General features: G+C 42.9%; 20 protein-coding genes and 2 long non-coding RNA genes across 42 annotated transcripts; 10 read left to right on the top strand and 12 right to left on the bottom strand.

Moving 5' to 3' along the window:
• The first annotated feature begins 4,301 nt into the window (after nucleotides 1-4,301).
• On the top strand, nucleotides 4,302-70,208 carry WWC1 (WW and C2 domain containing 1). Of its 4 annotated transcripts, XM_053956569.1 has the most exons (23): nucleotides 4,302-4,439; nucleotides 34,795-34,904; nucleotides 39,265-39,468; nucleotides 41,114-41,190; nucleotides 42,099-42,178; nucleotides 43,084-43,213; nucleotides 43,541-43,687; nucleotides 44,705-44,778; nucleotides 49,889-50,131; nucleotides 51,574-51,663; nucleotides 53,940-54,478; nucleotides 58,532-58,640; nucleotides 60,347-60,427; nucleotides 61,310-61,396; nucleotides 62,119-62,311; nucleotides 63,117-63,269; nucleotides 63,760-63,860; nucleotides 64,620-64,767; nucleotides 65,432-65,596; nucleotides 66,958-67,050; nucleotides 67,897-68,127; nucleotides 68,850-68,971; nucleotides 69,464-70,208. In XM_053956569.1, the coding sequence occupies exons 1-23, from the start codon at nucleotides 4,321-4,323 to the stop codon at nucleotides 69,528-69,530; spliced, it is 3,363 nt and encodes a 1,120-aa protein (XP_053812544.1). In that variant the 5' UTR covers nucleotides 4,302-4,320; the 3' UTR covers nucleotides 69,531-70,208. The 4 variants fall into 4 exon arrangements, with proteins under 4 accessions (XP_053812544.1, XP_053812543.1, XP_053812545.1 ...); XM_053956568.1 differs by lacking the exons at nucleotides 68,850-68,971; nucleotides 69,464-70,208 and having other exon boundaries at nucleotides 67,897-68,842; XM_053956570.1 differs by lacking the exons at nucleotides 4,302-4,439; nucleotides 68,850-68,971; nucleotides 69,464-70,208 and adding an exon at nucleotides 14,409-14,494 and having other exon boundaries at nucleotides 67,897-68,842.
• A 638-nt stretch (nucleotides 70,209-70,846) lies between these two features.
• On the top strand, nucleotides 70,847-86,744 carry RARS1 (arginyl-tRNA synthetase 1). Of its 3 annotated transcripts, XM_053956336.1 has the most exons (16): nucleotides 70,858-70,916; nucleotides 72,366-72,465; nucleotides 75,313-75,447; nucleotides 75,950-76,138; nucleotides 79,317-79,428; nucleotides 80,425-80,525; nucleotides 80,949-81,070; nucleotides 81,392-81,512; nucleotides 81,789-81,918; nucleotides 82,246-82,350; nucleotides 83,206-83,384; nucleotides 83,712-83,821; nucleotides 84,440-84,545; nucleotides 85,258-85,430; nucleotides 86,019-86,266; nucleotides 86,597-86,744. In XM_053956336.1, the coding sequence occupies exons 4-16, from the start codon at nucleotides 75,986-75,988 to the stop codon at nucleotides 86,704-86,706; spliced, it is 1,770 nt and encodes a 589-aa protein (XP_053812311.1). In that variant the 5' UTR covers nucleotides 70,858-70,916; nucleotides 72,366-72,465; nucleotides 75,313-75,447; nucleotides 75,950-75,985; the 3' UTR covers nucleotides 86,707-86,744. The 3 variants fall into 3 exon arrangements, with proteins under 3 accessions (XP_053812309.1, XP_053812311.1, XP_053812310.1); XM_053956334.1 differs by lacking the exon at nucleotides 72,366-72,465 and having other exon boundaries at nucleotides 70,847-70,916; XM_053956335.1 differs by lacking the exon at nucleotides 70,858-70,916 and having other exon boundaries at nucleotides 71,349-72,465.
• On the bottom strand, nucleotides 86,626-132,396 carry LOC128795522 (rho GTPase-activating protein 7-like). The gene is made up of 12 exons (XM_053956332.1): nucleotides 132,338-132,396; nucleotides 101,345-101,416; nucleotides 99,786-99,867; nucleotides 98,367-98,430; nucleotides 95,820-97,171; nucleotides 95,307-95,477; nucleotides 94,466-94,625; nucleotides 92,950-93,148; nucleotides 91,049-91,268; nucleotides 89,266-89,380; nucleotides 87,013-87,091; nucleotides 86,626-86,713 (listed from the first exon to the last, which is right to left on the bottom strand). The coding sequence occupies exons 1-11, from the start codon at nucleotides 132,342-132,344 to the stop codon at nucleotides 87,053-87,055; spliced, it is 2,481 nt and encodes an 826-aa protein (XP_053812307.1). The 5' UTR covers nucleotides 132,345-132,396; the 3' UTR covers nucleotides 86,626-86,713; nucleotides 87,013-87,052.
• Nucleotides 132,397-147,537: 15,141 nt separating this feature from the next.
• On the bottom strand, nucleotides 147,538-170,138 carry PANK3 (pantothenate kinase 3). 3 transcript variants are annotated; one of them, XM_053956602.1, is made up of 7 exons: nucleotides 170,012-170,138; nucleotides 160,804-161,156; nucleotides 159,713-159,966; nucleotides 159,429-159,605; nucleotides 157,368-157,491; nucleotides 155,104-155,229; nucleotides 147,538-153,778 (listed from the first exon to the last, which is right to left on the bottom strand). In XM_053956602.1, the coding sequence occupies exons 1-7, from the start codon at nucleotides 170,037-170,039 to the stop codon at nucleotides 153,728-153,730; spliced, it is 1,113 nt and encodes a 370-aa protein (XP_053812577.1). In that variant the 5' UTR covers nucleotides 170,040-170,138; the 3' UTR covers nucleotides 147,538-153,727. The 3 variants fall into 3 exon arrangements, with proteins under 3 accessions (XP_053812577.1, XP_053812574.1, XP_053812576.1); XM_053956599.1 differs by lacking the exon at nucleotides 170,012-170,138 and adding an exon at nucleotides 169,908-169,950; XM_053956601.1 differs by lacking the exon at nucleotides 170,012-170,138 and adding an exon at nucleotides 169,759-169,860.
• Nucleotides 170,139-177,190: 7,052 nt separating this feature from the next.
• SLIT3 (slit guidance ligand 3) lies at nucleotides 177,191-649,414 on the bottom strand. 2 transcript variants are annotated; one of them, XM_053956603.1, is made up of 36 exons: nucleotides 649,228-649,414; nucleotides 627,806-627,877; nucleotides 625,192-625,263; nucleotides 605,307-605,378; nucleotides 411,671-411,742; nucleotides 386,544-386,615; nucleotides 365,733-365,804; nucleotides 361,257-361,420; nucleotides 346,534-346,675; nucleotides 332,467-332,538; nucleotides 327,185-327,256; nucleotides 318,034-318,105; nucleotides 305,997-306,140; nucleotides 303,289-303,452; nucleotides 289,798-289,948; nucleotides 288,591-288,665; nucleotides 280,746-280,889; nucleotides 278,178-278,321; nucleotides 273,080-273,243; nucleotides 270,817-270,949; nucleotides 261,988-262,056; nucleotides 260,857-260,928; nucleotides 260,604-260,675; nucleotides 255,225-255,296; nucleotides 250,627-250,790; nucleotides 246,763-246,887; nucleotides 231,149-231,246; nucleotides 224,969-225,108; nucleotides 213,061-213,154; nucleotides 208,132-208,269; nucleotides 203,721-203,961; nucleotides 202,141-202,271; nucleotides 187,412-187,566; nucleotides 184,960-185,245; nucleotides 182,630-182,838; nucleotides 177,191-180,509 (listed from the first exon to the last, which is right to left on the bottom strand). In XM_053956603.1, exons 1-36 carry the CDS (start codon nucleotides 649,410-649,412, stop codon nucleotides 180,268-180,270), a joined length of 4,566 nt encoding a protein of 1,521 aa, XP_053812578.1. In that variant the 5' UTR covers nucleotides 649,413-649,414; the 3' UTR covers nucleotides 177,191-180,267. The 2 variants fall into 2 exon arrangements, with proteins under 2 accessions (XP_053812578.1, XP_053812579.1); XM_053956604.1 differs by having other exon boundaries at nucleotides 177,191-180,506.
• A 55,837-nt stretch (nucleotides 649,415-705,251) lies between these two features.
• SPDL1 (spindle apparatus coiled-coil protein 1) lies at nucleotides 705,252-725,667 on the top strand. 5 transcript variants are annotated; one of them, XM_053956827.1, is made up of 14 exons: nucleotides 705,252-705,276; nucleotides 705,601-705,674; nucleotides 706,828-706,889; nucleotides 708,615-708,797; nucleotides 710,847-711,023; nucleotides 711,326-711,520; nucleotides 711,823-711,972; nucleotides 712,586-712,684; nucleotides 713,472-713,582; nucleotides 715,999-716,139; nucleotides 717,665-717,774; nucleotides 718,346-718,533; nucleotides 719,661-720,263; nucleotides 724,841-724,929. In XM_053956827.1, exons 4-13 carry the CDS (start codon nucleotides 708,639-708,641, stop codon nucleotides 720,221-720,223), a joined length of 1,893 nt encoding a protein of 630 aa, XP_053812802.1. In that variant the 5' UTR covers nucleotides 705,252-705,276; nucleotides 705,601-705,674; nucleotides 706,828-706,889; nucleotides 708,615-708,638; the 3' UTR covers nucleotides 720,224-720,263; nucleotides 724,841-724,929. The 5 variants fall into 5 exon arrangements, with proteins under 5 accessions (XP_053812802.1, XP_053812804.1, XP_053812803.1 ...); XM_053956829.1 differs by lacking the exon at nucleotides 705,252-705,276 and having other exon boundaries at nucleotides 705,326-705,674; nucleotides 719,661-720,006; nucleotides 724,841-725,667; XM_053956828.1 differs by lacking the exons at nucleotides 705,252-705,276; nucleotides 705,601-705,674 and adding an exon at nucleotides 705,326-705,564.
• A 3,759-nt stretch (nucleotides 725,668-729,426) lies between these two features.
• DOCK2 (dedicator of cytokinesis 2) lies at nucleotides 729,427-884,748 on the top strand. The gene is made up of 53 exons (XM_053956912.1): nucleotides 729,427-729,675; nucleotides 733,693-734,011; nucleotides 737,127-737,210; nucleotides 739,940-739,980; nucleotides 741,601-741,656; nucleotides 741,801-741,897; nucleotides 742,962-743,110; nucleotides 744,755-744,890; nucleotides 746,210-746,367; nucleotides 746,972-747,053; nucleotides 747,571-747,706; nucleotides 748,233-748,308; nucleotides 749,262-749,338; nucleotides 749,661-749,786; nucleotides 750,629-750,753; nucleotides 753,168-753,266; nucleotides 754,663-754,735; nucleotides 754,811-754,914; nucleotides 757,104-757,287; nucleotides 757,390-757,487; nucleotides 758,449-758,538; nucleotides 758,777-758,877; nucleotides 761,317-761,451; nucleotides 763,687-763,795; nucleotides 770,154-770,224; nucleotides 770,507-770,613; nucleotides 784,593-784,741; nucleotides 791,259-791,351; nucleotides 826,528-826,626; nucleotides 827,688-827,782; nucleotides 840,901-840,979; nucleotides 849,300-849,400; nucleotides 849,499-849,557; nucleotides 850,822-850,970; nucleotides 856,217-856,302; nucleotides 859,216-859,372; nucleotides 860,547-860,587; nucleotides 861,915-862,005; nucleotides 863,056-863,175; nucleotides 864,769-864,858; nucleotides 866,066-866,170; nucleotides 866,977-867,118; nucleotides 868,778-868,859; nucleotides 871,084-871,168; nucleotides 872,683-872,769; nucleotides 873,088-873,264; nucleotides 873,780-873,863; nucleotides 875,808-875,945; nucleotides 877,436-877,563; nucleotides 879,085-879,265; nucleotides 880,560-880,680; nucleotides 881,681-881,823; nucleotides 883,965-884,748. The coding sequence occupies exons 1-53, from the start codon at nucleotides 729,427-729,429 to the stop codon at nucleotides 884,037-884,039; spliced, it is 6,039 nt and encodes a 2,012-aa protein (XP_053812887.1). The 3' UTR covers nucleotides 884,040-884,748.
• Nucleotides 796,408-805,900, bottom strand: INSYN2B (inhibitory synaptic factor family member 2B). Its single transcript, XM_053956598.1, has 3 exons — nucleotides 804,570-805,900; nucleotides 801,702-801,776; nucleotides 796,408-798,251 (listed from the first exon to the last, which is right to left on the bottom strand). Exons 1-3 carry the CDS (start codon nucleotides 805,883-805,885, stop codon nucleotides 798,065-798,067), a joined length of 1,578 nt encoding a protein of 525 aa, XP_053812573.1. The 5' UTR covers nucleotides 805,886-805,900; the 3' UTR covers nucleotides 796,408-798,064.
• LOC128795630 (uncharacterized) lies at nucleotides 817,940-825,438 on the bottom strand. Its single transcript, XR_008433599.1, has 3 exons — nucleotides 825,310-825,438; nucleotides 818,167-818,280; nucleotides 817,940-818,087 (listed from the first exon to the last, which is right to left on the bottom strand). It is a non-coding gene; the product is annotated as an uncharacterized LOC128795630 (long non-coding RNA).
• A 10,117-nt stretch (nucleotides 884,749-894,865) lies between the features above and the next one.
• On the top strand, nucleotides 894,866-897,892 carry FOXI1 (forkhead box I1). The gene is made up of 2 exons (XM_053956701.1): nucleotides 894,866-895,439; nucleotides 896,481-897,892. The coding sequence occupies exons 1-2, from the start codon at nucleotides 894,866-894,868 to the stop codon at nucleotides 897,032-897,034; spliced, it is 1,128 nt and encodes a 375-aa protein (XP_053812676.1). The 3' UTR covers nucleotides 897,035-897,892.
• A 16,116-nt stretch (nucleotides 897,893-914,008) lies between these two features.
• On the top strand, nucleotides 914,009-967,394 carry LOC128795706 (uncharacterized). Of its 6 annotated transcripts, none has more exons than XR_008433619.1 (8): nucleotides 914,009-914,086; nucleotides 926,469-926,523; nucleotides 926,594-926,667; nucleotides 950,539-950,603; nucleotides 964,384-964,495; nucleotides 965,020-965,114; nucleotides 965,918-966,005; nucleotides 966,434-967,394. It is a non-coding gene; the product is annotated as an uncharacterized LOC128795706 (long non-coding RNA). The 6 variants fall into 6 exon arrangements; XR_008433618.1 differs by lacking the exon at nucleotides 914,009-914,086 and adding an exon at nucleotides 914,523-914,642; XR_008433616.1 differs by lacking the exon at nucleotides 914,009-914,086 and adding exons at nucleotides 914,523-914,642; nucleotides 962,841-963,038 and having other exon boundaries at nucleotides 926,469-926,667.
• A 1,262-nt stretch (nucleotides 967,395-968,656) lies between these two features.
• LCP2 (lymphocyte cytosolic protein 2) lies at nucleotides 968,657-995,195 on the bottom strand. The gene is made up of 21 exons (XM_053957026.1): nucleotides 994,924-995,195; nucleotides 992,459-992,521; nucleotides 989,864-989,910; nucleotides 984,475-984,540; nucleotides 983,583-983,614; nucleotides 982,497-982,531; nucleotides 981,056-981,260; nucleotides 980,216-980,328; nucleotides 979,277-979,346; nucleotides 978,984-979,067; nucleotides 978,192-978,217; nucleotides 978,083-978,102; nucleotides 977,873-977,977; nucleotides 976,940-976,970; nucleotides 976,273-976,285; nucleotides 975,142-975,262; nucleotides 972,752-972,801; nucleotides 971,799-971,902; nucleotides 970,921-971,004; nucleotides 969,799-969,954; nucleotides 968,657-969,067 (listed from the first exon to the last, which is right to left on the bottom strand). The coding sequence occupies exons 1-21, from the start codon at nucleotides 994,999-995,001 to the stop codon at nucleotides 968,945-968,947; spliced, it is 1,626 nt and encodes a 541-aa protein (XP_053813001.1). The 5' UTR covers nucleotides 995,002-995,195; the 3' UTR covers nucleotides 968,657-968,944.
• A 7,580-nt stretch (nucleotides 995,196-1,002,775) lies between these two features.
• DND1 (DND microRNA-mediated repression inhibitor 1) lies at nucleotides 1,002,776-1,008,527 on the top strand. Its single transcript, XM_053956676.1, has 5 exons — nucleotides 1,002,776-1,002,819; nucleotides 1,006,129-1,006,246; nucleotides 1,006,325-1,006,786; nucleotides 1,007,355-1,007,738; nucleotides 1,007,971-1,008,527. The coding sequence occupies exons 1-5, from the start codon at nucleotides 1,002,808-1,002,810 to the stop codon at nucleotides 1,007,985-1,007,987; spliced, it is 993 nt and encodes a 330-aa protein (XP_053812651.1). The 5' UTR covers nucleotides 1,002,776-1,002,807; the 3' UTR covers nucleotides 1,007,988-1,008,527.
• Nucleotides 1,008,528-1,010,096: 1,569 nt separating this feature from the next.
• Nucleotides 1,010,097-1,012,508, bottom strand: WDR55 (WD repeat domain 55). The gene is made up of 8 exons (XM_053956330.1): nucleotides 1,012,450-1,012,508; nucleotides 1,012,230-1,012,381; nucleotides 1,012,016-1,012,116; nucleotides 1,011,862-1,011,949; nucleotides 1,011,534-1,011,713; nucleotides 1,011,319-1,011,418; nucleotides 1,011,048-1,011,217; nucleotides 1,010,097-1,010,712 (listed from the first exon to the last, which is right to left on the bottom strand). Exons 1-8 carry the CDS (start codon nucleotides 1,012,501-1,012,503, stop codon nucleotides 1,010,382-1,010,384), a joined length of 1,176 nt encoding a protein of 391 aa, XP_053812305.1. The 5' UTR covers nucleotides 1,012,504-1,012,508; the 3' UTR covers nucleotides 1,010,097-1,010,381.
• Nucleotides 1,012,509-1,013,260: 752 nt separating this feature from the next.
• Nucleotides 1,013,261-1,021,407, bottom strand: IK (IK cytokine). The gene is made up of 20 exons (XM_053956327.1): nucleotides 1,021,305-1,021,407; nucleotides 1,020,581-1,020,647; nucleotides 1,020,279-1,020,371; nucleotides 1,019,816-1,019,875; nucleotides 1,019,138-1,019,305; nucleotides 1,018,941-1,019,055; nucleotides 1,018,673-1,018,743; nucleotides 1,018,519-1,018,565; nucleotides 1,018,131-1,018,294; nucleotides 1,017,910-1,018,018; nucleotides 1,017,460-1,017,499; nucleotides 1,016,856-1,017,081; nucleotides 1,016,597-1,016,615; nucleotides 1,016,055-1,016,132; nucleotides 1,015,724-1,015,805; nucleotides 1,015,147-1,015,204; nucleotides 1,014,683-1,014,771; nucleotides 1,014,261-1,014,369; nucleotides 1,013,658-1,013,692; nucleotides 1,013,261-1,013,496 (listed from the first exon to the last, which is right to left on the bottom strand). Exons 1-20 carry the CDS (start codon nucleotides 1,021,318-1,021,320, stop codon nucleotides 1,013,469-1,013,471), a joined length of 1,674 nt encoding a protein of 557 aa, XP_053812302.1. The 5' UTR covers nucleotides 1,021,321-1,021,407; the 3' UTR covers nucleotides 1,013,261-1,013,468.
• Nucleotides 1,021,408-1,021,472: 65 nt separating this feature from the next.
• NDUFA2 (NADH:ubiquinone oxidoreductase subunit A2) lies at nucleotides 1,021,473-1,023,098 on the top strand. The gene is made up of 3 exons (XM_053956331.1): nucleotides 1,021,473-1,021,613; nucleotides 1,021,720-1,021,826; nucleotides 1,022,902-1,023,098. The coding sequence occupies exons 1-3, from the start codon at nucleotides 1,021,510-1,021,512 to the stop codon at nucleotides 1,022,991-1,022,993; spliced, it is 303 nt and encodes a 100-aa protein (XP_053812306.1). The 5' UTR covers nucleotides 1,021,473-1,021,509; the 3' UTR covers nucleotides 1,022,994-1,023,098.
• TMCO6 (transmembrane and coiled-coil domains 6) lies at nucleotides 1,023,021-1,030,268 on the bottom strand. 2 transcript variants are annotated; one of them, XM_053956328.1, is made up of 12 exons: nucleotides 1,030,190-1,030,268; nucleotides 1,029,148-1,029,272; nucleotides 1,028,800-1,028,909; nucleotides 1,028,506-1,028,689; nucleotides 1,027,521-1,027,625; nucleotides 1,026,914-1,026,999; nucleotides 1,026,268-1,026,384; nucleotides 1,025,504-1,025,615; nucleotides 1,025,244-1,025,415; nucleotides 1,025,063-1,025,157; nucleotides 1,024,121-1,024,288; nucleotides 1,023,021-1,023,512 (listed from the first exon to the last, which is right to left on the bottom strand). In XM_053956328.1, exons 1-12 carry the CDS (start codon nucleotides 1,030,266-1,030,268, stop codon nucleotides 1,023,354-1,023,356), a joined length of 1,512 nt encoding a protein of 503 aa, XP_053812303.1. In that variant the 3' UTR covers nucleotides 1,023,021-1,023,353. The 2 variants fall into 2 exon arrangements, with proteins under 2 accessions (XP_053812303.1, XP_053812304.1); XM_053956329.1 differs by having other exon boundaries at nucleotides 1,025,244-1,025,307.
• Nucleotides 1,030,269-1,032,531: 2,263 nt separating this feature from the next.
• LOC128795680 (monocyte differentiation antigen CD14-like) lies at nucleotides 1,032,532-1,035,642 on the top strand. 2 transcript variants are annotated; one of them, XM_053956675.1, is made up of 2 exons: nucleotides 1,032,532-1,032,760; nucleotides 1,033,593-1,035,642. In XM_053956675.1, exon 2 carries the CDS (start codon nucleotides 1,033,610-1,033,612, stop codon nucleotides 1,034,963-1,034,965), a length of 1,356 nt encoding a protein of 451 aa, XP_053812650.1. In that variant the 5' UTR covers nucleotides 1,032,532-1,032,760; nucleotides 1,033,593-1,033,609; the 3' UTR covers nucleotides 1,034,966-1,035,642. The 2 variants fall into 2 exon arrangements, with proteins under 2 accessions (XP_053812650.1, XP_053812649.1); XM_053956674.1 differs by having other exon boundaries at nucleotides 1,032,532-1,032,879.
• Nucleotides 1,035,643-1,043,000: 7,358 nt separating this feature from the next.
• Nucleotides 1,043,001-1,044,830, bottom strand: LOC128795859 (probable UDP-sugar transporter protein SLC35A4). The gene has a single exon (XM_053956940.1). The coding sequence runs from the start codon at nucleotides 1,044,822-1,044,824 to the stop codon at nucleotides 1,043,874-1,043,876; it is 951 nt and encodes a 316-aa protein (XP_053812915.1). The 5' UTR covers nucleotides 1,044,825-1,044,830; the 3' UTR covers nucleotides 1,043,001-1,043,873.
• Nucleotides 1,044,831-1,044,901: 71 nt separating this feature from the next.
• On the bottom strand, nucleotides 1,044,902-1,045,990 carry SLC35A4 (solute carrier family 35 member A4). Its single transcript, XM_053956941.1, has 3 exons — nucleotides 1,045,935-1,045,990; nucleotides 1,045,732-1,045,830; nucleotides 1,044,902-1,045,560 (listed from the first exon to the last, which is right to left on the bottom strand). Exons 1-3 carry the CDS (start codon nucleotides 1,045,947-1,045,949, stop codon nucleotides 1,045,363-1,045,365), a joined length of 312 nt encoding a protein of 103 aa, XP_053812916.1. The 5' UTR covers nucleotides 1,045,950-1,045,990; the 3' UTR covers nucleotides 1,044,902-1,045,362.
• Nucleotides 1,045,991-1,052,478: 6,488 nt separating this feature from the next.
• STING1 (stimulator of interferon response cGAMP interactor 1) lies at nucleotides 1,052,479-1,058,611 on the bottom strand. Its single transcript, XM_053956679.1, has 6 exons — nucleotides 1,058,293-1,058,611; nucleotides 1,057,558-1,057,735; nucleotides 1,056,602-1,056,710; nucleotides 1,056,206-1,056,444; nucleotides 1,054,267-1,054,453; nucleotides 1,052,479-1,052,926 (listed from the first exon to the last, which is right to left on the bottom strand). The coding sequence occupies exons 1-6, from the start codon at nucleotides 1,058,535-1,058,537 to the stop codon at nucleotides 1,052,733-1,052,735; spliced, it is 1,152 nt and encodes a 383-aa protein (XP_053812654.1). The 5' UTR covers nucleotides 1,058,538-1,058,611; the 3' UTR covers nucleotides 1,052,479-1,052,732.
• Nucleotides 1,058,612-1,066,461: 7,850 nt separating this feature from the next.
• On the top strand, nucleotides 1,066,462-1,091,773 carry UBE2D2 (ubiquitin conjugating enzyme E2 D2). Of its 2 annotated transcripts, none has more exons than XM_053956203.1 (7): nucleotides 1,066,462-1,066,995; nucleotides 1,075,654-1,075,717; nucleotides 1,079,291-1,079,322; nucleotides 1,079,414-1,079,491; nucleotides 1,079,575-1,079,680; nucleotides 1,089,238-1,089,331; nucleotides 1,090,887-1,091,773. In XM_053956203.1, the coding sequence occupies exons 1-7, from the start codon at nucleotides 1,066,972-1,066,974 to the stop codon at nucleotides 1,090,930-1,090,932; spliced, it is 444 nt and encodes a 147-aa protein (XP_053812178.1). In that variant the 5' UTR covers nucleotides 1,066,462-1,066,971; the 3' UTR covers nucleotides 1,090,933-1,091,773. The 2 variants fall into 2 exon arrangements, with proteins under 2 accessions (XP_053812178.1, XP_053812179.1); XM_053956204.1 differs by lacking the exon at nucleotides 1,066,462-1,066,995 and adding an exon at nucleotides 1,067,638-1,067,744.
• The last annotated feature ends 29,169 nt before the right edge of the window (nucleotides 1,091,774-1,120,942 follow it).

The raw sequence follows: 1,120,942 nt of genomic DNA, 5'->3' as shown, positions 1-1,120,942 counted from the left end.
AATTTATTCCCTCGCTGCAGGCTTGTTTGCTGAAAGATAAAGATCTTTGATGCAGGTGTACAAAGTGCCAAGGATAGGGAAGGCAGCACAGAGTAAACTCGTAGCCAAGTGACGTGTTTGTGGCAGGAATCACAAGAGCTGTCAAAGGTGTCCTGCAATGTATCCTGTCCCTCCGAGGCAGAGCTCAGCTGACAGAGGGTTTCCTGCCCTGCAAACGATGCTGGCAAGGATGCTGCCCTGTTAGAGCCAGCCTTGCCCATGGCAGGGGATGGCCTGAACATTTGCAGGTGTAAATACTGACCCGTGGCTCGGTAGAGCCCTGACTCAGGAGTGGCTGACAGGCAGTCTGTCTGTCCCACAGACTGCAGCAGCTCACCCCGGGTCATAAGAGCCCTGTGTAATGGCCTCACCGCTGAGGACTTGACCACCTTAAAGGCCTTTTCCAGCCTCAATGAATCTGTGTGATTCTATTGCATCTTGTTTCATGAACAAACTAGTCAGAAACTTCTTATGACCCACTTTCAAGAAGACAAAATCCAGCCAGCAGGCTCCCTGGTGTACTGAAAACCCAGCTGCTGCACGGCTCCTATTTAATGACCAGTATTTAATGTCACCTTGCTGTAGGAAGCTGTGACCCCCCCCCCCCCCCCATCCCTCACATCCCTCCTTGGCCACACTGCCCTGTGTGGGACAGCCCTGTGCCACACGTTCCCTGTGCCCTGAACACAGGGACACGGGGACACAGGGACACAGGGACAGATGCCTCATCTGGAACGAGGGGTGCTGGGACCAGTGGGACACCAGGCATGGCACAGCCAGCACCTGCCAGAGCAGCAGGATGGCTTTGTGTATGTCAGATGCCTTTTCTTTTTATTTAAGGCCTCCAGCAATGGGTCTTTTAAGGAGTAGTTTGAAAGAAAACAATGAAGTGGCTTTGCCGGTGTTTACAGAAAATCCCTTTCATGCTGGTACTGAAAGTACAGCAGGTTGTGTGCGTTCTTCCCTGCCTCCTGGGCACCTCTGCTCTTCCTGCTGGGCTGGAAACAGCTTCTGAAAGCAGGAAGGCTTCAGGTTACTTCCACAATGAAATGTTCCATTGCTCCAAACCCGTTTTTTGACCATTCTAAAAAAATAAAGGTCCATTTGGAAAGGGAAAAATATTGACATACAGTTTGGGGGTGGGCAGGATAAGGAAGGGGCTTTCTAGAACAATAAGGGAGCTCTCCACAGAAATGATACTGTGTTTCAAGTTGAAATATACTGGAGGGTTTAAATAAAATGTAGCATTTTGGCTAAATGTAATTGCTTCCTGGTAATTGAATTTAAACCCATTTCCCCTCCTATTTCAGTTCAGATATCTGAAGGTGTTAGCTAAGAGACCAATACTGTGCCTCAGCCACTTTTCACCTTTGAGTTTTTGTTATTTGCACTCAATTAAGAATAGAGCTTCAGGTGTAAAGTACAAAATTAGAGACTTTTGAATGTATTAGGAAAAAAGCAACCCGAGTATCAAGCAGCCAGCTCCTCTAAAACAGAGACCAGGGGCAGATAAAGGCAGCTCTTGTTACTGAGCAGTTTGTAACCAGCCTGTTGTGGACTCTGGTGGGATTGGGGGGTGCAGCACATGAAGTCGTGCTGGAGATGTTGACCCCAGGGCAAAAAAAAATCGTTTTCTGCAGACTTTGTTCTCTGCTCCGCTCTTCCTTTTCACATAGCTAAGAGCTTACCTACAAACCAAACCTCCCTCTTCTTTGCTCATAAGAAAACAATCACCTGTTTGTTTATTGTTTTACAGTTCAAACAGACTCTGATAACGCTGAATTCCTTTGTTGTGAATGTAAGTGGTAAAAGGGAGTACGTTACCATATGCACATTCCTGATTACATTTATAAATTCATATGGTTCAATGACAGGTTAGGGTTTTTTCTGAGTTAATAAATAAAGAGGAGTGGACAAATAAAATCTTTTGACTTGAGTCAGAACTACCTGCAAATATTTTCTGAGGTATTTATTTCAAAAGCAATTATGTTTAAAAAAAATACACAATTACTTTCTTCCTGAATAGAGTTGATGACATCTGTAAAAGAAAGGGTATTCGGTCAGCTTCTTTACATACAGCCTTTTGCTATATGCTCTAAATATGCTCTGAAATTTTGAAAAAAAGCTTTAAAGTAAACATGCCTTTTGGAAGTGTCTCTGTGCTGGAACATAAGACCACAAATACAGGACCATGAAAATACATAATAATTTATTATCACTTTGCTGTTTACGTCTCTTGTAATATTTAAAAGCATTGGTTGCTGCTGATTTTTTTCCTATTGCCACATTTCCCCTTTTTAAATGTCTTGAGCACATTGCTGAGCGCTTTACAAAGAGAGAAACACCATTATCCACAAAATTAAAAGCAGAAAAGAGAAACAAACAGCCACAGTGAGTAGCCCAGTGCCGCACAGAAATGCAGTGCCCTCCGCTGGGCGGGCCCAGGGCTGCCGGCGCTGCTGGTGTCTGCTGGCTGGAGTGGCACTGCTCCCAGTGCTCCCAGTGCTCCCAGTGCTCCCTACTGAAAGAAACCACAAGCCCTGCTTAGAGTTGTGGACAGAAACAGTGTTTATTCATTTAGTCTTCACTTGTTATTAATTTAAAACCCATGTGTATAGTGCTGTTCATAAAAGCAACTTATTTAGTAGCCCACATCAAATCTGGCTTCAGATAAAATGGGGTTAAACCAGGCTATTTTCCAAATGCCTCACTTTCAGTTTTACTTGTCTTCATTTTCTTCCCTGCTCAACCACTTCATCGGCCAACTGCTACCACATTCTGTTTCGGCCTCCAGAGAATTAGCAGTTCTGACTCCCAGCAGGCTGTCAGAAAGCCTGATAGAATAAAATCCCATAGAATCTCGTACAAAAGTGAGATGTTATTTCTAATAGTCTTTTTCACTTTTACTTTTCCTCTCCAGCCTTTCGAGGCTCCCCTCTTCCCATCCTCCAGTTTCCTTTTCCACCCCTGTGCTTGGCAGGGATCCCTGCTCCATTCTGCTGTTTCAATAGCTGCAGCTCTACAAAACCTCTCGCTTTCCCCCTGCCCTCGACAGTAGGAAGCCGGCGGTGGCTGGTGCTCGCCAGGAAAGTGCCACCTCACACAGAGCTCCCCTCACGCCACGCTGGGCACGTCACCCACCTCAGCTCACGGCCCCATCGCATGCCACCGCATGAGCTCCTACTGTGATGTTTTGTCATGGGCTGTCTGTTCAAGCCGAAATGACTGAAGTGTGGGGAGAGAAGGCTGCGGAGGGCATGTCCTCATAGCTGCTTCCATGCTGCACGGCAGCTGTGCCAGAGCCACGCTCAGGTATCGGCTGCGGCTGCTCAGGAAGGGTCCGTGCCCGCGGGATGGGCACCATCACCCTCCCTGCGGCGTGTGGCTGTACCGGGGGCTGTCTGTGCCACCCTAACTACTTTTATAACCCGGCTTCCCCATGGTCCGAATGTACCCAGGTTCCAGCTGCCACGACTTTTCCCTCTGGAGCCCACAGAAAGTCACCCCCGTCACCCCCGTGGGCTGCTCCGGTGGCTCCTGGCTCCCCGCCAGCCCCTGCGGGGAGCCCACCGCGGCTGAGCCGGGCCACCCGCGGGCAGTGCACCCGGGGCAGGGACACCTCCTGCGCTCGTCCGTGCGATGCCAGCACCGGCACACCTCGGCCGTGTCCTCCGGGGCACCGAGCATCCCCGACCCGCTCCCTGCCACCCGCGCTGTGTCCTCGGCGCTTCAGCGCTTCTGGCGGCTGTTCCCGGCCCCGGCCCGGTGCCCCGAGCCCCAAGGCTGGCACCTTCCCGGGCCCCGCGCCCCGCCGCCGCGGGGCGCTCGGGGACGCGCAGGAGCGCGCCCGGGGCCGGAGCGTGGCCGTGGGTGTGACCGAGGGGCGTGGCCGTGGGTGTGGACAAGCAGTGGGTGTGACCGGGGCGGGTGCGGGGCGTGATCAGGGCGTGGCCGTGGGCGTGGCCGGGGCGGGGGCGGTGCCGCCGGACTCGCGGGGCGGCCGCCGGCGGAGCAGGAAATGGAGGCGTGAGCGGGTGGAGCGGCCGGGGCTCCGCGCCCAGCGCTGACCGCGGGCTCGCCGCCGCCGCCCTCCCGCACCGCCCCGGCCCGCCCCCGCCGCGGGGCCGGCATGTGAGGCTGCCCGGCGGCGGCGCCTCCCTGCGCGGCTGGGCCGGCGCGGCCCCCGCACCGCTGCGCGCCGCCCGCGGGAGGGGAGCCCCGGCGCGGCCCCCGGAGCGCAGCGCGGCGGTGCATGGGGCGGCGCGGCCGGCGGTGCGGACCATGCCGCGGAAGGAGCTGCCGCTGCCCGAGGGCTGGGAGGAGGCGCGGGACTACGACGGGAAGGTGTATTACATCGACCACGGCAGCCGCACCACCAGCTGGGTCGACCCCCGCGACAGGTGGGCGGCGGGCGGGGTCCCCGCGGTGTGCGCGCAGAGCCCGGCGCGGCTCCCCGTGAGCCCGGCCGGCCCCTGCCGCCGTCCCGCGGCTCCGCTCGGGCTCCGCGGCTCGGCAGGGCAGGGCGGGACGGTGGTGGCGTTACCTGCGGGCCTGGCCGGGCAGCGGCGCCTGCCCGCTGCACGGGAGCGGGGGGATGGAGGGGGCTCAGCGAGTTGTGTCGCTGCCGTTCGGGTCTCTGTCCCCGGCCGGCCCCAGCCGCGCTGCGGAGCCGCAGCGCACGCTGCGATCGGCGCGGCCATGCGGCCCTTGCGGGCTGGGGGCACGCCAGGGGAGCAGCGGTGGCTCCGTGCGGTGGCTCGGGACAAGGTGGGGTCGCGGAGGTTTCGGCGGGCCCTGTTCTGCATCGTGGCCCACCTCTGCGAGCTGCTACGTGGCCTCTTCGAGCTTGGCCGTCGCGGAGGTCACTGACTTCAGGGTGTGTCTGTTCGCCCCTCTTTGCCGCCTTCTTCCCTGCGGTATCCCCTTGCTCCTGCTTGCTGTGAGGAGTTCTTTTCCTGCAGCACTCGCTTAGAAAAGTAAGATAAACAGAAAACAGGGTGCTGCTCGATACCGAGGTCATTTCCAAGCAACACTCTGTCCCAGCATGTTGTAGTTCCATGCTTGAGGCGATCATGGTGAGCCAGAGCACGGGAGCTTGGACGTGCAGGAAGCTCAACTACTCAATCACCACTGAAATGTGAAGTTTTTAAATTTCTCGTTTAATACTTTGTTAGCTGAAGTTCCCAGAAACAGGAACTCAAAAATCCATCCTAGCGAGTTGTAAATTCCAACAATGTGAACTATGCAGTTTGTTGTTGATAAATTTCACACACTTCCCCATCTGACAGTGAGCATTTTCCTTGTTGTGGGGCAGAAAGGGCAATCGATTTCTGAGTCTGCGTTCCTTTCTTCCCCTTGCTCCAACGATCAGTTCCCTGAAGGGGCTTTCATTCTTGGTGGGATGTCAGGACTTTGCCTTCGCTCTGTTTACTTAGATGGGTTTTTTGTTAAGCATGGAAGTGAATGATTGTCCAGTTTTACAAGATTTCAAGGAGTGTTCTGCATTCCAGGAATAATCCTTGTGTGTACTGTACACAAATGTAACCTGCTGCCAGCCAGGGCTTTGGAACTCGTCTTGGGGTTCAGTTTTAGGAATGTGGCGGAGAAGGGCCAGTAACAGAGTTGTTCCAAGGTGTTTCTTTAACCTTCATAAAAGTCAATGGAAGCTTAAATTAGAAATGCTTTCCTGGCATCCTTATTTTGTTCAGAGAATGAAGATGAGTGAGAAATATAATAGGCCTAATGCAGGCTTATAAAAATTCCTGTGTGTCCTTGGCTAGTGATTCAGGAATGACAGAAATGACTAAATGGGTGCCTTATTTAGCCATGGGTACTGAGCTGTCGCAGAATCATTACCTGCTCACCACTGCTAGAGGAGAATAATCAAACACATTCTGATAACTCTTATCACATGACACTTGTTGTGCACATAGAAATACACCTGAATACACGTGGCCCTGACGAGCTTTGCATCTGAGTCATCTTCCAGTAGTGCTACCAAGGAAACTGCCCCTGAAAATCCACAAGGTTCTGAAGAATCTGCTGGTCCACAGTAGAACAACTATGTGGCACAACACTTACACATCATCTGGTGGACCATGAGCTTTTATGAGCTGAAATTGTTTTCTGCCATACAGGAAAGAAGTTTCTCTTCCAAGTAATTACCACTGCCTGTGAAACCCAGTTGATGGGGGATTTCTCATCAGGTCATAAGATGCCTGTTCCCTGTAGGGGAGTGAACTTGGATTTACACACTGAGCATTGAACTTTATCACTGTATTTTAAAGTTTAAATGACTGAAAGCTTAGCCTTTTACAAGTCATATTTAAAATTGCTGCATCTGATACATGGGTTTGTGAATTTGCTACAGTGCTCTGTGTGCTGTGCTTATACATTCTGTCTGTAACCCAGCAGAAAGCAATAGATAGTGGGTAACATGGCTGTAGAAATGCAAGTTTGAGGAATGTGGAGGAAGATGTGTGTGTTAGGGCTCACTCTGAACCCAGTGTCAGCAGGGACCTTTGTAAACCTGATCAGCGAGTAGCAACTGGCAGTGAAAGATAGAACACAGATCTTTAAACCTTCCCTAAATCCTTCATTCTAGCTTAATTTAGTGGAAATAAACATGAGCAGGGATACTATCTACCTTCAGGGCATGGGCCATGCCGTTGTTTAGTGCCAGCAGGCTTGCAGTCCTGCTGAGGTTGGTTTAACAGGCTGCCAGGGAAGCAGACCTGGCTGTGGGCACATGGGGGTCTCCAGCAGGGATGGGGAGGCAGGGGGTGAAAGCTGGGACCTCAGCTGGCCCTGGGCTGTGAAATCAGAAGGTGGGCTGGTGCTTTTCCAGTTCTTGACTCCAGTGCTGCTGATGGGCTGTTAGACTTTGCCAGGAGGAGGTCCCTGGCACCTGGTGGCATCTCACTGTCCTGCAGAGCTGACCCGAGTGATGCTCAGGTGCCTGGAGCCTTGGTTGAAGCAGCTGCATGTCAGAGCACTTTTACCTTGTACCTTTTAAGACTCAGGGTGGTCCTGAGAAACCTGTGGATGTTGGAACATTTTGGGAAATCATCTAAGATTAAATAATCTGAAGAATTTTGTGATTTAACTGTTGCTGTCCCTGTGGTGTGGTTTAACAGAAAAGAAACAAGGTACTTTGCATTACAGGAATTTCAGGTTAAAAAGCTCTAAGGTAATTCTTCTGAACAGGTGGGGAAAAAACCAAAATCCTGCTGTGTTTTCCCATTTGTAAGAGGAAGCTCACATACTGTCTTGTTTGGTAGATCTGTTGGAAATTAGATAATTCGGGAATTGAATACAGTGTGACAGGAGATCAAACCTTATTGAGCTGGAGGAGAAAATTTGTCATTCCTGGTTTTAAAACTAAGCACGGCCTTTCAGGTCTGCACCAGTACATACCAGTTGGTAAACCATGCCAGAGAGCTGTCTCAGTTGCTTTCTTAACACAGAGGGTGCATCTGCTTTGGAAGCTGCTGTGCTGGTGGCCAAACAGAAAATACCAGTGGTGTCTCAAAACTTCAGCACCAGCTGCTGCCTGCTCTTAGCATCAGCATGAGCAGCACTTGAACAACAAAGTGCCCTGAGTGAGATTTCAGCTTTCATCAGAAGTGAGAATTAGAGATGGGAATCTCTGTTCCAGTGCTGTGCTGTCCTTGGGCTCTTTTCACCAGGTTTAGGGGAACTTCTACTCTCCTATAGGCTGTTTTGTAAGAGGATAAATTTTTTAACCTCTCCTTGCCTTTCAACACAGAAGCTTCAGGATGAACTGAAAATTTGGCCATGCCTGATAATCCATCCCACTCTTGAATATTTGTGTTGTACTCTCCTACTGGCCTGGTGGTGTAAGCAGGTTTTTCTGGGTTATTTTAGATGGAGCTGACTGAACTTCTCATTTCACTTCTATCACTGGACTCCTGTTGAGAATAAAAGCTATTGAAATAGGAGCAATTGTAGCTTAAATTTGGTGAAATTACTAAACAGCATCAGATATTTTGGGAGGCAGCAGTGCCTTAGTTGATGGCCCTTCATTGCTTGAAGGCTCTTGTTGCTGTAAAGGGTTGGGAGATGTTCATTAAGTAAAAGCCCAGATTCTGCATTTGCTACCTAAATTCCCTTCCTACTCCACATGGAGGTTTTTCCAGTATGAACCTCCAAAGCAGAGCGTTGGTGAAGAGATCTGGCAAGGCTGAGGGCCAGTGCATGTGGTGTCACATGTCTTGAGTATTTAAAATAGTTAGGGCCACCTATTTACTCAGGAAGATTCAGCTTTGCTGAGCCTGAGGATTTCAGAGCAGAAAAGCCAGGCATATAAGATGGAGAGCACCATCATCTAGCCATGCCCTTCTAGGCTTTATGAGAAGTGCTGCAGGGTATTGTCTCCTCTGCATTATTCTGTTCTTTAAGCTTTTCATCCCAGTCTGCTCTGCACACTTGGTCTACAAACTGCCTTTATTAAAGGTTTAGAAATATGAGCGTTGTGCTGAAAATTCGCATGTAACTGTCTACTCCTTGGATTACTTGCTGAAATGTGAAATAACTTTAATGACTGGAATAAAGCTGCTATAGCTAACTTAAGTGTGAGAATCCTTCAAAATAAAAGGGCTGGAAGAAGGGAGAGCAATGAAAGGCAGCAGGAACAAAAGATGTTATGCTCTTCTGTAGATGAAAATCAGTAAGCATAAGGAGATGAGAGAAAAATTCTCCAAAATAGAAGAACCAGGGGAGAGAAATGCTCTTTCATCAGTGCCAACAGCGTAGGTCATGCAGCTGAAGGCTGCTAGTTTGATGCCTGTTGTTGCCTTTGTTTGCTGATATCTAGCTAAGCACCCTGTCATATATATGTGAATCTGCTGCTTTCTCCTGTTTGCATTCCCCAAAATAGCTGACAGCTTTGTAAGGAACAGGCAGCTTAGTGTGTGCCCATAGAAACTGCTGATGACCATTTTCCACGAGTGCAGAAGGGAGTGACCAAAGTGCAGTCTTCAAAGTCATCCAAATGCCACCTCTCGGAACAGGTGTCCTAATGTGTAGGATTTGTGCTGTTCTCACTTTTTTTCCAAAATGATTGGTCTAAGTAGGTGCTAATACATAAGGAGACAAGGATAGCAAGTAAGATTACTGTGACACTTGAAATTATTTTAATTTATTAATATTGAGTGTCCTCCAAGATGAGTTAGCTCAGGATGCACCTGTAGGTTGGAAAAGTGGGTTGGAGCTGAAATCCATCACACTGCTTCAGTTATAAAAGATCAGACTTTATTATTTTGTCAGGGGTTTGGGTTGATTTTTTCCCCCCCCCCTGGACTCCCCAGACAAGCCTGGATGTTTTGAAGACTGCAGGGGCTGCCTCCAGAGCCAGTGTGCATCCTCAGTTGTGTAAGCTCACCTCACACTGGGGAGGGAACTGAAAACAACAGGTGTGCTGCTTTTAACAAGGGCATCGCTGCTAAAGGTGAGGTATGCACACGTGTCTAGAGACAGAGGATGTTGGCAGTGGCTTCAGAATGACAAAAAGCATTATTTTATCCTGCTTCCCTATGGAACATGAAAAAAAAAAAGAAATGAGACTTTGTTCAGCTCAGCAGCTTTTTAATGAATCTTGGGGAATTCTGAGTCTTAAAGGATCAGAAATGCTTTTGAAGAAATCTCTGTAAATCACATTGTTTGGAAATATGTAGGCTGAGCTTCATCTTCTGCTCTGGCAAGGTCATCTTGCTCACAAGTTCACTCCTTTACTTTTGCCTCAAAAACTGACAGCGTGTTAAGTTAGAAGTTGCCACTGACTGGAAACTTATTTGGCAATGGAATGAATAATTCCATCCCTATGTAGGTCATATATTTTCATACCAGGGTAGTTATCTTCATCTCCATCCAGTGGAATGGCAGGAAATTGGCTAGTAAATTCCAGAAGGTGTGGGTATGACAGGGGAGAGGTGGCTGCAGTGTTGGGCAGCTGCTTGGTGCTGTTGTTTTTTGGGGCACCTTAAGCTGCTGCTTCTGCCAGGGTAAAATTCTGTATCAGTGCAGGGAGTGAGGTCCAGAAGCTGATCTGGCTGAAAAATGTAATTTTGCAATCTGGGTTCATTTACAGAAACAGTTGATCCAGGTTGTGTATGCTTGTGCAGAGCTGGGGCTGAGCTGGGAGGCTTGGAGGAGTGGGAGTGGGGCTGGATCTGGTGGCAACCCGGGAATGCTGCTGAGGGTGCAGTTGTGAAACTGTCCCCAGGCACTTGACCTGGTCAGGCTCTCTGCCAGCCCAGTTCTGGATGTGTTCCCAGGTGCTTAGCTCTGCCCCATGATTTCTGATTGAGTTTTACAGGAAGAATGGATTTTTACATGCTGGAGCCCTTGTGAAACTAGCAATAAGGCAGAGCATCTCCTAAAGATGTTCTTCACAGGGCAGCTTCATAGGTAGCACAGTTATGGGAAGATGAGTTTGCAGCAAAATTTTCCATATTTGAATCTGATTTAAATTTCTCTAGACTGTGCCAGAAAATTTATTAGAAGAATGGGAAGATTTGTCCAAAGGAGTTTAACGAAATCACTTGTACACAAAGAAGTGATGTTTGCTAGGTGGCTCAGAGGGGTCCTGTCACTGACCCACCACTCCACCTTTTGGGACTGGCTCTAATCTCAGCTCTGGAGGAGTCTGTTAGGAAATGATTGCAGTTGTGTGCTCCTGGAGGTGGCTGCAGGCTGCCAAGGCTGTCCTTGCTCTGTGCTCAGCATTCCGAGCAGCGTCACCGCCCCAGAGCGCGTTCCTGCGCGCGTCACGGACCCTGCTGAGCTCACCTCTGACAGCAGGGAGATGTCCTGGGCTGGGCTTGGCGCTCGGTTCTGTCCTGTGGGACACCTTCGAGCCTTTCTCAGAGAGAGGGAGAGCTGCTTCCCATACAGCTGCCTTGGGAAAGCCTTGCTGGTCTCCCTGTGCCAGGGCTGGCTGAACCTGGTGGCCTTGAGTGCTGTACCAGCAGGGCAAGTGTTAGCTGGAATAATTAATCAATAAAGAGGGGTGGCAGCAGCTTGGCAGAGTCAGGTGGAGGCATGTAGACTAGTGCTACTGCATGCACCTGTAGGAGAGCTATGCAGATTGACCACTTCCTTGGAGAGAAATACTTTTCATGCTGGCTGCTTGCCATTTGTGAGACCTGTTTAGTAAGGTTACGTGCTTTGCTTGTGGTAATGAGGACTTGGCTTTATTTGAGCAGTTTAAGCTCAGTTCTTGTTCACAGAGCCTAAGGTTACTGTTCCCTCCTCCCTTTAAAGCTACATGCATAGATAATTGGCTGAACAAACAGTGGGCAAAACTGCTCCCTGCAGAAAAATAACTGCTTTTCACTGCCACTCATTCAGTGAAGTGGCATCTGGAAGACTCTCCAGATAGTCACAGGAGGTTTGGTGTGTAACAGGAAGATGCAAAGAAGCCAAATGCTACAGCTGTCAGTGTTCTCTGTGCTCTTGGATGGGTTCTCCTGGCTTGGTTTGCTCTCAGTTTGTGCTGATACTGACGGCTTCCACCCCAGCCACAATGTTCTGCAGCATAAGTACCCAACACATTTAAAAAACAGATGAACTGCTTTCTCAATCTCACGGAGGTGCTGTAGGGATTAATTAGTTCTGACAAAGTGCTTTCTGGCTGAGATGTCAAACTGACGTTTCAGGACTAATGGTATTGTTTAGTGAAACTGTTTGGTTCTCCTCAAATGCCTAATTACTATTTTAGAAGAATGTACTCTGTGGAGGGAAGCTTTATTGATTTAAAGCACGCAATAAACAGTATTGCTTTCAAGAGGCAGTCATTCATATCTGCTCTGTGCAGAGCTGAGATGTAAGGTGGTCACAGAGCTACTTTGAACTGAAATGTAAGTGAAACTATTGCTTAAATGACCCTGCAACAGCTTGCAGATTTCTCATATGTGACTTTCAAGTGCCTTAATAGCCTTGTACTCAGAACAAGGGCAGTCCCCTGCCAAGGAGAGGGCTCTCTGCTATTTCATCCTTCACAACCCTACCCCACAGGGAGGATGGCCTGCAGAGGAACAGCAGTGGGTAAAATAACCTTCTGGACCCTTCAAGCAGCACAGGGAGATGTAGGTAACCCCAGAAGTGCTCTGTGAAACTGTGCTGTGGTTAATTTAGTGGTTAATTTCGCTTGTGCTCAGCACAGCTTTGGATGCCATGAGCCAGCTGAGCCTCTGCAGCCACTAGAAGCCATGCTGGTGGCACAGCTGCACAGGCTGTCCCCGTGGCCATCAGGTGCATAAATCCCATGGGACATCTTCCAAGGGGCTCAGGCACGTTGGCACCATGGCTTGGCAGCAGAAACCTGTCACACCACAGCACCTGGCCCCTGAGTGAAGAGGAGGAGTCATCTTCTGACATCTTCATCCTGGACACTGGCTCCATTGTTGGACTGTTTGAAACATTGAGGATCTATTTGAGCTGCTTATGCAAATTATCTCAAAGGGGATTTGGGTGGGGATGATAATGGAAGGTATTTGGCTGTCATGTGTGATGCAGCTCTTTGAATTATCCAGCTTGTTTCCTGTGAGATATCTCAGGCTGATGGCCTGTCTTGGAATGGTGCTGGGTATTTTTAGAAAAAATAGTAAGACTTATGTAAATTCTGATGACCTGCACTATAGCTAATTCCAGGTGAGCTTTTCATATTGAATTTTTTTTTTTTTTAATAAATATTCTTAGCATGAATAACATTGTAGAGTTTTTGGCATGGTTCAACTTGAAATTAAATCATTACTTTGAATGGGCTTTTTTGTTGGGACATGAATGTGGTGATGCTCAGGTGTGTTTGATTAGTGGTGTGTTAACCCTGAAGAGATTAAGGAGGTTAAACTCTCCCATTCAGTATATTATTCAACATTTCTCAACATCTGGTCTCTCTCCACTTCAGCTGTCAGTTGACCCACTTGTTTAGATTTTTCTGAAATTCCTGAAAGTCATCTCCACATCCAGCTAACCTAAACAGCTTGTCAGCCAGCAAGGCAGTAAGCCAGGTTGGCTATTTTTACTTTTCTTAGGTCACACCACAAGGTCTAATTATCAGAGTTAACACAAGTTATTACCTTGATGGGACTGTTTAATTCATGTGTGGACACATACATAGAAGGCTTTAGGCTGTTTAACAGCTAGTTCTCAAAAAGTTTTCCAGTATTCTAGACATGGGCAGATTTGTCTGGCAAAGAGATCAGTGAGCGTTACTCTCTTATTTTAATCTGTATGTGGAGGGAAGGGAAATGCCATGGCTTCTGCCATGTCCCGTGGTTTTCTGTGGCACTAAAGCTTTGTAAGATATCTTAGACTTCTTAACTTTTCCATGTTTTGCATTTTAAATTTGGATGTGAAAACTTAGCTGAGTTGGTCTATAATTCTGAATAAAGGTAGATATATTGTCATCTATCTGTTAATTATTCAATGACTGCTGTGTGGCAGCCCTGGTGAGTTTCTCATACAACTGGCTTACTAATAATTCAGTTTAGAAGGTATCTGCCATCACCTACCTGATGCTAATGAAAGCTTAACCTGCGTGTGAATACTTTCTTAATGCACATCTCACTTGCTTCTCTTCTATTCCTTGGGCAGTACTCCTCACTTTATTTTTAAGATTTCTTTTCAGGAAAAGATTGTGTGGATGGAAGGGGAGAGGTGCATGGCAGGAGCTTGGCGTGGTCATTTGCAAAAGGGTTGCATGAATAAAAATCTTAGTTTGCAAAGACAAATTTGCAACTGAACTGGTCACACGTAGTCTTCCACTCAGGCTTGTTTTCACACATCTTTTGTAAATGCCACTCTTATCCCTAAAGCAAATGTTCTGTGTTGAATTTTCTCATCTTTATTCTCTATTTGTCCAGTAGTCTGTAGCTAATACCCCAGAGTGTTTCCTGGTTTCTTTTCTATCTGCTTCCCAGATGCAGGCTCCTGCAGTTTGGGGTGGTACCTCTGACAAGTTGTGCTGCATCTTCAGTAGCCTGGCTGGGCTGGGAGTCCCTTCCAGTGCAGTCCCTGGGGTTTGGCTCAGGTGCTGTGATGGTTCTTCCTGGCAGGAAGAGATCCCTCGAAGGGTGGAGGAGCACATGACTGCAGCTGAGCATGCTGCAGTTCACTGCCAGGTTTAGACCTGCCTCTTTGGGGCTGGGAGGGTTTGTTCTTGTGTCAGACCCTGTCCCATCGTGTCCCTGGCTGCTGCCACAGCCCCAGGCAGCAAGGTGGGGCCTGGAGGCTGCTCTGGTTTTCTCACCAGAGCCAGGTGGCACCAGGTCCTTGAAAGAAGGTGGCACTGGGTGCAGTTAGCTCCTGGGTGTTGGGGTTTTGCTGTGTGTAGTAACAAGAATGAGAACAGCCCAAGGGGTACTCACACCCATAAACCTTCTGCTTGGAAATCTGCTTGTGGCACTCGCTTCTGATGGAGTGTGGCACATTGGTAAGTGTTCCTTTGCAGTCACATTTAATACTGAGCAGATTTGCAGTGAAATAACCAAAGTTTAATAATTTTAACAAAGCTCTTTAAAGGCTTTATTGTTTAAATTACTTGTCTGGAGTAGTTGGGCAGTTGTGTGGCACCAACTCTGAATGACAGTACTGCCTCTTACCTGTTTTTGTTGAAGACAGGCTGGAATGCTGCTTTGGTCCAGCTGCTTTGTGACCAGCCTAGATGCCTGTTCAGAGGTGTAGGGAATAATGGGGTTATGTCAGTATGAATTAGGGATCTCACAACGACAGTTTTATTATTTATATTGCATTCTCAGTATTTGTTAGTTTAGTCCCCCCTAGCTAGTGGCTTTGCAGTCAAAGGCAAGCTGTTGACCTGTCATTTTATACCTCTGTGTTTCCAGCTCTGGTGCACTCCTTTTTCCAGTGATTGTTGCTTCAACTTTTTCTCTCCCAAGCCATACAACACTGCTGCTTATTTCCCTTATGGCCATGTTTACAGGGTCTTTAAAGCCTTTCATAAGTAAGCACTTTGCCTGATGGGAGAAGAAGGTTTGTGGAGTTTAAAAAAAGAAAAAGGCAAGAAATACGCTGTAGGTAATAGATTCCAAAAATGCAAATTTGTTTAAGCAACTTCTTAAAAAGAAGGGAGGGAGGAAGGAATTGAAGATTAAAACCTGTGTTTATATACATGTAGAAGCTGGAGGCAAAGCAATCCATTCATAAATATACAATAGGATTTATGTCATGGTGAGAAGTGCTACATGCATATTCATGTGTAATTTGCAAATCCTTTGGTGATTAAATACTTTACTCTGAACTCAAGAACTAAATAACCTTCTTGTTGAAATGAGATGTCCAAAGGCTCTAATGGTGCTCCAGTGGAGGGGAAAGGCTGGGTGGTGTAATAGATCCGATACTTTAATTTTGACTCTATTAAAAGATTTTTGGTGTGCTTTGGGCATTATTTTATTAGTAAAAGCAGGAAGTTTTGAACAAAGTATGAAGCAGAGAATTGCAAGAAATATTGTAAAGCTTGTCATACTAAGAAAAGCAAATAGGTTTAAGAACTTACTAGGATGTTTTTCTCAACTTATTTTAATGTCACATACCTTTATCAAACTTTCATATCCCACAGGTAAGCAAAAAGTCAAACTAGTAACAGCTTGGAGTGCCGCTGTCTTAAATAAGTAGTTTTGTGCAAGTGGAAGTGAATTGCCTTGAAAGAATGTAGCCTCAGTTCTTCACTAGGAGATGGATATGAATACACTATTGCCAATCCTTTAGGTTTTCAAACCTCTTTAAGGACTGTAGATGAAGTACACCCTTTCTAACATCAAGAACAGGGAAAAGCACTGCTATGGAGTAGCTGTTTCCTGCACCTGGTGGTGTTGCATGCAGGCGGTGAGTGCTGCGTTCCTGGGCAGGGTGTGGTGATGCAACTGGTTTGTCTTGCCCGTCATTCGTCACACAAGGATTCTCTGAAATGGGACAGCAGCTGCCAGGCATCCTGCCGAGAAAACACAGCTCAGCCTGTGCCTCCAGCATCTGTGATAAGATGGGGTTGGGACTTGTGCGATTCTGTGCTCTGTGCCTGCCCTCACCTTCCTTGGGATCCTGTCACAGCTGGAAGTGGCAGCCCTGTGTCCCCTCCACAGCCACCAGCTGCTCTGCTTGTGCAGCAGAGTGGTGGCCCTGGGCCTCTGTCTGTGCTGGTGTTTCTGTACTGCTGTGGGCAATCACTAACAAACCAGAGCTCTTCTCAGTTCCTAAAACTGGACCTAAGCCTGGTCAGTTCCATCTAGGTAATTTCCCTGTATACCCTTTGGGAAAGCTGTGGTTTATTCTTGTATCTGGACTACCACAAAGTGTTCCTGATGGCTTGTTTTGGAATTGCTTCTTTTTTGGCTTATTTTGGAATTGGTCCTTTTTGTAGCTTTATGAGCTCTTTATCCTTTGTGCATAGTTTTGTGTTGGGAGACTATAAAGTACATTGATGCTGGATGGGAAAAGCCAGCAGAGCTCTTGCGCTCTTTCTTCATCACTGAGGTTAGTCCCTCTTTGAAAGTTGTGTTGTCTGATTTGGTTTTCCTGCTCTGCTCTGTAGCAGCTCACCTGTGGGATGCTTTGATTGAGCTGAACAAGAAGACAGAGCAGTGCACTCAACTCACTAAGGACTGTAAATGCATTTTTCTGGCTGGCACAGGTGTAGCAAATTGCCCTTTTAGTCCTGTTTACTTGTTTTTCTCATTCAGTCACAGGTAGTTTGTGCTCCTTGGTGATGAGAGAAGAGCCCTGGATCCCCTGCTGCTGTCTTGTGCTGTGATCAGGGGGCATGTGGCAGAGACACTTTCCCTTCTGTGCCTGGGGGCTCTGCTGTACAAAGCTATGCTTCAGCTGATTTGAAATAATGTTTCCAGGTAACTGTGAAAAGCTGCTGCTTTTACAATGGGCACTGAGAATTTGTATCATCTGCCATGTCGGAGCAGCAGTGTGTCTAAGCTGGTGCCTGGTCACATACCGGTGTGAAGATTCAGCACTGAGTCCTTGAACTATATGAATTGGTGTAGTTCTGGAAGAAGCACAAAATTGATCTAGATAAACCCTGTTCTCCTTAAGCTGATTCCTGAGTTAGTGATTTCTTAGCTTTATAGGGTAGGCACTTCACCCATCAAACAGTTCAGATGCACACAGGGGAACAGCTGGTATGTGAGGTGTGGTGTTTCTGATTACTGTGACCAGATAATATGCCAGTATTTTTTATTATATGTTGATGAGGAAAGCTAGGAGAGGTAAAGTTATTAACAAATCCCATGTTTTAAAAGAGTGCTGTACAGGTAGAGGCTGGATGGGAGGGGAATTTGATTTCCCCCCTGTTTTAGTAACTCTAAGTGGTTCTGATTGATCTGAGAAGGGTGTAGCAAACCATTGCTTACAGTACTGGAACCACTTACAATTTTGGTGGTGGAAGAAGTAAAAATGTTTGCCCTAGAGGTTGGTTCTGGCTGTGGGCCTGAGCACAGGCCCCACTGGCAGGGCTGGAGCTGAGGAGGCACTGAGCCATCCTGCTCTGGGAGGTGGCCATTCCTTTAGCCCGGGTGCCCATCTGACTCCTCACTGATTTTGCTGGCATGCAGAAAACTGCTCCCTCTCTTTTTGGGCACAGTTTCTACTGCTGCAGTAAGTTGGAACAGCCCGAGGATTATCTGGCAGCAGTGACAGGTTGAGGTGGGAGTGACCTTCCTGCCAAGCATGGTTCCCCTGGAAGTCACAGCTCACTCCTGAGCTGCTGTCAGTGCAGTTGTGCTGTGCTTGCCTGGCACCACGGGTGGTGAGTGTGGGTTCAGCCAGGCAGCTGTGCCACTTGTAGTTTGTCTTTCAAAGCAGACAGCTTAAATATCAGATTGACGCTTTCTCAGCGCTGCGCCGTGGGCTGTAATTCCATCTGCTGCGACACGGTGAAGGTGACACCTGAAAAGGTATGTGCTGCTTTCTGGATGTCCTCCCTGTACCTTCTGCATGCAGAACTGGAGGCACCATTTTACCTGCTTCTTGGCCTTGCTCACCGTGTGGTTGCTTGGGAGGCTAGCAAAACACTCAGTATTTTCTCTGAAGTGCTGCTAGAATTTCAGTGTTGTATTTTCATTCATCCTGATCACTGCAGTTTCTGCAGTATCACCAGCCTTTGTCTTCACTGCTTTGGAACAGTAGAAGCATCTGCTTATGCCATTGATTTGGCAATTATTAGAAGGACACTGAACAAAGGATATTATTAGTGGAAAGCAGGAATGTTTAAACACCTCTGCCCATAAGGTCTGTGTTTTTAATAGTTCTGCAGATTCATCACTGATTTTGGAACTTGATAGCAAGTTGGCTCTCTGGATCAGTCTGTAGATTAGATTAAAGTTACTAGACAAGGGCAGCAGGAGTACTTTGTTCATCAGAGAATTTCATCTTGATCTTTGCAGGTGAGCTGAACTGTGGATAATGATTTATTTAGCTGAGCTGGTGGGAGTAAGTTAATATGCATGCTGTGAATTCTGCATTGGTGCTGTAGATCAGCATTTGGGTAGAAATGAATAAAAAGACTAACACAAAAAAAATTGCTGAAAAAAACACCTACTGGCATGGGAGTTGCATTTCATTCAGGTGCTGCTGGTGAAGTAGTAGTGAGTTAAGCAGCAAATTTCAAACCTGTAAGCTCTCATCATGGCTTGCTTAATAGCAGGTGTACAGTACTGTAAGGCACCGTGTCAGATCCATTAAACACAGCTTTGACCTAAGGATGAAAATGAATAGCTGAGATATTTTAGGTAATTGCCTTGAGCAACAGTGATGGTTGTATTGGAGCAGCTTCAGTGGGTTATAAACAAGCTTCAGCTGAGGCCAGATCAAGCAACTGATGGTTTGCAGAGTGTCTGGTGTGGTTTGCCTGGAGAGCAGCACACATAGTGCGTGCAGGCTCTACTCCTGAATTCCTCCTTTTCTGTACCCACAGAGGAGTGGGTGTTCAGATAACACTTTCACCTCCCCAGCTGCTTTAGTTTTACCTCAAGTGTCTTGCAACAAATACTGCTTTAAACTGAGGGAGACTGACTCATTCAGATGCTTCTTATCCCTTGGTGTATATAAAGGCTACAAAACCTGATAGTGATGGAGAAAAAGTGTTACTGAGGGATCTTGGCAAGAAATACTACTTTACACTGTCTGAAAAAAAAAAAAAAAAAACAACAGCTTTTTCCTTTTTTCATTTGGATGGAAGAAGAGAAAGCACAACTGAGGTAAGCTGGACAGGATTGTCTTTTAAAGTGTCATTTATAAAAAAATTTGAATTATCCATAGAGAAGACTGGTTTTGAGGTAGCTTGTTTTTCAGAACCTTGCTTTCTAAATTCAGGGGAAGGTACTAGTGACCTGGGGTATTCCAGACCTCACAAGAAGATCTCAGGAGTGAACTCTCTTGTGCCTTAAAGCACCTGCAGATCCTGCAACGTGTTTTGCTAGGCTGCTTTACAAAGAGGGCTTATTTTTGTGAGGAGAGCATAGGTGTGTAGCTCACCATCTTCTGTTCTTGACTACATCCCCTGAAAACTGAGTGAAAGAAAATACCTTGTTAGAGATCAACAGGATCTGGGGCTTGATATGGCACAATACAAAGAAATGTGATTTTCTACTGTGCCAGGTTTGTGTGGCCTCTACTAGATCTTAAGAGCTTATTTTGACCAACTTGTATTTTCTGAGACAAAGCTGAAACTCTTACAGATTTGTGCCTTCTGCTGCTTCCCTCGACTTGCAGGGAAGAAAAACATGTGAAAACGGAGGTGGTTTGGCTTGACTTCTTGCAAAACTCCAAAATAATATTTGATGCATTCTGCACCAAATGCTTAAAATCCTATTTTGGAGTTCACATTAAATAATAGGCAATTAAAAATGGAAAATCCAGTGCCAAATACATCCTTTTGAAAGTATAGCATAAGCTGTAGGTATGTGATTGCTTAGGATAGGGCTGTCCATAGGATGTAGCTGTGCTATGTGGATGAAGCCAGCTGGAGTGGTTGGAGCATGTTATGTCAGATATTTAGAGATTTGGGAAGCTGAATTGAAATCCTCAGCAGAAGAAATTCAAGAATTGCCAGAAACATAGTATAATCAATGAAAAACATAGCTGTGGCTCTCAGTTTTTGCATTAAAAGCCCCTGGATGGTTTGGCCACGTGCAGCGTGGAGGGGAGCCCTGGTCTGAGCCGCAGACCTGGGGCTGCTGTCGCTTCTCCTGGGTGCTCTGGGCAGAGCTGCTGCCTTGCAGAGCAAAACTGGGCACCAGTAAATGAACTGGTGATGGCTGAAGGAGCAGACATCTCCGGTGTGCTGCTGCAGCATGCTCTGTCTGGCAAACACCTAGGACAGGGCTCTCCATCTGGCGTGGGCTCGGCCCTGCAGGAGTCCTGCTGCCATAGGAACCGCGACCCGCCCGACCCTTCTGCCGGGATAACCCCGCCGTGGGCTCCGGTGTGGAGCTTTGTCCTCACAAAGAGGCCAAAGCAGCACATCACCTGCGCTGCTGCCGTGTCCTCCCCTCTTAACAGCTTCAGAATACAGCTTCAGCAGTCTGCTGCAGTCTGCTGCCGGATGCTCAGAGTGACAAAAGAGGGTTAAGGATTTTTTTAGCCATCTTTGGGGAAGCGGTATGTGCAGCTGAGGGTCACAGCAGCCAGTGCGAGCCTCGCGGGGCTCAGCTTTGTATGCGCTGGCCTGCGAGCTGCAGACATTCCAGATACTTGTGTTCGTTTTGGCTGTATCCAGGCACGCACTCACAAAGAGCAAGATGCGTGCAGTGAAGTATAAATCCCGTCCTCTAATGACTCAAAGCACTGTTGTGCGCGCATACATGCTTAACAGATTGTATAATTAGCTGGCTTTGTAAGCTGGCAGCATGTATGACTCTCCAGTAGCCCCCTAAAAATCCTGTGTGGTGTAGGGAGAGTATGCGGGTCCCTGAGCTGCTTGTATCCATGCAGTGCTGACTGCTGGGCACAAGAGAGGGGGCTGCATCCCCTGTGCCCGGAGGAGAAGGGCTTCCCAGGCCCAGTGCCACCACCCCTGCCTGCCCCGAGCCCTGGGCTGGCAGCAGCTCTTCCTTTCCCCCTTGGCTGCCGATGCTGGGCTGGTTTGGCTGGCTGCTCTGGGCACAGGGGCTGTCCTAAGGCAGTGCCCTTGAAGCCAGGCTCAGCAGATGGTGCAGCCCAGCTCGCCAGTGCGCGCAGCCTGCGAGCCACGGGCGCTGGGTGAGGCGCTGGCCCGCACTGGAGCCGGGTTTATTCGCAGCGTTCAGCTGAGGAGCGGTAATCGCGGAGCTCCCCCGGCCCTGCAGCACGGGCACAGAGGTGTTGCTGGGCCCGGGAGCACGGCGGGACAAGGCTGGGCTGCGTGCCGCAGGAACGCCACAGGTTGTGCCGGTGTCCGGGAGACGCCGAGGGTGGGAGCAGCGCCGGGGCCCGGGGCTGCGTGCTTGGGGTTTCACTGGAGCCGGGGAGCAGCCGGCAGCAGGGGAGCGAACGTGACCTTGAAAATCCTTATCGAGATGAAAAGGTGCAGCGAGGGAGCGAATTCCCAGCGCTGCCGGCCGGGCCGGCAGCGAGCGCGGCGCCGGGAGATGCCGTCCCGCGGCCCCGCTGGCCCCCGAGGGCTGCCGTGGGCTCAGGCGGCGTGAGTCGAAGGGATCGCTTCTGCAGTTGGCTGTTTCCATGCCTTTATAAGTAATAATGAGTCTGGAGGCGGTAGCGAGGCGAGCTCTGGCAGCTGGAGAAGATGGGCCACTGGAGAGGACCAGGTTTAATTATGATTCCGTGGCAGGTGGAGCTCTCTGTGAGTTTGGTGCTCAGAAATCTGGAGAGCCGCCAGACAGTTCATCCCAACCTGCAAGGGGGGCTGTGGTTTTCCCCAGTGCTGCTTCTGTTGCTGACTCTCCTCTGTCCCTGGCGTGCTGTGGACTGCTGAGTCCCCCTAACCCAGCTGGGGGTGCCCTGCTCAGAATGCTCGGGGTGCTGCTCTGCTCGGTTCCTGAGCAGAAACACCTCGGGGGAGGGCTTGGACGGTGTAGAACTGCTGGCCTGGGAAGAGGAGCAAGGAAAAGCTGTGTAGAGAGAGGTGGGAGAGATGCTTTTTACAGGAGCAACAAACCCTTAGCCTGGCTCAGTTGCTGATGTCTTTGTGCTGTGGATCCAACACAATTCTCCCTCTCTCCCCTGCACTAGCACAGGTACTTGAACAGTCACATGCTAATTCAGGTTAAATAACTAAATCTCCTAGAAACTGATCCTTTTCTAAGATGCTTTTTGGGTGCTTCTGATCCTGAAGCATGTCCCAGGAAAGTGACACTGTACAGATAAAGCAACCCTTGTTGTGTAAAAAAGTAATCAACACTTCCTTCTATGAATATGTACTGTAAAATGGAAAATGCTGCATTCCTGAAGAAATGTAAGTATTGTTACAGCTTGACTGTGGCACTTCTGTTGCTGAGGCTGCACTGCAGCTTTGGAAGCAGATACTTAAAATTCATTGGTTTGTGGTGGGTTTTTTTTTTCCTCTTGACAAGGATAGAATAAAACCTCTTTCTCCATGGCTATAGGAACATACCCTTGTGTGTTTTTTGTTGGAGGAATTCAGGCATTTACTGATGTCTTCGATAATTCCTTTCTAAATGCTTTGCTTAGAGCATTTGCATAAAACCTTATCTCACACAAGTTCAGGTTTTTTTCAGTTTTAGAGGATCTAGGAATTTGGATGTGTACCAATGACCTTGGGACATTTGTTTTTAGGTCCTGTGGAATGGGGTGGCCTCAGCCCAAGGGACAAGGGGAGGTGAAACTTGCCCCTGCTGACGGGGGCAGTCCCATTGCTGTAGTACATGAAGACTTGTTTCCCTGTTGAATAGCTGAGGGGTGACATGAGCAGTCATGCCACCACCTCTGATGCTCCTGTAGAAACAGGACTTGGTCGTGCTGAGTGGCAGAGTTGTCAGGGTTGGTGTAGGCTGGTGTGTGCTGTATCCAGTGAGATTACAGAGGATGTGCTGCATGTCCAGAGCCTGCTTCTGAACAAAGCACAGGATGGTGTGAGCACACCTTTTCTGTCAAAGCTGGTGGCCTTGCTGGCCAGCTTTTTCTTATTGCTTTGAGTTTCATGCCATGCCTTCAGTTTTTGTTTGCCATGGTACTTAGGACAGATCTGGCATCTCTGGCCTTCTTCTTTGGGGTTATCTGGCTGGTAAAGCTGGCATGAAATGCAACCTGTTAGTTGGGATTCACCTCTTCACCTTGGGATTTTGTACTGTGGAGCAGCTATGATGGTGGTAGTGACACAGGTGTCTCTGCTGTCAGACAAGCCAGGAGCTTGACTGAGGTCCATACCTACTGCATATGTGTGGGAAAAGTGGGAATGCAGAGACAGCAAAAAGACACAAACAATCTCTGGGTTTAGCCACCTTTACCAGGGCATATTGGAAAGAGGAAGATTTGTTCCTTTGGAAGGAAGGAGGTTCCTGTGCTCTTGGTCATAAACTGAAGTAAAATAGTAACTAAATATTAATAATGAGACTATGTAAGGTGTGTCTCTGCCACATACCTGGAGCATGAAGTGTGAGCAGTGGTGATAAAGTGATATGTATGCTGAGCCTCTGCTTAGAGGAAAGAAATGCTGTCTGTTTTGAACTGAGGAATAACTGAAAAACCAAATCCTCACCTGGCTTGTGCCATTTCTGAGCTGGCAGAAGGACTCTTAAGTGGGCTTAAAACTACCCAGGATAGATGGGAAAGGGGAATGCAAGAGAGCAAGAGGCATTATAACTTCCATATTAACACAAATTTGATCTGTTGGCAAAATATATTCATGGTGGATCATTAAAAATAAACGATGTTTGTGAGAATAAATCAATCAAACTCACTTGGTGATGCAAATCTCACTTTTGCTGTCCTCAGATGCATGAGCAGCCTTCAATAGTTGTTGATTTGTAACGACTCCCGTGCAACGTGTGAAGTACTGAGCTATGTTTAGTGCTTTGTACAGTTCTGCCTATAAACAGTTCGGCATGTTTTTTTTGTTTTTTTTTTTTTTTTGGCTTAACTACATGGTAAATCAAGGCTTTGTTGCTTTTGATGAAAAAGACACTAAACCTCTTAATTTTATATTCTTACCTTCTAACTCTAAATCTCCTAAAGTTTTACTTTCACGAGGTTGTTCTGGAAATTGTTCTTATTCTGACATTTCTGTTCATTTTTACACAGTATGGCTTTTCAGGATCTGAGAACACATTGCCTCAACACTTACAGCAACAGTAGTAGACTGTAAAGCTCATACTGTGAATTCCAAGTGCTGCATTCATGGGCTGAGACTGTGCAACCTGGGCTTTCTCCTCTTTGGATCAAAAGTGAGCTGCCATGCTTTCCAAAGGCTGTCCTCGGTGCTAACTCACAAGGCAGAATCTGTTGAAATAGTTTTGGTTTGGCACTCTTGAAGGAATGGCATGGATTGCAGTCTGCAGGGCTATGCTTATGCTTGGGTGAGTATTCTGTATCTGGAATCCACAGCTGCTTTGCAAGCAGAAGGATTTTTGTTCTCCTGTGTTCTCCACTGCTCTGACATCATCTCAACCAGGCATCTGCTCTGATTCTTGCAGGCAGGCAGAATATTCCTGTCCATGCCTGGTACTGCTGAGTTTACAATGGCATTGAAGGGGCCCTGTGAGCGCCCTGAGGCCCCTTGGGGGTTCATGTGGCTTGGTAGTTTCCTCTGTGTAGAAGGGTTCTGCTCTATCTGGCCAGATTTCCAGGGTGGCAGGCTGATGTCAGATCAGAGCTGTGCAGTAATGTTTTCAGAACTGGGCACTGCAGAAGAGCTGGGTGCCTGCAGCTGATCTGGCTTTGGGCAAGGAGCAGAAGATGCTCTGGTGATGCCCTGCTGCTTGCCTAGGGGTTCTGCAAGGGGTGCAGAGAGCCTGCCAGTGTTGCTGTTGGGGATTGGGACTATCAGATAGCTCTATAACTCAGAACATTTATAATGCAAAAATAGCAAGCAGGCAGCCCTACCAAAGCTGCTGTAAGGATGAGCAATTAGCCCAGTGCTAGCAGGAGGTGAACCAGGGAGCAGCATGCCAACCATGTGCATGTAAAACAAACTCCTGTGCTTCCCTTGTCCTTTCTAAATGGGGTTTCATACTAGCAATGCTTGTTTCCTACACTGGGGAGATTAGATGAGTCCAGTGATGCCACTCTAGGATTGTCTGTCTTCCCACTTTATGTGTCATGTGAACAAAGGGCACAGGAGCTGACAGGAGCAGGTTGCAGGAGGCATTTGCTGTTCACAGAGCATGCTGGTGATTAGTACAGCACCATGCTTTGCTTCTGAAAGAATTCAGGTTTGTAAGCACTGTACATGAAGTGTAAATTCAGTGCCTGATGAAGGCCAGTTGTGGAGTGAATCCCAAACCTCTTCCCCATCATTCCTGCCTGGATGGTCAGCCCAGTGCTCACTGCACTGCACGTGGTCCTGAATGCTGAGGTAGGGCAATTATTCCATACTTGCCTCCTTGCTGAGATCTCAAATATTTATCTTTTTCTGACAGTAGCTATTGGTTCCCTGCGCTAGGAGCTGTATTGTGGGGGGAGTTTGTCCTGTACACCTCCTTATCTTAAGGCATCTTGCCAATATAAACTGCTGCCACCCACACTAGGCAGCCTTTCAGGGAAGCAGGAATGCAGGCTGTAAGAGCAGAGACAGAGCCTTCCAGTTCATAATCTCCTAAATATGTCTGGGAACTAGTCTGACTACTCTGGATGCTTGGTAGTCAATTTACCCCATACTCTGAAGTGACCAGTCCCCTTATTCAAGAACAGTTGAACTTCCAAGTGAAGAGAAAGCTGACTTAGTTTTAGTTAATCTGCTAAGGCTGTGTTTGTGGCAAGGCTACTTTTTGTCCTAGAATAACTGAAAGCAAACTTAAAAACCAGTGTCAGCGATTTAGAATTAAAGATGTTTGAATTACTTGCATGGTTCAATTCCAACTCTTGCATGCTTTTAATTCAGTAGTGTTGTACTGTTCTCATCAAGTTGTACCTTAACACTTTTGTATCTTTTCTGCTTAATTGGTTCAGGAAAGCATGCGGGATATAGAGGCTGGCAGGCAAGTTAATGTTGTGAGAAGCCTCATCTCCCATTTCTTGACTTTTTAACCTTGAACTATCCCAGGAATTTTTGCATTTGAGTGATTAAGAAGGTATGGCTGACCTCCTGCTTGCAGAACCGGTTTGTTAATCACTGGGAATGATCTAAAATCTGCAAGTGGTTTTTGATAGCCTTCACCTTGAAAATAACTTCGTTGTTCTTTGCTTCCAGAGGTAAATGATCTGAACTGAAAAGACATACACAGGCAAACAGACTGTCAGTGTGTGCAAAGTAGAGCTTGTAAACCTGCAGGCCTTTTCAGAAGTAGATAGAAAAGCAAGCAGCTGACTGTACTGGTGTTCTAGGCATACTTGTTGTGCCTGGTGGGGTCATAAACCATAAACCAGATTGATGCTTCTGTGAATCTGTTTGACTAATAGAAATGTATAAATGCATTTGTGTTCAGAATGCCTGACTTTCAGGTGTCTTTGGTGTCTCCTGACCTCTTTTATGGAGAATCTACTCGGGCAGTATGTGACTAATTTCTGTATAAAGGAAGAATTTAAATGTTACCTGCACATGTGAAAGCAGTAGAGGGTCTAATTGGCAAATTACACACAACTCAAGATCACCTTAACAAGGTACAGAGGTTACCCTCATGGCCTGGACAGAAAACATCACTGAGTTCTTGAATGTCAATAAAAATGTATAAAATTATGATAGCTTGGAAAATAAGCTCTGGGGATAGATGTTGGACTTGCTTATCCTAGAGGTGGCCCAATGGAGGAGGAAATACAGGGGCCAGGAGGAAATACAAGGGCAAAGGGGTCTTCAGGAGGCTGAGAAGATGCTCAATAACCATGCAATGGAAACAACCACTTCTGAAAAGCAAACAGCTCTGCAGTTTGAGTTGCTTGAGGAGATGTGTTGTTTATTTTAAGTCATTTCTCTTGGTAATATTTATGTTGTAGTTTAAGCAAATTTGCTTGGTTTACACTAACAGCTTTAAATATGCTTTTTTCTTCTCAGAGTTGACCTCATTTTACTGTAAGAGTATAATTCTGTTCCCAGTTATCCTTTATCACAGCAAGATCAGGACCACACACTGGCAGTCTCTGAAATGACTTGAGGTAACCAGAAGTTTAAGGTGACTGGGCCTTTGTGTGGGTTTTGGCATAATGTCTCCTAAACTTTGAAATGTTGTATTTGATCTCTTGTAACTGTACTCTCCTTGGAGTATAGTTACGAAGCTTCTCAAATCTGTGATCACTTCTTAAAAGCTTCTCCTTGTTAACCTGGCAAGCACATTCATGTTCATGGTTCCCCTCTGCTAATGGTGGTCCTGAATGGGGCCTTTCTGCTCCTCTGGGTGTAGAAGTCCCCCCGTCCAGCTCCTCTGCAGTTGGTGAGGTTTTGGTGCCACTGAGGTGTGACTTGGCCTGGAGCTCCCTGCTGTGTCCCTGCTGAGGATGCTGCTGTTGGGGATGAGCTGTTCACTGCTGTGTCCCTGCTGAGGATGCTGCTGTTGGGGATGAGCTGTTCCCATTGCCTGTTTCCTAAACTGCTGTTGGAGTGGGAATCCAAGGGAGCATTTCATCGTGCACAGGTGTGTGGAGATGGGGTGAGAAAAGCTTTGCCAGCAAGATCATAAAACATTCACTGCCACACCTGCAGCCTCCAAAGGCAATCCTCCCTGCAGTGAGAGAAGATGCTCCCAGGGAAAATAGTTACTATAGTGACAAATGGCCCTGGTGTGTGTGAGGGCTGGATCACCAAGCTGAGTAATAAATGTGTAGGTGTCTATTTTTAAAAGCTTTTGTGAGGAGGAGATTGCAGACAAATTTTCTAGGACTACAGCAAAGTGCTAGGTTTTTCTTTGCTGAAGTTTAAAAATAATCATCGTCTGTCTTGAGAATGAGATGACCTCATTAAAAACAAAGAAGCTTGTATGTCATCGTGTGGAGCCTCCTGGCAGTGATTCTTGCAGCAGCCTTCTGAGTTCCAGTAGCAGCTCTGCTGGAAGTTTGAGTTCCTCAAAACTCTTGTGTGCACAGCAAGCCCAGTGTCACAGCTGGAGCTGAGGTGCCTTTAGCTCATTCTCTATGTCTGTGTAGCACATCCTCGCACATAATGAGCAGTGACTTTTATTCAAACCAGAAATGAAGAAATGCTATGTAAAAATACATAAATAAACAGAAGGCATTGAAAATAAAACCTGACTCCAAGCTTCTCCTGCAAAATGCTGGGTTGAAAAGCTGTTTGGTTTTGTAAGGGAAATGGTATGAGTGGAAGTATCTGCCACAACTCATAATTGTGTCCTCTGGCTTGACTTCTTGCCCAAGGGCTTGTCTTCCTGACACACTTGCTGTGTACCTGTGAGTGCAGGAGGGAAGGGGAGAGCTCAGCAGAGCTGATAGGGTGTTTGTCAGGGTTTGGTGGCTCATGCTGTAGCTGTAAGAGGAGCTGACATGATGGTCCTGAGTGATCCAGGTGCTGCCTTTGTTCCTGGTGCAGTGAGCTGCTGCTGTGGGTACAGCAAACTGCAGGAAATCCCCTGGGCTGTCCTCTCACCCATAGAGTCATGAAGGATTTCATACGAGGCCATGTGATCTGTCCTGAACTGATTACAGTAAGGCTCTCCTGTTTGAATGGCTTTACTTTGTTAGGGGCTCTGAGGAGCCCTGCAAACACGGGGATTAAGTGGGTTTATGCACGCTGTGAGCCTGGCCCTGTGCTCTTGGTTTATAAACCTTCCCTTCTCGGTGGCCCAAGCACGGTGTTTGCTAAGTGCACATCCACCTGTGTGCACTTACATCCTCATGGCTGTGAGCCTCACCAGGAGCTGCTCGTGGTTTGCTGCTGGAGGCCCCCCGTCGATACCAAAATGCAGTCATTACAAAAATAGCATTTCCTGGTTTAGGCAGTTCAGAATTGATTTCTGTTACCACTGCAGTATTAACTCCAGATTTGTAAGTGGCACAGGTCACCCGTCTCCAGCTCCCGCTAGGAACCTCTGTACAGCCATGTTTAACAAACCTTCTGCCAATCAAAAACTGGTTATACAAGGATTATTTGCCTTCAGTTTCCCATGTAATGAGGTTTTTGATTGACAACAGTGGAGCTCAAGAATATAGAAAGGCTTTCTGAATCTAAGATGAGCAGGTTTTCATTTAATACTGTTTGCACATGATAACATTGGCTTCCAGTTTTATCTGTGGTAGAAACTGAAGGTGATAAAAAATAAGAAATATAGAAACCCTTCTCATTTTAAAATAATGTGACTTAGGGAATAGAGGTAGGAAGCTAACTTTGTATTTCGTGCTGTGGGATTGGGATTTGGACATCATTTGCTGTACAAATAGTCGAGCTACTGTGGGCAAACATTTTGCAAGGATGGAAGTATCTCGGGATGTTCACCATGGCTGGTGGTGAGCAGTGGCTTTACCCTTATACTGCCTCTGCCTGAAGACTGTCAGATGCTCTCGGATTAGGAAGTTGGGTGATGCTGTTCTTTTACCTGGATTTGTTTCTGAACAGCGACCTTGACCTGCTGTGTGTGGTGGTTGCTGTGGGTACCTGTTTTTCAGGTGTCCTAATGAGGAATTGCACTTGTTCAAGTGAATTTGAATTTCTTGAATGAAATGAAATATAAAAATTACATCCTGGAAGCTAAGAAAATATCATGGAAAGGGATAAATGTAGGTTAATATGTCTTTTTCAAAATACTAATTATTCCTAATAATGACCCCAATTAAAAAATATCTATGGGGCAATGGCAGTCACATGTATGATGGATGTGGGATACAGGTGAGTTCCTATGAGGTGAACATATGGGTTACTTTTGGGTGAGCTAGAAGGCCAGAGGCTATGATTTACCAGTATCTTCTCTAGCTCAGGCTAGTTTCTCTTGTAGAGCTCCTACACCAAGCTCAGCCTCCAGCTTAGATGCAGATGAAGCACTTGAGGAGTAGTTCATATCTAACCAGTGTCTGATGGGTGTCGGAGCAAAGGGAGCACGGCTGGGAGATGCAAACAAACTCCTGTCCCAAAGTGTCACCTCTTTTAACTAGGCCAGTTTGGGTTTCATAAAAAATGCTATATGTACAGACCTTAATTTTGCCCCTTGGTTCCCTCTTTGTGGCTGGAGATCAGAAGTCACAGAGTCAGGATTTTCTGAACTTTTGAGTGCATTGCTTTCGTGTGAAAACTGGGTGAATGCAGCTGAAGGTTTCCCTAAGGAAGGAGGGTAAGGAATGCACAAACCACTTCTGGTTTCCTTCCTTAGTTACAGGCACGGTGGTGAAAGGGGAGCATTTTTTGTGCATTGCTGCTTTGAGTCCAGCTACAGGGAGAACCTATTGTGTGCTAATGTGGTTTGCCTGAGCTGATGAGGTTTTTTCAAGGCAGCTAGGAAGCTTTGTGAATTGAAAAGGAGAGGTTTCAAAGGAATATTCCTGCAGATGTGTCCTAGCTTCAACTTCCCACATGCGGAGGAGCAGTCCTGTTTTATGCAGCGGTAAGGCACTAACTAAATCATGTCCTGCTGTGAGAAAGAAGCTTCTCCTTTTGCTCTTTAATCCGTCATTGTGGGTATGCTCGGGGAAACACTGCATTTTTGGATCCCTTCTGGAAAATTGCTTTATTTTAGTCTTCATAACAACCCCTAAAATCATACCTTAAAACAAGGAAATAATCTCTTTTTTCTTTTTATGCTGTATCCAGAGTCTTGCTACACAACATATTACATGTCTTTCATCTAATTGTACCATTGCTCCTTTGATTTGTGACAGTTTTTCCCACAACAGCTAGGGAAAGGAGCTTAGAAAAGTAAGTAATATGGTTATGAAGGTGCAGTTACTTGGGGAAATAGCTGTTTCGTCTATAATAAGTGGAATTACACTCTTAGTTATAGAACTAATTACTGTTCTGTTTGCTGGTTGAATGACAGATTTCTCCTCTGTACAAATGGGATAGTTGGAAGCTTTGGGTAGCCAGGAAGGAGGGCATTAGTCTGTGCTTGGTAATGGGTGCTCCTTGTGAGATATGCTGAAAATATCAGTCTCAAAAGTGAAATAATTGTCTGTTTCTGAGCCCTAGTAACTGGCAAGTCTCCAGCTGGCTTGTGTCATTGCTATAGCAGACTGATCCTGCTTTGCCTTTTTTTTTTTTTTTTTTTTTTCCTTTTTCCAAAACTCTAACTGAAAGAACTGGCTGGATGTAGTTCATGCATTGCATTTCATATGGAAAATAGGAATAAGCATCCTTCAGTTGCTTGGTCCTGGCTTCCTATTCAGTCTGACAGTTTCTGAGCACTTTTATAAGGAATTCAGCTGCTTCTAACAAAATAAGACTGGACAAAAGCTGAACAGAAGCTTTATAATTTTGGTGTTATCCTTTGGAGCACCAAAGTTGGCACTACAGTGCCATTCCCTGATGAAAGTATTCCAAAGACCTAGGGCTGATAGTGCAGCTCCACACTGGTTTTTTTGGGTTTTTTTTGTGGGTTTTTTTTTGGTTTTTTTTTTTTTTTTTTTTTTTTTTTTTGTTTTTTTTTTTTTTTTTTTTTTTTTGGTTTTTTTTGTTTTTTTACCAAGACATGGTTTAATATTAATGTTAAATGGGATTCCTGAGCAGAATTCTGCAAGAAACTCCACTCAGTGTGTAACACAAATTAATTTACGGAGGTGTGTTTTATGTCTGCAGCACACCCTCACCTAATGTACTCTAAGTATGGCTTTAATTACTGCTCTGTGTTGAGGGATTCTTGCTTGGATCGCTCACCAAAAATGTTGAGCAGTGTAGCTGGGACATGGGAGATGCACGGCTCCTGGTTTAATCACTCTGCAGGGCTGGATGGAGCTGGTGTGCAGTGCCAGGGACTGCAGACACAGGGTGGAATTGCACCTCTTCTTCCAGAGCTCTCTGCAGAAGCGGCAGAGCAGCAATCATGCCACCAATTCCCAGCAGTATTTAGAGTGTTACTAACCAAATGATGCACTGGAGAAGAGCCCTGGGACTTCCCGTGCCTTGCAGCCCCACCTCAATTCTGGGGGTGGTTGTGGGCACCACAGTATAAACAAAGACATGAAACCATTAGAGAGTGTCCAGGGGATGGTGAAGGGTCTGGAGGGGGAAGCTGCTTGAGGAGTGGCTGAGAGCACTTGGTTTGCTCAGCATGGAGAAGAGGAGACTGAGGGGAGACCTCATTGTGGTCTGCAACTTCCTCGTGAGGGGAAGCAGAGGGACAGGTACCATGAGCATGGCAGGACTTGAGGAAACAGCACGAGGCTGAGCCTGGAGGTTTACGCTGGATAGAGGTGGAAGTTTTTTCAGCCAGAGTGTGCTGGGCACTGCCCAGGCTCCCCAGGGAATGGTTATGGCCCCGAGGCTCCCAGAGCTCCAGGAGTGCTTGGACAATGCTCTCAGGGATGCACAGGGGGGATTGTTGGTGTGTCTGTGCAGGGACAGGGGCTGGACTGGGTGATCCCTGTGGGTCCCTTCCAGCTCAGCATATTCCATGGTTCTGTGATCCCAGCATGACTGTGCCCCTCTCAGGGATGGGGGCAGCTCCATCTAGTTCAGCATGTAGCACTGTGCCCTCCCTCTTCCCTACCTGTGCTGCTCCCACATGAACCACAACAGTTAAATAAAAGCAGATGCTGTTTTCAGAGAGGGGGAAAGTGTTAACCCTGGTGTTTAACTTAACATTGCCAACACGTTTCCTACAGCACTTTCATCTCTGTTATCTCCAGAGAGTGGCTTGTATCTGACCTTGCTCTGCATTTTTACCCTTGTGCATCTTTGATTTGATCAACTCAGAGCAGCACATATTGGGTACTCAGGCTGAGGAAACAGCTTGATCCACAGGGAAGAACATGGGATAAGGGATAGCAATCACAAGCATTGAGATTCTATTTTGTTTTCAGGTAATCTCTGTTTTCTATACAAACACACTTTTGCTACACAGTCTAGATTAAGAACTGTAAAAATAAACCCTTCAGTGAAAGTTTATTGAGAAAATTTCACAGTTCCATGTTGTGAAGCTCTGAGTTCTTTAAATTAAGAGCAGAGCAGCAGAGCTTTAAATTAAATTGAAATTTTCTGAGAGAATAGTGATTGAATCTCTGCTTTATGTGGCAAAGGCAGTGCGTTGAAAGGGAAATGCAACAGCAGGTAAATTAGAGGTGTTAGTGGCTTACATGGCTTTTACAAAAATGTTCCCACCCCATTCTTACTGCATACCAGACTTATAGGTCATATTTAGGGGGAATTACATTAGTTGTTAAATGTTGATTTTATGTTGAAGGCTTATATATAAAAGTTGAAGGCTATATCTTCTGGTTGAAGGCTTTTTTCCTAAAATTCCTCTTAACCATGAGTGACTGTAAGACGTTAATATGGGAGTACCAGCTGGTTCTCAGTGCCTCCAGATGATGCTCAGAGCTTAGTAAAACACTTTGTCTGTCCCCTCCTTAACTACCTTTGGGGAGGGAGGACTTGCTGGGAAGCTGTCCAGCCTCTTGCAGTGGGTTGCAGAGCTGCTCTGTGTCCCCCTTTGGCTCCCTGTGATGTGCTGCTGGCGTGTGGCAGTCGGGTGCAGCTCTGTAGGTGCTTGCTGACCCCTTGCTCTCAGTGTGTGCCTGCCTGGAGGGACTGTGGTGTTGTGCAGTGTGTCCTGTGCTTCCTGCCTCAAGGCTTCTCTGGGAAGGCAGACTCAGCCCCCTTCCATCCATCCATCCATACACACACCATGCAGAGCACTGGGCTTGTGTGATGGATCTCTGGGCCTCTGGCATATTGTGCTTTTGGCAGCTGGGGATGTGAGGCACCTGCAGGATTAATTCCTCCTGGCTTCTGCCTCCCTGCAGTGCTGTTTGGTTTGTAGTTTTGTTGGTGCAAGCTGAACCTCATTAACTCCGAGTCAAAGGGAGGAAAGGGATGTGGTGTTGGTGATTAAAATCTGTGTGGCCACTCAAGGAGTGGGTACTCTCAGCTTTGTGTTTAGCCATACAAGCCTTCAGAGTGTTGCTGGCTGTGGTCTGTAATAGAAAAACTCATCAGAGCAGTGCTGTGGAAATACTTCCTTGTTTGGACGGAGTGGGTTACATGTTTTCTGATACTGAGAAACTAATCTTGTTTGTCATTAATGAAACAGAGCATATTGCAATGCAAATGAGAGAAGTTGCATGACAAGTGGTCCCACAGCCCTCAGCACTTGCTATTGATTGTTCAGTCTTACTTATTCATGCTATGCAAATTGCATTTCTCATCTTGCTCCTTCTTGTCTACATATTTTTGGTACAGGACTTGCCTGCAAACAGTCTTGTTCTTTCACTGGAGAGGCAGGAATTGTTTCTGGCAAAGTTCTTAATGTTCCTTTGTCAAGCGAGTACTGGCTGAGCCAGGCAAGGCTGCGGAGCTGTGGCAGAATGAATTTATCTTGCTCTAACTTCAGATGGAGAAAGGGAAGAGTTACTGGTGTATTATTTGATAAGAACAAAGGCTTTAAAATAGTTTTCAGTTCTCTTTGGTTTTGATACTGAAGCCCTTGTGGCATTTGTTTTCTGGTCAGCTGTTTGGAACAAGGCATGTGGCAGTGTTCTTTTATTAATGCTAAATATTATTTTGCATTTCAGGTATACTAAACCACTGACCTTTGCTGACTGCATCAGTGATGAGTTGCCCTTAGGATGGGAAGAAGCTTATGACCCTCAGGTCGGAGTCTATTACATAGACCACAACACCAGTAAGTGACATGCTACTGTGTTTTTGCAGAGCAATTTGTGCCTCTGTTAAAGTATACTAAACACAAAACCACAGAGTTGCTAACAGCATGTTTTAGAGTTGATGAGATCTGCAGCTCGTGGAATCAAATCCTCTCCTTCTCCATCATACAAAGTACTTCCCTCTCTAAGCAGGAATTTGAGACCTTTTGAGTTGCAATCTTCTAGTTGGCAGCCACATTGAAGCCAATACTATGGACACACCTCTGTCAGATTCGGTTCTGCTGAGGACTCCCAACTGGGTAGCAGTGATCTGGAGTTTGTTCTTAGCCTGGAATTTGTCCCTGTGGCAAGACCATCAGAAACAGTGCAAAGGTCTTGTGTTGACTCCCCTGGCAGGGATGAACTGAATGAGCACGAGCTCCCTTGGCTGCAGGAGCTCACATTTTAGAAAACGACATTATTTTTTTTAAATAAAGATGTGGAAGTCTGGTGCATTTTTTCCCCCCCTTGGGTATTTTCATCTTCACACCTTTCCCTTTTTCAAAACTGCCACAATTTCACCTGGCCTGAGACGGCACCCTCCAAGCTTTAGCAACTTCTTTTAGGTGTTAAAAATGCAGAATGAAAAAAGCCTATTCCCAAAAGGCCTAGCTGACCCCCACAATACAAAGATTGTAAGTTTCCAAATGTAAAGGTGACACAAATATTTTTATTTAGAACTTATGTAAATCCTGTGATTTTCGGATGACATGTCTTTAAACAGCTTCATCCTAAGTATTTTTCTGTGAGGTAGGGTATGTTGATTTTTCTTTTTATTGGAAAGGGTAGGCAAGTCTACAGGATCACACAAAGGAGATCTGCAGGGGAGAGGAGTGGACAAACTTTGCTTTAGAAGGTACTGAGTTGCAAGGCACAAATTTGGATCTCCTACAGGTCTGTAAGACCAGGTCTGGTGTCCATTTCACAATCTAGGAATGGGAAAATAGCCTTGACCTGAAGCTGTGGGACATGGAAACCTGTTGGACCCCTGAAGTATTTAAGTTAGCAGAAACTCCATCATTCTTAAGTTTGAGGTTGGACTCAGTGATCCTGAAGGCCTTTTCCAGCCTGAGTGGTTGAATGCAGTTGGGACAAACCAAACATGGTTTTATTTATACATTTGAGTTGGTGCAGGGTGAACATGCAAAGGTCTGGTTGCAGGTCTGGGGCAGTTACCCCTGGTCTGTGCCTCTCACAGGCACCACAGGATTCAGGGGCAGGCAGAGAATCCTTCCAACTGTGCTGACACCTGCTTAATAACAGTGCCTTTCAAAAAGTTCCACTTCTGTGGGATGTCAGAGGCCTCAATATTGAAATGAGAATTTCAACTGAAAAGTTAAAAAGAAGAGGAACAAACTCATGACATGTTTCTTGTGCCAGCTCTAATCCAGATCACGACAGAGCAGAGCACATCCATTTACCTTAACCTAATCAAGCAGCTCATCTTTGTGGTGTATGTTGAAGTGTCCTCTGGAGAGTGTCCAAAACCTTCTTCCTCTCCAAGGTCTCTGGCAGGTTCCCTGGCAGGAAGGAACTGCTGAGGGTGGGAAGGGAATGGAGCCATGTCGGGTCTTGCTCCTACTGCACAAGTATTTGACACTAATTATCAGAAACGAGCCCAAGGATAGACTTAAATGAACTCTAAAGGCAGGAGCCATTAAAAGAAGCAAGATGGAGAACAATTGTAACCACCTCTCTGAGGGAAAATAAATATAATTAAATTGAATTGAGTACCCAGAATATTCCTAATACACTATTAATAGCCTTGAGTGTGCCTCTCTGGGAGAACTTTGGAGTGTGATTTGCACAAAGGAATGATGCTGATGCAAGCATCATAAACCTACATTCCTCCGACATGAAGCAAGCAGATTTATTTATGACAAGCTCAACATTGAGTTAGGAATTCATGAGACAACAAATGATGTAATAGCCTGCATTTCTATAGTTCTTTCATCTCACTTCTGAATGTATTTTGCATTTCTCAGTAGCTCAGTGAAAGCCCTTGGCCAACACTTTCATTGATTGGTTTTGCATGTTTGAAAACGAAAGCTCAGAGCTGCAATCAAGGGGTAACAGTTAGTGCTTTGATTACTGAAAAGGTTGAGGTGAATATTTAGAATAAATCTGGACACAAAGCATTTCAATACCTCAGTGTGTGAGCCATCCTCTCTGTGAGCTGTCTGCTGAGCATTCCCTGGGTCAGATTGTGGATGGGCTTGGAGCACTGGCAGTGCTTCACCACCTCACAGAGGTGTTCAGGATTGGAGGCTTTTGCAGGCTTCCTCCTCATTGCTTATAACAGAGGAATTTTCCTGCAGCAGCTTCCACCACCCTTCTTGGGATTACAGGAAGAATGGGCTGCTAGTCTAAGGAAAAACTGGAATTAACTGGGCTTGAAGACTTACGTTGAGGTAGACTTAAAATCAAGTGTCCTGCATAAACTTCAAGAGCCATGGGTACTTTGCCAACATACTTTTTATGCTGGAAATTAGAGAGCCCTAAGTCACAGTTGCTGGTGGCTGTGCAGTCGTGTCCAGGGAAGCTCATGTCTGGGAATGTGGGGGCAGCTCCCTGGATAACAGCAGACTTTCCCCTTCTGGTTCAACTGTGGAGAAAAGGCAGTTACTTCATCTGGGTGTGGGTGATGGTTATCTGGAAAATGGGATTTGAGGGCAAGAATTGAGGCAGGAGCATGGGGATGTCAGAGTCTTACAGATTCTGTGTCCTCTGTGGCTTTCTTTTGCTCCCTCTAAGAGCACAGTGCTATCCATGAGGGCACCTACAGCTGGTACAAGCAGCTGCTTTTCCTCATATTATTTTGGGGCAGTTTTTTAGGTCCAGGCCTAGCTTTAATATTAGATCAGCTGAAATATTGCTTCTGCTTGCAGGACCTGTAAAGGACTCAATTGAAATGCTTCTACAACCTATACTGGGGTTTTTTGATGCATTTTGTGGCTTCTCCAAGTTTTGCCATGTAATTTGAATCTCCATGGGTTCCTTTGGGTCTTGAGGTATTGTTAGAAACAGCTTACTGCTGGAGTAGCTGATTAATTTTCTCCTCAGCATGATCATGAACAGCTTGTGAAAAGGATTGAGTGTCATCCCTTGGGTAAACCCCTTTATTTCTAGTTCTGCTGCTAAGAATATTGTCTAACTTCTCTTCCCCACATCCTGTGTACTGCAGTGCTGGTCTTATGCCTGACTCGCTTAAGAGCTGCTCATACCTTCCACTCTGGCAGCTTTTACTAAATATTTAAAGAGGCTCTTCAGATATGCAGATTAGATTCCCACTGATAGTTTCAAGCAAGTCCTTTCCATTAATTATTCATTATGTGGTAACTAGGCATCCTTATTCAAGCATGTTAGTTTAGACAGTTCAGAGCACTCGGTCAACTAAATATTGGAACCTGCTCCAAACAAGAACATGTAATAGCCTTGAAATAGAAATGAAAAATGTTTTGGGCATTTCTTCACAAAACAGAGACACACACTGACAATAAATTTACCTCGTTAGTATTAGGAGTAGCTGCATGTCTATGACCTTACTTCTTTTTCATGATTAGAAACCTGGAAAGCAATGTATTGGTTGTGTTGGGGTAACAGAGATAGAAGTGCTGTAACTGCTGCATTCTCTGTTACCCTAAACTCCACCTCCCACATCCTTCAGTCATTTACTGCTGTGCCTGCTTTCCCTAAAGGAGATGTTTACTACTCTCTGAGATTCTGTTCATGTAATGTCATTTAAGATGCTTTCACAAATCTGTGATTTAATCAGACTTTATTTTTACTTACCTCTGGAATCAGAGTGAGCAGGTTTTCTTTCCCCTCTGCAATAAAAGCCACTTGGCAGCCAAAGAGGATGGGCAGAGTTGTAATTGCTTTCATGTTGTCAGGTGCAGTATAATGCAGTTATGTGGCAATGATATTTTCTGAAAGTTTTATCGGTGAAATAGTAGAGGCACTTTAATAGTAATGTTATAAAACAGTTGCAATAAAGATAAGTCTAACAGTCGATGTCAGTGTCTTAGAACTGTGTATGCATATTCTTGGGTGGATGTTTTTAAGAGCCAGAACCAGGGCAGCTTCAGCAGCAGAGGAGTTGGAGAGTTATATGACAGTTTTGTTGTGAATTATTCTATTCAGCATGGCAGAACTCATTGGAATTCATTGTGGGGCAACAGTTACCTTCCTTGGAAAAAAGGAAAATGTCATTATTCAACTTCTTTATTACAGGGATGGGGCAAGAGACTATTCTAAAATGTCATAAACAGTGGAGCTTTTCCAAGTAGCAGAACAAGCCTGCATTCTGTTGATGTTGCTTTCTCCTGTTTTCTCTCCCAGAAACGACTCAGATAGAAGACCCGCGGGTGCAATGGCGCCGGGAGCAGGAGCACATGCTGAAGGATTACCTTGTCCTGGCCCAGGAGGCCATTGCTGCCCAGAAGGAGATCTATCAAGTGAAACAGCAGAGGCTTGAACTGGCCCAGCAGGAGTATCGGCAGCTGCACGATGTTTGGGAGCACAAACTGGGCTCTCAGACCAGCTGTGAGTACTTAGTGAGCTCTTAACCAGCTCTTTCCTCAGCTGTGCACCCTGTAGGACAGTAAAAGGCATGAAGCTGGTCCTTGGATAGAGCACTGGGATGGTGTGCCATGTCACCCTTCATGTTTGATCAGTTTGTTTCAGAAATGGTATCTGCCCAGCACCTGATTGTTATGAAACACTCCTGTGTGTGGCTCAGTCACTGGAGTCACCGTGCAGATTTTCAAATGCTAAAATTGTGTTGTTTGGCTCAGTGTGTAAAAGTTAACTTACATGGTATTTTCCTTGATTGCCCTGTTTAAAGAACAGAAACACGGCAAGAAGGTCCATCTTGGACAGTATTCCCAGGCCCTTTTGTAGTTTTGTATCCCAGGTAGTTGAGTGATGCTCTAGTGGAGCTGAGGGTGTGTATTTTATGCCATGTTCCAAGTCAGCCCTGGTGGATTGCCTCTGTGTGTGTGAAGGACAGCAGTTTGTGCTCCATATTCTGTGTCACAACACATCAATACCAATGTCGCTTCACAATTTGGTGCAGAAATCTTTATAGAATGCTGTATTTCCTCCTTACTGGTACTAGTTAGGAGCTGGAAAATGTCCAGAACAGGATTTATTTCCTGCATGTATTCCAGAATTTTTGTTATAATCCTCAGTATTGGAGATTTTCTGTGTTCTTGCCAGCCAAGAACCTCCCCCGTTTCACTCTTGTGAGTTATATGTGATGATGGAGAATTCCACTGGCTAATCCTGTGCCTGGTGTTAAATTTTTCGAAGTAGTTTCCTGTCAATTGAAGGATTCTTGTTTGATAAGGGTGCTGTCCCTCATCTCTAAAGAATTGGGCTTGCTCTTTTCTTAGGACTCCTCTACCCAGAGCAGTACACTGAGAACATGAGTTACGTGGGTGAGATGGGATCTGTCTTGAAAAATACAACCAAACAGAAATAACTAGAAATGCTTTCCCATGTTTTATAGGGCATAAACTGATGGCTGCAAGGATCAGAGTATCTCCCTTGCCTAGAGCTACCTCTAACAACATTGCACATTGGGGAGCTTCTGTACCTTCTGAGGCAGAAGGGTTTAACTGCTGCTGAGAAGAGAGTTCTGCTCTTAATGGGACATTGATTTAATCTGGTGTGACACAGTGTATGGTTGGTCATGTCCTCAAGGCTCTGAAAAGGCTTGCATCACATTTTTCAGTTTCTTCTCATTCTTTGCTTTTCTTTGTTTGTAAACATTCAGTGGATTGTTTGGTCAATGAGGAAGTCTGAAAAAAAAAAACTAAGTAAACCTTCATGCAATGCCTGTCTCTTCAGTTCTGTTAAATGCCTTTGGAAATGCAGGAAGCCACACTTTTGAATGGAGTGAACATGTTGGGGAGTTTGAGTTAAGTGTGTGAACCTGGAACAAATCCAGACTGGAGATTCAGGACATGCTTTGGCCCCTTCAGTCTGCACTTTTTGTGGAGTACTTGCCTGCACTACTGCCTTTCCCTGTCTTTGAGCAGGATGTGGAAATTGGGTAACAGACCTACACCAGCAATGTGTGGAGGTCTGGGTGTGCAGGAGTGATGGGAGACCTCAGTCTGTGGTGGGCTGGTAAAAGTATAGGGAGGAAGGCAGAGCTGCTAAACTGGCTCTGTATTTGTTCCAGTGCTTTCTGGCTCCTCATCAAGTTCCAAGTATGACCCCGAGATCCTCAAAGCAGAGATTGCTACTACAAAATCCAGGGTGAGTAGTACAAATGTACCTTTGCTTGCCATGAGTAATGTTCAGGTATTTCCAGACCTCGTGGCAAATACTGAAAGGGGATGCCAAAGCAGTTGGGAGAGCTAATGTTGCCATTTAGGAGGTCATTTATCAGAATTTTCTAACGTTGCAGTCTTAGGAATTTGAAACAGGTTTTTTTTTTCCCCTTAGACTTTAGCCTGCCTTGGCAGCTGGCAGTGCAGGATGGCTGTGGGATGTGGAGCTGCATGCTGGCTCCTCCAATGCTGGAGAGCTGGGGTCCTCCCCAGGGACGGGCAGCTGTTTTGTGCAGGGCTTAGTGCAGGCTGTCAGCAGGGGAGGGTGTGCTCTCATGCAGAGCTCAGCTTGGGAGGAAGAAAGGACTAAAGTAAAGTAGGTCAGTGTGGCCTCTGGAGGAATATAAAGCAGCAAGCTGTAGGGTCAGTGGATTTACAGTATGGACTGTCATCCTGCTGGGTTACTTGTGCAGTGGGGCCTTTTCGCTGGGGAGCTTGGAGGGTGGCTTCAGTCGCTGCAGGGTAACTCCTGTCCTGATGCTTAGCAGTTTTCTTAATGACTGGGAAGGTTTTAAACATTTCTGAGCAAAGTTGACATGTGTTTCATTGCTCTCTTTATTGAATTTTTCTCAGCTTTTCCACTTATGTGGCTGGAATTTCCCTTGTGCCCCTTTTTAAGAGGTGTAATGGCAGCTACTGGATAAAGCCCTGGCCAGTGATAAAGTCCTGGTGAGGAGGCAGTCAGGGCTGTTTCCTGCTCTTGAGATGAGCGGAGTGCCTGGAAACTTTGTTTAGAGTACTGTCTACACTGAATAAGTTTTGAATAGAATGGGTAGCACTGTACCTAAATACTCATATAAAATAGCCTTCTAAAAATGTGACACCTTGCTGCAGGTTAATAAACTCAAGAGAGAAGTAGCTCACATGAAGCAAGAGCTCCAGTACAAAGAGCATGGATTTCAAACACTGAAGAAGTAAGTGTGTTCTCAAGATCTTTTTTTTTTTTCAGAACATCTCTGGCTTGCAATGCATCCCCCACTACATTTATAAATAGCTGCCTAAATAACATAAGCTGAAATATGCTGCTGCTGATATCTTTAGGCTGAAAGCAGTACACAACCATGGGGGAGTTCTCTCAAATCAGTGCCTGTGTGGGATTGACCACATTAGAACTGACTTCATGGCAAAAAGGTTTTGAACCAGGATCTCATCAGTTAACTGGTTTTCTGTTCTACTCAGTATTGCTCAGTATGGATGACACTACAGCCTATTGTCTTAATTATAAGAGCCATTGATTTAGGGCACTGAGAAGAAACTGGAGGTGGAGTGGAAGGGGAGGAAAAGTTTCAGGCACTTGCCTTTGTGTGATGAGACATCTTGCATCTTTCAGATAAATATTTATTTTAAGGGTCAACCCTGGTAGAATTCCTTTGAGGAAAGGGAAGGATGAAGTGGTTTGTAATTAGGTTGTGCAAGCAAATACATCTGTGCACGTGAGTCTGTGCCTGGTTTTTGAAAACATGAGTGATAATAAGGTAATTCTCATAGATGGCTAAGCTGATCCTCTCTAGGTTAGGAACAAGGCAGCTAGCAGCAGTCTGCCCTAACACACTGTTTTGGGGGGGTTGTATGCACCTTTGTTCTCCCTTAGGAGTCAAAGAGATGATGATATTGCTGAAATCAGAGTTCTAGCTTAATGTACTGCTGAGTGGAGTAACTTAGGCAATGGGGAGTGGGCTCTTGTTCCTTTTGTTGTCCTTGTTATAGTTTGGAGTGTGTTTTTGTTAAAAATCCATGTCAAGACACATGCATCTAGGATAATTCAATTAAATGGATGTTATTAAGTGTTAGCTTACTGGTTTTTTAAATTTTTATACAGAATTGACATGAAAATGTCTGATACTCAAGGTGGCTACAAACTTGATGAGGCACAAGCCATTTTAAGTGAAATGAAAGCTCTCAAGAAGGCCATCACATCAGGAGAGAAGGAAAAACAAGACCTCATTCAGGTATTGAAACAAGATGACTCATAGTATTTTGTGTCACCATTGCTAGGAGATTGAATTTCTGAGAAGTAATTTAAGTATTTTGTATTTCAGATACATAATTGAGGTTTTTATTAAACTAGTTCTGTGTTGTGGTTGGACCACAGCCTCTGCAGTTCTTCAGATGCTGGAAATGAGAAGTGTAAAATACAGTCCAGCTATGCCTGACCTCGAGTTTGCAGGGTCTGAGTGGGCACAGCAGACATGGTCACATCTGAGTCATGTAGCTGCTGAGGTACTTTGGGCAGAAGTGAGCTCACCTCATGATTTTTTTTTTTTTTGTGGTTTTAGAGCTTAGCCAGGTTAAAAGACAGCTTTGTGAATGACAGAGGATCCCAGTCAGACCTGTGGGCCAGCAGCGTGTCTGTGGAAAGCTCCAGCCCTCTGCTACCCCGGCAGTACCTGGATGTCAGCTCCCAGACAGATGTTTCAGGAAATGTGAGTAATGTGTGAGAAGCCTTGTGCTCGTGGAGACATTCCTCTGAACTGTGTGTAGAGCTACCTCACCGTGAGTTGCCAAGCATGGACAAGTTTCTGTGAAATCTTAACTTCTCCTGGTTTAAACTGCAGTGTGGCTTTGTTTCTGTGTGCAGTGTTAATGTATCACTGAGGGCAACCTGATATTTCCCCACACTGTCTCTATCAGAGCAGCCCAGTAGGAATAAAAGGGAAGGAAGTTTGATTTTGCTTGTAGGTGTAGATTGTGATACAGACACTCCTTTAGCTCTTTATACCAATAAGTTATGAGACAAGAAATATTGAGCAGGTCTGTATGGGCTAAGCTCCAATGAGGACTCTTCCCCTAAGGGTGTTTGGCTTTCACTGGGTTACAAGTGGCAACAGCAGCTTGTGTGCAGATATTTTGATGTCACCAAAGTTGTAGGGCTCATAAACCTTCAGTCCCACACATGCAAGGAGATCAGAAGTGTCAGGTTGGTCCCAGCCTTGGTAAGGACTCAATCAGTGCTGGGGGTACATCTTACTTCTCACAGGACAGCACAGAGCCTCTCCTGTGAGCCTTCACTTAGAGGTTTGCAGCCACTTTCAGTCAGCCACTCATGTTAGTAAAGATCTGCAGATCTGGGTGTGGTGGGATGTCCCTTGTCTTTAAGGCTTTACAGCCAAAGCAAGATGTCATCCAAACCAAAATGCAATGCAGCACTTAAGGATGCAAAGAGCATTTAAGAAGAAGGATATGTATGTTCATAGAAATAGAAGCCCAAGACAGATGGGGTGGATTTTCTCTTCTTTCTAGGCCAGAAAGTGCCTTTGAATCTTGTTGGGGTTTAAGTATTTTAAGAAATAATGAAAAATGTATTTAAGTGCAGCATGGTCCTGTGTTGTGATTGGTTTAACTAGGAAATGACTGGTAACATCAAGTGTCACTTGTAACAGTGTCAAGGAAATATCAAAGGAGGAGTGGTTGCTAAGTTGCTGATTTGGTTTTTGTCTCAGTTTATTGGCAGCAGCAGTAACCAGCTGGCTGAGAAGGTGCGACTGCGGCTGCAGTATGAAGAGGCAAAGAGAAGGTAATTTTTTGGCCCATCGCCCTTTTTGGTGGTCTCACAGCTCATTCTGAGGATAAATTTCACTAGAAGAGGTGCCACCAGACTGAAAGCCAGCATTGCTGCTAAGTAAATGTGGTCATTTTTGAGCCAGTGAGACAGTAGGCTTTTTGGGCCAGTGTTATCTTTCAAGAAATAAATAACCATCCTAGAAATTACTAAGGCGTGACTAATGCATAAAGAATTCAGTCTGGCCACACCTATGGGGACATAAGTGGTTCTGCTACCTGTTGCCAGTGCTTCCCCATTCCTAATAAGGAGACTGTACTGCAAGGCATCTCCTTACCTTATTTGAAATGAATGAATGCTTGCATGCCTAAGTGTGATAAGGGGAAATGTATATTGTGTTAACACCTTACATCAAAATATGGTCAATGCTGCAATTTCAGAGCTTATCTGTAAGAATGTAAGTTTTCACCTTTGCCCTCTGATCTCAAATGAATGAAGAATAGACTAAAAAAAAATCTATCTACTTAACAGGCCAATTTAAGCAAAAGCTTTCCAGGATTTACTTTTTAATAGATAATAGCTAACACAACTGCAGAGTTAAATGAAAAAACACCAAGAATTATTACTTAGACTTTGGCTGGCCTAGTCTTTGTTCAGTGATGTCACCACCATTGCTGGTGGTGACTTTCTTCACTTTTAACTGCTCTAGAGGGACTTTGCAACTCCAGAATAACAAAGTTCAGATGCGTGGTACGATCTGTGCCTGGGATATATGCAAAGAGAAGGCTTTTTCTCCAGCCTCTGGTTAGAAGTAAGAGCCTTAAGGCTGATGTTACTCATAATGCTCTCATTTTGGTGTACTGGAGTGGCCAGTAGGCCATGCTTCTCAGTGGCATAAAATTTGATCTGTGTCTGTGGCAGTTGTCAAAAACTGTGTGCCCAACTGCTTCTGACACAAATTTATATTTCTTTTCGTAGGTGGAGCAATTTTATCAGAGCAGTTTATTTTGCCAGTCCAAGATTTGCCAAAACACCTTGACATTCAGATGATTCAGTGACTTTTAATAGCAACATTAAAAATACCATTCCTTCAGATGCAGTGGTTAATTTGGCATGTTAAAATTGCCTTTTACTTTTAAGCTTTGCTGAGGGCTTCAGTTTAATTCACACTGACTTTACACATTCAGATTGAAGAGGAATACTCTTCCTTTATCCTGTATCTTTTCCAAAGAGTGGAAAGTGAATAGTGACAAACCTGCTCTTTTAATTTGCTCTTTATAAAGAGAGAGAATTTTATACACAACAGAGTGGTTCATTTGAAGTGATGATGAGGGACATACAACACACCTTGCAGTTAAAGAATACTTGCTGCTCATACCCCATGTTTGTCTTAGGTTATCTAAAGGTTTTTCTCAAAGTTTAAAAAACATTCTCATGAGGAAAGATGGATCTAAATGGACATGAATAGTTGATGCTAAAATGGAAAGATCTCCAGCTATCAAAGTACCATGGTTTTGGCACAGTATTTAGTAGGAGCTCCAGAAACAAATACCTTGACTGGTTTAAGGCTGGAACAATACTATGGCTATAGTGACTCACAAGGAACCTTCTGTTCCTGTGAAAATTCTTCCTTGTGATGTTTGAAGTGTTTCCTGTCCCCACAGCAGCATTAAAATGTTCCAAAAACACAATAGAAGACTAAGTACTTTGCCCACGCACGAACTGTGAAGGAGCCAAGTGATGGAAGTACATGTGTTGTATTAGCTCTGCAGTATCTTGAAAGCTAAAATTTAAGGTTTGCAATCAAGATGGTCCCATATTAATTAGTTTAGAACTACTAGATCTGTAAGGGGCTGCTACTTTGAAAGCAGGCTCTGGCAGAAACTGTTTGCTGTGGACCAGACTAAAAGCTCAGATGTGGGTATCTGACTGAACTTGACCACACCAGAGCTGCCAGGACCCAGTTCCCTTCCCCACCATTATGTCCCTGTCACTGCTCAGGCAGACAACAGACCCCTAGAGCAGATAATATAAAACCCAAAAAAAGACACAGGGCAGCTACAGTGACAAACCTTTGGCTTAATTCTATCCAAAACTGTGAATGGTATCGTGTCAAAAAGGTTGTCATTGCTACATCTCAGCAAGGAGAATCTGCTGCAGCATAAATGTAATCAGAGATGCAATTAAATTATGTTGTACAACTTCAGACATGTAGCAGTAACTCAGTTGTGCAGCACTTGCACCCTGCACTGTTCTAATTTCTTCAGCAGTTAACCTTTCAGCTTGGGTTCTGTGTGACTGGTGGTGACTCAGGGATTTTAGAAGTATGTTTTTTTAATCTCCTAAAATGAAATATTTTAATTTCGCATTAAGCAACATTACAACGATGGTGGGTATTTGACTGGTCAGTTTTTAAACCACACCTCCCACTTAGTTTGTGGTTTTTTTCTCAAGAACAGAAGCTTATCTGATACAGGATTATTAATTACTGGTTGTAGATACACATCTTATGCTCCTGTGGAGATGCATGTGCTCTGAACAATCTCTGGAGAGACTAAAAATTTTACGTGCTATGCCTGTGTTGTATAATAATAGAAAGTACTAACTTTCCCTAATTAACAAAAAAGACCCTTGTTATGACAATGAATAAATCGTCTAACTGCCTTTTCTAGGTAGAAAGAGAAGAACTAAATAAAACTTGAGCTTCCTGTTGTGTGTTTATTCAGTCTGGTGTGACCTGAGGCCAGCATTGCAAGCCCAGCCTGGCTCAGCACTGATGCAGTTCAGACTCAGGCAGTGAATGCTGAGGGGCTGGAGTGTTCAGCCAAGTTCAGACCTTCTGCAACATGTTTCTTCTGTGATGGTGCTGTTTTATTGGAAAAATAGAACAATAAACCTCATTTTAACTGAGGATGGGGAAAATAATAATCATGTACCAAAGGTAAAACTGGAGGTTAGTTTAACAAAGCTTTTCAACTCGGAAATGCATAGAGAACAAATTCCAGTGGAAAAGCCATATGCATGCAAATGTATGCCAAAAGTGATCAGATTTATGCCAGCCAATCCTCTTAGACTCATATCCCTTCAAAATGCACTGAGGAATTCTTGGATTATGAATTAATGCCACTTAATTCTTCGTTGGAGCACAGTATTGCACTTAATCAGGCACTCAAAAACAAAACAGCTCTTAAGACGACCTAAAAATAGTTGAGCTGAATATCTATCAATTATGGAACTTTATTAGAGTAAGCAACCTGCTGTGGGAAATGGGTTTACAGAAAGTGATGCTTCTCTTCAGAAGGGTGATCTCATGTCTGTCTGCTGTGGTGGTGAAGGCAGGTCAGTGTCTGTGAGCCTAATCCTTCACAGGCTCTTTTGGGCTCAGGTTCCTCTTGGCCTCTGGAGCTTGGAAGACAAAGCTTTATTCTTCGAGGCCTTTCAGGAGCCTTGTAGCTTGCTGCTGCCCAGATCTGCATCTTACTGCTTACTCCACACACTTTGATTTTGCTGGTTGGCACTGAATTTGCTCTGTGCCTGCCTTCGTGCTGGTTGGCTGGAGGAAGCACACACCATCCTCTGCACTTCTGCAGCATAACCCAAATTCTAGAGAGATGGATCCAGATCAGTACCTGCAACTATTTGCTGTGCCTGATTTAAGTCCAGTAAGTCTGTCACCAGATCACAAAGCCCTTTTCAAAGAGAGAAGCATATTGGACATTCATTTTACATGTCACTTCCATTTCTTATGTATTTGCTAAACCCAGGTGAGGGATTAACCTGAGTTCATCACGTGAAGGGGCACATATGCCTTGCCTCTCTGATGTTCAGTCAGGTGAATTTATTTTTGCAAATATCTTGCAAAATACTTTTTTTTTCTTGTTTGCCTTCTAAGTTTTAAATTTTTTTTTCATCCCAGCCCATTCTGTCCTTCCCATTTCCTGCTTCCCACTTGAATTTTGGATTGTGTGAGTTCAGAAACACAGGTCCATGGTAATTCTAATTCAGATTTATCTGCACTATTGTTTCTCATCAAACTACCATGATCAGCCTTGTCAGGTCTTGAAGAGTTGTAGGTTAGTGAATGCAAAGGATGCAGCTTCCTTTGGGAAGACTGACACTACTGCCCTTGTATCCCGTATCCTGGCCTGCTGCTGGTTTTCTGCTTCTCTCTGTATGTTGCATTGCAAAGCTGATCATTTGTGGACCTAGCTGAGCAGGTCAGATATTTGGGAGATTGGGAACAGACAGCAATTTGGAGTGAGCAGTCTCCTTACCTGCCACAAGCTGTGCTCTCCTCCTCTGTCAGTCAAAACTCTTGCCAAATTCTACTTCTGTATTGCTGTTGCTTTTAGTCATTATCTTCCTCCCTGAGCTGATGTGGCATGGTGCTGAAGGACTGGTGATACAGGCTTTCACCTGAAATCTGGAATGATACCTCTAGTGAAAATAGGCTTTGTTTCTGATGCAAATAAGCAGCTCTGGATTCTGGTAGGATCACATTGCCTCTCCAGCTCCTCACATCCTCAAGTGCAGGTTGCACCAGAAGTAGTGTAGCTCCTTAATGTGTCCAGAGTGCTTGCTGTTGAATCAACAGGTGGATTCTTGCAGTAGCAGCATGGAGCTATGATTCACTTCCTCATTGTAAAGACAAAAGAGTTTTAAGCTTTTGACTAACCACTGATCTTTATCTGAATCGTACATGGGGAGTACACAGTTATTTCCATAAAACTGATTAAAAAGTAGGCAATTATCACATCATACCCTCCACACAGACTACTCTGAGGTCACAGCTGTAATGCATATTAAACACCTATAAGTATATCTGATCACCTTTTCTGACATCCAGAATTTTTGTTGTATTATTCCCTGACTTGTGGACACTGCATATTAGCCAGAAACTTCATTTTCCATTGTGAACAAACGTGAGTTAAAATCCCATTCTGCATGTCCACATCCCAGCACTTGGCACCTTTCTGGTAAGGGGGACATGAGGGTGCTTGTCCTGGAGCTGAGAGCCTTCCTCAGGGCTCTGGAAGGTGTGGTTGGTCGTGGTGCACCTCTGCATGTCTGGAGCAGGAGACCAGGCACTCCTTAGGGAATAACTGCATTTTTTTTTTCCCTGCAGAATAGCAAACCTGAAAATCCAACTGGCTAAGCTTGACAGCGAGGCCTGGCCCGGCGTGCTGGACTCTGAGCGGGATCGTCTGATACTGATTAATGAGAAGGAGGAGCTCTTGAAAGAAATGCGATTTATCAGCCCCAGAAAATGGACTCGAGGAGAGGTGGAGAGACTGGAGACAGAGAGGAGGCGCCTGGAGGAAGACCTTCAGGCTGCTAGAGACACTCAGAGCAAAGCTCTCACTGAGAGGTAGGTTAGTGGGCACAGGGCAGTGCCTTTTTGGACAAGAGGTAACTGGGAGCAAGCACCTGCATCCCCTGGCTGACTGCCCACAGTGAGCCACAGCAGTGCCCTCACATTCCCAGGACACTCTACTCAGAGAGCTTCTGAACTCATCTCCCAAACAACCCATCTGCAAGTCTTGCTGTGCTAGTGGGGAAAGGTTGCTGTTCCTACAATGGATCCTTTATAGGAATGTAAAGAATGCTCAAAATAGCCCAGTGTAGTGTTAGTGTAGTGTAACATTTCTGTATGCAGCCAGCACCTCACAGCAGCTTCTACACTTGCTGTGCAGTCTGGGCCTTGGTAAATGTCAGCAGATGGAATTCTAAATTTCTTAAATTTGCTGTTTGTTCTGAGCATCCTTGTATGTGATTCCTGTAGGATCTGGTATTTGACAGGGCTGTGGGGCTTGCAGGGAATATCCTGTGAATCTAAACTAGCTGAAAAAAATGCCAACTTTCTTCCCTAATTTTACCTGTGTTGCAGGGGAGATCTCAGGGGAATGTACAGTGAGGATGAATACTGCATTAGGCATTGCCTACAGGTGTTTTACAGTCTGGATGCATTAATGAGGATGGCTCAGCAGTGTTTCTGGTTGCTGCAGTCTCTTGAACATATATGGAATAGGCACACTGCATTCATTCTCTCTGGCTCCACATTTTCATTTCTTCTGCATGGTCCAGCTGACACCAATTTTCTGTATAGGCTTTTTGTGGTTTTATCATGCTGGAAAAAATGTAAATGTTTTGGCCATGAGACTTTTACCTGCCTGAAGTATCTGTGGTTTGACAAATGGTTCTGGTCTTGCCATAAGGTGAACACCTCCATGAGTATGATCACATTCTAGAGTGCCAAAGACATAATACATGCATGGGGAAGGATTTTATGTCCAGAGGTCTGTTCAGTTAGGGTGTGAGCACCCACATGCACACGTGTTTGTCTCAAACCAGTTCAGGTGGGAAATAAAGCTGAGATGCTGCTAAAGCCAATAATGTAAAGCTCTAATGAGATGGTTAATAACTAAATCAAGTAACCCTTAATCATCCATAGACTTTAGTGGAAGGAAATGAAGACATTTATACTTTTATTAGCACAGTAACTATAGGAATGCAGTAGTGTATAGTGAGTAAAATCTGCCCAGCTCTTTTGAGGCCTGATCCTAGAAGTATTAACTTCTATGGTACCAGCATTAATTATTTTGTATTGTTGTGAATGTTTTCAGGACTGACTTCTGCATTTTAAAAGTTTCTAAAGTTGGTAAACACTTACACATCTTGACCAAATTCTGTCCTGGGTATTCCTATCAACTTTTGTAGGATTTCACAGAAAAAAAGTAGATTTTTCGTTTACTCCTTATTTAAAACAGTAAATGCTGCTTTAGCTTGTCTCTTTCTTTGATCTTCTCTTAGACTGAAGTTGAACAGCAAAAGAAATCAGCTTGTCCGAGAGCTGGAGGAAACCACACGGTTGGTTGCCATGTTGCACACCCAGCTGAAGAGGTAGGTGACCCTTTCCAGCAGCTGTGGCTGCTTTTGCTGCACATTGTGCCTTTCCCTGCTGACAATTCCAGCTCCCAGCTGAGGGCTGAAAGGCCTTCCAGTCCCAGAAGTGACCTAAGGCCCCTGTGTAGTCAGTGGAAGGAGAAGCCTTAGGATCACAGGTCAGTTTAGATGGGCACTTTTCAACGGGCTGAGCAACCTCCTGGTGGTGCCTCTGTCTCACAGCAGGAGTTTGCACAGTCCCTTCTATTTCAGTAATATTCAGGTGACTAGGGATAGCTGAGATTTATTCACTAAAGTTTGAGTTACTGAAGTATTACATTAATAAAGTGTGTTAAAGACAGCTTAACAGGCAGCAAGAGGAGTGAATCTCACTAATGCAACTTCATGTTAATGGATGAATGATCATATTTCTTTAATTCCAAGTGTGCTCTGGCTTGCAATGTGGACAATATATAGAAATATCCCTGAATCTGTTGTGGTTCATATTGTGCAAAGAATGGCTTCTAGTTCAGGCTTTAGTTTTGGAAGAACACAGGATTGTTATTTCCAGACTAATGCATGACTGCAGGCACTAAGGCCAAATCATTTTGCTAAAATTATACTTTTATTATTCTGATAGCAAGTTTGGTGGGGTTTTTGTTTGGTTGAGGTTTTTTCCTACCAGTGTGTACTGAATTTACTCTGTTTGTAGCTTCTGCTCCACTTGGATTCTGTTTCATTTTGTGAAGATGACACCGAAAAGACTGGAAAGAAATCATAGTGCAAGACTGACATGTAAATAAGCCAGCATGGCGAATAGCTATCTGTGAGGCTTTTATGCAGTGGAAATGCATCATATTTTCATTTCACCTAGCTGATTAGGGATCTTTTGAGGTGACCAAGAAGCATGTGAAACTAATTTCTTCCTAACCGTGTGCCCAGTGTTCTTGGCATGCTCCTTCATAAGAATAAGTGTTTGTTATTAACCCCATAATGCAAAATGTCTGGCATTCAAGGGCATGTACAAAAGGAAGTTGAGCCCAGTTTTTTTGGTAGGGAAAAGATTAATTTAAAACCTCTCCTTTTTCTTAGTAAAGTACACTGAAAAGATGTAAATTCATTAGGCTTCAACAGATGTGTATATACTGCCAATATGCAAAAACATCTATCAGAAGCTTTTTTAAACAAATGTGATGCAGTGCACATCTGTCAGAAGACATTTCCTGCCGAAATTATACTAAATAGAGCATACTTGCCTTTTTCTCATAAGGTCATGGACATAATTATACAAATATAGCTTCCAGCTTTTACCCTATAAATAATAAATAAGGGATTATTAGGCTTATTAATACCTCACTGTTTTTCAGTGGGGCAACTTAAGGCACTTATACATATTCAGAAATTTTTCAATAGCTAATCCCTATCTGAAGTGAGGATCAATAATGACCAAAGTCTTCAATATGCAGAGCAGGAGTCTTGGTTTAATGGAATTTCTAGAGATGGTACATGTTGTAGTCACTACTGGAATACTTGCTGGGTCTCCTGAGCAGAATGCTGTGCTGTGGTGTCTGGACTTTCTCATCTGAACAGACTTCTATTCAGCACCTGCTTAAAATTAATTTTGTTGTCAGTTATGTTCTGCACCTAGAACTCTAGGGATAAATAAGGCGTGTGAATTGATTTCACAGCCCAGCCCCCAGTTTTTCCCTTGCTCTCTTGGCCCTGGATTCCATGTAGCAGTCTTTCACATGGATGAATCCTGCCAGCTTTCTGGGAACTGCTGGCTGTTGTGATCTCTGAGGGCCAGTTCCAGGCAGCTGTGATATTGCCTTTTGGCTGCAGGTCCAAGATTGAGGCAAATGGAAGGAAATTTCCATATGGTCAGACAGTTCATTGCAATAACTTCATCTTCTTGCATGGGCCTTGCTGGTTTTTGCAGTCTGCTTTGGAGATTAACAGGAGCCATAGATACTTTCCAGAGAGATGTGGGAGGAGGGGGATGGCACTAATTTTAATTGGTTTGAAACTGTTCATTAGAGTTGTTTTGGCTAAATAAGGACTCTCAGGAGTCTGATATGGTGAGTAGAAAAATGTGTATGATTGATAGTGTTTTGCTGAGCAGTGACCCACCGTTTCTGCTGTGTAGACTGTGGTTCTGGATTGCTCTGGGGACTAATGCGTGTGGCCTGAGCTAACAAAGCAGCACCCTGTGGGCTTAGAGATGTGGTGACATTGCAGTGTTTTCATGAGAAATCAGCATACAGTGTCATGGTTTTCTGACTTGTTTCCTTCAGTCTCTCCACCAGCATGCTTTCCCTCTCCTCGAGCAGCAGCCCTGGTTCTCTTGCATCTAGCAGAGGATCTCTTGCCACCTCCAGCCAGGATTCGTCCACCTCAGCCAGTTTCACTGATCTCTACTTTGAGCACCTGGAGCAGTTGGAGCAGTTGGACTCGGAATATCAAAACAAGCTTGACTTGTTCTTAGAAGGAGCCACTGGGTTTAGGCCATCAGGCTGTATCACCACTATTCATGAGAATGAAGTAGCAAAAACTCAAAAAGCAGATACCACGAGTCGCATGCAGGCTCTGAGGTCCTTGTCTGGTACTCCCAAATCCATGACATCACTGTCCCCAAGGTCATCTCTCTCCTCTCCATCCCCACCTTGCTCTCCACTGGTGATAGACCCACTCCTAACTGGTGATGCCTTTTCAAGCCATATGGATTTCGATGATGCAGAGATAAGTGCAAATCTGTCAGAACTCACCCTAAACACTGGGAGTGGCAACTGTAGACTGGAAGAGCCTCGAGCAGGAGATAAACATCTAGGTCAAGGTATGGTAAGAAAAGATTTGCATGCACTGCATGTGTTTATATTTAATGTAGTTCATAAAGCATTGAGAAGCAAGCGTTTCAGAAGCTGTCTGTCATCTTGTTATCTTTATGTTAAAAAATGTTTTCAGCTCTGTGTTCTGTCTTGTTTGGGAGGGAGGGTTGGTATTTTAATTTGTACACAAAAATACTGATCTAATGAGTCTTGCAGGAGACTGATTTAGGTGTGTTTTTATTGTACACAGATGCGTGTGTACACAAATCACAGGGATTTCATGTGCAAATATGGATTGTCATGGTGGGATTCCTGGTTTGATTTGGCACTAAACTATTCAGAATGTCATGTATTGTTTTGGGTCTGGGAGACACACAGTGCCATATTGATACAAAGTTTTTGACTAAGCTTTTGAGGAGGTCTGGGAAAGCCATTTAGCTAAATAGTTAACAAATTATAGTAATAATAATCCTTCCTCACCACCTCAGTATGCATAAAATCCTGCTCTGGTTCCCAGTAAATCAGTGGCAATGAATTTATTAATTTCAGCTGAGCAGACTTGTCAAGGCTGTGCTTCAATTCTGCTGTTTTGGTCTCTTAGCAACAAAAACGTGTTTCGATTGTAAGCATGATAAAATAAGACATTTAGAGACAGTGGATGTTCTCATATATGCATATGGCTTGTTGGTGGGTGGGAAGGGTTCATCCTTTTTTGGAAAGGATGGGCTGAAGCGGATGGAAAGCAGTTGGCACAGCCAGGGCACAGTGCTAGGGCCTGTCTGAAGCCCTTGTGACTGTAGTTGGGTTAAATCCAATGAGTGAAAGGACTGGGTTTGTAGCTGCAGTGAGGAAGAGCTTTAAAGGCAATATAAACTTGCAAGCTACTCCTGTGAACCAGCAGTACAGTTTGTTTCTGCTTTTTGTGGATTATTGAACAGCCTGTGTGAATAAAGGGAACTAGTACCATGTTATCACCGCCTTCTGCATTGAGAAGGCTGACACTATTTAAAACACAATAAAAAACACAAGTGCAAGTCTTCCCCTTTGAGCTACCATTTTCCTACAAGCGAGAGGTATTATGCATTTGAGTAGGAAACACTAATTATGCTTATTAGAACTGGATGCTGATTAGTTTTAACCTTTTTAGCTCTTCAAGATTTGCCAAGGCTGTTAAAGTGAAAGCTCAGGTGTTAAGCAGATTAAGTGATTACTGCTGTTAGCCAGTCAGCAGACAAAATAATCACCATAAGTAGTTTATTTCAGGGCAATAATGAGATGAGATTCTACTCCTCAGGCATTTTGGGGGTGGGGGCTCAGTGTAGCACCCGAAATGCAGGGGCTGGCTCTGGGGTGGTCAGTCCTGGGCAAAGCACGCTCACGTGTCCTGGAAGCAGAGCTGGACACTATAGCTGAGGGCTTTGCTGCTGCCTTCTGGTAGAGCAGAACCTCCTCTGCTTTGAAACTGAAATAAGGTTGTCTTTCTCACCTGAAGAACACCTGAGCGATTTAGGGGAAACTAATAGCAAAACCTGGAATCTGGCAGAGTCCAGCATTCTCTGATTAAATGGTCTGGATGTGAGGACAGTGCATGGCATGGCTCTTCAAGGCCCATTGCAGGAAGAGAAGAGCAAACTTCAAATTCTTGATGTGAGTGAAAAAAAAAAGGTGAAACACCACAGGTAATGTTATCCACCTGCTTGGAAAAACGGAGGAGAGTTGAGTCAGTTCTGAACTCCTCCTTAAACTTTGTTATTAGTGTGCTATCTCTTCAGAGACTTAAGGCTAAAAGCTGAAAGTCCAAATCTTGTGCTAATTAGCTGCATGAAAGGGCTGAGCTTTCCAAGTCTTTTGCAAAACCAGTAAGGAAAGGGGTGGCTGGAATTGTTGTCAGGGGACCGTTCATCTTTATTCAGCTTTACACTGTAGCACTCTGCTGCACAGAGGTCACTGCTGTGCGCTTTCTGTATTCACCCCCTTGGCCCTGAGGTGCTGGGGGGAGGTGGTCAAGAATGAGGCTTTCTGTGTTGGAATGACTCCATGGCATTGGGAACTGAGGGAGAAAGAGAGGTTTGGTGTGTGGAGGCCAACCTGCAGTGCCTTTCCCAGTGAGCCAGTCCCATGTAAAGGGATTCCCAGAGCAGCATTTGGTGTGCAAAACTCAAAGAATCAGATTTAGGAAGCCAGCCAGTGGGGAAGAAGTTATTTTCCTATTAAAACCATGGACTAGGAGGTATGAAGGAGAATTGAGGAAAGAAGTTTTGGCCCTGTCTATGTACCTCTAGCACAGCCTATGATCCACAGCACTGCAGGAGCCTGGTCCTGGCACGTGGCAGGAGGGAGGATGGATTAAACTGGGAATGCCAGTGTTAAATGGATCCATTTGTTTCAGTTAATGACTGATACATTGTGTTACAGGTGCTAACCTCTATTCACAGGGATTGGCCTATGGGGAAAAGGTCTGGACGTTCTATTTCTGTCCACTGGTTCCATGAGAGTAACAAGATGAGAAATGCCATTTGGTGGTAGTGTCAAAAAAAAAATCTGTGGATAAATGAGCCCGAAATGGCACAGGTGTCTCAAGGGACTGGGGTTACCTGTAGCACCCTCTACTGTTGGCTTACAAGTCCTTATGTCTTTACAAGTCCTTATGGTATTCCAAAAGCCTTGCACACTTTTCCACCAGTTTATTCAAAGATGGATTAAATTCATTAAGTAGCTTTGTGAGACTGTGAAGAAAACAACACCAAAAAAAAATCTGCAAAAACAAACTCAAACCCCAGAAAACCAACCAGAACCCAAATTTGCTTTGTAATAAAGAAAATATGCATTGGAAGCCATATATTGGCTTGGGGGCATGTGCTTGTCTAAGTCTATGGGAAAGAAGCACCACTTCTGAAAAAAAGCCCGTTGGAGAGGAGTGTACTGCTCTGCTGCTGTGGGGTTCCAGCTGCTCCCAGGGTGACACATGGCACCTCCTCACTCTTGGAGCAGGGCTTCCTCATCCCTGAGGATGAGAGCCAAGAGCTGGGTATGGCCCAGCACTTGTTAGCCACGTTGGCAGATGGAGTTCTCCAGACTCTTGGCTGCAGCTCCTCTCCACTGAAATGTTCACGTGAAAAGATGCAGAATTTGCAGGTTTCCAGGGAGAATCTTTCCCTGTTTTGAAGCAGAAGAAATTGATGTGAGATAACACCTCTGTGTAAAACTTGCTTCACCTTCTATGGTTTCTCTTCCCTATCTTCTTTTCCTTGTATTCCTGCATATGACTGCTCTTTTAAATCCTATAAATCTCTTTCTCTCCATGTTCAGCTAGTTAACCTGGTCTTTCGGGACCTGCCTTTTCTCCTGTGTACACAAACATTTTGGATTTAGGTGGTGGGTTTTTTTTGCTGTTTCCCTCTTGGTATGAGCAGCTCCACGTGATGGATACCTGGCCAGAGCCTGGTCAGCAGTGCTTGCCCAGCCACTGCTCTCTGGGTGGCTGGGAGCAGAATGATTGCTGCCTGCCTAAGGGTGCCTTGCAGTAGGAGCTGGTTTATTGGTCCATATTTATAAGTTCACTAGAATTTAGAAGTCCTGCTGCATCTGAACGTTGCTCATCATGTCATGGGTACCTCCCTGCCTTTCCAGGGCTTTGGAAGCCTCTCCTGGCATCTCGTGCAATGACCTGTGCCCAGAGAGGTGCCAGGGCAAGCAGCCGTAACACACCCCTGTGTAATCTCAGCCCTCACACTGCTGCAGGGCCCAGGAAATAGATGGGCACTCACTGTGCAATGAAACCCTCTCTCAATTCCACCACACAGTCTATTCCTCCTGTTTTCCTGGGTGTATTTCTTCTTCAGGGTAGTTTGGCACATTACCTCACTTTAAGGCCACCTTTGAGCTCAGTCTGCCCTACCTGTATCCCCTCTGTTTTCAGAAATGTGCTGTCGCTTAACAATACCTGGCAGGGGGAAAAGAATGCAATTCTAGGGGAGGATAAGAAGAAAAGCTGCTGCTTATCCAGACAGTTTGTTTTCATTAACACCTGCTTTTGGTTTTCCTCTGTGCTTTCCCGATAGGTGTAAACACAGCTGGAGGGATGGCGCTGAAGGTGGCAGGTGTGTCAGCTGCAGTGTCTGATGAATCTGTTGCTGGAGACAGCGGCGTGTACGAGGCATCTGTACAAAGGTAGACATCAGATCTCTCTCCAGGACTAATCCAGTGACTCAGCTTTGCATCAGTCAGCTGCAATACTGCTGGTTATGACCTTTGTTTGTAATTCAGTGGCTAAAGTTCTCAATCTCAGCTTTCTTAATACTTCTGAAAAAACTGTGAGCAGGTTGAATTTGATTATCAAAATGACCTATGCTTCCCATAACAGAAGCAGCTGAAAGGAAGCTCACAGAGAGGTGTTTGAACAGCTGGCCTGTTTGTGAAAGTGCTGGTCAGCTGTGGGTGCTGCCTTGGCAGGGGGAAGTGGAGCCATCTGCTAGGTGGAAAGCTCTCTTCTCTCAGTGAGAGGGGACTTTGGGATGTTTAAGGAAGCACCTTGAGCTGCCTGATGGATGTGCACGTGCAGTGATGCAGTTCCCAAGTGCATGGAGCAAGAGCAGGATGTGATGCCCACAAGACTTCTCCCACTAAGGGCACATCTGGGAGTCCCTGCTCTTGCTGGCTTTCTGGATTGTCTGTGGGGGCTTGGTCAGAAAGTTCACTGGAAGAAGGTCACTGGAAGAACTGATCTTATTGGTACCTGCATGTAATCTGGGCTTTCCTACTGTTTTTATTAGCATTGAGGGGAATTATAGGGTCGTTAGTTGCGGAACACAACTGTAGAGGTGGTGAAATATCACTCATCTCAGATTCCCCCTGTTCATTAGTTATCTTCATTAATTCTCTAGATAAATTACTAATTTTTATGTTTACAGCACAATTCACTTTGACAAGGGAGTGCAGTGCTTCAGTAAATTGAGCTCCTGGGCTCAAGCAGTCAGACACTGGGGTGTCCCAGGGCCCCTGTGTCCCTTCAGTGGGGTCGGGAGCTCTGTGGAGAGGGGAGTGGGACAATCACAGAGGGCATCCCATGCACACTCACATGTCTGATGCTGGTGTTTTTTGGGTTATCAGCTTGCCAACCCCTGTGGTGCCTACAGTGTCATTTTGGTGCCTGTCCAAGTGGTGAGGGTGGGATGAGCCACCCTCTGCAGCTGAAATGTAACAAAATGCAAGAGAGTGCTAAGCAGTAATTTGGAAAACACTTAGAAGAGAAGAATGCTAATCCTGTTTTCATGTGCTGCAGCATAGCCTCTTGAGTCAATTAGACAATGAATGTAGTTTTGGGGACTTTCAGTGCATAAAACTTGGGAGGAGGAATACATTGAGAGGGAAATGATGCAGAATAGCTGTTTCCAGCAAAGCCAGTCAGTGTACTCTGTCACTTTTAATGTGCTTAAGAAAGTTTGATTTCTTAAAGAAACAAAGGAATTACTTAAATCTAATAAAAGTTGAGAATTTTTGCTGTCATGATCCAGGACAGGATTGCATTTGTTAAGTCACATTTCTCTTGCTGGGCAGTCAGCCATTTTTACTAAAAACCAGTCAAGGGAACCCTTTAAAAATCCCTCACTGCCTTATTTTTCCAGTCTTTTGTGTGGCTTTTTTTTTCTTTTGGCAGTGAAGAGGGAAGGCATATGACTTTCTGCTGATAAGCACTGTAATACATACCTCTAAGGCTGATTGCTCTTACTTCTTAAATGGGCTTTCTTTTAGCAGCTAATTTTACAAAATCCATATACCAAACCACTGAATGGAAGGGAAAAGATCTTGTATCACCTACATGCAAACACTTCAATAAGAGGCAAATCAAATCCTTAATTGTTGTTGCTTCCTTTCAGACCATGTGTGACAGAAGTGATGGTGTTTGACAGTGATGATACAGAAGCAGTTGGAACAGCCAAAGTGCAAATTGCAATGAGGTATGTGCAACATATTTTATTGGATTTGCCTTCCAGTGGGAAGAATGATAAATGGGATAGTGCTTTCTGTGCTGTTTCCTTCTCGTGTCCTATTAGTATTAACTAACTGATGCCTTTTTTTAGTGTAATTAAGAATTACACTGGACTCCAGGAGGTTCTTGGTTGCCCTCTTTCATTTCAGTGGAAATCAGCTGGTGATACTGTGGTATGAGGGTGCAAACCAGCAATAGGAGCACGGGCAGTGCTGGGCTGGAGAGAGCCTTTGGCTGGATTGCAGAATCCTTAAGGGTGCACCTTGGGTGGGGAAAACTGCTGAGAGTAAGTGGCAGTCACAATCCCTGACCTCATGTGGATCCCACAGTAGTGGGTGAGGTGTAGGAGGGCAGGCAGAGAGATGTCCTCCTTACATGACTTTTTGGAAGTTATGTGGGATTTGAGAAGAAGAAGTAGTACAAAACTCACTTGTCATGGCCATCCAAAGCAAAATATTACTCATTACATCCTCACTGTTGTACTTCAGGTATTTTTACTTTTAACTTTTCCATATTGTAGCCATTAAGGCCTCACAAAAAATTGTAGTTACAATGCAGCAATTTACCTAGTCCCCAGGAAAAGCAGTGTGTGTTATTTGAAATCTACAGTCCATTGTATCTGAATCCTTAAGTTCTGGATGTTCTGGACTGTTCTATATTCTGGATGTTCTGGTAGCAAAACTTGATGTAATAGGAAACTGGTCTTGTTTTAAACTGTGGGCAAGTCATGGTCACATTATAGAGTTGTCTTGCTTGTAATTTTTTTGTATTGTTTGTGTGGAATACTCAGCTACAGAGTCCAAGGCAGAATTCTCTAATAATAATGCTTTTCTGTGTGTTTCTGATTCAGATATGATGACAAAAATAAACAATTTGCAATACTGGTCATCCAGCTGAATAATGTTCCAGCACTGCTGTTACAACAAGATCAAAAAGTGTAAGTGGGTGAAGCAAACACACTTGATATATTTGTGTTGAATCCCAATGAGAATGAAAGTGAGATTGGCTTATGAGTTTTCACACACTTAAAAACTTACCTTTCCAGAGATGTTTTGTGAGGTGACACTTATGAACTAATGAACTTGTAAACTGAAATAAGGTGCAGTTTCTTCCTCAAAGGTCTATATTCACTGGGGAAGGATTTGCCTGGAATTAGCACTGGCTGGTGAGGTTCTTAATTGTAGCAGTGCCTTGAGCACCTGCATCAATTGAAGAGGGAGAGTTTGTCGTGCTGCAGAACTCCTTAGACACCTGCACAGGGTTGGGAAAATGTGCAGCTACTGCTAGACTCATTCCAAGCACAAGGTCTTTAAACTCAGCTGTGTGCTGAATAAGCTGACAAAAATTGGATTCATTTTTGCTGTTCCTACCTACAGAAGGGTGTGAGCAGTGTGACAGGTTGCACAGATGTAAACAACCACGTAAAAGAGGATCCCATGATGTCTGAGTACGAGGTTCAGAAAGATGAAGTCTGTGGCAACTCATGCCACTTCACATCTCTGATGCTGTGACGAGATGTTCCTTTTTTCTCAGTTGACTGCAGCTCCAGAGAATAGGAAAGGACAGCAGTGTCCCCAGTGCTCAGTTGACTTTCACTGGGGGATTTGTGGGAGTGCTGCACGCTGCAGGGCAGTGCTGAGTGCAGTGCTGTTCCCACAGGAACATCCGCGTGGCCGTGCTGCCCTGCTCGGAGAGCACGAGCTGCTTGTTCCGCACCAGGCCGCTGGAAGCTGCAGACAATCTCGTGTACAATGAAGTATTTTGGGTTTCCATCTCCTACCCGGCCTTACGCCAGAAGACTTTAAGAGTCGATGTTTGCACTGTAGATAAGTCTCACCTTGAAGAATGTTTGGTGAGTATCCAGCTCTATTTTAATAACTCTGTGTTTGTTTCCTCTTTTTAATTAGACACGATGTTACACTCTTGAGGTATGGCAATTTCTGTGAAAGCCTTCCTGATAATCTTTAGCTATGTGGTCTCTCCCCCACAGCATTCTTTGCAATGACAATTTCCATCAGGAAAAACAATTATGAGATAAATGTTTTGTTACAGAACTACCTTGTCAGACCACTAGATATTTCTCCTTCATGATCTGATGTCAACCTCTTAACTAGTTTTCTTCCTTTTGGAAACATTTTGATACTGCAATTGAGAACCAATTACTTTGGTTTTGGATACATCAGGTTGTATACTAAATGTAATGTATTAAATGACAAGGCAGATGAAGAGAAATGAATATACAAATATGAATATACAAAATGAATATACAAAGCTAAAACATCTGGGTTTGGGCAGTGATTTTTGTCAGCCTTGCAAATTTTTTGAAAGGCAGCCCATCCTCTCCTGTTCCTTTCTCTTTCTCTTTGAAGGTCTGGCTGTAAATTCTCCCTCCTGCAGGAGCATTGTTTGTACTTCTGGATTCTGGTTACAGTGGAGCTCTAGAGAAACTCTTGCTACTTACATTGGAAGCCCTTGGCAATGCTAAAAATAATTAAACATAAAGCATTACCAGTAGTGTTGAAATGGGATAAACAGGCAGTTTTTGTTGAATTTGTCAAAATTAATCAGCCCTGGATTTTCACTCTGATTTTTTTCTGACTGGTGTAGTAGTTGTTCATTTTAGTATTACACTAAAACTGTGTTTTTGCTCTCAATAGGGTGGAGCACAAATTAGCCTCGCTGAAATATGTAGATCCGGAGAGAAATCAACCCGTTGGTATAACCTCCTTAGTTATAAATATCAGCAGAAGCAAAACAGGAAAAGTAAACAAGGAAACAGCCACTCTGAAGTACCCTGCACTGAAAAAACAGTAAGAACAGCTGCTTAAATTGAACAAATCTCTTCTAAACAGGACTAGCAAGAGGGTTTGTGTGGCTGTTACTATAGAGAAGGCTGCTGTGTTTATATTTACAACTTGAATGTGTTAAGTGCAGCAAAATAATTAACTTGTTGATTCCAGATGTGCCCTTGTTCTGGGCTAAACACTTACTGAAATGTCTGCTCAGGAAGCTGAGGGATGTGTAAGTGATGTGTGAGCTCCAGCCTTCCTGCAGTGCTGCCATGAACTTGCTGGGCAAGTCAAGACAAAGTTTGCACATGCAGGGCACAGAAGGTGCTCAGCCTGGAGCTGCACACCTGCACGTGCTGGGGGAGCTGGGCCAGCTGTGCTCACAGGGCTGCACTGAGCTCTGTGTGCAGTGGGGCTGGGGGCTGCTCTGGGGCTGTTCTCACCACAGAGGCTGGGCACTCTGCAGTCTCTGAGAGTCCTGTCTTCACAAAAAGCCTCTTTCTCTCCTCAGGACTCTGTCTCAGCACTCTTAGAGCAGACAGCCGTTGAACTGGAAGCTGTGGAGAAGAAACTGGAGGAAAGCAGAAGCACTTTAACTAGTGGAGAGAGCTGGTAGGTGCCATCCCACCATCTTCTTCTTGTGGAGTGATCAGAGCATTTGGGTGCAGAGGAAAAAGCAGATTATACTGAACTGTGGGAGGCTTCTTTTGCTGTTTTGGTGAAAAATCCTGTTTCTTCTGTTCTGGAGGCTGTGCTTAGAAAATGAGAACAAAACTGATAAATGTTGAAAATTGTCAGTAGCACTATGCTAATTTTGTTATTTGTACAATCTTCTATGGATGCCCTGAAAACTCCACTCTGTGGTGCAAGGCTTTGCTTGAATTTTAATGTGGCTGTTCTTTATATGGATCAGATTCAGATTTCCTTAGAGAAGTCCAACATTTGAAATAGAAAGCAAGCCTGACCAATGGGATTGATGGAGAAGCCTGCTGTGAGTTCAAGGGAGCTGAAAAGGGTGTTAAAACAATGCTTCAGTTTTGTCCAGTAACACTTTTTAACTAAGATTTAATGGCATCCTGAGAGCTCAAGATGCACTTGCCTTAAACTCAGACCACATGGCTGAACCCTCATCTTGCTTCTTTTGAAGCCAGATTGGGATGAAGTTTTTGGCAGTAATGTGGTCTTCTGGTGCAGCTTCTCTCCTTTCCAAGCCTGTGTTTGTGTATTCTCAGTGGCTGCAGGGCCTGTCAGGTACACCTGGCTGCCCTGGGGATGTGTTTCTGTCCAGCAGCTTACAGGAGGTACCTCCTGCTCCAGCACCAGAATATTGTCCACAACAGGCCAGTTCAATAACAAAGCTGTTCTTTTCAGGCAAGATGAAGAGGTCCCTGACCTGGAAGAACAGGATGAGATCAGTGAAAATGAAGCAGAGGAGGAGGAAGAATTCTGTGCTGGAAAATCGCTGTGGGATACAGAAGAAAGTCTGAATTCCCAGCTGCACACAGAGATAGCAGTGAAGGTACAGTCAAGGGCCTTTTGAACAGAAAGATGATTTAAGCTTCCATTGCTCAGCTGACTGGGTTGTTGCTGAGCTGAGCAAGGCTACAGCAGTTATTTGAAAACTCACCATTGATGATTAAATGTTTATATACCTGAAATCTGTATAAATAACTCTGTGTGACCATTTTGTCCCACAGCACTATTTCATGCCTTCTTTTTGCTGCTCATGAAAACTGTTTTTATTAATGTGACAGTGTTTTTGACCTTGTTTAGGTCTGAATATAGCTGTAGTCAAACAGGGGTGTGCTGTACACAGCTCTCTCTGTGCATCTTTGGATCTTTGCTGCAGATGGCACAACAAGTAAGATAATGGTCTTTAAAATCATACCTGCTCTCTGTGGGATTGCCAGGTCACAGTGATGTGTGGATCCACAGGCAAAGCCCATTGGAATCAATTGTGTTGTACAGCAGTCAGTGGATGCAGAGCCCTTAGGGAGCAATGCAGTTAATGCAGCAGAGCTCCAGGAGTGAAGTGTCAGGGCACGCTGCATGAGAAGGGCTAAAGAATGTCTGGGTTTGAATGCAGCAAGCACAGACATGGCACAGGTGGCTGTCACACAGCCCTGGGGGGTGTCCTGGGCACATGGAAAGCTGGCATTTACACTGCACTGTGTGTCTTGCAGGTGGATAAAGAGACCAACACAGAGAGCCTTGCACAGTCCTCAACTGTAGTTCGTCCAAAAGACAAAAGAGCAGCAAATCCACCCCAAACTCAGTTTGTCAGGGGTAGCACCATCATCCGCTCCAAAACATTTTCCCCAGGACCGCAGAGTCAGTACGTGTGTCGGGTAAGGAGAATGAAACCCTGAGCTTCTAAGTGCTTGTCTTCACTCAGTCTGTATTTCTCACAGAAAGACGAAAGTGCTTTCTTCTCTCCCCCTTTGACTTCAGAAGTTGCTCTGTCCTCACCTCGTGGACAGTATCTTGCCTTGGAACTAACAGCATTAAGCACAAATTTATCAGATATATATGTGCACATATATTTGTGGCACATGCAGCTTGTTGAGATGCTCAAAACTACCTGGAAGGGCTGCTGTAGGGCAGTGATAAATGAGCTGCATATTAAACAGTTTCCTGCTGCTTGAAGTGTTCTGTGCTAACTCAGTTAGCTCTGTCCACCTGACTTCAGATGAGGTGAACATAAATCCTTGATAGAAATGGAAAGGTAAGTACCTGATAATATCAGCAAAAAAGCTGTGGAAACCTGAAAGTCACCAGTGTGCTTTGTGTGAAGGTAACTGAACAGGCCATGTGTTGGGTCAGATATGACTTCCCCTGCTTTGAAATGTTTGTTTACAATTATTTCCTGAAATGAAGGTCAGAATAAACCATAAATATCTTGTCTTTTAAGTGGAATTGGCAAACAAGCAAGCAAGCACTGTCTTTTATGACACATGACCTGTCCCAAGTGGGCAAGCCCTTAATACAGCTGGGCCAGACTTGCTGTGTAGGTTCTCCCTGGTTCAGAAGCAGGTGCTTCCAGAAGAACAAACCTTACTCATTCTGCTGGAGTGGTACAGGTGCTGTGTCCCAGTACATGCAGATCCCAGTGCCTGTTCCCCTCCTTCCTCAGCTTTGAGAAGGGACATGAGAATGGAATAAAATTAAGCCTTGCTTGAGCTGAGCTCTTTGTAAGGGTTTACAGACAACCACAAAACAATGCAGGCTGTTTGTAACATGGCAAGTCTTTCAGTTAAACTTGCCTCTTCCACCACTAGCTTAAAATACAAGTTATAGAAAAATACAGGTTAGAGAAAGCAGAAATCTCTAATAAAATAGTCCCATGTTTTACATATGCTAGGAAAGAGTATTATTTTTTCTACTACTTACAGCTTATTTTTCTGGGCTGTTTTGCCCAGCCTGGTTACTTGCACAGGAGAAGAGCAGTGGGGCAGAGTTCCATATCATAGCCTAACTTAGTGTCTCCTTTGCTCACAGCCTATTCCCAAAAAGGGACAAAGTTCAAGGCCTGTGGCAGGATCTGGCTGTGCCAGTGCATGTTGTGTACTCAGACTGGGGTGACAGCTGTCTGCCTTTCACAAAACTTCACAGTTCTGCTTACAACAACCTCTGGTCTCACTGACAGCATGTGTATGCACTGCTTGTATTTCTTTCATGAAAGATTTGTGTTTTTCACCTTCCTTTTCAGCTGAATCGCAGCGATAGTGACAGTTCCACACTATCCAAAAAGCCCCCCTTCGTTCGGAATGCAATGGAGAGACGAAGTGTCAGAGTGAAACGGGTAAGAACATCACCACTTTTATTTTCCTCTAACACAGACACATGCAAAAATCATAAAACTGTTTTGAAAGAAAAATTTGCAAACATAAATCAGTTGCCACATGCTTTCATTCACAACCTTTTCTTTGTGTGCAAGAAGTCTCTCAAGGATTCTTTGAAATATCAGATTATGACAGGAATGTTTAAGTTAGAACTCAATTAAAACATTTAATTTAGGAAAATGGTTCCTGGTATTTTCCATCTTGTCAGAGAAGCAGCACAAACAGTTTTGCTGTGTTTATTGTTGTGAGAGTCTTAAGTATTTATAATAAATTTGAGGAGCTGGAAAAGAAGATGAGAACAATGTCTCAGATGCTCAGGTGACCCTGCAGTAGTGATGCCATGGCACACAATAAACCCCTGTGCCCATTGTGATGGAATCACTAAAATTCCCCCAGGATACTGACACTGAACTCCTAAGGAGATGGTTTTTTTGGGACAGCTTGTGTTTGAAACTAGCAGAAGGCAATATGTTACTGGAAAAAGGAATCACAGGTTTTTCTGCAGCACTGTGGATTCAGCTGAAGATGAAACATTAAACTTAGGAGGAAGGTGTGCAAGCAAGACTTGTTCGATTTGGAAACGCTGCCAAGGGAGAACTTGAGCAGAAGCACAGAAATGAAAACAGTTATCTGTAAGAATTCTTTGTGGTATCTGTCTCAAGACAGACTGGAAAGCAGGATCAATAGAGATAGTTTGTTTGAAGAAAAGCATTAGAAAGATGGGTCTCACGATGTATTCGGCACTTTCTGGGTGGAGTGGTTGGGACAGTTCTCCTCAGTGTGTTCACACACCCCTTCTCTTCCAGCCTTCAATCAAGTCCTTCGGTACAGAGCGCCTGATCCGCACCTCACTGGACCTGGAGCTGGACCTGCAGGCTTCAAAAACCTGGCACGACCAGCTGGTTCAGGAGATCTCAGTGCTGAGGGAACTGAAGGAACAGCTGGAACAAGCTCAAAGTCAGGGTGAAAAAGAGTTGCCACAGTGGGTGAAGGATGATGAGAGGTTTCGACTGCTGCTGAGGCTTGTGGAGAAACGAGTGAGTCATACCTGCCTTGGGGTTTCGTTCCACTCCGTGGAGAAATGGAGAAATTGTGGAAACGGGGCTTTGGACAGTCAGAAAATGAAGCCTGAGCACTCACTGTTAGTCACTCTTGTGTGCCTCATACGGCTCTATCAAGCTGTTAGTCCTGAGCCCTTGCATTCACCAGCACAGAGATTTGCTGCCCTAGCAGAGGTGTGAATACGAGAAGTCACAAATGCCATCTGTTCTGCCAAGTGTGTCCCCCCAGTCTGCAGGAGGTGTGGTGTGTGGTGGTTGGCACTTACCTTACTCTACATCACACCCTCCCCCGTGCACAGGGCTCCTTCTCAGCTTCTGGGATTTCTCAGCACTTCTGCTGGCAGCAGGCAGAGACCAAGCTATGCTGGCACCAGGTGTAGGAGGCAGTTGGTGTGAGGTGCTCTTGGGGTGCTGTGTGTGCTGATCTTCTGCCTTAAAAGATCTATCAAGAAGACACAAAGGGAGTACTGACAGAAGCCATTTTCTTACCACAGGCTGGAAGGACATCTTACATAAAGCTCTCTCCCTTAGAATGGTTAGTTGTCAAGCTTCAGTTTAGCTTCTGTGGCTTGTGTCTTCCAGAGTCAACAGGTTCCAGACCCCTCAGACCTGCAGCTGAAATACTGCTGTGTTTGGAGGTCAGTTAGGATAAGATAATTCCTCCTGGAAACACAAACAAATCTCCTTTATTCACATAGGTGCAAAACCCAGAACACAAGTGTGAGCTGAAGGCTGATAAAATGATGAGAGCTGCTGCCAAGGATGTCCACAGGCTGCGAGGGCAGAGTCGAAAGGAGCCTCTGGAAGTGCAGTCATTCAGGTAATCATAGGTACAGGGGAGGAAAAATTTACTACCATGATTTTTCTGTGGATGACTGAGATGCTGATGAGGAAGGCTGATCTCTGCAGAAGTAGTTAACTGTTCTGCTTAAATAAGAACTTCTGTATTTTCATATCCAAGTATAAGCTCTGACTCAGGGAAATTAGTTGCAGCACTGCACATGATCAGAGCAACCAGCATTCTCCAAGTCATTCCCCACCTGGCAACAAATTATTTAACACAGAAGGAGCCCTTTGCTTCCCTAAGTAACAGACCCAGAAAAGAAAAAACCCTAAGCCCTACTGAAATGGCTTTTGCTAAGGTCAGTAATGTGGCTTTAACTCATGTCTGATAAGTAAATAAAAGGTGTAGGTTGTGAGAGGATGTGCATCTGCTCCCTGTGGGGACAGCTGGTGGGGTAAATTCTCATGTGGATGATGGACTTTTCTGGCAGGATTTCTGTTGCATTAACAGCTGATCATCTTCTTTCAGAGAGAAAATGGCATTTTTCACACGGCCGAGAATAAACATCCCAACGCTCTCTGCGGACGATGTGTGATCACCATAAAGTATTTGCTTTCTGGACAATTCTACAAATGCAGATTGGCTTTTGAAGTTATTTATGTGGTATTATGAAGGTACCAAGGCATTTGTATATTAGAGCTTTTGTCAGTATGTGGATGTTTCAAAGATTTTTAGGTTAAAGTTACATCATCACAGAAACCAGCATTAAAGTGACAAGATTGTATAGTTTGTATATTTAGGAATGTATTTTTGGGAAATAGAATTTTAAATAAGAACAAATACAGCGTAAGGTGCTGTTATTCTTAAATAATGCTGTTTAGACTTTTTGTACAGCTCTACCTTTTAGAGGTTTTACTGCAATAAAATAAATTTGAAGGAACCTCACCCCTACCTTCTATGATGTTCTGCATCGGACTCTCCTCTGAGTGATGTATTTTGTACCCTGTGGGGAATGCTGGGAGCCAGCTGGGACTCCCAAGTGCTGTGAACGAATTCTCTGTGAGCTGTGAAGCATTTGTGTTTCCTGCCAGGTCATAAAAGTAGGTGTGAAGTTCAGAATACTTGCACTTTTAACGTTTGTACTACAGCTCATGTCTGTAATGGGTCTGTTAAGGTAACGTGGGGAGCCCATTGAAACCACTGCTGTGGGAGGAGGGCTGCAGGTTTAAAGTCCATTTTAGGTTTTTCCAATAAAGTGACCTTTCTGGACAAACCCGCCTTCTTGCTTTTTGTGAGTGAATCTTCTCATCCCCTGGCACCTAAACTGGGATTCTTTTGTGTTGCCAGCTGGAAGCATACACTTTTCACATCTTGTCACAAGAGATGCTGTAATGGACACATTTCATATAATCATGGAATATGCTGAGCTGGAAGGGACACACAAGGATCACCCAGCCCAGGCCCTGTCCCTGCACAGACACCCCAACAATCCCACCCTGGGCATCCCTGGCAGCGCTGTCCAAAGGCTCCTGGAGCTCTGGGCCGTGCCCATTCCCTGCGGAGCCGGGGCAGTGCCAGCACCCTCTGGGGGAAGAGCCTCTCCCTGACCTCCGGCCTAAACCTCCGTGGCACAGCTCCAGCCGCTCCCTCCCTCTGCCCGTTTTGAACCCACCTGCTGGGGCTGGGACACGTTTCAGTGTGCTGGGTGGTGGCACGGCATGCGGGGCTCAGGGAGGGTGCGGGGGTGCTGTCGCCCCTTCCCTTTCCCCACTGCCGCTCCCCTCACGCCGCCCCCGTTCCCAGGGCAGCGCTCCCGGCCCCGCCGTGCCGCCCGCCGCGGTCCTCCCCGCCGCCCGGGGGCGCTGCCGCCGCGGCCGCGCCGCTCCGGCCGCCTTCCGCTTCCCGCGGCGCCAGTCCCGGTTCCGGCCGCCCGAGGATGGAGGCGCGCGTGGCGCAGTCCGCGGCGAGGCTGGCGCGGCAGGTGCGGGGCCGGGCGGGACGGGACGGGACGGGACAGCACAGCTGGGCACGGCACCGCACGGACCGGGACGGCCCCGACCGGGACAGCCGCGGGGCTCCGCGGCGCGCAGGTGGCGGGCGAGCCCCGGGAGCGCTCCCCGGGTACCGAAGCCCGCGCAGTGCCCGGAGCCCCCGGCGGGTCTGCCTGGGAAGGGAAGGCGGAGAGCGGGCAGCGCTGAAGCGTTTCCTGGGCTGCTCCCGTCTCTGCCGGGACTGAGGGCAGCGCTGCCCCGTCTCACACCCTGGGCGTGAGGGCGGGATCGCGGGAGCGTTCCGAAAAAGCTTCCAGAGCAGTGAGCGGAACCGGCCCCGCACGGCCTGGTGTCACCGCCCGATCCCGAGCTGTGGCGTGCTCTGGCCGGGCAGGGATCACCCGGCGGGGCCGCGGCGGCCCGGGAGCCCTGGGCAGCCAGGGAGGGATGCGCTGCCGGCGCGCTGGCCTCCTCGAACAGCTTTGCTGCGGCCACAAGCTGCTTAGGTTTGGGAAAAGACGGTGGCGATCCTTTGCCTTTTCAGTGACGATAATAATAAAAAATAGAACTGCCAGGTCTGTCCTAGTCAGTGACGGGTACTGACAGTAGAGTGCAGAGGCAGCTTTGACTCCTCCAGGGTCACTTCTCATACCTTGCCCATTGTCTCAGGAGCAGCCAGCTGAGAGCTTCTGGACTTTGGCCTTTGGGTTTTTGCCTGCCATACCTGTGTGCTCTTTAGCAACTTTTGGGTGCGTTTCCTGCAGGAAACACAGGCACTGAGATAATAAATCTGGCGCTTGAATCTCTGCACCTCCTTCTTGCCTTTGATTTTCCCTTTCTCCTTTGTTGCTGCTAGGAGAGGAAGGACATCTCAGGTATTCTGGCAAGGTGGCTCTCCCTTTGCTGTCACTGCTATTTCACCTGTAGTCCATAAGCAGATTCCAGGCACTGGAAGCAGAGCAGGAGTGTTCAGCTCCAACTCCAGGAGGCTGCAGGAGGCCATGCAGAATTCCTGAGCCTCACTCTGCCTGTCACTCCCAGGCACATGCTCCCTGTTTCCAGCTGCAGCATGCCCTGGAGCCTGTGGGAATCCAGCCTGCAGGAAAATAACCCAACAAAGAGTGTGTGCTCAGCTGGCTCAGCAGGGCTTGGCAGAGTAGGAGCAGAGATAAAACTGAGCAGGAGGCAAGGAGAGGAAGGAAGAGAGGTGTTCTGCTCCCTTTGCCATGCTCTCTCAGGCCATTTTCTCTCCTGTATGATTTTTCTCTTTTGATGGAGAAAAGTTCTGTCATATTAAAGCCCAGAGACAGAAGCCTGTGCAAGTTTCATGTTACCCACCTGCTCAAGCAGGGTTCTTGGAAGATAGTCTTATGTGCTAAGGGAGAATGTAAGGATGATTGTGGTCCTTTGAAAAAGCTGTAGTTTTTTTGTATTCACAGGTGAGGGGAAGATTTCTAGTACTCAGCTGAGCAAAGAGCCCTTGGAGATGTCAGCATGGCCTCATGTAATTCCCACAGCTCCTCATGAGGTGGTCATCAGGTATGACCCTTTACTGACAAGTTGTGCTAGACAGTACAGGTAGAATAAACCAGGAGGTGACACTTGTGACCTGAACAGCAGATTTTTCCTTCCTTTTCTCAGTCTCACATCTTTTCTATCAGAGGTGTATTGGCATTGTTTCCCTTCCTCACTTGGATGGTACCATGAGAGAGGAGTTGTTACAAGGCTTAGCTGTAGTTTTGTAGAGTAGTTTGTTTTTTAGGAAGAACATAGCATTCATAATAGCCTTTCAATAACATCTAGCAATCGTTGCTAGATTACCACAGGGTCCTGTGGTAACAGGCATTTCTGATGTAAATGTCTGAAGACCTTTTTTCCAGGCTAGCTCATCAACATGGTTATGGGTGTGGGGGTGACAGACTCATAGCATACCTCAGGGACCATCAAGTGGATGGATCATCAAGTCCACCTCCCCACTCCTCACAGGACTACCTGAAACTAAACCATATTGTTAAGAGCATATTCCAGATGCTTCTCAAACCCTAACAGGTTTGGTGCACATCCCAGAAGAGCCTGTTTCAGTGCACCAGCACCCTCCCAGTGAAGAACCTTTCTGGACCAGTCTGAACTTCCCCTGACACAGCTTCGTTTAATTTTCCTGTCACTGGTCACCAGAGAGAGGAGAGTGGTGAGTGGTGTTTCCAGAATATTGCCAGTCTGGAGATGAAAGCTGTTCTCAGCTGTGTGGCTGTCCCAGTCCAGCTGCTGGGATCTCAGCCCCATCAGTTCTGGAACCCAGTGTAAGCATTGCTGAGTTCAGGCTTTTCTGCTGGATCCTTTTGAATGAAAACTTCATTTCATCATTTGTATAAGCTGTTAATGAGCACAATAAAAGGGAGACTGAAATGGCAGCACTGGGGTAGGCAGATGGGCCACCATGGTGAAACTTTTTGCTCTCAGTTTACACTCGAGTAACAACATAAGGACTGCTGCTGGAAATTTCTGAAGATGAGGAGAGACAAATGTGACAGTCTGGGCTTGGTCACATCTGAAATGGGGCCATCCCAAATCCTTCCAGGCGCCAGGGCTGTGAATTTGCTGGTTTGATGCGGTCTTGGGAAAAAAGTAGATGAGCCTTGCTGAACTGTGGCAGTATTTTAGAGGTTTTATCTCCTGGCCAAATCCAAGTGATTACAGTCACCGTGTAAAAGAGCACTTTGGGCTAGATATCTGCCCAGAGGTCAGTGATTCCTGGGCACTGTGGTTCTGGCTTCTGACCATGCACATAGATAAACCTCTTTCCTTGTCCTCACTTGTAGTGTAACAGTATGGAAAGAAGCTCCAGTAGGTTACTGGTCATCTCACCTCCTGTGAGTGTTCCCTTGGGTGGCCAGAGGTGTTTGTGATTATGCAGGAAAATCCAGTTCTATTCCTCTTTGGTAAAGCTTGACAGTGGTACTGAAATATCCCAGTTATAGGTTGGGGGGAATCTTTTAATGCAAGGAGGAATACTTGTGAGCTGCTTGTTGTCTTGGACATGCAGGGATTTTAGTTTCAAAAGCAGAATGTGATTTTCTGGTTCTGGAGAATGTTTGCCTTCAATGCAGAACTCTCCTTGGGGTCTTGGAGACCTGTCCTGAAGCTGGTGACTTCACTAGAGGGAAGATAATTCTGTGTCCACACAGAATTACAGATTATATTGATTAGGGGTTGAAGATATCTTTGCACTTATGTTTAAAGCACATTCTAGGCTTGGGGGGATGAGTTATGTATGTCACTGCTCTGGTGTTTATAGCAATAATGGCACTGAAACTTACAGTGACACAGCTGTGAAAACACAGTGAAATCTCTTGTGCTATTGTAAATGAACCCTTTTTGATAAGGTTTGGTGGCCTACAATAATAGCCTGAGCTGCGTCCTACTGTGGAAGTGCTGGCAGAGGAGAGCCTGGATGAGGGAGCCAAGGGGGTGACAAGCCAGGGTGGGCAGTGCTCACTGCTCCCTCCATAGCAGCACCAAGCCCCTCAAACCTTCAGTAGCCTCCAGGATTCTGTGTCAGCCAGCTTTGTGGCTCAGGGCATGAAGCCTATTATGGGGAGGATAAGAGATGGACAACAGAGATGAAATTTCAGCTATTTGGTTTCTTTAGGGTGTGGGGTAAGAAAGATTCCTGCTCCTTGCAGCAGCTTTGAACCATTTTGCTGCTGACAAATTTATCTGAGTTGGGGCTTTGAAGTCTGGTGGGACACAGGGAAGTGTGTTTGGAACATAGAGGCCCTCCTAAAATTCCCAAGTGCTCCTGAATGCCTTGTGTTATTTTTAAGGGAGATGACATACATTTCCTTCCTGGACAGGGCAGGAAAGGTTGTGTGGCCAGGTGGAAGTGAGTGCACCCTCCAGAAATGCCTCTGTGGAGCAGCACACTACTTCTGGCATTCTTGTCTCTAGGTGGGGTTTGACCTTGCTGGGCTTGTGTAGTAGTCGTGGTTTTCTCCTCTGAAACTGTGGCCTGTGAGATGGTGAAACAGGCTAAAGGAGGCTTTAGAGAATTTTGAGTCAAAACATTTGATATCTTTGTTAAAAAAGCTGGAGAAAGTGCTTATTGGGGAACACCTCATTAGCATGTCCTGTTGTCTTTCTTGTACTTCTGTCTTGATATTAGTGAGACTATTTTCTCACTGCCTTTTTTAAAGAGTGTTTCAGAATCCTTGTTTTTCACACAAGTAGAAACAATCTTCAAATATTAATTGTTTGGAATTATTCAGCTTACATGTCACTGCTGTTACCTTTACAAGGCAAACTAGCACTGTGCCTGAGATCTTGCAGCTCCTGACCTCTAGTCCTCTCTCCAGGAATTACTGTGTGACAGCTCAATTTTCTTTTCAGGAAAACGAGATCAAGTTGTTAACTGCAGAAATTGAGCGTCTGAAGAACTTTGGGTGCTTGGGAGTCTCCCCGAGTTTGGAAGGGCTGCGAGACGAAAACGCAAAACTCAAGTACCGGTTAAACTTCCTTAAGAAGGTAAGGGAATAAAAAATCATTGCTGTACCTTGTGGTTTTTGTTGTCATTAGGACAAGCTAAATAAATGGTGTGAGTTTGTTACAGCTCTGATGTGTGACAGCATGCTTGCTCTGTATTCTGACACCTTAATTGGTGGCACATCAGATATTTCTTGGTTCCTTAAACAGAGACCTGATTTATGGAAGATGTCAGTAGGTCAGTGAGCCCACATGGTTATGTCTGGGGCAGTTTTCAACCAGGTGGCCCAGCTGAGGTTTGTCCCAGGCTCACCAGCACAGGTGTGAGAAGTAATGCAGCCCTGCAGGTCAGGGAAAGGTTTGTGCTGTGAGGTTCTGCAGGAAAATCACGTGATTTTTATGTTGTATACATTGCTCCTGTGCCTGGAGGTGTCAGCCAGATCTGTCAGCTGTGCTTTGCCAGGCAGCCAAGGAGAAAAGTGGGATGTAACAGCTCCTCAGATGTTGTGAATTTAGCCTTCTGGATTTTGGTTTTCTTTTTTAGAGCCTTCAAGAGGAAAGAAGTAAATCAACCAAAAGCATGATTAATATCAACAGCTGTCTCCAGGAGATCTTTGGAGCTGCCATTCAGGCTGCCTACCCAGACTTAGAAAACCCTCCCCTGGTGGTGACACCAAGTCAGCAGCCCAAATTTGGGGACTACCAGTGTAACAGTGCCATGGGCATATCACAGGTAAGTGATGTAAACAATCTCAACAAAGAAGCAAAAATGGGGATGTTTTCTGTTGGAAGCTGAGGGATAGACAGCACAGTGAGACTTGCAGTGTGGAACTTGTTCTGGGCTTGCTGCAAGCATCTGTGCTGAAAATTGAGTGAGTTTGAATGGCATTTTAAGGGAAGCATTGGCCTTTACAGAGCTGGCCTTTAAACCTCTGTTCAGGTGCCTGGTATGAGAGAGTTAATGTGTGCGACACAGAAAAACTGCTCGGTTCGTGGGATCTAAATCAAATCAGGATTTAAGTGCTGCATCGATTTACTAATGATGTGCAATTAACTACCAATTAGTGAGTTGTATGTTTGGAACTGAAAACAGCAAAACAATAAATCATGATTCTGGAGAATTGCAAAATGTTGAGAAACACCTGCATATCTCTAACTGCTCTTTAGTTACAGGAAAGTGTAATATCCCCACACATTTGTGTGCACATACCCCCTTCTCACAGGGCAGGTGACAAAGGGGCATCTCCAGTTTCCCCTCTTGGCTCACACCTCCCATTGCTGTGGGTGCTGTGGTTTCCTCCTGCTCACAGACACACATGGCAGAGCAAAGGGGCTCAGGTGCTGCCCTGTGTGCTCTGTTGGGTTTGGATCCCTGATCCCTATGTCTTAAATCCCAAACTGCTCTCTCTGAGCTCCAGCCAGAAGGCACTGGGCATTGTCAGGCCTGGGCATGCTCAGGACACCTTCTCAGAGCCCAGCCGGGTGTGGATTGCTGCTCAGGCACTGCCCTTCATACTCCTCTGGCTCAGTCCTTTGTTTAACATCTCTTATAAGTTCCCTCGGTACGGGGAGTTTGACCAAGGAGGACCCAAATAGAATCAGAGACACTTTAGCAGTTGCTCAGCCTGCTCAGTGGGCTGGGACTGTGCTGGAGTGAATCCAGGAGGTGTGGGAGAAAGAAGGTGTAGTGTGTTCTAGCTTAGGTGCTGAAGCGCCCTAACTTTCAGTGCATTGATGCCTGTGGGTGACTAAGTAGACACTTTGTAATTACAGATCTTTTATTTGGCAATCTAGACAGAAACAACTCCTTTTTTTACACCTCCTGTTGTCAACTCACTTTTTTTAACCCATTAGATTGGCAGTTTTGACACTGAACTTGCACTGCCACTCGTGGAACTCTGCTGTCCCAGGCTGTCCCCGTGCAATGAGCGTGACTGGGGCAGCAGGGGTACGATACGTGCCAGGCAGCAGGCTCTGGGCTGCAGTGCCAGGCAGAACTGCCCTCCCAGATCCTGTGTCCCCCCTCGGTCTCATTAGCATATTGTCACTGTGCTGCTGCCCTGGGTGACTGCACTGACAGGGATTCAGGGCGCTGCCACTTCTCTGACCGCCGCATTACCCCAATTAAGTCGCGGTTGGGATTCTCGAGCAGTCCAGGCTTCCCAGCACCGACGTGGTTCACATAACGCCGTGTCTGAACAATCCCCTTCCAGCCAGCGTTTCGAGTTCCAGGTTGTCAGCTGTGGTGGTGAACAAGGGTTCCTAGTGCTGGGCTTGGCTGTGGAGTTTGTTCCCTGGGCAGGCAGGCTGTGCACTGGGCTGGAGTTTGGCCGTGCTCACACAGGCAGTGTGTCAGCATGGCAGAGCCAGGGGATGAGAGCAGCAGGCTGGGGACTGTCAGTCTGTTTCAGGGGCTTGGCTGTGGTGCAGGTCTTCCCAGGGTGTCCCCTGGGCAGAGCTGGAACACGGGTCAGGGTCACTGGGACTGCCAGCAGAGTGGGAAGTGCCCTGACTGGGGCAGCACTGGTACGTGCCAGGCAGCAGCCTCTCCCTGCAGGCGCGCTGATGTGGAAAGGACCCTCACAAATGCCTATTGTTTTCCTGGGAGCTCATTAGCATATTAATGCTTGGGATTTCAGCCAGGAGCTCCAACAGGAGTGTGGTGACCATTTCTGGAATGGTTCACATAACACACCTGTAATCTGGTGTAATGTGCCCATAATATGGGTTTGCATTTATTTTTCCTGTAGTTTACACTTTGAATAACACTAAAGCTACTGAGGTTTGCTTTTCTTGCCCCTTTTAAGCCTTTACTATCTTGTAAGAATCCTGTGTATGACAGGTTAAACAGTGAGTGGACTTGTTTTCAGACACATCACAATAATACTGGAAAATCATGTGCTCAGAAACAAATACTTGTGGTAATTCTATACAAGTGTGAATGTAGTGTTTTGCAAGGGATGGGTTGGGCTAGCTTAGAGAATCCTCCTAAAGGATGTTTTTGTAAGATTTGCATAAAGCTATGTGAGAAGATGCTTTGAGAATGGACAGGGAAGTTGTGTAGTTGGACTAGGTGATCTTCAAAGGTCTGTTCCAACTCAAACCACTCTGTTACTATCATTGTATATAAACTTGTGTCCTGTTGAGTTCCTCACAGCGGGCCGCTCATGTCTCCAAGGGAAAAGGAGAGCTACTTTAACAGCATTTTTTCTGATGCTCTTAGAAGAAAATTGAGTAGTGCTGGGATTAGCTTTGTTTGCTTGGGTTGTTGGATTTTATTTATTTATTCACTTATTAATCTATTCACTTATTTATTTATTAAGCTCGAGACTAAGACAGGACTGAAGGCAGTTTGCTTTGGTTGTGTTTAATCATAAATAAACAGACCTGCTCTGAAACCACACTCAGCATCTGCTGGAGGCACAGTTCAGAGCTTCAAATGTGAATGCTGGCAGAGCTGAGGACACCCATGAGACTGATCAACAAGATTGTGAAGCACTGAAGGACTGTGCCAGCTATGTTGATTTTTAAAGGGTTTGTCCCTTTTACTAGCTTAGAAAAATACAAATTTGCCAAACCACTTAGCAGGTTTTGAAAAATAGTCTAGGAGAAAAATAGTCTAGGAGATGTTTCTTTTAGAATATATCTTTTTAAAATGTGTGTATCTTAAAGCATATAGGGACTGCTCTGAGCAGAAGGAGGTGAACATGTTGGGTCCAGTCAGGCTTGTGCTGTGGAGAACTGATCTAATCTGTAAAATTTGCTAGAGATGTTTCTCTTTGTGTGTATCTCTGTATTATGAAGCTGAAGGACCATGAGGGTGTTTCAGTGCTTCAGTATCTGTGCTCTCTGTTTTGCTCTCTGGAATGCTTCAGAGGACTGAATTATACTTGATCTTTCTTGTGTTCCAGATACTGCTCAAAACCAGGGAACAGAAGGTTAGCCCACGAGAAATCGCAGAGAAAATAGTAAAAAATATTCCTGCCAATGAATGCATTGAGAAGGTCGAAATTGCTGGTCCTGGTAAGATAGTTTCATTTTACACACTTTGTATATCTCAAAGCAAAAAAGGGCAGTTATATTTTGAGAGAGAAGCTGAGCTGAGTTCTACTGTTTTGTGCTTTAAAACTGCAGTTTCATGGTGAATTAGCTTCTTCTATCTTGGTGAGCTTTGTAGCATTCAGACTTGAGCAGCAGCAGAAAATCTACTTCTGTATTAGAATTGACAGGTATGATCATGAGCCCTTTAATTAGCAATTTTTCCACTGATCCTTAAGGGAGCAGCTTTTCCTCTTTCAATATTGGTGATGGGAATCAAGCCACAGTCATGAAATCACAGCAAAAATGGACAGCCCTTCTTGCTGTTGCTTGCATGGTGAGGAGACCTTGTCCTCTCAAAACTGAGAAGCTTGAGTAGCATTGAGGTTATTAATTGCTACATTTGTTTTGTCCCAGGGACCCAGGGAAAAATACAAGGGCTCCTATTCCTTAGGCCTTCAGCATAAACACAAAAATCCCATGGCACAGCCCTTTTAGGGCTAGGGCTTGTTCATTGGCTCTGTGAAGCAGGAGAAGTAAGACAGTGGCACACCATAAGCATAAATTATCCCAGATGAAACTATATGTTTTAGGATATTAATTTTTTAAAAAAAGATAAAGCAGGATTTGGTTTTGCATTCTGGAAACCAAATTATTTATTTTCTCAGCAAAAATTGTTTCTATAAATTGATTGTTGAGTGACAATGTACACAAAGGAGTTATGTCAATGGTGTAGCTTGCAGCATCTGACTCCTGCAGTAAGGGCTGTAGTGATGTGAACAGACTCTTCTAATCTGGGAACAGAAACTGTCTTCAAGTGACAACTTTGTTGTCCTGTGACTGAAAAATATTTTGTCAAGCTGACTTCATGTGCTCTTGTGCTTGATGCATGAAAACAGAAATCCAGGGGGGGAGGGAACAAAAAACGGTCTGAGGCACTTCTGCAGCCCCAGCACTCACTGCTGTTTTTTCCCTGCAAAGGTTTTATCAATGTCCACTTGAGAAAGGATTTTGTGTCGAAGCAGCTGAGCAGTTTATTGATCAATGGAGTTCAACCACCAGCTATTGGCAAAAGGAAAAAGGTACAGCAGTAAGCACACAGCCATCTTGGTAAAGGGAAGATGTTCTGGACTGCAGTATCTTTGAAATTCCCCCCTGAAGGGATGTGCTGAAGAGATGTCCATGTCAGCAGCTCAGCAGGCTGTTAGAGCAGAGCATGTGGGATGTGGTATAGGAACCAGGGGCCATGGGGTAGGTCACTTGTACTTGCTGTGGTCTCTGGTGGCTGAGGGACAGGGCTCCCTGGGGGTGGGGCATGCCCAGGTCAGTCTGGGAGTGATCCCTGACCCTCAGCTGGGCTGCAGCAACGCTCGCTCTGATGTTCCTGCTGAGGGTCCGCAGAGGTGATTCTTGTTCCCACTGCTCCCCCTAACAAAACCCAGCTCAAACACACGAGGTGTGGTAATGGCCTTTTATTCATGTGTTCCTTTGGATCTGTGCCCAAGGTGGTGGTGGATTTTTCCTCCCCCAACATTGCAAAGGAGATGCACGTTGGCCACCTGCGCTCTACCATCATCGGGGAGAGCATGTGCCGGCTCTTCGAGTTCGTGGGTTATGATGTTCTGAGGTGAGGCTCAGTGGCTGGGTGTGGTGGGCTTGCTGGGCTGTTTGTACAGTCCCTGTCTCTCTGTTCTGCTCTGTATTGGTCTTCGTTTATAAGCACATAGCAAATAACCCTTTATGGGTAGTAGATACTAAGCTGAACAAATGTAGCAAGGCTAGGAATCAAGGTGGGCAGCAGCTTCAGTGCAGTGAAATTGGGGAGCTTGCCTGGGCTTGGTTTCTGGTATTATGTGTGTTTCTTTTAGAATATATCTTTTTAAAATGTGTGTATCTTAAAGCATATGTTTCAGAGATGATTATTATTGTCCTCTTCAATTGCTCCAAGGTTGAACCATTTAGGAGATTGGGGCACCCAGTTTGGAATGCTCATTGCTCACCTCCAGGACAAATTTCCAGATTACTTAAGTGTCTCTCCTCCCATTGGGGATCTCCAAGCTTTTTACAAGGTATGCGTAGCAAAGCAGATTGAGAAGCTTTACAAATTGCAGCGTGGTTTTGGAGAAATGAAAGAATTAAGTCACTGTTAATAGATTATTGTGATAACCAGCCACGGGGTGATGAATTGTGATATCTGGTATTGAACTGTCTGTATGGGGCATAATCAAAGGCCTTTGTAAGCACACAGCCTTTCTGTCTTGAGATAAGCATACTTGGAGGGCCTTTTAGGAGTGGTGGTCTGTTTCAGGGGAGAAAGCAGTGCTTTTCCATGTGTTTCCCTGCAGGAATCCAAGCAGAGGTTTGACACAGAGGAGGAATTTAAGAAGCGAGCTTACCAATGTGTGGTGCTGCTGCAGAGCAAAAACCCTGACTTCATTAAAGCCTGGAATCTCATCTGTGACGTGTCACGCAGAGGTGACTGCCACATCTGGAATCATGTCTCAGCTGTAGAACATGTGTGGCTTTCCTCACTTTATGTCTGAGCACACCCTTCTGTTTTCCCTTGAAAATCACTGCCACACTGCTAAGAGAAGCTGAAAGCAAAAAGACAGTACAACCAAAGTACTGGGCTGTCTTAAGTGGAGACTTTCAGCTAAGTCTTTTGTCTCCCGAGTCCTAGTCTGATGCCTTGACCAAGAAATGGATAATGCTTTTTTGACCCCTGCTGTACCCACTGTTAAACATGCCACTGGTTCCCACTGTGTGCCTTTAATGTAAGTGTTATGTTCTGTTTCCCTCAAGAATTCCAGAAAATCTACAACTGTTTGGACATCACACTCATAGAGAGAGGGGAATCCTTCTACCATGAGATGATGAAAGACATTGTGAAAGAATTTGAAGATAAAGGTGAGGCTATTGGTGTCGGGTCAGAAGTTCTGTAGCTGTGAGGATGAGCATGGTAGCCTCAATCCTGCTCAGCAGGGCTTAGGGCTGATGCTTTTCAAGTTGCATCTTCCCCACGTTTGCTTTTTTTCTCAGCCACGTTTCCTAATAGGGTATTTTTTGGCTTTTCCTCATTCCAGAAAGCCTGAATCTTTCTTGCTGACATCAAAAGCAGTTTGTCTGTGACATTTGTAGGCAGTAGCACAGGATACTACTGGAATTTATTGTATTCTGAGTAAACAGTCAAGAAGTAATGTATGACAGACTTCCCAGTCTTAGTGTTGTGACTGTATGGGAACTTGGAGAAATCTCTGTGAAGACAGTGGGATTTTTGGATCATGTTGACTTTGAAACTGGCAAGAAGCCAAATGTAGCATAAAAAGTCTCTGGTTTTATGTATTCCTGTCTGGATTTTGCAGTTCCTGAGTCTCACCATCTGAAGTTTTCTGACAGTCTCACCTCAGAAAGACTCTGTGCAGAGTCCTCATCATGCCACTGTATAGTTTGTGTTGCCTTTAATGCCATATTTTGTGATGGGTTTGTGGCTGTACAGGAAGATCTGGATGCAAGTGATGGGAGTTTTTAAATTAGGTCTTTCCTGGTAAGGCCACATTTGTGCAGATCTGCTTAGTTCTGGAAGTGCTGTACAGAATGGGACTTGTCTTGACAAGGGAGTTCTCATGTAGGCCTTTTCATATTTTTTATTATGTGAGTGTGTGGCCTTTTCTTTCTGGTAGCAGCAGGGAAGGGAGGTGTTGCTGCTTGCCCAGAACCTCCCTGGTGTGATTCAGCACAGAATGTTTTTCATTGCTTTGTCAGGATTTGTCCAGGTTGATGATGGCCGGAAGGTCGTGTTCGTCCCGGGTTTCCCTGTCCCGCTGACAATCATGAAATCGGACGGAGGTTACACGTATGACACCTCAGACCTGGCTGCTCTGAAGCACAGGCTGTGTGAAGAGAAGGGGGACATCCTCATCTACGTCGTTGATAGTGGCCAGGTGAGTTCAGCACCCTCTGTTGGTGCTGGTCAGCACAAAGTGTGTGAAGTGATGGATGCAACACAGGTAGAACACCACAGGGTCTTTAGTGTGATTGGTATATTTACTCCTTATCTGAGCAGTGATGGGAATTTGCTAGTTGCTGCTTCTGTAGAGCTGGAAAACTCTTGGAAAGGATGAACTTCTCCAAGGAGAATTTGTCTGTGGAACTGGAAACACTTTAAGTCTTACTGTGAGAGCATCATTGTGACTAGGATAAAGCTATGAAGAAACTGCACCTGGAGGAGTGGATTGACAACCAGTTGTTGGTATTTTATTTTCTTGCAGTCTGTGCATCTCCAAACAGTGTTTGCAGCTGGACAGATGATTGGCTGGTATGATCCCAAAGTCACCAGAGTGGCCCATGCTGCCTTTGGAGTGGTGCTGGGAGAAGACAAGTAAGTGTCTGGGTGTACTTTTTCCTCTATCTGTACCTTGGAGAGAAAGTTTGGATGAATGCAGGAGATTTGCCCTCATTCATTGACAAGTATGTATATGGCACACCAAGAAAACCCCAAAAGAAAGCACTGGTTCCTGTGCTGTTACCTGTAACTGTGTCATTGTGTTCTGTGTCATTGTCCTTGATCCACACAGTCACTTCTGCTGTGGTCACATTCCCTCTCAAGCTTGGCTCCTGCTGCCTGGCATTTGGCAAGGGGCACTTGGATTGGCTGGTGGAAGCTCATGGGAGATGGCAGTGGTAAAGGCCATGATTTTCTTTACTTTCTACCTCCTTCATGGTAGATGAAACAAAAGTTGGGAAAAGTCTGGTACTGGTATTGTGTGCGGCTTAATGTCTGGAACTGGACCGTTCTGACTGTTGAATCCTTCCTGGCCATTCCTGCTGACCCTGCTGTGGGTGCTCTCTTAGTGTTGGAGCTGTCCATGTGATGGCAATTCCTTCAATACAAAAGGATTTGCCATGTGCTTTTTTTCCTAAGCTTGCTGGGCACTAGGCAGAGGGTGGAAGTGCTTTGCCTCTTATGCAGGTGGTCATTTTGGCTGTGTGTTTTCAGGAAGAAGTTCAAAACTCGTTCAGGGGACACAGTGCGTCTCATAGACCTGCTGGAGGAAGGGCTGAAACGAGCCATGGACAAGCTGAAAGACAAGGAACGGGACAAGGTAGTTGTGACAAATTGCTTGTCTTTCCTGAGAACTTCCCAGATGTGTTCACAGACTTAGGGACTCTGCATTGCTTAATGAGATTTCTGTCTGGTTTGCTGCCTGCAGAGAACTGGATTGTGTGGACATGGAATGTGATAGAAGGACCAAACTCTGTCCAAGCACAGTGTGAGGCAGTGGAACTGGGAAGGGTAGCGTAGGGTGAAAGCGAAAAGTCCCTTTTTAAACGGGAACACGAGGAAGCAAGGAAAAAAAAACACTTAGAAAATCTCTAAAGGGCTCACAGGAGTCAGGCACAAAGTGCTCTGCCCTGCTGCCACTGTTCCAGCAGAGAGGGGTTTGTACGTGTTTGGATTGACCAGAATGCTCCGTAAGGGTAGGAGGACCAACGTGTGTTCTGTGTACATGTAAGGAGCAGGAGCAGAGCACATCACACCTGGCAGGTTGTGGGGCACAGAGGTCCTGTGGACTGTCAGAAGAGGGAGTCAGCCCTAACCTGGGCAGGGCTGTGGTGCCAGTGGATTGCAGCAGAAGTGAGGGGTGGCTGTGGGGTTGTCTGGTGCCCTCAAGCAGAGGTGTGTGTGAGCTGAGTACCAGGTGGGTAAATCCCCTCAGCAGCCTGGGCTCTCCTCCTGAGCCCTGCTGAGAGGCCAGGGCTGTCATTTTGCTTCATTCTTCCTCTTGACTGTTGCCTGTTTGGGACTTGCACCAGGTCCTGACGCCAGAAGAGCTGAAAGCTGCCCAGACGTCGGTGGCTTTTGGATGCATTAAATACGCAGATCTGTCCCACAACAGACTCAATGATTACGTGTTCTCCTTTGACAAGATGCTGGATGACCGAGGGAACACAGCTGCCTATCTGCTCTATGCCTTCACACGGATCAGGTGCGTGGGGTGCTGGCAGCTGCAGGAGTTGGTGCTGGTGCTCTCTGCATCTGTCACAAAGGGATGTGTGGGCAAAGGGGTGACAGTCACATCAATGCTGTTGGGGGTGTTTGCTAAGAGAAACCAGCTACACCGGTATGCACCACAGACAAGATTTTATTTGTCACTGCACACTATGTGTCCAGTGCCACGTGAAACAGCTCCTCTGTGTGACATACAGCCCAGGGAGGGAACTGTGGGAGTTCCTGATAAGCAGAGGATTTAAGTGGTTGGAAAAGGATGCATCTGTGTTCCAGCAGCTGCTCAGCTCAGGTATTGCCACACCCCAGTTTTTCTGGCACACTGAGCCCTGGTTTGCTTGGAAGTATCAGCTGTCATTGCTGATGCAGGTGCCTAGAGCCCATCCCTCCCTGATCCTCTGCAGTGCCCTCCTGGATCGAGGGCTGACTGTCCTCTTTGGCCTGGTCACCCAGGACTGGGCAAGGGGGGCCATCAGCCCTGAGCCAGGCCAGGCAGGTGACCAGGCCAGCCCTGGGCAGGCTGGGCAGTGGGACCCTCACAAGCAGACTCTGGTTTGGACCATTCCAGGGCAATTGCTCGCCTGGCCAATATCGATGAGCAGATGCTGCAGAAGGCAGCCAGGGAGGAGGTGCTTGTCCTTGACCATGAAAAGGAGTGGAAATTGGGCAAGTGCATCCTGAGGTTTCCTGAGATCCTGCAGAAGATCCTGGAGGACTTGTTATTGCACACACTCTGTGACTACCTGTATGAGCTGGCCACCACCTTCACCGAGTTCTACGACAGCTGCTACTGCGTTGAGAAGGACAGGCAGACTGGTGAGTGTTGGCCATGGGGTGCTGTGTGTGCCTGTGGCACATCCTGTGGTTACATCCGTCTCCAGGGTGTTACCCTGTGTTGGAAAGGCTGTTGTCACACTCCTGTGTCCATGTGGGAGGATTGACAGAGACTGGCAGAGCCTGTGTTATGACTGAGCAGGAAGGTTGGGAGCAGCCAGGAAGCAGGAGGGGTGGTCAGTCTGCCCGGCTTGGGGAGAGCAGGAAGGATTCCATGTGGCAGTCCAGAGCCTGGTTTTGGGTGGAGGGGCTTCCCCTGCAGAAGCTACTGTTCTGAGCAGCTACTCCAGCTCCTCTGTCTGTGTTTTCCAGGCCAGATAGTGAAGGTGAACATGTGGAGGCTGCTGCTGTGCGAAGCCACTGCCACCGTCATGGCCAAAGGATTCGACATCCTGGGAATTAAGCCTGTGCAGAGGATGTAGCAGTTCCCTGTGGAATGACAATAAAGGGACTAAACAACTGGAGTTGTCTGTCTGTTGAGTGGGATGGTGGTAAGAGAAAAAAAAAAGCAAAGGGGGGAAGAAAAAGGAGAGAAAAGGAGTGTGGCTTCAGCAGCTGCAGATACAGAGGCAGACAAGTGGCTGTGAGCACAGCTCAGAGCAATTCTCAGTGCAGGAGCCAAAGCCCATGAATTCAGAACACCCAAAGGTACGTCCAGGAAACCCTCCACCCACCCACACTCCCAGAGCCAACAATACTCTGATCCATACTCCCTCCATCTACTTTACCTTAGGTGCCAAGTATGAGCAGGTCACCCAGCCTTTGATGTCATCTGTGATGGCGCGGGGAGGCAGGCAGCAGCTTTACCTGGAGGAGCAGGAAGCCCAGGGGAGGAGCAGATCAGTTAAACTACATTCCCTCTGAAGAAAACACAAGGGAAATGCCTTTCCCCTCAGCAGCAATGTTTTGAATCCCTACAGAGTTGCAAACCTCTTTGTGCAGTGCATACCATTCATGGGCAACTACAAGGAGCCACAGCTTGTGCCTTTGCCTTGGGCTTTGCTGGAGGCTCTGGTGTAAGCCTCCTAAGAAAACTTCCAGAGTCCTAAAGCAGCACAAAAATGCTGCTGTGGTACCACATATATATAGATAGATAGATAGATAGATAGATAGATAGATAGATAGATAGATATAGATAAGAGATTGGTATCAGATTCTTGAATGCCCAGAGTGCTGGGGAGGGCTTGGCTCTCACTGCTGGTCAGTGTCCAGCACCTCCTGTGGTGGGCAGCAGCTGGCACTTCAGCAAGTGCAGACCTGTGCAAACGCACTCTCCCGGTGGCTGAGCACTGCCCACAAACCCAGCAGGCCTGGCGCTGGTGCCACAGTGACAGCAGGGCGACAGCCACGTCATGGCACCAGCTGCCCAGGCCGTGTGCTGTGCTCCCTGTCACCCACCTGCACCCACACCCGTGCCATGAAGCTCTCCCTGCTCCTGGGGCTGGGGCAGAGCCTCTCCAGCCAGGCCCCCTCCCGCCCTACCTGGGCCCACGCCGGGCAGGCTGGGCTGGCAGTGGTGACGAGCCGAGTCCTGCTCGCGGGGGCCACGCACGCTCAGCTTCAGTGGCAGAAGCAGCGTCGGCCGCAGTCCAGTGGTGGCCACAGTGACCAGTCCAGGTCTGGGTCCAGAGCAGCAGACCCGGCTGTTCCTCCAGGCACGGGCATGGCAGGGGCTGCCACACTGAGCCGTGGCCTCCAGCAGAAGGGGGACAGCCCTCTCCAGGCAATCCCTGAGTCTCAGCACCCAGTGCCTACCCTGGCAGGGAGGGGGTCACGCCAGCAGGACCCCAGCACCCCAGGGTGAGGGGCTGCCCCACAGCTCAGGGCTGGAGTCAGCAGTGATCATAGCAGGGGTGTGTGGAGCGTCCGTGGGTGCAAGGGTAGCTCAAAGTTCCCATGGGGCTATTCCATGGGGCCATGCAGCCAGGAACAGGGCCAGCTCCGTGCTGCCAGGGCTGACCAGAGGGTACAGGGCAGGCAGTGGTGTCAGGGCACCCCAAGAGGCCTCAGGGCTGGGCAGAGGGGTTCAGGCCACTGCTGGGGAAACAGGGGCCCATGGTTGGGCTGGGGGTGGAGGGGGGCACTTAGGAGCCCTGTCTGGGCTGGAGACTGATGCCATGCAGGGATCAGACCCCTGGGAAGCTCAGCTGTCTTGGGGTGGGGTGTCACTCAGAAGCCAGGCACAGGTTGAGGAATCAGTGCTGGGGGAGCCCTGGGGCAGGGCCATGTGTCAGTGCAGGGGAGCCATGGGGCAGTGTCCCCTGCCCAGACGAGCAGCTGGAGCAGAGGATTAGAAGGTCTGAGCTGAATGTGGACAGCACCCCTGAGGGAAAGGGACCAGGGGTCAAGTGGAACAACAGGGCTGGCAGGGCAGCTGCCCTGTCCCACACTGCTGGAGCTGAGCCAGAGGTGGCAGCCAGGGTCAGCCAAGAGTAAAGATCATCAGACACGTCCACGGCGATGAGGTCCGAGGTGGAGCCAGGAAGGTGAGTCAGCAAGGGAGGTCAGGATCAGGTCCAGGGGCAGCAACCAGGGATAGCCACAGTCTAAGGCTCACTAGGCAAGTCCATAATGACGGGCAAAGGCCGCGGTCAAGCTGGGAAGTCAGTCTGCGGGTCAAGGTCCAGGTTCAGATTACTGGGGTCAGGCACAGGCATGGCTGTTGCTCTGGCCAGGCCCCAGCAACAAAATTTCAACCCACTCTCCAGCAGGGACGGCCAGGGCCTCCCTGCCAGGGCACATGGCAGCCACTGCCCCACAGGTGCTCTCTAAGCTGTCCCAAGCCCATGGAGTGAAGCCCATCACGTTGGGGATGAAGGGGGGAATGGAATGCTCATTTTGTCCTGCATCAGCAGGATTCCCATCTATCACAGGCACAGAGCAGCAGCTGGGCTGGCAGGGACATTGCCCAGCTGCTGCTCCAAGCCAGCCACCTCCCCAGGATGCCCAGAGCTTTTATTTGGTGATAGTGAGTGACGTACCTGGAAGAGCCTGTTGCACTCCGTTATCATGTGGGCCAAGCCCTGCGTTGCTGCCAGGTTCTCGTTCAGCTCCCTCTGGTCTGGCTTCCCCAAGCTGCACTTCCTCTGACTGGATCTAGGAGAGGGGAAGGTGAGAGGAAGGCTGAGGGAGCAAGGTGCTGGGAGCCACACAAAACACTCTGCAGTGAAGGACCTGCACATGCCATGTAGGGCTCATGCAATGTGACCACTGAAGGTCAGTTCCCTCCCAGCATGTCCCAAAGGTGTCCAGGGCACTACTGACCAGTAGTAATGCACACTCAAGAAAGGCAACTCAAGGAATTTATTCCCCAAACACATCATCACACACTTGGCCAAGAACAACAATGACCCCAAGCTTATTTGTGTATAATCTTCAATATCAAGCTCCTTTGATACCTGCAAAGCCCAGGAAGAACCTTTTAAATCCTTTGGCCTAAACCACACCCAACACATTTCAAAAACAGTCCCCTCTTTTAATTCATGCTAGTGGTATTACATCATTAGTCTTGGCTTCTGAAACTTTTATCTATGTACATTCCTGCCAAATGGCTTGAAAATTGGGTAGAAGATAACAGTCCTCAGTGCTGCTCCTCAGAGTCAGACCTGTCAGCTTGAGCCCTTTGAAGTGGGAACCCTGCACCAAGGCATTAATGCACAGTTACAGCAGAGCTAAAGCTTCAAAGCATCCTGGCTTCTGAACACTGACAACAAAGAGAAAACTCCATTGCTATCTTTGGTCCTAACATTTCAGAGCAGCGCTGATGTAAAGCAAAGAGGAACAAGTCCCAGAGTGTAGCTCCTAGGAGCTCAAACAGCACAGCAATCCAGCAGGACCTGCTGCCACCAGTCCATCGCATCCCCAGGTGCCCCCACAGTGGCCCCGTGGCTCCCTTGCCGTGTGCCAGCTCAGCACAGGCATGCCTGAGGCATTTTCTGATGTTTTGTGACATTCAAAAGAAAATCCTCAGTGTTTTCTTTCCCTACCCCTGTGCTATCCAGAGCCTGAAAGATGCCAACAGCACATCTGACAGCCTCTGCTTTGGGACTAGTCCTCCCCTGTAGATCCCCAAGTGAGGTGCTCAGCTCGCTACGCTGTCAGGAGCACCATGCTTGCTGCACATTCAGCTGTGCTCTCCTGCCCTGATCTGTCTGTCCACAGCCCAGGAGCATGAGCAGAGCAAACAGCCCTGCCTCAGGAGGCCAGATAAGGCATGAATGCTCTCAGAGATTATTTGTCTACTTTGGCCCAAGGGCACCTTCCTCACTGCACGTACAAACAGGGGATGTTATGCAACCCAGATACTTTTACTTATTAAGATAAATTTACAGAATCCCCATGGCTTGATTTGGCAGGAACAATCCCCTTATCACCCAGCAGAACCAGTGCCAGTAGCTGCCTCAATCTGCCAGGTATCTGCAGGGCCTCAGGTGGCCAGTGCAGGAGCGCATTTCCAATGGCCAGTGCCACTTTAATGCTAGCAGTGGGGCCACATGCTGGGCTCCTGGGCAACCAGGGGAGTGCAGCAGTGGTGAGGGACACACACAGAGTGGTCAGGAGCACTGCAATGGGGCCTTACCACAGCCCTCTGCACTGCAGGCAGCTCCTGCTGCACCTGAGCAACCAGATTTAAGGCAAACCCCAAGGCACACACAGTCTATTTCCCCCTCAAAATCACACACTGACCCTAGGCCAGCTACAGAAAGCATTGCTCCAGCAAGAGCACTGTGGACAGCAGCACAGCCAGCATCAAGGTGCCAATACCTGGTGGAGGAGGAGGAACTGTCCCGCCTCAGGGTGTTGAGGTGAAATAAAGAAGGCGCTAGACAGACAGCGATGTTGGTTGGGGTCATCTGGTTTTCCTCAACAAAAGCCACCACATCTCGCAGGAAGAACAGGAGGATTTTCAAAGCTTCTCGGTTTTCCTTTGGGAGAAGGAGAATAGCAGCCTGGACAGCCTGAAACTGCTCATCCTTTGGCACGTCTGAAAACATAAACCGTGACAAAAACCACACGTGACTTGCAGAAGGAGCATCCATCAGCAGGGTCCCAGGCAGGGCACTGAGCTTGTAGGTTCATCCATTTCCTTGTCCCAGGCTCACAGCAGACAAGGAAAGGCCATTATCCCATCAAACATGAACCATTTCTCTACTGTCTATAAGTGCATGTTCACACCGAGGGATGCTGCTGCCTGACTTGCAATTTATCTTGAACGCCATGCTAATGAACATACCCTGAACTGAGCTACAATCCAAATAAGGACCTGTCTCCCCATAAAATATTACTCTGCAGTGATACTTTGGAGCTGTTCTACTGTCTTTTCCTTTCAGCTTTAAGTGTGAAGAGAACAGATGCTCTCAGATAACTCAATTCAGACACCAGTGTTTTGCCAACAGATTTTAATTCACACTAACCCCCACTGAGACTGTCTGGCCAAACAGCTCTGGCAGGAAGGTGGGTCTGATTCATCCTGCCACGCATTCCCAGCACAAGGATTTCTCCAATTAATACCACTGCAAAGGGTAGAAGATCACTTCTCCCTCCGTTCAGGTAGAAGCACATACACAGAACACACAAAACACACTCCTTGGTGAAAGCAGCACAATTCTTATCTCTAAAAGAGTAATTGAATCTGTGCACTTGCTCCAGAAGATGGGTGAGTGGGGTGAATAGAATTTGGGCATTTGCTGTTTCTCTCCCAAAACAAGAGACAGGAGGTAGACAGTGGCCAGATTACAATAACTGGAGAAAAACAGTTAAACATCCCTTTGGACATGGGAATTGTAGACGTCCTTACAAAGGAGGATTTCTGAATGCAAGAAAAAAACTTCAAACAAATAAATTGTTTTCAGATGAAATTTTAAAACCCTGGCAGGTGATGAAATAAAACCCATCAGAACTTTCATGAACCTACACTGTACACAGAAGAGCAGCTGCTCATTGACTTAGGTCAATAAAAGCCACATGGGTTAGACTGCAAAACCAGTCCTCTCAGAAAGCTTAAAATTTGTCTTTCAAAACCTTTTCTCAAAAGCAGAAGAAACTTGTCTGTCCCAACAATATTATTAGCTCTACTTCAAGCTCCTTCCCCAGTCCATCTGCTTTTTGAAAGTGAATTCCTTGAGGGCAAAGTACTGGGAATAGAACCTGTTTAAACTGTATTAAATGCAATATTTCAGCTTTGTGTTTCCTTGGTTTTTGGGTTGAGTCTCAAGGACAGTAACAGTGTGAGCACAGGCAGAAAGCTGCTGGCATTTCCCAGCTGTTTCACAGCAGCTGTTCTTGGGCACTTCAATAAAGAAATATATCAATATGTCAGGTCTTCTCACTCAAGGAGCTATGCCATGCCATGCACAAGGGGACCAGGTTATTTCTTAAATTTGCATAAGGAAATGACTGTTTAAAAGCACAGTTTAAGGGGGCTGCTGCAGCATTTCATTACATTCATCCCTCAGGGAAGAGAACTAGCTGGTTCATAGGATGCAGACAGGAAGCTCCCAAGTCCAGAGCCACAATGAACTTGTTATTTCAGAAATGTCCTGCCTGACTTGTCCCCTCTGACTACAGGGGGACTTGGCACTAGTCCTGGTCTGGCCACTGCCTTGTACAGCTGAATATTAAGATATCCAAGGCACTGGAAAATGACAGCATTTTTTGGTACCTACATTGGTAGATGTGGAGGAAGGATTCACAGAGCCTGCTGGTAAATATAGGCTCAGGAAGGTCTCGGAAATATTGTTTGACCATATCTGCCACGTCAAATGCTGACTGCCCTTCATAACAGACATTGTTTGGGTTGGTTTCATTCATTTCTCTTAAAGACAGAATCCTGGATTTAACACCGGATTTTCGGAACAGGCCAACCTGTGGGTAAAATAAATTATTAGAGACAAAGAGAGGAGTCATTGGGAATCAAAATTTTGACAAATAAGTGATCCTTCACCTCCCTTGTAATAGCAAATACTCTATGGCACTGACATTGAGCACCAAAATACTTTTGTATCATTAGAAGCCGCATGGACATTTCTGTGAGGCAAACCATGCCTGATGACCACAGAATCAGCTGTGACATACCAATTTTCATGTTTGTTTGGCTTTTATTTAAGACAAAAGTACTAATTTTGCCTTTTAAAATCACTACCATTGACATATGTCCATTTTCTTGGGCAGACTGTGTTCACACATGGAAACTCTTGAGTTTCAATGTGTGTCCACCAAACACAAACATACATCGAGTGCTGGCTTACACAAACTGACTGTGAGATCCACAAGGCTCCCTGTAACACCTGATACATCTGAAACACCTAATCTTTCCACAGGCTGGCATTTCAGGGAAATTTTGATATTCCTTTTAATATGATTGTCAACTGAGGGAGATTTAGGAGTTTCCCATGAGCTTGACCCCACCAAAGCTTCTGGTGACAGTTTTACTCTGTGCCACTGAGACAGTATTTACACTCTGGTTTATTTATATGAACTGAATGGATACCACAGCCTCAAAATGAAAAACACTTGCACTGTCACTTCACAGAAGTGTCACTTTTGCACTTTGGCGTCATATAACACATCTAGACAATGGCAAAGCAGAGGAAGAAAAGCCCTCTCTTTAACTAATATGTCTCATGTCACAAGTTCTTCATTTCTGCAGCTACGCTATGGAAATACCATATAGAGCACACACTTCTTCTGCCATCTCCACTCAGGGGATAAATATACAGCTGAGCTCCAGAAAAAGTTGTAACAGGTACTGCTGTAATGTTTTCTTTCTGCTTAGTGGTGCATTTCAGCTGAAACAAGACTAATTTTCACATTAGCTCTGGCACTACCAGCAGCCACAGAACAGAGGGAACAATGACATTGTCTGGCAGATTTGCCTCCTTGGGGAGCAGAGACATGACACCTCCCCAGGCAAAGACAGCGTGACTGCCTGCACCAAGAGACATGACTGCAGAGGGTTTCAGTGAGGGAAGGCACAAAAACACAGCACAGGGCTAAAGGTATTCCCAGAGAGAATCAGCGCTGGTATTTCCTCACAGGCCACCTGCTCAGATCTACACCTTTCTGCCTATTCAGAGCCTTAGGGGGAAGAAAGTCCTTCACAAAAGTATGAGAGAGAGTCTGCTTCCCTGGAGCAGATCTGTTCATGGCCCAGAGCTCCTCTGGGCTGCCTCGAGTTCATACCTGGTCAAGAAAGTGGCTTCTCAGATACTCCAGGGCTTGCAGGATGCCATTGGGCAGGGGGTGGCTTGTTCGCTGCACATTCAGAAGTAAAGGAACCCCAAACACATTTTTGTCCTTGTAGTCTGAGGCTTTTGGTTTTTTAATGAACTTTGGTATGGTCCTGGAAATGAAAAGCAATAGATGCAGCTTACTAGGTGTCCAGCACATTGCACCTGCTGCTTTACACTCATCAGAAAGGGCTGAGCTGCACCTTGTCACAACCCCAAATTCTGCCACATACCTGTACACACAGCATCAGAAGGGAGAGAAAATCAGCAAAGGCAATTACAGGGATAAATTCCTCATTTAATTGCCGAAATTAACTTTAATAAAGCACCATCATGGGAAATACATTCCATCCCTTTACAGCACTGCAGGGATTTTCATTCTTTCTATATACCAGCTCCCTATCACAAAATGTATGTAAGTCTGAATTTGTCACTGTCTTAGTTCAAACAGATGCTCAGTGCTGAAGGGCTGGATTCCCAGTCCAGTCGACTCTCACCTCAGGTCCCACAGTCCCTGGGATGGTTCTCTGAAAAAGCTCTGCCATTGGGAAAATTTAAAGAGAAACTATGATGTGCCTTAAAATCAGTAACAGCATGACCAGCAGTGAGGGGCCAAAGCACAGCCCACAGCAGAGGAAATCCTGGAGCCATGGAAATAACCACAAAGCTGCTGGCAATTTAATAGGATGAAATTCTTCATCTTGAACATGTGCAATGTAGACAGACAAGGAAATTCACAGGCTTACATCAACTCCTCTCTTTCCAGCTCAGATTGTTTTCATCAGACAACTTACCAGTTCCAGCCCTGCTTACTGGAAGGGGAATATCTGTCCATTAAAGCTGTGAGTTTCAGCAATGCCAGCTTTTGTGTGCGGGCCAGCTGGGCAGCTGACTGGCCATCAGTCTGGAGGGAAAGGCTTTCCAGGCTCACACACTCTTCCACACACCAGTGCTGCTTCCCGTGCCTATGGGACAAATATTGCTTAACCTTAGGACCATCTCCACCATCCCTGTTTTCTACCTGCATCTGTGAAGCACCCAAGACTCTAAATGACCTGCAGTTAGTTGCACTTAAACAAGGTACTTCCCATGCAGGAGGGCCTCTGGCAATACAAACTGCCTGAGTGCTCATGCAGACTGTGAGTGTCCTACTTTCAGCAGAGGTCAGATATCGGTACCTGTGGAGCAGTACCTGCCACCAGCAGTGCAGACTCTGCTACCTAGGACAGACTTCAGAATACTTTGTTCTGGCAAAGCAGTTATATTTTGAGTGGACAGAATCAAAGGCAAACACAAGGATGGCTGACCTGTTGGTCTTTTTAGAGTCTGCGATGTATGTCAGGTCTGCAGAACCAATCTCCTTGCCCAGGCCACAGCTGCTCTCTCCCTCAGCCTCCCCTGCTGCCTTATCTTCCGAGCCCTCTGTTTCAAGAGAGCTTTCTTTAGGGGAGGGTGGATACAAAGAGGTCAAGTCACTGGCAAAGTCAGAATCCCCATCATCTGAGAACTTCTCTGTCCACTGATCAACCAGCTTTTTGAGACCATTGACATCTGCTATGACACTGTTCAGCTCTGAGAAAACGTCGTCGTCACCGACTTGCGTGGCCTCCAGACTCTCCAGGTCGGCGGTGGGCATGTTGTCATACACACTCAGCCTGTTATCCCTGCCTGACAGGGGACTCCTGGGGCCTTTGGGATCCCTGGAACCGCTTCTGCTCCGGCTCCTCCTGCACCCGTGGAAGCTCCCAGTTCTCCAGTTGACAGAAGAGCTGTCTGGTGGAGACAGGGAGCTATCTGTAAGTACTGTGGGGAAAGTGCCAGGTTTATGGCCTTGCGGTATTTGAAACATCTGGTTCTTCTGTACCGTCATGTCATTTTTTAGGTTTTGCTGGGATAGATCATTCCCCAGCAACAGCCTGCTGGAGTCCATGTGCTCTGCATACGTCCCCCTTCCTTCACAGGGGCTGCCTGGTTTTGTAACAGGGCTTGGAGTGCTCCCTGTGCTGCTGTTTACAGACTGATTGCTGCTGTTGCAGCTCTGGGGAGAAAAGGGAGAATTGTTCTTTGTTCGGATGCCAGAGAGGTCAGAAATATTTACACAGTTCAGCATCTTCATCTTTTCTTCATTAAGTCCTTCCAGAAGAACAGGTTCACTTATTATGGGTTTGGCCTTTGACTGACCACTCCTTAAATTGCAGCTCCTTAAGTGCAGCTTCTCCATTTTCTTTAGAAGGCTCTTCCTCTTTTTAGATGGTGACTTGTCCAAAAGCTTCTCCTCACTGGTGATATTTAAAAATTCACTGGGGGGAGGAGAACAACTAAAAGCAGAGTCCAGTGAGGGTACCTTAACTGAGGAACATCTTGAGGAGCTCGTGCTGCTTTCCACATCTTCAAAAGGTTTTTGGGAGTTAACAATGTCACTGTCAGCACTGCTGGTGCTGTGAATTGAGGACACATCGTGCTTCTCACCATGATCCAGAAAGACACTGTCCTCGTTGTGGATGATCTTCAGTACTGGACTGCCTGGGGTGGGAGCACCAGCACCCTCCTCTGCTGGGAAACCTGCCAGGCTCTCGATGCGAGACCACCGCTGGCTGCACCTCTCATAAGCCCATCTGTCACTTATTGCACAAGGTTCATCATCTTCAGAGTCGTCACTCTTAGAAGGAGAAAGAAAAAAACATAACCAGTTCAAGGGCAAAGTTTGGCAAATTTTAAATTACAAAAACCAGTTTAACATAAAAAGTACACTTAGATTTTCTGCCGACCTCCAAAACCCCCACGACCAACACAGGGAAATGTGACCACTGAAGATCTGCCCTAAGTTAGTTGAAAAACATGCTGACAAATGATGCCCAAGCATGCTGATAAATCTGGGAAGTTGACCACAGGAAAAAGTGACAGATTTGATCTAAGGGTGAAAAATCCTGTTTTGTGGCAAATCCAGGGGTTTTGAAAGATATTTGTATTGGGTTTACACTGCCTTTCCTAAAGTCAACAAATCAAACACTCTCACACTTCCGTGACCAAAACTCATCCATTTTCAGGTAAAGAAGTGTTTAGCTGTGGGACTGTGGCAGCATCAGTATCTGTGGCACCCTTTTGGAGCCCTCAGCCTCCCCTGCCACCTGCACCAGGTGCCCCCTTTGCTGGATTGTCCCCACTCTGAGGGAACACTGCGACAGTGAAACGTGGGAGAGGTGGGAGACACCTGTCTCTTCTCTCTGGGCTCTCTTGCCCCATTCTGCCCCAATGAGAGAGCAGAACTCTCCAAAAGCCAGACATTTTTCCAGAAGATGGCATTATTTTCTCACTAGTCCTGCAGTTAATACACAGTGGTGGCTCAGAGGCTCTGCAGAGCTGGTGCTGCCCAGCCAAGCTTGGCTACCACTCTGATTTAGCTGCAGTGGCAGGGCACAAAGCACAGCTAAAACCTACCCAGCTTCTATTGGCTGAACATTTGGATTGGCCTTTTAATTTCTTTGTTAAGTCAACAGGAGTGAAATTTCACTTTCAGCACTTAAATAAAGTGGGAAACTACTTAGGAAAGCAATGATAGCCATGCTGAGCTGTGGCTTTGGGGCAACTGTTGGACAGTAACATGTGTCAAATCAAATCTTAAAAGTGTTTCAAAGGCCACCCCTAACCTACCTTGCAGTTTCAAACATTACATAGTTGCAATCTCCATCCCTATGTTTTCTCAACATAATATGGAAATAGCAGAGCTTTGTGGGATGGAATAGAAAGGAAAGTTCAGATATTGCTAGTCCTTCATGCACTTTTAAACCCAGGTGTTTGATACAATAGCTAAACACATCTTTAATCAGAACAGGAACTGTATGTTACAGACATACCCGTTTCCTATCACGGCTTATTTCCACTTTCATTGATGCATACTTGTTCAATGTGTTCAACCTTCTAGGGTTTGAGAAAAAACACAGGAGTTTTAAATTTCAACTATTTTATTGCTTGAAAACAAACATGCACCAAACTAGTTGTGATCTATCATGGAGTCTTCATTATTGTTGAAGACTGACGTTCTGTTAAGAGACTCCCACACACTGGCCCCCAAAACCAGCACCAATAACAGCACCATGATGTTCACACTTCCAGTTCTGCCATCTTAAAACTAGAGAAGACAACTATAATCAATAGTTTAATTTTAAAAAATCATATTATTAGCTTTACTGGTTATGAAAAACTTCATATTGATTTAAGATTTTGAAAATAAATGAAATTCTGTGTGGGCTTCTTGAAAAAAAAATAAATCAAGATGTTAACCTGTATCCCTGGAAGGACTGCATTACCTATCATTTTCATTAAAGCTTGTGGCATCAGTAAGGTCCCCAGGTTAGTCAATCAGTTGTCAAACAATAGGTGGCATCAACAGGAGGCACACTGAGAGTCCCCAAGGAGCACTCAGGACAGAAGTGATACCAGGAAACAAAATATACCCAAAGCTCTGTAATATCTGCTGTGCTTTGGAGATGTGTGTGTGAACAACTCTTGGTGCTCTGGTACAGGCAGAGCTGGAGTTCAGGTGACCTGACAGCACAGAAAAGGACCAGAACACCTTGCCAGGAGAGGAACTTTCCAGTGCCCTAAGTGTTAGAAATCATCATTTCTGCTGAAGAATCTCTGCTAAACAATCTCACAACGAGGAGGCTCCGGTAACTGCAGTAGCAATTGAAGCAGGAGCCTCACGCTATCCTGGCACTGTTCCATGGGGAAATTCCACAGGGCCGTGAGTCTGACTTGGCACTGACAACGCAGGTTCACCTGTGTGCTCTGAACACCTGTGGCAAAGCAATAACTTCAAACCAGTACCTTTGCTTCTCACCCAAAAAATACTCAGGAAAACAGAACAGATCTCATGCAGATAACTTTTTCTGTCTATCGGCTGGAACAGAAGTTGGAGGAAACTCCTGCACTCCATTATGCATGATCCTAGAGAGCAGCCTGCCATGCTTGCAGGGAACTGGTTATTTTTAATCAGCTTGCAGCCATTTCACATCACAAAAAAAGATATTTAATGCTCAGTGTAACATCCCTGAGAGGTTGGCTGAAGAGGAAATGCAGACATGTGCTTACTTTACCTTTTAATTCCTAAAACAACCAACTATAGTGACACTAAACTATGTGCTGAAGTGATTTCCTTCAGTCACAGATTTGGTGACTTTGTTCATCTCTGACAAAAGCAGAGGCATGAAAAGATGAGTAACACGTAACTGGGGGGCTGGGGGTACCAAAGATGATTCATGATTAATGTTTACCTGAACAGTGATTCAATCGCATCTCCATCTAAAAATTCATGATCTCTCCTCACAGTTTTTACATCAATGGGAAACTGCATATCTGTGAACAAAGAAGTAGAATCTGAAATCTGAGTTGTAATTGCAAAGACTTTCAATTGTGCAGCTTATTTATCACGGGTGAAATGAAACTACTTCTATAGCTGCACATTCATGCAAACATCCTTCCAGCAAGTGAGGATCTGTTCTTAGGGCAAGAGGGAGAATAAATGTAGGGATCTGCTTGCTGCTGTTATTACAGGTGGACAAGCCCTTCTGCATTTCCAGGAGCTTGCAGCTACCAAGTGCCATAGACAAGAAACACAGAATAACCTTTAGATTTGCTTTGGTTCTCTGCACCTTCTACAGAATAAAGCTGGGATTATCTTACATGAGCCTTTGCCACGGTGAGGTGCAATGCAGCACATGAGATACTCTCTCTGAGCTCTAGGGAGCCTGACACATCATGCTGGGCTGGAAGCTGAACAGTTCAGTGTTTCAGCTCCTGAGATTCAGCCTTGCACATGAGGGAACCACTGCGGTCCATATGTATTTTCTTAGCTTATTTTATAAGCTTTATTTTCCTACCCAGGTCAGGACACAGCATAAAAAGCAAGGTAATGCAGAGAATTCATTTTCCAGAAGCATGGCAATGCCCATTTCCAACAAACAGCCTATAGAATACAATCTGCTGTAGGCAGACAGGAAGCATTTCCAGGTTTCATGGAATACAGCTGTCAAACCCAGCTCTAGGGGCTTGACTTCAAATTTTCAATTTTGCAGTGACCAGGGGAGGTGGGAATGAGAGCGGTTAATGTTGCTCTTCTAATTGTCGTTCTTTGATAAAATCTTTCTTAAAAATTATAAAAAAAAACTTTTGTTACTTTCAATGTTTGTAACAAAAAACATATTTTAAAGAAGAACAGTTTTAAGGTATATTCATAATGTGGCCTGAAAAATTATACAAGTTCTCAACAAATCCATATCTCCTCCCAAGAAATAAGCACTCTTAGTAGTTTTAACAACATGAAAACATGCTGAAATTGCATTTTTGACTGGCTGGCTGCTGCTGAGTATTTCTTTTGAACACTTATGATTGCAAGATGATTTTTTCCAACATTCTTTTTCAAAACACCAATAAAGCAATCTCACTCAGATCACAGGCTGGAGAGCCTCAGAGGAGTTTTGGTTCCAATCAGTAGTTGGAAACTTCACTTCCAGCACTCCAAGAAAAAGAGCCTGAAAAAATTATAAGCAACTAAAAATAACAAAAGCAGAAATTTGACTGAGTTACAGACTAACAATAGGAAAAGAAAACCAGGGAAGATTTGGTTCTATAAAGAATTGTACTGAGTCCCTGCTGAGATGTCCCTTCTGCAAGAAAACACACCAGGTCACTACTTTCCTACAGGTTTGCATGAAGATATAAGAGAATTTGGAAGTGCTTCCATCAGAAGTGTCAGGTTCTGAAATATATTATTTATGTGAACAATTCCACTCAAATTCGGTGTCAGCTGCTTGGCAAGTCTTTGTGATCATACCTTCAAACAGCTGAGCATACTGGGGAAATCCAGCAGCTCTCAGCCAGTCGCAGGCTTCTCTGGCTTCAATTTCTGCAATGAGAACACACAATTGTTCATGGACAGTGCTCACCACAGACAGCGACAAGCTAATTTCACCTGGCACACCCTCTGAGAATCTTGTGTGTTAATGTTTTGTTAGGATATTGCTAAAAAGGAATAAATCCTTGTATCCAATGCACTTACATGCACATAGCTCTGCAACAGTCATTCCACCATAGGAGAGACAAGAAAACACAGGATGGACAGATTTGAACACATCCTGGGGATGTCACACAGGGGGTAAATCAGCTGTCCCTGAGCTGGGGGCAGTGGAGCATCTGCTGCAAGTAGAAATAAGTGACCAGAGCAGGGTGCACGGCACACATCTGTGCCCTCACACGGCACAGCCTGCTCATGCATTCCAGTGCTGAGAGATGGTGATAAGACACAAACAGATCCTATAAATAAACTTAAAATGCTCTCACAACTTTAATAACACTGGACACGGCCTAAGCATTCCCAGAACAAGAGTTCTTAGGAGTACCTGTTGCTAGGGTCTATCAACATTTATTTCCTTGCCAACTACCTACACAACTTGGCAGCCAGCGCAGCACAGCAGATGTCGAGAACTCGCGGCTCACTTTGTGACAACGGTGAAGGCCTGTGGCCAGCACTACTGTAACATTCCCACAGAGGCAGAGCAGAACACAACCTCACAGAATCACACACCAGACTCCTCAAAAACACAGGCAGGTCAGCATGGGTGCATGCCCCCAGGCTCTGATCTCTGCCAGCATCTCTGGGTCTGTGGAAGAGGAGGGGATTCCCAAATACACTTTCTGTAGGTTTGTGTGCACCCCAGCGTGTGTTACACCAGACACCAACCTAAAAGCAAAGACTTCTTCGAAAGGAACATTGTTGAGCTACCTTAAAATCCAGCCTGCTCAGTAGAGAGAAATGTTTTTAAAGCACCTTCAAGAGTAGCATCATAGGCCAGAGGAACGAAGCTGTTCCTTAAAACTATTTTCTTTACACATACACTCACAGATTAGGATTCCAAGGCACTTCACATACATACCTGTTCAAATTCACCGCTTGCTTTGCTCAGACTTCTCAGCTGTAAGTCATCAGTGCAATCAGACACTAACCAAAAATATCACACAACTTCCATGATTTTATTTTTCTGCTTTAAAACTTAAAATTGTTTCCATTATCACTTAATCAAACTGGACAATGCCGTTCTAACAGAGGCTTCCCTGCACAAAACTGTATGGTTTCTTCATCTGAGAATAAAGTGATACCACAGGAAGACCAGGATATTTTTACACAAAACAGATGGATGAAACTCTTTTTTCATACTGCAGAACCGAAACTAATTTCTTCTACAACAGCCTGTATACACTATGCCTATATTTACTGCTATATTTAGTGCTGTAATTTATCATAATCTTTACCACAACACAGCAATAAAGAGACAATAAAAGACAAGCATTGTATTCAGAGAGTAAAAAAGGAAAATAAAAGCTATTTGTAGAAAAGAGCCAGGAGGATGACCAGCCTAACACTAAAAGTTTTCACAAAGTGATTTTCATTTAGAAAACCCCAGTAGACTCACTCAGCCACCTCAGCTGTGGAGAAAGTGTAGCTGTCCTCATTCCAGACCTCAGCCCAGTCAGCCAGAGCCTGTGCACAGCAATCCTGAGCTCAGACAGGGACTGTGTAGGGGCTGAAGCTTCCCCAGGTCCCAACACATTGAAAGCACAACTCCATTTTTAGACCAAACCAAGCCATGAAGAGTGATGCAAAATAGAACAGAAAAATATTTTGCACCGAGTGAGGGTATTTTCAATGAATATGACTGAAAATATACACTTACAGGTTGCCTCTTCCATAGAACAAGGGCAGAGGAGCTGGGGGAATTTTCTTTGCTGACATAAATCTCCAGGCCTTTTAACATACCTTTGCACAGTCACAGGGCATGTTTGGATTAGATATTAGGAAGAAATTCTTCCCTGTGAGGGTGATGAGGCCCTGGCACAGGGTGCCCAGAGAAGCTGTGCTGCCCCATCCCTGGAAATGTTCAAGGCCAGGCTGGACAGGGCTTGGAGTAACCTGGCCTAGACAAGAGGATGACAACTTTTTAACATCTTTTGGGTGCTATCTGCACAACTGAAATAGCAGAGTGGCCTAAATGTGTCACCTCCCTCGCCTGAAATGATTTCATAATTAAGCAGATGGGAAAAAAAAATCCTGCAAAACTTAATATTCCTAGTTTAGAGGCTGCCAGCAACTCTTCCATGCCAAGCCAGCTATTTCCCCATGGGCTATGGGTGGTAGGTTACTACCAGATGTTTATGAGAAACAACACAGAGTACACAGCCTGTGCCACCCTTTGGCTGTTCTGTGCTGAGGACTCAGCCCAGTCCCCAGCAAAGAGCATCCAGTGTGCCCCAGCCCAGCACTCAGGCCAGCCCCTGCACAGCTGCTGCCCCTTCCCCATGCTCCCTCCACCAGCTGGGCTGTGCCACCTCTCCTGCAGCCACCTGGGCTGAGAAGCTGTGTCCCCATCTGAGCACTGTCCTGAGTGCAGACTGCAGGACCCACGCTCCTCAGGTACTTGGAAACCAGATGCTACAGTGTGAATGAAATCCCTATCAGAATGAACAGCACTGTTAAACAGATTGTTTGCAGCAAACAAAAGACATCTGTGCTGAGGTTTGGGCATTGTCTCTGAGATGTTTTCCTGACAAGAAGCACTTTCCTAACAAGGCAACAAGGCAGAGGCAGTAACCAAAGCCAGTGACAGCTGTGTATCAAACAGGCCAGTCAGCCTTACTGTGAGGTGAGCAAACTTCAGCTAAAGAACTGTACTTCAAATTTTAAAATACTCTAAACAGAATGGGAAAAGATCAATTTCTTTCTGAAACCACCAGCACAGTGAACCTTGCTGCCAGGATGCAGTGTGACTTTCAGTTGCTGCCAAAGCAGGAGGCCTCTTCCATTCCCCAACTGTGAGTTCCAGCTCCTCACTAACACCCTGAGCTGGTGCCAGCAGGTCCTGTCAGGCAAACTGGCAGGAAATGAGTCACTTTTGTTTGGCAAGATGAGATTTAAGAAGTTTTAGCTTTCTGAATTGGCTACCACACGCTCTGATAGGTTCCAGTGGCAGGACACAGGCAGTGGTGGGTCCATGCAGGGAGGGCTGTGGGAACATGCAGCTGCCTGCCCAGGCCAGGGAGCTCAGCCTGCTGTGAAACCTTTACCTAAATGTATTGCTTTGCACAGAGGTGTCTCATTGTAGGTCCTTTTCAAAGCAATTTTTAACAGATTTTTAAAACCAATAGTAGATGCTTCTATCTCCACCCAAAATAGTTTTCCAGTTTCAACAGGTAGGAATCACATGTTGATCATTAATTAAAGGGATTTAAATCTGAATGCCTTCCAAAACCATGGCAGGAAGAAGAACAACTGGGGAGGTTTTCTTGCTGTTTGCAGCACTCCTGCCTTAGTTACTGCAGGACCCTCCTTGTCCCCTTTTCTGTAGGATGCAAGTGTGGTGCTTTTGGCAAAGAAAGGATTTCTCAACATGCCCAGCAAACAAGAGAACAGAACAGAGGGTAGGATTGACTCCTCACTTTGACTGCACATTGCACCACTCTGTAACGAAACAGAAAAAAATTCCAAAGGATTTTGCTCTTTCCCAACCTCTGTCATTATACAGAAGACCTTTTTTTTTTCTCTCCAAATGGCAGTAATCCTCCTCAACAGCCACACACAAGCAGGTGCCCAGGGTCCCCACCTCCCAACCTGCCTGATGTGCCACAGCAGGGCCAGCTGTGCCTCACAGGGGAATGCTGCTGCCTCCTCTCATCACTGCCATCCCCCAGCCCCTCCAGAACTGGAGTCAACAGGCCCCGTGCATGCTTGGCAGCCCGTGTCAAACTCTGCCACGCATTCTTCCTCCAGCTCATGACCCTGGGCTGGGAACTGGCAGGTTCTTCACACACTGACTTAGATCCTGTCATTCCTGCTTGTGCTGCCAGTGCTGGAAGTGACAAGGGGTTTTCAGGTTCCATTTGAGCATCAAATGATGAGCTTCCCATCACATCTTTCTGGTTTGTGCATCTTCCTAGGGCTACAAGAATTGATGTAACTTCCCTGTGACTTACAGTTGCTAATAAGGCATTTCATTTTACACACACCCTGTGAAAAATGCATTTTCTGTGCTAGAACTCCGATTTCTGGATGTTCAGAACTGCCTTTTACCTGTGACAGGATTTTTAATAACTGTTTTTATTTACATTATATCCTTTTACTTAAAAAAGAGAGCTGGAACATGATGTCTGCTCCATGCTGAAGGCTCAAACACGATGCTTTCAAAGTAGGGTGTTTGCACTGACCAAGATAAGCAGTCAGGGCCTTGTAAAACTGTCAAACTCTCCAAGAGCTAAGTTGGATCATAAAAAAGTGGAAATGTTTATTCTGTTTTCCCTTGTGCAATGCAAAATATCAAAGCTTAATTGTACTTTACTAACCCACTCAAGAAAGGGGGGGGGGGGGGGGAAGAGATTATAGCTTGGAATTTAGCCAGGATAATTTAGGCTCCATGCAGATAGTGAACAGAAATGTCTGGAAAATGAAAAGGCCAAGATATTTGTCCTTTCATTCCTACTTTACTATCATGCTGGTGTTTTGGAACTGCAGCCAACTCTTCAGTTATCACAGCTGGGAACTGCAATGTATCCCAGAACTTTGTGGCAACCTTAATTGCATCTTTATCCAGCTCCTTGGCATCAGCTCCAAAGCTGATTACCAGGACTCCCAAGCTGATAGTAAGGTCTTTACTCGGGTCCTTTCCATTTTCTTCCCCTGTTGGTTCCTGAGACCCAGACAAGTTTAAAGGCATTTTCTTTGCAGACCACATTAACTGGCTTGTCAGTGCTGGTTGATCTTTTAATTGCTTCTAAGTACGTTAGAGAAAGTAGTGTTTGCTCAAAAGGAGTTTTGAAGGGCTCGAGGAAAGTTGGTACCTAATTCACATCAACTTCAGGAGAAATGAGAGTGTAACTCTCTAATTTCCAATCCACACTGAAAATCCTTATCCAAGTAAGTAGGGTAAGAGAGGGGATTTATCTCCCTGCAATCTAATCCCAGATGTGTTGCTTCACTGTGCTTCAGCCCTGCTGGCTGCAAAGCAGAAACAGTTCCCACATTTCTCTGAGGCAGAGGCTCCTGATGGATGTTTTTTCACAGGACCCTTGTACATGATTGAGAAAAACTTGATGCAAGATTCCTGGGAGGAACTGTAGCAGGGAGGGTACTGCTTGCTGCCACTAGAGCCAATATCAATAAATACATAGCACAGAAGTAACAAACCTCAAAACAAGTGACCGTCTGTGCTCTTTCACTGCATAGCACTAAGTTTTCTTTAATTATACAAAATGCCAATAACACCACAGTGTGTGATACAGGTTCAACCTACATGTAAGGAACTATTTAACCCAACACCAACTGCCCAGTAAGTGGCTGTAACTAAAAGCAGGCTGGATTATTGCCCCTGCTAAGGCTGTGCTGTGCTGAGCCTGCTAAGCCCAGGGCAGTGGACAAGTTTTACTGGGTCACTCTGCCCTGATGGAGCTTGTTGATATTTGAAGATATGTAACAAAGTCAGACAATCTACCTGGAACGTTCCAAGTACATCCAACATGTCAGCAAAAGCAGCCGCTACTGGAAGAGCATGATCCAAAGTGTTGACAGCTGGAGAGCTGCTGTCACATTAACAAAGCAGTGGTGGGAACAGCAGCACCCACCTGGAGCCTCATCCGGGGATGCCATCTGGTACAGCACCCACTGCAGCCTCACCCGGGGATGTCATCAGCACCCACTGGAGCCTCACCTGGGGATGTCATCAGCACCCACTGCAGCCTCACCTGGGGATGTCATCAGCACCCACTGCAGCCTCACCTGGGGATGTCATGTGCCGCAGCCCCGCGCCCCGCCGGCCGCTGCAGCCGCTGGGCTCCGCTCGGCTCCGGTGGCACCGCCCTTCCCCGGCCGAGCCCCGCCCGGCCCCGCTCCGTGCCCCGTGCCGCAGGAGGGCTGTCCCGGGTCCCCGTGCCGCAGGAGGGCTGTCCCGGGTCCCCGCCCGGCCCCGCTCCGTGCCCCGTGCCGCAGGAGGGCTGTCCCGGGTCCCCGCCCGGCCCCGCTCCGTGCCCCGTGCCGCAGGAGGGCTGTCCCGGGTCCCCGTGCCGCAGGAGGGCTGTCCCGGGTCCCCGCCCGGCCCGGGCTGTTCAGAGCCGCTATCCCGCACCCCTGCCCCGCACTCGTCCAGATGAAGGCAAATCGACACCCCCTGGTTCCCTGGCTGGCTTACCTCCTTGTTTTAAAGTTTTGCCAGTCATTCCTCATAGTTTTACAAAATCAGCTGTTTTTTTTTTGGTTTTTTTTTTTTTCCAAATACAGAGAACTGCGCTGGCTCTACCCTGCACAAAAACACCGGACCGACGCAGCATCCCGCAAAGGAGATGTGTGCAGCACATCCTGTGCCCAGCAGCATAGGAGGAACAGAGCAGAGCTGGGATTGGGGATTCATCCCTAAAACCGACCTCTCATCCCTGCTACCCAGCCTCATGATGTTCTGCAGGGTTGTTTTGCAGTCAGGTCCCTTGCCACAGTGGTTTTTATGGATCAGACAGAACCTGGGCTTTATTTTGCTTTTATGGACTTAGTCTGGACTAAAAAGGTCTGAAAAGCTCACGTGCAGTTGAGCAATGAATCTGGATGCTAAAATCATATTAGCATGTTTTTCAACCTCTGCAACAGACTCGACTTCTTTGCGTTTGCTGTAGTTCATTGCTGCTATGATTTGATCTTCTTCTTTTAATGATGCAGTACAAAATCTAATAAAAACCCATGATCAGTCTTTGCAGCCTGAACAAGCATCAACAGGTACAGAGGGGCATGTAGGCTGGTCTCAGAAGAACATACCAAAAGTTTAAAATTACTTCACTAGAAGTTAACTTTAAATTTGTAATAATGTTTTTATCTGCTGGACTGCCAGGCATTACAGTTCAATAGAGCAGATGGAAAGGTGGGATGCTGTGTTAATTTCCAGAGGTTGAAAGATAATTCAGACTCTGTGAACAACTCCAGGAAGCCAGACCAGGCTCTAAATTTCTGTAGAACAACTTCGTGCTGTGTTTAGGCTTTTAGAGTTTGGAGCCTAAAACACAGCAAGGAAAATAGAACTTGAATGAAGTGGATAAGCAAAAATTTTAAAATTAAAATTAGAATTCTTATAGGTGAAGAAATCTTCTTTTTTCCCCAATCTCAATTAGGAACATTATACCCTAATGAAGTTATAATTTATGGGTGTGTTTCATTATCACTAGTTTTCTGTATAACAACCAAGTGCAAAATTTGCACAGGCCTATAATTTATTTTTGTGCAATTGCTTCCTAAATGGACAATTTGTATGGCACGATGAAAAAGATGTTTGGTATTGGCACTGGGTGACACAATACAAAAGAAATTAGGGTAGTGTGATATATGGCATTAGCTATGATTTCCTAAGAAAATGCTTTTTGCCAGACCCACCCAAAGCCATATAAAAAGTACACACCCTGCTCTGATTAAACGTGCAGCTATGTGCTTGGATTAGGGAGACAGAATGTATCATTTAAATCTGGGGATAACATCAGTAGACTGCTCCCATCCCATAGAAATGCTCCAACCAGGGCATGCAGTTTCTTTCTCCTACCCATTTTCCTTTGGGCATTTCCCATGAGATAACCCTAAAATGCTCATTTATCCTCTTTAACAACAAACTACCATCAAGCTCCCTAGAGCTGTGTGGGTTGCCAGCCATGGGAAGGCCCACATAAAATCTCAGGGGTGAACTCCTTCAGTACAACACAGCATTCAGTGAAGAATTTCTGAAGGCTTTCCAGGAAGGAATCACATTCCTCCATTTTGACCATTTTATGTATCCTATAGGATAACAAACCCAGGGAATCCTGGCATCTGCTTCTAACTAGAGGAGGTATAGGAAGCTTACATGCTGGAGTAAAGGGTGTCTGGAGTAAGGATGTCTCAGCTTCAGAAGGGGCATTTGGGTATTTTCACAGCCTGTCAAACCCTCCACATTCAGCTGCCTGGCTGATGACTTGTGGGGCTGCTTCTGGAGGTTCCCAAGCTGGAGGGAAAGACAAGTAAAGGTTTCCTGCTCACCTGGGCTTTTAAGTTCCCAGCTCTCTAGCTCACTAAGGACCACAATAACATCGCTAGAGCTTCAAAGCTTATGCCACTGTTTGGGACTGACACCTGGAAAATTCCCCAAATGGTCCTTGTTTCTTGATTTCCTATTTTCTGGACCCACTTACCCTCGCTGAAGGCTCTCCAGAACTTTTCTGATGGGCTTCCTTCCAAGCCTTGGCCAAACCCCTGACTGCAGTCAGCACATGCAGGGATTCTGCCCACAGCTGCTCCAAACCAGTCACATTCCACCTCGCTCAAATGTGGTGAAAACAATCCTAGAGTGGGTCCTTTTACACAACTCACAAAGTACTGCATGACTAAAATTAATTGTTTTTAGAAATGAGCCTGCTGCTGCTGAATCCCTCACTCATGCTTCACCAAAACTCTGCAGAACCTCAAGTCACCAAAGTTGTTTCAGACAGTCACTGTGCCAAGTAATGGAGTCTCTTCCCATAAAAGCCAAGCTCCCTGCATATTCCTGTCACTGGAATATTTCCCTTACATGTACAAGAGATCACCTCACTTCTTTCTTCTCCTCTCTTCCTTTTACCACCTCCCTCAACACTTTCCATGAATCAAAGCTGAGTGACATTTAATTTCTAACTTTCTCTTGGTAAGATCCCAAAGTAATTGTTTTCTATTCTTTTCTGATGATCTTGAATTAACATAGGAGATCAAGGAACCTAACTGCAGCTGTGACTATACTAGGAGGCATCAAGGAAGATATTTCTATGGAAACAAGTTGTTCAGAGAGAAGCCAGATGATTAATTAACAACTTAGACCAATTGGGAGGAAAAATGCAGAACAAAATACAGTGAGACAGTTAAAAAAGGGGGATGTTAAAGGTGGTGGGGAATAACTGTCAGTTAGAAAGAAGAAAATTAATAAGCTCACTAGGAAGGGATTTAAAATTGAAAATAATTAGATGAAATTAAGGGGGGAAAAATAGGTTAACAAAACCAAAAACTCCCAAGAAGGAACTCCATTGGTTGTGAAATATTTTTCCAGGGGCAAAGACTGAAACTTTATCATCTATGATGAAAGAGAGGTTAGACAAACTGCACATACATGTATTGCAGGGAGAAAGATGTACGAGCAGAAACACTGACTGTGTCACTATTTTTCCTTTCTTGTAAGACAAGAGTAAGGTGAATAAAGTCTTTAACCTTTTTTAAAAAGAGGAAAATAATATTGTTAATTATAGACTCTTGGATATGCTGAAATGCTGTTGAAGTCAAAACTTAAATCCATCACATTTTAGAAGTAGCATCTTGTTACCACTCTGGTCTTCCTGTCAGAAAGCAGCTGTGTGAGAACAGAAGTATGAGAAAATAAGCACATTCAGTGGCCCCCTGAAATTAACAATAGTTTTTTTTCCCTGAAAGTCAAGATACAACGTTTTGGGTCCAAGTCATTCAAAAAGCTCTTGAACTACAGGAAGCCTATTCTCTTGGTTTGTCCCTCTGTAGTCATTCAAAACCATTTAGACCAGGTTTTCCAGGCTTCACCATCAAAATCTTAAAACATGATTAAAAACTTTCAGATGGTTTTCATGTTATTTTCTCCACCTCCCAATGAACTTTGCTTGGCTGCTTTCACTGGGACATTCCAGTGAAACCTGCAGGAAATAAAGCATTATCCCATTTCCAAGCTTGCTTTCACAGAGCTGAACTCTAGAAAATGCTGCTATGTATCCTAACAGGATCAGGTCATCATTAATTCTAATTTTTATATCTTCCTTTCTAAACCCAGCCTTCAATTAAAAGGTCACAACAATACAAAATGGTAGGGAATTACCCACACCCTACCCTCCCTTACCTCTTCTGGAAATCCCTGCAAAATAAAACCCAGGGAGAATTCCCCTTCTAATACCAGATAACAACTGGGATTCAAAGACAAGTACTTTTTAAAATGGAAATGTAAAATGTCCTGGTTATTCCTGTATCCCTGAGAATTCGGTGCCTTTATAAGGCTCTTTACCTGCTCCTATGATAATCACAGCTACTCCATGTTGTTATGAAAGGAAATATTGTGGAATTGTTGCTCCTGGAAAACAACACAATGTTGCCTCAGCCAGCAGGTGTCAATTGATTTGATCTTTCCTCCTTTAAATTCCGATGCCCTAATTTCCATTAAAATTGTGTAATCTGTTTCTCATTAGAGCAGGTCAAATCTCAAGCTGGAATTTAGCTTTTGCCTTCTGTTGTTCAAAGTTAAGCATTTTTTAGAGTGGAAAACACTATGCTATCATGACGAGTTCCAGGGATTTTCTCAGGAACTTTTAGGGTTAGATTAAACAAATGGAAGAATTCTTTCAGAACTATGGAAGATCCTAAAATGTGGGTGAGAGAGAGTGGCAACAAAAACCATAACTTCTTTCATAGATTCACAGAGACCATTTAACATGAAAAAGCTCAGGAGAAATGTAGTGGGTGCATGGAGCTGGAAATCTATGTCCAATATTCATGTCTAGGAACAGAGCATGGAGGAGTTTAAGTAGTGCAGGGAATGGGGTACCCAGAGCAAAATCACAGCTCTGGCCCCCAGCCAGCCAAGAAAAACGAGCAGAGTAAGCACTTTGATTTTCTCAATCACTTAACTACTTCTATCTCAAGAGCCACTTAAAAGCAAAGGTGACATTGAAGGCAGAGCCACTGACACTTCTGAGTGTCAGTCTCTACATGAAAGCTTTAACCTGCAGAGCCTTGGCCAGGGTTCTTGAGGAACAGAGCAAAATCTGTGCTCACAACCAGACCCTCCTGAGGAGGGAAAGCACTTGATCGATAACGCAGCCTTGGAGGTTTCGTTTCAGTTCTTTCTTCCAAAATGTAGTCAATGCTTTGGATAAATATAACTGGATTGAAAGCATACTGCAAAAAAAGTTCAAGTTCAAGTCAAAATCTCACTGCTCAAGCTTAAAAAAACAGTTCTGCCTAGGCTGCAGAAAAAAAAATGTTGCTTGTAATCTCTTACATTTCCTACTCCCAATGTTTTCTCTAAAAGGTTTTGTCATCTCTGTTATTGAAATGCATTTCTAGAATCATAACAGGACTTGGGCTTGGTTTATTTATGCTCCAGCAAGAGCAGGCCCTTCATAGAGGAATGAATAAGTTGCTGAAATGGTCCTGAGGAAGCTTTTAGATTGCACCTGCTTATCTTTGGACCTGAGATATTTGGGAATAGATGACTCTTACCTCTGTGCACCACACAGAAGCACTGTCAGTAATGCTTGGTTTTTTAAATCAAAGTAACATCATTTCAGACGTGACAAAATATTGTTTCAAGCAAAGCAGTCCAGCTAGAATCTGCTACTCTCCAGAGTAAATTTTTGAGACTAATGTTCTGCAGAAGGAAACTCTTGAGGGTTTTCATGTGAGGAACAAATCCAAAAGAGTAAGTTCCTACATAACCAGCACATGTCCCAGACATTAGTGAACACAGTGTCCTGCCTTGGACAGTGGTGGCCATTGCCAAAGACATTATATGATGTGGGAGAGCCAGACAAACACATGGGAGCAAAAAAAAAAACCATCACAAAATGTATGAAGTTCCTCTCTGTATTATGTGTGGAACTGTATGGGAAAGAAAAGTATCTTCTTTCAACTGCTCCCACACATGAAGCCACAGATCTTATCTGGCTTTGATTCACAAAGCCTTGTTTCAAAGCCCTCTGCCCACTGCCTGCTTGTGGTGACCTGGATGGGAGCTGCACGCAGCCCTCACTGCTGCTGCTCAACACGGATATTTTACATGGAGGGAGAAGTTAGGGACAGAAGCAGCTCACCTCTGTCTCAGCACTGAGACACAATCTACAGCCAGTGATGTCCTCTCTCTTCTGGAGGGGTTCTGCAGGCTGGGCACACTTGGGGGACCCTCATTCCTGCTCGGAGTGACTGTCAGTTCAGCAGCACACAGAGAGAACAAACTCACCAGGACATTTTCAGCTGTTTAAATAAATAAACCCAGACTGCCCACTCTATGTCTTATCAGGCATGAATGGGTGATCCATTCTAGAAACGACACTTTGATACTTGAGAAATAAAACCTTTTGCATAAAATAACCATCAGGAATCACTTCTGTGCTGCTGTGTCCCTCTGACACGTGAGCAGGTGTGAAGTTGTTCACAAACCCACACGGAGCTGTTCCTTTCTCCAGCCAGTGCAGTGTGAGCCAAGTGCCTTGGCACAAGCAGGAGCCTTTTCCTGATGCAGCCCCACCATTTTACCAGGGTTTGAGTTTGGTTTGTAGGGAAACAGAGTCACAGAGGAAGATTCCTCAAGAGACTGCAGTGTGCACCATCCCTGGCTGAGAAGGTGATGTGACACAGAGTGATAGACAGCTCAGCCCTTCCCTCTGGAGATCAGAAATTGCTGTGACACTGCTGTGAACCAAGACCGAGTGAAACAGGATCTGTATCCAACCCTGCATCCTCTTTCAGTCATGGCTCTTGAAAAACAGTGGTTTCTTGCCTGGCCAGAAAAGCAGAACACTGCCTTGTGCTTTCCTTTCTTCCTATCTTCATTATATTTCAGCTGTTGAGCAAAGTGGTTGGAAGAGAATTCTTCAAAGGCCCAGTGGATGCTCATTCCAGCACCAAATCAAAGCAGCTGGACAGGTCATTTTTTTTGCCAATCAGCTAAAGCCAGTGCCTCCTAATTTTAGCAGATTGATTTTGCACATGAAAAGACAGTTTCTGTTTCTAACAATATGTGTTAGCAGCTCAGGAAGCAGCAACAGGCAAGTGCCATCTCAGAGCAAAGACTGTCCTGAGGTTATCTGTGCCTGCAGTCAGATCTGGAAATCCCCTGAGAACAGATTTGCTTGTGAGTGTTTTCAAGAACTCCTTGCTTTTGAGCTAAATTGGTGCCAGAGAAATAAAGACATCTGAATGTCAGAGCTAGGGTCCTGAGCTATTACCAGTGGTGTGGTATTGCCATCAGTGTGAGCAATGGGAGGCAAAGGAACATGGGGGGGGGTTATTATCAAAGAGCAATGTATGGTGACTCACATATATTAGAAGCACTAGAATGTTAATTTGGAAATTTTGGCAGTTTATTGGTGAAATTGAATTATAGAATAGTAAAACCTGAAAAGTCATTAGGTTTTTGATAGAATAATCACGAAAAACATGTAACAAATACTGGCTTGAGTGCTGCACAGTTTGGCCACAGTCATGTCCTTGCTTCATTATTTGTAAAGCCATAGTTTTGTCCAGATGAATAATTGGGGACCAAAAGATTTTACCTATGGTTTTGCTCTTTGTTATGAGCAACTAATACCACAGTGACCTTGTCCAGCTTGCATCCCCCCATAAGCTGAAGCTATTTCCAAAGGTATTTGCCAAGTATTAACCAATCCGTTTCCAGGAATGTGACAATAACAGAGAAAGAAAAAGTAAAGGTGGTCAGTTTGAGCCAAATATATCTTTATAGACTATGGACTGATTTTATGATACACTTGATCTTTTCCTGGCTCAAATTTAAAATAATTCCTTGAAATCTTTGAGATCCTTCCAGAAAACACCTCTGTTCTATTTCTGTAGGTTTTTTATATATCCTCATTTCAATGACAAATCCTTAAGCTTTTCAATTGAATCACTAATGTTAGGCCAATGGTAAACTTCTGAAAATGCAATTGTTGTTAGGGAGAAATAACAGCCAAAAGATTTTGATAAATAGCCTCAACAGATTCTATAAATATATGTAGCATTTTCATCTGAAAAGAAGCACAGCTCATATCTGGACCTCAGAGAAACTGAGACTCATTTTAGCTTCTCACTCTGGCACTTTAAATAAGAAGATGTCAAAAGGAACAAGAATAAAGCAACCAATGAGGAGGGGGAAAAACAAAAAGGAAACTGCAGATCAGTATCTGTAAGGCAAAGTGTAAAATTGCAGTAGCAACTTTCAAATCCATTTTCTGAATGTACAAGACATGCTGTCTAGTCAGGGAGCTGCAGAGGAGCTCCCCTTGCAGCTTTTCCATGGATTGTGACAAGAGCCAAGGAACAGGTCAATATTCTGAGTGCTTTAAAAATAATTTCCTTTGCAGCAGCTCTAAAAAGTAGAAGTACCTTGGAAAGATGACAGTGTTGCTTTAATCATGTATCTCATTTTTACAATAGGCCTGGAATTGATGTCAAATCAGTTTAAAGGCAACATAAAAGCAGATTCATATGCTATAGTAGGCTTAGCCTCCTTAATAGACTACTGTGTATCTCAGCAATGCCTGGGAGCTTGTTTTATTCTCTGCATGATAATTGTTTACTGAAAGATGAGAATAAAGTTAACATATAAAACCAGCTTTTAAAATATTTTAGGAGCATATTAGAGCTCTGGAAGTAAATATTTAACATAATGAATAGACAGTGTCCAGCTCTCTTGTCTGTAACAGGAATTGATTTTCCCTCTTTCCAGCACCCACCTGTACTGACCTAAAATGCTGTCTAATAATACTGAGAAGAAACTACTGAAAGAGATCAGCCATGGCTGGATGGAAAATTCACTCCCCCTTCCTAAAATTTAGTTCTCTAAATATACAGATGAGCACCAAGCAGGGGAAACATCTAGAGAGCCTAGCCAGCTCAGAGTGGGATAGGGATGCTGGCAGTTTTCCTGTCCTCCAGGTCCCAGAAGGTATTTCTGTTTCTGCACCCAACTGTCCCAGCTGCCACAAACCAGGGCATGGCCAAACCCAAGGTGGGGCAGCACGTCCTGCCCCAACCATGGACGTGCTGGAAGCCAGAGCACCGAGACAGACTGCGGGCACGGAGCAGCACTGCGCTCCCTGCTCAGGACCCCCATGCACGGGGGCTTCCCAGCAGGCTCTGTGTGCTCTGATGATAAATATGATGATATGTGTGTTATGGGTGCAGCGTGTCTCTCGTCAGAGCCTGAGCTGTGTACATAACTCGTGCTGACCTCTTCCTTCTCCACCGAGGCACTCCTCCGAGCCAGAGATCTGTCGGGCGTCACCAGGCTGCTTATTTGACGCACTATTTTTAAATAACTCACAAATATTTAAACAACATTTCTATCAGCATTACATGTTTAGAAGACATCCAGGAATGTCAAGAGTACCCGGGCTGGCTGGCCCACTTAGAGCACAGCCCTGCAGCAGTGCCGAGCTGTCGAGTGGCCTGCAGCTCACACCAGCCCATGCACAGCCCCTGGCAAGCGGCGCGGAGCTTTCAGCGCCCCGGCAAGAGGGGTCTCGTGAGACAGGCTGGGAATGCACAGTGTGACTGTCTGAGACACCCAGCCTTGGTTGTGGTTTACTTGTGATTGCTTTTTGGGGGATAACAAAGAGCCCAAAGTCACTGCTGAAGACATCAGTATCCAATTTTTGGTCCTTTCATCTCTTGGACATCTCTCAGCCGCTCTCAGATCCTCTCCTGGAGGAGCTGGCAGCATCCATTCTGGCTAACAAAGCTTTGCTGGTTCTGAGAAAGGCTGTGAGCCTCAGGTAGTCTGGAGACTAACTGAGCCAGTGTTCCTGTCACACAGCTGTTTGAAGACAAAAGCCAGTTGGATTTTAGTCCTAATTTAATGCACATTTAGGACACATGTCTGTATCTTCCATAACATCTCCGCTATCAGGTGATGGCCGTAAAGGCATCCACTATCCAGGCAATACTGCAAAGCAATTTGATAATCAATTTCTGCTTTGAAAAAGAAGCAAGGCCAGTAAAGCTTGGTTTTAAGACCTGAAAGCCTTTGCATGGGTTATTTTACCACTATTATATCTGGCTATAACAGACTTTCAAAACTCAACAGAAGAGTATTTCACACATTCTGAATTTGAAGAAGATTGCTGCTAAGATGTTCAAAATAGAAATACTGACACTGAAGCACCCAAACCAATAAAACCTGTTCATAAAAGCACTTCACATCAAAAGACATTGATGTGCTTTAGCTCACTTCAGATTTCAGCAGCACTCAGTCCTTGCCTAAGACTGGAGTAAAGCTTGGTGCCAGTCTACCTGTGATGGGAGGCTACATCCACTCTTACACGTGTCCAGGCACAACACACCCCCTTTATTGAGCCAGTTTTTCCTTGGATGGCTTGGCTGTGTAGATAATTAGAGGACAGGGAGCTGACAGGTCACCACAGCATTGTCTTAAGAGAGGGCTGGCAAGGAGTATGAAGCACATTGCAAATCTTCACCTTCTTCTCAAAGCAGTGGTGGCTAAAGGTGTCTAAGTCAGACTGGTAACAAACACACATGCATTTCCTTTGCTTGCCAAGTATCCCCAACATTACTTGGGAGGAATGTCATAGGCTGGAGCACAGTTCAGTTTGGAAGGAACAAGGTACATATTAGCTACATGGGCAAGGTAGCATGTCAAGTTTGCATTCCCTGTGTAAAAGGCTTTAGAAGGACCAAGGGAAAAAAACACATTTTCCTGTCAATATTAGGATGCCAGCACATGTAAACACCTGTGAGTTGTGCCCTGCAGAAAAGCAATTCCTCAATTTCTGCAAAACATCTTCATCTAATATTCTGCATACTACAAGGCTATCTCAGTAAGATCTAACTCTCCTTTGCAGAGAAGACACCATCCCTATGTCTGTCACTGGCAGAGAAGTAAAAGGATTCCAAACACCCTTCCCAACACATTGCCAATACATAAAAGTAGGAGCCCAGATCTCAGCCAAGGCCAGAGGCTGGATGTGCCCTTTTCTGTGGGTGCAAACCCTCCAAAAATGAATGGGTAGGTGTGTGCTGCAGTTCATGTGTTGCTAAGTTTAGGGACATTTACCTTTGCCTACAAAGCACTGCCACATATTTCTGTGACAGGAGGCTTTGCCTTGTCTCCCCACATTTAAGAATAACTATTGTTGTCAGGTTCCAGCTGGACACAGGAATGCTGTGCAGTTTCTGCTGTGGCATTCAGATAGTCCTTACCTCTGATAATAGAGAGTGAGGGAGTGCCTGGGCTGACAGGACCTGATGGGTTGGTTTCCATCAATATCACTTACTCAACTTCACTATAACTTTTTGCAGTTCTTCTAAAGGAAGCAGTATAGAAAAAAAAAATCATACATGGTGTCTTTGCTCCTCTCCACAAATGTCCCACTTCATCTTTAAGAAATAGAAACAGCAAATGGGAAAGAAAACAAAGAGGAAAGGACACTGCTCTGTTGCAACATCAAGCCAGCGTAAGCAGTGACAGCACCCACATGAAATATTTTACCATTAATGGCTCCAATAGAAATCTTTCTGGATGATCTATGGAAGCTCTGCATCAGAAATAGTCTAAGCTTTGCTCAGCCCCATTTCAAAATCATGGTTCTCTGTTGAGAAGGGAGTTGCCCTCACATGTACCATCAAATTTAGAAATCCATTTAAGTCCTTTTGATGTTATTTGAATGATCACTTCTGAAAGGTTATAAAACAAAATGCAGCTAAGCCATATTTGTTTTTTCTGCAAGGTTTGGAAAGTGTAAACACTTAAATCATCAACAAAGTGCATATCATTCATATTCACCATACCTTTTAAAAGCATACTTAGCATACCGCTGAGAAAGATTACTCTGCTGACAAAAATCAAGTGTCTGGAATAATTTAAAGGAGTGCATTTCACAATCCATCATTCCAGAATAAGAGAACAAGGAACTGCTCAGTTAAATTAAATTGTGAGTTACTCTGGAACAAATTAAAGGAAATTAATCTCTGCACTATGTCTAGTCCAGACGTGTAATTCGGGGCTGATGCTATTAAAAGCCAAATGGTCTAGCTGGGTTTCATAAAGACTGAATAATTTTACAACTAATATTTGTTTGCACTCTTGCACAACATGAGAAGCAGCAGGGTTGTGGCTTGTAAGATGAGCTGGCAGTTTCAGGCCAGTGCTCTTCAAGGACTTTTTGAAGGAGAACAGGTGTGGGAAAGCAGCCTGGGAATGGTGGGACACAAGCAAAGAGGTCAGCAAAGAGAGAGGATGCTCATTGCTCCCACCATGGCGTGTTTGAACAGCAGAGCCTTTCCCTGGACACTCTGGTGGCCACCAGGCTGGATTTGGTCCATGTGGGGCAGCTCAAGGGCTGCGTGTCACACCCTGCCCAGCCCCAGCTGCTTCAGGGGGGCCCTTCTGGGCTGGAAGCGGTTTGCTCTCTGAGAAAAGGATTTTATTTGATAACCCCAGAGCCCACATGCAGACACAGTCCAGCTCAGCAGAACAGATGATCTCCTGAGGAGACTCTAAAAACAGCAGAGTGAATGAAGAAACTTAACAGAAGAGTGTAATAAGTGGTAACAATCCGTTTTAGCTTTGCATGTGTTACCCAAAGCCCACTTCTCTAAGTGTACTTTTAATTCTTTTCCTTTTCTCCCTTTTCCCCCCCAACCTTTAAATAACCATTTACTATCAACTGCCTCCTTCATTTTCACTTTAAATTTTCAGTTTCTTTTCTCCCTGGCTTTGTATAGATATATTTAATCAGAATGTTTCATAGCAGAAAAAAGAGTCGTTTGAAAAACAATGCTCCAATGGGATGAAAACCCCTTTATGACCAGTTATCCTTAAAAAGTAAATTAGAATATTATCCTCATATACCTGACAGCATTCCAGGGAAAGCATGAGCATATTTAATTTACATTAATTGCCCTAACTAGGTCGTTTTTAAGCAGTGGTGGCTGTGGCCAGTGGAGGAGCCAGCTGAGCACTGAGAACCTGAAATGTTTAGTGACCTGGAAGGTTTAATGGCAGAGCAGGACTTCACTCATTGTGAAGCATTTCACAAATCTCAAGGCACAGAACTCCATTTTTCCAGGTGGAGCAGACACTGGAGGGCGAGTGAAGTTGTGTCTTTGGGCTGGAGCTACAAGGAAACCTGCAGGAGAGCCAGCAGTGCTGCTCAGGCTTCTCAGCCTGCAGGCTGAGGTTGTGTAACTCCTCAGAAATGCACGCCTGCAGGCTGGTGTGCTGGGCCAGGCTTGGCTCTGAGCTGAGCAGTCAGCTGTGAGTCAGCTCCACAGCCTCACAGCCACACAGGGGCAGCCACAGCCCGGGACCTGACGCTGGTTCTGGTGCTGCCACCAGCAAACAGGCCAAGTGGATTTCATCCCTGGCAGCACAGCTTGTTCCTCTCTTGTGTCCAGCCTGATGTGGTTACCCCTAGTTTGTAAATCCACACACTAATCAGCCTGGGAGTTTATATCTCCAGAAGTTCTGATTTCTCTGAAGTGCTGTACTTCTCCATAGCAAAAGAGGCATTTTGGTGCCCCAGGTTCTACCTGCACACTCCAGAAGGGACACAATACAGAGCTCTTCCTCTGAAGAGCTCTGCTGAATGGGAGAGGGCAAGGTAACAAGTCAAGTTTGCATTCCCTGTGTAAAAGGCTTTAGAAGGACTAAGAAAAAAGCACATTTTCCTGTCAATATTAGGATGCCAGCACACATAAACACCTGTGAGTTGTGCCCTACAGAAAAGCAATTTCTCACTTTCTGCAAAACATCTTGACCTACTATTTTGCATACTACAAGCCCATCTCAGTAAGATCTAAATCTCTTTTGCAGAGAAGACACCATCCCTATGTCTTTCACTGGCAGAGAAGTGAAAGGACTCCAAACACCCTTCCCAACACGCTGCCACTACAAAGTAGGAGCTCAGATCTCAGCCAAGGCCAGAGGCTGGATGTGCCCTTTTCTGTGGGTCTAAACCTACAGAAGGCAAAGTGAGAGAGGAGATATGCACAAGGTCATACAGCAGGGGAATGAATGGGCAAATCCAAATACAAAAGCCTTTCCAGGACCTCACCCTTCAGGCCAGCCACACGCTGTCTCTTCTGAAATCAGGAAAAATGAGCATGGGAGAGAATTTCCATCATCTCAGTGTGATTAATCCTACTCTGCTGTAACTGCTGAAATACCAACCATTTGTTTTTATACATTTGGCAAAACACCTTTCCCTTTTATTGCCTCGGTCAAATCAGCCCAATTTTTCAGGCTGATTGGGCATTTGGCACCTAAACGGCTCTGCTGCTGCAGGACGGCCGAGCCCTGGCACAGGCAGATTGATAGCACTGAGCCTCAGGTAAGGCTGCTCCATTTTCCTGCAGACTGATTAGTACTGTCTATTCCAGCGATTTAAGTGTTTTTTCAAAGAACACATTTGAAGAGCTGAAATGGATACACACTGTCAGCTCCTGGCAGTTTAAGTGCAAACAGCTGCCCTGAAAGCTCTGTGCAGCACCACAAAGAGATGAGCCTCTATGAAAGCAAGTCAATCAAAGAAGATAAATCTTTGTGTCAGTTCCAATTATTGAGATACTCCAGTTAACACAGGGAATCATAGACATTAGACTGGCTTTAAATGCCCACGTGGTTGAGACTATACCATTGCTCCTGGGAGGCAATTTCACTGTCTGACAGATCAAGAGGCTTTTCTCAGCTAGTTAATTCCAATTAAGTTTTTCCTCTCAATTTCATCCTACTATCCATTATCCTCAGTCAGCTACCCTTCACAATTCCTCTCCTGCCATGCTGCTCCTGCCAACACTTCTGGAAATAGTGACATTATTACAAGTACCTGGTGATGACACCCATGAGGCCTCCCAGTGCCCCCCAGGCCTCGGAGAAAAGATGGTTTCTGTCTTAAAGAGCTTTTTTTCCAGCTTCTACAGCCTTTAAATAAAGCTCTAGACTTTAATTCAGGTATGTCAGTAACCTCCCCTCCTTGTGCTTTGCCTCTTGCCCTCTGATAAACTTTGTTTCTCCTGGCTCCCCTGACTTCAGGTAGCAATCAAAGTGTAAAGGAGATGTGTTTAGATGGTGTAACACTAGGAAAGAGCTTCTGCTGCAGAATTACCTCCTGATATTTTCCTAGAAGTCCACAAAGCATTGGTGTCCTGGAAGGTGTCATGAGAATAGATAACAAAATACAAAAGATTACACTACTGCCTTATGAACTTTATATAAAGCAAAATTACAGGGGATTCCAGTAAATAATTCCTTAACTTCCTCCTCCAAATGGGAATGTCTGTGCCCTTCAAACTGGACGGGATTCACCAGTGTCTTGTCTCTGATATCGAAAGAGGCTGGTCACACAGCACAGCTCCCCTTCCCTCAACCACATTGCTCTCCCTCTCACACACTCAGGAAGACAAATGGAATTAAACAATCTGTAAACATATTCTTCCAGCTCAGGAAGGTCAAGGGGTTTGCAAGTTTATTTCAAGAAACAAGAGGAATTTAGCCCTTTATTGAACACAGCAGCCAGCATCAAAGGATGGCGAGCTCCTCTGAGGAAGCAGGTCCCCTTACCCCAGGGCAGGGCTGCCAGGGGTAAAGTGTGTGCATGGCCAGGTCAGGGCTGGAGCTCCAGCCCAGATTTACACCAGTGTAAAGGAAAGCACTCCCCAGCCCAGTATTTACATTATTCAGGCCAAGGAAAAAATGTAGTGGCAGCTGTGAACAGCCCTGATAGGAGGATCTTCATGCAAGGGTTTAGTTTGTTGTTGCAGCTGACTCTCTGCATCTCCTTTATCTTCTTTTCCCCCCCTCCTTTCAGAGATGGTTGACCTTAAATGCAAAAGGATAACGTGGGTCAGGAGGAGTGTTTATTATGTATGAGTTATTTTCTTTCATGTTAGCAAAATCCTTTTGTAGAAGTTGGCAGAAGTCCCTGTTACAGCTAAATTTTGGACCCATGGGTGATCTGGAATTTAAGATTATTTATGCCTCAGTATAAAAAAAGCAGTGGAAAGGAAGCAAATTCAAAGAAAATAATCAGAGCACAGCTGAGGTCTGTAGCTTTACTTGTTTAAAGCATTCAAGTCTATCACTGCCCTCGTCTTCACTGATGTTGGGTGACTCTTTCAGTGGTTTGAGGCTTGTGTGTGGAAGCTGGAACATTTGTAGGAATTACCCAGCACACTATTTCAGTGTTGTTACACAAGGCAAGGAGCATGAAGCACTTTACAGATTCCCAGAACTGACTTGCACAGCAGAGCTCCTGCGTGCAGGTGTGCTGACATTACCTGCAACTCCTGTTGCACTTGAACTTCTCTGCACTGCAGGTACAGAGAGCAACAGCAAGTGGGGAGCAAATCCTGCTGCTGCTGTCACTCCAGTCCCCTGCCCCCAGCCCATGGCTTTCACTGGGCTGGCTCTGCACGGGTTACCCAAAGCCCACTTCTCGAAGGGTACTTTTACTCCTTTCCTGGGGTGACAGGCAGCCAGACTCTGCAGTCCTCACCCACTCTGGTACCTGGTTCCTCAACAGATCACCCCTGGCTCCAGGGATCTGTTTGCACTGTAAAAAGGAACTGCTGAGTGTGAACCAGAGCTGAAGTTCAGCCCTGGTCTGCCAGCGCTGTCCAGGCTGGGGTCATTGCAGGGAAGATCATTCCTGAAGGGTGGGGCTATAAAGAACATTTTTAGGAAAGGGTTATTTTTGTGAGTTTATTCCCAGAATGGTCCCAGGGTAAATCCATACTGGCTGTTTTTCTAAGTCTCATTTACCCTTAATCAACATTCACAGAAAACTGAGGCAAAAGTTCTTAAAATATTCAGAGAGCAGCTTTGCTTCTTGACCATGCTATTTCACAGCCATCTTCCAGCAAAGGTAAAGAGAAAAGCACAGTGGTTCCTCATAAACATGCACAAGAGAAAACTCTCAAAACCTTGTACCATCAGAGTCAGGGGCCAACCCCAGTGAAGGATAAGCTCTGCCCACACTTCTCCTTTGGCTGCTCATTTTTGCAGCAGACCTCTCTGCAAACAGACACCATTCCTTGATCCCATAGCCCACCCCTCCTGTGCACAGAGCAAGGAAGAAAGCAGCACCCCACAGCCCCTCCAAACTGTGCCCCAGCAGCCAGGGGTAGCTGTTCCTACTCAGCCCGAGGTTGAGAAGACCTGTCTCAGCTTTGAAGAACACATTTGAATGCACAGCAGTTTTCACTTTGAGGCGTCCTCCCCCTCCAGCACAGCAGACATCAAATATGTGCATTTTTAATGCTCTGCCAGCTCTGCAGCCATCGGGTTGGATCAGCAAGGGGAGCTCGCCTGAGTAATCCAGGCGTCTGTGGAATGTCAGAGCCTGCAGGTACAGTTAGGGTGACATTTTCAGAAGTATCTACGTTTCTTAGGCTCTTCAAGCTCCATTGAAACTTGCTTGAGGTGAATTTGAATGGAACACAGGCCCCCAGATCACTTTTGTATTTTAGGTTAGCTTCTATCCTTAAATTTTGTAATAAACACACTGCTTGGAAAGTTGGGAGCAGAGTAGGAGTTTGGATAGCATGGGCATAAATGAACAAAATTCCTTTGACTATAGAAAGTATATTTAATGTGGTGCTCAAGGTCACACAGCAAATCAATGGGCAAAACTGAAGCACAGCCCTGAGGGCATATTACTTGCAATCAGATGCAGGGGTAATTGAGTAATTGCACAGACTCAGAAGCAGCATTACATCAACTTAACATATGGCTAGAAAGGGGCTTGGGGAGCTTCAGTGATTTGCTGAAGGGGAGCCAGAGTCAAGAGCAGGGCTGGCATTAGATTTGAGCAGCTAATATCACACAGGTAACCTGGCACAGGGAAGTCTGCTGCTATTTATACTCCATAAAAATTCTGATTTTAGTGCCTTAGTTGTCAGCATATCCGCTGCTGGAAACATGAGCAGTCCTCCACTTGAAGGACACATCTTGCTGACTGTTGGCACTGTGCTGGGAGACCCTGAGGTGAGAGACACCCAGTGACTTGGCTCTGGCACCTGGCAAGACACTGCTGGGTAGGTGTGTCCTAGTGAGAACCTGCCCCTTGGCTGCTGAGCTTCCCCATGAGCTGCTGGCCCAGCAGCATCTTTACCAGCCCTACCTGGCAACCACTTGCCTCTCATTTCAGCTGTCAAAATTCTATTTATGCTAGTGCAGTGTTTCCTGTTTCCTAATTTGGATGGTTCCCTCAGTCATTTTTCCACTAAAATGCTTAAGCATTTTTTGAAAACATCTAAACAGGAAGAGGCCTGACCTCTCCTCCCTGAACATGGTGTGCTCCCTGCTCCTGGCAGCAGCAGATCACTCCTGGGCCAGCTGCTGTGGTGACTCCAGGACGGGCTGAGGGTGGATCCATACCTTGGGATGCACGTGGGCTCTGCTTGTGTGCACTCATGGCTTGCCTTGAAAGGCTCAGCAGTCTTGGGGTCCCAGGCAAAGCCCTTCCTATTCACACCCTGCTGGCCCCCCAGTCCAGCTCACTGCCTTGCCTGACTGTGCAGAGGGATCCCAGGTTCTGGTCAGCTGGTCATGCCCCGAAAGGGAACAGTGCCCACTGACTCCAGTGCTTTGATGTTGGGCCAGACACTTGAAGCAGACACTGGGCAGCTCCTCCCCTGTGCACTTTCCTTGGCACAGAATGGCCTGAGGGGTTTTCCCACTCGGGGCATCCATCATCACTGCTCCTCACCTGGGAAAATGCAGCCCCTGGGACAGAGCCATCCCCACCCCGGCTTCCAGCCAAGGCCCCAGGGAGGAATTTCTCTTTCCCTGAGCTGGACAAGCTCTACACCCCAGGATTTGGGGCTGTGCTTGCACTCCTTGCCATTGGGAGGCTGGATGAAGCATCCAGGTGCATCCAGCCCAGCCCCACTGCAGGACCCAGGGACACTTTTGGGGTGCTGGGATGGGGGTCCCAGGGCACTGTCCACTGCCAGGCTCTAGCTCCTCTCCTTGGGAGAGCAGTGCTTCCCTCAACAGCCCGGGGGTTTAGACAGACAAACGCCCTGCACATGACTGATGCCGAGTGGGGCAGCTCTGCAGCAGAGCCCAGAAGCAATGAGGAGGTACTTTCCTTACTGCTGGCAGTGCACAGTTCCCTGGCACTGGCACATCCCAGCTCTGGGGCACTGCCTCAGCCCTGGGGACACAGCAGGAGTCTGTGCTGCATTCCCAACCAACAGGGGAGTGGGATAAATGGGAAAAAATTGGTTCTGCCTTCAGGAGGTGGAGAAGCTAATGCACTTCATTTCCAGGAGTATCCACATAGCCCCAGGGAAGGAGAGAAGCAGTGCCAAAGCCTCTGCCAACCCCTCTGGCTGTGGGACAGTGAGGGAACCACCCTGCAGCCCCACTGCTACAGAGCCCACTTGCCCAGGGCTGGGCTAAGAGCCACGCTGCCCGGGGCTCTCCTTGCAGGGGTTTGTTTAGTGGCCAGGCTCCAGATCCAGCTCCTTGCTGGTGCAAATCAAAAGCTGACTCATCTGAGGGTGACAGGACAGAAAAAGAGCGAAAAAACCCAACAAGTGAAAGGAAACTTGGGGCCCTGCACGTGTCTGTGCCCACAGACTGCTCCTGCAGAGCTCTTGGGCAGCTGCCTGCCAGCACACCCTTATCTGCACCCTCCTCCAGAAGCCCTCAGTGTCTGGAAATCACATTCAGCACATGCAGTGGGACATATTTAACATACTCGTGTGGGGCCTTGCAGCAGTTTGGTCATGCTGCAGAATTAATCTGAGATTGGTGATAACTGCAGAAAATTAGATTTATGTTAATTTTTTTAAGGTTGGAGGTTTTTCTCAAAAAGTTGCTGTTCCAAGTCCCAGCTCTATCCTCCAGCAGTGAATCTGTAGTGCCACAGGAAGGAGCACTCTGGGGTGTCTTTGGGGCTTGGGCAGGTGGCCTCACCTGGCACTGGCTGCTCGGAGCAGGAGCCAGGTTGTGGCCACGTTTTCATGGAATGCTGTGAGGCTGCACCACTTCCCCAGAGCTGGAACTGGGCTCCAGCCCCCCAGCACAGCAAACCCTTCTTCTCCCAGCTCTGCTCAAGCACCCTCTGCTGTGTTGGCTGCTGCAGGGGCATGGGAATGACAGTGTGCTCAGGCACCTGGAGCATTTCGGGAGGCTCCTGACACTAAGGCACAGTCACTATCGTGGCTAAGCAAGATTTGTAGATGTTCTGGGAAGAGGGGGGAAGGCAATGCCAGACAAAGGAAAGCAATCCTGTGTTATTGGTCAGGAAGATTCATGTGGTGAACATTAATAATAGCAGCCCGTGGCTTGCAGCAATGGCCCATCCATCTTGTCTGTGGCAGGGAGCACGCACTGCTGGTGCCTGGGCAGCACAGGGGCTGACAGCCAGGGCACCAGCTGCTATTCACATTTCTCCAGGTTCAGTGGTACAGGCAGCAGCTCCCCTCTGCCCACACGGAGCACAGCCCTGCTTCCCCTCACTCAGTGCACGCCTGTGCCCACCCAGCCTCCCTGTGCACAAGGAGCAGCAGGGGAGCTGCTCTCCAGGCTGGACCAGCATCCAGAGCACAACATCCCTGCTCAGGCTGGGCAGAGCTGATCTCGAGATCAGAGAGAGCACAAGGAAAGCATCCCACTGTACATCCCTGGCTGTGTTGTTTGTTTAGCCTTAGATTGGGAAAGCTGTGCTTGATTTTGGTGGCAAATGAAAGCCACAGAGAGAAGCAATCATTAATTCAACAGCTACACTTCACCCAAGAGCTGCCTGGGTGCAGTGGGGGGGGTGGCCTCGCCAGTCTGGGTCTGTACATAAACCACTTCAAACAGGAGGCTTTAAATGCTGTCATTGCTTCAGTCACTCAGCAAACGCTTCACACTTTTATATACTCATAGCCTTTTAATAATATACCAAATTTTTACAGAGCTGTACCAAGTTCAGAAGATGACCTGCCTGTCCCATCACCAGCCTGCCCAAAGCTGACCATGTACATGTTCTACCCCTGCTCAGCACAACACTCAGTGGAAAAACACCCGCAATTAATGCTCCCTGTGCTACCGAGCCAATTAAAGATTCAGCTTGGATGGGAGAGGAAGTGCAGGGTCCAGCATGGTTTCCTGTGTGCCTATAAATATCCTCTGGGATGCTTTAGGCAGAGGTCAGCCCCAGGCAGCTGCACGAGGGCTGGCCTCCTTTGCCTTGTGCTGGTGGAGTGACAAAACTTGTCCCCCCTTAGAGCAAGAGCTTTGGGACACAGAGGGAGCTCCTGCTGCATCACCTGATGTTGATCAGAGTTTGACATTTGCTGCAGTGGGAGCAGGGCCACTGATACCTGCCAGGGCAGGGGTCCCACCAGGGTCACCCCCGTGGGCTGGCACCACGTGAACCTCTCCAGTCACCTGTTGGTGTCTCAGACTTTGCTGAGTGGCACATGAAAGCTAGAAATGTTTCCAAAAAATGCTCTAGAAGACAAGAACAGACAAAAAGATGCTATTTGTGTGCTTTGGTCCAGCAAAGGGACTTTAGGGAGCAGTTTTGCCCTGCCTAGGGTGGGTTGGTTGGGGGTCCCCAGCACAAGTGGCACTCCTGGTCCCTGCAAACCCAAGCACACTGTGACATCTAGTGGCAAGTTACCCAGAGCCCAGGGAAAGCTGTGTCTGACAGGCCTTTCCCACAGCTCCCTGCCAGCCAGCCAGACAGGTTTGCTTTGTCACACACTCTTGAGGTGTCTCTGTGCACCTAAACCTGTATTTCTGTGTGACAGGGAGTGCTGCATGCATGTGTGAGCAGGTGTGAGAGTATGACAGCTCCTTGCTCAGGCCGAGGTGTGCAGGTGACAGGGACCATACTTGGTGTGCAGCTTGGGCCATATGTGACACGGCTTTCAGCCTGTGTCCCCCAGCAGTGACCAGTGCTGGTGTTTGACCAGCTCAGGGGGCATTGCCAACATTTCCCACAAGCCAGGGGCACTCAGATCAGAGAGGTGGAGCAGCAGACAGGGCACCCTGTACCTTCCTGCACATTCACCTTCACCTCCTCCCCGTCCTTTGGCAAGGTTTATTTAATATTTCATCCTTTTTTGCAGACTCAGTTCGATTTTGTGCACCACACATTCCATATTAGCTGAATAATGCTACAGAAATTAAATCAATAGGCTCTTCCTAACAAGTAGAAAGGCCCCATCATGCATGTCTGGGCAGCGTGAGTCAGGGATGTCATCTGATTACTGGGCTGCTTTGTGAAAGAAGGGACAAACAGATACCAAATATGGGGAGTAAAACTGGGGAAAAAGGTCACATTTTGATTAGAGCCTCATTCCTGTGTGAGAGTTTGGAACTGGGCAGGAAAGTGGGAAACATCTGTGTGATGAGCACCAGCCTCTTCACACAAGCCCCCACCACAGACCTGGCTCCCACAAACTCCCTGCTCCTGCAGGACGATGGAAACAACAGCAAAGTCTGCAGTGTCAGAGCCCTGGGGAGCTGAAACCAGGGTGGGCAGCACCAATCCTGCTTCAGGTGCTTCAGGTCTCTGAGCAGGCTGAGACCTACGAGTGGTGGCCAGGCTCCAGTGCCAGAGCATGTCAGGCACCACAGGAAAACCTCCTGAGCCTCCAGCAGGGCCTCTCCTTTGTATCTGCCTTTCATAAAGCTTTGTTTAATGCACAAAATGGATTCTATGTGATTTATTCACCAGAGAAGCCAAGTTCCCTTCCCACACAAGCATTCCTTCCAACAGCTCCAGGTCCTGCCTTTTCCCAGGAGCACTGAGGGAAGCAGGATGAGGTGGAGGAGGGATGGGAACAGCAGGCAGTGTGTGTGCTCAGCCCCCTGCTGCACAAGGCTTGCTGGACCAGTTTTTGGCAGGTGTCAGATTTTTTGGAGAGCCAGATTTTTGGCAGGTGTCAGATAACGTTAACCCTGGAAGTGTGAACCCTGGAAACGGTGAACTTCAGAAGCTGAAACAGCAAATTTATACCAAAAAGAACAGCAACCCACACAAAAACATTCCCAGAAACACCTCCCCATTTCTGAACAGCGCTCTGATCACAGGGCTGGTGCTGGGGACAGGGGGGACCTTGCTGCCAGCCACAAGTGCTGACCCCAGCAGCCCCCAGCACTGCACAGCCCCCTTGGGACTGTGGGACCTGGCTGGCCCTGCTGCCCACCTCAGGCTGGGCTCCATGCCTGGAGCTCTGCCAGCAGCTGTCCCCAGGGAATGAGCCCACAGAGGACGGGTGGATGGTGGCTTCTGCCTGCCCAGTGCCCCGTGGCACAGCAGTCATGGCTAAGGGAGGGTTCTTCCCTGTGGCAGGGCCCTTCCTGACCTCCAGCCAGCACCTCTCTGGTCACTTCCCACAGTGTCATTGCAGCAGCACTCCAGGGCAGAGTGCTCTTATGGTGAATACCTGGCAACACAACCCATTCCTCCTCATGACTCTTAGCTGATGTCAACAACTCATTCATTTCCAAAACACAAGTCATTTTCTACCTTAAAAAGTACACCTCTGCTACTGCCTGGGAGACCTCTGTGAACCAAGAGATGGATGCTCAGCCCTGGCCTGAAATGCAGCAAACTAATTGTGTTTCTCCCCAGTTCTCATGCTTGGCTCATTGCCAGGGTGACGCAGAGCAATGAGAAATAAATTGACTCGAAACTTGGCCAGAGAGCATCAGCAAACAGAGGGTTGAAAACTCGGCTTGATTTATTTTACAGAGAGGCAAAGGACAAGAAATGCAGTGCTATTCCCAGTTGTGGTCCTGGCAAAGGTCCTGCAAGATCCATGTGAGAGCAGAGCTGCTGGTGAGGCTGGGCAGCCTCACCAGGGTCTGTCTGACAGGGGAGCATCACTGGGAAGGGACATGACACTAATTCCCTTTCTGAAAACATTCACTGCAACCCTTGCCTCTCCTGCCCAGAGAATACAAAGTGTTTTACATGAAGCAATAAAGTAAAGGCCACGTTCTGACACACAGACGCTTAATGCCCTCCTACAGAGCTGTCGGAGTTGCTGTAGGATTTTTTTGGCATTGCAAAGCAAGCCTTTGGCAAAGGCAGGAGCTGGGGTTGATGGCCAGAGAAATGCCAGGACTGCCCCAGCATGGGGCACCAGTTCCTGCTGTCGGAGAGCTCCAGCCTTGGCAGAGGGACCTGGGCACAGCAGGAATGGGGCAAGAGAGGCACTGAGGGTTGAGCCAGCTGAGACAAAAACCACCCTAGGGGAGCACAGCTGGGCATGGAGGCCTGGAGCAGCAGCACTGTCCCTCTCCAGCCCCTGCTCGTGCTGGGGGACAGCCACACACTGCTGTGGGCTTAGGCACCCACCCCAAAGGTCCCCTTTCGCCTGCTTTCCTCCCAGAAAACAGATCACTTTTGCTATTGCTTTTCAGGAAAATGCATTATTGCTCAGGGTGACCTCCTCGGATGCTGGAGGCCTGACATGCTGTCCCCACAGAAAGTGTCCCTGCTGCTGCTGTTTTCCCAGCTCTGCCACCCCACTTGGTCCCTATGGGAAAGCCATTCCCTGCCCTGGTTGTGCTCACACCACAGGGATGAGACTCCGTGGGAGCACTGAGGGTCCTGGTGCTCCCTGGGGAGCAGCAGGGCTGGAGCCAGGCTGGTGGCAGCAGGAAGGGCGGCTGCTCCCCTCGAGAGGACAAACCTTTGCCAGGCAGGGACCTTCTGCCACGCTGCCTGTCTCTGGGACAGCTGTGCTGTGCCACTGGATGCCCACTGTGGGACTTGCAGATGCTAAGTGCTAGATCTCAAAATTCCTAGAAACTATTTTTTTTTCTTTAAAATTCTAAATAAAATACCTAATGGAAAAACTTTCTGTTTTCTCTTAAGTGACCCAAATAGAAGCAGCACATCCCAGGCGGGAACAGCCAGACCCACACCTCTGCTGTTCCCTCCCGAGTTCGTGCCTTGTTTTCCGGCTGATTGCATTGTAGTTTGATTGCTGGTTTTAAAACCTTAAAGAAACAGAGTTACCCAGGAAAGAAAACAGACCTCCTCCTACCTTCCATGGGGAGAGGCAACTGCAGCGGGGCACTGTCCTGTGCAGAAGTTACTCCTGTGTCCCTGCAAGCAAGCAAGTCTTGCCTGGGGCAGCTGAGCTCCAGCCCCATCTGCTCGGCTTTAAGCAGGACAGCTGAGATCCCACCCAGGACGGGGTGGAGAATCCTCCCTGGGAAAGAGCAGCTCGGTCACAGCTCCTTGCAGCCGCTCTGCGCATCCCGCCGCGGCTCTGACACGCCGCTTCCTTTCTCTGGCGCTGGGAATTCAGCAGCAGCCTCTCCGGCTGCCATCTCTCAGCAGCACCTGCGGCTGAGCCCGCCGCAGGGATCGTGCCGGGCAGTGCCCGCGTGTGCGAGGCATGGGTCCCACCGGGGAGTACTGGCAGCATAAGCACGGGATGCACACCGTTTGGATCTGTGGCAGGATGGAGGGCAGTGGAGCGCACAGAGGTACTCGAAGCACTGCAGTTACATCAGTGAGAAATCCTCGAGGAACTGGAGCACGGCCCAGCGGAGTGAGCTCAGTGCAAAGCACACTGTGAGTGCTCCACTGCAGACACCGCCCTGACACTGCTCCAGTTCTGCCAGAGGCCACGGGACAAACACGTTAAACCCAGGAGTCCTTTAGGCTGAAACTCTTTGGCACAGCAAAGGTTATTTTTCTCTAAAACAAAGTCTCTGTGGAGCTCATTGTGTCTGGAGCAGAGGCAGCTGAGTGTCCCTGGCAGCGAGCAGCCCCTGGGTGAGGTGGCCGGGCCCTGCACGCCAGGTGAGGTGCATGGAGGGCAGCACCCGCCTTCAGGGCAGCTCACCGAGCGCTGTGTGCCTCGGAGCTGCCTCGGGCTGCGGGCACGTAGAGGCTGCTAGCGCCGCGCTTTAAGGTGTTTATTGCCCAGCACAGGCTTTTTATCCAGCTCTGGATGAGCTCCAGCTTTGTGACTGAACTGCCCAGCACCAGGCAGCTCCCACAGCCCAGCCCTGGTTCCCACTGCCACAGCTCACACAGGGGACACTCCACTTCCATTACCGTGGAGAGATGGAGACGGGGGAAGCAGGTACAGCAGCAGAGACACAGCTGTCATTGCTGCCAGACCAGTGCTGGCCCTGCTCTGTGTTTTCAGCACTCACAGCACACAGGATGCCTGACAGGGCACTGGTGATCATTGCTGACTCGCTCTGTGCCACTCACACCAGCTAACGAGGTTAAGCACTAATGAAGCAAAATATAAGAATATTCCGGGTGTTAATGCCTAAGATACATATGATTCAAACTGAAAATTGCTACCACTCATAAGGCTTCTGGTTGGAATTGGCTTCTGTGACATTCAGACTCAGGTCCTGGTCACTCTGACCAGGGTGTGGTTAGGATAGTCACATCCCTTAACGAGGTACATGGGTGTGGTGAGAACAGAAATTAGCTTTCGATGCCTTCTGAAATGGGATGTGTGAAGGAATAGGCTTTTCTGACTTCCTTTCCCAGAGGATATGGAGACACAAGGCTCACAGGGCACCCTCAGTGAAGGAGCCCAGCAGATGGTGTCACCCCAGCTGACTGGGGTGGCAGTGCCTGGAGAAGCCAGCACTCTGCAGGACTCTGGTCCCTGCATCACAATACCTAGCACAGAAATTGAGTAGAAAAGACAAAAATTCCTCTTCAAAAGAGGAGCACAAAGCCCTGGAGCGTTCCAAGTCACATCTCGCACGCTTGCACACCATGAACACTAATCTGAGGAGACCTGGCACTGCTGGCTCACCCGGGCAGGGCAGCAGGACAGAGGACAGGACAGCAGGACAGGACAGCAGGACAGCAGTGCTGTGGCTGATGTGTTGTCTCTCTTTGCAGCCAGCCCCACTCGTGGCTCTGTGCCTCCATGTGATGCCTGCTCCCCGGAGGCCGCCTGACCCCGGCTTCCTTCCCAGCCTCTCTGAACTGCCGGGCCCTCAGAGGAGCAGCACCACGGTATTTTTAGCCTGTTTACAAAGACAGAGCAGAGATTTGTGTGCAGCTTGCAGCGAGGGAGCACAAGCCATGCAGGCAGCGGGGCAGCTGGCAGCCATCTGGGCAGCAGCGTGGAGGGGGTTGGCCAGGGCAAGGGATGGCTTCAGAGACAGAAAGACAACCAGAAGGAGCACCAGGAAAACACCACCATTTTGCCTTTCCTTTAATTAGCATTACATTTCCTTTAATAAAAAATTAGTACATTTTAAAGCCCTTCTTCTGGGGCTCCTTCAAGTGCTGAGAGTTTCAGCAGCCACCCAGGTGGCAGCCCAGTGCAGAAGCACTACAGGCTCTGCTGCTCCCCTCTGCCATTGCTGGACACCACGTGGCCAGAAGGAATCACAGGGATCCACCAGCTGGATCTATTATGCAATCTCCAATGGAAGCATTATCCACTGTAGCAATTTCTTTCCTGATCTGTGATGTTTGAGGTGAGGACAGCAGTCCAGGAGCAATGGCATCAGTTGCTGTCAGAAAAGCAGCCAACCTTTGCCAGATCCTCCAGGAAGTCACCTGGAGTTGGTGCACACAAATCACATCAGCATTTGGGTGCCCTGTCACCTCAGAGAATCTGTGGCAAAACAAGAAGCAGCTGTGTTACAGCTCCTGCACCTGGTTCAGGGTGGCAAATACCACCCACAGCTCTGTCCCTTCTACTTATAAAAATATGTCCACACTGCTTTCTCACAGCCCAGCTCAAAAGGCTCCCTGATGGTGCTGAGCCCTCTCCACACCATCTGGAGTGAAGAGCTGCAATCTGAGTTCTGGCTGTTGTTTTGCAGAAGAAAGAGACCATCCCCCTGGCAGAAGTTGTGTGACTCAGCTCCTCAGTAATGGCCGTGCCTGACACTCCTCCTGACCAACACATCCTGTACCAACACGTGAAGAAGCCCCCGCTGCTTCCAGTGGATTGTAGTGCTGGTCTGGTGGGATGGGCTCCACAGATGCCAGCAGTGACTGGGTTTGTGCTGCTCTTCAGCCCAGCACAAAAGCCCAGAGGCATGACCAGCACACTCAAATTAAATCTAGGATTTTCAAAGTGGTTTGAGGACCTTGGAGGCACAAAAATCATAGATCTTGTACACAAAAGCAATTCCCAACATCCTGTTCCCCCACAGAGAGTCCCCAGTTAATCTGACAGCCTCTTTGCTCCATCCCAGTTGTGAACTAAAAGGCAACCTCAGCCCAAAGGGTAACTTGGCTCTTGCTTTGACAGAGGAACAGTGATGTTTACAATAACAGTCCAGCCCCTTGGCACCTCTGAAAGGTCTGCTTATAACAAGTGAAGTGGGCTCAGGAAAAAGAGAAATACCTTGACTCATTTTGAGCTCTCTCTCAGGGATGCAGAGAGGGACACCCATCTGGCCAGAATCAAAATGCTGCTACAAAACCTCCTGTCTCCATGAGATGAACACAAGTCCCAGGAGGAAAGATCTGTACTCAGCCCGCCAAGCTGCTTGAAAGAAAAAAAATCTAGAAAGCCATTTTCAGTGACTGGAGCAGTTATTACTCCTGCCCTGGCAGGGATGCTGCCAGATCCCTGCTGGGCACCATGCAGCCGAGAGCAGGAACAGCTCAGGCCCTGTGTGCAGTGCTCACCATGGGGTCCCTGCACAGCCCCTCACCTGCCACCCCCAGCCACCTCCATCCCACGCAGCCCCAGGGTCTGCTCTGCCCACCTCTGCACGTGCTAATGCACAGCTGGAGAGCTCGGGGTGCAAGGCTTGGGGAAAGGTGGCTGGACACAGAGAAGGATTATTTCTGACACCCTCAAAAGCCTTCCTGAAAAACCACGCAGGTTCAAGTTCACAAGTTTCTTTAAGCACAAAAAAAATGAAGGTTTAAAAGTGACTCGGGTCACTTTTGGGCACTGCAGTGTTGGGCACTGCGTGGCTGACTGACACTGTCATGTTTTAAAGTGTCTACAAAACTCCAGATAAACGAAAAGTATAAAATGTAATTCTATATAAATCTGAGTATTTCCAGCTCTGAGTACAAATCACCAGCTCAAAATACCCACATGGTCCCACGAGTGAAAAACCAGCCCGGGCAAGGGCAGCTCTGTGGTGCGACAGAAAATGCAGCAACATTAAAGGAGCGCCAAAAAAGTAAAGGTATTTTCCTTCCTTGATCAAGGCCGTAGCCCCAATGCCTGAATCACACCAGTGTGGGATTGCAGCTGCCCTTGGACTGACCTGCAAGGCGTTTTTCCCTGGCTGTTCTCCAGAAGCTGTCCCAGGCCCAGCTGGTGGAGCCCCCGGGGTGGTCGCTGAGGCATCTCCTGAGCTGGGGCCTCGCCCGCACCGCCATCCTCATCCTCACCACACCCCAACCCTGGCACTGCAGCCACAGGTCAGCACCAAAGCAAATCCATTCTCTCAGCTCCGGCCTCTGAAGCTGGACGGGAGCAGCTCCAGCCCAGGAGAAGCCTGCAGGTCACTCCTGCCCATGGCTGTGGCAGGAGCAGGACAGGAGCCCAGGGCAGCAGGGTCCCAGCACACAGCACAGCCCAGCGAGGCGAGGCTCCCACCTCCTGTAAACACAGCTGTTCCTCAGACAGGGAGGATAAATAAGGAGCTAAGGAGAGAGGCCACGCACATCCCGGGAGCTCTGCACCTCTGCATTCCCAACCCCTGCGTCAGCTGTCTGCACACAGCTCCTAATCACACGGGCTGGCTTTGCTTGGGCTCAGGATTGTTATTTTGGGTCATTTTGAACGGAGCAGCTCGGTCTAGAAGCAGAATAGGATGCTCCTCCTGTGTTAGGGGATTTTACCTGAGTGATCGTTTTGTGCAGAGACCACTCTGTTTGAAAAGGACTTGGATTAAACATTCTCCAAAGAGAAACTCCAATCCAAAGGCACTTCCTTCCTGTGTTGTCCACTCTCTAAGCAGCAATGGGGATATAAAAAATCCTCTGCCACTTACCTGTTCAGTTACATGCCTGGAAATAGTGCCCATACAAGTATGTTCTTCCCAGCACATGCAACCATTAAATTCAGGTTTCCTCCCCATTTGGGGTGTGAGAATAAAACATCTCTACAGTGGAAGTGTGTATGTACAAAAAGCAAATACCTGACTCCTAGCTCTGCACTGGTGAAGCTCCTTGGCAAAACCAGTCCTGAAAAAGAGCAGCAATCAATGGGAGGTGACTTGAATGGGGGTTGCCAGTGGCAGCTGGTGTTACATGTCACACATCCACCACTTCTAGTGCTGGCAGCAGGTTTGGGCCAGCATCTCACAGGAATGGGTTCCAGTGGTGTTTACTGAGGTGAGTTCAGCACACAGGACACTTCCCAAGCTGCTCCAGCACACACATCACTGCCACCCAGCTGCCACTGCCACACACATGTCCCTGCCACACACATGTCCCTGCCACACACATGTCCCTGCCACACTCACCACTACCCCAGCTGGTACATCACCAGCCCCCACAGCTGCATGGATGCTCCTCACCGAGCCCACCCTGCGCCCAGGAGAGGTCTGAGAGCACCCTGGGAGTCCCTAAAGCTGATTCCTTATGTTGGAGACTGATGCTGCAAGCCTGCATCCTGATTAAGACAACTTAATTAACGTCCCCCAGAGGAAGGAAAGCCAAGGCTGACAGGCACAGTGGCTGCTCTGAGCTGTGAGCTGCAGCACTGAGCATCCCCTCCTCAGAGTCCTGGGGGACCAGGACCCCTCCTCAGAGACCTGCAGAGCACACCTGGTAGCTCTCAGCCACACATAATGCATTTGAGACAACAAACTGACATGCAGGACTGTTTTTTTTTTTCGTGTAACACCTGAAGTTAGTATCAGGATGAGGAGAAAGCACTAAGGATATGCTTCCATTACAAATGGAATCATATCCTTATGATTCCATTTGGGTTTGGACAAATGCAATCCCAGCTATCACTGCAGGAGTACCCAGGCCATGCAAGCAGCCATTCCCCACTCCTCCCTGACTTGTCCCTTGGGAAGTGCTCAGGGCAGGAAGCTTGTCCTGCACAGGGTGACACATCCGTGGCCACATCCAGGATGCATCACAGGGAATTACACTTTCACAAGGATGAGACTTAACATGACAAAGGCATTTAGGTTTGAAAAAATTATGTAAATCCCCATTGCTGCTTAATAAATTACACCTGAGCACAATGGAAGAGGCTGTTTTCCACCCAGTGCTCAGTGAGCTGCACGGGGGGACATGGGGACAAGCTGAACCCATAAGGGCAAAGCAGAGCTCCTTGGCAGGGCCATGGCAGCTGGGGACATCACAGCCTTTGGACGTGGCTGCTGCTCAGGGGAAGGGAAAAGCACCATGAGAAGCTGGGATTGAGACAGCAAAGTAACAACATTATTCTAATTTTTGCTCATTTTGGGACACTAAATGCTTAATCCCTTTAGTGTCATGTCCCACTGTAGCTATGCTAACAAAACCCAGAACATTTTGGTTCTAAAAGCAGTGAAATGTATTCTGTGCCTCCTGCAGAGCTCTGCTGCGAGCCTGATCCCAGGGCAGTGCAGTTACCCGTGTGCTGGTGAGAAAAGGGCGCGTGACTTTGAGGAGGCAGCAAGGGGCCAGCAGAGGCACAGTGGCCACGGCTCACCTGCCTCGTCCCACGGCAGCTTTGCTCCAGCCCGTGCTCTCCCTGTGCTGGGGCAGGGCTGGGCACTGGGCACGTGCCACTGCCTGTCCCAGCTGGCACCTTCCATGTGGGGACAGCAAGGATGAGCTTCAGGTCTGGTGTCTCTCCGAGCACAGATTCTCCCTGCTTCATTTCACTTTTAACCTGATGAGCCCCGTGAGTCTGTGGCCATCACCTACAATTTCACGGAGCTATCGCAGCTGTGAAGGAGAAAATCTGTTTCATAAAGCCAAAAAAATCAAGAATGAACAGTCAGGCTGTTCACAGAAAGGAGTTAAAGTACCTCCTGTTGTTTCCCAGACACAGCCCTTAAACATGAGGCGTGCTAAAAATAAAGCTGTGCTAGGAAAAAGCAGCAAAGAGCTCCACATTCCTAGAAGCTTCTCACACTCACATCTCTGCCTTGGGACTCCTGTGAGGCCCGAAACATTTCCCGAAACATCAGGCCATTTCAAGATGAAGCAAACATCCTCCCTCAGCAGATGTGTTTCAGTAATGTTGGCATTTTTAATTATCCAGAATGGTAAAACAACATACTTAAAAAAAAAAAAAAAAAAGAAAAAAGAAAAAAAAGCTTTAGTCATTAGGGTTCCTGCAAAAATAATCTGCATATGTCCATAGCATTAAAGGCCATAAAACAACTGGTTTTATGCACAATTTAGCATTTCCCTTGTGGAGAACTCAAGAGTTTGGGCATCTGGATTTCATCTGCACCTGAAGAGACCGTGGGTGTGATGTTTTAACTGCTGGCTGCAGCTGGTAACCATGTGTTTGGATACTGCCACTCTCTCTCAGGAAGATTTAAAGGAGTGTATGATCATGTGCATACTGTTAAAAAAAGATAAAGAACAACCTTAACAGCTGAGGTTGAACTCGAGTCATTCTTTTGCCCAAAAAGACAACTTTATTAGCCAGCACAGAGGAGTATTTATTCAGAGTAAAATAAAAATGGATGGTTTGAAGATAAGCAGCTTATCAGTGAGCCAAAGGCCTCTGGCAGCACTCACGGCACGCTGTCAGAGCAAGTCCAGGGGTGTCCCACGTTTCTGCCACGCCAGAACCTGCTGAAAGTCGGGAGGAAAAGGCATTTCTGATTTTGCTTTACATGCAAAATTCGGCCACTTCAACTGCTAGAAACCAACATGAGGGATTTCCTTCCCATCTAGTCTAGCAGCTAAAGCCATCACTTCCCAGGAGAGGCCATGCCAAGGGAGAGGTTTCCCTGGCAGAGGGAGGCTGTAACTCGGTCAGATATCCCCAGTGAATGCCCTCTCTCAGAGCAAACCTGCTGTCTGCTGTCCACCACACCAGTCACAGCCCCACAGTGGTAAAAGCAGCCCAGGCCTCTCTCAGCCCAGCCACATTCCTCTGTTACAAATAGCAACACAGAGGTCACTTCTTCCCTGCTCCAAAGGAGCCTTCAACCAAGATTTTAAGATTATTTATACAAGGCAGGACAAACAGCACTGTGTGACTGCAGACAGGTACATTGGCAGTCAGTTTCTTGGGCAAGTCCTCTGTCCCTTGTGAGGGACTGTCTCACAGGGACTGGCACTTCCCATCCTCTGGGCCGGCTCTGGGTGGTGGGACAGGGCTGGGGGACTGCACCCACCCATGTGTCCTGTTCTGGATGCATTGCTCCCCAAAACCACAGAGCAGGGGGTGGCAGGCAGCAGCACAGCGGCTGTGGGAGCTGTGGTACCTCTCACAGGGTGCTGGCAGGGCAGACTGGGGCAGTGCTCACACACAGCCACTGCTCCCCTCGCCTCCCAAGCAGACACAGGCTCCTTGTGGGCAAGGGTGAGAGACCTGCAGGGCTCAGGCAGTGAGAACCGGGGTGCCCAGGGCTGCAGTCACAACCCTGCCAGCTCGGCACCTGTGCAGGGACGAGCTCCCAGCAGGGACCTGCTGTAGCTTTACCCTAAGGAACACACAGCCTGGAGCAGCAGCTGCTGGAAAAATGGAGCCCTGGACAGGCCCAAGCCAGGGCTGATAAAATGAGGGCTGGGCTCAGCCTGTCTGTGTGGGAAGAGTTTGCCAAGGCTCATCTCCCTGCCCCAGGACGAGCTCCCAGAGCTGAGCTGCAGGGAGCAAACACTCAGCTGCTCCTGTAACCCTTCTCCCTGCTTCCTCCTTCCTTTGCTCAGGAAAGTTTACATTACATATTACATTCCAGGAACATGCAGAACCTGGAAATAGTGCAGCTATTTGTAGTTTATACAAAAAAAGAGTGTCATTTAATGCCTTTAAAAATTGTGGAAATCAATGGTGATCCTATAATGGAACACTCTGCAGCCAAGGTACTCATTTATGGACACCTGGTTGCTCATCAATTCTGATTTTTAAATCAGCTTGTTATTCTGACACCCTTAAGCTATGGATTTCCTTTTAAATGATAACTGCCACATAGCCTTGCTTATTTAAAATTTTGGTCTTCCATAATTGTTCTCTGGAACATATGAAACTTCCACACCAGGAGAACAGCAGACAGCCTTCCAATAAGGCTGGGAGCCTGTGCCAGCACAGGGATTTTCACGCTATTTTAAGCATTTACAAGTTGTCTCAAGCCTTAAACGATGAAAACATCAAGTAGTGAGAGTGCACTGAACTCAATATTTTGCTGTTGAGGCAGCCTAGTGGGAACACGCTAGAGCAAACATTTGAATGTAAGCACCAGCTGGAGGCACTTCCTCCAGCTCTGCCACCAGGAGTTAGTGGTGAGAACAGAAGCCCTGGCCGTGAGCAGGAGCTGCTGCCCTAGAAGGAAAGGTATTAGCTCTGGGAGGTGCTGAGGGAACACAGAGCCACATCAATGACAGCAGCGGGGCTGAAGGTGGCAATAGACGACTTAAAAGGACCAGGGTTTGTGGGAACAATTTAGAGGCTGAAGGAAGATTCTGTTAAGCTTCAGTCATTAATGAAAACTTGTTGGAGCAGGTTGACTTCATCACCCTGCCAAGGGCAGGGTTTGTGGGGAGGAGAGGTGCCCAGGGTTACCAAAGCCCAGCACATCTCCCCCTGCTTGATTTACACACATCCTGGCAGGCTCACAAGGCTCACAAGAGCTCCCTGTGTGCGACAGAAGCCCAGGCACAGGGGGCACCCAGAGGTGTTTGGTCCCAGCAGGGCCAGCTGGCCCACGGGCACAGCACACCTGTGTGCTCAGCCTGGCACTGAGAGTGGCTCCGGGCTCCAGCGGGGCCAGATCCGAGTTGAACAGCCCTGGTGAGTACTGGGCCCTGTGTCCTGCCGAGCCCAGAAATGCAGTGCTGCAGGCACTCAGGCTTTGCTGGCTTTCAGGAGCAGCTACAGCCACAAGGATAAACTGATGTAGTGCTCACCAGCCCCACAGCAGCAGTTCTGCCCTTCAGGAATGGCTGGTGACACTCTGGGGGATGCTGTGCCCTGCAGAGCTGCTCCACGAAGGCACGAGGGAGTCACCTGACAAAAAAACCCCAGCACCTTTTTAATAAAAAGGTTTAGTAAAATGAGATTTTAAGAATGAAGGCATGTTTTCCAGTAATCTACACAAATATTATTCATAGCCAAATAGCAGGGAAGAGTCCAGAGCTGAAGGAGTGATTTAATTTTTAAAATAAGATGCACTCAGTTTCCCATGAAATCCTCTGAAAGGAAAATATTCTGCAAAAAAACCCCAACACACTTCAGTGTTCAGAGTCTCAGAACAATACATTTATAAGCATGAACCAGGCTAGAAATTGGCAGCTCAAGAGGATCACATCTCTGAAGACAGAGAAGAAGAGCCAAGCAGCAGGTTGTTAGAGTCTGAAAGAGATACTCCCTTTGAATAAAATTCTGTTGTTGTAGGCGTGGGAGCTGGAGAGGACAGGACAGCAGTCTCGTATTTCTTCAGGGAACACAGGCATCTGAATGAAATAATGAATGATACTCTAAATGAGAATCATATTTCAAACAAACATGTAAGTGACAAGTGTTACTTCAACATGTCTAGTTTTGTATCTGTTGAAAGGGCTGTTAGGAAATCTCTAAAAATGCTGGAATTTTTTTTACTCCAGCAACACTTGCCATCAGCATGAGCTGCAGCAACTGGGAAGGAGGCTCCAAATGTGATGTTTACCTTTGTATTTTGTTGACACACTCTGATTTGAAAAAATATGTTCCCATAATTACAGTGACTAGAGACCAGTGATGCGTTAATTAAATATTGTGAGGAGTGACCCAAAGCCTTGCTGTGCCATCAAATCACTCTGTAACGTGTATTTTAGGTTAAACAGCACGTCCTAGGCACAAGAGGCCACGAAGTGTGAAACCCACCTTTGCCTCTCATGAGCAAACGTGGTGGTGAAGGTAATGTCTGAGCCAGATCCACCTTCAGGAGCAAAGGCTCAGCCTTTCCTCTGGAGCTGTTTCCACTGGGGCTGTGCAGGGCTTGCTGCCAGCAGGAACACGAGCAGCAGCACAGCTCTCCCGTGCTCACACGGCCTGCAGGGCTGCCCCAGCCTGCCCCAAAAGAAACCCAAGGTGTTGCTGGACCAGTACTGAGCAGGGATGTCTGCACCAGCCCTGCAGAGGTGGGAAAGGCTCCCCAGGGTCAGTGCAAGGTGCAGCCCCCCTGTGCCCTCAGCTGCACTGGGCTGCAGGCTGGGGGCACACCCCAGGGATGCTCCAGCCCCCAGTGTCCTTGGAAATGCTCCCAGATCAAGCAGCTGGCCCAGAGTACTGTCTAGCTTGGATAAAAGTTAGCAAATAGATTTGAAAATAACCTTAGTGTGGTCCTGAGACAGGTTCAGTTCTTCACTGGCTTCTGCCTTTCAGCAAAGCCCACCTGGAACAAACCAGAGGTGCAGAATTCAGCATTAATAACAGGTTGTCTCTAAGGTGGGGATCAAGGCAAATTGGGGCTCCCTTGCTCCAGAAAGCCACAACAACTCCTGCACATACAGACAAGGGACATGCAAGTTTTCAGGCAGAGCTCTAGAACTGGGGCTAGAGCTGTGACTCCTTTTGCAAACACATTGCTTGGATTAACACAACCCAACTCCTGCTTATCAAGAAACTTTGAGTATTTTTTTTTTTTGCACAAGATATTTAATAATTCTCCCTGAAAGTTACAGGGACATTTGTGGAGGAGCTCAAAGGGACCTGGTGTGCTGCAGGGACCCCCACAAGCAGGACCTGCAGCTGACCCAGCCTGGATTCAGTTCAGTCAGCATCACACATTTGCAGGCCCATGTCCCCAGTATTGGTCACTACCTGCAAAGGTGATGAAAACTCTAGAAGCAAAAGCAAGAAAACTCTAGGAGATCTGGGGGATTATTAGGAGTCATGGTTAAACAACTCCCCAGTTGTGATGTGAGAGTTTGCTTTCAAAAATGTGTTTTTGGTCAAAGTTTAAATGCCTCTGGTGGTCGGCACATAAAATTAATAATGGAGATGATGGTAAGGAGATGCAGACTTGAAAAAAGGGCACCAAAGTATATCAGTAAGGGTAATTTAGGTCTCACACAAAGCATTCTGGGTTGTAGTGGATCACTGTATATTTTAACACCTATGGTTAGATTTCTTCTAGCAGATGTGCTAAATTAGAAATACGTGTGCCTCTGGATTATCAAGTCCAACCACTGACCCAGCACTGCCAAGCCCATCACTAAACCATGTCCCCAAGTGCCACATCTGTGTGATACAAAACCATATGGGGGGAGCATCCAGTGTCACTGTCCTGGGCTCTACAGGCAAGAGGGGCCTCCCACCCACCCAAACAGATCCCAGATAAAATATGGGGGAAATCATGGCTCTGGGGCAGAGCCTGTCGTGCCTGTACAGCCTTGGGGGGGAAATGAGCACTTATTTTCCTGTCAAGATTAATCTTGGGTTTGTTAGTTGTTACAGAGGAAATGGACACGGAGCTGAAGTGCAGCCACAGCCAGTGAACTGTCACCAATCAGCCTAAAATAAATACCACATTAATGTCTGAGGCTGGAACATGCTGTGGAGTGTTTTGTAACCCTATCTGTGAGCTCAGGGAGCCTCCTGCATACTGCAATGTTTGCCTAAAGCTACTCTCTTGGTCTGGCAGCAGAGCTGTTTGCATTGGCATCTCTGCCCCTCTTCAAGGTCCCAGTGTGAGGGAGAAAAGCAGCTGAAAATGGAGAACTTGAAATCACACCCCTCTTATGAGATCCCCAGAGGTCCCATTCTCACCCTTCAGAGCAAAGAGCAGCAGATTTTGGTGTGAAAGATGCTTATAACATCTCTAACACATTCCTGGTGGGAGCTGGAACACATTTTTTACAACTGCCTTGTAGCAGAACTGAGTATCTGTTTGTCTGAAGGTTTTTTCTCACTCTGTCCTTCTCTATGTTGTCTGTTTTCCTGTGGTAGCAGAATCAAACCCTAATCCTCAAAGGACATGAGAACTTCAGGACCAAAGTGCTTTCCTGTCTCATGCAGGTCTCAGTTTGAGCTGACAAACACCCTGAAAATACCAGGAACAGCTGGGGTGTTTACCCAGAGATAAACAGATTAATTGGGAAAAGCTGAGAGAGCAGCCCCCAGCTGTCAGCAGCACACCTCATGCAAACCATGGCTACAGAGGCTGGAAAGGATCAGCTGGTCCCTTTTATAAGCAAAAGTCATCAGGCTCTTGGAATTCCACACCTTTCCTAATGTTGTCTCAGCCTAAAACTGCATCTCTGGCCCTGCCTGTGGGTCACAAGGGACTTGGGAAAGGCAGTGGTGGAAAGCACTGGTTTCCAGAGGATGGTGACTGTCTTAAGAAGTGGCTGCCATTAAATACCCCAGAAATGGCCAGAAAAGAGATCAGTTCATCAGGTGCTGCACACTTGCAATTCCCCTGGTATCAACTTATAAAGCATGTCAGGGTTTCAGTGGTGGCCTGGGTTGTACTTTCCCCCTCTTATCCTTCTGTGCTCTGCTCCCGGGTGTTTGTGCACACCAGCAGCTCAGCAACGTGCCTTTCTTGAAGGGCAAATCCTTCCCTGAAGTCTCTGCTTAACCAGGGGACAAAGGAGAAAGAGCAGCTGGGTGGAAAGCAGGGAGGGAGGCGTCCAGGGGAGGGTCCAAGGGAGATGCCTTTTCCTCAAAATACTGCTGAAAACCCTTGTGCACCCTACAAGGGAATTTTCCTGGGAAGTTTTATTGTCTGCTAGCAAATGGTATCAGTAACTGTCCACCAACCAGCCAAAGGCTGGGATGTAGAAAGTGCATGAACAGATTTCAGTAGAGGCAGCTCAGTAATTTACATATCTGGACACATCTGGGTCATGAAAGACTCAACCTTTGATCCATTTAACACAGCCCCTGCAGGAAAGTGAGAATACACATCAGTCAGGGAGTGCACAGGCTCTCCAAGCTGACAAGCACCCACAAATCTGTAGATTTTGGTTGACATCTGCCTGCTCCCTCCAGCCTAGGAACAACAGAGCAGAGCCAACCCTGGTACTTCCTGACACTTCTGTACTGTACCCCAAAATGGCACAAAGTGGAAATACTTATTGAACACCTGTAGATAGACAGGCCTTCAGAGCAGGGTGTTCCACTCCAGGATTTAAGGGCAAACTTAATTTTTAATCTGTATTTCTAAAAATAGGAAAGTTACAAGTATTATTAAATTAGAAGTTTGCATTTCTTGAGTCCAACAAAAATTCAAATACAGCCGGCTTGAATAGTCTTGCAGTAAGAGGAAGTCACTTGTTTCATACAAACTTCTTAAAAAAAAAATCAGATCACCAGCTAAGAAGTAAATGAAGCTTGAAGTTAATCCTGTCCCCTCAGCTTGCACACGGGCTGCACCAGAAGGAGTTAAGCACTCCAAGTGAAAAGCAAACCAGCTTCCACAAGAGGCTACTGCAATCTGGACAAATCAGAACCCCCTAAACTTGTAAAGAATTTGTGTTCCCCTAAAAATCATCACTGTGGTGCAGACCTCATTGGAAATACAACACAGAAGGGAATTTTCATTTCTGGCAGTTTAAAGCAAAGAGTGGTGGTTTGGATGGCTAAAATATTTGCAGAGAACCCTGAAGGACCATCACTGACATAACAAGCTTGTCACAAGCTGCACTGCCAGGATGCTGCTGTGGCACACGCTTCCCTGCTCTCAACTTCCTGCCCTGTGGGATCCAGTTAGGACAACCTCAGGATGACAAAATCTGGCATTTCAAAACATAAGCAAAGGGCAATTCCAAGAGAGGAGTAGTTTATATAGTGGTCTGCACTTTGCACATGAAGTGTTTTATTCAGTAAAACATGACACTGAGCTCCCCGTGCACGTGCAGGGAGCAGCAGGTGCTCCCAGGTGGATTTGGAAGGGGAAAGCTTACAATGCCTCCAGAACACTTCACTCTTCAACCCTGCAAACCAGTGTTTCTGAAAAGAGCACCTGAAACCAAGAGCTGTGAATTATCAGCTTATTAGAGGAAGAAAAGAGCACAAAACCACAGCAGTCACATTGCCTTAGTTAAAGATGCTCTGCAACAACCTCCAGAATCAAATGTTGCAGAAATTTACGATGCCAGAGGTAAGGAACACACCCAGAAATCCCTCCCACAAAACCCATAAATGCAGGCCAACAATGAACAATCTCAAATTATTTATTAGGAAAAGACAAAGTACTGTTTCAACATTCGTACAGAACAAATGGCAACAAAACCAGGAAAATAAACTGTAGAAAGTAGGCCCATGACAGAGGAGTTGGTTTATGACAAAGCAAATGAAATCCAAACTTCACTCATGCAAACAAGCAGTAAAGAATTATTTACAGTTTTGATGGGATGAATTACAGCATTGTCTATATTTGGGCCCAAATCAAATTACTCAGTGACATATTAAAGGGATCTAATCTGTACATTCAATAATGAAACTCTATAAAAAGAAAAAATAATTTAAACAATTTACAAGAGCTGTTTAACAGGTGACACAAAGGTATTCATGGTATAATTTATGATGAAAAATTTGTAGCACGTATTTTTACATCACATCTTCAGTGTCTGAACAGTAAACAAGAAAGCAGAGACATACCATGAGTGCAATGTAATAGAATAAGGCAACTAAACCAAATGGCTCTTCAGAGAACTTCCATCATACCAGGGTTTACAAGTTACAAATCTGCCTCTCTGCTTTGCTAATTAAAACAAATACCTGAAGACAGCATTCTGGTGATTATGAGGCCTGCATATGATGAGACAGTAAATAGAAAATTAAATGTTTGTTTGTTAAAATGCCAAAACCCAAGAATGTAAAAGTGCAGGTTATCTAAAGCCCTCTATACCCTAACACAAACACATTAATTTTCATGTTCTAGGTGTACTTTAATGTCTCAAAATACTAATTCATTAGTCTTTCATAATGCACACGCTGAAACTAATATATCTCCTCCCAAAGCTTGTATTTACAATTTCTTAAACTGATTCCAGGAATGTGAATTGTGAAATGTCAGCAATTTATAGCAAATATTAGCAACCAGCACACTATATTCCAGTTCATTTTATAGGTGACACTAATTAGCACATTTAGATTTTAAAATTACTGTAAATGGGTATTTCTGACTTTTCAACAGCTTTCCTAAACACTTTCAGTAGTGGCTGACATTCTTGGAAGTTTTAGCAGAGAACAAATGCCAATTGTGTTCTACTTGACACAATTTGTGCAAACAGCTACAGTAACAAAACAAGATGAAGGGTAACATGGAAATCCAGCTATAAAACCCATCTGTCTCCTAATGTGCCACGGGCCTCACACAAAGCAGCACAGGAAGCCACATCTGCCAATGACTTGCCACATTAACACACACAGTCCACACAGTCAAAAAAAAAAAACCAAACCCAAAAGGGAAACTCAAAATAAGGCCAAAAAGTATTGGCAAATGATAAAATTTAAGTCTGTCAAAAGGACCAGGCCATAAATATTTTATTTACAATTTCTATTTAGAATCTTTATTTTCAACAAATGATTTAGCACCAGCAGGAATATGCAAAGTAGCATTACTGTGTTCCCCAGGCAGAAGTGCTTGAGGCCAAATCTTGCTCATTAGTTTAAGAGAATGATTTACTGAAGTAACTACAGAGTGAGCAGGATTTGACACTCAGTTATGCAAACTGAGATTGCTCAAACATATTCCATTAGCACATTAATAATTACATATTACAGCATCATCTGAGATGTTTTCAAAAGTGTGTTTTTAAGAATACTTAATATGCTTTCCATGGGTGATGTAAATGAAACCAATAAAACAGGCTTATTTGCAGACTTTTGTTAACTTAGAGAATTATTACTTTTACCACAGTTGACAAAATACTGGTGATGTACTTTGGAATACATCAGTAAAACTTTAAAAAACTTCAAACAGGAATTATCCTTCTACACAGTGAAAATGCATTTTTTTTAACCTCCCATGGTCATGTCTGAGGACTAAATTCTCCCATTTTATTCAAAGTGATTGTGAAACCCACCAGCTCTGACTGTGCATTAACAGGAAGTGAAAAAATTACCACACCCAAACAGAAACTGTGTCCCCAGCTCTGCACTGGGACCTACAGGCCTTGCTCAAACACTTCCAACCTGACTCACAGATGTTTGTTCACTTTGTAACCTCAGAAAAGCTGTTACATATTACATGGGTTTTAAGCCTACATAAAAAGATGTAGATAAGAAAAAAAGAAGTGACAAGGGAAAGAATTAGCCCTGTTATAACTAGAACTGACCAGAACTAGCTCAACAGAACCACACTGACCTTCACCTCTGCTCTGAAGTCACTGCTTCCTCAGGATTACAGTGGTATCCAGAATATCCACAATGAAAGTGATATTTAAAGACAGCTTGACAGCAAATTTATTCATTAATGAAAATTATTGACTCAATGTGAAAGACACCATCTAGTCTTTATCTAGCAGAGATCTACTCTAAATAAAAGACCCTTTAATTAGCTTAAAATCCCTTTGCTATTTTGAAATACTTAGAAATGAGAAGTTATTTCAACAGCTCTGGAAGCAGGTGTTTCCTGAAAACCTGTGTTGGGTAGAGACAAAGAGTATTACAGCCCTTAAAGGCACCTTGCTGCTCTACTACCAACTCAAGTGCAAGCAGGAATGTCATGGTACCACTGAAGGAAGGAGCAGATGAGCCATCAGGAGAAGCCAGAGCTTCTGAATATACAGCTGAGGTGAAGCAGGACAATGTGGCAGGTCTCTCTTCTTTCCACCCTGTAACTCTCAATTATGGGCACCTGGTGCTTGAGGGAGTTAAACATCTTCAAAAGGCAGGGCAGACACCTGAACACACTTTGGTAATCTTGAGCAAACTAAGACACAGGGTGCATCACTGCAGCTTCTCTCTGAACTCCTAAATATATCCAGACTTTACTAAAAGAATGAAAAATTGTTTGTATTTAAACCTCTGCCCAGTTCAGTAAAGAACACTGAGGATGTTTTAATTCCAGCCTGTTAAATACTCAAGATGTATTGTAAGAGTTCCCCTTTCATTCAAACTGCAATTACCCAAGTAGACTTAGAAAGGTCAAAGTGGTTATGTTTAATAGCTTGGAATAACTTCACCTAAGATTGAACTTCTCTACCCAGAAATAAACAGTACTTATCTCATTATAAACTTGCATGATTTTTAGGGAGATAATGATACAATAAAACCGTGCATAATACTTGAAAGGACCAAGCTGGATGGATAAGACCAAGAAATGCAAAATCCTTACCCCAAGACTAAAGGCTACAGGGATAGGAAGCCAGAAACCTGATGATTTTTTCCTGGTATCTTTTGCTACACTGGATTAAAGGCGTCATCTCCACAGCCAATAAAATTACCTGCCATTTTCTTGTAAGTAGATTGGTTAGGAAACCTCATGGATAAAGTCCCAGTACCATAAAATTGGCATTATATGAAAAAATTAAAAGGCACTCGCATGGCTGACTGAGCTGCAAATGATTACACATTCAAAATGGGTCTTACATTTTACTTTCAAGAACTATCACACAACTTTCCTCTAGAAAGTGGTTCCACTTGAGAAGACAACAGTAATCCTGAGAAAACCCCAAATTTTCTCTACTGTAGTACATCACACTGTATCAATTCACCCTAAAGCTGCTTCAGCCAATTAGCTCTGAGGAAAAGAAATGGCAAGGGTGAAAGTAAAACCAGGATATATCAGGAAAAAAACAACTTACTTCAGTGACTCACATAAAAGAAACAAGCATTTTCAACCTGTTTATAAGAGAATTTAGAAGAAAAGACATTAAGGCTTATCTTGTAACTGTTTGTGATGCCTATCATTTCTCCTGGTGGTAGAGTCAATCTTTGGAGACTCTAGTAACAAGTTGTAAGCTGACAGAAAATGAGATGAAACCCAAAGATGTGGCAGGACCCCTGGGCTTTACAACTGCTGTGGTTGCTCTTGTAATGAAGTAACAATTGTGCTGATAAAATTAGCAACAGAAAACCAATTTTTTTAGAAGCTCAAGGGAAATAAAACAGAGGTAGGGCATACTTTTTGATTCTCACAGTAGTTTCTATACAGTACAGCTATTCAAGAATTACTCCATTTGCTTATTTTGTAATTCTGTACAGTTTACTTAAAATGTATGTTAGGTCACATCAACTGGTTTCATGAACTATAGGTATTAGGTAATCATCTTCTATATGTGCTTTTGGTAAGATACAAATAGCTTTAACTACTGCTTCAAGAGGACTCTGAGTATCACAAATGAAGTGAAGTAGCAATAAACATGGACTAAAGGAACTGTTTCTAATGGAGCTGTAGTATCTCTCCTAAAGCACCCTTTGCAAGTAAAATATGCAGGTAGTTCGCAAAATTTTCAGCAGGCTGCCAGAACATTCAGAAAATTAAGTTTTTTACACAGTTTTATAACCAAATAAAGATTATTTCTGATAGTCAATCCTAACTCAAAAGGAACAGTTTACAGCATTTATAAAAACATTCTAGAAAAACTGTATTCACTTATTTTCTGAAGTGCTCTGATTTAGCATTAGATCAGCTGAACTGTGAGTGTAATTTTTAGTTGTTTATGTCTATAGTGAAACATCAAAGCAAGCACAATGGAAATGTAGTACAAGTACCAGGAAAAGCAACAATAAATGGAACTGCATTTGTGATTAGCATTGTACTTAATGAGTTGCCTACTCTAAGGTACTGTACTCTTAAAGGACCACAGAAAATTTTAAAAGCAAAAATCTATCATGTTTGTGTTAGTTTGGGGCTTTGAATTTTGAGAAAGAGAAAATAGCACAGGGGTTTCTAACACAAAGGAGATGTATCTGTAAATACAACACAGCCATGCTGTGGAATACTTGAGCAATCAGTTTTAAAAACCTTAAACCCCAAGATATGAACGTGGTTGAGTCTGGCTGCTCCTCATGCACTTAGAGGAAATAAATTTAACAGGAAAATATCACAAAATTGGGTAGCTTTAGTCCACAAAAAGTCATATAGCTACTGACTGTATAATAGTCCTGTAATTTTAAGATCTCATACCCTGGCTTCAGGACTAAAGTTCTTGTAATAATCACAACTGTAAATTCTAAAAGTCTAAAGAAAACCCCAAAAATCAGTTCCAGAGTATGGATTTTATCCCAAGGCCACAATTTAATGAATGGTTCCATATTGCAAGTGCATTAAATATTGGTCCATTCGCTGCTGCAATACAAACTCTGATGCTATCCTCAACTTCCAAAAACAAACTTCCAAATCCAAAAGTAACCTTTCAATTTCAACATCTGCTTGAATTTTGATCAACCCTTACAAAATCAAAGGGAAATCACAATTTCAAATCAGTAGGATGGGGCAAAAATATTTCCAAACCTCTACAGAAATAAGCCAAAGCACCAGAATTATAAGGTCCCATAATTAGTCTATTTTATAAGGATTTCTTAAATTCTCTCAGGCTTTATGGTACGTTTACAAATGATGATTCATGATGGAAGAAAAAAAAAAAAAAAGTAATCCAGCAGGCATTTTGGAAGTCATGCCCTCAAAAAAAAAAAAAAAATTTAAAATCTTCCCTCCAAAACCTGCCTTCTTTTCCAAATCCAATCAAAGACAGAGGAATCTTCCCAAAATACCAGCTGAAGCTTCCAATAAACTAAGGTGAGTATCTTCATGAAACCTTCAAAGTATCAACTGCTTAATCTGCTGCTTTGGCTGATTCTTTGTGTTTCTATTCTTCCCACTGGAAATTAAAGCATTAATATTATTTCCATTACACATAAAAATAAAACAATTACTGTGTTTACTGTGGGAAGAATTGTTTACAGTTTCCTCATCTTGTCAACAGTACCTTGCTGTTTTTTGTTTTCTGTAAGTACACGTAAAACTTGTGCTCATAATAAGAGTATAACTAATGAAAATTATTTTTCAGTCATCAGTTCTATATATAAACTGATGGGCCTAAAGCCTTGGGAATAAACCTGCAATATTTGCATCCTGAGCACTTAAGGGTTTGGCATTCCTTCTTCTGGAATTGCTGGGAAGTTGTTTTCAGAGGCTGTATTGCATATCAGAAGTTCACTACTGGCTACACGTACCAAAGAACATAAATAATAGCCACAAACAGTTCACTTGCCAATGCCCAGCAGAGTGAAACCCCATTCCTTACAACAGCAATACTCAGTAGCTTAATCACTTCTTGAAAAGAGTTACAGAAAATTAACTATTTTCTTCTCCCCTCCCCAGATTTAATTCCCATCGACATAAACAAGTGTCGTTCAGGTGGAAAATAGTTCAGTGTAGTGACATCTGGTATTTCAACTGAAATTTGGGAGCCCCAGCAGAGCACCAACAGCTCCAAAGTATCCCTGTTTAAAAAAAAAAAAAAATCAAGTTTAAGTAGGGTATTAAATTTTGCAGTAATCACATTTTAGTGACAACAATCATCTGATGGATCAGTGCTACAGAAACAACACTATACACTTTTAATATCTAATATTTCACAGTAATTATTTAAGGCTTTGTGAAACAAACATTTTATCCTTCTTATCTACCTTGACTCTAGGAGGTTTCCTGCCAAGCCTCACCATGCACTGCAGGACCTCTAAGCCAGGTTTCAGTGACTCCTAAAGCATAGAAATCAGGTTTGTTTTTTTCTTCCTAGAGAAGCTGCATCTTTTGCTTGCTAAAAAAACTTCAATAGCCATAGCAACATTATTCCTAAAGTAAAAGTGAAAAATTCCTTGAACTATCCACACATCACAGTTTTGGACTGTCTGCCTGCATGCAAAGAACCACGTCCTCCTGTTGAATTATTTTTCCCCTGTGGAGTGAAATCTTCCCTCTCCCTATAACTAAGAAGTATTCAAGTGTTTAGAATATACATTTGAGCAAATGCAAGAGTTTAAAATTTACCCAAGGAAAATCTGAAGAGGGCAGAACTAACAAGGAACCATTCCATTGTTACTGTGGCCATCAGGTCAGACTGTCAGTCTTGGGATAAGCAATAAATGAAGAGTTGTGAAAATCAACTGAAGGGAATAGATGGAATGCTGTAATATTTTCAGACCCAGAAAGTGAGGACAAAAATTCCCAACCCACTGCCCAGAAGCTACAAGTCAGCAACTGTAATTAATACTGATTGCTTGTATTTTAACCAGCACAGGTCAAAGCTCTCAGCACTGCAGACTGATCTGTATGGTAGAAGCTGCCCAAAAGCAGTTTATTCCCACAGCATAAAATCACTACAGCAGCTCTGAGGGGTCTGCTGTGGAATGAAAACAGGCCTTGTCAAAGCAGTCTCGACTTTCAAGACATTGCTCAAGCTCAGCTGAGAACAATGGAAGTGTTTCAAAGGGCCAAGCTTTACATTTCTGCACTCTTTGAAACACAGTACTTACTGTTGTTTGCACCCAAACCCAAGGAAGACTGCTGACCCTTAGCACAGAGTTTAACATTTTCTTGTCCCTCTCCAGAGATCCACAGCATGACCTGAGATACCCCAAAGTGACTGAAGTACTTCCCTGGCAGAAAACTGTTCCCAGAGAACCAATTCAGCAAGACAAACCTCCTCTTATTTCTAATATTTACTGAGCACTTGGTGCCTCAGGATATCACACATGAGAGCTACTCAATAGAGGCATTTCTAATTTATGGTGAAACAGTACACACAGATAAATGAGCCACAACATACCTCATGTTCTAGGAACAAGGCCTTCAGCTGACCTTTTGACCAGTAATCCAGTGCATATGCAAGAAGCTTCATTGACAAAGTATTCACACGCAAGAAGTTGCCAACAAACACAACTCTGTTTATTTTCTAAAAAAAAAATCAAAAGAAAAACAGCAAAGGATTAAGTCTTTTTACTGTTTAACACAGCCTTGAAAAATTAAGCTATGAAAGAGAAGACTGTCTTGAGCAAGGAAAAAACCACAAAAAACCAAACAAGCCACAATTAAAACATGGTTCCAAAATTTAAAACACGGCATACTTGGGGAAAAGGAAAAACGGTGCAACCCTTGAGAATTAAAGGACAAGTAGCATTTGTGTTTCAAATTAAGTGAGCATTTTCAACAATTACACCAAAGAAAGAACCCAGCTAAGAAAGAAATTAAATGAAAGCTACTTCTGTCTGGTAGAGAAGACTCAATGCCTTCATAGCCCTGTACAATGCTGCTTGATCCATATGCAACAAGGCAGCACTGTAAAGAAGCCGAAGGCAGTAAGACATGACAGATGTTCCTTTCATCTTCAGCCCTCAGTATACCTCAGCCTGACATCAGACTAAGAGTACTTGAATACTACAAGTGAGCTGTGAATCTTAATCAAGTCCAATGTAAAAAACTGAAAATCACTTAATATTCCCCATTAACTCAAGTAAATCCAGTACTAAGTGAAAACATTAAACCCTGGCTTAACAACCCAAGAGGAAGAACCAAAGAAAATGTAATTGTGTTAGTCCTTAGCACAGTGCTTTAAAAAGCACTTAATTGCATTAAATAAATTATAATTTCCAAGTTATTACAATAACTAATATGACCTGTAGTCAAATGTCTAATATGCAACTGGTTTTTAACCATCTTGATTAGTCCCCAGTGAAGACAAAGTAGACACATAATTAAGACACAAAAATGTAATTCTGCTCTACTGCAGGAAGTCAAAATAATTACATTTATTTCATCTTTAGACATTAGTTCAAGGTTCTACTTTGTGTATCCCTATTAGCTACTTCTTATGGTTTGTAGTTCTGTGACATAGCTGGAATTAGACCAAAAACTCCTTGGAATAAAGGTAGTTTGTGCAGTTTACAAGTTCTGATTTGTCCTCATTTACTCCCACCCTTAAATATAAATTGCATAATCTGCCTAAGACATGTAGAATGTACTTTCAACTTCACCTTCATTTTAACTCTTTTGTTACTAAGCTTTGCCATAAAGCAGAAAGCCAAAATTAACACTCACGAAATTACCTTCCTTCTCCAAGACAGACATGAGAGAAAGAATGAAACTGAGGGAGAAATTACAATATTAAAACCAGAAAATGTAAGTAATCTGGCTCCTAAGCAAAAGGAGAAGTAACAGGGCTGTTGGTACTTCTGAGACAATCACATGCAACGATTTTAAGTAGAACTCTAAATTCAGTTACCTACAGTCTTCTCCAAGAAAGCTGTTACTAAACCTCATTTTATCCCAAGTTTGTTGAAGGAAGAAATTCCTGCTGCTCAGATTTGCTCTGTGACTAAATCCAGTATTCTTCCACAGCTTCTTGGCTGTCCACACTAATACTGAACACATACTGGTTCTTTTTTGAACTTTGAGAAACAGGAGATAGCAGGAAACCTTCTCTGTATCAACCAGCAAGATGAGAAGTGTCAAAGCAATTTTAAAGTCTCAAGAGCTAGAAAAAATTAACAACAATGTTTATCTAGAAACAAGGCTTTGATCAGAGGATAATTTCAGCTGGGAGAAACTGCTGGAGGCCATCATTATGCACTGCTTAAAGCAGGACTTTCAGCAGCTTAAATGCTGCAGTTGCTCAAGTCACATATTTTGAAACCACCAAGCACAGAGTGCACAGTTTGCCTCTGAGTCCATGTCTCAGGGCTGGATGCATTCCCTGCCTTGGCAGGGGACCTGGACTGCATAACCTCCAGGAGTCCTTTGCAACCCTAACTGTTCTGTGGTTGAAGTACTAGGAATTGCTTCAGATTATTTTGACTGTCTCTGGAGAAGCTGGAACAAGGATATCTTTGCCAAAGGGGAGGATGCCTGATGAGGAGCTTTGTTAAAGAATGGAGCCCGAAGCCTGCAGGTAAGCACAGGATGTTGTGATGAAGGACTTGGAGTCCCTCATTTCATTTGAGAATGTATTAAAAGGTTTAAACTTATACACCATTTTAGCAGTCATTTCATGTGAAGACAGAGCTGTAGATAGATCATTTCCTTGTCAGGCTTTACCTCATTTACTGCACACATCCGGGCAATGGAGCCAATGTTATTGGTGATGGTGACCAGTATGGCTCTAGCAAGATCTTCTTTACTGACAGACTCCCTCTTCTCTTTGTAGATCATATTCCCAAAACTAGAACAGGAGAAATGGCTATGAGTTACAAAGTGATTCATGTGCATTTAAAATAATTCCAGAATGGACTTTTTTATGCTGTAACAAAACCTATGTCTAATGTTTCCTCTTTGAGGAACTTGCTTTTTAAGTATATATTAAATACAGCAATTTGACACTACACCTGTATTTATTCCTTCACAGGAAACAGTTAATTGTTACAATAACAGCCCCCCCCAGCAAATTATTTTTGTTCAGATTGTTGACTTCCATGAAGAACCACCTATAGTAAAACAGCTTTATTCTTCACAGAAGACTACTCTGCAAAATCTAGTCACTGTAAATTAAGTCACTGCTTGATTGGTAAACCCTCCACTTCTCATGTTGCTTCCTCACAAATATCTATCCATTCTTTTATTCTCAAAGTAGAAGAAAACCATGAATTGAACAATTTTATGATGGAACATAACCCTCTGAAACAAAATGAACAGTGACAGAATGCAATTTAGGTTGCACAAATGAAGAGTTCTGGATCAGAAGGGCACTTCCTTCATTGTGCACAGCACAAAAGACAAGAATCCATAGTTAGGTGTGATATTTTACCATCAAGGACTCTGTGCCAGATCTGTTTGGAGAGCAAGAATCCTGATTATTCTAAAATTCAAAAAGCCATTAAAGCTCTTAAGGATCTTAAAAAGCAAATGAGAACAGAAAGTACCAACATAAAGCAAGTTAAAATGTTATTGACTGAAGTGTAAAGTTCACACATATTAAAACCTCTCAGCACATGGGCTCTCAAGAGGCTTGGACTCAGGTGGCTGGAGAGGGAGAACAATTAAGTTGCCATGAATTATGACTCCCTATGGAATAACAGCAAAGATTTAATGAACACTCTGATGTACATAATAGTTTTGCTTGCAGAGTTTATTTTTCTTATTTTTTGTAAGGGTAGGAAGCTGTAATATCATCAATAATATTCCCTAATGGAAATAATGTGTCCAGCTGTGACAAAAGTCCTCTGTTGATGACAATGACATTCTTATAGTGCAAACTGCTTGTGTTCAACAGCCCTCATCAGTGAGAAAAGTAGTTAAAACATTACATCAGGTGTCTGTAATGACAACCACATTTCCAAAAAAAAAAAAAAATTAGGAATTGCTCCACTGTAAGAGCAACACAAAAGCTATCTCCTACTCACTTCCCTTCTAGACAATGGCTCTGCTAAAAGACTCTAGGCAATCAAAAAGAAATTGGTACTTTTTTCCCCTCTCTTGTACTGGTTTTGACTGGGACAAATTAATTTTCTTCCTAGTAGCTGTGTGCTGGTTTTAGCTGGGATGGTTAATTCTCTTCATTGTAGCTACTATGGAGTTGTGTTTTGGATTTGTGCTGGAAACTGTTGATAACACAGGGATGTTTTTGTTATTGCTGAGCAGTCAAGGCCTTTTCTGCTCCTCACTGCAACCCCACCAGTGAGCACAATGGGGGTGCACAAGGATTTGGCGAGGAGACCATTCTGTTCTGTTCCATTTCTGTCCTGTTAAACACTCTTTATCTCAACTCACCAATTTTATTTTTTTCCTCCCAGTTCTCTCCCCCATCTCACTGGAGGGAGTGTCTGAGTGGCTGTGTGGTGTTTAAGTGCCTGCTGGGTTACAGCACACCACCTCTGCACTCTGTTCCTGCTGCTCCTGCAATCACCTCATGTTCCTTCTGACTCACGCAAAGCTGTGCATGAAATACCTCAGGAGGTTTCTTCAATGTTGACCTAGCAGGCACCTGCGCTTGCACATGGCTTTAAACCAGCAGGAAAGCTGAGGATACATACCTTTAGGACAAAAATGTAACTTGACTACAATAAAACCTTGCTAAAAAGCAGTTCTCTCTGCATGAATAGTTTAAGTTTTGTTTTTGAAGCTCCACAAACTAACAAAAGAGCCAAAGAGACTCCTGCTTACCTGGATGCTACAGCCCATCCTGGTAAACCAAATCTTTCATAATCTCCACCATAAATATCCCGAACCAGTTTGTCAGCATGCGTGCTGTCTCCTTTGGATGCCATTTCCAGAGCTTCTTCAAAACTTTCACAGCCTGTCAGCAAACTGCATAACCCAAGAAAGGTCCCTCCACCTAGACTAAGGACAGAGAAAACCAGTTGCTTTCACACAGCATTTCCTCACATGAAAGATCCTTGTGTCATTGCCCCACAGAGTAATAACCCCAACGAAGATTTGTAAATTACCTTGTTCCAGTTACTCTTTTATAGTTGTCTTTGGAATGGACTGATAAAATACTGACTCCTGAACCAATGTTAACAACCAGCAATGGGTATGGATCATCCAGGTTAAAAGGCATCTTTTGGCATCTCTCGGGATCTGAGGCATTTTCAAAATAATAGCACTCTGCCTGGCCATTGAAGCTGACAGAGTCTATGTACAATAAGCCTTTGACAAGGCAGTCAAGCTCATCCAGTTTGTGCAGCTGGAGGTTTCCAATCTGTGTTAAGAAAGAAACAAAGACTGTGGCAACATGTTCTAACGTTGCACAAATGTGCTACAAATTTATGACTATATTTGTAGTCAGTAGTAGTGTATTTGTAGCCCAACTTTAAGAAGCTATCTCACATGACTAATTCAGGAATTTCAACGCCACTATAAAGCCAACGAAGAATTCAGACCTAAATTCTGAATACATAAACTTAAACTAGCAAGTTAACCTGAGTGTAAATCCAGATCTCAGACCTGAATCAGGAAGAGAGACACACTGTAAGTATCTCCTTTGGTAAGCTCAAATACCACTTTTGAGATACTAAGACATTACTCCATTGAAAAATTAACAACATTTTTCATCAATTTAAATCAATAAAAAGGTAAAATATCCTAGAGGCCCCACTGTGTGTCATCTTGGTGGAACTCGTATCTGAAAATCTGTTCAAGGTTTGTTGGATTCCTCCCCCATCTTACAAGTCAAAACAGTAATTTCTAAGATATCAGCATATAAAAAACTCAATGGCATTGTACTAACTAGCCTTGCAAGTTCATTAACACTCCAGGGATCACAGGAAAACCACAGGTCAGAAATTCTGCAGGGCTTAAGGCTCTCTACAGCTCATAGTTCTGCACGTGATATTTAAGCTGCTGTTCTCTCATAAAGCAGAAAGACAATTAACTGGTGCTGTGGATTCTAGGAAAGCTGTAACTCCTCACCATACTTAATACAATTAGTACTAAAAAATATTAGAGCTCTCCAGTTTTTCAAAACACAGGTTATTTTAACCATCAGCAGCAATGCTTTTAGCATCAGCTTCAGGCAGAGGCAAGCCAGGCTACCTACTGTGCGAAAGTCTTCCTCGAACTTGTAGGCGCCACCGCCGGTGGCACAGAGCACCGTGTGTAGTGTTGAGAAGTTTTTATTTCTCCCCATTTGGATAAAGGTAGGCAAATCATGAGTTGGGAACCGAATAAAGTGCAAGTTTCCTCTTCGAGCAAAAATCGTTAAGTCTTTGAGCTCCAGGTGGACATCCCGAATGCCGGTGGATCCGTAGGCGACGTTGGAAGTCAGGTATTTGCGGATGCTCTTCAGGCTTTCCACTTCCTCCTGCTCCTCCTCTGCAGTGATGTCAATAGGTTCAAAATAGGCAAGTTTCACCAACGTTCCCCCAATGTCCATGCCAAACCATGGGAAAGCTGAGAAGATACAAGAATGAGCCATTAGGTTTGTTGAAAAGGAAAAAGCACACATGGAGATAAGACTGGCCCGGGCTGTACTTTTCAACAAGACAGACATTAACAACAAACCTCACAGGAAAAAAGAACTAGTGCTCATTTCAATTACCTGACCTTAAAAGTCTCTCTGGCCTCATGTAAAAATGGAAAAATCTGCAACTCTACACATTTAAATGCTATAAGGTGCTCAGAAAGCTCAACTAAAAACTCCCCAAACTATACCCTATCTTTCAGACCAACTCCTAAACAAAATTTCAGCCATGTTTTTTTTTTATTGAGAACAAAGGATTAAAATAACCTTCACTTCTAAAATAACAGCTCTGATGTAGTTCAGCACAAAGACTGCAGTCACCCTTAAAGAAAACAGGTTACACATTACAGCTGACAACAGGGGCAGCCCAGGTGCTCCTCCTCTAACAGTGCCTCACATAATGTGGTTGTTGAGAGGAAAGCTTTAATTTACTTGCATGCACTTTAAAAACTGACACAGTTAAGATGCCAAATTTCCATCTCTTGAAGTTAAAGTGATAACAAAATGTCCTATTAAAAAGTGCAAGCAAAGAGAAAATTAATATTACTGAATTTAGGTTTCCATTTTTTGGTTTCTTTTCTTTTTTTTGGTACCTTGGCTAGGAAGGGGGAATTTCTGTACTACAAAATAACAACATTAAACCACAAGTGCTTTGCCTTTGTCTCTTATGTGGGTTGACTGCAGTTCCTAAAAGGGATTTTGTCTATGACATGCAGGACCAAAATTTGAATATGCGTGTATCAATAAATATTCCTAACAAAGCGCAGTGAAACAGATACTTAGAAACCCTACAGCAAAGACAACATCTTCAACTGAGAGCTTTCCCACTGTCATTTCCCAGAAACAGTTTAAAAAAGATCCTGGATATCCAGCTGGGAAGCTCATATTCTATTTCCTAGATGACACTATAACTTGCTTGGTTTTGCCTCCTCTTTTTTTTCTTTTTTAGTGTTCCAATTTATCTTTTCAGATGTAATTTATAGCTTACAGAAGCATAAAACTCAGGAACAAAACCAGGAAGATGTTGATATGCTTATCATGAGCAAGATGCAATTACACTGTATTTACATTACCAGTGGGATCTGTGCTTGAGAAGAATGACCTACCAAAATATTGTAATGTATTTAGGCAAGGCTGGCTGTGTGTCAATTCATTTATTGAGTGCTAAAGTCAAGGAGAAAAGAAATTTCAATGATGCCTCAACTTTCAGAAATAGGCATCAAGAGAATATTGTCAGATATTAACAAAAAAACTTTTAATTGGTTATCTTACTTTGAAAAACTAAATTCAAAGGTAAATTCTGTGAGTAGAATCTAGCTTGAAGTGGAAATGAAGAAGTTCTATAAAGCTGGTATCTATTCCATAAAACTGAGGGTTAAGCATAAGACTAAGCATAAAGACACATGTGAATTGAGTTTGTGACTGCATGCCAGCCTTCTTCACCCTGAGACTCTGCACACAAGAAAATTTGTCATCTTACTGTTTGACCACAAGTAGCTGAGGATTTATTAAGTGACCTCACCAAGTTTCAACCTCTTGCCATGAATGGTGTCACAAGAACAAAACTGAAGAAGGGCAGTTGATTCACCCAGCAGACCTGGACATGCCTGTAGGAGTCAACCCAACCCAAGCAGAATTTAACTAGAACAACCCAGCCCAAGCACTACCTGGATTCTTCCTGTTCAGCAGGCCTAGTGAATAACTGGAATCTTGTCCTCCAAAACAGGAAAGAGGGGGGAACAGCTGAAAGTTCATGTGGTGAGTTTAAGGATGATTTGGTGCAAGTCATGCCTGTTTGTCAGAAGATCCACTCCATCCCTTGTTAAATGATCCAAAAAGCTTTTGCAAATACAGCATTAGTCACGCCTCTGTAAGTCTCAAGGTTTATGGATTTTGTACACCATGTAAAAACAAGAACAGCTGAACTGTACGTTTATTCCATAATTTAAATGAGAACACATTTTATGCTGAAAAATGGGATCATGCTGTACAAGATCAGTTTTCTGGGTTAATCTTAGTGATCTTAGCAGCCATTTACAGACTTTGAAACTGAAGAAATAGGCCAGTTTTCACCTGTGACAAACCCCAGGAAGTTTTACATTTTTCTAATGAAAATTTGTCATGATTTGGCTGGCAAGTACATTGCTCAAGTTTCATTTGCAAGGTGGAGGAGTTCTGACAAGCAACTGGGCCCACGTACTGTTAACTTAGTCCTTAGACCAGCAAGAAGGTGTTACACAAGAATTCTTGTGCATGCAAGCCACTCTTAATTGATTGATACGGATTTTATTACAGGTGCAGCCAGGAAAATGAAAGCCATTTTGTTTTCCAAACACAGAAGAGGATCTACATACACACAAATGGCAAGGGCACAAGCAGTTGGGATTGCAAAGATACAAGATTTACCCATGCCTGAGCTGTCCTTAAATAATAGTAATACACTGATTCTACCAAATTTGAATATAACATGGACACAACATGGAAACCTCATGAAACTTCCTCTTACTGCTGCAGGTTTGCTTAGGGTAGATCTTGGCTTAGGAGTCATCATGTCTGGATGCAGGGATACATAAATGACTCTACAAAAGGTATTTTTATACTTATATTTGTGGGTCATGCTTCTCTGAGAGATTTAGGAACAGAATACCAGCAGCAAAACTCTTAGAAAAAAAACAGCCCCAGACATCAGCCTGATCCTTTCCAGCAGTCACATTTACAGAAGCATGTCTGGATGAGGCCAATGCCAATTACACAACCTTTTTTTCAAGCTTACAGGTCTGCAGATACTAGGTTTGAAGACTTGCACAACTGCAACCATCCTTCCACAGCTTCAACCCATAAGGAGAGTCAATTCCTCTGCACTGAAACTGGGCTTTTTTCCACAGCTCTGTGGGGATTAGATAATTAAAAGATTTTTTCAGCTCTTCCTTTTGATTGTTATTCCCAGGAATATTCCACAAAAAGTGATGCACAGCTCAGAGATATTCCTTGCTGAGAATTTAACTGCTATTGACAGAACAAATCCAGGGCCCAACTTTTCAAAGTTCAACTCCTCTCTGCAGTGGTCAGCAACAATTTGAAAAAAAGGAAAAGTAAGAATCCAGCTTTTTATTTAACGAGCCCAACCGCCTTGCATAAACTACATAAAACTATTTCAAAAACACACATTCTGCTTTTAGGAAGTCAGGCCAGGCTCTACTTAAGAATACACAAAATATAGATCTTTACTATCCAAGAAGAGACAGATACTTGAAGTAGAACACTAACTGGGAAGTCAAAACCCATATGGTGTTTAATGTGATACTTCACACCAAATTTAACTATCTTCAGGACACCAAGTGGAGTACCATAACATACAACCTCCTTAATTACAAATCCAGATTTTCTTTCACTCCCCAGCACTGCCAGGAGCCACTGTGGTCTCTACCTAGACACAGCAACCAGAAGCCCTTACAATAAAGCAACAGATTGCTCAGTACATGCTGTGAAGACAGCTCTGAGGGGCAACCTGTTCAGAATTAAAAAAAAAAAAAAACAAAAAAAACACCACAATATAATCTTTAAAAGGATTCCCTAGAGCTGCTTCCTGCAATTAGAAAAGTACTTCCTGCAGGGGACGAGTGCTGTGGTCATGTAATGATGGAGCAGTTCTGCTGAGTAAGAAAACCCATGCTGGTGTGGCTGTTGCTTGTTATTTAAACCTTAATCATCTTTAGAGATACACAGAGAAGCCTCATTCTCTTGTGTCTGCACTTCTCAAGTTTGTGTTGTACAATCACTGGCAGCAGTCTTAAGGTTACTTATATCTTATCATACAAGGTCTTTATATGCCAAATGAAATAATTACAGTACATGTCTTGTTTGTGCCAATGCAAGCACAAAGGCTGAAGTGTTTTCCTTCTCCATGGATTCTTCAGGGGACCTTTGAAGCTTTCCATCCAGGCCATACACTTGTATTCTGATTTTGTACACCTGTTCTGGATCCAAAGCTGCAGAAGTACACACTTAAAGACTTAACTACTCCCCCCTTATTCAGTCAAGCCTAAGATTCCTCAATTTAATGTTCTATTTGTATTTTGTTTTTAAAAACTGAGATTCCTGTCAACCTCTTTCCTATGAATGTAATGACATACTTGAAACACAAACACCTTTGAAATTCTTCATTTTCCCTGTAAGATAAAGTAACACTGGGTCAATCCCGTATAAATTAACAAGAATCAACCTTCAAAGAAGAGTAGCTAACTCCTAATTCAAGCTGGGAGCTTGGCACCATGGGGAAAAAAATAAATTCACAGCTGTCAGTGACAGTAAAGAACAGCCTACCACATTTTGTGTCATCTATGTAAGAAAGCTTATGCATTATTAAGAAATAAGACTGTTGCACTCCAAGTACAAACATGGCTTGGGGAACAATTGCCAAAGGGTGCCAAAGTTCATGATGCTATACAGCCTTAAAATACAACAAAGGAAAATGATCATGAAATCCACGAAAACTTAAACTTACTTCTGCTAGCACTGCAGTAGCTCTTTATGAAAGTAAGCAGCATTATCAGTTCTGATGCCCAAAATGTACCTAATTCAGCTCAGTACGTAGCCTTTGGTACCAAAACTAGCCTTGATCCTATTCTTATCTGAATACTGACAAGGCAAACAACTATTTAAAAGTTATACTGAACTATTCCACAGTTAGTGTCTATAAACACATCAACTAAATGCATTTTGTAGTTTCTCCAAATGCATTTTCTTCTGTACATGTGCATCCATTCTTATACTTCCAGCATTTCCCTAAAACATCAGCATGCAGCAAAGTACAACCTGATGGCAAATTTTAACAGCTAAATCAGCTGGGGGGGGGTGTGGGGGGGTGGGCTAAGGCAGATAATGTGAGCTATGGGACAAGTTAAGAGAAAACACACCAAAGCTTGCTGACCTACTAAATTAAATGGGATCAACCTGAGGGCTGGCCAGCAAAATACCTTTGCTGTGCCCATGAACACCAACCTGCATGGCCAATGAGCCTCTACAGAGCAAAACTGTACCTAAGTGTCCTTAGCCCTTGAGACACTGGAGACTTTCTCTCCTTAACAAGTTCTGTAACAGGCTTGTGGTTCAAATATCCCAAGTCCAGCTGAAAATACGTTTGGGCTGGACAGAATTAAAATGCAAATTAAATGTATCTGACACACCCTGGCACATCCTCCCATTTTCCTTGTGGGAAAACTCCATCACGCTCTGCAAACTCTCCCACTCAGCCACCTCTAATCACGCTCCAGAACAGCCCCGTTCACAGTGGGAGGACAGGTGGTAATGGGCAATTACAGTAACTGCTCTTCATGGGCTTTATCACTTCTACAAATGGGCGCCACATAAAGCTTAATACAAGACAAAATATCACTGCTTTCAGCTTCTCCCTCCTTGCTCATTCTGGTAATTTTGTTGACATTTCAGCAGCGGTGTCTTTGGGGATAGGTGTTATTATGGTGAGATACAGAATGCAGAGGCATAATTTAACACTCAAAGATGCACTGTGTGTAACACTTTTAGTATACACTGTTCTTGGCAGTATTAATCCATTATTAGAAATACATTTTTCAACTGCAATCAAGCGAGAGCCTGTAACATCTGCTATGGGCTAATAATCAGCTTTCAAGGACTAATAAGAAAATGCTAGGATACCAAAAAACTATGAAGCAAATTCCATGGGGAAAAAAAAATTAATCTATTTATACAGGATTCTCCATCAATCCAAATGGATTTTTCATCAATTTTACTACACTAATCCTCCATGTGTCCACAATGATTACATGCCTCCATAGAACACACTGGAGAAAATAAAACTTGAAATTTTCATCTTTCCTTTATACTGATGCAGGATTTTGCAAATCTCTGCAATGTACTTTCATATATTAGCGTGTCTCAATTCACCTCAAGAGAAATGCAAGCATTTGTTCTCAAACCATTTTCAATAAACAATCAAAAGGAACAAACTGCAGAAAGTAACACACACAGTGTATCAAGTACTCGAAGTCTCTGCCTTTCCTTCAGCACTGGGTTACGCTCCAGAGCCAAGAGGAAGGGCTCCAGCTCCCCTGGAGAGCGCAGCATGCTGGCACAGCGCTCTCGCCTTCCCCCGCCAACATGCACAGCTCTCTCGGAATGAGCTCCTGCTCTCTTCCCTTTGGGCAGATAGATCCCACACAGCAGAATTCTGCAACACTTGCTGCTCTCATATTTATCATCTTAACCCACAAATAACCTTTGGAAATTTCCTTGAAAATTGCCAGCCCTTCTTCCCCATGGGCATTTCCTCAGAAGAGCTATCACGCAACTGCTGCTTGGAAGGTTCCTCTTGAGGTCATCTGGTATGACCTCTCTTACACCAGCAGGAAAACTGCCAACACCAGATGAGGTCAGCTACAGCTTTGTCCAGTCAACACTTTGAGGCCTCAGAAGTTTTTCAAGAATCTTCCTAGAATGGAGACTCCACAACCTCTCCAGCTTCCACTGCTACACTGACTTAGTACAAGGTTTTCCTGATGTGAATTTCTCTTATCTTCCTTTAAAACGCTTGACTCCTCTCATCACCTGCAGATGAGATTTAAATGGCCCTTTACTAGCCCCTTTCAAGACAGCCAATCTCAGAAGCCGTGTTCCATAAATTCTGCTGTGCTTCTCACAGTTTTTACTCCATCAAATCAGTGACAGCACTAGTCAGGTGAAGATCTGGAAGGGAGGACCACACAAGAATGTCTAGGCAGTGTACCCAGATCAGGAGCTCTGAACTGGTTTGGTGTTTCCATTTTACCCTCACCTCTCTCATGCCAGCCACTCAATCAGGCCTTTCTTCCTGATGCTAAACATCACAGACAAAAGCACAGGTAGACTAAAGCAATCTGCTCAATTCCACTCTGCAGGTTCTTAAGTAACAATTATCCATTTTTCCCCAGGACCACATCTGGCTCCATCACAGATGATTAGGTACTCACTCGGTCTAAGGAATGTACACTCAGCAATTGTGTTGAAAAGTGTCTACAAGTGTCTTAGCCAAATGATTTTTAAACAGTCTAAAAGTGGTATTGTGAGCCCAACTCAGCTTTCACATCCATGTGAGCATTTAAGCCAAACTGACAGCAGTATTTGGGTACCAGAGACCCTGAACATCAATTTCCATCTTCAGGGCTTCTGTGGACCTGGTCCCCTTCAAACTTTCAGCTGCTCTCTCAGTGTGATTAACCATGAGCAGAAATCTGCAGACTGAGTCTAAAGTTCACTGCCTAAGAAACTCTGTGCTATTATCTTTTAAAAAGCCACCAGCTCCAAAGTGTGTTCAAGAGTCAAGAAGAAATAAACAACTTAGTTTGACACTGTATCCTGCCCCTCCCGCTTATGCAGTTCCAACTGTTTCTAATTCCCATCATGAAACCAACATCAAAGTTCAAATTCAAGAACTGGAAGAGTGTAACTACAACTGCAGCATATTTGAGCAGTTAAAACTTCTTGGTAATATTTGCACTATTATTTACCCATGAGGCTTAAATCCACCACCACAGAAAACAAAGGCTTTGAGGTCCAGCAGAGACAGTCCTGAAATTAGCAGGTTTCTACAGCAGGAGCAGACATAGTCTCCCCATTCCAATTATCAAACCATTATAACATTTTACAGCCAGCTACTGCCGTCTTGATCAGATTTCTTAATATTATACCAAGGGAAAAGAAAGTTGCCTGAACTTTACTCTGCATAAACATCATTACTGGCAATTCAGCAATTTCCACGCACTGGCACTAACAAGAGGTGATGGTTAGCTGTGTTCTACAAGATACGTATTTAGGGTTTCCCCACCAGACCACAGGAAACAACGTACTTTCAAAGCCTTTATAGCTATTTCTAGAGCTATGCTAATACTTCCTGTGTTAAATATGTGTTTGGTGATTTTCTTCTTCTTGGGCTGCTCAAAAAATAAATTTAAAACATCAACTTCCAATATCCTGTCTTAGTTGCATGCTGTTCATTAGCCAGTCATGCTGTATGAACCACACGAGACCTAGAAATCTGGGACTAGCCATCTTTTCTATACAGTAACTCATCCTGAAAGTAAGTCCTTAAGTATGATGGCAAAGAAGAAGATGCTAAACTCAGTGGAGCAAAACCTGCATCCCTTTCAGCTAAGGCACACCTGTATGTGCTTGACAGGTGTGTTGCCTGGCACAGCTGTGCATCTGTTACACCGAGAGCACATCAACTGCATATAGACTAACCATACTCAACCCAAACCTCTCTTTCCAAGAAGTAGCTGTATTCTTAAGACGTTCTGTTTATATTTACCTGAGTCCGAATCACGTTTGCACTCTCCAAAACAAACATGGCACTCCAGAATAACACATAGCAAGAAATATTATTACAGTTGTGATTATTAAAGGGGAGCATTCAGCGCATTTCAATGAAAGAGTTATAGCCAAATATTAGTAAATATTCTAAAATTAATTAGAAGTTGATTAGCCCTTAAAAACCAAAACTGTAGGAACTGCAGCCACCTGCGCAGATGTCCAGCACAGCGGTTAAGTGGTTCATCAAACACAGCGCCCATCCCCAAGAAACTGATTATATCACTTTCTATTCTAGTCCTTCCGACGCCAGCACTGAGGATCACCTGAACCCCGTCACCTCCCTCAGAGGGACGCACAGGAGCGAGACGCGTCTCTGCGGGCATCTCTCGGATCCATGGATGGGCACCGCCCGCCGCGCAGCCCCGCGCCCCCCGCGCCGCCTCCCCGGGCCCGGCCTTACACGGCTTCTTGGCATCCTTGATCTTCATGGCGCTGCGGCGGCGGCCCGGCTCGCTGCCGGCCGGGGCGGGTCTCCTGCCGCTCGCCTGATGGGGCGGGCAGCGGCGGCGGCGGCTCCGCGGGGCCGGGCCTCGCTCTCCTGATGCTCCTCGCCCGCCGGGCGCCCGCCTCCGGGGGAGCGGCGCTGGCCGCGCCCGCCGCTACGCCCGCGGCCCGGGCAGGGGCCGCTCCAGCGGCGGCATCGGCGCTCGGGCTGGGGCGGGGAGACGGGGCGGGGCGGCCGCGCTCCGCTCGCGAGGCGCCGAGCGGACGGAGCCGAGCGGCAGCCGCGGGACGGGCCCCGGGCGGGGGGGGGGCGCGGGGAGGCTCCGCTCGGCCGCTCCGTGCAGGAGCGCGGCCCCGGCGCTGCCCCGCGGAGCCCCGGCGGACACGGGCCGGGCCGGCACAAGATGGCGGCGGCGCCGGAGCCGCGGCCGCGCACACAAAGGGGCCGGGGCGGCTCCGCGCCCGCCCCGCCGCTGCCGCAGCGCTGCCCCCGCCCGCGCGGGGCGCGCCGGGAGCCGCAGTCCGGCCGCGCCTACAGCTCCCGGCGGGCTCCGCGCCGCTCCACAGGGCCCGCCGCCGGCCGCCGCGCTGGGCCGCGGCAGCGGGGCACGGACAGACAGGGGCAGCGGGGCACGGACAGGGGCAGCGGGGCACGGACAGGGGCAGCGGGCACGGACAGGGGCAGCGGGGCACGGACAGGGGCAGCGGGCACAGGCCGCCGTGACACCCTCACCTGCAGGCGGTGTCGGGCCCCGCGGTTCCGGCTCCGCGGGGCTGCGAGAGCCGCACCCGAATGCTGTGTGTCGCTAAGTAAGACGGGCACTTGGAGTTTGCTTTCATTTCCCCTCGCTCGGACTGAAGTGCTCTCACAATTAAGCACCGGAGCGGTTTGGGAAATGACATCTTTCCTGTGCCTGGACTCCAGTGATGGCACCAGTAACTTTATTTCCCTGGAAACTCTTCATTACCTGGTGCAACAGGCTGATGTTTAATCACACAATCAGTTGGAAAACACCTCTGAGATCCTTGAGTCCAGCCTAGGACCGAACACCACCATGTTACCTAGACCAGAGCACCGAGTGCCACGTCCAGTCTTCCCTTAAACACCCGCAGGGACAGTGACTCCACCACCACCTTGGACAGCACATTCCAATATCTAATCCCCCTTTCTGTGAAGAAATTCCTCCTGATAGCAAACCTCCCCTGGCCCAGCCTGAGGCCGTTCCCTCTCCTCCTGTCCCTGTTCCCTGGAGCACAGCCCGACCCCCCCTGGCTGTCTCCTCCTGTCAGGAGTTGTGCAGAGCCACAAGGTCCCCCCTGAGCCTCCTTTTCTCCAGGCTGAGCCCCTTCCCAGCTCCCTCAGCCCCTCCTGGTGCTCCAGACCCATCCCCAGCTCTGTTCCCTTCTCTAAACTCACTCCAGCCCCTCAACATCCTTTCTGAACCGAGGGGCCCAGAGCTGGACACAGCCTGGAGGTGCCCCTGCCCAGTGCCCAGCACAGGGACAATCCCTGCCTGCTCCTGTTGGTCACACTGTTCCTGGCACAGGCCAGCATGTCACTGGGCACTGCCAGTGGCAGGACACGGTGAGGTCTCTCACCGACTGCTCACAACCCTGGGCTTTCCAGCAAGAATTCATAATGGGTTGTTCCCACTTTCTCCTTCTCCTTTGTGATAAAGTGCTGTGTAACTATAGATCAGTTACTGTGACCTAGGATGAACCTAAAAGCTCTGGTCTGGGAGGAGGATTTGGGCATAATCTCTAACTTGGAAGCTGAAGTTTCTTTGTGTCTGGAGTTTAGCCTTGGCAAAAGTCTCTTTTGAAATAACTGTTCACAAACCAAGGAAAGACGAAATGTCTCCTGGGCACGAGGTTTACTCACAAACCTGTTGTGTAAGGACAGGAGCCTCGTCTTTTCACCCTCCATTCCCCCACTGCTTCCTAAACATGTAAAACCTATAATATATTTATTGTTCATATTAATCCAGAATCTTATATTAAAAAGCCAAAATTCTCATCTGGATACCCTTTCCCATTTATCATGTTTCCTTTCTGAAATATCTGTATTTGGCAAACTTACTCTGAAGTCTTCTAAGTGTTCATTTCTCATCCTTTAAAGGAAGTTCAGAGTGTATTAGCAAGGCTGCAGAACTGCTCTCTTTCTGTAAGCTACGTGTAATTGTGGAAATTCCCGTGTGTCACTCTTAAAGTGAGGAAATTTTGGTGTGGTTTTGTGGTTTTTCACTGTGATGTAGTTTACTATTGAAACATTAAACACAAGCATTTACATACATGTTAGAGAATACAAGAATTTAGCTGCTACCTGGAAGTTAACTTGCTCATAAATATACACAATGATTGAAAAAGAGTCTTTAATTTCCTGCCTGTCACCAGACTGTGCAGTGTGGAATGTTCGGTGTAAAATGAGCTATCCGGTGTCTTGCAGACATCTCTGGTGGGGTTGGGGAAAACAGATCTGCAGGGAGATTTTTTATTACCTTAATTCTGAGGCAATTTTTTTTTCCAGCACTGACACTCTGACTGTTTCCTACACACCTTCTAACTCTAGAGGAAATGAAATACCATCCCTGGGAAGTGCTGGTAATAAATATATACATGCAGAAAAATAAGAAAAAACGTAGTGTACAGCCTGACAGCTGTCTGATTCCTGCTGTCTTGAAACAGGCAGAGACCCAGCCTTTCTCTGAGGAAATGAGAACTCTCCCTTTCCAGCAATGCAGATTCACTGACTGCTTTCCCAGCCTTGGACTCTGTCAGGGACAAAAATGCATATTTTGTGCATGGGTTTTAGGAGCAAGTTCTGAATTTTTATGCATTGGATGCCCACTTTAGCTATTGTGCCAAGCAAACCCTCTTAACTCATCTCCCCATGTGAAAAATTTGAATAGATAAAGGCTCTATGATAATGAATGAGCTAAGGGCTGTTGAGTTAAAAACAAGATCAGCAAATTGGAAGTTTCGGTTTCTTCACAATAAGCTGCAGTGTTTTATCTGAATGTTACAGCTAAGACAGAATTTGTGAAATAAAACCCCAAAAAATTAAACTCAGATCAATGCTCAGCTATCTTTAGTCCATCTCAGAGCTGAGGTTTAGATCAAAGTGGAAGTTTAACGCAGGCCTATGAGAGGCTCAGAACCTTCATTAATTTTCAGAGCAATTGATTTTTAAGTTATGAGCCCTTTTAGATTGGAGTTATTTGTATGTCAGTTAACACATTGCTTGGAAAAGCTCCTAAGTAAGAATAAATAAATCTGAAGGTGAATATATGATCAGTTATATAAATACAAATATATTTAAAAAAAAATATATATATACACTTAAACAACTACTGTCCTAAAGTACTATGCAGTATCTTTGGGTAATTAAACCAGATGAGAGGATTCTATATGAATGATATACCTGAAGGAAAGGACTTTAAAAAAATCAGTTATTACTGGGGTGAAATGAAAATTGTTTCATTGCTATATAAGAATCTCATTTATTATTGGTAAGACCAACTTAGTCTGTGTCTTGGCACCGTAAATCATACTTCGGTGTTTATCTCAACATAGTAAATAAGAAAAATATTAAAACACCCCATCCCCCTTCAGTTCACTGAGTGCTTTACCAGGAGAAACTAGGGCAGGTTAAGAGATGCAAAATACGCTGGTGTGTAATTAAGGAAGTGTAAGTTGCTGTATAAGAACTGCCTGTTGTGCCTGCTCTTATCACATGCTAGGTGAAAGCCTGATATTATCTCGTGTGCTGCAAAGTCCCCACCTAAATTACCTTGTGGTATTTGGTTCCTGTAACCTTGCTCTGCAAGAAGTGCCAAAGGCAGGGCTGAGGCTTTTGCCTGTCGAGGTTTAGCCCCAGTCAGCAGTCCAACCCCTCACAGCCACTCCCTCACTCCCCCGTCAGTAGGATTGGGAAGAGAACTGGAAGGGTAAAAGTGAGAGAACTCTTGGAATGAGTTTAATTGGGAAAGTAAAAGGTGTGCATGCAAGAAAAGCAAAGCAAGGAATGAATTCACTGCTTCCCGTGGGTGGGTGGGTGTTCAGCCATCTCCAGAGCTCCATCACATGTGACAGTGACTTGGGAAGATGAACACCGTCACTCCAAACATCCCCCCTTCCTCCAGCAGAGGAGCTGGTTAAATACTGCTGGGGAAAGATTAGCTGGACCACTGAGAATGGCTTGATTCCCTGTCAGTTTTGAGCTATCCCCTGAACACTCATTTACCCAACTTTCCTCCCTTCCACACCTCAGAGGTAGGATGTGCACTTTTCCTCCCCAGATAAGACACAGCCTTGTAAAATATTATTTTTACAGAAAATGAGTGATCCCTGTGCCATGGGGACAAACGTCAGAGACAAGTCAGAGAAGGCCCTGTCATCCCCAGACTACCTTGAGCATCGGTGTACTTTGAAAGCTCAGAAGCCCTGGGAAAGGAGAAGAAGGTCAAGAGATCACACATGAACAAGATACAAAGCTGTTCAAGTCTCACAGCAAGCTCTGTTCCTCGTGCTTGTGAGACTGCAGGGTGCCCCTGCATCACAGGTACGTGAAGCTTCTCATACTAACAGCTACTGCTTGTACTGCCTGCGTGCTCCGTTCCATGCCCCAGGAGTGCCTTGCTGCCTGCAGGGCTCTCGGAGGGTCAAGGTGCTTGGAGGAGCAGCTGTGCTTTCTTCACACACCAGAGGTGTCACAGGCTGTGTGCCTGCCAGCTTGGAGACCCTGCTGGGTAGTGAACTCTGCAGGCACGCGGTGCTTTTACCTCGGTGTGCATGAGCAAACAGCAGCAGAACTGGGGTAGAAACAGCAGAATCAGTTGTTATTCCATAAGGTGCTAGCATGGAAATAATCAACATAACAGCAGCCGTGTGACACTGATGTCACACCTCTGTCCTGGGGCTGCCACAGTGAGTAGGCACAAAGTGTTCCATATGCCAGCACATAGAGCCCTTTTCCTGCTGCCAGGGACGGTGCTGATGAAGTGTTGGAGACCCTCGGGTCTCACATGGTCTCCTGGGGCTCAGCAGAGCTGTCTTTCTGCTGCCAGTTCATGCAGTTTCCTGGGGTATACCCACACTGATCCCATGTCATGTTGTGGGGACAGCAGGGACTCCTGTCATCACAGCTGAACAACACTAAGAGTTTGATGGCTCAGGATCAAGAAGTTATTATTTAAATATAAGTTAACTGAGAAGTTATTATTTAAAACTTCCCAGAAAATCTGTGTATCACATTGTACTCCTGTGATGAGCAGCTGAGAACTGGGCTTGTCTAGTTTGGAGGGAGGGAGGCTGAGGAGTGACTTCATTGCAGTCTGCACTCTCCTTCCTGTGAGGAGACATGGAGAGGAAGTGCTGAGCTTTCCTCCCCAGGATCCAGACAGTAGGCATGGGAAGATTCAGTGCTGGACCAGGGAGGTTTATACAGGACATTAGGGAGTCTATTTTGTGGAAACAGGCTTCCTAGAGAGGCAGTTATACCCCAGGCCTGGCAGTGCTTGAGGCATTTGGGCAGTGCCCTCAACAAGGGGTGGTGACTCTGTCAGCCCTGAGTTGCTCTAATAGCTGTTAAGGGTCCTTTTCCACTGAAATATTCCGTCCAATTCCCATCCCATCGCCATTCCCATCGCCATTCCCATCCCATCCCCTCCGGAGCGGCACGGGCCGCCCTGCGGCGCCACCTGCTGGCGGACCCCGTTCACCTCCGCTGTCCTCAAAGCTGCGGGGCCCATCCTGGAAAACAGCTGAAAAACATCTGGAAAACAGCTGAAAAACATCTGGAAAACAGCTGAAAAACATCCTCAGCGCGCACACAGAACGGTGCCAGGCTGGCACCCAGTGTGACATCTCGCTGGGCCTTAAACCAAGGCATCGGGAGTACGCTGGGCTCGGCAGAGCTGAGCCAGCTCCGCCTGTCCAGCCTGCTGAACCGCAGGGCTGCCTGGTGTGAGCAGGAGCAGAAACTGGGAGGCAACTCCTGGAAGAGATCACAGAGACCAGAAGCGACAGGACCCCAGAGAACAACGCAAACCCCGCAGCCAAGCACCGTGCAAGCAGCAGCTCCATCCAACTATTCCCTGCCGACTAGAAAGCACAAAGATAAAGGAACGTGGGCTAGACGGTTTCCAGCACCGTTTGCCTCATACCACGGCTGGTAAGTGCAAGCAGAAGCACAAACAGGAGCATTGCATCCTCAGGCTGCAGTTCTTGAATGCCTGCTCAGAAACCACCAAGCTGCACAGCCACGAGCACTCCAAATAAACTGTTGAGCAAACCAGAGCAGCCGCTACCCAGACATTTTTGAACACTTCCCTGCTAGCTTTTTTAGTGGGCTCAGCTGGGTTTGCTTTAGGTGAAAATGCTGCCATCTGCTACAATTATGTAATTAACCTTCATAGTTCAGACTTAATGATGCTCATTAAGGTTGAGTGTTTTTATTGGCTAACTGCTGCCACCAGTTTTGCATGGAACTGCAAAGGCAACTCTTAGGAGCCATAGTTTGAAGCATAATTAGCAATATGTGAGTATTGCACAGGGGCATGGGTGAGGGAAGGCAGAGGATTAGGTGGGAGCTTTATTTTATGCTACACTAAGGCTGGAATGCAATCAACAGCAGAAATCTGTTGCTGCTGGGTCATTAATATTAAATAATCATCTACAGCAGTGTGGCAGCAGATTTGGAGTGCATGTGTGTCAGGACATCACAGGATCCCTTCCATCCGTGGCTGGCTGTGTGAATTCCATTTCCTGAGCCCTACTCCCTCCAGCTCCATTCCCAGTATTTCTTCATTTATTCTAACAGTAATTAATTAGTGTGTTTCTGCTGCAGGTCTTTATCAAACAGTTTTAAAAATGTAGCAAATAAAGATTTTAATTAAAGAAAATGTCCAGGATCAAAAACTATGTGGCTTACTTTGCCTGTGCATGTAAGACTCCTAGAATACTAGGCTGTGATGCCATAAAAATTTGTAACTAATGTACATACCACTTTTAACTACAGCTGTTCTTTGACTTTGTCCAAGAGGAATGTCTGTAGTTCCCCCATCGTTTCCTGTGGACACTGAAGGTTGGACTCAATACCTCAAATATACAGAGAAATAATCTGCATGACAAGGTGTTACAATCTTCCATAACCCAACAATTTATTTAAACTTACATCACAATGAGAATCTAATAATAAAATACATCAGTTCACACCAGTCTGCATTGCCATTTTTAAAGGGTAAGCATCTTCACTTTATATTAAAATTTTCTGGAGGTAAAAACTACTGCATTGTACCCACAGTTCTTTAAATCGATTGTAACATTAGGCAGGTTAAAAAGGAATTTTCAGAGCTAATTACACTTCAGGTAACCTCACATTTTTGGCACATCTGAATGCTTTTTTATTTTCTTCTTAAAATAATTCTATAGCAAGTCAAAGAATCATGGACATAAAGCATCACTCTCCAGTGGCAAGTGTTGCCTAAAAGCATACAAAAATTGCATCATTTGGTTACAAAATAGATATTTTCTGAGTCCTTTATCCCGACACGTAACACTGAAGTGCCACGACAGAAAAGGGCCAGGAACAGGGCCAGCCTTGCTGAGTTGTTGCTGGTCCCTTTGCTGCAAGGCTTGGCTTAAGTAAATCCCAGAGTGATGTGTTAACAAGATGTTGATGGCTTTTGCCTTGCCAGGCCTTTGCTTTCAAAGCACCCTGCAGCAGGTGTGAGGCCACCCTGAATGTCACCCTGTTTCTCACAGTGCTGCTGCTCCAGCGACAGAGTGAGCGCAGCCTTGGGCAGGTTCAAGAGGGGCCGTGGTTCTGCAGGCCTTGGCAGTCCAGTGGCTACAAATCTGAGGGCTGGTGAGCCACTGCTAGGCTGGGTTTCCTCTGCCTGACACCACAGCAGCTGCTTCTTTAGAAATTCAAATGTTTTTAAGCAGTTATAAAACATTAATGGTAGTCGTGTGCCTGGCACATATTTGTACAAGTGTTTGCAGTTACTCGCATGAATTTTTAAAAACATGTAGGTTGTGGTTTAGGTGATTTTTGTTGTACATCACAAACCCCAGCTGCAATGAGCTGTTGCTGGTGTATTAAAAATAAAAAGCAGCCCATGGTACTTGCAACCAGGGTTAGTTTTTCCCTGGCTTTTGAGCTGTACTGTATCAGAGTCTGGCACATTAAGTAGTGATTGTTTTATGTTTCACTGATTGCCAGCTCCATGTACTTATATTTATTTTGATGATTTTTTGAGATGCCTGTTAAATTGGTTATGTCCCTTCTGCTCACATTGTTCTGGTCGTACCAGAGAAATATGAATGAACTACTGCAGTTAGGGAGAGACTGACATAGCAGAAGAACAATGAGCATGTTACAGCTTTCTGGCTGTATTCTAGCTAGATGGTCTCTCTGCTTTAGTGGGAAATAAACATTTCTACTTGTCATGTGCATCCTTCCAAAGCCCAAATCAAAGCTGTCCCATTTTCTTGATTCAACTTTCCTACTCATCCTTTGCTGAATCCTCTGATCTGAAAGCCTTTTGGTGAGACCAGTAAGCGTTTCCAGAAGGACTTTATGGCTGCTAGGAAGCATCTCTGACTACCTTCCTTAGAGACAGAGAACTTGAAGAGAGGCTCATAATACTTACTCCATTAGATAAAGAAAGAAATTATACAGGTAATAGAACAGTTGTTGGTGGGGAGGTTTGAAACTTACAGAAAGAGAAAATTCAAGGTATCCATGGTGCTCTTTGCATGTATGTCCTGACCCTGAAAGGCAGCCCTGACAAAAACCCTTCAAAAATCAAACTCACTCCCAGAGTCAACTTTTCCCTCACATCCACAGTGAGAATTCATTCCTGCATTGATTTCCAATTCCTACTCAGCAGTTGCTCTGAACACAGCTCAGGTGAGTGGGGGTCCTTGGGGAGGCACGAGTGCAGGACACAGAGCAGGTGGAGGAGCTTTGGCTGAGCAGGTCAGGCTGCACTGGGCGGAGCTGTGACACCTCTCCCTGCAGGACAGGTCTCAGCTGAATACCTTCACATGGATTTAGTGCAACTTCTGCTCGCTTGGAAAGCCGTGGGGAGGCAGGCAGCTGCTCAGAGCCAGCGTGTGGCTGGGCAGCAGCCACGGCCCAGCTCACACCCCTGGCTCAAGTGACAGTGGCAGTAAAAGCTGATACGTTGCAGGTGCGTTCTGGCACCTGCGGTATTTTCATGCTCTTTACAACCTTTGCAAGTTAAAGTGTCAAGGTGTGATAAACTATGTAGCAGTGCATTCCTTACATTTCATATACAAAAAAAGGGCTCAAGACTGGGAGCAAGAAGGCACAAACTTGGGAAATAACATAGCTGAGGAGTTTACACAAAAGTACTATGTCATTTATTAGGCATCACTTAGCACTTATTTCACATTTTTGCCCCCAAATTACCCAAAGCAACATAAATTTCTCCACTTCCTTTCCCTTTGCACCCTTCTTTTGGATAAAGCTGCCTGTGCTCTATAGATACAGTTGCCGCAGAATATAACATGAACACAGATAAATACAACATACACAGCAAAAATGTATTATAGTATTACAATAGTCAAATAATGTAATTAGCCTCAAGCTACGGCAGTGCCTGTGTGCTCCAGGGAACCAGTTCATGAACAGCAAGCGGGGCCACTGTACAGGAGCAAACCAGCGTCGGCAGTGTTGGGAAGAGAAGGGGCTGAGGAGGCTCTTCGGGTGCCTGGATGCAGTCAGTCACGGGGATCCGCTCACCTGGAACTCCCAGCCAGGGCCTTGGAGCTTTCTTCAGCCCGTATCAGTCTGGCAGTGGGTCCTTGGAACACCTTTACGTCTGTTCATTGTGCATACACATAAAGTCACCCCACATTTCTCCTGTTAGGCTATGTTTTCTTTATATATATAATTTTTTTTTTTTTAACCTTTTAGCTTTTGAAATTTTTTTTCTTACAACTGTTAAAAAAGTTTCATGGTAAAAATAGCTCACTATATGATACATATACCCAAAGTGGTGCGATACTTTATATAATAAAAGATGAAAATAGTCACTTTCCATAATAAAAATAAGTTCTATTTTTTGCTTATTTTACAATATACTTAATAATTCTTTTCTTCTTCTTCACTCTGCAAGTAAATAGGTCCCGTTTAGATAACGCTTCTGAGTCGATTAAAGTGTCGAGAGACCGAAGAATGGCTTATAAGCACTTTGAGCAGCCGCACTCCACGTGTCTCTCCAGTTCTTCCGTGAAGGTGGAGCCATCCACGCACTGGAAGAAGTATTTCCTCCTCTTGCTGCGGAGGGGCACGCAGCACTGCCCGCCGCCGCAGCTGCCGCGGCACTCCAGGCGCGGCACTTTGGAGGCCGTGGCGCACGAGGTGTAGCCCTGCTGCTTACGGACCACTTCTCGAATGATGTCTCCTTGGCAGAGGTTCTCTGCTGGGACAACAGAGGTGGAAAGGAGTCAAAAAATGTGGTAACTATTTTGCTGGATGTTATAGATGCATATTATAATATTATAATGATTGTCGCAAATATTAAGATGGATTTTATATGTGTGGTGTTAAAGTAACTTTGTTATCAAGATATAGTTTTTATTTCTGTTGGTAATTAAGCTCAGTGCAATAGCTGATATAAGTGTGCTTGTGTTAAAATGCCTGCTGGGATGGGATAACACCCACTGAACACAGGATGAGGACACCTGTACAGATCTGCCAACCATCAGCACTCACCGTGCTGAAGGCAGTGTGGGCCAGGGCCCAAACTGGAGGTGATGACAAAAAAGGACTGAAACCACAACCAAGGAATACACATGCTCTAAAAAGGCAGATCCAATGAGGAGATATGCTAAACAATTCTTGGAACATGTAAACTAGTTTGGGGAAAAGTTTACTATGCATAAGGCTCTATGAATATGCAAAAGCCTGATGTAAGGGAAAAGGTATTTAAGGAGTATATCCCAGAGGATAACAGTGTGCTCCTGGCTGAGTGCCAAGATGCACCTGGCTGTAATAACCTCTGCTCTGTGGTCCTTGTCTCCTATTGTCCTTTATTAAACTTTTGAAATGTTCACAGGGGAGTCAATGTGTTTTTCACACTGGATATTCCCCACACATCAGCGAGTGGCCCTGGGTTCATGATGTGATTCAAGACAAACAGATGGCATGAGAAGAACCTTAATCTTTTACTGCTTTGTACCTGCCACCAAAACAGAGTGTGTCTACACAAATGTGCAATATCCGGTGCAAGGCCAAGCAGGCTTGCTGGCTTTGATCAGCAGCCTGGAAGTGTTTTAATGAATGCTGAGTGCTGAGTCCTGCAACACTCCTGTAAAATAAGAATTAGTTTTACCATGTCTGCTTCTCTGGAGCAAAGGTCAGCCTGCTCTGTGTGACACTAGTGCTCTGGGATAGCTGAAAGTGCCTGTGCTGTTCTGCAGTTCCTGTGCAGCAGCCAGATACGTTTTGGTGATGGACATGTGTAAAATTTGGAAAGTCTGTGCTTCATGCACAGGAAAGGGACAACCTAAATAAAAATAATATAATCCAGTTCCTTCCTTCTGGACAAGAACAAAAAAAGGCAGAAAGGATACAGTTAAAACTCAGTGAGTTTTCAGGGAGTCTTTTCAGGTCAGGGCAGAAGAGTTGGGCCTCTGCCCTCGTAGGAAAATCCAGCATGATCTGTGCGATTCCCCTGGAAACCTGCCCAAGGTGAAGGAGGAAAATCTTTCATGCCACTTCAGGTGAGTGGTTCCTCCTTGTAAGACCTCCCTTCCTAGCAGTGCAAATAACTGATCCCTGCTTGCTGAGGGTAAACCTTGCAACAACTTCTTCTTTAAACATCCCACCCAAATCCTGGGAGCAGCAAACCTTGAGGATTCAGGACACAGAGAATAAAACTCTTCGCCCCATGTCCCTGTTTCTCTATGTGACAGCAGCTACCTACTGTTATGTGGTTCTGTTCTCCCTATACTGCTCCGCAGAGGCTGGCTTAGCTTTTTCTTCTATTTGCCATTCCTCCCCATGTCCGAGTGGCAGGGGCAGGGTGTGATATTCACATTCTCTGAACAGAGAGATACATGATCCTCTCTCCCAGGATTTTTCCTGGGAAGCTGTGAGATGCAATGAGAAAGCTCAGAGAAAGAAGAAAACAATTCTTATCTCTAGTCGCTGCCCCTGTTGCTTGGCACATGTGGAATGTGTTATGGAGATTGTTTACTGAAGAGTGATTTGTTAATTGGACACCAGTGATGGTTGTTTGGATTGATTGGCCAGTTGGGTCAAAGCTGTGTCGTGACAGTCTGGAGACATTCACGGGTTTTTCTTTAGTATTATTTTAGTATGATATAGTTCTACTGTAGTATAGTAATATGTAATATAATTTAGCCTAATAGAAGCAATTTATTCAGCCTTCTGCAACATGGGGTCAAAGCATGTTATTCCCCCTTCAAGGGTCACTGCTTCGATAGCAGGGAAGAGAGGAGTAAAGCAGGTGTAAATTAGGTGTAAAGCAGGAATGCAGCAGCACAGCTGCCGGCCCAGGGCTGGGGCCAAGCCTACCTCTGTCACAGAGCTCTCCGCTGAAGCCGGGGTCACATTCACAGTAGGGCTCCCCATGCTCCGAGACCTTGCACTGCCCGTGGCTGCATTTCAAAGTCCTGCAGGGGTTTGAGGAATTGTTCTTCTTGTCGCAGTACGTGCCTGTGTAGCCCTCCGTGCACTTACAGGTGTAAGCAGCACCGGCTGCCGTGCACTTACCATGCAGACACCTGGAGAAACAGAAGCATTTAGATCTGGTCTTTGCTAGATGTGAAAGTTCCTTTTCCCAGAAATGTTTGATTTTGGTATTTCTGCCCATTAAATTCCAGGACACTAATCCAAAACCAGCAGCTCAGTGTCAAACACTCTGGAGAAAACTGTGTGTTTTCAGTGAATACTGGATAACGTTCAGAGAATACATTTAGAATTTGTGAACCTAAGTAGAAAACATCAGGCTCTTCTGTGAGCACAGACCAAGGCTTGGCACCCACACGAGACAGCTCACATTTATAGCATCAGCACGTGGAACTAAGTGCCAACAATCAAGCTGGGTGCCCAGGCTTCCTGAGCAGAGTTACTGTACAAATAATATCAGGTGATGAAAACCAGTGTGATAAATGAAGGTGCTCGTGGCAAAGCTATGCAGAGACTTATCAGCAGGCAGCTGTAGTTGAGGGTTCCCTGGCTCCTGGGGTTTGCAGCGAGCTTTGCCATTTCCAAGGAACACCACAGGGTGGGGTGGTGATCCTGAGCAAGCTCTCTGTCACTTTCCCCACTTCTGGGACAGGGGCAGACTTGAAATGGGCTGAGAACAGCGAGGAAAGCAACTCTCTCCAGCCAAGGAAAAACTGCTCAGGGCTTATAAACCTTTGGCATAACGTAACTTGACATAAGCCCACGTCTCTTTTATTTCTATTTTCTTTCTGGTACTTCAAAATTATTCCCTGTTTATGTTGAATTGTTGTACATTTAATTTTTAAGCTTTGAACTAAAAAGGACAGATTACAAGGGCAGTTTCATTCAGTTCTAGACATGCAAAATACTGTAATGAAAGGAGTCACAGTCTGTATAGAGCAGTATTTTCTGCCCCATGATCCAGAGGTTCGTTACAGGTGCATTTCCTCAGTGAGATTAACCTGTGAGTGTTGGAGCAGACACCTGCCAGCAGGGCTCCACTCTCCCCTGGACAGGGCTTTAGGGAGCCAGCTCCAAAAGGCTGAAGTGATTCAGGAAAGGTGGGACAGTGTGTGAGCATTAAAAATACACACAGCTACTTTCCTTAGCAAGGGACTATGTTCATAATTGCCTCACCCTCCCTGAACTATGAGAGAAACAATCCCTCATCATGTAAACATCTGGAACTGCCTTATTTTTCTCTGTCCAACCACAACAGCTTTGTGTTGACATTGGAAATTCAAGGAAACATTTGGGTCTTCATACCTTTGGTTTGTAAACTGTCAGGTGCTTTTCAACACCTCCAGACTTAAGTACTTTGCAGAATTAGAACCAGAAGCAAGTTTAAAATAGTACCTTTGCCAGGTTAAATTTCTGAGAGGGATTATTCAATACATCAATTTACCTGTCAAAAGTACGTGCTCGTGAGAAGTGCCTTCCAAGAAAGCAACTGAAGGAACTTCTAAAACAAAAGTACTTCCATCTGCTTATGAAACAACACTGAAATATGCAGCCTGCTGCTCTGCACGAGACTGTTTCCTGTGTATTGGCCATAAGAAAGCTATTCATCCCGTGTTTCTGATGGAGATGTGGTTATTGGGCCTTTGAACTGTAAATACTTTACACTCATGCTCCCTTCACATGCAACACCACGCTATCCTTTAAACTTGCACTTTAAAGGGCTGTTTCAAAGTGTAATATTTAAGTCAGCTATTTAGGAAATTTAAAACTGCTCACAATGGAGTGCATAATGGTCTTCAGGGACTAAGTTTGAAGACTAGGCTCAGTGCTGCAGGGAGAAAACCCCTAAGATGTGTACCTCCCCCTGACAGGCAGCTCTGCTCTGGATCCGTGCAGGCTCTCACCTCCTGAGGGTAAGCCATGCCCATTAACAGGAGGTTTTGTATTTTACTGTGTAGAGTCACAGCTGAAGGTATGACCTGCAGCATTAACACCTGAGCTCCTGCAGGACCACGAGCTCCTTTGGCAAGTCAGCAATGTCTGAACAAGAAGTGGAAATTGAAATCTGCCACAGATGCAAACTCGCAACTGTCAGTAACCTCATGTGGGGAGCCAGCACCTCCAAAACCAGTCAGATGTGGTTTTGCAAGATGAAATGTGAAATATGCATTAGCTGTAAAGCTTTCATTCTCCCCTCAGAATCTGTTTGAGCTTACTTGTGGTTAAGACATGGATCTCCAATTTCCTGGTCACACAGAGGGCCCATCCAGCCTGGGTGACATTCACAAATCACACTCGTTTTCTCCAGGGACCGGCAAATCCCGTGCTTGCAGATGTTACAGGATTTGCAGCCAGGGAGGACTCCCAGTGACTGTTGGGGTAAATCCTTGAAATCCTGCAGCTCGTTGTTGATTCTGACGTCGTGAATGCAGCCATGAAAACCATTTGGTGTCTTATCTGCACCCTGGCGCAGGGATGATAATCCAGTAGAGGTTGGGATCCCTTCAGATAAAAGGAAAAGGGGAAGGTTCACTGACACTTACAATGGTAATATATAAATTATAATTGCTAAAGCTTTTTTTGTCACAGCGCCTTAAAATCTTTCAATAATTAATTTGCATAGGACCTTTGTAAGGTAGCACAATCTCACTGTCCTCATTCTGGAAATGGAAAGAAAAAAAACTCACTTGCCCAATCTTCTGTAAGAAGTACATGACCCAAAAAAAAAGAAAAACTATTTTTTTTTTTGCCTGGTGGCTACATGTTCCTATCCTTAGATAATATTCCTTCTCTCTCTCTACAGTTTAATAGCAATTATTCTTCTGAAAGCTTTGAGAATGCCTTCATTTGTCAGCAGGTAGCATCCACCTCTGGGATGCAGCAAGACAGTTTGGCTTTACTGGGTCACAGTGTTAAGAGACGAGTGCTAAGAGTGCATCCCATGGAAAGTAGTGCAGGAGAGCTCTAAAGACAGGGAACAGCACTTCAAGGGCCAGGCCAAGGCTTTGTGGCAAGCACCTCCCATCTTGTTCAAGTGATTGGAAGGCTTCACATGGTTGGATGGTCAGCAGGTTCTTTTGGATGTTTTATGCCTTCCCCACTGATGCCAGCTTGGATGTACAGCTGCATGAGCACAAGCAAGTGCTTCCATTTTCAGCCATGTGAGGCTTCTGAACTTGCTGCCTATAAGTAATGCCACTGTCAAAGGTGGTTATAAAACAAATCCAGCCCCTGTTTAACTCTGTGTTAGGAGGAAAATTGCTAGAACAGGTGATGTGGTTGTGAGATGGACAAAACTGTGAGCACCTGAATGTTCAGGTCTGTGTTAACCTTACTGTAGGTTAGGAACAATTACTCTGGGGTAATTTAGGGCACTACTTTAACTAAACCACCTGCAGAGGAAGGGCAGCTGGCTTCCATGGGAGGTGGCTGCACATGAAGAGGTGGCACATGAAGAACAGGGAGAGTTTAGAAAGAAGCAAGAAGAATTTTAATAGGCAACAGCAAAAGTCTTTCCTGAGGCCGTGGATCCTGGTACCCAACAGTCCTTCATTCCAGACCTCAGGTTTTTCCTGAGAATCTTTAGGTCCTTTGGAGAATTAGTACAGATCCACGATGCTCATCCATTAACAAAACTTTTCCACGGGATTAGTTCCCAAGTTCCCTGTGTATAAATTGCTGCAGGATTGGTATCTTTTGTGCTGTGCTAAAGGGAGAAATTGTGATGGCCTCTGCACCAGTGGATTATCATTGATGCACAATGCTCTTTAATAGCTTGTGACATTCTTAATAGGAGCCAATTATAAAAGTTCAGCTCTGTACAAAGCAAGATTAGCCAGTTTTCTGTTTTACAAGGGCAATATTCAGGGTTCTTTTAGAAAAGTGTTATTAAAGAAAATTATTTAGAAAAGCCTTGACCAGCACCAACTGAATTTGCTAAGTGCTTCTACTACTGGCTTCAATGATCTCATTAGAAAAGGCTCAAAGACTTTCTATTACCATTCTGCTGACTTTTGTATTTGAAATAGGCTGACTAAAAATTCAAGAACTCCGTGTCACTGAGAGAGAGATTTCAACATTCAGTCCAGAATAGAACTAGGGGGGTTCTGGCAAAAACAATCCATTGGGCAGAGACCAGCCTTTGTTCTGTCTCTTGTAACCAGACACCTAATCAGTGGTATAGTCATTACTCTGGGCATTGTTCCTCATCCCATTTGGTCTCCTCTTCCCTCCAGATTCTTTACTTAATGGGAAAAAAATGCTTAACTTGGTCAATTCTAATATCTGTCTAAACTGTGGCTTCAGTTTCCAATGGGAAGATTATTAACCAAGGTGTTCTTAGCTTGTATGTTAATATGTTTTTTAATCACACACCTTTTCCCCCACAATTTTTGGACCTCTATAAAACTTCCAGCAGAAATACTGCTCAGTTATGGTATATTTAAATCTACTGACTATTGATTTGCTTTTCTGCCATGACAATTTGTGATACTCCCACTGATACTTCCACGTCAGCCATCACACCTTGGTGCCAGCCAGTTCTTGGGAGCTGCTGAAATGCAAAGCAGGCTGTTCCTGTGGTGGCTGTGTGAGAGCCCTTTCCATAGGATGGAAGACGATTTGCTTCTGAGAAAACACGCTAAAAAATTCTAGAGCAACTCACAGTACCTCCAATGTAGAGAGGTGTGTTGAAGCTGACAGAAGACTGTTTCTGGAGCTTTCCCAGACTCTTGGGAGCCCCCTTGTCCACCACCAGGTTCAGAGTTTGATTCAGCATCACGAGTTCCACACTATGAAACTGCCCATCATTTACTGTTTCCACACTAAAAAGTAAGAGAAAAAAAAAAAGAATTAGAAGATGAACAAGGAGCAGCCTCTGCTTCTGTGACATCCTGTGTCCCTGTGGTACACCTTGCACAGCACAGCTCTGGGGTGCTCTGGAGGTTGCAGTCAGGGTGTTCTCAGCATTTCCTCCAGCAGGGAGGTACAGACTGACCCTCAGCTGATCCTGAGCAGGCAGTACTGACACATGTGGAATGCTTCGGAGGGCAGCTAATCAGGAGAGCAGCCACTCCAGTTGTTTTTCCCAGGGCAGAAAAGCAAGTGTGTAGCTACATGACACACTGGCTATGGTGACAAAACTACCAAAAAATCCCATTGTGAGCTCTCGGCCACAGCTTGCTGCCCTCTGTCACACTGCTTGGTGCTCATGCTGCAGGCTGGATCACTGAAATAATTTCTTCTTGTATGGGTAGTTTAAACTCAAATTATCTCACAGGGGTCAGGAGATGTTGCAGTTTGGGGTGAGACAGCAGAGGCCTCTGAAACCAGCATCTCCTCACAGCAGAAGTGTCTTGGAACTACATACCAAGGAATAAGGACAGACTGAGGTTCTTAAAGCCAGAGAAGGAATTCAGGAGGTTTTGGCCTATAAATGACCAGTGTGCTTTGTTCAATATCAGACAATCCTACCTGAACACAACGAAAAATGACAAATTGCTGCTCCTTTTTGGGAACCATTAAGGTGTAGATTAAAGCTTGAGGATAAAACAGTAGGAATTGTTGGGTGGTGGGGCAGGGAGCAGGCAGCCATCTGAGCAGACAAGATGGTAAAGTAGTGTGTATTTATTGCTTTGTTTTTAACACTGATTTTTCAGATGCAGGAAGCCTGCAGCAACCTCCTAGTCTACACCTCAAACAATCTTCACCTTCATCTCCTGTTCACTCCCCCAGACATTAAAAGGTGCAGTGGTATCAATCCATTTGCATCACACTATCATTTTTTTATTTCCAGGGCAGCTTCAGCTCTCAAACCTTAATGCTTCATGGTGAAATTCCCTAAAACAACCTGAGGGTTTCATGCACTGCTGCAAGCAGGGAGGGGCAAGGGTGGGATTACCTGCTCTTGAGCAAAGAGGGTTTCAAACCAGGGTGGTAGTTACAGATCTGATGGGGTTTTCCCACTGCTGTAGGTGTAATTAAAAGGCTCAGTATCTGTTCCATGTGCACTCAGATGCACACAGGAACACAATAAGAATGTGATAACAGTAGTGGTTGCTCTGGAATCAGCCTGTGGGCTCTGTGAATTGCCCAAATGCACAGTGTTGCCTGTGAGCACCCTTTCCCAGATTCTTCCCTTCAGGCTGGGGGTGCTGTTATACGTGGATGATGACAGAACACACCAGCTTTGGGCATCCTGAGATACTGCTTGGACAACAGCCTGGATTTGAGATGGCTGCACATGTGGTGCACACCACAGCACAGTGTCAAAGTTTGGGTTTCTGCTCATTCCAGAGGCCCATAAACTCAGCATCCTCTCACACGAAGTTAAAAATTCACAGGTCAGGTTCCTTTCAGGTGATTTGTAAATTTGCAAGGTCAATGTCTCTGAGCTATTTACCCACACTTTCTTCACTGTCAGTAGAGAGGAAGGGACACACTCATCCCTAAGGGTGAATCACCTTTTAGATGTGACCACCTCTCGACCTAGATGACATGCTGCCCATCTTTAGTGCCCAGTCCTGCAGAACTGATGTGGAAGGCTATTGCAGCAAGGAAACAGGACCTCGACCTCACAAACAAATTACATGCCTTGGAGATTACTGGAATTCAGTTGTTGCTGGAAGAAGTTTCATTTTTATCATGTTTTATGGTAGACCTGACATAACCAATTGTACTTGAGCAATGTCAGGCAGCAAGTCAGCACTGCAGGCGTTTCTGGGAATGTGCTGTTTGAGAAGAGCACACTGCTGTTCCAGACTGGAGCTGATGTGCCTCTGCAGTACTGCTCTCCCCACAGGTTTTTGGGATGAATCACACACACACACAGGCCTTCAAAAGTTCATGTAAGGTTACACAGGTCATAAGGTAACAGACAGCAGTGCATGAGCACCTTTACATAAATAAGTGTGTAAAGCCACTCATGAATAATGAGTGGCTTTACATTAATAAGAGATAGTTCTGCCACAGAAAGGTTCCCAGGAAAGCTCTGCTGGCTTAATCACACATTCCTGACCTGCAGGGAAGCACTGGGCTGTGGCTGCTGCCCATGTACAAGATGGTGAGAGGGCCCTGGGGAGAACTCAAGAACCTGGAGCTGATGGTGCAGTTCAAAGTGTTTTAAAGAAAAAACGCGAAGGCTTGACACTGAACGAAAATGCAGATCCAGCTGGTCCAGCAGACACCCTGGACCAGCGCAGTTATACCAGGGCCTGGCAAGGGCAGTGGGTTGTGTGGGCCAGGATGAGAGGCAGAGGATGTGTGCTGGACTCCCTGCCCAAGGGGCTGAGCCTGTGGCCCTGGGAAGGGCAGGCCTGTCCCCACTGCACCCCAGTGCACTGTAGCAGGGCCACACCTCGAGCACAGCACTTTGTGCATTGCCAGCTCAAGTAAGTTTGGAAACAGCTGGTCTGAACTTTGTGTTTGGATACTCAGGAATTCTGCTAAGTGTCTGCTGCGTTACAAGGAGCAGCTGTGCTGCGGCAAGGCCGACTGGGTGATCCCTCTGTGCTCCCTGCTTATCTCAGTGCTCTCTGCAATGCCTGGTCCCAGGGGGGAAGCACTTGGACTTCAGCTGGAAGGTGCGAGTTAAATGGAAATGCACGTATGTAACTGTTAGTCTGTGCAGAAGTGCCAATGAAAGGGAGAAGTGGAGCCAAACCCCAAGGGCTGTGAGAACTGAGCACTGTGGAGGTGGGATGGATGGCTGTAGGACAGGGAGCCCTTCCCCAGCAGGATCAATAGCTGCAGCTAACACACAAACCACATGGTCAGCTGCAGAAGGCCAAGCTATGGCCATTTGTCAGAGGACAACATTATCACATCTGGCAGGACTGGCTCTTCCCAGAGCCAGGATTTCACAGGCATTCATCACCTACTCTCCACAGGGTGTGCTTTTTCCAGATTATGCTTAACTAGCAGGCAAACAAAAATCTGAGTCCTGGGGATGGAAGCAGCCACCCCACATGGTGCTCATGCCTTTCAGCATACCCAGTGCTGGTATTTTTGTTGGAAAGGGAGCGAGAGGGCCCAGTCTGCAGGAATACATGGATAAGTATTACTCCGTTCGGATTCTTTCACTTTTAAACCCGGAATCAAAAATCTTTGCCTGAACTTTGAGAAACAAAGTAACTCATAGCCATCATCCAACACTGCAGTTTTGTAAAGCAGATAAAGTTAGAACAGGCAAAGCACTTGTTTGCTGTTTGAGAAGACACAAAGACATGATAGAAAAGCTGATTGCGGACAGGCAGGATGACAGGAAATCCCCAGCCAGCAGATACTTGTGTGAGAGCACGCACTTACTGCTGCTGCTGATGGAAAGGCACTCAGACGCCTTAGGATTTTGAGGAGACAACCGTGGGGGAGAGACCAGTGGTGAGCGAAAAGCTGCACGAACTCTCCTCAGGGCCTTTAGGAGCCCCGGCAATCGTCGGAGACAGCTGGAGACAGTGGCTTGGCCGGGGATGAAGGGCGGCGGCCGCAGGCGCTGAGCAGCGCACGCTGCTGCGCTCCGCTCTGCACCGGGCCCCTGCCTGACTCCAGAGGGTCCCGTCAAACCTGAGCTGAATTCCCACTGCGCATCAGCCGCTCCTGCAGGGCTCTTCCTTCTGGAACGGCCCGCGGGATGGAGATACCCGCCTCCGGTCCGGATTTATGGGGTTCCTCCGGCCACCCCGCACCGAGCTGCTCGCTCCGAGCGTGGCGGGGTGCAGGCCGGGAACGCGGGGTGAGAGCGAGGAATGCGGGCCGGGAATGCGGGGTGAGAGCGGGGAAAGCGGGATGAGAGCCGGGGACGTGGGATGTAGGCCGGGAATGCGGGATACGGGCCAGGAATGCGGGGTGTGGGCCAGGAATTGAGGGTGAGAGCCGGGAATGCGGGACGAGAGCCGGGAATGCGGGCCGGGAGCGCGGTGCAGCGACGCCGACGGCCAGCAGAGGGCGCCGTGGCACCGTGAGCCGAGCGGGGACGGCCCCGGCTCCGCTCCCGGCCCTGCTCCCGCTCCCGGCCCGGCTCCCGCTCCCGGCCCTGCTCCCGCTCCCGGCCCTGCTCCCACTCCCGGCTCCGCTCCCGGCCCTGCTCCCGCTCCCGGCTCCGCTCCCGGCCCTGCTCCCGGCCCTGCTCCGCTCCCGGCCCGGCTCCCGCTCCCGGCTCCGCTCCCGGCCCTGCTCCCGCTCCCGGCCCTGCTCCTGCTCCCGGCTCCGCTCCCGGCTCCGCTCCCGGCCCTGCTCCGCTCCCGGCCCTGCTCCTGCTCCCGGCTCCGCTCCCGCTCCCGGCCCTGCTCCCGCTCCCGGCTCCGCTCCCGGCCCTGCTCCCGCTCCCGGCCCTGCTCCGCTTCCCAGTCCTTGCTGCGCTCCCGGCCCGGCTCCGGGCCCCGCTCCCTGCTCCGCTCCTCGCTCCGCTCCCAGCTCCCTGCTCCGCTCCTCGCTCCGCTCCCAGCTCCTGGCCCCGCTCCCTGCTCCGCTCCTCGCTCCGCTCCCAGCTCCCGGCCCCGCTCCCTGCGAAACCGAATCAACGAGCACAACGAGGGACACCCGAAAGGTGCGGCAGGAAGAGCCCAAGGGCCGCTGGAGCCGCACCAGCTGCCTTTCCCGAGGTGCTGACAAACCATGTGCCGCTCCTGAGATCTTTCCAAGCCGTTAATACACCCAGGGAATTTTAGCTTCCAGCCGCAGCACTTTGTGCCACCGCCATTGGATATGGTATAGTTTCGTACAAATCCTTGTTGAAAAAAAGGGAGGAATTACGATTAAAGAGTAAACACTTGAAATGTAAGCAAGGATTTCCAGGAATTAAGTAATTGAAATAACAATTAAACTTTTGCTAAAAAGTAAGCAGCAAAAGGAATCGAAAGTTTCCCATTACACAAAATGATTCCTCAGGAGCCAGGCACTGCTGCTCGGGGTTGTGGTCTGCAGCTGGTGAGGACCCACCTGGTCAGGCATTCCCCCCACTGTGCTCAGTTTCTGCAGCATCCCTCCACTCTCTCTTCTCCATCACACTCATCTTTTCACAGCCCACTCTACATGCCTTGCACAGTCCAGCACATTGCTCTCACTGAGGTTACCCTCGCAGAGCTGGACGTGGCATCTGGTCAAATTTGACCAAAAAAAGAGGAAAATGCTGGGATGTGAGGAGAGCTCAGCTTCCAAAGCCCTGGGTCCAGCACCTTCTGTTCCCTTGGAGCTGCCCTCACAGGGAAGGGAGGCCACTAGAGATGGCTCTGTGGAAGAGCTATTAAGATTTCCTGTGGGAGGGAGCTGGCCTCTTCTGCCAGAGCAGCTCCAGCAAGGTGAGCCAGTGGAGCCATTGCACTGGGCACTGCACACAGTGCACATGGCCTCTGCTGGGAGCTCAGACTCCAGAACGCAAAGGAGCGAAGGGAAAGGGATGTGTATTAAACATAAAGCCTCAGGGAATATAGGAAAGAACTGATTTCCACTCTCATTTTTCAGCTATTTCTCTTCTCCCTCCTATATATTTTCTTCCCCCTGTACTCCAGCCCCAAGCACACACAGATGTTTCAAACACTGACTCCCCTTGCTCTAACACCCATGAGAGATTTAGAGCTGAGCCACTATAAATATGCCAGTGAACAGAAATGCATTAAAGGATTAAAGCATTCAATTGGAACTTGTAAAATTTGAGCTTTGGGGTCAGATTTTTTTCACTGTCTAGTAATACACCTTTATTGTAGACAGCAGAGAACAGCAGGGCAGAGGAGTCAAAACCGAAAATAGCTTTATGTATCACAGCAAACCATGTCACTGAGGAGATATATAACCATCAATTATGCAAATGAGAACATTAATTCATTAGCTACAGTCTCCAGATTTTCCTGACCTCTGTCTTAATGGGGACATGCCTCACTTGACACACAAAACAAAGGAAACACAAGGATGGCAAGAGACTGGGGATGAAGGCCATGGGGAACACTGAACTTAGATCATCATTGAGAACATTTAAAGTAGAAGGGAATAAACAAAAATATATGTCCAAAAGATCTTGGACATACAGAAAAGAGGTATCAAAATCAAAAACAAGGTGAGAGCTGCAGGGAACTGTGCTGAGATGTCAGCAGTTTGGGAGCTGTGAAACTCACACTGTGCCAGGCTGACTGCGGGTATCAGCAGTGATGGGTTTTCACCTTTCCAAGCTACACTTACCTCCTACCCTTAGTTCCAGCTATAATCAGTCCTTGGCCTAAAATAGATTTAAACTTCTCCATGGCAACAAAGGCAAAATCATAATTGGAGTGGTGTTTGTGCTACCTCCACAACAACACATCACTTCAAGCACTATCATCTTCAGGAGCTGAATAAAAACCACATGTTGAGAAAAAAGTATGAAAAATGCTAATGAAACACAGGACTAGGGAAATAAGAGGTGAAAGGAATATTAAAGCACTCAAGTTCACTTTCAGCTTGAAATACACGCTTTTGTTATGTTCAATCTTGTGTTACATGACTTGAGTGTTAGGTCTTTTAGGCTGAGAGTACTCGACATTAAGAGTTTTTTCCTTGATACCTCCATTTTAATTTGCTTGGTTTTATACCTTTTCTCCTACTTACAACTTTGTAGACCACCCAAATAAACCATCTTTCTCTTCCTGGTGTTTACAGCCCTTGAACACTGGCAGCTGATTACCGTATCTCCCTTAATGATCGTTTGGCCAGGCTATGCATATCTAATTTCCAGCCATAATTCAATTCCTGCAGCACCCCTGCCAGCAGTCAAAGTCATTGTGTTACAGACCTTCTAAGGGAAAAGCAAGGACCTTTTTTTACACCCCTACAACATGCAATTAACACAATCCTGACCCCTTTCCCTAGATGATTCATAAAAGGGTCAGACACCTAGCCAGGGCAAACATTGCTTGTTTGCAGTGGATTCTCACAGACCTGGGTGAGGTCCCACAGCTCCCTACAGCCCCACTGCTGGGAGCAGAAATTGCTGGGAGCAGGAGCTGCTGTCTCCTGCACTCACACCAGCAGAGCTGGATAACTTATTCTGCTGAGAATCTGTTAAAGTAAGTGCCATGGCAGAAAAAGCAGCTGGAATGCTCTCCTCAAGTCCAAGGCCTCTCCTGAGTGACAGATCAGTGTTGCTCCCTGCCCACCCTCTCCACCAGGATGCCTTGGTTCCTCACTGCACATGGTGGTGTCACGAGCTACCATGTCCTGGTGTCCTCACAGTGACATGCACCAGGCAAAATAACAAACCCACAAAATAAGAGTGAGAAAAAAAAAATAAAAATCAGTCAGAGATTCTGCAGTGTTATTGGGTCGGTGTGAAATCTGGTATCCTTATGAAAATGACACTGTAGAAAGCAGAGGGGAAGGCAGGCCCTGGCACAGCAGCAGGGTGGTGGCAGCCAGAGTGCCACATCCTCCCCAGCACTGCGTGGGTACAGCTGGGTGTCACACACCAGGACAGGCTGTGACACAGCCCCTGGCCCCATCAGGGCTTGGAATAGAGCAGGGTGCATGGGGCCACCTTCTAGAAAAACAGCTCTGTCATTCAGCTGGTTATCAAATCACAGGTTCTGATGGGAAAATCCACCAGGTGCCTTCACAGAGTTGTTACATCAGGCAATACTTCACACCATCTATCCCCTTTCTAGCTCTGGAAAATATGCAGGTATCTGCCTGTTAGCAGCAGGGAGCAGGGCCACTACAGAGTACAATTAACAGGGCATCCTGTCAGATTGACAGAAAATGATGGGTTTTACCTGAAAATGGAGGCTAAACCCCAAGGAAAAAAAAAGTCATGTCTATTTAGAAATTGTTTCCACCTCATCTATAGCAACATACCTATAGGTGGATCCTATCCTTCCACAGAAATGACCAAGCCCATTGTGTTTGACAGCCACCAGAGTAGCTGCCATGCTCTGCCCCCAGCAGTGGGGCATGCTGCTGAGCTGTGGGTCCCATTTCCATACTGGGAGGGAGCATGGAAATAACCATGCACAGACCCCTCCTGCACAGACCCCTCCTGCACCTCCACCACCTCCCTCAGCTCCAGGTCTGTGTGTGCTGCTTCCAACAGAGGCTGCCTCGATTGGATCCAGAGCCAGCTGAGCACTTGGGATAGACGGGGTATGAATCTATCACACATGGCACCCATCTAAACTTTGTGTTACTCATCATGTTCACAAGAAATTTACAGGCAGGAAAAAATAAACATATTAGCTTGCTACATGTTGTTGTAAGGCAAAAAAACCTCACAATTCAAGACATGAGCCAGTCATTAGTGCACAGGAAGTTTATAAAGTCATTTTGACTATGATTAGGTTTATTCCATCACTGTCTATTATGAAAACACTTCAACATTCCTCTGATGCAATCAGTATTAACCAACTTTGGCAAAGTACTACTGGACCAACGACCTATGGTATAGCAGGAAAATGCCTTTAAAACATATTTGCAACCTTTTTCCAGCCTGGCCTCTGCTGACAGGGGATGCCTGAGTGCAGCTTAGACCCACAGCTCCAGATTTTGGCCCCTGAATAAGGTGACCTGGGACTCAGAGAATGTAACTTTTATTTTTGTCATTATCACAGGACAAGTGGCTTTAGATGACCATTCCTAACTGCCCATACCTGGTACACAGACAGGCCAGCACTGGCTCACTTTGTGAAAGGTTTTGCTTTCTTCTGGTGAAAAGCTCACTGAAACACCCTATACATGTGTGAGACATGAAATGTGGGTCTGCAGCTCCTGGGTACTCGGACATTGAACTGAAGAGAATGAGCTGGGTTCTCAGAGGGAGAGATGAGAAACTGTCACTCTTGCAAGAGATACTGGACAGATTTACAAAGAAAAAAATTAATTCAGCTTAACAAGATTTTGCCTGCTAAGTCCTTCAGCAGCCTGAAGGACAAAACTTTACCCTTCCTAAGCTTCAACTCAGCTGGAAAAAGTTTCTGTATTTCTTGAAAGTAAATATTTGATTTTGAACTTAATGATAAAAGTTAAATGATATTTTAAGGTCTTGACCTTACATTTTCACTGTCCTGCTGCAAAAAAATCCGGGAAAAGCTCAGGAAATGCAGTGTTTGTAGCTTGACAAGAACTCACACACTTGCCATTTTTCTCCCATTTAAGTACTCCAGAGCCCCTTATAAAGGTAAAAAAATAACTCAGCTGTCCTTTGCCTTGGCTCATGCAAGATGTACAAGTACATTCAAATTTTACAATTTTTCCTGTGCAGGTCAGAGACTAATGCCAGTTTCTTTCATTATATTTGATACAGAATCCCTATGGGGTACCTGAAAAAATAAGAGTGTGTGATAGAATGAAATGAATTGCAAATATGCCGAATTGTAAAGAGCTCAGTGATGCCTCACAGAAATGACTGAAAAACAGCCTATTTAGAGCCCATCCAGGGTATCAAACAGGCATCCCACCAGGGATGGGCACAGCATGGGCTGCAGACTGTGAAGGTGTTAGGAAGAACAGGAGCAGTCATGCAGTGCACTCTGCAAAGACACTTTTGCCAAAAACTGAGTTTGACAAGCTCTAATAATGATCCTAAGAATAATTAATGTTCTCACTCCTCCAGCACATTCCTCCCCAGAAGGCAGAGAATTAATGGTGAAGCCTCCCAGGCTTTTCTGCAGATAAGCAATTCCAGCTAAAGAGACAATGGCACAAAATCCCTCTCTGTGGAAGGTGTGGATGTTCTTTCACCACCAAGGCAACTGTTCAACTTCAGCACCAGCAGAAATTCGAGTAGATGACCAAAGTCTTTGGGGAGCAGCACATCCATTCAGCAGTGGCACGGCCAGGGACAGTGCTGGACACTGAGTTCCAGCAGCTCCCAGGCTCCAGAGCCACGGGCAGAGCCTGAGGGAGTGGAAGGGCACAGAAGTTTACTGATGCCACCAGCATAGGAACCTTGTGCTGTTCCACAGCCTGGAGGGTCAGGGGAGCAGGAACCTCACCCTCCAGAGACCTGCAGCACATTTCTGAAGCACCTTTTGTATTATTCATGCCTTTCTCTACTTTTTCGTGTGCACAGGGAACCAGATTTAATTTGTCACTTTGCAGTCATCACATCTGAAACAGATACAGTAGGAATGTCAGCTCCTTTATTTCAGGCCTTTTGCTTTAACCACAAGAACATCCAGCTATGCTATGTAAGAGTCAGCCAGACCATGAGAACTGCATGATACAATCTACAAGGAATATTTTTAATGATGTAGCATTTTTGAAAGCAGATTATGCAAGGATACTTTTAAAAAGAATTATAATATAATTTGGGTGTAGTCTCTACAGAAAGACAAATATAATTCATTCTTATCTTTTCCTAACTGCCTCCTTTTTCACTACTGTCAGGAACCTTGCATGAAAACATATGATTTTACGCCGACGACGCCTGCATCTTGCTCTTTACCAGATATAACAGTCTGTATGCAACATGGCAATCTGGGAACTCTGGAGGGAATTACATCAGCAGTTTGTGTCAAAGTTCTGTTTTCCATTTGTATTAGGAAGGATTATTTCAGCATCCAAATCAATATGACTGTATGGCAGCATAAAATCTATCAGAGAAAAGTTTACGAGTAAGGTCTTATCTCTGGCTCAAGGAACAGATGTGGGAAAAAAGACTGAAAATAGGGAGTTCTCCCTATAGAATACAGTAAAGCAGATACCAGTGTCAATGACTGAATGCTGGAGCTATGGAATTAACTGCTCTTCGTTAATTCAAGCTTTTAACAATTGGACTGTGGTAGTAAGTAAAAGCAGAACTTTTCTTACCAGTTGGCATCTTTAAATTAAGGTACAGCATCCATGTAAAATATTTACTTCATTGCAAGAACTCACTGTTGGAGTGGCACCAAGCACTGTCATGGCATGGAAGAGTAACTCTGAGCAGTGCAGAAACCAGGAGGGCAATAAAGAAAAAGATTCCTGTACTCATTTGTCCATTAAATAGAATAAAAGAAACAATAACTTGGAATCCCGTTTCAAAAATGGATCTTCTGTAAGAACTTTACTCTGATGTCCAGGAAACCATTTTTCTGTAGCTCACAAGTGACAGGTTCCAGTAAAAGATTAGTCAGATTTTCTTTTAAAGGGTGAGTTCTGTCATTGCATTATATTTTATCACTGTATTTACTTGTATTTCTCTCTAACTTGATGATAAATGACAGGGAATTTTAGGTAGTCATTTCCACTGGACATGTGCTGACCTTTACCTGACTGGAATGAAAGAGAAGCCCAACGTCAACTTTAACCTTTCTATCCAAACCTACCACAGGGACAAACACATGTTAAGCAAACCTGAATGTACAGCCAGTTATCTTGGGCTTTTCCAGACTGACTTTGTAATGCAGTTCTGGTTCAATCTGCTCAGAGGAGCAACTAAAATACAGGAACAGGTTCCCTCTGGTAGCCAGGGACAACCTGCCTTCTCAGCGGAGTTAAAATGAACATCTCTTTCCTGACAGTCCACTCCTGTGGCACATCCCTGCCCTGCAATCCCCACAGCAGCTCTGCAGCAGAGCCACTCAGAGCTCACAGCAAGCTGAGAGCACCCCCTGTGTCTGGTGCAAACCTCCCCCAGCTTTGGCCCACGGGGCTGGGGCACAGGGAGTGCTTCATCCTTGTGGAATAGGATGGAAAAACACCACCAAGTGTGACTTACTCACTGCTGGCTTCCCAAACAACAGCTTTTATCTTATCCCTACAGGATATTACCTGTATTAGCCAAGTACTTTGCTAATTTTACTGTTTGTAAGTACTATTAATAAATCTTATCATGGAGACTCTGATGAGGAATTACAGATCATGTGGCTTGCCAATGACTTCCCACATCCCATCCTGGGAGTACCTGAGATAGCCAGCAAAACATCTCAGTTACGACCCAGGACCAGGTCAGTGACAGATTTCCTGCAGCTGTAGCTGGCACAGCTCCCACCAGGCAGCATTTTAAGGCCTCCTCCTCTTCTGGCAGACTCTTCTGGGGAAAAACCAAGAGCCAAAGCCCTGCTCATCCAGTCCAAAAAGTGGACTGCTTTGGAGGGGAGCAGAACATAATATTGACTGTGAAAATTAATCTCATAGTCTTTCAACAGAGCTTTGCAAAGGCAAACAGTCCACTTTTGCTGAGATTGAAACTGAAATGAGGCGTCTAAACAAGACAGCAGGGACGAGGCAGTGGGAAGGCAAACTGTTTTACCAGTGGTGAGGTCAGGATGTTACAGGTTCTTCTGGCAACCTTGTTTTTAATCACAAACGAAAACTGGAAGTTGAAGAAAGGAGTTTTCCAAATTCTTCAGGTTGTGATAAAATGCATCACACTGAACTAGCCATTCATTTCATCAAAATGCAGATTAGGAGAAAATGCAAATAAAAGTCCAGATAAACTCTTGGGAACCAGGTCCAGGTATAAGTAGACTTTAATTTCCCTTGAGAAAGCCTCTAAACAATCCAGAAGGTATTAGTGACACAACTTAGAAATGATGGCCAAAGCCTGGATAATGGAAATAATTGAACATTGTCCAAGCTAAAAGGAAATGGGGGATTTTCTGTTATTTGGTGTTTTCCTGTCAAAACTGTGTGCCAAGCTGGAAGTCATGTCTTAGGCCAAACAGAGCTCATGCCTTAGCTAAAAGTCAAACAGAGAGGTCAAACCTGATCCACTTATGCCTTCTACCCTTAAATCCTATGTTTGTAAGGGGACAAGCAGGTTTTCCTGCTCCTTCTTCAGACTTTAAGGAAAACAAGACTTTTAATCTATTTGGAGGCCCTTTCTGACATTCTTTAGCTGCAGTTTTTCTCAATCAACCTAATCTTTTCCCATCGAGCTCCATGCTAATCCCATTTTGCTCCACTCCTTAAACTAATAGAAGATTAGAGTGACATTTCAGAAAGGGCATCGTATTAAGCAGCTTCTTTCCCATCTCAGCAGAGCACGGTGCACAAGATGGAGTGAACGGGCCATTAATCTTATGGTAATGAGGTGTGGGTGTGAATGGAGCCCTCCTCCTTGATCCCTGGGAAGGGCGTGGGGACAAGGAGGACACCGCACCCACCACCCTGGCAGCTCTGCCAGGAGGCACTGGATCCATGGAGTGTTGTTTGTGTGGTGGTGGCAGCAGCTCCTGTCCCCATTCTGCCACGGTGACTTCGGCCAGCAAACATCCACATGGACCTGTCACCCCCCACACATAACTGAGCTTTCCCTCTGTTCTAATTAGCGCCATAAAGCTGTTTATCAACTTCAGCTTTGCTCTAACAGCTGATCAATTAGGATCAGCGGCCACACAGGAGACGTTTTTCACACCTATCCATCCAGCTGGTGAAAACCATGGGCAGACTACTTCCTTCATTCCTACAGGGGACAAGCCAGTGCTCTTCCTGGCAACATGTCTGCATTGGTATTATCCAGTTTGCTTTAATACAATGTTTTCATTTTCTTAAAAATGTCACCATTTCCCTAAAGAAATTCCCTGGGAGGCTCAAGTGTTAGCAAGTGCTGAGAAACTTTCTGAGAAAAGTACGAGGTGGGTGATGCGTGGTGACATCCATGCTGTCCCTTGCTCCAGCAGGATGCTCTTCCCCACAGCGTGAGCTGGGCTGGGAATTGCAGCTCTGCTGCACACACAGTGCCAGGAGTCTGTGCTCAACCCAAAATGCTCTGTGTGGTCACAGCTGCATCTGTGCTCAGAGCAAACTGGAGCAACAGGGCTTGAAAATAACATCCAGGGAGACGGATGCTGAAGGAACCGTGGAGGAAAAGGGCAGCACATCCCTCCTTCCTTCAGAAATGTCTCTGTGCATGGATTTCACTTGTGCATTTGCTTTTCTTTCTTGTGAATAGTGAATAAAATCCTGTGGGTTTCATATCCTCAAAAACCTGAAGGTCTGAAGGTCAAACTATTTTACAATTACCTTTGTAATTTGTTCTTTTTTGTGGTTGTGTAGGTACTACTGATTCAGGCAAGAATTTCCTTAAAAATATTCACCCTGAAGAAGAGTTCAGCCCTCCTCCTTCTATTTGAAGCAGTCTAACCCTGCAGTTGCACATTCACTGTTCTGTCTTGGTACAGTCACATAATGCTAGATATCAACAAAGAAACTGATTAATTGGGACTATTTCAAGGACAAAATTCACCAGAAACTGAAACCTTACAGTAGATTACAAAATGCATTTTTCTACAATTACAGGAGGACCCAGCATCACTGGTATTGCCAATAAATGTCAATTTTTACCCATGCAGCCTCCAGCTAAGTCTTTGTTCTGACTTTCTCATCTAATTACATGCATAAAAGAGATACCTTGAAGTAAAATAAAAGGTTTTTTCTCTGATGCACATTGCTTAGAATAATCCTATCTCTCCTCCACCAGTTTTGGAAGTCAAGTGTCTTGGCAGAGCTTAGCCACTTACCTGTATACTGTGGTGGGTGGGGAGTTCAGGGTGTCATAGATGAGCCTCACGTGTCCTTGGTACAACTCCAGAGCCAAAGGATCATTGTCTCCTTTGTACAGTAAAATGCCATTGTCCTTGTCCGTGGCTACCTGTGAAACATTCATAACCAAGTAAGATTGCTTGAGAATGATTAATAAAAGGAATAAACCTGTATTTAAAAACAAACCAAAATCACACATGCAATTCAAATATACTTTAATACATCATATATATGAGCAGCAATGAGAGCAAGAGCCAGGAGGCACAGGAAGGTTTTGGGTGGGCTCACCCACATAGCTCAACTTCCTATTTCACATGAGAACCAGTTTTCAGCTGTCTTCTGAACTTTAGGCCTGTATCAAAATCCCAGGCTTTCTGTCTGCTGAATAAGCAAAATTTTGTCCAGAGAGGTCATTCAGAGCAGCCTGTTTTAAGAAGCATCATGACACTGAACACCAAGTTGTACAGGATGAAACACAGTGCTGTAGGAAGAATCAGCAGGAAGACACGGAGCACTCCTGAATCATCCCTGGTTGTGTTGCCAGTCTGGGAATCAGAGTGTGGAGAGATTCTGGAGGCAGAATGTGTGCCCACAAAGGTACATTGGTGCCTCAGTTGCTCCTTGAAATTTCAATGATTTTAGAGCAGACAAGTGGCTCAAAAAATTTTCCAGGACTTTGGCCAGCAGCCCCTGTTCCATCAGCATGAGACACATGCATGTTACAGCTTAAATGTCTCTGTGCATGGATTTCACTGGTACATTTGCTTTTCTTTCTTGTGACTAGTGAATTAAACCTGTGGATTTCATATCCTCAAAAGCCCAGTGTCTGAAGTTCAAACTACTCTACAGTTTACCTTTGTCATTTGTGCTTTTTTTGTGGTTGTGTAGGTACTACTGATACAGGCAAGAATTTCCTTAAAAATACTCACCCCATAGAAGAGTTCAGCCCTTCTCTTTCTATTTGAAGCAGTCTAACCCTGCAGTTGCACATTTGTCACTCTTAAGTCACAAATGACACAGAGAGAGAAGGCTAAGTGGCATAAGCACGCTGTCTTTACTGAAACTGCTTCTTTTATACACTGGTCCAATACAGGTGGACTGACTGGTCATTTAATCAATACATTTCACCTGATTAGCCAATTAACAAGACATCCATTTGTAAACAATCTTATGAGAAAAACAAGAAAACAGATATTAGAAAAACACCACCTGCAGGTTGTTGTTAATAATTGGGTATCATTGTTTATCTCCAGCTCCCTAAAGTCTCCAGGGCCAATTCTGGGAAAACTTATCTAGCTGTCTGTCTCTCTGGCCAGGCTGTCACATCCACACACATTCACTGCTCTGTCTGGGTACAGTCACACAATGCTAGATATCAACAAAGAAACTGATTAATTGGGACTATTTCAAGGACAAAATTCAACAGAAACTGAAACTTTACAGTAGATTATAAAACACATTTTTCTACAATTACAGGAGGACCCAGCATCACTGGTATTGCCAATAAATGTCAATTTTTACCCGTGCAGCCTCCAGCTAAGTCTTTACTCTGACCTACCTGGAGGGAGATGTTGGCCTGAGGGCGGATTTTGGCGGAGGGCAGCTCCACGTAGGAGTCCTTGCCCACGAAGTTGACGGTGATGAGCTTCTCGCAGCGCTGTCCCGCGAAGCCGGCCAGGCAGCGGCACACGGGCTCGTGCTGCGCCACGATGCACTGCGCGCCGTGCTGGCACTCGTAGTTGTCACACGGGCTCGTCTGCAGCAGCACCATGGGCGGCGGCGTCTCGCAGAACAGGCCACTGCACAGCAAAGGGAGGGCAAACAGCCTCGGTCACCATGGTTTGCTTGCTTTTATTTCAGGTGCTGCTGATGCCTTGGAGTGGCTGCCTAAAACAGAGGCTGGACAAGATTAAGAGAATAAAAGCAGAAGGCCTTTAATAAAAACCTGCTTTTACTCCTAATCTTGTCTAGCCTCTGTTTTAGGTAGCCACTCCAAGGCATCAGTTTCTGGTGACCCAGGTGGGATGATGGTCACGAGTTTTTCAGGTAATTATCGGTTTGGTCCATTTACATCTCAGGGGTTAATCTTCCAATTACAGCTTCAGGTAATGAAGTCATTTACTCCAAGTTTGCCCCCTGCAAATCACTCTTGTTTACATCTCTCGGGGCCTGAGACAGTGAGGTGTCCTTGAGTTTCAGGCCTAGAGAAAATTGTTTTATCTCAATAAATCTCAGTAGCTGACAGGCTATGGAGTTTTAGAGTTATACACTAAAGCAGTACAGGATCTGAAAAACAGAAAAGCTAAAATCCTAGGGCATCACTGCCATTCTGCTTTGGAGTAGTGGCTCTGAGGTCCAGCCACCATGTGCCTGCTGCCCGATGTGAAAGGAGCACAGCTGAGTGCTGGCAGGGATCCTGAGCTGGATGTGAACAAGCCAGTGCAGATACTGAAGCAGCCTGAACTGCCCTTTGCACTGGTTCTTCAGCTCTTCAAGGCACTGCAGCCTGGCTGAAACAGCTTCCACCCCCACTGTGCCCTGCAGAGGTTCCCAGTGAAGTCTGTGAGCCATTTAAGCCCAAACGTGAGACTTCCCCATCCTACATCTGTGATTTGAGTCTGCTCTGCTCTTGTGAGCAGCAAACAAGGGAATCCCTTTCCAGAGGTACCAGCAGAACAGAGCACTGCTAATCCAGCCTGTGAGCTCCATTCTACCTAATACCCATTGTTTTGTTTTGTCTTCGGCAGCAAGTAGGAAACAGAAGGAAAATCAGTGCATATAATTTTAATTTTTTGGAAGTTAAAAATAATCATCATAAAAAATCCACGTGACCCGCAACAGCCTCCACTAACAGAAAGCAAATGTTGGAAGAAGCCAGAGTGTCTGTGCTTAGTGCTGCTCTGAAAGATTCCCCAAGCTCCTGGTGTGGCTCCTGCACACCCTTGCTTGCTGTGAAACCCCTCTGGTGTGTGGCTTTACCAGGGCAGCTCTCCTGATACTGGCACCTAGAACTTACATTAGTGACAGTGTCTGTCAAGGCCCTTTCCTTTTTAATTTTAAACATTTTTTTTTTAAGTATATATTTAGAAATAATTAATAGAATTGATTTCCCCAGCAGTGGAATGTGGAACACAGCCTGACTTCCATAGCTTGGCCAAGTCCATTCTGCCTGGTACAATCTCATTTATTTAAATAATCGCTGCGAGTTCCTTGCAGCAATCTGTCCCAGTGGAGAACTCGGAAGCATCTGCACCACAGAGGAGCAGTGCTTCCATCAGGCTCTGCAGCTTAATGTGTGCTTCCCCACCAGAGCAGCATTTATCAGGCAGCACTACTGTGAGGCTGATTGCTGGAGGGAAGCTTTGAGAACTCGGGGTTTATTCAGCGGGGCTCATAAATTCTCTAAAATGTTTTCATCTGCAGGGGGCAAATGAGTGCTATTTTGAGAAGAAAACACTGAAAACTTTTCAGGAGGAAAGCATATTCTGAAGTTGGTGAGTGCTAAGGAAAGGTGCTGCACAGAGCACAGCTACACCTGACCAGTGAATGGGAAGTGATGAAATAGGAGAGTGAGTGTGTGCATGGTGGCACTATTGATTTTTGGGGCTGTCATGAGAGCCTCACTGTGCATGAGGCCCTACCTACGCTGTTCAGAATTAGCCAAGTGCCATTTGTTCAGCCGTGCGAGGATGGAAGTTTTAACATCTTTTTAATGTGTGGCTCCAAATGGCTTTGACACACAGCGTAGTGACAACCATAAAATCATTACAGGTCTGTGCTTTTATTACAATAGCATAAGCTCTGGATAATTGGGAGGGCACTCTGCAAACTCACTGCTGGGAAATGATTCCTGATACTTAGCCAAAAAACTTTATTAATCATCATCTTAGGTCTCCTAGATACCTTTGTCAGACCACCCCTTGTGTTGTCTCCTTTTCATCAACACTTGCAGCCTTCAAACACTTGCACAGTTATCTCCTTGCCACACATCACCGTGCCCAAAGCAGCTGTGAGCACAGGGGAGTCTGTAACCCTGAACATCAGAAGGCTGAACTCTGTCAATCACCATATTTGCATTTGTAATCTTAACTGAAAAAAACCCAAACCTCAGAACCCCCTTCAGAGCAGCAGGCCTTTAAACTACAAAAGGCTTGAGTCATGGGAAGAATAATGAGATCATATTTTGTTGGCAGAATTTTAATCCTGAAATCAAACAAGATCAGGGACTGTTCTGCATGGAGAACACATGGGGCTCCATCTTGCTGTCTGCCTTGGCAGAGGGAGTGTAGTAGTGCTCAGTGTGAGGTTTTCCTCCCCAAAGACCCTTGTCTTCCTTGCATCTTGCACAGGAAATTTAGGGTAGTGACATGGACTAGTGGAAAAAAAAGAAAGCAAACAGGAGAACTCAATCCCGGCTGTGCTGTTGACAGGCAGTGGAATTACTTTGCTTGCCCATGGCTGCCTTGGGCTGTGAAGTGCTGTCTCAGCTGGTAGTTGAGTTTTGGAGCTTGCTTCCTCTACTTGGAGGACTGTTAGTGGAATGAGATCCCCTCATTTGAGGAGAGAAGACTGGACTGTTCCAGGCTCTGCTCTTGATGCCCCTGGTGTGAGACCAGACAATCTGGGGCACTGCCTAAATTGCCAGTAGAGCTCTTTGGTACGTGGGAAGGGACCAGACCAACCTCCCACCTACCCCTGCTGCTCCACCCAGCTGTGTCAACTCAGAACATCTCTGACAAACACTGTGACTCTGCTTGCCCAGGAAAAAACCCTCACATTCATCACTGCCTAGTGCTTAGAGGCCTTAAAAAATCAGGGGACCTGCAGCAAAAGTCTCCCAGTCAGTCCCATCTGATGACAGGCTCAAGTTACCCTTGACTCCAGACATGGCTTTGCAATCCCATTTCTCAACTCCAACAATTAGATAACACTGAGGATTTACATCCCACAGTCACGTTAGCCTTATCAGTCACCAATCTGCAAGATCCCTAAGGCCATCAAATGGACTGAAGCAGAGAGTGAAACATGGAGAGAAGGGTATGAATTTGAAATTCAGAGGATATCTGATACTTTGTAAATAACAAGTCTGATTCTGTGGAACCATGGGCTGACATCATGTTATATATCAATGCCTATTCAAGGAAGGCTGTCTGCTTTGCAACAGAAATGTGTGTTGAGAGGGAAGGAAAAAACCCCAAACCAGCAAGGATGAAAGCAAGAAGAATGAAAACAGTTGCAGATACAAAGCAGAGAAGATGATTTATAAGTGTTCATGCAATTTCTGCTTTGTCAAGACTGATCTTTTCAGGTATTCCTTCTTTGTCTCATGTGTGTATTTCAAACACAGAAAAGGTTTAGCTGGAAGGAAGCCAGTATCCAGCCCCAGGCAATGATTAGTGAATCCATTTGGAGGAGCACACTTATCTTTGACAGACAGAGATTTCCAGGAGTCAGATATATTGGCAGCTGTCAGAATGAGAGGCTGGAAATTTACAGCCTGAATTATACTGAGCTCGTCCGAGAGGCACAGAGACACTGCCACAAAATCTTCAGACTCACGTTTTCCTTGCAGCTAGTTGGGAGGGTTCATAAACACAGTTTTATTATCCTTTGCTCACTCTGCACATGTAGGGTTTATCTCCACGTGGGTGTGTTAGGTGGTGTGCTCAGCGTGTTAGCAGGGATGGCTGGGGCAGGCACACTCACACAGCACTGCCCCAAAATTGCTGCTTTCCAAGCAAGAATTGCCAGTTAACTTGTTAAAATCTCCTTTTCAGCAGGGACAGGACTTGAGGCACCCGTTCACAGGGGGATGTCAGATCAGTGCTGGGTTAGAGGCTGATAAGGATATCAGATCGGTGCTGGGTTAGAGGCCGATGAGGGTGTCAGATCAGTGCTGTTAGGGGTGATGAGGATGTCAGATCAGTGCTGTTAGGGGCTGATGAGGATGGGAGGGCTCTGGAGTGTACCTGAAGCCCTGCGGGCACACGCAGGTGTAGCCATTGACCGCGTCCACGCAGGCGGCTCCGTGCCGGCACTTGTGGCCCACGCAGTCGTCATCATCCACTTCACAGTGCTTGCCGCTGTAGCCCGGCAAGCACTCGCATCTGAAAGGCAGGAACATCCCTGTTAATGGCTCCTTTCAGCATTCACCCCGGCAGCTCACACAGGCAGCCCAACACCTGTTGGATTTGGGGTGAGGAGATGTTTGCAATTATTCCTGGCAGCATCAAGCACAGTTCCTGCCATCAGAAAGGCTCAGGTCCCTCCTAGCTGTTCTGCAATCTGCTGAAATGCCAGTCGAGCAAAGCACCACCATCCTACAGCTTCTCCTCAGCCGAGTCTGTGGGAAGGGTGTTCACCCTGCAGACTCCCAATTGTGCTAAAGATGACAATCCCCTCCCTAACCTTACAGACTCAAGGGACAATATTCTGCAAGAGCAGTGCCTGTCATGCCCCAGAGTATAATTTTGCCAATGCCTGCACACTGCTGGGTGTCTGAGCTTGGCTCTGTGCAGCTTCATGGAGCACAGGAAGCGTCCACCTTCCAAACAGAAATAATCTGTAAACAAGCTATAAACCTCAGCAAATTCCAAGATCAAGTTTTGAGACCACCCCCTGCTTTCCATTCATTGGCAAGGCAGAATGATGCTGCTACAATGGAAAGTTGTCTTTGCAGCGTGTCCTTTGCCACGGTGACACTGCACCTTCTGCTGTGGGGTGACACCGTGGGATGGAGCACAGTGGGATGTACCCAAACCTGCAGACACTGCCTGTTGGTTTTATTTTATACAGTTCTCAAGTTTGCTGTACGAAGGCTGCATCAGCATTTCTATTTATAAGTCTTGCAGAAGTTTATAACCTGACAATAGAAAATGCATCCCAAAGTCTCTGACTTGCATCAGACCTTCTGGGATTGCTGAGCAGCCTTTTCTTGAATCTATACTGTAGACAATGTTTAGTCATGAACACTGTTTAGTCCATAAAACACGTTTTAGTCCTCCCAGCTGGATGTTGCACATCTGGAAAACAAAAGGCATGCCACTTCAACCAAATCAGGGGAAGAGCTGCAGAGAATTTCAGCACTAAAAGAGAGGTCTGTGCTCTTGCTAGAGCCTGTGGTTGGACCCAATGTGCTAGTCACCGAGAGCTGGAAGAGGAGAGACATTATAAAGCTGAGGATGGGGCATCAGGAGAGAGACTGCAGCTCCATCAGTCTCTTCAGCTGGCCTACTCCTCCTCCTCCTCCCTGCCAGCAGCCTGGTGGGGTAAATGCAGGAGGAGCACCTTGTGGAAAACCTCTTCAGAGGAACTGGACACACAGGAGTGATGAAACACTTCCACTTCCCAGGCAGCATCATTGTGCTGACTGCTGTTCCCAGTGACAGATGTAGCTCCTGGCTGCTCCCAGGGCTGAGCTGGGTGACACTGCAGGACAGAACAGTGTCCTGTGAGTGCCAATGGCCGGGGAGTGGCTGCAGGGTGACAGCAGCCACCCGCCCAGGCACAGAGAATGTGAGCTCCAGTCTCCCTTTCAGAGCATGGCTTGGCTGGCTAAAGCTGCAGGAAATGGGGCACAGCCTGTTCAGCTCGGCTGTCGATGGGCAGGGGTAGGTGCATGCAGAATCTCCACCCTCCCTGCAGGACAGCCCCCACCACCAGCCTTGGCAGCCACAGGAGGGTCCATGTCCCAGCTCTGCACGTGTGATATTGCTATTTTACACCTTGGTGCCTCGGGGAATACTGTGATTAACATAATGGAGATGACAAATCAGAGCAAAGAGCAAAAAACAAAGTGTTCCTGCCCCAAACCCTAAGAAATGGGCAACGTTTTCTGGCAGCATTGCAGACACACCTGCAAGGAAATAGTGTCAATCAAAAGATTTTGTGAGGGGAACTGGCAGCATTTAATCCTGTTGTTTTTTATTGATCCCTGCAGTCCTAATATAAAGTGATGTAATAATGAACAACGTGCAGTTCCTTATTCAGGGCTGCCATGCATCAATTTTATGATGTGTATTGGCTATCTCAGTAATGACAGAACCACCACTTTTCTCTGCGGGGCTGCATTAAATCAGCATTTCAAGCTGTCAGGTAATAATTCCAAGCTTTAGAATAATAAAGTATATTTATATCATGCTCCAACATCAATACAGTGAATGGAAAAACATGTTCCTTTCTTGAAGTTATTTTTTGGAAGTAATTTCATTGTGTTAAAGGCTGTTTTTTTGTTTTGTTTTCTGGCATACAGAAAGCTACTCTTCTTCTATATAGTAACAGCATACTAAAGATGTGGAGGCTGGAAGGGAGGAAAGCCACCTGCAAATTTAACTCCAAAAGCAAAAAGCTCTGTGCAGCCAAAGACACACTGAAACAGTCCAGGTTTCTTCCAAGCTTGGCTTTAGAAGCATGAAATTCCCTTTGGGTCAGTCTGCTCTGAGCTCTTGGTGCATCACATCTAAGCTGAAGCTACCAAAAAACGCCTGCCTGAAGTCTAGGAGGTGAGAAATTCAGCCCCATGAGTTCTTCATCTGGACTCCTCCTAGAAACACGGGGTCTGTGCCATCAGGGAATGGTGGCATGATAACTCCATCCTTATCCCACAGTCCCACACAGTGCCAGCAAGGGACTGAGTGTCAACCAGTAAAAGTCTGATGCGGTAAAGAAGGTGGCAAAGAATCCTTCATGTTCTGATCCTGGTAAGAGAGTAATTTACACTATTAGATATTTCATTTCCCAGTGACCATCTGACACCTCTACAGTTGAAATCTTGTTTTCTGTTACAGCCTTGTAGTGATGGCAACATTCCCAGTATCACAGAGAGCCTAAAACATCTCCAGTGGTATTTAAATTGTTGGCCTATCTGAGGGGATTTGCATCTGCATGCACTCAGTGTCTGTTGTATTACAGTGAATCACGGCTTCTATCGCAGGGCCAGAATGGAATTTCCCTCCCCACGTCAATAAATAACTTGGCTTCCTATATTTTTTTTCCTGTCTTTGTCATCTTTTCTTCCCTCTGCAGAGCTGCAGACTGACCAGAGCTGAGGGCAGGACAGACTGACCGGTGGGTCCTGCTCACATGCCCAGGGCTCAGAGCCTGCCTCCTGCCATTGACACTCCTGCCTCTGCAGCAGACAGGACAGCCAGGAGCCAGACCCCTCCTGCAGGAGCATTATCCTGCACCATCAGGGGACCAGCTGCAGCACAGGAGCACAGGCTGCTGTTTGCACTGAGCCCCAGCAGCATCCATACATCTCTGCACAGCTGCTGAGGGCTCATTTCTGAATGGTTTGGTGTTGCCAAAGTGTGAAAGAAATAGCAGTGCTTGGACACCTCTATATTCAAGGCTCCTTCACCTCTCAAGTTTGGCTGCTAGAAAGCAAAATGGGACAGAAGGACTAAAGAAAGAAGAGTAGCAGAAAAATACTTAAAAGCAGTTATTTAGCTCCCCTCAAGGGCTAGTGGCCTTACTGTGAAGAACACTTTTCTAGAAAGCATGTGAGAAAAAGTATCCTGTTTACTCAAATTGTTTGGGTGGCAGGAAGGACAATGCTTCCAGTATGGGAAAACCATTCAGAGCCACAGCTGTCTGCACCCCTTCATGCTCTAGAAGAAGGCAATTTGAGTTACAAGCCTTTACCTCATAACGTGATGTAGCTACTGAATTAACCAAAGGTGCTGGATTAACCAAATGATGGATTAACTGGGAATGAAACCTAGAAAGAGCATCAGGGACTATTTATGCACTGGCACACACCTCCTTGTCTAGTGCCTACAGATCAATTCAGGAACCATCCTAATAATTTAATAACTTCACCTTCTTCAAGATTTGGGAACATTTCTGTCTGGAGGTTTTTCACCCAAAAGAAAGGCTTGTGTTGTACTGCCTGACTGTCTAGCAGAGAGTCAGCTGCCCTTGAGATAGCCACCCTCTCTAAGATTTTGGTTCATTTCCTTTTAACTCTCCTGAAATGTCCTGTGTGTCAGTTTACACTGTTCTGACATTGCTTCACAGGACACAGTCTGACCCCAGCTGGAAGTTACCAGGAGGAACAAAGCCTGCTGCCTTCCCTCTCCTGGGCAGAGGACAGAACCCCAGGAGGGAATCAGTGAGCACCCAGGGCTGCACTGTGGCTGTGAAAACAGCCTTAGGGAAGGTGCAGAGAGCAGCTCACTCTGCACTGAACTCTCTTGGATTTGTCTCCAGAGAGCTTTTCCTGAGAAGGTTTTCCCAGAGCTGGACTTTCCAGCTGACTGTCTCTATTTGCTGAATTGCTCTGCAAGTCCCTCTTCAGACAAGCCATGAATGCTGCCCCCGTGCACCTCTCCCAGGTCCCCAGGCCCAAAGCTCCAGGTGCTTTGCTGCCATGCAGGACACGAGGCTTTCTCTCGCCCTGTGACACAGTCAATGTCATTGCCAACAGGAAAATGCAAACACAGACATCTCCAAACCCCAGATGGGCCAAGCAAGGCCAATGGAAATTGGAAAAGCCATCCAGCTCTGGATCTGTTCAGGCTCCAGTTACACTGCTTGAATTTATTAGTGCCCTAAGGAGCACATAAGGGAACTGTCCTTGGTTTGTGATGCAGGATAAGGTACTTTGCAGTGACTGTTCCATAAATTCTCCTATTGCCATGCTCCTATTCTCTCTATTCAGAATTATTCCTCTGCTCTGAGGGTACATCCATTATTTTTAGTAAACCACAGAAAGCTAGAAAAGTATGTATGGATGCATTAAAGTTAAAATAGGGCACAGACTGAAATGTATATAGTCTTGCATTATTTGTGTTAATTTTGGTGATTTTTGCTCCCCACTCATTGCCAGTACAACTCCAGTAAAGGCAATGGATGAGTGTGCCCTCTGTGTAGAGACCAACACACACACACACTCTTACCTGGTTCCTTTGTCCAGGGGAACACATTTGGACTCATGCTGGCAGGGATTTAGATCAGGAACACAGTGGTTAATAACCTCATCACACAGTTCACCTGAGGCAAAGAAAAAGCACAAACGTTGTAACACAGTTTGAACAATCCTGAACACCCATGATGTCCAGGGATGGCCAATCCCCCTAAGTGGAGACAGCTCAGTAGTTCAGCAGGAAGTGACAAAATTGCTTGTTGAGGGCACATGAGACTTCATTAAATCAGCTCCTGTGACCTACAGTGACCACACTGTTTCTATCACATGGATTTGAAAGCCTGGTATAAAAAGCACTGACGTATGAACTGCACTTGGAGACAGACGAGGGATCAAATGGGCACTTCCTGACCCAGAACCTCTTATTTCAAAGCAAGAAAGTGACACAAAAGTGAAGTTGCTCATTAGACCATAACATTTTCACACGGGCACATATTTCAGCCATGGTTAATACACTGCCAAAGAAACTGATTGGACATCATTCTGGGAAAGAACAACAACCCACAAACCCTCCCCCCAAAACCTCTGTGACTCTCCATAATAGGAACCAGCTTTAGGACTGCATGCAATTATAAAACATTCACTATTTATAAGAGAAGTACTAGCTCTATTGTGCTCACAGGAGATGATGTCTTTTCAGAAAAAAATCTACCCCATGTAAGCCCAGCTCAGCTGTTTCTAGGTATGGTGTATAACATGCCATGAACCTCCCTGGATTTGTATAAGTTTTAATAATTAATAGCTGTAGAACATTCAAACCGTGATAGTTTATTTAAATACAATCCTTCTCTGAGTCCTAAATTATTAGGTCACACTTCAGTACCCCAGGATTTGAGATCCAGCCAAAGACCACAGAGATCTTTGCCTTCCCCAGAATCACACAGAAACCTACCCCACACCTCCCAAAGCCTCGCAGGAAAAGCAAAGGTCGGGTAATCTCAACATGGAACCCCCCAAAAGCTCCAGTCCCAAAGCCCCCTGTGCAGCTCTACCAGAGGAACACATCTGCAGGGTTTCAAGGTTACACATATTTTCTATGCCTATACATGGTACACACCATCACATAAGCAACAGGCCATGGGATGGTGGGGAAAAAGGGCAATGTGGGAGGCACTGGTGGGCTGGCATTGTTCTGGAAGGTTTTCATGGAGCTGCAGCTCCACCTGTCCTGGGAGAAATGCCATTTTCAAAAATCCTTACATTTCTCTATACTCTAGTGATTACAGAGAAACACTTGAAAACACAAGCCAAGCAAACCACAAAGATCAAAATTCAGATGGAAAATGCAAATCAGAACCATCCATGTTTTATCAGTTCTGTGATCTGGTGGGCTGGCTGAGAGCACAGTTTTGAGGATGACTCTGGTGCTGATAGGTGTGCTTTGGTAACTCCCCCAGGTGCTACTGCTCTGTCAGGTTATTCCTCCCACGTGTCCAGCCTCCCTCCAGTACAAGATACACAGCTCTTGATAAGACTCCTCCTGTTAGAATGGAAGTATAATATCTATTTGCCAAAACCACTCAATTGTTTTTGCGTGTTTCAAACATGGAATGTGTCCTAGATCTGCTTTTGAGAGCTGACAAGTGTAACTGAGAGCAGGAATACAACCCATGGGAGGGGGCCCTGCCAGCACAAACCCCATCCTCGTGGGCCATACACACCCTCCTGGCTTTGTGGTGGGCTGGGCTTGGCGCTGCCAGGGGAGTCTGGCATGGCAACCTGCAGTTCACTGTTCACAGCAGTCACAGGACAAGCAATTCCCCCTGGAGCCAAGGAATCCCAGGAAGCCACCACTATTAAAGGCTACCAAGTCTTTTCACAGCCCTGGACAAACCCTGTGCAAATATAATGAATGTACCCAGCTCAGGAAAGGGGCAGGTGCCAAAGAAACCAAACACTGTGGATCCATGGGAGCCAGGGAGCAGATGGTTCACTGGGCTTGGGGCTGGCCAGTGTGCTTTGTTGCTCCTCAAAAGCAATGAGAGATGTTCAGTTCTTATAGCTGTGAGCACTGGGGACAGCTATTGACACATTCTGAGGTGGCAGAACTGGGACAGGTCTGTTTACTGCCATCCCCAAATCCACAGGCCACCAACCCTCCCAAAAACTAACCAAGGCACTCCCTCAGACCTGAACATGAGCGGGCCAGACCTTGCTACAAAGCTTGGAGAACTGCCAGTTTGTCATCTTGATATTCCCCATGTCCCTCGTGTGCAATGGATGTTATGTGAAAATAAACATCAGAAAAATGAACTGGCTGGTGACATTAAAAGAGCTCAAATGAGCTAAAGCTGGAAATAATTTTGGAAGACCATCTAATAACTGAAGATAGTGTGGATAGATGCCTTCAACTGTCCTTTCACTAAAAATGGTCAATACATACTTTTGAAGTTTCTATTTTTTCTTTTGTTTTGTTTTGAAGCAAAGGAAACAGCCTTAAAAAATATGAACAGTATCAAAACTCTCAAAGGAAATCATAATTCTTCTTAAAGTATTCTTCTGAACAGTCTTGACAAGTGCTTAGAGATCCAGTAAAAATCTCCCCAAATGTCAAATATTATGACTCATGTGTCACTCTGAAGACACCACTATCAAAATGTAGGAGAATTCTAGGCTAGGTACCAAACACAGCATCCAAAAAAAGGATATTTTTCATGCAAAATTTGGAACATTTAAGGATCCTTCCTGTTATTTTTCCCATCTATCACTCATTAGGGAGCTCACTTGGGAACGCCTTGCAACTAGAGCAGCCTCATCTCAGGAAGAAAATACCTCTTGGTCATTATTTCAGGCTCCACCAATGTTCAGTAGATGCTGCAGAAAGCATGCCAGGGAAATAAAACACTTTTTGAAAAGCAAAACCCAAGGCACCAGCTACACAATGTCTTTCTCATATTTTACTCACTCAGAAAATATCTGGGCCAAAAAATCTGCCCTCAGACCCGAGAGCTCAATATTCATTGGTCACTTTATGTCAGTATCAGAGGAAAAATGTGATCCTTTTTTTTTTTTTTTGGAGTGTCACAGGGCTGCTTCTCTGTGCAGCAATTAAAGGTCTAGTCCAAATTTCTCACTGGATAGTTATGTGAACCTAAAAACAAACCGGACATTCATCTTAGGCCAACTCCTAGCAGCACTGGTTCTCTTTGTGGAGGATATTTGATCATGCTAAAACAAGAGGGAGCTTCAGTGTAATGCTTTCCTGAGTGTAGAAAACCATCCAACCTCCCCATTTTCCTCTCTCCTACATGCTCTCAAATCACAGCTCCAGTTTGGGTACACACGGTTTCTGAAGTGCTTCTATAAAACGGACAGGAAAACCACAGTCACATTTATTTTATAATCAGTTAAACAACTCTTTTAATCCCAAATAATGCTTTTGTTCCATCAAGGCACACTTATTCTCTTTAAACAAAGCTGAAGAGAATAGGTGACGTGCAAGCAGATGCTGGACAGATGAAGAGAGGAGTCTGATATACCACAAAATATTGCAGTATCCAGATTAGAACCAAGTTATAATGACAGGTGGAACTTTAACAGGTGGATCTCCCTTTGCTGCTAACTAATGAAAGAAAAAAAAGAAAAAAGGAAAAAAAATAGAGAGAAAAAGATCCCTGAACAATAGCCAAGGTATTCTGCTCCTTCAAAACCACTTGTCACCTTCACTGACATTGTCTTAAACAAACACAGCTTTTTTTTTTTTGCCTTTTTTTTTCTTTTTTTTTTTTTTTTTTGCCTCTTGCAACATTTTCCTGGCCTTATTTTTCAACAGAATCATGATTTTCATGGGGCTTTCCACAGGGCTCACTGCTTATGAAGAGCTGCCAAGAAACACGCTTAGGCTTCTCTGTAGCCTTCCCCACGTCTCAGAGAGAAGCCAAAACAACAATAGGGCAATAAAGATGACTTTTACACACAGTTTAATAATCATCTATCTTTTTTCCGTTCTGTGCTGTCATGAGAGCTATTTATTTCATGCCCCATTAGACTTTTAAAACCACGATCCAAGCTACACTATTCCTCCCTAATCAGTAAAAGAGGAGCTGGATGCAGTAAAAATATTTTACTTATTTATCTTTAAGTGAAACTGCAGTTCTGAAAAGACAATGTAGAGCACCAATTTGCAACCAATGAGTTCAGTGATTCTTCTTTTGTTCCATGTGTCAGTTGGGTGATACTTTGTTGTAATATACTGACAAAACAACGTAGAAAATATCCCTGTCCTTAATGCAAGAGAAGCTTTGGTAGGGCCTGCAGGACTGGCAGTAAATATGCTGTTGAGAATTTCACAATATTACTTGAGAAAAGGAACGTGCTTATGGTGAAGAAAGGATGGAGAAAGCCTGGCCTGCATCCACAGCATGGAAACTTTTCCAGGCTGCACAGGGTGAGTGCTTAAATAGTGTGTTGCAACATTCTGAACTCTGCCAGGTAAGTCTGAATGGAACTCGTCTCTTTGCTGCTAATAAAAAACACTCTGCTGTTTTTCTCATAGGAGATTACTCATTTTATATCTAATAAATTGTATTGGAAGAAATGTTTGCTGTGTTTTGTTTTCCCCTTCTCTCTGTTCAGTCATTAAAAAGAAGTCAGTGCCAACTGGAAGTTTCAGAACACTGAACCTAGAAGTGGTTGGGTGGAACAGACAGGGTGTTCCTCCAAGGAAGCAATTCAGTAAGGAATGTTGTTGATGTTTGATGAAAATGATTTCAGGCTCATCTAAGAAAATAAAAAAAAAAAAGAATTTTTCACTTCTAAACTATTTCAACTTGCAATGAATAAATGAGAAATTCTGAGAAAATCCTTCAGCAGCAAATGCTATCGTGTTAGATATAAAGACATAAAAGAAATCACCTGAAATGCACTGTAGCAGAGTAAATTCAGCATGATCACTGAAGTTTGCTCTTGCTTGACAAACACTGCCCACAATACTTAGCAGGCAAAGAGTTATTTTATGCTTTTTATCCTGTCTTACTTGTTAAAAACTCCCAAGTTTTCACTTACCACATTTTGATGTGCTAAGTGGGAACCCTTGAGTCGATTCCCACAGTGGCTTGTTTTTCAGATTCAAGGAACAATTCTCCCTAACTTTAAGGTTCAACAAAGGGAGAATGGGTAAAACCAGATCTGGGCAGGGAAATAATGATCCTTTCACTGTTTCAGAATCCTGAGGAGGGAATGTGTTCTATGCACTGCTGAAGTGTGAAAAACCATATTCAACATCCCAAATGCCACACAATACAGTGTGTGAAACATTAACTGAGCCAGACAATTTCCAGTGCCCCTTCAAGGTGGTGACCTGCCTAAAGCACTGTTCCTCAGAACCACAGTGTCTGGAAAAGATCTTCATTTTGCTGGGCACCCTACTTTTTTGAGCTGTGTTTATTCATATGGATGTCTTCCAGTTGTTTGGAATCATTTGAGGATCACTTCAGCTATCCACACACCTGAGATGCCACACATCATCTGAGATGTTCCTCCTGGGCTGGCAGAGAGGGCACTGGACACGCTGTGCATTCCTACTGGTCTGAGCAGGGAATGGGGGCTGGAGCCTGTTAAAAATGCTTTGTCTCCAGCACTCCCTCCTGACTCTGTTCCCTGCTCCAGAACTCCCATGGGATACAGTCCTTCATGGACTCCTCCAATGTGGCTCCTTCCCTCAGGCTGCAGCTCTCCAAGAACTGCTCCAGCCTGGGTCCCTTCCACAGCACACAGTTCTTCAGGAGCTGACTGATTTCCTTGTTTCCCACTGTGTTTCTTGACAGACTGGATTTAATGACTCTCAGATCCCATTTGAGGATGAATTCACTCTGCTCATCCTAAAGGAGAGCAGTAGCTGACATTCCATTTTCTTACAGACATGCTGTGTCCTGATGAACAAGGAGGGATTCTCTGGTATATCTTATTCCACAAACATGACACTTTACATTTTAGAGAGGGGAGTTTGACCAGAGGAGATCCTGGAGCTGAGCACTCCAGCACAGCAGGACGCCCACACGGAGGCTGAAGACAGGCTGCAGCACTGCCAGCTGCTCTGCTATTTCCTCCCAGGAGGGTCAGATAAGAGCCCAATCTGATAGCAATGACATGTGGTTCTCTCTTCATAAAACAGGGCTGGAAATGGGCTTCGGCTCTTGAACAAAGCCCAAACCTTCCAGGTCTTCCAGCACTTCTCATTCCCAGTTACACAACTGGGAAATGTGGGTGCCTTTTTGTGTTTCATGCAGAAAGCAAGTACACTTCACATCTGCCAAGTAATTAAAACTCAGAAGCTTCCATGTAAGGCAGAACTCCTTCAAATAAAAAGGAAGAAAACACACTAAACTCTGACCACAATTTTCTCTGTCTTGAGGAAATTATAGCTGAAGTTCCAAAATTTAAAAGGAGTTGATAGCTAAGTACTTGTTTAAGCCTTCAGCATTTATTAGGCAGCCCAGATCCCCGTGGAACCACAAGGCTGAACCACACCACCTCAAACCTCCTTGTTCCTGTAGCAACAACTCAGGGGGAAAACGCAGCTTCAGTGCCATGATGCCCCTCAGCCTGTGCAGGGGTGGCTCGGGGACAGAGCCACACGGGTGCCACACGGGTGCCACATGGGTGCCACAGCAGCAGCCAAGGGAGGCTCCAGCAGGCAGGGACAGGCACAAGCCCCACACTGCTGCTCTCCCTGGAGCTGTTTGGCTGCAGTGGTGCTGGGCTTTGGCCAGACACAGTTACCACAATGGACACTGCAGGAATCACTAACAGGGAACTGGGCTCGGAAAGAGCTGCAGAACTCTCAGATACCATCTACCACAGGACACCACAAGGTCCCCTAAGGTAAAACAGATCTTAGCCTTCTCTTCCAAACACATCAAACCAGAAATAGTTCCTAGCTTTATGTTATTACTATTTATTTTGAGAGATATTTTTTTACCAGTGATACAAACTGCTTGCAGCTTTTTTCCCAGGGAAACAAACTATTTTAAAATACTTGCTCCTGCCCTCTCTCTGCCATGGGTTACTGTGTGTATTTTAGTAAAGACATATTTTCAGTAGTGGAAGCCACTAATTTTTTTTTTTTTTTTTGGTTTCAGAACAAAGAGGTGAGGGTATTATTGAGGCTTTTTAGAATCTTTGGCAAATAGGAATATATTTCCTGGCTGGTTTTTTTTTTTTTTTTTTTTTTTTTTTTTTTTTTTTTTTTTTTTGTGTGTGTGTGTGTGTGTGTTTGTGTGTGTGTAAGTGCTACATATTTCCACTTTTGCTAAAATCAGACAGGAGGAGGAAAAGTCACAGCAAACAACAAAACCAAATAAACCAGCAGGCAAAGCACCAAAGCATTCAAAGCACCCAGGGCATGTTTGGTGCAGCTCATTTGTTCCTCTGTGCATGTTTGGCACAGAGGGCAGTGAGGCTGAGGACAGGATGTCTCAGGAGGTTCTGTGTCTGAGTCTAGGACTATGAGCAAAGCAGTGATGGGCTGAAGGAGGTCTGTAACAGAAGTGAACAGGAAAAAGGAATGGAAGGGAAAACTCTCTGAATTTTGCCCTACATTCCTGCACCACAAAGCTGAAGGGAAAATACAATGTTTGTATCAATACCTGGGGACAGACCATGCTACAGCCAAAAAGGCAGGGATTAGGAAAATACAAAGAGGGCAAGAACCAGGGTGACTGATGTAATACATATCCTTCTCTTTTGATGTCCCTATGAATGTTTCTTTTTGAAGGGAAGGAGAGCCTACAAAACTGTAAGGAGGAGCTGTAAGCCACCAAAAGTCCAAGCAGGTTGTAAACCAGCCCCAGACTCCTCAGAGCTGGCTGGATTTGGGTACATGATTGTCCTGGAGGAATTACATGTTTATGATTCAGCTTCAAGATTAAAAGAACCATTTGGGCAGAAGAAAAATAAGACATCAGCTGACAATTAAAGCCATCAGGACTCTGCTACACAGCATAAGTATTGGTTTGGTTATTTAAATACAGGTAACAAATATTGAAAATATTGATTTTAAGAATGGTGAGGAAACCTGGTGATGGTAGGTACAGGTTTGAAGCTTTCTTATGGCATTCAGCTGTCTGCCTCCTCTCAGCTTTGTCTTTTTAAACTTGCATTTACTACTTCATGGAATCCATGTGTAATTCTATATTGTTTTAAAGTTAATAGATGGAAAAGAGCTAGGAAGGAGGTTATTGTGTGAGAGTGGGCTGCCTTTTGGTGTGTTTTTTTTTTCTTTTTTTAAATAAAAGTGAAATGGGGCTGGAGTGTGGGAAATTCCTTCCTCAGCAGTCACTTAACAAATTGGCCATTTTTCATCTACTCTGAGTCGGGGGAAAGACTGTCAAAGAATTTTAAAAGAAAACACTGTGAAATCTTATTAATTGAAGAAAGATTTTTGGCCTTCATTTTTCCAACCAATGAAAGCAAAATTCATGCATCATAATTTGGGATATTGTTCCCTAAAAAGGCTATAACAAGTAAAACCAGGCAGACAGCAGATACAGCAGGAAAACACTAAGGTATGGAAAAAACCAAAGGCTGGATACTGTGACTCTGTCAATAGTCAAAATTTTCAACACATTCATTTTTAATTTGTATTTCATTTAGGAACATAAGATTTAGTATCATGATTTAACCATTACTCAATGGGGACCCTAACTATTTCTTACAGAACAACACACAGACACACTCTTGGATCTTCTGCCCTGCATTCAGACTATTTTTTTGTATTACAGCACACATTTGCTCTATAAGTGCAGAGTTTACTGAAATATCACTGCACTGTTTCCAGCATTGTGGTATCCAAGAGCACAGGGGTGATGAGGGATTCAGGCTCCCTGCTTGGCAGGGGAGAAAAGCAGGAATCTGCAGTAACTGAGCTGGGCACCTCTAAGCTCAGGTTACTGCAAACATCCCAGGCTGTCAGTGCAGGAACAGCTCCAGTGCAAGACAGACCACTCCTGACTGAACGTGGGGGTTAACTACAGCTTAGAAATCCCATTTGTACGTAGAACCCACAACTCCTGCATAATTACACTGATAAAAATGGATGGTCTGGATTTGTTCAGCCACAAAACCCGGCCAGTCAACCTTTCAAAGAAATTTCTATTTCCCATACAAGTGTTGGTGAGGAAAAAAAAAGCAAAAAAAAAAAAAAAAAAAAAAAAGCTTACTACTTGTTAACAGCAGAACTAAGGATAATATTTGGGTACAACATAAAGAGATATTACCCACATTTTCTGTCCTGCTAGATGCAGCCTGGCTGTGGATGTTTGTGCCCTTTCAGGCATTGAGAGGTCGTTGTCCCCCAGACTTTCACAGGAAAGTTGCTTCCCTGGACTGCACACCCCTGCCTTTCTTGGCTCAAAGAAAGACATCAAATCCATACACTTGGCAGTGCTGGAGCACACACAGTCTGGTAACACAATATTTAGCACCAGAGAGAGGCAGGTACCTCAAAACACAGTTCTGAGCACAGGAATAAGCACTCCTGACCCCTGCAGTGAGCTGCTTTCTCTCTGAACTCTTGGCCTTCATACTCTGTGCAATACTGAACTCATCTGGGCCTACCTTTTTTTGTTGTTTTTAGTAGATACTGCCATAGTAGTGGCAGATATTCCTTCAGGACAAAAAGGTTCATCTGAAGAGAATATAGCTAGAGATGCCCTGCATATCACAGGAGACTTCAGTCAAACTCTGTGGCCCTCTCTCTCCAGGTCAGACACACAAACCATTTCAAGGTGTGCTTTCATGACCTGCCTCTGTGCTTCCATGGCATTTCTTCCACTTTTGTTCAGTCAGTTGAGCAACTGCACATGATGCCCCATTTCTTATTTGGATTCAACTCCTAAGGACCCTCAAAACAATTCTCAGGTTTGCTTGGCTTGTGTGTACTTTTGTTTGGCTGATGGCTTCAATTCCTGCAGCCATTTTGTGCTGCTCCCTGTCCTGCTCCGAGGCCAGCGCTAGCTCTGAGGGACATTTCAGCCCAGCCAGCTGCACTGCAGTCAGTCCTGCCACGTGGCTGATCAGGTTTGATGAAATATCCCCCTCCAAAATGGAGGTAAAGCAGGTTAAGGCAATTCTGGTATCACAGTTCACCAAACTCTTCCTATTTTAATCAACACAAACTATTGTAACCATTCAGACTCTAATTTAAGCAATACCCCTATTTTTGCAACCTTTTCCACCTATGATTCATATTCTATTTTCTGGAAGTACTTTCTTCTTTTCTTCAAGAATTCTTTTTTTTTTTTTTTTTTCAATTGTAATCAAACTTATTGCCTGCACTATGATAGCACATACTTATTGTGTGGTTGTATATCACCCACAGTGAGCTCTGGTATTTGACAAACTCCTGCTAATCAGCAGAGGCACAGCACAGACAACATTCAGGTAAAAAACCAAACCAAAACAAAACAAAACAAAACAAAACAAAACTAAACAAAAACACCAAAAAAAAACAAAGCCAAAAATTAACAAAACAAAATCCACTGGAAGTTGAGTAACAGTATTTCAAAACTGACTCTGAATATCACATGAGTTCCCTAGCCATTATCCAGATGGCCATTCGAGAAGAAATCCCAATCTAGTTCTTTCCTACCTTTATTGTCTGGAAAAAAAAAATCTACAATAATCCTGTGGAAAGGAAAGTGCATTTGCATATATGCTGGATTCAGTTCCTTACTGGATATGTCTTTTCTTGGCTGGTCAAATCCATTTCCTGTTGTAAATGTAAAGACTCTGCCTCCTTGCACCGAGTTCTGTTAGAAACCACCCAAGAGCAGCTGACATAAACAGTGCACAAGTAAGCACAATGGGCTCAACATCCTACAAGCAAAACTATTTACTCTGCTAAGCTGAATTTTTTTAGGTTTTGGCAGAAATATCATTTTAGAGACCCAATAAATGTACATTTGAGTCATAAGGCTTTTCTCAGCTGAAGATTTACCATGGGCCTCCTTTGTATCAGCCACAAAAGTATTTTAAGAGTTTGGAAATTCTAGAAGCTTTCCTCCTGCCTTACTCAGCCACTCAAGCTTGATCCTCATTAAATCCCCTGACATGTAATATATTCCAGCATACAAGAAGCCCTTCATTGCTTCTCCATGCTCAGGAGGCAATAACCCCATTTCAAAGGCTGGAGCAGGAACTCCTGCAGGTGTTTCCTCACCCTCCATGCTGAGCCAGGAGGGCTGGGCTGTGTGAATGAGTCCATGGAATGCTCCAGAATGCCTTGAGCAAAGCCACTTTTAGATTCCACTTTAGGAGAGTCTCTGCTCTCGCAGAAGGTTTAGGAGGGAATTTATCTGCACTGCAGGACAGCACTGGAGACACTCATCCCATTTCTGACTCCATCACCAAACCCTGTGACCACGGACCCAGCAGCTGCCCCTGCTCCCTGACCTGGCTCACTGAAGACAACACCTGAGCCTGCAGCCTTTGCTCACCCACTTGTGAAATGGAGATCAGGAATTTAGCAGCACATCGTCAGGCTCACTGTATTTAACACACACAGAGCCTTGAGATCTCAGGTGAAAGCCGTGCCCCCTAAGCCAAGGTTTTCCAAGGCTCAGGACAGGTGTAGATCAGGCTCAGCTCAGCACTGAGAATGTGCATGCTGAAGTAGACACTTCTCTGACCCCTTAAATACTGTTTTTTAATGTATTTTACAATGAGGCATCGGTATTTTGACTCAGAAAAGTGGCCATGTTTGTGAGCACATATATTGCAAAATTAGTAGAATTAACATTTTTGCAGGAAGAGATTCAGATGTTTAAAAGGGGACTAGATTTTCAGTTAATTATATGTTCATGCACTAAATAAACATGAATTTGGACCCTTCCCTTCATGCACTTCTCATGGATTCCTGTTCTGTGGTTGTGGCCCTTTCTTACCTGTGTAATTAGGAGGGCAGAGACACACATAGTTGTTGATCCCATCCACACACGTAGAGTTATTCTCACAGTCATTATCTTCACAGTCATCTGGGTTTATTTCACACCTCTCCCCCTCATACCCAAGAAGACAAGAGCAGCTTTGGAGAAAGAAAACAAAAAAAAGGTTAGCATGGATCTAAAGGGACAGGAGGTTTGAGGTATAAAACTGAAATTAAAACATATAAAAGTCAGTTGGAGCTGAATTCACTGCTGCTGTGAGGCATAGAGCAATTTAACCCCAAGTGTTTGGTGAAAGATGCAGTCTGATGGCTCCTGGGCTCACGTAATTATTTACATGAGACAAAAATGATCCTCAGGAGCCAGCCTCTGCCACGCTCCCTTTGCTTGCTTTATTGGTAACTCTGGCCCTTAGCTGAAGTAGGCAACTCCAGGGCAGGAGAGTAAACATTCACCACAATATTCAAATCCTTGGCCTCCCTGTTAATGTTTTTGTGAGAATGTGGACATCTGCCTGCTGAGGACTGCACAATCACAGGACAGCTTGGCAGCTCTTAGATACCTCGGTCTCTTCAAAGAACAGCAGCTTGAGTTGAGTTTACAGACATGAGCATTTTCTCCTCATTACTGCTTTGTCACTTGTCCAAACAAGAAATGTTTGGGAATGATTGCTTTTACAAGTGCTGTAAGATTTCAGTACGTCTGCAGCTCCCTCAACATCTATTTGGAGAAGGGCTGATGATGCCCAGATAATTCAACTAAAACACAGACCATGGCAGAGCTAGTAATGGTTCTGTGAGGATGTGGACACTAGTGAAGAATAATTGCACTAGACATTTTATCTCACAGGAGTGTGATGTATGGTCCCTAGAGGGAAGATAGAAAACTAAATGTCTGAAGAATGGCTTGATTTTTTTTACAATCTCCATTTCCTCTCTACATCTAGGAGCTACAGTTACAAACAGAACCTTTATATTTTAAACTATCTGTAAGTGATGAAGAGGTGGAGACCGGATTTTCCTAAAAGAGAATCTGAAAAAAGGAGTTAAGTGCTCCAGTAATATCAGGGGCTTCTGAGAAGCCAGCAATGATATTTGAAATGTCAGTTTTGAAGAGCCAGCACTGCTGCTCAGTAGTCACAGAAAGGGCTGTTTGCACTCCCAGTCCAAACGACACATTCACTCTGCTGTTCATTTCCTTTCTTATGCAGGCTCTGGTGGCAGAAAAGGAACTGAACAAATAAAAAGCACTACTGATTGATGAGGATGAAAACGAGAAAGCACTACAGCAGTCACACTAATTGCCATCCACAGCTTTTGGAAACCAGGAGCATTTCCAAGGCAGACATAGCTGCAGGGTGCAGGGTGCTCTGACAGACAAAGAGGACCTGAGGTGGTTATCCTGCTTTATGCAGGAGATGGGGAAAGCCCTGGAGATAAAGGAGCTCTTCAGAATCTGTGAAGAAAGCTGCAGGACTTTGCCTTCCCTTCCTCCTGTGTGCCGCAGCCTGAGCGGAGTGCAGAGACTCCCAGGGGAGGGATGGCACAAAGCTCTGCATCCACCCTCCGTGGTCCCAGGCTGGATCATGAGGGCTGGGTTAGATTCCTCATGATGTGAATCTCAGAAAGGAGTAATAAAGAGGAGAAAAAATGGGAAGGGAATGTGTCTTGAGCCACCAGAACAGGAAGATCTCCCAGGTGGGTATAGAAGAGGGACACTGGTCACATTCAAGAGTCACCTTCATTCTGCAGGGACCATCCACAGGTCATGAGGGTTAGAAAACCTTCACCATGAATAACCAAAACCAAACTGCTCCAATAAATCCAATTTAGGACACAATAAATCAATAAGGAATATTTTCTTTTCCTGTCTCAAGCTCATTATTGCTAATAAAACATGTCCTCTTGCTGACCCAGAGCCAGAGGATCACAGGAGGCAGAAAGAAGAGCTGGCACACCATCTTTTGTGGCAATGCAACTGTCAGGAAGGGGGTTAAAGATATCTAATTAAATACAGTGATACATTCATCATGCCTTGATTTTTGATTACAAAACCCCATTTTCAGGGGTTTATAACTCGGTCATAAAAATATGCTCCAGGCTGCAACTTGGAAGACAAGGTCTCAGTTTGGGAACAGAAATTTTTGTCTCCATTTAAAGAAAAGCAACAAGACTGGCTTTGTGCTGGTGATTTTTTTTATGTGAACATAACACTATTTTCCTTCCACAAAAGGATTGGGACAGCTTGGATGTATGCAATTAAAAATGACATTATTAAACACTATCACAGTAATGGTTCACAGTGGAGTTACCATTAGTAACAATTCATTTGGGATTGTTAACATAAATTGCTCAGTATTAGGACACATTCCATACTCAGGGAAATGTCAGAATAATTGATGACATTTGGCTACTGGTCCTTATGTAGTATAGGGAGTCTTTACATTATTGCTTACGTACGATTCTTTATTTTGATTTGCATTCAAATGTACCAGATATGAGGCCTGAAATTAAGAGATAAAACATACAACTTGGGACCTGCATTGAACCACATGTTGAAAGAATTGCAGTTTGGGACTGTTTGTATTCTCCCAGAAAAAGCTTAGAAGAAAAATGAAGTCTGCTGAGTGACTGGAAGGTCATCAAACTTGGGTTCCAGCTGACCGAGGGAGAAAATGAATTCCAGAGACAATGATGAAAACTTTGCAGTGACTCAGTAGTGAAGCAGTGTGAGACAGCATTTCATGTGGATGTTGGAAACAATGGAGCCATGCAGGAAACAACTGTTTCCTAAGTTGCTGTGTTTTAATAAAAGTCCAAATTCCCTATTCCTCCTGTTCAGGGATTGGCATTGTGTTATCCTATAAAGAATTACATAACACCCCATTATCCTCATGAAGTTTCAAGGGAACACAAATGGCAATATTTTGGGGTAAACTTTTGGACCCAAAGCATTTTGTAAGTTCTTTTCAAGCTGGCAATTTTAAAAGTTTACTGTACTAGATTTTTTAAATAAACTCTAATGAAACAATTTAGCATCTGTTTATTAAAATAGATATCCATACAGTATGTCAAGTTTCAAAAAATATTAGCTTTTACATAGATATAGTAAATTCTTTCAGGAATATTACAATTTCATGGTAAAGATGACTTTTATGTCTAGATCCCAATGGAGCAGCCTGAAAGTCTGGAAGTGCAATGTTTTCCCTTGAACTAGACAGAATTAACACTAGGCAGTTAATCAGTTCCAGGATTTTACATTTATGAGGGCACTTACAGTTTGTGGAAAATGCTAAAAAAAGCGATCTGGGAAATGGAGGGGGTTTTATATGGAGAAAAGTTAAAATAACCCAGAGCCTTTGTCTCCCAGCACCGCAGGTTAGCAGAGATCAGCTGTTGCCCGTGTGCAGCAGAGCTGACAGCTCTGCTCCTGCCAAAGGCTCCCTTCCACTGAACCACCAGGACATGTCTCACTGGCCATCTCTTTCATCTGCCTTAATAAGTGACTTTTTGGGCAACCTTTTGTCAAGACAGGCACAGATTAGATTAGAAGGAGCAATTCAAAGGGAAGAAGAACTTCACGTTTCCACTCCTCTGAGCCACACTGTGTCACTTATTCATTCCTCAACACAGAGGTCGCCCCTGCTTGAGGGAAGAGAATATGAAAATGACTCAGGATTGAAAAAGCGCAAGGGTAAAAGAGGATGGAGTAACTGCAGCTGAACCTTTACCCTTGGCTGTCCCACCAGGATCTGCCATTCCAGCAAATCTGAATGCTTCAGGCCCCTGCTGCTGACAGCCCTTGTGGGCACCAGGCACAGCAGGGGCGCTGGGCTGGAATCTCAGTCATAACTAAGAGCTTCCTGTCTTTGGGGGGAACATCACCACCTTAGCATTATTTCAAACGGTAATTTTTTTTGTCTAAGGCCACAGAAACTTGAGAGTTAAACAGCTTGGCATTTCACAGGGAGAGAGCTTTGGCTTAAGTTTCCTTTTTACAAGAGTAAAGATTTGACAAGTTTGGCAGTAGGGCTTGTGTATGAATATATTTCCCTAGGGAAGAGAATATACAGAAGATATAATTTCTTTTACAGGCCACACAACAAAAAAATCCAAGGAGGCCTCTCATGAAAATTTTTCTGACATCCACTTCCTCACAGCACAGAATGCAGGGCAGCGTTTTTCCCATCCTGGTGAACACAATTTATATGCACATAACTCTGACTGCTGCCATCCACTGGAGAGATTTCCCACCAAAAAACCTCAACCCAACCAAGTTCAATCTTGAAATGTTTCTATATCTTCCTTGTCACTGACTGTTCCACCTCCACACCACATTTCCCTAAGCCATGCTAAAGCTCCACAGTCCTGCAGAGCCACAGAGGTTATGGACTGACTGAATAAAGAACAAGGAGAAAATGGAGCAATTCATATGCTGAACATTCAATTTGATGCAGCAGAGTTTTGATGAGATATGGTTTTATGTGTCTTTTATTAGACCAACTGAAACTATATAAATAACTATAAAAAGCAGAATTCTTCCCTAAAAAGCCTCGAGTGTTGTTCAGCAACAAAACCACCCCTGCAGTTTTATAAAGGATCTCAAAAACAATGCTCATTTGGAACTGAGGCAAAGCCTTTGAAATTGTAAAATTCATTCCATTCATGAGAGAAATTCAGAAGTAGCTCTTAATTCAGGTCATTCAAAACTCTTTATCTACTACCACAGAACAAGACAAAAATGCTAAAGAAAAACCCAATCCAAATATATGTTGAAGGCTCTCATTCCAGTATTATGGATATTATAAAATGTTTTACTACTGCATTTTTAGTATCAGCTGTATTTTTGAAAAATGGGTACTGAGTGACAAACTCCAGATATTCTAATGTGGTGCAGTTTTACATTGGCACAGGCTGGAAAAAGCTATGCATGTGAGTGACCAGAAAGGAAAGTGAACTGAAGACCACCAGACCATTAATTCTCTCAAGCAGAAACTGAATGTGAACTTTTACTCCAAAAATTGCTAGGCCTGCTAAAATCTGAATCAAGAGGAGGTAGATCAGATTAGAGAAGTGGTTTCACCAGAACCTATGGAGTCAGTTGAGCAACAGGACCACTTGGACATGCTGTGACCTGCTGAGCCTCCCCCTCTTCTCCCACCACCATGACCCTGCTGTCACATCTTGGCTCAGGAGACTCCACAGGTGCTCCAGCTGAGCCCTGAACTGCCCCTCCTGGAATTGGGGCCATGCCTGCTCCCGTTCTCCATGCTGGAAAACTTCCAGCTGCTGTTCATTACAGAGCCTGGCAGTGTCTCTTCATCCCCATCAACCTGTGCTTGTCCACTGTAACATCACCAGTATCCTGTGTCCTGTGATGTGCTGCATCTGCTTCTGGAAGCAGGGAATTCTTGAGGGTGGGCACAGAGAGAAGCGCTGGGGCATTTCTTCTGTTTGCTGCTTCTTCTTTTGCAAGAAGCAGTATAAATATGGAGGAGCAAACCTATGAAAATTCTAGCAGCTCTTTTTAAAAAAGAAAGCTTCAATCAGCTTGAATGATAGTGAGTGACCAAAGCCTCAAACTTGTATCTTCTTAGCTGTGAAGCAGTGCCTGCAGCAGTGCAGATCTCTCAGCTATCTCATTAAAATTTCTGGACCTCTCTCAGAGTATCCCCACCTATGCTACATCTTTGTTATATGGGCAAACTGAGATCCACAATAACCAGCTGCAGAGGTTATTCTCTTGCAGGCACAATGCTTAAGATGTGGCAATCTCCTCGTGCTTTTTAATTGTTTCTTTAAAGCCTTTTTGTCTGCAAGATTCTTCAGTATGAAAACATTTTGGATCTGGCTGTCAAGCAACAGATGCTCACTTTAGAAATACAAAAACAGCTTAGATGTGAGACTGAAATGCCCCAAGGAAAATTAGGATACAGATAACACAATGCAGAACATAGAGACCACTCAAAAGCTCTTAAATGTATGTTGCATTATGAGGAAAGGAGGCCTTTTTCACAGGAAACGATATGTCACACCAATGAAACCAAAGCAATACTTTAGTATGGCAAATAGAAATGCCACATGCAGCAGTTTCTATAAAGTGGCCATTACAGTTCATTAATGCAAAGCAGAAACGCATTAAATTTTATCATCTCATTTTAAATGAACTTTGTGCTACTACCTGAATCCATCTTTATTTGCCTCCGTGAGGTGGCACGTCCCTCCATTCTGACATGGATTCTGAATGCAGGAATTAATGGGCACACTGCAGTCTTGACCCTATTTGGGAAAATTCAAAAGAAACAATGTTAGAACATCTGAATCAGTGTCTCTTGTTCCTTCACTCTACTTGTGGCACCACTTACACGAGGTATGTGGTCTTCAGACCCATGACATCACCTAATGTTCTTTATTGATGATCAGATTTATTCAAGACTTCAGTGAGAATTTGGCAGGGCAACTGCTTTGTCCCACAGGACTGGTGGGTATCTCAATATCACTTCAGGTTCAAGACTGTAATGAACTTTCACTGGAGTGTTTTAAGGAAACAGCTGGTTTCACCATCATTCTAACACACTTTAATGTTAGTTACAATGAAAAGAACAACTCAGGACCAAAGGTAAGCAGAAGGCCACACACAGTGAGCACAGGCCCACGTGGAGTCAGCACTCACCAAGTGCATTTACCAGGCACTCAGTTAAACCCTGCAACAACACATGCTGCTCGTTACCAGAGTGAGAACCCACAGAGCCCTTTGTGTGCTGAGAGCTGAGTTTGGATTTCTGCACAGAACACACCAAGATTCCATCAATGACTCAGTTCCATTCGTTAAGATTGCCCTAGAACATACCTCAGTTCTGACTGAACCTCACCAGCTCGAGCAACCTCCACTGTACTGACTTTTTACTGACCCTCAAGGCATAAACATATTTCTCTGCTCATTATATTCTGCTGATAAGGAAATGATCTTTGCAAAACTGGCAAATACATTGAAGAGCTTGGTTTTGCTTTTCAGTTACTGACATAGTAGGGTGGAGTAAAGCCACCCAAAAGCCCCAATACTCAAAGGATCTGAGCAATCACAAGAAGTTCAAGAGATCACTCTGCTCTTCCTGCTGAAGATCCTGCTAGCAGTGGACCTCTGCCAGCTTATCTGCTGGAAAGCTGGTAGATTACTTCAGACAAGAGGAGAAAAATGTCTTGGGAGATACAATAATTCAGTCCAGGTAGCTGTTTTTTTTGTCTTAATTTGTCTTTAGAGTGCTTATCTTGAAGTTGGTGCATTTTTAAGCCTAACTGAGGCATAAAAAACCCAAATCAGCTTATGAGTGTGAACTTTAGTTAAGGGTTCAGTTGATCTGGTCTGTCCACTCCTGGTGCTTGGCTCTTCCTCACGTGTCCTATGGGTCAGTCCTCCAAATACCACTGAAATCTTCAGCTCTTTGCAGCAGGCAGGACATGTGGCCATCACGTGAAGAACAGAGAAGTCTTGTGAAGAAGTGAGGCACACTGAGTATCACAGAATCACTAGGCTGGAAAAGACCTCCAGGATCAAACCCAACCTTTGGCTGATCACCACCGTGACACCACTGAGTGCCACACCCAGCTGTTTCTTGAGCACCTTCAGAGACCATCACTCTATCCCCTTCCTAGGCAGCTCATTCCAATGCCTAGCAACCATTTCAGTGAAGAAGTTTTTTCTGATAATCCAGCCTGAACCTTCCCTGGCACAGCTTGAGGCCATTTCCTTGTGTGCCTGGGAGCAGAGCTGACCCCCACCTGGCTGCATCCTCCTGTCAGGGACTTGTGGAGAGTGAGAAGGTCCCCCCTGAGCCTTCTTTTCTCCAGGCTGGGCCCCCAGATCCCTCAGCTACTCCTTGTGACTGTCCAGACCCTCCCCCAGCTCCGTTCCCTTCTCTGGACACACTCCAGCCCCTCAATGTCAGTGATGGTGGCCAGAACTGGACACAGCACTCGAGGTGTGGCCTCACCAGCGCTGAGCACAGGGGGACAATCTATTTCTGGTATAAACCACGTGCCACTGGCCTTCTTGCCCACCTGGGCACGTGGGGTCATGTTCAGTCTCTGGACATCAGCACCTCCTGGTTCTTTCTTGCCCGGCAGCTTTCCAGCCCCTCTGCCTCAGCCTGGAGCTGCAGGGGTTGTTGTGACCCAAGGACAGGCTCTAGCTTGACCTTACTGAGCCTCATACTGTTGGCATTATATACAGTAATATGTATATATATACATAAATTATACTTTTTATATTATAATTTCATCCAACACCACAGAGGAGCTTTGTTAACAAAGCTGTATTTCTTGAGGCTCTGTCTCCAGCATTCCCCAGAGTGAGGAGACGCAGCTTTGCATTTTAAAATTCCTGCAAATACAGGGAAAGGGGGACAGACTTCTCCATGGCTGTATCAGAAGAGAAACACTTCCAAAGGCCAACAGAGAGCCCTGGCCACCCGTGCCTCGCTGTGAGCTCATCCCCCAGCGCAGCAGTGCCGGCAGCGCGCACGGCGCTCACCCAAGGCCTGGCACAGAGGCTTTCTGCTCATCCCTGCTCCGTGTGCCAAGCAGCCTGTCCTTCTCCATTTGAAATCCCGTCCCCAAATGTCTCAGGCAAGAATTGGGAGGGTGCCGAGGGAAGCTCATGCAGGTTTTATTTTGGCACCATGTGGCCCGCAGCGCTGTGCGGATGCGGACCATGAACGGTGACACTGATCCGCTCCCACCCTGCTCCAGCACTGCCCACCTCTCGTCCATCTGTGCCCTGAATCCTGGGTGTTCACCACCTTCTTGTAGTGAAGCTGGAAGCTGTTGGTTTTTATACTTTTTTGATTGTTATATAGATACTTCACTAACATCAGCTACTTCTATTTAATACAAATTCTTCACCCCTGCATCATTAAAATATGAAACCCTTGGCAGCCAAGCGGAGCAAGCAGCAAAGCATCTGTTTTTCTGAAGGTTTTTGTCACAGTTGAACACCATGTAAAACAGGCCCATCACTTCCACTATAATTACTCAGATTAATTTGAATGTTCTTGTAAAAATTTAATAAAGATAAATGTTAAAATGAGAGCGAGGCCCTTTCAGTCTCTTGCACTGGCACATGAAGTTTCGCATGACAAATTCTGCTCTCATTTCTGTACTGAACATGGCTTAATTATTGGCTTCTTGGGCCTCAGGCAGCATGGAAACCCATTAGAATGTACTGCTGAACCAGACAATTGCAACAATGAGTTGCTATATGCCTTTAAGAAAATTAGAGTCTCTCTGACTCAGTTTACTCATTGTAATAAATGAGCAAACAACATTTAATCCTTCTCTGAGGATTATCTTCTCAGAGCTGACTTTATCAATAGCACCTTGCGAGCCCACAAAACAAGTACAACGTCTCTAACAAGGAAGACTTTGGAAGACAAGGAACTCTGAGAGGAGAGAAGCTGCAGAAAATAGTGGTACTAATAAATTTACAGCAAAGCAAGGCCATTTTATTTCTGTATGAGACTGTCACTACCCAGAAGAGCCTAAAGACATTCTAGAAACATCTTTCAAATGAATAACGCAATTCTCCAGTCTCAATTTACTGGAAGACTTCTTACTGGAAAAATGGAATTGCTGTCAAGCATCACTAAAATTAATTTATCTGTGAGTTGGGAAATACTCCTTGAGTTACACTGCCTGGAAATAACTATTGTTACAAAGGAGAATATTGTCTATTTGCTTCAAGACTAAAGAGTCTTTTAATGAGGTCTGAAGCAGAAATAGAGGTGCAGACTTGTTTCAAGGACAGGCAAGAAGATAGGACTGTCTCAGCAATTCACAGAAAGAGGATGAAGGTCCCTCTGTGTGCAATATTTTTCTTCTAGAGCTTTTTTGGGATACAATAAATTTTTGTCTAGTCTGATAGGAAGGCATCAGATCCAAAACACTTTTATATTTTTTCTATCATTTTCTGTAGGAGTGGAAAGGTTTAGGCATTGAAACAGGAAATTTCTGCAAATTATTAAAAGATGTATATCCGACTCCAGTTATCCTTTTAAAGCTGAAGTATCTCAGCTGGTCCAGACTTAATCTGGGCTGCTCCAGCTCCATGTTTCAGTGAGAGAACAGAACTAGTCACCATACCTAGAAAGAATATTTTTTTTTTGTTTGAAATTACCTGTAGTGGGCATTACAGTATCTACAAGCTGTTCCTCAGCACTGCTGTGCCAAATTCCAGCTTTTACAAGGATCCAATACTGGGAACATTATATCATGATCAATAAAACACCCAATAACAAGTAGCAAAACCTAATAAAAACCCTCAGCAGGAAGAACAAGGGATAGTACAGTAAAAAAAGCGCTCATTTACCTTGACACTGTTTTGACCACTGCAATAATTTTTTTCAATTAATTTTCAAGAATCAGTATTGTCTGTGCAGACCCAGAGTTTCATTCATACCCACGTGGCAGAGGTTTGAACTCTGTCTATCCCAATGTGATCCTTCTGTTTTTAACAGCAGTAGGCACTGATAAGGGGTGGCAGCACAGAACTCACCACAGGCAGAAGGTGGAATTCTTCTGGTGTATAAAACCATCACTGCTGACTGCAGGAGAAACACGACCCAGGCAGCAAGGGAGACACCTGCAGACAGGCAGGAATCTAACCAGCCTCACTGGTTTGTGACTAGGGAGACCTCTTTGCAGCTAATTACAGCCCTGTTCAATGACTACAGTGTTTCACAGCATGCTGGAAAAATAAGCTCTACAACAGAAATACCAAAGTTTATTCGACTTGTTAACAACATACAATGTGCTCATAATGAATTTTAGTTAGATGGTATATGTGGAGAACAGATGGTGGCATTCATGTGTTTAGCAAAAAATACTAAATGAAGACAAATATAGTTGATAGAGACTTTAAATTAAGAACCAGGAAATTTTCATAAACAACTTAATTATCAAGGTCTAAATACAGCTAAAGCTTTTAGGGAAAACAGACAAAATTGCATCTACAAAGACACTGTATTGCACACTCTGTCCTTTACATTCCTAATTGTGGGAGTAATGCATCCACATCCAACTGTCAGCCTCACAAACATTTAAACACTTATGGGTTTCCTGGTCAGAAGTTAATAAGAAACCATTACATTAAGGGAAAAGGCTTACTAAATCTTCCACTTCATGACAGGCTGGAAGGAAAATGCAAGGAAAGATAACTGAGAAGAACACTGTGTTCTCTGAGTATACCCAGGAATGTTATTCCAGCCTACAAGTATCTGCCTACAAGTAGCTTTAACATTTTGGCCTCCTAATCCTGGGAAGTGGAGAATAAATGGACACTTGCTGCCACTTTGTTGAGCTGTGCTCTGCTCCCACAGAGTGTGGCAAGGATTTTATCACTTTTCTCAATTATTCTGATCTAGGTTGATGCACACACTTGAAGTGTTGCTACACCTGGATGTGCCAGTGGGACCTGCCCTTAAATTCAGGTCTGCAGGATCCAGCAGCAGAGGGAAGGGTTAAATGTGGTGTGCAACAGTGATTTCCTAATGCTTCATATAAAAAAATGAGATGTGATGGGACAAGAGGTAAGGAGAGGGGGAAGAATCCAGAAGCAGTAGAAGACACAGACACTCAGCACAGAAAGAGAATTCAGTCTGAACTTCTGAATGCAGCTTTTTCCTTTTAGTTTTACTTCTTTCATGCTTAGTAAAGTGAGAACTTTGATCAAAGCTGTGCCATGCAGCTATCCAATAAGGTATAAACTGATGCTAATTTTGACCTAATGGCATTTTTTACCAGTCACTTTTTTCACCACTTGAAACCTTTATCCCTCTGCCAAAAATAGTCAAAACTGAAAGGTAAATTGAAATTTTCCAGGGCATGAAGGGAAGGAGATGTCTCATGAATAAAGTTTTATCACAAAGTTCAATTCCACTAGGAAACTAAGCTGGGAAAAAAGAATTTTTCCCTGTAATAAAAAAAAAGCAGTTTTCCCTGTAATAAACACATTTAGCAGCCATAAATACAAAGGAGAAACAAGAAGAATTTTGCATAATTGACCGAGGAAACACGATACCATAAATTCAGCCTCACAGCCAACACGCTATGTTACAAGTTTGGTAACTTGTAAGAAGGAAAAATTCTCTCAAGTTCTATTCATGGTTGTATATTTCAGAGCCTTTCAAGGCAGGGAAACCCAGTATTTTCTATAATGGGATCATAAAAAGAAGTTTTACATGTACTGCAAGTCTGACAGCAGTTATGGAAGCAAGCAGGGCATCTGGTGCTAACTGCAGCATGAGGGACGTGATGGATCCCTGCAAACACAGCTTTGGGAAGGGAATGGTACCAAATAATTAGAGAGGTTGCAAACTGTGTGAAGAATGGAACTAACTTCAAAATATAAAATTAACTTAAATTCCTTTAAAGGAAGGGCTAAGCAGTACAGCATTGGGAGGGAGTGTTCTTTTACCAGTGAGGCCATTTGAAACTGATTTCCTGCTGGCACTGATCCTCAGATACATGCAGACAGCTGACACCCTGCTATCCACACACAGCAGCGTGAAGCTCTTCAGCAGATCCAGGTGATACTGCTTTCCTTGTTCATGCTCTTTCTGGCCATGGACATAGTGGCTAAGCCTCAGTCTGGAAAAGATGCATCTGATGCTCATTGGCAAGGTCAAACAACCAGAAGAGCTGGCAGGGAATACCTTAGATCCATCTGCTCAGGCATATATACAAATTATTTGGCAAGGCATGGAAAATATCACAGCAATTTTGGATCTGACTGCTTTCAGATTGCCAGGTGGAAGTTGAGAGATTTTCATCATCTGTTGTTCACAAAAATCTCGTGACTCCTCCTGAACACAGACCATGCTACAGAGACCCACACCTCGGGGACGAATCGCCACTCGCACTGGGGATGGATTAATTCTTTCTCTTCAGTCACCCATCCCAATGGGGTAATAAAACTGTGCCTTCTGAGGACTGCTGTTTAGAAGCCAATTAATGTAGCAGGAAAAATCAATTTATTTCATCCACCTCTAGTTTGGAATAAAAGTTTTTTAATATGAATCCGAATTTACCTAGAACAATCTGAATTGTTTTTTCAGTTCAGCCTCTCTGTTTGTACAGGTGTACTTACACTGACACATCCATACTACAACAGAGTTGCCTCCTACTCATTAACATGAGAAATACTATTTGCTAAATGGCTCAGAAAGCAGGTTATGAAAAGAAGAAACCCTGATATTGTTGTTGTGCTGCCCCTCCCATCACTCAGCTGATTTAGCACCCTCTGCAAACTTTCTTAGTGTTACTATCAGAAGTAAAAATACAGACAATATTTAAAAGCCACCATCTTCAGCACTGTATAGTTACGTCCTATGGCAGTCTAGCTTCATATGGCATCTGATTAAACAATAATTGGCCATGGCAGCAGCACTTCTTAGTGACTTCCTTGTCCTTGTTAATAAATCACAATTGTCAATTTATAGCAAATTAGGCAAACTCTGCTCTCTTAAGCCTCATTTTATTTCAATCAGAAAGATTTATGACCCTCCAGGGTATCATACACCTTCCATTACCTCTCCAGCTAGTAATCAAGAATATGCCTGTCAAAGTCAAAGTGCAAGGATTCATCATATTATTTTTTAAAAACTCTGGTTCTTTTCCTGTGAGTATGGAATTTAATTCTCTGTGGACATTTGAGGTTTATTTTGTAATTATATTAATTACCATGCAAATCCTGATTGCCCTTCCAAGCCTCTCCTTACATATGCACTTTGGGTTTCAATGGTCTTTTAAGCTTTTAATCAATGACAGGAGATATGTCATTAATCCATCATGAGTCAATTCACACAGCACATGTCTGAAATGAGTCCAGAGGTGCCAGACTGGATGGGACAGGTGCTCTAGAGCTTCCAAGGTTACAACTGATTGATCCATACCATTGTGTGGACATTTTGGGAGGCGCAGAAGAAAATTAGGGACACTGAAAATAGTTAATTTTGCTGAGGGTTGACTCTATACATAAAATACAACCCAATATATTTGATGTAAATCCAGCACTGAGTATTTCCTATGTAGTCTCTAATTGAACCAGTATTCATGAATGAGAACAGTGTTTTTAGTACCTTCAAAATACTTAAGTGCCTATTTATTTTAAAGTACATTTTGCAGTGACAATAAAACTTTCCCTTTCAGGCTATCCAAAGTCAGTGCCTCTTTTTCAATGTGAACTCTGTAGAGAAAGTTATAAAGACTGGACATTTGTATAGATAACAAAAATACTATCAATATGATTTAAGAAATAGAAATAAAATATAATTGTTGTATTTTAAATTAACAATGCTAATACTTAAGCCACTGAACAGCCTGCCTGGAGAGGAGCACACATTATAAACAGAAACCCAATGAAGCCTAACATGAGGCAGAGATTATGTGATTAAAAAATCTCTCCAAAAAGCTCACTGGGTTTCTGAAATAAATAGAGCTAAGGATGCTGGAAGAGTCCCAGTCCCTTGGAAGAGCCTTCTGCTGGCACATCCCTGTTGTTAGGGATGCAGGCATTTGGTTTGCAACAGCTCTCTGCTGATAGAAGGTCTCACAGTGAAATACATACTATTTCAGCAGAAATATCAGTGTAATCTGTTTTGCTTGTGGAAGATCTGCAAAGCTTCCCCTGCAAGGTTTCCCAGCTCAGAGACACCAGCAATCCTCTGTGAAATAAATCTAACAGTGGGCTGAACTGGCAGGTAACCCAGGCAGGCAGCAGCGACAGAATCAAACATGCACATGAATTTTTCAGATTACTAAACAAGTGAAACATGCCCACTATGTGAGGCAAGAGCACAATATTTATTTCAGAGGTTCTCAGAAGTATGAGAAGGGGACCCCAGGGACCATGGGGGTCAGAGAGTTTTGGGACAACCTTACCTGCAGTGCTTGTGCACTTACCCTAGACACTAATCTAATCCCAATCTAATTCCCAAACGAGTCTGGCATTAGATAATTTCTATTAACAGGAGGGGCTTTACTCTTCTTTTCATCTTAGCCTGCTTATAGAAACTTCACCAATTCCATCATCTCCAAAGGAAAGGAGAAAATAAGGCAATCAACCTCCCAGGTCAATCTCTGTTCATGTTCTTGGACAACAAAAGAAACCCAAAAGCCATTTCATCGAGCACACTCAGCGCCAAGAAAGCCTCAAGGATAACAGATGACAGAAAATCACAAGGAAATTTACAATAAGGATTTTCAGCTGTGGCCAACTACGTCAACTGGTTCAATCATGCAGAAATGGTGGGATGCAGAAAATTAAGATCTGGTTAAACAGAACTTGATTAAGCAGAATTATAGGAACCAGCAATCACCTGAAAGGCAGAAAAACCACAGAGGAAGAAAAAAATTTTATTTAGTGTAACAGGACCAGGCAAGCATAAGAGCAAGAGCCTAAAATTCAGACTAAATGCCAATAAAAACTTCTCCTTTACACTGGGAAAAGAAAGATTGGAAGTCTGGTCACTCACTTAGAACTAGACCAGGAAAACAGTAGTAAAACCACAGTGAGGGGGAATAATCCACGCTGACAAGAGAATGAATGTGTCAGTGCCCACCCGTGGGTGCAGCTCCCCATCCCTGAACTGCTCAGCTCCTTCTGATGCAGCACTGCACAAACACAGGCAATGCCTGAAGCTGCTCAACATCTGCTTTCTTGTTGGCTCCACAAAAATCAGAATACTTCTTCAGAGCTGGCTTTATTGTTAGGAGCCCTCATTAGGGCTTGCCACACTACATGAGTGGGTTTTTACAGGGCCTGTGGTGGGTGTGTTCCTGCCTCGATGCCTTCAGCCAGCAACTGGGGCAGTAATCCCTCCCTAACCCTTTCATTTTATGCTCTTCTACATGTAAATCTCCATTTTCTTTACACCTACTACAACAGAAAGGGAAAAAAGCAGGTAACACAAGTCTGACTGCTGCATGATAAATTTTACAGAATAAGCACGTGGAAGAAAATATTGTGATTTCTGCATTTTTTTTCTGCCCTAGGAGCTTTATATGAAATTATAACCACTTACTTCTTATAATGGTGTTTGCCCTAAAAATCCACATATAAATACAGATCTGCTCATTTTATGTGGCCACCCATTACCTGTCATCCCTAAAGGCTTTCTCTTGTATTTTACTACGAGTGGAAAATGCTTCTTCAACATTCATTAATAGGCATTTTCAGTATGGTTAAAACAATCAAACAAAAATAAAACACCCCAGATCACATGAACACACACTCCAGGAGAATTTATTAGAATGAAAGTTCAAGGCAGAACCACCTCACACAAACAGCATTTTGCTGCACTGATTTCTTCTACACAAAATCTTGGCACTGAGCTGACATTCCAGTGCCTGTCCCCTGACCCTGACACTGGGAGAGAAGAGAGGCCAGGGCAGAGCAACCTGTGGAGGCAGAGTGAGGAGTTTGCTCTCCTGGCTCCTGTGGATGAGGGCAGGCTGCTTAGAGTCCCTTCCAATTTCTTCTCCCTTTGCAGTTCCAGCTTGGGGATTTATTTGTGTGCTGAAGGATGCACATGGGGTGTTGCAATGTATTTGCAAGGGTTAGGCCATAGTGTGCACCAGCCAGCCTGCCTCTGAGTTTGTTATCAAAGCCCCAAGAACTTGTCAAGGCTGTTGAAACATAAATTGTGCTGAATTAAGAAAGAAGAGGCTGAGAAAACGAAAACCAAGACCACAAGAGATGGATAACAGAGGGCTGTGAAACACCTGGACTGTAACCAATCACATACTCTGAGAAATGCAGGCAGAAAAACCAGTGAACAAGACAAAGGCACCAAACAAGAAGTGTGTACTTAGTAGTTTGTAGAATCTATAAATATGTGTGTAATATAAACAATAAACAGCTTCTGCTTAATCCTATTAGTCAGTTGTTCAGGAGTCCTAAGTTCCTCACAGTAATGGGGACCCACGTGTGTGTTAATAGAGCCAAAGAAACAAAAGCACAGAGCTACATCTGCACAGAGGATCAGCCTGACAAACCAGGCATGGACTCTCACACAGCAAAAGCCAAACTCTACACTGGGTTACATCCACTCAACCCCACCCGAGTCAGCATCACTGAGAAACTGCCCCGTTGGAATTGTTTCTGTCTGGCCCCAGGTAGCTACAGGTGAACAAACACCACCACACCCACGCTGAGCTCTGTGCTGAATCCTCCCCAGCTGCCCCTACTGCAGGGCTCTCATGGATTGTGTAAGGCTGCAGAACCTCGCTGTGGTGAAGTGCAAATTTATTTAAATTAATAAAAGTGCAAATTTATTTAAATAAATAAACAGCAAACTTCTCCTGCTCCAAGCACAGGCAGGGCCAGTGCACCCCATGAGCCAGGGGTACAGCCAGGGTAGCACCTGTGGCACGGGGACAGTGCTGAGAAAAGCTCCTGCCAGCCTCGTGCTCAGCACCACAGCTCCTGCTCAGCTGCACTGACCCCCCAGAAGTGCTGGCACAGAATTTTCATCAGTGCACAATATGGGATATGTGTGAATCCCCCATTTCCCAGAGACATGCTGCTCTGGGACCCTCCACTTCTGAACTTGTTTCCAGCGACAAAAACCAGGCATGGGGGGTGGGGAGGGGGAAGAGCCAAATTCCTAGCAGAAATTTGGAGCCAGCTTCCTCACTAAATATCATTCTGGCTTCACTGTAATGCCTCCCACCACAAGAGTCTGGCTGCAAAGAATGCTGTCTCTCCAAAGCCCATGAGCTTTACCCAGGATTTTTCCAATTGTATCTGTCATTCTGGATGATTGGTGAAATTGCTTGAACCCTCAAGACACCGCAGGTCTGCAAGAGAAGTCAGGACACTGGCTGAACTCAACAGGGAGGTGAACAGATTTGGATAAAATTTAGAGCCACAGACATGCATCAGCATCTGGTGCCTGGAGTGTGGGATGTGAGCTGTGCCAATTTTACCTATCTTCACTTTCCATTTCAGACACCTTTCAGTAACAGCAGAACCCAGAGGTGACAAACATCTGCATCCCAGCAGTTCTGGCTGCTTTACCTGAGCAATCAGAGAGGCTGTGGACATTCCTAGGCAGGCACTGCACTTCCTGTTCTGGGTTGGCAATGTTCTTTCATTTCACACAAAACAAAAAATGTATTTTAGACTATTTCCCCAGTTCTACAAGTAATTCTATTTGAAAGAAGGCAAATTATTCTTTATTTGTTGCTACCTCAATTTTAAGAAAAATAAAGTATAAAAGACAAAAATCAGACAAAAAACTCCAAAAGGGCATTTTCAGAATAAAGCAATGACAAAATACACAGAGTGTTGTTTTCACTCACCTTAGTTTTTGGTATAGTTATTCAAATGAAGTTTTTTCCAATGGCTTATTGATTGCAAGTTTGATTAATCTCTTGAATTCCAACACCCATGGACTCAGTTTTGCAATATCAGTGGGAATACTTACAAGCCACACACTCTACAGAATCAATGAACTGGTGGTTCCCATTATCTATTTCCCAGCTGCACTCACACTCACTGCTTTTTGCAGGTGGCCAGTAGCATTTCCAGCAGGAGAAAGCTCCATCTCTCTACTTACAATCAGATTTTACAATCTAAACCACACATATTATTTAAATAATCATTCAAATAATGTTATGGAGAAGAGAAAAAAAAAAAAAAAAAAAACCAACCCACTGGAGAATGACTATGCCTGTGTTTAATATGAAAACATGAGTTTTATAACATGGAGAGCCAACTCCTGCCAGCACTGGTGGTACCCTGGAGCTCCTGCTCCTGCTCTGAGCTGCCAGATGCTGGAAGTGCCATAGCCCACTCCTTGGAGCTTCCTCCCAAAAATACAGCCACAACAGCACTGTGTCAGCCGTGGTTTATCTTCAACAAGCATATTCATCACCCATTTTAAGGAAAGAGCAGCAGCAAAGATCATTATCAGCTCAGCCTTGCCCGTTCCTGAGTGAGCAATCTCTGATTCTGTCCTCATCAAACACCCCTGGGGCCTATGGCCTCGCAGATGAGGTGGTCCATGACTTATCTCACTTTTGAGTTTACCCAAACCATCAAGGGCAGCACTGAAATTGCTAAAAGCCCCACAAAAGATACATTCAATAGCAAAAACATCTCTGTGAGCATGAAAAGTAAGAGATGGAACCGTCACCAGTGTGACAGCGAAAACCAGACCACAAGCTCTGGAGAATGCAGTTAACTGGGAGAATGTCCTGATCCATCAGGCACCACTCTGGCAGCTGGCAACTTAGGTGATTTTCTGCCCTGTGTTTTTCTGAAGACTGGCATGAGCACAGGAACCCAGAAAGCTGCTTGTAATGCCTGCCCCTTCGCAGGGGACATTACGAAGCCGTCGGCTTAAATTTGGAAAAAGGGTGGGTTTTTCACTTTATTGATGCACTCTTCCACAGAGGATTTTTTTAAAATCTACATCAAACAAGAAAAAACAAATGCTGAGAGGGCAGATTTAGGGCAATTTATCAAGGTCTGGCAAATAGCTTCCAGATGGATGGAGCTGTTTGGTGCTGGCTGGTGAGAAGGAAGCAAGGTATTGTTATTGAATTAGCATGAATCTCTGGTGGAGAACTGCATGGTAGATAGAGTGCTCCTTTCATATGGTTTGCATTTGGACCTGTCATATTTCATTTTTATTCAAAAACCTGTGGTAAAGACACACAGTTCTTTTTTTTTTTGCTTATTCAATTTCCACCAATTCTCCCTGAACTGTTAGCCAGTATTTTTAAACCCTGCTCCAAGTGCCATGCCTGGTCTGTTTGCTCTTTGCCATGCTTGGCTGGCAGCTTGGTGCTCACAAGCTCACAGTGGTTTTGGGTTTTGCATTCACACACTGATGTCACCTGAGAAAGTGTGTGAGAGAGGAGGAAAGCTGGATGCTCTGTGAGATGTTTAAACTGAGTCACATCAAGCGTTTAGCAAAACCCCTCCAAGGAAAACGATGCATCCTGGGGTTTAATGCAGACTACAACGTGCTGATAAACTAGAGGATTATTCTGGATTTTTCTTTTTAATAAATCTTCCCTTCATAAACATGTCTTTTAGCAATATAAATGCATCCAGTAACTTTCTATCTAATCTATCCCAGTGAATAAGGGATACTGCAAAAAGCCAAAAGAACAACCAGCAAACAAAAATGTAAGGTCCAAAAAGAGAAGATATGCTCATAACACATTTTTACTTAAAATAACCTGGATACCTGCTCCATGATACATGTCTTACAGAGTAAGGTTTATGCAAAGACTTATGTGTTTGCCTGCTAGTTCTGAAATAATTTACATTTCAAGTTCCCACCTGGAGAACTCAACATAATTTATGTTAAACATCAAATTAAAATGACCATTTTCTTATTAACCTGAGGAGATAAACAGAGTGTTATCAAGTAGTCTCAGGTTTTCAGATTTTTGACAAGATGATCTTCTAAATCCTAGAAAAGTTTCTGGTTGATATGCCACTGAGTAGAAAGACTTCTAATGACAGGAAATTTCCAATGCCTTTTTCAATTATTTAGGAGAACTGTTATTATTCTTGAGTAGGGGCACTGGGGTGAAATAGACGAAATAAGATTTATATTTTCCCTTTCCCAGTGTTTCGTGGATCTGTCAATTACTCTGGGATGGATCCCAGGAAAACAGAGAAGGGAAATGGTGATATCATCAGAACCAATTAACTCCTAAATGTTACCTGAAACGTAACACACAGTCACTTGTGCTTACTTCCCACATATATGTCTGGTTTTGCCCTCCTTTTTTCCCCTATAATTCTTATTACTTTGTGTTTTATGAGAATCTGTTTCAACTGACCAGGACTGTAAGAAATATCCAAAGAGGCAAATAAAATCCCAATCTGGAGGATGCAGCCTATGTTGGCCATAGCACCTGAAACCCCCCAGGCTGTGAACAGATCATATGCCTCATTTATTGCTTATACTTAATCCTTCAGCTACTGACTCCTGAGCTAGATTCCAGCTACATCAGCTCGGAGACAGTGCCCTGGTGTCCTGAAGCTCTCCCAGTGCAGTGTGGACAAGGGGAGTTATCCATCACTGCTGAAGAAACTGCTTTATTCAATGATCCTTTCCCCATTTCCCACTGTGTTATCAGGAAGCCCACAATGACTGGAATCCACAGGATTCATATTTGCAGATCCCTCTGTGGACTTTAGTGCTCTGAATTCAGAGACAGCTGATTTAGGGGTTGTGTCTGATCAGGGATCACTCTTCTGCTCATCAGTCTGTGGCAGGTGGGTGTAAACTAACAGGTGTCAACATTCTGTCACCATGGACCAAACTGGCCCTGAATTGTCATCTGAACTGCCTTCCCTTTGGCTGGGAGCCTAGGAAATGGTGATCTTGTTGCTGGCAGAAAACAAGAAACAAAAAAGGAGGATAAAACCAGCTTGGCATTTTATATGGATATCTACATCCCAGAACCAGAGAATGCCCAGGGCTGGAAGGGACCTCTGGAGGTTGTAGAGCCCAACCACCCTGCTCAAAACAGGGGCAACCAGGGCAAGTTTCTCAGGATGACCTGTGTAGTCACAGCACAAAGCACAGCCATTCCAACTGCACAGGACGAAATGTGTGGCAGGGCACAGCAGAAAATTCACACAACAGCCTGCTTGAGCAAGGAACTTTGGAGCCCAGTGCTTGTAAAATTCACTTCTCACAGCACAATTAAAGAACCACAAGTGATGGGGAACAGCTCCTTGCTCCTCATGTATTTCATTTGGAGTCATACCTTGAAACCAAAAGGGCAAGTGCACTGGTAGAGCTCCACGGGGTCATTGCTGCACGTCCCATTGTTCTTACAGGGGCTGGAGAGGCAGGGGTTGCACTTGGACACAACACTGAGATCCACTGGCTCTGCAGAGGCAAACACAGAGCGTTAGCAGAGAGCTGGGTTGCAGAATTAACACCTCCCATGCACACACAAACACTTTCCCCCAAGCACTGGCACAAATGCACATGCTGCAGGTGCACTGCATGACATGGGATTCCCAGGGATCAGAGAGGCTTTAAGTACTTAAATCAAGTGCTAGGCAAGTCTCAATGATGCTTATATTCTCCTGAAGATGCAAACATATGCTCTGAAAAAAGCATGTTGGGAACCTCCAGGGAGTGGGTTATATATATATATGGCTTTCAGCAATTTTTCCTGTTCTCAGTTCTGGAAATCCTGCAACAGCAACCCCAGGGAACTGTAACCTGACATTTCTATAGCTGATAACAAGAATGAAAGTGCAGATGCAACAACATAAATAAAAACCATGTACAAGACAGATTTAGTTAGGGGCTTATGGGAATATTTAGGTGCAAAGTGCTCTACCATCCTAAATTTTAACATAGTTTGAAACTTATTTTCTTCCCTTTCTGCCCAGAAGAATGATCAACACTGACCTATCTTAGCAAAGTGCAATAAAGCCAAATACGCAAAGATGTAAATGTACACAAGTAAATACACATGGCCATATTTAAAGCATCTAAAAAACCTTGTATTTGTAGCAGAAACCTTCCAGAGAAGTAGTGAAGTGCATAGGTGAGCAGGAAAACAAACACAGACTAAAACAACACTAATTACATTTGGGGTCCCAAATCAATCAGCATTTTATGGTTGAGATTTTACAGAAAGCTAATTTAGTCAGTTATTCACAATTACATTCACAGTTATATTCACAGTTAAAACATGGTGATTTTTTAAATGGCTACATTTCAAGTATTAATAAACTCATTGGCTTTTATATGCAAAAAAAGAAAACCTAGCGCTTTAGTGGCTTAAATTATATCAGGCAGTAAAGACTTTAAAATAATTTTATTTCATTTTCAAGGAAATACCTTTTAAAATAATTTAAAATCGGTCCTGTACTAATCAAAAGTGGGCACAGAGCTTCTGTTACTGAATGATAAATGGTAAGAAGGAGTAAATTGCTAAACATCCTGAATGTGAAGAAAAGAAGCTTAAATTTGATGTTCCAGAGAAGGTGGAGCTTCAGAGTTACTAGAACTAGGGATGAAAAAATCCCTTCCAGCCAGGGATTTGCTTTGAACTGCACGAGTTATAGACCTTCACTGTTTGCTTTGAATGCTTGCAGAGCACCAGCAGGGGTAAGAACATGGCAGAAATGGGGGCTGAAGGGTCTCAGGTGACAGCACTGGGCTGTGTCCTGGTCCTGTAGTGATGGTGGTGCCATCAGGGACTGACTGGAAGTGCACAGGCAGTAATGAGGGAGAAATACACAGGAAGAAAAAATTCCAAAAATTAAATAAAAGACTGTTGTCATCCTATTGTATCTTTGTGTTTATGTCTAACTGCACACCATACATGTTTTTACCCTGGAAGAGGAGATCACACCTGAATTCCTGGCACTGACAGGGGCTGGAATGTGACATAACTGAGTTACATTTGTCTTCATGGTAAAATATGCAAAGAATAAATAAAGGTGGCTCCTCTGAGAGCTCATGAGACAGGCAGCAGTGTTGCTCTTTTAGATTTAGAGGTCAGTAAGCCAGAAGTTGTTCTACTATTTATTTCATAATACGTGTACATTTTCCATTTATTTCTACGGCATAGATCAAAGCTAATCAATGTAGGAGCTAATAAGAACAGTTCCTAGCAGTTAAATAGTTCATTACTTTGCCCTTGTGGATTTGATTTATAAATCCATATAGCAAAATGCCCTCAGCCCAGCACATTCCTTTCCTCTACTGCATAGCTGGGAGGGCAAGTTAATAAAAAGCAGAGCTGAGTTTGCATGACTTGCACATAACACACTTTTATTTCCTTGGCTCTGCTGAGACATAACCTCCTGCTCAGGCACAGGCTAAAAACATATTTTTAACAAGAATGAGTTAAACTACTTTTTGCATTTTTTACTAATGTAAAAGTTCCTGGAGGTCACAGAGGACATCTGAGCACGACCTTCACGCAGCAGCTCGAGGTACCCAGCCCAGTATGGGCCAACTCTTGGTACTGGGACCCAGGGTTTTGGGGGTCAGGGCTCAGCACTCCTTGAAATGGGAACAGGGTGCAGTGAGACTGCCAAATCATGCACTGGTTTTCAAAATATTTGTATTTTCATGAGCAAAGGTGAATTTGTCAAGGGCCTGGAGCTTCTTGAATTTTCCTGCCACTTGTCCAGACCATCAATGGTTTCTGCTTGTGCAAACACCAACTCCAAATCAACACATTTTTTCTCCTTTTCTGTTCAGATAAAGCAAGCTATGGGGACTTTTGGGATATTAGAAAGAACATGAGCTTTCTAGTGGACCAATCTAATATTTACATAGGAACCATACAACTACATCTAATATCCTGGATCACAGATGTACTGATCTCTTGCCTAAGAGCTGCTTGTTTAGTTTAGAGAGAAAATGAGCATAACTCTTGATATATCACAGGTTCAGAATGAAGAAGACATCAGTCTCTTTCTGGTTTAATTTTCAGATCCTGTTTAATATACAAAAGCAATTATTTTCTTTGGTTCACCTCATGGGAACAAGTGCATTATTTGGTATTTTTAGTACTACTTGTACTTCACATTTGAGAAACTACTGTAGTCTCTGGTTTGATAATTATGGTCAGAGTTCTGATAGTTTTGAGACTGACATTTCAAAGTAATTAAATTATAAGGTTACAGTTATTAAAAATATATTTGAAAGGACGTAAAAGTCCACTCAGCCTTGGGAACCAGTGTTTTAGACTCACCCCAACACCATCATTTGTTTGTTCAGCAGTTTAATTCCAGCACCTATAAAATCACCCTGCCAGGCAGCACTGTAAATGGGCATGGCACTCTGAGAGACATAAAAACAGGCTTTATGCCCTCATTTCCATTTCTAAGAGAGGCTACTGATCCATCTTTTCCACTATAAATATATCTCCATCTTCAAGTACTTGCTGGTAAGCTAAGCAAAACTCTGAAACTCTTTTTGTTTGAGAACATACAGATATGTCTTAATCTCCACCACTCACTAATGAGCTACTTAATCCACAAAAAAGTGGATAATCTGAGTGCTCTCTAAAGCAGTACACTTCTGTCATTGAGCACCCCAAATTGTTCAGAGCTGTCCCTCAACCCTCTCCTGAAAGAATGCACATCCTGAATTCAGACATGACACGTTTTCCATAATCTGCAGTTTCTGAATCACCACTGATGGGAACAGTTCACAGTTCTGCAGATGAAAATGTACTTTTTGGTAAATATTTGCTTAAGAATTCTCTGTTTCTCAGTTTTCAAGTAAATGTACATAATAACTACAATGCTCTATGTTTTTATAATACCTCTTATTTTCTCAGTTTTTTGGGGTTAAGTCACAGGCCAAACCAAATTTTTTGTTCCAATAAGTTCTAACAACACCCAGTATGCTAACGTGCCATTACATAACATGGTGTGAGCATCAGGAACACTCACTGCTCTGAGGCTCTCTGCTTTTCCTGCCAGTGGAGCAGCTAACTGCACTTTGGGGAAGAGCACAAGAAAACACAACTTGGAAAGAACGCGACGTTTCGGAAAACAAACCCCAACTGCCCCACAACGCGCAAAACCAAGGCGGTAAGAGCGAAGCTCCGTGGGGAGGACGGGGCAGAGGGTGCCAAGGCTCCTACCTTTGCACTGGAAGTGGTGGGAGGGCGTGGTGAGCAGCAGCCTGTCCACCATGGCTTCGGGGCCGCGGCAGCGGGCGATCCCGGGCTCCTTGTAGCCCGCCTTGACCCACTCGGAGAGCCAGCGCAGGTGGCAGTCGCAGTGCAGGGGGTTGGTGCCCAGAGCACTGCAGAGGTGCAAAACAATTAGCACAGGTTATTTGGCAAAGACAGCAGGCAGCTCTGATCTCACCAAGGCACGCTTCTACGTATTCTACGTTTCTACATTATTGTTTCCCAATGAGGCGAAGATCTGTTGAGTATTCAGGAAGGATTTTAGATTAATCTCCTGCTCTTCTCCCTTCTTCCCATCATTTGTTAGGGAAGTTGTATAAATACCTAAGAAGAAATCCCTTTTTCAAACAATTGTGCTTGAGCAATGTCACCAGACATATTGCTCTCATCAAATTCATCACATTGATTCCCTTTAATTCTCTGTCCTTCCTGGGCGTATTCTAACCCTGAATTGAGTAATTTAGTTTGGATCTGATGACTCACATTAATGACTCCTCACCAGACGAAACACATATGCAGAAGATACCTCAATTTTCCAAACAGCAACCCAGTCTCTGTTAAGTTTATTTATGACTTTGAAAACACATTTGCTGCTTGACCCATCATTTGAGTTAGGTCAAATAGTTGTAGAAGATGCATTTATATAGTGAAATTATAATTCTCACAATTTTTCCTTTATTCATGAACATCTATCCAAATGAAAACCAATCTTTTTACCATAAATTTAGGTGCTACCTTGACTAATTTGTACTTCTCTTTAAGAAAGTATCTTTTCAGGCAATCAGTCAATTACAAACAAAGTTCACACTTCAGAAAAGTCAGTTTGAAGACAACTAATTGTTAAAAATGTGAAGAAATGCATGTTGAAAGCCTATTTTATTTTGCTTAAAGTCAATGTAAGACTTCAGCTGGACAACACCTGAATTGACATGAAAGATAATTAAACTAAATAAAGAATAGCACAAGGAAGCGATATTAAAGAAACCAATGATTCAAATTGATTTTTAGACTTTAACTATTCTGCATATGCTATAAACTATATTTAAGATGGTACTGTAAACTCAAGCTTCTTTCAAATAAAAACATATCAGGCAGGATATTAAGATAGAAACCTCAGTAAATTTGTTGATACATTTCTATTGGAGTGACTAATGAACCCACTGTGCCCTAGACAGATTCATAATGAGAGTTCATGGGTTCAAACCCTGTCTGGGGCTCATTCATCAAAATTAGATGTGTACTGCAGCTCAGCATTAAAAAATACCCATCCACTCCTCCTGTAAATCCATTGCTTACAATGGAAAAAAACTACTGGGTTGACTTTTTGACCCTGGAACTGTGATCAACTGGCTCACTTGTCCAAGGTCAAACAAAATGCAGCAATGAAAGCTGAGAAATTTTTAGTGTTGAGAAACTGCCATATATAAAACGTGAGTGGGAGGACAACAGAAAGCTTGTTACCATGTTAATTAATATTTATAAACTATGTTAGAAATAAAGCTGCTCTATAGTCACTAAAAAGTATTACTAATAATATTGTTGACAACATTAGAAATGTATTCTTCCACACTTCTGTTTGTAGTTTGTGCTTTGTTTGGGGGTTTTTGCCTTTTTTTTTTTTTTTTTGTTTGGTTTGGCTTGGGGTTATTTTTTTGATTTTTTAAAAATTTATTTCTAGGAACTGGAGACAATTCTCATCTTTTCATTCATGAGTTCTAACATACTTTCTCAATTTCTTTGCCTATTATAGCAAAATATTTCCAGAAGGTAAAAATATCTTCTGCTGTAGGGAAATACCACCAGAAGCATTTTCAAAATGTTGGGCAGATATTTCTGTTCAGACACTTATTTTGTTTAGGGGCAACTCTGAATAAAGTCAATTAAAATAACTCTATCCATGACAACGTTGAAAAAAAGAAGAGGGAACAACTTATTTTTATGGGCAGTTGATAAAAATTTGAGTAAAGAGAATTCAGCAGGATTGGATATCTGAGCTGTTTATGGGAAATATGTTGGAAATACCTGCTGTACTCCACAGCATCTGTTCCCGAGGGTTTGTGGAATCCCTGGAGTGCCACAGGGTCAGTTTGTGTGTGGGCAGTGCTTGGGACACTGAATCAGTGAATGGTGAGGACAGCAACTGCAGGAACTGACCTAACTGGGAAGGTCCCAGTTCCATCCCAGCAGATTTTGGGCTTTTTTAAAGTAATATTATACCCAATCCTACAGTAGTACTTATCATTGCCCTGGATTAAAAATGTCAGTAGAGTCATGGCTCAAAAAGACAATTATGTGATTCAACTAAATAAAGTAATAAATATTTTTAAAAAGGCAGTGTACAGCACATACAAACCTACCTCCAAATTCAGTGAGCTAAAGCTGCATAGTTATGATTTTTCCATTACAGTGAGATGATGTTCATGACATAAAGGAAATTTGGTGAAAATGTTCCCGTAGGCTTTAAATAGCTATGGAAAAAGTGATTGGACCACCTAGATTTCACTTTTGTTCTTCCAATTTCAGACCAGCTCAAAACTATTGCAAAAGACTCTGACTAAAATCCGTAATTTTGTCTATGCTGCACAAATATCCCTCTGCAATTCTAAAAGCCAGTTTGATGTCCCCCTTGTCCTGCCACAGGAGGCTTGGGCTGACCATCCTTTCCACACCCTGGTACTCAGCTCTCCCCTGCCACAACACCAATCCCACCCTCAGCCACACCTTGCACAGTTAGGACAAATTTTTGTTCTCCCAAGCCTTAAGAGTTTGACGGGTAGCAAGTCCTTGTATGATTTTCAAACTGACTCCCAAGTTCATGCTTTCTCCTTGAAGATCTGTATATCAGGAGGGGCTCAAAATGCATTTATTTTCAATTATGTATTACTAGGTTTTGAGTAAGCACAGCTTTTTCAGGCATGTGAAGAAAAAAATTCATTGTGGTTGCTAAATTTTCAGGATCCTCTTTAAGAAACTGGAGAGCACAATTGCACAGTAAAATTCAACTGCTCAACTGTGCAAATTACACCCCAGACAGGTCTTATTTATTTTATGGATCCTATTTATTACTGTTCATTTGGGCTTTGTGTATTTTACATTTCTGGCAGCACATACATCTAAACAGAAAGACTGCAGAGATTGTATTGGGCCAAAGGGGATTTTATCACTCCCTAAGGTGAACAGTTTACCCAGGAAAATTGGATCTCCACTTCATTTAATGTAAACCCTGAGGGAAATTCAAACAAATGGAACATGCTATGTTTATTCCTGGAGTTCTGAAGATCCCCCCAGCAGCCAGATTCTCAGTATGGAAAGTGTCACTGCACTTCCAAAAGCAGGTACAGGGCTTCAGCTCAGTCAGAATTTCAATCCCAAACACACAAAAAGACTTGCAAAACTGGGAACAGGAAAACCAGATGTGCAAAACCAATGATACCAAGGTGTAAACTGGAAAGAGAGATTATTTCTCTGCTCAAGTTGCCCAAGTTGCTCTCATGATTTCTGTCCCTACCAATCTGAGATATTTTTCTTTTTTACTGTCCATGGAGGAACAGAGACAGAAAGCTGCCAGGGATGTATCTGCCATCCAGAAAATACTTCAATACAATCTGAATCTGGTGTTCAGGGAAGTGTTCTGGAGAGCATGTTAAATGTTAAAAAGAGACAATAAATATATATAAACCTATGTTAAATGCACACATATCTGCTTGTGTGTACATCAGCATCGGGGCAGAAAACATCTGTATCAGCCTGTGAAACCACTCACTTCACAGAGGGACCAACACATGCTCAGCCCTCTGATTATCTGAGGACAGTAATCAAGAAACCTGCTGCACAAAATTGCTTTTCCTACATCAATTATCTAATAGTGTGAAGTATCACACACTATCTCAGTGAAAAAGCATTTTCTGGTCTCTCAAGTTTAGTTTGGAGCCATTGCAGCTCTTTGTCTGTTCTTTCATCAACTAAACTGCATTTGAAAGTCTCCTGGCCCTCTACCAGTGTAATAGTAATTTCCTCAAAAAGCTGAAATGTCTAATAATTTTTGCAAACTATGGAATGAAACATTAATGCTGTGAAATGACCAATTTCCATGTGATTAAATATATATGTCTGTAGCAGTGATTCATCAACAAGTCCATATACTGACAACATTCCAGCATGCAAAACATATGACACTTATTAAGCAAAGAATTCACATTTGCTTAATATTTGCTCTTTGTGGGAGGTTTCCTGCCTCACTCTTAAACCATAATATGCTCTGCATTTCACATTGACAATGCTGAAAGAAAACCTTAAACACAAAGTCCACAGCAGAGAAAACTGTCACACTTGCTCATTTGGTTCTCCTTAAGAAAATATTTTTATAACTAATAACAACAGGTCCTAGAAATTTTTATTTCCTTTGAACAGATGCACTATGAATATCCAGAGAACATTATGAAAAGTGAGCAGGAAAAACAAAAAAGCTACACAATCCTACCAATATGTGCTGTTTTACAAATCTGAAACCATCAATCCAAGAGATGAAGCCAGGCACAAGTACTTACAGATGGGACAGGGACACCAGGTCATTGAAAGAACCCTCAGGAACGCTGGAAATATCATTTCCATGGAGTGTCCTAGAAGGGGGAGAAGCAGGAAGGTATCAAACCACAGTATTCTGTCTGCCCCCTGCAATTGAAGGAATGGATGCTTAAAAAGGGTATTTAATTTTGATTCTTTGAGAGTTTCTGTGAGTTCCACAACTCATGAACTTCCAGGCTTTATCACTTCTGCCTCTAGGTGTTGGCATTTAAAACAATGATGCAACCAGAACTGTTGGTGAGTGCTGCTGTAAATTAAAAAGGTGACATACCATTTATGCCATTAAAAGTGTATTGATGACAAGTGGACCCTCACATCCAGACCCGTGTTCTCTTACAGAATCCCATTAGCCAGAAGCACAGCAAAAACAGAGCAGGGGAAATAAGAATTGTGACAGTTAAATTAAATATTGACTTCAGAGAGATCGTAGGAGAGCGAGCAAGGGTCCCTGAGGGTAAATACAGCCACACTTTCCCATTCTTACAGTAAAAAACTCTCTGTGCTACCAAGGAAAGCACCTGAAATCAGTTGTTTTAGGACATTATTCACCCTGTGCAAAGAAACTATCATTTTCAGCAGCATTTTCAGGACCCCTGAAAGGAGTGAAAGGGTTCTCCGTGTTTCCAGGACAATTTAAGCACCCACTTTATCTCTTTTCTGAGAAATACATTTGTGTGTGGGTTACACAGGGAAGCATAAATGGCAATTGCTGTCAGTGCTCCAGAGATGGCAGAGGAGGGTGGAAAACAGAATGCTGCTGTGTGGTTTGGAGCAGCTCTTTGCCCTCGAGTAATTTATTTTCTAACTTACCTGGTGATTTGCTGACACAGCAATCACAGCTTTTATTTCTGTGAGTGTACCTATTGTTGAAACATTGGGTTTAAAACAATCCAAATCTCAACCCATGGGAACAGACAACTGCCCTAAGTGAAAAAAGCAGCATCTGTTTTTTGCAACCTTTCTTCCCTAACACCACTTTCAGCTGCACCAGGATGTACACGATGCCCTTCCAACATCCTGAATCTGAAATTTCCCTTTAAGCCTTCCTTGGTTTTGACTATTAATAATAACTTGGCATATATAAGGGTGTATCTCCAAGAAATTAATCTGCACAGGAACAGGAAGGATATGAGCTCCCACACAGTAACTCCAGATAAAACACACGCACTAATTCTGTACAGAATGACCAACTGAGTGAGACAAACCCACAGCTATTAAACAAGGAGTATTTTGTTGGTGTGAAGAGACCCAGTCAACCACTTGTCATTGAAATGGTCAATGAAATGAGCACATTTAAATAAGCAGCTGCTCATAATGAGCTTATTGCTGATCTTTTAAACTGCAAGACAATTCTCTGTAAACAGACATATTAATCTTCGGGTTGTATCAGTCCCATTTATCCTGTGAAGGAGTACATTTTCTCTTCTAGGTGTATTGGAAACATCCAAGAGGAGCTGAAGAATGACATAGCCATTTATCTGTAAGAAGTTAAACCCATCAAATAAAAACTTTAGAAGGATTTGCTTTATTACATGTCCCAAACACTGAGGTGCTTCATGGATGTAAGTGCCTGCATTTTAATAAAAAAATCACGTCAGCAACATCATCACTCCTGCAACTAAAATGAAATGACAAATGCTAAACCCCCCTTAAACTCACATTAATAAATAGAGGCAAGAGAATTCAACAGTGCAACAAAATCTTTCCTCTTGGATCAACATCAGGAACACATTTTTATACCAAAACTCCTTATAAGCAAATGGTCAAATAAAATCTTTCACTTTAGGACAGTTAAAGCACACACACTGATGTGTGTATTCTCCCTCAAAAGCACAACTTCTAGGGATCCTCTTATCCAAACTCCAGTAAACAGCAGGGGTAGGGATTTAAGGTAATGTGGATCTCCTCTGGAGGACAGAGTAACAGAACACTTGAGAATTCTTGAAATCAAAACTTCCTTCTACACAGAATCTCACTAACTTATTCCTTTGTCTTCAGGGAAGGACATTAATTCTACATATCCTTTTGGGCTGGGGTTTCCTGGATGTTTTTCTTTTATGGACCCTTCCCACGTCCTGCCTGCCAGCCCACTGTCCACAGCACTGGGTGCCTGCAGACACAAGGGGGATGTGTTTTTGTGAAGACAGAAACGTGAGCTCTCAGAGCCACATCCCATCAGGGGCAAACACCCAGGGGTGCCAGAGCCTGCAGGAGCCAGCACAGCTCAGATGTCAGGGAAAGCCACAGTGCCACTGCTCCACGCTCACAGCAGCAGAGCTTTTACAAAGTGACTGCAGAAATACAAGGAATCATTCTCTGATGCACAAAAACGAAACCAACCAACCAACCAAATAAAAAAAAAACCAAAAAACCCAAACCAAAACAACAACAACAAAACAAAATAAAAAACCAACATGCTTCTGTTAGGTCAAATCAGTGCAGCATCCAACAGTGAAAGTGTACTGCAAAAACTTTGTGCCCAAAGATTACTGGTGACAGCTTTATCATCATGCATATTAATGTTTGTTTGAGCTTTGAGCTGCAGGAAATATCCATCAGTTTTCAGTAAAACCGGAGTATCTGTTAATAGAATATTCAGTAGGTCATTTTATCCCTCTCCTCCCTAACTATAACATGGACAATTATTTAGTGACCTTAGAGAGTATTTTGATTTTTGGACCTTGCCTCTTAAATAAGTCACATATAAAAATATGTGATTACACAATGATCTTTAAAATCTGTTCAGGTCATTCAGAGAGTTCTAATACTTATAATTTGTCTCAATCTCAGCTTCCTTAATCTGTTTATATTTAGTTTCTAAGAAGACTAGCTTTGGACAAATTAACTGAAAAACAAATCCACAACTTTTCACTGTAATAGCTTTGGCTCAAAAACCTACTTCTGCTTATTATAAAAATTCTCTAGATTTTATGTCCTGTGCTCCCCAGCACCCTTTGCCTGCTGTTATGGATAAACCATGAGATGAAAGACCTGATTGTGTACACACTGATAGATATTGAGGCTTAAACATAAACATGTTGACTCTGCAGTTTTCTTACTTGGGCTTGTGCTGAAAAATCTAAGAAAGGGAGTTTAGAATGAAACATCTGTCAAAGACCAAGTGCATCATACAGCTATGATTATTCTGATTTTCAAAGCACTTATTTACTGCATTTACTATAGAGGCAAAAATACAGAAAATAAAGGAATTTGTAAGATCTTCATGAGAAGGGTCTGCTACCTTCAAAGGCATGCACAGCCAAAAGTAATGACACCCCTGTATTGTTTTTATTAAAAAAAAAAAAGTGAAAATTGTTTTGCTGATGTTTTCTCTTTTAAGTTCCCCTGAGAGCATGGATAATAAAAAACTGACAGTAACAGATTTCCTATTGTCTCTTGGAAACCATTTTCTCTTTGGAGAATTGATTTTTAGTAGCAACAGTGATGACACGTGGCAAAAGTTGTAGCTGATACCAGAGTTTTGTGGGCCATAATAAATCAAATCAATCTGGAGGCTTCCAAATGCAGGGAGCAGAGACAGAGATTCCCATTTCACTGCTCTGTGCAAGGCTGTGGGGGGTTTCTCCCTTGAAGGAGGAAGATACTTTTTGATTAGAAGATCATTTTTAAAAAGCCAAAAAACAACAGTTGTCATTTAAATACTGCCCTCTGTTTCTGCCCATATGTGGCCTGCGAGAACAGAAGTGAAAAGACAAATTGTGGCTCTTGGAAAGAGGGAGGCATGGTTTATCTACACTGTAACTCAGGGTAGAGAGCCCCACACCAGCTTTAATCAAGCTAGCTTGCATATCAGAAGCAGGCCAGAAGACAGCTCCATATGGAATAATTTATTTGGCCATGAAACAGAATATATTAATCTGTGGCTGAATTTCAGGATTCATGTAACAGCTCAAATGTGACCATCCTAGTGTGCTAGAAATCAGGATCCCAAGCCAAACTTAAAACAACAAATCCAAATCACGTATCTTTCTTGTTTTTACTAATGAAAAGTGGGAATCCAAAGCTGTCTTGTAATTTGGGAGGCTGAAACTGAGATATCTGTTTTACCACTGAAACCACAGTGAAAGGTCTCAGCCAGGCAGCTCTGCCTTATTGCTTCCACAGTCCCAGTACTGCCTATGTTGACAGTTTGATTCCACATTTATAGAACCAACACACAACAACCACTGCTCTTTAAATTAACATAAACTTCTGCATCTGAATGTCACTTTATTTTTTTTTAATGGAAAATATCAATGTGAAGTTTCAAAGCACTCAGGACAATCATCAGCTCCTGTCCTGTGCTTTGAGTGTTCAGAGCTCTCTCCCCTTTGGCACACTGAACAAACTCACCACAGACAAGCTATTTAATTTATCCCCTTTGGCCACTGTGCAAGTCACGGTGACCGCTCGTGTCTCTGGGCCATGGGAAGGTGCCTTCTCCACCTTCCTGACAGCTGCACCTGGGGCCAGGTGTCCACAAAACCAACCCAGGTTTGTTTCTGGTAGTGAGAGGCAGTGGATATGAGACAGAAGCAGGAGCCAGTCCTGCAGATGCCTGGGGAAAGCTGGGAGGAGGCTCTTGCTGCGAGGAGCAGGCCCACAGCCCACACTCTGAGACAATGTAAGGATGACTTTCACAAGAGATTGTAAACAAATGGTTTAATCCAGAAAGCTGCTGAAAGCAGCTACACTGGAAAGAAAGGAGAAGTGCAGAAAAGGACCTCCCAAGAAACAAACCACACATGGATCTCTCTGAGAAGGCCCCCAGTCAATATGAGGTGTAATTTTATTCACAACTTAAGGACATTAGAGACAGGCATCTCAGCATTACTGGTGCCCAGCCACTGGCCTGATTTATTCACTGATTTAGTGTGGTTGCTTCTAACTTCCCTTCAGATTTTTTGCATTCTAGCTTGCCTGCATAAATCTGAATCAATAGAAAATATTTTGAAAACGCAAAAGTTTTCCACAAAGACACTTTTGGCGAAGAATCCAGTGGAAACTCACACTCTATGACTAAGTGTATACAGACTAAGAGAAAAGAGTTTTCCTGTGGAGCACCCAGACATCGTTCAGATTCCATGAAGCCTTGTGGAGACCTGTTCTCATGACAGCTCCTGCATGAGAGCTTTCAGAGAAAAGCCACTCCTCCTGCAAATATGTAATCGTGTCTTTAGCACTCACCTGCTCTGGCCTCCACGGGACAAACTGCACCAGAGCTCAAATACATTGACACTAATTATGTGAAAATTCATCACCACCTGCCCATTGCACCCTCCCTGGCCCAGCTGCAGCCTGACAAAGCTGCAGCTCAGCTGCACTGCAGGAGTTGCACTTACAGCACTCGCAGAGAGCGGAGCCCGTTGAAGGCGTGGACGGGGATGCACCGGAGCCTGTTGTAACTCAGGATGCTGCAGAGAGGAGAGCAGAGTCACAACTCTGGGCTGGCTTTGGTTATTTCACAGCTAATTCAACCACAGATAAGCATGGAAAGCCACATGCTTGAGCAACAAGAGATACACTAACTGCTCAACAGCTTAGATGGTGTTGGAAAAGCAATTGAAGCTCTTATCAAAACTTTGGGCTACTTACAGCGTTGATAACTGAGTCATGTTGCTGAAGGTGTGATTGGCCAATACACTGATGCTGTTGTTACTCAAATCACTGAAGAGACACAAGAGAAAATATCATTTGCATGTATGAATTAAGAAAAACGCCTTTTTGAAAAGATTACATAATATCTGCACAGCAAAATGCTTGGAAGCAATTGAAAAGTCACATATTATCAACTGGTGTATTTTCTGACCAACTTTGAATGAGCTCTAAAGGAAAACCATATCAGACTCCTCAAAAAAGCCTCAGACTGAGAAACATTAAGGCGTATTTCCAGCATACAGCATTCAATGAAAAGAACAAATAAATAAATGATACAAGCACTACTGAATATTTACTGTTCCAACTTGCTTTGCAATGTATTCCAGGCAGCCCACTTCCACATGCTTATCATATTGACAGCTACCAGAACAAAATTTCATTTTTCATTTTAAAAAGTCTTTTAGACTCAACCAGAACATTTTGTTTTGCTATTGATCTCCTTTGAAAAACAAAATTAGAGATGTTTCTAAATAAAAAACACTCTTAAACCAAAGGATTCCAGTTTTTCATCCAGGTTGTTTTTGTCTGAGATTGCCGAGCCCATTGGACTGGAGTATCTGCACAGCTGATTCCAACAGCATTTAAAAATTCCTGATAAATAGTTCAGGCAGGAAATTTCACTCCTGTGTATTTCAGGGAGCAATTTACAGAACAAAGTCTAGCTGTGTCTCTATCTGCATGACTGTTCATAGAAGAAACAGCTATGCAAATTGTCATTGCCTTAGCATTATAAATACTGCCTCATCTAGCACAAATTAATGTGTCTCCTCTGCTAATGACCTTTACAGATAAATCTGCCAAGTGAAACTGCAGCAGCCTGCGTGAGAGTTTTGTCCTCTCGGGTTCCTGCAGAGCAAGGGGCTTCTCAGGCACCTCACTCTTTATGAACATTTATTGGCAGCAGTGTCCACTGTGACATTCTTTCCAAATTCAAATTACAGAAGGTTTTGGGGTTTAGTGTTGGTTTTTTTCCCCCCACTCCAAATACCAATTATTTATGTTCCACCAACAACACAGTGCAGAAAGAGTCAGGCAATTTCCCTGACATTGAAACCACGTGTTTCTTACATCAGTGTCAGGTGTCTGAAGGCAGAGAGCCCCTTCGGCACAGCAGGCAGATGGTTTCCTTCCAAGTATCTGAAAAAAGTCAGATTTGACAATTACACAAACACATTAATGAGAACTCACGTCACTCAATCTGCAACATGAATGAGGACAATATATAGTGAGTCACAAATGAAATTATCTTTGATTCATTGCTTTGAAACTCTAACAGCTTTTACTTTATAAATGAGTTACCCCACATGCAAAGCACAACAGCAGCTTATTGATTTACTTTATTTGTTTTAAAACTTGGAAGTGCATGAAGGATCTCTGGCCTACAGCAAACAAAAATGACCATTTGGTTCTTCTGTGACAGCAGCTGAAGAAGGGGAGAAAAATTGCATGTCTTGTGCCCTGAACTTGGAGTTACCTTTCCCAAGTCTCTCCAACAGTGCTGACTGCTCCCTGACCCCGTGAGGGAGGCTTTGTCCTGGGCATGGAAGCTCCTTGTGCAGCCAGAATGGGAAGAGGAGCTGCACTCCCAGATCTCTGTGCTGCAAATGTCCCACTAATTCCAGCATCAACACAAACATCCACAGGTTTGATGGCACATCCACCACAGCAATACACCCTCCTCACCTCTCCTTTTCACAGCACGCTGGTACAGGAGGAAAACTTGGTATAAATTAAAGACCAAAGACCAAGCTCTCTTGGAACAGAGGTTCCTCCTACATGCACTAAATATATTTAACAATGCATCATGTGTTTCCAGTGTGGAAGTTGTTTGAGAAACCACTGAATCTTTCTATGCAGACACAGGCATGGTAGGGCCTTTGGGGATAATCTTAAGTCCTCATACAGGCAAATAGAGCCTCCATTTTGCAGTTTTTCTTCACTTAAGAAACAATCAGTGAGTTACTCAGCAAAACCCCCCAAAAAACACAATTCTTTTAAAAAGCTGTCCTAGAAGAGAACATGGGTACTCCAGTCTGCACAGCTGACTGTGGCAGCAATGGGATATGGGCATTTCCCTGTTTATTACAATAAAATAGAGACAGAGCTGGAGGTTTTTTCCTCAACCTTGGCTTTTAGGTACCCCTGAGAGACACCAAAGTAATAAGGCTCCAATGGAAAGTGACTACTGTGGTACCATGGCACTGTCAAGATGTTTCTCCAGACATCTTCCAGAAGCAACATCTGCCTGGGAAACCAATCCATCCTTCTCAGAGAGCTCCGTGGAGGAGGAATGCATTCCTCCCTCCATAGGTGGGATGAAAGAGAAAATGATATTTCCCTTCCTTTCATGATGCTGCAGGGATATTTCCTGAGGTAGACATGGGGCAATGCAATTGATATGGAATGTTTTGAAACATAATCAAGTGCAGCCAGGAAATGCAGCCCACAGACACCAGAGCACTTAATGTGCTGCCTCTGCTGAAAACAGAATCTGATAATCATGTTAAGAATTTTTATTCCACACATACAATTTCCTTGTCTTTGGCAACAGGCCTCCTTATTCTGCACTTACTATAGCAAAGAGCAATAATAATAGATTATCCTTGGGCTCTATGTTCCCCTCCTACATTAACTGTAACAGCACAGAGATACTCGTGTAAACTAAGTCCAAGAAAATTTTCCCACCAACCTTATTTTTACATCATTCAAAAAATAAACTCTATATAAACCAACAGAATTTCTTACATAATGTATTTTATAGCTGGCATTATTTTCCCTCCTTTTTTTTCAGCTTAATGACCTCTCAACATTTTCTGCTGCTTCAAATCTCTTTTGTGCTGAACTCCATTTGAACTGCTCCAACCAGCCTCACAGTAACCCCTTCTGCCTGTGCACAGGATCCCATCCTGGCAGAGTTACCCTGGAGCATGCACTGGATCCCACCTCACTCCTCACCAGGGTTAGGCTGGACAACGTGGGAATACCAGCTTCTGACCTTATAACCAAAAGAAATTACTTTCTCAATTAAAAAACCCTCCTGAACTAATTAATCTCTCCCTGCCAATGATCATGAGCGCTGAGAGAGTTGCAGAGCCAGCACAGCAGGGCCAGAGTCTCAGCAGCCAGAGGACAGGTTGGTTGTGCCACACTTACACCTCCCATGGATATTCACATTCAGCAAGTGGAAAGCCACTTGCTTAATTTTGGCTACATCTCTTAAATTATTGTGAAAATGGAGTTCCTTGGTAACTTCCCACTATAAATTGGAGATTCTCAGTGTTCAGACATGCATGTCACATTTCTAGCAGGGCAAACTGTGTCTCTTTCCCCCAGTCATGGTCTGCTGTGACTGCAGCAAAGTGCTGGGAGTCTGTGCCTTCCCCTTCACCCCAGAAAATCACAAATCTCAAACCCATGCCAGAGGGCAGGTTAAGGTTCTAGTCTTTATTCCAAATGTAAAATTCTAAGGATTTCTAAAGGAAATCAAAAGCAGGTCATGTATTATGTATTTGGGAGTTATATATGATTTTCCTTTAGGAAAGGAGACCCTTGCAATATGTTGAATTCTTCAGGAACATATTTTCAGGATATTCTCTTGTTGATCTCAATATGAAACAGCCTGCAATTGAAACAAACTAATGGTAGTGAGCCAAAGTTTTTCCCTCCTCTTCTGCTTGCTGGGGCAATCAAAAGTCAAGGGTGCACATTTTAATTCAGTGCTTCATGACTCAGACTAACCCAGACATGCAGACCCCTGGAGTTAAACTCCTACAGAAGATCTGCTTTGAATAGCTCTGGATTCGCTCTGCAGCAATTTGATGGTTATATAAATGTGCTAGCAGAAAACTGCAGTACTCATACCAATGGTACAGTTTCTGAATAAACACAATTTAACTCTGAAAAAGTACTGATAACACACTTTTCATGCATTCATAAGAATAATTCACCACTGCTAAACCTCTCACCCCATTATCCAAAGCGTGGCAGCATTTTCTAAGCTGAAGGCATTCATTCTGAAAGCACATTTAAGCGCAGGGAATTTGAAATAACCAAGGCTTTTAGGGCATAAGAGCTTGCCAATTATCAGGAGGATCTGGGATGCAGGGATTGAGGCAAACAACTGCAGCAGGGGAAGCGCCTCTGGCAGAGCTGGGGGTGCAGGGGCACCCCCTCCCCACCTTGCTGGGCTCAGCAGGATGGATGGGGGCTGCAAGGGGGCTGGAAGCTGGACATAGTGAATAAAAGAATTATTCCTGAGGGCAAATGGGCAGAGACACAAAACTTTGTGTATTTATGAATACATCTATATAAATAAAAAAACAGAGATGAAGCTCCAGATGCTTTGCCAAAAAAAAACCCTCAGAACAGCCATAAAAGAGTCAATGTGGAAGGAAGATTAAATTTTTAATTCTTTCCAGTCTTTAGCCAAAGGAATATGATGCCCATGGCGTCTGGTATGCAAAGAAATTCTGGTATGAATGAAGAAAAATACATGTCTAATTTTAATTCTGGGAATCAAGTTATTAATATACAGAGTCAAGACTGAGTGTCAGTTGCCTTAAAATAGACACTGACTGCTATCCAAAACAACCTCATTTGCTTCCTAAGGTCTTTAGGCTCTCGTTTAAATATCAGATTGGAGGTTTTAGTGTTTACCCTGTGGATGCTGCTGAGAATTCCCCAAGTCTCAATAATGACTTGTAACCAAGAAGCAATTACCAGAGCAAAAATTGAAAAAAAACAAACAAACCAGAAAATCCCAAAATATGTGTTCAGCTCTCAAAGAAAGCCACCACCTTCCTACCTGGCAAAGTTTCTTCTAGAATGTGGCCAGGGGGGCTGGCACTGTGGGACAGGGCCTGCAGCAGCCCCAGGGCTCATCCAGCATCATCCACACACACCATCATTGCACACAAAAAATTTAAAACTATGCATAAAAGATGACAGCTGCTCTTTATTGTCTATTTTTGTCTATTTTTGTACTGAAACCACTTGGATTGGAGGTGATACAGCCAGCCCAAGGTGCCAGAGCATCGTGTAACAACTTGAATCATTTGGAATCCTTTTTGAACTGAGATGTGTATTAAGCCACGAAGCAAGCTCATAGCAATCTGTGCTAAGAGGGGAAACTGGAGAGAGAAACCAGTTCTCAGGCAGTCATTGAAAAGGCACAAAACCTTTCCTCTAGATATTCCACAAAGAATGTTACATTACAAAAAACCAAGATATTTGGCAATTTTATGTGGCTCTAAAATTAAGTTACAATCCAAAATTTTTAATGTCCATACCCAGTATCCTAAAATTTTGAGTCAAATTTCATTTCCTAAAGATGGACTGTGAAAGATGAAACACCCACAAAACAGGAATTTTAAGAGCTTCTTGAGAGGAAAGAAAAATCAAGTGTGGATCTAGGTTCAAATATGGATCTTGAACTTACATAAGCTGTGGCAAATTTGGACTCTGGGTTTTGCTGTACTTGAACATCAGAGCACAACCTCCATGTCTGACACACAGAAATGTGGCTGTGTTTGAGAGAAAGTTCAACTTTAGTCTCTGCTAGTGCTAATGTCACCTTTCTGATATGTACTCAAACTTTACCAGACACTGAACATGTTATTTGATACTATTGATATTATTTACTTTTTCGAAACTATTAGATTTGAAATGCAGATTAAATCCTCTATTTCATGAGGAAATAGAAGGAAATTGAAGAAAGACTACTCTAGAGGTAGTAAATTGAAATTTTATGCTTTGTTTCTTTACATTGCCATTGGGAAAGAAAAGGTTGTAAGGGGAAGAGAAGTGTCCTGAAGGTTTTGTTTTGATTCTCATTACTTTTTCTTTAAGTTACTGTTAATAAATTTCTTTTTATCCCCTTTTAAAGTTTTGAGCCTGCTTTGCCTTTCTCCTAATCCTACCTCACAGCAGAAAATAAGTAAGTGCACTAGTGATTAACCAACAGTGAACTCACCGCACATCTATAACTAAAATATCCTCTACAGAACTCTCCCTTCTCTCAATGGGAGAACCCTCCTCTCAGAAAATGAGCAGGACCACATAAACCTAATTGTTTCTCTCCTTTATTATCAAAGGAAAATTCCCTGATGCCTGTGCTGAGGGTCATTGTGTAAAACAGTGTGAATTGCCAGACAAACAAGAGCATTTGCATTCCCAAGCAGAAGATTTTCAACAAATAGCTCACTCCAGAGTTTCCCTTTGATCAGCAGCAAGATAGGCAAACTGAAAAATGGTGCTAAACTGTTACAGTATTCCACAGCTATCAGAACTGCTTTGGGCATATTTGTAGCATAGATCAGCAGAGCCCAGGTAAAAGCCACTGTTTTTAGTCACAAGTCAAAGGAAATCACAAATGCCTTGGAAACTGGAAAAAAAAAGGGTTGGGATTGGTGGTAAACACCACCAAGTAAATATGAAAACTGATGTGTCTGAACCTACCAGGCAGAACAAGAAACAGCAATGGGAGAGAGAAGGTTTGTGATGAGAGAAAGAGAAATGGCAAAAGTGAGGCAAATCTTAGCCTGCATTAATATAAATGGAAGGAAAAATAATTACTAACAATGATGTATGGGTGCAGGCAGATTTTTCTAACAATCCCACCAGTGCTATCCTATAGCTCAGTGTCATGACAACATTTGGAGTCTAGAGATGACATGATTAGTACATATTTATTCTAAAACACACCACACTCATTATGTTACAGCTTGTGCACACCGTCCACATAATTGCCTCCAATGTTTTTCCCCAGTGCAAAATGTTATTTGCTGTAGGTCCATAAAAGCAGCTGGATGCTGTCAGATAAGACTTTATTAGAAATAGACTATACTTTTGTGAATAAAAGGAAAAAACCTAGTGTTCACACACTGAGGTAATATATAAAAGGAGAAAGAGCATGGGAAATTTAGTTCAAACAGATTTAGGGAAAAAAGCTTAAAACACTAAGCAGCAGCAAGGCTGAGTTCCAAGCTAACTCATTGCCTGAACATTTTACTTCTGAACATCTGGAGCAGAAAACTAAATATGTTCAAAAAACCCAAGGTTTCTCTTCAGGGCAAGCAAACAGTGGGAAAAAATGTAGGCAGTATGTAAATATACAGTGGAGGAATATACAGTGAAGGAATTTGCAAGAAACAACATAATATTTTCCTATTCTCAAGAAGCTGGAAGAAAGCTTGCCCATGATGATGGGATTTTCTGCAGGAAAAGCTGGGAAATAGAAATTTCTTGCATCATCATTCCTCTAAAAAGCACTGGATGATCTTTTCAACTGTGTTCTAGGTGGAAGCCTTCCCTGCCAAGGTAATCCCTGCTCCCAAGGGTGGTACAAACCAAACACAGGGATGTCTCCTATCATTCCAAGCCCTAAATATGAAGGAGATAATGGTTTTCACATGTCTTGTCTAAATATACATTGAAACAGAAACTCAGAATGAACAGTGAAAGGAGTGAGCCTGTGTCTCCTGTCCACCCTGCAATAAAACTTTGCTGGGGATCTTCTTTGCTGAGTGTACAGTGAAATTTGACCCAGAAAGGGTAACAGTTCCCCTATGTGCCTGTGCAAGAGATATGCTTATTTTTGCACAGTGCTATTTAATACCTGTTACAAGGAAAGGATTCCCCTTTTAAGACTATTTTAAGACCTCTAAGAGAATTTAAAGAAATTTATGAGAAGGCTACATTCAGCCACAAGAGAGTGGTTTAAGCAGATACCTGACAGCTCTTTTTCTTAAAGACCACGCTGCACAAAAGCTCTGCAGTTTAATAAAAAGTACTGCAACCAGTGTGCCTGGCAGATGAATACGTCAGCAATGGAAGGTTATAAATGTCAGACTGGTGCATTCATAAAAACTGCACTGAAATGCTCCCGTGCATCCTGTCCCTGCTCAGGCCTCCTGCAGGGAGGGAGCTTGGGACACAGGGACAGGGGGCTCTGCACGTCCTTGGCACCTGAGACTCTGGGCTTGGGCAACTGAACAAGGCAAGTCTCTTTCACCCTGTGCCCAGGAAGCTTTTGGGTTCCCTCTGCCAGGTCCCAGCTGTCCTCAAGATGAGGCAAGAGGCTGGGTTCCACTGGAGATGCTGCTTGTCACAGCAACAGTGGCAATTCTCAAACACAGAACAATAAAAATGGGTAACTTCACACTGGTAACTTGTAACCTGCATGATATAGCAGGTTATGGGCAATATCTCTATCACAATCTGGAGGCAGAAGAAAGGCAAACAAGATTGATTATTTTTTATTTACTTACTTCATTCTTGTCACAGTTTCCACAAACACATGAAATTTCATGCTTCAGTACCTGCAACCCATCTTTTGGTATAGATACAAATAAGGAGCTCAGTTTATGTTGGTTGAGAGGGGAATGAGATCAGGATTGAATTTTGAGACAGCTGGGACAGATTCAAAGGTTATATTTGCAGAATATGAAATATTCAGAGCCAGGCAGTCCATGGCTGTCTGTGTTCTGATGACACATTTCTGGATGGAAAGCAGAAAGCTGAACTAGAGCTTTGCACAGCCAAGAGGCTCCTACTGAAGAAGACAGTCACGTAAACTCCTGTGAATTCAAACTGCTCACTTCCAGGCTATTGCCTCATTTGCCAAGAAATGGTTAAGAAATATAGCAGTTTTTAAGGATGTGAGATTAATTTTACTCTTTTTGTGAAAGCCATGTCATCAGGGTATCAGATAGTATCAGTAAAACTCAATATGCAAAATTTAAACATAAAAATTCCTCAGTGTGGCAGTGGAAATCAAAGTAACATCTGTGATATCTTACTGCTGGCAAGTTACATTTGAATGCAATGAAACCTGAACAAAAGCAGAGCAGAGATGACCTTGCAGACTTTGTAACACTGATGGCAATAGATAAAGGAATCCAGGCCAGGAATTGCCTTTTAATTCAATTCACTATTAACCATGCCCTGGTCAACAGTGTTCCAAGGATGCATTCATTAATGCAAAGTTTCCACGTTGAGTTACCCCAGGCACTTCCAGTACCCTCATTCACCAACAAAGCCTTGTATTTGTCTACAGCACTGGTAAAAACAGTGTGAACCCCATTCTCCCCCCGTGAAGGGAGTAAAAATAATAGTAGGTACTAGAAAATAGCAGAACCAGATTTTAGTTCATTATAAAATTCATCAAACATACCAACCAACTCAACCAATTATTTTCACATAGAAATGTTGATGAGATTGTAACAAGTTTCAGTAATGACTCACCTGGGATAGATCTGAGTAAGGGCCTAAAGGGGAAAAGCTCAGTATTTCTACTGCCAACTGCTTAAGCCAAGCAGTTCCACCAGGATATTTTCTTTCCATGAAAAGAAAATCCACTATAAAGTCCTAGTGAGGCGTAGATGAAAAGACAACTAGAAAGATGGTTCTAAACTAGGATGAATTTACTTTGCAATATAATCTAATTATCTGTTATTTTAGCCATTTCATGAGGTTTGGAGAAAAGAATTCCTTGTTTCCAACACCAGCTTCTTTTTTTTTTTCCTTTTTTAATCTCTTCAGAGGATAATTAGCTCACAGCTGCGTAACTCAGGAACATATTTTCATCATCCCTTCAAACTGCCTGTTGTGAGTTTGGGCTCTCACAGAAGCACTACAGGATTATTTGATACTAATAAATGCATTTGTTCCTACACCCAGAATTAATGGGTACAAGGACAGATAAACTCTGTTCCCATTACAGAGCGATTTATTCAGTCAAGGGACAAATAAGAATAAGAATAATGGTCAGAACATACGAGAAGCACCAGAGCACAGATGACTAAAGTCAAAGGCAAACCCCCCATGGACCCACAAAGCCTCACTACCATGCAGTTTGATGAACTTCTCGAGACAGGGGATAGGTAAAAGGTAACTTACAGCTCAGTCACGTCCTTGGGAATTCCCTTGGGCAGCATCCGCAGCCCTTTGTTGCTGCAGCGAACCACGGAGTCCACACAGGTACACTGGGAAGGACAAGGAGGGGAAAGCAAGCAGCTGCTCTCATCATTACCTGCACAGGGACAGAGGCAGAGCAGGAGGAAATCAGCATTCCAGCCCAAGGCACCCACTCTGAAGATAACTGGTGTGACAAGGACCAGGGAGGGGCACCCTGAACCCAGGGTAACCATCACAGCATTTTACACTAGATCCAACGCTTTGGGTCACCCTGCCCTCATGCAAGTTCTTTAGGAAACATGAACATTTCATAAACTGTATAGAAATATTTAATTTTTTTTTTCCTAAGGAGAATCTACTTTGTAATTCTGCAAATTATAGTGCAATCCAGTATGAATCCCAAATCCTCCTCCCATCCATAATATGCCAGCTGAAATGGAGAACTTGACCAGCACATTGCCCTTTAATTCATCTAGAGAGATGACATTCACTATCTACTCTCCTTTTGGAAGACTTTTTTAAAATTCAGCTTTTAGATGTTTATTTTTTACTTTTCAAAGTCAGCCTGGCACTTTGCTTATGATCTGAATTGTAAAGCCTCATTGTTTTCAACAACGATAACCAGGCAAACAACAAACTGAAGCAGCACACTTCCAACTGCTGGCAAACCATCTGTGCACACTTAAAAATATCAACTTTCTCCAAAAATGGTTTCAAAGGTCCATAAACAGCAGATTAAATCTTGTAATTGAAGAACAATAGGGTTTCTGCAGTAGAAACCAACGCTTTGAAGCTAAGAACATTAAAGCATGGATTTTCCCCAAAAGCAACAGGCTTTGCAAAACATAAGGCACATGCCTGCTGCAGGACCACGATGGATGTGAAAGGAAACACTTAGTGGCACATTCTGGGGATGACAGGAGGGGAAGCACACAACTGTGTGTGAGCACAGGCAGCCCAAGCTGAGACCCAGAGCTCCCAGCCTGCTCTTTCCTTCTAACTGATGCAAGGACTAATTGAGACAGATCTGCCTCTTTCTTCTCCCTGCTGGAAGCACCCATGAGCATTGAGATGAAAGAAAAAGACTGGAAGTCCTGGTTCAAGATAACAGAATTACCCCTGACTGTATGGGTAGGAATCATTTGCATTCAGAGGGTTGGGGAGGCACCATCAGACTACAGAAGAACAGAGATTTTTTTTCTTTTCTTCCCCACTGAGTTTAATGACTGGAAACAAAATTCAAAGTCCTTCATAAACCTGCAGAAAGAGCATGTTTTTTTCAGCATATTTAATTTTCCCCTTGTGTTCTGTGTTTCACACCCTGCCACCACCTACTTTCCATTTGCCTCAACTCCAAGTCACTGCCTGACAGAGAAAGCTCCCAACTGTGGAATGACATTTCGTGCACCAGGATTCTTCTTTCCTCCCAAGTGTGGAATGTCAATCTGTGGACCAGGATTTTGGTTGGTTTGGGGCTTTTTTCTCTCAAATTAAAAGTGAATTATTCTTTTATGACTAAGCTTGGGTCTCTTGAGCTCTGAGCTCCAGAACCTGGGCCTGTTGCCAGATTGCTTGACTAGGACAGGAATTAATTTTTACTCTAAGTAGGGGAAGTTCTATCACTCTTATTGTCTCTTTAGAGGTATGACTAACTGCACCTCCAGCCTCTCTGGTCTCAACAAGCTGCAAGTCAAGTTAGCAGGGCATTCATCAAGCAATATTCTCCTTACTAGTTTCTCTAAAGTCTGCTTGACCAGAAGACAAAAACTACCTGGAGAATGAAAGAAATGCCAGGGTATTTTCTTTTAAACCAACTTAGACTCAACAAAACATGAAGCATCACTGAGTCATTTCAAATAATGTCTAAGGGTTTTTTTTATTTCCCTGTATTCACCTTTTACTGGTGACCCTGAACTGTATCCAAATCTAAGAGACTTTCCAAGCAAGCATGACTCCCACTGACTTCAGAGTATTAACTATGAGCAAGGAAGGCCCAGGGTTACACCAGCATTAGACAAAGCAGAGCACTTATCTACAATAAATTCATTCTTATATTTAGGTGTAGATAGCAGAAATTCAGAAACTGGAAATCAAGAATAAAAATATATCACTGATAGAGAGCAATGATCTTCAGCTCTAGGCCTTTTCCACCACCAAACCAAAATGTTTACTGAGCAGCACTGCTTGCTAGGGAGGAGCCTTCTCAACATTACCACAAGTGCCAAATCAAACTGGATTTCCTTACCATCACAGGTGAAGTCCTGGACATCTACATCTTGGATTGGAATATCCTTTAAGAAAAAGGGTTTCAAGCAGCGTGGATTTCCACTGACAATTCTCTTCTTCCTCAGCCATTTCCCCAGCCAGGCCAAATGGCAGTTACAATTAAAGGAGTTAGCCAGCAGATTACTGAAAGAGAACAAAACATGATTCCATTACACATGAACATACAGAAATAGTAAAATAACTACAGAAAGATGAGGGGCTCCAAGTCCAGGCTGTTTCCTGTGTTCCTGTGAGATCCCTCCTCCATCCTGCAATCTGGGAAGTTCTATGCAGGTTTTATATTAGGGCTGAGATTATAATTAAAATAGACATAGTTATGCATATATAGACATATGTTTATAAACCAAAATACTTAAAATTATAATTTAAACATACTTACATCACTACCAGGGCTGGATTTATCATGGAATTCAACCCAAACTACAGCTCACACCCAAGTCTAAACTCACCTCACAAACTGCACCCACGTGTGCATGATCTCCACCATGACCATGTGCCTGCCCCAGCACTCCCATGCCCTTCCTCTGCCTCTGTCCCAGCCCACACAAACCAGAGCCAGGAGGGAGCCACTGGCAAGCTGAATTTGGGATTCCTGTTGAAACAGCAAGGATAGTGCTATTTATGTACATACGTACATATATAAAGCAGCACTGTCATCTTGAGCCACTTATGAAGATTTCTCAGGTCTGGATACCTGTAGTGAAAAGCATCTGCTCTGCTGCCTTTGTGGGGTCTGCTTCAAATCTTGCTCTAGCTCCTGAAATATCTTCCATGCAGAGCTGCAGCCTTGGCATGGTGCTGTGGTGTGCAGCCACCAAAGCAATCATCTGACACCTCTACGAGGTGGAGGGAGCCTTAACACAGCCTGGCTTAGCAGCTCCTTCCCAACTAAATTTCAGATGAAGGAAAGAGGCTGAGATCCCTGGTAAAAAGGGAGAAAGAGCTGTCTGTGCAATGTACAGAGACAGGGACAATCAACTGCCTCAGTCTGAGGCTGCCTCAAGAAAGAAGAATGAGCTGTCAGGGCCTGTGCATGGAAAATGAAGTATCTAAACTAATATTGATGGAATATTCACATCATGTATGAATGTGTCCAAGAGTCAGTATTTTGGTAGCACAGAAAGAAATACGATAATGAAATTTCTTTAAATCATAGCATATCTTTTAAGACAAGAAATTTGAAGGCAAAAACAGGCACTTCAAGTGCAGGTGTAGTAGCTGAAGTAGTTTCTAAATCTTCATTTTCAAGATGCTTTCACAAACCTAAATAGGCAGTCAAAATCACATTAGGACTTCAGCCAAACAATTCCTTCAGAAAACAATAGTTCTGAAGACAAAAACATGTGGCACAATTGAGGTGGGGCAGTTAGAAAGCAAATCCCAAGCAACTGCTAAATTCTGTAGGTTCTAGGCCAAAATCACACAGCCACAATATGATTTACAGCTGCTCTCAGCACTGCAGCACAGCCTACTTCAATCACTGCTCTGCCCTGCAGCTCTGGGGTTAATCCCATGTGGATTTAACACAGGCTTATGGACATTGTGGAGAAAGGAGAACTGTGGAGAGCAGAAAACTCAGCATAATGTTATAAAAACACTCCACCTGCTTCAAACTAAGATTCAAACGCTGCAGAAAGGTGAGAAAACCAACAGGTTACACAAGAGCTTTCATACAGAAGGTGCAAAAAAGCACTGAAAGCAATACTCTAATTCTAGCTGCTTTCCTTCTGAATTGTTTTCCATTTTCTTTAATCCATAATGGGACCACATGCAGGATGCTTTGTATATTTTCCACACTGATACACTTTGGCATGAGCAGAGTGCCTGAACCAAATGTCTAAACCGCCGACGCCGAGTGAGCCAGCGCTTCAAAGGCCATTTGTTCCACTGATGGAAGAGAGTGAGATCATATTCACAGAACTGCTTCCATGACACAAAACCTCAGAATTAAATCATCTACAACTGGGAACAAACAGCAGGTGTGTATAATCAGGTTTCTGGAAAACCAGCAGCTCTGGAGGTAAAGGACATTTTGTACATCTAGAGAGCATCTTACCAAGACAGATCAAAAACTTTCACAAGCATTCCATCTACAAAATGCTCCATACCAAAAAATAGAAATTATCCCTGTCTAGAGAGGAGAGATTGTTTTGGCTTAATGTAACTATCCACAAAGCCTCCTTTTCTTCTTAGCAAACACAGGTTAACATATGATGTAAATTTTTTGGACTCTTTAGAAGTTGGATTATGCTTTTTCTTAGGAAGTAAGAAAGAAATACATTGTTACAGATAAAATTAACAAATAAACAAATCTCCCATTTAGAAATTCAAATCACTCCAGGCAAAAAAAAGGACAAATTTATCTTGTCAGTAATTCCACACATCCTTCTGCCACTTTAGCAACATCTAGATTTTATCCTTTTCCAACTGCAGAGCAGGGATTTTTAGCTTTAATGCAGTATCAAGTTCACACATGTCCCTACATACATGCTCTTTCCACAGCAAAACTGTGATGCAGCTTTTGATAGAAATGTAAGATGAAGTCTCTCCTTAAACTATCACATGGATAAAGAGATTTCCTACTGGACTTGAAATGGAATTGAAAGTCTGGAAAGGCTAATTATATGTCAAAGCCTTACTGAGGAAACTGACTATTCAAGTGGAGTTCTCAAATCAGAAACAGTAATGTTGGGTAGAAAAATTGATGTGAAAACTCATCATTGATAATCAGAGTTCCTACACATACAACAGTGATTTACCCACTCAGACAGAAATACAGCAATCAAACTTTTAGCAGAGATTTTCTACTACCATTAAATTCAGAAGTGTTTACTCAAGGACATAGACATATTTTAAAAATCAAGGGGAAATAGAAGTCTTGAGGAATGAAATATGCATATCCTACCACAAGTGCCTCTTCAAAATTACAAAGAAGTCATAGAATATTAACTATTTAAATTGATTCTAGTGACCTGTTAGAAAAACATGCTGGAACACATGTGGATGTTTTTGAAATTAGATCGAAAATATATTCTGGAATTCAGGTTCAGTTTATACAAGAATAGCTATATGTCATTCTGGCATTAGCTTCACGCAGGTATTTTAATAATAATCCACAGAAAAGCAGTTCTGCTTGCAAATGTCTGTGCAAGGACTAAAAGACATGACTGAATTCTCCGTGTGAAGAACTGCAAGTGCACTTCAAGTTAAGATGCTACAGTGCCTAGTTTGAACAACAACAAAATAAAAATTGCTATTTTTTCTACAAAATAGATGTTCTTCCTCTATTGAAAATCATTAGATAGGGTATTATTTCCAGAGCTGTCCATGTTTTGAGAATATCAACAAGACTGACTTACAAAGTGTAAGAACAAAAGGAGCAATGTTCTTTAGTGCTGTAAATATGCCAATATAAAAATGGAAATGGAACACTGCATTAATTTTTGTCTCCCATTGATAGATGTAAAAGTAAGGCGTTACAATACCCGATTAGCTCCCCAAGTGTGGGCTGGACAGGGAGAGCAGTCACACCATCTAACTTCAGTGGTTTTTGTCATCCAATAAATCCACCTACAACAGAGTGCTGCCGTGAAATGAGCAAAGCTGAATTCTGCATTTATATGGCAAAAATCACCATGGCCTCAACCCAGGGACTAAAGAAGTCAAAACCACACCTTTTCTGCCTGTAGAGCAAACACAGAATGAAAATGTGTCAAAGAACAAGCTCTTCCACCAAGACACAACTAGGAACCAACAGGATTATAAATCAGTGCCAAAGCAACGCATTCTAATCAGCAGCAGCTTTAATTGCTCTTGCTAGAAAGTGCAACAATCTTTTTCCACAGATGAAAAAAGAAAATGGGCTATTTTCTAACAAAATATGACAAGGACAATTCTATGAAAGCAAGGTAGGGGCTTCTTAGACTGATTCAGAGTCCCTGTACAAAGGGAGCCACGGAGACAAGAGAGAGGAGCAGGCAGGCACTGCCTGCAGCACAGTGACAACAAGCTTCCAGCAAGTGCCACTTGCTTTGACCAGAGATTTGAAAACAGTCAATAAAAATAATCTGCTTGTGTTTCTCTCTTTGTCCATCAATTTCAAGGAGATTCTTGGGACTACACAATGTAAAAGGAAAGAAAATTCTGTGTTCCTTATGCTGCACGGAGCTAATGCCAAAATGATAACTGATTTGCTGATGAAAAGTTGCCACAGCAAAGGGAAAGTGTCAGCAACAAAACAGCTGAGATTCAACACTTCCTTCTTTGCCCAAACATGATGAAGAATGTTTTTCAATCCTGAAATGCAATAGGATTGAGAGTTTATTTTGACTGAACAATTAGGCTGTATTTTCAAGACAGACAATTTCCATTAACAGCAACACCAGGGTCCCCTCTCACAGCTGGGAACAAAAGGCAGACTTTCTTTCCATATTTATCAGTCTGTACTTTATTAAAATGGACACACTAGAAAACCATTTAAAAGTGTTTAAGAAGCATGGGAAATATTTCAAAGAATGACTGAGAAGTGTAAGAGAATTAAAATAAAGCTTAGGTTGGGATTGTCAAATTCACTTTCAGTAAGACTTGACTATTTTGTCTTCTTCAGATGCTCTGAAAATCTAAGAATTAGCTAGTAGACTTCTGATGTTTAACTAATTTAACTGAAATCCAAGAAAGCTGTTCTTACAAAATGAGACTCTACTGGCACTAAAGCAGCTTCAGGGAGCTGAGTGTGTGATAAGCTACAGTCTTTGAATCTGCAGAAATTGTTTTACATGACCTTCTCCTGCACGTTGCACTGGGCTCTGACACAGCAAAACACAGTCATCCTGCCTGAGGCTGGCAACCTCCAAGTGTTTTCAGCCACTCCAGCTGAAACTATTCAATTTTTTTTTTTTAAATCACACCTTGTATCCTCCAAACCTGTGATTTCAGTAGGATAGAGTTTTCTTTGTCTAGATGACATTTTCCATATAAACTGAAATGTTGTCTTTTTTACAAGGAAAGCACAGAAGAACAGCACCATGACACGTTCATCCCATAAAAAGATAACTTACATTGTAGACAAAGAGACCAGTGTGCTGAAGGCTCCAGGGGTGATGGTGCTGATGTGATTGTCATACAGAGACAGGAGCCTCACTGAGCTCAGGCCAGCAAAGGTGTCATTGTTTATACAGCTGATGGAGTTGCTCCTCAGCATCCTACAAGGATCAAAACAGGGAATTAGGAACCACTGGGAAGGGCTGTAATTTCAGGATGGGAGGTGCTTTACCAAGGGCATCAAGAGATGCTTTGGAAATCATTCTGTTTTTACTGATTGCTGAAGTAGAACACAGCTAGAGGAGGGTTAGATTCACATAAACATGGTCTTGTGAATTTAAAATGCATCTCTTCCACTCAACATTAGAGGCTGATGGGAGCTGCACATCGAAAAGCAATATGCAATTAAAATTATTACTAGTGACAAACCTGAAATAAAAACTAAAGGCTCAATTTAATAAATATCTGAGAGTAAGCTGAGATGTATTTCAGAGATCGTTTGAAAAAGACTTCCAGAAGTGTGTGACAATAACAACACTGTCTGCATTACTTCTCATATCCTGGATGTTTTTTTGTAATCCACACTGCAACAGTATGGAAGGAAACCATATCCTCATTAAAAATCAAGGAATATCTTAGGAAAGATTTCCAGAGCTGGCACAGGCTCTGGAATGTCATTATCATCATTAATTGTGAAGACAAAACCCAGTAATCATTCTATAAAATGGTCTTTGCTTGGTGCTTGTACTAGATGAATCAGTGCTGTGTTTTGGAAGATACATCTCTCTGAGTTGTTATGGTAACAATGAACTCAACAATAAAGACCAATTAATCTGAAAGACTGGAGGATCTTGTTTCACTCCATTGCAAAAAAGGCTCATGTGTATTTGTTAGTCTGCATGCCAATCAATATCTGGGTCTGTAAACATCACTGCACTGTTTTGATATTCCTACTTAGGTGAAAAATCATTCAGTAATTAAAAGATCCACAAAATACATGCAGCTCCTGCTGCTGTTGCAGTGAATTGATCCTCCAAACTGAGGAGGGTTAACTCCTGGGTATCAAATTCATGCAATGGAAATTCAGACTCCCTTAGGAGTCTGAATTTAAATCTCAGATTGGTATCTGCTGGCTGGGCATTGAAATGCTACATCAATGCTACCTGAAAATCACCAGGGATAGTTTAGATATGGCTGGGAAAACATTGACAGTGTCATCACAGACATTGCCTGTTTGAGGCTAAACACTGTGCTGCTTTTGCATCACTGGTCTCTGTGCAGTTATCACCAGAGGCACCACGGTCTCTGTAATTTTGGGATTGCAGCTGGGGTGAAACTGTGTCAGGAAAGACCCACAGGGCACAGAGACACACTTTTGCCAGGTCAAGAGCACAAACTCTAAAATGAACAGGTATTAAATGAGAGAACAAGGCCCTTAGTGGCTTAGCAGCAGCAGGAAACATTTCTCCTGCCCTGTATGGAACGTATCAGGCAGCAGAACTGCAAGATGGGATGGATGAATTTGAATGCCAATATATCCTGCACAGAGATTTCTAACATTGCAGAAACATACAGTCTTTTAAAAGCTGGACCATGACCCTGACAAATGCAGCCCCTTTGCAAAAGATTACTATTCTAATGCTGAAAGTCAGTCAATTAATGGCTAGCAATGTATGTCCCTCAAGCCAAACCCTTTGGTTTCATATCAGGGTTCACCACGCACTGTGTGCCCTTCCTGAAAAAAACTTAGACTCACAAATCCTCATATCAAGCTGTGTATATTTAGACTGCTTTATCAGCTGGGGGAAATGTAGGTCAGGTCAGCAGGATAGCTTGAATGTTAAGCATCTTTTTATTAAAAAATGCTGAATTTTGTTTAGGAGCACTGCCACAGGCTGCTTTACAGTATAGAAATTAATTTAATATCTATGGGCAGTATTTTCAAATCCCTTAGTAAAGTGCATACATTAAATTGAAGAACAGATGGCTGTTACTACAAAAAAATTTAATGGAACAGCAAAAGTTCCATATTTGCCATTACAGAACAAAGTCCTTGAAATGAAACTTGAATTTCTTTTTACACTTGAGTAAGGACTGTACTAATTGTTTCATGATACCTTGCAACATAAGTAGTATTTTTGCTAATGAATAAATTGCAGACTTTAATTGTATTTTGATTCCTAGAGTCTATTTCTTGACAGCCCCACCTAGTCAAGTGCTTTCTTTCTACAGCACAGCTCCAATTTGGGTGGAGCAACAGTGGGAGGATGGACAAAGAGACAGCAAACATGTTCCTGAATGTCTTGTTTCCACAGGAAATAACAAAATAATAAAAGCATTAAATGACTGGAAGTGCACAAATTTGACACATGACAGGTTCCCCATCATGTCAGTCCTGTGAAAATCTGTCCATTTTACAGAAGTAGCACATAAATCTCAAACCTGCCCAGGAGTAGAGACAGATTGAAACGCTCAAGGCCCAGCAGTAGCACTGGCTGGGTAATAACAGATATTTTAGCAGGCACTGCTGAACCTGAGCACTCCCACCCTGCTCAGAGGGGAACAAAGGCAGGGCTCTCACTTACAGGGTCTTCAGGCCTGTGAGGCCCCTGAACATCCGTCCATGCACGGATTCCAGCTGGTTCTCTGTCAGGATCAGCTCCTGCACTCCCGAGGCTCCGTCGAACGCGCCCTCCCGGATCTCCTTGATCTTGTTGTTGCTCAGATTTCTGGAAGGACACACCCAGTGACAATAAGAAAATCAGCAGTGTTTTATTCCAAACATCCACTTGGGGGGGGGGGGGGGGAGATGGGAAGAATTTGTTCCTTTTAGTGGTTATTTAGAGAGACCTATCTATTCATTCAGCAAGGAGAAATTCAAAGGTATTCCTACTGTTCTCACAAATAGCCCCCTTGCACTCATCAAAACCACAATTATTTCAGCTATATCAAGATAATTTAAATTAATGCAGCTACCAGCTTTTAATACCTCTTGTAGTTCTTTCTTATCCATGTCTCTGGAAACAGTAAGTGGGAGTTTCCAGCATCTGATTCATGTCCATGAAGTTATGGACAATGCTTGGGTGTGGGTGCTCATCTGGCAAGAGTCAGTTAATGTTACTGCCTCTGAAATGGTGTCACAAATTGAAATATGGACCATTTTTATTCACTGTACCATGTATCTGATACCAACTTTAGTACGTACACTTAAATAAAAAAAACCACTCAAAATGAAACAAGTATCCCTTAATTCTCAATTCACAGCCACTGCAATACACAGCATTATTTTCTAAATATTTACTCTGCCTATAAAGTCTCAAGATGTTTGCTTATAGATCCCTATTAGAAAACTTTGATCTACAAAGTCAAATGAAGTTCTCCTGAAATGCAAAATTAATCTTTTGAATATTTCATATTTGTGAAAACCCCCATGAACAGACAATTTCTGAATGATAAAAGTGCCATCAGAGAGGCATAAAAATAAATGGCATTTAATTATTTAAAACATTTATATAGAAGGTCGTAAGCACATTAAAACTTTGAGCCTGAGTCCTTCAAATATCTCCCATGATGTCCTGTATAGATCATGATGAATAATTCTATTTGTTGAAGTCTATGACAGGAAACATTGGTCTTTGTTTTACTATCTACAACAAAAAGGAGAAAGTACAAGATATATTCTTGCTCCCAAGAAGATGCTAAATTCCAACACCATTACTCATGCAGAATAGCACATTATTCCAGAAATGATCCCAGTACAGACACAGCATGAGTAATAGTTTCAAAATCCAATTCCAGGTGATATAAAACAAATGACAAGGTATCAGATTAACACCTGGGCTACTCTGCTCAGAAGAGCTGGCAATCTTACTGGGATAAAAGTTGACAGAAGACATGGAAAGAGGACAGCTTGGCCTCAGATAGAAATAACGTGGGTCTTGCTCTTTTCAGAAGTCATCACTTAATAAAAAAAAAAAAAAAAAGAGCCTTGGAAATATGTTTCATGTGGGAAACTGGAGTACACTGGTTTATGTCTGCTGAACAACTGTCAGAGAGTGGGCCCTACAGCATGTGGCCCCTCACCTCTTGTGCTTTCTTGTGATCAGAAAGAATAGGAGCACGCCAGCAATCGGCCAAAAATAACATAAAAACATCTAGAAATACTTACAGGCAGATTTCTCTTTCCAGAAGTTTAGTGCTTTGTGCTAACGCTCACATGAAGAGTTTATGTTCAGTGTCAAAGCAAGTCAAGGGAGGATATTCTGACATATGCATTTAATTCTGGGGCTCAGCTATTTCTCTAGTGGAAATGTTTATAGCTCAGCATCTCTTTTGAATGCTGGCATAAATAAATGCTCCCAAAGATGCCCCTCCTGGTAAAGATCATGCCACGATGCATATTTGCACAGAATAAATAAGTAAATATTTGTGGTGGGAAGGGAGGGTGAGTTGCTATAATAGACAAAGACTTTGCAGATTGCAAACTGACCTACATTTGTAGTTATAAAGTTTATTAGTTACTTTTTACCATATAAAAGATATTTAGGTACATGTATTAAAACATGGGGGTAATTCTAATGGTCTATTAGATACTGAAGGCAGGAAAGAGCAAATATTGGAGAAAAAAGCTGGCCACCGTCTGCAAAGGAATTGGCACCTTTATACAGTGCTAACATCAGAATTTTAATTGCTGCCAAAGGACTTCAGCAGATAGGTAACTCTGCTCATTTGAGTTAATAATGCCTGATCTTTTCAGCAAGACAGAATTACTCATAAATATGCCAGCAGTCTCAGAAGAAGCCAATTATAAATTCCTTTCCCATGCAAAAGATTTGAAAATCCAGGATTATGTTGAAATCAAAGTTGCAAGGCAGAGAAAAGAGAAGCTCTGCAGTAATAAATAGGTAAAGATTTTACAGTCCTGCAATCCTGCCTGGAGTATTGTCAAAGCAGATGTTCTGCCAACCTGGATTTTTTTTTTTGTCTTCCTGAATTAGCATTTCCCATATCAGAATGCAACAAAAAAAAGTTTCTTCTTAAAGTCTGAACAGCTAGAATAATAAACATGAGAAATTGCATAGTTTTCAGTCTAGAGTTACCAGGAAAAATAATCAGCTGGTATAAAGCTTAAAAAATGAAAGCACTGTAACCTTTTGCCTGGTCTGCAACTCTGAGACCTCTAACTCCATCCTTCCCAGCTCTAAAAGATTCTTTTATATGTGATCATCACACTTGACAAGGAATTTTTTTATCAGAAAAAGCCTACTGACAGTTTATAGCAAACTCCCACTATAGAAAAGCCCCATCCTCTTGCAACACTGAGCTTCTGCCAGAAATTCTTCTTCAAATTCTGGAAGGCAGTGGAAAAGAAACTGAGTTTTGAGACTCTTATGTCCTCTGTCAGGACCCAAATGGGAGCCAGCCTGACCTCAGTCTGGTAACTCCTGAAGGCTTATTCCATAAGGACTTCCTGATTTACCCTGGTGATAACATTTAATCCTATTTCCAGACTTTTATTTTGGGCAAGAGGTCAAAATAAATTTTCAGAAAGCCTGGGTCTGCTTTATGGGGGGCTGTGAATAGGAAATGAAAGAGATCAAGAAGCTATCAAGGTGACATTGTTCACACAGCTCACTTTTCAGTCACATCTTATTTACTTTATGGCTGAAGTTTATAATAATATTATTTCTGTCGATCTCATAACTTTAAGAGCAAGCTAGATTCTATTCAGACTTAACAGAAGCCTTCACCCTGCTGTACCTGCTGGGGCAATGTCAGCATTCCAGCTCCCCTCTGCTGAGTTACTGACACACCTTCCCATCTGGAAAACCCCTGAGCCAAGCCCAACCACGAGGGATCTGCTTGGTCTCACCTCCAACCCTGCAGTTTTATCACAAAACCAGCCTGCTCTGAGTGGGGTTTCCCTAGAATATTTCTGTCTGCTGGAGATGTGTTTGGAATCCTTAAGCATGTGTCAGGAGGAAAAGCCCAGTGCTGCTGCATTCCTCTCTGGAGGATGCTGAGAGGGTTTTTACAGCCTTTACCAATAGTCTGGCTGGGTTTGATGTGTGAGCTGTCTTCAGGAGCTGCACGGCACTGAAAGTCTTAAATACTCCAGACAGACAGTGAATTGCACCCAGTGACACTCCTGCACTCATCCAGCAGAGCAGACTGATGGCCTCCCTGTAAAAACCACACTGAGCCCAAATGCCACAAAGCACAACACACTCCTCAACCCCATTTCCAGAAAATAAATCTGTTTCTGTGTAACAAGTGACAGATGACTGCATTTGCCATGGCAATATTCATGCTTAGGGGAAGGAACAACAGGTAACAGCTGTTTGCAAGGGCACAAACTACTTCTGCCTCTCCCAGAAACCTGATATCCTGGTTTTGAAACTGACCTCTAGTCCACAAACTTTATCATGATTCAATTTTATTTCACATGCAAAATGTTCAGATCCTGGTCTGACACTCCATACAGCTCAATTTAGCAGAAATACTTACAGTCAAATTAAGCCTCCAAAGGCAATTACATGCTGGAGGTGGGTTGGCAGTACCAGCTATTGGCAAGAAAGCCTGACATTTCTTCTAATAAAGACCATATTATATGTCACTTTGTAACTTTGGCAAGATTTAACTGAATGAACTGTTAGATGACCCTTTCAGGTTTTGAGGTAAACATTTTTCATTACTCTTGTTCTCAAGAGAAGAGATCAGTCCCCTTTCTCCCCAGCAGTGCATGAAGTATGGTAGTTCACCTTTCTGTTTTGAATGTGAGCTCATTGCTGATTTCTTTCCCTAGAGAAACAGCTGCTGGGACCTCAGTGGGAATGGCCACTGAATTCCTGGAGGCACCAGGGGAGTGGGCAAGCTCTAGGGATGGCATCTGGAGGCTACAGCCTCTGCCTGTGGGTCCCATTTCAGCAAGCAAGGGTATCTCTGTGCTCCCTCTGAGTCAGATACCTGGGGGGTTTGGACACGGAACCTGTCATGGCCAGGAGACCCCTCCAGGCTCCCATTGCCATGGGAGTCCCCAGGCACTGGAAGGTTTTTTCTCTAATTAACAACTGAGGTATTGCCAGGGACTGCTGGTGCTCCCAGAGCTCGCTTCATGCTGAATTTGGTAGTTCCTGCAAGAAATTAACTGCTCCCTTCCACAAAAGTCAAAACTTCACCTCCGCGAACAGGGAGGTCTCCCCTCTCCATGCCTGACACGAGACCTTGATGTGTTGAGTGAGAAGATTTCCCACTGGAAGCATAATTCCCTGTGAAAGGCAGCAGATTCCAGCTCCCATGGCTGGAGGGCAGCAGGTCCTGGAGCCTTTTTAGGATACCCCCAAAAGTCCAAGTCCTGGAGCTGCTCCCACTCCTAAAGAGCTCAGAAATGCATCCTTGTATTTCTCCTGCACTCCAGGCAGATTCAAAGTGCTCTTTGCTAACCACTGCAAAATATCAGCAACACAGTCCTTGGAGGCTGAAGTCAGTGGGGTGGGACTTCAGCCCGATGCAAGATCAGGTAAGGCCATACAGTCAAAACACAATGAAAGCAAAACAGAGGTCACTGGAGAACCCTGGAAATTACTTCTGGACTGGATTTGTCCTGTCCAGAAGAATCTACACCAATCTTTTCATTCTACTATAAAAAACATTAAACACAAAGAAAATTAATATTTATGTTATGAAAATCACATTAGGTATCCATATATGTAATTCTGCAGCTAATTATTGAAGTTGATTTTTTTAAAAAGGCACATTCAGATATGTTAACCTTTTAAAAACCAGCAGGGTAGTCTTAGCTATTTCATTCCTAAGTAAAATGTAGCATCACATTGCATTATGTATCTCTGACCTTTAGATTTCTATATCAAGAATTCAATTTTGTTTTGCATTAAAATGTATTAAATCCTAGGCTGACACATCATACAATAAGGTTCAGCTTTGGAGGACTATTTACAGACAAATTACACCACAACAGCTAATTGCATATTAGAGGTGGGGTTGGTGCTACCACCTATTGCAAAGGTGGTCTGACACTTCCCTTTTTTCCCATCATTTTGACTTTTTATGGAATTCTGCTGGAGCTTTACCAGCCACAGTGGAACCATGGCTCTCTGAAATGAAGTTTATTTCCCAAGTTCCTTGGCATGGATCCGTCAGTAGTCCTAAACTCAAGTGAAAGACAACCAGAGGACAAGCATTCAAATACCCTTCAGATATCCATATTACAGATATTCAGATTCATTTTGGAAAAAAAGAGTATTTCAGAGAAAAAATAAAGAAAAAAAATATATTATTTAGGCTAATGCCCTTCCACTGCATAGCTCTGAGCTGTTTTCCTAAGCCTAGGAAAAAATTCAATTTCCAGACAGATTCCTCCACCTGCTGTTTGCCTTTAACACTTAAGCAGACAAGGAATACATGATGAGACAGAGTCAATACTGTCAATCAAATAATAGTTAGGTTTCTTGTCCCCTATACACACTAAAAAATGGGGATTTGATCAATGTTCTTCCTCTCTGATTTAACAGCAGCAGTGCAGACCCTGTGCCTGACACTCCTGCCACACAGAGCTGCTGCTTTAGGACCATGAGCAGCAGCAATCCCATCTGAGGCACTCCCCACATCTCCCTTCTTGCTTGGTGGAGAGGGGCCTTTCATTAGAAGAAGGCTATTATTATTATTATTATTATTATTATTATTATTATTATTATTATGCCTAGTAAAGGTCAAATAATAACTGGAAGGAAAGAGGTGTTTGTTTGCTTGTTTCTTCTTGGTAACCCCTTCTTTTCACAAAATGGAAGAAACAGGAAAAGAAGTTCAATCTGGCTTTCTAGGGATCAGGCCACTGAGTAAAGTTGTGGTTGAAATGTTGGTCTCCCCATATGAAAAAACACTGTTTTCAGAAAATCCCTGTAATTAAAATGAAGAAACTTCTTCAGAGCATCAGGTAGAACAAAAGAAATGAGCTCAGCTACAAGGATTTCCTGAAGAGCCTCTGCTTGGAGGCTGCCACTAAAACCCAGCAAGAGACACTTTGTAGGGTGCAGCTTCTTTTTGCCATGAGTTTGACTGGCTCCTGCACACCTCTGATCTCAGCAGCTACCAAGGACAGATAAAAGAATCTTTTGTTTCACAAGAAACAAACTCTTAAAAATACTCTCACAATGGCTTCATGCTGTATTTGTACCCAAATACAGCCCCTGTCGAGGCATCCCTCCCTCTGATAGATGAGGACAGGAGGGACAGCACTGTACTTCCCTACAGTAAGTTTTAAGTGAAAACAAATTATTCCAATTTTCAAAACATAAATCCTGAAGGTTTGATGAGGACAGATGCTTTCTAGCTTCTGCACACACTTATATAGCATGCATTTTTCATTCCTGTTTACTATCTACTTACACAGGGAACAGAGCACTTAACAATGTCAACATCATTTTCTGAGTGCACTGTAGCTACAAATTATTGATCATTCATAAAACATGAGGCAAATGTTTGTGATTAGTTCCCCAAGCCTGACAGGCTGTACTTACACAAATACAACCCCACCCCAAGCCTGCAGTGCTGCATCTGAAACTCTTGCAGAAATAAAAAGAATCCCACTACAGTTGCCTCCAAAGCCCCTGAGATGTCACAGGATTCAAATGGCCAGGAAGCTCCAGATGGCAGAAACCACGAGAAAAGAATGCAGAACAAATTTCCTGGTTTGGTTGGGTTCCCTAAATTAGCTTGATCCAGACAATAAAACCTTACTAAAAGCAAACAGTTAAATGAGACATTAGCAATGGGTCCATAGGGTTAGAACTTTAAATAACTTCAGAAGGATCCATTTTGAACACTACCAGCAGGTATCTGACATATTATTCTCTTTCCAAAACACTGCTCGTATTAAATATATACAATGCAGTGTGCCAGGACTGTCAGCAGAATTATAGAGCTATATTTGAATGACTGATCTATATGTTTACTAATTTATTCTCCTCTCTAAACCAATAATGATCACCAGAAGCTGCCATTGTCCATATCTCATAATATTATTTTCCTTTGACTATCTGAAACAACCACACCACAGCTGGAAGCACACAATAAATTTGAGAGACAAAACCAAAATGCTAAATGTCATAATCATCTCCAACAATAAGCATACAGTGGAATAAACTCTGGGACATAATTCCTGTCAGTCTCTGTGAGTGAAAGACTAAGAAATGTAGCCTTAAAAACCCACTGAAATGTCAGCCTAGGGGTCTTCATCTGTCAGTGTGGTTTAACTGTGCCTGTCCATCCAACAGGGAACTCCTTCAGTTTCATTAAACTCACATTAAAAAAGTGATTTCTACTACTGCAGTACTAAACTATATAAAACTCATCCCTCCCTCCTTCCTTCCAATCCAAGGTTGCATGTATTCCAACAAGAAACTCAGACTTACATTTTCCTGAGGTTGGGCAATTTCTTGAAGAGTCCAACAGCTTCCAAAACAGAAATATCATTGTCATTCAGACGCCTGAGAGGAACAAAGGAAGAGATATTTAATGCTTCACAGATGTCTGCAGATACATCCCTGTGACATTCAGGGCTGCCACACAGAGAACCATGACCTTTGTTAAGCAAGGCACTCTCTGCCATCTCCCCCAGACTCCTACAGGTAAAAGAGTTTAGCTTTGAAGGAAAAAGGACATAGAAGACTATCTATAGTGAAAGATTAGGATGCCCTAAAGAGTGTCATGCCAGAGGACAGTGTCAGAGCCCCTTCATCTCCCAATGCACGGGATAAGGAATTATTGAGCTACTCTGTTACACACAAACCTGTGCATGACTGAACCTCTGTGGTGCATTCTGCTACATGCAATTGGAGATGTGGTCCATGTAACCACAAGGGCTCTGATTTCAGGTCCTTTCCTATAAAAGTCTGCTGATCTTCAAAATGAATGTGAAGGCCACTGTCTTGGCAGGCTTGGGATGTAAAATTCATTCTTAGATTGCACATAGCTCCATTTTGCTATGTAGAGTCTTTGCTGTGTTTCTGGATATCTCATGCTTTTTCTTGACTTCAGATCAATATTTTTTATGGGGTTTTAAATAAAATAAGTACAATAAATACAACACTAACACGAAAAAAAGAAAATTCTGTTTGAAGGGGCTACTAACACAAGAAAAGAACCAGAATCTTCAGTTGCTAAGCAATAAAAATGTTTTCTCATGTTCAAATGTCTTGAAGTTACATTAGTTCAATAAAACCGGTTCCCCCCAAGTAGCAGGCAATGCTGAGATGGAATGAGCTCCTGTCACAGATCCACTCACATGGTTAAAACCATTTCTTAAATAAAAATGACCAGGTGCAAAGGCAGAGGACTCCAGGGTAGATTGGACAGGAAGGACACAGCTTGGGCCTGGCCAGCATTGAAGGAGGACACAGGGCTGGTGCACGGGGCTGTGGCTTCTTCCTTGCCCCACAGCTGGCATAAATGCTAAGGAAATGAGAGTGGGGTGAAACTCTGAAATAAAATTAACTTTCCCATTTTCACACAGGGATAAAAATAGGAAGTGCCTTTAATTATCTGAGTCCCTTTTACAGCCTTTAAAAATTAGAGGAGCCGACAAGTGCAGTGGAACACCCCTGTCAGGGGCACACTTACAGGTCAGTGGTGTATTCAGGGAGGTGAGTGGGCAGCCGGGTGAGTTTTTGGTTGGAGCAGTCCACGACTGTCCCCTCGCAGCGACACTTCTCGGGGCAGACAAGGTCCATGAAGCACTTCCCAGTGAATTTACTCCTGTAATCCTCTGACCCTGCAATAAAAGGAAAATATATTCCAGCAAACAGTTGTTGATAACTGCAGTGACCAGAGGTACCATGGAATCCATCCTCAGCATTGCCTCCTGTCATCCCCCAACTCCTGAACACATTTCTAATACTTGCCAAGGACTGGTGCTCAGCAATTTTTAAAATTACTCCCAAGACTTGTCCCTGGTTTTTCACTCTCCCCTTAACAGACTAATTCCTTGTCTAACAAGCCTACCTGTTAAGGTATTTTCCAGCAAAGTCACATTTTTTCCCATTTGGAATTTAGTCCAGCAACAAGGAAAAGGCATCTCATGAAAGAATTCAAATGACAAAAGACTTTTAAAGATATCATTTTAAAGTCCCAAATGTTCAGACCTCAGCTATTAGAGCTGTTTTTCAGAGCAATCTTTTATTAGACAACCTTGTCAACTTTCCAACAATTAGATATCTTTATTAACTATGTTAAACAAACAGCAAAGGAAAGTAATAGCAGTTTAAATCATTTTCATTTTAATTAAGGAATGGGTAGAGCATACTTAGTGAGAAGCACTCCCTGATGTACCATTACACCGTGATTGCCAGACCTCTTTGACTGGGTTTTTGACCCATTCTAATGAAATGCTTTTCCAATTAGGCTCAGTGAACTAATCTGTCCTTTTCAGGTTTGGTTTTTCTCGTTTAATAGCAGCAGGTTGGAAACTCGATCTCGGTGTTTCAAGGAACCAGGAGGATTAATAAACGTGCATGTAAGCAAAGTGCTGCCAAACCCCCACCATGCAATTCCTGCCCACTCACTTCGTATTTCATAATGGAAGCACCAGAACCACTGCAGGAGCCCTGTGCAAGGCCCAGGGATTGTAATTACCAAGAAGCATTTTTCAAGTTTTCTGAATTTTTAAAAGTCAATTACAAGGCTTTCTCAGAGAGAGGAGCTGCACAAATGTTTTAAGAACTCAAAAACATCAACAAAAACTTAAACCCGAGCTGAAATTTGCTTATGGAGACTTGATGACATTCATCACCTGCTTCCCCTTCCTGACTGATAAATACACCACTGCCCATTTTATGACCACGTACTATTTTTCTGAGAGAAAAAAGACATTTCCTATATCCACTATTATTTTAATTTATATTATGCATTATCTCCACAGGGTGATGCAGCGAAAACAAGCAATTCTACAGGCAATCTAACACTTTGATCCCACAGCCACACTTTGGTTTAGTTTTGTCATTCCAAGTTGGATTATGGGAACACTGACATACAGCTTTGTACCTTAGTACTTCAGTGGTGCTAAATACTTTGCTGGTTTTCGTGCTTATTATAAATTATACATCTAAAGTGCAGCTTTGCTGACAGCACAGCACTTAAAGTATTAGAACCAGTGGGCATTTTAAAGCATTATAAAAAATACAGTCTAAGATTTCCCCCACACCATTATAATTTAAACACTTATCCTTTTAAAAAAAAATCTAACATTTTATTTCCAGTCCTAGGCATTCCAAGCTGGGTAGTCAGAATGTTTGGTTGTTTATGATTCCTTGGAAACAATACCAAAGACAAACAGTTGTCAGAACCAGAGTTTATTAAAACTGCTACAATTACAGTACACATTGAATAACCCACCAACAATCAGTGATCAGAAAGTGTCTTGGAAATCTCCAACTTAACCCTTGAAGAAGCACTACTAAATTTCCTAGTAGAAGCTTTTGTTGAAAAAAATAATCACAAACAACATGAAGTTACATAAGGCAAATATTTATTAAGTAAAATTTTTACTTATAATACAAGATTCACCTTCCCATGGGAAAAAAGGGATGGGTGAGTGGAATTCTTTATGAAGGAGAAAAAGCAGTGTATAATATTGGAGGGTGAAAAATAAGTGTTTGGTTTTCTCTCAAGCTTTCTGGCTGAACAAATAAAGAATTTTATCACACTTTGACTTGGCACCCACTCTCCTGATGGTGAGGCACACAACTTTCCACACTGTAGCAGCTCTAAGAAGTTGATGCTGCCTGGGCATCTGTCCACAGCTACCACCACTGAAACAGGGAAAGGCCTCTCAGCTCAGCAGGAGAGGAAGGGAGCAAACATCATCCTCACACTCTTTGTTCATTCTCTCTCTCTTTTTTAAAATTATTTTTCTTTTTCTTTTTCTTTCTTTTAAACAAGAGTTACTCAGGTAATCACTGAGTCAAAAGTAATCAACAGCCTGTATGTGCTCAGCAAGTACTCAGCCATCTCTTAGCCTGAGAGACAGCAGGAACCACCTGCCAAAGACTAGATAAAATTTAGTATTTGACCTGAGCCTTGAGATCACTTGGACAGGTGGCTGCTCTATTAAGATATTCCCATCTGGGATAGCAATGTGAAGTGCAGCCATCTGCTTGCAGAGCTGTTTAAGCACATATATCCATTCCTCCTGACTGCCAGGCTCTGGGAGAACACAACAGGACTCAGGAAGCACAGCTCACCACCACAGGCACAGAACACTTCTTTTGCACTATAAAATCATCCGAGGAAAGCCACAGAGAAGAGATGCAGGACAGAACAAGACCCGGGAGTCTCTAGCAATTCCCCAAATGAGGAAGAATTAAAGCTTGCTGTAAAAAAAGTAGTCAAGGCAACAGCAAGGCCTGTGTGTAACTGAGGGCAGTTGTAGTTATTTGATTTGTTAGTTACTCTGATAACATTTTTATTTCACAACCAATGTGACACTACTATCAGGTACTGTGATATCTTATTATCATAAAACAAACACATTGTGGCATTTTACAGAACAGCAGCACTGAGATAAAGAACCATCACATTTCCAAGTGCTCAAACATTTGTTGTGCCTTTCTGATACCCACATGGAGAATCAGGCAACAGAGAGAAATACCTTTTTGTTCTCCTCTTCTTTTAAAGCATTGTTTAGAAAACCTGATTTCAGTTTTCAAAACTTAGCTTTGTCCAAAGGATTTAAAAGGAGCTCTGGAGGATCTGTTCTGCTACAAATCAGGCTGTCTCAAAAGTGACCTGACACCTTCATTCTAGAAAATTATCCAGCTGCCTCAAATTTGGCACCAAAAATATGACCATTGACATCAGCTGGTCTAAAACTTGAATGAAAAACCCAGGAATCTCAAAAGTTCTTCATACAACCACGAGATCACATCTCTCACAGAGAATAAAAAAGAAGTGCATTTTTGGGTCATAATTTCATATTGCTAGTGTTAATTTTTATCAGTTAACTACAGATAAAATCTAAGAATCCTGGATGTCCTTCTTTTGACAGCTCCACAATAGAGATGTGACAAATTTGCAAGACAAGGAATTATTTCAAGGTAAGAAAACTTCTGTATGAGACTCTCAAAGTCCTTTATGAATAGGTGTCATTATCTCTGTGTAGGGGGGGAGTTAGGCAGAAGTATTTTGAAGATCTTGCCTAAGCTGTCAAAGCTAAAATGCCCATTTGGATTTGCTGACTCAACATTGCCCTCTGGAATTATTGGATAGTGGTGTTTCCAAACAGGCCATGTCAGCCATGTCATTTTCAATAGAGGAAAAACAATTCTTTGCAGACTCTTCTGAAGTTTTTTTTTTTTTTTTTTTTTTTTTTTTTTTTTTTTTGCATTATATTTGTTCACAATGCAATGCCAGCACACTAAGAGCAGGTCTGAAGTTACAATGAATGACAGGTGTCTTGTTGCAGAAATGGCATCCAAAGTGCATCTTAAGGATTCACTGGACAGCTCAAACAGACAGATGCAGCTTACACTATGCACAAGGTAAGGAGACAAAAGTGATTTTTAATCTCTGTAGGTACGGCTAGAATCACCCTTGAATATTATCAACCAACAGAATGCCTGACTCCTTCATTGTGAGAGCAATTAAACAGATTAATTACTTAGAAATGGTTATTCTGCATGCAAGCCCTGTGGAAAGTCTGTGCAGACATCACTGTGGCTCCCTGGGAGCCTGGTTAGCAACACTTCACCAGTTCCACCGTGCGGAGAGGGAAAGGGAAAGGGAATCTCTCACCTTTTGATGCTTCTGCCCCAGCAGAAGTATCCAGGCATGCCATGCTGCAGGGAGTATGCAGCCTTCCATGGTGCTTGACAGAACCATGTTCCATTTGTATTGTTCTACCACATGGTTAGATCAAGCACAAAGGAAAACCCCATGGACAGCCAGAGTCAGAGTTAGGCAGCGTCAAAGAGAGAGGAGCGTTCAGAGGAAGCAGCATGGAGAAGCACAAGCTGAAGGTTCACGGAGAGCTGCTCTCCACTCCACCCATGCAAAAAGGTGCTGGATACAAGAGGTCATCCTTTATGCTACTGCAGGAACACCCTGGAGCACAATTGGGGTTAGTGAACACGAACAGAGCCCAGGCGAGTTCAGAGACAGAGCTGACACAACAGAAAACACTACCAGAGGAGTGCCCGCTGCTCCTTCCAGAAAGCACGTGCAGCTCCACCACACTGTGAATGCCCAGTCTACACTGCTTTTTATTACTTACTCTCTCCTGGTGTCTCCTTTCAGTAAAAATACCATTTAGGTTTGCTCAATTTATTTAAATGCAACCATAGAAATACCTCAGCTCATATTAATAACAGCAGATTCTGAGCTGATGGCCAAGCTCTGCCCTTAAATGCTCCCCGAGTGCCCTTTGAGCCTGATTTCAGCTCCCAGAGGCCCTTCATGCTGGTGGCACTTACACTGACAATCTGGAATTGCCACTGCTTTTCTTTTCTTCTTTTTTTGGCTTCCTCTGCACTTCCCAGCAGAGTAGCACACACATGCTACTGCAGACACAGGCAGCATTTTGTTATTCTGTTTCTGAGCATATTTGTTGGGTTTTATACATCATTGGCTGATGGAAGCTGAGCGCTCTCTATTTCCGACATCCTGAATTATTTCAAACAGCTTTGTTCTTGTAACTCGTTCCTGCAACTTTGACATATAAAGCAGAACATCCAGTTCAGGCTTGACTGCTCCCACTGGAATAAAGCTCTCACTGACTCCACTGTCTGCAGAGCTGTGCCAGTGGACAGTGATTCTGAAAGTCACATCTCAAACGCTCTTGCAGGATTCCCAGATGAGAGAGGAAGTGGCTGTCCTCTGCAACTGCTCACAGTGTTTTGCTGGACCTCAGTGAAGGTCAGTGCTTGTGCTTTTAAACACAAATCACTTTCCTTAGTAAGGGGTTTGCAGTGCCCAAAGAACAAAGTCAGCACCAAGCAGATTATTCATTACCTACACGGAGAACAATGCAAGTGCTTGAGCAGAGATGACAGATAATACAGCAGGGGTCTGTGCTTCCCCACTTTGCCATGACCCAGCACTGTTATGCAGAAAAGGCAACACTGAATTACTTGGGAACTTCATGAAATAAGCACAGGGTTAACTGAGCCACCCCACACTGTAGGTTGGGTTCAGCAATGAAAGTAAGGCAATTTCATTTTGCAGTCTAAGAAATAAACTGAAATAAACTGAAGCAGTTTTTTAGGGGTACCTAACACAAATCTTCAATCTCCACAAGCTGCCAAACTAGCCAGAGTCTGAACTGATAAAAACATTAGATTAATTTTCTTCTGTGACTCATGCAATGTGGCACAAAACCACATTAATTTTCTCGCCCGATTAATTCAAAGTATGCATAACCCTGGAATCCACACCTCATTTACTTAGAAATTATATCTATAACTAGCATTCTTGCCAATAATTTTGTATGGCTCCAGTGAAGAAGGATGTAGAATCCTATAGCCTTATTCCTACACTGCTTTAATAAAGCAGAAATTCTGGCCTGGGCTCTTCAAACAAATTAATTCACAGTACTCTGTTAAACAATGACAAGTAACAGTTCATATCTTCAAAATACTTTTATATTATATACTGATTTACAGTATTAAGTGGGATATCTGTAATAAAATCAGTAATTTCAGTGTCAATGAACTCTTTCAGTCCTGCTAGAAACAAATGCAATCTGAGCTCTGCAAACACCTTCCTGAGAAACCCCATGAGAATATTTTGAACAAGTCTCTATTCCTTTGCTGCACTAATTAAACACCACTCACAATAACTGCCTAAACTAATCATCAACTGCAATGAACGAGAGGTACCAGCACACAAAGAAATCTGTCCAAATCCTAATTTATGTCCCTAGAATACAGGAGAGCAGTAACACCAGGAAAGCACACTATTTTATAAATTACATTTAAATAAGTTCCATAGGCCTTTGGATGTACATAAGATCATCCTGCATAAATGTCTGCAAAAAAAAAGTTGAAAAATGAAATACATCTCCAGCTATGTGCCAGCTTCCATGAAAACCCCTCCCTTTAGATTCTTTACACACAAGCAGCATTGTTTGGTTTCTCTTGGTGTTCATTCACTTCTTGTAATGCACGTTCTGTTAATCAGTCATTGAACCTGCAGTTTGTAAAGAATTTATACACAGGTCCCATCAGGCTGCAACACCTCAGGGGACTGCTGCACTCTCAGAATAGTCAGATGAAATATTTGTTGTCCAACTGCAGCACCAACACCCTTGCATTGGTTTCAGCTGATGAGCTCTCTTCATGCCAGCACCTCCTCAGTTATTTTCTGTATCCCACTCAAGTGACCATTACACAAACAAAAAGTGCTGCCTTAGCACCTCTGGTGTTGCTTAGCTTAACCTCAACACGTGGAATGGCAACGTCAGAGGAGAGCAAACTTTGTCCCACTTTAATTTTTGAGGTTAAAATGAATCACTCAGCTTTCTAACATAGTAAAGTAAGAGGACAATTCAGATCTCAAGGGAGGAATCTACACAGCCCTGCACTCTGCCTGCATGGGGAATCCAAGATAACTGTGATATTTGGATGCCTAAGTGGTATAGATGCATCTGTGACTCAGGAATCATCCTCCCTCTTCCCAGTGCCTCTTTACTGTAATTGCAAGTAAGGATGCCGGTGGGTAACAAAGCTGTTCAGATATTTTGCTTTTTTGAAGACTACTTCAACTCAAAAATAAAATGAAGCAGAACCTAAAATAAACTTTCTAACTGAAACACGTCAATTTACTTTCTTATTAAGAACCATACTCTGCCAAACAGACCCACCTGTTTTATGTTAAGCTTATGCTTCCTTGAGTGAAATGGTTTCCATTCTTTCCCCCCACTGCAGAACCAGAACCCTTCACCATCGTGTTCTTCACAGGCTAGTGAAGGCTCAGAGTAACTGACACAAATTTTAACACAAAGATCTGAACTGCTATCAAAGATGTGCAGGAAAGGGAGGACTATAATCAGTATCCAGCATATTGTCAAATTAATTTAACAACAGCAACACTTCCACAGTACAAGGGAACCCAGCTCCATTACTATTAGTCATAGCAGTTGTATTGTGTTCTCTAATGACTTCAGCTTCAGGAAGAATTCATGAAAACCAAAGCCCAAATATACTCAGTTTCAGTGTACCATGAAAAATTCATATTCATAATTACAAATTCATATAGCATTTAATCTGCAGGTGATTTATTGGTGTTAAACAACCTTCCATTCAGATAAGAATAATTCCTATGCACCACAAACATATTCTCAGTTTTGGTATATTCAGAGGGCTTCTGAAGGTAGTTCTGCTGAGTCTTTGTGTCTTTCAGGGGAAAAAAGGGGTACAACACACAGAATTTAACTGAATAAAACCAAAACATACAGAAAAGACCCCAAACTAAACCAAACCAAACCATAGACAGAAATCTGAATGAGTTTCTCAAATCATAACCAATGTTTTTTATTAATTTCCCTCACAGCAGGGCAAAGCCATGGTGAGAAAAGTGCTGGAGCTTAGCCTCAGATGAGATTTCCCACTAACATCAGCAGGTCTGGAGCACACAGGGCAAACCCAGAGGCTCTCAGGGTCTGGGGTTTGCTCAGGAGCTTCTGGAGCCCCACACACCATGGGCAGGATCATCACATCCCAAAAACATGTCCCTTAGCACTGCAACAAGGCAGACAGGAGCAGGTGGGTACCTGTGCTTTCCATCAAACAGATAATGCTAAGGGCAGGAGCAGGAGCCCATGGTCTGTAAATGACTATTTGCTTATTAAAAATGAAAGGAATTTACAAGGTTGTCATTTGAGTGATTGGCAAATTACAGGAACAACTGGAGAGTATTTCAATCAGATAAATGATGTAAGATCTGGGTTAAATTCACCCACCTTTCACGACTTTTAAACACTGGTTGAGGAATAGCAATGCATTGCAGCTTTCAGTCTGAGAGCTCAAAAATCTTAAATAGTGTTTACACATGACTAGGAGCAGAGAAGGGGATAACCCCAGGAGTCCAAGGGACATGAAACGTGTGAACTGTCACAGGAAGGGACACAAAGTCCTGACATGCAGCCTGTGCTCCCCTGACTCCATCCATGGCAGTTTTGAGCTTCTAAAGGTGCAACAATGCAGAGAAGAGAGAAGGAAATTTGAGGTGATTACAAGAAACAGCAAGTCTGTTCCAAAGCAGACAGGCAACCTGAGGAAGGTGAGTGTGTACGAAGACAGAGACTGGAAAAGAACATAAAGAATTAGGAGAAAAGCTGCAATTAGTGAGAAGAGGTTTTATCAAATGCCTTAAAAATTATAAGTGAACAAAAAGCAGCTACATTACCATGTAATAATTGAGAATAACATGAGAGAAATTACATTAGCCCTAGATATGCCATTTTTGGACCCAAATGTACCAAAAAGGCTGCCTCTGCTTTGGGATGGGTTAACAAGAAGTAGTGTCCAAAAAGGAGAGAATAATACTGGCAGATGGTTCATTTTCCTCCTCCTGTTCTCCCCTGTCCTTTTCATTGGATAGCACTGTCTGGAACTGAAGTTGCTAATTAAAGGCATTAGACACAATGTATGCAGGAGGAAGCAATAAGACAGGCTCACTTCAGAGTATTTCAAATAGCAATCTTCTTGATAAAAGTCTTATTTCTAAGAATTAGAAGATAAAGAGCTTTTGTGATATGATGTTTGTAGAAACACATTGCTTTGATCATTATCAGAGATAGTTTGTGTCAGTACAGCAGGTGGAACTTTCATCGCTTTTGAAGTGCACAATATACTGAAAATGCAAACATATCACAGGGAGAAATAGATATACAGCTGAATGCAAAGGCAATTCTTTCCAAAAGCTATTTCATACACAGTGTCACACAGCAATCAAGGAACCTGCCAAGTCTTGAAGTGACAATAAGCTACCACAGAGACAACACAATCTGCTCATAGATTCATTTCCCGTACTCCTAAAGCCCAGTGCTGCCTCAGAAAACAAAACTGCTCTGTAGTGAACATAATCAAATGCTTCTGGGCAGGATATTTGTGTTGATCTTTTTCCCCCTTATTCATATTAAGAATGGGAGCCTCCAGTGACCTAAGGCTGCCAAGTGCCATTGGATCCTTAGGTGGTCAGAGTGAGCAGATGTAGCCAAAAAGAAAATGATCATCAGAATTTCTCTGTTGCCACTGAAAATGACAGTATCTCCCTTTTCTAAACAGAAGAGAGAGAGAGAGAGAATTAGTCACAGTCTGTACTTATGATTTCTCTTTCAAGAAAACATCTCAGATTTTTTAGTCTCAGATTGTATAGCTGTGGGGAGACAGTTGGGCAAGGGGGAGATTTGTTATTATTGTGGTGCACTGCACCAAATGGAAAGCAAAAAAATCACAGAAAATAGTATATATTGCAATCTGAAGTTTAAACATATTTGATGGTATAGTCAAAAGCTTTGCTGGTCTCTCAGCCCTGGGCAAAAATATGTCCTGTTCCCTGCTGTTCCTTCATTTCATGCTATAATGCTTCCAATTCTCCTTTTAAAAAGAATTATGTACATTATCTACCTGTTGCACAGAAGCTCCTTCCTATGGCCACTCATAACCTTTGCAGATGTTGCTCCATTGTCATCAGTAAAAGCTCGAGTCATTAGGTTCTGTGAGGAAATAGTATCTGGGGAAAGTGGCTCAGTTGAAAGAACTGATCAACTGAAAAAAGAAAGGAAGTACTTCAGGCTAGATGCTATTGAACAGGATGGTGGGGATCTGCAATGAAAAGTGAAGGAAAGAGTGTGCAGAATGAAGTTTTGTCTTCACAGTTTCATTTAATTATCAAATACAGCTCTATTTAGCCCATCTGTTTCTGTGTCCTCTTGACATTTCCTTCTTGATGCTCCTCTGCCACTTCAGGCTGATGAAACTTCAAATACCTCAGCTTTTCTCCCCCACTCCTGCTAACCACTCCTCTCTTCTAACCTTAGTGAAAAATCACTTCCCTTTCTTCCCTTAATTTACTGAATGGTCACTTTATTTTTTTTCCTCATAAAAGGTCCTATCTCACAGTCCCCTTTATGATCACAGAATCATGGAATGGTTTGGGTTGTAAGGGACCTTAAAGCCCATCCAGTCCCACCCCCTGCCATGGCCAGGAACACCTTCCACCATCCCAGGGTGCTCCAAGCCCCAGTATCCAAACTGGCCTTGGGCACTGCCAGGGATCCAGGGGCAGGCACAGCTGCTCTGGGCACCCTGTGCCAGGGCCTGCCACCCTCCCAGGGAAGAATTTCTCCCCAGTATCTCATCTAAATCAACCATCTTACAGTTTAAAGCCATTTCCCCTTGTCCTATCACTACGTGCCCTTGTCAAAAGGAATGTGGAAGACACGCAGACCACATCAGGACAACTTCAGAATTTTATGACTTTAAAACTGTTCTTTTCCCTGATGGCAATGTATTAAGCTCTCCAGGCTTAGCTACTCCTGGGTGTGATCCTGACACTGCCTGAGTGCCTCTGCTCCCACAGAGCCCAAACTTTCTGTGCATCCTCATCTCTTCTCAAATGTCAAAGACTGTGTGATGATAAAATCCCTCACATTCCCTGTGTTTTCCCCTCAAAAAACATCTTTCTGACCATTGACATGTACTAGATATATTACACAAATGACATGAAAATACCAGGTTCCTGAAAAAAGTACCCTTTGAGAGAGAGATGCACATTTACAAAAGAATTTAAAATGAAAAATTGTTTTCTCATACACTGAGCAGAAGATGTAAAAACTAGAACAGAGAATCCTGAAGAGAGTGAGGACAGGGACAAGTTACTAAGCCTTGCCATCCCAGCAGGATTGTGTCATCCCTGGATGACACAAAGCACTGCCCAATGCTCTAAATGAAGATTCATACCTCATGGACATTTCTGCACAGAGGCGTGCTGTGTTAGATCCTGGGATGAAACACATTCCTCAAAATGAAAACATGGAAAATTCCTGCTAAATGCCAAGCCTGAAGTAGCCATGATTCAAAGGGACAAGTTGAGCAGAACAGGTGCCAAGGATGTCTGGTCCCTGGATTGATTTACAAGCTAAGATTTTCTAAACCATTAGATGTTCCCTGTCTCATGTGAGCAGACAGCAAGTCGAGTTCAATGTATCTCATCACCATCTGGAAACTCTACAGGCAAGGATCTCTTCTCTATTGAGCTTTTGAACAGCATTAGTTTTCATCCAGCTGAAATCTTTGTTCTGAAGCTGTTCAATCCCTGCTCTCCACCTTCATAAGTCAGGTTTATGCTTTTTCCATGTGGTTTTGATATAGATGTAGAGCTGGAGACCCAGGGAAAAACAGCCTAATGCCTCAAGGAAAGGACCCCCAAGATAAGAACTCACACAAAATATTATTCTCAGCATCACCAGGTACTGAGTTCTGCACTGTACCTTCTTAGCTATGACCTCTCCTAAATGGTGTCAGCTGGTGTTTGCCTTCTCCATTCGCCTGTACCTTTGTTCAAAGCATGCATGCACACACATAACATTAATTCCTCTAGCCCATTAATAAAAGCAGAAGAAAATAACAATGGCAAATTGGGTACAGGTTTATACAGATCTGTTTCTGCAGGCTGCTTTCCTGTGTAAGTTATATTTATGCATTTTCATTTCCAGTTTATTTAAATATGAATATTACTGGCTAATTACATTGTTACTATGATGGACACAATCCAAAAACCTAGATAAAATATGTCATAATTTCAGGCCTGATTATAAATGTTGTGGCTTGAATCACAAGGGATTGAAGACCTTAACAAGCCTGCCCAAGAAAAGCTGACTGCAAATGAAGTTATCTTTATTTTCTTTCCCCCATAAAGGGAAGGTTTAGCTCAGCATGTTGCTCACAGAGATGCACAAAGCACAACGGCTGGTTTTGGGCTGCTGCCACTCAGCTTCATGCTGCATCCCCATCTAGAGCCATTCATCTTTTACCACCAGGAACACAATTAATCATGTTGCTTTTCAGAGGAAAAAAAGAAAAATCATAGTAATTTTCATAGAAAACACCGCAAGGTACTCCATCAATAACAGTCATTTTTCTCCTCAGTACACACTAATAGATTTGCTTACTGAAACCTGCTTGTCTTTACAGTATACAAAAATGTAGTAATCCAAAATAGATATAACCAATATAACCAGTAGGAAAACCACATGAAGGAGTAGTTATCTGCTTAGTTGTGCTGCGAAAGGCAAGAAATATCCTTTTAATGACACCTGAACTATAAATAAAAAATAGATAAGATTAAGAAAAAGCTGTTTATGTTACTTCGGAGGTTAATTTCAGGTAGAAACATTTTTCTATTTCATTCACAACACAAAACGTTTGCCTAAATTATTATGCACCTTTTGATTCAAAGCTTGTTGAAACAAAAAATCTTACCAACTTTGATGGCAATTTTAGAAGTTAGTGTGTGTTACTTATGGATGTAAGGAAAATGAGTGTATGAAAGCACATGAATCGATGCCATTCCCTCACCCCAGATTCACTCCCATCCCAGATCAGAAATGCCCACTGCCAGTTGTATGAAAACCTCTCATACTGTTCTCAGCCTTTTAGGTGTGGGAACTAACTTGAGCTCAGCTCTCATTAGGTCAGTAGAAGCTCTGCTTGAATACAATTGACAATCCTGTCAAAATAGAACATTTCTCACATGGATTCACATATATTGTCATTGTTTTGCTTAAATATTTAATAATTTAGTCTTTTTCTATGATTAAACATCACAAGCTTTTATCTTTTTTTTCTTTTTGTTTTTAAGAGGAGACAGCTATAGACCACCGTGGGTTTTTTTCTTTTTTTTTTCTTTCTTTCTTTTTTTTTTTTTTTTTTTAATTTTAACCCATAAGGTAATTGCCTTTCTGTCGAACTAACCGAATTTCCCCAAATTAAATTTCCAAAGATGCTCTCTAATATCCATTACAGCAAACACTGTCCCGCAGATTCGATTAGTGGGCTCTCTGGACCTGCTTATCCCCGGACGGGGAGCGCAGCAGAGGCTGGATAAATGAATTATTACCTGAGCAGCGGAACTTCTTGCTCTTGATCTGGCTGATGCGTTTGTTGGCAAGGCGACGGGGATTGCTGCAGCGAGCGCCGCTCGTCTCGATCGGATTATCCTGCAGGTAATCAGCCAGCCACTTCAGATGGCAGTCGCACACAAATGGGTTCTGAGCTAAATGTCTGCGAGAAGGATGGCATGTTTAATCAGGAGTGACCTGTGACACCGTGCTCCATCACTGGTTTGTTTTTTTTTTTTTTTTTTTTTTTTTTTTTTTTTTTTTTTTTTTTTCACCAACGCCGAAGCTGAAGAGTGGAGTAATTGAATCGGCTCCTGGAAAAAAAAAAAAAAAAAAAAAAAACAAACCAAAAAACCAAACCAAAAAACCCACCCCAGGCCTGGCGGAAGCCGCACGGAGCTGCACGTGAATGGGAGAACTCCGCGAGCGCTCACATTTCGCAGCTCATTAAGCCTGCAGCAAGTCCTCACACAGAGGAAACAAAAATTAAGACAGCAAAGCCCCCTTTAAAGGACGCAGACCTGCTGCTGTCACCCGAGTCCCACGGTTTCTCCTGAGAGCTTGACATGCTGCCTCTTGAGAGAAATGCACCTTACCTGAAGATCATTTTGTATCCTGGCTTGAAAGAAATTTTATCAGCAAGCTCAAAATGTGAATTAGTAAAGCACCTTGGATCTTTGGGCAAAAAGCAGAAGTGGTCCAGAATCTTTTCACAAGAGTGAAATTAATAGTTACACATGCTCGTCATGTGTAATAGTACTTCCTTTGTATGTATTTTTTCCTGAAGCAAAAGGATTTAATTTAAAGACTGAAATGTTTAGGCAAGGTACAAGTGCACTCTATCCTTCACCAGAATTTGCTCAACTCGTTTCCTATGAAATTGGAAATAGGTATTATAGCATTGATTTTAAGTGGACATTTAGACTTTGGTTACAGAAATCTGCTGGAGAATCTCAGAGAGAAAGTGTTTTTCTGTTGCTGTTCTGATTTATTTTGCTTGACAAAGCTGAGCACTATATCAGAAGAGTTTGCCAGGTCTTTCCCAGAGCCACGTTCTAATCTCACTTCAGCTAACTTGCATCAGTCCCTCTGACCTCCAAGGGAGCAGAACTCAGCTCTCCAATAACTGCTAAAGCAGGTTAAGAAAAGACAGATGTTTCAATTTGGTTTGGACAGAGGTATAAGGTTATAGCCACACAAGAACTCACTCTGTTACTGTTTTCCACTTGTAGAAACTTCTTTTCTGTTTGCAGTTATATTTATGAACTGCCACTGAACAAAATAAATGTAAAATACAACAGGGCAATGGCTGTTCAGGACTGGGGAGAGCACACAGAGCAAAAGGGCCTGAGGGAACTCAAGATTCCTGTTGCAGTAGAGCCATTCCTGCTGTGAAAGGTCCAAAGAACAAAGAATCACATAAAGACACAATTTGGGTCTGGTTTTGCAGTTCTAGAAAAACACAGAAGATGTCAATCACTTGGAGTATTACAAATGGGAGCATGAATCAAAACTTTGTGACAAAGTCTCTTGGTGTGAAGCAACAAAGTCCATTCTAAGCAAGAGCCACCAGGAACACCAGCAAAACCCTATGGAAACCAACGGGAGATGTCCACACCTTAGGGCTATAAACATTAAAAAAGCCTGTTGTTTACCTGACAAACCTTACATACCTCTGTAAAAGAACCCTCTCTGTGGCCCCAGTTAATGTGTGTATGTACACAGCAAGCTGCAGCAGCAGAAAGCATGGTAGAGCTGCAGGGGCAGGACTGGGGCTTGTTGTACATGATTATTCCAATGCCTTAATAGTTTGCAGCAATATATACTGGCCAAATATATGTTGGAAATTCAGGTTGTGTTTGCAGCTGCCTGAGGACGTGGCAGAAATTCTGCTGCAAGAAATCAAGTTCATTTGTATACGATTTAAAACATTTATACAACTAATTCAGCCAATGTATTCCCAGTATATAAATATGCATTTGCATATAAAAATTGCAGTATTATAGTGTGTGTGTGCATAGATACTGCAGTATGTGTATATATATATATATATATATATATAACACCCATACATATTTTAATACTGGAATATGAGGCTGCCAACTCCAGCTCTGAAGGAGTACTATTTACCTTATTATCTTATTACTCACAGCTTTAGGATGAGACCTTCTTCTACAAAATATTGAATCATTTCTGTATTTTTGCTTCTGATGCCTATTCTAATGCCTCCAAATTCAAAATTGTTTAGTGGATTTTCTTAATGGATCAAATAATACAACATATCATTCCCCTTCAGTGGAATGTCAGCTGAAATGTGGTTACAGAAGTCACGAACTGCACAGCAGGACTCAGACCCAGGCAGGAGAGATGCCAACTCATTGGCTCATTAAAAACTGTTAGGCAATGATCCTAATAGAATGTGCTGTTCATATCTTATCCAGAGTCAAATGCACACATTATCTCCCCAACAAACAGCCTGAGCTTCACACAGCTCTGACATTTCTGTCACTAAGGGCAGGCTGTGTCGATCCTGCCCTTGCTGAACTGATGCAACACTTCTTCTTGCTCCTTTTCTCTCAGTGAGGAAAGGAGGGGCTGTAGCACACGGATGTCTCTTCCAAATTGTCTTAATGTCAGATGCAAAGACAGGAAACGTTTTTGGTGAGGAAAGAGAGAGCAGTCACTTATGCTATGCCTGCATACTCACAGAGTCTGGATCGATCGCAGAGGTGCAAAGAGCCCCTTGCTGATGGTCTGCAGTTTGTTGTCATAAAGAGATAACAGTTTGAGATTATGCAGACCTTGGAACGTGTTTACCCTCAGGCAGTTGATCTTGTTGGCATTGAGAAGCCTGAAAACAGAGAAAAGGTTTAGAATTCATTAATCTTTTAATAATCAAATAAAGATAGACTGGACTTTGGGGTTAAATCTAAAAAAATATATTAACCTAGTCACCAAAGCTAAACCACATGTAAAGGCTTCGCTTGCCTGTTTCATTTAAAAGGTGAGAAACTCACAGTGAACAGGAGTGCTCTCATAGCTGGGGAATATACAGACGTATAACAGTGCTAGCCATCTTAAAATACTTACAAGCTAGGGGCTGTGGGGGTTATATGCCTAGCCCTCTCCCAATTTACTCAAACTTCTACACAAATATTTAAGGGAGCCTTCAGCTTAATATACACAGGAATAAAAATTACTCCCCCTCTTGCTATTCCATGTACACACAGCCCACAATGAGAAGAACCCTTATTTTTCAATTTTCTCTACCAGCAGCTGTCTTAAGTCTAACTGAAATTCTGAGAGTTTGAAATAATTTGATAAGGAGTGTAGGGTTAGTGAGTTAGGAGTTATGAGTGCAGTGTAGGTTAATTTGATAACAGAAGATTAAAAAGATGTTTCTCCTGAGAGAAAAAAAAAAGAGGGAAGTGTAAGGTCTGGGCTAAAACCTACTGAAAGGAAACCCAGTTCACACCCAAGGACAGCCAGGTAGGGGCCCAGGCAGCCACAGGAACTGCGTCCTCAGTCCCTGTCCTTAGAGGTTTTCAAAGTGACACCAAATAAAGCCATGAGCAACCTGCCTGACCTGATAAAGTGGCTCTGCTTTAGGCAAGGGCTCCTCAGACTATTGTTATGTGATCACTCAAGGTCCCTTCCAGCCTCTACTGTCCCACAGTTCTATGAATTCCAGTCACACCAGAGACCTGTGCAGCTGTGGAAAAGCAGCACAAAGGCAATTTAAATACTATTTAAAAAAACCCATATTTTACAACTACACAGCAACCAGCTGGTGGGATTGATCAGTTCAGCAAGAAAATCTTGGACAGTGTTTGTGCAAGTTTTCTTAGCTCATCCATCCAGAGTTCTGCCCCATGTAATAAGTATATACAAACCCAACAACAAGCTGCATCTCCTGCTGAGACAATCAAACACAAGAACACTCAATTTGTCACTGTCATCTGCATAGGTGGTATCCTGCACTTAGAAGGGAAATAAGCAGGAAATTACCTATTCTTAGCAAAGTGAAAATCCACATCTTTTGACTACTACCAAGAACTACTGAGAAAAATGGTAAACTGCAAACAGTATATGTTGTTAACTCAGTTCTCTTGAGCACAAAATTCTTCCCTTGTCAATGAATTTAAAGAACTAAATATTGCACCTATGTGGCTCTCTGTGAGGCAGCACACTAATAGGAAAACAGAAGACAAATATGTTTATAGGCAAAAAGGAAAATATATCCTCTATTCCTCAGCGAGCAACTGCATCATTTTAAAGACACCTCTAACAGCACAGGGAGCTTCCATTCTCAACAAACTGCACAGACACCACTAAAGACAGCAGGGCAGCCACTCAGGAAGAAATATAAACTTGCTAGCTGCATGTGATGCTTTTCTTTTCTCCAAAAAATAATTCAGAAGATATTTCCTCTGCCTTTACACTCCTGCAACCTTTGGAACATCACAAGCTCATTGCAGTTCTGTGCTCCCACTGTTGTTTTGGCAGAGCCTCGTTGCTGCAGCCAAAAGTTACAGTGTTTGTGATACGCAGGAGATGAAGGCAGACTTGGGCAGCATGGAGAACTCCAGGAGAGGAGTTTGGAATGCTTTGGAATGAGATGGCTCCAAAGGAGAACTCCCCTTCCCAGCCTGCAGGAAAGTCAGTATCGATTTACCCGAATTTCCTCCTTTATATGTTGTGGAAAATGAAGTTTGACATTAGTTAAGACAAAATCCCATAGAAGGCAATGATGGATAAATGAGGTAACATTTCTGCATGAACTAATAGCTGAAACAATTTTATGAAATCATAAGCAGCACTAGTATGACCCCTCTGGAATCTGTATTTCCATGACACCTAATCCACACTCCTGTTGGCTCCCCCAAAAGTAAAAGGGTAATTTTCCCACTGGGCTACAGGAACAGCTCCTCCTCCTTCACTCCAACAGCAAATGCCATCTCCTCCTGCCTGCTTCCTAGAGCCATTTGTAAAGCACAGCAAAGCAATCTCCTCCTCTCAGATCTCACACATCATGCATTTCTCTTTCCAGCTTGTAGAGTATCTGATCCATAAAGAACGGCTTAACAAGGTAGTAGGAGGCAGAACCAGGTATTGAATGTTGAACAGTATCCCTAGACATGCTCTTAGGCATTACAAATCCTTTGGTTTCTACCCCCTGTCCTTTTGCACTGGTGCCACCCCGATTTTAGGGAATGCACACCAGCTTGGTTTGGCTGCTCCTGTTCCATGACAGAGGCTTGGCACCTGAGCTATCCAGGAACAAAACTGAAAACAAGTATGTACTTCAATTTATTTTGCTAAGTGCTAATTTTTTTTTCCAGTATTATAGTAATGGTTTATGTTGCAAGCAGTACTTGTAACAAGGTATAAAGCAAAAATGAAAACAATCTCAGCAATAAGAGAATTTACAACTGAACTACAATTGTATTTCCACATGTGGGCAACCAGTATGTCTTCCTGGGATGCCTCAGAAGTGCACAGCAGAGCTGCTCTGGGCAGATGCTGTTCCCTCCTGTGCAAAGATCAGGCACAAAGTCTACATTACTGATCCATCCCACTGAAAAAACCCTCTGAGCAAAAGTGACGTGCAACTGCAGTGAATACACTGGATTCAGATTCATTCTCCCATTAGTTTCAACAAAACATGAATAAACCCCATGCTGGAGAATAGAATTTACAATGTGACAAGGTGCCTGGCATGAATTTTTGATGACTATATTCATGGTGATATAATCTGTGACATTTATTTAGAGCCAAACACTGAAAATGAGAGCAACTGATCCTCTCTACAGCCACAAATACAGAGGCACACGCTCTTCTTTAAGCATCAGAGTAATTTGGAACAGAAAAGTGCTTGTGCAGACTGTTTAGAAGTGGGAATTCAGGTCCTAAACAGCTTTTCTGGGGTGACAACACCTATTCTGTGTGTCACAGATAGTCTGCTCAACAGGAATACAGGTGTGGCCATATGAGGTGGATGGTGAGATACATTACTGACTTATTGCTGCTCAGAATCAGTGAGAAACAGGGGGGAGAAAAGAAACTGAGGAAGCAGAATACATCATCCCTAAAAATTTTTCCCTCCTGCTTACTGTGAGTTAGATGATGACTTTTGGCCAGAATCATTCAGATTCATATTCCTTTCAAAACTTTCAGTTATTTTAAAATATCTGCTATGAATATTCCCCTCTGTAAATTTCAGTTCTTTATTTAACCTTTCCTCATTATCCAGCTCCACTAATGGCATCTAATTTTTAATTAAGTACACAAGGCAGGCCTCACATGGAGTTAAAAGTGGTTTTAAGAGGTTTTTTAAACTAACACAAAGGCAGATGACAAAAGCATATTCCAGGAAGCAGAATCTTCCTTGAGCACTGAACCAGGCCATAAAACATACTAAGGGTTCCTTTATTGGACTTACACCAAAAGAAGGAACAACATTAAAAGAGGAGCTCTATTTTAGCAGGAATTACATGGTATTTATTTTTGCAGCAATTCATGGTGAAAGTAAATTCCACTAATTCTCCTATTTTGTTATCAGCTTGATTAGATGATATTTACACAGCCTCCAGATGTGGGGCACCATTCAAAAGGAGGTAAAATATTCAAGTAGAAATAAAACCGCCTGCTACCCAGAGGGATGATGGATTATTAACTCAAGTCTCCATTTCCATCCCTCAGGATATGTCAAAAAACATGAAGAAACCTCTACAAGCCTTGGACCACCACAGAATAAGGGAGAATGGTTAAAAACCTTGTGGTTTGCACCCCATTGAAACAACCAGCTGAGCAGAGCACTATTGCAATTCCATGAACACATTTCCTGAAAAAAATGGATTTGTCCACACACATTGTAATAATAACGTGTTTCAGCTAAGCCCTTGAAAAGAATTTGCACTGAATTGGCTCTGTAATTGTATCAGCTGCCCATAAGCACCATCTGCATAATTAAGATGGTCCCATAATTGAATTATATGCCCAAGCACAGCTTCAAGTGATTAACATTTAAATAACATTCTGAACTCCAAACCCAAAATGACTGAAAAAATTGTTTTTTAAGAGCAAATGGGAATGTTTATATGGCTTTTACCCTTAGCCATATTTGTATTTTTATCTCAGTGAGGTCAAGTAACCAAACTATCAGGAAATAACCACAAAACTTGGAGAATCAACAGCAGCCTGGCAACCTTACACGTGCTGGGGACTGCAGGCTGGCCTCTGGTGCTCCAGGATAGAGCAGGAATCATCCCAAATACATGAATGAGCCTAAAGGAAAGTGTCAGGGAGAAAAGCTGCACCGAGGCACTGAAAAGCTTCTCTTCCTTTTTCACCAGCTTTGTGTTTTGACAGCAACGACAACACGATGAGAATGAAAATGTTTGGCATCCCATGAACTGGCTGGCACATCCCACATGCCAGACTCCACTGGGGAAAATGAGAATTCACCAGAAAAAAACAGATGTAAGAGGCACAGGAGACTTGTAAGGGAGAGGAGAGCTGGGTAACAGTTTTGCCTGGGTAACAGCAGAATACAAATTGAACAGGCATGACCTTTAGAGAATATCAATAGTTGCAGGCTTCACCTACATTCAGAGGCACTATAAGGCAGCAAAAAAAAGAATTCTGAGCAGAAAGCTTTCCTTAGAATAAACAATACCTGCTACAAGAAGTTAAAAAAAAATATCATGTGTTTTTCAGAATTTTCTCCTGAAATTTTTAGGGAATCAAGTGTCATCCTTGATTTAACACACTTTTTCACAGGAGAACAGCTGAAGTGTCAATACAGCAATATCTTGTCAAGCACTTGGCCATCCCAGCAGCCAATAATAAGCAACATCTAAAGACAGAATGGTGCCCCTGCCTAGTTATTGGCAAAATAATTATATTAAGTTTCAGGAACATTTTAAGATGGCCTGGACTGTCAGGGAGCATTTTGATTGTCTCTCGCTGTGTTGAGATATTTAAACATCTACTAAAATTTACATTTTCTAATGTGATGACTGACCACTGAAGAGTCTGTCAGTGCTTCAGTTGATAATAACCAGCATGAAATCATCGTCATGCTTGCTTAACCAGCTTCAAGTGTTTCTCCATGTTCAGGAAACGGATGATGGTGATGACAAATTTATTCACAGTAAATTAAAATGGAAAAGCCACAAGTTGATAATGAGTCAAGAAGGAAGTACAGAGCACAGTCTGACAGTCCTGTTTTGGTGGGAATTTAGAAAGAGATTTCAGAAATTCCTTTTCTGTTCCAAAAGTCTCCAGCTCTGGTTGAACACCACCCACAAAACAATCCTGTGGTACTTTTGTTACTACCTGGAGAATTATAAACAAGTGTTGTCACAGCACCCAGACTTCTGCTACTGGAAATTCAACAGTGTCTAACTTCTGCCTGCAGGTAAGATCACAGCTGATTCGAGATGACCACATGATAATTCAGATGCACAGGGGAACAAACACATTTTCACAGATTTCAGGGCTAGCAGAGTTAGGTTTGTGTGTAATAACAATGAGGAGAGCTGCTGTCAGGAGAGTCCAGCTCGGAGCACTGGCGTCAGAGGGCTGCTGGCTCACACTGACGTAGGGATGAGCAGTTGCTTGGGAAGCTGCATGCAGCCAGGCTACACGAGTGACACAGGAAAGGCAGATGCTGCTGCACTCTTCCATTAGGGCTTGACTGTAATTGTATTTCTGAGTCTGGCAGATGCTGCTTCCTCACTTCTAACAGTGGCTATTGAGTTTAGTAACATTATCACAATAGCAACCTAAATGCAGAAATAGGATGGAAAAAAAGCTTGAGGTAAATGGCTGGAAAGCAACTCTAAAGCTATTAAACAGGTCTGTGCAGACAGCATTCTGACCTGGACTGGAAGGATGAGGGTGGCATAGTCTCTATGCTGTAGCCAGAAATATTCTGAGTAAGCAAGAGGAAAGCTCATATGCCATTTTGCTAAGAATTTAGGCTCACGGATCCCAGAAATGACATAGGTTGCATAGGACCTCCAGGTCATCTGGTCTGAAACCCACTCAAAGCATGACTCATTCATGCACAGTTAATGCAGATCGCCAGATCACAGGGTAATTCAGAATTCCAGGAAGCTCCAGTGGTTTCTTGTCCTGATAGGCTGCCAAAACAGGATGAGCTACAAGGTCAGATTGGGTTACCTTGAGCTTAATCCATTCTGGATAAAGTCTGGTCTTTAAAACCTTGAAGGACAGAGGATGCACAGCTTTCTGGGCAGCCTACTCCAGCCACCTGACATCATTGTGAAAATGTTTTCCCCTTACATCAGTCACAAGGACTCTTTCTTTTACTGCCTGTTGTCTATTCTCCATGGGAAAAATTAAGAACTCCAGAGAATAAGACATTATACATCACTTAAAGCCCAGATCACCATGGGGAAGAGAAGAGACTATTTATTAAAGACTTCTAAATGGAAAACTGTACTTTCTTTATTCTGACATTTCTGTGCTGTTTACATAGCTGGTTAATATATTTATGTATACAACAGTGCAATGTATACAATGCCAAATATTGGAATTGATGTACATTCTGTTGTTTTGAAATACTCTGTATGAGTTTGTACATAACAGAACTCTCTTTGAGATTCTATCAAGCCCCAAAAGTACACAATAAATAATTGGTAGATCCTTCTTCAGTACTGGCATTCAATTTAGAATTACAAATCAACACAAGCACTTCAAACTTGGCAAATCCACCATGAAGATACTTTTCAAGCAACCTCACCAGAAAAGAGCTGGGGATACCAAGTATCTGCCTTATTTATCACAGAAAAAACAGAATAAAAAATCAAATTACCAAAAAAAAAAAAAAAAAAAAAAAAGAATCACTCAAATTAAAATTTGACCATTTGAATTTTGGGAAGGCTGATGATAGAAATTTCTGAAAGTATACACATGCCTTGTCACTTCATAGAAGTCTATTTTAGGGTCAGCTGAAGTTGTAAATATTATACCTAGTTCCAGTTTGAACCCAGGTTAGATGAGTGATAATTTGTCACCACTTTTGACATCACTTTATCTGTCAATATGTCAAAGTCCAGGCACCAATATGATTGTTGGTCCTTTCCAACTGCAGCGTTGAGCTTTCCCTAATGACCAGATATTAGGTGAAGGAGGAGAAGGCTGTCAGTTTCTGGCTTCATTTTTTGAGAGAGAAACACAACAAGCCTCTAATTTTAATATATAGGTACCACAGGAGTAGATCTCCTGATGTTTAGCAACATCAAAACAGAGCCCACTATGGGGATTTTTCTTGCTCAGTAAAACATGGGGATCACAAGCAGAAGATTTAGGATCATCACTCCTGAGCGCTTGTATGATTAGTAACTATGCAAAGTAAATTTCCTCAAGGAAAAGGATTTATTGAAAACTGATACTTGCCAGACATTTGAAAAATGAGACTTCATCCCTCATATTATTCTGCTCTGCAGCCTCTTTAAACAGCAGAGATTTTATGCTAGCTCCTTGCTCCAGGAAGCAGAGCACGGCGACGCGCACGGCGAACGGCTGCGATAAAAGGCTCCCAGAATGTTTGTTTTAATCTGCTTGCAGGGAGGGAAGTGTGCTACTTAGACGTGACAAATGCTGGCTCACAAACTCGGTGCCTGTGGTGATGCCTTGTGAAGGCTGACCTAGAACAGAGACTAGACGGAGCTAAAGAATAAAGTAGGGATTTATTAGGAGACCTCAATGGATCCACCTTGGGCAGCACAACCCAAAAAAATGACCACAAAAAATGGACAAGCAGTCATGGGGTCTCTCACTTTTATAAGTTCTGCTCCATTTGCATATTGGAGTTCATTGTCCAATTCCAGCTCCAGCCCATGCAGTCCCATCCTTCTTGTTTTCTCTCTCCAGCCCACGTTGTTTGTGCTCTTGGGCCCGAGATTTGGATCAGTTGTCCTTGGTCCCCAGCTGGAGAAGGAATTGTTTTGTCTCCCTGCTCTGTGAAGAGAGCTCACCATCCCCTAATATGAAGCCCAGACCCACACACTAAAGCAGCACAGAATCTGGAAAATATAAAAGCTAAAACCTGAGGCATCAGTGGCTGCTGTGGGGTTTATCTGTCCCAGGGCTGGCCCGAGGGAAGGAGCTGCAGGGTCGGGCTGTGCCCCCCCAGCAGAGACTGGCAGCACCTTGGCAAGCTCAGGAGCTCCTGTAAGAGCCTGTCCACATTCCAGGGGAACTGAAGGACAGGTGAGCAGGACGTTTAAATGTCTTCCAGTTTCTAGAAAGCCCAAGCTCAGTTGAAGGTCTTCTGGACTAACCATCCACAGCTAATGGTAACTTCCACCTTAAGCTGAAGCCTTTGCCATTCTTTTGGTATTTAAATGCAAGAAATGAAAACAATTAAATTGATTAATAGCTTGAATTCATCCCCCAATAAAATGAAAGTTTTCATTCACAGTATTGAAAAAAACCCACAAAAGCTAAAAAAACAGTTATCCCTTTCTGGAAAACAACATAGATATCTCAAACCCAAATTGACCTAAAATTCCCAGAAGGCACTTGATACAACCTGCTGAAAAGAAGAAAGTATGAAGATAGGGTACAGTAGCTACAAAGCTTTCTATCATCCTCTCCTCTGGCACCTTCAAACAGGATAAGGAAAACTACATGGTCCAAGAAAAGCTTCTCCACAGAACAGATGTGTAGCTGGACTTGAAGAATGATTTTTGCTGCTCTGTTGGTTACTATTGCATACTTAAGAAACACATAAGATTTGTGAAATCAGCAATTTAACAAAAAATCCAATTGCAATTATTTTTGTGGGTAATTTTAACTATTTAAGGCGGTTACTTATAATGAAAACTTCAGAAACAACATTTTGAATTAAACCCATAGGGTTTAAAAAAAGCCCAACAAAACCACACCCTAATCCCTCAAAAAAAATCCTCCAAACCCTTATTATCTAACCATGCCTAGTTATTTTCTTGCCAAAGATAATATCATACTGGCTTACGACCTCTGCCTTATAGGGCAGAAATGTGGAATGCTGATGCCAGCCAGGTGGTCTAAAACTTGTTCTGAATTCATTTCCCCTACACCAAAGCCAAACAGGACACTTGAAGATGTGGCCATGCCTGAGATGAGAACCCCTCTATCCAGCTCTGGGGTTCCTGACACCAGTGGTACTGTCTGAAGGTGCCAGGCCCTTACAGAGGGCAATTCAGCCAGAATACAGAATAATCCTGGCCTATACTGTGACAGTATATTTAAACTGAAGAACAATTACATGTCTGATAAACTCTGATGAGTTCTATCCAAAACAATTAATAACAATATTATCTGTTCTGAACTTTCATACTGATTATTTTTTCCTTTTAAATAATATATGTTCTTTCTAAATAATAGTTTTTCCTTCTAAACGATACAGGACCCACAAGGACTCCCTTTTTCTCATTGTGTCCTGCTTTATCATAAAGCCAGTACATTTTCTAAACTGCTCCTGCTCCAGCTCAGGAAATCAGACAGGCTACCAGGATACCTTAATCAGAGTGTTCTTATCAGAGTGTCTCCAGACTAATAAGAAGAAATCCAATCTAGTGCCCATGGAACACTAAATTAGATCTAATCATAGGGCACTCTTCCAATTCTTCAACAGCAGGTCTAAGACCAACAAATGCCATTTATTTTTTTTTTTAGTAGCCCTTAAAATACTATAAGCAATCCCAGAACAGCTGCTTCAAAGCCACAATCCAAAAAGCTGCAGACATTTGTTTGCATTTAAAACATGATCATTCAATGCTCTCCTTGCCAAAAGATACTTTACATACAAACACTGGAAAGCTCCCGGGTCATGATATTTTGGGAATCCCAAAACAGGGCAACCTACTTACATTGTCTCAGCTTGAGAATGTTTAAATAGTTGAATCACAACACCTTCCAGTGGTTCCTTGGCACAGATTTTGCTTCCTTAACAACAAGGCATCACTTGAGCCAATTCTGACTAAAAACAATTGTATCTTGTCTTAAATACGCACTTCACTGAAGGCCTGCTCTACATGCACGCTAGGACTGTTCTACAAAGGAGTTAAAAATTGCTTAATGCCTTATGCAGAAGTTCTAGACCCATATTTTTATAGGACATGGCGATCCATGTGTTGAGTGATTTTCTTATTTATATTTTCCTCCTGGGAAGGATTCTATCTGTAAAGTGGCCTGGATTAGACAGAACAAGTCTTGAAGAGTATCACTTCAAAGTTGCAACTGTAAAGTATTTGTGTTGGGGAGGTGTTTAATCTCAGATTTTTTAAAATACATTTTTTTTTCTCAAAGTAGGATGAGTCCCAGTCCCTCTGTACTTTCATAATTATTGTCCTCACACCTGGGAAACCACCCCCAAAATTTCTCTTACTGCCCAGGCACAGAAACACTGAAGTACCAGAAAACTTGTGAGGTTTGGGGCAGGAGAGAGGAAAGGAGCTGCCAGAAAAGGTGCATAGGGTGAGGATAAAGTGATGGGCAGCTCCCCACTGCCCCAGCTCAGGGACCGTCACAGCCAAACCAAAGGGGCTCTTGCTTGCCCTGCTCTGGAACAGGGTGGTCCATGTCTGCAATTAAGGTCTTATGGATAAATTACACATCTGAGTTGTCCTTCACTTAGCAGAGAGAGTCATTTCAGTGACTTCATTTTACTCGTTTGGCTTTGCTCATGAGTGCTGATCTAAATGTAAGCTTACTTTGATATCCCATATAAGGGCAGCAAAGGCTGCAATCACAGTGACACATCCAGTGGCAATGACAATCTTGGGGAAATTCATTGCTGGCTACAAAAGGATTGTCAGAAAGGTTTCAAGTGGCATGTCTAAAAGCTACTCCATATTCTATATTAAATATGATTGACTGTTCGGGGGGGAGGGCTGTATGTGACATAATCCAGAACTGACTCACTTTTGATACCTCACCTTTATTTTCGGAGTGCACCATCCATGATGGTAATGAGAACATTTGGAATACACATTAAACTCACTTCCTGCTGCTCCCTCTACTGACTGGCTGAAGATTCCCTTCCCTTTGAAGAAGTTAGGTTACCAATGTGATCATGGAGACAAGAGTGAGTGAAATTTGCAATTTCACATTTCGCTTAGGAAATCTTTTCTGCTCCATTAATACGTAATAAATATCTCTCTATATATCTTACCCTGATGATGACTGCAAGTTAAATCACACTTGGCATAAAATATTTTAAATAACAATATATTGTAAAATCATTTCTCTTGCAACTAAGCCCCATCTGACACCATAAGAACGTGGAACTGAGCACGAGCTGCAGCAGTCAGAGCTCTCACGTTGCCCTTTCACTTGCCCCAGCAGGTTCTTGCAGCACAGAAGCCCTCAAGGATCCAGACATTGAACCACAAGTGCTAAATGTGTAAAAACAATCAGATGGCATCCCCACCCACGCATCAGCCAGTGACCAAATTTCCTTTCTTGGACTGAGTCTCTCATTTCCTCCCCACACTTAAATCCTCCGTGTCTATTATCCATTATACACACTGTGCTATAAAACTGTTGACACCTTCTTTTTTTAGTTTTTTCAGCCCTCGCCTCCCTCTTGCCTGACACAGAAACAACAGACCAGCACATCCCAGTGAGCTTTCAGTGGAAAAGGTGGTTCTATTAATGCCAAAAGCTGAAAGAACAGTAAATCTAGCTAGTCAGTAAAATAAAGAAGAGGAAGGGATCATACTCACAGCAGCTGCAGAGACACAAGATCATCAAAAAGGCCCTGGGGAATCTCCGTGATCTTGTTTCCATAGAGCACTCTGAAAGATTCAGGAAGACAAAATAAATCTTAAATAAGAGCCCAGTTTAGTGTCCTCCCACATCTCTGCATTATCATCTTTATTGATCATGGTGCACCATGCCCAGGATCTGTGGGCATTTCATTTAACCACTGATCTCATTTTCTTTTCAGAGAGCACATGGCATTAAATGAGTCGTTATGATTCAGGCTTCATCTGGTGTTGGAAGGCATTTTTAATGTAGAAACTGGACATCATCCAAAAACTGTATCTGAAATATTTTTCATTCTGTTAAAGGATTTTTTTCCATCCTTTTAAAAAATATTTTAGCCACTGAAAGGCACATTGTCTGATGCAAAAACCTAGAATTCTGCTCAGTAATACTGAATTTAAAAGCCAGAGAGCACAAGCTGGTTGTCGATAAAATTTCATATAACTGAGTCTCTTAAGATACAGTAATTGGCATGAAATGTGACACAGGCATCATTGGATAAAATATTATGGCTTTACCAGCTGCTGTTACCATTTCAATGAACTAATATAAAGAAATTTATCTCGAACTGGAAATAGACATATATTTCAGGAACTCAAAAATTATTTAGGCATAGCGTAGTTATAAAAATCAGTAAAGCTTTAATAACAAAAATGAGAGTCACTGTGTATATTTAATCAACCATAAATATATGACCTGATAACCACGATTCAGTTTTAACATTAAAAATATGTCATTTTTAATGGAAAAATGCACATATATTATCCTTAGAAATTGAATGAAGGGGAAAGAGAGACAGAAGCACCATTATGCTGAGCTGTGTTACCCAGTGATCAGAGCAAAATCATGTATGACAGGAACACCAGGAATTCAATCACAGCTGAACTATTAGCTCATGTCATTTCTGCAGGTCAGTATCATTTGTAAAAGCCAGAGAGTGGCTGAGGAGCTTATGTGAGTCCTGGTCAAAGGGAAGATGATGAGGCTCCCTCTGACAACATTTTGCCTTACCTAAACATTTCAAACTGGAAAAACAGAATTTATGTAATTTCTATGCTCTACATAGGACATGGCAAATGGCTATAAACCAGCTCATGCCAAAACTCTGCTGCTTATGTGTCACTAAATTTTTTGATTCCCTCACTTTTTAATGTGGAACAATAGGCTGGCAATGAATCAAAAGACCATGTGAGGCTTGGATGTTGGCTGAAATCCTGGCTTGCCCTGCCTGACAATGTTTGAAATATTAGGGAGAGTTGAACATGCTGAAAAACAAACTCTTAGCATGGCAGACCATTTCCAATACCCCCTGGCCTTCCCAGAGCATCACCACTTCAGTTTACTCTTCATCAGTCACTGGGAGTCCATCACCCCTGTGGGAGCCTTCCAGAGCAGCTCATTTCTGAGCCTAAACACAGTAACACCATTTAAATACCAAAACCTGAACTGAAACCAAATTTTTCATTACTTTTGCCATTTAGCAGGAGCTGAAGTGCTACTCAAGGAACTCAGGGTCATCCAGCATTCTATTTTCTCTAAACAAGCATAACAATTTATCTATCTAGTACAGAGTCAGGAGGTGTTTGTAATGTGCTGCTCCCATTAGTGTTTCTTGTGAGTAATGAATGCTTCCAAATTATTCTGATTGTTTCTTAACTTTAGCTTCAAAAGACACAAACAATTTCCTAATTCAATAAAATGTAATGCAATGCATGAAGATTTTTATAATCTGTCCAAAGCTGGACAGAAATGGTGGCTGAAATTGGAAAGGTTTAACAGGATCATTTAGACAGAACATTCAAGTCCCTGGATTTCACTGGGCTCTAAACCAACATGTGAAAGGCTGACTCACAGATTTTTTTCTGCACAAAGATGTGTACACCTGTATTAGGAAGCAGAAGCAAAACCTCTGCAAATAGAATGTTTATAAAAGGTTAAAACATCAATGCCCACAGAACCCAGTATGCTTCCTCTTCACCTTCCAGTCCTTCTGAAAAACCTTTCTTTAGCTTTCTTTAGCTTTAGTGTGTCATCTGTATGCCAAGTTTAGACTGCAAACTCTGGGATGTCAGAGAAATATCTTCCTTAGTTTTGTGAAGGAGCAGGATCATCAGTGCTCATCAATAATGCATAGTGCAACTGCAAAGAGGAATCGAGAAGCTAAGTTTTACAAAATGTCCATGAAAAGTAAAAACATCCCCACTCCAGCCTAAGGGTTATTCTGGCCGTAGAGGTCAAACACTTAGGGAAAGCAAAACCTTAAAGAAATATCAACACTCATGTCCTATGGCACTACTGAATGCAAATATCAAAATAAGACCCTCAGAGCAATTTTTTTTTTCATTTATTTTTAATTTGAGAGTCAGAAGGTCTTAGTGCAGTGTGCTACTGAACTTCAAAACTTGTATGTGTTTATGCATCTTCTTTATTATTTTGAGCAAAATAGATCAAAGTAGCTTATAAAATAAAGCAAAGCTCCAATTTTTAGAAGCCATGAAAATGAAAATAAGCATTTTCCAAACTAATTTGGCTTATGTGCATGTGGCACATTAGCATTCAAACAGATTAGCAGCTAAAGAAAAGTCAGGATGAGAGCTCAGGCACTTGTTTCTAATTCATATTCATGTTCAGCACTGCACGGAGCCAAATGAGCTCATGCCACGTCTGCCTGCCATGCCCGGGCTGCAGACAAACGGGGAGCACAGGGAGCAGCTCTGCACTGCACTGCAGCTCCTGCACCGAGCTCTGCACAGCTCTGCAGCCCTCACTGCCCTTTGCTGCAGGAAAAAGCACAGAAAACCTGCTTTGCTCAGAGTTCTCCATCTCTGTGCCAGCCAGGAGAGCACACTGCCACCGAGGAGCATCACTTGGGTGCCTCCTGCTCTGGTCCAGCTGCTGCTGCCCTGGGCAGAGCTGGGGCCAGCCAGGCTGGCAGCCCCTGCAGCCACAGGGACCCTCCTCTCCTCCTGCCATCCTGCCCACCTCCCTGCTCTGCACCCCAGTGCTCCCACAGCAGCAGCTCTGGGGGAAAAAGAACCAAATGAAAAAACCTGACAGAAATAACCAAACACAAACAAACAAAAAAAACCCCACCCAAACAGTCCAAAAAACCCACAAAACAAAATGAAACAAAAAAAAAAACCCCAAACCACCAATAATAAAAAAACCCCAAAACCAACCAACCAAACACCCTAAAAAAACCCCCACAAAACAAAACTAAACAAAAAACCAACCAACCATGGAAAAAAACCCAAAAAGTCAACAAACCAATAACAACAACAAAACCAACAAACAAACAAACAAACACCCCCCAAAAAACCCACAAACCAAAACTAAATAAAAAACCAACCAACCAACCATGGAAAAAACCCAAAAAGTAAAAAAACCCCAAGAAAACCCAAAAAAACCCAAAACCAAAACTAATAAAAAACTATAAAACCAAACAAAATAAAAAACAAACACTAACTCTAAAAAGCCATATAGCAGGAAACATGACCAATTCAATTCAAGAGCTTCATTTAAATCTCCAGTGCTTTTACCAGCAGAGGTAAGTTTTAGGAGATTTGCCCTTTGGCATTACAAGTTCTAAAAATGGTGTTCACTTGCTTTCCCCACACGTGTTGCAGGACATGCAGATGTCCTGGCTAATGTGCAAGCTTGGCACAGGAACACAACCCTTCTTCTATCCCAAAGCACCTGAAATTTTAGACACAGAGCATTTTTTAAATTAAAAACACACTAACAAAGTTAACATATAATAAAAATAAAATTAGTTCAGTAATTGCTGCCAATAGACAGTGAATCAGTGAATTAGAACATTTATTAGAACACCAAAAAAATTACTAAGATTTTTTTTTTTTTGTGTGTGGGCTCCTGATTCTTCACTGGCTTCTCATCTTTAGGAGAGTAAGTCAGCCACAGGTCTGACAAATACCACAGCACATAAAGCACAAACCCCTGGCAGCACTGCAAGCTTTGGAAATCCCTGGGAGCAGCACCCTAAAGAGTCATTATAGATCTGCAACAAGAAGTTATACAAACATAAAACAGTCACAAATGAGGCATTGTGTTTCTTTAGGCTGATTCTGGCATCATATTTTCATAGTCCCCTAATGATGTATCTATCCCAAGACATATTAGATATTAAATTTCCAATTAAATAATTAATTGTTACTACTAAACTTCAAGTTTTGCTGTTTAACACATGGTATTCTAAAATAAAGATTAAACAGTGGAAACAGTCACTGCCTAGGTTGATCTGCAGTTCTGGGACACACCACACACAAAGAAAGCACAGGAAACACACGTAGCCACAAGTATGTTGGGTGAGAACATAATCAATGATGGACCAAACCTTCAGCAGAAGGGTCTTAAAACATGAAATTTACACTGATTCTTCACAGTCTCTATCCATTCTGACCTCTTGCACCATTTTAAAAAGAGGGAATTTGCACTGACTTTACCAATACATGGCCTTTCAGATGCACTGAAGTTTAATACATCACCTTTGAAGGGTGTGAAACAATAATTGCTGGGTTCTTTATTTTATGTCTCTGCTCCTCAGCTTCCTTACTTGCAAATGTAGTTGCAATTCAGCTGCTTCATTAAGTCAGATCACAGAATACAGAGATTTTTCCCTTGAAGGTGACACAGAGTTTTTTGAGGTATGAAAGCCTAGCACAGAATCCCTTACTTTAGACCATATGGTTTCCAGCTAAGTGTTCCTTTATTTTGGCTGGGCTGAAACATTCTTACTGAAGTGTCAAATTGTGACTTTATGCAATGTCTTTTTCAGTCCTCAGAATGCTTTTAACTTTCCTTCAGACTGTGAAAACAATTCTTGCTAGGGAGAATTATATTTCCCAAGCTACGTACAATGGCACAGGCATAACACGAATTCAGGTTTTCAGAAGAGGATGAATTGATAGGGATAAAAGCAGCAATAAATTTCTAATATCTAAAAGAAACTTAGATTTGTAATTTTTCCCCCTGCACTATTTCATATTTCTTCAGAACAAGCTAAGCTATATAAATCACAGTAGAACTAACCAAAGCTATTTGTTACCTTAAAATAAGTTTGTCAGCTATTGCAATAGACAGTGTTTTATTGCAGATTTCAAATCACCATGAATGACACCCCATACATCATCACCCAGGAGATGATGGTCTAAATGGGATTGCTATGTCAAAACCTAAGCTGTCTCTTGTCTTTGTGCCCAGGCTGATCTAAGCTTTTAAAGTGTTCACTAGCTTAATTCAGTATATGAACAAAACCAAAGGAATTCTCCCTCTGCAATGGTCTAAAACTTACTCATGCAGTTTAACACCCTAAAGGCTTAGACCATTTTGTCATATCTCATAAAATGACCCCAGACAGTCTGGATACAGCCTTCCAAACCTACATTTGTGTGACGTTTACTGACCCCAGCAATTCCATTTATCTTTGATACTATTAACAATAACCAAATGCTGATACAATTCTCTCACTGATACCAGACCGATTATGAGTTGATTAAGTGGAAAACTAATTTACTTTAGAAAGTGTGTGCAGCAATCTTGAAGCATGAAGCTATTCCTATTGTCCCCCATGCTCTGGGCTGTTGTTAACCACTCCAGCTCCTGCAGAGGCCCTGCTAACCACGGAACACAAACACCACGTACTGCAAACAGAGTGTTTCTGAAACTTTTCCCTCAAATTCAGGTGATACATTCCTTTGCAGCCAACCAATTTTGCCACACTTCTTAATGCAGGGGTACAATTTACTCTCGTATGAAGGAACTATTGCATGGCAAGATCAATTCTTCCAGCACAACAAGAAGAAAAGGAAAAGCCAGGAAACTCCAGGAAAAAGAAGGGAGAAGTTCTTAAAGCATAATAATTCCAGTTCCTTATTCTGTAACAACCAGGCAAAAAAGAAGTTATGTGCATCCCCAAATGTTTCTAAGTAGAAATTTCTTGATCCAAGGAGTAATATGAATAGGGAACAAAATCACATTGAAAAACAGGCATAGAAAAAGTAACTTATTTCTTCCTGTGGGGAATGGAGAAGTCTTGAGTACCCTATAGGAACAAACTAGCCTTTTTTTTTTTTTTTTTTTCTAAATGCAGAGAAAACCCAGTGTAGAAATGGATGCTTTCAAGTATAGTCATTTTGTGTCCTGTCTGACTCCCATAGGTGAATTTCTCATTAGAGAAAATATATAGATTTACAATCAAAAACTTATGACCTGCTAGCACATGGAGCACTTAGCACTTTTAAAAGATTTAAGTTTTAGACATTTTAGAGGAAACTGCTTCTGTTATAAACATTCCCATTCCTACCATCTCAACACAAGTACAACAGGCAGAGTACGCTAAGAAGCATTTCTGCCTGGAAACACCAAGCCAAGCTGACTTCAGAAGAAAGCAGAGTAGAACCCACTAAATAGAGGCCTGCATTAGGCAGGCAGACTAACAACGCTGGCTGCCTTCCAGAGGAGCACTCTGGCTCCCCAGACCCATAGGGAGCTCTGTGATTGCATGCAAGCAGGGAGCAGAGGGAGGAGCACAAAATGGGAATAAAACCAGACCAAAAAAGCACAAGGATAATAGGTTGTACAGCAGCACTTCATTTGCTTATTCTCATTTGTGCATTAATACTTTCCCCTCCTTTCTTCTGGTTGGAACTCAGCTAGCTGAAAAGTCCAGCTGCTCCATGCAGAGATTAAACCTGGATGGTGTCTCATTAAAATGTATGCACCAATCACACCTGAGTGAGGTGCAGGAACAGTTAGAGCTGTTCCTTGCATGCAGAGCAGTGCTCCTTCAGGGCAGGCAGCTGAGTGAAAAGTTACTGGGGACTTGGGCACCCAAAAGACTCAGCTGCTAAGAGGAAAACACTGGTAAGCCACTGTCTCACTTCATTCTTGCCTCCTTGTCCTTTCCCCTTTGGCAGTGTCATTGGGAGGGCTGGCAATTCCAAGGAGTCCTCACCCAGGGAAGCTTTCTTCAGAGAAACCCAGATTCTGCTGACCAGCATATCATCTTACCCCATAGAGATATATAGGGCTCAGAAGCTGAAAGAACTACAGGGAGGAACCTGCCAGGTCTGAGTGACAGGTCATGAAAGATGAGGGAACTAACCATGGCTTGTCAACTATAGGGAAAACATTTTTAAGAACTACCTGCAATGAAAAGCAGGGGAAAAACCTTTCAAAAGAAAGTAAAAACACAGCTGACAACTGACCCGAGAGGAGGAGGCTGATAATTTCAAGACTAGAGTTGATACTGTCCTAGAAACAAGGCTGCCAAGGAGAGGAGAAACTGTGTTTTACAGCTTTGTGTGTCTGTGGTGGAGGGAAACTGAGGCAAACACGGAACAAAGGGAAGACTTGGAGGCAGTTCCCTTTCTACAGCCTTTGCTGTGCTGCATCTCATCTCCCTGCCATAATCTACTGGCATTAACTTAAACACTGTTTTACCCACTTGGATATGAACATATTCAAACATCATTTACTTAAAGTATTGCCCTGGATGACTGGGCAGAGAATACACAGTTGTGTCACTTGCTTCTGTCTGCAAGTCAAAACACCATAAACTCCTGCCCAGTTTATATTCTCATTTCCTCTCTGTCCATTCTGTTGTGTTTTGTCCCACACTCCTGAGGCCACCTGGGGATATCTGAATTAACTGTGCTAAAGCTGAATAAATTCTGCCTTGGGAAGTCAAGCCCAGTGGAAATGTCTTGCCCATCCAGCTCACTCCTAGCCAGGAGCTTTGCCAGGACCAGGAAGCTGCAGCACTGCAGCATCAGCAGTGGTTTCATACTAAGCCAAAACTGTAGCCTTCAGTAAATGTCACTCTCTTGCTGAATTGTTTCCAGACAGCAGTGAGGGATTTGACCATTTCCACAGCATGTTGAATAACACCGCCTGAACTATTTAACAAACACCAGCAACACTTAATATATATTTCTGGCATTCTCCCAGCTGGATTCAGGGCACAGAAAAGGGCCAATCCTTCTGCATGCTGGCTCAAAGGTTTACTGCAACATGTAAGTCTAGTACTTAATAACTTTCTGATATTCTTCTAGCCAAAAAATTGTTCAGTTTCTCAGAATTATCCAGTATTCAGAAAATAAATGTATGTCAGCTTCTAGAAATAAGCTACAGTTTTTAAGAACCAAGCTGGGTTATATGAATATTAATGAGATAATTGTTTCCATACTGTTTTTAAAATGAACACAGGTAAATATAATTCTAGTTGTGCTTCCCTCTTCTCTCAACGTGGGGCTTTCTACCACTGGTTTATCCTCAATATGCAGCTTCTGGCCTTCTATTGCTCTTTTTACCCATCAAAAGCTCAACTGTTTTAATAGTGCTGTGGGTACCTAGGCTAAAATACAGCTGCATGTGAATTCAACTTGGTGCTAAATCAGTTTTCTGTGTTCTATAAAGAGAAACAAGTGGTTGTCAAGAGATCCTACCTTCCTTTTATCTCCTGTATGAAATCATATCTTAGTCCCCTTCCAGCTTAATAAAGCAGTAATTACAGCTAAGGTGTATAAACATTTTCGTATGATTAGGTCCTTCCCTAACTAGTTTGAAGAAAAAAAAGACAAACTAAAACCCACCACCACAAAAAAAAACCCTAAAAATTTAAACAAAAACCAATAAAAAAAACCCCACACCACAAAAAATCAAATAAACCAGAAAACTCCAAAGAGAGTGTAATTTCTTTACTGTAGAAAAAAAATCCAGTATCAAAATATTTCCCCAACTCTGCCCTGATTAACAGCACCAGTCATGTCTAAGGTGAGGTTCTGGTGTGCCATGAGGAGTGTGGGAGCATGGAGCAGCCTGCAGGTGCATGGGTACAGAAGATTGAATAATGCTCTGATTTGAAGAAGTGCAGAAGTCAGCAGCCTTATGAGAGACTTGTAGACAATCCTCCTTTCTAAACTTCATTTTTCATTTACAAAATTTTTCATTTACAAAAGATCAGATGCCTCACACAAGCTGGCAGTTGCACACAGAAACATATGTTCCCCCAGACAGCAAATTATCATTTTTATTCCTCTTACATGCAAGCTCTCCCCAAATGCCCATTCAGTTCTATTTTCTACTTACAATGAAATGAGAGATTTCAAGCCTTTGAATGCATCAGGTGCAATGTCAGTTATTTGATTCTTGCTGATGTCTCTGCGAAAAGAAAGAAGGATTAAAAAAAATGTTAGTAAATAGGAATCTAATGAAAATATTTTAGCTGTAGCTTATTGGAAGAACACACTTATATAAAAACAGAAGTAAATGATCATATTATCTCAGAGAAACAATGAACTATGTAATGGCAGAGATAGTTAAATTCCAGGAAGGATGAGAAAACATCAGCCAGTATGACAGGCCACAGCCTCAACAGAGAGCACCCTTCTTAACAAGGGCTTTGATTTTAGGGATGTTAAAAAACGGTTTTTACGAAGAACAACAGTGACATTGATAAAACCACCCCAAAGCCATTAATACAGGAGATGGCACTGAAACCCTCCTCAAGCACGAGGAGCAGCCCGTGACACAGCATAAAGGTGGTCTGAACATGTCGGTGCAGGCATGGAAGGCCAACTTTGTAACAGCAGCAGGGATCGTGCAGAGTGCCCAGCCCCTGATCCCAAAGCAGGGAGCTCAGCCCTGTTCCACTGAGGTCTGGCCTTTAATGGCCTAGAAAAAGCAAGCAGCACAAAATCCACTCAGCACTGATCTGGTTCAGACACTGGAGGAAGCCTTCAAGCATCTGAGTGGGAATTGTGGAGCTCTGAAACCAGCAGCACTGGGGGACCCTCAGTCCACTGCAGACCCTGCCAGGGAGCCCAGCCAGATTCCACCCTTTTGGCTGTGCTGTGAGTGGCACTCAGTATTGCCTGCTGGATTTTTAAAGTAAAGTGTGCTCCTGGTTTGGAAAATACTCTTCAATTTGAATCATAAGCAGCCAAGAACACGACGATAAATACAGACTGTGCCACAGTAACTTTATACAAGGAGCCCAATTTACTACACTGGGCACCCAGGTGCTCAGAGCTGGGTGCCTCATTGTGACTGTCACTGTCATCCAGACTTTCTGTCCATCAGCTCAACCAGGTGCTGAGCTGGGACACAGCCTTCAGCCACCTCACTGCACTCCCTGATAGCTGATATCAGCTTGTGTCAGTAGTATCAAATCTCTTCACTGATAGCTGCAGCAATGCAATATTTCATGTGCATCTTCACTGATATTTCCACTGAGGCACGTGCTATAGATCCAAGTAGACTCTAAATAAAACATCCCTTGAATGAGAACTTACTAATCAGAAAGTAAAGAGTTTATTCATTCTCTACATCTTTCGAGCTACAAATTATGTTGGTTAAAATTTTAATGAGGTCCTCAAACTCTTTTCAAATCTAGCCATGTAAAGTGGGATTTTTTGTTTGGTTTTTTGGTAACTTTTCTAAGGTTTGATTCTTTTTTAAAGCTCACAAAGAATTGCTCTGAAATCTACTGATGTTTTCTGCTACAACATCCTGTCTAGCAGGACAGGACTCGTGTAAAATTTCGGTTTTGCAGCTCAATTTACAGCAGCCAAACTTGTCACCTTGAAAATAGGAAAATTCTTTTTATTTTTATACAGGTTTTTGTGACACTTGCTTAGACTGACTGTTGCTTTTTATCTAGTAAGCAGAAGTACAAAGTGGATCAGTCCTATCTATTTATTGAGGAATGTTAAATATTCAGGAATGTTAAATATTGAGGAATTTAAATCTGCCAAAATCAGGGAAAAGGCAAGTTTGCTGAACAATAGCAAGCATCTGAGAAGGGGGATCTAGTTTTTGAGAGAAGTATTTCAGTGTTTTAGTGAACTGCTCCATCTCAGCATTTCCACCCTTCCTCTCCCCCCGTGTCTGGACGCTAACGAGTGCAGAACTGATGGTGCCTGAACGTGCAGAAATGCCACGCTGGGCCACTCTCTCACTTCATGCAGATGCACTACAATCAGCATTAGAAGATAATTAGACACATTATGTCCTTTCCATTAGAGCCCAAGTTCCACTGCTGTTGGATAAGGAGGTTCCATCTTCTAATTTGACTGAGAGAAAGGGATTCAATTTTGTCCTGGTATTTTTGTTCCCTTTGTTTGGCCTGCTTTGCTGAGATTGTACTATTCTGTCTTTCATTTACATCAAGACAGGGAGAGGCTTTTCTAAGCTGCACAACTAGGACAATTTAGATGACATAAGGCTCATTTTCTTACTTTAGGGTATCTCAGAATCACTCAGGGGAAGTGTGCCTCTTCAACTGGAAATGTAATAAAATTATCAGGATTGCACTCAGGCAGGGATGATATCAGTCACCTCACACTCCCTCCCTGCACCTCTGACAGCATGATAGAAATCTCTGAAAAGGTTGTTGCACACACCTTGGAGGGTGGCTGTGCTCAGTCACCAGTTGGGGACATAAATTGGTTTTGACTTTGCACCAGGGGAGCAAGGATACCCTGCAAGTTGCTGAGTAACACATGACTGTATGGCTTAAATGTCTTCACTGTAAAAGGTTTTGAAACAAAACAGATTTATTTTTAGATGCAGCCAAATGCAAAATAGCATTGGTTGAATACTCTCTTTGTTGACTAACATTATTAAAAACAGATTATTGATTATCTCCAACATATAAAATGGACTGTTCCCATTTGACAAGAGTACTCAGCAAAATCTGTGTCATACACAGTTTAGTTTGTAGAAGCTGCTTAAAAATGTCACAACTCCACAGAGCTACTGGGAAGCCTGTGAAATCTCAATGTGTTTTCTGCTAAAATGTGGTAAAATTAGTCTGACAACATGAAATGCCACTACAAGCATCAGAGCTAGAGAGGTGCAACCACAACCTTCAAAGTTATTCCATGTACTTGGCTCTTACTCTCACTCTACAAACTTGTTAGTTAAAAGCCTCAGAAGAGCAGAGACAGAAAATGTGGGCAATTCTGACTAAGTCCAAGACAAAATAGGTTTCAGCTCCTTTACTGAACCTAATCACCAAAACAACTCTCCCATCCTGGAAGTTGTTGAAGAGATAATTCTAAACAGCAAGATGCAGCTATATGCAAGTATAACACTTGAATTAATATACTTTTTTTGCTATCATCTTGAACTAATAATATTAAGGCATATCAAGATTATGTTGGACAAGTGGATCTAATTTAATAATTAATCTCAGTTATCCAATTAGCTAAGGAAAGGAAACTTCATTATCTTGCAGGAAATACTCAGTAAAGAATTAAAATACAGAAAGTCCAGAGTTGCAAATGAGGACTATTATCACTAACATTCTTGCATATTTTTTCACCAGAAGGAGAAAAATACAATACAATTTACAGGGTTATGCTAATGCTACTTTCTGAATGATATAAAATATTATTATAGTAGTTAATAGTAACAATAACAACAATTATATTAATGTTCTGCATTTGTACCCCCAGTAGGGCATCCATTAATTAAATTGATAATCTTCCTGCTATGGCACTGTTCTTTGAAATCAAAGTGACAGAAATGAAGAAAGGCTAACAAAAGTTCAGTGATACTGAATTTATCCTTCCTCTAAAGGAAAAGAATGGATGATTCTTTGGTTTGAGGATACAATCTTTTCACCAAAGTATATTTTTGCGTTAACAGGACTGGGAATCTTGAAAAGATGGTGTCGATAATCGCTTTAAACACTGAAACAAATGTCCTCAATAAAACTAGGTGTAATAGAACTGTTGCTCAATCCAGGGCCTCGCTGTCCAGCAGGAACTAAACTTTAACAAGGAGATGGGTGGATAAACAAATGGCAAAACATCAGGTTTGTTATGGGACATTCTGCAGCCGAGATACCTGTCCCAGGTTCTCCCACAAGATCCTGTCACGCTAACTGAGCTTTGGCACAGATCATCTGGCACAACAACTTATTATTTCATTATGAGTTCAGATCTCAATGAGTATGCCAATTATACCCCAAAAAGCTGTTAGCACCACTTGCTAATGGAATTCTGCTGTGAAATTCTAACATTAATAATTTCACATAGCAAGTGCTACGTTGGATAGGGCAGCTATCTACATTAAAGAATATTTTTTGGTCAATTCCCATAAAACTACACTTTGCCCATCAATGAAAAATGAAAAGACAGTAAAACATCACAAAAATCTAAAATTAGTCATACCTTAGAAAGAACTATGTAGTGATTTTAATAATAAGGAAGTTACAATTTAGGACACTGAAAAGGGATCCATCATTATTCACTGAAATTACCATCTTACTATCCAATACAGTACTTCTTTAAAAATACATACAGCTATATTGAAAGTGAGACAGAAGAATAGGGACCATCTAAGATTGATGATTTGACCTGTTAAATATTCAGATCCATATTTACAGCTCTTCAGCTCTAGGAACTTGCTAAGCTGGGACTGGAAAACAGCAATTTTGCCCTTAAATCAATGGAATGGTGCAAACTCACTTCAGTTTCCCAAAGCTATCTGATAATCCAGTGTCTACTCTGAAATGAGCTGACAGTGTCTTAATTCCAGCATTGTTCACCTCAGAGAAGAACTGCAAAGGCACTTTTTCAGCAGCATTAGCACTCATCTACAAAGCCTGAATGACTTCTGGAAGTTACTGCTCCAGTGGCAACAGCAATATCTCCATAGTGGTGAAGCAGGGGTAAGCTGCTTTACCATGATTTGTGTCATCATGGAACTGTCATATCATGGCTCACATATCAGTCAAAATTGAATGAAAAACCTGACTGGGGGAATGCCTCGTGTTATCTGCATGACAGCACTGCTACACATCGGGATTATTATGCTTTTTAATCCAAAGAGAAAACACAAGAGGTAATAAAAGAAGAATTGTCTGGGTATCCACTGGTGATTAAGCGACAGAGAAAACAAGCTGCAGCAGGTTTCTTTGTTTTCTTGTAAACAGTCAAACCATTTCAACATCAGCACATCAAAGGCACTACAAAGAACTCCTCACTGCTCTGCAAGAACGCGACTCCTGCCATAACTGGGGTCAGCCACCTGACGTGCTGCCAACAGATGAGAAACGGATGAGAAGAGAAACAGAACTTCAAATCTATTCTGAGGAAGCAGATTTGAAGTCTGAACAGACTAGCAACTAATTAAATCACATCGTTTATAATAGGAAGTGAAATTAAGCTTTATTAAGGATTTCATGCACTGTTAGGCATCCTGAACCAAATTCCATTGTTGCTTACACTCTGAAGAGATGATTTGTGCAATCCCCAGTGATTTCAACATAGAATTGCCAATATGTTTCTAAAATGAAGATACTGCACTCGAAGCTAGAAGATTCATGATTGCTCTTGCATGTTGGTCTTATTAAAACTTACATTCTCTTCAGCTTCTTGTACTGGGTGAAAGCTCCAGGGGGAATGATTTTGATGAGGTTTTGTTCCAAACGTCTGAAAACAAACAAAGCAATATACATGTTAACTACACAGCTATAGGACAGGAATCACGTTAAATATGACATCACATTTTATATAAATATAAAGCAATTTTATAGGGTCTGATGCAAAACATGGTTTTACTTTGAAGTCCACTAGATAGAGAAAATACTGAGAAAACAACTCAGAAAAATAAAATAATCTCTCTGATTGCTAAGCTAGAAGAAATGTCACAAGCTAAGGAAATTGCACTTTTAAGGCTCATGAAATAAATTAAAAATAGTAGGCATATTTTAAAGTTAAGGTAGAAAATACAGACGCTTTCCTAAACTAGTTGTTGTAAATAGAATGTAGCTGTTTAAATGGACAGCTAGGCTGGGCTGTGACAGCTCAGTAAACAGATTAAACACAATCAGACCAATTCAGGAGGAACAACCTGGGAACATGCTAGAAACCAAAGTGAATTCACTGCAAGGTGAATTCAGATTTTTAAGAGGTTGGGGAGCATTTTATGTTATAAGGTTAGAAAAAGAGAACTGCATCTTCCTATTCCAACTACCAAATACTTAAATTTTTCTAAAATATGGTCCAGACTACATAAAAAGTCTGCTGTTTTTATTTCTAAGATTTGGCTGGAAAGAAGTATTCTTTATGAAGTACCATAAATGCATGTATCACTAACATAAAATGTAATCAGCTTTAAGATACTACCTACAGCAACCACTGAGATTAATTTCTGTTCCTTCCCCATAGTAAAGTATTTGTCAGCAAGTTCCCTGAATTCCTGCTAGAAGGAATGACTTCTCCTCAGATGAACTTTAAATATTCATCCCCATTAGAAATGTACAAGTGGATCCTCAAACAACAAAGTCCACTGACCATGGTAGCTAAATTTCTACTGGGTTGGGACTGAGACCAAAATGTGGTTTCACCTTGCTCTTATTTATTATTGAAATGTTGTGTATTTTTTTCCCTGAAGTGTCCTAAAAAGCAACAGTTTAAACAGTAAAAAATCTGTGGTTGAAAGCGGCTTAGAATTGAAATACAAAAACATATTGGAATGATGAACTGAGGCATTCCAGTCACTTCAAGGTACTGCAGCAATGCAGATGGGAGAAAAAAAACTCTAGAACCAGAATGACAATAAAGTGAAATGGGAGAAGAGAGAAGTAAATCAAGGTTTGCAAAGTACTAGGGAATAGTAGAGAGAAAATGTGTAAGCTCCCTATCCCTCTGGTGATCTGTGCTTTCATAAGCAAAAGAAAAAAATCCCCTTGAAAATAAGATAATTTGCCAGCTCATTTATACTCTAAGAAGCTATTTAAGTACAAATATTTTGATATTTGCACAGTCAGCTTGTACAGCCAATGTGCTCGCCCTCTTTTATATCTGTAGCCATCTATTTTTTAAAGGTTGTGATCAGATTTAATTCTATTCCTTGTTTTGTGATTTGAATTAGTGTCTGAGATTTCCCTTCCAGTTGGTCTAAATATAACAACTTCATTTCTGGCAAGTCCACAGTGAAATGCAAATTGCTGTGAGCTCCAGCACGCCACTATTGTTGGGTGTTTGTCACCAGAATTAGCAGCACACACTCTTCCCATAAAGGCTTTTTGTCAGCTTGCCAGTCGGGTGTTTAACTCCTCCCAAGTGTTTCTGTGCAGGCACTTCTAGGAACAAAAGAGGGTCATGCCTGCCCGATTTCCTGGCCCTGGGGATGGAAACTGGGGGCTCAGCCATCCTGCACACCAGGGCAGCATGCAGTCCTTACAGGGAAACCCAAATACAGGGACGGGGGAAATGTGGAGCTCTTTACAAGCAAAATTCCCAGGCAATTTTAGTGACTCAAGGCTGAAAACACAGTTTTCTCCCCCCCCCGAGGGTGAAAAAATATCCAAAATTGGAATAGACACAAGTCCCAGGTAATAAAAAATAAAATTAAAAAAAAGGAAAAGAAATTTCTAGAAAAAGCAGAGAGGAAGAAAGAAACAGGAGTTATTTGAGAGTTGCATTCTGAAGCTACCTAGTGAACTCTTCACCCTTTCCTACAAAATCTGGAGCAGATGGCCTGTACAGAAATAGATGGACACAGCTCCTGTCATCTGCTGCTGTATTTCCATCACAGCACCTGACATTTTTTTATTCCACGAAGCCCTCTGCCAATGAAGGACTAAAGAATGCTCCTAGCAGGTTCTGCTCAGTGCACTCCACCTTGCAGATGGTACCAGAGGAGCACCACGGGCCCTCACCAGGGTGTGTTGGCAGGTGGGCTCCAACTTGGGCACAAACCAGAGCACTAAGTCCAGGGCAGCATTAAATAAGCTTGTGCTTTAACAGAATGAAATACTAACCTGACTTCTGTTTGCTTTTTACATAAATGCATGTTATAGAATGGCAGACCTAGCCTGAGAAACACAATGCAGTTTCACAAGTAAAATAACAGGAAACACCTTGTTTGTATTAATACTTTACTCTTTCACCTCATTTAGCTCATACACGACATGTTGAGTACAACAGACAATTAAAAATCTCAAGAAATTCTAGGTTCTTCCAGGAGAGGTGCTGGCAATTTCAGGGTGATGAAGGCCTAATTAGAAACCATACAATGGGAAACTGCTAGAGATGCCATCTTTGAAATAAAGTGAAAAGCAGTATTCCTACCTAATATTGTCCTTTTTTTTTTCTCCAAAAAGTGAGAGAGTGTAAATTTTACAGGCACATTTTATTTCGGAGAATATTACCTAGGTTACCTAGAACATGGACCTTTGGAAAACTGTGTTTTTTATGGTCTATCTCTATACTGTGGAGTGCTGTCATACACTATAAAACCATCTATGCTAGTGCAAAGCAACATCTGGGAGGTAATTTTTTTGGGGGTATTACCAGAATATACCATAAAATAATTTTACAATACATTTGAGAAATCTGTACAAGACACACAGTCCTAAAAGGCTAAATTTTGATAATTTAAACTACTACCTCCCAGTCCCATTAAAGATTTCTTACAACTCAATAATATTTTTCTTGATTCTCCTGTGGTATTTCATACCCAGATCTATTTAAGAGACTCGCCAAGTGGAATTCACAAAACTGATAAAGTGAATTGGTCCTGTTCAAACTCCCAGTGGTTTTTGCTCCTCCTCTGTTGCCCTTGTGGCTGTGCCATGTTTCCTGCTGCCAGCTGAGTGCTGAGATGAACTGAAGCACATCTCCCCCATCCCCACACACATCAATGCTCTGTCTGCCTCTCCCAGCTTTATTTTAGAGGCTTTGACAACAACGTCAAAGGACAGGAACAATTTCCTTTTTCTTCTCTAATATATCATCAGAGACTGGAAAGTATGAGGGCCCACTGGATTCAGATCCATTTTTTCTTTTAATAACATGATGCTAGACAGGATAAAGTCCTCCTTCTTCTTACTTTTTTAAAAAATGACTTTGCAGCAATGAGAGCAAAAAGTAAACATATCAGAGAAAAAGACAGAACAAAACAAACCCGGGGAAACCATGCAGTTAAAGATGAAAAACTGTCCCAGGGTAAAGAACAAGCACTCAAATTCCCATGCTAATCCATTTCAAAGTTCACTGAGGTGCAAACCTTTTCATCACCTCCTCCTGTGGCGCCTGTATTGCTCACGCCCAGGATGGCAAAACACAAAGGGATAAAAAACTCTGCCTAACAGGGACTTAGCAGAGCCAGCTCACACTCAGGAGTGATGAAGCCATTAGTCTTGAAGAGTGATTCCCCCTGCAGAGTTGGGGAGACAGACATATTAATTTGGGCCTTAACTATTTCTCTTTCATTGAGGGAAAGAAAGAATTTGTTATTTGGGTCTCTAATGGAGCAGTTTGCTAGCAATTTTCCCATTTCAAACACTGTCTCAGCTGCTAATGTGCAATGTTTTGTCAAGCTTACCTACCCATAACATAGACAAATCACTACCTTGGAGAAAAAGAGAGGGAGTGAAGCATCAGTACTGATAATTCTCAGCTGTCAGATGAATGGAGCCTACAAATGAGGCCCCCATGCTCTATTAACAGTGCCAGGAGCTCCTGCCTGAACTGTGCCACCATGCCCTGAGCTGGGCATGGGCAGGCACCGAGGCCCTGCTGGGACACAGAGTGAGAGGATGAGCCACATTGTTCCCTGGTTCTGCTGGGCTGACGTGGCTCAGGCTGCCAGGACCACACAGCCCCGAGCCAAAGCCACCTCCGAGAGAGGAAAACAAACCTGTGGCACCTGGCAGGACACACACAGCCTGTGTGAAGAGTGCTGGGAAGGGCAAAAACCTTGTTTTCCTCCTGGCCTGTAAGCAGGGATTTGCAGGGAACTGTGTGAGGAAAAAAGGAGCATTCACATCCACCGTGGTGACAGAAGCCAGGGATGGGGAGAACCATTTGTATAAGGACGGAGGAAATTTTTAGGGAACACAACAATCAATCCAGGGACTGAAACAACTGCATTATAAAAATCTACTTGGACCATTATTCTACATTTATCTCATAATTTAGGCCCTCATATCTTACCATGCATTTTGGTCTCTGATGAAGAAAAGTTCCACAGGTGTCGTTTCAGTATTCAAGGTGAATAAATTATACTAAATAAATCATCATCATACATGGTCTTCTTACTACAGATGTGAGCTGGATCTGATCCCTGCCCTGGCACTTTTCTTGCCTCTTCATCTGAAACACAAGCTTTATTCCTAGCATGCACAGCAGGTTTGGGTAGCTGCACTGAAGTATTTATCCAGGATGGGAGGTGCCCTGGTTGGGAGAGAAGGGAGGAATCCTGCCCTGAAGTCACAGTCAGGATTGCAGCTCATCCAGCAGCAAAACGTGGAACAGCCACAGTGCCAAAACCTGCAGTCCTGCTGCTTCAGAAAGTGCTCATGGCCTGATATCCCAGGGAACAGCTTTTTGTGTCTCTCACCTCTCAGTCCCCATGTAGAAAACAAAGTGCTTTGAGATGGCAGGACATGGAGAATTTTAGATGTCTGTGTTTACTGCTTGTTCTAACAGTTAAAGCCTCCACCCTGTACCCCAGCCAGACTCTACCACCACTATAAAACCCCTAAACAAAGAGGGTCCTCCCAGACTTTTATACTGCTGCCTTTCATCACAGCACCTGAATGACTTCCAAATAAACTTAATAATAGGCATTATAAATGCCTCTTCTGGAGCCTGCCTTAGGAAATGGAGAGCTGAGAGCCAGTAAAGCATCCACCTGTATTAATACAAGGTCACAACTGGAGTTTCCCTTCATATTCCCTTTGCTGTTGATTTTCAGGGTCTAGCTGTCAAACTCCTGTTGTAGTTCTAGACAGAACTGCTTCCTAACAACTCACCCAAGGGCAGATCTTCAAGAGACAAAATCCTACCAACAGAGAAGTGACTTGTCAACATAAATCTACCTAGGAAGTTACACAGATAATTCTGCTCACCAAAAGACATCTTTCAGAATGAAAACAGATGTTTTGATATGTTCCCTGATATCATGGTGTTATTCTAAAAGCAGTGCTAGTGACATTGGATCTTCTGACACACTGCAGTGAATTTAGTTTCAGCTGTGTAGCTGAGCAGCTGCTCCGGTATCAGCTGGTAACCACTGAATTTGTGATGGCAGCCACATTAGAAATCCATCCCCTCTGTTGTAGCATGTTAATTTTGCATTAAATATAGCACAGACAATCAGGAAACACCACAGAAATCTGCAGACTGGTATTGCACAAAACATCTTTTGACAAAACACCAATGTCTCTCTAACCACATTAACACCAGAATGAAGCATTGTTCTGCCAAACCTCAAAGCTTCTCCATCTACCACTGTGACACTCCACATTTGTGGTGGGAAATTTTGCCTCTTCTCATCACCTTTCATTGGAATGTCCCTGCCAGTCTAATTCATATATTTTCCTTTCTTTATCCCTGGATGAGGGTGCTGAGCTCCCTCCCATGACTGCAGGAATGCTGCTGGGTTGTGCCCAGATGTAAAAGTCCAGGGGAGGTCCCCTGAGCCATCACCTGTGAGGGTGTTCAAGGTTAATCAGAAGCTGTTTTGGGGGCAGAATACAAAACAATGCCTCCCTGCTCTTAGACTAGACAGGTAACTTCCCTTCTCAGCTAAATTTATTGGGTCATGTGGACTTGAGATCAGGGTTAGCAGGAAGAATTTTACCTCTTTGCAGCCTTTGGCTGTGAACACAAATGCAGGAAACACCGTCCTTAGGTTGGGGAGATTTGGGAATTTCCAGGTCCCTGCTGGTAATTCCATACCTTCCTCAAGCAGCACATGAGTTCAGAGTGTTGGTGTTTCTGAGATGCTGTGGTGTAGTGAGCAGCAGAGACACGGATCCCACACCCTGGCACCCAGGGACTATAGTAAAAAAATGGAACCCCAACGGGAAGAAATGATCATGTCTGCTCCAGATCAGAAGGCTGAAGGATAGCTTTATTAAAACTATACTATATTACATTAATATACTATTTTAAAAGATATTATACTATTCTACATACTTACTTCTTACTTACCTAACTACCTCAAACTCGTGACTCTCTGCTGAGAGCCCGAGCCACAGCTGGATCCATTGGTCAGTGACCCCAGACAACCTTCACCAGAATCCAGCCCAGCAATCACTGCAGGTGAACAATCTCCACACCACATTCCATATGGGGAAAACAAAGGAGCAGAGAGAAAGATTGTTTTCTCTCCTTCTCTCTGTGCTTCTCCTGAGAGACAGAATTGTGTCTCTCTGTCCAGAGAATGTGAATGCCACAAGTGACTCCAGCTCAGGGATTTTGTTTCAGAAGGCTCCAAAGAGACCATCCCACATGGTGCACAGAGTTCTGGAATTCACTTCCAGCACAGCACCTGCTCTGAGCCCCACTCAGACCTCTGCTGAGCACTTTTCACTGTTATTTTTTTTTCTTTTTTTTTTTTTTTTTTTTTAGGAGGGTTGTTTTGAGGTTGGTTTTTTTTGTTCTGAAGGGAAACAGAGAGTTTCTCTAGTACCTATGTGAAAGCAATCATTCACCAATGGTTGAACCTGGTAAATATAAACCTGTAGGGTTAGTTTTTAACAAGCCAGACCCAGAATAATTGCTTCACTGAGAAGCTCTGTGAGGTCCCAGAAAGACTAACCCCTAAACACATCACATTGCTGTTTGAGTATTGCTTGAGGAGGTCGGTCCTGACCACCCTCTATTGACTTCCAATTATTTCAAGAAACTCCCAGCCTAGATCTCTTCCCATGTTTTCTCACAATGCTGTAACTAGCTCAGGGATCTGAGGATTTCAAGCTGATTTGCATTTTATTTGTCAAGTTGTAACACAAAACTATTCTTTTAGTGAAGATGGAAGTGAGCTGACAGAAAAAAACCAAAAAGTTATTTTTAATCTCTAATCTAACTTATTGTTAGGAGCTGTGTACATTCTGTACATCTGTTTTTACTGCACATTTACAATACTGACAAGGAAAAGGCAGAACATCAGAAATTAGCAGGAACATTAAGTAGCTTTTTGGTAGTTGAAATTCTGCCACCTGTAATATTTTCTCAACAGATTCTGTTATTTGACAATAGACATTCCTCAAATCCTTTCTTATTTTCATAGTCTTTTTAAGCAAAATAAACAGAACATGTGTTAGCCAAAAGACAATTAGTATTTCATTTGGTAAAGAATTTGATTAGTGTATTTTATGTCAAAATTGTGATTTTATGCTGTTTTATTTTCTGTAATTGCCTTTCCTCTTCATAATCAGCTTTAAGAATCTATATACTCATTATATATTGCAATCTCTTTATTTTGCTTGGCAACACAGGAGCTTTGCAGTGAAATTTGTATTAGATAAAAGATATATGCCTTTTTGGTTCTACCATTCATTTTTATTAATAATTATTAATTTGTGTTCATACTGGACTGAAGTGATATCTCTGGGAAAAAGAGACTACACACACATACACAAACCCCAAAAAACCTAAACCAAACTAAAAACCAAAACAGTCTCAAACCTACAAACCTTTGAAGTTTGCTCCTACACAGCTTGCCTGAATAAATTAACCTGTATATGACTTTTTTTTTTTTTTCTAAAAGAAATCTCTCAATTATAAAAAGCAGTGAAGAAGGTAAAAATTGATATGGCTGAAATGAAAACTACCATGTGTATGAAATCTAGAAATTTGTCAAAACAAACCCACCTTCTTGTGCCTGCAGATGACATTAGTTACACAAATTCAGAAATAAAAGTAAAGATGTAAGAAAGAAATCTGCCTTGATCTTGCAGCAGAAACTCCCTGCTGTTGCTGCTTGTTTCTAAAACTCTGAAATGCAGCTTTCTGTTTTCCTTAATTTGTTTCAGCACAGAAAACCTTTATTACAATTTTCCATACATTTATATTTTCTTCACTGACCATCAACCTAAAATATTTATTATTTATTATTTTTGTATTTTGAAGCCAACAAAAATTTTCTCCATATTTTTGGCCCAACAAAATAAACTTCTGTGGAATGCAAGACACAGTTTGCCTGGTGAGATCCAGAAAATAGTACTCAGGTTAGACATGAGAAGCTGTCCAGAGCCAATTTCCAGCAGTGAATGAAAATCATATTATATGGTTCAACTAGAGGAGCCAACCTGATTCCCCAGCCAGAGAACTTGCCACCAGAGGCAATTATGGAGCATTTACTGCAATGTTAAAAAGTATTGTGCTGGCTTCAGCTGCAGTATTTACTGGAAGCCTGGGAAAATTATTATAATTTTCTTTCAGGAGGAAGAACAATATTAAATGAAAAACTGTCATTCCTTTATCCATGAAGCTTACAGTTTCTACACATTTATATTCTTGATAAGAGAAAAAACTCTTGCCTTCAAAGCCAATTATTAATAAACGTGAAAATGCTGTTGTGTAATTAATTTATAATTTATATAACAAAAAAGTATTCTTATTATAATGCACAGTTAACAGTGCTCAATCTTTCTATAATAGCTTTTCTGACTTATTTTAGTTGGAGGAAAATTAATTTTGAATATACCAGTAACTTAAACACCTAGAAATTGTTCATCACCCTCTTCAAATCACAAAAGCTTCCTAAAGATTCCCAGCTGAAGCCCTAGCTGGCCTGAAATGCACATTCCTGCAGGTACTGAAGAACAGAGAAGGCAATTTCTTCCTGAGACAATTCCTGAAACAACAAACACAGCAAACTTGTCTGCCTACAGGGCTGCAACACTGCCCAGCACAGTGGTACCCTCATGACATTAAATTTGTCAGGAAACCATTCATTAAAGGTAGAACAAGTAGAACATTACATTACAAAGTGATCATCTTGCAGAAAATTAGGTTTGTGTTCATTTTGCCAGAACCAGGAGAAAACCAATGTTACGTTTTTCCTGTGCTTGAATTCTAGAATTTTTCCTAAAAGTAGAAATTCTGCACCAAAATCATGTACTACTTATACCTACAAAAACATCAGCCACCAATTCAGCTACCAAAAGTGAAAATGCTAAACTAAACCCATGTAGAAGAAGTGACTAAAACTAACTTTAGGACAAACCTAGATGCTCATTTCTGATCCAGGTACTTCCTACCCAGCTTTACTCTTGGCTCATTCAATTCTATTTCTCTTAAGCTCAGTAACCTGTACCTGTGGTACAGGTTAAGTGACAGTGGTGAAGCAAAGTTGATGTGAACAGATCTCAGATCTCTTTCAAGATTTAAGGATATACTTTACATTCTGGAGTTTGATTTATATGTCTGCAGATGATTGAGACCTGGCTTTTTTTAGTGCTGCTCAGCACAAAGTGTTCAAAGCACAGCGCCTGTTGACTTTTGCTGCAGCTGTGAGTCCTCAACACTTCTGAATGTCTCAGCTGAGTCAGCCAGAACCTGAGATTACATCACCAGTGACCACCCCAGGAAGGTTTGTGCAACTCACTTGCCCAGAATCAATTAAGTAAAGTAAAACCACTGGCAAGAAGAGACACAACCCAATTCTCTGAACAGCATTCATGAGATTCATGAGATCTTCCCCACTTTACAATTTTCCTGTTTCTGCAACAAGTGAACAGACCCTATCTATATACACAGGCTCCCTCCCTACACATCCCTGATGCATCCCTAGACAGCAAGAAATTAATCCAAGTTTTCAACAGCAGCATGAGACTGTGCTGTTGTTAAAGTGGTATCACCACAAATATACTCAAAAGCTTCAAATGATGACTGCAGCTACAAACATTAACTCTGGCATTTTCTAGCATTTTCTAATTTATTTATTTTTACTTAAAAATACCAACCAACCAACCAAACATTTAATTCAGTGGCCTTGAACCCAAAAGCTGAAATTACTGTTTCTATCACAAGGAAACTCAAGTGTAACAGAAGTATGAATCCCAGACCCCTGTAGTGCTCTCTAACTGGAATAGCAGCAGTGCAAATAGGAGCTCCCTGTGTAATTTAATAGTTAATCTGTGCCTGGATAGTCCCTAATGCACAGGGACAGACACACAAATTGTTGTTGCGTTTCCCAAGTACATGGTGAGGAGGCAGGACGGCTCCCCAAGACAAATGTGCTTTCTGATGGGAAGGGACTCATTGACTCCCCCTTTCCCTGTGTCCCTCTGTCCTGCCCCCACAGCCTGCCCAGCTCCAGTGTCCCAGCCCTCCTGCCACATCCCCACAGTCCACCCTACACAGCTGGTGTCCATTGGCACCAATCTCAGGCCTTATCACCAAATATTCCTCCCTTTCTGCCAGCACTTTGCTCACCCTGTCTCGATTTCCTTTGTTCCCAATTCTTCTCCTCATGTGTTTGGTTGTTTCCTCATTTGAGCTCACCCTTCTTTTCCCATCACTTTCTGTACTGGGCTCAGCTTGTTTACATTCTCTCAAGCATCCCAACCACAATCCAGCCTCTAGCTTTAGCAAATAATTAATTCCTTCTTTTAAGCAATCTGAAGATGCTTCAGAGAAGCAGCACCCAGTGCCAGTGGTTGCTGCTCCAGCGTCTGCCTCCAGGCACAAGCACCCTCTGGCAGCAGGAGAGGGGCTGTGTCCTGCCTTTGGGGGGCTGTGCCCTGCCTGCACCCAGGAAAGTCTTGCACCAACTGTTATCAAACACAAAGGCACAAGTGGTAGCCCCTGCACCACTGTTTTAAGGTGTACAAAATTCTCAGACAAGACCTGCCCAGAATTCACATCCTAAAATATAGCCTTGCTTGCAGTCTTAAATAAAAAATGAGTGCATCAGTCTGGGGCAGATAAACAGCATGAAAACTTCCTTCTGAAGAAGGGGCAGAGGAAGAGTGTTGTGAGGTGGGAAAAGATCAACAGGGGGTTACTGCTACTGTCCATGACTGGGGGGCATCAAACAAATGTGGCAGGCAGCACGTGGAAGTAAATACTGTTTGAAACACCACAGCCAGGGCTGGCAGTGCCCTTATCCCCAGTGCCACATCTGCACGTGCAGGAAAACTGTCCTTTGGCTGATTTATGCCAGGGAATCACTAATGACTGAGAAAGGATCTATCCAGCCCATGTCCTGAGCCCAGAGCAGCCCAAACCATGTGGTTATAGTCTCTGCTATCCCCTGACTCTGCTGGCTCTGTGGGCTGAGCTGTCATTATGTTTGACAGGCACTGGCTGCAAGTTTCTGATCAAGTCTGAGCAGGAAAACAGATTCTTTGGAGGCTTTGTCTCCAAAGGGAGGTCATCCCTCCCTCTCCAGCATCAAGCCCATTCTGCACTCACACCATGTTCCCTATTTACCTTGCAAGCATTTTCTCTCACCCTTTCTAAATAACTGCAACCTCTCCTTTTACAGTAGATGCTGTCCCAATATAGGGAATTACTGTTTTGTTCATGTACCAGCAAACCACCATACCATATGCATTTCAGTATTTCTTTTCATTAAATGCCTCCAGGTGCTTAATGATTTTGTTTTCACCCAAGACAGTCAGGCAAAACTTTTCTGTGCTTATTCTCATGTGCTTCTCTATGACACAAACTGTTCATTTCTCCTCTGAAAAGCAAAACAGAACCACTTTGTAAGCAGAGAATCTTTTGTAACACTCAGCACACAGTCTGTATTCCTCAGCTTCAATTTCTTGTAACTCATTTTTCCTCAGTCAATTTGGCTGCTGCTGTCAGCTCCCAACTGAACAAGAAGCTTTATAAAAAACCAAATTGGATTCTCCACATTCTTGCTACCTATTTTATGAAATTATGAAAAAGCAAGTCTGGGATACAGATTTCTAGCTTTCCTGCATTGCTTACTTAGTAGCAAACATTCTTGCAATGAAGTCCTTCACCTCAAGGAGTAATAGAGTAACACAACAGACTTCTAAGTCATATGGGGGAGAGGGAAAATTAGCATCAAATGATGCTTGTTTGATGTCCCATGACAAGTGAGTTTCCTGGTTTGTGATGGGTTTTCATCAACAAAAACAGTTTTAGGACTTTTTGGCAGCTTTGTCAGAGAAGGTTCTGCCTACCCATGCTAATGAAGAATGGTAGGAAGGCTGAATAAAAGATCTTTAATTAATGCTGAAACAGAGTGAAATGTAGGTCACCTTTAATAACTGTGTCAGAGCAACAGCTGTGTGTTTCAATTCTGTAGAACAGTTTGTAAGTCAAGTGTTCTTACCAGAGCAATTTGGCTTACAAGAAAACACTGAGTTAGGGGGAAATACAAGAACTAGTTGAATTCAATGCTCCCTGGGGCTCTTTGCCCACAGCATTAGAAGGACATGGATCTGCTGGAGCAAGTCCAGAGGAGGCCGCACAGACAGTGAGAAGGCTGGAGCCCCTCTGCTCCTGAGAAAGGCTGGGAGAGCTGGGGGTGTTCAGCCTGGAGAAGAGAAGGCTCTGGGAAAACCTTAAAGCCTTTTCCAGTATCTAAGGGGGCTCCAGGAAAGCTGGAGAGGGACTTTGGACAAGAGCCTGGAGTGACAGGACAAGGGAGAATGGCTTAAAACTGACAGAGGGCAGGGATGGATGGGACACTGGGAAGCAATTCTTCCCTGTGAGGGTGGGGAGGCCCTGGCACAGGCTGCCCAGAGAAGCTGTGGCTGCCCCATCCCTGGAAGCGTCCAAGGCCAGGCTGGATGGAATTTCGAGCAACCTGGGATAGGGGAAGATATCCCTGCCCATGGTAGGTGGTCTTTAGGATTGCTTCCAACCCAGAACACTCCACAATCTTATGAATTTATGCTTTATCATGGTAAATTTTGCTGTGTACCAGGATCTATACAGCAACAAGAAGCTGGATGAGTCCAGTGACCATACAAATATTTGAATTTATACTGTATAGACTGCAAAAGCTAGCTGGATATCAGAAAACTCTGTATGACAAGAACCTAAATAGGAAAAGAATTGATCTGCATTCCCTGTGGAGTAACCACAAGTAAAATGGTTTAATGTAACAGTATTTCAGGACCGCAGTAGTATGAAGCCATGGACACAGAAATAAATGATTCCAATTCCTAAAGGCAAACAAGTCTGTAAAACAAATATCTGATTCCACAACACAAGTCACAAAACTGTTAAAGAACTAGAAATAACAATGTGGAAGACAAGATACAGAAGGTAAAATCAGCAGGGACAATGGGCTCTGATGTTCTAATTCATTATAAATGCATCCTGCCAAGCTAAAAAGATATCCCTCCATCTCATGGGGAAATCACTGACTAGAAATAAGAAAGGTCTGTGAATTTTCATTTACTGACTACAGAACTGCAATTCCGGGTTTGTGAAATGTAAACACAATCTAAACTTAAGGCCTCAAGAACTTTATCTTGCTTTCAGGTAGGACAGCACTAAACTCTTTTAATTTACATTTTAAAATTATTTTAGCCCTTGGATCAAAAGAGCAAATCAAAGAGGATAACTACAATATACCTGACAACTACTTAGAACAGTTTTTAAAACGCGTGCCTTTCTTCCACACAGGAGGACATGAAATGGAATAAAAATGGAGAGACGTGGAAAAGATTTGTGCATTAGACTGGCACTTACATTTCCCAGATGTCCTCGGGGAGGTTGGCTGGGATCTCTGTTAAGCCCCTTCCCCGACAATCCACGACGTTGTTGCTGCAGGTGCAGGCAGAGGGACAGGTGACGGAACTGGCGCTGCACGACGGGGGCTCGGACGGGGAACCTGGGACACCAGGAACACATTAAATGCTTTTAAAAAATGATTGTGAGACTTGAACAACAAAATACTTCAGGCTCTGAGTTTTGCAGATCCTCTGACTATACAAAGTAATCATTTATTTGCAAGTGAATCTAATATTCTACAAATCAACTGTAGAGAAAACAAGGGTTACTGTGTTCTTATTCCTCCTCAGCCTCCACTCTATCAATCTCTTTCCCTCATGAACACTTCCTTGGTCACCTTCATGCTCACCCATATCAATTCATTCAAAGATTTTGAAATTAAGCTTTAGGATCAAGTAGTATTTCCAAAAGTTATCTTTGTCTAGAAGTTTCCATTACACAAACACTTCTTGAGTACTTCTACATATTGAATGAAGACTCTCATCAGAGACAACATCTGTTTTTGAAATGAGGTAACCTGTTATGGTGTGAAGACTGGGAATATAAAGCCTTTTTTTTCAAGAATAGACAATGCAGTTAATGGAAACATAAAAATAATTTAGAAAAACATAAGTTCAAACCTTCAAACTCTTGCTTAAGCTAGACACAAAGACACAAAGCTACACACAGAGCACAAGGTGTAGCACGAGGACATTGCTCTATACAAATTCTAGTCAATTCATTAGATTCAGGCTTAATTAAGTGTCATTACATTTTTTTGAAACTGTAGCAATTATGTCAATTTTACTCAAATGGTTATGATTCCTACATTTAAAGTTTTGATATATGCACACATTTAGCCATAGATAAAATGGGTTTGCTATGCTAATTGAGGTTATCAAGATGTAGCAGTTATTGGTTTATTTATAGTGAGTCATATTTCCAAAGTACATGGAAAACAAGAAGCCTCAAGTATCTTTATGTTGAGATACAGATGGCTAAATGTGAAGGCTTGTGCTGGTAAGAAGTGACAAAAATCATAAAAGATTGGCCTTTTGGGTGGAAAAATAAAAACATCACAGTTTTAAAAAATCAAAACACTGATACATACAAAAATATGGAAAAACTATTCACTGAAGCTGTTCATTCTTGGGTTTTTTTGTCTTTGAAAAGACCCATGATGGATACTTTCACATATTCTAACTACAACTGATAAAAAGATAAAAAAAAGAAAAAATTATTTGTACCAACTCCTAACTCAATCTTCCTTAGGACAATTAAACATTTTAAGAAAAATGCAACATTCCGATAAATTTCCTCACTTGATTTATGCTTCCATACTCTCTTGGTTTAGCTCCTAACTCCGCACAGCAGTGTCAGCTTGTATAGAAAGCTACACATGTCCCTGCTTTCACAGCCTTGTAAACAGCACAGAAAAGTCAATATCCTAAAGAGATTCCAGTGGCATCTCTAAGTGACATTAATTTCAAAGGCAGATACAGTTTGAAAGGACATCAGCCTTAAACTTCTGCAGGTGACTTTACACATGCAGAGGGAGCCCTCCTGGAAAGCAAAACACAATTACTGTGGAATCATTCCTTCCATTAAAAAGGTGTTGAATTCTGATGGGAATTAACTTCAATTTGTCTGAGTTTCCTTAAGTTCAAGCACGCTGTCATCCACTTTAAATATTATTTTGTAACCTGGGATGACAGAACTCCCTTGTATTAAAACACAATGTTGAGTTTTAGGATAAAATCACCATTTCAATTGTGGGCAAAACATTGCCAAATTCAAATACTGGGTTTGAAATGTTTTTATTGGTTGATCACCTGACTTACTGTCGGGACACCAGAAGAAAACTCTGGGTTTCATAGCACTGACTTTTAAACACGGATAAACAAATTAACATTGATGTTAATCAGAGCTCTGAGTGGCTGCATTTTGGCAGTCCAGACCTCAGAGCTCCAATCTAGAAATTTGTGCATGGGCAGGGGTCAAATACATTCTTTATGAGAGTGGGCAAATGTTTCTACCAGGAGATGATCCTAATTATCCCTTCTCTTTGCTAAAATATCCTCTCATTTATAGTTCACTCTCCAACCACCTTGACAGCTGCAGGTAAGGAGTTTTCCATCAACAGTCTTTCATCTCAAGACAGAGACCATTTTAGTGTCACCCTGAAGAGTCATCTGGGCTAAAAAATACTGTAAAAATAATTCAATAATGTAATTAAAATCTAAATCCATATGCATATGGCCCAAAGAAACAAATTCATATTTATCAAGCAACCTGAACTTTGATTTGTTCCAATTTCAAAATCTTATTAATGGCTTAACACAGTCTATACATGTGACCATGCATTTAACACAGTAGTTAAGTGAACTACATAGGAAAAACCAATGTCACTAATTAAACGTGTACATGTATAACAGGCAGGACAAGAAGCTCTCTTGGGTTTGTTTTCTGGCCATAGAAATGCAGGGCACACATACCACCACTGTCAATTTTCAGATTTGCTGCAAAATTAGCAGAAATCTGCACAGCAGCACTGCCAGCTTTGTCTTTCATGGAGTCTAAGGTTTCTGTAGGATTTAATTGTGACTACTTCCAAAAGTAGTTTATATTGCCTCAAAATGCACACAGCCCTCTGTTGTGTTTGTGTAAGAACAAGAGGTTTGTTCTTGGACCTGATCACCTACATCTTACACTTTCTCTTTGTCTGTTACCCTGCGGTACAATAGCCAAAACAAAAGGAAGGATGAGTGAGTTCAAATGAGCTACTGTATGCCTTTAGGGACAGGGAGAAATTATCAAATTAGGAAGAAACTTCAGAGCAATCCTTGTTCTCTGGGAGGTAAAGAGTTGGCAACAAGGTCAAATCTTCCACACAACCGTTACCATCTCCACGTCTGATGTGCTTTCTGAAGAGGCTTTGTAGCAGAGGAAAAACGCATTTTGCACAATTATAACGCCACAACATACCACTGTGGGTTGGAGTAGCAGCAGCACACCCACTTTTTGTTAGGGCACAGCATCACTGAAGCTGATGTACTGCCAGCTGGAGCTCTAGAGCCTGCTGCTGCCACCATGGCATCCAAACCAACAGCAGGAGGGTCAGTGGAGCTCAGCCCAGCACCGCCCAGCTGCGGTGATGCAGCGCTGCAGAGAACTAGGAAAGGCAGGGCATGCGAGGGGGGGTGGATAAAGCAGTCTGAAAAGGGAGAAAAGACTGAAACAAGTCTTTGTGGAACAAAAAGCAGGTAGCAGCACTAGCATCAGAGAATCATTAATGCTGGAAAAGATCTCCAAGAGCACTGAGTCCAGCCATCAACACAGCACTGCCAGGACCACCTCTAAACTAGGTCCCCAAAGCACAACAAGCACATTTCTTTCTTCTTCATAAGCAAAAGTAGGTCTAGACTGTATGTTTCTGAGATTTTTAAGGATAAAATTACTTTGTGTATAAATTGCTATTATCCTGATGAAATGCTTTTGCTTATATTTTTCCTTTGCAAAGAACAAAATACTGTACTGCACGTGCACACCCAACAGGCATCTAGCACATATTCCATCAGCTCTCACACAAAAAATCATCTGTTAAGGTGAATGTTTCTTGAATAACATTAGAAACAGAATTTCAAATCTGACTTGGGTTTAATGGCCCCACTTCAATGAGGATCCATTGTTTGCAGATCTATAGAATTAAAGCACAAAAAATTCCAAGGGAGTTGAATCAGTTTAATGTTTGTATTGTTGTGGGGAAATGTTTAAAAAAAGGCTGGTCAAGAAAACAAGTCTAAGTAGGCTATGGAATATAAAGTTATTAAAATTTGGCTATGACATTCATAGGTTTGCAGACTATAAGCCTACAGATGACCAAGGGTCCTGATACAACACAGCCTCTAAAGAAGGGTATCTGAAACCTAAAAATGAATTTTCCTGTTGCTGCCAGTACTTTTTCAAAAGAAAAGACACAGAAAGGCAGAAATATTTCAAGATTTCTCTTTGTGTCCTTCACAAGTGCAGTAAACTCCTCACAGCGTGGCTGCAGCAAAAGGAAATGGCCACAGACAAATCAGCTGCATTTACATTATTCCCCTTCTGAAGTTGTTTTCACAATCTGTCATCCTGCCATTGCAGATTTTTTATAATACTCAGCAGCCCTAGTTCACCACCACGTTAATTATATTTTTCTCTGAGATAAAAATCATCAACTCAATCATACATTTTGCTAAAAGAAAAACACTAAAAAAATGTGGAAGCCGGGGTAGGAGCATGATTAACAAAAATTACCGTGCTTTTTTTTTTTTTTTTTTTTTTTACCTGATGCAGTGGAATGACAGTGTCAATAATTATGGTAGTTAATATCTGGCACCACCTTAATTTACAGCCTCAGACTATGGGTTAGGGGAAAAGAGGAAAGAGAGGGGAGACCTAAGACCCAGAAGTTTACAGAGAAATCAAATGCTTTTTTCAAGTCAGTCCCTCATTGGCCTCCTTTAAGAGCAGCAAACAGACTAATATTACAATTAGAATAGAATTGTTATGGTGTATAAATGAACAGTTTAAATGTCACAGGCACCTTAAATAAATTTTGCAATTACTAAATAAATGAAATAATCTCATTTGCACTGACACCCAATTACAGCACACTAAGCAGTGTGTTTTATTACCTCCTCACCTCTCCAATCACTTCTGCAGCAGCTCCTTTCCACCAGTAAAATGTTAGTTATTTGTAAAACATGTCAATGGATTTTAAGATAAATCTGACAGGACTTCCTAGTTAAAAACCTGTGCTGACTTTACATCATTTGAAGTATATCAGACACAAAATTATTGATCAATAAACAAAACACTACAAGTATTGCAGATCCATGGATATAGTATGACCTTTTTGGGTGTAATTAAATAACTCATTGGAAGTTCTGACCACGCTGGGATATCTGAAATCAATTCCTACTGCATGAGCCATAGTTTGCACTAGATTGCCAGTGATATGAACTAATTTATTCCACACCACCTAAAGCAGATGCTGCTCCTGATTGATGTCTGCATTCCTGTTTAAAGGGACATTTGAGCACAGAGTCCTGCAGAGAGAGATGGGCAAGGGAACCACAACTGACCATATGCAAAATTAACATTCCTTATTGAGGGCAAATATTCCTCTAATGGACAAAATTTGTACGAATTTGTTTATCCTACACAAATGTGCAGCAAATGGCTTAAGCAAATATTTCCATCTATGGTTGTTCAACAGCTATTTGCTGAGCACAGCTTTAAGATTTATGATTAGTAACTTAAGCCCTAATTGATGTTAATAGCATTGAGTTCATGGTATGCAAAAACTTGCCAGTCATGAATGTTCATTATTTGATTCAAGTCCTCTGCTTTGCTGAATGTTCCCAAAGAGTAAATTTATCTGTTAAAAATTCATGGCACATAAGCACAACAGTTCTGTAAGGCAAAAGTCAACACTAATCAGTTTACAAATAAATATCAAAGAATAAAACTGGAAATATCCAATTACACTGAAAGGAAGGTCTGGCTTAATGAATGAAGCCCACTTTATTCTACAAAATCCTACTTAGTTTCACAATCGATCAGTAAAATAACACTGAAAAAAAAAGAGAAATCTTGAAAATCAGACCTTACTTCACACTGCCTTTCCTAAAAGCACAAATATTGGAATTATTTAATTAACAATAATAGCACGACAATTATGTGGAATAAGAAAAATAAACTAAGAAAAATGAAAAAAAAAGTAGAATAAAGAAGCAGCCTCAACCATAACAACTGAGGTTGAATGGGTGAATTTGTTCTTCTGAAGGATTAAAAAACCAGAACCTGCAAGACAACTGAAGTCGATAAAACTATGACAAAAGTGTTTTTCTCACAGGGAAATTTATTCCACCTAAGCCTTCCAAAGGAGGGGTTGAAAATATCTCTTATGCCCTGTACCCACTCTGAGCCTTTTTTTAAAAGGTCTTTCTCCAACCCTGTCAACACAGGCATGCTCATCTTAAAGCAGGTAGAACTTACCTTTCTAACTACTGCACCACAAGGAAGGCTGCTAGTGTGCATTTGGTTCTCTGGCTTTGGACCCTGCCTGTTCTTCCAAAGACTAAAAAAATTCTAACAGAAGATCTTAAAAGATGTAGTGCTCCTGCAGCTCAAATGGTGCCCGTGCACAGTCATCTCATTAATGCCAACTCCACAATTTGTATCAGCACTCTTGAAGGTGCACATGAAGTGACATTTAAAAATAGGTCCAGAAATAATACAGTGAACTTATAAATATATTCAAGCATAAAAATGAAGAGGAATATAAATTATTTAAGTGAAAGGATGCCACCTGCACAAGGTTAAAAGATAGATAATGGTCATGATCAATTGTGAGCCAGTGAAGAGAGTACAGATCTAAACAGGTGATCCATCGTGGACTGCTCCAGAATGAAGTTTGATAAAGTTATGGAAGGAACAGAAATTGTTTAAGACTACTCAGTCCTTGGACTTTGATTTACTGCTCTTTGAAAAGGAGGTTTAAATACTACATGATTTTGTTTGCTTGCGTGTTTGTTTCTGCCCCCCTATCTTCATCCTGCTGCAGCAAGCACGGGGCTGTCCCTGCCTTGGCACAAAAGCTGCTCTCTTCAGGAGGAGGAGGGGGAGGGTGGGATTCAATGCAGCCAGAGGCATTACAGATTGACACAGCCATTCAGAGATGGCAGACACAGTGGGACATGTCTCCTGATAATGACATCCAAGGGCTCCAGTCTGGTCATGAGCTTCCCCATGGACAGATCTGGAGAGAGGAAATGCTTTTTTCCAGGTCAGTGGGCAAGAACTGAAGAGTGAGTCACCATCCCCTTCCCTGGCTGCCTTGGGATTCCACAGACCAGATTCTTTGGCATTTGGGACATACTAAGGAAGGCAGGGAAAATAAAGACATTTCCTGGGACAGGCTGGGGTTGCTGCCTCTGGTCTTTTGCAAGAGGCCCCTGGTACATTCAAGCACTTTAGGGCGTCTGGAAATTATAGAATGAAATTCTTACAGATCTTCAGAGCTAAACACGTTAGCCTGCCATTCCAAGGGGTAAATTCAACAAGCCAGGAGATCCCTTCAGTTTGGCTACGGGTGTTGGTGCCCAGCTCTGCCAGGGAAGCTGCTGTGGGAAAAGGCCAGGGCAGTTCTGGCTGCTTCCACTGGGCTCCACAGCTGAGCCTGCCCATGCAGCTCCTGGTGCCCCTGTCAGAGTTCACCTGAGAAAGGGCAGAGATGTGCTAGGCAGCAAGGAGTGAGGGAAAGCTGTGAGGAACAGCCCTGGGAGCAGCCAAGCCAGAGAATGAGACAGGGAAGGAGGTGCTGGAACAGATCCTGGTTTCACCTCAGTGCTGTGAGGAGGGGGGGTATGAGCAGCCAACCCACCACAGGTTATATAACATCACTAATTTCACTGTCAATAAAGCAGAAATTCACACAAACCTGGTGGTGACTGTATGCAACTTTGCATCTGCCCACTATTAATTTCTTAATTTTATAATTATTTTATAAGCAGCTCTATGCTTGCCTTCATTATTCTTATTAATTGATAAGTGAGTTGCCAATCACCTACATGAATTAAACAGAAAAAGTCTACAGATTTCATGCACAGGCTCCTCCACATACTCAAAGCCAACCCTGTTCCTCTGTATTTACCACAACTGCTCTCTGTGAAACAGCTCCAAGCACAGCTGTGGTACTGCCATGAAGCATTTTTTTCTTTCTGTACCAAAATACTACCAACATAACTACTCATAAAACAAACCACCAGCTTTGGACATTAACATAAAAGCTAATCATGTTATTATTTTTACAGCAACAGTTCAAAAGCTCAGTGGCTGAATAATTATACCCCAGCCTGCCATCATTAAATAAGCATTAAAGGGCTATACATACTGCTCTGGGGAAAAGAGAGTTCCAGAAAAAAGGGCTAATTATACTGAAAGGTAAGACATCATTTTCGGTAATAAAACTAAATTTACTGTAATTAAAAGCCAATTTTCAGCTTTGGTCTTTAAAGAAATATTAAGTGCTGTAATAAATACATATTTATCCTTCAGATTCACAAGATGGTCCCCCAAATGAAAAACACCATATGTGGCATCTTACATGCTAAGCAAGTCAAGAAGTAAATTCCTACAGTATGAAACATCATCACTGCTAGTGCTAGAGTAAATTTAGATTTGTAATAAGAAACTTCACAGAAACTGAAAACAAACAAACTGATAAACAGTGATTAGTATCTCTCCAAATTTCATATACAATTTCATTTGAGGAGCAACTAACAAATGCACAGTACTGAAATGTTTCTTCAGACTAAATGTTAATGTAAGTTTGTGGTAGCAAATTGTAACAGCAGGTAAAAATTCCATCAGTGTTCCACAAAAATTTCCCAAGATCAAATTTAAACAGCAATTTTTACCAAAAGGCTTTAAAAATCTTTAAATCCTTCCTAGACTCCATTGTAAGAGCACTTACTGGGTCTGTGGATGGTGACAAAAAGCAAGAACAGTGAGAAAAGAGTTGCCACCATCTAAGGTGACTCAAGGGTCACTCTTTGGAAAGGAGTCACAGTTAGATGAAGTGGTTAAGGTCCCTTCTAAAAGCAATAAAACAATGAGGGAGTCCCACAAGGCAGAGAGTGACCATTCAAACACACACACAAAGGTCTCCTCCTCCTCCTCTTCCTCCCAGGTGGCTTATCCAGCTCTTTACAAATGAGGGCCATTGGCAGCTCATCTGCATGAACAGGGATGGGCTACATGGAGAGGAACGCTCCTGAGGAGCCACTGCCCTGCACCAGCAAAACCTACATCCCAGCAAAACCTGCATCCCAGCAAAACCTGCATCCCAGCAAAACCTGCATCCCAGCAAAACCTGCATCCCAGGAAAACCTGCATCCCAGGAAAACCTGCATCCCAGGAAAACCTGCATCCCAGCAAAACCTGCATCCCAGCAAAACCTACATCCCAGCAAAACCTGCATCCCAGCAAAACCTGCATCCCAGCAAAACCTGCATCCCAGCAAAACCTGCATCCCAGCAAAACCTGCATCCCAGGAAAACCTGCATCCCAGCAAAACCTGCATCCCAGCAAAACCTGCATCCCAGCAAAACCTGCATCCCAGCAAAACCTGCATCCCAGCAAAACCTGCATCCCAGCAAAACCGGCATCCCAGGAAAACCTGCATCCCAGCAAAACCTGCATCCCAGCAAAACCTGCATCCCTGCAAAACCTGCATCCCAGGAAAACCTGCATCCCAGCACAACCTGCATTCTCAGGAAAACCTGCATTCTCAGGAAAACCTGCATCCCAGCAAAACCTGCATCCCAGCAAAACCTGCATCCCAGCAAAACCTGCATCCCCAGGAAAACCTGCATCCCAGCACAACCTGCCTTCCCAGGAAAACCTGCATCCCCAGGAAAATCTGCATCCCCAGGAAAACCTGCATCCAAGCAAAACCTACATCCCAGCACAACCTGCATCCCTGCAAAACCTGCAACCCCAGCAAGACTTGCACCCCCAGCAAGACCTGTATCCCCAGCAAAACCTGCATCCCAGCAAGACCTGCATCCCAGCAAACAGTTCCTGCCCCTGTTTAGCTTCCAGGAGCACCAATCCCCCGTGCTGGCAGTGCCTCCTGTGCCACTGCTGCCTGTGCACACACAGACTGCAGGGTGTTTTAACCACGAGCAGATGGGGGGAGTTCCTGTCCCCATGCACTTTTCCTTTGGCATCTCCTGAATGCTCTCATTAAGGTGCTAAGCCTGAGGAGTGCTATTTTTTTAGCTACTTGTTGTTGGTTGTCTCCTCAGCAACATGCTATGAAGTTATCAGGAAATGGAGCAAGACAATCTCCTGAGTTCTGTGGTCTGGCCAGAGTAACAGCTCTGTTTGAAGACTGTTTGACCTCACCCAAACAAATAAATCTGCTTCCTTATTAGGGCTTCCAGTCTGCATGAAGCAGCAGGAAGCTAACATATTTTCCTCTTTATTATACCTCAGCTGCAGTCTTACCTCACGAATCAGAATATCTAGATCTTCAATCAAGATTTGGGTCAATCCAGTGTTTTCTCAAAATCAGTATCAGTTTACTTAGCCAGAAAACACTTGGCTATGGTAATAATTTCTCTTGAGTCAATTTCAGACTGAAATGTAAGTTATTTAGTCCAAATTACACATCCTGATTTTCTTTACATTCTTTGAGACTCTCAGAATGGGAACTAAGGATCAAGAATCAAAGAAAATGGTTTCTAATATAAAAAGATAACAGTGTGTGGATCCACCTTCCTTCTCCTACAATGCATGTTTCATTATTAAAGAAAACTATCTTAGAAAAGTACTAATAATCACATATTTTAGACTTACAAATTTAATCAACTTAGAAATATCAGTCTCTAGTCTAGCCTAAGAAATCTTACCCAATCTTCACACTCCAGTGTAAACACTGTCCACTATCAAACTACTGGCCAAAACGAGAACAAATCTGGCCAGCAGCTGAAATATGTGATAGATCACAGTACAAGACACAATGCTCCTGTTTAGATGCACAGATATTCTCACATATATACTTAGGAAAACCAGGACAATTCATCACTGCAGAAAAAAAATTCCAAATGGGGTCAGTGGCTTCTGCACAGAGTACCCTGAAAAAACCAAGGTGCTGCTGATGACATAACTTCATGAATCCACTGCTTTGTTTGCAAAGCTTTACAGCTGTTGCAGGTGAGAAAACACATAATAACTTGACATAACTGATCAATACATAAGCTAATTTCAACTTCAATAAGCAAGGAGCAGGTAGAAGAAAAATCAAAGAGCCATAATAAAACTTATATGAGAGGAAAATGAAATAAAATTACTATCATGAGGAGGTCAGAGGAGGACAAGAGACAGACAAATAGGCAGAGAAAGAGAGAGAATGTGTTTGAGAGACACAGACAGAGAAGGAGAAGTGAGTCCAACAGTGAAACATCTGAGCATAGGAAGGAAGCTGGGTTTGATCCAGGCAAAGATGAGAAAGCTTTAAGAGGTACTGAGCATAAGCCAGCACCCCCAGATGCTTCTCTGCTACCTAAGGGAGTATAAAAATAAACATCTCTCAAAGACCAGAATGCAGGTAGTGTTTCAACTGACACTGTCTTTGCTTACTGCACTGATTTTTCATCACAGAAGCATGGCAGTGAACGGCAAAGCTATGGTGGAGAGAGGAAAAATACATCATGCTACCTATGTAAAATACACCCTGCCATCCACGTGATTTGTATTTCACATGGATCCCATGATCCATGTGAAATGAACCCCTTATCCATGTGAAATACACTCTACTATCCATGTGAAATACAGCCCTTATCCATGTGAAATACAGCCCTTATCATGTGAAATACACCCTGTTATCCATGTGAAATACAGCCTGCTATCCATGTGAAATACACCCTGCTATCCATGTGAAATACAGCCCTTATCCATGTGAAATACACTCCTTATCCATGTTAAATATACCCCCTATCCATGTGAAATACAGCCCTTCTCCATGTGAAATACACCCCATGATCCATGTGAGATATACCCCTTCTCCATGTGAAATACACCCCACTGCCTTTGTGCAGCACATCAACAAAGAGCTCATCCTCTGGTGCCACAGAATTTCCCCTTCACATCCCACCTTGCAGGAGACTCTCTCACCAAAGGCATCCCAGAGCTCCATAGCCAACTGTGCAGGAGGAAGAGGCTGTTTGGAGATTTCTCCAGGAACAGATGGCCTTGAAGGCAAAGGCCCAGGAAGGCTGCTCTGTCAGGGGTGGCTCTGGAGGAGACATTCTGCTGCAGGGAGGGGACAGCTTGCTGAAGGAGCCAGCCAGAAGGCCCTGGTGGGTGACAGGAGTGCCAGCAGCACGTGGCACTCTCCCCTGATGGTGAGAAGCCATCTAGTCCCAGCCCCACTCTGCCCCTGACCTCTCCCCTTCTCCTCAGTAACACAAACCCAACCAGACACATTTCCAAGCCTCTCTCCAGGCAACTGTGCACTGTTGAATCCTGCACCTTCGCCTCCAGCTCTGAGCCAAATGCTCAAACAAGAGAAACTTGGAGTAGCTTCTCCACTGCTCTCAGGTGACCTACAAACACCATTTGAATCAGCTCTTTTATAATTTGTAACAAGTTGAACAACATTTTTGAAAGACTGACACCCAGGTTACACAGGTATGACTCAGTTTACCTCGACATATCTGCACATAACTCTGGAGAGATTTTGTTCCTAATGCAAACAACATGGTGCAGGACATGTCCACAGGGAAACCAGCAACGTGGGTTTATTTATGGCACTTCTCTATCATTATTTCAGTTCTTCTTTTTCCACTTGTAGCATTCAAAATCTATTTCCAAATAAACATTTCTCATAAAATTATAAAAGATCGCTATTTTTGCATAGGGTTCAAAGAGTGAAGAGGAGTCAGCTTTTCATGTTGTGTTTCTTCTTTACCCAAATTATGAATGTACTCTTTCTCCTCTGAAGCATCCAGCAGCACAAGTTTGAAACTGGAATGCTCTGATGGAGCCCATTTCAAATGAAAGAAAAGCTGAGGGTTTTTTTGCTGCTGTGATATTCCTACTGCCATAAAAACACAAGTGCTTGATATCCTGAACCTAGACTTCAACAGAGCAGTTCACCACTTTGAATTTCAGCTCTTCCCTCCCAGCTCGAGGCTGGTTACAGTAATTCACATCACCTTCTACAAAATTCCATTGCAGAGGAACAGCTTCAGTTCCCTCTTCACCGCCTGTCCTGGTTTGACTTCATGTTCACACATTAACAAATTATGCTGTAAAATCAGGTATAAGAACTGTAATGGGGAGAAGGGAAGATTTATATCCTCTTTAAACTAGCTGTCCATGTAGTTTTTTATCAAACTAGCATGTACTAAGCTGAGTTCTCAGCTAAATCCACCACTAAAATGAGCTCTCCAAATGAACTTCTTTTTCAGTACATTTCATTTCATTTCCCAAATGAGAGTTATAGGATACAGCTGATGGACTGTCTCACTGAAAATTTCTTTCCTTGAATTTTCCTTGATTTTGTATTTTTTACAAAAGCAGGCAGATCTTGAGAGAACGTCTATATCCTCTTGGTCCAACAGGAATCTGTTAAAAACCTTGTCACTTTTGGAAGTCTCAGTCTGCACAGACAACCCCATTTAAATGAGTTCTGTTCACATTTCATTTCTCATTCAGCAATTATTATCTCTTCTCCTGACTTAAACAACTCATTTTCCTCCACTTCACTGTATCATAAATCCAAATAGCTGAACTCATGCTCCATCTGAAACTTCATTTCATGAGAGTAAAAAAAAAAAAAAAAGCTGTGGTTGCCTCTTTGGTAAAATTAGCTTCTGCTAATAGCTTCATTCATTTATCCATTTGTTTTATCCTTCTTCTCCCAGGACTGTTAGATTTCTAAACTTTTTCTTTAGTTAAACTTTTGATGTAACTTATCAGATATTCTGCCTATCATTTCCACTACAGTGTAGAGGCTGCTCAGCACTCTGAAATATCATGTCTCAATGAGCACAATGCACAACTTCATTTTCCACATGCCCATAACACTTCAGCACACCTTTGGGCTGGGCATTAATCAATCATGGTTGAGTGGGGGTCAAACCTTTCTTCTTTCTCTACATGCAACCGTTTCTCTTAGTCACATGTAAGTGGAATGACAGAAAAAAGGCATTCCTAAAACATTTCTGGCAAGAGCAGTTCTACTGTATTTCCATCAGCCAATCCATGTACCCATAGGATAAAGCTTTGGGGCTCACAGGCTGTGAGAGATAAGGAACAAAACAGCACAGGGCTCGCAGTCTATCAAGGTTCAGACTCACATCATCTCCATAACAAGCCCTCTGTGTCACCACTGGGGCTGCAAAACTAACTCCAAACTTATGCCTGGTATCTTTTTTTTTCCATGGCATACACATTGCCATGCTGCTCCTCCACCAGATCCTTCCTTTCAACCCAACTCAGATTGCTTTCTCCACTTTTTGTCTTTTTTTCTTTTGTTCTTTTTCTTTTCATTTTAGAAAAATGTATTTCTATCCCACAAGAACCAAGTGCTGTTCCAGAGGCTTGATGAATAGGCCCAACATACAGACACATGATTTGTGAGTATCATCAGCCCCATTTATCAGCGTGGAAACTTGTACAACAGCAAAGTGCATTGGCTCCCTAAGAATCCCTGTTTCAGTCCCTGGGATAAAATCTGCTCCTCACGTTCTAAAGTCCAATCATTTGTCAACAGACTCAGATTTGCATTTTCTATTTCTTTTCTTTTGTATTCCAGTCAGCTGTAGAGCTCTTCCCTTGAGAAATACCAAATTATCCACATATAATTGATTTCTTATGTTGATATCGTTGGCAATGTTAAAGCAGAAGAAGTAATTTGAGAACTGAAATGTTAACTGGAATCCAATAATTCTCACAAAGCTGAAAAAACCCAACAATTTGATCTCCTCCCATACAGTTTAGCGACAACAAAAACAAACAGGATTGCTGCTGTTTGCATTCAAACGCGACACAGCCATTTTCGACGCTGCTCTGTTTATGGGAACATAAAAATAGAGATAGATAAAGGAGGTATGAGACAGATAAAGGAGGATTGGCAGCATTACCAGAGCAGACAAAGTCCTTCTTCTGCACCTCTGCCACGAGGAAGCCGCGCAGGCCGACGGGCGCCAGGCAGAAGGTGAACTGGCCGATGGTGCGGCGCTGGCGCAGCCAGTCCGACAGCCAGGCCAGGTGGCAGTCACAGTGCAGGAAGTTGGAGTGCAGCCGCCTGCAAAACACACAGCAAACCCACGGTTACTGGGGTTTCCTAAACAAAACCCACAAAGGCAGCCATCAACCGTGAACCTGCCCCGCTCTCTGCTGCCATTTCAGTGGGATCACTCTTAGGTTCTTGTTTACAGATCAGTCAGGGCTTGGCTGTCCTCAATATTACACAAAGGTCAGATAGAAATTTGTGCTATTATTTGTAATGTTTTCAAAAAATTCAGTTCAATGGTGATCCACCTACAGCTGGCCATTCTAGAGACAAAAATATGCAGAATTTAAGATTGCTCCACGTAATCGCTTTGTCTGTGATTTCACATCAGAAAGAACTGCATCAATGTGGTATCTTTGAGTGAATTCAAAGAACGGATTGTCTAAACATGAGGACCAGGCTGAAGAACAGGATGATGAGTGATTCTTCCCTCTTCTCCGTCCTTTGGGGAGAGGTGGAGAGAGAGAACCTCTCCACATTAGCTCCGTGGGTTGGAGCATGGCGCTAATAACACCAAGGTTGTGGGTCTGATCCCTGTATGGGCCATTCACTGAAGACTTGGACTTGATGACTCTTATGGATCCCTTCCAACTCAGAATATTCTGGGAAAAGACAGGCAAAATAAAACTTCAGAGGCTATTGATACCATTTCTGTTCCTGTGTTGCCTGTATAAGTTCATCAATGCTCTTTTTCCTGTAGTAATTTAACAGAAGTATAAAGGATCTAGACAGGAATTATTAGCTCATGAAAGACCCACTCATGGGCAGCACCCTGCCAGGACCATTATCACATCTGCAAAATGATGATGGGTTCAGGGAACAAATCTGGTCATTTAAATAGCTACCAAATTTTAGGTCAAAACCAAAGTCCAGGACATTAATTATTTCATTCCTGTAATGACTCATGCATTTGGAGTGTTGCACCAAATGAAATCATGAACCAGATTAAAAATCCTGTCAGAAATGGTTAGACAAAACATTATTCACTAATATTACAGGCACACAATTGGTGTGCACCAGATTTAGCCTCGTCCATGCTCCAAAGAAATGAAATGTCTGTCTGTGAGCTGTCCTTACAGCACAGCAGCAGCTCAGCTCAGCAGTGGCGCCCAGGCTGACAGTCCCCAGATTTGTATGTCTGGGGTGGACAGCCACAATAAAGGAAAAGAAAAAAAAACCCACAAATCTGGAACTGAGAGTTTATCCTGTAGAGATGGAAAGCACTAATCTCCTGGGAGTACTGTAAAATGTAATTGTTCTACAAGGATGGCTAGAAGATCTTGAGTTTAGCGATAGTGAAGCTCTTTAATTGAAGCTGCAGCAAGTTAGATTTCTAGCAAAATGTTAGGCTATTATGAACCATTAATCTGCCTTTTTTGTTGAAAAACAAATAAATACATAAATATCATCTAGCCAGAAATCATCCTAAGTAAGAATTTATTGTAACTTAAGAGAGTCAGTGTTTTATTTAAGTCCTCAGAGTCTCATCCTTCCCACCACGGCAATCAACAATGATACTCAGGATCACCTTCCTTCTGGAACTGAGCTCATCCCATGCCATTCCCTGCACCCCCTGCATGCAGACATGAGTGAGAAAAGCACTATTTCACAAAAAGGGTTAGGGTTAGGCAGTTCTCCAGGTCTGTGAGCTGTTTTTTTCCCCTCACTAAATTGATTTATCTGGGTTTGGGGGTTCCTGTTTCAGTAGTGCAAACCACCAGCTCTCTGCCTCAGCAGAGCCCTCCTTGTCTTTTGGCATAGCTACTCTAATTGGAAAGGAGATAGTTTACAAACCCTGTCTTAACAAAGCAGCCTATCAGAATATATTTTTGATAATCATATTAATAAATACAGCCTCAAGAAGACTTTTCACAGTACTTCAAAAGCATTATAAACCAATTCCCTGTTAACACAAAAAACACTGAAGTGCGTTCACACATTTTCAGTTTACCCTTAAATAAAAAAAGGAAAAGAAGTAACGTAATTACCTGTCTCAGCAGTAATTCACAGATGCAGAGACAACAGGACACTTACCATTAAGCAAATAGGTAGAGGGAACATGCTTTATCATAAATAAAGCTGTTTCAAGCAAAGGAAAGCAGATCAATAAAAACTAATTCCTGTCACTTCCAATCAAGGCTAAAAATCGATGAAACTTAGGAACAGAAAAAACAGCTAACTAAAAAATCTTAGCACAGAAGAGCTGATTTCAGTAAAGAATTCTTCAAATGCTTCAAAACTTCCTGGCATTTTATCCTTTTTCTTCTTTCCCCTGAGTGCTCATGTTGAAGGTTAATATGCTTTTTATATTTTCTTCTCTGTTCTACAATAGGCAGATTGTTTTGAGAGCCATGAAGAAAAGCTGTTTATTCACAGAACCATCAGAGCACACAGAGCTGCAGCAGTAGCATCCCTAAATATCCTGCTAATGGATCTCACCAGAGTGTAAAAGAGACACAAAGGAAAACACTGTCCACACTGCACTGGGCCTCAGCTGATTGGAAAAAGGGTTTATCCCTACTTAAGGAACATTCAGACCAAGGATTTCCTACAAAAAAACTTCCAAAAAAAAAGCACATCTAAATGTCAGGCTATTTGAGAAGGTGGACAGACATGATAATTTTTTAAGGAAACAGTGAACTCACCAAACTGTGAGGAACGTCATTCATGATCCATTTCCAACAAGAAACTTGAGAGAATATTAACATCTTCCCACAGAGAGTATCTTTATGCAAATTCCTACATTCACCTGCTAGGGGTGCTGTGTATTATTTGGCAGTCTTTGGAGACTGAAACCTGTCATTTGATATTGATGAAACTGACTTTACAGAACATCAGGTGAATGAATACAAATGCAAGTTTGCTAAAGTTGCCCTTTTATCCCTAGACCCAAAATTAAATTTCCAGCAAATCCTTTTAGAGTGTGGCAGCATTCATGTTCTATAAAATGTGTCTCTCAGAATTCAATAGAAAAGCTTCCCTTTATAAATCCTATTTATGAGTTCTTCCTTTTTTTTTTTTTTTTTTTTTTTTTCCCTAATTACAGCAGAGGGGGATTAGTCAGTGTAAGTCTCCAGGGAGTTATATACAAAGGCATCTCTGAAATTAAACTAAAGGGAAGATGGCAAAAGACACTGAAGGCACTGAGCTCTGCTAACAGATGAGACTGGCTAATCTGGAAAAGCCAGGCAAATTTTCTGAATAAGAAAAGGCAAAACTCCAGGAACCTTAGCTCTACACCTTTATCTTCTTTAGCCGTTCTCTTCTAAAAGACAAACATCTCATTTCCATTTAATTACTTACATTAAGGTCTAATAATGTCATCATTTGATGAAGAATGCAAATTTAAGTCAGAGGTTATCTTACAGAGATTGACATAAGAACCATTTTTCTTCACTTCTGTTAATTTATTTAATATGATTTTACACATGCATGCATAGCATCCCTGAAGTATTTTTCCAGTGGCACAAAAAAATTTCAGGCTAGCTACTATTTCCCTTTCTTTGCCTTTAGAATTAAATACATCTTGGATGAGTTTGAGAATCTGGAGGAAAAACAGGAGTGCTTTGTTTAGACATGACTTTTCCTGAAGCTTTGTATTCCCTAAAGGAATTTAAAGAAATAATTTACTTAAGGAAATGGTTTTGGTAGGCTATGGCTAAATTATACAAATGCTTAGTCTAATTTCACAGTCTTTGTATTTTGATCTACTAAAGAGCAGAGCTTTTCCAGTGCAAATGGCATGCAGCTCAAAAACAAATGGATTTGATATAAGAGAAGCTTTTATAAAAAAAAAATCCATCAGAATAAGTGACATTTTGTTTCAGAAAGTATCTGGAAAGATGCTTTTTTCATCTTTTTTAAAAATGCCTTGTTTCAGAAATTAGTATTCTGAATTTGAAAAGAATAAATGGGATTTAAACACAGGATATTAACAAGATTCAATAATTTGATCCATCTGAGCAGTTTTTACGATTTTGCTGATGCTCCAGCTTGAAACACATTTCACATTATGGATTTTCCCATGGGAAAAAAAAAAAGAGAAGCCAATTTATTTTCTGGGTAAATTCAAAATCTTGAATTTACCCAGAAAAAAACTGACTGTTACTTAATGCTGGGCAAATCCAGAACAGTGGCTCTCAGGGCTCTGTGGGCACCAGCCCCCTTCACAACCCTGAGCTCCCCAGGGCTCCCCAGCCCTGCAGCCACCCAGGCTCCTGAGGCAGCCTGAGGGACTGAAATGAGATTATCACAGATGACAAAGAGCCAAAAAGTTGGCTTACAGCATCAGGATTGCATTATAAAATGAGAAAACCCTACTCACAGAGTCCTGATCTTTGGCATGTGATTGAAGCTGGTGACAGGAATGCGGGTGATGTTGTTGTTGTTGAGGGTACTGTTAGGAGAGAAAAAAAAAGAGAGAATAATTGGTTGATCAATTATTTGCACCTCTTCACCAACACACCATTTACAAAAACAACCTGTTAAAATTCTTGGCAAGCAGCAAGGCACACTCCCAGATAGCTGTGACAATTTGTGACATGCCATGAAAGATTCTACTCAGGGAAAGCAACCAACAGCAGCATCAGGATGGCTGGAGGTCACTGTTTGCCACGTCTGGGGAACGAGGGGTACAGAAAATGAGTTTTTATCAACTACTGGAACAGATCCCGACCTGTCTGTTCAACTGCCACTTCGTTTGAAAACCTGGTGCAGCCTGAGTGGGGGGACATCAGACTTGGGCACAGCATTTAAAGGCAATTTGAAGGATTTTGAAGTACTATGACCAAAAGAGAGCTGTTGGCTCTCCCAGGCTTGTTAGCACAGCCCGCTGCCACGGACAGACAGCTCCCATTGCTCCTCAGAAGCACACGGATGGATGGGCTCCCTCTCCTCCCCTTCCTCAGGGAAAAATATATGGGGAGTGGAGCAGCCTGCAATAAAGCATGTCCTGACCCAGGCATGGAAGGATTGCTGCTGCTCTGTCAAAGCAGAGCCTACAGAGAAAATCTGGGCTGCTGGAGGGACCCCCTTAGAGCTTCTCAGGAAGAATGAACTGAGATTACCATCAGCTGTGTGTGCTGCTCCCATTTGTGTAGCTCCTAATTATATCAATGACTCTCCAGCAAATTAGAAGCTATAAAGTTTATCAAGATAGCACAGGAAATGGAAAGCACTTCAACAGGGCCTAATTGCCATGCTGCAAGAGCACCAAATCTGCAAATAGAATAGCCCAGCTTGTCATGAGAGAGGCCAGGGCTGGTGTCACTCAGTGTCCCAGCGTGGCCAGACCTGCCCCTGCCTGTTTAAACATGCAGTGTCCACAGCAGCAGGGCAGGGAGCAACCTCTGCTTTCTACAAGGGGCACAGGATTCCACAGGGTCACTTTGGCAGAAGACAGTGCTTTTGTGTGTTGATGTATGTGCAGAAGAATACATAAATACATACCTGCTGAAGCAGGAACAGCACCTACCTCATCCTTCCCTGAACTACTTAGCTATTGCAATGTCATGTATATAGGACATTTAATCAAAAGCTCTAGAACAGTCTTCCAGGAGTTAACTCTCTTTCTTGGTCATCTGCTAATTCAAAAACCATTTTTACAATTTCTGCCTAGAAATCCCTTGGCAGAGCCATCATCTAAAACATCAGCAGATTACAGCTAATTAGATTTTACCCTATTAAGACTGGGTTTTGGGTACACAGGAAGACACACAGAGACACATTGGCAAAGCCAGGAGGTAGCAGGGTAATGTGGCTCTGCACAGGCACACTCAGGAGCAGGGTGGGAGCAGCTCTGACACTTGCAGCTTGTTTTGGTGCTGCTGCTGTGCTGCATCCTGGCAGGACAGCACCCAAGTAGTCTCTCAGCAGGATCAGAGCTGGTATTCCAGCACAGTGCTGCACCAGATGGATGCACTGGCAGTCTGGAGCCAGCTTGGGGGCTGACATACCCATGACAGCAAACTGCACCAACAGAGCAAAATTACCCTTCCTTTCCAAATCTGTGAGCAGAGAGAGTAATGTCAGTAAAAGCAGAGTTTTGAAAATCTGGAATCTGCATGTGAGATCTGCTGCCAGAGATCTGTATCAGTCAAGTCACACACATTCACACACCAGGCTGATAAGAGCTGTCAGTCTTAGCACATGATAACTTATAGTATAACACGTAGTATTCATTCCAGATCCTCTGGAAAACTTAAAGATATTAAAAATTGGACAAGGAACACACAGCCAAGTATTGGGTGTACAAACCACTGGTTTGTGGATTCAGGTTCTCAATAGGCAAGGACTCAAAGGCAGCCTACTAAAAATGTGAAGGGCAAGATGAAGCTGTCAGCTTCAGCAGGAGAGCTGGAAGTCAGCTCTTGGAGCTGCCAGCCCCTCTGCCAGCTGTGCCTCCCAGCCTGCAGGGCTCTGCTGTGCTGTGGCTGCAGGGCTGGCACCCTGAGCACCAGGGTTAGGGCTGCAAGCTCTGCCTCAGTCCCTGCCAAGGTCACAGCGACAATTCACGTCCCACTGGGGCAGACTGTAGGGTGCAAAATGAACCTCTCTGTCCCACAATGCTAGTGCTCCATTACCTTATTTACCCACTGATGTAACCAAAGTCTTTTGTGGCCAATGAGCCAAAAACAAGCCTGAACAACAATTTCAGAAAGGGAACAAACCCACTGAGAGTGCATGAATATATACATTAACACACCCACCCTTCAGTATCTGTATGTGTTTGCTCTTTACATGTTGGGAAGTTCAAACAGGGCTCAGAAATGGAATTTATAATTGCATCACCATTTTTTTTCCTGTAAACATAAAAATATAATTCTGAGGCAACCCTCTGCCTTGGTTGCCTATTACTTTAAAATGAGTTATGCACTGGGATGGAAGATTTTACGTATGCAGTGATAAATAAAAGCCACATGTGAAGTCAGCTCACAAACATTAAATCACAGACGTAGCTGATGTCTAAATCAGTCACATATGGCACTACAGGAGTCAATGGGGGCCATAGGAATTCAAGAGAGATTTTTCTATTGATTTCTAGAGGATGTGGATTGGATTAAGTAGAGCAGGCTGTGACAGTGAGCTTCCTTCTGCACTGAGGGCAGAGAACCCCTCCCTGTCCCCCAGAGCAAGTCATCTGCATGCAGAAAGGTCACCCGTTACTGACTTGATAATTCAAAAATATTTTACAAGTTCTTAAAATATTTCTATTTAAGAGACTAAGTGTTATTCCAATCACACAGCATTTCTGCTCACAAGATACCAAATGAGAGTGGCTCAGGTTTTGCAAATGTTTGCAAATACTTGCTTATTTTCAAATAAGCAAAGGTTCCCCATAGTTCATTGACAAATATATAACCCTCCTTCTAAGAATCCTAAATCAGTACTGAATTAATATTCCCTTTAAACACAAATTTCAGGGATAACTCTAGCAGACAGCTACTGCACAGATAAATTAGTAGAATACTATTTCATTGATATTTAAATGTTAACCATAATGAAGGCAATAAAACATCTATGATAACAGCAATTATTGCAGAACAGAGGAGGCCAAACACTGCAAAGGGCACTAATTGCCAGTGAACTGTCTGCACTACAGCCCAGCTGGAGCTGCAGGAATTTAACCCTGCTGCTCTGGCTGCACAGCACTCAGCTCCCAGGCAGTGGGGACTCTGCAATGGGAACGTGTTCAGGTAGAGATGTGCTCTAGAGACATCCTGCAAAGCTTTCCATCATTCACATGATTCCTTCCCAGCAATGATTTTTAAGAGATGTGTCCTGGCAGGGTTGAACACACAATACAGCAGCATTTTTAGTACATGAAGGGAAAAAATAAATGACGCTCCAGTTGTCTGCTGGCTGCTCCAAGGTCCTGGCCTCAGACTGATTCACCCAAAATTCAAATCCATAGAAAGAGATTCATAAATACCAGGAAGCTGTGAGAAATAGGAATTCCAGAATCTTCTGACTCCTCCAGCATCATATGGGGACACGTATTCTGCTGAGTGGTCCTCAGCCTCTAAACCTCCCACCTCTTCCAGACCCCAACACATCCCTTGAAAAAGCACTGTCCTCTCATTTAGAAGTCCTCTCCCTGTAAACTATTCACACCCAAAGTGCTGACTCAGGAAACTGGGGTTATGGACAATATTATTTATGCCAGCCAACTCCCCACCTTGGGCTGTGATCCTTGTCACATCTTGCAGGGTAAGCAGAAGCAGACTGCAGCAGCCCTAAGGATCCTCCAAGGACTACTTGGAAGATGCATAACGTGAGATCAGCAGTCCCTGAGGTGGCACATCCTCCACCACTGTGAACTGCCAGAGTCCCACTGACTCCAATTTACAGCCCCAGAGGAGCTGCTCTCCTAACTCACCGCTACAGGCACACGTGGAGCTGCCTTCCTCCTTCTGAAAAATAAAGCTGATTTATAGCCCCTACTAATCAGAATTTTCCTTAAGGAAAGAGTGCTCAGTCTGCAATCCTGTCATGATTTGAAAACAATTACTTATCTCCTTCCTCAAACTTCTGGTGCAAATTTAATTCCATGCAGTTGCATTTTTGTTCTCTTCTGACTTGCTCCAAATTCATGAACACCACTGCAGTTCCCTGACACAGAGCTGGTAATTCCAGCCTGTAAATACATTAAAACCACTAGCCTGCAGAAACGACTGTCATGTCTGTGGTTTTTTCAATAATTATGCATTATCCTTTACACCTTTCTCCACCTTGCATAGGACTGATTAGAAACAGAAAAAAACAATATTCCTAATTCTAGAAGAAATCACAAAACTTTTATGGCGGAAGCCTTGAGAAAAAAAGGAAACTACCTAAATTTTGAATCCTGCTAATAGTACAAGTATTTTATTTTGAAAACTCAGAAACTCTAAGCACCCTTTCAGGTCCCTTGGACAAATGCAGAGAGCAGAAATCCCAGACTGTCAGGTCAATATTCAATCTCAATTCTGTATATCACAGATAACACAAAGATTTTGTTTCCCTTACTTTGAATTCAATTAATATATTTAAGAGCATATAATAAACATCAGAATGCCTGTCAACTTTTTCATCTGGAATCATACTTTCATGACAACATATCCACATGATCTAATCTGATTTAGTACCAAAAGGATCTCTTTTGACAGAAAATGTTACACAACACAACAGAAATATCTGAAACATTAACTATTAAAAAATGACTGTTTTCCAGCCACACTTCAAGTGGGAAAATGCATAGGAGGGTTGTTTTTTTTTGTTTAACACACAACACTGATGACAATACCACCTGCTACATCCCAGCTTAAAAAAAAATCCGGTATCCTAGTTGATCATTGACAAAAGGAAAAAAAAACTATGCAGATGTCCATTTTTCTAAGCACAAGGCATTTTCATAATATGCATCAGTACAGTGCAATAGCCACAGTGATGCTTCCTTCTTGTTCCAGCCTGAATAGATTCAAGTGAAAGGGGCAGGGGAGAACCTGTTGGATGCTGAAGGTGCCCTTTGCCACTTGGCAGTAACAGGGACTGGTTTCCTTCCCATTGCTCATCTGCAGCTGATTAGCAAAACTGCAAATCAAACTGAGACATTTTAATTCAAACTTAATTCAAATTGAGCACTTTTCCCCAAGTCTTAATAAGCATCTCCCATAGTTACTAGAGGCCTGCTCTGCTGGCCATTCAGGTTTTTGATCCACACCAGGCTGCTTTTGTGTCACATTTGGATGACCATGAGACACCATAACATTTGCAAAATTCTCAGTTAGAAAGAAATATTCAGACTCACTTACTGATAGGTAAATGGAGGAAGAGATCTGCAAAGGCACCATCTCCTGTACTAGATTATTGCTGGGTTTGAATGCATTTTATGTTTGAGCAGTGCAGATTTTTGATAGGTTTCTAACAAACAGGATTTGATATCAGGAATCCTACAAACTCCAACCCTTCTTTGGCAGCACAGGCTTCCATGTGTCTGTGGGCTTCACTCTAAGTTAAACAACGATGTTCAGTTCCTTTTGCCACTCAAAACTCTCTCAACATGTTGTGAAAAGGTGGTGCTGGGTTACCTCCCTCTGTGATAAAAGTGGGTTTTGAAAGTGAGACACTGAAATGGAGCAGCAAAGCCAAGGGGAGCAGGCTGGTGGGGCTGAGCTGTGCCAGACCCTGCAGCTCTGGGAGCACTAACAACCAACATTTCCTTCTGTCTCCTCCAATTACCCCCCTGCTCTGTCACAGGGTGCTCCTGGCTGGGTGTGTAATCCCCGTGTTGTGTGTCCATAACACCATGTAATTGGGCCTAATGCAAGATTATTATCCATGTGCATGCAAAGGATAGCTACAAATGGTGTGCCTGCAGCTGGGAACGTTCCCAGGAGTAAATTACTGTCATACTCCCAGATTACTGCCATGGCTCCCAGCTCCTATCCCCAGTGCAACTATACATCCACTAAATGAGACCAGGAAATTCATTCAGACTTAACCAAGGCATCTCCAAGCATAATTAAGCCTCTCGTGCTTTTTGATAATGTTACATCTACTTAGAAGTGGGTGAAGTGAGGCAAAAAAAAAGCTGAACAGCTCTGCCTAAGTTGCCAGTGGAGCTCAGAAGACAACACTACTCTGTGCTTGGCAGTGCCAGAAACATGACTTATCCAAGACCTCAAAGCTTTGGGGGGCATCTGTGTCTGTAGTGTTGGTAAATAAAAGTGAAGGAATCTTTTTTTCCTTCCAGTGTACATGTGGAGTGAAACCGTTAAGCCTGTGCAAGATTAGACATCACCATCAGTATTTATGCACATAAAAGGAGGACCTCAGGATCTGTCTGAAACACAGAGATGAAACATGAATTTGGGAGCTGACCAGCAGTATAATTTAGCACTAACAGTGCCATTACCTTAGACCTCTGTGTTTCACATCGCTTACTTTTAAACTTCCATTCAACTACATAAAACAACTTTGCCCCTGCAAAGGAAAAGGACATCCTATGTTCCTTGTATTCATACAGGGGTTAAGCAAAGCAGTAACAGGTTTAAATTTCAGAAAGAGGGATTTTCATTAGGTATAGAGAAAATGTTTCTTACAATAAGAACAGGAAAAATACAGAAAAGAACTGTTACAGAGTGTGCAGCCATCAGGAGGGAAGCCTGTAATAAAATACTAAATTAATCCCTGTCAGGAATGGCATTGGATGAGCCTGCCCCAGGGAGGGACAGTGGATGACAACTTCTGACCCCCTCCAGCCCTCATATAGCACCCAATAAAACTAACAGCAACAATTCCAAAAAGTGAATCTAAATCTATATTTAGTAATAAACGCAAGACTTGAGTTTCATACACTGCCATAATTAATGTTTGTAATTAACTTTCAGATTGCAGGGCAAAAGGAGCTATATTTCCAATAGCTGTAAAGCTGTATTTTTCACACAGGTCAGGAGGAATTTGCATTGAATTAAATATTTACTGTTTCTTCTGGCCTCTGATGAAAAAGCAAAGTGGCTTTAGCACTCCATCCTTCAGCACTGAGTACAGTCACCCTCGACTTTCAAGGCGTCCAAGGTTTGCTTGTTTGGCAATGCCCAAAACTCAGCTGCATCTCCTCTGAGTTGTGGTGAGCCCCGAGTGCCTCTTGTACTCAATTCCTTGATCTCACCACAGACTGTTTAAGTTAAAGCCCACAACTACCATGTGGGCAGATAATGAAAGCAACTGATGCTGCACTGATTAATCCTTTACTCGGCACTGTTAGGAAACATAATGATCTCACAAGGGGCCTTATTCACTGACATGGAGCAGCAGAGCTCTGAGCTGACACCTCAAATTAGCAGCACAAGCAATAACAGCTGGGGGTTTGTCTCAATATTTGTACCCAACTCTAAAATGAGTTGGCACCAGGAAAGTGCTATTTTTAAACACAACGTTAGCCCAGGCAAATAATGGTCTAAATAGTCTCCAGGTGACACGAAGAAGCCACTGAAATAAAAATAACTGGTTGCCAATTTGTGGTTTCTGTTCCAGTATTAATCTTTTGACAATGTGTTCACAAATGTTCTCATCACAGCAACGTGAGTCACACTGCTGTGAGAGGCTCCAGCATCGTTAACTTGGGAAGCTGACATCAGAAATGTGGATATCTCAAGGATACAGAGCAAAGAAAATCTTTGTTTTAGAAATGTATGGAAAAAATAAAGTAAATAAGCTTAGCATAGAATTATGCACAAAATTGCCAACAGTGTTTACTGCTACAATTGCCTGGTTCTTCCCGTTCTGTGGCTAATTTTAATTTGCATATAACTGTCAGATTTTAACTATGTAAGTTTATTATAAAGGCCAGATGTTTAAGGCAGATTTTTTTTTTCCCCTTGAAGGAGTGAGATTCCTTTTGAAAACATCAGGCTTTAGGGAAATTGAGTTATTATAATAACAGATTATTTGTTTAAAATGCCTGTTTCGTCACCTGGCAAGAACTAGGATACTCACACTTGCCCACAGTGATAACTTTAGGACATATTAACTTAAGTCCTGTAATTACTGCATTAATTCTCCCTGGAGTCTGGCTGTGCCTTGGCTGGAGTCTCTGGGATGGGCAAGCTCAGGAGCTGAGGTTAAGACCACGGGAGAGGGGAAAAAGAAGACTTGCAGCAAGAAAATGTTGGGCAAGTTATCCAGCTAAAGAGATTGGGACTGGGAATCAGTGGAAATGGGCAAGAGACCAGAAATATCAAACATGAGCAAAATTAAGGATTTTGGTATTGTATGGCCAAACCTTTCTGGTGCTACCTTTAGCCATGAATTTATGTTAGATATGCACGTACATATCATTATGCCTGAATTTACTTACTTACACCAACACCCAAATAAATAAAATATTCCAGAACAAGATAAAGCAGAGAACAGGATAAGATAAAATAAAGCATAATAAAGTTTATACAGAGAAAGTAGGTACAAATTTAATTGTGTACTTTGTTAGATGTTAAATCAAGAATGTCATTCATGTGGTCCTACATGAAATGTCTTATTGCTTCCCCTAGAGAAGTTGCTCTTTCTGTGCACTGAAAGACATTGCTATTTTCCCACACAATCAAATCACCTCTATCAGCTGTACAAAATACATGTACCAGTTGCACCTCCCAATTCTTTCTAACATCTATGCCTAGTGAGAGTTGAAAAAGCTTTTTAGAGAAGTTTCAATCAGCTTTTCAATCTTTTACATGGCACTTTAATTCTAGGCAGAAAATACAAATTCCATTCAGCCTGAATTAAAGCATAAAAAAATGGTGCAAAGGCAAGAGAATGCAGGCTGAAATTATTCTGCCACTGCTTTATTTTTGAATGAAGGGTTCTCCAATGTGTTTTTCTTCTAAACTCAAAAATTGCAAATGAAACATTGGCTTTCCTTTTTATTTTTGAATCAAAAAATTTTCTCAGGTCTTTGCCCAAAGGCTACACAATTTTCAGTACACTGTATTGGGAATGCCTGCTGTAGCTCTAAGTCCCAATTACATCCACAATTTTGATTTGGACTAGAAGAAATAAAAGTATTTATGTGAACACTGAGGAAATCTTTTACATCATGAGGGTGGTTTTGATGCTTCTCTATGGTACCAAATTTCAGGGCTGATATTGTTGCCTAAAACCACTGGGAACGACTCCAGTTGTCATAACACCCAGACCAATGTCTGCTGAAGTCAGAGCAAATCCCACTGCTGATTTCAGCAGAGAGTGAATCTAGTCCCTGCAATCCATTTATTTAGGCACAGATTTTTGCAGGAACCACAGAAATAAAAAATATAATTGCATTCCATTTAAATGCCCCCAAATTTTGGTTTGTAGATTCATTTGAAAACCTCTTGTTCAATGAATTAATACAATAAACTTACAATAAAATTATTTCACTTTAATATAAATTAATTGTTAACTAGAGTTGGTTTTGGTGTTTTTTTTTAAGGTTATACAGAGAACTCTCATACCAAACATGGCTCTTGGTGTCCCCCAGCTGCATGCATGTCAGGGATTGTGGTTTATGGATTCTGTGCTGCTCCTGACAGAATCAATGGAAACAGGACTGGGTTCTCAACAGATACAGAGGTCTGAGAGCCTACCAGAATGAATTTATGGAAAAGATAAAAAAGAATCAACAACATGAAGTCAAATTATACAAACCTTGTATTTGTTGCATCAGCTCCTCAGCAAAATAAAACAGTTTCTCAGGTCCCTACCTAAAGAGTTATTTCAGGTTAGTCCTTTCTGAAGCTGAAACAGCTTTATGAACACAATCCAATTCAAACTAACACAGCTCGACTCCAAAATTTGAAAGGACTTTGATCATTTGTTCAGCCTGATGGCTTTTAATGATGGAGATTTCCAAGGTAAAAGGTTTCAGCATTCAGTCAGCTGAGTGTTACTATGTCTTTACAGGACTTCACCAAAAGACATTCTAAAGAAATTGATTAACAGTGGATCAGAAAGGAACGGTATCATTCTTCAAAGCCGTGTTTTAATTTGTCCTTTCCTGAGTACACCGCAGCCATAATGCTACAGCTTTATGGTAAAAAAATTCTATTCTACTCTCTATTCTTACAGCCTTCCCCCAACAATGAACACAGCCCTCCATACTCCTCCTCCGAGTAACACACCATCACAGAAAAGCCATTCTGAGTGGCAGACAGAAATCAGTTGCCTTTTCTGAGGTAAGGAAAGTGACAAAAATGGGCTTTGCATCCACTGTTGGTGCTCTGTGGCCGTGTTCAGTCTCCTTGGGATGGTCACTGTGCCAGCCCATAGCCACCTCAATGCCGCAATGCGGCAGCGCCTGCGGGACTGCGGGAGCCTGCGGGGCCCGCGCTGCCCGCTGGGAACAAAGAGGGACGAGCCACCAACCCCAGAATGACATGGCACTGCTGGCAGTTTAGCCAAGTGTCAGTGCAAAAGGTTCTACCAACACTTTGTAAGAGGAGGCGATGGGAAAGCACAGAGAGGGGGTGGCCAGAATCCCTGGGTGCAATTTTATCCCAACAGCAGAACCAGTAGGTCCTGCAGGCAAAATAATGCCCCTTATTGCTCTGGCCAGATCTCACTGATCGCAGTGCCTCAGCTGCCCTTCAGCTTCCAAGGCCATTGGCATTCCCACTGGGAGAGAGCAGCAGGAAGAGATCTTCCATAGCTCCAGCGAGAGGACAATGGCCATGGTGCGGCACAGAACCGCACAGGCAGTTCCTGGCTATGGACAGCAGAGGAGAGAAAACAAGAAAATCTTTTAAAGAGAGAACACTTCCCCTTATCTGCCAAAATTGCCTCCCCAAAGTGCAAGAGACTGAGAAGGTATTTGTGGAATAATTTGATATTCTAACAGTATGTCATGCCCCTATCTACAATTCATCCATGCTGGAAATTAAAGCTAAAATACAGGCTAGTATAAACCCACATGAATGAAATAGGGAATGTATGATACACACATTCTGTGAATTTAAACTTGCATGTTTGGGCAGTTGTTAAGGAAAAGTTACATTTATAGAGGAAAGAAACGCTTTGAAAAAACAAAGACTACACATAGTTTCTAGACAAGGACAATTACGTTTCTTGGTAAAGCTGGAAAGGGATCTGCTTTCCATCAGGATTTTATTTTAAAAAGGCATTAGTGCTTGTATCACACAAGAAAAAGGTCAATATGTTTAAAAATGTCTATCTTTCCAATTTTTACGTTTCTCCCAAACTCCACCTACCCTTGAGAAGCAGCAATACCTGCTTACATTCATGCAATACGGGTAAGAAACCACAATAACCTGAATAGCAAATACTCACAGCGTTTCATTTGCCTCCAGTCCACAGAGAAAAAGCACAAAATAAAACATACACAGAAAAAATTCGACGCACCCATGATTTGTTCAGGAATATTCTACAACCGCGAGCTGTAGCTAAATTAAAAGGAGTCTATTCTTCTCCACACATAACTGTTTCTCTGCATGCACCCAAAATAAAATATACCTGCCATTGTGGAGCGTCTGTCCTACCCGTTTCGGCTGGAGTGCCTCACCTGGCTGCTAACGCCCTTCCCATGGATGGGAAGACGGGATGTCTCACAGACGGGATGGACCCAACCCTTTTAAGACACCACTGGAATTGCCCAAGGAGCCAGTAGGAAGCGTGGGTGCTGCAGCGTGGGCTCCCCCTCCCCAGAGCCCGCCCAGCCCGCAACCGCCTCCTGCACCAACGGGGGCTTCTGGCGGCCTCCAAAGCGCCGTCGCAGAGATGCTGCATTGCGGCAATTTATCGATCGCAGCGGCCACGTCCCGCGCTGGGAGCCATGAACCAGGGATGTGCCCCACAATCCCTTCTCCAGCAAAGCCCTGCTGCTGTCAGACACAACCCAAGGTTCCAGTGGCGAACAGAGACCTTGCCCAGTCCGTGCTGCTTCACCCTCCAGCACAGCCATCAGCCTGGCTTGCACTGTGTTCTCTTCTCTTTACCTTCAAATAAAGCCCACTCCAAGTGACAGTCTGGTGCTTGCACACCGAGAAGCCTCACCCCACCCAGCACTGGAGAAGACAATTTTAAACAGTTAATGGCACAACTGAACGTCGTTTCCATCAATGGCTTTATGTAGCCATTGATGCTGTTTCAACTGACCCAGCTATTCTCTCTAAAACACTTGAACAACATGGTACATTATAACAAAGACTACTGGATGGCCTTACAGCATTTTTAGATTTGCTTCTAAGGATGTGCAGATGTCCCAAGCATGGCCATCCATCGCTCGTAAAGACTAAAACCAATGCATTCAAATTATTCACCCCAAAATAGAAACACAATGTATGTTTTCTAAACGTAAAGAGATGTAATGCTGCTTCAAAAATATTGAACCAGTTAGCAAGAAATTGCTTCATTTATGATAACTTAATTAACATAGAAATAGTGATTATTTATCTTCAAATGACTTTGACATTATTTTATACTTCTGTCCTAAAAGCAGCTCTTAAATTTTCTTTATTCCTAAGCCCGGGAGTAGATAAGCTACATAAATAAAATCTAATTTATATTAATCTTATTTCTACATTTTAAGTTTTAAAAATTATTTTCTTGATTTAACCTTAATTTTAAAATACTCTCATCATAACATATACACACATATATACCTACATTATACGCATAACCTTTTGAACAGTGAGAAAAAAGACACTATTTGATCTTTAGATCAGAAGCAGGTTTTACCAATGTGTTTTTTTCAGGTACAGATATAGTGATCTACTTCACTTCCAAGTTCCACGCTATCTACATATTACTGTTTTGATCTCTAATTTATTACAGGCACAATATTATTGTCCTAGCTAAAAATATTGGATAATGCCAGTAATAGGTAATGCATAGTACCCTGGTCCCTGCAGCTACAGTTTAAGGTAAAATATCTGACATCTTGCTTCAACTGGGAGCTCAACAATCCTTGTATTCAGAGCTCCCATCACAGTTTTACTGTCTCTTTCCAGGCTTCTGAGCCCTCCCTTGAACAAAGACTGGCTACAGCTCAGAGCCTTTGTCTATGTTGTACTTAGCACGGCAAAGGGACAAAAGCTACGTCTGAGAAAGACAAACCATCTACCCCCTACTGGTCACAAACAGTGCCTTTAGCTGCGCACGGAAAAAAAAGAAGGGAAACAGTTATGTGTTTTGAAATGTTTTTGTATTGATCATTCTTCGCTGTTGTGAGTGAGCCCAGAGGATGCAGGAGTTCCCCCACACACCACCACCTCTGGACCCTGGGAGAAGGGCTGAGGACATCCCAGGATATTTGACAATGATATAACAGGAACCTGTGGTGCACATGCATGCAACCCCCCCCCCCCAACCACAGAGGCTGCATTGGTGCCAACAGAACCACATCCAGCTCCTGGTGCATCATCATCCTGCTGCTTCTGGGAGTCATAGAAACAATGAACTGCAAAGTGCGGCATAAAACGACTGCTCATCCACCTTGAGCTCGTCATGCTCCCTCAGAAGTGTGTCATAGCCTCTGCTTTATCAGCAAGGCATTTAATTCCATCCTAGTCTTCAGCTCAGCTCTTGGTTAAGGTGTTGAGCTGCACATCAGCATGAAATACACAGCTGAGTGTCCTCTGGATTAAGTTGTTCACATTCATTTGACTTTCAACAGTCAAAATGCTTGTTCTACATCTTTTACATTACTGACGAAGAAACTGTATTAGTCAAAGGGGAGGGAGGGCAGGTCACAAGATGAGCAGAGCATGCAAATGAAACAATTAAGATCATGGGAGAGAAGGTGTGCCAGAAATCTCTGTATCACCTGGAGTTTTGACTTTGGAATCTCTCGGAGCAGTGACTGCAGCACCAGGCTTAAATGACACAACCCATAAAACTGGGCTTCCTCAAAAAGCATACTGGTCAGTGATTCATGAAACTAATAATTCTAACCTGCCACTGCTCTTATCTTGGTAAGTTCTGCAGCCTGTATGGCTCCAGGCTATTCTTAAAGGGGAAAAAAACCTCCAACCTAATGGGGCAGGCAAGGAAAATGAGCACAGCATTCGACTACTACATATGCTCTGGGAAGGGAAAAATCCATCTTTCTAAATATGTAACATAATTAGGCATCCGGACCAAGGACTGATAGAAATGTTCATCAATTTGCAAGGACATGCCTGAAATACGGCAGGATTAGCAAAATCATTGATCAATGAATTTATGCAAATATATTCTCCCCATAAAGAGAGCGTTACATTACATCTGTAACAGGCATCAGTGATTTTCAGAGACCCTCTCTTAGCCTCTCTTATTTTGTCTCGGCTGGTCTTTGATATAAAGCCTGTCACCATGGTGCCATCTGGATAGTGTTCCTTTCACCATGCCGTACTTCCAACCTCCCATTTGTAATCTCCTGTATAACAGAGGTTATCTCAGATTTCATTTCCACATCTTGAGCAGGGACACCAGATCTCCCACAGACATGCATCAGCAAATAAAAACATTTCTTATCAAGCAACCACGTATGCACCTCATCTTCCCTCCATCAACTCATCATGCTGATTATGCATCTCCTTTCCCTAGGGCCCACTGGGGGGGCACTCCACTTTCTACAAGTTCACCCGAAAAAAGGCATTTCTGTAGTTAATCTTATCTCTGACTGTGTATGTAACTGAAACCTTGTAGTAACCATAGCCAGCTTCTCTGGGAGCCTTTCTCCTTCTCTTACAGACAGCGATACAGGAGGCAGGAAGAATGGGAAGAAACTAAGGGCCAGTCTAACAAATAACGGAGTGAAGAGAAGGGGAAATTCCCATTTGTCTACTGATACCTCTGTACTCTAGGAACACTATTTCTCTATTGCCAAACCAACTGTTGACTTCCTCTTGCATAACTTGATTGTGAGACAAGCTCAACATAAAAAACTGTAGATACTCCTAGAAATGCCAAACTTCTTGTTTTTCACCTAATTTCACCAAGCAGGTACATGCTGCAATTAACAGCCAATGGCTACTCCCTTCCATTACTTTTTATTACATGTATCATTTTTCCATGTTGACTGATGAAATAGTATAGATTTTAAATTGTTTTTATTAATTTATATACATTTGAGCTAATATACACCCTTGAGTAAAAAAAACAATCCCAAACAAACCAACAAAAAAAACCCGAAAAAAAACATAAATCAAAAACTGCAATCATTTAAATTTCACTGTACTCAAGTATAAGTAAACTAGCCATCTAAAACTAGCACATCATTTGACAAAGAATTCTCATTTTCATTATTGTATTTAGGCATTTTGGTAGCAGTTATAGGAACGTGATTTACAGAGTTCAAATTTGATCCTGATTGCCTCAACCGATCATAATTTGCAGCAAAATAGAGGAGGAAATCACATTTGTGTGGCATTTTCAGGCTTTCATTAAGCAATGACATCTCATATATTTAGAATTATGTCATGACTTTCGCTCCCTGTCTCTCCAGGTTGTGAAAGCAAATAAAAATCTTCTATCTAGTTAAGACATGCCCAGAATAGCATTTTGCAAATAAGTAAAACTGAGTATATAACTGAGCGTTCAGCATACACAGGCAACCCTAGGAACAATTAAATCCTGGCTGTGGCACAAAATATTGATTCATGTTCAGAAAAGTTCTTAAAAGTTTGCTATGACAAAAGGCAGTGTGCATTACAATCACACTCACCCACGACATCTCTATTAGAAATTAAAAAGACTAAACATTTTATGAAGAAATTGTTTATAAGAGGAACATATTGAATCGAAACAAGGACGGCAGGAATAATCCCAATCTTTACCCACTGGTAAAATGCTTGCAATGCCTGGGTGTGGCAGACAATGCACAGAACTGGGGCTGCAGGCCAGGCTGGTGTGACAGAAGGGCTGTGTCCCACCCGACACGGCTCGGGGCCGGGTTGGAACTTGAAAGCATCGACACAGCCCTTACAGCTTTGTGGTTTTGTCATGGAGCAGGAAGAAGAGTGTGGCAGAATTATTCAGAGAGAAAAGGTTCTGCATACAAGACAGAAGAATTTAAATTTCTCTCATAACTTTAAGATTTTTAGAAAGGAAAGGTGGTGCATTTTTATTTACCTTTATTACATTTTACAATCAGAAGAAATTATCTTTTTAATATAATACATTTAGGGCACATTTGGAACTGAAGTCACAAATATTTGGATGACTATACTTGCACTTTTTCGTCATTTACTTGTGGATGAACTCACATGATTTTTCACACTAAGGCACCAGGTGGATCCCTGAGCATGTGCGGCTACAGACTCCACAGCAGTCAGTGCTCATTCATTCCAAAAGCAGGTGGAACTCAGGAGGGAGGATTTTCAGACTCAGCCATATGATATGAAAGACATACAATTAATGTGGCTAACAACAAACAAACCCTCAAATCATTCTGTACTAGCGCTGTACAGCAAAACCCATTTGCCTTCGTTAACAGAATACTACCCACAGACCTCCTAGGATTAGCTCTTGGTATGATAAAATCTTATGCAACAAACAGAATGTGTTCAAGCTCTGGACCCTCTGGCTATCATTATAAAGCAGGAGAAAAACAGCTTTTACAATATAAAAAAAAAAAAAAAAAAGGAAACACTCCACCTAAGTTGTCAACAGTGACTTGTAATTCTTTCTGTGCTGTCCACACAGTACAATTCCCATGCCACTGCACAGTTTTCCCGTTACCCCAGAGAGAGAAAACAATGACAAATAAATTAATGGGCTTTTTGCTAAAGTGAATTCTCTTTCTTACTGAGAAAAATGGTTCAGCCCTCCCAGACTAATGACAATAGTATGCTCAGGCACTCAATATTACCAGTTTATCCAGTTTGAGCTTGTTGAACCATCTTGAAATTAATTTCTTTTATTCATGTGTCCTAAGAGACTGGAGGTGAAATTCTGAACCCTAGACACGTTTTATCTCATATCCTTAATAATTTTGGGCATTTGGAAATAAAACCATGGACTAATTTTTAACCTACAAAGTATATGAACAGCATATTGTCACACCACAAGGAATAGTGGCTGACCATTTTGAAGACTACACTGAGTTTTTGGTTTGGTCTTGAGGGTTTTTTTAATAACCTTGAATCATACTTACAGCTGCAGTAACAGATATTTCTCAATGATACTATTATTGCCAGATATTGCCACAGGACATAAGTAAAAATTAAGCAGAGCAAAGACCTTCTCCTACTAGACAATCCTTAATTAGCAAAGGTTTTCCACCAATTTTCTTCAACTTTTCTGAGCATTTTTATGCCAACAAGTCATAAGACAGTTAATAACTTTTGCCATTCATTTACAAACACATGCCCATTTTGCATTTTATTGCTATTTCAATTGTTGCACACACGTCTTGGAATGCAAGACCAAACCCTTTGAAATAGGTTTTATCATCTTATAAAAAGGGGGACACAGGAATTATGTCAACAAGAAAAATTTCCTATTTTATCAAGAGATAGAAAACAAACCCTTCATGAGAATCTGTTCAGAAAATCAGAAACAAGAATGAAAAAGCCAGCCCCAACGCAGAACTACCAGGACAGGATGTTTAAGTCCATCAGTTCTGCAGGTCATTTCTCAGACATTATTTCAACTTGCTGCATAGGCAAAGACAATCAAGAGAAGGCACCATAGTGCTTTAGACGCAACATTTTTGCATCTTTTAACCCAAAACTCAGAGTCAGCAGTAGTTCTCAGCACCTGCTTTAGGGTCTACGTAGGTCAGGCCATAAAATCAGTGACACATGGGAACAGAGTGGCCCAAACCCAGGAGTGACCAAGAGCGCGATGGCGTTGGCAGACGCATTCTGCGCCCTGGGCTGCTCCCAGCTGCAGCTGAAGTTCACAGCTCTCTGCACCACGCCAAGTTCTCAAGTTAGGCACAAATTTCAGTCTTGTTTTCATCTCTGCCTCTTTGCTATTAGCTGGTATGGGAACACATTTATAACGCAAAAAAGTAAACGAGAAGAGTAAATGAAAGCAACTTGTTGATAAGAAGAAATAAGTCACGCGGGTCACGGCGTGCTCTGTATTTTGAAGGATAACTGCACAAAAATTCCTTCTCTTTCTACTGAAGAGCTACTGAATCACCAAGTCCTTGCAGTCATTTTTTTTGAAGGAGCTCAAGGTGAATGAAACGTGCAATCCAGAAACCAAAGTGTTTCTAAAGAAAGTATTCTTAGTTTATTTTTTGAGCACGGCTCTGCCCCGAGTTATCGACAAAATTTAGAATTCTGTAGACAGGTTGTGTGTGAGGAGAAAAGCACAGAAATGGAAACACTGAATATCAGAAAGGTCACAAGAAATCAGTAAGATAAAGAAGAAATACATTATTTGGTACTCTGGCAAGCTGTTCAAAGAGATAATTAGATTTATTTTTGCAAGAATCATTGAATATTTTCTACATACTGCATTTTATGTTAAAATATATCTCCAAAAAATACACAGTGGGTCTGAAAGGTTGAAATTTGGTTTCATTTGTTAATGTTCTTTGATGGTTCAGATTGCTGCAAATTTTAACATTTATGACTGTTTTGCAACTAAAAATATATTCTCTGGGGCATTTAGCAAATTTATTTTGATAAATTAAATTCTCAGACTTTCTTTGGAAAAACATGGGAAAAAAATTCAGATTATGTTGGAAATATAAAACACGCATTTTGTGACTACAAGAAAAATAAGCTTAGAAATAGATACTGTCAATTTGTTTTCTCATCTTTTAGAATTAATATTGATTATTTTTCCTGTAGTAGTGTGTCTGTGCTGAAAATTAAAAATGCACTAAATAACTGATTATGATCTATTTTATATATCATCATCTCCTCATCTTTTCCACCCATAAATAACTGCCATAGAAGTAACCAATTAAAAACAGAGAGGTAAATAAACTAATTCAGCATTTACTACGTCCTGAGGAGAAGGAATGCATTCCTAGCAACTTCTGCAGAGCCTGCAGAACTCAGTATATTGCAAGAAAGGGCTCCATTTATTGTCCAGCCTATTTAGTGAAAGTTATAGCACAGTCTGCTGTCAGTGGAGGACTGATTCACTCTCTGCAGATACAGACAATCAGTCTATCAAAAGGGGAAAAAAAAGAAAGCCAGTTTTAAAGGAGTTCCATTTTTTTTTTCCTTTCTTCTTTTCTTTCACCACACAGTAGATTTTTCAGTCTGATAGACAAGTAAAATTTTATAGTGGTAACACATTACTTTTCCTGAAAAGTGCTATTACTATAGAATTCAAACAATACTGTTGATAACGTAAGTTCCCAGATAAGAAACTCTGCAGAAACCTTTTGCTAGCTCACTGTGAGCAACACATACGATCTGATACACATCAGGGTCCCAGCCTGGGGGACAGGGGACAGAGGGGCTGTGACAGACACGGCCAGCCCCAGGTCCCTCAGACAGCTGAGCCTGTGCTGGCACAGAAGGCAGAGCTCCTTTGAGCATCAGTCCGAGCTGGATCCAGCCCCTGGGAACAGCCCCGTGCATCACCAGAGCGTTCAGACCCCCGTGGTGTGGCACAGGGCTGCCCATCCAGCCCCGCTGCTCTGCCTCCTCTCAGGAGCCCAGGGCAACGTCGTGACTCTGCTGAGTCTCCAGGTGCCAGCAGTGGCTGAGGCAGGTGCTCGTTTTATCCACCTGCCATTTGCTGTTTCATCCCGTGGAATTTAAGGGCAAGCTCTGCAGCAGCCAGGCAGGCCTTCCCTGAGGTAGGAAGGTGTGCACTGGGTCAGGGCTGCTCTATCATTAACTCACGGTGGAGGAGGAGGGTTTGAATTTTGGAGAGGTCGCGTGTCCTTCCCGCCCCCCTCCATTTCGGCTCAGAATTATGTGCTTTCATGAGTATTGACACTCAGATTTGCAGGATTAACTTTTGGGTGACAGGGAAAGCTTTACAGCACTTCATATTGTGAAAACCTATTCTAGAAAAGGTCTTTAAGTGAACAAGTTACAATTAGTAATAAGCAAATTATCTGCACAGATACCAAGTTCAGGGTAATATTGGATTTACATTACAATGACAGTGCTCTAAATCTAATGCTGCTTCTCTGGTAGAGTCAGCTTTCACTGTCAAAACCTTTTTTCAGTATGTGCTGCAGCTTTAACAGCCTATGTGTAAAGTTTGTGGTACATGAAGAGCACAACGTGGTGTTATTTCAGCCCTCAGAGAAGGATCCTCCCCAAAAGCCAATGACTGCACTGAACAAGCCTGCCAAGCGCCCGTCTCTCCTCCCTCTTACACACCAAACACCTTTGAAACAGCTTTTGTCTAGGGCAGCGGTCACCCATCTCATAACAGTGCTCCCCATGAACCTGTTACCCGTCCTGTGCTCGGCATCAGGGCAGGATGCTGGCTGCGGATCACACACCGGACACACTGGGAATGCTGCTGAACCCATCTGCTCCCGCAGCAGCGAGCGCGGCGATCTCCGCGCTCCTCGCGAGCGCACACGGCGTCTATTGTGGTTCAATTAGCAACACGGCCAGCCCGGGGGAAGGCTGAGATTGCACCTGCTGAGGTGGGCAGCGAGGCTGCGGAGCCCCCAGCCTCGCCAGCACTGCAGCAAGCAGTGCAGTGGGGACAGCCACCCCCCCACCGCCCCGGCACCAAGTCAACTCACAGGATCTCCAGGTCGCGCAGGGCTCGGAAGGCTCCATCTTCGATGCAGCTGATCTGGTTGTTGTCCAGTTGCCTGCAGAAAGGAAGGGAGAGGATGAAGGCTGGCTCGGAGCGCCAGGTTGGGGCTTCCCCGTCAGCGAGGTGTCCCTCCACCCCCTCGCAGCGCCTGCTCAGCTGCCACGCTGCTCGGGGCTGCTCGCGGCTGTCTGACAGCGCTGCACGCTCCCGCACACTGAAGCCTGTCAGGTCTCAGTAAATATTAATTGCGCCTTTTTTTTTTTTTTTTCCCTTTTTTTTTTTTTTTTTTTTTTTAAGGCAGAAGGGAGTAATTTCATTACATTAGGGCATCCAATCCATTATGAGCTTTTACCGTCATGTCACTGAAACAATTTCATTAAGCTAAAGGCCTGTAAATCATTGGAGGTCACTGGGCTGCCCTCCGTGACCTCACAGAATGCCGTTTTTTCTTTTACTGGAAGTTGGAGTCCTCTGTCCTGACAGTACTAAATCTTCAGGCTTTATCTACCCAAGAGCTGTGAGAGTGCATAGGGAATATACCAATTCCAAATTAGACTCAACTAATCTAATTTTATAGTCTTTTTATTATTCTAAGCACCAAATGTCTGTGGTGGTTCGATGCCTCTCTGCATTGTTACTGGTCCCATCTGGTAGCCCTTTCTATTGAAAGATTTCTGACTAAATACAGATTCTGTCTAACTGCATCAGGGAGAGCAATCCAGTGACAAAAAGCATTATACACATGTACACTTAAAACACTATTTTGCTTCAAAACATGTAATTTAATATTTGGGTGGCGGAGTTCTCTCATTTGTCTCCCTGTATGCGCATGATTTAAATGCATTTTGCAATACATGTGGATGCAGCAAGACAACTACATCTGTCTCCTCTGCTTAAAAGAATTAAAGTTGCAATTTAAAATTCAGTGATTACATTTTCTGACATCTGATCCCTTAAATTTTACACTTAAAGAAATAAAATTACATATCTAGTCACATGCAAGTAAAATATCTGCATTTCATGAAAAAATAGATGCAAGCTCCTGACTATCTGTTACTGCCCTTTGCACAGCATAAACTTTAGATTTGATGAGGCAGAGACCTTCTGTACTATATGGGTAAAGTATCTTGAATAAAGATACAAAGATTACACTGTAGTTTCTGCTTTTTATGAAATATATATATATATATATGCAACTCTAGGAAATATATTACACCCATGTATAGTATGGTTGTATAGTTTCACCAACTACTTTCCAATTATTCGCCGTATCTAATTTTTGGTCTAAATAGACATTTGCAGATATTTTCTTATTATCCAACAATAAAGCACAAACAGAACAAATATAATCTTTATGAACCCCTCTAAAGACTGAGTTTGATCTGCTAACATTGAGCATCCTGGACATGTACATCTTTGACAAGCATGGGAAACTTTTCCTTTGTGATGCAGTCTGTATCAATGAACATTGTATTTTTTATGAGTTAAAGTACAGGAAAACCCACTCACACTCTAAGGTCTACTAAAAACCTTAGGAACCATAAAGCCCCAACTAAGGTTTCTCGTAGCATTCGCTAACTTTGGAGAACTTTGTGAATTTGGCAAAACTTCAGCAATATCTCCAATACTGGCAGACACGGGGATGTACAATCCTCCAAAAGGAATTTTTCTGCGTGTAGGAGTTCATGAACAGCATATATACATATCTGGATAAATGTATACATACATATTTATGTTCTCTCTGTTTCTCTGACCATCTGTGAAAGATCCTAAAATCTCTCTGTTTTTGACTGCTGAGAAGACTTGTCCTGATATCCCTGTTTAATTGACAGGAATTTGTTGCTCAAACAGAAGGGATGGTGCTTTTTGAAGAGGAATAAACTTCAAATTAGTTAAATACAGTGCTGTCTGCAGCACTGTAAGTACTTTACATTTAGCTTTATTAAGCAGAAGGTTGGCAGATAGTAACATGATGAGGAGAAAGGAGCCTCAATTTGAGAATCACCTCTCCTTCTATGGGAAGTACTAGATATTGCATTATTTTTATTGAAGTTATACTATGATATTGATTTTTCTGCCAAACACACTAAAATAAGCAAATAAACCCACAGTGTGCTACTCTCAAAGCCTTCTGATTAAAGGGATTCCTTGGTGGGTATTGTATTTTTTAAAAAAAAACTGCTACTCTCTAGATTGATTTTTGTTGAAAAAGTGTAATGACCATTTTAATCATATTTCCACGGGTCCAGTCATGCCACTGCCAACAACCAGGCTTAGCCTGTGTGATCGATGCACAGGATCACAGCAAGGGAAACCTCTCAATGCTCAGAAGACACACACTTAGCAGGACTATCAGTAAATAGGGAACATATTCATTAGTGATACACCCTGATTCTCTGGCCCATAACCAATTCTTCACAGTCTCTGGGGTGAAACTCGCATGTTTAATGTTTGTCACAGAGCTTGTGTCTCCTGGTATCTATCACCCCAACACATTCACATCTGCATTGAAACATGAGAATTTCTTCTCAAAAGGAAGAGAACTGCTAGTTGTCTTAAAATTAGGTTTTAAGGCCCTCTGTCTCCCTATTTATTTCTCTGTGTGTAAAGATGGAAATCCTATTTCTGTGCATCTGTACAGCACCCTGGTGAGCAGTTCAGTCAAGACTAGAAATTTGGGAGTTTAAGTCTAAATGTCTTCCTTCCAAGACAAAGTGATAAGTTTAAAGTTTTGGGGAAAGTTTAAGTGAAGTCTTACAGAAAGCCAAGGTGTTCAGCACATCTTTTTATGCTTATGAAGACAAAACAAACCCCCTGTGATGTGGACTAGCAGCCAGCTCACACACTCAGTGTGGGCAGGCTATGCATGCAGATCCTTGAGGGGCCAAACCCTCAAGACATCCCTAACATTTGTTAAGAAGAGCATCTTACTTGAATAAAATTAACCATATGCAGAGAAGGTAAAATTTCAACTTTAAAAAAGAGAAAAAAAGGAAAAAACCCCAATATTTCAGAACAGGTGAAACCTGCATTTCCCTGAGGAACATTGTGACACTGCTCCCATCTCCCCATCGCTGCATTCTGAACAGAGCACTCAGGCACACTGAGCACAGGTCAGCTACCTGAGACACACCTCACCTGCTCCAGGCTTACAGGTGAATTTTTTAAAATAGTCTTGGGCTGCAGAAGCCTTGGTTCAGATTTAAATGGCACCTCTATTTGTCAGCACTCCTAGCCTTTCTAGAAAATCTTTTCCTCGAGATTACAAATGGGTTGTTTTGCACGTAGTGGTGCAACACTCTGGTGCTAAAAGGTCAGACAAGACAAACTCAGATTTAGGAGGCAGTTTTAAAACTACATGGACAAAATCACTTTTCATACCTGCATTTAGTCTGCCTTTGAAGGAATACAGCATTGGGCTCAGACTTTATTTAAACCTACCAAGTGATTTGACTGCCTCTGACCAGAAAACGTTCTCACAGAGAAATACTGAGCTGCTGAAGGATGAGTGAAACCACAGTAACTGAGCTGTGTGACACTTTCAAATTTTGCTGAGTTACATAGACAGCTAACTTTGATTTGGGCCGAAGTGTTTGGGTTATGTGCTGAATCTCTCATGCATGAGACACAAAGCAGTGAAGCTGAGCAGACCCAGACCCTGGAGCTGCGCTGGGTGACGTTGTCAGAGCAGGTGAGTGAGCTGAGATCCCCGGCTGGGACACCCAGCAGCTCCCCTGGGATGGAATTATCCAGCCTGACCCCGCCCGGAGGCTCCAGGGATCCCAGATCTCCGTGACAGGCAATTAGCAACCAGACAATGCCGAGAGAGAACGACAGCAATAGCACAGAGCTCAGAGAACAGAGCAGAGCACTCAAGCAAGGAAAATATTGAATGAGCAAATGGGATTTAGGTGGAGTGTGACACAGACAAATGCTTATAAACAATCCAAGAATTTATAAAAGTCTTCAGAGGAAGACTTCTTTCATGAGACATCTTTCACGTGGCAGAGCTATAACACATAAAGCCATATGTATTACTGAAATTTGGCTCTAATGTAGACTCAATAACTACTCTCAGATTTTATTGAAAAGCAGGAAAATTATGTGAGTACCTTATACGCAACTGATGGATAAAACTTAAAATTAATGTTTTAAAGGAAAAAAAAAACCAAAAAAACTTAGACACAAATCACCTTTCTAAGAAATAAAAAATAACACTGCATCCTAACAGATTTATATCATAGGAGAATCTATGGCTTGGCTAAAATGCTACTTTAAATGTTTAAAACACTCTTTTCCTGACAGTGTAACTCTGGCTTATCATTTAGACTGGTGCATTATCTATCATAAATAAGAGTTAAATTTCAAATACTATTTAGAAGGAATAGGGTTTTACAAGATTGATATTCTTTTGCCATTTGAAATAATCCTTTAAATATCAAGCCTTGAATGTTTTGCTTACAACAATAAGGAATATTTAATTTTCAAATGCATTTGAGAGATAAAAATCCCTAGCAACAAAGCTGATATAATTTTATCTTGTTACTAGTTTTAAGATTTTTTTTAAACACAGAAATATTCTAAAATATTAAAGAATTTAATTCATGCAGGGTAAAATTTACAAAAACTGAAACAATCTATTTTTTTATTAACATTAAAAAAATTCTGTTTAAAACCATACATTTGTATTACTAGCAAGATTTCTTCACAGCACACCAACTATATAAGAGATTTCAGCTGCAGTTTATAAGAGATTTTTTCTGCAGTTTGCCACACTCACATTCACAAAGAAGAGGCCCTTCAAGCCTCAATGTTTAACAATAATGGACTTTTTAACCAGTGTTTTCTACTTTATTCAGTAAGGGATTTTTTTCCCATTTTCAAACACTACCAAGGCCACTGCAGAGCTCAAGTGCTAATCTATTTTTTAATTATACTGTGACAGTAGTTAAATTACTATAACCTCCTTCTTTATTTTGCCAAAAATCTAGTAAAATATTTAAATAAAAGCCAGCATTAATGACTACTGTAATATATACTGTTCAAATTTCTTTCTCATATTTCACATTTAGCATAGAAAAGCAGTGTAATAATAGTTGCATATTTAAGGTTTACTGTTATAGCTTGTATCTACACTTGCAGATAAAAAATTAGGCAGGTGCTATTTCCTCATTGAGGAAAGACTTGCATTTTTAACCAGATATATCCATGTTAAGGAATTGTATCACCAAAATATTTTAAAAAAATTCAATAGTGATTTCACAGGAAGGCAAATGCACTGTAAATTATTACAGAATAATTTTAGAAAATAATTAATGTTGTTAATTATATCTCCAAAAGAACTCCTGTTTGCACAACATTTCTCCCTTCCATTTCCTTTTTCATTTTGTTTCTAATACAGACTTGCTGGTTCTATGTTGTCCCTTTCCTGTAAGGTCTGCACTCTAGTATTTACATTCTTCCATAACCTGTAAGAATTAGAAATATACTCTATAACATTTATTGCCCACATGTGATTTCAAGAATATTAAATTCTTGAGGAAAGTGACACCAACGCATCCATTTAAAATTTCTCACATACCAAACCAAAGTCCTTATCCTTGTGTTAATTGATGAGGAAGCCCCAATGAATGGGGAAAGATGGTGCTTTGAGGTAATGTTAAATGCAATTAAATTGAAATAATGTAAAGTTCTTTCAAAGCAGCTTTTAATGCATTTTTACCATTTAATTTTTACTCTTTATTTATGCCTCACTAAAATCACTCTATAAGAGCTTGCTTATATTAGAAAACATGAAAGACTGATACAGCTGTTGTGATCAAGCTGCAATCTCACTCTGAGATTTTTACAAGTGTTTCAAAATTCCCAGTTTTTTTTGGTTCCCAAGGATGCAGTTTTGCCAAAAGCTGTGGTTGAGGCTTTGTGCAGAAATAGCTCATCTGCCTGGGATAATTGGGCAGAGTCATATTCTCTGTCTTCAGTTTTCATACCAAACCTGTGCTGCCAGGTTGTTAAATTCAAGGAGGGAGGAATATCTGATTTGAAGGAGAAGAATTGCTTATGAATAATTATTCTGCAGACTATTCAAAATTACTAAGTATTTGCTCTGAGTGTTTGTATTACATTAACTCACAAATCAAAATGCTGCCGTCACAAAATAACCAAAATATCAGCTTAAAGCAAACTTGAGTGACAAACAAACATGGAGACTCCGCCTGCTGCAAGGACAAATACACACAAACACAAGATTTCTTTTCAATATCAGGTGCTTTAGAACATTTTTTTTCTTTTTTTAACTCTCTCTGGTTGCTGATGTAACAAATAGTGCATACCAAGCACAGAAATGGCTGTCTCCATAGCAATTGGGGCAGGTTTTGCTGTTTCCCTAGTTACTCTTGACTGATAACCATCTGTTGTTCTCCTCTGCCATAGCCCCAAAGGGGAAAAGGGGAAGAAAAGAGAAAGATAAAATGGGTGTTTGAGAAAATGAAAGTTACTTACTGTGGTGTTCTTTACAGTTTTAGAAGGTTTGCACTTATTTAAATTTTTATTTATTCTGTTCAGTTGACAAGTGTCAAACACCACACGTAAAGGAAAGTTCTAGTTCAGAATGTTACTAACCAGCGACCTTATTAATAGGAAATCATACCCGGGAATCAGATTAGGAATATTAATAGGAAATAATATCATTAGGGACAGTATTATGAAACTGGAAAATCTGAAAGCGAGGTACCTGCATAGAAAAAACACACAGTTGGTTAAACGAAATAAGAAGTAGACATTTGTCATGTGCAAAGAGCACGGGGAGGAGGAGGTGCAGGTGGCTCCATCCACCCAGCTGCTGCAGGTGGGGTCGGAACTGTGCCTTCCAGCCCTGGCCTCTGCTCATCTGGGCCCCCCGCTCCTCTCGGGTGTTTCTGGCAGGGAGGGGAGGCACAGGCACGGGGAGGCTGCAGGCTCCGGCTGCCCGTGCCCCATCCCGAGCCCAGGACGGCAGCAGCACTGAAGCTCACCCAGAATCTGTGCCCTGTGAGCAAGGCCAGTGCTTGCACAGGCTCAAGCACCATCGTGGCATCACTTCTGTGGAGCTAACAGCGCAGAAGTCGCGCTCATTTCCAAGGCAAAACAAACAAACCCCACAGGCGAGCTGTTACTGCCCATCAGTGCAGCAGCATCACCTGGGATTGAGGTTTTCTCCTCAAAATCATTCCATGCCGTAACAGATTCATTACAGAACCAAAACCTTAAAAAAAAGACCCAAAATGCTCCATCCCTTCTTATTAAAAAGGGTATCTGCTATCAAAGACAGACAATATTTTTTGGAGCTGTTGGCATGGAAAATGGGCTCAGTAGGACAGAGGGCTGCAAGAAACTCTGCAGTGTGACACAACAAGGCAGGGCTGGTGCTCTGCTGTTCCTGGCTGCAGAGCTGGACAGATGTTCTGGACATGGGTGACATCCCTGCTGCCCTGGAGACACCACTGCAGGTTGAGCTGGCAGTGCCCGTGAGCCCAGCCCGTGCCAGCGGCACAGAGCTCACCCTGAGATGGTTTAACAGGGACACATAGCAAAAAGTGTGCTAATTCTGGTGGTGTTCCTTGCTGACACATTTTTATGTTTTAAAACCTACAAAACTCAGGTTTGAGAGGAAAATTAAGGCTCTCCTGCCTTTGAGAATCTTGGACTTGACTGGCAAACATGAAAACGTTGTGGGGCACGGAGGCTGTGGCAGAGGGCGAGTGCAGAGCAGGGAAGGTGAACATGCCCAGGGCAAGGCCCAGAAGTGCCTGGTTTGTTACATGGTTAGGGGGATGACAGAGCAAAAGGAAATCTGGACATTCGATCTCCAGACATCTGTCCCCTCTGAAATCCCACATCACATTAGATTAATGCTATCACCCGCAGTCATACAACGACTTGTGAAATGTTCTTCTAGCTCTCAGGACAAAAATTAGGAGGAAGCAATACCAAACCACTAAATATTGGGAGTACATTGCAGAATGTCTGCCTTGCTGCATAGCTGGCAAGTTTGGGCAAAACAGTTGATTTTTTTGTTTGTTTGTTTGTTTTGTTTTGGTAACTTTTCCTTTTGTAATTAGAAAATTAATACTAAAAACTTGTGGATACTATCCAATTAACAGCTTGCAGTTATAAATGGTAGTTTCTTAGTATAACACACCAATAAGTTTTCAGTCAAAGCCTGTTTTATCAGACTGTTTTAAAAAAAAAACAAAAATGGCCAGTTAAAGCTGGAGAAGGAATCACAGTTCCAAATATCTCCACATTCCATTTTGGACTGAGGGACTTTTCTCAACATGGTTCTACTCAGTTCCTCAACCAACTCCCACAGCCACTGGAGAACAGTTAACAAATCACATACTTCAAAATGCTGCATTAATTTTAAATCACCCTGATAGGGATTTCCAGCACTGACCATGCTTAACACAGGCTCAGAAGCTTTTCTAAAGGCTTCCAAATCAGACCATTTCATCTTTAACACAGCTGTGGGTTCCTATTTTAGTATGAATTAGTTGCATCTCCAGATGAAAAACAGGGTTGGAGGGTGGGCTTCCAGAATTTTGCTGTTTTACCCTTTTTCTTCTATACTGATTAGGCAACAGCAGCTTGCTTTTGAGACATGAAATTTATCCCCTTCTAATCATTTCTGTTGTAAAATCAGCCACTGACAAACTCACTAACAAAAAAATAAGTGTTTTGAATCACTTTAAGACAAGGAACCATTTGGCTTAGCTACAGTTCTGTGTTGTTTACTGATGACCTGCCTGGGTATTATCAGAAATTTTGTTTTTAACACAAAAATGCTTCTAATGACATGCAGCTCCAAATCCTGACTCCTAACTGTTTCTCTGCTTTGCTGGTTGATTTCTCAGGCCAGCTGAGGAAGAGCAGCAGCTACAAGTTCCCCACATAACTACAGCCCTGTGCTGTTTCCCCTCTTACTGATACAAAACAGGGCTGGCAATGGCTGTAAAAACCTTTGAAATTTGTTTTCCAGTGGTTGCTTCAATGTGTATGCAAAGCCCTGATCCTGTGATTTTAAGTCTTTATATTTGTCATTTCTTAGCATCATATCCCATTTTGCAAGTCAGAGCTGTGGCTGACTTGTAATCAGTTCTAGATAAGATTATGGGTGAGTTTAGATGAATTGGTGCTAAGGGTGAGAGAGACACATTGGAATTCAGCCTGAACCTCACAAGCCTTTACAACACGTACATCAAGCTTCATTCTCACTACTGAAGGCAATGAATTCAATTCCCCATCCACAGTCCCAGTGGAATTACTTTTACAGTCTGACTGTATACCTCATTGCCCCAAATTTGCTTGTTCTGAATGATTTCAAACAAATAAGTTAACACAATCATGCTTTGGGTTACAGTATTACCTGCTTATGCGACAAAAACTGTAATTAAGGAGTGAAATCTTGCTGTGTGTTTTTATATGCTGATTTATATTTGTACTAAATTTATAAAAATAGTACTCTGCACTCTTTTCTGAGCACTCCATGAGCTTATATACGTAATTGAGGTAGTTACATATACATGTATTGATATATGAGTAAGCAAATAACACTTCCCTTAGGCTAAGAAGAGTGGCAAAGGTTCCAATAAGCACTAAAATCTGCTATTCTGGCACATGCAAGTCCTGAGCAGGCCAACCTGCAGCTGATTCCTCATTATCTCCATTCCTGAAGTCCTCTCATAGACATGGAGTGCTTGTTGGGCAGTTGGACATGAACTTGAAGACCTGTTCTTCCCTGAGTAGCTGTCCATATCCAAATTGATCACCCTATGACATATTTCTGAAGATGTCACACCAACCCTGCCCCTGTGACTTGTGTTCCCCTCTGCCACCACACTCCTTTGTCCACAGCAGGTCTAGAACACTTCCCAAACTCTGTCAGTGAAACACCTGCACCTAACAAATTAAGGCCTAAAACACTTAAAAAGGACAAACTAGAATAAGAAGTGTTTGGAAAGATAACTAGTTTCTGGAACAAAAAAGAGGAAATCTTTAAGAAAAGTAAAACAAAACCCAAAAATGTTGTAGGAACCAAAATAAGTTAAGTTACTGAATAAATTAAATGGGAATCAAAACCAATGTTCTTCTTGGTTATCTAGGCACTTAGAAATTACATCAATTTTTAAATACTTTGGAAAGTGCTCTGGAATTAACAGCAAACTGGATCACAATTGACAAAAAAAAAGCCATTTTGCTTTACTGTTTTCAAGACAGCCAAATTCACATAATCTGTGCAATGTTTGTCACCCGGGGTAAGGACAGCAATCCATCCTGCAGATTTTTGTTTACAAGCACTTTGGAACAAATGTTCTATTTGAACACCCATATGAACCAGAAGCACCCAATATGTTTGGATGACTACATTCAGTTTTTGTTAGCAGATCTTCAACTTCCCAAACAATGTTTTACCAAATCAATGTGGCACTGCCACACATCCTTCAGAAACATGGCACGGAGCATATGTGACAGCTCTTGTGCATGTTCACCAGGGAGTTTCTTTCCACCTACATGCAACCATAGGTTTGCTTCTTTTAATTCATAAAAACAAATGGCATCTATCTATTTTTGGCATTTATGGGATGGCTGTAGCATTTGAGTCCCTCACCCTTAAACATATTTATTCCTCCTCCCCAGAGCTGTCAGTAATACCATGAGGTTTTTCAAAATTTCATGAACTGAATTAATCTCTTCCAGTTCCACTACCCTACATAATTTCCAAATTAAAATGTTCTTCTCTAGCCTCGGGACAGGTATAGTACTAATACAAAACATGGAGCAATGACATGATAGAAATGAATAAGTTTTGTTGATTGTAGTCTTGTTTTATGTGTTTTACCCCATATCTAATAGATAACTAGTGATGACCTTAATGAAATAATACCCTCAGAAGAACCAACTGCTTTCACATCTGAATGCATGGGCTTTTCCTTTTTTTTAATAAACAAAAACCAGGAGATGTTGCAGTAAGGTACAAAAATGATAAAGAAAAGCTTCATAAAATCAAACCTGCTCCCCCAGAGCAATGCCTGGGAAAGTTTATCTGACTTTCTCTCTGACCAGACTGTCAGCATCCACATGGAGGAGGGAGAGTTTATATCAAAAGGGCTGAACACAGTACAAGGGATAATTCCTGATGTTATTATTGCCACAGAGCACCTTTACAAAGATATAGGTAAAGGATGTATCACAGCACGGGTGTTTTACTGGGCTGCAGTGCCTGAAAGGAAAACTCATCAAATCCCTACTGCTATATCCTCACATAAGCTTAATTCTTGGGGAGGGTTGCGGAGCAGGCTGCAGGTGCTGAGGTCTTCCAGCTTTCCTTGTGGATTGCCAATCTCCTGGAGAGATGAACTGCTGGGCAAGGAAGAACTCGACCCAGGAGCTGAAACCTCACAGTGCAGAAAGCCAGGTACCAAGGCACAGCCATAATCTCCAAAACAACACACATTGCAAGAACAGGAGGACAGGTCACCTCCAAAGGGATTTATTCCATCTTGCAGGAGATTTGAGTGACTTAAAACACTGTACTTTATCTATAAATGCAGGACTTGTAATGAATGTAAGTGTGAAAGAATTATTTCATCAAATACTGATAAAAACAGCATCCTGAGATAACTGCATGCCCAATTTAAAAACAAAAATATGGATAGAAGATGGCTTACTGTTAGACATATGGTTAGTATTATTAAATAATTTTTGGACTTTTGAATCAACAGAAAATATTGTAGAGGCAGGTTTATTTACAGAATTTCCTAGAAGTTACAGACTTCAATATTTTTCTCTGCAAATTTTACTTTTTTTTTTTTTTTTTAAAGAAAAGTATTTCCTTTTGAAATCATTAAATCATTAGGTGCTTCTCTGGGCACCCTGTGCCAAGGCCTTCCTACCCTCACAGGGAAGAATCTCTTCCTAATATCCAACCTAAGCCTGCTCTTTGTCAGTTTAAAGCCATTCCCCATTGTCCTGTCCCTTCATGCCCTTCTAAAACATGCTCTTCATCCCCTGAAGGGCTGAAATAACACTAATGCCAAGCATTTAAATACAATCTTCAAGTAATCCTAGACATTGTGATTTCTTAAATATAAATGCTTACATTCTGAAATGTTCATTCACATTTACTCACTAGTCACTGAATAAGGATTCTACAAACCTTACAAACTTGAAGCCACTATCACAGAATCTTAAAAATTAACTTATCCAGATGAATTTGAAATTTCCTTGCTAGGTGGTGTATAATTTATGGGTATTTTTTCCTGACATTAGTCCATAAATACATTCATAAAGAGACATCTGTTTTTGTCATGACAAAAAGGACGCCACATGCAAGAGAACTTGTACTCCCAGGTAGGACTAGCAGCAAGTTTGGATCACAAGATCCCACCAGTTACCTCACCTGACCCTTTAGACCAAACCTCAAAAACTTAATTCATACTGAGACGTGACAGCACTGAAATAAAACGGCCAGAAAAAAAGCCCTGCCCCAATTTTTTTCCTTTTTGCAATCAAAGCAAAAAACTGTTTTTGTAAGTAGGTAAAGAGGATACCTGAACAATTGGCTTCACAGGACATTTCTCCCATCCTTCTCAGTCACTGTCCTGAGAGCGCTGCTTATTGCCCAACTTATTGTGAAGGGCTGGCTGCTCCCCCTCCCTGCCTGAACATTAACCCTTAATTATGTTTTCAGCTGCTCCTCAGGAAGGGAGAGCACCAAAAAGCAGTGAGAGCTTCAGGCAGAGAGCTAAAAGCCAAACTAAAAATCCACCCCCAACAACAGCCCCCTGCTCAAATGGTTCAGATAATTGTGAGTCCCTCTTACTCAGTGAATTATTTCAGGCAAACCACTTGACCTCTTTGCAGCAGTCATCTTCCCTCTAAGACTGGGTTTAAAAGCAGGATCTAATCAATAGCTGTTGCTGCATATGACCCGAGTTTAAGCATATAAATTAAATACTAAATAAAGTAGGTTCAAGGGTGAAACTCACATACAAGGCTACTGCAGAGTCACACACAAAAAAAAGGGGAAAAAAAAGTCAATCTCATTTCTAAAGCTAATTTTCACACCAGAAAGCTCCATTTCCCACCCCATGCCACAAAATGCCATTTTTTAATGTGTATGAGAGAGCTCTGTTCTGCTGCCCTGAGAGGCAGGCTGGATGCTTTATGCTGGGCTCCTGGAAATGCAGCAAGAACTGCTTATGGGCATCTTAAATCTTAATGTGAATAATTTCCCTTATGATTTCTTTTGCACCACATCACAGTTTTATACAGCCCATTAGCTCTTGAAATGAGTTAAATTCTAGGGTTGGGAGGTTTGGTTTTGGGTTGGGGGTTTTCTGAGGGTTTTTTTGAAAAGTACCACTCTGTATTCTAGCATTAAGGTATCATGACTGCTTTATAGGCAACTTGTGAGTGACAGGATATTGATGCTGAATTTATATAGGGAAATAATATTGATTGTTCATTCATGAAACACTGCTGTTCCTTCAAATAAACAATTCCAAAATCCTTGCTTTCCCTAGTCAAACAAGAGAAAGGAAGAAGAATCCTAAGTGTGAAAATGCACCTTGGACAAGCTGTGTATGCACATTACCACTGTGCTGCTCAATGAGTTGGAAAAATAACTCCAAAAAGAGCTTTAAAAAAACCCACAAAAGACTGGAGCAGAGGTTACTTCCTCATGAAGATGGAATTCTCTCATTTGTTTCTTTGACATTTATGGGACTACCAAAGGGTAAACAAAAGCAAAATTAGATCCCACAGGCCTTTGGTAGGAAAAAAAGAGTGGAAGGGAATGATATTCAGCAGCAGAAATCAGCTGTACAAATGAGACCATCATCTCACAGCCTTTTTCACTGCTGCTGTCTCCAGTCCCCCTCTGTCATTTGGCCTTAAACAAAAGGGGTTTTATTCTTGCCTACCTCAGAGCTATTATACTAAAGCCATTCTCAGATTTGCACCTAGATAATCAACTTTATTTCTATTAATCTCATAACAGATATGTGAGTGCCTGAGAATTCCCTCTGTGCTTCGCTCAGATTTAGATCCTTATTTTATAGAGGAAGAAAACACTGCAGATCCGTGAAAAAACACTGGTGCTTTTTTTGAATAAAATTAAGATCCTCCATAGGATCTTCTTAATATCCATGTAGAATTTACATGACCTGAGCTTCCTTTGAGGAAATTTTCAAGTGATGCAGCAATTGAGCTGTTTAAAAGGACTGTATAACGTCCCTTGCTGTACAAACACAGCGAGCATATGTTCATATAAAAACAATTTGTGATGAAAAAACTCTACACTACAGTAACCATTACAGTTTAATATTTTTCTTTCAAGGCATATCAATTTTGTATTGAGTTGAATTGCAGGTGGCTTTGTTTTTCTACACTTTATCTCATGGAGCCACCCAACTGCAGGATAGAAAGTCATGGAACAGACTGAATCACTGAATGAGAAATGTAATCATTCCCTTCTGGGCTCTAAATGTGGCAAGAAGCTGCACAGGCATGTTTTAAATAGGCAGCTCTGCTCTCACACAGAAAGCTGCAGCTGAGTTGAGGGCTTGGGTCAAGAAAAAAGCTGCAGCTGAGGTAAGAGTTGGGGTCAAAAGCAGGGGGACATCCATCTCATTTTGTGGTCAAGGAAGAGTGGTGCAGGAAATCTGGTCCCCTAATCAATTACTGAAATTAATTTTTGAGCCTAAGTCATTGCCTTCTGGGAAAACAAGGATCCATTTACTTACCTGTTTTGCATAGTGTTTGCATCACTTTTTAAAATGAAGTTAGATTCAAAATAATAATTGTGTTATCTGGGAAAAGTGATGTAGTATTAATTAAGAACTCAAGAACTTTTATTCATACAATCACACAATGGCTTGGGTTGGAAAGGACCTTAAAGATCACCTAGTTCCATCTCCCCTGCCATGGGCAGGGACACCATAAAAAGTACAGCAAATCAGGCACATTGTTCCCTATTCACAAAACCAAGTATCAGAATTTAATCCCAGTGAAATGGAAAAACAACTGGAGACCCCAGAAACCCAGTGTCTCTGCCTTGAAAGCCAAAAAAGCAAGTGGCTCTTCAGAACAGCTTGTGAGCAGGAGATCAGCACTCCTGCAGACCATCTCCTTTGGGAGATCTCCATGGGCAGGGAACTGGGGCTGCCAGGCATTCCCAGCTCAGCCTGGCACTGCCAGGGATCCAGCAGGCTCTGCCCAAACCCACCCCCAAACTCCCTTTCCTCTCCAGTAACAGACATCTGTCCCACTGACCAAAGAGCTGAAGCCAAACACGGGGAGAGAAAAGAAGAGTGAAAAAAAAGACAACTCTAGCTGTGGTTTTAACTTCGTCCAGCTGGGAAGGTCAAGTGGAAAAGGCAAACTTTGTTCTGCTGGTGGACAGTATTTACAACCCCCCTTTCTCCATGGAGTCTGCACTAAAATGATATTGCTGTGCTGTTTTGGCTAGAGACTGCACATGCTGACCCCTCCGTGGCCAGCACAGCACCAGAATAATTTCATACAAAAGGTTTGCATTAAATGTAATGAAGCAAATGACAAAATCAATAAACCTGGAATGGTGTGGCTATCATAAAAATGATGTAAATTCAGAGTTCACTCTGGTTATGAAGCTATTTAGATTCATAATTAAAACCAGTACTATCTCTTTTTTAGAATAAAACTTCCTTTGGACAATCATAGATGAATGCTACAGGAAATCTTCAACAAATGTATTCAAAATTAAGGCATGGCACAAAGACAGCATAAATTACACAAAGATAAACTGTAGGCATAGGTTAGCCTAAACACGTACGTAATAAAGAAAATTTGATTTTCATACTTTTTCAACTGATGTCACATCCCATTTTAATCAAGTTTTATATCAAAAGGACAGTAAGGATACCACATAGCCTGTTTTTAAATCAAGGTATTTTCTGGAGTTTGTTTCTGTCAGAGACACTCTTGTAAGTCTATTAAAACAGAAAAGAGCCAAATCTGCTATTCATTACTCTTCATACAAAGGCAGTGCTGCAGCATGGGTGCTGCATCAAAATGTATCTGTGCTTCATTAGGATAAAAGAATAACGAGCCCAGAAAGCAGCGAGCAGAGCTCAGCGAAATAAGTAAGCAGATAAGTAATCTCTGGAAATAGCAACAGTCACCCTGACTTTTTGTAGCAGATTTCAAACCCCAGATAATGGGTCCCATTCAGGATTAGGGATGTGGTTTTCTTTTATCAAACTCTGGACCTGGAGCTTGTGATCTTGTTTAAAAAATTCCACCAACGTCCCATTTAGGTAAGTGAGTTATATACAATTTAAATCTCCAGACTCCTAGATTTTACCTAATCAAAGAGAAATTGTAAAAGTGACCATCAAGCCTAAGGTTCTGACTCACAAAGACTGGACTTTTTCAGTCTCCTGTGCAAAGGATTCCCATCCCTGTGCCAGCTGTGTCATGTTCCTGATGGGACACAGCACATCCATGTCACTCCTCAAACCCCTCCGATGACCACTAACGGAGCTCATTGCTGATGGCTGCACAAGGAGCCCCTCTCAGGCTGGGGAAGGCAATAAATTATGCAAGACACAAAGCACAGGGAAGATCAGAACAGAATTTGAAGTAGATAGAAAAGATTACTTAGGCCTGTGTGGGATATTTCATCTTTTTTGTCATCAGTATTAGGACTTTCCGTATAAGCAATTAAAGTGCAGGCTTTCAATAATGCTTGAAATGCATTTCCAGAAAAGGAGAAAACAATTGGTATTGATGTTTGTCTTACTTCTACAAGAAATATTAAAAAAATCTGTGGTTTGTCCAAAAATTAATACTAAAACCAATATATACTGCAGTGGATATCCAGGATACAGAAATTGGGTAAATCAAAATTATGAATAACCTTATTACAGAGGTAGTCAGTTCTGATTAGCTCAGTAAAAGGAAAATTTAAAAAGTATTAAATGCCACCAAACATATATCCTCCACTGCTAAATACTATTGGCTTATGTACTTCTATTTTATAAGTAGAACACACTTAAGAGATATTTCAGCTTTTTATTTATCTGACATTTCACTCAGGGGAAAGCAACCTTTATAGTGAGGAAATCTGTTCCTCAGGAGTTATGGTTCAGCTTTTAATAAGTTGTCAGTGACAGATCCCTTGTGGCCAGTTGAGCCCACAACTACAGACATCCATGAAAACAAACACTTCCTGAAATGCAAGTGGACAAGAGAACAGAGCAGACATCCACCCTACTTATTGCAGATGTTTTCATTTAAAAAAATAAAAAAACATAGATCAGCGTCGCATTTTCAATCTGTGCAATCAATCTCACATGAAGTCCAAGTCACAGTTTAGCACATTCAACAGATTGTGCTGTGCTGGTTTGTCCACCTGGTGTTCCATTTATTAGCAAGGGACATGAGAAAGGGGATTACATAAACCCAAATGTGTTTAAAAAATACAAGTAGGGACTGATCACACTACCAAATATGGCACAGGTTTAAACACTTCATGGATTGGTTTTGGGGTTAGCAGTGTTTATCATGTGTGCTGCAGACTTTGCAGGGTGTTAGTCTGCACATGCCTGTTCCATTGCTCCCTGAGGCACATGGGACCATCCAGGCTCTTGGGGAATAAAGCAAGCAGCAGCTCTCTCATTAACAGCTCCTGTCCTAGAACACAGGAATATCCTGCAGGCTGGGACCAAGCCACCAGAGGACCACATGAACCACAGGATCACAGAATCATAGCACAGTTTGGCTGAGAAGGGACTAGAGCTCATCTCATTCCACCCCCTGCCCTGGCAGGGACAACTTCAACTGTCCCAGGCTGCTCCAAGCCCTGTCCAGCCTGGCCTTGGGCACTGCCAGGGATCCAGGGGCAGCCACAGCTGCTCTGGGCACCCTGTGCCAGGGCCTGCCCACCCTCACAGGGAAGAATCTCTTCCTAATATCCAACCTAAGCCTGCTCTCTGTCAGTTTAAAGCCATTCCCCATTGTCCTGTCCCTTCATGCCCTTCTAAACCATCCCCTGAAGGGCTGAAATAACACTAATGCCAAGCATTTACAAAAATACACTACCAAGGCTGAAACTGGCTCACTCACTAGCAAGATCATTGCTGAACTGGTATCTCTCAGCATCAGTGCACATTGCAAAAGTCCTATGAAACTTTCTTCTCAAGAAGGTAATTCTGAATAATGACTATTCCTTATGATGTCAAAAGAGACACACAGAAGTTCCAGGGCTGTAAAAACACTTAAACCCCACAGTATTTTAAGGGAATTCCAATAAACTGCCAGAGAGCACCATTATTCAGCATGGTTACTCAGAAGACACTGCCTCTGGGCAGCATATTCTAGAAAATTGCAGAATTAGCTTTTTATTGCAGACCCCTTGCTCACCCTCAGCCATCCTGCATGAAACTCTTCTGCAAGGGAAGGGACACAAGGACAGGACACAGGTTGGGCAGACCCTGTGCCCAGGATCCTGTGCTCCCACAGACCATCAGGAAGATGCTGATGATGAACACATCATCTCTCCAATGCAGCACAGAGAGGAAAAAGCCTCTGCTGATTCACTGGAGTCAGAGAAAAATCTGTCATTAAAAGAATGCAGTTTCTGAATTAAATTTCAAGTTTTTATCTCCATGTCCCTAACATGGCTTTCCCTTGGTTGTGGCTGCAGCAGTTGTGACATTCCTGATGGATACAGAGCAAGCAGGAAAGCACCTCCAGCTGGGACAAACAACACCACAATTCCTCCCTACACCTTCCTGCCTGCCCAAAGCCAGCCTGCACACCATTTCAGCTTTCTTGATTTTTGCTCTTTTTTTTTTTTTTACTATAAGACAGACATTTAGAAAGATCAGGGCAGGTAGATTTTAGAGGTTAGTGATTCCAAACAGAATAGAATAGAAAAACAGACCAAGGGTTACACCCGGTGACCTCAGGCAGGAAAGCAGCAGAACCACAAGGGAGCCCCTGCAGGGCTGGGCCACGACTCTCAAGAGAACAATGAAGCAACCAGTGTCACCCCCTGTGTCACTTGATGTGCTGGCCCTGTGTGTGTGGCTGAGGATGTCAAGAGGGAAGCACTTGTCTCACAAAATGTCCTCTGCTATGACTCTGAGCGCTTGGTTGGGTCTGCACATCTCACCTTAACCATGGTGCAGGAACATGTGTGTGCATTCCAATCAATCATATCCTTTTAATGAGTTAATTGTGAAATATTTGCTTCTTGCATTTCTTATAAGGGGTAGAACAGATGGCAAAAGCTCAAACTAATGTATTCATAAAATTAACTGACGCTGCAGGTGGTGTTTCTCCATAGAAAGTGGTAAGTTGGTAACTTGTTATTTTATTCTTATAATAATGCTGTGTGACAATGACATTTCTAGGAAAGCAAATGTGATGGCCACAGAGATCTCTCTTGAATTCATTATGGTCACTATCGCAATGAAGACCAATTACAGGAGATAGAAAGGAATACACTGTTGGAATACATTGAGTGCAGTGTGAATTTATGGACAAGGAGGAGGAAAATTATTTACAAATTTATACAGTTGAAGTAATGTGATCTTTTTGTCCCCTAAAGAGTGCAAAAGGCTTGTCTCCAATGAGTATTCAAAATAGCTCTTTCCATGCCTCTGACTTGTTTAGCCAGCTCTTTGTCAAAACAACCTGAAATCTCTTCCTTAATAGAAATGTATCCTTTCCTTTAATTTTCATGTATTCCTATTCAAAATATACTGAGTTTTTAAGGCACACTGAGTTTTTAATGCACATATTGTTCAGTCTATTGGGAGATACAAAAGCAAATACATAACCCAACACATGATAATCGATTCTCCTCTAGGCATTTCTTTGCTTTTATTTGAGGCCAACCACTGGCTTCAGAAGGCTTATTCCAGATTTTACACCAAACAAATGGAAAATCTGGCCAACTGTTTATCTTCCTCCTTTAGTTTTATTTTACTGCAAACAGCAAGAGTAACACTGAGCACTGTACACAAATGTCAAGAAACTATGGCCAGGAATTTCAGAGGGCTCTGGATAATAGCTTCCCTGGAGAACCCAGACTAAAGGAGTTATGTTTTGTAGTGTTACATTTCATTAAGATCTACTGCATATTTATGTATGGCAAATAACTCACAATCACTTGCTTTCTTCCAGTGAAATGCCTACACACAAATCAACCATTATTTCCTTTATTCATTAGTTTATTCATTAGTTAAACTTGACAGGTATGTTTAATTTTTCCTATGGCTGAATGGCAGAAGCTACAAATATACTCTGCAGAGCTGACTGTGATGGTTAAAAAAATTATGTAGGAACATTTTAATATTTTGTGTAGGTGAATGCAAAATACCTCTCAATGTAAAGAGCAAGTTCAGCTTTTTCCAAAACCTGAATGTGCAATTGAGAAGTTTAATTTTTGTAAAAGTCCCGTGGATTGATGCTAATAGTAGATGTATGCAGAAAAAGTAACAGCATCTTCCAGGAAAAGCCATTTAACAAATAAGGAACTGAAACTAATAGGTACAACAACATTTTACAGTAGTCACAGAGCTCTGATTACCGCAGAGGTAATTTAACCACTAGGAAAATAAATGTGTACTGACTTGCAGAAGTGTTAAACATTACATATGTGCTGATGTATTTCTGTACTTTTAAAAACATAAATCTAAATGCTTCATTTCTTCCTCCTCAAGAACCTTTAGGGCTCTCAAGGAGGATATTACCCACTATTTGCTAAGTGGCCCCAGGATTCAGGGAAAGCCTCTTGCAGGTCCAGGGATAGGAGCTATTATCTCAGGTGAGGCTGAGAAGTATTCAGACAGAAATGCAATGAGCCTGCATTATCATGACACATGAACCTGTTCACTTTTTTTTTTTTTTTCTGCATCACAGTGCTACAGAATCTTATAGCCAAAGCTTAGGAGAGATAAAAGGCAGGAGCTGAATATGGATGGAACTGACTCCCAGTGAATCAAGAACAAGAAACTGCAGCAACCCCTGACAGGAAAAGCAGTGTCTGTGTCGTTCTGTGTGGCTCTAGCTCTGAGTGGTGTTCACACAGGGGGGCTGCTTGGTCAGGGTGGCTCCCCCTCTGCCCTACTGCTCTGGCATTCTGCCCTGCACCCACACTGCTCATGGATTCCTGTTTTCCATTCCTTGGCTGGGAGATATTTATAGACTCATTGAATGGTTTGGGTTGGAAAGGATCATAAAGATTGTCCTGTTGCACTCCCTTCCATGGCAGGGACACCTTCCACTATCCCAGGCTGCTCCCAGCCCTGTCCAACGTGGCCTGGAACACCTCCAGGGATCCAGGGACAGCCACAGCTGCTCTGGGCAGCCTGTGCCAGGCCTGCCCACCCTCACAGGGAGGAATTTCTTCCTAACATCAAGCTCTGTATATCCCTGTACTGGGATCCTGGCTGCCCTCAGTGAGGTGAGCTGAGCAACTGCAGGAATGCCTCAGCAGAGAAACACTCCCCTGCATGCCAAGATGTGATAGGAGCAGGGGAAACGTGCAGAAATCCAAGAAGCAGCTCTATATATTTTTATGATGGAAGGCCATGGCTGACAGCGCTGAGTTAGCCCAAAGCTCAATGAGACCCAAACCCATATACTTTAATTCTTGAAATAAATGTGCTTACTTGGGACTAGATTCCTGCAAGAAACATTTCCTGTTCTCTGAGTAATAAGTAACAGAAATTGAATACAGGTGTGCTCTGCAGGCTGGCCCTCTCTTGTCCTTTCCTGTTCAGCTCTTAGGGCCACTGAGCAGAGTTCATGCATCTACTCCACAATATGTTCAAAGTGTCAGGTTTTGCCAAATAAATTCACTACTGGTAATGGACATTATGTGCTCATGAAACTTTCTAAAAGCTGTATAATTATTTCTACATTTCAGTTAGAAATAGACTCACTAATTTATTTGTGTGCAGATTCTTTGATTTTTGTACTCATCCAGCAGAAGACACCTCATATGAAAATAATTAACGCAATGAAATTTCTCCCACTTCAGAGTTTGAAAAACTCCAGTCTCTGCTTTGGCTTTGTCTTGTGCAAAAACAATGGCCTCCCTGACATTTAAAACTCTTCTTTAGCACAGCCCTATTCCAAGCCCATTTTCTTGGGCTCACTGTTCTGCTAAGAGAATGATAAAAGATAGAAAGCTTTTACCATTTAAGAAGAAAGATACAGTGGAAAATATCTTGGATCAATGCTTCTTATTCCCGCCCCCCCCGCCCACCCATCATTTTAGCAAAATTTTAAAATATTTTTTTCCTGTATCAAGCCAGCTCTGCAGCCTGGGTGCTTGGGGGACATCACCAAAGACTCTCCTTGCTTCACATATGCAGCAGCACCTTTGCAAGAAGATTTTTTTTACACCAATCTGCTCCATCTGGACACAGCCCGTGACTCTGTATCCATCACTGCCATGGCCCTGCTGGGACAGGGTAATTCTCACAGGGTTTCCAAATGGCACCCACTGTAATTTATACTGAGCCCTCAGGCTGCATGTTTCAGAGCTGGTGTCCAAAAGGAATTCATGCCCTGGCTCAGTCTATCACACCAACTCTGCATTTTGTCCTGAGGGAAGCTTTTCAAGCTGCTGTTAAAGACAGCATTAATCTGGAGACTTGCATCTGGCCTAGCACTTGCTGTTTCCCTATTATGATATCTCCAGAGGTTTGGGTTTTTTTTTTTTTTTTGCTATGACATTGGGACACTTTTGGAAGAACCTGGAAGAACTTGAGGCCATGTTAAGGGTCAAGCCATGAAAATAAAGACCATTCCATGCCAGCCTTTCCCTATACAAATTCTAAATATAAATTGGAAAGGGCTGGGGAGTATGTGACAATTTGTAGTTTTATTTCTTGCGCCCAAAAGCCTCCAAGATGCCTCACAAACACACTTTATAAAGTGGAAGAACACTGAGAGAGTACAATAAATCTGCCAAGTGATAACCATAGAAACAGCCAAGCCTGCTGCTGTGCCATCAGCACCTTCGTGTGACAGTCACCAGGCAGGTGTTGGCACAGCTCAGCGGCACCCGAGGCACAGGCTCCTTCTCCTGCTCAGGCAGTGAACACCCCTGCTTGCTGCCATGGCCACTGCTGGCACCCAGAAGGGAGAGACCTGGCTGCCAAACACAGGCTGCAAATGGCAATCAGCATGTTTGAGTTCACTGCTTAAAGAGCTTTAACTATTAACTTGGTTCAGCTTGCATCACTCCCTTACAGTTACTGCTGGAGAAATTTTAATGTATTTCCAGCAGCGAGTCGGCTCAAGATTGTGCCATGTTTTCCTCACAATCCACTCATCTGTGTCTGGAAGCAACAGCCCCATGGACCACCCCGAGCACAGGATTTGTACATTTCTTATCAAGAAAGAATGTCTAGATGTGAGTGAAAAGTCTGCTTCTCCTGCTATTTATCTAAATAATCAGTACTTGGGGCTCACAACAGCAATCTGTTAAGAGTACCAAGCTTTGTGCTCCTGCTGAGCTGGAGGCTGGACTAGATGACCACTCCAGAGCAGAATTATTTTATGACTCTCTGATAACTTCAGTGCTCACAGAAGTCAGAAACTGTAGCTAAAGGCAAGTACTTCTGATTGTTTTGCTGTCTTTTACAGCAAAACAATCGATACTGCCTAACTTGACAGATACAAGTTTTTGTTAAAGCTTGAAATCCCAACGTTGATACAGTTCCTGTAAGCACTCCAGCCACTCATCCCTTGGTATCAGCTCCTGGAAAGGACAAACCCTGGACCCTTCTGCACTGAGAGTGGGTGCATAAATCAAAACACCTGTTCTGGTTGTGACAGCTTGTCAGAGGTGACCTAAACCCTGAATGCAAACTCTGTTATTTGAAATGAAGTCAGACAACCAACAGTGAATTACAGCTGGGAAAGTTTGATTTTCTGAAACAAAATACTATCTATTGTTTCTGTAGATCACACAATGCAAGTAAAACTCATGATAACATGATAAAAGGGAAGGGACCCATCAGGATCATCGAGTCCAACTCCTGGCCCTTCTCAGGATGCCCCAGGAATCACATCACGTGCCTGAGAGCATTTCACTGGGGCAAGATCTGAAAACAGAACAAGGCTACGTTGCAAGACTGTTTGTAGAAGAGGGCTTCTTTTCAGATCTCCTTTAGCTGTTTCTTCCAGTCAATTTTAAAAAATCCACACTGTTTATGCAGTGCTTCCAATATTTAACACAGTGGGAATCAGTTTTCAGCTACTGGTGTGGTAACACAGTGCTAATGGCTCTGAAATGCTTCTGAGAGTCACTGCAGGTTGTCCCAGGAAATCCTGAGCCTGCTGAGTCAGGGGCTGTTGTTTCTTTGTTCACTTCACCTCGTGCTGACTCCAGCAAAGCCAAGGGTGGGCTACAGTGTGGGTGTGCACAGAAAATGGATTTCTGTTACATAACGTGTGAGAGCCTCCAACAGCTCTGGAAATACAGAGCTCAAAGGCTTTACACACATTTCAGGCTACCTTACAGCAAAAGGCTAGCAAAAGACTGGCTTCATTAGCACAAAAAACCACAGCCCTGTTTTCTCTCTTAAAAGGCTTTTATAAATTATATTAAATACAAGCTGTCAAAGCCTGAGTAGTTAACTGCTCCCATTATTTTTTTTCATTTTCTGATATTTGTGCTCAACCGCCATGCCTGAGTGCCACAGCTTGTCATACTTACTTCTGACAGAAGTGATGGGACAGAAAACTGAAACTAAGCAAAACACTTCAATTCCATCCCCAAACTCTACCAGTAATTTTTCCTATGCACATCTTGCTCTGGGACAGTCCTGCAGGAAGGGGTGAAGCCTTTGAGTATGTTCTTTTTGCTCAGCTCAAAGCCTCCCCAGGTGTGTCCTCAGGCATGGGGACCAAAGCAGCCGAGGAGTCCCATGAAAAAAAACCTGCAGGGTCCCTTTGGTGCTGCACAGAGCTGAACACAAGGTGCTCAGACTGATAGTAACAGCCAGATGTAACGTGAGGAGAAAGGTTTTCAGCACAAATATTAATGAAGTTGTCACTTACAAGTTCTTCACATCAATGATTCCTCGAAAGGCCTTTCTAGGGATTCCTTTTATCTGGTTTTCACTGAGGTCTCTGAATAAGAGAAGAGAAAAAAAAAACATTGTGTTAACAAAGAGAACACATTTCTCAAATCTGCATCAGCTAATGGAACCTCCACGTGCTTGGAAAAGTAGATGTTGCTGGATTTGTTACACCACACAGTGTTTTCAATTTTGTTTCTCTCCTCTAGAGGTCTGTGGAATGAGCTGAAATGACTCTCCAACCAAAACCACCAGAATTCCTGATACAAATGACAGAACTTCGAGCAAACATCACTCAAATGTGATCGTGATGCTGGCACAATGCCATGATTCACTGTCAGAGTACCTGCAGCCAAATCTCATGCCTTGGAATCGCAACCCTGCAGTGTGAATGTAATTTTCTCAGCATGCTTCTATTTCTTTACAGACAGCAAAAATACTTGGCTACCCCTGCTCAGATTACAATTTCTTATGTGAAGTTAATATTCAGGAAAAACATGACAATCATTCTCTTCTGAGCCTTTTAAATTTACACTGAAAAGATCTTAATCTGTTGCATTAAAATCCCACTGCATTGTGTATCAATGGGAAAAACTGAATTTTTAACCTTGTTTAAAAACCAATAACAAAAAACCTAAGTAACCAACAGCAATTCAAAAAGTCTTTCTAGTACTCAAAGCACGTTAAAAAATGGTTTGATCTGCATTGTGAGGGCAGGTAACATTTTCCTGTTACCCAGCCTGCATTTGGATGCTTTTCCCCTTGATGAACTATAAATAGTTCCAGATTCACAGCCCTCCAGCAGTGCAGTGGAGGTAGGAAGGAGAGCATGAGGAATGGGTGGGAAATGGACATGAAACCAGAAAGCTGGGATGTTTTTATGCTGCGGAAAAACAGCATTTACCCTGATTTTCCTGCAGGTGCTCCATCAGCACAGAGAAGGGGGAGAGGTTGCAGTCTGGTTTAAAGGACAAAGGGTGGGGCAAGACAGGAAGGGAAGAAGAAGAAAGGAAGGCAGAGGAGTGGGAAAGAAAAATGTAAGAAAGAAGCAAATGGAGGAAAGGGAAGGCTCAGTGATGACAAAAGGACAAATAAAGGTGATCCTGCATAGAGCTGTACAGTGCATTGTTTGGGGTGAGAGTGTCCCCAAGGCTCTGCCCCATTTTCAGAAAGAAATTCTAGCTCTGTAATGATGATTAGGAGGGGCTGGCAGCCCTCTGTACTCACCCCCAGACACCCTTTTCTGTAAGTACATTTAGTGTTCAGCAAGCCCTTTCTAGCCTCCACCAAATTGGTTTTATCAAATGAGAGGCCAGAAATCAGAGCCTGTCACAAAAGCCCACATTGACATTGTGGGTCAAGACATGTCACACAGGGCTTTCTTCTGCTTTCCATCAGGCAGATAGAAAAAAAGGGGACTATGTCCTTGTCATGAGACTAATTCAATTTATACCAGTCATGCAGTCTACACCAAATTCTCAAAGAGGCCACAATTGTCCATTCAGACGATCGCAAACAAAAATGTGCTGCTGGATACAAGTCTCTTTTTCAAGTCAGATTAAAATTCTTTGTGACCTTCACAATTTGTTTAACACTGATCCACACTCTGACCCCTCCTTCACCTTCCCTTTATTTTGCCAGCAACAAAATATTAGTTCTTTAAAGACAGACCTTCAACCCAGACAAATGATCAGGGAACTCGGACAGAGAAGAGACAAAGTGCAGAATATTTCAGACCCAGAAGGAGGAAGTCTTAAGCTGTCACTTTGGTGTGACAGTGAGGGACAGCAGAGCTGTGGTAAGAGTGTGACAAAATGGCTTAGCAAGGCAAAAATTAGTAAGATCTGAAAGGAAGACACATGCAAAGCAGAACAAAAAGGGCTTGAAAAAGTGGAATTGTGTGGTCAAATAAAACCACACTTAATCCACCATTCAAGTTGCATTTGTCTGGTTGGTTTGTCATACTGTGCATTTCAAATCATGTAAAAAAGTAAATCAGGTTTGCAAGAGATATTTCATAACACTGTTGTGTTCTACAAGGGCTACTTTATAGATTTCATCTCTGCTTTGTCTTTATGCTCAACTTTTAACCTGCAGCCAGGCAAAACCAGGGGACTGCAGGAAGTTCATCTGTTTTCTATGAAAACCTTCTTGTAAAGTGTATTATTTTTATTCTCTATAAGGCTCTCTTTTCTAGCTAACAAACCTGCCTCTTTCAATCTCCTGGATTGTGGCCTGATTCCATAAATCCCTCCAGTGGGCTGAAGAACTGACAGCCTGTGTGGCATTAGTGTCACAGCATGGAAGAAAAGCCACCAATTTTCTGTTTCTGTAACTGCCTTCTCACAATTACAATCATCCCATTTTGTGATGGTCAAGAGGAGTGCTTCTCTCTGCTTCCTGACATTGCCAGAGTTTTGTTAAGCATCTTTCATAAGCAAGCAAACCTCAACCAGGCTCAGCCTTTGCACTTCACAAAATTTGCTCTGAGGTAGCGGAAGCCTGTAACAAGAAACTTGTTTGCTGAGTTTATCTTCAAGTTCCAGCTTTTTATTCCCTGCTTCTCATGGCAGACATAATGGGAAGCTTATAGCAATAGTATGCAAAATAAATATTAGTTATTAATAGTTACTGTAGAAAACCAGATCAATTATTGTGAGGCCAAAACAAAAACCTAAAAAGCAGATGGGAAATTATGGCAGTATTCAAGAAAAATAAACAGCAAATCTGGAAAAAAAAAAGTGATGATTACTAATAGATTTCCTGTTTCTTAAACAGAAGTTTCAAGCCCCTATTTCTGTAATGGAAGGCAAGTCCAGTGCCTGGGGGGAAATCTGAAAAATTTCAGACTTAGAGAATAATAGACTTCCCAAAACCCTCACCCTAAGAGGCAGTGTTAGAGAGCTGAAATCACTTGACCTGAGGACAAACCAGACTGTGCCAGTCCATCAGCAGCACCCTCCTTGCAAGAGTCCCTCTTGTGCTGGGAGAAAGCACCCAACGCAACCAGAACATGCTCATCTGCATCCTGGTCAAACAGATGTGTTGAGCTAAGCAAACGTTTCTAGATTGAATTGTCCTTCCTGTTTTGATAAATACAGGCAGGTTCTGTGCAGTTTCACCTGGCACACAGCTTTGCAGCAGGGCACAGAGCACACCCAGCTGCAGCCAGCCCCAGCTTGGTGCACTGCAGTGGTGGGGACAGCCTGGACAGGCAGCAGATCCCAGAGGAACTCAAGGAGAACAGCAAACAACCCCCAGAGGAAACAGCATCCTCCTTTCTGAGCTGGGGGAGCGGAGCCACAGAGATGTTAAAGAGCTTGGACTGGCACCTTGCACAGGGGAGAGAGGCAGGAGCTGACAAACCCAGCAGCTGTGGCTCACAGCACATGTTAGCCCAACCCAGACTCCAGCAAGAGCTGGCACAAGCCACTACTTTTCTTAGTCTTTATTTTAATTTAGCTAAAATGCTTTGGACACAGATGAACTCCCTCTGCAAGTCTAATATTGTTTTCCTGATCTTCCAATGTGAATTGCAAGTGCCTCAGTGATAAAAGGATTGGAAAGGGAAAAAAAACCCACCCAAAATGCTGACGTTTCCCGAGTGCCTCTGCAGTCTTTGCCGTAGTGCTGGTTTTAGCTTTCTGCTCTAACGCTGCCTATTGCATCCTAAGTGGAAATTCAACTATCTAACAGAGCAACAGAATACATTAAGACTTTTTATTATTATTATTTTGCCAGTAAGAGAACATAAATCACTTAATTGCAACACAGACCCTACGAACATCCACAGAATGAATCTTCATTTGAACTACAGATCTAAAACATTAAAACAACTACTTAAATACAACTTGCAAAATTACAAAAGTACTAAAAACAACATATATTTTATGAAAACAAAAAAATCAGTAATGATGGCATTATGCTCAGGTTTTCTTCCTTTTCAAACAAAACAAAACAAAAAAAGCCCACCCTTTGAGGATTTACCAGTTGTTTTCCCAACCTTTTTAACACACAGATTTGCAAATTTAAAAAGACTATTTTTTAAAAACTGCTTGAAAAACAGCTTGATTAAGAAGTATTTAATGTGGTTGAACACTAATCTTTAATTATTTCTCTTACTCAAATGGGCTGGTAGATCACCATGCAGCGTTATCCAATAAAGAACTCAGCTTGCCTTTAATGTCTAAAGAGTTTCATACAAAGACTTAAAGAACGGGTCACCCAGAGCAAATTCTTCACAGCCAAACCTGTATCATTCCCAGTATTTTACTGTATGTCAATTCCAGAGTAAAACTCACAGATTTAACCATTAACACATGGAACCAATTATTTACTTAACATGAAGGAAAAATCCAGCCTAACCAACCTGATTCCTTTTTTCAGGAGCATTTCAGCTTATCCACAATTCAATTGCATCTTGGTGTAAGTCAGGGCAGCTCACACACAGCAGCTGGTACAAAACCATACAACAAACACTGGTTCCTTTGAATGGATATGGGACTTGAGTGCAAAAGATTTTTTCCTATGCTCTCTTCTTGCCAGAACAATACTGGAAAGTTAATATTGTTAACCTGCTTGCAAAATAGAACTAATGAAAGATACTACTCCTTATTTTAAGAAAGGGCCAGCTGCCATCAATGCCAAGAAATTAGCTCTGTGCCCAACAGCTTTGCACTGGCTACAGAATGTGCAGCTGAGAGAAATGAGAATTAATCCATCCCTGTTGGTAGCTTGTTTACATTCTTTTACAAGTTAGGATTCCTGGGTTTAAAACATTTCAGTCCAATGCACTAATGAAAATTAAATAAAATAAAATGTTCCTGAGGTTTTTGTGCACTTTTAAAGTTTAATGACTATTAATCCAACTTTTCTTTACAACTGGACTAAAACTAGACTGAACTGCTCCACTAAAGGTCACATACTTAACACAATCTGGTCACTGCAATTTGTCTCATTAGAATTAGTTTTAATTTGTACAACATGTTACACATAAACTCTATCCTGCAATGTTTTACTGAATTAAGTGAAACAATTAAGGAGTTAAAGAATAACAGATGGGGAAAATTAGAGAGCATAATCCAAAGATAATAGGTATCTCTAAGTAACATGTAATAAGAGATAAGCAAGTCAATAAGATAAGCAAGTGAGGAATTATACAAGTCAGCTTTGTCATAGAACAAAAGTTCTAAGATAACTCCTACACTCAGAGAAGAGACAGGGCAGGGGGACCAATGCTATCTAGAGGAAGAGCCTGCAAGAGAAAAGGAGGTAGAAAGACCAAGAAAATCCATAGGGGAAAAAAGGAATTTAATTATATCTGTAAAAATTCCAGCACAGAATATTATGCATTTCATTTACAGCAAGGAACAAAAGGATTTTCCCTGCTCTGCCAAAACTATATGGCAGCTTTTAATTTTTTTTTAATTAAAACTAATATTTAGCATTTTCAACAACTAAATATTATTCTTACCTAGGAGAGAGTGTCCTAGTATTTCCAAAACTGTTCAGTATTAGAGTTTTTTCTGTTCTACAGACAGATTAAAAAATAACTGAGTTAATGGTTAAGGATAATTCAGAAGCTTTGAATCTCATAAATATAGAAGGTAAAGTCAAGATATTTATCATCTTCCAGGTGGGAAATGCATTGCCCAAATCAAGTCCCTCCAAGAGTAATTAGAACAAGCTGTGGCAAGTCTGACACTCATCAGCAGCTGTGTCCTCAGTGCAGGAATGGCTTTTCCCTCTCAGCAGGGTCAGTGTAAAAATGGTATTTACTGTAAAGCAGCACTTGGAGCTCTCTGTCTGTAGGAAAAATGGAAAAGTGTTGTTGCTGATGGGCTACAAGGCAAGAGCTTAACAACAGCAATGTTGTAAAGCATTAGTCTGTGGAAACTTGGCATCACTGCTGATTTTCTAAAAGAAAAAATTCCTTCCTCCTACTAGTACACGAAAAGTAAAGAGGGTGACAAGCATTTGAGTTCTGCAAAACAAGAGCAGGTCCTGCAGATGCTGTGCACCCTGAACAAGGTGTTTTTACTAAATACAATACAGCTGGCTCTCAGTTCATGCTCTGGGAGGCTGTAGAGGAAATGCAGGTTTGGTTTTGTCTTGTTTGTTTTGAGGAGGGAATTTAGCTCAAAAATTCCAATTAAAGCAGTCCTCAGCGCTTTCACACAGTCACGCACTGCTGCACAAGCACTGCTGCTAAGCCTCCAGAAGATAAACACCACGATTTCTCTGCTGATCCAGTTGCTCTGTGAAGTGATAGATGTTAACTCTGTGCTTCTAGGTTTCAGCACTTGCCCAAAGCCCCAGGCACACACACCTTCATTGTGGAGAGCAGGACACTGAGCAGAGCCCGAAGCCTTGGGAGGGGTGCTCACTAAGGAATCAGAGGAAAAAGATCTCAGCAGAAGATGATTATTTTACCATCATCTTCCACCTTCTCCAAGGACAACTGAAAAACCATCTGTTAATAAAGATCCTTCAAGGGATCCAAGCTATGTGGAGTTGTGCAGTTTCATGACTTCTGTCCTGACACAACCACAGGATCACACAGCACATTCTGAAGTCTTTTTACATGTTTAAAAGAACAGAGAATACTCATTTGTGATTACTTAATTCTTCATTAGAGGTTTTTAAAATTCATCGTTGCTTAAAAAAATAAAAAAAAAGAAAATAAAAACCAAACCCCACCTTGTTTCACCAAGACATGGTGCAACATTTGTCTGTTGAGGCACCCAACAAATAGCAAAAAAATCTATCAGAATATCTCTGAGAAGATAAGTAAATATTTTTCCATCATTTTAAATGAACTGTAAAACTAATCAATGCCAATGTCCAATCAAAGGCAACATTTTTCTTTATGACTTTTACAGTTCTATCTCCTCCTGCCATTTCCAAAATGCCGAGCAAATAGCGATCAGACAGCATTTAGGAGACTCTTATTTTAAAACCACCCATCTTGAGACTGATGGTGAGCTTTCATTTTAGAAAGTAGCATCTGTTTTGTCTTTTGGAACATGCACACAAAAGTAAAATCTTTCCTCAAAGTATTTACACTCTGCTTTGGATATGTCAGGGAGTATGAACTGGAAAGTAACATCCAGTGGACTCAGAGGAAACTTTTGAAGAGAAGCAGCTCACTAGAAACAGGATAATTTCTGACTAATAAATGACAAGATGATGTCTTTGTTAGCAGTATTTAATGTAGGGTTTTAGTGCTTTAGAAAATGTACCAATATCATTAATCCTTCCTTTTGATCGAGGAGACAAAGGAGCACAATGAGAGGCATCGAGTGACTCCAGGTGCTCCAGAGGGTGTGGGAAGAGACAGAAAAACCCTTCCCAGTCAGTCCCACAGATCAGGAATTCCACTCTGAGCCGTTCGTCCCCCGAGCTTTCCTGTGTGTGGGGAGGGTGTTCTGCCAGCAGAGACAGCTCTGACACCACTGGAGACAGATCCATTATGCCAGGAAAACCTTTCCTCTGGAATTCTCCAGCACCACTGCACCTCTGACAAAACAAAGGCTCCCAGGGCAATGATGCTCCCACACAAGTCCAAGTCCTCCAACTGCATTGGAAGTGAGATTAGAAGCCAGAGGCACTCATGGATTCAGCAGGAACACCACACACCTCAGAGAGGGGGACTGAAGCCCTGATATCACAAGAAAGGAATGATTCTCCACATAATTTTCTATTTTTGTCAATATTTTCTTGATGCTAAACCAATGTGAATTCAAAAGTTCTCTCACTCCTTATTAATGTTAATACTTTCTGAAATAAAAATGCAGCTATATGGAGGCACCTTTAATTTAAGATAATTTTAAAAAGCACTGGTTTTATACTGTTGACCTGTTTGGGGCTTTATATTTTTGTCTGTTGAACCATACTGGAAAGAAATCCTATGCATTTGCAAATTCTAAACATCAGTAGGCAATATCACCCTCCTCTGATCTCCCCAGAGAGGCAGCAGCCTCCACAGCCCTGCCTGGCCATCAAACAAAACGATATTTGCAGTTTATTGGACATATAGTTTTAAATTATGATGAGTTTTTATTTTAGAAGATAATCATGTGAAATCATAAAGAATAAAACATGCACTGTCTTTGGATAAGTGATCAACATCTGGAACAAGACTCTCTTTTGACTGATCTCTCTTAACCTAACTCTGCCTTTGTTAATGACTAATATTGTTCTACTAAAGTTTTTTTTGCACTTTACTAATATATTAAAAGAAAAAATCCCCTGCCAATTAATATTTTTGTGTACCTAATCACCACATTATAGAATTAAAAGAATAATCACAATACTATTTATTTAATTCAGGCTGTGATCCTGTACTTTAGCTAAGAAAATAAGATTCTTCCTAGGATTAAGTAGCAATTACATCTGTAAAGATCTACTTTTTTACCAAGTTCTCCTGAAAAAGGCCAATTATACATTTTGTTTGTATGACCACTGCAGACATTCCTGTGGCTATGTAAAAAGTAACAAAAATGATAGAGAATCCATGTATAGTAAAACCAACTTGAATTTTCATTCATTCCAGTGAGGTAGAAATGAGTTACAAAGTATTTGAATGCACTGCAGTGAGAAAAACAACATTGTTTATAGCTCAGGCCCAGTTATCTGAGGGCCTTTATTCTGTTCTGTGGTAAAAAGTGCAAGGTGCAAGAGGGGCACACTGGTACTTGAGCTGTAATCAAAGTTCTAAAAATAAATTATAATATTGGACCAGCAATATCTATTCCACTGATACTCAGCAGACTGCAGGAACAGGTACTGAAACCCAAGACAAAAGACAGAGGTGTTCCATGCACCTTTTCCATTTTTTCTAATATTTTAGCTTCTCTTTTTCCTCCCCAGCTTCACCTTTATGTATCTTCCCTGCTAGGGATCATTTAGCCCTGAGAGTCCCAGTGAAACACTGCAGATGGAAGGAGATCCACTTCAGGCTGGTTTGTAGCCATAATTCATTTTTCTGTGTGGATGTGACTTCTGGATTTATTAGACCAAGATGTAAAACCACCAAGTGGTTCACTCAAGTGGGGATATTCATGCATGTGTTGATGTAATAGCAGCTCTCTGTTTTTTGGGAGGATCCACAAACCCAGCAGCTCCTCAAGGACTCCAGAGCAGGTCACCCTGACCATTACAGCTGCATGAAACACACCCTTACAAACCTCATTCTCCTACTTTACCCACACCAAAAAAAGGTGCACAGGAACATAACCAATAATTTCTTCTTTTCAGTGATTATTCACGTAGGTAAAGCACCTTCAAGAATCCCACTCCATGCACAGGAAATTTATCATTCAATAATGCCATGCTTTAGAAAAAGGCATTTCAATGGAATGTAGGTGTTTTAAGGAGAGAAAATAAAACTCAAGTATACTAGTAGAACAAACATGCTAACATGACACAAATCTAAACCAAAATTAGCTTTTAGCTAAAGTGCACATAAAGTGGTGAATTCTTCCAAAAGAGAAGTTAAACTCACAATCATTCTGCTCAGATTACTGAGTGTTTTATTTGACTGTTTCAGTAAATCAACTCCCAAAGACCTAACCTTTATTGAAAAGAGCTAAAATTGAGAAAATTCATGAGAACTAACAGTGTTCCTGAGACTTCATTGCCACTTTCAAACCAGTTACAAGTGGCCTGAACAAGTTACAAGCTGAGTTAATTTCCTTGAATCCACCCAAACACTGTGTAACAAAATCCTCCACATTCCACTTTGCAAACAGACTCATTTTTTAATCCTCAAACACCCAAAAATACTCATAGGGAGACCAGGGTGTGCAGGAATGTTTTGCAGCACCTCTCAAAGGTGTTTATGGTGTTTTTTGAGCTTTATTCCTGAAGCTGACGAGGGAACAAGGGCACTCCAGTGATTCACCAGCAGATGCCTCCTTCCAGAGACCCACACGAGTTCATTTGCATGAAACCACTTCCAGAAATGAACCCGGCTTTCCTCTGACTCCTGTCAAGCACTACTGAATTTCAGATTGACAATGTCAGCACACAAAATTGAATTAAATGTAAAAGAGCTGACCAGGGAAGAGGGAGGAGTGGCTCCTTGCACAACAGACTCCAATATGTCCACGCTTTACTGTTTCATTGTTGAGGCACTCTCAAATCAAAGAACATCAAATTCCAGCGTGATTTGATTTCATCACTGCTGGGAATGATGATGACTTTCTCCAAAGTCCAACACAGTTATGTGAGTCTCCAGGAGAAAATATGCCTGACAGTAAAACTTGACTTATTATCCCCAAAAGTTTTTTTTCAATTTATGACACCTCTTTAGCAAGCTTTTGAAAAAACAATTAGCTAAAGGGGTGTCATGGGTCATATGAAAAAACAGTCCTATCTTATCAGAAAAGGAAATTTAACTTCATTATAAGACTTGGAAAGTTTACATCCTGATATTATTCACATCATTACTTCCAGATGTCATGTGGAAAACCAACAATCAAGAGACAGAAACTAAGAGTCAGTCAAAAAATACACAAAAATATCTTCATCCCAGTTCCATACACAAAGGTTTTTGTTTGGTTCCAGAAAGGAATTCATTGTGGAACCTGTTTTTATCCCAGCTCAGATGCAATCACTCTTCCTTTCTTTGAACATTAAATTTGTGGAAAGACAACTCTAAATACCAGGGAACTGTGGCTAACAGAGAAAGTGCTTTTCTAACTAAACCTATCCCACCCTGTTAAGTTTATACAATTATGATACAGATTATATACAACTATAACACATATGGTTCCAATGCTCTTTCTAGCTTGCTCTCTTTGTTCAGTCTTTCTGAATCACAGAATGATGTAAAGGAAAAAAGGCAAAACAAAAACTAAATGTTAGGGTTGGGATGCATTACCAACACTTTACCAAAGACAATAATGGAACAGAAGTAGTTTTACATATATTAAATATTTCCAACTGTCAGCTGTAACCTACATGTGCTTTGATTAGCAATATTAAAAAAGAGCCTACATTTATTTCTTTATGCATGAAGCATATTTGGAAGTATTAAATACACCATGCATTTGTCTTCTTCAGAAGGTTCTATGTAATTAGAAAAATAAAATCTAAACCAAGTATTTTCAGTTGATGCTGAACTGGAAGACAATTCACTCCAAGACAAAGGAGATTATTCCTTCAGATTGTCCCTAATGCCTGGTAATTAGAAGCATTTTAACCAGGTCAAAATCCCACCTTACAGGACAATGTCAATGTCCTCTTCCTGCAATAGCCCAGAAGTATTACTACTGATTATTTTATTATATTCTGTACATTATTCCATAATCTACCTCCCTGTGGATTTACATTCTGATTTTTGTCACTTCCCATGGCAGTGTGTGTCACACAGAAGTCAGCAAAGAATCACCTCACTGAAATCTTCTGACCTCTGGTTATGGTCAGGGGATGCTCAGCAGTCACTGCAGGCCCAGCAAGGACCAGAGTCCAGCCCCACATGGGAGATTTTAAAAAGGAGAGAAGGCCCAAATGAACATGTTCTAATTCCCTCAGTTGTAACTCAGCCCCTTTAAACCCCAGGAGGAGGGAGTCCCGTGCCCTTGACTAAAGAAGGAATGCAGGAACTGAGGGCTCTGGCACACAACCACTGCCTCTGGACCAGAAATAGCAGTGTTTTTAGCAATGTCATGGTGCCCCTGGCTAAAGAGGTGGAAGCACATTTACACAGAACAAGTTCTAAACTGACAGAACAAATTATTAAAAATGAATTAATATTTTCTTGGCCTTTCAAGTAAATTCTTTGGTTATTAAAGTGAGACATTCATTAAAGCTGCAGGATTAAAAACCACATTTTTCACTTTCTTGTACTGAAACTTTAAAATGTAGATAAAAGTTAGGATGAAGTGGAAGCTGTGCATTGCAACAGTACCTGAGGGAACTTGCTTCCTTCAAAGGCCATCTGCATGTCATAGAAATAGCACCAGTGGCACAGGGACAGCAGAGTTTGCTTATCAGGGCACAATGGTGACGTGAATCTGGGACTGGTGACTGCATCTCCAACAGGGGTAGGATTCCATAGTGGTCAGAGGTCACCCACTCATGTAGAAATCTCTCTCCCAGCTCTGGCTGTGGGGACAGAGCCCATGGGGATGGAAAAGGCTGAAGGACAGCTGTGCCTTGGGCTGAAACATGCAGTGCACCAGAAGTAGACACGCTCACAAGTGGCCAACACATTTTAAAGGTAGTGTTTAAAATGTCCTTGTAGGGCTCCTATGACTCTTCACCATCACTGCTAAACCCTAACATGGCAAGTTTGTCACACGTGCCCCTTCTCTGGCACCACTGGAATAGTTCAGGCAATGGGAGAACCCCCATTTGACTGTGTTCAGTCCTGATCCAGAAGAAAGGATTTCCAACGTGTCTGTTGGAATGAAGTTACAGAAGCCAAACTGACCCAAGGTGTTTTTTTTTTTTTTTTTTTTTTTTTTTTTTTTTTTTTTCTATTTTTTCTCTAACTTGATAAACAAATCCTGCCCAGGATTCCTGCCCTGGGGGTTTCTGTGTATCCAAGACTCCAACACCACGAGCATCTTTGCTAAAGTAGCATAAAATTTCAGAGCACATAGTTAATGTTCAAATGGCAGAGTATATTGATTCTCTGCCCATCCCCTAGTATCTTAAGTTTACCCAGAAGACTATTTTATTTAATTAACTTGGTGCTTTATTAATATAAATATTCCACTATTGATCATAAGAGGAGCTGACGCATGTTTGAGTCAGACATACATCAGATCCATTTAATGGAGCTCCACTTAGAAGAGTAGTTGGCTCTAAATCAAGGTAAATGGCAGCAAGTGCTCCTCTGGGATGACAGGGCTTAGCTGAATCTATAACATTTTTACGGAGCTAGTTTTCTTAAAAGCAGAAAACGTATGGAAATTAGATATGAAAATGGTCTCTTCTTGCACGTATCAATTAAGCATGTCAATACCTTAATTAAATTGCTCAACTTAATGAGATTTATACCAATGAATATCTTTTATAGTTATAATAGCTTTTTTGGCTACTGTTCAAGATGTCAAATAAATTGTGAAAAGAGGATTAAAAAAAGTAGTAATTGACATTCTGAACTGAAGCCAGTATTTTTTCTCCTCATTTTTTCCCTTCATTCATGTGATTTTGGAGAACATATAAATAAAGTAATGAACCCTGTAATAGCTTTGCTTTTAAAAATGTCTTTCTTTTCCAGTTCTAATCCTTCTTATCAAGTTCTCTAAGTAGCACACCATTTGAATTAAGAAGCACTTCAGCCTAAATGATTATAGGGTTTTTCCCCTTTGAGGCTCACTACCATGCCTTTCCTCCAAGCAAAAACAAAGAAAAACTTTTCTCTCCAGACATGCAGTTACTACAAAGACTTCTTGTCAGACTAGGGCAGCACAAATGCCTCGAAGCACAAGGATCTTGCACCACAAGCAATGGGGACTTCCATCCTGGACTGCTTCCAATTTTGTATCCACCTTCTCTGGGGTAAAAAAAAAAACCACTGGATGCTGCATTTCCTGGCATAATTCCTGGCTCCATCCTAAATGTACTCTGCAACCTTGACAAAGCCATCAGCTGTGTCAGTGACACAGTTCTACAGTAAATGACTTGGGCTTTGGTGACCCTTGTGGGTCCCTTCCAGCTCAGGATATTCTCAGACATGGATTTATATGTGAGAAATGCCTGACTTTCAAGTAAAAATGAAATCTTTTCTCAAGTGGGAAGTGTTGCAAAAGTGCCTTTCCTGCAATTGCTGCAAACACCCCCAGCAGGGCTGCAGGTGAGCAGACAACACAAAGCACCTTTTCTCTGCCAAAAACAAACTAAGGAGAAAGTTCTGCTCATGTGTGATTCTCTCTCTCATTGCCTGGTAAAAAATAGAGAAAAACTGAAGGTAACAAAAACCATCCCAGGGAGTTTCAACTGCAAAACCTCTAAGTAAAACAAGAGCATTTGTTACTTCCTCACCTTTCCTCTCAGCTGAACAATCTATTGTATTTTATTTGATAAAAGTAATATCCAGCTCAAGCCTTTGCATAATTTAAATTTCAAGTTCCTATTTAAGTGAAGAGATTCTGCCTGTCAGTACTTCAACAAAGCATTTATCTTAGTTATTCTATGAAATGCACCAGGTTTTGTAAGACCTTTAACTAAACTATAATTAAAACTAAATACAACTTGAGTGTTGTCCTTCAGAACCCAGAAATGGAGCAGCTATGTGCTTTTTCATGTCTTATTTCTGGTCAGGAAGAGACAAACCTTGTGTTTTGACTTTATTTCTTATCCTTATTATATGTTTTCTCTGTAAAGCCAACCTAATTTTTCTCCTTTATCAAAACACTAAATCGATTTCTTTAGCTGAATTCCATGTCAGCATCTGTGACAGTGAAGGATAAACTCCTTGATATAAAGGAGTTTGTTAGGTTAAAAAAAAAAAACAAAAACAAAAACAACCTTAAGAACAACGGCTGAAATGTCAGGAAAGAAGAGGAGGAATATTTTGTACAAGTCTCATCCTAGCTCTCCCCATTATTTTTTACAAATCTCTAAGACATGAACTGATTTTTCACTTAACACAAGCAGTATTTGCTGTATTTATGGCAATGATTTTTATGTACTGAAGTGCTATTATTTAAATAAAATAGAAAGTAATTTCTGATTTGATTCTGGTACCCACTGCTTTCTCCACATAGGTGAACTACAACCAAATGTTTTCTGTTGGAATGGCATCATTTTACATAGAGTGTTTGGTTACACCCTGCAAATTCCAGTGGAGCTTTCCATCCCTTTACTGCAGCAGTGCTAGGCTGGGCTAAAGAAATATCAATCACTAATTCACTACATATTGCTAAATTTCTAACTAATGAATTACACTTCAGGAAAAAACTACCCATTCCATCCAGCTGATGGCCTAAAGAAGAGGTTATAAACTAAAAAAATCAAAACCTTCTCGCTTGGTTTGTCTGCTGTGACCTCTCCACAGCAGAGTCTCTTCGTGACACAGAGTGTGGATGTGGACTCTGTTCTTCTCTCAACATTCAGAACTGCATTTTCCCCTATGAAAATGCAATTAAAAACCAATTAAATTGGTTTGTTACCTCACGGTACATTCTCAGAATATCTCCCCTTTCTCTTTTATGCCTAAATTTCTTTCTCATGGTCATTTGTGAAATTGCAGATGAAAATGTAATATTTTTAATTTAAATAAAAACTATTAAACTTTACTCTTGACATCATTTAACACTAAATATTTTATATAAAAAATTGTTGACAGATGTGACATCTCAATACATCCCTATTAGAGACAGCAGTATCTACATGATAATTTTAAATCTTAGTTTTCCTATGGAACGTCAGAATCCATGAAGCAAAGAAACTGCAACAAACTGCTGGGTTATATGTAATTTCTTAAAAGGCATTTATTTTCCAAGTCTTTCATCCACTGAAAATGAAAAGCAGGACTAGTTTCAGCTCCAGCAATAATGCAAAGCAAAGCTGAACCCCTTACAACTGCTTAAATGTTCCAAGTTTATGAATACTGGGAGAATCTGATTGGTTAAGAGAGAATAAATTTAATTTTTCTTCTTGGTACTCATTCTAAACCAGGTAAAAAACTTTGTTATAAAATGTGCTGTGGTCCTCCTGGAAAAGGATGAACAGAGACATTTATGGATTTAAAGAAAAGAATTTAATTAAAAGACTTTATGCAGAACCAAACCAAAAGTCATTCTTAACAGGGAAGTGATATCAGGCTATTTAAAGCTTTGGCTGATTAGAGCCAATCACTTGAGAAAAAGATTGGTTTTTCCTCAGTGTTAATGAGACTGAAGTTTTGGGTGTCTGATTCCAAATCACAGAAACTACAGAATCAAAGCTGGATCACCCTAATGAGCAGATTTTCTCATTGCTGAAGAAGTTGCTCAGGATTTTTTTCTTTTTAATAAAAAAAAAAAAAAAAAAAGTTACATGATTCTTTTGGCAATTCAAATGGAACCATGAAACTCAGCTTGGATGCTTGGAGAGCTTGGATGCTCTCATATTTTAAGCAGTATCTCAAAGGCAGCATTTTCTGAGAATGACAAGCTGCAGAAAACCCAGTTTTGCTGTAGCATCAGTGTCCTGTAGAAGCATCAGAAAATATTTTCTAGAGAAGCTTCTCCAGACTTTTGGTGCTTTACAGTACTCCAACTTGCAATTGCAGGCATCAGAAATATATTTAAAAACAAAAACAACAAAAACCAACTAAACAAAAAAAACACACAAAAAATCACACACACGCAAAAAAAAAAAAAAAAAAAAAAAACCCAAAAAAAAAACCAAAACACCCACAAAACAAAAAAACAAACAACCAAACAAATAAAAAAAAAGAGGCCAAATTAATCCACCTCTATGTAAACTATCTTCAGAATGAAAATTATGTTCCATTCACAAGAGCCCCCTCGGGTGTCCCTGGGCTCCCAGAGCACCGCTGCTCACACCATGCCCCAACTGCTGCAGTGACCTTCAAATTAGGACCTCAGAATGCAACACTTCCATTTTATAAACAGAAATCACTGGTAATTTACTTTAAACCAAGGCTTGCAACACAAAGAAATAACTGTCCTTCAAATAAATCAGAACTACTGCTTTAATTAGTTGTTGCTTTAAGTTTTACAAGATGAAGAGGTACTTTTCACTTAAATGTCAAATTATTATTAAAAACATATATGTCAAGAGCAAATAATTAGATAATATCTATCTTGTGAATACATTTAAAAGAGAAAAGATGTTTCTTTAAATCTAAGTGTGCAAATTTGCAGAAAATACAGTCATTAATAAACCAATTTTTATCATGTCACGCTAAAACTCACTTAAGTACTGTTCTGTAGGCTAAAAGAGAAAATGTTACAAATATTATCTAAAACTAATAAAATATTTTTAATGTGAAACTAATACGAAATATTTTACTTTTAATGAAGTCAGCTAAGATTAGTAGAGCCAAGGATGCATACAGCCAATGTCTGTTGGATAAGGGATTGATTAATACTAAAAGGAAGCAGCGTGCTCCACCTTCCTGGAAGGTTTGGTGATACAAAAAAAATCAGAGTTTCTCTGTGTGTATAACATGGTAACAACTCTTGCCTTCTTGTGCCAAAGTGAATCCATTCTGCCTCACACCCCAACAGCAGCACAGCACAGCTAAACCTTGGGAACATTTCCTATTTTCCACTTTGAATGGGAACTTTTAGCACTTGATGCAGAGTCAGAAATGCCAGCCCAGAAGTACCCAGCTTGCATTAGAGCATTATAGATCACGCCACCTTCAACATTTTTTGCAACACGCATTAAAGAAGTTACAAAATACTAAACAGATACATCAAGTGGTTACTAGTTTTCTCTTAAGAAACTTGTTTATGAGTAGAAAAGTGTTCTTTAGATGCCTGCAGCAGGCTCAGATTTGAAAAGGTTCAGCTAGCTCCTTCCATGAGAGAAGACATTAAAAAAATTGCACCCAATTTGAAGCAATGCCTTTATAGATGGTTGCGGTGCCACACTCCGGTTCAGCGGGGAAGAAGAGGTCAATATTTGCCTTTTGTCCCTGTCTCCTCACACTTCCTTCCTCGGTGACCCCTCACTAAAGCAGGTGAGCTTGTCCTAAGGCAAGGCTGGCTCCACACTGTGCTCAGGGCACCCAAACCCCACAGAGATGCTGCTCCACAAGATCCCAGCTCTGCCGTGGGACAATCCAGCCCCACTGCCAACTACAGCTGGCTGGGAGCAGAGCCCATCCATCAGGAATGCTCCAAAGCCTCCCCAAAAAAAGAAAAAATGATCCCTCTGACCCAGAAAAAGGTTTTTTTGGTGGCAGCCACTGGAGGACAGACCACGGGTAATGTTTGCTGCTTGGGTGGTGGCAGCTTCTCTTTTCTCTCTGTTGTTTTGAAAGGGAAAATGTGAGTCTGTAGGGGGTTCCAAATTGCTTTTTCAGCTTGGTACAATGACAAAGGTTGGCAAGCCTCATTTCCAAAGGCAAACTTTCTTTTCCCAAGGAAATGTATGATTTTCAGGTGACTTTACATTTAAAAATAAGATTTATCCAATATGACCTTTAAAACCTCCATCCTTCTGCCAACATTGCCACGGCTCAGTGGTCAACTTTTATTGTTTTTATTTTCAACCTATTCTAGTAAGAAAACAATGTACTTTCTAAAGCCTGAATGCCTTCTATCTTTATGGTTTTAATTTGCTGACAATGCCAATTGTTTGGGTCTTCTAGTGATTTATCAAAAATTTGTTATTTCATAAACAACTTGCATAACAAGGATGGAAAGGAGGGCAAGAAAAACCAGTGATTTAAGATGAACTTGATAGAACTATGCAATTTATTAGTATTTTAGGCTAAACAAAATTTTGCTGAGCTATTTTCTCTAGGCAAATAATATCCGAGTGCAGATAGGAGAGACAAACAATTAATAAAAGTCACTCAGATGTGAAACTCATAACTCCATTTGTTCTTCACAATTCAAGAGCAGCTTATAATCTCATACTTAAGTTAGGTACTTCTCTATATCCTTTCAAGGAAGATTAGATTGAAGTATTATCTAGAGAATATTCTTTGAAATATATGCAGTTATATATATTTTTACTAAGCTGATATTAAATAAGTGAAATTTCACATTCTGGGACATTGGAAATATTTGATTATATGAGAAACCAACAAGAACAAAAACATCACAGCCATGCCCTACATAAATACAAAGCCTCTCACGTTAATAATAAATTAATTTTGAATAGGGAAGAAAATCCAGAGAATTAAAAATTATCTCAGGTCAAACCCAACTATGATGAAAAATAAGGAGTGTAATATTCTATTCTCAGTGACCACTACCATAAATTGAATGTCTGCAGCTCAGAATATAATTTTGTTTTTTTTCCTCTTGTGCTTTCATCATATATGAGCCAGCCTGATTATTGCTGATATTGTGTTTAACTTGGGACTTCTCATTATCAGAAACTAAACAATGTCACAGGGATGGGGAAGTCCTAGAATTAGGAAGTTGATTTCACTTCCTTCTGAAGTTCTCTTGGCTCTAACCAGTCTCAAGTCCCACCAAAGAGGAACAAGAACAATGAGAGCCACAAGGATGATTTCCTCAGTCCCATCCCACACAAGCAGACAATATCTGTGTATTCCTCTCTGGTCACCTTTCCTTGCTTCCACCCCTTGCATACTTTGTATTTCAGTTTGAGTTCCTCCTTGGCACCTTTGCTTGAATTCCTGCTCATCGGGGTGGACTGGCTGAGCTTGGAGATGTTGGCCCTGCCTACAGCAGAGGCTTTGAACTACAGGATCTTTAAGTTCCCTTCCAACACAAATCATTCTGTGATTGTTGATCCTTCAACACAACATTTGTGCTTCTGGTACAATGAATGTCACCCACAGCCAGTTAGAAACTCTACAAATAAATGGGGTTTAAAACATTTTCATGTAAGGGCACTCTGGAAATATTTTGTTGTACTTGGTAATACATCTTTCTGACAGCCCTCAACTGAAGTCATATGTGAGTAGGCAAACAGAGTTTGTCCTCATTTCTGTAGAGAATTAGAAACTCTGTCTTCTGTTTTCCAAAGAGAGGAGGCAGAAAAGGGAGAGAAGGGAAGAAGGGAAACTGAAAAAGCACAACTCCAACACATTGTAAACTAAAAATATTCCAAAGCAGCGCCACTGTTTTTAGTGTCACTGCTTCCTTTTATCCTCCTGGAACCAGGAATGCAGGGAGAGCTCCGTGGGACAGCCCAGCCCAGCGTGGAGCTCTCATCTGTGTATATGCATCATTTGCTGTGCTCGGCTCAAGGCATTACTGCTGCCCTTCATTACTGCTAATGGAATCCCAAGGTCAACGACCAGTCATAAATGTCCATTCTAAATAAAATGTATTGAAGACACCCTCCACAATGTCTTTTACAAAAGGATCCTGGTCAGACCAGGAGTGTCAAATACCCAGTTGACCTTTCAAGATAAAAAACATTATCAGCTGCATGGATTTAGATTTTAATCTGTCTCAGTTAAGCACACCCACCGAGATTAGATATTTCCTGTGGGCTGTTCACAGTTTGTGACATGTTTTATCAATATTCATTTTCTCACCCCCCCTGCTCATATTGCTTCTCCCACGTGGTGGTCTCATATCATGCATATGCATGAGGCCTGTGGTGGGAGTACTGGTATTGTAACAGTGCACTAACACTCCTTGGCGTTTTGTTTTAAAAAATATATCTTTTGTATATTTAGTTTGCATGTCTGTCCCTTCTCACACAGAGCAGCTGTAAATCATTAAGGAAAACCCCAAACCCCCCACTGGGCAGGATAAAAATGATAGAATTCACAGATAAAAAAGAAAAAAAACCCCAACAATGTGATAGAGAAAGTAAAAAAAAAACCCAACCTAATCAACCTAAAAACCACAGACAAAAACATGTAGAACTTTCTATGCTCTGATGATAGGATAAAGATACTTCTGATACATTTCAATTGCATAGGGATTTATAACTTCCCTTAAAACATTTGTTATAGTACAGGGATTTACAATTTTCCAAACAAGACTGAAATGCTTTATTTATATTGCAGCTTTGCAGATCTCTTTTTAGTTTGGGTTTTTTTTCCCCTCCAGTTAAGAGGCACTGCTTTTGACAGCAGATGTAATCTTCTAGATGTACTAGAAGATGTAAATAATAAATCCTAAAAATGTTTTGCAAATGCTGTTAAATGTTTCATTGGATGGAAACAGGTTTACAAGAGAGCATAAAAATGTTTTACTTTCACTAAATAAGTTTTACAGGGCAAGTATTACAGTCATACTGTACATGCACCTGTCTGCTTTGATCAAAAGGGTTAATTCTGTAAGGGTTTGTTGGAGCACATTGTTTGTTTCAAAGGAGCTACACTAGCCAGATGCCAAGATGATACAATAAACAGCCATGCCAAATCTAATGAATTAAGAAAAAGAGAATCACATGAAGAAATTTTCACATGAAATCAGGTAATGACAGAAAAGAAAGATGAGGATACATTGAAATAAGTAAGAAAAAGTCTAATATTCAAGTTGTAGAAAGGTTTTGAACATGAAGACTGATATATAACTGCCTTTATATCACATCTATGTGTTTTACTCTGGTAAGTAAAAAATTATTCATTTTAACACAGAAGCACTGGAACTTCAAATAAATCCATACAGTAGTAAATACTGCAGAGAAATGATTCATTTTCTGTTGAGGGATCAGAAAAACTAACAAGATTAATTAAAATTTTATCATACCATTTCTTAGAACAGAATTTTGCATTTAACTACACTGCTGTGTTGTTAGCGCTGCATCAAACAGGCCGTCAGAGGCTTCCTGAAGACAGGCAAGGAAAAAAGCTGCGAAGGGATGTCTGGGCTCATTACAGATGCTAATGCAGTTTAATGACCAATTAGATTTCTTTTTTAAACAAGGTAAAAGCAGTGTAGGAGTCCAGCTGTGCTGCTAACAGAAGCCAAAGGAACTGAAAGGCGCTGGGAGTGTTGTGATGTGCATTATTAACCCAGTGCCAGATAAGCCTCTATCCAGAACAGTATTAATGGCTCAGAAAACTCCCTGCTCTTTCAGCTTAAGCTATCTGAAGCTATTTGCATTTTCAATCCCTTTTCATACAGATTAGTTAGAAGGTGGTAAAACCCCAATAGCCAGTGGAACAATATATCCTGGATATATTGCAGGGAGCAGCACTATGAATTCTTTCAAACACTTTCAGCACAGCCGTGCTTCTCTTCACATGGGAAGAGGTGGCCCTGCTGAATGTCACACCCAGGTGTTCTCCTAGCTTGGGCTGGACCAATTCCAGCTTGCTGGAATCAGCAGCCCTGTTGCTACTGCAGCCAGGCTGAAAGGGACTATTGTAAATGCAGGTGAACCCTGTGGGAAGAAATGATGATGTCTGACTCCAGTTTAGAAGGCTGAATGATTTCTTTATTATAACTATACTACAATACATTAATATACTATTTAAAGGAGATACTAAAAGGACATATCTACTTTTCTAACTACCATATTTAACTCACTCACAACTCGTGACCCTCTCTGAGAGTGCAGCCACAGGTGGGTTGGATTGGCCATCAGGCTCAAACAATCCTCACCAGAATCCAACTAAGCAATCACCCCAGGTAAACAATTCTCCAAGCACATTCCACATGAGAAAACAAGGAGCAGAAATAGAAATTATTTTCTCTTTCTTCTCTCTGTGCTCCTCTATGAAAAAATCCTGAGAGAGAGAAGAATGTGCCTGCCACAGGGGACCACGGCTGGCTCTGCAGTATAAATGACACCACTAACACAGAACCTCCTGCTGCCCCACAAGATGCCTCCAGAGCACCCAAACTCAGTAACAGGAGCCCTCCATGGTGTGTTACAGCATTGTTAGGTGGTGAGAAGAGTATTAAAATGCAGGTCAGGATTGGATCAGCTCGGTAACACTGGCTCCCACATCTTCCCCTTCAGCTGTAACATACCTGCATGTGTGGTCATACATAAATATCCTATTAACTGCTAGATTGCATAGATAAACTTGATATGTTTCAAATGCAATCACAGACCTCATTTGATTAATTAGTGGCAGAAGCTCTAAAACACAGCTACAACACTCAAACACAGAATAGCTACATTTCATGAAGACGCAGCCATTATTTAGGAAAACTAATAGTTCATTGCTAAATTTGTAGCTCTAAGCCTGCACTTGTTATGAGTATTTAAACTCAGAATCACAGAAGCATTTAGATTGGAAAAGACCTCAGAGATCATCAAGTCCAAGCTTTGAGTGATCACCAGTTGACCAGATCATGGCACTAAGTGCCCCATCCAGACAGTTCTTGATCACTTATCACTTGAGAATATTTTTAAAATCAAGAATAGTCATACCACATTATTCTAAGGTTTCAGAATAAATATAACTCCATCTGTGGAAAAAATTCAGCTCTAATATACCAGAACCACTGAGTTATCCAGAATTTAGATTGTGGATGAACCGTACACGCTGTGATCAGGTTTCATGCATATGAAAAATTCAGGTTTTTTTAAGATTTATATCACATTTTATAATACTAAGCAACTAAAATAATATGGAGTAGAAGGATATGTGTGGTTGTAGTGAAAAAAAATGTGTTTCTGTTTGTCTTCTACACTGTAGAGGTACACCCAGAATGCTTTTAAAATGTATATTCATTCTTTAAAGCTTAGAAATAAAATATATTTGCCTGAAGGAAGCTTCTTTTCCACAGAGTGGTTGATTTCCCAGCCTTCAGCATTGTCATAGAAAGCGCTATGAAGTTCAGCAGTGGTTTCACAGTGCTGTAGTTTGAAGAAAGAATCTCTTCTCTGTATTTAAGTGAATGTAGAAATCTCTCATGGAAAGCAGACAGCACCCACCTCAGCATTAATCCTGTGGTGTCTATTGCAAAAACTGTTTTAAAAGCCAATACAAGTCTGTATGAAGTTACTCTGTTAAAGATCATGCAACTAACAAGATTCTATCCTAATAAATTCATGTCACAAATGTCAGCCACTGATTCTGTAAAATGTTACCTGGATTTCTGCAAGGGAGGCAGCCAAACTACCAACACACCATGCAGAAATCACTGCACTGAAATACCTTCTGGATCTGCTGTACCACAACACTGATAAAAAATATATCAGCTGTGGGTTTGATAGCAGACGGAAGAGAATAAAAAGTAAAGTTTTTATTCAGCAGCATGCACAAAGGGAAAAGAAGTTATATTGCCAAGGAGTGGGTGATGTCTAAATTCAATACAGTAATAAAGAGTACTTGTGTAGTAAGCAGGCAAATCCCCAGTAAGTATAACAAATGAATCCTGACACCAGTCCATTTAATACACTCTCTCACACAGCCCTTTATGAATGTTCCTTCCACTAAAGCTCCATTGAGCCAATCTACTTCAATATTACCTTGTACTGAAACCACTGCACTCAGCCCTGTCTCCCAGATAATTCTTAGGAACTGGGCACTTTGTTCATCTGCCTCTTTGCTACCAAGGAATAAACCAGAAAACATTGTTAAAAGGTGATTCTAGAGATATTAAGGTTTCAGCATAATTAAAACTGCACCCTTTAGTGTTCAAGAAGGCTGGCTGGGGTTGTCATGAGGGAAAATACAGACACAGCTTGTAGACCAGTGGTGTTTGAGAAAATGCATTAACCTGCTTTCAAAAAATGAAAGGGTAAAATTCCTAAAATAAATGGCCACTTTTCCCTTGCAAAAGAAGATGTAAGTGTTATATAGCAGCTACCTCACAAAGAACTCTACTGATGTAGAAACAGCCCCCTTGCACAAGCCATGTTCCTTACCCATCCTGTGCCCCACAACCTTTCTGCTCACAGAACGTGGAGAAACCCCTGAATGCAAATGAGATGAATAGAACAAAATGACCTCAGGTTCAAATCCTATAAAATACCTCTAGCTACGTTTTTACAAGCTCTTCTTTGAGATATGTTTAATTAAAATAAAAGCAAGATATATGCTGCTGTGCAGAGCCATTCCGATAACCAGAGTGGCTAAGAAATAACGACATAAAAGTTCCCCTTAAGACAGTTATTTTAGAAAGGCACACAGATTACTGCATCTGCTGCTTGTGGGCCATTTATCATATGCCTACTAATTTTTCCAGTGCTTCAAGCTTGTTTCAGGAGGAGTTTATGGAAAAAAAGAAAGATAAGGCTTTTTCTTTCTAATCTCTGCTTCACTTGGAAACAGTAAAGAAGTATTTTTATGATATCTTTTTGTTCTGAGAAAAATTTAAAAGGAGAAGATCTCAAGGCTGCTGGACTTCAGCTGATGTTCAGTGTGTTTTCAGTTAGAAAATGCACATTTCTTATTTGCTTGTTGTGAGTTTGCCAGAACATGACAAATATTTATTTTTTGCAAAGAATTAGTATGTGCCACATCAGACGTACCGGTCTCTCTCTGCTCTGGATAATCTCCAAAGGCTGTGACAATACAAAGCACATGAGAAAGCAGAAAGATCCTCAGCCTCCTTGTGGTGATAGCAAACCACTTCACTGCCTGGATCCAAAAACATTTCAAGATAGTTTTTTAAATCTTTGTATTGAGAAGAAAATGGAAGAAGATGGATTATGTTACCTACGTAAACCCTTACAGACATGCCATTTTTGTAGACAAAAAGTAAATTGAAAACCAAGTAATTTTCATCTAAACCCTTTAACTTACTGAGATTCTGCTGTGGCTCTGGTTGGTAGGATGGGAAGAGACCAGAGCCACAGTCAGTGCAAAACACCAGATTTTCCTCCAGCAGCGTTTGCAGGCCACAAGGCTCTGCTCCATCTTCTCTCCATGCAGCATATTTTCAAATCCTATCTTTGCCTGACCTTTCCAAATTCTGCATTTACTGGCTGGGAGAGTTTATTCCTTGCTGCCACCAGATTATTGCAGTCTCCTTATCTCCAGCATGCCTTCAGGAACTCAGGCTGCAAATAACAGCCTGCACAAATCCTGCCAGAAGGATTGCTTTAGGAGACTATTATGGATTGCCAGCTCTCAGGCACAGCTTTCCAAAGTGGGGTGAGCCCTGACCACTCCAGCACCTCTCCCAGGGCTGTCAGCACCTTGGGCAGTAGCTCACGTGCAGAGGTCACAGCTGGAGGTGTGACAGCCTCCACAGCAGTGTCCCACATGAGCACAGGGATGTTTGTCCAGAGCACTGACTGCCTTCTACCCCTACAAGAGATCATTGCAAGGGCAAAGGTCTGAGCAGCTCACACAAAGTTCACAACTGCATGGGGACTAACAAACAGCAAAGCCAGCACTGCCCAGTGCCAAATTCAGCATCAAGAATCCTTCCCCTGTGCTCTGTCAAGGCTTCCACCTCCATCTGTGACCGTTCTGACCTCCAGGGATTTGCCAGGAGCACTGCAGCTGGCTGTGGGGCAGGGAAGCAGTGATTGCAGCGTGGTGGAAGGACACAGGGTGAGGTTTGTTCTCCCACCAGCAGCATCACTGCTCACCAGTGCAGTCCCATCAGAAATTAGGACCCACTGGAACAGCCCAGCTGGCTCAGGCAAGCTCTGCCCACTGAAATCAGCCAACACTGCCCTCATTTATACGGGGCAAGGTAATGACACATTCCAGCTCAGCCACTGGACCTGAGTCCTGGCATCTGGAAACCAACACCAAGGTGAAGAGTAAGCAAAGGTCATAGAAAATTGCTACAAAATTGGGATTTATTTTTTTTTACAGAAATCTTAGGTAATCAGCAGCAGTTACACAGCTGGTGTCTGTCTGAATACAGAACAGCCATTCTTGAACTGTCAAGACAAGTTTCCCTCTCTTCATCAAGGCTATGAAGCAATAAAAATGTTTAGAGAAGGGCTCTCAAGGAAAAAGCAACCTAGAGAGCATGAGGCATGAATGACCTCTGATTAGCAGCATGGTGTTAGTGTCTTTGGTCAGAACACGACCTCGATATTTTTCTGCCTAAAATCAGCACTGAAAGGTGAAAAAACAAACAGGTGTAAAGAGAGACTCAAAATACCACCAAGTAACTTTGCACTGGAATCTCAGAGCTGCATAGGCAATCACCAGATAAAGCCACCTCAGCCACAGGAGAGTTTGGAAGGAACTTCTGGAGATCATGCGGATCTCCCTTCTCAAAGCAAGGCCAACTAGAATGGGTTACTCAATTTCCAAATTGCTTAATTTTCTGAACTTCAGTTTGTGCCCATTGCACTGGGCACCACTGAGAGGAGCCTGAGCCTCTCCTCACTACCCCCACCCATCTGAGGTATTCACAGACAGTGACAAAACCTCCCTCAGGACCTGCTGTTCTCCAGGATGAACAGCCCCAGCTCTCAGCTTCTCCTCTAAAGTCAGATCTGCAGTTCCTCCTCTTTGTGGTCCTTTGCTGGACTCTCTCCAGTAAGTCCATGTCTCTTTTTCTTTTTTTTTCTTTTTTTTTTCTTTTTTGAGTTAGGTTCTTAGTAATTTGAAAAGTTTCTTCCACCACTTCTGTTGGAGACAAGTCTTGATCTCCAGCTATGCCAGTGCCCCTACTAAAAAGGCTTTGGAAAATCACTTATCTCCTGCAAAAGTATAAAGCTTATATGCTGTAAATATAAATATACATCTATACATCAATAAAAATACATAATGGCTTTATGACATTAATTATCTAAGAAAAATGATGTCTTCAAAGGTGCCAAGTATTCACACAAGGAAATAATGGCTCCTGACACAGGTTCTCTAATACTGTTGGTCCTCAAGCCTGACAGGTTATTGATATAATTTCCATGTAATTAGCCTTATTAAAGCTTATACTACAATAAAACTGCTCTATAAAGGAACTCCCTGTGTTGATTAGCACTCCAGTTAAAGCCCATTCTTTTGCAGATTTCCTGGTCTGATACAGCCACTGGACTCTGTACAGCCTATATCTTGCAGGAAGACAAGAATCTGCCACAGAGACAGTTTTATGTCAGTTCCTTTTTGCTCCAAGGCACAGCACATGGGTTGGACAGGATGCAGACTATTCCAGCACGAATAAGTTGGGTTTTAAGCACCTTCCATGTGCAATGAGATCTGAGAGGAGCCAGGAATGTATGGAAGAAAATTTTCGATTTAATGGACAATGTGTGTGTACATTATCAGAAATTAAGATACAGAAAGATTTTTCCCAAGGAAAGGAATGCTGTCTCTCTCTCCTACATTTTGACAAATGAGGATCATTAGCTATCAAGAAATCAAGAGAAACCTCTGTTGTTCCAATTATTTTCTTTGCTCCCATGGGTATGACAGCTTCACACAGACCATCTCCAACAGAGCAGTAAGTTTTCCAGTCCCCCAAAGCTAAACATTTCACTATTTCCAAGACCACATGTGAGCTCACTTGCAAATAACTTGTGGCTATTTATGGTTATTGATAATGAATGTAAAGAGCTGAATGACAAAGCCTGGGTCCAAAGACCAGGTGAACACCACTTTTCCTGTCTTTTCCATTTACCCTCTAATTCTTCCTTCTCAAACAGAGAAGCAGCCTTTCAGCCAAAGGAGACTTTCCTTCTGAAAGACAGCTTGGAAAGCGGCAATGAGCATCAGACATTGTCTTCTGTTGGAGTGGGTTCAAAACCTGCCACTCCCTGACAGAACAGGGAGTCCCCAACAGCAACGAGTGGCTCTGCTGGCAGAGCCCTTTGGCCTCGCTGTTGAAGTTGTGCCATTGACAGGAAGAAAATCAAACCTTCCAGAAAGTCAGAAATAGAAAGTGGCCAGTAAAAAGAGTTGCCTGGAGGAAGGAAAAGCTGAGTTGTCAATCCTTGCTGTAAAGCTATTTATACACTTTACCCAGTGACATACATGTGAATGTGATCTCCTGGAGCAGGGAGGAGAGGTGATCTCACAGGCACTGGATTTAGCCCTCATTTTCCCACCACCAGGATAATGATTGCATACAACTGACTCCAGAGATGAATTGTTTCTGATTCATGCCTGTGTGAAGTCAGAGTAAACCACTTAATTAGATTAACAGATCTAATAAGCAGGGAGCTGCATAAAGATCTTAAAGCTCCAGTTTTCCCCCTCAAGGAACTTCCTTCACACATCTACACAAAGAGTTCAGGGGTTTTTTTACCATAATGGCAAACAAAAGATGCACCCAAATTGCCCCAGCAATAACCTTTCTAGAGGTCTTAAAATCCTTTAGCCTCTATATTCAGGGGTAAAAAGTAAAAACACACAGACAATTACATGCATTAAAACATCAGATGGGTTTCATTGTAGGTGAAATACAGTCCATTCCTTTAAATTAAACTAAAATACATTTCCTTCCCCTCCTTTGCCTGCTCCCTCTCCCTCTCATCTGTAGGATGGGGCATGCTGCTTTTTCCTTAAGAAGCACACCAGATTTCCTGTCTTAAACACACTCTATAATTAACAACCAGCAAATAATGAGTACCCAGGATATATAAGTCTATTAGAGTGCTGGCAGTGCTAAAGACTCATGCTGTTTCACTGTGAGCTCCACTTGAAGAGGTGATTTATGGAGGACATTTTTTCATTAAGTAATAGCAAATGGTTTCCACCCTCGCAGTACCCAGCAATCTTCAGGGAACAGCACAGCGATATTGAGTCCCTTTCTGGAGAGGAACATTTCAAGGACTTTGGCTGGAACATAAAATGACAATCATTTACTCAAGGTCAGGAAAAAATAAGGGGAAATACAACCAGAGGTTAAGCATAAGGTGCTTGATTGCATAAGATCTGTCAGTTAGAGAAATAATACAGTTGCTGAGAAACTACCAGGAGCTCTAACTATACCCTTGGAGAAATAAAGAGGGCCATATTGTCACCACGTGTTTCAAAATACCATTACTATTGCTACTTCTGTAGTCATTACCCCTAAACAGCTAAGCTCTTATTCCCCTTAATTACTCTAAATATTTCTACCTCAAGTAAATCATATACAAAGCTCCACTATGTGTCACTATGAAATGACACAGCTCTGAGCACTGCCTGGGTGCCAGCTAATACCACAACAATACTGGTACCTAATCACTTTAATCAACAACTTCCTTCTCTCCTAGGAGTAACTACACGGAAGAACAAAATATAATTACATTGGCACTCCTGCTATAGCACATCCACTTTTTCTGCAGCCCTCCAGTGCTCTTTACTATGAGAAATCCCTGCTAAGAGGGATTTCTTCAGTGTACAGACATGCAAAAATCAAAATATCATAATTATAATACTCTTGTCTTCCAGGCAATTAATGTAACGAATTTAAATGTTATAATAACAGTAAAATAAACTTTGCAATATTCATGGGTATTATTTTTCACACATCATGAATGCTGACACTGAATTCCCAGTGGCAGCAAACCAAAGTACTGACAGAGCTAGGAAAAGTCCACTGGAGCCTTGGCTCTCCAGGATCAAACACTGATTTTCTCAAATGTTTTCTCCCTCTTGTAATAATTAAAAACTATTGCCTACTTTGAAATATCTCAGCTCAGGAGTCCTACTCAATAAACACAGCTAACACAGCCCAATCTTCTGCCATGCCAAGAAGAGATTTTGCTCTGACCTGTTCCCACAAGACAGAAATACCAGGCAAAAAAAAAAAAAAAAAAAAATCACCTCCATACATTAAATTCATTCAACACCTCTTTTGTGTTAAAATGTTTTTTTTCTTTCTGATGAATCATTGCAGTCTTACAGGAATGTATGACAACAGGATAGAAAATCTTAAGTTCCAGTGTAATTCAAGGAGTGAGCTGAACACTGGAAAAATAGTTTATTTCAAACACCCACCTGAGCCTGAAAGAAACTCCCTGCCTGTAATATCCCTGTGCCCTGGAATGAAGGCAGCATGAGGTAACACCAACACACAGAAATACAATTCCATGGCTGCTCCTTGGCCAAGGCACTCCCACAGCGCTCACTGCAAACACAAAGGTACAGATTCACCCCACTCCTGAAAGCACCATCAGCTGGAAAGCACACAATTTCCTCTCGACACACACAGCAGTTGCTATGTGCTCACTTTTCCATTTAAATTGACTTTGTAATAGCCTGAAGATGAGAGGAAAACAAGAACAGAACCCAACAATTTGTTCAGTCATCATGACTTTACTACTTCTCTTAATTCCTTTCCTTTAGTACCTCATGTAATGGGGGAGATTTTGCAAGAACTGCAGCTCCACTTGAGAACAAAAAGCTGTTTTCTCAGAGCTCAAATGAGCATGAATGTTAAGTTGTCATAAAAAAGGGCCTTGCTTTCTGAGCAGTGGAGCCCCACTTCTACTCTCAGGCTGAGAGACGAGTGGCAGTCCCTGGGGACTCTGAGCCCCACAGTGGGCAGGGCTGCCTGGGCAGGATGGATATTGCAATTTGTGGCTGCTCTGATCCCAACAGCTCTTCAGCCAGTTCCATGCTGAGTGTCACCCCTGCCTTCTGGACATGATAACATCACCCCCTCCTGTCACTGCCACAGACAGGGTTTGCAGTTGAGATCCAACAGGCCCCAGTCGTACCAAACACTTAGAGGGTTATTATAAATCTCACGTGGCAAAACATGCTTTCCATAATGCCTCTGTGAAAACCCTCTCAGACTCCTCAGAAAATCTTAATCTGATGCTCTTGAAAACACAAAAACTGCTGTGTGTGCTCCCTTGGGGAAAAAAAAAAAAAAGATTGCAATTGTCTTCTGCTCATTTTCCCACTTGAAAGGAGCCCTGTTTTCAAAAACCTGGTGGATTTTTGAATCCTCCAGGAGCCAGAAGATGTGCTAGGGACTATTTTTATTTCTTGACAGCACTGGGCCTCCTAAGGTCATACACGTTTCAAAGTGCTTTCACACAAGTGCCCTCCCAGAGCAGCATCAACCAGACAAAATCACACTGCAGCAACACACACACACACACACACACACACACACACACAGAGGTAACACAAAACAATGTCTCATAAACAACCCCTCAATTATTAACTAAAACTTCTGCTTAATGCCACCCCACTTCTCTGTCATTTCTTCACTCATTATGCTTTCTAGAAATTTAATTTGTCACAACCTGTACTTTTCCATGCATGGCAAGGGATACATTTTGGCTAACAAGCAATGAATGGACCTTCTACCAGCCCTTCTTCTTGACACTGCAAAAAGCTCACGTTAAGAGACATTTGGCAGCTTGCTAAAGACAAAAAAGATGTATTTTTAAAGACATAAAACCTGCGAAATAAGCAGTTTGCAAACGCAATTCTTACAGTTTTAATACATCAGTTAACATCCTGCCCTTCACAGTAATTTCTGTTATCTAAAATAGTTTGTGCTGCTTAGAAAATCCCTCAAAAAGAAGCAAAAAATAGTAGTTAGTACAGCTACACACATTTATTTTATGGGAATCCATTCAGTACTCCTAATATCCCTTACATGGTACAATGAAAGATACAAGCAAGAGTTCCGAGCCTGCACGCCTTGTCTTGCTCAGAACTGGATTCTATTAATCTTAATTACTTTAATTCGTGACATTTAAGGCTGAAATGTAGATTAGAGTGAAAGCTCAAACGTTTCAGCAGCCCTGTATTGTAATGCTGTCCTTGGCTTTTAAAAAGGAAGGAAGGATTTAGAGAATTCACTTTTAGTCTAAGTTTTCAAATACCCATGAAGCCTGGATTTCATCCTGCCAGAAGAGTCTGCAAGACTCGTTTTACTTACCCAAACAGAGACATTCTGGCTTACAAAAGACAGGGCATTTCAAGATGAACATTTCCATTTAGTATAGCATAAGTACTACTTGTATTATTTAGCATAAATACTGTAACTAGGAGCTGAGTTAGTAAGTGAAATTTGTTAATTTAATTATTAAAAAATGCAGTTCAACTTAAGTCTGGTGGAAAGTATATTTCCATTGAGTTCCAATACACAGGCTGTATTCCAACACCACAGCTTCAGAATTTTCCTAATATTTAGCAATACTTTAAAGGGTAGAAGGGGACACAAAACATCATTTTGAAAGTGCCACATAATTCTTCAGAGCTATCATTCCCTTTCCCTCAACTAATGTTAAAGGTGAAAAGAGCAGAATCATCCATTATTGAGGGCCTGCTTCAGCACTTCTGTAATTTTAAGTACTTTTATGTGACACAAGTGCATGCAGGAAAGTTGGGTTTGTCTCCACTTATGCTGATAAATAAATATTTCAGGTTTTTTCTTGCTTGTTTGACTGGGACATGTATTTAGCCAGTGTGATTTGTTGAGAAATCACTAAACTATATTTGAATATTCCCTTAGGATGTAGCAGGAGACCTGCAGGTCCCTTCAGAGTGGGACACTTGCCCTGGGCAGTAGGACAAGTGATTTAGGGTTTGCTCAGCCAAAGGGATGCTGGATGTGACACTCCCTGCATTAGTGCCCAGCCACTTGGCTTAAAAGGAAGAACTTAGCTGAAAACATCTCCTGAAGTTGAATTCTGAAGGATTTTCAACTGCCTGAGCAACTGTGGTGGCTGCAAAGGCCCTGTGGTGGTTTACTGGCATTTGTTGACACAACTGTACACTGCAAGTGCTGCACCTGATCCAGAGAAGCTCTGCTTCACTGACCAGTATCAGCTTCCCAATGTGAACATCCCCCAGCCAAGAGAGCTGAAAGATTAATGTGACTACAGAGGGCTGATACGTTTAACAGAAAGTCAAGTTTATCATCAAATTATAGAATAATTGCATTATTTAGCAGCTACATGAATGACCCATTCTGCTGCAAGATAACGTGATCTATTCAGTTTTTAGGTATAGTTTCTGAACAAATAAATACACAATGCTACCTAAATCAAGGACTCTGCTCAAGCAAAAGATACTGGAAGTACTAAATTTAATACATCTCAGAAAGAAATCATCAGGTAAATAGACCTTAGTACTATTTGGAAGGGATAGGATTTGTCAGGAAGGGAATCCAGCTCAGCTTGGAGCAACTTTGGGCTGAGATAAATTTCAGAGAAATGGACAGAGAATGATAAGAGGTGCCAGGAGGAGCATGGCAAAGAAAATCAGAAATTCTGTCAGAGAGCCAAGTAAAAACATTGGAAATGACACCATTTCCCGTTGTCTCTTTTTCACTATTCACAGGAGTATTTATCAACCTGAGAAAGATAAGTGCAAGCAGGGAGTTTAGATGCAGCATCAAAAGAAAGCTGTGGATAGAGCACTGAGTGTCCCAGTGACTGATGCAAACACTGCATTTGAGCTACAGGAAACCAAGAGATTGGCCACAGAAAAAGGCTAAAGATAGGAGATTTTCCTCATAACAAAACTGGCTTACAAATGTCATCAAAAAAAAGGTTTTATTACTATAATGGAACTACCTCAATATTCAGCAGGGGCTGGCTACACTTGAATCACCTGCACTGCATTTCCAGGATGCTTAGCCAGAGAGAGAAAATAGATAACGTGAATGTCAGACAATTAGCTGGAGGTACAGGAAAAGATTGGTAAACTTGGAAACATTTGAAAAAGGGACAGCAGAACAAATGGTATCATTCCACACAGTAAGACATGATCTGCAGCCTGGCAACTCCTGCGTTAAAGCCTTGAATTGTAACAGTGAGAAAATCAAATAAATATGAGTATAATAATTTGGTTTATCATCTTAAAATCCACTGTGGCTTGCCCATTAGCTACCAGTGGTCTCATTATTTAGTGGTGTTGCTTTGCTTATTTGTCACGAATAATAGCATTTCTTTTGGTTCATTTCCCCTCTAGGAAGGGACACAATAAACTATTTAATAGTTTATGTCATTCTTTAAAAAACTATTTATAGTTTAAGAACTAAAATCATGGTATTTAATCTATGCTGGATGCTGAAACATTATTCTCATTATGCATAAAGGTCAAAATTATTTGAAATTAAACTTCTTGGCATAAAAAATACAAAGTAATGTCTCAAAGAAGTCTTAGTCTTGACCAAATCTATTACTCTTGATCAAATCTCTCAAGGTTTGTTTGTTAGTTTAATCAAAGTAGAAATGAGCCTTAAAGTACTTTAGGTCTTCTGGGATCTTCAAGCTCTTCAGACATTTCAGGTGCTTCAAAAGCCTCTATTGTGAAGGAAAATTGCCATGAAACAGGTAAACAGACTGGAAATGCCATTGACACCTCACAATCAACACAGTTCCTCTTCCAAAAATAGTCCTAAAGATCTTCATGCAAAACAAAATCATGGAATGACTAAATTCAGTCCTTATGTAGAAAGAAAAAGTTTCATGAAAACTCAGAAACAGCTGAGATATCAAAAGTGTTAAGTAAAATTTTCAGTAATAAGTGGTTATTTGATTAATTTCTTTGATTTCAGCATTTCAAGTTGAAAGTCTTTACTCCTCACAACCATGTTGATTCCATACAAACAGTAGATTGTTAAATTTCCCCTGAACTTCATTTCCTTCTACAACTCTAACTTCCAGTGAGACCTCATTGGGGTGGATTTTTCAGCAGCACAATATGGATCAAACCTTCAGCTGTGCAGGTATTTAATACACCCTATTGAGGCAGATGATTAAAACTTGTACATATCCACCAATTTTATGGCAAAACTGCTTTAAGAACTGCAAAAAGGGAATGATAGAAGTTTTAAACCATGCTTTAAACCTTCCCCATACCCCTGGCCAAGGGTGGGCAGCCTGAGAGGAGCCCCTTACTTTGAAATTGAGGAAAGATAACTATGAAACTACATTATGAATTTAAAGAACAAAAAGAGGAGAAAACAAACCATCAAAGATTTCAAATGCACACAATTATACTCATTTTAGCCAAGTATAAGCTGAAGACAAAGTTCCAGGAAAACAAAAGGTCATTTTGCAGTGGTAAATACTGCAGTGATGTTATACTGGGGACCTGTGAGGCTGAGTGGCACATTAGAAAGGACCTGCTCAAAATTTCAATCCTAAAAAGCCTTTTCCACACATTTCCAGACTGATCACATGCCATAACAACAGCTGCTGTCCAGCTTGTCTATTTAATAGCTTTTTAAATTAAATTTTTTTAAAAGGCTGATTTCTCATGGAAATGGAAGTTCCTCGTGGAGATGGGAAATTTATCCAGAAGTAGAGAGGAAATTAACTGAGAGCTAAGTGTTGAATTTCTGCACCAGTATTCACTAGGGATGACCACCTTTTCCTTGCAGGGTCCTGGATATAAAGGGAATGCAGATTTCCTGATGTTTGGGGGAGCAGGAAACTACAGTGGCTCCAATAAATGAAATCCATCAAGTACATGTTTGAACAAAAGCACTCCTGGAAACACTGCTCCCTTCATAAGCATAAGGCAATACTTTGTGTTTCCCTGCAGAACTGCATTTTCTATTGGCAAAAACGCTGCAGTAGGCATTTAAGAAATTTTTTAAAAGCATTTTCAAAGGGGGTGTTTTTTAAAAAGTTACTTTCTAAGAAGTCAAAGGTGGTATCTGTTCATATTTAAATTACAACTAAGTCAAAATAAATTCAGAAGAATATAAAGACTAAAGGATAGTAAGAGCTCAATCTGCTTCTAATTATGTTTTGTGATATAGCTAAAACTTAATTCACCAGATGATGCAAATCACACTTATAATCAAGGAGCTCCTTTACACAGAAGGATAATCTTTTGCATTTGGCAAAAGATTAAACAAAATTCATTGTCTCTATCAATTATAAAGATTGACAATATAAATATGTGGATCAGTGGACCAATCCAGACACCACAACGAAAATCCTTATAAAAAGGCAGGTGTACCCACATGGATATTTTTATATTTTCATCTAAAAAGAAATCTAAGTATTAATCATGATACAAATTAAGTGATCTCAGCTGATAATTTTTACCCTTCTCCCACTCTAGTGGGTCATTCCAAAGTGTTCTTTTCTAATTTGAAAAGAAAAAAAAAAATCCATTTTTCATTACATTGAGCATACTGAAATTGAAGCAGTGCACAAACAAGGAAAAAAAGGAAAACTATCTTATTTTTATGTCACTAGAGTAAGGTTGTTCCAGAATGCTTTGAAGATTGCTTTGCAATGCTTTTGCAAACCTAAAAAGCATCATTGCTTTGAGAAAGAACTCGTGCTGCACATGGGAGGAATGCAATGTGCACGTGGGCCTGGTGCAGCTCTTCAGGGCTGCAAGATACTGAGAGGAACTGGAAAGAAAAGAACAGCTTTATAAAAAGGTTCTCTAAACTTCAGATCAAACATAAATAAATGACAAATCAGAATGACAAGAAGAGAATGTGGGCCACTGTTCCTTTAAAACAGGATCCAAAAGGAGATGTTCAACTTGTAGCCCATAATTTCAACATGAATATTAACATATGTTTTGAGAAACATAAAAAAAAAGTCGCCAAAACAAATCAAAAATAGCTCCAAAATGACAGATTTTTATCCCTACCTACTAGAATTGGAAAGTTCTTTGTATATAAAAAGCATTTATGCAAGCCTTAAATAACAAGTTTTGCACATATTGTCTGAGGAAAACAATAAAAATCCATCATGTTATAGACAATACTGCTGAAGTCTTAATTTTGCAGCAGCCTGGAAGGGCTCTGAGCATCCTGCCTGGAGCAGTTTGCTGTTGTTCTGAACTGGAAGTTGGACACCAAGGGGAAAAAAAAATCACATTTTTTTCATCTGCAGCCTCACTGCAGATGGAATCACCAAAACCCAGCCAGGCTTATAATCCTAAAGAGCTCAAATACCATTTTAAAATGCTTAATATAATTTGTAGGAAGTTAATACAGCCCTTTAACTTCTCTGCATTACGACTATCCAGTATTTTTGTTAGACAGACTGGAGCCTAAAGGTGTGAATCAAAGGATGCGCTACTCATACTGCAAATTAAATCAGCCCTAAAATTCAACTTGGGAGTTTTAGCAGAAATTAGCTTTTAGAGCAAAGTTTGTGAGTAATCCCAATTAACTTCAAAACATTAACATCACATATGGCCCAGTACAAGCACCCAACCCAGCAGCAGCTAAAATATTGCACAAAATAATGGCAGCATGTTCACATCCTCATGCAAATATTTTAACATCGAGTCGATACTGCCGAAAAGCTGAACTTAGGAAAACTGAGCATAGGAATCATGAAGATGTGATCTTACACTTTAAAATTTAACTTTTTTTTTATGTTGCCTTGGAGAAACAACATACCACCCCTGCCTTAGTTTAACCCTGCACTAATAATGACCACATATGTCCCTCATAAATACTGTATATATTTATATACTATATTTATTTATATTTATGGAATATATTCATATATCAGAAAAACACAGCAACATTTGACAACATACATCATGAAACACAAAGGTGCCATCAGCTTATGTAAAAAATTAACACTACATACAGTAGCAGGGCAAGAAATTATTATCTCTATTATTATTTCTATTTCAAACAGATTCTTTTCAAACAGAAAAGATTCAGTTTTGAGATGAAAAATGCTCATTCTAGGGATATAAAAGTTGAGTACAGGTGTAAAAATACCTGGAAATCTGAGACCTCATGCATATTATTGTTTCTTTGATTCACTCTTCATATCTACCTATGCTAACACTTCTTAATTTCAATGAAGAAAGAATTATACTTCAAGATTTCCCCCCGTGAAGTAAGAGACTTGCAGAACTGAATTACAACCCCCTGAAAACAGAGATTTAATAGAACCATCAAAGACCACAGCTGCACTATTGGATACCCCTCTAATTAATATTACATAATCCATACAACACATGTGATCAATTTCGAGGTCCCAGGCGATTCTTAAATGAATGAATGCAATTTGTAAGCTCTGATCTGTCACTTCCACTTAGAGCAGAAGTGTCTACATTTCATATTACATTGTAATGCATGCTGTAAGCCTGTATCAGAACTCCAATTACTCATATCATGATCAAGTTCCACGGACATAATTAGGAAATGGGGAAGACAGGACCCATAAAACCACGAGATGATAGCAGAGGAAAAGTAGGGAGAGAGGTAGGAAAAAAGTTACCAAAGGGCCAAGTGTAACCAGCTTGGAAAGCCTGCGCTGATTGTCCATTGGCTGGCACTGAGAGGAGGAATTTCCCCAAATCTGCTTTACTTTAGGGTTATTTTGCATGAAGTGGAAAAATGAGCAGCTTAAGCTGTATACTTTAAAGGGAAATTAGGTGCTGAATCTGGGAAAACTTCAACAGAAATCTTTCTGCATGTCTTATTTCCTACGCCTATTCCATTACAGCAGTTAAAAGGAAGTACAGCTTCAATCCCTTAGCAAGTCACCCAGCAAAAAGAAATCTGTACACATTCGGTGCTGATTGCCTTTGATCAGGGAAGGAACTTGCCTTGCTAAAGCACAAGCAAGAGCTGCAGTTTTCGCAGCAAATTCCTTGAATTTCTAGATTTGAACTACTGAACTATAGCCCCGTTTAGAAAGACTGAAAGGTTGCACTCAGTTAAGCTCAAAACCGGTGTCCACAGCAGAAACTGGAATACCGAAATTAAATAGATCGGAATTCTTCCTAATAGATTTAACATGTCATTTAGAAAATGTCGGCAGGAACGGCTCCATTTTAGAAAACTTTTTAATTAAACAACAAAATAAGTGCTGAAGCGCTTTTACTTCAAAAATTTCCAAATAATTATACGGAACGAAATATTTGGAAATGTATAAATTCCACAGGCAAGACAGCTAACAAGCCATTTGTGGTAGTGAATCAAATCCAAACATTTCCACCAAGGAAATCCAAGACAATTAGATTTTTTTCCACAGCCAGGCTTCACATCCAAGTGACACCGTGTGGAATCAAAGCTGGTGACAGCACAGGTCTGGGAAGGAAAGCTCTGGGCTGGCAGCCTCTGCTCCAATGCACCCAAAGCCACCTCCTTCACAGCCATTAATGTTTTTTTTTTCTCCTCACAGAGTATAATACTTACTCCGTAAGATGCTGAAACAATTAATGTAATTTAAAAACATCATCTAGTACTGCCTACGGAATGGCAAATCTTTTCCAGAATGAAAATAAATCAGATTTAATGTTTTAGAGTAAATAAAAGCATGAAAAAAGATACTATAATTACACTCACTAAATATGGCTCCAGATAATTATTATGCCGGCTTTCATTGACATGAAAAAAAAAAAAAAGAAATTAAAGAAGGGAAGAAAACCATTTTAGGAAGGGGAGGGGAAAGCCAGGGCAGTGACGTTAGCAATGTTCCATTATGTCCTTATTTAATTCTATGGCAAAGTTCCCATTGACTTCAATGAGAGTACGATTTGGCAGGAGAGAGACAAGCAGAACGAAATAGTTTCAAAGCAATTTTAATGCACTGTTTCCCTTTCTCAACTCTGACAAACTAATTTCCTTTTTTTTTTTTTCTTTCCCTACTCTTTTCTTTATTGTTGTTGATGCAGTTCTTGTACTCCAATAGAAAAGTAGCTCTTCATCAGCCTTGGAAATGCTGTACATAGAAAATACACGAAGGCCCATCATGCGTGGAAGACGACAATAATCAAACTGGAACTGCATTTAGTGACAGCGTGGTTAGTGTGAGTGAAGTGCAAGGTTGGAAATTGAAATCTGCACAGCCTGACTGGTTAATAACAACCATCTCTCAGTGTTTATACCAATCCAAATCGGAATGAAAGAAACGAGAGACAAAGGAGAAGAAAATGCAAGTGAAAAGCCATGGGACTGGGAAATATTGAACCTGCTGTGAACTTACTGAAGTGATTGTTAATCAGTCTAATGTTTTTTAAGAATAGTTAATTCAGAGAGAAGGCATAGCATCACACAAACTACTACATATGGAATGAACTCCATCATTTCAAATACAGAAATATTTGGGCTATTTTGTGACTCCAGAAAATGCACATCAGCTCCTATGGCAATGCACATGGCAACAAGCAGCAAATACAACGAGAGAAGAGTCAGATAAATGCACTACCCTGAATTATTTATTAGAAAAATCCGTTTCAAGGACGCAGAGGATTTCCACGACGGTGTCACCGATTTTGAACGCTTTGTGTTATTGTGTGTAATGAGTCGCTTCCCCCGCGGCCGTGCGGGGAGCGCCGTGCCCAGCGCCGGCGCCTCGCTCGTTCCGCTGGGCTCTGCTGCACAGCTAATCCTTTCACAATGGCCCTAATCCAGTTAGCGGCCAGCAATGGTGAAATGTCAGCCTAATTGGATAACAGCCTGGCGTTCTGTGATTATTTCATTAGGGCAGCAGGCCCCGCTGGAAGGGACGCCCAGCAGCGCTGCGGGGCCCTCAGCCGCTCCCTGCCCCACTCCCCAGGGCGGCCGCACAGTGACACCAGCGGCCTCTCCCGAATTACAACCATCTTTAGGAAAATATTAATTTGCACTACGGTTTTGGTAACTAGAAATCAAGTAACTTCCAGCTTTGGGGCACTGCAGGATGGATTTGCTCTGGCTCCTCAAGGGCGCTCTGGCCCATCTCCCCTTCCCTCCTTTGTGCCCCCTCAGCCGCAGTGCCAGGTGGGCTGGGAGCACGGTGACAACAAGGCCACCCCAGCGAGTGGCAGCTTGGGGTGGAGACCTGGGGGCACTGGCAGAGTTGCTGACTTCCCCTTTGTGTCCTGCTTCCCTCACATCCCTGCGGAGCCAGGGAAGCACTCAGCCTGCTGAGGACAGGAGAGGGACGGTGCTCCAAGCACGGTCCCACCTCCAGCTCACGTCCTGCGCCATGGCCCCTTGAGCCTCCCACCAGCCCTGTCCGCAGCTCGGCTCTGGGATTGATGGAAAACACCCCTCGAATCAGGCAGAAAATGTACAGTACTCATTCACATGAACAATGAAATAGCCCACAGTATTTCCGTGGCTGTCACCAAACTCTGCCCACACTCTATGAGGACATGCCCTGCTCACATCCCCGTGCCACAGGTACCCCCCAGGGGATGGAGCTGTGGGCCCACAGTGTGGACCAACAGTGACACCTGGGGGAGAGAGAGGCGGGATGAGCGCAGCTCCCTCCTCTCCTCAGGTACCCGGCGAGGCTGAGCCCTCACCTGGAGCCAAAGCCTCACCCACACCTGGCCCTTCCACCTGCACGGAGACGTCACTCAGAGCTTCACCTTTAACCTCTGGCAGTCCACTTACTGCCCCTGGGGCTGAGCCTTGTGTTCAGTCCTGGGGTGACATTGATTTGCTGTGAGGAGCCAGTGCAGTCATCATTTCATACCCAAAACAAGAAAAGCACCCAGGTATTTATGTTCTTATTGATGGTAATAAAAATTTTAAACTTTGTTTACTCCAGGCAGAAGTTTCCTCTCACAAAAACATTTATATTCCCCTAAGAGAAAATAAGAGGCCATGAGAGGGATTATAGTATCATTCAAATAATCATTTTGGGCTAAAAAAACACATTTTAGAAAGAATGAGGATTTTTTAAGGTGCTTTATGTAGATACATATATATTTAAAACTCCCTGTGAAAAACTCTGTAGTTTGTCTTCACTACAGACTGAAACTGAATGATGCACTCAAAAAAAGAATCAATGACCTCCCACGCTTTCTTCTTACCCTCCTCTCAGTCTGCACCAGCTTCACAACTCCCACACTTGACTTCTTGCCTCCCTTCTGAACTACCTGCCTCCCTGACCACAGTGTCACTATTTATTGATTTATTCGTTCTTATCTTCAGGGCAAAGGGCTGGTGGGGGCTCCTGCCTGCATTCAATTACCCACATTTTCCTCTGCTGTGATGGAGGAACCAAAACTCCTTCAGCAGGCTTGGAGGTGGGACTCTCCACAGCCTCCTGTGTGCCCAGGGCTGCTGTGCTGTGGGTGGTGCAGGCTGGGCACCTGTGGGGCAGGAGCAGCTCCTGCAGCCTGGCACAGATTGGAGACAAGAGATTAAACCAGCGCTTCCAGGGAGTCAATGCAGTTCTTCACTCTCTGGGTGGCCCTAATGAGAAAGTTGACTTCTCTGATAATAAAGTCTGCATCTTGCACAACCATTTCAGTGTTCCAAGGAACTGCAGAGGTACCTGTGAGAACACAGTGTCCTCTCAAATGTTCATCCTGAGTTACTACAAATCTGATCAACAAAAATCACAGCGAATTGCTCAGCAGTAAGTTAACCTGATGACAGCAGTTTTCCTCTCTGACTCCATTTGCTGTCCATAGCTCAGAGAAGTGTTTTTTGAGGGGGGTTGCATAAAGCTTTTTCTTGGCTTTCGTTTTGGTGGTTTTTTCTACTTTCAAGTCAGTACCAAACAACTTTTACCACCTTGAAATCTTCTGGAGAATATTTTTGTACAAGCATTTGAGAAAAGTGGCTCATTATAATCCTGTAACAGGTTTTTCTTTTCCTCCAACACCTATTTCCTCTCCCTTATATGACTATTTTGCTGTTTCTTCTTTGCAGAAATACTCTGTTTTGCAACTCCAGATCACTGATTTCTAGACAAACTCATGGGGCTGTCACTGCAGGGCAGCTGATGCTGCATTGACAGCAGAAGGGATTTGAGCAGAGCATCCCCCCAGGACCAACCTGGGCTCCAGGCAGTGCTGCAGCTCTTCCCCCTCGCAGCCACGTGAGCAGAGGGGAGGTGAGAGCCTGAGCACAGGGGATTACAGCACTCAGGGCTTGGTGTGGGATCCAGCAGGAGCAAAAGGGGCACCAAGAGGACACTGCTCATAGACAGATGCTCCACCCAGTTGGAAGTACCTGCCAGGTTGTAGGTTGTGCTCTCAGGGCCATAGCAGCAATGTGCAAAAGCCTTGGTTCCTCCTGAAGAGCATTTTCCTGTTTTAAGACTGCCTCTTCCACATAGTTCAAGTTTGGAAACAGGAACAGAGATGGGTGAGGGATGTCCCAGACAGAATCAGTGATTCTATTGTGCATGAAGCAATAATAGGAAGGAAACTTAAATCACCAATAAGACAATTGACTCTTTCCAAAGCATGACTCAAAAACTTGAATTATTGAAGACATTTCATGCAATTAGTACTGAGGAGACCGAATAAAGAAATCTACTTGAACAAATGGATTGATACACCTGTAGAAACCACAAATTTCAGATCTTATGTGATCTTAGGAAAAGGGTATGCCTCAGAAACGGTGACCATGTGGGTAAAAATCAGTGTCACACTCAAAACCAGCACCTAACACACAGACAAGCAAGCAATGTTGCTGCTCTCTATAGCAGCACTCCTCCTTTACTGCAGGCATGAAATCCTGCTGCAGTCATGCCAGCAGAGCATTGTTTCCTGATGGAAACAATCCTAAGGGTTTGCCTGGGCATTAAGATATTCCCCACTTGAATGCAAATAAGGGATGCAGTCAAAAAATCAGAACAAAAGAAGACAGAAGTATTTATGCTATGATGAGGACTGTGAGACTACGTGAATGAAATGCTCAGTCTGAGTGGAACAACATCTGACAGATAATCTGAAAAACTTTCTGACTAAATAAGGAAAGGACTGAGCAACTCTGTATAATAACTAGGACTGGAAATTCCAAGCACTATTAAAATGTATCCACTCCCTGAGAGCTCAGAGTGTAGTTTTACAAAACAGCTTATTAAAAAATATTTCCTTTAATCATATGTACAAGAGCCCATAAAATGAGAGGAGTGTGGCACAAACTTAGTGATTCAAGACCACAAGCCATAAAAGGTTGTACTTTTTTGCACAGTTACATGCAAAATTTACAGCTCTTAAAACAGCCACGTGACTTTTTAGTCATTCACACTCAGGATGCATTAGGACTGCACTAACTCACTAGGCTGATGTGATCCAGTTATTAAGAAGTCCCAGGAAGCTGGGAACAACTGAAAGTCCTGAAAGTTTTCATCATTATTAATAAATGATCCAAGAGCTCTTGCATTGTTAAAACTAGGAAGAATCATGGGATCAATAGAAAACACCTTAAATATCAAATATTGACTCACTAAGCTCATAACCAGTGAAAATCAAAGCTTTCTGCAGGCATGGATCACTTGTCTGTAGGAATACACAAACTTTGTGGCCTTTTGAAAATTTACATTTGTTATATGGATCTGCATATTAAAAGAAGTTCACAAAGTATAAGAACTCCCAGATCTTATAATTGATGAGAATATAAGGTGTGCCCTTAAAATGGTCACCAAGTTCTCAACAAGTTTTAAGGTGCTCTGGACAGAGTCCTGTGTATCTGGAACAGGAGCAGGAGATTTAATCTCTTGGTCAGGTACACCATGGGAGCCACAAATCCAAAGGAAGCAGATTCCTGGGCAGACCTGTGGCCTCCTGGGTGGCCTTACATCTGTTGTGCCAGCATCAGGGGACACCACAGCTCAGGGAACTGAGATCCAGGAGAGGAGGACAGACAGCACACACACATGTGTGGCTTCAGTGGTGCACAGGGCTTGTCTGAACCCTCAGACTTTGTGATTTAATGGGATCAATTTTCACATGCTTCCACACACTTAGAAATTTAATTGGTTGTGAAATATGCTGAAGAGTTCAAAAGTGTTCTTTGATATAAATAGAACTGTTCATTGTAAAAGATGTTGGCAAGGTTGCATTTTATTTTTACACAAAACATTGGAAATGGTCTCTACCAAATTTCCATGAAGATGGATCACAAGTTTAACAGGATAGAGTGGATGAGGGGAAAACCAGGATTCAGGAGAGGGCAGAGCCTGATAGAGCTGAAGATAAAAAGAGACCTCATTTTTCTTTCCATCCTGAACATTACAGCTGTAACAGCTTTATTACTACAGCTTTATGTATGTTTACATTTTTTGCTGATTGTTGGCATTACAGCCACATCTGGTATCATTTTTCTTAACTTGCCTTATTACCATTTGTAACATGTTTCCCCCCCACTCCCTGAGCCTCTCAAGGATCAATCTTGCCTTGCCATTCCACCTCGTCTTGCCCTCCTACCTCTCCTCTAAGTGTCAGACTTTCTAAGACCTTCTTTAGAGAGGTAATCAGAACATGAAAAAAATCTTTTCACCCCCATTTCTTGTTCTTTTTTTTTTTTTTTTTTATCTTCCTTTTAAATAAGGAAGAATGCAAGGAGCAGGGCTGATTTGCACCCTGCCTGTTTGGCTGTGCTAGCACTGCTCTCATACCCTAATTCCAACTCCCACTCTGATCTGCTGGCCAAACAACATATTTAATTATATCATGCTGGTGGTACCAGGCCCAGAGAGCTGCTCTGCTGGCAGAGTTTTCCTAAACTGACCCTATGGCCAGGATTCAGCTTCCAATAAATCTCAGGCTACACAGTGCAAATTTATCATCTGGGAGACACCCCCTCCTTAATTCAGCACTGAGTTATGGGGGACTATGAAATTTCATATCATCAAAGGAAAACTAGAGCCCCTCCTGTCCTCCTTCCAGGTTCCTAACTTCAAGTAATTAACAACCTGTGACATTTGCACATTTTCACACTAATTGAGAACATACAAAATACATTTTTATCTTAAGCACAGTTCTGAAACATGAAGGATTCCTCCACTGCTGCTATTAATGAAAAACAAAACTCCAGACTTTTTTTAGGGTTAAGGGAATCAAATTTGTCATTACAATTCAGTTACTGAGGAAAAAAAAGCCATCTAATTTAATCAGAAAATATTTGTTTCACAGTAGCATTTATACATGAACCTGAAATAAAAACTCAAGAGAGCAAAATAAAAGTTGCATAACTACCAAAGGAATGATCATTCACAGAGCATGGGGAATGCTCCTAGCAAGACAGCAAAACGTCTAAATTTAGAAAATGTTACTCTTTTGTCATCTTTATAGAAATCTGAAAGATAATTTATTTTTAAAGGAAAAAGATAACTCATTAAAGCCTAAGTAGTAGGGAAAAAATCCCTACTTTTCTCTAGCAAGAGTACAGAAAATGGGAGCATTCTTCCTGGGTGGTTGTGGTGCTCTCCAGAGATCTGTCCCTTTGGGGCGGGTTTGTAACTGTTGGAGAAGATTGGATTTGGTGGTAATGTATGAAATCACAGCAGCAGCACACAAAATCAATATATCCCATCACAAAATGAAGTATCTGTATCAGAGGGGAGCTTTGGAGCTGTGGTAGAGGGGAAGGGCTCCACTGGCAGAAGGAGCCTGTTCCAAAAGCTCCTGGTATGTTCCAAAAGCATTCTGGTACAAAGATGTGCCCCACAGGGAGCAGCTGTTGAGCTCACAGAGCTTTTCAAGGGCCCGACTCCACTGCCAGCCACCCCCACGAGCTGCCCATCACAGAAAATGTACTGTATGGACTGGCAGGACATTAACTAAGAAACAAACCCTAACTGTTATTACATTTTGTTCTAGTTAGCCTCAGTGGCTGAAGAATAAATAACAATTCTAGGGGCAGTGAAAAACACAGGTGTGGTTCTTTACATAAATTTGGAAAAAATGGATATATTTGCAGGAGTTTTGAAGCATGGGGAGAAACTCCACCCAGGGAAGTCACAGCATCTCCTCACATCCAGGTCACACCATGTCTGGATTTTGTTTTTTTCCCTCCACAGTGTGGTAATTCCAATGCAGGAAATTACAAAGGGAGAGATCCTTTCAGCATGGATTTGTTGACGTTTAATCCCATTTGGAGTGCGCTACACGAAGATTTAACTCTGCCACTCTTATTTACTCCTGCCACTTAGAGGCACTCAAGGTCTTTGAAAAGGCACCTCGGAACAGGCAGGTGGGTTTTATTCTGTGGGCTCCCTAAACATCTTCAGCTCTCTGTTTCTTTCCTTGCCCCTTCCACCCAAGCAGCACTGAAATGGGTGCAGGCTCAGCCTGTTGGTCCTGCACTGCTTTGAACCACTTCAACTCTGGCTGTGCTCATTTCCCACTGAGGCATTTTGCCAGGAAATTGAATATTCAGACATCTCTTGGATGGATTCTGGATTTGAGTATAATATGTAGGTTTATGGATAGATATGGAGTACATGCTACATATAACCCATGTTATATCTTGTTAAAATGATTAAAGCCCAAGCAGCAGAAGCCTTGCATGAACAGCTATTTCACAGAGCCTCCAAAAACTTTCAGTGAACAAAAAGTGGTTCTTTCTAGAACAAAACTAATTTAGTTTAAGAGTTTTAAGAGCCTTTTTCTCCAAAATGTATTTTGTCTTTTCTAACTTTTAATAAATGTTGTTTACATGCAGAAATGAGAAATCATTGTGTGTTCTGCAAGAAAGTAATTATTTCAAATTAAGATAAATACATGCATATACCTGTATGCATATAGAGGCTGTATTTTCATTTCTCTTTCTGTCCTGTACCTGTGTAGCTGTAAACCTAGAGACCAATCAATTCTCACAAAATTAATTTTTTTAATAGCACAGAAAATCACCTACGCTGGGAACTCAAGTGCAGAATTTTTCGCCTCTCTTAATACAGGTAGCAAAGCCAGCCATACCACACAGTGCACACTGTAGTCCATTGTAGAAGCTGGAACTGGATTCTAAGACCATATATATGTATAAAATATATATTTATATATATATATATACCACATATATATTTTATATATATATATACATTTGCAAGAAATACATTCCATCTTTCAGGCTTCGAGTTTATGGTTTTCCCATGACAGAAGAGAGTTAATACCTTTTTTTTTTAATTACTATAATTAATTGTGCTTTAGAAAGGTATTGGATCTTCAGAGCCTAAATGACTCTAGAGTTCTAATTAATTTTGTTAGATACTTTAGTCCTCTTTTGTAAATTTCAGCACACAAAAGCGATGTGAATTCTGATTAAACAAGATGTAATTTTTGCGACAGTATAAAGACAAAAGTAACTCAAGGTTTCTGGACAGATAAAATATTATTCATTACTGATTCAGTAATTCAATTAATTGGTTGCAAGGGAGATAATTTGTCAGACATACACAAGGGGCTGTGTCCTCCAAAGCATATCTTCCACTAGCTCCTCTAAAGATAACAAACTTAGGAGCTTTAAAACCTCACAGGAGGGATCTCTTTCCAGCTCACACCCAAGGAAGCCCAGCTGTGCATGGCTGTGTTGAGCTGCTCTGGGTCCCTACAACCTCAACACAACAAGGACCAGGTGCCCCAAACACCTGGCCAAGCCAGCAGCCCCATCACTGGATCACTGAGCACTCAAACACTGACACCCCAGCTCTGCTTCGCTTGAAACTTCAAAAACATCTCAGCTTAAACTGACATGGTTTCAGGAGGCAGAAATGAAGAAAAAAAAGAGTTTGGAAACATCTGAGGAAATAGGAAGACAGGCACTTCCTCCCTCTCCCTTTCTTTTTCTCCCCACAACCAAAACACACTGCACTTTGGAAATTTACATGAGACAATCCAAGGGTTCATAAAGAGAACTGCAGTGAGCTGGTAAAAAACTGTGAACTGCACTGGTAAAGAAAAAAAAAGACTAAAGAGAAGGAGGACAGGAGAGCTCTCTCTCTGAGGTGTTTCATGTCCCCTGCCCCAGCACCACGAGAGCTGGGGAACAGCAGCACTACAGCTGAACACAATCTGTGTGTCACATGGTGAAAATGGGCACGCTTCCACCCACTGCAAACTTTTTGCCCAGTCCTTTGCTGAAGAGGTGTGGGGTTATTTTGGGTTTTAACCTTTTAATGAAAATAAAAATGAAGAGTTACCAAAAAAAAACCCCAACCAAACAAAAACAAAACAAAACCAAACAAACAAACAAACAAAAAACCCACCAAAAATCCCCCCAAACCAAACCAACCCCTGCAAAAGACCCTTTTCATGCAGTCCAGTTAGGAAATCTAGAAAGCTGCTGTGGCTCAGACTAACTGTGCCAACCCTCCAAAAGGCAACAGGTGTTGTAAATAAAAACACTTGGCCCCAGCTCCACATGCCTTGATTATTTATTCTGATTTTCTGAATTAGTGTCTGGAGTTGGACAGATAAAGGACTGGGACAGCAGACCATATAACTGGCTGGTGGCAATGACAGCTGTTACCCATATGCTGACAGAAGGAGGACTTTATTTCTAGCAACTGGGACCAAAAATGTGTTTTTCTGAGAGCACCTAAGGATGGATAGGTGAGCATTAGTGCTCCAGTGAATAAATAGGGAGCTTCTGAGAGTGCCCATGGCAAAAAGAGACCTAGATGTTAAATAAGATACTGCACATGTTTTCATCAGGCATGCAAAGGTTATCTTTTTTTTTTTTTTTTTTTTTAGTTTTTGGGAGGGAATCTTTCCTCTTATCAACTAAATGCTTTAAATATTTTAATATTCATGCACCAAGGGGAATATGAATATTTTCCTGACACAGTCCAAAGCAATCACACAACCTAAATAGCAGGCCAAGTCTGGAAGGCATATTGAGCATGTTCTCTGTCGATGATATCATAAAGGTTCCCACAATGGGAAACACATGGCACCAATTCTTCTCATTCCCCAACCTGTATGCATGAAATTCATTCAGCTCTAATCACTTCAGTGACAGAAATCAAAAGACATCATGACCTAAAATTGAGAAAATAACAAACAGGAGGTGCCTGGATTTCGCACACTAATCCCATGTTTAGATAAAATTGGGGTGCCTGAATTTCCCATACTAACCCTGTATTGAGATGCACATTTTATCAAAAAACCCAGGTGTATTCTCAAGTGATGAATAGCTTTAGTCTGAAATTCAGCTTAGCATTTTGAGTTCACTCCTGATAAAAAATGTAAGGTGTGATTTGGAGTTGTTTATTACCAAGTGTGTCTCAGAAGGGATGACATTAAAGCAAACTCCTTTCTCCAATATAAACATACACATGTTCACTGAAATACTGAAAAATCTGCCAAAAGCATTCTATGAAAGTGCAGTTACCAGATGTAAGTGCTATTGTAGCTGCTGCAGCTCCATGGAAGCACTTCATCATCACACTGAGAAATGCTGCCTCTTCCCTGGGAGCTGCAGTGCTCTCTCCTTTGTCTTGTGCAGGCTGCTCACCCTCAGGAGCCATTCATCCTGTCCTCTGCTGCTCACACTCTGCAGTTCCTCTGTCTCCACATCCATCCCTGCCTGCACATCCACCCCTGCACATCCATTCCTGCCTCCAAGTCCATCTCTGCCTCCACATCCACCCCTGCACATCCATCCCCGCCTCCACATCCACCCCTGCACATCCATCCCTGCCTCCACATCCTTCCCTGCCTGCATATCCACCCCTGCACATCCATCCCTGCACACCCACCCCTGCCTCCAAGTCCATCTCTGCCTCCACCTCCATCCCTGCCTGCACATCCTTCCCTGCCTGCACATCCATCCCTCCCAGAGACCAGGCAACTCTGCTGCCAGGAGGGACCCAGCAGAGATGGAGATGGAGAACCTCGAAATGGCAGAGAATGAATCTCTGACACCAACCTTTCCATACCAAGGGTTTGCTACATCTCAGTTTTTTGGAAAAGCTTGCTCAGAAAAAACCACCAGAGTCTGTGAGATGTAGAATTAAGGAATATGGAGTGGGGGGAATTGTCTGCAGGCAAAACTATGTTTGAAAACTACTTCCATTAATGTGGTCAGAGGATAAAATTCTATCTTCTCTTCCTGCAAAGAGAAACCACTCATCTCTCAGAAAACTTTTAATTTTTTTTTTTGTCTCTGCAAATACCTTTACTTCAGGCAACATTTTTTACTATTTTGACAAGATACTTCCACAGGCATCTTGTCCAAGTTGAGAAGCAAATTCTCAAGACATCTTATTTTTGAGTGAGAAAATAGGGACTGTGCCTTAACAGAGATTTTACTTATTGATTTTCAGAAAGAAATTGCTACATTATTTCCAAGGAAGTCACAATATTGTTATTCCCACTTTATACATGAGATGAACAGAAACACAGACACGTAAAATGAGATATTGAGGAGAAATGCAGTAAAGAATAGACATGAGATAAAACCCAAGAATTCAGACTACTGGTTCTGGTGCTGTCCCCAGAGAACACAGCAACTTCTTACAGAGAGAAGAGAGGAATAAACACCATTGGGGGAGAATAAAGCAAGCCTTCATATTACCCACTGGTATATCAAAACTTTCTTTAGCAAAGAAAAAGAAAAGATACATGAAAGTTTTCCTTGAGATTGAACTACAATTGATTAGAGTGTATAACCTGCTGTCATATGACGTATCAGAGCATGTCATTCTAAATAAAAACTCACTTGATACTTTTAGACAAAATGCAAGTCAAGCACAGAAAAATCGCAGAGCCAAGGTAGCTCAGAACAGTAATTAATTTTTACAAGTGCCATTCCATCTCATCTCCCCATATGTCCCTTCCACAGAGGTCCAGGTGTGCTGAGAACTCAGCCCCTCTTTCCTGAGTGCTGAACAAGCTCTGCAGACACACAGTCTGTCACAAAATAATGGGCTTTTCTTCAGTGACTATCATCATCCTGAAGACTAAATGTATTTTTTCACAGCCACAAAGACTCAGCACAAGAGGGGACTGACAGAACCACCCAGCACAGGGAGCTGAGCTGCAGAGCCAGCAGATTGCAGTGAAAGAGCTGCTGTCTGCAAGAAGTAAAAATCAACCAGGTGATCTCATGAAAACCTTCAGAACATCCTCAGATCACTCAGAAACCTCTGAGATATGTATCAAATTTGGATTTTTTACTGTTTTGAGTGCATGTGCATGGATTCACGTTGCTCCATCTGGCAGACTCCTCTCAAAGGATTTGGAGGAGCAGGAAATTTTGGGTCCAGAGAGGCACAGGGGGATCTCACCTCTGCCTTGAAGTGTTTGGCTCTAGCCAGAGCTGTAAAGATATTTAGATCCAAATGCACACATATAAAACCCCAGCATGTTTTTATATAGATATATTTGAAAAGCTGGCTTTAGAAAAGAAATTAAAAAACTTTTTTCCCCAAAAGCTTGTTTTTTAAAAGAAGTCTAACCCAATATATTTGCTCTTGTTTGCTGTTAAGCAATACACAAGGAAAAGAAGTATACAAGTTCCCTTGAAGTATTTTAACAACCCCTCTTTACCTTCTTCTTCTTTTTTTTTTCTTCTGTGGTTTACATATAGTTTCCCATTAAAAAAAAAAAAAAAAAAAAAAGAAATTACTGTGAGACAAATGCTCCCTTTCCTATCTGGCAGCACAGCAAGAGGAGGCTGTGGTGCTCTCCTGGCTGTGCCCCACGCTGGAAGCTGCAGCTCCATGTGTGTTATCACTATAGTTACAGCATTTATCCCAACAAGGAGCTTCCTCGTGGGCAAATCAGAATGGTGCATAAATAATAAATTCTGGAGACTTCATCTTCTGCAGACACGGTGATTTATGACCTGTTTTCATGCCTTTCACTTTAGAAACTTGGCATGTGGTTTTACATAACCGGAGGTTTTTTCAGGACTCTGTTTAACCCTTGCTTTGGTTGCTCATACCTTACAAATAAAGCATAATTCAGGGCTTTCTACTTTGAGTAATCATAGAAAATTGAGTCAAATATACCCCCTGGACACTAAAAAGCATCTAACAGGAACAAAAAAACACCAGCTCAGAGAATTTTCCTGTTCTACAGCTGAGTTTTATAAGAGGAGGTAGTTCTGACAATATTATCATAATGAGGAAGACCAAGATACTTCTTTAGTTCCTAAATATACAAGAAAGATAAACAGCACACACAACATTTCTCCTTTTAGCAGACAGTTTCACAGAATAAAAAAGGAAGTCCAGCTTGTGGATGTAAACCCAAAACTGCAGGTATCATAGCTGTGACACAGGAGGCATCCAGGGCTTCAGCCAGAACAGCACGAAGTGACCCTGGATGCTCTTCCTGAGCCACCTGGTACCAGTTCCTAATGCACAGAGACAGATCTGCTCCATTTCTCTTTAAAATCTCTTTATGGCATGGCCCTGGTTACCCATTGATCAGGAAAGCATTTAAAAACCCCCTTTTTTATATAATAGCTACTTATCAAAAATTGCCCAGTAATTTTAGCAATTTTAGCCATGTGGAGGTATTGTAGGAAGCTCAATTCTATCTGGCATAAATGTTTCCTTTTTCTAGTTAGAGACAAAACCCAAATAACCCCAAGGCAAGGGTGTTTTTTGAATCATTAATAAAATTATTTTGTTTTCTACTGAATGACCACCCCCCCAAAAAATCCCACCTGAAAAATATTTCAAACAGAAGTAACTGATCAGGTACACAAGATTCTGCTTCCCATATGTGATGCTTAAGAAGACACACAAGTTAAACTTTGAACTCCTCCAATGTCAAGAGTGAAGGTTGCTTGTTACTGATCAAGTTGAGAAGACAAATGTATGGTGTGGAATAAAAATGAGGCTTCTACTTTTTCACAAAACCTTCACTGATCATAAATCACACATTTTAAGGAAAACTACTGAGGTACAAGTCAATACAGTAATTAAAAGACACAAAAGGCATCTCCAAGTTGTTTTCCTGGCACATTTTAAATGTGAGCAGAGTTGTTTTGAAAAATCTCAACCTAAAGCTCTAAAGATGGTCACATTTGTTTATTTCATCCAGCACCATTAAAATTTAGGTGAGGAAGCCACACAAGGAAACACAGTCATAGTTAAAACCTTACATTGGACACCCTTGTGCTAAATGAAACCTTCTGGAGGTTCTGCATGTGCAAGAGGAGGATGGATGTCACGAGCCCTTGTGAAGTCTGACCTACTCCTCATGAAACACAAGGACTTCAAGCACTGGTAGAGATCTGTATCAAAGGCAAAGCAGACCAAAAGTGTTTCTCCAGGTATCTTGGGAAGACATAATTGTCATGATTAAAAAAAAAACAGTTCAGACACAGAAAAGATTCCACAGATGATCTTCTAATCCATAACATCAGAGGAAAATGCAGGGCCAGGATGTAGGAAAGGCTGGTTGAGATGCAAACATCCCTCATGGTATCATGCTGGCAGCTCAGCATATGTTGATACATCTGAGCATTATAGAAAATAATCAGATTTCAATGTCAACATATTCAGTCTAAAATGTTCCAATCAGTCCCAATTCCAGGATGTCTTTCCACAATGCTGGAATGCAACAGAATTAAACCAATGCCTTATTTCCTTAATGGCTTGTCTAGACTTCATTTTGGGTTTACTTAGCATGAGGATGTCACATAATTTACAGTCACCATAATGACTTCCCATGGCAAATTAAAGGGTTGTTTCAAGACATGTTTACGCCTTGACATTCATATTATCTGTTGGGAGCATGCTTGATGAAACTATCTACAGAAAAAGAATCAGAAACAAAGTATTTCTTTAAGGATTCAATTTATGTGTTTCTATGAAAGAATAAATTTGGTCCTTTTAATACTGTGAGTACTGTATAGGCAATAGTTTCCATTCTGTAACCCCTAATATTAAATTAATATTTGTTTAGTAAAATGTCTTAGAGGTGTAAGAATTCTCAAGTTTATAGTTCAAGCCAGCAGTCTAAAGAAAGAGTAGAACTGCAGAATAGTAGTTAGTAAATTACTTAACTAGCACAATTTTAATCCCACGTCTGGCCTATTGCTCTCATGACAGTCATCAGTGGGTGTAACAGAAGGAAAATAAAATTCCAATTGCACACTTTTCAGCATTAACTTTTAAATTAAACCAAGATTTTAAACAGATACTTTCTGTCCTCCTCTTTAATTTGCTGACATCTTTAACAACAACTTGCACTTTCCAAAGCAACAGTAATGATTTTTGAAATACAGTGATGCAGTATTAGATCTGTAAGCTTTAGAGCCACCTGATAGATTAAAATTGTCTCTACCACTATGCTATAGAACATTCCATAAACAATTAACTGCATTTAGCATTGTCATAGATTAAAAATTTAATTTGATGGTAACAATATGCAAGGAGTTAAGAGGCTGAATCAGACAAATGATTATTACAAACAGTAACAGGAGACAAACAAGACAAATTATCTTAAAGTAGTTCACTACATTAGTAAGTGAATGATCATTTACTGATGGCAAAAACCCAACTGCTTACTAATCACAATTCTGTTTGGAACTGCAGCCCATTCCCAGAATGTTTCCAGATAGTTCATCTTCAAAAAAGGAGTACAAAAACACCTTAGTAATATGGACAAGTTCTTCATACATTAAGAAAAATGAGCAGTGTGCTATTCTAGGTGGTTAGACCCAAACATCAAAGCAAAGTCAAGCTGATGGAACTGCAAATCTGGAAGAACCCAGCCACTGAGATGGGCCACAGAGTGAAAGGGCCTGAAGAGATGCAGGACAAGGGGATGCACAAGTCCTGGAATTACACAAGTCCTGGAAGGGGTATCAGAACATGTCAGTGTGACCAACCAGACATCACTGTCAATGCATGGCTTTCCTCCTCCTGGAAACACCATCTGGACATTCCTGGGATAAAATTCTGGCTGACACCTTCAAAAAAGAACTTCTTTAGAGAGAGCTAAAAGCAGCCCCATTAGACTAAGGGGAGGATCAAAGATTGTCTGTAGGAAGGACTAACCTCAGAGATGTCAATGTAACTGGAGGGAAGAAAATACCCTGGAATCACCAGCTGGAAGCATTGTGACTAGGATTTTTAAAAGATGAATGGATATTGATTCCCTCAGAGTCCTGAGGAAACAGTTACTTTCAAAAATTATAGAGGAATTTGAACTGGAAAAAAAAAATCTAGAGCAGAAGCCACAGAAACAGAGATGTAAAACCAGCCTGAGCTGAAGCACCTGGCACCAATAGTGGCCACAGCCAATATCAGAGAGGAGTGGACAAACAGGGCACACATGATCCACCTAAAACACACCTGCCAGCAACAAACACACCAAATGAACACTCCACTGCCATCAACACTGCATTTAATTAGATTTGAGAAGAAAAAGGAATTAACTGAAACAATGTGGAATATTTGGAAAGAATTCCAAAGAGAAAGCTCTCATGAAGACACCTGAATATTCCCGGTTCAAGTCTTTTCCTTGCTCTTACTTCAATTTCTGCAATCCTAAAAACAAGCAGTGAAGATCAGTATGTGTGAAGTACAGCTAAAATTTGCTTTAAAACCCACTAAAAACCTATGAGTTGGAATTATTGTTCATTTAAAAGTGGATTTTGAGTTCATTCATATCCAGTTACTAACTATAGAACCATACCAAAACCAAAGGGAAATGGCAGGAGCCTTGGCTTTGAAGCATCTACGGCAACATGCAACAGCTGAAGCCATGCCAAAGGTGTAACGTTGCTTGGATAATTAATTCTGCTTGCCACACAGCCAAAATGAATTACCATCTATTCAGCCAGTGCAGAATATTTTCCTCTTCCTTTTTTTGCACTGGTACAAATCATAAATTTATTTCCAAAGGGATCCAGATGAAAACCCTCAGCATTTCTGTAGGCAAAATAAACCACGACGTATGTTCTTCTTGGCAAAGCCACCATTCAAGAGGTGCCTGGAGATATTCTATACTGATTATGAGATATTATTGTGAGGTTTTATTATCCTTTTAAACAATAAAACAAGAAAAGAAACCAACATAAAAGCAAGCAGCTCTGTGCCAGATGTAAGAATTTAATGCTATCCATTCCTGACTAGCATTTGGAACATGTGCTTCAAATATGAAACTTTTCTAAGTCTCCCCAGGTGAGCAGTTGATCTTATCTTGCAATTTCTGCCTCTTTTCAAACTGCTAGCAGCTAAATGATCCTAAGAATGTCACAGCTAAATAAAGGGGTTTTTTTTCTTTCTTTAACACCATCTTCCCCAAGTAAACATTACACTCCAAAGAAAAATTTCCTTGCAATATCAACACAGAATTTTAGAAGGCAACAAGGGAGCATGGAACAGTTTGGGATTTTTGCTCCCATCACCTCTTTCATATTTAACAGATCTTTTCTACAGCCTTCTTGCAGTTAGCCTAAAATCTCCACTCACTCTGAAAATCCCAGAATTTAAAAGTACTTTTTGGTCATGTATGGTGAAAAATGTTTTTGAAGGTGCAGTAAATCAGTCAATCCAAAAGATTGCAACCAAGCTCCTCTTCTTCCATAGCCCTGAATACAATTCTTGCACACATCTAGTTCTAAAACTTGTGGTTTGAAATCTCTGAAGGAGACAGTAAAGACCTCCATTGCTCTTATGGTGACTTTAACATAAATAAAATTATATGGAAATTAAAGAAAAAAGAGCATTTCCTGGAAAAGATTTGCAGATCTTATTAGATTCTCTTGACTAAGATCTACCTTGAGGGAACCTTCAAAAGCATCCATAAAAAAAGAAGTTATTTTAGAATCTCAGCTTATCTTTGAAGTGGACATGATAGAGACATAAAAAGGAAGTTAATATCTAGATGAACAAGTAGAAAAATCAGCTATCACTTGTGATAAATAAATTATGAAGATGTTTGTTCTTCTCAGCTGACATCTGTAAAGGCTTAACTGCTAAAAGGAGCATTTAGCTCACTTCAGAGATGGTTGAAGTATCTTGCTACTACATTCTATTTTCCAACTGGTTCTTATTTACAGTAGAATTATTAAATAGTTACTGTAACAGAAAGCAAGTATTTTTGATTGTCTTAACTAAGTGTTTTTCAGTGAAGTGATAACTTGCTTAGATTTTGTACATGAACCTACAATGTCTTTGCCAAGAAAAGACACAAATGGGCCTCCGCCACTTGTCAAGGGCTGTACACAAAAATACATTTGCCTGATTTTCTGTCAATTTAGTTGTTGACAGCTTGCTAAACAAGGAAGAACAACACTACAATAATAGCTGACAGATGCTGTTTCCACTAACTTTCAAATTCCTTAAACCTCTCCAAAATCATATGCAGAAAGCGATTTTGTCTGTCGACGTGTGACTCCAGGCAGAGATGTTCTGATACCACGGCCTAGCAGCTCACATGGAATATCTCTGCATTATCCAAATGCACACAAACCACAAACGACAGGAGACCATTCTGCGGAACTACTTGACTTTCCACTTACAAAACAAACTATTGCAAAGTGGCACCTGTACAAAGTTTCTAAATCTGAATGTCGAATATGAGCTCAGGGTTAAAAGACATTTGAGCCTCTTCCTGGCACCTGGTTATGAGGAAGACTGGGCCATCCCCTTGTCATTCAATGCTGGTTTGAAGTTTGTTCATGGGAGGTTTTTTTGTTGTCTATGGGGTAGAAATATTAGACCAAAGAATAATAGAATATTCTTCTACTGTTGAAGAACACCTAAACTGACCAATAGGTCTAAAACGTTGGTGCTGATTTTGTATAGAATGAAATATCTTGTCTATTTGTTTCAATTTCATAACTGCTCTATGACACAAATAATGCTCTTCATAATTAATGCCATTTGCACGAGCTACTTTGGCAAAAGAAGATTAGTTTGCCTTTAGCAAAGATTTTTTTCACTACTGACATGGAATTGAAACAATGGTTGATTTTTCACTGTTTACTAGGAAGCCATACGTAAGAATGGATCCTAGACTGTCCACACAAGCTCACGGGTTGTCAATGTAATTTCTTTCTAATAAATCACTGGAATTCAGTACAGAGAGATATGATTAATCTTATATCAACTACATAACTGCTGGGTACTCAGTAAATACCAATTCTTGGCATCTTAAACAAAACAAATAGAAAAAAACCAACACACACACATTTTGAACCACATCTTTAACTTTCCTGGTTTGAGATCTTAATACTCTGACAGAGAAAGAGAAGATGCCACACTGACTGAACCAAACATAGGATGGCCAGGGAGCTGAACTGCCCTGAGGAGGCTCTGCTTGGATGCAGCCCATCATTTTCCTGCACCTCACTCACTGACCTGACCTTTCCTTCCATGCTCCCACCACATGTAAAATCTCAGGACTACACAAAACTCACAGACAGGCAATTGTACCCCAGAGTGGTGGTGGTGAAAAATCCTGTAGGAAACACACAGCACTGATGCTCAGGTATTTATTAAAAAATAGCTGATTGGTACATAGATGTTCTCTGCTGGCACATAAATGAGGATGTGGATTAGCAAAAAAAAAAAAAAAAAAAGTAAAAATGTACTGGAAATACGTACAAATCTGACTGTTATTGTTATTCCCCACTGAAAATCACAGTTTGAATATTTTCTCATCCCATCCATTACTAGTTAATTGGCAAACAAAAAAGTCAAATGGGAAATCACAGAAATAGAAATATTTTTCCTTGTTTATTCTTCTCACATTGATACTAGAAGCACATATATCACTGTTTTGCCTTTCCTTTTTGGAATATCCAAGATCCTTCCTTATGGGGAATTGTTAATCACAGCCCAAAGGTAAACAAGGTTTATAGGTAATGCAGTTCCTTTGGGAAGGCAGGAAATAGGGTATTTTATTTGATTTCTGGTATTCAAGGGTGGTGTTCAGGCTACAGCAGAAAATACCTCTGTGCTTTCCTAAACAAGTAGTTAATAAAAAAAGTCTGCAAGACTTCATGCTCTCTAGCTGCTCCCCAGAAGCCTTTTGAAGAGTAACACTTAGCACCTGATCTGCTCCCTGTGGCCCTGCTGATGGCTGATGAGAGACCCTGAAGGATATTGTGGATATTGTGGTCCCCCAGTCACTTCAATCATTGTTTCATTTCCCCAGGCAGTGACTGAACAGCCTGACTGGCGTAGGCAGGCAAAGAGTCATTTTTAAAGATTATATCCTGAGGGTGGGGGAGATTTGGTACTGGTGCCCTAAGAAGTATATGGATTTCAGTCACTGACTTGTTTCACTTCAAATCAGTGAGGAAAGAACAAATAAAATTGCTTTAGGATTGGTTTCTCAGCCCCGGTGCTGACAGCATGTGCTGCCCACAACCAAACACATGAGTTATTCAAAACAACTAGTTTACAGGAGGATTTTTAATTCTTGAGACATTAAACATTTGGGAAATGTTCTGAGAAGACAAAGAGGCAGAGCAGAAGCTAACCTATGTAAAGAAGGCTGATCTAGGGCTGAAAACAGGTTTTCTTATTTACTGGAGGAAACAGGCGTATGAATTACACAAATAATCTATGTCTCTATTTCCTTCTATCCATCTCTTCTGCCTATATTCAGCTATATGAAAAACACACAGTACAGTTTAAATTATTAATTTTCTTTTCAGTTCCCTCTAGCATCAATTTCAGTTCATTGACCTGTATCACTCATTGATTAAACTAATGCATTGTCAATATTATGTATTATTAACTATTTGTGGTCTCTTAAAACATTTCCATGACAACATATCACAATAACATACTCATATTTTTCAGCCTAGAAAATGATTTCTTCCTTTTCATATCATTCTCAGAAAAAGTAAATTAAATGTAAATTGCTCTAGTGCTGTAGCAGTAGACAGATTAGCAACTGATACCCTAATCCTGCTCTCTCCAAATAATTTGCAACTCTCTCAAGCCCTGTATTCCCCCTACCATAGGTATTATTAATCAAAATTTTCTGCCACATTGACATTCACTAGTAAAAAATGTAAAATCTCGGAGGATATAAAATGCTCTCAACTTTCACTAATTCCAAAAGAAAGGCGAGGCATTTCATACACAGACTAAATAAAAGGCTTTTTTTGAGTCACAATAAATATAGAACTGCACTGAAACACTGCCAGGAAAAACTGCAAACTCTGCCCTCCTCACCTAACTCAAATGTCTCGTACCTCCAGGGAAGGGAATTCCTGCCAACACCATAATCTGTGTTTTCTGCAAAGTCATCACTGAATCTAATGTGTAGGACTGCAACAGATTACAGAAGAAATGAGAACATCATTAGCACAGCTATAAAAAAATGGAGAAATTATGTGGGGTGATGCACTCTGGTGAAAACATTAAAATGAACTTGAATAGCTTGAAAAATACAGTTGATGTCTGCAGCTTCACCTACTCTGCCTTTCCTTTCTTGTTTTAAAAAAGCCCCAACATTTTATCCCCCTAAAACAGAGCTTTATGTTAGTTAAACATTGGCGTGGCCTTTAGGAAAAGTGAGCAGGAGCTGAGGATATTTTGATGTATTGAGACAGGGAAGGAAGGACTGGGGCACTGCAGAGCTGGCACTTTCCAGTGCAAACTGTGACCCCTTCACTAAATAAATACTTGTTTGTTTTTTTTTTCTTGTTCTTTCAGGTGTTAATCTAGAAAAACTTAAACTTCTTTGCAACTCTTAAAGAAAAACAATCCATAAGCTGGTGGGGTTTTTAGAAAAGCTTAGCTCATTCATTTTCTGATACCCTTCCTCATGCAGCAACTCTGGCAATGTGAAATGAATGCCATCCTATCTCTCCAAAGTCATCTGATGTTGGGCTGTTTGGAGCTTTGTTTAAAAAAAAAGAGAAAAAAATTAAACAATTTTTTTTTCTTGATTTCCAAGTGTTAAGTCATGACTGAAAAATTTTAATCTCTGAAATGACAGAACAGATCATCTGAGCTTCCAGCAGCTGTGACTATGTAGCTTGGCACCCCACAGCCTTTGGAAAGGCAATACTGGAGCTGCTGGCTCACATGGAATTTTAACAACACAGTCTAAGATGGAAATAACACCTATGACCCCAAAGCCTTCCAGGAAAGCCGGCACACTGAGGGTCTGTGCTGGAGATGAAAGCGTCGCTGCATCCCTGGCTGCATCCCTGGCTGCATCCCTGGCTGCATCCCGGCCAACCTGCGCCATCCCGGCAGGTGCAGCTGTGTTGATCTGGTGCCCTCTGCTGATCAGTGCCTCAGCCCACCAGGAGCCACAGCTGGGCCCCCTCCACAGCCTTTGAGAGCCCAGGGCATGAGCTGCTGTCCTCTGCAAGGGGTCTGCAGGGCCCCGTGGGTGTGGACATGCTGTGCTGCACCCACGGTGGGACAGCGGGGTCAGAGCCCTGGGTGCCACCACTGCTCCTCACCTTCAGATGCTGCTGAGCACAAGCAGATTAAAGCAGCAAGGAGAAAAACCCCTTGTAGATAAGTAAATGAGATGCATATACCTGGTAGATAAAACCAACACCCTGCTCTCCCCTTCCTTTTTCCATCTTCCACCCACCCAGTTCCACTCCTGGGACTGAGCAGCACCAGCCTCCTGCCACTGCTTTGAGGAAGAAGAGCCCTGAGTTTGTCTGGCAGTGCCCCTCTTTCCAGTAAACAGTGTATGCACTTAGCTGTGCTAATGTGGTTTTACAGCAGAAGAAAAATGTTGGGGCTCCTTCCCTGTGAAGAACTGGAAGGAAACTCCCTGCAGGACAGCTCTGCAGGCAGCTGGGGACAGGTGTCAAAGGCAGGGCTCACAGCTCTGGGAGCTGAAATCTGCACTGGTCACTCACAGGCACTGCTGGCACCCAGGCTGTGCATTAAACACAACAAAACCCAAAAGCCATAAACCAACGTATTTTTAAGTTCTTACTCTGCCTGAGTATTCTAATGAGTATTCGATCTCCTGAGGTTAAGAAATCAAAATGCAAACCAATATTTACAGTATTAAATTGGCAACTTCAGAGCTCATGATCTACCATGACTGAGCTCTCATTCTCAAGAACAAGAGGTTCCATTGCAGAAAAGGTTCCTGATTGCCCTGACAAGAAATATTTTTAAAAATATATTTTATTCTATATGTCCAGTTTATCAAATGGAAAAACAAGCCAATTACACTCCACAAATAATAGTTTTGACACTGACACAGTTAAATGTTGAAATTATTTCCTCAAGTGCTTCAAACACTAAAAATTGAATCCATATATCATTCTGGTTGGAGGCTGTGAACGACTCCATGGTCAGAAATTAAAACCTCTCCTTTAAAATTAGGTTATCACAACAAATAATCATATTTATAATTCTTAAGTATTTGTCTTCAGGCACTGTGGAATTTGAATTAACATATGTGCTTCACACAGATTTTAGTCTAAGAATACATGTGCAAAATGAACATCTCTTTTTCTAACTCTCAGATTAGGGATACAACATCTTGGTTGTGGTTAATAAAAATATTCTACGTGAATTTTTTGTCATAGCAGTTAAAAAAGAAACCCAAGTTGTCAAACAGTCTTGACTATTGACAAGTAAAACTATTGAAAAGTAAGATTGGAATACATTTTGGACTTCTGTAACTAGAAGTTTCAATATGCAAGATTACTTTATAACTATCTGGGATTCACAGCAAATATACAATTTTCTATTAGAAATCTCACTCTGAACAAAACACAATATTTACCTACCTACACTGCCAAAAAATATTGACAGTAGGTGGAATTTCACAGATAATGAGTTGCCTTGCTGTGCCAAGGAGAAAAAAACCTTGTAAATAAGTATATGAGATGCTGGTAGATAAAACCAACACCCTGCTCTCCCCTTCCTTTTTGCAGCTCCCACCCACAAGACACCACAGCTCACGAGGGATGTTTGATTCAGACGTAGAAATGACTTCATCAAACCATCCCAACATGACTCCCAGCACTGGGTCATTTGTTTTCTGCAAGATAAATGCCACCCCCTTCCTTCCAGCAAGGGCAGGAGCTCAGCCTCAGCACCCCTGGGACATCAGCAGCTGGAGAAGGGACCAGGCACAGGTCAGGCTCCTTTTGGAGTCAGTGGCCACACACTTCCAATCCATCCATCACACATTTTGGGGAAAGCTGGGCCCAATGTGCCATCATTCAAGTGTAATATGATATTTTCACCACCCAGTTTGTTGAAGAAAGGCTCTGGGATAAATGAAAGGTAAAATCCTTGGAAAAATAAACTCAAGTCTGTAAAATATTAGCTGATGTTTTCATAACTTTTGCAGCAACTATAGTGTCTGATAGATCAAGTGTGACTGTATAAAGCTGCCTGGAGAAGTCAGAGTGACAGAGATAGACACGTTACACCTTTCCCAATAAAGCACAGATATCACATCCTCCAAAGTTGCTGAAAGTAACTACTTTGGTTATAATTTATATTTTATACACTTGAAGGTGAACCACAATGAGAAACTTAATATCCAGGTTTTCAGCTGTGTTATTTCAGGGAAGTTTATTCACTCCTGTAGCTGTGAAGGTATGAAACAAATGGATGTTGTTCCCACATTAAAGCAAATAAAAGCATCTTTTTCATAGCAATGACTGAAATACAGAGTTACAGCTGAAATATTTCTCAGAAAGTTCTCAGAGAGAACTCAGGTTCAGGTTCACTGTTCACTATATATTCACTGCAGAAATAATGTAATATCTACAGCAACTACACTAAGTTATTTGCCATTTTTGTTTACTTATCTCCTTTCTATAATCACATTTTTTTTCACCAAGAGAGTTATTGTCTGCCTGCCTTGCACTGTTGCTATAGCTTCATCTTCTTCCTTCCCTTCCCGAGTTGGTATTTACACTCTGCACTGTTTCCCATGATTACCATAAATGTAGAACACATTTTTAACAAAAATAATATAAATCAAAGAAAAATTCAATTGAGAAAACTAAGATCTTCTGGATGGACAAGAATATTTGCAACAACCAGGTCAGTCTCTCTCTGTATTCAAAATTCACAGTTCCTTCTTCCATCCCAGGTGTCCGGAGAGCTCCTCAGCTTGCAAGGAGCTCAAGGCAGATAACATAAGGGTTGAAGATATTTTTGCATTCAGCCATCATTGTAAACAGAAGTAATTGTGTTCTTTAGTTAATGAAAAGATCCACAAACCATTATTCTATAATTTAAATAGAATTTAACATGGTTTCACATCATGTTCTACTCATTACAACCTGAAAAAGCTGAAGGAACCTCCAAAGAAGCCCAGCTCTAGAGTCATGATCATGCTCAGACTTTAAGATTTATTTCCACCTTTAGACACAGAGATCAAAATGTTAAAACCTCTTCATTTGTAACACACCCAGAATACAGCAAATATAAACTTTGGAATAAAATGCTCATAAAGATATGCAAAATATTTTACCATTCCAGTACTCACAGTTTAGCCCATGAACTCGTATTTCTGGCCAACCTGAAGAATGATTTATTGTAATTTATACAGTTCCACTAACTTAAAAATTCAGAATAGCGCAGCCCAAAAGTGTGTCTTACAGAGAAAAACTGGCACCAGTGACATCTGTCAGATGTCAGATGTCACTGATGACAGATATGACATCTAGCACCAGGCAGCCATCAGCCTTCCCTGGCTTCTCTTCCTCCCTAGGCAGGGGAAAACCAGAAAGCAGAAACCACTTGGCTCTCCTCTCCCACTACAGAATCACTCAAGTCAACTTGATGCTACGACAACATTCTAGATGATTAAAATACACTAAAAACCACAATTTTTTAGCCCTCCATAGTATTTGTAGGGTACATCAAGAATGCTGAGTCACACGCAATTTTTTCCCTCTTAAAATACCCTATGTGCTACCCAGTTAAGTACAGAAGGCCAAGCCAGGGAGCTGAAGGTCTTGCTTGAAGGTCTTAATATTTTAGGCAATTTTGCCTAGCTTCTTTTGTCTTAAAAGAATCTGAGAAAGAAAAAAGAAAAAGGAAACAAAAGACCTGTTTTTTCTACTAGAAATAAGTTTCGTTTTTGTCTGGATAATAAGAATTTATAGTGTTGTTGAAAGGCCCAGGAGACAGTCCTGGAGACTGAAGTAATTTATTTACTCGTAGAACAAGCACAAACCATACGAGCACCTGCCCCAGGAGCCCAGTTAAAATCCTCTTGGACCTGGCCTGGAGAGACACCCTGCAGAGGTGAAACAGGGTGCTTCCCATGCCACTGGGGATATTTGTTTTCCCTTTCTTTATCCATTTTAAATTTTATTTTTATTTATTTAATTTTTTTTTTTAAGAAAGAGACAGAGTGTGTGAAAATTTTTCCATCCAGCAACAGTTCAGAGAATTCATCATAAATGTGATTTGAAATTCTGCCTGCTTTGAATGAAGCATCAGACCCCCTTGAGGTCACTGATGTGGATTAGGTCTTTGTTACTAAGCAAACAGCTAAGCTTGGGACCTTCAAAAAAGTGAGAAAAAAGTAGGATATAAATGCACAGAGAGAGCAAATGCAGAAAGAACAGCCACATTCAGGAGAATAGGAGTTACTGTCTGGATTTATGGAGTGTGATGTACTAATGTGTAAAATGAAGCAGACAATCTAATGACTCAGAGTGCTAAAAAGGAGGGAAAATATAAATCCACAGAACTCACAAGATAGACTTTCAAGATTAATGGGGATAAGCCAAACATTCCAGATGTTCTAGTCCTGGGTTCTTGTCTCTACGCTACAGAAAATCACCTTTCCCAAGGAAAAAACACTATTTGTCTTTCAATCTGCACTTCTGTCCCCATTACCACTCAAGAATAATCAAATCTCATCTATCTGCTTTTCCTTAAAATCAAAATGAAAGAACAAATGTCCTTTGTATAGAAAACATTTTAATAATTGTCTCCAAATACAAAGTACTACAGAGCCATCCATAATATGTAATTTATCAAGATGTAGCAAAACTATTATTTTTCTTCCATAACTGCTGTTTAAATTATACAAAAATACTGGTATCAGTTCTAAAGCTGCCACTGCCACCATTTTTCTTCTGCTGTAAAACCACATTAGCACAGCTAAGTACATACCCTATTTACTGGACAAAATTTACTGTTCTAATTACTGGACCTGTTACAGCTAGTGGAAAATAAGAGTTATTGGGTTTTGCTCTGAAGAGGAAAGCTGTTCAACAACAAGGTAACAGTGGGATACAGGAGAGACCAGGAATCTGAGGAGTCTATAACTTGCTGTTACTATGGAAACCAAAGATTATAACAAAATATTCCCATTTTAATTGCCATCCCTTGAGGACTACCATCCCTAAATTGATCCTATTTTTAAATTCAAGATTTTTAAAATTTACTAATCCTACACCAGCCACAAAAAAGTCACCTAGAAAGTCTCAGAGGAGCCACATTTGTTCACATGTCCCCAGCACTAGGACTGAGTGGGAAGTATCAAGCAGCACACCTCCACTTCAGTTGTTGCAAACCCATCATTCTCTTCACCAAGGGCTGGGCTCCAGCATCTGAATATGCCAAATTCTGAGTTTCAGTGCTCAAAAACAAAGGGCTGTCCTCTGTGTTAATACTAGGAACCCAAGCTCTCAGAAGAACACGCTGGATCAGCTGTATCTATGTTTTCTAAAGCTCCTTTTTGGAAAGGGCTGAATGACACAGGAATGTGCAATCACTCTGCAAGGTGGTCGAGCCCCCACACCTCAGCAGCATTTGCAAAGCAAAAGTGTTCAGAACATGAACTGAGCACAGGACATGGCAACCTGCAAGATTAAAAGGAAAGCAACAACTTCAGCGCTGACTTTCGGGAGTTGCCTGCTTAGACTGGAATTTCTGGAAAGTGTAAAAATAAGTTCTTAATCACTGTCAAGACTACACTTTTACTTTAGACAGAAATCTAAGAACTTTTTTTGCATGGCCTGCACTACCCCTTCTAATTCAGCCTCTAGAATTCTCTATGGCAAATCTGAAATATCTCCCTGTCATGTTTGGTCCTTTTGTAATAGGGAAAAAAACCGCTAAAGTAAAAACTCAGAAGCTGAAGTAAGTTACATGAAAAGGCTTTTTATAGAAAGTCCATGGTAAACAGATTTCTGTAAGGAAGCAGGACCTCAGAAGTGCCTTGAATCTCACAGATACACGGCTGTGGTGAGCAGGGACAGGAGGAGCCTGATGGTGCCAGAGACACCCCTGGCACAGGAGCCCTGAGGGGACACCAGTCCTTAATTTAAATTATTTAAATGGCAGACAAACCTTTAAGGAAAGGGCTTCATTTTTTTTTTTTCCTTTTGTAGTGTGCAGTGGGAAGGCAGCCTTGTTCCTTGTTGTATTTTACTGACTCTTCCTTCATCAGGCAGAGCAAGAAGAGAGATCTCGGCATGACCTGCCACCACATTCCTTGGGAGCAACAGCTTTCAACAGGCCCACGGAGTGATTTATAATCTCAGCATGTTTGGGGGCTGCCCGAGGGTGAGGAGAGCTTTTCCTAACAAATTGCAGAGCACTGAGGGGCCTGGCAAAGCCAGCGTGTCAGGGCAGTGGTGTGGCACCTCCACAGCAGTGGCAGCCACTGGCACAGCAGCAGCAGCAGCCCGTTGGAGGGGGAGCATTGTGATTTTGTAGCTATTTATGCATGTGGTTACCACATTTGAAGCTCAGCTTCCCACACAGCGATCACTCAGTGCTACAGAAAGTCCCACGCCAGCTTTAGGTCTCCCATCCCTGCCTGCCCCAGTGGGATGGAATCTGGTGAGGATGTGGAGCCAAGAATGTGCAAACAGTGTGCCTGACTCTGCTTCCCATCCCTGCTTTCAGCAGAGATGCTGAGAGACAAACAACCGTGCTCTGAATCCAGGCCCATCACAAATATTTTGCAAGTACATCGTTGTTCTCCATTAAAGAAAGCCCCAATTCCATTTTTAAAAACGTGAAAACACAAAATCCTGAATTGTGTTTTTCAGAGGAGCAGTTAAGAAGAAGTTTAATAAGTTAGCTTCCAAATAAAATAAAGAAACCAGCCTTTATTAAATTATATGGAAGGGGGTCAGAGATTAAAAATCCTCTGCCTCTCATTATTAGACTTGAGATGACAGATTCATTCCAGAGCACAGAAGGAAATATATTATCCCAAAACAGGATATGAAGTTCAGTCCCAGTAGATTAGTCTCTGTTAAGTAAATTTATTGTCTGATCTTTTAACTCTCTACCAAACTGCTACCCAAGATTCTCTTCCCAAACAGTACTAAAACCTCTTTTCTTCTGTTCCTTTCCCCCCCCCCCCCCTTTACAGCCCTACCCCCAGAGCTCCCCAAAATCCAACTTCTGGTCTCGTTCCCATCAGGGCTGTCTCTGATGGTGCATGAACCCCACAGAAAAACAAGAAGGGAAGGGAGGAGGAGGGAAAGGACTGACACCCTCTAATAAAACCAGGCTGTGCTCTGGAGTGCTGGGCAGGGGAGAAAAGCAGGATAAATGTTTCCCTTGGTTCAGAGAGCAGCAGCAGCAGGCATGTGGTGCCTCTGCCTGTGTATTTGTGTGTGTGTGTGCCTGGTAACCACTCCATAATTTGGGTACAGGCATTGAGGAAAACCTTCAAAAGAGCCCTGCTCACACTGGTACGTTCTGGGAAGAATTAAATGTACTGTGTGAGGTTAGAAATCACATCAAACAAAGAGCAACTCTATCCTCACTCTGTTTACCACGGCAGAAGCAATCTTCCATACAATGATACATTTCTAATACACTGTTTAGTCTGACTTTAGACTCCATGAAATTATTTACAAAGACAGGGATTCCTAAAAAAATTGGGTAGAAAAAGGCACTTTCCCTCATCCTCCCTTTCATTCCCTTCATTGCATAAAATTTAATTGTATAATTTCATTGCATGAAAGAGCCACATTGTGACAAAGCCAAAATAACAAGAAGTTATTTCTGAGTGCTGCAGTTAGAAATGTTTCTATATGGACTCTATGATGCTTCTGTCACCCAGGAGGACAAATATTTCATAAAGATCACAGGTACAACATGCAATACCCCTTCTGCTTGATTCCCTCTGTTAGACTGCTTGTGTTTTCTTCCTCTAACAGTGAATTATAAAATTATTCCTATCAGGTACTTAAGCTCAGCACTCTGCATGTTTTCATGCAGAAGAGCTGTGATGTGCCATCTTTATGCATGGAAAAACTGCAGACAGCTTGGTCTCACCAACAGAGTGTGCTGTCAGTTCGTTATTAGATTGAGGGCAACACCATTAACAGAGAATTTTTTTTTTATTATTTTATCTGATGATCTATTGCATTACCCTGTTCTATAATAAGATGTTTAAATAGCTATCTCCACTTAAAACAATTGATTTTCACAGCATCTGCTGCAAAATGCTGTTCTTGGCTCCGTCCTGCCTGGCTGATGATGCACAGTGCTGAGCTGCACAACTGTTTCTGTGCAAACCCGGCTCTTATTTACTTTGGGGGTTTCTGTTTCTCTTTAGACTCTGCGTGGGGAAGGCATGGGAATCACAAACAACACATTTGGCAACTCTTCACATCACCGACGCTTAAAACAACCAGTCCCAGCCACAAAAGTATCCTTGTGTAGACTATTTTCTCCTCAAATTGAATAATTCTAAGATGGGTACTTGCTCAACCTGCACCCTACCATTCCAGATCATTGTATTTTCACCATGTACAATATGAATATATCTATTACCGAAATTTATTTCTAAAGCAATCACTGTGGAACAAGTCCAGGATAAAAGATATTCAAGAAAAGAATCCTGCTCTATTTTCTGTATACCTTTGGTTCTGCTTTAATCCAGAACTCCTTTTTAATATTTAAAGAGATCTTGAATAGATTTGATGTTATTGCAGTGACAAAGTGTTCCTCAGATTCATTTTCAGTGAACTCTTAACACCACAGTCCAGCAAAAAAAAAGCTCTGTACTCTTCTCATTGCACTTGAATGCAAACAAGACACACATAAAACAAACCCCGAAGATCTCCAGCCAGAAGCCTGCATAACCCATTATCCTTATATTCCAACTTCCCTTTCCTTGGAAATTCATTCTTCAAGCAGTCACACATTTGTAAGTATAACCAAAAATACATTTGTTTCTATTGATGTAAGGCACTCAGCAAGTGGCTTCCCCCTGGTCTGTGTGTTCACCACAGCTTTGAGAGCAGGCTCCGAGTCATCTGGTGAAAGAGTCAGAGAGGCCACAAAGGAAACTGATCCACCAGACATCTGTACCTTGCTCCCAACGTGACACACAGGAGACACTTACATCTGCACAGAAATATTTATGGGCACGCTCAGAAAAGGCTCTCACACACTGGGAGAGCTCCTGGGTGATCAGCTGAGCTACTGCACCGAGATCCTCTTAGCACAGCTCCAATTGCCTCTGATAAACCTCGTGCCCAGTGGAATAGGCCACACAGGCTCCATCCCAAGAAATTCATGGCTCTATCCAAGGAAATTCATCCAGAGAACTAAAGGAATTGAATACATCCACTGTTAATGTAAACGAGATGACATTAACAGAAATTTAAAGCAAGATACACAACAGGAATTTCTGGGAAAAGCACGCTATGGGCAGGGTCTGTCCCTGTCCAGATGTATCCAACAGCACCACACAGTTTGCCCAGCTAGGAAAAATGTCTGGAATATTTCTTTTTGTCAGTTTAAAGAGGATTTTGTAGATACTCATCTACAAAAATTATAAAAAAGGAAAACGCAAATGAAGACAGCAGTCCTCATGCTTGCCTGACTCCCTCTGCACCTCCCAGAACCAAGTCCCCCAGTCCTATTCCATAGCAGAACCTATGAAACAAATCATCATTTCCATTAAATGCAAGCAAATGAAATTAATCTTGCATTGAATTATAAATATTTGCTGAAACTGATCATTTAATGCAAGGATTCTCCAATTTCCAGGGCAGGAGAACAAACACCGATGCTATTTAAGTAAAAATTCAGATGCACAACATTCTGTATTAAACACTGAACGATCATTCACTCGTGCAGGATAAACAGCGCATGATCACTGATACTTTTATGCTCTATTAAACTCTATTCTCCAATGAGCATTGCACCACGGTTCAGAGGTGGCCAGAAATATTAACATCCAAACTATGGAATGCTTTAGTCTAACCAAGCTGAAAGGTCTCCCTCCCGGGGCTGGCTGCTTTCAAAGGTGATATTGATATCAGCAGTGTCAATGCTATCACTGAACCTCGCTGCTGGAGTAACACCCAGCTCTTGGAGCCATCTGAACATCACTAAAACTCAAATGGTATTTTCTGTACAACTGTTGCTGTCACCCCGAGCAAAAATGAAAACAAGACAAACCCCCACCAACCAAACCAAACCACAAGTCCAATAAGACGTCATTTTAAATCACTAATTCTACTCATTTCTATTTCAAAACTTGATTTTACTGCCTATAGTACCAGACTGCAACATACTGAATAACAAAATATTGTACAAGTGCAATTACGGCAAAAGCATTCAAGGTGACTCATTAACACAGGAATGTGGCCTGAGTATCACAAATTCTCACATCTCTCCATTTAATCCCACTGGAAATGATGAGTGTACAAACAAAGAAAGAAATGTTTCAGTTATTTGCCTGCAGTTATTTGCCTCCCTGCACAATTAATCACAGAATTAGGTACCTGCTGGAATTCCAAGTGGCTGCTGTGACACAAGGAGCGTGGTGTGAGGTTCACAGCCTGCACAGGGTCAGAGATGCCATTCCAGTGCTGTAATTCCAGAGCAATGCTCCTGCCTGTGCATTCCTTACCCTGACTCGTCAGTCAGAGCAGATAACCATCGGGCACTGGACTCATTCTTTAAACAACATCTCCCAAAACAGATGGAGACAGCTTACGGAAAAAGTGAAAGATGGATTGGAAGCCTACTCCAAAAAAAAAGTTATCATCCTACTAGGTTTGGATTAAAAAGTTTTATTTCATAATGAAAGCCAAATGCACTGAGAATGCAAGACAGTAATCCTGCCGGAGAAGGATTGCTTCGGAAATCAGTTTCTGAGTTCAGAAATTAATTGAAACTAATTGAAGTTGTTAGTTCAGAAACTAATTGAAATCTCAGCACATTACAAACCCAGATTCACTGGCCATTTCTGTTTCTCTCCGAATGAAAATGCGTCATTTCAGGAGGGTCACAACAAAGCCAGCAAAGGAAAATGTAAGGAAATCTCTTCATATGATAAAAATGGAGTGACTAATGTGGATGACTCAGTTTAATTGCATGACTTTCAACTAAGTGTATTCACAGGGACAGAAATAACACTAAATTAAAAGGACTATCTGGGAAAAATTATTTTGGATCAGTAAAATGCTTATGCCAGAAAAAATGTCTGGGTTTCCAGAGAAGTATTTTGTTCCCAACTACATCCAAAACCAGCAGAAAGTGGGTTTGTGTCTCCTCCCATTCATCACCCAGGGCCCTACAGCCACTGGGCAATCCAGGATGGAAGGGAAGCCTGGATTGTCCCTTGTGTAAAACAGGGCCAGCTCCAAGGTCAGACGTGGCTGCTTGTGGCTTTATCCTGTGTGCTCTTCAAACCCTCTGAGGATGGAGACTGCACAATCTGGGCACTCTGGGGTCCACAGCTCACCTGCCTAAAGTTTATTCTGGTTTTGTAGTGAAATTCAGAAGCTGATTTTTCACATATCATCTAACAGTATTTATTATGCTACACTACTCACAGAGCTTTACTGTTATCTGTCTTCTGTAGAGGAGAAGAAAAGCAGCTCATATGAGTCTTCAGGTGCCAGATCTGAAGCAATTTGGGATGGAGAACAGTTGGTGTAGCAATAAGAGCTCAATTAGCACTAATTTGGGTCTACTTAACCTCTTTGTATGGTTAAATAGGGAGTAGCAACCCCAGATTTGTTATCTCTGGCCATCCCTGAGCACGTGAAAAAGAAATATCTATCATGTAGCCAAGAGATTTCAGTGCCATCAGGAATGGCAGAAATCCCTGGTGAATTCCAGATCCTTCTCAGTCATTCAGAAAACCACAGAATTCTACACTGAGACCAAGAAGGAGGAAAGGGAAGAAATCACCCTCTGATTCTATGAAATTCAGGAGTATGTGGTTATTGCCATAATATTATACATTTATTTATAATTTTATTTCATGAATATCATATATGTATTTATATATAATAAGTGCAATTAAACTGCATTTCAGTTTTCTTCCAAACTCTTTTGAGATGCTAAAATATCTGATATTATTCGACTGAATTATGAAGCAGCTCTATTTTTCCCTTCTTAATAGCGACCAAAACTTGGAAACACTCACCATTTCAGACTGAATAATTAAAATAATTTGAATGCAGCAACATACTAGAAATCCACAACCATAAACTCACAATCCTCATAGCTATTGCATTTGGCTGTGTGCACTGAAATGTAAAATAATGAAGTTGTGAATGAGATCATAAATTCAGTAACAAGTATAATTGCTAGTCTTACAGAAAACTATTAAAGTGGTAGGTTGATTTTCTTGTCATTGCCATTCTGCATTAAGCAAAAGAAAGAAAAAATAAAATGCAATCAATGTAATGATTTTTGCAACAAGCATCTAATTGATTTTTCTGCCACTACTATAATTTACAAATAGTCCTGTTGTAATTGTTTGGTTTAACTGGATATATCAAACAAGTGTCCTGATAGTGATATTGATTATGACACATTTTAGCCATAGAGAAATTATTTAAAGACAAACAATGAATTCCATAAATGAAACACATCTTACAAAAAAAACCTAACATACACTAATAACGCAATAGGAAAATAATGCCCATTAGTCTATTCTAATTTTTCATGTCACTCTCATCTCACTGAAATTTCAGGGATCATCAGCAGGCAGTACAAATCAAGCAGTTTATAGGTCAGCACACTTTCAGGAAATATACTTTCAGGTTTCAAAAATTATTTTCCTTTTTAATGCGAGCACACATAATCCATGACCCTGCATCCATTTTTTTGCTGTTCCAATAAAAGCCAAATGATTGCACCTTCCTTTCCCTTTCCCTTTCCCTTTCCTTTCCTTTCCTTTCCTTTCCTTTCCTTTCCTTTCCTTTCCTTTCCTTTCCTTTCCTTTCCTTTCCTTTCCTTTCCTTTCCTTTCCTTTCCTTTCCTTTCCTTTCCTTTCCTTTCCTTTCCTTTCCTTTCCTTTCCTTTCCTTTCCTTTCCTTTCCTTTCCTTTCCTTTCCTTTCCTTTCCTTTCCTTTCCTTTCCTTTCCTTTCCTTTCCTTTCCTTTCCTTTCCTTTCCTTTCCTTTCCTTTCCTTCCTTTCCTTCCTTTCCTTTCCTTCCTTTCCTTCCTTCCTTCCTTTCCTTCCTTCCTTTCCTTCCTTCCTTTCCTTCCTTCCTTCCTCCCTTGAGCAGTTTGGACAGCCCTTGCCTGCGCCCAGCTCTGCAGGACCCACGGAGTAGAGATGACAAATACATAAAACCCTGAAAGCTGCCAGTTCCTGGGTTCACTGCTTCCAGTGCAGCACTGTCCCCAGCTGTGCTGCCCTGCTGCACACACCTCCCACAGCCAAGGGACTCCTGAGGGAACTGCGTGGTTCTCCCACCACTGCTGGCCATGCTCTGAAGGAGATCTTTTGTGCCTTGAGCCTGAAAATGAGCAATGCTCATGAACAATGGAAATTCATCAGTGACTGAAATACAGATCTTCAGAGAGACTTGGACCACCACCACATGAAGGAATTATTTTTCTTAACTGACTGAGAATTATTTATTAATTCTGTGCTGAAGCAATGAAATTTTAAGTCTTCACACAGAAAAGTACTGGTGTCTGGTTTCTCTCAATATTTATTTAGTGAGGTTATTGCCACCAATGAAAGCAAAAAAATGATAGATTTCTGTTGGTTTTACCTCCTTTCTCTAGCACCTGGTGGTCTGGGACACAACATGGGCAATGCACCCTCTGATCAGCAGGGATGTCAAATGTTGGGGAACCACCTGTTAATTAGGAGCATTTATCATTTCAGAGCTCCAGATCTCTCCCTGCTGGAGCCCCTCTGGAAGGATAATCAGGCTTGCTCCTGATAACTGCAATGTTCTGCAAGGAAAGGACAGATGGTGTCTTTTCCATCAGAATCACAAGCTGGTGATTATTTAGTTCTGCTCATTCTGGATTTCAAACCCCTCCATTGCTACCTGTCTGCCAGGATCTGAAGACAGCTGAGTCAGGTGCTCACACTGTGGCTGGAGCAGGTGTATACATTCAAGAGAAAGATTTAAACAGACACTTTCGCTCCAAAAATTCTTGAAATAGTGAGAGTGAGGTGTTTATGCTCACATAAGTAAGAAGCTAAAAAACCAGAACCTGGTATTTGATGCTGACCTGTAAAACAACCAAGGAACTGCCTGCAAGTCCAACCAATTTTAATTACATGAGCAGACTTGCTATCGGAGCTGGCCTCAGCCTTGGAGTTATATCATCTATTATGTCAAGAACATCAACATCTTTCTAGTTTCACATTTCTCAACTTTCCAATTCAACCAATAACATGAAAGAACATTGAATTTACCAAACAACCGGGGCAATCCCAAAGAAAAATGATGACTCTGAGCTGCAGGCTAACCTCAGAGATTCAGTTTTGTTTGTTTACCTTCAATGCATCTAAGATGCTTCTCATGATACTTTGCTATAAACAAATAACTTTTCCAATTGCATTATGTTTATATCCAAACCCTGACCCCTTGTAGCCCATGATAATTACAGTGCCCTAGGATCATTACAGAGCTGCAATAATCATAGACTGCATCTTAACTTCTCAAAAGGCTAAGAAATTACCATCCAAGTATGGACCACGTTTGTGGAAAACACTTGAGAGAAAACACATCCAGCTCTAGTCCCACAAGTTGTTTTTTTTAAAAGATCCCTGGGGTTTTGTATCCCAGATCCATTCCTTGAATATATAAATACATAAACACACTGGCAATGGCTGCACACACAGCCAACCCAGGGCAACACTGAGCCAAATGCTGCACCAGCAGCAATGCCACAGAACATGAAATCACTGTCAGAATGACTCTCATGGTTCAAATGACCCTTTTTAAAATTTAATTCTCAACCACATTTTAGTTTTCCTTTGGGAAAAAACATGTAATTTTAAAAACACATTCTTGAAAGAAAGCATTCTGGCAAACCACAGTTTTCCTGACTCAGTTTTGTAAAACCCAAGCATTGAATATCACACCTTTTTTCAGACAGTGAGACAGATATAAAAATGCAAGAAAAGAATAAAAATTGTTTGTGAAAACAGCTCCACTTCTCTCAGGGAAAACCCTTCCAACACATCTGCCAGTCTACTTACATAGGATGAGAATGAAATCTTCAGCTGGTGCAGCAAAAAAACATTTCGTGAGATTACTCTGCACACATAAGATGTCTTCAGAAATTCTTGAACACAGGAAGGTAAACAATTGTCCCTGAACCCACTTTGAGATCCAACCTTTGGTTGCTTTGGCAGCTTCGTGACTGAGAGCAACTGAGACAAAAAGTTCTGAAGTTTACAGCAAGAGCCAAGTGTGCTACAGCCAGTGCTCACTCTAAATGCTATTGAGAAATCCTTGAGAAAACGATATGGATTCTGCAATGTGGAAAACACCTGATAGAAAACACATTCAGCTCTGGTTTCACAAAGGTTTTTTTTAGAAAGAACCCTGGGGTTTTGTATTCCAGGTCTGTTCCTTGATACCCACTGGCAATGGCTCACACAGCCCCAACCAAATTTGTCCAAATTTGGACATTCTAACAAGTTTTACTGACTGTTTCTTCCCAATAAGAACATATAATTTCCCTCTTTTTAGAAAAAAATGCCTCATAAATACAGAGAATTTATTTTGGCAAACATGGAGTTTAACCAAAAGTTTTTCCTTTTGTACAGGAATAACTAACTTGGTTCTTCAATCAGTTCACTGGAAAGTGAGTGTTACTGACGGCCTGCAGCAGTTGACAAGTGAAATACAGTAAACAGGCCCATCAATAGAGGACAATCAATACAATTACATTTTCCCAATATTTTCTTGAAAATGTAACACAGAAAGGAAGGAAATTTTGTTGTTAAGAAGGAGGATTGCTGAAATACTTATTGAACCAACAACTGTTTTTGTTTAGTAAGCTAAATGGCTCTTTCACATATGTTTTAACAAAGTCTAGCTGCATGCTAATTACACCTAGCTGGTTTGCATTACCCAGTTAGCATTTCTTCCATGCACATCAGCAGAGCTGGCCTTTGTTAATTCATAATACTTCACCCACAGATATTAGCGATCACATCAAAAACCCGTATTGAAATTATCTGACATTTACCATTTCACTGCTCACTGAATGTCTGAGTGTCTTCATCCCCTCTGCCTGAGGAACAGCCAACTCAGCAGAGTTTGGACACGCTCACAGCAGCTGCAGTGCTGAGAAGATGCCCTACAGCAACACTCTGGGGTCCCCATTCCCTTTGATAGCAGCATGGCACCACAAGTTATCCCACCAAAGATCAACTTATTGTATTTATATAGTCTTTCCCTTTTCAAGCCAAAGTTAAATGAAGTTGAAGGCAGCATCTACAGGACAACCCGTAGCCACAGCCTTAAAGGATTAGAAGAAGCCATTGTTTTCATGTCAGACATGTTTTTATAATACAGACCCTGTCTGTTCTTGTTATTTCATTTTCATCATCACACCAGCTTTTCAGCAGTCAGCCGACCCTTTCCAACACCACAGTTTTAAAGGCTCATAAACATTATCTTTATTATATTAAGAGAGATTCAAAAATTGTAAAACAGATGTGAAATTGCTGCTGCCAAGAGCCTACACAGTGTGATTCAATAGGATGTGGGTGCTGTAATGTGCTCAAGAAAAGTCATTCTAAAACTCTGAGTTCAACTTGCCGAACAATCATTTTCATCTAGGAAAACAAAAGCTTAAAATAAACTAAGAACTCCCATCTGCACAGGACTAAGAGTGATCCAATGACCTGACTGCAGACCCTGCACAAAGATGCTTCCATTGACAGGATCTGCAAACAAAGGAGCGATGAAAAAACCAGGATGAATTTTTGTCTTTGCTTCTAAGAAAGTTATGTAATGGAACGGCATCTATCAGATGTCCCCCCGTGAGGAGAAAACACACAAAATCCCACCATTCACTGTGTGTAGTAGCTACAAGTTGGCCAAGTTTTCCCTTCACCCCACTGGCAGGCTCGTGGGGGCTAAAATTCCTGCCAGCCATGAGCCCACTGCAGCAGATCAGCTTTCCCCGTGTGCTGCTCACATTTCCTTGCCTCCCTCCCTGGGCTTTGCAGAAGCTCCTTCCTTGGGCTGCTCCTGGAGCATTCGTGGCTTTTTCTGCTCACCATTTGGAGCCAAGTCAATGCTTTTCCCACAACACAGAATTGATCCATGTGGCATCAGGATTTCTTTTTCCATGTCCTCTCAGCAGCCAGTAGCTTTCTGTTTCTAACTTCTCATGCAAAATCCCTATGTGGTGATATCTGCAGGAGTTTTTCTGCACGTGTCTCTTGGAATTAACCACATTCACCTGTAGGTGGTCGGCTTAATTTCTGAAACAGTTGAGAACTTTATATAAAACAAATACAGGGTAGTCTCAAGAAGCAGGCTTTCCCCAGATAAGGAAAAGGTTAGTCTTGGTTATTGGGTTGGGGATTTTTTGTTTTTCTTCAAGACAATCCTGTGCACCTTCTAGTGTATGTTCACAGACAGGAAACAATTTCAGTGGGTGTCCCAGAGGACAGATGGTCTCTGCTCTGTGGAGCACCCTCCAGACACTCTGTGACACCAAAGGCAGCTTTCATTTCTTATTTAAAACCAAAGTAAACAGCAACATAAAATCCCGATATAACAAACTCACTGTGCAAGTAGGGATGTGCCTGAAGCAAAATTTCCTGATTTCCCTGAAAACATGCATTTTGCTCTTTGGACTGAAGCCATCTCTTTTTCTGTTGGCTCTGCCCCCTCAGGGCCATGCACCATTCAGCTGAATAACTGTAAGGTTCTCACTTGCAGGCAAGTAGGAAGGAGTTTAATGAATCACAACATTTTGTTCATATTTTGCTTGGAGGAAGCATTTTCCACATTTTCTCCCTCTTAGTGGAGTTCAGAGAAATTCCACCCAAACTTGGTATAACTGCTTTATTGAGACCAAAAGTTCACTGTCAGATCCCTGGGTTTCCCTACCAACCAAAATGAAAGAGAAAAGGGGGCAGGGAAAATGAATGTTTCTGTGGAGTGAATTAACTAATGAGCTTGCTGAGGCTCACTCAGATTCCTCCAGAGGCCTATGAAGAGCAAGGCTGTGAATGCAGCTCGTGCACATGGACAATCACAGCTCACATGCTCTGGAATGCTCTTTCACCCATTAAAAAATTCCTTTGAAATCCCTCCTCAGTGATTCAGGGTTCCCTGGAACTCCAAATCCCATTGCTCTTCAATGACAAAGAGAGAGATTTGAGGGAGAGAACAGCAGTGAATGACACAGCCCTTGCCAGGTGCTTTTGTCATCTCAAATAAAGGTTGGCAAAGCAGAAATCCAAGCCTGGTTCCTCACAGTTGTTGCTTTGAGTCCTGAATTGCTCCTCCTGGGTTTGGAGAGGGGCAGGGGGAGAGCTGGCATTCTGAGCCCCCCAAATGGCTATTTCAGGTAAACATGGCCAGTGAGGAGCAAAACTCCACTTTGAGTGCTAAACTGGGAACTGGAATTATGGAAATAATTTCACAAAACAGAACAGAACAGAACAGAAACAACAGAATCACTTCAACAGTAAGAGGTCCCTTACTGTGGCTCCAAGGAGTTGGAGAAAAGCCAAATGTGGCACAAATTCACTGAAGAACTGTGCTAACCCTACTGAAACAGAATGGAAAGGGTGCGGAGACATGGATGGCTTAGATAAATACCTTTCCATAAAGAAATGTATTCACTTATTTTACTTCTTTCAAAATTTAATTAAAAGTTCAGAAATGTGGTGCTTTAAACAGAGGAAATTAGCTTGAAGGCATGTTCATTTGTCATATAAAAGGGTCTTTCATTAATCCCTAATTAAATATTTCTCCACACTTAAACCAATTAGACATACAAATAAAAATGAAAACACAAATATTTTCCACAGAAATGCTATATGCAGCAAAGAAAAAAAAAAAAAAAAAAAAAGTGTCCAGTTCTACTTTTCCTTCATTTTTCCTTCACTAATGCCTTTCCATCCAGGCAACAGCTCCTGAATGCCCTGATGAACAATTTACTCCTCATTTCCAAAGGACACTAAAAACAAAGCAAGGAGGTATTTGCTACCTTAGAAATAGCTCTTCTTTCCAAAATTACTGATACACTTTCAGAAAAAGTTCTTACACTGAAGGAAAAGAAAGGACTATGACAAATGTATGTGAAAAAAATATAAAATCAAAGCTCAAGACAGGTGGAACAAAAGCTGCTGATGTTTACACATAATTCCTATATTAATTTTTTTTAAACAGTGAAAATAATGAACCTAAAAGAAGTAGAGAAGCTTCCAGGAAATGTGTAGCACTAGCAATTTTTTAAGCTTTTCTTAATAAAAGCACAGTAAAAGCCAAGTGCATTCAGTAGCAAAATCAGATTAAAATACCAACCCTTCTTTCACATTTTTCCATCTTGTTTTTACCTCAACAGATCAAACAAACTACATGAAAAGCATTATGAAGTTACCCAACAAACAAAATGCATGAGAAAACATGTTACAAAGAAATACATTTTATACTTAGAGAACAGCTTAGCATATGAGTGGGGTAAAGGAAAATTTCTGCAATAAATTTGATGCAAAGAAAATTCACAAGTATAAACCAGTTTCATATTATAAAAGAATGACATGAGCAGACATCTCCAGCATAAGGCTCTTCTCTCAACTTCTTTTCTTGCTTGTGGGTTGGTTTTTTTTTCCCTTTACAAAACTTTCATCTTGAATTTGAAATTCATGACATGGATTTTATTAATTGGCAAAGCAACCTATGGCTGCTGCTCCCCCCATTCTCATGTCAGGGACAACAGAGAAGTGTGCTGGCACAGAGCACTTGGTGTCACAGGGCACTCAAGGGTATCAGGCCTCCTGTGTCACCCTCTCAAATCAGTAAAAAGTCATTATGTTTTATAGGAAAATACAATTTTTGATTCTTTTTTTTTTAAGGAAATATTTTTAATTTAAATGCAAAGCTGAACTCATCAGGAACTGGAAGTGTAAATTTGTTCTGGTTTTAATTGCAAATTATGTTCTTCAGTTCCTTCATCTGTCCATAAAAGAAAATCCATGTTCAGAAACACAGGTTTCCTAGTCTGTCCCTCCTGAAATTTTCCCAACTTCAGAAGGAGTTGCAAACAGCAGAGAAAAGTAAAATTACTACTCCTCTCTGTGCAGGGACACGGGGCAGAGAAGCAGGTACCTGTGAGCAACCAGGACTGGCCATGATTGCATGTATTAACAAGCCAGAATCAACTCAACCTTTTTTTCCAGAAATTGTAGCATTTAAAAACAAAATCACATGTTGCTGTACAGAAAACCAAGCTTTGGTACAGCCCTGTCCTTATTCTGGTCAGCTGAGAAGCCTGACTCTGTTCCAGCTCGTTCTGTGCTCTCAGGCTCTTTTAGAGATGGGCAGAATCTCACACCAGAGGAGATGGCAGGGCAAGCTGGGCTTCCACAGAAATCAAATCAAAACCCATCCACAGCACGACACAAGCAGCATTTCCTCCACCAGGCAGGGGAACAGCAGTTTTATTAAATGATGTGCCAGCCTGCCCAGCTGTCCTGCACACACACCCAGGGCTCCACAGCACCACACCACAGCTGGGGGCATTCTCCTCCTCCTGCACTTCTCTCCCTCCCCACCCTCATTTTTCCTCTATCACATTTTTATTCACTTCCTCGTAGATGTGCAATGTCTCTCATGGGTGGCTCATCTCCAGCTGCTGTCACATCAGCCCCAGCTCACAAGGGAAGGGGAGGAGGCTGAGCTCCCCCAGCCCCTCTGCAGAGTCCTGTTACAGGAAACCTTTCCTGGCACTGCTGGTGCTGGGTGATGCTGACTGACAGCAATGACAGCTCTTGGCAGAGTCTGGCATACATGGGGATGCAACAAGAGCAGAGGGAGACTGGGGAAGCACAGCAGCAATCAGTATTTAGACATGAGTTATCAGATATTTCTATTTCCTGTGTTAGGGAGAATGTAGGAGTGTGTCCTGCAATCTGGCTTTAGCTAGCAGGCACCACCGCTTACTTAAATTTAAATCTTTTGAAAGCTCCTTGAAATGTAACCAGAGATTGAACCAGAGGTTCAAGCCAGACAGAGCTTCTTCTGGATATTTTAAATGATTTCTGGCATTGCTGTGCCATTGGTAGCAACAGCAATCCCAAAAATAGAAGCATCTGAGTAGATACAAGAAGAAAGCAGAAATGTTGCAAAGGATGAAAAAACCCAACAGTAATGGGAGCCTTCCATGGAAACTGGAAAAGATCACACCAGGAGGAGAGCAGAGCCACATCCAAGGATGCTGGATGTTCTAGCTGATGCTGCTACCTGGAACAGAGGCCTGACAAGGTTAAGAGAATAAAGTGGGTATTTATTAAAAGACTTCTACAGATGCACCTTGGGCAGTCAAAAGCCTCCAAGCAGGGCAACACCCAGGGTGGACAATGGTCATGAGTTGTTCAGCCAATTTTAAGTTTGGTTCATTTACATATCAGGGGTTCATCCTCCAATTACAGCTTCAAGTAATGAAGCTCCCCCATTTTGCTCCCCCGAAATTCACTTTTGTTTGTACTTTTTGGGGCCTGAGGCTGTAGGGTGTCCTTGAGTTTCAGGCCTAGAGGGATTATTTCATCTGACCAAAATGTGAAGGCAGTTATGACTTTGTAACACTCCATATGGAATTTAGAGTTATACCCTAAAGCAGTACAGGATTTGAAACATATAAAAGCTCAAATCCTAAGGCATCAGTGTGACCAGCATCATCTGCACAGCTGGGCAGGGAACCCTCAAAGAGAGGAGCAACAGTTCCCCCTGAGCAGAGTGTGGCACCTGGGGAAGTGTCAGCACCAGAGCTGCTCTGCAGCACTGACCACAGCAGCCTCAAATACAGTGGCCTTGCAGGAACAGTAAGAATGTGCCTTAGTGGATTTTTTGTTTAACTTCAGAAGCAGAAACTGCAGGAATGTAAGAAAAAGAGCACCTTGAATTCTCAAAAACGAGTTCAAAGAGGCAGTTGACACACAAAGTCCATAGTGGGCAGCACAGAAACTATTTAAAGACACTGCACTAAAGATTTAAGAAAATATCAGAAACAACTTTCTGATATTTTCTGATATATCTGATATATCTTCTGATATAAGAAGGACCAAGAGAAAGCCACTGCTTTGGTTAATGACACCCCAAGGAAAGAAAGCATTTTACAAAAATCATCAAAAGGTCCAAATGGCGCAGGAAGGACTACATAATCCAACGGGTTAAGTGCAGAAACACAGTTAGGTGGGGGTAAATAAACCCCTCAAAACCAACACTTGCAAAAGAACTCACAAAAATCCTCAATAGTGAAATACTCATTGATCAAAAGCAAGAAGCCTTGCAGAAAGCCTACAGGACCACACCATAATCAAAGCATACGTGTGGCATTCCGAGATAACAACAGAACAAAACCAGGAAAAAAAGATACTTCCATTGTATCCAGGCTCCTCCTGAAGGGAAGGACACCTTGCAAAGGGAAGAAACAGCCTCCACATTGGAATGATGAGGTGTGGCTCTTAATAAAGCCCCAGCAGAGCTAACCAAATACTGGGAGGAGATTCAGAAAAAAACATGACTCAAAAATTCATTCTCACTTGCTGAGAATTGTGTGTCACCTCGCTGTGTCCACACTGCGACTATGGGTACAGACCCAGCAGTACAAGTCCAAGTTCACACACATTATACAAACTGTAAGAAAGCTCAGCCCAGCTCAGACCTTCTCTTCTGGTACAAACAGGGCTCCCATCTGCCATCCTCTGATGCCCTCAGCAGTGCCTTCCCACCACATTTGAAGGCAAATGGGAGGAGGGACATCCACTCAAAGTGATGGCTAAAGAAGGAGATTCACCAAGTCAGCAAGCACGGCAATATTTCATAGAAAGCACATCAAACGCCATGCACAGAAAATGATAGGATTGGCAAAGAATATGATTTGGTAGCCAAGTTCACATTATTTTTTTAATGCCATCCGTGTTCCTCAGTTGCATCTGAAAATCCTGTCCAGGGAGAACATGAAATACAGAAACAGAGGTGAAGTTGAAAGAGTCTGGGAAGAAGAAGCCAAAAATTTTGGTGACAAAATGTTCAGTCAAATAAAGATTTTAAATTCAAGGGAAGGATATTTAGCTTGACCATGCTTGAGATACTTAGAACAACTGGCACTGATGAGAATTAACTGAAAAGAATTTGTTGAATTATATATTTGACTTCAGAAAGAGGTTCTCAAAAAACTTTTAACAATTAGTTAAAAGCTGACTCAATAGATAACTTGCCATACTAAAAAAAAAAAAAACAAAAACCCAAGAAACCAAACTTCCTTTTTACACAGAGAAGTTGACCTCAGTCAACCCAATCCAGCTGGCTACATTTTGACTGACAATATGATTTGAATGACATATTCCTGCAGGTTTTTGTACCCAGAATTGCCAAATTATTCTATTTCCAAAATAACACTAGGAATACTTGAGTTTCACTGCCCAAAATTGAGAAAATGACGGCACAGAAATATTTGTGAGTTTTGGAAGCATTTCCTCTCCTGTATAAACCAGCCTGGCATGTTTTTCCTTCCCTGCAAGTAATTTTTTTCCAAGGCACACATGTAACAGAGGTGACACCATTTCTCTGTGGACACTCTCACAGCAGCCAGCGACTCAGGTGCAAATCAATCAGCAACTCATCTTACAAGCCAGTGTGTACAAAAACCTTAGCACAGGAAAATGCACGACTGCCAAGCAGCCACGAGGCACATGAGAACCATGTGTGCCATTTAGTGCATTCATTCCTCCTTTCTTTTGTAATTTAATTCCCTGAGTTGTGTGGATTGCATCAAAGGAAGTGCCAGAAACCTTACCCACCTTTTAGGCAAAGAACATGGAAAAATAATAACACAAATCTATTTTTTTCTGCAGAAATTATTAAACGCCCAAATCATAATCCAGTATTTTCCACAGATCATCTTGAAACCATTTCATCATTCCAAAAGCAAGAGTGTAATCTTTGTGCCACTTGCAAAGATTTAGGAAATGTTAGGAGAGAACATTTGTTTGATTTCCATTCCACGGAGACTTACACCATCGCTGTGTGTTCAGTGCACACCAATTTGCACATTAACATACAGTGACTACAGAGAAAGCAAGGAAAACTGAAAAGCTGCCTGGATTCTTTTCCTGCTCTCATGTTTTGCTGCTGAGAAAATCACTGGGTCTGGCTTTGGGCCTGGCAGTGATCTGTCAAATTAATCAAAGGAACGACAAAGGTGCTGGAGTTGAGCAACACCAACAGGGGAACCCCTAAGGCCTCCTGCCAGATACAACAGGAGTAAATATGAAGAGTTAATATTTCAGGAATATGCCAAGTTTGCACACAGTTAATAGCCAATACCCTGCCAGCCCCAGCCCTGCCATCTCCATTGCAGTCATCACATCACGTGCCTGGGGCAATTTCTCAGTCAAAAAACCACAGCAGCCTCTAACCACTCCTGGCTTTAACAAAACATCATGAGGACTGGCTCCTTTTTGCACTGAAAAATTCTCTTTTTCTCATTTGTGTCTTTCTTTCACACAATACCTATAACATGCTACTTTGAGCACAGCCTTGGTATTAAGGCTGTCACCAATAAGACTATAATAACCTTTCATTGAGGCCATGTCTATAGAAAATACAATTTTTTACTCAGTAACTGACACAACTGAGGAAAAAACCAAAACTATTTGTGTTCTTCCCAGTGGTATTAAGCCTCCTAGCTGATATTTTTAGCTTTTGCAGTTATAGCACGGGAACACTTAGCTAGGGTAACATTAATATTTGCTTCGAGACATTTAAAAGATATTTTCATTACTTTTCTAGTAGGAATACAAACATCATATGAAACTATGGGACAAAAATATTTAATGTGTTATGCAGCCACTGGTGCAGAAACATGACCAATAATGCAAGAACAGCAAAGATCAATCTCTTTCCATACAACATTTAATCATTCCAGTTTCAGGAAGTGCCCTAATCATAATCCATATAATGCTGTAGAAGTACAAAAGTGAGATGAGAAAGGATGTCTACAAACTAGTTTTACATTTTGGTCTAAAACAGGCTGAGATATCTACCATAAAAACAGTAACCATCAATTAGATTTACCACAAATGTCAAACATATGTTTAAGCCAAACCAAATCCAATCGCAACCGCGTTAAAACTCATGAGCAAACCAGTCCAATTTCATGTAAAACTTCATTCACACAACGTGTGATGCTTGCCTGAAGGAGCTCAGTAAATGAATAAAAACACTTTATAGCAAGTTAATGGGAAGCACAGCAAATTCTCCCAATCCCAGCTTTAAAGACCATCTCCACAGAGGGACTTTAAAACTCCGTGTTTCCTCAGGCAGAAGCTGGGTGTGCTGGTGCTCTGGTGCTGGCAGGGCTTTTGCACTGCTTCATTTGAGAGAAATGCAGGACAGCTCATGAGGAGCAGCACTGTCAATCCAGAACACAAAGTGGGTTTATACTCAGACACGTCGGTGCTGTTAAAGCCACTCACACACCATGGCTGGCAGCCCACGCACAGCCAAATTTTACCTGTGCTTTTACTCTCTGCCACTCGGAGTTTTCTCTGTGCAAAAGTGAAGTATGCAGGTGATGTGTTATTCCAACCTAAAGCTACTGCAAAAATAGTTGACAAAATACATGAGCACTTTACTGAGTTATTTGAGAGAAAAGTTTGGAAGTTGCAAGTCCTCAGCATCAGCTGCTCATCTTTCTTCTTTTAGGAAGCATTAGAAATATTTGGTTTTCATACCATTCCCACTGCAAACCAACTATTTTCTCAGTGCCAGATCCAACATTCCTCACAGCTTTTGAGGATTAAGTCACTTTTACTCTTTATCCCACACATGAAAAAAAAGAAACCAAAATTACCATAGCAAGCCAAAAAATCAATATTTTAGATAAAGCCTTATGAATGATGCACAGAAAAAAACAAAGTGCAAAATAAATTTAAATAATACGTTAAAATTGCGTGTAAGTGTTCTGATAATTGCACATTCATGCTTAGCAAAACATTTCTCCTAGATTCTCTTCCAACCCCATCTTGGAAACAGTCGTGGTCTAAAAATCTCTGAAGTCCCACAAATGGGGACTTGGCTTTGTGTATTGTTTATGAAAGATAATGATAGCTAATTGTTCAACAGCATCAAACACAGAAGTGAACAATAATTAGTTAGAACTCGAAGAAAAGGTCCTATTATTGATTTTATACCACCTTATTCACCAATTTTTTTTTTCAGTCTGGGCACTTGTAAGCATTTGGGTTTTCAAGCTTCTTACATCCATTAGAGAATTAAAGCTTCTCCTCTTCCACATGAAAGCTTTATTCATAGGTAATGCTTTGATTCTAGGAACAAGAATTTTATGAAATTTACTTCAGTGAGATTAGAATTCATATCACTGGATGGCTTTTAGCAATAGTTACCTTTTTGCCCTCTGCAGAGAGAGCTGTGCCTGAAGCTGATGGAGCTGATCCCTGTCCCACAGCCAGAATCGGCAGCAGGATGGATTTGGACCACAGGGATAAGTCCCTCAGCACTTGGGAGCTCCTGGTTGGGTTCTGTCCTTTCTTTCTTCCTTCTGGGGCCAAGAATGGGAGATGAGTTGTCTCTGCTGCATTCCTGGCAAGCTAAGGGGGATCCTGTCTGAAGTCAAGGTATGGGACTGTGATAACATGGTGACATCTGCCTGTATTGTGGGACTGGCCACACCAGGAACTCTGACTCTGCTTTTGTCACCCAGCATCACAGACACTTTCTCTGTTTTTACCCAGACATAGTTACAGCTTCATATTGAACTATGAGACTGTTTCAACCACACACAAACCTATGAGGTTAACATGGGATTCTGCAGTTCTAATGGGTGATTAAAGTGATTATCAGAGTACCAGCTATGTCTTGCAGCTTAACACCTATGGCTTACTATTAAAAAGCTACAATAAATATTAATAAAAGAAAGAAAGAAAAAAAATCCCTCAAAACCCCTGAATTCAGAGGGACCACCTGTTGCTAATAATACTTAAATTCAAATACTTCACTCGGTGTTTTGCTGTTGTTATTCTAAAACCCAAACCCCAGAAGCAAACACAAACTACATTTCACATAAACAGCCTTTGCCAGCTGAAGGCCTCAAGAACAGGCTGCACAGGAGATAATTAAACAGATACTGCCAGAAAGATACTGAAGATAATAGTGCCATGAAAAACCAACCTGGCAGCTGGAAGACACCTCTGCTTCAGCTGGGATAGTGTAAAGGAGCTGATGAGCAAGGTGCACTCCCTGCTGTGACAGTGTGATTGTCACAGATCTACAGCACAGTCCCTGCTCATTTGTGCTCATCACAGCCACTTTGGGGGAAGGCTGACTTACACAGCAAATCACACACAGATTCTTGTTTCTCTTTTATCTGAGGAGGAGAGGCTGCTGGCCTTTCCCACCACCAAACTGAGCAACCTGCTCAGAAATGGGAAAGAAAAACCCCTGTGTTTGACAGAGGAACATGTGGAAGAACAGCTTAAGCCAATTCCTGACCTTTGCCTGCTGTGGGTGAGGGATAACACATTTTCACTGCAACAACTGTCTGATCCATGAGCACACTGCTCAGCTCCAAGCCACTTGTGTGCTGCCAGAGTCAATTCATGTTACACGTGTTGCTCCAGCACTGGGAGAAGACAGGCTTGAAATGTTCCAGATGAAACAAAGCCTTCTTGTACAGAGAAAGTTTGATGTGAGCATCGGGAGAAAGGGAGAAAGCAACACCCTTCCTCATAAATCAGGGAACCTAACTTTTGGAAATTGCCTCTGCTTTAACAGTGATTACCAGCTCCACAGATTTGTTGCCATATGCTCAGTGAGTCACTGATCTCTTGAATAAGGCAAAGGACCTACTGGAAGGAGGAAAAGAAAGGAAGAGGAAATTTAGTCTAATTTTTCTCTCTCTACACTCATATTGAAATCTTTTATTTTTGCTGATGAGACTGAGGCTTCAAATTTAATGACCATTTTTCACTAGGACATCTGAAGAGCACTAAGTCTTCATCATGATTACTGTTGTCAAAGAAATTACCAATAAATGAAAGCGAGATTATCTTCTTCCAAATGTGTTTGCATCTACAAACAATCAGATAAACACAGGCCACTACACTACACTGCATTTACAGGATGGACAAAAACTAACCTACCATCATCTATAAACCTTCAGTCTTCACACCTCAGAAAAAGCTGGGAAAAGCACTCAAACTGCCCTGTCTAGAAGTGTATAAAGAGCCTACCAGGGGGTTGTCTGGCCACAGACCAAGGCACAACATGGAAACCTTGTCCAGTGTTACCAGCACAGCCCAGGTGGCTCAGATGTTTTTACAGGTCAAAGGAGGTAGAAAATAATTATGCAAAAATATAAGGGGCACAGCACAGGGAATAATACTTAGATTCTCAAAAATTGAGACAGAGGAGCAAACCAGCTGATGGAACAGTCTTGGGGCACTGCTACACACAACTGCTCTGTCTGCAGGGGCTGAGTGTGGGCACGAGGACAGGGCAGCCCCCAGCCCAGCCTCACCTGGGCATGGCCAGAGGGGCTTTCCACAGCCTGGGCATGGGCTGGGCAGACATTTCCACACCTTGGGCATGGGCTGGGCAGCCAAAGCTTTTCACAGCCTGGGCATGGGCTGGGCAGACATTTCCACAGCCTGGGCATGGGCTGGGCAGCCAAAACATTGCTGGCCCAAGGTGTTCTACTGCTTGTGAGCCACTGCACACAAAAGCAGCTCCATAAACCAGCACCTGCCCATTAACTCACAGGGAATATTCTGGCATGTAACTGCTTTAATGGTCTAAAAGCAAAGCTGTTGCCTGCCATCGCTGCCATTTCAGACACGCCATTCTGAAGTCATTTATGGCAGTAGATATATTCCTTTCTAGAAACTTCACAGTGCATATCCTCATCTGAGACTGAAAGGTCAGTTTGTTTGCCAGAACTTCTGCATTTAAAAAAAAATAAGAATAATCTCTTTTCCCCCTCAGCAGAAATGCTTTGAGATGACTTAAAAACTGCACAAGGAAGAAAGTGCATTACTCATAAAGTAACTACTATTGCCTGTATGTGTTCTATAGGTGCATCCATCAAAACATCCAGACTCACCTGGCTGTGACAAGTCTTGGAGGATATTTAGAAAAATATTTTCCTGAAGGCACAGGTGCAAATAGCCAAAATGAAAGGCTGCAACCTAAATGTTTAATAAATACAAAGTCACAGAAAAGGAGACTTCATTCACCATATTTTTTCTGTCGATTTGACAAAGGACAATAAATAAAAACTCCTTCCAATATTTAAGTATAAAATGCTGAATCATCCAGAAAATGAGCAGCAATTTGCAGGATAAATTTATAAGTCACACAGATATTCTCATTTTGCATCAAGTAAAGAGAGAGCTGCTTTTGCTAATATGGATTCCTCTCATTATTTCTATTTCCTCTCAGCATTTTCTTTTCCCCATCTCGCTCAATGAAATTTTACATACTGAAAACTTCTAAACTGATTTTTAATCCAAAAGGATATGAATCTTTAAAGTTGATGTGAGATGCAAACTGCTCACCTACTCCCATAAGTGGAAGAAGGAGGAAACAAACACTCACCACTTAGAGAAACAACACTCCTTTAACATTAATTATTTACTATTGGCAGTCTAGGAGCCTTGCAGTGAAAGGTGTTCTTAATTACTGACGAGACAATGAAATATTCTTGCTGACAAGAATAAGATCCAATACTTACCATTAGATAGTTGTGCTGCAATGTTAAAAATAGATGGGGTTTTTTACAGGTTATATATTCTTTGCAGAAGTTTTGGGGGTTTTTTTTGGTTTTTTTTTGGTTTTGCACTTTTCCCCCTCTTTTTTTTCCCTTCTCTATTCTAGATTTTTTAAATTTGCTACTTTGGGGTTTGGGGTTTCTGCTTTGACTGTGCAGTGTCCCTTGTTTGCTCATTGGTCTGAGCCTTGTGAGGGCTCCTGGGGGCTTTAGAGCAGCCCCACAACCACTCCCTGCCCCAGAGCTGTGCACTCTGCTGGGCAGGGCTCACCCCTTCCCAGGGAGGGCAAACTCTGCTCTTCCCTTTCTCTTCCTTACTTAATGAGAGCCCTCTACTCACCACCCCCACACAAGCTGCCCTCCTAATTAATTCCTTTGGCATCACAGTTCTGCCTCTCCGAGCAGATTTCATGCTGAAGAATGAAGCAGTAGCAGCCCTACACCTCATGTAGGCCAGGGGGAACTGAGTTCTTCTCTCCATTTGATGCTTTCTTGATCACATGGACTTAAATCCAGGACATTTATAATTTAGGAAACCTGGAATTTGGGGATGCTACAAAAAGCTTAGTGTTCTACTGTGCAAGGCTGGGGAGTGAACCAGAAAAACAAAGAAACCTCAAAGTCACAAGATCCCTAGAATATCTTTATTTCTTGTTGTTTCTGGAGAAAGTATAACTTGTTGGACTATTTTTGGTTCATCTTTTCCTGTGCCATGGACACCCGCTAAGAGACAACAAGCTCAGTGGGTTGACAAGCCCCTGAGTCCAAATGCTGACACTGATTTATGAGGCAGCAAGCCCTGCAAAGAGTCAGACTGTCCCCTTGTGAATTTTCTCTTAAGCCATGGAAAAATATAATTATAAGGAATATATGTTAGTAGGAAGCTGTGGTCTGATGGTTCAATTACTGCTTTTACTACAGCATGCTACCAGAGCACATCATCATATGTTAAAATTTCAGCTAGAGAATCCAAGTCATGTGACAAGTCTTATTTATACATTCTAATTATGCAATTAATAATCTTGATAGAACTGTTTTAGCAATCACAGCAGACATTTGCTATTTGCACACCAGGGGACCACACAGGGAAATCTGTAATCCTGTAGGAAGCAGAAAACACCTTTCCCCTCTATAAGGAAAATACAGAGATGTGTGCTGAGAGCATCTCGTGTGGTCTGGGCAGGGGGTGGCTGCAGTAAAAACAACTCAGCAGCTTCACATCCCCTGACAGCCAATGGCCACCTGAGCCCCACGGGAAATGCCTGGTGCTCCTCAACAGCTCCGTGTCAGGGCTTCCAGTTACTGCCTAAAAAACATCAATATACAAGAAGGCAAAACCTTCTATTTTTAAATGTTGCTTGAAGCTTGGTTTGAACATCAGATGGGAGAATGCACTGAGCTCAGTAAGCAAAAAGGGCAGTTGTAACTCTACTGCTTATGAAAATCAGCTGCTGACTTATTTGATTGGCAAGCAACCACTTTGTGCCCAGTTGAAAACAAATGTTGACACAGCAATGAAACTTTACCTGTGGATTACACAAATATAACCTCCAGCACAGAAGACATAAAGCTCAAAGTAATCTGACCTTAGCAAAGGTCAGCAGGTAATAACCTCACACTGGAATGAGGAGAGCTGCAGCTGGAAGCCAAGACAGCAACAGGTAACTTTTAAAAGAAGAACCATAGTGAAACCTGAGTATTCTTTTAGTAAAGAGTTCATTATAATTTACATCAGCCACACAAGAGAAAGGTACAGACAGCTGAAAATTCCTTTCTGCAGGTTATTTTTTAGCTAAAAGTATCTGCAAGATGCACTGAACCAAGCAGTGGCACCAGATTCAAATTTGCTTTAGAATATTTTCTCTTGGTATAAAGGTCAGCAGCAGAATAACACAAGGCTGATCCTGGCAGCTGGATTCCCCAGAGGCTTTGCAACTCACAGGTAGCATGGTGCAGTCACCTGTGTGCTTGTGATCCTCAAATCTCCATGTGCTGTACTGATAGAGTCCATCAAAGTATTATTTTACGTACACTGCCAGATTGCACAGGGATATTAAGATAATTCTGTTTAGTGAAATGACATGAAATTATCTAAATAATTATACAGTCTTCCACTGATTCTAAATTGATAGGTCTTGAAATTTCCAACCACTGAAACAATTTGGTTGACCAAAGGACATTCCAGGTAGTAATTTTGCAGCATCCTAATTCAATGTAGAGTCAAAATGAACAGGCAGAGGAGACTGGAGGCAAGTGCCAGTTAATTACTAATTTAAGAAGAGCAAAATCACAAGCAACCACACCAAAATCAAAAAAGCATGTTCATATGTGTAGTGGCAGTAGAAATTGTCCTACTATAGATCCTATATGTCCTACTATAGTTACATTTTATGATTGGAAGTAATTTCAGATGCTATGCAGTTTTAGATACCATATTTTTTTTTTTTTTAAGTGTGTTTCAAGAGGCATAAAGACTGATTAAATGCATATAAGGATCTCAGAGAAAAGAAATACCAGCTTTCCAATAAAAAATAAAAACTAATGAGATCCAATCCAGGCATATTCTGGATTCTGATAAAAAACTTGCTAAAGATATAAAAAGTGTGACTCTATCTGTTTTGATAGATTTCAAAAGCAAGAAAACAGCCATAGAGTAGTAGCAGAGGGGCAAAAAGATGATAAAGATGCAACAGAAATGCCCCTGAGACTTAAGGCCATGGGAGAAATGTGGAAATAATTACACTGGAGTTCAGTAAGTTCCCACTCTGAAGCTTTCCTTTAAATCAGGTGGGAACCAGAGGAAATGTCAGAAATGAAAAGGCAGGGGAAGAGGCTTTACAACACTGATAAAAATCACAGAAAGATCGCCTGCAATAGGTGTCATTCAAAGAGCAGCTCTGACTCAGAATGACAAATACCTTGGCATATTTTTTGTTTTTCACTACCTCAGGATAAGCTTCACATGTTACTCTACCCAGCTGCTTTTAGCTCCTTCAAACGAGCACAACATTTCTGTATTGACAACTACAGAGCTCGAGTGACTTCAGCAGGAAACAACCAGAAGGCAACACAGGCAAAGACAATATTCAGAAGCAATTCAAAGGAGAAAAGGAAATAGACACTTAAAATCTTGGTATTTAATTGAGATTAACATGAATCAGGATTAAGACATATATTGGCTTAATACAGTGAAAACCTGCTGGCGTGGTGTCTATGAAATTCAGTCTTACTACAAAATAAGAAAATGTATTTGAAGTAGCCAGTAAGTCTATTACTCAAGGTGACCTTGCTGTTACAGTGTGTTTTAATTTCTGAAAAGCTTTTTGCAAAGTCCTTCACCAAAGACACTTGCAAAGACTAAGCAGTCACAGGATGGAAGGAAAGGGTCTCTGTGTGCATTAATAATATTAAAAAGTGAGGCACAGAAGCTGGGAATAAATGGGCAGCTTCCCACTGCTGGGGGAACAGGGGCACTGGTGCTGATCAGTGTGTCCATGGAATGAAGGGGCAAGGTTGGTGGATGATTCCACCAGATCTTTTCAATGTTGTAAAAACCAGTTAATTGCTCAGGGCAGCAGGAAGTCTCCTCATACATAGGGACTATGATAAAGTGGAAAGTGCCTTTATCAAAATTGAGAAGCTCAGTGAGACACAACTCCAAACCCAAGATAACAACAAGAAAGCTCAGGAAATATGGAATGCTCTCTGAACAAGGACAGAGCCAGCTGTGGACTTCCAGCTCGGGAAGGCTGGACAGTAGATACATTGAGATTGCACAAAATACTAAGCAGAAAACAAGAACTGCTTCTCACATGTGGAGAATTAGAATACATCAACTGAAATCACCAGTGCATCTAAACTAAGAAAAAAAAAAAAAGATTATAAAGCACATAGTAGAATAAAACTTCTTGCTAGAAGATCCCGTGAAGAAAAAATTAGAAAAAAAAATACTTATTCTCAAAACCAGGATGCAAATATTTGTGGAGAAAAAGAAAATACACAGATGGAAATCAAAACCCAAACCAGACTAAACCAATGAAACTTGCAGCTCCCATTTGTGTGTGTGGAATCCCTTCAGTATCGTGTCTGTGGGTGCCAGCAGAGCCCCAGGCAGGTGTAAACAGAGCTCGTGTGCCCCGTCCTGACACACCAAACACCTCTGGTCTGACCAGTCGCACAGTGCTCAGTGCTCTGTTGGCTCAGGAAAGCTTTACCACACAAATCACCCCTGAGAGCAGTATTTAACAGGATCAATTCAGCAAAACAAAATGAAGTTCAAATCACTTGCTGATTACTGCATACTTTGAATGATAATTGAGGTTAATACTTCAAAGTCAGCACTCAAAACAGATTTTCTAAGTCTGGATAAGTGTGTTTTGAATGGTTTATTCTTTGAAAGAGCTAGTCTTGAGATGCCATAATGGTTTTATTAACAAACCAAAATACATGAAGATTTAACCAAGCTAACAACTTTTCTGTCTATATTTTGTATGTAACTCAAAGTAGGGACAAATGTCTCTGATTTTTCTTACTTGCACATCACCTACACAGTGAATCTACAAGCAGAACTTCAGCAGGAGGAACTTCAAATGCATTTTTTTTTTTTTTTCACAGTGGAATGAATTATCCTAAATATTCTGGAGCTGAATAAAACATAGCTTCAAGGTTGAACTATGAACCAAAGGAGACTCACTTCCAGCTGAAGGTCACATGGGGCAGATGTTGTTACACCTGGGAAGCTCCCATAAATCTCATCATGTGGAAGAAAACTAAAATAAATTATTTTCCAATCACTTTTTATTACAGCAGCGTTCTGATCTCTTGGATCTGAGGTGCAAAGCTATCCATCGTCACTGTAGCTTAAAAATTGCAAATTACACACCAGGACTCCAAGCAGCTGAAGATAAAAAGAGAGACGAAGATGATATTCAGATGGCAAAGGATAATATATCACAAGGGAAAAGCAAGGCAGACCAAAGGCACACGAGGAAGACATTTGAGGGACTTCTGAGGGAACAACACTTGCACAGGTCAGTGGGACAGGAAGGGCTTTAGCACCTCGTGTTCATCAGGAAGCACAAGGGATAATTGAAGGGGCAGATGTGGAGGAGCAAAAGGCTCTGTAGGTGTTTGCAGGGAGCTCAATTCCTTCCCAGTGTAAGGGCAGTGTGGGAGGGGGGGAACTTGTTTAAAAACTCCAAAACTGAGGGCAACTAAGTCTTGTTTCACAAGCTAAGTGGGTGATGGATTGCACCCTCACTTCTCAAGAGGTTCTGCAACTGAAGACAAACAGCTTCTGCACCACACACATCCAGAGACTCCAGCTCCTGTCACAGGAAACAAATTGTCACACCCGAGAGGCAGCAGACTGACAATGACCTTTGCAGCAGCATCCTGAGCTGACACCAGAAAGCCAAACCATGTTCCTCAACCCAAGAAAAGTGCATGATGCAAAATAAACATGGAAATATCGATCCAAACCAGTATTTATTCATATGAATGTAAATAAAAGGCTGAATGTAAGAATGATACACACACATAATCAGGCTTAAGGATATCACAGACACAGCACCCAGTTTTGCTTGCTCTTTTTTTTTAACTTGTTAATGCAGACGGTCTATAAGTCCTGAACATGTACTACACTGCAGGCTCTTTATAGAAGTAGGTAGGTAGCCTTCAAAACAATTTTTAAAATATTTTTAGATATTTGGCTTTTTAATCTGTAGCTGAAGGATATTCTCACATACAGAATCAAAGCTGAACACAGTTTATTATACCTTCCTACAGCTTTCAGGACTCGAGGATAGAGGTCTCTGGTTTCATAATTAAAACCGAAAGATGAACCCTTTCTTTCTGGAGTCTCAAATCCCAGCTCCAATTTCAAACCATTTACCTTGATGTTTATTAAAATCTCAACATGTCCAAAGTATAGAATTACTCAACACTCAGCAGCTGCTTGACCTCTCTCATTTAATCTCCTCCCTAGGTGAATACCCAAATTGAATTAAATGTTTACTAAATACATGACTCAGGGTGGAAACCTAAGCCAGGTCTGAGTCTTCTGCTACGAGGGATGTTGCTGGTGACCAGCAAAGAAGGAATTAGGTTTTCTCTACACCAACAGGCAGTTCTGTGGCAAGAAGTATAAAGCTGCCAAATTTATGGCAGAACAAGCAGAAAGAAAAATACTTCTAAGAAACTTATCAGATTCTCTTGGAATCCATATTTCTATGCTTTGTTATTTTGACTTTATATTAGCACTCTTCAGTGCAGAAACACCTATAACTTCAATAGCAAACATTCCAGAATGTACCAGCATCTTTATTTAGCCTGCTACTATTACAGTGGCTCTGCCCAGCTCCAAGTCTTTGACACAGTTACTCATCCAATTAAATCTCAAGACTTCTGCTACAGCTTCTCTGATTTTCTTTTAACCTTTGAAATGAAGAAATACCAGCTCTGTGAGCTTGTGAATCTTGAGTTCTCCAGCCAATTTGCTTCATTTAATCTAAATCTGCGCCTTAAAACAGAAAACTTCAGAGATGATCTCAGCCATACTTCCTTCCCACACACACAGAACCAACTCATGGAGATGAAAGGAACACAAAGAGTTACTTTCCATTGACAAAGTTCCTATAAAATGTTTGTTACAGAGCAAAATTTAACACAGAAGAGCTTCCTTTTGGTTTAATTCACTTTGCTGTCTGCAGGATCACCTGCTACATGCAGTGTTCAGGAAGGGTTGGGCCATGCTCGTTATCATTTTTTATTTCTTTATTTATCAATGGAAATATGTTACTCCACTCACATTTTTTTTCTCAGAGTGGCACTTGAAATCATAGAAGTGCAAACACTCACAGCTATCCTACCATACCCTTACTCATTCCTCAATTGCTAGTAAAAAGGAACTAATAGCTATGTCAAAAACAGGCAGAGAGTAATCTGATAGTACAGAAGCAGACCAAAATCCTGGCCTACTTGCATCTCCTCTGGCAGGTAACAGTGATCCACATGCTGCCATGTATCAAGTCCTCTATTCTCTGTAGAGGCCAAGAGCTATCCTCAAATAAAAACCATGCTACTACCCAAATTTCACCCTCAAAACCATTTGAATAACTGTTCTGTCCTTTGGTCTTTGACCATTTCCCACTCACGACTACAAAAGCCATACTCACAGCTTTTAGCCAAGTTAACAGGCACAATTCCTTTCCCCAAACCAAAGCACAAGCTGGGTTGTACTCAGGTAGAATAGATCTATTATAAATAAATTTCGTTGATTTATTATAAATAAATTATAAATATATAAATATTAAATTATAGAAATATAATTTTATGTTAGAAAATATATTATAATATAGTTTATATAAATTATATATTAATAATAAATTATAAATATATAAAAAATTTATTATAAATAAATCTACTAAAGGTAGATTTCTTTATAATATTGACAACAGCCATGCCAAAAAAAAAAAATAGAAAATACCAGAATATAATAAAATACATGCACTCTAACTAAATCAAGTTTAACTGAAAGAGGATCACTGACTTCAGAGATCTTATATGACATCACCTCCCAGCCAAATATTAAGCATCCATTTCTTACACAGCACCCCAAAATTCTTTAAGAAAGAAAATTCACATCTCCAGTCAGAGACCTGCTGAGCTCTTCTGTGTTCCTGCTGCAGCACATTATCTATTGATTAAATTTAAATTAACACAGCAATGCCATTTGCCTGACATTTAACTTGCCAAGGAAGTTTCATGCCACATGAATTTTGAAATAAGATTAGGAAGATAATAAATCAAGCTAACAAAAAGTCCAGTAAAACGTGGGCAAGAAGAAAAATCTTGAAATCATTATACAGAAGTGCAGATGTTAAAATGCTTATATTAGATGAGGAAAAGCTAAATACATTGACAATTCTAATAAACAAAGTAGACTTAATAGAAGTCATTTACTGGAAGTATCCAGTATATCAGGCCATCTTTATAATCTAGACCTCAGCTCAGTTATTGAAACTATCCAAACCTGAGTAAAAGGATTTCTCCACTTCAAAATGGGGGAAGGAAGGAGAATTTATGTACTTTTCCCCTAGCTATGCTATTTATTGAACTCCTGTTTCTCTCACTATCAAGCTTCTGGGTGCATGAGCAAGCACAGGCACTGAGCAGAACCCAACTGGCTTCCAGAATTTTTAAACCATGGGGATTCTGGTACAGGGTGCTGCTCTGCCAGCCCTGGCAAGGCTTCTGCTCCTGCTGCCTCACTCTGTCCTGTGACCTTGCAAGGTAGAGAAAACCCCACCCTTTCAGTCTCCCTGCATCTGGAAAACAAAATATTTAAATCTGAGCCAAAGCTGGTCATGAACTTGAAAGAAACCAGGACTATTATATGTAAAGTTGAACAAACACATCTGTATTATTTAAATAACAGCTTCAGTCTTTGAACCACATTGCTAAGTTTGTCAAAATGGTGTAAGAAATAATAAAACACTGAATTTCAGCTGCTTTCATTTCAGAGGACACAGTAATTTAATGCATGGGGAATAACCAGACTCAGAAACTGAGACACCAAACCCCTGTGTATCAATGAGTAATTTATCTTAGCATAAATCACTGCAACAGAAACTCTGTGTTTAATGTGTTACTGTGATACTTAAAGGAAAGCAGTAATCCACAGCAAGAGAATTCAGTAAACTGGGCTGATGGCAAGGTCAGTCCTGCACAGCAGTGCTCACTAAGGAGCTGCAAACACATCTGCTCTCCTCCCAGACTGCATCCAAGGAGTGACTTCTGCAAAACCAGCTCCCTGTCCACCTCAGCAACCCGCAGGGCTGACCCTCAGCCTCTCAGAGGTTAAACCTGGCAAAGCAAAACCTGCTGGCAGTGGGGAGGGACACGGAGCACACCCAGGGGCTGACCAGGAGCAAGGAGCACAGGGCAGGGCACAGCTGCAGCCACACCTCGATGCCATCCTTCCCTGACCCTCAGGCTCCTCGCAGTGCAGGGACAGGGAGCAGCAGGAGCCAGGTGTCCACAGGCACCCAGGCTGCACAGCAAACCCATCCAGACATTGTCTTACCAGAGCAGGAGAGCAGGGCTCACCTGGTGTAAGAGTGAGGCCCAGAGCTCACACCCAGTCCATCACCCCACAGCCACAAAAAGCCTGACAGGAGACTGATTCCTGCACGTGGTTCCAAGCAACACCAGTCAAACAACAATCCACGTTCCACAGCAAAAACAAAATGACCACCAGGTATCTCCCTCCTCTTCTGCAGCCATGGCAAATGTAAGAACACACTGCACCTCGCAAGGCAACATTATCTTAGCTGTCTGCAAAAGACATTAGGTACCAAAGCTGAAATACATCTCCATTTGAAGCAGTGACTAACTAAGCATATGCTAGATTATCCCACAATGCCTAAACCAGAGCAACAGACAGGGAGGCTTTAAACTTGCTAAATCCTCTGCTTTTTTCATCATAAATTATGCTCCAGGACACAGGCTGTTATAAATTGCCATTACCAACAGTCACTTTTCAAGCTGTAACTTTTAAATCTAGCAGAGAACGGGCAAGAAGAAATCTCACATACTTCAAACTAAAGTACACATCCGAGATAAGCCCACAAACCATTGCAGATTTGTACAAGCCTTCTAGCAGTTTTCTGAAGTATGTTTAAGAATAACAAGGCTGAGACTGAAGTGTGAGCCAGAGGAAAAGCAAGCAACACCACTTCAAGTTTCCTTTTCAAGACAAGTAGCAGACACAGTAGTAAAAGGCACGCTGTGAGCTAAGAGATAAACAAGTCCAGCCCAGGTCTGGAGCAGGAGTGCTATCTGAGGTCAGCAGCACTGGGAAGGCCCAGGGCTGCCCAAATGACCCTGGCATTTGTCTAAGGAGGAAGACACACCTTCACCAAAGCCCAGCACACACTTGTCACTGCCAAGGAGCAGAACAGCCCCACGGGCCATGCCTGGCTCTGACTGCAAACACATCATCTGTTACTGGTGACTGCACTAAACAACGCTGGGGATACATTTCCCAAGCTGAAGGACTAACAGGAAAGCTTTACAAAGAAAACAGAGCTTTTAAGACTTGGGCTACTCGCGATATTTAACAGCCCTTCCATCTGGCCTCGCTTCACTTTCCATCCAGGCTCCATTTCCCCCCGAGCACACGTGCAAGCCTGGCCACTGCTCCTCTCCAGGCACACAGAGCAGCCTCCTCCAGCCCCAGCTGGGGCCTGAGGTAGAACTGAACCTAAAAATCCACGTGGAATTAAGGTGAGGTGAACTTATCACCATGGAATGAAGAACATTTTTTGTCACAGGGAACAGGTGACATAACACAGACATAATGTGTACCTTGATCACCCAAGTGAATTTCTACATGAACATCCTTTCTACTTCTGTGATCCTATAGACTGGAGGACTCTGGGGACAACCCCCTGCCCTTGAAAGTACCTGTGGCATAGGAAATAATATTGCTATGTAAAAAACAGCACAGAAATGTTGTCCATCTAAACAGACTGTAGACTGGTCCAAAATGACATCTTAAGTTGAATTTTTTATATTAGGCTGGCCACACACAGATGGATCAGGAACAGACAAAAGTAGAGCAAAGGAAGATAGAATAAAGGCTAAATTAGAATAAAGTCAAAGATTAGAAGAGTGTATGAAGAGCTATCATAAACAAAGTGGTAAAAGATCAGAGTCACAAAGCTAACAACAAAATTTTAACAGAGAGTGGCATGGCACCAAAGTGTTAGCAATCATGAAATAATTACAAAGTAAATTACTTCAACAAATTGCCAAGTGCAAATTAAAAGCTATCAATGCATTAAATCTGTACACACTGTAAATAAGATGTTAGAAATTACTAGCTTTTAATTAAATTTATTCAGTAAATTTAATAAAATTCTACTCCAACAAAATCCCCACCTCTGCAAACAGGGCTGCTGGCTGGAATTCTGCAGCTCTGTTTAGCAGTGCATATCATAACAGATCCAGCACCTTCGCCAAACCCAAGTCAAGCTGCTTTAAAGCAAATAAAACCATTTTCAACTGCAGGAAACCCAGGAAGAGTTAAAAATCACATGCCTCAGTGTTAGACCACCCAGTGTTATACAACGCCCTAGTTTTGGGAAATGCTTGTAAAAAATCCCATCAGTATTAACACAGAGAAGGCAGCAAACAAGTCTTTATGAATTCATTTTGATGGCAACAGATCAGAACTGCTTTTCCCAGGTTTGCATCAAGGCAAGGACATTCCAGCAGCCCATGGCTGGCAAGGGCCATGGGCACCCACCCAGGCTCACACTCTGCCCTTTGCTTGGACTGTGCTTCTATACAACATGAACTTTTTGTTCCAGAAATCTTTAACAACCACAGAATGACCTGCTCCCTCTAAAAAACCATAAAGTCACTTAAAACAGGATCTACTAAAGTTCCCTAAAACGGGATATATTGTATTAAGGATTTTTCCACCTGTGTATCCTCCACAGCTGAGTACAGGGAGAAGACTGGAAATTAAGTGCTGGCCCAGGATGTGAGTTGAGGTGCACAGGTAACGAACCACGATCAAAGATGCCACAGTCCAGCCTCCTGTCCTGCACAGCTCCAGCTGTGGGAATCCTGGAGATGGTCCTGGGGACTGCTCCACGGGCACCATGTCAGGGCAGTGCCACAGAGGATGAGGATGGGGCAGGACATGAGCACTGGGTGCAGAGTCTGAGCAGGCAAAGGGAGGGGAATAACTTGTTCACAAACATGCTTCCTGTTTCTGTAGCAGCCCTGGTGTTTGGAGCTTGTACAATGCAGCAGGAGTTCAATGGTACTTGATAGCCACATCTGGACACATCATTATTGCTATGGCAGATTACAAATACATTTTCCAATCAACACATCAAGAACATGACTGCACTTTATGCTCAAATGCTCCATATGAAAGCATATATTCCAAAACCCAGTGAAAACACAATGGTTAAAATAAAACACCTGAATATTTAGGTTGTTGCATAAGTTCAAACACATACAGTGGATTAAACAGGGAATTCAGAGGCAGTTGGAGATTCCTAGAGGCATATCCAGGTACATCAAAGCTCAACTGCTTGCTATTTACTCATTTCAGCTCCTGTGCTCTGTAGTGTTGGTTTCATGGCACACGTTGGAGCTATTTGCTTTGTAACAGTTCTAATGAACCAGGTTGATTCATCCAGAGTAGGAGGAGAACCCACAGTCAGACTGCTCTGAGACCTGCTGGGTACAGACAGCCACTCCAGAGCAAGTCTTGGTGGCTGATGGCTAAAAACCTCAGTTTCAGGAGTTGTGAATTCACATGAAATTGATGGCTTTCATTTTCATAAAGATTCTAGGAGTGGTTCTATTTTACAAGGAAAAGCTGAAAACTGAACTGTATCATGAAAAACTAAAAGGAATGAGACATAAAGGAAAAACACATTTTATTTTCAGTGCCTGACAAGCCAATTTTATGTCAGTTTGATGAAATGGTAATTTTTCATTTTAAAATGAGTGCTTGTACACGAAGTGCTAGGAGATTCTGCAGCTGTTTTTCCTATTATTCTCCTTGAGATTCAAAATTCAGCTCCCTGCTATTGGAATCCAAAGGCATTTTGGTCATGAGCTCTCTGCTCCATCCACTGTGGCCACAGGCATTCCAGAGGTGGCTGCCCTGTGGCTCAGCACTGGCTCTGGAACACCGAGCACCAGGAGCAGTTCCAGAGCCCTCTCTGGCTCTGAGAGAAGGGAATCTTGCAACACACCAGGCTGGCAAGAGGAGAACTTTCCAAACAAGTGTAACACACGAAGATCTAATCAAGGCATGAAGGATTTAATTTCAAGAGATGCCCCGCAGTAGCCTGGTTGCTGAGAAGCTTTACTGACAGCCAGTGACTCAGAGAGGGGCTTGTTTGTTTTGCATGGAGCCCAAAATCACAGTTTGGTTCTAAACATCTGGAGCTCCACGTTAAGGCTGCTTTCCAGGCACACTGGGAGAGGCAGCACAGAAAACTTGCTGAACAACTGGCTCCCAGTGCAGCACGAGCAAGAACACGCTGGGATTGCTCCTGTAAGGATTTTGGGTTTAAGCTGTGAACTCCTGGAAGCACTGAGGAGTCAGACCTGCCTGACCCCTGCTCCCCTGGACCCTCCTTTGCTTTTGTGTTTTGTCACAGCTAAGTGCAGGGAATTTCTCTCCTCGCCCTGGCAGCTGCTCCACCCCTCACACAGCCATGCCCATCCCATCCCAATTCCCATCCCTTTGCACCACACAGGTGCAAAGCCCAGCTCTTTCCTCTGCCTGCTGCAGCAAGGGAATGAATGGGCAGCAGGGGAATGTCACAGCCTTTGCTTTCTCACAAGTGTTCAGAGCACAATGGCACAATTCTGACTAAAACCACTTTTCCAAACTGCGTTCTAATATTAATATTATAAAAGTAGAAAGTAAAAAGGTAAATATTCAGCATTTGTTTAAATGGCTATCCACATAAGAAGCAACGTTTCCATTATTGTCAGTAGGAATTTTGATTAAAGGAATAAAATACTTAGAGGAGAAAATTTCTAATGATTTCCAATAATTAAATATGTTTCAAAGTCTGAAAGGTATTGGTTGGTTTTAATGGGCAAAAGGCTTTAAAAACTTTAATTTATGACCTTTAATGAAAGTTACTAAATTAAAAAATTACCCTCTCATAATAACAAATACTAATTCTGATGCTGAAAAACATTCATACTTCTAATGTGAAAAGCATATTTTTGAAAATTGTGTGGCACAAGCAGGCCCAAGGGCCACCTGCAAAAATGGAGAACAGACTTTCCCAGTAGTTCCCAGGACCAAACATTGAATTTGGGAGTTTAGTTCCTTCTTAATACCAGTAATTTTAATTTCTATTTATAAATTCAATAGGCAACCATGGAAAAAAAAAAAAATTCTTCCACAAATGCCAGCAGCCATTCCTGACCCAGACAGGTTAGAACACTGAACATGGGGAAGATCTCTCTTCACCACTGCCAAGACTTTCCATAAGAGATCGAGGAGAAAAAATGAAATGCAGACATTTTTTACTATGCATTTAAGACCTCCTGGTCTTTCCAAGTTAAGTGGAGTTTAATATTTTCTCTGGACTGCCAAGTAACTCGTGTGAGAAAACCACATGCACTTTGACATAACAAGCAGCCTCTGCTCGAGATCTCTGCTCCAAGAAAGAATTACACACCTCGCCCACGGGCAGGGTGGTCTGTCACATTAATGCTGCAGCCTTTTTGGCAGGGCAGAGAGCATGGACGAGTGCCTGGCGCACAGATAAAAATAAGTAAAAATAAAAAGAATTCTTCAGCACTTCCAGCACTTCATAGCCCAAGGCTAAAAACATTAAAAAGCTCCTCCCAAAAAAAAACCACCCTCATTTTTCTGTCTGCAAATCCCCCTCTCACCCTGTTGAGTATCTCAAAAACGAAACATCTTTATGAAGCTACATAAACCTGAATGAATGCTGAACTCAAGATATTATTTGTGAATGTAAAGAGAATATGTAAAGCTCTAAAAAAACATCTGGCTGTGGAACATATCCCAAAGTGATGCATGGTGGGATCCTGGCTCAGTTGCCTTGCCCTGGGAGAGGCTCTGTTGGGAAGCTGCTCCCTTTGGTTCTCCTGGAGGCTGTTTGGTGCTGCAGATCCTCTGTGCAGGTGCTGCCAGGTCTCTTGCCTCTGTCCCTGCTGGTAGCACCCAGCTCTGATGGGCACAGACACAGCAATCCCTGCTGTTATAGATACATATAATAATATTGGCTTTTTACAAATATTAAGATGGATTTTATATGTGTGGTGTTAAAGTAACTTTATTATCAAGATATAGTTTTTATTTCTGTTGGTAATTAAGCTCAGTGCAATAGCTGATATAAGTGTGCTTGTGTTAAAATGCCTGCTGGGATGGGATAACACCCACTGAACACAGGATGAGGACACCTGTACAGATCTGCCAACCATCAGCACTCACCGTGCTGAAGGCAGTGTGGGCCAGGGCCCAAACTGGAGGTGATGACAAAAAAGGACTGAAACCACAACCAAGGGATACACATGCTCTAAAAAGGGAGACCCAAGAAGAAGATATTCTAAACAATTTTTGGAACTTGTAAATTAGTTGGGGAAATAGTTTACTATGCATAAGGCTCTATGAATATGCAAAGGGCTGATGTAAGGGAAAAGGTATTTAAGGGGTATCCCTGAGGATAACAGTGTGCTCCTGGCTGAGTGCCAAGATGCACCTGGCTGTAATAACCTCTGCTCTGTGGTCCTTGTCTCCTATTGTCCTTTATTAAACTTTTGAAATGTTCACAGGAGAGTGAACGTGTTTTTGACACCTGCCCTCCACACATCCCAACAAACCCCAGCATCCCGCCCGCTCTGCCGCTGTCCTGCAGCTCTGCCAGCCCCAAGGGCAGGCTGAACTCAGCTTCACACATCTACTTCTTCCCTGGAATAAATGGGTACTAAATAATACTCTGCTTTAAAAAAACCCAGCTTGTTCTCCTAAAGATAAAATTAACACAAAATCTATCAATCCTAAGTGATAACATGATTGAGGATTACAGGGGCTTGGATCCAGCTGGGGCCTACAATGTCAGGCTGCCTCAGAGAGAAATTGCTGTTTACAGACTCTCAATTATAAGTTGTGCAATTTGGATTTAAGGTTGTTTCAACCAAAGTGTGGTTGTTAGTGTGTCTGTATCCCACCACAGAAACCAGGTAAACTCATCCAGGCCTCGGCAGCAAATGACTACAGCTCCTGTGTGGATTCCTCACATGGCACAAGAGCAAAAGTGCTGCTTGTAAAAAAGGCTGGTTTTCTGTAAAACACTGCTTCCAGTTCCTGTCCCCACACTGCTCAGGGAAGGGCAGACATGCACAAAGAGAGAAGGCTGGAAAACAGGTTATTGCATAAGAGAAAACTAAAATATTGTGGCCTGGCTGAGCAACCAGGGTTACATGAATTCAACAGTCTTTTACACTCAAGGCCTGAACAGCAGAGGGTTTAAGATCAGAGCATCTATCCTAAAATCTCTGGGATGATTAAAGGAAAATTACAAGGGGAAAGAGGAGGAGAAATGATTTCAAAGCCCACAGAAGGAAGGAGCACAGTCTAACACCACTGCTCTAGGAGCCACAGTTACACCAGCCCTGCCAAACATTGCTTTTCTCTATCACCTCATGGTGCTCAGCCTCTTGCAATTTTACCTTGCTCTGAACACTCACATTTCCAGTCTCCTGCCATGCATTTACAGGGATGCAATAGTCCACAGCATTACCTAAATGATGAGAAAGTTCTTCACAGAAAACGAAATCTTTTTATACTTTTACACTTCCAGGCAACCAAATCAGAAACTTTGAGCATCTTCCAGTCATTTACATTTCTTCACTCAGACTCAACACTTACTTCGGGCATTTTTCAGTCCAGAGCATATAAATTACATATTCTAATGCATCACTCACAAGTGCTGATTGGAGGAAGAAGCAGCAGTCAATTTCTTTCTGGGATACAAAACAGTTACACTTTTAGCAAGCATCAGTGGTTGTTCACTGGCACTTTTACAAGTAATGGAAATATGTCACATAATATTTTAATTAATCACATTCTTCTTACAGCTAAGATGAAAGCACATTCTACTCTACTGCACACAAACTTCTAGAATTTCCTAAAATATCCTCCAATATCACAGCAGTTAACTTTTATCATCAGCCTTGAGACCTTATTGATCAAATAAAAAAGTTGTACTTTCTATTTCAAATGTTCCATCAGAATTATTCAATTCTGATATAAATCATATATGTATATGCAATTAAGGTTGTTGCATATATACTATTATTATTATATTCATATAGTCATGCAATTATAATAGGACTGGGAGAAAGGAAATTAAAACTTTTATCATCTGTTTCACAAGTGTTTTAAGAATCTTATGGAAATAGCCACAGTTTGTAAGATCCTAATGAGCATTGAAGCTTCCTCAAGTACTCCAGGAAATAAGTAGTCCAAGCGACTGCTCCACACTACTTCATCAGAAAAAAAAACTTCACAGTAAGACTTTCTCCCTTCATATATTTTTTCTAACTCATTCTTTTCAAACCCCAATACCAAGAAGAGATCAGAAGAGAAATCTGCATAAGCTTGGTTATAATTTTATCAGCATTTCCAATGGGAGCCATGCAAATATTCCCATCCATGCAAAGACAGAGCTTGTTGTTCAGCTAAATTCCTGGATATTCTGCATTTAACTTTTTCTGGCAAGGAGCCTCTGCCATGGCCACAAGCTATGAAAATAAGCAGAGCTCCAAAGCCAACAAGCAGGTGTGTGTTTCAGCTGCTGCCTGGCTGTGGTAAACACACACAGCTCACAGCTGGTTTCGTGCTGCTTGTACTTGGGGCATCTCTTACCAATGATCAACATCCTCCAAGGGACAGAGACATTTCAGCTGCTTCTCCACACACTCCTGGAACACGACCCATCGCCATTCACTCCAAATGCCAGGGTTAATATTTAATTTTTCTGTTCTTCTATTTCCTCACGAGAGCGCTATAAAAATGCCTGACCACACAAACCTGCTCGGTGAAAACAGGATTCATGCCACAGAATCCCTTCTGCTGTCTGTTTTTACCAACACTGATGCATTGAAGATCAGTTCTCTGTATTTACAGCAGTATCAATGCATTCTGGCTTTCTCCAAGTGTATGAGTTCAGGGGGATGAGCATCACTGCCTAACCCAAACATGGGAGACAGCAGCAGAGATTCTGCACTCACTTAATTCTCACCATATTTCACAGCATCTAGTTTTAGAAAAGAAAACAGATACAACCCTTCTCCTAGTGTGTGAATACTGTTTTTAAAATCCATTCCTTCTTTTTTTGTGCTTCTAAGAAAACCTCTTCAGATTTAGTTTATGTAATTTCTAAAAATAGGGCAACTGTAACTTTCTGCAATAGAAACAATAATAAAATTATTCTGCAGAGATGAATTATTTGCTCTGCCTAGAATTCCTCCACAGAGACTAAGAATATTATGTTCCTGGTTCACCAGAAAAAAATGACAATAAAATACCCTGAAATCATCTGAAATCATTTATGAGAATGGCTTGCTGAAGCCCCTGTGAAGACAGCAGACATGAAGATGAAATAAATCAGAAGCAAGGAAGCCTCCCTTTTAAAATACAATTTATGAAATAACAACAAAAGCTCGTATCCAAATTCCAGGCTGGGGACATAAGTAGGAATAAAATCGAGTTGTTTAAAGTTGGCCTCTGGCAGTGGCAGTGTAGGTTCAGTGCTGCTGAGAACCCTCAATACTCATTTATGTCAACAGGCATTAGCAGTTCTCAGGGCAGGATTTAGTGCTTTCACTCCTGGCCTCTGCCAGCCAGACATCAAGTGCAGGGTGTTACAGCCCAAGTGCACCTTCAGAAATAACACACTCTGCTCTGATGTGCAGCACTAGAGAGCTTGGCTCTTTGAAAAAACAAAAACAAACAAACAAAGCCCTCTGAAGCATAAATTTGGGCTGTGCACTGTCCTGCCCCAGCTCTGGCAGCGCTGAGCTAAGGCAAGTAGGTGAAAAATCTCCACAACACAAGGCCAAACTGAAAATATTTCCCTAGTGAGGAGGAAAAATAAAAGCTAAAAAGAACTGGGTGGGCTTTCCCAGCTTCAAATGCAGTTGTTTCCCAGATTCTGATGCTCCAAATGCCAGCCAGAACTTGAAACTATTTCTAAGCTCTGTGTCCAGGGCCTTTGTGAGACCTTGCCTAGGTCACCACTACCAAATTTCTTGGCATAACAGAGATCAAAGTGCTTTATGTAATCTGCTTCTGCTCTCTTTGTGCTCCAATGATTTAAGGATGGCAGTCTCAACTGCTATCAAAAATTCCATGCAGTTCAGGGCAACTTTATAGTCTATGAAAGTAAGAAAAACCCCTAAAAAACAAAATCTTGTCTGAAGAGTCTGTAACATAAAAAAAAAAAAAAAAATTAAAATTAATTAAAAAGGAAGAAAAAAAAAATAAACCCTTCAATTCTTGGCTGAAGACCCAAAGGAAGCAATAGTTTTTAATGATGCAAGGGAAAACAAATCTCTTTTTTATGGAAAGTACAACTCCAGGCAACTAAAAAGTGTGAAATCAAATGTCAGTCAAGCAAAAGAGAATGTAGTGCAATGACTTCACTCTTCATTTCATAAAGAAAATGTAAATATAGAGCATTTGATTTCTCAATAGAGATATGTTCTTTTTATTCAAAACTAATTTCTCTTTTAAGCAGGAATTAAAGGTACAATAGCTTATAACTCAATCCTTGGTTATGTTTTGTTTTCTTGAAGCATCATGGGATATTTTGGCATGAGCAGGTTTTTCTTGGTTATTTCCCCAAATTCAAGTTCCTTTCATTATACAGAGTTTTTGTCATTCAAAGTAAATTCAGTTTATTATTGAATAATACTTGGGTTTTTTTACTACCACTTGAAGCACAGTTAAAGAGTACTCAGAAAGAGCAAAAGTTGCAGCTCTGAATTGTTAAAGAACCTGTTCACACAAGACTGGAGAGGGGGCCAGGGGCCACACACTCTAAGGCCCAAGATGGACATTTTAGTCCAAGCAGTCTTGTCACTGTTCATTTTTCTGTCTCTGAGCTCATCCTGAGAGGATGATGAAGCAAAGTTATCCCCACTGCAACATGAAGTACAACAGGAGCTGTTTCTGTACCAAGCAGAGAGCCAAGCAGGATTTGATGTGTGCATGGAGTGTGTACTGCTCACACCCAAACCCCCACGGTGTCAAGAACAGCATCCTCCCAAAAGTGTCACCAGTCAGTTCAGGACCTTTGGTGTCACCCATCCAAGAGCTGTCAGCATCTTCTCCTCTGAGCAGACACTCTTAATAAGTTGTCTGTTCTGTGTTTATCAGATCCTGGATCCCACAAGCTTTGCCCCCTTTGCCTCCCAGACCCCCAACACCATTTTTCAGCAGATCCAGAGGCACAGCAGCTGATCTGAGTGTGGCTGCACCCACACCTGGGAGGCAGAGGGGTTCTCTGGAAAGCTGGAGCCCCTCCTGGATGAGCCCTTGGCACACGGCAGGAGAGGGACAGGGCTGTGCCAGGAGTCCCAGCCTGGTGCATCCCCACAGCTGCCTGCAAAAATATCTTCTGTGACTTCCATCCTCTGGCACTTGTTACTGTTATTGTGGTGTATAAAATCAAATAAATCTCCTGTAAGATCCTAGCAAAGGACTGGAGCTGTTTAGCAGAGCAGGCTGCTGCTCACTGGCCCCACAATCATGCTGCATTATTTGCAGATGGTTTTCTCTGAAAATTAACCACTTTAACAGTGAAAATGCTCGCCAGCAAATTGGTGTCCCAGCTGAATCATTACAAACACACAATTTTGTGATCAGAAGTCAGGTGGTTCTCGAGAGTTAAATGACTTAATTATTCCACTTTATAGAGCAAAAGGTGGGAGACAGCAAAGGACCAGTGGAACAGTTGGTTAATCTGAGTAAAGCCTCGGAAAGGAGCTGGAAAATCCATACATCCCCAAACATGTACAAAGCAAACAAGAAATAGATTACAATGGTTCTCTGACAGCATTTCTATCAGACACAGACACCCAGGAGGAAAAGCAAAGCCCCATCTGCCTCAGCAATGTGTCTCCTTGAGTGGCCAGAACACTTGCCTCAGGTATTGTCCTGCAAGTAAGAAAAATATGGAACTTTCCTGTCTGTGCTAAAGGTTAAATATAAACTACTGTGATTAACAGCCCCTGGCAAAGAGAACAGAACCAGCAAGAAAACATTTAGAAGGTAATAAATAGACATAAAGACCTAGAAATACTTGAACAGCGTATGACCTATTACATCACCTATCAAAGACAGGCAATTGAATACCCAAAGAGAACAGCAAGGTCAACTTAGACACATTTCAGGTGTTGAAAACCCAAAGCAATGCTTTGGCTGTAAGCACAGTCCAAACACACTATTCTAGGGACAATATTAAAAATAATCTTCAGATTTACTAGCCATGGTTTGTGAAATGCTGGAAATTATGGACAGAGTTGATAAGAGTTGACAGAATATTTTGAAGATGACAATTCTATTCCCAGCTGCTTTTTGGTTTTGCAAAGCAAGCTAAAACCTTCAGCAGAAATGATTGCACAATTCCCCCAAAGGCTGTTGGAAAGAACTGGCTTGCCCATATAATACATTCTTCTACAGCTCTTCTGGCCTGAAGCATCTGGACCAAAAGCCCTGTGCTCCTCCAGCAGTGCCAGCACCTCATGAAGAACAAGCACACCATCAGTCATTAACAGTGCTCACATCCTCACCCCAGCCAGGCTCATCCTCACATTGGAATCCAGAGCATAAAACCAGGGAATCCCCACCCCAGCACCATCTTTTGTCTTTGCCTTTAAGCTTAGCTGAGTCTCTAAAGGATCTCACCATACCCGTGCTCACACACCTCTTGGGAGTTTGTCTGAGCAATGTTCTCGGGTTGTTTGCACTGGGCAGCTTCCAGCCAAAGGCTGATCAAATGTATTTGATTTCTCCTGTGGCTGGTGTTTAGCTACCAGAGCCTGGTCCCTCTGCTCACCCTGCCAGTGCCTGGACAGACAGGTGACAGTGACAAAAATGGAACACACTCAGCTCCTCTTATTCCAGTGCTGGGCGCTGGGACAGGTCACCTCTCCCTGAGTTTGAAATCTGCCAGATTCAAAAGAAATGTACAGAACCCAAAGCCTGGTTTTGAGAGAGTTTCTGCATTTTTGGCAGAAATATTCCAACCTGCCTTTCTGCGTATGTGACAGAGTTTCCTAACTAGGCCACTCATTTTAATATGTTTTCACATAACTAACACTAACCAGAAATTATGTAAAGCTCAGCTCTTCTGAATGCATGTAACATCAAAAAATGTGTCAGGTATCTCAACAACAATCTGTTAGGAATAGCAGAATCTATATATAGTTTAATATCTCCTGAGCTCAGATGCATATTAGCAGCCTGTTTTAGCTGTAACTACCACAGCATTTATCATACTGTCATCAAAGTTTGCCCACTCTTTACATATTTGGAATTGTGTCTGTTATCTGATCTGATATTTAGGGAACACTGGATTTTATACACAGTGTACATTTGATCACACTCAACAATTAATGCAAGCTGCTGTGGTATTCCCTATCTCAAAGCTAAAACTCTAAAGAGCAAAATGTTACTCTCAGAAATGAATACTAACTTGGACTGTTTTCACAGGACAACACTGAATAAATCTTGGAGCTGATTTACAGAGACAGCCCTACCACACAGCTCCTATCAAAAACAAGCAAAACATAAGTCTGGTTTGGTCCACACTGTTTACATTAATTTCTAGTTTGCATCACAAAAATAGATGATCTGTAATCGTGGCCTGTCAGCTTGCTTCAACAAAATGAGTATTTCTTTTAGCTTGTGTATACCTCCACCATCTCTGTATATTGCTTTAATAAAACAGTAGTTAATCTGCCTTCTGTCTCAAAATAATACACCCAAATTTCAGTAATGCTTAATTTTAGTATCTATATGGATGATGAATGACTGAAATATTTACAAGTTTCAAAATAAATTCAACTGCAAGAAAAGAAAAATACTTTGTCTGATCCCGTTTGCACTGCCACAGTGAGTGTTTGTGTGGGCAAACACTTTCTGGCCATGCAAGCCTCCTTTGCCTTGGCACTGTCATTTCCTGCACACTGAGACAGGAGATGGATGTTTAGTGCAGAGCATGTCTGGGACTGAGCTCCCAGGGATTTCTTCATCTGTGGTCCAGCTGGAAGAGCACCTCCCCTGCTCCTCCCTCTGCCAGGGAAGAGGTCTCTAAGGGGTGCACAGAGCCTCACAGAAAGGCGTTGGATTAAAAATCTCAAAAGACCCCACAAAACTTATGATCTCAATGTGTTACCTCTTATTAAGGGATAAAAAATGAAAAGTGTGATGGCTCTGCTCATCTTCAGGAATTATCTTACAGAAAAATACATTAAAAAGTAATTGAGATTTCCCCTTTTTGTTCTGTTTTGATATTTAATTCATAGTTGAAAGAGCTGTTTCTCTGAACTTCAGGAAAGAGTAAAAATCTGGTTTATGAAGATGAAAAACAAATACCTACATTTTTACCTTCTCTCACTAAAATCCTCTGAAACAGGCACCACAGTCACATCCCTCATGCAAAACTCAACAGTAACAGAGCAAAGCACAAGGAATCTGTTTCCTTTTATACCAGGAATTATCCTAACAGACCATAAACTAACTTTTTCAAACGGGTACCACCCAACCCTCTCACATCCCATCCCAGGTGGCAGAGAGGAGTACTCAGGCTGGACCTATTGAATTATTGCAAGAAGCACAGGAGAAACGAGTCCCAGTTGAGTTCTCAACCAGAAACCAGCCTGTCCTGTCTCCCACAACAACAAGCCTCTAACAATCTCCCCTCTGGCAGGACTCACTCCAGCACTCCTGTCTGGCACTGGTGACCCCAGCTCTGGCACAGCCCTGCACAGGTGCATCCCACCCTGCTCAGCAGAGGGCCAGGCTCCCTCCCCAGCCCAGGGGGGATGCTCCTCCTGTGGCAGCCTTGTCCCAAGGGCACGTTGCTGGTTTATGGTCATTTGGTGCCCCAGACCCTTCTCTGCCAGGCTGCTCCCCAGCAGGGCATGTCTTGGTGCAGGGCACGGCTCCTCCCCAGGAGCAGGAAGCTGCTGAGCTCCATTAACACCTTGGCCTTTTTCTCTAGGCTGGGGTCCCTCTTAAATGGTAACAAAACCATCTGATGGATCAATAACCCCCTTGAATTTGAATTCTGAATCTGGATGCTAAAGCAAAGTTAGATGAACAAACTAAGGGGAAGTTCTGGATTCACTAAGTTAAAGTGAATCTGTAGTCTGCAGTTCAACATATTTCCCTTCCACACTACCAGAATGTCTTTCACAGAAATCAAAGATTTCCTTAAACTGAAATTCACTCATACAAGCACTCCCACACTACAGTGTAATCACTAGAACAAGATTTTGCTGAGAAGTTTCCCTTCAGGTCTTCCATCTGGGATTTTTGTTTTACACTTTCCAGTTGTCTGCAGAAGGAATATCTGTTATAGACACAGAAGAACTACATCTAGCAACACCCAGTTATTTAATTAGCAGACTTCTGCTTTGCAGGGAATGAGGTTAGTGGTAATCTAGATAGCTGGCTGCAGTCTGCTCTCTGCAGAGCACAGACTATCAGACACATATTCCTATTCCCCAATTAAGCTCCATGAACTACCTACTCCTTTAAAAAACAAGCAACTTAAAATTTTACCCATCCAGTCTTGATTTTCCCTCCCCCTCACTCCTGCTCTGTCGCTAGTATCTGTTAAAGCTGTCAAATATTCCCTTTCCTGATGCTTCCTAACTTCACAAACTCCTACTGCCTCTGATCTCCAGGCACTCCCCTTGCTTTCACAGACATGCATTGCTGTACACAGTTTTTAAGCTCTCCATTTCTGCATGGATGATTTGCAGAAAAGCTTCCCCATTTGCACCTGTGTGCTAAAGGCTCTGCATTTCACCACCTGGAATTTTCCTCCTTACACAAACACCTACCCAAAGCTGCAGTACAGCAACACTGCAGCTCAACCAAAATGCAGGAATGGAGGCTGGGGCAGCCCAAATCCCACTCCACAGCAGAGAATGTCCTATTTAATAAGCCACATTAAAAAATTCTCCTTCAGTTGATCCATTAGTGACAACCAGCTCACCAAATCACAGTTTCCAGCAATGAAGTTTAACATGCAGCAGGAGAAAACCACTCTGCTAGAATGCAGCTGACTTTTCAAAAATACTATTTGCTATGAAGTTCCTTCTCTTTTTTTCACACTGTCTTGTGTGGTTGCATAAAATCTCTCTGCAAAACTGAATCTAACACTCATTCCATCCGCCTGTTAATTAAGGAAAAACAGAAAATGTGGAAAGATTGCATTATGTTAAAGCAGAATGTGCCAGTTGTATAAGAGCCTTTGGAGAATTTCCAACTCTATTGAAACTTCCCTCTTCAGAGGAATGGGGGGGGAAAAGGGGGTCAGGAGAGGCCTAAATTACCTTTCTGATTATGGAAAGGCTTTACACAATTCACATCACACATTGAAAAAAAAATCCTCAGAAGCTGAGCAAAGTTTCACAGGAGCCCGAAGCACTGTGAATTCATGAAAAATGAATTTCATCGTCAAAGCTGAGACCAGGAAGAACTGCTCTACATAACAAAAAAGTTCTTAGCTACATTATTAAATCATTGCTTAAAAGATCAATTTATTTCAAAGGGTTGACTCCCTGCAATACAAGTTATCAAAGACACATGTTCTAAAAAGAGTCTTTATCAAGCACAGTGCCTGCCTGCTGTAGCTGCAACTGTGTTACAAGTGCAATGCTTACAAACATTTTCTGTATTTCTGGTCTTATTTTTATCTAAATGTAGTCATAAGATGTCTGCAAAGCCTGTTATAGACAGAAAATGGCAGCATTGATAATACTGACAAGTGACTTGCCTATTATAATAAAAATTATTATATATTAAAAAATGCTGGTATTTCTTTAAACTTTTGATATAAAGCATTGGATTCCATTTAGTCCCCCTTCGAAGCCAAAAACTGTAACCTGAAGCACACAAAATAAACTTCACATACCCAACAGCTTTAATCAAAATACACTCTTCAAAGGTTTCCCATCGGTTCCAGAAGACCAACACCAAACACAGAGGTAGGGCTGGAAGGCAGAAATCTCTCCTGCCCTTACAGCAACAACTTCTCCCACACAGGGAAGGAAGCCTGTGCTGCATTTGCCACAGGTTCTGCATGGTGCTCGTGTAGGAATGAGAATAATTAAAGACTGAAGCCAATTCCTACCCCAGTTCTCAGAAACCACCTAGAAAAAACCAAAGAATCAGAAGATGCAAGAGATTTGCTTCTCAGTGCCACACTCCTCTCCCTCTCCAACCCTTCCACTTCTAATGTTCTCCTGACAACAGGTCAAATTTTAAAACAATTGAAAAGGGGCTAAATTTAAACAATTATACCCAACTGGAGGAAAAAATAAAGGAGACACACAAGGAGAGGATTATTCCCTCTTCCTCTCCTCTGACTGCACCATGTAAGATTAATGTAGACATTTGGCCTATGGATGTTTATATGTAATCTACATGACCAGGAAATGCAACTTTAATTTATAAGATCATACTGCCTCACAGTATCTACCATGTCTTCTGACTCAGCTTTAAAAGACATCACTCAACAGGATTTATGTCTCTCCAGTATTCTCTGTCCATTTGAAAGCACATCTTGCTACTAAAGCACTCAATGATGGATTGCCCATCACCTCCATGCCCAGTTTCTTTAACATCCCACCACCTGTATTTGCCTCTGCTTAGGAGATGGAATTTTGAGAGACTATTTGTGAAATACTCCGATAGAAATCTTTATGATGAGGTTTTGGATTTATAAATAGCAGAGGACCCCCCTTGGTGCTTTGCTAACTGTGCTATTGCTTCCCAGTAACCATGGGAAACCAGATAAAATCTGAACCCATTCATCAAAACAGAAAATACTCCTCCTGTCAGTTCAGGAGGTTGTGCTTGTAGTATCGAAGCCAGTGAACAGAAGGTCATTTCCTACTGTTACAATGTTACACCATTTATTACATCTGCCCATAGCAAGCCAAAAACAAGCAGAGAAGAAAAACAATCAGCCATCCAAAATAATAACAGTGATCATAAAAGAAAATCTCTTTCTCCTTCTGTTTAGGGAACACTGGCATTTCTGAAACAGAATCACAAGTGTTTGTCATGACAAGCCCTTCACTCTGTGCTGTCTCACAGGCAGTAACTATGAAGTTTCCAATACAATACAATGTGCAATAGTCTGTTTATAAAATAGAGTAGGCTTATCCTCACAGTGGCAGCTCTAGCTTGATAAAATTAGCCTAAGTAATTTAGAGATGTGTGCACAAACCTGTTTCGTTTGGTGATTCAATTTCCTAATAATCAGCTACAAAGGAAATGCCTGGAACGCAGCACTGACAGGAGACTGCAGAGCTTTTACAAAAGGTGGATTTAATTGCAATATAAACCCTCAAATGAGTCTACAAAGACCAGCACACAACAGTGTGTTACCATCTACCCATTTATAAAGACATTTTCTCCTAAGTTTGTGCTAAACATCAGCTCCTGCTCCAAACACGACCAGGCTGTTTCTCCTGGGTCTCTTGTAGCTGCTCGGAATTGGAAAGCTCCAATACAGGCTGCCTTTATTTTAACATCTGCTGTCAAAGTTTGCTAGCCATAATAACTGCAGTCATGCTCCAAGAGGAACAGAGAAAGGGAAAATAGAGGCTCACTCCCCATCCTCAGTTTGCCACCACTAAGGAATCCATTGCTTGGATAAGCTACTACAGACAGGGCAGTGCCTGCTGTTGTGACATACCAGGCATAAGCTAGAAACTAAAATAAACAGGGGGACTATAAAAATTTCCAGTTAAACATACAAAGTGCTGGAATGCATCAAGACCCACATCTTCACTGCTCAGTGGCTGAGGGTAACCAGGGATATTTTCTGCAGGACTGGCTTTCAGCATCCAGGTATTGAGTTGTACTTTCAGGAAGAAGGAATCCTTTTATCTCCCATCACAGTGTTTAATTCACAAAACCTGCTGTAAAAATCATTCAGTGTTAGGCATAAATCTTGTTTCAAGAAAAATTATGTCTTTGTCCAGTATAACTTCAGTTTTTAACTGGAAATAACAAAACTTAAAATTTATGCATGACCACATTTAGTCCAAGTAAACAGTTCACCTTGAATTGACCAGCTTTTGAATCACAGGAGGCCATTCCACAGCCTACCTTCTGCAAGTTTTCGTGTGGAATTGGAGACAAATGTGCTTTTATGTAATAAATTTTTCATTATATATATCAACTTTTTGGAAATACTGGGAGACAGAGCAGAGGAATTAGTCAGCAAGACTCAGCTGGGTGGCTGGTTGTGTAATATGCTCCTAATAATATTCATACAAAAGTTTATATATTTGTATAATGGTTTACTGTATACCTGTTACACACACTAAGTCTGGTCAAGAAGAAAACCAATCCAAGTAAAATCACTGTGTTTGTTGCTATTATTGATGTCATGATGTGATGGGAAGACAAAATCATACCAGCCACAGCCAAAATGCATAAAACCACACCAAGGTAACTGGGCCATTAGTACTTGCTGAATTTTTCTCCCTCATGGTCAAGATTTACCAAAATGCTTCAGTGAAGACTAAAAAAAATCACTTGAAAGCAGTATTTCCATTGACAGATGAGATCCTACAGTAGCAAGCATCATTCATACATGAGTACACTGGAGCTATGCAGTTAGAAAAACAAACAGTGCAGAGCTGTAGTTTATACAAAGAGCTGAGCTTTTAAAGTGTTTAACTAGGAAATAATTAAAACTAGCAATTTTTTCCTCCAGAGGGGAGTATCAGCCTTGTCTGCGGGCTCAGCAGGGTTTTCTCTTTATTTGCTGCTTGTCAGAGTTACAAACTTTCAGTAGGAACTGGACCAGTCCTGGTAATTTAGTAGGAGATAGAGATCTGTGAAGCCAGATGGTAGCTCACATTCTAACAGTTACAAATTGCTAAATTGGCACAGGAAAACCAGACAGTTATCAATTCATTATGATTATTCCAGGTCTCCCATTCCTTCTCTCCTTGATTCTTAACTCTTTAAGCCAACCCAGACAGACATTTTAGGCCAGAGCTGGTAATTTTCATACTCCAGGTAGGGCCAGGTGGAGTGATGAAGGAGAGATGGTTGTTTTAGATAATCTGAACACGTGCTTTTGCCTGGTTTGTGCTCAGGGGAGTATTCAGGGCAGGATTCAGTCCTTTCAGCTACAACTTCACTCTATAAATGTAAACGTTTTATCCATCATAAATCTTAACAACTTAAGAAAGTCTCTATTTCAGTAACCTTTATTTTTCTACTACCCTAAAAATTTCCAGGTTTCAAAAACTGTTCATGTTTCACCATCCAAAGCACAAATACAATAATTGAAGCCGCCACCACCACTAACAAAACCTCCCATTTTTTCTTCTGAGTCACTGCTAGGCTGAAAAACATATTTGCTGAAATTTCACCAAGTTTGATGACCTTTTCCAGCAATCAATAATCAAGATAGAAGGAAAAGGTGGTCTGCTTGACCTTTCAGAAGTGTATCAACTTTATTTGGCCAGCACAGCTTTTAAAAAGCTATTGTAGTTTCCAAGGCTCAGACTTGTTGCCCAGACTGGACGTTTCTGTGCAGTGTCTGCATTAGTCTCTTTAAATGCTCAACTGCACAGGACAAGCTCAGAGGAGGAAATGAATTCACAACAGGAGATCCTCTGGTTGATTAACTTCACCCTCAGTGGTGGATGTCAGTCATGTTAATTGGAATCAATACACAGCAGTTAAGGGGGCACAGGGATAATCAGGCAGGGCAGGGACAGGCCCATCACTTCTTAAAATAAGCTATCTGTTAACAACTTACAGTGGCATGTGACAAACCTTCCCTGCAAAGGAATGCAAGGCATCTCTAAAATTCCAATTTAACACACAAATAAAGTTAATTTGGCAACACTTATCTTGCAATCTAGCAATAAAGGAAACAGTCATTACAAATTAAATCAATGCTAAACTGATCAAAGTAGAAAAATGAGAAATTAGGCTTCCAGGAAAGCTTATAGGAAGTCCTTGATCCAAGTTGTACACAGAATAAAAAGAGAAGCTGTAGTCTCAAAATCCTAACACAGATAATTTTAATTATACCCAGCTGAAATTTTATTGTACACCTAAGGCTGAAATTCAACACACAGTTTTAAAACTAGTAATATGTCAAAAGATGAAAAAGGAATAAAATCTGAAGGTTTTTCCTACTCTTCAGATGAGAAATCACTTGAGAAACCCACTAGAACAGTCACATCCTAAGCATCTCTGGCATCTGCAGTTTAGCACCAGGCTTTCCCAATCCCTCTGCAATCCAGCCTGGTCTGCAGGGCAGACACCTCTCTGCTATGCTGTATGCAGAAAACCCTCTGGAATGCATCCCACCAAGGAATTCCTGTAGAAAAACCCAGTTCTGTCCATCACTCCATTCATTACCCTTCCCTAACACCTCACCTGGCACGGGCACACGGGTGTGACACACCTGATGTGTGACACACCTGATGTGTGACACCCCTGCTGCATCACCTCACACAGCAGGGAACTTGGTTTCACTACAGCAGCAGGACAAGTAACACACAAATACTACACAAAAAGGAACAAATTAACCTTTGTTCAAAGGCCTCTGTATCTTTACTCCTTTAGGGAGTGAAATGAATGCCAGATGTTTCATTGCAACATCTTCATACTCTCAACTACAGAAAATACCTCCAAGACAAGATCAGATTGTTTTACTAGTTATTATAAAGGCATCAAGTCATATTTAACAGATTTATGAAATCTGGAGCCATCTACATATTAGCATTCTCCCCATTAAACTTACCCCAGCCTAACCAATTAAGTGCACAGATTAAGATCACAGGTCTTTCCTCCTCGGACCTACCCATGGACTTTGTGGAATCTGGTTAAGCACTTCAAGGTGGGAGGTTTTTTCTTGGCTTCCTTAGTCATTAGAAAGTGTAACAAGAGTGAAGAAAATAAGGGCATCCTATTTTTTATTGTCACAACCAACTGATCGTCCCTTCTGCAAATACATTTGACAGAGCTGAGCTGTCAAAAGAGAGCTTGAGTGACCAAGAAGCAATGATTACCAGGATTACTTCAAAATTACAGTTCTGCCTCCTGTTTTTCTACCATCTGCCAGTTCTAAAACACCAACTCCTCATCAAGCAGGCCAGTCCTGCTGTTGTAGATGGCAGTGTCATTCCATCCACTCAGATATGATGGGAAAGGGAGACATTCAGTCTGCTAATGCAGGGAAAAGGGCTTTTTCCAGTTACCAAGCTCGAGGCCACATGCACAGTGCAAGGAGACCTTGTTTTAAGGCAATTACAAAGAAAGATGACTGGTTTTACCAAATCTTGGGAACTCTGAAATCATAACTCCCTGGGGTGACACATCCAGGTGTCATCTGTTCCTCTGAAACCATGTGCCAGACCAGCAGAGCTTGTGGAAGACATTCCAAAGAAATACTGGACTATTTAGGGTTATCAAGGCATTTCTGAGGAAGTGATCTTTCATCACCACCTGATGCAAAACTGCTGCTTTTGTCTGCTGCTGTTGTGGTGTCAAGCTTTTATTTAAGCATACTGTTTGCCTAATTTAAGGTGGTTTTCTGAAATTGGTTCTATCTTGAGTCAGAACGTGTACATGGAGTGTGGCAGAGCTCACACAGGTCTGACACCCATCAGGAGTTACACCACATCTTCCTCAGAGAAAGTTCCCAGGCCTCATGTCAAGCTGCTGAGTGCTCTGGCCAGAATAAGCCACTGCATGATCCAGTGAAAGTCCGTGCTACCTCTTGACTTTCAGCTCCTTTGTATATAAAAACACTAAAATTACCACACACAACCAAATACATTTTGAAGTCAATGATCTTCAAAAGAAATGTTGTACTTAATGCATGTCTTATAAAAAAGGATCTGTCCACACAACAGCCATATCTGATTGCAAACCAGGCATTACAGCTTTGTGATTCTTTGGGCGTTTAGTTAATTTTATCCACATCAACTATCTCAACAACAGACAGAATCATCACTTGCCAAGGAAGGACTCAGATGTCAGCCCAAGGGACTTGCCTACACAGGCTATATAACAGCACTGAATGTTCAGGGTATGATATAACAATGCTAACTGGATTTCATCACCTCACTACAGTCTTCGGCTCTCAGCAAACAAAGCAGAGAGCTGGGCACTTCTCACAGTTACTGTTAAGTACTGGTACAGCTGGTATGGTATTTTCACTGGTTCAATGAAGTATAAATGAAGATGCATTGGCTTCAGCAAATGCTTTGCTTTCAGACAAAATTCATATGAGAGAGTTTTAACATTCCCACTACTTATGCTACTCTTTTATTTAATAACTGTTTTCTTCAACTAATGGAAGTGATCTGGCAAGGTACAGCAGCCAGGCTGTGCTTGAAAAGAGCAGCAAAATTATCCTTTCCTCATGTAGAAATCCAATTTATTTTGCTCTGTTTGCCCAACTGAGGTGAAATCTTCAGGCATTTCACTGTAACAGGACCACATGTGAAGCACCCCACTATCCCCTACACCCTCCCTTTATCCCAGGGATAAGCACAGCAAAGCAGACAATCAAGCCCAGCGTGAAATCACCCAGGAGGGCTTGCTGAAATCCCTGCAGCAGCTGGAGGATCCTGGATGGTGCTCTCCATGCTGCTAAGAGTCAAATGCCTTCACTTGAAAACATCTGTCAGCCCCTCTGCTTGCTGGTGGCCACACTTGCCTCTTCCAGCTGCAGAACCCGCTGAAGTCCCATTTACATCCTGGAGCACTCAAATGCAGCCCTCCTGGCTAGCCCAGCCTATTTCCTGATTAATTCTGGCATGCTGAGTGATGCTTGCTCACTTCCAAAGGGCAGCCACTGCAAATACAAGGCAATCCAACTAAATAAACTGGGAAAGCCAACAATATCTGCATGAGTCTCAGTTAAATCACCAGTGTTAGACCTGCAGCAATCCAAGCATCACACCAACCAAAGAAATACATAAAATAATCTTTTTTCAATGGTTTTACATTAATGGTTTCTAACAATATCAATGCAACTAGAAATAGAGAAGAGACCAAGGAAGTAATCTTGACACATCACAGTAGTACAAAAGAGCTGAATGTCAAATTTAATAGCTTCTGAAATAGCAAGTTAGAGGTGTGATGGAAGTCCAGCCAGCTTCTGAAGCAAGGAACTTCTCTTCTAAACCAAATCAAGACTAGGGGAATGTTCTAGGATTTCAGTCCTTAACTTGGAATACTTTCTTAACAGTATGCACAGGTAAAGCCAAAAATGAAACTTAGTATTTGTATGCTATCAGATACTTTTCTATTATTATTTTTACTCGAGCTATTAAAAAGCTACAGCAATTAATTTCTAAAAGAAATATTTGAACTGAAGGGATATTTATCAACTTACAGAAAACAGTAAGGATTTTTGTTCCACCATCCCAAACTGTTTCAATCAAAACCCGTGTCTTGTTTTGCTATGTCAGCTGTATCATACCTAAACTTTTATATCTAAATCTTACAGCTATTTCTATGGTTGGCTTCATTAACTGGAAAGGATTAATAGTAAGCATTTTGCTGTTACTGCAGGTTCAAGTATGAATGTTTTCTGCACACTGAAGAGCAGCTGCTTCTAACTAAACAGTGGAAGTGCTCAGAAACATCTTGGCATGGGACTGAGCCTGCCTGGGTCAGCACCAGGGCCTCGACCACCTGGAGAGATGTGAGGAGATTTGGGGGAAGCAGTGCCAGGGCTCCTTCGGGCTGGAAGGGTGAGAATTAGCTGTCCTTACTGGCTGAAAACATTTAAATTACCTTGGGAACGGTTAAATGCCTCTATAATTGATGGATGAAACCTGTTTCTCCCAAGGCAAGGGGCATTTGCACCTCTGGCCTGTAATTGCATTGATGTTTCCTTCTGGAGGAGCTGAGCCTGTTACTGACATCAGCAATCACACAAAAGCAGTTAACTGAGGAATTCCTAAACTCAAAAAAGAAAAAAAAAAAAAAAAAAGCTCAAACAGCACCAGATTAGACGAGACAGGTTTCCTATTAAGTGAATCCACACAGTATGAGCAGTCACGAAGGTAAAATAAATTAAGTAACGTAAAGTAAAATATTTAAACATTTAGTTAAAAATTGGCAAAGTTATTCAAAGCCATTTCACATCCACACAAAAGACTGTAATCATGACCAAGGGCAGACTCTCCTAGCATACCTGAACGTGGTATTTCCTGGACCGGTCCAGCATCATGTGAGCAAACTGCAAATGGGACTCAGCCCAAGTGCTGCTGCTGTTAAACACTCAGTGCTGCTTCTTCGGGGCTTCCACATTACAGAAGATGGCATTTAATTCAAATTGAGCAACTTGAAAAAGGTAACATCGTGATTGTTCATCCATAAAATAAACATAGGACCAAGGTATGAAGCTGAAAGGAACATGAGCCTTCTCTTCAGAGCAGTTGACTCAGGGCTTACTTGAGAATTTTGGGGTCTTTTTGCAATTTACTTCCTTTAAACACAAACCATATTTTTATTGAACACATGTGATACTCCATTCTTCATTGGAGTCTCTAAATATTATCTTAATAAAAGCAATACAAGTAAACCCAAATACGATTTTTGTATTGCTTCTGAAATTTATAACAAATCATCTGAAGTATGAAGAGCTGCAAATTACAGGATTATCTGGGATTTAAGTGTATACAATTTACATTCTGACAGATTACAGTGAATCAGCATTACAAAGATCACATCCTAAATTGGTTTTTTAAACATTTCTTTTATCTCAGCATTAGTATGTCAGCTATAGGTTTTAGAAACAAAGTTAATCAATCAACACTGAAGTATTGTCGGGATTTCAGGGCTTGTCTGTTGCCTGTTCATTAAATCTCATCCTTCATTCTTCTTTGAGGATTACAAAATTTCTCTGAATTATTTTTGCCTCACCCTATCCTAACTGAAACTAAACAGATACAACATTAAGTGTCAGTCCAGGCTACAACAGGCTCAGCCACACTCCACCAGGACCAGGCTTCCTACACCCCCTGCTCCAGCATTACAAACCAAGATTTAGATTTACAGAAAGGCAACTGCAAGGGGCAGTGGCCTGAAGAGAAAAAACACATTGAGAAATTTGCTCTGACAGGTGTGTAACAGGAGTTAAACAAAGTATTCAGGGAAGAATGAAGTACCTCAAAGTAAAAGTCAAACACGTCTCCAGCAGGGAGTCCAGCAGGAAGGAATGAGGAGGAGCAGCAATGTTCTGCAGGATAAGGTCAGAGAGTGTCTGGTCACCTCTGCAGCCCAGCAGCTCCCAGGCTGGTTTTTCCATGTTCAGCAAGGCTCCAGCACACCCACTGAGCCCTCAGATCCCACAGGGACACAGGGAAGGGATGGGATCAGCCACCCCACCCCACATCCAGAGATGTCCTGTGAGGGCTGGGGGTCTCAAGCAATACCTGGAATGAGGGAGAGAAGCCAACTGCCTGGAAATGCAGACTGGAGAACTGTCAGGCACAAGAGAATCATGTGCATGGGGCAAATCCGGTTCCTACATGCTTTTGGTCTGACAAATCCCAGCTTAGACACTGTTTTATGTCCTGTGGATTAGTAAATCAGACAAATGCTTGCCCTGTGACAATGAGATCGAGTTTGGTTATCTCTAAATATTCTCCAGTCAGCCTGAAACAACATGCACAGGGGTTGTGTCCCCTTTAACATGCACGTTTACCCTGTGAAAAATGGATTGATGGCAAAAATTTATCTAGAGCATCCTAGGAATACTGCTGAAAGGTGTTTAACTCCAGTGCTAGGATTAGAATATCCCTCACAGCCAGGACATGAATGTCATGTAGAAGCTGCCTGGCCCAAACCACAGCAATTAAATTACACTTTGTGCTTAAAGGAGGAACTGAAAGAGAAGAATGGTGCTATCAGGTAACTCACACTCTCATCCAGCCAAAAGCAGCTGCTACTTCCTTTCCTAGATGCAAAGACCTGAAAGAAGGGTAAAAAACCAAAACATTTTTCTGTGTGGGTCAAGTAGTCACAGAATTCCTGCATGCACATCATGATTTTACTTGCTACAGCTCAACTGCAGCATCAACCTTTCATGTCTCTACCTGGTTCTTCATGACAATGTGGAACTAAAGACCAGATTTTACTCACTGTCTACTCTTGTTTTTGTACTCTTCTCCCACCAATTTAACAAGGTAAAAAGCAAGACAGAGCAGGCTCAGCTGGTCACAAAAGCACAATGCTCTGAAACCATAGCAGAGGAAAATGTCCAATTTAGTCAAAGTGTCATTAAAGCAGCACAAAGAGCTGTTTTACCACTTTGAGTCAGCTCGTGACTCTTAAAGCACAGAAATTTGTCTGACAAATATAGAATACATACAAATATAGAATACATACTCTCAAATGACTAGCTAATTTGGCCAACTAAATAGAGATAACACTCAACAGCTGAATTCATGCACATGCCAAATCTTCTAAGAGTGGCACCCACTGCAGAGGTGGCTGTGCACTGGAGAAAACATTAAACCACTGCCATATCTAAGAGCCCATTGACAAAGCAGCCTGTGAAATCCAGTGCTTTTATATCAATCAAGCATTCTAAATCAAACAAGTGTTGGGTTTTCTTGGTGGAGAGGTAGGGGCTATCTTGGTTTTGATTTTGAGGTTTTTTTGTTTTTTTTTTTTTTTTAATGAGCCTACATTTTTATTCAAGCACTTCATATATTTCTCATTCTTTAAAGGTAAAACTACTTATACTCACAGTATATTTGCTTAAGAGTAACAAGAACTTGATTTGGAAATATCACCAGTGTCAGCTGCAACGATGAGGAGACAATGAAACTTTGGAAGGGGCTGAGCCTTACTATTACCTGGAGTTCTTTAAATTCTTGTTCCTACAATCACTTTCCTGGGGCAAGCAGGGAGTGGAATTTCTCATGCTACTGAAGTCTTTCATTATTGATAACTTTAGGGGAACGGTTCTTTCCGCTCCATTTGATGCCCAACCCTATTTCACAGCACCTCAGCCTTCCTCAGCACAACCCCCTTGCAGCCACCCTGGATACACAAAGCGTGCAAGAACTGGTTGGGGCAGGGCACTGCAAGTTCCCTCTGATGTCTTGCCCTCTAAATCTGAATCCCTGTCAGGGTTTAAACCTGTGAAATGCAGTGGGAATTTAAACAATGATTCAGTTATGGGAGCAGGTGCTTGTTCAACTTGCTGAATGTTCATCCTGCTGTTAACAGCTTACACATTTATACTACAGTGCATGAAACAGTCAAGTCCTAGAAAGAGTATAAGGTGTTAACAACCACTACAAAATATTTCTGCAAGGGTACATTTCCTCCATTTCCCATCAACATAAATTCTGACAACAAAACCCAATATTAATCCATGCACTCATTCATCTTCAGCATCTGCTTTTAATTTACACATTAATAGAAGGCTACATTTCATTATTAAGTTTTTCTTATTAGTGATTGAATCAATATTTCTGCCCCTTTGGCAGTGTCAGTTCATTAGTTTCCTGAAGCTGATTAAGTTTATTCTGCTGCTTCAAAAGGAGCCCATATTCTATTTACACAAACAAACAACACAGAACACGCTGCTTCACAGACACTTCATGGCACATCTGCATCTCCTTAAGTGGAATCACTTCTTCATTAGCAGCAGTTCCCCTCTCACAGGCTGAGCCAAGCCTAATCCACAAGGAACCACACCAGCCTGGTGGGTACTCAGCACACTCATGTAACCAAAGACCATTTAATTAATTGGCAAAACCACACCATGCCCATGGCAATGCAATGGTTCTTATTCTGTCACCCCAAATTATTTTTTCTACCCCTTTACTGAAATGAACTTTACACTTATGACTTGGTGCAAATTCTTAGTTACAAAGTCCTTGGAAATACCAAACACCACAAAGTGTGGAGCAAATCCCAAAGAGCAGCGCTTAATAATGTTCATTTGTATTGTCAAAAACCAGTGCAGACATTTTTGCAGCCAGAAAGCAGCTTCTCACTGAGGGGCACACAGAGCCGTGCTGACGTTTTTCATGGACCACGGAAATTTTTAGGTTACCCCTAAAATTCCTCTGCAGTTCTAGGAGTGAGGAAAGAAGCTGAAATACAAACTCATGATGATGGGAACATTTGAATACCTGATCCTTTTGGAAATTATTTGCAGCAAATATACTGTCCTTCTCCCCAGCCAGAGATCAGAGCTCTGACAGCACAAATTACCGTGTGAGCACTCCATAATCCCCTGCACTGCACAGACACTGGGCTTGGCCCAGTCCTCTTCACTGGCTGACTTTTCACAGCAGGAAGCACACACACACACACACACACACAAAGTGCTGCCTCTGCCCAGCCCGGCGTGGAAAACACAACTTGAAATATCTTAATCAGGATGGCTGAATTTTGAGGGGGGAAACTGTATTAGAAGGGCAGGACCAACAGCTGGCATGCAGTCTTGTTTTCCTTTCATCACAAGGCCTGCTATCACGACGTCCCAGGGAAAGTAACCAGAGGCACACTGCAATGCATTGGGAGCACATGTACCACAGAGTGTTGGACTGAGATTATTCACTCACCCCTTGCAAGATGAATTCTCAACTGGCACTCCATTTTCAGGATTTCTGAGAGTTTGGGCTGGTGGGTTTTGGTTTGGGGATTTTTGTTGTTGATGGTTTTTAAAGAACATTAATAGCTGTCTAAATGAAAGTTCAGCTGAATTGATGCAGTTATCAAGCAAATAGTGTAAATGATGAACAATATTCTTTAGTAACTTTGAAAACTGAGAAATATGTGAAAGTCAGTTTACACAAACAACAGCTTCTGTAGCTGCATAAAGGGAGGCAAACAGCTGACAAAAACACATCACTTCTGTGCTTTCAAATAATCTGTTTTGGCAGTGTCACAGCAGAGCACATACATTAGTGATTTCTCATTTGTATCGGCCTCACTGGTGGAGAATCCAAATTAATTTCCCAACTAAAGCAAACCACATGTGTTTTTTACCACTTCCTGGCTTTTGGAAAAGCCCAAGTCCACCTATGATTCCCAGCTTATGAACCAGCTTCACTGTTTCCTTTGGAAGATGACAGGAATCCACTAATGATGTTAATGACTACAGAGTTTTCAAAATTGAGACAATTACTTCTTTCAGTCTCTAAACAGGTAATCAGTTGTGACCAACTTTTCTCAATTTGCTAACAATCAGTAAGTCTTAACTAAACATTTAAAAGCATAAGGACTTCATTTAAAAGTTTAAGTAGAATCAGTATAAAACTTAAATGACACCATCTGTTCTTAGCAGACCACATTCTTTAAGTGTTGGAAGTAGAACAGGGCCATATAGCTCATCAAAAAATAGCAAACTGCATGCTAAAATTAAGATATTTCCTTGAGATTCAACTCCAGAAATATTCTGAGGCACCTTCTTGATTATTATCTGAGGCACCTTCTTAATTATTATCTACTAGAAAAGGGCAACATGTTCATTCATTTAGGGTTTATTACATAAACCACTGAAGGGCATAGGAAAAAAATCCCACTGGGATTATAGAGTGAGAAAAATAACTATAAAAATGATGTACAGTAATAAAAAAACATGCTTTAATTTGTTCTGTAAAGTCAGAAAATGTGTACAACGATTTAAGTGTATGAAAATATAGACAGCGTTTTAATAAGCTACAGAGAAAAGACACAGTAAAAAGTTTTCCTCTGAAAATCAGCACTATTAAATTGGTAACTTGAACATAATTGTAATCAAGTTGCAGAACAAATAAGCATTTTTTTTAAAAATATTGAACAGCTTAAATTATTCTCCATGTTGCTGCAACAAGGGGCAAAGGAGTTTTTCACAAAATGGAGGCACATTACAGCATCAACCACAGCAAGATGGATACACTAAAAATGAAAGTCGGGCCCGTCCGTACTACAACAGCAATACGAAAACATGTGGCCTGTTCTATAACATTACAATTTGGTGTTTTGAAAAATAACCCTGTATAAACCACAGGGCAAATAAACTGCAGTGTGTGTCCCACATGAAGAGTCAGGAGCTGCCTTCCCCTCTGTGATGGTGGAAACTCGCAGGCACACACCACAAACCATTCTGCTTCTACCCCTGAAGATTGCACTCAAATGGAGATGGAAGTTTAAGTTCTAGCAGCAGCTACAGCCTTGTTGTTTGCTCTCCAGTCAGACCAACCCTTTCACTATCCAAAGCACTTGCAGTAGAATACCTGAATTCCTTTTCCTTCAAGTATTTGCTTTCTTATTTACCAACTTTGTTCGAGCATTATTTGAAATCCCAAGCATACTCTGCTAAAAGATTGTTAGAATGGCTGCCAAGCAGGGAAGTTAAACCCATCCTCCCTCACCTGAAATCATCCCAGTCTACACCTGAATTCAAGGAGAATGTGCAGCCCATGAGAACAAGCAATGTCTTTCTCAAAAACACAAACCCCTGTGCTGTTCTTTCCGTGTTTTAGTGAGACTTTCTGAAGCAAGTAAACCCTGTAAATCACAATTTAGAAGACAGGGGTGAGCAAGGTGAAGGTCCAACACTCCCACTGGAGCACCAAAGCATTCCTGGGTAGTTTGGGGTGACAGCAGGGGCAAGGGGCTGCAGGTGCAGCCCAATTCTGGCAGCTCAGGAGACAAGTCACTTTATAAACCTTTGCCCCCACTCTGTCATCTGCACAAATTGTAGAAAAGCATTTTCTACAATGAAAGTTTTCCACAATTTTCTACAGTGAAAGGATCCACACCACATCCCAGTTACAGCAACTGTTCTTTCTGCATAAATGGAGAAGAATCTGCAGACACGTTTGCAACCTAGAAGTGGCTTGGTTTAGATTTATAAACCTGCCTTAACCCACTCCACAGCATTATTGCACTCACATGTGTAAAGCTTTCCAAAAGCACAAAGACACAAAGTAAATTAACAGTACAAATGTTTGTGCTATGATGTGTATTTAATATTACAGTTTTAATACAGACTCAGCCACATCACAGTTTGCACAGCGTTGGGTTTTTCCAAGTTAAGCCTTCTGAGTTTTCACTATATGCTCATGCTGGAAAACCTCCCATACCAAAATTATGGAGAACACAAAATAGACTTGAGTCTATTTTAAATCACTGTCACATCTCTGGTCATAAAGATCTACACACTTAAAATGCACCAAGCCCAGCACTCGATATCCTCATATCCTCAATATCCTAATGACCAGCACACCATATCCACCTGGCAGCACTATCTTGAGGCACATCAGGGAAGCTGGAATAGGCATAACAAGCATCAAATCCCCACCCAACCAGATCTTCTTCAGACTACAAAATGTCAGGAGCAAAGTATTCTCAGAAAACCTGCAGACTCCACAAACTTGGCACCAGTGTGTTTGAGAGCCCAGTCCCAAACCCCAGAGAGCAAGGCTGCATTTCCACACACAGAAAAAGAGCAGGAACAGAGGGGCAGGGAACAGCTCCTCCCTGACTCAGATCACCCCCATTTCCTGCTCTCACAACTCACCTCTGAAGCATCAGTTTACTCCCCACATCAACAAATACCCTCCTTGCAACCTCAGACTTGTCTTTTCCACTGGACAGGAAAGGAGTCTCTCCTTAGTTACTCTGTTTTCTACACAACAGGATAATTCATTACTAGCTCTTAGTAACCACCATATAAGAAAAAACGTTACCTGTTCCACTTTTGAAATATTTTTGATTTATCTTCAGTCCACTATGTAAAAATAAAGTCATTTAACCTCTGCCTGATTTGTCAGTCTGTACCCTACAGGCTTTGGGACTGAAATTCCACCAGGCAGTTTAGTTTGTTGGTTTCCATTCTAGTAAATCTGAAGATACCAACTGCTATTGAAGACTATTATATTCTCATTCAGAAGTGGACAAGAAGCATTTCACACTCATTATATAATTTTCAATGCTGGTACATTTACATTCTTTATAGATGACATTATTGATTTTCCCTTTTGTTTTATAGAAACAAAGACATTTATGTTACCATCACTTCATTTGTAAAAAGGCTGTAAATGAGACACAAGTGAGATGCATTGCCTGGAAACTGCTAATATGAGAATCAAAACATGCTGAAATACCTGAATACAATTATTTAGCTATGATTGTAATTAGCTGTGCTTAAATCATAGTAATGAACTAATGGAGTAGTTCTCATGCAGAGGAAGTCAAAGGAAATCCATTACAAAGCTAATTAAACGACAGTCTTTAAGAAGAATAATGTTTTTTTCTCCCTATTAGGTCACACAAAGTAGTGAACTGTCTGCTTGGAACATTTCTGCCAGCAAGAAATGGCACTCCCCTGTGCCTGTAAATCCACAATAAATTTGCTTTAAGAGAGCCTTTTACTACAACAAGAGACAGGAAAAAAATTTTGTTCTATTTTATGTGTGGACAGAATAAAAATAGGAGGAGTATAATTATTATAAAGACAAAACCCAAAGCACTGGGTCAGTCAGGCAGGAGCCAGCCCTGTCCCTACTCCTGCAGGGCTGCTCTTCCCCCAGCCCCAGTGGCCCCCTCACACCACTCTGCCAGCCTCAAGGAAAATTTCAGGAAAGAAAACAACCTCCAGTTGTTCATAATTTAACCATATTAACTTTACTGAAGCCTATAATGAATTATTTGAGTAATGACTTGTAATTGACCCAACAGATAAAGATTTATGGAAGATTCAACAAGGGAAGTAGAAGCAAATATCTGAGCAAAATTCCACTGCCGTTTTTTTGGATGGGGGTGGGGGAAAGAAGAAGGAAAGAAGGAAAAGATGCCTAGAAGCTCCTCACACATTGGTTACAGCAAGGAGCAGAATGATGAATGTCTGTGCTGTGCTGAAAGGGCACATGACAAGAATATATTGTTCTCACCTGTGGACCTCTACTTTTCTCAGATTTTAATGAATCATAGTCCTTTCAGTCCACTTGCAAGTCTCAGCTCTTTACTCTCTGTACAAGACTAACATTTCTGTTCCCAGCATTTGTAGAACTGCTGTTGACTGAAGAATTTATGACTCAGCCCAGCTGACAGCATGCTGGAAACAGAAGAGATTTAGTCTGTCTTTCTCTACATTCCCAACAACATCTCATTTTTACTCAGGAAATATTCATCATTTTGGAAAATGTTCCCCCTGTTCCTTTAGCTGCAGCATGGCCAAGGAGTCAAAGAATAAAATTGTGCTACACATATAAAAACACACACTTACTGAGAGATTTTATTTAGAACTTTCATTATAACCATAGTCACAGCATGAAAAGTAAGTTCAGTGTGCCATCACCAATGCAAAAATTCAATTTCAGGGTGCAATAAACACTTTACATATCTCTCCTTTAAACTGAGTTTAACAGACACATCTTTCTGCATCTGTCCAAGTCTTGACATCTAATAGGGATTGTTAATGTTTCACCATCCCACTGCACTTGATAAATAAGCAACTGTCAACCCAAAAAACTACCCAGAGGTGTTTCACCACCCTCCAAGGTTAATTAAAGACAAAGAGTAAAGGGTGTAAAGCAAAACTTGGGGTTTTGAAAAGCTTTTCCTTAGTTTCTAATAAACAAAGAATATGGCAACTACTGTATCTTGATGCAACAAAACCATCAAGTTTTTTATTTTAAAACTCTGTACAGAGGTGTACAGTCAATTCTCTGCTTTCCCCAGAAGCCAATCCTCGCTTCCAGGTAAACCCTGTATTCCAGTAGAAAAGCTGCAGCTTTGCAGCCATTTGAAGCATTTCAGGTTTGGTATTTGTTGCCAGTGGTCACCATTTTCATCACACCAAGGGCAGAGACTGCAGGTAAGGTTGGTGTAAGCCAAAGAGATGTTCTACACTGAGCTACTGATGGAAGAAAAGTAAATAATGGCACAGGAGCAATTATAAGTAATAGATTTTTGCCCATGACCACACAGTCAAGCACCAGCAAATCTGTAAACAAGCCACTTTTCCTGAATCCCAGTGCAAAGTCTTGTATGATTAAAGTGGCTTCCTTCTTTCTATTTTAAGACTCATGACTAAAATAATACCTCTTACAGTGATAATGGAAGGTGTAACTACAACCTACAATTTCCTGGTGGGAGCCTAGCATTTTCCATGATAAAACACTGCTTTTATGAGGTTAAAACTTCATTAAACCTAAAATTTTAGGTTCAGACTCTAGAAATTAGGCTTTACACAAAAAAACAATCAGACTGAAAAATTTTAGTCTGAGAAGACAGTACATCCAATTATGATGCAGGTGCTAATGTGCAACTTGAAGTGATTCTTAGAATGTAGCTTTAACTTTCTGAATACAAAATAAGGATTAAATCACCAAATGAGTCATCTTTCCTCTCATCTGGAAACAACACAGTCACTTAATTAAAAGTGTGTGTGGTGGTGGGGGGTCTCCAAGCATTATACTCCTAGTTTTATGGGTTTATATTTTAGAGCTAGAGCCATTTGTTTAATTCTAGCTGAGGTTCTGGGGGCAGGGAGGTGGGGGATGCAATAGAAAGGCCAAGCTCTCAGTAATGGTGATGTTAAAATACTGATATCACTTAGAAAAGGAGATTTCCAAAAACTTTACAGACAGCTAGAATTACTCACAGTCCAAACTGCACTTTGCACTGGCCATGCCAGCTGATCCCTTAGCCAGAGGTGATTTCAATGCCTATTCCTCATCTTGTATCAAGAAATGCTCAGAGGAAAATCTACATGGAGCAGCTTTCAAGTCACAGGCCACTCATACAAAATGTAAGTACTCTCACACTGTGGATTCTCAGGAGATAAAAGTGGTCAGCATTAGATAATTCTACATAAATACTGTTATTTTATAATAATTTTCTACTTTATTTTTATACCCCAAAGGCCCTAATTCAACATTACAGAGGGTAGCAATGCTAACAGCCTTGCATCCTTCTGTAGAAAAACAGGACAAAAAAAACCCTAGAGCACAGGCAAGTGAAAGAAAATCTTTGGCTAAACATACCTGGAAAAAAAAGGAAAACGTGTGATGGTGAAAACCCTTTTCCACAAAAGACTTTCCACAAAAGTGTGCTTGCACTACAGTCATGGCCTAGATTCCCATCAATCATCCTATAACTCATGTTTGACTTTCTCTTGAACCATAAATCCAGAATGGCTCTTTGGTTCCAAAGCCCTGTAACAAAATCTGACAATCCTCCTTTCTGATTTTTCATTTTTAAATAATATTTATAAACACTTCTACCTACCCTAGCTTAAAAACTGATGGATTTTGAATTCCAACCATACTAAATATTTGCCTGTCACCAAAATAAAGCCACTCAAAGACTTTATATGTCAGTTCACACATTAAATGTATAATGTATTTTTATGCTGCTACTGACCCCTTAAATCAATAATCTGAATTTAAGTCGACTGGAATCACTGCTTTGTCTGTTTGACACTTCTGGCATCTGGAATAGCTTTAGAAATTGCAAAATAAACCACAGGGCAAAAACTATCAGAAGCAAGACCATGCTCAAGATGAATATATCACTTAAACACATTTAAAGGCAGGATCAGATATCAGATTTTTTTCCTAACTGAGATTTATCTCCCATTTTCTTTCCAGCATACTTGCAGCAGCACATGAAACTAATTCAAATCAGACAGTCTGATAATTCCACGGCAGTGTTTTTAATTCCTCTTACATAATTAAATTCCAAAAACTGAAATAGAATTATATATTCCATTTTCTATGTCCTAGAATTTCTTAGCACTCCTATGCACCAAAAAGAAATGTGACAGGATATCACTCACTTTTTCCATTGAAAAATTTCTTAGAGAATGAGGAAACTCAAAATTACTGTGTTCTTAATTAATCTTAATATAGACTGTAGAATTAAGTTACATTTTGAAAATACTGATCTCACTCCGAAATAAAGCTCATGTGATCACACAGCCACCTACAACAGCCATCATACTTCCAATTTATAAAATGCTTTTAAACATAGCAAAGCTTTTCCCACTCTGATCAACCAGCACCTCAATCCTCTACATCAACTCTATTCTGTCAGCAGCCTAAATCCCCTACAACATCACTCAGACTGGCCTGTGCTGCACTCAAACTCTGTCACCAGTAGAGCTAACGAAGCTGTCCTCAGGAGCAATCCCAAAAAGCCTTGTCCACAGCCAGGAACTTACCCATGTACAAAGCCATTCCAGAGCTTTTCCAGATATTTAATCACTGAAGCACCTGACTGCACTTTTACTGCAGAACAGTGCTATTTAGGAAAAAAAAAAAAAAAAAGGAAAAAAAATTAAAAAATTAAAAATTACATCTATCAATCTGATATTTCAAGTGAATTTTTTTGAGAACAGTCTCAAAAGTAATTATATATGCCTTCCTAGCATAACTTGGAAACACTTCTTTATACTCAACCTCATAAAACTCTTTTCATGTTACTAAACCTGAATAACTGCTCTGTTCTGAAACCACAGGGTTACAGCTCACTACAAAGCATTTCAGAAACTGAACGGTATGAACTTAAAAATATCCTGACCTTTGTATTCTGTTGAGTTGAAAAATTAGTGCTTTTCTTTTGGACCTCTCCACGTCGCACAGCGTGTTGAAAGGGCCAGTGCTTTGGTCAGGGTAATCAAAGGTGAGCAGCTGCTTCTCTGTGACTGAAATCTCTCCTTTTTCGAGTTCCACCAAACCAAAGCCATGGCTCCAAAGCACATTCCCACCTCCAACACGTGCAAATGAAGGATTATTTCTCAGCTATCCCCACCTGTGCCTGACAAGGGGCTATGTGTGTTTTCTTGAGGTGGTTTTTTGTCCAGGTGCAGGGCAGAACTGGGAGCAGCCAGCAGAAACCAGGATTGCTCGTGTCGCTGGTCTGGGCACGTTCTGGTTCAGCTGGAGCCTTCTGGGGAAAGCCCTGAGCCTTCTGCTGGCAAAGATGGCACAGCAAGACCTCAACCTGGAGCTGGACACGACAAAAATCCTGAAAGAACAATCTAAATCCTTCCCAACACCCCTGTCATAAAGTGGAAATATTCTACTGGAGCTGATGAAGAACAAAGTTTTAAGGACAAGAACAAATTACATGGCATTTGTGGAGAGGCAGGAGGTCACTGACACAACTGCTGAAGAAAAAGATCCATTCAGCCAGGAATGAGTAGTGACAGAAGGAAAATGCCTTGGTCTCAAAGTTAAATGGAGCTCTGGAAATAAGATTCCAGGGTATATTACTGGTTATGCCAGTGGATTTTTGTGTGACCTTTATGACATTTAAGTCCAAGTACTCAGTTCTCCTGATGGATTGCCAAGAAGAGTAGTTTGAAAAGAGTAGAAGGTCACACTGTAGATATGAAACCTGGGCTGTTCTTCACTTCTGTAAACTGAAGGACATTCACCTCCAACATTTTCTGTGTTTCATTCTTGGAAACACCACTGCTGTGAAGTTGTTACGTTTGCTACAACTACTTAGATGTATCAATGAAGTTACTAAACATGCTCCTTGAATATCAAAAGTAACCATGAATTTAAAAAAGAATTTTAAAAATCTGCTTTTAACAGTGAACCTGGATAACATTTGCTATGCTCAGCTTCAGAGGGAGCTTGTGTCACGGTGAAGCATTGGTGATGTGAGTGACAGTGCCACCCTCGCTAACCCATGACACAGCACAGAAAGGTTTCAAATTTCCAGCACAGGGCACAGCAGGCCAGGATCTCCTCCACAGGGCACTGCCAGGATGGCATCACCCAGGGGCATCCCCCCAGCCCCAGGTGAGCAGGACACAAGGGCTACCAGCCCCTCCTGGAGGGAAAACACGGCGAGCTTCACAGGCTGCAGGAGCTGCTTATGGATAGGCTGCACGTCGTAAATTCTTTCACCCTTATGGAAATTCCTAATGCTGTGTGGCCCAGAGAACGAATATGATCCCCTTTCAAAGGCCCTTCTTCAGAGTTTCCAGCTCTGGCTTTTTCCTACCATCTCTCCCTGCTTTCCTGAGCAGAGCTTTGCAGAGCTGCAGGACTTGAGGATGGGGTAGGGGTAAAAAGGGAAGGAGCTCTCCCAGAGCAGTGCATTCCATGCATTGCTGGGGTAATGGTGCTGAAGTTTGTGTTTGGGTTTAATTCCCTTCCGCCCCATTTAAAATATCAATTCTTAGCTATATTCCTGCCGAAAACTTGCAATGTTTCATTGTCAATTCCCTCAACTCCCATTTCTCTGAGCACCAAAGGGAAAAACCCTAACAGGCTGGGTTTAGTCACAGCTTTAACATTTTGTGAATTCCTTCAGCTGTGTAATGCAAACCTAATATTTTATAAACAGCTTGGGAGAGAGTTCTCAGGTAGTAAAAACCACTGAGTGAATTTAGACTTCTTTCTGCCCTCCCACCACCATTTTTTTCTTGTTCTCTCTGTTAGGAGGGTCATTAGTCATTTAAAAGACCTGTTGGTCCATTATTACCTTCAGAACCCATTTGTGCAGCAGAGATGATGCCAAAGTGATTTAAAGAACAAAACCCCAGAGCAGATGAGGAACGTTGAGCACACCCTCACAGATGGAGGCCCCAGATCTGTGTCCTACAAACCCTGTGCCTGATTCCAACCTGTTAAACAGCGGATCTTTTGAAACCTAAGATGCTGCTTCACCAATCTCTGTGTTCTGATTTTTTTTTCCCTTCTAATATGATCTTCTTATGCTCAAAGCAAGGTTGAGGATGTTATATTAGTTCCTCTGAAGACTTAGTAATAGGCTTTGAAAATCTAGGGTGTTAAAAATTTATTCCCTTTTGTGGGGTTTGTGATCCTTGGTAAGTAACAGCATCTTTCCCCTCCATTCATAAATACAAAAGTTAGATTGAACTAACAAACTGTCTCTGAAACATTACAAAGGAATTGTATCAGGAATCAGGTACTAACCAAACAAAAACATAAATAACCCCAAACCTTCATCTGATGTCCATCACCATCTCAAAAGAGTAAAATTGTCTTAAAAATCACCAAAAAGTTTAAGCTTTCAAAACACCACTGCTCTAATAAAGGACTTTTCTTACTTAGATCTTTGAAAATATTAATTTTAAATTAAGTCTGCTGATTTTTTTCTACTAATATATTCAAATGCCACAGATGATACCTCTGCAGCGTTATTAATTTGACCCCTATACTGAGATACAATAGAACCCAAAGATGTGTTTCCCTTTAGGTTAATTACTGTTTGCCACTAAATTGCTTTTGAGCTGAAAAAGTGCTCAGAGGTTAAAAAGGCATTAGAAGGTCACACTTTGCCTTGAAGTTAAAAAGAAAACAAAAAATAACCCCCCACTCATTGTGCTATGAGATGCTCTCACTCCATCCCAGATACCAGACAGTTATCTCAGCCAGGCAGTGAGAAAATAGATATTTTCTTTTGGAGCAAGGTGCAGCAAGACACAAAACATTTCACAGGGTTCAATCTTCACCCTGCTCATGTCCCTCTCACCTGCTGGATGCAGCCAGTGCCCCTTTTCACAGGGCCAGTGCTGTGGGGATTTGCAGCCACCACCACCCACTTGCTCCTTTTCTGACACAAAAATCCCCAGCTCTGTGCTGACTTGCTAATTGCCAGAGGGCAACGGCAGGCAAAGGTTTTACACTCCAACCACAAAGAATTTCAGGCCACATTCAAACAGCAAAGGGTCAGCCAGGTGCTGTCCCATACAAGAAAACAATTTTCTGGTTCTGAACTTTACCTTCTGCTGTCAAATCCTCCCCAGGGATATTGTTTCTTTTTTGACTCATTAAAAAAAATCACCAATGGGAGGCAGAGAAAAGAATACAAGCCAACAGAGCTGTGTTAAAACAATGAGATTATTCTTATCAATACACAATAAATGTAAGCCAGGAACCATAAATTCTTAATAAAAGTTTACTATGTACCCTCAAATTCTTTTACAAAGTCAGCAAGAAACATGCATTAATCAATAAAGACTTTTTTTTTCCTACAGGATATTTCTAAGGTAGGTAAGAAGTTTTCTGGCAGGTCTATTTATTATTTGGAGAATGAGCTTCCTGACAGTGAATAACACATATAAGCTCAAAGCTGACAATAGTAAACAAATATTCTCTACTTGCATCCAAAAAGAATTTAAAGTTCATTTGCACAGGGCAGACTGACCTTCAGTACTGACATTTTCAGTTAAGAGCTGCTGTAAAGCCTGTGCACACATGTGTGTATAGATATAATCATGTGCACAGCCTGTATGTGTGTTTGAGAGTGTATTTCAGTCTGTACAGTCACTCCTGGGCTGTCACTCGGATAGCAGAACAGAATTAGAGAAATTCTAGAGGTGATGGGCTTTGAATGGCAGTCTCCATTGACAGAGACCATGGTGCTCCCTGCTGAGGGACTGTCAGGCAACACTTCCACATACAGAGCTTCATTTGCAGGATTAAAGCACACACATCAGCATCAGAAGGGAAGACTGAATTCTAATATTTCTAGTCTGCTTTGCCCCCACTTTTGCCTGAAGATAAAATGTCTAAGGGGTGTAGGTTCTTCTAATAATATGAGTTTAGCAATGATGTAATAAAGGCAAATTTCACTTTGGAATCGTTGCTAAAACAGAAACCAAAGAGCTTTGGAAGAGGATGCAGATGACACTGCAGTACAAATCACCCATTCAATTTAGGAAAAGCCCTTAATGAGATGGACTGTGGCTGCAGAGGGATGAAGCTCCTGTGCCACATTTGCTGAGGCTGCTGCTGGTGCCAGGAGGGGCTGGGGCTGAGCTCCACATGAGTCTGCATCCCAGGCAAAGCAACCCACAGGAAATTGTCCTTGTGATCTCCTGCTCTTCAAAGCCCCGGGCCCTCCACTCTGTTTACTGGTTCAAAGTTTAATTATCCACCTCCCTGCCCTCCACCCGTGCACAGCAGGGAAGGCAAAACACTGTCAGGATGGCATGGAAATGTCACAGGCTGCTGCAGAACTCAGCTCTGCCTGCTGGAGCCTCCTCCCTCCCGCAGGACCACATTCCTCAGCTGCTCCAAGGATTCTGTGCACCCCTCCAGCCCAGGCACAAACTCCTCAGCTTAAATCCATCAAAACCAGAATGCCAACTGATGATGCAGCAACATGATGTCATGCCAAAAAGAGACATTGTGAGCTTACAATAGTTGTGTCAGGCTAGCAAAAAAAAAAAAAAATAAAAATTGTACAGGTGAATTTGGTGATAGACCACAATACTCTAATAGCACAAATGCATTTTAGTGCATAAAAATATATAAAACTCTTGGAAAAAAAAAACCAAGTACTGTTCTAAAAGATTTTTCAAGGTCTAAGAAAGTCGTGTAATTGAACTGAATGCCACAGATGAGAAATGTGTTCAAATCTGTGGAGAAATTAAAAAGTAGCAGTAAAAGAATTAAATTTAGTAAAAGTTTTAAAAGATATTTCCAATATGAAAATGGTGAAAAAGGTGAAAGAAGAAAGAAACCTACAGATTCAAGCTCCATAAAATTAGTCTATGGAAATGTAATTACTACTTTGATGGCACCACCTCAGATTAATAAAAAATGAAGAGCATTTCCATATCTTATCAGCTGCTATTTTTAGGGGTTTGATCGATCTGTAGACAATTACCCAGAACAAAGATAATGACAAGTCCAAACCAAGCCCATTTTTATGTGGCAATAAACCCAAATTTCCAAGTCAAGACTGACAGAATTATTGCTGAGAGTTCATTCATTGTAAAAGTGCACAAGGGACACCAAGGCTGCTGCAGGAGCTCCTCTCCAGAGATGTTTCCCTCTCCTATACTCATCATCTATCTTTGAGAAAAACCACTTGTAGATGACTGCAGAAATAATTTGCAGAGCTAGGTGTGTAAAACAGCAGAGTTTAATTTAGTGCTGGACCTTGCTACCAAGAGGAAAGCAACTGCTGTCTAGTTGATCTAGTCAAGAGAGGAAATGAAGCCAATTAATTGCAGATCTCTCAGAGGCACTGATGCACCCTCTGGCATCCACCCTCAACCAGATCCCACCTATACAACACTTATGCACACCATCATCCAGGCACAAATGGGTTTTTCAAATATCTACTTGAAGTCTAACACCTAAGTCCCCTATTCAAAGAGCTCAGCCAATTCTTTGCACAAATGACAAACATAAAATGAGTAGAGGAAGAAATTCCATAACAACTGCCTGTGTACCTACCAGGTGACACATCCAGAAAGCCTCTTCTCCCCAAAACCTAGTACAATAAGAAATTTTGGGATACCAAATAAGCTCAAGAGGTGAGGGAAGTGCTCAGCCTGCTGCTCCAAGTGGGCATGGATTTGCATCCTATAGAGGTGAACAGATTGGTTCCCTAAGAGGAAAAGGGAACAAAGCCTTGGGTCACATGCAGCAGCACTCACATGGCTTTTCTTCCAATTTCTCTTTCTGGTGGCTTCCCACGTTAAGATTAGAGACTGTTCAAAGTTCAGGATTTAATTTTAACAGAAGTGATTTCTGATTAGCCAGCACAGTTCTCATTAAACAAAAACATGTAAAAATCACAAACCTCTTTTTTTAATTAGTTTCTAGATGGTATTTTGAAGGTTTATAAATTACATGAGCTCTCAGGAATAATAGAAAAAAATCAAAATAGAGAAAACTCATACTTTTGAATGCAAAGGGAGACAAGCAGGAGTTTTACAAACTGATATCCTAGGAAAGCTGCATTTTCCCTTAAAGAGCACACCTGTGCTACTGCTCTGCTGTGCAAGAGCAATTTGGTGTAGAAAAGGTCAAGAAGCAAGCCTGATGAGCATGCAAACACTGGAGGTAAAGCAGAAAGCAATTTGCCACCTCCAGGGCTGTAGATGTTCTAAATTTATAGCATACTTTGTCATCAATACAGCCTGGAATAAAGACCAGCCACCAGAGTGAGTCAGTGCAGGGAACATTCTTTCCTTACACATTTCTAATTTATAATCTAAACTTGGCACCCTAGAAAAAAAACTTGCTACTGCCCAGGGAAAGCAGAAAAAAAAAAAAAAAAGATTGAAAGATATTATGAAGCATAACTTATGATTTCACTTAATCACCACTGAATTTACACTTGCCAGTGTCTGAGCACATTTACATATTTTTAAGTAACATGTTATAAAGATAACTGCTTTGCAAAAGAACTGCCATTCAACGTCTGGCTACCTTCTCACTGCTTTTTTGGAAAGAGAGAAGTGTTTTACAGCACCACTTTATTTAGTCCAGCTATCAAAAACTGCTATGGAAGTCCTACAATTTAAAACTTGCCAATCTCAAACAGAACCCTGGTATGATTTCAAGAAGCTTAAGAAATTGTGAAATTACAAAAGGAGCATCTGCATTACAGAGCAGTTTTTAAAAAAGAAACAAACTTTATGCAGCAAAAACTCTCTAGAACAATCCATCACCTCGATTAATAATTGAGTAAACCTACTAACATATTGATAGAACAGGAAAACATCAGGGTTATAAAGGGACCAACAGAAGTAACACTTGGGCATGGAACCAGCCACCTGCACTGCACACACATCACCAGCCTGAAATGCAACCCTAGGCTCCACTTCTACCAGGATATTTCTCTTTTGTTCCAATATAAAACCACAGGCTTCTGCCAGCAGGAAGTTCAGAGTCCTTCTGTAGGAATCCCACAGAAACCAGGGAGCCTCATAACCCACAGGCTGTGCCCAGGCTCCTGGTTCATTACTAAAGAGCACATTGCCAAAGAGCTGGTAATTTTTAAGGCTACTATTCCTCAGTTTCATAGCAAATAAATCTTCCTGAACTACACAGCTGTGAAAACAAAAATACATCTGATAAAAGAATGAAATTTTTAGAAGTGTCATTCCTCTCTCACTATCCCACCTACCAAAAACAGACAGGAAGACTTCTGTGATGGACTCAGTGGTTTGGCACTTATTTATGTCTATTTTTCCAGGCAGAAAACCCATCAGGCCCATCTCACTTCTAACAGCAATTCTTTCCAAAGCCAGGCAGCAGTTTGGACAGGGCAGAGTGGCTGCTGGATTTTGCTTTCTTCAGCTGTAACTCTCAGCAGCCAGCTGTGCCCTCCGAGGACACGGACTTCCCCTCCTGCAGGGAACGTGGCTCCAGAGCTGTTTGGGAAGGGAGTGCTCAGGTCACACCCATCAAAACCATTCCATGTCCTCTTTGTTGGCTGGTTGAGCTCTGACAGGTGTGAAGAGGGGAAGAGGGATGAGGGAGGAGGCAGAGCTGAGTTCTGTGAGCCCTGGGCTCAGCCTGGGAGCGGGACACGGCACCGCAGAGGTTCCACGGCGCTCCGGGCTCTGCCTGAGCTGCGACAGCACAGACTCAGAACTTGTCACACATCCTGTTTCTGCAAGACACTCTTCCAAAAATAACACCAGTGCCACTATATAACCTATAGAGCTAACTATATAACCTATATAATTAATTATACAGCTGTGCATGGTGCTTTATTCAGGCATTATACATGATGCCTCCAATTCCCACCATTCATTTTGCAGCCTTTAACCTCCAATTTGTTAAATGACTGTTCTATACTGAAGAGTTTTTTCTGCAGCACCAGACACACTATGAGGGGAAAAATGCACAATATATAAGAGGCTTGTACAATTATTTTCATTTCCAAGAAAACTCAGATAAAATAAATAATTCAAAATATTTATACTAGCTTTAACACTTAAGCTTTAATATTAGCTTATTAGCTTCAGAACTAAATACTGCTAACTAATTTTTATTTATTTGTTCATGCTTCACATCAAGGCCAAGTTGGATGGGCCCCTGAGCAATCTGTTCTAGTAAGTTGCCTCCCTTGTCCATTGCAAAGAGGTTAAACTAGAAAACCTTAAGGTCCCCTCCAACCCAAACCATTCTATGATTCACATAACTTTATTTTTTTTAAAATCATTTTTAAAGCTGAATAGAGCTATACTTTCATTAGTCTTCAAGCATTTATTAAGTCAATTAATTTTGGACTAAGAATATTTTACATCAAGTTTTCATCTCCACAGATAAATACAAACATCTGTTTTCATTGTAATTAGTTCATTTTAAAGGGACAGGATTTGTACTAAGATGTATTTCATAATAAAGTTACCAAAACGTCTGGTCTACAAACGTTTTTGCTATCCTAAATAAACTAGCAATTAAGCAAGTAAGCTGCTGTCTGCAACAACAAATAGCTGCAGTAGGTGCTTTATAAATAAAGTTGCCCAGTGAGGTGATGGAATTCCATCCTTGGAGATGCTCAAAGTCTGTTTGGACACAACTTCAAGCAGGTTGGATTGGATCTCCCTGCCAGCCCCATCTGGTCTATGATTCCCAGTTTCTGGATTTCCTCATATGCTGTTTGCCTCCCCAGTGTAACAATATCATTTTTGCCCCCTGCAAAAGCATTGAGAAAACACACATTTCTTTTCCCTGATTTTATACTCAAAAAGAGCAGTTTTGAAAAGTCAATTCAAACTTTCAATGTACTTGCAATCTGCAAAGGGAGAATGAAGAGAACATTAAGAAGAAGGAAGGAAAAGAAGGATAGAAAGAGCAGAGAACTACTGTTAAAAAAAAAAAAAAAAAACAAAAAAAAAAAAAACCAAAAAACCAACACAAAACCAATTCCAGCTGCTAGGAAACATGATGTGTATCAGAAATTTCTGCTAGCACAACTCTCAGAGTTCTGTTATTCTCGAGCATTCCTCTTCTGTTCCTGCTGGAGAAGCTCCCTGAACTACCATGGCAGTATGTCCCTCAGAAAATTGAGATTTTTTCTGTTAGTAGAACCACACTGGATACATCCAAACAGGATGCTTCATCCTTCCACAAAGCACAGACCCACACAAGAAATGATCCAGTAGTACACTTGGAAAATACTGTGTCTTCTTTTCTTGCTCTTAGCGTATTAAGGCAACGTAAAGCTGGGAGAAAGCAATATTCAATCCTCACTGGTCCTAGCACCGGCTTGATTAAACAAAAAAAACATATAAAAAAACCAAACAAAAAGCCCAAAACAACTTAGAACACCCTACAGATAATTTCCTCCAGAGCGAGGGAATGGAGCTCAGAACCCTGACCCTGCCTAATGCTGTGTAACCCCAAGTGAATATTGCAGTGAACACCCTCGCCACCGCAGCAATGGAAACCCTCTGCAAACTGGGAAAGAGATCCTTGACTGTGGAGGAGACTTGGAACTGCAGCCACTGTTGAATACAATGCAGTCTATGTGTGACATGCAATTCTGTTGTTTAAAATGCTCATTGCAGACACCTGTCCTGCACTGCTTGAAGACAGATGTAGGCAAATCCACAACTCAAATTCTGATCTCTGTTTCCTCAATACGAAAGTGAAGATAAGCATTGGGAAAGATCTTAAAGATTGGCAGTTCAGTTGCCCTTTAATTTATTCCAGTAAAGGTCTTTACATGACTATTAATAACAAAAAAAAAAAAATCACTGACTTAATTTATTTCAGAAGTTTGGCCCTTCAACTTGATTTCAGAACCTACAAGCCAAGAAACTGTTACTTCATTCTAGAAGGATTTAGGTCCAAACCTTTCTTAAATTCCTCTTTAAAGGGAGTATCTCAGCATAGGAAATTCTGTAACTGAATTCTCAGCTGAAGGATACTCTTCAGGAGCAAAAATGGAGTGCTGAATGCTGGGTTGGACAACTCGGGCTCCAGAGTCTTGTGAAGCAAAAGAGAGTAAATGGAAAAAGAACAAACCTCTCTACACCTTTCAATGCTGTATTCTCATGGGGACTTTGGGTTTTCTCACAATAACATATGGGATCTTTTTTCTTCTTCATTCCCTACAAGTTACCTTAAGCATCACTGCCTTAAATGTTTGCTACATTATGAGCATGAAATGCAGTGATTACAGATCATTTCATTTTTTGCATTAGTACCAAGAAAGATGTCAGGAATCTTTCACTGGAAGATATTTTTCACTTCCTACTCTGTACATTTTCTTGCTATGAAATTTTTGGGAGGAAATCCGAGCGTTACCACATCCGGGGATGCATATGTATCTGATGTTGTTTAGAAGAATATAGTATTCATCTCCTGCCAGAGCTAAAGATCTCATGGCATATTTAAGGGAAACATCAAATTGCATTTAAAAAAATGGCTAGAACATAGAGCACGAGTTTATTCCTCCAAATTATACCCTTGTTATGCCAGAAATAGTCTTCTCCTCTAACTACCCTTGCTTGGTGAGTGAGAAGGCAGGGAACAAACGCTGGATGTCTGCAGCCCTTTGTGTACGTGTGGTTTCTGATCACAGGGAGCTGGTTCCCTGCCTGACCACCTGGAACAGAGACTGCAAACAAACCAATGTGTCCCAGATGCACAGAGATGCAAAGCTCTGATTAAGGCTCTGACAGGATGACTGGCTCCTGGCACTCTTGGAAAGAGCAATATGGCAATTCTACAGCCAAACTCTCCCAACTGAGCCCTTAGGGGAGCTCCATCCATCCCAAAATACCACTGCTAAAATAGGCAGAGAGATTATTTCACCAGATTGGGAATCATCTTTGTCCTGTCCAAAGCATCTCTAACAGCTCCAAGAGCATATTTAAGAACTCATGGTACAACAGGCACGATGATGGAAGAACAGGAGGCCTGTAACAGCACCTTGGGGGTGCACTGCACGCACCTGCATCATTCCCTCAGACATTAATGCCAAATACTGAAACAGTCATTTATGAAAATCAGTAATTTATCTTCTCCCTAAACCCAGCTGCATCATTTATCCTTCTTCATTTGTGCAACTCGAGATTCACCATTCCCACATTTCCTATAGCAGTACAACCCACAGGGGTGCAAGGTGTGCAGGGAGGAATTCATAACCAACAGCATAACCAAAGTAGCAGCTCCAAATCCTGAAGGATTTGGAGCTGCTACTTTGGATATGCTGTTGGATATGAACAGTTTCTCAGAACTCACTATAGATGTTTCTAAAAGCACTGTGTTGATGCCTGAGATTGCTCACAGCCATGAGAGCATTGCTTTATTTCCTCAATGAAGACTTCACACAACCGGTGAAATAACCAGAGCACAAAGTTATAAACAGCACAACTGGCCATGGATTACAGCACCAAGTAACAAAGTTTGTGTTTTTATGTTATAAAGCACTGGGAAAAAAAGAGTTCTTACAAAAAACATCTGTCTCCTTCCTTACAATAAACAAAACCCCTTTACAAAAGCCTGAGTTGCACAATGATTACACAAACTGTGGAATCATTTTATCAAAAGCAGGACAACAAAATCCTCAAAGAATTCTCTCTTGCAGGAAAACAAGCATGGAGATTCCAATTTTTTTACATCCCCTGCACAAACTGTTTACTTAAGCCAACACTGACCCCAGCAATGCTCAGCACAAGGGAGGCTGCACTCCATGGGATCTGTCCCCTCCTGCTATCCCAGCATGGGTTTCCAGGGACACACCTCCCTTCCCACACCTGGGACATGCTGACAGACACAGGCTGCATTCTGTGTCCGTGCCTACACTGTGAGATTGCACATTTTTAAATCAGACCTTGGAACAGGAGCAGCCCAGCAGACGCAGTGATGGAGTCAACAATCTCACAGCTGAGTCATGGCAGGAGACAATCTCCAATTTCAATTATCAGGGGAAAGAGCTAATGAAAAATCAAGAGAGTTTTGTTGTCTTTTCCTCCTAGAGCTGAAGAACCACCCCCTAACCCCCATTTTTAAAAAAAAGCCTTTATTTTAACAAACCACACATTTTGGAGTGCCCCACTCCAGTTCACCTTTGTTGCATTCTGCCGAAAGTTTTATTTTGTGGAAGTAAAATGCAATATCCACATTAGTTACAAAAGGATTAAGCTATTGTCTCTGCCTTTTTTTTTTCTTTTTTGAAATATATTTTCACTGGGGAATGAAGAACTAGCCAGTCCACTAGCATGGATTTGAGGTTGGAGTTTGTGGGAGTTTCTTTGGTTAGGCTTTTTAGTGGGGTTTTGTTTGTTCATTTCAACAGGACTAAATAAATGCATTTTGAGCAAGATTTCCATGTATTTGTAAGACTGAATTTCCACACTACTTGATTTACAAGTTTCAGGCTCCAATGAGTCTTAATAATTGTCCTTTTTGTGGTACAGCTGAATTGTTGGAGGACTTAAGTGCCCTGCACACATTCCATTGGGATATGTCTGACATTCAGCATCAGTAAAGATAAAATTCAGGCACTAATGTGTTTCACAGATATTCTCTCATATCACATGGTGCTGTCACCTCACAAAACCATGAGATAAGTCTAAATAAAATGTCCACTCTTTCCAAAGGCAAAAATCCTCCAGCACACAGCTAAAAGAGAAATTACATGCTTGCACCTGAACTTAAAAAATAAAAGGGGAAAAAAGGGGGAAATTATACTCTAAAATTATCCCATATCTCACAAAACTTTCTGCTTCTCCTAAAGCTTGCTCTTTCCAGAAAATTCATTAATTTAACAGATTTTTTTTTTGTCATATGCAGCAATTTTTGTATGTAGATTGCATATATTCATTCTTGTGAAGCAACTCAGAAGACTTATGAAGCAACTCAGCAAGAATGTGCATCAGAATAGCAGTTTATATGCAAGTATCTCAACTGGAAAGACATAAATTGTGTTTAGAAAGTGAAAGACTAGAAAATATTTCCTTCAGGGATCACCCCTGCAGCCGTGCATGTCAAAAGTCCTCATTAACAGCTGGGCGCAGACACCAGAATACCACAGAATAACACAATTTAAATTAAATAACAGTTGTGAAAGAAGAAGAATGTTTATTTCGTAGCTTTTTCAATATTAGATTCATATTTGGCATCCACAAACTCTCTGCATGCTTTCACACATAGAACTGGAGCAGGTATTTGGGACTCCATCCTGTGCGCTGCAGAGCTCAACTCAAGGGGACCTTTCCATTTTCAAAAAAACTTGGCAAGCATGAAACTAAAATATGCTTATTTGATAAGAGGTACTATACCCTGAGGAATTCACACATGTGTGAAATACAGACTGGAGCTGGCTGAACCACAATATTCACTGATGAACCTTCAGCCAAATTTTATTTACCAAGAGCACTGCTTGTTAGATTGCCTTGGCAATGACATTTGGCTAAATAGGATTCTGACACTGAGGGCCAAATTTGACAGCCATTAAATTGCAAAACAAATCAGCTAATAGAAATCAGATAGGATTAGATTTAGCCCAGAGACACTTTTACAAACATTTGATTTCAGTTAGTGATACGTTGGTTTACTCCAGTTAGACACAAATCTCATACCATTTACATAAATTTTCTTCTATAAAAACAGATCTGTCTTTTACGCACTGAAGTTGAAAAGATGCCTTCAACAAGTGGGGGAGTTTTTGGCACAGGTCTCTGCTGAAAAACACATTGGTACAATTTTCTACTGACTAATTAGTGGCATGTCCTATTTGCCTATTGATTTATGGCTTCTGATTAGGCTGGCTAGGGAATGCTTTACAAAGCAGCATCCTCTCTGAAGTTGTTTTATTTTGGGTGAGCCTGCTACCCATTTTCAGATACAGAGGTCCTCTTAAATAGAATGTAAAATGAAGGCTGTCTTAAGTATAAATTTGTGTACAATCGAGTTCTATTACACGCTTTGATTGCACAAATGGAGGTCTTACCCCACAATTTTCCCTGCTCAACACAGACTGCCTATTTTATGTTCCTTATGTGGTTATTATTGCAACCACTGAAATTAAAACAAGACTGCCATACATTCAGGGTAGTATTTTTGGGAGCTTCTTTTCTTCACACACAAACCCATCCTCCTTTCTTTGATAAGTAATCTTTGCAAAATGGCACCACCTGGGTAATGCTTTCCTGTCCACTTCTGCAAATAAACCAGAGTTCCCAGAGATTCCCCTTAAATTCTGATTATTCCAGTCAGGTCTTGGTTATCATTGGATCTTGGGATGAACAAGACAAATCTTAGAGGAGCTCAGAGCACACAAAAACATGTCATTAACACAAGAAGCCAAGAGCATCAGGCATCAAGTGCCATTGAATATATCAATATCTGCAAGCAAACAACTTCTCCCAGTATTAATCATAAAGCCAAATGAGAAGTGCAGAAACATTTAGAAAAGCAAAAAAGCATCCTCTGACTGTATAATCCTCCTGAGGTTTCCAGGCCACAGAATGCAGGATAACAGCATTCCTCCCATACCAATCCCTTGCTTGAAGAAATCAGGCCTGGAATCAGTTTCTGAAACTCATTTAGCAGACCTGTTTTTCCCAAAGCTGAGAGAATAGGCTAAGATTCAAAGAAATCTGCACATGTGAAAAACAATGGATGTTCCTAATTAATCAATCACTCCCCCAAAAAAAGTTTTAATATCTCCCTATTTTAGAAGTAATTTTTAAGCTTTTGTAAATGTTAAAATATGATAATTTCACATGCATAATACTAAAGGAACTTAGAAGTAATTAACTGTTAAAGGGTTTATAGAAGTTTAGCTGGAAAAGAATTATTGTGCATAAATAAAAACAATGTGCATCTCAGAAATCTCAATTCTGGAACATTACATTTTGCCCAAATCCAAGCAATGTGATGATGTCAGTCACAGAGGAAAAGCACAGTGGCCACTCATATTATACCCATATACAGGGGAAGATACATGATAAAATTTCATGTCAGAAGGAAATTTAGAAAAGGATTTAAATATCTTGAAATGAAATTCTGTTTTAATGTAAACAAAACCTGTGTATTTTGAGATCCTCCAAAAATCCCTACGAACCAAAAAATTAAAATACAAGTACATGTAGATGAGAAAAACCTCCAAAAAGCAACACCATTTGAAAGCAAACAACCCTGCAAATAGCACATAGCTGATAGGAATGTCAAAACATGGGCAAGTGGCGATACTGAAGCGTCTATCAACATTCCTTCCTGGAGCAAAAAATGTTGGTGAAATAAAGCCCATTTCACAGGGCACATTTTGCCAAATCTGACAAAAGTGGTCTCGCAGTGCTTGTCCACCCATTCATAGCAGTCATTTTCAGACCTATCTGTAATCTGAGCTGCACTGTTCTCCACATTGCTAAATATTTGCTGCTGGAAAAGATTTTTTTAAAAGTGAAAAGCTGCTTGTCACTTTTGGGAAGAACTCTGATGTGCAGGGCCTGGTGCTGTAATTGTGTGCATTCCAGGAAGGCTGCAGGTCGTGCTTGACTGCAGATGCAATCGTGCAGCATTGCATGCTGGAGCTGCAGATCCACAAACCAACAAATTTACTCATTTGGGGTTAAGGCTGTAAATGAACAAAGCTTTGGTCACCCCAAGCCTCTCCTGATTACTCTGTATGTAATAGTGCCTGCCACTGAGAGGGTACAAACCCACTTCAGGAGAACAAGCTTTAATTTGCCTGGTAGATGTGAGATTTGTTAACTGTGATCTAGCTCAAACTGACATAAATCATGTTTGTTTCTACACAATCATCCACACGTTACTCTTTTCAATCCAGATTGTTCCTTGATGATGCTCTTGCTTCACCTTGGCTCAGGGCTGATCCTTCCATGAAGCTTAGCTAACAGCACTTGCACTTTCATGCATCTCTAATTATCTCCATTTTTTCCCATGTGAAACACGCCATTTAAAGTTTTAGAGAACAGAATAATCTGATATTTTGTTAAATATTAATTCAAATAGACAATACGTTGCCTTGTATCCTAAACATTTTTGACTGTCCCTATGATTTTGTTCCTTAAAATGTACTTTATTTAATTGGCAAGAATCGCTGCAGGCAGTGCCTGAGAAGCTGCTGCTCTTATTTCTTTTTTTGCTCTGCTCTCTCACTACACCTGGGAGCCTCTCTCCCTGCACCTTGCTCAGTTACTCTCTCAGATGGAGCCAAAGTCTCAGGGAACTGCATCTTTTGGCACGAGCTGATCAGTCATCAAATAAACCTGCGGGAAATCTTTCTCCTGCTGCTCAAAGAATGACCCCAAATTTCAAGGATCTAATCTCTGAGCTCCCCTTCCACAGCATGCAGATTTCCATCTGTGCTGTGCACAGGATGACTCCACGAGTTTCATGCACAAAAAAAAAAAAAAAAAAAACCAAAAAAAAACAGAGCTATGTTTTGGAGGGAGTTTTATATCACTAGGTGTCAAACTCCCTGGTAGAAAAGGTGGTGTAACCATGTGAACCCACATGTATTTTCCTTGAAATGTAAAAAACATTTGCCACTGTTTTATTGGTGAGATTGTGATGCAAGCAAAAAGAAACAGGAGAGAAGGATATTCACTGTAACTTGTCAAATCACCCAGAACATATGGGCCTGTGGGCACAGAGCCAACCCTGGAGCCACTCAGGCCACCACATCCAAAGCTTTATGCTGGCTAGCCCAACATGGAGAAACTTACATGCCCCAAAATCAGAGGAAATTCTTCACAGAAGGGTCCACAAAGAGCCTAAATGAAGAACCAATACTAGTTTGGGGCTAATTTCCTGGGGTTTAGCATAAAACATTTTATTCTTACACACTCATTGCTAAACACTGATTTTCTGCAAAACAGCAACATTTTACCTAACATGACAGGAACACTGAAATTCGTCATTCTCCCCCAGTCCCTGTGCTAATGACACATTTATCCTAAACAGGAATTAACCATCTTGTTCTTTTGGACTGGCTTGAAAAAACAAGGCAGTCACATCACACCTCACCAGATCTGAGCTTTCCCACTGGCCCATCACTGATGACATCCACAATGGTGCCTCTCACCACGGCATCTGTGAATACCTTAAATATATCACTAGCAGATCCAAAGAAAGGTGCAATATCTGCAAAAGCAGATGGTGTAATAGGCCTGGCCAGTTGGATAAAAGCCCAGGTTTTCATACCTTAAAATCAATTGAAAGCTTGAGTAAAATGAATCCAACAGCTCTCTGAATACGTCCAGATTTGCACTTCAGCATAGTTTTTGCATGAGCAACCTCTCTTTAAAGAGTCTGGAGCAGTGCTTACCAAGAGAAATGGAGAAAGCATGTTGCCATGTAATGAAAGTAAAACCAGAATCTAGAATACAAACTGATGACTGGTATACAGCATATAAAATTAATGACAAATTGAAAAGAGAGAGACAACGAGGCAAACAGCTTCAAAGGATTCTCCCAAAATGTCTCAGTTATATCCATGGCAGAGAGCATTCATCAAAGGAACTCCCCCATAGAACGCTATTTGTCTTCCTACAACCTGAAATTTGGATTTGTATGTTTTCTTCCACCACTTCACACTCAAAAGCCTCAAAGGAGCATCCAAAGTAAACAGAGACCACATGAGAAAACCTTCATGACCCTAAATGTTATAATGGACTTTAATGTTCACCTTTTGAGCTGTAAGCCTACAGCAGGGGCCCTTAGGGTATATCAGTGCTCCAATATTTCCAGCAGGAAGAGCCTCTCAAAAGCATGAAAGAACTTAACAGAAACTGGATTTTTTTAATGATTTGCCTTAACATTTGCAGTGGGACTGCTATCTACAGTTAGCTATTTCAACAAAAACACCTGCTTGCTCGAGCAAAAAGGAACTCTGAGATGTGTTGATATAAACAGATTAAACCAAAGAGGATTTTAAATCCTTGATTTCTTCAGAAATAAACTTAATCCTCCAGTTCATCAAAAAGACAAAAATGTAAAACTTGTATACTAAAAGGCTGCTACAAAATTTATACAGGAACAGAAATTTGTAGCACCCAGAGGCAAACATTTAACATTCAACAGTCGAAGGGGGAAGTACAGTGTGATTAAATGTTCAACATTACAACTCACTTTCAACACCTATTTACCTACACTCACACCATGGATAAGACCAACCTCATGCCCTGAGGCTTCCTTTGCTCAGCTGCAAGAGAAGTGAGATCTCTTTGCTCCTCTTGAGCCCCAGTTAGAACTAACTAAAAAAAAAATCTTTCCTATTAGTTGAGCTTAATATAATGATTTTTTAATTACTATTATTTCTTCTGAATTATTATAGGTTAGCCACAACACATGGCAGGGTAAGGAGGAGTACAAATCTCTGCTTTGAGACCACATGGGTGACAATGTGGTTTTCCAGCAGAGTAACCGAACTCCATAAAGAGAACGGTCATTGATTCTGAATAATGCTCTCTGCTTGTAAAATAGAACTGGGCTTTTCACTCCAGTTCTTTCTGTAACTGAAGACACATCTAGCTCAAGGAGGGTGTAGCATTTTTGGGCAAGTCTCTCAGGTCCTAGAAACTGGTGCTCTACTGGTCTCTGTCTATTGGGCAACACTCCCCTGTGATGATCAATAAAACATCGAGGAGCTGCAGCAGCTTTGGGTTTAGTGAAGTGGGATCCAGGTGATTTGGAGAGCTTGGAATGTACAGAAATTGAAATAAAGGTGCTTAAACACCACCTCAGGGTCTCAGGCACCATAATACTACAAAGCATTTAGCCACTGAATGCTGTCTCTTGGGAGATTATATTTCTTATGCAAGACTAGATTTATTCTGATTTTTTGGAATCTTCTAGCTGAGCTTTTAAAAAGTCAGCCTGAAACATGTATTCTTTTCTGCACAGAAAGATGTCCTCTGAATCCCATTCCCATATTTTGATACTCCCTTTAGTTGTCAAATACTTCAAACATTTGCAAGCTAAAACCTTGATGTTTTTAAATAGTACCATTTTATTCATCCAAAGTAAAAACCGCTTGAGCAAAAAGTATCACTGCTTGGTTTTGCAGCTAACATTTCTTTAGAACGTCATTTAAACTTAGATTTCCTTCTTCAGTGCAGCATTCTTAAATTTCTGAAACTTAAGGAACCATAAAAAATGTATAATAAGAAGAAAAATACATGTTGCATTCAACAAAAATACTTTGGAAATTGGATATTTGAAAGATACCAAATTAAATTAGCTGATGGTCTCGGTGCTCTAAAGAAAAAGCAAAAGACTTCTTGGAGTGGTGGTAAAAAAGGAGATAGGGAGCCCTGCAGTCTGTTTTTTAACCAATTTGATGTATGTTCACATGCAATTTTCAAACCCAAATACCAAAAAAAAAAAAAAAAAACCCACATTATTTGGTTCACACAAATTATTTCCTAGCAAAAACAAGAACAACAAAAAGATGACATATTACACTGCAAATTTCTGAGCTAATTTAAAATTTAAAAAGGGAAGCAAATACTCAGCTCTGGCCAGACCCTCTCATTAGAGCTCTGTCCCTTCTTTTCTTGCTCCTGCACACTTGGTAATTCCTCTCCATTTCCCCTTTGGTTTCCTTTGCCTCTCCTGGCCTCCTCACCCACCTCTCTCTGCACTCCAGTATTAATAATTTTGTGCCTGCAATCCTTGGCTTTGCCTCTGCCTTGCACCTGCCACTCAGGGCACTGCTGGATATTTACACCTACATCATACTGAGCACTTTTAAATCAGCCCCAAGTCAGGTCAAAATGTTTAACCTACAAATTCTTGATGTTATAACAGCATATATTAAGTATTTCTTTAAAATCCTTCTGCCCAAAGGCAATTTTTTTTTTCAATCAAAGCAACTTTAGTTGGGATTTTCACCTACTGTTGAAAGATTTCTATCAATCTGAACCTAGCTAAATAATCTGTGTTTTTTAAATTAAAGAAGCATCACTGCTAAAGCAGTACCTATAATATTTTCATATTTGTAATCAAGTTCATTGAGAAACCTGTCACAAAGAAAAGAAACCCATATATTGCAAAAATTATTTCTTTTTAATATTTCTTTTTATTTTTTCTTTTATTGTTTCTTTTTTCTTTACTGGAAATGCTAAAGTACAACTTTCTGACAGAACCTTACTTCAATATTAACCTGAGAATTGGGATATTCTGGGCACAGAAGTAATGTCCTACATGATAATAATCACACAAACCTGTGCTATGCCAACTAAGTCAGGGCCCTGCCATAATGTCATTATCTCTGTTGAGTACCACAGCCCCACTGTGAGAAGCTTTTAGCATCTTTCATTCCTTCTTGTAGCATTAATTGACATTTCTGACCTAGAAAGGCTTATGATCCTTTCAAACCAAAACTAAGATTTTGTAACTGTGTGGGTACTTTTCCCTTAAAAGAACAAAGTATAACCATTGCATCTCTACAACAGACTTAACTTTCTGCCTTTCAAGGCACTGAATTGCCACATTTTCAAGATACTGGTTTCCAAGAGTCCTTCCCACTCTACACCAACCTCTGCACCAAGTGCAGGCAGCAGCTCCAGGAAATGTAATTACTGAACAGCCTTGTATATTTTGTAACTTGAACTGGAGAGCTCCATTCTTCTGAATTCCCCCTAATCAGTCTTTAGCACAAGAAAACCTTCTCCTTGGAGCCACCAGAAAAAGAAAAAAAAAAAAAAAAAAGTCCCTTATTAAAAGACCACACAACAGAAAGGAAAGAGGACATAAGTTTTGGGTTTATTTTAAATAAATTGCAGGAATTTGTAATCCCTTCCAGGAGATTCAAAGCAGTTTGGTAAATGTATGCCATTTCTCTGCTAGCCAGTATTTCTGTCATCATTTACCAATTGTTTTGACTTAAAAATTAGTCCATACTTTGTTCCTCAAGCAACAGGCACACCTGGATAACAAAATAAACTGAAGACAACATATTGTCTTTCTAGCAATGTGACCCCAAAAGATATGAAACTGCAGCTTAAATGTATTAATTTTTTGCTAAGAAAGGATTAAGCAGTTAGTCCCTAGGACTGGTAAGAGCATGATAAAGACCCATGTGTGTGACACTTGCAGATGCAGCTGCAGGCACTCAGAGTTTGTCCCTGTTTGCACAATTTATTATTTACACAACTCCACTGCAGGAGTTGTGCAGTCACTGCAAGGCTCAGGTCAACAAACATGCTGTACTCAGACCATGAGCAACTCATAGTAAACCTGCCTGAAAACCCCCACCTAAAAATAAACTTTTTCCCTTGGTCTTGGCACATTTTTGTTCTGCAGAATTCCAGGAAACGTCTCTAACATCAGAAGGGGAGCTGTGAAGGCTTCACACCCACAAGCACCTCAGTGACTTCACAAATTCATCAGTATCCAAACGTGCTCCTTCCATGAGCCTGAAGTTCAATTTACAGTCCAGCTCTCCAGGAACACACAGTGCCATCTTCCCTTTCCAGCTCTCCCCACAATTTAACCCAAGCCATGCCAGCACCACTCTCCCAGCAGCTCTGAAAGCACCACGTGCTCCTGCTGGGTTCCCCTTGCCACAGCACCCCCAGCATGGTCAGGACACACATCCACTGCCTCTGGACACCTCTCCTCACACCCAGCACCCCAAGCACCTCCTGATGTTCTGTGTTCCACAGAAAGTTCATGTTACATGAACTTTAATGAGCAAAGTGAAAAAGGCTTTGTGATCTGCCACCCTGTGCCAGCCAGGGGAGGTCACCGTGCGCGCTCTGAGGAAATCCATCACTCGTGTTACAAATTAAACCTGCCATGCCCAGAATGTTCTCTGCTTTTGCTGTCCCTCTCTGTGCTCCAGGTTATTCTCTAACTTGCTAAAGCCTAATGACAACAGACTTGTGACACAAGTGCTTTCCAGGCTTCTCACTTTTGAGAGTGCAACAGTCCTTCCAAAAAGGTAAAAGATCTTGAGTCTACAAGAAAAAGGCTTGAAGAACACTCTATTTTGTACACTCTAAAGAGCAACATTTAGACATAATATGGTACAGTCTTTTTAAACTACTTTTGGACATGACACAGATTTTTCAGATTTTCACAGTTCTCCATGACATGACACGGATTTTTTTTTTTAATAGGTAATGTTAGATCCCAGAGCACTTCATTTTCTTTGACATTCACAGAAAAAAAAAGAAAAAGCTGTTAATTCTACAGCAGCATTAAAAAAAAATCCCAAAACAAAACCAAGCACAACTCTTGCATTTTGTCTCAAATAACCATAAATAGAATGCTTTTGAACAGAAAAGATTGTGTGCTAAAACCTTCTCTGAAGCAAAAGAACACTGAAAAGGGGCTAAAATGCTTCAGTTTTTCTCCAAATTGCAGGTACTGTTTCCAATATTCTCCAGCAGCTACAGCTCTGCTGTGGAGCATCTTATACTAATGATGTGTTGACTGACATCCAAATAAAGCTGATGATTGTGTAGATGAAGCAATCAAATTGTCACAAACTAACAATCTGGCTTGTTGATTAGACCAACAGCTCGGTCCTCATTCTTCTCTTTCACTCTGCAATGACACCTTGGGACAATACCTGCTCATCCTGGGACAGAGCTATTTTCTCATGAACATCACTTTCAGAATTCCCCAGACATTGCTCCAAAAAACCACATCATCTTTTTTTGCGTGATTACAGGTGAGGGTAGTTTAAAGTCTGCATTAGAGTCCAAGGCATCTCAAAAGCGCAAAACATCACCCAGAAAAACAAAGATAGTTAATTATGATGCCAGAAGGAACTTATCTGACAAGATCATGATCCTACTTTAAAATGATGCCAGGTAGAACCAGAGGACATCATGTGTCACACTGATCTCCAGATACACTTCACAGCTTAAATCTAGCTCCAATATTTAATTGAAAGTTAATTCTGCAAAGGAAAGTGCAACATAATAAAAAAAATGGCTTTTAATTTTCTGAGAGATTTTTCAGAGATTACCACAGGACAAAACTTGTACTGAGCAAAATATATAATGTTTTATGTGCTTAAACTTGACTTTTGGTGATCTGCTTGTATTTTAACATATTTATAGGAAATTACCTTTTTTCTTTCCTATGCTGTGAACCAGTGCAAATGCATTTTACACAGCTGTACCTGCCCTAATTCCACTGCAGGGACACCCTGGAATATTCCTCCTTGGAGTGCTCCTTGCAAGGGCAAATCCAGTCCCAACAGGAGCAATCCTTTGGGAACTGACTGCTCCATTCTGCCACACCAGTCCCTGTTTCCACAGTGGTTTCAGCTGATATATTTACCATTTTGTCCAAATGCTTCATCCAATTTTTCATACCTGAAAATGCAATTTAAAATAAATGGTGTTCTTTGAGGGGGGAAGGGAGTGTTGGTGTGGAATTATTCTCCTTTAATATCTGCTTACAGATCCAGATACATCACAAAAGCTGTTGGAGAGCAGTAGCATTAATAAAAGGCTGGTTTCCATGGAGAACAAAAAAGGTCAAATCATAATTTACTGAAAAGAGTTCAACTCCATGAGTTAAGACTGATACACACTTTTGAAAATAATTTTAAAATGGCACCAATGCCAATTGCTTACATGGTTTATGATCTGCAACTTGAAGGCGACATCTCAGGTAAAAGCTCTCATGAAAATACATTTCTGTTGCAAATGAGAAGTTGATGGGAAGATAAAGCAGGTGAAAGAGCTGCAGGAAAGAGAGCTGCATGTCATGCACTCGTGGGGTGAGGTGTGCGCAGAGAATTTAATTTCTGTAATTAAATGTCAGGCTACATAAAGCAAGAATATAATTAGTTCAGCATAATTTAGTGCCATTCAGATGGAACTGGAGCCTTGTGTACTCACCAAACAATTTGTACTAAAACAACACAAGCTGTTCAAACAAATTGACATTTTTAATTCCTACTCTTAACAGACCTTTATTATCAGTTTCTGAGAGAAGATGTTTATTACGAATACAAAATCTTTCAAAATAGTTTGGAAGGATGAGACTAGAAAATGCCAAAGCCATCTATCACAAAATAATCAAGTCAAACTGACACTGCAATAGTGTGCATTCTCTTGTTAGAATCATCTTAAGAGAGGTAAAACTATAGGAAAAAAAAAGGCAAATAAAATCCTAAACTTGATAAATTAATAATTTAATCAGGTTACCCAAAACCCTCTGCACTGTGAAGAGATCTGGGCACTGAAAAGGAGAAAATATAAGGGAAATCTGCTGATCTTGATATTGTTCAAGATGCCTTCCCTTCTTCCATTGTGGAAACACTCTACACCAAGCCACTCAAGAACTGAACTGTTTTTAATATCCAAGATGAACTTATTTCATACCAACACCTTTAATCAGTGGGAAATACTTCTATAAAGACCCTTACACTCATGAAATACCAATAGTCCTGAATTTAATCCATAACTGAAATCCTTACTCAAGGAAAAAAAAACTTCAAGGGATAAAGATTCAGCCAAAAAACAAACAAACAAAACAAAAAACCACATACCTAAAGAAATTAAAACTTTGTTAACTAATGCAAAATGCAATCCAATGAGCAGTTTTTAACTTTACTCAGGGCATTACTGGATCAGCTTATGTTCCAAAATTGCATTGATGCTGCTTTAAAAAAAAAAAAAAAAAAAAAAAAAATTCCCCATCATCTTCATCCCAGTCAAAGCAAGTAATCATGCATTTTATGCATTTATTGCTAATTATATTTGGAATGTGAATCATGTTGCTCCCTAGCCTTAATCTCATTTAAGAAAAGATTAACCTCTCTTGACTTTTCACCGCAGAATCAACTCTTGAGATTGACAACATGAGAATGGACACAGGACACTCACATCCCTTAAAGGTCACAGCACATTTCCAAGTGCTCTCATACTGCTGCATCAGACTACACAGTCTGTTTACAAGGGAGAATTTCTGCATTTTATGAAGTTCTAATTAGAAAACACTGAAGGGAGTGTCAGAACAGTCCATTTCTGTGCAAGACAGAAAACGTTTTGATTCTGAACACAAATTGCTGCAGCTCCACAGCACTGGAAGCTGCATAAAGACCCTCATAGCTGAACACCTAAGGTAAAACCTGGCCAAAACATTAAAATAACCTGAAACACACCTACAGCAAATGAGCAATGCTGACAGTGAACATGACTTTGCTGGATCAAGCAGAGTACTGTTCCCCTCCAGAATGATATTCCCAAAGGAGTCATTGGAAATTAAGCTTCCTATCTGACCAATACTCAGCCCCATATATATTCACGTAGTTGGAATAACCCACAAAGGTTCTTATGCTTCCCACTTCAAGACTGAGTTCATTTTTATTTTTAAATATCTACATGGGGGAAGGGTGTGAAGGAGTGTTGATAGCTTGAAACTGGTTACACAAGCATACTAATAAAGGGAAGGAATTCTTCCAGCAAACAGCTCATGCACGGATGCCGTAGCCTTGAATTTAGAGGAAACCCACAATCATCAAAGAGGAGTGTTACAGGGAGCCAGAATGTGAGATGGTGCACCACGGGTGACACACTCACTCAGGCATTTCGTATTTGAGGAAGGAACTGGTAAACCATGGCTGTTAAATCCTGCCAGCCGCTTCCTCCTCGCCCAGACACCACTTCCAGGGCAGGACAGAGCTCTGCTCCACCTGCGTCTCACACGGCCACTAAACACCAGGGCTTGGCAGAAATAATTGTAAACCAACCTCCTCCTCAGAGCCGAGCAGAGTGAGGGGATTAAGATGTATCCTTTTGCTCCAAAGTGGCTTTGTGACAACCAGGGCAAGGCGCAGCAAAACACTCAGTGTCAGGTAACCAGTTGTGTTCTGGAGCCTCTCTCTGCCAAATTCTTTCTTAAGCTAATATTGATACTTTAACCACAGCTCGAATTCTCTGACTGAAGTAAATATGCCTTTATAGTGGATTGCTTTTTCTGGACTTTTGCCACTGCAGACATTATCCTTCGTTAATGACAGAAATGGGACTAGCCCTTGTCGAGGAACTGCTTAAGAACACACATTCTGCTTTTTCTTTTTGTGAGCACAGAATATGGAAAGCATTAACTTATTGAACTATACACAGCAAATATGCCTTTAAAAATTAAACATTTTAGCTTCTTTTGGTACATTTAATTCTCATCCCCAGGTAGTTTCTAAAGTATTATTCTCACATGCCCTTGAATTTAGACCTCATTTCATCTCTGCAGAGCTCCCAAGCAGCAGATCTTGTCAGGCAGTGATTTGATTCGTCACACTACAGTGGGTGAGATGGATTATGCCCCTGATCCTGCAGCACCAAGTGAAACGACACGTTTCCTGCACATTATGGAACTATATATCAACACTGAGTACAGCTCTGTGGTGCCTCCATGAACAGTCCCCAGGATTCCTTCAGCCTCTCACTTCTCAACTTGAGCATCTCCATTAAAAATTATTGCAAATAAATCCCAATTAGCTTAACTGTAAATATGAGTATAACATAAAGATTCAGTGTTTGTTTGTGGGGGTTGTTTATGTTTTGTTGCTGGGGTATTTTTATTTAACTATGGCTCTTTTTCCATTAGCAAGAGTCTGTCACCTTTGCTAACTGGACTCAAACCGTGATGCCAATACAATCATTTAATCTCCAATAATTCAATCTAAGAAAACATGCAGATACAATCACTGTTCCTCTGAGGTGACACCCTAACAATGCATCAGCAAAGAAAGTCAGAGATCATGGCTACAATGAGTCCTGGTGATGCCAAACCCATCACCACAGCTGTCAGTAAAACCTCACAGTGCCATTTGTCTGCAGTAGCTGTTATTACATATTAGCATTAAAAAGCCTCCAAGTGAAAAACCGTGTTTCCTTCAGAAACAGCACTAAATACTCCATTCCTAAATTTTTTCAGTAGGTAGAAGTTAAGGAGTCAATTGTTATTTCTTTAAAGATAATTTGTAACAACATGTTTCAACAAATTCTTTTATATGTTTCTATTATTAAAAACTGGTTACCAAATATCAGAAGCAGTTCCCATGAAAGTCACTACAAATGAGCAGAGTCTTGAAGAGCAGACACTAAATTTGCATGGGAGATAAGTTCTTCTTCCAAATCTGCCATGCCTCTAAGACACACAGGGCAACACTGCTCATTTTAATCACTCAATGTTTATATTTTCTCCTCTGGACAGTGTCTTGCTGTGAGTATGTGATACCTGGCAAGAAAATAAGCCATGTAAAACAAATGCAGAGTTTTAGAGAGAGCAGGGAGCTCTCCCCCCTGTCAGCATTTCACTGTCACTGTGTTTGAACAGGTTTGCACAGCTTTAGGTAGCTGGGTTTAAGTTAATTGCTGAAGGGAACCAATGCCCACCTGCACAAAGTTCACAGTGTTCTCAAGATTTACTTGCAAATAGTCACAATCACTGAATTTCTATTCATTTTAAAACTCCATCAACATTCAGACTCCTTATGGAGGATTATACAGCTCCCTGAGGAGGAAGGAGAATAAAGACAAAACTCTGGAATCCATAGCTCTTCTCATAGCTCATAGTTAATTTCCCAGATTTTGCATTGGATGCTTAAAGGACCAACCAATGCACAGATTTTTAGAAGTGTTCTTCAATTGCAGCATCCACAACTATAATAGGGAAAATTAAAAATTCACAAACCGTTAGGAAGATCCATGCAGAAAGTGTCTTCATTAAAAGAGAGTGATGTAGAGATGATTTTCTGTTCTTGGATTTGGGTTTTGATGGAGGTTGTTTTGATTTGTACTGTTTTTCTATTTTTTTTTAATTTATTTTAATCAGAGGTTGCAAAAACAATTGTATAACACAAGTCACCAGCAACTTCTTCCCCTATTTCTGATGACTAAGAGTAGCCTTTTGCAAATCACTATAATTTCAAAAAGAATAGGAATGAAACAAAACACCTCCATGCTCTTTGTACCATACCTTTTATTGCTTTCTACTTTTCCATACATAAGCAGAAGTGAAAAAACCTCAGAGTGTGTTTTTGTTCATTTGGTTAGAATTTAAATTCCAAAGATAGCAAATGACAGCACTGCATTCAGTCCTCTGGGGAAAGAAAATGCAGTTATTGAAGCCACTCATACAGGGCATGCAGAATATCACTCCTCACAGCAGCAGCAAAAAACATGGCAATTTCTTAAATTCAAGTCCTGTCCTGCACATCAGGTGCTGGAACTTCCACTACAGGGGGAAAAGTGCCATTATCCAACCTGCTGTTGTGAGAAAGCACCACCTTTCTGTGTATCCAAACTTGCAAAACCCTGGGATGGATTTCTAGTTCTCACTGCCTCAAAATAATTGGTCTTCATCTAAAGACTGAAATATTGAATTAAATGGCCATTAATAGCATCTGAAAAAAAATATGGTTTTCCCACAAGAGGAACTAAGACCAAATCCTTCATTTTCAGAAAAGTTTAAAGAAAGATTCTATAGAAGACCAAAGTAGGATCAAAGTGTTATCAAATTGTTCTATGTGTGAAAAGAAAAAAAAAAAAAGCCAAAACAAACCATCCAACAATTAGTCTTCAATGGAATCACAAATATATTTACAAACAAGGGCTGAATTCAGACAATGGCCTGTTAAATAGCCTATTTCCTAAATGCAAGAGTTAATCTCCCATTTAGAGGCAGATGCTCATTAGCTCCTTTCCAAGGTGACTTTCCCTCAACCCTAACCCACACATCAGCTCATCTTGGAATTACTGCCAGATTTTGAATTTCACAAGTAACTTACACAAAAGGAAGATTTTTTCATTACAGTTGAACTGACTCTGCAAAATCTTTTGGTATGTCTGAGAACTGATATTATTACTTATTAAACTGAATCCTATAACAATTGTGACTATAGATACAATATATGCAGGTAGCTGCATATAAATGTTGATAAATATTTAGAAATGCAAAAATTTGCTCTGTGCTGTTTGTGACACATATCTGGCTTTACAATTCAGACCTGTCAAATATCACAGACATGGCTTTGGAAACAACACAAACACCAAGCAAAAATGTCAATAAAATGCAGCCTCAATAAATATATAAATAGACAAGTTGCCTGATAACAGTAAATAAAGTTTGCTGGAGCAGTCAGATATTATTGTTGTGTTTATACAAGGAGGTTTTATACATCAATGCTGCAGGTGTCACATCACCCACCAACAAATGAAAATTGAATGCAATCAACTCAAGTGGCTGGTTTCCATTTCAGCTCCTGTAAGGTTATACAGAAAGGCCCCAATCTTCTTAATGGGGCTTGCCTAGCTCAGGGTGTCACATCAGGACAGCAAACAGAAAAGGGAATTTCACTCACCAAAAAAAACCAAATAATAGAAACAGGAAAAAAATAAAAGCCCAGAGGAACCAGCTGCTTTATTACAGCAAATTCTGAAACAAATAGTGATCTTCCAACTTTGCTTATACTGCAAAATTCACTGATAAAACTGTGCTTGCCTGAACACCACCAATTAATGCAAGTCTAAAAGACTCCAAAGAACCTTCACACTTAGAACTGTCAAATACAGAGTTTGTAACTCTGCTGCTGGGAAAGAAACAAACCAAGCACCATTTCCCCTGCCTGCTCTTCATCCTCTCCATGCAGTCAGCTGGTGTGTGCAGGGATCTGGAATCTCCCTGGCAGCACCAGGCACTCACTCCTGCTCAGGGAGTGAGAACTGGGCAATGCCCTTGCCCTGGCCATCCCCTGGGTACCAAACATGCAGCAGGAGCAGCCTCCCAGGGCTGAGAGAGAGGTGGAACTGTGCAAATGGCAGCATCTCCTGCTGACAAGCCAAGCTGCAGTTTACTTGCAATAATTACCCACATTGAAACCAAGAAGCTTCATTTCACTTATGAAGTATTATTTCACAAACTTCTTTCAACTACTTTTCTGTTGACCTAATAAATCTTTAAAAACTAAGATCTGTTGCATCCCCAGTATCTCCAGTCTATATTCTGTTATTTCCTCTGTCTGGAGCAGGGTTTCTGGTGTGCCTGTGCTCTGCAGCTTTGCTCATCTCAGAGGATTTTCTGACCCACTCATGCAGCTGCCCTGTGGGATCAAACAGGTCCCTGCAGTTATTACCTGGGCTTAGGCAGCCAAAATATCAGCTCTGACTTGGTGGGTCTGATGCCTCAGGTTTTAGCTTTTATATGTTTCACATTCTGTGCTGCTTTAGTGTGTGGGTCTGGGCTTCACATCAGGGGATGGTGAGCTCTCTGCACAGAGCAGGGAGACAAAACAATTCCTTCTCCAGCTGGGGACCAAGGACAACTGATCCAAATCTCAGGCCCAAGAGCCCTCCAACATGGGCTGGAGAGAGAAAAACAATCAGGATGGGACTGCACGGGCTAAAGCTGGAATGGGACAATGAACTGCAAGGTGCAAATGGAGCAGAGCTGATCCCAGTGAGAGCCCCCGGGAGCGCTCGTGCATTTTGGGACCATTTTGGTTCATCTTGGCCTGGCTGGGCTCTGGTGCTGCCCAAGGTGGATCCATGGAGGCCTTTTGATAAATCCCTACTTTATTCTTACTCTGTCCAGTCCCTGTTCTAGGGCAGCCTTCCCAAGGCATCAGCTCCAGCCACCCCTTTCCAGCAGCTCTGCCACGACTGAACCCTTGTGATGACTCTCAAAAGCCACAGCCAGGCTTCAGGAGTTCCTGTCCTCCTCCCCTCCTGAGCACGAAGAGGAGGCACAAACACATCCTGTCCTCTGGCACAAAAATAAACATTTACTTTCCAAATAAACACTGCTACTTTATTTGGGAAACTTTTATGAAGTCAAATGGTGACAGAAGTAGCAGCTTTTTTACAGGAAAGGGAGATGCATTAAATGAAAAGCTTTTAAAATTCATTTCGGCAAAATAAACTGACTTTTTCTCCCCCTACTTTATAATCAACAGAAGTGAATTTTTGCACACAAAATACTTATGATTAATCAGACCCTTTTGTCCAAAGGTTACAATTACCATTAGTTTGCTGTGAGCTGCTAAATTAATCGTACTGAAATGAGGCAGTTTTTCAATTAGAAATTGTGGATCTGTAGACTAAAGTAAGGTGGACGTTTACAGGGAAGGTTTTTAACCTACTTTATACTTCAAGAGAATGAAAACTACACAGAATATTTATTCTTCTAAATTCTCAGATAGTTAATATGGACAAATTGAGCAGCTGGCTTCCTGCCTAAATAAATACAAGAAAATTGTTTGGGTTATTTGGCTAACTGGATTTTAAAAAGCCTAGAAGAAAAACACACATAGGTTTCCAAAAGCAACTATTCAGAATATTTACATTACAAGGCTCTGCATCCCTGCTCACCTCTGAGGAATGGTCGTTACCTTACCACCCTTCTCCACCTGAGCCACCCCGGCTTCCACCACTTTACACCAGCTCCCAGCTTTGAACAGCAGCTGCTTTTCTGTACAGCTGAGTTTGTTCCTCACTGAACAGGACAAGCTCAGTGAGCCTCACTGCTCGGCTGGCAGGAGCAGCACGGGCAAGACTTCCCTGCCCCAGGCACCTGCAGAAGTGTTTCCTGACCGTGCTGTACCGTTTGTCTCAACACTTCCCCTTTTAATTGCAGCAGCAAAATCGGCTGACAGCTCTTTACAGGGGGCACATCAGCTAAGGGAGGGTCACTGATAAGGGACACTGACAAAATTCGCTCTTATCTCTCCTTCTGATAATTCTGCAAACAAGGGAGAAGCTGCAGAACTGGGCTTTAAAGTCTGTCTGCCTTTTTAGGATGAGAAAAAAACCCCAAACAGCTGTACACTCCTTTCTATTTAAAGACTGACTGAAGCTTTCTGCATCACAAGTTCACTAATAGCAAAAATCCATTCTGAAGTGAAGCTGATGAGCAGGCCTCCTCCTAAAATGCATAAGTCAGAGATGTAATCTCATCCTTTTAAAGTTTATATTTACTTTTCTATTTCTCTGCACAATCTCTTTTTGCAGCAAGCTAAGAGGGTTATTTTTAACATACAGACTGTATCTAAAAATGCAGTGATTACCTTTTATCAGATGAAATTACAATTTAAAAAATAAATGGGGAAAAATCTAGCAACACTTGTATATATAATCTGTTTGATACAGATCTATAAATAGCCTGTAAATTTCATAAAATAGACAAGGGAAAATAAATTTACATTAAGGTATTTGAAGGAAAATGTTAAGTTTATCTGGCCTTATATTACTTACAAATGAAGCAGCAAAGTGAAATTTGCACACTCCCTAACCCAGAAGAGAGATGCCATGGTAACTACACCTGTGATTTTGCATTTCTATGGTACAGTCATTGTACATTTCATATCAAGAGTCCAAACTAACATCAGAAAACAAATAGTAAATAAATATTACAACCAAGTCAAAGTTAGGCTAAACAACACTCACAATGGAAATAGCAGAGATAACACACACCTACTTGAGAGAACAAATATATTTCTTATTTCTGAAAGACAAACCCTTATGGCTTATGCCTTAACAGGAAGAAGAGGCTCCATGGGAGAACAGCACTTTTTCATCACCTAAATATTTTCCCATTTTCACATTTATATTGGAGAACATTTCCAAAAGCAGCTTAGATTTTAGCCATTAATCAATATTCTAACACTTCTAACACTACAGAAGTAATTCTTCATTTTAGCACTGCAGTTTTAAAAAGATGCTGAATTTAATTTAAATTTCTAAAGCCATAGAGGTTAATGCTTTGATCAGCCTGTTAAAACAAATGCACATCTATTTATGATTTTGAAAAGATCAATGTTTAATGTTCTTGCAAGACTCCAGGAGTACATGCACCTCCAGGAATGCTGACACCTCCAGTCAGTCTCCACTGAGCAGTCACCACCTCAGTCCACACTCAGGTTGTGGAGCTGAAGGAATACCATGCACCACTTCAGAGGAAAATCCTCCCCCTAAACCCTGCAACCACCAACAGGAGCCAGAACTGAGCTGGAGATGCTCCACAGGAACTCCTCATCACCTGCATGGAGTCAGCCCCACAACCCCGCCCAGGCAAGGGAGGCTCTGCACAAAACCCACCTCTCCTCCTCCCTGTCACGCGCCTCCAAACTCCCCATGTGCTCCCCAAGAATTTCCCCCACACTTAACCAGTATTTCAAGTTAACTTATCTCTGATTTTACACCTACTGACAAATATTTTCTCATCTGCCACAACAGTTCTGCTTGGCAGGATTTCCCAGTGCAGACTGAGGAACAGCATCACACGGCTCATTCTCATTTCCCAAACACGCTGGAATGGACAAAGAAAACCGTGAGCTTACAGAGCTCCAATTTCACACAACATTTACTGAGACACAGGACATAGGCTTGTGAGGCAATCTTTGCTAGCAAGAAGTCAAATGAGAAAAAACAAACAAACAAACCAAACAAAGTTACAAGGAATTGACAAACTCAATCATTTTATGCAAAGGTGGCCAAAAGTTTTCCACAGCTTGAAATGAAGATCTTGACTCACTTTGGCTTCACTCAGGAAAAGCAGAGATAGCCAAGATGTGGAGTACATTTTCTGCTTACAAGACATTTACTGAATACAAGTAATAATCTGAATACAAGACTAAAACCATAAGTACACTCCACCACTAGACCCAGCTTAGTTGATATTAATGCTCAACATCAAACAGAAATTAGAATTTACTCCTCAGAAAATGTTCACCTGGATTACACAGTCTGATTCTTTTCCCGTGGCCCAAATATCACTGAGAAAACATTCTTGTGAATTAAACACTACATTCAATTATGTCTCATTGCTACAGAAGCAGCAGATTCTTCTCTGAATCCAACATTCACAGTCCCTACACTCAGGAGATTTTTTTAATCACCAGAGAGAGAGAATTCTGCTCAGAATTTCCTGGGACAGCTTAGAGCCATCTGAGTGCTAAATTCTCCTCCTGATTTGTCTGTCAAAGCCATCCCTAGAATTTTTATGAAACACCTTAGTAAAGCTCCATCTGCTTTGTGGCAAAACAGCAGAATTTCACCAGAAGCACTGTAGCTAAGAACCATTTAGGCTCTAAATCTGCATGTCTACCAGCTCACCTTAATTCAGAATAAAGTCACTGGAAATGCACACGACTGACTTGCAGCTCATGATATAAAAGTCTGGGCAAATGCTTTTAGATACCACCCACACACAGAGCCCAGTTTGTCCATTACCACCATCTCTCCCCCTCTCTGCTGGTTGTTACTTGGAGAGCAGCTCTCACCTGGCACCCTCAGGGACTTTATTTCAGAAGAAATACAGAAAACCTACACAGCAATCCAAATAAGGATGTGAGGTGCAAAGCAAAACCCAGCAACAAATCAGCCCCAAGGAAATCAAGGCAAGGCTGGAAGACCTTGAAGTAGTATTAAAATAAATAAGTGTCTAAAAAGTAAATCTAGTGCATCCTGTTTACAAAAATACAATTCCCTGACTAAGGGGTTGATTTGCCCTGTGAAAATCATCCACTCTCACAATTGCTGAGCTTTTTTTCCATGGTCACTCAACAGCCCTGCTCCACCAGCCTCAGAATGGAAGCTGACTCTGGCCTCTCTTTTTAAAGTCTTTTTTTTCCCTTTATCACTGTTATCCTGCAGGAGAGGGGAGGAATCGCTCTCATTTTGCCACACACTGCTTCTGTTCTCAGAGAATATCCTCAAAGCACCATAAACAAAATATTTCCCAGGATTTGCAGCAACTGCTATTGAAAATTAATTACTTTTATCAAGTTTGATATGGAGGTAGGTCATGAACTGCACCATGCAGCTCTATAGGTTTCCACAACTGATTAAAAACCGTGACTATTTGGGATCAGTTTGCCATAAACCAGTCTGGGGAACAGTGACAGCTCAGAGCTGAGCAATGGGGAGGTGCTGCAGGGTGCAACTACAAATATAGCAAGGTGCATACAGGGGAGAAAGACTGTATTGAAACAGAAGCAGATTTTTCTTATTTTTAAGGGGTACACCATCTGTTTTCTGTAGGTCTAGTTCTGAGCCCAGCAAGGAGCTCTATTAAAGGTGCAATTTATAGTCTCTCTCTGAACCCCAGTCACTCTTTCCCGTTCTCCCTTTAGAAATTTTTCATGATTTTCAAATATTTTCATATCAAATAGCTCCTTGAGCACACCTTTCCCTCCAGCAACTGAACCTCAGCACTCTCAGTACTTGGAAGGCACATTAGTCTGGAAATTTAGCCTGACTTGATTAAGTCAGCAAACAGGAGCAAGATGGATGGTTTGCTATCAGAACAACACAATCTGATCTCTGACAACACAAGCCTTGCCCATCAGGAGCTCAGACAGCTCCTTGCAGATAAGTTTCTGGAACATTGACTTCTACACTTCCAGTATGTTGACTGCCAGGAGGCAGACCACACAGATCACAGTTGGACAGAGCTTTCTAACTGTGCTCAGCTCTGACAGAGACAATAACTTACCATATTTATGCATTTGTGATTTGGTTTGTGCTGTTAAGCTGTTGCCAAACACAAGCCTGCTACACGCATTCCTCCCTAATACCTTCAGAAATCCCAAGAACCAAGTCATCTTCAAAACATGCATGAATACCTCCCATATGGGGATCTTCAAAGACAGAAGATTCCTCACCAGATTCTTTGCACAACTTTCAGCAGTTGTACATTTCCTTTTCGCATCTCGAGCTGATGACAGGGAACAAGATGCCAGTTTTTCCAGGCACAGAAACACACTGCACAGCACTCTCACACCATTCACGCGGTTGTTACAGACCTAACTCTTCTTCCTATGTGAGATCAAAACATTTCACACACAGCACTACATGAAAACAACATAATTAAAAACATACTTCAAAGTGACTGTGTCAATCATTGTGGTATTCGTGTACTCACACTGCAAATCTCTTCTACATATCTGGGCATTTTTAGGCTTTCATCTGGTTTTAAGAATGCTGAAAACTTTGAGAAATTCCTGTATGTTTCCAGGTAGCTCTGTTATGATTGTCCCACAATTCATACTTGTTCCTCCCTCCACTTCATCCCCAAATTTGCCAAGAGCACCAGTAACATTTTGTCACTGGTTGCAGTGGAACACGCCCAGCACTACAGCAGAGCACTGCCTCAGCCTCTGACTCCAGGATTATGTGCCCAGAGGTTCTTGTGGTGACCTCTTAATCCCTGAGCTAAGAGGCTGAGATTTCCTCAGAACCACCTTTGAGGCCCTGCATGTCACTCTGAGCAAACAGAGGCCTCAGCAGAGCCACTGGTGACAGCAAGAACAGAGATGCACTTTGTGCTTATCCATTCCATTTATCCTTTGGGAATGAAACACACCGAAAACCCAAAGTCTCAGGCCAAACCAGACTCAGATGTCACCTCAAGTGAACAGCTTTATTTCTGGGAAAAACCTGCCTATTAATTCTAGACTTGGTTTAGCTACTTCTGAGTGAGGGAATTCTCATTTAGGAAATTGAGGTTTTTTAAGAGAAAACCCATCAACAAGTGCCTACTTGACGGCTGACATTCAACCTAACCTTGCAAAGAAATGTATCAAAATCAACCCTGATTCACTCTGAATACTTTATATATACTACTTACACCTTCCTAGGTTTGGTTTTCTAGGCAGCCCAAATCCATCAGTGTTATCATCATGAAGACTTAGAACGCTGTCCTCCAGCCAAATGCTCCATATAAACTCTCAACTGGTCAGCAAACAGTCCCACATTTACATCTGGGGCCAGGGCAGACACAATTCCAAGCTTCCACAGCAGATATTAAGCTCTGTGCCATGAGTCATGGGTGATGCTTCTGATTCCCACTGCTGCAGAGGAGTGGGGGAAGGACAGCTCTGTGTGGGAAAGAACTCTCCCTCTAGAGAACATTTGGCATAGAAGTCTGCAAAGCTCTGCTCATTTACAGTATTATTCTTGAAACACTAACCTGTACATGTTCTGCATTTACTGAAGAAATGGGTTGGGTGGATTAATTTAAACAATCAGATTAATATAGCAAAATATAATTACTGACATGTAAATTACAGGGACTCGCTTTTAGGGTAAGTTTTCTGTAACTTAAAAGAATGTGGACTTGTATTTACTGAAACCTGAAACGTGTAAGGAAATGAAAAATCAGAAAGATCAACTGGAAATGTCATTAGTATTGTGAGGGAACAAGAAATAAATAAAAGCCCAGTGATCAGAAAATAAACCGAAGTACTATGTAAGGCCTGACTCACAGGCTCTTTGGGAAGAGCTTCACCAGCATTTCTGTCACTTCCAGGTCTGGCACAATCAGCTTTGACCCTTTCAACTGTCCCTGCCCTGGCTGGATCAGGAAACAAGGCTGGAGAACTTCGGGGCTAACCCAGGTCAAAGGACTTGGGGTTTTCTTCTGCCACCCCAGTGGCTTCCTCCTCCCTCTGCTGAACATCCAGAGCAGCGAGTTCCACAAGCAGCCCTGGGCACCCTGGCACCCCGTAACCACAGCCAGCACGAGGGGTCAGGGCAGCACCACTGCCATGGAGACAGAGGCTCCTGGCAGGAGGAACCAGTCTGAGCCCTGGCACCCCCCTGGGTGCTCTGCAGCGAGCACCCACACACCCCACTGTGATCCAGGGAGATCCAGCCTCACCCCACAGGCTGTGGGCTCCCACTGAACCAGGCTGGTACCATCAGCCCCACAGCCTGCTCCTGCAGCCAGTCAGGGGTGCTGGACAAGGGGGGTGAGCACAAGATGAATGGGTTTGCCACCCTCTGGCCAAGAGCTGTTCCAAGGGCCCCGGCCCTGTGGTTTGAGGAGCAACCACTGAAGGACAAAACAAAACACCTCACCTGAGGTGAATGAATAAAGAGGTTTGGCTTGGAAAGCTGCAATGTCCCAGAACCAGGAAACTCCTACTGGAGTGCCCTCACAAATCACACTCAGCAGGTCTGACCAACACAGCAGGTATTTACAACAGTGCCCTACATCGGAAAAATCCAATGAATTTCAGCGTACTGAGAGTACTTGCAGTTGTCCACTTTGCTTTTGGCTCTAATTTGTGTCCTTTCCAAATATACTGTTGTTATTTGTTTAAAAAAGGGAAAAATACTTTTTCATACTCCCTTAATATGCCACATGATATCTTTGCATTTAGGATACAGAAAAATCAGCTTTAAGTCATTTTGGGATCAGTAATATATAAATACCCTTGATGCAGGTACATTTTGTAAGGAGGAAAAGAATCAGTGCAATTTATGATTCTTTTAATCCAAAGAAAAAAATCCCGAAGAAGTGAGTAGCTATTACCTTTTCAGATTTCCTCAACACCTTCAATATTTGAATGCACTTGGTCCAGCCCTTCTCTGTCCTCAGGATGTACATGTCAGCAACATTAAAACGATGGCAAATTTCACACCCAACAAAATCATCTGCTTCTTTGTTAGGCTGTTTTTTTTTTTTTTCCCCCACTTATATTTCCCCTCCTTTTCTTCTTTAAACAAAGTATGGCAACAATTTGATAGCCCAGCAGCGTTTTGCCCTCCTGAACCCTGGCAATGACCCAGAGGATTTGCTCTCTCCTGCTAATCACAAGTCTGGCTGTGGCCATTTCCCATGACATAGCTGAAATTCTCCCAAACTGGCGCTCTCAGCCTCACTACCCAGCCCATACTGAAACCATTTTCTGCCTCCTGGCTGCCAGTCCCTGGAGCCATTCCCTGGCCACCTCTGGGCTTCCAGACCTGCCCACCAGCAGCAGTAGCAGGTGCTCTTATCTGACACACACTTTAAAAGGAAACCAAACTTAAATGTGAAAAATGCTCTCGGCACGTAGTGAAATGGCATTTTTAAATATTTATCTCAAGCTCATAAACTCAAGGCCTGTTTCTGTTCCAGCCTGGCTGCTTTTCCAGGCTCACCATCACACATTCTCTTCAGTGGTTCACAAAAACAGCTCCAATTTATTTTATTCCTTTCTATTAATATCAGGAACCATTTTGTCAGGAGCCATAACTCAATTTCTGATCTGTGTCCTTCTATTATGCCACAAAAATTGGGCATTGTAAGTGTTGAAGAAAATTGCAACAAAATTGCTTAGATCACTCACTCAGATTTCACCATTTCAAGTTCATTGTGTTTAACCAAAAAATTCCATGACTTTTCAAGGCAAGGCACAGCTAAACCCTTTGTGTCCTGTCTCTATACCAAGAGACTATTTAATCACTGATTTACAACTGCTGAAAAAACACCAGTACTTCAGGAACAGGAATGATCACAATGCAGTCTTTTTAGAATTTACTCCTTCTGTAATAACTTCAGACAATTCAAGTAGTGTCTAATTTTCCCAATATTCCCATTAAAACCCTAACCCAGCAATTTTTAATTCTACAAAAGCTTTCATTCAAAAATTCCCAAGTACCTCAAGAGCTGGTTATTTATATAATATGTCAATAATACAACAAGCTGAAGGCAAAGAGTAGCATTACTGTAACACTTTCATGGGCTATATAATAGTCTGCACATTGGTAAATATTTGGGCTGTTGCATTAAAGGCTGTTTTTATTAAGCACTGCACTTCCTCAAAAAACAGTCCCAATGTCCATACTAAGAAATGGTTTCCAAGAGCAACTCAGCAGCAGCACAACATATGCAAGAGCAGGGATGGAAAAAAGTACCTACCAAGAGGGTGAGTAAAATGTATGTGCATGTGGAACAACCAGCACACAAAGATGTTTGGCTACCTACAATAAAATAAATCACCAGCTCTTAACACCAGTGCTGTCTAACAGTAAACTAACCCCCACAAAGTTACTTAATTCAAAATGCCATCCAATCCTCTAGAATCCAAGCTGTTTAAATAATACACTTAATTCAACAACTGAAAATCCAATCAGGACACCAAGTCTTGCCCACCACATTCCAAAATTCCTTGCCCTTATCAGGTAATTTTTTTTGCCTTATTACCTAATAATTAATATTTTCTAACAGGACTTTAAAAAAACAGTTCACATACTGGACTTGTAGTCATAGGAGCAATGTTTTTTCATGCAGGGTTTGTGTTTCCCCAAGTTATTCCCTGACACAATTCGAAATGCTGAGCAGAACAATGTCAGATTTCCAGGAGAGGGATTCTGCACACACCTGAGCGAGTTCAGTGCAAAGAGACACAGTCAGAACCACCAGGAATGCAGGATTTAAATCCCAGCTGCTCTCCTGACTCTCTGTGACTTGGTATATTTAGAACATGGACTCTGCTGTGCAAAGGCAACAACGTAAGACTGTATTTTTTGTATTTTTTTTTTATTTGTCTGACTTTAGTTTTTTTTGGTTGGGTGGGGTTCGTTTCAACAGTCAGCAGAAGTTCAAAAGGACTGCATTTCTTCCCAGGGGTTTATAATGATGGCCTTTGCTGCCAGTTCTGATTTCAGGCAGTTAAGCAATGTGTGCTTGCAGAGCTTCCAGAGCTGCAGGAGATGGGCAGGCCTGGCCCAGCCCAGGGAAAACTCACCCTGGCACTGCAGGATCAGGAGCTGGATCAGGAATCCTCACCCAGCTGCCCTGGCCATGACTTAGCCTGGAAAAACCCAAAGTGCCCAGCAGAATGCCACAAAACCCTCCCCCAGGCTGGCAGATGCCAGCTCTGGCTCCTCTTCTCAGTATGTGCATCACTCTTCTCACTCTTCTGTCCTCTAATATTTTTACAAGTGACATAAATGCTACCAAATTTTTCACACCTACACAAAATTCTGTAAGAAAGAGCCAGAAGTCCCATAAAAAGCCTCTAAATGTGTTTTAGCAAGGGATGATAGTTGACAATAAGCAAAAAATCCCACATTATCCATCCTTTCATTCAAATACTCAGGTGCCTTGGGGTAATCCAAAGGAATAAAAGCACTGCACATCAGCTGTAATTTCTACATTTTCTCTTAGGAATTATAAAATGCATAACCCCATGAAATTTTAATCAGTAATATACTAGTCTCAATAAGCATCATCACTGCATGGTAACAAGTGGGATGTATGGATTCATGAGAAGTTACTGTGTAAAGTGTGTACTCAATTATTTGCAACCCCTTCAGAATAACAAAGTAGAGAATAATTTAATCATTAAGTTATTAAAGATAATTATGCTATCTGGAATTATTTAAGATGCAGGGCTATGAGGTGATGTCTGTCTTCAGTCTGTGAAAACTGGAACCACTAAATAATATTATATGGTTCTAATCAACTCACAAACTGAGTTTGTCTTTTATTACAAAAATAAAATTAAATCAGAAAAGCATTTTAAATATCTCATTTTTCCTTCAAAAATAAACCTTCCTAAAATTGAAGTACTTGTCTCATCCACATAGTTAACAGTTACTTCACCTCTTACCTGTCCCTGACATGGCAGTCTCCACAGCATAAATCATTTCTTTGGCCAGCTAGCTAAGAACTCTAAACTAATTAATCTGCATAACACAAATGTTAGATTTTGGAATTTTTGTTTCAATATTTTGTATACTGATGGCTGCCAGAAAAACTCACAAAAACGTTTTTTGAAAAAAAATAAAACCACTACTTGAAAAAATCCTTCTGATTTACACATTTAAATAGAAGTTTGTAATTCAGTAACTTAATTATGAAATGAGTCGAGTTGAGCCTTCTTGAAGACAATTTTAAGTCCTTCCCTTCAGTGTCAGAGGGAAGTATCACCAGTACCATCATGCAAGAAATAGTGCTGTATTGTCCTTAGCTGGAGCTTCACCACAAGTTGCAAAATCATGAAATGATTGGTTGGGCCCATTTGAATCTTCACACACAAACCCCATTTGTGACATGGGCATAGTGCTGCAGCAGCTCAAAACATGCCTGAAATTCAGCATAACCCAGTGGACATTCAGACAACATTTCCTTTTAGCCATTTTTTTTTTAATAGTTGGGATTTTTCTGTAATTTAAATAGATTGCTGACGTTGTAGAAACATTACCTTAGAGACTGTTTGGAAATAAATTCAAAAATTAAATCAAGATCATCAGATTTAGATGAGAAAGAGAACAAACCTTTTTCTGTAGATGCAATCTGAAACTAAGTTAATAACATTTAAAAGCAAAAGCTACATTTTTAGATAATGGGAGGTTGAGCCCAACGTGCCCTTCTGTCGGATTTTACCACTGGATGTGAACACAGAGAGGCCAGTCCTGAAATCCTTCCTCCTGCAGGAAAACCTGGATCTTCCATCCATGCCAAGTCCACTTTAAACAGGATCTTGGGAAGGAGAACCCCGAGAACAGGAGCCATCTCCACTATACTCCCTTTTTCCTTTTTATATTGTTTTCAAACAGAAACTGTGTTACACCACAGCCTCCCAGATCAGCCACTCTGGTTTTACAGGCTGCTTTTAAGCAAAGCAGAAACAAGACACATTCACAAAAGGGATAAAGAAAAGAAGTTCCTCCCACAGTAAGACGCAAGATGATAAAATACAAAACCACTGAACATCAAGGCACATCCTACCTCTGAAAAGGACACCAAAGTCAATGTTAAAAGTGGATTCAAACAGTACAATTTAGGGTGGGACACAGCTAAAATTTACTTTCATCAGCAGCAGTTCATCAGTTCTGGCTCCTGATGACTTTCCAGGGTTGTGGGAGTTGAAAACCAACATCTCTAACATCCTGATGATGAGCACAGTCTTGCACCTCTCAGGCACAGGATCTTCCAGCACCCACAAAAATCCTGTCTACCACATTTAATCTTTCTTTCTGAATAGAAGAAGGACAAAAAAGAAAAACTCCACAGCCTGGTATCCCATCCACAGCATCTGCCAAACCTTGAACCAGCTAAAAGCTTCCAAGCCCTAGCATTGAATACTGTAAATAACATATTTAACCACAGATTACTTCAGGTTGAAGGGGACCTCTGTGGTCATATGGTTCAACTTTCCACTCAGAACACAGCCATTTAAATGTTGATGAAGTTAATATGCCCCATTCTTTCTTATATTTTATTGTATATATATTCTTAAATTTCTGGCAAGAAAATCAGAAAAATCTCCTTCTGCAGGAGAAAGAAACAAATGGGTCGGCTACCACAATGCTAAATATGAAAACCTTAAAAAGCAGGAACATTAGTGGGGAAAAAAACTCCTATGAACCCAGTGGCTGCTGATCCAAGACAGGCCACTGACTATTTCTACAACTAATCTCCCCAACCTGTGCAGATGAAGTCAGTTGTGGAAATATACTTTAAAAAACACCTCAGTGAAGTATCTAAGCATTGCATAATTTAAGAAGTGCAGTTTAAAGTTACACAGGAGCATTGTCACAGGCTATTCAATACAGCAGCATCCCCTGCAGCCCTCTAGCTCCTGAATATTCACTGAGAGCAGCTAGATCTTGTTTCTTTATGAATATTGGACATTTTCATACATAAAAATTGCTTCTCCTCAGTTTTTAACTCTGGTAATCTTTCAGGTCACCATACATAAGGGAGAGGCCAGGCTGAAAGCCCAAAGAGCAGCTCACTCTGGAATTCTTCCTGCCAATCTGACCCTCAAACACACACACAAGAAATGCCTTAGAAAGTCTCTGCTAACTGAACTCCTTCCTCATTTTCAGGGCAAAACTACAGAGTCAAGCCAGAGTGACAAGTCCTCACTTTTCCATATTTTATGGCATGTTTAATGTGCCCTAAAGGAAGAGGGGAATCCTTTTCCCCTTTTCATTTCATTCTTTAGAAAGCAAGGACTCTCTCAAGTGAATTGAGAGAGGTGAAAAAAACAGACTGGTAATAAAGAAGTCTCAACTTTTAAAGGTATATCATTTACACTTTCCATAAAACTGTATTTATTTACAAACCTTAAGTACAAAGTGAAAAACAGTCTAGCTGATATTTTTGCCAAGTTTGACACCCGACACATGGCCTGTTGTAAGCCACAGCTATCCACAGGCCAGCCCAGCAACTGGCCCTTTGTTCATGTGCTTATTTAAACACAATGAAATGGGTTTACCTCATTAAAGAGGAGTTGGAATAAGCTCCAGCTGCATGAGAGTGAGGTGGTCCTCATTTTTAAAAACCAGCAATGCCATTTGGGAAAAATAGATTAACAGGCAGTGAAGAAAAATAATTCCCTTCAAGCAATTGAAATGCCAGTTTTGAAGATAAAGTAGTGCAAAACTCGAGGCCAGTAAAAAGAAACATTGTTTTCCTTTGAAGTTCACCACCAACTGGGGCAAGTGGCATGTTGCATTCCCCAGGCTTATGGGAAATTTGTTTTCTGTCCTGTCAGGAAAAAAATACCATGGTCCCTCTGGAGCCTGTAATTACTGATGCATGTAAATTACACTTTATCAAAATACTTCACAAATGTTGCCTTGAAAGGCCAAACTGAGCAGCCCACCTGAGCAATGTCCAGAGGCAGGGACACTCTGGACCACAGCTTGTGTTTCCCATCCCGTGGCAGACACCAGAACAGCCTCACTGAGATGCCAGGGATGTGCCATCGTGTCCTCCCAACAAAGGACATGGATTTAGGGGTTTTATTGCAGCCAGCCCAAAGGCAGGGCACTGTCCCTGGGTGGTGTTTTCAGTGCAGTCCTTCCTACAGCAGGAGCAACATGAGGCCTCTGGAGCCAAGGAAGGGAAGGTGTTCAAGAGAAATACCTCCTATAGACCAGCAAGTTCCAGGATCAAATAACACTGCCAAAGCTGCCACTTCTGCAGAAAATGTCCTAGTAAAAAACCTAGCACAACATACCATCAGCTCTGCTCCCAGTGAGGGATTCTAAGGTATGGAGTTAGTCGAGCAGTTACTGGGAAAAAGTAGAGCAGGGTAGTACAGACTCAAGGTGAACAAAGCAAAAATTCCATCCAGTGCTTTGGAAGGTACAGTCACTTTGTGCACATGCTTGTTGTAAAGAAATCAGTTTGGGGCTCAGAGACTGATTGTCCCAGGGCACTCAGCAACCCTCTTCAGTCCCAGAAAGGACAGCGAGGCAGGGCTGGCCCAGGGATGATTATCAGAACTTACAGGCAGTTCTGGTCCTGTGGCTGTGTGGTAGGATGCAGGATTACTCTCACAACAAAAGAAACTAACTGTATAAGCACAATATTTGGTTTCATATCGGATGCTTTTCTTGTCAGCATTTTTCCCCTCACAGTTCACTGAGCACTGATGTTGTACCATGCATGGAAACCATTCAAAACATTAAACTTAACATTCCTTCACAGATCAATAGGAATGGAGTAAATTCATATCAGCTGTTTCCTGAAGAAAACATTTCATAGATGTCTTTAGCAACAGCCCATCAGGGAGTTTAACAGAGCAAAGCAAAAGGCAGGTACTTAATTTCAAATATCCTTCAGTCAATTTTCTCAATAGTATTTGCATTTTCATTGTAGAAAATCTCAATATTCAACAGTGGCAATTGCAGTATATTTGAATAATCTCACTAAGTTCCAAAGTATTATATAAGGGAACATTAAAAATCAGCTCATGGACTTTGTATAACACATGGTGCCATAACCTTTTGTTTTCAGTGTGTTACACTGAGTGAAGAAATAAAAGCAGTTCAAAGGCACACCTTGTACAGCATCCTTGCCTTAGTCATGAGAGCAAGATGATGATAAACTGCCCTTGCCAATCTATTCTCATAGCACTGTAACAGTTAATGACTTGCATGGGTTATTTTAATTTTGTTTCATGAATATTTTCTACCCTTGTAAGTTTTACAGTGAGGTCTGCACTGGGGATGTGGAGCTGTGTCAGGCTCCAGCTCAAATCCCCTGTTCAGCTTCTGACCCTTCTGACAGGCACACACACGCCCCAGGCTACAATCCCACGGCTCTCCCAACTGCAGGGGCTGGAATAAAAATGAAATCCTGGATCATTTATGACTGTATTTCAAAAGCAAACCCAGTGCATTTAAAAGTAACAGCAGCTTTCATTTTTGAGACCTTAAAGTGTCTGAAATACTTTAAACAGGCATGGCCTGTTACCCCTGTGAAACACATGGAAAAGCTCCAGAAAGCCTGGCTTAAGCTTCCCGTTGTACACATTGCAGATTTCAAGAAGAAAACCAAATGATAATTAAAACAAGGAAGTATTTGGCCTTGCATGGTTTTACCTACCAAACCCTTAACTTATGGGGCACTCTGACTGGGAAATAAATCTCTGTAGGTAAATCAGGGTTCTGCTGCCATGAAACAACCAGGAGAGCTGAAGCCAGAAAGCTGCTGATGGGAAACGGCCTTTTCTTTTTAAGGACACTGATGAAAATCAGGACTTCACATGCAGCACTTGTAATTTAACACTCATTAGTATCTCTACACCAATGATCACATCCCCTACTTCTACTATCCACACACACTAAGAGAAATTCTCATTATCTGCAACATATTTCCAAAGTATTTGAAAGGACTTTTACAAGACGATGAATGTAAACTCATCTTTGGCCTCAGGATGACAGTCTATTATGGAGAGCAGCAGAAATATTTACATTATCATTATGATATTTTTCCTGTCGCGTAGATGAGATGTCTGCACTTCAGGTCATCAGTTCAATCTCTTCCTGCATTCGCTTTGTGTGAGGAAACTGCCTCAGTGTGAAAATAATGCCAAATGCATTCTAATCTCCTGTTCACCAGGAAGAAAAGACAGTCATATTCACTCTGCATTGTCTCCTAGTTGCAGTAATGAAAATTTACAAGCGAATTTCCCACTGCTCATTCTAGCCATGGACAAGACTCCAGCAGCTCTGAAGCACTGAACACTCAGGAAAACACTTTTCAGAGAACAGCTGAATGGGAAAGGCAAAAAAACTTCCACATAACAACTAATTGATTCAAAGGAAGTTTGCAAACAAGAAAAGCAATAGCCATATAGCAATACTGAGTGCAATACACCATGATGTGCTGATATTTGCTGACTAGCTCTAATGGCAAGGCCAAAAAAAGCCACATTAACAAAGCAAATGCAGTAAATCTGACCCTGACAAACTTTGAGCTGCACAGAGTACCAGGGTTATCCAGTTTCTGGAAAAGAAACTGCCTATAAACCATCAGGTCAGAATCCTCCAGTAATAATATACCTGTGATATAACCTAATTAATCTCCAGCTGCAAACCCACAGCCACTCAATCCTCTGTCAGGCTTGAAAGCAGCCCATGAGTGCCACAGACAAATCCACCCTGCAGAGGCCACCAGCAGCAGCAGCTCCCTGGCCCTGCCACCACCACAAATCAAGCCCCAGGAACCAGAACCCAGCACTGCAGGGAGCTACAGAACTTGGACTGCTGCTCACAGAAGCAAAAAAAAGCCCAAATTCTGAAGACTAATCTAAACCAGCAAGCCAATAATGCCCACCCACAACTGCCGTGTTTTGAGACATAACAGCTCAGTCATGTGGAAGCCCTGGTAACCAGAAGCTGTCACTGTTTTTCCCCCATTTAAACTCATCACTCTGAAGACAGAAGCTGAAGGCAGTTAATGAGGACACATTTCAGAGCTGGCAGAGCACACACAGCCACCCTCAGAACCCTCGTGTGCAGCTCTCCAGGCGCTGACTGACCGTGGAGCCCCCATCCAGCTGCCCTTGCTGGGGCTCACTCAAAGCAGCAGCACATTCTGCAGAAGTTCAGAAAAGCCTGATTTTGCTAAGCACCTCCAGGGTCTTCTCCAAAAGAATGAACTCTGATGGGAATTAATGTCTAATTGTGAGCACACACTGAAGTTTTCAGTATTCCTTGTTTGATACTAAGAATAAGGCAAATTTTAAGAAGCATCAGAAACAACTTACAAGGGCTCTGTTGATGCAAAGTCATGGACTGGACTTAGTGAGTTCACAAGGCTGCTCTTGGTGTTAGCATTTTGCAGTTCAGGATTGCTTTGAGCAGCCAGTTACAGTATATTAACAGTATTTTTAATGTTCTATCTCCAAGCCATGTGATTTGAAATTTGAATATATCTGAGAGAGCTTTAAAAACCCCAACATTCAGGAAAACGGACACCCAGCAGCATGGCTAAGGCTAGCAAATAATTATCAAATCATTAAATGGCAAATTAATCCCACTAATTTGGAGCCTCCTGATTTCTTGAGCTGAATATCAATGAAAAGATGTCACCCTTCAAGTAGCAAAGGAAAAAACATTGGAAATGTAAGGCAGTAGTTACTCAGCTAGCAAAGTAAAACAACTTATTTCCAAAGCAGACTTGTGCTTAATCTGCATGTGTGGCATTTCTTCTGGAAATGTATAATCCTTTGCCACAAACTCCCTTAAATAGCTTTGTAATAAGATGACCTGATCACAGGAGTTGGCAATAGAACCCTCCTTAGAAGGGAGACGCCACTAAAACCCAGCAGTAATTTTTTCCAAAAAACACCCTTTCTTCCCCAGTCGTGCCTGCTTCCCTTAAGAGGGGAAACAAGACGCTACCATTTCAAATAACCAATTTCACACAGGGGAAAAGGCAACACTGAGGAGGAAGCCTTCTGGCTTTTCAACATGCTTTCCTTTGTTTTCTACTCCCAAAATAATAATAAGTTTAAAAATATTTTATATTTTTAATTCTTCTTCTGCACTAATTTAGACAGACAGAAGATCCTTAGACTCATCAAATAAAATTGGTGTGTACTTGTATTTAAAAAATGGTTAAATACATTATTTACAAGCAGAGCCCAAAAGATATAGAATGACTTCAGCTTGATAAATGGTGTAAATGTCATCCAGCTATCTGCAGCACAAGCCCCTGACCTAATGCACATCTTTCCCAAGCCAGAAGTGCACCCAAGAGACCAGCAAACACTTACTGTAATTATTTACTGTCTTCTGAAAAGAGCTGCTGTGATCTATACACAGTAAAACTACAATTATTGGATGTGGATGAAACCACAAAAACACCCTGTTTCAAGCCCATGCTCTTTTGTCATGGCAACACCCTAACTCAAACTCCTGCAACAATTGAATTGTCAGGATCCTGCTTTAATGGGAAATGATAATGGAACTCTGAGGCAGCAATCTGGGAGAGCTTTCTTTCTAGAAAGAGAACAAACAGAGAAATAAAGAGGACACTAAGAAAATGTATGATCTGGTTGCTTTTCCAAGCACAGCTTCTAATGACACCCACAAGATGAAAGAGGCTGAGTTTGACCAGGAGTTGTGGTTTGGTGGTCTGAGCTGGCTGAGGATGGGGCTGGAGAGGAGGTGTTACAAGTGACACTTCTCAGAGGGCTTCCAGCAGCAAATCCTAGCCATGTGCAACAAGCCCCTGGCTACAATAAACATCTGAGCTACACAGGCATCAGAGGAAAGCAGACACTGAGAAAATCTGACACACACTGCACTTGTCCAGTCCCAGGCAGGAGGCACTGGCTCACCTGGGCACTGCAGCACAGCAGTGTCCCACAGGGAAGGTGAGAACACCTTCATATTTACATCTAACCAGGGCAGCTTCTTAAGTGGAGCACTAACTAAATAGATCCAGCTGCTCCTACCCGGAATTATCCACGGAAACTACTTACACAAAATCAAATCCACGCACTGCACGCACACTGATAGCGTAAGGGAGTGAACAAGTCAATGAAAGAGATGGCAAATAGCAATTTCTAAAAATAAAACACTGCCCTGCTGTGATTTCATTGTCAATAAAGTTGATATCCCCGAGTCAGGTCTGCTTTGCCTGTGACAGACACTGGTCAGGGTTCTCTCTGCTCTCATCCCACCCCCACAAGCCTTTCATTATATTTTCTCTCCCTGCCCAGCTGAGAAGAGCAGTGACAGAGCAGCTTTGGGTACCAGTGTCCCAGCAGGGTCAGCCCAGCACACAACCTCAGCCATTCTGGAAGGCTGCTAAAACTGAATATTGGCCCTTTTTAAGGCTACTCACAGAATTCGTGTGCTGCAAGTACCTACTCACTATTTTACCCATCTACCAATCAACTTTCAAAATATTCCACTAGACAAGAAATAAGCATCCCACTGGTCCAGCTCTGACAAATCTCACAGTGCTGCAAATACTTACACCACCTTAACGAGCAACTCATTACTGAATGGCTGTTCCTGACACTGAGCAAATGCCATTTTATTAAAACAAATAACTTGTCTATAATGTCTCCATGCTACTTAAACCTACTTTAGAAATAACTGTAAGTGAATATGATTAAACACTGGGACACCACGGCTAGAAAATTTAAACACAAAGGTATTGGGCACGCTCAGCCATGGACCCAAATTGTCCCAGTTCAGGATCACAGGGCTCTTCTCCCACACTAAGACACTCATTTTTTGAATAAATCTAGATTCTGATAGTACTCAAAAAGTAAACAAATTCATTTCAGAGTCTAATGAATGCTTCCACTGTCCTGATATGCTGGTGTCAGATTTCAGTATCTAAGTTTCCAGAGCCTGGTTTGCTCAGTCAAGTGACAATTAAGACAGTTCATTAAAAGTAAATAGACCCAACAAATGGTCCATGGCTATAAATTTGGTAGAGGCATTAATTCTCACTGCAAGACTTGAGTTTAGAACCCTTCTAAGAGGTTTTTTTCATGCACACAAAGGAGCTTTACCATGACTACTTAGCAGCTAGCCTGAGGTATAGAGGCTTCAACAATGAAACAAATATATTCTTACATGACAGGGTGTTTGTGGGAAAATGAGCTTGTTTCCCCCTTTTGTTTTCAAAGATAAATAAGTATCTCATGGACCCCTAGAATACTTGTTTTTTAGTGAAAAGCAGATGCACTACAATCATTTTATACACCAGCTTTGTACATAAAGGAAACAGGATTCCAGCAGGCACAAATCTTTGCTTACAACCTTTGTGGATAAATTTCACAAGTTGTTTTGGAAATAAGAAAATAATTGACTTATAATCAAAACCTAGTTTCATAGCTGTTAAATTACATGTTTCATTTTATGATACTTTTTCTGTGCATTTCATCACCTGTATTAAAAATACCTGTTCCTTTATGGATAGATATTAGTAAGTATCTGAAACCATTAAAAAAATATATCTTTCATGCTTTTATTTCTCAATTCATTAAAAATGTCTTTTCCTTGATTCAGTTTTCTCATTAGAAGTGCCTGCATTTTGAATTATTAGATAATTATCCCAGATAAAACAGTTGAGAAGCTTTAAAACCTAGGCAGTGAAGGCAAGAGAGCAATGAAGAGCATTTCCACTAGAGAATCCAATCAAGGGCTCATTCACCATCCAACTTAAACCCCTTATCTAAACCAAAGCAAACAAAATCCATGATTCTCAAAGCCACTCTTTCTAGAAGAAAAGGTTTAAAGCCTTATGAGAAACTCATTTTGTGGGACGCCTCACATTCCATTTAAGGTTTATTTCACTAGATATATTCCTGCTTGTAATATCAACCAGATGTGACAACGAAGCCCAACCAGCCCTGTAAAAGATGCAAGGATATCCTGAAGCTCAGAATTTAGGAGAGGCTTGGAGAAAAAAGCCAAAGGTACCTGGAGGTGAAGTGAGGGTTGAGGTTATAATCTGAGAAGCATGCTGAATTCAATTTCAGTAGCTATAAGAAAGGGGATTGCAGTGGAAATGCATCGTGCATGACCTGGTGACACACACAGGGACATCAGGGACAACAGCACTGCTGTCCCAAGCCAGGTGCACATGGAGCAGCACGAGAACCCCCAGGTTTGTCCTGCAGCTTTTCAAGCACATCACCGACATGGCACCAGGTCCTGCATTCTGGTTGCCAGCAGCAGCAGGGCTGAAGAGATTCTGCTGATACCAGCCTACAGAAACAAAGCTGGTTCCTCCAGTAAAGCCCCAGGTTTCAGCCTGGCTGACAGACACTGAGAAAAGCCTTCAGTTGCTTTTTCAGCCTTTAACCACTCTTGAAACATTAACAGATCTTCCCTGAAACCCTCCAGCACACAAAGTTCCCACATGTTTAAGCAGCTCAGTCACTCCATCTCCACCAAATTGTATTCATGATAATCAATATGCTCAATCTTCACACTCTCACCAAGCTTAGAATGTCATCATTCTATTTAGCTTTATCTTAAAAAAGTTTTGCTCCTACCTTCATTAACAAGCCATGGACTGTTCCATTCACTGCATGCCTGCTGGAGAGGGCAGCTTCAGAATCTCAGAGTTCCCCTCTATTTCCTCCATGGACAAGACTAGGAGCTCTTCAGTCCAATGAATAAACCCAAATCTTACAATTTGGACACACTGCACAGAAATACTTAGTTCTTGACATTTTTGCATTGTTTGAGCTGTACCAAGTTTATACGATTAAAATACTCGAATTTTGGACTTTCTATTTTATGAGGATTATAATTATTAAGAAGAAAATAATGGAGTTTTGTCTGAGTAACTCAGAGTCAAGAGCTGGAAAATATGGCAGCAGAAGTACTATAGCTATACCATGGAAAATTAAAATTAAGACCAGCATTATCTACACGTTTTAATGTTCATTTAAATTCACTGCTCATAAATTCCACAGAATCTACCTCACCCCTGCATCAGCCTGTCTTATAGATTTTTGTTTCACTGCTTTTATGTCCTTTCATCACTTTCTCAGCTCTGCTTTCTTCTGGAGAGGCTGGGTCAGAGCAGCTGCAGGGAGGAATGCAGGCACCACTGCCCATCCACCCAGGCATCGGAGCCAGCTGAGAGCAGAGGGGCACTGCTGGATTCACACAAGTCAGAGCAGAAGCAAGAAACAACAGCTCTGAATCTACCAGCAGTGGGACCAAGACAGTAACATGAAACAATAGAGAGCAACCATATATATGTGTGGGTGTATTTTTACAAATTCTAGTAGGAAGCAAGTTTTTCATTCTTATCCCATGACGGAAAAACACGCAACCAAACTACACTTGGAACTGTAACAGTTCACTTGAGCTAAGATTTATTTGCTTATAATACACACTGTATTTATATAACACTTGTATCTTCAAAAGAAAAAGCGAGTTTCTTCTGACAAACAGTGTTAAAGTGATCTATCTAATGCACTGCTCAACAGTAAGCAAGAGTGAATGAATGTCAGTGAATAAAGACAAATGTTCCGACAGCATCCGTTGGGAGGCATTACAGAACGCAGCATTCAGATTAATCACTCCATTCTATGTAACTTTATTACAACCTTTATATTCTAAAAGCAAAATTATTGCCCTTGCTGTTAAGGGCTATAATGTATCATGATTACATGACCTACTGAAAAACACACTCTGTGGTGCTGAACAGCCTCAGCTACCTTCACTTCAGTTCTTTGTGCGAGGCTCCAGAGGACAGATGAGCACAAGTTATCAACACACACAGCATTCCAGTGAAACCACAAATTACCAGAGAGCTCCTCTCATGACATCCAGGTACAATGAGACCACTCTCAGAGCAATTTTCAACATGTTAAGCTGGAATTTGTAGAGATCCAGGTAAACTCTATAAAAGCTTTTCTCTGGAAAGCATCATCATATCCTTAGACAACCAACCCACGTAAAGCAATTCCTCTAACAAATAAATACAACTGGCCCCTTCCAGAGACCAGATTAAGGTATCTGTAACCATGTCCCAGCTCAAACTTTACACTCAGGTGGAGTTTCAAAATTTCAAAACCATGCAATGAACATTAGGAAATGCAAGCAAATTGTTCAGCTCAAGCAAATCCATTCAGCAGATATATCCTAGTGAATTCAAAAGTAATGACAAAGCTTGCAAAACAAGTCCAACAAAGATTTTTCCAAGCAGATTTTAAAACACATCTATAGCTTATATTTTTTATATATTTTTTTACATCTGCAGAATTATGACATCAACTTGATCAGTTTTTCATGAGCAAGTTTGGACAACACCTAAAGTTCATTAGAGAATTTCTCCAAAATTTCAATACCACTTGTTGCACAGCACTGTTCAGCTTGCCTCTTTTAAACGTAAACCAAGACCCTACTTCTTTAAAGGCATCTGATTCCAAAATTAATCTGCATATCACCATGTGGTTTGTGTTTCCACTGGAAGAAAAATTTACTGCACTGTCTAAATGGTTTGTTTGGTTGCACATTGGTGCATTAAAACAATTATAGAAACTCCACATGAATGGACAATTTTTCAGCCACCCTGTAATAACTTCACAAGTTCACTAACCAAATCACAAGTCTTAGGATCTGATTTTCCATAAACAAACACAAGCATTAAAAGAACAGTTTTATCAAATTTGAAAAAGCCAGTCTGGATCATGAGTTTAGCTTCAGCAGGATCCAGAAAATTATTTCAAACAGTTTTTGACTACTCCTTTAAAAAGGCAGATGACTCATTTTTGATAGTAACTACGCAGGCACCTGCTCATCAATTTTATTTTAATATACTTTAAAAATATATATATTTTGTAAATCATCCAGTTATTGTGCTAACACCACCCTCTTCCTCGTCCCACAAAAAAACAAATAATGCCAAGTCCATGATATCCTTCTCTTGCTGTTGAAGTGGGCCTTGATGGCATCTAGACATTTTATAACACAGTTTTTATATTTCAAAGAAAAAAATTATTTTCTTCTCCATAATTTCTCCTCTTCCTGCCTGACAAGGCAGCAGCTGTAACTTTGCTGGTCTATCCGGCAAAGCCTTGACTAATTTGAAAAGATAATTTTCCAAACTAAAGAATTTGTAGCCACCTCCATTATTTTAAAATAAGTATATGTACCCTCTCTTTGTGGACATCTCGCCTGAACCAGATATGTGAACCTGATACTTCCCCTGGTTTCTGTAGCTCGACAGAGAGAGTTCAAAATAAGTCACCTTGACGTCATCCTGGTGAATATATGAGGAAAACAAAAATTTTGTGGTTTCTCTTCCCTCTGATATTTATGCTCTACCAAATTACAATTACACACAAGCAAACATGACACATCCCCTGAAAAACCCTGACTAACTGGCAGTTTAATATCACAGAAATTAAACCTCTCGCTGCAGTCAAAACACAAACATGTGAATCTGCACAATAAGGAACATAAAATAGAAACACACCACAGAAAAATAAATCAGATTATACTTACAGCCTAGTTAACTTCTGCGTGTTCTGAAAAAGCAGCTCGGGAAGAACTTGCAATTTATTCTTGTTCAGACGCCTAAACAGTTATAATCAGAATAAAAAAAATTGATTAGATTATCTTCCAATTGAAGAAGTTTATTCTATCATGCATAAACACATGAAGCTCCCATTGCATTAAAGCTCATGCTATGAATCTGCCATCGGATGCTTTGTGCATTTTACTCCTACAGGAGCCAAACTGTGTCATTTGTAGAGCACCTGCCCACATCCACAAGGTGGGGAGTCAAGAAAGAGGTACCACAAAGTTTTAATATGGATGAGTACAAAAACATAACTTTTAAATTTTCCTCTGGATGCCTACTGAGAATCATACACTCAGCTCACTGTGCCTCAGGAACAGCTACTGGCAGGAATCTGGATTTTCATTCTTCTTCAAAAAATGTAGGCACAGTAAATTCAGTAACTTGACCAACCAAGATTATTCCCAGATTAGCTATTATTTCTGTAGTATACATAATTTCTTTTTTTAAAGAATTTTCTTGAAACTTCACTTGGAAAACCTGAGCACTGATGTAGAAAATATGAACATATGGGTAACCAGATGACTACATGGTGATTTGAAATAGAATATTAATCCTGAAGATTCTTCCAGGAACATTTTAGAGAACAGATTAGTGTTTATACATTAGTCCCTTTTACTCACTCACTATATGAGTTTTTACTCTGGTGACAACTTGCCAGTTTTTAGAAGACAACCATTCCAAGCTATTCCAGCCCTGTAACTATAAAAAGCATGAGCCTCCTCTCCATGAAATGTATGAGAGCCCTGCAAAATCTGCAAGCACTTCTGCTTGTAAGACAGAGTCCTGTTCTTCAATTCTTTTTCAATGACAAGTCACCTGCTCTCACAGTCCTAATGAATGCTGTTTGCATAATGAGTTGACCTGAGCTAATTACAAACAACCCTACTGCATAAAGGGGGCAGCTGAATTGTTCTGTAAGTTCATATATGAGCCTTTGGGCCCCCTTTGTTCCCAATCCACCTTCCAGGTTAACTTTGATAGCAGATCTATTTTTGCTGAAGTTTTGATCTCCAAAGACACCTGGAACTTCTATAAACCCACTGCTACATAGCACCCCATACCTGCTTTCCAGTTCTCTTGCACGCTGAGTCATTTCACTATCAGAATTCAAGAATTTTTGGAATTGAAAGGCCTTCCTGAGATCAAACTAACATTGTGGGGTTTCATATGGCAGAGTTTTCACATGGCCACCATATGAACGTGTCTTGTGAGACAAAGGGGTGGTGGAGGAGAGGGGAATTTCAACTTCTCTTTCTGACACCTAGAACAGATCAAAGGCTGCATCTGCAGGCTCACAGAGCCTGAGCACTGTGCACTGCACACACCACATGAGAGCCAATATTTGTATCTGCTGAAGCTACTTCCTGCAGCTTCTACCAACTACTCAAAGACATTTTTGAGATAAATGAACAAAACAGCAAATAAACCTTTAAAGAATATGAGAGACGCTAGTTTTGTATCTGAGAAAATATATGGGAGGATTTGAAACCTTACACCCACATGACATTTCACAATTTTGTACCTAAGTAAACAAGCTTATTTAATTCAAGGTTGATGGCAATGTGCTACTTAGCCCTCATCAGAGTCATTACTTCGGTTAATCATGTTTATCTTTTAGAATAACAGGATGAAATATAATAAAAAAAATTACTTATTCAGGGCTTAGCACTCCTCATCCATCCTCCTTCACCAAGGCCACCACTAGTCATTGAGACACTCTGAACAAAATCAACTTATTTATCATCCAAAATGCAAGAGTGCCAGTGAAATGCATCCATTACACACGGTGTCAAATGTTTATTCCTGTGTCTGATTATCATTTCAGATCTCACAATGTACACATCATTATGCACTCTCAACCCAAAGTCATCTGACTCATCTCAAAGCAACATTCCAGGAATGTGTTTTAAGATTATTCTTTTCTCTACATTTCACAAATGCTGAGCTTATGGTTACTGTTCTAAGCCAAATAAATGAATCAAAATCAGATTAAATTTCTAGAACAGGAGGTTTCACACCAACAAGCAGACAAGAAAATAGTTGTAGTAACAAGAAATTGTATTTCCGGGTTAGCAAGCTTCAACCTGAGAAGTGAAACATCTACAACTTGCAGTGACACAAAGAACCTAGAGAGGGAAAAAACCCTAATATCAAGGGTGTTTCTTTAATTTACTATCAAATTAATCCAGAAGATTGAACATCATCTATTATTTCCTATGATTTGTATGGGCCAACACTCTCCTAACTGAGATAGCAAAAGGACCAAGTTCTCAGCTGCCCTTTTTAACCCTCTTAAGCATTTTAATATCTCAACCTGAAGTTCTCTCCATATTGATTTTGTTTCAAACATTATATGAAGTAACATCCACACAAGGACCCTTGTAAAGCTCACACTGTGAGCTGCTCTTCACTAGCACTAAACATTTTGTATGGGTCTAAATGTACTTAATATTCTTTAAATGATATTGTTATAAATTAAATTCTTTTTACATTGCAGCAGAAAGCAAACTGAATTTGTGTATCAAGGCCAAGAACTCAATGCAATTCTGCCTTTGCTTTAACTTATGTAAACTTGACTCTCAAACTCCCCCGGCACTGCTGGTCAGTGCTCCTGCACAGATTCCACCCTCCCGAAGCTTTGGGTGAGCTTTATTTCTGCCCCAAACCAGAGCTTGCAGCTCTCTAATGCCTGGTTATGTTACTAATTGATAATGAAGCAAATTAATGTAACACCAAACACTTGAAGACAAGTGTCTATCCATGTCTTGTTTCAAGCTATGGGACTCTCCAAACCTTCCACCACTTCCTAAGATTTATTTCAAGTTTAAACTTCCGCCAAAACTAATTTTATTCATAGTTTGGTTCTCGGGGGAACTACGGGCATGAACAGGGGGTTGTTCCTGTTGAACATCACCTACTGTATTATAACTTCCACTGCAATACTTACTGAAATATAAGACTAGATCACCTCGTAGAAACTTAGACATACTTGATGTAGGATACATTTAACATGTTCCTATTTATTATGTGCCAGAAAGCCACCAATAGCCTAGGAAAAAATCCCAATTACACCTCTTATTTCTCTTCCTGGGCTGGAGAGAAAGGCCATTAAGAAAGTCCTCAATACATAAGTATCAATGTACCAGACAGGATGTTTTTAAATTCCAAAAAAGGAGACAGAGACATGTTTAAAGATTATTTAATGAAAAAACCAAATGTTCTGAATGGCTATTTATAAGCACTGTTTCCTCTGGTTTAACAAAGAGGTGCCAAACACGGATGAAATGCAGTGGAAGAGCCCCTAACACATCGTTTGACAAGAACTGGAGTTTATCCTCACCTCCCAGTATCAGTTCTAGGACAGAGAGGGAAACTTCCAGTGCAAGGTGAAGCAAAGCTTAGGAATGCCAGCACAGGGATGGAGCTGTGCCTCAGGAGAGGTGCAAAGCAGAGGCTGGGCACACTGAGGGATCTGTAGGGCTGCAGCCCCTCTCCACACCCAGTGATCCTAAGAGAGGAACAGAAATGCCCCCTGCTTGCCTAGACCTGTTATCATCCCATTACTGCATGAATCTACATCCTGTCAGCTGTCCAATTTTAATTACAGCAGTACTTTTGATTTTATAACAAATATCTTGGAAATGGTGAAACCATAGAAGAGGAAAATAGTCTGCAAAAAGTTCACAAACAAAATGAGACAGAATTTTGCAAAATTATTCTGTGGACATTGTTCCTGGATTGTATTTTATTAAAAAATATAGATAGTCCTGACTTTAAATTAGTGACTTAAAATAGAAACAACATCACGTCATACCTGGAAAATGAATTTAAATCCAAGCCAGTTTTGCAGCTCTAACTGGTTACATCATGGAACAATGTCAGGTCAGCTTTGTGAATCTGAACAGTAAACTAGAATTTTTAAAAAATGTCATTATCTAACGAAATCCCTGGGACTGTTTAGACTAGGAATGCCACCTGGGATGCAGCACAAAAAGAAAGCCTTGGAACTGGGCTCTTCCCTCAGGCTGGGAGCACAGCAGCCAGGACATGTGCACACAGCACCATCCAGCACCCAGGTACACCCAGGACCAGGGAGGAACCTGGGGCACAGAGCCAGCCAAGATCTGGTCCACATTATGTCAGCTGGGAGTGCTGGATGGGAATGCAGCTGCTCAGCCTCCAATGTATTCCAGACTGGATGCTTTACAGCTAATAAGACCTGCAAAGTATTCCGGGAATTCGGAGCACTGGGCAGAATGATGCATAATCATCTAATGCCACGAACAGATTAGCTCCAGTGCTGGATCAGAAGCAGCTCTGGATGTGCACAGCATGGAGCCCAGACTAATAAAGCCTCCTGGAAGCTGAAGAACTGTGCAGAGAGGTTCTCCAGGAGTCATATCAGCTCTGGCAATACCTGCATTGAGTCAAATTTATTAACTCTGATTAGACACATGCTGGCTGTGCAGTCAACAATCTCCTCTCACTGCAGCTCCCTCCATCTTCCAGACTCCTTTAACCACTGCCATGCACAGGAAATAGAACTTGGCATGTTCTGTTTTGTTAGTCTGCTCCTCAGGTGCCTAAAAGTGACCCAACAGAGCTGACCAGGCACCAAGTGCACACAAAGTCCTCGATGTGCAAGCCAAGGGTCTCCAGGAGCCCATCCACCACCTCTCAGGAGCCCATCACAGCAGGACTCTGCTCTCTCACGAGGCTCAGAGTCACCCTGGTTCTGCTGGAATGTCTTTAGGGAGCTGTAACAGATAAAAGCTAAAAGCCCATACTCCTGTCTGCAGGAATTGGGTGTAAAAGTCAAATATTGCTACTTCTGAAATTATTATGTATCACTGGCACATTCTTAATAGTGGCTGCTTACTAATTCTTAATATTGGATGTTGACTTCTCATATAAAATGATCACATAAAATGTCTGTACTTCACATCTTTATCCTGTTACAAACTGCATTTTCTTTCTTTGTAACTCAAATGGCCTAAAATGCAGACTTAAAGAATTTGTGACCTTTCTAAGTCCATACATACAATGCTGTCCTCTGGTTTATTGTGTTTTCTTTAGAGCAGCCCCACACAGCATCAAACACACTGTTCCAACACTTCCTCTCACCTCCCAAAAATATTTTGCTCATATATATAAACAAGTGCCAGGTTCTCCCCTTGCTCCCTCAGCCTGCTGCCCACTTGGGGGTTCCTGTGTCCTGAAGGCAAAGGGGGAGAGGGAAACAACCTCGGTGTCAATCACAGAATATCAAGGGCCCTTAAAAAAACAATGGAGAAGTTATTAACTGTGAAATTCCTGCCTTCCTGGCTCCAACCAGGCTAATCATATTCCTTCCTCTGTCTGAAGCTGGGATAGGAGAGAAACTTAACTATTAAGATTCCCCTGATTATTAAAACACAGAGTGAAAAACAACCATTGAAGCCTGGAAAGAAACAATGCTACCAGACTAGGGGAAGACTGAAGATGCTTATCAGGATCATTCTCTGAAACAAATGGAGCTAAATACCTACACTTTCTAATAGTAATTATAATTTTGCTTTATTCCTTTTCTTCTGGATAACTTTTGTGCGAGTAAAAAACCCTCAAAATTGGTAGGAAAATTTTCAATTTGTTCTCAAGGCAGAGGTCATCCTTTCCTGGAGGAGAAACTTTCTGTGGTACTGATTTCAGCTGCATCCCTCACGCTCACACCACTGGAAGGGTCACATCCAATTCTGGTTCTGTTGTCTCACGGAGCTCCAGTCACAATAAGAGCAAAGAGGAGCTAAATTTAATCTCTAGTGAAGGCATGATCAGCAGAGATGGAAAAGAACAAAATGCATATGGAAGCAGAATGAGAACATTGCTCAACTTGCAGCTATTTTAATCTTTTTGCAAGAAGAATCTAAACCAGGTTCTTTGCTACTGCAAGTGAAGGAGAAGACATTCCAACAACCCTGCAATGTTCCACCCCTCACATGCAGAACCTCCCTTCCTTCTCAGGGCTAATATCACTAGAGCAAGGCTTTAGAAGGTTCAGAAGAATGTTCAGAAATTCAATAACCAGGTAAAAAGAACATCCAAAATATCAGACTTATGCATTTCTTATACAATTAGTTTGGATAACATGAAAAAGCTTCAGTGCAATCACAAACCTTCACCTCTCATTCGTTAATATACAAGGTGTACAAGGAGAGGGTCTGAGAAGCAACATTAAGATAGAAATATAATTGCAGGCAGTATTTTGAGACAGAGCATTTTCAGCTTCACACTTTGTTCTCACAGCCTCAGGACAGTTTTACTCTGAGTAAGAAACAAATCAGAGAAAACCCAAAGCCCTTTTTCTGCAAAGTTTCAGTGAGCTGATGCTCACTCACTCCACAAGAAATTTCTTCCTTCAAAGTCCCTTCAAAGAGACACTTGCCTGCTTCCCATGGACTATGGAATCAACATGAAAGCCCAAAGTAAAAGCACTGCAAGTATGATTTATTCAAGCTGGGCAAACTGTGCAGTTTTCCAATGCAATTTGATTTCTCATTATGCCACCGACTAGGTTTGAAAATTTTGAATACCATAACATCAGTTACTTCAGGCAAACTGCAAATATTCAAGGCCTGAGCAGAAATCACCACATTTACATGGCTATGGAGGAAAAAAGCAAAGGATCTGGCTCTGCTAGATAATCTCACAGCTAAAATCTCTTCTGCACATCTTTGTTTTCCATTTACAATATCTTGTAGTATTATACTAATATTAGTGAATACATTCCACTCAGAAGTTTAAGCTGATACACAGGCTCTGACTTAAACCTGACAGTTTTATTATTGTCTCCAAATAGAGCAATTACCTGGTTTTAACCCCCGAAATGTGTGACACCCATTAGCCTCCAAATCCTGTCTGCCTTTCTACAAAGCATTGCCAGCTTTGACCCAGATCAAAGCACTTCATATTTTTCATGAAGTAAGTAGCACTCAGTTCCTTTCCACACAAGTTCAACTTTCAAGTTTAACATCCATATTCACATTGCTGCCTATTAGACAATTCATTCTCCAGCAGAAAAATAAAAATTACAGTGCTTTTAAGTGTTTTTAATGGGTAGCTTTAAAGGAGCAGCCCTGCTACTTCAGCCTTTAATATCCAGAAATTATCCAAGTAACTTTGGGTTCACTCCCCAGCTTGGCCATTTATTTTATTTCACACTCAAAACATCTGGGTCTCCCTTTTGGCACTAAACAAGGTCCCTTTTTCTCCTTTGCTGTCAAGAGCTCTATGGCATGGTCCTTGGAGATGTGGCTTGGGGAACACGAAGTTGAAAGAGTTCCTACAAGTTACTTTAAGGAAGAAGTGGTTACATCACAAGCTTGGGCAGAACCAATAAGCAATAAAAATGACTTAATGTATAAAAGACTCAAACAGAAAGACAGGAGTTACTGAGCTCCAAGGAGTAACTAAGTTTTTCTTTGGAAGCACTGGCTTGGGAAGCAGGAACAGGAGCACAGCCAACTGCCTGCAATGGTTTCACCAGAAAATCCTATTAGAGTCAAGAAATCCGTTGTGATCATTAATGTAACTTCTCCTTTGCTCCGTATCACTTCCTCTTGGTAAGGAAAAACAGTCAAGATGCAGCACCCAGTAAAAAAAGTCAACCTTATCCATTACTTTCTGTCATCACCTCTTTATATTACTGCCCTAGGAAATAAAGCCAGACGATCTATAATGGAATTTCAATAAGGGCACTCAGAGGAAGCCCAGAACAACCATATTACAGGATTATGGTGTGGGATAAATGAACTTCTTCATCCACGTGATGGGTTATTTCAGAAGCTCTTGCAAAAAATTGGGAGAGATACCACTGCAAGCTGCTAAGGGACCATTTTTTGAAGGAAAACTGTTTATAATAGTTACAACTTTGAGATCCCTTATTACAAACTTAGCAGGCTGGGTGGTCCTGGTTCACATTTTCAAAGCTGTCACAAGTAATAACCTTTATTACCAACTTCTCATTAGACTGAGAAAGATTACCTTCCCTCTCTCAGAAGTGCAGAGTACATGTCTCTGCATTTCAGCAGCACAGGAACTGTGGCTCTGTAACACTTCATAGCTTTCAATATCAGAATCCATTTTTTTTTCTTTCTTTCCTAAGTATCTCCTCATATGAAAAAATCTGACATTAGGATGGAGGACAGAACTACAAAGACGGTCTCTGGCTAGGAACAAACTGCTAACACTGGCAAGGGAAGCAGGAGGGACAGGTTTAAATCTCAACTTTTCCCAAAAGCAACATGAAAAAACAAAAACATCCTAATTGCATTCCCGTGATCATCAAAAGCTGCAATCCAATCAATGCCCTAAAGTGATACAGAAACAGACAGAAACCTTAGTACCAACCCAAGTGAAGATGAGAATAAATACTCTTCAGTGTCAGAGTGTTTATTGATGACAACAGCAACAGCAAGAAAATCCTTTAAATCCAGAAGAGGCAAGCAGAGGTGTATGCCCAGTCTCTTAACACAGTAGCAAATTTACAGAACTACTGAGCTACATACATGCAGTACAGTAGCTTATACTTATCTGCACAAGACTTTAATGTACAAAAATTTGTAATTTCTTTTAACTGTCATTCAAAGAAGCCAAAAAAGCTTGATCCATAAACCCTCAAGCAGAGATGGTCTCTGCTGAAGCTGCTTCTCAGTTTCTGAAAAGTTTTTAGAAAGTTCTCCTATGTCAAATTAGAAGAAATTAGGAACTCACACTGTGTAACTTCAAAACACTCATATAAGAATGATAAAAACAGGGTTACTTTTTCATTACTCCACTGACTATTGTGAAAAGAACAGGAACATATTCCAAGGAACATAATCTACTGGAGTGCCCCTAAATGTCCATAACTTTTAATATTTCATCAGTTTTTGTTAAGACAGTAACATAGACATGACTAAACTTTTTTTACACCAGTGAGTAATCTCTCCAGGTCAGGGCTGAAAGCCTATGAAGAAAGGAAAAATAAGTTTTAGCATTCATATCTCCAAGCCATGCTACCCCTGTTGACAAGCCTTGAAAGCTTCTATTATTTCTAGAAGTCAGAAATTGCTGTGAGCAATTAGCAGGAAAACGTCTAAGTACAACTATTATTATAATTTTCAGCAGAAGGAACAGAACCCTGCTCCTGTTTGAATAAGGCAACACCAGCCCTGCTCCCCACACCATCCATATATAGTAAGGAATGCTCAGGGCACTGTGGTGCTCTGTCTCCCAGGGATCTGTGCCAAGCAGAACCAGGGAAAAAGGAAGAGTAGCAGGATCATCTCCTGCTGAAATCAAACTGGATGCTTAAAAAAAGGCTCCAGCCTCCCAAGCCAGCGGAATCGAATAAGGAAATGATGAAGTGGCACAAAGAGCACACTGCACACTTGAGTCCAATGTGACAAGCAAAAAGCCAATACCAGTAAGGTGTTTCCCTGCTCAAAGAGATCAAATAGAAACAGGTCTCAACTGCTCTGTCAGCAGTGGAATTACCTGTCACAACTCAGCCAAAGGACATCATCTCCTGAGGAAGCCACAGAGTAACCAGCCACGAAACCCACCTTGTCTAAAACAGAGTGCCCAGCTTCTGTGATAGTTACTCTGATCCACTTCTGCTTTCCCAGAAGGTTTTCAAATGCAGAGGTCAGCTGTTCTGAGGTGTTTCAGCACCCTGCAGCTCCCATTTCTCTCCTGTGTTCCTAACATACTGCAGAACAGCTATTCCACTCAGAGTCACCAAATACAAGTATGCAAATGTACATGGAGCATCCATAACACCTGCATGAACCCTAAAATCCTTTTTCTGGGGGGATCCTCATACTAGACCACCTTGACACAAGCAGAAAGATCCCGAGAAGATAATATCTCCAAGGAACTGAGAACGTGACACTAACATGAAGTTAGCTATAAGCCAACATGGATTGGTTTGTTCTGTTCCATGTGGAAGGAAGGTGCAGCTTGAGGGGAGCTCCGGTTCAACAGACACAGCTAAAATGGAGTTGTGCCACAGGAAAAGCAAAGTCAAGTCTGTACTGATCTGATCCATGCCAGAGAGACTTCAAGACCTACATATTCATGTATTCTCCAAGAACAAAAGGAGGTTAAGTGCTTTGAATTCATCATCGTTTTGCTCAGGAGCAGGATTATTTAAGAATTGCTGTGCTCCACAGCATGAAATTCAGCCAACACTTATGGTATTTCAAGCAGCATAATCCTCTAATATGAGGAAGCTCAAAGAAGCAAAACCCTTTTGATGAAATTATTTAAGCTAAATAAAGTTCACCCAAATAATTCCAGACCACAGATGCAGCAGTTCTTACCCAACAGTAACACAGACACTTAAGCATTTCCTACAGATCTGGAAGAAATGACTGCTAAATCCTTAAGTGTTTTGCTTAAGCAAATATCCTCATAAATCTTCACCAAGTATAAAAAAAACCTGCTAAAATCAAACAAACAAGCCACAGAAAAGAATAATGTTTAAAAGCTCTGATGTCATGTCCAGTGCTGATCAGCTATTCCAGCTGAATTATGGCTAACTGCAGTGGAAGTGTCCTTATCCCACTTGCTCTGTAACCACTGCTTTCGGGAGCTCAAGAATCCTGTGGCTACAGAACCTCTTGTCTGCATAAATGAGACCCAAATTTGTTTTTCCATGAGTTCTTGTGGGTCAGTGACCTATTACAAAAACGTTTTTGATGAAATCAGGTTCATTTATTTTCATGTTGTTAAAATAAACCTCGCTGTTTTGTGGCCCTGGTCAGAGGTACTAATGCAAACCAAACCCTCTCACTGAAGCATTGCATCCTGCTCCTTGCTACTGCCCCCAGCCTCCCCTGAACTCTTCCTGTGTTTGGACTCCTCCTGTGCTGGCCTATTGACAGAGCTGCTAATGGCTTCCCTTAGAAAAGAGGGGCCAATTTTTAATTTTTTATTTTTTTTAATAATGTTTGCAAAAGAAATAAAAGGTTTGCTCTTGGAGCAGCCATAACCAAGGGCTTGGCTGTCCAGCAATGGCTGAGTAATGTGTAACTATATAATTATGTGCTACAGACAGAGCAAGCCATGAAATTTGATGGTATTAGTGCCCTCTAGGAGCCCACAGGACATAAATACAGTAACTAGGAACTATCATTTTTCCAGTTGCACATACCCTATTAGAAAATATCACCTTTACACATGTTCAAAGAAGAAGTTGTTTCCTAAAACGATTTCATTTTCTGAATAGTCCCCAAAGGGTAAGGAAGTGACAGTTACTGTACAATTTTAAAATTCAACATTTCAACAATAAACACTGAAATAGAGTTCTTGGACAAAACTCATGGACAAGAAGGAGTGGGAGAAATTCACCTTTGAACTAATTTATAACTAACACAGGCTTAACTTTTTTTTTTTTGGTGGTGGTGTTTTTTGGTTGGTTGGTTTTGGGTTTTTTTTTTGTTTGTTTGTTTTGCTAAATAAAGATGGTCCAGTAGAAACCCAAAGCAGCAGATAGTGAAAAAAGCATCAGCTGATCGAGGTTCTCTGGTTCCTTTTTTACCAGGTTTTTCAATTTTACCTCCAGATTGTGTGGACAAGCCCTACCCCTTGCAAGGCACTCATCAATAGGAGAAGGATGAAATTTTTACCATTTCAGAATGTTTGTGCCCCTCACATCAAGCACAATTCCAATAAAAGTGTCTGGGGTGCAGGAACCCACATTATCACACAGCTGACATGTGGAGAAAGTTTTGCCAGGCTGAGTGGGGGATTGATTTCCCCAATACTTCTGCACCTATTTTCAGTCCTGAAACTCCAAGTGCAGCAAATGCAGATTTTTTTTGGCAAATTGACAGATGGCCACAATTTCAACAGGGTCATAGGAAAAGGAAAAGGTAATTTTTAGGTTTTTCTAAATGGATGGTAAGAAATACAAAATATTTTCAAGCACATAACCTGTATTCACACCACACCAGCTCACCTGTGCAGAAAAGATAGATATTTCAATGCTTGCAGTAATGCTTGATTAATTTCAATAAAAGCTAAAGTTATGATTTTTAATATAAGGGAAAAACCCCAACATCAAGATCCAAGCCACAGATGCCTCTCACTTGAGGTACCACCCTGATCAGAGCACAGGACACAGCTGAGCCCTGCTCTTTTCCAAGTACCCAGTGCCCACAGAATGACCAAATCTGCCTCCAAAAAAAAGCCCCAGATAATATTTTTTCATGTTTCAGCTTTTCCTTACACTTCTGTAAGTCATGTTGTTCCCAGTGATGCTTGTAAGAATCAGCTGACCTTTTCACAATGTGGTTTTAACTACTGAAATACTTAGACCAGAACCACAGCCAGCTTTATTAAGACACTGAACAGGACAGTGGCTTTCTGTATGAGCAAAACACAGACTGGGGGCATCTGAAAATGACCCAGGTTTTGCTTCTAGAAGTCATTTCAAGCTTTTTTGTTTTGTTTCACCACAGTCTTACTCCACCAGTGATCTATACTTACACTTGAACCACTCTGTCTCCCCAAAAATAAACAAGTCCTACCTGCAAGCCCCTATTGGCAGGAGAAGGTAAACACTAATTAATCTTGAGATGCTGAGGCATGGACATTACAGGAGTGTCTCTGTGTGAATACAGACCACTTGGTTATTCTGGTGCACATTTATATTACACAATATTCAGTTTTAACCATGAACAGAATTCAGATTATTAGAGTTTAAGTAAAAAAAAAAATCAAATTTTTATTTGGCTTTTCTAAAAAATAACATGAATTCTCTAGCTTCAAGGTTCTAGTTACCTCAGCCCTGTGGCAGATCTTTTGAAGAAAATTCAGTGAGTTGCTAGGAGTAATTACTGACAAAACTGGTGGCTACAGGTATGAAATCAACAAAATTCAAAGAGAAATTCATGTATTTCAGACTATAAAAATGTTAATACAGTCTTAAAGCTTTAGGTTTGCTTCATTTTGGGATGTGCATTTACTGCTCACAGTACATGGAAAATTATTTATCATTCCTGGTTGCTACCATTGTACTACAGCCAAAATAAGGGAACACTTTTTTTCTGGAAAATTAATATAAATGACAGAATACTTTATTCACCATATGAACTGGGATGAACTAGGCCTTATTCAAGTATTTCCTCCCATCCTGAACTGTTGTGAGAATCTTGACTCTATATGGAAATGGATGTACCAGACATCTTGCAACATTCCCTTGCAGAAAAAATGACTTTTTGTACTAATAGCTGGAAATCCCTCTCCTCCCCCAGTTTTATACTGATTGTATCTCTGAAGTGTGGGAACAGCAAAAAGAGAGCTCCTTTAAACAAAAAAAGAACAATCATCATTCCTGCCCATATCTGATACATCACTCACACAACGGACTGACGTTTCTCTCAATTACTGGCACTTAAATAATGTAAGAAAAACACATCTCAGTGAAATCTTCCAGAGCAGCCAGTGCACGGTATTGACAGATAAGGGAAGCATGTGAGCCACATCCTGGGAACATTTATTTTGGCTGTTTGGGCCAAGTGCAGCACATAATGCTGAATCAAAAGCAATTCCCAATTAATGAGCTTCCTCCTTCCTTCCAAGAATTAACAAAGGTGAGCTGTCAGCTCAAGCCAAGGTGAGACTGGAGGCAACACCTGCACTCCTCCCCCGTGGCTGACTGAAGTGCACCACTCACATTCCATCTGCCAATATCTATTTTAGTCTTTTATCCTTTTATTTGTAGCCACACATTGCCCCACATAGATCCACAAGAGCTACTCTGTCCTCACTACTGATTCTGTCCTGTGTGATTCTAAAGGTAAAATATCAAGCACACAGCTCAGCAATCCACCATTTGCATCTTGCATAGCAGTTTCCATCATATCTCAGGAATAAAATTTGTATTTATTATTTTATCTTCTTATTATAATTCACATTCCTCAGGGAAGATGCTGATTTTGCCTGGCTTTTGTTAAGCAAGTCTTATAAAAAACAGGAATTCCTTACTGGTGACTTGCCAGGCCTCCTCTAAGGTCAGATATCCAGTGTGAGCTCCTGCAGGGGTGAAGAGCAGCTGGGAGACCATTAAATTCCTCTGCTCCAGGCATGATAAAACAGCAGGGCTTGCCAAAGCACCTCGGCCCTCTCCAGCACATCCCTGAGACTTAAGAGGTGGTCAGCTAGGTCAGCTGGGGCAGAATTAGATTTGGGAAAGAGAGGCAGTTCAGTTGAAAATCCAGTGAAAATCAGCAAATCTCCATTCCTGGGGCTGACTTACAGCCCAGCCAGCTCCACATCCCATTTCAGCAGTGCCAATGGGCAGCTGCACACAGGGCAAGGGTGGATCATCCCCCTCTGCCAGCCTTCCACCTTTTCCATCTGGGTTTCTCAGCTGGCTGGGGGGTTGGTGTATTCAGTGGAGGTGCCTGTGAAGAGTCTGATTTGTGCACTCTGTAGGAAGGGTTAGTGAACACCCCCAGGGTACAACTGAGAGGGGATCCAGCCTCCCTCCAGAGCAGGATCAAACTGCAACTCTGGGCAATGACACGAGGAAGGAACTGTGAACATGGAAAGCTGCTACATGAGGGTGTTACTGCTGCTCTATTGCTATCAGGGTCAGAAAACAGCAGATGAAGCAGTGATGATGGCATGGCCCACCCTTAAGCAGTAAAAACTGCATTATAGCCTCAAGAAACTGCAGAGCCACACTCCAAATTAACACAATTCTTGAACAAAGTAGTCAGACTCTATCCATGCAACTTAAAACAATTAGTCCCTCCAAATAAATTCATTAATTTACCATGTATTTTTCAGAGATGATGTCTGAAGGGGAAGCCCTGAACAAAACCCAGACTTGAGAGTAAAAACAAATGAAAGGGACTCAAATAATACTATAAAAATTCTGCAGCACCAAGTGCTCCATTCTCCATGACTGTCCCATCAGCATCCAGGAATAAAACCAATAACACCCTGTCAGATACTCCCACCCAAAACATTCTGGCTCCTCATGTTGGACTTCTCACAACGTAAACAGTCACACAGACACTCATTTGAAAAGCAATGCTAAATTTGCTTGAAAATGCAAGGTGAGAGAGATTGCTTGGTTAGATACTGGTTACAAGATCTCCTTTTTTTATGACTGGAATAATTTCTCAGAGGATGTGGGGAAAAATGTTATCAACAATATTAATTAAATATTAACCAATATCAATAAGTATTACTTAAATTTGCAGCGTCAGCCAATGCAACAATGAGCTTTATTTTGCTTAGCTCCCAGGCAGCACAAGAAGTGCTAATCTATCCTTCTAACCAGGGGACCAGAACACACCTCCAGGTGTCACAAACTGAATTTCAGTGTTGTTTATTCTTTGCCAGCTCCCATAAAGAGTGGTTCAATTTACAAGTGGCCTCTGATAGAAACAGTTTTCCTCCATTTACAAAAGATGGCACCACTGACACCCAGACTGTGACCTGGGATTAGACACCACAGGACTGGTTTTCCCCCATGAAGGCAGCTCGTGTGGCAGTGATTCTGCCCAGCAGGGAAGTGCAGCTCACGTTTTGACATATCCCACACCCAGATCCTCAGGAGCCAGGGGGATGCTGCTGTCTTTGGTGTGAAAGCAGAGAAATCCATCGCTCCAGTCTGCAGAGACACCTCCAGCAGCTCCTGGGCAGGCTGGCAGCAAACCTGGTACTAAACCAACCCACCTGTGGTAGCTGGAGCAGCAAGAGGGAAACACACAATGGATAAAACCAATTAAATACCCAGGCACAGCTCCAAAGCCACTTGAGGGTGCCTTATTTCTCCTGCATTTCCAGATAAACACTTTAGGAGCACAGGTTTCCAATGGGATGTGCTACCCACCATGCCACAGGAAAATGGGGACTGAAAACAGTAAAGATTTTTTTTCCTGAAAGGTTACATTTGACCTGTGTGACATCTTCACAGACCCATGTGGCCTCTGGAACGTGTAGTGCTTGCAGCTCCAGCAGGAACACTCAAACTGCACAGCCTTGTGTAAACACCACGGACTGCTCCCTGCTGCCAAGGATTGCCTTTTGTTTGCAGCAGCAAAGAGCTGCCCAGTGCTTTTATTTCTTTCCCTGCTACTCTGAAGCACCTACCAATCTCTCCACGCAGCATGGTAATTGTGGAAGATGCTTTTTGTATTGCATGATTTTTTTAAAGCCTGTCCAATCTCAATTTATGAAATCCAGATTGTGAAGCACCACATAACAATTTATTCTTTTCCTTAGCATCTTTGGTCACTAATAGTGATTTTACAGTGCACTGTGCCAAATAAATACACTTTAATACCTCAACCAAGCATTTGGGAAGCTGCTTACAAAGACTCAATGCACAGTAGCATCACTGCAGTTAAAAATCAAACATAATTTCCATTTTGACCTGTGTCTTCACACACACCAAACCAAAACCATACCAGGGTTAAAATCTGAATTCTAGCTTTTTGCTATTTTCTTAGCGCTAATTATTTTTCCCAACTTTGAGAAGATTTGATTTGGCCACACTTATACATTTCCCCCCCTCCCCTAAACAACAAAAACACAGTTTTAGTGTTTTCAGATGTTGAGATCTTTTATGCTTGCTAAAGACACTAATTTGAGCAGAAAGAAGCAGCCATCAGCCAAAGTCCATTCTTTTGAAGATTACAGAGCTACGTGACAATTTCTGGCAGTTGGCCGTGGAAAAGTCAGGATCTGTTGGTGTCTTATATCCTGCCTCATTTTTCACACAAATGTGTGACATACATCTGGCTCTGGAAGAAATGTCAGTTCATCTTTCAGGCTCACCAATTCGCCTCTTGATCCTCTTGGCACGTGAGATTTCATAATCATTTATCTTAAAATCCTACACTGTGTTAATAGCAAAGCATAAAACTGAAATGCTAAAATCCAAAATAGGGGTCAGCGACCTCACCACTAATCTTTATGTTCTGGAATAAAGTTGTACAACCTTGCTGCAATAAAAGCACTGGAAACATTTTGGCTTTTCCGCTGTGGTGAGTACCACTGCTCTTTCTCAGGATTCTGGATCTTAGGATTCAGCAGAACTTACACTGAACACACTGAATTTTGGGTTAGAGTCCATTTTCCAAGTGCTGAGTACAAACATGCCAAAAAAATAAGTGGTTTCTACCTTCCCCTTCCACAATGCTTCATTTCTCAGCTTTGTGCTGTCTGTCACTTCTAGAGACCTTGCATGATGTTCTTTCTTCAACTGATATGGCCAGATTTTATGGAGCCAATATTCAGTTCTGAAAATGTCCTCCTTTATTTGCATTTTAAGTATTAATGTCCCACCAAAACAAAACAAAAAAAAAATCAGAGTAAATCCAAATAACTGGAGGGCCACCTCCACGGCATATTTGGCAGCAGTGGTGTCAGCTCTAAAGACATTTTATTTCAAGTTTACTTTTACAGGACACGTCAAACAAAGTTTTGCTAATTTGCTCAGATAATAACGATGGAAGTGCTTCAGTGTCTAGACAAGTGAAAATAAAATGAGCTCTAATATTCACCTGAGCCTAAGCCCTTTGGAAGCTTACCATGAGGAGAGGAGTGGAACATACTTCCCCTGTTACTTTGAATGAAAACCTTTACATGTGGTATTTTGCCAGGAATAGAAATTACTCCTGTTCTTTAAAGTTTGACCCAGTACAGCTGCTTTGTTTAAAAATAAGTTAATGATTACTTTTGCATCCACTTCAATAGATCAAAAAAGAACATTATTCCAAAAATCGAAGCAATGTAAGTGATTTTTATTTGTTATTTGAAAGAAATTAAATGGAAAAAAGCCAGGGTTTTTTAAATGCAACCAACATACTTTCTTCATTAACATTTTCCAATGTTTGACAATACTTAATAAAATAGCTTTAATATTACCTAAATTGTTGCAATTTAGCCTTTATGAGTTACGCCAAACTTTCCACAGTCCATTCTCCAAAGCCTACTCATAGCAAAAAAGCCAGATTTATAGTTTTGTCCTAAAAATGATTTAAGCTAAAATACAAAAAAATTTGCAAGTTTCCAGACCTCCCTTTCATACTACATTAATTTAGGAAATATTTTAATGACAGGCAATCCTAAAAGAGAAGCAGAGATGCAGTATGGTGAACAGGCCAAGTTAAGAGTTTGTACAGGGAGGAAAAAAAAAAAAGCTGAGGCTTTCAAACATCACAGACTTAAAGAGACACTATTAAAGGTATCATATTTCCTGCCTTCTGCTTTCACAATATATATTGTTTTCATTTGCTGGCAGAGCAGGCTCTGCAGAAACACACAGATGACACTTGAGTTTTGTTCCTGCTTACCAATAGCCAGCCTTTCTCCTGGAAGTTTTTCAAAACTCTTTCAAAATTTAACTACGTGAATCTTTATCTAAATATAGGTATGAGAAAGATTTATTTATAGATGTATACACATGTATATAAAATGAGCTTAAAACTAGGACTTGGTAGTTAGGATATTGACTCTTCAAGATGATATATAATATGAAAAAAAACTATTTTACAATGTCAGGCTATATTTAATTTTAGAAAATTAAGTTAGGTGGGGTTTTTTGCTGAAATAAATCAGCTATGGCAAAATTCTGCACCTGAAAGTACTTTCTAATTGAATATAAGTGAAAGTCTGTTATAATCAGAATTTAAGACTCATCTCCCTTATTGCCATAGATGGAGCTTTCTGATTCATGACAAAAGTACTGGGTAAATTAATTTTAAATGTTCAGCACACTCATTAAACCACTCAAATCTAATCCTGAGATCATCTGAAACAGCTTTAGTACAGCATTAGCTCAATACTCCAGACTTCTCTTGAATAATTGCTAGTGGGCACTTAACTCTTGAAAGCTGCTTTAGAAAATATCAATGGGAAAATAACAAGTCCTACAAGAAATGCCTTGCAGATAACAGTTACCAATCAAGCATAAAAAGCCTGCATTCCAAACCAGCTTGTGATATTGTTCTGGTCACCTACTTCTAACAAAGAAAAATTTGCCAAGGTATTTCAGTTTTACAACATTTTGTTCTGCTCTCACCATAAACAGACAGAATTAATGATGATGAAAAGGAGCACACCCAACTAGGAGCAGCAATTGGATGCAGAATTAACTTTGTCCTTTTTAATATTTAAATTTATACTCCTGCAGGGCCAGGAGTTTGCTATTCCTGATTGAGACATCTTATATTTACCTTCTCCAAAAAAAAAAAAAAAAAAAAAAAAAGCTTAATTGCTATCAAAAGCAGAGGAAATCTACAATCCATCCTCCACTAAGTTTTCCATGATATCCTGGAATCCACGGCTATCACTGGCGTTATGCTACTTCCGAGGAAATGAAGCAAATCAGAAAACTAAATATAAAGGCAGTTTTAGAAACACTCTGGTTCTCAAAGGAGAAAAATTAAATTTCCATCAGCATAGACATATATAAAAGACAAAAATATACAATAATATGAAATTGTTATTAAAAAAAAATCCTTCTCTCACATACCAATTTTAAGACTTGTCCAGATAATGTCCTTCTGGTAATGTTATTGAGACTCTGGTTTCACTTCCAGTTCTATTTTCTTGGCAGTCACTCTACATTTAATTTCAAGTATTAGCTATCGTGTAATGTAAATTCAGCTGTCTTTAAGAGCATATTTTAATTTAAGTGGGTACTCATCTCTCTCTTTCTTAAAGAAAGTTAATTTTATTATCATTATCTATTGTGGATGACCATTAACAGTGAGGTGGAAAATGTGCAGCTTTTCCATAGGTATAAATACAGATACTTACAGCCGTTCAAGTTGTTTCAGATCCTGAAAAGCTCCACGTTCTATCACACTGATCTGATTTTCTTCCAAGTGTCTGCAATTCCAGAAATACTAATTAATTTTAACAAAATATAAAAGCATCCCCACTTCTCTTCAAACATTATCAAAATGCTTTTCACCTAAGTATCAATACCAGTTTTAATTGGAGATTATTAAAATAATCAGGGCAGAGGAGCACTGTTTCTCTCAGTCACTAACAGGAAATTGATTCCAAATTTTCCTCCTGACCTCCACATTTGGTAAATAGTTTTGTTCCTAAACTTCTGTAACCACATTTTGCTCAGAAAGGTGCTGATCTGGAGGCTGGTGGTTGCATCCCTGGGACATTCCTCATCTTTCTAGGATATTTGTGTGCCATAATTGAGGTAAGTGATTTCTGCAGCCCACAACAGAAGCCCACTCAATGGCAATGTAATTTTTGTCCAGACTCTATCCTGCACTGATTTCAGGCTTGCTCTGGAGCAAATCCTCTGTAAGTGCTCCCAAGGCGTTCCACCCTCAGGAACAGCAGCTGTGACCAAACTCTCTACAGCCCCACTGTAAAAAAAACTGTGCAAAAACACCTGGGACAGGTCCAGCTTTCCACTGGGGCTGATCCTGCTTTTCTCTCCACCTGACACCAACTCTGGGACAAGTTACAAGCAAAGGAGACTGACTTCTCTCTGATTTGCAGTGTGCAGGGGATGACTGCCATTCAGAAATGCCAAAATTTCTGCCACAGCAGAAATGCTGTTGATAGGTGAAGTGGAAGCCAAGGAAGAGACTCCAACAGTTCCATCTGAAGTGACTTTTTCCCTCCCTCCACACACACCCATTCCTGCTTCTGTGAGAGCACTAAACACCTCTGAATATTCTGTGTAAACACCTCTGAACAGTCTGCACCCAGTGAAGAGCAGGGAAAAACTATTCCTGCCTGTTCAAGAGCCACTCCTCTGCCCTCAATCCTCTGAGGATGCTCAGAGCTTTTGACTGGATTGGAGCTGAGGGCACAGACAGCGAGAGAGCATTGCACAGGTAACACCAAGAAGATGAAAATAGAAAACTACAGAACTCCAGCACGTGAACAGGAGAGTCATGCTGCTTAAAGGACAGGGAGGAAAACTGTGTGAGGAAAAGGGAAAGGGATGAAGCTGGAGGGGATGCAAGAAGAAGGAGCACAAAGGGGTATTTTGAATGTGTGGTGTTTGCTTGAGGCTGGAGAATTTTTTTCCTGCTGTACAGGGCTATGAGTCCTCATTCTGATGTGTGCAAACAGGATTAGGCTACCTTTCTAGGAATTTGGGACAGGCTGCAGATTTCTGTATTCCCACTGCACCCCCCAGCAAACAGAGCAGGGAACAAAAAAAGGGGAAAATAGGGGTTTAGTAACAGAATTATGAAGAGAACATAAGAGAAATTAAAGAAAAGTTAAGAAAATCTGAAGGATGTTTTATTCCAGTGACTTCTGTGGCAGACACCACACTACTCAAAGTCTGAGCAAATGAGTTACATAAACCTGGAATGAACACAGGACAAAAGCTCCAAAAAAGCTGTAAAGATGGCAGTTGTACATTTTGGTTATTCCTGAAGGCATAAAAGACTGCAGCAGCATTAGGCAATGTCTGACACCATGAAAACCCAACCAAACTGAAACAACTACTGGCATTAATATAGTATAGAACATGTATTTTAATAGACTCTCAAAATGGTATTGACAGCTGGGATGGGAGCCAAGGAAATCTAAACAACTCCTCTGCCAGAGATGAGAGAAACACCACAAGAACAAAAAGTCTTCCTATAGATTTGAGGTGTTTCCTTAGTATATGACAACTTGTTCATAAGTGTTAAGGTAGCAGGAGCAAAGACTCACCTTTTCCTTAGCAGGACTCAAATATTACTTGAATTATCCCTAAAGAACTGTAACAGTTCAACAGTTGCAGCTTTAAGGGTTTGTTTTAGAAGATACTCAGAGGAAAACTTTTCATCACTAACTCAGTAGTGCTGTTTGAGGTTCATGTAGAGAAAACAAGAAACCGGGAATGACAAAATCTGCAGCCTGATGCTCAAGGCCTGTGAACAGGTATGGTTAAGCTCTTGACAGATACTGAGCTCATGAGACAGCACCACCTGAAATCTTTGTATTTATAACTGTATACTAGACCAAAAAACCTCACCAGTTTCCTTCTGTTCAAGTTCTACAGCTATTCTTGATCAACTTCTGCTTAAGACCATGCAAAATGCTGTTCATGGGATTGTACCTCACAGTGGCCAAAACCTAAAAGCCCTATTTTCTAGTGTCCCAATATAAGTGATTTTTGCATGAGTGACTGCAAGCAGACCAAAATCTTTAGCACATGGCTTATTCAAAGCTAGTAAGAAACAACTGAACAGCTCTGCAACTACAGTCACTTTAGTACAGAACTAAAACATACTGTTACACATGACAAACTGCTCAGGTTGCCTGGTTTAAAAGAATACCAACAACTGAATAATGTACCAAAGTTACTAGAATTTGATCCCTGGAATTAAGGAAATTCTAAGTAGTAGCACCCTAAAATAGTCTTGTTAAAACCCAACAAGTTTTGTGTTATACTCACAAGACACGAAGATTCTTCAGCCCCGTGAAGTCCGTCTTTGTGATTCTTGTGATGTTATTTTTTTCTAGATCCCTGCAGAGAAAAAAGCAAGCAGCATTCAGACACTATAACTGACACCCAAAATTCCATTAGCAGAAAGAGCTGCATCATTGGAGCACCCACCAGCTGCTCAAACTCTCCAAACAAACATTTGCATTAAAATCTCAAAAAGCAAGTCATCGATCCTGATGCATTTTGCCTCCTCCTCTGTGCTGTTCTCACAGAAAAAGTTTCTCCCATTTTTAGTTCTAGTGTCAGTGCTCACTCTATGCTTCTTTCCCCCTCAGACTACTATTCTGTAAGAGGCTGTGTATACCCAAAACCCAACTACAAAAACAACTGAAGTACAAAACAACTGAAACAAGTGTACAGGGCCCCAAAATTATTATTCTAAACCCAAGTGAGTCCAACCTGCTGCAGAAACTTTGGCCACACAGAGCCTGAAAATAGGACAGCTTAGTTCAGTGACTCCTTGTGTGCTCCTACCCAGCTGTCTGGAATACTCACAGGTGCCACAGGACCTGGTTTGCCATTTTCTCCCCTCTAGACCTGCCTTTGCCAAGAACCCCTGAAGTTCTGTCAGTTGAGCACATCCTGTTACTTGGCCTGTTATTTCATGGTTTTCAGTCCTGTCCACACTGCTCTCCCTGACTTAGTGCTATCCAAAAGGGACAAGACAAACAGCTCATCTTCCTTTCTGGTCTTCATGCCATCAAAAATATGGCATGTAAACACAAAATGTATAATATTTTTGGCATAACTTTTTCAAACATTTGGCATCAATCTCTCTATGAGACTAACATACAAGACCTTAACTGGATTGAAGCAGTATGTCGTGCACTAGAGCACAGAAATAAGCGTTTAAGAATATTGGAATCTACTTCTAATGGTTATTGACAGACATCAAAATAATACTAATAAAATCCTTAAGTCATAAAATGGATTATAAACAGATTTTACAAACCATAGCATCATAGTTCATGCATCTTAGCACAAGGCATTTCTGTAATACAAGAAACATTCTCCTGTCTGGAAAGCACAGATAGAAAGTAAGGATAAAGATAAGGAAATTAGGGGGAAAAGGTCCCTGTGTTTCAGCTATATGCACAAGACAGCCTGTACCTCTACTTGACTTATGTCAGCTGTATTGTAAAAAGTTCACTGAAGAAAAGAACCACCAAGCCTGTACAGGGCACTTTCACTGCCTGTACCAGCCATTCTCTTCCATTTGTCTTTATCCTCTTGATTGACTCATGCTTTTCCCCAAGAATACCTTTGAATTACTGCCTACATCCTTCAGATTTTCCAGCCTAATTTCCTCTTCTGCTCTCAGTTCAGTTCTTCTACCCTGGTGCATCATTAACTACTCACTGGTGTGCCAGTGAGCTGATTGCAAGAAACACTGGAAAGAATTACGTCTGGAGTAAGCAACGCGTAAATAGCTGGTGTTTGACTTGCATGTTGTTCCCCATCTGCTTTTCATGGCATTCCATCACAAGCTTTCCCTTTATCTCAGAGAAGCTCTAGCAAAACACAGCATTAAGCTGGTTGGAATCCCCCAGGGCAGAGAGGAGCCAGCCAAGGGACATGGAGCAACACCGTGTCCATGGCCCCGGTTTTTGTGTATTTTGGTAAGACTTGATCCCAGCACAGCTTTACTTGGCTTCAGCAAGTGCATGCAGAACCACCACTCCTGCCATCCACACAGCAACCTCTCCACCACACCCAGTCTGAGACAGCAGTCCCACACACGAGCACAATTCCCCAGGAACACTCAACATTCTTCCCCTGGGGAAATCTGCAGCTCTCTGTTCTGAAAGACTTCAACATTCCTTGATCAACACATATCTTGAGATGGCTTTTTCCTCTACTCCAGCAGATTGGCACAGCCTATCCTGTATGCACATTATCAATCATCCTATTAATCACTTACAAAGTTTAGTGTCTAAGTGAAAGGTTTCCATTTCTGTTATTCCAATTACTTGCACCATGCCCTAACCTTAAGTGAAACATTCCTCACGAAGTTCACTCTGCTCAAACTGTAACTGCAGCCTCTGTCTGTTTTAAAAAACAGTGTTTACCTTCCGAACATTTGCTTTTTTCCAGCATGCTCTGCCTCAAGGCTTATCTGCCATTTGAAGGAAAACAGACTAAAACTGTGATGAACTATGTAAAATTTCCTCCTCCTGTTCACAGTAGGTCTAATGCTGCTGCAAAGCAGCAGATTGCCACAGGTTACCCCATTAGTCAATTAAACTTTGTGACTCTGAAGTTACTGAACTAATGCAGACATTAGTGGTTTACAGCTGGTATTTGTGGGCAACATAATATTTTATGTTTCCTTTATAAAGTTTGGCAGCTGATTATGGGCTCACTAGTGGGTTTCAACTACAAAGAGCTAAACCTTAACATGTAATCTTGGTTGGCTTTCAAACACATCAGTGTTCAAAAGGACTCTTGGAACCAAACAGATTTCTTGGAAAAGAAATCATCTGTGTCTAAGATATGAGGAAAATAATACCATGCAGGCAAATTTATTTATATTTCACTTCAACACGTATCTATGTCCAAATGAAATAATTCTACATAATATTCTTATTGTGCAGAATTCCTGCATTTAGGGTAGTATGTGGGGCCAAGAAGATCTTGAATCCTACTCAACACATCTCTCCCACAGGACCAGCTACTACTCTTGGTCATTTCACATTCAAATAAGATAGTCTAATCAATTAAAAACATGTAAGAAAATTACATTAAGGAATACAGATCTCTTCTGGAGTGTCAGCAGCAAAGCTGATTATCACTCAATTAAAAGAAATCAGAAATGATATCTATACCAGCTTTGGTAAAGCTCTTGACATTAGGTCTGCCTTATCAATTTATTAACTTATTTTAGCATAATTTGTAGGATAAAGCATGCTAAGAACAGTGCACATACAGTGGTAGCTTTAAGAAAACAGACGTGGAAGGAATTATTTCAGTGAGAATAGAAACATGAATTGAACTAGAATGGTACAAGACATCATGAAAGTGAGTTCAGATGAACTATTAAGGGAGCTTTACTCATAAACATGTCCTGCTATGTTCTAATAACAATTTAATTCAACACATATTTTGTAGATGCTGAAGACTGAGTCACACAACATACACACTTATTACAAACAGGGATGCTTGGAGCAACTGGAGCAAATCCTGCTTCATTGCAATAATTCCTCTGAATTGCTTCATCTTTCATTCTTCTCTAAAGACAATCAAGTGAATTTAAGACAGACTTTTCAGTGTCTTAAAGCACCAACATTCCCAGGAGCATGCCAGGAGCACACAGATTTGCTCTGCTACATTATTTAAATTTTGGTTGATAATTATTCTCTTCAGCCACTCAATTCTTCCAAAACATCCGGACGCTGCCTCAGCCCCCACCCTCTCCCTTGGACTGGATGGAGTTCATGACTGGAGAAATAACTCCAATTGTCTCTTCACACTTTGTGCTTCAGCCCTTCCGGGCTCTCCAGCCTTGGCAATCGCAGCCCCTCATCCCGGACAGCTCGGAGCCTCCCTGCCCTCCCTGATGCACAAAATCAGGATTGAGTCCGACACTCCATCACCCCCACATCGAGCAGAGCAGCTCTTACAGCAGAGCCAATAACAACAGCAATCAGATGCTGAAGTCTTGCACAATCTTCAGCTCAGTAATTCTGTAGGTATCTATAAATAAAATACCTTGCACAACGTTCAAATCCTTTTATACATGAGGATGCAAAAATTCAAAGCAACACTACTACATTGCAGCAAGTTCCTATTGTAGTCAGAGGTTATTTTGCTACCATCTGAACCCTCTCTCTCTGTTATAATATCCAACATAATCTGGATTATAAAGTTTGGGCTCTCATCATAGTTGTGAATCTTAAATGTACCCAGGTCAATCCCTAATTTAATTCCTCAGCATCTTCAACACTATGGGTTTGGGGTCCTTTAACCAGCTGCTCATTTCAGAGTTCTGGTTGCCCAGTTGTGCTTCTCCAGGCACACAGAAGCCAAATTGAAGATTACTAAAGCACAACCCAGTTCTCTCTCTACAGCTCTGTAATGGTTTGGTGTTGCAGTTCTGATACATGGGCACACAAAACACACTCATTCGCATGTTCTTATTGCAAATGCTGTGTTTGCCCTAAGACAAGGTTCTATTTTGTGCTTTAAACAAAACTCAATTTTTAATTTTTTTTTTTCTGATCTGAAAAAAATACCAGACTTCAGGCCTAATTCTGTTACCTTTTGGCCAGAAAAGAAATTGTCTAAATTTAGTTCCCTTTAGAAGGAACACAGTTGTTGCATTCGGTTAAAGCCACTTAATATCAATAAGTGCTCAAGAACAACAAATTTTCATCTGTTTCAGAGAACTCTCAGGCAAACAGTGACATTCCTAACAACAAAACTGAAGATCCTTGATGCCCAATAATTTCATGGCAGTAGCTGATTCTGCATTTCAGTGACAAACACAAGTCCTAGATGGGCAGTATTTTGAAAAATATTTATTGTTTAATTAAATATTAATTTGTCTTTAACCTGAGATAACATTACACAGAATGAAAATCCATGGAAAACAAAAATAACCTGCCATCTAAGGAGAAGGAGCACCAGACTTAATTGCAGACCTCAGATATTTCTTCATTTACATCAATAAAGAATTCAATAAGAGCAGTAGGGAAACTGTATTTAAGGAAAAATGAACTGCCATACACTTCAAAAAACAGCTCTTACCCAAGTTAAACAGCACTAGGATTCTTTCCTGTCCAGCTGCTTCCTAAGTAAGGTAAATATTCATTTCTAGTCACAGAACCTCAAACACAAAGTTGAGTTTCTGTTCCTGTTAAGTTTTCAAAGTGGTTACCACACACCAGTTCAAAGCTGCACGCATTTGTGTCACAGCAGGGACAAACAAATCAGCCCAGAACCCAACACTGTGAAAGGAATCTTGATTCAACCAGCACCCCACAATCTACAGGAAAGATGAATTTCTCTGCATCTCATTTTTTGTCTTTTCCAAGAAGGAATGCATAAAATTTGTGTGTCACAGAACAAAGCTTAGGAACTAATAAAAACCTCTCTTGTTCCTCCTAAAAACAGGTCAGGATCCAACACACCATCTAGAATTCCCATCAAAACAAACCTCACCTGGGACACAATTCATGGGACTTCCAAATGTTCATGAAAAACAGAAGAAAAATAATTTTCCAAGAAACTTAAGAGCACCTGTTTTGAAGTGACAGCACACATCCTTTGCTATGATTAATCTGTACCACATTCCAAAGGGTTTATTTTAAATGGCAAGTCAACATTGAAAACATGGGAGCTAAAATCCAAGTGATAATGAATTAATCCAGATTCCTGGAGCTGGGGAACTGGTGTTTCTCATTAGCCCAATTCATCCATGCAACTAAAGCAGCCGTCACCCCTGAGAAACAAGGATTTTCTGTGCCACTGCACTGCTAAAGGACTTTGTCAGCCCAAAGCATCCTGAGTGGCAGCTGAGACATCCCCTGGAAGTTTTTCTGTGCTTTGTTTTCCCCATCCCCAGGTAACACACAGCACCTGAGCTGGAGCAAACTGCACTTTCCACAGCAATGCAGCTTTTCACCCTTGACCTGGCTGTCTCTTGCACTCCAGAAACATAAAGCCATGAGGAAAAACTTCTTGATTTTTAGGAAAGCTATCTGCAGGGCTGGAGGCAAAAAGCTGTTCAGTAAAGCCTCCCCCCTTCTTTAGGATTGCTTAGTTCTTGGTTTGGGAACACGCTAAAACCAGGACCAGGAAAGAGACAAAAATGCACTCCCATGTGTGAACGTACCCACACAGCAGATTCTGGCTGCCCTTTCCAGTCTTCACACACCCAGTGTCTGTTTTATTATTTTAACCATTTTCCAGGATTTCTGCTGTGCAGCTAATTTTCTTTAATGGGTATGAACTGCCACCAGCCTCTTAACCTTAAATGACCATAATTCCCAACAGAAAGCACTTGGCAATTCTCTCTTTTGCCTTCAATCCAAGAACTTCAAAGTTACTGTGATAAACTACTCAATTATAACACTATCCTGAAGCCCTCTGGCAGCACAATCTGCATATCTTCAGATTGAACATATTTTCATCTCAAGTTTTGCAATGCAGGAAATGAATTCCTGCGACTGGGTTTTATGAAATACACAAATTCCACTAGATTCCAAATCACATGGGCAAGTATGAACATCACTTCTAAGGAAAGACAAAAACTTCAAAATCATATTCAGCTGAGGTAATTCCAATTTTTTAAAAAATAGTCCATTTCATCTCTATAAGACTCGAGTTATTTTTTTTCTTCTTATCAGCTGACTTTGCAAAGGAGCATGAGAATTTATTTTTATTTCTACTGAGCTGTAGAAAGACTGGCACTCTCTGAACTTTTCACATCATTTAGTTCAATAGAAGAAAAATATTCAAAGCCCTCCCTCTGAGAGGAAATAAACCCATGCAACAACCACAGGTGGGGTACTGCATGAGCAGGAAGATGCTTTGCAGCAAAGTCTCCTGAAGTCCCACTGTGCCCCAAAACTCCAGCAGTGGCCCTTGGAGCAGCAAAGGCCACCTGAACCACAGACAGAGGGGGCTGAGAATTTGGAAGAATTCACTACTGCCTTGTCCTGTGGGTTTCTGACAGCCCATCTGCACCCTGGGTCAGTGCAGGCTCTCGAGAAGCTGTCTGATGACATTTGAACAGAGGCTGAGACACCTGGGTTTGTTGAACTTAAATTAAAGAAAGGTTAAGGGGAGATCCTACTGCAAACTATAACCAGCAGCTTGGAGAATACAGACCCCCTTCCCTGATCTGCAGTAAGAACAAGCCACAGGTGGAGAAACACTGAGAGAGAAAAAAACAAGCCCTGCTACAACCACCAGTGCTTTCCAAATATTCTGCACAGTTTCAGCAACAAGAACTGCACAGATCCACACAGAAATCCTGGGATCCAGCACTGTGGACATCTTATACAAGAGTAACAATCAACTCACTATTCCACATTTCTGAAGTTTTTGCTGTAGTTGCTGGATACCACGTGTGTGACCCTGGATAGTTTCAGTCCTCAGGAAAATTTAAATAGCAATTAAACAGCCACACAATAGTTGGAGTGTGCAAATCCCATGCTGCAGTCCATCATAGTTTTGTAACACACCTACACGACAGCTTTTAATTCAGAAAAGGTTAGATCCTCTGCTCTGATTAGAGAAGGCTTTCAGGTATGAGTCAGACTGTTTTCTTTCTGTCTGAACAATGAGCAAAACGGACCTTCGAGGTTAAGTGCCCTAATTTTGTGAATAAGCTGTCCATTCTTAAGCCATTATAGTGCTGCTTGGTTAATAACACACATTAAGTGTCCAAATGATCTGGAACTGCTTGCAGACAACACACTTCTGCCATCCTTATAAAAATAAGAAAAAAAAAATATTTGGCAAACTACAGATGTTAAGAAATATCCAGGAGGAAAATCCCTTCACTTTTTGCAGCTTGTGCAGTTCAATTCCAGGCTGAATTCCCTACAGCAGACTGCAGTGGAAGTCATACCAAGGCCCACAGAAAGCAGCATAATGGATTGAGTAATTCAAGTATTCTGCTTCTTCCAAGGAAATACATGTTTGTCTCAGCCTGCAGGAATTCCTGTCTAATTATTAGAGTGCACAGGTTTTATTATCCACAAAAAGGAATGGTTATGCTGACAGCATAATGTTTAACAGTACATTTTACACTCCTGTGTCCTTCACCTCTGTCCCCAGAGTCCTGTACTTGCTCTTGATGTGTTCCAGATCTCCTCTGGCAGTGTCACCTGTGCCCTGGTGAAAGACAGAGACACTGCAGGAAGAATGAGAGGGGTGGAGGCTGTCCTGGCACTTCCTCGTGTGCCAGAGCACAGCTGGGCTAAAGAGGCACCTGGTGATGGAGCTCCAGCACAGGAGGGAGAGCACAGACAGCACCCAGGGGTGCAGGAACACTGCCCAAACCTCAAGTGATGGTCTGAGCAAAGTCAAAGCTCATCTGGAGCTCAAGCTGGCAAGGGTCACCAAGAAAAGCTCCTAGCAGTACATCAGCTATAAAATAATTCACAGAACGACTGAGTTGGAAGAGACCTTCAAGATCATTGAGTCCAACCCATGCCCTAAATCCTCAATTAAAATAATACAACAACAAACAAGATGTGATGGCTCAGTGACAGACTGAGGTGCTCAGAGCCTTCACCAGCACAGCCTCCCATGTTCTTGTGCTCAAGAGGAGAGGAACAGCCAGGAGTGACAGACACCCCTTGAGAGCCCCTGACCTGAGCAAGGCTGCAGGAAGACAGGACACAGCTGCTGGTGCAGAGATCAGGCTGATACAGCCCAGCCCTGACACCTCCAACACAGGCAAGTATCACACCTCTGCCTTGAAAAGGTTAAAAGCACAAAATGGCAAAGTGCAGGCTGCTCAGCAGCAGCCTCAGTTTGGTACTGGAAAAGTCGCTGAAAATACGACATGAGGCAATTTCTGGTTTTCAAAACCCAAATGGACATTTTCTGTCTGAATTCCATGTTCTTTGAGCACAGGCTGAACCAGGAGACATCATGAAGTCCCTCCCAACCTTAGTGATTCCATGATTCTAATTTTCTGCAAAGGCAAAGGGTAAAACAAGTATTTGTTGTCTTTTGTTTCGGGGCGAGTTCAGGGAATGGCAGAAAACTTTAAATATGAAGTATATAAAAAAAATAATACTTTAAAATACAGCTGCTACAGAAACATGGTTTAATATGAAGAAGGCAGGATATGCACATCATAAAGAGGAGCAAGTACAGTTCTGTGTCAGATTAGCTCAAGCATCGTTTTAATTCATACTAAAAAATAAACCCCAGGGTTAACAATTGCACATACAAAAGGTCACTTTTTTACTTCTTTTAAATTCTTGATCTTGTTTAGCCATTCCTACTTAACTCCCCCAACTGGAACTCTTCTTTCATGTCCAGCAGGACCAGCTGGTTACACGGATTTCAGGTGGTCAGACCAGCCCAGTGCTGTTCCAGAGCTCAGACTGCCACAAAGGCACAAATCAGACCACGTCAAGCTTTCTCTGGGCCATATTTTCACTCGGCTTCCACATGGGCAATGTCATCAGGATATCAACACAGATGTGCCTGTGCTTCAGTGTTTGACACTTCAGGACTCATCTGGGCAAAAAGCATTGCTGCAAACTTCAGCAAAACGCACATTGCTTTGATTTTGTACTTCACTGAAGTGTGGTGTGTGACTGAACAGATCACAGTGTTCGGGTGCTCTTCACTAATGCAGACAACCTGATATTTCAGACTTGCAATATTTCACACCTGCTCCTCACTGCTGTAAATTCTTGATAACTTGGAAAGACATTCTACAAACAAATTATTTTAGTGAAGCCTGGCATGAAAATCAAGCCTTGATTTCATCACCCTGCTCACTTTCAGACATGCACAGACTAGAAACCCTTCCCAGATCTTTTCCTGGAAAGGTAAGAGAGATCTCTGTTTATGTTTGGGGTTTTTCTTTTTGTTGCTGTTCAGGGCTTTGGTTTTTTAATGTAAAAAGCATCCAGTTTCACCAACTCTATTCATTCCTAGCACCACCACACTGAGTGTAACATGTCTACAGAGGCCACTGAGGAGCAGAGGAAGCCAAAATGTTGCAATAAAATGCGTAGGACAGTTTTAATATGTAAAATGAATTTTGAAGGAAGGGTTGTATTGACTTGATGTTAGCAACCAGATGTTGCAACCAATTTACAAGCAACTTTCTTCACTCTTGAGTAGACTCCCACCTTCCTTGTCCCCCATCCTCACCCCACTTTTGGATTTTTACTTGCTGCAGTAAAGCTGAATTGATTTCACAGTGTTTGCTAAATGAACACAAAACTCAAGTTTTCCTAAAGCCTTTGCACAGAAATCTGATGTTTCAAGTTACTGAAACTCTTCATGCTTATAAAACCAGTTTGTACTAACCCTGCTGCATACATGAGGGCAGTGGAAGAACCAGCTTGGAAATTATCTATTCTATAAAATGAAATTAATATTAACTGGGATTAACTGGGAACAATCCATTTTCATCTTCTAAAAAACTTCATAAGCAATTAGCTAAAAAACTATCCAAAATGGAAAAAAAATGAATATAAAACCAAAGCCAAACAAACCCCCCAAAATCCATAAAACACTTCTGATTGTTCCTTATCTTCTGCTGCCTTTTCACATGGTATCTATTAAAACTCAAAGCTCCAAAGGATCATTGGGCTGTTTCCTACACTTTCACATTCTTATCTGAGAAACTTATATCCAGATGTGTATTTTCATCTCTCTGAAGAACCAGCCTTTCCCTCAGGGCCTTATTTCTCAGTATCTATTTCCACTTCTGGAAAACAAGTTCTCTTTGCTCAAGAATTTCCCTTCCATCATTTTTTTTTTCACTTCTTTTTTCTGGTCTCCAGCTAACCTCCCTGCTGCATTTATCTAGGCATTTCAGAAATGCACAATTGCTTCCCTGTACCATTGCCTCACAGTGAGCTCTTTTTTGTGCCCAGCTGTATTCTCCAAACCCCACCTCTAACCAGCTCTACCACTTCAAGAGGATGAGACTGCCACTCACCACTCTACAACAATTTCACACAGGCTTGTGACCCAGAGGCTCCCACATTGTTCAGTGATGCTGTAACCACTGCTGCCCTCCCCAAAGAAAGATGTTTCATCCAGGTTTTGCCAAAATCAGCATTTCAAAAAAAAAAAAAAAAAAAAGTTCCTAATATAATTCTTCCCCAGTCTAAACAAAACCATCACACAGACAAAAGACAAAACTGGAGAAAATCCATAAGTTCCCACTAAAGTCCAGGCAAAATGTGCTTCAGGACAAACAGGAAGGCACAAGACACAAACTGCTTTCTGGACTCATCTTCTCCTTGCTGAAATTTCTCAGAGTCATATTTAAACAACACAACTGCTTTAATTAAACATTGCTGTCCCCATAGCTGTGGACAAGCAGTACATACATATGCAGGATTACTTTAATGGGCTGGATGTCCTGTGATCACATCTGTTCTGTGAACTTTTTATGCTACACACTCTATCCTAAACCAGAGAGAATGGGCAAACTGCTGATTGCTGCCTCCTTATTGGGAGAGCAGAAAAATCATTAATGTAAAGTTAAATTATATTCTTACATAGGGAATGTGTAACAATGCAGGATTTATTTGTTCATTCACCTTGGATAAGACAGCACATCCCAAGGAACACAATATAAAATTCTAAGGAAGAGCCTTCCATTTTTGGACAAGCCTTTTGTAATCTTCAAAGGAAAACTGAAGTCAAGAATTTGAATATTTTTTATTTTGGGACAAATTGTGGAAAAAGCTCTTCCAAGTACAGTCAATTTTTTGCATTAGGTTGGTATCTTGTAACATATGACACTGCATTTAGTGCTAACACCCAAAACCCTCTTAGGCAGACAGACAACCAAGTACTACTACAACAACTCAAAAAGCTGCTAAAATATTTGAAGAAGTGCTCAATATTGCCCAGTGCACACCCAGAGAAAATGTCAGAGATGACAATTCAGTAGGACAGTTTTGCTAAACTGCCTTAAAATACTTGGTTTTACTCTGACCTGAGAAAGTGATGAAGGCTCACAGCTCATGATATCATTTGAAACGTTCAGGATTATTTATTTGGTACACCAGTAATAGCTCACAGTCTACTAACATTTGTATTCTGCACCAGTTAATTATCACATCCTTACCTGCCACAGGAGAAAAGGAAAGACCAATGGAAAAAAAAGCCCAAGGACTCAGGAATAGTCCTCTATCTAGCATGCACCTTGCTTCTGCTATCAAATGTTATCTTCCTAATAGTTAAATACTTCTCTTTTGACACATTTCACAAGAAAGTTGATTTCCACACTCTTGCCCTCTATTCTGTTCCTCTCTCTCCCCACAGTGAAATAGCCAACCCTGACAGAATCCAGCTCTTGAAATAAAGTTTGGAGACAGACATTAAAAGCTACATTTGATTGTGCAGTGATTTTGGAGATCAGAACCTCAGCTCCACTAATATGAAATTTATTACCATTTCTGTTATCATGCCTAGAAGCACCCTCACAATAGCTCAAGATTTCTTCATATTGAGCACTGTGTAAAGATTTCCCAAGGGATTTTCTGCAAAGAAAAAAGAGCAAAGGGATGAAGACAAGCAGATGAAACAGAACAGGTGAGTATGGGAGGAACTGTCCTCAATCCAACACAGCCTAACTTGCACTCTGTGTTTTTAACTGATATAATTAAAATTACAGTCAATTTTAAGTTTTGTAAAACAAACTGTTGTTTGTTTGTTTTAACAAGGACTGTTCCTCTCAAGAAACAGCATCAGAATGGAAGGGAAAATAAGAATAAATCTATCAGAAATGGAGTTCAGCACCATCCTCCCCACACTTTCTACAAGGACATTGACAGGCTGTTAAAAATGGGTTACTGAACTCCAAATCATTGACCTCCAGAGCAGTCTGCCCTCCCCTTTCATGGAGCCCTGGCTGAAACAGAATCACCAATCTGTGTCTCTGTAGAAGCAAAGGTGCAGAGAAAACATCCTGAAAAACTCAGGCAGCTCCTGTGTCCTGTGGGTGACTGCTGGGATGCAGACACAGCACAACGTCACCACTGTGTCCCCACAGCACAGAAGAGGGGCAATGAATTCCTAAATACAACATTAATTCCAATTAATTCCCAAATACAACACTGCTGCTCCAAACCACACTGACTGTGGGGCATGGGGCAGCCAGTGAGGCACCAACAGGGACAATGTGTCCCAAAATCCTGCACTCCAAAAGCATTTGAGAGTTCTCATCAGTACCCTGGCACTAATTCCACCAGGCTGATCCCTCTCCAGGCAGCTGAAGCAGGAATAAAGGCAGGCACAGCATCCTGCAGGCAGGAAAAACACAGGACTCTCCTGAGAAGTCCCTTTACCAGAAAGTTAAGAATCATTTCTGCAGCAGTACTGCAGCTGTTGAGGAAAACAGGTAAAATGAACTGCTGGGTAACATCAGCTTGATAATCAATTTAGAAGCAAATTTCAGATAGATTTTGAAGACTGATCAATGGAAAGTCAAGACAAGACCAGCTTTAAAACTGAGTTTTCTGCCTCATTTTAACCATACTCAGTAAACCATACAGTAAACCATGTTTACTGTAAATGCTCCCTTCACCAGTGACAGCAAAGCAGATTTGAAGCAAAGGCTACAGTCTCATTTCTACCTGAGACAAAATTAGGGTCTTAGAAAAAGAAGTAGATCACAAATAGAAAGGTAAAAATCTAATTAAAAGCTCCAGAAATCTATCAATCATAAGATTAAAATCATATATTGCAGCCATCAAACAGATGGTGTAAAAGCAAAATACAAAAATTTATTCTGACAGAGACAACTGACAGACCAGATTCAGTTGCAGAGGGGGGAAAAAAAAGGCTGAAAATAACTGGCAGAGGTAAGAATCTGCCTCTTAAATTCCCTTTTCTGTGGAGATGGCCTTCAACTCAATCTCACATTTACTGAGTACAGAGCACAGACCTGCTCCCTTATCTTTGATGTATTTAATACCATTAGACAAACTGTCAGTTCCTTACAAGGCCATTTGCTAATGGGGAAGAAGCAGTTCTTGCCATTGACAAGATCCATTCAAGATCTTAAATGAAGATATGTCTGTCTAGAAAATACTGAAAGCAGACTTGGAAATAAAGCATTACAGATCTCTGGAGAAAAGACTTGAAAAATACTGACAACAGAGCCTGGGCCATATTGCTACCCAAATATGACTGGAACCCAGCCTTTTCTTATCCTGAATACAACTTACACAACAAACAAAAAAGTAAGATTCATATTGCTTTACACTGGCAAACTGTTGGTGAGCATAAGAGGGATGGGAGTCACCACAGCAGTCCTAGATCAAAATCCACATCGTGCTATGCTAAATCAATGAGAACTTCTGGAAGCTTCCTGTGACCTCAGCAGCAGAAAGGAGCCAAGGACTGTTGGAATCCTGGATGCTGAGAATTTTAAACTTTCTGTGCTGAAAGGCACAGACCCAAAAGAGAACACTGCCTTTGACCTGAGGCTGTGGAGAAGACTAAAAATTGATTAATAGCACTGGGATTATGAGTGTGTAGTTGGTTAGAAGTGTGTAATGTCACAGAGTGGAAAACTTAGAGTTTAGGGTTTTAGAATATAGTAATAAATATTTAAAAAGGATGGAGATTTTAGAGTGGAGACAGGTTTTTATTCGCCTTCTTCCTTCTTCTTCATGGGTTTGGGTGATGTTTTGTGATTGGACAGAAAGGTCCACATTGCAGACTTTGAAGGATCAGTTATTGGGTTAAAAGGGAAAATAATCTAGGTGTTCTTTCTTAATTGGATAGTTTAGTCTTAAAAGACCTTGTAACAAGAGATACTTAACCATTTTGTGCCTTGCTAATGAAAGACTGCAGAACTCATGGCTGTGAAGCTGTTTCACTGATAACAAATAATAAACACCTGAGTCCAGACATGAAACACCGTCTCAAGTGCCTTCAATCCCGACCTCAACAGAGGCAGAAAACAAATACAGAGAAGCCACAAAGGACAGGAGACACACTTCCACCAGCCTGTCCCTCAGACCTCACAAGACAGGGAATAAAACTGACCTCTGTTATAACATTTTCTGAACACCACTGCTCCATCTACACCAGGACAGACAGACTGACAATCCCCTGAAGGAACCTCTGCCCCACGTCCCCTGCACTCAGCCACTCTCCATCGTGTTGCCAACATCATTCTTCTTGAAAAAGCTTTGCCCTTTGAGGTTCACTTTGGCTTTGCTCCCCAAACTTACCTTCCTTCCTCAGCTGAAGTTAGAAGCTTGCTGTGGAGGACAAGCCTCCTGAGGAGGACAAGCATCACTGTTTTGTTCTGCAGGATGGAAAATAAGCCCAACAGGAAAAGAGAAGCCCCTTCAAAGGGCTGTGGGACCACAAATGTGTGAGTGGATTCCTACAGGTGATCCACACTGTGGGAAATCAAGCAACAAAAAACTTTATCAAGGGTTTTGGGAAAATTAAGCTCCAAGTAATTTGGGCTGTTAATTCCTGGGAGGGAATACATCCTGATTTAAGCCTTCTGACTGGTCTCTGCAGTATATAAACTCACTTCTTTACATGCAGTCAGTGAAATTACTCACTGAATATCCTTATTAGATCCAAGTCCTTTTCCCCTATTACCATTACCCCCAAACACCTTGTGAGATTTCTGTGAAAAAATCATTTTTCTCTGTTCTGTGGAAATTGAGGAATAGCCTAAATACTCTTTAAAACACAGACAATAAGTATCAGAAGCCAATGTCCACAGAGGACAAGCTACTTTTGTTTTAAACACGACTGGAAATGTTTGTACCCTGGCAGTGACATTCCAAAAGGTGACAGGTAGTTCTCACTATAAAGGTCAAATGACAGTGCAAAACACAAGGAGTTTTATACAACTAAAGTGCCAATAAAAGAGTATCAGGATTTACTTTTTTTATTGGCCTCACATCCCTACAGGTAAGTTATACCTTTATTATTGCCTACATGCTTCCCCAAACCCATAGAGTGGACAAATTCCAGGGATATAAAAACAATACTCATTTTAGGACTTCCCAAAAGACAGCAGCTGCTCTTTAGAGGGGCAATTTTCCTTTGGCCTAATTCCTTTGCATGAATCAATACTCAGCTGCAAAAGTAAGAATATGAATAAAAGTAAATAGTCTCAAAGAAGCTCATTAAAAAGTTCTGCAGGAAGTAGCCTGGTCTCTTTCATCTCAAAATCTAATCCAAATTTGTGCAAATAAATACAGGCAACATGACAATGGCCACTATTTGCTTCTGCAGCTACCAATTTACAACAGCTAATTCCATCCTCCTTCCTGCTTCCATCACTTCAAAACCACATCACAAATTTAATAGCACCAGACTGACCCTACCCAGGTTTGTGCCAACATCCACTCAAGCACTACTAGTCAGGGTTACATTAGGAAAGGGAATTTTCCCCATAAAATCAGAGAACTCAGCCGAGTTTGCCCAGGATCAGTCCCTCCAAGAGCAAGCTTTCCAAGCCAAAGCCAGGTACATCCACTTGCTGACACATGACCTAGGGAAAAAAATATCTGAGAAATGCTTCATGCAAGGTTTTGGAGACAATTACTACAAACAAATGAGTGGTAATCCCTAGTGGGAAGAACTCTAGAAAAGCAGAATGTCAGTGTAAGAGTCACATAATTATATTTGCATGTGTTTAACATCACCTTCTGCAGGAATATGGAAGCATTCAAGACAGGAGCTTAGATTTAATTTGGAGAATTGAGGAAGTTGAAGACTTATTACAAGCCAGTGCAACTTCAGCAGCTCCATGCACCTAGGCCAAAACCACCATAATAATATATTTGTGTGACAGAAACCCCAGACCACATGAAAACTCAGGAGTAAGCACATGACTAAGCTTCTAAATTGCACCTAAATGTGGACACACTCAATTTAGCTGCTCAAAGCACAGAACAGATTGGTCCTGCAAGCTTTATCAATTTAGCAAGGTAAAGAATCCTTCAAATGAAAGGCAAAACAAAGCAATGACTAACACAGGAGAGCTATCAATTAACAAGAGCCTAAGACACCAAACAAACTCATCAAGAACTCAAACATGGTTAAATTCTCCAAAGAAGCTTTTTATACATATGTAATGTGCTGCTAAGAGACAGGGAGATAACCAGGCATGAATGGGAGGAAAATCACAAAGGCTCATGCTTCACATTCAAACAGGAGGCAGACACTGACCCAGAAGACTTCTGAGCAGCTTCTCAGTGTCACTGGTTCCTTTCAGAGCTGAAGAACTCAACTGTCAGGCAGGTGACTTTGATTTATGCATCATCTCCAACTAAATGTGGCTATCAGCATTATTAAGTGTTATAAAGAGCCACATGTAGGATATTCTACATATATAGAAAACATTTCCACTGAAGGAAAATATATAAATAATCACATCCAAGAACTGAAGCACAGCTAAGGAAAGTCTGATTATGGGAGCTTGATGGAGCAATCCTAAGGAACATTTCAGAAAGGTAAAATATCTGTTAAATATTTGGGATTCTCATGGATGTGTTTACATATCCCTAAATTTTCTTCCTTTATTAGGTCAAAATCAGTTGCCCAGCTAAAATATAAGAATCGCTGTGCCCACTCCAGAAGTTATCTAATAAATTACCAGTTTTTCTCCAAAACACAAAAAAAATCTATCAACTTCTCTTTTTGGTAAGGTGCTAAGTTGTACACAAGTGTGGAAGGGATCAGTAAATACTAACAACAACCACAAGGGCAGCTCTGCCATCCTGCTCAAGGACCCCTGTGGAGCATCACATTCTGCAATATGAGGAAATGTTGTAAATATGGATTATGATGGCTATCCTGAGCATTCCTTCTCCAGAACAAGCACAATTGGAAGTCGCCCCTGGAAGTGACAAGGATTTGCTTCACTACCTATTTTCTCCAGACTGAGTAATTTCATTGTGCAGCAGGACAGTTTTCACCTCTTTTTAGCTCTTCATGAGAGGTGAGCCAAAGCTTTCATCTCAACCACACAATTAGAAGACTATCATAGAACATAATAACAAGGGAAAAACTGCAACACAAACCTAACACTACTTGCTATATTTGCAAAGTCACTATTAAAGATCAGTCTGTGTAAAAATTAAAAATAGAAGTATGGGATTGTTTTATAACTCTGTTTCTGTGATCACGGGATAATCTGTGGATTCCCTTCAAGGTAGAAATCACAGGTACAAACCTACAGACCTTCAAAGTGCTCGGGAAAAAAAAGAAATCAAGCATGCATCTCATTTCTCATGAAGAATCAGTAATCAAAGCTAGTTCATTTAATAGAACTTCTCAATAAGAAATTCTTTTCCCCCTAAAGATATTTCCCATTGTTTCCTTAATGTTATATTTTCAGTTTTCCTGGGTTTCATATTAACACAAATTTGAATAATATTTAACTTGGCTCCATTAGCCCAAACAATCTGTAACATTTGTCCAAACATAACTCTAAAAGAGTTGGTGGCAAAATATTTTAAGTGGTGCCATTAGATCTTTCACTAATTAAAGCAAAAAGTTTCCGACTTGAACAGGTATGTGGAATTTTTAGCTCAGGAGAATGCAGAGAGAAATAAATACTTTTCCAGAGAATAACAGTTTAAAAGGCACTACGTGTGTGGCCATCAAGAAACTTGTTAAAATTATTTTCCAACATATAAACATTTCTCTGAGATTAAAAATATTTTTGTGATTTCAGATACGATCAATTTGGTCTTATTTACATGTTAAACATACTAGTAAGGAGATTACACATCAACCCACTGTTATGTCATAAATAGTTACAGGTTGCTGTGGAGCACAGGGCAAAATGAGATCCTCTGATATATCCTGTGGCTGACTGATGTTTCACCTATGAGCAGAATTTCAACTCAAGAGGAATGGAGTCTCTTTCTCTCTACTGCTTACATCAGAAAGCCCAAGTTGGTGCAATTAGTAGAAATCTAGACTTGAAGGAACTGATACAAGCTTTAAAACAGTTGTAATGGATATGTTGGTGAACACTACAAAAACAGTGAAAGGCTCAAAATGGACTGACAGAAATGAAAACTGAAAACAGTATTTAAAATATGGATTAAAGTGTTACCACATGACCTTCTGTATCCTATTTCCACAAGGTTTCAGCCACTGGATGATCCAACAATACACTATTTATATATGTAAAAAAACCCCAAACAAACCATCCAGCACAGCTACATTTCACATGTATCAGTGGTGGTATCTCTGAGGTTAAATGTTCAAACTGAATATTGTGAAATCGCTACTATTGTTCTTTTGAAAGCTGTTAATCTAAAATTTAAATCTGTAAATAACACCAAAAAGAACAAGACCAAGACAGTGATTATGCTCTCCTTCATTCTTTTTTAACACTTAACCTGCCAAGGCTAAGAGCCTTCTTCTTCTGGCTCAGCTTCCTGCAGCATCAAGGAAAGTTCACATCTCTGTGATGTTCTTTCTCGCAAATGAAACCCAGTAACAACATTAATTCAGCCCTCCTAAAACTCCAGCTACAACAAATTACCATTTATGAAATGGTTCTCAGGTGGCCAACTAACCTTGTGCTTGTGAATCATTTTAGTCTGCAATTTAAAAGTTTAATTCTAGCCTTTAACTCTTTTAACCATTCACACGCCTCACCAGTGAAGCACACAAACCACCCATGTTATCACACATACTTGGCATGCTCCCCTGGCACTGGGTTGCTGTGGGGTTTGTTGTTTCAGATTTGGGTTTGGTTTTTTTTTTTTTTTGGCCCTAAAATGCCAGGTTGCTGCCCACCAATTTTAGAGTGCACAGTTTCAGGCACAGAAGTTAAGGTTTCTATACCACGGACATCTGAAAGCTATTGCTCACGCAGCTGAGGTTAAAAGGAGGGCTGATATGGCCACAAAACATTAAAGGTTGTAGAATAGTGTAGTAAGAAAGCTGCATATTGCTATCATCTAAGAGCTCTCAGCACTATAAAATGCATTCAGAAACAGCCAAGCATTCTATAAAATTTCATTCTGGGACAGAACTTAGCCTTTAGGAGTGCTCTTTGCACACAAACTTTGTTTGCTTAGTAACCTCATCCAGCTTTCTTCCTCGGAGGAAAAACTGCCCGAGAATTTGAAGTTTCCCCAAGTCTATGACCCAGAAGGAAATAAAACAGGAAGTCAGGCCATACAATCTACAGCATTTGCTTACAAGTTCAAAAACATTTTAAGTCAGGGGCTAACCAACAAGAGGCACAGCTGAGTGCGCTCTCCTGGGGTCACCCCGGAGCGCCGCGCGGGGCTCTGTTTAACATCCCCTCGGACGTGTCCCTCTAGCATCCCCCCCGGAGATGTCCCTCTAACACTGCCCCCCTGGAGATGTCCCTCTAACATCCCCGCCGGAGATGTCCCTCTAACATCCCCCCTGGAGATGTCCCTCTAACATCCCCCCTGGAGATGTCCCTCTAACATCCCCCCCCGGAGATGTCCCTCTAACATACCCCCCCGGAGATGTCCCTCTAACATACCCCCTCCAAGATGTCCCTCTAACATCCCCCCCCGGAGATGTCCCTCTAACATCCCCCCTCCAAGATGTCCCTCTAACATCCCCCCCGGAGATGTCCCTCTAACATCCCCCCCTGGAGATGTCCCTCTAACATCCCCCCTCCAAGATGTCCCTCTAACATCCCCCCCCGGAGATGTCCCTCTAACATCCCCCCCGGAGATGTCCCTCTAACATCCCCCCCCGGAGATGTCCCTCTAACATCCCCCCCCGGAGATGTCCCTCTAACATCCCCCCCTGGAGATGTCCCTCTAACATCCCCCCCGGAGATGTCCCTCTAACATCCCCCCTGGAGATGTCCCTCTAACACTCCCCCCTGGACGTGTCCCTCTAACATCCCCCCCGGACGCGTCCCTATCTCGCACGGGGCATTCTCTGAGCTGTGCCATCTGCTATGCATTAAGGCACGTCAGAGACGCCGTCCCCTGCACCGGGCGAGTGCCAGAACTCTATCAGAAAACTCAGCTTTACTTTCAGCTTTCTCCCTAGGAACTCACTGAGCAAGTAAAAACAGTCAGCTCGAAAACTCCCGAGAACTTACAATGCAGGGGATTTGCTATGAACACATTCATTATTCTCCGTGCTCCCCACAGCGTTACGTTGCTATCATAAACCCTGAGGCAGATTAAAAATCGAATACCCAGCTTCCCCGTAGCAGTTAAAAACAGAAATTAGACGCTGTTTAATGTGACTTCTCCATTTGAATTAGTTTATGGAAGCAGTCGGTTTTCCATGGTGATGAAATCACCATGCTGAGAAAGTAAGGAGAAACTGCTACCAGCCGCCAGGTGAAAACATCCAGGTTTCTAATTGCATATTAAATTGGTGTTTGCACTGACAGTGATTACAGCCGGGAGCACTCCAGGTACAGCTCCGAACTCCATTTCAAGCAAGTCACTGCAAAACCCGATCAGGCGGCAGCTAAAAGTTACCGTGAAACTCTGAAACCGATCGTTTGTACAAAGGCACAGCGGCAGGAGCGCTGGAACTCCCGAAAAGCTCCTCCCCTTCCCTCCTGAAAACATTAATCCGTGTTGGATTGCTGAAACTCCTGTTACCGAGTGCTCTGCACTGATAGGCAGGTGTTGGGAAACTCGTCCCAGGTGTTCCTACAAGTGCTCGAGAAGCCCTTAACGGTTTTTACTTACAGTCTCTCCGCATTCCTGGGAATATCCCTCGGCACAGTTTTGAGTCCCAGTCCATGACAATCCACGTTGGAAGCAATACACGTACACTTATGCGGGCATCCTCCAACAGGCATCCAACTCACGGAGCTCCAAAAGCTCAGGATGGTTCCAAGGCACAGAAGCGCGCTTCTCCCACCAGACAACATGGTTCTCGATCGCTTCAGTGGGTATAAAAGTGAGCGCGAGCAGCCGGCCCTTAAAGATGAAATGCCTCTAAGAAAAAAGGGAAAAGAAAACAAGAGGCTCTTAGTACAGCCCAAGGGAACCCACCACTGCCATCATCGCCGGAGCACCAGCAAAGCTTCAAAGGCGCCCGAGAAGGTCACGTTAGGTGGAAGAAGGTGGGGAATTGCCTTTCGGGCTCAGGTTTCTTTCTGTTATCTACGAACGGTACCAGAAGGCAGATAGTTTAACAGAGCTCGAGCCAGATGCGTCCTCAGATGAAAGAGAACCCGGGAGCAGAGGCAAACACACACAAAACATCCATCAGGAGCGGCGGCAACCTCCAAAACAGCCTCCTCCGCTCTGCACCGCCCCACCTGGGCCGGGCAGGTAAACCCGCGGAGGGGACGGCCGGGGCTTCGCAGCGACCCCTCCGCCGCGGGCCCGCCCCCGCCGCGGGCTGTGTCGGGGCTGATGCGTGCCTGAGCCGGGCTGTGCGGGGCCGTGCCGGGCTGTGCGGGGCCGTGCCGGAGCCGTGCCGGGCTGTGCGGGGCTGTGCCGGAGCAGCGCTGCCGAGCGCGGAGCGGGGATGGAGCGGGCGCACCCCCCCCGGCGCGCCATTGGCCGCCGCGCCTGACGTCACCGCCCGCCCGGCCCGGGCCCGCCGCGCCGCGGGTTCGGGACCCGCGGGGACCGGGACAGGGACGGGGATGGGGACAGGGGCAGCGCGGAGCGGGGCCCGCCCGGGGACAGCGCGGAGGGGACTCGGCGGCGCCTCGCAGCCCCTGCTTCCCTTCCCCGCCCGGCGCCGCGGCGGGGGGACGAGGCTCCCGGAGCGGGGGCGAGCCCCCTCTGGCCCCGGTTCGGGTTTCGGGAAGGAATGTGCGGGCTGGAGCACGGGAACGGGCGCGAAGCGGCTCCGCGGTGCCTCTGCGGCCGGGGAGGCTGCGCCGCCTTTTGTTGCCCGCGTTCGCTCTCCCCGAGTACCCCCTGGCGGCGGCTGCTCGGCCGGGGACACCCGGGCTGTGCTCCCCCCGCACACCGCTCCGGGGACACCCGGGCTGTGCTCCCCCCGCACACCGCTCCGGGGACACCCGGGCTGTGCTCCCGCACACCGCCGGGGACACCCGGGCTGTGCTCCCCCCGCACACCGCTCCGGGGACACCCGGGCTGTGCTCCCGCACACCGCCGGGGACACCCGGGCTGTGCTCCCCCCGCACACCGCTCCGGGGACACCCGGGCTGTGCTCCCCCCGCACACCGCTCCGGGGACACCCGGGCTGTGCTCCCCCCGCACACCGGCACCGTCCCTGTCCCGCCCCAGCCCGAGCGCCTCCCGTGCCGGGATTCCGCTGGGGTCACTGCTGAGCTTCGAGCGCCGAAGTTCAGCACCAAAAGTTGAAACTTTGAAAAATTTGCTTAAGACAAAAGCAGGGTCTCTGCACATGGTCATCCTGTTCCGATTTGGTGCGGTTTAAGGCTCAGATATTTTACCCAAAGAGGGCCAAAAAAGGCAGCACACCCCAAAAGTCCTCGAGCGCTGGGAAAATGGCAAGTCCTGCCACAAGGCATTTTTTTAAGGTAAAGTCTTGGCACTTTAGCAGGAAGGGTCTCCCCATAGTGCACCATACACACAGTGACCTCCTGACCAAAATAAAGCTGGTGAATGCACATCATGAACATCCACCTGTTTCAATAAACCATGTTTCTTATTTCACAAACTTCACAATAGTTCAAAAGACAGGTTTATGACTAACTTACTTGGGAACACAGATAATCTGTTCTTTATCTGCATCACAAACTTGTGGTCCATGACTATGGAGTCTAGGCTCTGATCCTGTGGCTAAGGAAGTTTTCTACAAGAATCATGGCAGCATTACCACAAAACCCTCACAGCACTCCAAAGACTTGACATGGTTAAGTTACATTAGGACTCAGGTTCTCAGGTTGTGCCCAAAATGTGCTCTCATCTTTTTTCTAAAAATATTTACTATTTTAAGTGAAGGGCTAGCAGGAAAACCACTGTAAGATATTCACCACAAGCTATGGATATGGCCTTCCAGATCATAAATAACCTGTTCATTTCTGGCAATGTTTTCTTCATGTTTTGATTACTGAAGTTTGGAATTACCTGAGGCATTCCTGCCCTCCCGGATAGCTGTTTTTGCCCAAACCAGTGAAGTGTCCCCCTTCACAGCCAACAAAGCAGCTACTTGTCTACTACCCTCTGTAACAAGCAAAGATTTGGCACTCAAGTGTTTCCCTGTGAAGGCAAATTTGTCAAAGAGCACAAGCAAGACCACAAGTTAACCTTCAGCTCTCCTGGTCTTTGTCTGAAAAAGCAAGAAAGTTGTTTTTCTCATATAAAAGTGAATTATTTGCATTAAAAATTGCACTTGTTTATAGAAACCACCCTAATCAAGCCTTCAGATTGAACCCCTTACATGAGAACCCAAAGCTCAGCGCAGTGGCCCTTATATAGCAGCATCCAGCCCTAGAGGCTTAGGGACAAGTGACACAAGGTTTGAAAATGCCCAGAGGGACTCGGCTGTCACCCCTTGAGCTTTATGCTGCTTCAGAAAAGATTAGAAAACACTATCCCCTCACCCATCCCAAACCCACAGAAACCAAAAGCTTGGGAAGGCGTGCATCACCCTGCCCAGATTCCCAAATTAACCTCTCCTTTCCCGGATCAAAAGGCAGAGGAGAATGAGCTTGACCACTAGCATGAGCAGAAGTAAGGGGCAAAGCCCCAGAGCCCTGTCCAGCCTCAGGGTGCCCAAAGCAGCAGGGATAACAACCAGGAGGCCCGAGGGGTGTCCCTCTCCTCTTCCCTCTCCAGAGGCCAAGGCACAGCCAGCCCCAGGCATGTCACCGACACTCAGCACTATCTATTCTGAGGCCAGCACCCTCCGTCAAGTGTGAGCCTACAAGAGATCAGCTCTTGAACAAGGAACAGCTGGTTCAGACCAGGCAAGACAGAAATTACACTGCTTAGGAAGACAAAGTACTCGCAAAGCTCTGAAGTCTCTTCTGCACAGACTGATGGTGTAATGCCCTTAGCTCATTCTGACACTGAAAATACTTTTGTTGGAACCTGACTTCCCCTGGCAGCCAGGCAACATCATTCCAAGGAAAGGCTCTTTTCCTGTTCCAGTTCACTAGCAATCATCTTCCCAGCTCTGGAGATGGCCCTAAGGAAAGGCACACACCCCTCGCCTCAGGATGGGGGTACAGAAGCAGTTGGATGCTCAGTAAATAAGATTATAAGATTATAGGTAATGCAGACATCGTAGCCTGATGGAATTTTTTTAAACAGTTTATCTGTGATGAATTTCAAATTCTAACAAAACAATATCCCTAAAACCTCTTCAACACTGTCATCCAAAGCAGTTGACAAATTCCATGCTTCAGTGATAATCCCTCACAATAAAATTTCCCTGAAAGACAAGTGAACCTGATTAAATGGCAGAAAAACTGATGATCCAAAAGCCTAGTCTATCCTTGAAACATACTTAATTTTATAAAAGCTAAGAGGCACATTCTCCTGCATTCCAGTTAAAACAGCTCTTAAAGGGAGATGGCCACAGTGGAGCAGGGTGTTAACTCTGTTGGTTTTCCTTCAGACACCTCCTATGGCTCCTGGCTCACAGCAATTGCCACAGGCTGGCAAACAAGTCACTCTTCATTCTCTTTCCAGGGCATTGGCAGAGGTCAGCACAGCAAATGTAACACTAAACTGCACAAATTATTGGATAATTTGAATAAATAAAGTGTTTCTCCCTAATATAAATACAAATTTAGACAAGTTATTTTTAGGAGGCATCTAAAGCTGGACAGCTTTTATCTGTACTATTTCCTCAAGAATTAGACACTACCAACATTTCCATATATGTAAAACCCCTTACAAACAAGATTACTATCAAAGGTGTGCTGTCTGCTCAGCAGGGTTTTAAATCTTGCCTGCTGCTTCTGCAATAAGAAATATACTACAAAGAAACATAGTTTCTCTTAGTAAATAAGTAGTTCACTACCTAGAACATCTTTGAAAAATAATACATAAATATTTGTTTTCAAGTAAGGAAAAAAAGTAGTTTTGCTTTTTTTCCCCTTAGCATGGGATGACATTTACTAAGCAGATGTTCAGACTATATCTATATTCAAGCAGTGCTGCCACCTAAGTACTTCTGTAGCTGCCTTCTCTCGAGAATCCACCATCAACATCACCAGTACCTCCACCTTGCAATGGCACCCCCCACACCAGCCTAGGAAAGCTGAGTTCTGTGAGCAGGCTGGGCAGAACCAGACAGAGCCATCACAGCAGCTGCTTGGGGAGAGGTAAGGGGGGAAAAAACCAAACAAACACCAAAATAGAAATCTGGACAATTTTGAGCTTCCAACACATTCTTCGCGAAACACGCAAGCACAAGTGTTTACGGTTAATTTCAAGATAAATTACATGGTGTGTCTGTCATGCATAACGTCACTGTCCCTTGTTGGGGACTTCCTGGGCAGTTGTGCAGAGGCACACGCTGTGCAGCAAGTGTGGCTTGTCTGAGAAGCACAGGACTCGCTGCACTGGTGCTGTGCATGTGGCATGCACATGTGCAGGACAGCTGATGGCTCCCAAATGCACAATAATCAGTTGTCTAGAGGCCTGATGGGACCTGGTCAGCTGGATGAAGTCCTGAAATCTAAAAGTTTATGGGCAAAAAATTAAGACCCTCTAAAGGAATCCAAGCATGTGGCACTCTGGTTGAAGAACATCACAGAAGCCCGTGCTGCAGGACTACCTGCACAGCAGAGCAGAGCTTCCACCAGCAGCAGCAACCAGGAGGGTGGAGAGGAAGTGATTAATTTTGATCACTTCAAAGGAATCAAGCCTTGAATCTTATCATAAGTCACAAGGCTCTCTGAACAGCTCAAAGAGGAGCTCTCAAGCACATCAGACACATCGCTTAATGCTTCCCCACATGACCAGGCTGATGTGTGCATTTCAAACCCCGCCTAATTTTAAAGCCCCTGATGCAACCACCGGGGCAGCAGTGACATACAGCGAGTTAAATAAAGTCGCCGAGCACATTGCCTAAAAAGGACATAATGCAAACCCTCGGGCACCCTGTCCACGCCGAGGAATTGGAAGTGGATTTTGAGCGGGAGCTGGGAACAGGCTGGGAGCGGTGCGAGATGCCGCTGCCCGGTCCCGCTCGGGGTCGCGGTGCCCTCTCGCGGCCGCGGCGCTGTCCCCGAGCCCTCCCGGCATCGTTCTTCGCGTTAGCCGAGAAAACAGCCACTTGCTTTCTTTGTTAAGGATGAGTTAAGCTAAGCAAACAGCGTCTGCATCTCTGCCTCTGTTTTTAAATATTGTGCCTATTGAAATAAGCACGTACTGCTCTTAAAATACTATAAAATGAAAGCAGTCATCAGATCCAAGACATTACTGAAGGTTACTGCTTCCTCTGAAATAGCAAAGAGATTACAAAGTCCAGCCAAGGAAAGAAGCTTCAAACAGGTTAAAATCTCAGCAACCTGTACATCTTTACTCATAAACCCACTCCCACTGGGAGACGTGGGAAGAGCGAAGGTGACTCCATGCCAGAAGGGCTCTGCCACTTGGTCCCCTGGCACACTGGGATTCACCACATAGGACACACAAAGTGTGGTAACTTTAAACAACAAAGAATTTAAATGGGATTTCTTCCACTTAAAACAGAACTCCCATGCACAGTAATTATGCAGGAGATCATGAATGAAACCTAAACCATCTATTTTCTCTCTTGCTTAGATTCAGAGACTGAATTGCAGTTGTCCTTGAAATTTAGAATTATTTTATTCTGTCAGTTTAATTCTAATAATGGATGGCATTGAATTCACTTGCTCCTTATAGTTTCTAATCTGCTATTGCTTCAGTATTCAAAGTGGGAAGTACCAGAAAGCCAACACTGAGATGGGATCATGCACCTTCACAGCTGCTGAAGATGTTTTAAGTGTGTTAAAGAATTTTAAATTACAGCTTATGAAGTAAACAAAAAGTAGTTCCACTAAAAGCTTAGTAAATTGAATTAAGTTTTTCTGTATTAGATTCATATCCCATACCAGAAACAAGCCTTCCACATGAGATCCCCTCTGCTGCTCACCCTGCCATATATTCCATCAGCTATAGAGCATTAACTATTGAGTTACCTGTCTCATGCACACACAACTTGCTACAGCTTTTTCTGCTTCATGCTCAGCATTTGAGTAAGTGAATGACCAAAAGGAGGAAAAGACAGGAAGCAAAGCCTACTATTATTTGCTTTTACCACAGAAAAGCCTCCTAATAAATGAGCATTTTCTTCTTAAATCTGCAATAAGAAAATAGCTTGCATGTAGCAGGCAATACTCAAGACATTTTGCTCTGTTTACAGGGAGTATGAATAATCCTGCAAGGAAGTACCAAATAAGTTGGAAAATCTAAATAATTTCAGTACTTATGAAACCTATAAAAGGCCAAGGAGGTTACAGCATGGCATCCTTTCAGACTTTTTGATACAGAACATAGCAGGCTTGGCAATGGTTACAGGAGAGACTGGAGAGTCAAAGTGTATAACCCATGACCTTCACTACCACATGAAGGAGAGTTTCCTTAGCTTCAGCTTGTTCTGTCTCAGCTAGAAATTGTCACTAAGCAATTTTGAGAGATTCTGCACCAGAAGACATTTGGGGTTTGTTTTGTTTTTCTCATTCAAGGCATAGTTCATTATTCAAGGCAAGAATTCATTATTCATGGCTGTCTACACCAGCATTTGTTAAAACTCCCAAACAGTTAGAGGGGCAGAAATTGTGGCTAGAAATTTAAATACAGGCTTCTTGCTCCACCACTGAAGTGTGTTAAATGCAGAAGTCTTCAGAGCTGCAGGCCCAGAAGTGAACACTTCTCTTGGACAAGAGCTAACAACTCCAAGCTTTGGATAGAGACTATCAGCTTTATAACCTAAATACTTAAAGTTTTAAATATTAGACTACTTCCTTTGTTTGGAACCCAAATCAGAAAGATAGGGCAAGATGTACCCTAAATGAGGCTTTTTCACACGGAAAAAGTGTTTATTACCTTGCATTGTCTTGGAGGACAAAGCCAAGCTGCAAGTTTTGGCATCTTTGGAGAAAATAAAGTATTCAAAGCTGTTACAAATCACACAAGTATTGTGATTGAATGTTATTAGCACTTGCACTTAGAGCAGTGCCACTGCCACAGTGTGAAATGTTCCATTACCTCACCCTGGATGCTTCACATGACCAATGTGTTGAGCAGAACTGTCTGGTTTTGAAGCATAAGTGCTTTCCTAGAATGTTTGCTTCAAAAGGTGCAGCAAGAGAAGTTAAAATATCATTTAGCATGTGCCGGCATCAGGGGTGTAGGTCTTCACCTACTCACAACAGAGTGGTTTCCTACCATTGACTCAAAGTTCAATAACGTCAGAAGTTAAAAAATGTGTTCATTGCAAAGCTTAGGCAGCTAAATCCCCATTTTGCCAACATACTCACATTAAAAATTCTTCTGAGTACAGAGAGGAAATATCTAGTGCTTAAAGCAGGAACCAGAAAACCTGGATTTTGTTTTTGTGTTACTTAGGGGCTATGACCTTGGCAAGTCAGCCTTCTGGCCCCCATTTAGTAGTTTGTAAAGATTTATAATACACACCAGGTTATAGAGCAGTCTGAGCTTTTCAAAGCATGTTTCAAGAATTATTTTTTCTGTCTAAGTTAAAGTCTACATTAAATATATAGAACTAAAAGTATTTTGTAAATATGCAATGTTTTATTAATGTGAGCATTTTGTGGTCTTTGACAGTAGAAAATTTTTTTTCCCTTATGGATGTCTTTAATGGATATGGTAATTGAAAGCAAAGTACTGTAGAATATTCCAACTTTTCCCTGTAAGTGCTTACATATGTATGCACATTGATCTGGAAGGCTGTAGAACAGTATTTTTAGCAGTACTTTTCAATATCTGCTCTGCATCTTGTATGAAAGGCATGGAACACCAAAGAATGCAGGATCTGAGAGCATTTTATGGAATTTTACACTTCAGAAGATTTGCATATCTAGTTAATACATTTTGTAGATTTCTGCATGTTTGGGCTTTCTAATTTCACACCCCCAACCCCCAGGGGGAAAAAAAGGACAAGAAATTTCCCAATGAAAGCACAACCATCAGGCCAATACTGTGACCAGCCTCACTGCACAGAGCAAAAAGGATTGGGCTGGTCTCTGGGCTGCACAGCCTTCCTCACAGAATTTATTCCAAGGCAATACTTGGAAATAAACTCTGTAATGGTTATTCTAAGGCATTGGAATTGAAGGTTTCAAGTTCAGTCTTGCACTTGCTATAGAAAATTAGTAAAACCCACTGGAATGAGAGCAGTCTGTATCCAATATGGTTCCTAACTGGAAACCAGATGCTGTTGGTTTAATGAGGTTGATGGGCACAAAAAGACTGATCCAAGACTTTGGAGTGTTACTTCCAATCTTGTTTCCACTTTCAGACACAAAAAGACTGATCTGCTTAAACTTTGGAGGTATTAAGAGAGTTTAAACAAGTTTAAAGTACAAATGAAAGCCTTAAATGCTAACATTCCTTGTTAAAAACATCCGCAAATAATGTGTTGGGCCATGAAATAAAACTTCTTCGTGATCATGGTTGTCTTTTCTCAAGAGAAATTGTTTAGAAACTTTGGGATTAAAAGGGCAACTATGCTTCCTTTAAGGAACATACAACATATGGAAAGAAAAGAACAGAATTGGAAATAAAGCTTCTCTTGCTGGTGGCAGCAGTAGGCCTGATTTCAAACACAGTTTAATTTTATGACATCATTCACTGTCACTGTGGAAGAAATAGGAGAAAAATCCTGAAATTATATAACTTTATATGTAACTCTCAGGATTCCATAACCTAATTGCTTTTCTATCATTTTGTCTTCAAGAAGTACTGAAGCATTTTATGATTCACCCTCAACAGCCCTCTCCACAGAGAATACAATTTACAAAAGAAAAGGCCTTATGCTATTAACCTTTTACTTCTTGAAAAAGGACTCTGAATGTCAAAATACCAATTTACCCTATAGTGACTCTAAAACCTGGCTTCATAGCCAGAATGATTTCTAAGCTTGAGGCTTTATGTCTCAGAAACCCACTCTATACCACTAAAATTATTCTAATGCTATTGTAGATTACTATCTCATTATGAATAGTCTAAAAGATTTAACTTTATTATTCTCTTTCTTTAAAATGTCTTTTACTGAAACTTGTACCTTCTTTACTGTCTGTCATGTACAATCATTTACCCTTAGCATGGAGAAAATCAAAATTCACATCATAGATGAAGTTCTTTTCCAAGATGCTGTGCAGAAAACATATTTCACATTTCAATACAACTGCTAAATATCTGGCAACAGCCTTCTTCCTCCATAACCATTGTCAAAGATAGTTATTTACAATTTCCAATCATTATTTTCACTTGCATTGTTAATCTGATTTTTTTTTAACGCCTCTTCTTTCTCATTTTAGCTTGGCCAGTGGAATTTTGGTCACACTCTGCAGGATGCACTGCCCCTGCCTCCCACACCATCCCCAACAGTTCTGCGTTTCAAGGAGCACAGCTCAGCACTGAGCCTTTTGCCCAATCTACAAATGAAACTTGATATAATTTTAGCAAGTAGACTTTTTGAAGGCTTTTGTGGACATCTTCCCATAACTGCCCCCAAAGGCCATCAAATAAAGATCCACTCTTATATTACCCTCCTTACTAAAATTATCTGGAGTTTCAAGCCAGGCTGGGGTGGGACACAGCTCCCAGGTCAGGGCTGTTCATGCTGTGGCAGCTTTGCCTTCATTCTGCACCAAGTGGTGAGCACAAAATACCAGCTGGGCCACTTGGGCTTGGCATTTCTCTCTCTTGAAGTAGATGGAAGAGGGGACAGTAACCAAGAAAGTGACTAAACAAGCATTAAGTAGTTGGAAGATCTGAGGGAACTAAATCCAAAATATATGACCACAAAAAGGAAGCAATCGAGTTATTCTGTTACTGGACATGACAATAAACTAAGAAAGTGGAAAATAATTGCTGTAGGAAGCCTGGATTCCTGGTCACTCTTGATCAGTTTGAATTTAGGATGAACATTTCTCCACCATTTTATTGTCATAAAACTGCTTCCTTGTGCCAAAATGTAAGAAGTAATTCCAGAAGTGGGACAGAATTTGTCTTTTGGAAACAGGCAACCTGGAACAGGTTCAAGTGCATCAAGTGCAAATTTATGTGGTTAGTGGGAATTTTTCTGGCAATCTAATTATTGAAGTAGCATTTTAAGTGTCTAAAACAGCCAGGAGACAGATTTAGAAAATGTCAAACAAAGGCTTTGAAGTTTCAATTGGAAGTCTAAATTGTTCTCTTCTCCATTTCACACAAACAAGACTTTTTTTTTTTTTTGACCCAGCATTTTGAATTGGAAATCTTTCCAGTGTAATTAAGAAGAATAAATACACAGGGACAAAGGGCAACTCCTGGAACAGAAAAGGGTTTGATTTGAGATTTTTTTTTATTAGAACAATATAACCAGTGGGAATATAGTCAAGTATTTTGACTACAGTTAATAACAACACTGCTTACTGACACCTTAAGTCTCTTCTTCAGGACATAAATTTCTGCTGCCCGAGTGTAAAAGGCCAACAACTCTGGCTGGTCCCATGTTGTGGTTCCATTATTCAAACTCAACATTAGCTTCACTTCTCTCTCACATGTCATTTTCCAGTGTTCAGCTAACATCAACTCCTAAAGTTTGTGCAAAATACATCTTGAATTCAAAATTACACTTGAGGCTAGACACATTCAAATCCTAATCCAGTCTGGTGGGTACTGTGGCAGTATCTCTCAATGCAGCTTTTAGGCAAGCCAGCGTTGAGCCATTACCATCACAAACCTTTCTCTAGAGCCTGGCATCAGAATTCCAAACCATCAGCTTTTAGTGATGTCAAATTTACCCTGTCCACATGAGGACAACAGGAAGTGTGCCTTTGTACCTTGTGTATGTTGAGACAGCACTCAGACTGCAAGATTTCCTTCCAGGTGTTCACCTTGATCCTCACTGCTATTCCAAGGTCCTTTGCTGACATTTCAGGAAGGCATTCCCAGCAATGCCAGAGCATCTCTGTGCCCTCAGTCCCCAAATTCTTGGTCAATCTGCTCCTGCAGCTGGGTCACCCCTGCTGCCACTGCCACGCCCTGCTCCCTAAGCTGGGTACTTAAAGCAGGAGATGCAGCCAGGGGAGCAGGGGCTCCGCTCTCCCCAGCTGACCTTGGTCAGTGCCTGCCTGGAACAAGCTGCTCCTGAATTCTGGGCTGGTGCCAATGCCTTGTGTCATCCTCTGTTCCTGTGATTTGATCGATGTGATGAAAAAAGCATTATTGGAGACTGGACTGAGTGGGGAAAAAAGGTTTCTGAAAACTCAAATGAAAGGCGTATTTAGTAACTTTTTAGGGAGATGTATGCTGGTTATAATGCCCTGCTCTACTTCATTTTTTTCCTTAGAAAATATTAAATCTCTCAAAAAAAGCAAAGTATTTCTCTACCAAAGTTACAGAGGGAGGAACACCCAGAGCAAAGGACTTCCCATGTACATTCAGCCCCCCAAACATGAACTAAAACCACGGTATTTGAAATAAAGTTTCATTAAGTTACCTGTGCTGACACCACACACTGATGTCACAAAGCCATTCTTTCAACCTGAACATCAATTTCTCTCAGCTTTTTATCACGATGCACTTGGGAGTTATTTTGTTTGACCTCCAGAACAGGCTTTAGGTGTTATAACATCTGGAATTTCCACATTCACTGCAACCCAGACAGAGAAGTTACTGGAAATGATGAGCCACAATGTAACAGGGAGCCACAGGGAATTTTCAGCATCAATAAGGGTTGCAGCTCTGGACCAATCTGCAATTCTTTCAGTAGGTTCAGGACAGACAGCCATCTGGAGATGCTGCTGAGCTCCAAGACATGAGCAAGGTTGAATTCAATGCAATTAGAGCTGGAATTTTCACCTCTGAAAGAAACTTCTCTGCTGCACAACTAAATAATTACGCTCCTACTGCACAGACCATTTGTCAAGATAAAAAGAGAACATGGAAAACTCAGAAATGAAAAGTCAGCAGTATCTTCTGGATGTACAAAAATTAAAGAGGAACCATCTAAACAGCAAGTGCAAGAGATCATGGCTAAGCTCAGGATGTACCACAGACTCAGAGTTTTCCTTTTACCATCCTGATCATCACCTCCCAAAGAAAGAACTGGAAAAATCCTCCCCTTAAACCTGGGCAACACTACAAAAACTAAATTCATACGCAGTGTTTGAAAACACTGTTGAATTATCTTATTGCTGCCTCAAAAAGCTTTGTGGAAAGAGATCATTACCTGTGCAAAGTAAACTTCTGAAATCACTCATCTAAGTAAGTACTTATTAGAATTGTAGGGATTTTTCTTCCTCAGTCCTTAAGTTCCTTGATTATAAGACCAGGAAAAGATTTGTTCTTCCTGCTGAAGTTTATTACATGTAAAGTCTCATTTAAAACTCTTAAGTACCCTGGTAATAACAGAGCTATTCCAAGAAATGACAGGGGATGTTTTTAGAGAGCAGCAGAGTTACAGAATGCAGACTAAGAAGAAATGCAACCACGATGAAATATGTTAAGCTGTATACTTTGGGTATTACTTGTGTATACAGACACAGAAATACCCAGATTTTGTAGTAGGCCTCTTGACCCATACCATAGAATTATTGCCAAAATCTTTAAGTGTTCTGGATCTGCTTAATGCAAATATTTTGGTTGTAGTTATTGATTACTTCACTCTTTTTTCAGATCTTGGAGACATAGTTTCCTTCAACTTCTTTGAAATTAAGAACTCTAACATCTGAAAGACTACCTTTATTCAGACTGTAAATACTTTCAGGAACAAAAAAATAGTTAATAAAAATTAAAAGAAAGTCTGTGGCTTTCTGAGGCTCTTTATTTTAGTGGCAATTTTTCCCTTTATTTTTTAACTATTACAGTTGTATTTTACTTTGTTAAAGTTCCATTATCATCAATTTGTTACCAGTTCAACATTCAGCTGTCAAATTAAATGCATTGCTACAATTTGCTTTTAGATAATAGATACCTAAACTTTCCTTGAAGATATTCAAAGTGCACTGCATCTAAATTACTGCTTTGGAACTATGTCGACTTGGAAAACTTTAGGATCAAACTAATGAGTACCTGTATGTGCACATTTTTTATCTTTACACACAAAAAGAAGAAATCTTGAACCATTACTCATCTGAAAGTGGTTTCCAAAATTGCATCACAATCACTTAAGGGTTCTACTGAACTGCAGAGGAAGTTAATGCACTAACCAATAAATTCTGCAGAGTTATTTCAGCACCCACCTGGATTAGCTTTTGATGCCTTCCTGGGTGAAAAGTATAATGTGGTTTTCACTACCTATTGTTTAACTACCTCTTAGGTCTATTTTTTCTTCTATATATTCCCTGTAAAAACAAAGCCCTCAGACACAATGTAAAAATAAAACCAATGCATCACCTGTGAGAATAAAAATCAATACCTTAACTAGATCTTTTCACACTTTCCACCAAGTTATTTTCATCCAATACGAGGAGGGAAAACATGCAGAAATTGCAACTTTTTCCTGAATTTATGCACTCACTGCCCTGACAATGATAATTTTCACTACTCTATTGTGTTCAGTACAGAGTGCTTGTGATCAGTGCTCATCACATTAATACAATATAAAAAAAATTAAGATTTTTTTTTTTTACCAAAATATTCACGAAACTATAGAGAGTAAAACAAATCATAGAATTTAGCCTTTAAAGGTTTTTATGGAAGGAATGACAAGGTTCACTAATAGTGAACAACCACCCCTTTTCACAGATCTTTACTGATCTATCACAGGTTATCCACAAGGCTCGCTGAACTTTAGAAAATGGTAATTTTTCAAAGTCCCTTTCAATTCCAGCCTCCAACAGCTACTCTCACCACCACAGAGGGCCCTCCCAGCTCAGGGTTGTTCTTCCCTTTGGAGCATTTTGATGAGCACAAAGTCCAGGAACAAGTTCAGCATTTGATATGCTGCCAACAGCAGCTCTCTGACTACATTTGCTATTTTTTTAGTCTCATGCCACAAACCTTCTTATGACTTGGTTCACTGTAGCTGGCTCTCCATTCTGAATTTAGAAATCCCACGGTTAGTCAGCACCCACCACGGCAGAGCTGTGAGTTTCCAGCCATTGTGAGCACACACCCAAATCTCATCTCCCTGCATGGGGAACCCCTGTGCCCCTGCAGCTCCTCTGCACAGACACCAGCACACTTCAGACCCAAAGCCTTCAGCTGCATGCCATGAATTCAGATTTTACAGATCCACTTCTGCAACAGGATATTTCCAAGAATTAGCTGTAACAGCTCAATGTGCTGCAAGAGAGGTGATGTCCTTTCCACATGTGCCTCAGTATTTCCTACCTCAGGTGCTGGGTAGGATTTGTGCTGCTGTGTGCATCCTCTCTGGAGCTTTAGGCTGCTCCCAGAACAATGCCACAGCTCCACCAGCACCAGCTGTTTGGCTGATGCCTCCTTACCTCACTCCAGCTTCTCCTGGAAGAGCTGCACATGTTACAACAGCACAGAGCTCTTCCACAACCTCACAGGAGTTCATGTTCAGGGTACAACTGCTACAGAAAGATCCTAATTCCTGGTGCACAAACACTATTTAAACCAAAATAATCTGTCCTGATCACAGCTGCACAAGAGCCCAGAAGAGAAGCCTTTTCCCTTCTCACCTGAGCAGCACAGCAGAAAGGTGAGACCCAAGAAGCAGAGATGCCTCAAGGTGAATGAGCAGAAGAGCAACATGCAGGATGACAAATCCTTTAACAGAGATGCAGAAGAACAAATTCAGGGAACACACATCAGTTCCCTGGTCCAACACCCATGGAAAGAAAATCTATCATACAAGGAAAGACCCTCGGAACAGCACAATTCTCACAGTGCAAGAACAAAACAGCCACTGAAAGGCTCAGCTTCAGCACTAAATCCTGCCCCCAGGTAAAATTAATTGAATATCTTACTAGAGACCACATCTTCTGCAATAGGAACTGCACCAAAACCAAATAATGATAATGGCATTCTGAGTGAGAACATTAGTATGGTTAAATATTGCCACAAGGTAACTGCTTTTGGCAGGAAAAAACCCAACCTGTTATGGTAAGGTGATTTCTTTACTCAATTCAAACTAGATCAGATGCATGCTTTGCATTCATTACTCACATACATCTTTCAGCTGAGGATCTGATGTCTTCAGATGTCTTAACCTACCCCATAAGAAAAACTTGCCTGGAGAAGGAACCAGGTATTAGGCTTTCATTTAATGGCATTGAATTTGCAGAATAGATGTTGGAAATTTCAAACTAAAACCAGAACTCTCTTGTGATTATTTTAGTCCACTTTTTCTCCTGTCAAATTAAGACATTTCTATATGAATCCTAAACTAACCAGCTAATCAGAGTTGAGTGTCCTGCTTCTCTGCTCTCCTGGTGTACAAGGCTGTCCCATACTGATTCTGGCCACCAGAAATTGGATCTGTTAATTCCTTGTTACACTCCAGGACCTGGCCAAGGTCTGTCAGCCTATCTTCATGGACTTCCTGACTTGGCAATCTTTACCTCCAATTTCAAATGGGAATTTCTTGTAGTCGTAAGCAAGTATTTGGCATAATAGAAGCATGATTTCTGATAAGAGTTAAATACCTACATGAAATCTCAAACAATTGTTATTAACAATGAACAAACACAGAAAATACTGGGAAATATTCCAGAAACACCCTCACTGGAGTAGACAGAAAATAGTCACTACCAGGATGAATAAGGTGCCCACATTTACTGTGGAGAGGACAGACTTGTCAGAATATTTTGAGTTTCCTTTTGAAGCCAGTTGTTAAAAGTCACTAAGGTATCCAGCCTCACCCCCTAAACCAGCTACTTCCAAACCAGTCAGCAAAAGGAATGTTTAAATAGAAACCATGTTTGTATTGTCTTTGGTTTTGTTATTAAAAAGAAATAAGGAGGGAAAACTTGGCTTATCTTTCACATGTCTTAGCCTTAAACTACTTCCAAAGTCAACGATAACAATCTGAAATAGTAAACATCATACACTTAAGAGATAATGCAGAATTCTCATTTTGGGAAAAAACCCTAGCAATAAAACCTCCTACAGCTATGCTCATACTATTCTCATTTCTTCTTGTTAAAAAATAGTAACTCTTATGTTACTGGAAAAAAGATATTCATTAATGATGCTTTTTAAAAACATACAAGGTAAAACTTTGCTAAGTGTTCCTTAAAAATATCTGCCTTCCTTCCTGCACTGAAAAAGTTTCAGTGTGCTTATCAAATTCCAGGATGAATGATAACACTTTATACAGTCTAAATATTTAATAGAATCACTGGTGGTTTTTATGGAGACACACTGCATATGGAATTGCTTCTTACATGAACTCTAAAAAAGACTCCTAAAGTTATACTTCAAAGTTGAAATACAGTGAAATTTCAACTTCATATTAAAACCAGTTGGATTACTATAGACTGAAAAGCACTGCTCAAGTCCATACTACCACATCCCATTGCAGGATATGCACCAACTTCAATAACGTTCCAACGTTTTGAGATTTAAGGAGATTCTAATCAATTACTAGGATTAATAGCTTTCCCTTTTTTTAGTGTCTAGTAACACCTAAACAAGCAATGAGTGATGGATGTTCCCATCAAAAATGTTTATACAGTAGTCTGGGCATGAGAAATTATCCCAGCAGATTGCAGAGGAAAGTGACAGCAAGAGCTATTGCTTCAAGTGTCATTCAGCTCCTACAAGTGACGTTATAAATCAGTGTCTCCAAGTATTCCCTCTAAGTAGTGCTACTCCAATCATGAAGGAAGCTCCAGAAATGCCAGAGATGGTAGAACAGTGGGGGACTGCAGGTGGTGACAGTGTCCCAGATGTGGCAGTTGAAGGGACACTGAAATCTTCAGTTTCATTTGTTGATCATAGGTATTGTAGTAAGGTAGAAAAATTATAAAGAAAGGCCTCCTAAAATCGAGCCTGATCTGTTTAAATCAATGGCGAGCTTTGTCAAAATTAGCTTTTTGCAAGCTCCCATGTGAAAGCAATCCTGGTGTGAGCAGTTCTTTAGCATAACAATCTATTCCTGGGTGAAAACAACCAGCACCTGTATTAAACTGTTTTTACACCGTTAGATAGAAAAATTAAAACCATCTCTCACAACTTTTCCTGCACGTCCACCCGGGGGGTTTGAGTGACCAGTGAATACAGAATAACAACTTGTTACTAACCAGTAAGTAACTGGCAAGAAAGCTACTGACCAATTGGAGTCACACACAGGTCTGTAAAACTGTATAAAAAAGGAGTTACGTGAATAAAGAAGGGCTTTATTCCCCACCATGAAAAAAATAAAGTCCAATGTGATTTACTCCCATAATAGGCCTTTTTAAAGGCATGATTGAGGCAAGATTAATCTTTTCTGAAAACTTGTTTGTAACTACATATTATGTAGCTAATGTAGCTATCTTTTACATATTATCTATATTATTATCAGAAAAAATTACACTGTTTACACAACTGCTGTAAGCAGGGAAAACAGCAGTGCCCAGCAATGCAGATTTCAGAGCCCTCTGATCCCAACACGACCCTGCAGTTGCTGTTTGGCACTGCACAGGGTGAATATTGCTTTGTGTCTGTGCCTCACTCGGGGCTGGCACGGCCCCATCAGAGCCCCCACTCTGTGCCTGTGGCTGCTTGGAAGGAAGAAGTGAAAAATTGGGCTCTTAGCCAGCAAATCTGAACTCCCTGCTGGCCGAGCACATCCCTGCACACAGAGCGGAGTGCTGGGTGCCACGGGCGGGTAGGGGCACACGGGCAAGGCTGTCCTTGTCACTTGGCTCAAACCATTTTGTTTCCAAACTCGGCTGGTGCAGCTGCCTGGGGCCAGGCTGCCCTCGCTCCACAGCCCATCTGACAGAGCTGCAGGAGGAGCTCTCAGCTGAGGAACTTCCCAGAGTCATGACCAGCCTCGCAGGATGGGTCCTGCTCTCCGTGCTCACTGGGGAGCACGAGTTCCCTCATTTTTGCTGTGGAATGACAGAGACCACACACAGGGAGTGGGGAAACATGGATTGATAACAGGCAGTCAAAAAATCAGACACTGCAGGTAGCATGAGGGATTTGTAGCTCCTCCAAGCACCTCTACTCTCCTTTCTCCACATATTTTGGTCCATGACCCAAAATAATCTGCCACAGGCAGCTGAGCATCTCCTGCACTAAATGTTTACTACGTGTGCAATTGGTAGGTTTTCTTTTTAACTCTTTCAGCATTTACATTTCAATATAACTGGCCAATGTACTCCTGCTTCCATAACCAGGGGATACCTCTAAAACGCTTGTCAGCTTCAGCAGTCAGGGAAAGTAACAAAGTTCTCAGATCATTACATTCCTCTAATTACTGATGGATGTGTTATTGGTACATCTTGGGTAAAGAGAAAGAAAAAAAAAAAAAGTAATTTGTTTCTTTCAAGCTCCCTTTTCTTTCTGAGGAATGCCCAGGAGAGCCAGCTGGCACTCACAAACTCTCACTACTTATTGCAAGACAAATGTTTACTTCCTTTATGAAGTGCTAAAGTAGCACATCACTGACAGTTTAATATCAGGACCAAAAGCAATTTCCTGCACAAATCAAAAAAAGTAACCTTGATTAAAACAATCAAGAACCAATTTTGAGACACTGAGTTATCAGCTGAAACAAGAAAGACTAATATTCAGCTCAAATTTATTTCTTTTCTATGGTAGCATCCTAGATTTCACTGAACAGGAAAATGAAGTTTCTGTTAATTAACTGCTTGGGAGTTTAACTAGTGCACTGCTGCTAAATAACACTCAGTGCTGATTCAGAGGTCAGGGTGGTGGGGTTTTTCTAACATGATGTTGTGAACAATCAATCAGTTTCACATTCTAATAGATGTAGCACTTCCTTGTGTTTTTTAAGCCATGAATACTCATCACCTAGTGCTGCAAAGCTTTCTATTGCCCTATTGTTCACTAATTATGAGAACACTTTTATCTAGTTTTGAGCTCACAAGCTGCTACACCAAGCCTGCTATAGGAAATTTATATTCCATGGGGAGGGGAAAAAAAACACAGAAACAAAATCCATACAACCAAAAGATGACAAACTTTTGTAAGATATGAACAAGAGCAGAGTTCTACCAAGGTATACCCATCTTATCTATGGTCTCTCACAACTGATGCACACACACTACAGCCCATTTCCCCAACTCTGTACCAGAATTAGAAGAAGCTTAGATCCAAAGGTAGCTGTAAAACAGCACAGTTTGAAAATTTATTATCTTGGAAAACACATAAAATCAAAGTCAGCAAAGAAGAAAGCACCCCAAAATATTAAACCCTGAAAGTATTCACACTCACTATTTCTTCTGTGGTTTTTTGACAGTTTAACAGTTTCTGAGAAACTTTGATCCCTTGCCAATTGCTTCCTTTTCCCTGGATCCATGGCAGCTTGCTGCTTCCTTGGTCTTTTCCTAACTTCCTTTACCTTTTTACTTTGAGGCTCATTTTTGGGATATGGAGACCCTCTAAATACATATTTATGCTTCTGTTCTTGCCCTGTAGCAGAAATATTTAGCCATCTTTTCCATAGTAACTCCATTCTTTGATACATTTCACAATTTGAAATATGCTAATAAATGAAACAAAGGCAATTGAAAACATTATACCTTGCATTTGTTATTACCAAGTTGCCACTGCAGCTAAAATTCTTCTTGAGTTTCTATAAATTGATAGAAGCAAAACAAAGTAACTGATTCAGGGTGCTTGTTTGTTCAGGTTTTTTAAATGAAAAACTGAAAAGAAGGCCAGGGCTGCATTAAACTTTTCTCAGGTGATCTTAACCCAGAAATAATTTTGTTCTACTCAACAGAGACTCCTAAGAATCAGGAATTCAGAGCTGGCAGGATTATTTTATGTTTACACTTCTAGTCTATTTCAGATAATTAGAATGTTAGAGGGAAAATCCACCAGGGAGAGTTGAAAGCTTCAAAACAGTTTTTCTTTAAATGGTGATTTATCTGTGCAGACTGAATTACAGCAACTTCACACAAGGTTGGGAGCTGTGGCACTGCCAAAACCAGACAGTAACACAGGGGTGGCAGCAAAATTGAGGGTCAGTGACTGACATGCTGCCAGGCAAACAAAACCCTGAAGCACCCAACAGAGAAACCATGTTGGTCTAAACTGAAAAGAGTGCCCAAAGATAAGGAAACATCCATTCTTCCAAAAGGCATCTTAGCAGGATCACAAGTACAATCTTCTCAGAATTTAGGAGGAAGAGAAGAAAACTCACCTAAATCTTCAAACAGGGAAAAAAAAAGCCAAAAAGGGTGGAATAATTGGATATTATTTACTTGCTATGTAAATAGGTGAACTTTGCTTACACTTGAGGGTGTGGTAATCAGCAACCAATAAATTGATTTTTAAGCACTTCTTCCTGTGGCCTCAGGACATGATCTCAACCAGGCTGAAAATAATTTTAAAGATCTAATTAACTCATTAGCTTGAAGTAAGAAAGAGTCTCCTCCTCATCACAAACAGCTGTAGAAGCCACAACAAAGCGAGTGTGGCTGTTTTTCAGAACTCTAGAAATCCTGTCAGAGGGAAAAGCTGTCAGGGAAGCAGTCTGCTAAACTCAGAATTAATATCACACTCAGAACCCAGTGGTGGCAATTCACCCCTCAGGGGTGGCAGGTAAATTACAGAATACTGGGAGACACCGACTGCACATCCTTTAGTAAGAATATGTGGAATAGAGCTTCAAAACCACAAAAACTCTGCAAACTGCAAAAAATGAGTTTTCTTGCAGTACCATTTCATTCAGAGAGTATTTTTAGAGATAGAGAAATTGTAAGAAGACAGGGGAGAATCTGCTAAGATTCAGCCTGGCCATCACAGTCTACAGGCTACCAAGGCACAAAATATCTTTGAGAAACTCACCTTGGATAGGAATTCCTTTGGATTCTTTATAGAACCTAAAGTCTTCACCCCTGTGCAATTAGGCCAACAGCCCCTGAAACTCCCCTGGGTAGCTCTTGCTCCACTAACACAATATCTTTCTTTAGGAACTCCACATAGATCCAATATTATTCAAGGCAGTAATGATTTTTATTTTCATTCTACCAATTATATGCAATCAATCATATTTATAAGCATGCTGCTGGCAGTATCTGGAATTAATGAAAAGAACAATGCTAAAATGCAAAACTAACCAGACAGTCTGGATGGATATGGTGGATATTTAGAAATGATGAGTCCAGATTCCTGCAAACAATTAATCAGGAACTCGGGCAAAATAAGGGAACAATAGTTAGGGGCAACAGTGGATTACAAACCCCGAGATAATACTCTTGAGAGAGCAGGGAGGGAACCAGCTTATTGCTGGAACACACTCACCCACCCTAACCTGAATATAGTCAAGCCCATGAGAGAAATGAGAACCACTCCAAAGAGGGCAGGAGAACAAGCACCAAAATATGACTTAGATAACACTCACCGAGTGGGAGTGTAGCCTAAGGGGAGGCAAACTTGAGTACACAAAGAGGTAACAGAGATCAACACACCAGTGCTTGGTTCGGGAGAGAGCAGAAGAGCTCCTTCTCTGCCTGGTGCATAATCAGCACTGCACCAGGAGTTACCTTCTGCCACTCCAGTGACAGACTCTTGACTAATGCTAAGAAACATTAGTCTAACATGGGTAGAGAAATACCATTTCCAGAAGTTGCTTATCACTAGGGAACAGCATTTAGGCACACAGTTAACATCTCTGGAAGGGTTTAAGACTAGAAAATCAGAAAAGGGCACAGTATCACATTTTATTATTAAAATTATTATTAGTTTTGAGAACATGACACAAAATCTTAACTTGTAGCTATTATAGATAGATATCTATACACACTACTATTACAACCTTTAGGGTTCTGGTTTGGAGTTTGAGTTCTTTGCTTTGGGTATTTAGATTTTTTTCATCAGTACAGCATAAGGGCAGATTAATTTAATTTAGATTTTTTTTAGTAGCTTATTTCAGTTTGAAAGTTGAAGACCACAAGCTTCAAGAATTTACAGTTATACCTCTATGAATTCATGAGAAAAAGTCTTAATCATTTTTATTTCAACCCTTTATTTAAAATACTGATCTGCCTCACCTGATAACACATTTTTATTTATTGTTCATGCGGTAATAAGTGTTCAATAATTCCTTCTTACTCTGTCTGCATGCAACAGACAGATTATACTATCAAAGAGAAAATGATAAAAAGGGGCCAGTATTTGAAGTGGCCATATATTTTTATGATTTTTTTTTTTTTTGTGTTTGCATTTAAAGGTCACAAAGTCCTACCTAAACTTTGGGAGCCAGGAGGTGGAAGCAGACCTCCCAAGTGGCACTGTACACTTACAGCCCACCAAAAAAGTGGAATAGAAGTTGGATAAAATAAAGTCCAAAACCACAGCTGCCCTATGTAGATTTTACCTATATGTTATACAAACCAGTTTTGTATCTTCCTGGCCCAGCTTCAAAGATATTTTTCATCTTTGGTGGATAACAAAATCTTAGACAAGTAGTTGGTTCTTCTTGGGGTATTGTTAAACACTAGGATTATGGGAGATGAAAAAAACATCTGTTGTCCCTTAAGCAGAGTCTGGTTTTGCCATCAGAAATGTTGAGTTTGGGTATTCTTTAGGAATATTTTACATTGCCATGCTCATCTCACAAAGTTTCTTAGTGACCACTGACATCTGTTATGATCTCAGTGAAGTCTGAGACTGAAGTTTGGTATGGAATTGTGGCTCTCCATTTGTTTGAAGCTTTAAGGCTCAGAACTTGAGGGAATATTTCCAAAGCTTTGTCACTGCCCAGAGCCAAAGTCTCCTCTCCAAAACAAGAGAATGAGTAAAACCTTTGGGTAATAAACACAGTGACACTGATGTATTTTTTAACAACCTAAACACTTCATTTAGCACTGTGTTGGGCCTGACAATGAAATTGCCAGCTACTTATTCACACAGTCCACCAAATCCCAAGATAAAGGCTTCTGTTAATCCTCTGAAACTTCTTCTGTACTACATTTTACAATCCATTCACTACACTAACTTGCCAAATGGCAATAATCTTCCTGGTTTTGAGTATTTCTATCTCAGCTGGAATGACACTCTGCTCATCATGATTCTGAGGAGACTCTCACAAACCACAGCTATCCTGACATGGCAGAATGAAACCATGAACTCCAGCCTTCAAGGGGGGGAAAAAAGCTGGAAAGTGATCCATATCAGAGAAGACATCAAAAAACCCTGCCAATCTCTATAAAATCACTTCAGTGCTTCCATTGTTTATAGAGCTTACATATTTAATATGAAGAATGTATAATTCCACTAGAATCACCACTTTTAATAAATATCTATTAAAATGAAAGTTGAAATTAATAACAATGATGAAGTATTGCAAACTAGTTGTTACTTCTCACATAACAGGTGGTACAAAAAACAAGAATTTTCTTCCCTGTCCCTGTAACTTGGCACACACACACATCAGTTAGAGCTGAGGATGGTTTCAAAGAAACACCTAACCTCCATCCAGGTGAATATTGAGCTCCCAGTTTCCACAGCAGCAGTGTTATATATGAAATAAAGCAGCAAGAGCCATGAAACCTCTGCACAAGATGCTTCAAAGTGCATCTGAAGCTCTTCAAGACAAGCAGCACCTCCCGTGCAGCTCAGGGAGGGATCAGTGTTTGGCAGAGTCCTGCCTTAGACAATGGTTGGAAAGTTAAGTTTTTCTCCTTTGTTTTTCCTTTCCCAAATACAAACTTCATTTGCACCTTCCAGCCAATGAGAGCTTTTCAGTTGTAACATTTTCATTCATTTAACCCTTCAGTGCTTTCCATATGCCCAGGTCTATGTCAAATTAAATTTGATCAAGTGCTGCTTTAACTGTTTCACACTGTTTGACCTCAGCTGAGCCACAGAAATTTGCCATAGTTCAGGTCTTCCAATATCACAACTACATCTCATAAAAGCATTTTTGCTTTCCATTTATCTTAAATGGATTATAACATTGAGTGGTGCAAGCAGTGAACTATTTGACTTAAGGACAATTTAAAAGAGAGATGAAAATTAGATAATGCTCTTTCTGTTGCACAGTGTAAGATTAAATGGTTTGTTACTTTCTACTTCAATAAAGTGAATGATTTAAAATAATGCCACCAACATCAATATTCAGTGGAGTACTAAATTGGCTTTTCAAAATATTGCTCACGTATTTACAAAAATCATAAAAGTTCATAATTCTCCCTGTTCTCTGTTTGCTGTTACATTCCATCCATTAAGTGTCTGAGACATCCATTCCACAGCAAGACAGAGTTGATATCATTCATACACAGACATTTTTCTAAAATAATTCTGGTTCCTGCATAGCCAGTGTGTCAGCTCTCATCAAAGGCATTTACATCACACCACAGAAGAGTTGTCAGACGTGGTTTTTTTGAAAGCTAACAAGGATTTAACTTTCTACATGGGAAATTTTACTTAACTTTATGATACAGAAAGATGAACTCCCTCTGGACACCTTTATACCTTTGCTGATGTGTTTAAAGGTTTAAACCTTGGAGCTGTCACCTGTAGCAGCCACAGCTCCACAGGAATCACAGCATTGCTGGTTCCATTTGTACCTGAAAAATCACAATTCCTGCCCATCAAAAAACACATTTCATACTGTTCTTGACCTGTAAGTTATCTCAAAGTAGTTTCCTAATCTACCTTCACTGTTGCATTTGAGTCACAGCCTCCATGCCTCTGTATTTACTGGCAATATTATATCCTGAAGGGAGAAGCAAAGATGAGCTCCAACCTCAGCATCCCCATGCACAGAGCCTTCAGCTTAAGTTTGTAACAGCACTGATGCCATTTAAATTGCTTCAAGCGTTTGTTCAGTTTGCTCTTATGCTCTGAGATGGATCAAACTTTGATTTAAACATACAAAAATCAAGTAAAGCAAAAGTGTCTTCAATGAACACTAAATCTGCAAAATCACAGCTGTGAGGAACCACAGCACATAAAGAGTTCAGTGAAATCTAGGATCTTCCCAACTTCCATCAATCCAAGTGTTTTGGTGTAGGTGAGAAAGAATGTACCTGGTTACCTCCAGTGTGACTGGTTTAAATACACTTTCCCAGAAAGAACCAAAGAGAAAGTTCAGCTCTCAATGCCCCTGCCCAAATCCTGGTGGTTGTTCAATTCTCTGCAGGCAGTTTGTGTTTGTTTTAGAATCTGCTCAAGTTCGTTTTTCAATTTTCATTTTCAGTACTCTCATACTGTATTTTTCTTTCTGACATTTTTGTTATTTTATTAACTGCAATGCATTAAAGTGACAGACTGCAAGAAAACAAATGGACACTAAGATGAAGCACAGCCAAAATCCTGGAACACTGGTGAGATTGTTGAAGGTGATGAAGGAAGAGAGAATTGCAAATGACTCTTCTGCAGAGGAGCATAGCCAGAGCTCAGTGCAGGAATCCAAGGACACTGCCCAGAGCCATCAGCAGCACACTCCTTGGAGGACCATTTGATCAGATGCTTCCATGGAATGGGAGTTGCCAGCACTGCAATCATCACTAGACTGCATGTGGCAGACAGCTCCTAAATGCTTTCTTCAAATTGACCTGTGTATATTTTGGTCTGAGTGAGAAAATTTCAGGAAAAAAAAATCCATAGACTATATATTAAAATTATCTTTTATATTTTACCCAATTGCTTGAACTCTGAAGCTGCTGGAATTCAGTTTCTTGTTCCTTTCAATATGAAAACTAAGTTTAATAACAGTTCATAAATTATAGTGTTAGAGAGAAGAACGTCCTGTGATAGCATTTTTAAGCTCCAGATCACACCAAATAAACCTTAAAAGGTTCCAGATCAACACCATTTTTCACAGAAATAAAATCTATGGGTTTTTTTAAGACATGAAGACATTGCAAAAGCTAAGCCAAGTTCCTCTGTTAAATGTTGTGCAGAAGCCTAAAAGCAGAGGGGGCAGATGGAGCTGGTGTCCAGGCTGGGAGGGGGTGAGGGCAGGGACAACCTGACCAGGGAAGTGATGAAAGAGCTCAGCTGTGTCTCCTGTCCCTCCCACTGTGATGTTTCAGTTATGTGGGTACAATGGAAGCAGTCAATAAACTCCATTTTAGCTGCAGGGAGCATCAGAAAACCCTGCACTATCATTCTGCACATTGATTCATGTGCAAACAAAAAAGGTGGCACACCTGGGGACACGAGGACATCTAGGAGCCCACTGGGTGCATGGGATAAGTCATGTAAATGTTTTCATTTTTCTGAGTCAAGTTTCTCAACATGAGCTGCAATATTCAACTACTGAAAACAGCAGGAGAGGCTGATAAAGTGCTCAGAACTCACAGCACTGGGGCCAAATGGATCAATGTCTACTTTTTGACTTAATGGGCATTTATTTCATCATGGTCATTCCAAGAACCACTGAAGGAATTTCTGACTTCTGAGAATAAGGCTTCATGTCAACTTTTCAATGTTAAATTATCACAAGTAAATTATTTATTTAGCTCATCATTAACTGCAAAAAGCATAGTTATCCAGTAATATTATGAAATATAATGTCCCCCTAGACTTGCTATGAATTATTTATGGACCCCCATACTAAGGGGGGGAGAAGGGGAGGGCATTAAAATCACAAAGTCCCATGGAGTTACAACCAGCTATGGTTTTTTCCTGTCCATTTAACCTGACCTCTCCAAACTTCCTCAGCCCATACTCAAATTCCAGCAGTTAAAAGCTCCATTTTGATTGTTGTTAGAGAGTTTTACTGTGACATTAAAGCCCTCCTCCTCTCCTGCAGCATTCCTGATCAACAAGCTATAAATGACCATCCTAAGGAGGATTTTAGCAGCTTATACTTGCAGTTCTTAGAATCTGGAAAGAGTTTGGATAAGTAACTTGGGGAGGGGTTAAGGGGACTAAAGGAGGAACCAGTGTCATGATCCATCCCGAGGGTCACATCTGAAGTGTTTATGTGCATTTTGGTTCCCTTTGACTTTCCAGGTGAAAGGATGTGTCTTCCTCCCCCGAAGGCTGTGACTCAGAAAAAAAACACTCAAAATACATTTGACAATTCAGCATATTGACATTCCAACTCCTTGAAAGCTACACACAACCTCTGAAACCTACATCATAAAGACAAAGATAACAACTACTACTGTCATTCTATTTATCTAAAAATAAATCAATTTCTTGTAGAAAGCAATAAGCAATGATAATAACTGAAAAATAAACAAACTTCCTGGAGAACACACCATTTCTGTATTACTGTTTTTTTTCCACACTACTGTTTTTCATCAGCTCATATTCTTATCTGCAGCATCTATCCCAGGGTAACTGATGTTTGCAGGAAAAAAAAACTCTCTATCAGTACTTGCACAGAGGTTCAATACATATAAAGTTTATCTTGGTAACAGCACAGGAGAACATTTTGCTCAGTCAATATCTCGTACAATAATTTGATAACAGGGGCCAAGCCCAAGCTTATTGTGTATCCAAACAAGATAGGCAATAAAAAATGAAGGACACTGGAGCCAGGGACTGTTTTCTAACACTTCAACAAATGAATTCTCAACATCAGTATTCTGGCAGTGCTGCAGTTGATGGATCCACACAAGAGATGACATTATGCTATCTGCAAAACTAACTGGAGTGATAGCTGTTACATATTTTGCAGGGACTAGGACCTCATAGGAAAAAAACTGCAAATAACACTTGAAAAAGCCATGTCATTTGTGCAGTTCTCTGACTCTGAGCTGGCAAACTTCCCAAGCAATGTTAATGGCTAAAGGGCTAATGGAAGGGAAGTGTGATGGGATTCTTGGGGCTCTCCTGTGCAGGAGTTGGACTTTGATGTTCCCAGTGGGTCCCTTCCAACTCAGGATATTCTGTAATGATGCTATTCATTAAAGAGATGGAATATTTTCCTACTACACCATGTATTTTCCTCAGCTGCAGAACAGCAGCCACAAAGGCTGCAGACACTGAAATGTTTTAAGCCCACTGTGTCTGTCTTGTATTTTTATATCAGTGCAAAATGACAGAAGCAGCAGCAAAGAGCATTAGAAGAGATGGCACTTTATTATTCCTGTGAGAGTAAGTGATTTTCACTGCTCCTTTCCCACACATCATGTCATGATTACCCCATTTCCACCACTAAAAGGATTTTTTACCTTTTTTTCCCATCAGGGTTAGGTGGGACAGACTCCTCAAAGTACATTTTAACACTTTGTACAGACTTGCTATGTATTTGATCTATCTTAAATGCTTAATAGAGGTTAAAAAGGTGGGGATTTAAGAAAAAACAATCTCATGCTCAGATCAGTCAACAACCAATTCTCATGTAAAAAGCACCTACCAGAGCCAGTGTGGTGATTTCAAACTCTGTGTCTGTGATATCATCTGTCTAGGTTTTCTTACACTTAATACTTCTGAAAAAAACATGTCTTCTGAACAATTATTCTTATTCTAAAGATGCCTATCAAACCTAAAGTAGAAACCTCATAGCTCTCTTTCCACAGTTAAGCATTAGATGGAGGAATGTAGATAGATGGAGGAATACAGCTCAGCATCAAGGACTTGCAATAGAGCAGCTTTAAAATGAGGCTAAATTAAGGAAAACCTCTAAGTTCTAATTAATTTGGTGACAGCAGCAATTCAAATTGAGTCTTCCATATCAAAACCTGATACCACCCTCTACTAGTTTCATTGGAAACTGATAATTCCCTGGAAATGAATAAGTCAACAGCCAGCACATGGAAGAATTCAGTTCTGGGAATTATCAGCTGCTAAACGTGCCTGGTCAGTTGTTGACCATTTTTAGATCAACTGCCATAAAAAAGCACTCTAGCCATGAGTCATACACAGATTAAAGCAAAAAACAGGTGGATTATCAATTTCTCTCACTATCATCAGTGGATAAGTCTCTGGACTGCTATCTGTTAACAGAGTCTCATAATTACTCTAAGTGATCACCTCCCCTGAAAGCACAACTCAGCCTGTTGCATCTTGCAGTGCAGCTGACTCATCGTGCTCCTACTCAAGGAGAGTCAGTTACAGGAGTGGTAAATCAAATACATTTCTGTTTGCTTTTCATTCGTTTTCAGAGATCTGCATTAATTAAGTTACTGATTATCAGAATGAACAAGACTCCTAAGGGTAAGATTTTACATGAGTCATCTCACTTTCAACTCAGTGAGCCAAAATCTGCAGTGTCTACATATTGTTCCATAGGAAGATAATGGAATCTGGCATCTGATGCCATCCTTCTCTTTACAGTTACATCACACTATTGTATTTCCCTCAACACAGCAGAAATCAAAAAGGGCAATCTTTGTTTATAGTTCCAAACCACTTCTAATAAAGTCTTGAACCAGAAAGCTCTTTTATTTTTGGCAGTGAGAAGTCGTGGGAGGGTGGGGATGGAATGTCACAGTGAAAAGCTTTGCTCAAGGTACATCTACAGGTTGCTTGATCCATCCTTGGGGCCCTTTTCTGCAGCAGCTCTTCCTGTTGATCTCACCTTCTGTGAGATCAACCCTTCCGTGGGTACAATGCCTCCCAGAAGGCAAGGCTCCCTCCCTCACATTCCTTCAGGGCTCCACTCTTGGAGTTGTGTCCTAATTGAGCATTTGGGTTCAGTTTCCTTTAGGGAGAGAGGCACCCTAACAGCAAATACACAAGTGAGTATAAAACTAGGCAGGATCCCAGTTTCCCTCTTGTGCAGGAAAAAGCAGCTCATTTAAATGGGTTTTTTTGGTACATGCACAGGACTTTTTGCAAAGATGAAAATTCCTGGTGCCATAATTCCTATCATGTTCTACAGACACTTTGGAAAGCAAGACAATAATTTCATGAGTTTTTCCCCAGTAAGTTGTAGCTTTTGAAATGAAGTAACCCAAGAAGCCATGCACCTAGATTATCCAAACAGCCTGTTTTTCTTAAACCTGTATCTCTCCAAGAAGCAAAATAGGTGAGAATATTTTAGACAGTCCTCTCAATAGCATGAATGAGCGGTGGCTTAAATGCTATCATCTTAACAGATATGTTGGATAAAAAGCAAAACTCTCCTCCCCTCCCCTCAACTGGCCCCAGGGGAAATGATGAATTCTTCAAATCCCTCAAACCAACGAGGTGAAAAACCCTACTAGACACCTACAGTCAGTAAAAAATGAACTGCAAGGGTCTCATGGCTGATGGTCATGAAGCAGTCACATGCTACTTACCAGCCTCCAAAGAGGCTGACATGCTGCAGCCACACTTGTTGGAATACAAGCTAAAGAACTGTTCAAAGCATTTGAGAACTTTAAATGAACCCTTTGCATAAGGTTTCTTTAATTCCAGCAAGCTAAATCCACATCAGTCACGTCACATTATTGCACAAGGAATGTACAGAGAGGAGCCAGGCTCCTGGGATTTTTTTGGTTTTCATATTTGCAATTAGCACTCTAAGATTCAATTCTTTTACAATCACTTGGTATTCAAAACTGGAAAAGTTGTTTTCACTTGAACTACACATCCTACAGAACACAACAGGGTAAATTCATTTGGCAAACTAAGATTACTACATCTCTCTGGCACCAAGTGACAGCATTACATCTTTCTGTGGAGAAAAGAGACCATCATGGTGAAATGGCTTATCTTTCCTTTGATCTGCTGTGCAGTGTTCTTGTGATAACCCTTATATATCTGTAGCACTTAAACTAGGGGTTATTTCTGTGTTTTCACGTTGTTTGTATTAATGGGAAGTGCATCAGTAAGCCCATCAAGGACTTGGAATAGAATGATAAGGACAAGGAATTGGAATGTCAATGCATTAGGCTCAAAGCTCAAAGCACAGACTTAGGAGTTCATCTGCTCTGACACCCCAAAACTCAGTGCCTTATAACCTGAGGTGAGTGATGGTAAAGTGGCAGCACCTTGTGTTCTAGCCTGTGCCAGAACAGGGCTCCAGAGCTCTGGAGAGAATTCTCCCTGTACTTGAAAGCTGTGAAGCACAAAGCAGCCAAGCCCATTCAGACTGTGGCTCAGGCTGGCTTGCTGTCCATGGGGAGGTGATCTGCCCACTGCTCACCTCCTCCTCCATCGTTTCTCCAGGCACCTGCATGGTCCTGGAGAGCCTCACGTGACCCCAGACCTTTTCTAGAAGTTAGCTCATTTCACATGACCCAACACTCCTACAAGATACTGGTAAGTCTCTAGAAGCCACACACTCAACAGGCCACAAAGCCTGATTTGTAAGCAAATTATTGTGATATAAAGTAACAAACCAAAACCTCTGTCCTCCAGGTATTCCACAAAGCAAAGTGCTGTCTCATGGCTGGACAACACAGGAAAAATGTAATCACAGCCCAAATGAGAACCTTGAATTTTCCCCAATATGTGAGCAACTCGTGTATTAAAGCCTTTCAAAAACACAAACTGGGAAGAGAAACAATCACCTCATCAGTTCAATTTCATATCTTCTGTTTTATTTTAAGGCTTACTAGTAAGGGCTTTCATGTATCTGGGGAACTTCATTTTGTTTAACTTTCCAGTCTTAATGTTTGTTTAATAGATACTATTTGTAAACTTATAGTGTTTCTACATCCAAACTCTATTTGTGTTTGTTTCTCCAGCATTTTTACTCCCTCCTGTGTTTATTTCTCTACTGACACATCAAGGGAGGGCTTACTTTTGGCACACACTCTTGCCAAAACAAATTGTTTTATGTACTATTTCCTTTCATCAGAACTTCAACATATTAACAACTTAGGATATATAAGTCTATATCAGGATTTTAAAAAATGATGGGAGGAAGAACAGGACACATGTTGAGGCAAGAAAGATTAAAGTAAAATATTTCTCCGAATTAAAGCTCTCTTAGTAGCGCAGTTGAAACTACGCCCCAAGTTTTGTTTTGTCATTAGACAAGTTCAGCCCTTGATTAAATCATGTTTATAAGTAATTTGGGATCAATCTTCCTTTCCTGGAAACAATCAACAGAAAGTTAAATACAGAAGACTTTCTCTTTTTGCTGGGGGAGTGAGACAGTAAGGCAGCAGCTGGGTAAAAGTAAAAGTAAATAGAAGAGTAGAACTAAGAATTAGCTATTAACAGTGTCAAATTTGCCTATGAAATGAGAGTAAAACTTATGGCAGTTGAAAGTATATTACATAATTTTGACTTGTTCCAAGTCAAAATCCTCCTCAGAGCCAGTTAAACATGCACATTAATTTAATTTCTATGATTTTCCACATACAGATTTACAGATGTTGGCTGGAATAAAGAAAATAAGCAGAGTAATTCACATTAATAATTGAGACAATATTACATTAAGTAATCTCTACTACCCCATTTAGACCCACACTTGGTAAAAACAGCTTTGATAAAGACTAAGTGTCTAACACATTTTCTTGTGGATCCTGATCTGAGATACTCCTTGATATGTTCAAAATTCTGTTCATAATCAGTAAGTTCTGTAAAGATGACAAACTCTGTGTCACTTAGATTAATTTGAAAGATGTATTTCTTCATTAGCAATGCCATGTCAAATAAGCTGTGACAGCACTGATTTATCACGGGACTCAGGAGATTATCATACTTTCAAAGCAGGCAGAAACTGTCCTCAGAGTTACTTGCCTTCACCTCCAGTAATCCCAAAGGCATTCGCTGGGCACTACGAGCCAGGTGATGTCAAACAGCAGTGGAGAATTGGGGACTTTGTGTGTGACAAGTGGACAGAGCAGCATAAGTACCTGGTACATTACTGACACCTCTAAAAACATGAATTCTTATTTCACCAGTCTACCCTTGGAGACATCATGGCCTTAGACATGCGTGTGCCCAAGACACGCAGCACATCTTTCATTGCTGTGGTGGCAGGCTGGGTCTGGGAGCATCCTGCACCATTCGGAATTTCGGGAGGTGGCAGCCCACTCGGGGCCACAGGTTCATGGACACAAACACTGGCCCTTTTCCCTACAAAACAAAACTCACCAGCCCAGTTTGCTGATATCAGCTTGCAGGAGGTGCTTGGCACTGCCAGGGCAGCCCCAGCTGTAGGTGGTGGCAGGTTGGGTCTGGGAGCATCCTGCACCATTTGGAATTTCAGGAGGCTGTCACAGCACATGTCGCAGCTGAGACAGCCACGGTACACAGAGTATCAGCATGCAATATCAGAAGGCTTTAAGTATTCACCCATACAGAGGAGCACCATATCACATCAGAAGGCTTCAAGCATCTCCCCATATACAGTAACATGTCACTTCAGAAGGCTGCAAGCACCTGTCCTCCTTGTCCTTCAGCCCAACCTTTGATACCCTCCTGCTGATGCAGTGCCCCTGTGTGCCTCTGCTCCCTTTGGTGGTTGCTCAGTGCCCCTGGGCACTCCATGGCTCATTGCTGTCAGTGCTGCTCACCTGCTTCTCACAGCTGTGCCCATGGGGATGAGGCTGGGCCCAGCCCCATCCCAATCACCACAAACTCTGTGCCTGCAGGAGGTGGCAGCCCACTGGGGCCACAAGCCCCTGGACACTAATCCCGGCCCTTTTCCCTATGAAACAAAACTCTCCAGCCCAGTTTGCTGATGTCAGCTTGCAGGAGGTGCTTGGCACTGCCAGGGTGTAGGTGGTGGCAGGTTGGATCTGGGAGCATCCTGTGCCTTTCAGAAATTTAGAGGCAAACTGCCCATGGTAGCACAAAGGAAGGGGATCAGGAGAGCAAAGCCATGACACATTGCCAGCAAAGGCTGGCAAGCATTTAGGCTGCTTAAATACAACTGAAGGGCTTGTTTTCCTTTTGGTAAGCAATAAATGTATGGATTATTACTTTCAGAAGAGTTAGTGGTGATGGGAGCTCTGTTTCTCTCCTTCAAATTTCCATTAGAACCTGTTAGGTGAAACCTGGCCAGTGTCAAAAGTTGTTTCAGGGGCTTGGTACTGGACTCGAATGAAAAAAAAAAAAAAAAACAAAAACCACCACAACAAACCCAAGCAAGTGTTGCATCAGTGAAACCTTGAAAGCAAAGAAATTCTTATGTAAAGTGACAGGAGTCAGTGATAAAAGCACCTAATGTTGGGAAGGCTGGTAGGTTAGAAATGATCCAGATTTAAGAATTTAAACCCACTGTAGAGATATTGAACAGGTGAAAATTGTTACAATCTCTTCACAGGGTTCAATAGCTGCAAAAGAACTGCAGGTTATCTACTGCATAACTTGGAGCAGGGGAGCTGGGAAAAAGTCTTTGAGGGGCTATGGTGTTGTTGAAATTTTTCTAAACAATCTATCTGTAAAGTTGATGACAGCAAAACCTTCCAGGCTTAAAGCAGCTATAACACATGATTATTTTCTCACCCAGTTACCTATTTTAAAGTACTTGCTCCATGCACAAATCCACTCCTGAAACATGGAATACAAACCAGAAATCCTGCTGTGAACAAGCATGATTAAAACCCACTGGTTTTCATGTTTTGTTTTGGGTTTTTTTAAGTTATTGCACTGTGGTACATGCAGTGGTTTTGACACTATGTGTTATACAGCCAGTTTGCAGCAGATATTGAAGAACTCACAATAAATTTTTATTACAGCTCTACAGTAAATAACTTGCTGTGATGTTAATACAACTCATTCTATCCTCTTATATGATCTTTTTGTTTTTATCTTCATTTTTCTCCACCCTACTATGTCTAGCCTAGCTCTCCAGGCTCTATACACCTCCTTAAACCCTTTATGTCACTGCCCTACCCATGGCATTTCTTTTGTGCATGGTCAAGGCTTCAGTCTCATGAAACATAGCCAGTACCTACCAACTCTGATGAAAGGATCATTCCACAGACACACAAAGGCAAATGGCTTCGGACCCCCCACTAACATTAAAGAAAATTGAATGAAGGAAAATTCAGGAGTTGGCAGAGCTAATTACATTTTCATAAGATGGATAAGATCTTAAAGATTCATAAGCATTGGAACACTTCTGTATTATGTGTTTGAGACCTCAGTCACACTTGCTATGATTAAAGAGTTCTGTAAAGAAAACAAAAACAACAAAAAAAAGGAGACAAAACTCACTCAGCCCCCTAAAGGATCAGGAGACATCTGCCAGTCAGGGCATCTGGCATAGAAAAAAACTTTTTCATCTCACCTGGATTTTGATTAAGCAAGATAAAGCTTCAAAAGCATGAGTAGTGCTATCTATTGGGCCTGGTCTTAAAACAAAGCTTTAGATGCAACCCTGTTGTCTCCAGATTGGCTTTTGCCTGCTACACAACAATTGCTCCAGTCCCATGGGAGTCAATGACATTAAAAAATGATCAGAAAGCAAGGACAGACTCTGAAAAATAGAAAATAAGAACTTGAAAACATGTTTAACATTTCTGGCAACAGTTACAGGTGCTCTAACTTCTTGATTTAGGGAGCTGGCAAATAAAAGCTTGTTAAACATGAGAGCAGAACAATACCTGATTTACCAGGTGCTATGACATTTTCATCTAATTTCACACCTCAATGAAAGGAGCCAGTTGTGAAATTTTGCACAGAAGCACAGAATGAGGGTCAAGCATAGTGATATTTGGTGGTGCACCACCTCTAATTACTTAAACAATATGAATGCATATCAAGAATTCCTTTAAAACACAGCTACTGCTTTGCTTTTCCCCACAAATACCCCAGAGGAACAGGGATAAATAACACAGGTGTTGTATTTCCTCCCATTTGTCTGCTCTAAGCCCTTCTCCACAACCACAATGCTTGCAGATGAGCCAGCTACAGATACAGCTGAACATTTTGACTTGGTTTAAACTGTTTGATCAGGTCTTACACCTTAATTTTGCTATGCCAGCTTTTCAGTAACTTAGCACACTACTAAGCATTGCTTTCAGAACCTGGAAGAGGTGATTTTTGCTGGAGGATAGTACCATGACTTCACTGCTGGAAGAAAAGCTTTCATTGTTCAAGTTACTGGCAAAATTTCATAGAGGTGAAGGCAGAAGATAAGCTCTCAGCAGAATTTTCATTCAGGCACACATCCATATCTTTATCTGTCTTTGTCTTAGAAATTGCACTTTGTCTGTGATTCACTTTTCAGATCTTGGAGTTTGGATTACTTGAAAATAATCACTCCATTAAGGATTCAAATATTTGAAAGCTCCTTTCAAAAAGATTTCAGCCCTTTAGGATCAACACCAGATCTGCATCAGACTCAAAATTATACTGGAAATAGCATGGTGAACTGCCAAGAACAGGCATCCAGTCCTCTTGGGTAAAAATCTGGATTGCTGTACCCTGAGAAAAAGTGCTTAATGATTTGAGAATGCACATTCACAATAACTGGTGAATCTAAGTGTACAGGAACAGCTATGCAGAATAATAACCCTGTTTGGCTGTCTTGTGTAGCCATAGCAGGACCAGCCTGGGTAATGGTCTTCTGATTTCGGTAAGTTTGCTCTAGTCCAGGAAATTAGGCTGGTCCTGAAGCAGACACCACTACAGAAAGCAGAGTCAGTGGAACAACACTGGGAGAGTTTTATGTCAGCAGCTACAAAGGATCAACAATTTTCTTTGAGCTCAGAAATTTTAATCTACCAATAAAGAAGAAAATCAACACTTGCAAGTTTTATTCCAGTAACAAAAAGTGACTGAGACACACTAGCTAAGGTCTGCCACAGCTACCCTGGCAAACCATTCACCCTGACTTGGAGATGTCAATCAACCAAATTTAACTATTTATTGAAATACACAGACTTAGTAGAAGAATCAGGCTATAGAAAGAGGCCTGCTCTTCTATCAGTAACAGCCAAACTTCCAGAGGTAATGCAAGACTTAGGATTCACTAATATTCTAATAGCATTATAATTACAAAAGTATTATCCTCCAACAAAACTTCAGGCTAAATTTGATAGCAACAGGGGCTAGATTTCAAGTGTTTCCAGCTGTCAAACTTCAGTGAAATCCCCATCATGAAGTGTGGGAAAGCTGATAGCAGACACAGGATTCTGAATGAACTAAATCTCCTTAATGACAATTCATAAGTTTATTGATTTAATAAAATAGCATATCAGAAAGGAAAATATCAGTACAAAACCAAGCATGTAAAAAATCCTCTGTTTATAATTCTCAGATTCCTTTTTGTTCTGCACAGACAACTGCTTGAGTTCCAGCCCCTCCTCATGCATGAGGGAGCCCATGTGAATTACCTATGCTGTGAGCCTGCCCTTGACTCTTCCATTCTAATCCTTTCTTCCCACTGGGTATTCATTTCCCTTCCTTCCACCACCTATCCCAGGGATCCACCTAAAAGAAGCTGCTTTTCTCTTTGGGGCTTCAGCCATCAAGTTCTTTTGACAAGTGTTTTCCAACTCCTGAAAGAAAATCAGGCTGTGTTCTGTACACGTTTGGCCTACTTCTCTTGCCTAGAATACATTCTTGGGGACTGCAAAAAAGTCACTCAACAGATTGAAAGGCAACATGCACCAGTTTGAGCACTGATACTTCAGCACAGCTGGAATGGCACAGTGCAATTTGGCTTTTTTGAGAGCCCTTCTTTGGATCTGGCTAGAAGAAACATTGAGCAACTCCAGTATGTACAGACAAATTCAACAAGTTCAAGGCTTCCTCTAACTTTGCTTGCTTAACCCATTAATGCAGAACATTCCAAATCATCAGTATCCAAATCAAACAGTCAGTTTTGCAGCATCACCCCAGAGAGCCCAGCACACGTCCTGAAAAACCAGACAGTGACCCAAGGCACAAAACCCTCATAACAGGTTTCAAGCCTGATAATTCCATAAACACATGCTGCAGCAATGAAGTCACCGCTACAGCTGTCCAAAATAGAAATATAACTGTATCCTTCAGAAGGGACCAAATGACAACATCAAGCTCAAGTAACTTAATTCCAAACAGTAAAAACTCACAAACATACAACAATAAAATTCACTTGTTTTATCCAAATTCTAATTCTTTGATTTCCAGCTCAACTCCAGGTGCTTTGTTTAGGTAAATTCATGTGGTATTTCATTGCTTGACCTTGATCATTCAGAACCCTATTTTGCTGCCAGGAGCAGATGCTGGAGAGATCAGGCCCTGGAACCCACTTCTTGTGCATCCAGGATGTAGCAAAGGATCTCACTGCAGCCGAACAGCCAAGTGTTTTGTACAGACAAGGACATGACAGCAGTGCCTTTCCACAGTAAAAATTCAATGTATAGGTAGTGAGGACCATTTAATCACCAACACAAACTCCAGAGTTCACAGCCCACCAGAGAGCCATTAAAGCAATCATTATATTTCCCTTTGAGACTATTCCCAGACACAGAGGTTAGAAAGTTGTAACAAAGCCTAGAAAAGATTACTGGTCAATACCACAAACTGCAGGCCTCTTGATATGTTTCCATCAAGGCTAACTTTAATAGAGCTCTTCCCCTCCAGCTTTATCACAGATATTGCTCCAGTAAACAACCTCAATTTGCAATGTTGCCTTTTCATTGCAAAATTCATCTATATAAGGGATTGGAAAATAAATGTGGCTTCCCTATCCATTACAGAAATTGCAAACACTGCAACAGGTTCTATGTGCATCTGATTAAAGGTGCAATACTTAATAACTAATTGATGCTGTATCTATGTGACAATCATTACAAGTGATTGATTAGATGTGAGCAATATAAATTAGTGCAAGTATTTGCATTTCACTTCTAACAGTTTTGGTGGCCAAAATGGCGAACAAATATAATCAAAACAGGCCAAATCCTTAACACAAAAAGCTATAATTTGTAAGCAACAACTCTATCAGAGGTGTTTAAAAGCTGCATTTGTTTTCCAAGATATTTTTCAACTGGCAAGGGGAGTTACCACAACCTTCTCAGGAATCAATACTGGCAGAGCCAAACAACACATCTAAGTCCTGCTATGGTTTAGAAAGGACAGACAGAAAATGTTAAATGCTGTCAGGATCCCAAAGGTCCCATCCACATACACTAACAGACACTCACTCAGTTAAGCAACTTTTATTGCAATTAACCTTGACATTTAGAAAGTTTAGGTTGTCAGTTCAGGATTTTGGGAATGTCTGCTCTTCATGTGCTGCTTTAGTGGCAACTGTACATCCTCTCTACTCTTGTAAAGCTTAGTTACAAGAATCTCCTGCTTCCCTGAGGAAACTTTAATGAAGTCTTTCATAAAGGCAGCATCCTGCAACAAAAGCTTTTCCAAAAACAGGAGAACTTTTAGCCCTAACTTGACAGGTAAACTTACCTGCCTTTATCAGGAATCTTGGAGCCTACATATTGATAGTCAAAATGGACTTATTCCACACTAAAGAAAAAAAAAAAATCAAGCCTTATCGGGCAAAGTAAATGGAAATTGATCAGTAAATAGAGTGTGAATAAAGTAACTGATTCAAGATTAAACTTCTGCTTGCTTGCTCCCATCATAGTAAAATCAAGATCTCAGTCTGAGGATAAATCCCAAGTCTTGTTGCAAAGTCATGCTCTAGTTGCTCAGATTGATTATGTACATCCAAACAACAAATGATGAGTCGTACAGCATTCAGGAAGATTAATTAGTTACAAGCAGAACTTTTTACCTCCACAGAACTTACCCCAGAAATAGTTTGAGCTGTTTGGTGCCTGAATGTGGCAGACAGCTTTTTTCCTAAATGAAAGAGTATTTTCAGCTGTTAGTGAAGTAGATACAAGAAAAAAATTAAAGTTGAGTTACATTTCAGCTTCAAAAGGAATCAAAGGGCCTTCAGCACAAATGTTGGAGTGCCATCATTTCTCAATGTAAGTACCAGAGAACTTTTCACTGGAAACAAGTTATAATCCATATTCTCCAGGAAAGATCTGTGAATCAGTGAAATCCTTATCTAGCACTATTTGACAATAGCTGTGAGGCAAATTACTAAAGGCAACATTTCCCAGATGAAACAGTCCTCTAATTAGAAATAAAGCACTTTTTTGTTCCTTTTTCAGAAAAGACTGCTGTGAGGCAAAACAATAGCACCATCTGCTAATAATCCAATTAGAGAATTTCAAAGCACCAGCTAAAAAAGCTAGCTGGTAGGGATTTATTCTTCTAAACATATTTCTCAATTACACCACATGGATGTCCACATGCTTTCTAATTACATTCTATTTGGAAGCTGCAAGAGTTCACAGGATCAAGGAGAAATCATATCATAGATAATGCAAAACATGACCTTTTCCCAGTTATACTTGTCTCCCCTTGTGACAGAACTTCAGCACTTTCTCATATTGCCCCATGATAGGTGTTAGTCCAACATGTCTCAGACGTGACTTTTCACAGAACACATCCAGAATGACCCAGGATGTGCCCTCTCCTCCCACTTGGTTTATGGTCAGAATAATCAGCAGATGCCAAAGAAACAGTAACTGTGACTAAACATTCTGAAATGCTGTATTTAGGCAGCAGTTGCTGCCTATCATTCAGGATTATTTGCCCAGAGATGGAAATTCAGCTAACACTGTTTAGGTGGGACAGGTTTACCAATGTCAAACATCTCACTGGCTCTTGGCCTCTTGTTAGCAATAACAAAAAACCCCAACCCCCACAAATATTTGAATAGGTCTTCAGAAGATACTGACAAGTTCAGTAAAATAGCTGAAAATTCCACATAAAATCCAATGTCCAGTTTCTGCTTTTCAGTAAAAACACTACTTCAGCTTTATTGCTGAAGGCAGACAAGAACTTCTTCCAAGCTATAAAGTTTTGAATCTAAAGGTGATTTTATGGCAAGAAGAGATCTGTTAAAAGTAGCATTTGCCAGGAAACACTTCGACAGCAGCTAAGGTGTAAATCATATGTCCACCATAACTGCACTAGGCCCAAATATTTTGTTTTCACTTCCCCATCTCCAGATTAGTTTCCAGACAAAAGCACAAAATATTATCAAAAGTCTGAGTTAACAAGCTTAACCTGGTTTTACTGGGCCTTCAGAGAAAGCAAACTGCTAAACATTGTGCTCATGGCCAATACTTCACTGAGCAGCTCTTGGAGAAACACTGAAGGTTGCACATGCATTATTGTTGCACAAGGACTTTCCAAATGCCCAAATCTGTGAAGACAACAGAAAAACCTTACAGCATCTGTGCTCCTACCCCAAAAACAAACTCATTTCTGTTGTTCAGTAGAAAAAGCTACAATGAAGCCTTTGGGGAGTGATTAATCCCCCAATACTGCCCACTATACATAGTCCATGAAAATACGGATTTCTTCTTCATCCATCTCTAGCACTTCTGCAGTGTGGTGGCACACAGCTTGCTGGTAGATATTAAAAAGTTTAGAATTTTATCACAACTGGTCTCTTGTTGCTTTTTAATCCTCTTGAGTATGTGCAACAAGACCACTCGTGTTTGAACTTACGTGGATTCTCCCAACTCCTTTACAACATCAGCACAAGATCAGTGCAAACCAACAGTGGGCAAGATAAAATGTCAACTGACCCGAGTTTCATCAGCTCCTTGCCTGATAATGTAACTTTACTGACTAACATGCAACAAAAATATTCAGCAATTACACCTAAAGATTCCCGAGTTCCCAATAAATACAAGAATTCAATCACCATCTCAAGCAATCTATTGACCTAATGAGCAACCCCTTTGCCAGTATACAAGGTCATAATGGAATTTCAGGATCAAGAGCCATCTCCATGGCATGTCACCAAGGTCACATTTGATGGACAGCTCTAATTTCTCTTTATAGAATGCAGTTGAAAGAAAAAGATCTTTCAGAGCAGTTCCATTTCAGCTTTATTCATTTTATTTGTTGAGAAAATTAAATGGTGCCACAGCACAACATTTTAATGCAATTCCTCTATTTAGTGATAAGCAAAGAGGTATTCCATGAAATGTGATCTCATAATACTTAATTCAGGATTTGACTGCTGTTTTTCACACTAAGCTATATAAGTAAGGAAAAGCAAAGCACACACAGATTTCTGACAAAAATATACCTCAACTGGAAGTATAACAACAAACAAAAAACACCTGCAGCACAAATCCACAGGGTATTTAATATGTTTCTTCAGCCCTGTTTGCATATTTAATATTGAAAAATAAGTTGTGGGTTTTCTTTTGATGAGGTATGTCAATGCTTGATTAAAAGATCCATTTCCACAAGTGTTTTACTTCCATGTTTAGTAACTAGAGCCACATCCCTTTCTGCAGAATAAACAATCAATCTGAGACAGAAGACAGCTGAGCTGCTGCTTCAGTTGGTGATTATTTCCATGCTGACCAGCAAACACGTGCGCTTTGCCAGTGAAAGGCATTGGAAACATTACTGGTACTGAATGAACCCTTCAAACAGACTGGGATACAACCCCAGCTTCTATTCAGCATCCTTAATTTAACAGCTCTTGAAAAGTAGAAGTTTCATTTCCCACCTTTAGTACCTATGTCCAACAAAGTACTGTACTGAAAACTGGAGCGGACAGACTGTCAGGATAAACTGATGCCTAATACTACAGAATTGCATCAATATAAACATCATGTAGGGCTCCAACAAAATTACTGAAGAGATCTTCAGCCTGTGCATAAGCACATCTACCCATTAACTTTTGGTAACACAACATGCTGGAGTAAAAATATGCAGCAACAAGCTACTAAAAGTATTAACAAGTAGGTTTGCTAATACAGGCTCTGTACCCAGTGTTAGCACAATATTTCCCAACTTGGTGCTAAAGTTAATCCAGACTTATACATGCATTTTGCTCATTCCAGGTTGGTGGAGCCCTGGTTGCTGAGGATTTTACACTTTCTCTGTTGAAAGGCACAGACCCTCAAGAGAATGCTACATTTGACCTGAGGCCACGGAGAAGGCTTCCAAAATTGAATAATAGCACTGGGATTATAGGTGTGGAGTTTGAATAGAAGTGTGTAATATCACATGGTGGAAAATTTAGGGTTTAAGGTTTTAGAATATAGTAATATATACAAGGCTAAGATGGAGGTTTTAGGGTGGTGGCTGGTCCTTCTTCACGGGTTTGGGTGGTATTTTGTAATTGGACAGAAAAGTCCACATTGCGGGATATGAGTGATTAGTTATTGGATTATAAGTAAAAATAATTTAGGTGTCATGTCTTAATTGGATAATTTTTCCTTAAAATACCTTTTACAGATAGATACAGGGCCATTCTGTAGCTTGTTAGTGAAATGCTGTAGAACTCACAGCATGTAAGACTGTGATATAGATAAGAAATATTAAACATCTGAGTCTGAACACAAAATACCATCTCAAGCACTTTCAATCCCAAGTCTGACAGAGGCAGAAAAAGAACAAAGAATTGACACCATATCCCAAACACCTACAAAATGAAGTATATCTTCATTATTCCAAACAGCTGTCTTTTAAGGACTGTTTCAGAGACAGTTTCTGTACCTAAAAAAGTTAAAGATGAATGGTAACTTAAATACGAATTCTCCTCTCATTCATTCGCCACTATAATCTAATTGTTAATCATCTGAATGCCTTTCCCTGACAAGTCTGCTATACTAAATACCTTTTAGGTCCTTCTGCTCTTCTATCCTCAAGAACAAAACCATGTTTCTAATGAAGCTAAAATCCAGCTGCTCTCTGTTTTGTACTTTTTAACTTGCTTTACTCACCTGCAAATCCAGAAGCAAGATGACTACATGCAGAGACAGAGGAGGAGGCAGCTCACAGGACAACACCAGTCCTGTGCTGGATATTAGCAACCCATAATGGGGTTTAAAAAAAAAAATTAAAAAAAAAAAATCAGCAGCCAAGAAATTGTCTGGCAGCCATCTTCCATCAGGATGTGACTGTACTAAAGGCTGAGATCTTCAGGAGTCCTGAGGAGAGGCAGGTGCTCAACATGTAACTGTCTCAAACACTTCATTTGTTTGAAGATGTCAGCCAAGAAGATTAAACTCAATGTGCTCCAATTCATTTTAATTCATATTCTGTTGGAAGGAGCATTAATTGCATAAACTTTTGCCAGTTTTCTGCCTAAAACTTTAGCTCATTTCATTCTACTCCCCTGAAGGAAAAGCAGGAATAAGTAGCTATCATTACAAAGGTGTATAAGGAGTCAGCACAAGTGCTCTCCAATTTAGGAAAACTTGTGGTAAACAACTGACTCAGGGGATCAGTCTTCCTGCTCCACCCAGCACATGAAAAGTTTGCCTAAGGAAAAGCCTTCATTTGGGCTTGCTTCCTCAAACTGGGAAGCAATTGCCAAAACTGCTTCTGCTAAAAATTAAAGAAAAAAAAATACTTTTTATAAGTGACCTAAGATCATGGCAGCTGCTAAATTAAAGGTAGGGTCTAAGTACTGCCTAAGAGCAAGATAATCTATGTTATTCTTCTGGTAGATGGTGTACTGTACTTGTGCAATACAGGAAGACAGAAGTGGGAATCACCTACCCAACACCAACTTCATGGAAGTATTCCAGTGGAAGTGTAGATGTACCCTGTCCTCTCACTGTAGGAAACAAAGCAATGCTCAGCACAGCAGAGATCTGATCACTGTACTCCCAGAGGCATCCATCTCCCACAATTCAAGCCAGCTCTAAGCAGAGTAATTTTTCTAGTTCAGGTTTCTAATACACTGAACTATAGCCAAAATCTTTGCTAACTTTGTATATACAATACAATGTTCATAGATTTTCTTTTATTAAAGTTTCACATTTTGTGCTGAAAATTTTCTGATTTTAAGCTTCATTATGCTTTTCATCAACTGTTTAGCTAAACAGCAGCAGTAGAAAACCTTGAAACCATAAGAATACACTGAATTAAGAGTAAGCACAAGACAGTAAAGTATCATTTAATATTTATATAGATCAGATACGGTTGAATTCAGAAAGCTCAGATTAACCTGTCCATCTTCCAGAATTATGGCAATAGCAGGGAGATATAACTGCAAGTCTAGTGCAAAAGCATCTGAAATAATAAATTAATCTGTAGACCAAGTTTTCGTGTTAGAAATTTCAGTATAAAGAACTCTTATGGAGTGTCTGTTTCTTCAGATTCCCCAAATTTCTTGCAGATACTGAGTATCAATATGTTTCAACTAGTAAACTGGGAGAGCAGAGCAGAGATTCAGATAGGAAATGCATAGTTTCCAAAAGGGCTTTAATATTCAAATGCAGGTTTTGAAAATCTTTTAGTCAAAGCCAAAAAGGGAATAGCATCTAACTAGATAAGGCATTGCAATACTCCAAGATCACAATGTCTACAGAGTGAATTGCTTAACCAAATTAATCTTGTCAACTGTACAGAATCTACCCAAGAGTTAAAATCTTAATGTTAAAATCTGCTAAGTGTGTAAAAACCAGCCTCAGCAGAAGACATTAGGTAATGAGTGTCTGCTGTAATTAATTACAGGACTTGCACACTTTCCCTCCCCCCCCCCCCCCAAGAAGTGATGGGAGTTTTCTGATGAGCAGCTTCCAGGCTAGGCCCTGGAAGCAGCCAAATGAATCATCTCTTCCCCTAAACCTGGCAATTGATGGCTCTTCTTTTACATCAGGGTTTAATTAGTTTTTGCTTTCAAAGCCAGTGCACAGCATTCACTGCCACAGAAACCCAAAGAAGCAATGAAGACTTAAATTCCTAATTTCAGCAGCTGTCACTGCCTGATACAAATAAGTCTTTTTTAGATGTACCTCTTGGAAGCACCCTTACACACCAATGAAGTCACAATATCAGAAGTACCCTGTACTTTTTACATAATAATAACTTTTGGGAATAGCCTTCATGGTAATTCCAAATAAAACCTGTTTTAAGTCTAACTTTTGTCACAAGGCTATGATACTTCATGAAACAACACTTTGTGAGCAAGCAAATCTCTAAAAACAAAAACTAGCTGCAGTTAAAGTTCACAAGAGATGGATACTAAAGGCCCAGCTTACTGTCTGTAAAGATTAAAGCTTTACACCTTTGATTTTGATAACCTTGCCTCCTAATTAATTATGCAAATAATAATGCTTTACATCACTGAATAGACCTCAAGGCAACAGAAAGGCTTTAATTCCTGTCAAAGTCAGCTTTACCAACCAATATTCTTTGTAAGCTAACAGCAAAAAAAGTAACAATTGTTTGTGTTATACAAGAGGTGCTTTTTCTTTCTTTTCCCTCCTGTTTTTCACATATTCTTGCAACTCCAAGGCAGATCAGAAAAGATCAGATTAGTCTGTGAATATATTTTGGAACAAAGTCAATAGCAGATAAGCTATTGTCTGATTACATATGTGAACCCTGAGCACAAAACAAAGCATTACTCAGCTCACATAAAATATTTACATATCACAACTCTCAAAACCTCTGAGCTGCTATTGTTGAAGCCTGAATTCACTTAATCATGAGAATACAAAATCCAAGGGAAAAATTTCTAATAACTTTATGTGGTATATAATTATTTACTGTGAAAAAAAAACTCCCTGCCCTGTATTGTGATTTAGACTCGATTAAATGACTTGTGGGAAATGATACAGCAGTGTAGTAAAGCTTAGAAAGATGTGATAAGAAAAAACACCATTATCTTCATAATCAGTCATTCAATCAGCAAGGAATTATTCCAGTTACACAGAACATGACCCAGTATCATGATTAAAGCTAATCATGGTCAGTGGTACATTAACTTAAGTCACTGAGGAGCTACAGAAAACTCTCACTAAAATTGTTGAAGGGGCAACCAGGCAGGAACAGGAAAGAGCCAACACAATGGCCAAGCCCTTCAGTTGCAGCATGACTGAAAGTTGACTGAGAAATTAAATATATAATTGAATTGATATGAGAAAAGAAACAGTACCAGTTCTGATCCACCCTGCTATATTTTCATAGCAGAGGAGGAAAACATTCTCACAGCACAAGGGACAAACACAGCCTTCAACCTGAGGTCCAAACCACACTGAACTTCAGTTACTTGGGGAAAGCACACCTGTCTCACCATCTTGGACAGATGTGCACTGTGCAGCAAAAAGTGGTACATTCAATGCTGTCTTCATGACTTCAGCAGCATTTAAACTGCAGTAAGACTTCAGCTGGCAATTCTTTTGTATGAACTAACAGGGTTTTTTTTTAATTCATGTCTTTTTTAAAAGAAGCATGATGGAACTTCATTCACATGTGGTCTCTCTGTGAAAAACTTTATTAGAAGAATTTCCCTCTGAAATTACTGAAAACTGAACAGCACAGAGCTACACAAGCAGAACAGTCTTACCCCACACAACCCTGAATGATAAAATACAATAAATTAAAGTCTAAAGGCAAAGCACAAACCTGCCATAAAAACACCTAATCTAAAGAGTTCCCCAAAAACAACAAATACCAAGGTATTAGAAGGGACTACAACTGTAATAACTAAATATCATTAATGTAAATCTCATAATCAGCAGATATAAAAATCCATGCTAATGATAAAATAAAAAGTTTTGATGAGACACTGAAGTCCAGTGGAACCTGTATTGTAATTTTAGATTACTCATAAGAAATGGGGACAGACAAGGCCCAGCTCAGCAGGCAGCCTTCCTGTAGGAATCCATCCCTCTCTCCTACCCAAGTTCCCTGCATTGGACACATCAGATCCTAGAGCAGGTCTCTTATTTTACCAGTGAAAATACCTTGCCTGCTGTTGTTAACCTTAATCCCTAAGCCTTCTTCATAACCCCTTTTAATATAAAGCCATGTCTACAAAAAGTCAAGATCAGTTATTGCTAACATTTATCACAGTATCAAATAAAATCTGACCTTTTCACTTGGATAAGGACAATGTCATCCCATGGCTCATTACTTAAATCAGCAATGTGTTTTAAAATTGCCATTTTCAGAAGTATTTCAGAACTCCTATTACTCATCTAAACATGATAATTTAAACAAAAGCCAGATCCCAGCTGCTCAAATCAGCACACACAATTTAAAACAGATCCTGAGACTACAAAGGCATTCTACATACCACAGGAAAAAAAAACAGGCTTATTGTAATTTTCATATTACTACTCTTTGATATAATCAGTGTGAAAAAATCTGTTAACAATTAAAATATAAAGAGCATTCGACCTCAAATGCCTGACAGAACTTAACTGTGTTCTCATTGCTATGATCATGAATAAGCAATTATTTAATGAAGACATGCATAAGCATCCTAATCTGTAGTTCAGGATTTAGATGCATATTTAGTGTGGGAATACTAATTGCTGCTAAAGATCAAATAGCCAAAAGCTTTTCACCATGCTGGTTACCCTTGGAGAGGCACCTTCAGAGCTCTGTTTCGATCACATGAGAAAGGCTGCAGTGCCTGTCACAGGACTCTTACCACATTTAGGGTTTGCCAAGACTATTTAGAAGTTCAACAAATAGCTTCAAAACATATAAATGTGTGGGTTTTTTTTAATTTGGTACTACTCAAGATAAAAATATAACAAAAGCAATAAGCAAATATTTCAAAAGTTATAAAAACATAATAAAAAAGCCAAAAATAACCTTTTGATAGTGTTATTGCCTAGCTATCCAGAGTAAACATTCATTTCTAAGGAGTATGGGAGAACACAGGTAAATGCCTACATTCTCACTTCATTTTTCTATTACACTCATTTATGCTTGAACTACTCTTTCACCTTACTCATCATTACTGAGAACCTAACAAGAGCTGCTTCCCTTCACACTGAATTAATTAGCAGAAAGTAACACCCCAGCAATTTATCTTAAGCCATTCTATAATGAGGCAGACTCAGTCCACCCAAAATCAGCCCCAAGTGCTGAACAATGTGGTTATTTTGCTGCTCTCCTAATTCTGAGTCAATCCTTAGAAGCAATATTTTAAGACAAGTGTTTTAGTGCTCAGAACCATTCACATTTCTCCTTAATTTAAGGAAACATCTACAAGCCATTACTGCTGAGATGTTCTATGAGAAATTGCTCAAATTCACACTGGCATTTTTTAGCTAATATTGCCCAAGTTAAAACATTAACAAGAATATGTGTGCAACTTAATATTTTAGCAGAATTGGTATAGAATGATAATAGTTTGCTTGCTTTTAAACCTAAAAACTTCAGGTGAATCTACCTAAGTCAGAATAGATTATCCAGGCTGAGTTTGGCTAAAGCATGACTGTAAAGTTTGACACACTGCTTCTCACCAAATGCCACAGTAAGTTCCCTGGCTGGGAAGCTTTTTGGAGCACATATTTTAGGCCATTTAATGGCACAATTTGTCTGTGGAAACAGATTAATTCTATTATTAAGTACCAAAATCATAGACACAAAGCAGTAAATATGGTTCCAGGCCAGCTTCACTGAGGCATTCTGTGAGACCTTGCACTTGAGATGAAATAGTTTTATATTTTGAGATACAGCATGAATATTTAACAATGAAATAAAAGCCAATTGTGTTTAGAATTAAAAATAGGCTCTAAGCTGTTGATCTGCCAGTAAAGCTATTAATTACTATAATTACATAGAAAATCAATCTGGGATTCTCAATGTCAGAATATTTTACTATGCTAAGCAAATAGAAAGAATAAGGAACATATTTAAGTGATTAGACCCTTCTGTTTCATCTCTCCAAATTGCCCCATTTTACTCAATCATGTTCACTTCATTGCTTTTATTTTGCATTCAAAAGTAAGTATAAGGGGAAAACAATTACACTACGAAAAAAATACCCAAACTACCACAAAAAGGCTGGGGGTTGTTTGGTTTTTAACAAACATTTTCCAGAAGCTTTGGAATCTATCTGCTTTGTGGTGAGACTTAACAGGTCAGGTCATTTCAGCCCAGCAGTCCCACAGGGAGACTGGCCAGTCTGTGGGTAAAGATGCAGGGAAGCAGGCAGCTGAAGATAAAACTGGTACCCACAGGCCTGAAAACCATCAAACTCTACATCTGCTACTTCTTTATGGAACCAGATATCAGATACTCTTAACTTATTTAGCTTCTAAAATATCAATTTCTACCCAATTTAGGTGGTCTTATGACTCTTTACAGTCAGAGCAGAACTACTTAGCCCCAAATAGGATCAGCCAAGCTCCCTCAAAAATAAGAAAGCATCCCCCAAGTTTAGGTAATAAAGAATTTAAGTTCACCCTTTAAGGGGAATGGAGTAGGACAAGGTTTGGGGTGAAAAATAAAATCAAGAGTTTTGCTAAAACAAAAAAAAAATATATATTGTTAAAAGCAGTCTTAAAAATGGAGAACCTGGAACAGAGACAAAGTTAAACTACTGCTATTCATTATTCTCTTATCACAGCTTACAATAAATACACTCAAAAACAGAGTAATATTTCAAAAACACAATAGCAGCTAAGTATTCTACACCTTAAGCTTTTAGTTTCTGCAGAGCAACAGACCCCAACCCATGAAAGCATAACTGATTATTTCATGTATTTCTGTATAAGACTGTTTCTAGAGAACATAAATTAAGCTATTAACATGACCCCTACTATGAATAAAACTGGTGTTATAAGCAACATAAGACACAGAAAACCTAAAACATTCTTAGCTCAAACACTTCATAATACCATCTCCTAGTAAAAGCTGACCTCAAAAGCAAAATTCACTTTTCAAGCACTGAATAATTTTGTAGTGAACTACAGCTCCATTAACTTACTACATTTTACTTTTCTTTTTTGCTTTAAGTTCTTCTCTATAGCGAGCCTTTTCAAAATTACTTAATAGATTAAAAAAATCAGTAGAATAAAAGTTTATAAGAACTCCAACACAGTCATACCATTTCACATTTTAAAATGCTGCTTAAGAAAAACTAAACCAAGGTCTGCAGTTTAACATATTTTCACAAAAGAACTATTAAAAAAAAAAAAAATTACCTTGCTTTTCATAGCCACCAACACAGCACACCTAAACTATCACTTTTTTAGGGAAGGCAGGCTCTTTTATAGCAGGCTTGAAATGAGCTCCAGGTGAAAGCTATTGATGGTGAAATAGCTAATGACCTGCAGCTGGCAAAGCTGATTAAACTTTTTACTCAATTTGATTAGAAATTCACAGTGACTGTGCTAAAGTTATCGTCCCCAGTGTAGCTGAAGATCTGGATGAAATTTAATTTAATTAAAACTCAAGACAATCCCTTTGTCCAACTCTTCAGCGCGGGGGTGGGGGGGAAGTGCAGCCATGATAATTAATTTGAGCAGTATATTTGCTCCAAAGGAAGCTATATTGGTTGAGGAGAGAATTTTTCCCGTTGAAATTTGCGGGCTTGGATTCCTCGCGCTGGGCTCCCGGACGGCGCCGGGAAGCGGCAGCGGGAGCCGCAATGGCGCGGCACGACCGCCAGGTGGCGCTGGAGACCGCGGAGCGCCGGCACCGCCTCGGCATTGCCGGGAATAAAAATCTGGAATAAAAACCTGCGGCAAAGGCAGCTCCGGGTGTGAAAGTGAGTGCGTTAGAGAGCTCCGCTACAGGCGGGCACGGAAAAATCCCGCACATAAACTGCAGTAGTAAATAATAAAGGCGTTTCAGAGAACGGTAATTGTTTGGGTTACTTAGAATTGATGGTGCCTATGTGAATATTTTTATATCACAAAATGTGGCTTTTATGTATTCTTTTGATGCTGCTGCCAGAGGAGAGCAGCATTTAAATACTGAATTAGCTACATATCTGTGCAACAAATTGAATGTGAGCTTGTGTCAAAGAAACTCGAAATATAAGAAAAAAGGAAGTGTGGGTTCTGACTGACAACTGTGGTAATATTGGATATCTGCATTTATGCTGGGTGTGAAGTTCAAGTGGCTTTTTGAGATACTGCTAAAAGAAAAGTTAAAATAACTTTGAGTCACCCTACACTCTGGCTTCTATTGCATCTGGATTTAACAACCTTGTTCTGGGATTGACTAATCCCTTAAGTCACCAGATATGAACCAACAAAAAAAATCAACTCCCTGAGGTTATCAGAAAACTTGCAGTGTTATTTTGTTGTTTTTAGCAACATCTTGCAATTGTGACTTTAACCCTGGGTATTTGGAAAATATTAAAGATGCATCAAATTTTACCCTTTCTTTTAAGAATATATTGCATGCTGCAGAAAGTATAACTGGGTTCCTCCATTACATAAACCAGGAAGCTCATTGTGAGGCTCCTGTCCCATTCAAACAAGCAGTAAAAATGCGACCAATCTAAATAAAAATAATGGGAAGGCTTCATGAGGAAGTTACAAACCTGAGAGTTTGGTTTTGTAACTCTCACACCTACTGCATGATCACATGTGGCCACAGAAGGCTATTTAAGGTCAGACTGGTAAGGAAAATGCTAAGATGTGTTTGACTGAGATGACTGAAATAGTGAGATGGAGTGATTTGGGTGAGGTCAGTGTCTAATAGTTTAGAGAGGATTAGAAACAGTCACTGGCCCTCAATCTGTTGCTGTAATTACTGAGCTACTCGAGTTCCTCGCAGAACAACTTGGGTATTATTGGTATTACTGCTTTTGGCATTCTTGGTAATTAATTAAAACATATTCATATTCTGGCTTCTGTTTAATGGAAGGTGAAAGTGTTCCATCTCAAAAAAAAAAAAAAAAAATAGAAAATTTTCATATCCACTTGCTGAAAAATCTGGATAGAGTTGAACTTGGGTTTTTACGAAGCTGCACAACGTGGCTTTAAGTTGTGCAGCTTTAAGTGTTCTTAAATAATGACGAGCAAGAACATGTCAAAACAAAAAAACAAACAAACCACACTCTAATGCTCCAGTAAGTTTTTATTGTGGTGAAGCCTGGGTCAGTTGTGCCAAAGTGAGGGGTAGTAATCAGCACTTCTCACCGGACTCGGTGGGGCATTTGGCATCTCAGGCACAGTTAGTAAAACATTTGTCAGCTCATATGTTACCCTGAGCAATTAGCAGGAAAAGACCAAGAGGGCTTTTTAAACTCATCAGTTTTTATCCAGATAAAAGCAAAAAGCCTCCTCCTCAGAGAAAAAATAACCACCAACACATTTACTTATTGCAATTAATCCCTTATTTAAGTGGAATTCGTGCCTGCTGGTAGAGAAGACTCACAAAACATGGATTTCCATTTTATACAGGGTCAGCAGTGCACAGGTTTAATTAGGAGAGCTGATACAAAATGTCAATAAACCAAAGTATACAAACTCCACACTTAGGAAACATCCACCCTTCAGCAGCTACTGGATTTGTAGAATCTCTAAAGGGCAGTGGAAGTTGCTGAGGTGGGAAGCAGGGGAAAAGTTCCTAACAGTAAATTTATGGTTACAGTAGCAAGCTAGGGACTAAATATAACCTAAGCTGAAAAGAAACATGAAAATGACAGTCCTGTCAAGTAGGACTAAAGTATTTGTTTCCATAAAGCCATATTTCCATAAACTCCTGTCATGGATAAGTAGCACTAAAGTATTTGTTTCCATAAAGCCGTATTTACCACAATCACTGGACACAATAACCTTGTCATTCTATGTTCTTACAGCCTCCTAAAGGGAAATCCAGCTTCAAAGCTAAGGAATCCTGATGTATGTCAGAATTAGATCTTGTAACACCAGGGAATGGTCCTGCAGCACTCTGGCAAGATGGGCACTCCACCTGACAAATTGCTAACAGCTTGTTAGCAACCCATGCCTGTATTTTCTATGCACAAGTTGTAGGTATGGTCTGTAAAACTGTCCTAGTGATTGCCATGTCAGCAAGGGGAAGAGAACAGCTTTGAGGATAATGGTCATTTAAATAATAAATTACCTACTTTGCATCTAAGCTCCTAACTCCGCTTTAAAGCATAAATGGAAATTCTAAGCTGAGGAAAATATTATGGAGTTTGCTAAAATATTTCATGTATTGAACACCAGCTATCATAGATGACTGGAACCAAGGAGGGGGAAGCAGCTATTTTAACTCTTAGAATTTAGCAGGCTACGAGGGTGGAGTAACCAAGCTAATACTTAGAATTTACAAAGTATTTTATTTTTTTCTGAGATGTACTCACTCCCTTTCAGTGGAGTTATATGGATTGGTTAATTAAGTCACTGTTAGCCTTATTTTAAAACAAGGGGGTTTAGCTCTGATATTTGGAGTGGTTAATCACACAGTGAACGCAGCAGAATCAGGATTAGAAGAGGATTGTCTCATTTCCTGTCCCTATTTTAATCAACTTGGTATTCTTGCCTGTCTAGACCATCCTGTATTTAATTTTTAATCCCATTTCTATTGACAAAATCTAGACTCCCATTTTGATAGGAAAGTAGAAGTAGCATAATTTTTTATAGTAGTAGTGTTTTATTGGCTCCCTCTGTCACATTTTAGACTGCTTATTTTCCAAGTCCCTTTTTTCTTAGGACATCTATTTCTGTTCCAGTTTCTCCAAATAGGATTGTTATCCTTGCATCTACTTACAGCCTGTTGCTTGAATTTAACCTTGCGTTACTTGATGTTTCACTAAAGGCAGAATTTGCTATCACATGTTTACATGCAGTGGCTTTTGTTAGGGATGTCACATCAAGTAGAACAGTAAGTATAAAAATATATTAATCCTGCAGAACAGATTAAAAATTTAATAACTTCTTAAAAGGTAAAAATTACTAAGGTTTTCTTCTGGGAAAAAAAAAAAAAAAAAAAAAAAAAAAAAAAAAAAAAACCCGTAGACACTCGTGCTTGGATTTCCAAACAGCCATGGTGAAACACTTCTGCTGAGTGATATCTTTGTGGATATCACTCAGGTCTTCACTGCTTAGGAAATCTGTGAATAGTGGACACTTCAGCAGTCTAAAATCCCTGCTTGGTACGGAAGTGAGAATGAGTAGAAACAAGAGCAAGCTAGAGAGAAAAGCAGAAAGGTTATTGAGAGCTGTGCTACAAGCACTGAATTTGCCGTGCAGCTTGGACGGTAAAGCTGCACAGAAATGAAGGGGAGGCTTGGCTGAGGAAGCAGGAGGCGACATCCCCTCAGGAGGCGACATCCCCTCAGGAGATGACATCCCCTCAGGAGGTGACATCCCCTCAGGAGGCACCATCCCCTCAGGAGGTGACATCTCCTCAGGAGGCGACATCTCCTCAGGAGGTGACATCCCCTCAGGAGGCACCATCCCCTCAGGAGGTGACATCCCCTCAGGAGATGACATCCCCTCAGGAGGTGACATCCCCTCAGGAGGCACCATCCCCTCAGGAGGTGACATCCCCTCAGGACGGAGAGCTGACGGATCGGCGTGACAAACGAGAGGTACAACAGCAAACAGCGGTTTGAACACCCATGAATAGAAAAGCTCTGCAAGTCGTAACCAATGAGTGCTGATGGCCTTGCTGAAATGCACAAACAGCGTAAAGCTCTGCTGATCGGTGAGCCAGCCTTTCGTGTGTTATCACTCAGCTCCCTACTTAGGGCAAACTCGGATAAAACACAGAAATCGCTCTCCTGGGTGTGTCAATTGGCTCCCGCGGTCGGGACAAGGCTGTGGCGTTGTATTTGACACCAATAAACGCGGCGGCCGCGGCCCGGCGGCAGCGCTGACACAGGGTCACGGTGAGCGCCCCGGGAGCGGCGGGCTCCAGCCGCCCTCACGGGGCCCCTCACGGCCCGCCCGGCGCGGGAGGCGGGGCGGGGCGGATCTCGCGAGACTTGGGCGGTGCCGCGGAGCTGAGTTTGAACGGCCGCAACGGCGGGTGCGGGGAGAGGGCAGCGAGTGAGGGGGAGCAGTGAGGGGGAGCAGGGCTTGCTCCGTGCGGGGTTTGCTCCGTGCGGGGCTGCTGCAGTGCCGGCCGCCGTTCCCTGCAGCGGGTGGGCCGTTTGCTGCCCCACGGCCCGCGGAGGAGCGGGGCGAGCCCATTCGGGCCGTACCGGGTGTGGGGGTCAGACCCGGTCTGCAGCGGGTCGGGCCTGGAAGGAGAGGACAGTGGGGACATGGCGCTGGTGACACACAGAGCCTGCCCGGGCTCTGTGCTGGCTGAACGGTGAGGCTGTAGTGTGTCATTTGTTGTTCTCTGTAGTACCGACCCTCCCAGGACGCTGTTTGGGAAAGGTGGTCAGCTCCGGAAATCTTTCAGCCTGAGTGTGCAGCGTGGTAGGTGCAGATATGGACTTGTGTAAGTAACTGGCTGGAATGGTCGTGGGGATGCCTGGGCTGAGGGAGAAAAACCACCCTGGTAATTGTGCTCCTGATCAGAAAAATGCACGGGTGCTTCTGACAGGATCAGAGCACGGGCAGCTGCTACTAGTGGCCCTGGGGAATAGGAGTTTAACCAGAAAAGCTGTGCTAGAGTGGGAGAAAAAAGTTGGCCTGCCAGGAGACTGCCTTTTATCTCCTACCCTGGTACTTTAATTAAGGAGACTTTGAATGGTTCAATAATCGAGGTGTGCAGCTCTCAGCATAGAATCTCTCATTAAATGTTTGAGGATATTTAGCCAAAAGTGAGTAACTCTTGTAACTCAGTAGAATAAATGAGGACAGATGTCTGTTATTTCCCCCCTCCTGCCTACTTACCTTGCTACCCATTCAATTGATCTTAAAACGTTATTTTCAGAGTAATTTACTTAGCCTCATGTATGATATTAAATTGCTGGCAATTATTTCAGTGTACAGCTTCTTGAACAAAACTACCTGGACTTGTTTGGTTCATCCAGAATTGACAAGGAAAAATTGAGGTTGGCTGTGCTCCAAAAGGCATACTTGCTCTTTTCCCTAATAGTCAGCAGGAATGTGTGAATAGGAAAGCTATTTCTCTTTTCCTCCACACTTCAACTGTAAAATTAAGAAAAAACCCATACTTTTTTTTTTTTCTGTTTTCTAGTAAATAATTTATTAGGAGTGCAAAGTTCTTATATGTGAAACTGGAAGGGAACTGCAAAAGAGATTGAAGAAGTAGGAGTGGGTCAAAAATCCCCCCCAAAAAAACCCCTTAAAAATTACAGGTGTGCCAGAAGAGAAAGACCCTGGCTGTAGCCTGTTTACCTGCCCCAGAGGCCAATTGCAAAGCATCCATCCTTTGGCAGCATTGCCTGATCTGACTGTTTCTAAACTGTCTGACAGCTGCCTAACTGAGATTTGAATAAGATTTGCATTTATGTGGGGGTTTAGCTTGTGATCTGCATGTTCATGAGGCAGCCAGCGGGGTTAAGCCTGTTCTGAAAAGGGTCTGCTCTGAAGGGCTGTGCTGTGCTGGCAGCTCACTCATCCAGCCTAGACAACTGTTGCCTTTTTTTTTTTACTTTTAAAGGTCTTCTTTTAAACAAGGAGTTGAAGAATAAGGTCAAGAGATACTTCAATGGGATTCTGGAGGTGAGTTTAAACATGTTATTCATTTAAGTTAGTAATAGGACCTGCCAAATGGCTGTGTTGCCTCTATACTGTTGTCTGACCAGAAAATAAAGCTCTTTTTAAAGTTCTGTTTATGTAAGTGAACAATTCATCCTCTTTACTAATGGAAATGCATGCCAGAAGTTGTTGCCTATGTTCTTGTATTGCTACACCTTGCCTTAAACACTTAATTATTAATTTCTATGTGGTGTCCCTGTATTAGTATAACACTGGTGGTTCTCAATTATTGGTATGCAAAATTCCTGTGTTTCACTGGCTTATTTTAATATAAGTGCAAAACTACTATTTCAGGCATTGCAGTGGTTAGAGGTGAAAACTGAGGTTTCAAAGCCTGGCTGGACAAAGTTTCTTTGTATGTGTTAAACCTGGATAGCAACAAGTGAGGAGAAAATGCAAAAATCAGAATGTGATCATTCTGGTCACATTGGAAAGGAATTGGCACAGTATGGTCACAATTATTTCTGCATGTTAATTAAATTCTTTTCTACTAGGAGAAGCTGGGTAACTCCACAAGGGGTTTTTCATGCTGAATAAAAGTTAGCAAAAAAAAGTGAAGGATGGATATGACAACATTCATAAGGATGATGTATGTGCCAGTAAGAAATGGCAACAAATAAATTGCTTCTGTGAGAACAAAAGCAAGAGTCGGGTCTTCAATACAGAATTACTTTACTTATTACATTACTTATTCTGAAATTATGGAAAAGTTATGGGCCCTGACTTTGAAAAATCTGCACTTTTTTTGTGTGTTTGTCACTTGCTGTTATTTCCTATTTTCTTAGAAAACTCTTGGCATATGTTGTTCAGAAGCCCAAGTTACTTAGCATTTTCTGTCTTAGTAGGATCTTCTTGCACCAGGCTGATTTGGCAGATTTGGGAGCAAGCAGTCATACAAACTTATGGTGTTAATTTGACTTTTATTTTTTAAATATTTGCTTTGTTGGATTTACTTCTACTAATGTTTTTGCAAAATGCATCTTCTGTCTTCCGTTATACTCTACAGTTAGAAATAGATGAATTTGCTGAAATGTGACAAGAAGTTGTCACATTTCAGCAAATTCAACAAGTAAACTAAGTTTTGAAAGACTCCATTAAGCACTTAAATAAATGCAAAGCCCTGTGTTAAACTCCATGTGTTTTAACAGGGCTTCTATTTTTGACTCTTCCCTTCCTTACCTTTTATCTGTTTCTCTATCCCACATAATGTTATTAGGAGTACACTGTCCTGCTAAGGCAGCTGCCTACGCCAGTCTTAAGTGTTATTTGTGTACACAAGAAATGCTGGACTTAGTGGGGCTTGGTTTATAGTACAGAGAAAATAGTGTCAGCCAAGTGCATAGCAGTGTTTTTCTAAGGTTATTTAATTGTCTTGTACTTGGCAAGAGAGCTCTATCCTAAATTAACTCTGGCTGTGATGTATGAAGAAACCAGGCTGGGTGCACAGGAGTGCTTCTGCTGCATGTTAGACCTAATCAAAAATAAGACAGTAACCAAGTTTATGAAAAAATAACTGTTATTTTACTGTTCACAGGTCTGCTTGTGAGCCTTTTTTTTTGTCTTGTATTAATGCAAAAATATATTGTTCTATCCTGATTAAGAAAAGAAATCCAGTAGCTTCTTGCATCTAACTACTCTTATCTGTAAAATATATTTACTGCAATATATTTTTTAACTATTTTTTCGCAGTGTTGAATAGAAAAAGAAAGAAGAATGGAGGCAGAGACCATTTTAAGTCTTAAACAGCAACTCAAGGAAGCAGAGAACGAGCGAAGAAAGGCAGCACAATATGGTTTGCATTTACTGGAGTCCCAAAGTGAGGTTCAAAATCAGCTGGATCAAACACGCAGTGAATTGACTGAGAAAACTGAGGTGATGACTGCCTTTTCTTCTCAAAGCTCAAAACCAGAACTTCATTTTATTTTAACTGTTTTCTGAGAGGCACAGGTGTTTTACATGCCTTCTAGCATCTAGATTAATTTTAATAAACCTCTGAGTAGTTGTAGAGAGGGCTTTTTTCTCAGCTATAAGACACTGAGCATAATTGTATCTAACTAGGAGAGGGTTTCATAGCTAATTATGCATCAAGTGTGCAGTATCATGTAGGACTAATTGCCTTTAATGTAAAATGAGTGCTAAATGCTAAAGTAAATTTCTTTCAGAGCATGTTTTTCCTCTGTTTAGCAATCCATTTGTGTATGCTCTCTCAGTCAGCTTTATATCACTTAAAACCTGTGCAAAGAATGCTAGCAGCAAGACTGTAAAATTTATTTGTTCTCTCGTGAAGTTTTTAAATTTTCCAAATACCCAGGGGTTCTGAACTTTTTAGCACATTTCTTTGCAGCTCAGAAAAAGGAGTAGTATAGTGCTGAATTGTAGAGGTATTATTACAGTTTTCTTTTTAGTAATTGTTGAAGAAAATTTCAGTTGGGAAAATCTCTTCCACTTTTCATAAAGGCTTTAAGGGTCATCTTTGTGTTCAGCCAGCTCGTGTTTCAGATAAATTATTCATCTTCATTTAGTCTCTTTCTGGCTGTGCATCCATCCCTTCTCCTGGGATAGAGCTGAAAGGTTTGATTTGTAGCTGCTGGAGGGTTGCAGCACCCTGCTGTTCTGAATGGACAGAATTTTTTATTCTGGTCAGTTCACCATTAGTAAGTTTTGTGTTAGAGGCAGCTGAAGGCACAAGTTCCAAGGAAGCCAGGGCAGGATCATCCTTTCCTGCTGACCAGCACAGAGGGCAGGTCCTGAGCTGTCAAGCTGCTCCCATAGGTTGTGATCCTGTGTGAGAGGCTGGAGCCACCTTCTGAGCCAGGCTGGTAACTTGGATTCCAGGGGAGGGTTGGAATTGTGGGCCTTCATACAGTAGAATAACATTTTGTGTGGCAGCTGTGCTTACCCAAGAGATTCAGAGTTTTGAATCTCTCTCTGGCTCTCCTCTGTGCTGTTTGAGGCAAGTAATTCAAGGCAGTACTGTGAACACAAGTGTGGGTTCTACCAGCAGGCACAAAAGCCTCTCAGAAAGCTCCGTGTGCTCTTCTGTACCAGTGTGCAGGCAGGCTCTTGCTGGGATTTTGTTGTTCTTGGCTCTGGCCAAGCAGTGCACTCCCAAACCTGTCCTATGGCCAGTCCTTATCTTTGTGTTAAAGCTCCTGCCCTAGGTATTTGAGAGCTAAGCCTGTCCTTGATAAGCTGTGTCTAGGCCACAGAGGTCACTTTGATACCTGACAGCTTTCAGTTTTTTATTTAATTCTGTTTTGTGTCTCGAGACTTAGGTTATTTTGAAAAGGAAAAAAAAATCTGCATGTTTAGATTGATTTGGCTTCCTTATTACCTCTTTTGCTTTCAAGATTCTCTTTTTCTTTTCCTTAATTGCTGGCTGAATGGAAGAGTAAAATGAAGCCATCCTTTGTAATTAGCAAACATGTAATCAAGCATTGATAGAAGCTGTTTAAAAAAAAAATTCTTCAGTCTGGAAGAGTTGATGGGATTTACTATGAAACAGACAATTTAGCTGTGTTAAAACAACTATTGAACTCAGCTGTTCTGCTTGATGGACTGTAGTGATTTTTAACATAATTGGGTTCTGTAGTGGTAGAAAGGACGTATAAACTCTGGCTAAATTTATGACGCTTGCAGAAAAGATACCCACACCTTTCATGTTGGGTGCAAAGAAATAGAGTTTCCATGAAGAGAATATTTCACAATTAAATTATAAACACAACATTCATAAATCACAACACTTTAGAGCAATTATTTTTATTTTTTTTAAAACACGGATAATACAACTCTCTAATTGGCACTCAAACAAAAGACTAAATGAGCTACAAGCATCTTGGTTCGGAGCCTGTGCTTTTTCATAAATGCTTAGGGAACAGTATACAATTACATCTAGATTTATTAGTGTGTCATTTCTTTCAGAAATTTGAACAAGAAAAATACACACTTCAGAGGGAAATTGAACTCAAGAATCGAATGTTGGAAAGTTTGAATTTTGAGTGTGATTCCCTTAAGCAACAGCAAAATGTGCAACTGGATAAGCAGAAAGAACAGCTTGAGAGAGCCTATGGACAAGAAATCAGTGACCTTAAAAACAAGGTTTGATAACTAATATATAGCTAAAAGGTTGTTAATGCCATTTTAGGTACTATTTGTTTAACTTAGAATTGCACTCTTAACTACCAAAAGAAATACTAAATATTTACAATGTATAGTCGCTTGTTTGGTTTTTAAAAAATATCTGTGTAGTCACTTACGAATTACATTGAATTTCAATGCTTATTTTTAAAAGCTACTCTTGTGTTTCCGAGATATTTTCTGTAATTGGAGCAGTCAGAAGTATTGTGCTTTTCAAGAATTTACCATGAAATGATACTAGTTAGTTATGAACTGTTTTTAAGTTGGAGAACCTGAAAGCAGAACTGGATGAAACCCGACTCTCAGAGAAACAACTGAGACAAAAAGTGGAGCATCAGAAGGAAATCATTGCTGCCAAATCAGAAGAACTGCACATGATGTCTGAGCGTGTCCATGAGACCATGTCTTCAGAAATGCTCAACCTGCAGATAGAGCTCACTGAACTCCAGAGCCAGAAGGTGTGTGAGTAGCACTGAGTTTGCAGTGTAGCCTAGTTGAAGATGAAATTCTGCCCTTTTGCTCATTTCATTTTTAGGTGTGCTGTCTGCAGTGCCATGTTAGCATTGGCTTTTATTCAGACAATATGCACAGCAAAAAGTAACAGCTGTAAGAGCTAGGCTTTAATACCCTCTCTTCTTCAGGATAATATTTTATATTAAAACCAATTGCTACTAATAAATGTCTTTGGTTTACTTAGGCCTGCTTGTCTTCCAATTGTTTTAAATATTTTCCATTTCATTCTTGTTTTTTGTTTGATTAGGCCAGTGATGAAGAAAAGCTGAATGAGCTGCAGTGCAGTAAAGAACAGTTAGAGCTTGTGAACAGTAACTTACGTAACCAGCTGGAGCGGCTGCAGGGGGAGAAAGAAGAGAGGGAAAAAGAAGTTGTCTTTTACTGCAATGCATTAGAGGTATTCTCTTAATTTTACTTCACGGTGGTAGATAAACCCTAAATTGCACAAGGTGTGTTGCCAGATTTTTGGTGAAGGAGGAGTTTTGAGGAGTTGTGAGAGAGAGGGGAAAGAGAAGGGCAGTGGTTGGTCATGTCTGGTGGTAAAAGCTCTCTGATGGCCCTGCTTTGTGGCAGCTGTGAAAGGAGAAGCTTTGTATGGCACTGTTCTGCCTCTTGGGGACCTTCTCACAGGTCACTGGCAGAATTCTTTTTATTTCAAGTTCCTGCTGAATGCCTTGGAGAATCTTGATGGGAAGTAGAGCATTTGTCACTGATGAACACAACTGGGAGAGTGATCTGAATATCGTGAATCCAACTGACAAACATCAAAGCTTACCCTTAAAGGCTTTTAGTTGTGCTCTTGTCCTGAAGAACAAGTGAAATATTAAGTGTTTTAGTGAAATGAAATTAATTTGTCTCTTAGTTACTAGAACTGTATGTTCAATGAAGGACTTCAAACAATACAATCTCTGCTAAAGTATAGGAAATTAGAGTTAAAGCTCTCTGATTAAATTTGTGTATGCAGTACAGCAGATGCTTAAATGACCAATATCCTCTTTGCTTTAATCTAGAAAGCTCATGAGGCTAATCAGGAGCTTCGGGTTCAGCTGGATCATGCAGTGCAGCAGTCTTTGGACCCTACCAATAAAGGCAATTCTCTCTTTGCTGAGGTACAACTATGCAACAGATGCCTGAGAAGTATTTTCAGTTTTCTTTCTTATATTGTATTGAAAATATGGGAGTATCTGCACCTGATCTGGCCAGCATATATCTCTAGTCCTCAAATATGACTTCAGTGTTGATCTGACATGTGGAAAACCATTTCATGCTCTCTCTGAAGATAAGGAGTTAGTAAATTTAATGGAATCACTTCAGGTTATCTGACTATCAAGTCAAAAGTTGTGACTGAGGGTTCATGAGGGTTCTGTCTGCAGTTCTTGATTTTGTGTTCGGCTGATAAATCCATCTTTAATGTAGAAGACAGCATGTGAAATAATAACAGTTGCTGATAAAAGCTGCCTTCCTGAAAATGTCTGGATGTTTGAGCTTTTGGGGAGGGTTTTGGAATTAGCTTTTGAGTGAGTGTTAAATGCACAGGGAGCATTATGTTTCATGGTAGCATCCAGGGGATGAGTGAATTTGGGAAACAGTTCAGATTATTTTAAACTGTTCTGTTGCCAGTGGACAAAACTATTCTACAGCAACAGTGGAGCATGTTAAATGTTATTTTATTTTGATATCAGAAGGACAAAAGAAAAATCTGTTGTATTTCACTGGTTGGGCTTCTACCCACTTCTATCACAGGGCAAAGACTGTATTTTCAAGTACTGTTGCTGGAAAAGCAGTGTTTGCAGACTGAACGCCCATTGCTAGGCAGCATGTCCTTAACAAACTCATCATCCCAGTGACAGCAAGTGTTGTGATTTCACAGTAATAATTGTTCACAATGTTCTGTAGGTGGAGGACCGTAGGGCAGAAATGGAACGACAGCTGATCAGTGTGAAAGTAAAATATCAGTCCCTACAAAAACAGCATGCATTCAGTAGAGAACAATTGCAAAGAATGAAGGTAGGATGATTCCTGTAATACTCCAGGGTGTCCTTGGGTCTGATAAGGCACTGCTTTAATGCACAGGCCAGGGGATTTGTTATCTTTAAAATATGGTGCAGTAGTCTGGGGGGAGGGAAATGGGAGGAAAAACAAGTGAGATGATGCTGTGCTGTTTGACTCCTGTGGTCCAACAGCGTCCACTTTACAGCGAAGGCACCATGTTTGCTCACTTTGGCAGTAGTTGTTTAATGGATAAAAGTAAAACACAACTCCTGTCAGTCAAACTAGCATTCAGTTTGTCTTGGTAATTGTTTTTTCTTTTCTTGTCTAATTCTTGTACTACATGAATCAGGTATTTGTAGATTAACTGTGGTTGTCAGGAATGAGCATAAAGAAAAAGATAAGCTTTTACTACCATCACATTGTAGGGGTTTGGGTTTTTCTACCTCCGTGTTGCTTTATTGTCTTTGTCCATATTTTTTCTTGTTGCTTTTCCCTATTTTTGGTGTAAGAATAAATCTAACTTTCATAATTCTTTAAGTTAAACTCCACTGCTACAGGATGGGAGCCTGTTGGTTAATATTGTTGAGGACTAGTTAGCAGAAGCTGATTTACAGGACAATGTCAAGGGGATGCTGCAGAGCTGCCAACTGTTTTCATGTTGGTCTCACGATTTTTCCAATGCTAAAGTGGATCCTTTCATTTTGATTAACTACTTAAGCACTCTCCTCATGCAGATTGAGGAGAGTGCTTACACATCAATGAGTTGCACTGAAGGTTTATATTGCCTCGATTTTATGGAGTAGGTTGAAAATAGTTCAAACGATGGTCTTAAAGGAAAAGAAAACTGATACAGCAAAGATTTGAATGAGGAAAGTCATTGAGTAGGATCAGTTCCTTTGGAAATTTTCTCTTTGTGATATGGGGCAAGTCAGTTATACTGATTGAATGGTGTAAGAAACACAGCTAATACCAAAAGTACCAAAAATGGAGGCAAATTTGTATCCCTATGCTAGTACGTAAAGCTTTTATTTGGAATTCTTTCTAATTTTTTTTCGATAGTATTGGAGATGGGTAGTTTGTTAGAAAAGCTGTTTTGCTGAAGCTGCTGTCTCAGATCCCTGTTAGCATCCTCTCTGTTGTGCTGCACTGAGATGCTGCCAGTTAAAGCTCAGTCTGAGTTTAGCTGATCTCTCCACTCAAAGCTGCTTACCCCACAGGAGAGGTAACTGCTGTTGCATCTTTAGTTGAAGAATCTCACTTTGTGGTAATTACTGGTAAATCCTGAGGATTTGACTCCTGAACAGAATGTACACAGCACTCCTGGGAAGGCTTTCCCACCTCTAGTATGTTTTTCCTAGTCCTTTCCAGTTTCTTCAAGATCCTTGTTAATGTAGATCAGCTGAAATTTGCAATTCTGATAGTTACCAGGAGGCATTTTAAGGGAAAAGGAAAAAAGGTTGGATGTGTGTGTTTGGCAGCTGTGAGGATAGTTTTAGTCAGCCAGTGAGGTGGAGTTTACAATTTTGCCTCCCTTGCATCCTGTAGAAGCTCTGAGGAGATGATTGAATCTTTCATTTGCTCTAATTTGTGCACAGAATCATCAATACCCTTTACCTGACATAAGAGATTCTATAGGGTAAATGTTCTTCTTGCTTTCCTTCTAATCTAATTTTTCACTTAATCCTTTCCCTGTGATTTCTCCCAGTGTTACCTTATCTATACTGACTAGACTGATAAAAATGCCTCAGTTTTTACTAACACCTTATGAAGTCTTTAATTTGTTCTGCTTCTTGTTTTAATGTCTCATGTATCACCTGTAACTGGATGTATTAAGACCCTTGTACTTCAATATTATTAACACCAACAGAAATATTGCTGTAAATGTAAGATTTTTATAACTTCTTTATAATGACAGAGGGTGTTCTTTTGCCTGAAAGGATGTATTCCATTGGAGAAGAGAAAAAGCTGAAATTCTTGGGTTAATATTGTAGAAGGCAAACATGGTGATGTTACATCTGAAAAGCAGAACAGAAAAAATGAGGGGTTAAGCTTGTGGAATTTCCTAAGTGAGTTCTCAAGGTGCATTTCAGCCTGGACTGAGACTGGCTTCTGGCTGGCTTGGTGCTGATGGTGTGGATGTGGAATGTTGTGTGTGTCCTTGGCAGAGTGTTTATGTGCTCCTCAGCCAGTACAGAGATGAGTGGGACACCTCAGGACTGCACTGCTCACTGAGATCTCAGCTGTCCTCATGCCCTGGTGGTGATAATTGCTAGGATTATGTCACAAACACTGAGTTCAAGCATCCAGTGCTCTTCTATGTTCAGGTTTAGAATTACAAGGCTTGAGTGCCCAAACAGTTTTGTGTAAAAGGCTGGGATTTTCAGTCACTAATCCCAGTACTTGTTGTAAATAGTTTTTTCCTCTTTTCCAGCTGCAAATGGCTACACTGCTGCAGCTGAAAGGCTCCCAGGCAGAATTTGATCAGCTGGAACGCTTACAGTCCATGTTAGAGCAAAAGAATGGTGAAATAGAAGATCTTCTTATGAAAGTGAGGCAGCTAGAAAAATTTAAGGTATGTGGTTTTTAATTAAGTAGAAAATTGTAATTGGTAGCTAAAACATGAAAACAAGAAGAATTATGAAAACTATCTGAAGTCCATGCTGGGGTTTGAAAAGGGATCCAAAAGCTGACTCATATCTTTATTTGACCTGAATTGTATTTTGCAGCTGGAGAATATTAGACTCCTCAAGTGCAGAGAAGCAGAAAATTATACCTCAGCCAACACCTGGGTTGAAGAAACAATTTTGTGTCCTATGTGAAGCACCTTCATATCGTTTATAGTTATTTCTAGCATTTAAATTCAGTTACTTGGTCAAAGCTCACTGAGCTGTGACATCCAATTTTTCTCTGGGAAGGTGCAGTCATTTGGCACTTTTACTGTGTGTGCTTAGGCTTTAGCCTTTGGTGTCTCAGCTCTATTGAATTTCTTGGATATTTAGTTTCTTGATGTGTCTTAACTTTGCAGCTGAAGCATGCTCTTTTCTAGCAAAACTGATGTGCTTAATTATCCTTGTAAAGCAGTTTTTTCAGTCCTCTTATGCAACTTGAAAACATCTTGTCAGTATTTTGAAAAGTGAGAAACACACAAGGATTTCTATATGCACCAGTGTAATGGTACTGATGTTTTTGTGTTCCCAGAGTGAAAAACTGAAGCCTTTCTTAATTCTTGCATGTTTCTGGACTCGTTTGGCCCTTTCTTATCAGAGCTTTGGAATGCAAACTGAGGTGTATTTGCTTGTGCAGTAGGACTGTGCTTTCCAGGATAGCCTCCTGTATTCTGTATTTAACCCAATAACCTGGTGTGAAGCCAGGCTTAACCCATTTTAGCAATAATTGAGGCAGCCTGATTATTTTACCAGTTTTGTCATGCTTAAGCTTGATCTGTACGTAATTTCTGTCTCTAGACCATAAATAAGTAGTGTTGGGAAATGGAATGATTGATTCTAATAACCACCAAAAGTATCTGTAGGCAGTGACTGACAGAGGCCTGGGAGGTCTCTGGGACAGGATTAAATCTGAGTACTGCTTGTTCAGGAAAAAAACCCCAAACAAAAACCCTGATGTCACATGATGCTGCATTTATAACATCTTTACTATGAACCAACTTCCTCATCTGAAATATGTAATTGATTTTGAGATTTTGACTGTTGATTAGCATGGCTGGTATTCCTCTGGGGTCCAGCTGCTGAAGCCTAGAAATAAATGCTGAGAAAAATTCCCTGGGGTTAGCTAAATACCCTGTATTTTCAAGTAAAAAGCAAGAAAGTTGTTCTGCAGTGCTGCTTGCAAACCTTCTGGAGTAAACTCACTTTTTGTTTTCCTTTTTTCAGTGGATGAGAGAGAGCTGTCAGTATTAGTGCTATTTGATATTTGTAACAAATGAGAAAGTACTCAGAGCAGCTGAGTTTTATCTTGTCTTTAAATCCCTCTATGATGAGACTTCACCATCACAATGCATAGAAAATGTCTCCTAAGAACTAAGCTAATGTACTTCTGAAAGGTCACTGCTTGACCAGCTGACACTTGTTCTTTGTCAGAGTTTATATGAGAATATGGAGGAGTCCAGACCTGCTAATGGTGCCAAAGGAAGCGATTCTGAAAATGGTTACTATGCAGATTTACTGCAAATTAAACTTGACAACTCAAAGTAAGTGATTCCAGCCTGAAGCCCTGGTTGTGGCAGGGTTATCTTCTAGGTACTTGTTTTTATCCTCCCTTTTTTGTTACTGTTTGTATGCACTGACTGCATGTGCTGATGGGTTTTGTCCCTGTTGCATTTTCTAATGCTGTGGAACCTACCTGACTTCGTTATAGGACTAACTGTTGGGTTTTGTTTTTTTTTTTTTTTTTTTGTAGTTTCATTCATGTTTTAAAAGATAACAGTAGAAATACTGTTTATGATTATTGCTTTCTTCCAGAAATGTTGTTAATACTCCTAATACAGGGCAATTGAGACCTTGAATCAACTGAAAGTTAATCTGTAAGAAAACTGTATGAAAAGTCTTAGTCTTTAGGATGTGTATGTTTATTTCTCTTATAAAAAAAACAAGATAATAACACTTAAAATCTTTTATAGGACAAAAAAGCTTGATTTTTTCCTACTGATATATAAGTACCAATTTAAGGTGAAATTGAGTGCTCAGTTGTTGCTTTACTAAAAGAGAAAAACCCAAACAAATTCAAGTGTAACTGATTTTATAATTTTGCTCCCATCCCAGCAAGGAAACTGAAACACTGAAAAATGAGCTATCCCTGCAGAGAATGAAAGCTTTGTATGAGAGCCAAAGGGTCCTGGAATTTGAAAGGAAGCTCTTCACAAATGAGAGGCATTTGCAAGCTTGTCAGAGTGAGAATATGAACCTGCGGGTTATGCTGGACGAGCTGAAAATGAAATATGAACCTGAAGGTAAATACTTCTTTTCTACCTGGGAAAATACAAATTTCTTTAGATATGGAATGACACTAAACAGGAAGACATTGGTTTAGTTCAACAATTTAATGCTTAAATAGCTGACTTTCTGAAATAACCTGATCCAAAAATCTGCTGAGCTGATAGTAGAAAAGCCCTGCCTTGCTCAACACCTCGCTTGAATATGTGAGCACCGACTGGAGGAGACTAAAGAATGCAGTTTTACAGTTAAAAATGGCAGTGTTCAGGGGCTTTATAGAGCACAAGTAGATAACCAGACTCAAGTGGGTGGGATCAAATCTCAGGTGTTTCCCTAATAGCAGCAATGTCTTTGTAGTGATGAGAAGTCTTGGGTCTCAAGATGTAGGTAGCTGATGGGAGCTTTGGAATAAGGTGCAAGGCATTTACAGGAAAACAGTTCAGTAGCTCAAGTTAATATGGATTAAATTTTGGCTAAAGAGACCCACTTGACAAACAGCTGATACCTGAGTATGTGCAAAGCAAGGGAGCTGTGGAGGAAGAGGATTCTATTTAAACTGAGAGCAAGTTTATATGAGATACTAGGATGAAACTTCCCAGTGAGGGTGGTGAGGCCCTGGCTCAGGCTGCCCAGAGCAGCTGTGCCTGCCCCATCCCTGGCAGTGTCCATGGACAGGTTGGATGAGGCTTGGAGCACCCTGGGATAGTGGAAGGTGTCCCTGCCCATGGCAGGGGCTGGGAATGAGATGGGCTTTAAAGTCCCTTCCAATCCAAACAATTCTGGGATTCCATGAACGGGGAACCAGATAGGAAAGTTGTTTTTGTCCACACCCAAAGGATTTAACTTTAAAATGTTATTTGTGGAAGCTTACCTCAGCAGCCTGCAGTTCAGAGCATTTAATTTAAAGCCTTGGTGAAAAGACAGAGTGGATGAGGAGAAAGATGTCTCTTTGTCAAGCTAACTTCTGTTGGGATGGTCAGATAGAATAAGAAACATTCTTTAAAGGATATAAATTGTTTATTAAGAATTATTCCAAGCTCTTTAGTGAGGTGAAATATTCTTACTTTTATTGTGAGCATGTTGGGGGACAAGTCATCTCCAGCTTCTCTTTTGGACGAAAAGTATATTCCATTTTTTCCTTCAGAATTACTTAAAGGTTCTAAAATTAAAAAGAAGAGGGAGAGAATTCCAGTGAATGCAACTTGTGAATACTTCGACAGCAAAAATACTCCAGTGAAAGAAACTGCTCTCACTCAATTGCCAAGTAAGGAAGGGAAAAAGATGACTGCCAAGAGCCTTGAGCAAAGTGATGCTTCTCCAAAAAGACAGCCTATCCAAGCATCCCCACTACATACAGCTCTCCAGGCAATACGAAACATTGTTGAACCTGAAAGAGAAAGAAAAAGAGTTAAAATTCAAGATGAGAATCATGTCACCTTTACTTCAAATAGCAGAAGTGGAAACAATTCCCCAGCTCCAGCTGTCCCCAGGTCAGTGTCAGCTTCTGTCTCTGCTCCAGGCAGTCAGCACAGACCTGCATCTCTTTTCTTTCGCTGCATGAGCTGTGCTCTCCACTGCTTTATCTATTTCCTCAGTGTTGCATGCAGTGTCATTCCTCAGCTCCGGCTGCCCACGCTCAACCTCTCGCTACCTTTTAGAAGGACTCAAACACTGACTAATAAAAAAGACTCTCGGAACAGTCTCTGAAATAACTTTCCCATTGCTTGAAGACATTTAAGGTGTGCAGGTAGGATGACAGCTCACTTGGTTTGCTCCAGCATCAGAAACTTTGTGTTCTTGGTCCCCTCAAAACTGCCACACGGCTGTGTTACAGCTCAAGGTAATAAAGGCAGCTGGAATCACACTCCAGTTTCATACCTAATTTCAGCCCCCAGCCACTTCCAGATTTAGCTAAAAGCCTAAAAATTATTTAAGTAATTCTTCACCTGAATTGTGTTAACTTTCATTGTACGAGATAATAGAGAATTAATTAGCTGTCTGTGTTGTCAGACAAATGAAATGCATGGTCTGGATGCACAATAGCTGGAAACACAACTGCCAAATTAAGATGAAAAATTTTCCCCTGAACTGAGAATTGAAGTTACTTTATCATCTAGTAAAAAGTAACTGAGAACAGTCATTATGTCCAGCTTTTTTTATCCTGGTGAAAACAATACTGACTTTGATTTTCTACTTTTTCAACTATTGCTTTTGGTATTCTCTTTATACTCTTTGTAAACACATATTCAAGTGATTGCAGGTAGAAAAAAAGTCTAGGCTGGTCCAAAGGTTTAGAGCTCGCAACTTGCTAATAGCTGCTGGAAGAAATAGCCAAAGTTAATGGCATTCAGGGTAATTGGATTGATGCTTTGGCTCTTGGATCAATTCCTCAAGGTTGCATGCATGTAATAAACAGATTTAAAGTAGCCAAATACTGCAGACTTCTTAAACTGTGGAGAGAATATGGCAGAAACAGCAGTTTTAGCAGCTGTGTCAAAATGAGGGATTGTTAGTGAGGAGGGAAGATCAGGAAGGTCAGATGTGGATGAAAGTGGAGAAGAAAGATTGGTATAATTTAGTGATGGTGTTGGGTTTTGACAATGTCCTCTACACGTAAAGGAACGGGCAGAATGTAACCTGATATGAAAAGGTTCACTTCTTCATATTGCTTTGGGAAAAGAAGATATAATGTCTGCTTACAGGAAACTGTTGGAAATAGTTTACGGGAACTGAAGGGGGAAACCTACTGGAGCTGGGGTGAGGAGTGGAAATTATTTATGGAGTTGATGCTGGAAAGCAGAGAGAGTAGAAAAAGTGGAAGAGGAAGATGAAACCATAGTTCAGAGGGAGGTTTCTAATCTTGTACCCTTTGCCGTTGGTTCAAATAAGGAACAAAAGATGAAAAATATTTGAAAAATAAAAACCACAAACACAATTAATTAAGCTGCCACAAAACTCCAGATAAACTGTTAAGCTTTTTTTGGTGATACTGTGAGTCTGTAAAAGGCAAATCCAGGCAGAAAGTTCCGTTTATTTCTGATTGTGTTAATGAGCTACTAAAACCCCAGGTTGTGATACTAAACTAACATTAAGGATTTACTTACCCCTAATCTGCTATGTGTGCTATAAAATAGGAAGTCATATTAAAGTCTGAAAATTTGAGAATCTGGGTTGCTAAACACTGAAAGAATCTCTGGACTGTTCTGTGATGGATGTGGCTGAACCTTGGGCACAGAAAATATTGGGATATCAATCAGGAGTGGGGACCTGGAAAGGGAGAGTTTGTGGGAGGAAAAAATAAGGGTGGATAATTGTCAGTGTTTCGTCTTGTGTTAACTAGAATGTGATGCTGCAGCTGAAAAGGTTGTTGTGGTCTCTGGGGATTGGTTTTGTGCCTGGAATAGTTTTTGTGCAGTAATTATTTGAGCTCTGACATTGGCCTGGAATTGTGGGAGAACAGAGCCACTTTAGCTGTGAAAGGGCTGCAAACTTTGTTTCTAGAAAGTGGGGTTTGAATTTGTCATCTCAGCCCAGGAGGCGATGAGGAAGTGGTCAGAAGTGATCTGGGTGTGCTTGTGGAGGTGACAAACTCCCCTGTGTGAAGAGACTTTCTTGCTGAGGAGATCTAAGCAGGTACAGCTGAATGATCTCAGCCAACACCTGTGTGTGCAGGGCACCTCTGTGTCCTTCCAGAGGGCTGCAGCCAGCACTGCAGTCGCTCATTAGGTGGTGGCACTGATCAGGTTGTGACATGAGTGCTGAGACTACAGATTAAAATATTCAGGTGGTGATTATTACTTCTCAATGCATGCTGGAATTCTGGCAATGCAAAGGTTATGTGCAGTGATCTTTTGTTTGGCCAACTAACTGGTCAATAGACATAAACATTTCTCTATTGAAATGCTTTTCTTCTCTTCTTAAACTGAAATAGCAGACTCTAGCCCTTGCTGCACAGTTTATATTGCATTGAGATTTGAGGCAGTTTGCCTGAGTTTGATCTAAAGAAGAGCTTGGATTTGCTCCCTCAAATTTATTTGCTCCCTTAAATTATTTAGTTGGATTATATACACCAAATCTACTTCACTTGGGCTTTGTCCAATTGCCTGTGGCCATTTGGCTCAGCAGGAGCTCTGGATAAACTAATAATATTCTTTGGGGTTTCAGGCACAGCCCTCAGCCTTGGGAAGTAAAACTCCACCTGATGAAACAAGTTCATCTTCCTTAAACAGGTAGAAGGAGCCTCAGTTATATCTCAGTTTTGGTCTGTAGAGTCAGAGCTTAAATCATGTCATAATTTCACCAGCATTTGCTTGAGGTGTTTAAGCACTGTCTGTTCTTTCTGATCCATTCCCTGTGCTGACACCTGGTGAACCAGGACAGGGCTCTAAGGGTGCTCTCTGAGGGCTGTGGGGTGAACCTCAGTTTGCTGTCAGCTTGCTATCAGCTGCTCCTCCCTCTCTTCCATAGGACAGATGAGAGCACTGGATGGAAAAAGTTAGTGGGTAAAGATGACCGAGGTCATGGGCAAACCAGACTTGGGGAAGATTAAATCCCTGCCAGTTAAAGACAGTGGGGCAGTGAGAAAGAAAAAAAGAAAACTGCTCCAGCCTTTCTTCCCAGGCTCAGCTTCACTCCCTCAGTCCTGGCTTCTGTCTCCCTGAGAGGCACAGGGTGAATGTGATCGCCAGAGCTGTTACATTACAGGCTAAGAGAATTATATAATACCATAAAAGGGCAATATTGTGCATAAATCCACTTGTGCTGCTTTGGGATGTAACTTAAGTGAATGTGGTTTTTATTTGTTCTTTCTGCTCGTTTATAGGGACTCACTTGGCCATTAGAGTAGTGGTTTTGGTGGCCTTGGACAGGGGCTGTTAAAGGCAGAAGAGTAGGAGGGACAAATGAAGGGAATCTGCCATAGGAGCAGGTTCATGAACAGAAATGATCCATCCCCAACTGCAGCTGCTGGGGGAGTGCAAACCACATGATGGCTACTGTGAACACATTTTTTTTCTTCCCTGAATAATTCCTTCGAGCTGTAAGCACATAAGGATTTGTCCAACTCAAAGTGAAGGTGACCATGGACTGAAGGTGCTCAGCCATCAGAGTTACAGATGTGGCCTTAGTGCAAAGCACATGGTGGAGCAAACCCTGATCTAGAGGAGGTGCACAGCAGAGCCTGGTTTTCTTCAGCCTGTTGAGACAGTGCTTATAGGGAATACCATGCACAAGGCCTGCAGTGCATCATACTTTGACAGCAGTCTGAATCTGTAGCTGAATTTCCCCAATTTTTTTTTTGTTACAGCTCCTTTCATAGTCCTCAAGTTCAACTGCACCTTCCTGTATTGCAAATAAGTCTCTAACAACTGAGTAGCAGCTATTTGTGTTGGGGAAAACATCACTGAAAGCAGCTGTCCATGGTGTGGGTGGCTCACTGGGGGCTCCTGTGACCACTAAAAATCCACAAGATCACCAGAGAATTGCTTTAATGTGTGTGCTGATAAATGTGTGTAGAGTTTGTGTTGTTATATAAAGTGATGTTTAATTTGGAACTTCATTTTCCATAATTTCTTTCATTGTGAAAATAATCATGTGTAACAGTCAATGGGCTGTGAGTAATTTGGTTGGGTAAAACATCACTATTCATCAATTGTTCTAATAGCATGTTTGCATGTTCATTAAATTAAAAACAAGATTTAGGCATCTGAGCACAATCTGATGTTTTGATTTCAGAATTATCTTTTTAACAACGAGGCAGTTTTATCCCCATTCATATTCATAGCAGAATTAAAACTAGTCAGTGGACAAATTATATCATTTAGAGGCTGAAAATAAATCTTCCCCCAGCTGAAGATATTCAAGCACTAAGCTGAAGGCCATAGTAGTGTAGAACAAGGCTGAAGCATATTTTAAGGGTAGGTTTTTGGTAGTGTAGAAGCAAGAAGCTTGATTTCATTCCATTTGTATGGTGTTGCTCAGACTTTTCACCTGGAGTTGTGCTTTTGGGGACTGGATCTCCTTTCTGTGCATGACACAGTCACTGGTGTTTCTGAAGGCTGATCTCAGCCACTTCACATCTTCAATAATCTTCCTTACCAAACATTTCAGCAGCTGAGGTGTGGGGGGAGGTTTTTAATGATGAAATGTGATTAGGACTGATAGAAAAATGCTTTGGTTTAGTCTCATTTTCTTCTTAAACTTGCTTGCTCTGTCTCTGTATATGGATGGTTTGCCAGCTGGCTTGTTGATTTTGCCTAAAATTCTTATTTTAGTCCAGGTTTATATTAACTAAGTATATATTTAGAATGGTTGCTTTGCCTGTAGGTTAACAGCTGAATCCAGATTTGAAACTACAGAAGAAGATAAGAGAGAAACTAAAATCTCAACAGAGAAGAAAACACAGAAGAAAAAACATTCCACATTGTACGTATCTTCTAAGGCAAGTTCTGAAACTCAGTGTGCTCAGCAGTAAGTCACTTCTGCAGGGAACCTGGACACTTTGGGGTCCTGCTTCAGCAGGAGCTGCTGAGTGAACCCTGTCTCCCATCAGTGCCCAGGTTGCTCACTTGAATATTGATCTGCCTGCTGTTATGAAGGGTGTGATTGCCTGGCAGAGCTGCACTTTTGATGCCTTCCCTGAGGGCACCTCTTGTGTTCCCTGCACTTGACCTGAGGCGTGGCCTGTTCTCCACTCTTGGCAATTCTCTGAACACATTCATTGCTCTTTCTTTGAAGCACAGGGCTGTTGTGGAGGAGAAGTTCTGGCTAACAGAGGTTTTATTATATGGTAAGACAGACTAGACAGGGTTGATGGAGAACTCAATTAAGTGATGTGCTCCTAAATTTTTTCCAGTTTCCAGATTCAGAATTCTTAATATTTTTCCTCCTAAAGTGTTACTCTTCAACTTTCAGGCTGGCCTTTTTGCAAAAGTGCATGTGAATCACTCCATGTGTTTTGTTGGTCAGTGTTTGAAATTCTATGGATTCTTGTATTTGTACTATTAATTAAAATAAAGGTTTGTTTCTTTCTTTATAAAATGTAGTCTGTATTGTATTTGAAAAGAAACATGTATCCATTTTTTAAATGAAGGTGATGTCTTTTGTAGAACTTGTTTAAAAAAAAGTACCTCAATAAATGATAAGAAAGTGTACTGCAGGTGCTGTGTGTCATGTTTTTAGGGGACAATTCTGTAACTTCCTGAAGTTCATGCAGAATAATTCTGAGGAGACCTTTTAAGCTAGGTATTTGTATGGAAGTTGGATTACTCCATTTGAGTCATGATTTGAGCTCCCTCTGGTGAATGGATTGGCCAGTTTCTAAGTAAAAGACTCAGTAATTAAGGTGAAAGATCTTTAACACTTTTTTTTAAATCCATCATGGAAAAGAAAACATTGGGGAGCAATCTTGCAACCCCCTGGTTTGTTTACAGTTCTGCCAGGTCTGAAGTGGTGCCTGGGATTTTGTTAACTCTGGTGACTTTAGCTCACCAGTCACTTACCTCAACAAAACCTGAATTCTGATCACAGCAGAAGTGACTAAAAAGGTGGGAATGTCTCCATAAATGACCACATCTTCTCCCTTTCCAGGCAGCTCCATCTTGTTATCAGAGCATTTCTGCACAGTTCTGTTTAGGCACAGCCCAGTGGCTGCTACTTCTGTTGAACAAAATAATCAGAAATCTGTGTGTCACACAATCAGATTTTGTCACTTCACTGATGTAAGAGATTTGCTATGTAGCTGAGTTTTTCAGTCTGTTGTTAATGAAGCTACATAAACTGAGAATATCTTCCTGTTAACTTTTACTAAGGTGTTATTACTGACAGCAAATGTATAGCCATGAAATAGTTCTTGCTCTTCTTGACTTCTTACATGTGAACTTAAATTATGTTGAAGAAATCCTGTTTTTTATGCTACAAAATGTTAGAAACAAATCCTTTCTTATGCAAATGATGAAAGTTACATTTGTTTACTGTCATTACTGTGAGACACAAATAGCCTAGAACAACTGAGGTACATGATTGTTCTACTTAGAGGAAAACCTGTGGTAAGTTGACATTGGATAATGTGTTTAAATAGCAGTACTGAGCTGTAGATTGTCTACTAAGACAGTTAATTATATGCTAATTGTATGTTGATTTATGTTATAGTTAACTTTATGTTGAGCTACTGGGCATGTGGCATTTCTAAATTTTTTTCTAGGTTGAAAGAACTAGTTAATTTATGTGACAAACAGAACTGGGATGTCATTTCAACAAACAAATGAAACTAATGAGGATTATCTCATTACTGCTGGGGGCTGCTTTACAGTCTCTGCTGCTGGAGTCCACTTGGAGTGTGCAGCCTTTACCATCTTGTGCAGTGATTTGTGTTTACACATCCTCCTGCAGGAGTGCAGGTGGGGGAATGTGTCTGGGTCCAGGCTTTGGGTTTGCTGGAACACACTTGAGGAACTTGAGAGTTCTTGCTGTATTTTCTTATTTGGTTCTGGTTTGTCTCATCAGTTGCTTTTCTGCAACTGTGCTCACAGATCTTGGCATAAAATAGAATTTAGAGGCAGTGAAATGCAACTTCTGTGTACTGCTCAAATTCTTTATAATGGAAATTAGCTTAGCTAAAAAATGGGTAGTTAGCTACTCATCATCTTACAAGGTCTTGTTTTCTGGAACTGATAGCAATATTGAAGGAAGCAAGAGCTGTCTCTCTTCTGCTTGTCCCCAGCCCCCAAAAGGTAAGTTTTTTCTTGTGAGCTTCCTCTACAGAGTTTCATCTTTCAGGTAAACAAGGAATTTTCTATTTTCATTAAAAAACCTTCTGTCCTGAAAAAGATTTAAGGAAGAAATGGTGAGCTATGTGAGGGTGATGACTCTGCCCACTGTTTTTTGTGGAATATCAATGTGGAAGTAACAGCACAAACAAACATGGAGTAAAAACCTCCACGGGCAAAAGGGTGTAACTGTTGCCCACCTTAATTCCTTAGACCTGTGCTGGGGTTTGTTCTCTGCTGTAAGAACAGGATTTTAGGGTTACTGTGTGTGCTTTGCTCTGATGCACTTTCCTCTTGCAGCTAAGGAAGGATTTGGTTCCCCAGTCCATTCATTAGGAGTTGTAGGCAGGAATTTTTCAGACCCAGCCAGACAAGGTGGGAGCTGAGTGAGATGAAGTGGCTGAAGGGCTACAAAAGCATCATCATGGAAGTCTGCCAGGAGGAAGTTCCAGCAGCTGTGCAGTGCTGAGAGCTGGAGAGGGGAAGGGGATGGCAGTGGGAGGCAGCAATTCCTGTGGGAGTTTTGGCCCTCGAGTTGGCTTTTGGGGTGAGTCCAGAGGGTACAAGAGGAGATGTGAGCTCTGGCCAGAGCCCTGTCCCTTTGTTGTGCTGTGCTCTGCAGAATCACATCAGGCCATCAGAAAAGCGTTGCAAATTGGATCCCAGTTTGCAGATGAAATTTCTTTTTTTTTTTTTTTAGATCATTTACTTTCAAAAGAAAATAGTATTAACTAGGTATATTAGGCATCCATGGAGAAGCAGGTTTGCAAATGAGTCCTAGAAAGGAGCAGTTTTCTTCTGGGCTGTTGCTTTACAGGGGAACACAATAAGGAAGAGCAAGAAAATAAAAAGGCAACCTTTAGGCCAAGTAGTGAATGGGAAAAGGGGATTTGCTGCAACAGGGACTGGGAGGAGTGAGGAAGGTAATTACACTGGTTAGGAAGTTACTGCTCAAAACCCAGAGTAAACTGCAAGATGACATAGTTCAGCCTCAGAATCTGTGTTTGACAGAATAACAATTTAAAGTGGATTTTCCAGGGACAGAAAATACTAGGAACTTTTAGATGAAGCTTGTTGTCTGTAAATGGAAATAATGGGAGCTGCTGGGAATTTAGCCCACTTTAGTAAAGATAACATGACTTTCAATGTTATTTGAGGGGAGAGAAAAGAGCTAAATCCTTTTCTAAGCTAGTATGGTTAAGATTAGACCAATTCAAGCAAATCTGTGGTAAAGGTTAAAGTGATTTTCCTGTAAAAATATATATTAGAATTCCACATGCAAGGAGAGAGACTGGCAGTCTGTGCTCCTCATGATTGCTAGTTCAAATCAAGAAATAAAATGTCATGTGTTATCAAGACCAGAGGAGATGGTTATCAAAAATCAGGAGATGGGTGTAGCACGGCAGTGTTAAACAGTTTGGATAAACAATGATTGCTAAACTGCAGTGGAATATCCAGAGGACAGGACTGTCAGCTGAATCTGTTATACTAAGAAGATCAAACAAACAGTAAATCTTGCAAGGATTTCATTTGAGGGTTTTTAACTCTAGCTATGAGTAAAGCACACACTTTGTGCTTTAAGGTGACGTACTGCCTTCAGTATATTGTCCTTAATCCACGTTCCAAAAGACTTGGCTTGGTCCTTTGCACATCCAAGATGTCCTCACCAAAGCTGGCTCCCACAGCAGCCTGTGTGCAAGCAGGCTGGAAATACACTAAAAATTACTTCTGGCAATTTTATATTGACAATAAGTCTTTAAGAAAGTACTGCTTTGTTTAGAGAAGAGTCTTCTGCTTCTTCCTCCCAACATAAAATGATAGACATTTAAAAGAGTGGGTGTGTTTTGAAATGTGGCTTTGTCTTCACTCCGTTTCTTTTTGGAGAGGCGACATCAAAAGCACAAATCCGAGTTTGAGGGCAGGTTAGAAGAGCAGAGTTTTTAAGATGTAGCATCCTCTGAGGTCAAACCTTTCTGGTCTGGTGTCCTGCACTGACCTAAGCCATGGTCAGGGATGGTCACTGAGCCAAAGTGAAGTCCAGGGGTGGTGCCACAGAGTCCTGGCGTGGGTTTGGTCCTCTTGCGCTTCTGTGTTCACAGCTGACACGGTGCAAGAGAAACACCCAGGCTGGGATTCCCCTCCCCCATGACACGGGCACGGTATCTGAAGTTGAGAAAAGAGGAAGGAAGCTCAGAGAGGCAGCAGATCTCACAGAGCCCTCGCAGCCGCCTGCTCGTCCCAGGGCTGGGGAGCCACGGCGCTTCCGGGGCCTGCCTTGGTCACCCCTCCAGCTCTGCCCCCCAAACCTGGGGCTGCTCGGGGTGGGCATCCCTGCGAGCCGCCCGGATTCACGTGCCATGGCAAGATGGCACAAGACAGAGAAGAGTGGCGTGGGTGAGTAGCTCAGGGAGCTGCCATTTGAGCATTGTTGTTCTGCCTTCTGAGCAGGATGTGGGCAGGTGTTTTCTCTGCTGTGATGGGTTAACACCGTCAGCTCCACCAGCGGGGATTAACTGAAAGGATCAAATTTGTACAAAGTTTAGATCTTTCAAACAGAACAGCATGATGAACACTAGAGTCAGCTTTCCCACTTTGATAGTAATGCAGCTTCTCCCACCTTGGTGTGTTAGAAGCAGATTGAAAAAATAATGTGTTGTATAATGTGCAGTGGCCAGAAGTTATGGGGAACAAATGTAGGGGAAGGGGAATCCTACAGCTGCTTCTGCAAGATTGTCACTTATGGTCAGTGCTACAGAAAAAATCTGTGTCTGAGTTGGTAAGTCATACTTCTTGGAAGGAAAGTAATCTTTAAATGAATGATGTTAACTTGTACGAAGGATGGAATTGCTGTATTAAAAAAGCCTTAAGCAAGTACGAATCAAAGCTAAAGCACTTGAAAGATGCATGCTACTACTTAGTTATTTACCTTCTAAATGCTTCTAAAAGAAATTTTTTATTTTAAGGCAGCCATAGTTTTTTGTGATATGCATTAAAAACCCAACTGGCTTCATAAAATAAAATGTAACACCAAGAAATTAACAAGAGGAAAATAACATGTTGTTCAAGGTCCATGTCCAGCAGTAGCAGAACTGCAAAATGGAAGTAGCCTGTTCTGGTGGCAGTTTACATTAAAAAAAAAGTGTCAATATTTTCTGTTTCAATTTTACAAATAGTAGAAAGCACATAATTTTTGCACTTGTAATAGTCTCTATGGTATTTGAAAGGTACAACAGTAAAAAAAAAAACCACCTTGTGAAATGCAATCTTTCAAAAATTAATGGCAGTCCAGCGATGTTTGTTTTAATGTCCAGAAGAGTACAATTTACTCTAGTGGGTCTCTGGGAAGAGCTGACACTACAGAGCTGCTGCTATTTCCTTTTCCCTCTGCTTGCTCCCCTGCTGCTCTCACTGTGAGCACAGAGTTGGGTGTAAGAGACAATCTGGGCACGCTGTGTGCTGAGAGTGCTCCTGCTTGCTGGCCCCAAGTCCGTGTCCTGGGTTAGAGAAAGGTTTCCCATTAAACACCCTACAAGGCTCCTTATATTTGCATGCAAACATCACAGTTGGAGTGGTGTCTGTGGTTTAGTGTGTCACAAAGCAGAATAAACAGCAATCAAATAGACTTCCCAACAATATTAGAATAGCAATGTAAGTGGGCATACACGTGGCTTATGGTAGGTTTTCTTCAATAAGAGCATTCTGTCCCTGTTTTTGCACAGTTGCTAGAATTTAATAGGTGAGTACAGATTCAACAACCTTTAGCTTATACCCAGAAGTTCCTTTTCTTAGCCAAAATGTTGGCTCACAGTTTATTTTGCTCTATCTTGGAAACCAATGTATTTCATCATATACATGAGTGAAAAAAAATGGGAGATTCTTGCACCCAGAATAATTAAACCAATCAAAAAAAAAAACATGTACACCATCACTGGCTCTCCTGCCCCAGAAATTAAGTAAATTTATATTCTTAGAAATTGTCAGGAAAATAGCGTGGTTGCCAAATTTCAATTAAAAGAAACTCACAGAATAGTGAGGCCTGAACAAGGGCTATTGACAGCTATGGTCACAAATGAAGAGGTTTTTGAATTTACAGTCCTTTGCAAGCATGCCTCCTGTGTCTGAAGGAAATAAGAAAAATGGGCAAACTGAGTCTTCTGAGTCATAAATTCTGTGAAAGTTGATGAGCTTTTGGAATAATACACACTGGAAACTTTTTGAACATATTTTGTCTTCTGTGTTTTTGAAAATCTTTGGGTTTGAGTCTCTGATTATAAACCTCACATTGAATTTTCAAGTCTCTTTTTAGAAGCATGCCTGATGCCTTCAGTTTCTGCTGATGAGCAGAGTTTCAGTTTGAGAATACTGGGTCCATCACGCTTTGGATGAGCATGGTACACTGCTCATCTGGAAGATCTCACCATCCCTTAGTTATGTTAAATTGCATTCTGTTGTGCCCACTTTTGTGTTTTATTTAACTAAAAATGGACTAGTCCAGGTAGCAGGTACTCAGCTTTGTACTAGGAAAATACAATCCTGATTTTACACATGAAAATTGTTCTTAGTCTTGCAGCATTCCCAGCATAAATTTATGTTATTCCTGTGGACAGGATAGGATAGAACAGTTGTGGCAGGCTGGTGGCTTTGAGTGGCAGTTTCCTGATGGGAAGTCTTTGCCATCTGCTCAGACTTTGAGCAAAGTTACAAACTGGTGAAATGCTGGCATTCTAAACTCAAACTTAGGTTGGCATTCTAAACTCAGGAATCAGATTTACTTCTTTTCTGCTGAATCTGAAAATGAATGTTTGTCCTTTTGAAGCAAAATTATGGGGAGGAGTGGATGACTTCTTTGAAGGTGTAGAAAATCACATGCTCAGCCTGAGTACACAGAGGTGAGACTGGTTTGTCTGATTTCATCTGCTGAAATCCTCTGAAATTATTCTACATCTCTGAAATCTGAATAGATTGAGGTGTAAGGGAGCAGAGCTTTGTTCAGGGCAGGTTTCCTCCATGAAATGCACACTCTGAACCCAACAAACTGTTCCAGCTCCTTGGGAAGCAGAAAAAAAAACTGGGGAAATAATATTTTTATCCATGGTCCTTCATGAAAAGGAAAAATCAAGCTAAATACCCTGTTCTTCATTAAGATCTCTAAGAAAAATGGCTGTGCTACAATTTTATCTGAGAAGGTAAAGAGTCAGAGACAATATCTTTAGATGACTGGTTTGGTATGTTAGAGTTTCCTGGTTCTTGTAATCCATCCTGGTTTTATTGTGTTTAAGAAGGAAAATAAGTAGCTCAGGTCAGCTAAAACCTTCACCTGGCCCCATGGGTGAGCCAGGAAGGCAATCTGTATTCAGCTGTTTTCTGAGAGAACAGCTCGTTACCTGAGAACTGCACAGTTACCCTTCGAGCATGATTTGCAATGAATTTAATCAGCTTCTAACAACCTCAGAAGTTGAGGACAAGTTTCTGACCTGTCCAAAAACTGTGGCCATGTTGTGGACATTAAGGCACACCTGCTCTGTGAGATTCTTAGGGGAACATCCTTAACTTGGAATACTGGAACTCATGTTTACCAGGTTTCTTTCCAGAAGTCAAGAAATCCTGTTAGGACTGTATAATATTTTCACTTGGGGTTTATCTGTCTCCTTGCTGAATAATTTCACCCTGTTCTCATTGGAAGAAAATTGCAACTGAACACCAAGAACTGATCTTTTATGGGTGCTTGACTACTCATAAAAGTGGAGCTGCATATTTGAAAAATAAAACAGGCTGCTTGCTGAGCCTATTAATTAGCAATTGTTTGAATATGCAGAACATGTCATGAGTTATTGCATCAAAATCATACTAAATTTTCCTTCTGTCGTGGTAAAGTGAAATTAGGAGATGGTGCAGCAATACTTTAGCTTTTTTTCTTTTCAAGTTCTGTATAAACATGGAAAAGTAGCGACAGAAAGCAACTTGAAACATGGCTTGTTACAGAAAGGTGAGTCTCAAAAAGAAACAATGTAATGCTTGTAATTTTTACAAAGATCAGGACAGGGACTGCATGTGAAGGAAGACAGGCAGCAAAGACACGTAAGACTATTGGGGTAATAAATGGCTTCAGTGTTGCAGGTGTGGGATTTTCCTCGTTGACCATTCCCATTTTGCAGTAGCTTACAGGTTACTCATGGAAATGGCAAGAGTATGGGGCTTAACAGTGAGGAAATGCAGCTTATTGAGGAAGGGGTTCTGTTACCTGGGATATTGTGACTCTTCTAGGGTGTTTTGTTTGTGAAAACTCCCTAATAAGATCCACATTATGCAGGGGCTTTTTTTTTTTTTTTTTTTTTCCTGCTGGCCATTTTCTAATTTGAGGAGGACATGCAATTGAAATTAGGGCAGGTTGACTGTTTTTTGTCTCCACAGCCCTCTGTACAAGAGTGCACTCAATGTTTATCTCGTGAGGAGAATGTGTATCAGACTGCAGTAGATGAGAAGGAGTTCATTGGAAAACAGAGGGATTTCCCTCAGTGTTTCCTGCTGAGATGGACCCTGGTAGATGTCTTTGCCCAAGCTCTGGGTGTGAGGGTGACACAAAACCCCCCAGAAGTGCTGAGGGCCACTGTGTTTGCAGCAGGTTGTGTTGGGCTGGGCAGGAAAGGATCCTCTGGGCACTCCTCATGGACACGATGGGAGCTGCTCCTGCTCCTGAGGGACAATTCAAACCAACCTGGCTTCAGCAGGGGTCAGTTTGGAAGGCTGGCTCTGTCAGCACTCTGAGCTGGCATTTCCACCTGCTCTCTGAGGAATATGGGTGTTGTGGTGTGCTGGCCTTCAGCTCTGCTTCCGAGGGAGCTGAGAACCCCAGGGGTTTGCCCTGGGCTGTTTGTTTGTTTGTTTGTTTGCTGAGTCGTGTGTGTGCCATCAAATCACCACAGAGGTTATGCTGAGCTCTGAAGAGATGGCTTTCCTTCTTTGCTCATTCAGGGGAAAATCTTCCAACTGTGCTGTCAGTGAACTGTAAAGTCCCTATTTAGGAACTCTGACATAAAATTGGAGTTTCTGGGCATTCTCTGTGCCATCCTGGCAGAATCCTGCAGGATCTGTGTGCAGACCCACTGCTGCTGGGGACACCTCAGCCTGGGGCTGGGGGGGCAGCTGCCATCCAAATCTCTCCTCTAATCTTATTGCCACGACTTCAGCAGCTCCTGAGGTCACCAATTGCTGTTAGGATTTGGAGTGAATGCTGGGGCCTTCAAGCAGGTCCCTTTGTGCCTGAAGGATGCTGACTCATGTTGTGTTTCTGGCTGGGATGCAGGATGCCAGGGAGAGGAGAGGTCTTCAGAGTGCTTTGAAAGGCCTTTCATTTCTACTCACTGAAGAGTTCATTTTTAAAAAAGCCAACAACCTATTGTGAATATCCCACCAAAAAAACTTGAATTCCTCCTGCGGTTTTCATATACTGTTTTTGAAGAGAATAATGAGTTAAATGTGTTTGTGCACACAACAACCCTGAGGATCTTGGGATCTTGTAAGAGGGTGGAGGAAAGGAAGCCCTGCTTTTGGCTGGTGGGCTCTGAGGGGACACTCACAAATACATTTCCCAGTTTGTAAGGGAAATGACATCACTTACACCTGACAGAAAACATAATAACTGGAAATAATAGTCAAATTTTTATTCACAGTTAATAATAAAAAAAAAAAAAAAAGCAGGTATGATGATCAATCTGTCTGGTGCTGTAGATAAGACCTGTGGATGTAGTTGCTGATGTTGGATTATTTGTTACATTTTTTGCAAGGTGTTTTGGGATGTGGTTTAGTAGATATGTCTGTATCTCAAAACTTTGTACAGGGATTTTTTATACTCATCCTACCAATCAATCCAAGTTCTAGGGTAAAATATCTCTTGTAAAGTTTCCACTTACTCATTTAGAAATATCTAAGTTGATACAGCCACTTCCTTTGCCAGTTTGTTACTGCACCTTTCAATACACTCAGGGCTATTAATGAAGTTTTAAGAGAGCAAAACTGAAATGCAGTGTAAATATATGACTCAGTCATTTGCATCTATATTTTGAGATAGCTCCAACTAAATAGAGCAGTGCATATTTTGAAATCTAAAATATTTACTGGTCAACAGTAATCTTGATCTCCATGGACTTTTCAGGGAGATGGAATAGGAGCATGGGAATGTCCCCACATCCCCCACCTCCCAAACGCTTCAGGGAAATGCATCTTGAAATGTCATAACAACTTTGCAGGGTTGTTTGCCACCCTCCACTTCTGGAAGAGACCGGTCAGAAAAGAATTACACATGTACTATACCATGTAAACTCAATTTTGTGTTGGGCTAAGGCAGTTCTGAGGAAGTGTTTTCAACATTCTTTAGAATAAATGGCTGAATCTGAGCAGCAGAGTCTCACTTCAAAGTTATATTTCTTTTACTGTTCCCCATATGTTGAATGACTCAAGCCTTGCTCTCCCCTCTCAGGAGAAGGAGCTGCTGAGAACCTCTTTATGTCAACAAAAACAAGAATTTATTCTTGGCTCAGTAAGCCTCCTCAATCTGAAATTCCTTCTAATTTCTGTTCCAGAAATATAACAAATAAAATTATGGCAAAAGAAACAAGACACATAATTTATGGAATACTTGTAAAGTGAAGAGGATGAATCTATTTAGCTCTACACTCCTACTTCAGGCATTTTCCTGGAAGGCAATTTATTTTGGGGCTTTAATAATTTAAGTAAAATAAGTAAAATGTTGAAATGAAATGTATCATTATACATGTTGGACTAGCAAAGATGAATATTCTGCTTTAGAAACCTGGAGAGGGGAGCAAAAGGAATGCAGGGCGATGTTGGAGGTAAACTCTGCCTTCTAGATCAGCTTTCCCTCATCCAAAATCCTTCAGGCTCGGTTGCTGCGTGGGGGCACTGCCAGCAGCCAGGGCAGAGCTCTGCTGCCCAACACCTTTCCTGCTCACCTTCAGCAGCTGTTCCCACCTGCACAGCTCAATTGGGGTTTCAGCTGTTGGTATTTTAGCCAGTTTCCCTCTGTGACTGCAGCTTCAATGATCTCTTCTGCTGTAATGCCCTTGTAGAATTTTTTTAACCAAGCCTGTGAAGAAAAAAGCTTACAGAGGCATGGTTACCATAGGAGCCCACATCCTGTAGCCCTGGAACATAACTGGTGAAGAGCTCATTTTCTTGAGTTCTCTCTGAAATGCTGGTGTTTCTTAACCACATGTAGATAAGTTTCTGATTAGAACACTTTCAAAATCCACTGCTCCTGTGTTCTTTTCAGAGTCATACAGAGAATACAGAAAATTATGAACCTTGGTTCTGTTTCCATGTGAAACACAGTTTCATGTTAAATTAAAGCATCTAAACCCAGGAAAGAATTCAGTAAATTCAGTTTTCATAGGCATCTCTGTGACCTTTCATACCGGTAGCAATAAATTTCTATAAACTGTGTGCTTAAATCCTTGGCCCAGTAGATAAACAATTCCCCAGCACCGTGACTGTTTATCAAAGACCTGCATCTGAGCAGGGCTCCTACATCCTGTGCAGAGCAGTGCTGATCAATAGCTGGTGTCCCCCTGCTTGCTGAGTTTTCTGGGGGGTTCTTTTCTTTGGTTTTTGTTTTCAGCGCTGGCCCTTTTCACCACCTTTCCATTCTCATGAGGAAAGAGATTATTTAATGCTGACAAATGGAGCTTCTTGGTAGAATTATAGCTCTGTTTGTCTAGCCTGGTGTATTGATCCCAGTATCCAAACCTCAATTACCATGTGTGGATTTCAGTTTCACTGTGCTGCGTGATTGTATTGAAAAATATTGTTTTCATCATTTAATTTTCCAGCCATATACAATTTCAAAGGCACAGGGTTACCACAGCTGTCTCTACAGATTGGTGATGTGGTCCATATCCTGGAGTCCTGTGAAGGTAAGTCACATTTTCCATTTCTTTGTGAATAACACAATCCTTTCACCTCACAGCAGTGCCCTGTATTATTACATCAGTAGCTTTCTAATGCCTTTATTTTTTGTGGTGGTGGTGTGTTTTGAGGAAGAACCTAATCTTTTCTGAAGAGCCAAAATTAGACATATTACAATACATGTGGTTTTTTGGGATGCCTTTACCAAATGAGGAAGTCATCAAGGTGAATGAAGAGTTTGTGAAGTTTGTGCCAGCTTGTGATATACCTCAGGGAAGTTGCATTAAATTTGATTTAAGATTTAAAGGAGTACACTTTTAGCCTCTAAACTAAATCTTTGTTGCTAGGAGATATTGAGCAGCCTCATCAGCCTGTTGTATAATGAGGAAAACCAGTGAAAAAAAAATCTGAGTGTCAGGATGATAGAAACAGTTCTGAAAGCCATCCAAAATATTGAACATGTTAAGTAGCAGAAGTCCAAATCAAGTTGTGCATGATGGACAGACAATACCTTCCCGATCCCCCTGATTCTCTATAAATCTGACAGAGCTGCTGATGTTCCCATTAGCATAAAGCAAGGAGAGTGGAGTTATTGTTACTAACTCAGCAGTTAGGTACCTGCAAATGGCACTGCAAGAGTGATTTATTTCCTATTTGACCAGGTCAAGAGTTTTTAAAAAAATTACAAATTGCTTACAGATTTGCAAAATATATTGTAAAATTATCTTCTTCAACCCACTTCTGTTGATAGAACAGTGTATCTTACTAGCTGCAGTTATGTTAAAGAGGCCAATGGCTGCATGGCAGGGTGGCAGAGCCAGCTCAGTGTTGAGACACCTGGTGTGTTGTGGACACAAGGCTGCAAAGACTTTGAGGCTGTTTGAGCCCAGCCTGTTCCACCACACAGAGCTCTAGGTTGTTTTGTCCGGAAACAACAAAGGATTTGAGGGAGGAGCACCTGAAAAACCATCTTTGCAATGTACTGGAGCACAAAACCATAAATGTTTCTCTTCTGTTTGTAAGATTAAATCAATATCTTTAAGCATCAGTGAAAACATTGATGTTACTCAGAAGTCAACAGAGTCACAGTGATTTGTCCTCTCCTAAAAAAATGTAATTCTTTAAGCCTCTATTCTAAACATTTTGGCATAGAACAAAACACACACACACAAACCAGGAACCTCCCCATCCCTGTGCTGTCTGTTAGTTGCAGAAATAGCATTTCAGGCTTTGGATTCCTGGGGTCCATTTGTTGTCAGCCCAGCCTAGTGAGTGGACTGCTGATCTAATGGGGTTATTTTTTATCTAAAAGTCTTTTCTGAATCCCCTGCCCTTGATATGCTCTGTCATGCCTTGCTTAATGAAATATGTTTGTCAATGAAGAAGTGGAATCCTTCTCAGTGTGGGAGTAAAGTTCATTTTTTATCAGATATCTTCAAAAATGTGCTGCCAGCTGCAGCTGGTGAGTAACCAACGGTGACAGGATTCTTCCTGTGCTCCTTTTATGTCCTGTTTTAGTTGGTTTTGCATGCACAGAATTTATGCACAGAACACATATGTGCTGTCACAGCAAATGGGATGATACCCATTTTATGCACTTGGTTGTAAATTGAGACTATGTGTAAATAATTCGGTTTCAGCAGTAAGATGGAATTTTATTGTTGATAAAACACTGAGGAAAAAAAATTACACTGCAGAACAGCCTAACAAAAATCTGTCTTGAGTCTTTCTTTGAGGTCAGCAATCATCCTGTGACTTTTAGCATCGCCTTTCTGACTGTGCTGTTTGGCATCTGGGATTTATTCTTATTATTTTATGCTTTGCTTGCATGGCTGCAATACCTGTGAGATATTTGTGATAGCAAAGAGATCATATCTGCTCATGAAATTACAATTAAAAAATGTCTGCTTTTGGTCATAAATTCTTTCTGTGGATGAAAAATGTAGTATTCAACACAGTTAAACTTTGTTGCTGTGCAGGTGATTTTTCATGATGGGCTGTATGCACAGTGGATGTGACCCCTGACATTATTTAGCAAGATTGAACTTTGCTTTTTATGTTTTTTTGTAGTTTATTGAGACTTAACCCTGGAATAGATGGAACAAAGCCTGAATTAATTTTTAACTTGCCACTGCTGCAGTTCTGCACTCCTGCCTTTCAGAAGGGTTTTCTACCTACAAATGCAGCAGGAGCCCAATAATAGCCCTCAGTGTTCTTGACATTCCAATTTGAATTTACACCAAGAAGCTGCTTATTATGGTTGTGTCCAAAAGCCATAGTTTCTCATGGCACAAAAATGACTTAACCTTATCACATTGAAGGAAAATGGATCTGTAACAACCATGTGCTGCACTGGATTAATACTGGACCTAGAACAGCGAGCTACTCAGGACATGGGGGTCATGGCTAACCCAGATATTTAAGGGTGTGCACTTCTCATTTTGAATATCTTATTCTACTTTTTAATGTGAGCATGGGGGGTTAACTTCTGTGTACAATTATCTGTACTTACTGTGCAAGGCCTGAAAGCAGACAATACAATCATAGCTGATAATATGCAAGTCATGCTTAATACAATCCCTGCTACTCACTTGAAGCTCTGTATGTTTGAAGTAACTATTCATTTTTACAAATACCATGCTAAGTATTTTTTATGTGAAATAAACCCCATTGCTTTATTGTGTGTTTTGTAATGCATGGGTTTTTTGTGATGCCAAGTGATTTTTCTTCCTTTTAGATTGGTACAGGGGTTACCTAGTGAGGTTCAAAGGAGCAGAGGTAAGATCACATTCTCCATTCCCATGGGACTGTTCTGAAGAGGTCAGCCCACAAAGTGGGGTTTTGAAATTTCTGCCCAGATAGTCCTGATGTCTCTGTCCTGATCTTTTCACTCAGCTCTTTCCACTCTTTCCTTTCAAGATGAATAAAATGGTCAGCACTCATCCTGGACAATGTTGGTAAATAGAAGTAAGGGCTGGGAAAAGCAGATCAATGAAGAAGAAATGGCTGTGCCTTCAGGTTAACAACTGTTGAAGCCACCATTTCAATTGAATTTTGACTCAATTTGCTGCTAGATGTGCTTGTTTCTGTACTTTTCCCAAGGACTCTTTAGGTTGCAAACAATATCTATGAGGCTTAAGTTCTCAAATATCTCGAATGTACAAAAATCATATTAGTTTTTTTTTAAGTCAGTATTCTTAGACTTGAAAATGGAAAGCCACAGAGGAAAAGTTTTTACCCTGGGTACGATGACTTCTGAGTTAAGTAGCAAGAAAATTACTTCTTAGATTCAACTGCACTTTTCTAGAAGAAAAGCATTTTTGTTTGTAACTTCTTCTTGGTATAAGATTTTCTAGGGAGCAGCAACACAAATGTATTAAAACACTGCACCTGTGTTCTAATTACTTTGACATTTCTTTTGACTGAAAATGTTAAAACCATTTATTCTTAATAACATTTCTATTTTTATAGATTAAAATTTAGCCTAAAAATAAAAAGGGAAAATATTTACCAGAACTAACGACTTTCTTTCCACTAATTCTTAATTAATTCCTAATATTGCTAAAGGGCTTCAAAATCATTGTGCATAACATGCTTTAAGAAGTATTATTAATTTCATGTACTAAGATATCACTAAATTTACCATTACTGGGACCTTCTTTTACTTTGCTTCTTCACAGGCTTTTTAGAACTTCAATCTTAAAGAAAAAAAAAATGTGGCAGTGATAAGACACGATTGTGTTTTAAGAACCTGTGCTTAAAAGAAAATGGTTATAAAAGCTGCAATCTGATTCAGAGAAAGGCTTTGTAAAGTAGCACATATGTTACTGAATTATTGTGGTACTTGAAGTACCATATGTGAGTTATTGAATAAAGAATCCAGGAGGGATCTAGTTAATTACCAAGGTGAGATTTGCCAGTTCAGGGGAGGATTGTCATGGACAGAGTGACTGTCAAACATTCCTTTAGGATGACTTGAGACATTTCAGCTGTTGTAGAGCAAGGACAGTCACATTAGAACGTTTTGTCTGGTGCCCATTTGTCTTCTACAGAGGTCAGTTAAAATAGATATGAGATGATGCACAGACACAATGTTTCTTTACTGAATTTAAATTGTATTTTATTAAATTGTATTTAATTGACCTGTTTTCTGGGGTGGAAAATGCTGTTACTTAGGAAGAAAGTTATCTATGCACTCTACATTTGAAGAGATATGACAAACTTCAATTATTTGTCTGTCAAATAGAAATGCATCCATCTGAACAGAAAGCTAAATAACCAGGAGTTAGTTTGGGTATTACAGTTTGTCATTACAGTTTATGTTCACAGCCATGATTGTCACCTAAATGTTTTTGGAGAATAAGTGTGGATTTATAATTTTTTTTTCTCCTTCATCAGGGAATATTTCCTAAATCCTTCATCCACATCAAGGAAGCTGCTGCTGAAAAGAAAAGGTATTAAATTTATCTGTTTTGTTACATTATTGAGCTTGTCTCCTAAAGAATGAGTTTTAAGGCATTTATGTACCTCTCCCACAGTGAATATAATATACACCCATGAAACCAGACACGCAGTGTGATCTTTCCTTCTTTTCCTAGACATACAGAAAATGTCATACCTGCTGAGATTCCCTTAGTCCAAGAAGTTACCACTACTCTCTGGGAATGGGGAAGCATCTGGAAGCAGCTCTATGTGGTAGGATATTTTACATGCTGTTTGTTACCTGTTAATCCTATTTATGCACACTGGGGTCTTGTTCAAATTAATGTCTCTGCCTACATTCAGGACAGGGTCTGGGTGGATTTAAGAAATGGCTTTCTCACCACTAAGATTTTCTTCAGTGGCTTTAAATGCCTAGTGGCTTTAAATCCAGTCCAGCCATCAGCCTTGGACTGGGTCATGTTGGAGGTCTCTCCCAACCTGGATGATTCTGTGGCTCTGTAAAGGGAAAGCTGACATTGCTGAGGAGTGGTGTAACCTCATGCCTATTGTTTCAACCTGGAGTATCCTCTGCATGATAAATTCTTCATAATTTTTATTTGTAAAGTGAAAAGTTGAAAAGTTTCCAGATAGGACTACAAAAGGTAACTGGGATGCATTTGAAAAAGATTCATGGTGCTCTCTAACTGCTAGAACAGAAGTTGTTCAAGGGTTGCTGGGAGCAGGTAGCCATTAACAATTGGCAATTTCAAGAATTGTGCTGACTGTTCCAGCATCCCAGCCACTGGATTTTTCTTTGTCTCTGCTGGGGCAAAGGGATCTTGAATGTGCTGTAGTTTTCTGAAACCTTTCACTGTTTAGTTTTCTTGATTAAGCCAGCAATGAAAACCCTGCTTTATTTTCAGTGAATGACACTAGAACTGCTTTAGTCACTTCTGTGCATTCTCTCATTTATCTCTTAAATGTGTTCATACCACAATTAAGTGGTGTTGTTCCCATCAGTATCTCATTGAGAAGTTGATAGTCTTTGTAATGTTTTCTCTTGATGAGAATTTGTTAAAGAATTTTAAAACAATGCAATTAAATAAAACAAAAATAACATAATTCCCTATCCTGATACAAAATTTCATGTTATTTCTTTATGATCACGTGGGATATTCTGTCCTTAAAAATTTGTGGGGTGAGACATCATTATTTTGCCTACTTCTTGTTCCTGCTATCATTTAGCACTAAATATGACATGTAGCCTTTAGTTGTCAAGCCCAGTATTTCACTTCAACTAGAAGCCTGAAACTCACTGATGTTTTTTTATCTCTCAGACAAATAAGAAAGCCAAGTTCCAGCAGGTGCAGTCCATGATGTGTGACTTGATGGAGTGGCGGTCACAGCTTCTGTCCGGGACTTTGCCAAAAGATGAGCTCAAAGAACTCAAGCAGAAAGTCACATCCAAAATTGACTATGGTAACAAGTAAGTGGCCTACACTGCTTCTGGAAAGCATGATTTAGCTTAAAGCACAGCACCAAAGAGATGATGATGAAGCTTTCATGTTTACAGGTTGGAATTCAAAAGTGTGGTTCATCTAGAATCTTCCTTTTCAGACTTCTCCCTGTAACTCCTGTGCTGATAGTGGATACCATGATGAGGCTTTTCATAGAAAAATGCTTTTTCAAAATATTGATTTGTTTCTTCATTATAAATACATGAGCTTGTCAGCCGAGAAGATTTGAGCCTCTATTTACATGTATCACCAGCATACTTGGGATCCAAAATTTGTCCATTTGTCACAAACACGGCCAGTAAGTGACCCTCAAAAGTGGTGCTGCCAAACTGCACTAAGTGTGCAAACAAACACATCCACACCCACACCCAATTCACTAGGGAATTTCCAGGCAGAACTCTGCTTCTGGTAATAGAAGTGAAACTACCAGGGACAGAATAGTTACTTGACAAAGTGTCTTGTCAGCTCCTTGCTAATAAAAAGTCACTGCAACACAAGATACTTTCTGGCAAAAATTGTGGGGTTGTGTGAAGTTAATGGTGTCCCACCATCTGATAAGGCAGGGGGAGAGAGAGCTTGGTAAGAAAATCTTCACAGTATTGTTTTTACAGGCATTAGAATCTGCTTATAAACTCTGTTTTGCTGTTTTAAATGACTGTTGTTGTTGTGGCCTGAAGGCCTCTGTGCAGCTGAAAGTCTACAATTACCTGTGGCTGCACATAAAAAATGACCACAAGGTGTTATGAAATTCTTAACTTGTTCACTGTGATCTGGATGCAAATTTGTAATAAATTGCATTCATACAGAGCACACTATGGAATCAATATATCCTACTGCACTGTGTGGAGCTGAATGCTCACTCAAAACCAGAATTTACTTTGAAGTTCTCCAGTCAAAAAAAGCCAGCTGTGATTAAGACAACATTAAAATTAATTTACTTTCAGACTTCTGTATTGTCAGTCCTACATTCTTTCTGTATTATGAAACAGTAAAGTGCTTCCTTTGGAAGAGTAGGGGTGAAGGGGATGTTTAAAACTATTTGGATTGCAAATTGTAAAGTGTTTGTAAGCTCCTGAAAGTGTGGGGTTGAGTTGTGGTGTGAAGGAAACTTGCCAAACTGTGGAGAAGGAATAAAGGAGAAATGACAATGGAGGCTGAGGGGGGTTGCTGCGGGAGAGGGAAAAAGAGTGGCAGGAAAAAAGGCATGATTTGTATTGAGAGCAGGGCAGAAGAGAGCAGAGTTAAGTATTGGGACAGAAAGGGTGAGGGAGCAACATAAAAGCAGAAGGTAACAGGAAAACCTGGAACATTTGGATTACAAACATTGGGTGTTAAAAGCTATGAAGACTGCTAGAAATCATTGAACAGGGTGGAACTATTTTATGTGAGAGGCATTTCAATGCTTTGATGACAATTCTAAAAATTCCTAAATATTGGACAACAGCTTAAAAATATCATAGGGTACAGTTAAATTTTTTCTTCATTAAATACTTTTGCATGTATTTAAATTTTATAACTTTAAATCTTTAAGTGTCTCCTTGTTTGTTACATTTCTAAGCTTGCTTTATTTGGAAGGAAATAACCCTACCATTATGCCTTTTGTATTTTCACAGAGTACTTGAGCTAGACCTGATAGTTAGAGATGAAGATGGAAATATCTTGGATCCAGATAAAACCAGTGTTATCAGCCTGTTTCATGCACATGAAGAAGCAACTAATAAAATCACTGAGAGAATTAAGGAGGAAATGGTAGGAATGACTGGCTAAACTTGGTGCTTCCTTTGCTAGAATCCAAAGACTCGTCTAAGGGTTGAAGGATGGAACCATAAAATTTGGTGGAAACTTTTTTCTCTGACTTAAATGTCGATCCAAAGTCTTGTGCTATAAATATGGCTAAGCCTCAAATTGAATTGCATTTGTGCACTGGGTTTGGGCTGTGGGCTGGGCTCAAAGTTCATGTCTGAAGCTGGTTCTAAATCTGTTCTTGAACTCCTATATTGAAATACATCTCCACTCCATCCCTGGTCTGAATTGCACAGGGAATAGTCACACACTTGGAGTGCAGGCTGCAAAGCAGCACTGACCACAACTTGTTTTCACAAGCACTGCTTGTTTGCTGAGTGTTTCTGCTAACTAGTTGGTCTGATGGAGCTGAAGAATTTAAGCTCACTGAAGAGGAACTAGGGTGAATTCAACATAATCTTCTGGACACTAGAAGTTCATGTGCCAAAGCAAAGCTGACAAGTGCATAAATTATATCTTTTTAAATGCAAAGCAGGTGACTACACTTCCTTGACCTTTTGCAATATTAAACCTCTGCAAGGATTTGTTAGCCTCTTTGGTTCTTTTCTCTATTTATGAGAAAGTGAACTGTAAAAAACAAGTAAATCACTAAACAGAAAATAGTTGGTTCATCATGACACTTCAATAACAGCCATGACAAATCACTGGAAAACACCTTGTAATTAACTGACAATATAAGGAAAATGAAACTTGGGAGTCTGTGATAGACTATGGTGACTTATTTTAAAAATAGAGACAAACAATGGGTTTAGAAGTGTTAAGAAGCTCCTTCTTGGCAGTTAAGATGGGAGGCAGGAAGAATTCAAGAGCCTATTTTTGAGTCAGTGAAGCTGCTCAGCTGTGTCCTGATCTCAGCATGTTATTTGTCTCTTTGAAGAGACTGACTTCATTTTGCTACTGCTCTAGCTCACTGCAACCCCTCTGTGATGTGGATCATAGGCCTTCTGCTACAGCCTACTGTGTTCAAAAATAAATTCCTTCAGGCTTGTAGGCTTCTCTCTGTGCTGACATCTTGATACTTGCTCTTTTCTTTACAAGTGGGGAGAATATTTCCCCCTTTACATCATTACTTACTGGCTGAAGAACTGGCCTAAGACATGGGAGTCATAGAATAGCTCAAGGTGGAAGAGAATTATGATAATTACTGATAACCCCTTGGTCTCCTTTTCAATGTTAACTATTACATCTACTTTATGTAAAACTGCTTGTAGTACAGCAGCATTTTCATTCTTGGGTTATTATTCACTGATTTTCCTCCTCCCGAGCAGTCAAAGGATCAGCCAGATTATGCATCGTACTCCCGGATGTCTTCATCCCCCACCCACAGCCTGTATGTCTTTGTGAGGAATTTTGTTTGTCGAATTGGAGAGGATGCAGAGCTCTTTATGTCCCTATACGACCCCCAGAAGTCAACAATTATAAGGTAAAGCTTCCTTCTCTGACTGCAGAAGAGTAGCAAATGGAACTGGCCAAAATGAATTAAAATAATCTCCAATGTGCTATAATAATGCAAAGAATATGTAAACAAAAGGAATAAAACCAAAAGCAAAGCATGGAGAGATGTTGTTGCTGTCTGCTGCTAAAGAATTCTAAGTTTCCAAATATTTTCATTGGTAATTTCTGGACTGAACATTTCAGAAGTTTGAGGAAGCCTGAGCCCATTTCAAATTTCAGAGATTGTTCTAGATGGGCAATATTGTGGTGTTTGGAGTAAAGTGCTGAAGGGGGAGGAGTGGAAAAAGAATTAAATTTATAAATTTCTGGGTAGATTAAGATTCTGATGAGTATTCCCATCAAACAGACTATGACGATGGTAAAGTTGCCTCAAAAAAAAGGTGCCCATTTGTGTTATGCACAAGCTACTCTTTTAAAACTTACTGTTGATACTTGTATAGTGTTTCTCTTGTCTTTTTAGTCTGGTCTTAGATTTGAATCATCACCACAGACTGTCTGTTATGCAACTTTTGTACTGTGTAAAGGGAGAATTTTTAAATCCCTTGACAGTAAGATATTTATCTTCCAAACAGTGAGAACTACTTGGTGAGATGGGGGAGTCGAGGCTTTCCAAAGGAAATTGATATGCTCAACAATCTTAAAGTGGTGTTCACAGTAAGTGTTTTCCAGTTTACTTCCCTTTGGATTTGCAAATGAAATTCTCTTCTCTGTGGGCACTGTCAGATCTCATAAACTGTGATCAAGATGAAGAAGGGAGCAGAAGTAATCCCAGAAGGAAAGGAAGGTGACAAGTCACTAAGTCCTTTAGAGCAGTGACAATGCTTCAGTGGCCTTTTTTCAGATCACTTTGCTGCCTCATGAATTTCCTGATGCTTGATTTATTTAGTTTTATCTGCTGTATCTCTTGATCATTATTATTCTATTTATCTTACCTTATATTTTTTTCAAACTTTAAACTGTCAGTATTTTCATCCTTTTGATGTGCTCAGATTTTTTCTTTGCCGAGTTTTTGGGGGGCTGTTTGGTTTGGAGGTCTTTTGTTTACTTGTTTTGTTGGTTTTTTTTTCCCAGTGATTGCTAAGATTCAGTTTATTACTGCAGGTCCTGTTTCAATTTCACAACTTGCTTTTTACCCAAGTAACACTATGGTTCTTTTCTGTTTGTATCTTAGGATCTTGGAAATAAAGATCTTAGCAGAGACAAAATTTATTTAGTTTGCCAGATAGTGCGAGTGGGAAGGATGGACCTGAGGGACAGTAACTCCAAGAAATACACACAAGGGCTCCGGCGGCCCTTCGGCGTGGCAGGTACCTGGTGTCTCCTGTGCTATGGCTGAATCAGGACATCAGTGATTTCTGCAGCTCTGGACTACTAAAATCTCTACCAAGACATGTCAGAATACCCATCAGCTCTATCAATTGATTTCTGTACTTTTTGAAGTCTGTTAAGACTGCACTTACATTGGCATTTTAGTTCAAGTCCGAAATTTGAATTTCGCTTTTGAATTTCATTTCCTAATTATTCATAGAGTGCCAAGCTGTGCAAGTGAAAGCACAGAACCAATTTAATTACAGATTCCCTTGCAGATGAAATAATGTCAGTAGTTATGTCCCAAAAGCTCTGATATTTGTATTCCCAAGTTAGTCTGAATTCTCCCTCTCTCTCCACAGCAGCATGTTTTTAGTGTGGGCTTTGCACAAAATGCTCTGCCCCACAAACCCAGCCCTGCTGCTGAAAAATCCACTTTTACCTTGAGGCACAACGTTCATAGATAACAGAAGCAATTCTGAAACGCTCTTCTGTGTTCTGATGATTTTTCTTTTATTCTTCTAGTCATGGATATTACAGATATCATAAAAGGAAAATCTGAAAGCGATGAAGAGAAGCAGCATTTCATTCCCTTTCATCCGTAAGAGTGTCATAGATATATTTTTTTATATGTGAAAGAAAATATTTATCTATCTCTGCTTCTGTAACATTCTGTGAAATAGTTAAAGAATTAGAAAGTTTTCCTTTAACAACTTTATGTTGTGATAGTGCTAATGATTTAGGTATGACTTTAAATGGCATTTAAGGCTTGCAGAGGTTCCACAGCACATTAATGAATAATTCCACAAATGTGCTCCTTCAGACAGCTGGTACCATGTCTGATTTCACAAACCCAAGCCAAATAGTTACAAGTGAGATTTACAAGCAAGGATAACTACTATTTTATGAGTTTGGTTCTGTTTAGAATTTGAGAAAAATCTGAGTAAAAACTGTGTTTCCTATAAAAAGTAATAGAATTATCATATACTATCTTCAGAAGGAATGCCAGAGGAGCTGCCTAAAAATGTGATGTTCACAGATCAAATGCAGAGATACCAGTGGAAATACTGGAAATAACTCTGTGTGTCCTACATAGCACTGCTGCTATGTACTATGGAGGGTAAATTTAATTCTGAAAGACTCAGGTATGACACACTGGTTTATTTTTTTCACTTGTTTCCAATTTGACCCAACATGTTTATTATGTGAGAATTTGTTTCTAAATTTAAAAGTAGCTGACAAAAATTCCAAGTTCATTTATCTGGATATTTGTCAGGGAAAGTGGACAGAGCTGGAGTGGCACGTTGGTGAGTGCATTCACATTGTCACTGTCACAAACACCATTCTGGGTGGTCAGCTGAATCTTTCTCACTTCAGTGTACACTCAGCTGAATATGAGTGGGCTGCAACTGGAGTGAGAGATAATAAAAATACCGAATATATCACACTCAGGCAATGCTAGAAAGACTGAGGCCATTAGTCTCTTATGTTCTAAATGGTGTCTGATATATTTAGCACTTAATTCCTGAGCAGACATTGCTGTTTCTCTTGCAGGGTAGTGGCAGAGAATGACTTTTTGCACAGTCTCCTAAGCAAAATCACTGCATCAAAAGGAGACAGTGGTGGACAAGGTAAAGTACATTTTTATTATTTTCTTTCAAGTAACACAGTATTTTTGTGAAACTTCATTTTATTCTGTAGTACCACCATGGAGGTGGGTCAGCTTTGAAGCTGGAATTGAGGAACCATGAGTTTCTTACAGAATCTTAGGGGCCATTTAAATTAGTAGTGACAGTTTTGCATAATAGAGCTTTTACTTTCATCTACAGGAAGTGGGGAAAGTGAATTCTTATCCCTGTTTTGGTGGGAAGAAGAGGCAATCATCTGAAGACAGATTTTTCTTTTTTTCCTACCAAAAAATGATTTTTTTTTTTCTTTTTTTGCACTTCATAGGTCTGTGGGTAACGGTGAAAATGTTGGTTGGAGATGTGATTCAGACTAGAAAGGACTACCCACACCTTGTAGACAGAACCACAGTTGTTGCTAGAAAGCTGGGATTCCCTGAAATAATCATGCCAGGTAGGAGGTGCTTTGTTCTGTGATAGGAAGGGACTTCTTCTCTATGTTATTAATAAGCATCAGCTGCTGCCTTACTTATTTCTGTAATGGCTAACTCAGAGGATCTTTAGAATTCACTCATGGTAAGTTTTCTTTCCATATTATTTCACTATTATATAAAATAGTGAAATCTTTGGAAAGTAGTTTCTAATACTTAAACAGGAAAAATAAAATCCAGATAGTGAAGGATAAACCTATTTCCTCGTACATAACTTTCTTATCCTGTAAATAGATTATGGTGGATGTCACTTGAATTTTAAATGAACCTTGTTTTTATTGGAAGTTATTGCTGTCCTTTAATAATAACAAACAAATCAATGTGAAATATCTTGATTTCATTTGTATGTATGACAAGATATTTTCCAATCAAAATCACTCACTGTCTGCCGGGCTCCTTTTTAAAAAACAAACAACGAAAACCTTCCTCACCGCAGCTCAAGTAAAATCTCGATCCTTTTAAAAGTCGTTTGAATTCGTTCAGAGGAGAGAATTAAAATCTGAAGCTCCGTCCAGAGAGAGAGCTGTGGTTGGGGGAAATTCCTAATGGGCTCATCCGCCACCTCACCAGCAGGTGTCGGGGCAGGACGGGAATTGCATCGGGTCACTCCGCGCTCCCATTTGCTTCTCCTCACACCCTGGTTTTCCCTTAGCAAAGATAAAGACCTGAAAATTTAAGTTCAGATGGAAAATAATGAATTTTTTTCTGTTTCACAGCTAACAGTGAGGTACTCATGCGTAGTTCAGCTGATCCTATGCTCTCAGAGCATTTTAATTGCTTTTTAACCTTTCAATTTCTCTTTTAGGAGATATAAGAAATGACATATATATTACATTGCTGTATGGAGATTTTGATAAATACAATAAAACAACTCAGAGAAATGTGGAAGTGATAATGTGTGTCTGTGATGAAGAAGGAAAAGTGTTGCCAGTAAGTTTTCTTTTTTTTTCTGCATGAAGGGCATAGAAACATGAGCTGAATTTTTGATGTAAAACATAATTTAATAAAACACCACTATTCAAAAACTCAATTTCCTTGTGTCATCCTGTGACATCTTGTGACAAATAAGTTTTATGATTTTTAAAAAAATTAAAACCTATTAAAGTCCTATAAAATTCTTGCATAGAAATGTAACAAGGAATAACATTCAATGACCTATTTTAGCTGTGCCAAGGAACAAGTGCTGATTCTGACAATTACTGCATTCTTACTCTAGGGTTTTTCTTGAGGAAATTCCCAGAGGAATGCAATTTGCACACTGAAATGTTAGAAGTACCATTTCTGCTACATAATAAATGCTTGATTTGTGCCAGGAAGTCTGTGTCACTGTCGCTTGAATTAAGTACATGGCAAAGAATGAAATTAGTGACAACAATTACATATGCAATATAAATATTTACAATGTCTTTTTGCTTGTCTGTTCCCATTTTGAAGATCCTTTGTCTTTTCCTTAGGGTTTATCACCAGTTTGGTATTCAGGGGGATTTTTGACCTGTCCTTTTCTGAGCTTTATAGTGTTGGGATCATGAGGGTGAAATCATAAAGACATTCTTGAGATAAATAAAGATGGAGTAGAACACTGTGGTTCATGACTTGTTTATGAACTGCAACTAACTGCTTAAAATGTAAGTTGAAGGCTTGAGTAAAGAAAATTCTAATCCCACATAATGTTTAAGGTTCACACAACAAACTGTAGCATTGATTACAAAATACTGCCTGTACCTATGACAGCACCTGACCATGACTTGCATGAACAGAAGTTTATTCTGTATTCTGTCTAATCACATATAAACAAAAATATTCCTTAGAGAAATAAACCTATTACCATGCATTAAATCTTGCATTCCAACACTATGCATGCTCAGTTGTGCAGATACAGAATTTCTGCAAATCTTAGGAGAAAGTGAATTTGTCTCCCTGTCTTTGAGGTGAAATGTCATACCTGCTTTCTGTGGGTTATATGCCCTGGATATATTTAAGCAACAATTTTGAGGAGGTAATTGAAATTCTGTTGAATGCAAATAATAACAAAAGTGGCTGGTTTTTCCCTTTATCCTATAAAGATACCCCAAACCAATAGACTTTCAAACCCGTGAATTTATCAATGTTTCTCATAACAGGTATGTGTTCAGTACACAGGAAACTGGGTGGTTCTGTTCAGGGATCAAACTAGTTCCAGTTGCAGAGCTAACCCTTGATTTACTGTTACAAGGAATAGGACTTTTGTTCCAAGTGAATGTCACAGAGCTGACAAACAAGTAGGTGCATAAACCTTGAAAAATCTCTGCTCAGGCAGATGAGACAATGCTTTCTGCAGTTAAATCCCTCTGATCAGACCATACAAATCATCTTCAGGTACCAGCATCACACCCTTCTGGTCACAGGGCATCCTGGTGTTTGAAGCAGACTTTTAAGATTCACAGGATTATTGCACCTGTGCAGCAGTTAGTGCAGCCTGGATTGGATTAGTTGAATCTGTGCCTTCAGTAGAGCATTTAATGTTTGCTTCCTTCAGGGACTTTGGTTTCATGTCTGGCAGGTATCAGGCTCTTGGTGCCTCCCTGTCCAGCAGTAGCTTTTACTCTGCGTGTACAGCTCAGCTGCAGTCAGCCAGACCAGATGCAGGCCAAGTCTTCACAGACTCACTAAGGAAAACCACAAGTTTTGAAGCTTATCAAATCTTTCACTTGGCTCTGTCCTAGTTCAGACAGTCTTTAAAGAATGGGAAATCCTAATTGTTTGTTGTTGGTGCCTCTACAATGTCCAGTTTGGATGCGTGGCCTAGAATTTCTGAGACTCTGCTGGAAGAAAGTATTTTACAATAAATGGAGAAATAAACAGAATAATGAAGCTAGATTTTTTTTCCCCTTTTGTATTTCTTCTACTAATTGAAATGACATGTTGGTTACTTAAATTCACCAGATGGAGAAATCAGTCGATTTTATGTTCTTCACACATCTCTTAGAGCCCACTATGTGTGACCCCTGTAAAATGCAATTACACTGGCTGTACCCATAGATTATGGTAAATGTTTATTTCCATTGTGTTCACAGGCTTGGAAAGTTCAGTGTCTTCACGTTAGTGCTTCCCCTCTGTTGGTGCTGTCATTATTATTTAACTTTGGATGATGCCATATCCAAATCAAACCCGCCGTGAGGGCGGGGAGCGCAGGCCGTGAGGGGAGGCCGCGTCCCAGGGCCGGGCTGGAGCTCCCGGCTCGGGACTCTGAGGGGAGGCTCTCTGGGGACTTTTTGGTTTTGCTCAAGTTAATTTACCCCAAACTGCTCCAAAATGTACCCAAATGAACGAGGCACTAAGCACTGTTTGTTCCCTCTTTTTGTAAGAATGCAGTGTGCCTGGGAGCTGGGGACAAACCCGTGAGCGAGTACAGATCTGTTGTTTACTACCAGGTCAAGCAGCCACGATGGATGGAGACATTGAAGGTATGGCGTGGAAACTTCCCACTTTATTTTTTCACTTCTTAATGCCTCACACAGAAAGGTTGCACAGCATCAGCTTCTTCCAAAAACCATCTTGTCCCTGACTACAGCTGAAGTATGAAGCCTTAGTCATACATCAGTTATTAGAGATACATGGTCACTGAGGCTTGAAATTTGGCCTAGAAAGTGATGTGTAGGTTTTGTTCAGCAAAACAAATGAGATCATCTTAGATAACCTTATGTCCTAATAGGGCTCATCAAAAATGAAATACTGCATTTGTTCTATTTTGGTGAAACAATGGACATGAGGAGCTTCAATTAAAAAACAAACCAGACCAAACCAAAACCAAAATTAAAACACCAACCCCTTCTGATTTCAAAAAGAAAAAGCTCTCTTGCTTCTTTTTAGAGACAAATACTATTAATTACCTAATCAAGCTTTAACGTCTGTGATTGGGAAATGCCCAGAAGCTGCCAGAAACTGTTCTTAGAAACTGTAACAGGCTTGCATGATTTTTTTAAGACAAAATAGCCATGTATGACAAACTTGCAATTATTGCCTTAAGGTGTGTTACCTGTGATGGTGAAGGATAAGGAGGAAATGGAAGTGTCATTTCAAACACAAGCTTATTTGTTGTTTTGAAAACACTGACCCATTCTTTTTATTGCTTATTATATTAGGTCCTTTTAAAAATTATCCCGTAATTCAATCTTGTGTACAGGATCACTAACAGCAGATCCTGTTGAAAAGCATTGTTAATATCAAGGCATTGTTCAGTAAGGTTTGTGAAGTTGTGAATGCACACAAAGGTGTGCAAGTCCTTATATTTTCAGAACTGTAAGCTTGATAATATGAAAAATTGTGCTTTTCCTTACACAGCTGGCCTTTTTTGTTGCATGTTTGACCTAAAGAAGAAAGAATAAAGCACTCGCAAGTTCCTGTGATTCTCATCAAGGCTTTACTCTAAATTTAATCACTAAAATACCATCCACTTATTTTGCTGAAATTTTCATACTCTTTTCACCTTTTTAATAAATTGGTTGTCAATGCCTGTATCTGAAATGTGGGAGTTGCATAGTGCAGAGGTGTTTAATTTTCTGTGGTTAAAAGGGTGAGCAGTAGGACTGCACTGTGATTGTTTTCTAGCACCTGTGTGCATTAACTCACTGGGTTCTGTGCTTCATTTCTTTGCTGGTGCCAGACTCTGAGCAAAGTCTAACAGATCACTGCTTACCAGCCCCCACTTCACTTCTGTGATCAGACTCAGCATTTTGAAATGGCCTGTGAAAGGCACTTTGGAAACAGAAGAAGTGGGGCTTATTTATTCTAAAATAGGGGCTCATTACATGTGCAACCACCCCCCATAACTCTCCTCATTATGTTCTGATTTTACCAAAGGTAGCAGTCCCCATCGAGGACATGCAGAGGATCCATCTGCGCTTCATGTTCAGGCACAGGTCGACCCAGGAGTGTAAGTAGGGAATTTCTACTTTAGGGAATTTTAATTCATTGATGGGTAGTCAACCCAAAGTCTTTTGCTTTGCAGCTAAAGATAAGGGAGAAAAGAATTTTGCAATGGCCTACATAAGATTAATGAAGGAGGATGGAACAACTCTCCATGATGGCATCCATGATTTGTTAGTCCTAAAGGTATGGGCTCGGATTTCTCTCTCTCTTTTTCTCTCTTTCTTTTTTTCTCTCTCTCTCCCCCTCTCTCTCTTTTTCTTTCTCACACTGTTGCCTTTGGCTGCACTGTGTATTTGCTTGGTGCTAGATTGATTTTATTATTCTATCAAAGATTTTTTTCCATCTGTGTTTTCCATCTGAACAAAATGAAAAGGTGTACCCTGTTCCATTGTCAGTAAATATTGCTCTGCATTTTAATGACACAAAGATGTTATCCAAGCACAGTTGAGAGATGATTACTCTTTTTACTGGTATTTGTGCTTTTGTACTCTAGAGAAAGTTGTGCTGCAGCTCTGTACTTGGGTGGCTACCACTCCTCTTGCTGGATATGGGAAGTGTTTGATCCACTTGGAATCTTTATCTCATGAATAATCTGGGAATGTAGTCTTAGGAAAATGCTTGTTTTGAGTTGCTGTGTAGTTCCTCAGGTACAAAATTGAAAGTTTCAGCAATATGGTTTTGGGTGTGAAGAATAGCTTTAGTTGGTCCTGGCTGGAAACAGCATCTTTAGCTTTTGTGAAGGAAGCAGGGAACAGATGTTTTGACTTTTGTTTTATTTGCCCTCTTGGAGAATGGTGTCTCGCAGGAACTAAGAACAAGAAATCACTTCCAGTACAAAGGAAACTTAAGTTATTTCTCAGCATTCTTCTCAGTAAACAAGTTTGCTGTATCATTAATACCAAGTGAGATGCATGCAACTAAATCAAGTTGCTTAGGCAAGCCAAAAGAGATTAATGGCAGCATATAGTTATTTATCTTCTCTTCATTGAAACTATCATTTAAAATATTGAGACTAGAAGGAAAACTGTGTGGTTAATGTTGGTTGTGAAATTCCACCTAATTCATTTTTGCATCAGCTCAGTAATTTTTTTTTGAAGTGACAGCATGGATGAGAAATGCTAAATGGAGTTGACCTACTTTATGGTTGTGAGAAACAGACAGATTTTCTGACATATGCTTGCCTATTCTAGTATTAAAAACAGTAATTGTAAGCTGTGTTTAAAGCAGTCATACACCTGGCCTCTCTAAATAAGTAATTTGAAAACTGCTAAGTTTAAACTGTCTTTAGGCGTTGGATCTTTTTGAGAGACTTTTGGATCAAAACTTCATCTTTTTCCCATTGTCTGTCTGACTTGTCCAAAAAGAAGGAATTCAAGAGTTTATTTTGCTTCCAGAAATTTGGGAAGTAATTATTTGGCAAGCCTAATACAATCATAGATGTTGGTACTGCTGTGTGTTTTGCTGTATAAAGGTTTTGCTTCTTGTCTGGCTAGGTCTCTTATAGTCAATTTTTAACCTTGCCTCTTTGATTTGAAGTAGAAACCACACATCTGCAGTCACTGAACCAGATAAAACTGAAAAGCTATAAAATGTATTTCTAGATCATGGTCTTTGCAGCTCCTTGTTCATCCACATTTGTAGAATAAAGGTCTGCAATTGAGTCATATCTTGTCACAATTTTGTAGCTCTAAATGACATCATCATCACTTGTCATTTAAGTGACAACATCATCACTCCAGAAATTTTCTGCAATTTTGTTAAAGAAGCACTGTGTTCTTTAAACAGTGAGGAGCATGATTTTTATTGTCTTTGTCTAAGACTTCTTTCCTGTCTGGGAATCCTAAGATTCACAGAAAATCTTTGGGGTTGTGGCACAGAAGTTGATGAAAGAGAGGAGGGAAAAACCTCTGCTGGCTGTCTGGTTTTGTACTCTTCATTCTACTGAAAAGCACATATTCCATGTCATTAGTTACTGCAGCGTACTGTCTGATTTAAAATATAATCTTACCATGCCCTGATCTTTAATGTTCAAGATCTAGGTATGAAGTTATAATGAGGATACCAAAATAGTGCTGCTATTCTTTCCTTACTCAGTCCTGCTTTCTGCTTTTTGAAGTTGTGTGCAGGTATTATAATCATGCTATGTCCTGTGTACAGTCTTCAGGGTGATGCTTGATATTCTGCAGTGTTCCCCACCCACCAGCTTTTAAATGAGAGATTGGCTCTTGCTTTTACGCTGCCAGGGGTGTCACCCCTCAAAGTCCCTTCCTGCACATCAGTTTTATTTACTTCTCTAGTACAAAAGTACAAAATAAGTCTAATTTTAAATCCAGGGGTGTGAAATATGTAATGAAAGGTGTGTTGTTTTTCAGGGGGACAGTAAAAAAATGGAGGATGCTGGTGCTTATTTGACATTGCCTTCTACACGTCTGCACGTGGAAAACAAGGGAGCAACCTTAGTCAGGAGCTCAAGTATTGTTGGGGGACTTTCAGTCAGCTCAAGAGATGCATTTTACATTTCAACTCTTGTTTGTTCTACAAAGTTAACTCAGAATGGTATGTACCTTCTAAACAGGTGGGAGTTTAGAAAGAAAACCTTTGCACAAATTGATAAATCAGATTTTACATTGCAATGTCTGCCCATTTATTTTCTATTAGTGGGCTTGCTGGGTCTCTTGAAGTGGCGCATGAAGCCAGAGCTGCTTCAGGAGAACCTGGAAAAGCTGAAGATTGTGGATGGAGAGGAAGTAGTGAAGGTAAATCTTTAAATCTTTATTCTAATAATAGTTATTTTTCAGGCCCTTTCATACATAATGCCTTTGTTAGTTTGCAAAAGACATGAGCAAAGCCCTTCATTAGAGGGAGCAAGAAGGCCAACACAGGATCCTTCACAAGGCTGGCCAGCTTTCCTCCTACTTTTTAGTTTCAGATCTCTGGTATTGGCCATTGCTGGGCTGGGGGATTTCCAGGATTATTACTAGGAGATGAAGATAGTAATGACAAAATATTTTCCACAATATCTATTCATCTCTTTCCTTTTGTCTACGTGAAGTATCATAAACAATTCCTACTACTTTCTTTGCAGTTCTTAATATTAAATTAATATTATGTTGATATTAAATCCAAGAAGTGCTATGTACCCAACAAAGCACTTCCTTAACTTAATGAGTATATGAATAAAAATTGTTAGTATTTTGGGAAATGGCATATATGATTACCTTTGTGTCTTTAGGCATAAACATTAGATATCTCTGGAGAGAAGGAAAAAAAAAAAAGAGGAAGAAAGAGGAGTTGATTTTTTAAACCAAAGATTTGTGTCCCAAGTCACTGAGATACTTTGATTTAGTGCAGAATTTGAATCAGACCTCAGAAGCAGGAAAAGTCTTTTTAATCAACATACATATGTGAAAATAGCAACCACTAATCTGTGTCACTAAGGAATGTAGTTTTAACAAGTTTTGTCATTTATGTAATATTTTTATCTTTTCCATAAGCTTTGAGCTAAGCATGTATTATTGATTGCTCATGTGTCTGAGAATGCAGGTTCCTAATTAAAGCAACTAGAGCCTAAACCCTTGGAAATGTTTTCTCAATTTAAAACCTTCAGTAAAGGTAGTAAAATTCTAACTTGGGAGAAACCAAATCTACTATCAGAAAATTTTCCTGCGAGATTTTCAAGTTGAATTGGTCATCAGTTTGTCTTTTCATGTTCTGTAGTTTCTCCAGGATACATTGGATGCCCTGTTTAACATCATGATGGAACATTCCCACAGTAATGAGTATGACATCCTTGTCTTTGATGCACTGGTAAGAATCAGCACCAACGAATTTATTTGTCAGAGAAAAGAAACTTAACATTTTGAAGCAAATATCAAGTTTTTCAGTTCAGAGAATTAAAGTCTCTATAGAACAGAGGAATATTACTCATTGACTGAAAATGAAATTTCTTTAAAAACTTAAATAGTGAATTACCAGAAATATTTTAAACAAGTGAATATTTAAGTTTGCAATGTGACTCTGGTTAATTGTGTCTCTGTCTGTTTAGATCTATATCATAGGGCTCATTGCAGACCGTAAGTTTCAGCACTTTAACACTGTTTTGGAAGCATATATCCAGCAGCACTTTAGTGCAACCTTGGCATACAAGTAAGTTAGTTTTCTCTTCTTTCTCCTTTTTCCTAAACCTCCACCATGACATAAAAGAAGTAAATCCTGCTTGTGACTTTTCTGATGTAATTTATGGTGACTTGTTTTGATGCTGCTGTTTGCTTATCTGCCTCTGAGACACATTTGATTATAAGTGGAATTAATGAACCCATAGCAAATGATTTGGGGTTAAATGATGCTTTGGCATTTGTTGTCTGTCACCTGGATTTTGCTGTGTCTGAGCACTTCACCTGTATCCTGTCAAATTTATCAAAAGATGCTGTGCTACAAAGCCTCTCCATTTGTATCCCTGGCCTTAAGTTGAAATGCCTCAGGTGAGGACTTGAAGCTCTCCTTAGCCCATTTACATAGGTTTCCACATTTTATTCACATCAAGCAAACTCAAAGGAAAAATAATTGTTTGGGAACTGTCAAGTCTTCGTATGCATTTTAGTCTGATGTTGTGTCAGGAGGGGTTCAGTGCAGTGAGCTGGAATTCTGGTATTTGTTACATGTCCTGCTGTGAATTGGAGTTCTAGTATTTGTTACGTGGTCACGCCAATGGATGAACTTGTTGTGGATTTTTTATTTATTTATTTGTTTTCAACTTTTGGAGCTTCTACACAACACCCAGATGGGAAGACATGGACTCATAGAAAAGAGTAAAAACCGTGCAGACATGTTATACACCAAATTTAATCCTGGATTCCTACTTTATTTAGAATAGACTTTTGCAGATGATGGTAGGATAAAATGACTGAATTATGAAGGAAGGTAACATCTTCAGCTGGTGCAGATCTCTGGGATGTTCTCTAAGAGGATGGATGTGGGTTTTTAATCTACCTGATGTCTCGTTCTGGCAGCTTAATGGAGCGGCAGATGGGAGCAGAACTTTAATTTGGAATATGAATAGTACATGGAAGACCTGAGCTGGAGGTTTGGAATAGCTGGGGATATCTTCCAGTGTCTGTGTTGAATTTGCATCAGTTCCAACTCAACACTAAATGTCACAAAAATCATGCATTAGACCATGAGTTTCCTAGAGCTGAAAGGCAGCAGTGCAAAATCAGCCCTTTCTCACACCTCAGTAAAGTGGAATGAGCATGAGTGGGCTCAGAAAGCTCAAGCATAAACTATATGCTCTTCTTCAATCCTCTCTCACTCCATAAGTAATAAGCACATGTAATTTAGTGCTTTATAGCACTGTGAAAGAAGAAAAGGAAGGGTACAGAACCTCTCAGGACAGCCTTATTTGCATAAAATATTCCTAAGATTTACCTGGCTGGGAGTTTCTGGTGACTTAATCTATGTGGTAGAGGCAAACTAATAATGTTTATGATTATTCCCCATATCATGTGTTTTCTTGGCATTATTGATTCAATGCACATCATGGAAGATGTACTCTGCTTCCAGAATCATTTATGAAATAAACAAGTGTGTGTGTGGCCAGCTCCTAACTAGGAAGGAAATACTGTGTCCCAGACATATTATAACATTATATGGTTGGTTGGCCAAACTGTTACCTATTTATTCAGTTCTTGTTGAGTCATGCTTTCTCCTGGCTTTTAGAGAGCTGTGAGAGGGCTTAACATGCACTACCCCTACATACAAGCTGGATAAATATTGTTCCAACTCAGAGAATCTGTAAAAAGGAGCAAATGGAAACACACGATGGATGTAATGCCCAGGAGGCTGAGAGGCTGAAAGCACAGCAATTCGGTTCTGAAATGTGAGTTAGGCTGGGGATGTGTATTAGTTACACAGAGTTGTTGGCTTGGTTTGTTTAGGGCAGGGGACAGCAGGTCTCCATTTTTGTAGAGATGTAGGAAAAAACCCCAGCCACCCTTATCTTAGTTCTTATGGCTGCATTAAGATGAAAATTGCATCATTCGTATTGCTTTAATCACTTGAGATGATTCTGTAACCACTGCTAAATTAAGGGACTTAGTTTTAGATTAACTTCTGTCTTTGGTAGCCAGCTGTGTCTTTAGCCAAAAGTTGCTTTTAGATACAGAGTAAGGAAGTGTTTAAATAAAATAAATAATTTAAGCAGATGTTGTTGTGTACTGCTTTATTTACATGTTATATTTACATGCTGTTAATTAGAGCATGCAGTGGTGTTTAATCACTGTTCAGTGGATCTAGGCAGAAGGAATATTTTGTGATACCTTGTGCTTGTGTATTACAAACTTCCGTAAAGGATTGTGTAAAGTCATGCTGCTCTTTTGGGATTTCAGATTTCTCTCTTGCTTGTGCAACTAAGAATTTGTTCCTCATTTGTTTATACTGACAGAATTTGTGCAACATAAATCCAGAAATACACTCAGTTTGTTTTCTTGTATGTGCTTGACCAAGCATGAACATGTATTTAGAGCTGCCAAAGAAGCTAATTAAAAAATAATACTGAAAATTATTTTTAAAAATGTTTTTAAACTTCAGGAAATTAATGAGTGTTCTGAAGACATACTTGGATACTTCCAGCCGAGGGGAGCAATGTGAACCTATCCTCAGAACTCTGAAAGCACTGGAATATGTTTTCAAGTTCATTGTTAGATCAAGGACATTATTTTCCCAGTAAGTACTCAGATATTGCAATTTAATTAGCTGTCTAACATCAGACATAGAAGAACACCTGAGAAGTAGAAAAAGTTGATTCTAGAACAGAGCTTTTTTTTAATTTTTATTTTTACAAATAAAACTGGCAACTGCTTTAAAATACAAATAATGCTGAGATATGTTTTGTAGAGGGAATATTCCAAAATCTGCTTTCTGATTCTCAGTGTAAGTTCCAGAGATGTGTTCAGTAATAGCAGCATGTTTCAAAGGGTGATTATTCTTTGTGTCAGGTGGCTTGGCCTAAGACCAGTGGATGGCCAAACGTCTCAACAGATGGCTGGAGGCTGGAGACTTGTCCTTGAGAACACCTCAGACTGTGCACAGAGCAGTGTCATTGCAGCAACCATGGTCACACTGAATGTTGAGTTTTGGACCTCCTCTTGAGGAATTTACAGGGAACGCTCCAGGGACTGGATGTGTGTAGCTCAGGCAAACTGAGGTGTAATATTTACAAGTGGGGTTCAGGTTTAGGGGAAAAGGAGGAGGGGAGAGCAAAGGAAATGAAAAGTGGAAGGAGAAAAATTACATACTGGTAACTGTACTCTCCTCACATACCACAGACCCATTTCCTCAATTGCTTTCTGCTTCACTTTCTCCATTTATCCTGAGCTGGGTTCCCCCTACAGCTTGTTCTGATTTCCCTTTGCTCTGCGGCTGAAGGATTGCAGGAGCAGAGGTCAGGCAGTGCAGACTCAGACCTATAGGGACAGTTGGGTGTTGTGTTTGTGGCTGGCATTCACCAGAACAGGAAGGTTCTGTTCTAGCTATCTTATCCTCAGTGGGTGCTCTAATACAATTTATCTCTGATATCCCACTGTCCATTAAAAAAAAAAAATCCATGTAGATTAATAGTTTTTTAAAATGAAGTTTACTCGCTGGATTATGATGGTTTGGTTGAAGTCCCAGATTCAGAAGGAATTTGCTGCTATGGATAGTACCTTAGAAAAATTATTGTCTCTAGGAACTTACTACTTATAGATGGATACAGACAAACAAGGTGTAAAGCTGTATAAGGAAGCAGATGGTGCTCAGGAGAGCAGAATACAACTTTATCATATATTTTTATCATAGGTGTCAGGGCAGAAGGGTATATTAGAGTTTTGGGGAAGGAAGCATTGTGTAGAGGATTATGGAAAATTTCTTGTCTGGATGAAGGCCAGAAAGCAGAAGAGGTTTGTTTCAGGAAGAACTTTGATCCTCATTTGAATCTCTCGTGTTATCTTGCAGCTTAAAGTGTTCATTGGACAATCTGTAATAAAATAGGTTATTGCAATGTGTTACATACTCAGGTGATCAGCTACACATATCTACTCCTACTTAACCAGAGGTCTGAAACTCTAAATTCACTGGACAACTATTATTATTGTAGGCAGTCTTACATTTCAAATTGAAAAGAAAATCAAATGACACTGCAATACATAACTTTAAAAAGAGATTTTTCTCTTCTGATGGAGCAGAAGAGGCAACACTCAGCTCACAGTATTCTACTCCCATTTAAGGATTCTCTTGTCTTCTTTGCTTTTTTCTTAGCTTGTTTTTCTTTAACTCTTGACAGCTGTTTCACATAACTGTTTTCACATGTCACCAGTGTTTTTACTTTTTATGTAGGCAGTATTTAATACTAAGAGCCAGTATGAACAAGACAGGAGAGATAATCTGAGGGATTCAAACTTTAGAACAGGGGATGGAGAAATAATGGAGTGAGTTCAATTTAAATGCATTTTCAAACTTTTAAGTGTCAAACTGAGAGTTTTTTCAAAAAGCAGAGTGGTTAATGGGGCCAGTAAAAATAGCTCTTGGAAAAAGTGGCAACAGCAGCAGAAGACAGAAATTGTCATAATTTGTGAAAAATATCCTGGAGTATCTCAGTTGTAGTGGGGAAAAAAACCAAAGCTTTTTTTTTTTTTTTTTTTTTTTTTTTGCATACAAGTTACTTTGTAAATAAAATTACGTATATAAGCTCCAGTCTGGGAGGTGTAATGGTTTAGAGGCTTTTAAAACAATTGAAAGTGTTTATTATAGTGTTCAAACTGAAGAATTGCCACATGTTACAGTGAATAGAAGTTATGACCCATTGGGGAAATATCTATGTACATAATATTGGATCAGCTTCTGAAATATATATTCAATGTTAAATCTGTTGCATTTGGGAGAATGAAACCTGAAAGAATAACCTAATGCATTTTTCAACAGATTATATGAAGGCAAAGAACAAATAGAATTTGAAGAATCAATGAGGAGACTCTTTGAATCCATCAACAACCTGATGAAAAGCCAGCATAAAACTGCCATTTTGTTGCAGGTTGGTGTGTTCTTGGAAACCAGTTGGATTTTCTGTATGGTTTTTGTACATGGACTTTTTCTTCTCTTTAAATCGAGGAAAAGACACTCAGGAAATGTATCCAGTATGTCTTTTTTGTAATTCCCCTCTGTTGGAAGAGCAGGTTATCTGATAAATTTGGAGCCTAGTTTGAAAAGGTCAGACAAGATACACTAACAGAAATTCAGTGAATGTAGTCAAGGAAAGAGCCAAGGCACAGATGTTGGAATATTTCAAGCAATCTAATGACATGAATCCCCTCCTGGGACCTGAATGTTTAATTCTTGAATTTCTCCAGATAATGCTAAACAGGGATTACACCGTATTAGTTGGGAAAATGAATTTTATTGTTTCAATCTTTGGGAGTTACATTGTTTAAAAGGATCAGGGTTTGCCATTCATGTCAATCTCAGTTATTCTAACATGTCAGAATCTAATGTTTTAAAGAAAATGAGAAAAAAGGGAGCTATTAACATCACTAATATGAAATAATTGGCAGTTCTGTATTAAGATGAAAAACTATCAAGATTTCCTGTAAAATCTTCTTCCTGTAGAAGATTTATTAGACAGCTGCAATATTGATGCTTCAAACATTCTTTATTTAAAACTCATTGTATGCATTGGGCTTGAATCTTCCTCTGGTTTTGTGTTTTGATTCCTTTTGATATGACTTAGTAAGAAGTGGAAACCCATGAAAAAGTCTGTGTTGAATAAAACCTCAGGTGGCTGATGTTGAGATTTGTATCAGCTGACACTTTGCATGAAGTGTTTAATGTGCAACTGCAAAAGAGCTGAGAAAGTAAATACCAACTTAATTATATAATACCATGGTTACAGTAATAGTCTAAATGCATTTAAAAATCAATCAGATACTCTGTTACTTGATAATGCTGTCAAGGACTTCCTGGGAATAGTTTATACATTTGAATACTGCATCAGAATCAGGAGAATCTTCTGAAGAAAAAAAAGCCTCTTTAAAATAATACTGAAAGAGTTTATATAATAATGTTTGCTCTTGTACTAATTAAGAAAGAGATCTTGGAGGATTTGGTGCTCTTTGGGGAGAGCTTGTCACATCCCTGCATTCTGCCCTGCCTGATCTCAGAGGGGCTGTGTGGGATTGTCCATCTGTGTCTGCTCTGATGAGCAGGACACTTTCTTCTTGAGAGTGACAAGAAAGGCTCACAGAAAACTTCTTCCTTAACAGTTTCTGGGTGTGCAAGGGGCAGTGCTGCCCCTGAAGGGCTGCTGGCAGTGTTTCAGAACAGGTTGTAGTGCCAGTGGCACCAGAGCATTGCATGGACTGAGGAGTGTCACTGTGCCTGCCCTCATTTCCATCTTTCCATGTTTAATGCCAGCTCCCAGTGTTGTACCTGTTTAGCAAACATGCACGACATCTTGGCTGATGTTCCTCAGAAACAGCAGAACCTTGAAAACAGAGCTGAGCATCTCTGGAAAGCACTAAAGGAAAGAAATCTATGCTAATTTTAAAGAGCACATTAGTGTGTTTCATAAACAAACCAATTACTCAACAGTTATGCTTTGATCAATACCATATTGAAAATCCAAATTTTTGATTTCTAATGAGTGCCATCAGTTGTGCAAAATGGGTCCTATTTATTCATAACCTTGAAGCACTAGTGGGATTTTGAATCTCTAAATCTGCATAAGGTACTGAAAGTTTTCTTTAGCAGGAACGTTTTATGGCAGATGTGAAATACTGGTTTTTAGCATAACTTTGCTCTTGTTCCAGGTACTAATGACTCACACAGCTGTGAGAGAAGCCTACAAAGAGATTGCTTTACATACAGTAAATAAAAACTACTGTATCAATGTTATAAATTTCTCATAGGAGAGGCATGGAATAAGCAGAATGACAATAAAATTTCCAGCTGGAAATAAGTTGTGCAAAAAATATGAAATTAACACTCCCTTCCACTTCATCATGAACTCCATAGGCAGCCACAGCTTTCACAGGGGACAGAATTTCTGTGGCTGCTTGGAGGATACTTCAGTGCTGATACTTGAGATTCCTGCTCTGGTAGGTGGATTCAGGCCAGAAAATTGAGATAATATCTACTGAGAGGGAGGAGAAAGTAGTAGAAAGAAATTCATAAATCTGTCTCTGCCTAAATCCAACACTGATTTCCCTTGGGGAATTTGAGATGACAATGATGGATGTTGTAGTAGTACAAATTAACTTTGCAGAGTAAGGGACAGGTGGTTATTCAGTGATTCTACAGACACATGGGACTCTATGGATGTTACAGTTTGTAACTTCCAGAGAGGGAAGTTCAGAGAGTCTGTTGGAAAAATACAGGAATAATCAGAGTATTAAAACTGGCTTAAATCTGTCACACTTAAATCTGTCATTGATAAGTGGAACATAGATTGGTAGGATCATTTGAGTGTGTTCAAGTAGATTATGGTCTGAAGATATCAGAGAAGAAAGTTTTAGGAGCCCTGAAGTAAGTTAAATTGGGTTTTTCAGGATATGGAAACTTGAAATAGTATGCAGAGCCTTTGAATGTGAAATTTTACTCTTATTTCATCCTTGTTTGTCCACATGCCTATCAGATTTAGCTGTAGATGATTTAAAGAATTATTTTGAAACCTGAAGTTTCTTGGTCTCTGATTTTTTTTTTTTAATTTGGAACTCAGTATTTTAGCCAGTAGTAATTTCCCAGTTGTTTTTAGTGATAGAATCACACTCAGGCTTGCATAGAAAATTAATTCACTCAGGAAAGGATTTTTTATAAAATTATGTGTTATATGGAACAGCCTCATCTGTGCCAGAAGCACTTTATTGTTTCAATTTTAACTTTATCTACTGAGTGATATCTTACTTCCTGATCTGTTAAACGCTGTATACGTTTACAAAAAAAGTTAAAATCTCTTTTCAGTCCTTGTTCTAAGGCTACTGAAGTGCATTGAGGCTTTGACTTACTGTAATGCCTGAGCTTTGGGAAGGGCAGATATCTGGTTTTGTTTTGAGTATGGTTCATATAAGCTTTGAACAGCTGAAGACTGAATTCATTGTTGGCAAACTGGAAATGTACATATTAATCCACGTTAACCTTTTAAAAAAAAAAAAAAAACAATTCTGGAGTTGGTCAAGTTCTCTTTTGTGTTTAAAGATACAGACAGAATGCTTCTCAACTTCAGCGTTGCATGAAGTAATTAAACTGCAATTAGGAATATATTTTCAATATTCCTACTGTGCTGATGTTTAAGAGCAGCCATGTGAGCTGCAGGGTGGCCTGGCTGCAGGTCCTGGCATGGTGCTTTGTAAGGCTGGCCCCTGGGGCGGAGGTTACCGTGGTTTAATTTCGCCAGTACAAGAATTAAGGTGCAGCTATAGGGTAAGGAAGGATTCCTCCTTTTAAGAGTTTTTTTAACAGTTTTTTCTTGTAATGATTTAAAAAAATTAGTTCATAATTACACTGTCTTTACAGTGGTAGGGCTTTCTAGGCACTAGATGTAAACCTTTCTTTAATTTCTTTTGGCAGGAATGATGTTACAGCTTGGTTGCATTTATCAGTTGCTCTTCTGTAGCCATTGCTGATGACTTTTGTAGACTTTACAGAGATTTTTTTTCATGAAGTCTGTACTTCTAGGGGAGAGAATCCTTGAAATTTGGAAACCTGGAAATCATTCTCCAGAAACTGCAAAGAGTTTGGTGAAGGGAGGCTTGGGAATAGAGGAGGTATCACTACCTTCTATCTTTTGCCTGAGCACTCAGGGAGAAAACATCATTTTTAGTGGTTGTCTTTTGTGTCTGCTTAAATCACCCTCTATTTCTGGAAAATAAAATGGAATGAATGATTTTTAAATTTCAGAGTATATGTTTTTTAGATTGTTCTACTGTTGACTTCTGATTTGTAGTCTGTGAGTGTGCCCTTTCATTGACCAGCTTGTTTTCTCAACCTTAATTTACAAATCAAGCCCCTGCTCCTTTCCCAACTGTTCTGTTCCCCAACTGACACACCACGTTTGACCTACAGATGGTCTTGTCTGCTGCAAATGTCAGCTCTCCCCAGCTTGCTCCTAGGCACTGATTTGAGAAAACACATCTCCCTGAGCTGTGTGTGCTTTCAGAAACCTTAGATGGCATGTTCTCAAGGTCATTGAAACACAGGAAAAAGAAATTGTCTGTGGCACTGAAAAATATGAAAAATAATGGAATATGAAGCTGCTGGTTTTTTCTCATTCTTCCCCATGCAATTTTGATCCACCCTACTGTTGCAGTAGATTCTAAGGAATTTGTGCATCTCAGTACATTTTTCTTAGGAGAGAATAAGCCTAGAAAGGTACTGATAGTGATGCTTTGCTTGTGGTGCACAAAGGGGGATGGCACAGTAACTTCTTCAAGTTGCCTTGATGGCAAGTAAAATTAGATTAAGAAACAGAGCACCAGTGATTTATTTGAATGTACTTTTTATCTCATGGGTACGCGAATTTCATGAATATGTATAATGTAATGCTGCAAAAAGAGGGCAGCTAAAAATAAGCTTGGTCAGGAGTAAAGGTTAAAATAAATTTAACTGTACATTGTATAAGTAAGAAATAATTTTCTGCAGTGCTGTGGGTTTATCTGTATCCTGCTTAAAAACCTAATCTCTTAAGGTCTGAAGAATGCAGAACATCTTGTACTGCTGACTAGGAGATTTTTATGCCTTCATTAAGGGGGCAGTGCTCAATTGTGTCCATAGTGCATCATTTGAAGCAATTATTGCAAATGAAACTTGGGAGCCTAAAATAGTGCAGGGGATATACTCATTATTGTACTTCAGCTGGAACTGTGGATCTGCAGAGAGGTTGCATTTCTATCCTCCCCTCCTATGCAAGTGTAGAACAGGGAATACGTGAAAGTCAGCACAATAGCCCAGGTGCCAGTGAAGTACTGCTTGAAATATTTTGTGTACTGGTGGCTCTGTCTTTTATCAAACATCTTTCACAGTACCTGTGAACTGCTGTAAAATGAAATTCAGATGCTGCTGTGCAGTCTCTTCTTGCAGTGTCTGTTGCTTGAAAAGCAAGGAGCAGCACCTGTTTGAATTAAAGCTGGAGGCAGTTTCCAGCCCAACACAGGTGTTTGTTTGGGTGCTTTAAATAGCCCAGGGATTGCCCAAGATCAGTAGAAGGTAAAATCTCTTTGTGGAAGTTGCAACAGCCTTTAAACACTCCTTTGACCTTTCTAGGTTTGTGTATGAGTCTGGGATGAGATCTGCAGGAGAATGACTTTATCTGAAGGTATCATAAACCAGCACTGAGTCTCTTTGAAATACTGTATTCACTCATGCTGCAGACTAAGCTCTCTTTTTCAATCAAGACATAATTAGTTTTTTGGGTTCTTTTTTAATTGGCTACTGCAGTGGAAGCTTATACAAATAAAATAATAGCTTTGTTGTGGTTAAAAGGTCTAAAAGAGAGCCAAAGAAAGCTGTGCTCTGATTGTCTTCGTTCTAAGCCCCCTACTCTCAAGAAAGTTACTAATGTTTTTATAAGGAGCTTGCTGTGTACAGGTAAGAGAAATATTGAACCTAGATAGGCTTCTATCAGATAGATCAGTAATAGAAGGCTTCACATCACTGTAATTTAGTTTTTAGCAAGATGTTAGTAGGAATTTATACCCTAAAGCGTCACAGTGAAGTAAAGTACTACAAATTAGTTTTTATGCATATTAACCTTAAGTGTTAGTGGTAATTTTGAGCCTGAAATTGCCTGCTGAAGTCTTCTTGTCCATGTAATAAGAGTAACTTGTCTCTTAGCCTTGTCAGGGTAAGGTTTGATTATCCCACTATGTTATCAAAATATACCTCAGGAACTGATAGGAGGAGATAAACCCCACAGCTTAGCTGTAGATGGTTGGTTAGGGCATGACACCCCTTTTCATCTCTTCTGGAAAGGGTGGCATTGGGGTGGGTGGGTGACTGCTGCCCCGACTTCTGCCTCCTGCATGGCACAATTCTGGCATGGAATTGATACAGATCCTGCTTTGATCCATGCTTGGTTTACTCACCTGCATCATAATGACACTTCTAGTGCTCTGCAGGGAGATAATCTACAAAGCCTGGACCCTTTCACTGGTTGGGTTGGTTTAACTCTCACAAAGAAAGTTAGATCCACTTGAAACTATGGTAGTTAAGTTCCTCTGTATACCCTTGGCACATGCAACACTGTGACAAAATTTATTCAAATGTGATGTAAAATTTCAGTCTTGGGAAAGAAGTCCGAGTTCATCAGTTTGTTTTGTGTCTCTGTGTGTTTTTGTGTGCTCTGTGCTGTTCACGTGCATGTACAAACACACAGGATTAACATGACCTGTCTGTCAATGCAGGTTGCTGCCTTGAAGTACATACCATCAGTTCTTCATGATGTTGAAATGGTTTTTGATGCCAAGTTACTTAGGTGAGTCACTCTTGAACATTTCCTCATTGTCAGCAATTAATTCTTGCAGATCAATTTAGGTCCACAAAGCTACACCAGTTCCTACTGATCAAGACAGTGGTGAGTCCCTGGATATGTTTATTGCTGGTCTCTTGTCAATATTTGTGATATATAAATAAATATAAATCTTAAAAAGTGATAAATATTTACAAATATGTGATCTCTTGCTCTTTCTCTCTGTCTTTATTAACACCTGATGAATTCATCTGTATGGTATTTATGACATTTTTCCTTTTCATGCAGCCAACTACTATACGAATTTTACACTTGCATTCCACCAGTGAAACTACAGAAGCAGAAAGTGCAGTCCATGAAGGAAATCGTACGCAGCAACCTTTTTAAAAAACAAGGTAAATACAAAGTGCCTCTAAGGCTTTGAATAAATGTGTGAAATTTTTCAGTGACTTACGTGTTGTGCAATTCACGTTTGAATTTGAGTGAAACAAATACTGAAAGAGTGTGAATGCCAGGAGCCTGGGCTCTGGAGGGGATTCATCTCTTTCTGCAGGATGGCAAGAGCTGTGCAAAGTGTGATTGCTGGCCTAGAGCAAGGAACAGGTGGGGCTCAGAGGAAGAGTTTTGTGTGGTTTTCTTATGTTGTAGTGGTTAGGGGGGTGAGCTATATATCCTCTCAACCCTTTTTAAGGTCTATAATGGAATAGGAACAGGAAATGAAACCTTGTGAACACAGATGTTCAATAAGGCCTCTACCTGGGAAGAAGGCAAAAAAAATCTGGTTGTGCTGTGGTACACTGAGCTGCAATGCAGCATTTCCACTTACAGGGATTACAATGCTTCTCAACCTCAGAACTTTGTGTCTTTCTCAGCTCTCAGGAGTGCTAATGATATTGAAATGCCTTTATCACCATTGTGCTCAGTTTTCCTTCATATTATCACAAGTGAATTTTTGCTGAAGGAGTGAATTTTTGCTGAAGGAATCCTATCAGAGTAGCCTAGTTCTACATGATTAGTTTCAGCTCAGTGTCAAGTGTTCTGACTCCTCTCCTGTGGACTGGATGGTTGCTTCTCTCTTTCCACCTTTTTGCTGTGTAGATAACCTTCAGAACCTCAAAGGCACACAGACTACTCAGATGAGCTCCAATTTCTGACAGCTTAGAGATAATGATTCTAGGATCTTGACAGTACAACAGTGGGTTGCAAATAGTGCTGTGTGCGAGTAGATTGAGAGAGGATTGCTTTGCTCACCTCATTCCGAGTTGCCAGGAGAGTGATGCACTTCTAACTCGCCAGGACAGATAAAAATTACTCTTTATTTTCAGACCTGTGTTGTATTCCATTGAGACTGCATTGTATATTGTAAGCTTTAACAATAGCTAGCTGTGTCTGGTATGTTTTAAGACCATTGTAGATTTCCTGGGCAAAAAAGTCAAGAAAATAATGTAGGTGGTTTTAATGCTTAGATTAAGTAATATTTTAACCTATCTTTATGTTAATAGTTTCATGGTCAATAACTGTGATTTTTTTAAATGATGTGTAAAAACATAGTTAAAAAAAAGTTAGTTAGTTCACGCACTATACGTTAGTTCACATAGTTCACATTTGCTTTGAATTTGAAACAAGTAGCTGCAGCTTGTTAGCTCCAGACACTCATCCAAACTATTAAAAGCAGATTCTAATTAATTTTCAAACAGTTCTAGTCCTGCATTCACAGTTTGCTCTGGTAGTTGACTGTATTTCTGTTTTACAAGCAGAGTCTGATACATCATTGCAGTATGAGCTGCCTTTACTGCTGCTGCTTCTAAAATCTGAAGTGCCAGACTTGATTTTACCTGTGGTGCTTGTGGTGAGCAGAATTTAGACCAGAAGGAGAAATATCCTCTCACAAGACTGAAAGACTCTTGGGTATAAATAAGGCACTCTCCTGAACTCTTGATCTTACTAGAGTTCAGTCAGCTACCCTGTGTTTAATACTGAGAAATTAGGTGTAAGCTATGAACTTGTTTTGGTTCAATAGTTTTTCTTTAAAGAAGCTCATCTCACTAAAGTACAGTTGTTATTGGTTCACAGATCAGGAGTGATGGTCAGGACAGCAGATCCCAGGCTTGTATAATAAGGAATAAACCTTAATAAATATTCGGAAGGAAAACAGTTGAACATACAATAACTGTGTACTTCACAGTTCTATTCACTAGTGTACATCCTACAGCTCCTTTCTTCCATCCACTGTGTGTTCCAGAAGAGAAAAGAGTGAGTTTTGGATTCCCAAGGATCTTTCATTGTAGTCTGCTTAGTGTGGTGCTTGTTTCATGTGTTTAACAGGCCTTTCCTTTAGCTGAGGTCTGTTAATGCAAAATACTCTCTAAAGCTTTTACTACTGCAGATAAATAATAATAATAATAGATTGCTGGTTGCTTGTAAATGCAGCTTGTCTGATGTCTTGAAATAAATAGCTGGTCTATCATGGGATATGTCTAGCTCAGGATGCATTGTGAATTTTAAAAAGCGGACACAGGTTCTGTTTCTGTATTTTTTAGGTAATAATGAATAAGAAATTTTGCTAGGAGGATTTCTAATTCTGGGGACCTTTTATAAAACCAATAAATGGTGGGTTTTGCATAGTGCTGACCAGATAATTAATACATTTTAATTTTTCCCCGACAGGTAGTTAGTGGATTCATTTAGTCTTAAATTTGTAGATGAAAAAAAATATATTGCCCAGAAGCTCTCCACTATTTCTTGCTAACATCAAATACTTGACAGCAGAACCAAGCTGAGAGCATGAAGGCAGCATATCACACTTGATTTGCCAGCCCTGCTGTTTCACATATATCCTGTATATCTGTGCATTGTGATCCAAACTTGCACTAGTAATTGGCAGTTAAAGTGTATCCACTACATAATATGTAAAAAATAAGTGCTTCTTTATGTGGGGATTATGTGTGCAAGATCTACCTTAAAATGTTTTTACTGTGATACTTAATACTTGTATTAATAATTGGTAATACTTGCTGTATAATTATATAACAATACTTAGCTATGTTCTTTTTAGAGGAGTCTGTGGAAATGGATTGATTTTTTTTTTTTAATTTATTAGTTTAAAACTAGAGAAGTCCTCCGAAGAAGCACTTGCCCAAAACAGAGAAATCAACTTGCTATCATTTTAAAATAAAACTAAAATATACTCTGTTTGTTTTAGTTTAATTCTAACATATTGTTTTAGCAATATTATTACTTATGTAATGATAGTACTAACAAGCAGTTAACTAGAAAATACTCATTTAAACATTTTGCATGTCAGTAGTTTGATGAAGTGACAGAATAAAACTGCTCCTTCCTGGTAATGTAGGATTTAGAATTGTCATTATTTTAGAATTAAAATGCCTGAAACTGACAACTTTGCTTTTTTATTTTATTTTTTCTTACTGGAGTAGCAGTCACACCTTTACACCATCCTTGGTGCAACCTGGTCAGGGTCAAATAGACTCTTGCAAACATATTTTCTGTTTCCTGAGACCATTCCCCGAAGTTGTCATTCCTCCAACACAGAATGGCCAGCTAACAATGCTCCTATTGCCTCAGTGGTGTCACCCAAGTGTCTTTTAGGGTATTTCATATTGGAGTTTCTCTGTTTGGTAATGATCTTTACACCTTTCCTTTCACCCAACTGCCTCTACATTACTAATGGCAGAAAATCATCCTTTACATAATTACAGGGTGGGGTTTTTTATCTAAATGATATTTTTGATTATTTGCATTTGTTTTGTTTTCAACCTTAACATTGTAATTACCATAGAGGTAATATCGTACATATAGTATATATATATATATATATATATATATATATATATATATATATATATATAGTCTCTCTCTATATATATATATGTATAGTATATATAATACCATAGTCCACATCATGTTTAGGTGCAGGCACTGAAGAATGTGAAAAGACCAATACAAAATTAAGTATCAATATCATAATATAATATATAACGAAATATTATTACATTATTATTAGATCTATTATTATACAATACATAATATTATAGTGGTATGAAAACATTTCTCTGCTGTGCTGTTGGAATACTGTGCGCAAAAAATAGCAAACAAATATTTTTTCATTTACATTGCTGTGGCTTAAAATAGAAAATTCTAAAGGTGCTTTTTTTGCTGTACATTAAATCCAATTGATTTTCAAATTAATTGGGTAGAGAACCAAGTGTGTGTGGGGTGTAGACACCGCCTGATTCATTACTGCACTCAATGAGCTGGAAGGTCATTAACAAGAATGAAAGCACATGTAGGCTATCTCAGAATAGGATGCAGCATGATAATTAAGGTAAGATTGCCAACAGTATCATTAACTAAAGTTCACATTTATCTAGAACAGGTAGTACTTTTTTCTGCCATGAATATGGAATATATTTAACTACACTGCTAATTACAGCGAAGTCTATTAATTTGTGTATGTTTCAGATTATCCATTTTTCTTCCAGACTTTTAGTCTCTTTCCAGGTAGTTCATTGTAGTTGTTCAATTAATTTACATCCATTCCCAGAGGTATTATCTTTATAATTCAATTGGATTGCATATACTGGCATTTCTATTCTTTGACCCATTGATATTCACAGCATTTTCTAAAGAAGCAGACTTGTGGAAAACATGGGAAAGTGTTTCAGAAAAAAATTTTAAAACTCAGTGAAATTTGCCTTTATTAAATAAGTCACACGTGAACCTGAAATTGGAAACCTTGAGGGTAAACTGAATTTATTGCTAAGTATTCCCAGGCATTCAAAATTTCCACTGTAGACTCGTGGAGTGCTTTCATCAGATAGGAAATGGTCCCGTGCACCTCTGCTGTAATTGATCTTCAAAGGCCTTGCAGCACTAAAGCACTTTTAGAAGCCTCTAAATTACATTGCTATTTTTTTGTAGAGGCATTGATTTCTTGTTCCCACTCTGTAACTATAACACAGCTTGGAGAGGTTATGGGGGTGCAGGTGTTTGAGGGGCTGAGTGCAGGATGATGGATGCTTTCCACTGCTTGTGCACTTTCACCGTGGCATTTAGGAATGTTCTAACAGGATGTGTGAGCAGACTTTTATGCAGCCTTGTCTTTAGAAAATATTAAGTCCTTTTTGGTCAGAGGACAAGAAATCTGCTTAATTTTTGACACTTTGCTTTTAGATTTCTTGATATTTTATTATTTGCAAATAGCAAAGTGACAGAAATGGTTGCCTTGTCTCATATAAACACCTCTAATGGGATTTTAGAGCCCCTTTTATTATGTAAGAAACTGTCTCCTGTCATGTCTGTCACTCTGTTTAGTAGGATGTAATGGATTATTCTCTCCCTGTTGTGAAAAAGTTTTGTTAGAATTGTTTAATTTCTACGTAAAACTACTTTTCAGGAGTTACTGTTTCATTTGTTTATTTTTAGGAAACTTATTGCCAAAATTCTGCCACCATCTTTCTGTTTCTGAGAAAATAACAAATTAAGATATAGCTGTTCGTAAATCACATGGAGTTTTTATCGTAGTTAGTGTTGCTGAGTTTATAGTATTGGGAGCTAGATGTTTATTCTAAGCTGGGCCTGGAATATTTACTGACATTATGCTGAAACTTGTAAATGAACAGCCTTGAGAGAACTGTTTTTTATTGATGAGAAAGTAATATAAAGTGCTTCTACACACGATGGAATGTGTATGTTTGATAGTGGTGCTTTGGACACTGCATTCCCTTGTGGCCCAGTCCTGCAGAGGGGTTTGTGCTGCAGCAGAGCTGAGATCACCCCAAAGAGCAGGAGCTCTAAGTAGGGCACACAGATGGTCACTGGCAGGGTGGGAATTTGGTTTGTCTTGGCTGGAAATGCAGGCCCTGTGCTCACTGTGGCTCCAGACACGGCTGCTGCATGTTCAGCATATGCAAACCACTTGCTGATTTTGGAAGAACAGCAGCAAGAGACATATGTTAGCACCAGGGGTTAATTTGCCAGATGCCAGAAGAAATGCTGGGACTGTAGCTTTTTTTTTTTTTTTCTCGTTGAAGAACTCTTTCTATTGTTTTACTGTTTAAACAAGTATTGCACACACCCCTAATCACACTGATTTCCTAACACTCATGTACATTACTGAGTTTTACCCGTGAAATACTTGGTTTCATTTCACAAGTTGAATATTTTTTTCTAGTTTGTGTTGATATAGTATATAACTTTTACCTTTAGGATTAAGAAAAGGTTAAAAAAAAAAAGCAGGGGGAGGAGTGATTTTTGGTTAAGCATCTTTCAGTTTCATTATTATGGTCAGGATTGAGTTACAGATATTGATTTTTATAATTATGATCTTACAATCTGGTTCCTAGTGACAAGAGTTCCTAAGCCTAAATTTTTGGGGTTTTGTGGGGGTTTTCTGTGATTTTTTTTTTTGCCCCTTCCCTGTGTTCAACACAACTTTGAAACATTTTTAAAATACTTGAACTTGGAGATTGTTCATGCATGTGACTCTGCTGTTTTTAGCTACTGGGAAAAAATGGAAATTAGTCACTGTTCATATATTCCTTTATAACCTTCCTTTAAAGGTTCTGTATAGAAACCCAGTCTATCCTGTAGATTCAGTCTTGAATTTTGCATTTGGCTTTTTTATTTATTGGCGTGTTTTTCAGGGGTACATTACCTCTAAAACATTACTTCAAGTCATATATTCCAAGCATTCATCTTTTGCCAGTTCTAATGCTGCAATATTTTGATATAAATGAGTATGGCATAAACACTTCTGTAGGTATGTGTAGGCACACATTTGTGATGAACATATGCAGATTAAAGCCATTACTTGTGTTTATGGAGGAGTAGGAGATATGCTTGATATTGCAACTGATAACTTTTTGTTAGACTTGACCCATTATGGCATACTTGTAGTTACATTTTTTAAAAAAATCTTGTTATGTGGAGGGGAATCAAGTGAGGTAAACTAGTTTTAACAATGAACTTCTAAATGTGTGTGCAAAATGTGGTTTACAATCACTTCAAATAGAAAAGAGATCAAAAACATATTAAAGCAGTTGATAATGACACATATTGGGCGTCAGTAAAATGAAATGAGGAAATGTGAAAATTCACAGACTCATAGGATGGCCTGGGTTGGAAGGGACCTAAAAGATGTGAACGTGCCAGAGAGGATGTGCTGACAAGGCTGTGTTGCAGCCTGGCAGACTGCAATGCCTGCAAGCTGGAAAAGGCACCAAGGGCTGGGAATGCTGCCTTGGCTAGAGCAGGGCTGTGTTGGAAGTTCTGGCTGCCCTGGAGTGCCCGGTGTTCCTCAGCCCTCACAAGTGGGGACACTTGAACACACACCTGGAAGCTGGCAGGTGGAGCCTTGTGCTCCTGGGGTCAGGGCTGTGCTGGGGCTGGGGGTGCTGTACCTGTTGTGTCCTGCCTCACTGCTGACACTGAACTGCCAGCAGCTGCCGTGTGCTGGCCTCACAGCACCCCTGTGTTTCTCCTTCCTTCATGTTCCTATTAGAGTCCAGGACACAAAGAGAATTTGCATCTTGCAGTGCTGTCAGAATCTGTAGGTGACCTGTGGTACCTTCCTTTCTGTGGCTCTTATCTAAGCTGTGAAATTTTAATTAAGATTCAACAATGAATGAAAAAGATACCATTTTAAAATCACTACTCTTGGGCTCCCCACTAAACCAAAGAGTTAAATTGCAAATAACAAAGAGGCAAGACTTTTAACAGGATGATTGCTGCAGTTGTGAACAGATGTCCTTTGTGAAGAAACACAATGCTTTAATTGAGCACTGGCTGCTATCAGAGGTCTCACCTCATTGAAAGAATGTTGTTCATTGGCTTTATTTTTAATGCTTTGTTCTAAATCTGTATTCAAATGACACCTATGTCCTTATTAAATTGGCATGCCAGTTTTTAAGTGGGCATGAAGCCATTCTAACAGATGGATATGACTACAGGCATGCCAGGGAATCAAGAGAAGTGTTTCCTAAGGGACACAAAAGTGATGTTAAATCTTTATTACCATTTTGGCTGCACATATGAGGCAGTCAGGAATGAAACCCGTCTGTGATTTTTGCTGAAGGAGACCCAAATGTCTTTTTTAATGACATGATTGCATTAATGACTTAAGAGTTTGAATTTCATTTACCTGGTATATAAGAAATCATTACCTATCTTCCAAAGGGAATAACGTAAATAGAAGGGTTAAAAAACCAACTTAAACCCAAAATAGAAAGCACATAACTGCTCAATCTTGGACAACAATGCATCTACCTGTCCTTATGCAGGAAGGTGCTGCCAGGGAACCTCTCCAAGAAGTGTGTTGGAATTTGGGATTGATGAATAATGCATAATACTAAATCTTTTGACAGACCTTGATGAAGAAAATGCAAGATGCTCAAACTGTATGTTGATGTTTTATGTGTTCAAATAAAAGTTGGGGCAGCTAGAATGAAAACAGTCAAACAGTTGGGCTTTTTCATGCTTTTGAACATTAAAGAATAGATTGTTGGCAATGTTCTTACATTATTTATCAAGCAGAAAAGAAATCAGGTAGTATTTAAATAGACATCTGCCTCTCTCCATGTCTCTCCCTTGTCTGTCTTGAGCTTTCTTGGGGCATGGAAGGAGGTGTGAGAATGTGAATTGCTTCATCACAGACTTAGAGATTTGTTTAGGTTGGAAAAGACCCTTAAGAATGAGTCCAACTGTAAACCTAACCCTGCCAAGTCTGCCACTAAACCATGTCCCCAGATCCACCCATCTTTTAAATCTCCCCAGGGATGGTGACTCCATCAGTGCCCTGGGCAGCCTGGGCCAGGACTGGACAACCCCTGAGTTTCTGCTACTTGAGAGAGCAACATCCTCTCTACACTCTCAGGGAGTTGCAGAGGAAGAATGTCCCCCCTGAGCCTCCTTTTCTCCTGGCTGAGCCCCCAGCTCCCTCAGCCTCTCCCCATCACACTGAGCTCCAGCCCCCTCCCCAGCCCCGTTCCCTTCTCTGGCCTCCTCTCTCGGTGCCTTTCTTGCCTGAGAGCCCCAGGACTGGACAGAGCCCTCAGGGCGTGGCCTGAGCAGTGCCCAGCACAGGGGACAGTCCCTGCCCTGCTCCTGCCACCACACCATGGCTGGGACAGGCCAGGTGCCCTTGGCCTCTGGCCCACCTGGGCCATGTTCAGCTGCTGTCACCAGCACCCCAGGTCCCTCCTGCCTGGAGAACAGCACCTGGCACTTCACCCTAAAGCAGCTCTCCCTGCTGGCCTTGGCCATCCACCCAGCCTGGCCAGGTCTGCCTGCAGAGCCCTCCTGCCCAGCTCAGTGCCATCTGCAGCCTTGCTGAGGGTGCATCCAGCGATGAGCCTAAATCATCAACTACAACATAAAGTTTTATTTTAGCTATTTTTTCAATTACAGTCTTCCACAATTCTCCTCATTTTTTTTCCTCCTTTTCCCAGGCCAGTGAATTGCTGATGTTTAAACAAGCACTTGGCTGATTTTCCTTACCTAACCTGTGCAACGATACCTTAGTATTATAATCAGAAATTTATATACTGGTTCAATAAACTTTTCTTTGTCTCAAGATGGTACAAGAATTTCATATTTTATGTGATGTCCTAATGAAATAGTTTTAGCTGGGTTTTCAAAGATACAAGGAAGGAACTACAAGTTTATATTTACTTTAGTCCACCTGCAGGCTCAGGCTGAGATCAGGCCTACCTTGCTACAAATACTGGGTTTTTTTCCAGTTGCTTCAATTGTATGTGTTTTTCAGAATATCTTTGAAGTTCATCCTCATATGGGATGATATTAACTGGTAGGGGTCTTCTAAAACCTAATTAGTTTTTCCTTTTCTTCTATTTATGTATGATGTCCTTGAAGTGCATTGCAAAAATAAGTAATTCTCCTTATAATCAACAAGCTGAGTTTATCTTGCAGCCAGTCAAAAACTATAGGCATAAAGCATTCATATTAACCAAACTACTTAACACAAAAAAATAAATTTTCTTAATAAAATCTATTCATTCTTTACATATTAGTATTAATGGAAAGTTTGGCATTTTTTAAAGGAAATAATATAGCTAAGAAGAGTTAAACAACCTTTGAATTTCCATGTAGCTTAACACTTCAGCATTGTTCACATCTGAAAATACCCTGTAAATAATTCATCAGCTGCATATGTTAGGAGATTCTGTATGTATCAAATATGGATCCAATCTTAATTTATATTGCCAAGTACAACTGGGATTACTGAAGCTTGCAGAGCAATTAGCTCTAAAAACTGGAGGAAACCATTTGTACCTTCTGCCTCAGCTGTTCTCTCAGCACAATAAGAAAATTTGGTCTGTGCAAGAAGCCCTGCCTTCTCCATGTTTAAAGAGTATGAAATGGCTCCATATGGAAGACAAATTATGTCAAGACTTGATTCTTTCCCCAAAATACACGTGTGTGGTTTTTAAATGAGATGTAGATAGCAGCAGGCATTTTGCCTTCTGGGAGGAAGCTTTAAGTGACCTCTGAATGCTGGTATGGAAGAGTTTTAAATTCAATATGTTTTGCTCCCACTCCTCTTTAAGGTGTTTGGTGCAACTTGTTAGTTATGATCTCATCTGTGCTTCCTGATTATTGATCAAATGGGTATCCCTGGCATGTGAAGTCAGATGGAATTTGGTTATTAATATACCCATAATATTTACCTTGAATCCTAGGGGTTTATTTTCTATATGAGGACAAATTAAAAATGGACTTTATCTAGAAGACAAGATTCCTCTTGATCAATGACTTTGCTCAGTTTAGTCTCTTACTTTCCTTTTGAAATAAAGCTCATTAACTATAGGTTTTTATTATCCACTTGCTCCTGGTAACTTGGAAAGCTACCCCAAAGGAATTTTTGTATTTGCTAACTGTCAGACAGTTCAAAGGGACATCTAATAGCTTGAAATTGAGCTGGATATTATTTTGAAGGAGTGAAAGCAATAAGTATGTTTATCCTGCCAGATGTGAGAGTGAAATGTGCAAAGAACCTTCCATCTTCTTTGTGAGAGGTGAAAAGTGACTGAGATGTCACATACTGTGATGTGACTTTGAACTCTGCTGTTCTGAGCAGCCTGTTAGCATAGCACTCCCTACTGACACCTTTTGAAGTGCAAGTGTTTTCAGGGCATTATTTTTAAGAATGGTAGTTGTGGGGAAAGAATTGCCAGCTGAATTTCTCACATGCTGCTGATTTGGAATCTGTATTTCTACGTGTCATTGCAGATTAGTTAAATGTTGAGTGTATTTGTCTAAATATGTTCATCTTCATGTTGAATTAGTTGTAGCTGTTACTGTGTCTGTTGCAGATTGTTAGAGTGTTATGAATCCCTGTTCAAAGTGTAATTTATACAAAGCAGGCTGAGAGCAGAGAACTTGTGGCACAAAGTGTTGCCATGGGTAGAAGTCTGCTGTAACTGCAGAGTTCAGGCAGGGAGAGGAATGCAGGTGAGTTTTACTGCCAAGAGTTTCATTGCTGTATGGGATCCACAATGCTATAGAGAAATGTGGGGTTTAGCTGGGGATGAATCTTTTCTTCAGCATGTCCTGCACACAGTCAGAGAATCTGGAGAGGAACACAGGGATGGAGCAGAGTGGAGACCAGAAAAGAGAAATTTTACTATATGGGTATTTCCATACAGGTTAAATATATGTGAAACAGTGTTTATGCCTCACTACAGATGCTGTGCAAGTTCTAGGGATTAAAATGACAAGAACTGGATTTCACCTATCTGTCTTTAGAGTAATGAGTTTGATATAATCTCTTCTGATATAGGATGCCTTGATGTTTGTGCCCATGGATTAAAAAAGCCCCAAAAATGTCATTATTTATGTATACAGGCATATATGTAACTTTGTTCCTACCTTTCTGATAGTCTCTGTCCATTTTCCAGAGATTCAGGATCTCCTGTAAATTTCTTGCTGTGTTGTGGCACTTACTCACTATCCTTGTCTTCTCTGTTCAGTTCCTGAGTTTTCATTATAAACTGGTTATTTGCAGTGCACCAAGCTCCTGCCACACTACTTCTGATTAGCAGTTTTGGCAATCGAGGATACTAGAATAGTTGAAGAATACTTGGAAGGAATCTGGGAATGTGTCCAGTCCAAGCTCCAGCTCAGCATGAGGTCAGCTCTGAGGTCAGAGCAGGTTGTTCCAGGACAGAGACTGTGAAACCTGTTAGTTCTACGCCTTGGCTGTCCATCTCAGGGAGAGGCTTTTCCTTCCATCCAGCATGAACTGCTAACTTGGCTTGTGATTCCTTTTTTTTATTTCATCTGATCCACTTTAAAATCTGTTAAATCTGTGCCATCTTTCAGTAAGACTTTTACACTTATGGTCCTTCTGCTAAGCACCTTTAAATGGAACTTGGTTAGCAATAAGTGCTATATCTAAAATATAGCTTAAATATTTTTGGAGCGGTCAGAATCTTGATGAATAAATTCTGAACTGGTCATACTAGGAACTGTTTCCCCCTTGGATAACCTTAGACTATTGAAGGACAGTTTCCACAGATAATAGTGAAAACAGAACTTAATTTTATTTACTAGCTTTTTCAAGAGTAGTGAGCTAATAATATCTTTTATAACTTGCACTTATTTGTTGACTGAATGTATAAACCCTTTATTTAAAAGTTCCTATCACATTTCAGCAAGTTTTCTGGGCATTGCATGTAACTTTTTTGTTGCTAATGATGTTTCTTTGGTTTAGTTTTGGCTTCAGCTAATAGCACTACATTTGTTTCATTTACAATTCATTAGAAGTGGTTCATATGAGCAAATCAAGGAAGTGTTTGCTAGGTACTGAATTACATCTCATTTTCAGAAAACTGGTAACATCGCTGCCTGCAGCTGGTGACCACGAAGCTGCCAGTCCTGACTTCTGGAGGGCAGGTGCTCTCTGTGTGCATGAACACAAACCCACACAGAAGAGCTTTAGGAGGGTTGGTATCCCCTGCTGCTGGGCTCCACTCTGTGTCCTGTGAGAGCAGCCCTTTGGTTTCTGCTGCACAGGGGAGTCTGGCCTGCAGGAAGTGCAGGCAGCGTGTCTGTGCAGAATTGGGCACATAAAGGAACTGTAGGCTGTGTGAAATTCATTTCTATGCTGCTGCTCAAACAGGTCTTGTGTTGATATGTGTTCTTTAACTGCTCTCTTACTGGTGAGTTTGTAATTTAGTTATTGGGTTCGATTTGTCTTGTAGCTTGCAATAAGTGTTACAGAAATAGTTACCAAGAGTAGAGATACTTTCTGAAGCAAGAAATTATGCTGCTCTTCAGACATGATTAAAAGCTCTTGGATTCATGTAGCTTGGAGCTGTTACTTCAAATAAGAATAATCTGCAGAGACTGCTTCTGTTGCTTCATCTGCAAAATTCAGACAGTTATAATCTACTTTCCATTCCTCTCCCTCTCTCTTTTTCTTTCTCTCTCTCTCCCTCTCTCTTTTTCTTTCTCTCTTCTCTCCCTCTTTGTCTCTTTCTTTTCTTCCTTCTCTCACCCTTCTCTCTTCCCTTATTCTGGGGGCATTCTGAGCCCCTGGCTTTTTTTAAATCGCATTAGATAAAGTTTCACCATGTCTCACCCTGCACTTGTTTATCAGGGAGTGCACTGTGTGTCCAGGTGCTCTAAATCATTTTGTTAAAAAGGTGTATTTTTTTTTTTTTATTCCTGGATAGATATTGCTCTCATTAAAGTTATTTCAAATTTGTGTATTTTTTACTCCTGACATTTCCTGTAAGCACCTCTCTCTCAAAAAGTCAGTGTATGTGTGAGACTGGAATGTAGCTTCATATTTGTGTCAGCTTCCTTAAATTTAAATAAGGATGAATGCATGCACAGCTCTCACTATCACAGGTTTGATAGGCCTTTCATTAGTCTTTTCTTCGTCTGCATTCTTTTATGTGCCTTCAGAAGATATGTTTCAAAAATTATGCACATAGTTCTGTTCTGCTGCTTGAGTCTTATTTTCAGAAATAAGTTAATAAATACAGTAATTTTCTTACATTAAAATCCTCCATTACTTAAAAAAAAATAATTTCAAGATGTTTTGTATGTAAGTGAGTAATTTATCCTCAAGTGTTTGATATAAGCTGAACACTCTTCAGAATTTAACTGAAGAAACTTATTTTTATCAGGAACTTTTGGTTTTGTTATATGAAAATACTGTTGACTTATGAAAATACCACACAAGTTTGGAATATTCCTGAGGCATGACTGGAAAATCAACAATTCCACGTTGGCACTGTGGCTGCTAAGGCATATTGTTTGGAGGAGGGTTTCTTTGCACATATTATTGCATTTATATTTGTTGTTAAGATAATTTGCTTTCTTTCAGAATGCAGGGACATTCTGCTTCCTGTGATTACAAAAGAGCTGAGGGAATTACTGGAACAGAAGGAGGATCAGCAGCTCCAGGTCCAGGAGAGGAAATACTGTGTTGAATTACTTAATAGCATCCTGGAGGTTCTGAGCTGTCAGGACGCTGTAAGTATTGATGATGATGTAGAGAGCCCAAGTCTGTAGAAAGCCTGAGCTGATTAGGAAGTAAATTATTGATGATGATTAATCTCTTTCAAATATTTAGTACAAGTCAGTGGCAAATTGAACTTTTCTCCTATTTTTCATAAACTTAAACCAAAGGGCAGTTGAGGTATTGAAGATGAATCCTGACTCCTGAGTAACCTGGTCCAGTTGAAGTTGTCTCTGCTCATTGCAGGGGATTGGGCTACATGACTTTGCAAGGTCCCTTCCAACCACAACTTTTCAATTATCCTGTAATTATTTTAATTACACAGAATAAATTTTAAATTTCATCTTGCTCCTTTTTAAAAACCTCTGTAGTTTCTGAAACAAATGCTTTTCCCTGTACAAATGTAGGTATGGTTTCTGCTTTCAGCAACCTCTGGGTAAAACAGATTACTCTTTACTATATTTTACTTGGATACTGTAGTTATTTCATCAGATTTCTGACATTTTGGAACACTGAAATTTTCATCTGGATGGTTCTTTTTTTTTCCTCATTTGAGAGAATATTCAATTGACTTTTTTGTCCCTCACTTTTTGATGAGCAGTAGGTTATTCAATGAAACTTCTTAATAATTTGAGGAATTTATTCTGAGAAAACATCATAAGTAGTTACATTAAGAAAGCTGTCATTTCCTTAACCTGTGAATATGTGCTGATTTTTCCTCAACTGTAGTTTTCTGATACATGTGTTCAAACTTTGCAGACTTTGGATTAAGGCAAGCTGTCATTTTAGGAGTTTTTCACTGTGGCTCCTTGGATCATTTCCTAGTAAATGAAATCATTACAGCATATATCTTGATTTCAGAAATATCTTTGATACTGCTGAGGCTTTTCAGTTTGCACAGGGCAATCTTTCCGTGTGTATTATGAGCTATTTGCCTCATTGGTTTAGACTTAAGCAGTTCAGGAGGGATTGGTCCAAGGGGATACAAAAGAAATATTGGAACATTTCAATTTGAAATGTAATTCTTAAGATAAATGCTGAAAGTATGATAGGGCAAAAATTGAAGCTATCATCTCATAAGGCTATAATGCAAAGTAACCAGTTTTGTTACTGTATCCTTTAAAAGGTAAAACACAGTTGTAAAGCAAGATGGAGTAACACTTTCTTTGTGTGTACCACATAAATGAAGTTTATTTTTGAATTTAACAGTTGCTGTCCATAGCAGCAGTTGCTGACATGTAAAAGACTCATTAAAGCCTACTGAAAATATGGTTTTGTAGCTCATCTTTGTATGAGTGAGAACATTATGCAGAACAGCAGAAGAATTGCTAAGAATTTAAAACACATACATTAAATATATATATATTGAAATTTGTTCAACAGAAGTGGCATTGCTGCAATAGTTTCTTTCAAGGAAGGTAAACTGGAGATTCTCTGTGAGATGTTTGGGTCACTATTATCTACAGATTGTGCTTGCAGTGAATACTGATGCATTTCTGATATAAGGAGAAAAGCCCCTGGGGGTAAGTGTAAGTCCAGCAGTGGTATCAGAACATGCTGAGCCCTCTAGAGGCATCATATTCCTAAGAAATATTGTAGAATAGTTGGGCTATCAACAAAAGAACCAGATGCTTCTGTTGCAGAAAATCCATACCCTGGCCTGCCTCTGGCAATACAACTGCTGGGCAGAGAAAACATGGATTTTAGAATATATTAATCATGTGTCATTAACTGTAACACTGGGCTTTGTAACCACAACAGCAAACGTGTGGCCATCACTTGTAGCTTTTCCCTTCCTTGACAGAAGAGTCCATGGATTATTATTGCATTTTTTTAATCAAGCACTGATCCTGCTTCACTACTGAAAATCTTCTATTAAGATGACTTAGCTGAAGGAGGAAAAAGGAGCAAAAGAAGGGAACACAGCAGCATCCAAGGATCACACAGTCATTTGTCTTTGAGAGTCACTACAGATTTCTCTGGAGTGTAACACACATGTTTATTTTCCAGCTGAAGTGAGAACTCTTATTTCAAGGCTGTGTTTGCCTTGCAGCAGAAAATACTTTGTAACCTGTAGGCAAATGAAAGAGTTCACATATGGCTAAGTTATTGTTTGGGCAATGTCCTTCAGGATGCCTTTCTTCTGTGTGATGTAGATACAGACAATTTGTTTGGTAATTAACCAAATTATTTCAGCTGGAATTGCACTTGAACCCTAAGATGAATGCAGTTTTCTATTCAACAATTAATTCCCTGCATTTCTTAGCCTCCTTCTAAGAAAATGGATGGTTTGACCTGCTGGAGGAGAAAGCTTCAACCTTTAGTAGCAGAATCATGTTACAATATTAATAACCCCAATGTCTTGTCCCTATTTCTTCTGGTTTTTCCATCTCAGTAAAGAAACCTGGTTTCAGACTAGTATTCAAAACTTTTTGGAAACTTAACTTTGATATTTTTACATTTATTCTGCATTTATTCTGTGAAAGTCATCAGAAATAGAAGGCACACAAAGGACAGGGAAGAAAAAACAGCAGTAGTTGTTCTGTTTCATGTGGTGAAAATTTATACTGTGAGGTGATCTTTGAAGTAGTTACAGAATTTTTGAAGAATGTGTGTTCTTTGTCAAAGGAAATGATATTTTGGTATTACCAGCTCTGCTCTACTGTTGTGCCTCACATTGTTTAGCGAGTGGGAACATGGGAATCATCAGATCCTTGTGTTCAAATGCTGTTTTCTTCAGCTGCTGCCTCACTGCTGGTTTCTGCAGGTAGCCAGCGTGTTGTTAAAATCTCTGTTTTGTGTAGTGTTTGTGTGTTAATTTTTATGACTAGACAGTCACTGTTGGGCATCTCAGTGAGATGCCTAGGATTGATTTTAAGATTCCTCTCCAGCAAACAACTTTTGGACATAAATGGCATTGTTTTGATTTAATCATCTCTGAAATTAGCTTTATAGCTTGAGATTGTGCTTCAAGCACCTGGGAAATGCAGTTAAATATCAGAACTGCAAGTAAGTCATTGATGAAGGTCATGGTGAAATCAGTGATTTTTTGTTTCTGTTTTAATTAAAACACTTCCCTTTTCCCTCTTTACAACACTTTGTGTCATGCAGTCTGGCAGTCCTTCATGAGGTGACTTTGTCTCTAATCTGAAATATATGCTATGTTTTAATATTTCCTGAATCAGAACAATTTTTTATTTATACTGCTTACAAAATTAAACGTAATGGTAAATGCCTTCTCTTGGAATCTACAGTGAAATCTTGGTTAAGACTGCAAGTGCAAGAGAGATGAAGAATCTTTCCCTGTCCTGTGCATTGTCAGTAATTGGTAGCAGTTGCATTTTAAGCTGTTTAGCAAACAAGCCTGGAAGCATTTTAGAATTGTAAAGAAATTTTTAAGCATTTCCCTAACTTATGACGGATCTTAAGGCTTTAGCAAAAGAGAATATCAAAGGAATGTAGTCAAGAATTCTGCATGTTCTTTCAGGGCCAATTACCTTAAGGTCTTCTGCAGAGACTTTTCAGCCAGAACAATGCAGGATTATGAGTTATGGTTTAAAAAAGAAATTGTTATCCTTTTATATATGCCTTTATTTGTGTGTGTGTCAAAGAAGGAATACAAGTTACAGAACTGGGTGCACCCAAGAGTGAGCACACAGGATCTGGTTGGTGCAGAGCTCATTTCCTCTGTGGCTGCCCACAGAGGACTGCCATGGTTTAGATTTGTGGCCAGAACAGTTGATAATGCAGCAATGAGATTTTAGTTATTGCTGAACAGTGCACAGTGCCAAGGCCTCTCATGTTTCTCACTGAGCCCCACGCCAGGGAGGAGGGCAGAGCTGGGTGAGAGTTTGGGAGGGCACAGAGCAGGGAGAGCTGCAATGAATTGACAGAAGTGTTTCCCAGTGGGTATCTCAAGTACAGGTTGTGTAATGTTGTCATTCCCAAGCAGCCATTCAATGAGTCCCTGTTTGCCAGTGTCCAAATAAATGAGCACTCTATCAGAATCTGAAGTGCAGGGTTGACTCTGAAACAACAGAATTGCCTTTTCTGTCCCAATCCTGTAGCAGTTTAAATAGAAGATGAAAGCTAGATCAAACAATGTCTGCTTTTACCCTGCACAGATATTTTTGAGAGAGAGTGAAATTTTGTTTGGTTTGGATTTTCTATTAACTAATCTGTGCACCAAGCTGTGCCATCCAGCCCAAGAAGGAACCTGAAGGTGTTTGAGTTCTGTGAGAGCACTCCCACCTGCTGACCTGCCTACAGAGCATGAGCTCTGGTTCTTCCATGCCTTGGCAAATCTTTTCAACAGGGAAGACAAACATTTTTGATCACCATATTTAATTAAATGGAATATTACAATTAATATTTTCCAAGGGAACATTTATATAAGTAGTTAATATAGTTCCTTAAAAAATCAGTGGACTGAAGCCAAATGATGGTGGGTTTTCCCATGTCATCCTTGTGAAGAGAAGTATGATCTGAAAAAGAACATGTTGCAGTTGGTTGTTAGACTGTCTTCTGAAGCTAGAAGCTGAAAGATAAAAGCTGAAATCTTATGTATTGACAATGTGTGAAAACAATTTTTGTTAATTTCTCAATGTCAGTATTGAATGCCTAATTGCTTCTTCGATTATCAAGAAGAAAGAAAGTCTCAGTTTCACAGAGAAACCATTTTATTTCATCTGCTAATGTTTCTCTGAAAATTCAGAGGTCTAGCAGAAAATAACCTTTGTGTGCTTGAGCATATGTAATAGTCTTTCCAGGAGAAGTTTGTTATGTGCTACTTGTGAATTAAGAATAGAGCTCATCTTTAATGATGGAGTCAGGGCTAAATGTTAAAACTCATTATGCAATGTTCTGAACTGTTATTAATTATGGTATAGCACGTACTGAAATGTGGAAGTGAACTTACATTATATGAGCCCTCATCTTTTAATTTAAAAAACAGAGAAAGTAATGAGCAAATAACATCCCTCTGCTAAGTGCTCCTACATAGTTTATCAGTCTTGGCTGTTGATAATATTTTTTTTAATTATAGTGGTAAACAATGTTATAAAAACAACAAATGTGTCTTCTGTGCAGCCACTCTCAAGTGTAGTCGTGTTATAGACAGTGGACTGTACCAGAGAAAGTGAAATTTTAAAGAAGGAAACACCAAACACAAATTATTCCATGACTACATTGCTCATTTACAGAGTATAACAATGTCTGAAATGCTGTGACAGGTGAGGAGATCACTTCAGCTTGTGTGTGTCATTGTCAAAAGTAGGCACAGAGTTTGTGGTGATTGGGATGGGGCTGGGCCCAGCCTCATCCCCATGGGCACAGCTGTGAGAAGCAGGTGAGCAGCACTGACAGCAATGAGCCATGGAGTGCCCAGGGGCACTGAGCAACCACCAAAGGGAGCAGAGGCACACAGGGGCACTGCATCAACAGGAGGGTATCAAAGATTGGGCTGAAAGACAAGGAGGACAGGTGCTTGCAGCCTCCTGATGTGGTCTGATGTTGCTCTGTGTGGGTGGAAGCCTCCTGCTATTGTACAGTGACACTCTGTGTATCACAACATCTCAACTGCGACGTGTGCTGCGACAGTCAAAGGACACAGGAGGACTAAGTGGTCATAGTGGATGAATTGCCACGTGTGAGGAAGGTTCCTGTTTTGGGGTGTGGCCTGATTTGGAGCAATCAGAGTAAGAGAAAGAAAAAGGAGAAGACATTGGCTGCCTCAGAGGGAAAACAGGACCTGAAGCAGTTTCTACTGGGGCTCAGCTACCTAAAACATTATTAAGAGCTCACCATGGTTTCTGTGATTGTGGTGTTCTTTCCCTGCTATTTCTGACATTAAATAAGGGTCTTGGTGTAAGCTAAATATCCTTTTCTACTAGAAATTTACTTAGGCTTTTTCTTTCTTCTTGTATGCTGGTTTCTGAAGTTGTTGAATGATCAGAGTTAGGTCAGTCAAACTGGTGAACAGAAGGTCATTCTCATTTGCTCAGGGTTTCAGAATAAGTAATCAAACCTCCCACAGCCTACAAGAGCAGTACTGGGGCCGACTGTGCCCAGTTTGTGCCCTCCCAGAGCAGCTCAGGTAAATGAAGACAACTTTCTCCTTTGATAACTCTGTATTTGTGACCGCAGCTAAGAACATTCCTGAGCTCCAGCCTGCCCTGAGAGCACTGGCAGATGTGGGGAGCTGTGAGAGAATTTGCTTTAAGTTAACTGTACCAGGGTTAAGCTTCAGACTGCTCAGTTAGGGGAAGAACAGGAGTCCTTTGAGTGAGATGAGAAGTGACTGTTTGAAACAAAAAAACAGTTGTGGAGTAGATTGGGCTGAAATTGGACACGAGTATTGCACTGAAATTGCTGGAACTAAGGAGCAGGGTGAGCAAGAAGAATTAGTGTTGCTCATTCAATAGGGCTGTTATAGTGTACAACTTGAACTGTCAAAATGGAAATAATTGGTTTCTTCTTACTTTTCAAAGAGATATGATTTTAATATCAGAACTCTGTTTTTTTCATTTGCAGGCTTCAACTTATCACCATATTCAAGAAATAATGGTGCAGTTACTACGCACAGTGAACAGAACTGTTATTACAATGGGACGAGATCCATTAATTGTGAGTAATATTTTAATGCATTTTCAATGCTTTGAAACTCATTTTATAGTTATCCTGGAAAAAAATGCAAATATAGCATTTGTGAATTATTGGGGAAAATATAGCATATTTTGAATATATTTGTGAATATATTATCAATTCCTTTTGAATTATTTTTTTAATTTAAAAAGTCTCAAGCTTTACTCTATTTTTTTAAATTCAGCTGTGACACTGTAGTCAGTCTTTTGAAGTGTAGTTGTAAGATTTGAGCATTCTTTAAGAGAACAAATGATAAATAGAAAGCTAGTTGATATTTGCAAAAAAGAAGGAAGTTTTACAAACCTGCATAAAGGACATGGTTTAAGTTATTGAAATGAGTATTTCTACAAATCAAAAGTGAAATTGTAAGAGTAAAACTGAAAAATAATATCTGGGCATGTGCTAGAACTAAACACTCACCAGAGATTTTTTTTGTGGAGGTTCCATGATTTTAGAGTTATATTTGAGGACAGGTTCTGCAATTTATTCAGATTTAAGTACACATCACCTGAGTGCTCCTCTGGATTTGGACTATTTGTGAGAATGCAAGGAATTCATTGGGAATTTGGAGCTTGCCCTTCAGACTGCTCACTTTTGGGAAGATGGTTTTTAATGGTTTGTATTTTAATGGATGTATTTTATTCTACAAAATCATGGCATCATTTACTTGATGATTTTGGCCACAAGAGGTACATTGTGTGCCTTTTAAAATGTCCTGTGTTTCCCTGTTTACTTCTATTGGAAAATAACAGTTTTAGATCATTGCCAGCCAGAGCATGTGTGCCTCCTAATGATTAGGCTCCTAATAATTGAGGAGAGTAATTGAGTTCCTCAGAGGAAATATTTGCCAATGGTTGCTTTGAACTCCCTGGTGGTACATCTGCAGGTTTGAGACATCTCTGTAGCTGTTTATCTGAACTCCAGGCTGTTGTTGTTCATGTGGAACCCTTGGGCATGTCCATGGTCACAGCAGGAAATGGTTTGAAGTGAAGTCCAGTGACCCTTACAGCTCTCTAGAGTGTTGGAAAATGTTTTCTGTACAAGGAAAGCATGATATGAGTGTTGTGCATGACCTAACCTATTAAGGAATACTTCTGGATACCATAAAGAGCACATGAAAAAGCAAAATGAAGCTGTTTTAATGCTGCATAAAAGATCCATTAGGAAACCAGTAGGAAACAAGCTGGTTACAGTAAATTGAAATGGCTTGGAAAATCTGTTTCTTTTTCTTTCCTCCTCCCATCTACTGTAATTTCTTCAGCTGTTTTAACTTGAAAAGAGCAAATTCAGTACGAATTTTGAAATGTCATTCTCTTGCTTAGAGTTATGTTCATGAGCACCTCTGCATACCTGTGTATTGGGCATTTTAGAGGTTTTTCAAAGTGGTATTCCAATGAATTGCTACATTTTCTACACTGAAGCAACACTTCTTAATAGAATAGCCTTTCACATGCAAATAAATTGTTTTTAATGAACAAAAGTCTTGTATTCAGAAAGAACTGACAAAAGACTTTTCTATGTTCTGTGTGCTACTTCAGTTCACCAAGCTAATTTTCAGGTTTGCTTTAACACTTTTGAGAGGGTCAATCTTGCTGTGAAAGCCTGAATACTTGATCTTTTCAAAATGAAGCAGATAGTCAAGAATTATGTCCTGGAGAATGCTTAGAGGAGCTCAAGTTGCTGAAATTGTGGTGAATTCTGCAGGGACAGGTGGGACATGTGGAGTTTCTGCAGCTGGACTGTGTAGCTGAGGTTATACAGGTATAAAAGACATTTCAAATGGGGCTAAACCTATCACTTCCAGGAGGACAGGAGGTTACTCTTTAGATTTTAAATCTCTTACTGTGTTTGTGAATATTGCAAGTGTTTTTATTAACTTCTGCAGTGTCATTTACTGTAACTTGAAAATGCTGTGGAAAGTAATGCAACTACTGATAAGAGCAGTGGTTACAGTTTACAAGACCTGTAATTCCTTACAAGTTTAAATGCCTTGCACCTGACAGATAACTGGATTTGGTTTACCTCAGGGTTTTTTTTTTTTTGCTTTCTGACAGGGATAAGCAGATTAATTTTCATATTCAGGTGTTCTCACAATCTTCCAGCTTATTGGCAGAAATCTTGGTTTACAGTTGCCTGGATCTTTTCGTGCTGTGATGCCAGTTGAAGGGAAAGGGAAAGGGAGGGTTCTGCCTTGGGCTTAGCTGGTAAGTGCCTGCTGGGAGCTGTGCTCATGTAATTACTGAGAAGAGTCAGGCTCAGAAAGAAATAATCTCCCCAGGAGAAGGAGGTGGTGGTGGAAAGGTAATTTGGCTCTCTGCAGCTACTGCAGGGAAGACTTAGTTAAATGCCATTCTTGCCTTCACTGTGGTGTTTTAGCAGCTGAAGGCTTTAACAGCTGCCTGGTTGTTTTCACTCTTAAAACCCCACAAAACCTTGACTGTTTGTAGTTGTAGAAGTGCTTCTATGCTTCCATGAAGAGGGACAAGTTTATTGTCTGAAACTGGCTATTCAAGCTTTACCTTGAATATTTCATGAGATTTAGACTTTTAGATAAAGGTCATTGTCATGCAGTGAAGTCCTCCTACAGGAATTATAGAAGTCAAATTCATAAAGTATGTAGAACACAGAAATATTGTTTTCAGTCTTGGCCTGGTTAGGTAAATAGAAATATCATAAATCCACTATATGCACCTTAAAGGTTTGCTTTAGTACTTCCAGACTTGACTTTGCTCACAATACCTGTTTAACATGATGGAGTAAATGTAGCTATGCTACGCAGAGATGTTTTGAGACAGTATTTATATATAATATTGTACAAATAAAACTTTGCCCAGAAGGAATCTTTGAACTCTGTTAAGCAGAGCTACTCCAGAGCAGACAATGACCACAGAAACTATTTGCAGAGCTGCCATGGTTGGAGAATTTGATCAAATATGTGGTCTAGCTAAAAGCTACAGCTTTTTTGTTTGGTATTCAAATTGACATCCTTGCTCTACCTGGAAATGCAGAATGATTCCACAACATGCCTGTTAGTTTTCCATTCATTTCTCTTTTCCCAAAGCACAGCTGTTCCCTTCCTTTGTAGTCTAAACGTTGTTTATTATTAATTGATTCCTGAAACCTAATAAAAATATCTCATTTTATTGCAAAAGAGAACATCACATTTGAAGGGCCTAGAAGTATACAAAACATACATTAGAGCTCAAGTGCCATTGGGAAGATGTTGTGTGTCTATGCTGGCAGGATTATGCTAGTGCACAGAACCAACAGAAGCCCTACAAGAACTGCTGTTACAGGAGACAAATCAGTATTTTATTCATACATTTTTAATTGTTAAAGAAAGTTAGTTTGACTTCATAAAGCAACAATTTCAAATACAGTAATTTTGGAATACTCTGCATTCTGTGCAATGGCTTATATATAGCAGATATAATTTCAATATGTATTTCTCAGAAGCCCACAGTATTTTTGTCATCAAGTGCTGTCAAGTAGCTGTGGCTTGGGTTTTTTGGTGGAGTTTTTTGACAACTTATGGGAGATTTGTGGATTCTTTTTCAATTTTATTTAAGAATATGTTTGTATTTCTAACATTTCTTTCCTGCTCTGGGAGCTGTTTTTAGGGATTATACTGTAATTTTGTAAACCAGAGAAGTTTTCTGTAGCCAGTACTTTTATCTTCCAACAGTCTACCAATTTCTACTGCTCTTCCAATCCTCACACTATAAATTCTGTAGTGTATATCTGCTACTTATTTATTTCCTATGGGAATTCATAATTAGTTAATAATTTTTTTTTAAATATTAAACAATAAGAAACCCCAATGCTTTCATATCAAGTTTTCATATAGCAAAGATTCTCCAGTTATGTATTCCTGCATGGCTGAGGCTTGGCTGGCCTGGAAACCTCCTGAGCTTCCCTGCTGCTCTGGGGGCACAGGTCACAAACAGAATTTCACATCCACACCTGCATGATCCAGACTTTACTGACTGAGAGAGAAATCAAAAACCACCAACTCAGGAATCTGGAAAACAGAAGCTACTTGTGACTGGGAGGTTAAGGATTAAAAATTGGTTACAGTTCTGAATGCCATCAAGCTCAGATGTTAAAATATGTAACCTGTAAGCACTTAAATCAGTGTATTTCAGATTTAGCACTTAAATCAAATCAGTGTGTTTCAGAGTTTTATGAGTATTGATGTTTCTTCAGGTTATAAGAAAGACTCAGAGCCTTACTTGTAACCACCTTTGGTTGGACTTTCTTAAACTAAAAAGAGTATTTCTGTTTTGCATAGCTCTCCTGACCCCAGGAATTGATTGGTGCTATGTGGTGAAGCAAATGGCTGTGGCTTGTTTAAATTAAATGATCTGGATCTTTTGAAAATAAATTGAAAGCATCATATGCATTATGTGGACAACCCAAAATCAGATAGCTTAAGTTGAGCACTTTTTGTGCTTGTCAACAAAAAGAAAGGCAAAAGGATGGCTTTTTTATCATAAATTATTAAAAATTGGTTCAATACAGAAAAAAAAAAAACTTGCTGCTTTTATTTGTGTTAAAGCTCTTGGTGTTGCTTATTATTATACTTTACCACAGGGGATATTGCTCTTAAAGCATTATTTTAATGTGCAAGAATAATTTATACACTAATAAACCCTTCACTGCATCAATTATAAATACTAAAGCAAAAAATAAATGCTCTTGGCACAGCAGCACAAGCAGTGCATGTACTTGAGTGTAACAAAGTGATGTGTTCTGATGGAGTCATTTAATTCTTACCTTTTTTATAACCACAACCTATTATTGAAGAGCTTTTCTGTCTCACTAAAGGCATTAAAGACATTAGTAAAAAAAATTCCTTCTGAAAAGCCTCTAAAATAACAACAGTTTTGTTCCTGTCATTTCTGTACTAACTGAAATTAACATGGAAATGGTTTTTAAGTGTCAGTCCTTTAGAATTTTGATCAATTAAGCCATGGCATATTGCAAATTTTCTTCTTAAAAATTTATTTCATAAAGAAATTAGTTCCTCCAGACAAAATTCTTCTGTGCAAAATTGTTTTTAATGTATTTTCAAATGTGTAATTAACCCTAAGAATTCAAGGAACACAGAAGTGTACAAAAAGTGTACAGACATTTAAAACTAACATTGCACAATTAATACAGGATTACTTAGAAAAATAAGATGCAGGGGTTAATCTATGGAATACCCTGAACCAGGGCCACTTCTAAGAAAAGATCTGCAGTACATTCCACTCAACTTGCTTTGGAAAACCTTTTCTCCCCTGCCCTCCATATGAAAGGTGACCATGTTTTCATGAGTAAAATAATGGGATCACCAATCATAAATTGGGTTCCATTGGCACACCCTGTGCTATGGTACCTTGGGTATTTTTGGAGGAAAGAAGTAGCTGCATTGACCTTTGATAAAATCTTTTCAGCATATATATATATATATTTTGTGCAATACAGATCAGTTCACTAAATATTATTTTTATGTTCAATTTTTTTATCATATATTAATTTACATCTTAAGGCAAAAAAAAAAAAAAATCTCGGGTTATTTTGGTACAGCAATACAGATCTTAAATGGATAGACTGGGCAAATGATTCAGTAAGACAGTAGCCAAAATAGTGATTCCTCTTTATCCAGCAATTTTGTGACAACCTCTGAGGGACTGTGTCCCATTTTAGGCTTCCAGGTATATGAAAGACATCAACTCACACCACCAGGATGGCTGTGGCTGCAGCATGGGAGATGAGAGGCAATGAAAATTGGATTTGTTCAGTCTTTTAGAAGTGAAGACTTAGGAGAGAGGTCTCATTATCCATGTAGCTCTTCTTGCAGGTGTACTTAGAGCAAGATGTAATGAGCACAATCAGGATGCAGGAAATTCACATTAGGTGTTAGGAAAACCTGGAACAGCCTTCCAAAGGAGCTGAGGATTCTTGTCTTTGGAGATACTCACAACTCAAATTCACTGAACTGGACCTTGCTTGAGCAGGGGTTTAAGACAAGAGTTACTGTGACATTCTCTGGTTTTACAGCTCCCCAGTTCTTTTCAGGGAAATCCATTAAATGACTTCTAAATGGTGGCTTTTTGTAACAAACAAAGAAAACAATAGAGTTAAAACTTAACCTGATTTTTTTTTTTGCTTGTTGTTCAATATTAGATGACAGCAACAAAAATTTCAGTGGGGAAGTGAAATAATTATAATTGTCTCCTTTGAGGAGAGATTTGTTTGAACAATTTAGGTTTCCCTGAATTTGTTCTTGATAATGTGGTTTGTTCAAAGCTTGATGAAGTTTTTCCTTTTAGTCAAACTTGCTTATAAATGGGAAATAAAGGCTGTGTGACATGCTTAGCTTTGTCTACCATTGCTTTTTAAAGTAGAGATTTGAATCTTGTTATTTTTTGGAAAGTTGAAAAAAGGTCTTTACAAAGCATATGAAAGTGTCCTTGGAAAAAAACGAGAATTTCCTTTTGAAAGAAACCATTTCTTTTCTTGAAAATAGTATCTTCATGCACCTTTGTTCAGTGAGCTAATTTAATAAAATTCAATTATTTTGATTTTTCAGATACTCTAATTAAACATTCTTAACCTTTGTGATTTCATAATAGCACATTTTCAGGTGTGTGCTCTCAAGCTCTTTCTGTTTTAGCGTCTTTTGAAATGTAAAAGGATGCATGAGGATGTCAAATCCACCAGAAGCATTTTCTTTTCACCTTTTTTGTCTTTCTCCTTAACTCCTTTTTCTCGGGAGCTGGAGGATCAGGTGGTGGCTTCTGAGGTGAAGCTGAAGCTGGATTTTGTTCTGCATTGTCCAGTGTTTCCAAAATCTGATGAAATCTTCCTTCTTGTTGTCTGAAGTCATATTCTACACTATGGAAAAAAATTGAGAGACCTATGCTAGTAAGTGAGAAATTCCCCCTTTAAAGAATATGTCAAAGGCTGCTTCTCTCATCAGAATAACTTGATATTATTCAGTGATACAGCCTGGGGTCAACACAAGGGGTTAAGGGGTTGCTCCTTTGAAAATAAGTTCACTTTTTTTTTTTTTTTTTTTTTTAGTGAAAAATTTTACTTTAAGTGAATTAAGAATTCCAACAGTGTGCCCAAAGCAATGGGACAAAAATGAAAATGTACCAAGATGACCTTTCAATACATTTTATTCAAAGGTCAGATTTTGATCCCATAATCTAACAGTCATGTGCTTGCAATTAAAAACTCTCACATGCTTAACTTTGTTAAATGTGTCTCCCACTGAGGACACAGACTAGGAACAAAAATATATTAAATTAAACACTGTGTAAGTCTTTGAGATAAGTGGTGTTAGTTAAGAGGAAAGTAAAACTCATTTCCTCAATTGGAAACCCTAATTATTATTGATGTCAAACAAGAGCCAAGATGTTAATTAGATAAGAGCAGATGAGTGCATAGAAATAAGTGTAAGGTTCAAAAGAGTCAGTGTGGACAGGTTTTAAGCAGTATTGTGTGTATTTTCCTTATTTCTGTCATTCTTCTGGGCAGGAGAGTGAGTTGTATCAGCTGTGTCTGCTGCGAAGGTTTTATGGCAGAGTGGAAAGGTTCTATTTGCCATGATGGGAGGAAAAAAACATCATTTAAAGGGTTTGGGATGTCACTTCAAGGCCCTGAAGCTGATTTTGGCACTGATCAGAAGAAATCTGTAAAGTTAGTAAATGTGAAAATCTTTAAAAACTTTTAGTTGTATTTTTATGTAAAATCCATAATCATTAAATAATGTGTTGAAATTAACTAGAAGATTGTTTACCTTAATTCATGTGTCTTGAGATTTTACATGAAATAATATAACTCAATGGGTAAAAAGAAAGCGGGAGGATAATTTTCATTTAGAAAAAAGTAGAAGGATCTCTTGAACAAGAAGCAATGCATAATAAATATTTAAAAAGCAGAAATAAGTGAAATAAAATCAGTGGCTCTTGCATTTCATCAGCTTATTACTAAAACTGCAACTTGATACCTTTCAATATTCGCAGACCAAGGGTGGTGGAGAATGAAATGTTGGGTTTATGGAATACATAAGAGTAGCATCCACTCATGTTACTTTTCTCCACCCTTCTTCAGAGTTTTTAATTTAATGTTGGAGATATCAAGATATCATCTCCAGAGGCAAGAGGTCAATTCAGTCTTCATTTAATACTGCCCATGATAACTGGTTTTGGTTGCTACTTGCATTTGTTTATTACAATACAAACATTTCTGTTACACGACCTGGATGGAAAATCCCAAGCCTGGAATCCCTGCTGGGTAATTAATAAAGCCAAATTTACAGTCACTGTTAGGCTGAAAAGCTCTTTATTACTTTAGTGATCGGTGTAATCCACAGGGGGATTTCTGTGAGATTAATGCATTGTTTGACTCGGGGACTGTGTGTGATAAAGATGGTTCAGTGACAGCAACCCAGCACTCTGCATATGCAGGGCTTGCAGCAGTGAGGAGTGAGGTTCCTTAAGAGCAGGAAAACTGGGGGCAAGATAAAACACTTGATTTTAATCACAGCTGTGATGCTGTGTTAGGGGAAAATACTTGCATGGACATTTCGGGCCACATAAAACATAGGAATTGCATGTGTTTGTCTGGAGCAAGCACTAACAATTGCTTCTTTCAGAGTGTTGTCTAATGAGCTTCAAATATTAGTCACTCAAAATGCTTTTTTCATAGTCACATCCTGTGGAACACCTCTGTAAATTAAAAACTATAGTTTCTTTACTGTTTCCTCTTTGTCTCGTAAAAGTAGAAACTTTTTAGATCACCTGTGTTCTGTACATGTTCTATTAATCATTGCAGTGTGAGTCTCCAGGCACCATTATTGTTACAAACTACCTGGTAAATCAAAAGGGCCCCTGAGTTTTTTCTTACTTCCTCTGTTCTTTCCTTTGAATGATGGTGCTTGTTGTTCAAGATCTATCCTGCACTGAAACCATGTAAACTTAAAAAAATAAAAAGGGTGTTTTTCCAAAGAGAGAAGGCATCCTGTGGTCAAGGGTGGTCTGTACATAAATTCTAGGGAGTGACCTGTTCATGTCTAGGCCCATAAAACACACAGAGATTGATTGTTCAGAGACCATGATCAAGTAAAGAAAATATCTTTTTTCTTTTTTTTTTTTTTAATGGACATAGCCTGTGCTCTTGGATAAGTCATGTAACTTCCCAGGGTATCCAGGGGGCTGTGAAGGAGACCTACAGCTTTGTCTCAGAGGAGTTGTGGTGTTCAATTTATGACATGTTAATTACTTGGAAATTTCATTACCAGAGGTTTAGGACATCAGTATGGGACTGAGTTGTATGTTGAACAATAGGCTCCAGTGCTGTGTCTAGTTTATTAAGCTCTTTACTAAATTTGGTTCATGCAGAACATGCAGTGTAAAAAACACTTCCATGTGAGTATTTTCTATTAATTATTTCCATTAAAAATTCAAGTTACAGTGATTACAAACTGTTGAAGATAATGGTCTGCCATGTTCTTTGAAATGAAGGAAAAGGTTTCAGCCTCAAAGCCCCCTTATTTTTGTAAATGTAATCAAGTAACCCAAAGTGTGGGGTTTCTGCCTTGTAACTGAGCTTGCAGAGATTGGATCATGTATTTATAAATTCTGTTGCTGAGTGGACAAGGTACATGTGCAGCACAAGCAAGACTTTGTAGCTGCAGGCTTTGGGGTTGATGTGTGGACAGCTGGAGGCTCTTAGAGTGTGTTTGTACAGACACAGCATTTGAAACACCTGCAGCTCCCAGAACACAACCCTGAAAAGCTTTCTGGCCGTAAGAGTTTAGATAAACTGCACTTTAAATCTGAAGTAGCCTACACTCAAATTGCACTCTCTGAAATTAGTAACAACTGAGGTGAAAATGTGGGACTTCTGGGTTTGTTTTGCAGGTTAACATGAATTGTAGCTGTAGCCCACTGGCATTCAGAAAACTGAGAGTTTATCTTTTCCAAGATCTAAAATTATTACAGAAACCCTATCTTTAAAAATATACTACACAGAGGAATTGCATCATCAGAAATGGCATCACAGATCTTCAAAGCATGCCAGTAATAACACTGTGAAACTTTAGAGGGAAGTTTCTGTTTGAATTCTCCCAAGTCCAGTCCCCCTTCCCTTTCAGCTACCACCAATGTGAATTATTTTCTGCTTGGGAACAAACCAGCAACTCACACAAACCACTTGGTCTGTTCTTAAAAACTGGGTTAGTCACAGTTGAGACATTTTATAGGTGTGAGCAAAGCACTGCTTTGTGCAGCTGGGGGGTGTCCAGGCAGGACAGAAGTGAGGGGGGGAGCAGGGTACCTGTAGATGATGCACGCCGTGTTCTGACAGGTGCTGCAGTTGTTGAGGTCCTGCCCAGTGTGGTAGAAGTTACGCCTGGAACAGACAGCAGTTCATGAGATGTGGAGTTACTGACACAGCAAGAGAGCTCTGAGTCTTTCATGAAAAAAGCCATTCTGTTCACCACTTCTGTTAGCCCTAGTAAAAATTCTAGTATCAAATTCTAAGCTGGAAGGTTTCTTTGAAAACACACAAACCCTGTGAGCCTTGTCTTGACCTTTCCCACCTCATGCTGTTAAGAGCTCTGGTTGTTGGTTCTGGTATGAATACTTGTTATGAAAACACTTAGACATGAGACTGCTTCTAACAAACACACTTTCAAGTATTTGAAAATCCATGCAATTTGCTGAATCAATCTGATCTCTGTCCTTATGCTTTCCGATCTTCCCTTTTCATGTTTCCTTATTTGAGTATAACCAAGTCAGATTTTTACTGCTGATAAGTTACAAATTTGTAGTGTTGAGAAAAAAAAAAGAAAAGTGAGTTTTCATGATTAACACCAGCTAGAGCTGAAATACTTTTATGATGTAGAGATCTGCATTAGAAACAGGTTGAGATTGGTGGCTCATTATGTCTGAAGAAACTATAACACTTATATTTAACAAGTTTTATTTGAATTAGGGGAGATCAGTTGGTCTCAACTTTATGTCTACTTTCTAAAACCTTTCTACACTTTATAAAATCTTTTACCTTTTTGTATTCCTACAAGTTGGTACCAAAATAATTTTCTGATTGTTTTAGGAGAAATGGGAGTTCTTCATGTGCATTGTTGTGCTATCAATAAAAGTGCTTGGAACATTCAGTGTTACTGTGAGATGAATCTGCCAGGGTGGATTGAAGCGTCTCATTGAATCTCAGAGTGACACTTCAAGATATTTGGCAATTTTTTTTCTTTTCAACCATGTGGTAACTGAACAGAAATGGATTATAAATATTGCTGGATAATCTGACCGTGCTTCACTGCAAATTAGTCTTTGCTATGGGCAGATTCACAAACCTACTTGAAACTTACATAATTGAACTTAGGTTCTCCTCTAGAGAAGTGCATGCAGGGGAGAAGGAGTGGGTGTTCTTTTCTGTCCCTTCCTATGGAACCACAGCCAGGTGGTGTCTGGATGAAGATTACAGCAGAGAAATGACTGCTTAGGCTTGAGACATACTTGGATCCCTGCCTCCAATCTTGCCTCTCACCTGAATTTTTGGTTTGGAGTGTTGTAAATGTTTTTTTGGTTTTTTTTTTTTGCATTTTTGCTGTTAGTCTACGTGGATTTTGTCTCTTGTATTTAGGCTGTTACAAAGTTGGTGCTAGAAATGCATATGGAACAAGCCTCTGAGAGAGGGTATGTAACACTGAGGCAGGAGCTGAATTGTATGGGGAAAATGTTAGATGGAACAAGAATTTTTGTGGGCACAGTGGAAACTAATGAAAGTATTTTCATGCTAACAGCCAGGTGGGCCATAAACCGGTTAATGTTTCCAGATAAAAAAAGGTAATATGTACAGAGTAAAATCACATGCTAACCAGATTTATATTATTTTAAATTTTTAAATGAATGTAAATTCTTACTTGAGTTATGAGTTACAAAGTTATTCAACAGAAATACAAGTTAACTTCAATTCCAAGCTAAAATACTTGGAAAAAGAAAAAAAAAATCTTCAACATAGATTTTTTTTTTTTCCTTTTTTTTTCCCCTCAGAAGTTGTAAGAAAATTGGAGTATATAGAGTTGTGGCCTCAGTCAGTTCCATCCTGAGAGTTCTGCCCACATGGGACCAAGTGCAGAGCCCTGATGCTGGGTGGTGTGAGCACAGCAGCGTCGTGCTCTGGGCTCTTTCTGCAGCTGCACCTACACAAAACCCTCAGTGCAGCCTCCTTGTTGTGGTGTTTGCAGAGTTTGTGGAAATGTGGAATATTACCCGGTTTGGTCATTATTGTAATCAGTAAATACAGCTGATACACATGATCTAATTTTAAAATTAAGAGTGCAGTTTTGCATGCATAAGTGATTTATCTATCTGCATGAGATAGATGCCTGTGCTAAAGATTAAATTTATGGTAGCATAGTCTCTTCGTGTTCTTTTTTCTTTAAAAATGAAATGGAACCTTTATTCCCTTGCTTTTTTTCTGAGTTTTTCAAAGATAAGTTGTTTGAAGGATATACTACTTTACAACAAAATAGACTTTAAAGTGTGTCCTAGATGCAATTACTGTAAGTAAGAGATGCTGTTGATAGCTTGGAAAGCTCTATTAGGATATTCTGAAACCTGTTTTGAGCATAAAAATATTTAAAATTCTATTTTAACTTTGTCTAATCTTTAGATGTTAGTAGCATTTATGGTATTATTATTATTTATAATGCATAATAATGCATGAATACTGCTTGTAGCTTTGGCACAGTCACCATAGTGACAATAAATACAGGGTTTTTAACATTGTTATGGGGGTGAGAAGGGAGCCACTCTGAAATCTGAGAGCCTGAAGTGAGCACTTGCTGACAGCCTTCACATCTCTGTCCTTAGTCCTCAGCCTGGCACTTGGTGTGTGTCTGACCTTGTCATGCTTTGAACACCCTAAATGTAAATAAAAAAGGGAGTTGTTAAGCTGGGTCTTGCACTGCATTTTGTAAAGGCAGTGTCAGCTAAAGGCAAGCTATAAAAGGACTTGCTTCTCTGCTGAGGCCCAAACATCACAAAGAGGGTGCAAGATACATTTTTGCCGACTCATCTTTAAATATCAGAAGAGCTGTGTTTTTCAGTAGCAAAGGTTAAAAGAATGCTAATATCTACTTTACACTTCTGATGAATTACTGATATTAAAAATGAACCATACCCTTCACTGAGGGCTCTGGATTTTTCCAGGTCTTGGATTACATTCAAAAGGACTTTAATCTTCTCCTGGTTGGACTGCAAGGATTCCTCTACAGACTGCAGCCTGCCTTGTAGGGCACAGAGTTCTCCATGTGCCAAGTGAATTTGATTAATTTCATTAATCTCTTTGTTGCTTTGCGGGTTTACTTCATTCCTTGGCGGATAAGACTTTATGTGAAATCCTTCTAAACAGCTGTTACACTGGGAAACATCTGACTGGGTGGAATTTTTCTGGATCTCAGTATTACATGACAGACATGGTTTGGATGCATTGCTGCTGGGCAGCGACACTGGTGGGCAATCATCACGTGGTAATGTCACACAGCTGGAACCTGGCTTGTGCTCTCCTGCCTGGTGACAGTCTCTGAGGAAACAGGGAGATGAGCTGTGATTTGATGGGGGTGACACTGGAGTGGTTTCCTTACTGCTGGCATCTTTGCTGGCTGCAGGCGGCTCAGAATCGCTTTTCTCCACTTCAGGAGCAGCAGAGTGGGGGTTACATTCACTGCAGCTCACAGAATTGCTCAGGCAAGGCTCTGCTCTGTCAGAATCAGATGACAGTGTGCTGTTTTCATGACTTTCGTTGCTGTTGATGACAGTAGAAGAATGCAGTGAATTACTTGAAGCTGTGGTTGTGTCTGGTGCGTCCAGGGGAACGTTTCTGTCCTGTGGGAAACTCACATGAATGTATTCAGGCACCTGTGTAGACGCAGTTGTCTTGTCTGACACTGAGAAATCACCCGAGTACCTCGGTCCATTGGTTTGTGCTTTTGATGACCTCTGACCCAAGCCCACCTCACTATTCCTGCATCCATCCTCCAAGTCATGACTTATCCTCAAGTAGCAGAGCTCTGAGGACAGAATGTCTGGTTCACAAAGGGTGCCATTTACCTGGATAGAGTTTGCAGGCTCTGCTGGCATTTCTGTCAGCGATTTGCTTACTGTCAGCTTTTTCCTTTTAAAAACAGGGAAGTGTTTCCTGAGGCTGGGAGAAGTTTGTATGGCAATATTCCGAAGCCCCTTCTGAGCCCTTGGAAAAGTTGGAGACTGAGTTAGCAAAAAATTGTGATCCCTAAATATTTCAGTTTTTCCAGTAGTGAGTGCTGTGTCTCGGGCAGCATTGGCCTCCAGCTCTGCCTTGGTGCTGACACCATCATCCTTGAACCGGACTTGCTGGGATTTGGTCCTGCGGTGCTGGGGGTGTCTCATAAAATCTGCTGAGTCCAGACTGTTCCTCTTCAGTAGCACTGGTCGCATTTTCATGTTTTGCTGGGCCATTGAATCACAACTTAAAGTCTGTAAGTAACGTGTTTCTTTGCGACCCATTTCATTTGACATTTGACCTGTAAGTTAATATTGTTTCTAAGACACAAATTAACACCTTACTCTTGAAGCTTATCATTCTTCTCCTTGGTATTACGTAGATTTTCAACTGGCATGTTCTCTTTAGGGATCCTCTTTCAAATTTAATTGCTGATTAGAACAAAACTAAGATAAATTAAATATAAAATTTAAGGAAAGATTTCTTGTAGCTCAGAAATGCAGAAATCCTTTTACCTGCAGCTAACATGATCTTCATATTACAAAATTGCAACAGGCTGTTTCAGTTAACTAATTTAAAGGTAAAGTTGAGTCTATGGCTTTCCCAGAGGCTCTCATTTGACAGCAGCTCTCCATTAGGGATCCAGCTTTTTTTTTTTTTCTGATGGACCAGTCACATGTGTTTTATTTGCATGTTGTCTAAACAAGCACAATAACTTCTGGGGGCATTTTCATTTCTGATGCCTAGTTGTACTGATGGAATATATCCATAAATACCAAACTGAATTGTTTTCTTTAGAGATAGTTTTTCTTCTTCGGCCATCTTTTTAATGTCCAGTTGAAACTAATCTTCCCAAAGAGGTACAGCAAATGTCACCACTTATGACCAGGGCAAAATACAGCATCCAGTGGGATTCAGTGAGAAGTTATTGATGTGTAGCTGTTACTGCCATTCTTGCAAGCACAAGGCAGATCGTGTCCAAGGGGTTGCCTCAGTTCTGTAGACAGGACAGAGGTCCAGGCTGAATAACCAGAGAAAGCAGAATAGCAGCAAGCGTTTCCTGGAAATAAAAAGACAACAGTTGTAGCTGAGCAAAGTGGCAAACGGTGTGATTTGCTGCTGCTCCTAGGCACTTCCCAACATCACTGCTTCTGTAACTTTGGCAATGAGACACTTGTACAGAAACTGAAAAATGTTTTAGCATTTTCAACTGGCTTAAGGTTTTTTTCATATAAAATACAATGCTCAAAAAATGAATATATATATTTATATAGAACAGATACATAATATCATACGCCTAAATCTGGTCCCAAATGCAGGTCTTAAAACTTAAGAAATTAGATTTGAGAATGGCCACTAAATCCTGTTATGGATGCAATATCCAGAACTGAACAATACAAATGTGAGTTCTCAATTTGGAGGAAAGTTGAGGTTTGAAAAAAAGTCAAAATTTTTTTTTCTTTTTTTAGTTATTCATTTTCAAGTGTTCAGATTTGAGTACAAGATTGCAGCTAAATTCCCAGTACAGTGGTAATTTACTAGTAATCCTGTTCCCTGTTAATTCACTGGCCATTTCATTAGCCTTACTACTTCCATTAGCTCAGAACCTTTTATATAAGAATTGCACAGATTTTACCATATTTAATTTACAAGAATTGAGGAGATTGGTGCAGTGGGAAAGATCTTGTTACAGAATGTAGCAAACTGTTATGCAGCATCATGTAACACTTAGGCACTGTAATATAATTTAAGCAAAGTAATAGTGTGATATTACTCTATTATAAATTTTTAGAACAAAATGAGTGTTGGATTATTCCATTGCAGACAGAAAATGTCATATAATATATTGAGAAAATAAATATGTGTTTTAATACCAGATTTTACTTTTGTGATATTCATGAAGTCATGGGAATCTCTGTGCTGGTTGTGCAGTGGAATCTAGAATCCCAGTAAACAACATTCCAGTGCCAAGTTCTGAGTTCTCATTTCACCCACTAATTACCAGAGACTTTTAACGGTTTTGTTTGAGAATTTATCCAAATATTGCAGCAGCATTCTCCCCATCACAGCTGCTGTGCTCCAGGCAGATGGACTACTTTAAAAGTTATACTTGCCCAATTAAATTCCGAAAGAAGCTTTAGAAAGCTAATCCTTTGTGTTTTAAATAAAAGTAAAAAGCCCTTAAGGGTTTTATGAGAGCTCTCCTTTGGCTGTGGAGGCATTTGAGCTATGTTCCTGCATTCTTAATTTGAAAATTGCTATTTTAACTCTGTTGATTTTTAGCTACCTTGTCATCCAATACTCTGGGTTTACTATGAATTGTAATGAACATTTTGGTGCTGTTGTTTATATTAAATCAAGCTGAAAGGAAAAAAAAAAAAACATAGCTAGGAATGTTCAAATATTTGGATTGAAAACCCAGATTGGTGAATTTCAGTGAGTTATAGGTGTCTGTGCTTGAGTTAACAAATCAGTTCAACATTGCCAATTATTAAGTTTAAGTAAAATTTTTCTTGCCCAGAATCTAATTCTTCATTGTTTCCTGACACAGCAATTTAAAGTTCTTGTTTTGCTCATTTGTTGACATTGACTGAAGTAGGAAAAATCTTAAGGATCCATTTCATAGAAATGCTTTCAATTTATTTATTTATTTCACTCATAAAGAAAAAATTAAGTCAATTTTTAATTAATGTCTTGTACTAATACTAACAGTTTTAGTAGGAAAAAATTTACTGGGGTTTAACGTCCCATGGCTCCAGCTCTGCAGCCTCTTCCTGCCCATCCCTTCCCTGGGCACTGCCCACAGTCCCAAGGCAGTGCCTTGTGCCTTGGCTGCTCTGCTCCGTGCACTCCGTGGGTTTTTCCAGTCCCTCCATCCCCTGTTGGATAAGTGCCCCATGAGCTGCTGGATGTTATTTTTAAATGGTGCACATTTCATGCTCCTCTTTTCAAATGTCTTGAGTATGTGAATCTCACTGATGTTGCATTTTTTTTCTGTTTGGCTTGGCTGGTGCTGTTAAAGAAAATCTTGACTTTTAAGGTCTCTGCATGCTTTGCACACACAATTCTTAGTGGTGGTAGTTCCTCTTCAGTGTAAACTTATCCTTGCTCCATTGAAATTGTATCCCAGGGTGTGTAGCCAGTGAACACCTAAAAAACACTCAGGTGCAAAGCCTGCCCCCTCAAACAGCAATAAAACTGCTTTTCCCCTCTGGGGATTGTGGGTCTAAGTGCTTAGAAATGCACACACAGCTTAGTTAGACTGCCAGGCAGAGGAAGTTTGACAAGACATCGATATTTTTCTATGTAATTTCTCTTCCACCCTTCCTGCCTCTGCCTTCTTAATTTTTTCAAGAGAGTCAAACGTATTTTTTGGTTCATATTTCAGTTTAATGGTTGAAGCTCTGGGTAGAGAAGTGCAGTGGTAAGGATAAATGGAGATTACAGGGAATTGCATGGAATGAAAACCCATGCAGCAACAGTGGGGATTTTGGAAGAGTGCAGATGTGTGAGTGGTGGTTCTGGGGGTTTTCTGCAGTTTGTGGCAAAAGTTACTTATTTCACATGGCTTTCAAACTCTTCCAGCTGCGGTTGCACACCTTGATTTTTCATTTGACAAGTATGTTCAAAAAATAAATATTTTTCTTATAGTAAAAGTATGACGTAGTTTAGAATTTTGTTTTTCCCTTATGCATGTTTTAAAAACAATATTCCTTGAAACTAAATGTTTGAACAGAACTTTTTCAATAAATAAAGGAACTAGGTAAAATTTTGTGGGGGCTTTCAACAGGAAGGTGATTAATGTAATTTGCCTTCCACTTTTGAGCATCCACACTTTAAATTTCCCAACTCAATCTATGGAAGTGTGTTGGAACAAGGTGATTTTTAAGGTGCTGTCCAACATAAACTGTTCTGATTCTGTGATAGGTGACAGCTGTAATAACTGTATGATAATTTATTCAGACTCGACAGTTTTCTGTCGTGTTTGATTTGTGGTTTGTCCTGTAGAAAACAGATTTTCCATGGTGCACATTTGATGGACGTTTTCAGTTTAGAGAGGCAGCTTGCTGTATTTAATTATGGCTAGTGTTTGATAATAAGCTGCTTTCTAGGTGGGAGATTCTCAGGTTCTAAGAAATGTGTGTGACTCTCACTTTCCCTTCATGTTGCAAATCTTTCCAGGATTCCCAAACTGTTGCTGGGATCAGAGGCTGCCTGTGGGGGCTGCTGTGAACTCTGTGCTTGTCAGTGGCTGCAAACAGAGCACTGCAGAGCTCTCCTTCTATGCAGGTTCAATTTTCAAAACAAAACACTGATATCTGAAATGCACCATTTTTAGTTAACAAGTCTGAATTAAGGCTTTAATTGTGTTGTTTTGGATGTTCCTTTTGTTCCATTTCATTTTCTGTCTCCATCAGAAACTTCAGCAATAGCTGTTGGCCAAGCTGCTTAATTTAACTCTTCTTTGCATAAAAGTCATGTTGGGTTTTTTCCCTCAAAATAATGAGAGATGTTAAGTTTAGATATGCTTCTGAAATCCCTGGAGACTGCAGTGAAACATACATCACCAGCTAGCACAGAGGGCTGGAGATGGATTTGAAACCATTGGAATTGGATGATGCTGAAAATTACCTCTTTCCTGTCCTTCTTTCTTGCAGAGGGAAATGGATGGAAGTGTGCTCAGAGTTCCAGAGGAACTGCATGCAAGGAGGCCTCTGAAGGGAATGTTTTCAGATGAAAATGGGTGACAGATGCAGAGCCTATAAAGTAGAAACAGTCCCCCAGAAGTGCAAATTTGCAGCTTATTGTGATACACAGGAAAAGCTGGCAGGGAACAGGAAAGATGAAACTGCTGAGAGAGATTTTTAAATGGCCTCTGTGTACAGGGGCCTGTTGTTGATCACAACAAGGAGTCTTTATTGCTTTGGGTCCCACAGAATGCAGCACAAAGCTATTTATGAAAGTAAATGTGTTTATTATAGGAGATGGAGTAATTTGCGGAATATAGTTTTGTACCTGGAGTTTTCTCCAGTGCACAGCTTGTCTAGTGTAATATTCTTCTATTTCTTACTCTAATTGGGCAGCACACAGAATATCTGTTTCTGTTGGTATGCATGGCCACAGAGGAGTTCTCTGGATGTCCCTGGATGTGCTCAGTTTTCCCCTCCAGCAGAGCTTTGGCAATGCTGAAGGAACTTTGCTTGAGCAAAAAGGACTGAAGAAGGCAAGAACTTTTTTATAAATCCTACTGGTGGGTTTTGTAAGCCTCCAGGTGGGATCAAGGTGGCTGGGAAAGAGGATCTAACAGAGATAAGGAATACAGGGTAGGATGGAAGTTCCTGTCCTCAGAAAGGGAACATTTCAGTGATGGAAGAGATTACAGGATTTTGTCTCTGATTAATTTTACAGCAAGATCTGAAAATTACTTCAGGTTGGTGAGACTGGGTAGAGAAGAAGCTGTGATATTTACTGCAGCAGAAAATGGACTTAGCTAAGCAAGTTTTAGGGATGAAAATTGAGTGTGGTTTGCCTATGATTTGATTGAGATGATGCAATGCCATTCCACATGAAGTGCTGAAGATGCACTAAGATAAAACCATGATGATCTTATTTCTGAAATAACTTTCAGAACCACGGTACTTGAAATTCCTTTATTCTACTTTAATAAAAATAAAAGTTCTTTTCCTTTGAAAAGATGATAGATTCAATTTGCTCTGTCAGGAAAAACAAATTCTTCATGGATTAGAAAACATTTTTATCTCAGTATTTCTTCTGGAGCATATGCTGGGAATTGTTCATGCAAGGTTTAGTGTCAGGAGGTAAGATACAACTCTTTATTCACTTTAGAAGGAAGCATTTCAGTCACATATTTATATACAGACACAAGCTGGATTTTTTTTCAGTGTTAGGTTGCAAAGATGAGTGTACTTAAAACTGAGAAATTTCTCTTGAAGAACTGCTTGAATGCCTACAGGGAGAGGGAAGTTATCCAATGTGACAGGCTGGTGAGCTGGAAAGTGTCCAAATAGCTGGTTCACAGCACAAAATTTCAGTGCTCTTCCTTGTATAAATCTTATCAGTTGAAAAAATATTGCCAAGTACTTGATGTTTGTATCAAAGTGTGCACGCATTTTACACATTGTAGGTTTATATTCAGGCTTAATAAAATGTTAACAGAGCTGTATGTAGGTAACCTGTGCAAGGCAGGTTTGCACCCTGTGCTGCTTTGCAGGCCTCAGCATTTGGTTAGAGACAGATATGTTCATAAAAATGACCTTTTGAACTTTCTCTTTGGTTGTTAATTATATTGACTGTGCCTGTTAGAACAGCAAAACTTACTAATTTTTCCCAAGTAGCAAACTTAAAAGCTGCATTTTCATGGTTTCTGTGTGACAGATTGCCACTGCCCAGCACCTTTCTCCTGTTGAGACACTGCTACGAGAAATACCATTTAAAACCAGTATAAAGTGCTTGCTAAAGACTGTGACTTCTACACTGGAGTTGTTTTCATCATTACAGTATTTATTTAATTCTAAAAAACAAGTTCTGAGTGTACTTGCTGCAGTCCCTTAGCTTTCAGTTGGTTTCTGGGTTTTTTTTTTCCTAATAAATGTATCACTTCAGATCAAGAATGACATGGCAAAGCTGCATCCAAAAGTATTTAGCAGTCTGCTGTGCTGCAGCTGTGTGGGAAGCCTTGTAAGCACTGGGTGTTCAGTTATGATTCTTTAGGCTCTCCAGAACTTTTTTTGCTACTTCAGTAAGTGGGAGTTTCAGCAAATGTAAGGAGTCAACTGTTACTCTCACTTTTGTCACAAACCTGGGTATTTGGGGAAGCAGTGAGAGAAGAAACCATGCCAAGCTCTCACTGAAATCCATTGTCCCATGGCTTCTGTTCCCTGTGGAAGCACTGGAACCTGGGTGGGAACATTGTGCCAGCTCTCATCATGGTAACAGGGTTGGAATTTATAATTGCATCCTGTGGGTTTTTTACCTGTGTTCCTCCAGAGCAGTGAATGACATCAGGAATGTGAGTAACTGGATATTTCATCCTCCAGAGGTGTATTTTGTGTACTCAGCTGAATGTACCTGGCTGTGCCTCTTCCCAGATGTCGCTTTTGAGAAATATTTTTGGTGTGGGGGAATAGAATTAGGGCAGCTCAGAGTGGGTTAGCAGCAACTGGCTGACAGTAAGTGCAGGAGAGACTGGAATTGTGCTTATTGGCTTTGGCATGGTGTCTGCAGAGACTGACACTTCCCACAGGCTCCCAAATTCTGGCACAAAAAGCTACAGGTGGAGGAGAAATGGAGATTGGGATACAAGGAGCTGGGGACTCCTCTGAGAAAATCTCTGCTCAGTTATGGCCACGGCTGTTTTCAGTGCCAGAGGAAGCTTTTCTCAGGCTGTATCACCCTGCAGTGTAGTCTGCTCAGTCAGGCTGATGCCTTGGCACATCTCCTTGGGAATGTTTGCAAAATGGAGCTGTGATATGATTGGCAATAAGGTTGGTAGTTTGGGTTCTTGTATAGGTTCTGTTTCATTCTATCCTTAACCTGTCAGGAGTCAGAATTACCCATTCTGGAGGGGGATTAGTGAGGAGTAGAGCAAGAGAAACCTCTGTTTATTTTGAGTCCCTGCTATAAGTAATTTTATATCAAAACACACCAGCCTGCTGATGTTGGAGAGTTCAGTCACATGTCTTTTGAGGGGTTACAATTAAATGAAGGAGAATTGTATGATAAATCTTTGTTCTCTTCTTCTGACTTTGCAATTGCCAATTTTAGTTCTGTTTCATATCATCAATAGCGAATAGTATCATCATTAAGGAAATTCACAGTTGAGATTTATAAGACTTAAAAGTATTTGGTAGGAACACAACTCTTGGTTTCATGTGTATTTAATACCTCATAGCTCCATGTTGCAATAGAATAATGGCAAGGAACAATCCAGGTGTGTTTTACTTGTGTCTGCTCTGTTGTGCAGTACTTCTCTCTAAATCCATGAGAAAGGCAGCAGGTTTATTCTCTTTTATGAGCATTGTATAGGTAGTTTTTGGAGTTGTGTTTCAAGTCTGCTTCACCAACTTATCCATAATTCTCTGTGACTTTATTCTGTCAATTCATACACCACTTCTGCTCTCTATATTTAAACAGTCTGCAGCTTACTGTTGTTTGAGAGGTGCACAGATTGTTATTATGCAGGGCAGGTGCCTTTATTTTTGAATTGTAGCATCATTATTGCCTGACTACCTTTTCTAAAGGTGGAGAGAACTTGCCTTTGAAAAGCCTTGCTTTTTGTGAGGAGAGGATTTGAAAGAATCCCACTTCAGTTAATTATTTATAGCCTGAAAAATAATGTAGCTTTACAATTGCTCTCCAAGCTTGGCACCACTCCCCACATAAGAAGCACCAGGAAAATGAAAGTTTCTCTGCACTCATGCTTTGACAGAGACACCCATTCTAAATTATAGCATTACTGCCATGTGTAGCATTATTTTATATTATTAAAATATTTACGGCTAGATACTGGTTTTTCTTCAAAGCAATAGAATAAAAATTTAGTCCAAACTTGTCCCACTGGGATAAGGCAAACAACTGGCTAATTTGTTCTTCACACTTTATTCAAATAATGTTCTTTTATTTTTACTTTTTTTTTGGTGGTTACTGCTGGCTTGGGGAGATTATGAAAGCTAAAATTGTCTCAGTACTAGCAGGTACTGAAGAATGCTGGAAGATGGAATATTCAAAAAAATGCCAAGCAACTTTTTCTCCTGGTATTTAAAAGAAAATGTGTATTTCTTCTTTATCCAAAGCTTGTACAGTTTCTCATGAAGTTGGAAATAGTCTGAGTTACAAACAGACACTTGGCTGGAACTCAAATGCCCCTGATGACTGAAGGGCTTAGGTGACTTCTTAAAAAACCTTAAAACTAAAAGGATAAATTTACAGGTTTTCTGTCAACCTTGTAACTATTTGTTTCTCTGTAGTCAGCTCTTAATATTGATAATATTTTTTATTTCTTAATATCCAAGAAATATCAATGTAAATAATTTCTTAAATCCCTACATTCTCCATGTAGAGACTCTGCAGTTTGAGGCTGGAGAAGCCACAACACCCCTGGTTAAGGGCTGAGATTCAGTAGCTGGGGGTCTTTGGCACAGAGCAGACCTCCTTTAGAAACAGAGGATGAAGGAAATTCTGTGAAACTGTGGGGTCTTAGGAGGAGGAACTGCTGCATGTAGTGAGATAATACTTACATTTAAAAGGAATTCAATCCCATGGCAGAAAAAGTGAGATGATGACACTTTATTTTGTGTTGAAATGGGAAAAGAGAGTGATCTGGTAATGCATTAAAGTATCCTATAGATATATTTCTGTCCTGCTGGGCACATTTAGAATCATGGATCTTGTGTCTGGTCTGTCCTGGAACATGTCCAAAGAGCAAAGGTGCAATCATGGTTTGCAAAAATAAATCACAAAGTGTAGATAAACATTTCACTCTCCTCTTAGGAAAGGTGATGCTTCACCTTATTGAGTTTCTAAGATGGCACCACAGAGGGAGGGAGGTGACCCTTTGATGACCTACTCACTAAGGGGAAGATGAACATCTCTGGACACTGCAAGGGCTCTGAACCTTGCTGGAGAAATGAACAGCTTCTCTGGGCAACACAAGCTCATGTCCCAGCGATGTCAAGGGCAAAACAAAAGCCTGTTTGTTTCCTTGCCTTTCCCATTTCAGATATTTCTCAATATTGGTACCTTATAACTGATTTTATATCTTGTATAAATTCAAATTTTATTTTTAGCTTACAAAGTTATCCTTAGAGAGTCAGAGAAGTTAATAATTGATGATTTGCCCAATAAATCTGCAGTGTCCTGAGCTGTGTGGCACCTGCTTGTCACTCAGGGTTGGGGTTTTTGTTATTCAGTCTTTACTGAGGCTGGCAGTTTGAAGAAGTCCAAAAGTTCTATTTGGGAACTGCAATAAGCCTAACTAAAAGGCTGCATGGAAATAAGTATCTTCACTAAATTTTTGTATGCTCAAATTATTTTTCCACCAGTGAGGGCAATTAATTTCAAAGAAGACAGGAGAAAGAAGACATGCAGCATTCTGTACAAATTAATAGAGACTTCAGTTCCTCATATGTTTTGGACTATGTGAAGTCCTTTGAAAGTAATATGTAAGTTAATTGCATAAGCAGATGAATATTTGCTTAAAGTCACTTTCCCTGTACTTTCTGATCCTCTTCTAAGCATAAGAATGCAGAATGGCCCAAATAATTGAGTATTTTACATGATTGCTCTTTTCTTCTCCAACTAGAGATGATAGAGTCTCTGAAGTAGTTACATAACATGGAATATGGCCTGCCCTGTCTCAGGAACAAAGATGACCTTTCTTCTTTTTTGTATCCCTGGGATCATCTCCCGGGGCCTGTTAGTGAAATATCAGCAATTTTACAGAAGTTCCTTCCTTCCTTCATTATTCCATATGAGCACTGTGTTGCCTTAATGGCCCTGCAACAAGGTTATTTTCAGAAAACTGTAGTGTTTTTTCTTTTAAAGAATAATTTCACTGTAAAAGGTCTCTTCAGGTTTAATTTGGGTAAGTAGCAGTGTTATTCAAGCAAAATACTGCAATGTAAACCTGTATTATTAAGAAGGGAAGTAAAACATGAAGCAAGTAGGTGTGGTTGTGTCTCACTTCAGACATGACTGGACATGCAGTTTTTCCCATGTTTTCCAGAAAAAGTTGAACAAGAAACCAAATTAGTACCTTACCACAAAGCTGAGCCAGGCAGACAGCCCAGAAGCTGTTAGAGAGGCTTGTGTTAGGGTCATTATATAACGTGTTAGCTGCATAAAATCAGGTGTGTGTTTCAGGTTTTTGTTGGTAGGTTTGTTTTGTCTTGTAAAATAAAATAAAAAAAAACAACAACAACAAAACCAAACTAACAACTAAACACCTTTAAAAATTGCTGGGACCCACAAAAATGTTGCCATGTGTCATCTGTCAAAATTGCTTTGTTATTCCCCTAAGTCCAGAAAAAGAGTTATGAGGCAGGAATGTCTAACTGGCAGCCTGAGGGCATGTGTATCCTTGTGTAATAGGAATCGACCTAATTCAGTGGGAGCACCCTTTCCTTTTTTTAAAAAAATAAATTTCATATGTTGATAGAGATGTTTATAATCCTGGTGTCACTTGTTTTGTGAAGAGCTTCCAGAAAATCACAGCATTCTCAGAGCTATTTCTGCTGCTATAATTAAGATTTTGTTAGCAGACTAACAAGGCTTATTTTGGTGCCCTTTGCATGTCCCCAGGGTATCCCACAGGTTTGCACATCAGCCTGTTTCCCCATTAGCCTGTCTGGGAACACTGCTGTGCCCAGAACTGTGGGGACACACTGATGCAGGGCTTAGAGACAGCAGCAGGGAAATCAGCTGAACAAGGGCTACCCATGCCCACATCCTGCACATTTACATTCCTCAGTTTCCTTGCCACCAAAGAGCCTGCTCCCCACACACTGCTGTGAAATCCTGGATGATGCTCTTCAAATCAGCAGAGTGCAAGTTCCTTTTTCTGTCTTCTCCCAAATCCCTGGGACCACATTACTGGTTTCCTGTTTTCATGCTTGGATGCTCTGTTCTTCCAGAGCATCTGTGCCTTGAGCTGCACAACCTGCTAGGGCCGACCTAATGTCCTGGAGCTCTCTAATTGCAGCACAGGCAGGCAGAATTTTGTCATAATCTGGAAGGGCTAAGGGAGCTCCACTACTGCTCCCGTGTTTCAAATTCCCTCCTTCTCTACTGCCTTGTTCATTCAGAATCAACTTATAAACAATATTAGTTCTCCTCTTATTCGGTTGTAACCTTTTTTTTAATATATATAATTTGATGTCTTTTTAATATATATAAATTATTTGCAATTATTTGCTAAGTATTACTAAATATTTTAATGTTTGTTGTATTTAACAGTCTTGGAGGTCAAGACCTTGTACAAAGACGAGATCAAATAAAAGACACTTTTACCTTATGTGACTACAGTGCCATTTCAAAAAAGACAAATGGCCTTGATCTAGTAGTAAATGCTTTATTTTCATATTTTATAAATATAAGAAAGACATCTTTATTTTAAGGGAAATACTTAAGAAAATAATACTCTCCATTACTGGATTCCTGACACTAAGCTCTGCAGCCTAGGAAATCTTGTTTTAAGACTTAAAATATTAGCAACTTCCTTTAAAACAAAGCAGAACAAGTTACATTTTTTTTTTCTTCTAAATGAACATGCCTTGAAAACTGATAATCTAAATGGAAAATTTGATTCCAGTCCCTCCAGCTTCCCAGACTCTTGCCTTAATAGGATAATGTTGCAGCCATAGTTTGGAGAGTCCTTGACCAGGAACCACGCGATAGATCACAAGATCCAGCTCTAGGAAGCTGTAATGGAACATCCAGCTCAATGGATATTGACTTCATGTTAACTAATATGTGAAAACAATTTGTTTATGACACCTACCATAAGGATGTTGTCAAGATATGAGATTTCTCTTCAAGTATCTTGGAAGTCCTTTTGGCTATGTGATGGTACAGCATCGACCAAATGCTTGTTCTGTCCCTCAGCTCTCTAGAACTAAAAGGACAGAAAACAACCTGCTTCACAACAGGTCCTTTGGTGGCACTTCAGGGGAGGACTAGAACAAAGATGACACTACCAACCATGATCTAAGAAGCTTTTCTGAACAGCTTCAGTAGCACAGTCCTGAAGCTGCTATTAAACCCAATGGTGTTAATATGGAAAATACAGTGGAGGTGTAGGTTGTAATGGTTCTAATCATCACCTTTTCCCTGTGTTGTTAGATATGTACTGATGCTCCCACACACTCTGGATTGCAGTGACTAATCATAAAAATAAGAGGCTATAAGACTGCTCAGGTGATGCAAACTCTGAATATCAGAGGTATAACAGATTATATTTCTCTGGCACTCTCATTGATCAAGTTTGCTTTTATATGCATGTGATTCTGCTTTTTGTTTGTTTCCTGTAAGGATTGCAATTCCCTGACATGTATCTACACTCATTATTTCTGTTTGCTCTGTCCAGGAGGAGGTGTTGGTACCCTGGCTTCTTAGCAAGGCAATGTATTTGAATGAAATCCTTGCTTAGAGATGAGGAAAAATAAATCTCCGCAAGTAGCCTTGACTATTTTGGCAGTAAAGCAACACAAAGAAGTGTCCTTTTGGCACACAGTCATCATCCTCAGAAGGAGTTCAGATGGTCAGATGACATGGCACCACAAAATATTTGATAATCATGTTTGGGAAATTGTTGAAAATTGTTTGAAGCCCAGTTTGTGTTTGGGAAGACCAGTTGTAACACAGTGCTGTTACATCAATGCTCACCCATTTTTCTGAGGATGGTTTATGTTTGGGGTTTTTTAGGGAGCAATTTTAATTTCAGAATAAGGATATAATTTTATGTCAGAGGGGTTTAATGCCAGGGGAGAAGAGGTGCTGGCTTTTACCATCCTGGTGCATTTTCCAAACAGCCAAGAACAGGAGTTCAGTTTTGTCCCATTGTGGTTTTAGGATTCAGAGGCTCCTGGATTGCAGTGACTGAGCAAGCAAGGGACAGTCACACCCCTGATGGAGCCTAAGCCAGGGCACTCTGGAATTCTTTACCTTTTATGGGCTTTTGATTAATTTTCCTTTTTCTCATTAAAAAAAAAAAATGGAAGAAAAAACAAGAGCTAAAATAATCCCTGACTTAGGGAAACTTCTATCTGTATATTATTAGAGTATCAAGATTCTCTGTTTACCTTACATTAAAATTGAAATTCAACCAACTGGGACATAAGTGACATGCCTTGAAGAGACCCACACCTGAGGAGGATGCATAATTGGCTGTAGGTTGTGGATTGTAGATTGTGTCCATTGGCAGGACATTCTGTAATTCTTGGAGTTTTATCCTTTCTTCTTTATACATATGTTTCCACAGCGTTTTCTTTCATGGAGAATTCCCTATTCTTTCCATTAAGCAACTTACCCAAGATTCAGTATGAAAAACTCTCTTTAGAAAGATTTTGGGTTTTGCTATGAAATTTTTAGTTTTGCCCATTATTTTGCTAATGAGACTCCAAGATTTTTTTCAAGCTTAAAAGTGGAGCCCACTATTACAAAACAATTAAAAAACTTACTAAAAGCTCCTACTGGCTATCATTTAAATATGAAAAGTATTTCAGATGCAAATTGAAACTGTTCTAATATTTGCTGGTTGCTATTAATCAATCCTAAGCAAACACTGTGGGTAGATTGGTTAGTGTAATGGATGTAATTTATTGGAAAATATTATTTTTATTGGGCCCTATTTTCTCCATAAGATCAATTTAAAAGTAAAGAAAGAAGTTTCTGGAGTGAAATGACTTTCAACAGGTTTAAGCCAAACAATTGTCCTAAAGCTTTGTTTTAGCCATTCACAAATACATTTTATTAGTCTCATCTCTGATCAAGTAGTTGAAATTTAATTTAATTTTTCTGTCTTCAATAAGTGCAGCTGAAAAAGAACAAAATCAAATAGAGTGATATAGTTCTGGGAATACAGGAGATGGCTCTGTTTCGTTTTAAGGAAGTGAATCATCATCCAAGACATTCGTCTTCACATTGTGTAAATTTAAAGTACATGGCTTAGCAATAAAAGATGCTGCTGCACTTTGAAGGGCTTGGATTGCTCGCTTCTGATCTTTTTGACCCCGGGGTTGCTCTCCCTTGCAGCTGCTCTGTTCTGCTCTGCAGTCTCCTGTTGCAGCCCTGGCTGGGTTGGTTGCTGCTGTTATATTTTGCACCTCAGGGCAGGGAACCCTTCCCCCAGCCCCTCTGTCACCTCCTGCAAGTTCCCAAGCTGCTTTCCAGTCCTTTCAAATGGAAGAGATTGGCCAATCTTTGTACAGTAAATAACCCATGGCTGGTATTTGTATTCTGAGTCCTTGCCTGTGCTTGGTGTGTAGTTCCACTGTTTGTCATCATCTCTAACTGGGAATGAGTGCGCTGGGACACTGGGCAGGACCAGCCACGCTCTGCCTGCTTGGCTGCCCACCTGCTTTAGTGCCATCAGGGCAATGCAGCAGCACTGAAATAAGAAACCAGGGAAATGAGCAGCCTGAGAGCCCTGGGACACTGGGGTGTCTCAGTGCACATCTCATGTACCAGGGCAGGAAGGTCCTTCTGGCCTGCAGGACCAGGCTCAGGAGACTGTGGGGATGCAGAGGAGGAGGGGAAAGCTGCACAGACCCCTGCAGGCAAAGGATGGGAGATTTCATCTGCTAGAGCAGAGCTGAGGTCAGGAGTGTGGCAGCAGTGCTTAAGTGAGGAGGTGAAACAGCTCTTTTTTTTTTTTTTCTTTGATAACTGTGCTCTGGACTAGTTCAGTTTCCAAGCAATGATTGCTCATTCCAGATCACAGCACCACAGAAGAATCACAGAATATTCTGGGTTGGAAGGGACTCACAGGGGTCATTGGGTTCCACTCTTTAGGGAATGGCCCATACAGGTATTAAACCCACAACCTGGGCATTATTAGCACCATGCTCTGACCAGCTGAGCTCAACTCAGTGCCTTCTGACCTCATTGGTTATTGTTATTCATAATTTATTTGTAAATATGCTTTGAAGATGAACATAAAGTTAATATTACAGGAAAAGTAGTAAATTACACAACTGTGTTTGAACACAGACTTCAGCAGAAGTTAAATCAATTACAGTGGAGTGTTCATATCAACCAGAGACAGTAGCAGAAATTCTGGAGAGGATTTATGGCACAAAACCAGCCAAACAATAAAACCCAGCAGCAGAAAAAACATTACAGAGAATGAAAAATCTTCCTTTTTGGAGTATTGCTGGAAAATCAGTACAACATTAAAAATACTTCTGTATTAAAAAAAACAAAGATGGTAAAGGACATACTCCATGAAAGTCAAGCTATTTTTATGTCCTACCATGAACCATTATTTTATTGTTTTTATCTATGTATGGAAAAGTCTTGAATGAAATAATACTGAAATTGTTGTGTTTGTCTAACTTGTAATATGTCTTAAAATCACACAGAGCAGCTGCAGTTACTCTCTCCTTGTGTTACAAAATTGTTCTGTACTATTCTTCCTGGTATTCTGTTACTTTCATAGTTGTGCATCCTTTTAGCTAAGTCTTGTGGATATAAAGGAAATGGTAGAACAAGCTGAAACAGCCCAGCATGTTTTCAGTCAGAAATGCAAGGCTGTCAGTGAGATGCAGAAGCAGGATGCTGTTCAGTCAGCTATAAAACACAAGGAGACAGAACCAATGAACATAAAAATGGAAAATTAAGAACTAAGAGTGGATGAATGTTACTGTAAGTGAATTATTAGCACCACGTGCTCATTGGCAGGCTCCAAGTCTGTATGGATTGGGAGCTATTCTCCATTCCACACGTGATGGATACTCGAGGTTGTTGCATAGCAGCCTGTCCTAATGTTTATGTATTTGTGCCTTTCCAGCTCGAAACACATTTTAGGACTGCACATGCATTGGCAGGGACATCTATTTCTGGAGAGAAACAGAACTACTGCATTAGCAATTCACTTGAAATTCTGCTTATTTTTCCTTTCAGACTGGTATTGTTTAGTATTTGCATAATATGATCAAGATGTTTGTCTCAGCTTCTACATATGCCACAGTTCTCAAAGTTTAATGGGGTTTTCTGAGGAACTTTGGCTTCAAGTTACTGTAGTTCTTTGTGGCATCACTGAGCATCTTCCATACTTGTTTTCATGTTGCTCTTTAGCTCATGACAAGGAACAGCTGTGATGACTCAATGATTCTGTGAAGACAGTATTTTTTGAGACATTCTCAATAACAGACTTGTGGTACAACACAAATATTGATGATTTTTAACACTTGATTAAAATAGGTGATTGATTAGTTTTTCTTTAATTGCACTCAAGATGAAATATTTCTCACTTTTCCTCCAGAAAAATGTTTGTACTTATTTCTGAACAAAAAAAAAAAAAAAAAAAAAAAAAAAAAAACAATCAAAACAGAACTCTGGCCCAATGAAATTTTTGGCCACTCTCTTTATGTGCATTATTTTTACAATTATTCTTTCTAACATGCAATGAATTTTGAAACTTCTGGCTTATCCTAAAAGGGAGTTCAGAATTAAACCTAATCTATGATTGCTGCAACCACCACAAGAATGCTGGGTTGTTTGAATAAGTTTCTTTGCCCCGTACAGAAAGCCATGTGTTAATCAAACATGAACCATCATTAGTGTGGGGTCACAGGTTGTGAGGCTGGTGCAGAGCCCCCTTACCTCCCCCTGCTTGTGAGGGTGAGCAAAATGAGCATGTCCATGTGGTTTTGTGCTTACACTCAGGCTCTGTGTTGGTAAAGTGCTCTATTAATGAGGGTAAATGCTACTTAAGCGCCTACATTAAATAAATATCCCCCTGAGTCCTTCCAGAAGTGCATCTGCATGAGGATTGCCTACCCTGCAGCCACTGAAACCCTTCTACTAGATTAGATCAAAATGTAGCTTCATTCCATGTTATTTCTGTTGTTTTTCCAGTGCATTTGCCTCATCCTTGTGCTGCTGCTCTATTTGAAGTTACTAAGGCAACCTGTCACCATCTGCTATTATAAAGTGTGCTGGGCTTCAGTTGCTAGGTGTTGAAGTTTGTCATCTTACTCATATGATCCTGATGTTCCTCAGCTGTTTCTTTTCCTGTTCATGTTGCATCCACAGCTAATCTGCACTTTTTCAGCAGCGCAAGAGATTCCACATCTTCCTGCTTGACCTTAGGAAGCCCTGTTTGTTTTACAGAATAAGTCTGCAATTCCTTTTGGTGTACTTTGTATATACTCAAATGAAACAACATCTCTTTCCCCTTACCCACTACCTTGCAGTGTTTATACTAAAGCCAGCACTTTATTTCATCTATATATAGCATTAATTATGGGGGATTTTAAGTGGACAGAGAATTTGAAGGTTTCCTGGACATTTCTTCCTCTGTTTCATTTTCATTTGACACCTATTTACTCATGTTCCTGCTCCTTACAGCAGTGCAGCGTTCATACTATTAATTGCCCCATTTCTTTACACATTTTTGAAAGTCTGTCTGAAAATTGGATAATTTAAAAAAATAGAATTCAGTGCTGTTTCTGTTTTGGGTTCTTTTGTGTTCATAAGGAAATTAATATATTGAAGTTGGGAAATATATTATTAGAGCATGCATATTTTATTGCAGTCATGCAGAATTGTTTCTGGGTTTTTTTCTGTTCATATTGTCTCAGCATTAAAGTGTTTACTTTGATACATTTATTTTTTATACATTTGACCTAGTTCTAATCAGTGTTTTCTGCTGTAATTCACAGGCTAAATCCTAACAACTTGAGCACTGCTAAAATGATTTGCTAGGATTCTACCTGAACGTCACCTTGTCTGCTACAACCTTTTCTATCCTATTCTATTCTAACCTATTCTATCTATTCAATCCCTATGTACGACGTTTGACTTAATGAAATCAGTTTTTTAATAGATTATTTTGTGATTCTGAATTTCTTCTGCCCATCCTGTGGACACATAGGCTGTGGCCAGGCACAAGAGCTGGTTTTGTGCAGAACTTACTGTTCACAGGCAGTTTGTGCTCTTTGCACACTCCAGTAAGAGGCACTTAAACCCCAGAGGAGAATTTCAGCGAATGCAGAGAGGTGTTTGCAGGTTTGAGCACAGCTGTGGAGAGCCCTGAGTTACCTTTCAGTTCTGCCAGGGCGAGTGGCAGTGCTGGGGGTGCAGGGGCACTTCAGAGATCTGGGGCTGCCTCTGAGAAGCGAATACTTATTGCTGCCATTTGGGGATTAGGAGGGAGGGGCAAGCTTTAAACCTATAAAGATGCTAGCAGATGATTTCTGATAGTTGGGATTGCTGGCAAGAAAATTATTAAAGATCAAACTGTATTTGTATTTCCCTGCTTTACAGTTACATGGAAAGGATGGAGGAAGTTTTTGCAGCAAACCATCTTTACTGACACCTTTTTTATTATCATTCAGTCCACCTGATGTGAATTTGACAGATTTAATGTGAGGTCCTGGCCAGCAAGACCTTTGCTTATGGCTCTTTTCAAGGCATATCATCTGTTAAATTTAAAATCACCATACCCAGTCACTAAGGCATTTGTGCTGTACTACACACATACAGACATAGCTAGGCACATTTTTTGAAGTTGGTTTTAGCAAAAGAAATAACCTCCTTAAAGTCTTTTTGCCCTTAAGCATTATAATACGTCTATACAATGCTTGTGAAGAAATGGTGCTTATTTCAAGCAATGATTATTTAACTTGAGTCTAGAAAGACATTCACTGGTGAATGCTTAACTGCTAAAAATACGAGCTGCTTTTCGTGTCAATTCTCTAACTTCTGCCAGTAATCTTTTTTCAAAATCGAGACATGAGAAGAAAACCCCCACACAATTTCAGTACCAAATCCTTTGCAGTTCATTATTCTCTTCAGCTATGCATTTAACACCCCAGCAAAGATTTGTCTGCTCCAGAACTGTTAAAGTGAAGTACTACTACAGGAAATCCAGCATTTCTTTTAGAAGAGCATCAGTACCCGAGAACACACGATTTCTTACCTGAAAGCTTTTGGTTTACCTGCAGAAAATGAGTCTTCTTAGCCTTAAAAAGTAGGCAAGGCTCTCACTAGCACTAAGGTTACTCCAAAAGAAGGTACGATAGGTCCTTTAGGTTGTAATTTCACTCTTTGTATGCAAGAGGTGTGCTGGGTCTGCTCGCGTAGGAATAAATAAATAAAGCCCAGCAGCACGAACCGGAGAGCAGCTCTTGGAGGGAAGCACAAGACCTCTAGTGGTCACAGGCAGAGCTGAGCAGGGACTGTTCTGCTCTGGAACGGGGACAAAATGGTTGGGTGCCACTCTGATGGGACACAGCGAGCCCGAGTGGCACCGAGCATCCGAGCGGCACCTCCGGGCAGCCCCGGGCCAGGGCACTGAAAGGATTCAGGGACATCCAGAAAATGATCCTGCGTGCTCAGCAATTTTGTTGTTAAAATGAAATCATTGAAAGCAGGCTTGGTTTTAAGCCAAGAATTAAAACTTCAGCAAATTAAAAGGAATCAGTAAGGAGGACTCTTCACAGTCTTAAAGGAAAAGTGCAAATTATTAAACTCATTATTATTGCTTGGGAAAGAAACGCCTTTGTGACTTTCAGTAACTTACATGATTTCCAGCCCTGAGCTTTCACTGTATCTTTCAGCATCTTGACTTTAGGAATTGAGAAAGACCTAATACTTCCTTTTGAGGAAGTTTGAAAGAAGTTTTGAGATGTGAAGGTCATCATGTTCAAAAGAAGTTTGAGACTTCTCTAATAGCTGTTTATACACCTGCAGAACATAAAAAATAGCATTTCTTGCACGATTTCTTCCTGTGAATAATAGAATTATTAGAAATTTTTTCATTATAACATATTTTCTTCCCATTAGTTCCTAACAGAAGAATCCTAGGGGACATCATATGCCTTTTAGGAGTCTTAAGGTGATAGTGAGTTATATTTTATATAAGAAGTTTTCTTGACAATGTATGTTTCCATGTGGTGTCTCATTAATGATGCAGCTTTCTCACAAGAGCCTGTCCCCTGGCAAGGCAGCTTTGGAATAATCCTTTTGGAGTTCTTAGTTTGTTTCTTTCATCTGGGCTTGCAAAAGCTTGAATATTATTTATTTTTACATACATAAAGGGATTTTTCAGGCGTTTCACATGCTTTGACTTTAGAAAGAGTACAATCCAATATCTTCAGTAATCCACATGTGTTGATTCTGCCTGGTTTGCTTTCAGAGTCATTTTGTGGCGTGCATGACAGCGATCCTCAACCAGATGAGTGACCAGCATTATTCAGTGTACATTGAAACTTTCCAGACAAGTTCAGAACTAGTGGTGAGTACTAAGTTGATAGCTACAGCATTTGATTTCCTGTGAATAATCAGTAGGGTTGTTTTTTTTTTTTTTGAGTTTCTTGTCTGATTCTTCCTAGAATGAATTCTGTTGCTGTACATTTTTTTGCCTCTGTGTTATTGCACTGCCTCCCTCTTCTAATGGTGGCATTGGACAATACTGTAATCAGAAATCTGGAAAGACACAAATTTCTCTGTTGATCCTGGCACTGAGGTGGTGATGTAATGATCCAGAATAAGTAATGGGATCTTTGTGCTGTACTCTTTTGAGAAAGGGGAAAAGAAAAAACAGCAAAACTTATCCTCAACTCATTGACCATTCCCTCCACACTTCACGCACGATGATCCATTTCCATTTTCACTATTGAGTCAACTCCTGGTACAAGTAACATCGTAAGCTAAATGCAATAAATGCCCTATTCTTGTAGTGCATCCTTTTATTGAAATTGTTTCTGCCATAATTTAATGGTCCCAGAAGGTTTCCATGGTTTTATGTGTGTCCTTTTACATTCCTGCTATAGCTGTCAGGTAAGTCAGGGTAGTGGCACAGGTTTGGATTACATCTACTGTTAGTCCACGGACGCAATATCTGCACTTGTAAAGAACTGATCACTTTCCTTCCTTCCTTAAAGTCAGAGTGGTGCCATAACTGAAATTTTAAATATGGACTAAATGGAGTAAAAAATGAAAAAATCCAGTATTTTTCAAGCCTATTCATTCTTATGCATAGTGGGACTAATTAATAAAAGATATCAAATTTTAATCAGAAGTACTACAACTTTTTATTTCCATTCATTTATGCCTTCTATTTTCTGAAAAGCCCTTTATGATGACTTTAATGTAATGGGTTTTAGCTTCCATTTGGAACTTGAGACTGCTGTTCCACAGGACTTTAGCTCCAATCTCCTATTTACTGAGATCACCAGGAGTTCTTCTCTTGACTTCACTGAGAGCAAAGTGGAACCCCCCCATCTTGGCTCCTTAATCCCACAGAAACACTTCCAAGTGTGTGCTCCCCAGCCTGACTGTGTTTTGTTGTTCCAGGACTTCTTGATGGAAACGTTCATCATGTTCAAAGATCTCATTGGGAAGAACGTGTACCCCTCGGACTGGATGGCCATGAGCATGGTGCAGAACAGGTAAGGAGGGGAGGAGCTCCAGAGCTCCTGCTCTCTGTGCCTGTGGACAGTGACTCCTTCCATACCCTACAAAACACTTTTCAGTGCAGTCTGGAATAACTTTATCATTCCAGTCTGAGGAATGCCAAGAAGGTCATCTGAAACAATCCACTAAAAAGTTTGTTGCCTGTGCTTTAAGTCCACTTAAAATGGAAAGAGTAAATTATTTACTTTTTTTAATCTATTTGGATGTTACCTTTACTGCTGAACTTATTCTGGCTTCTTGTTTTCAAAGAAACACTTTGAGTTTAGATGCTGGATTGTGTTATGAAGTGAATACATTTTTAAGCAAGATTTCTGTTGGCGGCCACCTGTACTATCTTTATTTTAGTTTTGTAGAGATGGTGGTAACACTGAGTTTCTAGAAGTTGCAGAGGGACAGGTCTAAGAATTAAGTGTCAAAAATGCAAAGGTTTGAATGAACTTAGTCCACAGATGCTGTTTATTTGAAATGCCACAGTTGCACATTTCTTCTACTTTTATAATATATAAAAAGAGGATTGGGGATAGTCAGTAAAGTTGATCATCTCCTGAGAGTGCTCAGTCTTGAGGAAAAGATTTGTCAATGGAATTTACAGTTTTGTGGTATCAGATTTCGATATAGGATACATTTTAATCTAGGATTTGAATGGAATTATGTCAAATGAAAAGGTTGGTTGGGGCTTTTTTTGCATTCCGTGATTCAAAAGTGAAGATTATGTTCTAGTGGGTAGTGATGGTTCCAAGTGAGGTGTCCAAACCTCACTTTGTCACTCATGGGCATTAATGACCATGCAGTGGGATCCCTGACCCCCCCTGTGAGGTGGGCAGGGACAGATGTGCTGGTGGATGTGTAAATTCAGGTAATATTTTGTATATTACAGAAGTTTCATCCCTCTTGGTTTTTTGTCTGAGCCAGTCTTTGGCCTCTCAGGTAAAATCTAACTCCTTGCCCATTCTTATGTTGCTGCTGCTGATTGCAATTAGTTTTGATGTGGCAAGGATTACTCTAAAAAAAATAACAGTTTAGTGCTAAACTACCTACAATCATCTGGCACATGCCAGCACATCAAACCTTTCATGTGTAAAACTGGTTCTCTTATCTAGAAAATGCTGTTGACACCTGCATTATCCACAAGTATGGGATTATTTTATTCTGTGAGGTTGGGAAGTGTCTGTCCTTGGTCAGAGAATGTCTTTGGGGCTTTACCTGGTGGTGTCTGCATTGAGTCAGGTCCTGACAGGAAAAATTGCTTTGGGGGACTGTATTTGTGTTCATGTGCCTCCTAATGACTCTTTGGACAAGTTGTTCCAGGCAGGTTTTGTAGCTCTAAGCTTTATCCTGTGTGAAGAAATAAGTCACCATTTTAAAAAATATTGTTTAGAAGCTATTTAATAGTTCTCCTATAAACACATTGCTAACCTAAAATGACTTGGCACTGTTTATACTCCTTGATTATGTTGCTGTTCTCTGGAATGCATAAGGAAATGAGTTATTGATCTTACTTTATGTCTTAATTTTATGTTATATCAACAACCAAGAGGGAGGATTTTTATCAGTCTTTATAGAAATTTGGTTTTGGTTTTTTTCTTTGTTTAGGTGTTTTTTTGAGGGAATGGATGTTCTACAAAATAAATGGAAGACTAATTTAGTTTTCTAGATTTGTCTTGTTAACATTGTTTACCACAAACCAGAGAAGTAGCTGAGAAAAAGTCACAGGGGATCAGGCTTAGGTCTCTTATAATAACACCGAGAGATGAAAAGACAATTAAAACAAAGCCCCAACAAACCAAACACAAAAAATACAGCACAGTGCAAGCTTTGCATTCTCTATTCCCCTGTTATGCCCAGGAGGCTCCATGCAGGTTTTTCCTCCCTGGATGAGGTGTTTTGCCTCGAGTCTCCCCTTTCTGCATTTGCAGAGACCTTGGTGAGGGCTGTGGGGCACATCTGTGTGAGTGTGGTGTCACAGTGGGGACACCCTGGGCAGTGGCAGGGTGTAGCTGGTGGCACTGGTGCCCTCAGGGCATGCAGCACAGCCTGGCAGGCTCCCCTGCATGATGCTGTGTGTTTGGTGGCTTGCAAGGAAAGTGGGAATTGGAGGAGCTTTGCTGTAGGAGGGACTGCAGCACAGAGATGTGAAATCAGTACATTTACAGAGAGCAGAGCAGAGGGAAGAGCATCACCAGCACTGCAGGTCTGGTCCTGTTTGCTGAGCAGGACAATTCCTGATACCTGGAAGTAAAACCAGGCAGTGCCTGAGTAATATCAGGGAGATTTCAGCTAGAGGTTTGATGTGTGGCATAGATGGGGACACACAATGAGAGAATGACTTCTTACAGGGTCCAAAGGGAGAATGGGCACATTCTTGTCCAGGAGAAATTCTGGTGGGTGAGTTGAAAGAATTGGAGTAGAAGCTGAACTGACTGAAGTTACTTACCAAGCTATGCCTGTGTCAGGATGGAATGATTTAACTCAAGTTACTTTAAATCACTATGATAAACAACGTGCTCTTGGCTTCCCAAGCATGCTCAGCCCAAAGCACTTTTGAGGGAGGCAGAGGCTGTGTGTGACAGGCAGTATTCAATGAGCAACAGAGAATGAAAGGGGGAAAGAAATAATGAAATAATTAAATACCTTTAATTTTTCCTGGTTTTTCCCCCCTTCCACTAACAGCAAGATGGGAAGAACACTTTTTTATGACATGCTAGGTAGGGCAGAACACTTTGGGAAACAGTAACATCATCATTGAGGTCATGAAGATATAATATCTGAGTTGTTTTTGTGATCCTCCATGGTGGATTTAATTAACTTTTGTTCTAATTAAAGTTGCTTACTGCTTTCTTCTTATTAGTTACTACTGCTTGTATGTGCACTTTATTCCACTCATGACACCTAGATATTGGCTATTAACTTATTAAAAGCAGTAATTCCTAAGTACATGGCATTTGTGGGGAAATGCTTGGCTGGTTTAGGCAATACCATATAGTCTGTTTATCTTCCAGCTGTTCATAATTTTAATTTAGAGAGATATAATTTCTCCCAGGAAATTAATGTACTTTATTGTCAACATGAAGTGCATGGGGAGTGAGATTGGCTGAGTAAAACGAGCAGTTAGCAGGGTTAGCAACTACAGGGAAAGTGTTCACATCCCTTCCCTGTCCTCTGGGCTTTGAAATGATAATTCCTCACAGGGAAAGTATTTGATCTTATCATAATTAGTACCTAGGATCAGTTTGGTTGGTGTCCAGTCTGGAGTGGCTTAGTGAGTGCTTTGATTGTTTGCATGTGCATTTGGGTTGGTTTTTGAGCCTTGCCCACATTATTTTAAGGTATTTAAAATTTAAATGGAAACAGGGTTTCACCAGCACATTTCAAGGTCAGATCCTACTCCCTGAAAAAACTCCTGCAAGATAACACTGAAGGGTATTTTCTAACACCAGTAGTTTGGCTTTTTCTAAAATATGTTTTCATTACCTGTATATCTGAGTGTTTTCAGACATCTGTCAGAGTCAAGTCTTCCCCAGTGCTTTTTAAGTCTAACTTGAAAGGTTTAACACTGCAGGTATTTGGCAAAAGAGCTGGAATTGTTGTCAATTTTCTTTCATTATAAATACTAAAAATAGCTGCTTACTTGCTGATGAACTGCTTTGTAACAGCCTCCAGCCGTGGCTCTCATGGAGCTTACACTTGGAGCACTGCTATTAATTCAGCCAAAGCTCACTGTGCCTTCAAATCAGTGTCACCTGCAGCCCCAGCACTCCTCAGCCTCCAGGCTGGGCTTCTCTCAGGTATCCTGCTCCTGGCCAGGCAGCAGAGGAATCAATTCCTCCTTGGTGCCAGCGAGGGACTGCTGGGACTTCTGCTCAAGAGAGGACAGTAGGGATTCCAGGCCTGGGTTTTGGTGGGGTGTTTTTTGCGTTTTTCTTTTCATAGAATGGCTCTGTGGCTCCTGAAAAACTTGTTTTCCACATATGTATGCGTGGTCCTGAGCACAGCCTTGGAATAAGTGCTCGAGGCCAGGTTGGACAGGGCTTGGAGCAATCTGCCCCAATGGAAGGTGTCCCTGCCCGTGGCAGGGGGTGAAATGAAATGAGCTTTAAGGCCCCTCCAACCCAAACCATTCTGGGATTCAATGAACTCAAGATGAAAGGGAAAAAAACTTCAAATTAATTAAAATATTTGAGCTGCTTCTCAGTCTTCCATCTGTTGGTGGAAATAAAACTTATATATTTAAAAACAAACAAACAAACAACCCATACCAACCCCCAAATGAATAGTTGAGGTTAGTTTTACCCTGGAAGCTGATTCATTTATGTAACTAAGGTTGGATGATGGTGTTATGACTTATTTGTGCAAATAAGGCAGAATTTAGAAGGCTGATCTGCTGCATGCAAGTAACTCTTTTCTTTGATCTTGTTTTCCTCTGCAACTTTTGACTGATTTAAACATCTTCTTATAGAAATGCTGTTGTTTTTATAAGGGCTTGAATTTTCAGGGGAGCAGAATACATTTATACACAGGCATATGGCATATTGCAGAACTTTGTAATTTCAATGTATGAAAAAATATTTTAAGCAACAAGTATAAATGTATAACGAAAATATTCTTTTATGCACAGTTGCAGAAAAGGGTAAATAACATGTGCAAAGGGTATTATAACATGTGCAAACAAATGTTACTGTTTAGTCATTGATTTAATTGTATACAGTGATAGGATGTGTCCTTGGAGAGTTTGGCTTTGTTATGAGACTAAAAATGCCCTTGTTGAAATGCAGTTTCCCTGTTAATATAAAGTTCCTTTCAGAGGGAAATTTATTTCTTTGTTGTTTCCCATGCTGAGGTATTTGGTACACAATGCCTCAGTATTTTGTATCTCCTGTCCATTAAATCCAGCTTCTTCTGTTTCCTCATTGTCTTTGTCAGTCTCTACAAAAGCCAGTGTCTGTAATCAGGGCAATGACATCAAACACTCCTGGGCAGTGGGGTGAAGCAGGTGAGAGCAGAGGCAGTGCTTTCCCTGTGGGCTGTGCTTTGCTCCCGTGCAGAATTGCACTTCCAGCTGTGGCTGATCCCTCCGTGCTCTGCTGGCAGCTCCCAGCCTGGCACAGTCACTCCCACCTGCCTGGGCCAATGTCACCCTGCCTTGCCATCACCTGCATCCTCCTAGCACAAAGATGCTTGTTCTGCACTAACTCTGTGTGCTGCTGGTTGCTCTCTGTGTCCTGGAATTATCTGCTTTCCAGGAATCTGAACACTTCATTTTGTGGTGGCTGCAGCAGATCATCTGCTCAGCAAGGGAGGCAGCCGCCCATCGTGGTCATGGTACAGAGAGGATGCCTGGTGGCTTTTCTGCAGTCATTTATTTAATCTTTTATCTGAAATGCAGAGAGAAAACGTGCAGGAAGATGTCCCATTCCCACTCCCACTGCAGAGTGCCTCATCTTTTCCGATATCAGCTGCTGGGATGCTCACACTCCCAGAAGAAGGGCTCTCTGAACTAAAAGAAAACTTGTCAGTGGAGAGAACAACTCATCACACACCAAAAAAAACCAAAAACAAAAACAAAATTATATTATATGATAATACAATATATAATACTACATATAATACATACAATAATGATGATAATATATATATTATAAAGTATATATTTTTATATGTATAGCTTGGTAATTGATGTTCTCAGGAAGTCAGTGAGATAAACTGTTACTTTCCTGGATACAACTTCGACTTGCAAATCGAAACCCCTAAGGTTCTTTCCTATGTAGCCTGTTATAAAATGTGTTTAAGTACTTTAATTTTAATAAAACATCTGGGGATTAAGCCAATGAGGAGTATTTTCCCCTCTGTAGAATGTATTTGCAAATGAGTAAAAAACATTGAAGAGATTACCCACACAAACTGTTCTTTGTTACTACAGAAAAGACTAAAAACTCAATACTCATAATTTTCATTAGTTGGAAGTGCAATTGAGCAATCCTTCTGTATTTCCCATTCTGAGAAACTTTGACTAGAACTTCATCTAATTAGAGATTTTCAGGAAATAAAATATGTGCAATTTCCTTGTATTTAACATTATTTTGAACAGTTAATTTTCATTTTTTTTTAACCAGAAACATCACAAAATAACCCTGCTGGTGTATTATATATTTGCTGCATAATCATCTCTTTTAAAATTCGTAGTCTGCTGGTTCAATGCAAAGAAAATCAGTGGAAGAACGGCGAAGTAATTTTGCCACATCAATTCAAACTTCTTTCAAAAGTGGAGGCTGTGGGAGTTAATTACTGTGTGACATCCTGACACAACCATGTTAAGACATTACATTCATCTTTAAGAACAGGGTTTTAGCCTTGTGTCTGATTCCCGTTCTTGATTAGCACTAAAGACAGCATGTGATTGTTAATTTTTTCATTAATTCAGAATATTTCTACTATGCAAAAACTTGTCTGGAATGCACAGAAAAGCAAAGGAGACAGGAGTGAGAAGCAAGTCACAATATAAGCAAAATTAGTGAAAGTAATGAAGTACTGAAACTTCTCAAGCTGATTCTGAGCCCATTCTGGCAGCTCCTTGTATGCTTCATTTTGAAGCCATGAAGTTCTTAAAGCATCCAAAACATCCCATTTCCAGGAGTTTGGCATCAAATGTGCACCTAATATACAGACTTGAAAATGTATCTTGGCTCCTAAATGAGAGCTACACAGAGTTTAAAGCATGTTTTGGGTAGATGCTGAAGGAAAAGCCACATACAAAGAGCCTGTTGAAGGGTCTCACATGGAAACTTGGCTTTCTGGCACAAAACCACTGCACATTCCTGACTTCCTCTGGGAGTTCATTGTGCTGCTGTCAGAGTAACTGACACATTACAGCATGCAGTGTTCTGGAGGCTTGGCATAGCTGTTTAATGCACATTTTTAAATAATGCTAATGAGGAAAACCACGATGTATAATTGAGACAAGCCCCAATATTATAATTGAGACAGGAGCTGGGGCACAGCCATTTTGAAGCTGTTGCTTTCTGACCATGTTATATAGTTACACTCTGGGTGTACATTGGAAAAGAATTTAGGAATATGGCAGTTGCTCTATCATTAGAATTCAATATGAATGGTTCAAGAAATTATTCTTCAGTCTGTAGCAAAGCTGAGTTGACACAAGGGAGAAATATGATGAAATTATTCTCCTTTCTTTGAGCCACTGGCCATATTTTTCCAGTTACCATGGAAGTGGATTTCTTCCCAAGTGTTGCCATTATTGTGCTCTTCATAATTAGGTTTCATGTAGCCACAAGTTTTTAAATATTCTTCCCATCTTGCATTACCCTTCATTTCTAAATCAGTGATTGCCATGTTATTAGGAGATCATTCCTGCTGTTGCTTTGTGGGGATTTTCATTATTTCACCTGTAGTACCTGTGTGGTTTAGTCTCTCCTGTCACACTGAGTGCTTGTCTGGTCTCTCTTTTGTGTATTTTGTACCTTCCAGCATCAGTTTATAGTTGCCATTCACTGCTCCAGTCCTTGACAATGAGCAGCATTGGGGTTTGGGTCTGACCCACACTTGGAATTTTCTCATTCTGTAACGTGCCTTCTTCTGCATGTTCTGCACACAACAAGGAAGAGAAAAGGTGACAGAAGCCCACAGGAGAATCATTTGACTTCAGCTGCTTTTCCCTGGTGTTTGCCTTATGTTACAATACCCATCAGGTGTCTTCTGCACAACATTCTATGAGGATGATACTAAGTTGATATAAATTATGGACAAGTATTATTTTGTCTCTGCTATTACCCACTCCAAATCTCATAGAATTGCCATAATGACCAAACTTTTTCTATCCAAACTCAGGAAAGATCTTTAAAAGTAATAGCCAGTACATCCTCCAGGTCTGCAAGAACTTCCCTCATATTCCTCATCTGTTCAAGTAGAGGATTCACTGATGAAAGTGCTGAGTGATCAGTTTTGGGGATTAAAAGAACACTGAACTTAATGTAACTCCTTCTGGCTTGAATTCTGGACCAAACTCTCTGAAGGAACAGCACTTTGGGTTTGTGGGAAGTTCTGAATTGTAGAAACTATCCATACTTTCACTGGCTTTTAGATGTGACTTTAAAAAAAACATATATGCCATCATTTTAATGGTTTCTTTGAATAAGTTTTCACGACACAGGAACTAGGCTCTTTCAAACTTTCTTTTTCTGTGTCTGATTATCCAGCAGAAGCTCGTACTTGATTCATTCTTTGCACCTGCCATTACCTCAGCATGAGAAGCCACAGCAAGCAGGAGCTGGAGCTGATGCTCATAAATTCCTGAGTGAATTCACTCAGCCTTCCCCTCAGTATCTGGGGTACTCAGCTCAGAGCTGAAGCAGTGAAGTTCCAGATTTTAGAGTCATGTGAACCTGAAAAGACATTGAAGAGCATCTCACTGCAGTTGGGCACTGCTTTAAGAGAATTCACTTGAAGAGTCTGAGGAAAGAGCTGTTCATTATTTTGGAAATGTTAATAGTGCTGGATCTGATTTATGCACCTTTCCCAAAATCCTGTTGTGGACCCACAAGTGTTCGTTGTTTGGAACAAGGTGCAGAAAAAGGCCAGATTTTGCAAAGCCACCTAAGAACAGTCAATGTGAATTTAAGGTTTTGTTTGTTTGGGGTTTTTAGGGGGTGTGGTTTGTTTGTTTTATTAAATCCTCTCTTTGTTTTATGTTGCAAAAAGCTGATGTAACAATTCTAACTAGCTTGCTAAAAATAACTTGAAGTTGCAGATCTGAATTTTAGGTTTATTACCTATTTACACTTCAAAAGCAAGGACAACATGCAGACCTATTTTACTGTTAGACAAAATCATCCTCTTCTGAGGAATAGCCTTGAAATCCTATATTGATTAATATATTGTTTATGAATACAGAATTCTTTCCTCGCTCCATCTCAATCCCTCTGTTTTATTTTGAGGGAGAATCAGCTTGAAATCAAATTTTTATCTTAGGGTGACATGAATTTTCAGTTTATTTCTGTCTTAAATTATTTCTTTGTGTTACGTAAGGTACTGTTCTCCCCTGTTTAGAACAGACATTTAAGTGTGTGAAACTGAGTACAGCTGCACAGGTTTCTATTCTTTGGGCTCTCTTTCCAGCCAAAAAGTTTTAACAAATGTTTCTGACAATGCAATAAAGTAAAGCAGAAGCAGCAGGAAATTCAGAGAGAGAGAGGAAACAGGAGCAGTTGAATCATGACAATTTTGTTGCTGTCCTAAGCCAAAACCCTGCGATTTATTCCCAGATTTAGCCCAGAGACTTTGGACTTTGAAGATCTTCCATAAATCTTCAGGCGCAAGAGTTTTATATGAGCTGTACATTAGAAGCATCAATCCTCATAAACTCAGGGAATATCATTGAAGTTATTGTGGGTAAAGGAATTTCAGCAATTTTAGATCACAATTATTAAAACTGATGAGAAATTAATTCTGTTGTGACTGTAGAAAATTTATTGTTTCATTAAAATTAATTGAAAATGTGACAGTTTAATTTATGTCTTTAAAAATACTGTTTAAAATTATATTTTCTTTTTTTTTTTCACCAAAACCTCACAACCTCACAGTATTTTACAAGTACCTGTTTATTTTCATACTTGTGGCTATTTAATTAATGCCCCTTTTTGGTGAAAGTGGAGACTGAGGCAGGACAGTGAAATCATTGAGGCATTGGCAGGAGGCAGGAATAGCATTCAAACCTACTGCCTAAGTGACTCCCAGTGACAGGAATAGATACACCCTTTAGGCAAAACACAAATGAATGAAAATATTTGGAACTTGACAGCCTGGAAATATTGCATGCTCCCTGAAAATATGTCCTTCCAGTCTGTCAGATAAAAATATTTGTGAAAGGGATATTTACAGAAGACAGCTTACGTATAATTATATTGTATAGAAACCTGTAAATATTTTTAATATTTTCCATGATTTCTACTGGACATTAAATACCTCAGTATTTTTCAGGTGTCCCTGAGGTTTTTCTATATGGCTATAAGTAAAATCTAAAAAAGCTCTTCACAAAAATGTTTATTATATTATTATTTATATTTATGTTTTATTAATATGTCCATATTAGGAAATAGATTTCCACTAAAAAATTTCATGTGTGTTTAAGGTATGATTTTTTTTACTCTATCTTGCATGATATTTCTGTTTAGAGTAAAGTACTGAAAAGTGTGGGATTTTTTTATTGCAAGAGAAGTTATTAGCACCAGATTATACCAGAGTCTGCCTAAACTGGATATTTAGGTGATGTGTTTCGCCATGGTGTTGGAGCAGTGGGGAAATGCACAGAATTTGGGAGTTATAAAAGCCTCAGAAATGGAAGGCACCCCCTCCTGCTCCAGCCAAAAACCTTGAGTGAAGGGAAATGCTCTCCCTGAGCAACTGGAGCTCAAGAACTTGCTTATGTGAATTGGCAAGAAATAAACTTTGTAACTCCAAGGGTCTAAAGCAATGCAGAAAACTGAGCACTGACAAGGCCTTGACCTAAAATTCCTGTTCAGAAGAATAATGATGATGATGAAACAGAATAACCTGTCTTGGTTCTGCCAAGCTGTGTGGGGTTTTGTGCTGCCTAAAATAAATCACTCTTCTAGAATCCCCTTTTTTGCAGCATCTTAAACTGTTTGTGTCAAGTATCAGGCAGCTTGGAGGAGATAAATGTCCCCATGTGAGTGGAGCTTTAGGGAAGAATGTGTTTATTTGCTTGTGGGCAGTGTGGGACAGCTTCCAGCGGGAATCACATTTAGGAGTTGATCACATAAAGGTGGCAGAGCCTGGGAAGTGGCACTGGGGGCACAGGGCAGCCCTGTGAGTGTGCTCAAACCCTGTGAGTGTCACAGAGCAGTGACAGCCTGCAAGGACAGCACTGAGCAACATCTGCTTTCTTGAACTGGAGGAGATTTTATGCCATTTGGCTTGTCACAAATCAACCCCTTAATTCAGCTGGCAAGATTAGCTGAGCCAGTGCTGGAAGATGGGATCAGAGGATGCTCTGGACGGTGGGGAGGAAGCTCAGCTGAGTGTGTGGGGTGATGCTGGGAGTGACACAGCACCAGCAGAAATCTGCTACCTCCCCTGCCACAGCTCCTGCAGCGTCCCTCTGGTCACCTTAGCAAAAAGGACTTGGCAAGATGTGACAACGTGCATAGTTACTGGATTTCCACCATCCCATCAGCAGTACAGGGGAATGTTACATGGGTGGAAAGAAATTCTTCTGTAGGTTTTCACAAAGAACGTTTTCCTCCTGGAGAACCTCACCCCCAGCAGGGGATCTCACTCCAGCCAGTCACTGCTCTAATGAAGCAGGCAGCTCCTCCTTTGGGTGGTTGCTCAGTGGTTACGTGGCATTCCCTCTTGTAGGCTTGCCAAAAGCTGAACTTTTGCTTCACCTCCCTCATTAAGAAACTGAACTTAGCCCTTCTGATTTTTTTTTTTTTTTTTTTTTTTTTTGTGATGAGACTAAAACTCCTTTCCCTGACTGCTCTGTTTCTCCAGTGGCTCTTAGAGGGCTGCCAGGGGAGCAGTGTGACAGCAGAGCTTGTTTGCTGTGTTCCACCAGCCTCCAGTGACCAATGGCATTTAATTGTATTCCCTTCAGTTTAGTCTTTGATGTGTCTGATCACTTCTGAGCCAGGATAAAATCCAGGCATTTGCAGCATCCTGCAGCAAAGAGCTGCAGAGTTAACACAGAATCTGGGTTTCCTTATTTTGGATGCACACCCTGGTTGTGTTCAGGGCTCCCTGGTGTTTCCCTGAGAAGCTGTGAGCGCTCAGTCTCTCATCTCCAGAGCAGTTTGGATTTTATGGATCCTGTCACCTCCCTCCTCTGTCACATGTCCCTGACTGAAGGTCATTTCTGTGTCACAATTATTTGCGTGGTTTCCTCTCTCTTTTTCTATTTGTTTATCCTTTTGAGATGGGACACCTAAATACCACAGAGAACCCAGCACAAGGACACAGCATTCCCTGGACAGTAACATATGGATATCTTGTCGTTTCTAAATCTTTTGCTGATAATCCTAATTATTGAATCATTGCTTTCTCTGATGTGGCTCATCACTGAGATGGTGGGGATTTCTGGACCTGGCTGTTGTAACTATTAGATCTTTTTCCTGACTAGGAGTATCTAGTTGAAAGCCAATCATTATATTTGAACAGTTAGGATTGGTTTTCCCTTGTGTTCACCATTCTGTTTGCCCTTACAGTATTTTCCATAGAAATATTTCCACTTAATAGCCTTAAAAAAATTACCTATGAAGCAGAGGCAAATGATCACTTTCAGTCAATTTCCAATTTTGAAAACAACTGAATTATTAAAATAAACTTTATAAATATTTAAAGATACAATTGATTTTTGTTTTACAAATGTCCCGTGCTGGGAAGTCAGACAAAGAAATTAGCTTTAGAAACATGACTTAATCATGCTGCATTAATCAAGAGCTTAAATAGGTGCTGCTTTTCAGGCTGGGGGGGTAATGCTCATGGTCTTATTCTTGGAAGAAGTAACTGTATAGTATTTTGAATGTGTATTTTCACTGTTTGGAATGGTTTTATAATCCACCTGGGGAGGAAGGTGTTGTCCTGCCCTCCCCACCTGTGAGAAAACAGAAAAGCTGCACTTTATATCTTTGAAGTTCAGCTCCTAAGTAATGATGTGAGCACAGGAGCTGTTTCAGCTGTCAGACCCCCAGAGGAGGTGATGCCACCCTTGTGAATGACCTGGGTTTGGCAGAAGGTGACACTGGATTTGGAAGAATTGCTCTGTTTTCTCAGGAATGCAGCAGAGTGTGCAGCAGGAAAAATGAAATTCTATTGTCTGACCTTTCCAGCAGAGATGGAGAAACCTTTTTGACAATTGTGTAATTTTTGTAATGGGTAAAAAAAGGGTGTAATTTTTTCATAAATCCAGTGCCACTGTCCAGATTGTCACCTGCTGTGTTCATGTGTGATGCTCCCAGTGTGCTCAGTGCCAAATGTGCTTCCACCAGTATCACACACAGTGGGTATTGATTGCCAGAGGTTACATTCATTTATCTGTATCACTGCTTTTTTGGTTTTTTAGAGTCTTCTTGAGAGCCATCAACAAATTTGCAGAGACAATGAACCAGAAATTTTTGGAGAACATGAATTTTGAAGTTCAAGTAAGTATTTGGGGTTTTTAGCTGAGCCAAAGCAGCATGTGCACATCTCCAGAGCCCCTCCTGGGGCTGTGGCCCCGTGTCAGTGTCAGACTGATATTTAGAGTTTCAGATGGGCTGTGGATTTGGGTGGGGCAGGATTGGACCATCTTCCATGTGACATCAGAGCTGGGCTTTGAGGATTTATGATAAGGCAACCAACCAGAGTATTTTCTTCTGTAACTCTGCTCTAGACTAGCAAGCAGAAAACTCTTTTTTCTTTCTTAGCTAGCCAAGTGAATTCAGCAAGTCAATCCCAGACGTAACACACGGAGCCTTTACAATATCAGTGCTGTGGATGTAGGACAGAAAGAGCTTAACTTTGCTGATTCCTAGAGTATTTGCCACTTAGAATTTATTTTTGGCTTGTAGTCTTCCCTGACAAGTCTATCTTCATCTATTTGTTATTATTAGTTCTTTCTGTAATCATTTTTAATTAGGGTTAGTTGGGTTTTGTGTTTGTTCAATATCATTCTGTTTCATTATGCCTTTTACCATGTTCATCTTCCTTTAGATGAAAATGAAAATATATGTCATTTTCACATTCACTAAATTGGTATTAAAATGTAAATATACTTTTAGATTCAGGATTTGTCACGAAGTTCTGCCTGATCATGGTGTGTGAAGTTATTCTGTTTCACCCTTTATATAAAGTTCAGGGCTTTATATTTTATGGTTCATCCCACAGATTTCAATCTGTTTTAAATGATTCCACTTGTGCTAAAAGCTGCTTGGGAATTGCTCTCTTGGTCCTCAACACAAAACCCCTTGGTCCCAAATAGCTGCAGAGGAGCCACATAAGTGGTTACACAGGAAAAGTTTGAAAGACAGTAGTGAAAAGAGAGGTAAAATATTCATACTCAGTTACAATGGCCTCAAGTAGGAAATGTAGAGTTTTCCCTGCTTTATTTCATTAAAAATGTTTTACCTTCAACAGGTGTGATTATACAAATGTTTATATGTATGATGGTAATTAAAAATTTTGAATCACAATGAAAGATGTTTCTTCCAACGACCTTAAAATAGATTTTTTAGTAAGTATCCCTGTTGGGAACTCTCAGGCCCTTGACATATTTATGATATAATCTGTCCTGGGCTCTATCAGTTTATTAACAAGCAGTTTATAACCTATTGTTCCTGTAGCACTTGATCACTTTTTACTGCATGATGTGTCAGTAATTTTTAAAAGCAGATAACAAAAGCCTGAAAGACATCACATTGCAGGATACCAAAATCACACAGACAATAAAGACTGGAACTGTCAACGTTTTATTAAGGTGTACACTGCCTTTTTCAAACATGAAAGCAGCAGTTTGATCTGGAGCCTTTATTTCAGCTCTTTCCTGTGGCAATTCTGTGCCTTCCAAAGGGTTCTCAAACAACCAGAGATGTTGCAGCTCAACTCTGCACCTTGTAGTTCGAGGGGATGCATTAAAGCTCTTTTATTCATGACTTGTCAAATATCTGGAGGCCCTGTGCAAGGTAAACAATGTTACAATAAATAAGTGGTGCCCTGTAAAGAATTGCAATACCCTTATAGTCTTCATAAGAGACTTTAAAGTACAAATCAAGGTGTGACCTTACTTTTCTTTCATGAAAAAAAAAAAAAAAGCTCTGCAAACTTTCTAAGAGTTGCCCAAATATACCTATTCAAAAAGTTGCTACTGGACTAAAACAGGTTTGAATACTGCAAAGCACATTGTCTAATATTCTTAATTATAAATTTAAATTTGATTTCCCACAGTATTTTTTTTGTATTAATATATCTTGGCTGTTAGCAAACCAAGCAGTTTGCTAACAGTGGCTAGCAAACTGAGCAGTGGTTAACTCAAAGTAAATGAGAAACCCCTGTACTTCATAAAATAGTTCACCTTACAGTACAGCTACTGTGTAGCTGTATTTCTATTTTTATTTACATTCCTATTTAAAAAATGAGAATGAGACAAAGAAACTTGCTTTTTCTATTTTGATTTGAGAGAAAAGATTGATTTGAGATTTGTAAGAGTGTAACTTCCATGTTTGTTAAGAGCCACAGCCTGATGCTCACATGGGCTGTTCATCCCCGTCTCCAGCCCCACTCATCCCAACCCTCAGGTGTTTGGGGCAGGTCCCTGAGCCCACTGCAGGAGGAGCTCAGTGGGCTGGGGAGAATGGAGATGCAAATCAGTCAGAGTATTATTTAAAATAAAAAGATGCCACATCTTTGTAAACAAGTGCATGATTTTTACTGTTTGCAGGATGGTGTTCTCAGATCAGATTATTAAGAGTTGGAGCAAAGTCTTAATTAAGAGAAAAAATTGAAAAGCTGTTTAAAGCAGAGGGAAATAGATCTGAGGATTCTTCACTCGGCTGAGTGGTTGCATGGTAATAAATAGTAGACAACCAAAGCAAACAAAGCAAGTCAACTGTGAAGCAGTTGAGCATCTAAGAAAGTGTGGTTTCAATCTAGAGAGATGCAAAGAAGAAAAATTTTGCTGCTCTAGTTGAGCTTGTTAAATGGAGAAAAAACAAAGGTTCCTGGCCTCTTTCTTGTTTGCAAAGTAAATTGCTTTTTTCATTTATTATGTGACTCAGGTAGAAGGGAAAGAGTGTTACCATTTAGGGCCATTTAGGGCAAGGATGTGCCCTGTCTGATCAAGGGTGGCTCCAGTCCTTCAGTTTAGGGCTCAGCATTGCCTTACAGTTCAATGCTGAGGCTGTTGGATAGAGAGAAAAATCCCAAACCCCTGCCCAGCCCAGCAGTGAAGGGCTGTTAAATTTCCTGCCTAAGTCATCCCTCAGATCCACCCTCCCATTTTGGCAGGGAGCCCTTCCCTAACCCCAGAGCTCTGACACCGAGGTTGTCATCGCACGGGCAGGCAGCAAGGGCCACAGTGGGCCTTTGGCTTGGGGATCTTTGATCTTGGAGGTAAAAAAGTCATCTGATATCTGAGGTTTTGTGCCTGCTGGGTGGGGGGTGGTTCTCCTTGGTTTGGGTTTGTTCCTGGGTTTGCACACAGAGTGCACAAGGGGTGGATTCAGTACATCAGTGGCACTCAGAGGTCGTGTCCAGTGTCAGGACGCAGCAAAACTCTGCACAACAAAACCAGGTCTGCCTGGAGGGCTCCTGTTATGGAATATTTACTGTTGTCCTGATAAAACAAAGCTGTTAGCTCCAGAGGAAATAATTTTACAGGAGAGAATAGAATGAAATTTCATTAAGTTATTGACCAAAAATAAACCATGGAGTAGGAGTGAAGGAGAGCTCCCAATATTCATGGTGCCTACAGTACAAACAGGGACAGAATCTTGCATAATGCATGACTCTGCATTCTTCAGTACTGAACATAAACTGGAACATGAGGATTTAATGCACAGAAATCTGGAGTTTCAGCAGGAATTATTGGAATAGGTAAAAACCCTCAATATTTAGCAGTTTCTATTCTATTCGTGTCCTTGGATTTGAAACAAGTTATTTTCTTGTATTTATGTTAGATATAAAGAGGTTATGTTAAATGTTGAAATTGGTTATCTAGAAAGGCAGGGAATATTTTCTCACTCCAGGATTCTGAAGAATAAATTCAGCAGTTGACCAGTCTGAAGCAGTTTAGCAGCTCTTGTCTTGGCACATGGAGCTGGAGCAGCTGAGCTGGCAGCTGTCCTTCCAGGTACACATTCAGAGCTTGCAATGAAAAGTCTGGAGACTTGCAACTGTGGAAAGTATTCTAGCTTAAGGCTCTGTATTCATATCTTGGTTTGAAAAGCCAGGTGTCTATTAAGGAAGGCAGGAGCCTCCCCTGAAATGGAAAATGTAAACCCCCTCCCTCCAAATGGTTGTAATTTTGAAATTAAGGGGCTCTCAGGCAAAGATATGGGAGCAAGAATAACAATTCTTTACTAGGAAAACTAAAAATACAAATGCAATAGTACAAACAAAACCAAACCCTGCCAGAGTCAGAGCAGGCCCTGGCAGGCTGTGGGTCAGGGTGGTGGCAGCAGTGCCATTCCATGGTGGCTCAGCCCTCCTGCAGTGCCAGCTGTGCTTCTGCTGGAGCAGGATCCTGCACAAGGCTGGAGTTTTCCTCTGAAGCTCCAGGGCTGCTGGAGATGGGCCTGGGCTCCCTCTGGGAATGCAGTGGGGCAGAAAGCTGCTCCTCTGGGAATGCAGTGGGGCAGAAAGCTGCTCCTCTGGGAATGCAGTGGGGCAGAAAGCTGCTCCTCTGGGAATGCAGTGGGGCAGAAAGCTGCTCCTCTGGGAATGCAGTGGGGCAGAAAGCTGCTCCTCTGGGAATGCAGTGGGGCAGAAAGCTGCTCCTCTGGGAATGCAGTGGGCAAAGGCTGCTGTGCTGTCCCAAGGTCAGATTGGATCCAGGTAGGAATGCTTGGCTCCTCCCCTGGGCAGAGCCTCTCCCCATGGGATGATGGAATTTTCTCAGCCATGCAGGGACACTCACTGGCCATGGACAGAAGATTATTAATAATTAATGGACCATGAACAGAAGAGATCTCCTGGAGGGAGGATTGGCTGTGGGAGAGATAAAGAAAAGTGCCCCATGAGCAGAAGATAACTGCTCCACCTCTAACAGATGAAATAGAATACACCCCCCATTTCCAACCTAAGACAATTCAGGATGACCCTATGGAGAGAAAATAAGGAGATACATTGATGGCATACAGGAAAAAAAGGCAAGCAGGTCTAAGGTTAGACTTTCCCCTGAAGACCATGACAATTAATGCCTTATTGCTCATTTGACTTCTTTATTGCATTTCATGTCAACAAAAAGTCTGATCAGTGTGACTGCAAATTGCTTATTTTTCTCTTTTCCATCTTTTTGTTTGTTTGCTCCCAATATTATTTAAAATAATATTCCCCAGGATTCTCTTGGTTGATTGCAGAGCTGTCTCAGGCACCACTGGTGCCTCCAGCCAGGACCATGTTATGCAGTTGCACAAGGATTTGTTGTGGGCTGCCTTTGATGTTTTCTTTTCTTTGGAGGCAGGGAATGCTGGTGGTGTAGGGCTCATTATCAGCTTCTCCTGGTAAACACAAAGGAAATTCAACCATTGGCATAACATCCAATCTTAAAAGATGTTGCAATGTTGGGATTTCTGCTGGGTTGTATCAAGTAACAGCTCTTTAGGGATTTGCCAATTTCAAATGTGAAGATTGGACACCATGTTCAGACCACTGCTTTGCAGCTGGGCTTTTGCAGGGCAGAACAGCTACACCATCAAAAGGTGTAAATTCTGGATTCGGGGTGCAGGAGTTGAGATAGGCTCTTCAAAAGAATCTTAACAAAGAAACAAAAATCTTTAAAATTGTGGAATATATTTTTGAAAAAGTGTTCCCTGAAGGTCACCCTGGTCTCTTTGGTTTAATTGTAACAAAAACCTGTGTGATTTTCTGTACCTATGCAACACATTCATGGTATCCTCAACAGCTGTCTGAAAAGATGCCATCTGTGGTAAATAGGATGATTCCTGGACATTTTTGTTTCTGTCGGCAGTTGAAGTCATCGTGTTACCTCTGTCCAGGACAGAACATTTTCACTCTGCTGTCACTGTCATCTCCTGGCTCCATCACCTTTGGTTTGGAGTCTTGCTCTGCACAGGAGGGGTTTCCATGCAGGGAGGGAACACACCCACCCTGTGACCATCCCACCCTTGGTGCCGCTGGATTCCCGCGTGGCTTTTGAGCAGGATTCCTTTGGGAATGTCCCTGCTTGGAGGGGCAGGGCAGGGTGACCAAACCCAAACCCAAACCCAAACCATTTTGTTGTGCTCACACAGCTGCTGTAGAACCACTGCTCTGGAAATGCAGCATTATTGATTCCTGCTCCTCCCTCCCTCCCTTCCTCCATTAGCATTACATTTACAGGGCATTAGAAAGGATTATAATTCTATATCTGTGCTGTTAGAGCGATTGTAATTCATATATTAATCACCAATGCCACAGAATTCTATTATAAAAGGCGTAGTCCAAAATCTAATGTCAGTCTGATTTGAAAGAAAATGCTTATTTTTGTGTTTTCCTACCCTTCTTCCATGAGCTATGCTCCATTAATAACTCAGCAGTAATGAAATGTATTCCAACAAACAGAATTGTGCAGCTTATTATTTTCTATGTTAAAATCTTCTTTTAGAAACCCCAAAATCAAAACCCTCAGGGCATTACAAATACACAGGGGAAAAATACACACTGTAAAAATCTACGTGTGATAGGCATTGCAGAAATAATGCAGAGGTTAATAGGGAATGAAGCCATTGGGAAATTTAGCTAGAATTAACTATACTGGAAATATTAAAGTGTTATATTTTTATATATTATATATCATACTCTGCATTTGAAAATTATCAAATTACAGAGTTTGAAGTTCAGATTTGATCCTTCCACCAGCAAATATCAGCTTTCAGATGTTTGTGAAGGAGGAGGCTGCAGCCTTTACTCTTGGGTGATTTTTTAGGATAATCTCTTCTTCGTGAGATGGCTGGAAATTCCCTGCTAAATTAATTCCACCTTTTCCAATTCGACAGATGTCCAAAACACCTTGTAATTTTATTATGGGGTTAAGAGAAAACAAAACGTGTCTCATAAGAATAATTTTTGCCTTTTTAAAATCTGTTTCCATATTATTTTACCTCAGAGAGAAACTACTTTGTCTTGTAGAGTTTTAAAGTTAGTTTTGGTGCTTAAAATCTTGTGAGCCCTTAATTTGAATATGCTATTGAAAGGAAAAGGATCCCATTTTTCAGCCATTTTGGGGTACTCTGAAGATGAAAGGAAAAGTTTATTATAAATAAGGAGATTGAGTCTGTGGGGTGTGTCTCTGACAAAGGTGGCACTGAACTTGGAGCTGTTAAATGAAATGAGACACCATTTGGGAATAAGCCTTCATTTTTCTCCCCACAATCTAGAACAATTGGAGGAATTTTCCATCTCACTGCTATAATTGACACATACAAATTGTGTGCCCTGCACATCAATAAACACGGCTTCTCAAGGGGCTGAGAACTCCACACTGGCCAAAATAACCTCTTAAAATATTTGGTAAGAGAGTAAAACAGGCCTTTGAGGGCATGAACAACATTTGTGCTGCTGAGCAAGGCTCTGCATTGCCTGGGTTAGTGTGTGCAGCAGGGCCAGCTGTGCTCACACACACTCACAGAGCCCTCCAAGGGCTTTGGGAGGAGCAGCTCTGCTGGGCACAGTCTCAGGGGAGGGATAAATCAACAGCAGGATCATCCTTAAATTATAGAGGACATTTGAGAATTGTATTTATTAGGGGAAATGTCTGTGGTTTTGTGTGTTGGCATCTGGTTTTCACAGTTAAGCACACCGGCGTTTTCCAGGCTACAGAGGGCAGAGGCCCCTAAAGTTTTTGATGGAATATTTTCTTTCCAGGCTGTTTAATGGGGGTTCCCAACCCAGGTTTGTATTGCACCACACAAAATGAAGAGCTCAGCCCCGTGTTTTGTTCCATCCTTTGAATCACCACTGGATACATTCCTCATTGCCTTCTGCTCTCTCACTGAGCCCTACCACTGATTTTAGCTACAGCTGCATTTTTAAGTGTTTAAAGCTGCTGTTGACTGCCTAAAAGCTTCTGGAAATTGTATTTCCTTCCTTAAATTTGTGTTTCCTAGGGAAGTTTCTCTTTTCCCTTTCTGGTGTGTGAGAAGTGCTTGTTTTTAATTGTCTGTAGAACAAATAGTTTGCTTTCAGGAATGAAGGGTTGTGCACTGTAAGCACAGAGGCTTTTTGTCTACTTCAAGTACAGATTCAGTACTATCAGCTGTTATTTAGGGATGTATTTTGTCCTTCTTTCATGTGGAGAGCTCTTCACAAATTACACTGGAATTTCATACAAATGGCTGTTGAATTAGGATCTGAAGAGGAGGCAGGAGATGCCTTTTGAAGTGGTGCTCAAATGCAGTGTAATTATATAGGTGCCTTAGCTCCAGTTTGGTAAGCTCCACCAGCATGTAACGTGTTCCCCCAGTCCTGCTTTGGTTCAGGGTTTAATGTTGATGGCTAATGAATTTCATGTGAATCTTTTTTTTTTTTTAGCAATATTTATTTAGCTGCTCTGTTATTAGGAGCAAATGTGTAGTAGTGGTTATTAAAATTCATCTTTCTTGCTTTTCTGCTAATTGCATAATACTAATGATGTACATCTCTGCATAATATAAAAATACCTTATTGCTTGCATCATTTGGTTTCATAAATTATTCTGCATTATACATCATTTAATATTATTCCTGCTTTCCTCAAAATTATTATAATTTCCTTATATTCAATTTACAGCTGTGGAACAACTATTTTCATTTGGCTGTGGCTTTTATTACCCAAGATTCACTACAGCTGGAAAACTTTTCCCATGCAAAATACAACAAAATCCAAACCAAGTAAGTAAAATATATCCTTTAGCTTATATCTTTAATTTTGTGTTAAAATGATAGAAAAGGTAATGATAAAAATACCTTTCATATTCCTTTCCTCCCAGATATGGAGATATGAGACGTTTAATTGGCTTTGCTATCCGTGACATGTGGTACAAACTTGGTAAGTAGCAAACTGAGCTTCACTGCAACTGAATCTGTCATATAATGTTTTTTCCATTGAAAAATATCTGACATGAAGTGCTTTTGTAAATATGTATGCTATTTGAACTTAAAATATGTTTTCATTCCTGTGATTAAGCTTAGAGCTGAGATACAGTTGGACCAGTGCCAGGTTTGTATTTAAAAGAGAACTCAAAACCTTCTCTCAGAGCTCAAACATGACTGAAATCAGATTTCAGAACCTGATTTTGCAGGATTGAGACTGGATGAATTTTCCCTGAGAAGGTTACTGCTCAGCCTGAACCTATGATTCTGCAAATCAGATTTGGAATCTGCCTGGATTAAAATTCAAAAAAATTTTTACATTTGTCATCCAGCCAGGTTCTGCTGCTCCTCCTTTGAAAGTTTCTCATTAACTCCTTTGAGATAATTTCTTATTAACTGAACTGAGGTAGAATATTCGTTTTATATTGCAACACTTTTGTGTGGCATTCTCACTGACAATTCACATGGCACACACCAGAGAGGAACATCAGATTCAGGCACTCCTTAGTGTGGAACAAGTCTCACCTTTGTGGATGAGAACATTTTTGTCTCCTCAAGGTACAGGCAGCACTGACACTCTCACAGCTCCTTGGGTTTGCTGCTGCTCTGCTCCATTTACCAGGGCAGTGTTTGAGCCCCACCTGGGACCTGGCTGAGTCCTGCACATTTGGGTGTTTGGTGGCAGCTGATGTAACCCTGGTGCTACCAGATAATTCAGTGTGAGGTTAGCAGCTGAGTTCTGTGGATGGTGTTTCTGTAACTGCTGCTGATTTTGGTGCATTGGTTGGTTTGATTCATTGTTGCAAGGTCTAATTTTATCCTAAAAGCCAGTCATGGTTTTCTCCTTCATAGGAAGGTTACTCCATGTGACATTACTGTGTCCTGCTGGTAGAATTTGGGCAGTTCTTAGGGTAATTTATTATTTTCTACTCTAAATATTTATAAGGACATGTCAAAAACTTTAAAAATCGAGTTATTCACTGAAAATATCAACTCCTCTGGCATTGCTGCTTATTCCTGGCACTACATTCTGGCACCTTAGAAGGTGACAGTATCCATTCACATGCCCCCAGCTTTTGAGAAGAAATGAAGTGACTGAGTTGTAAGACTTGACCAACACAGATGGCTTAAACACCACTTTAAGTGATTGTAGCTCCTAGACGTCATCCTAAAAATATGCAGTTTGCTCTTCAAATATTCAATTTTTGGTTTTGTTTCAGGCCAGAATAAAATTTGCTTTATTCCGGGGATGGTTGGGCCCATCTTGGAAATGACTCTTATTCCAGAAGTTGAACTACGAAAAGCCACGATCCCCATTTTCTTTGACATGATGCTGTGTGAATATCAGAGGACAGGAGAATTCAAAAAGGTAATTACCAATGCTCTGCGTGAAAATGCATTTAAATGCCATGCACTCAGTATTTCTGGTAAATGTTTGTCAAGTGAGCTTTTCTGCTCACACAAAGTGAAATCCCAAATATTAAGAGCCAAAGAAACAGCAAATGTAGGATCTCCAGAGTGACTTAGTTTGACTTAGGCAAAACTTGTTGCATTGACAGCAAGAAATAGATGGAATAACAAAGAGATCCAGGGAGATTGCATTATCTTAATCCAAATTTTCAGGATTTTACTGGAAAAGGTTCTGAGCAGCAAGACTTACATTGAAGTCAAGCCTTCATTAAGTAGGAGATATAATTAAATGACCTCTAGGGATCCTCCATAATCTAAATAATATTTACTTAAGCCCCTTCCTTGTGGCATAGATATTGGTAAGCCAAAACTTCCAGGTTTTAATACAGAGTAGCTGACAGGAGTAGCAGTGAATAGTTAATTATATGTTATCAGATTTATCAGGAAACAGTAACTTTTTAAACGTTTATTGTGAGAAAAAAAAATCACTGTGGAGAACTGAAATTCCTGGAGTGTTTTTGGCAGTCATTTTGCAATGGAAAAAGAATTTTTAAGTCACTACTGTGAAATATTTTTGATTGATGGAATTGAACTGGGGATGGTGGGGCAGGGCACTAGGGATTGTAATCTAAATTTCCTGCCACTGCTTGCTGTGTCTGCCTGGGCAGTGGAACATCCATCCCTGTGTGACATCTCCATTCTCCTCGAGCTCTTTGGGCATGGAATCACCTTGTTCTGTGTTTGCACACTGCCTCCCACGGTAAATTATAAACTGGATATTCAGCTCTGCAGTTACACAAATAATTAATTCAGAGCAATCTGTGTAAGGGAAAATGACAAACAAAAAGGCATCATTTTGGACATATGTAAATATAAATATCTCGTATACCCAGCTATGTTTAATACTTGAAATCGTTTGGGGCATTTCTGTGTCAATGAAGTGTGGAACAAATGAGCAGATGGAATTTCCATTTTGGTCTGTATTCCACAGTGCAAAGCTTTTGGTTCAAGGCCAAGATTAAAAACCACTTTGTTTCTGTGCATCTGTTCCCTCTGTGTCCTGATAGTCCTATATTTGCCTTCTTAAAAATGTTTTCCTGCTCATGGCTTATACCTCATCTCTTGGGAGAGAGCACAGATCTGTACAGCGCAGGAATCCTGAAAACCCATCACTCATCCTGCCTGATTAACAGGAGCAGCAGCTTGGGAGCCTGGGAGAGAGAGGCCAGGCACTCCAGTGCCCACTGAATCACTTCTCCTGCCATAAAAAGAAGTTTCAGGTGGTATTTTACAGTGCCAAGGAACAAGGACATTGGGTTTATTGCAGCTTAAGGGGGAGTTTTCATCAGATGGTGCAGAAACTATTTCATAATTGAGCAGCTGAGTCTCACTGGACTCTAATGTTCTGCTTTAGGAATTGGGATCATTTGCTCATCAAGAATCATGGGGTTTATCCTCTCCTTTGCTATGGATGAGGTAATTAAGATAAGAAAAACTTGCCTCTGTAAGTTTAGCCATTCTGGTAAGTTTTTTAAAATATGTATTTTAAAGGAAAGGCACATTAAGTTTTATGTTTTAAAATTTTTACCACCTTGATTTAAAGGAGCAAATAAGTAATATGAATGGCTAATTACTGGGTGCACAAACACATAAACTCCAGCTTTCGGTAGTGGGCAATTTTCATTTGCAAATTGACATTTAGTAGTATAAAGGATGTTTTTTTAAAGCTTTAGTATAGAATTTTGAGAATGACAACATGTTATTTCAAGAGTGCCTGGGGCACTCAGGAGCCCAGAATGACATTCACTTAAAACATAATTTTGTGGAACTTTAAAAATAAATAATTTCTAATCTAATCTTCTCTAATGAGAGAAGAGGGGGAAAAAGCACAAACAGAAACATCTTTATGAGCTGAGCCTGTACCAGCACAGGAACCAGAGCTTGCCTGGTACCTCCAACACGATTTAATAACCTTTCCCAAAAATCCTGTCTGTGTTAACATCCCTCTGGCTGGGACAGGGCCCTTTCTGGGGGGCACAGGGGGTGTGCTGGAGCTGGGGGCTGTGTCCTGCTGTATGCACACAACATACAGGCAGTAAGGATATAAAGTCATTTAAATTTATCCAGCAAGGATTTGATTTTATTTAGCTTTTTCTAAGAAATCATCTAATCCCAGAGAAAACAAAATTCCACCTGTGGTTATCTCAAGAATCATTTGCTCTACAAATATATTTAATGGCTTGGAATCTGTATGTAGGTGTAGGACACAGTAAGACATTTTCTTGCAATGCTTTCTTCTACTTTGCACATGTATTTCCCATTCACCCAGAGCAGTGTTACATAAGCTCATAATTTTAACTCTAATTGAAGATGTAGAGAGGGAGCCATTAATATCTACTAATTTTAGCTATGGAGGCTCTGTCTATCGTGAGCTCAGAGAGCTGGGAATCTTGGAAAGCCAATTTATTAATCTCTCAGTGTCTGTGGATAGACTCAGTCCTCTAAATGTATTCCTTTCTCCTTCAAATAAAAAGAGAAGCTCATTGCTTATGTGAGCCAAGCTCATGTGTTAAGAAAGTCCCATCCTCCAAATGCTGCTAACCCACCTTTCCTTTCCTTGAAAGATCAGGTTGTGCTTTATATTGATTTTATTATTATGAATTTTATCCCAAAGGAAGACACATCATCAAGAGACTTTGTCCTGCTTGTTCTAACTGTGATCTGGGACCAGGAGTTAGAAAATGCTTGCTTAAAGAAGCAAATAAACAAACAAACAAGGAAAACTGGCTCTTTGCAGAGTAAATTAAAATATCATTTAAATAAACATGGATTTGAGATACATTGTGGATTTAACTTGGCTTAGGAAAGATTAATTCATCTGTGTTTATATTTTTGCTCAAATAAATCATTCTGTTTGTGTTTAGTATTTTCAGTTTAGTATCTCTCGTGGGTTCTGCCAATTGCTGGAGCCATCTGGGGAAGTTTTCTGTTTGCTTTCCTTCCTGGCTGCTGTGGGACTGTGTCAGAAATCAGTGCTGGCTGCTGCTGTGTGCTTGGGTTTCCAGACTCGTTGTTAGAGGACAGACATTGACTCCAGGGCAGTGTCCTGCTGTTCTGAGCTGTCACAGGGGACTGAGAGGGTGACTCAGGTGTCCTCAGTGAGCTCCTCTGGCACAGGAGGTTCACCTGCTCTAAAGAGCCACAGTTCTTTCTCTCAGCTCTCAAAATCTTGTTATTTGTAAGGTTTCAGAAGGATGTGAGATCAGCAGCAGGGCTGAGTTGTACAGCCTGGTGCTTCAGAGAGATCCATGTGGAAAACATGGACGTGTTTTCCAAGTGGAGATTCCTTGGATCTATTAGAGAAGCAGGTGGGTTTAAAGCTAAATTGGTGCCAGTGACAATTAGGCACACTCGGTTTAAGTGAGAGGATAAAAACACTTTCCAGATCTTAATGTTGGCACAGAAACTTTAAAACTTTATTCTGTATTTCTGCCAACTTTTCATTTGATCCAAGCAACTGATGTTTTGACTTCCTGCAGGTTGTTGAGAAACTGCAGGAAAGATGCTTAGGAAGAGTTTTTTTGTTCAGATCCAGAAATGTGAAAATATTGCCTCTTTGAGAAGTAATCAATTCTCTACCTGCTGAATAAGTACTGGGAAGGATTTAAGAGATGGATTTAACTGGTGCTTGACCTGCACTATATTCACAGATTTGTCTTACTGCAGTAAGCCCACAGAAAATGGCTGGATTGGATGTTTTTGCTCAATATTTCCTTGTCCTGAAACTGCCATGCACCTGTGCTACCCACATTTAATACTAATATGCACCCTGCTTGCACATAAAAATTAACTCAGAGCCCTTTAAACTTCTATTTCAGCCAGGATGAGACAGAGCAATTTTATTTTTTTTCTGTTAAGCTATTTTTCAATGATAGCTCTTTATTCTCTAATATTAGTGTAGCCTGTTCAACAGGCAGTCTTTCATTTGTATTGTAATTACAGAGAAAGAATTAACATTAGAGCAGCAAAACCTGCAAGTAGCAAAGTGGTGGAAATGGCTCCTTCCCCCCTGTCCCTTTCCAGAGCAGAGTGCACCTGCACTGCCACTGCTCTGAGCTCACGTTTCGCTCTTGGTGTGAGCAGTGGAGAAGTTTGACTGCTCAAGATGCTGTTTCAAAGCTCTTTGAAAGAAGCAGAAGCCGCTTCAGTTTCTTCCTCAAGAGCAGTTTGCAGGATCAGAGTGGCCAATAGATCTGGGTTGGACACTGGAGGGAAGAGGGAAAGAAAGTTTGGCCTTTGTTCTTGAAAAATGATGAATCATTTTTCTGGGTGGAGAGTTTGAATCATGACCTACTTGAAGGAAGTACATCTAGTAACATTTTCCTTTAGAATATCATGTTCTTTAAAACTGAAGAAATTCTAAAAACACATCTGAAGAGATGTGTGACCTGCTTGGTGCTCTAAGAGGAAGGACTGTTTTCTCTGTGTAGCCCTGGCTTGGCTTCTTCAGCTCAGAGCTGAATGTTTGGATGAGGATGCATTGAAATAAGGTAAAATATTTTGCATTGCAGTTATCTGAAAGAACCATGTCTGAAATACTACAGTAATTCTTTGTACCATGAGAGGCTTCCAGTTCTCTGATGGGATGATCTGGATCCCAGCCTGCCAAAGCTCTCAATTACACAGAAACACTCCAGGGAGAAACAGAATTATTCATGTACTGACAATTGTGTGAAATTTTGTATCAAAGAAGAACGTGAAAACTTGCTGCATTAGCACAGTAATGAATTCTGTCATTTTTACAGTGGTTTAATAATTAGATCTATGTAAAAAACTAAGCTTTATTTCAATGTAGGTCTCCACTAATGCTCTCCCTGTGCCTCTTGATGTGTTAATGACTTGTCAAGAACCCTGAGGAAGATCTTTCCTACCTTCTGAACAGGGTGCAGATGTTTGCACAAGGACAAAGTCTGTCTGCAGCTGCAACAGACTCTGAGCTTGTGTCTCATGTGCCCAGTGCAGGGGAAGCTTTGTGAAAATCTGTGTCCAGGCTTTCAGCCGTGCTAAAAGCCCACACCAGAATATGCCCAAGCATTTAACCTTTGGGAATATGGGACATAATTATACAAAGGTACATTTTTGATGCCATGTTGAAGTGTGTTGACCTCTGGATAGCTGCTCAGTGTTTTGATTTTTCTTCCTTAGTTTGAAAATGAAATCATTTTGAAGTTGGATCATGAGGTGGAAGGAGGACGAGGGGATGAACACTACATGCAGTTGTTTGAGTCCATGTAAGTAGTGCATGAGAATAAATAGAACAAATGCCTTCAGGATGTGTTTCTGTTTTATTGTTCCCAGTTCTCAAGTTGATAACCTTACCTAAAATAGAATCTTAGCAACTTTTTTCATGAAGGGACTGGAAATACCATAATGCTTCACTACACCTGGTTTGCATTGAAGTTTTGCTCACTGAAATTATTTTCCTGGCTGCTTTTCATTTTTTTGTGCTTCAGCTAAATTATGAAGTTATACCTAACCTGCATTTTACATGTCTAGATTGGAATCCAAGGGATTATTCAGACAAGTCTGAATTTAAATAAGGCTTTGTGATGTTGTGTGCATGTTTTACTTCCTCAAAGCCTGCTACCCTGTATGGGTTGTATTTCTGGGTAGGGGTAGCAGTCTTTACAAAGTCACATCTCTCATCAGATGAACCATGAAAGCTTTGGGTACACACACAGGGGACATAAAGAATCATTTATTCTGTTTCTTTTTGCAGCAGCTTTTATCAAATTTGAATGTTGCTGTCTAGTTTCCTTCAGGATTTCCCTTAGAGCAAACAACCCCAGTCTTTCAGTTTATCATATGGAATGTTTTCTGGACGTTCCTACAATGTCTCCATCTAGTTTGAAATACTACATTGCCTTAAAGCTGGAGAGACTGTTCAAACTGAGACTTGAGCTATGCAAAAAGCAAAGCTTCCCTCAGATCTTGTGTATGTGACCCTTTGAAGTTCACTCTTTTTGAGCTGTGGAACATTATTTGCTTGCCTTTGCTCTTTAATTCCAGAGCTTTTCTTGGAAAGTGGCACTATCCAGTTAAACCCCATCTTTCAGCAGCGCAGTTAAGAGTGCCATCAAACACAGTGCAGAGCTTTTGATCTCCTGCCCTTGCAAGGCCCCCTTCTTGCTCTGACATACCTGCCTTTTCCCCTTGGTACTGTCCCACTTTCTAGAAGGCCTCAAGTTCAAAGTTGCCACATTTCTAAAGATACAATGCATCTTATCTCCAGATTTTTTTGAATGACTTCTGTAGATTGAGTGTTGGACCTGCCTGTAGAGGACCTGTTCTCTCAGTTGGTTTGGTTTAATTCTTCCTACATTTACACCTTTCAAAGCAGGGTTTTCAAGCCTCTGTCCCCAACTCCCTGGTCCAACGGTTCCAACCCAGTTAAATTTGCCTCCACGTTTATTCATTTGGTTATTTTTTCATCAGCTGATCTCCTGTAACTCTCTGCAACCCTGCACATTTCCAGGTGTCACCTGAAGGCAGATATTTACAGCACTCAGACTGCTGTGCTCTGCTCACCTCTGCAACCAACATCTGCCCACACTGGTGGTTGCTGGGAACTTTTCCACGCCCATAATAATAAATTAAACAGGTTCAGCAGAAGTTTAATCAAGCACTGCCACGCTTTTGTCCCTAGAGCTAAATGTGAGTGTGGCCCATGAGGGGTTGTGACCTGTCCTGGCCAGTGCCCAGGGGAAGCTGGGCTGATGTGGGACAGTGCAGAGGTTGTTCTCCACAGGCAGAGTACACAAGGCTGCACTGCCTGGGGAAATGCAGGAGAATCAGTGCACAAGTTGTGCCATGCCACTTGTCCTCAGGCTCAGAAAAATACTTCTGGCATGTTTTAGTTCCTAATACAGGCACAAGAGGAAATGGCACTTGGCAGATTTCCAGTTCCCCATCATTGCAGTGGCCCATTCTATGCAGTTGTTTTTCTCAAGCTTTATTGCAATTTTTTTTTTTTATTTAAAATTTTCTATTTTTTTCAAGCTCTGTTTAAAAATTCAAAGATTTCTTGCTCCCTCCTGGGCATAAAAAAAAAAAGCTTCTGAAGTTTTGTGGTCCTTTTTATTGGGACTATTGTATAAAGCTGAGCAATACAACTTTTTGAATCTTCCCTCAAGAGACAGGCATTCTTCTCTCCTGTACTTTTTGTAGTTCTTTATGTGGACTCTGGTTCACCTTTCTTTAGTGACTGGAGTTATGTACTTCGTGCTGGGTGAGACCCAGCAATAGCTTGTGGTTTATGTCAGTTTTTCAGCTTGTGTTGGGAAGAAATTTGATGTCTTGGTGCTTCGTGTTCATTGTGCAGTCAGGGAACGTTCACAGCTCTGCCTTGTTTGCTGTTACTGCCAGGGAACCTGTGGCAGAAATCCACAATAGTCACTTGAATGATGGCTGTACTTTCCTTCATTAGTGACTCACAGTGTTTCTAATACTTGTAGATGTAAAATCACACCATTTTCATGTATAATATTCCAGTCTCCTATGTGTTTCTGAGGCTTTCTTACTTTCTTTCCCACAAACATCTTTTAATGTGCTCCAACCTTTTTTGTCAGTTGTCAGCTCTTAGGCCCTTTAGTGTTTCCATTCCATTTGCAGTGTATTTTATAAGCCATGTGTCAGTTATTGATTTAAATATTTCAGTTTCAGACCAGTCAGACAAGAGCAATTGGAGTATTCTGGTTTTGTCTGCTGGCCTCTGTCCCTCCTATCTTATACAACATAAATGTTCTTTCAGACATCCACGTACACATTCCCTCTGTGTCAGGACAGTGACTCCACTGGAGCTGCACAATCCAAGGAAGAAACTTTAGATGCTGCTTTTACTTTGTTTGAGTTGGAACTTTGTTCCTGGGTATTCTGCAGAAGTTCCATTCCAGACCTCTTCTTCGGCTGCCAGGCTAGGGGAACAAAGACTTTCACACTGTCGGGGTCATTCCAAGCAGGCAAACCCTGAACAACAGGAAAAGTAAATGTTTCTTTTATTTTTTTTTTTCCATTTGACTTATATGCCATTTGACTTCTGAATATCTAAATTGCCAACTCACAGAGGGAATTTCCAGCGCATTCTGCAGTTGATTTAGATCTAACTCAGAATTGTACCAATTGTACCAATGTTTCTGTACTTGCAGCCTTACAGAGTGTGCCAAGCAGCACCCTGGCATTTCCAGCCTGGTGGAAAGCTTTGTGAGCCTGGTGAGAGGGCTCCTGGAGAGGCTGCTGGATTACCGCGCCGTGATGAGCGACGAGAGCAAGGACAACCGCATGAGCTGCACCGTCAACCTGCTGGTACGTCCTGTCCTGGCTCTGGATAACCCAGGAGAATCCCCCTGAGGAGGGGACAGCACTAGAGTCCATTTATTGAACAGGAAGGTAAATCTTCCTGAGGCAGGAGTGGGTGGCAATGTTCTGTAGTGATTTAAACTCTGCAGCAAGAGATTTTTATATCTTTTGCACGGATATATATGTGAGTCTGAAAGCAACTGAAAACTTTGGTTTGTGTGCTTCATCTACTTTGATTCTGTGGATTTGCTGCTCATGTGCCTGTACAGGCTTAATGGGACAGTGGGTTCTTGACAGAGTCAAGCTGTGATGAGGAGCTGACCCACTTGCTGCTTCAGCATCTCAATAGTTACAGTTCTCAAATGTGGGCAGGAAACCTGCAAAGCACCTTTGCAGTTGGGTGCCAAAAGGTTTGAGGCTCTGATCTTGTCCTAGACCCCTCTGACTTCTTTTCTATTCCTGTTTTGTAATGAGGATACCGCATAGAGAGATTCTTCCTCCATGAAATTCCTCAAAGCTGAGGAGGAACCTCTCCCACCTTTGAATGATTACACTCACACATTCTGTTCCTCAATAATCACTGTGCAATGTGATGTGAATTTCTGCAGCTCTTCAAGAGAACATCCTTGTCATACCATCAATGGTCTTGTCAGACCATTTTGCACAGCCTTAGCAACTTGCATTCCTGCAAACATGTTATGGTGACAAATGATGAGCTTTATTCCTGGAACTGGCCCCTTTAGAGGTATTGTACAACAATGCTCCATAACTACAGTGTTACACATCTGCTTTAACACATACCAGCGTCCACCAAGTGTAGCTGGAGCATGTGGTTTATTCTGTTAATGCATTTGGATAACCATATTTTCCTCTTCTCCAATAGAAAAATCTTCAGTAATGATCCCACTATGAACTAGGAAAAGTATATGTATGTATAAAACCATACATATAACTAATGAAAATATTAATTGAAGAAGTAGTTCCAGGTTTAAACTTCAGATAGACTGTAAATAATCTACATTTCACACTGTCTATGCTTTCTAGCTACCAGGGAAAGCAAAACCTCAGTCTATGTGTGTGTGTATTTTATATATATATATATATATATATATATATATATATATATATATAATTTTATTGAAGGACATTAGGAGGTAACTTTAAATATTTGTGTCCCTAGAATTTCTACAAGAACATTAACCGTGAAGAGATGTACATCAGGTATGGCAACCACTCTATTGGATCTCTTTTGGAGAGGGCAATTAATATTGTCTTGTGAGTTTTGGTTTTATCATTGTGCTTGGATTTCTGTATTTATTGTTACTTTACTATCCCAAATGACTCTGTGGCAGCCCTGGCCTCATCTGCATTCTCACTCTGTTGTTAGTTTAGCCTTCAGCAACTGGAAATCTGTGCTATGTATCCAGAAGCAGCATTTTATTCCACAAGAATTAACTTTTAATTGATCAAAACACTTAACATTCATTGTCTATTGTTTAAAATTAAGAAAGTGCAGATAGGTTTGAGGGAGAATGTATGACACATTTAGTGTGGCAGAGAAAACATTCTGGTTTTGTAGAATGGCCCAACTGCTGAGTCTCTTTCAGAATGCAACACTCCACAGGCAGGGTTACGGCTGAGGCATTTTCTGTGGGAACTGCAAATTCCTGCAGGTGTAGCATGGCCTCTTGCTGTCTCCAAGAGTTCTGCACGTGGACTGCAGCAGATCTTGCTGCTTCAAAAGCTCCCTGTTTCCTGCCTGTCCTCTCCTGCAAAATCTGTAGAACAGAGCCCAGAGTGCCAGCTGAAATGAGCCCTGGAGGTGATTCAGAGCTCACCCTGGAGCTGTGAGCCAGAGTGGCCAGGGGGAGCAACGCTCCCTCAGCTGTCACTGCTCAGGGGGAAGCTTTCTGTTGGGCTGGCAGCTGGGAATGGGAGTGCCTTGGGCTGCCACAGCAAGGTGTCAGAGCTCCAGTGTCCCAAAACTCCTGGTGGGAGATAGAAGGATGGATGCAATTTTCTCCCTGGCTGCTGTAGATGCAGCTTGAGCCCCATGGTGGGCAGTGCCCGTGCTGGAAGCAGCAATGCTGCCATAGGGATCCAGGAGAAATTCAACTTAGAGCAACTCTTCTGTCCCCAACACCCCCAGGGATTGGGCTGGTATTTTCCACTTTCTGCTTCCTCCTGTGATGTGCTGCAGTTGCATCTGTGCCCATGAAGAAGCTGTGCCTGCAAGGGCTCCCTGAGGAACCCTGCAGGAATATTAGCCTTGGAGGTCTCCCAGACCCCGAGTGCAGCCATCCCTCCTCCCTGAGGAGGAGCTGACCACAGCTCACAGGAGAGCTCCTCCTTTCCTGCACAACAGTTCAGCACACAAAAGGAACACAGCAAAGTGTGAACAGAGCTTCAACCCCCCTCAGTGTCCTTGAAGAGTCTTTGGGGAGTCATGTGTGACATCCACGGAGTTTGCTGTTATCTGGAACATTTTGACACTCAGTATTCCACTCATGCCAGGCTCCAGTCTAATCCTCGCTCTCTCCTCTATCAGGTATTTGTATAAATTGCGAGATCTTCATTTAGATTGTGAGAATTACACAGAAGCAGCATACACCCTTCTACTCCATACGTGGCTCCTGAAGGTTAGATTTTCTAAACTCAATATATAATTAAGCTTTTGCAGCATTCAATTTGATATTCTTAAGTGAATATTTTAATCACTGAGTTATTTTCCACCAGGGTATTCAAGTTTCTAGTTAGAAATCCTGCAGTAGGTCGCACAAAATTAACATTAATTGTTGAAATTAAATTTTCAGTAGGTGATTAAAAGCCATATATTGCTGGAACTAAATATGGTAGAAGAAATAGTTTTCCTTTAAAGTGAGAACATTGTGTACAAATGTAGCTTTCATTTTGGTAATTTCTTACTACCCTAAACATAACAGTTATAAAAATTAAACACAGTTTCAGCTATCACAAGAGGACATCTAACTTTTAATTTTAAATAATATGGATTACATAAACAAGTTATGTGGGCTTTCTTTTGTAGCTGGTAATTAATTATCTTTCACTATAACTATTGTTCATTACCAATGTAATGGACAGTATCAATTAAAGTGGTCAGTAAGATCAATTTCCATTACAAGGGGGCATTCCAACTTTAAATGTTCTTCAGCAAAAATTTGATATTTCTTATGGAATTTACTTTAGTGAAGAACTATATAAATTTGTGCTATTTTGCTTAAACTTAATTTTGATTTTTTATGATCATACAAATATGAGATATATTGTCTGTATTGGTATAGATAAGAACAGTATGTGAAATATTTTTATACAAAAAATCTAAATCAAGTCAATCAGGATGATACCATTGGGGGGAAAAAAAAGGAACTAATTTTCTCACATAGATTTTTATATAAAATTTGTAAGTGGGGCAAGGATGGGCAGGTATAACATTTTTAAATATTTTTAAAATATTTGGTCTAGTGGTGGTTATGACATGAAATACAGCACTTGTCTGAAGAGGCAGTGAATGCAATCCCTGTGCCTTTCCCAGTTTGTCTGTGGATGGATAAAAAAGACTTGGGAAGAAAACACTTAGAAGAGCCCAGGAGACCAGACCTTATTGGAGGGGAGACTTTGATGTGAAACACTGGACTTGAAAATTCTTTTTGATGTGTTCTCATTCTCAGTGGTCGGATGAGCAGTGTGCACCCCAAGTCATGTCAACAGAGTTCCAGTGCTCACAGACCTACAGACACCTGAAAGAGAATTTGTATGAAAAGATCATAGAATACTTCGACAAAGGAAAGGTAGGTCTGGAGAATTCTTCCCTCCAAACCTCTCTGCTGTGCTACTCTGAACAGTTGTGTTTAATGAATGTGCCCTGTACAAAACATTTGTGAGGAAAAGCTTCTTTGAAATGTGGGTCAAGTAAAAATTGTGTCCTGGAGGCTTATTCCCAGAGATATCTGTTCCATAGGAAGATGTTCTTTCCATGACCTCATTCACAGAGAAAGAGCTAATGTCTCAGTACATTGTCACAAGCATCTCTGTCAGGCACCAACAAAATACAATAAAAAATGTTGAATCTCCTTCCCCTTACAAAGAAAAGAGCATGGACTACACAGATTCCATTTCTAAACCACTCGGCCCTTATCTCAAAAGAATCCAGATGGTTCAAAATTGACATATTTGTTTCAGAGAGGACAGAGAATTGTATCCTAAACTTAAAATGTTGTCGAGTGATGCTCAGTACCACAGTTTAGTTCAATTTAAGACCAAAAAAATGTTAATAAAATTACCTGTCAGTGCAATGGCATTAGAGCTGAGAATTTTAGGAATAAAGCAAAGGACTAGAAAGCAGGAAGAAACTCTGCAGTGCCAGATAATTAATCCCATGACCCAATACAACCTTTAAGTCATGTCTTGTTCAGCTGCAGCCAAAGGTAGGAAGGGGGAAGGCAATTCATTTCTGCTTCTGCACAAGAAGCCCTTCTTATAATTCACAAGGTAGAAAGTTTCAGCTTCAGCCTCTCGGGTTTTCTGTTGGCATCTGCAGTAGCTGCACTGCAGCAGTGCCCACCCGCTGTCCCAGGAGAACCAAACCCTCCCAGTTCCTGATCTGCAGCACTCAGGCTCAGCCCAGGCTCGGGGGTACCTGGCCAAAGAGCACCTGGCAGCACGTGACAATGGCCTGGTGTGTCACTGGCAGTGTCCTCTCAGCAGCAGAGAGTTCTGCTCAGGACCCCCTCTGTCTCTTCTGAGACAGAATTTGAGAAAAGTCCTCACAAGAGTTTGTTCCTGCTTTATGACCACTTTGGTGAAGTGCTCACAGCAAATGAGAAAAGCAGTCCTGGTATTTCAGTGTCAGTCACTGTCACAGGCAGCTGGAAAATTGTGTGGAAAGAAAAGCTGCTCCTCTGGGCAAGTGGAAATTTAGCTCTTGTAGTTATTTAGCTGTCCTAGACAAGGCTCCCTATGATTATGGCTGCTGCAGGACATTTTGTTAAATGGTGTGTGTTTTAAGGACAGGCAGGTGTCAGTCCCCTCATAATCTGTGCTTGGGGTATATTCTGAATGTTATCACCTCTGTGATTTACTCTTCTTTTTTTTCTTTAATGTATCTGAAAGGCTAGATGATTTTTTAAAAAATGTTACTCTAATAATAAAGTAAGTTTACTTAGTCCTTCCTGTAATGAATCATAAAACACTTTTATTTTTTAACATTAATCTGCTTTCCTTAAGTTTATGATTGCCTTGAGTCTTCAACTCTAAATGTGCAGTTAATAAATGACTGCACTTTAAAGACAGCATAATCAATAAAACTGCAGTTAAACTCTGATGTGTTCAAAACTTGTTTGTTGGTACAGGATTTACTTTTTGAATCTGTGGTTGCATTGCAGATGTGGGAAGAAGCCATATCTTTATGCAAGGAACTTGCAGAGCAATATGAAAAGGAGGTCTTTGACTATGAACTTCTAAGTCAAAACTTGGTAAGATTATATACAGATCTTCAAATTATTGCAGTCACAGAAAGTAGTGCTTCCCAGCTATCAAACAACAGAGCTGCCTGTGAGCTTGTGATCTAAAATGGATTTTTAATTCATTTGTTGAAGAGTTCCTGTTTCACTGTAGCAATCCAGTGGTAAAGGTTCAGAAATAACTGTTGGTTAAAGTTGCATGAACATCTGTTTATGGAGGTATTTTGAAATGGCTGTAGATGAAATAAACATGTTCTCACCTAGGGAAATTTAAAGGCCACATTTCAAAGTCTCTGTACTGCCCTAGGGTAGAAAGAACACCTGGATGAACTTTTCCTCCTAATTTTTTCTTTACTTTTTAGCAGCTTGGATCTTGACAAGCCTGAATAATTCGATCCTAATCAGGACTGTGGAAGTATTACAGCACAAGGAATTAGAGCTAGGTCCAAAGGATAGGAGGAAAATTTTAAAAGAAAATAAAATTTGTTATTTGTTTTCATTAAAATTGAATGAATCAAAAAAAGGAACCCATTCCCCACAAACCTTTTTTTTCTACTCTCAATATTTCATGTTTGTATGATTTTTAACAATTGTTTAAGGCTCATTCAATAGATATCCCTGAATCTTCCTCAAAAAAAAAAAAAAAATTGTGGGAATCAAAACAGGATGTCCTTGAATGGTGCTGTGTATGAAGAAAACTTCTTTTGCTCTGTTTTTATCTTGACTTCAAAGACATTAGACATTTTTGCCAGTTTAAGTTGCAGTGCTGTGTTCTCACAGACATAACACCTAAATGACACTTGGTATTTTATGGAAGAACTTGTTCTAAACCCTTTACATGGTGTGTCCCTGTAAAACGAGCCTAGGGTAAAAATTGGAGTTGATCCCATACCTCGGGAAACATTTGAGGCAGGGAGTTTTTCCAAATGTCTTCTTTCAGTAATGTTATCAGTGGCCAGGGATCACTTTGTTTGCTTTTCTCCTAAGTTAAGGGTAAGCCCAGTTCTGAGGTCAAATGTTAAAGCTGAAGCCACACTCATTCCACTGTGTGTTATATTTGCATATAAATGTAAACAGTGTTTAATGTCCCCCTGCAGCATCCTGTGTGAAAACTGATTATTGCTGTAGCTCATCAGCTGATAGCTCTTGCATGTGTAGTAGAGGTTAAAAGTGCATAGATAAAACCCCCAAACACAAGTACAAATGGTTTTGCTTTCAGATCCAGCAAGCAAAGTTCTATGAAAACATCATGAAAATTCTGAGGCCTAAACCAGACTATTTTGCTGTTGGATATTATGGCCAAGGATTCCCAACATTTCTAAGGGTAACTTGATTAATTCATACATTTGCATCTATTTTCATTCTTCTTTTCTTTCCTATTTTCCTCATGATTAATGTCCATATTCCTTTTTTGAACTCTAATATGCTTTGAGCTGACATGTTCAATACCAAGTGTCTTGTACTGCTCTCAGTTTTTTCCTGAATGGCAACAATTCCTACTTTAGGACAATTGTGGTAAGTTTGAACTGGTTTTATTCAAATATGCTGAATCTACTCTCTAATCTTTACTTTTCTCTGGTTTTGACTACCATGAGTGAAATCCAGGCTCCAAAGGGTCTGGTTTTTCAAAGAAACCTGACAAACTTGGGAAGTGGTGCACAACTGGATTGTTTTTTAAAAGGTCATTGTTTTAACCACAGTAGTGCCTGAGTTCAGAGCATAAAAACAACCTAAATATTTGATGTTTCCTACTAAAACCCTCTCTTACATCCAACAATTAAGAGGGAGGCTTTCTTCACACTTGGACAGCAATAAGAGGCCCTGCTTCCCAAGTTTAAAGGCCAAAGCTGCCTTGAAAACTTTGGGAAAACAGTGAAATGATAGGCTGGTGTTAAACCGCTGTAATTGTTTCTGAATAATAAATCTTTGAGTCCAGAATCTCTGGAGAGTCAGTGCTGCTTTCCAGCCCCTGGTCAAAATGGTGTTTGGCTTTAGAGCTGGTTACTACTCAGAAAACAAACCCCCATTCCAAAACCTGGACGCTGCTGCATCTTTGTGCCAATTGCCACGAAACCGCCACGTCAGCCTCAGCACCACCCTGCCCAGGCAGTCACTCCTCATTCCCTGCAGAACAAAGTGTTCATCTACCGTGGCAAGGAGTACGAGAGGAGGGAGGATTTCCAGGCCCAGCTGATGAGCCAGTTCCCCAGCGCTGAGAAGATGAACACGACTGCAGCACCTGGAGAGGACGTGAGGAACTCTCCTGGTCAGCGTATCCTTGGACACGTGGGAGACTGAGAGGGAAGGAAGGGTTGGGAAACCTTGCTGTTAGCATGAGTTTATCAGTGTGAAACAATAATTTCCTGAAAAGGTTGAAAGTCTACCGACGTGGCAGCTCAGTTTGCAGTTTTGCTTACACGTCTTCCATGTCTTTTCTGGTTTGTTCCAAAGAGAGCTCCTGTTTTTCTGGCAGCTTTAAGGAGTTGAAGTCTGTCTCTTTCATTCATCATAGAAACATTTAGGCTGGAAAAAACCTTTAAGGTTGAGTCCAACCATAAACCTTGTTCACCCATGTTCCCAAGAGCCACATCTACATGTCTTTTAAACCCCTCCAGGGATGGTGACTCAACCCCTTCCCTGGGCAGCCTGTGCTAGGGCTTGACAGCCCTTCAGGGAAGAAAATTCATTGTAGTTTTTATATGGTTTAGCTTTATTTCCTTCAAATGGCAAAACCAGTGTCGTGCACTTGAAGAGAGCTGGTTTAAAGCAGCAAATTTTCTGTTACCTCACATTCATAGCTGTTGTGTCTTGATGTTTAATTCATGTCTTTCTTGAGCACTGCTCTGACTGGCACCACACTTCAGTGTCACCTCCATTTCTTGGCAAAATAAACATGTCCCAAGACCCGCAGAAATTGTCTTAGGAAAATTAACTTGCAAACGTTGTTAACCAACTTCTAGAATGGCCTCGATTTTTCTTGGTTAGAATAACTCCAATTATCTTTTTCTTCTGATTTGAGTCATTACTGACTGAGCAGATATGAGATCACCTCATTGTATCAGACTTTTCTCTTGCATGCTGATTTTCTTTTATTCATTTTCAAGGTAATGTTGTAACACTTCACATACTCTCTTGAGTCTATTAATCTGGAACTTTCTGGAGTAGAAAAGGGAATACTTTCTTTTCACACTGTTGGGACTGAAGTGGGAATATTTACAGGTTTGTCTAAAATAGTACATTAAGCTTGAAAGCCAGGCTCTCCCAAGTCTGTCTTGTCTCTTAACTAATTTTTTTTTTTTTTTTGGAGAACACATGTTTCAGTCCTTAGGGTAGAATTTGCTCATCTATTTGCAAGGAGCAGGAGATAGGCACTACTTCTGCACTTATGCAAAAGGATCTAACCAGAGGGCATGAGTTTCAAACATACTGAAATATGTAAGGATGTGCTATATTTACTTACAAATACAGTGTTCAGATTTTGAAAACAGCATTTCTATAAAAAAAAGGAAATCTCAAGTAAAAGGGCTGATCAGTTACAGATTTCAAAATGAAATGTTAACCATCATGACTTTATACATGCCTAAAGCTACACAGTGAAACTGTTAACATCAGAAGTGGTTGATGTTATTTTTGTAAGTTGCCTGAGCTTAAAAATTTAATGAATGAGTCAGTGTGATAAATTCAGCTGCAGATATTCAAGCTCAGGAAATAATAAAAATATGCAGTTCAGAATTAATATGTATTCACTGGTTACTACTGGCAGATTTTTCCTTTTTTGGCCAAGGAAACTCCAGAAATGAAACCCTGAACACTTCAGATTTTTCATCAGAAAATGTCTTTTTTTATTATTATTTTTATTTTTATTTCTCCTGCAGCCTACAGTATTTCATAGTAATAGCTAATAACATGCCCTTAACTTTCACACTTTCAGATATCCAATGTTTTACAGTGCAGCCAGTCCTGGAGGAGCAGCCTAGATTCAAAAATAAGGCAGTGCCTGATCAAATCATAAAGTAAGTGAATTTCTGTAGTAGACAGTATATTGAAAATCAGTCCATATTCCTAAATTGACAGCCATTATTTTGTGGATTCAGTCATTTGCCAATGAATCCTGGAGTTTTTGTTGTCTTAACTTACTGACTTGTGTATTCTTAGAATCAGAGAACAGTTTGTGAGGGAAGGGACCTTCACAGGCCACCCAGTCCAACCCCCCAGGAACACTGCTCAGAGCTCCATCCAATCTGTCCTGGATGTTCCCCAGGAATTCCATGGAAGAGCTTGTACCCATCTACCACTGAAGAAATAACTCGTGGATGTTCTTTCAGGGCAGGGAGGTGGAATCTGTGCTTTAGGTCAAAGTTATTGAGTTTTCAACACAGCTTCTCAGACAAGTGGTGGGAGAGGGCTCTTGGAGGTGACTGGCAGTGTGAGAGTGGTTGAATGCAGGCTCTGGAATGGTAGAATCTTGTTGTATCTTGTCTGGTCCAGAATACACGGTGGCAAAATGGTTTCTGCTGGTGCAATGGAGTATGGGTTTTGTAAAGGAATAAGGGAAATGAATTGACCAAAGTGTTTTGAGAACAGACTGGCCAAGAGCTGCTTCCAAACCAGTTGTGCCCTTGGTCTGCAGCCCTCTCTATGGAATCTTCACTGAAGTAGCAACTGACTCAGAGTGGAAAAATGAGAATCACCTCCCCATATACACCAAAGTAAATTAAGCAGATCCAAGCATAGGTCTGGTGTGACAAGATTTTTAAATAAACAAACACAGACCCAAAATCAACCTAACCCAAAAGGCCACAAAAAATTGTGGTTCTAATTTCAACTTCAACTAATTTCAACTACTGATTCATTTGAAAAGCAGTAACTGAAAGGCAGATTATAAATGTGGTCCTGTTGGACCAGATTTAGGTGTAGAGCCAGCCACATTTCAAAATGCTTCAGTTTATGTAGCAAAGTGTTCCTTGTAAAGTACAATCTCTGCCCATAGGGGAGATTTTGTAATGGTTTGTCTCAGCTGCAGAATTCAACCAAACTGCTGATTACATCTGGCCTTAAAGATTTACTCTCATGAGTTTACTTTATTGGGCATTTAATTGTTCGTTACATTAGGTGATGACAATGCATTTATTCTATCAAAGAGCTTCAAAAGATCTGTCCTTTCAGATGGAACTGCATAAAGGGATCTGACTCAGTGTGGCAGTATTTTCCAGTTACTTTTCTGATGAAGAAAATCTTAGCAGTTTGGGTCAGAAATCATAGTTTCCTATGAACTAACATATCATTATTTGCTCAATGCAGATGTTTGGGGCTGCTCTGTTTTTCTGGGCTTTCAAAACATGGTTCAGTTTTACTGGAAGAGATTTCTGAGATTTTTTCTTTTTTCTGCAAAATTAACTTTTACTTAACAAGGGTTTAAATTTAATTCATCTTAAAAACAAATACTAAAAACCCAAAAGAGAGATTTTTCTCTGGGTAGCAAAATACTTAGCCAAAACTCAAAATACTCAGCCAAAACTGCAGTCCCAGTGTTAAAAGCCATGTGGTTGCAAGTTGAGTGGAAAGATGTGCTCACAATGATGGAGAATGAAATATTAGCTTAATATAACAGAATTTAACATGAATAACATGACTTTTACATGAATTTGCAAAGGATTCTTTACATTGGTGTACCCCTCTACAAGCACTTATATACATTCTATTATCTATCTCAAGAAATGGTTATTAATGGCTTCAGTTGTTTAATTTGTTGAATGTTGTTCAGCATTGAGAGCAGGATCGTTGGACAAGATTAAATTGCTTTTTCATGTGCCATGTTCCACTCCAGAAAATACCTGCTCTGCCCAGTCAGTTCTTTTGAATGAAAGAGGCTCTTTTCATAAACCAGGATGAAGCTGGCAAGCAGGGCATATGCCACAGAAAGATAGGAGAGGAAAAATCTCTTCTAGTCCTCCTATAGATTTGAACATTAATCTGGAAGTTCTGGAATTTTTATACCTGGGAAATACACCCAGTAACAAATTGAAACTTAATACTTGTAAAATACTGTGTGTTGACTCTGATTTATAGATAAAGTAGCTACCTTCTGAGTTTCCAGTAAAGTAATTTTTTTTCTGAGCAGTAAATTTACTTTTAATTAAAAACTCAACTACTCAAAATGAAATATTTCTCTGTGATAAAAAGATCCATTAATTTCTGGTTTCTGTATTTTACAATAGTAATTTAAAAATCTTTCAGCTTTTATAAGTCAAACAACGTGCAGACGTTCCACTATTCGAGACCAGTCAGAAAAGGATCTGTTGACCCTGAAAATGAATTTGCTGTAAGTAAACTAATGACAAGGTGATGGATGTAGTTCTGGTAACTGTGACTGAATTTTGATCCTAGCTCCTTTGTTAGGAACAGATTACTCACTATAGACACCTTAATTTAAAATCTGGTTCAGAAAAACCAAATGCAAGACTTCTCTGTTTCAGCACTACCCCTGTGTACTTAATTATGCATCACTGTTCCAGTTGCAGGTAAATGTTATGTAGTTAAACATGTTCAACGTGTTTGTGTTAAGCAGGAGCATTTTCTGGTACAGATTTTCATTAGGAAACAAGGTGACATGTAAATAAATATCAAGTGCTTTGCTGCTTGTAGTTTGCAACACTTCCATCAGCTGCCAGGCTGGCAATGAGGTGAGTGCTGTCTGCTTTCATGAGTCCTGTGAAATCTCACCTCGTGAGAGAACTGCCTGTGTCATTTTTACTCCTATGCCTAATGGTGGAATGCTGAGGAATGGCCTTCACTCTTCAAATATTTTAAGAAATCTACACCACTATAAATTACATTTCAGTGTTAAGCACAAAAATGTGGTGTCTGTATTTTTATTTTACAGGTATCTGGTATTTTATGGTTTGTTTTGAAAAGCACCCCATCCGAGCCTTATGGCTAAAGCTGTGCTCTTGGCATACTGCTGGGAAAAGCCATTTCTTTCCAAAATGTACAATTTCTGTTTTTTGTGTGCTGATTAGCACAGTCAACACTTTCATGTAAGAGCTTCCTACCTGCTGTTAAATCTACACTTCAGACACAAACTCTACTCTGACATCCCAGAATGTATTGTCAAGACTCAGGATGCTTCCTTTGCCAGCCAGAGAGTTTTGGGCCCATTTATGAATATACCTTGAAATGGTTTTACAAGAACTAAATTGTTGATGTTTTCATTGCTGAGGACAATAGATAAGATGCATGTTTCCTTCAAAGAGGTGGAAACTGGGACAGCTGGAGTCTCTTCATTACATCTATTATTGTATTTCTCAATGAGCTGATACTGAAATAAGGAGCAGCAGGGTAAATGTAACAGTGGCTATTCCAAACTATTCTAAAATACCAACAGCCAGTCTTGTTCAGAAAAGAAAAATGAGAGGAACATAAAAAGGGTCAGAATTCTGGCAAGTTGTTATAGGGCTATTACTGCTTTTAATTGCAGAAATACCTTTTGAATGTGGAGGGAAGAAATATAATCTGGGTAGAGGTGAGAGCAGGTCATTTAATGGCAGCCATTCCATCTGTAATAGCAAAAATAGGGGTACAGACTAAAAGATTCAAAGGTAATTTTCTTTTTGCCCTGCTTTGTGCAGGCTTTGGTGCCTGAAGATGACCTAATCTGAAATCAGGAAAACTATTTATTCAAGCTGCTGTGCTAGATTCAGTTTGCAGTATCTTTATATTCAAAAAAATATGCATATGTTTCCATCTACATCCATTTCACTTTGACATCTCAGAAGGCAGAAAAGATGAAAGTTTCAATCCTGAAGTATAATTTTCTCCTGCTATGTCTTTTAATAGTCTATGTGGATTGAGAGGACCTCATTTGTTACAGCCTACAAACTTCCAGGAATCCTGCGCTGGTTTGAGGTGGTCTCCATTTCACACGTGAGTATTGATGTGCTCAGGGCCCATCCAACTTGCAGCTGTTGAATCCCCATGTACAAACCAGTCTGCAAAATTATCAACAAGGCTACAGTTACTTCTTTTCATACATTCAAAGCCATTATTATTATTTACATTTAATCTTTCTACTGCTCAATACAGGATCAATAGGTCTTATGCCTGATTTATAGTTTCAGAATTGAACGAGTCTGCATGGGTTTGCTGAATTGCAAAACTGTTGTTCATGTACGTGAGATTTATAAAACCAAAAAGACCTGTTTATATGTTTATAAACCTTAGAAGTTTTTTGTTTCTTTGCAGTGCACAATTAGTCCTCTAGAAAATGCTATTGAGACTATGTCCACGACAAATGAAAAGATTTTGATGATGATTAACCAGTACCAGAGTGATGAGAACCTCCCTATAAATCCACTTTCCATGCTTCTGAATGGAATTGTTGATCCAGCTGTTATGGGTGGCTTTGCTAAATATGAGAAGGTAGGAGCTTTGGAGTCCCTGCAAAGAACACTCTCAGGTGCATCATTTCATAATCCTCCTACGTCCTTCGTTAAAGTGGCAGTGCAGTGGGGATGGGGAATAGGAAAGCCATCATTCCATCACTTAAAGGATCCTCATATCCTCCTTTCCTGGTCACCTCTGTCTCTGAAATCAAACCAGAATCACTGAGCTTATCAGCTGATGTAAAACATGATATTACAAATCTGTGCCTTTTTAGTTTCACTGTAAACTTAATACAAGAAATAATAATTTGGTTTCATAATAAGGGTCTCAAAGTCAGAAGTGCTGGGTAAAGACCATATTTTTAAAAAGTTCACCTCAGTTCCTAACTCAGGGAGGAATTATCACCAGCAGCATCTGGCTAAGGACCATGCATGTGTCTCTCCTCTTTGATGACCAATATTATGATTACCAGCTGGGCTCTGTGGATTAATGCTTGATTTCTTTACCTGTCAAAATGATGGACTGTATTTTTTTTTTTTTTTTTGTCTAAGGCTTTCTTTACAGAAGAATATATCAGACACCATCCAGAGGATACAGAGAAGCTGAACAGACTCAAAGATCTGATTGCTTGGCAGGTAATTTCTCAATGACAGCCACCACTGAGGCTTCACCAGGGGTTCTTTGTTCCATTCCTGTCTAGCAGGAGAACACAGCATTGAGGTGATTGTGTCATTTCCACCTTTTTTTAACCCCTGAAAGGTATTTTGTAGAACACATGACCTGGAATGGATTATCAGAAGCCACATATAGCAGGTTACATTTATAGTTAAAAGGGATGGGATTTCCAACTTGGGTTGTATTCCTGAAGAGAAAACTTGAGAGCATGAGAAAAGTCAAAATGATTTCATGACTTTCTGGAGTTGGCAAATGTCAGAAACTCTCTTGGGAAACTCCTTCCTAGAGTATTAGTTTTTTGTGGAGGATTTTTTCTTTCTTTCTTTTTTTTTTTTTCCACTAGAAACATGAATGTAGTGTTTGCTGCTCTCAGGAATTATTTTCATGCTCAGTGACCCTTCAGGATGTCTGCTATGAGTCTTCTGTGTAAATAGCATGGAAGACTATAAGTAAATATTGTTATCTGTATCTCCAGAGGAGAACTGAATATTCTCCCTATACTGGCAGCACTGAGGTTATTTGGCTTTACTATTTATTATTTTATATACCATGTATATATAATAAGACAACCAGCCTGCAGAACCCTTTTGTCCTCAATCAGGAAAATAAACCTATGGAAGGTGGTAACAGAAAAAAACTCTATTTTTGCTAAGATTCAAGGGAAAATGGCTCTTTTTGTTGACCTGATAATGATAATGGAGCAGAAAAAAAACCATGACCTCAGAAATTATCCATTCTATTTCCATTAACCAAATAGCAATCATTGCTATCAATAGATAGACAGAGGGATGGAAAGAAATAGTGAGAGCTCATCTGGGATTTTCCTATCAGAAATGAATGGCTCAAGGTGTTTCTACTCATGTTCCATGTCTCATTTTTTGTACTTATTAAAACATCTCTGGAAACATCCAAGGTCAGGTTGGCTCTGAGCAACCTGGTGGAATTGTCCCTGTCTATGGCAAGGGTTGGGCTGGATGACTTTTAAAGGTCCCTTTCAACCCAAACTATTCAATTATTCTATGATTTTTCTCCCTCTTTCATAGATAAGAAACAGCAAAAAATTTACTGTTCATTCCTCTCCCAGCCTTGAAATGAGTCTTCCAAATAGTTTCAGTGGAATTGTTTGTACTATTTCCTTAATGATTTTGAAGTTTCTTCCTGTTTCATTTTGATTCATCCCGGTTTGGTTATTGAGTTGTACCTTTACAGTTTCTCCTGTGTCATTGCCCACCACAGCTCTGTGTGTTGTGTTCTGGCCATCAGAATCACTCACTGAATTCAGTGGGGTTGACTGACCACAATGTCACCTGGCATTAGGAAAAAATGGGTAATTTCTACCTATCCCTGCAAATCCCTCTAAGCAGAGGATTCTAACAGATCTGCCAGTAACAGATGGGCTATAATACCACGATTTTAAAAGTTATATTGGAATTGCACTTTCATAAAATATGATCCACGTGACAGGTGGATCAATGTTCACAGTATTTACTGAGTCAGAACACAAAAAGGAAGCATGGAATCTAAATGGATTTTACAAAAAATCCCAGATATTAATGCAAAAGAGTTAAAAGATGAAGAAAAGCAGTTAGAAAAGGTTAGTGGCAGAAGGGGAGCTAAAAGTATTTTGCACAAATCTTGTAGCATTAAAATATGTAGAAGAGAGAAAACAGCCTCTGTGAGGCTGATGAACCAACATTTTTCAGAAATTTACTGGGAAAACTCATTTTCCATGAGCCTTTTCAGTCTTGTATCTGCTGCTCCAAGCTGAGATCAATGGGCAAATCCACCTGCCACTCACAGGAAGAGTTTTGCAGTTGATTTCCCAGATAATTTAAAGACAGCCAGAGAGGTTGTTGGACCCACTTGAAAAGTCTCACCTTTTTTCTTCTTTTGTTCCTCCTAAGATACCTTTCCTTGGGGCTGGAATTAAAATTCATGAAAGAAGAGTTTCTGATAATCTTCGTCCTTTCCATGACCGGATGGAGGAATGTTTCATGCAATTAAAAGTTAAAGTGGAAAAACAATATGGAGCCAGAGAATTGGTATTGCTCTCCTTTTAACCTCTACCCAATTTCTCTTTATTTAACACACATCTTGTTCTAAACAGAAACATGCTATATTTTTTTTTTTTTTGCTTATGGGTTTTCTTGTGATATAAAGATAGTAGGATCTGAGTTGTATCATCCAAGAGCTGATTCAATTCTCTGACACATCAAATATTCCTCATTCTGGAAGATTTTTAGTATATTTTATTACAACTTAAAATTGCAAGGCTTTTCAGCCTTATTGAGGAAATAAAAGCAAGTTCTTATGTTCATTTGTAATTTTTCTTAGTGGTTTAGGGCTTTGATCTGCAATGGATGTCTCCTTGTGCCAGCCACTTCCAGCTGTGTTGTGAAGTAAAACATGTCATGTGTATAATGCTATAAATATTAGTTGAGAACAAACTGAAATATCTGGGAATTGAAGGATAACTTCTGAACACAAACTCCCCAGACAATTCTTGAATAAAATATTCTATCTGAGTTGTGCAGGCTAGCAAGAATGACATTGCCTGGTTTTTGTGATTACATGCCAGTTGATTTGGAAATTATTTTATATTTTTGCTTTCACCATTGGTGATTTTATAATAGGATTTATTTCTTCTGTTATAAGGAGAGTAGCAAGTTTCTAACTTAAATTTTGGATATGTGCTGTATTATACACCTGTATGATGAAATTTCTATATATCTATCTGAATATGGTTTCTATTTTGCAATAATAGAGGCTGTAGTTGCAATAATTTACTTGAAATCATGTAATGTTGTTATTAATTATATATAATAATATTGTTACTATAATCATGTAATGTTGTTATTTTGATTTTACTTGAAATCATGTAATGTTGTTATTAATTATATATAATAATATTGTTACTATATATAATATATATTATGTATTATATATTATATAATATATAATGTATATAATATATAATACATGATAATATAATACAAGATAATACAAGATAATAGATCTTATAAGATATATATTATATATATAATACAAGATAATATATCTTATACTGCAATAATATATATTATTATATCCCATACTATACTGCAATAATATTATTATATATTTATAGCTAAAATAATGTAATGATATTGTTATCATGATTATACATAATTATATAAATATAATGCTATAATAATGTATTATTATGATAATATTATTGCAATAATAATTGCAATAACAGAGGCTGTAATCCACAATCAGAAATCTTGCCTCTTGCTTGAACCCTCCAACACTCTTAGGGACCAACACTTAAAAAACCCAACCTATTTAAAATATTGCAGAGAATGTACTTTTTGAATTGAGTTTGGGAGGTTGGAGAGTAAGAATTCATCCAGACACAGGATAAATCACAGCAATTAATGGGAATTCTTGAATGCCAGGTGTTAAACTCGTGCACAGTGTTCAAGGCCTGCTGTGAGGAGGCTGAATTAAGAGCCAGGGGTTTGACAGGATGTGTTTCTCTCTCCGTCTGTAGCCAGAGTTTGATGACAAGAGGGTGGGGCGGCCAAGGTCGATGCTGAAATCCTACCGTCAGTTATCCTTCATCTCCATGTGCTCCATGAGCTCGGACTGCAGCACTCCCAGAAAACCTGCTTCAGAAAGGTTGGTTAGAAATACAGTACAAATTCTTCTTCAGTCCTGTTTTTTTAATCCGTTTTATGAGATGAAACAAAAAGATTTTTAAAAAGGAATGAAAAACACCAGCAGCCTTTTCAGACTTTACCAACATTATTTTTAACTGTAGCTATCACTTCCTCCATGCTGAAAACTACTGTGTTTCAATCTGAATAGACAAAATGTGTTCAACTCTTATTGAAAAAAAAAAAGAAAGAGTGGTATTTCATTTTCAGAAATGAAATACTTTAAAAATCAAATTACTTTTCAAAAATGTACCAAGATCTGGGGTTTTTTTGCAAGTTTGTTTTTAAACACCTTTTAACTTAATTAGCATCTTTTTGTTTGTAAAATGTGAATAGGAAAGGAATAAACTTTACAAATTTGAAAAGGAGGTGGAAGATTTTAGTAAAGTCTGTAGTAATGTAAAATGCTTTGCCTAATGGAAAACAAAGAGACTTTTAAGTTTGAGAGAACAATTATAGGTATAGTTTTTTCATCCACAAATTGTTTTGTTCACTTTATAAATTATCTTTCAGGCACACAAAACTTCTTCCCAAACAAGGTCCATATAAACTGAACTTGTTGAGCAGTGTTTGATTATTTTTTAAACATCTGATCTCCCTTTCTGAGTAGCTCACTTTGAAAAAGTCCAGTGGTGTATGACCCCAATGTGGAAGGGTTGGTTTTTAAGACACCCCTTGTTCTTCATTGAGATTCCTGAGGCTGCTCCTGGCCCTCGAGAAGGGTGGAGCAGACACCAGGACACGTCTGACAGAACCAGACAAGGCATCCTGCACCTGCTTTTAGTTCTTAGGATGCTAATTTGTTTCTAGGAAGCACAGGACAACAGAGTGACCACACTTGTTGATTTATCAATTTTTATGTTGTAACCTAAATTCAGTCCCATGCTCCAAAGGTTGAGAAGGGAGTAAAGCCAGCACCAATTTAATGGGCTTTTTTTTTTTTTTTCTAATGAGAAGTAGCCCAATTTTTAAACTGTAAAAATTAGAGGAAGAGAGAAGGTGTAAGGCAGGTTAGTCTCTGGGTGTGTGCATTCTTGTCCAATATGGTGAAATAAATAGGAGAGTGCATTTAAAATGTGGCTACAGACAGCAATACTCTGTTCCCCTTTGGTCCTTGCACAGCCTTGTCCATGCCTCACTTTCAGCACCACCATCACCACACAGCAACTTGCCATGTGAGCTCTACTCTGTTTAGTTTAGGAGTTCTTAAGCTGATGCACAAATCTTTAAACAGGGATTTGAGCGCGTTTTAATATTTTACGTTCTTTGCTAAATTTTAAGATGGTGTCACACTGCCTGAAGGCATCTTATTCGAATCTCCAGGTGCCAGCACTGAAGTTTGCAAGCAGTTTGCAAGACTGCCTAGAAAGTAGAAGGACAGAATGACCTGCATTTATATTTCATGGGGAAATGACATCAGAATACCAGCAGCTTTTAAAATATCACTCAGCAACTTGTACTTTTCTTTCTTTTGCTCCTGCAGCTTTGATCTGGAAGCAGTGCTACCAAAGCCAGGAAAAGCAGAATCAGAGGAGACTGCTCCGCAAAATAATCCTCATCCTGAAGTCAAGATGAGAAGGTCCAAAAAAAGAACAAAAAGAAGCAGTGTGGTGTTTGCTGATGAGAAGACAGCAGCTGATATTTCTATCACTGAAATGAAATGTGTATGTTACTTATTTAGTGTTTCATAATCCATGAAAAAGAGGACATTACCCCTTTCCTTAGAAAAAGAAAAATATATCCCAGAGAGCTCCAGCTGTCATAAAGGGAAGGATGCAGGGTGCAGAGATGATCTGCCCTGCCATGAATGAAACATGCAAGATGCTGTGGAGGAAACAAATCAGTGAGAAAATCAGATCATCTCTCCTGGCTTCTGGTGACAAATACCAGAGCTCCAAGGCTGCAGATTCTGGAGCCTGGTTAGCTGAAAAAGGAGCACTGTGTGGGGAGGGTTAAGCTGCTTTCCTGTGGAGAGGCAATTGACTGTGCTGACATTTCACGGCAGCTCCTCGCAGTCAGGGCTATTTCAAAAGTGATGAGCCCTGGACGTTTTGTACCTTGTTATGGAACATGCAGCTGTTAGGAAACTGCAAGATTGCAAACAGTGCTCCTTAAATGGTGCCAGACTGAAGTTTGGAAGTGCTGGCACCTCTCGCTCCATAGATCATCCAAGGGCTTTTATTGCCCTGCTGGATCATTACAGAGACTTATGTCACTTACACTGGGCCTTTTTTATATACAGAGTTTAATCCTCAGGAGAATTTCATTTTAGTATGTGTCCTCTAGATACACAAGCCCCATCTAAATTAAAAAGCCAGGCAGTAACAGATTGTCAAATTACATGGAGGGAGCATAAATAATTTGATCAAAAATGTTTGAAGGAATCATCAAAGGTAAAATGAATGGAGTAGAAGGGAAGCACAGAGAAACTCTTGGATGATTATGACTGTCTTACACTGCATGTCCTTGTGCAAAAGAGAGATAAAGCACAGCCATGCTTTGAGAAGCTCTGATATACAAAACCAAGTAACACCTTTGGCTTTTGATAAAATTAGATAACACATACACCAAACTGTGGGGATCCCACTGTGTATTGAGTTAGAGGATTTTCTTCTGCTTCAAAAAAGCAGTGACCAGGCTTTGCAGCAGCCAAGCTGGGCATGTTAATGCAATAGGAATTAAAATGAAATGTTTTCAAAACTTCATTTTACTTTGCAGATCACACCTAGATTTGTCTGATGGTATTATGCCAAAAATAGGGTAGGAATTCAGATTTCAGATCACATAATATTACTTCTGTAACTTTTTTAGAATTCTTTTTTTCTATGTAGAATGAGAAGTTTTTATCTAACTGTAAATTATTTGCAAAACTGTTGCATGTTTTTAGATTGTACTTCATACGACACATGAAACAAAGTCTCAGTCCATCATTAATGTTGGGGCTTTTTTATTTAACAGCTGTCAAGGAAATACGAGTTCATGAGTGACACCAACCTCTCAGAACATGTGGTGGCACCTCAGAAGTCTTCTGTCCTCAAGCAGATGAGCACTGTCAGTCGTTCTATGCCAACTATCCCAGGTAAGGTGCTTACCCTAGGGTGAGAATTCTGAACTTTAATAGGATGTTGGGAAAACAGCAATGAAGGGTTTGCTCCAAGCAGGGCTGGCAGCTCTCTCCACCCTTGTGAAATCCACTGGGACAAAGATTATAACTGAAGAGTGTATTGTGCATGAGAGGCTGCACTGCTCCAGATGCTGGGTAACACTCTAGTACCTTGTGCCAAAATGTAGGTTCTGTTACTCCTGGAGCTCCAAATTTCAATTCCTTGTGCGGTGTGAGCATTCCTGCTGCCTAGAAAGAGGCAAGGTTTATTCAGCTTCCCTGCTCTGCAGGGTCTCAGGAGCACAGACAAGGGCTCACAGCCAAGGGCAGTGTGTGAAACAGGGAGAAATGCTCTGTGCTGTGCTTTGGGGGATGAATGTCCCCAGAGCTTGCCCCATAACAGGATTTCAACTTCTGGTTTTGAAGCCAGAGAGGAATCCCATAGATTCCCTCACCACGGGAGGCAGGGGAAGCAAGGTAACACAGCTGCCCCCAGAGAGATGGGTGGTTGTGTGAAGGAAAAGAGAAAGTGTGACTAAAGTGGGAGCTTGTCTCTAGGCTGGGGCACACAAAGGCCCAGTTTCAGTTTCTTTTACCCCCTTGTTCCACAGGACATCCCATTCCTTAGCCAGTATTTCATCTATTCCTCTCACTGCCCCTCTCTTTCCAGATGCCTGTAACAGATGTTTAGCACAACACAACAAACTGCCACGGCCCACTTCTTTGTCATGTGTTCATCCATTTTTAATTCTTTGTCCAGACTGATTCTTTTTTTTCACTGTTCAGTTTCAATGTAATGAAGTTTATGATTTCCCTATTATTTAATTTTTTATTTTAAGGTTACAGTTGGATTTAAAATGTCTCAATTTTTTCTGATCATTGCAGTAGTTCACAATTTTGAGTTGTGCTTTGTCTTACAGTCTGACTCTCCCTTTTTGGTTTTGTTTTGTGTAACCAATATTGTTTCCATTCTAAGGATTAACTCTGTCTGTCAGCACTGTGGCTTCTGATGAAACAATTGCCTCACACAGGCTGAGCCAGCCAGTGTTCCCTTCCACCTCAGATGGTGACAAGAAAACCTTCAAAAGAAAGAAAGTGAACCAGTTTTTTAAAACAATGGTAGGTCCTGTGTGTTTGTGGGGGGGGAAAGGAAGGGTTACATGTTCAAGAGTTCTGTGCTATGAAAATTAAGTATTTTTGGGACAAATAGGCTCATAAGGCAAACTGCTTTTTTTTTTTTTTCCTTGATGCTTTTGTCAGAGAGAGGGGTGGAAGCTCAATGTGGAGGCAAAGCTGGCTGTGGCAGCACTTCCAGTGGGAAAGATGCTGGGATGGAGGGATGCAGGGATGGAGGACTGGAGAGATGCAGATGTAGAGGGATGCAGGGATGGAAGGATGAAGGAATGCAGGGATGCAGGAATGGAGAGGTGCAGGGATTCAGGGATGGAGGACTGGAAGGATGCAGGGATGCAGGGATGGAAGGATGCAGGGGTAGAGGGAAGGAAGGATGCAGGGGTGGAAGGATGGAGGACTGGAAGGATGCAGGGGTGGAGGGATGGAAGGATGCAGGGATGGAAGGATGGAGGACTGGAAGGATGCAGGGGTGGAAGGATGGAGGACTGGAAGGATGGAGGACTGGAAGGATGCAGGGGTGGAAGGATGGAGGGATGGAAGGATGGGAGAACTGAAAGGATGCAGGGGTGGAGGGATGGAAGGATGGAAGGATGCAGGGGTGGAAGGATGGAGGACTGGAAGGATGCAGGGGTGGAAGCATGGAGGACTGGAAGGATGCAGGGGTGGAGGGATGGAAGGATGGAAGGATGCAGGGGTGGAAGGATGCATGGGTGGAAGGATGGAAGGATGGAAGGATGGAAGGATGCAGGGGTGGAAGGATGCAGGGATGGAAGGATGCACAGGTGGAGGGATGGAAGGATGGAAGGACGCAGGGGTGGAAGGATGCAGGGGTGGAAGGATGGAAGGATGCAGGGATGGAAGGATGGAGGGATGCAGGGGTGGAAGGATGGAAAGATGGAGGGATGGAAGGATGGAGGGATGCAGGGGTGGAGGGATGCAGGGATGGAAGGATGGAGGGATGGAAGGATGGAGGGATGCAGGGGTGGAGGGATGGAGGACTGGAAGGACGCAGGGATGGAAGGATGGAGGGATGCAGGGGTGGAGGGATGGAGGACTGGAAGGACGCAGGGGTGCAGCTCCGTGTGCAGCTCCGCTCCCGCACCGCGAGAGGGCGCGGGCGGCCCGCCGAGAGCCGGCGGCCGGGCCCGGAGGGGAGCGGCGGGCCCGGAGCTGAGCGCGGCACCGCGCGGAGAGGCTCGGGGGAGATGATGAGTGCAAAGAGGAAATCGGCTCCCGCTGGAGCCGTCACTCTGGCTTAAAGCCGGCTGCTTTCCTCTAAAGTGAGGAACGTTTCACTGACGTCTGAAATTTTCACAAAATTAAAACTATTTCATTTAGTGTAGTGTTTAACAGAGAAAAAAAAATATCCAGAGCAGCTATTCGGACACAGAATGTGAAAGTTTTCCTACTTTGAAGGTAATGGGAGGGTGACATTTAATGCAGATGTGGGTAGCTACCAACATAAGTATTCTGGAATATTTGTAATATTTTGCACGGCAACTGTTTTGATCTTTCAATGCAGAGGGTTTGTCGTTTTGGTTTCTTTTTTCCTAGGTAATGGGTTTCATTTATATTCATTACTTTCTGCAGTGGTTTGGGTTTTCTTAAGGAAAAAAAAAAAGGATAATGCCTTCAGGGACCATATAGCAACATTTAGGAAAACCTTCACTTAAATATGTTAAGAATCACATTTTTCTGGTAGGAATAAGAATAACCTATTAATGTGAAGTCCGTAGTATTTCACTTACATTCAATTTATCACACACTTGCTCATTTCAGACGCAGGAGCTGCAGCTTTTCAGCACTATCTTGTCCACTCATATTTAAACTTAAATATTGTATAAAAGACAGAGGATAGAATGTTCTTTCTTGGTAGAAAAAGGACTAACTACAGCTAAAAATCTAGTTGTGAAGTGCTTCATAATATGTTTGGAATCATGTGGACAGGTTTAAATACAGGTTTAAGGTTTTGAAGAATAGAGAAATGAATTCAAAACATGCAAGATTTGGTCAATGTATTTTTTCTCTAGCTACAGCTTAAAGGCACAAGTAATTAATAAATTTAATAGTGAATCCAGCACAGAATCAATTTTAACATATGAAAATCTGTTTTGGTGTTTTTTCAGCGCATTTCCAGAGTTCTGGAAGATGGAAAGCAGTCTGTGGACCAGCATTTCAAACCTTCATCAACAGATCTGTGATCAATTTTTACAAGACTGCTTCTCAACTGAAAATAATCATATCTACACAAAAATATTCTATTTTAGAGCACCATCTACTCTGAAGAAAGGCACTGATGGAGAATATGAACAACATCTCCCATGGGGTCTGCTAAGTTACTTGTGATACAGATACAGGAATAACATTTGAGGAAAACACTGCAGGATGTGTCCACTGGGATGTGGAACAGAAACCTCTGGCTGTAGAGGTCAAAGGGAGCTGGGTGTTCCCTGGGGACAAAGCTTGTTCCTGAGAAGTGACACGTGTGTACAGCCAACAGCAACACTCACTGAGTAATGCAGCTCAGGGGCTGCTCTTTCCAAACAGCAGAGTTTGGGTTTTCTGGAGCTTGTACAGACATCCAGATATCCTTAAATCCTTGCTGGCAGTGTAGCCAAGGCAACAGATGGCTCAGCACAAAATAGCCACTGACAATTTACTGTGTGGCTGGAGCTGGATTTACAGCCCTCAGATCCCTCTGCTGCTCCCAGCACACTGCTCTGTACCCTCAGTCTTCCCCTGGTGATGTCTGTGGCTGTCACACCACTGCCTGAGTTGTTTTCAGAGCAGCAGCTATTATGTGGAAAACATGCAGAGGTTTATTTACACATGTGCAAATTGACCTTACATCCAGCAGCACGATGAACAAAAGCTGCATTTCCTGCTGTTCAATAAAAAGTTACAAATCTGTTTTATTTGCCCTGACCCTTTCTCCCTGACATCTCCAGGTACCACTGTTTGAAAGGTAAGAGTTTTTACTCACAGCAAACAGAATTCTAGAAGCCCAACTTTCCTCGGTTCCGATTGATTTTCTGTGTGTTCCCTCCTCCTGAGGTGATGCCTCACTGGTGTGAGGCTCCACAGCACTGCAGGTCAGCACCTCAGAGTCTTTATAACCTGTCAGCTCTTTCTCTAAGTGTGTTTTCCACACAGAGGGGGTCTAAAGGTGAATAATTGATATCCTTCACTCACCCCTTTACGTTTCAAACACTGACATAGGTTTATATTAAGTAAATAAAATATGTTCATGTACAGCGTTGTGGATGAGGGGACTGGCCTTGTTGCCAATTCTATGGATTTGGGAAAGATAAAGAGGTTAAAGTTATTTCTTGCTGTGGAGCTCAATCTATGGAAAGGCATCTGCAGTTTGTTTAAACCTAAGTTTTTCTATCAACACTTTAACATACAGTGTGAATGAATTAGTTTTATGAATTTAGGCTCTCTTTGCAAGTTGTCAGAGTGAAGCTGTTTTCTACTGGAGTAGTTAGTGATTGTTTTCTGTGAGAAGTTTGGAATATTTGCCATTGGAATTAATGCTGCATCTTCACCAGAATAACCAGACAGCAGAACAAAACAGGCCCAGTTTTAACACTAACTGCAGTGTTGGCATGAATTCTGATAGAATTTGGGTTTAATTTTGTTTCATTTGCTTTTCACAGCAACTTGATAATGCTTCTGAAAAGGCACAGAGGAAGAAAAAAGTTTTCCATGAAACAAGTCTTCTGTTCAATAGAGAAGGTTATCTGTGAGTGGGAGAAAGTGAAAGGTTGAAGGGTCACATTTAACATCTTGCTAACCTGGGGGAAGAGGAGGGAGAGTATCAAAGCTGTCCTTCAATATTATCTGCAGGTACCCTGAATACTGCACAAAATAAACAACTATTATAAAATAAAAAGTTTGGTTCTACTGGAAATGAGTAAGAAAATTATGATTTAGGAACTCTTTATTCTTTGTAAAAATACCTGTTAAAGGTTACCTTTTATTTATTGTATCTTGCAGAGGTGTTTTCAGGTGAGTGGAATAATAGAGTTTTACCTCTAGCTGTTATTATAAATTGTTATTGAAGTACTGTGACTCAAAATGAAGAAGTGCCCAGAAACAAATACCAGGAAGGAGGGAGCACAACGTCCAAAGGAAGTTTGGTGTTGGGTGTTAAGCCAGTGGTTCAAGATTCATGCTTGTGTTTTGCTCAGGTGTTAGTACAGTTTTTGGGGAAGGGTTTAGATTCACATTTAGTTTACTAAATATCAGCGATCATTTTATTAATTGTCCCACACCACAGATTGTCCTCCCCTTGCCAGCCCAAGTTCCAAGCCTGAAATCATGTCAATCAACCCTGAGCAGAAAAGCAAAATTACTAAGAAAAAAGAGCTGCCAAGAACAGGGCATTCACAGAACTGGAATTTTAAGGATGTTTGGACAACAAGCTCCAGCCTTTCACAAGTTTCCAGAAACTGTGGATACTGGCATTTAGTCCAAACAAACAACATAGCATGCAGGACAATTGATGCCCTGGAAAATGCCAGCATGGCAACATGTGTTTAAAAACGTGAATCAGCACTGATTGCTGCCATTTCTGTCATGAGCTCAACAGGCCTTTAGCTCATGTATGCAGAGGGGGGGGACAGAACCTGCATTTGACATTCTTTGAGGTGAAGCACAGAGGGAAGAAATTTCCTCCAGGACAGGGTGAGGCTTTGGCTGCTGTGGAGAGAAGTAGTGCAGCAGGAATGGCTTCAGCTCTGCAATGGCTTCAGGAACCCCACTGTGTTCTCACGTGCTTTTCTGTACCAGTTTTTTCCCTTCTCTCTGACATTTCCATTCGTCTGGCTGGTGGCAGTCTGGTTTGCTCTCACATGGCACTGAGATAATGATGGGGCTGTGTGATGTGTAATTCATGAGCTGTTTCCAGGGGCAGGACAGCTGCACGTGCAGCTAAATTTGATGAGCTGACCTGAACTGAGCTGTTGCACTGCAGTGACCCAAGATGCATTTAAGCTGCACATTGTAGTTCAGTCTAGGCAGAAATCTCATTTTTACCCAGACACATGGGTGTCTCTGTGGACTGTAACACCATATTAGAGGTGCTGGTCCAGCCCCAGGAGCCACTGTGTCAGTGCAGCACAAGGTCTGCACAGCAAATGTTGGCATTTACCCACGTCAGGGTACTCATGAGTATCCTCACCTGACTTGGGTATCCAGCCCGCCCTTGTCTGTGCCATGAAATCATACCAAGTTCTTATTATGAAATTATGACTTAAATATTCATTCTGGGGAGAAATTAATGCCCTTAAAATCTCATTAAAAATTAGCTGGTGTGAGCTATAGGAAAATGGTCAGAGTCTAAGTCAATAAGGATCAAGTTTCTGAGGAGGAAGGAGAGTTTTATTAAAGATTTTACAGACCTTAGGAACACACTGTTCTGGAACTCGAATGTGTGATAGACCTGTGTACCTGCTCGACATTGAACTTTTATCTCTACCACACACAGCCTGTAACCTTCTTTATTAGACAGTAGAAATTGTGGGTGAGGAGAATCATGGAAAGGTCTGAGTTGGAAAAGACCTCAAAGATTGACAATTCCCAGTCCCCAGTGGGGGTACTGGTGCCACACTGGTTATTCTGTGAGAACTCCATTCACATGTTACACATCATTGGATCTCTGCTTTCATTTGTTCCACCCTGACCATGGGGTGAGGGCACTTTTAGAAAGAAGAGGTGTTAAATAAGTTTTTTAAAGAGCATGATAGGAAAGAGAAAGTGGTTTTATTTTTTTCATGAAATCCGTTTAAGTCAGCCAAGGTCCAGGAGTTGTGTTTAAAGGCACCCAACCACATAATTCTCTTGCTCACTTCCTCTGCTATTTTCAAGGATATTAGCTTAAGTATCATAAAAATACCAGAGGATCCTATTTTTTTTTTTAATTTTTGTTCTAGCTTCAGAACAAAACTATTCAAATGATGAAGAATTTATCCCAGAGACTGGTTCCATATATGCCAATGTCAATCATCCAGAACTAGGGCATTCTGTTTAAAACAAAAGCACAGGTCAATTCTCCAGAGCAGAGGAAGATAAAAGGAATAACTTAACCAAACACAGCATTTTTCTCATTTAGAAATCAAGAGAAATCAGTGAATTTAAAGCCAATTTCTGGTTTGCAGCACCCATTTTTTTAACTGTTTCCGAGGAGGGAAGAAAACTAAACAATTTAAGGATTCTTTCCCTCAACATTTTTTGGATGAAGAGATGTCCATCTTTTTAGATGCATCTCTCTGTTTTTTTAGGAATATGGAAGCCTCCATGAAAAAAATCTTGCAGCCATCTCCTATCCTGGGTGCCTTGGAGGAATCACTGCATAGAACTTCTATTTCCCTGCCAGAACTCAGCTCCTACTTGCTCTTAGGCATTCAAGGTCCTTCTGAGGGGGAACATTGAGCAACACTCCAGGGGCAGCCCTCAGCTGTAAGGACTTCAGCACTGGCACTGTTTACTGCTCTGGGGTGAGGAGAGGACTTGTTCTTTATTGACTCTGCGTAATTATCTGTTCTGATTTGCTCTTATGTGCTAAAGATTAACACTGTAAATGAAGAATTGCTCTGCAAACAAACCTCGGGTAGGCCACGGATTTCATAAACTTTTAAATGTTAGATAAATTTAACCACGGCTTTAAAGTGAGGGCAGTTTGATCTGATTGGGTTTTGCACAGAATTATCCTTTTTCAATGTAGTTCTTTGTCTTCCAGGATAGCTGACAGCTTCTGTGTGCCATGAGGGATCTTTCCTATGGCTGGGCCAGTGATGAGCCAGCCACTGTGAGTGTCTGAGCTGGAACAGATCGAGTGACTGTGATAATCATTTTCTCATGTGTATTAATGCATCCTGCAGCTCCAGATGGAGATTCTGTGTGTGGGTATTCCACCTGCATTTAGTACCAGGTTCATGTGGCAGGCATGACTGATCTCTCATTCTCAGTTAACCCTTGAGAGGCCTTGCCAGTGCTTGGATTAGTTCAGCTCATGGCAGGTGGCTGCTGATGGTGTCACCACGGGTTTAAATGGTGACTGATTCTAAAAGCACAGGACAGGTGATGGGCATCAGAAAACACTCATTTAAGGAATCTATGTCCTCGCAGGCCAGCAGCCAAAAAAGGCTTATGTAGGTGAGGTAGCAGGAATCTTGTACTGTTGTAACTAGAGAAAGCCTAAACAACTCTCCATGTTTGACAGATATTTTGAGGGAACACGTTCTGTGGAATGTTTATTTATATGTTTTTGGATATAAGAAAACAGCCCTGGATAGAGTAACTTTAGATGCAGACCTTTTAACCTTGTATTTTGTATAGTATTTTATTCTACACTAAAGGTTGTTATGATTGGATACCTGGATTCTACAGATAATGAGGAATCCAAAGCCTTCCTTCAGTTGCTTTGACACACATGGTATCACTAGTGCACAGCCCCTGAATTCAAAGAGTCTTTCTTTTACAACTGCATTTGGTCTAATTTCACAAGACAGGAAAAGATGAATATCGGAAATCAGGATGGGGAAATAGAAGAGGAAAAAAAAAAAGGCAAAAGAAACTAAATTAAAACTAAGACATCTCTAAATCTACCAGAATTTCCACAGAGAACTCCAAAGCAAATGAAGGATTCTGAGAGAAAAAGATTTAAAATGTTTCCATATCGAATGGGTTATTTTTATAGATGCAGGTGACCCTGGCCAGCAGCAGCAGGACAGGAGGATCCCAGGGCAGCTGTGCGTTCCCAGGCAGTGTCGCCGGGTGGCGATAGGATGTCGCGATACCCTGCCCGTGTCGCGGCTCGCCCTGCTCGGGCACCGTGAAACGTGTGACTGCTGGAAGTGGCAGGATTCACAGGGCTCTCAATCACCCTGTTCGCAGGTCGGGTTATCGCAGCTTACAGCACTCAAACCCCGGCTGCAATAAAACAGCCTGGAGTTTATCTGTGCCTGGGCGTGTCCGCAGACAAGTTCCCGGCGCTTGCACCGATTCGCGTTCCAGCTTTAGTTTCTAATTAATTTTCCCCAAGTGTTTGTGTCGTACAAATACTAAAGGGCATAGAACACTGAAAAAAACGTTTTTCCTTAAAAGAAGGAAGTTATGTTTTCTGACAAATTCTGTGGTTCTAAAATGTCTTTTCAATGAAATCTCCATTTGAATAGTGGAGAGGGAGAAGCTGATTTATCCTCACCAGCAAATACCTTGATGTTAAAATGTGACTGAAGCAAAAGCAGTAGCAGGTTGCTTTTCTTTCTATAGAAAAGAAAGAAAAGCATGTCACTTTTTCTTTCTATAAATCATTAAAATGAATGAATTCATTTCATTGAAATGCACAAGAATTTAAACTTTGAAGGGTTCTGGAAGTGTGTACAGATTAATTTCTTTGATACATGTGTTGATGTTCATACAAGACCTCATTTAATTTTAGCACCACTGATTTCTCATATAAACACGTTTAGTGGTGAGAGTAGAACAAGCAGATGGTCTGAAAGAGGGAATCCTGTTGGCTGCTCAGGAGCTGCAGAAGCACTGAGGCTGTCAAAGTATGATTGATTGAAGGGTCTGTAGCTGTACCAATTCCTATAACTGGGAGGGACACCTCGGATTCTGCCATGAGAAGGATTTGTCACAGAGTGATTCTGCCCCTCTGTGGCAGATGTGACCACATCTGTGTCCCTCAGCACAGCAGATCCCGTGGCAGCCAAAGGGAAGCTATGGATTCCTTGCCTGCCTGTGGCCTGCCACAACTGACACACGAGTCAGGGACACCTAATCCCTTCTACCATATTTGTTACATGTTAGGAGATGGTAGAAGGCCTTTTTGGAGGTAGGTGCTATGACTGCTTTTATTATCATCATTGTCATGTCACAGAGCAGCTATGAGCCCTTAAAAGGTTCATAATCTTCTAAAAACCCAGTTCTAAATTTTGATTTGCTTCAAAAATCCACTGTGATTTCATTCTGGAAGGCTTGAAAAGTCTAGGGACATTCTAGCATTGCAGCACTTACGGCACAGATCCAAATGATATTGCCTTTTCCATTAATTTAAGGTTCAACCTGCCTTTCTAGAAATAAAGCTCAGTTCCCCTGTTTTGCGGCACTGTATTTTTCATTTCTTATTCTTTTGTAATGTCCTTGAGATGACTTTGCTTTGCTGCTGCAGCCTGTTCCTTCTCATGGTGTGGTTTATTTTGTGGATATGCTGGGCAGATGATTAGTTGAATAAGACATGAAGACTTCTAAAAGTAATCTAATGGACAACTGAGAACATAGAGAATTTTTCACTGTGTGAAAATGTCTTATTGATGGATACTGACCTGTTTCTGAATTCAGGATGTGAATTGCTTGAAACAAGGTAGGTTGCTTGGTGTATTGACTTACATATGGACCCTTTTCTTTTTTAAAACACTTTTTCCCTCTTCTTTGTGACCACAGGAATCATTTGTATGAACCATGTGCTGATGTGTGCACACCTCTCCCCAGTCACTGCATTTCAGAAACACTGCATTGTAGGTTACTGTGGAGTATAAGTGGAAATGCTGAGTTATGTGAGTTTAAACAAAATTCATCTGAACCTTTCTTAACCCAAGACTTCAAATATTATCTTTTCTTTTTTAGATGGGTAGTCGGTGTGAAGAAATACTACTGTTGGCTGGAGTAGAGGGGTACATGGAGCTGACCTGAAAAACCTATGGAAAACAATGGGTTCAGCCTCAGCCCTGCAGATTTTGGAGCTTCACTCAAGAAATTGAGAGGAGCAAATATTTGTATAACGCAAGAGTTGTCAACAGTCTTTGGTTTGACAACAATCTGTGGTTGACCAGGCTTCCATCTGGTAGAGACATGCACTCAGGGCCGTGCAGGACTGGACTGCAGTAAAAATACATGTTAAAAATATAATGCATCCTGCCTAGTCAGACCTTACTGACCCAAGGAATTTGGAAATAATGATTATTAAACTTTCTCCAGCAGCAGCCTCCAATTTATTTGCAGTTTTTAATCCCTAAGCAAGATCTGTTTGTGTAGCTTGGTCAGCATGTCACCTTTTCCCAGCCTCTTTATATGGAAAAGCCTCACCAGTTTTCCTTCTCTTTTCTCCACTTCTGGGATTGCTGCCTTCTTTCAGCCCTGCCAAAAGGAAGACTCTCAGTGGTGAAGACCCCAGGACAATATTCCTGGTTAGATTCAATTTCCTTCAGCTCTGGTTCAGCCCCCACAGCTTGAACACAGCTGATTCTCTCCTTGCTGCCTCCTTGCCTGCAAAGGAGCATCTGCAGCAGAAGAGCTGCTGCAGTGACCCTGCAGCAGCAAGGTGTGCCCAGAGTACTGGCAAAGTGCCTTTTTCCTGGCACTGTTTATAGTCTGGTCTGCGTGAATCAGGCCCAGCCAGCTGAAGGGAAGTGCTGCTGATGGGATCGTGTCCCTGCTGGAAGCTCAACCATGCCAGGGAGGGATCAGACTTTGCCCCCCTTTCACAGCTCCGTGGGCAGCAGCCCAGAGGTGTCTCTGCACCTCCCTGCTGTAAAAGCAGCACTTGCCATCCTCAACCCAGTCCCTGCTGTTCTGTGGGACGCTGCTCAGGAGGGAGGGCTGGCAGGGCTGGGCATCCCCTGGCACAGCACAGCTCGGGCTCACCCTGCTCCCTGCCCTGCACAGAACTTCACAGCAGTCCTTGGCAGAGGAAATTTTACACACCAGTCTCGGGCTGCAGCACTAATGTTTTTGCCCTTTGTAAAGCCTGGGCTGTTTTCAAAGCCTCTATTCACTCAGCACCCACTTGAGTGTATTTTTATTGTAACTATGCGTGCAGCGCACCTCAGGGAATAAGTATTAAATGTCACTCATCAAAGTCCATGATGCAGTTAGTTGAATTTTTACTTCTTGGAATAAATTTACCAGTTTTTCTTGTTTTCAAGGGTTTTTTTTGGCAAAAATCTAATTTGTTGAGCAGGTCAAAATGTATTATGTTTACTTTTCTCACTATATTCTGGCTCTTCAGTTAATTGTAAATGTGGTTTTACTCGTATTTCTTAAATGTTTTATTCTATTGACTCTTCTGTAAATGAAGGGGGGTTATTAACAATATTTGTACCAATATTTGCAGGAATACACATATAATTTTAAAATACATCTATATGTTAGAAAGTTAACTAGGAAGCTGTAGGGGATGTTGCTCAAACAGCATTTTGCATGTTTGTAACTCAGATTCTTATGGTGAAAAAGATTATTGCAGATTAGTCGCTTGAGGAGGGAGGCACTCACATTATGAGCTCCTGAAAAATAATTTTTTCTTTCTTTTTTTTTTTGTCCAAGTCACCTTTTGCACAGCAGTTGTCACTTAGAAAATAAGCCAGTCCCACCACGTTCCACTTAACTGTTGACTGTTTAATATGTGTCTCTCAACAGGTTATTTAGCATTTACATATTCTGAGCTCTCAGCCATTCAAATTAAAGTAACAGCTTGTTTGTTGTGGTACAAATGATTTTCTGTGCAGTGAAAGCATGGATTTTTAAAGTAACAGCTGTAGAGCTGCACTTCTGAGCTGGCAAACTGGCTTGCTTTGTCATTCTGTACTCAATATTTCAGCAGTATTCCCAGTGGAATTCTTTTTCATACCTTTGAAAGCACCAGTATGGACACGACATTAGTGAATCACTAATTCTTAGGGAGTGGGGATTTGGGGTGGTTGTGCTACAGCACAAAAGATTAAGGTGAATGTGTGACATTCATGTACAGCCAGGAATTCAAATCCATGGGTCAAAACTGTTGTTTCTGCAGAAATTATAGGACAAGAGCTATCTGGAAGGCCCTGTCATACCATGACGTTCCTTAACTGCATGGGTATTAAGGCTGAGGCAAGTTTTAAATGATGTGTGTGCTTAATCACAAGAAAAATATGCAATTATGACTGTGAAGGGACCTGCAGCTCTGCTCTAGCTCCAGTGCAGGCGTTCATGCACTGAAGAGCTGCCATCCTGAGACAGGGGTGGTGAGATTGCAACTCTGCCCTTTCCTCCTTCAAACATGCAGAGTGCCATGCAAAGCACTAAGGATTTGTCCAAATCATAAAAGGGCTAGAGGTTTTTTCCTTATTACTTAATTTTAAGGAATGAGTTCTTGTCTATATAGTTACAGATGAACTTATTGGAACTTGGCTAAAAAGAGCTGTGCTGAACACTGTTGTTGCTTTCCTGTTTGGAAGTTGTGCTGAGAGGTTTTATGAGCTCTCTGCACCAATCCTGCAGCAAAGAGGAAGCAAAACATAATGATTTCCCATCTCAGTTCACCAATTTAAGCTCTAAAGAATGGTTTGATTATTAAGCTTGAATTTTTTTCCTCACAAGATTAATCCTTACTTTAGGGAGTTAATTCCATTTATATCACTAAGATTACTCACGTGAGTAACCAGCCACAGAATTTGCCTGTCGTACTGTGATTGCCTAGGGGGAAGTACAAGCAAGTCTGCAATTAAAGTTACAAAAGGAAAAGGTTTGACCTTTTCTTTTCTTTTTTTCTTTTCTTCTTTTTTTTTTAAGTATATATCTCTACTGTTTCATTGACTAGTGACAATGGCTTTTGCATTCTGAGGTGTTACTAATAGCAGCACTAAATGTCTTTTCTTTAATAAGAAAAAAATAAGAAATGCTAAAACTTCACTGTGAAAGGTAGAAAGAGGAGGATCTCTGAGTTTTAACTTCAAAAAGCCCTAGGCTTTCTTCATGTGCATCACATTAGTGGAAAATTCCTTCATTCATTTAAGAAGATAAACAGTTGTAACTTTCACGTTTGGTTGATGTGACATCAATGACTGACTGGGACTGCCAGCATTCCAAAAAGGATATCATCCTCATCTGCAGCCACTCAGGGCTGCGGGGTGGAGCCTGCAGCACAGGCTGAAACATTTACAGGTGCATAAGTACCTAGGGAAGGGCACAGGTGATGCACCTGTCCCGGGAAAGGAGCACTAGCACAGGTGTGTCACAGCTCACCAGCTGCCTGGCTTAGAGCATGAGCTTCTTTGACCCACAGTCGCACTCCCCTCCACGCTGCAGCCCACAGTTCCCAAATATCGGCCAAGAGCCTCCGGAGATGAATATCTACTACGAGAACTTCTTCCATCCGCAGAACGTCCCGAGTCCCCAGCGACCGAGCACCTTTGAGACGACAGATTACAGCAGCACTCCCAATCCTTACCTCTGGCTAAATGGACCTTCCATCACCCCCCCACCGTACCTGCCGGGCTCCAACGCCAGCCCCTTCATCCCGCAGTCGTACGGGATGCAGAGGCAGCTCTTGCCCAACGTGCACGGCTTGGGAGGAACCGACCTTGGCTGGCTTCCCCTCCCGTCCCAAGAGGAGCTCATGAAGTTGGTGAGACCACCTTACTCCTACTCTGCCCTCATTGCCATGGCCATCCACGGGGCACCTGATAAGAGGCTGACTCTGAGCCAGATCTACCAGTACGTGGCTGACAACTTCCCGTTCTACAACAAAAGCAAAGCTGGCTGGCAGAATTCCATACGGCACAACTTGTCTCTCAACGACTGCTTCAAGAAGGTGCCTCGAGATGAAGATGATCCAGGTATAGCCCTCTCCCCCTTTTCCCCACCTCAAACTAAACTTGATGAATTTTAATATACCTAATGCACTGTAAAGAGACATAGTAGCCCAGATACAGGACATAGACACAGTAGCACTTTGTTTTCAAAAGGCTGAACTAGAAAGCAGCTGTGCACAGCTGAGGTGTGAATCAGTGCTGCTGTGAGACCTCTGCAGGGAAGGGAATTCTGTCCTGCCCCGGGTCTTCCTGAGAATGGATCAATGAGCTGAGCATGAGACCCAGCATGCACAGGAACATTTAATTGGGCAAGGCACACTCAATACCCATTTGGTGCAATGCATGACTCGTGTCAAACTTAACTGGGAATTCAAGGGAAGGGGATTCGTCAAAGAAATCCAATGGCTTTGGGGAGTCAGCATTAATTCTCAAGAGGAGAGCAGGCTGCTTTTATTTTGTTTGTTTCAATTAGTGTTTTCCTTGGAATGATACCTCTGTCATTACCAATCCCTTGGCTGTTAGGCTGTAGATATTCCTTTATTCATTGTTTCCTATCAATAGCTGATAAGAACTATCAAGAACCATAAAGAATATTAAAAACTCATTGACTTTATTCTGCAGTAGAGGGCCAAAAGCCTAGTTCTGTCTTATTAGAAACCTATGCTACCCCACTGAATCTGGAGTGGGATCCCAGTGTGGGATTTGATTACTCTCTGCCATAAATTCAGAAGACCAGCTGTATACTGAAAACCTCCGTCCCTCACCAAGAAAACAAAACAAAAAGCCCTTTTAGTGACTCTACTTGTATTTTTGCCTGTGTGAAGAGTCAGGGCTAAAGGGCAGAACCCAAACTTTAAACATGTTTTCTGAATTCAATAGACTTGTACTTTTGAGTGACTAAAAATATGTGTGTATTGCTCATGCAATTGTTCTGTTTCTGTGAAATGAGAGAAGCACTGTAAAGCCCTAAATGACTGGGGGGTTTTTTTTGTTTGTTTGTTTGTTTGTTTTTGTGCTTGTATGCATATTTTTAAACTAAAAGTGTGGGTTTGTTTCCTTGGTCAGGAAAAGGGAATTACTGGACTCTGGACCCGAACTGTGAGAAGATGTTTGACAATGGAAACTTTCGCAGGAAGCGGAAGAGAAAGTCTGACATTGAGGCCAGTGCTGCTGCTCTTGCGTCTGAAAAATCCGAGGACAGTACCCTGACTGGCAGCCCCAAAGCTGCAGAGCATCAGGATATCTTGGAAAACTCATCACCTGGGACTGACAATTCACCTGAGAAAGGATCTCCTCCTCCCTCCTCCAGCAGCCCGTGCCTCAGTAACTTCCTCTCCAGCATGACCGCCTATGTCCACGGCTCCAGCTCGGGGAGCCGCTCCGGCCCCGTGGGACTCAGCTCTGAACCCATTGACAAAATGGGGCAGAACATGGTAGGCTTCAATTCCTACTCCCCACTCTCCAGTATTCCCAGCCATGGTGTGGGAGACTGGTCCAATTCCATGCCTTCCAGTCACCTTGGCCACAGCAACTCAGTGCTCAACCAGTTTAACACCCATTTTTACAGCAGCCTCAGCACAAACAACACCCTGTACTCCAGGGAAGGGACAGAGGTTTAAATGAAGGATTCTAGGACACTAAAGGATAGTTATTTATGAGAGGAAACGATCCAAGGGCAGGTGATCAGCATTAGCCTCTTGTCTCTAGGGCCACACTGCATCCTCCTCCTGACAGCCACAAACTTGTTACCCATTATACTGAAATCACAAACACTCCACATTCAGCAGCTGCACGTGGAAAATCAGGGATACTAAGAGGAAGAATAGTGAAAAGTTCTCCTTAGACACTGCTTGTACAGCTGCCAGCCAGGGTCCTCGACAGAAGTCCTTGAGAAGTTAGTTTGCCTTAGGCAGGAGGCTCTTTCTGGCGTGGCATTAACATTGCTGTGCTTTTTAAAGTGATAACAGAAATGTGGTGGTACCTCTAACTATCCTGTCTTCAGGTACAGGCTGCCTGTACTAAATGCTCAGCGAGTTCTTATTTGGCCAAAGCTCTCCTGAACACTGCAGGATCCATAATAAAAACCCCTGTATAGTGACTAGCAACACTTGAATGGTGAGTGCTGCCTTTGGCTTTCTCTCATGCCAGTGCAGACCTTGTCCAAAGCTTGACCCCCTTCCAGTCCCAGGGGGAATGTGGCTGTGCAGCAAACTGACATCATCATGGACACAACAGGGATTTTGAAGCTGCAGGGAAGCATAACAAAATACACGGGAATTGTCTTCTGCTGTTGGATCTTTGTGCTTTCAATTCTAATTACAGGGTCAATTTTATTCCTTACACATGTAACTCTAGTCACATAAGGGAAACAGGATCTGTCCTGAATATATAAACATATATGTTTAAGACATGTTTTTTTCTAAGAAGAAAACACATTTGTTATATCTTAACTTTCTATGCGAATTATTTCTACTGAATAAAGGGTTTGAATACAGGGGTGGGAGGTGAGGGAAGAAGAAAAGGGAGGTAAAAGTTTAACTGTCTCTGAATTTCAGTTTCAAAGACTGGATCTTTCAGAGTATCAACTGCAGATATTGTAAAAAGTCTCTGTACTGTATTTTTTTCATTTTGTAAAAGCCCATGCTGTTTGTCCTTGTGTAAATATTAGAAATAATTCTTATTTTTCCTACCCTCTACAGTAGCAACAAACATTTCAAAATATAGGTGAAGTTTTTTTAAACAAAGACTTGACTCGAGTTCCACATTCATGTAGAGTAATATCTCAAAATGGATAACCCCAGAATCATTTTTAATAAAGCATTTGTATAGAAGAGTGTGTACTTGTGTTTGTACTGCGCTACTTAAGCCTTTAAAAGTCTCCTTACCTGTGTGACTTGAGCAATTTGTGTGAGGAAGAGCAGGGTAAGGGTAGCAGAAGGTCAGATGCTCAGATGACATGTCGAGGCCATCAGCATTTGCATACCTGGAAAATATAACTGGCTGCTATTATGCAAAATACTATCACTGAATAAAAATCACCCTTGGAGTTTCCCTACTGGAGTAAAGTGGTGCCAATCATTTAAATTTCAGAAAGCAGACTGTTTTCACCTGTCAATTAGCCAACACGACTGCAATTTTCCTGCATTCTTATTTATTATTGAATTTCTTTTATGTTTCAAGTTTTCCACTATCGAGTTTGCTCTGGCTTTTCCTAGTTTTAAATCCACTATAATAAATTGCCACTTGGGAGTTAAAGCCTATCTACACTACTAAAACCTTTGTTCAATAAAAAAAGAAAATGCCCTTCTGGTGGTGTCCTTGTGCCATCACTGTAAGTTTCTCTTAAGTCAGGCACGTGCTGAGGCCTGAGCTGTAACTCCTGCCCTTAGAATCTTCCAACCCTTGCAGAATCTCAGCCTGCTGGGTGGGCTGCAAGATTCCCTGCAACTCTGCAGTGGCAGCATTTGTCATAGAGATCTGCTCATGTTAAAACTGAGAAATGTCTTCAGTCACTGTGCTTATGCCTTGGATTCAGCAGACATGCCACAAAGTGCTCAGAAATACAGTTCCTGTAGAATATATGGCTCACAAAATCAGAGGAGCTGTTTTCTTTAGGGCTGAAATGGAAAATATTCCATTATGAACTTAGAGACCAAAAGTGGGGGGGGGAAAAAGGTGGAAAATGAAGTAAGAAGAATGACTTTGCTAAGTGCCAGCAGAGAGTAAAAAGCAACTCCTTTGTCTCTCAGCACTTTGTTTGACTCTCCTAGTGCCCAATCCCAGATAATAACAGGAACTCCATAGAGCTGTGCATAAAAACAAGCTCGTGCCTCATTGCTTCCCAGATGCTGTCAACCCAATACCACGTTTGGCTTCTGTATGCTGAGCAAGTGCTGCCAAAATTCCAGCTCACAGACAAAGTTTTGTTCTCCAGTGGCTTCCCTGAACACCAAGGAATTGGTTCCCCTGCAGCCACTGAGCTGACTTGGCACGTCTGGTGGTGGAGCTGCTCTTCAAGGAGGAGAGCAAAGATGATTGCATGCATTGTAATCCTATTTCTCCTCCAAACAGAACCACTTTGAAATGAAAAAATCTTTGTCTCTATTTTGTGTTTTGCAGAAAGAACTGGTTTTGGTAAGCAGCCATGTCAATGCATTCCTGGAGCTCCTGCACATCCTGAAGCAGCTGCAGGGAAACTTAGCAACTATTCTTGTATGAGCAGCAGCACTGCTCTGTCAAAGGTAATGCTCCCCTTCCTGTACTTGACCAATATGAGTGTAAGAGTTTTGGATGGAAGAGCACCTCGGTTTTAAGGATTTTTTTGCCTATTATTTTGTTTGTTTGTTTGTTTTTAAGTATGCTATTAAAGAAGCCACTAATGTTGAACCTGTAATTAAAATATATTTAAAATATCACTGATATTTATAGACCTATAGTGTGATTAATAAACATATTTACTAAACTGCTCAAAAAGAAAATCTGGGCTCCAAGAACTCTGTATAGTTCTCCCTGTTAAGATTCTTGATTGATTATTTCATTCTTAGAGTGTGTTTTGCGTTGAGATACAGCTGTCTTCACATACCACTGTGTTTCATGACTCTGCAATTATTTGTCCCTGGTTTAAATGTTAACCCTTACAGGCTGCTCCTATCTCCCCACAAACACAACCAGACCTAAAGTGCCAGAGTAGGTTACTACTTGCTTTCCTTCTGTATCACAGCAGAACTGCAAATATTAGAAGCTTTCACTGGCAGGCAGTGTGTCTTGACTAATGATTAATGAGTAACAAGTTCCTACGTAAGTCTGAGGTATATTGCTGCTGAATCCCTGGGGCAGCTTCATTGATCCCATTAGAAAGACTTTCCCTGGGTTCTTACCCCAAAGTTTCCCCCAATCTGTGTCCTGGCTCTGCAGCCCTGGAGTCTCTTCAGCCCTGGCTCTAGTGCCAGGGAGAGGAGAGATTTGGGGTTCACAGCAGAGGTCTGGGTACAGCTGTAGATCCCTTGTACCACTGCCAGGGTTGTTCCACCTCGTTATGGGATCAGCTGCAAGCCTGCAGCCCTGCAGTAATAGGTTCTGTTTAGCTGAGGTCCTTTGTGCCCCACAACAGTACTGTTGGAGACCCATCTACAATTCAAGACATTTAAGCCACAAGGTTTAAAGATTTGTGTTTAACTGCAAGGTTACAAATGCCTGAGCTTCCAGATGATAAACTGATGAGAGCTTAAATGTTACAGCTGGTTCAAAGATGACACCAAGAGGTGTGGCACAGGTATCCCCTGTACAGGAAAATCACATCTCAGGCCTCTCAGTATTTACTTCTCCCATAAACAGCAGTGGGGACTTTGCCAGGTTCACACAGAATTACAATGCACTAGCTTTCTCTCATGAGGGGATACTTTATGAAACTCTTCACTGTTTAGTAGTGTCAATAGTTGCTTTGTTGCTTCATGTAAAAGCATCCCCAGGGGAGGAAAACAATGAACTTCTTCCCAGTAGGTTTGCCAATTCCTAACACTTCCAGTTTGTAGCACTTTGCAGCAATCCTTACAACTCTTTCTTAAGGATTTTAGAAAGAGCTGCCCTGGACCTGTGTGATTTTTTGCCTAAGTACCACACCTCTGGATCTGTGAGCTATGAACCAAAAGCCTCCTGTGCACTTGGAACCTGCAGCTTTCCCTGCTTTAAGTGCTGACAGCTGCAAGACTGTGTTGCTGTGGTCCTGGAGGCATTGCTGTTAAATACACCTCAGCTGGTGCTTGCCATGAGCTAGAAACCTGCAGAGCTGTCATGCCCTGGACAGAACGACACTTCAGTATTTCTTATTTATGCTGCAAGTCTAGTTCTAAGGGGGGTAAAGACTGTGATCTAGCAAAACAACCCTTCCTTGGTGTATTTGCCCAATATCCTGCCTGCTGATATTCTGTGCAAATTCATTTTCAGAATACCTATATAAAATTAATTTTTGCATGTCTTGTGTTAGCTAAATTGCAATACAAATTGTGCTTTACCTCAGCATGGTATTGATTCTTTTTAAATCCTAAAAGCGTTCCTCTGCTAATGTCATTGCACAGTGGCTTCTGCAATGACATTGTGCATCAATGATATCCCTTGTGCAGCATATGATATCCTTTGCTCTTTAAGAAGGAAGGTGCCAAGTTGAGGAAACTCTAAAAGTGGCCATTCCAGTCTTCTAAAAAGTGCTTTCACAGCCAGCAGTATTCTTCATGTTAGGCATATTTTGATTCTGTAACTGCCCTGCACTGCTCCAACTCCTCTCATTCAATCCTTTGCAGATCTGTCCTGCTGCCTCCTCGTTACCAGTGATGAGTTCCACTAAATAGTTCCCCTTGCTTGTTCCTCTGGCAGATTCCAGAAGGCAAGGTAGGCAGGCAGTAACAGGTGTTAGCATCGAACTCTGCATGAGGAGCTGTCAGAAGCTCTGCTGTAAGTCCATGACACATCAGGAGAGCTTTTGCCAGGTTTGAAATTGTGTGTAGGTGACCTATGACAGCTGGATCAGTAACACACTTCATCCCTGCAGAGCCCCCAGCTGCAGGAGCAACCTGCACACAATTGGCACACAGTTAGAGAAACTAATTGTGCATTGCCCAGTACCTCAATGATGGAAGCTTCCAGGCACCACATGGAAAATTGATTTATGTCATCAGGGAAACTTTTTTATACATTCTGCACACAGGTGCCTCAGAATTTCTCTGGAGTCAAGATGTCCCACAAAGCAGTGGAGGTTATTTGGACTGCAGCACAATGACAGGCACAAAGCTGCTCAATTTATCCCCTCTGTTGCCTTTGCAGAGCTATAGATTTGTGTGAAGTGTCAGTAGCACAGCACAGCAGGGTAATAATACAGCTCAGTAGCCATTTGATGCTGTTGTTTGTACAATGTGTTCTGACATGAGCAGCTTATTGTTTGCTAGTTCATGACAAGAGCTTGGTGTATGCAAACTTGCATGCAAATCAGGCATCATTTATTATGCTTCTCTCCAATGAGAGTGGAAGGAGAAAAACCACTGTTTAACTTCAGCAATGCATTTTCCTATGAATAGGGCAGCTATTAAATGATTTATGGAAGGAATGTTAAGAATGCAAGAAGTTCAAAGAAGGTGGAGGAACATCTTTTTCCCTTGTCAGCTGGGAACCTGGCTACTTAATGCTGATAAAGCCATCATCTAACTTGACTTCATCTGTTGTGCCCATAGGATGTACCTGCACTTCACTGCATCACAAGCAGGGAGATCTCTAATTAGTCTTAGTGTTATTTAAAACACCCAAACCAGTTTAACACAATTCTTACACAGAAGACGAAATGATGAGGGGGTTGATATTTATTCACTCCTGTTGCCTGTTGCTTTGTAGGGGTCCTTCCCTACCCTGGGACTGCCAAAGCTCTGAGAAGCCCTGTTCAGCTCAGGTGTGAGGAATTCTCCTGGACCTGCCCCTTAATTTTGCCAGACTGGAGATAATCATTTGGCATGCTCATACTTCTTTAACCCCATGAACTTGCATGATGATTTCCCCTTCTGCAGTGAAATACATAACATTTTGACAAAGGTGAGAATTTTAGTTTTTTTTTTTTTTATGATATTGCACATTTTAATAGGAAATATCTTAATGAAAAATTCTACCCAGATTACATAACATTAATATTAATAAACTGGCCTTATCACATATCTTTAATTTAAATTGAATAGACAGACTTTAATGAGTGGTACAGGTACTATAAAATGGATATTATTTTTCATTTAATTTTATTGGATTCATTCCTATGCAATCCATCAGGCAGACAGTGCAAACATGCATGTTAAAAGAGACATAAATAACCTCATGTGGACTAAGTACCACTTAGAACAATGGTGAACAAACATGTATCCTGCATGCAAAGGCAAGTATTGAAAATTATTGGTTCTTGGGATGCTACAAGATCCTTACTAATTCCTATTGAATATTTAATCTTTCTCCCTCTCCAAAACAGGAAATTCTAGAGCAACATTTATCTGACACTTTTCTTGTCACCTAGAGAAAAGTTGCTGGGGTGTTACAGAGTCAGTCTTGTGTGCTGTAAAATCAGAGGTTCTCAGAAATTGCACACTTAGGTCGTTGTTCTTCCCTTGGCACTGAAAGCCACCCCCATTCATGCACCACAGCAGACAGCACACAGAGCTATGCCTTGCTGTGCTTTGCTTTGCACTGAGACTGCTTCATCATTTGTGTCACTGACACGTGGCCTCCTTAGTAATCAGGCGATGGTCACTTCTTATTTGGTGTAAGCATTAGATTTCATTGATCCCAGATTTGTACTGAGGAAAAATGGAAAGCTTACAGAAGCTGAACATTTTTCCAGGAGCACAAAGTCATCTCCTGTTCTGCTTGGAAGTGGTAAATTTGAACTAACTCTACCTAGTTATGGAGCCAGATTGTTTTTATATTTGGATTTATCTCACCTTGTCTCCATGCACCTTCAGGAGACATGTGCCAAAAAATGTGATATGCTCTGCAAGATATGTGCATGCAGAGCAGTCACTAATTTCCTGTTATGTGTATCCTTCAAGATCTTTAAACCATTTTGATAGAAAATAGATGCAGCCAAAAAACATATAATTGCCTGCCCTCAAGCAAGGATAAGACAATGTAAGTCACCTACAGATTTCCTTGCAATATGCTTTTTCTAGTTTCCATACAGTGTGTTGTTTAAAGCAAATATTGTAAATTCAATTGATTTTTTGATGTTAGCATTAAATCAAATATTGTAACTTTATGCAATTTTTGAAGACAGTATTTATGCAAATAAATATGCAAAGAGGCCAAGTCTTTTATCCCCTGGCAAGTCAGTAAGGTAGCCCTTAAAGGCTGAAAGTCCTCAGACCACTGCCAATCAGGACATTTTTTCCCCTCTATCAAAGTATTTAACATTCCTATCCCTGCACAGAAGGGAAAAAATAAGGTCATAGCTGTGGAAAAATCTGTTGATCATAACTGATAATATGAAAATGAAGCAGTCAAGCAGGCTGTGGATAGCGCAGGTCAGGTCTACTTACACAAAGGCAAAGTTAGAAATGCAGTGATAGAAACATGAAAATTCTGCAACATGAATGAAACAGAAGCCACCAGTTGTGGTCAGATTAATCCTTTAATACTGCTGGTATTTCCTTGTTGCCATGTGGGATTGGTGATGGCTGGAGTGTCCTGTTATCCCAAACACAGGGGGAGTAACACCAACAAATGGGACAGAGAAAGGGCTGACCTAAACCCTGCAGTGTGGACAGCAAACAAAAACTCTGCAACTTGAGAATTTTCCAATTTTAGGTGGTTTTGACACAAGTGAAAGCAAAAGTATTAACTACCTCCTGCAAATTCTGAACTTCAATGTCACAGTGGTTTCTGCACAACTTTGAGAGTTCCTGGGGTGCTTGGGGTATTATTGTTCTTATCTATGTGATCCAAGAGCAAAGCTGTCTGCTTAATCACACATTTTTACTATATATTTATTGAGATTATTCATCTCCTAAGTAGTTTGAGTTTGCAGATTATATTTGTAAAGGAAATTTTCATCTGAAATTTATTTTAAAAGTTTTATGTTAGATTTCAGTGGACAGTTGTACGGACAAAACACACAGGTCTGTGTACTATGTGCAAAGAATTCTGTAGATATGTACAGACTGGATTTGAATAATATCAGGTAAATCAACCTTTACTCCTGAAGTTCTGTGAAAATTATATTTTAAGCCCCACCCTATTGCCTCAAAATTGTGCTTGTTGAACTCAATGTTTTTCCAGTAAGGAAGAAACAACTCAAAACAAAAAGCAAGGGGGGTTCTGTATTTTATCCTGAATGCACTGACTGCTTCACATACTCCTATAATAAGCTGGAGGATTTAATGGCAGGAGCAGTACTTTGTGAAGCAAGCATGAAACTGAACAGACAGGGACTGGGAAATAACTCTGGAACAACTTAAACTAAAATTGCCACCAAGGTTTCTGTCACAAAGCTTCATCCATGGTCTCACATAATTTCAGACTAATTCTGTATTTGGGTAACTGCTCTGTGAGACACTTTCATCCCATCTTCCAAGGGAAAAAAAAATTGAAATTTCAAACAGCTTCAAATCATCAAAAGTTTTAAAAATAGGTGTGTGTTAGGAGAAGTGAGATGGGCTTTGTTATATCAATTTCAATGGTCCTTCTTGCTCACTATTTTTTTTCCACAGTCCAACTGACTCTGAATCAGGGTTCACACCTGAAATGACAGTAGTGAGGACTCAAGATTCACTCTGTCCCCTGGGTCTCTGCAAGCTTTAACCACACACTGCAGATGCACACTGGGGTTGGAAAGGAGACATGGGCACTTTGGACCTGACAGTTATTTTACAAGAATGGGATAATTACATTGATAGAACAGAGAAAATGAGCCATGCACAAATTAACAATCAAAATTAAATGCACGTGTAATTAAACACAAACAAGGGAACAGCCCAGTTTTAAAGGTTGCTTATAAAACTGCATCAGGGTTTGTGTAAAGGGCCAGAATTTACTGCTTTTGCCAATTGCTGGCTATTAACTCCCAGTGTAGCTAAAGCTGCATTACAAATTTAAAGTGAAGTGACTTTATCTGCTTGTACCTCACACAGTGAAATAATGACATCCACTTCTGCTGGTTAGAGTTTCTGTGGGGCTCTAGAGCCTGGAGAGCTGCAGTGTTTCACTGATGGTATTTGTTGTAGGTTAAACTCAGGTGGAGAATGTCTGCTCCTGCTGCAATCATTCAAATGGCACTCAGCTGTGCCTCCAGATGGATGGAGCCCATTGTCTTAACTACAGCACCTAACTGAAGGCACTCTGATCAATAACATGATTCCTTTACTTCCACCCTTGAAAAGAAAATAAAATCCTCCTTCTTTAAATTACTCTTTAAAAGGAAAATGTACCTGAAAATCAGTTGTTCATCACAGGGTTCTTGAACTACTTTTTGCTCACACTTACAGCATAGGAGAAATTTATCTGATACTGCAAAATGACCTCCTGAAAAATCTGCCAGAAGTTCCAGGTTTTCAGGTGCTTTTTCCAGTTATTTAATTTTGAAATACTGAAAAAGCCACTATTCACTTTTGAAATCTATCATCAGTCTGTACTTTCCTGCCAGGAGAGAGTGGGAAAAGATGTAATGGGACCATAACAGCCATTGCCTGTGCTCTCACAATGCCCCAACCACAACAGAAGAGAGGATTTATGCATCCTACGTGTCTTGCCCAAGTTTAAAAGCTTATGGATTCTGTCTGAAACGATGAGCAAACAAATGCCAGTAACTCAGGGGAAGATTGAATCCATTTTCCACATACAGTGAAAAAACAAAGGCCATTTAATAAAGCCCAACAGTTGGGTCTCTCGCCCATGCACACAAGCTTTTCCTTAGCATCTTACTAAATTATTTGTTTGCTTGTTTTCCAGGGGAACCTGCCTGGCTGGAACTGAAGGGGACTGGAGCAAGAGGTGTTCTGAACTTAGCAGCACAGCTCAATTAAGGTAAAGAAATCCACAGAAGTCCATTTGCCTGGTAAAGCTGCAGTGGGGACAATTAATCTCTCACAGCAATTACAGTTACAGGAATTGGCTCTACAAACTTGGTGCTCTGCTCTATGCTTACATTTGAACACTGCTAATATGTGACAGATAATAATTCTTTATGTATTAAATGCAGACTGATGTTTTCCTTTGTGTCCAGCGTATATTTTGCTTCCAAAGGAAGGAAAATGCATTATAAAACTGTCTTCATTATGCTTTCCTGTAAAGTGCCAGCTTCCTGAAAATCATGCGTGTATTTGCACTTTGCTCATTTGGAAACTGAGGTTTGAAATGAATGGACATATCTGAGGTGAGGCAGTAAGTTGGTGTTACAAACGAGAGAGTTTGAGATAACTTTAAAAAAAAACTGGCAAGGGTATGAGCAAAAGTCAGATTTGTCCCTTTTAAGAGACTTTAAAATCCCTTCCCCTTTATCCTGCATAGCAGTGTTACCATGACAGCTGACAGTCACAGAGAGGACAAGGACACAGCACACCTGGGTTCTTGTGAGCTTGGTTAAAAATTGTAACTCAGTGTACTTCTCTATCCTGCAATCGGAGGTACTGGTGGAAACACCATGATCCCTCTTTGCCCTGCACCCCATACCCTGTTCATGTGATTATATCTCACAGCTTGTAATTATCTCCTTGGTGCAGCCCCTCAAGAAACAATAAGCCCTCCTTACCTTTCTGCAGAAAGGAGTTAACACACATTCCCACTGAACAGACCTAGTTCAGCTGAATTGTGATGGCTCTTTAAAGAATTACAATAGCAGGATTTGATGACAAAAATATGTGTGTATTTTATATATTTTATCCTCTTTATCCAGATTTTTTGACTCAGCAGGAGCTGTCTTCTCTTTAACTTCATGCATCTGTCATTTTTTAGGCAGAAAACACTCTCAGAATGGACCAAAATTTTAAGAGCCCTGGTAATTCTGCAGTTTCTTCTGATTAGTGCTGGTACAAAGGTGCACCCTACACCTGCCATGGTATAAAAGGTGATCTTTACAATAAATATAGTTCTTAATTCTGCATGCATCACCTAGTAGTTGTAAGTAAACCCAGATGAGGTATATGGAATGGCTAAACCCTGTTAGGACATCACTCACATGTTCATGATGCACATTTATAAAGAGGTTTTCCAGTACTGAGTTGGTGATCCAATGTAAATGCATTTCCCATTGTCTGAGGCATTTTGATTGTGACTGCACTAACTCTGTTACCCTGCTGTTTGTAACACTTCTGTAACAGATGATCATGTGAGTACCAGCAAATGATGACACTTGTAAATACAAACAAAATAACTTTATATATCACTTCAGACATAGTTAGCACATGAAACCTAAGAATCCAAGCATAAAAAGATGGGATCATGCATATTAATCATCTTAGAACAATGAAAATTACAGTGAAGCCTGGAGAACTACACAGTATGCATTATTTTCATTTTGAAAACCTCTTTCTAAATCTGTAAATTTGAGTTCTGAAATAGTTTCTGTTTAGATTCTTTTCATCAGTTTAATATTGACTGAACCACCAAAAACCATTCTGAAGTTCCTATTTGTTATGTTCAGTTTTACTTTGTTTCCTTTTTTCTTCAGAAGGTATATTTGAATTGAAATTATTTTGGGGATTGAAAGCTCTGACCTACTCAGAATAGTGTGCAAAGAAGCACCTGATATCCCAATCCCATACATCCTGGTAATGGAAAGGGAACATGTATGGAAAGGGGTTTCATGGTGTCCAAAAATATGAACAGAGGAGCAAACTCTTGCACACCTATCACATATTTTAGATATTCTGTTTCAAGGGTGATGTGACAGTACTGAAATTACCTCATAAAATCCTGAGCAGTTTGAGACAAGGTGGAGCAGGAACAGTAGAATGCAGCAGTGACTGTTCTCTCTGGTGGTAAATTCTGAGTCTAGAAGGAAAAACAAGGGGAAGAAATATGTGTTAATAGTAATTTAGATAAAGAGGTTTTCTGGAAAAAGACGTGACCCAGTAATGTAAAGAATAGAGAAAAACAGAAATAGTTGTTTTCATAAAACCATCAGAAAAATGTCATGTTCAATATACTGTAAGGATATATATAAAATAAGGAATTAAGTAGAAAATCATAGGGAAAAAAGTATTATTTTAAGCATTTTCATTTGCATCTTGATGAAAAATGGCCTGGTTTTTAATTGCTTATATTATGTTAAACAGTACCCACAAGAAATGTCAGCACTGTTGAAAAGCAACCCATAAAGTTTTACTCTAATGTCATGCATGGGTAAATGATTGGTAAATCAGTAAAAAATTGGCAAAAGTGAGATCAGAATCCAACTCAAACCACAATTCTTGGGAGAAAAAAAATCGTAGATCTATGTTTATAATATTTAACAATAAAATTTACAGCCCTGTTATCTGCCAGTTATGCAAAAACAAACACTTGTGCAGGAGGAGTGTGCCATGTGTTTATACATAAACAAATGGCCTAATCCTGCCCTAGGGCACTGCAGTGCTGGAGCACACACGGCGTGGGCTGAGGAAACCAGCCAGGCCAGGAGAGAGGTGAATTGTCCCAAGCACCTAAAGGGAATGCAAGGTGAGGTTCCAGGCACAGCTCGAGTTCACATCTAGGAGCAGGCTGCTGGCTGGGCACAGAGCAGAGCCCAGGAGCCAGCAAAGCAGCACTCTGAGCTTGCCCAGGAGCCAGCAAAGCAGAGCTCTGAGCTTGCCCAGGAGCCAGCAAAGCAGAGCTCTGAGCTTGCCCAAGCCAGCAAAGCAGAGCTCTGAGCTTGCCCAGGAGCCAGCAAAGCAGAGCTCTGAGCTTGCCCAGGAGCCAGCAAAGCAGAGCTCTGAGCTTGCCCAAGCCAGCAAAGCAGAGCTCTGAGCTTGCCCAGGAGCCAGCAAAGCAGAGCTCTGAGCTTGCCCAAGCCAGCAAAGCAGAGCTCTGAGCTTGCCCAAGCCAGCAAAGCAGAGCTCTGAGCTTGCCCAAGCCAGCAAAGCAGAGCTCTGAGCTTGCCCAAGCCAGCAAAGCAGAGCTCTGAGCTTGCCCAAGCCATGGCAGCTCTGTCTCAGGAGAGCTCCATGACACCTGCACAGCCTGCAGCCAGTGCAGCAGTGCAGGACATTGGCTCTGTGCACCTTCCCTTGCTGTCACTGCTGTAGCAGGGACTTTTTGTGTCACATTCCAGCACTGAGGGGAGCTCACTCGTCAGGCATGCTCCTCTGATCCAGGAAATACTGTCTCTGGCATGTCCCATAAAAGAGAAAGAGGCATAGGTCATACGAGGTTCTGTGTTACTGATATTCCTCTGAAAAGTTGTTTCATGTCATTCATTAAATGTGGAACATAATTTATACTCTGCATACTATCCTCAAACTGCATTTTTCAACATAATGGATAATTCTTCCAGTTTCCTTTTCTGGTCATATCTAGTGAGTCTGATAATGAAATGTAAATTAAATATTTACTTGCTGTCATGCTGCTTTTCTTTTCTCATCTGGTATGGAAGAAACTGAGTCCAATGATTGTTACTGTTCTGTGAAAGCTTGACAGAGTCTCAGCAGTTTGAGTTTGCCTTCACTAGAGAGGAGGCTGTCTCTGAGATGAATTTTGAGATTTGGGGTTGGTCAGGTGATAGTTTTGCTATACAAGAGGCTGTAAGGAGACAGGGCAACAGTATAGAACTAGGAAGTTGCATCCTTCCTGCAGAGCAAATCCATAGATTTGCTTCCTGTGCTGATCAAAGAGACTGATGGCCTTACCCTGCACACAGAAGGAGGCAGCCGGTAATCCTCATAAAGATTATATCAGAAGCTTTTTCTGCAGGGTGTAGAAAACTTTGATTAAAAGCCCATCTTTATTGTGAAAATTAGCCCTTGGTAGAAGTTATCAGACAGGCCAAGGTAATCAGGTAATCTAGGCCTTAATCAAAACAGTAGTCCGTTGCATTAAGGCACGTCAAAGATTATTTTCACTGCTATAAAAAGTGACTCATTTGGGTCATTATGTATCTAAGATATGTTGTGCCCATGCAACAAGGTACACTAGTTTGCTATAAAAAAAAGACACAATTTTATTATGTGGCAGAACTTGATGCATTTTTTTGGTTGGATTTGGGAGGGCTTTTTAGAGGTGGTGGTCTTTTCACCTCGTGTCATTGTCATCCTTGATGTGGCAACATAATGGACACACCATCTTTAGCTCCAAACACTTTTGTTCCAGCTAGTACCAGAAAGGACCTTTACCTAAAACCAGGACTAAAGAGGAGAAATGGGTCACTAATTGTACTTGCAAAAAACTTTGTGGAGCTCAGTGTCTAAGGCAGTGGCTCTACTTTAAAAGAGGTCACAATGGCAGCTCCATATTGTGGAATTTCATGAAAAGACAAAGTGCTTTTCTTTATTGTGATTCTGCTTGGAGGACTGATTTTTCTGCTCTTGTTCAGCACACATGGTTTTTTAGTGGATTGATTTTTTCCAGGCAAATCAAAACTGGCCCAATGTATGTCCAATTTCCAAAGTATTGATGACTCCTCTCCAATTAGTTTTAACCCAGCCAGTCTTTGGAACCCCATCTCCTCCACCACCAGTTACAGGAGGGCACAGAGGGACAGACCTAAAGCTACAGTCAGTAAGAATTTTATTTAGAAAAATGCTAAGTAGAATAGAATTCTAAGATAGAACACAGAAATGGGCAGACATGTTGACAATTGTTAAACAGTTGGGGTTTTTCTAATACATTGTTCAATTTAGGTAGTGCAGAAACAGCTCTGCTTCTCTCTGCAAATGCTTGACTTTTGTGGAGGAATGCTGAAGGAAGACATTCATTTAAATATAAATAAATCTGCATTTCAGGAAAGTATAGAGTGACTTCAAAATGTTTAGACCTAAGCAACAGATGGTGAGGCTGCTGCAGATCAGGCGTCACAAGAGAAATCACTGGCTGATTTCTCCTGGTTCTTTTCACTGATTTGCCTCAAGCCCAAGTGTCTTGCTGTTTTTATTTTAACTCTCATTTCTTTCAATCTTCCAGCCTTCAAACTTCAGTTTTTAACCCATGGTTTTAATTCTGCTACTGATATTATCAGTCAATAAACAAAATAAAGTTGTCTCTCGAACAAAGGAGATTCCCCACTTGCGATTCTGAAGATTTAAAAGTAAATTGCTTCCCACTGAATCTAAGCAGATACTTGGAAGACAATTCTGCATCAAAAAACTGGAACTGAAAGCTAGAATTAAGCTTACCACAGTCTCTTCTTTGTGTCTTTTCTGAATATCACTTTAGAAATATATCCTGAGAGTTATTACAGACAGATGCCACCTCTAATCTTCTTTTAGCCAGATTACTGAAATATAAGCTCTTCTTTCTGCCATGCATAGGAACAATTTACAAGAGTTCAAACACTGACTTTGCCTCAGTAATGAGCTTGGATAATTTACAGAGAAGCAGAGTAAGGACAATAAAGTACTAAAATAGTATTTCAACAAGAGGCTCTTAGGTTGCCATCAAGTTTTCAGTAGATATGTTGTGCTCCATAGTTTTAAAACAAGACAAAATATAAAATTAAATAAACTAGGGAAAATAGGGGAGCTAGATAACTGCTGAAAAGCAAGTGGTAATGTGGTGGACTGGGACAGCAAGCAAAGGATGCAGGATGAAGTGTATAACTTCAAGTGCTGCCTACTTAAGAACTGAAAAAGGCAGTTAAAGCTGTAAAACTGATCTAAGGATTTGTACTGGGTGTGTCATGTAATGAAAAGCAATACTTTCATTAATATTTCTTCATTATTAATATTTTTAATCTGTCATTCATACATACTGTACACTTAGTCATTGTCTGCTAGTTATTGTAAACAGCAAAACCTTAGCTGGCCTTAAATTAAAATTGCTTCCTAATTACCGTTTATTGCACAGGAACAAAATGCTACATTTTATGTTATTCTCAACAGGACCTCTAAAGCTCAGCTGGAGATAAGCAGTAAACACAGATGCATTCTTATAAATCACATTTTTGCATATAATTCCAATATGCCTGTAAAAGTGAAATTTCAGCTATTCCCCTGTTACCAACCAGCTCTGGTCTAGGAATTGATTCAGCTTCCACTGCAGAGTCTCCACGCACCGTTTGTTCCAGCAGCTCAGATTTCCTTCATTTCCATACCATGAACAATTCACACCATTTTACGTATTAAGTCTGCCTAGATTTTCCTGCATTTGACATTACGTGATGAAGAAAGTCCAGTCCCTCCCTTCTAGCCTAGATCACACTTGCTGCCCACTATACTGCCCTCTCTGGGAAAACTCACTTTTCCAGTAGGATCCCTGGATTCATTTTTATTCTGTTTGTTCTCCACTCAGTACTTCTACTCCAGCAAGCTGGATTACAGCTGCTGAGTTAGTGAATTTCGTTTGCATGAAGCCAAAATGACGAGGTTGTGCTAGAGGACACTGGAATAACAAAACTAGTGGATGTTTGTTTATGAAATGGACATTTGTGTATTTATGAAATTGACATGTATTTATTTACAAAATGGACAAGTGTGTGAAAGACTTGATCTCCTTGAAGAAAGTTCTCTTTTTCAAAGCCTACCAGTCTGGTCTGTGTTTTTGTGATCAAGAACTTAGTAATTTTTTATTAGGTCAAATATGAGAAACTAAAAAGAGCAGCCTAGGTTGTACTAAGATGAATCATTAATTTCATAAAACCTGACACAGCTCGTTCTAGGTTATGACAGAAAATGGATGAAGCACTGCATAGGCGGGAATGTACATATTTTTTTCCTTTTTTTTTTTTTTTAAGACAGCAAGAATTAAGAAATCTGTAAAAGTCAGCCAGCTAAACTGAATTCCAAGAAAAACCCTTCAACCATGCTAGCAAATATGTATCTTTCAAACGGCAAGAAACTCTAGGTGAAAGTCACAGTTAACTGGAATTTGTCAGGAAAAAAAAGCCGTGCCTAATCAGTGTAGCAGCCTTCCCTTGGCAGGGCACCATCACCAAAGCACAGGACAGGAGTGGCAGACCCCGAACAGGGCGGTGGGACCGCAGGGGCCGGGCAGGGACACCGGAGGCTGCAGGTGGCCACGAAGGAGGGCAGGTAAGGGCCACTGAAACACTGCAGCGGTCTTCAGGCACTGCAGAGAGAGGCTGAACTCTCCGAACAAATAACCTCTCATATATATACACATGTACGTGCGTGTGTGTGTGTAAAGTAAGAGTAGCAAACACCTCGAAGAGATCTGCAGGAAGGTTCTGATACCTCGGTCACTGTAGCTTTAAAGCAAAGTCAGACCAAGAGCCGGCCGTGACCCTGAGCTGTGGGCCCTTTCCCGGTGTGTGTCCCCTTCCTGGTGTGTGTCCCCTGCCCGGTGTGTGTATCCTGCCCGGTGTGTGTCCCCTGCCCGGTGTGTGTCCCCTGCCCGGTGTGTGTCCCCTGCCGCCGCCGGAGCTGTGAGACCCCCGAGGAGCCGGAGCCCCCCGGAGCCGCCATGGGCCCGGCCCTGCCCTCAGCGCTGCCGCTGAGCCCCCTCAGCGCTCCCGCCCGTTCCGGCCCCGAGCCGCGGCGGTGCCCGGGCCCTCAGTGCCCTCAGTGTCCCCGCTGTCCCCGGTCCCGTGTCTGGGAGCAGGACGGAGCAGCCCCTGCGTGTGCCGAGGTACAGAACCGGCCCTGCCCCTCAGCAGCTCCCGAGCGCTCCCCTTGCGCACGGGCAATGGTTCGCTGACGGAACGCGGCGGTTCTGGCTGCAGGGGAAAAGAGCAGGCTGGAGACGGGGAAGGAAAGGATGTCTGTGCCGCTGAGCAGCACAGCGCTGGGCAGATTGCTCTGGATATGCCCCATCTGCTTCTGCCTTGCCCCGCTGCTCCTTCAGCGCCGGCATTTCCCCGCAGGTGGGGAGTGCTGTCCTTGCTCCCCTCACAAACCCAAGGGCTGAATTCCAACCCCAGCCTAGCCCTCAGTTCTTCCCCTGCAGCAGGCACTTCAGGCTATAGATTTGTACGCTTTTAACATTATCCCGTTCCTACAAAATTAATGAAACTTTTGAATTATTCACTGTTCAGTTTTAGAGAACAAGAGTGAGCAAAACTGGGGCTTTACTCTGAGGGAGTTTATGTGGAGTTGAGTTGTGCTTTTCAGGTGCAGAATTTAATGTTCTTTTTAAACAAAAGCGTAGCTAATCTTGGCTTTTTTAGAGCTTGACTGTACCTCTCTGCTTTTTAGAGCTCCTGGTTTGAATTTAGATCACAAATCTTGTGATGGTACAAAACAGCTTCATAAGCTGCAGTGACAGCTCTCAAACCTGAGAAACCAGAAATAATCGAAAATGAAATTCATTTTCCAAACCCTTGTTTTATAGGAATCTCAGTACTCTCAGTCTGCACGAGCCAGATAGTTTGAAAACATGGTGACCCAAACCAAACAAGCAAAAAATCCAAATCAAAACAAACAAAACTCAAACCAAGCAACCAAAAACCAAGCAAGAAAACCCCTCACAAACAACAGCAAAAATTCCTCATATTTTACAGCCTTGTCATCCACAGCACTGTGGTAAGGGTAAGGTATCAGAGAGAGTTCTACATTTTATAACGTAGGAAAATAAATCTTGAGGCATATTTCCCTCTCTTGTATCCTGTGCTGTTTGAACATTAATTGCTAGCAAGCAAAGAAGTCATTATTTCAGCTATATTCTTAGATCTTAATATACCTACTGAAAAGGCATAACAATGCACTAGACATTTTTCATTTTGATGCAGGAAGGCAAATGGACATCTTTTGAAATGCCACACTCCCATAATGTAAAGCAATTTGTTACATTGGAAGGATCCTGTCAGTGTCTGTGAAAGGGCAGTGCTGCAGACCATTTTCTACTGAGGTGATGAGCAGCAAGTTCCAGGGTGTTGCTCTGTCTTACACTGCTGTGAGATGTGGAATCTAACATCAATTAAGTACTTCAGCCTCCTTTTTCATTGCCAGGGCCAGTCTCTGAGAGTCTGAAAGGATGATTCTCTGGATTAAAAAAAAAAAAACCAGCTTAAATTCCATTAAGCTTTTGTAAAACTTTGGATTGCAAATGAGGAGATGATGTTGCAGCCCTGGAAATCTGTTGTATTTCATTTCAGAAACTGTTAAATGAGCGCATTTCAAACATTTTTGAAATGAGATGCAGTTTCTGAGCTCCAGGCTTAGTTATTTCACAAACTCTTTCCTTTCAGTGAAGTCTTAAAGCCAGACAAGCTTGGAGAAGCCTTGAGAATTGAAACTTCTGTGTCAATCCACAGAACTGAAGAATTCAGATATGGCTGTATTTATCAATTTATTTTGCTCTACAGCCACCCTTTGTATTCAGATAGGCATAAAATTCATGTATTGTGCCCATGAGCAGTGACAGGTGCTTCAATACAAGACTGAGGGTACAAATGTAGTATTTCATATAGTGATAAATGTGTGATTTAATCTCAGTTTTGATGGGGTATTCAGGGAAATGGGGTTTTATGATGTATTTTGTTTTTCCCTCTAATAATGAGGCTTAGATTTTTTAATTGAGGAGGCAGGTCTCCTGAAATATTCATGTGTAGATGTGGTGCCCACATTTGTTTCTCAGCATGAATGCAGCAGCATTTTCACTGCTGGTAGCCAAAAGGATTTCCTGACTTCCTGCCTGTCCTGGGGTGCTAAACAGAATGCCAGATCAGAGTCTTTGTGTACGAAAACTCCCAGAGAACAAATCTGAGCTTCAGTTTTCATCTATCTGTCCAGAAAAATAGAAAATCATAGAAAATATGTACATTTCAAGTAGGTGAAGTGTGGGGGAGCTATTCTCGATGGTTTTTCTCCATTTTTTCAGCCATTAATACATCTTCCTTGCCCTAAGAGAATATAATTTCCAGAAATTCATTTCATCTACCTCTCCCTTTAAAAGTTCTTCCCTTCTTCCCTTCTCCTTTGCTCTCCCTTGTGATAAACACAGGTATAGCCACACTCTAAAACAGCCCAGCAAGCAGAGAACAAACTCTTGAGACCAAAACTTGGAAACTGGGGTTTGTAAGTTATGAAAGAATAATAATAGAGTTTCATGATCGTGATGGAGTAACTATTGGGAAAGAGTGATAAAAGAAAAAAAAAGGGCTGAGACATCACCTAGAAAACAAAAAGCTATAATATTTTGGCCTGAAAAGGAGTTTCTGTGTGTAAGAATTAAGATTTGCTGCAGAATTCTTTCAGAACAAGTATTTAGTTTTAATTATCAGGGTGGTATCTTGGTTAATGGCATTCTTTGAATTCTTCAGTGGCTGTGAAATGCTGAGCCCTTATGAAGGAAGAATATAGAGAAAAGGGAGCCACAGGAGATGAGCACGCTTTCCCAATTTCCCAAATTAAATGTTCCAGGCGTACACATTGCTGGTTTTCAGCTTTGAGATGTGCTGTTCATTGAAGGAGCACAATGGGTGTTTATGGAGATGCAGTGGGGCATTCAGGGGTGTAGCCAATCCCCTGGGCTCCTGTGCTGAGCCCTGCTCCTCGTGCCCACTCCTGCTGCTCTGGACGTGCTTCTCATGGCATTGCCTTGGCTACAACTACTTTATGCTTTTGGGAGTTTAACAAAAAAAAATAAGCAGAAGATATTTCTAAGCCTACATAAAAAGTGCTGTGCTTGGAGAGGCAGCAGTGATTCACTTCATATTTTCAGCTAATTTAGCTATTTAACAATTCTTGGCTAACTCCAGTCTTAGTTCGGAGAATGGAGAATATTCAGTGTGAAGCAGAGTCCTGCTAATACAGACTGTAAATACCTTTTGTCTGCTCTTTCTACATAAAATAGCTCTGTAATGTATAACAAGCTCCATGGAGTCAGACTGGGGGTCCATCCAGCTCAAGATTCTGCCTCCAGCAGTGGCCAGAAGTGGCCAAGGGAAGAGCAGAAAGTCAACAGTCTCGTTAGAGATCCCAAAGGAGTCTACATTCAATATGCAAAACAAAACCCCCTCTAATAGCCCTCCATAAAACTGAACCAGCTGCATGCTTAGCTGACTCCAGTTACTGGTAATGCAAATATTGATAGCATTTAAAACTACAGTCTTCTGGTATTAGCAGATTCATCTGATTAAATGAATAATAAATCATCTCGTGTTACTCCTAACAGTAACACATTTAGTATTTGCATATGGTGTGAATGAAAGTTGTCAAAGACATGCAAACTAGAGGCTGAGAAATGAGGTTTCTAAATAAATAGAGATCTTGAAATAGAAGAGGTGACATAGATTTGGTCTTTGCTGAACCCAAACTGCATTTACACATTTCCCTGTTTAGCTCCCCCCACAAAAAACCTTTGGGGAAAACCTTCTCAGACAGTTCATGGAGAACTTCAAATATCACATTTCCTCAGTCCTCAGAACAAAGTTGTATCACTCATGAGATCTACTCCTCATGCTATACACATTGTAAACTGAATAAATAACTCTGTAATCTGTAAGAGATCACAAATGCCACTGTGGTCTTAAAAGGGGTCACGTCTAATCTTTTTTTATTTTCCTAGATAAATACTATATTCTATGGTTTATCATTTTGAGATGGTTCAAAAGTATTTAGTCATAGTGAATTCCAGTGAGAGATAACAGCCTAAATGCTCAAAAATGCCACTCTACCCAACTAGATTTTTATATCCTCCAGTTCTGTTTGTAATTTGGAAGTCTCTGTAATGTGTTCATATTGGAATCTAGTCCTAGGAATAGAGTCTTTAATTTCGACACTTGAAAAATGCCTTGAGCTGTTCTCAGGGAGGAAAACAGAACAAAGGTAAGATTTGGAAATTTCTTTCAATTGATAGCAAGGCTATAAAGAGAAGATAAAAAGAGGGAAATAAGTAAGGATGGACTCTCCAAAGACACTGAATGTGTAGTTAGAGCAGTCCTGAGAAAGGAGCTGTGGTCTCGTGCTGCCAGGTGAATGCATCTCTGCTTTTTCCTTCTCTAAGTAGCAGGCTGCACTAGATCTTTATCAAGGAGACTGAACAGAGTTCTCCAAGAAAGCAGATTCTGTGGATTCTTGAGCTGTGTAACAGGATTCTGATATATTGCCAATCAGCAGCTCATCTAAAACCTGTGTCTAGAGGGAGCCGTGCGTGTTTGCAGTCTCAGCTTGGAGTGGGGTTGGCTGCTGATTCTGTCATTCCTGGCACATTCCAGCAGGTTTAGTGTGCTCTGAAGCAGGAGCACAGGAATAGGCATGAGCCAGTTCAGGTGATGGTCTCTTTTCTTGTGTAATTCACAAAGTTCTTACCAAGGTCGCTGTGGGAAAAGGAGAGATGCAGGGAGAGAAATACATCTTTACTCAGAGCTCAGTAATTAAGACAAAATTTGCAGATTTGATTGTCTAAGTTTTAAGGATGCAGCAGGAAAAATTTGTAGGAGATCAGGACACATGTGGGAGCCCAGAAGGGTCCAGTGACTTTGACATTGCAAAGAAATCTAAAAATTTCAATTTTGCTCCCTTAGTAGATGATTTTTTTTTTCAGTAAGTCACTTTGTGCCTCTGTTTTCTCACATTAGTGTGTTAGTGCTGGGCATCCTTTTCACTGTTTTCTTCTATCACAACAGTTTCCTGGTATTTTTAGTGGATTGTGCTATAATACATACAAAATAAATCAATAGGTGCAGAATCAGACCCAGCCTTTGGGCACCAAAGTGTAAAGTCAGATTGTTTGAACTTCTGGGTGCACATTCTTAGGAATTAGGTTTCAGGATGAATGAAGTTATTCATCTTTCACAGCCTTTGAGACTCTGCTTAGCTATGGAACTTTCCAGTATCCTCTGAGACTAGCAGGCTGCTGTTGATTAAGATGAAGTCATTTTTTTTGTGACTAGAGCATATGTTTTTTTAGTGCATGCTAAATATTGCTATGGTTAAGTTGAAATGAGGAACAGGCATGCTGCACCATATTGTTATTTGCTGTGAAGTGATTTAACAAATGTTTGAACAGCTGTGCTGAGTAGGCCCTGTTGATATAAGTAGTGGAATCATGAGAGCTGCTGTTTTGGTTGTTTACAGTGGAAAAGAATCAATCAAATAATTGTCTGCTGGGGTAAAGGACTCTAGATGAATGTAATAGAAAGTTAAGGTAATTCATGATAAAGTCTGTCAAATCCAGCTTTGCATGTGGTATGTTTTAGCAAAGCTGCACATTTCTGATCTTCCAGAAAAGGTGACAGAGTTTTGGCTACTTCAGCAATCAAGGAAAATTGCCTTGGAAAAGAGTCAGGACAGTTGTTGGTCTTTATAATACTTAACAAAACTCTTTCAGTTCCAGACATGGACAGTCTCTGAACCACATTTCTAGGTGGATAAACAAAGTGACTGTCACACAGGATGATGATTTGTAGCAGAAAGCCAAAGCTTCTGTGGCCAGCACCCCATGCCTCTGCACTACCCTTAGCTTGCCAGTTTTTCAGTAATGAGGTAGTGAAAGAAATATCGTCTCTATACAGTCATGAGAGGTATTAAATGAACAGCTGGCATTCCTGGCATACCACAAACTCACCAAACAGGAAAAGAAAATCAGGGTAGAATATTTTAATGGGTTTTACTCCTAAAAATGGAAACCAGCTATCCAGATCACAAAGACCCCACTTGAACTTTCTGCCTGTGGTCTGACTTCTGATAAGAACTAATTTGTAAGGAAAGATTTGACAGTGGGCAGCCACTGTGACTGTGGGCAGCCTCTCACATGGGAGCTTGGGTTTTCACCTTCCAGCAAAATGCATCAAATGAAGAACCTGAATTTTAGCATGGTGGTAAAATATTGTGGAAGTCTGAACACTAATTTTGGTGCCAGAATGGATCCTCTCTGAGTATCTGATTGCCAGGGCTCAGGTTTGCTGGAAAAGTTTTAGTGGTGGCAAGCACAGTGAATTGTTCAGAGGGCACACTTGTGGCCCGGGAATCTGGAAGTCCTGGAGGGTGTGTAGGGACAGTGGCAATGCAGTGACTCCACCCTTGTCCCTCTAGTATGTTCCACCCCCCTGCTTTCCTTCTTTCAGTGCAGTGTACTGCACTGCCCAGGCCTCTGAGCACTTCCTTGGGCTTTTTATAAAGAAAAACATGTAAGGGAACATAAAAAGGACTTTCTTATACTAAGGGGAAATGGCAAACTGAGATATGCTTACTGCCAGCCTGACCTTACATGAGAGCAATCCTTTCCAGGAGCATTCAGAGTGACTGAGGTGCGTTTATTGCAAGGAATGCTGTGTGACAATAAAACATTCTGTAAAGTTTATATTGCTGCTGCCGTAACTGAGACATTATATTTAAATAAAATAGCACTCCTTTTATGAGTGCACACTGTAATACGAGTTCTCAACAAAAAGGAAGAGTTAAACTGGAATTTATGTTTTCTGAAGGATAAAAGCTGTCAGATTCTGGGCTGATAGCTGCACATAGCTTAGTACTGGAGAATAACCTCAGTCACTGGCTTTGGCTGCAGAAGTGTTGTGCTACAGCTCCATTATGTGCAATGTTCCTTCATAGTTATTCTGCTTTGCAGGGAAGCCCAGCAGAACTTCATTCTTTGAATTAATTGTGTTTATCATGGCAGCTCTGAGAGACATAATCAAGACATCCCCAAGTCTACTGTCATCAAGGCAAGGTCTTGGTGCATCTCAGGGTGGGCTTGAATTCAGCCAGTGAAGAAGCTTGTGCTGCATATCTCCTATCAGTATCCCACTTGGCTAGTTAAAAATGTCTGTGAGCTCTTTTGTTCCTCTTTTTTGTATTCTAAATAAATTCCAAACTGGAAACATATTGGAGATTTGGAAAAATATATATGGAGATTTGACTTCATGGCTTTGACCCTGGTTGAACACACTTTCAATCTGTGTTAAAGATTTCTGTACTTTTAGTTTTGCTAGTACAGCCTTTTCTATTTCATTTTTTTTTTCTTTTCAATTAATACTTGGTCTTCCTAATGAGCCACAAAATTTTTTCACCTAGGCAAGCAGGATAGAAATCAGTAATATCAAGGTAAGTGGTGATGTGCATGTCTTGATGAACATTAATGGTACCAATTTCAGTAACACTTTCACTGTTAGATAAAAGCTGGCCTGAAGATAATGAATCTGCCTTCAGGAAAAGCTAAGACATAATAGACTGGGGAAAGCATTTGTCCTAATTATGGTAATTATGTTAATTTAGGCTTTAAATAATAAGAGGATGGCACTCTATATATTTAATGTTTCAGTTAACTGTGAGCATTAAGGAAAACGAGATATCTTAGAGATCCAGATTCACTCCAGCATTTCATATAAACAATGCTAAGAAGCTTCCTGAGAAAAGCAGCAGTGTGAAGAAATAAGATGTTGCTGGGCTGTTCCATGTCCCTCTCTCACAAACACAGGCCTCAGATCCGCAGGTAGAGCACTGCAGCCTGTTTGGAGTAGCTGAGGACCTGACCCACAAATCCACTGGAGACTTTAACTTCCACTGCTTTGGTTGTCTTAGCTGCTTTCCTATCCAGTGGTGTGATCTGAGACTTACTGTACTGAATCTTCCTGGCAGGATTAGAGCAACCTCAAGGCTATTTCCTTCAAAATCAGTCTATGAAGAGAGCTTTCTTTGCAGTGAAATGTCATCTTTATGAATTCAGAAAGAAGAAAGTCATAATCCCCTGTGACTTTCTATACCCACATGTGCCTCAGTATCCTGGAAATTACTGGTTTTCCTGCTCCATAGTAGTAGTTATATTTGCTTAGCTACTTCTGCATGTTTTCCAAACCTTTGTTATCAAACCAAGCCAAAGAATCTTCACATCCACGTTGTTTTCCCATGCAGGACATGTCCTGTCCTGGTACCATTGGTGCCCATGTTTCCAGTAAGGCTGGGTCAGCTCTTTAGCAGACAGGCAGCAACTTGCATTGCTTTTTCTTGTGTGCAAATGTATTTCATGTTGTTCTTCTCTGGAGACAAATCAGTTTGGGTCAGGCTCTTTTCTTAGTGGAGACAGGAGGAATTACAGTTTGTGCAGGCTCTCAGCTGCCTTTAGGCTGGGTATTTCAACACTCTCAGAGAGCAGCTGCACAGCAAACAGCTGGGACCTGCCTTCAGATCCACCACCAAGAGTGCCTGTGGTGCTCTGGCCTCTCCTAGGCGAGCTGCAGTTCCTGTAATGTGCATGCCCTCACAAAAAAAATCTAGAAAGGGAGTGAAGCTCCAGCAAACGAGGCTCAGATGCAGGATCAGCTGTGGGAAAGCAGGAAGGTTTGTGCAGGGACTGAGCAGCTGCACAGCTTTGATGGTAGCAGAGAAGGCCACTGCTTTAATTCTGTACCTGTCCTGCAACCTTCAGCTACTGCTGTTGCTTGACATCTCTATGCACCAGCTGCTGCCTGATTCCCTGGCATGTTCTTCCCCAGGTGAGCCCTGCAGTTCCCCTCAGAGGGCTTCTCCATCCCAGCCGCTGCTCTCTGTCTGTCTGTCTATCTTAGTCTCTAATCTGGGCTATAAAGCAGGCCCATTTTCCAGGCAGTGTTTACTGAAAACACAGGAGCGTGCCTGGCTCCCTCGGCCATCCCTCCTCCTGCCCTCCCACTCCTGGCAGGCTGTGGAGGTCAGGCTGCTGCAGGACTCTCCTGCTGCCTGTGGGAGATCGTGCAGTGAAATCAGCAGCCCGTGAGCCCATTAACCCTGACAGGTTTGCTGTGGCTTCCTCTGGGGTTAAGGGAGTTCATTATGCTCACAGCCTGTCAAGGTGGTTGACAGTAAAGCAAACAGTGATTGAAATCTTCATTAGAGAGAAAACCGGAGTGCTAAAGTAAAGATTTGGGATAGGAGAACACAGTGAAACATCAAGGCTTTCAGTGAGATCAGTAATTTTAAAATGAATTTTCTAAAGAAGCAGAGAAGAGATAATGAAAAGGGTCAAAAACAATAAGGGATAATTATGAGGTTGGTGTCATTCACAAATGGCACTGGAGAGCTGGTGAGAAGAAACTGGAACTTGCTGTAGGGCTTAAATTAGGAAATACTTGTCTTTAATGAAAAAAAATACATTTGAAATGGTAGCTTCCTTGAATTTAGTGCTGTAGATTAATTCTGACTATGTATTCAGTAGTTATGCTCCTATTTCTGTAGGTATACACTAACTTTTGGGAAGAAGAAACCACCTGGAGCTGCATCTTTGTCCCTGTTTCCTGACAACTGGGACTGTGACAAGATAATTAGGGCCTTTGCTTGAATAAAGTATTTCTAGATTTCTTTGCAGCTTCTTCTGAACTAAGCTACCCATTCATATCCACCTTGAAAAGATTACGTGCCTTATTCTAGGAATGAGAGGAGCTGAATTCTTTGTCTTGCCCTTATTGCATAATTTGAAGAATATTTTTATTTTTTACCTTGGACTTAAAGGCAATAGAAGGAAGTGAGCTGGGTGATTTTTTTCCTTGATAACAGCTAATTTTCTTGCCTGGTGTTGTCACTAAAACTCTACAGGCTGTTGAAACAGTGTTGTAATGGGGCAATACTGAGCCTGTAGGATGCAGACAGAGCATTAATGTTTTAAAAGAGAGACTTTTAGGAGCCTTCCCCACTCTTGTTAAAGCCAGGACACATCCCTGCATGTCAGTGGAAGCAAGATAAGATTTCAAGTCACATCTTGTGTCCTACACATTTTCCGGTGTGTCCGGAAATTTCAGTTATCTCCACTCATGGCTAGAGATCAGGAGAGCAGTTTGAATTTTTAGTCAAATAAGCCAAATAAACCTCTATCTTCTCTAGTTATATATTTATTCAGTAATTAACCCAACTTTCAAGCTCACAAACTAGTTCTTTGTCTCTTTAAATATTTGTCCTAGGGGTTAGGAGCAGTCATCTTCAGGGAAGATGAAGAGACACAAGAGGGGTTGGTCTCTGAGCCAGAATGGCCAGGAGCTCCTCCATGGTCCACATGAATGCCAAGGCTCATTTGCACTGCAGCCCCATCTCATGTCTGCAGTTTTAGCATCCTTGGACACTAGCAGGATATTTTTGCACATGGTTGTGTGTTTGTATTTCCTATCCATTTTCATTTCTGCGTAAAGAACAAGGAGAGAACATCTTTTCCTCTCCTCTCCTCTCCTCTCCTCTCCTCTCCTCTCCTCTCCTCTCCTCTCCTCTCCTCTCCTCTCCTCTCCTCTCCTCTCCTCTCCTCTCCTCTCCTCTCCTCTCCTCTCCTCTCCTCTCCTCTCCTCTCCTCTCTCTCCTTTTCTTTTTTTTTTTTTTGCAGTTTAGGACAAGAAAGAATTCTTGTTCAAAAAATACTCTTAAAAGGAAAATTCTAATTTTCTGTTTTGTTGTAGATGTTAACAAAAGGCTCAGAGAAATCCCAGCTACAGTGAAAGTTGGTATGAAACTCCAGAATGTGGGCCCTTTTAGTAGAGAGTAACTAGAATAATTAAATATGGATGAAAAATTATATCAGAAGAAGTGAGAAGCCTGTTTTTATGTAATTATCTATTTTAAAAAAGAGATATTTCAAAGTAATATTGTGAAAAAATTATCATTTTAAAATGTAATTGCCTACAAAACAAGATCAGTGATCTGGAAAGAAACCAGTTTTACTTAACTAGAAAGTAGTTGCCAAGAGGTTTATTCCATGAATTAAATTTTATGGATTCTGTATTAAAAGCTTCTGCAATGTAGCTGAACAATTTGTTCCTGTCTTCACAGGAGCTATGATAATAAATGCCAAGAGGTTGGATGTGTAGGTTTTTCATCCTCACTAGGGGTCTTCATTAATTAAAATCTTTTGGCAGCCATTCTTTCCTTTCTGTTTGAATTGTTTTTAGTAAAATGAAAGGGTAACATTTCACTTGAAGAATTAAAGAAATTTATTTCACTCTTATTACTGAAATGATCTTAAGCAGAATATTGGGATAAAATTCATTTAACATTCTTGTCAACCTTGATGATGTTTGCTTCTCCTGCTGGTCTTTTCTATTTCCTCTTTCTCTGATTTACAGCATAATGAACTAATAGAGTCAGAACTGCATCTTACTTTAGGCAGAAGAAATAATTGGGCAGGCAAAGCTACAAACTGCCTGACACCTCTGGAAATCAATTAACTCATTAAATGGTCCAGAGTTTGGTATTTTGATTTGTTACAATTGAACATTTGCATGTTATGTCTGTGGAAGCCTTGGGAATGAAAACATATATATTATAAATGATATTATTTGTACCCAATCTAATATTTATGAAATATGGAAAAAGATGTTTTGTAGTTTGGCTTTTTGTTGCATTCAAGTTCAGGGGTATTTATGGATTTCCTGTGCTCTTTAAAGCAGTCACCTTTCACTTCTCACTCCTTCTCATTCAAGTGGAGCAGGAATCACAGGGTTTGCCTGGGCTGGAGGATGATGAAAACACTGCAAGCTGCTGACAGAAATTGAATACAAATTGGGAAATGAAATGTTATGAGGCATTGCAAACATTAAATATTTTGTTGTTTTGTCTTTAGAGATCACTGCATGATATGAAACCTTCCTGACACATGAAGGTCTTTGGAAGCTGAGGTGCCTGAGGGCTGCTGGCTCAGAGCAGGGCTGGCCAAGGGACCTTCTCTGAAATCCCTTCTCCACACAGGAAGAGAAACATTTGCTCATCTGATGGTGCACCTGGAACAAATTTGCATGGTCTGTTGATATTTATTAGTGCAGGTAAGTGAGGAAGAGTTTAAAGATTTTTCATTTCAACTTCTTTGAATTATGCATTAGGGTGAGGATGCTCAGAGCTTTTTGTATATGCATTTTATTGTCCAGTTTGTGTTTTCTCCTGAGATGTTCATTAGTTCAATTTCAAGCTTTCAGATAAGCTCCAAGGAGGGGGAGTGGGTTTATTTTAGAGGAATGAAAAAGACAGAAGAATTTGCTTTATATCTTTGCTGCCCAAAGTGACACTTAAAAGATCCAGCTGTGAAAAATGCAGGTAATAGACTCTCTGCAGTGTTAGGCAGAGGTAAAAGATGAAAGATAAGCCTGCTTGCAACCAGAACCCTATTTCAGCTGCTTCTCAAGTGTGTTGCAATCAAGTCTACAAAGACATTTCATCATATCACTGATAAAGATTGTGCTGTATTGAACTGATCTGCAAACATGCAAACAGACTAAACTTGTGTGTGCATTGTGCCTATGTGTGCATCTGGATTTATGGTTAAATGGAAGGACAGCTTTCCAAGAGCTTTGTAGTAAAGTAAGAGAAGTTCAGTGCTCATTAACTGCTTTCCAGTTGTTCTTTTATTTTGGCTCTGTTTAGCATTTTTAGTGCATGGAAGTTCTAACTCAGCAGTACAGCTGTGTCATGACAGAGTAGCAAAGAGCATTTCCAGCTTTAAGGGCTAAGGCTTTATAAAGGTAAGGGGATAAAAGGAGTTTACAGCAACTGTGCTTGACTTCCTTTTCACTGTCACTACCTTCTGGAAGCTGTTTTGTTCTGGCTGCTGATTAACTTCTTCAGTGGTTATTTGTAAGTCAGCAATCAAGGATTGTTTCTGAAGCTGAAAACAATTATCAATAATATAGGACTGGAACATTTGAACAGCAGCTCCCATCTCTAAGAGCACACATTTAATCCTCCTCAATGTTTTTAACATTAGAAACATGGTGACCTTCCACAGTTTTGTTCATATTACCTTGGATGTAAATCTCCTTCCTAAACTGTGTGGATGTGTTTTAACAATGTTTCTCTTTGGTAGGACAGACTAGAGTTTCACAGGAGAGAAAAGTAAGATCATAAGGAAACAGGATACAGCAGGGCAATAAATGAGTGGTTTGCCAAGAAAATATACATAAAGTTTTAGAGCCTGAAAATAGCACATTCTACTTTTTCCCTCCCTGAGACCCTTGTGAAGGATCCTATTCATGATGCCATTTAGTCTGTGACTGTTGGTGATGTCTGTGCCATAATCACCAAGAAGAACCAAGAGGTTGGGCTAGTTTTAATTAAATATGTGTGGCAGGTAACGAAGTATAGGATAATTGGGATGCTGTTTGTCAGGCAGAGGTGGGTAAATCTGACAACGCCCAACTAAGCTTTGTATAGGAATGTAAATCCTGTTGTCTGCATGGGATGGTGATGTGATTTGTGGAAAAAGGAACCCTGGTACAGAAGGAACATCTGGGTGGTGCCTTTATCGTGAGCTCAGGAGGGATTGGATTTTCCAGCCTCTTGTAAGGGTCCCGACTCTGTCTTCAGTCCTGGCACCAAATTCAACTACTAGGTCTTTATTCAAAAGTATTAGTGGAACAAATAATATCTAAGTTCTCCTCTTGAAGTCAGATCTGAGATGTTAAATATGTCTGTCAGAACCTTCCTGGAAGAATGGAAATTTACAGTAAATGCAGCACTGAAAGCAGAAGTATTATTCTCTATTATAGTTCTGCACAGCTCAGCAGATAAAGCAGATACTTTGTGCAAGCCTGGCAGCAGAGATAGACTGTCTCAGAGGCATTTTATTAATTTTTCAAGAGTATAAATCAAGACAATTTCATGTTGAATAAAGAATTAAATACTTTTTGCTCTCATTTCCGGACTCTCAGTAATCATTAAGGAGACAGTAAAAGGACTGCAAGGGAATTAGCTTTTTGACCCAGTATTCACCAACAGTAGATTCTGCTAACAGTGGGAATAGACTTAATGAGAAGTTTGCAAGTGAAAGATTTATATACTTTCATTACAGGCAGATTTTGTGAGATTTTTAACTTTGTGGCCTGAATGGAAGCTTTGAGGCAATTACTAAGAAAATAGTAAGAGCCTTGGGAAAAAGGAGATGTGATTAACTTTCAGGTCCTGGTCCTGAGATTCTGCTGAATGGCACATGGTCTTGCACCTCCATGCATTTCACAGGATCCCTTCTCATCCTGTGAGGTCAGTGGAGAGGAGATAAGCAGCAGCCATTCAGAGTTGAAACAGGAGGCAAATGGAAATGTAGGTTATCATATATATTCAACATATTCATAGTTCCTCAATTCCAGACTACTGGGTCTTCAGAGCACACATTTGCTGTACAGTAGTTGGATTTGTCACCTTGCTGCAGGTGCCAGCAGGAAATAATCTGTTTAGCTTGATCCCTGATCTGTCTTTGTGTGGGAAAAATAGGCAAGGGAAGGTAAAAAGGGGATAATACTCTGCTGCTGTTCTGCAGCGTGCCTCTGGCAGGGGCATAATCCCAAGGGTCAAAAGCTGAGAACATCAAGCAACTTTAAGCTAACAAAATAAATGCTTGGCAGTCCTCCATCAGGAGCCAGATGCCTCAAGATTTAACACATGAATGTGCCTTCTCTGCATAATCTTGTCCCATCCACCAATGAGTGAAAATGTCCCATTCTGGAAAAAAATTCTCTGTTCTGCTTCAGCAGGGGCTTCTCCTTGTCCTGGCTAGTGGGAGGAATAACAGGGTTTATTTGCTTGAACAGGTGCCCATGGAGCCATCCCATGCCCCATATGTTACCTCAGGGTTGATCATGTTTCTATGGGACTATTTCTGTGAGAATTATGGCAAGGCCAGGCATGTGCCACTTAAAAATGGATAAATTGATCTTCAATAAAGGATTATTTTTTTTTTAATCTACTACAGTAATACTGGTCTGCAAAGGTAAAATATATTCTGTTGAAGAATTTTCAGTCCGCTTCACTGAAATTCCAAGCTGTGTCCATTTTACAAGACCTGCCTTATATTGGTGTTTTCTTTATCAGGATACTCTGTTAACATTGCCAACATGGGCTCAGTAAGGTAATAGGAAATACATTTCATTCAAATGAAAAAAGCTATGAAATCCAAAGGTAAGCTTTATAAAGGCCATAGTGCCACTGAGTCCTGGGAAGATGGCTGCATCTGCTTGACCTGATGGGAAATGGGAAATGTAGGAGTTTCTCCTAAGACTTAGCACAGTGCATTGGCCTTCCTGAATTTGAAGGATACTCTAAGATAAAATGCAGGAAACAACAGGAACTGAATCAAGGACTTGACTAAATCACTTTGACCAACATTCCTCTTTCATGTTAGAGCAAAACAATGTTGCAGCCTGACTTATAATAAATTGCTGCTTAATAAAGCCAGAAGTAAGTCATCTCTTTTCAGCTAATTCCTGTTCAGCTTCCCCAGCTATAAACCCTTATTAAAGAAGCTTTAGCAGCTGTACTGTTCTCTGAGGCATGAAAAATCTTGATTAAAGCCGCTATACTGGAGTCAATGAAGCTTAAACCTTGATATACTGGGACACAGGGAGGGCCCAAGCCAGCTTTATGCTCCCCAGTGTCCCGTTGGCCAATCCACGGAGGACTGCTTGTTTTTGAGTCTGCAAAGCAGCTTGCCAGACCTCCTGCCTGTCAGATAAGCATCATGTTATCTGTGCCTATCTGCAAGGTTAAGAGCAGCCAGCAGAAAGCCGCGGTCACCAAAGAAAAGATATTTAAGCAACTTGGGGGCTGAGCTTCTGGCATTCCTGCTTTTGACAAAGAGGAGGTTTTGGGGGGAAAGATCATGGATTTTACACTTCAGGTGTTTGGTTTGAGGAGTACAATTGAGCTGGTAGTGCAGTTTTTTTAATAGCTCTGAGGAAAGCTGTGCCTCACACTGTTATTTAAATCACCACGCAACTGTAACTTCATTAACAGTGTTAATGCAAGGTGATTAGTGATTCATACAAGTCAACTGTTGATAAGTTAGGTTCTGCTCTGAATAATGTCATGTGACTGCAAGGAATGAAACCTAGCAGAACTGGAATGCTGGCTACAGATACAATGGTACTGCAGTCACAGGATTAACACTCAATCCATGAGTTTTGATTACTGTATTTTTAATATTAATATTTTTTCAGTTTCTGGCTATGATGTAAATGACTTTGAATTAGATCTGAAAAGCACAGAAACAGCTTTATGTAGAAATTGATTTTTGGTTTTGTTCAGTTTTGTTTTTCAGTCCTTGCAACAAATGAAATATATTTAATTAGCTTTACATTTGTTTTCATTTTGTATTTGCCCCAGAGAGTATTATAAAATATACTCCCCCAGGTAATGAACTGCTGAAATATTCTGATGAAAAGTATATAAAAGACATTTTGATTTCTTAATTGGTAAATGAAAAAAATTCTTGTAAAGATTTAAAAGCTCCAGAAACATCGAGATTATACTGCAAGAGATTTCATCTGTAAACTAAGCCTGGAACCTCCAACTCATCAGTTGCTATTGCAAAATATCTTAGCAAGAAAAGAAGGCATAGTAGCTGGACCAAGGCCACCTGAACAAAACACTGATTGGGAGATTGCTGCTATAGAATCAAGAATCATGTAAAAACATTTTTTATGATTAATGAAAATTGGTTAACGAGTAACTGGCAAAGAACAGATCGCACCTCTCTAGCTGGTTATTTAGGTGTCATTTGCTTTAGTGATATCACAGAGCTATTGTGTTCTATTTGGATAACCTTGTCTGATACATTAAAAATCACTGTTTTTACAAGATTGTTTCTTTTTGAGTTAAAGCAGAAAGGCTGAGTCATTGCTCTTAACCCATCTGTACATAGGCAGCCTCTGAAGTCCATGCCAGCATCCATGTTTGGGGAAAGGCTCAGGAAAAGTGAGAATGTATGGTTCTCTGGGGGCAAATGGCAGAAATTCAGGCCTGTGCACAAACAAGAACTCTGATCTATGTTCTAATTGCAAATTGAGAGATGCTTCAATTTGTTTTCTTGGGGTTATGGTATAGGATGTTCAAGGCACTATTGCTTTTAAATGTCACTCAGAAGTTGGGTGTTGCTGCTGAGGCAACATCGAAGAGTGATATTACAGAAGTAAAGACTGAGGATAAATACTGTTGGCTAGAATGGATTTCTTTGTTCCCTGTGTGTAAAATGTATCTTCTTTGCTCACAAGGCTCACAAATGTGTCATGGTAGGTCATTAAATACATCACAGATCATCTTATTTTCCTTTTTCCATTTCATCTTCTTTCTTTGTAGTCTGCTGTTTCTTCTCTGTCAATAGTTTGTATCTATTTAGGTGAGAAAAACAGGTTATTGCTTCAAAAAATGTTATTCTTAATCCTTTCCCACTAGTATAGCTGAGCTTTTTAGCTAACAATTTAGGCAAATAATAACAGATTTTTTGGTGATCTGATTGGAAGGAATTTCTTTAGAACAGTAAACCATGTACAGCTTGGTTTCTGTGGGAAATGAGGCAAAATAAGTTAAAAAATTGTTAAGGAATTGGTTTCTAGCTATTCTAACTATTTTCTTGTGCTAGAGACCACAGGAACTAAAAAGAAAGAACCAGTATTGTGTCAATATCAGTCTGGAATATTTTCTTTGCAGTCACACAAATCATAAAACATTCATGTCAAAAGGAGAAATAAAATAATTCTTATTCTAAGGGCTTCAACTGCTACTGTCTTTCATATTATAAATACAGTTCATAATAAACTTACACCTTTAGGGTGAACCTGCAGGACAGAGGAAATCTAAAAGATAACTTGAAGAATAATGAACTTGGAGATTGCACACAAATTCAGGGAAACACCAAGCTGGATTAGTCTAGTTCTTCCTAGGAAGCAGCAGTTTCATGCTGAAAAAAGCAGTGTCTTCTGGAGAGATATAGACCAAGCACATAATTAACAAGCACTGCATTTTCCATCTGTCAGGAACTCTACTGCCAAGGTGTCTAAACTGAGGAACTGAAATTTGTGCCTGCTGCAGGTGCTGTAGGAACTGCAATGCTCCCGCTGGCACTGCTCTGTCCTGTGCTGCTCTGGGACAGCCCACTGCCCTTTTGCAGACCAGGATATTCTCTGCTAGTGTACTCAAGTGGGCAAAGACAAATTGTGAATAAGTGTGAATAAAACTGCTCCCAAGTAGGCCAGAGTAAAACTAATATACCTGTTATAATTATAATTTGCATTGAATTCATCCCAGAGGCTAATGAAGACGTGCAATTAAATTATTTCTCCTAGGACTGACTTAAGGGGGGAATTTGAAAGCAAGGTTTAGAGGGGCAAAAAAAGAAGTTATATCTAATTCAAGACACTAAAATATTCTGTATTATAGAGATTTTTGTGGTACTTTGTTGTTTGTAGTCTAGTATGTGCAAACCCCCCAGCAAGGACTGCCTTTCCCCTCTTTTGTTATGCTCAACCTTTAACAATAATTGTCCATAATTCTGCAGCACAATTGATTTGGTCACTAGGCAGGTACATCCTTCTGTGTAAGCTGGAGTGTAAATAATAGAAATAAGAGGATGATTACAGTCATCATCGATGTCTCCACTGCATTTAATCGACCTCAGGGATTTTTTTCCATTGCAGGAAATAAAGTAACTATATGTGAATAGTAGGTTATTTGATCAGTGAAGTGTTTTTTAAATGGCCTGTACTTGATTACTCTGTCAGCCTTGGATTGGTGCCTCCACAGGTGCATGAACTGCATTTCTCTGATTTACTCTTCATGCTTGAAAACCTGATCAAAGCCTTGAATGTGGGGATATGACAGTACAAGTGTTGTGATGATCATCTGCAATAATGCAGCTTTGCTGTAGAGGATAGATGATTTATTAACGCTGGATTAAGACCCATTACCTCACTGAAACAGTGCCATCCTCCCTTCCAGAGACGTCCCCACAAGCAGAGTGCCATGTGCTGAATGGCACAAATTAGTAGTGCAATGAAACTAAATTTCTGGAGCTTTCAGGTCCAGTATTGAGCTGTAAGCAGTTTCTCTCAGGGCAGTGTGTGCAGGGTAGTTTATTCTCAAGGGAGAAAGTTGCCTCAAGAGAACCATTAGTAACAAAACCCATAAACTATGGGTGAGGAGACGAAAAGACCTGTTTGAGGGCCAATTCTGTCTCTGGTAGGCTCTGCTCTTAGACCCCTCTCATGTTACCCTACAACAAGATGAAAAGTCACTGTGCTAGAGGGTATGAAGGGTATTTGTGGCACGAGGAACTCCCTGGTACCTTACAGGCACTCAGCAGACACTATTAGTGCTGGAGGCAGCTGTAAATGACAGGAATCAGTCCTATTAAACTGATATTGCTCTTTCACTGTTCTGGGAAAATGAGCAGCTGCACCGGGATTGCATTCTTATTTCTCAAAAGCATCCAAGCACCAGGCTTCTTGCCACAACTGGAATTCTGAATCAGGAGCCACATGGATGTTTTCAGATCTTAATTGACTCCACAGCAGGCATCCAGCTTAGAGCAGAAATCCACCACTGCAAAGAAACCAAATGCTTTAGGGGATCCTACATTATGTACAGGGTTAACAGGGAAGCAGGAGGCCTTATTTATGTGGAGTACAGGAATTGCCAAAGCTGAAGAAATATTGTTTTCTTTCAATGATTAATATGCTCGGTACAAGTGTAGCATTTGCTGCCAGCTTTTATTAACAAATCAATGGAAAACAAACCCGTGTGGTAGGGAGTGTGTCTGGGAACAGCTTAAACAGGACTGAGCTGCTTTAGATTTCAGCTGTTTTCTTTAGCACAGCAGTGTAGAGCACTTTCTTGTTTATAGGATAAACACAGGGGATTGAAGTGATCTGTGTAGCACACAGGAGAGGTTGCCAACCCATAACATTCTGCAGAATGCAAAAATTTCATAGCTGCTCCCTTGGGAGTCATAGGCTACAATCTTCTTGCATGTTGGTTTCAGTGTAAATAGCAGTTAAATCATCAGGACAGACAAACTGCCAGGAAAACTTTGAATAAAGTATTAGTTCACTTTCCTTCTTTCATAACACAGGTTCAGCAGACTCAGAGCTCAGCCAGCTATTGGTTCAGTGACATTTCACACCAAATGAATATAAGTAATGCATAAAATTAAGGCTGTAAATGTGTGCTTTTTTAGGTCATTCACAACAAAGAAGACTGAAATACAATAGATAACTTTATTTTTAACTTTATTTTCACTTCAGAGTGGTCACACAAAGAGATCTCAGTCTGGACATGAGTTTGATCTGTGACAAGAACTTCACTGAATCAGCCTCAGGATGTGCAATGATTGGAGTATTGCTTTCAGCATTTCCAGTTGCTTGAGGCTTTTTCTATTTTTTATGTAGAAGTTAGATTATTTTTTAAAAATGAGCAGAGACTATTCTAAGCACTAATGTGGCTGTCCTTCAGACACATTGAAGCATAGCAATCTTCAGAGCCATCTGTTTGAATATTTGCAAAATTATTCATTCATGGTGAAAATACCTCACAAAGTGGCAAAAATATTTCGGGAGTAAAAACAATAGATATAAACCCATCAAAATATTTAGGAGTAAAAGCAATAGATACAAAACCTAAGGGAGATAGGGCAGCCATCCCTGCAGGTTACAGATTTAGGGCAAGGATGGCTTTGGGAATCTAAGATACTTGTTCTAAAGCCAAGTACTCTAATCTGAATGACAGAACTGAGAAATATGCTGTACATTCAACTGTATCTGTGAGCTGTGCTGAAACCAGGGAAACCTTCCCCATAAATGTTAGATAGGAGACCAGTCCATGTGCCCTGCTGTTCCCATAAAATCAGCCTCTCCCAATTGTCTTCTCTGCAAAGTACAAAATCCCTCCAAACAGAAGAGAATAAGATAGATTCCAGCAGCTTAGAATAAAATAAACATAGATTTCACAAAGGCTAAGGTAACATGCATCAAAAAATGTTTATATAGATCAAATAGATGGAATTAGATTTACAGTTTTCCTGCACAGGATTTTGGTGTTTAATACAGACTTGGTGCTCATGTAGCTGACATGGTCATGCCCTGAAGAGAACTTTTTATTTCGGAGAACAGAACCTGGTCTTCAGTCACAACATACTGTAACTATCTTCACCATACAAATGTGGTTATTTGCTAATGATCACTATGTATGTAATTGCATCACACTTTTCAGTCTTGTGTTCCCCCTATAGTGATTATGTTCTCTGTGTCTCGTGTGAGTCATCAGACTCCTCAGGTACATCCAGAGTGTGCTGTGCAGATTGATGCACTCAGCAGGTGTGGCAAAGGACAGGGCAGTTCAAGTAAAAGGAAATTGAAATGTATTTTCAAAGAGAATGTACAAATAGCTTAGTGTTTGATTTCCAGGGTGGTGATTAATCACAAACTGTGAGATAAGAACATACAGGACAAATAACAGTGATAGCCGTTTGATGTATCATGAAGTAGATTCACCTCTGGTTTGAGCTTGCTTTTGGTGGTATGAACTAGAAAGCAGGGAGTCTGGCAGGCAAAAGGCTGATTTCCCTCTCTGTGGTGAATTCTGGGGGCTGGAAAGCAGCACTAAGAGGACACTGACCTCATGGGCTGGGATTTTCTGGCAGTCTGTGAGGACTCCTAGCAGATAAGATGGTGAAAATTAAAATACGGCCTGTCCACACAATCTCACAGCTCATGCCCATGCTGCCTTAAGTTTTAGCTTTCATATTTTTCAGATTCTGTACTGCATTAGTATATAACTCTGAACTTCATATGAAGTGTTAGCAAGTTCTTCTCACAGTTCAGTCACACAAAACATTCCTTTTCCAGCCCAAGAACCAAGGACACCATTGCAGCTTCAGGCCCAAAAAGTGCAAACAGAGAATTGAGGAGAGCAGTCTGGGAGGATGTGACTTCATAACCTGGAGCTGTAATTGGACAATTAACCCCAAAATGTAAATGGACCAAAACTTATAAAAGCATGAAAACTCGTGACCTGTTGTCCGTCTTGGGTCCATCTTGGGTGTAGCCTTGGCCGGGCTCTTGCACTGCCCAAGGTGCAGCCTTTGAAGGCCTTTTTAATAAATGCCTACTTTATTCCTTTAACACTGTCCAGCCTCTGTTCTGGGCAGCCTCTCAAGGCATCACCCATGCTCAAGTTGACCCTACTCATTTCCTTGTACTTGCTTGTGCTAGAAAGTTCATCTTGGCCTCCATATACATTCTGAGTTCAAAGATGGAGTGACTGTATTTAAGCCCTGAACTCAGCTACCAGCAGTGTGATCTGCAGAGTCTGGAGGTGCAGTGTGTCATCAGAATGTGTCCAGCTTATACTTGAGCTAGGTGAAGGAGCAAAAGAAATTTGGAGCTTTTACCTCTTTCCCTTGTATTTATAAAATCATTGTATGCTTTGGTACAACTTGCAGTTCCAGCTAAAAGCTGTAAAAGTTGCTGTGTTCCAGATCATAAATTGGGGTGAGATGGCTGTGCTGTGTGATGAGGCTTGCACAATACCCATGCAGCCTGACTTAAGGCTTTGCTATTAATTCCTCACTTTCATGAACACAAAATTAACTTCCTGTTCTTTTTACTTCTCTGAAGAACACATCCTGTTGCACGACACAAGCAGGACTCTTTTTCTAGACAGAATAAAATTCCTCGAGGTTTAACTCAGTGAAGTAAGATCATCTCTGACATGGTTGTGCATTCCCCATTACCCAGTGCCTCACACCACTGGAAAATGAAATTAGTCCTGGCCTGAATGTTCCTGCTGTTATCTAACTCCCACTGTACTTCATGTCAATTATTAACATCAGTGATGATAGAAATCTTAACACATGTTAAGAAACAGGACTCCTACAGAATTTTTGTTAATCTGTATTATTTTGCCCTATGATCTTTCTTTCAGAGCCTACTAAAAGAAAGAGCCTACTTTTCAGAGCCCACTTTTCTCCATCTCCTTTTCCAATGTGCTCTCCCAGTTTGAGTGTTTTGGAGTGTTCCTTTCAGTATTTGGAGGACAGAATGCAAAAACCAATTATTATCACTGTCACACTCCAGCCTGAGATCTATTTCATCATATAGAGGCCTTCTGTTTGATTTAATTCTATCTAATAATAATACCAAGAAGACTTTAACAGAAGTCAGTAGGCACTACTAAACTACTTAGCTGAGCTCTCAGATCAGAATATCTATATATACATATAGATATATATATATAAATAAATAAAGGAAGTCATATCTGCCTTAAGTGTAGAAAACTTTTTTTTGCTGTTTTTGCTGGTTTACTTACTTAATGTTTTTCAGTGAAGATCCTTTGATTTTTTTCTCAAGGTAATAAATAATGCAGTGTAAAACCTGCTAGCTGCCAGGAAAGGGAAGAGTCCAGTCATGTAGAACTTGGGGCTGGGAGCAGGAGGGGGCAGATGGATGTAGAGTCCAGGACGGAAGCATGAACACAAGGGGCTGGTTTGACTTTGCCCTACTTCCAGTGCAGGTTTGGGGCAGCACCTACTGAGGAGAAGGAGCTTTGTGTTCTGCAGCTGGGAAGGCTGAGCATGTCTCCAGTCAGGAAACAGTAACCTCACTACACCACGTGTGTTGGGGATGGAGGGAAAGATGACTGAGCTGTATCTTTCTGCCATTTCTTTCCAGAGGACACAGTTTTAAGCTTTGTCACCTGGAACATGGCAAAACAAAAAAATGGTTACATGCTGAATCTGACTCAGGAGGAGTCTGGGGAGTGAGAGAAGTGTAGGACCAAGCTCGCGGTGGGCAGCTTCTCAACAGGATAAATGATGACAGTGCCTGATACTGAGTAATGCCACCCTCATGCTCTTTCACTACCATAATCTAACTGCACATAGGCAAATGGCACAATATTTACATTGTATCTGAATAATGCTGTGTACATGGGACAATGAAACACAGCGATCAGCTTTAAAAAAAGAGCCTTTTCCAGCTGAAATTTCCCCACCTGCATGGAGTCATATCAGAAGAGCAGTTCTAGTGTTGCAGGTCTGAGTTAGGGATTTTTTCTGAAGAGTCACAGTCTGTCACTTTTCCTCTTTTCCTTTCTCAACTAGATAAAAAAGCTGTGATAACTAATCCATAGATGGGAGTGTGCTCATCCTTCCCTGCAAGGAAACTGTTCTCTGAATCAAAATCTGAGAGGAGCCAGCTAAATGTCAACAAGGCTGTAGGTTGCATCTGCACATTACCAGAAGCAGGAGCATTAAACAATACCAGAATGAATCAGTGATCCAGGCATATAGAAGGGCTACCTATAAATTCCTGAAACTTATGTAATTGCAGAGCCCACTTGTGTAGGTCAGTCATGAAAATATTGTTCCTTTTTTAAGTCAGGTGTCTTTTATCTTTTTTTCAGCTCTAAAGTGATTCATTCTGAAAGCTTTTTAGTATTCACTTTATTTCTCATCAAATCACTCATTAAATGTGTAGAAACCTTCTAAAATTAAGAGTATCTAATTGAATTACTATTTGAAATGCAGAAGTCTTACAACAGCTTCCCCCAATAAACTTTAAGAAAGCAGGACAAATTCCTACTTAGTGAAGAAGCAGTGCTAGATTCTGAGAGATGAAATGAGCCTGCAAACAGTTTGGTGAACAAGGAACAGGAGTAAGGAACTCGTTATTGCATTTTCCTTTGTGCTGTGTTAGCTGCTGCACCACATGCACGAGATAGAATGTCTTTCACCTTGAGTCCTTGCTCAAATTCTGTGTTTTCTTGAGCTCTCTGTGTGTCAAGATAGCTGGAATTGGTATCCAGCCTCACTGAGCTCCTAGGCCAAGGACTGGATGAAATGTTCCCTGTTTAGGATGCTGTGCAATGCCAGATAGTGTGGATGTTGTGTTGTTTCACATGGTGTCATTTCATGTTCTCAGGGAGAGGGAAAATTGATTGCTAGATGTGAGCACAAGACCAAAGAGTGTGGAGTCAGCTCCTGATGCAGGATGCAGCTCACCCACAGGAGCAGGGCACTGCTCTCTGGGAGGGGTTTAGCACTTGCCCAGCTCCTACCGAGCCAGCACTGCAGGGGTTTGGTGCCATCTCACTGTCCCCCATCAGGGGTGGCTTGGTCAGTCCATAGATAATTCCCTGCAGGGTCAAAACACACCAGGCTGAGCACAAATAAGCTGGGAAGATTTGATACATTTGGGATGGATATCATGTAGAAGATCCTGACCCTATGAAAAATGTTGCAGATTATTCCATTGTGCAATCACTGGGCACTTGACTGATGACAGGAGTAGTCCTTTGTGTTTCAGGTCAAATGCTTTCTCAGAAACAAACCCAAAAATAACAACAAAAAAACAATGCAGAAAATCAAGAAGAAAAGAATTTTTATTTTGCAATGTACTACATTTGGGTGGTAGAAGGGTGTTAAGTAGCAGTAGTTGTAGAAGTGCTGTTAGAAATTTTCTCCTTAGTACACAGGATTTATGATGAAATTAATCACACCAATTTAAGGAATAATTCAACTAAGCATTTTTCTGGAATGAGAGAAGTTTTGTTTTGGAAAATTCAATTGGGTAAAGAACTTCTTGTAATAAATGATGTGCTATGGGTTATGCAGTGATATATGAGTATCAAAGTACTTAGCTGACCTTGGACATTACTGAGGGAATTACAGCAGAGACACTACTTTAGTGAGCTGCAAAGTATCCAGTTAAGAGATATGGTATTATGTTTCCATATAGTTTTTTCGCTGTGGTACCAGTTAGATAGTAACATGGTGGATATTATCACCACTCTAAAATGAGGTATGGGAGATACAATCTTGTTTGTCTTGGCCTGCTGCAGAGTGATGGTAGAATCTGAGCCTGTACCTGCAGCTAACTCCCAAGCTTGTTCCTTCTCCAAGCTTTCCAAGTACATGCTACCATTGCCATCCCTAAGTCAGCAGTGCTCGAAAAAGCACATGTGGTGACATGATGAATTTCCAATAGAAGTACTTGAAGAATACTTGAAGAAATGTTAAGGACAGTGGCAGGGACTGTTCGCCTGGAATGCAGTTATTATCTTTGCTCAGGCAAGATTTACATGGGAACAGGCAGAGAGAATTTTTACTAAAATGGTCAAGGAATTGGAAGATTTTTTCATAGTATGAAAGACAGAAACACATTTAATTAAACAAAGCAGAAGCAGTGTAAGGGCTAATTGATAATGTTGACACAAGAATCAGAACTTAATAATTTGTGAAGACTAGATCTGCACTGGAATTTTTATATAAAGTGAGGGGAAAAAAGCCTTCTGTGATGAAATACTTTTTTGGAAGGACAAAATGATGCAGTGCCATGAAAGTCTGCCATACTACAAGGGATCACCTTGTAGTCAGTGTTCCTTTAATCCTTAATTTCTCTGTACCTTGGAAAGCATGAACAGAGTTATTACCACTTGCCGGCCCAAATTTCACTATCACGGAGCTTGGCCATTCCTTGCCCTACACACAATGCCACCACAGTTTTGAATAGACTGCTCACAGTTTGGATTGGTTAAATAAGAGCTGGCATGGAAACTGCAGTGCTGCATCAGCTGCTTCTGTAACCCCTGTGATACTACATGAACAGCAGCAATGGATAGGTGATACCATAGACAGGCCCTGCCATAGACTTACCTTCTTTTTTGCCTATTTTTTTTATAATTGATGTTTACAGCAACATTAATTCCACACTCTCATTAGAGCCTGCTCTTATGCCAAGGCATTATTCCCTTTGTAAGGTGTATTTTCAAATACCATGCTGCCCTCTTGAGGGTACGTAACATGCTTGGGGGTTTTATGCAGTTACTGGAAAGAAAATAACTTTTTAATGAAAATTTGTTTCTTATGGAAATAAGCAGCTTAGACATGAGCATTTCAAAGCCATCTTTGTGTTTGGGATGTTCCAAAAGGAATTGGCCATGCAAGTCCTTGCAAATGACTTAATTACTCAACCCTAACTCCACAAAAGATTTAGAGTATTATGTGCAGAGGAGCCAATGGCTAGGAGTAGAAATAGAGTTGTTTTCTTAAAAACATCGGTCTGTTTAGATTTGAAAAGAGATTTAATTTGCAGAATGGGAAGAATCCTGCTTCCAGTGCTCTGGTATTGACCAGATGTCTTGCATGACACAGTCATGGTCCTTCCGCTCCAGAGTGGTGAGTACACAGTGACTGATCCAACCTGTACTGCAGAGCTCTGGCTGCCTCGTGATTTCTCCCATCTGCAGTGTCTCATTTGAAATGTTTGCTTTAAGAGAACTGCATGTGTCTGTGTTGGCAAGGTAGGAATGCAGGTGGTTAGAACAAGTGCTGTGAAGGACATGCAAAGTATAAGCACAGAGGAGGGAGACACTGACAGAAATTGCCTCTGATAGTTGGGGAGGGAGGTAACATCAAAAAGGAAAGTTACTGGAGTGGCTGTGTGCAAGAGTCCCTCTTAAATGGATTGTTTAGCATGAGACCAGATGGACAGTGGTGGGAATACGGCTAGGTGAAGTAGGTTGACTAATTGCTCATTGTTCATTCATTGTTCTGGGAATCAATTTAAACTACAGTGTGTTCATCAGAGACAAACAGACTGGAACAAAAGAAGAAGGAGCTGGTTAGGCCTCATGTGGTGTTGTGCCACTGTAAGGCTTGGATTTACAGGATATGAGAAGACATTTTAGCCATCTGTCCTCTCTCCTTCTGCTCCCCATGTCTGTGCTATTCCAAGGGGATCCTAGAGAAGCAGAAGTGTGCTGGGAGTGATTTCTGGTGCTAGAAAGTTTAACAGAGCTTCTACTGACTGGACCAGAGGCAAAGATTTCCATTTTTTTCATGTAGTTTTAGAATATTTGCTGCCTGTCCTCAAGGGTCAGTTTCAAGCCCCAGCTGTGCAGTCAGGAGTGGCTCCAGAGCTGGTGAAGCTTCTGTCCCACCGGTGCCAAGGTTGGCAGAGAGCTCCTGGCTGGCAGTGAGGTCAGAGTGACTGGCACCTGGCATAGCAATGCCACAGTCAGGGCTCCCTTTGCAGGAGAACTTTCCATTCCAGCTGCTCTGACAGGAGTCGTGGGCTCCTGAAGGGATCTCCAGTCTGTCTGCCTTGACTGGAAACTGGGAATTGTACTTCACTGAGCAAATGTCCATGGAATGGCTAATGCCAATGAATCTCAAAACCATCCCCATTGCAGGGAGTAGTGTTACTAAATATAGGAGGAAAATGTATTCTTAATATCATATACCAAATAAACCAATGTCCTTTTCTGGTACTTTCTAAAATTCCTATAAAATAGGCAATGGCCCACGTATTTATTTTTTTCAAGAGTAGCTAGAAATACTCCTTGGCCTATCTTTTTGTATGCATAATTTCCAGGCCCCCGGTACTGTACTTCCTTATACAGATTTTCAAGTATTCTTGTTTTCCTTCTATAAAAATAGGCACATGGAATGAGTAAACACCACTAAATATAAGCAAAAATCCAAGTAAAAAATGAACTAGAAGTGTTTATAACGGAGTGTGAAAATGAACTCCCCTTTTCATTGATTGTCTGATAGAAAGCTGAACATTTACTTTAAATGATCAAATGCTTGTTCCCTATAGATCAGCCTATACCTGATAAGGACTTCAGCTAGAGAAAAGCCCCACCAAAAAAATACAAACCCAAAAGACCTCAACAGCTTGACTGAGTTTGATTTCAAGTATGGAATAATGTATTTTAAAATAGTTTTAAAAGCAGGTCTGCTGGAACAAAAAGCATAAGCTTCTTCTTGAAAATTAATCCTGTTTACTGACACTGTTATTTTTCACAAACATAATTTTTTTCTTTTTTTGTGGCAAGAACTTAACTGAGTTCAACCTCTTTTCCTTTCCCTATTGCAGAATAGCTTTGCCTTGTTTCTCAAGGCCATGTGACTCCTCAGCAACTTTCCTGCCTTTCAACTTTTGCTCACTAAGATGGAAGGATCTTTTCACTTGTGTTGTTCCAAACTTCTTAGAGACCTGCAACTTGAAAATATTAACATATGTCCTTGTGCCTTAGGATATTGGTGCATAATTATAGTAAAATAAATACTGAATAGAGAATTGTGTTCAGCTGCTGCCCATCACTCCTGTGATGTTGCTCTCATATATTCCATCTTTAAAGGTCTGTTTACTAGAGAGGGGAGCAATAGATAAAAAGAATCATAGGATACTTTATGTTGGAAAAGACCTCCAACATCACTGAGTCCAGCCATTAACCCAGCACTGGCAAGGCCACCACTAAATCATGTTCCCAAGTGCCACATCCACATGCCTGTTAAATGCTTCCATAAAAGGGGACTCCAGCACTGCCCTGGGCAGCTTGTGCCAGGGCTCAACAGCCCTTTCCATGAAGAAATAAGCAAAACTTCTGTGGGGACTCTCAGAACTGGGGACATGATGACAACTGGTAACAAACAGGCATTTTTTAAATTATCTGTTCTATATTTTATATCTCAGGAGCAGCTGAGTTTTCCAGAGATTTCTTTGAGACAATGTGTACGCAGACATGTTGATGTGTGACTTTGTAAGCCAAGTGTACTCTTGCTGGAATTTTTTTTATAATCTGTGGAGCAGTGTAGAGCAGTGCTTTTCAGATTTTCTGTGGACACCAAGGGAAAATTTGCTCAGACACCTCACATGCAAAAGCTGTTGTAGAGGTGCTGTTGAGATTCAGACACTTTTCATATGAGCTTTATCAGTTTTCAGAAGTTCATAGAAAGCACCTGGTTTTTCTGTCTTGACAAATTAACATTCAATGGGAACGTTGCTCATGCACACTGAATTTCAATATCTGCTGATATCCTGGTGAAACATGTCCCGTGTGAGCCGAAGCACAGATTGAGGAGGAGCTGTAGAGTATCTGTTTATTTGTGTGCTACATTTGTGTGCTACATCTGCAAACTGAGCTGTTTTACTTATGATGATTCTTTTTAACCTGCAATTACACAAAACAGTCAGCTTAATGACTGTCCATTCATTTTGCTTGAAGCCATATGATCCTGAACTCTAGCACTGTCTGATTTCAGGCTAAACAAGGTTGGTCTGGGTTGGTACCAAACTGTGAAGAAGCAGGAAATGACCTTCAGTAATAACACTTACTGCTGGTTCAGAGTGGGCACATGGACATTGTCAGGACACTCCTTTTCCTGAGCTGAGACTGAACAAGATGGAAAGCAAAATTTTATTGTTAAAAAAAGTTCTGACTAAAGTACAATTTAATCAAAAACTTGTATATTCACACTTGTATGACAGAGTGAGGATCTAAGATCTCTTTCTATGCTTGCATTTTTATATCTAAACTAGAGAAACCTATCAGAATAGGAATCAAATAATATGCAGTATTGTTGCTTTATTAACTAGTAACCAGTTGTTTCTGTCACAGAATTTGATAAGAGTAAACAAAAAGAGATTTGATTTTAACAGAGTCAAATATGTTTTTGCAGAAATGTTATCTAGTGATTCTGTAAAAGCAAAATTCTAATTTTCAGTGCTAGTTCTGCAAAGATGTAAAATGTAATGTGACTTTAGCAGATTATCTGGGTTTGTCACATATTTGGGTGATCTAATTGCTAGAAATGTCTGTAGACATTGCAGGCTTGAAAGCAGCTAGTATTGCATTACTGAAACTTCTTATGCAACTATGGCTTTAAGAGAAGATATATTTTGCTGGTACAGTAATAGTTAGATAAGTATAATTAGTAATAGTAAATTATACAATTTGTCATCTCAGTTTCTTTTTCTTGGCAATAGAGCATTATGTTTACTTGGTCTCATTCTCTTACTGCATATTCAGTGCTTCTGAAGTGGCACAACTCTGACCCTTTCAGATAGCAGACACAGAGCTAAGTTCTGTTGGTTTGGACATAGACCTGGAACCCCAACATTTGTAGCAGCTGAGGCAAAAAATGATAAAAGATGGTGTACATAGCAAATAACAGGTGTTGGATGCTCTCCCTTAAGCTCTCATGGGGACCTTCCTAGTGAAGTATTGAAGGAGGTTCCTGAGGACCTTAATCACAGGCAATAGGTAGGAAAAAACCCAAAACATTTGCACAATCCAAGAAAGTCTGTCTTGGAAAGAAGTCTCCATCTATGGAGGTAATTAGAGAAGTTGCTGAGATCTTGGAGACAATATTTGCCCTATGACTTCTTACTTATCCCTGCTGCACTGAGGCATGAGAGCAGTAGTGAGCTTCCATACAATAAATATTCTATACATGTATAATGCTGAGAAATTTGAAAGTGTTGGTTTATTCTGAAAATTACTAAAAATTGTACTTCCCTATCCATCAGATCTTCCTGTTGTGCACATTCAGTTATAATTTCTTACTTGAGGTGAAGAAGGATTAAAGGAACATTGCTACAAACAAAACCCCCTGACACAGCTCAGCTGAGGACTGAGGAGCTGGGTTGATTTTCCATTGCAGCATTTTTCGTCAGGTCCCAGATGGTGACACATGAGCAGAGACCCCCTTGTCAGTACAGAGGTGGTGGAATCACTGCAGCCTGGAGTGTCAGGATTACACTGAGTTCAGTTAAACTGATAGGCTACAAGCCTAGAAATTAAGTGTGTGTGACAGGATCATAGTCACAGTTTAAGCACTCTAAAGACAGTTTGAAATGGAAAATGTATTGAGTGTAAAAGAGTATTAACAAACCCTGACAAAACAGGTTAATCAGGCTGCATAGTTTTTTCTCTTGCCTTCTAATTTATACGTAGAGTTTTTCCTCTGTGATTATGTCAGCCTTAGCTCAAGTGTCTTGAAGGACATGTATTGATCCTTTATGTTAACAAATATAGATGCTCATCTAACTAGAATGTTAAGGAAATACTTGCAGTCATATAGATAACCCATCATATGACTTGATATATTCATTATTTAGACAAAATGGATTTTACTTACAGATCAGATGATGAGTTAAAAGCTTTCTGCAGTATCAAGTTGTTCAAGCTTTATCATAAGTAAGAGCTAAAGTTTTAAATTCAGGGAGGTGTTTTGACAGCATGGGGGATTTCACTCTAAAAATGTGTTTCAAATATTAATCATGATGAAACATCATCTGTATGTGACCTTCAGAAGGTTATGATGAAGAAAAGACTTTTAGGCTGTTTTGGTAACAAGAGTATCACCAGCAATGGCAAAACAGGACAGACTGAACTTATAAACATTACATCAGCCCTGTGCTAGAGATAACATGTTTACTAAACTTCTCAAAATGAGCTGAGACCACGAGTCATCTCATTGTGATCAGCACTAGGACTATTTCCTGCTAAGACTGGCTAACAGACTGGTATATTACTGCTTGCCCAAAATATTAAACTTACAAAGTGAAGCGTCCTTATTTTGTGTAAATAAGTACAAGTGTTCTCTCCTGGGAGGACAAAAAGGTTGCCAGCAAATACAAGTACTGGAAAATACCAGCATGCTAATAAGGACATTTGAAGTTCATCTGTTTTTAAGGAAATCTTATTATCACATTGATAAATGAAAAAAATATACCTTTTTGTCTTTCTAAACAACTATGTTTATGTTTTTAATTCAGCAAAACTAGTCTTTGATATTTAAATAGGTTCTCCTATGCCACAGGATGTTTAACTTTTGGAAGTTCAAAACACACTTGACTTAGTACTCTCTGAAATGGGATAGAAATGTGCTCAGGTTTTGCTGTGCTTTTCATTGTCTTCTCAGAGCTCAGTTCATGTTTTGGCATTTTCCAAATCTATTGAATTGGGAAGGCTGAGGTAAAAAAATAGTGGAGAAATAAATGCGTAAAACTAGGTCAGACCACTTGCCTGCATTCCAAAAGGGAAAAACTGGGATTGTTTAATGGTATTTTTGGAAAAATTTCTAAGTATTAAAATATTCCATATATATTTAGGCTCATTTTCAGAGGACGCCTCTGTGGTAACACAAGTGACATTTTTAATATGCCTTTCCCTTGCTAAGCCTTCTTAGCAAATCAAATGTCATTTGTTGTGTCATAAGCTAAAGACATATTTCACATGTCAGATGTACAAAGATGCTACTGAACAAAATTACAGGCGAGACATTTAAATTCTGCTGCTGCTGGAATTTCTGTCATCTCTCTTTCTGATGCAGTGCACAGCAGCTCTCTGTGGTGACAGCAGAACTGGTTCCATTATGCTGCAGAGTAAATTAATACTTTGTGTGAAGGCTCAGGTCAGAAAAAAACCAATTGATGGCTTGTGTGCAGAAGTGACACTGTTACATGATTAGGAACTACTGCAGCATATAAGTGGAAACCTGAACACATTTATTTTCAAATTTCAATTGTGTCATTTTTGAAACTATTTCTTTTTAGGATCAGCATTATTAGCATTTCTTGGGTTACAGGAGAACCCCATCTACCCAAAGAGCCGATGACCTTTTCTAGTGGTGTATGCTGAATATGTTAAATATTATAATTAATTTCAAATAAAGAAATGGGTCATATTATTTATCTGCAACATTAAAATTTTGATGACCTTCAAAGAAAATCATGTCTAGTTTTGCATGACTTAATCCTTGACAGTTATCAGTATTTTGTCTATCTTAGGGGCTGCAAATTTGTCCAAAGTTTCAGATAAATATATTTGAAAGACAGATGAGCTAAAAGCAAGATAGTTACTTCTATATCCTGCAGCAGAATTCTTCAGCACTTTTGGAAATGTCACTGTTTTCCAAGTAATTTTAAAGTGTTGTAAGTAAAATCCTGCCTACCCTAGGACTCCATGAGTCAGTTTTGATTTCAGTGTCTATTTCTACTTGAGAAGAAGCATTAAAGAAAATACATTTGCCAGAATTACTTAGAAGAAAGGCAAGCTAAATTCAAAGGTTTGAATTTGCACTTAAATCCAAGTATGTGGATGGCTCTCCCTGAGTTTAAATTAGAGGAGAGCAGTATTTAGTCATGACCTGTTGTTATGGATTCTGGAAATGTTGAGCAATTATATTTTTGTCTCCAATTCTCGTATGGCTGTGGCAAATGGAGGCAGGTGCTGTTTGTGTGCAATCACAGCAATTCAAATCTGCCTGCACTCGCTTCCCTTGGTCAGCAGTGAAACAAAGGGATTCATACAGAAGAAACATTTCCCTCCTCTTCCCTTACTCCCTAGTTGCTACAAATACTTCACTTAAGAGTAAATAATTTGAATTGTATAACCTTATAAAATGCCTTTTAAAGCATTCTATTGCTAAAATCTTGTTTGGCAAATGTTGTCAACTTGTCCAGAAAGTTGTTCGACATAATGAAAATGGGACACTTGTTTCCTCAGGGGTACATCTTCTGTATCTATGGGATTTATTTACTTGCAGTGAAAAAAAATCACAATGGTCTTCTGTGTTTCTAAGCATCAATTAATTATTTGAATTCCCTTGTGTATGTACAAAGTAGTATTTCTCACAAAAGACAAAAAACCCAAACAGACAAAAAATCCAAACGAACAACAAAACCAACCAAAAAAAAAGCCCTTTCCCCATTAAAAGAATAGGAAAATAGCAGCATCCTTTTTTCCCCCCTGCAACTAGGAATCATTAACAAGCAGAAATATAGGAATATTGCCCTGGGTTTGTAGCCCAACTCCTTTGTGTGTTACTCTGATCCACATTAGCACAAAGGACTATACAGCCATAAAGCTTTAAAGTTGTTCCATATCGATATTGCAATTAAGATTGTACTTATCTGGCTGCTGATATGATTTGAAATCTGTTCTTCTTCTGTTTTGAAGTTCAAAGAAATAATGCAATAGTCCTGCGGTAAATCTGTTCAGGAGAAAGACTTCACAATTTCAGTCACAAAGTTAAATATTTGCGGCATCAAAACCAGCATTGCTGACTCTGAAAAAAGGACATCTCTCTTCTGCAGAGATTGACCATTTGTCCAAAATTAAGCAAAAATATATATTGTATGTTGCTTCCAAAGGCACCAGCATGTGATCTCCACACTGTTCTCACAGTGCACATGTTTAATTAGTCACAGATACAATGCTAGCTTGAATGGCAGTCCTGTATTACAATATTCATTTATTTAATTAAACTTTGTATTTAATGCAATATATTTATATTGCAAATCCTATCATACCACTAAATCCATTTTTCTGCTGCTAGATTTGCATTCAGTTCAGGATTTGAATCATGCTCAACCTCATTGTTCCAAGTAACGGAATTTATTAGAATGGATCCACACAATACTGCACATGATGAAAACAGGAGAATCAGAAAGCCGAAGTGCAAAGCCAAAAATGGAGGAAAATAAGACTGGCAGTTTTGCACGACTGTATTTTGGAAGGCCAATGTGTTTCCAAGGCCTTCTTTTCAAAAATTGCCACTGACCTTTCCCACAGTGCTGAGCAGGTCTGTTGCAATTTCTTATTAATCAGAATAAGTCAAAAAAACATGCTCTGTACGTTTACAGAACTGGTATCAAACTCCTTCAGTAATTGAAAAGAAAATTAAAATCTTCTGTTCTCAGAACTGTTGCAGCTTCCTTTTCCTATTTCCTACACTAAGATGAGGCAAACTGTCCCAGAATTTACATTCAGTTGCACTCAGTGCTTTCAAAAACCCCTCTCACATAATTACAACTCTAATAATCCTTCACCTGCCACCTCAGTTTCCTCATGTGAGAGGTTTTTGCCATTTGATGTTACAAACGGCTTCATAAAGTAGTAAGAGGAAGAAAAAAATCTTTAAAAATCATCTCGAAATCGATTTTTTCACTTAGTGAGAAAAGAGACTAAAAAATGAATTGAATGATCTTTTAAGGTGTTCTTAAACCAAGAGGATGTAATTTAGGAACAAATTAAATAGCGAGCAGATATTTTCCTGTAACTAAAAATTACCTTCTTATTTCCAGGTACGTAACTTAAGGTTGAAGAGCATTTTCCAGGTACCTGTCGTGTGCATTACTGAAACATAAATGTAAGTAAAAACAACTTAATTATATGTATTTGTTCATCCATTAGAAAATATTTATGAGATAGAACACAACATGTGCATAACTTAAAAATAATGTTTACTAGTAATTTCTTATTCTACCCCAAAATGCCATAATGGCCTTGTTATATCCCAGAATTACAAGTACTGATAAAATTATTTTCTTGCTCCGCCTTCCCAGCTTTCCCACAATTATCTAATAGTTTAACAAACTAATTGGACTAAAATATATTAAGATTATTTTGTATTGTGAATATCTACCCTCAAAAATCATTCATATGAAAGCATTCAATTTTAAAAGCCACTTAAAATTAACCTTCCTGACTTGTACTCCAAGCTCTATCCACGATTCTGGTTGAAATAAAGTCCCCACAGACCCAGCCAGTAACCCCCACTGAAATCCCACCTGATCACCTGTGTCACTGCATGATGCTATCCCAAGAAACGAGGCTTTCTCAGTGAGCTTAGTGGGTCTTTGCTCTGGGATTTATAAAATGCAATAAAAAATGACAAAAAACACAAATGCAAATATATTTTAAAATATAATATTAGCATTGTCAACACGAAAGACTTTATTTACTGCACAGAGAAGAAAATATTCAGAATAGTGTAGTTTGTTTCGGGGAATGCATGAAAAAGTTTCAACAACTAACACACAGTGTTTCTTTGCAAAATAGCCCCGTGCATGATGCTGAAGTGAAATGGGTTTTGCTCATTCTTGTAAAAGAAGGTCATTACTTGCTATTGTGACTGCTCCTTTTGGATTACCTGTCTCTGTCTCTGTGCAAGTCAAACAATAAATAAAGGTAGTCTGTTAATATAGATTAGAGGTTAAACTGTTATTTATTGTCACCTTTTATGGAGAGATTCCATAAAGGTATAAAGGTTGTTATTGACCTTCCCTGCCTACAAACTAAGAGTCAGGTATTTATCCCAGGCAATCCATTTGCAATGAAAAAAAATATAGTCTTCCTGAGGAGGCACAGGTAGCAACTGAGCTGCAGTGATAACTCCTGATGAGTGAGAGCTCACAAATGCACATCAGGTTATGTCTCTGAGCATATGAGATGAAGAAATAGTTGAGAAACAACAGATACCACCCTGCAATTTCTGAAGTCTTCTTTTAAACATCCTCTGGGATTTGATAGAGTTGAGCATGAGAAAAGTATACAGCACATTTTCATTCCTTTGAGTTTATATAGTACAGAAAGCTATAAAAGTAAACAACAGCAACAACAAAATTAGCATTCTCTTTCATGTGTTCCTTGAAATTGAAATGGTTGAAGAAAAATCAATGTAACAGCCACCCACTTACTGTGCCTTAATCACATTACCAGCATCCCCTTAAACTGGTTTGTGATGGTACTTCTGCAGTGCACCCTGGATCAGAACACACCTCAGAATCAGCCTGCAAAGGCTGCTGTAACCTTGGAGCCATGGAAGAACTTCCTGAGTGCAGAGTATGAAAGGTTCCTGCTACAGTGAATAGAAGTTCCTTATGTGAACATCCCAAATGGTGAGGGTGTCAGAAATCAGAATAAGCCTCCTATAATTCTAAGAATAGAGAAGAGAGAAACAAACAAAAAAAAAATCTCATAAATATATTCTTTTCTCTTTCATGAAGCAGCCACAATCTTCTTCTTCCTCACCCACTCTATCTTACAGGCTGAGCCCTATGAAATTGTGACTATTTGAAAAGATTTAAAAGCCACTTCCTCTGCAGTCCTTCAATTTTGCCCTGTTGTCACTTGACCTGTGACCACACCACAAGGTTACAGCAGAAGGAAATGAACCATAATGAAATCTGAAGAAGAAATTGTATTCATCCAAGACATGGCCTTTTTTCCTATCCCAGCTTGTCAAAGTGTTGGCAGAGTAAGCAGCAAAGAAATCTTATGGGATCCAGCTGGCTAAGTCCTGGTGGTATTTCATCATCACAGCAAAGTCAGAGTGGGGAGGGGAGAGCTCTGCAGCCAGGTGTGTTAGAAGCTGTGGCAAAGAAACTGTCTGACACTGCTTCTGCATTGTCATTGCAAAGGGTCACACGACTGCCTGGTCCTAAACAATCTGCTCAGACTGACAGAGGCAAGAGGACAGTTGTTGAATTATTGCATCTTCCTCATTTCAAAAGCAAAACGCCTAGAACAATTCCAATATTGTAAATTCTTGAAGAAGTAAGGTCATGATTTGTTTCCCAGCTGATGTCTGGGCAAGTATCTCTGAATTCTGCTGTGTGTAACTACTGAAGTTCTGCTCTGGTTAGTTTAAAATATTCATCTATTCTTCAGAGCATACCCCAAATTCTCAAATTCATTAAGTAAGACAGAGAAGTCAGTCCTTATCAAGTGCTTCCTTACAAATATTATTACAAAAACCGTAGGAAAACCAGCCAGGAAACATCATAAGGTAAGGAAGAAATTGTAGCAGAAAAATAAAATAACCACATTTTCCAGAAACTTCTGAAGTTTGAGAAATAAATTTTTCCCTCTGAGGGTGGTGAGGACCTGACACAAGTTGCCCAGAGCAGCTGTGGCTGCCCCTGGATCCCTGGAAGTGCCCAAGGCCAGGCTGGACAGGACTTGGAGCAGCCTGCGACAGTGGAAGGTCTCCCTGCCCATGGTAGGGGCGTGGAACAAGATGATCTTTAAGGTCCCTTCCAACCCAAACCATTCTGTGATTCACTCTAAGTTCTCAGGAGGGTGTTAATCTGGAAAAAAACACAGTCAGTAGCCTAGGTCTGACTGTACTAGCCACAATCCTGGAGATAATATAAGGTGGGGGAAATGTGAGATAAGACTTCAGCTCCTCAACAGCATTTTACTGGTATGCTCCTGCTAACAGCCCTGCTCCACCTCAAAGTTTCTTAAGGTCAATGGTGTTGCTCTCCTTGCAGCACATACTCCAATTTGGAAAAATGTCCACACATTGGTTTCAGTAGTCACCAATTTTTGAGACAAAGTGTTTTGTTTGCATATGGGTTGTTATGAAATGTGCCCTGCTTTTCATTCTTCTAACTGCCTGCTTGGGAAATCTGTCATTTTAATGACCAAAGCTTTTCTTTTTCCCTTCCTAGTCTTGGAAAAGTCCAAAATCTCACTGTTTACACAGCTATCCTCATGAAAGTGGAGTGAATGCAGTCCAGTGAACACTTAAACAATCTGGTCCAAAGTGCTTCCATTTACTGGTGACACCATCAAGGCTCAGACAAACCAATAGGAGCACTGGAACTGTTAATTGTTAATAATTACACGTCACTCAGATTTGATTCCTTCTGAAAGCAATTGAATGGCTTGTTCCTAGGCCTATTAACCAGGCTGTCCTTCACATCATGAACTGTTTGCACTGTCCAAAAATTTTAACCATCTGACAGGTGTACAGAGCTCTATTTAAAGTGACTTTATGTCACTTCCCAGCTGCTGTGTCCCGTAGCCCCAGGGTTACCTGTGACAGACTCATTAATCGAGCAGCTCTACAGGGATGAGGAGGGAATGCTCCAGTGACTCACAACTGAGCTTCACCTTAGACTGAAGTGCTTCAGTAGGTGGAAATTTAAATTCTTTTCTGCACCAGCAGTAATATTTTACTTGCTCATTTTCATGTTGCCTATTTGCAGCCAAGTCAAATCAAATTTAGGGAGCTTTTAAACCAAAATTTGAACTTACGTATTCAAAGACCTCTAGAGGTGTGCTACATAGAATATTAAAGATGCTTTGTTGCTGCCAATTCTGCTTCCCAGCAGCAAGGAAAGAGGGATTTAATCAAAGAAGAGTGCCTAAGCTAAGTGGTAAATCATGCAACACTTTTCAAAAGTGAGCAATGCCAGCATGGTTAGGCACAGTAGACTCTACACCCAAAGCATTTAAAATGTATTTTATTACACCAGCAGTTGCCAATAAATCCTTGCTAATGTGATCAGCGTTAATGAACAATGACATGAAAGTTGCTTCTGGCAGCTTTTTCAAAAAGTGACCAGGCCAGGCTGTCCAGTAATGTTCAACAGCTGATAGGCCTTGGTGTCAGAGAAATTGATAAGAAAAAGGTAATAAAACAACTTTACATGAAGTATTTTGACCTTCTTATTTTGGAATGACTGCATACATATATTTGTGAATTTTTGTGTGGTACTTTTATTTTTCAGTGGTACAGTAATCAAAACCAAACCTGTAACAGTTAAAAGATGGCCTTCCTGAGAGTAGACCCAATGAGTAGCTTATAAAACACTAAATATCAGAGAACTGATGAATTTTTGCTTCACCAAATGTTGATTTGCAAGAGAGGCTAGGATTTGTTACATGTACATAATGCACGTTCCCCTGATGAGATATGATGATTTAAGTAAGTCAGAGTAGGATTTTACACATCCAGATTCCTCTCTTTGTGATTCTTTATAAACATTTCTTACACATTTACACCACAAGTTCTTGCTAGAGGAGAAAGCTATAAAAAGCAGGCACAGAAGCAATATAACCTAGGTGTCATAAAAAGCTTGGGCAGTAAAATGTCATCATTTCTCCAGAAAATAATGCTCTCGTGAGTTTCAGTGGAGCCCCATTGCTTCTTTTAAATGCTAAGGTGGGGTCAGGATGAGAACAGAGCAGCAAGACCAAAGTGATGCTAAAGTTCAGTGATCAGTTGTTGGTATCAACCAAGATACCAAAGACCCCAAGTTATGATCAGATGATAAAGTGTAAAAGTCACTTATGTAAATTACTAAGGGATATGTACCAGACCAAAGTCATTATTAAACAGATCCCTTTTATTCTGTGATCTTATTCTCCCTATTCTCCTTATTCTTCCTTAATTTTAGAGCCACACAGAGATTTTTACTGTTCAGTTGCTGAAATAACGCTGTGCTTTAACCCTTTAATGCCAAACTTTTGGCTGCATTCAAATCTTCACTAAGAAAAATTTTGTACTTCTAATAGAATAACATTTTTGTGCTCTCATGGGTTTAGTTCAAAGACAGCTCCTTAGGATCCCTCTAGGTCTCTTTCTGAGGCACAGTAACCTCTGTTGTGTTACAAAAATCTGCAGTTTCATTGCAACCATGAACAAGAAGCCTGACCAGCAGTGAACAGTTTATTTTGTAGCTGCTCTTTTTCCTTATCATCTCCATTGCAAGAGTGTAAATTCAAAGTAAATATCTTCAAGGAATGTTAATTCAAAAGAAAATTACAGGAGGGGTTTTGTGAATAAAATATTGAGACAAGTGCACTCAGAAAAGGAAGATTTACACAGGTAAAGGAGTTTTCAATTTCATAGATTTAGATTTCAAATTCCTTATTTAGAGCTATCTATTACAATTGTCAGCAACAAAATCCTGCACTATTATGCATAAATTGGTAATTGATGTCAGAACATTTTTACCATTTCCGTTTTACTTTATTTCAGTGTATCTCATTTAACTTTGGAAGGAAATTTATAGTGATTTACATGTCCCAGATATATTAAGCATGTCAATGGATATATTAAGCAGTATTAAGCCTTAAGAAATAATCCTGCTTTATTTCGCTCCTTCTGAGGACTGTGCAGAGGAATAGTGGGAAAGGATTAGGAAATTGGTGTAATACCTGTCAAGTAATGTTATCTGTGAATGTGCATGAATTCTCCAAAGTTAAACCAACTATTCTATATCAAATTCTTCAGGTTCTTGAGGAAGGTAGGAACAAAAATAACCTATTAAATTAGCTTGTAAAGCTCCACTTTCAACAGGCCATTTTTATTTTCTTAGTGTGTACAGAGCCTAATCTTGCACTTTGTAAACGTGTTGTCTCTGGCTGAACCCAGAGCTCCTTGCTGCAGGGATATTTCTGCACCTTCAGTGGGAGCGAGGCAGAAAAGGAGGTAACTTTGGCAAGGTAATTTCAGTCCTTGCAGCCACATCAGAGTGCCTGCATCTGCAAATGTTTGGGGTGCACTGCTCCACATCCACTGCTTTGGGATGTGCCCTCAGCAAAGCTGACAGGGAGTCATGCCTGCTGCTGTCCCTGTCAGGGAGTTCATGCCTGCTGCTGCTCAGGGTTAGAACTGAGTAAACTAATTTTGGGAAGCAAGGCTGCAAAATACAGCAAACAGAGCAGCCTTTTATTTAAATATTTTGCCACACTTCCAGAAAGTGCACCTGAGATGTCAGGGGAAAGAAAGCCTCACAATATAAGTTTATAAAAGTCCAGGAAATTATCTTGTCTGCTGCTGAGGGCCAACTAAAGCATCTGCTGGGTTGGGATAGGATCTTTTGATTGCAAATTTTTATATAATATGCAATTCTGCACAAAATCCAGACAGCCTGGATTTTAGGCTATCTGTGATGAGGGTAGAAGGTACAGTGTGTAAATATTAATTAGCTCTAGATTTGAAACTGAAGGAAAAGTTTTTATTTAACCTCTTATTGATGTCAGCTGTGTAGTGCCCCCAGCAGAAAACACCTTTTGTGAGTTTACTGGTGCCAGCACAGAGCTGTGATAGGCACAGAAAGCAGAGAGGCAGCTGGCATGGCAAACGTGCCTTGCCTTGTACCTGGTGATGTCTGGAATCTGTTTCTCACCCTGCTGGAGGGATCACAGATCCATCATGTGCAGGGAAACAGGGAGGTGAGGGCACTGAAAAGGTGCCTGGATTGGTAAGGTAAATACACTGTCAGCTGGTATTAACTCTTGACAGCCACATTGCACTTCATGAAATTCACACATGAAATTCATTTCTTGTCCAGGCAGTTTGAAAATGTTAGGACTGACTTCATTTACTACTAAATCCAGCTCCTGTGTTACTTGTGGGAAGGGGAAGCACCTCCCAGTTCTTTGTGCTGCTCCAGTGTGTCTGCAGATCAGTCTGATAACCATATCACACAGATCCTTTCCATGATTTATCCTGCTTCCAAACTTGTTGAAAAATGAGCACAATAAAAAAGGGTTCTGAAATATTTCTCTGGGTAAATGTCACTGTTAATATATCAGAATGCACAGAAATGGGGATTATGTATAACTATAGACATTTTGCTGCATTTAAATGTGCCTAATTTGTCATAAAATTATTCCTCTGTGGTTCCAAAGAAACCATTCATGTCATAAGAGTTTTCACCCATTTAGAGTTTACAAGAGAAATTATCAACTGTCAGACCTATTCCTGGAACTGTCTTCCAAATTCTCATTTTTGTCTTTTTGAGGAGTTTTTGGTTACTTTTTCTCATTCAGTTTCATTGCACATTTAAAATTATTTTTATTAGATAAAAAGTGAAAGCAATGGTATGTATGTAAAATTTATCTGAACAGGACAGACTCTGAAAAGAAGAATAATTTTGGCATTATTTTTATTGACTTTCTTAGCTATTAATCAAGTTTAGTGAAGCAACAGGGAAAAGGGCCCGATTCCCAATTTTGAAAATATAGAATCATAGAATTGTTAATGAAGGAATAATGTCTAAGATCATCAAGTCCAACCATTCCCCCAGCACTGCCAAGGTCACCACTAAACTGTGTCCCCAAGTGTCACATCTATGTCTGTTAAATCCCTCCAGGGACAGTGACAGGTCTTAGTCTTTGAGGCTAAGTAGCTGCCACAAAATGATTCCAGCTAGAAACTGATTAACTTCTGTCATAGCTATTTCAGAGCAGTCTTGCTCCTAGATGGAAAACTGTTAAATTCCAGTTGAAATAACTGATTTCACACATTCTCCCTTCTGCTAAAAGAATCTGAACATACTCCAGTGTTTCAGTTTGCTTATTTGATCCAGAACATAATGCAACTTTTCAATGTCTGCACGTGCAGCATGGCAGCTCATCCAGGTGCACACCTGGTGGGGTTTGTGCAGACACAGCCAGGACCTGCCAACATGAGGTTTTCCACAAGGCAAATGCACAGGCAGGAGTTGAAGACCAGTGAACTTCAGTAAGAGGAGGTTCAGCCCTCTCAGCTGTCACTGTCAGCAGCAGAAAGGAAAAGGCTTCCTTTGGAGTAGTTTGAATGTGCCTGAATCCCCTCCTGAGGGTGGCCCTGGCAGGGACAATCACTGCCAGTACAGAATGGGAGCAGCCTCTGAGAGTGCTTGTACTGCTTCCCCCTGCTACAGCCCGGGACCACAGGATCCCCGGGTGGGAAGCTGACACAATGTGCTTTCAAGGCAGTGGCATCAATTACCTGACATCTTTTAGATACTTGTTTTTCTCACATTTGGGCTGAATCACCAGCCTTTTAGGGCAAGCATGTTCTGCTTCGTGCTTCCTTTGACCAACACGCTTTGATTGTGGGAACGAGGGCATCTAGTGGCTTCTCTCTTGTTGCTCTCCAGTTCCATCTTGCAGAGACTGTAATACTGAGAGTGTGTTAGGTGGAATTTGTGACACAGTTGTATTTATAGAGTCAGAACAGTGTTGCAAGAGTGAAGTCTTTATTTATGAAATAAAGAAATTGCAAAAAAAAAAAAAAGCCTTAGTTAAAGGGAAATGCCCATTCAATCAGCCAGGAATTGCTTCAGGATGTTTTGTTGTGCCTCATCCTGCCCAGGACATGAGTTAATCAAAAAGAAGTCTCCTGATAAAGCAATAAAAGTAATCAAACCTGTAATTTCAAAATGATAATACCATTTCCCTGAGCAGAATTAAATTCTTTTGTTCAGTTCTCATTTCTGTACCTCTAATGTTTATAGGGCATTTCATGTAGTAATGTATGCAAGCTGACAAATGAAAAATAGTGTGGATAATTACAATAGAAGCAGCTAATAGAAGCTGTAATAGCTACATCGTGTCTCTAACCATTATAGTTGGTGGTATTAAATTCATTTAAATGAAGAAGAGCTAAGTTGCAGCGTAAGAAATTATAAACTTGACTTACTGGCATTAGCACACTCCCTTATTTCTCTCTGCAGTATTTCAGGCACTATGTCACTGCTATAAAAATCTATGAAGATAAAAGAGCAATGGTGAAACATCTGTAAAAACAGAGCTGTTAAGCAATGACATCTCAGTCAAAAGGGCTCAGTGCTTTCCAAAAGACAAACTGGATTCAGTGGTTTCTTAGGATCTGGAGACAATTTCACAATTCCTTGCTTTATAAACTTACATTCCCTGGGTGGATGAACAAAATCTTTTTAAATGGCATCTAGTGAGCCAGGTTGTAGAGAAGCAGATGTGAGAACTAGAAGCAGACACAGTTCTTTGGTCTAGACAGCTGCTTGTGAACAAGTAAAGGTTCACAATTGCTGTCAAGCCCTGTGTCATTTCAGTGGTTTATGATGAGCTGGGAAAATATTTGATAGCATCAGCAATCATTTCTCTTGTGAAATCCAGAAAGCATGAGGAATTTCTAGATGCTTCTTGAAAATCTTCCACTCAACTCATGAATGTATTTGAACTTCATTTTAAAAAACAGTGGCAGATCAGTCGTGCCTCCAAATTCCAGTGGCTCAGAGCTTGCATGCCAAGCTTTCACCAGGAGCTCTACCTTTCCATGATATTTGGACTATGAAGAAAGCAAAAATATTTGTGAATCTCCCCAAGTTCCACAAAAAAATAGCATTCATGATTAATTGTTCCAATTATCCCACCAGAACCTAATTGATACTTACTGTTCATCTTTTAAGAAACTCTGCACCTATTTACCTGACTTTACTAAAAAATTAAGCAGCACAAGTTTTATATATGAATGAGCTGCAGCAAATATACCTTTATTTTTGTATAAAAGATATTTATACCAACTAAGCAGCTTCAGCACAAAATTCCATCTGTATTAGCATAAGTTCTGCACTTGTGTTCAGTTATTGAATATTCCAATCTTTAACAGGCCATATAATTACCTTAAATATTACATTTCAGGATCACTTTAAAGCTATAGTTCAGACCCTATTAAACATATTTTATATACATATTACTACACATAAAAAAACTTTCCAGATCACCAAGTGAACACTTTCCAGACTATCTACAAAGCATAAGCTTGTGCTCTTTATTGTGCAAAAATAATTACATTTCTTCTATGAAAGGATGCAGTGGTTTTCATTCTGTAGGTGCAACTTTTTGATTTTAATATTTTCTTAATGGGGTATTATGAAAACAGTCTCAGAAAATTGTATTATGTGTTATATCATGTAACATTGTGTGCTAGATAATTTCTTGAAGTTTTCTGGCTGAAAATTCAAGTTTCACCTATTACAGTATAACATTATATTTCCTATATACTATAACATCATACTTCACCTATTACCTATAACAGGTTTCACCTATTACACTACGGCATAAATATACTATTCCACTATATTTTAACTCAGGGTTTACTCTTCCTATTTCATGAGCATGTTTTAAAACAAGGCCATTTGCTTAGCACTCTTTTCTACCTACCACTCTTTGCCTCAAATATTTGGACTGTAACTTTTAAAGACGAAATCTAGCTTTTGCTTTACTGTCTTTGTACCATGATCTGGTCAGGCTTTTCTTGGCCTTCAGCATTTAGCAGTTTTCATCACTTAAAATTTGACATGTGCTCCAAAGCTTATGAAAAGTATTTTGTCAGAAATCACTATCATTTGTCAAGGTTGCATTGTATTTTGTGTGTGTTGGTTTGGTTGCTATTTGACTTTCCTTGCAATCTGGATTAAAAATTTTTATACTTAGGCGATTATAAAAAATCAGTTTCTCTTTTGTCAAAGCTTTTCATGTGAAAGTTTAATAGCATGCATTGAAACTTTAAACACTCGTCTTAGACCCACTAGGGAATTTTTTTATGAAAGCTAAAGCCTTCACAGTAACAGAAAATGGTAATATTTTCAGTAAAACTTTATAAGGCTCTTGGGGATATGGTTTAAGGATGATTATGGTGGTAGATGGCAGGATTAGATGAACCTAAAGGTCTCTTTCAACCTTGGTGACACTGTGATTTCCTTTTGTCTCATCTGTTACTGCAGTGGCATAAATATGACTTCCTTAAAAGACAGTCTCTCTAAATGTTCATTACTCTGCTCACTAAAATATTATTTTGAAGTCAATACACTTTTTTCTACTTCCCACTGGAACAATTTCTTTAAAACATCTTTGTAACTGTAAGATACAAGATCGTGATTTCTCTCTTTCTAATTCATCTCTTACTACACAAGAAAATAATTTCGTACATCTTTTGTTTTCAAACTCTCCTATCCAGTGGTTATGTATTTAACTGCTTTATTTTGTCTGAAGTCATGCTTAGGGTAATTTTACAGCAGAGGTGAAGAAGGCAATGCTGGAGAATGATCTGCCTGTTATAGCTGCATCATTCTCATCATAAACCTAATTCTGCATCCTGAAATATATTTCTAGTCTTCCTGATCTTTTCCCCTCCTTAGAGAACTGGTTTGGTAGTAATTCTGTCTTTATCAGGGATTCATAAAAGTGTCTGAACAGCTTCACAAGTGAATGTGTTCTCCAAAAGCCTCTGGGGACAGAGGGGTTTTGTGTGTAAAGTCCCACCCATGGCCAGACGAGCCTGTGATTAAAGAGCTTCAGCTCTGGGTCTCTTTGCACATAAACCTGTGGGTTTACTTCAGGCAAAGAGCAAACTGCAGCTCATAAACTGAAATGCTGATGTGAAATTGCCAGCAACACCTACGAGAATGCTCCTCACAGGGGTATAACTTATTATTTTAAACCTGTAATTTCAGTGTTTCAGTTTGAAATATTGCCTTATAAAGAAAATCCAGAAAGTGTTTCTGTTCCAAGTAAATTCAGGTGTAGAAATTAAATATCTCTTACTCTCCTTTTTTTTTTTTTTTTAATGCCGCATACAGTCAATTCTCCTGCACCATTGGTCACCTTATTGGTTAATATCTCACATTGTTGAAGATTATTTTAGAAAGGCCCTGCCTTTAAGAACCACTCTATTTGGTTTGTCCAGTTAGTTCTGGCAACTCAGTTTATTGTACATATTTTGAATCTAATTTTTCTGGTCATTACAATAACCTATTTTTCCTTACACTCTTAGTTTACAGAAAAATGTAAGTGCAATGGGAATGATTATTTATACGATGTTGAAAAAACATCCAAATGTAGAAAGTAAACTGACAGAAAGAGGGTTTATCAGTTGAAGCATTCTGCTATACAAGTTAGTGAAGGAAATAACTGCTCCTTCTACTGACACAAATATTTTCAGGACCTTGCTAGGATATCATTTTGCTTTTTTGTATCTATATTTATATAAACTTTTGTAGCTTCTTTTGTATTTAGAGGAGATATAAAGTCACCTTGTATGTTCTTTTGTACACAGCTCTATTTTGTATTCTACTAGCAAAATCAGCAGCTTCAGCTGGACTTTTTCCTTAGAGGCCACAGAAAGGGCACAGTTAACTTGTTTGCACTGGGGAGCTGGCAAGAGGTTGTAAACTGAAAGGCTGTAGTACAGGAATTAGTGCATGTGTGAAGGGTTTCCTGCTCTGCATTTCTCATCTCCAGAAAGCCCCACAATGTAAGCAGCATATCATGTTTTCTCTTTGAATCATAATATAATTGTGCCATACCAGAAAATGCTGTTCTGAGTTCCAATTCAGTCATAAACCAATACATTTAGAATGCTTTGTTTTAAAGAAGAAATATCATGAAAGCACATCCCAAGCACACCCTGTCCATCTGTTTTCTACTGCACATCCAAGTAATTCCACTCTCCTCAGAGGTGCTGGTTATTCCTTCTCCACTGGTGCCAAACAATGAGTTCAAAATACAGATGAATGCTGAGCAGCAGGAAAAGTGGTTCCAGTAAATTAAAGAAAAGTGCTGACAGCCATTCCCCTGCTTGGTGTCCCTGGCTTTAAGTACTGCAGCACAGACTGGGGAAGAAATAAGCAGTTCCCAAGCCCATTAGTTAGCAGGTTTTGTTGATTCCAACTCAAGTCATGTGTGTGCTTGTGAGGGCAGTGGTCATTGCTAAATTAACACAGAGCATGGTCTAAATGGATAAATCTGTCTAGCAAAGTGCCTCTCTTGTCTTCTTTAAATTTAGGCTCATTAGTAAGCTTTGCTCATATAGTGTAACTTACTTCACTCCATGTGAACTTGAATTGATGACCAAAAGGAACTCACTGTTTATTAATTACTTGCTGCACATGCAATAAACTCTCCACAGGCAGGGCCTCAAAAGCCAGCAGGAAATTCATTACCCATCCACCACCCCCTGCTGACACCTCAGTCCTCTCTTCTCCATTTCTTCTTCAGCTTTTGCAACATATGCAATTGCTTTTTACCATCCACTCCTAAAATTGTGACTCCCCCAGGACTCTTGCAACCCACTGACCTCTCGTGTGCTGAGAGAAGGACACACCATGGGGCTTTCCTTGCTGAGGGGCTACCCCTGGGGGTCTGCACATCCTCCTGCTGCAGGGAGGGACCAGCTCATCCTGGCTGTGCTAGCAGCATGTGCTCACTGCTGGGGAAAGGCTGTGCTCCTGCTGCCTGCAAGTGCTCCAGGCCAGCTTGGACAGGGCTTGGAGCAACCTGGACTAGTGGAAGGTGTCCCCGCCCATGGCAGGGGGGGCAGAACCAGATTACCTCTATGGTGCCTTCCAACATAAAGCATATTTCAGCTCATTTTGGAGTTTTGGGGGACTGGCTCCTGTGCAGGAGCTTCACCCTGTGCAGGGCAGTGACCCACAGGAGCCCAAAGGAGCTGTGCCCTCCCTGAGGCCTTTGGGGGGCACTCAAAGGGAGACACACTGCCCCAGAGCTGAGCACCTTCTGCCTTGTGTCATTGCACCCCTTCTGAAAACACACCCCAGGGTGAAATAACCCTCCTCTCCCTTTTTCTCCCCCTTTTTTAGGGTTGAAACAGCTTTCCAGTGAGTGTCACACACTTCAGCTTGCCCAAAGGTGTCCTGACGTGTAAGGAGAGACGAGCAGGAAGAATGGGGGAAGAACAAGCCCGGGGATCTGGTATTCAGTCTCAGCTCTGTTACTGACCAGCAGACAGTGCCAAAAGAGTGTTTTAGAGTCTCTTGAAAAGCCTCAGATCGTAGTGTGGCCCGGGGAAGATGCACCACCATACACAGTCAACACTCTTTTGTGTGTGCTTTAGATTTTCCTTCCATAAATTGGTGTTAGAAAGCAATTGCAATGCCTTTTTAGCTCTCTCAGAAAATTTTCAGTTAAAAAAGTACAGGAATATGTTAGAGGAATTCTTCATCACCATTACTCATACACTTACTCACTGTTAGTAATTCCACCTTGAACTCCTGAAAAAATTCTGAAACGCTGCCCCTAAAAGAAAATAAAACAAATAAAATCCAAGCTTTTGAGTCTTCTCAGAAGAATTAAAACTGTTTGAGCTCTTAGATTCTACTTTCAAATAACACTAATGAAACGAATGTCTAGCTGTTATATTTTAAAATGTTATATATTTTATGTGAGATATTTACATTTATATATTTTATACTTACTAATCCTTAATAATTTGGGAGTTGTCTTTTTAGAAGCCTCAGCCATGATTGATGAACTCAACATAAAGCCACTGACTGAAGGGAAAAGAGACTCAGACAAAGAATCTATGTTAAATGTATGTTAATTTTTTTGGTTGTGCTTCTTAATGTGCTGAGATTTTCTACATAAGGAACACTATTTATGAATCACCCAGAGCTTTTCCAGATTTTAGAATTTCTGAATGATAAGTAGAGAGCTTATAACTAGGACAGAAACTGTGCTATGTGCACTTCTCTTTGAATTTTTTCATAAGGAAAAAAATTCCTTAAGAGGAGCGTAGTACACATTTGAAATTTCAGATTATACTTCATTTCAAATAGTTAATAGTCTTAATTGTGTGTAGATTTCGATTGGTTTTTAATTAAATGTTAAAGGCAGGGAATATGATTTCTAAAATAGACGAGCAGATATTGATTATAAACTAATTACAAATGTTTCTGGGCATGTTTTGGCAGGTTCATTAACTCTCAGTGTTAATAGTGACCAGGTGTGTTGGTCACGTTACTGTCACTGTAGCTCCATCTTGTGGCTGAATGATTATTCTCGGTTATTTTTTGATTCTGTCGGAAAAGCTTGGTCGAAAACAAACATGAAAAATGATGAGGAGAGGAATTCATAAACATGATTAATTTCACTGTGGTTGTTTCTATAAGAAAAATGTGTCAGGAAAAAAACCCCAGCCCTGAGTGTTTAGTGCTCGCCTTCCATAGTTGTAATATGCCATGTCTAAGTGGATAATTATAAACTGGGGGAAGTTTTAGTTAAATATTATTTAAGAAAATGAAAGAAAAAATGTCATGAGTATTACGATTATCTATATCAAGGAGTTTATTAATCATATATACCCTGCCAGTCATGTTTTGTTCCTATTTCATACAGGTGATCAAAAATTCTGATGGACAGTTTAACCTTGAGGCTGCAATTAAAAATGCTGACACAATGTCCAATGAATTGAAGAAAATAAATGGTAATTCTGACTTCATCATCCAGTTAAACAAAAAAGTGTGTAAGACATTCTTCTAAGAGTCTGCAGTTGGAATGGCCTGGTTTTCTGTGTTAGACAACTGGGTTTTAATGTAATGAAGCAATAGCTTTGCTCTTGTCTTTTGAAAAATTAATGGAACAGTAGCTAGAGAGCAATAGAATGATGTTAGTTAACCGTGGGAAACACCTGCTAGGTGGTCAGTCATTCCTTTCTAGGAACACTCAGAGTCTTCTAATGCAAATATTACTAACATGCTAACACCAACTGAATTTAACCATCTTGAGGCAAGTGAAACAAGGCAACCCTTCAACCTTTTGAGTGAGTTGAACACTAAAACAATGCTGTCTGTAGATTACCATTCACTGTCGTTCAAGAAATACCATGCTGGTACACTGCCCTTTGTCTTTCAGTGGAAAGCCAGCTACTGCTTTGTGACCTGATTTTGAATTTCAACCATCCTATGAAGGCCAAAGATTTAAGAGAAGCTGAAGAAAAGACTTGGAGTTTGACTGATTAAGTAACATCCATTTTCATGTGTTGTCTTCTATTAATACTACTGAAGTTGCTGCTTCTTCTTCTTCTTTCTTCTTCATCTTCTTTCTTTTAATTAAGTTTGAACTGTACAATGATAGCATGGTTTCTTGCAGGTAGACTTTGTTTTAAGCTAAAGATGGGGAATGGAAAAAAAAGCAGGTTATTGCTTCTGAGAGTGTTTTTTTCAACCCACATTTCCCAAATTAAGCCCACTAGGGCTGGAAAGACTGATGTAAGTAATTAAAAAGATCAGGAAATTGTGCATGAAATTTCTCACGTGGTTTTCTCTTTTTAAACAAAAACGTGTTGGAGCAGTAACAAATGATTTGAAAATTTACTTCAAGTCACTGTCTCTTGTCTCAGTTGTGCCTGGGGAAACAGGATAAGAAACAGCCAGTGAAGGAGGAACTGCAGTTTGTGTTTTCAGCTGCCTTCCTCATCTTAAAAATGTTGCTGAGGAAAGATTACTTCTGGAAAACCAAAAATGCTTTCTATTCTAGTTTCTGTAATGACTCTCTAATGCAACTAGCTACAAGAATGGGGAGGAGTTTGTGGTTTCAATGCTCTGTCCTGAAATCTTCTTGGCCCAACATTTGCACAGCCACTCTTTTCCTGTAGTTCATTACAATTCCTATTCAATCATACTTTACTTGTGGACATGTTTGAATGTTGAGATGTAACTTTATTCTTACCTCAAATATATCTCTCTGAATAATCAAATAGGGATTTATTCTACATAAAAAATATGCAATGTTAGAATTTGTTATGCTGGTTTATATTGTATTTCTCTTTCACTGGTGAGAGGATATAAAATTAATAAAACACAATTCCATAGGAGGTGTTTCTGGGTTGTCAGATTTTTCAAGGCAGGGCAATGGAATAGAATTACAGTTCTCAAGAGTCAGTGGTGATATGGGGGATGATGTTCTTAATTTTAACAGTTTTTGAAAAAGACAGATTAGAACTGACTTTTCTTTCGCCAGATGATTAGTCAGTTTTTTAAAATATTGGGCTAGAAGCAGCTTTTGTCAGCTGAAGGATTTTTTAAATTTTATTTTTCACCTTTATTTTTGGATTCATAGTTGCATGGAAATGAACTTTGCTAACTTCAAATCCCAGCTCTTACCTAAACATCTTAGAAAGGAACACTTACAAAACATATCTCTATAAGTAAAACTGTTTATGAAATCTGATTATGTTTTTTGGGAAGCTTTACAGATTGTATGGAAGGTATTCGACCTTGAATTTTGTTTCCAGTGTTTTAACTGATATAGACATGACTTTAAAGGAGAAAAAGTGTGACAGAAGTCATAATTATCAAACCAAGGTCTTGTCAGAACACAAAGGAAATTGAAACCCAAGGCAAAGGGTTGGATAAATCCCACTTTACAAAGGAGGAAAACCCTTGATACAGGATGCTTCAGTGTTCCTCAATTACAACTCATATTTTTGAACTGTGAGTGCCCCTTTTTTTCTTTAAGAAATAAAGTAAAACAGAAAGCAGTTGTGCAAGAGGAACTAAGTTTGGCCTGACTGTGCTTTCTAAGAGATTTGGGGGAGTTCTGTCATGTAAGAGTCACATGATGATGATTTTATTGATGTGCTCCCTGTAAAAATGCAGTTGCTTGATTCAGTCAGAAAGACACAGCTGAAGAGAGATCCGTGTGGAGAAAATCTTCTCTCTGAGCGAGGTTAGAGAATTGTAGGAAATACAGAATTCCAGGTGTGGGCTGAAGCATGGGATCCCCAGTGCTGTGGCAGAGAGGATGTGCTCTGTGGGTGTGATGTTTTCCTGGAAAAGTGGGAAGAAACAGTTTCACAGCTGAATATCCCAGACACAGATCCTGACAAGCACCTGCATTTCCAGGATTGGAGGGGTTTTGATGCTACTGAAACCTGTGTGTCTTTCAGATCTAAGTTAATCTTTTCATGGAAGTGAGCAGAGTTTGATTTATCGAGGAAAAAATTGGCTTTTATTTTGTCTAGTCTGCAGCTTTGACAATGTTTGGGTCTACTCCGTATCACTCCAAATAACAAAATTGCTGCTGCAATTCTGATCCAAAAAAGAGCTCCTGTGAAAGCAGAGGCTTGTACTGATATTTATTTATGGTTCATCAAATTTGGTGTGGAAATAATTTCAACAGGATATAAATATCTTGGAAGATAAAAATTCTCGTGTGCTGTATGATTAATGGACACTTTGTAGGAAAATTATATTTATAGAGTACTGTATTTAAGGCATAATTTAAAAATAACATAGTCATTTTTCTTTGAAACTGTGAATTTTAATCACTTCATGATTTTATTTTGCTGAAAAGGGAAATATCTTGAAGTTTAAAAACTTCAGAAGGCTTCAGTACTATATGTGATCTTCTCTAAAGTTTCATTTAAATATGTCCTGCAGCGTATTTTAACATGCACTGGTTTCTTGAGCCTCTGTCTTTCCCATCAATCAGTAGAAGGGGTGTTCTTTGGAAGTGGTCAATGATATCTGCTACAGAAGAAAATTCCTGTGGGATGGAAAAAAATGAGAAGGCTAAGGCCAAAATGTCAGAATTACTAGTAACCAGTAGAAATAAAAGTTTGGGTTTTTTTTATTCTACATATTTATCAATATTATAAATATATATATATATATATATATATATAAGGTCCAGATCAAGTGTTCTCATTCCTTCCACGATCTGTAGCTCAGTAACTCTGTAGAAGCTGCTGCAATGTTGTATAATTAATTTATATAGTCTTGGTGTATTTAACACATGCTGTTGCTACTGTGCTTGATGTGATGACTGTACTTGAGAGTTCAGAGGTGGCTGATCATTCAGGGGCTCTGTTTCGAGCAGAACTGCCAGGAATGTGCTGAACAGTCTGTCTGGTGCCAGCAAATCCACACAGTCCTGCAGGCTGGGGCTGAGCCACCAGTCTGGGAGCAAAGCTGGAACTTGGCAGGTATGGATTAGCTCTCAGCTCTGCATTTCCCTTATCTGGTATCTCAGTGGTAAACAAACATTCCCTAACCAGGCACATGGATTTCTAAAGGCTGTGTTCTAAGGCCATCCCTTCATTCCCTGAGTGCAAACAGCATCACCTGATTCTGCTTCCAGCAATAGCAATATTCTCCTGTGAATAACTCCGAGACAATAAGCAGAATTCCACCCCAGGAGAGCAGTCACCTGACACTGAGGAATGAGGCAGGAGATGCCTTGAAATGAAGAGAAGTAGTGTGAAAAAGACGTGGTACCTCTTTTCCTTTTAAGCTGGTTCCTAACAGGTATAAGTGGTCCTGCTCCTGGTAGCGGATCTGGATGTTGTACACTTTATCTCTGTACAGCACCATCAGGACATACGGGTGAGTCACTGTTTTCCGTGAGCTGTCTCTCACCAGGAATGTTCCATCCTGAAACATGAAAAAATGAAAGGTGACAAGTAGAAGACACTTCTGCCTGTGTAACAACTTTCACTAAAGCACTTGTGCTTCTAAGTGTTTTTCTTTTTGAAATCTTCTTCGTTTCTCATAAGAGAAACTGCACCATTGAAGCATTTAGGTCTTTTGACAAATGTGCTGTCTTTCAGTTTGCTGCTTCAAACTTTCCTGTCTGATACAAAAGCAGATTCTAAAGGAAGGTAGGAATGGTGTTGTATGAGGGAGAGATTCCATTAAAGGAGGAAGTGAAATATCAAAGAGCAGAAGAGAATTTCATTTCCACTAAGTGCCAATCACATTTCCTATGTGATGTATTTATAGACAGCTTAAAATAATGACATTGTGTAATTTAGGTAAAGGCAGTGATACTGTGCCACTCTTTCTGCTTTTCTTAATTTCAGATCTATTTTGACAAGTCTTCCATTGAAATCCCTTTCTTAAAGGCACTGAATGGGACCTCATAAGCTGGGCTTTAGTACAAGTCACTGGAATGGTGCACATGCCATCTTCAGCTCATGGCAAGTGCTGTGAGGCAGCACAGGGTAACCACAACTCCCACAGCAATAATTCTATTTATGATATCCAAGATTATATATTAAATATTATATATTTAATCTATTTAATATATTATTATTTATTATATATATTTATTATATAATTGTAATAATATATTGTTATAATAAATATAAATAATTTGTTTTACAATTGTTTATTTAACAATTATTTATTTTACAATTAAATTGATTTCTTTAAAATATAATAAATATTTCTTGTATTTCTATATTTATTTGTATTTAATATTAAATACTAAATGTTAAAATTAAATTTTATAGATTTAATTTCTTCCCACATGTACAGATTAGCCTTGTTTGAACCTGTAGTTCATTTTGCTGGTCTCTGTGGCCCAGACAGGGTGGATGTTCAGGCCTTTGCAGGTACCTTGTTTATCTTGCGGAGCGCTGCCTCTGCCTCGGGCCGGCTGACGAAAGCCACGTACCACTCATCCTTCAGAGAGCCCTGGGGCTGGGGACAGGACAAGGACAAAGTCAGCTGCCAGGGAATGGCAACATGCACAGGAGCAGAGAGAAATTGCAGTGTGAGGGGTCTGTGTGCAGAATCTCTGTGTGTCACGGATCACGCTGCTATTTATTGTGGTATGGAAAGTGCTGCTAAATTGTTTTAAATTACCTGCTCTCTTTGATAAATTTGAAAATATTACAAATCTAGCCATAATGCCCCTACAGGTAAGCAAAAAAAAACAGATATTTCCAAATACTTTCAGTAAAACATTTGAAGTGGCATGATCTCTTTTGTCTACCTGGACACTAGGCACACAGGCATCCTTTGCCTTCACTTATCTGTTTGTTTTTTAGCTATCATCTGAGACAACTGTGCAGACTTCCTGTGAATGTACTATTTATGATTGCCCAGCAGTGTTATCACCATGAGTGGTTTGCTCTAAATTTACTTTATTTAAGGAAATGTGAAGCAAAAATGCACTTAAAAGAATGAGTCCTTTACTCATCAAAGTTTTGTGGAAGGAGAACTGAAAGTCTGTTGCTGCTTGAAGGCAGTTGTGTAAAACAAGTAAACCAGAAAACAAGTATTTTTCTTATTTTGCTCTGTTGGGATTCAGCTATTGTTGTTTTTCTTGGTGAGGACAAAATAAGGCACTACAGTTTGACACAGAAAAGGAAACTGAAAGTACTCAGTAGTGTCCTGACAGTGACTACTGACTAGAAAAACAACTTTGAAAGGTGTTGTCTCTCAAAACCAGAAAACTTGCTGTCTTTACAGCTATGGTTCATGTTTTGTACCTCATCTTCCTCCATGTTTGCCTGGTGAACAGTCTGTCTGCTAGGAATTGGCAGTGGAGGTCTCATGTCAGCTGGACCTCTGGAGGGAGATCTGCTGTTGCTGCCTTCAGAGATACAAAAGTAGAAAAACAATGTTAAAACCAGGAAAATCATTTCATCTGTGCACCCAGGGTGTAGGATCTTGATTCTATGAAGCATGAAGTATTTTTATCACTCTGGTACTGAGACATCTAAAAATTATTTGAACTCAGATTTAGGCTTCTCTATGAGAACCAGGTTCTTTACATAAGTCTATCCTTGGTGCACAGGGAATTTAACTTGAGCTCTTATGGTTCAGATCTCCATAAGAACAGATGAACTTGAAATAGGGGTGACATTTTATAAGTTTCTGTACCACAGTTACTCACTTGAGGGCATCTTGGTTTCTTTGGAGACAGAAGTAACATTGTCTCTTTGCAATCCTTGCCTTCTCAGCAATTAGAAAATAAAAAATGTCACTGTAGGACATTGACAGCTGTTACCATGTGTGAAAAATCACTTGTAAAGCAATTGACGTCTAAGTTTTCTTTTTTTTTTTTTTTCTTACAAGATAAATATGGAGCATATTTCACATGAAAAGCATTTGCTAACCTTTTTGGGGAGTATTAGCATACCACAGTGATTTGCATAGCTCAGCTCTCAGTACTGTACAGAAAAGGATGGTTATATGAAGTTTTGACACTGTTGAACTAGGCAGGAAGCCCTAACTTCATGGGGACAAAAAAGCCCAAAATCTTTGATTCAGGCTTAGTAAGGTACACAAGATGCCTTTCAGGAACATGACAGTTTTCTGTTCACAGTTCAAGCAGAAATATCCATAGAAAAAAAAACTATTACATTGACTGCACTGAAACTACCTTTCAACTTTCATTCACTTAAAAAAGAAAAAAAATGTAAGGATGTAGGATACAAACCTGGATGGAAGCGTGGTGCTAGAGAGACAGTTGAAGACAGGTTTCTAGCACTGTTAAAAAAAAAAAAAAAAAAAAAAAAGAGTAGTCAGTATAACTACAACATTTCTGTGCTCTGATCACCTGATCTGGACTTCATGCCTGTTTTACAGAATGTGAGAGCCCCTTGAGACCTGTGCAGGGTGAGGAGAGCCTTCTCTTTTCTTCTTTTTGTTTTTCTTTCCTTCTTTTTTTGTAAGTGGATCCACCTTTAAGGTCACCTGGAGCTCAGCATCTGGGAATAAGGTAATCAGTAAAGGCCAGGGAGACTTCTGTAGCAGGAATGTATCCAGCTTGTGGAGTTTTCACAGGGAATGACCCTGTCCTTCCGCAGAGCAGCAAGCCCAGGGAGCAGCTCAGCAGGCCACCAGCCCTTTCTCGCTGCGGGGTTCCACTTACAGAGTTATTGTTCTTGCAGCTTCTGTAACATTGTTGATAAAAATGCAGCTTCACATTTATGTTGCAAACTGGGAAGGGCCAGCAACATCAGGGACTGGGGAATGTCCCACATGAGAAAAGGCTGAGGGAGCTGGAAGCTGAGAAGGCTCAGGAGGGATCTTTTAAAGCACATAAATATCTGAAGGGACAGCCAGGCTCTTTTCACTGGTACCCAGTGACAAGACCAGAGGTTCCCTCTGAACACCAGGAAACATTTTTTTAATGTGAGGGCAAGCAAGCACTGGAGCAGGTTGCCAAGAGTGTTGTGGAATCTCTTCTTTCCTTGGAGACATTCAAATGCTATCTAGATGTGGTACCAGGCAGCCTGTTCAAAGTGACCTTGCCTGGGTAGGGGGTTACACCAGAAGACATCCAGAGATCTTTGCCAACCTCAACCCACATCCAAAACTGTTCCAAATGGAGTCCCACTCTTCAATTTCTGGGTTTTTTTAGTTTGTTTGTTTGTTTGTTGTTTCACCTAATTGAGAACAAATTGCCTATACTCCTTTCCTTTACTGATCATATTTCTCTTCTGCTTAAATGAGCTGTTAAAAAGGCTCTGAGATAAATATGCTAATTTTGTTTGCACAACAAAAACACCCTATCATGACTTGATTTATAGGAGAGAATCAGTCAACCCAGGGGCCTCTGCTACAGCAAAATTTGGCAATGCTCTTTGAATATAAGCAGGAGAGTTCATCATAGGGATAGTTCAATTTGCATATGACCTTGCTATTGTTATTGCAGTATTTGTTTTGGTGTCAGCAATTCCAGAGAATGATGGTAAATGTGAGGAATTCATCAGAGAGCCATTAAAAAAATACAGAGATTAGAAAATGTGCATCAGACATAGACTCAAGGAGCCCACTCAAAGTCTAAGTCTGTTGCATGGTACATCAGAAATCAAAATTTAATTAGGGACTCTTCTGTCTAGAAGTGAAGGCATAACAATCAAATATTTGTAAGTTGAAGCTGGGGGAAAATTGCAGCAAGGTTCACAATTTTAAATAGGACTTATCAACCATTAGAGTCAAATTTAGTAAAGGGAGGTGAAATTCTTTCAGAGTCAAATCCAGACAATTGGGCTTGTGGAGTTTTTTAGTTTTGAAGTGTGAGGAGTTGCAGCTCTAACACTTAAGCTCTTAGAGTGTGCAGGACCCCTTTGTCCTGAATCCTGCCTAGTTTTATAGGATATGATCCCTTCCCAAAAGGACTGGTCATTCTTATGGGAGAGCAATGGCTGTCTCAGGAATGGAAGCCTTGTACTGTGTAGGGTCTTGATGCCTTAGGATTTAGCTTTTCTATTTTCAGATCCTGCACTGCTTTAGTGTACAGCTCTAAAACTCCATGGCCTGTCAGCTGCTTTCTCCCATTTTATTGAGATAAAACAGTTCCTCTCTAGGCCTGGAACTCAAGGACACCTGATTGTCTCAGGCCCCAAGAGATGTAAATAACAGTGAATTGGGGGGGATAACTTGGAGTAAATGAGTTCATTACCTGAAGCTGTAATTAGAGGATTAACCCCAGAGATGTAAATGAACCAAACTTAAATTGTCTGAAAAACTCTGACCATTGTCCATCGGAGGCTTTTGACTGCCCAAGGTGTACCTATTGAAGGCCTTCAATAAATAGCTGCTTTTATTCTCTTAAGTTTGTCTAGCCTCTGTTCTAGGTAGCCACTCCAAGGCATCAGTTTAAAAAACTTCCTTGCCATGAAACAGAGGGATTCATATTTTTTTTCTTGGTTGCCTGATATACACTCTCTGCTCCACTGATTCAGAGCTTCAATTTTAGAAAGAATTCTCCTGGATAGTAGGACAGCACTAATTAGCATTTTGTAGAGGCAAGGGCACAGTCTCAGTAATGAACTACCAAGAGACTGAGATTCAAGGAATGACCCATAATATGAAACAAACCTTTCTGCAGCGGGAATGCTGTTGGATCCTGGCTTAGGTGGAGGCTTGACAGATTTGGGTGGGAATGCATTGGAGCTGTATGGGGGCAAAGACAGCTGTGGCACTGGTCTTTGCAGGGCAGCTGTGGAGAGGAAGAGAAGGAAACTTAAATCCTACATGAGCTATTATTAAATGAAGTAGAATGAAGAAATTCTGTCCCCTTATTGTTGTTTAATTAGATAAATATAATGCAATAAACAGTCCTTGATGTGTTAGTTACAGATTGGAAACTCATATGGTCAGCTGAGAACTTAAAAGTAGGTATTAAAATTAAAAATAAACTGGAACTGGCTCGAGCAACATTTACATTTTCTAACATCTGTTTTGGATAAGCCACAATTCAGGTACCTTAGCTGCAGAAGGTGGTACATGTTTTCTGTCATGTTGCTTCTAAATAGCAGAGTTGATATCACTTTTTTGAACATCATTCTGAGATTTCTCCCAGCATGAAATAAAACATTTTCTTTCTGCAGTGCCCTCAGACCTGAACTAACAGTAAGAGTGGGACAGGTTAACTGTGTTCTGCACAGCTTAAATAACCTTATTCTCTATGGAGCCTTAGGGGCAGTGATAATTCACAGAGGCTTGGCCAAATGTCCTGCTTCTGTTATGGAGTCACTTTACCAACTCAGTTTCAGAAATCAGCATTCTGCAGTAGTTTATAAACACTGCTGGTACATGGAAGAAGTTCTGCTTCTGTTCATAGAAGTGACTAACATTGCACAGAGCCTGGTGCCAGCAGGGTTTGCTGAGGACTGGAGGACACCAGGTTTCTGTTTCCAGCTGTTTGATGCTGTGTGCAGAACACAAATCTCTCTATTTCAAAATAAGGAATCCTGCTGGCTGGTAACTGGCTGACTGAAGGAAGCTGTTAGCTATTGATTTCCTGGAGTTTGTGGCTTTGACATGTAAATCTGCATCAGGCACTTTATAAGAATTCTACTGCCTATCAAGGTGCCACCTGACTTTAGAAATGGCTCTAAGGAAACAACCAAAGTAATTTCTTTTTTACTTTTTTTCCTTTTTTTTTTTTTTTTGGAACTAAGTCAAAGAAAGATTTCAAGTTTGAAAAATCACTGTAGAAATACTTACTGTCTTCTTCATCCTGGGGAGCCAAAAAAAAAAAAATTAGCAACCTATTATAGAACAATTCTTAGGAATATTTTACAAAACAAAATCTGGACATTGGTGAATTTTGAGTATACAAGGATTTGAGCATACAAGGATTCTAATATCTACAATGTCAATTCCCTCTAAAATGTTTTTGTCTTCATGCAACACCAAATAATTTTAAAGTTTTTCAAGTTTTAAAGTTTTAAACAAGATATGTGATAGATGTCCCATAACACATCTTGACCTAAAATAGTCAGAAACTCTCAGGAGATATAAACTTCCTTTATTCCTTCAAGTAAGTCTAGGCTCTCAGAATTATCTGAAAGTGAAACTTTTAGGTCAGCTTAAGCTGAAAAAATCCCCAGAAGCCCAAATCTTTTTTAAGCAAAAGCACTTCTCCCATGTCATAGAAGAAATCCTGGCCTTATTCTTCCTGTTATCCAAGATAAAGTTCTCAGGGAACAAACTGAGCTTGACACAGAAGAACTGTTCAAAACCACCCCATGTGCCATGAAAGATCCATGAGTATTCCTTGCAATTTATAAAAGAAACAAGTTTACCTTTTCCAGCATTAGTAGTTTATACAGGTACTTAATTTTACTGTAACCCCTACAGTTTTATATATATGCTTGGAGACTATACTTACTTCATTTTTCTTGTGTGGTGGCCAACTGTGCCTGAAAGGAAAACAAAACACTCATCATAGGTAGAATAATACTCATTCACTTCATGTGCATTAGGCCATATTTTCAACTTGAACATGAATTTATTGTAAGTTTTAAAGACCAGTGGATGCAGAAACACTTTTTTCTTCCTCATAAAAACATCTAAGATTCTAATTTTCAGCCATAATCTAATGCATTATTCTAGTCATTAGCCCATCTCGATTTTATCAACAAGGAACATGTCTGATGAATTGATTGTAAGATTAGAGCTTAAAACAAGCTTGTACAATGATGAAACATTAGTCTTCAAGTCTTGAACTCATTTATAATATTTGACAACACTGCTGGAGCACATCATAAGGATACCAGGCTTTGTTTCTCTGATCAATTATCCTGGCTGGTTAGCAGATCTCAATTATTTCTTCTCTTAAGTACAGTCAGCGTTCAGCCCCCAGGTGGTCTAGAAAATGGGGGGAATGATGCAGTTCTGCTAGAAAATGCTGCTGGCTGTTTAGAAGGAGTTTTGCAGGCTAATAAAATCAGTGGGATAAAAGTACAGCTTTCCCTTTCTAACACCCTAAAACAACAGCAATAGAACCCATGTAAGAATATTTCCTAGAGCAAGAACTTGCTCTGCTGGAAAAAACATGGATCATCTATATCTTTGTATGACTTGGAAGTGAGTCATGCCCCACGTAATGCCTCTTTCAGATATGACTGGAGAGAGTTTTTCTGCATTCACACCTTTCTGCAGCTTCAAACACATCCTGTGCATATTAATGAACCAAAACTTTGATACCCACAGACCCTGCTGTCATGCAGTACCAGTAAATCAGACCATCCTGTGTTGCTTGTCCATATTTTTGTTAAATTTCATTTCTCCTTTACTGAATTTCAGTGAAATGAGCACTTACTTTCCAGGGCTTTGCTTCCTTAGGGGAGGTGGGTTGCCTCTTTCATATCTGTCACTTGGTGGGACAGGAGGTTTTGGCATCATTGCTAACTGTTCTCCCAGGGATCTAAAGCAGAAGCCAGATGATGAAATAAAGGCAAAAAGCTGCTTATTAAGAAACAGCTGGGGAATACTGACAATGAGAGGATAATTTGCAGAGGACAAATCTTACCTTAGCTGTGAAACCAGAGGCTGCAAAACAACAAGGAATAGTTAAGAGAATGTATAAGTGTATCAAAATAGACAAAAACTATCAATATTCACAAACAAAAAAAAATTACCTTTTCAGGAATGCCTGGCTTCTTCCCTGAAAACAGCAAAACTTACATTTAGAAAAAGTGGGCGTTAATTAAACTTCCTATGAAATAAATGAATTTTGAATAAAATTGAAAGTTAATCTTGCTGGTTGAAGAACTCACATCCTGAGATGTAACACAGAAAAATATTTTGGCTTTGCAAGTGATGGTAAAATTGCAGTCTAGTCTCTCTTATTGAAGGGCAATTTAAATATTTTCAACATGGCACGTGTCACAATCACATTATCTAAGGTTCAGCTTTGAACTACTGGATACTTTCTTGCCATTAAATAACAGATAAGAGTTTAGATAATAAAATTGTAGAGTCATATCTGTAGATGCTTTGTATAATGTGGTTTTCAGGTCTGAAGGAAATGCCATTTTTTTCTGTGCCTTATTAATTCTCAGCCTTCTTTTAAGTCTGTTGCCACATTACCTGCAGCAGTGTATGCAGAGTTTCATTACCTTTGTATGCAAAGGTGATTTCCTCCTTTAACCTACTAAATATTTCCTTGTTCAGTCATTTAGGTGTACATCAAACCTTTATTGCACAGGGTTCTCATAATGTCTTTCTGTTCACCTGTCTGACCCAGGGTTGCTGTTTTCTGTATGAAATTTCTCTCCTACTTTTTAAGTTCTGCTCACACCATTTATTCATAAACAGATTACTTTGTTTACATTTGGTTGAGCCTTGTTCTTTTGCATTAATTATATACAAACTGATGATTTTCAGTAATTAAAGCAACCCCAGTGATATTAATGTGAGCAAATACTGACCTGATCCTGGGCTTTCTCTTTCATATGGGGGAGCAAGGCGATCCAGAGAGGGTTTGGTGCTTCTGTCTATAGAAGGAGCTGGGGCTAAACACAACAACTGTGTAAGATCATTTGCTGGTATAGGTCATTATATCTTTATTTTGCATAGATTAGAACTGGTGTTACTTCTTAAAACAACAATTCAGACTCCTGTATGAGTAGCAGAAGAGAGTGGAACTGAGGGAAAAGAGGAAGAAGTAGAGTGCTGCACAGTCTGTGGGAAAAGCTTTACAAAGAACACCAGCTGTACTCACGTTTCAAAGGCTTCATGTTTCTGTCTCTACTCAAGTCGTTACTGCTTGGTGGAGGAGGGAAAGCTGGCAGCTAGAACAAATATTTCACAAGTGATTAAAATGTGTCTTCACCTTTCTGCTTGGAGTGTATTAACCCCACCACGCACACCTGCCAGTCTTGTGTGGCACAGCACAAGGAGCAGGTCTCTGCTCACTGCAGGAAGGACAGGAGCCAGGCACCCTCCTGAAGCATGACCAAAATCATTGATTTTTGTTGGATGCAGAATTGCCTCCATCTGCTGTGCCTCCCAACACTCCAGTGGGATATCTCCTCAGGAAGGGGAGGTGTATTGTCAAAGGAAAGGAGCTTCAACAACCCTGCTGTAATCTCTGCGACACTGCATCAGAACAGAAGTCCCCCCATCACATCCTAAACCTTTACTTGTGTAAACATTGGTAGGTTTAGTGTACATCTGTTCTGGCAAACACTGAACCTATAGTGCCAGCTGTCAACAGCACAAGAGCTTTCCACTTTGAAGTATTCACAGCAGGAAAAAAGGGAATCATATCTTGGTCATCAGTGTTCTGATTATACAGTCTCTTACACTTTTATGTGGTCCTAATTCAATTGGGCAAGTGCTAGAAGTATAGCTTGGAAAAATATAACCTTGTTTTTAGAACAGATGCATCCCTTAAAAATATGTAATTTATGTGGGAGAGGCATTCACAAGTAAGTATATATCTCCAATGTAAGAATCAATGAAGTAATATGAAATAATTAAATATATTTCTCCCATGAAATTTAATTGTTCCTTGAACAATGGCCACCTTGTAAAAGAGTTCAAATCTATTTTGATGGCTTCCTCTTTATACACTATGTGAATAAAAATGGCCCTACATCTGGACTCCTAAGAAGGTTCTGGGATAGGAAATAGGTGAGATATTAAGAAAGGAACATACAGTAGCACTTCTTCCCCCAAATGAGGCTGGTCCTGGGGCTGGGCCAGGTCGCTGGGGTGGTACTGGAGGCTGATGTGGAGGCTGATGTGCTGATCTGGTTGTTGTAGGTCTGTCTAAAGAAAACAAAAATCCCAAACTAAACAACTACACAGAGTTTGGTTATTTAATACTCATTTGATCTTTACAACAAAGAGCCCTTACAAGAACCTGGCTACTGAAGTTAATAAATCATAAAGACATTGCTGTAGGATTTGACTGGCAGTTGCTTTAGGATCAGTGTGTTGTGTTGGGAGTTCCAGGCTGGTCTGTCCCTGTGGGGGTGACTCCCCTGCCAGGCTCTGGGCCACAGGATTTATTTCGTTCCCTGCAGCACAGTGTGTGAAACACCAGCCAGTCTGAAGGGCAGCTTTGTCCTCACCTCCAGGCTGCCGAGGAATCAGACATAAAACAAAAAGGCCAGGCAGGGACAGCTGATTGTTCTTTTCCCAAATTTCACTTGAGTTTATTTGCCATTGTTGTGACAACCTGCTCTCTTCAAGGTTGCACTGCTGAAGCTACTGCAGCATGTACATGTGTGTAACTTCATACAGGTTGAAATCAAAGGCCAAATAATGCACACATCACACAAAACTAATCTTTATTCCAACAGAGCTTGTCCAAAGTAAAAAATGTAACTGTAAAAGTCACAGAGTTTGTGTCACTAAATCTTGCTTATGGACTACACTGTTAACTTCAAGGAAAAACCTTCTATATTCCATTATCAGCCACCTAAAAAGTGGCTGATAACATGGGAAAATCTAATTTGTAAATTATTAATAGCACTTAATTTTTAGTAATTACCTATATAATCTGTGCTGCTTGGAAGTGACTTGGCAGGAAATATGACACTGTGATGTGCTTCTTCATTATTGGATGGAGGTGGCTCATAGCCATCACTGTCATGTTCTGCTTCCTCAGGCTCCTCTGTTGGTGATTCATAGTCAGCCTCATCTTCCTTTTCCTGGTCTTCATCAGGGCTTTCATAGTCATCATCATCATCATCATCCTGGCAAACGAGCATAAAAAGTGGATGCTGGAAGAGAATGCTAAACCCTGCAGAGCAGTTTCCTTTTGGCCTTTCACTGTGGTATTTTTCACTCTGGAAAATACCAAACTTTTACAACCAGTTTGAGGGGAAAAAAATCTGTTGAAATAATACAGGGAAAGGAGGAAATGTTCCACTAATGCATGGAGCAATCAAGAGCTTAAGAAAGGAAACAAATATCATTTGATGACAGTGAGTGCAGTGGGAGGTCAAGAGAAGTTGCAAGTTTGCTGAAATGCATGAAGTGTTTTAGGGAACAGACAAGACACCAGCAAACAAGCCAGTGTTCCTAAGAACACAATGGAGCAGCAGTTGATGCTGCTGGTATTCATTCTTACTTTCTAACATGTCCTCCACAGCATGCAACCCAACTTTTGAAAATTATTCATAAAAACTGAGGTCTTTGATTTGGGTCTTGATGCCCTCCTGACACAAACCAGCCTTGTTTGCAGGACCTCATAAGGGGATGGTGTCAATATGGTCATTGCACATCTGTGAAATCTGCCAAGGCTTGAGAGAAAAAGAGCCCTCCATTCGTCATTGGTACCACAGCTGGAATTTCCAGATCCTCTGCACTGGCACAGAGCCCAGTAGGTGCTCTGTAGGTGGTTACTTTTATCTCTTTTACTCCCAGAATAGCAGCAAATCTCCTGTGAACTTAGTAACAAGTGGCTTCTAAAAATGCCTCTCCCTTTTATTTTTGGACAAAAGCCATTAGCACTGGTGAGCCTCAGAGATCTTCGTAATGGCAGGCTGTGCATCAGCAGCTGGGGGGGTGTTTCACCTAAAGACCTTCTCGAGGCATTTTCTATGTCAAAAGGCAGAAGGAACTTCTGCTAAACAGCTTTAAGAAAAATTACTGTTCAACAAGTTGGCCCTAAAGAATAAAATGGCAAGAATTTGCCATTGAGTAACACAGCAACCTTGGACACCTCTTTTAAGAGCTTGAAACAGGCATGTAAAATTCAGCTGTGGTTCTGTGGCAACCTGGTCATAAGCTGGGAGCTTCTTCTCGAGCAGTGGAATAGGAAGGCAATTCTGAATTCCTGGGGAGAACCTTTTCTCAGTGAGGAAATCCATATGCAGCCACTCCCATCATTCCTGCTCCTGCTTTTCCTCCCCCAGCTGCCCCAGTGCAGGCAGTGCAGGAACAGAGAGCCCCCCTGAGCCAGGGGTTTTCTTGACCCAAATACTCACAAACGAAGACCAGCCACCATCATCCTGAGCGTACCCTGTGAAAGAAGCACAACCACACATTTCTGAGCATGGACAGCTTTGTCAGAGATGTAACAACTTACAGAAAGTGTGGCAGAGGTTTTACAGTGACTTCCGTGGGCCAGAGAGAAGTTTGATAAGAGGATCCATGTTTGATAAGAGGTTCCACGTTTACCTCTGAAAGAATTTCCTACCAAGGTTGTTGACATAGAAACCAAGAAAGAAAGAAGGAGAAATAAGAGGGATCTGCAAGTGCCTGTTCCAATGAGCACTTTGTTTGTCTTTCCTGACCAATGAGTAAACTTAGGAGTTTTGTAAGAATGTATAAAGAGCAAGCATGCTAGAATAAAACCAGGTTTGAAGCCTTCTGAAGATGGAGTGTGGCTTTGTATTGTCTCTGTCTCAGCTACAAGAAAGAACCCAACAAATCCCAGGAGAGTTCTGGACCTCAGTCCTGTGCCACAGGAAGGAGCTGTTCTTTCAGAGGCAGGCTGGCAGTGATGAGGGCACCCTGAGTAACATTCAAAACTAAGATAAAGCCACCCTGCTGTGACACAATCTGGGTGCTGGCACTTCAGGTTTGTTCCATTTCCAATTTAAATTATATAATTTGAAAAAAAATTCTTTCAGAATGAGCTGGTCTTCTTATCTCCTTGTTTAAGACTATTTCAGCTTTCATAAAAGAAGGGTTTGTTTTTTTTTTTTATTTCAGTTTTAATACAGTGATGCTAGGAGGAAGGGCAGAGGTGGAGATGTTGGAACAGAAATATATAAGCACTGATATATTAAGGTTAAAGAAAGACATTTTGACTATTCTCAGGTAAAAGTCTCTGCTCTTGCCTTCCTTCACCATCTTTTTTCTTTAAAAACAGTTTTTCTTTCTTATTGTCCTGCATCTACACTTCTCTTTTTTGAAACTTCTTTATATTCCCATATTTTCATTTATTGTTTTGGATTTTTGGTTCCTAACCCTGCTCCCCTCTGTTGACTCTGCCCTGCAAGTATTAATTTAACATTTTAATACTTTTAAACACTTTTTGTTGTTAGGGTCTGCCAGTATACACTTACCTGTGTTTTCTGGAGATTTTTGTGTTTGGGCCCTGCAACAAAGATGCAAAAAAAAAAAAAAAAAAAAATCTATTAAATGTTTGATGCTTCTATTGCAAATAAAGGCAATAGTTAACTGTTACTGTAGAAAGAAGTTTACATAGATGAGTTTAACTCTACCCAAAATGCCAAAAACACATTAGTTGATATTTACATAGAGGATCCTAATAAAATCTAAACTGTTTCAAGAAGAATAGAAGTCAGAGAAGTCCAGTGGTTTGAAGCAAGGGGACTCAGTAAATACATTTACCAGTCCTGAAAACAGAAACTTCAAAGTCAAGTTCATAAATGTAAGGTTAAACAAGGTTTTTAGGGTTTTCAATTCTACTTTTGGATTGTAGTGAATGGAAATGTGTAAAATCATGTTATCAGATGATGCAAAACCATGTTATGTAGACTGGACTTGGTTTTCATTGGGTAGGATCATAAATTGTTCTTTTCTCATAGAATGTTCTTGCAATTTTTGCTCTTCTTCTATTGTGAATATTATATTCAGTGACAAATATTAAGAATTAAAGAGTATAATGATGTATAGATCTGTGGAATGCATTAATGATGATTTATTAATAATATATGCCTAGGCTTCATGGCCTTCTTAAAGGCCATGTGCTCAGGTGGAAAATTGCAGGAAACATGCAAATGTTACTTGGTTCTGGACACGGCAGAAGTATCTGGGGTGTTCACGGGCTCAGGATCTGATATTTGGTATCAGATGACATTAATGAAACAGAGCTTTATTTTATAGAATTTCCAGGCTGCACTTCTGATCCAGGCATTATTGATCACACGAAAACCAGTCCAGGAAAGATCTATCTGAAAGCTTTGAACAAGAAAGCTGAGTTGTCTTACTCACCATTTTGGAAGGAAAGAGAGCCTCCCTTCATTTTTGTTTATTTCTTGGCTTAATTTACTTACAATTCTATTGGAAAGAAGAACAAAAATAGTTTAAAAAATAACCCTTGAAACCCATCACTTGTCAAAGCAGCTAAATAATTTTCTTTGCCATTATCCCTCAGTATTTGCTAAATTTAATCTGGTAACTCATGTTTATTATTTACTATGTGATAAAAACACTGAATTTACCATCTTATTGCAAAGTTGTGCTACAGCATATCCAACTACAAACTAGACTCTTTTTCCCTTGGTAAAACCCCATGTTGTTGGATTGTGTTTAAAAATAAACATTAAACCCAGCAAACCCTAGGATCTTTGGGTGTTGCAGACATCACACTGCTTCAAAGAATGGCCATGGCATTTGTATGATTTTGCATGGAAAAAGCAAATAATACTTCAGGAAAACAGAGCTTATGGCTGCAAAACCAGGGATTAAATGTTCCCTGAAACTCTTCTCTGTTCTTTTTGTGTTCCCTCCTCTGCAGCCAAGCAATCCCTCCAGCAGAGAAGGGGGAAAGGCTGATCTAATTCCATGTTTCAATACATTTTCAGGGCATAGCAGAAATATTATTTTGGGTTTTTTTAATCAAAATATTATTTTGATTATTTTGTTTCAAAGAAAGCTTGGGATGAGCCATGATCTGATTCTGAATTGTCATTATTTCTTATTGAGGAACATCCAACTTCAATGTTGTTTCCTTTTGCTGCAGGGGATAAGGAAGTTGCTATGTGAATAATAAATTCTATGTGAGACATCAGGAAATGTCCTGGGGTGAGCAGTGCCCTGCACACATCAGTGCTTTGGTCGAGAAGTCAGTTATGGAATTTGTCTGTTGCTTATTCCCTGCTGTAGAAGAGGATATTTCAGAATGTCTCAGTTTTTTTTCAGCTGAAGAAGTAAAATGAAGTTCTCTGGTTTTGGAGCTAATAATTCTTAGAGTTCAGACTTCCCTGGGTGTGAACGAGACCTGAGTGTTTGGAAACTTTCTGGACTAAACCTAGGCTGGCTGCTATGGGGATTTACACCAACTGGTTTTTGAGGAAAAACTGAGAGGAAGAAGTTGATCATCCCATCTTGCTGCCCAAAAATTAATCATATCATGCTTAAAATACAGTGTCTAATCTTTACTTCTAGTTTAGTTGAAATGTTTCAAACCAATGGCTCAGAGGGTTTATTAGAAGAAAGCAAATTCTAGGAGGGTCAGGCTTTACAAGCAATGTTCTCAGGGAAGACTGGTGCACTGAGCAGCTGAGCCTGTCAGCGTGAGGAAGGAAGTACCAAAACCACACTGCTCTCTGAGCTGTGGGAGTGGATGATAGGAGAGGATAAGGCAACAGCACTTGCAGAAAATGTTACTCAGACTTCTCATTCTCTTTCTACCTCCTCCACCAGTTGCTAAACTTAAAACTGGCAGGAAGTTGAAATTTAAAAAAAAAACCACGCAACCAGCCCCCAAATGAGGACTCCAAAACTGGCTTTTGTTCACTCAACTGCACATACTGTTGACATGAGTAGAATCCACTCTACACATATTGGGACAAAGGGCTTAAGATGGGTAAGAGAGGTGGAATACAAATTCCTCTGGGGCCAGGAGGCTGCACAGTTGCATATTGAGGCCTGTCAAAAGCATAGTTGGTGATCCAAGTCTTTGGTTTGGCCTTTGAGAAGACTCTGCTGGGCAGATGCAATGCTGTTTTATTGACTTCAAAACAGACTGAACACAGGTTATGTTCCAAACCTTGCCACAACCTTTAGACCCCAGCTGAGAGCATGTGTGCACATGCACTGACATCTTTTACCTTTTTAACAGAGAAAGTGCAGGTTTCTCCATTTTTATGTTTGCACTTTTACTCTTCTGAAAGTAGAATGACTTTCAGACTGTGCCATGTTTGCAGGCTCTGGCTGTGTCACACTGAGCTGGCAGATGCCATGAGTGCAATCATCAGCTTTCTGCTGCTGGAAATTTCTCCCAGTGCTATGGGATACACTTTGGAGTGCTGTGGGATATGCCTTAAGATTTTTCCACAAGCCTGGAAATTCCAGATCTCAGGTTTGCCACGGACCTGCCACTGCAACAGCCAGAAGGATCAACAGCATCTTAAAAATTTGGAACCCTTTTCTCTCAAGACAGTAAACAATAGGAGTGACAGAATAATTCCAGTGTTTATATCATGGTTCAGGTGTCAACCAACGACCAGTGTTGTTTTTAATGAAATCTTTGCTTTTTCTGTTTATGAATTCTGACCACAGTAAGTAAGGCACTTTTTTGCAAGACTCAAATTTGTTCCCCACAAGTATAAAATTTCATTACCTTCTCTGACTGGCAGTAGTGCTAAGGAACAATAGGAAAACTCTGTTTTTCTCTTAAGCTGTAAATTGGCCTCTTGCTTCATTAGATTTATAATCAAAATGTAAGTAACATCCCCATTATTAGGTTAGGACTGATGGTCAGTGTCTGCTCTGTGTAAAATACACCAAATCCCTTCCCAGTGTATCTCTTTCAGGACTGTTTGTGAGGATTCAGGTGTGTATCTAAACATAGTGCTATTAATATTAACTTTTTAAGCAAAGTTTTCCAGAAAGAGTTCAGCCCTTTCAGTGGAGAGTGCTAAAGATTTTAAGTATTTTAATTTTCAAAATAGTGCTTAAATCTGGTTTTCTTTTTGGTTTTTATAAAGAAGCCAAAAGTCTTATGAAGATGTGCACCTGTAACAGGGCTGCTAGAGATTAATTTTCAAAATAATAATTCATTAGTAATAACAGAAGGTTGTAGAGTTTTACAATGAGATTCAGGAAATGACCTGTCATACCTCGTAATGACAACTGTGACCTACTTTTAATTCTTGAAAAGTCACAGAATCATCCCCAAATAATGACACAGTTCTATTCAAAACCTGAGCAGTGGCTTTGCTCAGAGATACACGTTTAGCAAGCCCACACAGCCAGCTCAGGAGTCCTGTACAGACACAGTCTGTGCTTTGCAAACCTTGTGTGATTCCAGGTGCTGGCTCCACGTAGGTCAGAATATTCCAGCTAAATTTACTGAGGAACAATCTCTCCTGTTAATATATCTCTTATTCATCTTGTCACTGGCCAAGGCTGTAACACTTGCTATTTATATGAAGCTTTTTGCAGGGTATGCTCAGGTTTTAGCACTGCTATTAAGTATCAGGTAGTGTAACTATAATATACTAATGCCTCTTTCAGCTTGTAGGGGAACTCTTGCTACAACCAGTTGAGGTTTTCATTGTGATACAAAAGAAAAGTGTGAATGTGTCCTAGCAGAAGTCACCAGCCAGCACTTTGTGTTTCGATGAGGGTGCGGAGATTCTGAAGTAAAGAAATTAATGTTTAAAAAAATGGCAGATTCTTCTGCCCATTAATTCTATCCAGGAGGGTTATTTTGGGGTTAAGTAGATTTTTGGTTTATTGTTGTTGTTAGGTGGTTTTTGGTTGTTTTGTTTTGTTTTTTTTTTTTTTTTGGTGGTTGGTTGGTTGGTTGAATGTGAGAACTGGTTTTTAGTGAGAACCAGTTCTCTTCCCTATTAAAGCTCTAAATTATTGTTTTAAACACTGCCATGGCATGGAGGACCTTTCTGTATGTATAATCACCATATTCCAGTGAATATTTTGCTTGTTTGTATGTATGAAAAAGTTCCAGAGCTTTCCTTCAGATTTAAATATCTACTTATTTATTCAGTCCCTCAAGCTGTGCACCAAGCATCACTCTTCTTTTAAAGCTCTTGATTTCAAATTCTCTTCTTGTTGAGAAATCCAAAAGATCTGAGTGAAAAGTTTCTGCTGGGCTGTAACACATGAGAAGCCCAGAAGAGCTGTCTAAAAAAAGGCTGTTCACTTTTTCTAGGGTGTGAAAATCAAACTTTGAGGTATCAATAGGTTCGATGAGGAGGTAGAAGCAACTCCACATGGTTAGATTTGATTTTAATGATTCACCTATGGCATTAATGTCTCTGATATGTCTGAGTTTATTAGACCATCCACTGACTACTTTCCTCTCATGAATTTGAAAGGAAATCACCAGAAGTTCTCAATATTAAAAGCTCAGACAATGAGAACAAGAGGTAATTCTGCCAAAGGACTGCTAAGGTGGGACAACTTATCAGAGAATTACAAGTTCTACAGTATGGTTAGATGAGTCTGTCACAGAAATTCTGGTCTATCATCAACACTGTTAAATGTTTCTTTCAATTGAAAGTGAGTTCAGAAATTCTGGGACATCAGAGCATCTTTAAATAATATCTGGACCTCCTTACTAAAATATTCTACACCACCAACCCCTATTATCAGGATATTTATTGTGTGAAAATACAGATGTGATTTTAAGAAATATGTCACATCCAAGGCTTTCAAATTCAGTCCTTCATATCTGATCTGAACAAGGATGCTCTGCTGGATTCAGCTCTTCCCACCAGCTCACCCATGAACACAAATTTTTTCAATTTTCTTGTCTTCCCCAAAACACCTTCCACAAGTTCTGATACAACTGAAAAGGCAAAGAAAATTGTATCTTGTGTAGCAAAATCAAGATATCCATGAAGGGAGGGAGTCTGGAACTGGGAAATGAGCAACAAAGACACAGCCATGCTGGAACAGCTTGAATTCCTTTTTTTCTCCTCCTTTGTTTGAAAAGCTCCATGTGTCTCATGGTTAGAAACCTTCTAACCTCCAGTTTAAATAGGTAACAGAGAACTCATAGCAAAATAAAATCCTTCATTTTTCACCATGGAATATTAGAAGAAGCCAATTTCTCTTACTCAGTATTGACTTAATGGGATTCTTTTCCTTTATTAAGTAACTTCCATGAAATTAAGGAAGCTATTGAGATGAACTGGAAACTTTTTCAAGGCCTAATCCACAGAAGCTAAGAGAAGCTATTGAACATTGAATCACATGGTCCAGACTGATTTCTCTTGAACACCCACCTAAAGCAAAAGCACATGAAAATAATTTCCAATCCTCAGCTCTTGTAGACATAACTGACTTTTTTTTTCCCCTTTAAGTTAAAGTCAACATTTAAGCAGTGAACAGTTAAATCACACTTCAAAGGTAATACTTGCATGAAAGTTTAACCTTTGTGGAGCTGCTGTCAGTCAAAGAGTTCTTTTGAACATCCCCCAGACAACCTTCTTGTATTGTATCATTTTGCTTGAGCAGTCATGACAACACTCATTTTATTTTGGAATATTCTTCTTTTTCTCTCAGTATGCTCCAATAAACAAGTCTCTAACCAATCACTCACAAATCATTTGCCTGATATTTCCTATGAGACTTTACTGCAAAACAGCTGAAATAATTTTTAACATTGAAATAGTTTGACTTTACTTACGGCACTCTGAGCTTTGGGAATTTCTGAATATCATTTTCAGACATGTTCTGGAAAGGAAACACATGGGATATGTGACAAAATTGTCCATGGAACACCCTGGGACTGATCCAAGGAAGTCATACACCTATATTCAAGAATGTGGCATGAATTCATGTGGTATTTACATGACTTCAGAAGCCAGGTATATTGAATTCCTTCGTGTCTGCACGGTGAAATTAGGCAAGATTGTGCATGATTGCAAAATTTCAGGGTAGAACTGTAGATTTTAAAATACAGAACCTTTGGCTGGGGTGTTGTTCTAAGAACCTTTATCTGTAACACAGAGTACACATGACAAATCAAATGTTCTAGGGGACACATAGCTAGAAAACTCCTTGGACTTAAAAGCAGCCTTGGCAGCCTAAAAAATTCCTTCTAGAGCCAGGGATGGGGGGAGGATGTTTGTTCCCCCTCAGCCGTGGCACAGCCCCTGGGCTGAGGCTCCTCCTGCCTGAGCTGTGCTGTCTGGAAACCTTTCCTGATGCTCCTGCAGAGTCATCCCTTCTCTTGCTCCAGCAAGTGCAAGTCCACAGTTAGGGGAGATTCAGGCATTATGAAGAGTTTGGATTTTGTTGATTTAGTGTTTTGTTTAGTTAACCACGAGCTTCATGAATTCTCTTTGGAACAGGGATGATAGTCTGGTTCTTTTGGTTCTTTTTGCCTTTTTTACTGGTTACAATAGGTTTCTAATTAGACATTGGTTCACAAAGCTGTCAGTGTCATAGAACAAATCCTATCTGTGTTTTTCCACACTATTTTGCCTCTGGGAGGAGTGAAACACAGGAAAATGTACTGCTTTTATGGAAATGTCCTGCAGTACTTCCTGAAAAAACATATTTTTTCTAAAGGCTTTTTAAGCTTCTCTCTGGAGTTCTATTCTGTGATAAACCTGACAAATATCAGAGGTATAAACTCTTTTACAAGGGCCACATTTCTGTTTTAAATAATAGAGAATTTTATTAGAATAAGTTACATGGAACTCCTTTGGTTTTATTCCTACAGCATCTCAATAGGGCTTTCCTTGTGGTAGCCAGTGGACACAGAAAGGTGACTCTGAAATTAGGATGTTATTCTGATTAATTTTAGAGCAACATCTTTATGCCAGGTTTATTATGTAGATCTAACTACAGCTACAAACCCAGCAAACACTCAGCCTGAGCAGCTCTTTTGTGCAAATGTAATGTGGCAGTTTCCAGTCCCTCACAAAGTACAAAAAGATGTTTCTTAGGAAAACCAATCATAGAGAGAAGCAATTTTTTTCCAGATTGCTTTGTACTCTGGAATATTTTACTGGACATCTTCTTCTGTGGTTCTGTTTAACAAGTGAACCTTTTCCTTTTTTTTTTTTCATTATACAATTGCCAAGTAATTCAAAAGCTTAAAAAGAGTCTGAGCAGAGGTGAGCAGCTGCTTGGCTTGCTCAGTAGAATACATCCTTCAAATCTGCTGGGATGCCTCTGAAGAGCTGCTGCACTCTGAGCTAATTACAGAAACACTCTGGAAATAATAGAAAATCACAAAAATCGCTTAGAAATCACAGAGTTATTGCACTTTCTATTTGCACTTCACAAACTCCCAGAATGTCATTATGCTTCCAGAGGCAGAACTCCCACTCCAGCCACAGATCCTCCGTGCTTGAGCTGAGGAGGATCTCCTGGGGGCTGGTAGGATAAATCCCATGACACATCTGAGTAATGCTGACTGCACCCTCCAGCAGCAGGGAGGGGTCAAATCCTGTTCCTACAACAGGGGCTTGAAAATTCGTATGCTTTGTTTCAATTAAATGTCAAAAAAATGAATATTAGGACAAGTAAATGAAAAATACAAAACTTTAGAAGAGGTATGCAGAGATCTCCCCACTATGACTAATTAAATAGAACAAAACTACTACTTCTGGGGCAATAGAATGGCTAATATTTGAAAATTAAAGTAAAAAGCAGTAATACTAAGAGCTCATACACATCTTCGTGGATGTGTATTTAAGACCTGGAAACAGCTGCTATGTCAGTGGAAGTTATCAGCTTTTTTCTAAAATTAAGCCAAGCCTGGAACAATGTTGATTTAAAGCCACAGGAACTTTGCTTACTAGTTTTGATGCTCTTATATTTTATTTCTTTTGTGTATTGCTACAGAAGAAATCTAATTTTATCTATAGAGGAATGAAGGAGTTATTCCAATGAAAGGCCAGTTGTTCTGAGCAGGGCTGTGTTTTTAGTAAGAGAGGATAATGAATAAATGTGAGTTTTCTGTCGTTAATATCTGAAAACAAGAACTCCCTATAAAGGAAGAGATGAACTCAAGACAAGATTATTGATTTAGAACTTCCCTGTCAGTTTAAAAAATACTAAAAAATATTCATATTGAACAACATGCTTGGGCCCCCAGCACACCATAATTAAAGCAAGTTGTCTGGCTGATCTTAGCAAAAGCATTTACCTCCCATATTTGTACCTCAGTAACCACCTGGAAGGTGGCTCTCCATCTGCAAAATAAGGAGGAGTCTAAAACATCACTTGGTTGGAATTTTACAGGAAAGAATTTTACAGCTCCACTTACCAAAAACCTTTGTCCATTTATGCTGTGCTTCCTGACGACTTTCTCACAGTCCTTATACTTCAGCTGTCAATGAGAAGATGATTATTGCACCCTTAACTCTAAGAATCAATTAAGACACTTAAACATATGTCTGGCTTTGAGTAGATGCTTTCAAGATACCTTTTTGTATGCTGTGGCCTGCCTAAATGGCTCATGTTGTCCTATAAACATGGATTTTTATGACAGACATCCTTCAGTGGACTTAAAGGTTTTCATCCATTTAGGAACATGTTATTCCTCACACTTACAAACCACCTCACATCTGCCTGGCCCAAAGAAATATTTGAAAAATGGATTATTGTGGTCCTGACTGGGATGAGCAGCTGCAGAAGTAGAGCAAAAGCCCGATTATCCAGGAATATTAAAGCTGACTGATCCCAGTCACAGAATTCATGGTTCTGATCAAAAAGCTTTCACTTCTGGATAGAAATCTCACTTGTTAATCCTGAAAATTATCTAAAATATTTGTAAAGCTTTTCCACAGTATTATGACTTCCAGTAGCATTTAGGACAAGGATATGCTCTTTAGAAGCTGTTCATGTACAGGTTGACCACAAAGCAAGACATGACTTTTAAACATTTCCAACAGTTGTCCTAAGTTTGGTTTTGTTTTTGGGGTTTTTGTTGTTGTTGTTGTTTGGTTGGTTTTTTGTTTTGGGATTTTTTTTTTAATTTGAACAGTAATAGCACAATGTAAGAACACAATTTATATTTTTGCTCTATTTCAAGTTGGTCAGGTCCCTATCAGAAGGAGCCCAAAGAGCAGGCAGACAAAGTGACTTTTGGAGGCTTTGAGACAAAAGAATGACTTTTATTCTGTCTGAAACTTCAGTCAGTGAAAGTTCTGCAGACAAATGACCCTGTGCTGCTGGGATAGCTCCCCTACAGCAGAGAAGCTCTTCCAGGGAGCTTTATGTGCTTTGTAGTTCTACCGCATATTTCATTTTAAGGTGTAACATTGTAACTTGGTGTACGGATCCTGGAAACAACCGAACAGCAGAGAAGATATTTTTAGGAGCCACCTTCAGTAATTCATATGAAGAAACAGACCTAACTCTGGTAAATATTTTAGGATACAGATTAAAACTTCTGTGCAGACCGAGGACTTAAACCTGCATATAATTTCTTTCCTACGGTGAATGTTATTGTGATGTCACCAGCACAAGTCTGTACGCAGAGCGAAGCAACACATCACTGTGATTGAGATCTAATCTCAATCTTGAAGTAATTGATAAAAAAATGCTGTTTAGCTATTAAAAATAAACTTTGGAATATCCCAAATATTATCTTTGCTTTTTCTAAACCAAAAAAAAATGGAAATTATTTTAAAATCTGGTTCATTCATTCTCTGAGTTTATCTCAGGGATAAGCTCTGGTCACTTGTGACAGTTGCCCAGAGCTGGCTGACTTGGGCTGACACTCTTGTCTTACCCAGATTTTTTAGATTACTTAAACAGCTTTTGCCCTAATTTAGCTCTCCAAGAGTGGAATGCCATTTTCTCCATCCTGGAGAGTATCTTGATCCCTAGAAGGGAGGCACTACAGATACATGTGCATTCAGTTATGGTAGAACTTACAGTTGATCCTTTTGCCACTGTTCAGGATATTACTATCAGATCTTTCAGAAAGCCGTTTTTCCCTTCCTAATTTCTTGGAAATGGTGGTCCAACTTCCCTCTGCACTGCTGTTGTAATGTTTGTCGTACTTGTCTGAAGTTACCTGTTGATAATGATCTCATCTGTTCCATCTCCAGTTTTTGGTTTCACTTTCCTGTGCCACTAACTCCCTCACACTAAAATTAGGGGCTTGTAAGTAGTTGGCAGTTTCACTTCTCTGGAGATTTGGTAGACACAGATTCTATGTTTGATCTGCTCATCTTTATTAAGTAGTTCTGCATTCCACTATCAAACTTGCTTCAACTCCCCAGATAAGGCTCTCACAGAGTTATAGGAGCCGTTGAAATAAAAAATAAACTCCACATTATTTCAAAATTAAGCCCGAGGTGTGCCAATTTTTACAAGTCTAGCCAGGGACATGATTAACAGAGACATTCAGAGGCTCATTTGTTACACCCAACAATTTGGAAAAAAATATCACTTCTGAAAACCATTGAAGATGAAACAGAAAACTTGCAATCTTCACACCTTAGTGCCTCCCGCAGCTGTTAACGTGTGTTACATCAACAAGCACTGTAGTAACCTGTTTATTTCTCTAAGTAAGCCATGAGTTTCTCTCATACCCAATTTAAAAATCCCTTTCAAGATTCATTTTCACTGACCAGTTGAGCTCAGCTTCTCATTTGACAGCGGTTTTGCTTTTAGTTCTGCAGCAAGCTTTGCCCATTATAAAATATCTGAATTTAACCCAACCAACATTCCAGTGGTTTGCTCCTCCATCAGATGAAGACAAAACATGGCCAAACTCACCGTCCTGAAATATTCTGCTAAGTCATCTGGGTCCCAGGTGAGCACGTCGGAGCGGTAGGGGACGTTCCGCAGGTCCATGGTTGGTTCCCCCCGAGGCACTCAGGGAGTGCTCACAGCCCTGCTGCCAATGACACAGCCATGGATTCCCTCTCTGTGGCCACCTCCAAGGAATTCCTTGCCCAACCTCCAGCTGCTTCTGTCAAGGAACTGTTCTGGTCAATTGAAATTATGCTGTGAGTTCGTTCCAGAGAGACACTGCTTCCTCTGGTACAAAATGGTCTCTGCTCTGAGAAGTTTCAGCTAGTCAGCCTTACCACTTCCTTTCTCTGAATATAAATAAGTAAACAAGGAAGCACAGCAGAGGGCTGAAAATGCTCTGCCTGCTACATAGAAGTAAATGCCTATGGACCCTAATTGCTTTTAATTGCATACATAAATATTTATGTATTTACTCACATTATACATGGATAAAAATATTGTCATATTATTTGCATAGGTGTGGCTTACTCTTCTGGTAAGCCCTCCCTAAGAAGAAAACATTCACTTAAGAGAAACTGCTTTAATTGACCTCAGTACCTGAAATATCCTTCTTTGTACAATTAAAGGTTAGTGTCAGAGCTGAACATAATAAGGAACTAATGAATTAATGATGGAATTACAGTCAGCATCTCTTCAAATAAAGAATCACTCAGTGAAACTAAAAAACATACAAGTTTAGATGAAAAATTATTATGTTGCTATTGTATCAATAGTTCATTTTTTGGCTACTTCTTATGAGTATTTTTTTATCTGAAAATGAACTCACAAAACCATATTATTACCACAGGGACATGATAAACTTTCATCTGTCCTGCACAACCAATTCAGGCACCCTCCTATCAGTAGGTGCCTTTGCTGAGATTACATAGAGTAATTCCAAGTGTGTCTGTTTTTCAAAAAGAGCCAGCATGTCCATTCTCCCTTTTCTTCTTGTGGAACCTGTGCTGTGCTGCTGTGAATCCTTGGGCTCACTCCTCCGTTAGGCTGCACAAAAGGTGGCAACTTCTGAGCTTCCTGGACTGGTAAGAATAGGTGCATAGTTCTCAAGCACTGGGGAGGAAATTTCCTCTTCTTTTGATGGAGAAATGAAATGCATCCCTCTTGTCTCCAGTCACTGACACCTCCTAACCTCATGTCTGCAGGTGTGTTGCACACGAGTGCATGTATTTGAGATCAAACCTGCAAGTCTTCACAGAAAGAGCTTTCCTTTTGAAGTTCAGAGTCTGTTTTAGAGTAGCTTACTTTTTTTCTGGAGAAATTCTGGTAAATGATGGCAGCATGGTATTTAAAACTCTCTGAAATTAAACTGCTGTCAGAGGTGTTCTAAGCAGAGCAGCATTTATCAAATACATGCTACAGCTGTGTTTTCTTGGTTCTTACTTGAAATTACCTGTATGAATCATCTGAGGCATGTCCTGCCAATATCACAGAAATATTATCACCTCTAGGTCTGGGGATGAAATAGGACTGAAAGAACTGGTGCCAAAGAATCCCCAAAGGAAAAGTTGCTTTGCTGGTGCATTGTCAGCAGTGGTAAAGGGGAGGTTACATAACTACACCTCAGACATCCCATCCTAGCCCCTGGATTTCACAGGGAAACAAGCAGGGAGACAGGAAGAAGCCTGTGTTAAATTCCTAATTGCTTATTCTCAGATGTGTCTCATTACCTTCTAATCTGGTTTCTATCCCAAACCCAGTGTAGCAGATCTAATTGCAATTGTGTTACTCCTTATTTGTACTAATATGAAACTAATTAGTCTGGTCAAAATTTATGCTGGTGGTGTTATAGGAGAATTACAGCATCATTTATTCTGATGCTGAGAAAGGAAGAAAGCAGTTACCTCTGAAGTCAATCTCCCAGCCTCAAGAGCAGCTAACACAGAAATTCTAACACATGTATCTATTATTATTTGCTTGCATCCTGTCTGTGGCACTGAGTACATCATAGCTATGTGCAGATTTCATGCATTTCTTGCAAAACGCAGCTGCACACGAACTTGAGCTCTGTCTTTCTCTACAGCTTCTTTTGTAACATCATAAGCATATCAGATGTGGTGCTTCAGTAAGGCTTGCTGAGGAAACACCACTTTGTAATTTCTATATTTGAAATTTCAGATATACTCCTACAGCAGCTGGCAGTCTCATGAGATGGATTTTAAGCTCTTAGATTTTCAAAAGCTAAGGAACACTGACTTTACTGCTATTATCAGGAACATATCTTCTTATTGAGACTTTTTTTTCCCTCTTTTTAAAGAACTAGGTGTTTCATAGGTATTTTAAAGCCTGCAGTGACACAACCTTCACACAAAAAAAAAAGTGTCCCCTCAGTAACAGCTGCCAATGGTAAGTTCTTTCTGATGCAGTAATGGTCTGGTGACTGATGTTTGAAAATGTGAGACTCAAACCATTTTAGGCAACACAGGGGGGAAATTCACACTGCCGACATTCTGCTGCCTTCAAAGAGCAGCAACATTTTCCATTTTCTCTCACCTCTCTCTGGTGGTCTTCTGTCCCTGTCTTAAGTGGAGTCAAGGGCTTTGAACCACTTTCAGAAGGGTTTATTTTTCTAGAGTAACTCAGGTTCAGTGTTCATATCCCTAGAGCCAAACAAAAAAAAGTTCAAACCTTGTAAGAATTTCATCTTCACGTTCATCTCACTCCCAAAGCAAAGTGGATCTTTATGAAGTGGTTTTCTTTTGTCCTGCCCAAATTTGTTTTTAAAAGACTGGGGTAGATTCTTCCTTTTACCCTGGAATTGTTACCCTAGACAGCCTATAGCTCCCCTTTAACATGGCATGCCCAATGCCCAGGCTGTATTACCTACCTGTAACTGTGAGAGACTGAAATGTCAGCGTTCAGATATTTTCTGAAATTTCAGATATTTTCATCACCCACCTTGGGAGGATGAGCACAGCAAACTGACCTTTGCTTAGCAAGGAGCTGGGTTCAGAGCCAGATAAGGGAGAGAAGGGAAGCAGAGCCTTGAGGTGGGATAATGCTTTTTACCACATCAATGTCCTCCCTTACACACCTGGCTCAGGTGTAAGTTAAACTCCCCCTGGGGAAAGTATCAGGATATTCCCATTCACACCTAGGCCAATTTGAAAAAGCAATTTGTAGGAATGGAACTTCCAGGCTTCCTCCCCAGCCAGCCCCACACTGGTGACTGCCAGTGCAAGAGATGGACCCTGAATAAGAGGCTTTAATGGGAACAGCAGCTGAGGTAAATGCTAACCAACCTGCCTGCCTCTGGAAGGTATGGCTTGAATAAAACTGTGTCTGAGACACTGGCTTCAAATCCAATTTCACATAAAACAAACAAACAAAAAAAAAAGTTCTCTATAGGAACTCAGTCCTCAGCAAAGATTTTCCTGGATGGAAACAAAATATGCATACTTGAAGAAGCATCTTTTCCATTGCCAGTGAATTGTGTTACTCTGAGCAGGTGTCAGGATGGAGTTTAGGCAATTCCAAAAGGCCTGAAATCCTGAAATACAGCCACTGTAGAGTGCAGCTGGACTCTATCCAGAAATCAAAGAGAATCAAATATCTACTAAAGTCCTGTAAAAAATAAGGCAAATGCTTAGAGCTATTCTAGCAAGCGCAGTTTGCTCAGGAACATGTTGTATTCCACTCTGTTTGGGTCATAAGTGGCATTATGGGTCTGGTTTGTCCAGAAACGCTGCAAACAAATGCAGAGAACACTTAGGAGACCTCAACAGAGCTGTCTGCCGAGGAAAGACTGAAAAAAATGCTTACTAAGTCTGAGAAAGGGAAGTTGGAGATGAGGGAAGGAAAAAAGAAGATAAACTTTGTGACAACTAGCAGTCAGTTGTTCTCATGAGCTGTGAAGGGCTCTGCTAACAAGAAAAGCTGCTGCAAGCTTGAGAAGGAGGAACTGGGGACTGAAGAACTCTCCTCCAGTGTTTGGGCTGCTCAGTGCAGCTCAGCAGCTCAGTTCAGGAGCTGCCAAACAGGGTCAGCTGTACACAGAAGGGGCCAAAGGACACGTGGAACTGTTCTGATTTGGACATGACCCTCCTGAACTAACAGTGCCTTGCAGGTACAGAAGTGCCAGTGAACACAGCGGTTTTGTACCTGAGGTCACCCGTTTGATGGAGACATTGGAGCTTAAGGTAAAGATGAAGCATGTTAAACACACACCCTTGAGTCTGGGCTAATGCTCAAACCCTTTCCACCTGTGCTGTCACAATTCCCTCCCCAGCTCCAGGCCAGCTGCCAGCACCTTGGCTCTGCAAGGCTCCAGTTACCCCCAAGGCTTTTTTCCACCAGCCCAGCTCCCTTTTGCCATCCCAGCTCCTGCTCTGGCTCCCACCCCATCCCTGCCCCTCCTGTCCCCACTGCAGGATTGGGCTGTGCTGGGGAACTCCCAGCTCAGCTGGAAACCAGAGTCTGTGGGAGCTGCTGTCCCTGGGTGGAGCTGAAGCCTGAGGATTTCTCATTCAGTGCTTCCATGACAGCCTTTTCATTTGCTTTGCCTTCTTTTGGGTTTTGATAGGGTTTTCTAGGGTTTTTGGGTTTTGTTTTTTGTTTTTTTTTTTTTGGTACAGGTTTATTTTAAAAAACTCAAAATTGTTCTCTTTCAGCAACAATGCCAGAACAAAAGTTATTATTTTTGTTTCATTAAAAGTTTTTAAACAGCAGTATTTCAAATATATCCAACTATTCTGACAGCTAAAGAGATGATGATTATTTTAACACAACCCATTTTGCTATTTTAATCAAATGAACTATTGACACCCATAAGCAGCATATTGGCTCTGACATTGTTTCTAAGTGATCTCCTTTTATTCAGTCAGGCAGTTGTTTTCTAACTAAACAAAGCTACTTTGTAGATTCAATTCTGTAGAAACTTGCAGAGTTTATACTGTAAACTGGTTCCCAACATGGGATTTTGGTCATTGTTGCAGTTGCAGTGTTCCTGTCCATACACAAACTCAGAACTGGATTCTGATCCTAACAGATTTCCAATTCTCTAAATATTTCAATAGCTTGCTGACCAGTAAGAAAAGCATTTGTGATTTGGCATTGCTGTGAAAAATAAAAAAGCTTCTACAGCTTTTCCACTAACATATACTAATTTCAGACCTTCTCAGGAAAAGATTTTGTCAATCCTGAAAGTTTTCAAGAGTAAATTTCACAGACCAGAAAATACACAGGTGACTCGGAGAAAAAAAAAAAGCTGCTGCTAGCCAACATCATCCTGGGTATAGTTTTGGTTTTAATGTTAGTTTTGTTTTCAATCTTTATGTTCCTCTCTATGACTGGCTTAGAGTTTCCAGGGAGCTGAATTGTTGAACACCCCATGCTTTTCAACTTTTCATTGTTATGTTCAAAATAACATTAATAAGAGGCTTTTCTTTCTTATAAAGAAGCATTTTGCATATATTTTAAACTGCACACACGCATTGTACTATAAGTGGACGTAAGACAATTCTTTTATCCCCTGGCTCATTATGAAGGAGGGCCAGCACAGGCCAGAAGTAGTTGTCCATTGGAGCAGTTGTGATCTGAGCTGTGGATTAAAGTAGCAGCAGAGTAGGATCTCACCTCGATCACATAGACACCTTCCCATTCACGTACTGAATACCTGCAACTACTGTTTTCCAGACAAATGGCAGAGGATTTAAATGGATAAAAATATATTAATGTTTTTTCTCTTTTGTCTCCATCCAACGAACAAAATTTGAGATTGTGTAGGGGAGGAGATTCAGTCTCATTTTGCCATCTAGTGGCAACACTGGCTTGCTGAGATGCATCCCGGAAAAGTGAGCTGGCATTAGCTAGAGGTGGGAATGAGTTACTAATTCTTTGGAAAAATCAGTCATTTTTCTACTCAAAACATTAAGAGGCCTGGTTACATTTTATAGCAGCACTGCACAAATAGCCACGTTGCTAAAATGAGTTTCCATTTGCAGGTACTTGGGTGAGCAGAGCCTATTTCAGTAGCCCAACGTGTTTCATTTTTTTTTAGGAGTCTGGATCACTAGTATTTTTTTTTTCCTTTGTGGATATGATTCATTAACTTCCCTTTCTACTTGCTCTTGGATTTTTACCAAAACAGTGGTATAGCCAAGCAGTTTATCTTTAGAAATATAAAGGACAGCTCAAGGCAGCTTGGCTGGACAAGCTACTTCTTCCTTCTTAAGGAGAAAACCCAAAAACTTTTTAACTTTTTTAAAATCATTATAAGTTTGTATTCAATTTATATTTCTTTGATATGATTTTTTTTGTGTGTGCATGTCTGTATTTCAAGGTTTATAATGATTTTTTTTTTTCTTTTTCCACAGTTTTGTGAGATACTGGTCATTATCTGGACCTGCAAGATCCTATAGTGCTGCTTTGGGGCCTTATGGAGTAAGTGAGTATGGCCTGGCAAGTGACAATGCTGTGGAGGGTTGGAATTGTTCTTTGGGGTCTGGAACAGGGGGGCTGCATTCCTGTGCCAGAAATGCCGAGCTGCCACAGCAGGAGTAACCAGAGTTGTGGTTAATGGATCCATTGGGGAGCATTAGAGGTGAAATGACACTGAATGAGTTGTTTGTAAATAAAAATATGTGGGGCCTATCTTAGAACCATTTAGAAGCAGTGGAAAGCAGAGATGTAGCCATTGTGGTTGTTATCTATAGTAAAGCAACAATATAAAAGCATAGGAATAACAGGTATGAAAATGTGTAAGAAAGAAAGTGGAAGGAATGATAAGAGTAGAAAGATCTCACCACCTGTGGATCCAGTAACTAGACTTGATTGAAGAGACTTGATTGTTGCAATTCTCATGTCTGGTGGTCTCTGTGATGGTCACAGTCTCGATCCATCAAGAGGGGGGAAAGCCTAAGAACAGCAGGGTCAGTGTTTAGGTTTAGATGGAACACGCGGGTACCTCCCCTGGGGAGGGGAATTTTACACTGTCTGAAGGGTCTTTGGTGGTTTATTACCCCTTTTAAGTCATGACCCTGCCTCTCACTTCAGCAAAGTTAAGCCAGTTATGCCCCATCAGAAAGGCTAAAAGCCTTCGGCCCCAAGCGGGTGAATGTCCCATGTGAATGTCACCCTCCCGTGGGGGCAGGGGAGGAATTTGGCATGAAAACAAACACCATGGTCTGTCCAGCCTTCTCCCTTACCTGGCTCAAACCCAGGAGTCTCTGGTGGTGGGTGTGCACCCCCTCCGGCTCGTGCAGATCAGGTTCCACCACCACAGTCTGGTCCTCAGGCTGGACCCGGCACCAGCAGAGCACGGGGTGCCTCCAGAGAGGTTGTTGAGCCAGTAACCGTGAACATCTGTCTCTCACACAGGAGCACTTCATAATGCAGTGGAGATTTAGGCCAATGCACTCTCCTGTCCATCAGACATTGTTTGAAAGATTTCCTTCAGCAGATGTTTCTGATCCCCCCAAATCTGCCTGTGTTAGCAGGTATTGGAAAGAGCAGCACGAAGCCCTCCAGCTCTGCAAGCACGAATCGGTTCAAACCCGGCATATCTTTTCGGGACCTCGTTATCTGAGGACTAATTACACTGATGATTGGACTAGGTGGTCTTGAAGGTCTCGTCCAACCTTGACGCTTCTGTTAGGAGAGTTTGGTGGTGCTGCTGTACCTCCTACAGCAGCTCCCTGCCTTCCCCTGCGTACAGGTGGACAAGTACAAGAAGGAGAGGCACCACACGGCACGGCAAGGTAAAGCAAGGCCAGACCCCCGAGGGCGCGGGCGGGTGCTGCCGAGGGTCCATCCGGGGTGGAGCGGAGCGGGGGGCGGTGCTGGATCCCTTCCTCCCGGACAGCAGGAACGTCCAGAACGGCGGGAAAGGCACGGGCAGCAGCGGCGGCGATGGACGAGAAGGTGAGCGCTGTCGGGCGGCGGGGGAGCGCCGCTGAGGGCACGGCTCACCTCGGGCACCCTTCCCGCGGGGATCTGAGCCCCCGGGCCCCGGCTGGGAGCGCAGGCAGGGCTGGTCGCGGCCCCGGCCCCAGCGGAGCCGCCGCACCCCGGGGTCAGCCGGGGCTGCGCGGGACCCCCGTTAGCACCGGAGGCTGTGCGGGGAGAGCCGGGTCCTGCCTCTCCACACAGCCCAGGCACCCCTCGGGCCGGTTCCCTGAGCTGGGACCCATGGCGGGAGCCACGGGGCCGGGCCACGAGGCTCTGAGGAGGGAACGGGGCTGGTCTTTTATCCCGCTTTGAGCACGTGTTTCCCCAGTGGGGACCGCCACCCTCGTCCGAAGTTGGTTTTTAGTCTTCATGAAAGATGAAACTCCTTGGAGGTGGAGGGGTGCCACCACCTGCTGGCATTCACTATTAGCTGGTGATCTTTTATCACTATTTATCACTATTTGCTGGTGATCTTTTATCTCGATCCTTTCCCGCTGAGGTATCTGGTACAGGCCATTGGCCAGTTCCTAATGCTGATAAGGAAGGTCGAAACGGATCTTTCAGTTAGTATAAATCACTTGTTACTGAGTTTATTTTGTTTGCTAGGACTCCAGCATCCATGGTACGTAGTGCTGCCAGTTCTGTCCCCAGGAGAGCTCTTACTCTCCCCACGGTGGTTTTGGAGGGATCGGGATCCGGCCATGCAGCCCCGCCGACCACCGTGCACAGGGACTAGACAGAAATGGCAGGTTTAATTGCAGAAATATTAACCTGCATTGATAATTTCACTGCTCCGAGGAACATGAAAGATTAAATAGCGCTTGTTTTGGCTGGTATATTTGACGGCATAGCGTCCAATTTTAGAAATTTCTGAAGATAAGATTTCCCAGGAGCCTGTGAGGTAGTGGAACGCATTGTGAGGTTTAAATTCGTTTTTGTTGTGCCAGTATGCATTACTCACAGCTGTGGATACATTATATCTCCACCAAAACTTCCCTTTAATATTTTGTGTCAATATTGGAAGCTGAGTAAATAAATTTCCCCTTTTTTGGTTGAAAGTTATGCTTCACATATTACGGTTTTATTTCCCTCTGCCAAATTCATGTTATTAGGCCGAGCTCCTAAATTTGGACAATTATGGCTTATTCATTAGCAATGGTCATTGAAATGCATTCAGGCTTAAGCATGGTTTCAGCCATTAGCACAGTGACCATTACAGATGGAGATGGTGAAGGTTTCCATCCGGTGGGTCAGGTTTGGTGATTTGTGTGCTCAGTCTGGTTCATTCTGGTGCTGATTCCTTCTGTGAGGAGAACAAGCAGTCCTTCAATGGATAACTTGATTTTCAGTGGAGAAATGCTGGCATCATGTCCAGTATCATTTTCTGAAAAAATGAGATAATACAAGTCTCATCGGGGTTTGCCCGGACAGGTTGTTATCCCATTAAAAACAGGGGAAAGCCACGGCGCACTAATTCTGTTTTGTATTTTTTTTGTAGCTCTGCTATCCTTAGATTCCCGAGTGAGTGTGCCCCGTGGTTTAGGTAGTCCAGGCACTGTTTCGTGTTACTTTTACCGTAACTCGTTGTCCTGACTGTAAAGTTGTCAGACGTTCCCCTTGAATGGAAGGTGGAGCTCCTCATTCAGGGTTTGCATAAAATGCACACGCAGGCCACAGCGATTATTTACCCTGAGTATCCCCCTCAGTCTTGTGTGGCTTCGGGCTCTTTTTCAATAGGCCATTAGCCCATTCTGTGCTTCCATTTGACTGCGGTAATATGGGGTATGGAAAACCCATTGAATTCTGCCTTTTTGGCCCATTGTACCTACTTATATGGAAAATGTGAGCTCGTTTCACTGCTCCGACTAGAGATAAAAATCTCTTTTCCCATTCAGAACATCTCTGTTCTGTCTCCCGAAATGCAGTCCAGCTAAGCAGTGAAGGTACCGTTGGTCAGGGCCAGTTTGAAGCAAGTTACATTTAGGTGCCATGCTCGGTAAAACCCCTTCCTGCTGTGACAGGATCGTGGGGTGTACTGCTCCTGTTGGAAATTATACAGCTTTTAAGGTTTTTTAAATAACTTTAGTAAGGGGTTTCTTTCATCTTTGCCCCGGGGGAGGAGAATTACAATTTTTGGAATTCTTGAAAATAATGCTTGATTGTATAATTCTTTCCACCTCTGTTTTCTCAGTGGACAACCTGTAAATCCTAGTTCTTGGGAACGGTCAATTAGTCTGACATTACATGTAGAATTCTTGGAATCACCATGAAAATTACTCCATCCCACATCTCACCCATATTACTGACATGATTTCCAACAGTCCCACTGACATGTGGGATGGAGTGAATTTCCATCGTGATTTCGTAGTGATACCAATTTCGTAGTGATACCAAAAATGCATGCAATTAGTGTTGCACAGGTGGGGATTTCCCCCTGTTCTAAAATTTCGGTAGCACTCCTGGACAATTGTTCATTAAAGGCTGTGTCTTTTCTAATTTCATCTCGTTTTGTAACAAGGCCAAGGATTTGGCCAGTCTTCAGGAGACGCAGTTAATTTTCTAATCTGCACAATGTCAGGAGCACTTGGAGCCCGCATAAGCATTAGCTAAACGTTTTCCTTCAACTTTTGTTTTCCTTTTTGTCCTCCTGTAACTGTCTCTGCAGCTGTTCTATTTTCAAGGGCAGTAATAATAATTCAGCTGCTTTCCTGCTTTCCAGTTCAGTTGTCAGTTCTTGTTTCTCTTCTGTATTGGCAGGCAACCTTCCACTATCCCAGGTTGCTCCAAGCCCCATCCAACCTGGCTTTGAACACTTCAAGGGATGGGGCAGCCACAGCTTCCCTGGGCAGCCTGTGCCAGGGCCTCACCTCCTTCACAGGGATGATTTTCTTCCCAATATTCAATGTAACCCGCTGTCTTTCACTTTAAAGCTGTGACTATGCAATGGGTCACCTTGGCTCCGTGCTCCAGCTCCCTCTTGCAGCACACAGCTGCTGCCTGTGTTTTGGCTTTCCAAGCCCTTGCAGGGCCGTAGGAAACTGTTGCTGACTTTGGGCTCTAACAGTTGCTGGACTTTGTGTCACATGGAGCAGACTTGGACAGTCCTTGGGATGGGAGTGTTGGGAGGCTCCTCGGGTTCCCTGAGAGCAGAGGGGTTCATTGGCCTCTCCACATGCTGGCCAGCAGTGGATCTTGCAGTTCCCTCATGGGGTCGGGATGCTCCCAGCTGGGAGGCTGAAAGCTCTTTGCTCACACCGTCACCACCACCGTGTTCTCCTTCAGACGTGGACCAACGGAATCAACGAGGCCAGTAAGATGGCCCTGCTCGCCTGGGAGAAGGAGACGGGCATCGAGCTGGTGCAAATCAACGGGCAGAGGCGCTACGGAGGGCCCCCCCCAGGTAGGTCAGGCGAGCGGCTGGGCCGCGGGGCCCCGGGAGGGGGCTCGCCATGGTCACCGCGTCCCCGTGTCCCCGCAGGCTGGGTGGGCGGCCCGCCGCCCGCCGGCACCGAGGTGTACATCGCCAGGCTGCCGCAGGACATCTACGAGAACACCCTGATCCCGCTGTTCGAGAGCGTGGGGAAGCTCTACGAGTTCCGCCTCATGATGACCTTCAGCGGGCTCAACCGGGGCTTCGCCTACGCCAGGTACGCGTCCCGGCACGACGCCCAGAGCGCCATCGCCGCCTTCCACCGCTTCCAGCTGCGCCAGGGCTGCGCCATCGTGGTGTGCTGGAGCACGCAGAAGCGCGAGCTCGTTGTGAGCGGCCTGGACGCCTCGATGAGCCAGTGGGAGCTGGAGGTCACGCTGCACATTGTCACTGAGGGGATCCGCAGTGTCACCCTGCACACCAGCCCCTCCCAGAAAGAGGCCAAGCTCGCTGTGCTGAAGTACAGGTCGCACGAGGCTGCTGCCCTGGCCAAGAAAGCCCTGATGGAAGGTCAGTGGTGCTGAGGGGTGCTACTTGGGCTGGTCTTCCCACCTCCAGACTTGGCTGCAAGGTGACTTCAGCCTTGAGACACCCTTTGCTCTATCCCTGTGTCCTGTGGGATGCCAGCTGCCCATGGTGCAGTCCTGATTCCCAACAGTCCTACTAGTGGTGGGGTGAAGGGGCTGCTGGAGGTCTCCAGGAAGCTGCCTGCTCACAGCTGGAGCATCACCAGTTCAGGGCACCCAGAACATTAACCAAGTTACTAAACCTTTCCAGTGGACAACCCAACCCCTCAGTGTCCCTTAAACACTCCTGAAGGAGCTGCTTAATCCCTCTGAGCCCTGTCCCATGACTTCAATGCCCTGATGGGACACAATTCCCAGACATCCAACCAGAACCTCCAAAGTCTTGGTTTGTACCCATTTCTGCCCCAGCTTAGGAGCATTTGGCTTTGGTATGTGTTCACCTTGGCCCTAAATTCAAGCTGCCCCTAAAATCCTGGAGATCGCTGGGATGGAATTGGACGGGATGGGATGGGATGGTGCTGGAGGGTAGGTGAGCATCTCCTGTCTCCTAGGAAACCTGAGGCTCGGGGAAGCAAAGATGAGGGTGGACTGGCTGGACCCCCAGCTGAAGCAGAAGCTGCAGCTCTGTGAGGAGCCATCGTCCAGCTGGGTGCAGGGAGGCGAGAGCCCGGCAGTGCCCCTGACTCTGTCACTGCAGAACGTGCTGGAGTGCCTGGACATGCTGTGCTGGAAGCATCACCTGAGGACACCCCTGTTCATGACCAAGTGTGTCCAGGTGAACCGCAACGGGTGGCAGCGGTTCTGGTACCAGGTGGCGATCCCGGGGTGCCGTGTGCCCATCAGTGGCTTCACGTGGATCTCACCAGGCAGGCAGGGCCAGAGCCAGCACGAGAGGGCCAAGGTGGTGGTAGCCCTGCACGTTCTCCGTGTGTTAGGTGAGTCCTTGCACAGCCAGCTCCTGCCTTTCCCAAAGTCTGGAACTGTCTGCTGGGAGGGTGGAGCTGTGGCACTTCTGGGGCAGGGTGGGATGGGGCAGGGAGGGACCCAGGGCTGAAGCGCTGTCAGCTCTGAGCTGCTGAGGGTGGGATCTCTGGTTGGAAGCACAGGATGCAAGAGGAGGGTGTTTGAGGGTGAGGGCAGAGCCTGACCCTTCCCTCTTCACTGCAGGGTACCAGCTGAAGTAGGCAGCTGCTCTGCTGGAGCCACGACTGAGCCTGAGCCCTGCTGGGCTCCCAGCCCTGTTCCAGCTTTCCTTGGAGTTCTTTGCATCAGTTTTGAGAGCTGGCTCTGGAGGATAAGGGCTGCTGTCCACAGCAGCCACCCCGTCCCCGGGCAGCCCTTGAGTTGGTTCTAGTTTTGGGTTGTTGGTTTTCCTGCCAAGTTTGGTTTCTGTTAAGCTGGTGTGTGTTGCGTTGGAGGGGCAGATCCTGGAGAAGCAGCAGCTCTTGGAAGGGCTGCCAGCACTGGATGCCAGTGTGATGGAGGGAATTCCTCCACTGGCATTCCTGGTTCCTGAGAAACAGCCTCAGGGGAGGACAAGGCCACACACAGGGAGTGTCCCAGTGGTCACAGAGTTCTGTGGGCTGGTGGAGCTGCTGTGTGTGGAGAGGAGTGCCTGCAACCTGTTTGCAGAGTGAGGAAGCAGCTGTGGAGATGGCAGCTGTCCATAAATTATTCCTCAGGAGTGGCAGGTCTGGCCACACGTTGTTCTTTGGGATTAAAGAGTTCTGGAAAGCACCAGCTGGGTCATGTCATCTTTTCCTCCTGCATCCTCAGCTCCCTGCCTGTCCAGTGCATCTCGGTGCTCTCCCCACACACCAGGAAAGGCAGGGGAAGGGACAGGGTGGCATTTGGAGCCTTCAGAGCCTGGTGGGCCCATTGTGTGGGAAGCTGCATTCCATTTGTTCTCTTCTACTCACTTGGCTCTTTCTGACCAGCTTTTGATACCCCTCAGGCTCCTCCGAGTGCCTCCTGATGTCCTCCCCAGTGCCTCTTGGTGGTCCTCTGGGATATCTGGTAGCACTTTGTTGGAGGTTAGGGTTTTTCCTTTTGTTTTTCTCTGTCTTAGGGAATTTCCCCCCGTTTGTGTTGCTAAGGAACAATAACCATTCCAAGGGAGGCTCCTGCTTCCTTAACAGACACCTGTCTTTCAAACCAGGACACCCCTTTATGCTCTCCAGGCCTCCAGGTGTCTCTCAGTTCCGTAGATGGTGGGAAGACACCCCCAGCTCCAGGAATGTCTCTGGCCATGCCCTGTAACACCCCCGCAGGTCCAGCACAAACCCCTGGGCCAGCAGCACCTGGGGGCTGCACTTGGTGGTCCAAGGGCTCCCAGGCAGTGCTGGAATCCGCTGGGGATGTGAGCCACAGCCAGGAGTAGCAATGCTGGTGGGACTGCACCAGATCCTCCCCGTTCCCCAGCAGTGCAGGGGCTCCTCCGGGGCCCTTGGCCGCAGTGTCCGGCCATGTCTGGCGCTGTCCCAGGCCCTGCTGCCCACTCTGCTCAGCCCCAGGGAAGGGCCCAGCCCGGGAGGGATCCCTGTGCCTCTGCCCCTCCCCGCTCACGGCACACTGTGACCCACCAGGTCTCTTTGGCAGCACCCAAGTCCCATCCCTCTTTTAGGTTCTTTCTTGCACTCCCTGCAAGTCTGTCTGTCCTTCCTGAGGCACACCAGGAGTCCCTGCTCCCTGAGGATGAGCCAAAGCATCAGCACAAGGCGCTGGGAAGTGAAAGGCACTGGGTTTATTTCTAACAGAGCTAGAGTCTTAATTAATTAACAACGGGTAATTGACCTGCTGGCACAGCAGGGCAGGAAAGCGATGAACCTGTCTGCCCTGGCCAGGCACCCCAGAACCCCATGTCACCCCCTCACCCCTCCTGAGAACTGCCCTGCCTCCCCCCATCCCACAACAACCCAAAGGACCCCAGCAAACCCCAGCATTACCCCCTCCCCTCCCAGCACTGCATCCCCCACCCGAGACCCCCAGCCCTGTCCCCCCCTACCTCAGAGCACCCCCCTCATCCACCAGGGATGTTCAGTCACGACCCCTTCCCCCATAACCCCTCCACCAGGAGCCCTCAGCCCTGTCCCCCCATCTCAGAGCCACCCCCCATCCCTCACGGACCCCTGTCAGGGACCCTTCACAGTCCCTCTCGCCCCAGCCATGTGCCCCCACCTCTAAAGGCCTCCCCTGCTGTCCCCTGCTCCAGGCCCCCCAGCCTCGCCACCCCCAGCCTGTCCCCCCATCCCGGGGCCAGCTCCGGCTCCTCGCATGGGGCCTCCGACCCCCGTAACCGCTGCCCCCTACGAGCCCCTCACCCGCTCCGACAGGCGCTGCCCCTTTAACACCGCGCCCACAGCCCAGCTTGAGTGGCAGCCCTAGGAGCCAATCAGAACGCCAGCGTCCTGCCCACCCACAGTGGTAGCATTACAGCGAGGCCACGCCCCGTGGGCGGGCACTCCCAGGGGCTGCGGCTCTGATTGGCCGCGCCCCGCGAGAGGACGCGCAGAGCCCCGCCCCCGCGCCGGGCGGGGCGGCAGCGCTGAGGGGCGGCGCCCCCGGCCCCGCGCGGCCGCTCAGTCGCTGTCGCTGTCGCCGCTGTCGCTGTCGCCGCCCTCCGCCGCCGCCTCCGGCTCGGCCTCGTCCCGCAGGTCGGCGAAGAAATCCTCCCCGCTGCCCAGCGCCTTGCTGCTGAGGGCGCGCAGCGGCCCGCCCTTCTTCTTCTTCCGGCGGTAATCATCGACCACCATCGAGCCGAGCGCCGACACGTCCCAGAACTTCACCTTCTGGTCGTGGCCGCTGCTGGCCAGGAGCTTCCCGTCCGCGGCCACGGCCAGCTGCTCGATGGGCTCGCCCAGGTGCTGCCCCACGCAGCCCAGCACGCGGTTCGGCAGCACGTTCACCGCCCTGGGCACGGCACGGGGCACTGAGCGCCCGGGGACGCCGTCTGCCCTGCTGTCCTGTGTCCTGGGCGAGGCTGATCCCGTGCCACAACCTCTTCCTTCCACCCCTTCCCCCTCCCACACCTCCCCATTCCTCTCCATCCCATCCCATCCTCCACAATTCCCAATCTCACCCCCTCCCCATCCCACCCCACCCCATCTCCGGCCCACTCTTCTCCCCTCCCTGTCCCATCTCACCCCCCACAACCCCTCCTGATCCCACACCGTTCCATCCCATCGCTCTCCATTCGCCCTCAGCCCGTCCCACGGCTCCCCGTCCCTCCCCATCCACCCCCTGACCTGATGACTCCGTCCAGGGACCCCACGCACACGATGCTGTCCGTGATGGGCACCATGCAGTCAATGGTCTCTGCCCTGAGCGCAAAGCGGTCGCTGGCGGCCCCGAAGCCGTCCCAGTTGAAGAGGTAGATGGTGCCTTCGCTGGAGCCACACGCCACCTTCCTCCCCCTCTAGGCACGAGCGAGGGCAGTGAGGCAGAGGCAGGAAAAAAACCTCGGAGCGAGGACAGGGGGCTGTGGGATCCTGCTCCATGATGGGGAGCAGTGCCAACCTTCATCAGCACCACAGAGGTCAGGTCGCCGTTCTGCGGCTCCGAGAGCAGCTCAAAGCGCCGTCGCTTCACGTTGAAGACGCCCAGGGTGCCATCACCACTGTGGGAGGTGGAAGGGACACGTTGTGAGCACGGAACATGGCACAGGGCACTCCAGCCATGAATGGACATGGCGACCCCGACCCCACCCCAAGACCATGAAGCCCCTCCGGTACCTGGCTGTCAGTAGGATCTTGCCGTTGCCATCCACAGTCATGGCACTGATGTACTCCTCCTGCTGCCGTGCCTCCAGGATGGCACTGCCCCTGCGCAGGTCCCACACCTTCACTGCCCCGCCGTCATCGCCCGTGGCAAAGATGTGGTTGTCGATGGGCAGCACGCAGTTGAGGGCCGATCTGCAGAGACCCCGGCCCCACGGTCACGGCTCCCGGAGCAGCGCTGCGGGCTCTCCCTACGGCCCAGGGCTGTGTGGCCCTGCCGCGGGAGGGAAGGGGACAGTGCCCCCGCCGTTGTGCCCAGAGTGAGCCGCCTGTGTGTACTTACTCGTGGGCCTTGGGGAAGCGCGTTTCCAGCCGTCCCTCCTCCGCTGTCAGAATGTGGATGGACTTGTCCTTGGACACAGTGAAAAGCTCTGGAGAGCCGCGTTAGTATCCCCCGCCCGGCGTCCCCCGGTGCCGCCCCACGTCCCCGCACTCACTCTGCCCGTCCTGGGAGAACGCCACGTCCCGGCACGACTTGAGGTGATGTCCCGAGGACCAGAGCTGCCGGTTCTCGCCCTCGGTGCAGGAGTACGAGTACCTGCCGGCACCGGGAGTGCTCGCTGGGACTCCGCGGGCGGCCGGGGAGCCCCGCCGCCGGTGCGCGGCGGGTCCCAGAGCCGGTTCCCCCTCCCCAGCCCCGGCCCCACTCACAGGTACACATCGCCGTCCACGTCCCCCGCGGCCAGCAGCGGCCGCGCCGGGTGCAGCGCGATGGCGTTGGCCGTGGCCTCCAGACAAATGTCCTCGGGGGTGTCCCGCACTCGCGGCTCCCGCGCCGCCGGCTCCGGGGACTCCTGGGGCTCCTGGGGAGATCGGGGCCGTGGGACCGGGGCCGGCGGCTCCGGGCTCCCGCAGCCCCACGCGTGCTCACCTCCTCCATGGCGGCCGCCATGGCGCCCGCTGATTTGCATGGCCACGCCCTCATTTGCATACGCCCCGCCCTTTGTTTACACGGGACCGCCCGCCCGCGGCTCTCCGGCGCTGCGGGCCCGGCCCGGCTGCGGCTGGCACCGCCCCGGGGCTCCAGCCTGCGGCCGCCCGTGGCCCCTTCCCACCAGGTCGCTCCCCCCACGCCTCATGGCTTCCTGTTCATTAGAGCTTCACCACTGGGAGCTCCACAGGCTCCTTAATTCGCACCACAGGCTCCCTAAATCTCACCGTCATCTCCTCTCTCTGATCGCAGACCAGGTGCCACTTCGGCCCCTTGCAGGGTCTGGGGCCAGCAGGGTCCCCTCTAGGGACCCCAGCCCAGCCAGGGACCACCAGCAGCGCCCCCACCCCGAGGGGCCATCCCAGCTCGCTGCTGGCTCTGCCCTGAGGGAACGGGCTTTGCCTGGTGCTGGGCCCATCACACACACCCAGAGCAGCCCTCTGCCAGCTTAGAGCAGCTTGCACATCCTCTGCTTCAGGTCAGTGCTTTTGCTGGACCCCAGCTCAGGATCCCATTTCTTCCCCCTGCCTTGAGGCACAGAATGCTCAGCTGGGATTATTGCTTCCAAATAGACTTGTTATTTTGATCCAGAGATGCTGCCCCCAGCCCAAAAGGCTCCCACAATAAATACACTGAGCTATAGTTTGCCCTGTCAGCCCCAAGAGTGCCTGGTAAGTAGAAGAAGAGTCCTAGCATCCCTGCTGCTCCAAAGGAGACCAGAACCCTCGTCTCTGCACACACAAACAGATGCTCACACGCAAATCTCCTGTGGTTTTATTAAGGTTACAACATTTACACAGCAGACGCTCTACAGCAAAGAACAGAGGGAGGGAAGAGCCCCCAGCCCTGAGCAGAGAGTGGATGGTGTGTGGAACAAGGACAGCACACCAGCACGCTCCAGGAAGGCAGCTCCCAGCAGGCCAGGATTCCAGCAGAGGGAGGAAGAAACACAGGAGAAATCAGTACTTGGGACGTTTCACCTCAACCCTGGAAGAGAGAGAGGGGCAGGAGAGTGGTGAGGATGCAGGGCAGGCAGCTCCACCCCCCCAGTCCAGAGCTCAGCACTGACATCCACACTTTCACACCACAGAAGGTGGGGGGCCCCAGCAGGGCCCCTGCAGCTGAGCAACAGAGACCACTGTACTTACCCATCAGCCTCCAACTTCTTCCTCTTCTCAATGATCTGCAGAGAAAGCACAAAGTCCTGTTACCCTCAGGGGATCTGGCTGCTCACAACTAGCAGAGGGGCTAGAGGGTGCCAGATACACCTGGGGAGAGCTACAGCCAGGCCAGAGCAAGCTGAGGTGAGCTACAGCTGGAGAAGCTTGACCTGTTCACCCTTTGCTCCTTGGCCACCACAGACCATTTGTTCTCACCTTCCCCAGCCCATCCCATACTGCTCACCCAGCCAGGACAACCCCTAGCTCTGCCAGCTGCCAAACAGGGAGCCACATGCATGTCCTGTCCCCTACAATCCCCTTTGGATGGCTCCAAACTCATGGTTTTGGACAAGTTCATCTGCTGCACAGCCCAGAGCAAAAAGCCCAGACTGAACAGTTCCAACTAGAGCTCCAGACACCTCTGCAATACTGAAGCCCCAAGTACTCGGCTGATGCTCTTGTAAGGAGCAAATCCAGCTGGTAGAGAGCCAGCCCTGGTGCTCACACACACACTGGCCATGGCTGGGACAGCGAGGACAGGGCTGGGTGGGAGCTCCTGGCACAGCAGCCCCAGCCCAGCGGGGCACTCACCGCGCTGATCTTCTTCCACTGCCGGTCCAGCTCCGCCTTGTCGTTGGTCTCCTTGAAGCGGCGCGTCTTGCGTCCCTCAGACATCTTGATGCCGTACTGGAAGGCTGCCCTGGAGAAGGAGCAAGACATGGCTCAGCACTCACGGGGGATCCACAGCCTGCCACAGGAAGGGACACGTCTCCCCAGCCACGAGCACGTGCTCCAGAGCTGGCCTGAGCCCCCGAAAGCAATGCCTGGGCTGGAGTCTTCAAGAGTGACACTTAGAGCAAACACAAACCACCAGGGCCAGGACCTACAGTTCCTCCTCAGGTTCTCACACGAGAGCCCCCAGCTTGCTTTAAGCTGCCCCAGCACCCAGGCCTGGCCAGCATGGCCATCCCACCCAGAACCCTCGCTCGGCCCTTTCTGAGGGCTGCACTCACTTGGGCAGAGCCTCTTTGTTGTTCATGTACTCGCTGTACTCCTCCTGCGTGTCAAAGTCCCAGCGGCCCAGAGGCCCCTTCTTGTTACCCTGCAGGGAGAGAACAACTCAGAGCAGCTCTTCAATTGCTGCTGGGAGGGCTTCTCACATAGCCCTGCACACCCAGCCACGAGGCTCCATCTCCCACCAGCCCCACATCAATGGTCTTGGCTCCAGATCCCCTCCCCAAAAAGTTCCAGACAGGTTATGTGGAAGAGGAAGTCAGAACAGAGAAGCAGGCCTGTCAACACCTCTGGGTCAAATGCCAGTGACACCTGTTTGCTCCCTGACACCAGAGGAGGTGATCAGCAAACCCCAAAGCTCACTCAGCAGCCAGCTCCAGTGCTGCTTCTTTCCCATGGGATCCTCTTAGCTGGCACTGGCGCCTGCTTTGCTGGTTGCTCCTAAAGGCTGGTGCCAACATACCTGATCCATTTTGCTGTAGTCCACCTCCTCATCGCTGTCCACAGCCATATCATCCATTCTGGGGAGAAAAAAGCAAGGAAAGGGTTCAGAGTGGGATCAGGACCTTGGAGCTGGTGGGAGTCATCTCTCATGGCCTCAGACCAAACACACTCAGTTCCTGGGCCAGAGGGAAGCAGCCCCAGCTGTAAGCCCTGCAGGTGACCTGTATCACAGGGCATCCAAGGCTGGAAATGCTTCCAGGATGACTCTGCAGGCTGAAAGATGTTCCTCTTCCACTGAGGGAGGCCAGAGCTTCACAACCATATGAATAAGAGGGAATGCAGCAGATTCCCAGCCACCTCAGCCTCCCCCTGGCTCTGAGGGGCAGCAGGCTGCAGGCAGCCACTTACAGCAGAGAGCAGCCAAGAACAGACTGAACCAAGGGCTTGGGATGGTTTTAGCAGTCAGCTGTAGCCACAGACAAGGCCAGGCCTGCTCCCCAACAAGTAGTGGGGCTCATGTTCAACTTCTTGCTGCCAGAGAACAGCAATCCTCAGCACACCCTGCTCCCACCCCACAGCTTCCCACTGCTCCTTACGTGGCAGGGTAGCACTCAGCATAGCTGTTGGACATGCCAAAGAAGTCTCCCAGCTGCTTCTTGTCTTCTGGCTTCTTCAAAGTGGCAGCAGTTAAGGAAAGCACCACATGAGCTGAGCCTTACAGCTGCAGGCTGGGCACAGCTGGCTGGAAAACCCACTCCTGCCCCAAAACAACCAAAGCCAGGGGGTGCAGAGCTTTTGTTTGGTGTGGGAGAAGCATTTCCCTGCTTCCAGGTGAGGCAGGACAGCCCCCCAGATGTGCTTGTGCCTGCGAGGTCAGCCCAGCCCCACAGCCAGCCAGGCTGGCACAGACAGACAGTAAAGGATATGCCTCTGTTCCCTCCCAGCCAGCAGCTCCAGCAAACTTCTCATTGATGGACTTGATGAGCTCCTTGGCTGAGCCAGGTCCTGGGGTAGAGAAAGCAGCAGGTTACGTTTGGGAGGAAGAACAGCTCAATGCAGAACACAGGCTGGGCAGAGTCCCTTTGGGACACAGGCAGGATAAGCTGTACACGAGGTACAAGAGGAGGAGCAAACCAGTTTGGCACTGATGGGGTCAGCTGATCCCAGGAGACCTGGAATCTTACAACAGTTTGTGTTCAAAAGATCTTGAAGCCCGTCTTGTTCCAACTCCTCACCATAGGCAGGGACACCTTCCACTATCCTGGGTTTCTCCAAGCCCTGTCCAGCCTGGCCTTGAACATTTCCAGGGATGGGGCAGCCACAATTTCTCTGGGCAACCTCTGCCAAGGCCTCCCCACCCTCACAGGGAAGAATTCCTTCCTAATATCTAACTTGTATCTCTCCTCTTTTAGCTTAAAGCCATTTTCCCTTGTCCTACCCCTCTCAGGTACCCACACCACTTGACTCACCTTTGTCGATGTCTGTGGGCTGCAAAGAAGAAGGAGAGACAGTGTCAATCACACAGAGCTGAACCACAAACCCAGCAGGCTGGTGTAGTGCTGCCTCACTTGCTGAGGGACAGGACAAGCACCCAGCCACCCAGCAAGCTCTGGGGACAGGCAGAGCTCAGCAAGAGCTGACACTGGCACAACCAGAGATACCCAAAGCCCCCCGACCCCACAAAGGGCAGATGTCAGGTGGGACAGTCCTTCACGAGCAGAGACTCACCTCATCATCAGCCTTGGGCTTCTCAAAGTAGCTGTGCCTCTTCTTCTCCTCCTCCCGCTCCCGGTCCCGCTCCCTGTCCCTCTCGCGCTCCCGGTCCCTGTCACGTTCTCGCTCCCGGTCTCGCTCCCGGTCCCGGTCACGCTCTCTCTCCCGGTATCTCTCCCGTTCCTTGTCCCGTGGCATCTTGGCAGTGGAGGGCACATAATCCCCAATGTCTTCAAAGATGCTACAAGTGGAAAAGAGCCTGGAGTTACGTGTGCTGCAGGAAGAGAAGCCATAACCACCTCCCTGTGACCTGGAGCACACAGACCAGCACCAAGAGCTAAGGACACCAGATATGGAAGTGGTTTCCACATCTGTCAGAGGTATCACTGCACCTCTGCTCCTTTCTGCTGTAGGACCTGAGTTTTATGGTCCAGGGCAACAGTGAGCCCTCACCTGCCTCAAGCCTGAAATCCAAACCAGAGCTTGCCTCCAGCCTTATCCTACAAACTGCAGGTCCAGCAGCTCCAAACTCAGCCCTCTCTAAATGTGGTGGGCCAAAAAGCCATTCCCTAAGGGACAGAGCTGTGACCCCATAGCCTGAGGGCAGGGAGGCACTTACTTCATATCAGCTTCAGGAGGCTTCTTCTCATCCAGCTTCCCTAAAAGGACACAACAGCAGTGAGAGGCACATCATCCACTCTGCCCCCTGTGCTGCTCCCCATCCCTGTCCAGGTTCCAAGCTGCAGGAGTGGCAAGCCTGGAGGACATCACATCATACCCAGCCCCTCCAGGAAGTCATTGTGTCCCTCCCCCAGAGGGACACATTTCCCCAAGGAACTGGGCCTTCATGAGGAAGAGCAGAGCACCATGAGGTACTCTCAGAGCTCTAATTTCCCAGCACCCTGTCCAATGTGCTCCTGCCTTCAGGCCACAGCACTCAGGAAATCACTGTTCTCCAAGCCCTCTGTCTCGCGGCACAGGGGAATACCACAAACCAAAACACATCCCATTCCCTTGGGATATGCTCCAAGCACTAAAATCCTATTACTTGGCTCCTTTCACCTCCTACCTTTGTCTTTCTTCTTGAGCTTCTTGTTGCGGGTGCCTTGCCTGAGATAGGAGAGGATCTGCGTGAGCTTGCTGATGACAATGTCATTGGTGGTCAGCGTGGTCTGTGCCTGAAAGGGAAATCCACGAGGAAGCATCCCGCTCCTTTGACAGGGAACCCCTCCCAGAACAACCTGCTCTGGCCAATTCAGAGCAGTGAGGTGAAGCAGGCCAGCTGGGTACCTCCATGGTGGGGCAGTCAGCCTTGCTGCGGATCAGCGTGGTGGGGATATCGGTGTCGGCATATTCATCATCCAGATCCACCACGTAGGCCATCCTGCCCGGCAGGAACAGCTCGTTCCGCTCGTAGGTCTTGTTCTTGAACAGGATGCGGTAAATGTTGCGGCCTGGGCAGAAGGAAAAGCGTGGGAAAGCAGAGGATAAGCCCAAAGTGAAGCGTGTTTAGTTATCAGCAATATGAGCATCGCCTCCTAAGGACACACTTCCTTCAGTCCTCAAATTCAGGACTCTCCCCCTCCAATGGTTTTCATTCCTCTGTTCACCCTCCAGGATTTCTCCCACATTCATAATACAGAGAAGGTGGGGAACAACCACATCAACACAGTCTTACCCAGGCGGGTCTTAAATTCAATTTTGTTCTCAGGATCTTCATCTTTCCTAAACAGGAACAGAAACCAGAAGTATTAGAGCCAAGTGAACGGCTCCTCCGCATCCTCCTCTGGCAAGCAGCTGCCCTCAGGAATGCAAAATACTCAATAACTCACTTAGTTTCCTTCTGGGGCTTCTCCATCATTTCCTCCTCTTCCTTCTCCTTGCTGGCAATCTCAGCCCGTACCTGGATGCAGAGTAAATTCACACATTACAGCCCAACCCATGCCATTCCTGCCCACCTGTGAGCCCCATCAGATCCCCTGCCCTGCAGCAACCCTTCCCAGGAAGGGAAATCTGCTGCCAAGACCAAGTAGTACCATCCACCCTGTGTGTCTGTGGGAGAGGACAGGGCAAGAGCAGCACGGTGAAATCTGCACTCACCTTCTGCAACAGAGCAAAGTCCAGACCCTTCACCAAGTGAGTGTGCTCCATGTCACCACCCAAGAACTTGGACTCCTGGATCAACTGTCTCCTCTTCTCCGCAGCAGATTTATCCCTGTGCAATGAGAACGGAGCCAGGTGAGGGCCAGCCCCCCTGGATCAGCCTGGCCAGCCCAGGCCCCAGCAAGCCCACGTACGCCTCGGCCGTGGGCCCCACAGCCCTGTAGTTGGCAGTGGTGCTGATCAGCTCTGTCTCCTCGTAGTCCTTGTTCACTCCATCTCTCCTCTCCTTGGCTCGATCCCGGTACTTCTCGGCCAGCTCCCTCTCGCGCTCGATCTCCTGCTGCCGCAGCTTGGCGTAGTAACTGGGGGTGGGAAACAGCTCAGGGTTAGGAGTGACCTGCTCGTGTTTTTGAGCCCCTGAGGCCTCACACACACCCATTCTGCTCCCAATTCCTTCCCCAGAAACACACTAGAGCACCATGGGACACAGCAGGCCTGGAGGAAACTGCCCTACTGACACCACCTAAGGAGGAGTTCCATCCTCCCTTCCAAAGGGAAGGGTCCAGCACAGTCCTGCTGTGCAGGCATGCCCCAAATACACAGTGATCAGTACACCACCACTGCCCTGCTCTGCCAGACACCCACAGGGCCTCTCCTGCTTCTTCTGGAGGTGAAGCTTCAGCCCCATCCTACTGCTGCCCTCCCACAGCTGTTCCCACAAGTAGTGCCAGTTCCTCAGCCTGAGCTCTTCTCCAAAGCTCTTAAATAATCCACTCCAGGCCCTTTTTGGGAGCACAAGAGATCAGAACTGCTTCCACTAGCAGGACATGATACATAATGACAAGTCCTGCTGCATCTCTTTCCCCACTTACCTTTTCTTCTTCCTCCTGCGAGCAGCTGGATCTTCATCCTCATTGTACTCCCGGGGCATCCTGGAAAAGGGTGAAAAAATACATGTACAGTCTGCAGAGCCACATGGGTGACAGTCCCTCAGAAACAGCAGAGCACTGAGGTGTTCAGAGACAGAACAGAACAGTCTCTCACCCTTAATTTCCCCCTAATTCTACACTGTCAGCAGGCAGAGGAAGGGAAAAGACTGATTTTCACCAAACCAAATCTGCCTCCTGCACAAAGTGCTTAACAGCCACGAAGCCTTGCTCTTTTCTTTTCAACAGCCCTGACCCAGCTGCTTCTCCACTTCCCACACTCACTGGCAAAAACCCCTGTAGATATTCCCCTGCAGAGTGCAGGGGAGAGGGTCAGCTGGGCACAGAGCCCCAGAGGGAAAGGGGGCAGAGACTGTCCCATGGACCTGTGAAACAGAGCCCTACTCACTCATGGTGGCGAGATTTGGAGGGTGGCGCAGATGTTGGCGCAGCCCGCGGGGTCATCAGAAGCTTCCTGAAGTCTTCATTGGTCAGCTTGGACCTGCAAGGGAGGGAAGGAACAGAAATCATCATTCCCAAAGAGCTCTGGAGGAGGAGCAGGTCCTGTGTGACCAAGATGGGCACCAGGTACCCATGGAGGGGGCCCAAAGGCTGGAGTGTGCCAGTGACTTCCAGCTTCTCCAGAGGAATGGGGCTGGGGTCCCGCAGCGCTGGTCCCGCCCCGGCGCAGTGCCCCAGGGCTGTACTCACTGGTGGAAGGAGTGCGAGTCGTCCACATCGTGGCCCTCGGGGGCCAGGGGATTGGAGAACGGCTCATCTAGGGGACAGGAGACAGAGAGAGAGCTCAGGCACTGCCTGCACAGCTTCACACCCTCCCAGAAACCAGCAAGGGAACAGTGTGTGCCTGTGGATGCGAGTGGATCCCAGCCCGCTGTCACCCGGGCCGGCCTCGCCTGCCTGCACAGGACACGGGGGTCCCGGTGCCACTGCGAGCCCCGCGGCTCTGTGCCTTTGGGGGGTGTCTCAGGGCCCTCCCGAGTGTGTCCCGTCCCCCGCACCCCGGGACTGCCCCTGCATCCTCTCAAGGGCCCGGAACACCGGCCGGGTCCACTCCCGGGGTGCCCCGGCGTCAATCCCCGCGCTGAGGCTCGGCCCCGCCGCACCCCCGCGTAGCTCCTCACCCCTGGGCCGCCGCAGGCTGCCGCGAGGTCACTCCCGCGGCTCCGCGGGCTCTGGCCGCACCCCGTCCCCCCGCAGAGCCGTCCCTCGCCCCGGGCCGGGGATCCCCGCGGGTCCCCCCCGCTCGCCAGCGCAACTTGGGCCTACACCGACCCCCACACCGGGCCGCGCCCCGCCCCAAGCGCCGCGACAGCCCCCGCGCGGGCCAAGTGTCGCGGCCGCGGGGGTGTCCGGGAATGCCCCGTGTCCCTGTCCCTGTCCGTGTCCGTGTCCGTGTCCCTGTCCCCAGACTCACTGTCGCGGTCCGGCATCGCTGCGCTCCCCGCTCCGCTGCGCGGCCCTTCCGCTCGGCGCTGCCCTCCCAGCGCACCCCGCGCCCGGCGCTCCCATTGGCGGGGCGATCACGGCGGCCGCTCCCATTGGTGGACGGGCCACGGCGGGCGCTGCGATTGGCGGGCGCGCCGCGGTCCCGCCCCCGCGCTGTTGTCCGGGCAGGGAAGATGGCGGCGGCCGCTGTGCAGCGCATCGGGGGCGGGCTGGGCCAGGGGCTGAGGGAGCTCCGCATCCACCTGTGCCAGCGCTCCGCCGGCAGCCGCGGCGTCAGGTCAGCGCGGGGATGGGCCGGGACGGGGCCGGGGGTGCTCGTCCAGGGCAGCGAGACAGCCCTGGGCTGAGCCACGGGGACCCGCCGCTCCTCCTTCCCTCCGCAGGGAATTTATCGAGCAGCACTATGTGACCCTGAAGAAGGCAAATCCCAACTTCCCCATCCTGATCCGCGAGTGCTCCGGTATCCAGCCCAAGCTCTGGGCTCGGTACGGTAAGTAGGGGGTGCCCGCCGGGAAGCGCCGTGGAAAGATCAGGGAATGGTTGGGGTGGAAGGGACTTGAGGCACCATGGGTGTTTTTGGGAAGGATCGGAGGGAGGTGCGTGGGGAAAGGACAGGCACGGGAAAACGGGGCTGGGGAGAAGCACGGGCGGCTTGGGTTAGAAGCGATTGTGAAGCGTATTTCATGCGCTGCCACCTCCTGACAGGGGCAGGGCACCTTCACGGGCCCGGGTGCTCGCAGCCCCGGCCGGCCCGGCCTGGCACGCTGCAGGCCCGGGGCAGCCGCGCCGGGGCCCGCCCGGCCCGCAGGGACGGACTGCAGCTGCGGGCTGCAGCTCGGCTGCTCGGGGGTTCCAGGAGGGAGCCGCTGCCCTCGGGCCACGCTGTGGGGTCACCCCAGGGAAGTGAGCCGGGCGAAGCAGAGCAGGGCCCAGTGCTCAGCAGGGCCTTTCCAGCCTCTGGCTGTGATCTCCCACCCCCGTCACTACACAAAAATGTGCCTGTTTCTCCTTTATTTTCACTGCCTTCTCAGTGAAACACCAAGAAGGGAGCAGAAAAGCCCTTCTTGAAAGGATTTGTTTTCCTCAAAGGTCATCTGGGCTGGAAAAAAATAATTTCGAACCTTTGAAAAAGAAATGCAGTGACTCTTTAAGCACATTTCCCAGGATGAGCACACGGAGCAGGGGAGTCTCGTGTGTCTGGGTGGGACTGGCAGGGAAATGGAGCCCGGGGTCAGCCCAGGTCGGGCAGGTGTAGGAAGTTTTCAGGCTGCTTTCCTGAGGGGAGCACTTTGCTGGGATGAGGCTGAAGGCCACAGGGTTGCTCTTGGATGTGTCTCTGTCCAGCCAGAGCTAACACAAGGAGACTGGGAAAGGTGTTGAGCTGCTTGGAGTTCTTTCCAAGGGAAAGGAGGAGAACAGGAAAGGTGGAAGTGATAACTTGGGCACATGGAGGAACACTGGGACGTGGTGAGAGTGGAGGGGTGGTGATGGGAGCCTGGGCTGTGACATCAGTGCCAGATGCCAGAAAGGACCCACACCCTCTCACCCTGCCTGTATTCCCGCAGAGTTTGGGAAGGAGAAGAGCATCCCACTGAACAACCTAAGTGTGGATGAAGTGGGCAAGGCCCTGGAGAGCGCTGTGAAAGGCCACGAGTGACGACAGACAGGAAGTACACACGTGCTGCAGACTCGACTGATTATCTTTAATGTCAAAGATGTATCTTTAATTTATCATTTCATAAACACAATGTGCTTACCTTGAGCTTGGTGGTGGCTGAGAGCCCAAGGAATGGCTGATGCAGCCGTTCACCCCTCCCTGGCACAGGAGAGTCTGCCTGGGCTGCAGCTCAGCTCTGCCCCTGCTCCAGGCTCTGGGGGCACTGGGCTGGTGGTGGTGACAAGGACCAGCCCCCCTGCAGCCAGCACTGGGCACTGAGCAGCTCTTGGGAAGCCAGGCACAGGGTGAATAGTTTATTCCTCCCCTGGCAGTTCAGGGAGGGAAGGGAGGGGGCAAGGCCTAGGAGGAGGCAGCCAGTGTGGCCTGGCAGGCACTGGGGGCTCCTGGGGGCTGCCTGACCACGGCCAGCAGTGCCTGTGCCCGCTCCTGCAGCTCTGGGGTGCTCTGGTGCTGCTCCAGGGCCTGGTGCCCACCTTGCCTGGTGAAATCAGCAGCAGCCTGTGTGAGAGGAGAGGGTGAGAGCTGGCTGGGTGCTACAGCTGATCATCTCTGCCCAAGCCACCACATCCCAGGGAACGGGGCTGAAGGAATTCCCCAGAGCCCTCCCAGACCTGCATTCCCAATCCAGGTAAATCCCACCATCCTGGTGGTTGGCTGGGAAGGACTTTAAAGCCCATCTCATTCCCACCCGGTGCTCCAAGCCTCATCCTGCCTGGCCTTGGACAGCCAGGGATGGGGCAGCCACAGTTCCTCTGGGCATGCTGTGGCAGGGCCTCCCACCTCACAGAGAATGCATTCCTGTGATCTGCAGCAAGTGGAGCAACCTCAGCAGGAGCAGAAGAAAACTTGGGGTAGAAACAACCTGCCCCAACACCAGTCCTTGCCAATAAGGAAGGAACTCTGCAGACACAAGAAGGGCTTCCACCCACCCTCTGCATCACAGTGTCCCTTTGGGCAGGGGCCTGGCTGCTGAGGGGTGGAGGGTGGTGTGACAGTCACTGAGGGCACTGTTAATCAAATTGCAATAATCATCCCCCTCCCCAACTACAACAGCCCCCACAGTAATCATTCCCCATCCCCTTTACAGTCCTGCCCTGGGCTCTCACCTCTGGGCAGTGCAGGAAGAGGAGGTGCAGCAGCTCCAGGCACTGCCCCACGGCCTCGGGGTCGGGCAGGGTGAGCAGGGGCAGGAGCTGGGCCAGGAGGGGCTGCTGGAGCAGCTGCTGGCACTGGGACTGTCCCTTCTCTGCCAAGTTGCACAGCACGGTCAGGACCTGTGGGAGGGACAGGAGCAAGTGAATGCTCCATGGGCACATTCCTGACAGGCTTGGGAGGGCTCCCAAGCGCTCCCCATGTCACAGAATGGTGCAATGGTTTGGCTTAGAAGGGACCTTAAAGCTCATCCAGTCCAACCCCTGCCATGGCCAGGATCACCTTCCACTATCCCAGGTTGCCCCAAGCCCATCCCTTCTCTGGGCAGCCTGTGCCAGGGCCTCACCACTCTAACAGGAAAGAGTTCTTCCCAATGCCCCATCTAACCCTGCCCTCTCAGTGTGAAACCATTCCCTGTTGTTTTGTCACTCGTGCCCTTGCTTCAAAATCCCTCTCCACCTTTTTTTCTTGTCCTGTCAAGGTCTTGCCCACAGCCAAGTGCCCACCAATCCACTGGATTTGGAAAGCCTTCTCCACACCCACCCCAAGGTACTGTTCATCCCCCTGCCAGGCAGACCCAGCCTTGCCACCCACTCCTGGCAGCATCCCCATTCTCCTAAAGCTTTGGGATCTTTCAAACCTGGGAGTCTTCCCAGGCTGGCCCCAAGTTAACACCTCCCTTGGGACCACTCTTATGCTGGGACAAGGCTCTGCCAAGGGCACACACAGCTGGAGTGGCTCCAGGGGAGGTGGCTGGTGACTGCCACCACACGAGACCTTCCAAGCTGTCACTGCTGCCCCATCCACCCTCCAGCTCCAGCACTGTCAGGGTGGGATTCATGTCCCTGAAACTCCAGCGCTTCCCCACCATTCCCAATGCTTGGGGCAAGGTTCACCAGCACAGTGGCCATCTGGGAACACGTCAGGAGCTGCAGCAGGGCCGGCAGCAGGTCCAGGCAGAGCAGAGCGGAGCAGAAGAAGGGATCATCCGCTGGGTGGGCAGAGAAGGAACGTGTGAATAAAACCAGGGCGGGTGCCAGCAGTGCCCAGCAGTGCCACCAGCCGAGGGACACTCACCTGTGAGGTTGTTGAGCAGCCACAGGCACTCCTGGACGAGGAAGGGGTGCTGCTGCAGGAAGCACTGCAGGATGAGGAAGAGGGCGATGAGCAGGCGCCCGTCGTGGCTCTGGCCCTGGCAGCCTGGCTGTGCCAGCAGGTTACTGAGACACCGCAGCACGGGGCACACGAGCTGTGACACAGGGACACGCCGAGCCCTTTAGCTGAGCAGTGCCCCCACAGCAATCCTGAGAACAGCCAGCACCCTGCCCACCTCTCACCAGCTCCAGGCCCTCGGGAGCATCCTGGGGGATTTGGGAAGCCAGGTCGAGCAGGAGCGAGGTGAGCGCGGGCACGGCCCCCAGCGCCAGCAGCAGCACGTTGTCTTTGTGCCTGCAAAGGGAGGGACAGTGCAGTGGCCTTGGAGCTTGGAGAGGGGAAACTGCCACATCCCCTCACCAAACAACAGGGCCTGGAAATTCAGAGTGTTCTCCTGAACCACCACAGGGCTTATTTCACGTTGGAACAGCGGCTTCTTTCACATTGGAATAGCAGATTTTTTTTCTGAGTTTATGAGAAAATTTAAAAGCCCATGAAAAACAGACTCACTGGAAATATCTATGTGGGTTTGGGAACGACAGCCCTGACCCTTGAGTATCTACTCATTCCTTGGCTCCCGTGGGATTGCTGGCACAGCCCAGATGGGTGGCCCTGGGCCAACCCCACAAGTGTGAGGATTCAGGGAGCTTGCCTTGGGAAGTGTGGGGGACAACTCCAGGCATGGGGAAGCAATGTGGGGGCATTTCAGAGAACTAGAAACAGCCTCCTCAGGTTCATCACCCTTTACCACCCTGCAAAAGAGCTCAGTGATCCTGCAAACAGCACATGTGCTCAAACAGGAGTTCTGGGATACCCAGGCTGGCTGGGGAATTACTTTCCCAAGGGAAAAGGGGAGGCAATCCAGATCCCCTTACAGGACTGTGAGCCTTTGTGCTTCTGTTTGGCTGCCCCAGGGAACTCAAAACAAGGAGAAAACTGCATTTACCTACAAATGATGTAGTGGAGACACCAGGCAAACTCCACAGCCGCTCCCATGCCAGCCTTGAGGCCGGAGCAGACCAGCTGGAGCATGTGCTGGGGGAGAGCCGAGTCCAGGACCAGCCTGGGGTCAGAGAGCAGAGTTAATGGAGGCACGGGCTGGAGCACAGGCAGGACACCAACAGGGAGACACAAACCCTGAGCAGGGAGCTGCTGTACCCCATCCTGGGGGCCACAGGGTCCAAACACACACCTGGAAGGGACTCTGAGCCAAGAGCTGCAGCCTTGGGCTCTCCCTGTCCATGGCAGGGCCTGGGGACACTCGGGACACTCTGACTGGGGTCACATTTTTGGCACTGGGGGCTGTCAAGTTGATCTTTTCCTTTGCAAGAGGAACACAGCCAGAATTCCCTGCGAGCCTTCCCTGCTCCATGCTGGCCTTTACTGAAATACCAGAGCTATCTGCTCAGATGAGGCTGAGGGAGAGGAGCCAAGCCCTGCTCCCTGAGCTGCATCAAAACTTGCACAGTTCTGGTAGGATTCTGCCCTGAACTATTAATGTCACATGGGGAAGGCCTCGTGTCCCCAGCACACAAATATCACTGGAGGCCCCGGGGCCCATCCTGGTGCAGGGTTCAGAGGCTCAGACTCACGGGATGATCTCCATGGGCGCTTCCTTGGCTTGGAGGAGCTGTGAGAGGACATAGCCCACACCTTCCAGCACTGCCTCGTGAGGGGACTGCAACCAAAGAGAACAGAGCTGATCCCTCCTGACAGAGCCAGGGCCCTGGGGTGCCAACCAAACCCAGCTGAGTGGCACAGCCCTGCTGTGCTTGGAGAAGAGGGGGCACAGAGGGGACCAGGATGGACAAAGGAACCTCTGGCCACACCAGAGCTGAGCTGTCCCCCTCCCCACATTCACTGGGCTTAGCCCAAACACATCAAAAGTCCTGGTTTGAGCATTTGGACCTGCAAACCACAGCCCTGCTGGACCCAGGCCAGGCAGAGGGGACAGGGCTCCTGTGCTACAACTGTACCAGGCAGCCAGTGGATGGGGGGATTCAGCTGGAGAAGAGCACAAGGTGCTGAGCTGAGCCCTGAGAACGAGCACAGGGGAGCCCACAAGTGACCCTCACGCTCATGGGAACAGCTCTCTGCAGAGTTTCCCCACTGCTGGAAGGAGGGCTGGTGACTCAGGGCTGTCAGCCAGAAAAGTTTCTCCAGGGCACAGCAGAAATGTGGCTGAGCTGTTTCACCCACCTGGATGCAGGATGCCAGCACTGGAATAATGCCCTGAGGCAGCAGTTGCTTCCTCACAGCCTCACTTTCTACTACGAGGTTCCCCAGTGTGTACAAACACAGCTCCTGCAAGAACACAGCAGAGCAGGAGGTGACCCCGTGGGCAGCCAGCAAAGCCCCAGGTCCCACACAGTGCCCTGAGCAGGGCAGGAGCTGGCCTTGGAGGGGCAAACACAGATGGATGCTGCCAGGCTCTCCAGCCACCCCATTCCCAGCTCAATCAGGTCCAGTTAATATTTTTTCTATCTGGCTGAAGCTGGGATCTGATCACTCCCACTTTGGAGGTTTTTCAGGATGACATTTCCCTGAGCCCCCTCTGGCTCTCCTGGAGCCTGCCTGTGTGCTGCATTCAAGGATCAGCAGTGGGGTCACTGCCCACCTCGCTCCTTAGCTCTGAGCCTGCCTGCTTCCCATGGAGCAGCTGGAAAACACGTGGGCAGCCCAGAGCTGCTCCAGCTGTTTGCTCCTTTCCAGATCAAGTTGCAAAGCATGGAGCCACAGGCACTCTGTCTACTCCTATCCTTTCTTTCTTTTCCTTATATATTTTCTTAAGTGACATCTTTGTACTTCTATATTGTTTCATTTCTATAGAAAACAACCAAAATGGCTACATACCTCCTTTCCATTGCAACCAAATTGTTCTAAAATAAACCTACCATATATACACACACATATATGTACATAGACATGGGCCATTCAGTGTGGCTCCTCTCTAATCCAACCCAAGGGATCTGTGATTCACAAGAATTCAGTTACCCCACCTCAGGGGCAGGTTGTAACACCTGGGCACTGGGAACAGTCCTGGTTGGAACCAAAGGCTGTGATGCCAAAAGATTTTTGCTTCCAGAGGGCCCCATCTCAGCAGCACTCCCACGTGAGCCACGTGTGACCAGAAGAGGTCAACCCCAACCACACCAAAGGATTCCCAGGTGCACGTGGATCTCACCGTGAGCTCCAGGCTGTGGCCCGACAGGTAGGTGAGCAGGTAGGAGGTGACAGGCAGACACGCCTCGGCCACGGCGGGGACACTGGAGTGGGACAGCTCGTGCAGACAGCGGGCAGCCTCCAGCTGCAGGTCAGCCAGGCTGCTGGTGAAGAGCCCGGTGAGCGTCCGGATGCTGCCGTCCAGCCTGGGGGACCCAAAGGCTGCTGTCACCTCCCAGCTCACCCACCCAGGCACAGGGACACAGGGCCCCTCGGGACATGCCCCTGGTGACAGCCATGGCAGGCCTGGGCTGACCTGACAAACTTCTGCTGAGTCTCCTCGTTCTGCAGAGCCCAGCGCAGGCGGCCGAGCGATCGCTTCCTGTCCTCCGAACCCCTCTGCACCCCCCTGAGCAGCTCCAGAACCTGGCCAGGGAATTCAGAGGTGGGTGAGCTTCCAGCACTGCCAGCATGCAGATTTGGCCCCGTTAATCCTCGAGGCAAAGGAGCCCAGGGCATAAAGGTGGGCACAAGGAGCCTCAACTGCACCTGGCAGTGAACCAGAACCATTCCCAAACCCACCCCTGCCCAGCCTCCTTCACATGCTGAGTCTGGGGAAGACCCCCAGGACCCCCATTGACACGGAGAACGTCAGGTTCTTCACCTCATCCTCTGAGAGTGGGTCTGGCACGACGTCTGCTCCATCCTGTGCCCCCTCCTGGGCCGCGCCGTCCTCCCGCAGGAGCCGCTTGCTGACCAGCTGCTCCTGCCGCCGGGCCTTCCTGAGAGCTGCCAGGACACGTCACCACCTGCCCTGCCCACTGCAGGACGCTCCTCCATCCCACCCAAGAGCCTCACTCCTCCCTTAATCCAGGGGGGAACTGCCCATTCCTCCCTGTGCAAGCCTGGAAGGGATGCTCGAGCAGGGACTGCACTTGGAGCTGGGCTGAGGGTCGGGCACACAAAGTGTGAGGCCACTGCTGGGAGAATGGGCAGGAAAACGGGACCAGCTGGAGGGACCTGAGGCTGGATTTCACACACGATCATAAAATCATTAAAGTTGGGAAAGACGTGCAAGATCGTCAACTCCAGCCTTCAATTGAACACCACCATGGCCATTAAGCCATGCCCCACGTGCCCCATCTACTTGCTTTTGGAAAACACCTCCAGGAATGGTCACTCCACCACTGCCCTGGGCAGCCTGTTCCAATGCCTGACCTGATGCATTGGAATCATCAGGTTCCAATGATGATGATTGGAACCTTCTGATCAAGAGATTTTCTTTAAGATCGACCCTGAGGCTCCCCTGGCCCAGCCTGAGGCCGTTCCCTCTCCTCCTGTCCCTGTTCCCTGGGAGCACAGCCCGACCCCCCCGGCTGTCCCCTCCTGTCAGGAGCTGTGCAGAGCCACAAGGTCCCCCCTGAGCCTCCTTTTCTCCGGGCCAAGACGTAGGCGAGACCTTGGAACACACAAAGAGTGGGGGGGCTGTGGAATAAACGGGGAATTCATGGCAGAAACCCCAGGGTTAAAATCTGGAGCTGTAAAACGCCTCCCCGAGCGGGCAGCGGCGCCGCTCACCCCGCGCATCCCGCGGGGCGCGACCGGGCGGGGCGGGCGTGGTGCGGCGAGGGCTGAGCTGGGGGGTCCCTCCCACCCACGGGGGACCCCGCAAACCCCCCGGCTGTGCCCGCTGTCCCCGGCCGGACCTGCCTCTCGCTCCCGCCGCCGCACCCGCAGCTCCTCCGCGCTGCGCCCGCCGCGCCGGCCCCGCCGCCGGCCCCACATGGCGGAGCGGGAGGAGCGGGACGAGGAGGAGGAGGAGGAGCAGGAGGAGGAGGAAAAGGCCGTCCTGGGGCGGTCCCGGGGCGGGGAAAACACGATCCCGGCCCCCCTTCGCAGCCGGAGCGCGCAGCCCGCTCGGGGCACGGGCGGCTGTGCCCCGCAGGGATGGGTGCTGGTTGTGCTGAGGGCAAAAAAAAAAAGCCCCCAGAGATTCACCAGAAATACGGAACAAGGCGGCTCAGTGCCCAGGGACCTTCCGCCGTGGTGGTGGGGACCGAGGGACAGAGGAGTTCGTGCTTCCCCAGCGAAGTGTTTGCGGAATTTGCAGCTGGAGGGCAGAAATTGAAGGTACCAGCCCCGGCAGAGCTGCCAGGCTCGTCAAAGGGGGCCGGGAGGAGAGCTCAGAGGGCGGCTGTGATGTTTCCATCATGCACTCAGCAGCAGCTTCATGGAATTCCAGACCCATTTGGATAGGAAGAGACCTTAAAGCTTATCCAGTTCCAACCCCTCCAGCATGGGCAGGGACACCTTCCACCATCCCAGCTTGCTCCAAGCCCTGTCCAGCCTGGCCTTGGACACTTCCAGGGATGGGGCAGCCACAGCTTCTCTGGGCAGCCTGTGCCAGGGGCTCCCCACCCTCACAGGGAAGAATTTCTCTCCAACATCCCATCTAACCCTGCCTCTGGCAGTGGGAAGCCATTCCCTGTGTCCTGTCACTCCAGGCCCCTTTCCAAAGTCCCTCTCCTGAACTTTCTTTAGGCCCTGGAAGGGGCTCTGAGCTCTCCCCTGAGCCTTCTCCAGGCTGCAGAGCCCCATCTCCCAGCCTGTCTGCACAGCAGATGCTGTGCCCAGCCCTTGGAGCATTTCTGTGGTCTCCTCTGGACTTGTCCAGCAGCTCCATGTCCTTCTTGTGCTGAGGAACTTCATGTAAACCGAGGATGTAGAAAAGCAATCACGGAATTGCTGAGCTCCTGTGCACAAGAGTCCCAGAGAGCAAGGGGCCCCAGCCCAGCTGCTGTGGCACCAACGTGTAGTGCCACATTAACTGCAACAAACTGGGAGTTGCATTGTCCAGCCCTGCAGTTTCATTGTTGGAACCCTGGATGCTGAGAATTTCAAACTTTCTGTGCTGAAAGGCACAGACCCACAAGAGAACACTGCATTTGACCTGAAGCTGTGGAGAAGGCTTCCAAAATTGATTAATAGCACCGGGATTATGGGTGTGCAGTTGGTTAGAAGTGTGTGATCTTACAGGGTAGGAAAACTTAAATTTGTTATTTTAGTATATGGTGATATATGGGAGCCAAGATGGAGAATTTAGGGGGTGGGTTAGTTGTCTTTTTTGCACCTTCTTCTTCACGGATCTGGGTGCTTTTCTCTAATTGGGTGAAAGGTGCCCACGTTGCAGGTTTTGGGTGATCATAATTGGGTTAGAAGCATAAATAATATAGATGTCAACTGTTTATTGGATAATTGGGAGTTAAATTGCCTTGAATAGACACAATTTTAGCTTACTTTCTCGACTTGTTAGAGAGAGCTCACATCTCATGAGTTTGTAATGGATAAGGATAAAAAACTTCAGAGTGAGACTTCAGAAACAACATCTCCTGAGTTTTATTTGCCCTGACCTTGGAGCAAGAAAGGGCCTGGCATTCCAACATTTCATTACTTTTCTGAAGCCTTTTATGAATCCAACATAGGCAGAGAAATCTCTGGGAAAGAAAAAAATTCCTGACAGATCATAGAATCACAGAACCTTTTAGCTTGGAAAAGATCTCCAAGATCATCAACTCCAACCTTTGATCACCACCTTGTCAGGCAGAGCAGAGCACTCAGTGCCACATAAAGCATTCCTGGAACACTTCTGGCTCCTCCTGGTGCAGGAGTGCCCTGAGCAGCTCCAGGCTGCCTGGACAATGGGTGGGAATTGTGCCACCCCCATCCTACATGGAACACAGGTCCCTGGGCACGGTCTGGACGCCAGGTATGACAGTCCTGTACCCTCCTGCATTGCCTGCAGGGTGCTCAGCACCCGGGGACAGCAATACCAGAGCATCTGGAAGGGCTGATCCCGAAAGTGCATTTGGGGAGCCTTGCCCACGCTCTGTTCTGTCACCCTTCCTAGGAAAGCCGGCGGCGCTGGCACTCCGGCCACAGCCTTTCCCAGCCCGCAGCCGCAGGGAAGCGAAGCAGAAGTGGCTCGGGTGGCTCCGTCCTGCTCAGGAAGTCACGCTGCGGGAGCGAGGGCTGTGCCCGGGAGCCGGGCTCGAGGTGTCTGTCCAGCCCCGGCCGCGGGCAGCTCCAGCGGCGGCAGCTGGAACACAGCTGGAACACAGCTGGAACACAGCTGGGGGCTCCTCCGGCGGGGCCTGGGCAGCGCCGGGGGCCGCACGGAGCCGAGCTGAGCGCTCGGAGCCTTTGGCACCTCAGCGCGGGATTTGGCAGCAGCTGGAGGAAGGAGCGGAGCAAGGAAGCGTTTGGGTGTGAGCTGGCTGGTGAGTCACCGGGCAAACCCACCCCGCTGCTGCTCCGCGCTGCGAGGGGCGCTTGCTGCAGGTGCCGCAGGACAGCGGCTGCTCGGGACGGTGGTGCAGCCCCGCCGCGGCACGGACAGGTAGGGAGAGCTCTGTCCTGGGTGGGCTTTGGGATGCGGCCAAGGAAAGGCTGAGCAGGGCTGGTGCCAGCCCAGAACTGCTCGGAGCAGGAGGCTGGGCTGGAGACCCCCAAAGACCCCCTTTGAGCTGAGTCAGCACATATTTAGGAGCCTTTAATCTTTGCTTGCTGGTTCTTTTGCAGTCCGGTGATCAGACTCTGTCAGCTAACCAGCTTCTGGTGCTGACAGGGATGTGTTCACACCTTCGGGGTCATTTTCTACCTCCCCTCTGGGGGCTGGTGATGAATCAAACCGCTGGGTGAGAAAGGAGAAAACATGAAGCCCTCTGTTGCAATTTCCTGCCCCAGATTACAGAGGAACAAACAGAGCTGGGGCTCTCTCCCTGGTCAACTGATACATCTGGCTTCACTGCCTGTAATTCCTCATTTGTAGTCTCTCCAGGCGTTTCCTGGTCAGGCAGCCCAGGCAGGACAGTGCAGAGCCTCGGGAGACTCCCTGCTGCGGGCAGGGCGGCACAGCTGCAGCTCCTGGGCGTTTGGCTGCCGGCCCGAGCGTTGCCCGAGTCACGGCTCAGCGGCCAGGCGGGTGCAGGAGGGATGAGGGCAGTGCCCTGTCCCCGAGGGGTGGCTCTGCAGGGCTCAACCTGCCCAAGCCATCCCTCCAGTCTGGGCCACAGTGATCCCCTCAGCTGCCATTCACCGTTTCTCCTCCAGTTTTTAGGTTGTTCACCATGAGTGTGGCTGTGCTCCTGCTCCTGCTCCTGCTCCTGGGGCTGCAGGTGGCAGAAGGCAGAAGGGACAGGTGTTTCTTCAACCGCACTCAGGAGTCCTGTGTGTGCTACAACCTGTCCGAGGAGACCATGGGCAGCATCATCCAGTGCCTGCCAGCAACTGTGGTGGAGTTTTGGGGCGGAGATCTGGAGAAATACGCAGCCTTCCCCATCAGGGACCCGGACTCCTCCGTCATTGACACGCTGGGCTCCCTTGTCATCCAGAAAATAATTATTGGAAACGTCCTGGTGCCTGAGACACTCCTCGCCCGTGTGCTGAGGTTCTTCTCCTACACCCACGTGCAGGAGCTGGCCTTTGAGAGCTGCATTTTCCAGGGCACAGGCGACTGGAGTGACATGGATGGGCACAACCTGCCCATCCTGTCCCTGAGCTTCCAGAACGTGACATCTGCCCCGCTGACGGGCCGTGAGCAGGCCTTCTCCAGCCTGAGCAGCTGGCTGGGGACCCTGCAGGAGCTGGCTGTCACCGGCTCCCGCCTCAGCAGCCTGCCCTGTGCCATCGGGAGGGTGTTCGGAGCCCTGCGCTCCCTGAGCCTGGCACAGAACAGCCTCGGGGACGGGAGCCTGGCCCCCGCCTTCTGCCAGGGAGCTTTCCCTCAGCTCCAGCAGCTGAGTCTGCACCACAACAACCTGAGCTCCTACCACGGCGTGTGTGAGGGCGTGGAGCTGCTGCCGGAGCTCCGGCACCTCGACCTCAGCCACAACGAGCTCGTGGCAGACCCATCCTCCTCCTGCCGGTGGCCGCCATCCCTCCGGCACTTCAACCTGTCCAACACTGGCTTGGATGAAGTGCCAACACCGCTTCCTCCCCACCTCGAGGTGTTGGACGTGAGCCACAACCACCTCCACGCCGTAGACATCTCCCTCAGCTCCATGAAGAAGCTCTTCCTGAATCAAAACCTTCTGCAGGCCGTCCCCTCCATCAGGAACTACCCCATGCTGGACACCCTTCACCTGGACAACAACTCCATTTCGGAGCTGCCCAGGGATGAGGTGAAGCTCCTGGGGCGCCTGCAGGACGTGGCTGTGGCTGACAACCCCTTCAGCTGCTCCTGCTCTGGGGCCGGGGGGCTGCAGGCGCTGGCGGCCACGGGGCACCTGGGGCAGGGCTGGCCCGGGGACTACAGGTGCCACTCCCCGGCGCAGTACCAGGGCTGGCAGGTGGCACAGGTGCCCGTGTCGGTGCTGCGCTGTGACCTCGCCGCCGTGGTGGCCCCGCTCTGCGTGGCGCTCGCCCTGCTGGCTGTGGCTGGGGCCGTGTGTCTGGCCAGGAGCAGGCCCTGCCGCAGAGCCTGAGGGGCACCGGGACCCTTCCCTGCGGAGCTTCCCCACAGGGGAGGCTCGCAGCTCCCCGTTCTGGTGAGGGGCTCTTGCTGGGCTCCCCGGTGGAGCAGGGCTGTCCACAGGGATGTCCTGCGGTGCCTGTGCCCAGCCAAGTCCCGGGGCACCCCTCACTTCCAGCCCCACAGCCACACGCTCCCACTGGGGATGTCCCTGTGGCCAGCTCCAGCTCGCCCAGCCCCAGCACGCCCCGCTGTCCCTCCATGTCACAAGAGGAGCCCAGCTCCATCACATTCCCATGGCAGCACTCAGATGCCCCCCCAGCCTTGCTGGGCTCTGCTGGTCCCTGCCCAGAGCCCCCCACACCTTTTAGCCCCACCAGTCCAGGCATCCTTGGAGCCTCCATGGCCCTGTGCTCATCCTCCCTCTCCTCACCCGGGGCTCTGGCTGGGCCAGGATGTCAGGTTTGGCAGGATGCTGCTTGGCTGCTCTTCAGCCTAAGAGAAAAACTGAAAAAAATCACAAAAGACAGGAAAATTACTAAATTAAACACCCTGCATGGAAATGCTAATGAGCTGGAGCAGTTCCTTACACCTCGACCTGAGGCACTGGCAGATGGGTCCAAGTGGGACTTTGAGAAAGTTCAACCAGAAACTTTTTAAGTGATAAGAAGAAAATTAGCTTGTTCTGGGTTATTCAGAGAATATCTCACAGTAAGGAGAAAATGGATTATGGGATGTAGGACTGGGGAATATTCAAAGGAAAGGGGTAGGTGGGGAAGGGACAGGCATGGGAAAACAGGGATGGGAGAGAATCACAGAATCACAGGGCAGTTTCAGTTGAAAGGTACCTCAAAGCTCATCTCATTCCACCCCCTGCCATGGGCAGAGGCACCTTCCACTGCCCCAGGCTGCTCCAAGCCCTGTCCAGCCTGGCCTTGGACACTTCCAGGGATGGGGCAGCCACAGCTCCTCTGGGCAGCTGTGCCAGGGCCTGCCACCCTCACAGGGAGAATTCCTTCCCAGCATCCCATCTATCCCTGCCCCTGGCAGTGGGAAGCCATTCCCTGTGTCCTTGTGAGAAGGGGCTGGTGGCAGGCGGGCAGTGCTCACCTGGCCAAGCCCTGCTCTTCCCCAGGGCCTGTCCTGCCTCTGCATTGAAGTCTGTGCCTGGGTGTTCCCCGTGTCCCTCCCTGTCTCTGTTTGGCACAGGTACCCATGGCCAGCGGGCAAACACAGCCTGGGCTGGCTGGGGTGGGGGAAAACAGAGTGTGGGAAGGACCAGAGTGTGGAGAGCGGCTGAACAGGGCGCGGGGTCCGGGCGTGGATCGGAGGAACTCGGGCTCTGCTCATGTCCAGGTGTGTCCCTGCCCGGGTGGAGGGGCTGTGGGGCTGTGCCACCAGCCCTGAGCAGCCCGAGGTGGGGATGGGGCCGTGCCCTGGGCTGCGGGAGGGCCGTTGGTGGCTCAGGGTGCTGGCAAAGGCTCTGCTGGTGTTAACCAGGGTGCACAACAGGGTGCCCCTGCACCTTGGGAGTCCTGGCCTGGCTGGACATGGAACAGGGAGCAGCTGCTGCTGATGGATGAGGAAGGAGAAATAAATCCCTGTCTCCTGAATCCTAGGCTTTGCTATGCCTTGGGAGCACCACACAGGGCCACCTGCCCAGTCAAGGCCAGGCCCTGCCACAGAGCAAGAGGCAAGTGTGTGACCCTTCCCAGCAGTGCTGCCCCACAGGGGCTCCCTGGGAAGGCTCACAGGACCCCCAAGTGCTCTTGGAGTCCCCAAGGGCTCCCCTGTGGAGCAGGGCTTTCCCCCAGCATTATCCCACTGTGGCTTTGCCCAGCCAGGTGCAGGGGAACCCCTCAAAGCCCTGTGCCCTGCTCTGTCCCAGGGCTCCACCCCCACAAGGAGTTTTCCTTCTGGCCACCTGCAACTCCCCGAGCCCCAACATGCCCCTGCTGTCCCTGCCATGTGGCCTGCCCTGCCCCCAGTGCTGCGTGTCCCACCTGTGTCCAGCTGGCATCAGCCTCGCTCCTGAGGGACCTTTGGGGGCACAGGGGCATTGGTCTCGCTCTGCACAGGGAACAGGCAGGCAGAGGCACACGTGTGCATCTGCTCCTCCTGGTCCTGTCCACGGCAGGGCAGGGGCTGCCCTGGGGCCTCTCTGCTGGTGCCCACCATCTGCACTTCCACAGACAGTGGGGATCTGCAGCACTGGCACTTCCTTCTGTGCTCTCCTGCTGTGACTGATCTCCAGCGGTTCTGTGGTTTGTGGTCACTTCTTGTGACACCCTGTGCGGCAGTCCAAGGTCCCTCATCTCCCAGCCATGGCTGAGATGTCCCTCTTGGAGCTGGGAGCACCCCAGTGGTGTGAGTGGCCCCAGGCACCACCTGCCCTCTGTGGCCCCGCTGATTCCTTGGCCAGCAGGGCCCAGCCCCTGGAACACGGTGCCTCCAGGCTGGCTCTGGCTCTGCCCACATCCATGAATAATGCAGGAGAACCGGATCCCCCAGGTAACCCCATCCCTGCCCCGGCCAAACAGCAGCTCAGGGGCGCTGCTGCCACCTTGCCCATGGACAAGGTGAGTGTTGTGCTGGGGGCCAGCCCAGGCTGGCTTGCAGGGATCTGTCAGGGCTGCCCAGCTCCCTGGGCTCTCCTCCAGCTCCTGCTGGTGCTGAGTGTGTGGCTCCTTCCCCCTCTCTCCGTGCAGGCTGAGCAGGATGTCAGCGTGCGAGCAGCTCTGGGACTGCACCAGGCAGCAGGTAGGGCCTTCACCTGATCACCAGGGAACAAGGGGACAGGCTGGCAGCCACAGCTGTGGTGGCACTGGGATCAGGCTGGTCTGGGCAGCGCTGACAGGGACTGGGTGTCCTCCCCGTCCTGGTGGCTCTGACTCATAGCGGGAGGGCTCGGGAATGAGGTGAAGCCCTGGGATGTGGCTCCAGGCTGCAGGGGGAGCAGGACAGGGCTGGGACAGGTGGGGGTGACCCCCCCACCATCCCACACTCGGTGTTTGCAGGGCCAGGAGAAAGCTGGGTGGATGGCAGCAAGGACCTCCTAGAGCTCCTCTTGGCTGGGAAGGAGCCCCAGGTGAGAGCTGCAGGGCAGGGACAGCCAGGGCACGAGGGTCCCTGGGGAGCCAGGAGGGAGCAGGGCTCTGTGCCCCCACCTGCCCCGCCTGGGACACACCTGATGGGAGCTGAGGTCTTGGGCTGAGCCTGCCCTCCACCCCTATGGGCCCCTCCCTTGTAGGGGACTCCTGGGGGTTCCCAGAGAGCAGGGGAAAGGAGGGGGTCTCTCCTCACCCCTGCCCATGCCAGGCCCTCTGTGCCACCCCTGCCATCTCCTCCCAGTGTGCCCAGTCCCTCCTTTGCCCTGGCCTGGTCATGCTGGGATAGGGGAAAGCTGAACACTATCCCCCTCCTCTCACCAGGAGAGCTCCCTGACAGTCGATGGTGTTTTCCACTTGGATGCAGGACAGGTACCCAGAGCCCCAGGTCCTCCTCTGTACCCTGTCCCCGGCCACATGGGCCAGGGCCATCTCACCATGCTGGCTGTGCCATACTGGCTGTGCCATGCTGTGCCATGCTGTGCCATGCTGGCTGTGCCATGCTGTGCCATGCTGTGCCATGCTGGCTGTGCCATGCTGTGCCATACTGGCTGTGCCATGCTGTGCCATGCTGTGCCATGCTGGCTGTGCCATACTGGCTGTGCCATGCTGTGCCATGCTGTGCCATGCTGGCTGTGCCATGCTGTGCCATGCTGGCTGTGCCATACTGGCTGTGCCATGCTGTGCCATGCTGTGCCATGCTGGCTGTGCCATGCTGGCTGTGCCATGCTGGATATGTCTCTCCTACCAGGAGAAGGTCCTGGAGTTGGCAAGACCCCAGCTGGCCCTGGTTCCCCTTGGCTACAGCGTGTCCCTGCTGCTGTGGGACCCCCATGGCCCTGGGACACAGCTGCCCTTCCAGAGTGTCATCTGGCAGGTGAGGACACAGGGGACAGGTGGCAGGGAGAGGGGACAGCACAGCTGTGCAGTGCTGGCCTCCTGTGACACCCAGCAGACCCCGATCCCACCGGGGCAGGGCTGAGATCCAGCCATGGGTCCCGGGAATCAACAGCTCCCAGTTGGTCCACAGGTGATCGACACTGTCTTCCAAGAACTGGAGGCCTTGAGGGATGACACGCAGAGCCTGCAGATGGTCAGCCTGGTGCAGGTAGGGCAGGAGCAGGGCAGGATGTCCCAGATGAGGGTCCCATTCTCTCTCTGCCATTGCCCAGACCCTGCTGTTCCAAGAGCACATATTGCCCACTGCTGGCATGCACTCCCCTCATCCAGAGGGTGACCAGGGACTGGACACCTTTGGATCCCAGGTGTTCTCACCTCTTTCCAGGACTTCCCAGATGTGGGAAGCCTTAGCTGCCCACAGAGCAGCTCCTGGGCTCCAGCAGCATGGTGGGATCAGGATCACCCTCTAAGCCCTTCCTGCACCCATCACAGCTGGGCTTTCTGGGCCAGTCACTGCTCCCTGGGGCCTGAAGGTCCCTCCAGTGTGGCCGTGATTGGCACAGGAGTGATGCCAGCTCCTGCCACTGGGCTGGGTCCTGCCCTTTGGCTCTGGAATGCTGCCAGGGATCTGATAAGCTCCACACAGGGCTCAGGCGTTCCCAGGGCTCTGCCCTCCCTGGTGCCAGGGCTGGAAAAGCTGGGAGTTACCCAAAAATGAGCCTTTCTCAACCCTCACCTGTGCATGGCCCCAAGCAGCCCGGGCCCCTGCTGAGTGTGGGGTGCCAGCAGCCCCCTTTTCCTGCCCCCTGCCTAATGCAGCCCCCTCATTCCAGGTCAGCACCCACGACAAAGCCTGGGACCTGCTCCGTCCCGATGGCCGAGCCCTGCAGGTGTTGGATGTGGCACCCCTGGGCCTGTAGGTACCTGATGCCCCATGGCTGAGCAGATCTCCTGGGGGCTGGTACCCCACCATCAGGAGTGGGGCTGGGCAGGGAGCGTGGTGCCCGGCCACGGCATGGCCAGGGGTGTTCCTCAGCCAGTCCACGGGTGCCTGTGACCCTCCTCGCTTGGTCTTGTCTCCCTCTGCTTCCAGGATGGTGCAGGAGGCAACAGAAGTGGCTGTGCCCGATGCCCAGGCTGCCATCAGTGCCTATGCCAGGGGGCTGGGTGCCATCCCGGCACTGTTCCAGGGCTGTGCTCAGCAGCCCCTCGCAGACGGGCGCTCAGCTGTGCAGGGGTGAGGGATTTGGCCCAGACCCCACAGGTTGGGAAGGGCTGGGCCATGGGGTGCTGGGGCTGGCTCTGCTGCAGCCCCACTCCCACACCAGCCTCTCCCCAGGGCCGGCAGCCTCTTCACTCTCACCGTGGAGCGAGAGCTGCAGGGTGGCAGGCGCCAGCGCTCGGCCCTCAGGATCCTGGTGTCCCCAGGGGCCACCGGGCCCTGCCCCAGGCTGTACGTACGGGGCTGAGCTGTGCTCCCCCTCCATCCAGCACTCCGTGTGCCTGCTGTGGGTCAGGGAATTCCATCCCTGCAGGTGAAGCAGGAAGGACACCCCAGTGGGAGCCCGTGGCTGGGAGCCAAGGGGGTGTCACCGCTCCTTGGGGACATGTGCCTGGGGATCTGTGACAAGGAACCCATCCTTGGGTTCCTGTGGGTCGGGGTTCAGCCTGCCTGGCACGGCAAGAGCCAGCCCTCTCCTGGGGTGTATTGGTGTCTCTCCCCACGTGCAGGGAGTGCAGGGAACCCGGAGCTGTCTGCCTGCCCTGGATCGTGGAGCGGCTGCTGGAAGGGAACAGCCTGACCTTCCTGCTGCTGTGTGTGTCGCTGCCAGGTAGCCCCTGGGACTGGGACACACTCTGGGTGTCCCTTCCCTGAGGATCCCCCCCCCATCTTGCCCCACGCCTGGCACTCGGTCCCTGGCTGCTGCCCGGGGACACCAGCTCCACTCATCTCATCACACCGGGACCCCCTGTGCTGGTGGCCCCCCATGGCTCCCGCCCAGGGCTCGCTGTGCTCCCAGACACCTCCAGGGAGGAGATCCTGGGAGCTCTGGGACTGGCTGAGAGGGTGAAGGGGCTGGCCAAGACCATCTCTGCCACACTCTGGGACGCTGAGGAGGAGATCGCGGCGCGACGGAGGGAGATCCGAGGGCTGCGGATGGAGCTGCTGGCTGGATCCGGCCTCCCTGAGCAGAGGAGAGCTGTGGCCCAGCTGCAGAGAGCCCTGCGGGAGCTGCAGGTGAGGAATGCCCCTGGATCCACGGGACTGGCATGGCACTCATTCCCTGGGCTGGGTAAGGTGCAGGCTCTTGACCCATCCTGGTGTCAAGGCCCTTGTCCAGCACTGAGGGCAGGGCCTGGAGCTGCCCCAGGGGTGGGATGTGTCCCTGGAGCCACGCCAGGCCTGGAGGTCTGAAACACCCCAACAAGGACCTCCAGTTCCCCTTTTCCAGGTGCTGAAGAGTCAAAGGTGGGAGAAAAAGCAGGCAGTGGCCAAGGTGCTTGGGACAACTGAGATGCACCAGCGGAGCGCCGAGGTGGGCAGAGCTCAGGCCAGGCCCCCTCATCCAGGGACAGTCTGGTGCAGGAAAAGCCCTGAATCCCAGCTGTGTCCCTGTAACATCTCCTTCTCTGCCAAGACCAGGTCTCTGCAGGGAATACAGCTCCAGGCCAGCAGCCTGCGACCCAGACAGCCCCGACCAGTGGCAGCCTGGAGCCAGCAGAGCCGGAGTGTGGGGCCAGGCACGCATCCAGCTGGGTGGAGGATATGTGGGCACAGAGCATGGCTTTACACGGTGGGAAAGGCCTCACTCTCCATCTGAACGTCCTTCTTCAGCCCCCCGTGTCACACTCATCCTCCTGCCCTGTCCCCACACTGCAGGACAGGGTGACAGCAAAAGCCAGGGAGAGGACAGTCGAGCAGGGCAGGGGCTGGAGGAGCCATCCCAGAGCAAAGTGTCACAGCCACAGCCACGGGCCGGGTGTGACAGTGTGAGTGGGAGCCCGCAGGGTCCCTGTGCAGGGCCAGCTCTGCTGCCAGCACTGGCTCCTGGTGCCACCCGAGCCCGCTCCGCTCTCCTCCAGGCAGGGAGCCGGTGCCAGCCGTGCCCATCCCCGGAGGTCCAGCGTGCCCTGGCCAGGGCACAGCGGCAGCGGCTGCGGGCTCAGCACTGCCGGCAGCTCCAGCGAGAGCTCGGGGCCAGCACTGTGCCGGCCCAGGAGCACAGCGGGGAGGTGAGCACAGGCAGAGCCCAGCACTGCGAGCTCCAGCCTCTCCTCCCCTGGCACAGCTCTCCCTAGTGCAGCCCAGGGAGCAGGAACACCCTGGAGCTGCCCTGACCTTGTCCCTGTCCCCCACAGTGGGACACAGAGCGCTGGCAGAGGGAGGTGACCACGCTGGGCCTGAGCCTGGAGGCAGCGCTGCGGGAGCGGGAGGCGGCCAAGTGGGACCTGGAGGCCCTGCTGCACAATCACCACCAGGAGATGCAGGCCTGCAGACAGCACCTGCTGCAGGTGGGCAGGCAGGGCTGGGGACACCTCTGCCGGCTGTGCCAGGGCTGTGCCAGACCGGCCCGGGCATGCCGCAGGTGCTCCGGGACCAGCAGCGCCTGGCAGAGGAGCAGCGGGCGGCCCCGGAGCGCCGGCAGCGGGCGGAGCTCGCCGAGCACAACCAGCGCCTGCGGGACACCCGACGGGCAGGCACGGCCGATGCCACCACACAGACCCCCTGAGCCACGCCCAGGGCGTGGGGACAGCTGGCCTGGCAGGACTGGGTCCCTGCACTGAACCACCAGTGATGCCAGGAGACTGGCCAGCCCCAGCCACATGAGTTATCCCAGGCTGCTGCTCCTGAGGGAAAACCCTGCTCTGTGCTGGGAACCTGCCTATGGGAGCACAGGTGGGAGGGCTGGCAGCCCCCAGCCGCAGCACAGAATAAAGTGGGTGCCCCTCAGCCATGAGTGTTGTCAGGCTCAGACACACCCCTGGCCCCTAACCTGTCCCAAGGGGCACAGCCACCATCCCTCAGGGCGGGCAGACACAGGACAGACACACGGATGCTGTGGAACTGCAGCTTTAATACCCCAGGTGGCCTCTGCCTGCCAGAAACTTGGTACAAATTTGGGGGGCATTCCCTTTTTGGGGAGCAGGTGAAAGTTCCCACATGCCCCAGTCCCTGGCTGCTCTGCAGAGACACTGTGCCCAGGAAGAAGAAACAAGGCTTGAGGACAGCAGGGCTCCAGGCAGGGGCTAGGCTGCAGAACCATGGAGGTGGGAGAGGCCCAGGGAAGCAGCACCAGGAATGGCAGGGATCAAGCAGCATCCATGGGAGCTGAAACAGCACCAGTCCCATGCTGGGCTGACAGGAGGTACAGCAGGGCCAACACTGCCAGAGCATTCCCAGGCCACTGTGGTGTGGGGAAGCAGCTTGAGGACAAGAATCATTTAGGTCGGAAAAGACCTCTGAGATCATTGAGTAAAACCTGTAACCCAACATCACTCTGTCAACTGGACCATGGCATTAAGTGCCATGTGCAGTCCTTAAACACCTCCAGGGATGGTGACTACACCAGGGCCCTGGGCAGCCCCTTCCAATGTTTAATCACCCCTTCTGTGAAGAAATCACTCCTACGGTCCAACCTGACCCTCCCCTGGCACATCTTGAGGCTATGAGGCATGCACAAGGGGTTCAGGACCCCCCTAAGGCTGGGCATGCCTGATCCCATGGGAACCCCATGGCACAGAGCCTGGCTGGACTGGAGCAGGGCAGTTTCCCTGTGGAAGCAGGGACTGGGTGCTCTCCCCCTCAGCACTGCTCCCCGGGGGATCCCTGGAGCTGTGCAGGCACCCACCAGGAACGATTCCAGCCCTGAGGAGGGGCTGGGGCTGCCTGCACACGTGGGAGGAAGGCAGTGACTACGTGACTCCGTAGTACAGGTGCACAGCCAGGCCAATGCACGCCACGGCCATGAAGAAGAGGAGGGTGAGCTGCAGGTTGAAGAGGGCAACAGAGAGGAGAGCATTGACCAGGATGGAGCAGGAGATGACGAAGAGCCTGGTGATGTTGCTGCTGTGCTTCATCACCACGGACATGATGAGGCCATTCAGAGCCTGGCTGAGCACGACCAGCAGCACCCACGGGGAGAAGCCCTCCAGGAACCCACCCTCCGTGCCGCTCCACAGGGAGCCCATCAGGTTGAGCAGGACCCCAAAAAAGTACAGGAAGATGTTCTGGAGGCTGAGGGGCAGCGCCTGGCTTTTCAGGATGGCTTCGGTGTAGACAGCAGAGAGGCCGGAGATGAGGCAGTACACGGAGAGCAGCAGCAGCCCCACGGGGGTGACGTGCAGGCGCATCCCCGCGGGCTCCCGGGGCCCCCGCAGCCCCCCGCAGCTGTAGGCGACGCCGGCGGCCAGCAGCAGCAGCAGGGCCAGCCAGCGGCGCGCGCCCAGGCGCCGGCGCAGCAGGAGGCTGTAGAGCAGCGCCGTGCTGACGATCTTCAGGTTGCTGAGCACCTGGAAGGTGCTGGGGTCCATGAAGAGCTGCATGTGCACCACCAGGTTGTTGTTGGCAGCGTAGAGCAGGGCCGAGAGGGCGAAGGGCGCGGCGTGGCGCCAGGACGGCGCCGCTGCCGGCGGCTCCCGCGCCCCCGCCAGCAGCAGCAGCAGCAGGGACAGCGCCAGCTTGGTCAGCTCCACGAGGACCACCACGGACGTGGAACTGAAGGGGATGGCCCCATCCACCTTGCAGAGGGTCAGGAGGGGGGCGTGGGAGCCGTAGATGACCACAGACAGCAGCAGCATCAGTGCCCACAGCCCCCTGTGGAGCAGCCTGTTGGCAGAGCCAGCAGCATTCCCAAACATCCCCATTTCCGAGTGAGAGCCGGCACGGGTGAGCTGCTGTCACTGCAGAGAGGCCACACAGACTCTCAGCCTGCAACACGGAAGAGACCAAATACCAAGAATTTAATGAGCCTGATTCAAGCAGGATGTTCCCTGCAACATTTGTGATGCAGCAGGAGAGCAGGGTGCTGTCTCTCGTGAGGAGGAGCCTTCCTGAGAAGCCACGCAAAGCACACCGTGGGCTGGGTGGCAGGGCACACAGGTGACCGGGCACAGCAGCCCCTCAGTCCACAGGGGCACAGGCAAAGGTAAGGGGAAAAGGCAGCTGGCAGCCCCTCAGTGCTCTCAAGCTGCTGTGGGTTAGTGCAGTGATCACTGCTGCCATGATGCCCAATCAACGCCCATCACCAGCCCCCTGACGCGTGGCAGCAGTGTGGTGCGAAGCCCTTTTCCAGGGAAAAGAAGGGTGCAGGTTATGTGCCTCCCGGAGCCCTAGGGGTGCTCTGTGCCTGCTACCTAAGGAGCACCGTTCCTGCAGTCCCTGCTGCCTCCGGGCTCCTCCTCGCTAGTCCCGACCTTTTTTCACTGAATTCACATAGTCCCGAATCGTCTTCTCAACGTTGGGCACGGCGTAGTTCTGGGCGGCGTAAATCCCGGTGCAGGTGCCGGCCACGAAGCCCAGGACGGCGGAGAAGCGCAGCTTGGCCAGCAGGTATCCCGCCAGGAAGCCTTTGAGCAAGGGCGATGCCAGCAGCGATCCGTCCTGAGGGGAGAGCACAGTGAGGCGCGGCCGGGCGGGATCGGGGAGGGGCCGGCACAGGACGTGCCCCAGGGATGAGTTGTGGGCTGGTTTTTTTTTTCCCTGGGATTTGTTCTTTCCCCCACTAGTCCCTCTCAGAGGCAGCGGCCGGTCCGCCCTGAGCCCGCACGTTACCTGCCCCACGCCGGCCTGCACCTCGTCCTCCACCCTGCGCTGCAGGCTCTCCAGCTGCCCCTTCAGGAAGGCGAGGTCCTTCAGCTTAGGCAGCGAGTCCTGCGGGAGACACGGAGGTGATTCCCGCCCCCCGTCCCGCGGCAGGAGCCGGCGCGGCCTCCCCGCGGCCCCGGCGGCGCCTCAGCCCCGGCCTCCCCGCTCACCTTATCGTCCGCCATCTTGGCGCCGCCGCCGCCCGCCGCTGATTGGCTGGCGGGGAGGCACGTGACACCTCCGCCGCCAAGCCGCCGCTGATTGGTTGTCACGGGGAGCAGCGACTCCTCCCGCGCGCCCCTTCCCGCCACGGAGGCGGCACCCGGCGCTGATTGGCCGGGGCAGAGTCACGTGGCAGCCCCCTGCTCCCTCACGCCGCGGCCGCCGCCATGTTGGGCGGGCGGTGTTGCCTCTTGAGGCGCGGCCCGGCCTCGGCGCGGTGCCGGCCCTGAGCGGGCCCCGCGGGACACCGGCACCTCCGGGGCTGCTCCGGCGAGGCTGACAGAGCTCCTGGCCGCCCCCCAGCGCGGCCAGGGCTTCCAGGACCCAGGCACCGTATCGCCCCTGGGGGCAGCATGCATGGGGGTCCCAAGCTCCGCAGCTTCCCTGCGTTCTTCCTCCGTGAGGAGTCTGATCCAGTCCCAGGCTTAGCCGGTGGTTTATGTCTAAAGCTGTGCAATTGAGCCTTTGTACGACTTTGTCCTTCAGGATTAAGCATGGCAACCCAAAAATATTCCTATAAATATTTAAATTAATGTTTGTAAGGATTACGCTAAAAGATGTTATTCAGAATTCTTTACCACACAGTGTAGGTAGCTTTAGCTGCTAGAGCAGTGCTATATTTCTGAAGCAGTATTGATAGTAAATGCTATTAAAGGTACTAAAGTGGTTACTGAACAGACATTGATGCTTTTCACCTATCTCAGTGCCTGGGGTAAATCTCTCAGTCCCTCTGATGAGCACTCCTCAGCTCCAGGGAGGAATTTCCACATACACTCCCAGAAATGACAGAATAAGGAAAGAACAAAATTGACTTTGGAAGTCTTTTCCAACCTAAATGATTCTGTGGTTGTGAAAAACGCCAATCACGTATTTTAAAATTTTAAAAGTTTAACAGTAATAAAATATTTATAAAAACAGTAATAAAAATTAGAGCAATAAGAATTTGGACAATCAGAGTTCGGACAATAAAAAGCAAAGAATTACGGACGTCCGGATGCTTTCCTCTTGAAAGTGTGGCTTGCTAACAAAGGACTAACCCTCAAAAGCAATAGCCTGTTGCATATTCATATATCTCATACGTGATGCAAATACTCCTTTCAAACTAGGAATTTTTCTGTTTATTGTCAGCTTCTCCCCTCATCTTATAAATCAGTCCTTTTGGCTCTGGGGTGTCTGGAAGAAGTCTGTATGGTCCGATAAAGAGGCAATAAATCTTGTCTTGAGATTTTTGGGTGTCTTGTTGCTGTTATCTCTATGTGAAGAATTTCTTGGTTATCTTATCCATTCCTTGTGCTGCTCACTAAAAGGTATCTTGCATCACATAGCTTCTATTTTAATGTTATGCTATAGCCTAAAGCTATATTTAACACACTACTTAAAAAAGATTAATACAGTACTACAAAATAACTTCCCAACATAACACGTATAGTATTTGTTATAAATGAATCAGTCAATTTAACAATTAAAGGAATTTATTAAATGAAGTCAAAGTAAAATTGGAAAGGCCCCAGGCAAAGCGGCGCCGAGCCAGGCGATCGGTGCTGGGTGAGCTGGGTCTGGACTAATGCAGCGCCGTACCCTGGCAGTTCTCGGGGTACTGATTCCACAGGGTCTTCTTTATGCTGTTTCCAGACTTAGCGGGATTCTGGGGGATCCTCCTGTTTCCTTTTGTCCTTTTTCACATATTCACGCGTGTTCTTTTCTTGTGGTGCTTCTAAACGGAGGTTTTCCCGGAATACTCTGCTGAAATCCTGTTAGACAGTAATCCCCTCGAATATCTTGTTCTGGCGACGGATATTCATCTTCTCATTCAAGGCATATCTTCTAGACAGAATAATCCTTCAGAATAACCATCTTTTGAGACAGGAATTCATCCTGTGTATATTGCTCTTTCCTGTCACTTGGTTCCATTAAAAGGATTCTGTATTTTTTAGTCCTGAGCACGAATTTATTCTAAATCATATATTACATACTCAGTGTAATATTTGCAAAGAGCCAATCATTTAATATGCATTTTTCACAGTGATCATCCATTCCAACCCATCAGTGCAACCCTGCCAAGCCAAAAAATCATTAACAAGCTACCAGCTCCCACGAGCACACACAGACAGTTTCGGGCCCCTTCAGGGACGGTGACTCCGGCACTGCCCGGGCAGCCTGTCACAGTGCTTGCCTGTGGGAACCCAGCACGTCCCTCTGGCTGCCCTGGTGGCTCCAGACCCCGCCAGGGGGCTCGGGGACCTTGGCACAGAGTCAAAAACACCTGTGGCTTCGATTTTAGCCCGTGGAAAAAGCTGCCAACTTTGTATGAGGAATTACAAGCCACAAGGGTTTGAGTAGTGTGGTAGTTGAATTAACACAGGGTGGAAAAGTAGAATTTTGGGGTTTTTAGAATGGGGTTTGAGGGGACAAGATGGAGGGATTTGGGTGTGTCCTGACATTCTTCTCCGTCTTCTCATCCTCCCTGTCTTGGTGTGATGGTGACACTTTTCTGTTGGTTTAAGGTAGAGACACACTGTCCATCATAAATGATAGATATTGGCACAGTATTGTAAACATAGCACATGTAGTTTTTGGTATAAAATGTGAACACCGCCCCGGGGAGCAGACAGAATGCCATGGCCGACCTGCTGGACAGAGCTCAGCAGGTCAGAGAAAGAATGTTCTAGATAAGGGAAAATAAACAACCTTGAGAAGCCAACCCTATGCATCCAGACTCCTCCTTTGGCTGTGTGAGCTGGGAAACAAAGACTTTTACATTCTCAGGGTCACCTCGATCTGCAGACCCCGAGACTTGCCCACCCTTTCAGTGAAGAGCTTCTGAAAATCCAGTTCCTGGCACAGCCTGGGGCTGTTGCACCTCTTGTGTGAGCACAGAGCCCCACAGGGCTGTGCTGGGGCCACGCTCCCACTGACACAGCCACTGAAGTTGCCAGTGAAACCCCGACTGCAGCACTTCCAGCTGGGAAAACAGGCACTGCAGAACTGCAGGCACAGCTGAGGAGCTGTGGGGAATGTTGGTTGCAGGGGCTTGGCACAATTTAATTAAAACCTGTGGTGCTGGGGGTTATGTGTGTGCTCTCTCGTGGGTGCTATGGAGCACGGAGGCAGCTCCGTGAAGCCTTCTGGGCTGTCAGGCTGCTGCTCTCCAAGTTAATTTAGATACATTCCCAGTGTATATTACACTGCTCCCACTGAGCACTGGGAAGAGGAAAGGAAAGGGACTCGGGAGGCAGTGGCAGGTGCAGCCCAAAGAAGAAGCATTAATATTGTTATTAATATTAATAGCCAGTTTAAATCCAACCATTGCTGAAGGCTGAGCTGCTGTTTCCTTGCTTTGCAGGATTCCAGACTTTATCCAGAGGCAGGTGTGGATTTAGTGAACCTGACATTTTCCTCAGCCACCTCAAACCAGCCACTTTTGAAGCAGGATTTTTGCTTCATGAAAGGATAAAATAAAATAAAATAAAATAAAATAAAATAAAATAAAATAAAATAAAATAAAATAAAATAAAATAAAATAAAATAAAATAAAATAAAATAAAATAAAACTGTGTGAGTGAGTGCAAGGGCCTTTCTTGGAACACAATCACAACACTTGAAAAGTGCCACTTAGTGCATTTGGATGTTGGTAAAAAACGTGTGAGGGCAGCAGAGCCCTGTGATCAGTCACTGCTGTCACCTCAGAGAGGTGAACCCATTGCCAGCCTCACCAGCTGCAGGACAGCATGGCAGAGAGAAGGTTTATATTGGCTGCTGGGAAGGAATTGTTCCCTGTGTGGGTGGCAGGCCCTGGCACAGGGTGCCCAGAGCAGCTGCGGCTGCCCCATCCCTGGCAGTGTCCAAGGCCAGGCTGGACAGGGCTTGGAGCAGCCTGGGATGGTTGAAGGTGTCCCTGCCCATGGCAGGGGGTGGAATGAGATGAGCTTTGAGGTCCCTTCCAGCCCAACCCGTTGTGGGATTCCTTGAAGATCAGTGTCTCCAGGTCATGGTAGAAGCTGAGCACCTGCCCTCAGAGGGTCTGTAGGGAATGAGCTCTCAGCCCCCTGAGGTTACACACTAAGGCTCTGTGCTGTGTGGGGCAGCACGGATGGGTCATTGCTGGTGGTTCCTGGGACTTCTGGTGGGAAAACAGCTGGGATGTGAGGGAGGGCTGAGAGAAGCCCTGTCCTTGCTGCATTTAAGCTGAGCCAGGCCCCAGCCCTGGCTGGTGGGAGGATGCAGCCATTCTGTGCCTTGCTCAGCAGGATCCTGGCTGGGAACCTCCCTCCCTGCTGCACCTGGGAGCTGCTGGATTGTGGTGGCCCCTGGACCCGCTCAGCTCCCCTCACTGAGGTGTGGTGGCATTGCTGCTCCCATGGAGCAGGATGGGTCTGCCTCTGAGCCCAGAGTCCTGAGTCTGAGTCAGACCTGCTGTGGGATGCTGTGATTAGCACTAAAACTGAGCTATTTGTGCTGTTGGAGAGCTCAAGGGGAAACTGGTTATCCTGTGTTTGCCAGCTTAGCAGCAAGCTGCCACTTCTGAGGTTTGATTTCCCTGCCTCTGATCCAGCCCTGCCTCCAGCTCCCGCTGCCAGCAAAGGCTTTCACCTTGGCCCTGGCTGTGCCCTTGAGCAGTGGCAGGAGCTGAGCCTTTGGCTGGCAGCACGGCTGCTGCTGGAACAAGGTTGTGCTGTCAGATTTCCTCTGGGCTTGTGCCTGTCTTTCAACCTGTCCCCTTCTAATATGGCCTGAGCTTATCAGCATCTCCAGCCCAGCCTGGCTGCAGTGATGGGCGAGATAAGAAGCTTCTACGTGAGGAGGGAGCAGGGCATCAAGGAGGACACGGAGCTGTGCCCCACAAGGATGGGTTTGAAGGTGTGAGCCCTCAGGGGCTGCAGTGGCTTTGCTGCTCTCACAGCTGCTGCTGGTGTTCCCGTGTCATTGAGCTCAGTCCTGATGCATTTCTCTTGCATCTCAGCAGGTGCCTGCAGCTTTTGCTCTGTGCTCTTGGGAACGCTGCTCAGGTGACCAGGACCCACGTCCTGCCCTGCCCACATGCCAGGGCCAGACCTCCACTCAACTCCCTGCCCTCAGGGTGTCTCCTACAGGTCCCTCACCTGCTGCCTCCCCTCTCCAGTCAGGCCAGCACCAGGCACTTGGCACATCCCAGAGGCCTCAGCAAAGATTCCTGATACCTCTGCAAACCAGCTGCCTCTTTGCAGTGGCCTTTGCTGTCCCAACCCTCCCTTCACAGCTCTTTCATCTGTCGTTTTTGCCATTTTTGCACAGATGCAGTGCCCAGAGATTAGGCTGCAGATTAAGGTTTTACTGCATCCTGAAATGGGTTCCAATTCCCAGTCCAAGCAGGACCAACATGCAGCCAAATCTCTCCTGAAAGCTCACTGGGCTGGAGCTGGGGAGAGATCTCCCACCTTCTCTCATGTGCATGAAAGGTGGAATCCTACATATATAGCCCAGGTGAGGCACCTGGAATTCTGTGTCCTGTTCTGGGTCCCTCTTGACAAGAATGACATTGAGGGGCTGGAGTGTGTCCAGGGAAGCGAATGGAGGTGGGGAAACTTCTGGAGTACAAGATGAGGAGCAGCTGAGGGAGCTGAAGAGGGGCTCAGCTTGGAGAAAAGGAGGTTCAGGTGGCACCATCTCCCTCTCTACAACTCCTTAACAGCCAGGTGGGGCTCTGCTCCCAGAGAACAAGGCACCAGAGGAAAAGGCCTCAAACTGCCCCAGGGGAGGTTCAGTTTGGACATCAGGAAGAATTGATTCACTGAAAGCATTGTCAAGCATTGGAATGGGCTGTGCAGGACAGTCACTGTCCCCTGGAAATACTAAAAAACACATGGATGTGGCACCTGGGGACACAGGATTGTGGTGGCCTTGGCAGTGCTGGGTTAATGGTTGGACTCAGTGACCTTAGAGGGCCTTTCCAGCCTTAGTGATTCCAAGGTTCTGTGATTCTAAATGGAGCTGGGCAGCCCAGGGCAGGAGCAAGGCTGTTGTCTCAGCTCCAGCCTGTGCCTGCCCAGCATCTCCCCATCCTGGGAGAGCCTGCTCTGCCACCAACACTTTTGGTCAGGCTGAAGGCTCCCCTGGAAGCCCTGCACAGGCTCCCTGTGCCTGCAGAACTGCCCCATGAGTCCGGCCACGTGGGCTGGGTGTGTTTGTCCCAGCACACACAGGCACACTTGTGCCTGGCATTTCCAAAGCCCCATCCAACACCACAGCATATCACAGAATCATGGAATATCCTGGGCTGGAAGGGACCCACAGGGGTCATCCAGGCCAACTCCTGGCCCTGCAAAGACACCCCACAATCCCACCCTGTCCCTGAGAGCATCATCCAAGTGCTCCTGGAGCTCTGGCAGCCTTACAGCTGTGACCATTCCCTGTTCAGTGCCCAACCACCCCCTGAGGGAAAAACCTTTTCCTATCCCGCATGGGGCAGACTGCACATTACGCCCAAAATTTAGGATAATACAACTTGTCCAGGAGAGGAAAGTGCTTTATATGACACAAAACAGATAAAAAACCAACACACCCACAGAAGAACATCAGAGCAGTACATAACAAAGAAAATGGGAAGCAATGTCACAGGGCTGTGGGCTGAGTCAGCTGCTCCAGTAACCGTGGTGCACAGGAGGTTTGGGTGGGAGCTGGGGGTTGCAGCCATGGGTAGCACGTGCTCCAAGAGGAAGGGGGCTGGGGAAGGGTGGCCCAAGCCCCAAGGGGCGGTGAGGGGCTGTGTGTCAGAAGCCATCGGTGCGCAGGGGCTGCGGCAGGTCTGACGTGCTGATCTGCAGGTTGAGCTCTGCCGAGTCCAGGGCTGTGGATGGGCTGTGCGCGTGGCTCCGCTCGAGCACGGCGATCTCCTCGAGGTGCTCCTGCCGCAAGTGCCACAGGATCTCTCTGGACAAAAAGTGGGTCTCTGCTTCTTCTGGCTCTGGAACAGAAGAAAGACAAACCTTCCTTCATTGTCCTGAGGCAGGGAGCAGAGTCTCTGTGAGATGCCCCAAAACATGCACTATTTCCTGCACAGTCAAAATACAGCTTTCACTTCCCACTTTCAGCATGGCAGAGGGAAAAAGTTCAAACACTAAGTGCAGGGAGGAGTGTAAATTTACAGGCACTGTGTGCTGGATTCCCAGTAATGCTTGTGATGGGAACTGTGTCACTGGATGGAAATGCTTCTCCCCATCAGGGACAGTGCTGAGTTTCCTCTGAAGAAACCAACATTCATTAAAGCAAGATGCTGATTTCATCTGGTGGAGGTGAGGAGATGGGAGATGAAAAGATGATGGGAATGAGGGAAAGCCTCGCTCCCTCCCATCCCCTGTCAGCAGGAATGGCACAGAGCCAGCACACACTCATCCCACTGCTGGGGAGGGTGTGACAGCCCCAGCAACTTCTTCCAGGAATCAGCAGGAAGGGGAGCAGCTGCTTGCCCTGGATGCCTGCTGTTATACTTAATGCTTGCAGTAGGCAGCTTGTCTCAGGTCCCCTTGGGGACTTCAGCTGGGACAACAAGTGCTGCCACCATCTTCCCTGCTCCTCAGAACTACAGCAAGAAGTCCTTAGAATTATGGAATCATGGAATACCCTGAGTTGGAAGAGATCCACAAGGATCATCCAGTCCAGCTCCTGGCCTGGCACAGACACCATGTCCCAGAGCTTTGTTCAAACACTCCTGGAGCTCTGGCAGCCCTGAGGCTGGGACCATTCCCTGGGGAGCCTGGTCAGTGCCTGATCACCCTCTGGGGGTGATACCCACACTAAGTCCCCCTGGCACAGCTCCAGCTTTTCCCTCAGGTCCTGTCCCTGGTCCCAGGGAGAAGAGATCAGAGCTGCCCCTCAGGAGGAGCTGCAGCCCCTGGGGAGGTCTGACCTCAGTCTCTGCTCCAGCTGGACAGGCCAAGTGCCCCCCACAGCTCCTCATGTGGCCCCTCTGGGCCCTTCACCACTCCCATGTCCCTCTTTTGGACACTCCCTAACAGTTTTAGGTCTTTCTCATCTTGTGGTACCCAGAACTGCCCCAGAGCTTGAGGTGAGGCCACCCCAGCCCAGAGCAGAGTGGGACAATGCCCTCCCTCACCCAGCCAGTGATGCCAGGCTCAGTGACATTCCTATTTCATGTGGGAATGCAGCCCCTCCCTTCCTCCTATGGCAGCAGGGGCCACCAAGGTCCCCTGACTGGGGACATCAGCCGAGCCCTGCACAGACCACTCGGTCACTCGGGGCTAGCAGCCACTGTCCTGGGCACCGCAGCCCTTTCCCCTCACTCACCCTCGTAGGCAATGAGCCGGTAGGCATCTGCACACTCCTTGGAGCCTTTCAGGATCTCCTCCAAGGTCCTGTAGAAAAGCTTGGCCTGCTCCAGGCGCTCCTCCCGGCTGAAGGCAGCACACTCCTCCTGGGACATGGCGAAGAGGGTCTGCAGCGGGGTGGCATATTCCACAGCACAGTGCCAGAGCTGCAGGGGTGGAAGGACAAGACATGGGGACAGGAGGGCTGGGCAAAGGGCTGCTGGGAGACCCTGGCACTGGGCACAGCACTCAGGGCCTCTCAGCTCCTTGGCCTGCCTGGCACTGGGAACACTGGGACAAGGATACTGGGTCTGGCCCCAGTGTCCCCCTGCCTCGTGCAGAGCGGCTGGCCTGGCGTGTCCAGGTGTCCCCTCTGCTGGGTGGGCTCAGGGAGCTGCCTGTGCCCATGGGGGGCAGCCACTGGCTTTGTCAGTGCTCCCAAGAGCAGCCTGGAGGGCGATCTCCCCCGTGGAATTTGGTCCCCTAGGGAGACATCCCTTCCCTGTGATCACATACACACACAAAAGGAAAGTGGAAGGACAGCACCAATCTTTGCTCTCTGTGACCAGTGACAGAACCCAGGGAATGGCTGGAGCTGTGTCAGGGCAGGGTTAGGCTGGATATCAGGAGAAGGTTCTTCCCCCAGAGGGTATGGGGGAGGCACTGAAATAGGGAATGGTCACAGCCCCAAGGCTGCCAGAGCTCCAGGAGCCCTTGGACAATGCTCTCAGGCACAGGGTGGGATTGTTGGGGTGTCTGTGCAGAGCCAGGGATTGGACTTGATAATCTTTGTGGGTCCCTTCCAACCCAGCATATTTTGTGATTCCATTATTCTAAGTCTGAGCGTCCTAACAGAGAGCTGGAGGGCAGAGCATGAACACTGGAAAGGTGGAGGCACAGCTGGAAGGAGGCTGAGCAACAAAACAAGGAGAAACCTGATAAAGCCATAAACATGCCAAGGAGGAGCAGTGTTACCAGTAAGTCCTACACTGGGTAAAATGGAAAGTTTAATGGAGTGAATCAGATGGAAGAGGGAGGTGATCCCAGGTAAATGCAGAGAAGCAGGAAGTTCCCAGCCTCGGCAGGCAGTTACTGCCGTGCCCTGGGGCAGGTGCATCGATGGGCCCTGCTCACCGTGGGGGACTGGGCAGGAAGCTGAGGGGCAAATATTACTGGAAGGCCAAGTCCAGGCTCAGGGCTGCTGGAGCTCCCAGGGAGCAGAGTGACTCAGCAGGAGGCTGGCAGAAGGAACACAGCATCAGTGCGTGCAGCACAGCAGGAAAAACCGCAACCGGCCGTGCTTCCCCCGGAGCAGGGCAGGAGAGGCTCGGGGTCCCTGCAGGCTGGGCTTTAAAAACTGCAGCTCAGAGCTCAGCCACTGACAAAGGGCAAACCAGGGGACCCAGGTGAGGAGCAGAGCTCTGCCCATGTCTCCATGCACAGCACCAGGCTGTTCTCTGCTCCACGGGGAAGGGACAGGGGCCAGTCTGCCCAGAGATGTGGGAGGAGATGAATGCAATGTGAGATGGAGATTCAGGGCTCACCAGCCTGGAAAAGGGGTGACTGGGGGAAAGGAGGGAGTCAAATAACGACTCACACAGACACCTCAAGCACCTTTTCACAACACAAGGAAACATTCGTTCTATGGGAAGTGATGCTCTGTAGTGCACATCTGCTTTTTTCTGCTCAGTTTTCTACTGTTTTCTGGACTTCACACAGCTCCAGGCAGGGTTAAGCAAGCCCACCATCCCTGCAGCTGAGCCTGGGAGGAGGCAGCCAGCAGGAAGGGGTACAGGAATGGGATCTCTCCATCTCATGGAAGCCTGGTGAAAGCTGGGAGTATCTAACAGGAGAGGTGACAGTCTGTCCTTATAGTCACTCTGGGGCCAGCAAGGCTTTTGGGATGATGCTCCCAATACCTGGTTTTCTTCATCTGTGATTGCGTAGAGGCTGTGTTTGTAGACCCTCTTTTTGATGCCACCTCGGGCCAGGATGATTTCAGTGAGCTCTGTCACGTACTGGATATTGCTGTCAGCTTTCTCTAGGTCATCATAGATATCACAGCTCAGAGGGACCAAGATGTGGAGCTTCCAGGTCTTCCTGCACGCCGGCAGGTTGGGATTGGTTCTGCTGAATTCCTCCATGGACTGTTTCAACCCTGGTGGAAGAGAGCATCAGGCAGAGGTGCCTGGTGTGAGTTCAGCTGCATTCTGCCTTGCTCCCCATTTCCCTGCTAACACTGTAGAAGTGGGAGGATTGTTATTAGGAGCTATTTCTATCTGTAGGCATGGGAATGCAGGGAAACAGCTACGTACGTGGCAGGACTATTTTTAGGTACCCAACATAATAGGACCAGGCAAGCCCATGAGCGACGTTCTGCTTGGACCTCTCGGACATCTCTGACATCTCCACTGCTGAGGGCTTCTGTGGAGGGAAGGACAGACAGACCAGGTGGTGACAGCTGCCACCTGGGCCCTTCTGCAACAGTGAGTTCTCCACAGGGATTGGAGAACTCCAAAGAGATCTGGAGAGTGAACAACCCCACCAGCCCCTTCCCCCACCGTGCAGGGCAGAGCCCCTGAGAGCCCCCACAGCCCCTGCAGAGGAGGAAACAGGCTGGAGTGAGCCAGGCATTTCCCTGGCTGCACCTTCCACTGGGACCCCAGTGCAACTTGTGCATCTGCCCTGTGCTTCCAGCATGGGAGAGGAGACACCCCAGTGCCTGATGGTGGGATTCCCAGTGGCCTCTGCCAGCTCTGTGTGTGCATTTAGGTGGAGATGGGTGTCCTGTCCCACAGGCACCTGTTAGAAGCACCTTCTGCAGCCTGTGTGACTCTTCCAGCACCGCTGGGGCACAGCAGAGCCCTCCCACTGCTGCAGAGGCACCTGGGGCTTGGCTCTGCCCCCACACCACACTGAGAATTGAGAATTCTCAGTTCTCTGCTTTCAGAGAACACACAGGCTCTGCTTTCCCCTCAAGCGCCAGCTTGACTGACAGATTTAAAATACCCCTGTTCTTCATGTCCGGGGGCCATGCCATGCCCTGAAATGGTTGTGCTCATTAGGAGGCAGCCTGACCCTCCTGCCACCACTCCTGGCAGCACAGGGCCAGGGAGATGAGCTCTGCAGGGCTGAGCTGAGAGTGCTCCTCCCGCCAGGCCGACCCTGGGTGGGCTGGACGTGCAGAGGCCGTGTAGAGCTGGCCACCACGGCTGCTCAGGGCTGAAGGGTTCCCCGGCAGCCAGCCAGGCTGGAGGTGTAGGAGCCTTACCTGGAGCCCCAGGGCAAGGATGAGGAGCTGGCACAGACTGGCCAGGATGAGGTGGAGGCCAAGTTGCTGCCCATCACTGAGGACAGCCACGTAGGCTGAGCCACAGACGAGCAGCATGGGCCCGTGCCAGCGTGGGGGGAAGCAGGTGCTCAGGGCCCTCCAGAAGCTGCCGCGGTGCCTGGGTGGGAGAAGGAGACAGGAGTCAGGCTTGTGGCCACCTGCGCACCCTCAGCAGCATGGCCAGGGCTGCTCCCATCTCCTGGGTGCCACCAACCTTCCAGAGCACTACAGAGTTGTGTGGGACCGTGCCCAGCACACCCCAGTGCCCCCAGCCAGCAGAGGGCTTGGGTGCCTTGCAGGGACTCGGAGGCAGCAGACGGAAAGTCACCCTGGACAGCAAAGGGAGACAACGGCCCCCTGCCCCCCAGCTCTGGGTGGTGGGGAAAGGCTGGGGGCCGAGATCTGTTCCCCAGGGAAAGGGCACACGGAGGGAAGACATCCATGGACATCTGGGGGAGCTGGGCGGGTGGCAGAGGGAGCAAGAGATGACAGGGACAGGAGGGCGACAGAGGGCAGCATGTGCTGCTGGGCACAGCACATCATTGCCACACAGGGCACGTGTGGGCACAGACACCAGGAGCAAACCCCACCACATCCCGAGGGATGTGGCAACGCCCTTGTCCCCAGGGTGGTCCCAGGAGCGCCGCAGGCAGGCAGCCAGCCCCGCTGGCTCACCTGGAGTCGAGGTGGAAGATCTCCTCGGCCAGGTAGCAGACGCCCTTGAGCAGCTCCCCGACCTGCAGGGTGGCGAAGTGGCAGGCGAGGCTGCGGGCGGTGGGCACGAGGGGCTGCCCGGCGAGGAGCAGGGCCCCGGCACAGGCCGCCAGCAGCACGTACACGGCGCGCTGCGCCCGCCCGCCGCGGGCCCGCGGGATCAGCGGGGCACAGCGCTGCCGCGCCCGCCACGGCTCCCGGGACATGTGCGGCGGACAGGGGCGTCAGCAGCACCTTGTCCCCGGCGCCCACAGCAGCGGCTCGTCCTCAGCAGCCACGGCAGCACTGTGGGAGCGGATAAGAGCAGATCAGGGGATGCGTGCGCCCAGCGCTCGCTGAGCATCCCAAAGCGCACAACCCTTTGGGGAGGCTCCCCGGCGCCTCCCGCCTTAGGGTTGTCCCCTGTGCCCAAATGGGCTCGGCAAGACAGAGCCTGGCTGGTCACCCCGCTCCCAAAGGGATGCCAGCCCGCCCAGCTCCGCAGCCACAGGGCTGTCACTGCTCTGGCCGCACTCACCGGAGCAGTTTGCAGCCGCCAGCCCCGCGTTTCCTGCGCTGCGGTTCCCGAGCTCTGCGCTCCCGCCTGGGCGGCTGGGGCTCCTTCCAGAGGCTGCTGCAGACACACACCCCGAGCCTCCGCCACGTACGGGCTTCTGGAGCTCGGGTGGAGCTGCACAGAAAAGCGCGCAGAAAAGTGAAAATGAAAGAAGCTCTGGCAGCAGCGGGCAGCCTGTAGAGTGCCAGAGCTCTCCCACACAGGGCGTCCATGAGATCTCTCAGCCCGCAGGAAATCCAGGCACTGGTGGCTCTACCAGATTTCGATACCCATGAGCTTGCACATCCTGGAAAGCCCCAAGTCTGCCAGTCTGAGGGGAACTGGAATGAGGAAGGAAACCAGAATTTATTGAGATCTCATCCGTCAAGGGCAGCAGATTTCAAAGATTGCACTGATTCAGCTCAGCGGGTTGCCAGGGGCAAAACAGACTCAAGTTCCATCTAGCAGAAGGTGACTCACAGCGCCCTGGATGCTCCCACCCCACACATTTCCAGGAGATGCCAGGCTGGGAAGCAGTGCCCATGAGTGCTGGCAACACAGCAGGGGCTTCCTGCAGCCAGGCTCTTGGTGGCCAGTGAGGCCCTCAAGACTTCCAGTTCCAAGCAGTGGAGAGGTACTTCCATCCTGGAAGAGCATGGGTTAGGGGACACATACACAAGCCCATAGGAGCAGGTGGGATGCGCTCAAGGATGCTGAGGGAGATGGATGATGCTCTGGCAAGGTTCCTCTCTGATGTCTTTGGAATGTTGTAGCAATCAGGAGGTTTCTGGTGAGTGGGAGAAGGAAATCTCACACCCAGCTTTGAGGAGGTGAATTACAGCCTGCTCAGTGTCACCTCTGACTCTGGGGAAGTGATGGATGAAAATCCTCACAGCAATCCCTGCCAAACACCTGAAGGACGAGACAGGAACAGCCATCAGGGATTTCACATCACATCTGATGGACCCAACTACCTGGAATGGCAAGAAAACTGGCTGTAGGGATGAGTGGAGAACCCTCACTTCAGCAAAGCCCTCAGCATGGTCACCCATGGCCTCTGTGGGGCCAAACCAGGTAGACACAGGCTGGGAAAGGGAGTGACTGTCCAGAACACACTCAGGGTCCCACTGCTTTCTGTCCAGGAATGCCCCTGGGTTCCAGAAGACCCTGACAGTCCCTACAGACCCACATTGCCAGGGTGTCTGGAGGCTGTCACAGGCTTACAGCACAAGGATCTTGATTCAGACATGCCCACGGTTCACATTTAATTAAAATCATAGAATAAAAGAATTATTTCGGTTGGAAGAGACCCTTGAGACCATCATGTCCAACTATTTCCCCAGAACTGCCAAGTCCACCACTAACCCGTGTCCCCAAGTGCACACACCTTTTAAATCCCTCCACCACTGCCCTGGGCAGCCTGGGCCAGTGTTGACAGCCCTTTTGGGTGAAGAAATTTTCCCTAATATCCAGCATAAAGCTCCTCTAGTAGTGCTGGCTTGAGGCCATTTCTCTTTGTCCTGTCCCTTGTTCCCTGGGAGCAGAGCCCACTCCCCACCTGGCTGCAGCCTCCTGTCAGGGAGCTGTGGAGACAGAAGGTCCCCCCCAATCTCATCTTCTCCAGGCTGAGCCCCCCAGCCTCCCTCAGCTGCTCCTGTGCTCCGCTGCCCTTCTGTGGACACAGCTCCAGCATCCTCAAACCCAGGGAGTGGGAGGAAGGGCTGGCAGGGAGCTGCTTGTTTTGGTGGTACCTTAGAAACCCCAGCAAGCCATCTGGCCAGTGTTCCAGCCCCAGGAGGGCCTGTGGATACAGGCAGCATGTTGTTTGCTTCGTCAACACAAAGGCTGGCTAAAACATCAAGTGAATCACTTCCTTCTCCAGCGCTGGGATAAAGCTTGTCCCATTCCAGCTGGGCTTCCCTGACCTGCTCTGCTTGGCTCTTCAGGGAGGTGGATGGGCTGCCTGGCTCCCCAGCCACCTTCTTGCAGGTCCCCAAGCAGCTGGTGGCTTTCCTGCCCCCTGTGCCTGGCCTGGCTTTCAGTTCTACCCTCAGCACACCAACACCTGCAGTATTTCTGTCTCACTTCTGTTCAGAGCAGAGCTGTGGTACTGGTCCAAGAGGTGAATCCAAACTCCAGGAATGAGGTTTCACAGAATTCTGGAACCATGGCGTGGTTGGGGTGGAAAGGGACCTTAAAGTTCATCTCATTCCCAACAGCTGCCATGGGCAGGGACAACTTTCTGTAGACCAGGCTGCTCCAAGCCCTGTCCAGCCTGGCCTGGGACACTTCCAGGAGCAGCCACAGCTTCTCTGGGCACCCTGTGCCAGGGCCTCACCATCTTCACAGGGAAGAATTTATTTCCAATATTCCATCTAACACTGATCTCTGGCAGTAGGAAGTCATTTCCTCTTGTCCTGTCACTCCAGGCCCTTGTCCGAAGTCTCCTCTTGGAGCCCCTTTAGGCCCTGGCAGGAGCTCTGAGCTCTCCCTGGAGCCTTCCCTTCTCCAGGCTGAGCACCCCCAGCTCTCCCAGTCTGGCTCCAGAGCAGAGGGGCTCCAGCCCTCAAAACATCTCTGTGGCCTCCTGTGGACACCTGGAACATCTGAGCTGGCCTGGGAACAGAGAGCCCAGTGCCACCCAGTGCCTCTGCACAGCCAGCAAGAGGTGGCAGGATTGAAAGTGCCCCCATTGTCCTCCCTGGCCTTCCTCTGGCCAACAATTTGCCTTTCCAGATCGTGTCTTGATTGACATTCTCTCTGTCCCTGATTGCTGTTATTCCCTCAAGCAGAGGGAACAAGAAGTCACACATGATGCTGGAAGATTTTAGATGCATATAAAACCCCACAAGGCACCTCTGTGGACCAGCACCATGGCACCTCCAACCAGGCTGTGTGGGCTGAGTGGGGCACAGAAATCAGCTCTGTCCACAGCAACCTACAAACACTGCAGCCCTTGCTGAGATCAGGAGAACCAAGGAGTCCTGGAATATCCTGGGTTTGAAGGGACCCACAAGGATCATCCAGTCCAACTCCTGGCCCTGCACAGACACCCCAACAATCCCATCCTATCCCTGGGAACTTTGTCCAAATGCTCCTGGAGCTCTGGCAGCCCTGGTGCTGGGACTGTTCCTGGGGAGCCTGGTCAGTGTCCCACCACCCTCTGGGGAAGAACCTTTTCTTGATACCCACACTAAATCCCCCTGACACAGCTCCAGCTGTTCCCCTGAGTGCTGTCCCTGGTCCCAGGGAGCAGAGATCAGAGCTGCAGCCCCTGGGCAGGTCTGACCTCAGTCTCCTCTGCTCCAGCTGGACAGGCCAAGTGCCTTCAGCTGTTCCTCTGGGCCCTTCACCATCCTCGTGTCCCTCCTTTGGATGGTGTTTCTCATATTGTGGTGCCCAGACCTGCTCCCAGACTGAGGCTGGATACATGTGGCATGTCCCCAGCCAAAAGCCAGGCCAGGAACAGGGTGTTTTCCATGGCATCCCTTGGGTGAAGGGCTGTGAGCAGGCAGCAGCAGCGTGACAGAGCTGGCTCTGCTGCAGGATGGGCACGGCAGCAGCACTTCCTTCCTTTAATTCCCTTTTTTTCCATTGCCCTGGGAAAGCAGGTAGAGCTGCTGGCTTCATGCTGAGGGCAGGCTGCCCAGTGACAGCTTTCACTGGGGATACCTGCAGGGATGGGGTTCCAGTGCCAGGCTGGTGTCAAAAGTGGCTTTGGTCCCTTGACTAAAAGTGCTGCAGTCGGTGTTTTTAGTGCTGCAGTTGCACCAGCAGTGTCCCTCAGAGGTCCCGTGTGACAGGGCTGCTTTACTGACACAAAATAGCAAAAATAAAGTGCTCTGCAATATTCTGTGTGGCCTTGGGCTGTGTGAACCAGGCCAGACTCTCTGGTGCAGTGAGGAGGCACCGTGTGCTGCAGGAGATCTGGTGGCAGCAGAAGAGCTGCTTCCTGAAGCTCCTAAGCACACACTGTCTCTCACTCGCTGAGCCAGGCACTTTCACAGACCACAGAATCATGGAATGTCCTGAGCTGGAAGGGACCCACGAAGATGATCAAGTCCAGCTCCTGACAGGCCCAGGAATCCCACACAGTGCCCGAGAGCATTGTCCAAATGCTCCTTGGACAACCTTCTTGTCCCAGCATTTAGCTGTGGGACAAAGGAGGTGGCAGCCAAGGTGGCCAGGGAGGTGTCCTGGTGCAAGGATTTGAGAGTTTCCCCCTTGGCCTCCAGATTCTGCAGGGCCCTGATCTTGGCTCACAAAGCCCACATAAGGATGTGCTGCCTTTCCAGGGATGTGCCCAGCTTGGGAGATGCTTTGCCTCACCCTGACCCCAGCCTGGACCCCTCAGCAATGATGAGTTTAAAATCCTGGTGGCAGGATGGAGCATCCCTCCATCCCTGGATCGTGGGTCTGTTCTGAGTGCTGCACGCCCCTCACTCACTGAGGTTCTGCCTTCTTTGGGAGCACCAGAACCTTCCCAGGAGAAAGAGTTTGAATTTAATAGATGTCAGTGGATCAATCTGTGATTTCTGAGTCTGTCAGCTGCCAGCACCTGCAGGATCTTGTGGCACTGATTCTCCACTTACATGTTGGGTGGAAAAACCATTTTTACTCATTTTGGAGCTGTCACAGGCTGGCATTGGAATATGATGAGCTTGCAGTCCCTTCCAACCCAAACCATTCCATGATTCCATGACTGGGGTGGTACTGCTGGGCAGGGCAGCTTTGGCATAGGAGCTTCTCCTGGTCCTTTTTTTTGTGAGATTTCACTTTTCTTTGAATCTTGCCCAACATTGGGGATTTCTCCTTTTCCAGTTGTGTCTTTCCTCCTTTAGGGTGACTTTTTTTGCACCTTCTAACAAAGGCCTCATAAGTAATCAAAACCTGGAATAACTAAACTTAACCAGCTTAGCTGGGAAGTTTCTATTCCTTTAAATCCTTGTGCCTTTCCCTAAGCCCTTCCAGAGTTTTTTCCCCCTAATACAGCACTGCAACTTGACCCTGCGGAGCAGAGCCCATCAGAGGGAGATGAAGGAAAGGCACATGGAGACAGGAGTCATCTGAGGACAAGGCAGGGCTCAGAGAACTCCTGCAGTGGTGCTCGGGTGTTTGGGAGCAGGAGATGTTGGCATGGGACAGTGCTGGCAGGTGCAGACAGCAGCTCCCTCAGTAGATCCCTTAGGAGCTCAGGGCACAGCAGTGTCCCAGTTTGGGGACAGCCACACCCACAGGGGCTGCAGGAGCAGCTCTGGCCCTGGGAGACAGAAGGGAGGGAGCTGCAGGTGGGATCTCCTCAAATGCTGCGAGGGGGTGTGAAAAGCTGGGGCTGCCCCTGGATCCCGGGAAGTGTCCCAGGCCAGGCTGGACAGGGCTCGGAGCACGCTGGGGTAGTGCAAGGTGTCCCTGCCCCGGGTAGGAACTGGGATGATCTTTAACATCTCGTCCAACCCAAGCCAGCCTGTGACTGAGACTCTATGAAATGCCATCCCTGGGTGTCCCGGCTCTTACCTCGTGAAATAACATGATGAAAATGACTTTCCTGCTTCCATTTCTTACCTCGTGGAGCAGTTTGCATCCAGCTGCAGCAAACAGCAGATCATCATTATCCCTGGTACTAGAACCACAACCAAACCGCTTTTCTCTCTCCTCCTGTGGACAAAAACCACCACTTCTCCTGTGAATGCTAGAGAAAGGTCACTTTCACCTTGGCTGACTGAAGTCCTTAGAGCTGAGGGTACTTGGAAAACCGCCCCAGAAACAGCAAAAGGTTCCAGAGATATTCCCAGGGGGTGGGAAGCCTGTTGTGCGCTGAACACGGGCCAGGTTCGAGCGAGGGGCTGTGCTGCCCTCAGGGAGCACAGGAGCATCTCCCAGAAAGGGAACCTGTGATGTCACTTCCAGCCGCGGCGGGCAGGCATTGGCTGGGCCGCACAAAGGGAAAGCAGAAAACGCTGGAAGAAAAGCAGTTTTACCCCAACCCAGGACTGGCTTTAAGAGCCAGGACTGCTTGGGATTAGTGTTCGAGCCTTTCCAGTGCTGTGCCAGGACGAAGGGTGGGTTGCCTGTCATTGGATCAATGAGCGGTGCAGGGCTGTCTGGAATGTGGCAATCAAGGCGTGCCCGAAATGAAAGAGAACGAAAGAAGAGCAGGGAGTCACAAAGTAAACCAAAGTAGTTGGAAAAAACACCAACAAAAAGAAATCCACCCAGAGAGCCACTTTTATTCATTTTTGGTTTATTTTCTCTGTAACAAAATGGAGAATTAAGTAATTCAAAATAAATTCTGTGCTACAGCCTCCAGAAATGCTGAAGTCTCACAGAAGGCTGGCAGCAAAGTCAGCATGAGAACAGCCCACCATGGCCCAGAGGCAGCACCAGGGACCCTCAACCCCTCCTGGGCACTGGCAGGAGCAGGGACACCGTGCCACCAGCGGTGCTTTCAGTGCCATTTAACGTGAATTGTGCTTCCCAGGGCCACCGACGGCCCACAGGCTGGATGAGCACACGCCAGTTACCCCTGCGGCCACTCAAGTGCTCCAGGAGGGCTCTGCCAGGCCCCAGCGCGCTCCCAGCCGGCCCGGGACAGGGCCTCGGGGCCTCCGCGCTGGGGCCGGGCAACGACCCGGGCGACAGCTCCACAAGGGGCTGGGGCTGGAGAACTCCCGCCGGGGCTGGCGGGGGTCTCAGGCCGGTCCTGTCCCCTCAGGCCGATCCCGGTCCCCTCAGGCCGATCCCTGTCCCCTCAGGCCGGTCCCTGTCCCCTCAGGCCGGTCCTGTCCCCTCAGGCCGATCCCTGTCCCCTCAGGCCGGTCCTGTCCCCTCAGGCCGGTCCCTGTCCCCTCCCTCAGGCCGGTCCCTGTTCCCTCAGGCCGGTCCCGGTCCCGGTCCCCTCAGGCCGATCCCTGTTCCCTCAGGCCGGTCCCTGTTCCCTCAGGCCGGTCCCGGTCCCCTCAGGCCGATCCCTGTCCCCTCAGGCCGATCCCTGTTCCCTCAGGCCGGTCCCTGTTCCCTCAGGCCGATCCCGGTCCCCTCAGGCCGATCCCTGTTCCCTCAGGCCGGTCCCTGTCCCCTCAGGCCGATCCCTGTCCCCTCAGGCCGATCCCTGTCCCTCAGGCCGGTCCCTGTCCCCTCAGGCCGATCCCGGTCCCCTCAGGCCGGTCCCTGTTCCCTCAGGCCGGTCCCGGTCCCCTCAGGCCGATCCCTGTCCCCTCAGGCCAGTCCCTGTCCCCTCAGGTCGATCCCGGTCCCCTCAGGCCGATCCCGGTCCCCTCAGGCCGGTCCCTGTCCCCTCAGGCCGATCCCTGTTCCCTCAGGCCGGTCCCTGTCCCCTCAGGCCGATCCCGGTCCCCTCAGGCCGGTCCCTGTCCCCTCAGGCCGATCCCTGTTCCCTCAGGCCGGTCCCTGTCCCCTCAGGCCGATCCCGGTCCCCTCAGGCCGGTCCCGGTCCCCTCCCTCAGGCCCGTGCGGTCCCGCGGCCTCAGGCCCGGCTCGGCCGGGACTTTTTCCCGTCCCGTCTTCTCGCGAGAAAACGCGCTGTGGCGTCACTTACCGCCTCGCGCGCGCACGACGCCGTATCCTTCCGCGCGCTCCCCCTCCCCCTTCTGGAGAGTTCTGCACGGCGGCCGGCACGACAAATAGTCCCCGCTGCTCCCCGCCCTCTCCTCCCCCTCCCGCTCCTTCTCCTCCTCCCGCCGCTCCTGCCCTGGCCTCTCCCTTCCCTTCCTTCCCCTCCCCGCCACGGCGGTGTCTCCGCCCCGGGAACCGGAGCGGTGCCCGGGGGCAGCGGCGGCGGGGCGGAGTGATCCGCTGCGGACGGCGCGGAGGCAGCGCATAAAGCGGTGGCGGCGGAGGGAACGGAGGAGCTGCGGAAACGCTGAGCCCGCGGCCGCCACCGCCCGACACCGGCCAGGCCCCGGCCCCGCCGCCCCGGGGGGCCCCGGTCCCCTCCCGCCCCTCCGCTCGCTTCGTCCCTCCCCGTCCCCTCCCTGCGCAGCCGCCACCTCCGCGCTCCTCCTCCTCCCCCCCTCCCCTCGCAAATAGTCCCGCGGGCCGCCCCCTCCCTCCGCCCGCGCCCCTCCTGCCGCCGCCTCGCGCACACAATGGCGCTGAAGAGAATCCACAAGGTAAGGGCCGAACCGGCCCGGCCCCGCACGGCCCCGCTCCCCCCGGCCCGCTCGCCTTATATAACCCGGCACGGCCCCGGGCCTGCAGTGGTGGGGGGGGGCGGGCAGGCCGTGCCGGGCCGGGCCCGCCCGGGTTCCCCCCCCGCGGGGCTCGGGCCGGGCGGCCGCGTAGGGGCCGCTCCCGGGGGCCGCGGCCGCTTTGTTCGAGGGGGCCCAGGCCGGGCCTGCCCGCGGGGCTGCACCGCGGCCGGGCCCCTCCGGAGCAACGTGGCCCCCGGGCCGGGGCCGCGAGGGGGCGCCGGCGGCGGGGCCGGGCCGGAGGCGGCGGCGGCCCCGGCAGCTGCTGCGGCTCCGCGGGGGCTCGGCCCGGCCGGAGGAAGGCGCCCCGAGGAGCGCGGCGTGGCCCGCGCTGCAAGTTCCGGCGTGGCTCGTCTCGGAGCCCCCGTGTCCAAGGGCTCCTCTACCTCCTCCAGCAGCGACCAGGATCGCGGCGTCGGGCAGCGGAGCCTGTAGACCTGTCACACAGTAGTGTGCTTTGCTCTTTTAATGGAGCCAGCGCTGTTCTACGGCCTGAGTCATCCCGCAGGCTCGTAGGGAAAGCTACGAGCTTGCCTTCTCCTGGAGCGGGAGCTGTGCCGTGCTCCGTGCCCTGGCTTTTTGCAAAAACACTGCCGCCCGGTCCATTGCCATCTTAGGCCAGTGTTTGCTTGATCATCAGTGTCTTTTAACAGGAAAAAAAACCCTCGACGGTAATTGCAGTCCACTTGTATTACCTTGGTGACTCAGGCAGGGAGTTTGTGTCCTTTTCCCTGCAAAATGTGTAGCTGTCAGTTTGGAATCTGTACAAGGTTCAGGTGTAGGAAACAGCCCTTCCATAGTGTTTCTCTTCTTGATCACTATGTAAATTATTTTATATCTAGAACCAGCTGTAAGCCCACTACCTCACAGCTCACTCTCTAGCCCTGTTGGGTTTTGTGTGTAGTGTTGGGTCTGTGTTAACGTCTCTGCTTTGGTTGTAGGTTACCTTGGAGGCTTTGTGAAGCTTCATGTGTCCTACTGATCAGGTTAAAGCTCAGGTGGAGAAGAAAATGGAAGAGAGCTTGAAGCCTTCCTTATGCTTATGAAATAGGTAGCCCTGGGAAGGGAGGTGTTTGGAGTATGGTTTTAGACTGTTGGATTTTCCAGCTGTGGATCCATTAGTGAGTTACATAAGGAAGTTGTGTTCCAGCTGAGTCTTGCTTCTCTGCAGTGTTCTGTCCCTTACTTTAGTGGTCCTCAAGGCATTGTGTGGACTGTTCCACAGTGTTTGTGGGCTCACAGGTGCTTTGGAAGAGCTCTTTACTCCTTGGCGGTGGGTTCATAGGCTTGGGAGACACAGCAGTGGATGCTGAATAGGGTAAATGTGGCTGTGGGGGGCTGGGCACATACAGCAGTTCAGGGCTATTGTGGGGAGGGTGAATCTTGTGTCAGGTAACTCAGGAAAGCTGCTTGGTTGTAGTTCAGTGCATGCTGAGGGTCAGGAGTCAACATTCTGGGAGCACTTGCATTTCCAGGCTGGTTTGTGACAGGAGAAAAGCTGGATGTGTGGAGTCTTTGTTAACATTGGGTGCTTGTGGACTGACTCTTCATGCTGCTTTTCAAGAGTAAAGAACCCTGAGAGATAATGGGGACTGTGTAGGGGTATGAGACTCTTCAAAGCCTTGGGAACTGGCAAGAGCATCAGCAAAGCAGTTTTGTATGAGCTCTGCAAATAGAGTTTCTGTGGAGTGAGTGCAGTGGCTGTGGAGGAGAGGGAGCTGATGGGGCTGGAGGCAGCATTTCCACAAAACAGCGTATGGGGAGGGAAATAAATCTGCCTGTTGTAGCAGCCCAGATGCTTTGGAAGTTGGATGGGCTGGAAGGAGCACTCGGAGTTGCTGTGGGTGTCTCAGTGTAACTGCTTCAGTAATCATGGCTGGCTGTTTACGCTCTGGCTATTTTAAACCCCGTGGAGAGCGCTCCTATCATCATCTCAGGGTTGTTGTGGTCTCTGGGAGTGTGTGGTGGCCATCCCCGTCAGGATAACGAGGGGACAGCCAGTTTCTGACCTTTGCTGCTGCAGCTTGTGGCAGGAGCCTACAGAATGTGGATTGAGTAGGAATAATCCCAGTGGACTTGAGCACAGAGACATGATGGCAGAGAAAACTGCTGCTTTGGCTTTTTTTTTTTAAGGGTGTTATCAGTCATGGTATATCAGTGTGCACAGCTCAGTCTGGCCACTGGCTCTTGCTCTTGGCAGTTGGAGTTTTTACTGAACCACAAAGGCTTTCTATGAGGGTTTTGTCAAATTTTTTGTATCCTCCGATAACAGCGCTGAGAACTTGGAAAGGAGAAAATCCCAAGAGTGAAGGCTTGATACAGTGTTACCTGAAATAGCCTCTTGTGTGTTGAACTCAGCTGGGCTGGGAGAGGGGCAGAACAAGCAGTGTTGTTGCTGGTGTGTGAGGCAGCACAGGAACCTGCAGGGTCCGTCCCACTCTGTCACTGGTGGCACAGTTGCTCTTGGGATTGTGCAGAGGCTCGAGCTGGGGTAACATGTGTGCACACAGCAGCAGCTGTTCTCTAAGCAGATGCTCCAAAAGAGCTCAGGCTGGGTGAGACCTGCTCTCAGATTGCTGCCTGTGTTACTCACCGCAGTATTTCGGGCAGTGCGGCTCCAAATTCTTGTTTAGGTGCTTTTATTGGATCATGGGTCTGAAACTTGAAATCTTGTCTTGTGAGAAGTGTTTGGGGTGTAAGCAATACTGCCAGGCAGAGTCCTTGGGGGTAGCACTGAAGTACAGTAATTGAATTGGCATTTTTATATATATGTAAAAATGGTTTATTTTATTCTAGATATATTTTATAAGAAAAGCAGTGTGAGGCAATCCAAGGGCAGGATGGGAGGGATGTACAGGAGGGCCTTCCATTTTAAGGTTTAAACTGAAACCCTTCGGATTCAGCCACATCCCCATCTGTGTTGCTTATCTTTAGGGAATGCAATACCTATAACTGGATAACTAGGGCACCGTTTGGAGTTCTTTGAATGGGAAAGCAAGGAAAAGGTTAGCTCATTGTCTTTCACGGGTTCCCCTGTGTGATCGGCGGGTGAGGGGGAAGGGAAAGCAGCAGCTGTGCTCGAGCCCTGCTCAAGTAAAACACTTTCTGTAGCAGAGGAATTGGGGATTACTACTGCTTATAATGTATAGGCACAAAAACCAGGTAGCTAAACTGAATTCCATAGTGCTGTTCCTTTGTAGCTGTGGAAGGGGGGGAGGGGTAGTACTTGCTATAGTCCTGCAGTCCAGAGGTGCTTAGGCATCACTTCTGCCCAAAGCAGTGCCTGTGGGTGGGATGTCTGAGGACACCCAAGGTGCAGACCAGCCTTGGTGGTCAGAGTTGTCTTTGTGCTACCTGTGCTGAGCAGACCTGGTGTTATTTCTGTGCTGCCAGTTCTGTACAGCAGCCAGTGGGAGCAACTGGGTTCTTCCGCTGGGCCTCTCGCTGCGTGCGTGGAGCTGCCAGAGCAGCCCATCTGTGTTGGAGAGCTTGTGTACAGAGAATGCTGCTGCAGCTTCTGTTAGCTAGAGAGGTGTTTTGATACTCAGATTCTACACCAGGAGGAAGTTACACATTGCTTTGGTCTTCTTCCTGTTCAGGCTTTGAAAAAAAATAAAAAGGAAAGATGACAGTTACATCAGAGCTTGTTTATAATATGTACTTTGGCTATTCTGTGTTTCATGACTTCTCATGCTGCTCACTTGCCTTCTGACTTTTGCAGAGTCTTGTGAGGAGTCAGAGTTGGGGGATCTGAGCAGCTTCAAGCATTGCAAAAACAGTTTATGTCGACAGGCTTAAAATGCTTCTGTGAATTGTAGTGGCAGATACTCTGAATGACAGTCCTGTGGGTGGGAGAGCACCTATGGACACTGTAGGGTATTGTTGGTCTGACCTTGGTGCATGTGTGTGACACTGCCTCCTGCCCAGTGCTGTGGGGCAGCTGGAGAGCAGAGCTGAGGGAAGTGCCTCTGGATACAGGCACTGGCACCTGGCAGGGAGGTGCTGCTGGCCCAGGGAAGGTGCACAGGCTCTTCCCACCCTGCTGGCCCTGCACAGGGAGCTGGCAGCTCCTCTGTGTCGTGGTCCTCAGGTGAGGCAGGGTATGATCAATTCGACTTTGGCCCTCATTTCCCTTTGCTTGGCTTTACTCTGTTGGGAGCTGGGATCAATTCATGGCTAAAGTGGCTAGGAGTTCCTTATTGGTTACGTAAGTCAGGATTTTGTAACATCTCCCTACACTGCCTGTTGCTGAAGGGTTCAGGGGCTTCAGGCAAATAAACTTGCTAAAGGCAAATGAAAAGCTTATTTCACTTACAGCAGCAACCTGAGGCAGAAATTAGGTTTATAATCAAGCTAATGTGGTCTCTCAGTAAAGTACAATGTGAAAGCAGCTCAGACTGGAGCAGAGTGGAAAGCCCATGGAGTTCAAGCTAAGAGGACTTTGGATAATCCAGAGGAATACATATAGTGTGTTGGAGTGGATTTGAGGAGCTCTGCTGTATACCAAGGCTTAGTAAAATTGCTGGAGCTGGCTTGTTTAAAAAAAAAAAAAAAGCATGCTGGCTTTTTACTTGCCTGATTGGTTTTTTGATGTTGCCATTTATGTTGGTTATTCTTACTGAAGGCTGTATTAGCATTAACTTAATCCTTAAAACTAGTCTTATCTTTTTACCAGAGCAGGTTTTACCAGGAGTGTTTTAGACTGGGGAGGGATTTTTGTCTAGAGGAGTAAATTGGAACTTTGCTAACAAATGTCTTTGGAGTTGATAATTATAACTTGAAACATGTGCAGGGTTAAACTTATAAGACTTAAACCATTTCTGCTTGAGTTTTTTTGAAAGCTTCTTGTGCACTTTGTGGATGCCTGCAGTGAGGTATGTTTTAAAGGCACTGTAGCAGCTCCTGGGAAATAGAACAGGAAGAGGGTTGGGATGAGGGTGGTGTGGCACTGGTTTGCCTGTGAGCCTCAAGGCCTCCCTGGCAGCTGATGCCTTTCATGAGTTGGGAAGCACAATTGGGGATATGTGGTATAAGCATGTTCCATCTTCCTTAAAATGCTTTCCTGGAACCCCTGAGTAGGGATTGGTTTGTTGGAAATGTAAAAGCACGATTAAATTGGGTTTTGGAGCCTAAATGTCATTTTCTTCTGAGATTTTTATAGCTTTTAGGGTATCTCCTGTGTGGATTTAATGGTAGTAGTTTTGTTCAACTTGGCCTTTAGGCAGGACACCTTGTACCTTGCTTTGTGGTGTTCTTCCACTTCCTCATTTTTGCTGAGGGACTCATTAAGAGTTGTGAGATGGGTCAGGTTAATGGTAGGGCCCAGCCCCTGGGATATTTTGCTTAGGGGAGATGGCAGAAACTTTAAATTCTGTAAGATGTCTTCGGCTGGAAAGCCAGCTCAGGGTGAGGCAGCCCTGGGAGCTGAGTAACTCAAACTGGAACTTGATCTAAAGGCTGCTTGTAAATTCCTGAAGCAAAATCTGCATGTGCTTAGGGATCAAAAACTGTCTGGAGTGGAAACTGCTATGGCTTTCTTCAGAATTTGGCTTAATATGTGGTCAAGGTCAGTTTTGATCATGGACCAGCAAGACTTCCTGGATCACAGGGAAAAACAGTGGGCCTTGCAACTTGGGATCCAGTACATTCAGGTTGTAGGTGATACTAAACTGTAACTGAATCCCCCATGTGTTATGAGTTCCAGTTTTATGGGAACTCCAGTCATTTGTTCTGAGTTACAGAAACCAGCTGGTTCTCAGAGTCCCTCAGCAACAGCTGGAAGCCAGGACCTCACTGGGTCTGGTGTCGTGCTCGTGATACCTCAGGAGCTGCACAGGAGCCTGCAAAAGGCACAGCAGCCTCTGGGACAGGTGCCTGGCTCTGTGCAGCAGCTGTGGGTGCTCCCATGTGTGCTACCTGTGCTACCAGTCGTGAGCTGCTCCTTTCCTGTTCCTAAACTCTGCTCTGCAGGTGTAGTGGGAGTCTTAGAGCACCTGGAAGGAAATGGCACACCACGTTAAAGGGCTTATCTGTGCCCTACCAGGAAATCCAGGGGCGTGTTTGCCTCTCCTGTAGGCAGAAGCAGCTGGTGCCTGCACTCCAGAGGAGCCTTGAAGGGTGAAGGGGAGGAGCTGAACTGTTCTCCAAGCTGTTCTATAAAATTTGTGAATTTTTGTGCTACAGGGGCTTGAATTGAGAGTTGGTACAATACTTTTTTAAGCACAAGGAACTTACACATTGGCTTTTACGTAGACCTTTTAATCTGTGATGTTTCACTCTGTGAATTTATGGAGCAGAACTTGAAATGCCACCTTGTCACTGAGACAAGTGGTACAAGTGGTTGTTGTAAGTCATCACTTTCTACTGAGATAATACCCAGGGCTTCAGAAAACTCAGAAATCTCCCTGGAACTGAATATGTAGAGAATTAAATAGTATTTTGATGAGAAGCTCCTGAACTTCACTACTGCCACTGTGTCTCCTGGGGACTTACCTTGTGGTCCCTCTGTTATGTGCAGTTTGAAGTGGTTGGTGCATTTGGGCAGCAGGATATAGGGGGAGTGTCAGGGCAGCTCTGGAGCTGTGTATTCTGCTAACTGGTAGAATGTGTGCCCAAGCTCATGTTTGTAACTATTTCCCTTTTACAGCAGAGAAGGTGCATGTTGTGTGTTCATATACATCATCCACGCTGGGTTGTGGTCATGCATGGAAAACATGAGTTCTTGCAGTTGTACCTTCTGAGTCTTGTGGATGTGTAGTATTGATGCATAAAATGGGATGAGAAATGGTAAAGAGTACTTTTTTTAAGTTGTGTGTTTGGGGTTTTGAATAGAATAGCATTAAATAGTTTTTTCCAGAAAATCACAGTCCAGTACTGTTTGGAAGTGGACTGTATTCCATACACCTTTAGAAAGAGTAGATACATTGCTGTTTTAAAGTTTTCATGCCTGTTGTGTGTAGACTCAGTTCATTCTTTGTAGCCATGACTAGACTGGCCCTGAGGAAGGTGTATGTAGGTTTCTGCATGTTCCTGTGCTCTCCTGGTGGTTCAGGGTGCTGAAGCAACTCCAAAGGGCTTTGTGCCTTCAGAGGACACTTGGTGATGCTCTCTCCATCTCCAGGAGGGAGAAGGCTCTTCAGCAGGTGCTGCGTGCTCAGTGTCTCTTCCTGTTCACGTCCATACTGAACAGCAAGTGGAAAAAGCCCAGCAGGAGCACTTGAAAAGCTTCCATAGTCTGGTGGCAAGTCAAGGAGGCTTCCAGCAGGGCTCTATAGAGGCTGGAAGCTGCTGAGGACAAAACCCAAACTCATGTGTGTGTCAGGGCCTCTGAAGTTTTCTGGGGCACTGCATCTGGAGGGGGAAATCCAGAGATGTGCGTGTTTGATGTGAGGCAGCATTTGTGTCTTGTGGGTTTGGTTTGTGGTGGCCTCCCAGTTCCTGGGAAGTTGAAGCTGGAACTCCCAGAGATCATCTGTTCAAAAGCTTAATCACTGCCTGTAAATAACAAAAGGCCATTAAATGGCAAATTTTCTTCCATTCCTGCAATCAGCTTGTCTTAATCATTGTACTTATGTGTTTTGTCTGCCAAAAGCCTGGTATGGAGGTTCCAGTTTGGACTGTTCTGGGAGGTGAAAAGCTGAACACACAATGGACCAGGGACAGCATGGGAGTGTTTCCTGAGCACGAGATAATAGTTGTAATCCTTATCTGGTGTGTGTTCAGCCTTCTAGACTGAGTTCACAGAGAAAAATGGTAATATGTTCAGGCCTATCATGTAAAGCAGGTCAGTGACTGAACCAGAAATGGAGCAGGTAAAGTTTGACTTTAAAGTTTAATTCTGTTAGCACTTCCCACCAAATATCCACTTCCTAAACAAATGGCTGATGTGAATTACTGGTAACAGTAACTCTCTGAACTGTGCTGGAATTTTGCTTCAAATTGAAGCAAAATAGAGTAGTTCAGGTGTATTGAGAGTTACTCACCCTGTTCAGACTCCTAATAGGATTTCTTCAGAGGAGAATTTGACTGGCATGGCCACTGAAGAAGTGGGGGGTTTCAATGACACGGCTGGGCATGGAAGGCCTTGTGTTTTATTCCATTCCACCCATGGTCACTGATGTGTACGTGTGGAGGTGGAACAGCCCCAGGTTATGGGAGCTGTGTGTGCTGCAGGCTGGCTGTGGAGGTGATAAACTGGATCACTGTAGCTGGAGCAGCACTGGAACTGTTACAATTGAGAGAATAAAATAAGGCTGATACTGAGAGTTGTTGGATTGAGGCCATCTTATCTCTCTGTGACCCAGGGCTGGTGGAAGATACAGTACCTTGGTAATGCTTGGGACCAGTGCAGGCAGTCCTGACATCCCCTGTGATGAGAGGATTGCTGTGACTCAGGGCTCTGGAGCCTGGACAGGTCACTGCGGCCTCTGCCACGTGTGTCTCCTGGGTTTAAGATACAACTTTACTTTCCAGACTCCTGGTTATTAGTTCTGTGGTGCTGCCAGAGTGCCTCTAGCAGCCTTTCAGCAATGACATGGTTGTTTTTGAAATCAAGTGAAACAAACTCTTCCTGTTTTTTAGGAGTTGAACGACCTGGCACGTGATCCTCCAGCACAGTGTTCAGCAGGGCCTGTTGGGGATGACAGTAAGTATCTGCTCTCAGCAAGCACCTGCCCTCTCCTACATTTTTCCTTTTCCTTCTGAAATGGGATGTCCAGGTCCTCAGCAGGGAGAATCCTTCTGTTTCTTTTAGAGTACTAGATAATACTCCACCTCCTCATCTTAAATTTGCTGATCTTCTGTATCTCTTACACATTCCTTGTGTGCCAGTGGTGTTATTCCCACTCTATTGATTGGGCAACTCAATGCACATCTTAAATTATGCCTTTTAAATTAACTGTTCTGGAATTCTCCTGGGGAGTGGTGTTAGAAAACCTCAGATCTGTGGTCAAACCAGCAAGCAGCTGCCCACAGCCTTCTGAACTCAGATATCTAAACGATACATGGTGTCTGAAAACTGCTCAAATCAGCATGCCCTGCCAGGTCCTGTGTAAGGGACAGCCTCAGACAATCTTCTTGGCCTTCCTGTTCAAGTCTGTTCACCTGGGGAATGACTGGGACTTGTTGCTCTGTTCTGTGCTCACACTCTTTCCTGTAGCAGCTGTGACAGTGGAAAAGGCTCCTTGGAACCCTCGGCAGCTGTGACTGCAATGCCCCCAAAGAGCACACACTGAATTTGCTGTGCAGTGTGGTCTGACAAGTGATGTCAGCAAAGCATCCAGGCTCCTGAGAGAGGGGAGAGTGAAGCAGGGAAACCCTCCTTCTCTGTGCTGAGAGCTCTAAGCTCAGGTATCCTTTCTAAAATGAAAAAATGCTGCCAAGATCTTTCTGAGTAATTTCTGAGCTATTCAGCAGTGCTGAAGCGTACAGAAAGTTACACATTCCTGTAGAAATGTAGGGCTACATTAAAAAGAATCACTTGAAACCTGAGGGTGAAAATACTGAAGTTAGTGGGAATGTTCCTGTTTAGCAGCTCTTTCAAATGAGTGGAAGCCCAGCTTGGTTTTGAGGGTGTTTAGCAGTAATTACTTCACAACCTAGTTCGGCTTTCCAAATAGTATTTCAAAGAGGTTTGTCGTTTCATAGACAAGAAATTACTAAGATGGAGAGTCAGTCAGAGGCTTTTATTCCTTTAAATTAGCAAGTGTGATTTGTGCTATGATAAACTACTTTGTGTTTTCCAAAGCCTTATCAAAGGTGATGACGATTGTCTGGCAGAGGAGGTGGTAACAGAAGTTGGTGAAGGCTGAGAATGGAAAGTTACTACTGATATAGAAAGCTTTAAAGTACTATTCAGTTTTCCTGGTGCCACCTTTCTGAAAGACCTCTAATGAAAGACTTTTGTTCTTGAGAGCCACAATTTGGATGTGTGTAAGTGGATAGCAGTGGCAGCAACAGAAAGGTGCCTTCTCCCAGGTCCCTGTGCTCCAGGTCTGCTGCAGCTGCCTTGTCAGAGCGACATTTCCCAGAGTTCAGGACATGCTGTGCTTGCAAGGTGCTGTCCTGTGGCTGTTCCAGCTGATACAAACTGTCCCCAGCTATAAGCTTCTCATCCCTGGGGTTCATGAACCTCAGAAAGTAAAGGGCTGTTCCTGCCTTGTGAACTGTAGGAATGGGATTTTCTTGGCAATGTAGTTTTAGCTTTCTTCCACCCACCTCTGGCCTGTGTTTTGGAAATGTGCTGGGGACTGGATGATGTTGGTATGCTTCCAGTGGCTTAGCCTTTTCCAAACATCTATCTGTGCTTACTTGCTGAAAGCCAACAGCCCCCTGCTTTTGTAAATACCTCTGTTTGGCTGATTGCAAAGGAAAGAATCAATTGGAATAAGCTCTGCATGACAAATCCATCTCTGCATTCACCAGACTTGTCCTGGATGTTACCAGGATTAAAAGCTTAGGTTAAACAAGCATCCAGGTCTGGGGTGGGCATTGAGTGGGAGGAAATACAAACCTTCCTTGTAGCTTTCAAAAAGTTGAGATTGCCTGTGGATATGTTTTTATTTCTGGGGTTTTGTTGAGTTTAAGGAAATCATGGATTATTTGAGGTTCCCTTTCCAGTGGTGCCTCTGCAGAGCAATCAGAGTGAATCTCATCGGGATCTGTGAGATTTTTACTGGGTTTGTTGAGATTGTCTGCAGTCTCCTGTGGAATTTCTGCTGCCCCTTTGTCCTCTCCTCCATGTTTCTCCCTGTCCTGCTGCAGGTGACAGGGAGCTCCTGGGAAGAAACTGTTTGAACCCCTTGAAGATGGGTGAATGCTACATGTGAGCTGCTGTCTTGGTTTCCTAATTCTTCATTGAATGTAGAGTTTCTCAAAGCCAGGCTCCTGAGAAAGTGAATATTTAAGTAGTGAAATCCTCTCTCTCTGTTAGAGATGAGAACTCTTAAGCTCAGGTATCCTTTCTAAAAGGAAAAAATGAGCTGCTAAGATCTTTCTGAATCATTCCTGAGCTACTCAGCAGTGCTGAAGTGTATAGAAAGTTACACATTCCTGTAGAAATGTAGGAGTAGATTAAAACAAACCTGTTCCAACCCAACACTCTTCTCCCCTGGCCTTGCAGAGCTACTCCCACTCTGCTTTTTTCCTCCTTCCTTGTATGAGATCATTCTGAGCTGTAATGCCTGTACCACGTGTAATTAAAAACTGCTCGTGCTAGATGAGAACAGGTAGTGCCACTCCTGCTTTTGGCCCAGGTCTTCCTGACAGCTGTGGACACCAGGTGCCAGTGAGGCACAGACACTTCCACGTGGCTTCATCTCCTGTCTTGATGACTTCCCTTGAAACAGCTGCCATCATCTACAACTCCCCAGTTCTGAAGGTGCTGTGTAGGTGACATCTATGCTGAGGGAAGCTTCCATAGTCTTAATTCACAAATAATTTCCTAGGCTGGTGCTCTTTGTACAGAACTGAAGCCTGTGGAGACACAGGAACCCAATGTGCCTCCTACAGGCTATCAGCTTTTACTGTTTTCCTTTCCAGCACAGCAACATTCTTCACAAATCCTCTGTGACCAGGTGAAAGTTCTCTTGGGCAGATGCATACAAAGGAGGATTAACTTCTGTCCATTTAACCTGAAGTGTGTCCTGGCACATCCTGCTCCAAGTATGGGGCAGACTATAATTCCTGCATTCTCTTTGGACAGTTCTTTCTGCTGCTTTAGTGAAATCTTGAGGCCTCTGTGGAGATGATGCTTAAATGTTGTGAGGACACCACTGGTGTAGGTGTGGTTCACACAGAGCCTGGCCTTCCCTTCCATGTGTTACAGGTCTGAGTAGGAGAGCAGGTGTGAGTTCATGCTGGAACTTTGCTGTAGCTGGCTCAAAGGGGGCAGTCGTGGGTGCTGATTCATTAGAAATGATGAAGTTTAAACTCACAATTTTGAGCCTGAAAAGTTGCCTAGAACTATGTGGGTTTTTATTGTAATAGGATTTTTTGCAGGGCACATGTGTGGTACCACAGCAGTCCTGGGGTGAGGACTGCAGTGTATCGAGTGCTTTGCTCTGTCTCTCTTTAATTCCTTAGCTCGCTCTTCCCTGCAGCCTTTCAGAAGGCTTTGTTTTTAAAATAGACTTCTCTTTTCTGTGCTGCTGTGTCTGGAAGAAAGTAGAGCATTACTTGAGCTTCTCCAAACTGAAGTAAATCTCTCTCTCTTTTTCAGTGTTCCATTGGCAAGCTACAATAATGGGACCAGTAAGTATGAGAGAATTGATGTTCATGGCTTTTAATGACTGGTGGTCCTGTAGGAACTCCTCAAGCTGCAATGATTCTTTTTCATTAACAGAATGACAGTCCCTATCAAGGTGGAGTATTTTTCTTGACAATTCACTTCCCGACAGATTATCCCTTCAAACCACCTAAGGTGAGTGGCTTCTGCCATAAATCTATTTGTTACCATGTGATGTGTATTTGTGAGCCTACACTGAAATTTTCCCTCTTCTGCAGGTTGCATTTACAACAAGAATCTATCATCCAAATATTAACAGTAATGGCAGCATTTGTCTCGATATTCTACGATCACAGTGGTCCCCAGCACTAACTATTTCAAAAGGTACCTGCAATGCTTATTTCATTTTACTCTGCTAAAATGAAGTACTGATTTGGGATGTAAAAGCTGCTGCATTCCTGCTGGAATCCACCATTTCTGTGGTCACTGCTTCTGTCCTGTGACTCTACATGGAGCTTGCAGCCAATTCCTGAGCATGGGATGCTCAGGACATCCAGCTTCCCTGTGGCCACAGGGAGACTCCTCAGCTTTGCCAGTGGATCAGATAAGTCTTGCTACACTGAGTACATACTCCCTGTACCTGACCTCAGAACACTTCAACTGAAAATAGATATATATAAAATAAAACAATGGAAGAGTTTAATGTTCAAGATATGCCCAGAGTAAAATATGTAAGGGAGCAGCTCTGGCTCTTAAAAAACAGTGAAGTTGCTAATTCTTTGTCATATTAAAAACAATTTCTCTTTCAAGGGAGCATCAGAACTCCATGTTGGTAATTTTTTAACAGAACTTCCGATGGTGTGAACTACTGAAACATGGTTTAAAACTTGCCTAGCTTGAGCAATCTAAAATAATTAGCTAATAGCATCTTGGTCCCTGTGAACTGTGTTAGCTTGTGGGTCACTGGAATTTAGCCTTTGCTTGGTAAAGCAGTATTCATGTTTAATATAAATAGGGGGCTTTAAACATCTTGAAAAAAGACACAGGCTGGATTTTTTTTTTTCCTGGCTGTTGAAACTGTAGATTTACAAACTGTGGATCAAGTTTGTAGGCCTAGCCATGGCTATTTAGGAATATTTGGAGTCTACCCCGTGCATGATCATGTCTTGACCCTTCTGTTCTGTAGCTTCACACTGTCCTTGTAATCAAATGCTGCAGTTGTCACATTGATTACATTGTCCTTCACAGTGTCCCTGCTCTGAGGCTCTCCTGTTGCCTGTGCTTCTCTCCAACACATGTGATGTTCCCAGGCACTTTCTGGTTCAGACAGGTGATCCTGATACATCCCTTGAACATCGTCACTGTTTGCCTTTCCCTGAACCCACAGAAGTTCCCACCTTCTCTGTCCAGCTAAAGGCATTTGCAGAAGCAGATGGAAAGGCAAAACAATATCTCCTTGTCTCTTGTCAGAAGTGAATCTGCTTGGGCACAAGACTTAAAGTCTTGACAGAGCTGAAAAAATTGTGTCAGTGAAGAAAAAATGATTTGTCAGGTTGCTGCAGTTTCCTTACAAGTGCTCTCAGTCAGTACTGGCTGCTCTTAGAAGCACCAAATTAGCCCCAAGCACTGGTGTCTGGTCTGGTTTGATTTAATTCCTGCTTAACTGGAGAAAATGCTGTATTGTTTTAGGGAGTCTGAAGTGACCAGATGGGTGGTGGGGTAATAGACAGCATGATTGAAAATACTGGAAGATAGACTGGAATTAGGACAATTGGGAGAAGATGGGGCAAGAATTTAAGAGGCTGGTCCAGGGTGGCAGTGAACTGCCTATTAGTGGCTGTCACCTTTAATCACTCAGAAAATACATCCTAGTGTTAATTTTACTGCCCAAATACATTTGCAATATGCTTTAACATCTCAATCTCCCTCTGTGTTCTGCTTTAAACTCTCTTTTTCATATCCTTTTCAAACTATATCCTTGTGACTCAGCTGGAATAAGCCATGGGATCAGGGTGGCTGTTCTGTGCCACCTGCCCCTTCCAGTGCCCCTCTCCCTCCTGGGTTTAGGGGGCTCTGTAGTGCTGATCTCTTCTCATTGCTGAGCAGTTCAGTTGAATGCCCACACTCTGCTGCACACAGCCCAACATCCACACTGCTCTAACCTGGGAGAAAACCTTGTCCCAGCTCCCTTGGGCTACATTTACTGAAGGAATTAAAACAACAAAGCAAATTCCTAGGGGTGACTTTATAGGAATACTTTCTTCAGAATCACAGGGATGCCCTGTCAAAAGGCAGACTTCAGAAGCAGAGAGCTGATACTTAGGGGAAGCATTCCCATCATGAACAAATGGAAATAATGTCCACAAAGGCAACTTGAATCTTTTGGGGTTGAAATCTTGTGTTCAGTCAGATTAGAGTGTGTTGTGACAGACTTCAGGGATGTTTCAGCCTTGTAATAACTGATCAGCCTTATCAAAGAATGAATGTGTTGTTAGCAAGAAAAATAGTTGGATTAGGTAATTTGGGATGAATAATAAGACTTAAAACATTCAGCAATAACACCTCTTCCAAAGCATCAATTTATTATTTGTAGTGTAGATTTCTAAGATTATTTCCTAAATTGTGCTGCCCTTTAAATTGGATGCTACTGGGAGCAAGCTGTTTGAATTTAAAATCTGTAAGCAGATACCTTAGAGCACAGCTATGAAAAAATATACTTCCTACTGATTGAGAAATCTGGGAAGAGTAGAAACAGTCCTTGTAGGAAAGAGCTTATCATGCACAGCTTCCTCCTGAGGCAGCTGGGAGGCAGCACTGTCAACAGCTCACTGTTATGCTCTCAGTTACTGTGTGGTACATGAAGATGTTTTTCACCTTAACCTGCAAGGAGAGAGGGGAAGGGGGTGTGCAGTGACTTCCTGTGGGTTAGAAGTGCCACTTTTTGGTGGAAAGACTGAAAAATCATACCAGTGCTACTTAAATCACTCCAGTTCAGTGGTAAAGGTAGGGATCTTTGCTCCTCACACTCTGGAGCCAGCCCTCTGTAAGCAATTTAATAAAAATTGTGGTTATGATGGAAGTGATTGGCATTTTGGGGTTTTGTTCTGTCCCTCCTACAATTGTTAAAACTCAGGAGAACAGCAGTGACTGTCTCAGTGCAACAGCTGACTTGCTTATATTAGTAATTCTGAACTCAGTGTTCCCTCAAGAATACATACTGGAGAATAAATAATCTCAAAATACAGTCTTAACCACACCGTGGTGGGTAATTTGAACTCCAAGGCTTAAGCAGAATGCGTAGGCTTAAATTAAAAACATTATCTCCAAGTCTGCATAAATAAGAATCCCTGTTGCCTGAAACAAGAGAATATGAAGTGTTTTAACATTATTACAGCTATTCTCAGCCATTTTTGGGGGGGAAACACACTTTCTCTTGAATTTGGCAAGTGCCTGTGCAAGAGTTAATCCTGAACTAAAGCACTTCTGCAGTAAAGGTTGGACTAATCTGCTGTCTTGTCCCACTTCTCCCCATGTTTTGTAAGGAATAAATTGTGGAGCCTGTGTGAATGTGCTGGAGTGCCCTGCCTGGGAAGGTCAGTGAGTAACCTCAGCCTCATTCATGCAAGACTTCAGCTCCCACTGTCCAGACTTCCATGCCTGGTGCAGTGGGGATTTTCTGTGGTGTTGCTCTTCATGAATCACTTCACTAAGACTTGCTGGAAGTAATAGTACTGAGAGATTGAATTGGACATTCACAGTGCCATTTTCAAAATCTGGATGTTGGGTTCTGATCATCTTGGCTTTTAGTTTGCCCATTGTAGCTTTACCCACATAACTATGGATGGCTTTGTCACAGAACATGGGTCAATCTCTCCAGTTGTGCTGAGTTGGGGTTCTGAGGGAAATGCCCATTTTTATGTTTCAACTCTCACAACTGTAACTGGGCCACTTGTGCAGCTTCCCAGGAGCTGTCCTTGCTCCAGAGAAAGCTGTACTAGGAGGGGTGGTGCCAGCAGGGCTGTGATCCTTTCCCTCTGGTGGGTGCTGACAAAGCTGTGCCTGGAGCATGTGTCCAGTGTGGCTCCCCAGCCAAGGAAAGTGTGGATGTACTGGAGAGAGCCCAGAATGGGCCAGGAATGCCATGGAGGGACTGGAGCATCTCCCCTTCTGAGGACAGGCTGAGAGCTGGGACTGTTCAGCCTGGAGAAGAGGAGGTTCAGGGGGATCTTATCAGTGTCTGTAAATACTTGAAGGGAGGATGTGGAGATGACAGAGCCAGACTTCTCAGTGGTGCCCAGTGACAGGACAAGAGGCAGTGGGCACAAGCTGAAGCACGGGAGGCTCTCTGATCAGCAGGAAACAGTTATTGTAGTTTTACAGTGAGGATGCTGAGCACCAGCACAGGTTGTCCTGGGAGGCTGTGGGCTGTCCCACCTTAGAGATACTCCAAAGCCCCTGGACATTGTCATGGGCAGCCTGTCTTAGGTGGCTCTGCTTGAGACAAGATGATCTCCAGAGGTCCCTTCCAACTTCAGCCATCTGTGATACACTGGGCAATGCTTAACTTTTCTTCTTTTGTCACCAGAAATTGTTGAACTGACTTAGCAGGAATGCAAGTTGCTCTGAAGGCAGAAGTTTAAACTGCTCAGATTTAAAGGTACACTTCCTGTAAGGCTGGGGAAGATGGCTGGAGGAGTTGGAAATGGGGTTGTGGTTAAGAAATAGGATTTAAATCAATCATTTATTTTGAGGCATCTTTCCTGTTCACAATCAGGAGCCAGGCATTTGAACCTGTTGGTCAGTGCTGTTTCCAGTGTTGAATGCTGCAGGCTGAGCATCTATCAGTACTGATAAAGCTTTGACAACACATCTCAAGTTACAAGGGTTTGGGGCCTGAAACTCAAAAACAGTGATTGTGTAGGAGAATGCTCCTTACAGGAGTCAGTTTTTTTCCTGATTTTGAGGCATAGAGAAGGGAGTAGCAGTGAAGCCTGATGTGTAGGATGCCAGGCTGATGATGAACAAAGGAGCCCTTGCTGGTGAGAGAAGCAGGACAGCTGGAAAAACCCTTCAGAATGGAATTAAGAATTCCTCAGCAGCATGACATGTCCCATTTCTGCTGGCAGAGGTGTCTTCCAGCATACCAGGCTCAGTCAAACCTGAGCTGACAAATGGTTACTTTTACACTCAGAAACTGGGCTGGGCCAGAAGCACAGCACTGTCTGCCAGAGCCCTGGCCCAGTGTTTGTCATTCACCCAGGACAGAGCAGGTGGGGTGGGCTGCTGCCTTTGCTGTGAATTCATGATGGCCAGGGATTGATGCTTCCCTGTTTTATCCAACAGCTCTGTGTCACTGCCTGAGCTTTTCCATGATCAGGTGGTCCTGACACTCCAGTGTGACTCCAGCCAGGGTGGAGAGCTGAGTGTCATCCTGCTGTCCTGACAGCCTGGCATGCAGAGCAGCCATCTCAGCACCTTCTTGGTACTGTAACAAACATTTTGTTGGTGCAGCCTCTGTGTCTGCTTAGAGGTAGACCTTTACTCCTAGATGGATTCTAAATTTGCTCCTTTTGGAGAGCAGTAACTGCACCAAACAGCAGCTGGATCAGAACACACCAGCTGTTTCTTCTGGCTAACTCATTACCTTGGAAAAATAAGTGCCATTTATCTCCCTTCTGTGAATTCAGCTGGAGATTCCATGGCTCCTCAGCTGCTTTTCCTTACTCTGAAGTGCCCCATGGATGAGTGCTTTACTGGAGCAAGTTTGGAATTCCAGCTAGACTTAAACAGCAGGATTTGTAGTGCTTGGTGCCCTGTGGCAAGGAGATGGCTGGAGTGGTGGATATTAGACCAGTCGGGCTTTGCAGACAAAGTGAATTATTTGGGATTTGTGTTTTGGAAGATGAGGATCAGCTGCTTTTAAGAGTGTCTTCACCTCTGAATTCCAGGAACTTTAACACACCTAAGTTTGGATGTTCTAGTAGCCAGATGGGCTTTAAATTGGGCTCTGCACTGCTCATTTGGCTAGTGCTGGAAGGACATGTGGAGAACTGACCTCGTGGATTGTCCTGACTAATGGCTGAGCTGCTTCATAGCAGAGGAAACCCTGCCATGAACTTTACCTATGGAATTTGCATCCACCTCTGCTCAGTCTGCGGTGGGGCAGAACCAGGAAGGGGCAGTTGCCCATCAAGGGTGGTGGACTGACCTTGGTGGTGTGAGAGCAGCTGCTGAAGTGGATTGTGCAGTGGGGAACTGGAGCTGGTCTTGCTGACAAGCTGTCAGTGGCACGATTTTCTGCACAGAGGAGCTGCCTGGAGAGATTGCCCATGAATTTCAGTGTTACATGCTTTGTAAAGGAAAGTCTGGCAGGGGGTACCTGGATATTAGTTGTGCAGTGTTACACACTGGGCCTTATTTTGCATGTTACTCAAGCAGTCTTAAGTGTTCAGTGATCATTGTGCCTGATGAGAATGCATTTCTGTCATTGCTCTGTGGGGAAGCTGAGCCCATTTTCTAGAAGCACTTTGTTAGCAGCCCTTCTGCTTGATGAGTTTGGTCTCCCTGCTCCTTGGTGTTGAGGAGTCTGTGCTAGTCCATGGCAGCAGGAAGCACACAGAAGAGTAAATTGTATCTGTTGTCTGCAGAGATGGATGGGGAGTGTAGTTGAAGGGTTGGAGGTCAGTAGACTGCCTGGTTGGTGAAATAAAACAAAGCGAAACCAATTTTTGAGTGAAAAGGAGCTTAAAAGTGACAGTGGTTTAAGTTGCTTAGTGGCTGGACAGCTCTGACAGCTAAGAGTTATGAGAAATAATTCTGTACAGAGTTATTTTAAGGGATGAATCCCTTGAGTCAATGGCAAGTAAAATTTATTTTGCTATTACTGAGAAAAATCCAGACTTGAATTCAAAGAGTGCACACTTGAGGTACGTCCCTGCCAGTAAGAGACTTGAAGGGATTCTGTCAAGCTGATAATGCTTTGCCCGTGGCCATGCAGGATGTTCAGGGGTAAAGTGTCACTTACCTGCCTTGTGTAATTATTCAACCTGATCTGTGGTTCCAGAATTTTTGGGGAATTCTCTTTTTATTGTCTGATGATAATGTAGTCATTTGACTAGAAAATGTCAAGGCTTTGCTGTGGAATTCTTTGCACTAATACTTCATTGCAGAGGAAGGTGGCCTGGTGAGTCTCTTATTCCTGGTGTTGGTTTAACTCATTACTCTGATCATCAAAGAACTCTGATACACAGCTGACATTCATAAGGGTTGCTTCCCCTTTACCCTTGCACCTTGAGGTGGTGCCTTTTCCAAGGGATTTTTCTGTATGTTGGTCTAAAACACGTGCATGTGCAGTGTTCTAGTGGAAAGCCTTGGGAGAAACTTGCAGAATTGATTTTGGACAAATAGCTGGGTTCAGCAGGACATTAAAATTAAACCAGTTTAGTTAATTTTTTTTTTCTGAGGCTGTACAGATAAAAGGGGAATGATGTGAAGTCACCAGCAAGAGTGAGTGTAATGAGAATAATTTGGAATTATGAATACTTAGAAAAATAAATCAAAGCAGCTGAATGTGGCAGTGCAGCTTGAAGCCAAATGATTGTGTCCATTTTTATTCAGCGTTTTTGGAGTGATACTGAAAAGTGAACTGCTGAGTGTTAGGAAAAGGGGTGTGAGGGTGGGCAGAGAGCAGTGCACAGACCTGCAGTGTGGTTCTGCTGATGAAGGCTGAGCCACTGTGTTCAAAAAAGTCCTTGGGTTTTTAAAGGACTGTGATAAGATAAAACTTGAGGGAGTAGTTACAACAGTTGACCAGAAAACTTTGATTGTATTTCCTGTGTCTTCTGGTGAAGACAGAGGACAGATTGGAGCTGCCTTGCTCATCCTACTGCTGAAGAAACTTCAGTGACCAGAGCAACGGAGTCTGACAGAAAGAAGTGAGCTACAGCAAAATTGCTGGAGGAACAGCTGTTTTCCAACTACTCTGAGCAGTGTGAGGTGGCAGAGATGTTCCCACTCATAACTAACACTGATAACTAACAGGCTTTGCTTGATTTATAGGGGGAGAAGAGCTGGTGCTGGATCTGTGCTGCCTTGCTGAGGGACAGCAGTGCAGCAGCAGTGGCTTCTGCAGACCTCCTGCACACTCTGAGCTGAGAGGGAGCTCAGTAAATGGGCTCTGTGTCAGGTGATGGTGGAGAATCATTCAGCTCTTAACTCTCACAAGTGCACTGCGAAAAACTGGGAAAAAGGAGAAGAGGTTTGCTCCTTTTTCTAGAAGCAGAAATATGTTCTCCCAAACCAAACTTGTTTTAGAAGCTTTGAACTGGGAATTGATAATTCCTTAGTGAAGGGTCTACAGAAACAGGTGGGAAAACTGAACTAAGTGGGTTTGTGGGTTCTTGGTGCTCACAACACTGAGCAACTTGTGCAGTTCAGACCTAAGGGAAGCTTTCATTCTTGTCACACTTGAAAAAAAGCTGAATATCAGACCTGTTTCCAGCTTCTCTCTGGAGTGTGGTAAGGCCCTGGCACATGTTGTCCAGAGCAGCTGTGGCTGCCCCATCCCTGGAAGTGTCCAAGGCTGTGTTGGACAGAGCTTGGAGCATCCTGGGCTAGTGGAAGGCGTTCCTGCCCATGGCAGGGGGGGTGGAATGAGATGGACTTTGAAGGGCCTTCCAAGCCAAGCCATTCTGTGATCTCTGTTTTGTGGCCCTCTTTTAACCTATCTTAATGTCTTTGTTGTTTTTATGGGCTGCATGCTGTCTCCTTTCATTTTTCATAGATAGCTCTGCCTCCTGCAAGTGATGGAAGTTGGAGCAGATTCGTGTTAGTGTCTTCAAACTCCTCACTCTTGTCATCTGCACCTTGCTTGGAGGCTGCACTGTGACAACTGCTTTGCTGCAATTGGTGAAGGGACATATGGAGTGGCAGTGTTTGATCCAAACAGGCTGAGAGAAGGGAATGTTTGGCATTTTCAGGAGTGGGGCAGGATGTCCCTGCCATGCCTGGTGTAGTGTTGTCCCAATATGTTTGCTTATAACTTCCTGCCTTCTCCTCCCTTCTCCTCTGCAGTGAGTGTAGGAATGCCCATGTGCTATTTGTGGCTTTGCAGCAGTGTCCTGGCTCCTTGTATGGATGAGGGTTGTCACTCTGCCGAGCGGGATGTGCCTTCTGGGATATGTACACCATGTATTTATAGTGAAACACCTGAATTCTAGGGTCCTGTGATCAACAGAAGTGCAAGGAGCTGGGCATTCTTGGGTCACTTTGGATGCTGTTCTACACTAAATCCATCTCTGCTTTCCTTATGCTTGGAAAATAATTAAGCCTTTCAATTCACTGCAAGACCAGCTTATTTTTAAACAGATCTTCAGGGCCAGGTTGGATGGGGCTTGGAGCAACCTGGTAGAAGGTGCCCCTGCCCATGGCAGGGGGTTGAACAAGTTGAGCTTCAAGGTCCCTCCCATCCCAAACCATTCTGTGATTCTTAAGTAGCTGTGAACAGCCCTTGCTTCCTTCATTTCAGCTGGACTTGTCTGCTGTTTGACTTTTGATTAATGCTTCCCCAAGTCATCCAACAGTGAGGTGGCTGCTTTAGGGAACAGTTGAATTTCAGGTGCAAAAGCAAGGATGTTTTCCCAGAGGACTCTCAGGTACCAGGCTCAGGCAGAACACTTCTGCCTTGTGATTTAAGGCTGCTGCTGGATAGACCTATCCAGGAGGTTACTCACTGTGATACTGTGATTGTGAAAAGTTGTGTAGTTCACTGGTAAAAGGAGCTTGTTCAAAATCACTCAGCTGAATTACATGGGATTGGTGCTCCTGGCAAACTTAAATGCTGCTGATGCTACTGGCTGGAGGGGAAGGAAGTGCATGGGCTGACAGGTGCAGGTGTCCTCAGCTGTCCTGGAACTAATTCAGTGTCTCTTTTCTCTCCTTAGTACTTTTGTCCATCTGTTCTCTGTTGTGTGATCCCAATCCAGATGATCCTTTAGTGCCTGAGATTGCACGGATCTACAAAACAGATAGAGAAAAGTGAGTATGGAAGCCAAAGCCCATGGGATTTGACAGGGCAGAATCCACACTTACACAGTAAAGGGGAACTGAGAGGAACTGCTTATTGGAAAAGAGTGAGAGTGAAAAAAGGCAAATCACAGCTCTGTGCTCTTCTTAGAGATTTTTTTTGTTTTGTTTTTTTTTTTTTTTCCCCCTGGGATCTTTACAGTGCCACTGCCTGAGCTGCTTTAATCCCATATAACCACCAGAGGGAGAGCAAGTTACTCCAACGGGAGAATATTCCATGGCAGCTCTGCATCTGGAGTCATACAAAGAAATAAACTCCCTGATTTACCTTCACTCTACAACACCAGGGAAGAACCAGTCATGTAGAAGTGGGGCAGGAGGACTCTGCAGCAAGCATAGAGAAATTTCAGTGCTAACAAGCACTTTAACAGTTTAGTGTTGTAAACACTTCCTACCTCACTAATTCCCTTCCAGACCTGATCGGGGAAAGGAAAATAGTCCACAGATTTGCTTCTCTGCTGCATACTTGAGGAGCAGTGCTAGAGAAGTTTATGCATCCTGGTTTTGAGAGCTGCAAGACCAGCAGCACATATTTGGAGACACAATCAACAATGATCATCTGCACTTTTAAGTGTGCAGAAATCGTTCCTTTTTTTTTACAAAAATAGGGAAATAAATTTTGGGTTTAAACAGAAGGACTTGCTTCTTGGGTCATCTCTGAGCAGTGATATGAAGGAGAGAGTTAGTTATGAGTGGATTGTCAGATTGTTTATGCTAAATAACATTGTCTACAGACTAAATTCCAACACCAAACCAACTTGGTGTACATAACTATAGGAAACTTCAGGCGGTGTCTTACTGTACAAATTCTGTAGAACATGAACAACTTGCCTTCTGTTGTCAGAGAGAAGCTTTCAGCAGTGCAGTTAATCACACAACTACTTTGTTTAAACAAGTATCCTGAGCTTCCTCTGGCTGTGAAGAGTACTTGGGTGCAAAAGCGACATATTTCTTGGGAATTGAATTATATTGTGCCTTTAGAATAAAAAGATCCTGATGGACAAATCATTGTGTCCTGACAGTCATCAAAATAGCCAAATGTATAGGAAGAACTCAGGCTCTTGGGGTTTAGCAGATGAGTTGATGGCAGGTACTGGGCGTAACTTTGCAGGGAAGCAGGAGATGGGGGAACATGTTAATCTATTTTCCAGAATGGCCAAGTGAAACCTTACAGTAAGAGTTTCCCCAGGGACACAGCAGATGGGGCTGGGGGAGGCACAGATAAAGCCTTCCTGAAAATCCTTTCCCCTCAGCCCTGTTCCAGCTCCATTTTGTGTCTCCAATCACAAAGATCTCATATCCCTGTTGTAAATATGACCAAGTACTTCTTTTCCATGAAGCACTGTGGGCTTTCTTGTTTCCCCTGTTTACTTAATGTTTAATTTTGCTCTTAGATTTTATAAACTGATGATAGTACTGTGATTTCATGCCATGTGTAGACTAGAGTGCTGGAGCTGAAATACTGTGCAGATGCCATGTTAAATAAATCCTCTTTTTATACATACAGGTACAACAGAATAGCTCGAGAATGGACTCAGAAGTATGCGATGTAATTAAAGAAATTATTGGATAACCTCTACAAATAAAGATAGGGGAACTCTGAAAGAGAAAGTCCTTTTGATTTCCATTTGACTGCTTTCTATGAGCCCACGCCTCATCTTCCCCTGTGCACATGTTTACCTGATACAGCAGTGCTGCGTGTTGTACATACTTGGAACAACAAACTAGAAATACTGTATTTCCCCGTACCAACATTGACTCCTAGCAGAGAAGTGTGTGTGTGAAAAGCTGGTTCTTCAGTCATAACTTTGTGAGCCTAAAAGCATTCCTTGCTGAGTTAAATTGGGAAATCAAATGGGAATGGGGAGAGTTCTGGTGGGTTTCAGATTTTCTAGGGACAGTGTTGCTGATCCACGAAGGATTTTAAGTGGAATCCTTTTAAACTCATAACAGTTATGAAAAGCAAGGTGAAGAACTTGAAGCTGTTTCTGTATTCATTTTATTCTGAAGGACCTACACCTTAGGTAAATGTTATGACCAATGAGAAACTGTACCCACATCCTGTGTTTAAGGTCTAAGTTTAACCGGTCACCATTTAAATGGATTGGAGCTATTAGTGCATCAAGTGATGTTGATTTGTTTCAACTCTCTCCCTCCCTTCATACTTTTTTTGGTTTGTATGTGGTTTCTCAGTTAATACCTAGCTAATAGCTCTTATTTTTCTTAAGTTTTTTAACTGCTTAGGTCTTTCTGGATGTAAGGGTAAAAAAAAAAAAAATCCATATGACAGAAAACTTGTGTGTATTTAAAGACCCAACTGCTCCCCTGGAGCTTGTACGTTCAAGAATGAATTAATCTGTGTAATAAACTGATTACTACAGTCATTACATATAACTTTGTGTGAATAGGCTTTTAATTTTCAGAGCAGTTTGTTACAGGCTTAAACTAACGGTGGATTTCTCTAAAAAAAACTTTTTGGGCTGAAGTCGTGAAGCAGCTTGGTTTGCATCACACAAGGCACCTGAAGAGGCAAACAGGAGCACTTAGATGAAATCAGGATGTGTAGTGTGCCAGGAACTTGACTGTTAAACCAAATAAGCAGTTTACTAAATGCGAATCAGAGTGACATTTTACAAAGCCTGATGGTATTACTCCCACTTGCATGGGACCTAACACAATGCATATGTACTGTAGGTAAGTGAAACCTTATGTAACTAAAAAAATGGATGTAAAAGGGTAAAAAAAAGAAAAAACCTACCAAACACATCAGCACAAACTTTCATAAAATGTAGCTTTTACATAATTACTTTGCACTAAACATTTGCAAATGTTCATACAGTTTTAAATTGTACTTGTATGTGTCTTTTTTTTTCTTTTTTTTTTTTTTTTTTTTTTTTTTTGGAACAAAGTCTTCACTTGAATCTAGTGAAAAAAATGTAGTTTGAAACTTTTCTTTGTATACAAGTGTATTTGCCAGCATCGTTGGTGTGACAGTAGGTGAGTCTGCAAGTTTATCTCCTCTTAGTAGAATTGTAACCCAAGCCATCGGGCAGGAGAGGCTGGAGCCGCTGGCTCTCCGGCCACAGGGTCTGTCCCAGCCATTCCCAAATGCATCTTGACACTCTTGCACAAACGAGGAATAAATGTCCACTGCTTTTGGTCTAAATCTGTTCCTCTTGTCTCATCTCTCGATGTCCCGGTGCAGGGCAGGTGTGAGCCCTCCTGCAGGCAGCTGTGTCCCTCTGCAGAGGCACGAGGACCCTGCTGCTCTGCTCTGCTGCCCTGGGGACAGTGCTGCTCCAGGGTGGAGCAGAGCTGCTCTGGAGAAGGAAGGGAGCACGTGGCCACGTGTCCTGGCTGAGGGACACTGTAGGGTCCCAGGGGAAGGGGAGAGATTGGTGTGCAGGGCTGCAGTGCTCGGGCTGGGTCACCCAAAACTCACGGCACTCGCGTTATCTGCAGGGTGTTGGTGTCTGGATGTCTGGGAAGCAGCCTGTGGCCCTGGATAATACCTGTGGCATCAAAACTGCACTGTAAGCTGGTGGCTGCTGGTGTGGCTGGGGTTTGTGCCAGCCTGGATCCATGGCCTTGCCTTTCCTGACCTGTTCTGCTCCTGCTGGACTCTCCAATACACCTTGGCCATGGCAGAGTTGCCCTCCCATGTTTTTCCTTGGGATCACTGAGAAGTCCAGGGAAGGGCTTGTACTGATTGTGAACAGTTTGGGGGAATTCTCTTTAACTGCTTTGCAACTGAGCCACCCAAGAATGATTTTTGTGACAGATCTGGCTGCCTTTGGAAATTGGCACTTACTGGAAGAGATCAGAGACTGTATGGGAGGGGAGACAGAGAGAGGAGGGAGCGGTGACAGCTGAGGGAACTGAGGAGGATGCTTTCTCTTTCTGGTGGAGCCACAAACACGAGGTGACAGGACATTAACAAGCCAGACATGTCCTGAAACAGTCCTGAACCTGTAACAGCTTCAGCTTGGAGGATGCATTAACATATCTGCTCATGTTGGGATGAGCTCATTTGCAGCGAGGTGTTTAAGCAGTTCTGACCTTTTTGCTGATGGCATGACCACAGTTGTGGCGTACTAAAAGCAGGTCTGGTGATGTTTGAGATGGGAGGGTGTGCTCTGTGTACCTCCTGTGGGTTGATAGTTTGTTGTTGAGGATTGTACTGTGAACTAGATGGAGGAGCCTTTAGCATTTAACTGAAAACCTGACCCAGCTTAGTTATTTTTGGGACTAGAATCTTGCTCCTTTGAAGCTATTGAGTATGTTCTAATGTCAAACAGCACATGAGGCCAGGGGCTCTGGTCATTACCTTCCTAGGAATCCCGAGCTTGTCGTGTCATCAACCTTTTCCATCCCTGTCCAGTTTTTTACCTTGATTTAGTAATTTATGTTGCCTGAGTCCCTTTCCTTGGCTTTCTTTGTGCTGGGCCTTCCGTGGATGTAGATTGTTCATGCAATTCCCTTTTTTCCTGGCATGTGTTAAGTGTGTTTTATTTAAAGATCGTGCTGGGCTGCTTAGAACCCCCCAGCTCTGGCAGCAAAGCTGGAACACTGTGCCTGGATACATTCCTTGTGCTCATCAGTGCCTGTCCACTGCTCAGAGTGACCCAGAGGAGGAATGTGATCCCTGTATTTTGGAACCTCTCTTGGCTCAGCACTGAGCAGCCACTTGTCAGTGTGCAGAACCTGGCTTAAACATTCCTGTGGCTCAAAGTCCAACCTCCATGGACCTGCAGAGTGGGATGGAGCTCATCCTGGGAAGTGCTGGATACCTGATTACTGTCCTTCAAACACCCAGCTTGTCCTGTGGTGGGATTTCTGTGGCTGCATTTCTGTCATAGGAAGGCAAGAGGCATTTTTTAATTTAGTTAGTACCATGTTATCCTAATGCTTCCAACTAAGCTGCATCCCAAAGTGTCCTCAGACTCTTCTGTTCAGTCTGCATCCATCAAATGATGTGGGAAAACCAGCAGGGCTAAGTTGGATATGATCTTGTGTCCTTAGTGGGTGTAGCAGACTGTTCCCTGTCCCATGCCTCTGAAGGCCTGGAATTCCCTGGTGTTTGGCAGCTGTGGCTGCAGACAGCAATGCCTGGCTCTGTTTTCAACAGTCTTGGTCATCTTCAGCAGCAAAACGTCTCTAGAGCTGCTCTTGTTCCCAGTTCTGATGTACAGAAGATGAGAATCCCGAGGGAAGCTGTGCCCAGTGCCAGGTGCATTTCTTGGTGCCTGAGCAGCTCTTTGTTGGGGAGCAAGGCAGGAGCCCTGGGGGTGTGGGAGGTGGTGAAACTGCTTGCAGTACTGAATGTGTCACCCTGTTCTAAAGAGCCAGGACAACAAACCACCTCTGAACGTGCTCAGCACTCCCATTCCGGGTGGAGGAGCCTTTGGCTAAGGCTCCAGGCATGCCAGTGCATCCAGGCAGAGCTTGGAAGCCACCTCCTGGGAGAATAAAAGCCTGGAGGTGTATCTGAGTGGCAGGAAGGCTGTCCTCATTAAATACAGAACCTCAGAAGAGTCTTCTCATCCTTGCAGCATTAGGGAAGCCTCCCTCCCTCTCCTATAGCTGGAATGGAGTTCATTCCCACAGTTCCTGCTTCCTTCCATTCTGTGGCTCTTTGGAGCAAAAAGCTGCAGTTGCTGAGGTTTGGCAAACACAGTTTCCTACAGGGAGTGCACAGGGACAAGAGCATTGAGGGTGTCTGGAAGGTTAAAAGCAGGACAAATCCTGCTGTGCAGCTCTCGGGAGGCATGGACACCAAGCCCTGTGTGAGTGACTGCACTTGGAGGCTCCGGGAGGCACCCCTGCAGCCAGTCCTCACTGCCCCCCTCTCACCTGGAAGTGTGTGTGACTAGATCCATGCTAACACTGTCTGTACTCTTGTATTGTGTTGCAATTTGATCACCATTAAATAATTCCCTTAAACTCTCTGGCTTGATTGCTTTTTTTGTTTTTGTTTTGTTTTTCTTTACCTGTGCCTTTTGCCCATTTATTTTGGCTCACGTTGCTTCCTTTCTTCTTGTGGCTGCTCTGTCCCTTCTCCCTGAGGCTCCAGTCTTGCACTGTCCCTCTCTCAACTATCTCCAGTCACCTTCATCTTGTTTTTAAGCTTGCTGCAAAGCCTGGCTTGCTCTGACCACAGGCAGTGCTTCCTGGGTGAGCTGGAGTGGCCTTGGGGGATGTTTGTCTGTCTTCATGCAGAAATCCCTATGCTCTCACCAAGCCCAACACCGTCCTCTTCCTTTTGGGAAGCTGTGACTTGATAGAAAGTTTGTTGGTGCTCTGATTTCATCATGAGCTCGGTCCAGTCCTTGATCCAGTGGGGTCACTTGAGAAAAGCTGGGATCAGCTCTGGAGCCAGAGCACGAGGCACGTGGCGTGCTGGGGGAAAATGGAGCTGGTGGTTCCCACAGCTCATGGCTTTCTCTAACCTGGATTTGGCACCCACAGGTTCTATTTTATTGTGTTTCTGCCTCTCTGTGTCCACCCCCTCCTTCCCTGTGTGAGAAAATTTAGTTTTTATTGTTGTCTAGTCAGGTGAAACCACCTGGGGCGAGTGGGGGTTTGGGTGTATTTACCATTCCTGTCCTTTCCTGAGCAAATCTGTTTGTTGCTCAACTCTCAACATTTCTTTGGGTTGAAAGAGCAGGCTGTGGGGGTATAGATAAAAATGGCATTTTGAATAAGAAGTAAATTGGTGTCCTGAAGCCACAAGCACCATACTCCAAACTTTTTTCTGCTCAGTGTCTGTGGTCCCTGTGTCCAGCTGAAGCTGCGTGGTCCTGCCCTCGCCCAGCCCCAGCTGCTGGAGGTGGTTTGGGAGACACATCCTGCTCTGCTGCTGGCAGTGGAGGAGGCATCTGAGCTGGCCACGCTGGGAGAAAGGAACAGGCTGGCCTTGGGCCAGCACAGCTGGGAGCAAGTGCCAGTGGCACTGCTCTAAAGGAGGGGAGCATTCATTCCTTGCTCTGATGGAGCAAAGGTAGCCATGGAGTGACTGCTGCAGAGCTTTCTGGCTGCCTTCAGCAAAACTGGTGTTTTGTGTCTGAACCCTCTCCGTGCTCCCCCCTGAGGTGCCCGAGGCAGTTGTGCTGTTTGGGAGCTTTGATTCCCCGCTGCCTTGTGGCTATTCTTGGGTCAGTGTTTAGCAAGTTTTATTGAAACAACCTCCCCTACAGCTTGGGATGGTGATTATTTTTCTGCCCCCTGCCCTGGAGCTCCGGGAATCGCTGCAGTGCTGCTGTCTGGGGCTCTCTGGGAGGTCTGTGTGTGGTCAGCACAGGGAGCAGGAATTCTGCAGGGCATCAGGCACACAGAGCCGTTTGCAGTGGAAAACCCCAAAAGAATGAGTCCAACAGTTCCCCCAGCACTGCCAAGGCCACCACTAAGCCATGTCCCAAAGTACCACATCCATAGATTTTTTTTTTAACACCCCTAGGGATGGTGGCTCCACCACAGCCCTGGCTGGTGTGTGCCAATGCCTGACCACCCTTTCAGTGAAGATCTTCTCTCTAATATCCAACCTAAACCTTCCCTGACACAACTTGAGGCTGCTTCCTCTTGTCCTGTCACTCGGGAGAAGAGGCTGACCCCACATGGTTCAAACCTCCTGCCAGGGAGTTGCAGGGAGCAGAGGAGTAAATTGGTGTCACCAGAGCTCCAGGAAAGGATCATTGTACTTATAATTCACCTTTGGCTGTCACCTGCACAGCTGCAGGAAGCATGTCCCAACATTTCTGATCCCCTGATTAACCCTGTGCACAGCTTCCCTGATTTGTCCCCTCTTTTATATCCCCGTGTGGGATAAGAGCTCTGATTTTCAGGGAAACAAGCAGAATGGAGCAGTGGGTGAGGACGTGTGAGCGGGGTGATGTCACGGTGAGGTGAGACAGCAGTTCCTGGATGTTCTTGTGTCCAAGCAGGTGCATGTGGGGACTCGTGCAGAGATAAAGGTGTGTGTGAGATAAAGCCCAGCCGTGGCACCTTGGGCCAGGTGAGCTTCAGCTGCATGTTGATCCTATTGAGTCAGAGATGGGATTGACCCTGCTGGATTTACCACTTCCATAAAGCTCTGTGGGAGTTTTCTCCTGTTGTAACCCTGAGTACCAACAAAAAGCACTCAGTGCTCCAGCTTGTGATGCTTTCTTGGAAAACGCTGATGGAAAAGCTGTAGGAACTTCCCCAGGTCCACACTGGACACTTCATGGGAGGATGGGTTTTTGTCAAGTAGGTTTTATTGGGCTTGTTGTGGGGTAACTGTTCAAATCAGAGAATCATGTAGGTTGGAAAAGACCTCAGAGATCATCGAGTCCAAGTGCTGCAGTCTGAGCTGACACAGCACAGGTAAGCACAGACTCTGTATTTAAATGCTGAACTCTTCCCTTATGTCAAATCCTGCCTTGGTCAAGTAACTCCACTCAAAAATGCCGTGTTGGCCTCTGTAAGGCACCCACCAGGAACACCCAAGTCCTTGGCCAGAGGCTTTTTGGAAAGGGGCGATGGCACAGCCCCAGCCCAGCCCCAGGGAGGAGCAGATGGGGCAGAACTGGGAGCACCTCCCACCGGCAGTGCCTGGAGGGAGGCAGTGCTGAGGGAGGTGTCCTGTGTGGGAATGACACGGCATGAGCCTCAGCAAAGTGTTGCTGAGGCCCTTTTGGTACAAAACTAAAGGGGCTCTGCAGTGGGGTTGAACCTCCCCTGCTTTGAGTCCTCTCATGCGTCCTGTGCCCTGGGGGTGACTTGCATCACGTCTCCATGAACTGAATGAAAATTCCTACTGTTCAGCCCATTCCTCTGTTTTCCTGTTGTCTTTTCCTGTTTTCTCCTGGCAAAGTTGTCTCTGCCAGGCCATGTCTGTCCCAGCCCTTGCCTGAGCTGCATTAGCAGCATTTGAGCACTGAATCCCCTTGGTTAAGCCCTTGGCTGTGTAGCCACTGTAAACTACTGGGTGTTTATAGGTTTGGGTTTTTTTCTTAGCTCTGCCTTCCAGCCTGTGCTGTTCCCTTTGGTTGCAAGGGGTTTTTTTTGTGGAAGAGGAACTGGGGCTGGTGCTGAGACCCAGAGTCCCCAGACCTTTCAGTGTAAATAAGGAATCTGCTGATCCTTTCCTCAAGCCCAAGCCAAACCTGCCCTGAAGTGAAACCACCAGATCCACAAACTCTTTCCAGAGAGAATCCATCCCTCCTGCCTTTGGGGAGGAGGAAGCAGCAAGAATGGACCCATGGAAGGCCAGGGTCTGAGACAGAGCTGCTGAGGTCTTTGCTGAGCTGCTGGGAGAGCTGGGGTTGGGATCCCACCAGCCACAGTCCAGCTCCCTCAGACCCCCGCCAGGCAGGAGTGTTGTGTCCTGGTTGCCTGTGGCTTTTTCCAGGAGGAGGAGGGATGCTGGGGGTTGTGTTTACAGGCAGCTGCCTGCAGCAGGCAGGGCAGGGCAGGGATGCTGCTCCAAGCAGGGATGTGGCACCCTGGGCACTGCTGTACCTTCACCAAGGGCTGTGGGGAGGCTGCAAGGGACTCCCCCTGCTGTGGGGGTCACAGGGGAGAAGTTCCCCCTGTAGCTGTGCTGCTGGGGAAACGAGGATGTGGGGATTGTGGTCACCAGCTGGTTTAGTTGGAAGGGACCTTAAAGCTCCTCGTGGAAGGGTGGGCTGGGCTGGCCAGGGGAGAAGCAGCTGGATCTCCATGGGGAAGCGTTTATCATTCAGGTGTGATTTGTAAGGACAGCTTTGGGCTTTCCAGCTGGGAGTGGAGCTGGGCACAAGGAGAATCCCAAGCCGGGAGCAGAGAAGGTGAGGACAAGCGGAAGGGAGCTGAGGGACAGCGGGGTCTCCTCTATTCCTTCATTCGGTGTGGGTGAAAAAACACAGCTGAAAAGAAGAAATATCCCCCCAGAAGGGCCCGAATTAGGAAATTCCCGCAGCCGAGGGAGTCTCTCCTCCCGCTCCGCTCCCCGCGGCCGGGCGAGGGCAGCAGAGGCCGGGAAGCGGCGCGGCCGGGCCGGGGCCGGGGATCCCCCGTTCCCCCCGCGCTGCCAGCGGGGCACGGCACCGCCAGCACCGGCATTTAGGAACCTGCTCTCATTAGCAGCAATAAAACTAGTTGTTATTTCTATTTTTTATTTTTATCCTTGAAAGCCCGTGAACCCCAAATAGAGCAGATGTGCTCAGCGACGCTCCAGCCCCGAATCCTCCCCCAGGTGTGTCCTGCAGACACAAAGCGTATGTGCTGCTGCTGTGTCTGCTCAGCATCCTCTGGAAATGTCCCCACGGAGCGGGACAGGGCAGGCTGGGGGTGCCTCCACTGCAGGGGACATGGGACATCACCTTATTGCTGTCCCCTCTTGCGGACTCAGGACCAGGATGGGAGATGCTGGACCTGCCCACCGCCCCCTGTCTGGCAGGAGCACCCACAACCTGGCCACCCCTGGTGCCAGCAGCCACCCCTGGTGCCAGCAGCCACCCGCCTGGAGGAGGCACCTCGGGGCCGCACGGTGCCAGGCTGGGGTTCACCCCCTGGGACCCTCACACCTCCGCCGAGGAGCTCTGGGCACAAGGGGTGTCCCGGTCCTGGCTGTCCCGATGCCCCACAGCCGAGCCGATCTCGGGGTGCCCCCGGCGCCAGCTCCCTCCTCCCCGGCCTGGCTCGCTCCGTGCCCTGCCATCTTGCGCCTGTGAATAATTCACCGTCCCTGTCCCCGTTGTTTCCTTGCAGGTATTTATAGCCCGTGATCACGTCTCCTTGGAGGCAGCTCGCTCCGCCGCCGTGTAAATTTAGCTCCCGTCGTCTCTCACATGTCATGCCCTCCAGCCCTTGCGGGAGCCCTTCCTTGCGGCTCCTTTCCGCCAGGGCCCGGAGCCCGCACGTCCCCCCTGCGTCGCTGCCCCATGGCTGGCCCGAGCCCCGGGCAGCGGTGCTGGCCGTGCCGTGCCCGGTGTGCCCGTGCCTGCCGGGCCCTGGACGCCGGGGCAGCTCAGCTTCCCTCCGGCAGCTGCGCGGGGCCAGCGAGCCCTTCAGCTGCTGCGGCACGGGGGATGCTTTGAAATTCCTGGGCTGCCATCTGTGCTATGCAAATCCCCCAATCTGACGGCTGCGTGCGGACCCTCTTCCGGACGCAGCGATGGAGCTGCTGCTGTCCCGCTCCTCCTGCCGGCGGCACGCTGGGAGCCGCAGAAACATCGCCCTTCTCCTGCCGCCCCCCTGGCACCCAGCGCTCTGCTCTGCCCAGCTGGGCCGTGCCAGGAGGAGGGAACGGGGCAGCTCGGGCCTCGGGGGGACGGATGTTTCTTCCACGAGGTCACCTCGAATCCCCAGGGTGCTCGGCGTGGCTGCCGGTGTCACGGTACCCCCGTCCTCGCCGAGAAATGGAGCCGGGCCCGGGACTGCAGCACACGGGCTGGCTGTGCTGTGCACAGGTGGGCTCCGAGGATGGGGACCCGTGGGGACGGAGCCACTCAGGCACTGGGACAGCCGATGGCACAGGGTCCCCGGCGCGGGAATGCGGCAGGAGCAGCGCCCGTGTCCCGGGCACGGCGTGCGCATCCCCCTCAGGGCCGGGCTGGCTCCCCCACCCCAGGGACCGCGTCCCCAGCCTGGGGCCTGATGAGCCACACGCAGACACAAACCAGGCAGGAGCGAGCACCCTCCCCTGCTGCCCATTCCCCACCCTAGTGCTGGTGTGCAAATACCCCCGTGAGCTGCCCCAGCTTCTCCCCAAGATCACCGTAGCGGTGCTGGGGGGCTGAGGCTGCACCCACGGGTGCCGAGATGGCAGCGAGGGGCCACCGTGCCCAGCACAGCCGCCTGCTCCGTGCTCTTTAAACGCCGATCCGGTGGGAAGGTGGCAGCGGCTCCCTGGGGTGGCGAGGGAAGCGGGGGGCACGTTTGCCAGCACGGAGCGCGGGAGGTAATTAATGAACATCCTGCGCCGCTCCCCGCTGTGCCTCCATCCCCCCAGGACCCCGCGGCCGGCAGCGCGGGTACCGCCTGCTCCTGCCGGCGCTGGGGGCCGGGGGACCTGGCGGCACGGGGCCTCGTTAATATTTTAGGAGCTCTTTTGTCCGCAGGGGATGGGGAGGCTCGTTCGCAATCGCCTTTCATCTCCGTGAGGCCTCCGCGCGGCTCCAGCCTCTTATCTGCCGCCTCCTCGCTGCTTCGCTACAGCTTGTTATGGGGCTTGGGTTGTTGTTTTTTTTTTCTGGGAAGGGTTGGAAAAAAAGCCTGGCTGCTCCTGGCCAAAGGGCATCCGCCAGCCGTGCTGGCGGCAGCTGCTGGAGCATCCCCGCACGGCTCCTGCCTGCCTGCTGCCGTCCCTCCGCCGCCTGCTTGGGGCTGCAGCCCTGCCCGGGCTGGGCTGTGCCAAGGGCTGGGGCTGGATGTGTCCCTGGTGGTCCTGGGGACGGCTTGGAGGCGGCTGCTGAGCCTGGGCCCCTGTGGTGGCAGGGAGAGGGGGTTTGTGTGTGTGTGTGTGTGTGTGTGTGTGTGTGTGTGTGTGTGTGCGCGCTGCCTGCCTGTGCCACAGGGGAAACTGGAGACCCCCAAGGGCTCTGCCAAGGGGTCCATGGATCCACTGAAACCCTGTTCCTTGTGGGGGATGCCCAGTGGCAACATGAAAAGCCAGCCCTGCTGCCTCCTGGCTGGCTGGGAAGGGGCAGAACCAAGGGGCAAAGCTGGGCTTGTTCGAGGAGGAAGAGGGTGATGGAGGAGAAAGTGCCTGGAGGGGGAAGTGGGAGCTGAGCTGCATTTCTGCTCCCCCTCTGAGCTGGGGAATGTAAGCAAGGCTGGGAGAGCAGAGGGTGCCCTAGGAAGAAGTCTGGCTCAGCGCTGGGGCTTTGACAGCCCCATGGACAATTGTCTCTAGGTCCTCCCTCAGACCTCTCCATCCTCCCCTTGCTCCTCTTGCCATCTTGGGCAATCCCTCACTGTCCCCAGGTCCAAGGAGTCCCCTTGGCTCCTCTTGTCCCTCCCAGGCAGTGTTACTCATGATATCCCCTCTCCAGTCATGGTCCCAGCTGACTGAGGTGTGGGCAGCTCAGGGTCCCTGCGTGGGGTTCTTGAGGGTCTCCAGGTGACCCCCATGTGCACACAGGCTCTCCTGCAGACTGTGTTGTCTTTCTCTTTGATTCTGTCCATCCACTGTGCCATGGAGGGCTGAGGCAACAGGACTGACTTTGTCCTGGAAAAAACCCAGCCCCATGCCTGGCCACCTCCCAGTCTGGGCACAGCCCTGGCCACAGCAGGATGTGCCAGTCCCACCAGAGCTGAACCCTCTGTCCATCCCTTTGCCCAAGCAAGAACTTGGATCCCCAGAGGAAATCTGGCTGAAGGCCTTCAGGAGATTTTGCAGCTGTGTTCTGCCAAGGCTGACAGCTTCTTCCCATGGGAAGGTCCTTCCCCATCATCCAGTGATGCACAACAGGGTTCAAAGCTCCTTCACCGCACACCCCGGCTGCAGGCACACCAGTGGGGACTGCTGCTGTCCCCTGGGGAGGTGGCATCCTCCTGGCACTGGCACTGCTGCCAGGTCACCCCAGCTGGCAATCCAGGCTCGGGGACCTCGGGGAGGGCTGGCGCCTGCGCTCAGGAAGGCGGTGAGCTCACGGGTTTAATTTTCTCAAGGCTTCGTTCGCTCTGACATGTGATCCTCGCTACAGGAAGGACGCAGCGAATGCGTCGTCCCCCGGGGCTGCCTGACTCGACCTTGTGGGAAGAGGTAAGAGCACAGCATGGCTTTTCCGCCCCACTGGTGTCGCTTCCAACAGCAATTTAATATCTCCCTGATAACCCAGGCCGAGTTTCAGGCACTGTTAAAAAAAATAAAGCATCTCCTGATAGAAGTCGATGTCCTCAGCTGAAATCCCCGGTGTGGGTCTGCATGGCTGGCCTCACACTGCAGCTGTCCATCACCAGCTCCAGACTTATCCTTGTCCTCTGGCAGGGCCCTGGTGCCCTCTTGGAGGGGACAGTGGGGCCATGGGGACTCCCAGTGTAGGGACTGTCACCCCTGGGCTCTGTGCCCAGAGGAGGGGGAACATTCACCAGCCCCATCTGGGACACAGTGGGAGCTGTGGCAGCTCCATCCCACCCCGTGGCAAAGCTGCCATCACTCCCCCCCTTCCCTGCCAGCATCCCGGACATTCCCACATGGTGCCAGCCATGGGGCAGATGTACCAGGGCTGTCCCCAACCAAGGGAAGGTCTGGGGTGTTCCCTTTGGGTGTGCACAGCCACCTCACTGTGGACCAGCATGGGCTGCAGGGATTGGGGCTCACTTTGGATGCAGCAGGGCTGGGGATGGGCTCAGCCCAGGCGTGACCCTCAGGGCTGGTCTGGCCATGCATCTTTCTCCAGGTCCAGGTCTCTGCCCCTGGCTGTGGGCTCACTTTTCAAGCTCACTTGGTTTCCCCAACATGATTTCCCAGGCTCCTTTCCGTGGGCTCAATTCCCTGTGCTCACCTCTGCGAGCTCTCCAGCACCTCCAGCACGGAGGTTCCTTGGGCCTGGCTTGCTCGGCATGGATCTCCAGGCTCGGTTCTCCAGGCACACCTTGCCAGAGGTGTCTCCCAGGCTCCATGCCTCGCTGGTGGTTCCCAGCTGCTTCCCGGGCTCTCCCCATCAGCCCGGTGCCAGCAGAGGGCCTCCCTTACCAGCACAGCACCGTCTGGAAATTATAAAACATTATCTATTTGGCAAAACTTTGTGCAAGGATCAGGAAAAGGGCTGGAATCCGTTCTCCTCCAGGAGACCGGAGACAGCGTGTCCCCCCCGGCTTCTGTTTTCAATGCCAGCACTCAGCCGCGTTAAAGCCGTGGGAGCGTTCGTCATTAAAATGGCAATTGTGGAGCCAGGCAATAAATTTAACATCATAAAAGGCGCTGGGAGGGTCTCGCTCATCTGTTGCTCTTCAAAGAAAAGTGTTAGTTGCTTCCAAAAAAAAAAAAAAAAATTGGGAAGAAGCAGGTGAGAAGGGACGGGGTGGCAGCTCTCCCCGACTGCCGGGGCGCTGCGGGGAGCGTGGCCGGGCAGAGGTGACCTTTTGGGGTGCCCATGGGGCAGGGGGTGCTGGAGGAGGGGGCTTTGGGGCTGGGGCTCTTTCCAGGTGATGGGGTTTCCTCTCTGCGTGCCGCAGCGGGATGAGCGGGGACGAGGGGCTGTGCGGGAACATCTCCCCTTTCTGCTGCTGGGGCGCTCTGCCCCCGTCACCAGGGAATGAGGGACACCCAGCAGGCGGGGTGACATCGGCCAGGGCTCCCTGCTCTGTCCTGCACCCCTGCGGCGCCGCTGGGCCCCCCCTGGCTGGGACCACCCCGCTGCCGCCGCCAGCGCCCGCCGATAGCCATCATCTCCCAACGCCAGGCTCCGGCCGCCGGCGTCTGCCGGCAGAATTAGCCGTCGGATTGGAACCGTTCGCTAAATAATTCAGGAGATTTCTTCCTTTTTTTTTTTTTTCCTTTTTTTTTTTTTCTCTCTCTCTCTCTCTTTTTTTTTTTTTTTTTTTTTTTTTCCGAGAAAGCTGTTTTCTTTCCGTTTTATTTTTTTCCCCCTTTAAGGTCGGAGTATTTTCCAGGCTGGGTTTCCATCGAGGGGGTGCGGACACGCTCAGGCAATACCGCCATGTGTTTACAGCTCAGCTCCCGGCGTTATTTAGGGATTGTAAAACCACAGCAGCTCGCTCGCTCGCTCCCCCCCGCTCGCCGCAGCCAATTTTTTTCCTCCATGCGGCTCTCGTTGCAGCGGCAAAGGTCAACCCCGCTCCTTTGAAAGCAGCACCCCCCTCCCTTATCAGATTTAGGAATCCTTGGGGGAGGTTGAAGCCGAAATGCAGGCAAAGCCAGCTGGCCGCGCTCCGGCCAGGGGGGGCGGTGGGGCTGGAGGGTGGGAAGGAAGGATGGAGGTGGCTGCCGCGGGAGGAGGAGGAGGAGGAGGGCGGTGGGATGAGCCCCCGCGCCCGGGCGGGGCAGCACCGACAGCAGCGAGCGCGTGAATAATGGGGGCGCAGATAATACAGCTGATTAGCGGCCGCGCCGGGCTCGGGGAGGGCGAATTTGATGTGAGGAGAAAATCGCTGCCGGGGTGAAGGCAGCGCGGCTCGGGGTGCGGGAGTGGGGTGGCCGGGGAGCCCCACAGCGCAGCGATGGGGGTCGCAGCGGAGGGGTGAGCCCTGCAGAGAAGGGCTGGGGGCACGGGGATGGGATGAGGACTGGGATCATGGGAGCAGGGTGAGCTCCATGGAAGAGGGGTGAGGGCTGTGCAGAGGGTGAGCCCGTGGAACTGGACTGGGGGGCTCACAGTGATGGGCTGAGCCCCGTGGCAGAGAGATGGGGATCACCGTGAGGGGATAGTGCCCGTGGCAAATGTCTGGGGTCTATGGCAGGGCCCGGGAATGAATGGGATATTATCCTCTGAGATAATCTGCTCTGGGGGGCACTCCCAGCCCTCTGCCCCACCCCATCCCCCCAAACTGGGCAGCATGGGGAACCTCAGTGAGCCTGAGCATGGGAAGAGCTCTAAGGGGTCATGGCCATCGATGGCGTGACTAAGTGATGGCAGAGAGTGGCACTGGGGTCCCTGGGGAGAGGGAAGGAGGCAGGAGGGAGCAGCGGAAGAGAGACAGGACAGAAGCCAGGCGTGGGGCGGAGCTCGGACGCGCGGCAGGAGGCCCCGTCAGCGCCGTGGGCAGCCCCGGCCCCGGTGCCGGTCGCTCCCTTGAGACGTTCCCTGCTGGTCTTGTCCTGGCCCAGGCACCGCTCACGCCATCAAACTTTGCCAGCGGATGGTTTTTAATTAAAACCAGAAGATGCTGCTCCGCGCCCTGGCCCTTCAGGGATGACCACTGCTCACATCCTCTGCCTTTGGTCTTCCTGGCTGCACAGCTTGACACGGGGAGATGAAAGTCCTTCCCTGCCAAAAAAGCACCAGGAAAAAAGGGCAATCATAAAATCACGCCGCCAGGATGTCCCCAGCTGAGGATCCAGCGAGGTCCTGCCGACCAGGGGACATGGCCAGAGCCGAGCAGCAGCCTGGGGAGTGGGGCTGTTGCCTTCAGCCCTTCTAAAAATAACAGCTCCAAGCGCAGCGAGCGCCGGGCGCCTAACTGGAACCAGCTTTCCAAACTCCCAGCTGGAGGCAGCTTTAGGAGCCTGCACCAGCCTTTCTGGGAAAGAGCAATTAAAAATAGCGAGCGACTGAAAGCGCCGTCCCTGCTGCCTGTCCTGCCCCTGCATGGGGAGGACACGGGGAGCCAGGTTTGGAGGGCAGGTGTTTCACTTTGCTCCGCTTGGAAAGGCCAGCAGCACCTAGAGATGCAGCTGGAAGGATATCATGGGGGGCATTCAGCCTCCCTGATCCCAGGAGATGGGGGGCAGTGGGCTCAGAGTCCCCCAAGGAGAGCAGCTGGGGCTGTTCCAGCATTGTCACCTGCTGGTTGTGGGTGTTGGAGCTGGAGCTGGAGCTGGCATGGAGCTGGGGCCACATCCAGGCTGGAGCCTGGAAGGGCAAAGGCCAGGCTGTCCCAGGGAGGCGTGGATAGAACAACATCATGCAGCGGGGTTGGGAGGGGGATCTGGGGACAGGTGAGGGGCTCCAAGTATCCCACATGGCCTCCTGCTCATCCACTCACACAGGATCCAACCCATCCATCCCCACAGCTCCACCCCACCCACTCACATGGGATCTAGCACATCCACCCTCACGAGCTCCAGTTCTGTGGATACATGCTTTCCATCCCACCTCCTTTGGGGCTCAGCCCCATCGCTCCTGTGGGTGCCCACGGCTGGGATGGACCCCTGCCCACTCTGAGGCTGGAGATGGCCCCATGCAGGTTTAGCTGGTGGCATGTGCCTGATGTGCCAGGCTCATCAGCTCTGTGCTCAACCCTCCATTCCATGGCATAGAGCCTGCACCCCCACGTGCTGCTGCTCCCACTGCTCCCACTGCTCCCACTGATCCCGCTGATCCCACTGCTCCTGCTGCTCCCCAGCTCCACGCTCACTCCCTTTCCCCATCACCAGCCCGGTGGCTTGGCCTGTGGGGTACCCTGGCTGCCCCTTGGCTGGGCACCCTCGGGGCTGCTCCAGGCGTCTGTGTGGTCACGCCTCCCCCAAGCCATGAGTCGCCTGCCAGCGCCTGCCTGCTCTTCCTTCCCCCTCCCTAATGAGAGCAAACAGGGCCAGGGCAGAGCCCCGAAACTCCCCCAGCGGCGGCTCCCCGGGCGCTCGTTTCCTCTCTGCTGTGTTCTCTCGTTACGTCCTAATTCCCTAACGAAGGGCCATGGGAGAGGAAGTCTTGCGGAAGCCCGTCCTGGCAGCCGCCTTCCTGCTACCAACCCGAGCTCCGGCCCGGCAGAACGGGATTTCCTCGGCATCGGACAAGACCTAATTCATGTTTTTGGTCTGGCACAAACCATGCTGCTCTTTGCTCCTCTTGCTCAGTCAGGGCCGCCCCGTTCTCCTTCCCATTTTCTATTTATCCAGGTCCCGAGCAAGGATGTCCTGCACCCTCCTTGAAAATACCAGTGAAATGCTCCTCTTTTCCTGTGCCACCAGGGTGCTGTGGATTCCCAGGTGCCTCCAAGCATCCCGAGTGCTCCATGTGTGCCTCCAGCTGAGTGGCTGCCGCTGGTACCCATGTCCAGATGATGGGAAAGCTGATGTTCTGGGATTGTCTCGGGACAGCAACTCAACAGCTGTTGTGTCCCAGCGGGTTTCTGAGCACAAATGGGAATATCCACCATTCTCCTTAGCAATGCACTAATGCCTCTCATCGCCTATTCTTTGTCACTGCTATGGAGAAATCCTCTCCCTATTCCATTTCTTCCATGTTTCAGGGAGTTCCTGCATCCTTTAGCTTCCCCCACCAACTCTTTCTATCCCTGCAGACTCCTTTTCCACCCTCACTGCATCTCAAGAGCTGCCGGATCCACGAGAAGCAGGACTATGGTCCATGAGTGCAGCTGTGCGAGCCCCTCGGGGCTGGAGCAAGGACGGAGGAATGGTCACCACTGAGGATGGCCAGCCCTGCCAGCTCAACCAACGGATGTGCCACTGCTTCTTCAGGATAAAACCCTTCCTCCACACAGAGAAGCACAACCAGGGCTTTACTGGGGGTTTTGTTTTCTTTTAGAGCCCCAGCAGTGACACGGGACCCTGGGCAGACAGAGCAGTGCCCACAGGACTGTGTTGTGCTGGCAGGGATGGATGCAGATGGCGGCGGGTGTGGTTGGACTGCACGTGAATAAGGATTCCAACAGCCTAGAGGAGTCCTAAAGGGTCCTTTGGGGACCCTCTGGGGACATGGAGGAAACAGCAAAGTGGCAAACACTGGGGTGTCTGCTGCCTCGGTGCAACCCTGTGGTGCTCCCAGCTCAGGGAGCTTGGCAGAGCCCAGGAGAACACAGGAATTTGTCTCTGCACTCTTTCCTGAGGAAGTTTTGTTCCTGCCAAGGGGAGTTCATTCTAGAGGATTCCCCGAGGGGATGCTCACAGGGTGGTTCATGGGGAAGATGGGCAGCTCACTCAGGGCTCCACCAGGTAGGTGAAGATCAGTTCTGGAGGGATCACAAAGGGAGATGAGGCTTTTCCCACCTCTTTTGTGCTCGCTGCCTTCCCGTGCAGGGCTCCGCCCCACCAGGTGAAGAAGGCAGGAAGGCATCAGGCAGCACAGCAGGGCTGGTGGGAGTAGCATGGTGGGGGGCCCAGCTGGTGCGTGGGCCCACGGAGAGGCTGCACAGAGAAGGGAGGAAAGGGAAAACGGCTTCTTTAAACCCCCAGGTGCCATGGGAAGGCAGGCACAGGGTGAGGCAGAGCTCGAGGGGAGCCCATGCCTCTGGACAGGAGGGGATGGAGAGCCAGTGTTGTGGCAGGGAGCCAGCAGGTGCAAGGCAGAGCCTATGGGGTGGATGAAGCACCAGTGCCTGAGCTGCACCAGTGACCATGGGCACTGCCAAAGGCACTGCTGGATCAGGAGTAGTGTTTTCCCAGGAGCCTCCAAGCCCCACCGAAGCTTGGTTTCCAGGAGCCACCAACACACAGACCAAGCCCCTGCATCCCCCAGCCCAGGGTGGGGACCTGGGGGTGAGGTGCAGGAGGAGCCGTTTCTCCTGGAGCCACCATCCTGCCCTGCCCAGGAGCTTCTGGGACCTGCCCAAGGCAGTGGAACCTGGGTGCCCCTCAGCATGGGGCAGCCAGCACTGAGGAGACTGCCAGCATACCTGGGACGTGGAACGAGTCTCTCCACAAGATGACCACTGCATGATACCTTCGTGTCCCCAGAGTTCCCAACATGGCTCCTCAAGTGTGTCACCACACCTGCCTTGCTCCGAGGGCTCCTCCATGGCCTTCTGCCCAGGTCATGTCCTGGCCAACCACTTCTGAGGATGGCATCTCCTCTGGGCAACTGATGGAGGGGGGGGTCAAGACCGGACCATAAGCTGGGCTTAACCAAAAGGGATCATTTCCATGAGGTGCAGGGGAAAATGAATGACCATGGGAGAGAGCAGGAAAGGGCTGTGGAGGAATGGCAAGGGAGAAGGTGGCACCCTGAGAGGTGGCAGTGGGAGCTCAGAGGGGTGAGGGTACCACAAGGTGTGTTTAATTCCTGGAATGGCTTCAGCAAAGGACGCCCTGACAGCACAGCTCAGTTCCTCCCAGCTGTGCTTGTCTGCAAAACAGCCATCCCTGCTTCCCCAAAATACTTGGGAGGGCTGGAGTAGGCCAACTCCACCACCCTCATCGATGCTGCAGGGAGCCTATTTTAAGCCTTGCTAACGTAGGAGGATTAAATTTGGCTGGCTGAGACACGTCCTGCTCCCAGCTGTCCCCCAGCCTCCCCTGAGGTTGGCAGCTCTGCCGCAGGCACGGCTCACGAGGCAGGAGGCTGCCCTGGACCTCCAGGGTCAGCTGCCCTGCACAAGAGGAACCCAAAACTGGGGCATCTCCTTGGATGCAGAGGCACTCAGCTCGGACTGAGGGCAAAAGCTCTTCCAGGCATTGGTGTCAACAGGTTGACCCCAGGAAATGTGGTGGGAAGCACCGTGGGATGAGCTCTTGGGGTGTGGATGGGTTTGGAGTGCGCTGGGGTCTCCAGCCCCATGGTCCCCTCTAGAGTGCCCTTACCTGGAAGAGCTCAGTGATGGGAGAGCCTTCTCCCTGTCCTGGCATCCCCCTGCCTGCACAGGCAGGGATGTCTGTGCCCAGGGAGTCCTGTCGAGACCCAGAGACCGATTTGCCCCTTCCCATGGGGCGCAGACTCCTCTCCCTTGCCCTCGCCCCCCTGCACTCCCGCAGATCCTCGTCAAGCTCATTGTTGTATTACTTGACAGAGCACTCATTGCTGGAGGTCTTGCCGAAGAACCTCATGGAAAATTGTGTGTTGCCTGCCCGGAATTCCCTGCCTGGTGCCAACACGGTGTATATTTAAGCGAGTGTCACACCGGGCCATCAAGGGCTATATCGCCAGCACCGTCTGCAGCCCAGGGCAAATGCTTGGCCGGAGGAAATGAAGCAAGAGCTGATTTACACCTATTGGGATGGACCACCACTGACCTCCATCGCCGATTCCCGCTGCCACGGGGAGCATCACTCCGCTGCTCTTCCTCCCTTTGCTCATTTGGAAGACGGGGGTAATAATCCCCATCACCTATTTGCGAGGCTGTTGTGAATTTTCATGAGCTCCCATCTGAACGGGGCTTTGAGCAGGAAAACTGCTGTATCAGCTCTAGGCAATGATAAACAATACTCAGCATTTACATATTCAAAGCACTTTGATTAACTCTTGGGGTTTAAGGACTTGAGTCGATTCCCACCCGACCGCAATGGCAGCTGGACGGGGCGAGGGGCGGCGCTGGGGGAGAGCTGAGGGGAGAGCTGGGGGTTCATTCCGCCGGCCAGGGCCGGGAGAAACCCCCGACAAAATCACGCAAAGCACCTCCTGCCTTAAATCCCTGCCTGGAACGGAGGAAAAATAAATCCGGCTGGTCCCCGCCTGCGGGAAGGGGCAGATCCCGCCATGCGGAGCGGGTGCCGAGCTGGAATATCATCGGTTCTGCCGCAGACGCTGTAACCAGGTGTTAAATAGCTGTGAAATGCTAACTTGATTCATGCAGGAGTTGCCAAATAAAGGAATTTTTCTCTTCTCCTAAGAAAAAATAAATTAGGGAAAAAAATATAAATTAGGCCCACGCCTGCCCTGATGCACAGCGCCGTGACCTCCTCCCCAGACGTCTGCTAATTCCACGGGGGCAAAAAGCCGCGGAGAGCAAATCCAGGAGCACGATTTCGCATTTTATTCAGCCGTTTTTTTTTTTTTTTTTCCTTACCAAGTCTTCACAATCTCCTGGATTTAAATTCCGCCCCCCCCCCCCCCCACTCCACCCCTCCCCAGGGGATGTTCAGCCCCTCGGGGCTCCTGCTGCCACTGGACCCTCCAGCATTCTTATTGAAATCACTGTCAAACAAGAGCAAAACCTGGCGAAACTTTGGTGCCGCCCTCACCCAGCGACTTCAGACGCGGCAGCGGCCGGGGCTGCCTGCTCTGGGCAGGGGGTATCCGTGCAGAACTGCCAGCTCCAGGGCTAAACCCCTTCCTGAGCGCTGCCGAGCCGCCCCGTCAGCTCCTTCTGCCATTAATTAACGGCAATCTCGGAAAAAAGTAGCTCTCCCTGCTCAAGCGTCGGGGGCCAGGCATCCCGCACCGCAGGATTCCGGCGTATCCCCAGCCCGAGGCAGAAGAGATGCTGCTGCCGTGTCCGCCGCCGCCGTTGTACACCCAGCACCGCGTCCCTGGCCCTGAAAATGCGGCGCTGGCTGGGAAAGATAAAGGGCAGGGACACAGCCATCCCTGCGGGCGGCTGGAAGCGGTGAGCTGGGCTGCGCTGCCCGCCACGCATGAGCACTGCGAGGCCGCCGCTCTGGTTTCCTCTATTAAAAAAGGTTTTCCTGCTGCTAGGAAGGAAACTTTGGGCACCGTCCTCTGTGCAGCAGCCCGGGAGCAGCAGCCGGAGCAAAGCCCTCGCCAGCTCCGGGAACGGCAGAGGCTCGGAGCTGCTGGGGGTGCGGGAAGCGTGCGGGTCTGTGCGGGCGCGGCCGCCTCGGCCCGTGTCCCAGCGCCGCTGGCCGGTCGTGGAGCACTTTGTACCCAGTGATGGGGACAACGGGACGGAGCTGGCCATGGAGCGGGGCCACTGGGAAGGACAGATCCATCTCCAGAACTTGCGGGGAGAGACCGCAAGTGAGATGTCCCAGCTGCTCCCTTCAGCAGGAGGAAGGACCGGGGAAGGGCGAAGGGGTGGCCCTGGGGTGACGCCGCCTGTCCCCCGTCCCCACCGGCTCACAAGGACACGGGGACTGAGCAGCATCACCCGGCAAAACTCCCGGAGTCCGGCGACCCCCCAAGCGGGTCCTCCCGGTGCTGGCAGAACACCCCGGGACGGGCTCCCGCCTTCACCCCTCGCCCGGTGCCGGTCTCGGGGGGCTGCGCATCCCCCGGCGGGGACACCGGGGTGCCGGTGCCGTGCGGTGCCGCGCCGGGGCCGTGCCGTGCGGTGCCGCCCGCGCCGCGATCGATCGGCATCGACCGTCCCCGCCGCGCTGCTCCAGTTTCCAGCCAATGTCGGGCGGCGGCGGCCCGGGGACCCGCCGGTGGCACCGCGCACCCGCCTGGCGCCGCCCGCGCCGCGCTGCCCCGAAGAGCCGGCCTGGACCGCGCCGGCCGCGGAGCCGCTCGGCCGGGGGCGGCGGCGGGAGGGCGCGGCGGCCGGGCACCGGAGCGGGTACTGACCGGGACAAACAGCCGGGCACCGGAGCGGGCACTGACCGGGACAAACAGCCGGGCACCGGAGCGGGCACTGCCCAGGGCAAACAGCCGGGCACCGAAGCGGGCACTGACCGGGACAAACAGCCGGGCACCGGAGCGGGCACTGACCGGGACAAACAGCCGGGCACCGGAGCGGGCACTGACCGGGACAAACAGCCGGGCACCGGAGCGGGCACTGCCCAGGGCAAACAGCCGGGCACCGGAGAGGGCACTGAACAGGGCAAACAGCCGGGCACCGGAGCGGGCACTGACCGGGACAAACAGCCGGGCACCGGACAGGACACTGCCCAGGGCAGGGCATTGGAGCGAGCAAACAGCTGAGCACTGAGCAGGGCACCAGACTGAGAACAGGACCGGGCAAACAGCTGGGCACCAGACTGGGCACTGGACTTGGAAGCAGACCAGGCAAACAACCACGCAATGGGCTGGGAAATCAATGGGGCAAACAACCAGGTACCAGGCAAAGCAAACAATCGTGCACTGAACTGGCACTGAACCAGGTACCAGGCTGGGCAAGCAACCAGACACTGGAGCAGATAGGGAACCAAGCTCAGAACCAGGGACCAGACTAGGCACTGGACTGGGCAAACAAGTGGGCATGGAACCAGGCACAGAACTGGGCACTATGCCAGGCACTGCTGCAGTGAGCATGGAACTAGGTACCAAACCAGGCAAAGAACTGGGCACCAGGCTGAGCCGTGCTGCAGTGGGCACTGACTGGGAACTGCTGCACTGGTACGGCACCAGGCACCAAACTAGACATGAACTGGGCAAAGAACCAGGCCCTGCAGCAGGCAGTGCTGGCCTGGGCACCAAACCAGGCACCACATCAGGCAGAGCTATGACACTGAACCAGACACTTAAGCAGGCACAAAAATACTGGGCACCATTCTGGGCAGCACCCTGGCTGCACCCGGTTGGGTATTGCCACACCAGGCACTGAATGAGCTGCTGAAGAGGCGCAGTGCCAGTCAGCACCACAGCAGCACCAAACTGGGCAGTGCCATGCCGGGCACCGGGTGCTGCACTGCGGGGACTGTGCCAGGCTGTCCTGTCCCACAGCACTGCCCTGCACCAACACACAACACCCCACAGCACTGCTGCCACCCCAGCACCCCCAACACCACCCAGCATGACACCACGTACCCCTGCTGCCCTTTGCTCCCTGGGAGTGTCCCTTCAGGACACTGCAGCCCCTTTGGGACCTCTGAGGGACACCCACCCAGCACTGCCACCCCGAGACCCTGTCCCTCAGGATGCAAGTGCCACTCACTGCCACGGCTAACCAAGTGCAGCAGCAAGAGGTCTGCCAGCCCTGGGCTGCCAGGAGCCCCAGCAGAATCCCACCTCCCGCAATGCCTTTGGATTTTTGGGAAGAGAACCGACCCGTGGAGCTGGGGGCTTCTTTTGGCTCTATCCCAGCACGGCCAGGCCTGCGGTGCCCCCAGGTGCCCGTGGGAGGTGCCGTGGTGGCCGTGCAGCTGCAGCAGGAGCGAGGCTCGTGTTATTTCCGCGATAGTGCCGAAATGTGCGCAAACACTGCCTCCATTATCCACTCCCGGGCTCTCTGCACAAGCGGGAGAGTGACCCCGGCGTGTTTTGAAACGCAGCCCCTGCGCTAGGTACACAACCCAGCGGCTCCGCTTACCACGGAAACGCTCGGCCCGGCTGGATAGAGCAGCTTTTGATTGTGTGGGTGTCGCTCCCAGAACCCTCCCACTGCTGCCTCAACCGCCTCGCAACTGGCAACGCAGCGAGTGGAAAACAAGGCTGGCCAGAGCCCGCGTGAAATCTGCTCCTAAGGAGGGACCTGCCGGAGGAGCCACGCTCTGGCTGGCTGTTAACAGTTGTGATGATGTAGGTTTTGAGGCATTTGGGGAAAACCCAGGGAAAGGGGATTTTTAGGTGTCTGATGCTGTGGCATTGGGGACTTCAGAGGGTGGTTTTAAAGAGAAGTGAGATAACACTCTCAGGAACATGGTGGGATTGCTGCAGTGTCCTGTACAGGGCCAGGGGCTGGACCTGGTGATCCTCGTGGGTTCCTTCCAACTCTGGATATTCCATGATTCTATGAGTAGCTGGAAGGACCAGGGGGGGAAGAAGTGTTGGGAGCAGCAGGAAAGGCGGAGGGCTGGGTGCTCTGGGATGGGTTCAGAGCTATGGAGTGTCTGTCCCCAGCAGCACAATCCTGGAATGGCATCACTCATCTCATGGATGTCCTGTGCCACTCCCTGGGGCCAACAGTGCCCCTCCAGTCCTGGGACAGGCTGGGGAGGCTGGCATATGCTGGCTGTCCATGTGGACCTTGCCAGTGCCCTGGCAGCGTGGGGCTCCTGTGGGCGATATTTTGGGTAATGCTGTGTGTGACCTCTCTGCTCAGCGGGGAGGCAATGGGTGACAGCCAGAGCAGGCAGTGAGAGGGGCTGGAGGGTCCCAAGGGCGGGTGGAAACACCCCAGAAATGCCATTGTCACACATGCTGGGGGAGGCGAGGCCGGGAGCTCGGGGTGCCTTCGAGAGGTGACTCAGTTTCCCCACATGGGCGCGGGCAGGGAGGCTGGTGGCAGTGGTGGCAGGGTGGCAGTGGTGGCAGGGTGGCAGTGGTGGCGGTGGCCGTTGGGCTGGCAGCGGGCGGTTGCAGAGGCTTCCTGTTTCTGCAGGATCCGGCTGGCATTGTGCCGCACAGCGAGGGGGGCAGAGCCTCTTCTTGCACCTGCCCAGAGCATCTGCTAGGGAGAAAATCTCCATGGCAACTCTGCGGCTCCTCCATCCCTGTTCCACAGGGGACAGGGTGCTCTGCCTCTGCCTGCCCCCACACAGCTGGGGTGTCCCATGCTGGGGACAGGCCACTGGAGCCCTGGGAGAGGGGCTCTGCTTTGCTGGGAGCCTGCTGATCCCTCGCCGTGGGGCTCCAGGCCTCAGACCGACCACCAGCCATGGGAAGTGAGATCTGGGACTCACCAAATTTAGGAGGTGGTTCCCCAGTTTGCTCCCAGTTTCAGAGAAGGCGGGTGGTTTTCCATCTTCCCTGCCACATCCCATCAGGACACACCGAACCTTCCCGTGCCTCAGCTGCACTCCTGACCTTTGCCCTTTCCAAAGTGGGGAGGGGGGAATTTTGGGGGAGGTGAAACGAGGTCCAATGGGACCAGGGCTCCTGAGCCTGGAGGCAGCTTTGAGCCTGGCCACGGAGTGCAAACTGCACACTGCCCATGGGGCATCCTTCCCTGGATGGGGGTTGCCTACTGCCATCCTGAGCCCCAGCATCTCCCCTCTCCTTGGGCAGGTGCAGGGGAAGGGATGGAGCTGCTTTCTGGGGCCCTGCCTGCCTGGTGTCCCTCGGGGAGCTGAGCAGTGGCAGCCCCAGCCCACGACCCCTGAGCACCCCCCAGTGCTCTGCCCCTGCTGCAGGGCTCTCCTGGAGACCCCTGGCTCTGCACTCCGTGTGGGCTCTGGAAGGGGCCGAGAAGGAGGTGGAGAAGATTTTCAGTGATACTGGAGAGGAAAGGGAGGGGAATGCAACTGGAAGCAGCACTTGGGAGGGCTCTGGAGGCTCCTCACATCCTCTGGCCTTGCCACTGATATGGGCACTGTGGGGTTTTTTAAGGGCTGGAGTGACTCAGTGCCTGCAAAGCCCTCCTGGTTCCAGGAGTGTCTGGGATGCTGGGGGATAACCCCACCTCTCCAAAGGCCACCAGTCCCTCCAGACCCCTGCCACCCCTGCACCCCAGCCTGGCTGGTGGCACCTTCTCTCCTCCTTCCCTCTGAGCTCCAGAGGGCACTTGCTCCATTCCTGGCTTCACTGAGCTCTTTCCAAAATCAGGGCATTCAGGCAAGCCCTCAGCTACTGGAAACCCACAGTCTGCACTTTGAAAAGGAGAAAGCAAACTGCTGTGCCAAGAGATTGAATGAGGGGAGCCCAGCCTTCACTCTGCGTGAGGGTAGGAGCATCCCAACTGCAGACAGATCTCTCAGCTGCAGCAGGATACCCAAAAATTTCATTTCTGCAGCCAGGATGCAGCCAATCCCCACACCAAGAGGGAACTTCTGACCCAGAGGGTTTCCAGAGGCAGGGTACAGAGTAGGACAACCCAAGGAATGGCCTCTCTGCTATATAAAGATGGGAAACTGAGGCACGGGATGATTTAGGGACTCAGTGAAGCCATGTGTGACAGGATGCAGATGGCCCAAATCCCAGGCTCTTCTCTGAATTGCTGCTGAATTCTCCCAGAGGCAAAAAATAGCAATTTTTGATTGCCTCTGAAGCACCCGTTGAGGATGCTGAGCCCTCAGGAAGGAGGGAGTGGAAAGGATCCCAGGGCAGCAACTGGAGTGTGGGGAGATGGTCCAGCCTGGGGGGAGCAGGGGACAGAGGTGATGAAAGGACAAGGGGGAGCAGTTTTAAACTAAAAGCTGACAGCTTTAAAATGACTATGAGGCAGGAATCCCTCGCTGTGCGGGTGGGGAGGCCCTGGCACAGGTTGCCCAGGTGGCTGCCCCATCCTGGAAGCAGCCAAGGCCAGGTTGGACGGGAGCAAAACCAACACACACTTGTTCTAGTGGAAGGTTCCTTGCCCGTGGAGCTGGATGACTTTTAAAGTCTCTTCCTACCCAAACCATTCTGTAGTTCAGTGATGTCCTCCTCAGGACCACGTTGGAGATGGATATTTGGGATGACCCACGAGCTGGAGTGAGTGTCACCAGTGAGACCTCTGTGGAGCATCTGTTCCCTCCCTCCCCACACTGGCCCAGGAGTGTGCAGTGGCCAAAGCAGCACCAAAGCACCGCTCCTGAGATGAGGACCTGGCAGCCCTGGGAGCCATAAATCAGACTCACAGCCAAGGCATTGCTTGAAGGAACCTGGCTTCCACCTCTGCTCAGCGATTGTCCCCCCCGGGACCTTGCAGTGGGCTCAAGCTGGTTCCTGGGGACCAGGTGTGAGTTCTTCTGGATGCCTGTGGGACACATGCACTCTCAGCCTGGCTTTCTCCCTTCCCCAGCTTATGTGCCAGGTGGTGAAAGAGTCTGGCCTTTGCTGCTTGTTGAGAACTGCCCATGTGTGAAGATAAAACAGAGGGAATGTCACGTCCCGGCGCTGCCGTCTCCAGGAGCGGCCGAGGGGGCTGGGACATGCTGGAGGTCAGCACGAGGAGCTCTGATGGGCTGAGCTCACCAACTTCACCCCCTCAGATGTCATCTGTGTGGTTTGTGCAGAGCAAAGGGATCCCAGGGTTGTCTGAACCCCAAACCCCCTTTTGGAGGATTGTGTCCTCCTGCCCCACTGTGCCTGGATGCCAGTGGAGGTCTCCAGCAGGTACTGGACTCTTCAGGTGGGTCTGAATTGGGGTAGAAGTGGTCTTGAAAGTGAGAAGTTCCATGAGCTGCTCCATGGCCGTGTGGCACTGGCACCCACAGGGTGTTCCCACTGGAGCTGTGACAGGGCTCCGGGCTGGGGGAAGCTTGGATGCTTGGGACCTGGGCAGAGCTGGACAAGATGTGCTCATCACCCTGATTTGGACCGGAATCTGCTATTTTGGTCTCTGTGACCTAATGCTCTGTAGGTGCCTTTGAAAATAGCCGGAGGGCGGCTGCGGGGGCTGGGTTTCAGCAGTGATCCCCAACATGAGCTGCGATGGAGCAGCACCACAGCCCCACAAACCAGGGCAGCTCAGCAGACACACCCCGAGGAACTGAATCTGCTCAATGTGGAGTGAGGGAAAACGTTTTATCTGGAGAATGCCACAGCTCCAGGTCATTGCAGAACATGAGAACAGGAAAAGGTGGCAGAGTCCAAAGGGATGGTGCTGAAGTCGTCAGCGGTAAAAATGGCACCAAAATCAGCTTTTTCCTGTGAAATAATTTGGCTGGAATGAAATTGTTTTTCCTGATGGCAACCAGCCCCTTTAGGGGTTAACTGCAGCCCTGCTGAGAGAACTGTAAAAGGTGTTTCCGAAATATTTCCACTGCCCTGTTGGTTTTATGGCCAGGAAAGGCAGGGCAGGCCCGCCTGGGCAGCGGGGCGCTGCCGAAACCCAGCTGCCGGATGGCCCTGCAGATGGAAACCAGGTCTGGGACAGCGAGCAGGGATTCCAGGCTGGACAGCAGGAAAGTCACCCAATGGTGCAGATGGATGCGAGAAGGGATCCCCATTGATCCACCCCCAAAGCCACGGGGATGGTGAAAGTCTCCCCTGGCTTGGGGGACAGAGTTGATGGGGTCACTTCCACACTGGGTTATGGAGGCTCTGGAGAGCCTGTGGAAGCGATGGGGTTTTGGGGTTGGGGGGTGACATTCAGTCAGCCTAATCCCCCACTCTTGCCCCTTTGCAGGTCTCAAACACGGGAGAGGACGGAGAGACACCTCACCCTGCCGATGGAGGTCCCCAGGGGCACAGTGGGAAGGGACACACAGGCCTGAAGGCCACGGGAGATGCCATGATGCTGCCTGGGTGTTCCATGTGCCCTGGGGTATTCAACTTCATCCATGTGCCCTTGGATCAGGCTTGGACACAGGGAATCATGGAATCACTAAGGCTGGAAAAGCCCTCTAGAATCACTGAGTCCAGCCATTAACCCAGCACTGCCAAGGCCACCGCTATCGTGCCACATCCACATGGCTTTTGAACATTTCCAGGGACAGTGATTCTACCACTTCCCTAGGCAGCCTGTTCCAATGCCTGACCACCCCTTCTGTGAAGAATTTTTCCTTAATATCCGAGCTAAACTTCCCCCAACACAACTTGAGGCCATTTCCTCTCGTCCCATCGCCAGCTGCCAGGGAGCAGAGCCTCAGGAGGGCTGCACCCTCCTGTCAGGGACTTGTGGAGAGGGAGAAGGTCCCCCCCGAGCCTCCTTTTCTTCAGGCTGAGCCTCCCAGTTCCTTCAGCTGCTCCTCATCTTGTGCTCCAGACCTTTCCCCAGCTCTGTTCCCTTCTCTGGATACACTCCAGCCCCTCAATGTCTTTCTTGTCATGAGTGGCCCTGAATCAGGGCTCAACAAGAGGGACACAGAGGGTGCTGGTCATTGGTGTGCTGCACACCCCAAAACTCATCCCAAAAAGCCCATTGCATGGAGTGTGGCCAGCAGCAAGCTTTGCTTTCGCCCATGATGAGATCTCAGAGGTTCCCTCCTGCCTGATCCCTCCTTTCAGACACCCCCAGCACTCGTGCTCGCACTGTGTGTGCTCCCTCTGGCTCCCCTGTACAAATCCTGGCTCCCCTCCTCCCTGTGCTTCCAGGCCAGGTTTCCAAGTGCTTTATGCTTAAGCTCAGGCCCAAAAATTTGTGTCCAGGATGCAGTAAAGAAGCAGCAGCCAAGTCTGATTTGGGCAAAAAGCAGACTGAATTCCCTGACCTGTGCAGACAGGACAAGAAACAGGAAAGTGGCCATGAAGTCACCTCTCAAAATCACCCCTGTATTTGTGGGGGGATCCTGGGCAGCCCACCTGGGTTGGTGTCTGGGGGGTTCTGATCACCTCTATACCTGGAAGGGGTATTCCATGGTTAAGGATAAGTGAAGGAAAGGTGTTTTTTGCTGGGGTTTCTGTGGCTGTGTGTCACGGCTGGGCCCTGCTCTCAGCTGTGTGCAAGGGTGGGAGCCAGCACTCAGAGGCCAGGTTGGCCTGGCTGAATTGGGGGGAATTTCTATTTTCACTCTGTGCCTTTTCTCACTCTCAGAAGTAATGAAATGCAGGAGCCAGCATTAATGCACCATTAAAACTGCAAATTTCAGCACACAGCCAT

This window comes from Vidua chalybeata, chromosome 15 (genome assembly GCF_026979565.1).
Source record: "Vidua chalybeata isolate OUT-0048 chromosome 15, bVidCha1 merged haplotype, whole genome shotgun sequence".
NCBI classification, from domain to species: Eukaryota; Metazoa; Chordata; class Aves; order Passeriformes; family Viduidae; genus Vidua; species Vidua chalybeata.
Note: the sequence above shows the minus strand (reverse complement) of the source record. Positions and strands in the feature narration are given on the sequence as shown.

Coding starts and splice junctions, on each gene's coding strand:
- WWC1 (XM_053956568.1), top strand. CDS start 4,321: ATGCCGCGGAAGGAGCTGCCGCTGCCCGAGGGCTGGGAGGAGGCGCGG. Junction 39,469..41,113: donor ACTGGGCTCTCAGACCAGCT/GTGAGTACTTAG, acceptor TATTTGTTCCAG/TGCTTTCTGGCTCCTCATCA. Junction 58,641..60,346: donor TACGAGGCATCTGTACAAAG/GTAGACATCAGA, acceptor GCTTCCTTTCAG/ACCATGTGTGACAGAAGTGA.
- RARS1 (XM_053956334.1), top strand. CDS start 70,872: ATGGAGGCGCGCGTGGCGCAGTCCGCGGCGAGGCTGGCGCGGCAG. Junction 82,351..83,205: donor GAAAGAATTTGAAGATAAAG/GTGAGGCTATTG, acceptor TTGCTTTGTCAG/GATTTGTCCAGGTTGATGAT. Junction 84,546..85,257: donor AAGACAAGGAACGGGACAAG/GTAGTTGTGACA, acceptor GACTTGCACCAG/GTCCTGACGCCAGAAGAGCT.
- LOC128795522 (XM_053956332.1), bottom strand. Junction 91,269..92,949: donor CTTCCTCCACATCTACCAAT/GTAGGTACCAAA, acceptor TTATGTTTTCAG/ACGTGCCAAAGGATGAGCAG. Junction 87,092..89,265: donor AGTGCAACAGGCTCTTCCAG/GTACGTCACTCA, acceptor CTGCTCCTCCAG/GTAAAGCTGCTGCCTGCCTC.
- PANK3 (XM_053956599.1), bottom strand. CDS start 169,947: ATGGATCCGAGAGATGCCCGCAGAGACGCGTCTCGCTCCT. Junction 161,157..169,907: donor CAGAGACGCGTCTCGCTCCT/GTGCGTCCCTCT, acceptor GTATCTTCTCAG/CTTTCCCATGGTTTGGCATG. Junction 155,230..157,367: donor GGATGTGTGCAGTAAATGAG/GTAAAGCCTGAC, acceptor TTTTTTTTTTAG/AAAATAAACAGAGTTGTGTT.
- SLIT3 (XM_053956603.1), bottom strand. CDS start 649,412: ATGTTGTCTGGTGGGAGAAGCGCGCTTCTGTGCCTTGGAACCATCCTG. Junction 411,743..605,306: donor ACGCAGAAGTTAACTAGGCT/GTAAGTATAATC, acceptor TCTCTTATTCAG/AGACCTCAGTGAAAACCAGA. Junction 346,676..361,256: donor GAAGGACTTTGTCTGCTCTG/GTAATGCTGCCA, acceptor CTGGTGTCCCAG/GTTCCCCGTCCGAGCCCCCG.
- SPDL1 (XM_053956827.1), top strand. CDS start 708,639: ATGGAGGCAGAGACCATTTTAAGTCTTAAACAGCAACTCAAGGAAGCA. Junction 711,521..711,822: donor CTGAACTCCAGAGCCAGAAG/GTGTGTGAGTAG, acceptor TTGTTTGATTAG/GCCAGTGATGAAGAAAAGCT. Junction 718,534..719,660: donor AATGAAATATGAACCTGAAG/GTAAATACTTCT, acceptor TTTTTCCTTCAG/AATTACTTAAAGGTTCTAAA.
- DOCK2 (XM_053956912.1), top strand. CDS start 729,427: ATGACACGGGCACGGTATCTGAAGTTGAGAAAAGAGGAAGGAAGCTCA. Junction 749,339..749,660: donor AGGAGACAGTGGTGGACAAG/GTAAAGTACATT, acceptor TGCACTTCATAG/GTCTGTGGGTAACGGTGAAA. Junction 754,915..757,103: donor ATGATTTGTTAGTCCTAAAG/GTATGGGCTCGG, acceptor GTTGTTTTTCAG/GGGGACAGTAAAAAAATGGA.
- INSYN2B (XM_053956598.1), bottom strand. CDS start 805,885: ATGGCCCAGCAAAACATGAAAATGCGACCAGTGCTACTGAAGAGGAAC. Junction 801,777..804,569: donor TCCAGAGCCCTCAGTGAAGG/GTATGGTTCATT, acceptor TGTCTGTTCCAG/GCGTAACTTCTACCACACTG. Junction 798,252..801,701: donor ACGGCGTGCATCATCTACAG/GTACCCTGCTCC, acceptor TTTTTTCCATAG/TGTAGAATATGACTTCAGAC.
- FOXI1 (XM_053956701.1), top strand. CDS start 894,866: ATGAGCTTCTTTGACCCACAGTCGCACTCCCCTCCACGCTGCAGCCCA. Junction 895,440..896,480: donor TCGAGATGAAGATGATCCAG/GTATAGCCCTCT, acceptor TTCCTTGGTCAG/GAAAAGGGAATTACTGGACT.
- LCP2 (XM_053957026.1), bottom strand. CDS start 995,001: ATGGACCTGCGGAACGTCCCCTACCGCTCCGACGTGCTCACCTGGGAC. Junction 982,532..983,582: donor AAAATCTCCAGAAAACACAG/GTAAGTGTATAC, acceptor CTTCTTTCACAG/GGTACGCTCAGGATGATGGT. Junction 971,005..971,798: donor CAAACATGGAGGAAGATGAG/GTACAAAACATG, acceptor TCCTGTCCCCAG/CCCCAGGGCTCTCTGAAGGA.
- DND1 (XM_053956676.1), top strand. Junction 1,006,247..1,006,324: donor CTACGGAGGGCCCCCCCCAG/GTAGGTCAGGCG, acceptor GTGTCCCCGCAG/GCTGGGTGGGCGGCCCGCCG. Junction 1,006,787..1,007,354: donor CAAGAAAGCCCTGATGGAAG/GTCAGTGGTGCT, acceptor CCTGTCTCCTAG/GAAACCTGAGGCTCGGGGAA.
- WDR55 (XM_053956330.1), bottom strand. CDS start 1,012,503: ATGAGGGCGTGGCCATGCAAATCAGCGGGCGCCATGGCGGCCGCCATG. Junction 1,012,117..1,012,229: donor GTGGACGGCGATGTGTACCT/GTGAGTGGGGCC, acceptor CGGTGCCGGCAG/GTACTCGTACTCCTGCACCG. Junction 1,011,950..1,012,015: donor GTTCTCCCAGGACGGGCAGA/GTGAGTGCGGGG, acceptor GCGGCTCTCCAG/AGCTTTTCACTGTGTCCAAG.
- IK (XM_053956327.1), bottom strand. Junction 1,018,019..1,018,130: donor CTGACTGCCCCACCATGGAG/GTACCCAGCTGG, acceptor TTTCCCTTTCAG/GCACAGACCACGCTGACCAC. Junction 1,015,806..1,016,054: donor TGGCTGGGAGGGAACAGAGG/CATATCCTTTAC, acceptor TAACTGCTGCCA/CTTTGAAGAAGCCAGAAGAC.
- NDUFA2 (XM_053956331.1), top strand. CDS start 1,021,510: ATGGCGGCGGCCGCTGTGCAGCGCATCGGGGGCGGGCTGGGCCAGGGG. Junction 1,021,614..1,021,719: donor GCCGGCAGCCGCGGCGTCAG/GTCAGCGCGGGG, acceptor TTCCCTCCGCAG/GGAATTTATCGAGCAGCACT. Junction 1,021,827..1,022,901: donor CAAGCTCTGGGCTCGGTACG/GTAAGTAGGGGG, acceptor GTATTCCCGCAG/AGTTTGGGAAGGAGAAGAGC.
- TMCO6 (XM_053956328.1), bottom strand. CDS start 1,030,268: ATGTGGGGCCGGCGGCGGGGCCGGCGCGGCGGGCGCAGCGCGGAGGAG. Junction 1,026,385..1,026,913: donor GCGCCCATGGAGATCATCCC/GTGAGTCTGAGC, acceptor CTCTGACCCCAG/GCTGGTCCTGGACTCGGCTC. Junction 1,024,289..1,025,062: donor CCCAGATGGCCACTGTGCTG/GTGAACCTTGCC, acceptor TCCCTCCCACAG/GTCCTGACCGTGCTGTGCAA.
- LOC128795680 (XM_053956675.1), top strand. CDS start 1,033,610: ATGAGTGTGGCTGTGCTCCTGCTCCTGCTCCTGCTCCTGGGGCTGCAG.
- LOC128795859 (XM_053956940.1), bottom strand. CDS start 1,044,824: ATGGGGATGTTTGGGAATGCTGCTGGCTCTGCCAACAGGCTGCTCCAC.
- SLC35A4 (XM_053956941.1), bottom strand. Junction 1,045,561..1,045,731: donor TGCAGGCCGGCGTGGGGCAG/GTAACGTGCGGG, acceptor CTCTCCCCTCAG/GACGGATCGCTGCTGGCATC.
- STING1 (XM_053956679.1), bottom strand. CDS start 1,058,537: ATGTCCCGGGAGCCGTGGCGGGCGCGGCAGCGCTGTGCCCCGCTGATC. Junction 1,056,711..1,057,557: donor TCCTTGCCCTGGGGCTCCAG/GTAAGGCTCCTA, acceptor TTCCCTCCACAG/AAGCCCTCAGCAGTGGAGAT. Junction 1,056,445..1,056,601: donor CCTAAAAATAGTCCTGCCAC/GTACGTAGCTGT, acceptor CTCTTCCACCAG/GGTTGAAACAGTCCATGGAG.
- UBE2D2 (XM_053956203.1), top strand. CDS start 1,066,972: ATGGCGCTGAAGAGAATCCACAAG. Junction 1,079,492..1,079,574: donor ATCCCTTCAAACCACCTAAG/GTGAGTGGCTTC, acceptor CCTCTTCTGCAG/GTTGCATTTACAACAAGAAT. Junction 1,089,332..1,090,886: donor TACAAAACAGATAGAGAAAA/GTGAGTATGGAA, acceptor TTATACATACAG/GTACAACAGAATAGCTCGAG.